The 918,822-nt window shown below is 43.9% G+C and overlaps 1 protein-coding gene, 2 long non-coding RNA genes and 4 pseudogenes across 4 annotated transcripts; 3 read left to right on the top strand and 4 right to left on the bottom strand.

Moving 5' to 3' along the window:
* Positions 1 to 39,589: 39,589 nt before the first annotated feature.
* LOC122200412 lies at positions 39,590 to 40,154 on the bottom strand (annotated as a pseudogene).
* Positions 40,155 to 60,291: 20,137 nt separating this feature from the next.
* On the bottom strand, positions 60,292 to 60,558 carry LOC122200406 (annotated as a pseudogene).
* Positions 60,559 to 109,070: 48,512 nt separating this feature from the next.
* Positions 109,071 to 622,280, top strand: SPOCK1 (SPARC (osteonectin), cwcv and kazal like domains proteoglycan 1). Of its 2 annotated transcripts, XM_042935806.1 has the most exons (12): positions 109,071 to 109,176; positions 109,828 to 110,013; positions 345,851 to 345,896; positions 419,256 to 419,291; positions 465,366 to 465,480; positions 490,566 to 490,692; positions 538,111 to 538,225; positions 606,272 to 606,388; positions 609,924 to 610,145; positions 615,673 to 615,735; positions 621,393 to 621,530; positions 621,998 to 622,280. In XM_042935806.1, the coding sequence occupies exons 1-12, from the start codon at positions 109,174 to 109,176 to the stop codon at positions 622,186 to 622,188; spliced, it is 1,359 nt and encodes a 452-aa protein (XP_042791740.1). In that variant the 5' UTR covers positions 109,071 to 109,173; the 3' UTR covers positions 622,189 to 622,280. The 2 variants fall into 2 exon arrangements, with proteins under 2 accessions (XP_042791740.1, XP_042791746.1); XM_042935812.1 differs by lacking the exon at positions 419,256 to 419,291 and having other exon boundaries at positions 109,072 to 109,176.
* Positions 380,471 to 390,532, bottom strand: LOC122218033. The gene is made up of 3 exons (XR_006201807.1): positions 390,444 to 390,532; positions 386,491 to 387,152; positions 380,471 to 383,414 (listed from the first exon to the last, which is right to left on the bottom strand). It is a non-coding gene; the product is annotated as an uncharacterized LOC122218033 (long non-coding RNA).
* On the top strand, positions 455,906 to 457,333 carry LOC122224770 (annotated as a pseudogene).
* LOC122218008 lies at positions 511,753 to 513,113 on the top strand (annotated as a pseudogene).
* LOC122218035 lies at positions 607,471 to 789,811 on the bottom strand. The gene is made up of 5 exons (XR_006201808.1): positions 789,687 to 789,811; positions 781,700 to 781,748; positions 773,380 to 773,450; positions 608,536 to 608,799; positions 607,471 to 607,816 (listed from the first exon to the last, which is right to left on the bottom strand). It is a non-coding gene; the product is annotated as an uncharacterized LOC122218035 (long non-coding RNA).
* Positions 789,812 to 918,822: the final 129,011 nt, after the last annotated feature.

The raw sequence follows: 918,822 nt of genomic DNA, 5'->3' as shown, positions 1-918,822 counted from the left end.
GGTTCACCTTCTGAAGGAGGCCCCTATGCAAACCAGCGCAGAAGGGGCTTGGTCTACCTGCAGCTCCTTGGCTGCTTTCTATTTGGCACAACTGTGTTTAAGTCCCTTTTGTTTCCTCCCTCCTCCCTCCCCCTGCGTGGGGTTGAGGGCATGTGTCCCCAGTTTACTTCTGGCTCTAGGAGTACATAATCTTCCTGGCTTTGATCCCACTGACTCCACAGAATGTGGGATTTAGTAGCACATGTGTAACTGTTTATGTTCCTAAGGAATTTCAAGGAATTTTTGATTCTCAAAAAAGCCCAGTGAGGTGGCCAAGGCAGGCACTGTTTTTTGTACAGTAGGTTTCTACCTATTGTATACAATGGGCCCTTTCTCAGTGCAATGGCTGGTGCATGTGTAACATGCAGAGTGGGTAATTTATTAATGGTAGTGATTATTCCTCTTAACATTCCCATTCTACAGACAGAGAAAGAGGCTAGAAAGAGATTCAGATTCCCAGAATCAGAGCTTGGACTCTATCACTTAAGATTGTGTTTTGCTCCACACGACACCAGTGGCTTAACCAAAGGGTGGCTTATTTTGCTCACATAACCCTGAGTCCAGAGGTAAGCGATCCAGGGCTGGCACAGCAGTTCCATGATTCTGTCGGGATCCTAGGTCTTTCTGTCTTTTTGCTCTTCCACCCTTAACATGTTGCAAGATGGATGCTCCACAGGTATTACCACTTCTGCAAAAAGGCTTGAGAAGAAAAAGAAGAAGGCAAAAGGGGTGGTGCCTGTCACAGGAAAGAAAGAGCTTTCCAGAAATCCCTAGTAGAGTACCACTTAGATTCCTTTCAGTGCCCTCAGCTGCAAGGGAGTCAGAGGAGGTGAATGCTTTTAACTGGGCACATTGCTGTTCCAAAAAACTCGAGAGTTGCACCTGGGAGAAAGAAGGGGAGCAGGGATATTGGGTAGGCAATGAGCAGTGTTGGCTACAAAGCTCTTATTAGCTTTCTGTTTCAAATGCCATGTGGTTCCCTCTCCTCCAGTCCCTCTCCTCCAGCGTGTCCATCCTCTTGCTTCTGCCCTTGAAATTACCTTAGCTGAGCACTAACCATATGCAAGGCTCCTTATCATCGAGGGCTGATGGTGCTCCCTGTGCACTTGGCACTGCTGAGGGGATAGGGAGTGGGCACCCTGGGACAGGACCGGGCAGGGAAGGCTCCTTCTGGAGCCTCACTCTGCTGTCTTCTTTGCAATATTGGCATTAGGGGTGGCAATATCTCCTATGGGATGAATGAGAAATCCTAAGCAATGCGAGACCTTTGGGAGCCTGTCACTGAGGCTTTAGAGACAGCTCATTTATCAGCTGTGGAAGTTTTCCTGAAGCGCTGATTGAGGAGGCCTGTCAGCTGCAAGATCTATAACCTTGATCTCAAGAGTGACCCATGTATGCAGCACCATAAATCTTTCTGAGCCACCAACTGGAAGGCAGAGGCAGGTGAGATTCAACGTTGGTCTCTTAGAGGTAATTTTCCCAACTCACTTGTCCTCCTGTCCTCCAGGATGTCCTCACATTTGATGGTGGCCCACTGGGTGGTGTTCAGAGCTGTGCTGAGCTGCAGGAGGTCATGAAAATGTTGTGCACAGTCGGGCTGCCAAACAGCTGTCCTAGGTCTGTTCTTGCTGGGTGTGGCTTCCACCCAAGCTCTGGCTGCAGAGCAGTAGGAGGAAATATCTGAGCTGCAGAGGCCTCCACCTTCTCTGTACCTGGTGAAGAGGTTATGTGGCAGCGTGGAGAGGGTGGAGGGAGAACCCGGAGACCGGGTCTCAAAGTGTCATTTGACAACACAGCGTGATGGTTAAGAGCTTTGAATCTGAGTTAGCGTACATTTAACCCCCTACCCACCCATTCCCAGGTCCTCTTCCAGACCCTCTGAGGACAGACAGGTCAACATAGGCATCATACTCCAGGTATGAGGGAGCCCACACTCTCGGGGAGCTAACAGCCCCCTCAAGTGCCTTCCTCTGGATCTGAACCTCGCTTCTACCTTTAAGCAGCAGTCTGGATCTGAGGTGAGGGGATTGAAGGGAGAAAGTTTGGGACCATAGAGGGCATCCAAATGTATTTTTCTGCCCCAGATCCATCATTTTAATGTAACCTGACTTCCTATTTGAATGATTAAGAAAGTGTCTGTCTTGGCACCTGCGGTTTCTGCACAGCCCTGATAAGGAAGCCCATGAAATCATCTTCAGGCTCCCAGAGGAGATTTTATGTATGTCCCAGAAAAGGTGGTTTGATTTCTAGCAGCTTCTAGCAGGAACTTTCTGCCTGAATCTGGGAGGCTGCTAGGTACCAGGATCCTGTGAAGGCAGGAAGGCTGACCCCAGGTGGACTCAGGAAGGCCCAAGTGGACACAGGTGGGATGAGTAACAGAGCTGGTCATGCTGACTGCATGACCCAGAGGTGCCCTCTCACTGGGCTCTTGTGTACCCCTTCCTGAGTCAGTCTCTAGTTAGTCACTGCCTTCCCTGGCTGCTTCTGTACTTTGTGTGTATTCAATATATATTAACTCGTTCAATACATATTTATCCAGCTCTCCCTGGAGGTCAGGCTCTGAGCCAGCTCCATAAGTGTGGTGCAAATGAGAGGGTCCCTATCCTGGTAAGGTTCCTATAGAGTTATGCAGCCAAAGTAATAAAGAGGGAATCACAGTACATTATGGTAAGCATAAGAGTAAGTAAAGGGGCCTGTGAACACGTACAGAAGGGTCAGGAAACGTGTCCCAGTGGAAGTGGTGGTAAGCTAAGACCTTACTTTGGATGGATGATGGGTGTTGGCCTGGAAAACGGATAGGTGGAGGCACTGGGGAGAGACAAAGAAGGAATATAACAAGTGCAGAGTCCCAGAAGCTAGAGAAGTGGCCTTGTTGAGAAAGCACAAGTACCTCAGTGTGGCTGGATCATAGAGTGTAAGAGGAAAGTACAAAGAGGTTCTGGGGAGTGGGGCAGGAGCCTTGTCACAAAAGGACTTGAAACCTTGGTGAGTGCCGCTAGCAGTAACACCTGTGAGGGGGTGAGGGCAGCAGGATGAAGCAGGGGGAAGAAGTTAAACCACAATGCAGTTGCAACCGAGGCCTCACCCAGTCCCCTGGGAGCTCTGGAGCTAGGATGGCCTTTCATTGCTGTCCTGAGTTCACACAAGGGGGATGAACTTTTATATCTCTGCAAAAATCAGTCACTGACCAAAAAAGAGATAAATTGGACTTCATCACAATTAAAAACCTCTGCACTTCAAATGATACTATGAAGAAAGTAAAAAGACAATCCACAGATGAAAGAGAATATTTGCAAATCATATCTGGTAAGATTCTAGTATCCAGAATATATAAAGAATTCTTACAACTCAACAATAAGAAGATAACCCAGTTAAAAAATGGGCCAAGGATTTGAATAGTTCTCCCAAAAGATTTACAAATGGCCAGTAAGCACATGAGAAGATGTTCAACATCATTAGCCATCAGGGAAAAGTAAATCAAAACCACAATGAGATACCATTTCATGTTCACTAGGATGGACGCAATCAAAAAGACAATAACAAGTATTATTCAAGAAGTGGAGAAATTGGAACTCTCATACCTTGCTGTGGGGAATGGAAAATGGTGCAGCCTCTTTGGGAAACAGTCTGGCAGTTTCTCAAGAAGTTAAACACAGGTTTAGCATATGACCTAGGTAACTCCCCTTCTTGACACGTATCCAAGAGAAGTGAAAACACATATCCACACAAAAGCCTGTACATGAACATTCATAGTAACACTATTCTTAAGAGCCAAAAAGTAGAAACTCGTCATCAGCTGATGAATGAAATAAAAAGGAGTGAATTACTGATGTATGTTTCAACATGGATAAACCTTGAAGACATTATGCTAAGTGAAAGAAGCCAGAGACAGAAGGCTACCTATTGTATGGTTCCATTTATATGAAATATGCAGAATAGGCAGGTTTGTAGAGACAGAACACTGGTTAGCGGTTGCAAAGGCCTGAGGGGAGGGAGAAAAGAGAGTGACTAGCACAGGGTATCTGAGGTATTTGGGGGGGGGGTGATGAGATATTCTGATATTAGATAGTGACTGTGGTTTTATAATTTTGTGACTATACTAAGTTCCACTGAATTGCACTTTAAAAGGATGAGTTTTTAGGGTATGTGAGTTATAACTCTATAAAAAAGGTCATTTTATATGCATACCCCCCAACTCCCACACATCATATAACCTTGAGTGACACAGCTCCCTTAGGCAGAGAGCACTGTCCATGGCAGGGCTCAGCTGTGAGCCATTAGCAGACCACACTCTAAGGGTCTGGGGAATGAGTGCCTCCTGGGGGATCTGAGTTACATACCACAGCATCCCCTGCGGAAAGCTTCCAGGGTGGAAGTGGCGCTGCTAGAGTTTTCCTTTAAATTTTTTTTAATGTTTATTTATTTTTGAGAGAGACAGAGACAGAATGCGAGTGGGTTGGGGCAGAGAGAGAGGGAGACACAAAATCTGAAGCAGGCTCCAGGCTCCGAGCTGTCAGCACAGAGCCTGACGCAGGGCTCCAACTCACAAGCTGCGAGATCATGACCCGAGCCGAAGTCGGAAGCTCAACTGACTGAGCCACCCAGGCGCCCCGCTAGAGTTTTCCTTTAGCATGTAACCTTCATGACAACTCTTAAAAGGTAGGCATTATCATCCCCTTTTGAGATGAATGGTCTGAAGGTCAGAGAGGTTAAGCGACTTGCACAGTCTCCATAGCTAGTGGAAATTTGAACAGGAGTGTGAACTCATGTCTACCCGGAGCTGAAAGTCAGCTTCTTCACTGTGATTCTGTGCTATTTTGTGCTCAGTCATTCATAGGTTTGTTGTCCCTGAAAAATTAATTGGTTTGAAATCAGGGACCATGTCTGAATGTATCCTCAGCACCCAGAACGGAACATAAAAAATATACTCAAAAATGTCTGCTGGGGAGAGGGGGGTCACCTGGGTGGCCGAATCGGTTAAGTGTCCGAACTTCAGCTCAGGTCATGATCTCATTGTTTGTGGGTTCGAGCCCAGCATCAGGCTCTGTGCTGACAGCTCAGAGCCTGGAGCCTGCTTCCAATTCCATGTCTTCCTCTCTCTCTGCCCCTCCCCTGCTCGCTCTCTGTCTCTGTCTTTGTCTCTCTCTCAAAAGTAAATAAACTTAAAAAATGTCTGCTAGGGGAGCCTGGGTGGCTCAGTTGGTTGAGCATCCAACTCTCGGTGTCATCTCAGGTCCTGATCTCACAGTTGGTAGGGTTGAGCCAGGTGACAGCATGGAGCCTCCTTGGGACTCTCTCTCTCACTGTCTCTGCCCCTCCCCTACTTGCACTCTTCCTCTCTCTGTCAAAATAAATAAATAAACTTAAAAAAAATCTTTAAAAAATGTCTGCTAAGCTGAAGTAAGAGTTCCTTTTTCTTTAAAAAACGTGGTTTTTTTTGACATTTATTTTTTGAGAGACACAGCATGAGCAGGAAGGAACTGAAAGAGAGGGAGACACAGAATCAGAAACAGGCTCCAGGCTCTGAGCTGTTAGCACAGAGCCTGATGTGGGGCTCGAGCCCACGAACCATGAGTTCATGACCTGAGCTGAAGTCGGATGCCTTAACCGACTGAGCCACCCAGGAGCCCCAAGGAGTTCCTTTTTCAACTACTAAAGAAACTTCACCACTGCTAATATTCAGCAAAGGCAGTTTTCTCTAAGTCACAGGAAAATATTAATGGGATGAGCAGAATTTCCTGATTTTTAATCCTTTTTGGGGAGAACTTTTGCTTTTACTCAGACAACTTGTTTGTACTAACACCTAGTATCAGAAAGCATCTTATTTATCAAAAAATTGGTAGACTTATTTTCATCAATATTTCAGTTTCCTGTCAGATGCTCTCACACATTCCCTTGAAGAGATGAGAGAGTTATGGATTTCAGTTAATTGAAGTCAGCATTGAGGGAGGTGCATTTGACTGCTATTTTCCCCTAGGCTTTTCCATGAAGCTTCTCCCCTGTGGCTGATGGAGAATCAGAGGCATTATCCTCAACATATATGCCACCTACTCCCCCTGGCTAGGCATGGAGTGGGGCGTCCATAGGTGCATCTGGGCTGTCTTTGGTAGGGTTTTCTTCCTACGGGGGAGATTGGGAGGAGAGGCATGGGTGGGGGTTGCTTAGCTGGGAGACAGTATCCGGAAAGGCAGTGGATCATTTTCCAGAACCTGGGAAGGACCACATATGTCACTGTGCTTACTTTAATATGAAGTTTCATCCTTGGAACTCAAAGATCATCTTGACTCTATTAAAGTGATAACACCCCTGTCTTTCCAAGTTGACGGCCTTAACAGTTGTTCCTATCTGCATGTGAATGCCTAAGCAATCTTGTAAGGGGAGGAAGCAAAGGGCACTGGGCACCTGAGTGGTGGCCAAGAGGGCTGGGAGCAAAAAACTGGGCCAGAATAGCATCCTGGTGAACAGCGAGGATCCAGGGACATGCTTTGTAGCCCTACTTCCTGACTCTATTGTTACACACTCTTTCCAGGTTGTTACCTCATCATGTTTTTTTACTTTTAATTTTTTTAATGTTTATTTATTCTTGGAAGAGAGAGAGAGATAGACAGAGCGTGAGTGGGGAAGGGGCAGAGAGAGAGACGGAGACACAGAATCTGAAGCAGGCTCCAGGCTCTGAGCTGTTGGCACAGAGCCTGATGCAAGTCTCAAACTCAGGAACAGCTAGATCATGACCTAGGCCAAAGTCAGATACTTAACCAACCGAGCCACCCAGGCGCCCCTGGTTTTTTTTTTTTTTTAATTTACTTTTTGATTAAAAATTTTTCAAAATTTTATAGTGTGGGGAAGGGCAGAGAGAGGGAAAGGAAGAATCCCAAGCAGGCTACACTGTCATCACAGAGCCTGATGTGGGGCTTGATCCCATGACCTGGGATCATGACCTAAGCCGAAATCAAGAGTCAGATGTTTAACTGACTGAGCCACCCAGACACCCCATTACATCTTTGAAATGGGGTAATAATAGTCCTCAATGCACAGGGTTGTTGGAGGGATCAAATGAGATAGTACCTATATGGCAGACATAAATGGAAATATAGTCACATGAACAGAGAAAATGCAGTCTCACTTTCTCTCATAGTGCTCTGAGTTTTCCTCATGAGATTTCCACTTGCTGGCTAAGGTGGAGGAAAAACACTTCCATTTTATTCTTATCTCATAAATTTAGTCTTATTAAAAAATGTAGGGGCGCCTGGGTGGCGCAGTCAGTTAAGCCTCCGACTTCAGCCAGGTCACGATCTCGCGGTCCGTGAGTTCGAGCCCCGCGTCAGGCTCTGGGCTGATGGCTCGGAGCCTGGAGCCTGTTTCCGATTCTGTGTCTCCCTCTCTCTCTGCCCCTCCCCCGTTCATGCTCTGTCTTTCTCTGTCCCAAAAATAAATAAAAAACGTTGAAAAAAAAAATTTAAAAAAAAAAATGTAAACAATCCCTCTAGGTAGTTATCAGCCTTTCACATTTATCTGGTTCCCTTTCCTCTTACCCCGGGTGGTGTCTGTGAACGGGAAGGGTTAGGTCCTCGTGCCAGAGGAAGAGAATCAGTTCTTGTCTAGTCAGGGTTCAGGTGCAGGAGAGGGACATACAGCAGGATATTTCACGGCTTGTGAAATTGTTGCGAGAGGTCAAGGAACAGACTCGAGACTACTACGGCTCTCTAAGCTGTGTTGCAGAGCTAGTCTGCCTGAGCAGTGAGGCAGTAAGCTGCACAATCAGAAACAGCCATCACAGCTCCCAGCCAGGTGCTTGCTGCCTTTGCCATGATCCACACCTAGAACATGGACGCCCTCCCTCTCTCCCCATGTCCTTAGAGCCTGGTCCCTGTTTTGTTTCAGTTCATCTTATTAGCAGAACCTAAATCACGTCCAAAAACCCTAGCTGCAAATCAGTCTGGGCAATGTAGTTTTTAGCTTCCCAGCCTGTGCTTTATATGAGGAGTTGGAATGTCTGTTGAGCTAATATTACCTGCTACATTCCTTCCATTTGGTCACTTAACATCCATACATGTCCTTTTCACCAAATGTCTAAACAACCTTGGCAACAAGTTGCTTCCTTTTTTTTTTTTTTTTTTTTTTTTTAAAGTAGGCTTCATGCCCAACATGGGGCTTGAACTCATGACCCTGAGATCAAGAGTCACATGCTGTACTGGAGCACATGGGTGGCTCAGTTGGTTAAGCCTCCAACTCTTGGTTTTGGCTTAGGTCATGATCTCACAGTTTGTGAGATCGAGCCCCACATCGGGCTGGGCTCAGACGGTGTGAAGCCTGCTTGGGATTCTTTCTCTCTCTCCCTCTCCGCCCTTGCCCCACTTGTGCACTCTCTCTCTCTCTCTCTCTCTCTCTCTCTCACAATAAATAAATAAATTTAAATGAATAAACTTAAAAACAAAAAGAGTAGCACGTTCTACTGACTGAGCCAGTGAACTGCCCCACAAGTTGCTCTTTTATAACCTAATGTAACTATCCTCTGCAAAAATTAAAATGTGCTTACCTTTTTTCCATAAAAGGGAAGACCCAAATTTCATCAGTCACTGATGACATTAATCCTCTTAGTTCAGTGACAATTCTGCCTTTATATCATATAACCTGAAGCTTAAATATATACTTAATAACCACAACATATATTAGAACCTATGAAAGTAGAGGAAAGAAGAGGATCACACACAGGAAAGGGACCTTTGTGCTTATGTGCATGTATAAGTATATATAGTGTGTATGTAACATGTGTGTATATATATATACATATATCAGTTTTTGTTGCATAACCAAGCACTTCAAACTTAATGGTTTAAAACAATCACCATTTATTATTTCTTACCATTCTGTGGATTGGCTAGAAAGTTCTGGCCTGATATGGTTTGGCTGATCTTTGTTGGGGTTACAGGTCAGCTAGTGGCTGGGTAATCTACAACAGCCTTGCTCAAATATCTGGTGGTTGGGAGGTTGTTGGAGGGGGCTCAGGTTTGTTCACTTGGTAGTCCCAGAATTTCAGGCAAGAGATCAAATCCCAAGGGACAAAACATCTCCGGTCTTTGTTTACGTCACATCTGTTGCTGACCCATTGGCCCAAACAAATCACACAGCCAACCCTGAATCAAGAGGAGGAGAAATAGACGCCACCTTTGGTTGGTTGGAGAAGAATCTATGGCCATTTTGCCATCTGTCACAATATATACGTACACCACGACAGACTATATGCAAGTCATAAAACAAGTCTCTGTAAACTGAAAAGGATTGAAATCACACAGAGCCCATTTTCTGGATACAACAGAATTAAGCTGGAAATCAGTAACACTTGATATTAGGGGGAAAAAATCCCAAAGATGTGGAAATTAAACCACAGTCTTTATCAGGTTTGGAGGAGGCTGACTGGAGTCTGTCTTTACTTTTCTTCATCCCTTTCTAGTCTTAATTTTTCCACAAGGATGGCAAAAATTAGGGAAATTTGTCAGCTAATGGTTGTTTATTCTCTTGTGCACAAACTTTTGCCACACTTGCTCATTTTTCCTCCAGATTTTCTAAGGATCGCTACTGTGGTCAAGCAACAATTTGTTAAAATGTATATTAGGATTCTCTGAGAAATAGAACCAAAAGGATATGTAAGATATATATATATATATACACATACATATAATTTCATAGGATTTGGCTCATGTGGTTATGGAGGCCAAATTGTCCCACAGTTTGCCATCTGCCAACTGGAGAACCAGGAAAACTGATAGTTTTCGGTTTTAGTCAGAAGGTGTGAGCACTGGGGGTCAATTGTGTAAGCCCGGATCTGAACCTGAAAATCTGAAAAACCAAGAGTGTCAAAGGCCAAGAACAGAAGATGGATGTCTCACTTTAAGCAAAGAGAGGGAATTCCCCCTTTTTGTCCTATTCAGGCCTCCCAAGAATTGGAGGGCACCTACTCACATCTGGTGAAGGTCATCTTTCCTCATTCCACCAATTCAAATGCTAGTGGCTTCCAGGGACACCCTCACAGACACAGCCAGAAATAATGTTTACCAGCTATCTGGGCATCCCTTAGCCCAGCCAAGTTGGAACATAAAATTAACCATCAGAGATGCCTCTCTCATCATGTCCCACTTGTCCAAGTTTGGTTCTTCCAGCCCTCCAAAATGGCACATTTTTGCCAATCACTAAACATCGGACCATTATTCTCCTGCCAGCAGTGCCTCTCCTTAGGCTATCCCTTCCTGCTTTAGCTACTGTTAACAGCATCTGGTCATTATTACTGGTCTTCCTGAGTAGCTGGTGAATTAGCATAGAATCTGTTGATATCAAAAAACATATCATGAGAGCCATAGGTACCCTATTCTAAGCCCAAGGCACGCATCACTGATCAGGTAGGACATTGTCTCACTGACCTCTGGAAGACAAGGCACAGGCCAGTCAACTGGAGTTGGCATCAGAGATGAATTGTCATCTCTGAGTTGTCATCTCAATTTTAAGTACTTGTCCTTGTGTTCCTTTGCCCACTGTAACCCTACTATATTGTTCTGATGTTCTGGGGATGGGCAAGTATGGGCAGAAAATCACATATCTTAGAAATATGCTATAATTGTCGAAAGTACAGGAAACCGGTCATACAAAAGTAGTGAATCAAGTCATGGCTTCCCCCTCACCCCCTGTAATGTAAAAATTGCAATGTTTTTTAAGTTTTAAAAAATGTTTAAATACCTTTAGCTGTGTTATGTGGAGAGACTTAATATCAAGCTGTTTGTGCTCTCCCCCAAGCATTTTTCTCTTTAAAAAGCTGTCTTCTGCCCTTATTTCCAGAGATCCTAGAAGCTTTTCTCTTTGTGTCTGAAGAGGGTCTACAGATTTTAAAAGTTAATGCTGTTCTATAACTTAAGAAAATACCTTATTTGCACACCAGAGGCCCCTCTTTGATTTAGAAATACAAATTGTGTACCAGCTCCTAGCTCTCAAATTTCTTCTGTGTGCCAGGCATTCCCCTGAATGATTTATCTACCTCAGCTTCCACATGCCTCACAACAGTCCTGGGAGCCTTGTATTAGCATCCCCTTTCTCCTGATGATGAAATGGCTCAGAGTTGTCAAGTGATTTGTCCAAAATTACACAACTGGAAAGTGGTGGAGTTAGAATTTGAATCCAGGTCTGTGTGGCATCAAAGCCTTAACTAATGCCCTTCCCAACCTCTTTCCTAGGGGTCATGGTGCTCTTGCTTTTGGGGGTCTTATGAAGCTTCTCTGCCTTTTTTTCTGCTTTTCCCCCACCTTCTTTAACTTGCACTAAGTCAAACACTTTTTTTAAATTTATTTTTATTTTGAGAGAGAGAGAGAGAAGAGTGGGGGGAGGGGCAGAGAGAGAGGGAGAGAGAGAACTCCAAGCAGGTTCCACACTGTCAGTGTGGAGCCTGAGATGGGGCTCAGACCCATGAACCATGAGAACATGACCTAAGCTAAAACCAAGAGTCAGATGCATACTGACTGAGCCACCCTGGTGCCCCAAGGGCTCAAACACTTTTCATTCCCTCTCTCCTCCTCCTCCTCCCCTCCCTCCCTCCTATTAGTCTGCAGAGACTTGGACATTCCTCAAATAGAAACCCCTTTCATCCTAGGGACCCAGCTTAAAATGCCAGAGTCCCAGGGCAGAGAAAAGGGCCTAAGACTTAACAAAGTGCTGGCATCAGGTCCTTTTGGGAGAGCAGGACTTGAGAGAGGTGGGGAGGAAACTCAGGAGGGGAGGGAAAGAATGGGAAAGTAAGAGATGGAGCATGCTTAATCAAGTTGCTCTTAACCTCACAGACCTCAGGCCTTAGACCTAGAGAGTTATCCATTGTGTATCCACTTCCCAAACCCTCTTGAGCACCCACTGTTGGCCAAGCTCTGTGCTGGACTTTGTGCATCCTCAGATAGCTAAGCCCCACCCCTGGGAAGTCAGAGTGGGGAAAAGGAAGGAAGCCTGCTGCTGATGGAGAGGTGCATTTGGGGTAGGAAGGGCAGAGGGGGGCACGGGAGGAAAGAACCTCCCTTTGGCACTGGATACTTTGGGCACTGGTTGTAGTAGATTTTCAGACCACGCTCTGCATTTTTTCTTTCTGCCCCCTGGCTAGTTGGAAGACCGAGAAGCCTTTTGAAGCCCAGACAATTATTAAACATCATGAAGTAAGTGCTTTCTTGGAGCCCCTCACTGTCCAGTAAGCAGCTGCTCTATCACAAACCTCATTGTGCAGGCCAGGCAGTCTCTTGGTGTCTTCAGGTTTAGGGTCCACACTGAACAACCTCATTTGTTTTCTCTGCATGTAGTGTCTAAATATTTTACCTGAGAGGCTGCTCCTTGGATGTCAACCTGTGCACTTCATTTCCAACTGCTTTGGTGCCCCTTCTCAGTGCTTCCAAAATGACTAATGTGTGTCCTTGTGTTTTAAGTCAGACTGTCGCAAACATACCCCTAAATATAAGGGGAAATACCTCCCGTCTTCTTGGTGTGCTGTGCTACAATAGACACTTAATTTTCTTTATGCAGATGCTTAAAGACAGTTTCTTTCATACTAGCCTTTGGAAGGGCTTTGCACATGGTTTGCTCGAATCCCTGGTCTGACAGAGCTTGACTGTAGAAGCACCCAGTGGGCTGCCTCTCCCCCTCCTGTGCAAGCCCCATCTCTTGCCTTTATTTGCAATCATACGTAGATTTGCCTTTGGGCCTACTCCCTGTTTAGACCCCAAACAAAATGGGAAAGCTTCAGCCTACCAAACTGGACCGAACCAGAGAGACAAAAGCAGTGGCTGCCATTCTTCTGACTCTGGTTGTTCTGATTTCCTTGATGCCTGGCCTATCTTGCTTTGACCTCCTTGGTATTAGCCATGTTCTGTCTGTTCTCCTGTTGTCTGCTCAATCGCTTGGTACTTAATATTAGACCTGGTTTCTGTTATCCCTTGGAGAAAACGAATGGCCTGACCAGGCAGTTTGGACATCTGCATTCCCTCAGTCTCTGCCTCTGATATGAGCCCTGTGCTGACAGTTCCAGCCCTGGTTTTTGCAGAAGCGCTGTCTTGAAATGGCAGGAGAGAGGCAGAGTGCTCCCAAGGTTTCAGCATAATTTGGTTTTATTACAAGGGTTTTCATTTTGATGACAACATTATTCTTTTCCTGGAAGAAATTATCTTCAAATTATTTAATCTTACTCTTCTATCTTTGGGGATACTTTGGGGTATATTGCTGCAGTCTTACAGATTGCTAGAAAATAGTGGGCCTCTTATTTGAATCATTTTCACAGACCCACATTTGGAAAGGGAGAACGGATCTTGTTATCACAGAGACATTTGGTCCCTGAAATAATCCTAAAATATCTGTGCTTTCTGGGGTAGAAGCACTCAGATTCTTTCATCACTCCAGAGGAAAATATTATCAGCCTAGAAAGAGCTGAAAAGTTCCTGTCAAGGAAGGTTCTGAAGGACAAAGACTCAAGGATCTTTCTTGGGGTAGCATGTTTTCCTGTGAATTGCAGATCCTGGGCAGAATATTCGTTTCAATTAAAAAGATTTCTTTGGCCTGGAATATAGTAAGCATTAAAAAGATAGTAGGTTTTTATTTTATTTTATTTTTTTAAATTTTTTTTTCAACGTTTTTTATTTATTTTTGGGACAGAGAGAGACAGAGCATGAACAGGGGAGGGGCAGAGAGAGAGGGAGACACAGAATCGGAAACAGGCTCCAGGCTCCGAGCCATCAGCCCAGAGCCTGACGCGGGGCTCGAACTCACGGACCGCGAGATCGTGACCTGGCTGAAGTCGGACGCTTAACCGACTGCGCCACCCAGGCGCCCCAGTAGGTTTTTAAAAAAAATTTTTTTTAATGTTTACTTTTGAGAGAGAGAGAGAGCGTGCGAGAGAGAACCAGAGAGGGAGGGGCAGAGAGAGAGAAGGAGACAGGAGACACAGAATCCAAAGCAGGCTCCAGGCTCTGAGCTGTCGGCCCAGAGCCTGACGTGGGGCTCAAATTCGTGAGCTGTGGGATCATCACCTGAGCCGAAGTCAGACATGCAACTGACTGAGCCACCCAGGCACCCCCCAAATAGTAGTTTTTGATAGTAATAAAGCAGCTGAATAAGCAGGCTCAGTGAAGCCTGGGGGTACGGGGGGATCCTGGAGCTGGGAGCAAGAGAAGTCTCTTGAGGGGTGAGTGGCATGACTCAGCCTGGCCTCACCAGCACAGGTGGCACCGTGGTCCCCAGATCCCGGCCCAGAAGCAGCCCTGAAGGAAAGTACAAGGTGAATGCTTCATGCATCTGCAACTAAGGCTGCCTGAGTCTCATTGGCTTCTCTGGCCAGTGTCAGGAGCCAAACACACCCAGATCGCTGTGGCCTCCAAGAGGACAGCACTTGTTGGGATATCGTGCCTGTGGGTTGGGGGAGTATGAAGTGACCTGAGGAAAGAGCTGGGACAGCTGCTGGGGATTAAACAGGGGAATCCTAGGAAAGTTGACTAAGGCATCACAAAGAGACGAAGTGACAGGGGCACAAGTGTAGGTGGCCACTCCCGCTACAGGTCCTGGAAGTGCCTCTCAAATGCCTGGGTCCGGATCACCTTCTCCAGCCCCGCCTGTCTACCTGGTTGTGTGGTCTCTCCTCCCAGCAGACTTTGCTCTCCACCTTCCTCTCTCTAGCAGGTTGATTACTACCTCTTTTGTGTCCCCAAGGGAACTTGGCAGACGCTCCAGGCCCCCTTCCCTGGAATTGCAATCTTCTGTTTATGTTGGCATGTTCATCTCTGAGGGCAGAGCCTAACACAGTTTCTGGCCTGGAATATGGTCTCATTAAATGAATGGTAAAATACTTATTGGCATGCTTTAGACAGGAAGGCACAAAGGGAGGGTGTAAAATAATGGAGCAGGCACTGGATCAGGGTTCACTTCTTCCTAGAGCCGTCCTCACTGGCTGTGTAGCCTTGGCTGAGTCACTTTGCCCCCTCTGAGTCTCTGTTTCCACATCAGTTGCACAGGAAGGGTGATTTCAAAGGTGTCTGGTGAGGCTCCATTGAGTTCATGATTGTGAGAGCTGGTGCTTAACCCAGTTTTCCTACATGTGGATGTAGGCACACCCACATCCAGGAAGTCTCAGCAGGGCTCACATGGTCAATGTCATTCTTGCAGGATGGATGGACCCTTTTCCAGGGTGGAAGGTGTGGTGACAGCCAACACAGTCTGTCATGGGCTACCTTAACCTGCGCTGTCTTAACCTTAATTACCTTAACCAGCTGGTTCTTGCAGCAACCCTGTGCACTGAGTGTTATTACTGTCCTTCCCGTTTTGTAGATGCGGGAAATTCTGGTTAGAAAGTAAAGTGATTTTGTCAAGGTTCCCAAGGTTGGAATCCCAGTGGTCTGACTCCAGGGATTTGCTTTTTTTTTTAATGTTTATTTTTGAGAGAGAGAGAGGCAGAGACAAAAGGAGACGGAATCCCAAGCAGGCTTCAGGCCCTGAGCTGTCAGCACAGAGCCCAATGTGCAGAACCCACAAACTGCAAAACCCTGACCTGAGCTGAAGTTGGACTCTTAACCGACTGAGCCACCCAGGTGGCTTTGCTCTGGGTCCTTGCTCTTAACCACCATGCTCACCTGCTTCTGTGTGCCTTAGAGGAACCCGCAAGAGGTGGGACAATGTCAGCTTAGACCTGGCAGGGGGATAATGCTGTCAGCCCTGGAGACAGTCAGGAGGTCAGGAAGAGGTGACTTGGGGTTCCAGGCCATCCCTTTCTGAGAGCTGTGCTCCAATGACATACTTCCCAGCTCCTGGGCCTTTGACTTTTTAGCTCTGAGCCATTTCTCCTTATTTCAGTCTGGTAGGGACCTAGGGGCTCGCTGGCAAGTGAGGGCAGAATAATAACTGTTCTTCTCCTTCTCATTGCAGAACAGGACGCTGCCAGCCCTTCCCCCACTCCCTTGGCCACAGCTGACTTAGGCAAAATACTCTGAGGAATGGCCAAAGGGGCCCAGGGGGAGGTTTAGCAAAATGGTTAAGGGTGGCTCAGATGTCAGGTCTGGGGTTTGAGTCCTAGTTAAGTTGCTTACAACTTGTTTCACCCCTCTGAGTCTCCAATTCATCGTAAGTATAAATGGGATGACTCTAGTTACCTGAATTATTGGTCTGGCTCCCAGTAGATGCTCCATAAATTGTAGCTTTTATCATCATTACTAGGGTTATGATGGAACCAACAGTCTTGGGGCAGGTGCAGGGCTGCCTTGAGGCATCCCCTTGAGGGATCAGGGGGCTGCTCTGTGAAATGTTGGTGCAGGTGAGCTTGTGGAGGGCTCAGGGCTGCCATGAGGGGCTCGGCCAGGCGTGGTGCCTCCTTGGGTGGAGTCCTCACCCCCTTTCCCGTTTTCTGGATTCAGCCATTTGATTAGAACAAATGTGTCTATTGAAACTCTCTAGAAAAGTTGGTTTGCAGTGAGATAAAGGATGCCATTTAAAAATGATGGTATATATTTCTGTTGGTATTGGGCTTTGTCTTCAATTAGAAAGAATTTATTTAGAGTTTGAGCTGGGTTTGAATTGTTTCCCTTGTTTCTCCCTTTTGTGGAGCATTGTGGCCACAGACTTCCCCTCTGCAAAAAGGGAAGTTTACTTCTCCTCTGTCTTCTTCTCAGGGGTGCCACCTCTTCCCCTGCCCCAGGGAGCACCTGTTGGGGACTGCCACATACTTTCACTGGGGAGGGGTCCCACATGAGGGAGAAAGCTGAGGAAGCAAGTACCCAGAGCTGCCCTTGGCTTTCTCCAAATGGGGAGACAGGTGCTTAGGAAGGCTGAGACCTCAGGTGAGACCTCAGGTAACCCCATTTCTGGTACTCATCCTAGTACCCATCACTTCTGGAGCTGCTGCAAAGTCTGAGTGGAAGGTATTAATTGAGTGCCAGCTCTTCCCAGTCTTGTTTATAATGCCCCCCATCCTAATCCCTGCCACAAATGTCCCCTGACTCAATGCACATCTTGCCATCTCAATCTGTTACCCTCCCGGGGCCACTCTTTGTGCTTGTCTGGATGAAAGGATTCGCCTCGTAACTAATCTCTCTGCTTCCAGGTTCCCTAAGCCACCACCCATTCTCTGCGCAACAACCAGTGTGGTCATTCCAAAAACAGCACACTGTTCTTGTCTCTTTCCAGTTTGGTGACTTCCCATGGTGCTTGCAACATAATGAAACACCCTAAGCACAGCCCTTGAGCACTCCAGGCCCATCTATTCGTACTCACATCATAATCTTCCACCCCAGCCTTCCTTTGGCACCCAAACCGCAGGACTTTACATATGCTGTTCCCTCACTATTTAATGCTTTTCCCACTGCCACCCTCCTTTGCCTTGATGAACTCCTATTCATCTTTCATGCTTCTGCTTCAATGTCTTTGCTTAGGCCTGCCATGATCTCATCAAACTAAATCAAATTACCCCAATAAGTACTCTCATAATTCACTTTTCTTTGTCACATCCACCACAGTGGTTAACGCCATATCATTCGAAGTTGCTTTATCCAGGTCTCTCCCCTGTAGTCTTTGTAAGGATGGAGACTGGTGCATAGTATATTTGCTACGTGAATAAATGGAAGTTTCTACTTTGTCTCTATGTTGGGTTTACTGCATCCCCTTCCCCATCAAGACCTGGAGATGATTCCACTTTATTTTTTGAAACTTGTGAATTTTGACTGTGCAATGAATCAACCCTCAGGAAGAAGAAGCTCACATAAGTGTAAACACAAAGTACCACCCACCCCACATCCCTATTCACTTCTAGTTTTTGGTGAGGGCCGTGGCTCGTTTCCCCAGAGTTGTATGCAAGGCGTCCCTGCTGTTTTGAGAACTGCTTTTTTTATAGCATGTTTGTAGGCATGTGTGAGTTTCCTCCCAGAGCTCAGGCACTCTTCCCTTGAAGGGCTCCCTGTCCTTTTACCATATGGACATGCTTGCTTTTTGACACGCACTTGGCGAACACCAGGCATGGTGCCAGACCCTGGGGGAGGCTGCTAAGAGTCCAAGCTGCCAGGTCAGAAGACCTACGTTTGACTCCTGAGGCCCTTCCCTTTCTAGTGGTGTGACTATAGGCCATTTATTTAACCTCTCATCCTCAGTTTCCTTACCTGCAAAACAGGGGTAACATCAGTGTCCACAGCACAGAATTATGGGAAGGACTAAATATTGCATGCTGTGGAAAGAACTTGGAGCCCTGCTTGGCACTTGGTAAGGGTGCACAGATGGCAGCAGCTGCTGCTATTATTAATATCAGGGAAGGGAAATCAACCTTGGTTGAGTCAGACACTTCCATAACTCCCCTCCCCAGTGTGGCTTGGTCTCTGGTCTATGGGTTCCTGCTCTAAGGAATGCAGGTCCAAGGCAGGTGGGTTCTGGGGAGGTACACAGAAGGCTGGTGGCTCTCTTGGGCTTTCAGGAAGTTTATTCTGGTTTTGTGTACAGGGTCCTCCCACTCAGCATATGGGGCTGCCTGGCCATAGGCTGTATTTCCCTGGGAATCCTCAGGCTTGTGCATCTGGGCTATGCTCTGAGAACCATAGGGATCTTTTACCTGGAGAGGGACAAAAGAAAATTCCACTGGGTTTCTTGCTTCTCAGAAAACAGCTGTTCCTCTTTGGCCTGGGACGGTTTCAGAGAGTGGGGGCCGGCCTTTGCACACCAGGGAGAGAGCTGATGAGTATGGAAAACAAGACCCCAGCATTCCCTTCCGTTGCATGGTGGAGCAGCTCCTTTGCTTTTCTTAGAATCACAGATTCTTAGATATGGAAGAGACCTTAGAGATCATCAAGTCCAATCCTACAATGTCATAGATGAGGAAACTGAAGCCCCAGCAAGTCATTTTACTTTTCTGTGATGCAGTGTCCTCATCTGTGAAATGAAGACAGTAACATATCCTTTGCAGAGCTAGTGTGAGGCTATGGTGAATGTAGCTGGCCCAGCAGAGTGGTTGGCTTGCAATAGGTGCTCAGCAAATTTAAATTCCCTCCTGTGTGCATGCTACTCCCTTGTTCTCCTAGTTTGCTTTTACTGAATTGAGGTGATAGGGGATTTTTTGGGAGTATTTTGAATTGTGTTGGTGTGAGTGTGTGTGTGTGTGTGTGTGTGTGTGTGTGTGTGTGACTAGGAGCATTATACTGAAACCACTAGAACCTGAATTTGAATCCTTGCCTGATTACTACTGGAGAAAAAACCTCCATAACTCAAATTTGGGCAAGTCACAGAACTTGGGAACTCAGGCTCCTCATCTATAATGTGGGAATGTCTGCCTGCTGACCTCACAGCGCTGGTACGAAGCTTGAGTAGAATCATGCATAATAAAGAGCTTCAAAATGCACAAAATGCCCAGCAAGTGGAAAACACCATCCTTCCCTCTTATCTGTGTCGTCGATTTTTCTGCTAGAGGAATGAGCAATGAGTGGAAATATGAATTGGAATTTGATCTTTTCCTTTGAGTGAGTCTTAAGAGTGTGCAAAGGCCATGAGCTGGCCTAATTGATTTTTGCCTGCAGGTTTTCTCCCCCTTTCCCTCTCCTCTCCCCTGATTTGTGTGAAAGCTGGGGCTCCTTTCCTATATTTTAATTCTGGTAATGATCAGTATAACCAAGAGTGAGCAGCTTCTGAATTGGCTAGAAATAATTCTAGTCTTATCAGGCAAGAATGTTACAATCTGATCCTGATTCATAACAGCCAAGGGTTGAATTCCATTAAAGAAGAGACAAGTCTCTGGTTTATTTGCAGGAAAAAGGGGCAATTTAATCTGATGCATGTGATGAAGTTCTTTCTGAAAACAGTAATGCTAATTGCATCTTTCTCATGTACAGTTAATCACATCTTTTAATATTTTCTAACAGCTTTCATTCTTTTATCTGCCAGGCATCCTTAGTAAATTCATCTCTTCTTTCTTATTAACATGTTCATTAATCCTCAAACATTTATTGTGCTTCATTAAACAGGTTAGAGGATTAACAAAAATTTGGATTTGGAGCAATTAAAGACATAGGCAGGTCAGAATCTGAAATCTAGAATTTCAGTCTGTTGATGGCTTCATTGACCAGACTGGATTTTGTGGATAAGGAAGCTGAAAGTGAAGGACAACCTGTGTTGCATTTTCTTCCTGGGTGTTGAGGATCTTAGTTCAGCCTGTGAGGCATTATGGGTGTGTGAGGTGCATTTCTTGCTGGTTCAAAACATGTTTGTCTTAAGAGGCATGATCCTAAGAGTAATCATCTCAGGGTTCATAACACATTAGGGTTTACAGTTGAAAAGCAAAATTTTTTTTCTTTTTGAGGTTACAATATATATTTAATTTATCTTCTTCCATATTTTCTTTTTATGGCAAATATACATTTTTAAATTTACATCCAAGTTAGTTAGCATATAGTGGAACAATGATTTCAGGAGTAGATTCCTTAATGCCCCTTATGCATTTAGCCCATCTCCCGTCCCACCATCCCTCCTGTAACCCTCTGTTCTCCATCTGTAAGATTCTCTTATGTTTTGTCCCCCTCTCTGTTTTTATATTATTCTTGCTTCCCTTCCCTTGTGTTCATCTGTTCTGTGTCTTAAAGTCCTCACATGAGTGAAGCCATATGATAGTTGTCTTTCTCTGACTGACCAATTTCGCTTAGAACAATAACCTCCAGTTCCATCCATGTAGGTGCAAATGGCAAGATTTCATTCTTTTTGATTACCGAGTAATACTCCATCGTATAGATATGCCACATCTTCTTTATCCATTCATCCATCAGTGGACATTTGGGCTCTTTCCATCCTTTGGCTATTGTTGATAGTGCTGATATAAACATGGGGGCGCATGTGTCCCTTTGAAAAAGCACACCTGTATCCCTTGGATAAATACCTAGTAGTACAATTGCTGGGTCACAGGGTAGTTCCATTTTTAATTTTTTGAGGAACCTCCATACTGTTTTTCAGAGTGGCAGCACCAGCTTGCATTGCCACCAACAATGCAAAAGAGATCCTCTTTGTCCGCATCCTCGCCAACATCTGTTGTTGCCGGAGTTGCTAATGTTAGCCACTCTGACAGGTGTGAGGTGGCATCTCAGTGTGGTTTTGATTTGTATTTCCCTGATGATGAGTGATGTTGAGCATTTTTTCATGTGTCAGTTGGCCATCTGGATGTCTTCCTTGGAGAAGTGTCTATTCATGTCTTTTGCCCATTTTTTCACTGGATTATTTGTATTTGGGGTGTTGAGTTTGAGAAGTTCTTTATAGATTTTGGATACTAACCCTTTATCTGATATGTCATTTGCAAATATCTTCCCCCATTCTGTCGGTTGCCTTTTAGTTTTGCTGATTGTTTCCTTCACTGTGCAGAAGCTTTTTATTTTGATGAGGTCCCAGTAGTTCATTTTTGCTTTTGTTTCCCTTGCCTCCAGAGACATGTTGAGTAAGAAGTTGTTGCAGCCAAGATCGAAGAGGTTTTTGCCTGATTTCTCCTTTTCTCCTCAAGGATTTTGATGGCTTCCTGTCTTATATTTAGGTCTTTCATCCATTTTGAGTTTATTTTTGTGTGTGGTGTAAGAAAGTGGTTCAGGTTCATTCTTCTGCATGTCCTGTCCAGTTTTCCCAGCACCACTTGCTGAAGAACTATCTTTATTTCATTGGATATTCTTTCCTGCTTTGTCAAAGATGAGTTGGCCATACATTTGTGGGTCCATTTCTGGGTTCTCTATTCTGTTCCATTGACCTGAGTGTCTGTCTTGATGGTGACAGCTTTGTAATACATCATGAAGTCTGGGATTATGATGCCTCCTGCTTTGGTTTTCTTTTTAAAGATTTCTTTGGCTATTTGGGGTCTTTTCCAGTTCCATACAAATTTTAGGATTGTTTGTTCTAGTTCTGTGAAGAAGCTGGGCTGGTGTTATTTTGATAGGGATTGCATTGAATATGTAGATTGTTTTGGGTAGCATTGGCATTTTAACAATATTTGTTCTTCCTATCCAGGATCATGGAATATTTTTCCATTTCTTTGTGTCTTCTTCAATTTCTTCCATAGGCTTTCTATAGTTTTCAGTGTATAGATTTTCCACCTCTTTGGTTAGATTTATTCCTAGGTATTTTATGGTTTTTGGTGCATTTGTAAATGGGATCGATTCCTTGATTGCTCTTTCTGTTGCTTCATTGTTGGTGTATAGGAATGCAAATTCTGTGCATTGATTTTATATCTTGTGACTTTGCTGAATTCATGGATCAGTTACAATAGTTTTTTTGGTGGAATCTTTTGGGTTTTCCATATAGAATATCATGTCATCTTTGAAGAGTGAAATTTTGACCTCCTCCTGGATGATTTGGATGCCTTTTATTTCTTTGTGTTGTCTGATTGCTGAGTCCAAGACTTCCAATACTATATTGAATAATGGTGGCAACAGTGGACATTCCTGTCTTGTTCCTGACTTTAGGGGGAAAGCTCTCAGTTTTTCCCCATTGACGACGATATTAGTGTTGGGTCTTTCATATTATGGCTTTTATGATCTTGAGGTATGGTCCTTCTATACCTACTTCTTTGAGGGTTTTTATCAAGAAAGTGTGCTGTATTTTGTCAAATGCTTTCTCTGCATCTATTGAGAGGATCATGTAGTTCTTGTCCTTTCTTTTATTGATGTGATGCATCACATTGATTGTTTTGTGGATATTGAACTATCCCTGCACCCCAGGTATAAATCCCACTTGGTCATGGTGAATAATTTTTTAAAAGTATTGTTGGATCCAGTTGGCTAATATCTTGTTGAGGATTTTTGCATCCACGTTCATCAGGGAAATTGGTGTATCATTCTCCTTTTTAGTGGGTACTTTGGTTTTAGAATCAAGGTAATTCTGGCTTCATAGAAAGAGTTTGGAAGTTTTCCTTCCATTTCTATTTTTTAGAACAGCTTCATGAAAATAGGTGTTAACTTTTCCTTAAATATTGGTAGATTTCCCCCTGGAAACCCATCTGTCCCTGGACTCTTGTTTTTTGGGAGATTTTTGATTATTAATTCCATTTCTTTACTGGTTATGGGTCTGTTCAAATTTTCTATTTCTTCTTGTGTCAGTTTTGGTAGTGTATGTGTTTCTAGTAATTTGTATGTTTCTTTAAGATTGCCCATTTTATTGGCTCATAATATTCTCTTATTATTATTTTTATTTCTGTTTTGCTGGTTGTGATCTCTCTTCTTTCATTCTTGATTTTATTTCGGTCCTTTCCTTTTTCTTTTTGATCAAACTGGATAGTGGTTTATCAATTTTGTTAATTCTTTCAAAGAATCAGCTTCTGGTTTCATTGATCTGTTGTGGTTTTTTTGGTTTGGATAGCATTGATTTCTGCTCTAATCTTTATTATTTCCTGTCTTCTTCTGGTTTGGGGATTTATTTGCTGTTCTTTTTCCAGCTCTTTAAGGTGTAAGGTTAGGTTATGTGTCTGAGACCTTTCTTGCTTCTTTAGGAAGGCCTGGATTGCTATACACTTTTCTCTTACGACCACCTTTGCTGTGTCCCAGAGGTTTTGGGCTGTAGTATTATCATTTTCATTGGCTTCTATGTACGTTCTAATTTCCTCTTTTACTTCTTGGTTAGCCCATTCATTCTTTAGTAGGATGTCCTTTAGTCTCCAAGTCCTTTTTACGTTTACAAATTTTTTCTCATGGTTGATTTTGAGTTTCATAGTGTTGTGGTCTGAAAATATGCATAGTATGATCTTGATTTTTTGTACTTGTTGAGGGCTTGTGTGTGTCCCAGTATGTGGTCCACTCTGGAGAACGTTCCATGTGCACTGGAGAAGAATGTATATTCTGCTGTTTTAGGATGAAATGTTCTGAATGTATCTGTTAAGTCCATCTGGTCCAGTGTGTCATTCAAAGCCATTTTTTTCTTGTTGATTTTCTGTTTAGATTATCTGTCTCTTGCTGTAAGTGGGGTGTTGAAGTCCCCTACTATTATGGTATTATTATCAATGAGTTTCTGTATGCTTGTGATTAATTGATTTATATATTTGGGTGCTTTCATGATGGGGCATAAATGCTTACAGTTGTTAGATCTTGGTGGACAGACCCTTAATTATGATATAATGCCTTTCTTCATCTCTTGTTACAGTCCTTATTTTAAAATCAGATTGCTGATATAAGTGTGGCCACTCCAGCTTTCTTTTGGCAACCATTAGCATGACAGATGGTTCTCCATCCCCTTACTTTCAATCTGAAGGTGTCTTTAGGTCTAAAATGGGTCTCTCGAAAACAGCATATAGATGGGTCTTGCTTTCTTATCCACTCTTTGTCTTTTGATTTGAGCGTTTACTCCACTGACATTTAGAGTGAGTACTGAAAGATACGAATTTATTGCCATTGTGTTGCCTGCAGAGTTTCTGGTGGTCTCCGGTCCCTTCTAGTGTTTGTTGCTTTTGGTCTTTTTTGTTTAGCTTTGTCTTTTATCCTCTCAGAGAGTCCCCCTTAGAATTTCTTTCAGGGCTGGTTTAGTGGTCACAGACTCCTTTAGTTTTTGTTTGTCTGGGAAACTCTTTATTGCTCCTTTTATTTTGAATGACAGCTTTGCTGGATAAAGAATTCTTGGCTGCATATCTTTCCAATTCAGCACATTGAATATATCCTGCCACTCCTTTCTGGCCTGCCAAGTTTCTGTGGATAGGTCTGCTCAAAACCTGATCTGTCTTCCCTTGTAGGTTAAGGACTTTTCTCCCTTTCTGCTTTCATGATTCTATCCTTGCCTGAGTGTTTTGTGAATTTGACTATGATATGACTTGCTGATGGTTGGTTTTTGTTGAATCTACTGGGAATCCTCTGTGCTTCCTGGATTTTGATGTCTGTGTCTTCCCCCAGGTTAGGAAAGTTTTCTGCTATGATTTGCTCACATAACGCTTCTACCCCTTTTTCTCTCTCTTCATCTTCTGAGACCCCTATGATTCTGATGTTCCTTTTTAATGAGTCACTAATTTCTCTAATTCTTAAATTGTGCTCTTTTGCTTCAGTCTCCCTCTTTCTTTTTGCTTCATTATTCTCCCTAGTTTGTCCTCTATATCTCTGATTCACTGCTCTGCCTTATCCATCCTTGCCACCGTGGCATCCGCTTGAGATTGCAGCTCAGTTATAGCATTTTTTATTTCATTCTAATCAGCTTTTACTTCTTTTATCTCTGCAGAAAGGGATTCTAATCTGTTTTCAACTCCAGCTAATATTGTTATTATCCTGATTCTAAATTCTTGTTCAGACATCTTGCTTGTATCTGTGTTGGTTAAGTCTCTGGCTGTCATTTCTTCCTGCTCTTTCTTTTGGGGCGAATTCCTTTATTTCATCATTTTGAAGGAAGAAAAAGAATTAATGAGGTAAAAAAATTAAAATTAAAAAGTTAAAACAACACACACACACACAAATCAAATAAATAATGCTATATTCTAGGTGTGTTTTGGTCTGAGTGTTGAAAGGGCTTGATAGATTAAAATAAAATGAGGAAAAAGAAAAAAAGGAAAACGTTTGAAAATTTAAAAAAAAATGAATACAATGAAATAGAATAAAATGAAATGACAGAAGTAAAATAGAATTTGAAAAATTTTTAAAAAGGAAGAAATACAGTAGAAAAAAATTAAAGAAAAATATTTTCAGTAAAAATTGAAAATAAAATAATTTTTTTCTCTCTGTATTCATGAAAAAGAAAAGAAATAAAAAAGAAAAAAAAGAAAATTTAATAGATGGACCAGTGAACAGTCTGAAATACGATTGAAATTACATTGTTTTCCCCTAGAAGTCAACTACAGACTTATTGTCTGTAAACTAAACAGGCAGAAAGACTTGTGGTCTTCCTGAAGAGTGAAGTTGGCCCAGTTGGGCAGAGCTTAGTGTAACAGCTCCATTCTCCACTAGATGGTGCTGCTCAGCTTATTGGGGTAGATTCTTGTGGCACTTGTAGGTGTATGTGTGCATGCGCAGGAGGGGTGAAAATGGCATCACCCAACTGCCCAGTATTTGCTATCGGAACACTGTTCTCCCCGATCAGCAATCATGCACCTGTCCTTTGTCTCTGGCTTCTGTCCACTCCCCTCTTCTACACTGTCCATGACCAAGCCCCAGGCGGCACCTCCCTCCTGAGTTATCTCAGATGTGGCTGTTTTTCCCGTCCCCTTACTTCTGAGGGACTGCAGCTTTGACCTGATCTTCCCCTCTGTGGGAGGGTCTCACTGAGCAATGGCCAGGTGCTGGCTGCACCCAGGAACATTTGTGGGACCGTGCTGCTGCTGATGCCCAGAGATTGCGGCCGGGTGCCAGCCCACCCCAGAAAAAGTTCACATGATCCTGTAGCAGCAGTGTTTCAGGGATTATGGAAAATCACAACACACATCTGGCACCAGGCTTCACTCTTAATGACCTCGTTCCAGCACCAGTGAATGTGGTTGTTCTCCAGGGTCCTGGGTTCTCTGGGGTTGTTCTCTGGGACCTTTACCTGTTGGGGGGGCACAAAGCCTCTACCAAATGTCCTCCCAGCAGGGGAACTACCTCCCCCCATGTGGTCCCAGCACCCCCGGACTTCACTCTTCTCCTGGGGATTCACCCTTCTCACCAGAGCACTGCTAGATATCAAGCTGCAGAGTTTCAGACTATGCGCTCCCCCTGTTTACAGAGTCTTAATGGAATTTAAACCCCCTCCTTTCTCCTTTCTCCCTTTCTATTTCAGTCCTTGTGGCTGTTTCCACTTTTTCACTTTCTCTCCAGCTGCTTTTTGGGGGGGGGGTGCTTTTCCCATACTCTCCCCCATCTCCGTTCTCTCTCCACAAGCAAAACAGCTCCCTGCCCTCTGTGGCTTTTCTCTCCCCCATTTCACCTCTCTGCACCACATACCTGCTGAGTTCTATGGTTCAGGTTGTGTAGATTGCTGTGTTAATCCTCAATCAGTTTCCTAGGTGTGCAGGATGGTTTAGTGTTGATCTGGCTGTATTTCAGGGATACGAGACACAAAAAAACTTCCATTCTGTTTCACCACCTTGGCTCCTCTCTCCAAAAAGCAAATATTTTAAAATATTATTCTTTTGTCAAGTCTTTTTGGGGCTCTAATACTTAGTTTCTTCATGTTTAAGATGGAAATGTTAATAACACTAGTAATAATAATGAGAGTTGTCATTTATTGAATGCTCACTATGAGCCAGACATTATGCTAGGCACTTCTTAGAATTATCTCACTCAATCGTCATGAACCCAAAGAGAAGGGTTCTAATTAGGTCCCCTTTCAACAGATAAGAAAATGAGAGCACAGAGAAGGTAGTTAACTTACTTATGGACACATAAATAGTAAGTGGTTAAGCCAGAGTGACCATAGTGTAATGGAATAGGCACTGGATGTGAATCACAGCCTTGGATTCCAGCCTTGATTATCTCACTAATTCTGTGACCTTGGAAGTCACCTAACCTCTCTGGATTTCAGGGTTTTATTGTTGTCTGCTTGTAAATGAGAACGATGGAAAACATGGACTTTATTTAAGTCCTTTCTATCTCTGACATTCTGGAATACTGAGAAATTATATTGAGAATAAAAAGGCCAACAGAGTGCACTGAATAGAATTATCTCCCATGTGGAACACTCCAGCTGGCCTTGATTTCTAGCTGTGACCCCTCTGTGCTGATGCCCATGATTACTCCGCAGAGAAGTCCTTACCAGCCTCTGAGCAGTTCTCAGCCATCTCACACTCCAGGCCCCTTGAACATTGCCCTCAATTCTGCAGTTTCTCCTCATGTGCCCTGAAGCCCAGACGACATGTAAACACCCAGACCAAGAACAATAATTCTGCTTCTTGGTATTGAGGAGTGTATCAATTTTCTGTAATTCCTTGTAGCAGAATGAGCATACATTATAGAGTTCAAGTGGTTTGAAAATAAGCTATGAAGAATTGCTGTCTGCTGAAAGAACTGGCAATTTGTCAACTTTCAGTGGCTGAGCAGCTGAGTGTACTCAATGTGGTGTGTACTGTCAGTGCTGGCCTGAGAGAGGTATGGGCAAAGGAGGAGGGAGATGGTGGAAGGGAATGCCCCTCAAATTCTCAGGGAGAAAAATAATTTAGCTGTTGGAGATACGATAGGATTTGCACAAGAACTTGAAAGAAGCTATGTAAATTATAGCACATGGGTCTCAGTTTACATCAAGATATATAAAATAAAAACAAAGAAAAACCATGCAAATTTGGCATGACATAAGTCAATCATACTATCTCTACTACCTGCTATTCTCATCCACCCCCAATAACTTATTTACTTGTGTCAACACTAGCAAATGTTGGCATCACCTGGTACCCTTGAAACATTTCCTACTTTCCCTCAGTAATTTTGTAATTCACATTTCAATTATGGTTGGTCATGGCTTCTTGGTAACTACAATTGTTTGAAAGATAGAATAACAATCTTCTTCTTTCCTTGGCTAATTAATCTTTCAGAGGTGTCTGCTTTTACAATGGTCTTATTCCCCCTCTCTATTTCTGTCCTGCCCTTTTCCCCTCCTTCCCTTCTCTCACATCACTGCCTTTCCCTATATGTTTGTTTTTTATTTATTTTTATTTTAAAGAGAGATAAAGAGATAGAGAGATAGAGATAGAGTTGGGGGGAGAGAGAGAGAGAGAGAGAGAGAGCGAATGAGCTGAGGAGAGGGGCAGAAGGAGACAGAGAGAGCATCTTAAGCAGGCTCCATGCTCAGTTCAGAAGCCTGACATGGGACTCAATCTCATGACCTTGGGATCATTACCTGTGCTGAAATCAAGAGTCAGACACTCAACCAACTGTAACATCCAAGCACCCCTTCCTATATTTTAAAAGAATTCTTGAAAGAGGTTCATTGATCACCACTCTCCCAGGTTGGGAAAAACTTTTATCTTAGCAAGCAAGATCAGAACCACGGACAGCGTCACCAACTTGTGCATGACTCTCCAAATTCATTCTTTTCCTTCCTTCCTTCCTTCCTTTCCTTCCTTCCTTCTTTCTTTCTTTCTTTCTTTCTTTCTTTCTTTCTTTCTTTCTTTCTTAGTTCTAGTTAATTAACATATAGTGCAATATTGGTTTCATGAGTAGAATTCGGTGATTCATCACTTACATACAACACCCAGTGCTCATCATAGCATGTGCCCTCCTTAATACCTATCACCTATCTAGCCCTTCCCCTACACACTTCCTTCCATTAACTTTCAGTTTATTCTCTATTATTGAGTCTTTTATTGTTTGTTTCCCTTTCTCTTTTACCCCCCGCCCTTCTCATATGTTTATCTGTTTTCTTTCTTAAATTCCACATGTGAGTGAAATAATAGGGTATTTACCTTTCTCTGATTCAGTTATTTCATTTAGCATAATATATTCTAGCTCCATACATGTCATTGCAAATGGCAAGATTCATTCCTTTTGGTGGCTGAGTAATATTCAGTTGTTTAAATATATACCACATCTTCTTTATCCATTCATCAATCTATGGACATTTGGGCTCTTTCCATAATTTGGGTACTGTTGATAATGCTGTTATAAACATCAGCGTGCCTGTACCCCTTTGAGTCTGTATTTTTGTATCCTTTGGATAAATATCTGGTAGTGCAATTGGTGGATCATAGGATAGTTCTATTTTTAACGTTTTGAGGAATCCCCATACTGTTCTCCAGAGTGGCTGCACCTGTTTGCATTCCCACCAACAGTGCAAGAGGGTTCCCCTTTCTCCGCATCCTCATCAACACCTTTTGTTTCTTGTTTTGTTAATTTTAGCCATTCTGATAAGGCAGTATCTCTTCATTGTTTTTATTTGAATTTACCTGATGTTGAGCATCTTTTCTGTCATAAACTCTAAGTCTAAAGTTCTCTTTTGGCCAGCAAAAGAGTGGATGCAGGATTAAAACAAGAGATGGATAATGTTCTGGAAAAAGACAAGTGCCCTGAATAAGGGTCCTTTCCCCGTATTTATTCAGATCAGAAGGCTTGCAAATGTGATGGGTGTGTACAAAGAGACAAACTAGGTACATTAACTTGTGGATGTGAGAGGGAAAGGAGATTTTGAAGATACACAGTGTTTGGGGTTTGGGTCAATATAAAATAAAATCCAGGTGCTGGGCAGATGGGTAGATGGTTGTTAACAGCAGACAGGAGGCACCGTGCCTGTTTATCTTTGCCAGCCTAGGGTATGAGACAGATAGGGGGAATAACCGCAGGATTAATAAACCACCTTTTCTTTTGTTAACCATCTCCACTCTGGGCTACTTGCCTGTAGCGCAGTGGTCCAAAGTCCAATTCACCAATTTACCTAACCTGGCCCTATTCTCCTATGAAAGGAGCTTTCTGCTATAGTACTAAATTTGGGGTGCTTTTACCCTGAATATCTAATCTTATTATTTCTATGTATTGGACACCTTTGCGCCATTTTTATTTCAGGCCTTTGCCTTTCTCTATATATTTTTGGGGGCTCAGCACCCCTCCCTATTTTGGGGTGCCTTTGCACCTCCCTATTCCTGGCACCTTTGTGCCTCCCTATTCTCAGAGTGTCTTTGCACCCCCCTATTTTTGGAGTGCCAATCTGGTTTACCCAAACTCAGGTGTGAGCATTTTATTGACTTTGTATTTCTTTGTGCCTTGTAAACCCATTGGTGTAAGCCTGGGGGATTCCTAAGCTTGTCCCCCACTCTTTCCATGTGTCTTTCCATGTCTCTGGATGTCTTTGGAAAAGTTTCAATTCATGTCTTCTGCCCATTTCTTAACAGGGTTGTTTGTTTTTTGGGTGTTGAGTTTGATATGTTCTTTATAGATTTTGATACTAACCCTTTATCAGAATGCCATTTGCAAATATATTCTCCCATTCCATTGAATGCCTTTTAGTTTTATTGATTTTTCCCTTTGCTGTGCAGGAGTTTTTATCTAGATGAAGTCCAAATAGTTCCTTTTTGCTTTTGTTTCCCTTGCCTCTGGCAACATGTTTAGTAAGAAGTTGCTCTGGCTGATGTCAAAGAGGTTGCTGCCTGTGTTCTTCTCTAGGATTTTATTGTTTCTTGTCTCACATTTAGGTCTTTCATCATTTTGAATTTATTCTTGTGTATGGTATAAGACAGTGGTCTGGGTTCATTCTTCGGCATATTGCTGTCCAGTGTTCCCAAAACCATTTGTTAAAGAGACTATCTTTTTTCCATTGGAATTCTTTTCTGCTTTGTTGAAGATTAGTTGGCCATCTAGTTGTGGGTCTATTTCTGGGTTTTCTATTCTGTTCCATTGATCTATGTGTCTATTTTTGTGTCAGGACCATACTGTCTTATTGACTATAGTTTTATAATATAGCTTGAGGGGCGCCTGGGTGGCTCAGTCGGTTGAGTGCCGACTTCGGCTCAGGTCACGATCTCGCGGTCCGTGAGTTCGAGCCCCGCATCGGGCCCCTGTGCTGACAGCTCAGAGCCCAGAGCCTGTTTCAGATTCTGTGTCTCCCTCTCTCTGACCCTCCCCCATTCATGCTCTGTCTCCCTCTGTCTCAAAAATAAATAAACGTTAAAAAAAATTTTTTTATAATATAGCTTGAAATCTGGAACCGTGATGCTTCCAGTTTTGTTTCTATTTTTTAGGATGGCTTTGGCTACTTGGGGTCTTTTGTGGTTCCACACATTTTGAGAATTGTTTGTTCTAGCTTTGTGAAAAATGCTGTTGGCATTTTGATGGGGATTTCATTAACTGTGTAGATTGTTTTGGGTAGTATCAACATTTTAACAATGTTTGTTCTTCCAATCCATGAGCATTGAATGCTTTTTCTTTTCTTTGTGTTCTCTTGTGTTCTATAGTTTACAGAGTACAGATCTTTTACCTCTTTGGTTAGGTTTATTCCTAGGTATATATTTCTTTTTGATCTTATGGTAAAGGGGATCAATTCCTTGATATCTTTTTCTGCTGCTTTGTTATTGGTGTATAGAAATGCAATAGATTTCTGTACATTGATTTTATATCCTGAGACTTTGCTGAATTAATGTATTAGTTCTAGCAATTTTTTGGTGCAGTCTTTTGTGTTTTCTACATTGAGTATCATGTTGTCTGTAAATAGTGAAGGTTTGACTTCTTCCTTGCTGACCTGGATGTCTTTTATTTCTTTTTGTTGTCTAATTGCTGAGGCTAAGACTTCTAGTACTATGTTCAATAGTTATAGTGAGAGTGGACATCCTTGTCTTGTTTTTTAACATAGGGATTTTGGAGATGTGATTGTATTCAAGCTTTGTATAAACTCTGTGAGGTAAGTGGGCAGACATTCCTGTGGTACAGTTGAGGAAACTGAGTTATAAAGAGGCTCTGTGACATGTACAACTTTCATTTTCCCTAGTAGTAATAGGACCTTGATTCATATTCAGGTCTTGTGGTTCCAGAGCTAAAGCTCTTTTTCTATTACACAAAGTAATTACACCAGATATTTCCTAGTTTTCTCTCACCTTATTCTTTTATACTTTTTTTTTTAAACATTTATTTTATTTTTGAGAGACAGAGAGAGACAGAGCATGAGCAGGGGAGGGGCAGAGAGAGAGGGAGACACAGAATCTGAAGCAGGCTTCAGGCTCCGAGCTGTCAGCACAGAGCACGACGCAGGGCTCAAACTCCTGAATCATGAGATCATGACCTGAGATGAAGTCAGATGCTCAACCGACTGAGCCACCCCGGTGCCCCTCACCCTATTCTTTTAGATTTAAATTCTCTCAGCTTTTATTTATTTTACACAAATATAGATTGATAGTAATTTTTTTCAGTACATTTTACATATAATTCCTCCATCTTTAGACTTCCATTGTTACTATTGATAAGTCACCTGTGAATCTAATTCATTCCTCTGCCATTTTCCTCTGAGAGTCTTTACAGGTTTTTTTCCTCTTTGGTGTTCTGTGGTTTCACAGTACCACATATCAGGTAATTGTCCTTCTCCCTCCCTTCCTTCCTTCTATTTTCCTTCCTTCCTTCCTTCCTTCCTTCCTTCCTTCCTTCCTTTCTGTCTTTTTTTTCTGTCTTTCTTTCTGTCTTCTTTTTTCTTTTCACTTATCATTTTTGGGATTTGTTGGGCTTTTTGAATCTTTGGATTGGTATCTTTTATATTTTCTGAAAAATCCCCTCCAGATTTCCCCTCTGATCTATTTTCTCTTCTCTCCTACTTTTGGGCCTCTGATTAAACTTATTAGATTCTTTCATTCTATCCCCCTTACCTCTTTGTTTTTATAACTCCTTTATTGGAATATATTTCACATTCCATGCAACTTACCAATTTAAAGTATATAATTTGGTGGTTTCTTAATATATTCACAGATCTGTGAAACCATCATTAAACACATTTTAGAACTTTTAATCACCACAGAGAGAAAGTCCATACCCTTTAGCTGTTATCTCCCACTCCCCCATTACATTAGTTATGAACTGAATGTTTGTGTCTCCCCCAAATTCATATCTTGAAATCTAATCCTCCATGTGATGGTATTTGGAGGTGAGCCTTTGAGAGATAATTAGTTCATAGAGTGAAGCCATCATGAGTGGAGTGAGTACCATTATAACAAAAGCCAGAGAGCTAGCTTGGTCTTTTTCATTTATATGAAGATACAGGGAGAAGTTAGCAATGTACATCCTGGAAAAGGGCCCTCACCAGAACCTGGCAATACTGGCACCCCAATCTCAGACTTCCAGTCTCCAAAGCTGTGAGAAATATATTTCTGTTGTTTATAAGCCATCCAGTATATGGTACTTTGTTATGGTAGCCTTAACTGATTAAGATACCACCCAACCCAAACAACCCTTAATCTAGTTTGTCTATATACATATTTACCTTTTCTGACCTTTTATATAAATAAGATAATATGATATGTGATATTTTGTGAGAGGTTTTTTTCACTTAGCCTACTGTCTTCAATATTCATCCATATTGTAACATGTATCCATACCTCATTCTTTTTTTATGGCTGAATAATATTCCATTGTATAGATTTACAGCATTTTGTTTATATATTCATCAATTGATGGACACATGAGTTTCTGCCTTTTGGATACTATGAATAATATTGCTAAACACATTCATATACAAGGTTTTGGGTAGACATGTATTTTCATTTCTCTTGGGTATATACCTAGGAGTGCAATTGCTGGGTCAAATGTTAAATCTATGTATAAGGTTTTGAGAAACCTCTAGACTATTTCCCAAAGTGGTTGTGGCATTATATATAATCCACCAACAGTGTATGAGAGTTCTAATTTCTTCACATCTTTACCAATACTTCTTATTATCTGACTTTTTGATTATAGCCATTCTACTGGATGTAAAGTAGTTACAATTTGCATTTCCCTGATACTAATGATGTTGAGCATCTCTTTAATGTGCTTACTGACAATTTGTATATCTTTCTTGGTCTATTCAGATTTTTGGGCCATTTTAAAATTGGGTTTTCTGTGTTTTTATTATTGAGTGTAAATGTTTTTATATGTTTTAGATACAAGTCCTAATCAGGTACGGTTTGCAGATATTTTCTACCATTCTGTGGACTGTCTTTCACTTTCTGGATAGCGTCCTTTGAGACAAAATAATTTCTAAATTTAAGGAAATGAAATTTATCTATTTTATCTTTTTTTGCTTGTGCTTTTTGTGTCTTAGCTTGTGCTAAGAATCCATTGCTAAATCCAAGGTCATGAAGATTTATTCCTATATTTTTATCTAAGTGTTTTATAATCTTTGTTCTTACATTTAGGTCTTTGCTCCATTTTGTGTTCCTTTTTGTATATGATCTGAGATGAGTCCAACTCCATTATTTTACATTGGCTATCCAGTTGTCCCACCAGCATTTGTTGATAAAATATTTTTTCCCATTAATAATCTTAGATCCTTGTTAAAAATAAATTGACCATAAATATATGAAGTTACCTTTGGACTCTCAGTTCTAATCCATAATCTACATGTCTATCTTTATGTCAGTGCTACAAGGGCTTGATTACTATAGCTTTTTAGTAAGTTTTGTTAAACTTATTCCTAAGTATTGTACTTTTTTCGATGTTGCTGTAAATGGAATTGTGTTCTTAATTTCATTTTTGGATGCTTATTGCTAGTGTATAAAAATACAATTGATTTTTTTGTATATTGATCTTGTATTCTGCAATCTTGCTGAACTTATTTATTAATTCTAGTACTTTTTTAGTGGATTCCTTAGGATTTCCTGTATACAAGATTATGTCATCTGTGAATAGAGATAGTTTTACGTCTTCCTTTCCAATTTAGATGTGTTTTATTTATTTCACTTTCTTTCTTAATTGCCATTGCTAGAACATCTGGTACAATGTTCGATAAAAGTGGTAGAGTGGACATCCTTCTGTTTTTTCTGATCTTAGGGGAAAGTATCTAGTTTTTGTACCATTTAGCATGATGTTAAAGTGGGTTTTTTGTAAATGCCCTTTATTGTGTTGAAGAAATTTTCTTCTATTCCTAGTCTGTTGAGGTTTTTATCATAAAGCAGTGTTAGATTTTATGAAATGCTTTTTCTGCATCTAGTGAGGTAATTACATTAATTGATTTTAAGATATGAAATATCTTCTTTGTCTCTTTTCCATATTTTCCACCTTATTATGGCCCTTATACTTTATTACAGTCTGTGTCTCCCCACTAGAATAGGAGTCTGATGAAAGTTGAGACTGCATCATATAACATATTCTTGACTTTATGAGGGAGATCTTTGTGGATCCTGAAATATGTGAATCCCTTCCCTTCAAAATGCCACTGAAACAAAAGGAGAGGAAAAACTAAGGTGAATTGAGGTGTATATTCCGGATACTCACTGGGGCTTGGAAAGTGTCTTTTTCTTACATACCAGTCTTGAAGCAAATAATTCAATTTTTAGCCTCAGAAAAACAACAAACCGGGGCGCCTGGGTGGCTTGGTCGGTTAAGCATCTGACTTCGGCTCAGGTCATGATCTCACGGTCCGTGAGCTCGAGCCCCACGTAGGGCTCTGTGCTGACAGCTCGGAGCCTGGAGCCTGTTTCAGATTCTGTGTCTCCCTCTCTCTCTGCCCCTCCCCTGTTCATGCTCTGTCTCTCTTTGTCTCAAAAATAAATAAACGTTAAAAAAAAAACAAAAACAACAAACCATGGGCTTTCAGGATCACTCTTGAATAAAATAACCATCCAGTGCTCTATCCCCTAGGGCCATAGACCAGTGGTGTTCATCCCTATAGTACTGGCACGTAGTAGGAAGCAAAAAAAAAAATGTTTGTTTATTTTATTATGACTCTGTACCCTGTACTAGATGTTAGATTAGGTGCTGAGGTTATAGGAGTACATGAAATATGGATCTTACCTCAAGGAATTCAGAGTCAGTAGAGGTAGAAAGATTATTAAAATACAGGGTAAAAGTGCTTTGGTGCTGTAAGCACAAGGGAGCGGAGAGGTCCCTTGTAGCAAGTGAGGTCTGAGTCTTCTCACCACTTCTATTGCCATCTCCTAGTCCATGTTACCATTAACTCTCTCCTAGAATAACGTAGGAGTCTCTTCTAACTAACTGACTTCTCTGTTTTCACCTTGCTACACATGCAGTCCATTCTTATTAGAGCATCCAGAGAGATCCTTTAAAAGTTTAAGTGTACTTATGTCTCTGTTCTATTCAGAGACCACACTGACTGCTAGTCTTTCCAGAGTTAAATCCCAAGTTTCTTCCATGGTACATAAGTTCCCACCTTATCTGGCCCTCTACCATCTCTCTCATCTCTTTTCCTCCTTTCACTCTTGATAACACCACTGTACAAGCTCTAGTCTCCCTGAAGGTCTTTCAACACATCAAACTCATGCTGCACCAACCTGGGGTCTTTGCATTTGTGGCTTCCTCTTCCTGGAGTTCTCTTCCCAGGTATATCTTTCCCACACTTTTTTCAGGCTTCTGCTCAAAGCCATTGGTAGCAAGTATTTCTCTGACTACTCTACATAAACTGGGAGACTACATTTCCTCCATTCCCTCTCCACTCGAGCCTGCTTTGTTTTTCTCTCTACCACTCATTCATTTATCTGTTTATTGTCTGTCTTCCCCAACTAGAATGTAACTTCCACCAAGTCAGATATTTTTGCCCATTTTGTTCATTGTTGTTATCTCCATTGCCTGGCATGCTTCCTGGAATACAATACAGCATTAAATAATTGCTGACTCAATTAATGAAAGATGAATAGGAGTGACTTAGAAGAAATAATGATCTGGGATATGAGGTAGATAGGGGGTTTATTGAATTGAATGATTTAATTTCCTCATGTGTGAGGTTTTGGTTTTGGACTGTGTGGTTGCTCATATCCATTTTTGTTCAATCATCTCTGAAATAGCATAACAAAATGGAAGTGTTGAAGCCCAAAGTGGACCACTGTTCTGTGTGAATGACACTGACAGCTTTTAGCCATCTGAGGGTGAAGGGATGCCTGACGGGTGGTGGCACCAAAGCACATTGCCAGGCAGTGAATATGGTTCCTGAAACCACAGCTGAATCATGGTTGCTACCCAGACACCTGGTTCTCACATCCTAAGAACAGCTCCTACACCAAATCTCAAAGCTCAAAGTTAATAAGAGGCATCCCCAGCATAATGTATTATTAATGACTGTTGTTTATTAAGTGCTTCCCTTGTGCCATGCTTAGTGCTGGCAACTTTATGATGTTCTCTCTTATAACCCTCAGAAGTAAGTACTGTTGTCATCTCCATTTTATATATAAGAAACCAGGTGCTCAAAAAATTTCATAACTTGCCTAGGGCCATGTGGCTGTTAGGTGACTGAGCCAGTAAATTTTAATTTCAGTCTGCTGGAGTCTAAAACCCGTGTTCTTGGCCACATTGTATTTCCCCCAGATCAGCCACCTGCAACAAATATTTTACCTCGTAGGGCAAGAACACATCTCTCCAGTTTCTCTACTTTTCTGCCTTTGGAAATGAGGTTTGGGATGTTCCAGAAGCAGGTGTGAGTTTACCCACAGCTCTGACAGGGCTGTGCAGGTCCGGACACAGCTCTAATTGTATCAGTTGTGATTTAACATACAATATTATCATAACTCAGGGAAGTTATTAGCAGTGCAAAGGATAGAAAAGATTAAGAAGATTGCTTCTAAGAATAAATACATTCTTGCCTAGGAAATGTATTTTCTGTAATAATTTTGGGGCTCCAATTTCCATGCACTTTATTGAAAGGAACCTGCTACATATTGTAGAGAGAGTTTGGATTAGCTCAAGTTCCCTTGGGAAAGGAACAGGGAGGTGTGTACTGAAATGTTATGGTGAGTTTCCTGTAATTCTCTTATACAGAACTAGGGGGCTAGACAGAGGGTTTGAACTTCAAAAAAAGAAAAGTAGGCTGTAGGTGGTTGTAGGTTTTTCAGAGGGTTTGTGGTTCAGATAGTAATTCCTTTTGGGGGCTGATGTTTCTTCTTATGGGCAGTTTGGGTGGGTGCTCAGACCACAGAGACTGTGCTTGGGATTACGAAACAAGGTATTTTCAGAAGAAGCCCTAGTACAGCACCTGGATTAAATCATGGGGAATGTTGTGACATCCCCAGGTTATGTCAAGGGACAGTGTTGTGACACCTCTAGATGATGTCATGGTTGGTGCTGTGAGACCCCTAGATGTGCAGTGCACTGTGAACATTATGGAAAGTTGTGGCAACTGAAGTTAGAGAAATCATTTATGGGGGACTTAGCATTTTAGACTTGGTGTAGATCCCTCTATGTGTGTCATCCCATGGTAACATCTGCCTCATGCAGTGGTCCTCAGGGTCTTGGCTGAGGCTGGAGGGGACTCTGAGCATATTAGGAAAGCTATGACATTGTCTAGCCTTCTAGGAGTTGCCTATAAGCCTCTTTAATGCAAGGAAGATGGTCAGAATTGTCATGAGGCAAAAATGAGCTTATGTAGTCTTATTAAGTCAAATGTCAACAAGTTTAGTAAAGTGGGGGTTTGTGAAGAGAGGCATGATCTTTTGGTCTCTGTTCAGATTCTCTTCTTTCTTGTGCTGGATCTATGCTCTACTGGTCATGCATGTTCCAAGGTGAGTCTGGCCAGCTCATTAACTTTATTGGGTAACATGATGCAGGATATGCGTGTGTGTGCACATGCATTTAGAAAGCACTAGGTGGGAATCAAGGCTCTTGAAATTCTCTGAGGCTGCCCTACTGCCTCTACATGGCATAGGTACCCCACAAAAAGGAGAACTCTGTCTTAATTGTGAGCTATTCACCTTAACAACTTCCTGTCACATTTCATACCCCAGACGTTGCTCTCCACTCTCCAGGTCCATCCCTACCTTTTTTTGTAACTTGGACTTGAGTTTGGTTCCTCTAGTCAATGTCTTAATTGAGTTCTCCGTATGAATGAGTTTCCTTAGTTCATTGGAATTTGTTAGCTCCTTTTTAAAAGGCTGTTCATTTGCTTGAATTTTATTTATTTTTATTTTTAATTCCCCATCCCCAAATCAATACACAGCTTTTATTACATCTTTAAAATAGCACAGATAACTCTGAAAAGTTGCCTAGCATCTTGCTTTTTCTGAAACTGGGCAACTTAGATCTTATTCATCAGCCTGCTGAAGTGTTCTTCTTTCAGAAACTTACATACCATCCAAAATTTTTCTGATATCCTTGTTTTTAACCATTATGGCTTGCTAAGTCAAAGCAGCTAAGTTTGATACAAGTTCACTGTCATTTTATTCAAGAACTAACTCATCTTTCTGGTCTTGAGATACCGAACACGCAATGCCTGGCCTCATATGAACCCTGAGGATGTATTTTTCACTCAAGAAATTTCAGATTTCATCAAGAGAACATTCTCCTGAATAATGACATTGCTGGGGAAGTGAGCATACACAGACCTCATCTTCTACAGGAAGTCCTTGTAATGCCCTTGATCCTGTGTTGTACATGACTACAGAGAGTGAGAACAATAGCCAGTTCCTTTCTGTTTCCTCACTGTTTGTCCACTTAATGCCTTTTCTTTTTCTTTTCAAGGAGGCTGAGTTTTACTTTGACATGACTGAAGGTTCCTCTGGGGCCCTTCACAATTACAGTTTGTCCCTTCAGAGTGATGTTGACATGTTCTGGAATGTTGACATTTTGATTGCTGAGAATGGCCTTCATTCTTGCAGTAGATGCAGCAAAGAGTATTTTTAAAGTTTTCATTGAACTATAATTGACATAATATTAAATTAGTTTTAGGTGTACAACACAGTGATTCAACAATTACACATTCTGCAAAATGCTTGCCATGGTAAGTGTATTACAGTATTATTGACTATATGACTATATTCCCTGTGCTGCACTTTTTTTGAAGAAAGATGATATGACATACCATTAATACTGCATAGTGACGGCTTAATGCTCATGGTGTGTTCTAACAGGGGTTTTATGGAGACAATGTCTCACTCCATGCAATAACTCTACAGGTGGCTGCTGTAGTCACTCAGCCGGCCAGTGGTCCAGGTCCATGTCTGAACACGGACAGAAAGAACTGGCTGGAGGAGCCTTGGGAACAAGAGGGAAGAAAGAGGGATGTGGGAAGGAGTAAAACTCCATTCTATGGGACATCTGTGAGATCACTGGAGAGAATACTATTGTGTAGGAGACGTTGGACTCTGTGTATGTATCACAGGTTAATTAGGAGAACAGATTAATCTGATTTGGTATCAAAATAGCTGTGGGAAAAACAACCTTAATAGCAGGTTGCAGATGAAAGAAAATGAAATGGCAAAGAAATGAGGAGCATTTAAAAGAAGACAATCACCGGGGTGCCTGGGTGGCGCAGTCGGTTAAGCGTCCGACTTCAGCTCAGGTCACGATCTCGCAGTCTGTGAGTTCGAGCCCCACGTCGGGCTCTGGGCTGATGGCTCAGAGCCTGGAGCCTGCTTCCCATTCTGTGTCTCCCTCTCTCTCTGCCCCTCCCCCGTTCATGCTCTGTCTCTCTCTGTCTCAAAAATAAATAAACGTTAAAAAAAAATAAAAAAAAAGAAGACAATCAGGCTGGAAGGAATGGAGAGAGGAGGCTAGAACAGAGCATTTAAAAACTAAAGAGGTTGGCATGGGATAGTATATGCAATTCTGATGAGCAGGAGGGGAAGAGAGTCTAGTCTCACATTTCCTCAACCTCAGTGTCTGCCATGTTCAAGTCTCCAGACTTGCTAGGAGACAGGAAAAGGGGGTTGGTAAGCAACTTTCTTGGGGGAGTCAAGTGGCCAGGCTGTGCTCTTTCTCTGCTCAGTCTCAGCTCTGCTATTACCTGTGGTTCTGCCCTCTTCTCATTCCTTGCAGTGAGATACCTGTTCCTTCCATTACTCTCAGGAATTTCATCACCACCCCTTAATGGTTGGGTTTCTCCACCCAAGTCTCTAGCACGCATGCATCTCCTGCATTCTCTAGATGCTCCCTGTCCCTCCTGCACAATCTCAACTGACACATCTGAGTAGACTCTCTCTTCTCCCCATGCTTCCCTGACATGCTTCTCTTTCAATCTTCTCCATCCACCCAATCACCTGAGATAGAAAAGTGAGACTCTTTTTTATTCTTTCTCCAGTGAGTCATTGCCTTCTGTTGACTCTACTTTCTATATATATCTCAGATCAACTTGGTATTTATCTTCACTTTCCTGCCACTGTCTTGGTTGCCACTTACCTGTACAACTTCAGTACCCCAATGGTTATTCTGTTACATTCTCTCTATCTACCAATCTATTGCCCACACCGCAGCCTGAGTGCTCCTTTCAGAGCAAACCTAATAATGTTACTCTCCTTCCTAAAAACTCTCAGTGCTCTTTTGTTGTTCCGGGTATCTACTATTGCATAGAAACGGCACTCCAAAACTTAATGACTTAAAACAACAACGATTTTATTATATCTTATAAATTGTCAGTCAAGAATTCAGGCGGGACTCAGCTGAGGGATTGATTCTTCTATTCCACAGGGCATCATCAAATGTCAGTTAGTGGTATTCAGCTGGTAGTGTGTTGGTCTAAAGTCCAAGATGGCTTTACTCACATATAAGTCACTTTGGTTGGAAGGGCCAGAAGGCTTCACTTAGCTGGGGCTATCAGGTGGAGCACCTATATGTAGCCCTTCCATTACAGTGGTCTTAGGATAACTGATGTTCTTATATGGTGGCTTAAGGCTCCAAGGGTGAGAGTTCCAGTGAACAAGGTAGAAGCTGCATATTATTTCATGGCTTAGCCTTAGCCTCAGAAATCATATGGCATCATTTTCATGGTACTATATTGGCAGTTTCAAGCCTGCCAACTTTCAAGGATAGAGGACGAAGACACTACTTTTTAATGGGAGGAGTACAGCATGTCTTCAGAGGACATCTTCTGTAGCATGGCATATATGACCCTTCATGGGCTTGAAACTGATGGCCTCCTCTCTGTGCATCATTTCCTAACTCACAGCATTTTATGCTCCAAGTCTCTAGCCATCCTTAGCAACTTATAACTCTTTGAGTAGTCTGGGCTTTCTCGCATTGTTAGATTCTTCCCTGTTTAGAATGGCCTTCTTACACCTTCCACATCTGACAAACTGTTATTTACCTCCAAGTGTTACGTGCTGTTTCCTGCAGGAGGCCTTCTGTGAACCTGTTAGTCTAGGTTAGGTGACCCTCCACGTGGCCAAATAATACTCATCACACAGTACTGTAACTGGTTGTTTAACAGCCTATATCTCTCACTAAACTGAGTCATTAGAGCTCAAGACTATGTCCTGTTCATCTTTTTATCTTCAGGATCTAAGGACAAAAGTCCTATGACATATTAATTGCTCAACAAATGTTTATTGAATCCATTACTCTCTTCGGGCCTCAGTTTCCCCATTTGTAAATTGGGACAATTGATTAACATCAGGGATCGCAAATAGGTTTATCCAATGTGCTGTTGTCTCACTCACTTGCTTCCTTAGCATAGAGATGAAAAGGATTCTGAAGCTACAACTGGGATCACTAGGAAAGATGGCAATCCATTAGTGATGTCTGCAATGGGCACAGTATAGGAAAGTGGCAGCTTGAATGCACTGCCTTTGACATACCTAGATTAGATCACCTCCAGGGCTTCTCCAACTTTAAAGGACTATCCACAGTGCTGTGTATGTCTTATTTAATTAGAATCCCAGAATGTAAGAGCTACAAGTTTCCTATGGGATCACTCAGTCAAATATTCTCATTGCATAGATGAGAAAACCAAGTCTCAGAGGAAAAGTTCTTCGCTTGAAGTCAGAACCTGAGTCTAGGGTCAGATCTAATATAATGAATTAATTTGCACTCATGTAATAATGCAGGAATAGAATGCAGTATATAAGATAGTAGATGCTAACTTCAAATCAGTGTTAATTTCCTCCCTTGTCTTCTCTGACATTTCAAGCAACACGGCAATAGAACAACCTGAGTTTGAATCCTGGCCATACTTACTCACTGTGTGTCTTTGAGGAAATTACTTGACTTTTCTGAACTTCAGGTTCCCCTTCTGTCATGTGGTTAACAGTAATATCTATCAAATAAATCAAATAATACAGAGAGAACACTTTTCAGTTGTTTCTAGAACATAGTGAGGACTCAAATATTAACTGCTAATTGTAGTAGTATTAGTATTATGACCACCTCTACTATCGTCACAAAGCTTTTACCTGGCTCACTCCTTGGAGCTAGCACAGAGACCCGGGTCATGTGGAGTGCAAGATACGGGGTGCAGGTTATCTGAATTCTCAGGGGTGACTTGCGACTTTGTAAGAAAAAATTTGAAGAGTCCCATTTTTCCCAAACCAGAAGGCTTTGAAAGTGAACTCAGTGACAAATTGCGGCTTGTACCAGAGAAATATCTCTAGACCGCTATTGGAGCAGCGACATTTTCAATCAGGATTTCTGTAAGAGAGAAAAGGAAAGCTCATCTAACAGGCCAGATGCTTTATCAGATCTAAACAGTTTTGTCTTTTGGGGAAGAAATGCGAAAAGTCAATAGCAAGACTTCAGACTATGTATCTCTACCTGTATATAATTTTTTTAACCTATTAAGACCAGAGTCATCTGGGGTTTGGGAGTTTTTCCCTAAAGAGTGAATAGTAATGAATTAAGGTAAGCTGATTATGAAATGTAAGAATAAATAATTTGGGGCAAAATCAATAGAAGGTGATTATTGCAGAGGCCAGCACTATGGTGAGGACTCAGGGAGTGGCAGGATGGTTAGGTGTTGATCTGATTTCTGGAGGACTAATGCATGAAGATCTCCAGGCAACAATGACAAATGTTCTTCTAATCATCTCCATATTAAATTTATTATCAAGGAGAGAGGCATTTCTCTCTCTTCAATTTGATAGGAATGTGATTAACATAGATATGAAAAAAGTTAAAGGAAACAGAATTTGATTTGAACTTCAGAGTCTCTTTCAGAGTGAAAATTAAGATGTATTTGTAAGGTTTCCATCGGTAAGTTTCGAGGGACTCTAAATTGTGATTGAACCCATTCCATCTTGTATTTTTCCTCCCTCCCCTTCCCCTTTTCCTGGGGGCCTAAGTCTGCTGAGAAGGGAGCAAAAGGAGGAAAGAGATAAACCAGCAGAGTCCAAGGGGACAGGGAGGAAGACTGTTTTGCCAATATTGCAGTGTTAAGGATTTCAGGCCCACGTTGATACAAAATGAACCCCTTGGTTGGCAGTGAAACTTTTATCAGCATGAGAGTGGGACTCTTTGAATTTGAGACAAGAGAATTGGACACAATCGGGGAAGAGGATCTCTAGAAAAATTACAAAGCTGGTGGTCAGCAGTTGGCTTTAACGCTGATGTGTAAAAGGTCACAATTCTGCTGGCAGTCATCCAGGTGGGGGACAACTCTGAATCTTCTACTTCCTTCAGGCCCATTCCTTCACCTTCTAACTAAAACGTTTAAGATTCAAAGACTAAGAGGGGCGCCTGTGTGGCTCAATCAGTTGAGAGAGATCTCGCTCTCCCTTTCTCTCCTCTCTCTCTCCCTCTGGCTGTCAGAGCCAAAGCACAGCCTGATTAGGATCCTCTGTCCACCCCCCCCCCATCTCTGCACCTCTCTTGCTCCCATTCTCTCTCTCTCTATCTCTTAAAAATAAATAAGACAAACAAACAAAAAGATGCAAATACTGAGAACTTGGAAAGCCCTCTATGGGCCTCTGCACCTGGAACTATTTTTTCTTTCCTAAGATTGTTACCTTGAATTTAATAGTTTTGTGGAATAGTGAAGACAAAAAGGGGGAGAAAAATTGGGGACTCCTCTGGCATTGAGAGTGAAGGCACCTATAGTTTTCTGTCTTACATCTTGAAAACAGGCTGTGCTTTGTAGCTCTCACCCCAGTGTTTTAGATTTATTTTTTTTTATATCAGAGATGCTTTCTTTGAGTATGCTTACAAATGTATCTCCTTCTTTAGGGAAGGGCCTTCTTTGAACATGCTCTACCTTTAGTAAGCAATGTAATAAACAGATCCTCAGTTTATCCAGAAACATTAGAAAACAGTGTAATTAAAGGGATATGTTTAATTGGGAAATTGACCCAAAGCCCAATTTAGCATCATCATCTAGACCCACAGGGCCAGGCTACCAACAGTGGCAGTCTGGCCGCTTCAGGATTTGGGGACTGAGCTTGCTTGATTAAGATGTTTCCCAGGAAATGGAATTAAGCCTAATGATTTCCTATGGAAGGGACTGCTAATTGGGGAGGCAATGCTGCTTAATTGGGACACCTGCAGGTAATTAAAGGCTCCTTCCCAGTGGCCTTCTCTGTAGTTGTGACTCTGGGAAGTTAAGGCAATGTGGAGAATACAGGTGTTCTCAGTCCTGTGCTGTGTCTTTCCCTTGACCCTCTGTCCAAGGTCACACAACTAGGTCACTTTTCTACTCCTTGGCAAATAGTGCTTCAAGTAAGGTCTTCCAGGGACCTCAGGAGCTTGGGCAAGTTTTGGTATCTGGAGCTAAACTGCTGCCAGGGAATTTCCTGAGCTCCTTGGAAATGGGAGAAGGCTCTGAGGTAACAAACACAGTAGTGCCCAGAGGATTCTCAGACCCCAGAGACCTCTGTATCATGTAACTCTGGTTGAATGGGACTTAAGGTTGAAGATGTCAGCTTTTCCATGTGATCAGGGTGCCCTGGTAGAAAATATTCTGGATTGGGAGTTGGGTAAATTGATGTCTACTTACTAGCCTACTGCCAACTGGTATTGTGACTCTTACTTCTTTAGATCTCAGTTTGCTCAACTGTAAACTGGGAATGACTCTACTTAATTCTGGACAAAGTAAAGATCCTTTCATTCTACATGTTGGGGAGGAAACTGGAGAAGGATGAAAGGATGAAATTTTAATCTATGTTCCAAGGAACTCATTCTAGTGGAATGGAACAAAACTTGTCATTTGGTGTTACAGGTCCTACTGGACAACGGAAGAGGGCATCAGTTATCAGAGAAGATCAGAGAAGTCTTCAGAAGGAGGTAACATTTAAGTGAGCATTTTGAGAGAAGTTTTATGAATGGATAAGGCAGAGGAAGAAAGCATTCCAGGCAGGGAGAACAGCACATGCAAAAGCACAGGTGTGCAAACCTTGTGGCACATCCTGGGAGTGTCGCTGGTTGTGTATTTCTGTTGAGTGGGAAGGATGCATGTTGTTGGGGAAGAGAAGAGTGGGATGGGACGGGATGGGGGAAGTGAGACAGTGGAAGTCATGGAAGATGGATCATGAAAGGCCATGCACATTATTTTAGGGAGCATGTTTGGACTTCCTTCCTTCCTTCCTTCCTTCCTTCCTTCCTTCCTTCCAAGTTTATTTATTTTGAGAGAGGAGAGAGAGAGAGAGAGAGAGAGAGAGAGAGAGAACACAAGCAGGAGAGGGCAGAGAGAAGGAGAGAGAGAATCCCAAGCAGGCTCCATGCTGTCCGCACAGAGCCTGATGTAGGGCTTGTGACCTGAGCTGAAATCAAGAGTCAGATGCTTAACCGACTGAGCCACCCAGGCGCCCCAGACTTTCTTTAATAGGCAGTGGCTGGTCGTTGAAGAGTATTCATTGTGGGAGAGACTGACACACAATTGAATTCAAGAAAAGCCACTTTAATGGAAGTGTAGTCTCAATATGAGAGCTGGATAGGAGGGGCAGGGCTTGAGGCAGGAATTGCTACAATAGTCCAGAAGAGAGGTGGCCAGTCGCTACAACCAGGCGAAGGCAGAGGGAAGTGAGAAAATGGAACAATTTGAGTTTGTATTATGGACTGCTTTGTTTGCTGGTGTTTACATTTTAAAATAATTTTTTAATGTTTATTCATTTTTGAGAGACACAGAGAGACAGAGTGTGAGTCGGAGAGGGGCAGAGAGAGGGAGATACAGAATTCGAAGCAGGTTCCAGGCTCTGAGCTGTTAGCACAGAGCCTGACGCAGGGCTCGAACCCACAAACTGTGAGATCATGACCTGAGCTAAAGTCAGATGCTAAACCGACTGAACCATCCAGGCTCCCATTGGTGTTTAAATTTTTAAGCTTCTGTTAGCTCTGGAATCACAAGCCTCTTGTAGCATTTGCTTCCCTTTCAGCCAAAGGCCCCTTGTTCATACTTCTTTACCTGCTCTAACCCCTTGCTGTGCATAGAGAGGCTCCTCAGAACCAACTTTTCACAGGAAACTTTGGCAAGGCTTGGGACACCCCATCCAATGTACTCAGATGAGGGGAGTATGATAGGGCAAGAAATGGGGCCTCTGGCTTCCCCAAGAGGCTTAGGAAAGAGAACTTGGACAATACACAGGAAGTCAGCTCAGCACTTGAGTTGCAGTGAGTTTGGAAAAAAACACACCTGACAGAAAGGCAGTTGAGATGGGGGAGCACAAAGGTGAGTCAGAACTGGTAGTAACTGCAGTGTTCACTCTGACTGTCATCCCACGTTCTCTCATTTCATACCTGGCAGTTTGGGTAATGGGCATTCATGCCTCAATGGATAAGGTAGGGACCCATTTCCAATTTTTCTGCAAGACTCTTCCCTTGGGTTGGGTCACCTTAAAGGCTCAGTACAGGCTGTTGGTATCATTGCAGACTCTTGAGATCAAAGCTATTACTGTCTCTGCCTCGTCAAAAAGCATCTTTAGTGTTAAAGTTTTTTTGAAGTGTTCAGCTATGATTCTCTGAAAAGTGCTTCTGTGAATAGTCTGTGCAGAGTTTGAGTTAATGGGGATGAGGTAAGCTAGATGGGGGATTTTCTTGCTTTTCTGTCTGAAAAAGCAGAGCAATCCATCCCTCCTTCTCTTCACTCTTACAGCCCTGACTCCTGGATCACCTAGCAGGGAATCCCTTCGAAGTAGATCAAAATACTTGCATGTCCATGAGGAAACTATTGAATGGCACATTTTCACAATTATTCCAATGTGAAGTTCACTTCCTTTCAAATCATTTTTGTCTTTCTGAAGTCCTAAGTCCATTAGAACAGGAGACTGCCAGGGCCTTTTCCTGTTTGGGGAAGCATAGGTTGACCTGCCTTTTTTTTCCAGCCTCTGAGGGCAGGAGCCTATGTTTTATCCTTTGGCCTCCATGTCCCCAGGGAGACTGAAGCACCTAGCAGCTCTTTAGGACAAGCTTTACCATTGACCATGTGAGACTGATCTCACTTGTGTTGTGGGAGAGTTAGTCTTATGACCATGGTGTATCCTTGCTGGATGCATGAATAAAATTATTTTATTCTAGGGAAGTGTTTCCCCAAAGCAAGAAGTAGGGACTGTGCTGTAAATTTTATGCCCATTTTCCTCAAGCCATAGAAAGAGGCAACCTGCATTAGTAAGTAACTTTCCACTCTGCATAAGATGAAATCAAGCCACCTTCCTGTGGCCCACCTGGTCTGACATATCCAGCCTCTGTGGACTGTGGCCTCATCTTATTCTGCTGTCCTCTTTGGTGCTTTGGTGGCTCTCTGTCAGCTGTACTAGTCACTTGACTGCTTGTCCCACCCCAGAGACCCAGCACAGACTGTTCCTCTGATTGGGTTGCTCTTTTCCCCCATGTCCCACTAATTCCCACCCATCCTTCATTTAGCCCTAGGGAGGCCTTGTCTGACCTCTAATCTAAATTAGGTTCCCTTTCTCCACTTTGTCATCTGCTTCACTCTCTCGTTTCACAGCCCTTATTACTACAATTTTTTGGCCATGCCTACATGTGAGATCCCTGGCTTCATCTGTTTCTCTGTCAAGGTCCTAAACTCCTGAAGGCAGGCACCTTATCTGTTTTTTACTTCACTAAATTCTAGTGCCCATATTTAGTGCTTCACTAAATTCTATGTGCCCTGGCACAGAGTAGGTGCTTGACAAAGATCTTTTGAGGAAATGGATGACTGATGTTGCCTTTTAGTCCAGTGTGGCAATCCAGGTGGGCAGAGCTGGGAAGCATTAGCCACAGTGCAGACAGTCTAACTATGATGGTCACAATACTTCTAGAACTTTCCTGCATCTACTCTTTAGGGGCCATTTGAGTGGGGCAAAGAGGTTCATGCCAGGGCTTTGATCCTTCTGACTCAGTAGTAGTTCTGATTTTGCTTTTCCCATCCTCTTTGGGTCCTGAAAATGCCCTTGGTATGTTCTTTTGTTCCTGCAGGATCAGGTGGTCAGATGGGCTGGGAGCCAGGGTGGGGAGGGAGGAGGGTAGAAATTGTTTGGTCAGAATGGAGGCCTGCAGAGAAGTTTTCTTAGCAGGACATCTATTGATGAAATACCTAGAGCTAGTTGTGAGAGGTTATTAATCTCAATTAAACCTGATTAGGAGATGATTGGATTTGGGCTGAGACTGTCCAAGTCAAACTGGTCCACTTGATAGTCTGCTCAGTGGCAGGCTTGTATAATACCAGCTGGCATCCACATGAGGACAGAAGGAGAGCCTCTGGCATCTCTGGGAAGGAGGATCCAGGTACCATGAATATAGAGATCCTCATTCCCAGGGGGGTTTGCAGATTGTAGGAGCTTCACTGCTGCTGGCTTCTTGGGAAGATATGACATTCACTATGGGGAGATTATTAATTGTCACAATTATGGGATTATTACCGTGAAAAAGCCACTTTTATCATCTTCCTCATGAGGATGTATTGGGAAAGAACTTGGTAATTGGTGTTGAGCCAGGGGAGCAAGCTGACACCAGTAGCTCCCTGGCTCCTGCTGAGGAGGCAGGTGGATTCTGGAACAGACAGAAGTATTGGCCCGACCTGAGGGGCTGTTCAGAGCTCCCACTGTTGAAAATTACAGCTCATACCATTGTTATCATAGGGAGCAATGAATGGGGTCGTTACGATGTAGCACAGATAGGATGGGCCAACCATGAATCTATTAGTGCAAACTGGGACTAAGAACCTGCAGATGGGGATCCATTATCTACTGAATGGTAGAAAAATGGTAACTATCAAACCTCTGCTTTTGTACATAATATATGCTTTAAGGTATGGGTGAAAAAAATCATATAGGTAAAAGGTGAACAATAAACTTATGTGTTATAAAGGTGTCCCTGCTTAGAGCACTGAAAACATAACAAAATCTTTAAAAACTCTTACCACCTAAACATAATCTTAAATAATATGGTAATGTTTCATGGGTGTTATTTTTAAAAATAAAATTTATTTTTATCAAAGTAATATATGCTCAGTCCTTACAAAGCTTATAATAAAAAGTAGCAGTCAATTGTCCCCCTCCCCCATCCCTTTTCCTTTCTGTCCCCCAGAGTTAACTACATTTAACACCCTTAAAATTTCCTTGGAAATTTATCTCCATATTTATAAATAATATGCTAATATTGCCTTTTCTTGATTTACCCATTTTGGACATTATTAAATTCTTATTAGAGCGTGAGTAGGTTTAGAATGCTTACATACATACGTCCTCCCACCCACTCTCCATTCCCTATCTCATTGTCAATTCCCCATTCTTCCAGTGTAATTACATAATATAATTAGTACATTAGTTTAATTATAAGTCTATGGCTACATAATTATTATCATTATGTAAATGTAGTTCATTGATAAGCCAGGTATAGCATTACGGTTGTTTTCTTTCTTTGGGAATCTCTATTTTATTTTTCTTAGAGTTAATGCCTTTTTCCCCTTATTTTTTCCTTGTGGAGTATTATTTTCATTTTCTTTTTTCAGAACTTCTTTTTTTAATGTTTATTGATTTATTTTGAGAGGTAAAGAGAGAGTGGAGGGGGAAGAGCACGGTGGGATGCAGAAAGAGAGGGAAAGAGAATCCTAAGCAGGCTCTGGGCTGGCAGCACAGAGCCCAATGTGGGTCTTGCTCTCATGAACCATGAGATCATGACCTGAGCTGAAATCAAGACATGAATTCAGCAACGTCGCAGGATACAAAAATAATGTACAGAAATCAATTGCATCTTTATACACTAATAATGAAGCAACAGGAAGACAAATAAAGAAACTGATCCCATTCACAACTGCACCAAGAATGATAAAATATCTAGGAATAAACTTAACCAAAGATGTAAAAGATCTTTGTGCTGAAAGCTATAGAAAACTTATGAAGGAAATTGAAGAAGATACAAATAAATGGGAAAACATTCTGTGCTCATGAACTGGAAGAATAAGTATTGTTAAAATGTCAATACTACCCAAAGCAATCTACACTTTCAATGCAATCCCAATCAAAATTGCACTAGCATTCTTCTCAAAGCTAGAACAAGCAATCCTAAAATTTGTATGGAACCACAAAAGACCCCTAATAGTCAAAGTAATATTGAAGAAGAAAACCAAAGCGGGAGGCATCACAATTCCAGACTTTAGCCTCTACTACAAAGCTGTCATCATCAAGACAGCATGGTATTGGCACAAAAACAGACACATAGACCAATGTAATAAAATAGAGACTCCAAAACTGGACCCACAAACGTATGGCCAACTAATCTTTGACAAAGCAGGAAAGAATATCCAATGGAAAAAAGACAGTCTCTTTAACACATGGTGCTGGGAAAACTGGACAGCAACATGCAGAGGAATGAAACTTGACCCCTTTCTTACACCATTCACAAAAATAAACTCAAAATGGATGAAGGACTTGAATGTGAGACAGGAAACCATCAAAACCCTAGAGGAGAAAGCAGGAAAAAACCTCTCTGACCTCAGCCGCAGCAATTTCTTACTTGACACATCCCCAAAGGCGAGGGAATTAAAAGCAAAAATGAACTACTGGGACCTTATGAAGATAAAAAGCTTCTGCACTGCAAAGGAAACTATCAACAAAACTAAAAGGCAACCGATGGAATGGGAAAAGATATTTGCAAATGACATATCAGACAAAGGGCTAGTATCCAAAATCTATAAAGAACTCACCAAACTCCACACTGAAAAACAAATTATCAAGAGAAGAAATGGGTAGAAGACATGAATAGACACTTTTCTAAAGAAGACATCCAGGTGGCCAACAGGGACATGAAAAGTTGCTCAATGTCACTCCTTATCAGGGAACTACAAATCAAAACCACCCTGAGATACCACTTCATGCTGGTCAGAGTGGCTAAAATGAAAAATCAGGAGACTACAGATGCTGGAGAGGATGTGGAGAAATGGAACCCTCTTGCACTATTGGTGGGAATGCAAAATGGTGCAGTTGCTCTGGAAAACATTGTGAAGGTTGCTCAAAAATTAAAAATAGATCTATCCTATGAACTAGCAATAGCACTGCTAGGAATTTACCCAAGAGATACAGGAGTGTTGATGCATAGGGACACTTGTACCCCAATGTTTATAGCAGCACTTTCTTTTTTTTTTTTTTTAATTTTTTTTTATAACGTTTATTTATTTTTGAGACAGAGAGAGACAGAGCACGAATGGGGGAAGGGCAGAGAGAGAGGGAGACACAGAATCGGAAGCAGGCTCCAGGCTCTGAGCCATCACCCCAGAGCCCGACGCGGGGCTCGAACCCACGGACCGCGAGATCGTGACCTGAGCCGAAGTCGGACGCTCAACCGACTGAGCCACCCAGGCACCCCTAGCAGCAATTTCAACAATAGCCAAATTATGGAAAGAGCCTAAATGTCCATCAAATGACGAATGGATAAAGAGGATGTGGTATATATATATACAATGCAATACTACTTGGCAATGACAAAAAATGAAGTCTGGCCATTTGTAGCAACATGGATGGAACTGGAGAGTATTATGCTAAGTGAAACAAGTCAGGCAGAGAAAGACAGATACCATATGTTTTCACTCATATGTGGATCCTGAGAAACTTAACAGAAGACCAGGAGGGAGGGGAAGGGGGAAAAAATGTACAGAGAGGGAAGGAGGCAAACCATAAGAGACTCTTAAATACTAAGAACAAACTGAGGGGTGATGGGGGGTGGGTAAGAGGGGAAAGTGGGTGATGGGTATTGAGGAGGGCACTTGTGGGGATGAGCACTGGGTGTTGTATGGAAAACAATTTGACAATAAATTATATATATATATATATATATATATATATATATAAAGAGTTGGATGTTCAATGGACTGAGCCACCCAGATGCCCCCAAAGTTTTCTTTTTTACATAACCTTAATTTCTTTTTCATTAGCAGTCTTCACAGTTCTATAAAAATTTCTTTCTAAATACACACATAACTATTTCATCAATTCTGTGTTGTTTTCCTCCTAGCTTTCCTCCTAGCTCCTTCCTCTAAGCTTCTATTTTTCTTCTGATTTAGACTGATTGTTCTCTAGACCTGTGGTACAACATTACCAAGGAATACTACAGGTTTTCTGCTTCAGATTCCCTGCTTAAGTTTTGAGTTCAAGTCTGAAAATGAATCTGATTATTCTCATATGGATGATATTTTCACTGCTTATAAAATCTCAGGTTAAAAACTCACTTGAAACCATTACTCCATTATCTTCTGCATCCCATATTCAATGTATTGTTTCCTTGGTCTCTGTTTTTAGGAAAGAAGAAACTAGGTGAAAACTCAAATTTTGGGTAAACTCTTTGCCTTTCACATCTTCCATTGTTTTTTAAATTTGGGTTATCTTATTTGGAGGGCTTTGCTACTATTTTATTTTTATTTATTTTAATTTAATATTTTAAACAAATATTTATTTTTTCATACACATTTCTTTTTTTCCTTTTTGTTGAATTTAAATTTTAGTTAGTTAACATACAGTGCAATATTGGTTTCAAGAGTATAACTCAGTAATTCATCACTTACATACAACACCCAGTGCTCATCACAAGTGCCCTTTTTAGTACCCATCACCCATCATGAGCTATCTTACTTTTTTTTTAATGTTTATTTATTTATTTTGAGACTGAGAGAGAGCAAGTTGGGGAGGGGCAGAGAGAGGGGGAGAGAATCCCAATCAGATTCCACACTGTCATCTTAGAGCCTGAGGTAGGGCTCTATTTCATGGACTGTAAGATTATGACCTGAGTTGAAATCAAGAGTCACATGTTAACTGACTGAGCAACCCAGGAACCCCTTGACGTATCTTATTTTTAACTGTAAAGTTCTTTCTTGAACTGAGTTACCTTAAAAAAGATAGACTTCTATTTTTTTTCTTAGATGCAGTACCTTTTTATTAAAAATTTGACATTAATTTCTCTTTATTAGCTCAGCTTTCCTGGTTCTTTCCTTTTTCTGCTTGTTTTATTTTGTCTTCATATCAGGAATTCCTAAGATGTTAAATGATCCTTGGTTGACTATTAATATTTAACAGTAGGATTCTAAAAAGCTGTTTAGCATGTGTATGTGTGAGTGTGATTGCTCAAATAGCACATATCACTGTATTCTGTAGTGATACCAGGCAAATGTAAGTATCTGGCCAACTTTTCTCTGTATAGGAATTCTCTAGTGTCCAGCCTGGGAGGAGAGTGCCTTGTTTACAGCTTTCTGGGAATGGGGTGGAGGAATGGGGACTGTAGCCTTTAAGTTAACCCACCTTTATCTCTAACATGTGTGATGTTCCTGAGTCTAGAGCCTATCTATATTAACTTCTCCAGAAAATAAACCTTTGATTTCCTTGGGGATAGGGTAGGTGGAGTTTGTCAACTGGATCTTTGGGGTTGTTCAGGGGATCTTGGAGCACAGTACTTTTGTATTCTGACTTTCAATAAGACCTCATGTTTTCAGCTTTGTGCCTTCATGCTCTCCTCTTTCTGCTTTTTGTGGTATTTAGAACCTTGAGTGCTGAAGCCTTTCTGGGATTCTGTGTTGGGATGAAAGAGAAAGGGAGTAGTTTATGTATCATAGATATCTCCATTTTGTGGGCACATTGGTGGTAGCTTTATGACCCTGTTGAGCAAGTTTCCCAATCTCCATTTTATATCTTCCCAAAATTTGTGGAAAATTTTCATTTCATTGATTATTCCTTTGTTATACTTCTATCCTTTGGAAATTTATATTTTAAAAAGAACACAATTGGAGCACCTGGGTGGCTCAGTCAGTTAAGTGTCCAACTCTTGATTTCAGCTCAGGTCATAATCTCACAATTTGTGAGATCAAGCCCTACGCTGGGCTCCGCACTGACAGTGCAGTGGGATTCCCTCTCTCTCTCTCTCTCTCTCTCTCTCTTCACCTCCCCTGCTTGTGTGCTCTCTCTCTTGAAATAAATAAAAAGAAATAAAACACTATTATTTTAGTGGGTTTTGAAAGGGAGAAAACAAATGTAAATGTTTGTGGTCATTCGATCACACTTAAATGAAAGTCTTATATGTTTGTGTTTTTCTTATTTTTCAAAATTAAACACATAGTTGTTGGCTTATATCCAGTGTGTACTGTTGGGTATAAAAAAGTACTGCTTTTGGCTCACTAATAATTCTCATCGTTTTCTAAATTATGTAAAATGTATTTGGATTTTTTTCTCTAGCAATAGGCTTTTCGTTTCCCCCCTATGATCTAATATTCAAGTATTTGTGAAAATAAGGACCCATATACAAATGTAGGAAAGTCTACAAAACACAACTGTTGTTTGGGGACCAAGGCCATCCAGTAATAGCTTGAAGTGTTTGTCCATCAGTTAGAACAGCCAAATTGGGAGTACAAGAACAGTTTAGGAGTGACAATGTATAAGGTACAAAAGTCACAGACATGGACCTTGAGGACTGTTGACAGATTCAAGGGTTCAGAAATGAGGTTGACATTGTGTTTCTTTCTCACCACCTGCCTTCACTTCCAGTGTGTCTGTGTGATTCCATCAACCCCATTAGCTGAAACTTTTCATCCTTCAGTACCCAGCCTGGATAGTTCCCATACTGTGAGACCTTCATTCTCCATCCCTGGCAGGGCTCATTGCTCCTTAAATACTTTGCCCTTGCTTTCTTTTTCAAACCTTCTTTTGGTGGTTTCCAAATACTCTTCTGTGAACTGGTGCTAAGTTGTGAAAAAATTTAACTAGTCTAGAAAAATTGGAAAAGTAAAGAAATTAACTGTGTGTGTGTCTGTGTTGTGAGTATACGCATGGTGTGAAGTTCCAACTCTTTTTTCTTGGTATAGAATATACTTTATTCTTATTAAATACCAGTGAAATGTTTTTTCTTTTACGAAATGATTATGACATTAGATGGTGGTCAAACAAATTTTACTTGGCAAAAAAAAAAAAAAAAATTGGAAATACCAGAGGCTGTTATGATACACAGGAGCAGTTGTCCCAATAAGCCATCAATGGACTTAGCTATATCCTCTCTGCTTAGCTATTGCCTTTCTTAGAGCACATGATTCTGCCGTGGTGAGTTTCTATTCCTGGACTGCTTGTGTAGGATCCTTAGAAAACAGTATATCCAGGGGTGCCTGGGTGGCTCGGTTGGTTAAGCGTCCGACTTCGGCTTAGGTCATGATCTTGCAGTCTGTGAGTTCGAGCCCGCGTCGGGCTCTGTGCTGACAGCTCAGAGCCTGGAGCCTGTTTCAGATTCTGTGTCTCCCTCTCTCTCTGACTCTCCCCCTGTTCATTCTCTGTTTCCCTCTGTCTCAAAAATAAATAAAAGTTAAAAAAAATTAAAAAAAAAAGAAAACAGCATATCCCTGGTAATTAATGAATGAACTGGTCACATTCCATGGCCACTGGGTCAAGGGCTTGCTTTAAGGGGACGGATATTCCTAGTCTGGGTCTCAGGTCTTCATATTAATGCCATTGTTGCATGTTCTGTGCTAAGTCACTTCCCTGCCCTCTGACCCCACCTGAAGCTTTCATAGAGCAGCAAGGTCAAAGCTTGGCAGTATCACAGGAATAAAATTCTTCCAGCACTTAATAGCTCCTCCTTCCTCCTCAGTTTAGCACCCATCCTCTCCTTGCCTCTTCCACTGAGTTCCTTAAGGGGTCCTATTTGATTCATCACCACACCCTTGCGCTCTTCTGGTAACTAGTCCAGTGCCTGGAACATAGTAGGCACTCAGTGTTTTGTAGAAATAATTGTAAATAATCATGCCTAAAAATTTCATAATGATTATACCTTTCACGTGCCTCCATGCTTTTGCCACGTACTAAAAACAAACAAATGAACATTAGGTATCTTGGAAATCATAAATCTTAAGGAAATCATGGATAGGCTTATGAATTTGTGATTCTCTTAAAATTGTATGCAAAATCTTGTGTATGTTCTGTGTATGTGTATTTTTCTGGGGAAGAGTGTTCAATGCTATGTCTTCCAAAGTTTAAGAACCACAAAGAAGAGGAGTCTTGGAGCTACGCACAAATGCATCTGAATGTAAATTCTAAGATGGCAAATGCTGTATCAGTGCAATTATTATGCTCTATAGGAGTTTCTACGTTGGAATTTCCATCCTTTGGGCCTGACCACACTTTTGGTGCCATCTTTTCTGGGAAACTCCATAGGTTTTGGGTTTTTCAACCCCCAATAGCTTTAGGTCTATACTTACTGGAAACCAACCCTGGAATCTTTGATTCAGGATCACTGAGCTTGGTACATGAATCTGAAGCTCCAGGTGACTTGAAGAGATTTCTAGGTTAATAGCTAACTGGATTGGATAGAGCATTTTGTTTCACAAACATGATCATAATTTGTTCTTATTTACTTTTAAATTATAAATGATTATTCAGTAGTTTTTTCCCCTCCTTTTTAAACAGGCTCTTGAAAACATTGCTTTAATGAAAAATAAAACTTAAAAGCAGCTGTGGTGTTGGTATGTAATGATTGAAATATAATTAAGAGTTGTAATTATTCTCAATTAGTCATTTGGAATGTCAAAGTAAGGACCCCAATCAACTCAACCCAGGCAAGGGAGCATCAGGCCTGAGATAGAGACAGGGTGCAAGGTAGGGAGGATTTGACTTGGGGACCCTTGAGCACTCGATTGAAGAGGTTTGGTCATGGGATGGGCATCTAGGGATTGATTCCTTATGTGTGAAAAGTCCCAACCTTCCCTGAGTTTGGGAGTAAAGAAAGCTCTGCTCAGGGGAACGTATTTCTCAACAATGTTTCCCTGAAGATTTCTAAAGTTTATCTACTCTAAAGCAGACCGACATCCTGGAAAAACGTCCTCCTTTTATGAAAATGTATATCATTTGAGGGGAAAGGACCAGTATTCCTTTCCCCTATATCCCATCAAAACCCCATTACCTGGTGTCATTTCTAGGCTGACAGCCCTCCTCACTGCCATAATTTTGTGCTGCCTTTCCTGTACCCAGAAACCTTGTCTGTCCCCACCTTTTTTCACAGTTAATATTACCAGACTTCCATAACCCCATGGTCCTGCCATTCGTTCGTAAATGAACCTGAGCTGTGATTGGTTGCCATGGTTTTAACATGGAGGGAATTGAGTAATGTCTGGAACATTTGGCTTTTTGGGCTGGTCCTCCTGGTCATATTATTCCCTCCTGAGTCCTCTTCCTGTATTTGGGTGATACTGATGCCTGGGTGAGGGTGGGAATAGGAGGCATATCTGAGAAATGGCATGCCTAACAGACCTGTTAGTTGGGGATGCAGACACATGTGGCAGAACCATGGTGATATGTGGCTGGAAAGGCCCCTTCCTACTGCCTCATAGCAGTGGACTCTGACATTTGAGTTTTATCTACCACTGTGGGCTAGTATGGGCTCTCTGGAGGATTCTGAGTGAAAAGACTTGGCCAGAGTTGGGCTTTGGTCAGACATCCTATTTGTGGGGGCAGATAGGTGAGGGGAATCTGGAAACAGAAAGATGTGTGGAGATCGCTGCTATGGTCCACAGGAAAGAGGCAATGAATGGCAGGAAGCTTGCCGTGGGCTGATGAAGGTGGGGTCATGGGGTGGAGTCTGGGGAGTGGCAACACAGGAGACTGGGTGCCCAGCATGATGGTTTGAGGGAGTCAGGAGGAAGGGACTGGTCAAAGCTGTTGAGGTTGGGAAATCTTGAACTTAGATAATTAGAAGCATTAAGCACGGGGTGGTAAGGCTGGTGGTGAGAGAAGGGAAAGAAAGAGTTTGGAATGAGTCATATTATTTGAGAGAACATCCCTTTGGAAGTGTCCAGATGACATGAGGAATATGGGATCGGAGTTGGAACACCCTTAGTAAGAGAGCAGAGTGGAAATATGAGAGACTGGGGACCAAGTCTATTGCAGGGATGCTGTGTGAACCCAGGGCCAGAAAAGAGCCAGGAGCAAAACAGTCCTGCTATGATACCTAATGGCTTTCTGTAGATCTTCATTCATCCTTTTTTTTTTTTTTTTTTTTCAGAGAGAGAGAGAGAGAGAGAGAGAGAGAAAGCATGAGAACATGCGAGCAGGGGAGGGGCAGAAGGAGAGAGAATCTTAAGCAGCCCAGCGTGGAGTCTGATGCAGGGCTGGATCCCATGGCCCTGGGATCATGACCTGAGCCAAAATCAGGAGTAGGATACTTAACCAACTGAGCCACCCAGGCACCCCTAGATCTTCATCCTTAAGGACTGGCAACACCTGTGAGTTGTGTCTCTTGCCTATTCAGCTATGACAGGAAGTTCCTGTACTGGTTAGGAGGCTCTGCCTCTGGAACTGGGCAGATCTGAGTTCTAATCCCACCTCTTCCACTTGTAGCTGTAAAATGGGACAATAATGCCTTCCTTGCAGATTCATACAGCAAATACTTACTTCTGTGTGCTAAGCACTGTGGGTAGGGTTCCACATGACTAATTAAATCAGAATCTAGGGGGACTGGTGTGAAAGGGTGTCCAGGTATTTGTGTGTGTGTGTGTGCGTGTGTGTGTGTGTGTGTGTATTTTTTTAACCAGTCATCTTTTATTGGATGGTAATTCTGAATCAGGATATGAAAGGATTCAAGGGTGCCAGGCAAAGCTCACGGTCAGGAATGCTGAATGTGCCTCCACACTGGGCCCTCTTCAGTGGTGCTTGCATAGCTGCTCATGTATGAGTTCTCTGTAACAACAGCAGTAGTCGAAAAGCATATATGCTGCCAGCACCATAGAAATCCCAGCGACTCCTCCTTTCTTCACATAGACACACTTGTTGTAATACTGGTAGTAACCTCTTTGAAATGTTCCAGGAATGCCTTTAGGGGTGAAATCCTGTATCATTATCCAGCTTGACAGCTATCCTAGCCTCACATCCATGAGCTTCTCCTCCTTCACTGGTATGGACGACGCCATCTTGGAGTCTGTATATTTTTAAGGCACGCTGTGTGATTCTAATCTGCAGCCAAGGTTGAAAACAACTGAATTCGCAGAAGAAGGGTTGACTAGGGAAGAGAAAGGAAATCTCGCCAGAAATGCATGTAAGAAATCTCAGAGGGACAGGAGCGGAAGGCAATTTGGACAGACTGCAGAAATCGTTTTAGTATATTGTACAAACTGTAGTTCATGATTTGCTGGTGGGTCATGAAACCAATTTACTGTGTCATGACCGGCTTTAAAAACAAATAGAATAAGATGGGATTGAAAACATCAGAGCTCATAGTATATCCTAAGGATCATGGTTTCTTGGAACTTGTGTTTCAGAAACCTGTGTGGGTGTGTAAGCTGGGTCTCCTGCAAAGCATATTTCCCGTTATGAGCACGGTGACAGGTTTCTGGGAAACACTGGTCCAGCTGGATGGAGGGAGGCTGGGGGGGGGGACTGTGAAATGTACTTTAACTTTGTCTCTAGGGTAGTGGGGGGCCTTGGAAGGATTTTCAGGAGGGAGTGCATTTGAGTGAGCCCTCACTTGCCTCATGGGCGGTGTGCTGTAGGAGCCAAGGTTGCCCCTGCAGTGGTGGTCCTTGGAACAGTCAGTCAGCTGCCTGGGGGAGTAGAGGGGCTGAGAGATGTAAGGAGGACACCAGGCCACACTGCTGAACTTTGACTTCTCACCTCACCTTTTCTACTTTTTCCTTCTGGGGCAGGTCCCTGGGTCTTTGGTCAAGGTGTACACTGTCCCCTCAGACCCTGTCAGAAGGGCCTGATTCAGGACCTTTGTAGCATTTTCCTCTCATGTCTCCATCTGGAGAGCTCAGAATGGCTTCAATAATTCAAGCAGGGAGAGAGAAGCCTCGAAATCTTCTGTAAACCGTGGCACTGTTTGGGTTTCTGGCTCCTCTACACGTAAAAATATCAGGATAGATGTAACAGATGCTTTGAGAGCAAATTTCCTTTGAGCTGGTATCAAACATAAATGTTGGGCCCGAAGGGGATATTCAGAAAATTGTGGTTTGGAAAACTCCATTTTATCTCAGTGAAGGTTGGGCACTCTGTGAGCTTCCTCTTAGGGCCAGAGTTTACTGGTTCTTAGTGGTGCTAGGGGCTCAGGTTAGGGGTGGGAGCAGCCAGAGAGACTTCCTCCCATATGTCCCTCCAGGGCTAGGGCATGGTGGGATGGGAGAGAGAGGAGTGGCATCCGCTCCCACGTGCACATGTGGATAGTGAGTGGCAGCACAGGGAGCCCCTCCTACCCAGCCCCCCCCCCCCTTGTACTTCAGCCACATGGGCCTCCCCTCTTCACTTGGCCACACTCACTCCTGCCTTAGGCCTCTTGTATCCCCTCTTCCCATGCTGGGAACACTCCCCCTCATGTCTCCACAGATGTCTCTGCTCAAATGTCACCCTTTCTGCAGGCGACCATCTAGATAATTTTTCTTCCAACACTTTTTCATTCTCTCCTCTTGCTTTCCTTCTCTTTAGTATCAATCCCTACCTGAAATGATTCATGGGTCAGTTTTTGGTAGTCTTCTCCCCCAGCTCAAGGGCAAGCTCCTCGAAGGTGGGTCCCATGTCTGTCCATGTCTTCCTAGTTCCCTGCTATATCTTTTGTGCCAGACCATTTGCAGGGCATGTGGAACATGGGAGCTGGTGGTGAGTACTTCTTTAGTGAATGAATGGTAGACATGGGCCTCACGGATGGATAGACTTATTCATCCTTCATTCAACCATGTTCCAGGCTTGTTTCTTGCTGGTGAAGGGGGTTTGCGAAACTTGGTTAATGGCCTTTTGTAGGGGACAGCCACCTACAAGGTGACACAGCATGGTTTTTGCACCCCACTGTCTTCCCCTGAGGCTAGACCTCTGTTCAGAAGATGCCCTCTTCCTCGGGGGCTTCTAGATGGCCTTTAGTAGTTTGTCCTTGGGGACTGACAACAAGGATCCATGTATCTACTGAGACCACTAGGGAAATCATTATTAGCATTGTGCCATTAGCAAACCTATTCTACTAGTCCCAGATCTGGGACACACTCACATCCCCTTCTCTGCTCCTGGGGCCTTTTGCCACCTCCTCCCACCTGTTCGCATTCCCTCCCTCCTCTGTACCTAGGCTGATAACACTTTCTTTTTTCCTGTGTCATTCTTTGAGCTCCATTTGAGTCCAATGAAAATTTCTCCCCACAAACTCAGATGTGTAACATGTATCATTTTCTGTAAATTGGAGCCTCCATCCTGCCAGGCTGGTAGGAACTGTGTCTCAGTCATTTCTGGGTACTGCCTCTCCTCCAGGGAGTGTGGGCGTGCCAGGCAGGACTCAGGCAGAACCAATGGTTTGGAATCACCAGGGCCATTGGGCCGTCCCCACAGTCCCATGGGTCCCCAGGTTCATGTTCCTGATGTTTATTTGCTATGCTTAGAGCCCGAGTCTTGTGTCCAGAATGCCTACTGCTGTTCTTGCAAAGTACCTACTTCATGTGTACTTGCAAAGAAAAATAGGAGGGGCACCTGGGTGGCTCATTCTGTTAAGTGTCCAACTTTGGCTCAGGTCATGATCTCACAATTCTCAAGTTCGAGCCCTGCATCAGGCTTTCTGTGTCAGCACAGAGCCCACTTTGGAACCTCTGTTCCCCCTCTCTCTCTGCCTCTCACCTGCTCACACATTGTCTTTCTCAAAAGTAAATAAATATTAAAAAAAAAAACACCCTGTTCCTCCCTGAGGGACCAGTTTGTTTAGCTTCCAGTCATAAGGGTCCACATGTAAAAAGGATAAGTAAGCAGATTAAGTGTTAAATTGACCAAGGACTCCAGCCATTCGGAGGAAAGAGCAGGAGGCTTGGAGAGGTGGTGGAGGGCTCCCTGGAGGGGACAATATGCACCTGCCCCTGGAAGTTGGGCTGATTTGAGAGTTTGCTTTGGGGAGAAATTTATCCCCATATCAGTCCAATGCCCAGCTGGCCAACTCCACAGCCCATATAAAGTGAATTTGCTGGAAGAAAGAGCCATAGCGAACTCTTGAACTCTGAAGGACTTGAAAAAGTACGTTCTTGCTGTATCGGTGTGTCCCTGCTGCTGCCAGTCAGGCCTGACAAAGTTCAGTTTGGGATGCGGCAGCCCCTGGATGGAATTGCCTCTTCATACAACAGTGTGTGGCTTTGAAATGTTATATAACAAGTTCACCTGACACAGGCCTGAGCAGCTTCTCAGCTGTCGCCCCCAGCTCTGCTCCCACTGCAAAGGGGCCACATTAGAATCCAACCCCAGAGCAAACGAATCTGGAGTCCATTGAGATGGCAGGTGGTTTTTATAGCTTTCACTGCGTTTTGAGTGGTGCACAGAACTGACAAAATGCCTCTCAAGGCAACAGCTTCACTGGACACAGTGTTTTTGAAAGGGATTCAATTCCATTTAAATTATGGCATTTTTCAGTATTTTGCACATTCTGTACCCCGTCTTCCTTTTTATTTTCTATAGCCAAAGCGCAAATGTGAATTAAAATTGCCTGGGAAAATCCAGGCATAAATATTAAAACATTTGGCTGCTGGTTAAAGGGAATTTATGTCTGCATTTTCTCTTTGTTGCAGAAACTTGTTTTTATTTTTGGTGGAAGTTGTTATTCCAGACGTTAGAAGATGTGTTTCTTGGTGCTTTCCCCCTCTTCCTTTAGCAACCCCTGTGTCCATCCACTTGCACCTACCCTCCTGTCTGGTGGTTTGGAAACAAGACCATCATCAACAAATCAGGCGGGGGTCAAACCCCAGTGTCCACAGGGCCCAGCAGGTAAATCAGTGAGTGATGTAGACAGGAGGCAGGCAGTGAACCAGAGGGTATGGGTCCATTTGGAAAGACAGAGAGCACTCTGCCAGCTCCTGGTTGCCACAGAAATGCAGACCCAAGGTGTGGCTGTGTCTCCAGCATTTTCAAGAGAAGCTGGAATCCAGATTATAAGGGGAAATTTCTTGACTTTTAAATGTCGATGGCTGAAAAACAACCCAACCATGTGGATTGAATAAAATCCATAAGCCAGATTGAACCTGTAGGCTACCAGCATAGAGCGTCTGTTAAAGATTGTCAGGTTCTCCTGGCCCAGGAGTAAGTGGGCTTACCTCCCTGTGTAAGGGAGTTCTCTTGGGCCTTTAGCTGTCTCTTCCAGCAATAGTTTTACCTTCAAAGAGGGACCTGATCCAGAAGAGGGAAAAGCCTTGGCTGGAGAGGCACAGGACCCGTACTTTTGTTCATACCCTGTAGCTTCTGGGGCCTGGTGACCTTGAGAATCTATGGGTTTCAGTGCCTCTATTCTTTGAAATAAGGAAAATTGTTTCAGGATTACCCACTCAGTTTCTTGTGAGACAAAAAGGATAACATCAGTAACTATGATTTGGGGAGAGTAAATCCTAAGTGCTGTTCTTATTTTGTGTGGCCAGCACCTGGTGTGAAGAAATCATGAACTTGAAAAGGATGTTATGCTCCATGCCTGCCCAGGTACCAGCCTGGTTCTTCCTTCTCAAGGGCAGTGAGCCTTGGGGCTTTCTGTGCACATCTACCAGCATGATTTCCCAAACCTGTCACAGCATAGGCCACAGAGGAAGGGGAGGAACAAGGTAGGCAGGAAGCAGAGTCTGGGTACAGCAGACCCCTTCACACTCCACTGTGCTGTTATGGCTCAGAGCAGCTTTGAAAAATTGGGGGTCCCCTTGTTTGTTTAAATAAACAATAAACAAATAAATCATAAAATAAATAATAAACAAAGAAATATTATCCAGATAGTGTTTCCCAAACTGGAGTTCCAAGGCACACCCCTCTGCCTAGGATGTTGAGAGGAATGAGAAAGGATCCCATACTCAGGCAAACTAGGAAACATTGGAGTAAAGTCAGATGAGTTTCTTTCCAGCAGGACTCCACAGAGTTTTAGAGGTTGAGAGTGTCCAGTGTTTCTCAAACCTTTGTTTATTGAGTACATGTTTACATTTCCTTAAGACACAATTTTACTCTACCTGAGTTTCCTACATGCCGCCTGAGTGCTAGGCACAGGGGACAGAACGGTGAACAAAAGCAGACCTGGCCTTGTGATGCTGAGAGTCTTGTTGGGGACAGTGGCATGAATCAAGTAAGAACACACCCAGTGTAAAATTGTAATGGGAGAAAGAATGCACAGGAGAGAAGTGTGATGCCATTGGGGGATTTGCTCCTTTCTCTGGCGATCCGGAGGGCGAGAGGAAGGGTTGAGGGAGCTGGGAGGGATAGAGAGGCATTTATCAGCTGGAGAGGCATTAACCAGGGCCATGGGTGCTTCCTAGAAGTGGACAGAAACCAGTGTGGTGAGACATCCGGGGGGTGAAGACTCATGGGGGTCCGATGGTGGTGATGGGAGGCATGAAAGCCTCCTTCAGCCATGGCTTGGCCCCTGCCTGACATGACTTGGAGCCTATCCACACAAGGCAAGCTCCCCCTCTCCTGCCAGGGTTGCAGGAAGCCTGCACGGGCTGAGCTCATGGAATAATGAACAAATGCTAGCTGCCTGGTGCAGTACTTAATTTCTTGCTGCTGTGTCTGGTCTTTGTCCTGGGACTGTGGTCAGCTTTCCACGTAGACAGATTACATCCTTGGGAAGGATGTTGCTACCTGCTGGGACCGCCAGCGGGTGGCTCAGTTCCCAGTAAGGTTCTCTTTGCTCCCGTTTGCTCTGAAATCAAGAATTTGTTGGTTGTGCCTCCCTGGTGGCTAATACTCTCTTGAATTTCATGTTACTTGGAGTGCACACCCAGCCAGCACAGCATCATTGCCTACCACATGTTCACAATTCACTCAGTAAATATTTCTTGAATGTTATGCTGGACACGAAGCGGGAGGGGTGGACAAGGTAGTGGAGACCCCCTGCTCTCATCCAGCTGTCCTTCAGGTGGGGCGGTGGGAGGCTGAACAATACTGGCAAGCCTGGTAGGTGTAGGAAGCACCTGACCTCAATCAGAGAGCTTCATAGAGGGCTCCTGGCAGAAATGCAGTCTGAGGTGTGGTCTTGAGTGAGACAGAGAGAATGCATGGGCAGAGGGAGGCCAGGTACAGAAGAAGAGGGGGGAGAATATGGCTCAGTCATGTGGCTGCAGCACGGGGGCAGGGCTGGCAAGGCCACTTTGTAAGATTTCCTCTTTCCCTTGATCCCCTGGAGAAGCTTCCCGGAGTCTGTGGGAGAGTCCTGAGCGGCCTTGGTCACAGTCAGCCAGTGCCAATTGTATTTTTTCTCTGGAGCACTCCAGACCCCAGGCACAATAAACCAAGCCTTGTGTGTCTCAGCTACTGCCTGTACGAGTGGGTGGCCACACGCATGATGTCGAAGTTGCAGGAAGTAATCGCTGCCAACTCTTGGAGTACCCTTCCCTCCAAGAAGCCTCTGCCTGGATGCCCTGAGCCGATGAAATGATAGAACTGCCACTACCAGAGACAGCTTTTTTCATTTAATGAGAGGGATGGGGGTAGTGGGAATACATCGGCTGCAGTGACCTTTTACAGTAGGAAGAGATATGCCAGAATGGAAACAATTATCTCAAGTGCCCGCGGGCACCAGCTTCCTGTTGATAACATGTGGTGCTAATTACCTTGAAGAATTCAGGACAGATGTTGGTGCCTGGAATTAATTGGCCAGCAAAGGGGCTGAGCCTGGCTTAGGACCAGGAACCAAGGTGGGCGGCTCCACCTTCTTACTTCCTGCTGGCAGGTGTGGTTCCTCTCTTCCTCCAGGCGCTATGCTTTTACCGCCCTCTCTTAACCTTTTCAAGGGAACCCAAAGTGTGATTGGCTGACCAGTCACCCCTCTGTGTGTATAGCCTTCTAGAGCTGCAGGGGAGGAATAGGATGCCAGTTAATCAAAACACTTTGTGTGGAAAAGGTCAGCATGGTGGGGCTCCCACTATATATCTTCCCAGAATGGGAGGTATTAACATTCTGCCTCTGCTCTCCTTTCAGTACTGCCCAACCTGAACCATGTGGTCAGGAAATCACATCAGTGCTATGGATCCCAGATGGCCATGCTTTTATTTAAAAAGACTAATGGAGCCAAGTCCGATCACAGTTTTCCTTCTTCCCATTGGACCCATTATTTGGAAGGTGGGCAATGACCTGGGGCATGTGCAGTGCTTTCCCTGCTGTGAGCACCGTCTCTGTGCTCTACGCTTTTGTCTTTTACGGCAACTCATTACAAGTGTAAATATTTATGACAGTATTAATTAACCTTCACCTGGGGCCACCATGTGCCAGGCCCTGGGCCAAGCATTCCACATGCATCATTTCGTTTAATCCTCTAACAGTCTAATGAGGACTCTTATGCCCCTTTCGCAGAAAGGGAAGCTGATGTCCAGAAAGGTCAACCAACATAGCCAGGCCACCCAGCTAGCCTATGAGTCTCCAGGACTTGAACTCAGGGAGTGTAACTCCAGCGATACCTTTGTTTCAGTCCCCCTTTCCACTGGAACCTGAGTTCCGCAAGAATGGAGACAGTACCTGTCTTGTTTGCCTGCACTCATTAGTTGCTCATGGAAGCTAAGCACTCTGGAGGACACTCAGTAAGTGTTTATTAAGTGAATAAATGAGCTTAACCCCCAAGCATTGCTTGGAAGTGAGAACAGGAAAGGTGGGTTTGAGGCAGAGGGTCAGGGCTGAATGCATTTACTGTGTGTTTTGTAGACATAGTCTGGAGGGCTGGAGTGTAGGAGGGTTTACCACTCCAGGAAGGTGAAATGAAAGCTGCTTCCTTTACTCAAGGGAAGCTCACTTTTGCAGAATGGAGAAATTGTTGCTATTAAAGGTAGCAAATGGTATGGGTCATTTGGTTTTGTTTCTTAGCTTCCAACATCTTCCAGCTTTAAAAACTCTAGTCCATAATAGGTAGCTAACTGAAGTAGAAGAAACCTCTAGACAGTGCCAGTTCACCTTTCTGGAATCCTTAGAGAATCTTGCACTCCCTGTGAGTGAGGTGTGTGCACATGTGTGTGTGTCTGTCGGTGCATGGGAGTACCTTCATTACTGAACTTAGCATGTTGAATTTTCTGCAGGAAGTGCCTCTCATTTTCACCAAACAAAGCTGTTTCCTTTTGAAAAAATTAAATTGTACAAACAAAACAGACAAGCCTGAAGGCTAAAGTAAAATCACTTGAAAATGTATCACCCAGAGCTAACTGGTAGATAATTTGGTGAATATCCTTTCAACATTTGTGTGTATGTAAAATATAATTTTACAGAGAGTAAGATACCATAAATACTACTTTGCAATCTGCTCTTTTCCCTCCATTTACTCTACTGTGCAGATCTTTCCCTGTCAGTGAATATGGTGCTACATTATTCTTTTTAATGGCTATATAGCACTCTATTGTATGGCTGTTTCATGATTAATTTAACCTGTCCCTTATGATGTGCATTTATCCACATTCACATGGCACTGTAATTATCCGTTTAATCATCTGTCTCTCCCTGTAGGCTGTGAAAGCACTGAAAGTGGGGATATTTCCGAATCCACAGGCATCCAATAGGTGTCCAATACATTTTGGATGGATGGATGAGTGAGGGAGGAGAGAAAGAGGTTGTGTTTTGTCATTGCTGTGGCTTGTTTCTGGCTCAACCCATGTTCTGAATGACAGCCTATTAACCTAGGGCTGGTGAGGGCATTTTAGTGATTATAGAGCTCGACGTTGACTGTTCTTTTGGTGTCATGACTTTAAATCCTGGTGCTGCAAGGAAGTATTTCTGACACCAATCAGATTAAATTCTGCTCTTTTTGAAGGAAAGTCCTTGGTTTCTTAACCCTGTGGGTTACTTTTCATGCAGTTACAGCCTCTTTTCTGCTCTTCTCTTCCAAGGCCACATTGGCTGCCCAGGGGAGACATCTCTTACGCATTTAGGGAAACAGCAATTGGCTTTTCGAGGGGAGTTGGGGGGCAGTGTCAGGCATGATGGTTCTCCCCCACCCCTCTTACCTTTCCTTATATTTATGAGCTGGATGCCTTACCCCGTGCCAGGGGGATAAAATGTGCTGAAAAATAAGGATGAAAAAAAAAAGAACAACCTTCAAGGCCATTAACTAAAAAAAAAAGTTAAAATTCTAGATGCCTGCTTCTAGGGAGAGTGAAAGATGTTGTTAAGATGGGGGTTTTAACCTGGGGAGCACTAATAGGAGACATAAGGGTTGCTTTGCTGTGTCTGCTAATCCTTTGAAATAGTATGCAGGACTTTGCATTGTGCGTGTGTGGGTGTGTGTGTGTATGTATATGTGTGTATATATATGTGTATATATATGTATATATATCTGTGTGTATATATGTATATATATGTGTGTATATATGTGTATATATGTAACCATATATACACACACACATATGTATACATATGTATATATACACACACATGTATATGTATATGTATACACACACACACACATATATATTATATGTATGCATATATCATATTCACCAAAAATATTCATCATCAAAAATATTATAATTTTTAAGCATGTGTATTTTTCTGGGCAACGGATTCATGCTCTTGTCAGATTCTCACAGGGTTTTGAGACATCTAATTAGAAGAAAAGTAATTTAAGTACGTAAACCTCATATTCCTTATCTGTAAAATGGAACAATAACTCCTGCCTCAGAGTTGTGTAAAGATTGGTAAAAACAAGGTATTTAAAGTACCTGGCTCAGGTGTAGAGTAAATGGCCACTATTATATTGATGCTCCCAGGATAATAGAGTGTGACCTTTCTCTGATCATGGGTGATTGTCCATCCCAGCATTGCTGTGTGCATATGGAATGGGCTGTGACCAGAGGTGTGCTTTAGTGGACTTGCTCTTAGGAAGAGGTGGTCCTGTGAACTGGAGAGAGGGGGAGGAGGGCTCAAAGACCTGTTAGGGGCTGTCTCATTATCTGGGTTGAGGTAGGCAGTGCTGGGACTAGAAGAAGATAGAAGCAAGCAGGAAAGACTCATTAGGGCTTAGTGACTGGAACTGGAGTTGAGAGACAGAAATCAGGAGGACCCTGAGGGTCTGGCTGTCTCTGATGAGAATGAAAATTTTGCTAACAAACCCAGAAAAGTGTGATGGTGGGGAGGAAGTCAGGTTTGCAGGAAGGGTCAGTTTACCCACATTAGTTCTGAGGAGAGATGAACCATATGAGTGGAAATAAAACAGCAGGAAATACAGGTCCTAGAAGTATAATCACTTTGGACACTCTTAGCTGTTTATTTGCATGAATTGCATTTATGGGGCTTTTGGGATTATGGCTGAAAGAGAAGAGCTGACTTCTGGTGGACAGAGTTCCTGGAGCAGTGTGAGAAGCAGAAGAGAAGGTGGTGGAGAGGATGCTCTAATGTCTGATCCCAGCCTAGTCCCTATATTTGTTGGTGACATTAGGGATGGAAGCTGAAGATGCTGTTTTCACAAAGGACCCCATGGACCATGGCAGTACTGGATGATGCCCTGGTGTCCACGTGACAGAGTGCTGTAGGGTCAGTGAGAGGATATTCTCCATGTGGGTATGGAAGGTGGTGGCTCTGTGACCACTGGGGCCATCAAGAAAGAGCACTTTGGGCACTGATGTTGGCATGGATCCATGTGTTTGTAATGGATGCTGTCAGAAGCAATAGGAGTGAAGCTTTCTTGTTGCACCATGAGGGCAGGACATTGATAAGGCAGAGGAGGGATGTGGCGGGTTCTGCACATTGGCCACAGTTGACAGATGGGCCTATGAACCAGGAAGGGACACTCTCAGGGACTCTCAGGGACTGTTAGGGGATAGAGTTTCATCTAGTCTGCCTCTGAACCCCTCTAGTATATTTTTCTGTTCAGTTAGTTATTGTATTCTTCTGTGACTTCTGTTTGGTACTTAAAAAAATTTTTTTTAATGTTTGTTTATTTTTGAGAGAGAATGAACGAGAGAGAGCCTGTGAGCAGGGGAGGGGCAGAGAGAGAGAGAGAGAGAGAGGGAGACATAGAATCCAAAGCAGGCTCCAGGCTCTGAGCTGTCTGCAGAAAGCCTGATGCAGGGCTCGAATCCATGAACTCCGAGATCGTGACCCAAGCCAAAGTCAAACGCTTAACTGACTGAGTCACCCAGGCACCCCTCTCTTTGGTCTTTTTAATATTTTCTATCTCTTCGTTGAATTTCTCATTGTGTTCATCCATTCTTCTCCTGCGGTAGGTGAGCATCTTTATGAGTCTTACTTTGAACTCTATATCAGATAAATTACTTACCTCCACTTCATTCAGGTTTATTTCTGGAGTTTTATCTTGTTCTTTCATCTGGATCATATTCCTCTGTTCCCTCATCTTGCTTTTGTCTCTCTTTCATTTGGCAATAGGACAATCTCTTTCATTTGACAAAGAGTGGCCTCGTATAGGCAATGAAATTTATCTTCCCATCTTGCCCTAGTTCTTGCTGGTCTCCTGGAACTTGGTGATTATCTAAGCAACTTGAAGTATTCCTCATAGGTCCCCGTTGCTGTTAGTGGTGTACCAAGCCCTGTCTCTTCCAAAGGGAAGGATCTCACTCAGCACCTGATTTCAGGCTGATTTGAAGCCAGACCCTCAGGCAACAGCTTTTAAAGTATGTAAATTTAAATAGTCTTGTGGGACCACAGTTACAACTCCTGCTGGCTTCTCTACCAGGTGATTTGGAGGTGTCTTCTTGGTGAAAGTTGCAAAATTGGAGCTCCAGACAAGTGTATAAACTCCCTCTGGGAGGTCTGGTGAGCCACAGTGAGGCCAAGGCAGAGCGCAAAGCTGGCACTGTCCTGCCCTCCCTTCCCTTGAGCCCTCACATAGCCTCTGGATGTGTGGCAAATCTGAAGACTGCCCCTCAGCCTGAAGCTCCAGGACAAGTAAGTAGGCCTTTTCCACAGGAAGACTAGCAGAGTGTTTCAGTCAGCCATCTGTGCTGTGTCCTGGGGATGGTAGCCTTCCAAGAACTGTCTCTCGGGTTGTTTCAGTCCCATGAGGCCCAGCAACACAGGCCCCCTGGCCACAGAGCCAGGCACTGAATCCCTCTGTGGACTGTGTATGCCCTCTGGTTTTAGCAGGGTCGTGTCGGAGCCTGGGGTTGGGGTGGGCCTGCTGGCTGCTCAGTGGAGCCACAGGAGCACATGTGTGTAGGGCAAGCCTGCCTTTTTCGGGGGGACTATGGAAGAGCATGGGGAGGGGCAAGCCTGCTAGCACTAAGGGAGTGCAAAAATGGCGCCCAACAGTGCCTCCTTCCACAGAGAAAGTCCTACCAGACCCCTGCATCTCTGACACATGCTTGAAGATTTGCAAATAAATAATCTTTTGCATGTGGTGTAACTGTTGCTTTTGTGCAGGGTCCTGGGATGAGTAAGTCTGTATATGCCCTTTAGGAGTGGTCTTTCATGGGGCACCAGGGTGGCTCAGTCAGTTATGCGTCCGACTTTGGCTCAGGTCTCGACCTCATGGTTTGTTGGTTCGAGCCCCATGTCGGGCTCTGAGCTGTCAGCACAGAGCCTGCTTTGGATTCTGAGTCTCCTCTCTCTGCCTCTCCCCCGCGCACACTGTGTGTGTGTCTCAAAAAAATGAACAAACATTAAAAAAAAAAAAGTGGTCTTTCAGGGGTGCATGGATGGTTCAGTTGGTTAAGTGACTGGCTCTTGATTTCATCTCAGGTCATGATCTTGTGGTGAGTTCCAGTCCTGCATTTGGCTCTGTGCTGACAGTGTGGAGTCTGCTTGGGACTCTTTGCCTCTCTGCCCCTCTCACCTCAAATAAGTAAAAACTTTAAAAAAAGAGTGGACTTTCAGTTCTACAGAATCTTTTGGGTCTGCTGGCTTAGGTCCTGTTGGTTTCCAGAGCCAGATGTTTTGAGGACTCATTGTTTAAGTCCCACGGGCTGGGGTGCTTGATGTGGGGTATGACCCCCTCGCTCCTCAAGGAGAAAACCCATGTTTGTGTGCTACCTCCTAATTATGGGTTGCCTCTCCGGGGCTGGGGTTTTTGGCAAGACCACATCTCTGCCTCTCTACCCATCCTGATGGGGCTCTTTCATCCTTTGTTGCTGTGAAGCTCTTTAGCTAGTTTTCAGGTCTTTTTCAGAAGGAATTATTCCATATGTAGCTACTGATTTGGCATGTCTGTGGGAGGAGGTGAGTTCAGGATCTTCCTACACTGCTCTTTAATTTTTATAGGACATTTTGAACAGCTCTGTAATTTTTATAGGACATTTTGACACACAGGATGTTTTAAAAGTTCTACTGTGAAATCAATTGGAGGTTTCCTTTATGTTTTCCCACCTTCCCAACTTGCAACTTTTAATTCCAAAATAAATGGTAATCAAGCTTCTTCTTTCCTTTTTTAATGCTTATTTATTTATTCTGAGAGAGAAACAGAGAGCCTGAGCGGAAAAGGGACAGAGACACACACACACAGAATCTGAAGCAGGCTCCAGGCTCTGAGCTGTCAGCACAGAGCCCGACACGGGGCTCAAACCCACAAACCATGAGATCATGACCTGAACCAAAGTCAGACGTCTAATCAACGGAGCCACTCAGGTGCCCCTTAATCAAGCTTCTTAAGATTTCTTATTAAACAAGAGTCGATGAGCCTGTAGGGTGGGTTTGTGAGATTTTTCTACACAGCAGTGTGTGTGACTTTGGTGACAACTGTTCCAGCCCTTTGAGATCATTGCTTTCCATGCTTATTGTGTGAAGAATTGTCTTTAAGCTAAGAATCACTGTGGACCTCCTTGTGATAGTGATTACATTTTTCAGGTCTGTTGATGGAGAACATATAATGACCAAAAACTACAAATTCAGTTCCTTTTGAATATGAATTGCATTGTATTAATTGCCATAGCACTTGCATGCATTAGAGAAACAGCACGCCTACGTGTGAAGCATGTATTCTGTCTACAAAGCTGGGTGTGTGTGTGGCTGCACGAATCCCTGTAATAATTTCAAGGTCTTCCAGATTTGGGAATCCCCAGTAGGACCCACATCTCAGTACGTCTTTTGCCTGTGTTGAAGCCTGCCCCTCCCTGGTTAGCTGGGAATTGTGAGGACATGGGCTTGGGGCTTCTGGGAAGCCTGAATTTGGGATAAGTGGAAATATTATTAGGGTTTTAAAATATTTTGTCTTCAATTCACCTTTCTTGATTTTGAAGGAATATCTCATTCAAGTGGGAGTGGGTGAAAAAGACATTAATGGTCTTCTCTCAGCCATTCTCTTTTCACATGGAAGTGTCTTTGCCCAGAAGAATCAGCACATGGCTTTTCCCCTCTCTCTGTCATTTTCTTTCCGGGAACTCAGAGTGTGCCTGCTTAAATGAGATAACGTATGTGAAGCACCCACCACAGGGCTTGGCCTCCAGTTCTTGTGCATTGAATCTTTGTTCTTCTCCTCTTCCTCTGATAGCGGGTTCCAAGCTCACTTGCAAATGTAGCATTGATCCCACAGCAAATATGTTTTGGCTTAGTGATGAGTCCGCTCAAAAGAAGGGAGAGAATTATTTAAATTATTGAAACACCTTAATCCATAAGCTCACATGAATATTGTTTTGAGCTAATAGTTTTATGCTCTTTGGCTTCTGTATTCCATCTTATTGGTGGTTAATGTCTCTTGCTGTCACATACTTGAAAAAATTCAGGCTTTTGAAATTTTCTTTTGTGTTAAACTTGCAATGGAGTATTGGATTCCTTGGTTCATTTTTAAAAAAGCCTTTTATCAAAATGTTAAGCTTGGTTAATTTGCATAAAATATTTCCTCCGCAATTTACTCTCTATTACTTTTGAAACGCAAATTGCCTCTGCTGCAGTGTGGGGCCGTTGTAATGGCACCGAGCTATCAGGGCTTTCCATTCCAGGGATGAACAAGTCTCAGGTTTGAAGCTCAAGGAAATAAATTGGAATCTTGCCTCCTCTCACTCCCTTGGGTGATCTGAGCTCATCCGAAGAAGAAAAGGAAGCAAAGGGAGCAGGGGTTGTGAAGACAGGGTTCAAAGGCCTGGGTTAGGAATGTACAGGTGTGGGTTGGAAGCTGGCATGTAGCTGTGTGCTCACGTGTGCTCAGGCAGTGGAGGAGGGAAGAAGAAAAGCCTTGGGGCATCTCCAGAAAGTGGCTCAGGGGAAGCAGATCTAATGGGCATACACAGCCAGGTTCTTCTGCCTAAGACACAGTTCCCATCCTATCATTTCCCCACCGCTGCCAGCCAGCATTTACTGCCTTCCCACCAGCCCAGAATCAATTTGACATTCAAATAGGAAGCTGGTGGACATCAATACTGAAGGAAATAAACAAACTTCAGTGCACCAAGCAGGCTTTTGGGAAACCAGAGGCCAAGAGACTTTCCTGCCAACAGGGGCCATGATGGTTATGTGTTGACCCAGAGTCACCCGATTACAGCCCAGATGTTGACATCTCCCATGCCTGGCAGTAGAGTGGAGCCTTTTTGCCCTTAGTAACAACCTCCCTTTAAGGTAAAGCTGCTCAGCCTTCACAAATTGCAGGTGGGCGGGCCAGGCTGATAGGAGGCAGCTGCTGGCTCCTCACACTCCCTTTTCTTAGAAAGAGGAAGACTCACAGAAAAGAGGGAGGGCTTCCTTGTTGGGGAGGGGTCTTCCCTTTGCACATGAGATGCTCCTTCCATGACTCAACCTAGTCTTTTCTCTGAAAGCTCAGAAGGAGCTAATGTTAGTAGGAGCAAATGAATGTATTTGCAAATGAAAGGTGGGATTCGTGTGCAAGGAGATGGGGTTATATTTAGAGCCATGTAATTAAAGATCCATTTATGTCTGAGCATCCTTAAACAGACAAATATAAAACTCATGAATACCAAATTCTATTTGGGTAACTGGCTGGAAGCACACACACTCATGCAACTGAGCCCTGCCTCTGTCTGTTCAAGTAGAAGAGAAAGCCACTGCTGTCTCAACTTGGGCCACAACTTAGGGCTACAATAAAAAAAACACAAAAAACTGTATTTTTATCTCTTTCTATGTTCTCTGATTTAGAAAGTCTCTAGATGAAACTGTACATGATGCTAGATTGGTACTGACAAGAGAGAGACCAAACTTTCTTCTGAATTGTTTTCCTTTGGGACCTAAGCAGATGTGCTGTTTGAAACTTAAAGAAAGGTCAACGATTTGTATTTGTGATGTAATAAAAAATATATTTGTGGGGTGCCTGGGTGGCTCAGTTGGTTAAGTATCTGACTTTGGCTCAGGTCATGATCTCGCAGTTCGTGAGCTCCAGCCCCATGTCAGGCTCTGTGCTGATGGCTCAGAGCCTGGAGTCTGCTTCTGATTCTGTGTCTCTCCTTCTCTCTTTGCCCCTCCCCTACTCACATTCTGTCTCTCTCTCTCTCAAAAATGAATAAACATTAAAAAAAAATAAAAAATATATATTTGATCTTTGTCCCTGGTTCTGACACAGAGCTCTGAAAACCTTTAGAATTTCCTGAGTGACAGAATTGTCTTTTGTTACCCATAATGAGTTCCTTTCAACCACATGTGTGTTTGTGCTAGTGAGGTGACTACTGGGACCCTAGAAACTTCAGGGTGAAGGCTGGTAGCCAAGGGAACCAACCATGTGGTTAGAAGGTTGGAACTTTGAGCCCACGCCCTGACCCTTGGGTAAAGAAGAGGGACTGGAGGTTCAGTTTAATCACTAATGGCCAATGGTTTAATCAATCTTGCCTACTTAATGAAACCTCCATAAAAACTCCTGAACAACAGGGTTCAGAGAGCTTCTGGGTTGGTGGCTGCATCTGGGTGCTGGGAGGGTGGTACACCCAGAAAAGGCATGGAAGCTCTGTGTTCTTCCCTCCATACCTTGCCTTATGCATCGCTTCCATGTGGCTGTTACTGAGTTGTATCCTTCATAATACACTGGTAATAATGAGTATAGAGCTTTTCTGAGTTCTGTGAGTTATTCCAGTGAATTTTTGAACCTGAGGAGAGGGTTGTGGGAACCACCAGTTTATAGCTGGTTGGTTGGAAGTATGGATGGTCTGGCGCTTGTGACTGGTATCTGAAGTGAGGGAAGTGTTGTAGGACTGAGCCCTTTAATTTGTAGGATCTGATGCTAACTCAAGGTAGTGAGTGTCAGAATTGAATTGAATTATACGACATCCAGCTGGTGTCTTGAAAGCTGGAGAACTGGTTGGTATGAGAAAAACCCTCCACCAATTTGGTGTCAGAAGTACAGTGAGTAAAAACATCCCAGCACTTATTGAAAAACAATTTGTTTTTCGCTTAAAAATACTTCAAAAAGAAGAAAAAACCCCATCAAATTCCCAATCAAAAGCTCCACTAGCTTAGAAATACGAAAAAGTTTCCATTTTCAATGACTTAGTGGTAGTGAGAGAAAAGCTACCAATAGCTGACTTTCTCCATCCAATATCACATCAGAGATAATCATGTGAAATTATTGCAGTCATATTATTTCCCACAAAAGTGGGCACAGCACATCTTTGGATTTCAAATGTGCTGGAGTTGAACTGCTGTGTTCTTTGCTATAGAATACAGGAGAGGCCCCTCTCCCCCTTCTCACTCCCTTCTCTGAATGTTGGTAACATGGGACATATTGAACACAATTCTCTCCTATCCTGTTTGGTGTTCATACCCCCTGTGATGTGGCATCTGAAGCAAAGAGAAAGCATTTGGGGAATCATGATTATGGCTGTCATTCTGAACCACAGAGGGGGACTGCACAGGAGAGTAGACATGCTAGGTTGCTTGGGGACAACTGGCCAAGTCATCCTAGAGATTTATTCTCAAGGACTTAGATGAAGATAGAGAGGGTTTGCTTATCAGCGAGTAGATGACAGAGATGGGAAGAATGACCAACATGTTGAGTGACAGATTTAGAAATCAGAAAGATCTTGACTGGATGGAGCCAAGCCTGAAATCTAATGAGGAAAAAGGTAAGGGAGTAAAGGTAAGGCCTAAAATACCAAGGGCACAGACACAGCAGGGGAAGGAAGGCCTTGGTCCATGTGGGTATATAACCTGGGGTTTTGCCCATCATGAATGCATTCTGCATCAACAGTGGGATGTGGGATGCAGGGAAGCAAGTGATCTTTGGCAGTGTTCTTAGTGGCGTGATGACTGCAGTGAGGGAGCTGACAGGCTTTCTCTCTTGCAGGCTGGTCTCCCTGGGGCATCCTACTCAGGTCAGGACCCCCACTGACAACTTCACAGACAGACTGATGGAGGCTGTGAGAGGAGGGCTCCAACAGAGGAACTGGAGGTCATACCAATGAGAAGGGAAGAAATCAGACTTTTTTGATCTATTTCCTGGGTCAGGGTTATTGCATTTAACTGAAAGAATTTGTGGACCTGACCTGTGAAAGAGACACTTGGCTTGTTCTGGGAGGTCTAATGCAGGGGTTGGCAAACTGAAGTCTGCTGCTTGCTTTTGTAAATAAAATTTTATTGGAAACAGCCATATCGACTCCTATATATATTGTCTATGGCTCCTTTTGTGCTCTAATGGCAGGGTTAAATCATTCCCAAAGAGACTCTGTGGCCCACAAAGCCTCTTTACTATCTGGTCCTTTCAAAAACAAAAGTATGCTGACCTCTCTATGGGAATAGTTTGGAGGTTTTGATGGTGGACATTTTGAGAAGGCCTATTTTCACACAATGAAAGGAAGAAAACTCAAATTTAAGGTATTAATTGAAGGTAAGAATTGAGTTACCTTCTTAGTGGGATTGATTTAGAGGTGATTAAGCATTAGTGGGTGTTTGGACTTAAGTGGCTCTTGACCTCTTTCCAGTTTTGGAAGTGTCTGATTTACTGCCTTGTGACATTACTTAAATTACTTCTGGGTTTATTTTATGACATATTTCAAATATGTCTCACCTCCACCCTTCCCTACACCACTCACTTTCCTTGTGCATAGGACCCACATCTCACGTTTCTCTCTAGCTCCTGTTATGGCTAAGTTAGATCTGCCCTACACTCTTGCCAAGTATATTTATAATGGAAGGTTCCAAAAGGCTTTCTCTTTGGAGAGTTTCACCTACAAGGATGTCCAAAGGCAAGCATTTCAAGGGCAGTATTATAACAAAAATCTAGGGATGTAGTGTGGATTAGAAATAGTAAAGGTCTTGGAGCCAATGTTGGAGAGATTTTGGCTTTATTTGGAGAGACACGGGAAGCCATTGCAGGAACTTCCCTCTTGAACAAAGGAGTGTCTGGAACTGTTTTGATTTAAAAGGATCCTCTGGACATCAGTTGAGACTGGACTATAGAGGTATGAATTAGTTTGCTGTGGCTGCCCCAGCATATTGCCACACATTGGGTGCCTTAAAACAAGAATGCATTTGTTCACAGTTCTGGAGGTTGGAAGTCTGAAATCAAGGTGTTTGAGTGGTTGCATTTCCTCCTGGATTCCAGGAGAGTATCTGCTTTTGCCTCTTCCAGTTCCTGGTGGCTCCTGGCATTCTTTGGCTTGTGGCTGCATTATCTCCAAACTCTGTCTTCACGTGGCCTTCTCTCTCCCTCAGATCTCCCTCTGCCCTACTTTTATACGGACACCTACCATTGGGTTGAGGATCTACCTAGATAAATCCACGATGACCTCATCTGGAGATCCTTAACTCATTTACATCTGCAAAGATACCTTTTCTGTGTAAGGTCACATTCACAGGTTCTGGGGATTAGGACATACCTTTTGTCCGACCCACTGCAGGGGGCAAAGGCAGAAGCAGGGAGACTGGTGAGAGGCTAGTGTAGCCATCCCTGCAGGAGACACTAATGGTTTGGGCCAGAGTGGTATCAGGAGACACGGTGAAAAAAGCCAGAAAGATACATGACAGATGGGAAGTCGTTGTGGGACAAAGAGCAGTCAGGTTTTTCAAATTCTCAAATGTCAAAGAATGGAATCCCTTTCCCAGGGCTGGGAAAGGCTGGTGGTAGAACAGGTGCTTTTGTTTTTGTTTTGTTTTTCATCCATTAGCTCTTTTAATTTGGGGAGGGGGGCGGGTGGAGGGGCATATCTAGAGGTGAGTTTTTGACATTTAAGTTTGAAGTGTGTTGGACATTCACGCGGAGTTATTAAGCACTTGTAAATATTAAGCATTTACAAGTCTGGAACTGAGGGGGAGACATCCAGACTGGGGATATGAATTTAGGAATTGTCAGTGTATGGATGGTATCTAAAACCATGAGATGAAGTTTCTTAACTGTAAGGAATAAGGATCCAACTATGTGGAAAATTGCGTGGAATCAAATTTGTCAGTGGAGGCTGATTTTATATAGTCCATGGGATGAGACACTTCAGTCCCATTACCCTGGACCAGCAGCATTGGCTGCTGGGGGCTTGTTAGGACTGCAGCCTCTCAGAGGCTCCCCGGGGGCTCAGTAGGTTAAGCGTGACTCTTGATTTCAGCTCAGGTTATGATCTTAAGGTGGTGAGATCCAGATTCTCTCTCCCTCTCCCTCACCCTGAGCATGCTGAATCAGAATCTGCATCTTAAAAGATTCCAGGCTATTTGAATGCATGCAAAGTTTGAGGAGCACTGTCTCATCAGTGTAATAAATGACCTCACTTGAGGTGTTTCTGGCATGGGCTTAATTTAGATTTTCTGGAAACGCTCATTAGCATACCTATTGGAGTGAGACAAAAAATCAGGAAGTGTTCTAAAGCAAGGGGCCAACCTTTTGTTCTTGGGACTTTCAAGCACTTTTATTGTTACATTTTGAATGAATCCCAGCCCCTCCCTATCACAGCCCAGCAAGTTGCATCAGCTTCAGAGGAAAGCAGGTGTGTGGGGGACGGGCCTGGCAGGTGAGAAGCATCCTGCTTGTTCACCTACCTCCTTAGTACCTGTCTGTTCCTAGCAAGGATTCTTTGGGCTGGTGTCTCCCTTCTCCACATCCCCATACAACAATGACCACTTCTCAGCCCTTAAAGATCTGGGGGTCCCTCAGGTGAGCGGAGTAATTTTCTTTCTTTCTTTATTAAAAAATATTTTTGATGTTTTATTTTTTAAAATGTTTATTTTTGAGAGAGAGACAGAGTGTGAGCGGGGGAGGGGCAGAGAGAGACGGAGACACAGAATCTGAAGCAGGCTCCAGGCTCTGAGCTGTCAGCAAAGAGCCCGAAGACGTGGAGCTTGAACTCATAGACTGTAAGATCATGAGATTATGACCCCAGCCAAAGTCGGACGCTTAACCGACTCATCCACCCAGGCGTCCCACTGATGTTTTATTTATTTTTGAGAGAGAGAGAGAGAGAGAATATGAGTGGGGAAGGGGCAGACAGAGGGAGACACAGAATCTGGAGTAGGCTCCAGGCTCTGAGCTGTTGGCACAGCGCCTGGTGCCGGGGCTCGAACTCGTGAACCACGATATCATGACCTGGGCCAAAGGTGGACGCTCAGACGATGGAGCCACCCAGGTGCCCCAGAAGTAATTTTCTTAACAGATAAAATGTGATTTCTCTAAAACTCTTAAAACATATATTTTAGAAAGCAAATTTACCTACTCCCCCCTTTCCCCGCCTCCAAAGGTTAGTGAGGTGTATGCCAGAATAATTTGTAATCCTTGTGTGTGTAGGTGAATGGACTTATTTCAAATGCTCTCTTCTGTGAGGCTGGCTCACAGCCTGAGGACAGAGGCACTGAAATAATTCATTTTTACCCATGATTTAAGCAATCCACTTTCAAATATTTGATTTATGGGGATTTTTAAAATAGGTATGTCTTGCTTTATGTAGTAGATTCATTTCAGAAGACTTCTCCTTGACTATAACTTGTAGAAATCAAGCCGTATTTCCCCCATTAACTTCTGTGATCATTTCAGAGACACTTTGCCCTCCTTGCTGGGTAAGACTCCAGCAGAACTCTTCCTACCATGAGAGTAGGGTGACCAGCTGTCCTTATTTGCCCATGACTGAGGGATTTCTCAAGATGAGGGCCCTTTTTTAAAAAAAATAGATTTTACTTTTTTAGAGCAGTTTTAATTTCACAGACAGCATAATTGAGCAGAAAGTACAGGGTGTTCCAAAAGACTTCCTGCTCCCACACATCCACAGCCTCCCCAACTATTAACATCCCTCCCGAGAGGGGTGCATTCATTACAGTTGATGAGAACCTACATTGACAAATCATTATCCAGCAAAGATGGTAGTTTATATTAGGGCTCCCTCTTGGTGTATACAACACAATACAATTCTATGGGTTTTGACAAGTATATAATGACACGTATCCAAAATGATAGGATCACACAGAATAGCTTTTGTGCCCTAAGAAAGTCCTCTGTGCTCCATCTAGTCATCCCTCCTTACCTCCAACCCTGGCAACACTGATATTTTTACTGTCTCCACAGTTTTGCCTGTTTTCCAGAATGTCTTATAGTTGGAATCACACACTATGTAGACTTTTCAAATTGGCTTCTATCACTTAGTAATATGCAGTCAAGTTTCTTCCATGTCTTTTCATGGCTTGATAGCTCAGTTCTTTTTAGTGCTGAATGCTATTCTGTGTTCTGATGTACTGTGGTTTATTTTTCCACTCACCTACTGAGGGACATCTTGGTTGCTTCAACGTTTTGGCAATTATGAATAAAGCTGCCAGCAACGTCCCTGTGCAGGCTTTATGTGGACACAGTTTTCAGCTTATCTGAGTATATCCCTAAGAGTGCAATTGCTGGATTGTAGGCTAAGAGTATCTTTGGTTTGGTTAGAAACTGCCATCCTGTCTTCCTAAATGACTGTACCATTTTTCATTCTCACCAGCGATGAATGAGGGTTCCTGTTACTCCACATCGTCGCCAGCATTTGATGTTGTCAGTGTCCCAGATTTTGGACATTCTAACAGGTGTGTAGTGGTATTTCATTGCATGAATTTACAATTCCCTAATGATATATGATGGAGAGCATCTTTTCATATATTTAATTGTATCCATATATCTACTTTGGTGAGATGTCTATTTAGGTCTTTTACCCGAATTTTTAAAATGGGGTGTTTGTTCTCTTATCGTTGAGTTTTGGGAACTCTTTTTAATATTTTGGATGACAGTCCTTTATCAGATGTATCTTGTGCAAGTATTTTCTATTTTCCATTGATGTATAAGGTGATTATTGATACAGTTGGATTAATACCTACCATATTTGTTACTGTTTTCTATTTTTTGCTTTTGTTCTTTATTCCTATTTTTGCCTACCACTCTTTTTTTTCGCCTTTTGTGGTTTTAATTGAGAATTATTTTATTTTATTAAAATTTTTTTTAATGTTTATTTATTTTTGAGAGAGAGAGAGAGACCAAATATGAGCAGGGGGCAGGGGTGCAGAGGGAGAGGGAGTGACAGAATCAAAAGCAAGCTCCAGGCTTCGAGCTTTCAGCACAGAGACTGATGCGGGGCTTGAACCCACGAGCTGTGAGATCATGACCTGAGCCGAAGTCACACGCTTAACTGACTGAGCCACCCAGGCGCCCCTTAATTGAGAATTTTATATGATTCTGTTTTCTTTCCTTTTTTAGCCTATCAATTATACTTTTCTTTTTTCCTGATTTTAGTGGTTATCCTAGAGTTTGTAATATACATGTACAACTGATCTGAGTCCATTTTATAATAATACTAGTACTTTATAGTCACAATTATTTGTATATCCTTTGCACCTCTTGTATCATTGCTGTCATGCATTTCACTTATATATAAAGTTATAATCATTGAATATAGTGTTGCTATTATTATTTTGAACAAATAGTTATCTGTTAGAAAAATAAAGAATAAGAAAAAAAGGAGGCTTGGCTGGCTCAGTCAGTAGAGCATATGGCTCTTGATGTTGGGGTTGTAAGTTTGGGCCCCACGGTGGGTGTAGAGATTACTTAAAAATATCATCTTAAAAAAAAAGAATAAGAAAAATAAAAGTTTTTCATTTTACTTTCACATATTCTCTAAGTCTCTTCCTTTAAGTAGATCTGAGTTTCTGGCCTATATCATTTAACTTCTTTCTGAAGGGCTTCTTTTAACATTTTTTTGCAAGGAAGGTCTATTGATGGTAAATTCTCTCAGTTTTGGTTTGTCTGTCTTTATTTTTCCTTTACTTTTGAAGGACACTTTTGTAGGAGATAGAAGTCTAGGGGTTTTTTCCCCCTCTCTCTCAGTACTGACCCATTTTCTTCTTGTTTAAATTTCTTCTGAGGAAAAGTCAGATTTAATTCTTACCTTTGTTCCTCTACAGGTAAGGTGTTTTATTTCCTCTGGCTTCTTTCAAGAATTTTTCTTTACCTTTGATATTGTTCAGTTTGAATATGGCATGCCTAGGTGTAGTGTGTTTTTTGGCATTTATCATGCTTGGTGGTCTCTGAGTTTCCTGGATTTGTGGTTTGGTGTCTGACATTGATTTGAGGCAAATTCTCAGTCATTATTGCTTTATATACTGCATCTGTTCTGTTTTCTCTTTTCCTTTTGGTAATCCCCATTGCATGTATGTTATACTTTCTGTGGTTGCCCTACAGTTCTTGGATATTCTGTTCCATTTTTTTTCTCAGTCTTTTTTTGTCTTTGCTTTTTTAGTTTTGGAAGTTTCCATTGACATATCCCCAAGCCCAGAGATCCTTTCCTTAGCCATATCCAGTCTAGTAACAAGTCCTTAAAAGGGATTCTTTATTTCTGTTACAGTGTTTTTTGATCTCTAGCATTTCGTTTTGATTCTTTCTTAGAATTTCCATTTCTCTGCTTACATTACCCATCTGTTCTTGCATGTCTTTTTCCCATTAGAGCCTTTAGCGTATAATCATAGTTTTAAAAAATTCCTGATATGATAATTCCAACATTCCTGCCTGTCTGACTCTGGTTCTCATACCTGCTCAGTGTCTTCAAACTGTGTTTTCTGCATTTTAGAATGCCTTATAATTTTTTTTCCTGACAGCTGGACATGATGTACGGGGTGAAAGGAACTGTTATAAATACTTGATTAGTGTTTTAGTGGTACGGTGTAGGGGGAGTCCTGTAGTCATCTATGTAGGTTGCAATCTTTTAGGAAGCCTGTATCCCTGGACTGTGAACTTTACAGTGTTTCTTAGAATGTCCCACCCTTTCTGTGGGACAGACTGACTAAAGGCGACTGAGTTACAGATTTCTCTTCCTTCGTGTGCAAGTCTGGAGTGGGCTGTTATTTTCCTCCCCCAGTCCAGTTGGGTTCTGATAAAACCCCAATAGTTTAGACGAGTAAACTACTTTCTCTTGTTGGCAGGCCTTGCTGAAAAGAACAGAATGCTCTGGTGTAGTTAAACAATTTTTTTCTTACTCTCTTGCTAGAAGCATGGGGGGATTTTTCTCCCAAATTCACTGTGAGAACTTGGTAGGGCACACACACACATAAGTGTGTAAAGGCCTCCTATGACTGGGGCCCCCTGGAGTCTTTAATTGTCAGATCTGTCCGAGGTGAACCTTCAGTAATGCATTGTATATGGTTGAGGGTTTTCTCACCCCGCACTGGTTCCTGTAGAGCTCTCTGCTTGTAGACTTCTACTTCAGTAAGCTGTGATTTTCTCTATCTGCCTGGCGATGTCTCTCTCCAATTTTGGGGACAGTGGTTTGCTCTGTGGCTTCACTGCTCTGATGGATCTAAGATGAGTTGGTGATTTTTCAGTTTGTTCAGTTTTTTACTTACTCTTTGGACAGAGCAACCACTTCCAATTCCTTGCAGGCCAGATTAGCAGGTGCAAGTCACGTGAGGGCCTTATAATATCAAAATGAGTATGGTTCTGGGAAAATCCAGATGGTTCGTCAGCCTACTTGGGTTAAAGTTCTGGGGTCTTGTCTTGGCTATGGTGAATCCCCTTGAGTACGGCATTTAGTGTTTTGGAGCCTGTTTCCCTTTGTGTGGAATGGGAGAGGGTTCACTGTGGGCTTCCTTCCAGTTACTTTTCCACGTCACATGATCTGATATTCTTTACGCTGGGCAAAAAGGCAAAGCGTTTCTGAACTTAAACTAATGGAGTTTCCTTGCTGGGAGATGAAACCAAAATTCTCCTGTTAACCAACTTTTTTTTTTTTTTTTTTTTTTTTTTTGACTCATACTAATCTTGGCTTGGAAGACACAGTGACACTTCAGTTTCAGAGAAAGGGCTCCCTGCTGCTTTCACCCATTATGATGTTTGTCACACAGCAGGGACTTTTCTCCCTTTGACAGCATCTATTTGAAAACAGAACCACTCTTGTTATGGATGGACTTAGGATCTCCTCTCGCTTTTGGTTGAATTTGCCTGAAAGAGTGGAGAGTAGAGAAGTAGGAGTAAGGTAGACACAAGGTGTGAAGGCCTGGCCACACCTTTCTTTTCTTTTCTTTTCTTTTCTTTTCTTTTCTTTTCTTTTCTTTCCCTTTCCTTATTTTCTTTCTTCCTTTCTTTCTTTTTCTTTCTTTCTTTCTTTCTTTCTTTCTTTCTCTTTCTCTTTCTCTCTCTGTTTCTTTCTTTTTTTAATAAATGTTTATTCATTTTTGAGAGAGAGAGAGAGAGTGGGGGATGGGCAGAGAGAGGAGGAGAGAGAGAGAGAATCCCAAGCAGCCTCCACACTGTGCGCAGTGAGCCCAATGCAGGGCTCAAACTCATGAACTGTGAAATCGTGACCTGAGCTGAAGTTGGATGCTTAACCAACTGAGCCACCCAGGCACTCCCTAGGACACCATTCTGATAGGGTAGCCTCTGATTTATTTCTTTCTAAACGCTTTCAGTCCCTGCTTCTCCAGTTATTCCATGGTCCTTGATTTGCCCAGCAACATAATGAGAAACATTAAGCATATCATCATCTTCCAAAGTCCTCAGCAGAGAAATAGCTCAGACAGTTTTTATGAAATTGTAATGTGCCCACTTGAACACAAACCCTAATTTCCTGAAGTCTAGCTCTAGTTTGAAGAATTGCCTGATTTATTTTAAAATTGAATTTTGCTGTCAGAGAAGCTGCCAATACTTACTGCCAGCGTTGTTATTTTTCTTTACATATTTTAGTCTTAGCTCTTGAGTATAAAAAGCTCTCTCCCTCCTTCCCTTCCAAGAGTTGAGTTTCAACTGCGTGACCAGATTGTACAATTTTGCATGGGTTTAAGGCTTCACGGGGAAGTGGAGGGTGCTGCTAACTCATTGTTTCTTCTTGCAAATGACAGATTTTCTGGTGGCAAATGGACATAGAGGTTAAACAATTCTAAAAAGTAGAAGAAACCTTAAGAGGTCTCTTGCTCCAGCTTTCTGTCCATTAGCAGGACTGCATTCAAGCTATTCTGATGGGGGGGGGGTGTCACCATGTCCTTTGGGAATCATTTCATTGTCAAGAGGGTCTTGTAGAAGGTCTTTAATTTCAAGCCAATTCAGTCAACAGCCATAGAGGACAACATTTATATAACAGGTATAGTTTCAGGTACTTAACGTACAGCGGTGAGCAGGGCAGGTGAACAAATAAGAACATCAGGGATGTGTACCATTAAGAAAATGAAACAGGAATATGTGTGGAGTTGCCTAGGGGCTGATACAACTTGAAGAGAATGGACAAGGAAGGTTAGGTAAGTAGTGATAATTTAAGATGAGATCTTGATGATGATCTGTCCTGTAGACAACTGGGAACCAGCAAAGGTTTCTCATTTGGGCGACCACAATACAGTGTAATCAGCAATCCTTTAACATACCTAGATAAATGTACATGTCTTATTTTCTTTAAAAAAACTTTGTGAAGTAACTGTCATTCCCATTTTACACATAAGAACACTGAGATTCTGAAGCCCTCAGTGTCCTTGTGCCTCAGGAGACCTCTAGTCTCTTACTCATTTTAATTCCAAACATTGAGATTCCCTTTCCTTTGCTCATGGTCATACAGATAGTTAAAGGGACTGGATTTTTCCTACCTGTTGGCTGTTTGACCTTGGGTTGGTCATCTTTGGGACCAGTTTCCCATCTGTAGATGGATGAGATGCCCTCAAGAGACCTCACAGACTTCAGATATTTTGAGTTTTAAATTTGTCTTTATGTGCCCCTTTTAGGCCCACCCGAACCAGGATGTCTAAACGGGGCCCTCTGGCTTACTTTATGAATTGTCTTCTTCAGTTGGGTGATGATAAAACGGGACACCGTTTTTTCTCCTATAAGCATGAAGGGAGAACTGCAGAATGTTCTAAGGTCCTTGCTGAAGTCCTGCTATCCTGATTTGGAGTGTTTGTCCTTTTTGGAGGCCATGTATTCCATCTGGTCCTTGTAACAAATGGGTACCCACACATTTATGTCTCCCCTCACTGCCATCCTCAGTGTAGTGAGTTTAATGCTAACCTATTAGGCTGTTTATTAGAGGGGATGAGTAAAAAATTCTTTGTTCATTTCTCAAAAAGTAGGTCAAACATAAAAAAATCTGCTATCGTGTATTTAATCTTCAGATATTAACTCCCATCTATTTTGCAACCTCCCCTGGGGAGTTTGTAAGGAGAAGGGATGTTTTATAGCTTGCAATGTGTATTTGATGATCTCTGCTCCATTAAATTGGAACAGAATCCATCATTTGTTCTTCTAATAGATGCTTGAATAACACACCATATATTAGCCCTCTGTTACAGTTTCTCTTTGAGATGCCTAAATAGTCCAGGCTTCTAAGCTCTGTTTTAGCCTCTCCCCATTTAAATACGCTGAAGATTTCTGGGACTGTTTACAATAAGTATGAGAAGACTCCCCCCCTCTGCCACAGAACAATGACTCTGCCTCAGGAGACTCATAACTTCTCTGGTCCTTTCTTTGTGTGTGTGTGTGTGTGTGTGTGTGTGTGTGTGTGTGTGTCGGGGGGTTGTTTGGTGGTGACTTAAAAATGTTTTCTGTTGTGATAAAATGCATGTAACATAATATTTAGCACATAACCATTTTTAAGTGTATAGTTTATTGGTATTAACCACATTCCTATTGTTGTGCAATAACCATTACCATCCATCTCCAGAATTTTTTTCATCTTGTGGAACTGAAACTCTATACTCATTATATAGGAACTCCCCATTCCCCTTCCCTCCAGCCCCTGACAACCATAATTCTACTTTCTGTCTCCACTGTAATCAAACCAAATGGGAGTTTGCTCACCTGATGTGCAGCAAGCCAACAAAAAATGATACCGAACTTTCACAGTGAAGAAAGATGGGTGGTTTATTGGTGTGGTGCCACGGAGAACAAAGAGCTAGTGCTCAAAAGTCCCTAACTCCCAGGTGGCTTACAGATGAAGGTTTTTAGGGCAAAACTTGAGGCAGATGAGAAGGTGTACACCATGGATTAGAGGCCCATGAGGTCATGTTAGCAGATGTTACTTGATAACTTTTGGTGCTTCTTTGTCTGGTCCCTGGAGGTCTGTTCTATCTCAAAATACTTTGGATCCAAAAAATACCTTTATTCTTGATGTTAGAGATTTAATTAGGTATATCTGCTGATGTACCTGTCCTACAAATAGTTGAATGATAAGCATTCATATCCATTGAGCCTTGCCCTATGTGTTCTTGGCCAGTCTGGTTGAGCCTTGGGGTGACCTGTAGTGTTCATTCTTCTGTCGAAACTTAGAAGGTTGATGCCAGCTTCACTATAGTTTTGACTGTTCTAGGTACCTCATATAAGTGGAATCATACAGTATTTGTCTTTTAATGACTGACTCATTTCACTTTACATAGTGTCCCCAAGTTTCATCCACGCTGTAGCATATACCAGAATTTTCTTCCTTTTTAAGATGAATAATATTCCACTGTATGTATATACACCATTTTGTTTATCCATCCGTCAGTGGACACTTGAGTTGTTTCTACCTTTTGATTCTTGTGAATAATGTCACTATGAATGTGGGTGTACAAGTATCTGTTCGAGTCTCTGCTTTCAATTTTTTATGTATCCAGAAATGGATTTGCTAGGTCATATCATAATTGTATTTTTAATTTTGGGGAGATCTGCCATACTGTTTTCCATAATGTCTGTACCATTTTACTGAATTTATATACAATTATTTTTATCATTTCAATTTTGGTGACATGTAATTCATTATTATTCAAGCATTTTATAGAAAAATTTCCTTTACCCTAAAATATTCTTTGTAACTTCCCTTTTTATCCTTGTCAGAGCTTCCTTTGGTGTCATCCCTGACTTCTCTTTTGTTTCCATATCCAACGTCCAAACCATGAAGAAATGGCATCAAGCGTGTCTTCAAAATATATCCAGAATCCTAATCTACTTCTTACTGATTGTACTCACCTACCTTGCCAGTCTGTTCTCCCCACAGCAGCCAGATCAGTCCTTCTAAAACTAATCAGATCATGTCACTCCTCACTTGAAACCCTTCCAAAGTTTTTCCCATTTCATAAAATCCAAATGCCTTGCAATGGCCTGCAAAGTCCTGAGGATCCTACCTGTCATTCTGAACTCACCTCCTCTCTCTCCCCTACCTCCTCCTGTAGTCACACTGGCATTCCTGCTGTTCTTTGAACACACAGGTGCATCCTTCCTCAGTGCCTTAGCATTAAATCTGTCTTTTCCTTGGAGCAACCCTGCTTCTACCCCCTCCTTGACATCAGCTGTGTGGCTTATTCCACCTTTTCTTACTCTGCCCACATGTCACCTTCTCAAAAAGGACTTACTGGGCAACCCTATTTAAACATTTAAACCAGCACCTTCCCATTCTCTCCCTTTTCTTTTACTTTGCTATGTTTTCTTCATAGTCTTTATTTCCACTGTCAAACTTGTCTGTCTTCTACTTCTGCCAGAACGTAAGCTTCATGGGAAATACAAACTTATTTGTTTTTTTTAATTCTGAATCGCAGAACCCTATAAAGGGCATGGCATACTAGGCATTCCTATACAGTTGTTCTTTTTTTTTTTTATTTTTTTTTTAACGTTTATTTATTTTTGAGACAGAGAGAGACAGAGCATGAACAGGGGAGGGGCAGAGAGAGAGGGAGATACAGAATCTGAAACAGGCTCCAGACTCTGGGCTGTCAGCACAGAGCTCAACGCGGGGCTCGAACTCACGGACCGTGAGATCATGACCTGAGCTGAAGTTGGACGCTTAACCCATCAAGCCACCCAGGCGCCCCTACAGTTGTTCTTAAATGCATGTTTGTATCTGCATTTTCACATAGTAGTGATAAACACTTGAAAGATAAGGCTCTGAGGTCAAATTTCCCTATTTCTAAAATGGGTTCTATTTTAATTACTTTGAGTGTTTTACTTAACATCAGTCTGATTTTCCTCCTCTGAAAAATGGGTATGAATAATAATACCTACTATATAGAATTATAGTTGAGAATTCAGTGGGATAATTTGTGTAATGTGGTATTCACATAGTAAATGATCAAACAAGGTTATTTTGTTGTAGCTATTATTATTCTTTTGGTTTCTGCTGCCCCCCCCCCACACATTTTTTTTTTTTTTGCTTGATCTTTTTTTCATGTACAAAATAGTGAGTGTCATTCTTTAGGGCTACACAGTCTCTCTCCTATGGTCTGTGGCACTCAGCTCGGCCATTCCTCATGTGGATGGTTCTGGAATTTTTCCCTTCATTATAAATAGTGTTATGATGAGCCTCCTTTACATATATTGGAAATGTATACTTTTTATTTATCGTTACTGCCTGGGATATAGTCTTTTATTTGGATTGCTGGTTGGAAGGTGTGGAGATGATTGTCCAGTCCTTCCCACATTGCACACAGGCCACTCCCAGCCCATCTCCAGTGATACTACCTCAACACAGGTGTTTCTGCTTGTGGCTCTTCTGGGTAAGCTGGAAGGTGATAAAGGACAAGAGTTCCTGTGGAGGAATGTGACACAGAGGAAAGGGGAGGGGCTTTTTGGCTAGCCAGATCTGGGCTAGAATAATGGTGCTGACATTCCTAGCTGCGGGATCTCAGTCAAGTAGTCTGACCTCTTTGTTTCCTTATTTCACAAAGCATTGCTGTGAAATAAAATGACCTACCTCAAAGCATTGCTGTGGGGACTGGAGATGCAGATAGAAGCATGTCTAGTACTGGCACATAGTAGGTACACAGAAAATGTTTGCTGTCATTAATTGCTATTACTCCTTGTTTGCAGGCAGATGGTCTCTGGCCTGTGGGAGGTTGGCCAATGGAGGAAGTTAGGTAAAATGTTAAGGCTGTATAATAACACTGTAGCTTGATCTGATAAAACACTATGGCAGAGAAAGTCCCTTTCTCTTTTAGGATAACCTTTCCTTACATGGCCTAAGAGCTGGAGCCTGGGCCTTTAGGTGCCTTTCCCAAGATTGCTGAGCTGGTTGGTGGCTGGCATGAAAATACAGGTCATGGCTATCTGGCTGCCTCTCCTGTTAGAATAAACCTCCAAGTTTAACCCCAGAATGACCATGCAAGTCTTTCCTGCTTTTCCCAGCCTCCCCACTCCTCTTTCCATTTATTTTAGAGCTTAGAGAAAATTCAAAGTCTCCGGTATAAAGGTTTCACACATGTGACACGTGGGGAAGGGCCAGATGGGACACGTGATGGCTCTGGGAATAGATGACATTTGTACATGTTGTTGAGGTGTGAGGTGAGAGGGATGGCTAGGAAAGAGAGAGGGTAATTAGAAGAATTATAAAGACAGGATTGTTTATAATGGTATAGCAGTGGGTGAATTTAAGATAGATCTGGGTGCTGAGATTTCAAATGTGTGTGTGTTTTTTCTTTCGCCTGGAAATCTATTTAAAATGTTTATTACATTAGTAACTATTAGAAACCCAACTAAAGTGGCTTTAGGAAAAAAGGAAGGAAGGAATTAAAGAAGGAAGGAAGGAAGGAAGAGAAACAAACAGGAAGGAAAGAAGAAAGAAAGGAAAGGAAGAAAGAAAAGAGAAAAAAGAGAAAGAAGGAAGGAAAGAAAGGAAGAAGGAAAGAAAAGAAGGAAGGAAGGAAGAAGAGAAAGGGAAGGAAGGAAGGAAAGGAAGAGAAAGAAAGCAAGAAAGAAGGAAAGAAAGAGAGAAAGAACGAAGGTGTTGACAAATATACCTGGTTGCTCAGTCTCTCTTAGCTCTGTTCTTACCCCTGTTGGCCTTGTTCAGCATTTCTTCCAAGATAACAGGAAGATGGGTACCCCTGACTCTGGGTTTACCTCCTATCATCTTTAATGTCATCTATGAAAAGATGAGCCCTTCTGTTTCTCAATAGTTACAACAAAAGCCCTAGAATGGAGCCTCATTGGCCAGGCTGGGGTCATTTGCCCTTCCAGAACCTTCTTGAAGTGTGGCCAGGGGAATTATATGCTGTTTGGGCAGGCTGGGGTCATGTGGCCATCTCAGGAGCTAGGCTGTGGCACCTGCTGTTCTGAATCATGTGGGCTGAGAGAAGGGAAGAGGTGGTTTCTCAAGGAAAATGAAGGCGTATTTATAGAAGAAAGAGAAAAGAATCCTGGGCAGGCAAAAGCCACAGGCTTCTGCTCCATTTATTATATGCTGCTGTTTACTCACTTGAACATTTCTTCTGTACAAATGAAAGGGTAACCCATGAATGGCTTGTGTCAGGTGAAACACCCAACCTTCATATGAATATAATTATAATGTATCACCTTTTATAGTTTTCCTACAGCCTTTGTGAACACCACAAATAGTGGAATTGTACATGACTATTGAATTTGAGTTCAATAAAGGATTTGTACCACCTGAATTACACCTCTACACACAAGATAGGATACATTAACTTAATTACTGTGGGACTCAATAACATAGGCCATTGCCCTGGGAATTTATCTTGTGTTGTACTCAGAGAGAGGAACTGGGCATCATTTCTAAAGGCAGTCAATTTCCAATTATCCATGTTAATGGAAGAACACAGCATGTGGAAACTCTAAATACTGTTTCTGTTAGGTTTAAGGAGGGGACATGATTTTTTATTTTTCCACCTGAGTTGCTTATTTTGCTTAGACTTAGGTAACATAGAAGAGTTTGCATTATCTGGGTCTATACTTCCTTTCCCCCTGCCTTGATTTATACAATGTGAAGTGCACTTTATTTTTTGGATGTTTATTTTTTAACTTTTCATTTTGAACTCATTTTAGGCTTGTAGGATAGTTGCAAAAATAGTACAGAGAGCTTTCTTTATATCTGTTACTTAGCTTACCTTAATGATGACATCATTAAGGAACATAGTAGAAAACCAGGAAACTAACACTGGCACAATACAATGAATCAACTATACACTTTATCTAAATTTCATCAGTATTCCCCCATTGTCCCTTTTCCACTCCAGAATCCCACATTTGGTTGTAATTTATCTTTAGTTTTGCATAATTTTGAACAGTTCTTCAGTTTTTCTTATTTTTCATCATCTTGGACTTCTGAAGAATACTTATCAATTATTTTGTAGCATATCCTTCAGTCTTATGTTTGGAATGAGATTAAGCTTTTTTTTTGGCAAGAACGCCAAAAGAATGAGTTATGCCCTTATTTTGCATCATATCAAGAGGTCATGATGTTAATAGATTGTCTCAGCACTGGTGATGTTGACTTCCATCACTTGGTTAAAGTGGTTTCTGCTGCAGTTCTCCCTTATAAAGTTGGTATCTTCCTTTTGTAATAAATATCTTGAGGGAGGTAGTTGGAGACTAATCATGTCCTGTTTGTCTTCAAATTTCCACCTACTAATTTTACCACCCATCAGTAGACCTTGTCTATAACAATGATTACTGTGGTGTTTGACTAATAGTGATTTTCTACTTGCTCTTTCATTCTACACTTATTAATTGGAATTCAACTATAAGGAAGAAATGCCCATTCTCACTATTTATTTATTTATCCACCCACTCATTAATTAATTAATTAATTAATTAATTCTATCAGTATAGACTCATGGACATCTAGGTTATTTTATGGTTTAAATCCAATACAGTAATTATTTATTTTGTTTCCAAAAATTTTCCAGCTTTGGCCATGAGGACCTCCTTCAGGTTTGATTCTGTTCTTTTGACAAGGCCACATCTTTGTGAGCACTTTCTTACTTTCTGGCAGTACAAAATGTGCCAAGCTTATCTTCTATTTCCCTGCTCTAGCCCAGCAATCATCCACTTCTCAAGGAGCCCTGGTTTATTTTATTAGAAAATAGTATTTCGAAACCAAGACCTGGGCACTAGGTATGCTCACTGCTACTTGGTTATTTTAGAATCTCTCAGAAGCTAGGGCTAGGAAACATGGGTACAAGTACTAATGCATGCATGTGCATACATCTATATTTCTTGCACACAGGTTGATGAATTGAGTGACCTTGCAGCAGAAATGAAGACTATGTATAGTTTCACCAACATGGCTTCCCTTTCCCTAAGAGAAATTTACCTACTAGTAAATCAACTCAGTCACTGCTGAATGTTGACCTACTAGAAACAGAAACCATTGCTGAACCTTTGTATTTCAGATCTCTTCCAACTTGGAATGGGAAACATTTTATTCTGACCAGGACTGACAGATACTCTGGGTTCGGATTTGCCTTTCCAGCATGCTCTGTCTCAGCCAGCACCACTGGCAGATGCAAGGATCAAATTAGTGTTTGATGTACTGACATGGGATACCACATAACATTGCCTTGGACCAGGGAACTATTTTATAGCAAAGGAGGTCTGGCAGTGAGCACATAACCATGGGATCCACTGACCCTTTTGTATACTGCACCATCCTGAAGCTGCTGGTCTGGTTAAGGATTGGAACAACCTCTTAAAGATATAGCTGAAGTATTAATTTTAAAATGCCATTTAAAAAATTTATTTATTAAAAAATTTTTTTTTATTTGAGAGAGAGAGAGCAAGTGAGAGGAGGGGAGGGGCAGAGAGAGAGAGAGACAGAATCTGAAGCAGGCTCCAGGCTCCGAGCTGTCAGCACAGAGCCCCAGAGCCTGACATGGGGCTCGAATTCACAAGCAGTGAGATCATGACCTGAGCCAAAGTCAGTCACCCAACCAACTTGAGTCACCCAGGCGCCCTAAACCAAATGCCATTCTATAGTGCTATGTCCCCAGAAGACAGGATACGTTGGTGAGACTCAAGGATGGTAAGAAAGAGCATCGATGCTCATCATCATTTTCATGACCCATCTGGAGTCTTTGCACACTTCCTGTTTGCAGCTAGAGATCCTATATCCTAGATGGGAGTTGCTTCCACTAGGGTACACAGGAGGTGTTCCACTAAACCTAAACTATGGCTGCTGCCTTGTCACTTTGGACTTCCCATTTGACAACAGAAGACCAAGCACAAAATGGAATAATTGACCCTCACCGTCATGAGAAGGTAGGACTTTGGTATGTGTTGGTGGTAAGAGAAATATACTGAGTTGATTCCCTGAGATCCCTTGGCACTTCCATGACTACTTATAGCTATAAATGGGCAAGGATAGCAGTTACAGTCTGTTAAAGGCATGGTGATCTGGGGCTCAGATTCTTCATGGATAAGGGTCTGGGTTGCCCCGCCAGGCAAGTTACCCAGGCTAGCAGATGGACTAGCCAAGGTGAGGGGAAGGGCAAGCATCAGTTATAACTTCAAGACCAAGTACAGCATCAACTAAGTTACCCACCTCTTGTGTGATTTCTCAGGAAGTATAACCTATCAGAATCCTGGAGAAGTTGTGGGTGGATGGGGTGACTTTAACATGAGGAGCAAGTGGATGTCAGTGGTGCTTCTTCTTAGGAGACTTACCCTTGGCAGAGATTGTATACCCTCATAACTCACACTTCTGGTAGGCAGCAGTCAATGCCACAGGGAAATGAAAGACCAGTCTCTCATGGGGAACCAACCTGGGGGTATTACTCTGTCCCAGAGCTCTCCATGGGTCCAGGCTGAAGCTATTCTCCAGTGGGGACCACAGTCGTGCTTGGCTTTCTTTGCCTGCACGCTCCTATTCTGTTACTCTTCTCCCTACAGCACTCTATCAATAAATCACTTTCTCAGGAATCCTTGCCTCAGGCTCTGCTTCTGTGGAACTAACCTCAGATAATACTGATTGATTATTTTTATTCAATTAATGCCGTATGTTCCCAGCTGTGAGATATTCCCAAATAACATAACTTAGTGGCCACATAATATTCTTCTATATAAATGTAGTTTATTTAACTAGTTCCCCGTTTCTAGAAATTTAGATTGTTTCTACATTTTCACTATTATAAGTAATTCCACAAACATCGTTGTTGACAAATATTTGCATACATTCTTTTTTTTTATTAAAGATTTTATTTTTAAGTAATCTCTACACCCAGTGTGAGGCTCGAACTCACAACTCTAAGATCAAGAGTCACATGCTCCACCAACAGAGCCAGCCGGGTGCCCCTCTTTGTACATATTCTTAATTATCTGAATAGGTTAAATTCTTATGGGTGGAACTGTGAAGTCAAAGGTTACAAACATTTTGTGGCTTTTAATATAAATATGAACTTGGCCTCCAGGAGCATTGTGCTACTTTATGAGCCCACAGAGAGAATAGGAAGGAGACTTTTCCCCATATCTGCCAAATAGAGAAAAATGAATAAAACAGTCTTTGCAAATTTGATAGGTGATGTATTATTTTGATGTGCTTTATTTTGGTTATTAGGCAGTCGATTCATATATAATTTGGCCATTTGTATGTCTTTGAATTGCCTGTTCAAAGCCTTTGCCAATTTCTCATTGATTTCTTCTTTCCTTTACTGATGTGTTTGAATTCTCTTTGTAATGGATTCAAAGTATATGGAAACTTTAATTGTTAGTATCAAGGGTACCTCATGCTTCCTCTGAGTCCAATGCTGGGGTAGAGGTGCTATAGTCCTCCTCCCTCATTTTAGGAGAGGAGAGAGTCCTAGGAACAGCTAGGATCCCTATGGATAAAGAGGAGTGGGGAGTAAGGTTCTCCTTCTTCTTATGAATACTCATTTAAAATTAATTGAGCATATATGGTTCAAATGATATGTGCATATGCTATCTTCCTAAAATCCTGATAGTCATGTCCTATCATTGCCTACATACTACAAATAAAGAAATGGAAGCATATAGAGAATAAAAAACTTGTGGAAATCACAGAGGCATTAAATGACAGAGCTGAGATCCAAACCCAGGTCTCTCTAACTCTAGGGTATGTGATCCTAATATAGGATATACTGTTTATGTTACACTTCCACACTGAGATATCTTTGGAAGAAGGAAAAGAACATTGCCCACAGTTCTGCCTTAACATAGCCACTGCTAGTTTACTTTTTTTTCCCCCTTCCTTCCTGCTGAAATCCTTCTGGCCATCCATTTCTACAATTTGATTTTTTTTTTTTTACCCTATATTTTTCCATATTCTTTCATGGGTTTTATGGCCATCATTTTAATGACCTGCATAATATGCCTTTGTTGGTTACATGCTAACTTTGTAAATTTGGTGTTCTCCCACCAAAGATCTTAGGACAGCTTCTGGGGACCCCTGCTGTTTCCCCCCTACAGTTCTCCTTGGCTTGATAACTCCCTGTTTACTTCATGCCTTCAGTGAAATGATACAAATTTAAGTTGCAAATTACCTGAGGATGTCTTTCAAAGTTGTAGGCATCTGCAAATTATATGTGAATATGTGTGTAGCCAGGCAAATTCTTCCCAACATTTTAACTTTAGAAAAATCTAGTGGAGAGAAGTGTGTAAGTGATTTAAAATCTCTACTTGGGGTCTGTGTTCCTCATTCTATAAAGGGGTGAACTCACCTGCTCGTCTAAGCCTCATATGTGAGACTTTAATAAGAAATCACACGGTAAGTTGTAAAGCATCTTATAGGAACAGCAGTGACACTGCCATATCATATTTATAGTGTTTCCCATGTGTAGACACTAGGCAAGTTTTACATCCCTCTTAATCCTCCTCACAGCCCTATAAAGAAGGCACACCATTATTTTCTTCATTTTACAGGCAAACAAATGGGTCCAGAGGGATTAATCAACTAGTCTGAGAGTCCACAGTTAGAAGGAGGCTGAGCTGGTGTTTGAACCAAGGTTTGCCAGAGCCTCAGGGCTCTGTGTGGTTAGCACAGTGATGGAGGTTTTTGTCTTCTCACTGATCCATTAATGCCTTCTGGAACTGTGTTGCCTTGAGGTGATGCTTTCCTAGCATTGTCTATTCCCGGGGGCTTATGCTGGTTCAGTTTAGTGTGTAGGACTTTGCCGATCCTTCTGTATTCCATTTGGGGAATTTGTGTAGGAAATATTTATAGGAAGTTTGGTTTTAGTTCAAGCTAGTTGCTCAATGGTCTTAGAAATCCTTTCAAGCTAGTTCAGGCTCCTCTGGGGGCTCAGGAGACGAGTCTGGTTTTTTTACTGTGTTTCTAAGGCCCACTTGGCTCTGTGTGACTTCTCCAGCTTCAGATTTGCTGTCTCATCTCCATGTTGGCTTGAAAGCTTCTTGGAGAGCTTCCTCCATGAGGAACTCCATTTTTTTTTAAACTTTTTTTTACATTTATTTATTTTTGATAGAGAGAGACAGACCACAAGTGGGGGAGGGGCAGAGAGAGAGGGAGACACAGAATCTAAAGCAGGCTCCAGGCTCCGAGCTGTCAGCACAGAGCCGGGCGCGGGGCTCAAACCCACAAACCGCGAAATCATGACCTGAGCTGAAGTCAGGCACTTAACCGGCTGAGCCACCCAGGTGCCTGAGGAACTCCATTTTTGTGCTCAGTCTCTAGATCCTTGCTGAGTTGGGGCCTCTTTCAGCAGTGTGGCTTGCTGGAGGTACAGCCAAGCTCTCTTTTGACATGGCACACCCTGACCTCCATCTCCCTAAGCTGTGAACTTGCATGATCCCCAAACTAAAACAATTCTAATGGCAGAATTCTGGTGATGACCCAGAGAGGGAAGGAGGCTCTTGCCAGCCTATTGTGAATCTTTTGTCTGTGTGTAGAGGCCGATGCCAACACAGGGGTGCTTTTCTTGTCTTTAAATGAACACAAAGTTAATGAGACAAAAAGGAGCTTAGATGGCTTTTCTGGGAGGGGAAAAGAAAATTGTCTTCAAGACTCTAAAGGCTTGCTGTTTGGTTGACAGAGATGAGGTAGCTCCATATTTCCCATCTCAGAGCATAGTGTATGGGCAATGGAGTGAGGTGCTATGCCTCACAGTGTAGAAATGGATTTAGAAGCCACAAAGCCTGGAGTCAGATCCCTTATAATCCTGAGCAAGTCATTTAACCTCTCCAAACCTTGGTGTCCTTGAACCATGAAGTGGGAGGACTGTGGTATTCAGTTTATAGTGTTGAGTGAGGAACTTTTGACAAACAAGCACTTAGATAACATTTATTATGTGTAAGACACTGTGCTAAGTACATTACCAATAGAAACTTGTTTAATCCTCTTGATAACCCCATGAAGTAGGCACTACACTGTCTTTATGAATTTTTTTTAAATTTAACTTTATTTTTTATTTTTTAAAATTTACATCCAAATTAGTTAGTATATAGTGAAGCAATGATTTCAGGAGTAGATTCCTTAATGCCCCTTACCCATTTAGCCCATCCCCCCTCCTACAACCCCTGCAGCAACCCTCAGTTTGTTCTCCATATTTATGAGTCTCTTTTGTTTTGTCCCCCTCCCTGTTTTTATATTATTTTTGTTTCCCTTCCCTTATGTTCATCTGTTTTGTCTCTTAAAGTCCTCATATGAGTGAAGTCATATGATTTTTGTCTTTCTCTGACTAATTTCACTTAGCATAATACCCTCCAGTTCCATCTATGTAGCTGCAAATGGCAAGATTTCATTCTTTTTGATTGCTGAGTAATACTCCATTGTATATATATACCACATCTTCTTTATCCATTCATCCGTTGATGGACATTTGGGCTCTTTCCATACTTGGGCTATTGCTGATAGTGCTGCTATAAACATGGGGGTGCATGTGCCCCTTCGAAACAGCACACCTGTATCCCTTGGATAAATGCCTAGTAGTGCAATTGCTGGGTCACAGGGTAGTTCTATTTTTAGTTTTTTTGAGGAAACTCCATACTGTTTTCCAGAGTGGCTGCACCAGTTTGCATTCCCACCAACAATGCAAAAGAGATCCTCTTTCTCCGTATCCTCACCAACATCTGTTGTTGCCTGAGTTGTTAATGTTAGCCATTCTGACAGGTGTAAGGTCGTATCTCATTGTGGTTTTGATTTGTATTTCCCTGATGATGAGTGATGTTGAGCATTTATTCATGCGTCGGTTGGCCATCTGGATGTCTTCTTTGGAGAAGTGTCTATTCATATCTTTTGCCCATTTCTTCACTGGATTATTTGTTTTTTGGGTGTTGAGTTTGAGAAGTTCTTTATAGATTTTGGATACTAACCCTTTATCTGAAATGTCATTTGCAAATTTCTTCTCCCATTCTGCCGGTTGCCTTTTAGTTTTGGTGATTGTTTCCTTCACTGTGCAGAAGCTTTTTATTTTGATGAGGTCCCAGTAGTTCATTTTTGCTTTTGTTTCCCTTGCCTCCGGAGACGTGTTGAGTAAGCAATTGCTGCGGGCAAGATCAAAGAGGTTTTTGCCTGCTTTCTCCTTGAGGATTCTGATGGCTTCCTGTCTTACATTGAGGTCTTTCATCCACTTTGAGTTTATTTTTGTGCATGATGTAAGAAAGTGGTCCAGGTTCATTCTTCTGCATGTCACTGTCCGGTTTTCCCAGCACCACTTGCTGAAGAGACTGTCTTTATTCCATTGGCTATTCTTTCCTGCTTTGTCAAAGATTAGTTGCCCATACGTTTGTGGGTCCATTTCTGGGTTCTCCATTCTATTCCATTGATCTGAGTGTCTGTTCTTGTGCCATACACTGTCTTATGAATTTAAGATGCATGCTTTTTTAACTTCTCTGAAATGGGTTGCATCTGACAGCTGACAGTGTCTCACAAACTCCAGGGACTGTGTTAGCTACTGAAGAATTGGGAGAATGTTCCAGGCAGAAGGATGTCAGAGATTTTTGGAGACCTGCATGAACATGGAGGAATCAAACAGAGATGAATTCTTTCCAGCTGGGCCAAGCAAGCTTCCCTCCAGTGCTGCAAACCAGGACAGAGGTCTTTCCTATTAGAATAAGCTCCATGAAGATAGGGGCTGTTTTTGTCCCATTCACCTGTAGTGTCCCTGGCATCATCTAGTGTGGCATAATGATTGGTGGATGTTGAAATGAAGATTCAGAGGTTGCCCTCCCATCCCCAGTGACTTTCCACAGATACATCAGTCCCTGGAAGTCTCTCTCCCACAGTCCTTGGGCACCTTGTTAGATTTTTTTTCCCCACAGGACCAAGGAGGTGGGTCAAGACAGCACATCACTTTGTTTGACCAGGTGTCCTGTAAGCAGCCATCACTATTTGACATAGAGAGGGCCTTAGTGTTCCTGGATGAGGACCAAACATGTGGTCCCTAGCACCCAAATACTATTTTACACTCTAAGCTGACGAGGTTACGTCCTCAGCATGGCTCCCGACTCATGTTCAATCCTTTGGTCCTGTGTTCAAGGAGTCAGAGTTATCAGTGTGTTTTGAAGCACAGTCACAATCTTAAATAATTGGAATGATTTCCCATTTTAATATCTTGATGACTAGATACATTTCACGGGAATAGGTGCTAAACTTCATGAGAACAACCGATATTGTGTATAAATGAATCAGGAACAGTCCATTTACATCAAAAGATGACTTTTTACCAGTGTGAGCTTTAGTGTGGGAGGTGAGGGAAACACAGAGGGCAGGGAGGAAGATGGCAGCCGTGGGGTTGAGTGCTGTGGTGGGTTGTGGGGGACCTTTGACATCAGATAGTACCTGGTTCAGATCCTGGCTCTACCATTTACTCACTGAGGATCCTGGATGAGTGGTAACATGACCCTGGGACTCATTGTCTCCATATGTGCAATGGGGCTTATCTTGGTGCCTATTTCTTAGGGGGTTGTTGTGAACATTATATTATATGCATATGCATTATATGCATTATATGCATATCAGCAAATGTTCCTAGTATTGTCACTCTCCTGGTTTTCTTCTCTGTGGTCAGGACTTTGGCCTCCTCTGCTTTGTCCTTGGGTAGCTGCTTGGCTACTAAGCTTTCCTGATGGTTGTTTTCATTTATTTCTGAGGTATTCATTTGCTTAAAATTGATTTCTCCCAAGCTGGATTGCCCATACCCCATGGCTCTGCATGACAGGGGGTGGTGGGGAGAAAGCAAGAAGGTATGTGTATGCGGTGGAAATGGCCATGGGGGTTGCAGAGAGATGGAGTGAGCCTGGCTCTGCTGAATACATATAATCAATAAGTGAAATCGACATCTTCGTAAAAGTTACAGGTCCTGCTGGGTGAGCTCTTTTCAGTGGTGCCAAGAATGCACCTATTTCATTTTTCCTCTTCTTGGGGCCGGGATAGATTCACCTTCAAACCACCTGAACAGCCTGGGAATAGAGTGGTCATCTCATCCCTCATTGTTCCCACCTTCCATCCATGGACTGTTTTAGGGTTAAGGTATTGACAAAAACCTGGGAGCTACTTTGCTTTTGAGAAGGGAAGGAAATAAATACATTGAGTCACAAGCATTCACTCATTCACTCAGTATTTATTGTGTACCTACTAGGTACCAGATGCTTGTTTTTAAAGTTTATTTAGAGGAGGTGGGGAGGGAAAGAGAATCCCAAGTAGTTTCCACATTGTCAGTGCAGAGCCTGATGCAGGGCTTGAACTCACGAACCCGTGAGATCATTACCTGAGCCAAAATCAAGAGTTGGAGGCTGACTGAGCCACCCAGGTGCCACCAGATGCTTTTTTAAGCACTGTGGGTTTAAAAGCAAATGAGACAGGCATGCCCAGACCCCTGTGCTTTGAATGTCTGGTGGGAGATTGACATTGTACAGCTATGATGGGTGCAGGGAGGATGCTGGGGTCAGGAGAGCCTTTTCTGAGGACTTGGCATGAAGCTGCAGTCTGAATGGTGAGCAGGGGCTGGCCAGGAGAAGGGCAGGGAGGGAGGAGAGCATCTAGGCTGTAGGGAGCCCTCTCCAGATTAGCCCTGAAGTGGGGGGGGGGGGCAGGAGATAGGTGATCAGAGGGGGAGGAGGAGAGGGTTGTGTAGGACTGAAGGGCTGGCAGAATCCAAGCTCAGCTGGGTGGATAGGGAGTCATGGTTGGGTGCCTGATTGTCATCCTGGGAGCACGGATAGGTAAGGAGAGAGAAGAGGTCATGTTTGTACAGATACAGGATGACTTTGGTGCCTGTATGGAGAGTGAATCACACATCTCTAGTAGAGAGAAAGAGACCCTTGGAAGGGGCTCCATACAGTTTGGATGCAGGGTGGGTGGGGACTGGACTCTAGAGGTGTAGTAGTGGGTACAGTGGGTCTAACTGGAAATTCTGCAGAGGTAGACTTGATGGGTTGGTATATCACTGAAAGTGGGGGCTGTGGAGGAGGTTGGAATGAGACTGGCATTTGGGGTGGTGGTGGTTTTCCTGAGGTGGGGACATGGGCTGGGAGCAGGTTTAGTTAGGAGACATGGCTCAGGCATTCAGTTTTGGACACATGGAGTTCAAAGTGACAGTGAAACGGCCAAATGGGGATGCCATATAGGAGGTAGGTAGGAGTCTGCAGCTAAAAATAAATCTGGGTTGATGACAGGGTGAGTATGGCAGGCACCTCTTTCATCCCATGGAGCCCAATGGGTGGTTCTTATCATAGCCAGCATAGCCTCACGGAGTGGGGGCTACACTTTGAACTTCCTACTACCAGATGCACCTTCCTCTCTTTCTGCGACCTTCAGCAATTCATCTAGCCTTTCTCTGCTCCCCTATCCTCAGCATAAAATGGTGATAGTTATGTCTGCTTCAGACTACCCAGTAGCATGTGTCTGAGGATTCATTAAACTGAAAATAAAACATGTGGGGCACTTTGGAAATAAGAACTATGTTAAAACAAGGAGTTATTATAGTTGTGCGCAAGCCAATGAAAAGCAGAAATACAGCCCCAAGGCCCAGTATTGATTTTGGTCCCGGGTACTTCCCGTAGCCGAATAAATCTGACATTTCTGCCCTCAAGTGCTGGCTGCACTGGTGGCAGGCCTCCAGCTTCCAGCCTCCTTGCCCCTGTTCCAAGGTTAGGTCCTTTCTCGGCTCAGGCCAGATTCAGCACCCCCACACCTGCCCATGGTGCTCTGGCTGCCCTTCCCACCCCGGTGGGTGGTTACAGGGAAGGTTCCAGTTGTGAAGTTGGAGACTGGCCAAGAGCAGATGCCCTCCGATTAAACTGGGGACAGGCCCTGCTGGAAAAGCAGAGCTTGGATCTGCAGAACAAGGGATTTAAGGGCTACCAAAGGAAACATCTCTAGACAGAGTTTTCAAACTTAGAAATGCATTAAGGGTTTTGGAATTTGCTTCATGCATTCATTCATTCATTCATTCAGTCACTGGATAAATATTTAGGGAGTGCCCATTGAGTGTCAGGCTCTGAGATAAGCCTGGGGATACAGGAGTAAAAGGACGCTACGCATGTCCTTCTGGAATTAATATTTGGACTGGGAAAGAGAGAGACAAAGGAACTACATACTCTTTCGGGACAACCAGGTACAAGGATAGAGAGCAGTGATGTGGCTGGGCTGGGAAGGCCCTGTTTTAGAGGGGGTGACACGGAGCTGAGATCTGACAGCTAAGAAAGAGCTGACCTGAGACATGTGGGAAGCGTGCATTCCAAGTGAAGGACCTGGCCAGTGCCAAGTACCTGAGGTGAGAACATGCTTGGCACGTGTGCAAAACCATGACAACAAGTGTGGCTAGAATCCAGGGAATGAGAGGGAGGAAGAGGGGGCCAGATGGTACAGGGTTTTATCAGTCATGGGAAGGAGTTTGGGTTTTTGTTTTAGTGTCATGGTGAGCCATTGAACGGTTCTTTTCAAGGGAGTGATTTCTGTTTGAAAGTGATTATCCTGAATGGATAATGGATTGGAGGGGAAAGGAAAGAATCAAGGCAACCACCCAAGAAGCCACTGCTGCCTTCCAGGTGAGAAGTAGTGGCTGTGTGGACCCATGGTGCCAGTGGAGGTGGATTGGGCAGGGTGCCGGGCAGTGGAAGTGGTAAGGTTGCTGATAGACAGGAGGTGAGGGGCGAAGGGAACGGAGGGACTGAAGATGCCTCCTATGTTTCTGACCCTGGCAGCCATGTGCACAGGGATACATTTATTGTGGTAGGGATCAGTCAGAGCACGGGTTCACAGAGGGAAATCTAGACTCCTGTTTTGACCTGGAAAAGTCTGTCATACCGATGGGGCATGTGGAGGAGATGTCAAGTAGGGCGTTGGACGTACAGCTGGAAGTCATCAGACACTTCTGGGCTAGAAATGCAAATGCAGAGTATCAGCACAGGACTGGATAGGAACACCCCGGGAAAGGATCTAGACAGAGCAGAGGGCCCAGGACTGAGCCCTGAAAATGACTGGTGGGAATGACCGGTGGGGAGCAGGAAAGTCAGCAGGCATGGTGCCACGAAAGCCTAAAGGAACCTCTCAGAGGCCAAGAACAGTAGGACTGAGGTCTCCCACTCATTTTGACGACTTGGAGGAGGTTGCTGATGGTGACAAGTCACTTCAGTTAGTCAGTGAGGATGAAAAGCACATAGAGTGGGTGGAAGAAAGAACTAGAGCTGAGGAGGCAGAAATGACATTTGGGGACAACTCTTTGGAGAAGTTTTGCTGTCAAATTGGGCAGAGAAATGGGGAAGTGGCTGCTTGGTTGGGTTTGTATGAAAGTAAGAAATGGTCTCTCCATCATTTGTAAACCTCTCTCCCACTCTGATACACCCAGGACATGATCCTGAAACACCGGAAGTATTTCCATGATAAAATCAACTGTGGATGACACACAGTCCCCAATATATAGCTGTGACTCCACTCCTTTCTCTCCCTTTCAAGAATGCTTCTAGGAATGTAAATCAGCCAGAATAATGTTGGGATAAGCATCTGCTACTTTTTAGGAACAATCATAATCCAACTTCTACACATCAAACTACACAAGTAAATTATCTGCGGTGACCGCATCACAGCGGTTGAGAAATGTTGGCTGAGTGTGGTTCCAGTCCCTGGCTGGATGCCATTCATTCATTCATTCATTCATTCATCAAATGTTTTCTGAGCTCTCACTATGTGTCAGGAGCGTGGCTCTAGACAGTGGGAGCAGAGATGAACAAGCCAAACATGGCCTCCGTCCTCACATAGCTGCCTCGCTTGGAATAAGGGATTCCAAGTGCAGTAAGTTTAAGCTGGAGTTGTGTTCTCAAGGAGAGCCTCTCTAGGGTCTTGGCCTGGTCCACAGGCTTAGCAAGAGTTACTCTGAAGAGGTCAGGATGTATAAGCTGCAGGGGTGAATTAATAAGGCCCAAGTTGGGGGTGGGTGTGGACAATGGCCCAGGCAGAAATGAGCACCCAGTGCTGGAATCCTATCCCCACTGAGGTCTGTACCAAGACCAACTTGTCCAAGAACTCAGGGGAGGAGGAAGGTATGGCACCAGAGGCGGCCAGATCAGTGGTCAGGGGACAGATGTGCAGAGTCAGGAGGCTTCACCCATTGTTTGGTTTTCATCAGGAGAGCGCCATGAAGGGTTTTAAGTGTGTGTGTTGAAGGAAGAGGGGTGAGTGTATCAGACTTGTTTTCAAAGAGCACTCACGTGTCTGGGGAGTGGGGTGTGGTTGTACAAGAGAAAGGCAGCAGGTGAGTGTCACCTGTATGCAGACAGAGGACTGCATTACTAACTTTCCAGCCCTTTTTGACCAGACGCCGCTGAGGATTTGGAAACGAGATTGGGGGGCTGGGGGCAGGTTAAGGCCGGCCTTACCGGTCTGTATCCTGTTCCTGAAGTCTGGTTTAGTTTTCCTCCTCTCCTTCCTCCCCTGGGGGAAAACCCAACAGGCTGGTGCGGGGGCCAGCTCTCAAGCAATGGGAACAGAAGCAGACCTGGGCTTCGGCTGCAGAACACCAAAGGATATGCTTAGGTCTAATGTGGGGATCCAGGGATGTAGAAATTTTAGAAATGGAGGCAGACGGACTGTTTTAAGGGCTTAACAGCAGTGGGCATGGTATGGGGCATGGGCGTGCAGAGACACCGGTGGGCACAGGACCAGGAACGAGAACGGGCAGTGCCGAAATTCACTCACCTCCCAGAGGCCCTCTCAAGGAACGCTGATTCAGCAAGTCTGGAGCACCGGCCAGGAATCCGCATTTTTAAGAAGCCCTTTCCTCCCCAGACCAAGGTGATTCTGACCTAGGTGGCCCGGCGACCCTCCTTTTGAGAATGCCTCTACGTTGCTTTCTTGGCCATGTGTCCTCAGTGCCCTCAGTAGCTTTCACCAGCTTGAGCCTGAAAGCTTATTTCGGCCCCGCGTTGAGCGGTGGATAAGCACTTCCCCGGCTGGCTGCCTGGCCAGGGGCGGCGGGGCTAGCGGGCGGGCGGCACGGCAGCGCGCGGCCGCCAGGGGTCGCCAGAGGCCTCGGCTCGAGCGCTCGGGCTCCTCCGCCCGTGGTCGCCGCGCCCGAGCGAGCTAGAGAGCGAGCGGAGCCAGAGCGCTGCGGGCTCACAAAGCGGCCGGACGCGCGGCGGCGGGTGGCAGGAGCGTAGGAGAGCGAGCCGGCGGATCAGCCTCCTCCGCGACCGCGCCACACGAGCTCCAGCAACTCGGACGCGGGGACCCGGGCCGGCCCCCATGGTACGTGCCCCGCGGAACCTCGCGCCCCAACTTGGCGTAGTTGGGACCTCCCTGCGACCACCGGGAGGCTGGCAGGGGCAGGGCCTGGGGGTATCTCCGCGGGACCTTCTTGCCGAGGCTACAGGGCGGACGAGGGATTACCGCCCCCCCCCCCCCCCCCCCCCCAGCTGCGGGTACCTCCTCCCTCCACCCCGTGCCCCGTTTGGCCAGAGCCTGGGCTGCTGCTCGGATCCCTGTTCTCCCCCCTCCCTACCCCGGAGCTCTGGGCACCGTCGGTGGGAGTGCGGCTTGCCGATCCAGGAATCCGCGTTTTTGGGGAGGGGTGCTGAAGAAGCCGATTCGAGAGTAGCGGTCCGTGGGGCACCCGGAGAATAGGCGACAGATATCCTCTGTAGTTTGGTAGCAGCCCCTAATTTGTGACGCAGCCTCTTGATTTGTAACTAAGCCCCCCCATTCGTGAAAGGGCTCCCCGGCTCTCTCGATTCGCGACAGACGCCCCAGGTGTGCGAGGGATGACCCTTTTTCCGCCGTGAGATTCCCCAGTCCCTACAGCCAGGGCGGGTCGCCGAGGCGCCGAGACCTCGGTGCACCGCGAGGGGCTCGCCTGGCCCTGCCCTCCGGCTCACGCCCCTGCGTGCCCCCTGCCCGCAGATGCCGGCGATCGCGGTGCTGGCGGCGGCGGCCGCGGCGTGGTGCTTCCTCCAGGTCGAGAGCCGGCACCTGGACGCGCTCGCCGGAGGCGCGGGCCCCAACAACGGCAATTTCCTAGACAATGACCAGTGGCTGAGCACCGTCTCCCAGTACGACCGGGACAAGTACTGGAACCGCTTTCGAGACGTGAGTACCGCTGCTGGCAGGCCCTGCGGGGTTGAGGAGCCTCTGTGAGAGGGGGGGCTCTGAGGCGGGGAGGGGAGGGGATGGGCGCAGACCTCTCACCGCAGCTTGTTGGCGGGGGGGTTCCCAGGCTGCATCTTGCCAGAGAAGAACTTTAAAGAGAACTTCGAAGGCGTGATGCTGTTTGCCTGTTACCTGTGGTCCAGGTGTGTGTAATCGTAGGACCGGGGGAGATAACTCAGTACGCATGGTAAGAACAGCAAGCAGCTTGGAGAGAGGCTCCCTAAGGTCCTCAATTCCCCTAACGTGGATGGTTGACTTTGCCGAGCCCCCTAGAGAACCTTCCTGGGGCAGCAGGGATTTGGACCATCTCTGGGCTGTGCCAGAAGAATCCCTGGTGCAAATGTTAGGTTTAGGGGTGAGCCCAGCTGATTTGTTCCAGGAGGATTGGAGGGTCGTGGCAACGGGCCTGAGAAAATGTGGATGGTGGTGCTGTGGAGGAGGTGTGGTGGTTTTGACCCTTGGAGTCTTTAGGGAAAGGGAGCAGGCCACTGATGGAGCTGGTCTTCTGCCCTGAAGATGAGCTTGGGTGGCAGAGGATTGCTCCTGTGGGGGGAGCCCTGGCAGGGGAGAAAGTTCCTCCTGGGCACCCACAGGCACATCTGCTGCCTGTTTCTTCCCCAAGGCTGGCTGTGGCTCCCCAGTTATGTCCCGGAGGATGCAGGACAAGAGGCACCTGGCACAGTCTTTCCAGCAGATGGCAACCCCCGGGTGCTGTGGGAGCTGCTTGCAGACAGCTCTTTCAAAGGCTGTCCCAGATGGTTGGGGCCATAGGCTTGCAGGGCACTGAGGAAGAACTTTTATGATCCTTGACATTAGCAATTCCTGCCCGTGAGAGAGAGGGACCCGCATTTCCGAGTCTCTGTTCTTACAGGGTTCTTTCAGGCGGGAGATGTTTGGGAGTCACCATCCTTCACTGGATTTATCTTAGCCCCTGTCCTGGTCTTCCCAAACCCTCGCGGGGGGGAAAGCACGAGGAAATCCAGAGAATCCAGATAATTTCTTATACTTTCTAAAGAGCGCCTCTCCAGGCCCCGTTCCTGAGGAGCAGGCCTGCCCATAGCCTTGAGTGAGGGCTTACCCCTCCTCTCCCTCTTCGTCTTCCTCCTCTCTTTAGTTGGCTGTGGGCTGCTTTTCTTTGAAAGGTGCTTTCAAACACTTTCAGTGAACTTGGAGTTATTTTGAGCTTACTTAGGCAGCGGACTTCCTCTTTGCTTCTCCCAACCCTGAGATCCCTGGCACACCTCCCCGTGTCCCTGACCTGCTCTGTTAACCATCTTGCGTCCCCTTTCTGCTCAGCTCGGAGGAATCCTGCAGTGACTTTCTTTGCCTGAGGCTGAAAAGGATGCCAGAGTGCCCAAAGGGTGCCCCCAAAGAAGCATTCATTCATGGACTCAATAGGGTAGACATACTTTTGCTTTGTAAAATTTATTTTATCATTACATTTTGGGTAGAGTTGAGGGACAAGGCAGATGCTTCACCCTCCACGGCATGGAAGAATTGGGCCAGGTGCAGGGAAGGGACACCTTGCAGGTGCCTTGTTTTCCCTGGCTGCTCGGTCAAATTGAAAGCAGCTGTGCTCATTGGCCATTGGGGTGTGGAAAGGTTTACTGTGCTTTTGTGTCTGCTCAAGGTTTTCTAGTCTCATTGTATCATAAGCATGACATGATTCTTATCTCCCATCAAGCTTTAAATTTATAAAAGTTGAGCATTTCTTCATTTCTCATCTTTCTTGCAAATGGTGACATTTTTTATCCTTGGGTCAGTGTTGTCCCAAACCTGGGTGATCATGAAGCTTGCCTGGGATGTTTGTTAAATTACAACATGCAGATGCCTCTTCTGGAGAGTGTGATTCCATGCTTCCAGGATGACTGCTGGGAAACTATATTTTAAACATTCTAGGTAATTCTTAAGATGTTTAGGAGATACTATAGAGTGTGCCTTAAATAACGTAAAAATGTCCACAGTTTAATAAAAAGAGAGACGCTTTTGTGTTCAAATGCCATGCTTTTTTGTTTCTGGAGAATTTTAGGTGTTAATATTTTTACCAGAATATATTCTTTTAAAATGATATTTTAATCCAGTATACCATTAAAAACATCTAAAAATGTTTAAAAAAACACCTCCAAACTGGTGTTATTATCAACCTTTTTATGTGCTTCATGGTGCGGGTGGAGGGGGGCGGTGTCTGATGATACCAGTCAGGTGTGGTTCAGATATAATTTAATGCTATTAACCTCTTCAAAGTTGTGAAACTCAAACCAGCTACTCTTTTACTCCAAATCCAAGTATCTCCATTCGGTCATTTGCTTGGAGTAACTACAAAGCCTGTGTCCCCTGGGACCAGGGACTAAAAGGCTGCTTGCTTTAAAAACCAGATGTTCTGTGGACAAAGCCCCAGGGAACTGGGCACTTGCTCAGCCAGCCTGATTGTTTTTACAGAGCTACGTCTTGCTTAAGACTGACAAAGCTTAGCTTCTCTGCTAGTGTTTTTGTTGTTGGTTGAAGCCACTGATAACTTTGAGAGACTGTGTCCTGAGATTACTGTTACGATGCTTGTCAATTTTTGAAAGTCACTGTGAAAGAAAATATCTTGCCTTTTCCTGGACTTATAACCTTTTTGCACTTTGGGGAGAGAGATTTAGAAGTGATTTTTGAACTTGTGAAACTGAAAACTAAGGGCTCCTTTCAGAGTTGATGATACCCATTGGTTGGTGTTCTTGGGCTAACTTTGAAATGGAAATGATGGCAGGCTGTGTGCTCCATGCTCCCTAGCCTATTGAGTGTGCTGTGACATTGCCAGTGATTGCTTGATAGCCACTACTTATCACTTGGAAGTCGTCCTATTGTTCTAGGTACACACATAATAACTGTATCCTTCTTTACAGAAATACATCTTTCACAACTGCTCCATGGCTTGTCTCCTGGAGTGATGGATTCAGGAGAAATAGGACACTGTTTAGATGTTAGGAGATGTTTGTTCCTAAATGTATTGATGGTCTGTTAGTTTGATTATCGTTATTTTTTAAAGATCAGCAGTTGGGATGTTTTGGTCCAATGGAACTCAGACTTTTGCATAAATACAGTATTAAGAAGGAGAAGAAGGGGCTCCTGGGTGGCTCAGTCTGTTAAGCGTCTGACTTCGGCTCAGGTCATGATCTCATAGTCTGTGAGTTCGAGCCCCGTGTCAGGCTCTGGGCTGATAGCTCAGAGCCTGGAGCCTGCTTCGGATTCTGTGTCTCCCTCTCACTCTGACCCTCTCCTATTCATGCTCTGTCTCTCTCTATCTCAAAAATAAATAAACGTTTAAAAAAAAAAAAAAAGAAGGAGAAGATGAAGAAGGTAGATGTTTGTGTCTAGTTGTATGATAATTTCCAGCTTCCTATTGTCATGCATTTAACTTCTCTGTGGTTTGAGCCTGAGGGGTCAAGATGTTAGAATCATTCCCTGGATTAAAAAAAAAATTATTTTAGAGATAGAGTGTGTGTGAGTGGAGGAGAGGGGTGGAGGGAGAGGGAGAGAGAGAGAGGGAGAATATCCCAAGTAGGCTCCATGCTCATTGTAGAGCTGGATGCAGGGCTCAGTCCCGCGACCCTGGGATCATGACGTGAGCCGAAATCAAGAGTTGGATGCTCAACCGACTGAGTCACCCAAGCACCTCTCTGGATTTTTCCTCATTGTGATTTGGCTTTCCATAGTCATTCCTGCAAGGAAATTTTCCTCTTGTCATTCTTACATTCATTTGCACATTCATTCCAACCCATATTTAACTGTCTAGTGTGTGCGAGGCAGTGGGCTGTAAGGGTGAACATGATAAATAAGGTGGTTTCTTCTCTCAGTAACCTCTTGTTCACTGGAGGAAAACCTTTACCTTATGCTTTCATGCATTTCTCTCTTTTTAAGTTTTTTCTTATAAAGGTAATATGTTCTGGTTGTAATTAAAAAATTAAAACATTGCAGAAATAGGTGATACCTAACACTAACCAAGCATTTAGTGTGCCAGACATTGTTTAGGGTACTTTACATGTATTTTCTCATTTAATATTCATAAAAATTCTAGAAGTACTGTTCTTATCGACCATTCACTAAAAGATTAAGGCTCTTGTCCCAAGTTACAGAGCTAGGCTGTAGAGGAGCCTGGCCTGGACCCAGGTAGTCTGATTCCAGTTTCTTACTGTGCATGCAGTCAATTCAGACTGGAATGGACTTAGGGTGTGAGCCTCCATTGATAGGACATGGTAAGTCTTTCCAATTTTATGTCTGAGGACAGTCAGTGAAGAACCTTAGTTTGACACAAAGAAGAGTGGAAGCCAGGTAGATACAACTTATTGTAGGGGTTACATTAGGGCTTATCTTCTGCTAATAACGAGCTTCTTATTTGATTAAAATAATATTGTTGCTTACACCAAACATGACATTTTCTTTCTTTTGCATACATGAAACTAGACTTGACATTTAACTCCAGGATAATTACCTTGGGCAGGCCTGAAGAATCAGAAATGTTGCCTTGGCTGGCATTTATCTTATTCCGAAGTGACCTGAGTTTGTAATTCTAATGAGACCACAAGGACCGGCCTGAATTCTTTTTCCTTTGGTGCACACTCTATGGGATTTGATGGTCTCCGTAGCAGAACTGGGGTGCCAGTGAGCATCTGATCTGCTCATTTGATTTTAACATCTCATCTGTAAGGAGTCTCAAGGGCAAACGGGGCTTATTGATAGAATAGTGGCTGGCTCAGTCAGTGGAGTTGGTGAGAAGAGAGGTGGTGTGGCTTAGTGGATCAGTCATTAATCTGTCACCACAGAAACTTGGCTTGTAATAGAGAGTAGCAGAAAATCATTTTGATTAAACAGGTTCAAGGAGACTTAAATGAGTTTGTGATCCTCTCTTTAATGAACCCACTATCTTAAATCCCCTGTACTAAATGACCACTGATAGAAATAATTATTTCACAGGAATCATGGTAAAGTGATGGTTTGGAAGTCCGTAAGCCTGAGACCATTCCTGTGTTTTCTCTCCTTATCTTCAGTTTGTCCTTGCCAGAGAAAACCTAGTTCTTGCCTGGCAAGGATAGTGGAGCTTCTTCACCCAGTTGACCTTCCTAGGTTGACTTCCCCTGCCTCTCCTAGTCCTTTCCCAGTCCTGCCCTGCAGGACTGCAGCTGAACTGGATTGCCGAGAGGTTAAGTCCTCTCCAAATGCTGATGAGATTATTTTCAAAAGCAAGAAGTGGTCCCAAATGGATCTACAGGCCTTTATTACTCCCCTAGAGGAGTAGGACCTAATCATTAGGTCAACTATTTTACCTTGCTTGGAGAGACAAAGTAATGTTAGCAATTATATATTTTTGTAATAAATCATGTGTTATTTCCTTAATGTGTTTCAGACCAAACACATCTCAGTATCTAAATTTGAACACTTTCAAGGTGACTCATTTTACTTTTCTTTTGGTGAGGTGACTATAAATGTTCCTTAGGAAATTCCTCAGACCCAAGTTCAGAGTTGATCTCATCTCCCCAGATGAGATAACTACATATAAAATATATTTTCTGTTAAGAGATTAAATAATTTGCCCAAGGTTACAAGTATTTTCTCACCATATTTCATTTAATAGAAGGTGCCGTCACTTTTAAGATGTAGCATTTATGTGTACTTCTAAGAAGACAGTGCCCAGAATGAAGAATTCGGTAGACCCTTGGATAAAGCTAAGAGCCCAGAGGTCTACCTGCTCAGTGTAAAAGGTAAATGAGAAATGAACCCACCATGCAGAAAAAGGACCATAGCAAGGTGATTTGCAGGTTTTCCCTTGGAACTGGTGGATGGAGGGGAAAAAAAAAAATATGCCTCTGGCAATTCACAGTCTGACTCTTGTAGAGTTTCTTGTCTGAATTCATTCAACCACATGGCCTCTCCAAATCTTCGTTAATTAAATCTAAGGTGGTCAAATTGTCCTTTCTGAATCCCTGACTGCATTTGTTAAGTGGGGATAATAACACTCTTACTGGTGAGGACTCTAGATTTTAAGTGACTGAAATCTAGTTGAAGCTGGCTTAATTGGAAAGGAAAACTTACTTACCTATGTAACTGAAGAGTCTACTGATAAACATGGCTTTAGATAAGGTTGAATCCAGAGACTCAGGTTATATCATAGGACTTGGATGTGTGTGTCAATCAGTTTTCTCTCCCCTCACCCCGTAGTCTTTGGGCTTTCTTTTCCCTATTTTGGTTTTTTTCTCAGGCTAATGAATTCCATAATTAGTGGTGGTGGCTCATAGCAACTACAAATTTATATCATCGGACGGTTTTTATGTCTGAGCAAAATTCCCAGAATCAAGACTCATCAGATTCACCTATTGTATATACTTATCCCCCATCAGTCACTCTGGACAATTGGGGAGAATGTGCTGATTGTCTGGGACTGGGACTTGGGGATAAAGTGATGGTGAGGGCTCTACTGAATCACATAGTGACAGGGAGGGTTGAGAGGTAGCTCCTTAAGGGGAAGTGGATGTCCACTATGTTGACCAGCCTTCCAGGGTTGGCGTGAAGAGTTTAACTGGCTAATGCATGTGAAGCGCTTAGCACAGTGTCTGGTGTCATCATAAATGCTGAGCAGATGGAGGCTATTATTTTTATTAATATTAACAACTCCTACAGCACTTTATTATTCCTCAATTTATAGTTTGATTTGTTTATATTTTAGCTGTTTAAATCGTCGGATGCTTCCTGAAGAAAGAGCCTGAGTCTTATTATGCGTGGCACAGAATAGGTAGTGAGTAAGCATTGTGTTGACTTGAATTTTCCTAAGCATGACTCCTGATACATCCCTGGGGAAAGAAAGCCTATAAGAGAATTATAGACGTGTGCTTTTATAGTTTTTGATAGGCAGAAATTATATATCAGGCACAGATTGAAAAGTAGTGTTTTGAGGGACCTAATCTCTATCTCTAAGCTGGGACCTTACAACTTTATAAACCCTTTCAGGAGGCACTGTGGTATAGAGCTTGGTGTCCCTGGACCTTTGCTTTTAAGCTCCTCACAGAAGATTGCTCAGTGAGTGTTGGAATGAATTTGAGTAAATGAATGCATGAATGAATGAATGAGTGAATTATCCTGGACCAGGACTCTCCACACTTGCAGGATGGGGACAAGTAGTTCTTTGCAGAAGGGCCCAGCAGAAGGCTGGGCCCAGTAGGTCAGCTAGCTTTGGACACGTGTCTCTCTTTCTTTTAGTAACTGATAGTGGTTGTGGATACCAACAGGTGGGGGTGCTGTTGAGAATCCTGGGGAACCTCACAGGGAGACCGAACCCCCACACAGTCTGGGCACAGTTTCTGAATCTGTGAAAAGCTCTTTGAGCCTGAGTCCTGTCATGGTGAAGAGCCCACTTTTGACCTGAGCTCACCTTGCAGTCTTGCCAAGTATAAGCTTGGGTCTTTGGCCAGAGCTGCCCTTTCCTTATCTATACAAGTAGAGCAATCATAGCTTCTTGGTGCCGCTTGGGGGAGGATAAGTAAGATCATGATGCAAAGTAGGTGCTCGTGCTCTTTGAGTGGCTGGTATACCTGCTCTTCTGATTTGCTTTCCGAAGGTCACTTCTCTTGTGCCCTGTGAGTGTGAGTGAATTGTTGGCACATGGCTTCAGATGTTGTTTTCTGTCTCATGTCTTAGGGAAATGTTGGGGCCATTTCTTCTATTATCCTTGACCTTATCTACCTTCCTTGCCCCTTGGGATGGCTGTGTGAGGTTCCGTGTGGTTCTCTGTTAATTTCCTTCCAGTTGCAGCTCCTGGCACAGAACACCTTCCCATTATGTTTCACATCATCACCAGACTTCCTGAAGCTGGCAGCTCCTCCTGATGTATCTGAGAGGGGCTTTGTGCCCAGCTGTGCCTGAAATCCTAGTTCTGTGAAGGGCTCCCCAGGGAGCTCTGTTCTGCTGGCTAAGCTCTAATTGGTATCCCTTTTAACGGTAAACTCTGATCCAGTTGCCTGTAGCCCATCTCAAAAGGTATAAACCATCTTGTGCTCCAGAGTGATCCAGGCTGGCTTGGGGGAAGATGGAGTTCCGCATTACTGTCCTTGAGGAAATTCCTGCAGGGTCTAGCAAATGCTTCTGTTTGGTGTTCAGGAGTCCCCAAGCTCCTGGTTTGGCTTTAGAACCAAGAGGAAAGTACTCATAGGGTTGGCCAGGCCTTTGTTACTTCACTCCTCCAGTGTAGCTCTTCAGTTCTAGATCATGACAGGCTCTCAGAGGACCTGTAATTCACTAAAGGCAAAGCAGGTTGGCTCTGGTTGAGGGAAACCCAAACAATAAAAAATAGCCAATGCAGAGCATGGTGTACCCTCCTGCAGACATGGTTTGTACCCTCCTGGGATTTACCATCTAGTGTGGCAAACAGGTAAATCATCACAAAATCACCATTCGGGTACAGTAGCCAAAAGTGCTATCAGGTAGAGAGGTACAGATGCCTTGAGACTGTGTAAAGGGGAGGGGGGGAGCTAATCAACTCTTTTGGTCAGGGAATGCATCCCTGAGAAAGCCATTGGAGCTGCTAGGTGGCGGATGACAGGAGTGAGCCAGGTGAGGAGAAGAGGTGGTTGTATTCGGGGTATCCTGTGGCGAGAGCAAGTCCAAAGATCCCGAAGTGGGAAGACACTGATGTGTTTCCATTAGACACGTTTGCCCTGGGATTCTGTTAAGCAGCAAGCTCTCCCCTAGTTGATTTAAAAATCGCACTTTGCACGTTTTCAGTTTAACACATATTTTGGGGGCAGGGGAATGAGTCAAGTGACAAGTGTGGTGTGCAGATGGGCCAGGTCCTTGGAAGGATGGCCTGTTTGTTTGTCCCCCCTCTCTGTTGGCTTTGATAGCCATCTCTGCTGTGTCAGATCCCTCACTTTGCCTCCCCCTTTGCAGAAAGTACCTCTTTCTCTTTTAGTGTCTGTGGCCATGTGCTTCTCCTTCCCTTGGTGGTCCAGTGTTCTGGGCTGTGGCACTCTAGTAACTGCTGCTGCTCTTTAGAAATAAAGGCACCCTGGAATTTCTGGATGGGGTGATGATTTGTGAAGTATTTATTTCAACAACGAGACTGGTTTATATGGGCTGGTCCTTGTTCCTCTCCCCATTCCCTTCCCATGTTACCATTGCTGAGAACAAAGTGGGTGCCAGGCTTGGAGGCCAAGGATGAAAACCAAGATTTCCACCCTCAAGGGTCACAGTTTAGGGGAGAGACGGACACGCATGTGCTTCTTTTAGCCCCATGTCAGAGTGCTGAGTGGTGTGGGGCATTTCATAGCCCCTGCTTCTGGGTCCTCCCAGGTCTATGACAGACATGACAATAAAGGTTTCTTTCTAGGGAGGTAAAAATGAATTACTGGAGATTCTTCTGGAAGGATAATATTAAAGTCCACATCCACTTGATTGGGCTGCTCTTCTTAGGGTCCTATACAAATACGTCCCTCAAGAGACTCTCTCTCTTGATCTTTTAAATTTTTTTTTTTTTTAATTTGGCGTACTGGGAAAGGGAGGAAGGAAGGACGTCTTAGACGACTGTTTGTAATAATTTGCGAACTCTTCCTGTGTGATCTGCGACACGTCACACTACAGAGGGCACTGTCAACATTCCCCAGCATAATTATGTGGTGGGTGAACAGGCATTTATGCAAAGTCCGTTGATGCCTGTGATTGGAGCAGGGAAGCAGAACTTCCTGCGGGCATTCCAGGCAGTCTTTGTGCAGATAAAACATAGAGAAAACAACTATCCAGAGACTATAAGCCTCCCCTTTTCTGTTTTAGCTCTCTCCTTTCTCTGCCACCATTCATTTAAATTCAAATCAGTTTATATATAGTGTAGTATTGATTTCAGGAGTAGGGCCCCGTAGAATCCATACAACACCTAGTGCTCATCCCAACAAGTTCCCTCCTTAATGCCTATTGGCCATTTAGCCACCCCACCCCTCCCCATGACCCAACACCCCTCCAGCAACCCTCAGTTTGTTCTCTGTATTTAAGAGTCTCTTATGGTTTGCCTCCGTCTCTGTTTTTATCTTATTTTTCCTTCCCTTCACCCATGTTCATCTGTTGTTTCTTAAATCCCACATATGAGTGAAATCATATGAGATTTGTCTTTCTCTGCCTGACTTACTTTGCTTAGCATAATACCCTCTAGTTCCAACCATGTAGTTGCAAATTCTGTCCCACCCTTTAGATGGAATTGCTGTAACTCTGCTTTAAAAAAGGCCAGGCCAAGTTGTAGGTGACTAGGCATGGCCAAGGCAAAAGGGGGAAATGCCTTTCAGACACCCATCTTCATAATCTTGAAACATCGCCACTGGTCTTGTTTAAAATGTAGATTTCAGCCTCCCCAGTCCAGAGCATAGTCTTCAGTAGGTCAAAGGTGACACCTAGGAAGCTGCATTTTACATAGGCAGAGCAGATAATTGTGATGCAGGTAATTTTCAGGCTGTATTTCTAGAAAAAATCCTGGAGAGTTATTATGTATCCTAAATACCCAACACCAAGAGATCCAATGAATAATAAAATTTTAGACAAAATGAGCATTTTGTCCAATAGTAAATGACTGTGAGTGCCATATTTTCCCCGTAGGCCAACAGGGCTACTGTTGATTCCAGTAGAAAGAAGGGTTTTGCTTTTCGTTGTGTATATCTCCATAGATCTCAGTGGCAGTCATTGTTATGAGGTGCTCTGGGAGTGGGATAACAATGGACTTGATTGGCTTCTAGGGACACGTGTACATGTGAGCATGGTGAAATTGACCTGGGGCCTTCTAACATGATAAAGTCCTAGGGATCCTCTCAGTAAATCTTAATATCTCTAAAGGAGCCTGAACCCAGCCAGTGCTGGGCTAACTTTGTATCTTCTCTAGCAGAATTGATAGGTTTTGTGCACACTGAAGGAAACTGACTCTGACATTGACTTTAGTGTACAGAGAAATGAGTGTTGAAGCTTAAGTGGCGCTAAGAGTATGTAATAAGGAATGGTGGATATTACACAGAATATCTGCTTTCACAGAGGTGTGATTTTGCGCATGGGGTTGCAGATACTGGTTGGTGGAAGCACAGAGAAGGTCTGAGGGATGTGGGTCGGACAGTGATACTCCTTGCAGCTCTCTTTTTGGTGTATTAATTTTTTTGATGATTTGGACAGATAATTTTGGAAAGATCAGAGGACTCCAAAAGCAAAGACTCATTAAAGGTGAGAACATTTTTGAGGATCATCAGGACATGGTAGCACTCCTTGTTCTAAAGCCATTGCACTGCCCACTGAACAACCTCTCAAACTTTGCTTTACCCTGTGTTACTGAATTTCTTCTAATTAATGTACCTAAAACTGATGAATGGATAAATAAGATGTTGTTTGTATATACAGTGGAATACTACTTGGCAATGAGAAAGAATGAAATCTGGCCATTTGCAGTAACGTGGATGGAACTGGAGGGTATTATGCTAAGTGAAATAAGACAGAGAGAGACAGATAAATGTTTTCACTCATATGTGGATCTTGAGAAACTTAACAGAAGACCATCGGGGAGGGGAAGGGGAAACAAAGTTACAGAGAGGGAAGGAGGCAAACCATAAGAGACTCTTAAATACTGAGAACAAACTGAGGGTTGATGGGGGGTGAGTAGAGGGGAAAGTGGGTGATGGACATGGAGGAGGGCACTTGTTGAGATGAGCCCTGGGTGTTGTATGGAAGCCAATTTGAAAATAAATTTTATATTTAAAAAAACTCATTGCCAAGAAGGAGAAAATTGTTAATGGATGATAAATGAATAGATATATGTGGCTACTTGGGGTCTTTCCATAGCCCCAATGTTAAGGGACCGTTGGGTAGTTTCCATGTCTTTTTATGCTCATTGGATATGATGATTCTTTTGTGACATTGGTGGGTTTGGTTGGCTGGTTGGTGTCCAGAACTTTAATTAGGCTAAGGTGTCATTTCCTGTCTCAATCAGCTACTTTTGCTTTGAGTCTGGATCTGGTCTACAACCTTTGACCAGCTGACTTGAATAAGACCTATGCCATTTTCAATGAATGAGAGAATAAAAATGTTATACCTGGTAAAGACAAATTGTGTGATTTTTCTTTACGTGACAGAATTGATGGTATAAAATTTTTTCTTACCTCAGAAAGACCTTTACATATGTTTTTAAAAATGCTTTGTTTCTCTCCATGGTCATCCTGGACCTAGATCCTTGCCTTTCTAGTAACCAGATCCTGGTACACAGATTCAGTAGTTGTGTTTGGTCACGTATTCATATATTCCTACCGGAGATACTTACTGGCCAGGGTGTTACGTACTTGACACTGTGCTGGCTATTTAGGATGTAGCAGGGAGTGAAAAAAAGCTGATTCCTGTCCTCTGGAATCTGCAGGTTCCTTGTCTGAGATAAAGTGAAGACGAAGGGGTGCTTGTCATCTGGGGACCTATTGGGGGTTGTTGTGCAAAGGAAAAGGCCTGGCCTACAAAGGAACCAGAGCAGTCCTGGCAAGCTGGACATCCGGAGGCATCGTTACCTGAGCCATGTGTCTCTGTGGAAAAGTAGCATAAGCCTTCATCTGTGAATCTGTCTAGAGGTCAGGCCATGTCAGCCTATCTGACTGACACACATGGGTTGCCTCTGCTGTTTTGCCTAAGTTGAGGAACCCAGGCAGTGCCAGCAGAAGGGTGCTAGTTGGTACAGTTGAGGTGGAGCATTTAGATGAGACAGGACTTGATGTGTATGAATGCTGAAGTGTGGTGTTTCGCCTTGTCTGTCCTGTAGGTAAAGGTCTGGCTTGGTAGGGAGTATGTTTCATTGGAGTATAACATACTTCCAGCAAAAGTGCCAATCGTGCGTGTACTACTGCTTGGTGTACTTTCATAAAGTGAACACACTTACACAACCATCAACCAGGTCAACAGACAGAACATTATTAGCATCTGAGCAGTCTGTTTTGTGTCCCTTGCTGTCATGGCCTGTCCCTGTCTAGCTGAGAACACTCCTGACTTGTAACTCTATAGACTAGTTCTGTCTGTTTTTATACTTTTATAACGGAGTTCTATTTTTTTTGCCTGTCTGCTTTTGCCCAACATCACATTTGTGATACACCGTGTGTCATTCTGCTTTGTTATTCTCATCGCTGTGTGAATATTCCATAATTTATATGTTTTATTGTTTTTTAAGTATTTAATTCCAGTAGAGTTAACATACGGTGTTATATTAGTTTCAGGTGTACAGTATTTAGCACTTCTGTACCTTTTACTCAGTGCTTATAAAGATGTGTGTGCTCTCCGTCCACTTAACCTGCTTCACCTCCCCCCCCCCCCCCCCCCCCGCCCCCGCCCCACCATCTGCCCTCTGGTAACCATCACTTTGTTCTCCGTAGTTAAAAGTCTGTTTTTCGGTTTGTCATTGTTTTCTTTCTTTGTTTTGTTTCTTAAATTCCACATATGAATGAAATCATATTGTGTTTGTCTTTCTCTGACTTACATCACTCAGAATTATAACCAATAGATTCATCCTTGTTGCAACTGGCAAAATGCCTTTCTGTTTTATGGCTAAGTGTTAATTCATTCCACATCTTCTTTATTCCTTCATCTGCCAGCAGACACTTGGATGGCTTGATAATTTGGCTATTGTCAATGCTGCAATAAACACAGGGGTGCCTCTATCTTTTCAAATTAGTGTTTTTGATTTCTTGGGGTAAGAACTCAGTAGAATTGCTAGATCATATGGAAATTGGATTTTGAAATTTTTGAGGAACCTCACTACTGTCTTCCACAGTGGCTGCACCAGTTTGCACTCCCACTAACTGTGCATGAGGGAGGGTTCCTTTTTCTCCACATCCTCACCAACACTTGGTGTTTCTGATTTTTGCCATTCTGGCAAATGTGAGGCGGTAACTCATCATGGTTTTGATTTGCATTTCCCTGATGGTGAGTGATGTTGAGCATTTTTTCATGTGTCCTGTTAACCATCTGTATATCTTTTTTAGAGAGATGTCTGTTTATGTCTTCTTCCCATTTTTAAAAATTGGATTATTTGTGTTTATGTTGAGTTGTACAAATTGTTTACATATTTTGGATACTAACCATTTATACGATATGTCATTTGTAAATATCTTCTCCATTAAGTAGGTTGCCTGTTTTGTTGTTTCCTTTGCTGTGCAGAAGCCTTTTATTTTGGTGTAGTCCCAATAGTTTATTTTTGCTTTTATTTCCCTTGCCTCAGGAAACATATCTAGAAATGTTATTATAGCCATTGTCAGAGAAATTACTGCCTGTATTTTTTTGCAGAATTTTTATGGTTTCAGGTCTCACATTTAGGTACTTAATCCACTTTGAGTTTATTTTGTGTATGGTGTAAGAAAGTGGTTTAGTTTCATTTTTTTGTGTTTAGTTGTCCAGTTTTCCAACACCATTTGTTGAAGAGACTGTCTTTTCCCCCATTGCATATTCTTGCCTCCTTTGTCAAAGATTAATTGGCCATATAATCATGGGCTCATTTCTGGGCTATCTGTTCTGTTCTATGGACCTATGTGTCTATTTTTGTGCCAGTACCATACTGTTTTGATTACTGTAGCTTTGTAGTATATCTTAAAGTCTGGGATTATAATACTTCTAGCTTCTTATTTTTTCATATTGCTTTGGTTATTTGGGGTATTTTGTGGTTCCATACAGATTTTAGGATTGTTTGTTCTAGTTCTTTGAAAAATGTTGTCATTTTGATAGAGGTTGCATTAAATACGTAGTTTGCTTTGGTAGTATAGACTTTTTAACAGTACTTTTTCTCCCAAACCATGAGCACGCTATATCTTTCCATTTGTTGATTTCATCTTCATTTTCTTTCATCAGCATTTTAAAGTTTTCAGAGTACAGATCTTTCACCTCCGTGGTTAAGTTTATTCTTAGGTATTTCATTATTTGTGGTACAATTGTAGATGGTATTGTTTTGTTAATTTCTTCTACTCTTTCATTATAATTGTATATAATGCAGTAAATTTCTGTATATTGATTTTGTATCCTCTGACTTTACTGAATTCATTTATCAATTCTAGTAGTGTTTTGGTGAAGTCTTTAGGATTTTCTGTATATAGTATCCTGTCCTCTGTAAATTGTGAAAGTTTTAGTTCTTTCTTACCAATTTTGATGTGTTTTATTTATTTTTCTTATCTGACAGTTGTGGCTATGACTTCCGGTACTATGTTGAATAAAAGTGGTGAGAATGGACTTCCTTGTCTTGTTCCTGACCTTAGGGGAAAGGCCATCAGTTTTTCATCATTGAGTATGATGGTGATTGTGGGTTTTTCATAGATGGCCTTTATTATCTTGAGTTAGGTTTCTTCTAAATGTTTACTACTTTGTTGAGGGTTTTTATCATGAGTGGGTGTCGTACTTTGTCAAATGCTTTTTCTGCATCTGTTGAAATGATTGTATGGTTTTTATCCTTTTTCTTTTTCATGTGATGTATCATGTTGATTAATTTACAAGTATTGAACCATTCTTGCCCCCAGGAATAAATCGTACTCAATCATGGTGCATGATTTATTAAAATGTATTGTTGAATTAAGTTTGCTGTTATTTTTTTGAGGATTTCTGTATCTATATTCATCAGGGATATTGGTCTATAGTTCTCTTCTTTTGTAGTTTTCTCTACCTGGTTTTGGTATCAGGGAATGCTGGCCATATAGAATGAAATTGGAAGCTTTCTCTCCTCTTCAGGTTTTCTTGGAATAGTTTGAGAAGAATGGGTATTAATTTTACTTTAAATGTTTGGTAGAATTAACCTGTAAAGCAATGTGGTTCTGGACTTTTGGGAGTTTTTTGATTAATGATTTAATTTTATTGTTGGTAATTGGTCTGTTGAAATTTTCTATTTCTTTCTCCTTCACTTTTGGGATGTTTTATGTTTCTGGGGATTCATCCATTTCTTCTAGGTTGCCCAATTTGTTGCCATATAATTTTTCATAATCTCTTATAATCCTTATTTCTGTTGTGTCAGTTGTTATTTCACTTTAATTTTTCACTTTGAGTCTTCAGGTTTTTTTTTTTTTTTTCTTAATATAACTAAGGCTTATCAATTTTGTTGATCTTTTTTTTAAGGACTAGCTCCTGGTTTCATTGATATGTTGTTTTTTTTGTTTCTATTTTATTTCTGCTCTCATTTTCACTACTTCCTTCCTTGTACTGTTTTGGGGTTTGTTCTTCTTTTTCTACCTCCTTTAGGTGTAAGGTTGGGTTGTTTATTTGAGCTTTTTCTTCTTGAGATAGGCCTGTATTGCTATAAACATCCCTCTTACAACAGCTTTTGTTGCATCTCAAAGATTTTTGGATCACTCTGTTGTCATTTTCATTGGTCTCCATGTATTTTTTATTTCCTCTTTGATTTCTTGGTTGACTCCTTCATTGTTTAATAGTATGTTATTTAACTTCCATGCATTTGTGCTCATTCCTGATTTTTTCTTGTGTTTGATTTGTAATTTCATAGCATTGCGGTCAGAGAGATACCTGATATGACTTAAGGCTTTTAGAATTTGTTGAGAGTCGTTTTGTGGCCTAATATGTGATCTGTTCTTGAGAATGTTCCATGTGCCCTTGAAAAAAATACGTACTCTGCTGTTTTAGGATGAAATGTTCTGAATAATATGTTAGATCCATCTGGTCCAGTATGTCATTGAAAGCCACTGTTTGCGTATTTATTTCCTGTTTGGATGATCTATCCATTGATGTAAGTGGGGGTGTTGAAGTCTGCTGTTATTGTATTACTATTGATTACTTCCTTTATGCTTGTTACTAGTTTCTTTATGTATTTAGTGCTTCCATTTTGGGTGCATAAATATTTACAATTGTTAGATCTTGTTGGATTGTTTCCTTTATGATTATATAGTGTGGTTCTTTGTCTCTTGTTACAGTCTTTGTTTTAAAGTTTTTTTCTTTTCTTCCCCCCCCCCCCCCCCCCCAATATCAGTAGTGCTACCCTGGCTTTCTTTTCACTTCCCTTCACCTTCAATCTGTATTTGTCTTTAGGTCTGAAATAAGTCTCTTGTAGGCATCATATGGATGGGTCTTGGTTTTTGTATCCGTTCCATCACCCCGTGTCTTTAGTCCTTTAATATTCAGAGTAATAATTGATACGTATGTACTTACTTTTGGTTTATGGGTGTTTTTGTAGTTCTTCTCTGTTCCTTTCTTCTCTCAGGTTTGTTGGCATTCTTTAGTGATATCCTTGGATTCTTTTCCCTTTTTAATTTTTTAATTTTTTTAATGTTTATTTATTTTGGGGGGTGGAAGGGCAGATAGATGGAGAGAGAGCATCCCAGGCAGGCTCCATGCTGTCAGTGCAGAGCTTGACATGGACCTCGATCTCAAACTGTGAAATCATGACCTGAGCTGAAATCAAGACTCAGATGCTCAACCAACTGAGTCACCCAGGTGCTCTCCTTTCTCTCTTTTCTAAAAATTTTAATTTCAATATAGTTAATATACACTGTTAAATTATTTTCAGGTGTACAATATAGTGATTCATTAATTCTGTATATTATTCTGTGCTCATCAGGATACGTGTACTCTATTTTTTTTTTTTAATTTTTTTTTAACGTTTTTTATTTATTTTTGAGACAGAGAGACAGAGCATGAACGGGGGAGGGGCAGAGAGAGAGGGAGACACAGAAAGGGAAGCAGGCTCCAGGCTCTGAGCCATCAGCCCAGAGCCCGACGCGGGGCTCGAACTCACGGACTGCGAGATCGTGACCTGAGCTGAAGTCGGACGCTTAACCGACTGAGCCACCCAGGCGCCCTGATACGTGTACTCTTAATCCCCTTCACCTATTACACCCATTCCCCCACCCACCTCTTCTCTGGTAACCATCAGTACTCTAAAAGACTCTAAAAGGTCTGTTTTGGTTTATCCCCCCCCCCCCCCCCCCCCCCCCCCGCTTTGTTCCTTCATCTTAATTTTTTTGCATATCTATTAATGGTTTTTGGTTTGTGGTTACCATTAAATTTGTATATAACATCTTATGGCCTGGCAATCTGTATTGTTGATAGTCACTTAAGTTTAAACCTGTTCCTTACTCCTCTCTCCCACCTACATTTTAGATATATGGTGTCATACTTTATATCCTTTTATTTTGTGAATCCCTTGGTTGATTTTTATAGATATGCTTATTTTCACTGCTTTTGTACTTTCTACTTTTCTTAGTCCTACTATGGTCTTTCTTTTCCACTCACAGAATCCTCTTTAATATTTCTTGTAGGGCTTGTTTAGTGGTCATGAATTCCTTTAACTTTTGATTGTCTGAAAAGCTCTTTATCTCTCCTTCTATTCTGAATGATGGCCTTGCTGGATAGACTATTTTTTTCCTGCAGGGTTTTTTTCTTTCATTACTTTGAATATATCTTGCCACTCCCTTCTGGTATGCAAAGATTTTGCTGAAAAGTCAGCTCATAGCCTTATAGAGTTTCCTTTGTATTAAGTTGTTTTCTTTTTTCTTGCTGCTTATAAAATTCTCTCCTTATCACTGCTTTTTGCTGTTTTAATTACTGTGTGTCTTGGTGTGATTTTGTTGGGGACTCTCTCTGTACCTCCTGGATCTGGGTTTCTGTTTCTTTCCCTAGATTTAGGAAGTTTTCAGCTTATTGTTTCTTTAGATAAATAATCTGCCTCCTTTTGTCTCTTTTCTCCTGGGTTCCCTGTAATTCAAATGTTATTACAGTTGATGGTATTGCTCAGTTCACTAAATCTCTTTTCATTTATTATTATTATTTTTCTCTCTCCCAAAGACTACATTACATTACTTTACGTTACTGCTCCAGGTCTCTTCTGCTTCATGTAGTCTACTGTTTATTCCATCTAGTATATTTTAATTTCATTAATTGAGTTCTTTATCTGATTAGTTCTTTTTATGTTTCCTTTCTCTTTGTTAAGGGTCTCATTGAGGTCTTCCACCCTTTTCTCAAGTCCAATGAATATCTTTATGACCACTACACTAAATTCCCTACTAGACATATTATTTACATTTGCTTTGTTTAGGTCTCTTGCTGTGATTTTGTCCTGTTCTTTCATTTGGGACCTATTCCTTTGTCTCCTCATTTTGTCTAACTCTCTGTTTTTATGTGTTAGGAAAGTCAGCTATGTTTCCTGCTCTTGAAAGTAATGGCCTTATGAAGAAGAGATCCTGTAGTGTCCTATAGTGTAGTGTCCCCTGTTTACCAGAACTTGTTACTTGAGGAGTGTCTCCTGTGTGTGTTGCATATACCCTACTGTTGTAGCTGAGTTTCATTGGCTTTCATTCATATTCCATGGCTCTCTTTGCCCGTTATGGGCAGGATTTGGTTCCTGTGTTGTTAGTGGGCCAGTCTGGGGCCACCTTGGGTTTGAGTTGAGTCAGACCAGGTTTTTGCCAGAGATGTGGTAGCACCAAACTGTAGTGCCCTGAGAAACTTCTGTTGGTGGGTGGGGACCTGCATTCGGACTAGATGTCTGCTCCCAGTCCACTGTGGGCCACAGTTGGACTGATGTGTGTGGTTATCTTTGGATGGGCTCTGGCCATGGTCATATTGAAAGGGACAGGTCTTTAAGAGAATGTGGGGGTGGGGCACCCAGTGTTAGCAAAGTCTGCACAGGTCTGCTGTGGTAAGTGACCTGGAGCTGACGCCTGGCTGGAGGGGTCATGTACACAAAAGAATGCAGGAGCATGGTGTGCTGTAGCTATAAGATCTCTGCCTGTTGGTTGTGGGAGGGGGCCTGCAGTGGCAGGGGACAGAAGCAGGTGCATTGGAGGGGGCAGATATGCAGAAGCCAGTGGTGTGAGATGGAGAGTGTTGTCACCGTGCTGGTTCTTACAGATGTCTAGGCTGGGAGGTTTGGGGGAAGGAAGTGGCACATACTTCACAGTTAGTAAACAAATCTCCCTGCTGTATATAACCCAGGCATTTTTAAAAATGCTGCTTCTATGCCATATCTCTGTGGGGCTGTTTTTTGTGCTTTTTTGTGCTGTGTTTTTTGTCTCTCTCTCTCTCTCTTTTTTAAAGAAGGCTTCTTGCCCAACATGGGGCTTGACCTCCCAGCCCTGAGATTAAGGGTCCCATGCTCTACTGTCTAAGCCAGCGAGGCACCCCATTGTGCTAGCTCTTTAAGGGTGGGCACACAGTTTCTGATCATTCTCCCAGAGCATGCCCACAGATTTTTAAAGATCCATGTGTTAGGCACACATTACTGTAAGAGCCTGTGGAATTCAGCCCCTCTGGTTTTTAAAGCCAAACATTAGGGAGATTGCTTGTGCCTGGAGTGGCTGGGATGTTTGTTTCTTTCCCCTACATGCAGACAGTCCTGCATGTACATTTAGCTCCCAACTGTGTCTCTGCCCTTCCTCCCCTCTTCATTGTGGCCTCTTTAAATTTAGCTGTAGAGGGTTTGTTCTGCCAGTCTTCAGGTTGTTTTCTGAGTTATTTACACTGATATGGTTGTTATATGGGATGAGGTGAGCTTAGGATCCTCCTATTCCACCATCTTCCCTAGAAGTCTCTACCTGTTCTATTACTGAAGGACCTTTGGGTAGTTTTCAGGCTTTGGCTATTATATAATAGCACCTTCTTGGGAATGTCTTCTGGTGAATCTATGTATGCATTTTTTACAGGTACATACTGAAGCAGAGAATCGATTGGTTATAGCATAGGTGAACATTCAGCTTTCATAGATGCAGTTAAATAGTTTTCCCAAGTTGTTGTTCCAGTTACTGTCTCACTATGACAGCATTTGCCTTACTGACAGAGAAATTAAACAAGCAAGCAAACTCTACAGTCTAACTTGCACGTTCAATTCAACAAAATGTATTGAGCATCTATTACATATCGGGTACTTGTCTACCCTTATGGAATCTGTGTTCTAGGTGGGGAGAAAAATAATGGGGAGAATAAGACACAACAGTTGGTGGTAAGTGCTACAGGCAAAATAATAAGGTCACTTAATGGGGGAAAGGATAGTCTCCTCAATAAATGGTGATGGGAAAACTGGATATTCATATGAAAGAAAATGAAATTGGACTGATATCTTACACCACTCACAAAAATTAACTTGAAATGGATTAAAGGTTTATTTTTTTTAAACATTTTATTTTTAAGTAATTTATATATACCCAATGTGGGGCTTGAACTTAAAAGCCTGAGATCAAGAATTGTGTGCTCTACTGACTGACTGATCCAGCAAGGAGCCCCTAAAGATATAAATTTAAGACCTGAAACCATAAAACTCTAGAAGAAAACATAAGGAAAGAGCTCATTGACACCGGTCTTTGCAATGACTTTTTTTGTATGTAGACCAAAAGTACAAGCAATGGGAGCAAAAAATAAATGAGTAGGACTACATCACACTGTAAAAAGCCCCTGCACAGCTGAAGAAACAATCCACAAAATGAAAAGGCAGTCTACAAAGTGGAAGGAAATATTAGCAAGCCCTGTATCTGATAAGGGCTTATTATAGAATATGTAAAACACTCATACAGCTCAATAGCAAAAGACAAAATAATCTGATTTCAAAATGGGCAGAGGACCTGGACATTTTTCCAAAGAACATATACAAACGGACAACAGATACATGAAAAGATGCTCACCATCACTAATTATCAGAGAAATCCAAATCAAAACCTCAGAGATCACCTCATGACCGTTAGAGTGGCTACTGTAAAAAAGACAAGAGATAACAAGTGTTGGCAAGGGTATGGAGAAAAGGAAACTCTTGTACGCTATTTGTGGGAATGTAAATTGTTGCAGCCACTGCGGAAAACACTATGGAGGTTCCTCAAAAAATGGAAAACCCAACTACCACATGATCTACCATAGATCTAGAATCTACACTTCTGGGTGTATATCCTAAGGAAATTATCACTACCTTGAAGAGGTGTCTGCACTCCCGTGTTCATTGCAGTATTATTTGCAGTAACCAAGACATGGAAACAACCTAAATGTCCTTTGACAGATGAATGGACAAAGAAAAAAAAAGTACAATGGAATATTATTCAACCACAAAAAAGAAGGAGATCCTGCCATTTGCAATAGCATGGGTGGACCTTGAGGGCATTATACTAAATGAAATAAGTCAGAGAAAGACAAATACTGTATGATTTCACTTATATGTGGAATCTAAAGAAGTTAAATTTATAGAAACAGTATATTGGTATTTGCTAAGGCTTGGGAGGTGGAGTGGGAGGAAATGAGGAGATGTTGGTCAAAGGGTACAAACTTCAAGTTGTTTTAGTGATTGATTGATTGATTGTTAAATTTACATCCAAGTTAGCTAGCATAGGTGCAACAATAATTTCAGGAGTAGATTCCTTGATGTTCGTTACTCATTTAGCCCACCCCCCTCCCACCTCTCTTTGTTCTCTGTATTTAAGAGTCCCTTATGTTTTGCCCCCCTCCCTGTTTTTATATTATTTTTGCTTCCTTTCCCTTATTTTCGTCTGTTTTGTACCTTAAATTCCTCATATGAGTGAACTCATATATTTGTCTTTCTCTCACTGACCAATTTCACTTAGCACAATAACCTCCAGTTCCACCCATGTAGTTGCAAATGGCAAGATTTCATTCTTTTTGATTGCTGAGTAATACTCCATTTTATATATATACCACATCTTCTCTATCCATTCATCCATTGATTGACATTTGAGCCCTTTCTATACTTTGGCTATTGCCGATAGTGCTGCTGTAAACGTTGGGGTGCATGTGCCCCTTCGAAACAGCACACCTGTATCCCTTGGATAAATATCTAGTAGTGCAATTACTGGGTCGTAGGGTAGTTCTATTTTTAACTTTTTGAGGAATGTCTATACTGTTTTCCAGAGTGGCTGCACCAGTTTGCATTCCCACCAACAATGCAAAAGAGATCCTCTTTCTCTGCATCCTCGCCAACATCTTTTGTTGCCTGAGTTGTTAATGTTAGCCATTCTGACAGATGTGAGGTGGGATCTTATTGTAGTTTTGATTTGTATTTCCCTGATGATGAGTGATCTTGAGCATTTTTCATGTGTTGGTTGGCCATCTGGATGTCTTCTTTGGGGAAGTGTCTACTCGTGTCTTTTGACCATTTCTTCATTGGATTATTTGTTTTTTGGGTGTTGAGTTTGAGAAGTTCTTTATAGATTGTGATACTAACCCTTTATCTGATATGTTGTTTACAAATATCTTCTCTCAGTCTTTCAGTTGCCTTTTAGTTTTGCTGATTGTTTCCTTGGCTGTGCAGAAGCTTTTTATTTTGATGAGGTCCCAGTAGTTCATTTTTGCTTTTGTTTCCCTTGCCTCCGGAGACGTGTTGAGTAAGAAGTTGCTGTGGCCAAGGTCAAAAGGGTTGTTACCTGCTTTCTACTCTAGGATTTTGATGGCCTCTTGTCTTACGTTTAAGTCTTTGATCCATTTTGAGTTTATTTTTGTGTATGGTATAAGAAAGTGGTCCAGGTTCATTTTTCTGCATGTCGCTGTCCAGTTTTCCCAGCACCATTTGCTGAAGAGACTGCCTTTACTCCGTTGGATATTCTTTCCTGCTTTGTCAAAGATGAGTTGGCCATACGTTTGTGGGGTCCATTTCTGGGTTCTCCATTCTGTTCCATTGGTCTGAGTGTCTGTTTTTGTGCCAATACCATACTGTCTTGATGATTACAGCTTTGTGATACAGTTTGAAGTCTCAGATTGTGATGTCTCCAGCTTCGGTTTTCTTTTTCAAAATTGCTTTGGCTCTTCAGGGTCTTTTCCAGTTCCATACAAATTTTAGGATTATTTGTTATAGCTCTGTGAAGAATGCTGGTGTTATTTTGATAGGTATTGCATTGAATATGTAGATTGTTTTCAGTAGTATCAACATTTTAACAATGTTTGTTCTTCCACTCCAGGAGCCTTGTATATTTTTCCATTTTTTTGTGTGTCTTCTTCAATTTCTTCCATAAGCTTTCTATAGTTTTCAGTGTATAGATTTTCACCTCTTTGGATAGATTTATTCCTAGGTATTTTATGGTTTTTGGTGCAATTGTAAATGGGATCGATTCCTTGATTTCTCTTTGTGCTGCTTCATTATTTGTGTATAGGAATGCAACCGATTTCTGTGCGTTGATTTTATGTCTTGCAACTTTGCTGGATTCATGGATCAGTTCTAGCAGTTTTTTAGTGGAATCTTTTGGGTGTTCCATATAGAGTATCATGTCATCTGCGAAGAGTGAAAGTTTGACTTCTCCTGGCTGATTTGGATGCTTTTTATTCCTTTATGTTGTCTGATTGCTGAGACAAACTTCAAGTTATAAGGGAATCTGGTGATCTAATGAACAGCATGTTGACTATAGTTAACAATACTGTATTGTATACTCAAATGTTGCTGAGAAAGTAAATCTTAAATGTCATACATGTAACATTAACATGGTAATTATGTCAGATGAAGTATGTGTTAACCTTACCTTGGTAATCATTTTGCAGTATATGCATCTATTAAATTATCACGTCATGTACCTTAAACGTAGGCAGTGTTATATGTCAATAAATAAATCTCAAACTGTGAAAAAACCTGGGCTAAAGATGATATGGAGGGGATGTATTTATGTTCTAGATGTGGGTTTACTATTATTCTTTTGATACTAAATTGTTCTTTTCCCATTGTAAAGAAATAGATTATTTAAAAAGAGAATTGTAAAGGAGAATTTAGAAGATATAGAAAGAGAAATAAATAACTTCCCTCCCATATGCAGTTACGGTTAACATTTTTTTTTTGTGTGGAGGATCTGTTTGCTTTCAGAAGACTTTTTAATGCCAAAGTGTTTATTTTCATGGTTGATGTCATGCTGTTGATATGATTTGGTGTTCTCTCTCTGTGTTTTCATTTAATGACATAAACATATGTCATAAACATTTTATTATAGTATGATGCTATTCTTTGGAAATGATGTTTTAATGGTATGTATTAGTCCAGGGAATATGTAATACTACATTATAACAAACGAAAATATCTGACAATAGACAGTTGGTGGTTTCCATTTTTTCTAATTTTCTATAAATACATAATGAATACTTTGGGCATAGGAGTCTTTCTACAGTTAGAATTATTTCTTTATGATACATTCCCAGAAGTAGAAATATGCGGTACTGGCATGTGCATTTTAAAAGCCACTCATGGGTGTTGCTACCTTATGCTGGTTGTACCCCCAGAATTATAGAATGTATGTTTTATTGTACCCTTGCCAGCACTGGCTATTAGTGATTTTTTGGGTAAAGCACAAGAATGTGAAAGAAATATGGCATGCCAAGATAGGTGCAGTTAATGAATCAACACAGGTAAGATGATGCAAGCAAGAGTCCTGACTGGGAGGAATGTGTCTCTGAACCCTCTTGATTTTGTTCGGGAAACAGATGTGAGAGTCCAGCAACTCACCTGTAACTGGGGAGCAGAAGTGGTTGCTCTTCCTCACATTTGTACCTGCCCTTGTAAATGCTGTGTAGAGCCTGTTCTCTGAAGAGCCCTTCGAACTCATTGTGGAGATATTAATGAATCCTAGCCTCGTTCATAATTAGGAGCAGGAGCAGATGCTCCAAGCCAGATTTCGAGTCAAATAGCTGCTCACAGATCCCCTGCTACTGGTACAACGTATAGATGGTTTTATGCCCTTGCAGTGGAGGAGGGTGAGAGGAGATCATTAAAAACCAAGTCCATCCCCACCACAGCGGTGAAGTGGTTTCTCCTTTCGAATACAGACAAGGCCTGGGCCCACATCTCCGTCTTCATTTGTGTTCAAGACATCTGCCTGATTTTCATTACCCAATATTTCCTCCCACTGCTCTCACCGCAGGCCTGTCTGGTGCACTCAGCTCCAAGTAGGCAGGGAGAAGGGTTTCCCCTGCCTGCGGTCTCAGCATCATGAATAAGACAAAAACACTATAGTTCTCTGGATCTGTCAGCAGTTTGGGAGCTCTGTGCAGGCCTAGACAAGTGATTCCCAAGCAGGGAAGATTTTACCCCCAGGGAACATTTGGCAAGGTCTTGAGACTTTTCTGGTTGCCACAACCAGGGATTGTGGGGGGGAAATGATATTGGCGTCTCATGAGTAGTGGCCAGGGATGCTGCTAAACATCCTACCATGTATAGGACAGCCTCTCTCCCTCACAATGTCTGCAGTGCCAAGGTTGAGAAATGCTGGCCTTGAGGCATGGTTGCTTCTTGTTTATTTTTTTTCCCAGTTTTGTCAAGAAATAATTGACATACCATTTGTCACTGTATAAGTTTAAGACCCATAGCGTGATGGTTTGATTTATGTATCTTGTGAAACGATTACCATGGTAGGTTCACTTAATATCCATCTTTTCATATAGATAGAATGAAAGGAAAAAAAGAAAGGAAAAAAGGAAAAAAATTCTTGGGATAAGAGGTTTTAGGATTTATTCCCTTAACAACTTCCCTATATACCTGTGGCCCTGTTAACAACCCTAGTCACCATGCACTACATTATATCCTTAATACTTAGGTTATAGCTGGGAAGTTTGTACCTTTTGACCACCTTCCTCCAATACTGTCTCCCTGTCCCCACCAAACCACAAGTTTGATTTTTTTTTTTTTTCTGTTGGGTTGGTTTTGTTTGTGTTTTGTTTTAGATTGCAAAATAAGATCATACAGTATTTACCTTTTTCTTTTCAACTTATTTCACTTACTACAATGCCTTCAAAATCATCCAAGTTGTCTCAAGTGGTAGAATTTTTTTTTTTTTTATGGCTCAATAATACTACATTTTAGAGATATATAATACAACTTCTTTATCCATTCATCCATCACTGGACACTTGAGTTGTTTCCATGTCTTGGCTATTGTAAGTAATGCTGCCATGAACATGGGGGTACACATATCTTTTCAAGTTAGTGGTTTTGTGTCCTTTTTGTTCCCAGAAGTGGAATTGCTGGACCATATGGTTGGTTTTTTTTCTAATGTTTTTTAAATTTATTTTGCCAGAGAGAAAGAGTGTGTGTGAGCGGGGCATGGACAGAGGGAGTAGAGAGAGAGAATCCCTGATGCAGGGTTTGATCTTACAAACCATGAGATCATGACCTGAGCCTAAATCAGGAGTCAGACACTTAACCAACTGAGCTACCCAGGAACCCCTGGATCATAGTTCTATTTTTAACTTTTGAGGATTTATCGTAGTGTTTTCCCTAGTGGCTGTAGCAATTTACAATCCCATAAATAAATCAGAAATGTTCTCTTTTCCCTACATTCATGGCAGCATTTATCTCTTGTCTTTTTTATTGCTGTTCTAAAAGGCATGAGGTGGTAATCATTGTGGTTTTAGTTTGAATTTCCCTTATCACTAGTGATGTGGAGCATCTTTTCCATGTACCTGTTGGCCTTTCATATATCTTTTTTTGGGAGAGTTTTCTAGTTAAGTCCTTTGTCCATTTTTAAATCAGGTTGTTTTTATGCTATTGAATTGTTTCGGGTTCTTTATATGTTTTGGATATCAACCCATTATCAGGTTTGTAAGTATTTTCTTCCACATTTCATAGGTTGTCTTTTCTTTTTGTTGATGGTTTCTTTTACTGTCTAGAAGCTTTTTAGTGTGATGTAGTCCTACTTGTTTTTGATTTTCTTGCTTGTCCTTTAGGTGTCCTATCGAAAAAAGTCATTAGCAAGATTGATGTCAAGGAGCATTTTCTATATGTTTTCTTAAAGAAGTTTTATGGTTTCTGGTAGTACATTTAAGTCTTTAATCAACTTCAAGTTAATGTGTATGAGTGGTATAAGATGTAGGTCTAGTTTCATTCTTTTTCATGTGAATATCCAGTTTTCCCAGGTTGAAGAGACTATCTTTTATACAGTGAGCATTTTTGTCTCCCTTGTCAAATATTAGCTGACCATGTATGGTTGGGTTTATTTATGGGCTCTCAGTTGTGTTCCATTGTTCTGTTTGTCCATCTTTATGCCAATACTCTACTGTTTAATGCCTATGGCTTTATAGTGTACCTTGACATCAGTAAGTGTGATGCCTCCTGCTTTCTTCTTCTTTCTTAGGATTTCTTTGGCTATTCAGGGTCTTTTGTGGTTCTACATAAATTTTAGGAGTGTTTTTCCCACTTCTGTAAAAAATGCCTTAGAAATCTTGATAGGGATTACATTGAATATACAGATGGCTTTTGGTAATATTGACATTTTAACAATACCAATTGTTCCAATCTGTGAACACAGGATATTTTACCATTTAATTGTGTTTTCTTCTATTTCTTTTATCGATTTCTTAACAGTTTCCAGAAGAGAGATCTTACACCTACTTAGTTAAATTTGTTCCTAAGTATTTTATTGTTTTTGATGCTATTGTAAACGGGATTGATTTATAAATTTCTTTCCCAGAAAATTTGTTGTTAGTGTATAAAACTGGTACTTATTTTTGTATGTTAATTTTATTTTCTGCAACTATACTGAACTCATTGATTAGATTTAACAAGTTTTTTAGTTGAGTCTTTGGGATTTTGTATATATAAAATCATGTAATCTGCAAATTGAGACAATTTTACTTCATCCTTTATAATTGTGATACATTTTTTTTCTTGCCTGATTGCATTGGCTAGACTTCCAATACTACCAGAAGTGTCTTGTTCCTGATCTTAGAGGAAATGTTTTCTTTTTTTTTTTTTTTTTTTAATGTTTTTATTTATTTTTGCGACAGAGAGAGACAGCATGAGCAGGGGAGGGGCAGAGAGAGAGGGAGACACAGAATTGGAAGCAGGCTCCAGGCTCTGAGCTGTCAGCACAGAGCCCGATGCGGGGCTCGAACCCACAGACTGTGAGATCATGACCTGAGCCGAAGTTGGATGCCCAACAGACTGAGCCACCCAGGCGCCCCAGAGGAAATGTTTTCAACCACTCACCATAGAGTATTATGTTACCTGTGGGCTTGTGATATCTATCTATCTATCTATCTATCTATCTATCTATCTCTATCTATCTATCTATCTATCTATGTATCTATGTATCTATATCTATCTATCTATATTTATATAGATAGATATATATATCTCCTTTATTATGTTGAGATATGTTCCTTCTGTGCCATATTTAAGCTTTTTAAAATCATGAATGGATGTTGAATTTTTTAAATTGCTTTTTTCTTTGTCAGTTGAAATTATCATATGGTTCTTTTCTCTTATTCTATTAAGGTGATATGTCATATTGATTGATTTGTATATATTGAATCATTCTTGTGACCCAGGGATAAATCCCACTTGATCATGGTGGATGATCCTTTTGATGTGCTCAAAAGGATGTGCTGGTGAATTAGTTTGGCAGCATTTAGTTTGGCAGTATTTTACTGAGAACTTTTGCATCTATATTCATCTGAGATATTGGCCTGTAGTTTTGTTTTCTAGTACCATCCTTTTCTGGTTTTGGTGTTAGGATAATGTTGGCTTTGTAAAATGCATTTGGGTGTGTTTTCTCTTTTTCAATGTTTTGAAGAGTTTGAGAAGGATTGGCATTAATTCTATTTACATACTTAGTAAAATTCACTGTTGAAGCATTTGGTCTTGGGCTTTTCTTTGTTGAGAGATTTTGATTACTGATTCAATCTCCTTACTAGTAATTGGTCTATTAATGTTTTCTCTGTGTTCTTGATTCAGTCATAGTAAATTGTGTGTTTCTAAGAATTTTTCCATTTCTTCTAGTTTGTTGGCATATAGTTTTTCACAGCACCCTCTTACGGTCCTTTGAATTTCTGTGTTATCAGCTGCAATTTTTTTTTTCATTTATAATTTTGTTAATTTGGTTATTCTTGCTAAGGATTTGTCAATTTTGTTTATCTTTTCCACGAACCAGCTTTCCATTTCATTAATCTTCTCTGTTGATTTTCATTTCTCTTTTTTATTCATTTGTGCTCTAATTTTTATTATTTCCTCTCTACTGCTCATTTTGGGCTTAATTTCTTCTTTATCTACTATAGTATTGAGTTAGGTTTTATTTGTTGTCTTTTATCTTAATGTAGGCATGTTTGCTATGAACTTTCCTCTTAGAACTGTTTTTGCTGCATTGTGTAAGTTCTTGTATGTTGTGTTTACATATTTGGTTTTTTTTCAAAGTTTATTTCTGTTTGAATTTATTTTTTGAGCCATTGGTTTAGGAGAGTATTGTTTAATTTCCATGTGTTCATGAATTTTCACTTTCCTCTTGTTGACTTTTAGCTTCATGCCATTATGGTCAAAGAAGATACTTCATATGGTTTCAGTCTTCCTGAATTTGCTAAGACTTGTTTTGTGGCCTAACATATGGTCTATCATAGAAAATGTTCCATGGGCATTTGAGAAGAATGTGTATTCTGTTGTTGGATAAGATTTTTCTCTATATGTCTGTTAGGTCCATTTGGTGTATAGTGTTGTTCAAATCTGCTGTTTCCTTATTGATTTTCTGTCTAGATGGTCTATCCATTGTTCAGAGTAGGGTATTAAAATCCCCTACTATTACTGCCTTACTGTTTCTCATTTTAGCTCTGTTAGTTTTGGTTGATATATTTAGGTGCTCTGATGGGCATATAAATATTTAGAATTGTTATATCTCCCTGATATATTGGCTCCTTTGTCAAAAAATGACTTTATTTCTTTTTTCCATTTTTAGCATAAAATCTGTTTGTCTAATAAAAGTATAGCTACTGCTACTTCTTTTGGGTTATCATTTGCTTGAAATGTCTTTTTTCATACCCTCACTGTCAGTCTATTTGTATCTTTAAGGCGAAATTGAGTTTCTTGTCCGCAATGTATTGTTGGGTTTTGTTTTTGTTTTGCTTTGCTTTGAAATCCTTGCAGCCATTCTGTCTTTCAGTTGCAGAATTTTATCTGTTTACATTTAAAGTAGTTATTGATAGATAAAGAGTTACTACTGCCATTTTGTTACTTCTTTTCTGGTTGCTATGTACATCTATTTTTCTTTTGTACATCTATTTTTCTTTTGTTTCTTATCCTGCTATCTTGTGGTTTGATGTGTTTGCTATCATTATGCTTTGACTTCTTTTATTCTTTTGTGAATTTACTGCAAGATTTTCCTTTGTAGTTACCGAGAGGCTTGCCCTAAAATATCTTAAATGTATCACACCCTATTTTAAACTGATAAGAACTCACCTTTAATCAAATTTATAAACTTTACACTTTTATTTCTCTTCCATGTTACCTTTTAGGTTATTGTCATAATTCACATGTTTTTTATGTTGTATAACTAATAATAGATTATTCTACTTAGGGTTATTTTTGCTACTTAAAAAATTTTTTTAAACTAGAGTTGTAAGTGAAGTATGCACCAATATTACAAAACTACAAAATCTAAGACTATATATGTGCCATTATCAGTGAGGTTTATGGTACCTTTTTATGTTTTTATGTTGTATGTTAGTGTTCTTTGACTTCCACTCAAAGAACTCTTTATATATTTCATGTAAGGCAGGTCTAATGGTAATGAACTCCCTAAGCTTTTATTTGTTTGGGAGGTCTTTTCTCTCCTTCATTTCTGAAAGATATCTTCAATGGGTATGGAATTCTTGGTTTATAGTTATTTTTTTTCAATATTTTGAATATGTCTCTCCATTCTCTCTTGGTCTGAGAAGTTTCTGTTGAAAAATCCATTGATAGTCTTCGGGAGATTCCTTTTTATGTAACTTCTCTCTTTGCCTTGTCTTAAAATTCTTTGTTTTTAACGTTTGCCAATTTGATTATAATGTGCCTTAGTGTAGGCTTAATCAGATTGATTATATTTGGGATCCTTTAGGCCTCGTGGGTGTAGATGTCCATTTCTCTCTCCAGGTTTGGGAAGTTTTCAGCCTTTATTACTTTAAATATACTTTCTGTCCCTTGCTCTCTTACCTTTATAGAATTCCTATAATATGAATATGTTTCTTTTCATTATGTCCCATAATTCCTGTAGTCATTTTTCACTCTCTGTTATTCATTTTAAAATTTTGCTCCAGGGGTGCCTAGGTTTCTCAGTGAGTTGGACATCTGACTCTTAAGTTTGGGTCAGGTCTTGATCTCACGGTCATGAGTTAAGACCCTGAGTGGGACTCCATGCTGGGCGTGAAGCCTACTTAAAAAAAATTTTAAATTTTGCTCCTTTGATGGTTAATTTCTAATATTTCTATTTTCTGTGTCACTAATTCTCTATTCTGAATGTTCCAGTGTACATTTGAAACTCTGTTGAATTCTTCAGTTCAGTTATTTATTTTTCAGCTCTAGGATTTCTATTTGGTCTCTTTTGATGGTTGCCATTTCCTTGTTGAGATTCTCATTTTGTTCATGTCTTGTTTTCATAATTTTGTTTAGTTGTCTGTGTATGTTTTCATGTAGTTGCCTAAATTTCCTTAAGAAGATTAGTCTGAATTCTTTGTTAATAGATCTCTATTTTTTTAGGGTCATTTGTTAGAGCTTTATTAGTTTCCTTAGGCAGTATCCTATTTACCTGTTTTTTTGTGTGTGTGATTCTTGGTATCTGTGGATTTGAGTGAGTTCCTCTTCCAGATTTTATAGATAATATGGTAGTATTAGGTAGACTAGGTAATATGTCCAGTAGTGGATAGAGCCACAAATTTACTTCCTTTTCCTGGCAGGTCAGTAGGATGGGACCCAGAACCTGTATAGCTTCTTGTTTGGGGACCCATATCAGCCCAGAGTGTATGGCCATTAGTTTTGCTTTGTAGATAAGGAAAGCCACTGTCTGTGGTTTCTGTTCAAGTGCCACTGTATGTAGGGTTGTTAAATGGGCTACATAGCTTCCCATGTGCTCTGGTTAGGTTCTCTGGTGGGGCAGACTGAAGACTATATTCATTAGTGAGCAGGACTATGAATTAGATTCCCTGCCTGGGTCTATCAGGAGAGCTTCTCTAAAACTGGTAAAACTCTTTGTTGTCTTAACTCGAGCTGACCCACACTCCAAGTTCCATAGCTGAACCCGGCCACTGCCTTCCCCTTTCTAGGCTCAACCACTGCTCAACTTGCAGGGGTTGTAACCAGCCCTTATGGTCCCCTGTGACTAAAAGACAGTCTCCATAGTGGTTGGGTTATATATCAGCTTCTAGGTCTAGGAAGGGGGACAGGCCACTCCAGGCTGCCCTCAGTTTCTCAAATAGACCCTCTCATTGGGAGAGGCTGGGAACTACCCTCAGCCTTGGCTATGAAATTAATCCCACTATCTGTGAATAGTCCAGGAACGCTCTATGACTGGTACTGGCTTTGCTCGGGGATAATCAGCCTTCCTACCCACCTCTTGGCTCAAGTGCCGCTGGGTCACACAGCTTCCTGGAGTCATCTCCAATCCTTCTTGTCAGATGTAGGTAGAAGATGGTATCCACAATGTGTGGGGCTGTAACTCCACTCCTTTCTTGAGCGTGGGAAAACTGGATTCTAGGGCTGGCAAAATTCCTCATTTGAGTATCTGAATCATGTATATCTGTACCCCACCTTGTTCCCTGATCAAAGTGCACCCCCAGCTCAGTTCTACAGATGAGCAAACCTGCTGGTGGGTGTTACTACTTCGGTACTGCAGGAATGAACTTGATCTTCCAAGATCCATGTACTGGTTGTTGCAAGCCCCTCCCCACCTTGTCCATTATACTCAGATTGCCATTCACTGGGCCCTGCAGATTCCCCTTGCAATACATATGGTGTGACATCAGAACAGGGGCTCTCACAAAGTGACCCCCGTGCTACAAGTGGATCTTAGTGTCCCCTGTGAGTTCTCTTTTCCTATTGGAGGAACTGAAGGCTCAGAGAGGAGACCTCTTTGCTTGGTGGTACACTGGTCTGGGAGAGAGCAATGTGCTCAACTAATGTGTAGTCGCTTCTCTTACCCTTCTAATGCAGTCTTGGTCTTTGTGGTACAGGGATTGCTTTAGCTTCCTCCTCGTGCTCTAGGATTCTATCAGTGGTATCTTGTTTTTGAATAGTTGTTAGTTGTTTTTATAAGGGGGAGAAAAGTCAGGAAAGACTTGTTTTGCCATGTTGCTGATGTCACTCCCTGATTATTATTTTTTAATGCCAGGCATAGTGTAAGTGGATAAAGTTGAGCATGAGGGACATGTGATGAGCCATTCTTAATTATGAGCCATTCTTTACATTGTTCATTCAATAAATAAATGTATCAGGTACTGTCTTAGGCTCTTGGATACAGCCATAAACAAAATATACAAAAATCTGTGTGCTTGAAGAGTGTACATTATAAGGCATGAACTCCTCTTATCCAGATACTTGACTTTTCCAGAGCCAAGAGAAGGGAGGATCAGTCAAATAAATACATTATATTTTATATCCTTATGAAATCTGATGTATTATTGTAGCCAGTTGGGTATAATAAAGATCATATAATTTTTATTATTTATGCCAAGATAAACAGCCATGGGGAGTTTTTGTGTGAGACATGTATTTACCTGTGAGTCACAGTAAATTGGCTCTACTGTGAATCAGAAAGGCTGTTTGATTTTGTTTCCCTGAGGAGTGGGAACATTCAGCATAAAAATATTTCTGTTCCCAAAAAGAAGTGACAGTCTCCAGATGGATGGCCTGGTTATTCTCCCTTGGATCTTGCTTCACCACACATTGTGGGTAGTAGCCACTCTTTCCAACAAGATGATCTCTGTTCACAACTCACTTCTTTCTCATATGCCATATAACAAATTTTAATGACCTGCTCCTCTGATATCCATAGCAGTGACAGCCAGTACCACATGACTCTTTATCAGGTTTTGCATTACACGGGTTGTGTTCTTGTTTTGTCTGTTGGAGGCGCACCTGAATTGTGAACTCCTGCCTTCCAGGACTGTGGCTCATGGATTTTGGTCTCTCTGAGGCTGCCAGATGTGTAATACATACTTAAGGATATACTGGGAGCCTCTTCTCTCACCCTGTGTAATTGTAGCATTCTTCCTTGTGAAGGGAAAGGGGACACAGCCCACAAGAAAGTTGTTGAGCCAACTCAGCCTCCCAGTGGATCTCCTGTGAAGCCTTTACTTCTCATATGAGTAGTGTCCACACTGAGTTCATATGGTAGTAGAGATGGGGAGAGTAATGTATCTTGCCTATTTGGATATTTCCATAGCTTCTGTTCATGGATATGAAGACTTAGCTCAGGATTAAGGAGTATACAATGTGTCCTGTCCCATGGAAATGCCCTTGGGCATTTTTATTGTGTCCCTTTCCCCCAGTAGAGACCACCCTTCTTTTTTTCCTTTATTTTGCATCTGCCCTCAAACCCCACCAATTATTGTCCCTAAAGTCCAGCATGGGTTGCTATGTCTGCCCTGTTTGGTCTCATTCCTGGGAATGTTTGTGTGGGTAGGAGTGTGGTAGGGTCTGAAAGACCTTTTCCACTTGGAAGATCAACTTGCTGCCAACATGACTCCTGTGTGATGCTAAGTTAAGCTGCATGTTTCTCCTTTCTACCCTTGAGTTAATGTCACAAGGTCTGCTGAATTCTTGGGCATACTTTAAGGAGCAGGAGGGAAAGAGAAGAAAACTTCTATTGTCACACCTCTGCTACCCCTTCCACAACTCTGGAAGACCCCTTACTTTGTGGAGTTTATATAGACCTGTAGCCGACTTATTCACTCTGTTCCTAGTTGTGTAATGCGGGGGCATTCATACTTACCTTCTAGAGTGACTTTCAGGCACTTGTCTCTCACCTAAACAAGTGAGTATTTACCTGAGATGTTTTCATAGCATGTAAAACTGACCTGCCGAGTAGCTGAGATTCTATAGAGATAACAGATGTTGATACATAGGCAAGAAAGTTGTTAAACAGATAAGGGGAGCAGGTTAAGAATCACTTTTCTCCTGTTACTTTGGTCAAGTAACATTTTGAGTTTGAGAGAGACTAGACCATCTTAATTATTGAATACCTTTGTGCTAGGCATGGTGCCAGGCTCAGGAATGTGGAACTTCAAGTCTAAATCTTGGCCCTAAGGAGCTGGTGCTCTACTTGGATAAAGAGGTAAATAGGAATTTCTGTAGAAAAATCTGTCGCTCAAGTAAATCCCAGGGTCCCACACAGTCAAAGCTTTGTTTAAAGTTCCATTCACAGTTGCACAGTCCAGTCCAGCATCCAAAGTATTTGAAAAGGAATTCCAGTTTTTCCTTCCATATTTCAATACATTTTAAAGAAGACCCAATTCATAACCCACAACTACACTTCTCAAAATGTGTTCTCCTCTTCTTCATTATTTTGGTCCTTGTGTTACTCAGGAGTCTTTTATATGACAGCCCCATAAAACTCTTCTTGTCCTTCCTCTTCTCCCAGCAGTTAGTTTAAGGGTTTGACCTAATCTCTCCTGGGTAACCTCCCAACCCTGCCCCACCTTGTCCTCTGGCTTCTTAGGTGCTTGTCTATCCTGACATCTAGGCTGGAAAAAGACACAATTGTTCTTTAGAGGATAGGAGTTGGGTAAAATGCAGTGGGAAGTTGGAGAACCTTTACATGTTAACGAATAGTCTCACTGTCACACCTGTGGTCCACATTTTGGCTATTCGTTGTACACCCTTCTCATAGTAATAGTTGAATTCTAATCTATTCTCTAGGACACATTATTTTCAGATATCCTAATCTTCTCTCTCTCCCTGTAGGGCATACCCTCTTTGTGCAGAGAAAAACAACTTCATCTCTAAAAGAAGCAGGACACCCACATAATAGGATTAGTGTACTCTGGTTGGTAGGGCTGATTAGAACTGCTTGTCTTGGGGCAGTATTGATTGTCTTGTTAGAATTATTTCAGTAATTGTGTGTGTGTGTGTGTGTGTGTGTGCGCGCGCGCGCGCACGTGTGTTTTAAGGAGAGCAAATGTGAACAGCTGCAGTTTTCTGAGACCAGTCAAAAACACATGTCTTTGTTTATTAAACACGTATGGGCAACCAGTTTATTGAGGAATTTCAACTTGGAAAATAAACATGAGACAATTTTATTTATTTTTAATTCCTGCTTTCCCTTAACAACATCTTGGGGGAGATTCCATAGTTTTCCATCATTTTTGGCTTTAAAACTAAGTCCATTTGACCTTAAATCTTCCATACCAGATTTGGAGAATCTTTTCCTTTTCACCTGCATAATTTAGACTTCTGGCTTGAGGAGCCAGTATTGTGCTGAATGTATAATTTATGATTTATCCCTCTTCCTGCCAGGGTTCATGTCAAGGTGGGCTCTTTGGAGGGCCAGGTGGAGAACTGTCAGTACATAATTCACTGATGGGGTGGTTTGACTCCAGATTCACCTCTTCTTTTCCTCTCTCCTTTTTATCAGTCAGGTTGAGTTAGGTTATGCTGTGGTGACACATAACTCCAAAAATAATCCTTTTGTCTTAAAACAGTGAAGGCCTGTTTTTCCCTCATTCTACACATCTCTCATGGGTTGGTAGGGGCTCTGATCTGTGTTGTCCTCAAGGAAGCAGGCTGATGAAGACTCCATCTCCGTGCTTTCACAATCACTGTGCTGCAGAGCTTACATTAGCTACTGGACTGCATCTTCTTAGATGAGGCACTTTTTTTTTTTTTTTTTTTTTTTTTTTTTTTTTTTTTTGAGCAAGGAAATTACATGGTCAGAATCCACTTCCATGGGGCAGTTAAGGGTAATCCTACCATGTATACTTGGAAGGAGAAGTCATATATTTGGCTAATGGTATTAATGACATCCCAAGAACATGTTCTCATAGACATCTGTATCATAGCCTTAGCTGATAAGGTCCTCTTATTTTGTAGGTCGTCCCCATGGGGAGATACACACAACAAGGTGCTAGGGTTGCCTTCTGTGTTCTTTTGCTCTCTAAACTCTCATCTTTGTTCTCTACTAAATGGTGGGGATAGATGCTTACATACTGCTGCCCCTTCTCTAGGTTTGGCCAGCCCTCTTGAGTTTTCTTTTTTCTGTTCAGTTAGTCATAGGACAGACTAGCAAACCCACTGCCTGAGATTTTCAGTTGGGGAAACAAATATTCCCCTCTTGTAGGTACCACCCCCCCCCCCCCCCGGGTTTTAAGCTGTTTTCCTATCATATGGTCTAAAATTTGTATGGGTTTTAAGCTGTTTTCCTATCATATGGTCTAAAATTTGTACCTCAGAAGGGAAGTGTACCTTACTGGAGGAACCTGGTGAGTATTGCATTTTCCAGAAGGTTGATGACCACCTTCTTCCCACTCTGGTCATCTTCTCATATGTCCAAGGAGCAGGTGAGGGCCTGCATGAGGGTCAGTTGTGCCTACTTTATAAAGCCATTTCTAGGTGGGAGTTGTGTTTGAACATCTGGAAGCTTTTGCGCCCCCGCCCCCTCTTTTTTTCATAGAATATATAGGAATTTGATTCCAAAATGGGTCTTAGTCAAATTTGGTGGGGAGCAATGTAAGTCCCACTGAAACAACACGCTGTTTGTTTGATTTTTAAGAGAGTGTGAGCAGGGGAGAGGGGCAGAGGGGGAGAGAGAAGCTTTAGCAGACTCCATGCTCATTGCATAGCCCAACATAAGGCTTGGTCCCATGACCCTGGGATCATGGACTGAGCTGAAATGGAGAGTCAGATAGTCAGCTGACTGAGCTACCCTGGTGCCCCAACACACATTTGATATAAGGGGCTTAACCCTCTGCTTGGCAATATAGTAATTCATTGATAAATAGGAGGTTTAATAATCACTAATTTAAAAATCCTCTAGGCTTGCAACTTATGTTGGTTAACACTGGGACCTTTGCTGAATTCAGATGTCTTTATTGTTGTTCAAAGTAACTAGGGGCTTAGAGAGAGTTTAATTTCTTGAAAGAAGTATTTTGTTGGGTGATTTAATTTATGTTCCATTTAAGTGAAACCAGTGATTATTTCAAATCTGCATGTCCTTGATATATGTCAGACTTGGGTGTGATTTTTTTTTTTTTTTTTTTTTTATACAGTAACTTCTTCCCTTTTTGGGATACGGATGCCATTCATACCCTTTGAGACTTTGAGTATGGCCACACGAGGTTGGGTCTCAAGCCCTTGTGTTTTGTTTCTCTGATTTGTTGGTGGATGACTCTGGTCACTAATCTTTGCTCTAGCAGTAATAATACCTAGTATCTTTTGAGACTTAGTATGTGCGAGGTGCTGTTCTATGATAGCCTTGTCACCGTTTTGTTTTATCAGTCCTCCTTCTATGTATGTGCGTACCCACACATATATTAAAGCTGCTGTACCAAGCTCCCTGCACACAGCTTATTTCATCTTTATAGCTCTAATAGAGATCCCCGAGGAGCCTGGAGCTCAGTGTGGGTTAGAGACTTGCCAAGTAGAAGAGCTGAGGGAAAGAAGGGAAGCTTCAAATGTGGGTTCGACTCCAAATCTACATTCTTGAGCATGCTGTGCTGCTCTTAGAAATAAACCTCATTCTGTTTGCTGGCTTGGCAGCCAGCAAGTTGACAGAAACTGGGTTTTCAGCATTGTTACTTAAAGTCAGCATCCTTCTTTGCAGAGTCACAAGGCTATGCTGATAGGTGTGGGCTGTTTTTGTCAGCTTATTGGAGCAGTCCTTAGCTTCGGGTGCTGCCTGAGCTGATATGTGGAGCTTAGCCAAGGATGCCTTATTGAGATGAGGCTAGGTTTTTCAAAACCTCAAGTTTGGTCATTCCCAGTGGAGTTGGTGGGGAATCGTCGTTACGGTCCAGTGGATGTTGACCCACTCTTGTGTAGAGCTGGTCTTAGGGGTTGCTGGCAGGCTGACAGGTTTGCTTTGAAATCCTAGCTAGGGAGCTGGTTCCCCTCTCTTCCCCTGCAGGTTATACTGAGCAGCATTACAAGAGCTCCCCGAACTCTGAGTAGCCTGTGAGTCTTTTCCCAACCTTGAAGTTGGAGGGTAAGTTGTCTGGATTGTACCTCTCCAGAATCTGTTGGCACTGGGCTTTCTGCTCCTATTTACAAAAAATACATTGACTACTGAAAAATAGATATGGTTATAAAAGAAATAGCATTTTTTTGAGGATGTTAAGAAAAATAAACAGAACGAAGAAAAAATAAAGTGTATTTAATTTTATAGATAGCTTTGTTGGTTTATGTCTCTATATCTATGTGTATATAGTTTTAAATGAAATCATGTAATGCATGTGCCCTTTTCATTTTAAAATGCTGATAAACATCTTTCTCTCTCATGGTGTATACTTGGACCCTACCCTATATTCCTTTGGGTGGATATTCCATAATTTATTAAAATAAGTCTGTATTTGTTTATTTTTACATTTGGGCTGTTTTTCAGCTTTTCCCTAGTGTAACAATGTTGTGATGAACGTTTTTGGTGATTAAATATTTGTTTATCTTTACAATTATTTCCTTAGGATAAATTTTAGAAAAAGAATTGCTGAATTGCTAGGAAATAATATGCAAAATTTCATGTGTGTATATGTGTATATATATCATATGCACTTTGCTTTTAGCATTTAATAATATGTATTGGAAGGAGTCCATAGCATTTCATCAAGATCTTTCTTATTCTTTAATAAGGCTGCAGACTTTTTCCCATTGTGTGGATTTTACCCAGCCAACTTCCTGTGGATGGGCATTTAAATTGTCTGAACGTTTTTCTGGCAAATGCACAAGGCAAGTGAGTAAGTTTGTGTGTCTCTTGTTTCATGTTGGTGGAGTTACACCTTTGGGGCGCCTTCATAGAAGCGGGATTGCTGGGTCAGAGTCAAAGCATGTGTGGTAGTGTTGGATGTTTCTAAATCCCCCTCCCTGGGGCTGAAACATTCTGCACTCCAGCCAGTGACGTGTGACAGGTCTGGTTTCTCCACAGCCTTGCTGGCAGACTATGTGATGAAGCTTTTGAATTTTTGCAACTGTGATAGGTAAGCAGTGGCATTACATTGTGGTTTTAATTTGCATTTTTCTTACAGCAAGTGAAGTTGAGCATTTTTTTGTGTATTTTGTGTGTCTCTTTCTGTGGACTGTTTATGAATTTTGCCCGTTTTTCTATCTTGGGTCCTCATTATTTTTTAAGTTGCATAGTATTTCATAGTCTATATGAAATTCGTTTATTTACCTGGTTTCCTGTTGGTGGAAGTTGGCATTGTTTTTTATGTTTGCTGTTAAAGACAGTGCTGTAATGAATGATGTTATGGACACTTCATTTCACTCATGTGTAGCTCTGTCTTGTGTGTTCAATTCCAAAAGCAGATTTGCTTGGTCAAAGGGTGTGTGTGTTAGTAATGTGAATGGGTATTGCCAAGTTTCGTTCCCCTTCTAATGGGTTAACACCTACAGTTACCACCCGCACCAGCAATGTATGTGAGTACCTCTTTCCTCCCAGCTAGTGAGCAGACTGGGTTGTTGGCTTTCGGATTTTTGTCCTAATAGTGAAATACGAAATCTCAGTGAAGTGTTAATTTGCACTGAACATGTCTCGTATACTTGAGATGTTTGTATTTCTTTTTTGGCATTATGGTCTCCTACATTCTTTGGAGGTTTTGGCCCCCTTTTTTTCCTGGCAGATCTCCCTTCTTTCTGGACAGGTAGTGATGGAGTTGTTAAATGGGAGGATTGCATGACCGGGATACCACCACCTGTCTGACCAGGAATTCTGGCTCTGGGAAATTCCAGCCCCAGACTAAGCCATTCCCGAAGTGCCCCCATTCCTAAGGGCCACTTCAAACATGCACACGGTCTGCTGGCAGCACTTGAGCTCAGCCCCCTGATGGTATGTCCTCCCGTGAATTCATGGCACTGAGTCCTTGGCCAGCCGCTCTCCAGCTAAATTCCTTAGTGAAAAGAGAGCCTGACTCCCAAACTGCAGCTGGCATCTTGAGGGTTCTTTTCATCATGCTCTCTGTTCATCCCCATGAAGGGAGCTGCTTCCTCCCCCTCTCCTGCCCAATCTACCTGGTCTGTTAAACGGCTCTGCCCCATTATTTCTGTGCGCTCAGGGCTCTTGGACATATGATCACCTCTGTGCTGATTGCCAGGCTGCAGAATTTCCTGATTTCCTTGTTCCCAGTCTGTCCTTTGTCTGCTCAAAGGTGGAGAGAGTGCCCAGGACCCTCCCCTTCTGAGAAGGTGCTCCTTTCCTTAATGCTGCCGACTGTGCCTCTCTCCCTCCCCACATTTGCCCTGGGTTTGATCTACCTAATCTCTAGTTTTTCAGTGACTGAACAAAATAGGTGCTATGACCATCTGCTTTTTTATAGAAGAGGAAGCTGCCCAAGCCTTCACAGCTCTTAAGTGGTGAAGAAAGTACACATGTAATTTGACTCTGGGGAATATTCCAATTTGGTGGGGAAGACAGCAAAATCTCCAATTCTGATTATGCAGAAAATAACTGTAATTTCTTGAGCATATATTATGTGAATAGATTGGCATAGGATCACCCTGTGTGGCCCTGGGGACCTCAGCGTGGGCTAGAGATTTGGGCAGAGTTACCTATTGCACAAAGCAGAGTGTGGTGTTGGGGAGGTAGTGACTAGTACCAGAGGCTAGTGTTCACTGAGCATTTACTATTTGCCCAGTGTTGGACTAAGCCCTCTGTATGCTTATCTCCTATATTCTCACAGCCTTCTAGTGGAGAAGGAACTATTTCACTCCAGTTTAAATGTGTAAGGAGACTGAGGCTCAAAGTATTAACTGAGTTGCCCAAGGATAGATAGCTGATGACTGCAAAGCCATGATTCAGAGCTGGGTTGTCTGTCTCCAGAGCCTTAGGTTCGTAACTATCATGCAACACCACCTCCCGTGAGGCTGGGGAAATTGCACCAGGCCTCTTGGTAGCGTCCTCCAGGCAGATCCTCTCTTCAGGTATTGGAGAGAGGGAAGCCAGGATCTTTTGCTGTTCATGTTGGTGATTGATCAGACCAGTGGCTTTTATAAGATAGGTTTCCTTTCTGCCTCTGGTGAGCCTGTTAACCACGGCAGCCTCCAGATGCTGCGAACCACATGGCTCTTGGGAAGCAAGAGCTACTAGACTGGATTTGGGGATGGCTGATCCCCTGTCAGCACCTTGGGGGGGCACCATGCTCAACAGCTGCACTTGAGAAGCCTCTTCCACATGTGCCTCTGGCTTCCTCTGTCTCTGTTGCGTTTGGCCTTCTTACTGATAGCACTGTCACAGCAGGGGGACACCCTCACCTCCCACACTGTGCCCATGAATAAGACAAACAGCATAGCTCTTATCTCAAGACCATGTGGGGCTGGCTGACCAAGCTTGGCTGACCTTTTTTGATAACAATACCTTGCATTTTTCTCTAAGTTTTCCTTGGTCAATCACCAAACATTTGAAAGCCTATGTCCTTGGTGCCACAGGAAGATACGATATCTCTGCTCTTGTGGAATGCGTTGTTTTGTTGAAGATGTGCCCACAGATCGTTCCACAAAGAAATGGTTGAACAGGACAATAGTCGTAAAAGGAGCCATGGAAAGCATCAGGAGGCAGTGTCCAGGTCAGTGCAGGCCTCTTGTATTCTCAGTGGAACAGGAAAAGGCCAGTCTGGTCTGGAATCTTCTTCAAGGAAGTGGGACTTTGAAAATGGCTGGATAACTTGCAGTGGAGGAGACAGAGGGGTGGCATGCGCTAGGGCCTCACAGCTGGCCTCTGGGTTCCAGGTAGAGTGTCAAGGCGGTGCTGCTGTGAAAGCCCCCATGCTAAGACGATTCTGAGCCATTGAGAGCATTTACTGAAGGAGACAGGGAAGGAGAAAGTGTCTACCATAGTCTTTCCAAAGTACATGGCACAGAACCTTAATCATTGAGAAAAATGATTGCCTGGAGAAGTATATCATATCCTCCCTTTAGATGCTCACAGTACACATTAGTTTTTTAAGGCTCTGAGAAGTCCTATAGTAAAGAAGACTATTTCATTTTCAACCTCTTGTTTCCCAAACTTATTGACTGTAAGACCCTGTAACATTTTTCTTTGGGGGCATAATTCTTATTAATATATCCAGCAGAACCAGTGTTTTTTTTTTTAATCTTTAGAAATGCTAAAATCATATATTTCTGAAAGACTTTTTCCTTAAAAGCAGTTAGCTGTGAAGAGCTTTTGAGCTTAAAATTTTAGCCTCCAACTTTCCAAGGACTTAGTAACAAGGAGTCATTCTTGGCAGGTTCTGGAAAGCTCTAGTTAAAATGTTAAGTTCCTCGAGGGCAGTATTGGAGCCTTAACCTCCTCTGTGTCAACCCCATAGCTTGCTGAACGCTGACCATATAGTAGCTACTCAATAATTACTTGCTAATTACTTGATTGAAGATGTTTGCTGAATGCCAAAGAGTTAATTAGTTGAGGCTGGAATCAAGTACTTTCAACTTCCAGCCAGAGGCTTATTTTGCTAGCCAACAAACTACAATGCTGAGCCCTCCAGTCTCCTGCTGTTTCCTAAAGCTACCTCAAAGTTTATTAAACTCTTTGATTAAGTTGTTGTTGTTATTGTTGTTGTTGTTGTTGTTATTATTATTAGTTGTTGTTGTTGTTGGGTCCATCCTCTTGACTCCCTTTCTCCACATCATGGATGAAGCTGTGATGATGTGAGTGAGCAGACAACCAGATGGAGATTTTTTTATTCTGGTGGGCAGCCCTTCTACCTCCATTTTATCCCACTACACCTCATTGCTCCAGAAAAACATGCGATTTTGATCATCTCTGCTTTGTTCTGAGTGTGGGTTGTACTTTGGAAATTCCATCCTGGTGTTGAGTCTGCCAGGAGTGGGGCCGGAAGCATGCTGTTACCAGGGCTAGGTAACAGTTGTCACTCAATTTTTGAGCACAATAAACATGTGTCACCTACCCCCAAACCTTAATTACATTAGTACGTATGGATTGACTACCACAATGTACCTAGGGGTTTTCACAGCATCAATGGGAAAGATGGCCTCTTGTCGATAGGATTACAATGTAGGCTATTTATCATAAGTATCTCGGCCCAGGGTAACATGAATATAATGAAGATGTACTAATTTCTTTTCCTACAAATGTATTGGATTTCAGACCTATTGAAATGTGTCTTTTTGTGGCTGTTTGACACTTGAACTTGCAGCTTGCTAGTAAGCAAGAGAGGGCACTGAGCAGAATTCAAATGTCTTGGAGGAAAGTTCTTTATTTAAACCCCCACTGGGCTGCATCTGTTTCTGGGTCTGTTCTCCAACCTTGGGAATCAACAGGAAAGCATCTTCATTTTGAGTGTTTCACTCTACCTCTGCCATGGATCAGCATTTTTGTGTTCTCTTTAACTCCAGGAGTCATTTAGCAGTATTATTTATGGAAAAATTGATCGGATTTAATGAAATAGAATGAGAAGGAGTCTTCGTTGTTCTGAGTGCTTTTTGGTTAGCAATAATTCATCAGAATGAGATCTGATTTTGGTTAGGGGTATTGTGTCCTATTATGGAAACCTGTCTTCCTGGACAAATCATTAAAATAACCCGAAGCCCCCAAGACACTGCAGTTTTGCTGGTCTGGAAGATTTAGATCAACATAGGTTTTATTAACTCTTTGTGTGGCAGTTTGTAGATCTAACTGAAATCATGGAGGGCCAATATATCTGAATTGTCCATTGTGAATTTAATATAGTCAAGTACAGGGGCCAGTTAGAAACTTAACTGCTTAATGCTGCCTGGACACCATTCTGCCTCCACCCTACCATTTATTGAGTCCAACGTGTGCAGAATATGTCTGATCTCACAGCCTTCCTACAGTCTGTTCTTTTGTGTCTGGACCTGTCTTCTCTTGCCTGGCCCCTGGTTTTTGCCCTGTTAAGTCTTTCTCATCCTTTTTGTCTCAGTCTGGCTCTCTTCCTCAGGGAAGCCCTATGTGAATTCCGAGTGGATCACATTCTTTGTGCAATTTTGCACAATGTACTTCTTCCTCAAGGCACTCGTCATAACTTTAATTCAATCATAGTTTATTTCTTTAATGTCTGTTTCCCCTGCTAGATTATCAGCTTCATGAGAGCAAGGACATGTCTGTGTTCTTTAATATATTCTCAGGGCCTTTGTGCAGTGCTTGATACAGAGTAAATAAGTGTTAATGGAAAGAAGGAAAAAAAGAGTTGCAACCTCACTGTGAAGACTTTGGCTTTTCAGAATGTACTAGAGCCCTAACATGGTCTTCAATAATCCCCACCTCCTGGTACTCATGCTCTTTTGCGGGGTGGACCCGGAGACTCATTTCTGACAAATAAGGCTATGACAAAGGTATAGGATGCTACTTCTAAAATTAGGTTACAAAGAGAATGTGGTTTCTGCGTTGTGTGCCCTCTCTTGCTCTTTTGCCTGTTCTGAAGGAAGCCAGCTGCTATTCTGTAAGCTTCCTAGTGGGAGTCCCAGGCCATGTGGTAAGGGACTGAGGGAGGCTTCTCATCACCGGCCAGTGAGGAACTGAGGCCCTCAGTCCAATTGCCTGTGAGGTCCTGGATCCTGCCAACCACCGTGGGAGTGAACTTGGAAGGGGATCCTCCTTCACTTGAGCCTTCAGATGAGACCCTGGCCAATAACGTGACCACAGCCTATGAGAAACCATGAAGCAGAGGCACTCTAGATTACGCTTAGATTCCTCACTCACAGAAACTTGAGATAATACACGTTTGTTTGCTTCGTTTTTATTTTTTTTGTTTGTTTTTGTTTTTAAAGTAGGCTTCGTGCCCAACATGGAGCCCATTGCGGGGTTTGAACTTGTGACCCTGAGATCATGACAGGAGCTGAGATCAAGAATCAGATGCTTAACTGACTGAGCCATGTAGGCACCCTAATGCTTGTTTTTTTTAAGGCAATAAGTTTTGGGGTAATTTGTTATACAGTCATAGATAATTAATGCACAGATCTTTCTCTCTTTGTTTATTAGACAATATTAATGATAATGGGAACTTAATACATGCCAGGTCTTGTACTAAACACTTAATATGTACACTTTCATCTGCTCCTTGCATTAACTCTGTGATGTATGTTCTTTTATTATCCCCAATTTTCAGATAAGAAGGCTAAGGGAGGTTGAATAACTTACTGAAGGTCTTGGCAGAGCACAGGGACTGTGATCCTGGAGCCTGTGCTAGAGGTAGAATATAACGTGGAATGGCTTTGGGCTCCTTTGTCACCTAAAGGACAGGAATCCTGACAGTATGGGTTTCTAGGACTCAGTGCAGTGCCGTGTGAGACTGTTGAGTATAAGCATTTGGGCAGTGGCTCATCTTGGAGCCCGTCTCTTTAAGGAATTGGAATCAAGTCCCTTTAGGAGAGATCCAGCTGCCGCTTTATTTAGGCATGCCCTTTTAATGCCCTGTGAATTAGCATGCTTAGTGTGGAAGCCCACTCCACTTGTGTCCAAGAATAAAATCCAATCAGGAGCATAAAAGATGGTGGCTTTTGGAATAAAATGAACAGCATCTACTGTGATTACAGCTTGTTTTTTCACTTGTGCAAGATGAAATTAAATTGAGTAATTGTTTGCACATTTAACCACATGACTCTGTCTGTGGCAGATTGTGGCATTGTGAATATTTTAACCAGTGATAAAGTCTTTTAAACTTATGTTCCATTTTATTTATCTGTAGATCTAAAAATGCAACAGAACAGAATGCAGGGTGTCTAAGAGAAAAGGCTCTTGTTGTGTAAGATCACTCTGGATTTAGGTTATGAAGTTCCAAGGCCTTGTGTTGGGAACTAATTTTGTGTGCAGATTGATTCTAAGTCCTGGATTCTGGAGTTTATGTTTTTGCAGAGAAATTTGAAGACCAAGAGTCCGTTGCAGTCTGTTTTTTTTTTTTTTTTTTCTCCTTGGGTGGGTTTGTGTATCTCCTGCCTCAGAATTGATTTTTGCCAACTTCTTGAATACTTTGGAGTTGCGTCATTTTTTTTTTTTTTCTCCTCGGGTGGGTTTGTGTATCTCCTGCCTCAGAATTGATTTTTGCCAACTTCTTGAATACTTTGGAGTTGCGTCATATTTGCTAATTCAAACAGACTCACTTTGAGTGATGGACATATAACCAAGCATGTACAGACTGCAAATGAGTGTTGGGTATAAAACATATATTAGATGTGTTACTATTTGAAATGTTGCTTCAGATAAGACCTTATATTCTGGAAACATACCTCTGTGTCTTTTAGTGAAAACCTCTGACAATGCAGTAGAACTTTTCCAGATAAACACAAATCAAGTTTGTCTCTTTATGAAAAGATCATTTATAATTTGTCAAAAGTGTAAGCTTGTACATCGGTCTTCATGTTGTTATGAGAAGGAATTTGGATGGAACTTGCATTTTATATTCCAAGGCTCTGCTTTGCCCACAGTGCTCGGCTGTCATGATTTGAATCTGTTTTCGGCTGTCATGATTTTGGCAGCCATTTGACGTTGGGGTTGCTTTCTAGTCTCCCTGAGATCACAAGTGAATTAAATAAGCAGGTTTAATTGGGTTGTCTCTTCAACTCTCTAAGTGTGGAGAGTTACGTTTATTTATATTAGTAACTTATATTTTCTTCATGGAAGTAGTTTATGAATGTAATCAAAATTGATGGCCTGGGTGCTTTTTAGTTAAACCTTCCCATTCAGTCATGAATCCTGGATTTTGGTATTACCTGGTATCTTCCCTTTTTCCACTGACTTCCATAGTAGCACTATTCTATCATCGTTTTCTGACATGGTCTCCCTGCTATCTGTGGCTCTTTTTGTTTATGTCCTTGTCTTCCTCCCCACCTTTCACTGTTGGTGATGCCTTAGGGCTCTGTCCTCAGGCCTTTTGTCTCTTTGTTAATCTCTCCTGCATAATGTCATTCAGCAGGAAAGTCTTCATAACCACATATATCTCACACTCTGAATATGTATCTCCAGCTCAGATCGAAGATTCAAGACACTGATGATCCAGTTGCACAGTGACATTTCCACTTGGATCGTCTCTCTCTGATGCAGTTCAAACTCACTCTGTATAAACCAGAGTTCGTGTTCCTCCACTTCTTGTCATTGTGGGTGATATTGCCATTCATCCAATCACCCAGGTCTGTGGGCTGCTATTATCCTTGGATCTTCCCCACCCCATACCTAAGCCTGCCCATCTTACCTCCTATGCCTTCAAAGCATCTTTCCTTCCCTGGCTTCTTGTCAGTCTCCTACTTTAGCCCCCCCAACCCCACTCTCCAGTCTTTGAGCCACCTTCTATCTTGCTTCCAGCTCTGTATTTCTGAAACCTAAATCCGGTTTGGTCATGTCCCTCCTTAAAATGTTTCAGTGGCTCCTCATTGTCCTCACGATCAAGTCCAAATTCTTATGTAGGCCATGAGTCTTCTCTGCGATTTGGTTCTGCTCCTGCCTTTAACCTCATTCTTTGTCATTCTCTGAATTGTACCCCACATGAGGTAACTGGTAGTTTCCCAGACCTGATAGCTCATTTTTTGCCAGGGTGCTTTGAGCATATGGTCTTCATTTAACCTAGTGGTTTTCAGCTTTTTCCTTCCAGGGGACACTTGGCAATGTCTGAAGACATTTTTGGTTATCCCACCAGAAAGCAGTTGCTACTGGCATCTAGTGGGGAGAGGCCAGGGATGCTGATCAACTTCCTACAAAGCATAGGGTAGCCCCACAGTGAGGAATTATGTAGCCCCAAAGGTCAAGTAGGATGAGGTTGAGAAACAAGACTCAACCACTTGGCAAATTCTTTTTGTCCCAGGTCAAGCACAGTCAGTCTTTTAAGCCTTTGACTAGCTCTGTGACTTTTGGCAAGTGACATAACTTGTCTGTGTCTCAATTTCCTCCTCTGTAAAATGCAAGTTATAATAATTCTCCATCATGTAGATGTTGTGAGGATTAAATGAATGAAGAGTATGTTAAAACAGTGTGTGGGGCATAGTAATTGCTTAATAAATGTTACCTGCTGATATCATTATCATCATCATCATTATTATGTGATCTCTCTTTAAATTTTTTCTTTTTGACCTATTCAAGCAGAGTTGATCTCTCCTTCTTTATGTCACATGTAGACTGGTGAGCACCTTGAGGAAATGATCTGTGACTTGTTCATTGCTATGTCTCAGTGCCTGGCATAAATTAGACATGTGATGAATGTTTGCTGAATGAATGAATGATTTAATTTGCATATATTTTTATGTTATAAATTCACTGTTCTCGACTGATGCAAAAATCAACAAAATGTTAGCTCTATTAAGCAGGAGCTTCATAAATGTTAGCTATCACTGTTAATATATATAATTATTAATGTAATTTATAGTTATATAACATATAGTAACATTGCTGATCGCATTTTTAATTTTCAAGCCATTTTTACTTTGCAATGTTTGATGTTACCATTCCAATTATAAGTGAATTTTCCCCATGAGAGTCTTTGATCTCACATGGCAGATGTCCACAGGGTGCCTGAGAGCCCCTTTCCCCTGCTTTGATGGGAGTATTGGGTAAGGGGGTTGTTTGTTGCCTGGCTGAACTGTTGGGATGCTAGGCTCTAGAAAGCTTGAGTGGAGGTTCAGGGTTTGAGTAGAGTTTTACCACACTGTGGAGCTCATGACCTGGGAAATCTTCTAACTCGACCTTAGAGAGTCCTCTGGGTCTTCTGTTATAGGCAGAACTTCAGGCCGGGCACACATTTGCTGTCATGGTTCTCTACCTGGCACATCTTTTCTCAGCCTGGAAAATTCCTATTCATTCTTCATGGCTTGGTTCAGTGTCCAGTTACAGATTCAGCCAGTTCTTTGTGCATCTGCTATGTGTTAGGACCTATTGTAGACCCCGAGGAAGCAATAGTGAACAAAAGAGGCCAAGTTCTTGGCTACGTGCAGCTAGTATTCTGGTGAAGGAGTAGGCAGCAAGCAAGTGGACACATCAGAACATTTCAGAGAGTCATGACTGCTTTGAAGACAGGGTGATGTGATAGAGCGGTGGAGGGAAGTCTCATTAGCTGGTGATCAGGGAAGCCTTTTGGGGAAAGAACATGGAGCTAGCTAGCTATGGGGAGATGTAGGCATAGAACTTGTCAAGCCAAAGGATCGGCAAATGCAAAGGCCTTGACACTTCAATGAACTTGCTGTTCTTAGTGAAGTTTTCTCTATCTCTTTGGTGTTTTGGGTTTTGTATTTGGCTCTTAAGCTGCTTGGTTCATCTCGCTGAAATATTGTTAAGCACACTGCATTGTAAGTTAGATGTGGACATGTTGCTTTCCATCCCTCCTCCTTTGTGGACTCTTAAACTTTCAAGAATATTGTATCTGAAATGAGAGCAATTAGCAGCAACAGTTAACATGTATTAAGCACTTGCTTTTCAATTGTAGCCATTCTTCTAAGTGCTTTGCAGGTATTTTCTCATTTAATACAGTAGCTTTGTGAGGTCGGCACCACTACGATCCTCATTTTTCAGATGAGGAAACTCAGGCTCAGCCTAAGTAACTTGCCCTGGTATACAGCTAGGAAGCGGCTGAGCCGGGGTTCTGAGGCAGGCAGTCTGACCACAAATCTGCCCCTTGTCCCTCCAGCTTCCAGTGCTTGTGGCTCACAAGAATGGGTCTGACATGAGGAGGCCTTTGTCACCCAAGGGTGCGTGAGCTGTAGTCTTGTGTGCATCAAGCCACAGAGGCTCCAACAATCTCACTGGGTAGAGGAAGTAGGCTCTGACTGCTGCCAGAGGAACAGGAGGTCACAGTGGACATGGCTGCTGCCTTCTGGGCCTTTCTGCATCCTGGTTGTTTAGAAGAAATGAGCCATTGGAGGAATGAACCACTGGAGGAAGGTTTAAAACAACAAATTCCACCAATGAAAAATAAGAGAAACCAAAGTCTTCTGTGAGTGCTCAGGGCTAGCCTAGATATGAAGCTCCTGGTGCCCTAGCATAGGGGGCTGAGTGCAGGGCCCCATAGGACTTCCCACATCCCCTCGCCTCTGCTTTAAGGAAGAGCAGCCCCGGCGGGGGCTCATCACCTCAGCAGGCCAAGAGTGTTGCTTCTCATTCTCCCCCCATGTCTCTGAACCTCCATTTCATTTCTTCATCTGCAAAATGCTGATGATGCCAGCAATGGCCTCATGGGGAGTTTGAGAATCATGGGAGACCGTGGGATGTGAAAGTGCTTTGTGCGTGATCAAAAGCTATAGAAAACGGTAGTAGTTTTTATTATTAGATCACAGAGAGGTTTGCAGGAAGAGGTTTCTGAATTATTTGAGGGTTACATTTATTGTCTCTCTGCCTTGTTAGTCCCAGTAAGTGAGCCTTGGCTCCGTTTTGCTGTTTCCAGGTTAGGATGAAATTTTCTTAAAAGGCAGCTCTGCTTTTCCTAAAGCCTCATTAGAGCCCGGACTCCAGGCAGAACAAAGACGCGGGCACGAGAGCACGCCGTGACTTACATGACTTATAGCCTAGGCATCCCAGGATCTCCTACTTCAGTGGTGGGGAATGACTGACATCTTACCCCTCACTTGCCTGCCCTTAACTCCACAGTTAGGGAAGTTTTATTACCAACAAGGTGGTATTTCAAGGGACTGTCCCCTAGAAGCCACTTCATTAATGAAGGCATTTCTAGAAGTTTCTTTCCTCACTGACTGTGTATTTAGCAAGTTCCCTGCTGCTTTTCCCTGTTTGATGTGAACACATACAATGCCCAGCTGCTAACATTTTAGATGCAGATGGTTTAAAGGAAATGAGAAACTCTCTGGCTCTAGTCTCTTTAAGATCTATATTACAATCTAAAACAGGTTTCCTACTCAGGGAGGTGAAATTTCATGGATCCTCAAGGCATGGGTTGATGAATTATTTCACTTATGTGACAAATATTTGTTAACCACCACCATGTGCCAGGCACTTTTCAGACACTGGAGAGACACAAGTGAACAAGACTTGTTCACTTTAGACATTGCATTGTGATAGGGACAGACCACACACCAAACACTTAGGTAAGTTACAGTTTCTGATAGAGCTAAGTGCAAATAAGAAGATGGGGCAGTTGGGTCAGGTGGGGGAGTCAGTGAAATAGGTGAAGTAGACTGAGAGGTAAAACTGCTCCAGTTATAGGATAAATAAGTTACAGGGATGAGAAGTACAGCCTAGGGAATGTAATCAATAATATTGTAATAATGGTGCATGGGGACAGATGGTAACCGCACTTCCTGTGGCAAACCTTTCATAATGTATATTAATGGAAAATCATTATGTTGTGCACCTGAAAGGAATATAGCATTGTACGGCAACTGTACTTCCATAATGACAATTTAATTTTTTTTTTTTAACGTTTATTTATTTTTGAGACAGAGAGAGACATAGCATGAACGGGGGAGGGGCAGAGAGAGAGGGAGACACAGAATCGGAAGCAAGCTCCAGGCTCTGAGCCATCAGCCCAGAGCCCGACGCGGGGCTTGAACTCACGGACCGCGAGATCGTGACCTGAGCCGAAGTTGGACCCTCAACCGACTGAGCCACCCAGGCGCCCCATAATGACAATTTAAAAAAAGATGACATGAAGTGGTGATGTAGTAGATGTGCAGGTGAGGTGTACCTCTTCGGTGGGCACAAAACTTTGGTCCATAAGGCCTTCCTAAAAGGGATGAATGTGAGTGGAGGCAGCTGACTTAAGACCTGGGGGAAGGGCATGCTAGGTGGAGGGAACAGCAAGTGTGGAGCCCAGAGGTGAGAATGAATGTGGCACATTTGAGTGATGAAAAGAAATGTGCCTGGAGTATATCAAGTGTGCAGACGTGTGGTGAAATTGTCAGGCAGGGCTTTGAAGATCATGCAGGACCTCTTAGCCAGTATAAGGGATTGCATTTTATTAGAAATGCATGAATTTCTAATGATGAATTTTGCGTCAAGTTCAAGTAGAACAGGTAGAAACCCACAGGGTGAACTTGCCTAGAGAGTCTTTGTGGCCCTGTGTTACCTGCCTCTGTAGTGGACACAGTCGTCATTGTCCTTTCTGTGTGTACAGGATCTGCCTGGACCCTTAGTGGGCTGGCCGAATGGACAAGCTGACTTTGTCTTCTGTAGGGTTGGGGCACAGGAGCAGGGGCAGAGAGTAGCTGCTGAGCTCTATTTCTTGGCTCCTCTCTGTCCCCTAAGTACAGTAGACAGGTTGATTCTTGACTTGTCCTTGACCTGGAAGATTCTCTCTAGGGGTCTTGCATTGTATGGGCTCAGTCCCCTTCTGGGAACATGATTAATCAGACAGGGCAGGAGGTTCAGAAGAATCATAGTCCTTAACCTTCTCAGTCCTGCAAGTGCAGGAGCCAGGCATCCAGGGCTTCTGGAGCCTTCACCCATTTTCCAGTATAGGCTTCTCATACCCCAGACCATCTTGCAGGCTGCTCTGTATTTACCTTCTATATTGTCTTTAAGTGTACCTGCATTGGTGCTTTCAAAGACTGCCTGCTGTTGATGAATTAGAGCCAACTTCTTAGCCTGACTTTCAAGACCCTTTACAATTTAATCCTACTAACTGCCCCATCCTTCTCATCCTCCTACACAAATTCTCTCCTATACTGGGCTTGTTGACTTGCAGTCTCTACAAACTGCCTATACTTTCTGCCTCATGCTGGGGCGCCTGGGTGGCTCAGTCGGTTGAGCGGCCGACTTCGGCTCAGGTCATGATCTTGCGGTCCGTGAGTTCGAGCCCCGCGTCGGGCTCTGTGCTGACAGCTCAGAGCCTGGAGCCTGTTTCGGATTCTGTGTCTCCCTCTCTCTGACCCTCCCCTGTTCATGCTCTGTCTCTCCCTGTCTCAAAAATAAATAAAATGTTAAAACAACAACAAAAAAACTTACTTTCTGCCTCATGCATTCATGCTTGCCAAGCCCCCCTCCTAGCATACCTTTCCATTGTCCTAATACCCCAGGTGCACCTTGAACTTCAATTTCTAAACCTGCCCCTCCAGGAAGACTTTCTGGATTGCTTTAGTTCCCAAAAATATAGTGTATCCCTATGAATGGCACAAGTGCTTACAGTTTTCCCTTGTAATAACTCACCTTGTCGTTATTTTTCCTTTGTCTCCCCCAGTATACCGTCAGCTCCTGAAGGGAGCAGATGCCTTGTTGTTGATGTTGATAAAAACCTCAGAGGTGGTAAGAATCAATAAGCTGGAAACCGTACACATCTTCAGGTCAGGGTGGAATTATATTCCAGATGAACCAGTCCAGAAAAAGGATACAGCACCAGTTAAACTACTAGGCAGCCTTTGTCAGCTCTATAGATAGTTCCCCAAAGGAGTCACTTGCTGAAATGTCTCCTCAGAACTCCATCTGTTAGGAATGATGTTTTATTTTACCCTTGGCCTTGAATTGGCTTCTGTCCCTGTGTAGCATGCAAGGGTAACTTGCTCTTGGGACTACCTCTTCACCAGTGGGAACCACCACCCCTGCCCCCCGCCCCAAAGCTTTGGGGTTGGAGGTGCCCTGTTTTATCTGAGAAGGAAAGTCAGTTTTAGGGATTGTTGGGCTTGGTTGGGCAACAAGACAGTTGCTTCGGGCATTTATTTGAAAAATGTTTTTGTCTCAGACCTCAAGGAGTTTCCTTTGCCCTTGAATTCAGTAATGAGTCTTGTTTTAGTTCCTAGGAAACTGCATGACCTATACATCCACACCCACTCACTTTGAGTAAGAGGAGGGCCCTGCTTGTTCAACAGGCGGTCCCCAGCATGCTCGTTCAACACAGGGCTCTGAACCCGGGCTGCCTGCTCAGGGCTGCTCACCTACTCTTAATTGTGTATGCACCTTTACTGAGAAAACCATGAGGGGTACACACTCTTTCCACCTTGTGTGTTTTCTGTTTCCCTGTTGATAAACGGCATTTCAAATAAGCCTAGCCAAGTTGGTGGTCTACCCTTAGGGGCTCAGAAGATGGTAAAACCATCCAAATCAGCTTCCTCTCATATTCATTTTGGCACGTGTTCTTATAGTATGTGGGCTAATTGGTGTATTTTTGTTTGGTGGTCAAGTGCTTCCTTTGTATGTACAGATTACATACTTTTTCTCAAAGGGACAATATTATGAACTCGGGAAAGATAGATTTTTGGTAAAAGTGAAGAATCAAGAAAGGGAACTCTTACCTCAGGAGAAATTTAGATGAAAGAAAAAAATATTTGAAGAACAGAAACGCTTCCTAAATTTCATAGCACAAATTCTTACCATAAAAACTTGACTGAAGGCCAGACTCACTGACTGTTTCAAGAAGGGCTTATTTTGCAAAGTTAAGGCATCCACAGCTAAAAGATATTGCCCAGGCAATACTTAATGTTTTCTGTTCTCTAAAAAATGGTTTCTCTTATTACAAAGTAATATATATTTGTTGTAGGGAATTTAGGAAGTACAGGTTTCTAACCCCTCACCCCCACCCCCGCCCCCCACAGCTCTTCCAGGGTGATTAAGAGAACGTGATCTGGGAGCCATTTTTGGAAATGATGACCAAGGCTTGTGGCTTCTTCATGAATGTTTTGCTGGTCCAGTGCATATGTCTCAAACCTACAGTCAAGTGTGTCTTATTGAGGTCCTTCAGCAGGTGCAGGTCACCCAGGGCTGTTCCCTCTGATATGTACTGCTCTGACCTATCAGTGAGAGTTGAGCCCAGTCTAGAATGAGGAATCACTGCAGTGATGATGCTGAGTCCCCAAAGAAACCATCTCTCTTTAGAAGACACGTCAGCATTTCTCTAATTACCTGCCTATATTTCTTGGCATTGCATACACCACCACTGTTTTCTTTATTTTCAGTAACCACTGAACAGAAGTGAGTCATTTCTGTGGATTTTCTCATCTTGTGTCCTTTGGTTGTATTCCTCACATGCGGCTCTCCCTTGGTTTCGAACTGAAGGAGATTTATCTTGTTTGAGGAAGAAATTCCTCTCTTTGTTTCTCTGGGATAGTTTGAAAAGGCAACACATTTTTGTTGAAATAAAAGGGATGTGGTGATTCTGAGTGTGTGCTTTTAAATCTTTGCGTCTCCAGTGTCTTCCACACTAGCACAGAGTAGGTACTCACACTCAAAAGTTGGCTAATTAAATTGCTGAATTAAGTGCTCACACACCCTTGTTGGGGTTTCAGCCCTGCATAACTCCAGGGATACCTTTCATATGCCGTGTACTGCCTGTGTGACTGACTGCGGCAACTTTGTCAGAAGGAATAGTCATTCCAGGGTATGAGATTTGAGTAGCTTTTTGATTCTTGGTATGGTTTTAACAATCTCTGTGAGTGACATTGAGTTGGAATGCCAGGAACTGCTCATACGCTCCCAGTGTCCTGCACTGACATGACTCGTTTGTCTCCTTGAGCCTAGGAATGTTGTATTCTGCTCAAGCTCATTCTGCATGGATAGACTTTATCTAAATTCCAATCCATGCCAGCACTGTTTCCACTTCATATCATTCTGCTCTAACCCATTCATGTCTATTTTCTCTTTGATCTCCTTCTGAAAAATTCATGAGGACCTCTGCAGGTATCTGCTCATGTGTGGGTTTTTGCTCAGAATCAGCCATATGTGAAACTCCTCCTGGATAGTGAAGCCTCATCTTACCTAGTGATTTCCCCATCGATGAGTTGCTCTCAAATTTCAATTTCCTCTCTCCTGGATATCAAGCTAAACTGAGAAGCCCTAGACCATTAAGTGGGATGAGTACTGGAAGACACTGTGACTAAACTACTTGCAGACTTGTTTCATATTTATTGAATGGTTTCTTGAAACAAAGGTTAATATACCCACTAGCAGATGTGCAGTAGTTGGTAGTGTGTGTTAACAATGAATTTCTTCTGTAGCTGTCAGGCTCTATTATATTGAAACAACATATTTGGGAACATGATGATAGTCTCATAGATAAAATTTATACAAATTTCCCATTGAATTTAAGTGGCCAGTTATTGTTTGGGTCTACCATGGTATCCATTCCAGACTTCTGTTTTAGGCCCTAGAGATCATCATTTTACTGGTTATGGATTTTTTTGCCCCCATCATTGATTATTATCTCCTTGAGGACAAAAAGAGTCTATTTTGATACCATTGCCGGTAGTGATAATTATGCCACAACATTATTCTGTTCAATAAAATTTGTGATTGAATAAATTCATCAGAAGTCTTAAGCTGGTTAGAATTTGGGTGATTGGATATGAAGATACCATCAGAATCAGGGGTTACTGAGATTCTTGAGCATTTCATACAGCTGGAGAATCAGAGGGAAGGTTTAAGGGGCACACTGTATCTCAATTTACTAGAAGGAGAGAAGAAATCATTCTATTAGTAAATACTAAAAGTTGTACAAGCAGCTACATAAATTGTGATGCATGAATTACTGTGTTATGTTAGTTTTATAGTACTGTAAAATCATATTTTTCCCTCCTATCAAAAGAAGAGCTTTGAATGCTGGATTGGGCAGTCTTATCTGATGCCAGTCTTACCTCCTGATAAATGGTAAGAGTGTCTGAAGATTCAAAGAAGCAACTGAGTACCAGAGAGCAGTGATGATCAAAGACCATGCATAGCTACCAAGGTTTCCCAGGCCTAGCCTGTGGCCTGTCATGTGACTGCTATGGTGTATTAAATCGGACTGGGAAAATAAATTAGTACCAGAGTTCTTTTTTTTAATTTTTTTTAATGTTTTATTTATTTTTAAGACAGAGAGAGACAGAGCATGAGTGGGGATGTGACAGAGAGAGAGGGAGACACAGAATCTGAAGCAGGCTCCAGGCTTTGAGCTGTCAGCACAGAGCCCGATGCGGGGCTCGAACTCAGGAACTGTGAGATCATGACCTGGGTGAAGTCAGACGCTCAACCGACTGAGCCACCTGGGTGCCCCAGTACCTGAATTCTAAGCCATAAGGAGTTGGTGGCTGGCAGGAAGGAGAGAGCTCATGCTAAGTGCAGATCCTGAAATATCTCAGATTTTGGGTTTGCAGGCCCCAGAGACCAGGAGCAACCTATTGTGGACCACATCAGCACACACCCATGGAAAAGTGGTTTCTACCATTCAAGACATCTCAGGACTATGACTTTGGCCACTGTTTCTTTAGTATTATCCTTATTTAGGCTCCATAAAGCAGTTGTTCCTTCCATAAACCGTTAGGCCAGCGTGGCCCCGTCTCCTAGGAGACATGCTGGATATTCTGAGAGCAACTAGCTTGGTTTGATTCAGGCAGCCTGGTGTCTGTAGTGCTGCCCTGGAGACAAAACCATCTGTAAGGAAGGACCCTTCCTTCTTGGTAAGTTATGGGGGGACTCTGGACAAGTCCCTTCACCTCTTCTAGTATCATATGACTCTCATTTGGAGAAAGTAACTTCTTTATTGTCCTTAAAGTGATACCTGTCAGTAGACCCAGGTCTTTTCAGGAAAGTTGCTCTGGAATATGATAGTGAAGCAGTGCTATTATGATGAAAAATGAGTACATTCTCTTATGTAGGGTACAAAGTCTATTGTTAACACTTCAAAATTTGGCTTCGTTTCCTCTCAATTCCTAGCTGAATGAACTCATTATCCAAAGATTTGAGAATTGAACATGCATCTGAAGAAGCCCTTTAAGACAGTGTGTATCTGATTTGGTGCTTAATTTGGAAAAAAGAGTCCATTTACTCATATATTATTTTCTCTGGGTTAAAAAAGAGAAACAGATAGAGTTCTGCTTTATCTTTAAGTGTTCCAAATTATGTGTGACAGCTTTTCAAAAAGCTGGTATCTAAAGGCAAAAAATACATTCTTTACATATATATGATTTGACAGAATCCTTGGCCCAGGATTGAGAAGATCTGTCATTTATTGCTGTAATTCAGCATTTGTGATTAATTGTTCCAGAGCCTTCATTGTATTTTGCCAAAACAAAATTAAGGGAAAACAACATTCTCATCATGCAAATCACTTAACTTTCATGTTTATTAATGCTTCCATGAGGAATCAATATCCACTTTTCATTGAGAGTACTAATCACTGTGAACCCCTCTCAAACATTTCTGGGAGAAATCATTGTGACTTTTTTCTAGGGAACTCAGCTCATGACCCCAGAAAGCCATACCACTTTGTGCCCCTCCCCACATCAGCAGACTGCTGAGGTGCTGGTGTGGATTTATAGGGACTCTATTGGTCATGTAAAAGAGATTTTAGGGGCACCTGGGTAGCTCAGTCAGTTAGGCATCTGACTCTTGATTTCACTTCACACATTTCATGGGTTCAAGCCCCGCATTGGGCTCTGTGCTGACAGTGTGGAGTCTGCCTGGGATTCTCTCTGACCCTCTCTCTCTGCCCTTCCTCTGCTTGTGTGCCTATGCATTCTCTCTCTCTCTTTCAAAATAAGTAAACAAACATAAAAAAGGAAATTTTAAATGCTTCTTCATGTGATTGTTATTGAATCACATCTGAGCAACAGGTCAGTGATCCTCTAAATGTGTATTCCATTCTTTGGGGTATTTTGGAGGGCTTTTGTAGTTGACTCAGAGTCCACCCTGGTGGTGTCAGAGTTGGGATAGGAACAACTGCTCTCTTAGACTTTCTCTTCATTGCTAAGTTGTCATCAACACTCATTCAGGCCAAGGTTTTGCTTATCAGATAAGCCAGCCTGAAGTTGTGCAGACTGGATCATAGTAATAGAAACAAAATGATCCTACTTTTTTTCTGTCAAGACTTATCTTCCCTCTTCTCACCTGCTCTTTCCTTGAGTACAGTGGATGGACTGAGAGATTTTGTGTTTCTTACATTTTTTCCCTTGATCCCAGTTAATGTCTGTCTTCTCTTCTTGCCTATGACATCTTTGTGCACCAAGGATATCAATATTTGCCATGGGGGGGCGTGGTATATGTTTGTGTCAATCTGTACACAAACAGCTAAATTTAGTTTGAAAAAGTGAAACCCAGGGGGTCAGTGGATGCCACCACAGTCAAAATAGACTTCTAAGACTTTGATTTTTTTGTTGACATTCTGTTGCCTCCCTGCCTCTCACCCCATGTTGTCTCCCAACAAAACAAGGCAAAATAAAACACAATGACATCTTGATTTCCTCTCTACTCCCTAATTACATCATTGCTGTGATGTAGATGTCTTTGGTGCAGTAGCAACATTTCTCAGTAATGCTGCCCTGAACTGTCCACGGTGCTGATAAATCAGCTTACTATAAACTAATCTTGAGCAAGAACATGGCTTCACATGGAATGAAACCTTTTGCTCCTTGAATTTACAAGCTTTCGATTCCCATGGCTAGGTTTTGTCATACCGAAAGAAGTAGAGAATTGAAGACAGATATTTTACCGGTTTTAGCTTTCAGTACAATGATATTTTGGGCCCAAGTTCTCTTGGTCTTAGATATTGGGAGAGTTTTTTTATTTGTGGGCTGTTTTTGGTAGATACAGCTCTTGTTTTCATTTTTCCTTTCTTGTAGCTACCCCAGAGGATCACAGAGAGCACACAGGGAATTGACAATTATTTTTAATGAGAGGTGTATGTGAAGCGGCTTCTCATTCTGAATTCCCTGCACTGCTTTTTAGTGGAATCAGGGGGTTTGGGATGTGTTTGTGGAGCTGTTTGCATTGACAGCGAATTCCATAATCACTTTCTGGCAGGACCAAATGGGCTCTGGTTTTGAGTTTTATTTCAGAAGCATGCCTTATTTTGCTAAGCAAAACAACTATTTGTGAAATTTGAGGAAGGGAGAAGCCTTCTAATATTTGTCTTTGGTTTGTAAGAAGGTGAAGAACATAGTAATGTGGAAAGGGATTTTAAAAAGTCAAATAACCTTCATCTTCTCTCTTCCTAAAACTCAAACTCATGGGCTTGAAGGTGTCTTGGATTCATAGGCTACTAGTGCCCTAGAAGATTCTCAGGAAACAAGGGAAAGATTCTTTTCCATCCACATACCTGTAGTACTTTGACAGTAGCACCAGGGTCAAAAGTGGCGTACGTAATTGGGTATATACCTATCTCTATAATAATAAATGAATAATATATACATAATCATGTATATACAATTTATAGCTGGGACCTCATAAAGCTAATAGTGCTGTAGAAAAAACACACATAGGATAAATAACTGCCCACGTACTAAGGATGGCATGTAAGCAAAAGAGTGTGTGTGTCTGAAATGCTAGTCATAATCATACAAAAGCCACTGTCAGGAGTATGTCCAGGGAATTTGTTGTTGTTATTTTTCCATAATACATGAGTACTGAATGGGGCATGTTAGCCATGCACATTACAGTCTCAATTATTAGCATGTCTGCTGTATACATCCAAATGAAAAGGGAGGGAGTTATTCCAAAATTATTATGTTACAAACCTTGATTCAAATCCACTTTTACTGGTGACAGTACTCAATAGCCAACTCAAATGGGAGAAAGGACAACTACATCATTTGAGATTCGATGAGTCTCACCTTTTAAAATGAAAGCTTCATAATATCTTGGTAAAGCATTCTATTTTTATTTATTGTATGCAAGTTAGCCTTCAGAATTGATAGAAAAATATATTTCCTTGGCAAAAAGCTCTTCTAGTCACAATGCTATTGGTATAAAAACACACAGCACACGGTGCTAAGACATGCACTACAAATGTAGATCATTAGATCTTGGTTTGTTTTACAAAACAAATTTTTCAGGTTCTTACTGGTTAGTTGTATAAAATAGGCAATTATTATTGTTTTTGAAATTACCCTAATCTGTAGAAGGAGAAGACATGCATGCATCTCTACTGAGCTAAAACATTACAGGACTCACTGAAGGAAAGTAATATAAATGGATGAAGCAAAAAAGTGGATTCTGCTGGCACCATTTCATACAGACCAGAATTAATGTGCTACGATAGGATTAAGACTTCGATTGGAGGCATAAAATGTATGTGCAAGACCAAACACAGTCTGAATGGGCTAAATCCATTTTTTATTTCTACATAGATCAAGGGAAAGAGGTTTACCAAGATGATGCTTGTTAAATATTCAAATGAGAACCAGATTTCACTGGGTGTTGGAGGAAAAGCACATTAGCTGGATTAGTAAAGATTTTTCATATTACGCTGAAGTAGATTTTGAGAGTGTTTATGCTTAATGAAATTCCTCTGTGTTTATTGTCACTAAAAAAAGGAAGGAGAAAAGGTGACAGATGTCCTGCAAAATTGAATATGTTGTATAAAGTACCGTGATGGCATTGAGCTCATCCCTGCTAAGGCTGAAACATGAGCTTGGGGCAACACTGAAAATGCATATTGTGAGAAGTCACTTAAAGACAATTCTTGTCTGTGCTGGAGTGCTTGGGATAAGCAGAGATGGAATGGATCAGGCATGGATTCTGGCTGCCGGGAGCATGCAGTATAATAAGGATGGTAGTAAATCGGGAAGTGGGTGGTGTTGTGTTGTAGAATAAGGAACCAGGAGGGAAAGCAGACCTGGCCCCTGTCCTGTGGCTTTCCTAAAAGATTTAAAAGTTCTAGGAAGGGTGGGTCTGTTCCTAGCCTGGGCCAGGGTGGGGCTTATCAGCAGCTTCAGAGCAACAGAGATGGTGCCATGGAAGAGAGGGAGGAGATTTGAGGGGCTTTAAGCATAAGGATGCTAGGATTATCCTTGCCTTTGTGAGATTAATCTGGCCTGGGCAAGCAGGATAGATGACTGGTAGAAGGACCTGAAGGAGGTGAGACTAGTGTGGTCGTGTATTTATTAGGACAGGTTTGAGAGAGTGAGGTAGAGCAGCCATGGTGGGGATGGAGAGGGAGATAAATGCAAAAATCTAAATAGAATTGAAAGTGCCTGGTAGCTTTCAGTGTCAGGAGTTGGGGGGGTGGGGGAGGGCAGGTGGCTGGCTCATGACCAAGAGAGTCTCTGATTCCAAGCCCAGGTAATAGGGAAGATAGTGGGGCCATTATCAGGAACAGGTAGAGTTGGTTTGGGAGAACAGCTGAAAGTCATTGTGAAATATGGAGTTCAGGACTATGTATGTGATTTGTGGTACCCAGTGAAAAATTAAAATTGAAGGCCTGTTCAGAAATTATGAAGGATTTCAAGATGGCAACAGAGTATGGTGATTGTAAGCATGGGGCCCTTTATGAATGTGCTGGTCGCTAACCATGAAGTCAATCTTGATTGAATTGGAGGTGCTAAAGTGCACATGCCGCCCCCCACCCCCACTCTGGGTATCTGCCCCAGTGCCTGGGAAAGCTTGAGTAAAGGAACAGGGTGGGATTGCATGCAGTGGTGCAGCATGTTGTAGGGTCAGGATCAAGGCTGAGGGACAAGAACCACAGCAATCTCTGGGTGGAACTGAACCCCTTTTGTCCCCGTTGTTAGTGATAAGCTCATTCTCAAATGTGATTAATTCCTGAGAACAAATGAGGCGTCTGAGGTCCTTGGATATTTGCCTCAGTTGAAATTTGATGACTCCCTGGGCATTCCAGCCTTGGGAAGAAGATACTAACCTTTGGTTTATTTGAATGTCTACTATGCCTGTGTCAAACCTTCTTCTGGAGCATGTTCGTGAGTGCTACCTTAGAGTATCCTTTGATATGGGCATCATTGCCTCATTTTACAGGGAAGAAAATGGAGATGTAGAGAGGCAATCCTCTAAAACCTCACAGCCAGTGGTTGGCAGAGTCCATCTCTCCCTGTGGTGCTGTCCTTTTTTGTTGACTGTGGAAACACAGGCTACTCAAAATTTGTTTAAAAGCGGTAGAGGAACTCATGTGAAAATTATCTTAGGAGGGAACTGACTGGTTTTTGGATGTGGGGCCAGGAGGAGAGCCTGAGAACTTTCTGGGGTTGACCCAGGTGGTACCCAACTCTGACAGACAGGCACAAGGGGGCCTGCAGTCTGCTCCTGGAGGAGATGGGCTCTTTTTTTTTTTTTTTTTATCTGACTGGGCACAAGTTTTGGTCTCTTGGGTTGGTTGAGAAGGAATCATTTTCCATGGTGTGATTAGCCAGTGGAGTGGGGGGGGGGGGGGGGGGCAGCTGGTCATGCAGATGTCCTGGGGGCCAAAGCCAAGCTTCTCCTTCCTGGTTCCTTAGCTGTCCCAATGCCTTGGAGCAGGGCCTGAGGGAGGGAGATGACTGGGAGGTTGTGGAAGGGGAGTCAGCCCCTGGGTGGAAAGGGCTGTCTCCTCTCCCCTGGCACCCAGATGACAAGTCAGTGAAAATACAGTCTTAGGCTAGATTCCAGCTGCACATCAGACCTTCCCCTCCCAGGCCATGGCTTTTCTGAATAGGGGCTCTGCTTGATCTGAAGGAAGCACGTGAGGAGGGGCTGGGAAGTAGAGCAGCTGCCAAACGCAGGCTGTGTTTCTCCAAGGTGTCGGCTAAGCCTGTGAATGTCAGAACAACAGAGAACCTGGTTATTTTGGAATCTGAACTCCATCATTGAATTAATTTGAAATTAGAGGTTCAAATTGACTGATAGGAAAAATACGCCCTTAAGGATATTGCTGTTTAAAACCTGAACATTCAAGGAGCTCTTTGACAAATTTCAAAACAGTCTGATTTTTTTTTTTTCACTCACACATTAACTTAGCTGTATTCAAACTTCACTCAGTGGCTGTGCCTAGTAGAAAGAGGTTTTGGTGTCCTGGCTCCCCTGGCCCAGGCACAGAGTGCCTTAGCTGGCCTTGGTAGGTGTTTGGGATCTCAAGGTTAGCACTTCACAGTGCAATTCTTCTGTCCAATTGTTCTCACTCTGGGGTATCTGCCAAAACTTCTAGGTTTTTAATCAGATGATGTTAGCGAGAATGGGTTGGACACTGCCTGCTCTCAGAGTGACTACCTCTTTGTAGCACTAATGTGAGGTCAGGGTGGTTCCTCTTCAGGTACTCATAAACTGGTGCTTATTTTTTTTTAATACCAGTGCTTAAGGTCTATTTGATACTGGATATTAGAGACTCAATGTGAATAGTTGGGGGTGGGGGAGAAACCAGGCGTCAAGACGCTGGGCTTTTGAATATAGCCAGATTATATCATATACCTCGGAGTTACTAATGTTGCTGGCTGGCCTCACAGAGGTGTGTTAAGTTCATTTAGCAGCTTTCTTGGCGGCATAGATTGAATTCTTGTCATTTCTCATATGGGTACAGGCGATAGGCTAACAGTTGGCTGAATGGGTGGGGTAGGGCTGGTGTAGGGAGGCATTTCCCACCCCCTGGACCTTAGAGCCTTGGGTGAGGTAGTGGATAAGGAGAAGGTGGTATGTGTCATCTATGGGGAGGTTTCATTTTGTGACTCCATATGCTTGCCAAGCTTTGCTTCTATTATTTGTTTGTTTAATTTAACTTAATGTACTTATTTATTTTGAGAGAGAGAGAGAGAGAGCGAGAGAGCATGTGAGTAGGGGAAGGTCAGAGAGAGATGGAGAGAGAGAGAATCCCAAGCAGGCCCCTCATTGTCAGTGTGGAGCCCAACATGGGGCTAGAACCCATGACCTGCGAGATCATGACTGAGCTGAAATCAAGAGTCGGCTGCTTAATCAACTGAGCCACCCAGGCATCCCTGTATTACTTACATATATTAGTGGATGCAATGGATGTAATAAAACACCAATTTATTTTAAAACAACTCTGAATTATTAGTAGCTTTTTTGTCATTCTACTTATTTTTAGATTTTTGTTGTTGTTACTGTTCTTGCTTAAAGGAGTCTTCTTGTGCAAACACACCAGGTAGGGGACTCCTGGTTTAGGGAAAAGCTATTGCCCCTGCCACTAGCTCAGGGGATGCCTGCAGACAGCATGTCTCTGGTGGCACCATGACATCCCCTCAGTGGAGACAGTCTTCTCCTTACTGATGGTCTTTCTCCGCTGTTGCCCTTGTTTTCTCCACCGTAGGTGAGAAGGAGTGATAGTTTATATTAGGAAATAGTAAAACAAAAATTTTAAACTGACTTTTGGTTCAAAATAGTTTATGCGATTCTACTTAGAAGAATTATCCCCACACTTAAATACCCATGTTCATGGCATTATTATTCATAGTAACCAGGAGGTGGAAGTGACCCTGGTGTTTCTTATGTTCTTTTTTTTAATTATTATTTATTTATTTATTTATTTATTTATTTGTTTGTTTATTTATTTATTTATTTATTTATTTATTTATTTATTTATTTATTTTGAGAGAGACTGAGAATCCCAAACAGGCTCTGGCTGGCAGGATGGAGACCGACATGGGGCTTGATCACACAACCGTGAGATCATGACTTGAGCCAAAATCAAGAGTCAGATGCTCAGTTGACTGAGGCACTCAGGTGCCCCCACCCTCTTGTTTCTTGATAGATGAAGGAATTAAAAAATGTGGCATAAAATTATGTAAAGAGCCTAAATGTCCATCAACTGACGAATGGATAAAGATGTGGTTTGTGTATACAATGGAATACCACTTGGAAATGAGAAAGAATGAAATCTGGCCGTTTGCAGCAATGTGGATGGAACTGGAGGGTATTATGCTAAGTGAAATAAGTCAGGCAGAGAAAGACAGATACCATATGTTTTCACTCATATGTGGATCTTGAGAAACTTAACAGAAGACCATGGCAGAGGGGAAGGGGAAGAAAAAAAGTTACAGAGAGGGAGGGAGGCAAACCATAAGAGACCCTTGGATACTGAGAACAAACTTAGGGTTAATGGGGGGTGGGGGAGAGGGGAAAGTGGGTGATGAGCATTGAGGTGGGCACTTGTTGGGATGAGCCCTGAGTGTTATATGGAAACCAATTTGACAATAAATTATATTTAAAAAATGTGGCATATATATGCAGTGGAATATTACTCAGTCTTAAAAAGGAAGGAGATTATGACACCTGCTGTAACATGGACTGTGAGGACATTTTGCTAAGCAAAAAAAGCCTGTCACAAAAAACAAGTACTGTATGATCCTGCTTGTGTGAGGTGTGAAGAGGAGACAAATTCATAAAGGCAGGAAGTAGAATGGTGGTTGCCAGGAGTTGGGGGCAGGGGAAATGGGGACTAGTTTAATGGGTGTAAAGCTTCAGTTTTGCAATGAAAACGTTCTGGAGATTGTTGCACAAACATCATGAATAGACTTAATACTTCGGAAGTATACACTTAAAAATGGTTAAGATGGCAGATTGCATGTTATGTGTTTTTTATACCACAATTTTATTTATTTATTTATTTATTTATTTATTTATTTATTTTTCAATATATGAAGTTTATTGTCAAATTGGTTTCCATACAACGCCCAGTGCTCATCCCAAAAGGTGCCTTCCTCAATACCCATCACCTATACCACGATTTTAAAAAACATTATCATCTTTTCCAGTCTCTAAGCCATGTTGATTTGTATGTGTCTTTTATCTTTGCCCTGGTGTTGGCACATTCTCACGTTTTCTCTTATCTGTGCACCTCACATACCTTCCTACTGTGGGAATCACTCAGAATCCAGGTTAGACTTATTCTGGGATCGCCCACCGGTGGCATCCTACGGAGACCAAAGGGAACACTGCCTTCCCTTGTGGGTCCCTCCTGTGGTGGTTGCTACTCTTCATCACTGGGTATCATCTGTGATCTGTTTCTTCCTGGCCCAGCTGCCCTCTGGAGATCCAAACACTGTGCTGTTTTCAGCAGCTACATTGATGAGTCATATCATTGTTTTGGTTTAATTGCAGTCACTCTGTTAATAAATTTATACAAAGTAGAGCAGGAAGAAAGTCTTTGGGTACTTACATGTCCCCAACAGATAAAATGTGACCATTTTTTTTCCTGCATCATTTGAATTTTTTACTGCTAATAAATGCTTGGCACTGCCTTTTGGTGTGATATTTAAGTCCAAAGGGATATTGTGGAGCCTGCATATACATAATTTAATGTAGAACGTAGAATTTTAGTGCTGGCAGGGATCTCTGAGAGTTTTTATTTCAACTTTCTCATTTGATAGTGGAGGAATTTCGGGTCCTTATTAGGGAAGTGATAATGGTGGAGCCAGAACTAGGTCTAGGTCCCAGTTTGTATTGTCAGCCCCTTCTCTTCCTTGAGGCACCCTCTTGGCATTTAGAAAACTGTATTTAGGGCCAGGTATCTAAAAGCCATTCATTTCAGAGCATATTAGCTTGAAGTGATTGTGTGCTGCACCTGTCAGCGGTAAGAAGTGGTCATTACCATGTTTCAAGTCCTGTGTGGGTTGCCCTCCCTTTACCCAAGAGATGTACTGCTGATGCCATGTGTGAAAGTCAGCATTTGAACTTGATGCTTCCAAGGGGCTGGCTATTAGAGGATTGCTGCATTAAATCATCTTGAAAATGGAAAACTTACATAACATGAAGAAATTCACCCTTGAATTAACCTTTCTCAGGAAATAATGTTGGCATTCACCTTTGACTCCCTCTTAGCTTTACTTACTCCAACACAGATAATGTTCTTCAGAGACCTTGTGAGTTTCTTCCTATGAGGGGATAAGCTTCCCGAGACTCTGCTGCAGCCTCTAGCTCACACCCAGCATGTAGGAGGCACCCTTCACATCTGATTGTACTGAATTTAAGTAGACTGTTCACAGGGTTGAGGAGAAGGTCTGATCACAGATACAGCACAGCTGTATCATCATTTGAATTCACATTCCTTAAGTAATGTGAATAGTGTTTTGTAACTAGATAGGATTAATCCTGCAAGACTTCCTGGATGAGGTGAGATCTGGTCTCAGTTCTTTTTTGCTTGTTTGTTTAAGAGACCAAAAGAAGTGTATTTTATTTAAATAAACAGTAGATATATGTAAACATTATGAGAATAACTCAAGAAATAAACCACAAGTTGAGATGGGATTTGAAACAAGGGGTGGAGAGAGATTTCAGGAATTTTAGCATTTTTGTGTTCTGGATGGTAACAATTAACAAGGAGAACATCAACAAAGGCTATTATTTACTGAATGTTTATCTAATGTCAGACAACAGGTTGAGCACTTTCCTATATTATCTTTTTTAAAATTTTATTTTTAATTTTTTAAAGTTTGCATCCAAATTAGTTAGCATATAGTGCAACAATGGTTTCAGGAGTAGATTCCAGGAGTAGTGCCCCTTAACCATTTAGCCCATCCCCCCTCCTACAACCCCTCCAGTAACCCTCAGTTTGTTCTCTCCATATTTGAGTTTCTTCTGTTTTGTCCCCCTCCCTGTTTTTATATTATTTTTGTTTCCCTTCCCTTATGTTCATTTGTTTTGTCTCTTAAAGTCCTCATAGGAGTGAAGTCATATGATTTTTGTCTTTCTCTGACTAATTTCACTTAGCATTATACCCTCCAGTTCCATCCACATAGTTGCAAATGGCAAGATTTCACTCTTTTTGATTGCTGACTAATACTCCTTTGTATATATATGCCACATCTTCTTTATCCATTTATCCATCGATGGACATTTGGTCTCTTTCCATACTTTGGCTATTGCTGATAGTGCTGCTATAAACATGGGGGTGCATGTGTCCCTTCGAAACAGCACACCTGTGTCCCGTGGATAAATGCCTAGTAGTGCAATTGCTGGGTTGTAGGGTAGTTCTATTTTTAGTTTTTTGAGGAACCTCCATACTGTTTTCCAGAGTGGCTGCACCAGCTTGCATTCCCATGATCTCAGTTCTAGAAAATGGGCAGAAAATTGAAGAAGATGACTGTAGCAGAGGAAAAATAGCATACTTAGGGGGAAGGAAATACAGAAAGAGGAGGGAGAAGCAAACTGTCCCAGATGGAACAGGCAGTGGAGTTTCCTTTTGGAATGCTTATGGAGCTCACAGCTCTGTTATTTCCTCCTTGCTTCCCACCATTTATTGAAATGAGACCCTCAGTGGCTACTCTGTCTTGAAGCTTGCTACCTGGTATATGTAGTTGGTGGAGCCGGGGAGTGACCCAGCTGGGCCAATCAGAGTCACTCTCCTGGGATTTAGACTAGGAACTGGGAAAGGAATTGGCATTGCTGTGTCTGCGTCATGGTACTTGGACAGCTGGTATCTGCCTGGAGGTCAGAGAATGGGGAGGAAGATCATTAGCAGAGGGATAGAAGAGCCATGAGAATAAGTTGGGTGACCTTCCATTCCCTGGGAGCCAGCCTTGCCTGCACACCCCCTTCAGCATTCATGTGCTTGAATCTTATATTTTCCTTTTCCCCTTCACTTACCTCTGGGCTCCAGTGAGGCTGGCTCTGTTACTTGCAGCTAAAAAGGTGTTAAGGAATAGAGGGAGCCTCCAAGAGAACTAGAGTTCTAGTTTCATGTCAGAAGCTTGTTGGGGAGGTCTGGGTTTGATCTCCTTGGAAGCCAGGTTAGTGGCTTGGTCCTAGTATGCCTGGGTCAACTTGTCACCTCTGTTGTGACTCCGCACCCCCATCTGATCTGGACACAACCAAGGTAGAGGGTCACTGGTTGGATGCTTATGTGTGTATTGGGTGAATCAGCATTGTGTCTGCACAAGACACTGCTGTAATAGCTGGAGTCTGGCTGGAGCATGCAGATGGAACACCTGCATGTGATGAGGGCTCAGACAGAGATGTGTGGCAGGCACTGGAGGGGAGAAGAGGTGGGGAGGTCCTGGTGTGTTGGAGGGAGCAGGAAGCATATCACAGAGGAGATAACACAGGAGGGGCAGTGCAGGAACTTGGGTAGTGGACAGTCAGAACAGAGGTAACAGGGCATGTCACATGGGGGGGAGAATGACCTTTGGGAGGAGGTGGGGCCAGTCCATAAAGCCAGAGCAGTGATGTTTGAAAGAGAATGGGAGGCAAAGTTGTGATCACAGGCAGGAGCTAAGTCATGAAGAGCCTTACAAGCCTGGTCAACGGTGACTGTCCTTCTCAGTTTCCTGGGATGGTTCTAGTTTATGCCTGTTAACCTGGTACACTTCTGACAAGTGCTCCCCTTTCACCCTTACAAGTGTCCAGGTTTGATAATAAATGATATGTTCATCTTACTTGTAGGTGCAAGATTTTAAACATCAGAGTGACAGGGTGAGCTTTTAAGTTGGGTCAGTGATTCAGGAGGCGATGGAGAGGTTGGCGAGGCAGGATTAATGGTAGTGGCCTGCAGTGAACAGTGGTAATGGAGTTGGAGAAGGAAGCACAAATGGCAAAACAAGTTACAATGTACAGACCATGGCGTTGGGTGAACTTACAGCTGTCTGTCATGGGGACTCCTAAGGGTAACAGTACGAATAGGCTTAGTGAGGGGTTTTTAGACTTATGGTTTAGGAGCCATGGGGAAGCCAGAAAAGAAGTCACGTATAAAGTTGGAAATAATGGGCTGGGGTACAGAAGGGAAGATTAGGCTGCATACAGCCATTTGGGAGTCAGTAGGCTGTGGGTGACCATTGCAACCATCAACATGGATGTGACTGTCCAGGGAGAGAGAGTGTTGAAGAGGAAGTCAAAGACTATGCCTTGGGGCTGCCTGTGTTTAAGGGGAAGTCAAGAAAAACTGAGTCTGCAGTGTTCAGGAGGACCAGCAGGAAAGGTAAGAAGAAGTCTCAGGGCATGGCCAGAGGAGCGGGTGCTATTAATTGAAGGTTTAGTATGATTGCTGCACCATGCTGGAAACTTCGTGTATCTCACCCTTTAAACCTCTTGGCAGAATTGTTTTTTTTTTTTTTTTTTTTTTTTTTTTTTAAGCCGTTGTTATTTTTCACCCCACTGGCAGAAAAGAACTAGTGATTGCTGCTCAGGTGGTGGTTGTATCAGGGATGGGGCACCAGAGTCCAGATAATCCTCCTCCTTCAGGTGGCCTCAGCAAGTTGGGCAGATGTCGAGTGCAGGGAACTTGACCTTTGCAGGTGCACGTCTGAGGAGGGCCGCTGTCTCCTTCCTCTCCCAGCCCCATGAAGCAGGCCACATCAAGGAGACCTGGACAAGGAGGCTGTTTAAAATGGAACATGGAAAACAATGCCAGTGATTTAATTGCATTATGAATTGTGGCCAGAAAAGGAGCCTAGCAACAAACTCATTTTTGTTGGGCACAAGACACAGAGAACCTACTATAATTAGTTCTCGTTTTTTTTCTTTTTTCTTGCTGGCGAGTGCCTCTTTATTTTTTTCTTCCTTGAGGGCATATGATGGATCAGCTTTCACCTAAGGTCCTGGTGTTACAGTTGTCTCACAGCATCATGAAATGTTTGTGTAAGTCCTCAGTTTGCATGAGTGTGGGCACACGACTGTGTCTAACATTCAGGGAGCACCTGTTGCATGCAAAGTAATGTACTTGAGAGTTGGACATGTATTATCTTAATTACCTCTTGGCACAACCTTGTGAGTTAGGTATTATTACTCTCCTTATTTTTCTGGTGGAAAAGCTGTACTGACAGAATTTAATAGGTTGCCCAAGATCCCATGGCCAGTAAGTGGCAGACTGGGGATTTGAACCCTCCTCTCATGCTGACCTTCTCCAGTTACTCTCTACATCTTTTCCTATTTGTTGTGATCTGATATCACATCCAGTCACAGCCTCTGTAGCTTTAATCTGTTATTTTTGACCCTAAAGTGTGATCCTCCTTGAAGACCCCAAAGGGCTAGCAAGGCTGTTGAAGAAGACTTGAATGGCCCAGAGAGTTAACAGCAATTTGTGCAGAGGCCTTTCTGTGTGGCTGGAGTAGCTGAAGCTCCAGGAATAGTGGGTCATGTTCTGCAGGAACGTCATCCATAAGCAAGTGCTCCGACAGGGTTTTGTTTACTTCTTTAGAGGTGGAGCAAAGCTGTTTCTGAGACTCAGGAAATTGTAATGCCATTAAACACCCTGTGGCCTATAGGGGCAGCTCTGGGGGAGCCCTCATTCATTCAGGGAGCCTGCTTTCCGGCTCTGCTGGGAGCAGTGCACCTGCCTAGTTGTGAGTAGGGAACTGCTCATCCCCAGAGACCTGGAGAGAAAGTCCTACTAAAAGCCCACGGCTTAACACTTAGAAACATTTTCTTTGTTTGAGGCCTCTTGCTTATGGATTTTCTTTCGTCACCAGGGTGGTTCTGTGCTCTCTTGCTAATGAATTATCCAGGAGTCAATGACCTGTGCACAGTGGATCGGTATTGCCATTCATGCAGCATAAGACACAGCTGCCTACCCTGTGTGACCAGAACCCAAGGTCAGAGCCTCCGAGGTGATTACAAAGCTGTACCATTAGCCATTTTCCCATTTCCTTCCTGTATACGGGTAGTCCTGCAAATATGCATTTGCTCACCAGCCTGTGGTGAACAGTGGTTTAAGCCTGGCAGGCAGTTAAGACTCCTGATTGGATTTATCTTAGTAAGTAGCATGATTTGATAAAAGTTGGAATCACAGACTTTGGGGGGCTTAAAAGAACCTTGTTCCAATCCCTTTAACTAGCAACCGAGAACAAAAAGGCTGGGGAAATGAGGTAATTTCCTTGGCTATGTCTTGAAGAGACTGAATGCCAAGACAGCCCTCCTCCTTGTACCCCCAGTTTTGGGGGTTAGCCTTTCAAATATCTTGTTGGCAGATGGTTCTAAGGCCAGTCCTGTTGGCTGAGAAAATTGGAAAAGAAGATTATAAAGAGATTGGCGAAACCTTACCAGTCTTCCAGTGGGTGATAGGTGGGCTCCTTCTCCGACACTGATGTTGAACATTTGATTTGGTTTTGTCTCACTTTTTTCCAGAATCACAGGGATGGTTTTGATGAGTGCTCAACCACTTGCAGTCCAGTGCACGAAGATCAGTTGTCATGTTAGAAAACTCCCTTGCTCTTCAGGTTATTAAAGAACTATTAGTGCCCCCCGACAGGCATGTAATAAATGAAGCCTCCTGAGGCTTGAATAGCAGTAATCAGTGCCTCATTTGCACCCAAGGATTCGCTTGCTCGCTCAGCAGGATCTGGGTCAATAGACGTCATTTTCATAAGTCATTTATCTTTCTTTTTCCATATTAGACAGGCTTACTTTAGGGTTTTTTTTTTGGAATTTTCTTTTGGGGCAAGAGGATTTTGGGAAAAAATAAAACTGGCAGATTCTAAGAATAAAGCTGGAATCATATGTAGGTATAAAAAGTAAAATGTAACTTCCAGGGGACCTAGGTGGTACACCATTTCCATTGATACCAACACTTGACTGTGATTAGGTTTAGATTCAGAATTCAATTCCGAGTTCTGTAAGATGATTGCTTGTAAGGAAAAGTGCAGTTAGGCCTTCTGGATGGTACTCAGGGAGGTTGGAGCAGGCATTTAAGAAAGATTGTGAACAGCAAGTGGTAGAGGTTAACCTCTGACATAATCAGAAGTTTCCATGTTTGAGAGTCCCGATTACCTGACCATTCCTATTGATCTTGATTTTGCTTTTTGATGAATATTGTTCCAAAGCTAGGTGTACATATTCTGCCCTACAGTTACATTCTTGGACCACGTAAACACCCTCCCTCTTTTTGCGCAAACTGAATTGTGTCTCCCCGGAATGTATATGTTGAAGCCTCACCTCCCAGTAGGACTGTGTTTGGAGATAGGGCTTTTAGAAGGTAATGAAAGTTAGATGAGACCATAAGGGTGGGATACTAATTCAGTAGCATTGGTGGTCTTAGCATAAGAGGAAGGGAAATTTCTCTCTCTCTGTCATGTGAGTGCACAGCAAGAAGGCAGCCATCTGTAGCCAGGAAAAGGTCCCACCAAAACCTGCCATGCTGGCACTCTGAGCTCAGATTTCCAAGCCTGCAGAATTGTGGGAAAATAAATTTCCATTGCTTTAGCCATCCAGGATAGTGTGTGTGTGTGTGTGTGTGTGTGTGTGTGTGTGTGTGTGTGTGTGTGTATAAAATTTTAAAAAGTAATCTCTACCCATAATGTGGGGCTCAAACTCACAACCCTGAGATCAAGAGTCACATGCTCTACTGACTGAGCCAGCTTGGCACCTCTAGGCTATTGTACTTTGTATGGCAGCCCCAGTTGACTAATCCTTGGTCCCTTTCTCTTTCCTTCTTTCCTTCCTTCTTTCATCTTATTTCATGTCAGCAGCTTGAACTTAACGTGTATAAGTTTCATTTGTTTGTTTGTAAGTAAGTGGTTAGGCAGCCTTGGATGTGTTTGTCCTGAAAATATTGTTTGAGGGCATGGCTAGCTTTACCAGGTGGTTCACAAAAATCTCTGTACGCCATGATGTAGGTAAATCACATGCTATGAGGGCTCATATGGTAGTTAGGCACCATTAGAAAATGGATAATGCATTTACATGGCTCAAAAAGGTCTAAAGGAAGAGTTTTCTTTTCACCCCATCCCCCATCTGTCCATTTCCACTGTTGCCTTCCCAGGTAACCACTTCTGTTAGCTTGTTAGTTTGGGCATACCTCTGTGTATCCATCCTTCCAGAGTTGCTTAGTTGAAGAATGAAAAGCAAAAATTAATATATTTCTGTACCTCTCCCACTTAAAAAATAAGATAGGTTGTTATACTGTTCTGTCTGGCTTTTTTTTTTTTTTTTCACTTCACAATATAGCTTGGATTTCCATATCAACACATGGAGAATATTGTCCTTTTTGAAGGGTGCCTAGTATCCCATCTTAGGAATACACCACAATATAACCGTGTAGCAAACTCTCTTTACTTTTATTTCCTTCATAACTTATTAGTTTCTCTTATACTAATGATTGTACTGCCTTTTGTATTTGCTTGGTTTTATACATATTTGTCACTAATTTAACCTCTGAACCTTTGCAAGTTACAAATCTCTGAAGATACTCAGGTGCATCTGGATTTCTGTCGGTTCCATTTTCCTGAGCAGCTCTCTCCTGGAGCCCTTGGACCATTGCCACTCTCAACTGCTCTCCTTCTGGACTTGACCTCTGGCACCAGCACCTTGGGATTCATTTCACTTGTCTCCTGCTCTCGATTTCTTGGTTCCTGCATTACCTCTGTGCATGGTTTTCATTTACCTCTTCTTGTTGAAGAACATCTTCCAATTGTTGTTTGAGAAAGGGTGTGTCAGAGACAAATGTTTGAGATCTGAAATGACTACAAATGTACCCTCACCCTTGATTGGTAGCTTGGCTGGATTCATATTTCTAAGTTGGACGTAGTTTTCTTTCAGAATTTTGAGGCCAAGTGTCCACTGTCTTCTAGAGTCCACTGTTGTTCCTGCGAAGTTAAAGCCGTTCAGATTCCTGCTGTGTTCTGTGTTCCTTGTTTCCTTTTCCTTCTTTCTATATTTGTAGGACTTAGCTTACCACTAAGTATTCTAAAATTTCTTGCTGCTGTGCTTTAATTTGTGCTTATTTTATCTATTTTTTTTTCTGGATACTTGGAGAGCCCTTTGAATTTGGAAATTCATATCATTCTACTCTGGGATTAAAAAAAGGTTTTTTTTTTTTCTCTGAAATTGTTTTTGGTTGTTCCCATTTTCCCTTTATGCAAGTCTTAATATTCAGACGTAATTTCTAATTATGTCATCTTTTATCTTCTATTTTCTGTCTTTTTGCTCTACTTGCCAGGAGATTTTCCCAAGTTCATCTTGCAGCTATCTTTTGGGTTTTTCTTTTTGTGAATACTCACACACACACACACATAACCTCCCCCACCCCGCATAATCTTTTGTTGTACCATGCTATTTTTATTTCAGGGTTATAGTATTGTTTACTATCTTTGTGAGGATGTTAATGGTAATTATTTTTAAAGTGTTTTCCCCTCCCTTTAGAGACTTTTTTTCTTCCAAGTTCATCACTTTCTTTTACCTTCTGTTTTGGCCTTTGTCTCTAATATTCAAGGTTTTCCTCCACTGTTTAAATTTTTTTTTTTAACGTTTATTTATTTGTGAGACAGAGAGAGACAGAGCATGAACGGGGGAGGGGCAGAGAGAGAGGGAGACACAGAATCGGAAGCAGGCTCCAGGTTCCGAGCCATCAGCCCAGAGCCCGATGTGGGGCTCGAACTCACGGACCGCAAGATCGTGACCTGAGCCGAAGTCGGATGCTCAACCGACTGAGCCACCCAGGCGCCCCTCCTCCACTGTTTAATAACACTCAGTTGTTGGTTCATCTGTAAGAGGGACTGCAAAGCTCTTTGAAGGCTTTAGTGTGTATGTGTGGCTTGTTGATCCTGACTCTTTCTATAGGGTCATCTGGCTGGATGTTTGATTAAGAGTTAGTGTTGAGGGGCACCTGGATGGCTCAGTCAGGTAAGCAACTGACTCTTGGTTCCGGCTCAGGTAGTGATCTCAGGGTTTGTTGAATTCAGGCACACATCGGGCTCTGTGCTGACAGTGCAGAGCCTGCTTGGGATTCTGTCTCTCTCTTTCTGCCTCTCTCTGCCCCCTCCCACTCGTGCTCTCTCTCTCTCTCTCAAAATAAGTCAATAAACTTAAAAAAAAAAAAAAAAGAATTAGTGTTGATATCTTCAGATATCATGGGCGGCTCATGCTCTCCAGCGAAGACTCCTAGAATTCCTGCCTGGAAAGGGAAGATCAGGGTGCCAGTGCTTGTAGGTGCCAATGGGGATGAGAGGGCTGAAGGGGTGGTGGTAGGGTTTCAGCACCCTCCTTGGTTTGTTTACCTCCCTTATGTGAGGTACCCTAGCCTTTGACCTATGTCTGAAGTCCTTTAACGAAGAGACCCTCTCCTGTCCCCTCTCCTGTGAAGACATCTCCCGTGTTTTGCCATGGCAGAGATGGTGTGATACTGAGCTCTGCAGTGGCAAATGGCATCTGGGGGCCTGATTTCTTCTTGATCAGAATTTCAGTTAATCCTTCTTGCTTTAGCCCCCAATCCCATGTCTTTTGAGGAATCTAATTGCATGAATTTAAGTGTAATAATCCAAGGCATGTCTTGAAGTTGTCTACAGTTCTCCCCATCACTGCTGTAGGGCAGGCCATCATCGCCTCCTGCTGGGACCAGGGCAGAGGCTCCCAGCTGCTGGTCTCTGTCCTTCTTAATCTATTTCTCTCTTTACCTCTTCCTCTTCCTCTTCCTCTTCCCCTTCCCCTTGCAAAAGCTTATAATGTATTCAGCCTTAAAAATGAAGGAAATCCTGACACATGCTACAACATGGATAAACCTTGAGGATATTTTGCTAAGTGAAATAAGCCAGTCACAAAAATTCAAATACTATGTGATTCCACTTATATGAGGCATCTAGAGCAGTCAAATTCATAGAAACAAAAAGTAGAATGGTGGTTGCCTGGGGCTAAAAAGGGGAGAGGAATAGGGTGGTGTTGTTTAATGGGTACAGGGCTTCAGTTTTGCAAGACGGAAAGGTTCCAGAGATTGATTGCAGAGCAGTGTGAGTATACGTAACACTGTGAACTGCACACTTAAAGAGTCAAGATGATAAATTTTATGTTAAGTATATCTTACCAAAATTTTTAAAAAGCTTAAATTGACGATAGGGTTTCTATTTTGGGGGGGGATGATGGTTGCACACCCCTTGGTACTACAAACCATAGGATTGTACACATTAGTTTTTAAGTTTTATTTGTTTATTTATCTATTTATTTATTTTTAAAATTTTTCAATGTTTTATTTATTTTTGAGACAGAGAGAGACAGAGCATGAGCAGGGGAGGGGCGGAGAGAGAGGGAGACAGAGAATTCCAAGCAGGCTCCATACTGTCAGTGCAGAGCCTGATGTGGGGCTTGAACTCACGAACTGTGAGGTCATGACCTGAGCCAAAATCAAGAGTCAGGCACTTAACTGACTGAGTCATCCAGGTGCCCCTAGAATTATACACTTTAAATGGGTTAATTGCATGGCGTACGGATGGCATCTCAGTAAAGTTGTTGTCTCGTAGTGCAGCTTTTTATTATCCCTCAGGCTGACAACATCCTGACTCAGTTCCAAAGGCCACTGGCATTCTGTTCAAAACTGAAGTTCCCAAGAAAGACCTTGGCGTGGTTGTGCTCACCCCTGGAGATAGGGTACAAGATCGAGAGTTGTGGGAGAATGTACCATATGGGACACAATGCCAGAGGTGGTTGTGTCAATATTTTAAGGTGATTTATTTTTCTTCGAAAAGTCTAAAGTGGGCCTTGAGCTTGAGAGATCCATCATGAGTCTGCTCTGCGGTCTAACTAACCCAGGTCTTCTCTGGCACCAGGGCTCGTGAGCCCATTTGTTACCCACCCATTCATTCACTCATCCACTCATGTGTACATTCTTTTCACTTATTTCCTAAATGTTGAGCCTCTCCACCAGGCCCCAGAGAGAGAGCTTATCTTCCACATTGTGGTGTTGAAATTTGGGAATATCATTTCAGACTTGCCTTGCTTGGTGCAGTTCACTTAGGAGTCAAAATATATAAGACACACAGGAATAGCGGAACAAGAAATGCTGCAGAATCCATATGAAGAACATCACAAAAATTTATTGACTGACATAAAAGACGACTTGAATAAATGGAGGTGTGTGCTGCCAGTTTCTCTCAGTGTGATAAAGATGTCAGTTCTTTCCAAAATAATGTGTCATTTCACCCCGTTCCAGTCAGCGTCTCAGCTGGGGTTTTCTTTCTTCTTTTTTTGGAATGTGTCAAATTATTCTCAAATTCTTGAAGAATCAGCTGGCTGGAATTGCCATAAAATTTTGAAAATGATGTATAATCAGGGGAGATGTGCATTTCCAGATAAAAAATGTACCCAAACTATGCTAATTAAGACCATGGTTATTAGTGCAGGAACATACTGTTGAATGGAACAGCATAGTCTAGACATGGAGCCTAATATGAAAGAGGGTTTTAAATTAACCACTTGGAAACAATAGAATTACAGCCTTTCCTCACACAGTATACCAAAAACATATTTTAGTTCTATTAAAGGGTTAAATACCCTCATTATAAAAGCTAGGAAAAATTGTAGGTAACTCTGTTACTGGGGGAGCCAACAGAAATAAGATTTCAAAGGAGGAAAACGACTGTAAATAAAATCCACCCCTCTAGACATCAAAAGACTTGCACAAGAAAATAAAATGCTGATAAAATATCTTGGAAAAACAGGCAACAAAGGATTCTATTAGTATATAAATACACGGGAACAGTACTAAAGCTCTAGTATGAAAATCAATGAAGGATATAAGCAGGTAATTAACAGAAAAGGAAATACAAATTGCTACTAAACGTGAAAAGCTTGTCAACCTTTCCACCTTGCTCCCTTTGAAGCAATACCTTTTATATGATGGCCTACATGTGCTTATAAGAGAATCATGTTTTAGAAGACACTTGAAGACCCTAATGTTAATTGTAATGTTAATGGAAAATGGAACAAAATAGTGTATCAGAAATTGTAAAACAAAGGGAAACATGTGAAAGAAGCTGGCAGGGCCTGCACTGAAAATTGAATAATGCATTTGGGAAGAAAAAAATAGTTCGCAATTTGGGCTATTCAATTACTCAGTTGGTAGAAAGGTAGATTGGTAGAACTTTTACATAAAGCAATTTGGCTGCTCTTAGTAGGCACCTTAAGAAGTCAACGAACAGGGTCCCAGGAGTGAGTTTCTGAGAATCACTCCTAAGGAATTAGAGATGCAGATACAGGTTTACATAGGTGGATATGAGTCAGTTTATTGATAAAAGTTTAAAATGTGGGAAGAAGCTGTAAATCCAGAAGGAGGGGATTGTTTAAAGAAATCACATTAAATGTGCTTGATAGAAAGTTTAATGGTAAAATAAGATAGAATACTAAATAAATATAACGTGGTCTTGTTGTGGTAAAAAAAAAAAATAGGTATGCTTAGGGGTGCCTGGGTGGCTTCATCAGTTAAGCGTCCGATTTCGGCTCGGGTCATGATCTCATGGTTCGTGAGTTCGAGTCCCGCGTTGGGCTCTGTGCTGACAGCTCAGAGCCTGGAGCCTGCTTCGGATTCTGTGTCTCCTTCTCTCTCTGCTCCTCCCCTGCTCATGCTCTGTCTCTCTCTCCCTTCAAAATAAATAAAAGCAATTTTAAAAAATTAAAAAAAAATAGGTATGCTTACAAAATACTTTGGAAAGACAGAGAACGAAATGGATATATGTGGTTATAAATGGTTATATGTGGGATGGCTGGCAGTTTTAAATTTTTTTTTTTTTTTGATAACTCTGGGTGTTTTCTCTATTTTCTTCTTGGAGCATTTGTTAGTTTTTATAATCAGAATCTTATCTGTATGGAATACTTAGTATTGAAACAGGCAGTTCATTGATATTTCAGGAGTTACAGAACTTCTTGAAGTTGTTAATATTTGACTGTTAACATTCTTAAAAAATTGAGGAAGGAAATCTTTTTCTCAGCCACTTGAGGATCTGTGCCTATTTCCTTGAGACCTGGTAGAGTTTAGATATAAGACCTGAAAGGTGAGTAGTGAGGGAATTTCCATTTATCCTGGAGATCTATTGGAGATCATTGGAATGGGGGATGTGTTTTAGGAGTTGAAGTAAATTCTATTGTGAAGGACTGAAGATCAATATAGAAATGTCTCTTTTTTTTTCAAATGACAGTTGAGGGAGAAAGATAGATCATTACTCACTGCCTATTTGGAGGCTGTTCACGAACCGCTTTTAAAAACCAGTGCACGGTTCAGCAACTTTGCCATTTCTTCAGCTGGCCAGTTTCGGTGGATCTGTTTAATTAGATTTCAACACGGCATCTGTAGCCCCAGTAAATTCAAATAATTAAGCTTCATGATTTCTTGTGTGTTATAAATGTCACTAAAATTGCTGTTGCAGAACAGATCATTTCTTTGGTAATTGCAATTTCTGTCATGAATTGTTTCATCACTTATAACGATTAGAACTTTGAAATAATTTCTTAAAATTGGACTCAATTGAATAATTTTTTTTTTTGTCTTGGATCTCCTTGTCCATTTTTCTGCTTTTATTCCTCAATTATTTGGGCTAGTTTGCTTGACTTGAATACGGAGAAGGACATGGGCAGTTGCTCTCAAGAAGGCAGGTGCCCAGATTCGGGGTTGTTCTGGGAGGTAGGTGGGCCCGTGTTCCTTCAGGAAGGAAGGCCTATTCTGTCTGGTGGGCAGATCCCATCTGGGGGCATGTGTGATAAGGGATTTTTGGGGGGCTAGGACTGGCCCAGAGTGTTCATCAGTAACTGAAGTCCTTTTGTGTTGTTTTTGCTTTTTCTTGTCTTTGGAAGTAGTCCAGGTATTAGCGGTCCACAGGAGACGGTCTCAGCAGCTGAGGAGGACCTCAGTAAACCATTGCTAGTCATCTGGTAGATCTCTGCAGGTGCTCCTGGCCACTGAGTGAGGCATCAATTTTTGAGAACTCGGGGTGTGCTTAGAATAGTCCTAAATGCCGTGGATACAGACACGCATCTTTAGCTCCTGCCCTCCCCTGTGCAACAAAGGTACAACTTTCTTGCCTGGTGCTTGGGACTTTGTCTGGTTTTTGTCTTTCCCGTTTGTCCTAATGCCCAATTCCCTTCAGCCGGGTGGGATGGTCTGCCATCTTGGCTCGTGTTGCTGTTACTGCTAGCTGGAAGTGTCTTGAGAACCCCCCTTTTTTCTACAGTAAATGTGCTCATTCCTCAGCACCAGTGCCATCTTTCCTTTGAAGCATTTCTCAGATTCCCGAGCCATGAGCAGTGGCTCCGACCTCTGAAGATACATTTTTTTCCCATAACCCTTTGGGGCAGGTATACATTAGTAATGTGGGTCTTTGTGGAAATCTTTTTGCTTTCCTCAGGGCAGGAAACTGACTCCTGTTTGGTTTCCTATAGAGACAAGTGATTGTGCCTGTTAGCTCTGTGAATGGAGCATTTTGTAGATACGTTGGTCTGGGACAAATCTGCTTGGGCTTGACCCAACAATGGAGGTCAGCCTGACAAGCTATGTGTGGCTGTACAGTCTGACAAGCTATGAACTCATTCACAAGTTTTTCATTTCATTTAATCCCTAAAACTATTTTCAAAAGCCATTTATCTTTTTATTAACAATTATTTTTTAAAAATGGTGGTAAAATATAGGTAACCTAAAATGACCACTTTAACCATTTTTAAGTACGCAGTTCAGCAACGTTAACTGTACTCACACTAAGAGAAACCATCACCCCATCCATCTCCGGAGCTGTTTTCGTCTTGGGTGACGGAAGCACTGTTTCTCTCTCTCCCTGGCCCCTGACGGTTACCATTCTACTTTCTGTCTCCGTGAATTTGACGATGTAGCTCCCGTGGAAAGAATCACGTAGTATTTGTTCTTTTATGACCCGCTTATTGCTCTGAGTATAAGGTCTTCAGGTTTCATCCATGTTGGAGCCTTGTGAAATAATTTCCTTCCTTTTTAAAACTGAATACTATTCCACTTACATACATCACTGTTTATCCCGTTACCTGTTGATGGACACTGGGACTGCTTCCGCCTTGTGGCTCTTGTGAATAATGGCGCTCTCAGGATGGATGTGCAGACAGCTTTTCGAGTCGCTGCTTCCATTTCTTGTGGCTAGGTACCCAGAAGTGAGATTGCTGCATCATAAGGTAATTTTTTGAGGAGCCATCACCTTGTTTTCTATAGTGCTGCATGCATCCTCTTACATTCTCGCCAGCAGTTACAGTGTTGTTATCTCATTAAAAGATGGAAACAAGTAAACTGTCAGGGATTAAATAATTTGTATCTGGACTTGTGTCGCGAGTCAGTGACTGAACTGGCACGTGAGCCCAAGCGTGTCTAGTTCAAAAGCATGTGCTCAGTCATGCCCCGAACTATGGATTCCAGGACTGTGTGGCTGCAGGTAGCAGAAAGCCTCTCCCATAGTGGTTAAAACAACCAGGCCCTGGTTTTTCTTAGTGAACAAATGGTCTGAAGGGATACAGCTACTGTCATGGTCTTAGAGGCCCAACAGTGTCAACAAGAGTGACATTGGCTCTTTCCCTTCTGGCTTCCTCACTGCCTCCTGTCTGCAAGGTGGCTGCTGTGGCTCTGGACATTACATCTCTCTGATGTGAAGACAGAAGGAATAAGGGCCAAGGCAGCTGGAGCTGTCTTTTCTTAAAATCAGAGCAAAAGCGGTCCTAGAAGCCCTGGAGCAGATTCCTAGGGCTAGTGCATGGCCAGGACTAGGTTGTATGATGACCCCTCACTAAAAGGGAGGCTGGCAAGTGTCTTGGTGAGAAGCAGTAAGGGAAAAGGGGGTTTACAATGCTTTTGGGCAGCTGTTCACCGGTCTTGCACCCTGTACATTTTTAGTGAAATTCAGGATTTTTTCTCCCTACTTAGAATCTTAAAGCCAAAATGTAGGTAATTAAACTCCTCTGCCTAATTTTAACTGGAAACACATTTTGTTAAGTTCTTCTTGGACCAAGGAAGACATGTACAATGATAATAAAAATACCAGGAAAGATGCATAGGAGGTTTAAGTGAAATCACTTAGTATATTATAACGTGCTTTACAAGCGTAGTTCACTAGACTGTGAGCTTCCTGGAGCAGAGGTTGCGTTTCATCGTTGCTGAATCCCCAGGGCCTCACACAGGGCCTGAAACATGGGCGGAAAAAAAAAAAAGGTGATTACGGAATTGGACGAAACCTCATTGCAATATGCCAGTGGTGAAATGCTTCCAGGACACAGACTTGTGTGCGCAAGGCCGAGGCTGTTTGGACATAGATGGAGTATGAGCTAGGCTGATGATGGACTCTTTTGCCCACGTTAGAATAGAGCCTTTGGTATATTCAGTAATAATGCTATGAGGGCATTTAAATCAAAATTTAAATTCCTCATAACTGCTTGGCTGGCAGAAATCAGGTAGCCAGCAATGCTGTCTTTTGAAGATGGATCACCGGCCACCGGACAGGTGTGCCCGATGTTGAACACACGTCTGTGTGGTAAGATCCGTGTCATGTGTTTATCGTCTTCATCCAACACTGTTTGCTGCTGCGTGTGGGGAACAGTAACTGCTCATCAGGAAATACTTTCCTGCCTTCCTAGGGACACGACTATTCTGGCCTGATGGAGGCTGATGCATGGACATTAAACACACTTCGCCAGCTATCCGAGGAATAGCTTCCTCCCCAGAGAGATAGTGTGTGCTTGATCCTGTGCTGATGATAGCATACACATGGCCTTGTTTATTTCTACCACAACCTTGTCATCTTTAAGTGCCAGATCCAGGATTTGAACACAGATCTTTGGTCCCTCTAGTTTGGGTTTTACACTCTCCTTTGGGTTACAAGTGGATTGATCTCTTGGGGCTAGAGTGACTTCGATGTCAGTGTGGCCAGGGACTGAACTGTGGATTAAGAGTCCAAGGTTTACACGGTGGCTCTGACAAAGATGGTAAGACTTGGGGAAGGCCCCTTCCTGTATCCTGGCCTCAGTCTTTCCATCTTTTACATGGGAAGACTGAATTTATTGTGCCATATCAGACTTCCTGAGGGCCTGCTGTGTGCTGCTGCGGGTGTTGCAGGCACTGAGGTTATAGCACTGAACGAGTTGAGCCCCTTCCTGCCTTTCTGGAGCTTATGTTCCAGTGGAGGAGACAGGTATTAGACAATTAACCAAACAAGCTTTTAATTACAGTTGTGAAAGGAAAAAGTACAATATAATAAGATTGTATGTATTTCACATACCTATAGTTATTTATACTGACTTTATATAACCTAGTTATATTGTATTCAGAGCACAATGTAATGTCTGTTATATGTAATGAGGGAACTGATGGCATGTGGGGATAGGTGTGAGCTTGAAGGGCTTCACTGGCAAGCTGTGTCTTTAACAGAGATGAAGGATACATGGGAGCAAGGACAGGAAGGTGGACGTGGTCACAGGTGTACTCCCAGAGACTGAGCACTCCGAGAAAATTAGAATCCTGTGACATTTCAGGAACTGAAAGAAGGAGGCCAATCTGTAGGAACAGAGGGGGAGAAAAGCAAAAAGACCACTGGACAGGTAGGCAGGGACCCCAGAGAGCATTATGTGGTTGTGAACCCCATGGAGATTTGCGTTTCCCTTGAGAATGAAAGCAAACTTCTCAAGGTTTTGTTTTTATTTTATTTTTATTTATTTGTTTTTGTGACAGAGAAAGACTGTGAACAGGGGAGGGCCAGAGAGAGAGAGGGAGAGAGGGAGGGAGGGAGGGAGACCGAGAATCTGACGTGGGCTCCTCACTGTCATTGAAGAGCCACACTTGGGGTTCGAACTCGTGAACCGTGAGATCATGACCTGAGCCAAAATCAGACACTTAACCGATTGAGCCACCTAGGCGTCCCTCAAGATTTTAAATAGAGAGGGGCGTGATCACATCTAAGTGTTTAAAAGATCATTTAGTTGCCTTATGGAAAGTCGGTTGGAGGCAGCACGAATAGATGTGGTGCCTCCAGGATGGAAGGGTATTCCTTTAGTCCTTCTGACGGGGTTGCTATTGGCTTGGATTATGTGGCAGCCATGTAGAAAGAAGGACGGAAGCTGAAGGACTCGAGACAGATTCAGAAGGTAGAATCAGTAGGATTTGATATTTCAGCCCAAGGTGGGGGAACTGGGTAGAAAGGTATCAACAGCTCCCACAATTCAGATTGGTCATTAGTTGGGGATGGGCGGTGGTGGGGTGGGGATCAGTGAGGAGAGCCAGAAGGGGAATCAGAAGGCTGGTAGTAGGATACTGAGAGGATGACCTTACCTTACAGGGAGGGGCTGCTTCTCCTTTAAAGTACATTTGAGGGAGGACACAAACTCCCTTGCAGTGAGTGGACAGAGCCTACACATTTTTCAGGGAAAGATGCAGAATGAGGACGGATGATGCAACCAAAGTAAAGGGATCTTATATTCCATGCATCCCAACAAACCCTAACTAAGTGCAGGAGCAGTTGAGGCAGTTGTGTGGAAGGACAGTTTAGGGACTGGATCCCATGTGGCCATCTCTCCTGGTTGGCTGTGCCAGGCTCCTAACTCACTCCCTGCCTATACATTTTCCCCACATGACTATGCTCATGAAATGCAGATGTGATTGTGTCTTAGAATCCTCTTGGTTAACTCCTCTGAAGGTTCTTTGCCATTTAAAGCACGAGGCCTACCATCTCAGCTTCACTTCTGTCGCTGCCCTCTCCACTTTCTCTCCCATCTGGCCACCCTTTTATAAGCTGTGTCTTGCTAAGGTAATAAAGAGATCAGAATGTCTGGTTTTGGTCCCAGGGGACAGATTGTGGCAGGTCATGACTTGGCGTATCCATCCCCTGCACAGAAAGGGAAAACTCCTGGGCTCTACAGTTTGGACACAAGTAGGGGGAGGTTGCTTCTGGCACAGCAGTGATTTAGAACATGGAACCTAAACTTCGCCCAGGGTGATAGGACTTGCTGAGTAGCCCAAGTGTTGCCTTTTATGGTGGTTTAAGTTGTTTCTGTATTCTGAGGTGGTTGGAGGGTAGTAGTGAGACTACAGTTCAGAGACCCCTTGTTCTGGTGGTTATCTTAGTTCATAGGGAAGTCCATGACCAACAAACTCTGTCTCGATCTAGACCTTTGTGAGAAAACAAGGGAGACAAAGGAGAGCTTGGCCCTCACCTGTATCCTTGGCTTGTTCTTCACGTGGGCACTGCTTATTTGTTTCTTCTAGAGGAAACTAAAGAAGCAACCTGTTTTCATGGGGTCCTTGGCAAGACTTGTGAGCACAATCCACATTGCTTTGGGGCCTCAGCAGTCTTGTGTACTCCAGCAGTGAACACAATGTGGTAGCTGAGGTGATGGTGGCTGCTGTAAGAGTCAAATCCCCAAATCTCTGCTTCCCACAGTCCTTCAGGGACCCCGGCTATTAGAGAGTTTACTATTTTTAACATGTGTCCACTGGCAAATGGGGAAAGAGACAGCCTTGGGTGTGTAGAAGGCATACCTTCTTCTTTTACCTATTTGATCTGGAGAGGATGTACGTTATTTTTACTTCATTAGTTAGGATTAGTCTCGTGGTCCCACCTAGGTGCAAAGAGGGCTGGAGAATGAAGTCCATGTCTCGGAGCTGCTTAGCAACACTTTTTATCTTTGAGATGAATCTTTGATGGACCGCTAGCTCATTCTGTCACACACAACAATATTGTAGTATACTTGCTGCACTGGTGGCCTTAAGCCCTTGGATGGAGACTGTGCCCTTTGCAGAGGTATCAGCCCTCTGAAGGTGTTGCTAAGGTACATCACAGCTATCAGGGGGAGCCAAATAAGGGGAAGGATTATTTGTGAATGTAGGTATTTTACTGCCAGGAATTCCAAGAAATAACTGGATGAGGAATCTGGAAGCTAGAGATCTCACGTCATGTTGGGGTAGGCTCTGGAGAAAGACCCATTGATGAGATTGGAGGAAACTTAGGTTACATACAATAGGAATTTTCCAATGTTTTGTTAGGGGAGATTATCTAAATTCTTTTAGTAGAAATATCCTTGGAATGTAGGAGAATAACTCGTTGGGTTGTCATTGTTAGAAACATCCCTTGAGAACATGCCACTGTCTTGGCTGTCATTCTGTACTTGTAAGGCAAACTTCTGATTGGTGCTGGTCTCTTGGGAGCTTCCACTCAGCATGAAGGGCCCTCCTTGTGTGGATGATAGGTTCTTCTTGATCATAGATATTCTTGCTGTATATGAATATATAAGTGGACACTCCGAGTTATAAATTGGTCTTATGTTTGTTCAGAAAGATTGAGTTGGTTCTTAAGCTCATTTGTACTGCAGAACTGAAGACTAGAGCTTGCTTTGGGTCACTTTTTGAAGCTCAGCCGGAAAAAGCCCTTATTTCTTTTGCAGATGTCAGTTGATGCCCAGGGAATACACCATGTCTCTGTAAAAATTCCTGAAAGCCTGTGCATCCAGATTGAGTGTCTAGATTTCCCATTACCCCCTTCTGCATCTGACAGTGAATAGTCAGTAATCCATTACTGAATAGATTGCAGTTGATATGTAAAGTTTATGTTATGGTATATAGAGATTAAGGACAACAGTAAAACAACAACAATGATGATAGCCAGCTAACATTTATTGTGTACTTGATAAACTAGATATTGTCATCACTATTTTATGGATGCCAAAACTATGGCAGTTCTTCTGAAGTGGTATCATAGAGATGTGGCTAAGCTGGGGTTAAAGTGTGGCTGTTGGGTGTCACACCTGACTTCTGCAGAGCCACTGGTCTAGAATGAGTTGGTGGGGGTCTAGGAACATGCCAGGAGCTGGGGTTTTTTGATTCTCACCTGTTTAATGGTTTTGTTGCTATTCTGGTTTCTTTGGCAGGCTTTTTGTTATTGTTCTGGAATGTACCCTTAACAGTATAGAAAAGGGAATGTGAACCCTAAAGGAGTTTGAGAATTTTCGGAGTTTGATCTGAAGCAGCTATAGTGGGTAGGAAATGTCTTAGAAGTGTCTTTTTAAAATCTTAACCAGTCATATGAATATCTCTTTCTATTCCATAATATAGCCTGACTGTTTTTACCATAAAAAACATTTTACCCTTTCTAAATTGCCATGTAAAATTGATGCTCCGGAAAATACACACCATGTTACATGCTGTGGTTTGCTGTGCTCCCTACTAAAATATAGGACAGCAGTTCCCAGCGTGAGAAGCTTCAATACATGGTTTGGTAAACTAGAGTTATAGATGCATTATCAGCCTTCAGTATCTGGGGTGTGAACATGGATGTCTGGGCAAGCCTCAGTACCCTGCAGGCCTGTGTTGTATCATGATTCATCAACATTATGAGAATTGCTGTTTGCTTCCGAAAATGCAAACTATATTTCTGTTTTTGGAAGTGAATTTTGCAGCAGAATTCCAGGTCATTCTCTTTGGCAGAGCAGGTTAGAAAGGTTGTTTGCATGGTGATACAGAGGGGGAAGATAGACATGGGAGGTGAAAAATTTATGCAGTGGGATATATTTGTGTTCAGTATTTCTGCCATGTCTTCAGCAGCATAGTCTTTTGCCATACCAATGGCTTTATGGGACTCTGGAAAATAAACAACCAGGGCAGATCAATAAGTACAGTAGTAATAAATGTGTCTTCACTTGGTAAGGCCATCCATTGTGCTAAGCCCAATCTTAAGTGTTGGTTTAAAATATTAGCCTTGTGAAAGCATTCTAGAAATAGTCGATAGAAATAAGGAGCAACCAGCATCTTTATATATTTAAGTGTGATGTTTCATAGTTGTGAATGTAGATAGACCCTTTGGTAAACTTTTAGAATAGAAAGTCCATATTTATAACAGGGAAAACTGCCTTTTAAAAATCAATTTTATTGAGGAATAATTTGCATGCAATACACTTTGCCAATTTTACGTGTATAGTTTCACTTTTAACAACTTTGTAAATACCCCTACAATTAAGATTTATTTTTTTAAATTTTTTATTTTTTAAAATTTACCCAAATTAGCATATAGTGAAACAATGATTTCAGGAGTAGATTCCTTAATGCCCCTTACCCATTTAGCCCATCGCCCACTCCCACAACCCCTCCAGCAACCCTCAGTTTGTTCTCCATATGTATGAGTATCTTCTATTTTGTCCCCCTCCCTGTTTTTATATTATTTTTGTTTCCCTTCCCTTACGTTCATCTGTTTTGTCTCTTAAAGTCCTCATATGAGTGAAGTCTTATGATTTTTGTCTTTCTCTAATTTCACTTAGCACAGTACCCTCCAGTTCCATTCACGTAGTTGCAAATGGCAAGATTTCATTCTTTTTGATTGCCGAGTAATACTCCATTGTGTGTGTGTGTGTGTGTGTGTGTGTGTGTGTGTGTGTGTGTATACACACACACACCACATTTTCTTTATTCATCTGTCGATGGACATTTGGGCTCTTTCCATACTTTGGCTAGTGTTGATAGTGCTGCTATAAACATGGGGGTGCATGTGTCCCTTCGAAGCAGCACACCTGTATCCCTTGGATAAATGCCTAGTAGTGAAATTGCTGGGTTGTAGGGTAGTTCTATTTCTAGTTTTTTGAGGAACCTCCATACTGTTTTCCAGAGTGGCTGCCCCAGCTTGCATTGCCATCAACAATGCAAAAGAGATCCTCTTTCTCCACATCCTTGCCAACGTCTGTTGTTGCCTGAGTTGTTAGCCACTCTGACAGGTGTGAGGTGGTATCTCAGTGTGGTTTTGATTTGTATTTCCCTGATGATGAGTGATGTTGAGCATTTTTTCATGTGTCTGTTGGCCATGTGGATGTCTTCCTTGGAGAAGTGTCTATTCATATCTTCTGCCCATTTCTTCATTGGATTATTTGTTTTTTGGGTGTTGAGTTTGAGAAGTTCTTTATAGATTTTAGATACTAACCCTTTATCTGATATGTCATTTGCAAATATCTTCTCCCATTCTGTCGGTTGCCTTTTAGTTTTGCTGATTGTTTCCTTCACTGTGCAGAAGCTTTTTATTTTGATGAGGTCCCAGTAGTTCATTTTTGCTTTTGTTTCCCTTGCCTCCAGAGATGGGTTGAGTAAGAAGTTGCTGCAGCCAAGATCGAAGAGGTTTTTGCCTGATTTCTCCTTTTCTCCTCAAGGATTTTGATGGCTTCCTGTTTTACGTTGAGGTCTTTCATCCATTTTGAGTTTATTTTTGTGTATGGTGTAAGAAAGTGGTCCAGGTTCATTCTTCTGCCTGTTGCTGTCCAATTTTCCTAGCACCACTTGCTGAAGAGACTGTCTTTATTCCATTGGATCTTCTTTGCTGTTTTGTCAAAGATAAGTTGGCCATACGTTTATGGGTCCATTTCTGGGTTCTCCATTCTGTTCCATTGATCTGAGTGTCTGTTCTTGTGCCAGTACCATACTGTCTTGATCACAGCTTTGTAGTATAGCTTGAAGTCTGGGATTGTGATGCCTCCTGCTTTGGTTTTCTTTTTCAAGATTGCTTTGGCTATTCAGGGTCTTTTCTGGTTCCATGCAAATTTTAGGATTATTTGTTCTAGCTCTGTGAAGAATGCTGGTGTTACTTTGATAGGGATTACATTGAATATGTAGATTGTTTGGGTAGTATCGACATTTTAACAATACTTGTTCTTCCTATCAAGGAGCATGGAATCTTTTTCCATTTTTTTTTTTTTTTTGTGTCTTCTTCAATGTCTTTCATAAGCTTTCTATAGTTTTCAGTGTATAGATTTTTCACCTCTTTGGTTAGATTTATTCCTAGGTATTTTATAGTTTTTTGGGCAACTGTAAATGGGATCGATTCCTTGATTTCTCTTTATGTCGCTTCATTGTTGGTGTATAGGAATGCAACTGATTTCTGTGCGTTGATTTTATATCCTGCAACTTTGCTGAATTCATGAATCAGTTCTAGCAGTTTTTGGTGGGATCTTTTGGGTTTTCCATATAGAGTATCATGTCATCTGCAAAGAGTGAATGTTTGACCTCCTCCTGGTTGATTTGGATACCTTTTATTTCTTTGTGTTGTCTGATTGCAGAGGCTAAGACTTCCAATACTATGTTGAATAACAGTGGTGAGAGTGGACATCCCTGTCTTGTTCCTGACCTTAGGGGGAAAGCTGTCAGTTTTTTCCCATTGAGGATGATATTAGCATTGGGTCGTTCATATATGGCTTTTATGATCTCGAGGTATGATCCTTCTATCCCTACTTTCTTGAGGATTTTTATCAAAAAAGGATGCTGTATTTTGTCAGATGCTTTCTCTGCATCTATTGAGAGGATCATATGGTTCTTGTCCTTTCTTTTATTGATGTGATGAATCACGTTAATTGTTTTGCGGATATTGAGCCAGCCCTGCATCCCAGGTGTAGATCCCACTTGGCCGTGGTGAATAATTTTTTTAATGTATTGTTGGATATGGTTGGCTAATATCTTGTTGAGGATTTTTACATCCATGTTCATCAGGGAAATTGGTTTATAGTTCTCCTTTTTAGTGGGTCTCTGTCTGGTTTTGGAATCAAGGTAATGCTGGCTTCACAGAAAGAGTTTGTAAGTTTTCCTTCCATTTCTATTTTTTGGAACAGTTTCAAGAGAATAGGTGTTAACTCTTCCTTAAATGTTTGGTAGAATTCCCCTGGAAAGCCATCTGGCCCTGGACTCTTGTTTTTTGGCAGATTTTTTATTACTAACTCGATTTCCTTACTGGTTATGGGTCTGTTCAAATTTTCTATTTCTTCCTGTTTCAGTTTTGGTAGTGTATAGGTTTCTAGGAATTTGCCCTTTTCTTCCAGATTATCCATTTTATTGGCATATAATTGCTCATAATATTCTCTTATTATTGTTTTTATTTCTGTTGTGTTGGTTGTGGTCTCTCCTCTTTCATTCTTGATTTTATTTATTTGAGTCCTTTCCTTTTTCTTCTTGACCAAACTGGCTAGTGGCTTATCAATTTTGTTAATTCTTTCAAACAACCAGCTTCTGGTTTTATTGATCTGTTCTGTTTTTTTTTGGTTTCGATAGCATTAATTTCTGCTCTAATCTTTATTATTTCCTGTCTTCTGCTGTTTTTGGGTTTTATTTGCTATTCTTTTTCCAGTCCCTTAAGTTGTAAGGTTAGGTTGTGTATCTGATCTGAGATCTTTCTTCCTTCTTTAGGAAGGCCTGGATCGCTATATACTTTCCTCTTATGACCGCCTTTCCTGCGTCCCAGAGGTTTTGGTTGTGGTGTTATCATTTTCACTGACTTCCATATACTTTTACATTTCCTCTTTAACTGCTTGGGTAGCCCATTTGTTCTTTAGTAGGATGTTCTTCAGTCTCCAAATTTTTTCCAAATTTTTTCCAAATTTTTTCTTGTGGTTGATTTCAAGTTTTATAGCGTTGTGGTTTGAAAATATGCACGGTATGATCTCGATCTTTTTGTACTTACTTAGGGCTGATTTGTGTCCCAGTATATGGTCTATTCTGGAGAATGTTCCATGTGCACTGGAGAAGAATATATATTCTGCTGCTTTAGGATGCAATATTCTGAATATATCTGTTAAGTCCATGTGGTCCAGCATGTCATTCAAAGCCATTGTTTCCTTGTTGATTTTTTGATTAGATGATCTGTTGTTCATTGCTGTGAGTGGGGTGTTTCTTGGTCTATAGACCCCTTGATTATGATATAATGCCCTTCTGCATCCCTTGGTACAGTCTTTATTTTAAAGTCTAGATTGTCTGATATAAGTATGGCTACTCCGGCTCTCTTTTGTTGACCATTAGCATGATAGATGGTTCTCCATCCCCTTATTTTCAATCTGAAGGTGTCTTTAGGTCTAAAGTGGGTCTCTTGTAAACAGCATATAATGGATCTTGTTTTCTTATCCATTCTGTTACCCTATGTGGTTTGATTGGAGCATTGAATCCATTGACGTGTAGAGTGAGTACTGAAAGATATGAATTTATTGCCATTATGATGCTTGTAGAGTTGGAGTTTCTAGTGATGTTCTCTGGTCCTTTCTAATCTTTTGTTGCTTTTGGTGTTTATATATATATATGTATATGTATATATGTATATATACATATATATATATATATTTTTTTTTCCATCTTTTCTCCCCTCAGAAAGTCCCCCTTAAAATTTCTTGCAGGGCTGGTTTAGTGGTCACAACTCCTTTAATTTTGGTTTGTCTGGGAAACTTTTTATCTCTCCTTCTATTTTGAATGACAGCTTTGCTGGATAAAGAATTCTTGGCTGCATATTTTTCTGATTCAGCATAGTGAATATATCCTGCCACTCCCTTCTGGCCTGCCAAGTTTCTGTGGATAGGTCTGCTGCAAACCTGATCTGCCTTCTTTTGTATGTTAGGGACTTTTTTTCCCTTGCTGCTTTCATGATTCTTTCCTTGCCTGAGTATTTTGTGAATTTGACTATGATATGCCTTGTTGATGGTCGGGTTTTTTTTTAATCTAATGGGGGTCCTCTGTGCTTCCTGGATTTTGATGTCTGTGTCTTTTCCCCAGGTTAGGAAAGTTTTCTGCTATGATTTGCTCACATAATCCTTCTACCCCTATTTCTCTCTCTTCCTTTTCTGGGACCCCTATGATTCTGATGTTTTTCCTTTTTAATGAGTCATGGATTTCTCTAATTCTCAAATTGTGCTCTTTTGCCTTAATCTCCCTCTTTTTCTCTGCTTCGTTATTCTCTATAAGTTTGTTCTCTATATCGCTGATTCTCTGTTCTGTCTCGTCCATCCTTGCTGCCGCTGCATCCATCCGTGATTGCAGCTCAGTTATAGCATTTTTAATTTCATTCTGGCTATTTTTTACTTCTTTTATCTCTGCAGAAAGAGATTCTAATCTATTTTTGACTCCAGCTAGTATTCTTATTATCGTGATTCTAAATTCTGGTTCAGACATCTTGCTTGCATCTGTGTTGGTTAAATCCCTGGCTGTCGTTTCTTCGTGCTCTTTTTTATGGGGTGAATTCCTTCGTTTTGTCATTTTGAAGGGAGAAAAGGAATTAATGAGGTAGAAAAATTGAAATAAAAAAGTTAAAATTAAAAAATATTGAAATTAAAAATTGAACACACACACACACACACACACACACACAAATCGAATAGATGATGCTAGATCCTAGGTGTGTTTTGGTCTGGGTGTTGAAAGAGGTTTGACAGATTAGAGAAAAAGAAAGGGGGGGAAGGAAATCATTTGAAAATTTGAAAAAATGAATACACTGAAGTAGACTAAAATGAGATGATGGGGGTAAAATAGAATTTGAAAAAATATACACCAAAGTAAAGAATGTAGTACAAAAAATTAAAAATATTTTTAATAATTAAAAATAAATATGAATTTTTTCATTTTATGTAATTAAGAAAACAGGCAAGAAATGAAAAAGAAAAAAGATAAAGAAAAGAAAAAAATCATTTGAAATTTTAAAAAGTGAATACACTGTAGTAGACTAAAGTAACATGATGGAAGTAAAACAATTTGAGAAAACTTACGTAACAGCAAAAAATATGGTAGAAAAAATTAAATAAAAATATTTTAATAGAAATTGAAAATAAAAATGAAGTTTTTCTCTTTCTGCATTCAAGAAAAGGAAAAGAAATGAAAAAGAGGAAAAAAGAAAAAGAAAAAAGGAAATTGAGAATTTTAAAAGGTGAGTACACTGAAGTAGACTAAAATAAAATGATGGAAGTAAAGTAGAATTTGAAAAAATTTACACAAAAGTAAAAAGTATAGTAATAAAAGTTAAAGAAAGATATTTTTAATAAAAATGGAAAATAAAAATGAGTTTTTCCTCTTTCTGTATTCAAGAAAGAGAAAAGAATTGTAAAAGAGAAAAAGGAAAAAGAAAAAAAAACAAAAAAAATTTGAATAGATGAACCTAATAGATTGAAGTAGGACTGAAATTGCTTCATTTTTGCCTAGAAGTCAGTCTATGTAGCTCTTTATAGTCAATAAATTAAGCGGGTGGTGAGACTTGTGTTCTTGAAGAGCGAAGTTGGCCCAGTTGGGTGGGGCTCAGTGTAACAGCTCCGCTCTCCACTAGGTGGCGCTGCTAGCCTACTTGGGTGGATTGTTGCAGGGCGCATAGGTGCCTACGCGCTTGCGCGGGAGCAGTCAAAATGGCACCACCCAGCTACCCAGTCTGTTCTCCCGGATCAGCAGTTGCGCACCCGTCCTCTGTCTTCAGCTCTCGTCCACTCCCTGCTTCTCCACTCTCAGTGACCAGGCCCCAGGCAGCACCTCTCTCCCAAGCCTTGTCTCAGATGCGGCTGTTTTCCCCGGCCCCCTTCTTAAGAATGTCTGTGGCTTTGACCAGTTCCACCCCTCTGCAGGAGGGTCTCACTGAGCAATGGTCGAATGAGCAATGGCCGAATATCGGCTGCATCCAGGTACGCCCACTGGACCCCGCTGTTGCCGGTTCCCCAAGACTGTGGCCAGGTGCAAGCGCATCCCAGAAAATGTTTGCGAGACAGTGTAGCAGTAGCGTGTCAGGGATTATGGAAAATCACAACACACATCTGGCACCAGGCTTCACCCTTAATGACCTTCCCTAGCACCAGCGAACGTGACTGCCCTCTGGGGTCTGCTGGGACCAGGTGGCTTCACCAGTCTCCACCAAATGTCCCTCCAGCAGTGGAACCTCTTTTCCCCGTGTGGCCCGAGAACCTCCCGGACCCCACTCTGTTCCTGGGGATTCATCCTTCCCACCAGAGCACTGCCAGATAGCAAGCTGCGGAGTTGCAGCCTTTGCATTCCCCTTGTTTACAGTATTAATGGAATTTAAACTCTCTCCTTTCTCCTTTCTCCTTTTTTAGTTTAGTCTCTGTAGCTGTTTCCAATTTTCCACTTTCTCTCCAGCTGCTTTGGGGAGGGGTGATTTTCCCGTATTCTCCCCCCTCCCCAGTCTCTGTCCTCTCTTCCCCCACAAAAGTGGTTCCCTACCTTTTGGGGCTTCTTGCTCCCCAAGGTCAGCTCTCCATGCCGTGTACCTGCTGAATTCTGTGGTTCAGGTTGTGCAGATTGTTGTGTTAATCCCTATTTTTCTAGGTGTGTAGGATCAAGATTTATTTTTTTTTTTAAGTATGTTTGTTTATTTATTTAGATAGCAGGGGAGGGGCAGAGAGAGGGAGAGAGAGAATTCGAAGCAGGCTCCATACTGTCAGCATGGAGCCTGACGTGGGGCTCAAACTCCCAAATGGTTAAATCATGACCTGAGTCGAAGTCAACAGTTGGATGTTTAACTAAGCCACCTAGGTGCCCCACTAAAATTAAGATTTAAAACATTTCCATTACTATAAGTTTCCTCTGGAACCTTTGCAATCAATTCTCCAGCCCCAGGAGACCTGATATACTTTCTGTCACTGTACAGAAGTTTTACCATGTATACGAAATCATACAGTATGTAATGTTTTATGTCTAGCTTCTTAGTATCTTGTTTTTTAAGATTTGTTCATGCTATTGTGTATATCAGTAATTCATTATTTTTATTGCTGATTAGTATTCCATTGTGTGGATATAACATATTTTGTTCATCCATTCATCTGTTGATGGACATTTGGTTTGTTTCCAGCTTGGGACTTCCCATAAGCTTTTTGAAACAACTCATTAGGAAAATGAAAAAACAAGTCAGAGGCTGGGAGAATATGTATGTGTGTGTGTGTTTTGTGTGTGTATACGCACGTATATGTGTATGACAAAAGACTTGAATGTGGAATATGTAATGAAATATTACAACTTTATAATGAGAAGACAACCAAATTAGGAAATGGGCCAAAGATTGGAACAAAATTTCATAAAAGGAGAACTACAAATGGGCACTGAACACATGAAGAGATAAAAACTGTTAGTCATTATGGAAATGAATATGTACTGTTTCATTTCCAATACACTGGATAACACTGAAAAGACTGACAGTACCTGGTGTTGATGAAGGTGTGGAATATCTCACACTCTGATGGATTGCATTCAACGATGTGAAATGGTACAAAGACGTTGGAAAAAGGTTTGGCGGTTTCTCATTCATATTATTTTTGATAGCTTTCGGATTTTTTCAGTGAGTTATAGGTTGCTTTTTCCACTATATATTTTATTTCATTTCCCCCAGTGTTCTAGCTCTTTAGGGAGAATAAGAGATTTTCTGGAGTCCTGAGTTATGTTATCTTTGAATAGTGTTATATAAAGCTATTATTTTGCTCTCCTGCTAAGTTCAAGACAGTATGAAAGAAAGCAAGAGCTAAACTATACAGCCAAGAGTTAAAAGGTTAAAACACATTTTAAACAAGATAATTACTGTAAGGAAAGCAATTAATATATATAACTTTGTTGATTTTGATAGCCCATGCAGTTACCATTTCCAGAGTTCTTGGTATCTTTCTATAAGTCTCTATTTGCATTTGGGTAGTTTTCCTTCTGCCTAAGTATTGCCTTTAACATTTCTTGTACTTGAGCTCTGTTAGTGATGAATTCTTAACAGCTTTTGTCTGTCTGAAAATTCTTTATTTCAACTTTATTTTTGAAAGACATTTTTGCCAGGTATAGAATTCCATCTAGGTTGACAGTTTTTTTTTTTCTTTATGTACTTTAAAGATGTTGCTCATCTGTATTTTTGTTTGTGTTGTTTCCATGGTAAAATTTATTTTTTTTCTTTTTTTCTTGTTCTTCTCTATGTGACATCTTTTTTATCCATGGCTACTTTTAAGATTTTCTGTTTACCACCGGTTTGGTGCAGTTGATTATGATATGCCTTCAGTTTTCTTCCTGTTGCTTGGGCTTGCGGTTCATTCAAGTTCTAGGATCTATGGATTTATGGTTTTTATCTGCTTAGGTTTTTGAGAGTCAGCAAGATGACCTGAGATTTTATAGTATTTGGGAGTATGTGATTTGTCAGGGTTGCCAAGGTAACACTTAAGTGTGCTAGCTAATGAGTTTTTTATTCAGTTGAATTAACAGGAAAGTAAATGGATGTAGTTCAGCAAAAGTTTGGTCTTTTTTCCAGAAGCAAGGTGAGCTTACTACCAGACTCTGGGTTATGAAAATAAGGGCCTTTACTTTAATTTTGATTCATTTGTACAATTGGCCAGTTAGGGATTATCTAGTTGTGCCTTTCTGGCTCAGTGCTCATTGGGGTAGAGCTTCTGGGAAGTGTTGTCTGGAACAAGGAATTACCTCTTTACCCCATTATTGGATCTAGACAGTGTGCACTATTCTTTTCAATGGAGGGAGAAGGCAAGACCTAGCTGTCACCTTGATTGCAACTTAAGGGATCCTTTCTTCTAAATTTTGTGCATGTCATTACACCCTGGACTATGGAGTTCACAGTTTTTCCTTCTGCTAGTAGCCTTCAATAGCTACGTAAACACATGGGTTGGATTTTCCCTATTCTCTCACAAATCCTATTTTAAAAGCCAGCCCAGGGAGTTGCCAGTAGCCCTGATTCAATTCAGAAGTATTTGTGTGCTTGTAATACAAAGGAACTGCCTTTTATGATTGGAATTTCCAACACTGGGGACCTTCTCTATCTGTGTCACCTTCTTACTTAGTCCAGGAATTATTAATAAATCTCTATTTACATACTTATTCTGAAATACTTTTTTCTTTATCTACTGAAATTTAACCCCCCAAGTGCCTCAGATCCTCTAATTAGGACTTAAAATGTCATTCTGTATCTCCTCTTCCGGTTTATTTATAACTGTGCTAGCCCAAATCTGAATGCTTTTCTGGTCCTAATTGAATGTTCATTTGTGGATTCAGGCCAAATTCAGAATCAAGGAGGTCTTTGGTAGAACAGGCTTTGATCAGCAAAGCTATAGCACATGGGGGATAAGATGTGATATCCTCCAGTTAGTACAAGGGGGAGAAAGACTAGGATTATCTGTGACTCTTTTTAACAGCAGCATAGTGAACGTTTGAAGCTCTGGACCTTAGGGGGTTAAAATAGGAAGTCTTGGAAAATATTTTCTAACACCTCCAGGAACATAGAGTGCTTATTTCAGGAATTACTGAAAATGTAAATCTCTGTTGTTTTCTTTTCCCAGTGATGTAATTGATAGCTAGACACATGGTCACATCCCAATTTAATAAAATTCCTCCAGCAATAAATCATGACCAGAAGGGTAGTTTCGATGTTTTGCCACTAGCAAGAGAATGTCTTGCATTTAATATAGGGAAATGTAAACAGAGCAAGCAGTGCCGTTTCTTCAGGTTTTAAAATCATTAATAAAGATGTCTTTACTCTCGAAGGAAAGGGTGGTGAGCAGTCACATTTTTATTATTCTACTGAATAAGTGAATTTACCCAGCACATAAATTAGCAAATACATTTTCTCCCTGCAGCACATGTTGACATTTTCCTGCAGATGGCTCGGCAGAAGGGGAAACGAGAAAGGTGGTTAGTGACAAAGGACAGGCATGTTTGGTCACTGTCTTTCAACACCTAGGGACACTGGCCTGCTTGTCTCTCTGACCCAGCCAGTGGGCTTGCTGGGAGCAGGAGGGTCTGAGATTGCAGACACTGTTGGGAAGGATGGAATAGGATAGGAAAGCAGTCCAATCTGCATGACCTGTTAGAATGAATTTTTTTCCTCTTCTCTATTAAATTTGTTCAGACCATTATGAGTTGGAGAAAGGATTTTCTCTATTATCTTTCCATTTGGAATCATTTCTCAAAATTGGTGTATAGATGATGTTTTCTTAAACCATTAGTTGGAGATGGGCTATTTGACCTGCAGTGCTCTAATTTTGGTTTAAGGTAACTTAGAGGCAGGATTTAGGGAGAATGGGTGAGTGGAGCAGGGGTGATCTTTCAAAAAAAAAAAATACAAGTATTTCATTGATTAAATATAGCCTTTGTCATCCACACACTTACTGGACCCTGGTGATTGGCAAACTGGTTGTTGATGGGAATAAGTTGGAGGCTCAGTGTGAATTGTTTGGTATTTGAGGACTGTGAGGCTTAAAGGTTTATTCAGGTATTTGGGAATGAAGTCTGTCTGGAGGCAGATTTCCATGTAGGACTGTAAGATCTAGGTGTGGTACAGCTCTCTCCAAAGGTGGTAGTTTCAGAGAAGCCAGGAGACTATCTCAGGTTTTGGTGGGGGCAGGGGGGGCGCTGTGATTTGTGCTCCAGCAAGTTGGAGCTCATTCCAGGAGCTGGGGATGAGTAGGTATGGCAAAGAAGAACCTTCAGGAAGGCAGCCGGAGCTGCTAGGTAGTGTATATAAATCCCCTCCATCTATCCACTCAGCTATTAATTATCAACTTCTTAATATGTTCGGTATCAAAGTTGCTTTAGAAAAATGAGAAGTTAGTAAAATGCATTATGGTATACATGTGTTTGGGTTTTGCTTGTGATGTTTTTCACTTGTCACAAGCAAAAGAGAATTAGTGTTTAGATGTGCGTTTTGATTTTTTTTGACAGTTCATATTCAGAATAAAGTGGAATCTTGGGGAAAAACTCAGAATGCGCTAGGAATGCTTAAACTGGTCCCTGGGAATCAGTGTAGTCTATATTCAGCAGGATCGCCTGAGAAGAGCTTTGAGCCAGGGTCCTCAATTACAAAATAAGGTAGTAGTAGAGACCTGTCCATCCAAGGTGAGATGATGGCTGTAATTTGTTGGTACAGCACTTCCCAAAAGCGAGTATTTAAGATTTCATAAAAATAGAATCCCATGATCCACGTTGTATTCACTTCTTACCACTTACCACTAGATTTTGGGCAGCTCGTGTGTTAGAACATAAAGACTGAGACACATGATCAGAGTGCACTTGGAGTCTCTTCTCCAAATTTTCTGTTGAATGAAACTGAATTCCTTTGCCCAGGCCTCCCCTCACAGGACAGTGGAGGACATCCTGGCACATGTCAGTATATTTGCCACACTCTTTGGTAGGATGACATCTCCCATCTCCTGTATTTGAGAGCAGCACACACTCCCTGCATGGGGTCCCAGATGCTGGTGGACACTCCACTGGTATTACCAGGCTTCCTCTGAGGCTCTGCAGTTGGTCTGTGCTCCTTCTGTGCTCAGGAGCTCTCAGTAAGTCAGCAGGTTTCCTTCCATTTGGCCTGGAGATTCTCCTTTGCAGGCAGAGACCTAGGCTTCCCCGTGTTCCTCCTCAAGATGAGGCAGACAGCCTTGCAGTTGTTTGCTAATTCCTTGATGTCAAAAGTGGCAAATTTTGGTTTGGCAACCTCTCCCCACACATACCCATCTCCCACACATCACCTCTTCCAGGATTGTTGTCTGTAGGACTGGAAATCCAACTAATTTTTCACTCTGGCCCAACTTCTTCTCTGTCGCTGCTGGATGTTCAGTTTGGAGCAAGGCACGCAGCGGGCAGAAATTGGATGATAGCATCATCTCTGCACCATCCGGTTGTCAGTGAGGTCCTGAGGCATAGTGGGCCTTCTGGGTGCACACCTGTGCTCTGATGAATGCGCACTTGCATCTGAGCTGAGTGGGAAATGATCATCTGGTAAGAGAAGTAATTTATGAGGTCACTGTTGCATTGGGCTCACACCCTCCATCTTCATGGTCTGCAGTTATTTCCCTCAACCCTCTGTCGTTAGGGTGGATTGTTTATCTGGGGGGCCATCTGGAGTCCGAGGGCTCTGCATCACAGAGGCCTAAAGTGCCTCTTGTCCACTTTCCTCTTTACCCTTGGTGGCTGTGTCAGGCACACACACCTCTTCTTTACCATGGCGGTGAAGCCTGGAGAGAGTGGGGGAAACTCATATTCAACACTTTAAAAAAAAAAATCTAAATAGAATTTCTTTTGCAGGAGAGGATTAAAGCCATGGGATGGAGTGAGAGTTTGGTGTTCTGGGGGATTGTCACTATCTGTTTGGGGTGCCCTCATTTGTGTGACTCGAGCCACCATGCCTGTGTGCGACCCAGGGGCCCTGGTACCTGATCATCATGACCCACCCTTCAGGCCCTAGCTCAGAGGCGCCTGTGGGAAGTCTCAGCTAAATCCAGAACTGGATTAAACAGTTCTTCCAGCTGCTCACACACCACCTATTTTCATTGTTTTATTGGCGTGCGTCCCCTACTGGACTTGGAGGGCATGAAACATTGTCTTGTCCTTCACCAGATCCTCGGTAGAGCCCAGAACCACACCTGGTCCCTGGGAACATGCTGGGTAAAGATCTTCTTGCTGGATGGAACCCTTGCTGCCACTGGTACTGAGGAACATAGGAATTTGTGACGTGACACTGGGTTTTACCCAAAGCAGGATGCTAGAAAATGTCCTTTCCTAGGTAGGGTCTTCATACTTGGTGTGCTCGTCCGTGAAGCCTGCTGTTTTTCTCAAGGTAGTATTTCTGCCTTTCCAGCATGTACACCCCTTCTCGACATCTTCCATCATACAGCTCATTGCAGCCTCCCTCTCCATCCCAGCCTCTAAGGAGAGAAAGCCACTGTCCCGTGTGTGTGGGGTATCTGTGACCATGCCCTGGCTGGTGCCAGTTGGAGAGCTGAAGTGGCATGCTCCCTCCTAGCTGGAGCTCACCCCCGGCCTGTGAATGCCAGAGTCAGCACCCATTCTCCTTGCCTTCCCTTTGCGTTGTGCCCAGGCTGTGTGGGACTTGGTCTTTATTTAATACTTGTTGGCTCCATTAAAATGCAGTGATGTCTTCCTGGCCAGTTATCCAATGGGCATAAAACGGAACTTGTTGGGAATAATGAAACTAATAACAGATTTTGACAGCAGTGATCTGTGCAGCCACTGAGATGGTTATCAAAAAGCAGCTTTTCTTCTGCTTCCTGCGGCCAACCTGCTTGGAACATCTTACAAAGGCCCGGTTGTCACGATAAACCTCTCTGGCCATCAATTTTCAAAGTCTGGTTCTCCAGAACATCTTGATCAGTTCTTAAAATTAATTATTATCAGGAACAAGTGAAATGATACCTCGGGAAGATCTTTTCAAACACCAACGGGCGTTGTGGTGGAGTTGCCAGATAAGGGGAAATATATCAGCTAGAAGGTCTTGTAATAAACCACCTGAACACCTTGATTAAGTGTCAGTGAATGTGGAGTATCAGGAGCATGATAATAAGGGTATAAAGTGGGAAGACTTGAAAGGTAGTAAGGTCTTGGTTCAGTGATGGGAGGTGTTATGAAGCCGAGGGAAGAAATTAAGTTCTCAGGGCTGGGGAAGGCTGGTTGTGTGATGGCCTGAACAGGCTGCTCCTACAGTGATCCCCTGCTGGTCTGTCCACATCTGCTTTGCTTTAACATCCCTTCCTACACCCCCATGTGCTCAACCCTGGCCTGCAATGCAGGAGATGCCTGCTAAATGCTGAACTGAGCTAAACTGAATTTTCAGTGGGCTGCAAACTCTCAAAGGGCCGGACATGTAGCATTTAATAGATGTTGAAGGACTGAGTGATTGGGATATTTGCATTATATCCTTCCAACCTAACAGAGGAACATGCCAACCCAATGATTGCTAATCAACAGCTAGTCTTCTGTGAGTGTCTGCTGTATATCTCTTACCCATGTCATGTTTATTGCGTGCTAAGTGTATACATGCATTATCTCAGTCTTGCAAGAGTACTACTATTAGGCTATTTTAGAGAAAGGGAAGCAGAGGCTCATACATGTAGGACATGGCATATTTGAGATTTGACCTTGGCCATGCACTGAATCTAGGCCGGACTGCCTTTCCCAGCTGTCCGGTGGCCTGCAGCCCACAGAGGTTTGGGAGCCTCAGGCCGTTGTGCGGAGTGCAGCCTCCCTGTTCACCTGTGCACGGCTCATGCATTTAGGATTTCCCTGAACCTAAGGACTCTTTTCGGTCCTTCTCCTTCAGATTCCAAGGCACATGCCACTTCTGAAGGGCATAACAAACAGGGCTTAAACATACCCCTTTGGTGCATCAGCAGTATTGTCTCGTTCCAGCTTTGAATGTAGAAAGGGAAGATCCTCTTGGAGGATGGGAGAAGTGGGGAACCATGTCTGGCATTTCCCGCATGGAGTTGGGAGTGGGTTGTCATGACACTTTGAAGATTGTATGGTGGCCTGGGGTATCCTCAGACTTGGAAGCTCCCTCTCAGGAGCCCGGTGGACTGTGCTCACAGGTGTGTGTTTGGGGAAGGGGCTTGGGAAGAAGACGGGACTGACCTTCACACAACATAACTTGTGCATCAGACATGGTGCTGGAGCCTGTCTTCCCACCCACCTAGGAGGGAAGGGGGAGCTATCCTCCCATTTGACAGCTGAGGAAGCTGAGCCTCAGAGAGGCTAAGAATCATGGTCAAGGCTACATAGCTAATAAATGGTAGAGCTGGGATGTCCCCCAGTCTTGTTTCTTCCTGGAATACATGTTCTGTTCTTGACATATTGTTTCACTTTCCTGGGGAATCAGTCCTTGGGGGAGGCTTGTGTCCTTTATTCATAGCATAAAATTGGAGACTGTGTACTGCAAATAAGCTTAAAAGTCATGCAGTCTAAAAAACAAAGTAAGTGGGAGTCTACAGAGGATTAAGTGTCTTATTTACATGTTGGCTACATCTGGCAGCTGAAGATGTGTCTCTTTCTTCCCCGTACCTTTCTTCAAGGATGGATTGGAATCGAAGACAAGCTCTTTATTCCTGAGGAGGAGGGCAAGGATTGATGGGCTTCAAGGTCAGGAACCCTTAGGAGGTTTTGAATTCCAGAGGTGGAGCTTACAATGTGATAATGTCACAGCAAAGGAGTCTGGGTTTTCTTTTCTCTTTCATCTTTGACATTGGTGGGCTGAGGATCCTAGTGGAGCCATGTGAGAGCAAGACCACACAGCCACCCCTGAGTCTGGGTCTGTGTCTCTGATTGTCTCCTTCCCTCATCTCCAGTCTCTTCCATCTCGTTGGCGAGAGCATTCCATCATGGTGGACTTGGGGAGGCCTGGACACTCTGCCTTCTCTGCAGTGTATGCTGAGTTCTGGGGACACAGCAGTGAATATCAAAGACAGGCTTTTGTCCTCATGGGACTTAGGATCTAGGAGAGCAAATAGGCAATAAGCAAGAAAACAAATCATATGTTTTCAGATAATAGTAACTGCTAGGAAGGAAATAAATCAAGTGACAGCGAAATAACCTTTTGAGGAGAAGAAACAGCATTAGCAAAGTCTCCAAAGTGGCGAGAGCTTGGCCTGTGGGAGGGGTGTGGCAAGGAGAAGAGTGAGTGGGGGAGGGGTGGGGGGAAGGGACGAGCAGGTGCAGACCCTACAGAGCCTTGTGGCAGGCCTTAGCATGTCATTCTCTGCAGGGGGGAAACTGCTAATGAGCTTTAAGCCAGGGAGTGATGTGACTTGATATATGCTCCAAACATTCTTATATGCTTCGCTCCATTTTGTCCAGTGCTGATGGGTGTACAATGGACTGTTTTCTTAGCAGAAAGACTTGTGATGCAGTTTTATGTTGGGAGAATGAGGTTCTTTGTGTTAGCCTGGGTGATAGGAGTTCTCTGTGTGGTCTAGCCTGGGTCAGTGTTATTTTATATTGGGATTTGAACTCACAAAAGTAGTGCTCCATGCTTTTTTATCCTCTATTTTCCTCAAGGAGCTTTAGGAGGAGAGGAAGACGGGTCCAGGCAGGATTTAGGCACCCTTGGGTCACCATCTAAGGGGATCATTGAATACTTGGCTAACTTAATCACCACCCCCCCTTTCAGGTGCACTCAGCCAGTTAATGGCAGCAAGAACCCGGCATGGTGGGTCCTAGGTGGATGTGATTTTTATGATCACATCCTGCCCTTGGGTTCAAACTTCTCATTGCTGTCCTTTCCCGTCTGCTGTCTCTTCCCAAGTTTTACCCCAGTTGTGAACTGTAGCTTAAAGTATAGCGTAGGGCTGTCATCTTTACCTAGAGGGGAAAAAAAAGACCAATTCCTTTAAAATTGCCCATTCTCCTTGGATAGGAGTTGGTTTATGTTGACAGCTATGGGGTTGAAGTATAGATCTTATATCTGTTTTTTTCAGACCATGAAATTATGTCCGGTTTCAGTACATATTTCACTGATACAATTAAGCTGTTCATTCCCTCTGAGTTGGTTTCAGCCATATTCAGCAGCATCCCAGGATGCTTTTCATGTTTCACACTGTTGAAGGATGAGACCTCAGTTCAAGACCCAGCTCTGCTACTTACCAGCTCTTTGGCCTCTGGCAAATTACTTTTTTCTCTGAGCTTTGATGTTCTCAGTGAAAATTGATATAATGGCATAAGTGAATTGTACCTAACGTTCACACTTAGGCTTTTGAAGCAGTGACTTAAGTAACTCACTTAATCCTCGTAACAGCCCTTCTTGGCAACTACTATTTTATTTCCATTTTACAGATGCAAATATTGAGGTAAAGCTCAATCATTGGCTCATGGTCCCCTAGTTGGAAAATAGAACAACAGGGATAGAAAGCCAGAGTCTGTGCTCTGAGCACCTAACTGAAGCTACTCGTGGATCCTCCCTGAGAGACTTGATTGGCAAAATGCATGCATCGCCCTTATCACAGTGCCAGGCACGTAGCCCGTGCCCTTCCCATCTGTCTTCCTGTAATTCTGAAGAGTTGTCCTCTCAGAGGCCTTCTCAGTAGAAAGATAGAAGCTTTGAATCCAAATGGGCTTTCTGCTGATGGTGACAGTCCCTCGGCACCCAGTGCTCAAAATGGATTGCGTGCTGAGCGGGTAGGTGTCGGCCAGGCAGAGCTGAAGGAAAAGTGGTGTTCTGCCACGACCTCCCCCCAGTCACGTGGGCTGCCTTTAGGATTGCGGGCAGGCGTCCATTCCTGCCTGACCTTCCTGCTCTTGTTGGAGTCCTCGCTGTCTGACTCGCACCTCATGCTCAGAATTAATACCTTCCTCCAGATGTCTTTAGCACCCACGGGGTTTGGCACGGGCATGAAGTGCCAGGGGTTGACACTGCTTTTGTGTGTGACTGTCTAGTAAGAATCTGCCTTTGTGGATGCCTGGCTGTGGGTTTTGTCAGTGTCGAGTCTCCTCTGTGGGTGCTGGGCTCCTTGAGTTGGGAGAACATGCCCTCTCATTTTACCTCCCTGGAATGACGGACATCCTCTCAATGGGGCCAGGACAGGAGCCCGCAGAACAGCAGCTTGCCCGGGGTGCCCAATTGAGGATGATGGAGTCAGGTCATGGCTTGGCCACAAAGACTTCTGTTTTCTCTCTGCTCAGCTGGCTGTGCCAGATTGGGGAACAGAGTTTGGGGTGTGGCTATTGCGGGAAACCTGTGGGGTGGCTCTGCGTCCCCAGATGTGTGGTGAGGCTGCATGGGTGATCCACAACACAGCTGTGGGTTCCTTTTTTGGTTTTCTAGTCGTGAGTAAATACAGGCCCTATCAAATGAGGAATTGAAATGTATTTGTAACTGAGATAGGAATTAGCCAAATTTTCCCCTTCCTTTGCGCTCTGCAATCTGGGTCTTGGTAGCAGAATTGTTCATCTTGGTCCTTCTCGCTGGGTAGCTGGGGGGCTGTCTGGAGCCTCAGAGAAGCAGGAGCAGTGTTTGGCCCGGTGGGGCTCATGGTAGTCCCTTAGCTTCTTCATGGTGAGAGGGTGGCCCCGGGGCAGATGTCTGGTGCTCCCTGCATGTCTGTGGCTCTGAGAGGGGACCTTGGTTTTTGCCTGGAGGATGGGGTCCAGTCGTGGGGGGAAACAGCTGCCATTTTTGCCCTCTGCCTTTTGCCCTGCCCCTTCTTCCATGAAGCACGCTTCCAGCTTCTCTCCCCTTTCAGGCACTTCATAACTTGTGGTTCAGCTGATTTATGGGGCTAAGGTAAGCTCATTATGTGAGATGTCAGTAATTATATGAATTGATGAGGAGATTTCCCTGTTCCTTCCCTTGGATGCTTGCAAAATCATTTCAGGTGGATTTTGTGTTTTGACCTAAACAGTGATGAATTTAGACATTAGCTTCTCTCAGTTCAGGATAACTTCTGCATTCATTGCTTTGTAACAAGCTCATCCCAGGTGGGGTTTCTGATGAGGTTTTCCTGCACCGAGAGTGACAGAGGCCCCCTGCATCTTCGATGAGTGTGTGTTGTCTTTATTTTTCTAGTTATTAATTATTAAGAGCATTACCTGGAAGGACTTCAGCCTGCTGGCTCCTGTTGAAAATGCTTGCTGCATTCCCAGACGGATTCAGCGTGAGTGGTGGTATGTTCTTGAAGATTAAAAAAAACAAAGCATAAGCCCTTGGAAATAAACTTGGTGGATAGTCCTGTTGTAGTATAACTGCGCAGGTGCATTAGCAGTGACAAACCCAGGGGTTAAATCCAGCTTGCAGAGGTGTTTTGTTTGGCCTGGACAACATGTTAAAAAATATTTTTTTGAATTGGTTGCTAACATTAAAAAATTACAAGATGTTCCCTGAAACCCCATGTATTTGGATTTCCCATTTTTTGTGGAAAATTCTCAGGCATGGCCACGTGGCTCACCATCCTCTATGGAGATAGTTGGCTGGCACCGAGTAACGGCTGCCCCTCTCCACGGGGCACACGGGTGCTGTCTAATCTGCATCTGTGTGAACCTGGTCTACCTTGTTGATTTAATTGATCGGTTTGGCCCCATCTGGCGTTTGAGTATGTGGCTCCAGGAGCAGATGAGCAAGCATTAGTATGCTCAGTGATCGACTCCTTGCCTCTGTGGTCTCCATCCTGGCTGCAGTTCACATCTCTCTTCTGGTGAGTGCACACACCTTCTTCCTGGTCTGCCTGCCTCCACCTTTGCAACCTCCCTGCTCTGCAGTCAGTGCTCGGCAAGGAAGGGAGACTGGTCCTTGTGAAACACATCAGACCGTTACTCCTCTGTTCAAATCCTTGCTAAGGTTCTCAGTGTCTCTCAGAGGAAAACCTAATGCATGCTGTCCTATGGCTCCATCAAGATCTGGCTTCCTGCTGCCTCTCTGAGTTGGTCTCCTCCTGTCTCCCTTGCTCACTCTCTTCTAGCCGCACTGCCCTCCTTGCTGTTTTGTGAACATGACAGACCTCAGGGCCTTGGCACAGTGTCCCTGGATGCTCCTCTCCTAGGTAACTGTGCGGCTAATTCCCTCACTTCCTTTAGGTCTTGGGTTGAGTCCCACCTTATCATTGAGGCCCTCCCACATCATCTGATTTATTACCGCAACGTATTTCCACCCCTATTCCTGTTTTTTTTTATCCCCACCTACCTACCTCTACCTTTTCATTTTTTTGTGGTACTTAATCCCTTTTAACACATCAAATGCTTTCTGTATCACATGCATTGTTTGCCTCTTCTCTTTGCCTGAATGTGAATTTGACAATGACAAGGATCTTTTTTGCTCATCGTTCTATCCCTGGCATCTAGAACAATGCCTGGCACATCGTCAATATTAATAAATGTCTATTGTTGGACGTAGTTGAAATCATGGAGTGTTTTAAAAACTTCAAGGTGATTGAAGTTTAGAATGAGGGAAATGGGAGCTGTTGTTCTCATTGCACACCGCCCACCAGGTAAGCTCCCCAGAGGGACTGGCAGTGTGGACACCGTCCAGCCTGAGGCGTGAGGGCCAGAGTTCCAGAACTTTCCCTGGATCTTGTTCCCTGTGGGATCATATTGCTCCTTCATCTTCTCCTCTGTAACTGAGGATGAAGAGGGTGGCGTATTTTGCATCAAACAGAGCAAAGGGGAAGTGGAGAAGAAGGGAGAGCAGGGACAGTGTGCATTGCACATTTGGGAGAACTTCCTGGTGAACCTGTCGGTGCCTGTCACCTGCACTGTAAGATTCAGAATTGTTTCCAAAATCTGGATCACTGCTATTAAAAATACACCTTTTCTCATTTTCCGTGTTTCTGTTCGAAATCCCTTTCTGGGCTCAGACATTTTCCCCCTTCCCTTGCTGACATACAGCAGGATTTCACAGCGCTGCCTCACCCAGCCACAGCTTTGATGTTGTCGCTGGGGGGACAGGCCGAGATGTGACCCCTCGCCGCCCGGGCTGCTTTTGAGAGCCCCTGTGTTCGCTCTATGGTGTGTAAGGTAGTGTTTCACATTTTCATTTCCATTCCTACTCACTAATAGAAAATTAATTACAGTGAAATAGGAAATAATAGAGGCCAAACATCACCTTGGCCAAGTGGCTTAAAACACACCTCATCCCCACTCCAGATGGTTGTCAATAAAAAGTGACATTTAAAAACGCTGACTACATTCAAACCTGTGAAGTGCTTTCTCCCATAATTTAAATTCATTTTAGGGGAGATGTGCAAGTCTGTTTTGTTGTAATGTCTATAAGCATATTAATCTCACGAGGACTAGAATATCTGCAGTGGTTGTACGTTTCCCTAAAAGCTTTTTCAAGAGAAACCTAACAACTTCTACTGAAGAAATGAAAACCTGCTCGGACTCAGGAGATCTGAAATAAACGGGCCTGTTTTCTCCCAGACACCACAGCATTACACCTGCAACCTGTCTTCCCTGGCTTTTCGGTGCTGGCTTCCAGGTGCAATGCTCATGAGCAGGTGGGACTCCTCCCAGCTTCTCGGGAGGGACAGAGAAATGCTTGAAAGGTGCTATTTCAAGGGGCCCTCTTCCTCCTGGAGAAACCTGAGGCTTAAGTCTTGACATCTCAGATGGAATGCAAGCCTTTCTGGAATGAAAATCCCCTGAGCTTTCCTTTAAAAGAAAGAGGTGCTGGGGGTACCTGGGTGGCTCAGTCGGTTAAGCAGCTGACTTCAGCTCAGGGCATGAATTCGTGGTTTGTGAGATCAAGCCCCATGTCGGGCTCTGTGCTGACAGCTCAGAGCCTGGAGCCTGTTTCAGATTCTGTGTCTCCTTCTCTCCCTGCCCCTCCCCCACTCACGCTCTGTCTCTCTCTCTATCTCTCTGAAAAATAAACACCCACCCAAAAAATTTTTTTTAATTAAAAAAAAAAAAAAGAAGTGCTGGGATCCTGGGATTCATGGAGTGGCAGGGGCCGCTCTGTGCAGTGTGTGGGGAGAGGGGCATGTGCATTGTTTGCACCTAGACATACTGCTGCTCCGGCAGGCAGGCTTTTCTCAGAGCTGTGTGACCTTGGGCAAGTTACATACCCTCTGTAAGTCCTCATTTCCCAGCTTTCAGGTGAGAATGTGAGTAGTACCTGCTTCAGAGCATTATTGTGAGGACCAAATCAGATGATGAAGGTAAAGCCAGCACATGGCTAGCACTTAATAAACCTTCGCCTTTGTTAGTTATCATTTTGCCAAGTTTCTCCAACCCCCCCCGTATTCATCTGTTCCTTACACTTGTTGGAGCAAACATAAAGATATGAACCCCCTGAGCATGACCACTTTGTCTCCAGCTGTATTGATTCCATGAGTGGGACTTGGTACCCAAGTCCCCTAATGTTCTGGTACCCTCGAACCATCAGGGATTGCCCCTGGTTCCCAGGCCCTGGTTTATGTTGGGTTTGGTGCAAGGATGCCCTGCAGCCTCTGCTGGGAGGCAGGCCTTCTCTTTGCTCTGCCCCCATACGCGTCTGCTGACTTGGGCTCCAGCAAAGCAGGACGTTCAGGGGTAGGCTGGGAAGGGGTTTCCAATAGGTGCTCTTGCAGTAACTCTGTGAGTGGCCGTGGAAGGACCTCCTTCTGGGTAGCAGGAACCACCCCTGGTTTATATGGAGGCAGACTGACTTTCTTCTCTATGATCCACCCTTTTCTTTCCTCCTTGCCGGCCGTTCTTTGGACCACATGTGTTTGGGTATTTGCTCACAGAGCACCCATCTCCTTGGCTAGGAGCATTGTTGTCTTCTCAAAAGCCCTCTGAAGTTCTGAGGGCTGTGCTGAGGGCCTTGTAAGGAGCCCTTGGATGGCCACCGTGGTGGTTGCCCTGCCAGGTTCTCTGCATGACCCCAAAGACCGGTTTTGTTAAAGCTCTTCCTCTTGATCCCCCAAACAAGGAGTAATACATTTCATTTCCAAGGCCCCCTTTTCTAGGAAATGCAGATTTGCTCTTCTGGTTAGACGGTGTGGATGAAGACAGAGCAGTCGTCTCTTGGGCGCTGGTGGGGGTCAGGACTCTGCATAGCTTCCTTGCAGGACTCACTGGTCTCCTTGTCCATTTGTGAATCTTCCTGTCCCAAGCTGGCTTGAGCCTCTTCCCAGTAGAGGCTCCACTAGTAATGAGAGTCTCTCCTGGAGTCATTCACACTTGTTGCCGGGACCTGCAGGGTCTGTGTGGGCTGGTGGGGGTTACGGTAGGCTGGCTAGGTACGGCCCCTGGCTGTGGGGACAGGAAATAGGAATTGGCCTTTTTGGAGCTGCAGTTAGAGCACTGTTGCCTTCTGCCCTGTGGCCTGGTGATAATGCCACTGGCCAGAGGTTGCAGGGTCCTTGGCTGCAGCTTCGAGATGCACGGCTGCCCACAGCGGGGGCACGAGGACCACAGTCATCTTCAAGTCCATGAGTGGAAACCAGGCCTCCCTCTGCAGATGAGTCTACTGATTCAAGTGTAGTGGATGAGACTTGACTCAGGCCAGTTGTGAGAGACTGAAGAGTAATTATGTTATTTTCAGGGAATATTGACCTCAGAAATAGTCCAGAAAAGTGAAACTCTGCCAGAGTTAGCAAGCGTTGTGGTTTCTTTACTTTTCATGAACAAAAAATTTTGTTTTTCATCCCTACACGAACCTTTCCTCGTTGTTGGTGAGGATGCCGTGAAGATGGTCTGGCCTTCACATGAGACTCTGTTTGGCTGTGAGCTTCTCTGGTAGTGGACATCTGCAGGGAGTAAATATTTTTCAGTAATGGAGACAAAGTCATGGATTTTTTGTTTGTTTGTTTCTTTTACTAAAGAGGCATTATAACCTGGGAGTGAAGAACCTGAGCTCTGAATTCTCCCTGATAAAATTCAGTGAGCTCTTAATTGCAAAAACTTGCCCCACACATTGCCTAGCCGTCAATAAGTATTAGTTATCATGGTTACATGATACAGTCTTTCCTTGATGCCCCAAGTCACGGCATATTTGAAACATTTTCTGGCATTTTTGTCAGCACCTTATGTGGGCTGCGATGACTCTGAAAAATAGGACTTTGAGGAAAAATACAGAGCTTACTAAAATTTAAATGGTAAGTGCACAACTCTCAGGTGACATACATGTTCTTGCCTTCCATTGTGCATCCTTCAGGATCCTGTGAGTGGTACAATCACTCTTCCCCACCCGGGAGTGATGGCCCTTCCCCACCCAGTTCCTCTGGCCCTCTTCAGTTCTTCCAGCTGCCTGCAGTGTCAGATTGTTGGGAAGTCACATGGCTTGGTGCATGATAGACCTTACTGGCTAGGTTTCTCTGCCCTGTCTGTGGATTCCAGATTATGGCAGGTGGGTACACTTGGAATCCTTTCTGACCTCTTTCTGGCCCCTCGTTCATTTTCAGGAATAAACAGGTGCTCTAGTAGTAGGTTTTATCGATCACTTAACCGGGGAGAAGTTATGGAAATATTATCCATAAAATTGCGGTAAAACCCTGTTAATGTGCCAATTTCCCAAATTAGCAAATCAATTAGATTTGTTGAGTATTTGTTTAGCTGTGGTTTCCTGGTGACTCCTGCTTTATTTACTCTCATAATTTCTCCAAAGATTTGTTTCTGTTTTCCTGAGAGAAGAATGTGTTGTGCATATCCTATGCACAGAAACTGCTAGAACAGCTAGGGGCAGAGAGATAAATTAAGCAAATATTTCAGATTTGTTACTGTATTTTCATCAGCCGTATAAGTTAATGATCCAAGGCCAGATACATTGCCTAATGCCAGGCACAGCCATGCTAAATTCTACTTTTCCTGGGGGGGACTGGGGATAGATTACAGTTCAGGTTTCTCTGGCCTGGGTGCTAGGGTTATGGGGACCTGCCTCATGACGCTTTATCTTCAACTGAATACAGTCTCTGGGCACCAATTATTTCAAAGGCCCAGGTTATCGTCATCCTGCCACCTTGTTCCAACCCATCAGCTAACAAGGCTGCCTCCCTGAGGTATTCATGTACCTGGGGATCGCTGGCCTCATTGAAAGTCTTGTCCGCCTGCAGAAGAGCCCCATGTGTGGGTGATAGAGGCCGCTATCAATATAGTGTGAACTGGTGGAGGGGACTTGCTGGTGTCCTGCACGGGCTCCCTGGGCTACTGAAGACTGACCCTACCTTTGTCATTCCAGTAATTCATCTTCCTTCTTTTGGACTCAAATTGTCTTTTGTTTGGGAAATTCTCCTTAAAGATTCACTTGATTAATACCTATTGAACGTTCGCTGTGTGGTGGGTATAGTACTAGCCACAGTAGGTAGGAGGGTAGTTGCGTCCAGGAAGGCTTCCTGGTAGAGGTGATGTCTGAGGTGAGTCTCGAAGAATGTGAAAGAGATCCAAGTGAAATGATGCACACAGAGTAACTCAGTTTGGCCCTTCGTACCCTGAGTAGTAGGTATTAATGTCATTCCCCTTGGATGGAGGAGGAAGTGAATCTCAGAAAGGGTAAGTAATTTGCTCAAGGTCAAGAACTAGTATGCGAACTTAGGAAGTCTTTTTCCAAAGTCCACAAGCTCAGTCACTGCAACTCAGTGGTAGATAGGCAGGCAAAACCCACAGTTTGATCCATTGTTAACAAGGAGAAGAAGGAGGCATTTGTGATGATTGAGAGGACAATGAGTAAATCTAACCTCCCTCAGGGCTGGCTCTTTGAAGGGAGGGGAGCTGGGGGTGAAGAGAAAGAGAGGCTTCATCTCTTTCCTGAAGTAGTGTATGATCCAGTTAGAAAAGGCTGAGAAAGCTCTGGTTGATAGAAATAGTAACTATGGTTCCGTCTGCAGCCAGCTGTCGATCTCTAGGAGATGACATCAGGTTGTCACCACTGGCATCAACACACTCACCATGTGAGGGCACCATCCTCAAATATGGAGAAGGGATGGACATTGCTCTTCTCAACTCACGGAAGAGCTCTCAAGATGAGTGAGATGCCCCTGCAGTTCTAGAGGTCACGAGACTTCCATGGAGCTCCTTTCATCCCACTCCCTGAAGGAGTTCTTTGGGAAAGTTCTGGTTCTTGACCTGGCATCCTGGAAGGAGCATGGAGTAGGATTTTGAGTTTCTGGATTAAGAGTCTGAAGAAAACATCAGTTCTGATACGGCCTCTATTGTTCACTTACTGGGTGACCTTGGGTAATTTGTTTAACATCTGTAGGTCTGTCTTCTTCATCTGTCAAATGAAAGTAATACTTAGGGTAAGTAGATGTTGATGGTTGTGAAAGTATTTTGAAATTTCAAAGTATAAAAGTTTAATGTGCTTTGCAGAGTACATTCTTAATGTTATATTTTCTCATCCTGCTGGGTGGAAGGAAGCTAACTTACCACTAAGATGCCTTCTCTTGGGTGGAAGTGAATCTGCACAGCCACATTTTGAGGCCAGATGAGCCACTTCACATGCATGGGATTAATAAGTGTGTTATTATGGATGGCTACTTAACTTCTCTCAGTCTCTCCCTTGGCTATACAGTAAGGAGACTGGGCTCTGCCTTGCAGGATCATTATGAAAATGACATGAGCCACGAAAGGCTCTGGAAGCAGCATTGGTGCCTAGAGAACGTTTGCAACCCTTTCCCGTCCATCTCTTGACCCATCAGCCCCTCCCCCACGACAGCCTAGTTGTGCGCATGCTCATCGGTAGTGGTGGAAGTGGATCTCCAAACTTGTGTCAAATCCCACATCTCACAGACTCATGGGTACCACTATCCTGGTTTCGGCCACATTCCTGAACACCTGAATTGATTAAAAACTTTTTCCCCTTTTTTTTAAAGTTTTATTTTAGAGCTAGAGTATGGGAGAGGGCCCGAGGGAGAGGGAGAATCTCAGGTAGGCTCCGTGCTCAGCATGGAGATCCACGCGGGGCTCTATGCCATGACTCTGGAATCATGACCCCAGCCAAAATTAGGAGTCCCACTCTCAAAAGATTGAGTCACCCGGGCACTGCCCCCCGCCCCCACTGCCACACACACATTTTTTTCTTTAATTTCTCTTTCCCTCTAATTTCATCTTAGATAATAATAGATATGAAACTATAGGTTTAATACATATAACTTAAATGACTTAAATAAAACATTTTGTGTACTCCCCCAAATCCCCAGTGGGGTATGTACCACAGTTTGAGAAACACTGTTCTAATTGGATTTGTTTGAGATAATTTCATGCCTGCTGGAAGTGTTTTCTCTGTTCCTTCTCAAGAAATAGTGGAGGCATTTTGGAGGCTGGTTGTTGGAGGGAACATTTTTATATGAGGAAGTTTGAGAAATAGAACGGGCTGAATTGCAGGGAACATTTTTATCTGAGTGCCGTTTGAGGAATAGAGGAGGCTGAATTGAAGTCCAGTTTGGTATTTATTTGGCTCCTGAGGTTTGAAAGCTCCATCTCTGTCCAGATAGTGGAATCCAAAAGTTTCATCCAAGGCAGTCTTTGACAAAACCACAGAAACTGCGGAGGATTATGGACTGCGAAGAAACGTAATGTGTGTTGGAGAGATTTTCAGAGCTCTTCTGGGCTGTTGCTAGCATGAAATCACAGCCTTCATGTTGGTGTCGGGGGCCTAGATTCTTCTCGGTGCAAAAGGGAGTAGCCGTTGCTTGACGTTCTGACTCAGGCTTTACAGGGGCCAGTGCGCAAGCAAGCTACAATGGCACCCAGGCTAGTGGCTTGCTTTGGGTCGGCCTCCTTGGCTTACCTACTCACCTCTTAAGAGTGCAGCCCGGAGACCTTGCAGGGGTGAAGCTTGGGCCTCTCCCAGGCTGCATTGCAGGCATGTTATTTCTGCTCCATCAACCATCTCACCTTATCCCAGCCACGCAGTCACCTTTTTCCAACTGTGTGCAACCAGTGTGGCAGCTGCCTGCAATTTGGCTGTAGATGGGTGATTATCGGAGTTATTAAATGCTGTCAGTTGGGAAGGAGTCACCAGACATTGAGCGGGTGTTGGTGGGACACAGATGCGGAAGCCCAGCCAGAGTGTCCTCCTGTTGACCACTTGGCTCACTGACTGCGACTTGCTCATCCCAGACCAGTGAAAATGCGTCCTGTTTGTCATGACTATGCTTTCATTCCCTCGTGAAGAGAAATGTGGTTTTAATTCCAGAGATCAGATGGGATGACTTGTGTTCATCTGGCTGATAAATCATTTCAAAGAAAATTACTTTGGCATGCCTGACATTTGTACGGATTGCTTATGAATTAAAGAAATGAATCCCGGTCACGTCAGAAATATTTTACCATTACAAAAAATTGTGGTCTGCGGAAAACAAAATTCAATAAAGCTATAAAGCTGTCTGACCATCTCTCTGAGCTGCAGAAATGCAGCATTTTGGGACCTTGTCATTGATGTCAACCTGCCCCGTGGTGGACAGTCTTAAAAGGAAGAGAAGACTCAGGATGGAAATGAGGAGGTCTGGGCTCTGGCTCACGATTTGCCCACTGACCACTATTTGCGATGGGGCAAGAAGTCATATCATCTTGCTGGAGGACCTCAGCTTAGCTGGGTTATTGACTCCAATTGAATCTCTGTTAAAAGCTTTGCCCTCTCCCTGGAAACCATGGACACACCCAAAAAGTATTTTTCGCATAATGCCCCAAGTTGGTAGATCTCTTGAAGCTCATCCGTGAGCCTCAGTTTAAGTACTTCCATACTCAGTGGGTCCAGCTGTCTGTCCCTGCTCTAGAGACCATATTAAAGCTTACTCAACTTTTTAACAATCTTCTCTAGAGGAGGAGAAGACAAGGAAACCTGGCCTTGAGAGCTGAGCTTGTCATTTCCCATGGGCTCTGTCTTCTGGTTCGGTGGACATTTATTGAGCCCATTTTGAAAGGGAGGCAGTGGGCCAGGTGAGGGGTGCGAAGGTGAGTGAGACACATACATACTCAGTCTCTGAAAGACTGTTCATTCAGGCATGGGTGTTGTTGTTGGTGAAGGCTGGGAGGGGTACTGGCACCAGCACTGGAGGAAGAGTCAGGATTTGAGTCTGATTCTCACCTTGTGATGTGTTCTAAATCATCCTTTCATGATCTTGGACAGTCCACTGTGCCTTAGTTTCTTCCTCTCTACAATAAGGTTAAGGGCTCTAGGCTTTTTTTTTTTTTTTTTTTGAAACATAGTGACCTGCAACATTACATTAATTTTAGGTGGTTTGACATTTATTTGCACCATGAAATGGTCACCCTAATAAGTCTGATTACCATCTGTCTTCATACAAAGTTAGAATAAAATTTTCCTCTGGTTGGAAGCTTTTAAGATTTACCTTTTTTTAAAAATTTTTTTTTAAGTTCTATTTATTTTGAGAGAGAGAGAGAGAGAGCGAGTGAGCAGGGGAGGGGCAGAGAGAGATGCAGAGAGAGAATCTGAAGCAGGCACCACACTGTCAACACAGATCCTGGTGTGGGCCTTGAACTCATGAATCTTGAGATCACGACCTGAGCCAAAACCAAGAGTTGGACACTTAACAACTGCCCCACCCAGGCGCCTGTAGATTTCCTTTCTGAGCACCTTTCACATTTGCAATACAGTGTTACTGATGGGAGTCACCATGCTGTGTGTTACCTCCCTGTGACTGACTGACCCCTGGAGGTTTGTACCTCTCGATCCTAGGACTTTCTACCTCTCAGAAGTATCGTGAGGACTGGCTCTGCTCCTGTATTCATTTTTAAGAATTTAGCAATCTACTCGTGGAAACAAGATCTCTGCCAGTAAAAAAGCAAAAGTGTAAGAATGGTTAACAGCACACACTGACAGTGTAGAGAAGGAAGGTATGACTCAGGGTTCTGCGGACAGGGGAAGCCTGTGCCCTGAATCCTGGAGCCTTCACCTTGGAGGATTTAAGTCTTATTACTTTATTATATAAGTCATCATGCTAATTGTGGAAAAAATAGAAAATTCTATTTATAAAAAAAACAAAAACACCGAAAATACATACCGTTTATCATCTAAGCAGCTGGAGATAATTACTTTGGATCATTTGGTGTAAAACCTCTAGACCTTTGGATGCATGCACATCCACGGAAAACCACTCATTTATTCCTTTAACAGTATGTATTCAGTGTCTACAAATGTTCCTGGCTTTGATTTAGGCACGTAAGTCTGTAAAGGTAAACAAAGCAGATGCGGTTCCTTAAGGACATAATCCTTCAGGCTGGAAGAAGATGATACAGAATTGCAACTGTGTCTCTTTCTTTGAACATAAGCATGCAGGCATGCATGTATGCTCACTCACTCTTAGCTGGTACCATGCTCTCTGTTACTGGTTTGCTTTCGGTTATTTTCCCCCTTTAATATACTGTAAGCTTTTCTCCATGTTGGTTAACACATGCATCAGTTATCTATTCCCTGTCAGACAACCAGAGAGCTTCATTGGCATGCAACAGTAAGTATTCACGTTCGTGGCTGGTCTTGCTGGCATGTCTGTGGGTCTTCGGATGGCCAGCTGGTCTAGAATGGCCTCAGCTAGGACGAGTCAGTATGTATTGCATAATCCAAGTATGGGCTTAGAGGTAGAAGGAGGGGCTGGACGGAGACAACTGAATTCACCATTTTGACTTTCAGTATTTGAATTCTTTTTTAAAAATGTTTTGAATGTTTTTATTTATTTTTGAGACAGTATGAGCAGGGGAGGGGCAGAGAGAGAGGGAGATACAGAATCTAAAGCAGGCTCCAGGTTGAGGCTGTCAGCGCAGAGCTTGACATGGGGCTCGAACTCACAAGCCATGATATCATGGCCTGAGCTTAAGTGGGACACTTAACCGGCTGAGCCAACCAGGCACCCCTGAATTCTTTTTTTTTTATGCTTATTTTATTTTTGAGGGACAGAGAGAGAAGGAGACAGAGGATCCAAAGCAGGCTCCATGCTCACAGCAGAGAGCCCGATGTGGGGCTTAAACTCATGAACCAGGAGATCATGGCCTGGGTTGAAGTGTGATGTTTAACTGACTCAGCCACCCAGCTGCCCCTCATTAATTAAATTCTTAACGCGTGCCACCAGGTACTGTGCCAAACCCTTTGTGTTGTTATCTGTACTCCTTAAAACTTCCCTGTGAACCAGCTACTGAATATCAGTCCCCCTTTGCAGACAGGGAAATCAGGGTGCAATATCTAAGTATCTGGTGCACCCAAGGTCCCTGGCTACTTAGTGGCAGTACCGGGATGTGAATCTGTGCAGTCTGTCTCCAGAGGCTATACCTTCCGGTCTTACTTCCAGGTTTACTCCTAGTAGGAGAGGAGCCTGCCGACAGACATTTGATGAGACTTGCTAACAGTTAATGGAAGAAAAGAGGAAAAGACGTAGGTTTATGGAAATGAGCTTTCTAGCTGTGGGAGTGGTCCTGGACAAGCAGGAAGGCCAACTACAATTCGTTCTGTGCATTGAGGTTGGGGCTATAAAGTTGCTGACTTAATATAAAGTCAGGGGGCTTTATAAATTTGCTGTGGACAGCAAATGGAAGCAGTGGTTAAGGGTGAAACCTGTGGCATCTGCCCAAGGAAGGTAAAATAGGAAGAGCAGAGAGTGCTGGCAGTAGGGTTTTAGTGTTTTTCTTTCTTTTTTTTTTCTTTTTTTTTTTGTTTTTTTCTTTTTAGTACGGTTTTGAGGCTGGTTTTCATCTGGGAATTAGGAAGAGAACGGAAAGGAGAGCCAGCAAAGGAGTGAACTGAAAGGTGGGTGAATTGAGTTGTGGGTCTAGACTATAGGAGGGGAGTTTTACCGTGGAGGGATGGTCTGCAGTCAGGGGTGGGAAACGCCATCAGGAGGAGGAGAACAGAAGAGGTAAAGGGTTTGGCGTTGTGGAGGTCAGGGGCACTGCCGGGCAGAGTGGCTTGGGGGGAAGCTGTGGAGAAAGAAGGCAAGTCGCACTGCTGTCTGGACAGAGTGACTGAGAGTCAGCTTTTCAGCCTATGCTTAGGGCGCCTGGCAGCCAAGGCCAGGGCCACTGTGGGTGTGGGGACAAGGGCTATCTGAGCATGACAGGGTGCAGGGTCAAGAGGAGACAGTCGGCGATGACTGGGAATGCCTGAGAGAGGAGGGCTAATGACAGGAGCCCACACCAGGAGGGGCACACAAGGGGTGGGGATCAGGGACTGGCCCAGGAGGAGCAGTGCGGGAGGGATGGGTGGAGGCCATCTGAGAAGACAGTGAGTGTGTGTGAGGTTAGGTAGGGCTGAGAGGAAGGGTGAGCCCCACTCAGAGCCAGGGCGGCTTCATGATTGCTGTTATCTTGACTTGGCTTCAACCTTCTCACAGTTACCTACTTCCCACACAGCAGCCAGAGCATCTTTTGAATAGAAAACCATTGAGGTTCTTTCTTGCCCTCGGCATAAAGCGTGTTCTCCTTAAGGTGGCCTTCATGCTGGTTGTCCTTTGTGTTGTGGTTCCTGCCGGCTCTTCAGCCCCATCCAGCCCCATCCCCTGTACTTCCAGCCTGTCTGTTCCTTTTGCCTGGAGTGCTTGATGCCCTGCTCCCCCTGCTGTACCCATATCTGCTCCTTTCTAACTCCAGGCCTCGGTTCAGATGGTTGCCCTCTGACTTCTTCCTTGCGTCTGTTCTCTGTGCCTTGATGTCTGCTGAATCCCCAGCATCCAACACCATGGTTGGAGCGCAGTAGGGGCTCAGCACAACTTTCCTGAAGGAAATTGAGGTGGGCGGTGTTGACATGCAAGGAGTCCGTGCTGTTTCTGGGGGCCGAGAATATCTCTGCAGGTCGGGGTTTCCCTGGTGCTTCTAAGCCCCTTTGTCATGCTCACCACAACTCCTGTGTGTTTTTCAAGCCTGACCAACTGCTCTCTGCCCTACAGTCCTTTTTTCTTTTTAAAAATGGAAATAGAACAGGCAAAGCAGACCTCACAAGCACCTTTTCCTTTCAACAAATAGCTGGCTTTCCATTAAAATGGTAATTTCCTTTGTTTAAAAAAGGCAGATGTGGTCAAATTAAGCTAATCTAATTTGCAATTTTTCATTAAAAATATATATTGGTTAGGCTGGGAGGCTATTTGGGTCCCTGGGGTCATTGTGTTAGCAGTCACGGGAATAAATGTCCTTTATTTGCTTATAGATACATACAGCTTCCAGGCAAGCATCATTTCCTCACATTGACTTCTCTGTGACCTTGTTTCAGACCACAGGGGATTTCTGTCTGCCAAATTGTTTTGTATTTTGCCCTTTTTATTAAATAGAAAATCCCTAAGTACCCCCGGGTTGCCGAGTCCCTTGTAGAGAGGACAGGAGAAAGGCTCTCCTCTAAGTAATAGGGAACATGGGACAAAGACGTGGGGTTTTATACAAGAGCAAGGAAGAATGTAAAATCCTGCATGGAGTTGAGAGGATGTGGAGATGGGCCCTGACCTATGTGCCTGGCTTTGGGTGGGCAGGATCCCAGAGTGGAGGCAGACGAGGCAGTGGTCCCTTGACGTTCTCACATCCCAGAATTTGTTGGTATCATTGATAGCTTAGGATTTCCCCCATGAAACGCATCAGGCATGCCTGGAACCTGTGTGTCCCCATGTGAACCTTAAGGAGAGTTAGCACCATACAGCTAAGCTCTGTAGAACCTTGGATGATGTTGTCAACCAAGATGGTATAGTTTTTCTTCTCCCGCGTAGCCCTGAGGGACTTGTGTCCAATCCATTCTTCATCAGCGCTTTTGGTATCTAAGAGACCTGGATTCGAGCGTGAGCCTTGTTTCTTGCAGCTTTGTGGCTCCAGGTCTGAGAAGCGGGGATGCTGCTGTGTGGAGCTCCAGGCACACTTGGCATGGCGTTTGTCGTAAATGGTGCCTCTTAGCATCACCCCCGGCTCTGGGATTGCTCCAGTGTTGGACCCTGCCCGCGAAATCCACAAAGCCAGGGGTTCCTCCTGTTGGTGTCTCATCTCTGCAACAACACCTTGAACCCTGATGAAAGGTGGTTCATTTTCTGTGCCGTCAGAACTTAAAACGAGTCAGAACAGCGTTAGGACGTCAGGATGGAAACGTTTGGGGCCCACACAGGCAGGCAGTGCCTAACAAAGCAGAAGCTTTGTTACAAGCTTCTGAGGGGAAGACAGGACCCGGGAAAAGTGTTCTTGGCGCTCTAGAAAGCTCTTGGCCCTCCAAAGTGCCGGGTGACTGTAGAGCATGCAAGGAGTTGGAGGTGCTTCTGTACTATTTTGAGGGGGGCTGATATCCTTGGATTATCGTTTTTAAGCCTGTGATAAAACCCATCTCTCAGGAAGTGTGTGGCAATGTGCCTTATTTGTCTCTCTTACATCCTATCTTGATTGGTCTTTGGAACGAGCCTTAGGTATTTTGCTGTAGTTGGCCTATTTTCTTGCCTACCTAAATTATGCCAATTTGTGCAGAGGATGGTATGTGATGACAGGTGAATGGTCGGCGGCGAATTCTGTCTTCTGTAGCCCTTTTCTTGTCACTGTCACAGCTGTGAACATTGGCAAGTCCTCCAGATAGATTCTCTTTTCCTCTTAAATGTTTGTCTAAAATTAATTTTGACTGTTTTGAAGAGGTTGCTGAGCAGTTGGAGGGTTTTGCAGAGCGGAAAATGCAGCCTGGCAGAGGAGCCAAAAAGCTTCAGATTCGGTGTGGCATGTGAGTGCCCCCACCAGAGATGGAAACTGGGTCCACATCCTCGTAGAGAGCTGGAAGGGGTGCGTGGCTGTCACGCCACTGAGCAGACCTGGAGGGAAGCCCTTGAGGTGGGAGCCTTAAATGCCATGACACCGTGTGGCCTCCAAGGGCACAAGATGGTCTGAGTTATGATAGACCTTCAAAACCCTGGACATTTGGCTACCTGTCGGGTAAAATAGTAGTTTTTTAAGAATATAATTTGGTGACTGCCCTTGCTTTTGCTCCACGGTGTCTTGTGAATCCATCGACAACTCCCTCTGCATCCTGTACCCACAGAGATCACATCAGAGAACTCCATCAGAACCTGGCTCAGCTTCTAAAAGCGATGTCACTGTTTCGTGGGTTTCTCTGTATTCCATTGGTTTATGTGGTTTGCGGTCTTTTCAGTTAGCATGTAGCACCATACTTTGAACAAAGGGTGGAACTCTGATCCATTAGTTTTGGGCCCTGTGAGGGAATGGGTCTGCTTTCTTCCTCTTATATCCCTACTACCTAGCAGAAGCCTGGCACACAGTAGGAACTGAGTAAGTATTTGCCAAATGTGTTTATGAACTGACTCTTCCTAGTTGCTCACTGGACTTCGTATTATAAATATTTCCTCTGTGCCATAGGCAGAGAGTTTTATCTTAACTGTCCGTTTCTGCTTGATTTTAAGTGTAATTTTAATTGGTCCTGGGTGGACGAGGTAGGACATAGTTGAGCCTCAGGTGGGAACGAGAGAACTGGGTTCTGTTCTCAGCTTGTCCCTTCTTCTCTGTGGGAGTTTTGTCCGTCATCATGTGGATGCTGAGTTTTACTCACTTGTATATCCTCAGAAGCAGGGGTCACAAAGTATTGCCCAACACCTGTTTTTGTAAATCAAGTGGGGCTGGGTCACGGCCATGCCCACTTGTTTCCACGTTGTCCACGGCGGTGTTTGTGCCATAACACAGAGTCGACTAGTTGGGACAGGGTCTGTACAGCCCAGAAAGCCCAAGTTGTTTACTCTCTGGCCCTTTATAGAAAAAAGTTTGCTGACTCCTGCTCAGGAGCATCGAGCAGGTGCTTGGCACGTGGTAGATATCTGGCAGAGCATGTGTTCACTCAAGGCCTGAAAAATGGGTAAATGCAGTGGTTTGTCAGTCTGCAGGCAGGGTGTTCACTCCTGGGAGCTGTGGAGGAGATGAGGGTAAGGGCTCCGTCTCAGCAGTGAGGGCCAGAGATCTCCCAGGGGTGTCACGGCCTAGTGTGATCTGACTGTCCGTTTAGTTACCAGGTATTTATTGAACCACGCAGTTGTTGAGCATCAGTGAGGTGACGGCAGTTCCGGAGCACATACTACTCGCTGACCGCTCTGTGCTGTGTCTGTGTCGTCTGCGGTATTCACAGCTTGCCCGCACAGCTGTCACGTTCTTGCCCCTCACATGCTAGTGTGAGGCTCAGGCATTGCTTCACATGCCCATTGTCATATCGGTAGAAAGTGGCAGAGCCAAGTCCCAAGCACGGGTCTGTCTGATGTCAGAGCCCGTGGTCTTGCTGCTGAGATCGTCCCCATACACTCCGGGGGCACTTAGCAAGTGGATGTCAAGGAGCCTGGTCCCTGATCTTAAGGGGTTTGTAGTCTAGACGGGAAGTCTGAATTGTCTCAAACCCTTCTTGGAAAAAGGTTATCAGGAAGTCAGGAAGACTTCCTGGAGGAGATGAAGATGGCAACTCTCATAATAGTAACATGTCACGTTTGTTTCCCGTGTGACTGATAGCATTCAGAGCATGCTCCAAGCATTAATCTTTTAATCTGAAGAACCCTATGTGATGGGCACTGCAGGGTTGAATTGTATCTCCCCCAGAGATTGGCTTAAGTTCTACCCCGTGGTACCTGTGAAGGTGACTCTGGTTGGAAATGGGGTGTGGCTGCCTGCTGGTGCATAGTGGGGCAAGGGCAGTGCAGGCGTCCCGGCCGTGCTGGCTCCAAGTTTCACGTGTGGCTCTGACTCCACCAGTCATATCGAGTCATTTCCATCCCAGTCATTGTGCTGACCCAACTTCGGGATGCTCCCATCTGAGAAGAGCCCATGGCACTCTCCTCTTCAGTCATAGACTGTGTTCCCCAGTGGGCAGGGGAAGGAGTGAAGTCACCCTGACTAGCTTAGTCTGGGAAGCTGGCCTCTCCCACAGGCCAGGGGGGCGCTGGCCTGCATTCATCCTGGGGAGGCACTGCCAGTGCTCCCCCCAAATCTCCCTTTCCAGCCCCTTTTCTTGGGGGAAGGCAGGTAGTTAAAGATCAGCCAGCCAAGTAGCTGCTGGTATTGTCAGAAAAACTAAGTCATCAGATCAGTTGTAGAAACTGAAGTCTCATTGGCCCAGGGAGTCAGAGGAAGACAAACCAGTGGAGCCCATGATGTGCTGGGTAGTGTACTAAGACTTTTGTTACTGTTTTTGCTTGTTTTTATTTTGTTAAAAGTCACAGCAGCTCTTTGAGATGTTCATATATCCCCATTTTACAACTGGGACAAGAGGTTTGAGGTCTTAGGTGACTGAGCCAAAGACTCACAGAAAGCAGTCATGCTGGAATTTAAACCCAGGGTCTTTCTGACTCCAAGGTCTGCTCTTAACAGCTGCTTTCTGGAACAGGGGGTGCTGAGAGGGCAGTGCCAGGTGGGGCTGCCCAGTGGATGGTCTACGTGGATACTGTGGGAGAGGGATAGAAAAGCAAGGGACCCTTTTTACTTGTTTCACAGTTTGATTTAGTCTTGGTTCAGAAGCTAATCAAACTTCTGACCATCATGTCACATGCCTTCATTTTGTTGTTGTGATTTTTGTTCACACGCCTTCATTTTTTTTAATGTTTATTTATTTATTTTGAGAGAGAAATGGGGCATGCATGAGCAGAGGGAGGGGCAGAGAGAGAGAGAGAGAGAGAGAGAGAGAGGATCCCAGGTAGGCTCCAAGCTGTCAGCTCAGAACCTGATGCGGGGCTCAAACCCATGAACTATGAGATCATGACCTGAGCCAGAAACGAGAGTCAGACACTTAACTGACCGAGGCACCCAGGCACCCCCGGCCCCCAACATCTTCATTTTAAGGTGAGCGTGTATAGGCTACTTCCTGCCACTGGGCAATGCTACCCATTCTTTCCCAGCCGGGGTTCCTCTTCCTAAGCCACAGCGTCTTTAAGAAGTTCACGCTCACATAGTGGATACACATGGGCTGTTTCATTACCTGGTTAGGAAAGTGTACCCAGAGGCTGTTGTCATGACTTCACCAGTAAAGCAAACACATGAATGAATTTTCTGTTAGATCCAGTTTTTGCTTTGGGTGTTGTCTAACTTGCCCCATTACCTCCCCCATGTGCCCCCACCCCCAGGCCCTGTCGTCTCTGTTCCCACCTCTCTGACCTTAGCGAGTCCTTACAATGGAGGGTAGAGATACTGTAGCCTAGGTGGAGTGTGATTCACGCATGTGACATTTGCTCTACCAGGCTGTCGGTCTGGTGAGTTTATTTGGTGTGGGTCTTAGGGAGTTGTTATATGAATATCTTAGAGGAAGCAAAGGAGAATGATGAATGCTTGGGAAGCTCTTCCCTGACATTCTAATTCTTACTCACTAAGTGTTAAAGTGGCAATATTTAGTCTGATGACTCAGTCTGTGCAGGGGAATTGGTTTCAGTGCTGTCACCATTGGGGCTCATGAATTGAACTACCTCCAAGGTCTGAATTACCCAAGAGATGAGTTTATTTGGGCTCTGGAAAGGGAAGGCAGTCTTCAGCCCCACTCAGCTCACAACTTTTCTTTTCACGTCAAGTTCTGGCTGGTGACTTGTGTGATGGTACCACCAGACTTGTCTTGGCTTATCGAAAGAAAATTTCATATTCATATTCAAATCATATGCTGACTTAATATATGATGTATGTCTATTAAGCCAAAGAAATGAGTGAAAAGTTATCTTGTATGTTTTTTAAGTAGCACCGATACCCTCCTGTGGCGAGAGATGCCACTCAGAAGTGTTTGTAGCTTGCCTGGGAAGCAGAAAAAGTATTAAGAGACCTTGTCATTTGAACGGTGTCTTTTTGAGCATTAAACCTTCCTTTTTGTTATTTAAAGCCATTGGATGGCGCAGAAACACATTCGCTTATTACCCGGGAGTTTTTTCTCTTTGCAGTAAAGATAAATCTGTATATGTTTGATCTCTCTTGTGTTTGAAGGAAATTAAAATAAATTCATTATGATGAAACTCTTTTCAGATGGCTTGTCTGTCTTTGTTGTGATGGAAAGCCAGAATGAGTTTCCATTCTAGTGGTTTTCGGAACACGATCCTGACATCATCAGTCCCGGGAGGCGGGTGGTGCACTGTCGCTCCTTGCCCACCGCCATGTGTACATAGCACCCCAGCCTTGGAGGCCTGCCGTTGAGGTTAGGTGGCAATGGGAAAGTGTTCTGGTGCCTGTTAGGCTTTCTCTGGTTCCTGTGGGAAAGCAGGGTGCACCGCACATCCAGAAGGCGGGGGGTGGGGGGGGTGGGAGGGGGTGGGTGGGTATGGGACGAGGCCTAGGAAACAGTCCCAGTCATGACTGTGGAGAACTGGGAGGTGGCTCAGGATACAGCAGCCATCTCCTGGGTCTGAGTCTTTGGACACCTCAGTGTAACAGGTTGCCTTCCTGGCGCCATTCCACGCCTCTTCTGCTTCTCTCTTCCCAGCTGCTGACTTGCCTTGGGTCTCACAACCCAGCTCCCCAAGAGAGAACTGAGTTACTTAGATCACGGGGTGCCAGCTAGACTGTGGAGGACAGCGTTTGCCTTGGGCACTGAGCCCATATGGCCACTTTGCTCGAAAAGGGGGCCTTGGCACATAGCTTTTGGTAGCATCTTCATGTCGTCTCTGGTGGGAGCCTTATCTCCTCTCAGGTGGGAACTCTGACCTCGTTTGCATGAGGAGCCTTTGGGTTCCCTCATGGTTCCAGCTCAAAAACTAGCCATCCATGCCTGAGACAAATCGTTGCTGTTTAGGTTAACCTCTTTCTTGTTTTTTTTTTTTTTTTTTTTTTTTTTTAATGTTTATTTGTTTTTGAGAGAGGGAGAGGCAGAGAGAGAGGGAGACACAGAATCCGAAGCAGGCTGCAGGTTCTGAGCTGTCAGCACAGAGCCTGATGCGGGGCTTGAACTCACGAACCGTGAGGTCATGACCTGAGCTGAAGTCAGGTGCTTAGCCCACTGAGCTACTCTGGCGCCCCATTCACTTGTGGTTTCGTTGGTCAGCCTGCTTATCCTCGTCTGTGCCTGTCCCACCTGTATTCCCAAAGCCACATCTTTGTCACCTCTGCCATACTTATTCTCTCCCTTCTTCCTCCAGCCACCAAGCCTTAGGGAACCCAAGCGTGTGCCCTGACTGTCCCTCAGGTAGCAGTTCCCATGCAGAGCACAGCTGAGACGTGGGAGGGGAGGAGGTGATTGTGTTGCGTTTCTTCCAGTTCCATTTCCTGATCCTCATCTAGTCTTACCTGATTTCTTTCAGACCCGTCTGATTTCTCTTTAGGACAGGGACTTATTTTCAGGACTGGTTTGATTAATTTGTTGACTAGAATCTGTCCATTGTAGAAAACATCAAGGAGTTTCCTGTCCACACGCCGGAGAGAGTCCTGAATGCTGCTGCAGCTGGTGGCCACGCAGAAGCAAAACAAGTAGCCTCCTCTCATGATTTATCTGTCAGCTCATTTAATTGCTTGTGTCTTGCCTTGTGCCAAAAACTCAATTTATTATTCCATAAGTAATACATGTTCCTTGTAGAAAATTACAAAAAAAAAAAAAAAAAAAAGAGAGAAAGTAACAGGAACAAATTGTTCCTTGATACTTGGAGAGCAAGACATCACACATTACATTTTTTTCCCTGAAGTTAAATCAACTTGAGACACAACTTGCCGAGATAGACAAGGGGCCGGGTGTGGGGCATTCCTCAAGGTCCCTCCCCTTGGGAAAGACCTGGGAGCTCCAGGAGGCTCTGGGGGGCCTGGCACTGAATGATCCCCTCTGGTGTGGACCCGCATGGTTGGCCCCACACCGGCAGTCAAGTTTCCCGCTTGGAGGCCTCTGTGTGCTCATCCCTGCCCAGGCCAACACCCTGTGCGAGGCCGTTCCGGGTTCAGTGCTCGAAGCGCATACTTTGATCTCCCCTTGGAGATGGGCCAAGAGATAGAAAACACAGAAGTAATACTTACTCTTCTGTGGAGCAGGGACAGCCCAGATCTTGAGAACTGTAAGCTGACTTCATGTGTTAGAGAAGTCAGGCACCGGTCAGTGAGATGCTGTAGCAAATGAACAAAAAGGTAGCAATCAACTTCTGACTAATGTTCCATTTTGATGTACACATGCACAAAGAGAAGGTGCAAGTTGCTCCTGCTTCTGTTTGCCGTGCTTCAGGGCTGCTAACGTTTTGTTGTTGACCTTCTAGTCTTCCTTCTCTGCATGTATACATAGAGGTGCCCTAGAAAGGCCAGGGACGGTGATCTTATGTATGGCAGTGTTTAAAGAAGAAGCAATGGTGGGAAAGGAAAACAAGGGCATGGAAATTAAATGAATCTAGGAGTTACTTTTCCCAGAAGGCTTATTCACTTCCCTCCAGTGCCTGAAGCTGATTTCCTTGAATAGGAGTTAGGAAGGGAAACCTGTTGGTATGGTGGCTCTAATTTCCTTTTGAAAATCCCCCCCCCCCCCCCCCCCCCCACCGTCTACATCCCAGGGGAGTTCTGCTGGCCGAGGACTTGGTAATTGCTGAAGTGCATTTCAAATCTGAGTGTGATTGTGGTCAAACCCGGTGACCCTCATTGCAACCCTTTGCTTCTTGCATCAAAACCAAGACAGCAGCGAAGCCTGCACTCTGGGCCTGTGATTCTTGCCTGGCCAGCTTCGCTTTTAATAAGCAAGGGACTGCAGGAGGGAGAGGCAGCGGCTTCCAGAGGAGGTGGTGGCTCACAGAGCCTGTGCCGCCATCTTCCAGGGACTGGGGATACCTGGGCCCAGGTAGCCTTCTGAGGCTGTAACTGGGTGGGTCCCCGGCTTTTATTCTAAGCTCTGCTTGTTCCCAGACCAGGAAATAATTAGAGGCGAGTGTGCCTGGAGCGGTGTGCTGTGTGTGAATGCCTGGTGGCTGCTGGTTTCCTTTTGTTATGTGTGCCCATTTAACTTGGTGTGCTTGGATCCTGAGATGGCCCGGTAACAGCTTTATTGTATTGAGTGCTTTTGAGTTTCTTGTCGTGCCTTCTGAAAAGGCCTGATGCTCCTGGGCTCAGAGGAAAGGAATATTCCTCTAAGCTCCTTTGAAGTGGCCAGTGGTGGGGGCTTTGTTCTCTGCAGACATGTCTTCAGAGACTCAAAGTGTGGATCTCCCCAGCGGGCAGGGCTGGGGGGTAGCTGGAGGTCACATATAACCTGTGCAGATCTGGAGCAAGCCCCACTCCTCAGCTCACGAGTTTTGTTGTTGTGGCTGAATTTTTATTTGGGGTTTAAAAAAAGTCTTTATTTTAGTTTTTGTTTTATAAGATAGGTAATTGCCTTCTTTCTTAAAGGAGTCTGGGTTCATTTTTACCTAAAGTGAGGATCCTGGATTAAATATTTTATGGAGATATTTTTGAATTTTTATTTTATATTTTTATTGAGGTACAATATGGAAAAGCACACAGATCTTACAGGTACAGCTTGATAATGTTTATCTCTAAATATTCCTCTGTAATCTTGCCTAATTAAGATATAAGAACCTCTCTAGCACCCCCTGACCCTCCCTTAGTACCTTCCCAGCCACTGCTCCCTTAGCAAAGGTAACCATCTCTGTAACTTTTATCACCATTGTTTAGCTTTGCCCGTTTTTGAACTTGATATAAGATGAATTCAACCAGGGGCCCATGGGCGGCTCAGTTGGTTAAGTGGCCAGCTTGGACTCAGGTCATGATTTCATAGTTTGAGGGTTCGAGCCCCATGTCAGGCTCTGTGCTGACTGCTCAGAGCCTGGAGCCTGTTTCAGGTTCTGTGTCTCCCTCTCTCTCTGCCCCTCCCCAACTCACACTGTCTCTCTCTGTCTGTCTCTCTCAAAAGTAAATAAACATTAAAAAATTTTTTTAAACAAATTCATTCACTTTATATTTTTCTGTCTTCTTACCTCATGTTGTGAGATCACCATGTTGTATCTAGAAGCAGTTTTTCAATGCTCTTTTTTATATGAATATGTTACTATAATTTATCTGTTCCACTGTGGATGGATATTTGGGTCTGGCATTTTAATTTAATTTATGTATTTTTCTCATGTTTATTTATTTTTTAGACAGAGCACAAGCATGGGAGGAGCAGAGAGAGAGAGGGGGACAGAGGATCTGAAGCGGGCTCTGCACTGACAGCAGTGAGCCTGATGCAGGGCTCGAACTCATGAACTGCGAGAGCCAAAATCGTGTGCTCAACCGGCTGAGCCACACAGATGCCCTGGGTCCTGGCATTTTTAAAAGCTTGACATACAAGCCACCTTTGGATATGGGCCATCATTTATTCCATGATTTTTTTTTTTTAAAATGAGCAATGCCACTTTTTTTTTTTTTTTCCAAATGAAATGTTGTCTGGATTCTGTTCATAAGAAATAGATTGCATACGAACTGCTGCACCTTTGCTGGGGGCTGGTGGCTTTGAGCCCCTGGCCTTCTTGCCTTCCCTTGCCCCTGGGGTGGCCTTGGAGTGAGACACTTTACCTTACAGGTCTAGGACCTGGCGCTGGGTGTCTGCCTTTTTCCCCTTTGCCTGTGCATCTGTGGACAAATTCCTTAACCTCAGTTTCCTTCTTTACAAAATGGAGATTACAGAAAGGAGTGCTGACGTCCTAGGGTTATTGGCAACAGTAAGGGTGTGCAAGGCTGGTGCCACACATCAGCAGGGCTATCCAGCACATGCTTCCTAAGTGGTGTGGGGGGTGCTGGTGTGTGTCTGGGCGCTGTCATTCCCATGTCGCAGAGCTCTGGTACTGCCTGGGCACCGTAGCGAAACGGCGCATTCATGCCATGGTGGGATCGCAGCCCTCCCTGGCTCTCCAGCCCTGGGAACGTGTGATCAGCCACGGTGTGTTGGTCCACAGCTGCAGTGTCTCGGAGGCTCTTTTCCCTGCTGGTTTGTGAGCATTTTGGACATAGGCACGTCACTCCTCATTGAGCCTGGTAGAAGGCTGCCTCTCCCCTGGTTAGCAGAATTGTAGCCCCAAGAACCCCGTTGCCTAGACCCACCTTTTACTGTGCACCTGCACTTGGTAGGACTGTCAGGTTTGCTAAATGAAGACCGTGTGCGACTTCATCCTTGTGGCAGGGTGTCCTTGTGGCGCAGTTCCAGAAAGATGCTGGGATGGGAAGAATGGAGGGCCTTGCTGGCTTTTATCCTGCCTTGGCTTCCAGCCATATTGGACTTCTGGAACAAGGCCCAGCCCAGGTCCAGGTGCAGCTGGAAGGATTCGATATAACTATTATTACTATTCATAATAACAATAGCTAACATTTATTTAGTGCATACAATCTGTATTAGATGTGCTATGTAATTGAATTTTCCCATCAACCCAGTGAGGTAGGTACTGGTATTATATTTGTTTACACATGTTGATCTGCCCCCTGGGTACCTCCTCCTCCAGCTAGAATTAAGTTTGATGGGGGAGAGATTGGTTTTGTTTGTTTGTTTTCTTCTCTGTTACATCCCTAGAATAGAACAGGCTTAAGAAGTATTTGTTAAATGAATGAATGATTCTGTTACAGAAGAAAAAATTGAGGCTCAGAGTCATTAACTCAGCTACAGTCACGCTGCTGGTAAGAGGCAGAGTCAGGGGCACCTGGGTGGCTCAGTCGATTAAGCGTCCGACTGTGGCTCAGGTCGTGATCTTTTGGTCTAGGAGCTCGAGACCCGCGTCGGGCTCTGTGCTGACAGCTCAGAGCCTGGAGCCTGCTTCCAATTCTGTGTCTCCCCCTCTCTCTGCCCCTCTCCTGCTCATTCACGCTCTCCTTCTCTCTCCCTCTCTCTCTCTCTCAAAAAAAATAAAGTAAAACATTTAAAAAAAATTAAAAAACCAAAGAGGCAGAGTCGGGTTTGTTTGATGCTGAGTTCCTCCTGGTTACCATCCTCCTGTACAGGAGTTGGAGACCCTTCCCGAAAGGATAGAGGCTCCGGTTTGGGGTGGGATGGGATGGAGAGGTATTACCCGGGCTCAGTGTTTGTTTATACCCGTGCTGGTGAACCCAGCATGCTTCAGGAAGGACATGCCTAACCAGCCTCTCTGGTGACTCTCACTTGTGTGTGTGTCCAGGCCTGGGCTATCCCTGCATGGCCTAGCAGGGCCTCAGCCTTGGCCCTTCACCCTAGTGCTGTAGGCGTTGGGCATACATCTCCTTCTGGGACCTTTTGCAGGGATGCTGAAGGAGTGGGGGCACAGGAGATAAAACCCAAGCTTGTCTTATGGGGTCTGTCCTGTGCTTAGTTCAAAACAAAGCATATCCCACCTGTGGGTTTTCACCGCCTTTCTTTTGAAGATCTGGGTATTCCCAGCGGCCGTCTCTGGGCTGGAAACTCTGTTGATTGTGTCAGTCTCATGGAAGCCTTCCAAACCATCTTGGTTCTTGGATGCACTTTTAGTCACAGTACAATTGGCAGCAAGTAATTACCATTATGCCATTATACCACAAATGATAGCTGCAAAGAGCTTCTGTCCCAAATAATTTCCATGTCTTTGAGGCAGCAACTCGACTCTGAGGTAAGATGCAGGCCGGTAAGTGGCTGATCACCTGCAGGTCCCTTTGCTGGCCGCTTTGCCCTTCCCGGCTCTGTCTCCAGTTAAATACGCATTTTTTCCATTTCCTGTTTAACCACGGTACCTCCTCTGTTACTGTATTTTCTCTTGTTCTTAGCATTGTCATTTTCTGGTATTTTGGTTTGGAATCATTACCAAATTATAGCTAATCTCTGTATCACTCGCTCTCTCCTACCTTTCAGGGAATTCCTAACATAGGGTTGGACTTTTTTTTTTTTTTGACAGCTTTGAAACTCTCCTCTGATAACAGCTGGGTGCTATTTTTAAAAAAGTACTTGTTTCTTCTTCTTAACTCTCAGCCAGGGGTCATTTTTAGCAGGTTGCCGTGAGGGTGCCTTGTCAGGATCTTACCTTTAACTGCGCATTTGCAGATGTCTCTTGCATTTTCCCTCAGCTTGCAGGAAGGGATTTGCTTCTAGTTGTGCGCTTGAAGCCACTGGTTCTTGGGGCAAGTGGTGGGCTACAGAAGGTGAGGCCTAATGTATTCAGGAGATGAGAGGCAGGAGAGCATAATAGTTGAGAGCTTGGCTGTGGGCCAGCTACCACGTGGGACCCTGCCCAGGTGTCATCATGTCTTTTGCTCATTCTTCAGACCTTCGTGGTCCAGTATGGTGACCACCAGCCACGTGTGGCTCCTAAGCACTTGAAATAAGGCTAGTCTGAACTGAGATATGCTTAGAGTGTAAGATAGATACACATCAGATGTTAAAACCTTAATCGAGGGGAAAAAATAGATCATGAATATTTAAAAATATTGATGACAGGTAGATGTGATATTTTCGATACATTGGATTAAATAAAATATTAAAATGAATTTCACCTCTTTTTTACTTTTTCATGTATCTGCTGGAAAATGAAAGAGACATTCATGGCTCACATTTGGGTTTCCCGTGACGTTTCTCTGGGACAGCGCCGATCCAGACTGAGGATCGTAATAGTCATTTCTTCATGAGTTGTTGTGAGGCTGGGCAAGTAGATGGGGGTATTTAGTTTGGTGCTGGGCATGTGGTAAGCATTCACGGAACTGTAGGGACTGTCACCGTCATCAGCCTCTCCTCGTCGTGGATGGAAATCTAAGCTAAGGGGAGAGGATTTGGAGTTGGAGACCTCTGGGTTTGATAGAGTTCCAGGTAAACTCATCTCCTTCACCGTAAGCAGTTATGTATCAATTAGGGTTCTGCGGTGTTTCTGAGGGTCCCTCTCCTCTTGACTTCCCATTTGTGTTTCTGATGGAAGGTTGTTTGTACAAGTCGTGGTAAACCTCTTACCTAAAGGGATGACTGCTCACTGCAGCCCACTTTGCAGAATCCCCTGAGGCGCTCTCTTTTTTTTTTTTTTTAACCCAGCTACTTTGTTGTATTGAAGCGAAAAATCCATTTTTTAATGAAACCTTTTCTATAATAGCTAACCTCTGTGAAGTGCTTCCCATATGCCTAGCTCTGTGCTAAGCGCTTTTCATACTGTTGACCTCCCCACTTTGCAGTGAAGCCAGGATTTAGCATAAGAACAAACCCCAAGTTTCACAGCCCAGGAGAGAGCTGGGCCTTGAATCCAGGTCTGATTCTGGAGTTACGATGCTGTTTATTCTGCCTCATTAGCACTCAAAGCAAGTCTCTCCTGATCAGGAAACCCAGAGCGGCAGCAGATTGGGTATGGAGGGTGTCTGAGGAGTTGGAGAGGCTGTGTGTCTGAAGACACAGAAAGCCAGAAAATGGTTGAGAATCCTCTGGCCACAGCCGATTCTGGAGGGTGGCCAGCAACGCGCCGTGGCCAGGTAGTAGGATGAGCGGTGAGGGCCGTACAGCTCTGGTCCCTGGCTGTCCGTTTATCTCAGTGAAGAACATTTCACAGGGTTTTCCCGCAGACCTGAAATCCATTCACAGCAAGGTTTTCTTTGCCAAGGCCCTGGAGAGGTAGCAGAAAATGCTGTCCCAGACACTTGACAAATGCATTAACTTTGGCAGTGCAGCTTCAAGGAGGCATTTGATAGAATGTCTCCAAGGCCACAGCGTTTTTTTGGAGAAATTTCTCGACAGCTTAAAACTCTAATGACTGGGTGTGTCAGGAAAGGACCTTATCTTTTTCTTAGGCCTGATGTAAATTTGCTGGTGACTTTACCACGTTCGCTAAATGCCAGGAAAGATACATGTCACCGTGCTGGGTGTTTCTGTTGCCGCAGGACATTGAGAAGCACATTCTTTAATGAATGAGTGTCAGTGATTGGAGCAGCTGCCTTTCAGGGAAGCCATTCCTCTTGAATAAAAGATTTCTATTTAGTATCCTGATTATTTCCTCTTTGACCCCCTCTCAGTCAAAATATGCAAGGCTCATTCCTCACCTCTTGACATCCAATGCCTGTTAGAACCTTATTAGCATTTGTTCTCATTGATGTTCATTGCATTTCCATCCGGCAGGGACTTGATTAAGAGGTGGAAAATCACCGGACTTGGTCCACGTGTGAGTGTCAGCTTTGGCGTGATGACCAGCTCAGCATTTAATCACATCTCTTGTGTTTTCAGTTTCCTTTCATACCCCTGGAGGGAAAAAGTTCAATTCCAAGTCATGCTCTGGCTTGGCAGAAGGAGGTGGGGGCTGGAGGGCGGGGGGCAGAATCCGAAGTGCCTTGAAAGGCAGACTAGAGCCTGGATGACAGATTCTACCTGCCATTTGCACAAGGCGCCATCCCTGTGTCAGTTGCCGCAAGAACAAGCAAACGAGAGGCGACCCGCCGTCACAGGGCATTTGCATGAGCCAGGCTGTGTGCTAAGCAGGATACCCATTGGCTCTCAGTACCATTGGCTTCTCAGACCTTTGAGAAGTAATTAGGTTTAGATGAGGTCTTCGGGATGAGGCCCTCATGATGGGATTAGTGTCCTCTGAGAAGAAACTCCAGAGAGATTGCTGCCTCTCCCACTCTGTTGTGTGAAGACACTGTGAGAAGGTGGCCATCTACAAACTAGGAAGCAGGGCCTTCCCGGGAGAGTGAATCAGCCGGCACCTTATTCTTGGACTTCCAGCCTCTAGGACTGTGAGAAATCCATTCCTGTTGCTTAAGCCACACAGTCTGTGGTATCTTGTTGTGGCAGCCCAAGCTGACCAAGGCAGTGGTCCTCGTTCCGTGTTACTAGTTTAAGGAGCTTATCCCAGCTTCCTAGCCAGTCAGTGCCCACAGGGCAGTGTGGGGTAGGGGTCTGTGGCCTCATCTCCCTGGTTGCTCTCCATATCTGTAGGGATAGTGCCTATTGGGAGTGTTGTGTATTTGTTAATCTCCCTGGGAGGATCTCTTCCGGGCCTGTCACAGAGCCTGTGTAGAAGAGCCACGGAATGGATACCAGCATTGTGAATGAAGAAAGGGGAGCAATGAAAGTGGTCACAGTCTGGGAGGGGAACCACCTCAGGAAAGAGGTGGCCAGCTGGGGTGGGGGGTGGCATGCAAGTTCCTCACCTTCTCCCTTCACTCATGACTTGTGTCCTAGTCCCCACAAACAGGGGTTCCCAGAGAAGTCTCTGCTGCAGCTGGCCTCCCCAGAGACACTGTCCCATTTGGAGGGCACTGGCCTGGCCGTCTGGAACAGTCCCCAGGCGCTCGGCCAGCTTGTCAGCTTAGCTGACTGCACTGTCTGTCCACACCTCTGCTTTTACCTGCACACCGGGCTGGATGGAAAAGAAGGGGTTAACGCCTGCAAGTGCGAGTCCGTTGTACAGAGCAGCATCTAGGTCATTTCTCCAGCACAAAAGAAATGAAATACCGCTCGCCTGTCTGCCGATTGCTGCATAAACCCCGTTGCTCCGTGCAGAACACAAGGCAGGCACCAGGCCATTTTAATAAGATACAGCAAGATTAATAAGGGAGCAGACCACATGCTTCTCTGGAACACGCTGTCCTGTGTGCCATTGTTGGGGGGGGGGGGTTTGCCCATGGGGAGAAGCAGAAGCAGGGACGGAGGGTTTTGGGGGGGCAGAAAGATGGAGGCACCTAAGGCATCAGCCCCCAGTGAGGCCAGCCCAAGGAACTTCCTGGGAGGAAGGGTCTCATACGGCAGGGGTCCTAAACCCGGGTCCAGCCTGGGTTTATAGTGGTGTGAGGCCACCCCGGAGCTGTGTGGGGTGCTCTGGGCATCCACTTGCACACTGCTCCCTAGCCTGGCTGGCTTTGTTTGGGTTGCACAGGGCCTTTGCATATGTCGTTCTCCCCGTCTGCACCATGCTCTCTCATCTCTGCCCAGCTAGTGTCCACTCTTCCTTCTGGTCTCATTTCCTGGGGAAGCCTTCCCAGACCCCCAGGCTAGCTCACAGGTGCCACAGGGCCCCACGCTCCCCTCCTTTGTGGCACTCTCCACAGTTGTAACTTTAGCTTAAAGGGTAATGTAATCTCCCTCCCTCACCCCTGCTTTGGCCTGCCTGGTTTATTCTTCTGCATCACTAGGTAGTACTTGAAAGAAACTGAATGTGTCTGCTCGTGGATTAGGATGTTTGTGTTTGAAAGCAGTTGTCCCAGCCGTAGCTCCATAGCATCTTCTGGTTCAAACCCCATCATTAGCTGACCCCAATATTGTGACTATTAGGTACAGATGTTTGAGGGAGAATTTAGCCGGATTATTTCAAGCTACTGACTGTGTCTTCCTGGAAAAGGTATTCACTCCAGTTCAAGTAGTGTTTTGAGGAGAGGGTCATGAGGTCATGAAGCCACCTTTTTTTTTTTTTTTAATGTTTATTTATTTGGGAAAGAGCGTGAATGCACACCCGAGCGGGGGAGGGGCAGAGAGCGAGCGAGCGAGAGAATCCCATGCAGACTCCATGCTCAGCATGGAGCCTGCCACGGGGTGCAGACCCATGAACTGGGAGTTCATGACCTCAGCCGAAATCAAGAGTTGGATGCTCAACCTACTGAGCCACCCAGGCTCCCTGCATCTGCCGTAAAAGATAGGAATAAATAATCAAACAAAACAAATGAGAGCACTGGAAGTAAAGAATCACTGCCATTTGACTCGTTTGTTAGAGCGCTTTTTCTCGCTGTCTCTCTGTCATCTCTGGCTCAGCAGTGTTAGCAGTCTAAGGTCTGGTGTTTAAAACTTGCAACCACAGTCATTTGCTTATTCAGATCCTCATTTACTTGGTCTTTTTTTTTTTTTTTTTTTTTTTTTTAAAGTAGGTTTCATGCCCAGTTTGGGGCTTGAACTCATGACTCTGAGATTAAGAGTCACACGCAGTAGTGCCTGAGCCATCCAGGTGCCCCCTATTTGGTCCGATTTCTTGTTTTGCAGAGGCAGCTGGTCCGCATTTAGCTGGAGCATCTATCTCCCTTTTTTTCACCTTTTCTTAGATCTGTGCTCTTTCCCCTCTGGCTCTTCTGTGGACTTTAACCATGGAAGCTGTGATGGACTCCCCTGCTTCAGTTGCTTCTAATTTAATTCATGCTTAATCATTGATGTCTCTGCTTCACTCCACAACCTGCCCATTCAAAGAGCTGAAATGTTCTGACACTTAACAGAGGGTAAATGGCATTAACCCCTGCATGCTAAGGTGGGGCTGGAGGGGACTCTAGTCTTGACCTTCTAGGCCAGCTTGGTGCACATATTTAGGGTATGGGTGTTGGAATACAAAAGGTTCTGGTTCCCAGCTTGGCTCTGCCCCTTTTCGGTAGAGTGGCCACGGGCAAGTTTGTTAACATCTGTGTCTTTTTTCTTATCTGAAAAATGAAGATGATAGTGCTTATCTCACAGGATTGTCATGAGGATTAAAGATCTTAAATCTCTATAGCATTTAGCACAATACCTGGTCGTGAGTGTTCAGTAAATGGGAGCTATTTGTGGCATTATTATCTAGCTTATAGATTTTGATGAGACAGTTTCAAGTTTTCTATTTTGAAAACATAATTGTCCTGTTACCCATGTGACATCCTGTATTTGGGTAGGATTGAAAGAAAGATGCTGTCTTGTCCTTGGAGCTCTTGGAGAGTATTTTTAGAGATTTTTGTTTGCCTGCCTCCTGGACTTCTATGCAAAGAGCTCTCCTGGGGACCCGACCTTGTCTTTGCCTCCCATGGCATTAGTTGGCATTCTGTGCCACACTCAGAGCCTTTGCTCTTCCCTCTGGGGCATTTTATGAGGATTCCCTTTTTACAAGTGTTGCCAGAAGTTTTGGGACTGTACTTTTGTATGTCGTGTTTGTAAGTGGTAATACAGAATATTTAATAAGGTCAACCGTATTGCATGTTTGAAAACTGTATATGTTGAGTTAGGAAAACAGCTTTGATTGCATGAGTAATATTTAAAGTGCTTGCTAAAAATACAGTAACTTTTCTGTCATTAGTAGAGAACCTTCTGAGCTCTGGAGAGATTTTGAAAGCAAGATCCAGTGGCTCTTGCCCGTCTTGGTGAAAGTTTCCGTTCAACAGATGATTCATATTATGAGGGTAGAATGATTAACATGAATTATGGGAGAATTATTCTAGGACTTGAATGGCTGAGTTGTGAATGGATTAGGAGGCAGATTGCTCAGCACTTGGTGTTTTTAAAGGAAGATTTTAGCTTACTATGTGAGACACTCAAAAAGGTTTCCCCTAATATTCCTTTTTTTTATTAAAAAAAATTTTTTTTTAACATTTATTTATTTTTGAGACAGAGAGAGACAGAGCATGAACAGGGGAGGGGCAGAGAGAGAGGGAGACACAGAATCGGAAGCAGGCCCCAGGCTCTGAGCCATCAGCCCAGAGCCCGATGCGGGCTCGAACTCGCAGACGCGAGATCGAGATCGTGACCTGAGCTGAAGTCGGACGCTTAACCGACTGAGCCACCCAGCCGCCCCGCCCTAATATTCCTTTTTAAGGAGATGTCTCAGAGTCCCTTGAAGAGGGAAAAATTGCATTCAGGGGAGGGGGGTTACGCATTTCTGAATAGATTCTAGAATTCCTCCTACACTTGCTTCGGTAGGTAAGGTTTGAGGAGGTCAGAATGCCACCTTGAGGGGTGAGTCTTTGAACCCAGGCTTTATGCAGAGGGCTGGGAGGAAACCACAGTGACTTCTGGTTGGCCAGAGACTTCTGTGTTCCTGAAGGAAAAGGCTGAGGCTCTCCCAAACTTGCTTACCGGCCACAGCACTGCTCCCCGGAGAGTCTTAGCAGAGACCCCTGGGCTGAGAACCACAGCCAGAGGAGAGGGGCGACTGAGCGGCAGAGTGGCCTATAAGCCTGGATAAGTGTATTCATCCAAAGCATGACCTGAGGCCCTACTGTGTGCCGGGGCCACTGCTGAGTGCTGAGACATTAAGTGGATCCTCACCTGATTCCTGCCGTTGAGTAGCTCACATTCCGTAGGGGGGGCAGATGGTGGCATGACAGTGGTCATGCAGCAAGCTCAAACAGGCAGTTTGCCTGCCTTTAAGCCACCTCATCCCAACAGAACCTGTTGGAGGGGGAACTAGTATTAGTCTCATTTTACAGAGGTGGAGATGTAAGGCCACACAGACGGTGGGAAGCGATGGAGCCACGCTTTGAACCCAGCTCTGCATAACTCCCACTCCAAGCCTTGGCTGCCAAATCCTGCCTGATCCTATATGTATAAAAGTGATGGGCATAGTCCCAACGGTACAGGCCCCAGGCAGGGAGGGTCCATATTTTGCCCTTCTGATGCATCATCCCTGACCGAGAGGGTGAATTTGCCCCATTGTCTGTCGGTCACATATCGCCAGGGCTGTGAGACTTTTTTGTAAAAGCTCCTTATGTACTGGAGCCCTGTGCATATCTGCCCCTCACCCAGTGCTTTATAGAAAACAGTCCACTTTTCCCAGCTTTATGTGGATTCTTTCATCAGGTCGCTTGAGTAGCAGTGGCAGAAAAGCCAAAGTGGCAGCAGCATCTAGAAATGACATGGACAAGGTTCATTATGGAAATTGCAGGGTAGGGTTCTGCTATAACCTGAAAAGAGTAGTGGATGATTTGTAATCTTAGTTTTCCAGAACTTAGCATGGATGGTAAATTGTGTGCACATGCATGATTAGTGGCTTGTGGTAAACTCAAGGAAGTTGAGTTTGGGCTTCCTGAAATGTCTGGAGAATGTGTAGGGGTGAAGGTTTGTTCCTTTGTTAGCCCCGCCCTCCCTTCCTCCCTTCCTCCCTCCCTTCCTTCCTTCCTTCCTTCCTTCCTTCCTTCCTTCCTTCCTTCCTTCCTTCATCAGATACGGTGGAACATCTATGTGTCAAGCACTATGGGAAGTACTTGGGTTTAGTAGTGTAAAAGACACAGTTACTGTCTTTCCTGAAACCCACTCTCCTGGTTGGGAAAGAAGCCATAAACCAGGCTCTTCCACCTTACCACTGAATTGCACTTGCTACGAGGGAAAGATCCAGGGTCACCTTAAAGGAGACATTGATGAGGGTGGAGGGTTAAGCTAGGCTCTTGCTGAGGGTGGTGGCCAAGGGGAGCTTCCTGAGCAAATGACAACTGACCTGAGAGCCACAGGCTGAATAGGTGTTAGCCAGGTAAAGAGAAGGGGTGAGAACATTCCAGGGAAGGGGGAACAGCAGGTTCTTGGAACAGACAGGAGGCTACTGTGGCTGGTGTATAGTGGGCAACAGGGAAGTGGGGCACGCTGAGGTTGGTGAGGGGGGAAGGGACAAGGCAATGCTTTGGGCATTGGGTGAAGGTGAGGTGGAGGGTCATTGAACTCATATCTGTCCCTTGGACCTGGATTTGTCCCCTAACAGCTATGTGAGCTTGGACGGATGACACAACCTCTCTGATCTGTGGCTCCCTCTTTTTTTTTTTTTTTTTTTTAACATTTATCTGTTTTTGAGAGAGCACGAGCAGGAGAGGGGCAGAGAGAGAGGCAGACAGAATCCAAAGCCAGCTCCAGGCTCTGAGCTGTCCGCACAGAGCCAGACGTGGGGCTTGATGTCACCAACTCCAAGACCATGACGTGAGCCAAAGTTGGATGCTTAGCCGACTGAGCCATCCAGGTGTCCCTGTGGCTCCCTCTTTTAAATGTGAGTGAAAACATTCACCTCTCAGGATTGCCCTAAGCATAAAATGACATCATTTGCCTTTTTGGCCCTGTGGTCCCTGGGACACTGCAGGTGCAAAAAATATCACTATTCCTGCCCCCACCCCCTGGCCTCTAGCATTACAGCTGATGAAGGAGCCACAGGTGGGCAAATGGTGGTTCTGCCTCAGGGAAGACCTCTTGAAAATCTTCACGTTTAACCCTTATCCTTTTCCAATTAGGCAGCCCCCAGAAAGGCCTGCGGGTGGAGGGTGGGGGGCAGGTTGGCTCTCCTCTCCTGTTTACTGGAGGTTAATAAGGTCAGAGTTTATTCTGGGGTCAGAAGCAATGAACAGAAGCTGTGCCCTACCCTCTGTGTTCACGTTAACTGCCATTCACACGAGCCTGTGGCGGCAGGAAAGGGCCTCCGTGGCTCACAGGGAGGGTAGGTTTGTGCCTCTCTCTCTTGAAGAGAGCTATCCGTGTTTCCGGTGCTAGACTTCTTTATTTAAAGGGAAGTTGTTCACAAGATAAGTTTCCTGCTGACTTAAGTTTTTTTCCGAAAGTCTCCCTTTTAATTTTTCTTTCTGCCCTTGATTTTGTGTGCCTGGTACTGCGGATATGATGATGGACAAAATAGTTGCAGCCTCTGCCCCCCATCTTGTCTCCTAACAGCCCCAAGATGGAGGAGATTCCGAACTTAGGTTTACAGGGGACCAAGCCGAGGCTTAGGTCACACAGAGCGAGGATTGCCATCCAGGTCCATCTGGAGGGAAAGGTGATAGACTCTTACCCATGAAGCTGAACTATCACCCAGTACATCTGGCGGGGGTTCCTCAGGCTGTGTCTTGTCTGTCAGCTTCTACACTCACCCCTCAGAGACGTGTAAACCAGTAATTAAAAGCCCACGTTAGCTCACTTTCTAGCAGTGTCCTTGTGTAGAGGGTAAAACCCTTTTGTAGAGGAATTAGGTTAACTCGTATGTCTGTGCTGTGGATTGTAGTGTTTTTGACACCTCTTTAATTCTGCTGGGACGTACTTGTATTGAGGATGGGGTGTTGGGTGGCTACCTCTGGAGCAGATGCCCATCTTCACTTACAAACTTTGGAAGGCAGGACCTGCGTCTTATTCCTGGGTCCCCATGCTCAGCAGGATGCTGGCACAAGAGTGTTAAAGAGTGGGCTCTTTAGAGTCAGCTGGACATGGGGGTGAGTCAAATCATGCCACTTTTTGATAGCATAGCCTGGGCTAGTGACATAGTCTCTCTGAGCCTCAGTTTCCCCATCTGAGGGTTGTAGGAAGTAGAGATTTCACATTGCCTGTTTTATTATGTCAATTCTTGGCAACGTATAGTGCTCGGGTCAAATATGGTCTGCTGTTTCGTATGTAGAGTTTTATTTGAACACAGCAGTGTTTGTTTGTTTGTTTGTTTATTTATTTATTTATTTATTTATTTATTTATTTATTTATTGAGAGAAAGAGAGTGAGGTGGGGAGAGGGGCAGAGGGAGAGAGGGAATCTTAAGCAGGCTCTACACTCAGTGCCGGCTCTGATGCGGGGCTTGATCCCAAGACTCTGGGATTATGACCTGAGCCGAAATCAAGAGTCGGATGCTTGACAGACTGAGCCACCCAGGTGCCCCTAGAAGTATTTATTCTTGTGCGTTGTCTGTAGCTACTCTTGCATTGCAGCTGCTGAGTTGAGTATGGTGACCGAGACAATGTGGCCTGTACCCTTTACAGTTCAGTCTTGCCCAGCCCATGTCAGACCCTTAGCCATTGGTAGCTGCCATTGTTACACTTGGTGTCATTACCTATAGTGTGAGCCCTTCTCCTTCTTAAAGAAGTACCTGTAGAGCAGTGACCTTCTTCGGTACTTACAGCTTTGGTTGAAACTTGAGTTCCTTGATGAACATCTTTGGGATTCCCTTAGTTTTGCTCTTCACGGCTGTTAAGATTGGGTCATATTTTTTTCCTAGCCTTTTTCTCCTGGTCTGATGCTTCCTCAGAGTTTTTGGTCTGTCACTAAAGGGGACACTTCCTTGACCTGTACCTGTGTACAGCCCTTCTTTCTAGATGGTTGAGGTCAGAACAACACCGCATGGGAATGTCCACTGTGAAAGTATCTGAGCGAGAGTGGAGATTGCGTGTGAGGATCCTTTGTGCTCCTGGGAAACCTGGAGAGATGTGAGCTCCTAACCTCTGGGTACATGAATCTATCTGTCTTGACTTTGCCACCCTACGTCTCTGCCCTGCTTTTTTTTTTTTTTAATGTTTTATTTATTTTTGAGAGAGAGAAAGAGAGAGAGAGAGTGTGTGTGTGTGTGTGTGTGTGTGTGTGTGTGAGCAGGGAGGGGTAGAGAGAAGGGGACAGAGGATCTGAAACACGCCCTGTGCTGAAGAAGTAAGCCCATGTGGGGCTCAAACTCATAAACAGTGAGATGATGACCTGAGCCGAAGTAGGACGCTCAACCAACTGAGCCACCTGGGTGCCCCTCTGCTCTGCTTTTAGAGGAGAAAATCTCCTAAAACAGAGGTGCTTTTTTTAATTCTTAGTAATTTCCTTTTTAAAAACGTAATCTTGTTTTGGATCGTAAATGTAATACATGCAATTTATGGAAACATGGGGCATGAAAACTGCAACAATCAACCCTAATCGTACCACCCAGAGATAACCGTTATTAGCATTTTTAGCATATTTCCTTCCAGATTCCTAATCATGTGTAAATGTTTACATAATTGAAATCACATTGTTTATATAATTTTATTTCCTGCATTTTTACTTATTATGTCAGAACCGTTAAGTGCAGTGGTGAACGTTATTCAAAACCGTGATTTTCACGTCTGCACATATGCGTGCATCCACTCACCCATCCGTCCATGCATGCGTGCAGCTACCCACCTCACACGTATGTCCCTAGTGCCTCTTAGATCCCAAACCATGTGCTAGGGATGCTTAGATCCCAAACCATGTGCTAGGGTGCCAGGGATAAAGTGGTGAGCATAAATCGACCCTCCCCTGCCCTTTACAGGGATCGTGGTCTAACAGGAGAGAGAGAGAGATGAATCATTATGACATTGTCTTCCTTTGGACTGCAGCAACAAACTCCAGCAGACTGGGTGGTTTAAACAACAGATGTTTGTTTGTCACCGTTGTGGATGCTGGAAGTCTGAGATCAGGGTGCCAGCATGGTTGGATCCTGGTGAGGATTGTCTTCCTGGCCTACATATGGTTGCCTTTTCCCTGTGTCTTCACATGGTGGAGTGAAGGAGGTCTGATATTTCCTCCTCCTCCTCCTCCTCCTCCTCCTCCTCCTCCTCCTCCTCCTCTTCTTCTTTTTTTTTTCTTTTTCTTTTTAAAAAAAAATTTTTTTTTTAACGTTTTATTTATTTTTGAGACAGAGAGAGACAGAACATGAACGGGGGAGGGGCAGAGAGAGAGGGAGACACAGAATCGGAAGCAGGCTCCAGGCTCTGAGCCATCAGCCCAGAGCCTGACATGGGGCTCGAACTCACGGACCGCGAGATCGTGACCTGAGCCGAAGTCGGCCGCTTAACCGACTGAGCCACCCAGGCGCCCCTTCTTTTTTTTTCTAGAGGGAGAGCACATGAGCAGGGGAGAGGGGCAAAAGGAGAGAGAGACAGAGAGAGAATCTCAAACAGGCTCCACATTCAGCATGGAGCTAGACTCAGGGCTCACTCCCATAACCCTGGGATCATGACCTGAGCTGAGATCAAGTGTGTGACACTTAACCAACGAGCCACCCGGGCACCCCTCTTCCTCTTCTTAGCGCTTATCTCATCCTGGACCTTCCGCCCTCATGGCTGCATCTAAACCTGTTTACCTCCCAGAGGTACCATCTCCTAACACCATCACATTGAAGGGTAGGGCTTCCATGTACGAAGTTTGAGGGAACACACTGAATCCCTAACAAACATCATACGATAATGCTTTACTGTGGGGGGGGGAAGGGATAGGTAGGAACATATGAAGAAGGGTCCCATCCCTGAAATGGTGTGGAATGGCTTTCCTGAGGAACCTAATCCCCGTCTCTGTGGTCATCTTTTTGGAGAAGCTTGAGGAACCCCGACCTACAAGTTTCTCAAACCTGTAGGTGTGAACCTATGTAGACAGTCTTCCGACAAATGTGCACTTGGATGGGATGTAAGGAAAGGAAATTAGCAGTCACCATGTGTGGCGTAACTACAAATCTTGCTGTACGGTGTCACTGTCAAGACTCTTGCTAGCATGGGGCATTTTGGAATTAAAGGGAGGTCCTGCAGAGATGAAAGCTGTCGGACTCATTTGGAAATGTTGAACCTCTTCCTGAAATAGGCTGCAGTGTTCCACGTGGAATCCCTTCCCTGGACGTAAGGACACATCCTAGGATGGGTGGTGTTTGGAGATGCTCTTGCTTTTTGAAGGTTCAGCAGCACTGCTGGGAAGTCATGGCTCCACTCTGCTTGCTGGTGACTTTGAAAGATGATCAAGACCCAGGTGGGTCCAGGTGGCCCTTGGATCACTATCGGAAAGGCTGCCTGCCTTGTAAGAGGTCATGTGACGCATTGTCAGCAATGGCAGAACTCAGACCCAGGCCTGTTCCAGAGTTCTGAGCACACAAACGCCCACCTTCTTCTGCCTTTTGTCTCGCTTGTCGTGTGCCTGTGTTTGATTTTACATGTTTCCTGGAGGGTTGGTGGGAGAGGTGAGTGTTGTGACAAACTGATGGCAGTTGGAGTCTTGCACATTTATGTCTGGCAGCCGAGCTGAGCCCGAGACGGGGCGTGTGCAACAGGGGAAGGGTGACCCTGATTGCTGGTTTTCTGAAATCGTCTCTGAGTGATTCAAATGGAAGTGGCCCTCTTTGTTCCTTGGACGTTTAGGGACAGCCTTGTGAGTAGTTACTAGCTTGCATGTCCCCACGAGGGTCTCGCAGTTTGTTGCAGGGTGACTTTGTGGGTCACAGGCGCCTCCCAGTTGGGGGGCAGGGCAGCCACGTAGATGTGTGCGTGATGTCGGGAGAGCTTGGTGCTGCACTATGTCCATCATAGAGTAAAACAAATACAATTCAGGAACTGTATCTGTCTATGTATTTCTTTTTGGCTTTTTATCTCAGTTGGGCAAGCGTATAAAAATGCTGACTATATTTGCTCCTTAGTGTGGAATGCAGTGTTTTATTAAAAAAAAAAATGAGTTTCCATTAATGAAGACCTGTAGGAAGTAACAAAATTTGCATTTCCTCACCTTCATCTGTGCAAAGTAGGAGTTACCACTACCCTGTAGGGTTTGCTCTCACATTACGCTAGCGAGAACATGTCCTTGACCTATTGCCTGGTACACAGTAGGTACTCAATAAATGGCTATAATTTCTGTCGATGTAATAGCTAATTTTGATCCCAAATTCTGTATATTAACTCTGAATATAAGTTCAAAATTCTGTATGTTAACACTCTTAATTGGTTTCGTATGCTCTGGGTCACCTGTCATGGTCTTTAATCAGAGATGGAGGTATCTGTGAAGACGCACACCTGTATGTTATTCTCTGTCTGGGGGGCAGCTTTTGTCCTGATGATGAAATGTCAGAAAAGTATCTTACAATTCACTGAGAGTATTGTCCAAATGTAAATGTCCAGTTCGCCCCCTAGTTTGCTTTCTAAGGTACGGTAATATTACTGGAAAGTAACCCAGGGTTTTATTCTTAGAGGGTCCTATATCCCAGTTAGAGGGAGAATTTGTGTTTCCTAAGGATGGGACACTTAAAAGATCGCTTCTAATATAGGTCTTACACCACTGGCCCTTGAGTGGGCTTGCTTTATTTGGGCTTCTTTTGAGGCTAACTGGCTGTGATAGACAATTTTTAGCCTTCATCCCAGAAACGATGCTTTAAAGATGCTGCCTTCCGTTCTCCCATACTGTAGGCTTTGTGATGAGCTCATACTTCCAGTGCCATCTGAAAGTGCCTATTAAATTGGAGTTCAGGATATCTGGATTCTTGATTTGATCATGTAAGTCTTGAAATTTTGTCCAGGAGGCACAGAAAAACCCTTCACAGTTCTGAGCGTTTAATCTGTTTGAACACGGTCTCAGAAAGGGTTTAGCCAAAGAATAGCAAACCCTTATATACACGGTTTATTAAAAAACCAACAGAAAATTTCTCTTAAATACACAACCACCTGGAGCACTGAAGTTTTGGAGGAGACAACGGAAGACCTGCTGGACAGATTCCATTTCTTACCGCGGCTGGTAGAAAGTTAGGACTGCCTGGGGAGGTACTATTGGCAGTGAAGGCCATCTCTCCACCCACCCACCTACCTGTCTACCTCCCTGTGTATCTGTCTATCTACTTTGTTAGGTGAAAGTGAACAGTGCTAAATAAACGTGTTGTATAGATGAAGGGCAGAAGAGCGATGCCCTAGGTATACCCTGGGTCCCTTCTGTCACTTGTGCAGTGATGTTGGCTGTACTTGACCTGAACACATCTCCTCATCCCGGCACACCGGGTAGGCATGAAGGAACGTAAAGAGATACTTGCCTCGAGAGCATGACTAGTCTTCCTCAGTCATTGCCCTGTGATGTCTCTCATGGACACAAAGCCCCTTCGCCCTGTCCTCTCCCGCTGGACAGCTTCATTTCGTTACTTGTTGGTCTCTGACTTGTGCATAGAAAACCCGTGAGGATTTGCAGTGACTGGTCCAGTGTTCAGGAAGGAAATGGGGCTCCGGAGGCCTTAACGGAAGGCCAAGTTTCTCTTCCTTTTTTCCCCTCATTTGCATCTCAGGATGAGGTGAATCTGGCCATGATTTCTTGGTTCCCGGGAAGAACTGTGCAAACAGAATGGCACCTTGGCGTCCTCATGGTTTACTCTGCTGGAGGGTGACTTATTAACAGAGGATGAGGACAAGGGATGACAAGGGTTCTCAGTATTCTCTTACGAAAGAGTGAAAGAAATCCCATTTCCTTCCAACTTCACGAAGATTCTGGGAGAATCGTGAGTCATAGATGAGGCAGACTAGCCCGTAGCTAGCGCCCCCTTAGGGTTGCTCCTGCCCTTTCATGCATTTATGTATGCTAATCCATTTGCCATGCGCGTGCAGTTGTGTGACCGGAACCTTTGCATATGTGGGTCCCTCTTCTGAGAATGCAGCTTCTCCCCGTGTGCCTGGCAAATTCCTACTCTTCCCGCAAGACCCAGCTCAGGATATCTCTTTGTGCAACCTTCATTGGCTCTCTTCCTCCACAAGCAGAACCGATCACAGACACTTTTCCATCCCCACTGACCTTGAACACAGAGTCGTCACACACAATTCTCATCTCCTCACACTGTGCCTAGAACAAAGTGGGCATCAGGGCTAATTTGTTTTGTAGAGGTTTGTTTGCATGAGTACCTCCCCTGTGGTCTGTGAACGCCCTCATAGCAGAGAGTGTGTTCTCTTCATCTCTGTGTCCGCAGCAAATAGTGCAGTACCTCGATATAGCAATAGATGTTCGATTATGATGAATCGAAAGGATGGATTCAGCCCAGTGGCCTAAGAGAAAGATGTGTGTACTTGTCACATGTGAAACTCGATGAATAGGTTGCAGTATAAGCTCTTATTCCCTTTTTAGGGGGGGCACTCCCATCAGGAAGATTGAGCTGCAGGTGAACAAAAATCGGTTCTTTGTATCAATTTGAGAAGAGAGCACAGTGTTTGCTAATTACTAGGTCAGCAGTAGATGATGTTTGCCTTTGTGTTGTTGGGGGATAAAACGGACTCCTGTGATACATGTGCCCTGTAGCTGTGGTGAAAGTGCAGCATAGCGCAGGACCCTGGGGCGGGAGAGGGACTGGGCTGAGTGCCCCGCAACCCCCCCGTCCCTGCCCCCGGGCTGGAAACCACGCAGCTCAGCTCGCCAGCAGTTTTAGCAGGAGGGCAATGGAATCCATCTGCTCAGGTTCTTGGCAAATAAAACAGCAGCGACAACAACGAAGCCAGCGCTCCTTGCTTTCCGACATGATGCTGGGCAAATGCCCGCTTCTCTTTTAAATGTCCCCCCAAGTTCCCCAAACGTCCAGATGGCAATTTGTGGGTGAATAATTTATAACAAGGTATCTTATGCATTATGCAGTGCAGATTTAAATTATAAATTGACCTCGGCTGGCAGTTTACCTTAGTTAATAGGTGGACTGTGTGGTGGTAGATGTGAAAAGCTAAATTGGGGCTGAGTTAGTATTACTGAGATGGGAATGGAGTGGGTGGCCTCGTCCGTGTGCGCCGATGAGGTAGAGCAGGTGGGAGGAGGCCCCAGACCTTGGGGCGCTTTGACTTGGGTGAGCTGAGGCCACGCCAGCGCAGGCTCCCTAGACGTGGTCTCGGCAGTACGCAGCTTCCCTCCCACAGGGGAGGGGGGGACAGAGTCACAGTGGAAGAACTGTCCCTGGGCTTGCAGCTCTCCCAGGAGGAAAACACGCTGGCAGGATGCGTTCTAGGTGGACGAGGTCCCAGAGCCCGGCCTGTGGTCCTTTCGGCCTGTTGTGTTCCAGACCCTCCATGAGGGAGGTGTATGGAACCCCACCTGAGGGTGGGGTGTGACCTGAGCTGAGGGAAGGAGACGGGACATGGGGACAGGGGATGCCTCCAGAGAGGGAGTGTGGAGGGTGTTGGGGGCACAGTCCTAAGCACTAAAAGGTACCCTGAACAGACCAGATCTTTAAAGCAAACTGGAGGGTGAAAGAGGTGTGGTGGGAACACAGGCGATTCCAGCCCATCTCCCGGATGGTCACCACGGACGTTCCCTTTGTCCAGCCACACACCGAGCCCTTGTCCTGAACTGCTTTATTGACGTCCTGTGATGCCTTTTAGGATGACCCTGGACCGTTCTTGCATTTTACAGAGGTGGGGGTGAGGACGAGGGTGTAGAGAGTGAGTCGTTTACTCAAAGTGACGCAGTTAGTAAGTGGCAGAGCTGAGATTTGAAAGCGGATCATTTGGTATGCCTCGGTGGCTCAGTCACTTAGGAGACTGACTCTTGATTTTGGCTCAGGTTGTGAGCTTGCAGCTGTGGGATTGAGCCCCGCGTTGGGCTCTGTGCTGAGCACGGGGCCTGCTTGGGATTCTCTCTCCCTGCCCCTCCCCCCACTTGTGCTCTCTTTCTCTTGAAATAAATAAGCATTTAAAAAAAAAAAGAAAGAAAACAAACATCTTTCACTTAACAAAATATCCACTAAGGGCCTCCTAGGGGCCAAATCCTGTCCTGCATGCTGGGGTACAGTGGGGACCAGGCAGACAGGACTCTCTTCTCAGGAAGGATAACTTCTGGTGGTAGAGACACAAAATAGAGCTGTCAACAGACAAAGTACCTGATATCTGCAGTTGCTGCTGAGGCCTTTGCCCTAAATATTATGCTATATTGATTGATTAGACAGTATGTTCAGCAAGTACTGATTGAAAACCTGTAGTCTATAAAACTCTGCACCGTGAGAGGCATGCGCGGACGCCAGTAAGAGTTAGCCCTCCCTCCAGGGAGCTTAGAGTTGGGGGTCGGGGAGGGGAGCAGAGCACGGAGTTAGGTGGCACAAGCGAGGCCCACCTCCTGGTGGCCCTTGGGGAGCAGGGTGGGGAGCACTGGTTCGGGCAGGGCCTTGCACGGGCGGGAGTCCAGGCTGGGATTGTGGGTGCTTTGGGCCAGAGTGGAGGGTGTAGGGACAGAAGTGTAGGACCAGATAGGTAGAGGCCAGGACCCCGGGGGTCTATCATGACGAGTGGAGAGCCAGCCCCTGGATTTCCTGCAGCACCTCGGCCTCAGGGTGGGGACGCCCTGGGGAGAGGAAGACATGCTGGAGTCAGGGGATCCAATTTGAGAGGTCTTAGAGGTCCGAACTTGGACGAAGATGTGCGAAGGCAAAGAAGAGGGTTGATGCAGGAGCTTCTTGGAGGTGGCGTCCTTGAGGCTTTTTGAACAGCGCAGGTGATTTGGGGGATCCTCAGAACGGCCCCTAACGGCACCTTTAATGGGTGCTAAGTCAGGCTGGTGATAGGGGCAGGCAGGGAGGATGTGGTGTTCAGCCTTGCCACGTGGTTCTGGAGAGACCAGCAGGCATCTGTGGAGAGAGGCTGGGGCCTTACCACCTGGAGGAGGTGGGCCTACTGGGGACAGAGCTTTGGGACAGAGAGCTGAGGAGGGGACTCCTCTGCTGGTCTCTGCTGGGCTTGCTGTCTGGGAAGGAGTTTTAGGTCATGAACTTGTGCTTGCTGAGTGTGCTGTGTTCTGGGCACCTTTGATTTGTACATTTCTCCTGTCTCTATTGGTCGGGTCATAAAGTACTTCCCGGGAAGGACCTGGCAGTAGTTACAGAATTCTAATGGACTGAATAATTGGTGTTTGTTAAAGGGGCCGCCTTATCTGATCAGAGACATTTGTTTCTCATGTGTAAAGGGAACCCAACTGCTGAGGTGTTTCGTGGCAGATGTGAGGCCAGCGGAAGGCCTGGTGATCAGGTTGCCTTCTGGTTTACTAGGGAGAAGCCAGTGGGTTCAGTCCACATCCTGTGTCCCTTTTGGGAAAGCCGTTCTGTCTTTTTTTCTGTTTGTCCTCTGTCAGCCTTGTCTTCTCTGACTTGAGCAGAACTGCGGTGGTGCGTGATAAATCCAGAACTGCAGAGACGTTGGCTCTGAAATCAGCTAGAAAACGGCTTTGTAGGTTTTTCACAAATACAGAAAATAATCGTTGTGTGTGGATGTGAAGAAAGAGAATATGGAGACGCGTCACTGTAATGCCCACCCCCTCTAACCCACATGTGAAAAATCACCCACTCTCCTTTCCTCTTTGTTTTGAACTAGAGAAGTTGTTTCACTAGCCTTTTCAGGAACTGAGAAGTTGGTGTTGGCTGTAGCCTATCGGTGTGTCTTAGCCTGTGACTAGGCTGCTGTTTCTGGGGGATTTCTCTCTTGAATGTCTCCCCCATCCCATCCCTTCCTGCCCCTTGCTTCTTGCTGAGCTTTTGTGTGCAACGTACTGGTCCCTCTCCTAGCTCTGTGCACACAGAGTCTGGTCCTTCCGGGGGCTCTCCCTTAGTCGAAGCCACAGTCAGAGATGTAAAAAGATGTATTACAACTTGATGAAAAATTTAGAAAATTCTTTACATCTCGTGTGTCCAAGGCTGGAGCGTATGTTGTAGTCATAATACCGTAAGTACCTTGAGGTGAGAAACCACACCTCCATCTGTTTTTCTCCCCCATGATATTTGACTATATTAGAGGCTCATCAGATATTTAACGAGTGTCGCAGAGATCTCTTTTTAGATGGAGTTTAGTTCTGTGCCTTGCAGAAAAAAAATCTAGTCTATTAAAATATTTACTGGAATAATAATAGCAATAATAGTAGTTGGCCATTCAATGGGGGGGGGGTCTTCAGTGCATCAGCTCTTATTCCAGATATTTCTCCCACCTTTTCTCAAACCTTGTCAACAATGTGGCAAGCTGGGTTTTACTCAAGAGGAAGAGAGAAGGCGCAGAGAAGTCAGGAGACTTGCTTCAGGTCACACAGCCAATAAGTTCTTCTGATACTAGAGCCTCAGCCCATCATGTCTGTCTAAGTGGCCTTGCTGCAAATTGGTCTTCAGCTCTTCTCAGAGCCTCAAACAGGCTTCTTACTCAGGTTCTCAGCTGTGCCTTCAAAAGTAAGGCTGTTGAGAGGCTGAATTAGGTTTGATGTTTCTCCACGGCTGTTGCATAATTTTGGTTTAGGGGGTGCCCTACTTATATCAGGGTTGTGTGGCTCTTCTGATCCACATGATGAAATTATGTGTTCAAAGGTGCTCCTTTAATGGGTATGTGAAGGGGGCTGACGTTTGGTATGTTGGGGAGATGTCTTATTTCTGTAAGATCGTGGCAGTGTATGTGAACTTCCTGCTGTCCGATGTGGTCAGCACTTGAAACTGTCTCTCTGTTCACACCACAGCATGTCACGCCTTTTTGCAAGAGGGTGGTGGCAGTGAGGCAGAACTGGGGGGCGCAGAGGGCAAGGTGCAGAAGTTTCTTCGTCTCAAGGATGGAGGATGTGATAGTTCTCAAGCTGGATTCTGGCCCAGGTGGACAAGGGCATTGTGGTTTTAAGGAGGACCACTGGGATCAAACACAATAACACCGTGCCCATGACCATGAGAATATGTCCTGTAGAGGATGCTGTCCAGAAACCAGCCTGCTGGAGCAACCTCAGAGTGAGAAGGCTGCGTCGTGTTTGTGTTTGATCATTGAGGAGACTGAGAGGCTAAGAACCTTGCTTCTGCCCCTCTGCCCATGAGTGACAGTGTCAGTGATTGGACTTAGCTCTTTCTGTGTGGCCCGTCTGCTCTGCTGGGAGGTGGGAATCTATCCCAGATTTCCTCCCTTCCCTGGCCATCCTGTTATGTCCCAGCACCCATGCCTCCAGTACTCTCGTTTTCATCTGGATGCTTCTGACTCTTGGGTCATCTCAAGTGCTTTGGTCTTTGATGGATCAGGGTTGTGTTTCTACCTGTTTTCCTGGGACAGACGTAGCTACCTGCTGACCCTGCTGCTGAGTCCTGGGTGGAAATTTTGACCACCTGCACTTAACTGGATCCTGATGAAATTGTCCATTCTGACCTAGGATGAAATAAACTCTTCATATGGAAGTCCTGGAGAGTTGCATATTGGTAAAAGAAGTTCATGTCCCAGCTACGTGGCCTGACAACTGATCACACTTAATGCTTTTAGTGCAGGGGTACTCTCACATCCACTTGGATGCCAAGTTTTATATATTTTTATTCCTGATTGTTAAAAATATTTGACATTTAACACTGTAAAATAGGGTCAACTATATTTAAACATACAATATGCAACTGAGTTGTTTAACATTTTAAGCCAATATGTTTAAGTAACATGGATGCTATGAATAACCATTGTGCCTAAATGACTTAAATGTCTTACCTCCAGTGCCCTCAGTAGCATTTCTCTTTCTTGGTAAAACCTGTTTCGGTGCACCTGGATGGCTCAGTTGGTTGGGGGTCTGACTATTCACATCATGATCTCGTGGTTTGTGGGTTCGAGCCCCACATTGAACTCACTGCTGTCAGCACAGAGCCCGCTTCGGATCCTCTGTCCCTCTCTCCCAACGCACCCCTTTCAAAAATAAACATTAAAAAAAATCTGTTTCTTTTCCAGGAGTCTATACCATCCTCTTGTTAACTTGGCATTGCAGATTTTCTTTAAGGGTCTGTCTAGCTAGCTAGCTAGGTCTTAACCACTTTTAAAGCTTTTTCATTTTTGAATATGATCAGACTTAGTCTCTTTATGCCCGACCTATCCTTGACGTAAGATAATGCTGGTTTATAAAAATAGCTGCCAACATGCCTCTGGGGAGAGGGAAATGGATGTATATATTGCTTTTCATAACAAGCCTTGTAGAACTGATTAAGTCATTGCTACCGTATAATGGATGATTAGCACTTGCCAGACTCTGGGCTGAAGAGTTTTACTTGGATTATTTAGTTGAATTTTTTTGTTTTTCTTATTGTGGGAAGAATACTTTCTGTTCTACATTTGATGACATTTTTTCCTGCTTTTCATGCGAGACGTCCCACATTGTCATTCTTGCAGCCGAAGGTTGCTTCTGCTGAGACCGGAAGTATTAACAGCCTTGGACCAGAGAGAGCCTGCCCCTCCACTCTGCCCGACACCACATGCTGGAGAGGCCTGAGTGGACACCCTGTCTGACAGTTGCAGCTGAGTCCAGCCACCTTCCCCTCCCTGGCCCCCAGGCACCAGACACATGAAGGAAGCAGCATTGGGACCCCTGTAGACGATCCCTCCCCCGGATGAATATCACCAAGTCATTGTGGTTGATGCCACCTGGTGCAGAAACCTCACTTAGCCAAGCCCCGCCGATAATCCCAAGCCACAGAGCTGTGAGAAATGACAAATGGCAGGTGTTTTTAAGCTGCTAAGTTTTGGGTAGTTTGTTGTGGAGTGATAGATAACTGGGATCCCTTAATGGGAGCAGTGACCAGTCCCTTCTGACTCTTGGCCTAGGCTCAGCAATGTTGCCCTTTTGGGTCTTCTTTGGCCTCTGCGAGCCCCTCTTTGCTCATCTGTCTCTGCAGCACTGATGTTCTGAGGTTCTCTTCTTAGCACCCCTTCTCTACGAAGCACTAGGACTTCTCTCTGGGTGCTCTCATTCGTATCTGTGGCTTCCGCCATTTTCACCTAGGTCTTCACCTGTTCCCTTTTTAGCAGATAAATATGTTACAGACGTATAAACATGCGTCTCTCAACTCTGTGTCTGTTGTGCAAATTTGTCTGGCGATCTCAGAACCCACGCATGTGCAGCTAGTTCACCCTTAACATGGCGACGACTGGCCTTGACGTCTTCCCGTGCTTCGCTGTTAGAGGATGCGTCCTGTCTCTCACAAAAGATGTGTTGAATTCCTAGCCCCTCCTACTGAAGAATGGAACCTGATTTGCAAAGAGGGTCTTCCTAGAGGTAATCAAGGTAAAATGAGATCATTAGAGTGGGGCCCTAATCTGAGGTGACTGGTGTCCTTATGAAAGAGTAAATTTGGCCAGAGAAATAGACGTGCCCAGAGGAAACACTGTTTGAAGCCACACAGAGAGAACACCATGTGAAAATGAAGGTGGGGATTGGGGTGATTCTTCTCCAAGCCAAGGAATGCCAGAATTGCTGGCAAACCGCAGGAGGCTAGGAGAGAGGCCTGGAACACATTTTCCCTCGCAGTTCTGGTAAGGAACGAACACCGCCAGTCCTTCATCTTGGACTTGTAGTTCTGTAAGTGTGAGGCAGGACATTTCCATTGTTGCAGCTGCCCAGTCTGTGGTTGTGTGTTGCAGCATCCCTGGGACACACAAACATACTCTCCTACACCGTGCTCCCTACCAACTTGTTCCTCCTGCTAGAGTCTTGGTCTCCGTGAATGGCTCCCTCATCTCTCCACTTGCCCAAGCCAGAAACCTGAATTCTTGGCCCCCCCAGACTGGGCCGGTATGAAACCAGCCCTCAGTACTATCGACTACTTAAATAGATGCCCTCAAATATTGCAGGTCTTGTGGCGAGGATAGAGATTACCCCGAGGATGTGTAGAACTGGAATTAAAAAGAGCCACAAACCCTGAACATCTTTTATCTGTGTCCCATCCCTCTGTACTGCGGGTTTCCTGAGAGAAACTATTGATGTCTTCTTTCAGCCAAGGGGCAGGCCTGTATTGAGAGCCCCATGTATGTAAATAAGATCTCAGCAGCATGCCTTCCTTTCTGTTCTTCAGAGAAATATCGATTTTGACTTGGGAGAGTTACCTAAAAGTTCTCTTTTCACCGGTTTCTTCTTCATTGTGTACAATTCGAATCAGTGTGTCGAGTTACACAATGTGATCTTTGTAAGGAATCGTGCAAGTCGGACCCAGCTCTTTGGAAGGCTGAGGACGAGGAGGGCCGTTTTAGAGCTGTATTGATTTGTAGCTGGTGATTGAGGTTGTTGCAAATGCTTGCCTCCATTTTTGCCCGTTCTGTGTTATTGAAATCACTGGTCTGCAGAATGAAGAGTCAGACTTCCAAAGAGATGTTGTGCTCCTTTTCTCATGATGGTGATTTCAACAAGTCCCCTGCGTTCCATCCTTTCAGAGCATCCAGATTACCCTTGGCAACAGAGGACTGATATAATTGTTGCCGTTTCATTTTATATTGAAATGACTTCAACGCATTTCCTATACTTGGCCTATGCAAATTGTTTCTTTCTTTCTTTTTTTCCTCTTGGTAAAGAAATTATAGTTGTGTGTGGAAGCCCTAAGCAGGGCACAAAGACATCAAAGTCGGCCATAATCATAAAAAGCACATGCAAATCTTTCACATTAATAATTCACAGTTCAGCCCAGGCGCTATGGCCCCCTGTCTGAGATTGCAGCAGTAGCAATTTGTTTAGCTTTGGTAAAGGGCACAAAAATCACCCAAGTTCAGATGTTCTATTTTGGTCTTGCACTTGCTCTGTGGATTGAATTCAGGCAAATAGCCGGCTTTATAAGTGGATACTTACATATTCGTCAGGAAGGTCTCATCTGCAGGGGACAGTGTTAATTTTGTGGACCTTTTCAGTGTCCCTATCTCCTGAGGCCTCGATGAAAGTAGTACCTAACCCCAAATCCTTCCGTGTCTAACTTCATCTTCACTGCCCTCATTTATTCATCCCGTAGACATTTATCGAATGCCTACATGTGCTAGGTTTGTGCTTAGTGCTGGGGAAGCACGGCCCTGGCCCATCGTGACCCCATTGTGGTCCACAGCCCCGCAGACATGAGCATCAGTTGGGAGCTGGTTGGCAAGACAGCATCATAGGCCCCACTCCGCACTCACTGAGACAGTTTTAACACGATCACCAGGTGATGCCTCTTCCTGTGAAGAAATACTCGTGCGACTTGGTTATAATAGGGTGTGAAAATGCTCACCTGTAGATCACTCCGAGAGGACAGAGCAGGTCATGCCCGTGCTAGAATGGGAGGGGCTCAGGGGAAGGAAGAGGTGGTTTCAGCTGAAATCAGAAGGATAAAGAAGCACATTACAAAGCGGGCAGAGACGGCGAGGGGTGTGTGTGTGTCTGCTCTCTCAGGTCTCAGGTAACCGTGTGTGCCTATTAACACCTGAGGGAAGGGATTACAGCCCACCAGAAGAAGGATGGTCTTTATGGCTGGAGCTCAACAGGAGGTAGAGAGAAGATCAGTCATGAACTGAAGGAGGGCCCTAGAACCACCTCCCCCCCCCCCCCCCCGCAAGGACTTTGACCTTTCCCCAGAGAGTTGCAAGGAACCACTGAGGCATTTAAATAGGATTGGATTTAAAAACATGATGGATTGTAGCAAAATCACTTTCACTACAGCATGGGGGATGGATTGGTACAGGGCAGAGCTGAGCACTATCTAGGCAACAGCTGCTGTGCTTGGACTGAGTTAAGACAGTACAATGGGCCTGAGTAGATGTGTTTGAGACAGGTTGGGAGGCAGAACTGGAAGGACCTGAATGTGGGGAGGGCAGAGTCCAGGGAACAGCCAGGGGGAGGTCTGGGTACCTCTTCTGACTCTCACCTCCTGTAGACTGTCCGTCCCAGTAGGCACATGCTGCACGGGGTTGGGGCATTTCTCTTTTTCCCTCTTTCCCAGCTCATCGGCATTTTGACCACCAGGCCATGCTTTGCACAGTTTTGTTTTCAGTACAGTGCCCAGCACAGAGCCCGGCACTCAGTGCTCTCTGGAGACCTCTTGTTGAGTGGAGACCCAGTGTTTATGAGAACTTGGCCTTCTTCAGTCGCAGAAGGTGTTTCTCGGAAGAGAACTGGCTGCAAAAGCTGTGTTTCCCTGTTTATTTTTCTTTCGCATTAGCGAATGATAACTCCTGTCTGTATGGCACTTTACAGTGCGGGCGGCATGTTCATAATGTCTCATCTGCATTCCTCCCGACAGTCCTCCGTGCAGCATTAGAAAAGGTGGTGCGTTCACAGCTCAGTGTTAATCAAGGGCTGATTATCTCCGTCTTTCTCTCCTCCCTGCTCTGACTTTCTGCCTTTTGACTTGGGAGTTGAAGCTGGAAGCAGGTGGGGGTCAAACAATGCAGAGTAGAGTCAAATAAATTCTGTCCATTTGAATTAGCCATTCAGGAGGAGGACTGTGGAGGGAGAGGCTGAGCGAGGAGGGGTAAGGGTTTCTGCAGGCTCTGTGGCTCAGGCTGTCGGGTAACTGGATCCCAGGGCAGGAGGGGACTGCAGGGAAATGCAAGCTCCCAGCCTCCCTGGGCTTCTCGCTCTTTGGAGGGGTGGGGGTGGGGGGTTGTTTTGCTGTCCTCCTGAGAGAGGAAGCCAAAAAGAATTTGATGGAAGAAGGGAAATCCAGGCCTTATTAAAATTGCCCTTTGCCTGTCTGAATGAAGAAAGAGGCTTTGCATGGGACAGACTTGAGTTTGCATCCTGGCTCTGCCACTCTCTAGCCCCAGGGCCTTGGGCAGCTCCTTACCCCTCCAAGTCTATTTCTAAAAAAGTGATAAAATGGCAGGTTTGTGAGAACCAGATGAGGCAGAGATAAATGCTAACAAGCAAGATGCCCCGAGTGTCTGGTGAAGTGCTTGCAACAAATGCTGATACATTCCTATTTATCTAGGAACCCCCTCACCCTTGTTAGAGCTGATGCTTCCCTAAGACAAGGAATGGCATGATGTTCTAAGTTGTTTTCATATAGAGTGCAAGGGTTCTCAAGTTTTGAAAAAGTTTATTTATTTATTTTGAGAGAGAGCATGCATAAGTGGGTAGAGGGGCAGAGAGAGAGAGAGAGAGAGAGAGAGAGAGAGAGAGAGAGATGGAGGGAGAGGAGAGAATCCCAAGCAGGCCCTGTGCTCTGCGTGGAGCCTGGCACAAGGCTTGATCCAATGACGCAGTGAGATCACGCTCTGAAGTGATATCAAGAGTCCAGATGCTTAATGGACAGAGCCACCCAGGTGCCCCAAGGGTTCTCAACTTTAATGTGTGAAAGAATCATCCCGGACGTTGTTAAAATACACATTCCCATATCCAGCCCTCAGAGGAGCTGACTGATCTAGAATGGTGCCCATTTGGTTCTCATAGGGACCACGTTGTGGAAAAGTTTGGAATGGAACCGGAGCTGAAGAACTACCTAGCCTAGTGTTTGCTCAAGTAGATTCTCAGCTCTGCTTGAGACTTACTGCAAACGATTCTCCAGGGCGAGGGTCTGTGTTTCTACCAAACCCCAGGTGATTCTCTGGACAAAGCAAGTTTGGATAACTTTGGGCTCTGGGATCTAGGTAGTGTCCACCGCTGTGGGAAATTTAGTGCAAGAGGTTCAGGCAGCTGGGGATGTGCTTTAGGGGCAGACATGTACAACCCTTAAATGGGAAGAGCTCATCAGGGCAAGAGCTCTCTTCCCTGAAGTGCTGACATCTGGGACTGCGGGTGGGCACAGCCTGGCAAATAACAAACTCTAGAGACTAGCTCTGTGTCATTGTTGGTTCAGATGAGGCTCTGGGATTAGTTGCCTTTAGTCCTTACAGCTCTGAAGTCACTTGGTTCTAAAAGATTGAGTATAAGTTAAATTAGGCAGAGGTGAGTATTTGTTAGGGTGTCCCCAGTGTATGGTATTTACATTCCTTTAAAATGTTACACTATATTATGTGGATTTATTCAGTTTCTGTATTCAGTCCATACTGCTACTTAACCGTGGTTAGGTTTTTGTGGGCAAATGCAGCATATGCGGTCGCGCAGAGCTCTGCCTGAGAACTTCCTAGGAGGTGTTTGTTACCCAAGCTAACAGCAGTGCTACCCGGTGGCAGCTTCTGGAATTGCATGGCTGCGGTTTGCAGAAAATCTCAAAACCAGCTGGGTGGGCTAGAGGTCTTTGTGTGAAATACGTACAAACATACAACCATACATACGTACGTACATACGTAAAACAAACTCCCACTCCAGCTGAAACAGAGTCTCTGGGGATTGGGATACAGAAACTTGCATTTACAGTAAATCCTTCACGTAAACCTTATGCCCGCTGTCACTCGAAAATACTTGCTCTACATCAGGGTGTCTTAACCTTGGCGCCATAGAATTTTTGGACTGTGTGGGGAACATACTTTGTGTGGGGAGCTCTCCTGTGCAGAGTGGGGGGTTGAGCAGCATCTCTGGCCTCTACCCACCAAACGTCATCAGCACCTCCCCCTCCCATTTGTGACAGTGAGAATTGTCTCCAGATATTGCCAGTGTCCCCTGGTGGGCAAAATTGCTTCCACTTAAGCGCCACTGGTCTCAAGTGTGTCGTGAACGCCCAGCCCATTTCAGTGACAGCGTGTATCACAGGGTCACTAAAAGCTAAGACATGTCAACTGTCATTACAGGAGGTTACTAATGCACATGTGAAATGATTTCCGACTTGTAGTAGCATAAACATCTGGCCTTCTGACTTTTGTTTTGATTTTTAAATAGTCATGGAGGACTGTTGTGAGGGATGCATGGGCATTAATGACTCCCCACGCATGGGCTGGGGCATCTGATCACCCACACGGAGGCCACCCGTGTACCGTCCTCAGGTTCACGTGTCAGCTTCACGCGGCTGGTTCCTGGGAGCCTCGGAGGACGGAATGGGGAAATAATTCTTTGAAATAATTGTATTCTGTTATCTTGTCCAGTCATGTAATGGGGCTGTTTATTGTGTGAAATCTAATTCTGTATAGCAAACACATACTCTGTAGGCATCACCAAGAAGACGGGGTACGGGGAAGAAAATGCGTTGGGCGTCCATGTAGAGCAGTTCGGCTAAATGAATGTTGCTGAGTTTGTTCTGTGAGGTAGAGCTGAGGTAATCTCTGGTGTGCACCTGTGACCCCTAGAGGTAAACACTTGGACTTAACACCTCCAGGGAGAATGAGTTAACTGGGAGAGCACCTCACTCCTCTTGATGGCACCGGTAGCTAAGCCTTCTGGTCTTTTCATACTGGGACAGAGGGTCTCGTTAGCTGCCAGACACCAGGGAAACCTGTCACAGGATGAATGCTTGAGTGACGCAAAAGGCATTGACTTTACTGTTCTCTACAAATGGAAGGTTGGGGAGCTGCCTGGGTGGCTTGGTTGGTTAAGCGTCCGACTCTTGGTTTGGGCTCAGGTCATGATCTTGTGGTCATGGCATCCAGCCCCATGTCAGGCTTAGCCTGGAGCCTGCTTGGGATTCCCTTTCTCCCTCTCTCTCTCAGTTCCTCCCCTGCATGTGCACGCATGCACCCTCTCTCTCTCTCTTTCAAAATAAGTATAAACCTAAAAAGAAAAAACAAAAACAGAAGGTTGGGGTGGGATTGACCTTAAAGAGGGTCTGTGTGAGTCTTACTGTGTCACCCACCAGGGCTGAGAGCCTGGGGGGCCTCCCAGGTGTCTGTGATGGGTGGTTTGAGTAGATGCAGGTGAGTGCATTGGGGGCCCCAAAGTATTTCTGTAAGGCTCTACCCCCAGTCCTCTGAGGGACCCCACAGAAGCCCCTGCCCTTTGGACTTCATTTCTTCCACAGTGGAAAGGAAGTGCTGAGCTTGAACTTCTGTTGTGGGCCGGCCTGGATAAGAAGGTCCTCGGCAGTGGGTGGGCAGGAGGAGGAAATGCCGTGTAATTTCTGATCTCCTTCTGCTCGCTTTTCTCAACTCATCCTCTCCTCCTGAAGGTCTGTGGATACAGCCAGTCTCTGCATCAGCCTGAGCACTGAAGTTTGACCTGCATGACTGCCCTCCCACCCCTCCCCTTGGTGGCTGTGCTCTTACAGTAGCTTCCTCTGATCTTGTGGGGGTGGGGCAGCTTCATGATGGACTTGGACTTAACCAAAGACCTTTCTGTTCAGAGATACTTATCCACCACCTCTGAGATGCCTAAAAGTCTGTTTCCAGAGGTGCAGTTCTTTTGGTTTCATAATTGATCCGGCATCAGATCGGTCGTCCAGTGCTAGTCATTACATTTAGGTGTGAATTAATTTCATCTCATTTCTAGAGCTGAGATTTTGCTGGAAAAGGAGAATATAGATGTCGTGCTCCCAAGAGGACCAGGTAAGAACTAAGAGTGGAACACAAACCCAGGAGGAATGAAAAGAGCATATAACTTGGAGGCTAGAGCTGATAAAAGAAACTTCTACGGTCCGGTGTTGCCAAGGGGCGAGGTTTTCTGATGGCTTCCTCAGCCATAGGTCCTTGCCTGTGAATAGCCAAGCAGCTGTGATTCCATCCTGCTCTTTCTGGTCTGAAATTAGCAGGTTTCTTCATTGTGAATAATCTGCGAGGATTCGCATTTCTTTCCAGGTGCCTGCCATCTCTGTTCTGCCCTTTTGCCAGCCAGTCTTTGCTGAAATCCACTCTATCTGATCCTGATGGGGTGGGAAGGAGGTCATGAAAATCCCTCTTGAGATTACAATTATTGCAACCCTCAGTGGACACAATAGAGTTTGGCTGGGCCACTCAATGAATTTTTTACTTACACTTTTAATTTATTCATGGTGGTCAACTTTATAGGGCAAGTTGAAAGAAGTGCCCAAGACAGGAAAATTCTTAGTGACATAAGGAATACGATGGCTTTTGGATTCTCAATTTTATTTCCTTCTGTGGAAAGAACTTCTTGTTCTGAGAGAAACATAGGAGTAAATACAGGCATATCGGGGACATGGGATACCAGGTGGGGGGGGGGGGGATACAGTAATGCTGGATGTTCCTGCGATGCTAGAACTTTGTCGGCTATCATCCTCGATGGCCTTGTTTCTGCAGTGAGTGCTTTGAGTCAAACGCTGGTCCCTCAGACTCTTCTATGGAAAAAGAGTTGACCACATACATTTTTTACAAACTTGTGCTTACCTCTGAGGATGGGGGGAGCCCTGTGTGCCCATGCACTGCAGCCCTGGCTTCCCGGGGGTTGCCTCGCTAAGCACGTTTGCAAGATGAAGGATGGCAGAAAGCCTGTTTTAAAACTGGGCCTTCAGTTTTTAGAAACAGTCCTTCTCAACTAATTTGGCCACAAAAGCTTTTTGTTTTCTTCCCTAGACACCTTATTAGAAGGAACAAGTTTTTAGAATTGTTGCTCCGTGAAATGATTTTCTCCCAGGATTAGTGTTACCACATCATTGTGAAAATGAAGTGTTGGCAAACCTGTTTTGAGCCCCTGGCAGAGGATGCGGGGCCCCTGAGAAGCTGGCTCCACTCCCAGCGGGAGGGCCGGGCCTGGCAATTCACGGGCTGGGATCGGAGGGTCTGTCCCAGTGCTTGGCTGACAGGAGCTCGTGGCTCGATGGAAGCCTGTGGAACAGATGAATAAAAGAAGGCTTAGTTTAAAAATTTAATAGTCCCGTAAAGCTCTTGTGGTTTACAGAAATGTCCTCTGTGCTAGTAGATGTATCCTCAAAACCCAGAGAGTGCTACGTTTCATTTTTCTTTGTTTGTGATGACTTTTTCCCCAGCCTGAGATATGATGATCATATCCCTCAGGCCTAAGCCGTCTTCCTTGGCAGCCTCCTAATTTCCTTTGTATGGTGATACACCTGTTCGATCGCTGGGGCATCTTGACACTTATGAAGAGTAAAGGCTCCGGCAACTGGTTTGTTGATTCTGAGCAGACCTTAAAACACAGCTACATTTATAACATGGCTGCAAGGCACCCCACGCAAACACACACTTTAGGAGAAGATAGGCCTTGCTTCTTATCTCTCAGACCTTGCCTCCTGGAGCATAAAGTTTCTGCCAACTTGGTGCAGAACGTAACACTTGAAGTCGTCCCCCTAAAGGACACCGCAGCCTGCATGTCCCGGCAGGTGCCTGAGTAGAGACAGTTCAGGGGGCATCACAAGTACGGTCGTGCGCACTGACTGTCAGTCATGGGGCGCCAGAGGGCCAGCCTTGTGCATATGAAGAGGGGTGACCAGGGCAAAGGCTCTGTTGGCAGACCTGGACGCAAGCCCCAAATCCTGCAGTTATTAGCACTGGGACCTTAGGAAGTCGCTCAGCTGCTCTGGCCTCAGTCTTACACATTGAACTAAGTTAAGAGCTCCTACCCACCCAGCAAGTAAGTTCCTCATCCTTCCATCCTCACAACAAACCTTGTAAGAGCGTAGTATTATTAGCCTTAGTTTCCAGGTGCCACACCCAAGCTTCAGAGAGGTAGGAAATCGCAGAGTCAGGAATGCGGTGCTGGTCTGCCTCCAGAGTGTGGCACTAACCACTCTCCTGCATTGCCTCTTGGTAAGGACCCTTTTGGGGGTGGCTGTCGGCAGCAGCCAGGAGGGGTCATCAAGAGTTCAGGTAGCCGTCTTGTCCAAATTACGACCTATTGCAAATGTGTGGTGGAGGAGAGCATTATCATCCCAGTGTTCCCAAGTTCCTTTGTCTTGTAACAACCCAGGATCAGGATCTCCTTCAGTGAAGACAGCTGGAGATCCCGAGTCCCTTAACTGGCCACCTTCTCCTACCTGTGTTTTAACCCAGTGTTTTTTTTGTTTTGTTTTGTTTTGTTTCCTTTAAAGTAGTGGGTAGAGTTTACGAGGACCTCCCACACTGTGTGCTGCAGAGAATGTGATCCTTGTCAATGTCATAGTACCTCCCCCCTGGAAGAATGGGACACATAGGAGGTCAGAAGCTGTCTTGGGCAGGGGCAAGTGTCGCTTAGAGTGTCGCTTTTAGGTTAGGAGCACACATCCCAGGGCTTGTGGATTTGCCATTGGTCAGGTCTGGCTGCTGCTTTAGGGCATCTGTCCCATAGTCCAAAGTGAATCTGAGCTCACCAAGCATCATCTGGACAACCTCTGTTCACTCCCCACCATAACCAGCTCCAAACGCTCTTACTCAGTGTAGTGGTAAGGACTGTGCTAGTGTCATGAGGCATGGCTTTGATTTCAAATTGATTGAAGGAATAATAAAAAAAAAAAAGAACTTGAAGACTAAATCAAGAATTCAAGCGATAGTTCTGGCTTCAGATTTACCTTGATGTAGGCTCTTGTAGAGGTAATTGGGGCCTGGGTTCCTACTCTCCATCTTTGAGCCATGTTCTCCTCTGTGCACTGGGTCTGTTCTCAGGCAGGTGGTATCCTCCATGGCGGGGGTTGGGGGGGGGGTGGTAGTGGTGGGCACATCAGCTCTGGGCTTATAACCTCACACTTTTACATTTAGTAGAAAATGTCTTCCATCCATCCTGGCAAATACCTCATTGCGTATCATGGGCTCCAATTGCACGATTTTTCCATCCACAAACTGGTCACCATGGCCAGGAAAATGTAGTGCATTGATGGGCTTAGGTTTGGGTCACATGCTCCATCCTGGGGCAGGGTGGAGTCTCGCCCAAAGCTAAGAACTAAATGTGGAGAACTCCTTTCCCAAGGGAACCCATACACAGGGAGATGGATGCTGGTGGCCATGATGTAAACACTGTTGACTTCCTGTCCTGCCAGTTCTCTTTGAGCCCTCCAGTCACTGACTACGCTCTGGGATTATGTGTGCCGCTGGAGGAGGGGTTGTGTGCACTTCTGGTCATATTCCAGAAGTAGGTAGGTGTTTGTTGAGTTCTTACCATTTGGCAGGCACTGCTACACAGTTTGATATGTCTTCTTTGACTGAATCTTTGGAATTACAGTCTAAAAGAGTATTATTAGTCCTAGTTTACAGATGGAGAAATAGACTCTGGGAGATGAAATGCCTTGCAAAGTCACATAGTTGTTTTAGGTACTGGTGGGAAGGTTACATGAGAAATTACTTTGGTCTCTTGGCCACTCTTGCCGCTGAATCTTTTACTCTCTCCTGTAGGCATACTTATTTGAAAGATAATTGGGTATTTATCAATGTTTCTTGCTGGACACAAGAAGCAGAAGTGTCTTCATTCAGGAGGGCCAGAATTCAATGCACTTATCATCTGGATTCTGTGTGTGTGTGTGTGTGTGTGTGTGTGTGTGTGTGTGTGTGTATGAGCACCTAAGTACATTAGATACGTGTGGGTATCAGCATACTGAAGTAAGAATGAAGAGCCTTGAATCCTTGGTCTTTGTGTGAGCCGACAGTTGTTCTCTGCTTTTAGTTGGATGTTTGTTGAAGCTGCTGGATTATCTCTGCTTTTGTAACTTGAGCGATTAGGTGCTTGTGGTCAGAATGTCTGAGGAGGAGGAGGAAGAGGCTGGAGAGTCCAAGAACATAGGGTTAACACGTTTAGAATTTCCATGGTATCTGATGCAGAAAGGAGTGCTGCTATAAAATCTTAGGGGTAAATAGGAATACTTAGAAGGTAAAGTGACAAAGCAGATGAAGGGAGTGCACAGGGAATGTGGGTTGGTCCACAGCAGTGTTAGCTGTGGTGTGGGCTTGCCCGCAGACAGGACTACTCTCAGGATAGTTCTTAAGCTTGATACTCAAGGCTTTCTGTCTTACAGTTTTAACCTGTAGCTCTGCAAATGGCTTGGTGTTTCCACCCATGGGCCTTTTCCCTGCTCCCTGGACACACCTTGTACTTTCCTACTTCTACCTTGGTATATGGAAACTGTTAAACTTGTTTGTGCAATCGACTTGTGCAAAAAGCTGACGCTAAGAATGTAGGCATCTATTAGTTAATTCATTGGGTACTAACTGAGTCGCCACTAAGCTCCAGACACTGTTCTTTGTAGGTGTATGGAAAAAGCGATAGGCAAGGCAGACACTGTCGCTAGTCCCTGTCTTTGGGGGAGCTCTCACTCTGATCCCTTGAGTGACTCGATCCCTCGGGAGGCCCCACTGAGCTTCTAGCCTGGATACTTGCCATGGGAGCCCTTTCCTTAGGAACTTGGACTTGAATGTCTCTTGGCCTCTAGTTCTGGGAAGGTAAGCCTTGTATTCCTCTGGCTATCCATATGCTAATGTTCTGGGTGGAGAGCCCAGAGAAGTATTTTCTGTTGTCAGAGAAGCATATGTTTTGCAGCTTCTTTATTGAAGTCTCCTTTGGATGTGAGTCACAAAAACTCAGGCTTAGTTCAAGCCAAAAAGAAGGAATAATCAGGAGGTGCAAAGGGTGGTTTATGCACCTTGAGAGAAACCCTCACAGGGACTATTCACAACTAGGGATCCAGAAGGCCACTCTCAGTCTCTTACACCTGTGTTCTCTGTATTACCCTGCTCTCTCCTAACCTGCTTTAACTGCTTCACCTGCTTCACCAGGTGCATTGCTGGGAAATGGCGGCCCCAGAGTCCTGGAGAGCATAGGATTCCTATTTCCAAGGACCAGTGGAAAGCAATAGTCTTGCTACTTGTAGTTGTAATGTCAGGAAAGAAGATAGTTGGATCAGAGGTCTGCCCGTAGCCCCAGCAGCTGTGATCTGAGAAGGGATAGTGGGTTTCTGTATTGCAAACCAGACTGCAGGGCACATCCCCTGACAGGCAGAGGGGAAGTTCTTGGAAAAATGCTGGCAGACTGAGGATCCATCCCACCATCCAGATTTCCTACTAGGCCATGTCAAGGAAACATACTATTTGCCTCAGTTTAGGATGCTTCAAACCAGCAAATTGTAGGAATGGCCTCAGCTGACCTTGTCCTCAAGCTTACCACCTATGGTGAAGAAACTCCTGTGTTAGCATGGTACAAAGTATTTATTGTTTTAGAAACTTCTGTATCAGCAAAGTACCTCAATATCCAGTGTGTGATATTAATTCCGAAGGATAGGAAATCATTAGTTGGGGCCAGTAAATCCTCTGTTACAGTAAGGCTGTAATTATTCCAAGAAAATAAAGAACCCTTCTCATGAGGGAGAAAAGGCATTTGTACAAATAGGCTGTGTCCGGGGTTGGGGATGGGCACCTCAGGGCTTGTGCTTGTTAATGTCATTCCAGCTTCTCTCGTCCATGTTTAATTGAATTGAACACATTGAAATTTGTTCCAGTGTATTAACAGGGAGCCGGTGAATGCGTGTGCAATGTGTGACAATTAATGTTTGCTTTCCCTGTGCTCACCCCCTCCCGGGAACACCCACGGAGGACCCACTGAGGAGGGAGGTACTCATTTGAAAAGAGAAGCCTTAACTCTTTTAGGTCCTTGAATTTCCGCAACAGCCAGGGAATTAAGAATCTGCTCAATCTCTGTGGCCAGGAGCGGAATCTCCTGAAACACTCCTATGAACTCTTGCAGCCGCATACAATTACTTCATGGAGGGGTTACTGAATAGCAGTTGGTGTTTCTTAACCACCAAAGCAGTGCACCTTGAGGATCCAAATTCAGAACATCCAGAAAGTATGAAGAAACAGTATCTCCCATAATCTAATGATATAGAAAATAGTCACTGTAGACTGTGTGGTATGTTTACCTTATTATTCTCATGGTTGTGCGTGCCAGCAAGTATATTTAAATTAGGAGCCTCTGATTTCATATCTGGTACTCTCTGTCTTTTTTATTTTAACATGTTCTCATTCCATTAATTAGTGAATGTGCTTTTTAAGGTTTTACTGAGGTATAATTGAATATCATAACATTAGCCCATTAAAAACATTTTTTTTAATGTTCATTTTTTAATTTTGAGAGAGAGAGAGAGAGAGAGACAGAGCACGAGCAGTCGAAGGCCAGAGAGAGAAGGAGACACAGAATCTGAAGCAGGCTCCAGGCTCTGAGCTATCAGCACAGAGCCCGATGGCAGGGCTCAAACTCACGAACTAGGAGATCATGACTGAGCTGAAGTCGGCTGCTCAACAGACTGAGCCACCCAGGCGCCCCAACGTTAGCCCGTTTTAAGTGTGCAGTTCAGGAGGTTGTAGTAAAATTTTGGACTTGTGCATCCATCACCTCAGTCCAGTTTGAGGACGTCTCTGTCCTCCCTCATGGTCCCCAAGTCCCCTTTCACCCCTGGTCCCTCTGTCTCTGTAAATGTGCCTTTTGGAACATGGCACATAAATGGGATCCTACTGCGTGGCGTCTTTTGCATCAGACTTCTTTCCCCGAGCATCACGATGGGAGCTTCGCCCCTGAGGGAGCCCCCTCGGAAGTAGCAGTGAAGTTCCGGCCTCGTACGAGTTCTGGGGTTAAATGGGCTCTGTGGTCTGAGTATTGGAGACACCTCACTCTCCCGAGGAAGGCAGGACTGCCCTGGTATCTGTCTCCAGCCCTGGGTTGGATTCTTGCCTAAGTGCCGAGAGGGCAACGATTACAAATGTTAACGTGATTGTCAGGAGAAAATGAGGTTTTTGTGTCAGCATCCCGTTGACCTTGACAGGGGACCTCATCTTAGGGCCAGGGTTTTGCTTTATTCTGAACCAAGGACTGAGTTACTGCTATTGATTTTCACCATGAAGGTTATCTTTGAAACCAGGAGGGCCAGAAAAGCATTGTCTGCTCGGGAGAGAATGTGGGGCAACAGGACACGAAGCACAGGGACCTGGTTCCATGACAGAATTCTCCCATGAGCTGAGAATTTCAGCATTTTTGCTCTCTCTCTTTGTTCTCAGCTAACTGGAGAGACCTTCCTCAAACCATCTATTTTCTTATGGGGAGCCTAAAGTATGCCCCCCCCCAAATCTTTCTGGAATGTTTACAGCCTGTCTCCTCCTGGACAAGGAGAGAGGATCTAATTTCTTTTGGCTGGAGCCTCGTTTGTGCATTTCAAAGAGGGAAGCCTTTTAAAAGTCACTTATATTCTATTTACCCCAGCAGATAAGAAAGTTGTTTGGATGCTTCTATACCTTATAATTTTTGAGTCCAAATTGTGCATTGACATTGGTCTGAGACCAGTCTATCTCACAGAATCTGTGTACTCTTGTGAAGACTGAATTTTGCATAACTCAAAATGTGAGAGTCACATAGACATGGGGAGAGAGTGGGAGCAGGATGGCTCCCTTGGCAGAGACCCCTGAAGGGTGGGGTCTCCTGGGCTCTAACGGGACCTCTTTAAATCAGCCTCATCAGGAGAGAAACTACCCACTGCACGTTTAATAATGATGCTTTGGATGTGATGTTTATATATCTTCCCACTACTGGTTTCTTTCTTTGTTTCTTGAATCATAGAGGGCATTGAGATTCATCTCCCAACAAACAGACGCGACTTGTTTAGAAAATATCACACTTACATCTAGCATTCACTGAGATCTCTGTGTATTTATAGATGCAACATGCATGTGCCAGCTTTCCCCCAAAAAAGCAGGTTCTCGGCTTTGACCGGATTACAGTTACTATTTATTTGTTTCCAGGAACTTGGGCGGCTGGCGTACTGCACATCCCTGCCAATACTAGTGTTTGAGCACTTGAATTCTGAAGGATCTCTTACTCTCTTGGCCCGCAAGTGAGATTTTCTCACATGCGCCTCGAGATCCTGTGTGTTTCCTTTGTCGGCGTGTCCTCAGGCTTGGTCTTGCTGGGATGTCCAGAGCGGGTGCCTGTGAAGGAGGCGCCAGCATCTTCTCCTTGATGTCTGTGCTTGGTCTCACTGGTGGCCACCAGGAGAAAGGGGGTGGGAGGTGCTGGCCCAGTGTCTGGCTGGAGGCTTCTGTGGCTTCCCGAGTCTCCCTCTGTTCTCACTCGGCTGTCTTCATCCCTCCTGAGCTGTGTGTTGTGCTTTTTGGAATACTACATTTACCAGGTCACTCCTTTGCTTCCAAGTCCTATACCTACAGAATCTGGACCCAGCTCTAAAATCTGAGATTCAGAGCGTGCCACCGCCCCCCACCCCACCGCCCCCACCACTGTGCAGCCCTAACATACATTTCTGACTTTTTATTCCCTTTATTTTAAGGTCTCCCACATTACAGCCCTACAACCACAGTGGGGGTGTTGTCAGGCCCTTTTGCCTGGTGGGCTTACATTTCACTGGGTGATGGCCAGGGATGTGATGAAATGTACATTCCCCCAGAGCTTCCGTGAGTAGGTCGGGGTGAGGCCCAGAGATCTGCCCTTTGTGCCAGCATCTCAGGGCTCATCACTGATGCAGGTGGGGGAGGGGCCACCCCCGAGCTCCTCCTGCTGTTGGCATCTCTGAGTCTGTGCTCCTTTTACGGGCTGGCTTCCCTGGGGCACCTCGCTTGCTCTCCCGTCCTCATTCGCCCTTGTTTTGGTAGTGCCTGTTCTTTATGACACTGAGTTTGCACTTAGCACATTCTGCCTTGGACTGTGATTTAAACGTGTCACAGATGGATTTTCTCAGCAGCTCTATGTACCTATATAAGATCACCTTCTATTTGCATGGCAGTTGCTAGTTTGGAAACACTTTGGCACGTGTCACTTAGGTCCTCCAGAGCAGAGACCTTACTTTCTACACGGGTCTTGGTGCCACATCGCCCGCTTACCCGGCCAGCCTGCCAAGGGTGAGACAGCCCCATGATGCTATCTTCTGGAGACAGGCATCGCTGTTCTTGCAGACGGTCAGCGAGTCTTCATGACTGCTGGCTTTGTGCTGGGCGCTCTGTTGGGGGCAGGTGGTGGCTGAAGCAGAACCTTACCTGGGGAGATGAGCTGTGGACCAAGGGAGAAAAGTGTCTATTTTGGTTACCTGCCTGGAGGGACCAGACAGGCTGAAATAGTGAATACCCAGTGGGAAGGTCTGAGGAGGAAATGTGGAGGGCTGGGTCCAAAGGGCAGGGAGGGAGTGGAGAGGGTTGCAGACAGGGAAGAACAGGGCTGAGGAGGGAAGGACTGAGCACCTGGTGAGGCTGGAGGAGGGAGCCAGCAGGTGTGGACCTAGGCGAGGCCAGAGAGGGAGCATAGGCCCTGCTCAGGGGTTTACATAACCAGAAACTAGGGGGCTATTACCTTTAAGGCAGGAGAGGGATGCGATCTGAGTTATGTAAAACTTGAATACACAAAACACAGGTGCTGTGTTGGCAAAGGTGCTGAACTAGGGGAGGAGTATGAAGGGCCTTGAGGGTTTGGTGGCGGGTAGGAGTTTGTCTGACGAGGCTGTGGCTGAGGCAGGTGAGTTGGGGCCAGCGCATCTCTGTGGGGCTGCTTGTCAAGGCCTGGCTGAGATACTCTGTGCCCTGGGAATGAGCTAGAATGCTCTTGGCCACGCTTTTGCAGGTCCTTTGATGGCAGGGATGCAGAAGACCCCTTGGAAGGCAGATTGGTTGGATGATCGCTTCATTGACCTCGCACACTTGGTAGATGATGAGGCAGATTCTGGAGAGGGGAGGCAGCTGGCCGGGGCACCGCACCTGTAGTCCCACTGCTCACGCAGCCAGTCCATTGCGATAACAGCTGAGGAAGGAGCAGGCCTCTTTAGAACCCCTTGGGAATCCTAGTGGATGCTCAGGGAGACCCGAGCTTCCCCATCACACACGTTGGGAACTTGGATCCTGGTTCAACGACCATTTCCTGGTCATGTAACTTTGGGCCAGCCCTGTAATCTCTCTGGTTGCCACCTGTAACATCGTAGTGCTGATACCTACCTTGTGGAGATGTCAGGTGGATTAAGTGGTATAATGTGCATAGTGCTTATCCTGGTGCCCGAAGTAATAGGTGCTCAGGAAATGCACATGTCTGAGTAATGCCTGCACCTGACTCCCTTGGATGAAAGCTGTGATTGTCAGGGTGAATATTGGGCTGGGCAGGTCTCTGCAAAGATTAATTGAGCCCTTTCTTGACAAATGAAAGGGGTTTGGTGGGGTCCTTTGGTGGGCAGTGAGCTGTCCTAGGCCTCATCTCTGTGTCTCCATGGCCAGTGCCTCGCACCCAGTAATTCCTCTGCATGTATTTGTCAAAACGTTACATGGATGAATGTTTTTACTAACAACTACCCACAACAAGCTCCATAACCAAGTATGAGCCCTGCGTTTCCATGCATTTTTTTATTTCAGCTTCTAGCTTTCCATGTGAATTTTCACAGTGCGTCTGAGGGTAGATTTGGAGCCAGTTCATGTCTTGAGATCTGAGAGATATGTGGCTTTAAAATCAGTGCTGATGTATTTAAGGAACGAGTTCAACTGGCTTTCTCCTAATCTCACTACAGAGGCAGTGTCAGTTTGCGTTTTGGTTGAAGCTGGTGGAGTTCAGAGATGGGGGAGCGTTGTACAGCCCTCATCTTTAAAGTCACCCATCACTGGGAAATGCAGTTACAATTTCTGTCCCTACGGTGTCTGGGGATCCCTGAGTCAGCCAGCCGAAGGTACCGAGTAGAGACGGAAGGCAGGGAAGTGGCTGGAACATATATATTATGAATTGTGCCCATAGGTCATCTCTTAGCTCCCGCGCGCTTTGGGCAGCTCATCATGATGAAAGAGCTAATTTTCAGGAGCATCAGCCTGCAGGGAGGCTCAGCCGAGCAGAAGTGGGGTCCTGGCTCTACTTTCCATGCAGTGTATGAAAAAGGCTGGTCTGGCTCCAGCTCAGTGACAGATTAATCCCCACAGAGCCTAGTGTGATGGCCAGGGGACTGTGTTGTGTACCTACATGAGCTACAAAGATGGTTCTCATCTGAAGATGACTTGTCCTTACGCCATTTGTTCGGAGGCTTCCAGGCCCGGCTGTAGAATTGATAAGATTGGGAGACATGTGACTGATAGGCTGAGGGAGCCATGGAGACGGCTTCTCAAGCTTGTGCACAGGGACAATGTTTGTGCTCAGTGAGATGTGTTGTGTTAGAGGGGCCAACAAAGCAACGCTAAGGTGGAAAGGCACAGTTGGGGCCCAAGAGCACACCACGATCCCGTATGCTCCCCTCCTTTCCCCCTAGATCCCCTCCTTCAAATCACTGCCCACTTTTGTTTTCGGAGCCGCATTTCTTCAGGTCAGACATTTATCTAAGGTTTTGTTTTACAAACTGGGCTGATGGAAACTAAATGTCTACATAACCCATAAACAGGCTCCATTGTTAATAACTAAGGCTTTAGTTGGACTCCTGTGACACTTGGCATCTCCGTTAGTCAAGGTTCTCCAGAGAACCAGGACCAATAGGACGAAGATAAATGTACATAAAATAAGGCATTGGCTCATGCAAGTAGAGAGGCTCAGATGTCCCAGTATCTGTAGTTGGCAAGCTGGAGACCCTGGAGGGCTGATGGCCTAATTCCAGTCTCATTCTGAAGGAATGAGGTAAGCTCTGGTCCAAAATCCAGTAGGCTCCAGACCCAAGAAGAGCCGACTTTTTGGTTTACTGCAAAAGTGAGAGAAGACCATTGGCCCAGCCCAATTACTTCTGCAGAAGGAATTCCTTCTTATTTAGCCTTTTGTTCTATTCAGTCTTCAGTTGATTGGGTGGAGTCCACCTACATTGAGGGGGGATGCAATCTGCTTTACTCAGTCTGCCATTCAAATGTTTATCTCCTCTACAAACACCCCTACAGACACACCTGGGATAATGTTTGGCCCTGTGTCTGGTCACTTCATGGCTCAGTCCAGTTGACCCGTATGATTAACCATCACTGTATCCAGAAGCTGGTATGGCGGATGTCTGCCAATTTAGGGGCCATTTATGACTTTATATATCATTTCCAATTCCCAAAAGACTTAAAAGAATACGTGGTATGTGGAGGTGATATAGTTTGGAGGAAGTGATGCAAAAGGCCCCTGTTGGTATTGTAGCTTTGCCGCGTACGAATCGTGTGATCCTGGCAGGTCCCCTGGACTAAACTTTTCAATTTTCTCAGCTGGAAGGTGCAAATGATAGCACCTGCTCCTTAGTGTCGTTATGAGAAGTAAATAAAATAACACATGTAAGGTATTTAGCATAGCTCCTTGGACTGTGACATGCTGGCTTTTGTTATTCCGCAGTGAGGAGGAGGGTAACGACTATGTTCTTTTGTGACGTGAACATGGTGTGCCTGGTACAGAGTTGGATGCTTTCTCTGCAGATACTCCTTTGTGTCCTATCTGCCCTAGAAGTAGGCTCGGGTCTTAGTATTCAATCTGTTCTTTCCCGTGCAGGCCACATGGATTATGTTTTCTCTTCTGGAATTTCTTTTTTGTGATTTAAATGAGAGGAGCCTTATTTCTCTGGGGGAGGAGATAGATAGTTCATCCTTGGGATGGGCTTGGCCAATTGTCCCCTTTTCCCAGGCTCTCCTGATCCTGGTGTCCCTGTCACCAGAGTGCAGAGGAGGATGAGGGGTTTGGCAGCAAAGGCCCTGATGGTGACATGACCTAGGGATCGAGGTCCCTGGCCCAGGGTCTTCGGTGTATTTTGCCATCCAGCTGGGCCCCGTTTATAGATTATGTAAAATCACAAGGTTGTTTTTCAACTGGGCTTTTGGCACATACTCGTTGGTCAGTCCAATCATGTTTCACAGTTAGTTTCCCATTTACCAGCGAAGAGGAGCTCAGCTATCGGTTGGATGTCAGGTAGCCGAAAGGGCTGTGAGGAGCTCCTGTTGTTTACATTTTAAGTGGTATTACAGGTCGGCATGGACAATGGATGGTTGATTCCAAGGTCTTAAGAATCTGAGGGGTCCCTGCAAGAATGATACATTCGTGTTCTTTTTTTCTGGCCAAGACATTTTCCTTCTGTTTGTTCAGCTTGAGAATCTGGACTCAGAATTCCTGGAGTTATTAAGACGGCTCTAGAAAAAAGGCAGGAGGATATACATTCCCAGCAGCTCATGTTGGCAAATGCTAATGTGTGTGCGGCAGGACTTACCTGACAGGCTAGTCATTTGATTTACTGCAACACTGGGAACTATGTATTTTTACTAGTCCTTACCTTACAGTTGAGAAAGTTGACGCACAGACTAGTTATTTGCTTTGCACAAGGTTACACAGCTTATAGGTAGAATGAAGGCTTACATTTAAAGAATGGATGTGCCTTTTGGGATAAAAGACACCCAGGCACCATTTGGAGGGTTGTGGAAAGCTGCACACGTTCCTCTGTATTTTGTTCCTCTTTTCTGGGAGGTGGAGAACAAGTTTTTCAACCACTGGTGTTCTTATTTTCCTGCTGACAAATGGAAATCGCTGTGTTGGCTTTTGTCAGCGTCACAGGGGTATTTAAGCCTTCATTATGTTATAGTTAAGATTTATTTTCTGATTTATTCTTGTGGGTTGTTAATAAGGTTATGAAAAAAGATCTGTATTATTTTTATATGAAAAAATGAAAGGTTTTTAAATCTTTGAGTAATATGTTTTAGCTAATATCAGTTTGCATTATTGGGATACACCAAACAATAATAATTGCAGCTGACATTTAACTACACACTTACTGTGGGGCAGGCAGCATATTGGGTGATTAACTCATGGAATCTTTATTTTTAAAATTTATTTATTTTGAGAGGGAGAGAGAGAGAGAATGCTCATTGGAGAGAAGCAGAGAGAGAGAGAGGAGAGAGAGACTCCCACGCTGAAAGCACAGACCCAGATGTGGGGCTTGAACCATGAGATCATGACCTGAGCTGAAATCGAAAGTCACACACTTAACTGACTGAGCCACCCAGGTGCCCCAACTCATGGAAACTTTTCAAACCTCCCTGTGTGGTGAACATTTCTTTGGTTTCCATTTTACAATTGGAAAGTGCTGGAGCTGGGACAGGAAATCACTCTGACTCATGATTTTGTGCTTGTAACCAAACGTATCCATCTTTCCCCACAACGGAAAGCATTACTTTGGGCTTTTTGAAAAGTTCCATATAAGTCGATGATGAATGTAAATGATTATTTTTTAGATTTTAAGTGAAATGTATTTAGAGTGAGGGTCTTTTGGACAATATTTCATCCAAAATAATGAGGTTTAATGCAATGTGTATTACAATGCACCCCATTTGAGAACATCTGGAGAGAAAGTACTTGGTTGATTTTTTACAGTGGACATAAACACAATGGAATGATAGATGAGATGAATTTAGGTAATCTTCAGATTAAAATTCTGAACAGTCAAAGAGCATCTTTTGGGAAAAGTTGGATCTCCTGATAAGCCCCAAATTATATTCCCACCTTATTTAAGAATTTGTGTTGGCAGGTTTAACAAGATCTTGGCACATTCTAATTTGAGATTTATTACAAGATGTGTGCAAGTTTAATAGGGGCTTAATTATTCATATCCACATCTTCCTGACAGTAACTTACTTCAGCTGTAGATAAATTCCTGGCGCATTGGGAAATACTGGCTTCTACTGTTGAAAAAATACAGTGAAAGGAAAATTAAATGCATATGCAAGAAATTACCCAGAACAACCACCTTCACTGAAGCAGGAACCTGGAGCGAGTAGTTCTCCACGTTGCTTGAAGGGAACTGCAGAGAGAGAGAGCTCTACTGTGTCCCTGTACTGGGGGGAGGCAGCCCATTGCCATGGGAAGAGCCCAGGCTCTAGAGTGAGGCCCATTTGAGGTCAATTCCAGTTACAGCTTAAGGATTGAGTGCCCTTGGGCTGATTTCTTAAAGCCTCTAGACTGGAGCTTTTTGACCAACAGAAGAGGGTACTTAATGTGTCTCTCAGAAAGTTGATGCGAGGTGAATGGAAACATCTGTGAAGTAAAGAGCGTTGTGCATGGTATAGGAAGAGAGAGGTACAGAATGGATGCTGCCTTCTTCCATTTCCTCTACTCCCATCATCCATTTTTTTTTTTTTTGAGTCTATCCAAAACTCTTGGAGAAAATACAACGGTATTTATTTTTTATAGAAAGTAAAGTAACTATGTATAGATAAGATGCTGGTGAAAATGTAGGGCAGTAGGTATTCCCAGATGCTGCTGGTGAGGGTGAATTGATACAGATCCTTGAGAGTTGAATTTGTCGATATCTATCAAGATAAAAGACCTCTGGGCCTTTGCACGTCCCATTTCCTCTTTCTGGAATGCTTTACACATGCTAGTTTGCATGGCTGGTTCACTCTTCATTTCAGCCCTTGGCTCAGCTGTGACTTTCTCAGGTTGTACCAAACTATTCCATGTGAACTAACACCACTCTTCACTCTCTAGATTATTTACCCTGCTTTGTTTTTTTCCGTAGCCCTTAACCCTCTCTGACACTTACCTGTGTGTGAGTTTATGTCTGTCTCCCCAACGAATGTGAGTTCCAGGAAGGCAGGGTCTTTTTTCCATGCTGTATGACTAGTGCTGAGAGTAGCACTGTGTCTGGCAGAGTGGGTACTTAATAAGTGATTGTTGAATAATCTCATTACAAGTTACTGCCTTAAAGTTCTGTCTGGATAAACACTTCATAGTGTTGGGCTGTTAGCTCTCGGGGACCACATATGTGCTTTTAGTTTGAACCAAGCTATAGATAGTTTTAAAAAAAAAGTATGTGAGATCTGGCTCCCTTGATGACAAGAGTCTGGGCTCATTTGTCCTGCTCTCAAAGAACAAAGGGCATTGAAGTCAGTGGCCAGAAACTGAACGGTTTGTCTGTGACAGAAGGGTGAAATATCCCTGACTTGAGAAAGAGTGTCATTCAAGGTCAGGCTAGTGTCTTTTTATATATCACTGACCTATGTTGAGAGAGAATACCATAGACAACTGGTAGATACAGTTGACCGTTGAACAACCTGGGGGTTAGGGACATCAAACCCCCGTGGAGTCGAAAATCTGTGTATAATTTTGTCTCCCCCTCCCCACCCCCAAACTTAACTATTGATAACCTACAGTTGATGAGAAGTGTCACTGATACCATAAACAGTGGATTAACATATTTTGTATTTTTTATGTATTATATACTATCTTACAATAAAGTAAGCTGGAGAAAAGAAAAAGGAAAATTATAAGGGGCAGAAAATTTAGTGTACTGTATTTATAAAAAGTTCACATGTAAGTGGACCTCTGGAGTTCAGATTGGTGATGCTCAAGGGTCAACTGTAGTTTTTTTTTTTTAGCTAAAACATTGTATTTTCATAATCTTAAATTAAATCGTTAGCATTTTCATTTAAAACATTGCAATATTACTCATCAGGCTAAGGTGTCTTGACCACCTCTCACTCACTTGCCTCTATGTTCTCCCTCTCCCCCAAGAATGTCAATACTGTTAACACTTTGCCATGTGTATTTGAGACATACTTGGGAGCATTCCCACACCTGGATATCAAAGTCAAGGGCTGCAGGTGGGTGGAAGAGCATTCACCTTCCCTGATGAGCACTGACCTCTCAGATTGTTTTTGGCGTTGAGCCATCAAACTTCTTATATGGTTTGTGAGGGTGGTGCTTTGCTCTCTTTATCTTCAGAAGCTACATTTTGGGATGGGGGAAGACTGCTTTTTGAAATGGTTTTGCGTCCAGATTCTTCTGAAACTTCCAGCCTGGACAAAAATTTAGTTTTTGTTTTTTTATTGTGCTAACATATATAACATGAAATCTACTTTCTTAAATTTTTAAGTGTGTAATACGGTATTAACTATGTGCACATCGTTGTAATAGAAGATCTCTAAAGCTTTTTCACCTTGTTTGATGGACACTGTATATCTATTGAACTGCATCTCCCCATTTCCCACCCCTGCCCCCTGTCCCATCGCTTGGAGACCACCATTCTCCTTCATGCTTTTAAGATTTGACTTCTTTAATTTTTTTTAGATGTTTATCTATTTTTGAAAGAGAGAGAGAGAGAGAGAGAGCGAGAGCGAGAGAGAGAGCAAGGGAGCAGGGGAGAGGCAGAGAGGTAGACACAGAATCCGAAGCAAGCTCCAGGCTCTGAGCTGTCAGCACAGAGCCTGACGTGGGGCTTGAACTCGTGGACCATGAGATCATGATCTGAGCCAAAGTCGGATGCTTAACCGACTGAGCTACCCAGGTGCCCCAAGATTTGACTTCTTTAGATACCTTGTGTAAGTAGAATCATACAGGATTTGTCCTTCTGTGACTGACGTATTTTACTTACCATCATGTCCTTAAAGTTTATTCATGTTATGGCATATGACAGGATTTCCTTCCTTTTAAAGGCCGAATAATATAACATTGTGTACACCCCCCCCCCCAACCTCATCTTCTTCATCCTTAGATGGACACTTCCATTGTTATGCCTCTGGCTTACTGGGAATGATGCTGCAATAAACATGGAGATGCAAATGTGTCTTACTTGTGTCTTTAATTTCTCACAACAGTTTGTAGTTTTTAGTATAGAAGTCTTTAACCTTCTTAGTTTACTCCTAAATGTTTTATTCTTTTGCATGATATTGTGAACAGGATTGTTTTGTTTTTGTTGTGCTTTTTTTTTTTTTTTTTAGTGACATGCTTTGATTCCTTTCTAATTTTGTGTATCTTCTGTACGTATTTCTTTTGTGATTACCATGGGACTTACATATAACAGCTTCAGTCACATACAAACATTCTATTCTTTCACTTTTCCCTGTACACTTTGAGTTGCTTGCTACTGATACTACAAAATCTTTTTATATTGTGTGTCAATTTACTTATTTTTGTAGTTATTTTTATAATTTTGTTTTGTGACCCCTATACCACAATTCGAAATTACTTACACACTGCCATTACAATATTGTGGTTTTTTGGTATGTGTGCATTTTTTTTTTTTTTTTTTAGCCAGTGAACTTTGTTTTCGAATGCTTTCATGTTGCTGTCTAGCATCCTGTCATTTCAACTGGCAGTATTCCCTTTAGCCATTTCTTGTAAGGCAGGTCTAGTGGTTATAAACTCCTGTAGCTTTTGCTTGTTTGGGAAAGTCTTTATTTACCTTCATTTTTGAAGGACAGTTTTGCTGGATATAGTATTCTCGGTTGGTGTTTTTTTTTTTCTGTTGAGCATTTGAATACGTCATCCCACTGCTTTAAAAAAAAATTTTTTTTTAACGTTTTATTTATTTTTGAGACAGGGAGAGACAGAGCATGAACAGGGGAGAGTCAGAGAGAGAGAGAGAGACACAGAATCTGAAACAGGCTCCAGGCTCTGAGCTGTCAGCACAGAGCCCGACGCAGGGCTCAAACTCATGGACCGAGAGATCATGACCTGAGCTGAAGTCAGTAGCTTAACCGACTGAACCACCCAGGCACCCCCCACTGGTTTTTGGACTGCAAGGTTTATACTGGTAAATCATGCATAGTTTCCTGTGATTTCTCTTGTATATGATAAATTACCTTGCTCTTGCTGCTTTCAAAATTCTTTGTCTTACTCGTGTCAATGTGATTATAATGTGTCTTCATGTGTATTTTTTTTTTTTTCTTTTTGGATTCATCTTAGTTGGAATCTGTTTAGCTTCTTGAATCTGGATGTCTTTTTACTCTGCCAGATTTGGGGAGTTTTCACCTATTACTTTTTCTTCTTTTTTTTTTTTTTAATTTTTTTTTAACGTTTATTTCTTTTTGAGACAGAGAGAGACAGAGCATGAACGGGGGAGGAGCAGAGAGAGAGGGAGACACAGAATCGGAAGCAGGCTCCAGGCTCTGGGCCATCAGCCCAGAGCCCGACTCGGGGCTCGAACTCACGGACCATGAAATCGTGACCTGAGCTGAAGTCACACGCTTAACTGACTGAGCCACCCAGGCGCCCCTACCTATTACTTTTTCACAAAAGCTTTGTGCCCTTTTCTCTCTCTTCTTCTTCAAGGAATTTGATAGTGTGTATTTTGGGCTTATTAGTGGACTTCCATAAGTACTTTAAGCTTTCTGCACTCTGTCTTTTTTTTCTTGTTGCTCTTCTGACTGGATAATTTCAAGTGACTTGTCTTTGAGTTCTGTGATTCTTTCCTCTGTTTGATCAAGTCTGCCATTGAACCCTCCTACTGATAATTTCAATGCAGTTATTGGGTTCTTTAGCTCCAGAATTTGTTGGGATCTTCTTAAAATATTCCATCTCTTTGTTGATTTTTCTCATTTTGCTCATGTATCATTTTCCTCAGCTTGTTGGATATCTTCTTGATGGTTATATTGAATTCTTTGTCAGATAATTCATATGCCTCCCGTCTTTTGAGAGTTGGTTTCTGGAGATTTATTTTGTTACTTCAAATTTGTTTTGTAACTTCTGTGCACTTTCTACCTTTGTGTTCGGATCTACACATTTGAGAAAACAGCCGTTTCTCTCAGTGTTCACAGACTTGGATTAAACAAGGGAATACTTCACCAATCAGCCAGGCTAAGATTCTTTGAGCCTTTCAGACCTTTCTGGGGATGTGTAATCTTTTCACATGTATATGTAATTTCCCAGTTAGAGAGATTTGCCATTTTTTTTTCCAGGAGCTTATTATCTCTTAATCCTTCTGGTGTCTATGGTAGTCCACATTCTCTGGTGCAGCCACAAACCACTGAGCTGTCTTTTGTTCTCTGTGGCCTCTAGGTATCTACTCTATGCCAGTTCCATCCCTTCTCTGAGTTGTGCAAGACACAAGCCAGTCTGGCAGGCAGCCTTCTGAAAAGCTGGATTATTTGATGCATGTTTCACTATCCTCTTTCCTAATAAGGCAGAAGCCACAAGCTGGGCACTTTCTCCCAATTGCAGTGAGCTTTTTCAGCTTCCTTTTGCAGTGTTACAAATCTTTGGTGCTGCCACAAGCTGCCGAGCTCTGTGTTGTTCTCCTCAGCCCCCTGGGCATCCAAGGTCTACTGTTTCCTCATCAGTACTCTGAGTCTGATGAGATAGAAACCACTGCTTTGAGCAGCCCCATGAAAAGCCAGACTGTTGATGTATATTTCATTCTTTCCCTCCCAAGGTTGAAGCCACAAGTTAGTCCTTTGTTTCCTATTGTTAGCAGTGCCAGGTTGAGGGAGGGGCTGGCATGGTTGACATGAAATGAGTTCTGTTACCTGTTTCCATGCAGTTATTCTTGGACTTGACCTTTCCTGGAGTGCTGCAGGTTCTAAACTGATTTATGGAGTTCTTAGAAAGGATTTTTGAAGTGTAGATTGTTGTTGGTGTTTCTGTCGGGGAATGAAATCTGGGGATTCATGTTTTGCCATCTTGCTGACCTCACTTGAATACAAAGTATAATCGTGTCACTTTTCCTAAAATTGGAATCCAGTATTACGCTTGTGGTAACATGACTAGTTTGGTAATTGATACCTTTTAAGAAACCACTTTACAAGTATTAAGACTTTCTCTTCAAGGGATGTCAATCTTTACTTATAATGAGCAATAAACATATTAGGGAAAATGTGCTGGAAGAAAGAAAGGGGTAATGAATTGCTTTAAGTTAATAGGTGTTTCATCTACTGCTAGTCATAGAGTGTTGCTTGCAAATCAATTAAAGGCCAAAGGAAAGGTCAATCGTTGAACTCACTCTGGGTTTTTACTTACAGAGAGTTTTTTCCTCCAAATGCACTTTGCCTGGGAATCCATGAATCCTCAGTTCTCTGGGGGAGAGGCAGCTTAAAATTCAGCTGGGTAGTTTTAATGATGTCTCAAACAGGCTTCATAATCTTTATGATACATGGCCTTGGAGTTGGTGTGCACCCCTCCTCTTTTCTCTGAGGCAAAGATTGGACAAACTTGAACTGCTGAGGTGGAGAAAGTGACTTACTATGCCTTTCAGCTTAGAACAGCACTAGTTGGCCAATTTTAGGGGCTAAAATGTACACTGTATGCCCTGAGTAGAACAGTGCCCACAAAACCTCCTCTGTGACTGGGCAAGTCTATACATGAATGAAGTTTTATTTCCTTCAGAGAAGGAGATGGATCGGCCAACAAATCCACATTGTTGAGCCACTCTGCCCCCAGCAGTATGTCTTGAGGTTTGGAAAAATCTTCTCTCTACCAGGTGAAATGTCCCACGTGGGCCTCATCTGTGCTTTCCCGTGCCTGCTGTGGTTTTTAGAGCCCTAGCTTTCGCCCTCTGTACCTTACTTGTAACAGAGGAAAAATTCAACAGTAGGCTGTGCTGGTTTCATCTCTGAATTCTCTTTTTGTCAGATCCTCAATCTGTTCCTTTTCCCATGTAAGATCCACTTGGCTATCTCCACAGTTACCTGGTTCACCCCTGGCCTGAAGCCTCATTATAAAGAGAACCACCTTGAGCACTCTTACCTCTTTTCGAGTTACCAAAAGCGGTTCCCGGGAGAGGGCGCTGGGAAAACGAAGTCCCTCATGGTGAGCATGACACTGCCTGGAAATAGGAATGCTGCTTGACAGGCTGGACCATAGACCCGTACTTTTTTATTATTTAAAGACAACTTTTTCTTTCTTCTCAGGTAGTTGACAGCTAGCAATTTAAATGAGCTAGGTTTATGGATGGCTGCAGAAATTCTCCTCACTCAAACCCAGTATCTATCCATCAGGCATGATGCAGCACTTTACTGCAGAGGCACCGGGGGGACAGCTCATCAGAATCGCCCCAGTGGAATGTTATGATAGAAAAAGAGAGGAATAGATTACATATTTATGTGGTCTTTGAAAATGCAGTGGGACAGGGAAGATTGCTTGTACCATATGCAGTTACATTAAATGACTATTAACCTTCGCTGTTTGCGAATGTCTGGTGAATACGTTTGTGCCTCTGTGTGTTGTGTGGCTTGAAAAATTAATGAGACTTTTAAAATAATCAAATTAAAAGTATTTGTTACCCTAGGTTCTGGTGAGCCATCAAAACACAACTTGGTGTAACTCACAAAAATAAAGTGTCTTCCAAGATAAAGAAAAATATACATGGTGTGGGGAGAGGAAATTATAGCCATGTAAATCTCAGAAGCTAGTTTCATCTGATGGAGTGGAAAGAAAATGTGCCCGTTGTATCTTGGTTTCATTTGTAGATTATGGTTGGTGAATGACCTCCTTTGTCATATATGCATCACACTCTGGTGGGGGGAAGTGGTCTTTGTAGTAATGTGTATTTCTGTGGGTGTCAGACTTTTCTCCATCCTGTAGGCTTGTAGGCTTAGTGTGCTAGACCTGGTGAGAAACAGTACCTTCTGAGCTGAGTGTCTGCTTGCCGAAACAGGTTGTTTCGAAGGTGCTCTTTTGACAAAGACATTTGGACTCTCGGTAGATTCAACCACACTGTGAAACTTCTTATTTTCTTTAATATCCCCACCTGACTTTCATGAGACCACCTTCCATCCATTTTTGAAATTCATCCATTGCTGATAGGCTGGAGCCCACATTCTCCCCAGTATTGTGTACTACACCAAAGCAGCAGTAATGTGGGTAAGGAATCAATCTTTGGAGCCTCTGAAGGTCAGAGATGATGGGTTTTCTCTGCCCCCATTCCACGACCATGAGATGGGAGGGACCAGGAGGTAAGAGGCTCCAGCAATTTCACTGTAGGGACTAGGAACAAAGGCCCTTTCTGCTTTGCACTTTTAACAGTGTTTTTTAAAAACGTAAAGCCTTTTGTGTTTATGTAGCTGTAGTGGAGTCTGGGGAGGAAGAACAAGGGCTGTAGATTGGTGACCAGGAGCTCTGTGGGACATCACCGCTCTGCTCCACCAATAGAGATGCCCCTCTGACTCAGCCAGCCAGTACAATGAGCAAACAGTGGGTTGTACCCAGAGCCCTCTGGAAAAGGTGGGCCGTTTGTTCTTCCTGGACCAGGAACCATTCAACAGCCCTTACCAACTTGGAAAAAAGAGTCATCCTTAGATCAAAGTGTCACCCCTCTTAGATGACATGGCACTATGGGGGCTCTGGCTTTTCCGTAGATGTCTTCCAAAGGCAGGTAGATTTGTTCTCTAAGTGCACACAGCAGGCTCATGCTGAACACAGAAACCACATTACTCTAATTGTTAAATGAGTAAAATGACATGCTATTAGTTAGGCTAGTTGATCTGCGGAATTTGGGTTTTCTACCCTTTAAAACTCTGTCCTGGGCATGAATGAAACATTCAGAGGGCAGAGGAGCTACAGATGACATCTGCAGGGGAAAAAATCATAGTTGGAATAAGGATTTGGCGTGTGCGCTTCCGAATTCCAGGGATTTAAAAGCAGAGGCATCTGCTAAAGCGCCTGTGGCACTGCCAGGTCGTTAGTGAGGAACCGTGAGCCCTGAGCCTGTTTGTTGGCCTGTGAGCCAGCACAGCGGGGATTAGACCTGCAGGGGCATCCGGCCCTTAGTTCCCCAGGACTGAAGCTCTGCTCTGAATTTTGGGAATCATGATACCAAACACCAGGAAGGAGTTCTCACAGCAGAGCGGAAAGCAAGGACGATTCCACGTGCTCAGGAATGAAAACAAAAGTTGTTTCTTTTTTTTTTTTTTAACTTTTTTTTTTAATGTTTATTTATTTTTGACAGAGAGAGAGACAGAGCATGAGCAGGGGGGGGGCAGAGAGAGAGAGACACAGAATCGAAAGCAGGCTCCAGGCTCTGAGCTGCCAGCACAGAGCCCGATGCGGGGCTCAAACTCACAGACCGCGAGATCATGACCTGAGCCGAAGTCGGATGCTCAACCGACTGAGCCACCCAGGTGCCCCAAAAGTTGTTTCTTTTAAGCAGAAGACTATTGGCTCTAGCTAGCTGAGCCTCCAACAACTTGCCTCACCCCAAAATGCTGTCCTCTTTCCAGAAACCTTGACATCACCTGAGATTTTGCTAGAAACACTGACTCTTACTCTTCCCCGCAGCCCTACCGAATCAAGGTTGGCTTTTTGACCAGTTACCCCACGGACTGGGAGGCACCATAAAGTCTGGGGAGGCACTGGGGTACAGGTGAGCTGTCTGCATTCGTGCCCTGAATCTTTATGGGAACCTACCTTAGCTGCCCTGTTAGTGGTGGACACAGTGAGAGGAGACAGACCCTGTGACTGGCTTGAGGGATTTCTCTGTCTAGAAGGAAGGGCAGCACATAATCCTAGAATGACATAAACTGATCTCAGAGATGTGTTCTCGAGAGCCTCAAGCCATCATTGCAGCTAGAGGGTGCCTGTCATGCCCTGGTCGCAGGTGTCCTGGTGGTGAGGTCCCCTTTTCCTCCTAGGCCAAGCAGAAGAGATTCCAGGTAGGAATGCTCCGCCTGTCTCAGCTTCTGTTGTCTCATGTACGCAATGAGGGGCACAGAGCAGTGTCTACTTCGCAGGGCTAAAATGACTGACTCAGCACAAGTTTGCTGCACGTCTCTACCCCAAGCTCTACTTGTGTAGGGTTGAGGACCGATCACAGCTCATAGCCTTGTGGGGATGACAGATGTGATAAATGGAATTCAGCCCCATGGAATAAGAACTGGGGAGTGGCTCTGAAGATTAGTATCACATTCTGTCCAGGGTGCATCCAGGAAGGCTTCCCAGGGGAGAGAGATGGATTTGTAGTGGAGATGATGCAACTTTTCCTTGGCATGGTTCCGGCTCTAGCTGATGTGATTGTTTGCTCCTCTCAGAGCTGTCTGTGGGTTGTTGATAAACTCCTGGAGGGGACAGCAGGGGCCTGATGGGATTGGCAGGGGTAAGCACACAGGTGAAGGCTCTGATTTTAGAGATGCAACAGAATTTCTCAAGTAACTGGAATTGGTGCATAGCACAGATTTCCCACATATTCCTAAAGATGCCTCTTTTTGCCAGATACTGAGACCCGGCCAGTGCCTGTGGATACACAGACAGCTTGAAGTGCTGCTGCATTGCCAAAGCCAATGGAAGACATCACAGTGACTTGTGAACTTCATTTAATGGAGCACCTGTTTGGTGCTGAGCTCAGGAGGAGATGGGCTTAGGGGAGTGAAGAGGGGAAGACATGGCTCCTGCACTCTAAGAACATTAAATATGGCAGGATCCCATATGTCCTGTTAAGTAGAGTCAGGCTATAAATCAACAGCCAGAGATTCTAGCTGGGGAGAAGCACAGACATGTGACACATGTTAATACTAACTCCCTTTTAAGGAGAACAGGGTGCGTCCGGGGCTTTGCGCTGAGTGCTTTGTATGTGGCATTTCTAATTATTTTTTTAAAAATCCCCAAAGCATTTTTTTTTTATTATTATCTCTGTTGTACAGGCAAGGAAAGTGGGGCTGGAAAAGGTTGTGAGGAGCAGAGCTGAAATTCAGACATAGGTTTCTCACACGGCAAGTCCTGTCTTCTTTCTCCGGGCCCCCGTGTTAATTCTGAATCCAGCGCAGAGAAGCTGGTGCACTTACCTTCGTGCAAAGGTGGGGGTATTGGTGAGGCTGGCATTTGGAGTTCTTTGCACTAGAGCAGGGCAGTTGGGATTATACCAGTGTCCTATGAGGGAGTAGTGCTTACTTGCCCTTTTTTTGCCCATAAGCAGTAACAGGACTGAGTGCCTTGATAAGTGAATCCCACATCTCCCTGCGGGACGCGTCTGTCAGTTCTGCGGCTGCTGTCTTCCTCTGGATGCATTTGTGAGGGGGCTCCTCCTTCTCCCCCAGGGTGTGGCGTCCCTGAGTCCTGCAGTAAATGACTGGAAATAGCCGGGAAAACTGTTTCTTTTCCTTTCCTGCAGAGTCCCACCACCTGAGCAACTCTGGACAAAGGGCTAGGTGGGCTCCTGGCCAAGGAGTGGATTGTTGTGGACTTGAACAGTTTATTTGCAGAGGAGCAGTACTTGTGCAACATGGCAGTGTGTTCCGGAAGCTTAGGAGGATGGGTCAGGTTCATCTTGAGGGGGTAGAAGAGAAGCTGCAGCCTGTGATTCTCCTTCGGAGGTTGTTGGGCTCTGTTCCATTGGATGGGTGACCCACGTTCCCTGCCTGCTCTCTGGTTATTTCCGGAGTCCGCCACTTGGAGCTGGTGAGCCCCTCTCTGCGTTTCTGCTTCCGAAGAGACCATTGTAGCATCCTACAGTGGGCTAATTGAAGGAACCATTTAGCAGGGGCTGGTTTATGTGTTACCCTTTAATTATCCAAAATGCCTTGCACTTAATAAAACTCCCACATTCCCACTGAGCTCTTATGAGAGACTAACTGGGAATGTCTGGCCCTGTTGACAATGAATGGTGGGGACATGTTTAGGTCCGGGATAGTTAGGCCCCCACCCCTGTCACCTTGTGTAGTGGAACTACGTTCTCCTGCTGGGTCCAGCCTTGCCTTTAACTGGGATGCTGCCATGGGAGGAGAGTAACCCATGTCCTCTGGATTGGGCTTTAGATCTAGCTGACAGTGGAAAAGCACCCCGGACTCAGGTTCGCTGTTGTTTAGTGGCTCTGTCCTTCCAATCCACCCATACGTGGACATTTCTCTTCCAGGGGTATTTACTCTTTGAAGAAGGCCTCCCACTGTAGAGGTATCTTCCTTTGGTGGAATGTTTATCAGATGGGGATGCCGAAAGAAAGATGGGGGTAGGCTTTTGGAGCCAAGAAACCATTTCTTCTCAGATCATCAAGACTTCGAGCCCCACTGGGCTCCTTGGCTATTCCCTGTGGCATGTTCCCTGGCTGCCAGAAGCATGGGGGCGTGCTGCTTCTGAAAGAGCACAGAATCCAGAACCATCCTAGACTCCCAGCAGCCGTGGGCTCCTGCGTTGGCATTTGTGGGTATAGTCTATTTTATAACATAGTTTCTGAATTTGGATTAGCACAAAATTTTCCTCCTTCCTCACCGGCATGGTGATAGAGGGCCTTGAGCGTTGATGTCAGAGTCTTCTGGAGGGGGTCTAGCAGTTACCTGCTTTATTCTCAAGCCCTCCCGCAGGAGGGATTCATTGGCCAAAGAGTAACGCTCTCTTGTGAGCACTGCCGGGGTGAAATCAGGTGGATGCGTGATCCTCTGAGGTCATGAGTCTTGGCCAGAGCCTGGTCTCTGGGGTCTCCAGTGGACTCCACCTCCCGTCTTGTACAGGAGGCTGCCCTGAGCCAGGCACTGGGACCTCTTTAGGCATGGTGCTGCTTCTGGAGATTTAAGGGAGCGGAGTTTGAATATTGAGCCATATGGTAGGACTTTGCTAGGCATTTTTTGAAATGAGAAATGTCTAGGATCCCTTTGAAAAAGAAGTACCCTAAAGACCTGGCATATTAATGCCAGCTACATGCCAGGCAGTGAAACGGTCTCCACTGGTTCAAATACCTGAGTACCTGCTTTTTCTCGTTTGGGTATAGAAATGGAAGAGTAACTTCTGTCAGACAGTAACACCTAATTAATTCAGACGAGCTAAGTAAATTGGGGCACAGGCATACACTACAATACTGTGCAGCCACTAAAATGATGCTGTAGAATATTTAATGACATGGGGAAGAGTTCATGGTTTATTAAGTGTAAAAAGCAGGTTACAAAAGAGTGGGTACAGAATTATCCTATTTTCTTGTAATTTGAAAAAAGTAAAGAAAAAGACTGACAAGGCAGACATCGAAATGTCTCTTCCTGGAGGTTGGTTTGCAGAGGATTATTGTTTTTCTTCTTTTTATATATTTTGTTATTTTTAGTGTTCATGCGATGTCTCTCAAATAATGGGGAAAGGGCATTTAAAGTGTGTGTGTGTGTGTGTGTGTAGGTGTAGATAGGACTCAAGAAAAACAGGAAAGGAGTAGATGATTTGAACTTATTTAAATTATTTAAAATTTTTCAGGGTGCATGGGTGGCTCAGTTGGTTAAGTGTCCGACTACAACTCAGGTCATGATCTCACAGTCTGTGCGTTCGAGCCCTGCGTGGCGCTCTGTGAAGACAGCTCAGAGCCTGGAGCCTGCTTCAGATTCTGCGTCTCCCTCTCTCTTTGCCCCTCACCCGCTTACACTCTGTCTCTCTGTCTCTCTCAAAAATAATAAATATTAAATAATTTTAAATTATTTATAATTTTTAAAAATTATGTTTATTTTTGAGAGAGAAAGAGACTGAACATGAGCAGGGGACGGGCAGAGAGAGAGGGAGACACAGAATCCGAAGTAGGCTCCAGCCTCGGAGTTGTTAGCACAGAGCCCGAGGTGGGGCTCGAACCCACAGACAGCGAGATCATGACCTGAGCTGAAGCTGGATGCTTAACCGACTGAGCCACCCAGGTGCCCCTAAATTGTTTTTTTTTTTTAAGTTTATTTATTTAGTTTTGAGAAAGAGAGCACAAACACAGGCGGGGGAGGGGCGCACAGAGAGAGGGGGAGAAAGAAGCCCAAGCAGGCTCAGCACTGTCAGCAAGGAGCCGGATGCGGGGCTCCAGTTCATGAACTGTGAGATCATGATCTGAGTTGAAATCAAGAGTCAGACAATTAACTCACCGAGCCACCCAGGTGGCCCTGAACTTATTTAAAAGTATGTTGGACAAATTACTTGTGTTTACAGATGAAGAAATCAAGATGCTGCAGAGGAGGAATCACCTTTTCTGTTCTATCAGCTTATAATTATCAAAGGAGGATATCCTTTGTAAAGAATCTAAGGCATTAGTATTTTTTTTTTTTAACATTTATTTATTTTTGAGACAGAGAGAGACAGAGCATGAACGGGGGAGGGTCAGAGAGAGGGAGACACAGAATCTGAAACAGGCTCCGGGCTCCGAGCTATCAGCACAGAGCCCGACGGGGGGCTCGTACTCACGGACCGCGTGATCATCACCTGAGCCGAAGTCGGCCGCTCAACCGACTGAGCCACCCAGGTGCCCCAGGCATTAGTATTTTTAATACTCTGTGGGTGCTTTTCTTACACAGTTAGGATTGCTGTTGAGTGATGAAGATCTGTTGAAAAGTCCCATGCGTTTATGTTGGCAGGGGGCTCAGGAATCGACCTCGGTTTGGAATCACCCTTCTCCCCTCGTAGCTCCCCCAGCCCCCGAACAAAAAGAATGTAGGGCGGTGCTAGCCCATAGCAAGTGCTTAGAAAATTGTCATCTTCTTCTGCCATCTGCTTTACCTCTGCTTACGAGAAAACCAGGACGTTTTGAAGCTAATGGGAAAAAGAAGTGACTTTGAATTTGTCCCTCTTGGGTTAGTTATGTTTGTTAAACCAACACCAGAGGCTCTGTCTTGTGGCCTAAGAGATTAGTACCCACTTTGAGGCATGTGCTTTTCAAGATGAAAACGACAGAGATTTCTAGACCAGCCTGTAGGAGGTTTGCTCTTCCATAAGAGGAGGGTTCCCTGAGGCCTGTCCTCTTTTGAAGAGTGTCTGTGTTTGGTAACAGAGCAATCCTGTTCCCTTCTAATACACGCCAAATTGATTTTAAAGCTTGTGTCGTACCTGCATCTGGGGAGGCAGCCTTACCTCCTGTCCAGCCTCCCAGCCTCTCATTTCCTGGGTTACTTTTGCAGTATCTCATGGGCATAACTCAGTAGAAAACAGCCAGTAAATGTTTGCCGAAATTTTAATTCCTTAATAAACCCATTAAACTCTGGCTGCTCTGTTGTGATTAATGAGGGAGGCCCACGCTCTGTGGGAACTGTCCCTCTCAGGCACGGATTCCCACCGCTGTGGAGTGAAGCAGGGCAGGGCTGGGGGAAATGCTGATGAATTGTTGGATGACACAGCTATAGATTTTTTGGTGCGCATTCTCCTTTCGTCATTGAAGGCAAGCTCTGTGGAGGCCAGCTCATCAAATGCATGTTACGGTTTTGGTGATTAATGAGTCTGCTGTGTTGATCCACCCTATTTTCTTCAAAACAATTATTTCAACTCTAATCTCCCCTGGGGAATTGCTTCTTATGGCTAATAAATCAGTAGACAGTATAAAATTCTTAAGTGGCAATGACACTAAGTGTGGTCCACCTGGGTGCTCTGCTGGGCTGCTTCTAATTGGAGCCAGGCTTGCTTGCTTTTTTCACGAGCTGAGAAAAGGTGCGGTGGCATTCATTGAAGTGAGAGTGATGGAGGTGTATCCTTGTAGAGTCATCCATGGTGAGAGCTGGGTTAAGTGCTTTATATATATTTTCTCACTTAATCCTTAGAAAAATCCTTTTAAGGCAGGTGGTAGCATCCCCACTGAACAGAAATGGCTCAGAGAGGTTCACAACTTGCCCGAGGCACACAGCTAGTGAGGGTACACCTGATTTCAAAACACAGGACCCTGGCTCCACAGCCTATGCCGTTGCTAAGTTTTTGCACGTCTGGGGTTATTGTGCAAAGAGGCAGGCTTTTGTGGGTGAGTGTTGTCTGATGACTCAATTAGTGACATGGGGCATAGAAGGCGATCTTGAACAACAACTCTTCACAGAAGGCATTTGGTGTGCAAGCCCCTCCAGTGAAGGCTCGACCTGTGAGTCGTGGGGGAGGCGCCACAGTCTGAGACCCTCCTACTTAAATCTTTATCATCATCCTACGTTGATGAGTGTCTGCAGCCCTAACTCACAGCTCAGTGAAGAGAAGTAATCTGCCCGAGGACACACAGATTGTAAGTGGCAACACCAGGATTTGGACTCCTGTTTGAGCTTGTCATAAGCAAAAAAATGACAGTCAGCGGGAAGCACGGCACAGCACACCGAACCCATGGCAGAGAACGGTGTACTTAACAAATGCTTGGGTTATGCTGTCTCCTTGCGCTGAGAAGAAAAGGAGCTGTCACCTTGGGCAAAATGGCAGCCGGCTGAGAAGAGCAGGAAGACTTCTGGAGGAGGTGTTTGATTTGGTTCCCAGGAGGGAGCTGGGGGGATCGGGAAAAGCTGTGGGTGAGAACAGAGTTCTCAGGACCAGTCTGGAATGACCAGGAGGGCCCTGCAGGGGTGGGTGCTGGTGCTTCTTACCCAAGTAGGGACTCTGGAGTCTCTGCCATCCTTCTTTCTCCCCACCCACGCCACCTTCCTGTGAGTTCCCTCCTGCCCCTGCCTTCCTGCTGGGAGCAAAGTTGGAAGACCTTCTCAGGAGTCTCTGAGTTGTGCAGGGGAGACAGATGCCAAGCAAATACGTGATCCTTCATCTTCTTTGTGAAGACCGATCTCCTTAATTTTTCCTGTGTGTTTCCCCAAATGGAATTGGTAGTTTTAGTGTTCTGATGCAACAGTAATTCCTACTTATTATGAAAGAATCTTCCTTTTCAGAAGAGCACAAAGAATTAAAAAACATCCATAATCTTACCGCTTTGAGATAACCAAAGTCACAATTACATGTATATTTCTAGTGTTATTTATTTAAAGCACGTATGTGAACATATCTCTCATTGTCTGTCTTGTTCTGAGTATAATACTGTTGGATAGTGTCCTTGGTGTCTCAACAACCCCTGCCCTTACTCACCTTTATATGTGGGTACATTTAGATATGTATCATTGTCCCTAATAGCTGTTGAGTGCTCCATTGAATGGTGGTTTAAAAATTCTTTACATGGGGTATCAGTCAGGGTCCATCTAGGAAAACAGAAACCAATTTAAGTGTTTTCAGGGGAGAAAAGTGAATACAGAGAGTTGTTTGCACAGGAGGGGGAAGCGCAGAGACGAACAGGAGATTGTTTCACTCCTGAGCTGGTGGGGTACATCGGGGAAGGGGCGGTGCCAGAGGTCAGGAACCAGTGCCCTCTGGCAGCAGCCAAGCCCATGGCCAGGGCTGTGCTGCCCAGGAAGAGCAAGGAATTGTTCCGAGATCACCCAGGCAAGTGACAGGCTAGATGGCAATGGGGCACCTTCATCCCAAGTGGTTGTGTGTGTGTGTGTGTGTGTGTGTGTGTGTGTATGTGTGTGTGTTGGAGAAAACTTGGCAGAATTAAGCAAGTGCTATCTCTTAAGCACTGTTGTATACAAGGGCAGTTGGGAATACAAACAGCTAGAGGCCATTACCCCTACCTTGCAGTCAAATTCAGCTGTGGGGATAGTAAGAATGCTAACAGCTGCTGTTTGTTGAGCATTTAGTGGTCAGCACTTTATGTGGATTGCCGTTTAATCTTCGTGGCTCATAGAACCGCAGTCCATTTCTTCTTAACACTTGTCTCATTCTGTCATTATATAAATGCATAGTTCGTTTAGTGCAGGATGTGTTCCTGGAGATGAAGGTGCTCACTGAATCAGCACTCTGCAAGGTCGCGGTGCCTGCGCCCCTGCGGTGGTGGGTCTGGTCTTCAGACGCTGGAAGCTACCCTTCCGTGCAAACTTGCTGAGGTCATGTGGGGCTTTTATTTCATCTGTGCTTATTTTGCTCATTTCTGATAGGTGTGGCCCAGTCCGTCCAGGCTGCAGCAGTTTTTATGATTCCTCCTACGTCACCGAGGTGGTCATGAATCCCAAAGGGTCTGCTCGTCTTTGTTCTCTGTGTCCAGGAAGTTTGCATATATAAAACTCGGATTTTGTCTTCACATGCCAGGTTCTTCCTTCGCTACCCACATTTTGGCACCCGTTACGGCTGTTAACCACCTTGAGGAAACACTGTTGACCAAAACACAAACTCCTTGGTAGAAAAAGAGGCCCCAGAGTAAACACATGCTGCAGGGTTGAATCAACTTGAGATTGTGTGGAGACCCTTCGCTGGCTGGGAGGTTCAGCCGTGCAGGGCACTTGTGCTCCCTGGCTGGGAGCAGAAGTAGCTCCTGGAGAAAAATACACGTGTATTGACCCTGTACTGTTGTGGCTTATGTGAATGTCTGTTTTCGGTTGTTAGAAAAAGATTTCACAGACAGTGGTAAGGTGGATGGGCTCTCCCATCAGCAAACACTTGCTTCCCCTCCAGTCTTAATGCCTTGTGACTATAAGGACCGTGACCTTATGTCTGTTTTTCCTCATGAGTACGTGTCTGGTTCCCAGCATTGTACTTGGAAAAGCAATTCACTTGGGACTGAATGTCTAAACTGCCATTATAAACTCTCCCCATTTTACAGCCAAGAAAACTGAGGCTCAGAGAGTTAACCCCCAAGTGAGAGAGTTGGAGAATGATTGGGTCTGTCTTGACCTCTGAGTGGTCTTGGCTGAGCATACTGTATGTGTGCACGATATATTCCAAGGTGACTCAGGTTTCTGGAGAGTAAAAACTCAGAAATCTGTAGTAGCACAAGCGAGGGTGCATCCAGGTTTTGGGGGCCTGAAGATTGTGCAGTGTAGGGGCTCTTGTTATGAAAAAAATCATAAAATTACATATGCAAACTTAGGAGTAAAATTATTTGTGGTTTAGGCTGAGAAAATAAACCATCAAAAAGTTACAAATTTACTTTTTAAAAACATTTTTAATGTTTATTCATTTTTGAGAGAGAGAGAGAGAGAGAGCGTAAGTGGGGAGGGGCAGAGAGAGAGGGAGACACAGAATCCGAAGCAGGCTCCAGGCTCCGAGCAGACAGCATAGAGCCCGACGTGGGGCTGGAACTCACGAGCCATGAGATCATGACCTGAGCCGAAGTGGGATGCTTAACCGACTGAGCCACCCAGGTGCCCCCCAAAATTATAAATTTTCAAAAGCTGACACCTATTACAACCAGGCTTCAGTCTAGAAAATAACAGATTTAAATTGGAAATTAACTGCCTGACACACCTCTGTAATAAATTTTCCCTTGTATGTTTTTTGTTGCATGCTTTTTGGTTACCTCTTTATACGACATTAATTTTGTGATCTTTTCTACATAGCGATTAGAAAGATAAGTCAGTCTTTGCTTTAGCATGGGCTGATGAAATTTGCTTTTTATTTTTGAGGACTGGACGCACGGAGCACACCGCTTCTCACACAGATGTACTCGCTGTTTGTAATGTTGTATGCCTCGAGCGCATGGATTCCAATTAATTCTCTGTCATGTGACTCCCACCAAGAAATAAAAGAGGGAAGCTTGTGCATTTTTTAATTGTGTATGCTGCATCATCCAGTGTCCTTCTTTTGGGGGAGAACTTCTGTTTCAATCAGGCAAGAAAAAGCCGTGATTTACGTGTCTGCTCGCTGGAGGATGGTTCCACAACCGAGTGTCTGTCTCTGTGGGTTTCAGATATTGGTTCTTCTTGACTCAGGTACTTCTGGTGCTGGACACTGTAAAACCTGTTGCTCTCTTGGCTTCACTCCTGGCCCTGTTCCATGTTACCATGATACTGGGTGAATGGGAACATTCACAAAAGCCGTTGCCTATCACGGTAGTGGTAATTCTACCTGTACTTAGGAGTGCCCACAAACTTCTGAGTCCATCCCGCTGAATCCTGCCTCTATGTATCTCTGCCTGATTCCTCTTACCTGGCTTCCCCTGCTAGCTGGAATAAGGTAGAATGTGACGGAGGGGGATGTGGCATGGAAAGGGACAGGGGCCTTAACTAGGTGTGGTTAAAAGAGCTTGCTTTTGTACATTTTATGCAAACGCATATCCACGTGAAAAATGTTGACCAAGAAGAAAAAGAGGCTGTAGTGCACTCCAGAGTATTTATGTAGGGTCTTAGGTATTGCAGTCCAGGAGACACAGAGTCTATCAAAATCTTGAAACTGTGCTCCAAATTGCAAGCAGGGAGTGCAGACTTATAAAGGCAAAACGCCCAAGGGCACAGAACCTGCTTTGAAGGGATGCTTATTGGTGCCAAGGGAGTTAAACTGACTAATATACAATTGGCTGTTTAGCTGATAGACGTTAGGTTACCTTTCAGTCCAAAGTCCATGTGTTCCAGAAGGTGGTGGAGGTGCAGTGAGAAATTGCAGCCGAAAACAGTCAGAAGTCCACGGCTTTCACAATCGAAACAGGAGATGTGCATAGGCCTTGCCTGTTAAGCATCCTCCTCACCCTGTTTTGAATGACCTGTTAGCAAGGCTTACTTAATTTTGGGATCTTCTTTCGCAGCACACTGCTAGGCCTATCTCAAGGCAGTGGAAGGAGCATGAGTGAGGAAGGTCCCTGGGGCTCACCATCTTGGCATGCCTGCCTTAGAGCACCCTTGAGTACCATTGGTGATGGGGATGGCCATCCCAAAGCCTGTCCATGTTATTGATAACAGTCAACAGAGCTGCTGATTTATTGAGTACTTCCTGTGGCCACGTACTGTGCTAGGAGAGCCAGCCTGTATCCCAGTGAACCTTCCTGTTAGGTGTTGATTTATGGCCTTCAGATCCATATGTTGAAGTCTTAACCCTTGATATGTGTGAGTGTGACCTGATTCACAAATGGTGTTTTTGCACATGTAATCCAGCTCACACGGGGTCATTAGAGTGGACGTGTCCTTATAAGAAAAGAGACACAAAGACCCGGGCATGTTGGAGAGAATGCTGAGTGATGACCGAGGTAGAGAGGGAAGTGCTACCTACGGCAGTGAGCCAAAGAATGCATTTCTGGCAACTACCAGAAGAGGCAAAGAAGGATTCTCCTCTACAGGTGTCAGGGGGAGCATGGCCCTGTTGTCTCCATAGTTTTGGACATCTAGCCTCTCAATCTGTGAGACACCAAGTTTCCGGGTTCAGGTGGCTACCCGGTTTGAGATATTGTATGACTAACAGGAAACTAACATCCGTCCCCAGGAACCATATGAGGTTGATGATCCCCTGGCAGATGAGGAGCTGAGGCACAGAAAGGTTATGTCACTTGTTGAAGTCACACGGACAGCCGTGGCAGAGTCTGGCCCGCATCACCCCCTTCTTTGGGAGGAGGCTCTCCTGGTGGTGTTCGTGTAGTACATGAATCACTGGCCGGAGCAGCGTGTGGACTGGCTGCTCGGTGGACTGAGGCATCCTGCCCACTCACCCATCAGAACTGGAGCTGCTTCCATCTTCGGCCCTGCTGGTTCCTCACGGCACACATCTCACCACGGTGCTTTCTGGGGGATGCACATAATTTCCTGCCACTATAAAAATCCTATTCCTGCCTGTCCTCACATTCTACGGATCCAGTCCCCCAGCCCTGCACAACTAGGCTTATATCTCACCAGGCACGCTTAAGACTGCTAAACTTGGCCAAGCGTGTGTGTTCTCTTTGTGAGCCTCTGGAAGGCTGTGGAAGCTGCGGTGAGTGCTGGGAAGTCTGTGTCAGGGCTTCTGTACTGTTAACAAGGGTCTGTTGGCAAACGTGCCGTGTGCCAGGGCCGGGGGGACGTGCTGAGACAAACAGGACACTATTTCTTTCCTACCTTCAGTGTCGTGTGTGGATTCAAGCCTTTGTTGTCAAAACCTAGTTCCTCCTGGATAAAAATATTTCAGTAATTTTTTGTTATCACTAATGCTGTCTTTGTTGTTTTTAGTAGGTATAGGCTTTTTATTTTTATTTAAAAAAAGTTTTTTAATGTTTATTTTTGAAGAGAGGGAGAGAGAGAGAGGGCGAGAGAGAGCGAGAGCGACCCTGCACGTGGGAGGGGCAGAGAGAGAGGGAGCCACAGAACTGGAAGTGGGCTCCAGGCTTCTGGCTGTCAGCACAGAGCCTGATGTGGGGCTGGAACTCATGAGCTGTGAGATCATGACCTGAATTGGAGTCGGACACTCAACCGACTGAGCCACCCAGGCGCCCCAGTACGTATAGGCTTTTTAATGTTTTAACTTTTGTTCTTTGTTCTCCTTGTTTGAAATTCCTGTTTCCTGATACAGTAACAGACTTTTCATCTGCCTGTGTCTATTGGACCAGCCCTGTACCTGTGTGAGACTCTGAAAATAGAGTGGTGAAAGTGACCAGAATAATCCTAGCCTTAAAATTCCCTATTTTGGGACACCAGGATGGGGTGACAGGGTGGGACACAGGAGATGCACTATTGAGTTCCTGAACCCGGACTTAGGAACTTCTAATGGATGTGAGAGTCCCCAGACACATTGGAGGGTGTACCAAACCTCTGAAATTATTTGTAATGCATGCATGTGGTTATGTGCTTTTTCTCTTGGGGGAGAACACACAGTTTAACTAGACTTTCAGTGGGATCTACAGTGGCTTTAAAGGACCCTCAAGATTAACTCCTTTTGTAAAGCAAAGGGGTCTTCTGTGATATGTATACCCTCCCAGATATACCGGTTCAGAACTACTGAAATCAACCTTGATTTTTCTTCTCTGCCTTTATATTCTGATTCTAAAAAGTCCCATTTCCTTGAAGTAGGGCTAGCCTGAATTCCTGGTAGTCTGTTTATAGGTCCTGAAGTATTACTTGGTAGTAAGTTGAGGCCATTTATAAGATGCCTCTTTAAGGGCCCATCCAATTTCATAATGGTTGGAAGCACATTGTTTGAGAAATGCTATGACCCTCAGCATTATGGGCCACCGATTGTGCTCGTGGATGTCAGCACACTTAGCAGCCCTTCCTGTCTTCCCAGCATTTAAATTTTTTACCCGTGAGTCTGAAACTGTACTGTTTTGGGGAAACTTTGTCTAGACTGTCTCTGCTTATAGGAGGTTGTGTAAGGCACAGAATCATCTTGCCAACCTAAGTTCACTAAACTGTGTCATTCTTCTTCCTGGTCTGAGCAGTCCTTGCCCAAAATAAGAACAAACTCCACAATAATGATGAAAGGTTTAATGAATGTGTTGGCTGATAGAGTTCCTAATAGTCTCAAACAGAGTTCCTCCGCAAGAAAAAGGACATGAGGAGTTACTGCTTTAATATTTACTGTTGTTCCAGAATAGACCAGGGGGAACTGATGGTGGAAGTGGAAGGGACGTTCACACAGAGCTATTCCTGTTTCTGCATCAGTTCACCACTGTTGTTGGCAGAGAACATTACTATGTACGCTCCTCCAAATGGTGCCCCCTCCCCCATGGCTGCCCCAGGTATAGATAGTAGGAATTTCACAGAAGCTTCTTAATTGATTAGCTGCTTTGAGGGACACCCATCACTAATGGTTCATGGACAGCCATGAACAGGTTTAGAGAGCTGCTCTTTCATTAAGCATCTAAGGGCAGATCCTGAGAGCATGATTAGAGAGGAGCCATCCTTCTGTGTTGGAGATGGAGGTTAATTCCCCTGTGTAGGCTCTGGACATCCAAGATGGGGGTTCCAAGGCAAGTTAGAGAGTCCAGAGGTAGCATGGGTAAGAGAACAAGGGGTCAGTTAAGGGCCTGGGTGATTCTCAAGGGCAGGTCTCTTCCCTGTTTTGCTAAGGATGAGCATTTTCCTTTATCAAGACCTCATAGTCTTAGACTATTAAAAAGTCTCTTCTCTCTGAGGAGCAAACCTGTTGGCTTAGGTGTGTCAGAAGAACCTACAAGGAAGTTGATTTTTGAAAGAAGAGAATTGCACTTGATAAAATTTGTATTTATATGGCTTTTTACCTGAAGGTACTCTCCAGTTATTGGAGCTTGGGGTGGTTAGGAATCAAGCAAAAATCTCTACTAGTAGTAGGTTGGAAAGTTGGAGACCAGAACATCTGGAAAGTGAGGGAGGACTTTTAAGAAAGGAAGGAAACAGAATGGAGAGTATGAAGATCATTTGTTTTTAATTTTAGAAGGGGAGAGAACACGAGCTGGGGAAAGGGGCAGAGGGAGAGAGAGAGAATCTCAAGTAAGTTCCATGTTCAGCCTAGAGGCCGACACAGGGCTTGATCCCACAACTCTAAGATCATGATGTGAGCTGAAACAAGAGTCAGACGCTCAACCACCTGAGCCACCAAGGCACCCCTGAAGATGATTTTTAACTTTGTCCAAATCATTGCCTGACTCCTGAGCTCACTTGAAAGGGGGAGATTTGAAGGTTCCCAGCAAAAAGCAAGTGCTTAAGGGCTAAAGGAATTGAGAAGTTTTAGCTGCTACCCTTTTCAAGGGAAGCTGAATTTGGAGTCTCAGACTAGCCAAATTAACTGCCCACTAGAATATAAAAATATTTTTTAAAAAAATCAATTCAGGTAATCTATAATATATCCTATACAATACTAATACAATAAAAATTACTAGAAGAAATAGGAATGTAGAAGCTATGGTTAAGAGACAAAGTAGTTAAATAAGACTGACCCTGAGATGACTCAGATGTTGGAATTAGGACAGTTATTTTAAAGCAACTGTGTGTGTGTGTGTGTGTGTGTGTGTGTGTGTGTGTGTGTGTGTGTGTGTTTCAAAGACTTAAAGGACCAGGCAGTCTTAATGAATAAATAGATTGAAGAATCTAAGCAGAGAAATGCAAACTATTTTAAAAATGCAAATTCTAACATTGAAATGTGTCCAGAATGAAAAGTTCATTGAATTGGATTAACAGCAGATTGGAAATGGCAAAAGAAAGGGCCACTGAATCTAAAGTTATATCAAAAAAAAGTCATTCAATTTAAAAAAAAGGAAGAAAAAAACTGAGTGTCGAGAACCAGTGGGATAATATAAAGTGGTCTAATATATATGTAATTGGAATCTCAGAAGGAGAAAGGAAAGAGAGAATGGGGCATAAAAAATATTTGAAGAAATAATGGCCTAACATTTCCTTAAATTGGTGAAAATATCAACTTATGGATACAGCAAACTCAGCAAACCCAAAGCAGGATAAATACAAAGAATGCTGCCTTTAGGCACAATGCAGTCAAAGTATTAAAAACCGAAGAGAGTTCTTAAAAGCAGCCAGAGGAGGGGAAAAGAGACATTATATAAGGTGAGAATAACGATACTAAAAATGAAACTAAAAATCTGCAAACAATGGAGACCAGATGAAAATGGAACAGCATCTGAAATACTAAGAAACAAAACAAAATGAACCTTTAAAAACATCTGTCACCTCTTAAATCTGTATCCAGCAGAAGCATCCTGTGAAAGTAAGAGTGAAATACATATTTTCAGATGAGTAAAAGCAGAAAATAGTTATCAGTAGTAGTGCATCATAGGATATGCTAAACGAACTTCGTCAGCCTGAAGGCGGATGGCAACACAGATCTATAGGAATGAATGATATATTTTATAGGACAGTTTATATATAGTTTTTCTTCTCTTGATTTATTTAAAAGACATACAGTTCTTTATTTTTTTATTTAAAAAAATTTTTTTTAATGTTTATTTATTTTTGACAGAGAGAGAGAGGGGGACAGAACATGAGCAGGGAAGGGGCAGAGAGAGAGGGAGACACAGAATCTGAAGCAGGCTCCAGGCTCCGAGCTGTCAGCAGCACAGAGCCCGATGCGGGGCTTGAACTCACAGACCGCAAGATCATGACCTGAGCCGAAGTTGGACACTCAACCAACTGAGCCACCCAGGCACCCCAGACATACAGTTCTTTAAAAAAAAAAAGTAAATTACTGTATTTGGTTTATAATGTATGTAGATTATAGTATATATATGCAATGTACACTATATATATATATATATATATATATATATATATATATATACATACACATTCATAGATATGAAAATGGAAGGCACATAGGAACAGAATGGGGGAGGGGTAAATGGAATCATTTTATTTCCTACATTAAATGGTACAGTATGAACTAATCAGTCATAAATTAAGGATACATATTGTAACCACTATGCCAATAACTAAAAATGGCAAAGCAAAAGATACAGCCAGAATAGCCAAAAGAATTAAAATGGTACACTAAAAAATTCACTTAACTCCAAAGAAGGAAGGAAAAGCGAATGAGAGTATTAAAGAACAGGGAGAACAGGTTGAAAATAAAAGCATGGAGAAATGTGTACCCTGCAAGAAAATAAGCATAAGAAAATTGGAGTGGCAATATCAGACAAAGTAGTCCTCCAAAGAAGGAGTATTAATTGAGATAAGAGAAACATCTCATAATACTAAAAGGGTCACTTAGGAGATCTAACAGTCATGAATGTATATGTGCCTAACAGCATAGTTTCAACAGAGTTGAACAAAAACAGACAACTCAAGGGACAAATTCACAGATTCTTCATGGTATCGGGAAGTCTCAACACTGCTCCTTCAGTAATTGACAGAACAATCAAACAAAAAGTGAGAATATAGAAGATCTGAAAAGCATTGTTAGTCATCTTGGCCTGACTGTTCTTTATGGAACACTACACCCACAGAAGCATATGCTTATTTTTCAGGTGCACATGGAAGGTTTGCCAAGAAAGACCATCATGTATCATAAAATAAGACTTAAATTTCAAAGGACTGACATCTTAGTTTATTCTCGGATCACAGTGGGAATTGAATTAGTAATCAGTATCAACAAAATCCCAAGTAACTGTAAATTAAATTGTGCTGTGTCTGCAGTTCCCGCAGGAGCTCTGGGGAGGCCCCATTCTGATGTCCCAAGCAGACAGACACCCTACGCTCAGGGTGAGCTATGGTCAGGCCACCACAATGAGAAGAGAAGGCAGTGACCTTGATCAAGTCTCATTGTACACACGGCACTGTGTTAAAAGTTATCTTACGTATACCGAGTCCTGTAATTCTTAAACAGCTATCCCTGTTTGAGAGCTGACACTTAGTGACTTTCCCAAAGTTTCGTAGCTAGTACGTGGGAGATGTGAGGTTAGGGCCAGGTCTGTCTGGCTCCAGAGACCCTTCTGTGGACCACATTAAAGTATGGTCTCTTAATCATATAATGTATAGCTGTATTTCTTTTCTCGATGAGATTGTGGAACTATGGTCTTCTGCAATGAAAGTTTGTCTCTTTTCTACCCTTATAGTTTATAGCTGTACTTTTTCCAATTCATATACTTTTTCTATTTTTTATTAAAATTAAATATGCACAGACATCCTTCTTTTGTACCTCAGATGAAGGCACCTGCTCACCTTACTAGATAGAATCTCTGACACAGATTGCTATGTGTGTACATACATATGCATTATATGTGTGCATTATATGTACATATGCATGTATATAATGTATGTGTACCTACATATATGTCATACTGGTAATGTACAATTAAACAAATTCTATATATCTTCTTATATCTTCTTTTGCCTTTTCTTGAAGTTTAGCTAAAATTCTTTAAGCAAATGTATTACGATTCATTGGGGTTAGTTATTGCCGTTCACCCTTGTGCTGGACGGCTCAGGGGGCCTCATGTCAGGAAGCCTGCTGCGGAGGTCCATGCTTCAGTCTGCGTGCCACATCCCATCCTAGGTCCCCAGTCCCTGCTCTGTGAGCCTGTGTCAAGATTGTGCGTGGTGTTGAGAGCACCTTTTAACCTGTCTCTCTGGGATGATAAATTGTACCAATGGAGCATCTGGACTCCTCCACCAGCCCTTCCAGAGGGGAGCCCTAAACTGGGATTTATCTGTGTTTGTCACAGATGAGTGCTATTTACTTATGAGGCCTGCATTAGTTTCAGGCCAGTGGAAAAGCCTTTCCATCTACCAATTCACTGGGCAGCACTTGTCAAACAATAGTGTTCATAGGAACAGCCAGGAGCACAATTTCACAGCCTGGATGCTCCTTTAGTTCATACTCAGTCAGCCATGCCACGTTTTGTAGCTGCCCGTCACAACTTCTGTATTGTCTGGACACCCTTGCAGCTTGATTCATAACTTTCACAATTAGAGATTGTGTCCTTTAACTAAGCACAGGCTGTGAGTTTGAATTCCGGCTTCCCCTCTCCCTCTACCTATCTGACATGTGACATATAAGAAATCCTCTTGTCTCTCTGTGCTGCAGTTTTCTCAACTTCTTAACAGGAATAATAATAAAACCCACCTTACTGAGTTACTTGGAAGGTTCAGTAAGGGGGTATGTGAGAGACAGACCTTGGTGAAATGAACTGATTACCAGGTGCATTTATTGTTTTATATGTGACAGAAGTCTGCTGATAGTTGATTGGTATAAATCAGAACCCACATCCAACAATACTTTCCCCCCCCCCCCCCCAGTTAAGAAGCATTATCTAAGCATGCCTGGTCAGTGCGGTGGAGCCTACCTCCAGCTTCATGAAGCCAGCATTGTGAACAGGGTTTACAGTTGACCTTGTGGAGGGGAATGTATAGCTACTTCAGCACGTACTGGGACCTTTCATTTTTAGTCTCCTATCCAATGGTAAAATCGTCAGAAATGGAGTTACATTATTTAAATCAAAGAAGTCGAGTATGATTCATTGGCAGGCCCCTGTGGTTGAGTTCCTTGGATCTAGCAGGTTTGGTGACCCACAGACTTGACAATCTCTGTTTCAAGGGGACGTTAGCTCTATGCCATTGTTAGCAGAGCTCACAGTGGGAAGGGTGGAGAGTAGGTGCAGGTTTAAGACTTCATGGAGGTGGTGACTTTCTGGCCACCCAGTGATGACCAAGTAGGATGATGTGAAGGACATTCATTGATTTAATGACTGCAAGGGGCATTGATGTTACTGTAGACTGTTGGGGAAACCTAGAAAAGTACAAAGGACAAAAAATAACACCTCTCTTGGAACCATGCAGGTAAACTTTTATTGTCTATCTGTGTACTTATTCAGAGTACTTACTGAGTGCCTTTTCTGGACCAGGTGCTAGGGTATATCAGTGAACAAGACAATTCCTGTCCTCATGCAGCTTATGTCCCAATGGGAGTAGAGGAAGACAGACAATAAACAGGTGATAAACACTACAGAGAAGAATTCAGGGAGTCAGTACCAGGAGTAGTGGCTTTGGAGTCAGAAAGAGAACTTAAAAAAGTAGTGGCAGAAGAACTCACATATAAAGGACAGTTGAGCAGAGATCTCAAGAAAGACTATGTCACGTGAATATCTGAAGGAAGAGCCTTTCAGGGGGAGAAAACAGCTAGTGCAAAGGTCCTGAGGCAGGAGACTGCCTGCTGTGTTGCTGTCGCAGAAGGCCAGTGTGACTAGAGCAGAGCGAGCAGAAGGCAGAGGGGCAGATGGCAGGGGGTGGTGTGGGGCCAATGAGGGCCGAATCCTGCAGTTTGTGGTTGGCACCTGGGACCTTTTCCTTTCTCTGTGTTATACTGTATTTATAGAACCCTGCATAAGAATAGCAGTTGATATGTGGAAAACAATGAAAAATGTCAGGAGTTGAGGGTAAGGGAGGTGACAGTTCCATTACCTTCTCTTCGTGTTTTGAGTTGAGCCCCCATATATGGAGACGACATGTTTTCCATGTTTTAGTGGAAACGGTGTGGTATTGGGATCTTAGGATTTGTGTTCAAATCTTGACTCTGTCATGTCCAGTCCTGTAACATCGAGCACATGTTTAGCCTCTTTGAGCCTCAGTTTTCCTCATCTCTAAAACTTCCCTGATGGAGTTTTTGACGGTAGTAGGTACTCAGACCATGCCATTTTGTTAATGTATATAGATAAGGAAAAGAAATTGCTGATAATTGGTCAAAGGTGGAAACGAACATGGTCTAATCCAGTTAACTTCCATCTTTTCCTTAAATGCTGCTATGGGGTCTAGAGCTGCGTAGTTCAGTAAATAAGCCATAGATGCATGACCATTTAAATTAAATTGAAACGGACACAATTAAACGTTCGGTGTTTCGGTCATACTAGTTATATTTCAAGTGCTCATCAACCACATGTGGCTACTGTATTGGGCAGTGAGGACTCCCGAACCTTTCCGTCATCACCGAAAGTTCTATTGGACGTCACAACCCCAGAGCAAGTGGCAAACCCTTACTTCTCCTGAGCTATGGTCCATGTATGTGGCGAGTGGTCATACCTTTCTTTGTGGGGCATTTCATCACGCTGTTTCCAGACCTCCATGATCACGTTCACTTAGGGGAGCAGGCAGGGTAGGATTTCTAAGCCCCGTGGCAGATTCCCCGAATCAGAGTTTCTGAGAGCAAGAAAGAGGTCACTTCAGGATTTCCATGCAGGCTAAAGTTTGCGATTTGGGGCTCTAAAGGGCACTGTCAGAATTAATTAAGGCATGTTGTGCATCCTCAGATGCTCTGATGATGCGAGCTGCCGAATTGCAGAATATTGTTACTAATTGCATTTTGCTTTGGTGAGTCTGTTTGCTTCCTCCTGGTCCACTTGAGATTAGACTAATTTGTTGGGCTCTGTTAACTTCCCTGCAGATAGCATTTCATGTGCTCTCATAAAGGCTGCCTACATGTTATTTGTACTTTCAACATATTCCTGAAATAAATGGTGCTTGGTGTTGGTTTATTAGATTTATTTAAGAAAAATAAGCCCAATACCCAATGGCCTCTATTGTATACATTGAAAAAAACATTCCACAAACCAACCACAGAATTGAATGAAACAACTGTGGCCACAGTTTTCTTACAGGAACGTGCCAGATGGGCAGTGGCCACAGGGGATTACTAGACCAAGAAGATAAACAAGATTAAAATGGAATTATTTCTCATTCCAAATCAGGATTTTCCACTGTGTTTGCAGCACTGACTCTGGGGGAAATACAGTCTGCGAAAAGAGTTTACTGTCATGCCAGTTCTGTGTTTGTGCAGTGATAAATCAGTGGATTTATGGATTTAATTTCCTCTTATTCCCGACCCCCTTCCTATCTGAAGATACGAATTTAAAAGTTAAGGTGTGTATCTACAGGTAGTAAAATATCATTTTGTTCTTTCTCACTGGTTGACTCTTGTATGGAATTAAAATCGCAGGAAAATCTTGTTAAAGATGGGTCGATTCATTACCCCATAGAGATCCATTTGTGAGAGCCAAGCCTGGCTGTGTTCAGCTCTGCCATGGAAGTGCTTCCTTCTGACAGCTGTTTGCTCTGAAAGATGATAGGTGACTCAGCTGTTTGATCAGTTCTGCACCCTGGTACCTGCCCCAACATTTTGATTTGGCTTCCCCCCAGTCGTTCTGTTTTGTTTTGTTTTGTTTTCTCCCTACTATGCCAGTGAGTGGGGACGATGGAGTTTTCTCATGAATCTGTGTTACCTTCCTTTCCCCGAAGCTGATGATAGGTTTTGGGAGTTCAGCCCAACATAGTTCCCGTATGGAACCCTCCTTAGAGGCCTTTCAGACTGCTTGGATTCCCCTGTTCAATCTGCCATCACTTGTTTCAGAACATAGCCCTATATCCTACCTTATCCAGAGACTTGTGCTATGTTAGGACTCTCATGGTTGCAAGGCAATGAAACCCAATTCAGACTAGCTTAAATGCAAAGCCAGGTTATGTTCCATGTACTTAGAAAGTCCAGTGTTGGACTTCAGGCAGGGCTGCATCCAGGGCTTGCCCTCACTTTCTCTTTGTCTCCCCACTACATCTGCTTTGACACACTGGCTTTATCCTTAGACATGCTTTTTCCATGTGACTGAAAAGATACTCTGGAGAAGTTCCAAGCCAGTTCTTCCTAAAGGAGTCACTTAGAGCCCTCTCTCTCCAGCATCCATATGCAAGCTCAGAGAGGACTCTGACTCATCTGCAAGGTCATGTACCAATTCCTGGGTGAATCGCTATGGTATGGCCAGGAGGGTGAAATCCCCTCTCTCGCTCGCTCTCGTCCGTGTGACCGGTGGGATGGTGAGCCAGGCCTGAATCATAGGTAAAGCATTCTCTTATAAGAAGAGGGGGACCCTCTGGCACAGACAGAACAGATGTCTGCTCCACCACTCCAGATAGGACATCTCACTCCAGCTTTTGTTTGTGGAGGGATCCTTACATGCCAGTCCACCCCTGTTGCCGAGCAGGAGGGCTCCATTCTTACTGGTTGGATTGGGTGCTGGTCTGGTCCTATAAAGCAGTCTCACAGGTGTGAACTTCCCCTTGTAAACTCCACTTCAGTGATGGTGGCTTCCCTGGAGTTGCCATGGAAACACGGTGCTGCCAGGACCTATTCTGGCCTGTAGACTTTACTGACCTTTCAGGTTGTGGGACTTTGCGGTTCAGATCCTCCCCGTGCTCTTCACCAGCAGTGGGAAGTTAACGTTTTCCAAGCCTCACTTCCTACTTCTCTCAAATAGGGATGGCAAGAGTAGCTACAGTTCCTGATAGTGCTCTTCTGAAAATTAAATCAAATTTGGCCTAGAGTACCTAGCTCATTGCCTAGCACTTAGTAGGTGTTCTGTAAGCAATGGATTTTCTCCTCTTGGCCTGACTTTCCTCTCCCCATTGCTTCCGTGACTGCTTCTGCTGAGGTGAGTGGCTGGATTTATTGTTTGTTCTTAGATGGTCAGGTGGTTTCGGTGCTGGCATAGCACGTGCCTAAAGCATGTGAATTCCAGAGCAGTAGTCCCTGGACTGAATGAGTCCATGCTCTGTCCCTTGCTAATTGTGTGACCTTATGTCACACACTTAACTCCTCTGTGTTTATTTAAAAAGTAGGAATTTATGAGGATTACATGAATTAATCCATTTAAGTGTTTAAAACAATGCTGCCACTTAAGGAGCAGTTAATACATTGATGGTTATTTGTGCAGGTCCTGGGTTTCCCTTGTGGCTTTCTGGCTTCCTGACTTTTATGGTTGAGACTAAGACCCATTTCTCCGACTCTGGGGTGTGCCTGTCCAGCTGTCACAAAAACACTTTCTGCCATGTGGGTGTTTCTAGGAAATGCCTTTTTCTGGCTCAGAATATTTCTTTATTTCCAACTAAGCAGTGACCCTGCCTAGATCACATAGGTACAACAGAATAGATTGTTTCTTTGTTTCACTCACTCGTTACACTTTTTTAGTGGAGTCTAATACGCATGGCGTACCAAGTGCCAGATAGAATAGACTTACTACTAAGGGAGCAAACCTGTGCAACCTGCACCTAGGGCAAGAGACAGAATGTTCCTGGCACCCGTGAGTGTGACTTGTCCTCGCTAACTTACTCCCTCGCTTCTTCCCAGAGTTGCTGTTCCAACTTTGCATCAGAGCTTAGTCTTGCCATTTTTGAATTCGCTGTAAATGACATCATACAGTTTGTGCTCTTCTGTGCCAGTTTATGCACCTGGGGCCGTCCACATTGTAATGTGTAGCGACATTTGGTCTGTTGCCACTGCTGCCTACTGTTCACTTGTGCACACACAAACCACAGTTGATCCATTGGCTATTGGTAGATACTTGAGTTGTTTCACTGAGGGTTACTTTGAGTGTTGCTGCTGATGACCGTTCTTGTATAAGCCTTTTGCGTACGTGTGCCCATTTGTGTTGGGTATCTTCCCGGGGGGTGGAGTCTCTGGGGCACCTGTCAAGCCGTCTTCTGAAGTGGCTAACATCACATCAGTGCCTTGCCTTGTGCCCTGCGTGACAGTGCCAGCTGTCCTTCATCTTTTCTTATACTGTGTAAAGTCATAGTTTAAGGCTTAAGCCCTTCTGATAAATGTTGGCTTAGGGGTATCCTCTATTTAGAAGTGCCCTATTCGCATCTCCTGCCCATATTTTGAATGGGGTCATTTTTTCTATTACTGATTTGTATACAGTCTTTATATTCTGGATGCAAGTCATTTGTTTTTGTTTTTAGAATATTTTAATGTTTATTTATTTTTGAGAGATGGAGTTCGAGTGGGGGAGGGGCAGAGAGAGAGAGGGAGACACAGAATCCAAAGCAGTCTCCAGGCTCTGAGCTATCAGTACAGAGCCCATCGTGGGGCTCATACCTGCAAATCAGAAGATCATGACCTGAGCTGAAGTCAGACACCTAACCAACTGAGCCCCCCGGGCGCCCTAAGCCATTTGTTGGGTTTCAAACGATGCAAGTATCTTCTTTCACTCTGGCTTGTTTCTTTCACTCTTCGGATGTTTCTTGATGAGGAAGATATTTATGAGTTTTCTTCTTTGCATACTGTTTCCCTTACATAATTTAAAACCACATCTAGAAAAATGTGATTTCCCGCTCTTGTTGAGAACGGTGTACCTCTCTCTACAGCTTTGTCCTAGCTTCAGCCAGCACATCTCCAGCTGGGAGACTTGTGGTCTTTCCTCCACAAGAATTACTTTTTCTTTTTTTTCCTTCCCCCCCTTTTTTTTTTATTGCTTTTTCTTTATGATGAAACAGAACCACCTTTCCTCACCTTTGCCTCTGGCTTACATGTTAGGGAGGGTTTTTGCTTTCTTCTTTTTTAAGACTCTAAGTCACTGACTCTTTGCACCTGTTTTGAGACCTTGAAACCAGAGTATACTGTGTTTTAAAGAAAAGCAACAGGGCAATCAAGCATTCCCTTTAGGGTGTTTTAACCGCCTCAAATGGTAGTGATGGGAAGACTTTGAAAAGAAGAGGAAGCCAGAGTTAAAATGCACCTAAATGAGAATCACCCATTAAACAGTAATTCTACTTATAATGGCTACTGTTTATGAATATTCATGGACTACTATTCATTTGGACTCTGTAAAGTCTAAGGAGTTGGCCCCATTAATAACCTCAGTTTATAGATTGGAATAGTGAGAGGTTCAGTACCTTTCCAAAGTCACACAGGGAATACACGCTGGAGGCCAGATGCCTAGTGGCTCTGCTGGGCTCCAAAGCTCAGTTCTCTACCCTGCCACCCTGCCAATGAAGATGCATCCTTGCTCTTTGCAATTTGGATCAAGCCAACAAAACCACATTCCAGCCTCCTGCTATGAATAGTTCAGTCCTGATGTAAAATTTAGGTAAGCTTCTCCTTCCCCAGTTCTCCATCTCAGAAATAGATCTTTGAAGCTGATTGCCTCCTCAGTACCTTTGAAAGTTTTCCAATTTCTCCTCATTCTGGAAGTCATTGCATCTTGTTCCCTTCATGCACTCAGGAGGACCTTAAGGTTTTGGATAAAATGTGCTGGACTTCGATGCTTAGCAACAACCTGGTCTAGAATTGTGGAAGTAAAAAATCATTGTGAGTCCAGATTTCCCTTTTAAATGTAGTCTGGTGTCCAAGCTTAGCATCTAATGACTGCCTGGTCTCCAAAACCTCAGAGAGTCCAGAGATCAGAATCTCTGGCTGCTTCCAGATCTTCTCTTTCTATTCATTAGTTGAAGACTCTTAGTTTCCAGCCTACTGATTGAATCCTCACAACTATGCCTGTGGGAATTGGCCTGGTTAGGGAGGTAGGACCCTCCTATGGGAAGCCCTGAATAGGACTCAGGATACCGTGCTGAGCCTCTATGTTGAGGGTGGCTTGTTGGCAAGACTCGGAACAGAGTCGGGGTTGGGTGTATCCAAGGGTTTCCAAGTCTCTTAGATTCTTGGCTTATGGTTGGAGGGGAATCACAGCTGCCATTACCTGGCCTTTCAGAATGTCAGCACTGTGCCTTCAGTAGCACAATTTACTACAGATGATTTAGAAGCTACCTCTGTGTTGTAGAGTTGTGTGCATGGGAGGAGAAAATCATACAGCATCTGGGGGCTGGGCCCGGCTCCCCTTGCTGGGTGAGGCACCTTGAGTGCTCTGGTGACCATAACAGGCGGTGAGTTCACTCTCTGGGGCCTGCTGTAGCTCAGTGACTTGTTATTTGGGGGTGACTCTTAACTGCTTGCCTTCTCTCCTTAACTGGGGAGTCTTGTCCTCTTGGCTTCCACTTGACTATTGATTACCTCTCGCAAAGGGACTTCCCTTCACATTTAACTTGAAAATAGTATTTTCTCAATTTTATGGCTTCTGACTTTCACCCGCCCATTGCCTCTCTCCCCATGTAGGAGCTGCCTAAAGCATAAACAGCTGTTTTCTGGGTAATTTTCCACATTGCCTTTTGAACATTTAGCAGTAGTGGAGGGCTCTGGGAATGATTGCCCTCGCCTGAACCAGCCGTCCGTAGACACGACTACAATGGCAGCATGAAGATTGGCTGTTTAGGGAGTTCACAGCTTAGTAATTGCAGAGAGCAATTTACTTTCTCTCCTCACTAGTGCCTGTCTAGAGACAATTGCAGAAACTTTTAGGGGCATCTGAGAGGAATCTTGTCCTTGGAGCTGGAGATGAAAAAAGAGAAGGAAATGTAGTTTCTTTCCCTGGTTAGCTAATTTCCAACAATTTAACTAAATTTTCACCCACAGCGGTCTCAGGAAGACAATTATGAGTGTTTTTTTTTTTTTTTTTCTTTTTCCAGTTGGGTAGGTTGTGGGAGAAGTCTCATGGGTCCTTAAGGACTCTTTGCCAGTGCTGTCACTCCAGGGAAGTGTCACCAAATGCTCAAACAAGAGCAGGCCTCTGTGTCCCAGAACCTCAGCTAGAGACAAGTTTTGACCAAAAAGTCTGAGCCCAGGAGGTAGAGTACGTGGCTTAGTGCACATGGGTGGTCTCATGGCTGGGCCGCAGCTGTCTTTTGCCAGGGAAATCTGGACCGAAACTGTTGACATCATGATGGCTGTGTGAGGCCTTTGTAGGTTGCCCTAACGTGTGGGTGGGGGAGGGGTGATGGCCTTGGAGGCAGCAGCCAGGAGCACTGTGGCCAAGGAGTTCACCGGAGCATCTGATAAGTTGTTACAGTGAGTCTCCTCCATTTTGCCTCTGGATTACAGAGTCTGTTTTTGTTAAGGATGGAACTTCAGGATGGTAAGGAAACTCTCAAGCTGCTCCTCGCCTCCTGTAATAAGCCCTTAGATAATCATCACCAAGAGAGTCAATAAGTTTCTGTTGAACTGAATAAAATGTATGTACATCTTCCTTTAAAATACCTAGTTTTTAACCTTATCATCTTTTATGACAAGAGTATGTGTCTCGCCCACAAAGGGAGATGATATTTACTTTCTGGCCCTTTATAGAAAAGGTTTGCAGAGCCCTAGTTTGGAGGGGTGAGCCCCACCTGGCATAGGGTAGCCACTGTACCCGGTGTGTTTTCCTCTCTCCCATCGCTTGCCTGCCCGGTTCTTCGCTTCCTGAGCATTTGGTCCATCACCAAGATCTGCCACAGAGGCCAGAGCTGGCCTAAAAAAAATAAAGACCTGTTTAAAAACAGAAATCTAAGGGTGCCTGGGTGGCTCAGTCGGTTAAACTTCTGACTTCGGCTCAGGTCATGATCTCACGATTCTTGAGTTCGAGCCCTGCGTTGGGCTCTGTGCCGACAGTTCAGAGCCTGGAGCCTGCTTTGGGTTCTGTGTCTTGCTCTCTCTCTGCCCTTCCCCCACTTGCACTGTCTCTCTCTCTCTCTCTCAAAAACAAATAAACACTAAAAAAATTTTTTTAAATGGAAATCTGTACCACTTTTTGTTTTATGTATTTTTCCTGCCTTTAAATATAAAACACACTGAGGACCACATGTGCTTATGGTTACCACAGGTGTGAGTAGCTTTCAATACTTTCTAATAAATAATCATGTTTAAGCTGAGTATTAGTGGAACATGTTTCTGATAGTTTTTAAACTGGTAATTTATTTTCTTGGAGAAATAGAACCCAAAATGGCATGGTAATGAACTGCCGTTGTTGTTACGGGAGTTGTTCACATTGCAGTGAGGAAGATTTATGTTCCCAGGTACCTTTTAGTTGCAAAAGACTTAAGAATACTGTGGTCCTCTAAAGAGCAGAGAGACTGTGTTAATAAGCACAAAAGGTCTGGGCTGCTGTGCTTGAGTGCGTGGTCATAATTTATTAAGTATTTTCTCCGATTCTGTCATTCGGGCATCATTGTTGTGTGGCAGGCAAGGGCCAGCAGGAAGGCGAGCCATGACCCCTATCACATTTGCATCTAATTTTTACTAATGCAGACCCTGGGTTTGTGAAGCCATGTGTGCTCGCATAATGACTCCTTGGGAGCCACCCCTGGTCTGCTGGGCTTCAGGGTCAGGTCTGAGCTTATGCTGCAGCTGGGGGAAGAGGCACATTAGTCTGGAGTGATTGACGGATCAGCCTGCAAACCTGTGCACCTCACAAGGTGGTCTCGCTTCGAATGCGAACGAGCCCTTCCTGGAACCTGCTTGGATGCTGTGCCTCTTGTTGGCCAGGCTCCTGTTTCATCTTTGGAACCACAGCTTCGCCCAGCAGCCACGAAGGGGTCTGGTGCAGTAGCATAGCCTCTCCCTGCCACCCATCCAGGGTGTCTCTTGAGATTTCACTTCTTCTCCCCTCTCTTCCCATACTCTGCCTCCACCCAGATCTGAGCCCTAGAGGCTCAGCTTCCCTGGGCTTTATCAAGGGTGGGCCTTTGTCTTCAAAAGAGTGAAGTTGCTAGTTGCCAGAGAAAGTCATAATGTCTTCACATACCAGTTCTCATTCAACCCGTAGCTGTTTTGAGTCTCTGTTGGTTGCTCAGGTCTGAGCTGGGTCCAGCGGCGTCCACCCTCTGGGAGCTGATGGTCTAGGGCTTGGTGAGACACTCAGCCCTCTGGGGGGGGCGGGGCACTGGGTGATCGTGGCGCATGGAAAAGAGCCCAGGGCTCTGTGGTCGGGGAGAGCTGGATTTGAAACCCTGCTCTGCCGCTTCCTGCTGTGTGACCTCAAACAAGTTACATAACCTCTTTGAGCCTGAGCTGTGAAAGGTAACGGACATCTCCATCCTTGCAAAGTCATTGGGATCATTATGAGGAATAATCAGCGTTAAGTGTAGAGTGTGGTCCTCAGCTGCCAGTCGAAGTTCAGTAGATGTATGCTACTTCCCATACACAGGCTCGAACACAGTGGCCCGAACACAGGCTCGAGTTGCTGTTTTCTTGAATTCCCCTCCCTCCCTTAGAGGTGCAGGATGCCAGCACCTCCCTAGGTCCCGGGTTCTTGTGCTACCATCCATTGGGTCCATTTTGGATCTGGAGGAGAAAGTGTTCTCACATTGCCAGTGCTGCCTTTCCTGGTGTTTTCCCTTCAAGACTCTTTGCAGACTCTTTCATTCTCTTTCCCTCTGTTTACCTCTCCCTGCTTTCTTCATCCTCTTCTCCTTCTACACTTACTGGGACCAGGCTGACGGGTATGCCGTAAATTCAGGGGGCAGCCGGGACCCTCTCCCTAAATATTCCTTGCCTTTCTTTTGGCAGACGGCAGGATTTTGGCACCTCAGGCTTGGATCCTTTGTTGAATATGAATGGTCTGGGAGCTATCATAGTCCTCTTTACATGGCTCTGAAGGAAGGGTCCAGGAGCAAGTTTTGATGTGCGAGCAGAGGTGGGGAGTCCGTGAGGGCACAGAAGCCCTGCTGGGAGGTGGAGGCAGGAAGGGCAGAGCCTCTTAGGACAAGCCTTGCCTCAATCAAGTATACCCATGTTTAGGGAGCTCTTTCCCTGGGGAAAGGTGGCAGGTGCCTCGGTGAACTTAGATTTAATGTTGCCATTGGATTCTGAAGTAGCTTTTCTGGAGGTTCTCCATTTATCCGGAGCATAAATGGTCTAAGGACCTAGCATACTCCAATTAGTTCGTGACCGCTTTCAGGGCAGTTCTAGGCAAAGGGAGACCCCTGGGATTTCAGAGATCCTCCCTCCCCTCACGAAGGAGGTAGATTTAGTGCAGCACTCCTGGTTCCTTCTTTTGGTGCTTGGTTTGGTGCTCGACACTGCTAAGTCGAGAGTAGGCTATGTTTGGCATCCGAGGAGGCTCCATCCTCACCTGACGGGGCCAGGAGGATTACGCTAGAAATTTCCTCTGGCCCAAATTCTTTTAGGAGCCCCTGCGAACTGAGGAATGTACCTTTAATGGCTGACTTAGACCCTGGTAGCTCTCCCTCAAGCACACACATCTGTTTGCATTATCACCTTATTATGAAGGCATCGTCTCCTTCCTGCTCAGTCTGTTCCTACTGATAGCAAGGAGTGTGGGTCCCATCAGGAGCTCATGTAGACATTCCCAGCCAGGACGCCTGCAGGCGGTTGGATGGACTGCAGTGGCAGCCAACAGATAATGAGAAATCCATCACATGCACACGCTTGCTTGAAGCTCTGGATCACATGCATTAAGCTGTGAGTAATGTGATTACTTAAGTGCCATTTTATTTACACTTTCGCATAGAGCCATGGCTGCTGCTTTTCCAAAGCAGCCATCACCCAGATTTCATTGCTTCACAATCTCCTCAGAGTCAGGATGGCAGTATAACCAGTCTCTTGATCCAGAGTCCACCAGCAGTCTGTTTCGAAAACCCTATTTTCAGCTCAGAGCACAGGACGCGCAGAGGTCAATTAGAAAATGTAGTTACCATCTTCTGGCGCAAGCTACGTGCTGGGCGTTTTGCATGTATGTCTCAGATGACCCCTCCAGTCCACCCTGCGGAGTGGGCACTTTTGCCCTCATTTTACAGGTGAGGGGACTGCGGTTCGCAAAGGTTGAATCGCTGGCCCAGAATCACTTAGGCAGTGGCAGTGGGGACATCAAGAGAAGTTCCTGGTGAAGAAACTGCCATAGGCTTTTATGCTTTTGTGCGTTTCTGATGGGGAAGCAGAACCATTGAGTTCAGCTCCAAGCTGGGTTAAGAGCTGAATTTCATGAAAAGAGAGATGTGAGAAAGGAGCTCGGAGGCTTTGATGGGTAACACCAAAATAACCCGCGCGGTCTTGTTCCCAAATAATTCCAGCAGGCAGTGCTGACGAGGTGCCTCCAAGTCTAGCTGTGATTTGTGTGTCCTGCTGGTAAATCAGATGAGGTGTCTGAGCCTCGGAACCCTTAGTAAATCGAACCACAACTTGGCTTAGTTGTCAGAGCTGGAGCCGTCACCGAGCCTCATGGGTAAATGTGCGATTTCTGCTCTGAGTCCTGGGCCCTTGTCCTTCGTGTTTCTGCCAGGGGCTGTGCACTGTGAGTGAGCTGAGGGTCACCCCTTGTGAATCCTAGGTCTTTCATTCCTTACAGGGTAGCTGAAATGCCAGAACAAAGGAATAAATGAACGGCGACCCTATGTGCCAGCCCAGAAGCAGGCTACTGATAAGGCTTTGTGGTTCCATTCAGGATCCATTCTATCGGAATGGAATGTTCCTACTCATTGGCCTTGGTCATGGCCCAAGAAGCGTTTCACTGTTACTTCCTTTGTCTGGGACATGGGTACATTGCTCAGCCCAAGCTGTTGGTCTACATGGATCTTCTACTGCACGTTTTAGTGCTGTGTGAATTCGTGTCCAAATGATTTTACGTCTCTGTGCACTAGAGTTTCTCCGCCTGTAATGGTTGAGTGATGCTGTCCTCATTTTCCCTCTTCCATAGAGCTTTGAATGAATGAATGAGTAAACAGATCAGTGAGTAGACAACATACAAATACAAGAAGTAATTCATGTCATGTTGATTTTTTTAAGTTTATTTTATTTTGAGAGAGAGAGAGACAGAGACAGAGTGCAAGCAGGGGAAGGGCAGCGATAGAGGGAAAGAGAATCCCAAGCAGACCCTGCACTGTTAGCCCAGAGCCTGATGTGGGGCTCGAACTCCCAAAGTGTGAGATCATGACCTGAACTGAAATTAAGAGCCAGATCCTTAATGGACTGAGCCACCCAGGTACCCCCATGTCATGTTTTTTAAATTGATAACTAATAAAGTATAAGCAGCTTCATATTCCCCCAACCATTATAACCATCTTGATTTTCTTGTAGTCCTTTTCTATATATATATATATATATATATATATATATATATATATATATATATATAGAGAGAGAGAGAGAGAGAGAGAGAGAGAGAGAGAGAGAGAGAGAATGAGCGAGGGAAGGGCAGAGAGAGGGGGGGAGACAGAATCCCAAGCAGGTTCCGTGTTAGTAGCCCACAGCCCGACGAGGTGCTCGATCTCACTAACTGCAAGATTATAACTTGAGCTGAAATCAAGAGTCAGATTCTTAGTCGACTGAGCCACCCGGGCACCCCCCCCCCCCCCCGCACTTTTCTATATTTTTTTCTTTCCTTCTTCCTGTGGGTCATAGACACTACTTAAGGATGTTGAGATACCTAGAAAATGTGACCATGCAACTGACTGACTGAGAAGGGGATTTTAACCAACAGGACCCAACACCACTCCAGCATAGTAGCCACATAGTCCTGGTACATGTGTGTTGGTGCCATGGCTCCTGTTTTTCTTTCCCAGGCCTCTGAGGAGGTGGGCTCTGGGCCCCGAGATGGTGTGGTGATGGAGTGGATGAAGTACCTACCCTTGCTTGTTGGGCCCTTTGGACTGCTTCTTGATTTTCTGTATTCTTCCTGTCTTCTTACGTGATTTCTTCCGGAAGTCTCCCCCTCACACGAAAAGGTAGCTGAGCTAAAAAATTTGATCTTGGAGGTTTTTTGTTTGTTTTTTTTTTTGCTAGAGCTTCTGTGTCAGTACCTCTGAGCATCATGTGAAAAAAAAAATCCGACTGGACTCTTTCTTGAATGCTCAAAAGTTATTTCATAGGAAGAGGATTTTTAAAGATCTAGGACATAATTACTCTTTGTGTTCATATTAGGTCCTTCCATTTGAACCAAAAATAAAAAGCAAACCAAAGGCAGCTCACTGCTTTGCTGCATCTTGGATTCCTCTAGTACATTATAGTCTAGTAGAGTCTCAATAGTAGTCTTGCTACTCTGCGAAAATTGCTCCTACTCTATTTATATAGAGCTTTCAGGCACAGTTGATTGTTTGACATAATTAGAATCACTGAATTTTGGAACTGGAAGAGACTAGCATTATTATCAACGTTCCGTTATTTCCCCAAATAATACATGGAAAAAGAGCATAAAAATGAAGGTATTACGATGGTTTCTGCCAGCAAAGTGTTCCTCCACAAGAAATAAATGTCTGTTGAATGTGTGTTTTGTTACCATGTAAATGATGTCACTTGATAACTTTGCCTTGGAGGGCTCTGGTGTCCTTGGTTTCACTTGGACTGCCTCTAATTTGTCCCACACAGAGTAAGCCCAGCATGGTTCAGAAAATACCAGTTTGATGGAATCCACCTCTAAGGAAGCCCTCCAGTGGTTCCTCAATGCCTTAAAATCTGCATGTCTCCTCAGGCATCAAGGTCCTTGCATCTCTGCCCCAGTTTCTTTGGCAGCTTCACCTTTCCTCTGTCTCTGCGGGCACTCCAGACCCCAAATGAGCATGGCCAGATTGTAGGAATTTCCCTGCAGAGGAATGGGACAGCCATATGTTCATGGAGTAGACTTGCACATGGATCCCACAAAACAAGGGCTGGACCCCTGTTGGGGGACTCAATGCACATTGCTCTTAGTATGAGGACTGCTCTCCTGCAGTGTCTCTGGGCTTTCCATCTTGTCACCTGACATAGATACATCTTGTCTGGGACCAAGAGGTCCAGTGACCAGGTTCCCAAGCGTGGAGCCTGGCTGCAGTGCTTTCTGGTTCTCTAAGTCTCCTGAGTGTACCGAGCATCTTTTTTGGCATGCTGGGGTTGAGAGGCTCTGTCATATCCTTCACAGAATTGCATCAGCTCTTGCTGAGTGAGAGGAAAGGTAGCTTGTCTCCGTGACCATGTGTTGATTGGACCCAGCGGCTGTTGGGAGTGTGGGTCCTATGGGGGTCTTCGGTTTCAGAGGGTTGTTCTGGTGAGCCCCAGTTTTCGCAATGGCTGGAACCTTAGAGAGGGGGCACCCGCCCTTCTCCATGGAAGCCTTGTCGGTGACTGTAAGAGGTAAATTGTGGCTCAGGAGTGTGGATCCATTTTTCAGCAGGCTTGCCTGCCCTGATTACCTCGTACCATGGGGGATTGTAACTTCAGAAGTTGTAAATCTCAGATGAGTACCCTCAGATCCCAACACTGACACCACTGGCATGGACAAAAGACGTTGACCAGATCTGTTTCTGGGGCTCTCTTGCCAGGGAGTATCTGCTATGTAGTGGTCTGAGGGCCAGAGCCTCAGGATGCACAGGAGGGTGGGCAGGGTGGCTGCTAGGACACTTGGGGACACAGCGAAGGGAGTCTTCATTGCTACGCTTCCCAGATGTTCCCTTGAAGAGCCGAGGCTGAATGGCAGGACTGGGAGGAAGTGTAGCAGGCCTAACTGTGCAGCTAATGAAAATTTCATGCAAAGTCTGTAGCCGTGGTTTCCTAGAGAGATGGCTGGTGCCAAAGCCACCACCTCCTCCATGCTGTGCCTTGATGTTGCATTGGATACTTCACTTTGAACCGGGCTCCAGGGAGTGCTGGTGGCAGACAGGTGTGAGCACTCAGTCCAGAGCACACAAAGGCGGAGGGCTTCTGAGGCTGCTTTGTCAGGGCTCATGGCCATGGTTCTGAAACCCCGGCCAGCGTCTTGAGTAGGGGTGGATCAGGGAGTCAGGGTGTCCTCCCTCCTCTCTTGGATCCACGCGCATGACAGATGGACTTGCGATCCAATCTCACATAGACCTTGTAAAGCAGGTGTTTATTCCTGCCATTTCACAGATGGGAAACCTGAGGCTTCAGACACACACAGTTCATGGCAGCAGTAGAGAGGGCCTCTTGAAGGCCTCTGGTCTGTGTGTTCATCTCCCATCCCTTGGTTTCTCCTGCTGGCATCTTCCCAGGGTTGCCAGCCCCTCCCTAGGGTCTCCATCCCACACATACCTTGTGCTCTTCCCTTCATACGGTGGCACTGAGGTGGCGTCATCTGGTGGGTAGAGCATGATCTTTAGACTTGAGCAAAAGTGAGTTCACATTCTCCTCTGCCCCTTACTGGCTGCACGATCTTATGTAATAATTTCCTCACTCTGAGCTCCTATTTCCCCAGCTACCTCACAGGGGTCCTCATTCCCCCATGTTAGCGGGTTATTGTAAAGGTTAGGTGAAATAAAACATAGGGCTTATTAGCGCCGTGTCTGGCACCTTGTGCCCATTCACAAATAGTAACTGCCATTATTAGTGTATGATTAATAGTAATACTACTCTTTGATTTTTTTTTTTTTTTTTTTGGATTTGAACTTTTTGATGTGAACTTCAATTTGCTACAAGGCCTGACTTTGAACACAGCTGTGGTGAGCCAAGTCCTGAAGGCTGCTTGTTCCTTGCAGGTGACCCAGGCATGAATATATGTGGGGTGAGGGTGTGGGGCATAGCCCCACCTGCAGGTCTCTTGTACAGTTTGATCAACCCAAGATCCACCAGTGTCACCTCACTAGTCCCAGGTTCCCATTATTGCCTCCCCCACCCCCACCCCCCCTTGAAGTTATTGCCTGAACAGCAAAAGGAAGGAAGAGGAGTCTGACCTGAGACCTGGGTTCTCTCCTGGGCAGCCAGTGGACATGCGTACTGTATATGGAGCTGGGGACGGCTTGAGGGGTTAGCCTGGGATTGGAAGAGTCAACTCTGGAAAGCTCTGGATGTTGACAGAGTTAGGCCTTTGATGGGCTGCATCTGGTGTGCTACCTTTGTGGGCCAGACTACTCCTGAGTCATCCTTCATTTACTGTGATTGAGTTGATGTGTGGCTTCCTTTAGCCCCTGAGGGTTAAAGAATCCTCCGGGGAACTTAAAAAAAACCCCAAAACTGTCCCCCCTGTGGGGGCCACAGCCCAGACCAGTGAAGCGGCTGCTCCTGGCTGAGGCATCTGTGTTGGGAAAGCCCTCCAGTGAGTCCAGTGGTCAGCAAGGAGGATGACCACGTCTACTGTCCCCAGTCATGCCTCCCACGCAGGATGAGTGGGGCGGGAGAAGGGGCGAGGTGATAGTTAATAGCTGTACCTTATAGTCTAGAAGGTAGTGTCTGGCTGTTCATGGTTGGACAGCCTACGGATGTGGCAGGAGTGGCCTTCACAGAACTCTTCAACTTGGAATTTGTGCTACTTGGACAAAGGTAGGCCTCATGGTATTTTCTGTGTATAATTGGTATTTTCTCTGAGGTAAAGGCTCACATGCTGCAAGATGGCAAGGGCCTCATTTTGGTGTGCCAAACACTGTTTTTTCCATCCATACAGCGATGACATGGAAATGTCACCTGTCCAGAGCTTGCCCAGTTTCCTTATCAGGATATAGTTACTTACAATAGAAACTTTAATTGAGTTAAATGTAATATTTAATAGTGGTTCAAAACTCGATGCACAAACAGCTCTGTGGTGTATTACCTTTGGTTTTGTTTTTTTGTTTTTTTGTTTTTAAAGATGGGGTCGCTGAGTCTTAGAGAGTATAAGCCTGACCTTGAAACAGAGACATGCCTGGAACTCAAGTTTTCAAATTTCACTGATTTTTTATTTTTCTAAGCTCCTCTTCGTACGTGACACTAATAAAATTACATGTATCTAAAATACTTGATAATTATTGTTACCAGGTACAATTGGCCTCCCTTCACTTGGGCCTAATTGGTAAGATTCAGATGCACAAGAAGTCACATTACTGAAATTTTATACCTGTTAGAGTTAACTCTTGAATAACATGGGTTTGAACTGTGTGAGTCCACTTGTGCACGGATTTTTTTTTGTCCTATACAGTACAGTCCTATAAAAAGCCACCTTCAAGGTGGCTGCGGATAAGAGAAAGATAAGGGAAGTGTGACTCTTGGGAAACTGAGTGATTGTGCAGGGGCCACACAGCCAATGAGTGCCAGAGAAAGAATTTAAACCCATATCTGCATCAGAGCTGGTCTTGTTTTATCCTGTCTCCTCTGCCTTTGCCTCCATAGTTCTGGCTGTTTCTTTCCTGGGTATTCAGAAGGCAGCTCGTGGTTAGCACAAGTATTTTGATAATATTGTTAATAAAGTCGGGGATAGGGATGGCTTTGAGTCTGGGGGATGTCCTTTGGCTTGGTCGAATACACACATAACCTCATAGACCCATTCATATCGCAGAACGAAAACCACTGCAGACTTGGTTTTTCTCACTGAGAAATGAACAAGACAGTGGGTCACTTCCACAACCTCAGATTGGATGGACAGATGGGGAGACATAGAAAGTCCTGAGGAAGCTGGAACTCTTCTGTGGTGGCTGTCATCCTTTAATTGGCTAAAGGAGCCATGACAATCTTATATTACCTGTTTCTAAGACCTAAATTCATGTCTTCCTCAGGTTTTAGACCCCTTCAAGCTATTTTGGAGCTGTAAGGCAGGAGAATTTCTTTGCAGAAATGTAGAAGGTCTGTTACTTCTGGTCTCTGATGTCATCTCAGGATTTTTACCGAATTTCACCGTTTGGACCAGTGTCATAGGAAATTATTCACTTGAAATTCTCATAGATAGAAATCATGACTGAGTGTTGGGATTTAATCATGATTTTGCTGTTTTGTCTGCAATAACTACATGGATCACTAGAGCACACTCTGATTTTTCCCCACTTGTGTTATTCTACCCAGTAACCTAATGTTTTTCCCCATGAACTTAATGAACGACGGCACTTTTTCAAATGTATGATGGTTGGTGACTTAACAGAAAATATCTGCATATGATCTTTGTAATGTTATGATAATATGAAAATTTGATGCAATTATCGAAAATGTTTACATTCCTTCCTCTTGTTTGATTCTTTTATTTTTTTTTTCTCATTTATAATGCTTTCGTACTCAGGAAGTTGAGGTAGGTTTTTGACTTTTCAACTGTATGTAGACATAGCATCCAAATAGTTGCCAAATAAAATGTAAATTTCATTCTTAATCCTAAATCTCAGTGGTAAATATTTGTTTTAGTTCAGTGAACCAGCACCGCACACATTTATTTTTCATTGGTATATCCAGGGGATGCAATTTATCAAATGCATATAAACAGTCCATTTGCTGCTTTATCTTTCCTCATTAGTTATAGTACAAGTATGATTGTCAGTTATTATCTGTGTTTTACTGGTGTGTTATTTATTGAAAGAGCAGAGCAACTGACATTGTTATTTTCTAAATCATTTTGTCTAGGGCCTGCAGGACTTTATACCAAATGTCAAACCAATTTATCAAAGAATCGCTCTATTCAGGAAGAAAGTGATTTAGAGTGTCTGTATAAACATATACCCACCTGTATTTACACGCATCCCAGTAACAGTTATGGGACTTTCACAGGAACACAAAGATGTTAAGGCTGGAGCAGCTTCCTTCTATTTTACATGATTTAGGTAGGATTCATTGTGTGCTTTTGAGTGATGCCTTGGGGGAATATGCAGGTGAGTCTGATCTTCGTTCCCTGCCCCGAGGTAGGCTAGGCTCAGGTATGTGGCAGTGATACGTTCACATGGAAATGCATTCATGCACACAGCTCCCACTTGCTGGCATACACGGTTCTCATGAGTGGGGGTCTGTGGAGGGAAGCTCGGTGGGGCCTCAGGTCACTGAAACAAGCTGGGCCACTTAGCTGAGCCACTTCATTCAGAAGGATTCCTCCCTGGTGGGGCTGTTTGCCAGGAATGGGCGGGACAGGCCTGCTGGAGTTCTCTGTCGCTTGCCCAGAGAGAGAACTGGACAGAGATAAGGTGGCTGGTATGGGAAGCCAGCTCCTTTCCCAGTAAATAAATGGAATGTTTTGTACCGCCCAGTACATGGGGTAGTAGAAATTGCCATTGCGTGCCAGTTAAAATTGCGGTCAAATGTCTAGTTATACAGCTGAGGCACTATATGATGTCATCTGGGAATCTCACCTTTCCAGTGACTTCTGGTACGTTTTAGAGACATTCTTTCCACCTGCCGACCAGCCCTTCCCCCTAACGTTCCCAGTCAAGTGGTGTGAAAATTAACAGAACTAGGGTGCACTGAATCTTTGGGTGAGCGGTTTGCTTACAGTCCCTTAATCTCTTTGTCAAGCTTTTGGGTTCAGTAAATGGGGATCTACCCCATCCGGGATCCGCAAACCCCACTTTGGTCTGCCTGACCTTGCAGGGGAGTGCTTCTTCTCCCCTTTGCATTTACCCACCGCGGGTCCACAGATGACGCCACAGAGGCTATCTGCCCTCCCTTCACCTTCCTTCCTTCTGTTTGGATCCCTGTTGCTCACTCCTGGTTGAGACTGGGGAGGCTCCCATTTATTTGCAAGGCTGATGATTTGTATTATCTCAGGTAATCTTTAGATGAAACTGCAGAGTGCAAACAACTGGGCTAAAATATGTATGAGGGGGAAGTGATGTGTTCCACATGAGTTAAGTGTCTTGGATCTGTACTACCTGGAGCTGTAAGGTAGATAATAAATGACATCACCACGTTTGTAAGTGAAACTAAGGCAAGTTGGGTTTCATAAGTGGTTTCCATTTTGTCCTGCCACCTCATCTCTGCCTCAGAGTCTGGGTCGACATTGTGTGGAGCTGAAATGAGCACTCCTGGAAAGGGAAATCCTTGGGGAATATTTGAGCTAAATTGCACCCGCCATCTTGGGGCTCTGGGACAGTGAAAGAGAAATTCAGGTTCCCATTCAGAATGGGATGGAACCATAGCTTTTCCAATTTGTTACCATCATCCATGATGAACAGACTTGAATCACTCAAATTATAGCAGGAACATTTTTTGCATCATTTCGTGCTAGGGAGGCTTAACGATTTTGTGGGAAGATGAGTTACAGAGCAGAATAATTGTATAATAATTGTATAATAATATACAATATGTGTTGTATACGTATACACTTTAAATAGACTTCCTTTCCCGTGCATGTTTATCAAAACAGAGTATCTCTAAAGTAGTTGAAAACCCAGAGTTAAATTCCTTTGCACCAGCCCCTGAGTGCCAGTAATTTTACAGGATCCTTTTCTGTGTTAGGAGGATATTTACTGAGATAAATGGAGAAATGGGTGTCTTTGCCCCCTGCATTGATCAGCTGCAGAGGATTAAAATAAGTGGGACTGTAATCTTTGCCAGTCTTTGATTCTTTCTTTAACAAGAGCACCACTGCCTTCTTTCTCATCCTACACAGGTAATGATGTGTCCTTTCTTTTTATTTTTATTCATTAAAATTTTTTTAATGTTTATTCATTTTTTGGAGAGAGAGAGCATGCGAGAGAGCATGAATGGGTGAGGGGCAGAGAGAGAGAGGGAGACACAGAATCTGAAGCAGGCTCCAGCCTCTGTGCTGTCAGCATGGAGCCCAGCACAGAGCTTGAACTCACAGACCATGAGATCATGCCCTGAGCTGAAGTCAGACGCTTAACCTGACTGAGCCACCCAGGCGCCCCTCTTTTTTTTTTTTTTTTTAACTTTATTCATTTTGAGGGCGAGAGTGAGAGTGGGGGAGGGGCAGAGAGAGGGAGTGAGAAACCCAAGCAGGCTCAGCACTGTCAGTGCAGAGCCCGACGCGGGGCTCAAACTCAGAAACTGCGAGACCAGGAAGCCAGCTGAAATCAAGAGCCCGATGCATAACCTACTGAGCCACCCAGGTGCCCCATGATGTGTCACTTTGTTACTGTGATTGTTACGCTAACTTTTGATTCTGGCTTCCTGCAACTTTATCCTCCTGCCTTGAGATGTTTCATGATTTTGGATGAAAGTGTGAACGTGCTCAAGTTTGAGACTCTGTTTAAATTGATAGGTTCTTCTAGATGTTAACAGAACCTAAAACGTTGGGTAAGTTTCACTTAAGCAATGCTACAATAAAATGGAATCAGCCTTCCCTCATATGGTTAGAATTTAGAGGAAGCCTGTTCTCTGCCCTGTCTAGCAGGGGCCTGAATTTACGCTGTGTAGTAGAGCCCATAAAATATACACATGTGGTAACACTGCCGGCCTTCATTCCTTAGCCTGCATAATACACTAATAGGCGTTGCTGAATTTAGTAAGTGACTATATTTAGATATGCATCTTTCTATCTAGGTTTATGTTTTAAAAATTAACTGTTGCTGGGGTCCTTGCAAGTCATTTTGAAAAGCCTCCTCATTAGATGATAAAATGACCAGTTAAGAGGCCAACTCAGACATGCTCGCCTCTCCTGGCAAGTTTGATCTGACACATCCCGTGTGCCTTTCCCCCACAGTCTGAATTTGACCAGGTCACAACCTTCTTGGGCTGGAAGGAAGATGACAGGCAGGGGCTCTTAAAGTCCTGCCCTGGGCTGATATCTGGAAGGGACTCTGGGGTCCGTGCAGCGGGAACACTCTTTAATTCACTGCGGCATTGGGGTTTTGTGGGGACAGGCATGGTTCCCAGGGTGGGAATTGTAACTCTGAGAAAACTGGCAGAACTGCCCACGGCACCGGAAGTCATGGGTCTATTTTAGGACAGTGTAAAGAGGATATAGCTGTATTAATTTAGATAGAAAATAAAAGACAAGCTGGGGTGGTTTCTCTTCCCCACCCCCCGTCTCCAGTCTTGAGCCCGGGAGAAATGACCAGCCCTCGTGCTGATAGTGTTGGTTCAGTGCCACAGACAGTTGTCCTTCTGATAAGTGGGATTCAGGGATGAGCGCGTTCTCAGGAGGTGCAGCTCTAGAAGGGGCCGTCTTTTATCTGTGGCTTTTCCCACTTGAGTTTAGATGCTGCCTCACTGGAAATCCTCGCAGACGTGGGGCGGATTGATGGATACTGCCCCTGCCTGCTTGGACTTGCCTTGTGTGCGGGCCAGTAAGACCTGGCACATTCCGTGTGGCGGGGTGCTCTGTCCGCCCAGCATCTCATCCTCCACTTTGCTGCCTCCCTGCCCCACCCCGGTGCTCCCTGACCACCCCCCAGCTGGGCTCTTGGTTCTTCCCTGTTTGCCATGTGTTCATGACCTTGGCCTCTGATAGGGGTTTCTCTTAGCTCTAGCCAAACAGTTACACTCGTGGGTTTATCTGCTCCTGGCTCATTGGTTTTTGCCTAGGCAATCTACATTCCTAAAGCAGAGCAAAAGCAGTCAGGTGCAGGGAATCACTTTCCTTCCGTGCTTGGCCTTGCTGGGCCAGGGGCTCCCTGAAGGACTGCCTTTGCATAACGAGTGTTCACTCAAGGTGCACTTTCACATCTTGGCAGCAATTAGGCAGTATTTTTTACCTTTGCGATCAGTTGAAACTATTTGAATGCACATACCTGCTTTTATGACTGAAAGGCTTTGTATTTAAAATGGTGATTTTTTCCCCCCTGAGAAATATGTAAAAGTGGCCATTGTAGTTAACCTGGAAAAATGACAAGGTCCAGAAGCATGCTTCATTCACATGCCATCCCGGTTACAAAGGAGGTTGAAATCATTAGGGAATATTCAGCTCTTGAGACTTACTCATACCTTTTTTTGACATCAAAGGGAATGTGGCAAGTGAAATTAAAGTAAAGGAACTTGTCTTCGGCTTCAGTCCTTCCCTGTCGGACACACATCCTAAACTTCCAAGGACTTCCATGTCTTAGAACAGCATGTTCAAGTAGATCATATTGCATGAGGATAGGGATAGGAAGCTGGGCTCTATATGTGAAGAGGGCGCTGATGAACCACGGTTGGAAGGATGGATGTTATTTTTTTCTCCAGCAGTGAGGATAGGTTCTTCCGATTCATTCTTCTGTCCTCGTGACCAGCAGAATGTGTCGGTGACATGCTTGTGTATAGAGCTGAGAGCACATTGACGACCATCCAGCTAAGAAATCGGAGGCTAAGCCCCCCCACCCCCATCCATTCCTTAACTTGGATTCATTTAACCCGGGCTGCTGAGTTTCAAACCACATAGTTCAAAAGATTAGGATTGTATTTAAAATCATAGGTGGGGAGAGACATAGCAGAGGGCTTGTTTTAAGCTTTCTCATTGATATTTCATGGTGTGGCCCTTAGGGACTTCTTAACCACATGGGTGAGAAGGTCAGTCATGCCCTAACATTAAAGCCAGAGCAAAGTGGCCCAATTCCTTGGAGTTAAAAACAATTTAATGCTGAATCCCTAGCTTCCAGAGGAACCTGTTCATGTTTATTCATGTTCTGGAAAATGGAATCACTGCCCAAGAAGCAATATGTTGTGATTTTACTCTAAATCCAGTTTCCTAAAATCTATTTAAGGGCTTAGGTGAACTCAACAAGGATCTAATAAAGCCAGGTAATTGAACGACACAGAGGCTGATAAAATTCACAGGAGATCTTGTCGGAGACAAACTGCAGCCGGAGACAGTGTGGACAATAATTTAAACTAATTGTGCACTTTGATGTAAATTAGCTTCTCTGGAAGAGAAATTGAGGCCTCTTTGTAGGCAGCTCTCTATAACTCTGCAGCATGCACAGTACCTGCCAAAAACACAGACAGCAAATAATGTTGGGTAGATTAGGTCGAGGAGGAAATGACCTGAAAAGGTGTGCAAGCCCTAAAATGATGTGGGGGTGATAAACACGTGTGAAGCCTCTTCACCTTGCAAACTGGTTGCCGGGACAGAGTGGGTATGCTGGGGGACAGTGCAGGTGGGGGAGGGGAGGATAAAGAGAGCAGGCAGCAGTTAAGAAGGAGAGGTTCTCAAAAGGGGAGAAGAGGTTCATGTAACTATAAATAAGTGAGTGGCCTGGACCCCAGTGAATTTCCAAGGAACAAAGTGTCTCTTCTCAGCATAAATTGATATAAGCAGCATTGAGTGGATTGGCCAGTCTTTATTATTTTGCTGTCACACATCCAGAACAAATGGTACGAAGCTAAATGTATGCCTCTGGTTAATGCTCACATTTGAACGGTCCTCTGCTTTTAACTTTTGCCAGTGTTGGAAAACTGTAACTGCACTGCAAGTTATGTGTCTCTGCATGAAGGGAATGTTGACAGTTGAAATTATCAGCTGTTACAAACACAGAGGCCTAATCATAAGTGAGGGCAGCAGGGCATCACCTGCAGCATAATTGATAGCAAATCCACCTTGCTTTTGGAAGGTGTCTCCGTTTATCTGTCAAACCGAGAAGAGCAGCGTTGTTTCCATATGAGGCTGAAATGTTTCTTACTCTTCCCAGTGTTTAATGCATGTAGTTTGAAAGACAAGAATTTGAAAAGTAAATTGATATTTTTGATTTCACATAAATGTCTGTTTGGGGAACGATTTCTAAGCCATTCATGCTTTCCTTTGTGTTTCGGGAGATAGGGAGAAAGGCAGGTTTTTGTGTAGTTATGTGAGAAGTTTTCTGAAATCTGACCTTTGTTTTCTATTTTTTTTTTCCTTATATAGGATGATTATTTCAGAAACTGGAATCCCAACAAGCCTTTTGACCAAGGTAAAGGATGCAATGTTTCTTGTTGTATATTCCGTGGGAAATGTGGCCTCATTTTTCCTTCCTTGCGTGCTGAGCTAGTATTCATAAAAAGGCCAGTGAGCTGTCTTATTTTACTGACTTGGGAGCCTAAAATGACTATGGTGATGGAAGGTATTTTATCAGTTTGGTTATTTGTCTGAGATTGTCTAAGACAGATTGTTAAAAATGTATTGAATTGACAACTACAGTCATTGGATTTTTTTTTAACACAACAATAACAAAAGAGTAAAATGCTTATTATAATGACCTGGTGAGTTGTTGGGTTGAATCCAGTGATTTCATTCGTGGAAGAGACTGCCTGGAAATGCTGTGCAATTGACATGAGTCATGAACATTGAAACTTCCTTGGTAGAAACAGGTTAATCCCAGGAGGCTTTCAAGGGCACGGATAGTTCATTTGTTAAATCAGTTCATCGTGGTTTCTAAATGGAAGCTTCTTTCTGAGTCTGCTCAATGACCACTTGGGTGTAAGCATGGTCCTCAGAGAGCTCTTTCCACTGATAACCAGCAAGCATGAAGCCAGTCTCCTGATGGCCCTTGTAAATCATCACCACTGTCCTCCTCTGAGTTATTTAAGATACAGCGAGGACCTGCCCGTGAATCATGTCCCTGTTTCGACTGTCCCATGTGTGGCTGCTGTTGGCACAGACTCTGCTGATGAAAATGGTGCTAGGTTGTACCTGAAGTATGTATATGCAATTGATACTGAAACCTGGGGGGAAAAGTTTACCTACCACGTATCAAAGGTTCACACTTCTGACGATGAACTTCACTTCTGCGGCTTCAGTATTTGATGTGATCATGATGGCCAACCTGACAACAAGAAATCAAGCAAGGCTTTGACATGTAACATGGTAGAAGGTAACCCCTTCTACTCCCTCCTTTGTGACTTTAATGGGTTGCTCTCACCCTGGACCCTGTTTTTTTTTTATTTAAACAAAATTGGTATTAAAATTTCTACATATGCATTTCAGCTCATGCCTTCAAGTAGAACATTTTATTCATTCGTACATGCATTCATTCGTTTTCAAACATTGAACTTGCACTGTTTTCACGGGCACCAGCCAGGTTCTGGGAGAACAGAACAATCGTAGGGGTGCCTGGATGGCTCAGTCGATTAAGTGCCCAGCTCTTGATTTGAGCTCAGGTCATGATCTCGTGGTTAGCGAGATGGAACCTCACATGGGGCTCTGCATTGTCAGTGCTTGGGATTCTTTCTCTCCCTCTCTCTCTCTCTGCCCCTCCTCTTCTTATGGTCTCTCTCTCTCTCTCAAAATAAATAAACATAAAAAAAAGCTGTAGTGCCAGCCCTGGAGGAGCTCAGAGTAGAGCATGGGCAGAAGTCAGTCACCAGTTCCAGTGGGATGTGTTAAGGGCTGTAAAGCATGTATGTGCAGGGCCAGTGTTGAATCTGTAGGTGGGGAACTTACTGTGTTGCATGTGTCTTGGGAGCAGGTGCCAAGAAAGGCTTTCCTTTGAAGATCAGTCTGAGCTTATCCATATCTTAGCAGCCTCCAAGAGCCTTACTCCTTTGCAACTTTAGCAGTGACTGAGACATCACAATAAGCCACGTTAAAGCATGCAGAGGCATTTGTAATTTAGAAATTCTCCACTGGAAAGGGTCAGAATTTCTAAACATGTCTTTCAAAAGGATATACCTTCATTTCAGAAGAACCCTCAGAAACAGAGCCGCATGTTCTCTGTCTGTGTCTGACAAACGAGCCTTTCTACAAACATTCCTACCACGATTTTGCTGAGGGACGTATCTCAGCTGCCGGTGCCAGTGAACTAATTGTTTCCAGACCAGAACCAGAAATAGGTTCTTGTCCTGTAAGGATCAGACATTCTCTAAATAACTGCCAGATTTACTCTTCCCCAAGACTTGGAAACAAATACTAAAACTTCACCAGGAGAAGCCTTTTTCATTTTTACTAGTAGACATTGGGAAAGATAATACTTGGAAGGTGGGTATCATTTGCCACTTGGGGATATACCCGATAGTTTCCCTTGATTTGGGTGTTCACACAGAAACTTTGAGCATCAAAAAGAGCATGGTATTTAAATCTGCTTAACCAAAAAGCCTGAAGAGGGATTTTTCTCTCCTGGGAATGAAGGCAAGCGTATCGAGCAGATTCCCAGCCCTGCTCCCTCTTTTTCTAGTTCTGTAGGCATGAAAACTGGATCTGCTGAGACAAATCCTCCTCAGATAAAACCTGATGACTTTATGGGGTATAATTGAGGACCTCAGCCAAGAAGCCCCACTTTGTAGCTCAGGTGTTGCCGCTGTGGGCTATTTACATACCGAGCCGTGGGGAGAGCTGGCAGAACTGAGGCTAGCCTTCACCTCAAATACCAGCCCCAGCAGATGTCATCAGTTACATTGTGAGCTGCTCAATAAAAATGGGAGGTTACTATATCAGTGCTGACACCACTTGGTGAAATATAAATCCCAGGCACGGACGATGTAGAGCATTTCATCTTCCAGATAATAGGAGAATTGCCGAACTCTAGTGAAAAGTTGTCAGCTGAGGAGAGAAGTCCTTTCCCCTCCTAAGCTGAAAAGGAATCAGACATGGTTCATGTGGTTTTGGGGTTGGGGACAACTTGGAGTTTGTAGAAATGGAACTTGTTGGAAAACACGGCAGGGTTTCACATGACACCTCTGCCCTGGCATTGGGGTGGATAGGGCTTCCTGATGGAGGTGAGGACGAGGTGGGCTTCAAATGTAGGGGAAAAGAAGGGAAGGAGGGTGGGTCATGAGGGATTCCGGTGGAGGGTAGCCAGAAAGGGGGGTTTGAGGCAGGTTTTGAAGGACGCTTCATACCAATCTGTGAAGTTTGAACTTTGTTTTCTTGGCAGTCGGGAGCCATAGAAAGGTTTTGAGCAGTGGAGTGATGTGATGAGGGCAGTCCTGTGGAGGACTTTAGCTTGATGACTCAACAGCTGTGATTAGGGACACAAGGCATACCTGCTAAATGATGTCCCTCCTCCAGGACTCTTGGGTGACTCGTCCATTGCGCCTTTCATTGCCTGGGAGCTCTGGAATTTGGCCGTTGTCGTAGGCGGTCAGACTTGGCATCAACTCTGTAGCTTGATCTCTGAAAAGCCCACGTAGCTCTTGCTTCTCTTAGGTATTGGTGTGAATAGCTCAGACACTCACGGTATTCAGAAAGTGGTTACTTGGCTGTAATTATGTTCTCTGCCTCAGGATATTTACCGAACTTTGAACAAAAGGGCTTCATAGAGCAAGCCCTTCTCATGTAATCGACTCTAAGGCGGTTGGAAGAAAAGTGCCTCACTTGGCGGTCTCCTTCCATGAGGCTGAGAATGTCTTTAACTTGTTGTCTTAAAACGAATCATTAATGATTCTGTCAGTGGAGTATAATAGCCATCAACCTCAGGCTTTTCTAAGAAGCATTCTTGGTGAGATGTGGGTAAAGTATTAGGTCCTTTTTTTTTTTTTTCTTTTTTGGTATCATAATGATTTGATGCCACGTGTCCTCACAGAAGGGACAGACAGGAGTTCAGAACTGAAGGGACCAGGTGAGACAGTGCCTTTGTGAAGTTCCCAAAGCCAGACACCCTGCAGGGAGAGTTGAGCAGGCTGTCCAGGTGGAGAGGGCCAGTGGGCACATGCAGACGTTTCCTGTCTCAGATGAGCAGGGCGAGTGGAGGCCCTGGGGTGGATGTCTCCAGGAGGTCAGCTGAGGCTGTAGGTTGCTGGAGTGATTCTAGAGTTTTGGGCAGCCACTCTGCCCTCCCAAGCAGGTTCTGTAGCAGAGCCCGAAGCACAGACTTGATCTCCCCAATGGTGAGATCGTGACCTGAACCCACATCCAGAATCAGACACTTAACCGACTGAGCCACCCAGGTGCCCCCTCAATTTGCCTTTAACCACATGCTTTTATTTTCATTTTCTCACTCCACACCTATCTGTTGCCCAGAGAAAGTGCTGCATTCTGTGGGATACACTTTGGTAAATGAGGTGTGGGGACTTGAGGTTTGCAGTCAGATTCTCCAGGTTTGGAATTTGACTTTGCCAGTTCCTCACCGAGCAATTCTGGGCAAGGTACTTAACTTCTCTGCCTCTAAGCCTTCCAGTCTGGCATGGGCACCAGGGAAAGCATTGGCAGGATTAAATGAGTTAATATCTGGCATACAATAAGTGCTCAATCTGTGCTGCCTTAGCAAGTAATTGATCTTTTTCATTCCCTCTTCTTCCTATTTACCTGTCTCTCTGTGTTGCTTCCTTCCTTCTCCACTCAGGTTTTACTTCTTCCTTCCTTGTGTTCCCTTCTGGGGGCCTTCAGGGTTGGGAGGCTCTGAAGCTCACAGGTCTAAACTGGAGCCAGCCTGCTTTATACTAGGTGGGTGGGTCACTGCAGTCGTGCACCCCAGATCCTTGTTATTGGGGCCAAAAAGGTTCAGGCTCTTAATGTGTTCCTTCCTTCTTGACTCCCACCCATCCTTAAATGGTTATCAGATACTCCATGTTTATACCTGCTGTGTTGGATAACAGGGACCACAGTGAGAAAGGCGTCTCTGGGACACTCCCAGTTATCAGTCATAAGCCATCCACCTAAGGTCTTAAATAAGCAGAGAGAGTGTTTTAGTGCTGGGAAGTGGGGGCTGGGAGCAAAAGCAGGTGTCGGTGTGGGTGGTTTGGGTGAGGGGTGCTAGTCTGGGAAACTGGGAAATCCATAAGATGGCAAGTGTTAATGTAAGTGACCCAGGTCTATCACAATTAATTAATTTAAAGTTTCTTAATTTACTTTGAGAGAGAGTGTGAGTGGGTGAGGGGCAGAGAGAGAGAGAGAAAGAAAGAATCCCAAGCAGGCTCCACATGCCGTCAGCACAGAGCTTGAACCCACCAACCCTGAGATCATGACCTGAGCCCAAATCAAGAGTCAGACAGCTAACTGACTGAGCCCCCTAGGTGACTAGACACCATGTGGGTGACATTTTCTGCTATAACGTGGCCTCACCGGGTCTGGGCCTATGGTGTGTGGGTCAGGATCCCTGCACTGTAACCTTTGCTAATAACAGTCACGTTCAGTGTGATAATAAAGGTGCTGTCTCAAGGATTCTCTTTCGCCTTATAGTGAGATGGCTCAGGAAGGTTATCCAAAGGGCCTGGAGGAGAAAGAGAGAGATAATGAACCACAGTGCTGTTAAAAGAATAAAAGGTGTTGCTTTTATCGAATAGAGAGAGGATGAACAAGAAGCAAAGTGAATTCTAAAAAGTTGTTTCAAAGCTTCTTGACCGGTCTTTTTTGAAAAAGAAATTTGAAGCTTTAATCACAGTGTTTTTGCTGAATAAAGGGGTTTTTGTTGTTGTTGTTGTTGCACTGGGGGATTTGGAAAAGTAATTTATGTATATAAGCAATACCTTACTTTAGCATAGAATTCTGATTATTTGAAGAGGTCCTAAAGTGAGGGAGCATTCATTAATTTAGGTTCTTTCCTGTAGCCATGGCCCACACAGGACAGAACCCGCTGATTTATTTGGGTATGAAGTTCTCCTTGATGAGCCAAGCCTTTTTAGGACAAATGGCTGAAGGGAGATTTATCATGGAACTTTTTGAAACCAGCGAGTTCCTTTAATGTGGAATAAATGAATGTTTTAGATGGAGTGAATAGCTGTTGGTTTTAAAGATAATGTTTTTCTTCTGGAGTGAATACTAATCATTCTTCCCGAGCAGCCTGGCTGTGACTAAATCTCAAATGATGCTGGTGATCTTCAGAGCAGAATATGAACTTGTAGAAATTGAACTCCAGATAAAAATAAAGCTCACAAAGTCAGGGGCCCTTTTCACTCACGCTGTTCACTTGAATTGAAGAAAAGAAGAAAACTCTTGCCCTTTGACTTCCGATCTATTATACCAAGATCCCGACAAGCTCAAATTCCGACCAAAGCCTTGAACTGTTTTGAAGCAGAAATTCTAAAACTCAAAAGGAGCGCGTCCTTCCCATGTTCCAACTGTGTTTCTGCAAGCGGAACCCTGGGGATGATTGCAGCATCCACGTTTTGTCCAAGTTTTAAAGGGTGCTCCAGGGGAGGCAAAATTGCTTATTTATAGAATGGTTCTTCAGAAGGGGATTTTTTTTCCCCTCCAGATTAATCTGGAATTTTACATGCTAGGCTTAAAAAAATCTGAAGTCCCCACAGTGTTCCTCCTGTTGTAGAAGTTAACCTCACCCCAAAAAGACCTGCTGATTTGCATTCATATGTCCTTGAATGTTTCTCAGCTTTGAAGGATCTGTTCACCTTGTCTGATGGCTTGAGCTCTGCTGGTTTTCACAGGCAGCTGGCCTGGTCTGTGGGAAGCAGCTTAATAATTTTCCCCCGGTACCCTTGTGTCTGGTCTGCTTGTTACCTTTCCCTTTCCACATGATGTCACCATTCTGCTTTCCCCTGAGCGGCAGTTTCTCTTACCTCGCGTTAGCCCATTCCTCACCCCAGACCTTCCCGTTGGCCTCTGTCCTTTCGTTGTCTCTTCTTCTGCTGCTTGATTATGGCAATGAAATAGTGTTTTTGGGGGCGCCTGGGTGGCTCAGTCAATTAAGCATCCGACTTCGGCTCAGGTCATGATCTCACAGTTCATGAGTTTGAGCCCCGCATGGGGCTCTGTGCTGATAGCTCAGAGCCTGGAGCCTGCTTCAGATTCTGTGTCTCCTTCTCTCTCTGCCCCTCCCCCACTGGCGCTATGTCTCTGTCTCAAAAATAAATAAACATTAAAAAAAATGTAAAAAAACAAATAGTGTTTTTAAAATTTTTGAAGTATTGATTTTTAAATGTTCCAAGTCATTTCTTCCAGGGAAGCAACAGAAGACTATTAATCCACATTGGTGTGCCCCAGCTTTTGACTCAGCCAGTCTGCTTTGAAGTTACATCAAGTTATAAGTTAGAGCTTTCATCCCTGCCTACCTTTGCCCATTTGCTTCTTTTATTTATTTTTTTAAATTTTGTTTATTTATGTATTTTATAATATGCCCGTTTGCTTATTTTAAAGAAATAAAACATCAAGTATAAAAGTGAAATCCAATGAGGGCTCCTTCTTGGCCCCTTTTCCTAAAGTGCCACATCATTAATGTACTTTTCTGTTCATGCTCTTACACTTTTATGTCATATGGGCAGGTCTGCAAATAAGGTGTTACATTACATGTTGCACCGTAGAAACATTTCCTTCTCTAATCTGTGTATTTCATTGAAAATTGTTTCTGGAGGTTTTTGGTTTGATAGTTTTAGATCTAGTTAATGGCTTTATTATTTTGTCATATGCAATAATCTTTTTATCCATTCTTCCCCCCCCCCACCCCCGCCATTGGCAGACATTTATGTTGACTCTATTTTGCTGTTGGTGCTGCTTTTTCTTAGCATTTCTTTATTTTTTAAAATTTTAAAATTTTTATTGTATTTTTGTTTTTTTAATAATAGAATTTATTTTCAACTTGGCTTATCCAGTGCTCATTCCAACAAGTGCCCTCCTCAATGCCCATCACCCGTTTTCTGTACACACTGACTAATTCTTCCCTGAAGCCACTTGGCCTGTAGAGCATGGTAACCCAGGAAGGGGCTGAGGTGAGCCATGACTTTGCCACTTTTTAAATGTGTTAAATTCAGGCAAATCACGTGGCCTTTCCTGACGTCACTTGGCCTATTTCTGAAATAAAAAGGGGGTTCCTCTTTTGTACTGCTGGTGGGAATGCAAACTGGTGCAGCCACCTGGGAAAGTAGTATGGAGGTTCCTCAAGAAGTTAAAAAGAGAACTACTCCATGACCAAGCACTTGCACCACTAGATATTTACCTAAGGGATACGAAAATGCTGACTCGAAGGGGCCCATGCACCCCAGTGTTTATAGCAGCACTAGCCAAAGTATGGAAAGAGCCCAAATGTCCATCGATGGACGAATGGCTAAAGAAGATGTGGTATATCTATACAATGGAATACTACTCTGTGATCAAAAAGAACGAAATCTTGCCATTTGCAGCAATGTGGATGGAACTAGAGTGTATTACACTAAGCGAAATAAGTCAGTCAGATAAAGCCAAATATCATATGATTTTACTCCTATGTGGAATTTAAGAAACACAACAAATGAACATATGGGAAGGAAAGGAAAAATAAGATAAAAAAAAGAGAGGGAGGCAAACCTTAAGAGACTCTTAAATACAGAGAACAAACTGGGGGTTGCTAGAGGGGAGGTGGATGAGGGGATGGGCTAAATGGGTGATGGGTATTAAGGAGGGCACTTGTTGGGATGAGCTCTGGGTGCTATATGTAAGTGATGAATCACTGGGTTTTACTCATGAAACCAATATTACACTGTATGTTTACTAACTTGAATTTAAATAAATAAATTTGAAATAAAAAAACAAAAAGGAGGTTCCTGAGGTCCTTTGTATCCACGATAGTTAAGCTTTCATACTTTTAGGCAGCATAGCATCTGTATATGTTTTCTTCATAACGAAAGACAAAATGAAAAATTGGAAGCCTGATGCTGCTGTTTCAAAGGTTACAGTTTAACCAATGAGGTATGAATAAGCTTCAGTAAAACCAGTGGAATTAAATGGGCCTTTAAATCATCAGAGATGGGGGCGGAGGCTCAGAGTAAAAAGCAAAAAAGGCCAAAGTGGGAGGTATTTTGTTTTCTCAGAGAGTCTTATGGGTACTGCAGGGTGTGGAGGGAAGAGCAGAGTTTAAAGGGCTCAAGTTCAAGTCTTGGCTCTCCCATTAGCTTGCTGCATACATTGGAATAACTTATTTGGCCTTCATTTTCTCCTCTGTGAAGTGGGGCTAATGATGCCTGTGCCATGGGCATTAGTGGAGACCAAGTGGCATCATGTTGCAGAGGGCCAGGGGTTGGCAGACGGCACATGCTCACAAACCTCAGTGAGCCAGCTCAGTGCTGTCAGCTATGACTGTGTAGACCCCATTTCCTTATGGGGTGCCGATGGCTCTGTCCCTGTCATCTGCTGGCTTTGCTGGGAGCTCCCAGCACCCTATGCCTCTCAAACCAAGCTGCGCTGGGTTGTGTTCTCCCCTTTGGATGGAATGATAATCGTGAAGGGTAGGAAAATTCCCCTTGCAAAACTAGGGCTCTGAGGCCTTCTATTACTGTGTTTAACAAGTTTCTTCAGCATGGGCAAATCCATTTTAAAGACATATTTATTACCTTTCCTCAAACTCATAAAATGTAGTACTAGTTTTATAAAAACGAAAAAAACCCAAACAAACAAAACAATCCTTCCTGCTATTCCACCTGCTAGAGAAACAGCCCCTGAATTAATTATATTATGTTTGTTGAGTCCTAATGAAACAGCTTTGGTTTGGGGAAATTCTCAATAGGGAAAAACATGTCAGCTGAATTTTAAAATCAATCAATAATGCTGTTTAAAATTTCCTCATCTGAGACTGTCGAGTGGATTAGAGCATTTTCACAACTGGGAGGTGGCTGCTTGGCTCACCTGCGTCCCCACAGGCCCTATGCCTGAGACGGAGAGTTTTCTTTTGTTGAGGTTTGTAGTTGTATTAGGTAAAAGTTCATTGCTGGAGGCCTGTGTGATGTCCGTTCTGCCCTCATCGCCATGTAGGATGAGAGGCAATGTTGTGTGTGGCAAGGTCCTCGGTTCGCAGTCTCATTGATTGGGTTTGATTCCCACTTCTTGACTTTTGTAGATGTATGTGCTGAGGCAGGTGCTGAGCTGTTCTGAGCCTGTTTCCCCCTTATCTTTACCAATAGAAATTGACAGTTATCGCACCTCTGACCAGCGTGATGTCTGTCCAACCCCTGATGTAGTACCTGACCCAGTCTTAAGATAAGGAGCATGATAAAAGCAGTAACGCTTTGGTAAAAGATGCAGGACCAATGTTTCTTCTGGATTCTCAGAGGTGGAAGGGTCTTTGGGGGTTTTGATATGTTCGCTTACCTGATCCAGCATGTGGGCTCTAATTGTTCAGTGAACTGTTGAGTCAAGTGTGTAACTGATTACCTGGTAGGTGCCGAGTTGTTTCCACACAGTAACTATGAAGAGGAGCGTGATGGTGGCTTTGCTCAGGGCACTTAGAGACTGTGTAGTCAAGAGTGGGACATATGGGCAATAAAATACCCCAGGGGATGTGTTTGAGCTGCCCTGACAGAACCTTGCACCCTGGATGCTCAGTTGAGGAGCCAGTCAGTTCTTCCTCCGTGACGGTCAGGTAAAGGATCCCAGGAAGCAACCTCGGAGCCTCTCAAGGATGAGTAGATATCTGGAGATAAGCTGGGGGGAGGTGGCCAGCATCTGATGGGTAGAAATGTGTCCTGAGAACTGAGCATTCACTTGCTACAGAAGTAAAGTTTGATAGGATTGATTCTTCTAAAAACATTTATTAATAGAGATGAAGAAAATGTAAGCCATTACTTTATCAGGCTGTTTCTTTGTTTACCCATTTATCTCTGAAGATCGCTCTGGTGGGAACCTCAGAATCCCCCCAGAGCAGGGATCATGAACAGTGGGGTAACCTGTGTAGGGACAGGGAGAAGGTGGGCTTCGGGATGCGCCAGAGAGCGGCTGTGATGCTATGATAGCTGAGGGTGGTCATGAGGATCTGGGACCCATTGGTGACAGAACTTCTGATTTCTCCCATCCAAGTACTAACCAGGCCCGACCCTGCTTAGCTTCTGAGATCAGACGAGATCGGGCGCGTTCAGGGTGGTATGGCCGTAGACTGGAACTTCTGATTTCTCAAGGGGAGCAGGAGATGGAGAAGTTTCTACATGCGTATGAAATGAAGTTCTTTAGTGTTTGCAAATCATTATTAAAAACAAACAAACAAACAAACAAACAAACAGAAAAGCCTATGAGAACGTAGGTCTTTGGACTTCTTGTCTGTGGCTTCTCTCTGAGAGGGAAGCCGGCGGCCTCGTTGTCAGAACTTGTCAAACAGGCAAAACCTGTAGTGTGAATGCTCTGGAGGGTGATGAGTCCTTGGGGTCCCCCTGACCTGGAGGCAGTGCCTAGCAGAGCGGGAAGTCATCTGTGCCCAGGTTGCAGTTGGACAGTGTAAGGCCTGAAGCCACATGTAATGAGCAGGGGCACCCAACGCAGACCCGAGCCCCAGGCAGAGTGCTGGGTTATTACTGCGGTTTCTCTGTGGCCTCCCACACCACCTTCAGATACGTTGTTTTAATCTCGAGAAGAGGGAAACACACCCCTGCCCACACCCAAACACACTCACACTCACACAAAATTCACACCATGTAGGTGCCTCTGGGATTTAGAAACACAAACTACCTCCCGAGAGTCAGAGTGCAGCCCGTGTGAATCAGGATCGATTTCATTAGGCGCTGAATTTCCCTGCTCTGGGGAGGGTCCGGGTGGTGCCTCAGCCCCCAGCAGCCTGGCCCTGCGGAGCCGTGGGGGGGAGGGGAGGATGGGTGTCATTTTTAGCAGCTGGCCCTGTGCTGCTGCTGCTCTTTTTTGGCCAAAAAATACTGATAGAAGGAGATAGAGAAGGTGGACGATATCAGAGACACTCACTCTCAAGGGGAGAAGACCCCAGTAAGGTAAGGGATTGCCCTTCTGAGCCCATGAGAGCCAGCAGGATGTTCTAGCCCTGGTTTTGCCTGCGGTCATTGCCATCCAGGAGCCCTTGCAAAATTCTACTCTAGCCCCCTCTCTTCTTGCTAACTTGTTTTTTTAACTCATTTTTTAAAAAATGTTTACTTATTTTGAGAGAGAGGAGGAAAAGAAAAAAACATGAGTGGGGGAGAGGCAGTGACAGAGGGAGAGAGAGCGAAAATCCCAAGCAGGCTCCATGCTGTCAGCATAGAGCCCAATGTGGGGCGTGGACTCACAAACCACGAGATCATGAACTGAGCCGAAACCAAGAGTCAAGACACTCAACCGACTGAGCCACCCAGGAGCCCCTCTTCCTGCTAACTTTGAGTCAGAGAAATAAAGGCCCTTGTTTTCCTGCTATGTTGACTTCAGGTCCATGAATGCTCACTTACAAGAGTATACTTGAAATGTGACTCAGCTGTCCTCATATCTGTAACCAAATGCATGATAGCCTGACATTTTTTAAAAAATTATTTTCTCTGCCCATTCTCTAAATATAACCTTTAGGAATACATAAGTATCAGGTAAAAAAAAAAATGAGTAGATGGGCAATATTTGGATATAAGGAAAAGTATAAGCAAATAAAGCTTCAGCAAGGGCTCTATTCAAAACACATGCACAGTAAATTTCTGTGTACTTCTAGAGCTGGCCCTGGGGCTTCCTAACAACCAAAGGAAGGAAGGAAACACAACCGTGAGATGAAATAAGGCTGCTGTTCAGGAGAAATATAAGGTGTTCCTGGGACTGAGGCCAGAGTTGCCTTCCTCCACCTGAGGTCTCTAAAAGAGAGTTGTCAGGGTGGGCCATGCTCTTGACCGTGTCTGATAGTAAATACCTCAGTCACTTTTTACCACTTCTTCCTCCGCGGTCTCTCAGGGTACACGGATGGCTGACTGCCAAAGTGCAATTCTATAAGTTAATTCAATGATAAGCCAGAATAATACAGAGTACACAGTCTTCTTAAGGTCTGGCTTGATACACGGATAAAATTGACAACATCAGGAAGAATGGATGCCCTGTGTCTCCATCAGGGAATACTCTTGATTGTTTTGTTTCTGGTAAGTGATTAGCATTGGAACTGAGAGATCTGGGCTTTTCCTGGCAGGAACAAGAGGTTCATATGATCTCTGCTGCCAATTAGCAGAAGCAAATGAATCTCTTTTCATCAGCCAAGTGGCAGGTAGAGCCAGTGTCCTTGGTCAGAAATTCAGGATCCAGGCTGGAATTGTGATACCCGACTGTATAGTCACCTTCCTCCATGCCAAGATTGTGGGTCAGTGCAAAGCCCCAGGCAAATGGGTGATTACAAACATCAGCTCTTCTTCCTAGACCCCAACTGCTAGCCTAGAGGGTTACATCAGTATCACATGGGAGCTTCACATTGTAATTTGAGCTTCACATGGGTGGGACGCACTTCCCGTGCACACGTAAGGGTACATTTTCATCTCTGCTTCTCAGATATGTGCAGATGCTGAAAGGCTTAGTAAAATTCACAATTTATTTAAAGGTATTGCCAAATTCATATCAGGTTTTGTTAGGACATTCACAGCCATCAACAGAACTACGATCATGATGGCTACTTTTGGAGGGATGAAGGGGAGAGTGCGGTTCACAAATACAATTTGATCCCGAGTTGTCTTTTCCATTGGTTATTAGGCAGGAGGAGAAACTCCCAGTTTGTGATGACACAGTCATACTGTCAGCTTAGGGGTAGACACTCATAGCATGGCACAGGTGTCTTCATTCAGAAATGGTTTTGAGTGCTTTATGCATAGTTTTAAAAGTAGGGTGAGGTGATAAAGCACTCACAGATGTGGACAAGCCTCCATATAAGCCAGCATGGGGGTGGAATTTTGAACTCCATTGCATTTTATAATAGCTGTACTCAGATGTTGGTTGGGTTCTTGTACAGAGGAAGTTGAAGATTCCGTTTGTCACCAAAGGATAGTCCCAGAAAAAGTGAGTGGGAGTTGCAAGGTGATGGGTTTTGGCTCCTTCCAAGTATGGTCTTTTCATAGCTCAGGCTGTATGGGGCAGGGCCCCTGCCTTGAGGAATGAGTCACCACTGCTGGGATGTTCACACCTAAGACTGGGCAGGAATCAAACATTGGGGGACAGGGTACTTACCATTGACATTGCTTCTGACTTTGAGTGTATGTAGTTCTAAGATAAGGCAGGTCTGCTGAGAGGTGATCATTTATTTTATAATAGAAATTATTCCCCGTAGGATTTCCTCAAACTACTTGCCTAATTGGTGCATTGAGGTGGATTCAGTTTAACAGAGTCATGTCTGTGTACCTTTGCAAGAATACCTCATAAGCAAATGGGGTTGGTCGTGTACAACTGAAGCCCCGTTCTTTGCAAATACAAGGGACTTGAGTAAGAAAAATGGCAGGATTATTCTGTGTTCCTTGTAAAGGAAAGTGATATATCCAGTCAGTTTAGATCTTTACTTCCATCCTTTTGAAGCTAACCTGTTTCTCTGAATGGATTCTCTTGTCTTTGGCAACAATGGCAGGGGAATAAATGGCCTTGGTGCCATGTTTTATCTTGCCAGGGCAGCACATATAGGCATACATTTCCAAATGCAGTGACATTGCTCATTGCGAGACTCAGGCAGAGAGATTGCTGTCCTGCATGGAGAAAGAAATGTTTTTGCTCTACGTTCAGATGCTTGCGGGTAAGGGTAGTGAATGAAGGAACTGGGAAGCCATCGTCTTTACAGAGAAGCCTCCGAGGGCCTGGAGGAATAGATTAGGCTAGACTGTACCCTCAAGGAAAGCCTGGTCCCTTCATGTATCTTGTTGTCTGGCTTCGAATGCCACAGCCGACGGATCCCCTGCCATAGCCTCCAAAGGACATGCTTTTACAAATTCCTGTCATCTGACAGCTTGTGCTGTTGGAGAAATCTGAAGTGCATGCAAGATTAAATGTGGTTTTGTTAACATATCAAATAATGACTCCCTAGATGTTTAGAACATCGTACTATCTCAGACACTGAAAAAGAGATCCTGAAACTCTCAGACAAAGAGGGCTTATTCTGTATTTGGAGAGTATGTGCCTAGTGTTTACATCTGGTCAACACTGAGCTGGTCTGCCCTGGAAGAGAAAGAGGGGAGCTATTTCTGTCTCCAGGGCCATTTAGGTTGACCCCTCAGATCAAGGGGGCGGTGTTCTTAGTCAGAAATGATAATGCCAGCTGTTGGGTTGTCATGATGCTGGAGCTTTTCTGTAGCATATTCTCAGTGGCTGCTGTGTTCGTGACTCTGTTATTCACATTTTTCTTCTCGGTATGTTTACATTTTTCTTAGAACCATGGTTTCTGGTCTCTTTGATTCTTTCACTGCAAAATGGAAATTTGTCAGGGTGGTATAATTTTCAGATAGTATAGAAGGAGTTAGAATTGTAGTTGAGAATAAATTGTGGATATTTTGCTTCTTCGTTATGTGACTGTTTCATTAAGAATTTACTATAATACTGTAATAATTAGCAAATAGCTTGCATGGGGGCCTTCACACCTTCCCTTCTCTGTGCTTAGCCTATTCCTGCCCGCCCTTCACCTGGTATGTCCAGCTCTTTCTTGAGATTCCAGTTTACATGTTACTTCCTCAAGGACATCTTCTCTCATTGACCCTAGACTCACCTGGGACTCTCTTTCCTGCTAGCCTGTATTCTGCATCACCAGCCGGTTGGTATTTAATAATTTTCTGGAATTATTTACTGTTTGATTCTCTGGCTAGATGGTGATCTCCTTGGGGGCAGGCTTACGTGTGTCTTGTGTACTTCCATATCTCCGGGGTCTAGTACAGGACTGGACACAATGTAAATGCTGAGTTAGTAGTTGGGAAGAATAAAAATTACCATTTATTGAGTACCTACTGTATGCAAGTACTGTCTATTCCTCTTAGAAACAAGTGTGCACACGTACACATCATCTTGTTAACACTGGTACCTGTATAAAGAAAACATGGTTGCTCCCATTTTTAACTGGGGCGGGGCGGGGGGGGGGGTGGTGGTGGCTTGGTTCAAATCCTGAGCAGCTTTTAAACAGGTTTCGGAAATACATAGTCATCTGGGATAAGATCTGGAATAAAAAAGCAAAATAACATATCTGATAGGATTCCATTTATGTAAGACAAAGTGTTTTTATACGTCTGTATCTGATGGGTACTTGTATCTGACATGGGTGCATGTCAGATATCTGAACACCAAATTGTAACCTTTTATCTCTGAGGAATGGGTAGGGAGGAGGAAGAAGAGTTTTAGTTCTTTGTAATATTTTAAATACTTTAATTAAAAAAGATTTTTAATTTATTTTTTAATGTTTATTTTTGAGAGAGAGAGAAAGAGAGAGAGAGTGAGCTTGAGTTGGGGAGGGGGGGAGAGCGAGAGGGAGACACAGAATCTGATCCAGGCTCCAGGCTCTGAGCTGTCAGCACAGAGCCCGATGCAGGGCTCAAACTCAGGAGTTCATGACCTAATCCAAAGTTGGACGCTTAACCACCTGAGCCACCCAGGCACCCCTATTTACTTTCAGTTAAAGAACATACTGTGAATCTCTCTTTGTAAATAGAAACTATAAGGAAGCAAAGGGCTTGTCCAAGGTCACCAAGGTCACCTAGGTGGTGTGGTGGCTGAGTGGAGATTTGAACCGCAACCCATCTGGCTCTGGAGCGTGTGTTCTGTTCCTGACACCTTTTATGTGACTAGAGCGGTAGTTTCAACTGGGGACTTTTTGCCCGCCACGGAAAGCTACGTGCATGGGCACAGGCTGCCCCAGGGACAACTGACTGAGTTGTAAAACTGACCCAAGGTCTGTGAATAGACCATGCAAGAGACATGGGAAGATTGCTTCTGAGGAAGAGGGTCATCATTACAAGGGGCAGGTGACTGCAGCCTGTGGAGGACTGGAGTGTGGACACTTAGTCCTGAAAGTCATGGTACTCACATTTATAGTCAAAAGTAATAGTTAACCAACATGTGATAGGCTCAGCCTCTTTCACCTAATCTCTGACACCTTAGTTGAGCTAACACACACACACACACACACACACACACACACACACACACACACACACAATCAAACTGACATGCCACTGGTTATAAAAAAAAAAAAGAAAATTCTGACTTCAGTATTAAAATGTGAAAAGCAGTATTTAAAAAAGTACTGACCACCATCCACTCATTATTACATTCAGTCTTCACAGCTGTCCTGTGACATTGCGGCTGTTACTGGAGTTATTTTATAGGTAAAGAAACTGAGGCTCAGTTAAGTCCCTTATATCAGGCAGAGCACAGCAACCTTTTTGCATAAAGGGTCAGATAGTAAATACTCTAGGCTTTGGGCTCCATGTGATCTTTTTTTGCTGCAGCTCACTTTTGCCTGTTGCGTGTAAGCAGCCATAGATAATATGCAAATGAGCAGACATGACTGCGTTCCAATAAAACTTTATTTATGGACACTGACCATTGAATTTAATAAGAATTTCATGTCGTGAAACATTAATAATTGTACTTTTTCAACCATGTAAACATGGAAAAGTTATTCTTAAGCTTGTGGGCCACACAAAAACTGGTGGCAGGCTAGACTTGGCCCTGGGTTTGGCCCCTGGGCCTTATGTTTTGATTCCTGGCTTAAGGGTGTCCTAGAGTTCAAATCCAGAATCAAATCTAGTTCAAATGCAGGTTCCAATGTAGATGTGTTTCTACGACCAGGTTTTAATCTCCACTATCCTATGCTGTAGATAAGGAGAGGTAGCTGTCAACTTGTTTGTTCTCAGAAAACAACTTTTAAAAACCATACTAAAATTACTATTTGCCTTAATCATGAAGTTTGTCACATTTTTCAAGGAAGGTCTCATTTTCATTTCCTCTGAACTTGTTTCTTTGTAGCTCCATGTTAATTATAATTTGGGGAGGCATTTTGGCTTTTGAATGACAGCTTGAAAATGTAAGGTTTCTTTTTGAGTGAAGCAAACATGTTCATGGTATAAAAAATTTACTTCAAAAGTATATAAAAGCAAGTCGAGTTCTTTCACTCCCTTGTTCACTTTTATTACGTAATTGTTCTTCCCATAGGTAACCACCATGAGCCGTTTCCCGGGCATTTCTGGAAATTGAGTCTAGGACTCTGTGTGTGTGTGCACATTGTCTTTTATCTGCTTACCTCCTTTTTCTTTTCTTTTTTATAAAATTTTTTTTCTAGCGTTTATTTTTGAGAAAGAGAGAGAAAGAGAACATGAGTGGGGGAGGTGCAGAGAGAGAGGGAGACACAGAATCTGAAGCAGGATCCAGGCTCCGAGCTGTCAGCACAGAGTCTGATGCAGGCCTCAAACTTATGAACTGAGAGATCACGACCTGAACCAAAGTTGGGCACTTAATGGACTGAGCTGCCCAGGCGCCCCTTACCTTCTTTTTCCTGTAAACTCCTAGAGAGCTCTCCTTTATCATTTCATCCATCAGAACATTATTTTTAGAGGATGCATAGTATTCTGTGTATGTATTCCTAAAGTACTGCTATTTGTTTAACCATGTTCCCATTCTTGGATTTGAGTTTTTTCCATTTATTACCAAGTATGGCTCATTGATTATCGCTGTGAATAAATCTGTCATGCTTGCATAAATATTTCTGTAGAATAAGTTCCTGGAGGTGGCTCTTGCATTAAAGCAGATGTACTTTTTTGATGCCCTTCTGTTTTTCTTACATGAAATTTCAAACAGGTTACATGCCTGAGCCAAGCATATCCCCAAATTCTGGCATCGCTGGTGAGAAAATGGACTCCTATAACGTTTGCAGCTCCGTGATGTTTTTGTTTGGTGAGGAAATAGGTTGTGTTTCATCTTGAAGAGTTGGTAGAGGATGAGGTGTGAGCAATGACATTGAGCTTTTGGGCTGTGGATCTCAACACAATCTTTGACTTTTCCTTAAAGAACAGTCAACTTTTCTTAAGGAACATAAGAAATGTGCCCTGGGCCTGCCTGGCCAGGATTCTCTGAGGGAAAAGCTACAGTGGTGGCTAAAAACTATAGTTAATCTCTATGAAATTTTCTCATAGCCTCAGGAAAGAATGCTAGTAGCTTACAGGCATCATTTCACACCTAGTAATTTTGAGTACTGACTCTTTTCCAGGTTCTTTACTAAGCCCTTCCTATATGAATTATCCCCTTGAATGTGCACCATCACCTTGCAAGGTTGGAACTTTTCTCATTTCTCTGTTCCGATGATAAAACTGAGGCTCACAGAGGCCCAGAGTCACAGAGCAAGTAAGTGGTAGAGTGAGACTTCAAACCAAGCTTTGACTCTGAAATTCCCATTCTTGATCACCAAAGCATACTGTTTTCTTAAAACTGTCTTAAAATTAGCTGTCTTAAAATTTTGCAAGTGTCCTGTGTTTCCTGATAGAGATGGGTTAATCAGTAGCTGTCGGTGAGTCACAGAATGAGATGTTGCTTCTGCTTTCTGCTTCACAGATGATTATGGAGATAGGCTTTTCTTCTGGACTGTGAGTTCCAAGGACAGGATGGTATGTCACTTAGACCTGTGTCCCTAGCACACAAGGGGCTCAGCAAATGTTGGCTGATGTAATGAATAAATCAGACAAATGCAGGTAAAATATGTAGAATATGACTTGAGTTAGGACTTTGTTTTATGATTATTAGGGGTAAGTAGCAGGAAATACAGATGAAGTTTCCACAGGTTCTGAAGGGTGACAAGGGCTCAGAAAACGTCTATTTTCTTACCTAGAAATAAAACCCAAAGTACAAATTTTATTTTTAGTGTATTTAAACTTAGGTTTGCAGCTAACTCTTAGCCTCCAAAAAATGTGTAGGAAAACAGATAAGAGTTAATACAAGGCCTTTTATTCCAGGAAAGAAACAGCCTTTTTTTTTCTTCTTTTTTCTTTTGTTTTTGTTTTTTTTTTAAGTTCCTTGTGAACTTGCATGATGTTGAGGAGTTGTGTAGCTGGGGGTCCAGAAGAAATCAATCTATCAGGTTTTCTGCGCTCTGAATTGTTACTGAGAACTAAGCAGATGGTAGATTGCAAAGCACATATGGTTTTTGCATGAATTTTCCAACCATGGGATGACACGGGTCCTAGCCAGAGCAGAACCAAATTTCCACATGGCTGGTGGCGCCTGAACCCAGGGCAAGTCTGACCCAGAAGTGTGCCACTGGGTCACACAGGAACCGTGGGGCATCCAAGGGTCCCCAGTGTGAGAACTGAGCTGGTGACATGCCAGGTCTTGGGCCAGGCACCCACTCTCACATCTGGCTTCCCCTCAAAGTGCCCTGCCCTACCCTTTCCACTCTGCCACCTAGCCTCGTAGCAGTGCTTCGTTCTTAGCCTTGGCCGTGCTCAGCCACTGCCTGCTGTGGGCCCCCTTCCATCCATGGTTTCTTCTTTGACCTGATTCATGCTTCTTCATCCTTCAGACTGCCCTTCTGCATTACTCTGACTCAGAGTCTTTTTTTTTTTTTTCTTGTCATAGATTCCATACTTGAAGCCTATCTCAGGTCGTTAAAGCTCCTTAGAAGACATATTTTAACCAAGGCAGCTGTGAGAGAATTCATGCTTCAGAGAATTTGTGATTGGGCCATGAGACCCCACTCCCCTCAGGTGGTTTGTGTCTCCCCACGATTCTGATTCTGTAACCGTCTTGTGCCTACAGCCACAATTTGTTATCGTTCACTTTGGCCACTGCTTGATGCGTCTATTGCCCTCAATTTTGCTTTTAGTTTTAAGGAGCAGTATTGAATGTGTAATTAATTTCCTCCTCTGCTTATGTCCTTAACTATTGATTAGAACCAACAATTGGTACAATAATCATTTGGAGTATAATTGTTTCTTATAAATGTTACATGAGTCCTGGGAATGGCCTTGTAAAGCTCTAGAAAGTAATGGCAAGATATACTTATGTCCATGTGTTTTTTTTCATTTCTGAAACCAATTATTTTTCTAAAATTGCTTTTCAGATTGGCTATTAAGTAGAAAAGATCATTGATTTTTTTCATACTGGCATCAAGGAGAATCCTAATGAAACATGATGTGTTTACAATTAATTATGTTAGCTCTCACCTGGCTGCTTAATGCCCGTAGTGTTTCTTTTCGAGTTTGAGTGGGAAAGGTGGTCACGTTCATTAATGCTTCCTGAACTTTTGCAGGAGTGGGGGAGAAAGAGTGATTATCTTTTTCTTTAAATTCTTAAAGGATAATTTTGAATTACTCATTTGTGTCCATTTTTGGGAGCTGTTTTCTCTTATTAGATACAGATAAACTTTATCCTGGGTGCAGTTGTAAAATTAGTGTTTAAAAAATAATTTGTCAAATGCCTTTTTGGAAAAAATCTGACTTCTTTGCTCCTTTGGGGTTTGACTTGAGTTCCTATGCAGGAGGGCACCGGGCCAAGGTGACAGGTGCTGGCGTGGCAGAGCATCTGGTGAGGCCAGGCCTGCCCAGGTGCCAGAGGACTCATCCACCCTCATCAACGCAGGCCCAGTAGTCCTGATTGCTTTCTTCAGGTGTGCAAGCTCTCTGTCCAGACCAAACAAAACCCTGATGACCACCGTCATGTGGGATTCTGTCTTCTGGCAGGACGCGCCTCAATTGAGACCCAGGGACTTGACGTTTGTGCGATTTTTATTGTATTTTAATTAATTAATTCATTTTTGAGAAAGAGCAAGCAGGGGAGGGGCTGGGGGGGGGTGGGAACAGAGGATCCGAAGTGGGCTCTGTGCTGGCAGGCCGACAGCAGCGAGCCTAATGTGGGGCTCAAACTCACGAACCATGAGATCATGACCTGAGCTGAAGTTGGATGCTCTACCAACTGAGCCACCCAGGTGTCCCTGTGTTCTTGTGATTTTAGTTTATTTCTTAAATTTATTTTATTAAAATTTTTTTAAATGTTTATTTTTGAGAGAGACAGACAGACAGTGCACAAGCGGGGGAGGGGCAGGAAGGGTGGGGGGGGGGTCACAGAATCTGAAGTGGGCTCTGGGTTCTGAGATGTCAGCGCAGAGCTTGACACGGGGCTTGAACTCATGAACCATGAGAACGTGACCGTAGTTGAAGTCTGACCCTTAAGCGACTGAACCACCCAGGTGCCCCGAGTTCTTGTGACTTTAAACTTAAGACAGGCTGGCCCATTTTTTAGGTGTTAGAAATCAATTGTCCTTTGTTTTGTAAATTGCACAGTGGAAGCTACAGGTAGCAGTCACCTGATGGACGCATATTTGCTAACGCTGTCTCTCTGCATCCCAGGCGAAATCTGAATTTTGTGCCCATTGAGTTTTGGGCCCATTCATTTTTCTGTGAATCTCTGTGCCACCAGCAGTCTCTTTAAGTGCCTCACTTTGTGCTTTGGCGTACCTGTATCGAACGCTATATAGTCTCTTTATAGCCAACATGTTATTTTTATGTGTCTTACTTTATTACACATGAAATGAAACCATCTCTGACATTTTTTATACTCACTGAATTTTTATTAGAGTTCTATCTTTCATCAATAATAACATAAGCTGCAACACCCTTCTCTGGAATATTTACTGAAAAGGTTGCTGCCACTGTTTGGAAAGAGTGCTGTTCCCACCTTATTAGAAACGGTTTCATCCTCATTGCTTTTATCTCGGGAGATAATCCTTTAATCCTTGTTCCTTGCCTTGGATGCTGGCTCTCCTTGCCTGTGCTGTTAATGCAGGCCCACAGAGTGGTGCCTCAGGGGAGGCCTGCCCTCTAGCTGATCAGTTTCGAGTCATTACAGTCATTAGTTCTGGTGGCTGCAGTGATTAGGACCAGAGGTCTTATACCTGAGGCCAGCCCTGTTCATTCATAATAAGGGATTCAGCAGATACGGATGCAAGCAGAAAATTGAATCCGCAGCACCGTCACTCCATTAAGTTATGGCATTTACCTGCAGAATTCCTGTTGAGATGTAATCGTGGATTTGGTCAGAACCATTTCTTAGGCAGGTTCGTTTAGGGTCTTTGGTAACCCAGGGAGATGGAGGGTTTTCCAGTATCTCAGAGGCTTCAAGCCAGTTTGTTCTGGTCGGTCCCCACCTACGAATGCGGCAGTCTGTGTTTAGATACTAACCTTTTTTCTATTGATTTTTGTAAAATCACCTTCTTAATGATGTCTTTGGTACTAGAAAAATGAGGCCGAACACACAAGAAAATAGAGGCGCTAGTGATGAATTTAAAATGTATAACCCTAGCCTGCTTTCGACTTTTGGGTGGGTTTCACTATAACTTTGAGAGATTTAAAAGAGCTCCTGATGATGTGGTATTCACAGGCTTTCCCCAGATGCTGGCTGTTACGGAAAAAAGAAGTCCTCAGGCAAGGACCCTGGGGAGCTTGAGGGGCTCAGCTGGAAGTGGGGTGAGGCACCTCCCAGGGCATATCTGCAGAACAGTCACATTTCTTGTTATTTACTTTGTTTTTTCAATCTAGTTTTTAAGTGGGACGATACATTCAGAGGTTTTTCAGAAATGAAAATAACTAGCAAGGAATACAGTAAAAAGTCTCCATGTGCCCAATTTTCTTACCCAATAACCGCTGTTATTGGTCTCTTGTGTATCCTTCCGAAATGTTTTTAAGCATTTGTTACTTAGCGTGTGTATGTGTATTCTTTGTTTTCTTTTGTTAAAACATAACAGCCTATTATAGGCAATGTTCTGTACCCTGCTTTTTGCAGGTATCAGTATATCTTGGAGGTCTTCCCGTATCTATGTAGAGATCATTGTTCTCTCTTCTTCTTCTTCTAAAGCTGTGTGGTATTTCAGTGTACAAATAATTGATTCAATCCATTCCTGTTGATGGGCATTTGAGTTTTCCAGTATTTTGTACATGTATCATTTCACACATCATGTGCATGTTCTTCAGATAGTAACTTGCCAGAAGACGACTTAATGGATCAGAAGATCTATGCGTTTATAATTTGGATGACTGCGTCAGATTATGCCTTGCCCCTCCGTAGTGGTAAGTATTTGGGAACAACTTTGTCCAAACAGCCTTGCCAAAGATAGGTCTATTCCAGTCCTTTGCCCATTTTTTTTAGTTAAGTCCTATGTCTTGTACTTGTTAATTTCTAGAAGCTGTTTATATATGAGAGATATTAGCCCTTTGCCTGTAATTTGAAAGCAGATAAGACATTCCCAGAGGTGGCATTTAACTTTAGACTTTGTTTATGATATATTGCTAGGTTAAAGTTTGATTTTTATGTGTTTGTATTTCTTGGTGTTGGCTTTTGTGGCTTCTTTGATTAAAAAATCTGTCGAGTTTTAGGCATGACTCAAAAGGCCTTCTCTGCTTCCAGGTTAATAAATACTTTGTCCTATTTTTTTTTTTTCGCCCACCATGGTTTTACATACTGGGAATTTATTTTGGTGTGTATTTTAAGACAGAGAAGTGATCTCTTTTTTTTTTTTTTGAGATGCCATTCAGTTAAGTTTACATCACTAGGTGAATATATATTTTCCCTACACAGTAGAGATGCTCACTTTTACCGTGTACTGAGTTTGCTTTGATTTTTGGACTTTGTATTCTGATCCATTTGTCTGTGTTCATAGTCAAATCCAGTGCCCGTAACACATGATCTTAATTTTGTTTTGGTTTTTTTGTGTTTTTGTTACATGATGTTAATATTAAAGCTTTGTCACATGTTCACGTCTCTGACAGGACTGCTATTTTTCATTCCTTTTCTTAAAGTTGTTTTGGTCTTTTCTTCGTAGTCTTTTATCTTTTTCTAAATATGCTTAATTATCAACTTGTATAATTCCCAAACTAAAAATGATATTTCCATTAAGAGAGCATTGCATTTATAAACCACCTTAAGAAAAAGTAGACATCTTTGTGAATCTGTTTTCCTGTCTAGGAACATTGTATCTCTTTCTAATTGTGCAGGTCTTTTTTCATGTCTGTTAGAAGGGTTTTAAAGTTTTCTTCTTAAAGGTTTGCAAATGTATTAATTAGTTAATTCCTTGGTATTTTAATTATTGTGGTATTTTATTTTATTAAGGTATTTTATTTTTTAAAAACAATTTTTTAATGTTTATTTATTTTTGAGACAGAGACAGAGTATGAGGGGGGGAGGGGTGGAGAGAGAGGGAGACACAGAATCCGAAGGAGCCTCCAGGCTCTGAGCTGTCAGCACAGAGCCTGACGCGGGGCTCAAACTCACAGACCATGAGACCATGACCTGAGCTGAAGTCGGGCGCTTAACCGACTGAGCCACCCAGGTGCCCCATTATTAAGGTATTTTATATTATATATAATGTAATTTTTTAAGTATATCTCCTAACTGGTGGAGGTTTGCATATAAGGAACCTGTAAGTGTCTACATGTTAATTTTGTATCTTGCTAAACTTTCTGAGTTGTCTTTTGCTTGACAATGGCTTTCAGTTGATTGTTGTTTTGGCTTTCCTAGAATATGATCAACTTGTCTTTATTTTTATTAAGTTTATTTATTTAAGTAATCTCTACACTCAGCATGGGGCTCAAACTCATAACCCCAAGATCAAGAGTTGCGCACTCTTCTGACTGAGCCAGCCAGGTGCCCTGATCAACTTGTCTTTAAATAGTCCTACTTTTATGTGACCTCTTTCCAATTTGTATGTTTCTTTAGGGCTTCCCTGGCTCCCTCTCATAGGATGTAAAATAACCATGGTGATAGGGAACACGCTTCTTACTCCTGGTTCTTGTCGGCTTGAATTCTAGTGTTGTATCTTTAAGTATGATCCTAGCTTTGGGATTGAGATAAATACATTTTATCACGTCAAAGAAGTATACATTTATTTTTGTTTGAATGATTTTTGTTGTTGTTATTAAGAATGGTTGTTGAATTTTATCCAGTACTTTTCCACTGTCTAGGTGGTTACATGATTTTACTCTTGAGCTCTTTATTATGATAAACTAGTTTAAAGGATTTACTACTATTGAGCGGTCTGTGCATTACAAGTATAAATTCCACTTGGCCATGATGTAACATTCTTTTATTGTGCTGCTTGATTCTTTGTGCCACTGTTTGCATTATATTCATGAATGAAATTGGCCTTGAGTTTTCTTTTATGCATAATTGTTAGGAGTTTTTGCACTGACTTTATTTAAAAGACTGTATGTGAAGGAGGGTTTTTAAAATAATTTCATGTTGTGAACATGATTTTAGGAAACATGTCTAGTCTTAAAGGAACATTTAGTTTCAAGCACTGTTTAGGAGTGTGTCCATGTATGTGAATGAAAATTTAAACCGTTAAGATACCTGACGAATGGATAAAGTAGATGTGGTTTATGTATAGGATGGAATACTACTTGGCAATGAGAAAGTATGCAGTCTGGCCATTTGCAGCAACGTGGATGGAACTGGAGGGTATTATGCTAAGTGAAATAAGTCAGGCAGAGAAAGACAGATATCATATGTTTTCACTCTTGTGCGGATTTTGAGAAACTTAACAGAACACCATGGGGGAGGGGAAGGGGGAAAAGTTTACAGAGAGGGAGGGAGGCAAACCATAAGAGACTCTTAAGGATAGAAAACAAACTGAGGGTTGATGGGAGGGTGGGGAAGGGGGAAAGTGGGTGATGGGCATGGAGGAGGGCACTTGTTGGGATGAGCACTGGGTGTTGTATGGAAACCAATTTGACAATAAATTATATTTAAAAAAAAGATAAGGTCTGTCTCTTTGGGGAGGTAAAATTTGGAAAATAATTTATTAACATTTTATTAGTACTAATAAGAACTAACAAGAAAAATCACTATTAACTAGATTAAGTAGCTGGATATGTAAGTAGGTTGGATTTACATTTGTTCGTTCTTGTTGGTCCTTCATATGGCCCTGGGAGGAGTTGCTTTTAACTTAACAGAAGGGAAAACTGACTTGAAGAGGTGAACTTGACTTGCCCCAGATCACACAGCCAGTCAGGGATAGAACCACACTTTGAACCTGGATGTGCTTGACCCCGGTGTCCATAATCTCAACCACATGCTTGATTACTTTTTAAACAAATTTGAGTCGTTGCACGCAGTTAGAAGTTAAGGGAATGGTTTCCTTAAGCAGTCGCCTCTAGGTATGGTCCCCACACCAGCCACCTCTGCATCACCTTAGAACTTATTAGAATGCAGATTCTCAAGCCCCTGCCAGATCTCCTGAAGCAGAAACTCCAGGGATGAGGCCCAGCTCTGTTTTAATAAGGCCTGCAGGTGATGGTGACACACAGGGACTACAAGTGAGAAGCACTGCCTTGAGAACGACAGACTCTTCTCCCCTTCTGCAGGGTTTGTGTAGTGGCTATGCCAGCTCCATAGTCTACTTGTCACCTATGGATCCTGGGAAGTACTCTTTACTTTCTCCATTTGCTCTCCAGAAACAAGGGCAAATCATTTGTTTCCCACCTTCTGTCTTGTTCACAAAAGCGCATATTTGCTGAGCCTAGCTTTCTGTGAACCTGGGACGATTAAACACACTGGTGAAATGTCCCTCTCAGTCCAGGCAAGGGGTCTTAATCAAACTCACTAGACTTCATTTCTGAGTGTGAGCCGTTCACAGACGTGCGTGTTTTCTTCACATGCCCCCTGTGCATGATGTACCTTCCGGAGACTAACCAAAAGTGGATGCTGGGGGTGGGGGCAGGGACCCGGCGGCCTCAGGGCAGCCTCCCAGACAGGCACACAAAGCCTTCGTTACATTTCCTGGAATGAGAATGCCAGGAAGATGCTGAAAATCATGGTGGGCTGCCCACTTGACCTCATCTCCGCACAGGGCCACCAAACAGAGGAAATAATGATAATTCACTTAACCTAAAAGGCTCAAGCCAATTAATGATTTCCATGCAGTTGCCAGTCGCTTGCCCTTCCCTTCCGGGTGCAGAATTCATTTCCCTGGCATTGCTGATTTACAAAAGGCAGACTGCTTGCAAGCTAATTGGGTAAAGTCATTATCGAGGGCAGCGTGGCTGTGAGCTGGAGCAGCGCTAAAGTGGTTTTCGATAATGTGCCTCTTGTCCTTGCATTGGTTGTCACCCCCAGGGTAATTAGATCTGAGTGGCTTCAGTTTGGGGCTGCGAGGATGCTGTGGGTTTACCAGTGACCATGTGTTGTTTGCTCAAAGTAGCTCTTCATTATAGTCGGGTATCTTGCCCAGGTCTGGGGGTTTCCGGACTGACGTATTTCTGTGGTTAGTAGACACGTCTCTGGTCAGTGTGGGTGCGTGTGTGTTGGGTTAGGATGGATATGCTAAATGGATCACTTTCCGGGGAGTGCAAGATAGACCCCTCTGTGAGCTAAGTCTGAGGAAAGCATGCCTGCCCCCAGCCAGGTCAGAAATGGCCTTACCTCCAGTGCTGATCTCCACTGATGAGTGGCCCAGGGCCTGGAACCTGGGGTGGGCGGGGCTCCCGGATGCTCCAGCAGGCTGCACACACACACACACACGCACGCACACACACGTGTGTGCACAACTGGGGCCTGCGGCAAGAGTGTAAGGGGAGGCTCATATCCCCTAAATAATTAAGTTGTAAGAAAATCACATGAACATGCCATTAATAATAACATGTGTTTGATCCCCCTGCCTTGACACGTGAACTGTCGTCGTGACCTGGGATGTGGCTGCGTGGCAGGAGCATGCCTTGTCTCCCTGCTTCCCTTCATCTTGCTCCACAAGGGCCTTGCATGCCCACCTGCAGATGCCCACCTTTTTGTCTGAAGGCTGATCTTCAAACCCCCTCCTCACTGCCAACCACTGGCCTAGAGTCTCTCCTTGAGCAGAGGGGGTCCTCACTGGCAGCTCCGGCCACCTTGAAAGGACAGATCTGGAGGAAAGGCCTGGACGACAGGCCTGCAAGTTGGTTCAGGGCCATTTGAACAGGAAACTGGTTTTAGGGACCAAGCACATGGGGTAGAAAGGGGAAGCCTGAGCTCTGGATAGGCGTGTCTCCTAAGCCCCACCGAAGCTCCACCCCATCTAGGCCAGAACAAGGGCCCCCTCTTTGTGGGGCTGAGGCCGGTACTGACCTTGTGGAGTGTCATTAGAGCTTTATTTATCCATGGCCTCAAAGGAGAAACCTTAAACATAGGCTCATGTATTCAGGTATGTCGTCCACACAGACCTTTACAGTCCTGATGATCATACACAGAGCCACCTGTGGTTGCTTCCTGTGTTGCTTGCACGTCCCCCCTTGCACACTCACACACAGACACCTCTACACTTCGAGCAACACATCCACACTACTCTTAGGTAGAAGGACACAGAAATTTTCACCTGCCTGCCATTCTTTGACACCCGTACACCTGTCATAAATTTTTACACGCACCGGTATCTTCCCATAGACGTGTATCTAGCAGCCTTGCACACGCATGCACACCCACAAACATCCTGCGTGTACACATGCCTTCCAACCTAGGCATCTTTCTGCCCATATTCCTGCCACGTGTAGCCACACTTACTTTTTCTGGAATGTTCCTCGTAGCAGTTGCCATCACTGCTGTTATCAAGGCTCAGGTTGAAAGTCATGGCTTAAATAAGGCTTTCGGGTTTCAGGTGCAGTTACTTTATTGAAGGTCTGCCTGTGGTTCATTTGCAGATAATGACAACTGATCACATGACAGTTATGATGACGGTAATCTGGACACAAACACCCAGGTATCTGCTGTGATTTTGTGGGTGACACAGTCCCGCTGCAGGTTGATACGTGTCATCCAGCGGGGCACATTGCTTGGCCACGGCTCCCTTGTCTGGATGTTTCAGGATTCCTTATAGCGTTCCATAGCATATCTCCCTTGACACCGAGAAACTCATACAGGGAAGACTGAGTGACCCTGGATCTTTCCGTGGGCCTCAGCCCCCCTTTAGTCAGTGATTCAGCGCCATATATCTGATCTCCAGATCACTGCCTCCTTGAAGGCAGACGCAAATAGCTCACTCTTTTCTTCACTTCAGTAGCCATGCTGTCTCTGCGATGGGATGATAGGTGCTTAGTGGAACACTTCCAGGTCAGCAGTATTGGCCCTAAAGCCCTTTAATGTCATTGCCCTGTCTCCCCTAAAGTAAAAGATATCTTAACTGTGCGATCAGAGATTTGTGTTGGAAATATGTTTGGTATTTGGGAATAGGATTATTTTTCATTTAACTTTTTAAAAATGAACTTTTGCTTGGGAACACTTTTAGATTTATAGAAAAGTTGCCCAGATGCACCTAGAGAGGGTTCTCATGTATCTATCACTCAGTTTGACCCATTCATACCATCTCATGTTACTATATAGTATATTTGTCAAAACTAACACTGGTATTGGCAACGGACTGTTAGCAAAATTCCACACTTCTCATTGCTTGGTTTCTACCAATGGTTCTGTCCTCTGTAAAGCTACTACTTTTACCTTTTCCCTACTTTTTTTTTTGGAAGCAAGTCACTGCATCTAGCCCGCCTTCAAGAGGGAAAGCCAGGAATTGAGCTGTACCCCTCTCCCCCCTCCCCGGAGGAAGCAGGATCTACATAAATTACTTGGAATTCTGCTGAAGGAAAGATTTCATTCCCTCTCACTTTTAAACAGAAAGGTACTTGGTGCAACTTCTCACATGGACAAGATGGCCTAAAGTTGCTTTTCCCTGTATCTCATGGCAAAGTATGATAGTAAGCCCTGGAAATAGCACAAGAGGTAACCAAAGGATAACTCTGGAAGGTGGTAAGAGAAAGGTGATTGGATTTGGGGTGCCAGGACTGGAAGGATAGCACAGCAGCAGGGCATCTTCTCTGCCACCACCCCCTTCCCCCCCGCCACAGACCTAACAGAATGGTGTTTCCTGACTTAGAACTTAGCATCGGAAAGCAGCCCAGGCTCATCCCTGTCTTGATAAAATAGGAGTCCTGAAAATAACAGTAGTGAACCCAGCAACTTGGCTTCACTGAGAACGGTGGCCACGGCAAGTGTTTCTATTCCCTGTTGGTCTGAGATTACTGTTCCCCATGAGAGATACCAGGGTGTCTGGGGCAGGGAGACACCAGCAAAAGAGGCCCCCACACAGCAGGTGATCCAGTCTGGGAAGCTTCTTTGTCTCTGTGAGCCCGAGACTCCTCTTCCTTCCCCTCTCCTCCCCTGAGACACCTGGGCAGCTTGGGGAGGCCTGCCGAACCTTTGGGGACATCTCTTCATGGATCCAATTCTCCTCAGCCAACAGACACCAGTTGCCCTGGAATGGGAGTTGCGGGGGAATGCTTGTTTAGAGGAATGAGGCAAAGAAATCTGCTCACACCCCTCTTAGTCAACAAAGAACTGGAAGTTCTAGTTACTGCAATAAGATGAGAAAAAGAAATAAAGGCATTGGTAAGGAATGCCACACTTCACTTGTAGATGACGTGGTTGCCTATGTAGAAAACCCCTAGAACTTAACAAAAGAAAAATGCCTTCTGGGAAAAGTAAGGAAGCTCTGCAAGGTCAAAGTTATACAAGATGAATACAGAAACATCAAATCAATCATACTTCTGTATACTAGCAATGCATAAGTGAAAACTGAAATTAAAAACACCATTCATGATCACTCCAAAGAAAATGAAATACTTAGGTATAACTTAAATCATATATAGGATCTATATTTTAAATATTACAGAACTTTGATGAAAGAAATCAAATAAGACCTAAATTATTTTTTTTGTTTGGATTATCAAAATTTATTTTATTTTATTTTATTTTATTTTATTTTATTTTATTTTATTTTATTTTGTTTTATTTTAATTTCATTTATTTTTAAAATATAATTTATTGTCAAATTAGTTTCCATACAACACCCAGTGCTCATCCCAACAAGTGCCCTCCTCCATGCCCATCACCCACTTCCCCCCTCCCCCACCCCCCATCAACCCTCAGTTTTTTCTCCGTCCTTGAGAGTCTCTTATGGTTTGCCTCCCTCCCTCTCTGTAACTTTTTCCCCCTTCCCCTCTCTCATGGTCTTCTGTTAAGTTTCTCAAGATCCACATATGAGTAAAAACATGGATCTGTCTTCCTCTGCCTGACTTATTTCACTTAGCATAATACCCTCCAGTTCTATCCACATTGCTGCAAATGGCCAGATTGCATTCTTTCTCATTGCCTAAATGTCCATCAACTGATGAATGGATAAAGAAGATGTGGTTTATATATACGATGGAATACTACTTGGAAATAAGACTTAAATTAATAGAAAGATAGGTCTTGTTCATTCATTGGAAGACTTAACATATAGTAAAGATGTCCTCAATTGACACACAGTTTGAAAGAAATTCCTATCAAAGTTCCAGCAAGGTTTTTATAGGCACAAATAAGGTTATTCTGAAATTTATGTGGAAAGGCACAGGCCCTCAAATAGCTAAAATGATCTTGACAAAGATAAACTAGCAGGAGGAAGTCTACCTTATATTAAGGCTTACTATATAGCTATAGTAATCAAGACAGTGTGATATTGGCAGGGGAACAGACACATGGATCAATGGAACAGAATAGAGAGCCTGGAAACAGAACCAGGGAAGTAAGCGCAAGTGATTTTTGTCAAAGGTGCAAAAGCATCTCCAGGGAAGAAAACTGACCTTGGCTAAAAACGATGCAGAAGCAGTTGGACGTCCATAGGCAAACAAAGAGACCTCACCTGAAACCTTGTACCTTATATAAAAGCTCCCTTAAAAGGATCACAGACTTTAGTGTAAAACTGTAAAACTTTTAGGAAAAAAAAAAAAACCCAAATCTTCATGATCTAGGGTTAGACAAAGAATTCTGGGACTTGACAATAAATGTATGATCCCTAAAAGAGAAGTGGGTAAATTGGACTTCAAAATGTTAAAATCATGCGGTCTGTGAAGAACCCTGTTAAGAAGGTGCAAAAAGAAGTTCCAGACTGGAAATACTAACAAGTGACAGTTCCAACACAGGACTAGTATGTAGAATACCAAATTATCTCGCACAATTCAAGAGTAAGAAAAGAAACCAATCATAGAATGGACAAAAGCCATGGAGGGTTATTTCACCAAGGAAAAAGTCTGTGTATGATGGAAAATACCCCCATGAAATGAGTTCAGTGTCGTTACTCATCACGGAAGTGCAAATTAAAGTGGCGATGAGATATTACCACACAGCTGTAAGAGTGGCTGAAATGAAAAATAGCTGGTGAGGATGTGGGAAACCGAGTCGCTCATAGTAACTTGTGGAAATGTAAAATGCTAGAGTTGCTCTGGCCTGCAAGTGCCATGCAACCCAGCAAAGGCACTCTTGGGCATTTATCCCAGAAAAATGAAAACTTACCTTCATACCAAAGCCTGTACACAAATTTCTTTTAAACATAGGAGATTGTTTTATGTGAATGACTAACACTGAAATGCATAGGACATAATCAAAGTTAAATAAATTTTATAACCATTGACTTTTTGAACACAAAATATACCATACAGCTCACATACAGGAAAGAATACCAGTTTATTTAAAAAAATTTTTTTAATGTTTTTATTTATTTTAGAGAGAGAGTGCACACGTGCGTGAGTGGGGGGAGGGGCAGAGAGAGAGAGAAAGAGGGACAGAATCCGAAGCAGGCCCCAGGCTCTGAGCTGCTAGCATAGAGCATGACATGGGGCTCGAACTCATGAACTGCGAGATCATGACCTGAGCCGGAGTTGGACGCTTTACCAACTGAACCACCAGGCGCCCCGAACCATACCAGTTGCTAAATGGCCAGACGAGTGCTGCCAAACTTTTCTTGTATTCTTTTTTCTTTACTTTTCTCCCAGGCTTTTTTTTTTTAAATTATTTTTAATGTTTATTTTATTTTTGAGAGAGAGAGAGAGCAAGCATGGAGGGGAAGAGAGAGAGGGAGACAGAGAATCCCAAGCAGGCTCTGCACTGTCAGCACAGAGCCTGATACGGGGCTTGAACTCACAAACTGTGACATTTTGACCTGAGCTGAAATCAAGAGTCAGATGTTTGACTGAGCCACTTAAGTCCCTCCCTCCCGGGTTTATTGAGATATAATTGGTATCTAACATTGTGCAAGTTTAAGGTGTACAGACAAATGTTCATAGCACCTCTGTCTATAGTAGTTAAAAATTGGAATCAGGCCAGAATTCAGGGGGTGCATTTGGCTAAACTGTGGTACATGCGTATCATGGAATGAAATAGCCCTGCACTATTGATACATGAAGTGATGGAGATAAAATCTCCAGGGCTTTGCTGAGTGAAAAAGCCAGCACTAAGAGGTTACATGCTATATACAGTTCCAATTAGATAACATTTTAAATATGCCACAAATTTAGAAGTTGAGTGAAAGATTAGTTGTTGTCAGTGGTTAGTGATGTTAGGGGGCTAAGGATGGTTAGGAGGGAGGAGGGTGTGATTATAAATGGGAGATACCAGGGGTCCTTGTGGTAACGGAACTGTTTTGTATTTTGGCTTTGTATTTGGTAGAACATGAACTGACACGTGATGAAATCATACAGAACTAAACCCCTGTACACACGTGTTCACACATACAGTGCAAGTACAGTTGGTAAAAGCCAAATAAGATGAATGGATTGTGTCTATATGAAGATCCGGTTGTGATATTGTACTGTACTTTTGCATTGCAGTTAGCATAGATGATGTTACCATTTGGTGAGATTGGATAAAGGGATCTGTCTGGAATATTTCTTTCTACTGCGTGTGAATCTACAATGCTCTCAATAAAAATTTCAGTGTAAAAAGGTACATGATGTGGTAGAATCAGATTTAATATATTTTGATATTAAAAATGATTAAGCAGGCCCTACTATGAAATGTTCAGAAAAATACACAGAAAAGGATTGTGGGGTACACCAGCTAAAATTCCTGTCTCAAAGTTGATAGATTACTAGAAATTAATTCATTTATGAGCTTTGTTCTGATCTAATCAGGTAATGATACTACCAAAAATAATTTCACAAATGAAGCATCTTTTATTTTTTTCTTGCAAGAGTACTGAAGATTCACTGTAGTTGGAATTTCTCAATAAGCCCAAAGAATAGAATAAACATGACCCATATGTTTGCTTTTTAGTAGATGATGAAGACTGCAAAGGTTTGTTGTGTGTGTGTGTGTGTGTGTGTGTGTGTGTGTGTGTGTGTTTTAAACTCTTGGTGTTTTATCCTATGGTCCATTTTGCATTTTGTGGGGCAACCCTTTTCTTTCCAAGGAGAACCCCTTGAAGATCTTTCTCTGACTGGGCCTTTCTTCTGAGACACTGTTGGTTTGAGAAAAGGCTCTTGCACAGTATTTCAGAAGCTTGCTGCTCATGGGACGTCACCAAACTTGCTTCCTACGTGCCTTCAGCAGCTCTTAGCTGCTCTTAGACAGTAACTGGAAGGATGCCAATAGATAATTGCATATAAAGAAAGAAGGGGAGAGCTCAGGGTCCGGAGGATCTGGTCCTGTCTTTGATCAGTCCTGACCATTGCATGTGCTTCTGTCCTTTTGCAGGAGCAGAACACTGGGTAGTCACAGACTGCCTTTCCTTCAGGGTCCAGAGGCGGTCTTCATTGCCTGCCACCCTGTAGCAGTGACAAGGTTGCTCTCAGCCTGCGATGTCTTTATCTGAGCTCTCTGTGCTAGATCGCTTATTTTTTCTGCCCAAACAATAGCCACCTGCCTTTCTAGGAGATGTGCCTGTTTCCTCTAGTCACCTTGTGATTCAGATGAGAGTGTCATCTTCCCGTGCACTCTGTTCCTTCACTCTGGCAACATCGGGGGCCTGGGAGCTACCAGAGGTTGCGTTTTCATGACCTAGTGGTAGACCAGTCCCTGCTCCTGGTCATCCTCAAGACTGGGCACCCGTTGAGCTGTTTGCTGATATGAGCTAGTAAGATGCGTTCCTTCGCTTGGCTGGTTCATGGCGAGTTTCTTTCACAGGCATTTAGGTGTCCTGAATCATACTCTCCCAAAGATCGATATCTGTTCTTTTCTTTCTTTGTTCTTCCTGTAGCTTACTGCTCTTAACTTTAGGAGGAGAGGTCAAAATACATGCATTTTTCTTTTTTGTTCTTTCAGTTTCCTGCTATTTCCTAGACTAGGTCAGTCGAGGATTCCCTTTGTGTCTAGGGAGGATGAGGTGCGTCTCCAGGGGCAGCTCCAGCCTCATCAGGAGTCCCCCCAATCCGAATGAAGAAAGTCTGGTGTAGTGCTGCCTGGATGGCTCCCATTGCGTTTATTTGCAGTGTATGAGCCCGTCTTGTTGGAGAGATTGATGCCATCACCCAGGCTAAGTCTCAGTGAGTTGGTATATGGAGACCTATGAGTGATTGCAGACATGGCTCTGAGGTAAATCCATAACCCGGGCAAGAGCTGCTATGTAGTAATTAAACTGAAAATATAATATTTGTATAAACTTTCTGCCCCTCGGCACAACATATTTAAAATGTTCCTAGAGGTGATGTTTTTTAAAAATCTTTGCACTTTTGTACCACAGTTCGACTTAAATAGCATGCAAGTGCTATTCTCAAGATGACTAGTGTTTCTCTCACTTACTGGATGGGGTCTTGCCAAGAGGTGCCAAGAGGCATGTAAGGTCAGAGGTCTCAATGGAGGGCTTGGGAGCCATGTTTACAGAGAGTGTGCTGCTGCAGCCAACTGGGTCATGGATGTTGGCCAGAGCCTTCTTTGCACTTTGACCTGCCATGTACCATTTGTGAGGCCCTGTGCTTGTTTGAGTCATTCAGGGTTTCTCGGGTCAACTGGCAGCGGTCTGAAAGCAGGTCCCATTTCTCTCTGCTGAGAACCGAAGGGGGAAGAGTGAGAAAAGGGAACCAGACTGGCTTTGCTCATCATTGCCGTTCGGTTTCATCAGTTCTGTTCAGGGTGTGGGATTCGCACCAGTCCTGTGTCGGGGGGGGTGGGGAAATATCCAGATGGCGGAGTTTTGTGGTTTCTGTTCATAGGTGTATCCGCCTCCCAGCAGCCCCTGTTCCCCACGGAAGTCCTCAGGGAGGAGGACAGCAAAGACCTAGAGGATGGCAGGGTCTGAGACGCGTGCTCTGATGTCACAAATCTGCTCTCATGGTCTGTAACCTAGACACAATGGTAGTGTTGGCTGTTGCTTTGCTCATAGGAGCCCTGTGGTAACTTGCCCTCGGGTCTCTTGGCAAAATCCGAGGCTCTGTTCTGCAGACATGGGTCTTTTCTTCAAAGAGAGCCACTGGGTTCGGGTCATGGCCTATGTTCCCTGACTGTACAGACACTGGCCTACTGGTTGACTCGTTCCTTAAACCAAAATGGAAGGCCCTTGGGCTCCTCTGTGCATCTTAACAGCAGAAACCGAGTTGGGCCATAGAGGACTAATGTCCAAAGACTCTTATTTTATTCTGATCATACCAGAACCAGCGGGTCACTAGGATTTCAAGACCCTACGAAATGAGCTGGTGTAAATCATAATACAGCAAACAATTCAATTTGCTCTCCTTGGAAAGTTCTTCTGCAGAGACAAGGCCACTGGGACTGAGTGGGACTGAAGCTTTAGAAAATAACCATGAGTTTCAGACTGCATTTCATCTTTTTGGCAAGCAGTAAAATCTATTTTTCTGTCAAATGAAATTTCACCTGGAATCTAGTACATGTAACTGATTAGAGCAGAATTTCTAAGGTTAGCCTAGCCCTTGTTTCTACAAGGGTTTTTGAAACTCTTCCTTGGAAGCCCAGGTTGGCGGGGTCCCCGCTTTGAGGGCTCTGCTTTCAGAGTCCAGCACTGCCTTCAAAGCTGAGTAGCTCCCAGAGCCCAGAAGTGGCCTGGAGCAGGTTCTTCTGATTCCCCACACGCTCTGAGCTTCATGCTTTGCAGCTGTTCTGGAGTCCCTGCTGTGTCCCCGATTGCAAATTTTGTGAAAAGTCCTCCGTCAGAATGCCTCATTTTGCAGATGGATCAAGGGAGGACCTGAAAGAGGCAGGCAGTTGCTCACTATTCATTCACTTGCTTTTTGGTTCGTTCGTTCGTTCATTCATTCATTCATTCGTTCATTTATGCACTCATTTGTAAATGTTTGCTCAGCACTTAACTACACCTATTTCACAGCTTTACTATGTTCTCCAGATACTCTGGTCAGTGAATGTAATGTCTCTTGGCCTCACAGACCTTATGATCTGGATACATACTCTTCTCAAAACCATGAATGCTGTGAATGGGAGCTAGCGGAGCACTACATTAGTCAGCTCAGGCTGCTGTAACAAAATACCATAGACAACAGACACTTCGGTTTCACAGTTTTGGAGGCTGGATGTCTGAGACCAGGATGACTGCAGATTGGATTTCTGGTGAGAGGTCTCCTCCTGGCCTGCAGGTGGCCTCCTTCTTGCTGGCCTCACATGGCAGAGACTTGGCTCTTCCCCTTCTTATAAGGGCACTGATCCCACTAGGGGGCTCCACCCTCGTGGCCTCATCTAATAATCCTCATTACCTCCCAAGGCCCCACCTCCACATGCTCCCATATTGGCAGTTAGGGCTTCAACGTAGGAGGTGGTTTTTTTCTTTTTTCTTTTTTTTTTTTCAGGATGGGGACACAATTCAATCCATAGCAGATACTGTTTGGGCACACCGTGGTGATCTTTAACCTGATAGTAGAAAGATGGATGGGAGTTAAGCATATGGAGGAGGCAGGAGAAGACAGTGTTCCAGGCAGAGGGAACGGCTCGAGCAAAGGCCCAGAGATAAAGGAGTCCTGAGCCCTTGGGTGCAGGTGCCTGTGCTCAGGGAATGCAAGCCAAGGACCTGTGAAGCTATGGAAATAAGGAGTCATGCACCGTACTATCGGCTTTGAACAGACATAACCCTGAGGGAAATGGGGAGCCCTAGAAAGGGCGAGCATGCTGGAGTAGGTGACAACCCTTGGCGTGGCTTCCTCCCATAACATTAAAGGCCCCGCCTGTGTATATGGTGCTTCATGGTCTGACATCCCTTAGAATAAATGTGGATGCCTGGGCAGCATGACACTTCAGCCCTCAGGGCAAGAAGATCAAGCCACAGTTTGTTCGGTAAACAGATTCATTTGGTCAGTAGTTTAATTCTGCAGCAGCTGAATGACATTATAAAGAATGCGGTGGCATTTCTACCGGAAATGTCTGCCATCATTTTCTTCTTGACATGAGGAGAATAAAAGCTTCCCCACTCCAGAAGAATTAGCATGAAATATGCCCATCAGTCTCCCTGTGAGCAGGCTTTCGGCTGCAGCATTGCATTCACAGTGACTGAGCGGGATGGTGTACGTCCCACCAGTGGTCTCATTGTCAGATGCCCACCCCTCTGGATGGCCCTGTTGGGCTGTGGCCTTGGGTCAGTGCTGCATGGCTGCCTCCACAGTGGGAGGACCCCTGCCTGCAGTCATTCTTGCTACTCACTTGGGGGCTGGCCCCTGGTTCCATCAAGGGCTCTAGACTCCCTTTGGGTCTGAGCTTTTCACAGGTGGCTTTCGTTTTCATTTACCCCTATTTCCATTCTTGTCTCTTATTTCTCATTCCTTTGGCATGCTGTTCTCCAAATGTGGTCTTTGGATTGGTGCATCAGACATGCAAATTCTTGAGTCCCAACTCAGACGTACCAAGGCAGCATTGCTGAGGATGGGGCCCAGAAACCTGCATTTTCAGGAGCCTTCCAGGTGATGCCAGTGCACAGTCAAGCTGGGAACCCCTGCTTCAGCCCACACATATGCCGTGTGCTTGTATGCTCCATGCCTTCGAATGCAAGCGAGTGGACGATCAAGTTTGTGTTTGGGCCCGGGCGCACGTGTCTGAACCTTTCAGAGAAAGTTCTGTGCAGGGACGTAAGCATAGGGAGTCCCTGGATGGGGGCTGAGTAAGGCCTGGGAGTTCTTCAGTATCTCTTAGTACCTGTTTGTGATATGGATGCTGACAGCTAACGACTATTGAGCAGGTTCTGTGTGCCATCACGCTGCCCAGCCTTGTGCACATCTCATTCTCACCATCACCTCTGTCGGGTACTTTTCCTATCCCCATTTCATAGGGAGTCACAGTGAGGCTTATAGCAAGTAACTTGGTCAAGATGGAACCTGAGCACACGTCTTCACTGCGTCTGAATAAGCATGTGTCTGCACATCCTCCCGCTCTGTTTGCACACCAGCCCTTGGTGGTGCTGGTGAGAGGGGGAGGGGCACTTTCAGCAACACCTGTGTTTGCTGCTTCTAGCTCTTGGGCTGGCTTAGTTGAGACGTTGCGGCATAGAGCCCTGCAAAGGGTTTGAGCATGAAGAGCTTTCATGCTCTTGGTGGAGAATGGTCCTTAATCTCTCCAAGAATACTTTTAGAAGCACAAACAGGAACCAAGAAAATGAAGTGAACTGTTTTACACTTGAAATGCACCACGTGTGAGAAAGTGCCTGTTAAATCGGGCTGGGTCTGCTTTCCTGGTCTCCTATGATTGGGGCCATTAAAAACTGCAGGGGTGAGCTGGTTAATTGTCTTCCCAGGTTGTGGCGGCCCTGTGGGAGGGGACAGTGGTCTCGTGGGCTTCCTGTACGTTTCTCTGTGGACTTTCATCTCGTTATAAATAGGCAGCAGTAATGATTTTATGGTATTGAAGGGCGAGTGGGGGAGAAACCTGGGCTGAGATTTAGAAGACTCACATGAAGGCATATGTGTTAGATAACTCTTTTATCAGGCTTAGCAGAGATAATTTCTGAACCTCAGCTTGCTGCTTTTAGGGTGATCGGTGATGTCTTTTCAAGTTTCTTGCTGGCTCTCAAGTCTGTAGGTAGATGGGTGCCTTGGGACTCAGGTATGAACTGGCCTTTTGATTTTTACACCAGCTTCTTTTCCCAGCTAAAATTCTTTAAGGATTTCTATTTGGCTAGTTCCTCCTCATGGGCCACAATTTTGCATTCTGTGCTTTGAAAGCGTGTCACTTACTCTGAGGGAAAAATGTAGCTAAATACATAGTAAATCACATGTACTCTTATACCCTGCCTATATGTTAAGCCATCCTCTGTCCACTAAGTGTCTCACCATTTTCCAGATTTGTGTTGGAGACATCCAGCAGCTGGCTGCATTTCCCTATGATTTCTCTTCCCCAATTAGCTTGTAGCCAAGTTCCAATAATATATTAAGCCGAGAGCTTTTCTTGTTAATTTCCCCATAGAAAAGATGTGGCAAAGCTACTGGGAGGCTGAACTTAGCCTACAAACATTGCTGAGCTGTACTGTTCTTCCTTTCAAATCATCAGTTGCTCCCTTGGAGAATAACTTTGTTTAGCATCTGGAAAGATGTTGGAGTGTTATAGGAAGTTGGAAACTTTGTGGCATTATTAGTTAGTGGGGGAAATTCCTTCTGGAGTAAACTTCATGAAGTGACTCTGGAAGCTTTACTATCCAGTTGGGTGTATTACCCGAAGGTAGTTCAGACTTCTTGAGATTCAACTTTTGCATAAACAAAGTGATATAGTACATTATGAAATGATGTCCATGGATGTACTTATGTTGACTAGTCTTATATCACTCTTCAGATGTTCCCTGATAGACAGGCGTTCTGAGCTCTGGCGGGGAGGGGGCCTGCCATGAACTCTGAGAGTTCATGTTTTTGGATCATCACCTTTGCTGGTACAACTTGAATGTTAGAGCCGTTCTTTGAACTTGTAGTGCATTTTTTCTTGCTCATTATTTCATAAACACCTGTGATAAAATGAGAATAGTGGTGTTGAAGTTTAGGTGTCAGAAATGTGGAGATAACATCAGGAATCATTAAGCATGCCCTAAATGGCCAATCATTAGTCTCAAATGGATGGACATTGGAATTAAAACAGTCAACTGGGTGTTCAGTTGTGAGGAAAAAGAAAATTAAAGGACACGTGTGAATTGCTGGAAATATGTCATCAAAGGTGGTGTTTAAAAATGATGTCATTAAGAATTTCGTGCTGTTTTTCAATGTTTAGGAACAGCCCCTTCCTTCACCCGTACAATATAGAAATCTCTTGTTTGATCATCACACTTTTTACTTTTTTAATCTCTGTATTATAGCACATTATGTACTCTGTAATGGGCTACCCTTGGTTATGGGGGCTGCTTTTTTAATTTGCCATCAAAATTTCTTTTTTTTTCTCATATTGAAGTCACAAATCTTATTAGCAGCCATGATTGGGAGGAAAATTGAGAAATTAATTAATGGAAATGGTCATTTTCTCCGGTTTCTATCCTCTGTCCCTTCCTGGCTAGACTTGACTTCCTGTCCCTGCTTCATTTTTCTCCGTAACACTTACACTTAATAAAGCATATGTTATACGTATTATTTGTCATCTGTCTTCTACAAGTAGAATGTTAGCGCCATGAAGCTAAGAATTTTTGCCTGTTCCTTAGTCTATACCAGTGTTTCTCCATAGTTTTTCCATTTTCACTCTCCTGAGGAGACTTTCTAGACTCTTGTCTGCTAATTTCCTCCCTCCCTGGAATTTCAATACCACAAATATACCATGTATCTATGTCCTATGTGTATAGTTGAGATTTATACCTAACAAGAGTAAGACGTTTTTTATCCCTCAAAAATCATTTTACCCCTTGGAAGAGAAGTGTTGCCCCTTCTGAGAATGCACACTCTGGCCCTAAGCCAACAGGAGTCCTGGAGCAGAGCAGGTACTTAGTAACAGTTTCTGAGTATCCCCTTCTAAAATTCCACCCTTCTTTTCCCCGTTGCCAAAGGAATGTTTGGCTAAGCCAGCGAAAGGTGGGTGAAGGGAGTCCTTCCCTCAGTTGTATCAAGTCTTCATTCTTAAGAGTCTGTGATCACCCAGTGGAGGCACTGCTTTAATAGAGGGTCTTATTTAAACCTGTGGACTATTCTCCCTGCCGATCAGTGCATAAACAGAAAGCCAGTGCACATGCTAAGTGGTCTTACCAGCTCCTAGCAGTAGCTCTGTTCCCACTTAAGCTGTGGTACTGACACTGACCTGTTTGGTCACAGAGCCTCCTGGCAGTATTTTGTGCAGCTGTGGTGGTGGCCTTACCGGTCAGCGGTTTTCCACATACACCCTTGAAACAGGGGCAGGAACCAAACAGAGGCATTTCAACAAATCTTCTCAGAATGCCCGGATTTCCTTGCATGTTTTCAAATAACTCGATAGTCTGCAGCCTCTCCTCCCATCTTCCCAGTAGCCTGTACATATGGCAGGGTAAAAGGCCAGCAGTCCCTCTTGTGTTAAATAAAACAAGCAAACTTCAGGCTTCATGGTGTCCTGTGTGATTGGAATAGTAACAGAAGCAAGACAATTGTGTGGCCTTTCAGATGCCAGAGACCAGGAAGACCCTCTCAGCCTGCAGTCCAAGGCTCGCCCAGCAGACAGAGACAGACCCCATGCCTGAAGCCTTGGGCAGGGGTGAATGACACGTTCCTTGAGATGCCTCAGGAGGAATAATTGCCCGTTAGTTCCTGTATTCCCAGAAAGGAAAGCATTCATTCATCATTTTAGGTAGCTTTGTTCCTCCATAGAAATGTTTCAGATGCTAATTTCCTTGGGAGAGAAGACTGACATTCATGCTTACTTTTATACCAACAATTATGCAGGAGTATGAATATTCATGTCAATAAGATGAATTTAATTATAGTCTGAGAAAATATCATAATGAATGGTTCTGCTGGTCTGACCCTCGTGGCTATAATAATAAAGATAAGTTCCTAAAATGGGGATCTATTCTTATCTGAGCCATTGACTGAAAGTGGAAAGGCTTTGAATTTTTTTGTTTGCTCTGTTGAGGTAGATTCCCTGAAATGAGACCTAAGTGTGTCATGTGTAATGGTCCTCAGTTAGTGGGGTTACATCTTCTGGAATGTAGTCGCAGCCAGATGTACCTATAAATTTCACATATTGGCCTAGACGCTTATAACATGAAACCACGTATGCTTCTTAGTAACTGAAACCGACGGGTCATTTTTCCTCATGATGGATAGCAGTTAAAAAGATTTCTTTTTTGGAAAGTGTTGAAATTAGACATTTAAAACCGAAATTTCCAAGGCAACAGGCTATTTGCAGGGAATGTATGGTGAATCCTTTTTATAATTCGAGTGCCTTTCCCTGCATATATTTCTACATAGATGTATGGGGTTTCTATCCCGGTTTTTCTTAAAGTGAGGCATACCCATCCGGGCAGATGTGTTTTTGCCGGCCACGTTGCTATGGCTGTTGTTTTACTCTAGCCGGGTATTAATTGAAGTGAGTCATTTTAAAAGAGAACACTTGTGGGGTGCCTGGGTGGCTCAGTCAGTTAAGCATCCGACTCTTGATTTTGGCTCAAGACACGATCTCATGATTTGTGAGATCAAGCCTTGGGTCGGGATCTGCGCTGACAGCCCAGAGCCTGCTTGGGATTCTCTCTCCCTCCCCGCCCCCCCCCGCCCCCGCCACCACTCGCACACATGTGCCCTTGCACATGCATTCTTTCTCTCAAAAGAAACATCTTTTAAAAAGAGAACAGTTGCAAAAATGCTTTAAAAGCATGGATAATAAAGCAGACATCTTCATAATAAGCAAACTTGGGAGACTTTTTCGCTTGAATTTCATTTGGATGTTACTATTTTCTACTCTGTGACCCAGCTGAGGATTCAGCATGGAGTCGGGCAACATTCGCCTATTGGCTTGTTCTGTTACTTGCATCCTTATTATCCACTCCGTGACCATTCGCTAAGTGCCTTCTGTGTGGTGGTCCCTCTGCAAGGTGCCGGGGAAGTGGCGATGAACCTGACTCAGTCCTGACCTTCAGTGTCCTCACAGTTTAGAGTGGAGACTGTAACGTAAGGCCAGCGATTACAGCAGGAGGCAGTGGGGATCACCATGCGGAGGAGCCTGGATTTAGGTGTCGGCCCTCTGTGACCTTGGACACCAGTTTATCCTTTGTGGCTTAGTTTGCTCATCTGTGAAATAGGATTAAAAATCATACCCCTAAGTGGGATAGAGCATTTGACTGCAAAAATCGTACCAGCTTCATAGGGTTCCTTGAGGATTAAGGGATGCTCATCCATGCAGAGTGTAGTTCCTGGCACATGGTAATCCCCAGAAAATGATGATCCATTCAATAAATGTGCAGACATATGTCACAGAGAGTGACTTATGATGTATCCAGGGACACGCCCACCAGGCAGGGCAGCTCGAGTGCAAGAGTCACTTTTGTGCCCATAGACAAAAGATGGGCAAGGCATTTTCTTTTTCTGCAGAACGTAACATAATAGTGCTTTTGGAGAATGAGGAGCTGTTGGTGTGGGATATATAGGTCGTGGCTTTGAGGTCATCTGATCTTGTTCTTTACTGTTCTTTTTACCCCTCTTCCTTTTTCTCCCCAAAAGATACTAACATGTGAAGGTATCATCAGTAGACTGGGAGTTCATCCAGGGCTGGGACCTTGGCTTCCTTAACCCTTACCACAGGGCCCTCTGTTTGACAGACATTTGTTTAATGAATGAATGAATGAATGAATGAATGGAACAAACGAACTAATGTATGAAAGAGTGAATGGATAAATGATATTTGATCATGATCAGGGATAGAATGTTAAGTAAAGGCATGGTAGCAGTTATTGTTTTTTCACATCTGTGTGTGTTTCTGGTAATAAGATATATTTTTTCATGGAATTTGACCCAGGATTTTGTTTGGCAGTATTTTGAGCTTCTATTTATTTGGAGAAGAAAAGGCATGATTCTTAATTGGTGTAATTTTACCTTCATGAATTCAGAAATGCAATTTCTAGAATAATGAGTTCTCCTTTTAGAAAGGAACATATTTGCAGAAATGCCAATTCTTGGCTCATTAGGCCCGGCCTAGCTCTGGAGCTACATGACTCTCCCTGGGGCTGGCCCTGTCAAGTTTGGGGATCCTCTCACATTTTCCAGTCCCTGCTGCCCCCAATCAGCTCTACCTCTCACAAGTAAGAGTTAATATTTAATGAAAGGACCTTTGAGACTTCCATTGCCAGAACGCTGCTTGCTTACCACTCTGCAAATAATTTTGGATGACTGATTTTTATAATCTTAGCATCATTATTCCTGTTCACACAAAGAACACAGTGTATTTATGTAAACAGGCCACTGGACAAATTGATGGGGTGATGATAGCATTTCCTGGGTGCAAATTTGTTAGTAGTCATCTATTTGGAGAGACTCCAGGTGAGCTTGAGGGGAAGAGAGCTTTGTATCAACCAGGTTTTTTCTGATGTGCCTCCTTAAGGTACACCCCACCCACCCAGGGTTGCATAAAGAAGGTGCCCTGGAGACAACCCTGCATTTTATGACTGCCCCATTTCTGCCCCCGACCCCTCGAAGGAGGCCTGGTTGCTGCTTTCTCCCTTGTTGATCATCCTCTCTCCTCTCCCCATGCTTACCCCTGCCCAGGCACCTGACGGCTGGTGTCCCGTTCCTGACTTTTGGTGGTGCTATCTGGGCTCCCCCGTCCCTTCTTATGATGTGGTGTCAGATGAGGAGTACCTCCTGGGCAGGTCTGGGGCCATCTGTCCTGTGTGCATCAGGGGTCGGGAAAGAGTCTGGCTGGCCCCTCTAGGACTCCATCCTGAGAGCTTGCTTCTCCGGGACTGAGACGGGTGGCCCTTCTTTCTGATGTAGCTGAGTCACATAACTTGTTAGTTTTCCCTGCAAGTCTTGAAGAAATTTTGAGTCTCTCCAGAAGGAATTAAGTGAGTGGTGTTATTGTTCTTTTGTTTAATTCATGACTTTTCTGGGATTCACAGTTCAAATATTTGTTAGCTTGAAAAACACCACTAATTTCTCAGCTTTGCACATTACTCATTTCAATCACAACAAAGCAGAAATGCTGCTGTGTAGAGGGCCCTTGGGTGGAGGGCTTGTAGCACCCAAGAACCACAGGTGAGGGCTGGACATGGGACCTTCTCCTCCTGGAACTTGATGGTGTGGTCATTTTAGGTAAAACCGTTCTACTGTTGGTCTCTGGTCCATTAGAAAAGACCCTGTCCTTTGCGCAGGGAGATCTCACCATCAGCTTGCTCGACTAGGGGGTTGAGAGACCAAGATTTATGTTCCATTTCTCACTAACAAGCTGTGTTACCTCAAACAAATCACATGTCCCTGACAGGCTTCCATTTCACACGAAGCTGAAGATGAAGACAAGGGATCAGGTTTCATCTTGAACTCTGACTAGTTAGAAATGGATCTGCGATCACAAATCATTGGGGAAGGATTCTGTGATTGATTAGCCATGTCTGCTATAGGTAAGGAAAGGGCCAGTGGTGGCATCCCTCAGGAAGGTATTGTCAAAGCCCCTTTTGCTGATGTTCTCCCCGTGTCTAGGAACATGGAAGCCATAGGACAGGACATGTGCAATGGGGCAACATCGACAGTAGGAGTGGGGTTGGACCGTTCCGTCTGATTTCTGTTGCAGCCCCCCCACTGGTTAGCTCTGACACCTTAGACTAGCCAATTAAGGGAATGCTATAGTCCCTACTTCAGATGCATGTTATGAGGACTGAGTCACATGTCTTCACTACTTTGCGTAGTAGGCGATCAGTGAAACTGTGGTTGAGCTCTTCTTACTAATATAAGAATTATGGACAGTACTTTCTGCAGAAACAGGTGGTTTCTACCTGGTGGTCAGCCCTTGTTTCTGAACCACAGAGGATTTGCCCACATCACTGTTGTGAATGAGGACATCAGAACAGTCCAGAGGTTCATGATGGCCCAAATCTGGAAGGAAATCCCATTGTTACAGTCATGAAGTTGTGAGCTAGATGCCATGTTTTACAGGTGGGAGCATCTGTAAACCTTAGGCCTGGGTGGGAGAGGGTGTTGTCCAAGGTCACTGGGTGAGGTGAGGGCAAGCTAGGTTCTGTCCTGAAATTCTAACATGTCCTGGATCTCTGTGTCTGTCCCGTGTGCTTCTAGCTGCCCAGCTGAGGGGCTTCTACCACAAGAGGAGGTGCCACTCAGTGGGATGCACGCTCACTTGGGGCTCTTACAGAGACTGGCTCTGGGGAGTGATTTGAAAGGAAGCCAAGTGCTGCTTTGTAATCATTGGAAGCATATTTATTTATTCATTATGTTTGAGAAGAGCCTCTAGTACCGGAAAGAAATGCTTCAGTCAACTGAGTTTTATTTTCTTTGTCGGTTTATCTTGATTCCCTGTGGCTTCCCACAGGCTTCCTGTCACTTCTCCCTTCCCAGCCTTGTCTCTGCTCCATGTCTTATCCATGCAGAATGAGGCCTTCAAAATCTCACCTCCCTCTGTCCAGACTCCCTCTCCCTGCCCTCAAGCCTGCATATTCCTGCCTGATGCTTATTTTCTTTGTTCTTTTTTCTTTTGTTGTTGTTGTTGTTTCAAACTTTACCTTGAATCTCAATAGGATTTATTTATTTATTTGTTTGTTTGTTTTAAATATGAAATTTTTGTCAAATTGGTTTCCATACAACACCCAGTGCTCATCCCAACAGGTGCCCTCCTCAATGCCCATCACCCACTTTCCCCTCCCTCCCACCCCCATCAACCCTCAGTTCTCAGTTTTTGAGAGTCTCTTATGTTTTGGCTCCCTCCCTCTCTACCTCTTTTTTTTTCTTCCCCTCCCCCATGGTCTTCTGTTGGGCTTCTCAGGATCCACATAAGATGAAAACATAAGGTATCTGTCTTTCTGTATATGACTTATTTCACTTAGCATTACACTCTCCAATTCCATCCACGTTGCTGCAAAAGGCCCTATTTCATTCTTTCTCATTGCCATGTAGTACTCCATTGTGTATATAAAGCACAATTTCTTTATCCATTCATCAGTTGATGGACATTTAGGCTCTTTCCAGAATTTGGCTATTGTTGAAAGTCTGATGCTTATTTTCAAAACATGCCTTTGATTAAACCTTGGCCCCTATGGCCTCCTCACCCCCCTGCAACTGTCCTGCACTCCAGCACAGCCCTATTGAGCGCACTCCCCAGGCCATTGCCCGAGCCTCCTCTCCTCCTGGAGTGCCTGCCCACCTCCCCTTTCCTTATGGTTTCCTCTTTATTTGGAAAGACAATCCAAATGTCATCACTTTGAAGGCTTCCCCAGAGATGGCTTCAGAACCTCCCCATCCTTGACCCCTGACCCCTCCAGGCAGAAGTGGCCTGGGATATGGTCTTCTGTACTCCTTGCTCTTTTCTTTTACTAATGTATTGCACAGTCTTTAAAGGAAATAATGCTGTATTGTGCAATACTTTATTCCCCATCACTGGTGTTGTGCTGTCCTAGAGCAAGGTTTTAATCCATATTTGAGTGTCTGATTGAGTGAGCCCTAATGGCTCATGTTGGGCCATGTATACATATCTCATCTGATTATCTGGAGATCCTTGTGAAGTAGTGTCAGTTGGGGTCTGCTTTTGAGAGCTGAGAACCCTGAGGCCAGAGAGAATCAGTTGTGTGAAGGGCTGGCTAGTTAGTGATGGCGTCAGGATTTGCATGCGGGGTGGGAGATTTCAGATCCTCCCTGCCTTATGCTGTAGTGAATGAAAGTCACACCTGGTGACCAGACTTGGTCCGAGGTAGTCTTCACCTGCCAGATTCATTTCCCATTCTCCTCACCCATCTGAGTCCTTCCTCTTGTTTAGGGTCTACCACCTGGGTGCCCCATCTCTGCCATGCCTTGGATCATCATGCCATCACCGCTCACTCATTTACTGGAGAGCATTTTGCAATGAGCCATCTTCTCATTGTACACTTCAGTGTGCCCCCTGAATTGTGTGCTTCTGTAGGAGAGGGGTTGTATTTTGAATTTGAGCCTTGACTGGGCCCCTGCTCTGCCACTTTTTGACTTGGATAAGATGCTGAGCTCTTTAAATCTCAATTTCTTTATCTCTAGACTAGGTAGTTTTGTGTTTCCAAAACTTGTAACTCGCCTAGTGTCTGGAGATGATGCAATTACAAATGAACATTCAAGGGCCAGATCGGAAATGTGCAGTTGTCCCAGAGATTGTTTGCGGCTTCTGTATCTGCAATGTTTTACTAGCTGGAGCCTTAGAGAACTTTCTCCCATCAATGCCCCATGGTGGAGAAACATGAGCCATATTGCTGGGGTGTGGCCTGAAGCAGTCTTCCACAAATCTTAAATCTCTTTGAAGTCCCAGGTTTCATCTTTAAAAAATTCATACACATTTTGAAATCTTTTTCTTAATATATGTCAGTGTTTTTCTTGGTATGAAAATAATGTAAAATGACCACCCACTAAATCTACATTCCAGGGAGGAATGCTTCAGCATCCACTATACACAAGCTCTGGTAGTGCTTTGGCTTTTAATCGTGTCCCTGAGAGCTTGCTTGATGTGAGTCCTCTCCAGGTGAGTGGAGGAAGTTGGATCTCAGGGGCCTACAGAGCATGGTCCCTTGACTGGGCAGAAGACCAGACCTTGGTGAAGGGTGAGTTCACCCAGGGGATGAGGCTGCTTAGAGAAGACATTTTGCTTCTTTATCTAGGTGGAAAGCAGATTCTTGACATTAAGTTTGAAGAGATTTACTTGTTCTCTATAGAGGTAAAAACCGCTACCTCAAGGGTCCTAGATGGGTCCTATGAAAAGCTTGGTTCTTGACACTTAGTGAATGTTCAAAGATGTTTTCTCCCATTGAAATTGTAGACCTTGCACCTGTCCATCCCAGGCCATATTTATCCAGTATCTTTCATTTGCAAGGGTCATTGTTTGTTGATGCTTCCTTAGTACATGCTATTCCTTTGGTCCACACCTAATTAAGGAGCAAATATTATTTTTCCCTTGGAATGGAAACATTGAGTTTTTTTAATTGGGAGTGGAACTTGCTAATTAAAGTATATATTTGCCTAGCAATGGAATATTTCTACAACAAAATGATCATGATTTAATGTGCTGTAAATTCTGCTTCATATCATCTCTTAATCAGAAACTACCTTCCTTAAAAAATTCAGCTCGAGTTCAGTCTTCTGACCTCCTGAGGCCCCAGTAATCTCTCCTTCCATCCCCATTAGACCTCATCATTGGTATCCTGAATCTAGCACTTGGTGTGGAGGCATTGTTTTTGTTTACCATTTTATGCCTTTGTCTTATTATTTGTCCGAATTGGTGTGCCCTTGTAGACCACAGCTATCAGTAAACACTTATTCAGTCAGTCATTGAACTTTTTGTTGTTGTTGAGTGCAAGATGTGCCTAAAGTGTGCTAGACTCTGAGGAAATTAATTCATTCTGAATGAATCATGAACCCAGTGTCCCTGTGAGGGCATGTTCACTCTTCTAGAAGTGACCTAAGTTTCTGCAGACTGAGTGTTTCTGACCGTATTTGGATGGCAGTGTTGTGGAGGAGCCTTGGGTTACATTCGCACAGACTTGAGTTGGAATTCGGGCTCTACCAGTTACCAGCTCTGGGACCTTGGCCATCTTCTCCTCTCTGAGCTTCCATTTTCTCACTTGTAAAATAGGAGTAAAACTGATCTTTCTTTCATAGTTGTAAGAGGTGAGGATAACACAATGCCTGGTTCATAGCACTAAATGATAGTAATTTTTTAACTATTTACTCTCATTTAGAAATACTTGTGTTCCTATTATATACAGTTGACCCTGGGCTAGGTGATTTGCTAAGTACTGGGGAATATGTGCATATGGTGACAAAGGCCCTTGCTTTTACAAAAGAGCTTTGGTAGCAAACAGTCTTCCTGGTCTGAGTCTCCTAAGTGTTGGTATAAAATGAATGCTGCCATGAGTGAGTATATTAAACATGTGGCTTCCCCCTTACCCCCAATATCCTGTTGATACTGTTATTGCTTTGAGAATAGGGGAAGTTAAAACGATAGCACCAAAACAAGGTTTGATCTGACCCTGTTGCATCCAGAAACACCCCAGATGGAGAGAGAGGTCACCATCATTGCAGTAAACATCCCCCCCTTCAGATGTGTGTCGCACCCTTCTATTGGAGCCTTGCTGGAACTCCAGGAAGCAGGCACAGTTGCCCCATGTCACAGATGGGGAACCAGGGACCCCTCAGTGTTACTGACTTAGCTGAGAGCACGTTGTCCAAGACAGGTGAAGGTGGGACTTGAACCAAGTTTGCTCACTTCCTAATCTGGTCCTCTCTATTGCATGGTGCCTGGGAACTCAGAGTCAGACCCTAGCCTTGCCAGCCACTTGTATGACATGACTTGCACATTAGTTTCCTCTTAGGCAAAATTAGAAATAGCACCTACTTGATAGAGGTTTGGTGGAGATGAAATGAGAGAATGTAATTGCTTTATGCAGAGTGTAGCTCACAGTCTATGAATACAAACCCTTGGTATAGCCAATGTCACCGTAGTCGTGCGGAGAATCTCTGAGGCCGCCTATGTGTGAAGCCTGTGTCTGCAACTTGTTGTGTGTCCTCATGTTACCCATCCTGGCTAAGCCTCACCATCCTCTGAGTAAAATGAGGACAATCATAATTAACACATGTGGTCCAAATAGCAGGTGCTAAATGAACTATTGGGACCTCATCAAGATAAAAATCTGGGGCACCTGGGTGGCTCAGTTGGTTAAGTGTCCAACTTCAGATCAGGTCATGATCTCTAAGTCTGTGAGTTCGAGCCCCATGTCAGGCTCTGTGCTGACAGCTCGGAGTCTGGAGCCTGCTTGGGATCCTATGTCTCCCTCTCTCTCTGCCCCACCTCTGCTCATGCTCTGTTTCTCCTTGTCTTTCAAAATTGAATAAATGCTACAAAAATTTTTTAAAGAAGATAAAAATCTTCTGCACAGGGAAGGAAACGGTCAGCAAAACTGAAAGGCAGCTGACAGAATAGGAGAAGACATTTGCAAACGAGAAATCAGATAAAGGGTTAGTATACAAAATCTGTAAAGAAATGATCAAACTCAATACCCAAAAAAGAAATAATCTAGTGAAGAAATGGGCAAAAGACATGAATAGACACTTTTCCAAAGAAGACATCCGGATGGCAAACAGACACATGAAAACATGCTCAACATCACTCATCATTAGGGAAATACAAATCAAAACCACGATGAGTTCCTGCCCTCACACCTGTCACAATGGCTAAAAATTAACAACTCAGGAAATGAGAGATGTTGGCGAGGATGCAGAGAAAGAGGAACCCTTTCGCACTGCTGGTGGGAATGCAAACTGGTGCAGCCACTCTGGAGAACAATATGAAGTCTCCTTAAAATATTAAAGATAGAACGACCCTATGACCCAGCAATTACACTACTAGGTATTTATCCAAAGGATACAGGAGTGCTGATTTGAAGGGACACATGCACCCCAATGTTTATAGCATTGGTTATTGAAATCATTGACATATGATTTCACTCATATGTGGAATTTGAGATGAAATAAGGGAAGGGAAAGAAAAATAAGAAAAAAACAAAGAGGGAGGCAAACCATAAGAGACTTTTAAATACAGAGAACAGGGGCGCCTGGGTGGCTCAGTCGGTTGAGTGTCCGACTTCAGCTCAGGTCACAATCTCACAGTCCATGAGTTCGAGCCCCGCGTCGGGCTCTGGGCTGACGGCCCAGAGCCTGGAGCCTGCTTCTGATTCTGTGTCTCCCTCTCTCTGCTCCTCCCCCGTTCATGCTCTGTCTCTCTCTGTCTCAAAAATAAATAAACGTTAAAAAAAAATTAAAAAAAAAATACAGAGAACAGACTCAAGGTTGCTGGTGGGGTGTTGGGTGGGGAGATGGGCTAGAGGGGTGAGGGGCATTAAGGAGTATTTGTTGGGATGAGCACTGGGTGTTATATGGAAGTGATGAATCAACAAAAATTCTATCCCTGAAATCATTATTACATTATATGTTAAGTGACTTGGATTTAAATTAAAAAAAAATAATAATAATAAAACAAATAGACCCTAACAAGTTATCATTCTGACAACAATGCTTGTGATTTTGGACTTTGCGTCTCTTCCCTCATCAAGAATGAAACCCATGACTTTGTGACTCCGACTAGCACCTTTTATGCTGTCTAGCTGTTGCGTTAGCTGGCTCTTGCCTTCCTGAGAGGACCCCCGTGAGGGGCAGAGGCTGCTGCAGTGCACTGAAACCAGGGTTCATTGCCTGACCTCTCCTTGACCCATCTCAGCGCTCACCTCCCAGATGGCAGCATCTAGTGTCTGGAAGGCCAGAGGCAGAGCCCTGGGCTGTGGATACCTCCCTCCCCTCCCCTTTTCTTCCTTCAATAGACAGTGTAGAATCCTTGGTCCAACCACCACCTGGAACTGTTACCCGTGTGCAAGAGGCGAAGCCTCTGACTTTGTCCACTGCAAGGAATCTCGGATGCTGGGGAAGCAAATCTGGCAACACACAAGATAAGAGTTCAGGAAGTGCTGGAAATGCAGTCCAAAGGGCTAAGACTCCTCACTCCTGGCCCAGGGCTTTGTTGTCAGTCATAGATCAAACAGGTAACCGCATGGTGCCCTTATGTGACCAAGATGAGATTGTTAATGAGGCACCATGCAAGCCATTGAGTCCAAGGTTGATGACAGAGCCTGCTGCCTGCTCCTCATTGCTGAGTCCACGCAGTGCATGGCCCGGAGTATGTTCAGGATATAGTGGTTGCATTGAAGAAAATTAATCGTGAAAGGATTATTGTTCGAGAGGATAAAATTACATCATCATCATTATGTTTGCTACAGCATATTGCATACTTCCTCCATGCCAGGCAGCATGCCCTTCCTGTCAACAATCTCTGATTCTTAGCAACACCCCTAGTGAGGTGAGCACCGTTAGTCCCCACGCTCACATTTGTGGGACTCAATCTCAGGTGCTGAAAGACGTGATCAAGGTTACACAGCTAGGGGGTAGCTGAGGTGGACTTCAGAGACGGGTTTAACTTTGAAGACCTTGCTCTTAACTATTATGCTGAAATGTGACCCTGCATAATGGGAGGTCCAGTGTGGGGTGACAGTCCCTTACTTCTGTGGGCCTCACTTTCCTCATCTTTGAAGAAATAGTGCAGAGCTGGGTCTCAGGAGGTCTCTTCCAGAGTGGTCATGCTAGGTCTGCTTTCCCTGGGGGCATCCGGTGTGCACAGGACTAAGCCGAGCTCACGTCCCTGCAGCTGATGTTCTGGTGTGAGGAGAACTGCCCTTACACAGGGCTTTGGCTCACTGGTGAGAATCATAACCAACTGGCTTGTGGACAGAGTACTGGGGGAAGTAGAATGTAGAACTGAGCCCACGTTCCTGTCACACTATGCAGGCCGAACTCATTGGCAGTTCTGGATCTAGCTACCTCTCTCTCTTAACTGACCTAAAATGGTACTGGGCGAGTACAGATGAGGCGGTTAGGAGATATAAGCTATAACATGGAACCCTGAGCAAACCGTCCCTGCTCCTGCATGCCTTAGCTGGTGGTTGACTCCTCTAGGATAGGAAATCTCTGGGATGCTCAGTGATGACCTGCTGGCAAAAGGGCTTACTTTACCTCCCCTCATCCCACACTGGTGCCCAGCCTGTATTGCAGATGTGTCTCAGATTCCCAGTTCTCTCCTGTACCTCCCTCAGACCATCAGCAGGGCTGCTGGGATGCTCTCAAGAATAGAATGACATGACGCTTAAATAAAGCTGATTATTTGAGAGCATTTCAGAAATATGTGCAACAGGTTTATTCTTAACTTTCCAAAGACTAAGATGTGATAATGCTGCATGAGTCCTCTAGTTAGATAGTTGCCTCAGCTCTAGCCTTGGAAGTAACAGGAAGACTGGGGACGATTTCTTCAGATAGGCCATTGTCAGTGTTTCTTTGAGGTAAAACCATATAAAACTTGGCTCCTTTGCTTTTGCAGTGTGTGTGTGTGTGGTGTATGTGTGTGAAAGAAGAAGGGAATTGTATAGAACATGGAATAAATTTGAAAACCACTTAACAGATAACACACACCTGCCATCTCCCATCCCTTTGCTTGATTGTCCCACGTACAACAGGGTGGATGTGTCACCCTCAAATTCTATGGCATTGGAAATGCACGGAGCAAAACCGGCTACCCTGGATCGTAGATTTGGTTCCAAGCTCATTCACTTTCTGGCTTTGTGACAAAAAATCAATATCAAATCTAGTTGTGTTGGCAAATACACAGGTTTGAAAAGGCTACAGTGGAACATTGAAATCACTAAAAGTGCTTGAGTCTTAATGGCCAAGAACATAAAGTATGGATTTATTGCATTTAGTGTTTGGAAGACTTCATATTTCTCCGCATTTCTTGTGGTTTTGTATTTGTGTACAGAGTGTATCACATGCATCTTTTTAAACTCGATCCCAGTAATTGTATGCTCGTTGACTACATGAATCATTTTTTCACTTTCCTGGACATTGTCAAGCTGAAAGGCTGGGTTCTTGTTTTGTGTCTGATGACTGACACTGGGATTGAACTCTCGGGGGACCCATAATAAAATCAGAGTACAGTCCAAAAATATGTGGTTAGTCTGATTCAGTCAAGCCCGGTGCTTTCTCATCTGTCACACAAGCCAGTCTTGTGGTTCTGGGCTCAACAAATTATTATGAAAATGGTTTCACATTTGCTGCCGATGGTGATGTTGTCTGCTTCCAACTTTGGGAGGGATATTTATAGCGTTTCTATCAGTTTGAGTCATATCGGAGCAAAATCAAAGTACGTCCGTATCTCCTTACTTTTAGAAGCAATTCATTTGTAGTGTGTGGGTCATGCAGTGCAGGCTCTGATGTGGCCTGGTTATTTAGGGCTTTGGCAGCCTTAATAGCTTTGAATTACCTAATGGAAAATATATTTTGGAAATAGGAAATAGTAAACACCCTTTTCAAGTAATTCTTACCATGGTGTGGGATTTGACAGTGAACGGGAGAGAAAGTTGTTTCCCCGTTCGGGAGATCATTATGTATAGATACTTTTTTAAAGCTGGCTCCTCAGGTTGAAGGGAGGAAATATCCTTTATTGAGTGTGCTCTTTGGATTCTCACAACAACCCTTTGAGACCAGTATCACCACCCCAGGTTTGTGAAGGAGGGAACAGAGGGGAAAGGCATCAGGAAACTAGTGGACTGACCGTAACTCCCGTCAGGGAGGAGTGAGGCTGGGCCTCACACTCTGGAAGAGCGACCTCCGCATCCCTGTTCCTTCCCTAACTCCAGCGGCGGAATTCTGTGTGGTTCGATTTCACATACAGAAAAGGCCCTGTGGATGGCACCGTTCTGTTAGGGAGGCAGAATGGAGTCACTTCCACCTTTCAGTCTGTGGCATGCAGGTGGTCTACCTCCCTCGTAAACTTCATCCCTGCATCTAAAAATGGGGGCAGTATCCCCAAATGACACGGTTGTCTACATTCGTGATCCTAGGACAGGACAAAATCATTAATAGGGCCATGTCCACAGAGGTCCCTGCTCTCCCAGCTACTGAACGAAGAGAGACCTGTAACTGTTGACCCCATTTTCTCTCCCCTACCTTCTTTGTACATAGGGGGAATGTGTTTTTCTGGTTGGAAGAGAGGCTAAGCCTCTCAGGATAATTAGGGGCAAAGAAATAGAGACACTGAGATTGGAAGTGAAGGAGGGATTTGGGGGGCATGCACATAAATGAGGCCAGCCCTGCTTTGGAGAGAGGAATCACTGGGAGAGGATGGGGTTTTGATAAGAGGTGCAGAGATGGTATATTTAGATCCTTTCAGATGTCTTTCAGAGACATTTGAGGATGAGATTCCTTTTTTAAAAAATGTTTATTTATTTTGAGAGAGAGAGAGAGCAAGCAGGGAAGGGGCAGAGAGAGAGAGAGAGAGAGAGAGAGAGAGGGAGAGAGAGAATCCCAAGCAAGCTCTGTAACTGTCAGTGCAGAGCCCGGTGTGGGGCTCGCTCTCGTGAACCGTGAGATCCTGACCTGACCTGGAATCAAGAGTTGGATGGTTAACTGAGCAACCCAGGCGTCCTGAAATTATATTTTAAGGTTAAATGAATAAGCTGTGTGTGCTCTGATTTTAAACCATTGTAGGACTTCATATTTATCAAGTGTAATCAGAGCCCAAATTAATAATTACAGTAGTAAATCATAGCAACCACACACATCATTTATGAAGCATGTGCAGAGCAGGCCTGGGGCTGAGCCCTTCAGGTGTGTCATCTGATTTCGTCCCCAGACAGCCCCAGGAAGCATCTAGCACAGGGCCCAGTGCTGCTCTTATACTCAGTAAGTATTCACACCTGACCCCTTTCCTCTGCTCCGAGTTGCAACCAGGTTACCTGCCACCTCCCGTCCCCTGTTCCTGCTGCGTGTTGCCATCCTGCGCCCTGGTGATGCCTCCCCTGACAACCTAACACTGGGCCAGTAGGAACCCAGGTGACTGGCTGTGATCTGCAGGCAAAGCCCATGTAAACCCAGCTGAAGTCTGTCCCTCCTTCCTGACAGTTAAAGAAGTTTGGCTGAAAAAACCATGAAGGAAATACATGTGTGCCTGTAAATCACTTATTCACCATCCCTTATACTTCACAGTAAATCAAGAGGATGCTGGAGCCGGTGTTCATATTCCAGTTTAGAAAAGCCCCCACTGGAAAGGCTCTCTGCGAGGAAGCCTGTCCCAGGCCTGCAGAGACCATTCACAGGGAGTGTGGGATGCCATCAGCCAGGCGGAAGGACAGCAGTGCTGGCCTGTGACAGGCATGGAAGGGACCTGCCAACAGGCCACTCAGTGATGTCCAGCTGGATACCAGAGAACCCGGATGACAGCAGATGGAATCTGAGGAGATCTTGTCACTCAGGACAGAGGACGATGCTTGTGAAAATGTGTATGTTGAGGGGACAACGTGCCGTATTCTCATGTTCCTGATAGGCTGATACGGTTGTGGTTCAGCATATGGCCTCTGCAGTCTCCTCACCGGCTTCATATCTGGTCTCTGACACTTACGAGGCATTGTGTCCCTCGGCAGAGTTCTTAAATTTCTTGTTCTCAGTTTCCTCATGTGTGAAATGGGGCTAATTGTCCTATCTTTATGGGGCATTTGAGAATTAAATACAACAACCCAAAGGATATTGCGTACGATGTTGCTTGGCATGTAGTTAATCCTTGATAAATGTCAACTAGGATGATATTTATATGAAGTTTCTCCCGCTTATTTTAATTACACTGGTTGTAACATAGTACAAGCCATTTTAACTTGTAGGATTATATTAGCAATTCCTCAGTATATCTATTAACTTAGATATGCTAACAGCTTAAGAAGCAGTTGGGTAATACAGGTAAGGAAACAGACCCAGAAGGGCAAGTCACTTGCCTTATGTGCCCCAGCTGGTAAATAGTAGGGCTAAGAATTCAACTGAGCCCTCCCTGGGTTTAACCGACCCCTCCATGTGCCCTCCTAAATCATTTCCCCCTGTTTGGCATTTCTATGGAGTAGAGACTCACACAGGTCTCCTAGTCTGTCCGGCAGGCACATGCAGTTTGGAATCCCTTGTGGGGATGCACAGGTGAACTCCCTGTGGGCCCTCTGGGGGGCTGGTGCAGCCCTGGTGCCTGAAGCTTCCGGGGCTGGACCAGGTCTCTCAGGGCGTTCTGTGGCTTTGTGTTTGCATCCTCGGGAGCCCCTTCCCTGCACCTAACCTTCAACGTACTCTGACTTAGGGGTCTTATTCGCTTCTTGGAATCCTTCTCCATCTGGCGGCCTTAGCACGGATGTTGAGTGGGTTCTTGAATGCCACCAATGGTTCTTCTAGAGGAACCGAAAAGGATGGTACATGCTGCATTTTGTCTCTCCAGGTGGCATGCTGCAGGATAGTGGCCGGGTTAGGTGTCTGCCTACCTGGGTCCTCATCCCAGCTTTACTTGTAGCATATTTGACCTTGGACACTGTGTATTAACCTCTCTTGGCATCTTGGTGTTCTCTTCCATCCGTTGATGGTGCTGACGGTGTCCATCTCATGGGGCTCTGGGAAAGACTGGATGAGTGAGAATTGAGCATTCTGCAGAGATTATTCAGCTGTGATTTTTTTCCCTTTTCTTTCCGTGTGTCTCTTTCCATAGACAAGCGGGGCTGGCTGGGCACAGGGTGGTGCTCTGTGTCTGGCGAGCATGTAAGGAGTGTCGTTTGGCCTTCAGCAGTGGCTGTGACTTGATTGCGCATCTTCTCTAAAACCAGGGTCAGGAAACTATGTGCGTGTTCAGCCACCTCCTTTCCCACCCGCCCCTGCCCTGGATGGGTGGTTCATCACTGCCAAGGGCTGGACTCTTAAATTTCATGGAATCCTGGGGGCGAAAGCCCCCTGCCAGGTCATGCAGTCCAGTCAGCTGTTTCCTTGAGACTGTTGACTAGACCCTGCTTTTGAACACTCTCCAGGATGGGGACCTCACTCCTCTGCCCACAAGGCAGGTGGCTCTTCTGAGACAAGGGTGCCTTCCTTTCCCTGAGATGTGTCGGCTACCACACAGCTTCATCTCATGTGGGTTTTCTCTTCACCCTGCGGCCATGCAGAATAAAGCCCAAACCTCACTTTGCCCACGCCTAACCCTCGAGTAATTCCTGTTGGACCCAGTTACTGCTGTGTGCCCAGGTCTGTGCTAAGTGTAGATGTCCCCCGTGGTTCCTGGGAAGCCAGCAGCAGGGTGGAGAGACCCAGGGAAAAAAGTACAAGCGGCCTTAAAATGGAGAAAACTGTTGTCAAAAAAGAAATGGGGTACTGTGACAGGAATAAGTCATCTTCTTAGGAGTCGTGGGAGAGTCACTTCTTAGGAGGATATGTTTCAGCTGTGTCTTGTCAGCAAGGAGGGAGCCCGCCAAGCAGAGGGCAAAGGAGGCACCTGTCATGCAGAGGAAGCAACCTCTGCCTGAGCCCAGGGGTGGGAACAGGCTGAGCGTGTTTGAGGAATGGAGGCAGTGCTCTGAGAATGTGCTGAGTGAGGAGGGACATTGGTGGCAGATGAGCTTATGTGGGTTGGCAGAGGCCTGTTTGGGATTTGGGCTTTACTCCCAAGGTGGTAGGGAGCCATTAAAAGTTGTTAAGCAGAGTCTGGCTGCGGGATGGAGACTGGATTTGGGGGTGGGGGAACGGGGAGTGACAGAAGGTAAGAAGTGGGAGACTAGTTACAGGGTTCATTGCCTTCTCACAGGTGAGCAGACAGATGAGGGCCTAGGGCAGAGCACTGGGTGTGCAGGCGGAGGAGAGGGGAGAATTTGGAATAGGTTTTAAAAGTAGAATCTTTGGTACAGAATGATGGACTGCAAGATGAAAGAAAAGAGGTGAAAAATCACAGATGGCTCCTAGATTGCTGCCTTGACTATGACGTGTGGGGTGGCTGTTGTTGACTCTTAGAAACCAATCGATATATTTCCTTTTGTCAGTTTGCTGCCTTGCTTCTCTGAGAAGACATTCTGGCAGGCTAGGGCTTTCTCCCAGACATAGTGTGGGGATGCTTGAAGGTCTTTAGGTCTTGTTCCATCAGGTTTACAAACATCTCTGATGTTTTCAAAACCATCGTGCCACTGGTTGGATATCATATCACTGACATTACAGATAAAATTAACAGTATTAGCACCTGACATTTATCGAGCCAGTGCTGAAGGCTTTGTAGGCATATTAATTGGTGCGTTATCACAGGCCAACAGTGGAGGGTAATGATTTCCGTACTGCAAAGGAGCAAACCAAGGCTTGGGTTGGTTAATGGACCAGCCAAGGCCACCAAACATACGCATAGTACGGGATTAGAATGCAGATTTGTCAGCATCCAGAGCCTAAGCTCTTACCCAGTAGGCAGAGTTATTTCCCATGTTGCCAGAGGTCTGTATTTTGGAAGAATTCGACATCCTCCCTCCCGTGGGAAATGGCAGCACATCATTAATCCACATTACTTAAGAAGGATTTCCCGTTATGTCTCTCCAGTCAGCTTGATTAATTTTTGAAGGAGAGACAGTTAGGCAAGGATGACATCGCTCCTGATCTGAGTAGGTTCTTGTTTACACATGCAAGTTAGAAAGCACCCTGTAAATCAAAAAGTTGTGAGCCAGGTAGAGTGAATAATTTTTGTTGACGACTTGGTGAAATACTTTAAATTCACTTAAGCAGCATCGTATGCAAAATTCTTAAGGATCAGAGAAGAGAGAATGATTTTCTCATTTAGCTAAAGCATGCATTACCTTTCAGGTAAACATGGTAATGCCATCCTAAGGAAAAAAGGGTAAATAGCAGTAATGATAAGGAAATCATACGCTGAGCATCAGTAATTAGATGCGGCTCCCGGGGCTTCCCTAGGGACGACACGAGAAGATGCTCAGGCCTGCAATCTGTTCGTTGCCCTTTTTACCTCGGGACTAAGTCTCGTGCAGTCCGCCTCACCACCTCGATTTTGGGAAATGTCGTCGTCCCGGATGGGTGGTGATACTGAAGCGGTCATTTCTGGCCCCAGATTAGCCCTCGCTTGCCCTCCATCACGAGACTGAGCAGTGACGCGGGAGGTCACCAGATCCTTTTTGGACTTCACTGGTCAAGAACAGAAAAGTGCTCAAAGTTTATCAGCCCTGTCTACAGTGTCAGTTACAGGATTTGGGGAATAAAAAACCAGAAAGTCATCTGTTAGTTATTTGTTAAACCAAGGTAATCCATTATCCTGAATGAAGTTTCATTAAGAGTAATGTACTCATTAGGCATAAAATGGCTCAAAAAAGCTTAACTATCATCATTTCTTAGAATAACTCAAACCTTGGCTAAGATGGTTGACTTTCACCCTTGTGTAACAAGCAATCAGCATTTAATTAGCTGAGCACTTGGATTTGTTGATTAGGGTGCATTCAGGACGTGAATATGGATGACGTTCTTTAAGCAAGATCAGCCGTTGCTTTTCTGAAACCTCTTGTCCAGCGACTTTCAAAGGCTCACAATGAATATGGATGCTAGTGATTATTTATAGAATAACTCTTCTGTTCCCATCCTTAGCCTTTACAAAGTTATTTTTGAGTTTACTGTGACCTGATTTTTAATTCAAGGAAAAGAATGCTTTGTTGTTATTTTCCTTCACGGAGTCTGAGCTCCTCACATGAAGGAGACATCTCAGCCTGTGAGCATCTAACTTATTTACAATTGGAGGAATTTATTTTTGAACTCACATCAAGCCTCTCAGTGTTGTTCCACACAGTTTTTGCCCGTTGCTTCTCCTGGAGGCATTTGTAGATGCTGGAAACACCAGGAAACTGATATGTCATGTGCATTGGCTGTACACTCTTGTCTGCACCCCTTTCAGGATGCTTTAAATCAGGTCTCAAGTAGAGACAAATCCAAGCTTGTCCTGAGCTTGAGTCTGGCGTCTCTGGTTTGTCACATTGCATGACACTGTCTGGTTTTCCCTTTAATTCCCAGTACAAGAACAACATTAAAAGTTAAGTGTCTGTTTGCAGTGTGTTCACATGATAGGTACTTTGTGCAGGTGATGTACAAGTAGACAACTGTACCTTCCCTCCCTGCTGCTTTCTTCATGTCTCTTTGTCCTCTTCAGCATTCTGTGACTCGCTTTTCCTGTGTTGCGATGGGAAGTCATGCGGATTTGCCGCTGCTGCAAGTGTCTGGGCTGTCGTTAGAGGCTGAGTCATAAGAACGGGATCAGGGTTACTTGGAAATGCTTGCATCCGGTGACACACAGCCACATTCTGCTCACATGACTGGCAGCGTATTGTGTCCGGAAGCCTTGAGTGACCCTGGTCGATGGGTGTTCAGGCGGAGACGGTGAAGCCGCGGGCGGGGACCCCAGGGCCAGGGAGCCACATCCGGGCCTCAGTTGGGTTGAGGGGGGGCGTGGCCTCCTGTGATGTCGTTTCCACCCGGATGTGGGACACATGGGTTTTCTCTTTTTATTCCCCCCTGCGTGGAACGGACCCGGCTGTATTTACAACACAGGTCCTTGAGAGCTGAGGGAGAGCTGATGGTAGGAAAAATGATGAGGAAAAAAAAAAGAGGAACAGTGTGTCCCATTTTCTTGTATTCTTTGTCCAAATCCGGATTAAGCGGCCTTTCTCAAGGGGATACAGAGTTACCTTTTTTTTCCTTTCCATTTTTCTGGGGAAAAGCTTATATTGCCGTACTTGTTCAAATGAAGTGTGCACATGAGGTATTTTCAAATGTTAACATTGCAGTTGGCAGCGGGGCCTGGATTACATCCCAAATGTGGCATCTCTGGGACTTAGTTAATAAGGTTCTGTTTATATCAGCAGGGAGAATATTAAAATTCTCCCAAAACAGCTTGAAATGTTACAGTGGCTTTGTTTCTGAGGCGTAACAGAAATGAAGCACATTATTAATTTAGAAACAGCTAGGTGGAGCCGCCTCCCGCCCCCCTTAGAATTAAGTGATGAGAATGGGCATTTGTGAAATTGACTGAGTGATCTTTGGGGGATGCTTATTAAAATCCTAACATCGTTCCAGAGTTTTGTAGCAGATTCATTATCGGCTGTAATCTTATTAGGACTGTTTTGTTTTGTAATCACCATTTCATCCATGGGGCCCCTACATGTGTACCATGTTTCTCTGCTGGTCCATCCATTCTGGTCTCTTTTTTTCTGATGACTTAATACCTCTTCTGTCTGTCTGTCAGTCAGATCTGTCACTTGCTGTCTCAGTCGGGGTTGGGCACTGTGTTGCGGATGCCTTTTTCCCTTCCTGGGCCAACTCAGGAAGACGGTTGCCTTGAGATTTACTTTGTTCCCCTTTTAATATTTTCCCCAAACTATATCCTTTAATTTTTTTTAACGTTTATTTATTTTTGAGAGACAGAGAAAGACAGAGCTTGTTTGGGAGAGTAGCAGAGAGAGAGGGAGACAGAGAATCTGAAGCAGGCTCCTGGCTCCGGGCTGTCAGTACAGAGCCTGACAGAGGGCTGGAACCCACAATCCATAATATCATGACCTGAGCTGAAGTCAGACACTTAACTGACTGAGCCACTCAGGCGCCCCCCAAAAAACTGCATTCTAAAGATGTAGACAGTGGGCATCTGGCCTGCAGTGTAACACAGAGCACACTGTGTTAATAGATCGGGTCTCTGTCCTTAGCATCACCGTCTTAACCTCTTTCATCCTTTTCTCAGGGTTGTAGACAGAAACCCCCTTGTAGAGCCAGTATGGATTCAAATTCTGACCCAGGAGACTCTCTGACTACTCTGCCTCCTTGTTTGCAAAAAGAGGGATTTGTATAGCCATCCCATGCATGCATCCACTCATGCACTGGGTAGCTAAGATCCTACTATGTGCCAAACATTGTTCTGGTTCCATGGGTACTGCAGTAAACAGAGAACTGCCCGCCTTCATGGAGCTTAGGTTCTAGTGAGGGGGGTAATCAGAATTCAAGCTAAGTAATTAATATGTTGAGTCTGTTTAGTATGAGCGCTAAAGAGAAAGAATTAGGCAGGAAAAGGGGGTACAAAGTAGGGAGTTGCTGTTTTATTTTTATTTTGGAAGAGTTTTTGTTGAGGCCAGAGTAGGCCTCATGGAGAAGGTGGTGATTAAGAAGGACCCGACGGAGGTAGATTTGTGGGCAAGGACTGCTGGGGCGACGGGCAGTAGGCGTTGAGTGCCAGAGGACGGGGTGCGCCCAGCTTGTCTGAGGAATCACAGGGGAATCTGGAGAAATGTGAAGAGGGAGCAGAATATTAGGAAATAAGAAGAGAGAGATGATTTGGTAAGGACTTCGACTTTACGCTGAAGAGGGTCACAGGACAGAAGCAGGGAAATCATTTGGGAGACTTTTGGTGATGGCTCACTCCAGGGAAGTGGTAGTGTGGGCAGAAGGATGCACTTGAATTCGGGCTCTATTTTGGTGGATTTGCTGATGGACTCTGAGGGGGGAAGACTGCGGCAGAGGCTGGTTTGCTGGGGAAGGTTAGTTCACTTTGGGACGTGTTAGTAGTCCAGCTCTTGAGAGTTGGATACGTTGGTCTGAATATCCGGGGAAGGACCCACGTTGGAAATGTCATCAACCTGTACTTGGTGCTTACAGTCCTGAGATTGGATGAGATCATCATGGGAGTGAGTATAAGCAGAAGGGCAAAGAGGTCTGATGACTAGGACAAATGACTCATCTCCAACATGCAGAAGCTCGGAAGATGAGCAGGAGGTACTAAAAGGCTAAGAGGGAAAAAACTGGAAACAAGGAGGAGAACCAGGAGAGTGTGTTGTCCCAGGCCCAGGTGGAGGAAGTGTGGAAGGAAGATGGAGAGATCAGTGGGGTTAATGAGGCTGATGGAGCAACTAGAGACTGAAAACCCATGAGGTTTAGGTGGTAGCCCTAGGTAGGTGAGAACCATCCTTGACTCCTCAACATTTTGCTCATAAAATTAGCTGTGTGGTGACTCAGGCACCCCCGCAGGCTCTTTCCTGACCAATATGGACTTCAGAGAATATATACAGAGGAAAACATGAACTGTGTGGGTTGGAAGAGAATTCATGAGGTGAGGTTCTCAGCTGGAATGGTATTAATGATACTAAAGACATGTGACAGACTGATACCTTGTTCATCTCCACACTGAGGTCTTCGTGTTAATACCCAGGCTGGTTCTATGATAGGTGGTTGTGATCTGAAGGAAGGCAGCAATATGTTATGTCCTTATGTCCTTATGTTATGTCCATATTGGGTCACAGTATGGCAGGATCCACTGACTCAGGCTCTGAGGAACAGGAATTTTTTCCCTTAAGAGCTCAGGGTGAATGATATAAAATTCACTGGGCATAACAGTGGACTAGAATCCATAGTCAGAAATAAATCCCAGTAGTCACTGGTAGGTCTTTGACCTACCACAGATTTACTCTGCAGATGGTGCTGGGAAATTTGGCAGAGTACTTTAAGATAGGTAGTCATCTCATGCTAACCAGTAAAACACATTTATCTGGAAGAGTTATGCATAAAAAATAAGCACACACAAAAGTTAGCAGAGCACATGGTTGAGTTTTCATCTAACCCCAAGAATAGTAGATCTGGTAAATAAAATTAGAAGGTTTGACTACATTAAAATCAAGCTACAATTTGTGTCAAAAATAAAACACAAAGTAAATTAAGAAAAATACTGTCACAAGTAAGTCAAGGAGGTGATAGCTTTCATATATAAAAAGCATTTATAAATTAATAAAGATAAAGAAATTTTACCAAAGACAGGAGTACAAAATTTCATAAAAGATATATAGACAAATAATAAGGAAAAGTATTAAACTTCATTGGCATTCAAAGAAATGTAAAACAAAAGGTAAAGTCTTTCTTCTGTTAAGTAAGCCTATATTTTTTAAAAAGACAACGCTTACTTTGTTTTCTCCCTCTGACAGCTCTTTATCCAGCCCCTCAGTATGCTAACTAATGTGGCAGGCACCACATAAATTGTGGAAAGCACTTTGTCATAAATTAAGAATTTAAAAAAAAGAAAATCTATGTGCTGTATTAAACAATAATTCATCGTTTAGAAGTCTCTCCTAAAGAAATAAGTAGAAATGAGGACAAAGACATATGCAGAAATACATTTATTGCAGCATTATTTATAAGACCAACATCTGGCAAAAATTATTAGGGTGGGTTACGTTTAATGCTACCGTATGATGGAATATTACGGAACCTTTCACATCATGTTCTTAGCAATTATGACATAAAAATGAAAATAGCAGAATACAGCTAAGTTTATATTGTGTGACTTCAATTTTGTAAACATTACTGGGTGATTATTAAGGAAAAAAACCCACTCAGATGTTGTTTACGGATGGTGGCATTATAAATTACATTTCCTATTTTTTGTATGTTTCTGCCTTTCAAAGGTGTCAACAGTAGTGACGATTGGTGATGGCCACTGAAACAATGTTTACGGAGTCCTCACAAGGTGTCTCTTGCTGTATCAAGAATCTCCCATAAATTATCTCATTTAATTTCCACAGCTAGGCTATAAACTGGGAAATATTACCATCTTCATTTTATGGATGTGGAGATTGGACTCTGTGACCTTAAGTAGCTTTTGCCCCAGGCTAATCAGCTGTTAGGAAATGGTGCTGAATTTGAATCCTTTCGGTGGGTCCTTATCTCCTACTCCATATTGCCTCTCAGTGAAAATGTATTACTGTGATAGTCAGGAAAGAAGAACCTTAATTTTTTTTAAAGGAATACAATGTGTTCCCAAATTTGATTTTTAAGCTTATCTACTTTTGTAGAGAAGTAGAATCGGGATTTTTTTCTCTTGTAACGGAAACTGGAATTTGTGTACTCTGTGCCAGGCATGCTACACACATTATTTCATTTATCTTCACAACGGCCTCAGAAGGTAGATATTAGGATTCTTATCCTGACTTTTGACATGAGAAAACTGACCTGAAGTGGCACAGTGACTTCTGTTGGTGGTCACCCAGCTAGTGCATAGCAGAGCTAGGATTGGGAATGTCCCTGCTTCATTCTAATCAGGTCCTCTCATACCGCATTTCACGGAGTATCGTGATCTCTCTTTGAGCGTTTTCTGAGTGACCTCTCTTCTTCAGCAGAGCAACATCAAGCCGGCATCCGAGGCTTGCTCAGGACAGTCACTCATTTGGAGGCCCAGGGCTCCCAGAGCTCCTGCACTTGGAAGGTCCAGAGTCACTTGGGCTTGTACAGTGTGGAGAGATTCATGCTGGAGTGTGATCTGGAGGTTTTGCAGAATCAGTGAGTCTACAGTGGCCCATAGGGCCCAGGATCCCACCTGGGTTGTCAAGATGAAGGTGATGGTCTTCTAATAGGTGTCCTGCTCAGAACGTACTCTTGAAGTCACAGGGCAGGTAGAATCCTCAACACCCAAGTCTTCCTCCATCTACTCTGGGTGGCTCTTTTATTTTCATTTCTGAATGTCCTTTTTTTTTTTTTGAAATGAGGTGTGAATCATCATCATAACTAGACCAGCTATTGCAAACCGCTGGGGTCAAGATTCTTGGACTCAACAAATACACACTAAGCTCATAGCACCTGGTGCTGGACACCATGTTGAGTATTGACCACAGAATAACAACAGAAACAAGGTCATCTCTTGCTGTCCCTGAGCTTACAGTGTAGGGAGGAGACCTATTAACCAAGTGGTTACATAAGTAAATATGGCTCGTAGACAATGGTAAATGTCAAGTAGGCACACTGTGTTCCACATGGTTATAAGAGGACGGCTTGACATAGAGATGAATTGGGAAGGCTTCCTTGGGGAAGTTGCATTCCAGCTGAGACTGGAGGGAGATGAATTGGTCAAGCAGAGAAGGAAGAGAATTGCAGCCAGAGGGAACAGCATGCTGAAATGCCCTCTCATGGAAAGTAGTGTAGTCATTAAGAGGGTTTGAAGGAAGGCCAGAGTTCAGAGGGTCTGGCTGGAGCCAGAGCACCTTAGGGAATGTATCACTACCTTAGCAGCAGTGGGAGCCCACTGAAGGGCTCTCAGGTGGGTGTGGACACCCAAATGACAGATCTGTGTTTTGAAAAGCTTTCACTGGCTACCATGTGGAGGCTGGGCTGCGTAAGGAGGGCTGGGGCTGGGGTTGTACGGTTGAGAGATTGTTGCTGTGGATAAGTTTTGGTTTGGACTGAGAGGGAGTGGTACTGGAGATGCGAGGGGATAGATGGAGTCAGTATGGTGGAGGGAACAGGAGGGACCGAGGTGATAGTTGATGGAAATGCTAAGTATGAAAAGAGAGTTTCTAAGGCTCCTCTTTCTGAGAATCTTCCACAGCATGTAGCATTGCTCTGAGTACACAGTAAATGTTCATTTGATGGACTCAGGGACACTTGGGTGGCCTAGAAGAGTCACCCTCATCCCTCAGTAACTTTTCCCGCCTCCCCAGGGTGAAGCCTCCTAGTTACCTTAGCCCCCTCCCCAACCACTCCAGATGCCAATTGACTAACTGGCTCTAGATAGGGGTTCCAACAACCCCCACCCTTGGGTTTAATGAATTTGCTACAGTGGCTCACAGAACTCAGAGAAACATTGTGCTGATGAGATTACTGGTTTGTTATAAAACAGCAAAACTCAGGAACAGTCAGATCATGGCGAAGCTTCTACGTCCTCTCCCAGAGCACCGCCCTTCCCAAATCTTCATGTGTTCACTAACCCAGAAGCTCTCCAAACCCAGTCCTTTAGGATTTTTATGGAGGCTCCATTCCTTAGGCATGGTTGATTCAATCATGGGCCTTGGATGATTGAGATCATTCTTAAAAATTTTTTTTTTAACCTTTATTCTTTTTTGAGACAGAGACAGAGCATGAATGGGGGAAGGTCAGAGAGAGAGGGAGACACAGAATCTGAAACAGGCTCCAGGCTCTGAGCCATCAGCACAGAGCCCGACGCGGGGCTTGAACTCACTAACCGCGAGATCATGACCTGAGCCCAAGTTGGACGCTTAACCAACTGAGCCACCCAGGCGCCCCAGATTGAGATCATTCTTGAGTCACTCTCCCAGCTGGAGGCGTGGGGGCGGAACTGCAAATTCTAGCTGTCCAATCACATGGCTGGTTCTCAGGGTGACCAGCGCCATCATTAAGTGCTTTCCCAAAGGCCCCTCATTAATATAATGAGAGACGCCTTTATCACTCTCCTTACCTAGGAAATTTCAGGTATTTTAGGAGCTCTGTGTCAGGAAGTGGGTCAAAGACCATTATATTTCCTGCTCTATATCACTGTATCTCAGGGGTCCCCATGATTTTGTATATTTAAAAAATGTTTTTAATGTTTATTCATTTCTTTTTGAGAGAGAGAGTGCATGTGCAAGTGGGAAAGGGGCAGAGAGAGAGAGAGAGAGAGAGACAGAATCCAAAGCAGGCCCCAGGCTCTGAGCTGTCAGCCCAGAGCCTGATGCTCAGTTCGAACCCACAAACCATGAGATCATGGCCTGAGCTGAAGTCGGACACTTAACCAACTGAGCCACCCAGGTGCCCCTCATTATGCATAGTTACTGCCACCTGGAGTGCTAACATCTGCTTCCCTTTCCTAGAGGAGTCTATGCCAGCCATGCCTGGAGAGATGTAAACCCTGGTGCTTCCCATCAGCATGAAGTCACAACTGTCTTCTCATTTCCAACGATAGGGGTCAGTGAACTTGGCTGGGCTTGATCACCTCCCTTAGAGCCGACAGTCAGGATGATGACTGACATAAAGCTCATGTATCTGGAACTGTGGGTCACCCCCACATCATGCCACGCCCACTGGGAGCTGTCCAAGCTCAAGGCTGACCTGCTGTAGCCTGTGGCCAAACAGGGTAGCCATGATCCTTGGCCCCATCCTTCACCCACTGCCCCTGCTCCCACATCTTCTTCTGCCCCCTGCCTAGTGGGGTGATAGCGATGCATGTTAGGGCTGAATCTCAGTTAAGTTTATGGCCACGTGTTCGCTTTGTTAAGAGATCCTTAACAAAAAATCGGAGTTAGGCAAAACCAGAGCACTGGAATCCAGACGGCCTATGTGGGCAGAGAATCATTAAAGTTGGAAAGATAGCTAGTAAACCTTGAGGGAGGGGTATTGGAAACCATGCACATGTGGTGGGTATGCTCACAGTGAGGGGGAATTAAAGAGAGAGGCCGAATCACCTTATTTACTTGAGATTTTAAGAGGGTCATTTGACATTGTTTGGGTGAGAAGAAAAGAAACGCAGTGATGGATGAGCCCTTTGCTGCATGGTGGATTTAATCACGGACTGCTGCCAGGCCCTTCTGTCTTCCTAATTCACACGCTGACCGTGGAGGGAGACTGAATTGCATCAGGGAGAGAGTGGCTACTCTTAGCATTTTGTTTTCCCTGTGGTTAAGCTTGTCGACCCTGAGCGGACAGGACGGGGTCCCTTGTGCTGCCATATGCAGTGTCAGTATGCTTCATCAGAAGGCTGTGACCAGGAATGGGGAGTGATCTGTGGAGGGACAAGATGGGATTTTCCTACTGAGCCTTGGTTTTCCTACGGATGCGGGAGGATCGTAGTCAGCAGGAGCTCTTAGTGGAGGGGTGGGAGCTGCCCTCTGGAGGCAAATTCAGCAGACCCTGGTTCTGGGGAGTGGGGGTCTCAGGGGAGGGTGTGGAAATAAGACTTGGCTATGCTCTGTGAGCTCCTGGAGGGCAGGGCTGTCCACAACTCTCCATCTCCCAGGACAGAACCACACAGGACTGAGTCCTGAGAAAGAGAGACTGGTGCCCTTGCTCCCCCTTCCACTGTCATCTCTGCACACTCCACCTGCTTCCACAAAACTGAATGGCTGTGGTTCCACTGACAGGCCACGTGGTCTCTTACTCTCGCACCTTTGCCTATGTGCGAGAAACACTCTTCCACTCTCACCTGGCTAACGCTCTCTCGCGCCCTTCAGGTCTTAGCTTCTCCTAGGAAGAATTGCCAGCTGTGGAGTGGTCTCCCCTAGACATTACATGTCCCCCCTCTGTGCTGCAGAGCCTCTCATCCCGTTCTTACTGCCTTTCCACTGTCTGTCCTCTTCACCGCGAGCACTTGGAGAGCTGGGTACAGCGCCTGCCACAGTCCAAACTCAATACTTCATTGATGAACGGGAATGATGAAGGCCTCCGTTCGGCTTCTCTCCCCTTGATGATGAAAAGGGGGTTATTGATTCTAAAGCTTGAAGGAAAAGAACTTGTGTTGCACCCATCTCTTGTCCCGTCTGTTGGTGATGGCATGGCAGGCTCACACTCTGTCCCTGCCTTCTGGGAATATTCTGTCTGAAACGGGCACATTGGCATACCAGATGCCCTGAAAACCAAGACCCCAAGCAGCCTGGGGATTAGATGAGCACCTATATACTTGCCCATTCTGCCCAACAGAGGGAGAGGTGTGTATTTCTCAGCATGTCTGTGGGGGATAAGAAGCCTCAGAGCTGCCTCTGGGAGAAGAGAGCAGGTCCTGGGCTATGGTGGGGCTGGGGCAGCCTGACGGGTTGGTTACATGATAGCGCCATTCTGTCTCACCCATTCTCATTTCCACACTATTAAATCTGCCTTTCCTAACATATCCTTAAAGGGGAAATAAATTACCAGCACTCTGTACCTATAGCCTGCCATTATTACCACTAATGTAACTTCTCAGGGGCAGTCAGGCGCTGTTCATCTGTCATAGTCATTTGCACCCCCAAAGCTATATTGAGCTATCAAGTATTCATAGGCACCGTCTCGACCTCCCATTTTTCTCTGCTGGTTTTACCCAGCGGTTTGAGGGCAGAATTAAGTGCAGGCTATGTTACTACTTGGGGCTTCAGCTCTGTCCTTTCCATCCCTTTCTTAATTGGGTTATTTCATCAAAGGCAGGCACCAAGCATGATGTATAAAAGAATTCTCAGGATATTCTGTGGTGATGGCCCATTATTGGTCTGGGGAGATGTCTGTCTCTCACTTTGTTGGGTAGAATACGGTGTTGAGGATGGCTGGTTCTGGATATCCATGGTTTGGCCAGTTGGCTCTCCTCCGCTGCCTTCACCCAATGTCAGTGCTCCCACCACCCTGTTACTGTGACCAGGAATCAGGACATCAAAGTGCTTCCTTCCCATCTACCTGCTCCCACCTGCCCCCCACATCCCGTCAATACCTGAGGCCTGCTGGGTAATCTTCAAGACACATGAAGAATTATCTCCCCTTGCCACTCCTCTCTTCTCCATCTCTTGTCTAAACAATTGTAGTCACCTCCCAATTGGCCCACCTGCCTCCCCTCTCGCCCCCTCTCATGCTTGCCACACAGCTTCCCACAGTGATGCTTTCTTCTTCCTAAGTGGCACATTGGCAAGCACAACTCTGTCTGCCCACCAGTTTTAACACAGCTTATTGGCTACAGATCATTTACTTAAAGAAACAAGAGAACATAGATTTGTTAGTGAGGACCCCAGTGTTTGCTTCCTAGATCTCATTCTCTTCTTTCTTCTCTAAAGGTACTACAGCCCTGTGGTTTCCCTCTGTGTGTATCTGTAAGTAAACATGTGTGCTGTGTTTTACAAGTTCTAAACTTCATACCTTGATTGTTGATTTCACGAAGTTCCAGCTCATTCGCATTAGTTGCTGGTAGTCCTTTGGGGGCATGATTCATTTGTCCATCCTTGTGTTGATAGGTAGTGAGTCATCTTTTTCAAGTATAAATCAGATGGCGTTTCTCCCTTGCCTACAGTCCTACGGTGCCTGGAGAGGAGGCTGCCCCAGGCCATAGGGACTCATTTGGCTGTGCCCACGCTGGTGACTGTAAGCCTAACACAGGCAGGCATCAGGAAGGAAGGCAGTTTGGGAGTGGGAGAAATCCTTCTAACTTAGACTAACTGTGGGCTTCCTAGGCTTGTCTTTATTCTGACCGGAGTGGCTCCTCTTAGCGGGGGGTACTAACAGGTAACCTTGGGCTCTGTTGCTACGGGTTTCACATCTAGAGAGCTGGATTTGTGCACCATTGCCAGGCTATCATGTATGCTGGGCTCTGCTACAAGGGTCATTCCCCCTCTGTCCTTGGAAGGAGTCTCTTTGAGCTGGTTTTGCAGGTCACTCTCTTTTTGATCACCCCTTTCCTAGATCTCTCATGTAAGGGCACATGGTGAGTTTGTTGCAGTGTAGGTATTTGAACATTCTCGAGATAAGCACCTCAGCTTTAAGACCCATGGACTTTAGGGACTGCTTCACCCAAATTAACCCACTCCTCATTGTCTCCAGTGACCTTGTCTAAAGGCCACGAGACCCAGTCAGTGGAGTGGATGGCTCCTAGCAAACCCATTTTTCATAAGAAAGAAGCAGCTCAAAGCAATTCTACCTGAGAGGCCATTGATACTGCGTGGATACTAGAAGGATATGTGTGACATATTCATACTACAGGTCAGGTTCTGCAGTCTCCAGAAAGGAAAATTGTGTTTGATGCAAAGGTTCTGAACCACTAGGTGACACGTAGCTCACTTTAAACAAAGGTTTGTATGTCCAAAACCCAAGTACGTTGAACTTAACAGCTTAGCCCCCAAATACATGCTATGCCATGGAGTCGACTGTAGCAGGGATCCCACCATCGAGATGCCTCCTTTGGACACAGGCAGGCATGAGATGCTGTGGTTTGCTTAGCAAGGATTGCCAAAAGGGGGATGGAAGGATAGGAATGTACCATTAACTGAGGACTTATTATGTGCTTTGTAAATCACATGTTAGGTTATTTTTCATAAATCCCATGTATGGGATGTTTTGTGTTTCTCATTTAAGGAAGCAGAAACATTCAGGTTAAATAACCAGCTCAAGGTCACATAAGCAGGAAGAGTTGGAGTCTTTTTTCTCGGTTTGTTAGGTCCCCACCCTCTTTGGCCTCTGTGTGGGAAGAACCAAGAGAAGGAAAAAACCCAGCCGAGAACATTCTATCCTCAGATGAAAAGGGTAGGACATGGATAGGAAGCTCTTTCAAAGCTCCCTTCTCCTGTCCTGGAAATGCTTGTTTTTTTAAGGCTCTGAGTGGGTAGATCCAATACTACTTAATTTGCTCAGGAACTCTACATGGAGCTGTGTCCATTGCTGGGGCTGAAGTAAGCTCAAAGTAGACAGGGCAGGATCAGACAGCATCCCCACCTGGCCCTGTCCTGGATCTCTTTGGAGGAGTTGGGGAGCAAGACCACAGGCAAATGAGGACATGAGAATCCTGAGGAGGGAAGCAGTTGGTCAAGCTTTCCTGGGATGTAACATACGTCCTGAAGGATGGTAGACATTGTGGAAAAAACATTTCAGGCATGGGATAACAGCATGGGAAAGGTCTGAAAGTCTTATAGTCAGAAAATGGTGGTCATTTGTGACTGTAGCAAGTTGGAGACAGGTATGAGATTGGGGGGGTAGGCTGGGGCCATATTATAAGAGCCTTGGCCACCATAATGAGAATGTCTGAAAGGCATCCTCTGTTCTGTGGTGACACCCTGACTCAGAATGTCCTGTGGACTCGCCTAGACTGGGGCTTACTCAGCTTGTAAGATAGTAATTCCCACCCTTCAGTCTGCAAGTAAGTAAAAGGGATGTTATTATCACATGGCCTTGTATCTCACTGATGTATAAAAAGATAACGATCTTTAAAATTCATGTTCTTGGGCCATTATTACTTTCACTAATGTAGGCTCACTAATTACTTGGGATACCTTGTAATGGATCACACCCTCCTGTATATCATGATGCCACCACTGGTGGCTCTGTTGAGGGCATCCACTGGGGAGTCCCTGCGGATCTTGATAAGAAGTGACATGAATGACTTTGTCAGTCTCTTCCAGACTCCCACAGAACTCCATATAGACCCCTGTTTTTAAAATACTGAATTAATAGGTTGCTTATGTCTTGTCTAGAATGTAGAGTCATTGGGAACATGACCAGAGTGGAAGTACCTACTTGTCCTTAGTGCTCAGTGCACATACGGGTTCTAGGCAGATGATGATGGGTGGGTTGGAGGGTGGATGGCAGGGAGATCTCACTAAGGAGGCTGTTGCTGTAGATCACATGGAAAGCTACGATGGTGTGGTAGGGAGGGACTAGGGGAGTAACTGGAGGATGGAGTGAAGGGTGGGAGGCTGGCACAAGGAAAGGGTTACAGCTGACCATGTTTCTGGTCAGAATGCCTAGACAGGAGCCCAGAAGGAAGAGGTGGCTTGGGAAGAAAAAGGGTGAGACAAGTGGAGGGCCCCAGTTGCTGTCATACTGCTTGTGGATCGTCCTTGGAATGAGGAGTAACAGTCTTCTGGAAAGGTGGGCCTGGAGAAATGCCTGGGAGCCCTTGGAGTAAAGGACGGGATTTGAAGCCATACAGCGGGGTGGAGAGTGGCTGTACCCTTTCTGGGAGAGCAGATTGAGAGAGAATTAGCAGGAATCCCAAGAAACAGTGGCATGGAAGGGATAAAAAGTAGGAGGAGTGTTCAAGGTCAAAGAGGTGCCAGAGAGGCCAGAAGTAGACTGAGATGGGCAGAGACACGTGGGGTAGGAGGCAGGATCGGGGTGGGGGGCGGCGGGGGGCAAGCAGACAAGGGAGCTGAGAGCCAAGCTAGGTGAGGACTGGGATGTGGCCTTCAGGGTGGCCTGCAGGTCTCACCTCTTGGTGAGAACACTCCCTTTGCAGCGCAATGATAGAGAATGCAGCCCGAGTGGAGGCTGAAGCAGTGGAGATGGTAGGAACATGCTGAGTGCTGATGTGGGTTCTGGTTTACTGCCTTGTCCACCCAGCTGCCAACTCTCAGGACTGTAAGAGATTGAAAGTAGTGCACTGATGCTTGGATCATGACTAGGCATATTGTGGGCCCCACTTGTGTCAGACGTGCCCTTGTTTAAGCCTCACCTGTACGATGAGCCTCCACGAGGTTGCAGTAACTGGCCATCCTCCCAACTTCCACACTCTGCCATCCCCACTTGTGTGTCTGGAAAACTTTGTTTCTCATGACTTGTCAGGGTGGAGCACTGTTAGTGACGGCCTGTCTTGTAGCAATGCCATGTTCATTGTGTGTTTGATCAAGGGCTGGGCTTTGAAAGGCTTTAGCTGGCAGAGGGCCGGCTTGCATCTTCCCTGCCCGCGCTCTCAATCTCTCTCTCTCTCTCTCTCTCTCTCTCTCTCTCTCTCTCTCTCTCTGGTCCTGCAGGTACCTCCTGAGCTGTGGGCTAAGCTCACATCTGTTTGCTGTTCCCTTGGTGACAGGGCCTCCCCTTGAGCACCCTGGTGCCACAGTCTGTCACCTCATTACACACCAGCCCCCACTGCATTCACCACTTTCCTTTCAGAAAATTTCGGGCCTTTCTTTACTTTATTAAGGCTCAGGAGCCTTGGAAGGCCCTGGATCAGAAACGTGATTGCTACCAAACTGTCAGGAATGGAAGTCGTACAGGTGTAGGTAATTTGCTTCTATTTCCTGACTTAGAAAGAGAAAGTCAACAAATTAAAATAATTGCTGAGACTCTTCCAGTGCTGGAGCCGGCGCCATCTGCTTGAGCACTTCCAGGGCCCTGCCTCAGCTCAGGCCCCTCAGGGTTCTTCCTTCAGGGCAGTTGGGCACAGGGGCCAGCTGGTAGCTGATGTCTGGTGGGAGGGGCTTGGGAGAAGGTGACCGGAGCCCTGGAGCAAGTACATTTGAAATGGAAGCAGTGGAACCTGTGTAATGCCTTCCTGGCCTCCAACGCGCAGAGAACAAGAAATAAAAATATCCCTGTGGCCGCTCAGGACACAACAAAGTCTCTCTTGTGTTCTCTTCTGTTCCAGCCTCTCTCTTTCTTCTCTCTCTCTCTTCCAGCTGAACTTTTATGTTTCCTCCTCTTTGTGCCTTGATTTCACCCCTGCCCCTTCCCTTTGTTGGCTTTTTCAGCCCCCATCTCTGCTGTCTGCTCTGCCGGTGCTGGAGATACAGTGGTCAACAGGGCAGACAAAAGAACAGACAGAGTGATCACGGCATGGTTCAGTTCTGTGAAGGGAATGCACAGGTGACAATGACAGAAAATAGAAGGGAAGGATGGTCCGAGTGGCCTCTCTGAGCTGGAGATGTTTCAGAAGAGGCCAGGGGAGTGAGTCAGAGCCAGGCATGGGACATTCTCGAGGGACAAGGCTGGAAGAGGACACAGCAGGCCCCATGGCCTCTGAGCAGGACAAATTTGGGGATCCTGTCAGAACTCAGAGGCACTGAAGGTGAAGGTGAGGAGGGGGGTGAGGGGGCGGTGGAGGAGGCTGGAGGGAGAGACCACACCAACACAGGATTCTCAGGAGGGACTCCATTGTCTCAATGTTGTTTGCCCTCCATACACTCATCCCCTGGGCTGGGAACTGGGTTTTAATGTGGCTGTCCTTATACTCCCTGCACTGGGCTGTGGCCTCTTGTTGGATTTCTTCAGCTTGTTGAGTTTATTTGAAACCTTGTAGAGCTGCAGCCAGAAGCTTAGGGAGGGAGTTCCTTACCTTCTCCCAAACTGACAGGAGCCCGAGCCATGTTGGGTGGCAGGTGTCAGGAGATGATGGGGCATCCCGGAGCAGGGGAGGAGGCTGGGAGAGAAAATGGCTTTCTGTGGCCAGCTGCTTAGGTCATTCAGGGAGAGTGGCTCATCTGTTCCTGCACCAGGCTTGTGCCTGCTTCAGGGGCTTCCTTCGACTCTGGATATCTGGATTACGTTTACTCATGAGCTTATTTTGCTAGTCTCCTGTACATAGCTCTGTACCCTTGGGAGAAAGCAAAACTCCACGTGCTCACTGGAGAATATGTACTTTACATAGTAATTAAAGAAAGCACAGCTCTGTTATAAAAACTGGATAAAGTTCGTTCCTGGCCTGGAGAACCCTTCTGTTGGTGGTTGCTGGACTCATTCCTAGGGCCGCACTGCCTTCCCATCGCAATGATGTTGACTGTGATGGTAGATAAGCATCTAGTTCACAGAGAAGGCAGGTGTGACTTGCCCAGACTCATCCAGCTTAACAGTGGAGTCAGGACTTTTATCTGGATGGTCTGACCTTCACCCTTTGGGCCTCCTGGCCTGCTGGGGAGGACAGGGTGTGAGGAGCACAGTGACTTGCCCCTGTCTACACAGGCAGCAAGAGGTAGAGACCAGACTTCACTGAAAGTCTTTTGGCTTAATCTGGGCCTTTTCCAGCCTTCCCCGAGCTACCCTCACCCTCCTTGATGTTCTCCAGGTCCCCGAGGTCCTAGAGCAGTAGCTCCCAGATCCTGTCCCTAGACCAGTGCCAAACAGAATGCACAAGAGTCACCTGCAGAACTTAAAAGTGCAGCATCTTGGGCCCTGCCATCAGGATTCTGGTTTCAGGAAGTGAGACCTAAGAATCCGTATTTTGTTGTACAGTTGGGTTTGAGAACAGGGACCCAGATACTTATACTGGGAATGATGGTTTGCAGGCTAGGACGTCTTCCAGGGCCCTTTGGTCTTTGTAGAATCGGCTGTTCTTCTTTTTGTGACCCCATGCAGGTCGCTGTCTCATTTTGTATAGACTTCTACACCTGCTCTCCCCACTTTCCAGATGCTCACCCAGGGCAGATAGTGGTACTCATGTGTATCAACAGTCCCTGTCCCACAGTGAGTGCTCCGTACAGATTCGTGGGATTAAGGGATGGGTAAAAGGATGTATTTATACATAATTAAATGTCCTGTGTTTACAAAGAGCATTACCTATTCTTTCCAGATAGAGACTGGGGAAGCTCCCTGGGGTTCTCATGCCATTTATACCAAGAACACCAGTGCCGGTGCCTTGTACCTAACAAATACACTAGAAGTAGTTTCTCCACTCGTGGGAGTGCATCCCTACTAAAACGTTCATGTTTCTTGACCAAGTCTCCATGAACATAGAAGACATGGAAGGTGATTGGCTGGAGGAGTCCAGGGCATATGTCTCTAGAGAGGGGGACATCTGGAGTTTAGAGGCTCAGCCTGATGGCGCCATGACCAGCTGCACTGGCCTTCAGCTCGGGACCTTCATCTCTGGGGCTCCTGACAGTCCTTGCAGCAGGTCACTATCCCTGCACTGGCCCGAGTCATGGGTTGCTCCATCTCTGCCCTCGGGGACTTCACAGTTTGGTGGGAAAGACAGATCCAAAGAAATGTTGACGCAGAGGTTAAGTGTGAACGGGGAGGTCTTTCAGGCAAGGGCTCTGAAAAACAGACTGGAGTATGGGGTGAATCTGGGCTGTGTCTCTGTGACCTCTGGCACATTAACCTCTCTGGGGTCCCTCGTTGCATAGTGGGGATCATGATAGTACTGTCCTGGGCATACAGTAAACATGGACAAATATTTGTAGAAAAACCAAGAGCTGCAACACTCTTCAGGAAAAGCTTCCCATAGAAGGAGGCATCTGAGTTGTGTTTGGAAGAACAACTAAGATTTATCCAGGAGAAGAGGGGCCTTTGGGGTGGAGAAAACTGTAGAGCAAAGGTGTGGAGGTGTGTATGGTATAGGAAAGAAGGCGCAGGCAGGTCATTCATTGCAGAGACTGAAGTTTTAGGTGGTGGGGAGCCACAGATGATGAGGGCTGGGGAGGTGTGCCCTCCTGAGCATTTTAAGCTCCGTTTCAGAATTGATGGTATCTATCAGAAGATGTTAAGCAAACAAGTGGCACACTTGAGCCTATGCTTTACATATGGTCTTTATACAGAGAGAGGCTCTGAACTCTTCAGCTCTGTGGGTCTCTTCCCATGAACCCACTGTTGCAAAATTATTAGCAGACTGTTGTCCTTGTATCCCCTTTAGCCAACAATGGAAGTTTGGCAGATGCATGCCTTGGGGACTAGAACACTGGGGGCTTGTCACCTTCATGACCAGGTCTGGTCCACCATGTCCTGTGGTCTCCTGGAGGATGAAAAGTAATCATCAAGCAAACCTAATCAGATTTCCCAGGCAGACGTCTGCCCAGCCCGATTTAGATTATCATACTTTATCCTCAGCTCAGAGAATTGGTGATGGCGGCAAGATTAGCTCACACTTTGCATTTGCCCTGGGAGTTTGCACAGCAGCAAGCCTGTTTGTCGGTTAATGCTCCAAAGTTTCCAGCCTCCATGGGGACCACAGTTCCAGTTCTGTTTAATGTTGTGTTCAAATGCAGCAAAAGAGAGGCACAAAGCTGATGGCAAGCTGGAAGCTTCTCGGATTGGGAAGCCAGCACGAGGTTCCCTCCCAGTCTTGCCTTTTGACGTTATCTCTCCTTCTCTGAATCCAGCCTGGAATTTCATTTCTAAGGCTGGAGTTTCAGAGAGCCCCATTCTGTGAGCAGAACCATGGTCCCGGTTGACTGGTGCTTCCAGTCCACTCCAGTCCCCATGGCTGATGGAGTGTAGGATCATAAAGAAGATCCCTGTGTGTCACTGCCCTCCCAAGAAACTGATGGTGGTTCTCACTGACTATGGAATAAAGTCTAAAGCAGAACTTCTATTCTCACAGACTTCCAGACTAGAGCATTCTGTACCATGTCTTCAGTTTCTTCTCCTTCCCATGTTTGCTCTTGCGGCTCCTACCCAGAATACCTCATTTCCACCTGCTAGAAATTGTAAGTGGTCTTCTTTGCCCAACATAATACTGGTTGCCCCATGGAGCCTTTCCATTTCTGCTGAGTGCTGTCCGTGTTTCCCAGTCAGTGCTTTTGGACTTGGTTTGAGTCATTGGCACCTGAAGGCAGAAGACCCTTAAGCTTCAGATCTGGAGGTCACCTTTATTCCCCATCTCTCCCGCCAGTGCCCAGCCCAAGATCTCACATGTATATAGGATGTATTTTGTATTCTATTCCAAGTCATTTACTGGATCACATGGTATTTCAGGTTTTTGTTTTGAGGACCAGGATAATGAGTGGCTCGTTCATGGCCTTTTTGTGTTTTTCCATTCTCCCAGTGCCTGAACTCTGGGGGTTTCTGTTTTGAGTCCGCGCTCGTCAGCCTGTGGGAAAGAGGAAAGCTAGGGAGGAGAAAGGAGACCTCACAGCTCTGACCTGAATATTCTGGAACTTCTGGCTCTCCTGGTTTTCTTTCAGCCAAAGAGTAGCAGGGTGGGGAGTGTCTTGGCCATAGCTGGAGGCGTCCCTACAGTGGTCAAGAAATGGTGCCCGGGAAGGAGACCACCCCTCAGAGCAGTGACTAATCCCTGAGAGTCTTCCAGCAGGGTTTTTGGGAAATAAAACCCACTGGCTTCAGGCTTACAAAGCTAGAGGTTTCTTTGAGTTTGGTGTTCTCTCCTATAAAATGATGATAATGTCTAGCTCAGAGTCTTCGAGGAATAAGACGTGATAATTTAGCTAAGGCGCCTGGTGCTTCAGAGAGTCAGACCTCTCTTCTTCTCTCCCACCTCACCTCCTTATTTAAAACTGGCTCGGGGCAGGCTTACAAACATTACCATTACAAAAGGTAATATAAGTTACTAGTAGTAGCTTATAGTGGAGTGGTACTTGCTTGCTTTACAGAGTATGTTATGTTCTCGGTAAGTGCTCACATGTGCTGGGTGACCCATGTTCTGGGCTTGCTGTGGCCAAGGGTGGTGCAGGGTAAAGCTGGAGCTCTCCCCTCTGTGGGATCTGGTGGATCTCAGCTCAGCCCCTCGGTGGCCATGTGATCGTAGGCAAGTGATTTAACCTTTCTGATGCTTGTTTTCTTCACTTAAATCATGACACTGATGGTCACTTAGTAGCATTATTCTGAGGATGAATGAGATCAGCTCCTGTCAATTCTGGTGCCTGGCATTTAGTGAAGGCACAGTCCGTGTTGCTCAGGGGCCTTGTGGGAGGGAGGCAGGGCCTTAAGACTCAAGAAGTGCATGGCCTAAGGGGGCAGATGGCCTTGTCTATGTTGTATCCTCACAGAAGTCCACAGATGTCCTCTACATCCTTCCTCCTCGCTAAAGTCAGGAGCCTGCCCTACATCTCACAACTGGCAAGCGGCCCAGTTGAGGCTTGGAGCAGGTCTGTTACCTCGCACTGCTGCTCCCCAGCCTGGGGAGAGAACCTCGGTCTGTCTCTGCTGTGGAAAGAACAGAGCGGGGCAGGTCACCTGTTCCTGCTCTGCAGGGCTTAGCCTGCTGTAGAAGGACTTTTTGGCTGTGGAAGTGGTTGGAAAAATAGATGTCATTAGAAGGTATCCTTCCCCTAAAGACAAGAATGGTTCCCAGGCCTCCAGGGTACCCCAACAATGCACAGAGGGAACAGGATGACCCCTGTAGGTCTGCTATCCCTGGGAGTCTGTAATCTACCCCGTGGGACAACTTAAATGTGTAAGTTAACTAATTGGTGGCATTATGCCCTATTAAGGGGAGGCGAATGTCTGTGCCTTTTTTGAGACGAAATCAGATCTTAGATCAGATGCTCTCACAGGAACTCAGAGCCGGGCCTTTATTTTTAGATCAAAAGGGGAAAGGGGGACAGAGAGCTTGTTTTTTCACTGGGTATGGATAGAAAATGGGTCCCTGTAATTTTTTTTTCCCTTAACCCACAGATGGGATCTTAGCAGAGTAGGGATGGATTCTGCCTTTTCTGCACCGTCCTGTTTTTGTAATCAAAACCTCTTTACAATATTGGAGTAAAAATAATACCAGAGTTTAAGGAGCCTGAATAGCCTTAGAAATCCCTCATAGGACAGCTTGGTATATGGGCTGCCGAAGCGAGCACTTCATAGGCCAGCTTGGAATGGAATCACTGTTCACTGCCCACCACATCCGCATTTTTCAGTGCACTTGCTCATCTGGGCTCGCTAGCTGCTGTGCTAGTCCCTGGGGGTGCAGAGGGGTGGTTGGCTCTTTGTGAAGGTTATACTGAGCTCTTGCCTGTTCCAGGCACTTTCCTAGGCCCAGGGGACACAGTGGTTGACAACACCAGAAAAGATCACTGCTCTTGTGGGCATGTATTCTCCTGGGAGAGATAAGAAAGAAAACATCACATGGTGCTAAATGTTACAAAGAAAAGTCAGGATGACATTATCGAGTCAGCTTCTTGAGAAACTGTGGCCTAGGAGGTCCCTTTGGAGGCAGGCAGAATGTGAGTGACAAGAAGGCATGCGGAGCTCTGAGGAAGAGCATTCCACACATAATGAGCTTTCTTGGAAGGGTTGGAAGGGAGGCAGGCCGTGGTGGCTGGACCAGAGGGGTAAGGGAGCCAGAGATGAGTGGCAAGGGGAGGGCAGGGTCCCAATTGTACAGGATTTTGTAGGTCATGGGAGAGGTTTTCCAAGTCGCTGGAGAGATGTCAAGCAAGGCAGGGCTGAGGTAAGATTCCCATTTCTAGTCTATGACTCTCGCTGCCCACAGGGGGCAGATCGTAGGGCCCAGGAGGAGAAGAAGGAGTCCAGGTAGGAGGCTGCTGCCGGTGTCCAGGGAGGCAATGAGGATGGAGACAAGAGACCATATGGAGGATATATTTAAGGCCAGTGAGACTGATTGGTGGTAGGTGGTGAGGGAGAGAGAGGGATCCATGTGGCCTTGGCTTCAGGTCCAAGGGGCTAGTGTGTCGTTTACTGAGATGGAAAAGATGTGAGGAACAACAGGTTTTCTAGAATGAAAAGTGTTGCTTTTGAACATTAAGTGAGAGCTCCCTGCTGGACAAGTGATGTCAGATGAGCAGTCACACGGTGGGGGACTCAGGTGAAGGGAGGCCTGCAGGTGTGGAGATGGGGTGTTGCCTCCTCTCAAGGAGCCCAGGCTTCTCTCGGAAGCTCAGGGCACCTTCTTTCCCTTCTCTGACCAAGGTAGCGCTAAAATGCCACCCCTCCCACGAGCTTCTCCTGTGACATTTGCTGCCATTCCGCAGTTGATCCCTGCATCCCTTGGGATGGGAATCCAGGGTCAGAGATGTTGGTTAACCTTAGGCCAGCCCAGAAGTGGGTCACTGATGGTCTGGGTCTGAAAACATCACACTGCTTATTTCTGCTCTCTTGTCTCCCCGGGGGCAGAGGACTGTGAGAGGGTGGCTCCAGCTGTGGTCTCCCAGGGGAAGGGAGCTGGGCTGTTAATGACCAGGCTCTGTTATTCTCCACTCTCCCTAGAGAAAGGACCTTGGGCTTCTGAATTTGATGCCTGCTCTGCTCTTCTGTCTTGCAAAAAGTCCCATCCCTTGACCTCCCTGAGCCTCAGTGTCCTTAAACGTGAGCTATGTGCTCATGTGAGGTCTTCCTTGAGGGTGTTGCATAGAGAAGACTTGCAATCTTTGGCTTGTTCCACAAAGTGTGTTTACCAATGTGCTAAGCACAGAGGATTGAGACGTAAACACAAAAGTTCCTCTCCTATGGAACTCATCTTCTAGGAGGGGAGTCAGTGTTAAATAATCAAAGATGAGCTAATGTCCGGGCAGTTTTGTGCAAAGCAGCTGGATGTTCAGAGGCCCCTTGGGCAGTGAGGTGGGCTGTTTCGGGGCTGGGGATCAGGTGGCCTCAAAGATTCACCTCTCCCAAGCTGCTGCCTTCTCTCTCCTCACCTGCCGACACGTGGAGGTGATTTCCAGAGGGAGCTACTGAGCAGGTGCGTTGCTCTTTCCAACTGTGGTGTTTGAGGTCTTTCCAGTTCCCTGGCCTGGTGGCCACAAGTTCCTTTACTTCTGTTCCACCTTGGCTGGGAGATCAGGGAGCTCCCCGGGCTTTTCTTCTTTTAACCCCCATTTTGAAGGCTTTGGATGGACTCTGTTCCCCTGTTGCCTCGCTCACACACGAAGTCAGAGATCTCCATTCCCTCCCCCTCCTCATTTATTTCTCCTGGCTGACACCAAAGACATTTCTTAAAAAGACTCTTCAAAGTGAATGCTTGGGGCTCCCCTTCCTCTTATCTTTGAGTCCGACAGCATTTTTGTGGAAGATATTTTTTTGTGTGTGTTAATGTGAACAGGAGTTTTAAACTTTGTTATCTTACAGACTCTCCATTTGCCTTCCCCTCCTTCCCAAACCCCTACGTGTCTCCCCTCCCTGACCTCCTTAAGCCTCTTTTCCCAGAGTGCCTTTGTCTGCTTTTTCCTTATCTGTTTTTCTCCCCTCTTCTTTGTCACTCCCTCTGGACTCCTACCTCTTCCCCTTGTGCCTTCCTCCCTGGTTCTCTCTTAGCTTTATTTTCTCCCCACGCTGGGCGCCCTGAGCTCTTTAACCCAGCTGCTGCTAGGGGCTGTTTCCCAGTGAAGCGGCCTCTGGACTCCCTTCTGTGCATTATTTATCCCGCCCTGGGACTCCTTTGAAGATGCCTTTGATAATGTGGATGGCCCTTGGCACACCTGGGCCACAGGACACCTGCTCTGCCTACTGGCTGAAGCTGCCCTGATTTCAAAGAAAACAAATGTTGTCTTTAACTCCACATGGTGGGTTTTCTCTGGGAGGAATTTCTGCAGATACCAAGAAGAATGCGTACCCAACGTTCAATTATCAAGGGACAGACGCTGCTGTCCGAGGCCATTCGTTCATCTCCGTTCTCTGAGCACACTATATCCACCCTTATGTTAATGTTAATTAATTAATTCCTCTTGTCTCTGGGGTCTTACTCCTTTCTGTAAGGTCCATTTCCAGGCTTTGGGTGCTAATGAATAAGTTGTGGCAGAGAACATGATATGAACTTGCAGAGGAGTAAAGCGAAGGGAATTGTAGTTTTGCTGTTAGGTCGGCAGACCTGGTCACCGCGCCTCTGTCCACCCGTGCCCACCACCGGGAATGCCCGTTAGGAGATTCTCATACGACAGAGATGCGTGGTCCTTAGGATTTTGTTGGCAGTGCATCAACTGTCATTGCATTTGGCAAACCATACACTGTTAGTTCCACATGCAGGAACTGTCCATACCAGCTGTTAGCCTGTCCTGCTAACCTGTGGCTGATTTGTATTGGCGAGGACATCCTTTCGGGTTATTTCCTTTTTTGTTGGAGTAATGGTCTTTCTGAGGACTTAACAGGTGATGGGTTCTTATAGTCAAGTTTAATTAGGAAAGTATATGTGCATGTGCATATATGTGTATATGTATGTGCATGCACACACACACACACACACACACACACACAGAATGAAGGGAGATATTTTGTCATCTTATTGGGTAGCACCCAAAGCCGGGAAGTGCAACTTACAGAAAGGAGTAAAACCCCAGAGATGAGGAATTGGTTAATTAACATTATTAACATAAGCCTGGATATATAGTGCGCTCAGAGAATGGAGATGAATGAATGGCCTTGGAGAGCAAGCAGCAGGATTCTGAGCCTTTGAATGACAACATTTGAGGTTCATTCTACCAAAGTGTGAATGTCCGTGGTGACATGCAAGGATCTTCTCAGTGTCTAGGGCAGGTGCTAAGTCACATCACCACCCCCTTGTGGGTGTACCCCCTGCCAAGGATGGAACTTGTTCTTTCCTCTGGTAGTGTAGGGCCTCAGGCGAGCTCTCCCTCTGAGCCTGTTCGAGATGACCTTGATGGCAAATGCCGAAGAGAATTGAAGGCATGTTGGCCATTTACGTGATTAAGGGACAGGATCTTCCTCCCTAGAAGACAAGTAAAACATTGTTTTGGGATTTGCTGGGCAGTTCTCATTTTAGAAGCTTATAAAGCAAGATGGGCTGGTGATTTTAATGGTTGTTGCCTCGGATTAATTCAGTCATTAGGAAGATTGGGTAAAAATTTAGTGCTGTTGGCATTCTCCTGGGGTTGATAGCCTGGTCCAGAAGCCTCTTTCTGTAGCATTAAAGTTAGCATCAGTGGAGACAAAAAATAGGCCTGGGCAGTGCCAACATCCTGCCTTCACTTTTATTGTAGATGCATTTTTTAATTGTGAGCTTTGAACAAATCATGCATTTCCCCCAAAGGAGTCACTGCTTAGTATTTGTTACAAACAAGTGTGTGTGTACATACATGTGTGTTTTGAGGTATATCCACATATGCAGATCTAAATCATTCTCATCTCAGTGGATGGTCATGGGTGAGGGTACTGATAGGGCTGGAGGGGGCCCTCCATATAGGGATATCCTATATGCCAGGTACTCTGCAAAGTATTTCACATGGATTGCCTGCTTTCTCATTCAACAACTCTGTGACAAGGCTATAATTGTTTCTCCCTTTTCAAAAATAAAGAAATTGAGGGTGAAGAAAAGTTAAGTAACCCATCCAAGATCACACAGCTAGTAAATGGTAAGCCTGAGATTAGAAACCTGGAGCCTTAGCTTTTAACCACTGGAGAGGGAGGGAGAGCACATGCACACTGGAGGGGCAGAGAGAGAAGGAGAGGGAAAGAATCCCAAGCAGGCTCCACATTGTCCACGCAGAGCCCACTGCGGGGCTGGAACCCACGAACCACAAGATCATGACCTGAGCCGAAATCAAGAGTAGGAGGCTTAACCAACTGAGCCACCCATGTGCCCCCACCCCCACTGTGCTATATTGACTGACAGTAACTCTTGATGGAGCAATCCAGCAATTCCCAGGAGCGGATAGACCAAAATGTAACACTTTGCAATCTTCTACAATATTTTTCCTGGCACAACTGCACTTTGTCCCCGAGCGGCTTCCATGGGAATTAGAGAGGTTGAACATTTGCACTTGTAAAGATGTTATGTTCAATATTATTTGTAAATCATGTACAATTCCAGTTATATCACAGTTTTACTCAAAATTTTACTCAATTTTACCTGCCAAAAACACTGGGGCTTTTATTGTCACTGCTGGTCGCATGGCTTCCCTCCCCTCCAATTTCCATGTGTCTTGTACTAGCATGCACTGTTAAGCACCCACTGCCACTGTCCCCACGTTTGTTGCCCCCGTGTCTGTAAGCCCCCTTCATGCCTGGTACAGGTAGTGATTTCTCTCTCTTCATAACGTTCATTGCCATAGTAATGTCATTTTTCCCTTGTGACACTTGGTCCCTTTCTTTTTGTAATCTTGGAAGCTTTTTGAGGGCAGGGACTAAATGAGTCATAGACATCTGTGGAAGGAGTAGGAATTAGATCTGCATTATGTGTGTGTGTATGTGTGTGTATGTACACATACACATACAGTATGGTAAGACAGTGGTGGCCATCTTGTCTCGGGCAGTGCACCATCCCTTAGGTGATGCCTTCTCCACGGGGTGCATCATACCCCTTTTCCCTTCACTCCTCTTCATTGCTTCCTATGGACATGTGCTAGACCCCTCTTTTCTGGCTGTCTCTGTCATTTCTTAGAGAACATCAGGGGCTCATGAAGGGCCAGGACTTCCCTGGTGCCAAGTCAGAATGGTATTTCTTCCCTTTGTGCTACCAACTTCTGGGTGCTTGGACCTGCCAATGATCCAGCTTTGTAATGGAATTTGTGATCAAGTCATTGCTCCCTTTTGGGGTGGGGGCTGTCAGCCACCTTTTACGATGGTCCTTTTCACCTCTGCCCTGGTGATCCAGGCACCTGAGTCAGGCCTAAGAGGATGGACAAGACCAGGCACCGGGACATGATACCCATGTGTCAGGACCACTAACTGCAAAGGACAGCAAGGGCATGGTTCAAAGGAGAGCAACAGATTTGATTGTGGAGTTGGAAATTAGGGCATGTGTGAAAAATAATTAGGAATTGTAGCCTCAGGAAAAGAAGCCTGCAGGGAGACCTAGTAATTGTCTTGAAGCGTATGAAAGCCAATTATGCCACCGAGTTAGGTCAGCTTGTCCCTTTCCCGTGGAGAGGAGAGAAGTATGTTTAAACTCCAAGAGGAAGGGTTTCCACTCAGTGTGGGATTGTCACCTTCCAGCACAGGCTGCCACAGAGTGCCCACATCCAGGTTGGAGGAGATGGCCTCCTTTCCAGAGGGAAAGCTTAGGCAGAAACTGGAGGCTGGCTTAGGTACAGCTCAAGTTTCTTTTAGCTCCTAGGACTTGGGTTGTTGGATTTGACTATGACAGATGCCTGAGAGTTATAGTTAAGTGACATAATTTGCTGGCTAGGTTAGACCCAGAAGCTCTTGAATCCCTTAGAGTATGTTTGGACCTTTCACCAAGAAAAGTAAATTAGGACCAGGTCCTTACCTTCTCTGACCTCTGTGTCTTTTACTATAAAATGCTATTATTGTACACTTTGTGGTGCATTGTGGGAAGATTAAATGCTAACATGCATACATAGAATTTGGTAACTACCTAACACATAGATGGTGCTAGATAGGTGGTAGCTAGATACTTAGGACCAGAAATGCCCAGCCTTTCCCCATAGGAGTCAGTATCGTGATTAAGGAGAGGGGATAAATGCAGAGAGAACTATTCACTGAGCAGAGCCAGGCTAAAATTTTTCAGATTCCTAAGCTTTGACCTTCATAGGCACTTCAAAATAAAAACAGTGCTAAACGACAAAACGCATTCAAGAAAGAGCAATACAGTTCCGTTTCCTTTGATTCTAATCCACAGCTTGGTGGTGTTTATTGTTTGTGATATACCACAGTCTTACACATGTATGTGTCGGACCCTCAGCACAGGCTCAGTCTGCTGGTTGGTTAGTCTACCCCTGATGATGAGACTGACTAGCACTGACTAGCAATTGGGTCATAGCTCCTCCCTCCCTCTCCGTCTCCCCCTCCCTTTTCTCTCCTCCTCCCTCTCCCTCTCCCTTCCCCTCCCCACCCCCTCAACAAACAGTTCTTGAACAGGCAGCTTCTTGGTTGCAAAAAGCAGAAGCCAATTTTCTTGGCTTAAGAAAGCTGAAGAAACAGGTGTTTTATTAGAAGGATGGCAGGAGTTCAAAGAACTACTGGGAGCGGGGGCTTGGAGTGTGGGTAGAAGCTGAGGGTTCTGCTGAAGGCCAGACATTGGAAATGGTCAAGTCCAAGTGCTAGCACCTGGGCTGTGGTGAGCCGGATCTTTGGATTTTCTGAGTCACTCCTTAAAGACTCCAAAGGAGGTCTGGGGCTGGGCTCATATGACATGCATGGCTCACTGCTATGCCAGGACTGAAGAAAAAGAAGTATCTGGTCCCTTTCACCACAGGGTAACAGGCAAGAATGAGTGGAAACTGCATTCCCACCAGTACAACACACAGATGGGAGTCTGGTGCCAGAAGGAAGGGAGTTAAAGTTTGCATGGAAAGAAGGATACAGACATGGACCTTGCCTTTGACATGCTGGATCCTGCACATGACCAGTGTGATAGTCATGTGCTTAGCGGGTTTGCAGTCCCTACCATTTACCTGTGTGTTTTCATATTGTCTCTAAGGAAACCCTTAAGGTTCCATGAGGGCAGGGATCCCGGTTTGTAAGTGTCGTATCCCTCAACATGGCACTCACTAAATGTCTGGTGATCTGGTGATTGATTGCCTCACTGTTGATTGGATTGTGAAGTGAGTTCACCTCCATCAGCAGGAACAGACGGTGATTGGGTGTCCCTGGGGTAAAGAATGTGTATTAGACATTGGGAGTGTGTAGTTAAGACCAGAAACAGCCCTGTGGCCTCAAAAAATCTGCAAATACATCTCTCTGATTGCCAGCTGAGTTCCAGCCTTGAGTACTGGGGGCCTGGGTCTCTGGCGGAAAGGTTGAAAAATAAAATAAACTCATCCCTCAATTGCTTTATTAAATAATGCACAGATGACAGTGCGTGAAATATTGATGCACAGAGGCTCGTCCTCCTGCAGGGGAGAGGGGCCTCTGGATAATTGGTTTTTCTACATGGCAACCAGGATGGCTTGGCAGTCCTGTTACCGTTCCCCTCACTGTATCACGCCCTAGCTATTCATGGACTCTTGTTTTCCAAATCCTCATTATCCTGCCATCACGAGGCGTCACAATGAATGGAAGGGCACAGCCGAGTATCGGTGTTTTCACATAAATCAGCTTGCAGGATTGGGCACTTCCTACGGGTTACGTTAGAGGGCCAGCCTGACCATCTTTTTGGAAATCGGTGGAGCCAACTGTCTTGTGTTTTTCTTCTCCATCTGGAAAATTTTAGAAATATCATGGGCTGGAGTTGAAGGCCGGGGCTGCGTTCTGTGGTACTAAGGGTTTAAGTGCAATCACCATTGAGTTTCTTGTGAAACCTTCCCTTCCCTTCCCTTCCCTTCCCTTCCCTTCCCTTCCCTTCCCTTCCCTTCCCTTCCCTTCCCTTCCCTTCCCTTCCCTTCCCTTCCCTTCCCTTCCCTTCCCTTCCCTTCCCTTTCCTTTCCTTCTTTTTTTAAATAGAAGTATGAAAACCTGTGATTCAAAGGCCAGATGCTCAGGCCATTTGCCGGCCAGAGAGGCAGATTGTCCACGGTGATTTAATATGTGAGACATGCACGGGGCACCGGAGCGACTGCTCTGGTACTTGTAATGGAATTTTAAGTCGCAGTCACCTTTATAATTGGAGGCACACAGATAACATATGTTTACCAGAAAGGCATGACGGTTGTCGTGTCGCCCCCCCTCACATAGGAATGGCAGTTGAAACTCAAGCGTGAGTTTCTCTTTATAGGGATTGTTAGCCGATAAGTTCATGAGGTCAGGGAACGCTGTTGAATACCTACTGTGTGCCAGCATAGGATTTGCCTCTCTTGTCTTCAGTTCCTTCCTTTTGTCATTTGTAATTTTTTCTGATGGCTGCTTTGATTCGGGGCTAAGTTAAAGCTGTCTTAATGTTAACACAGATCTCTCTCGGTTGCTTAAAATGGAGGAGTAGAGTTTCCTTTATTCGGCACACGTTCACAGAGCACCTGTTACGAGCTAGATTCTGACCCTTCACGTCACATTGTGCTGTGGTGTGATGGTCGCACCATTTCATTTGGTGGTTGCAAGAACATTTCCTGCCAGTCCGGCAGTTTATGGAGCCCCTGCTCTGTAGCAGGTGCAGGGGAAGTCAGGGGGAGCACAGAGACAGGTAAGGTTCAGCAATGAAGAAATGACCACATGGCTTCCCAAGCTTGTGGGATTGAACGTGAGACGGAGAAGGCTGTCCAGAGACAGGAATGCATTCAGAGATGGGCCAGTCCAGGGAAAAAGCAGTGTTGCTCCTACCTGAGTTCCCTTGTGGGTTCTCCCTGCTCACCCCATAGGACACCTCATCCCTGGGTCCCTCGATCACAGGCATTTACATGCCTGCTATGCTGACAGTCTTGTGCCTGGTTCACTGTACATGTGGTGGGGGTAGGGCACGTGATGAATGGGAAGGGCTTTGTAGCCACTCACAGTAGAGTCTGAATCAAAGCTTATTACTCCGTGCACTGAGGAGACTTTCATAGTCTCTCTGAACCTCCATTTTCTTAGCTTCAAAATGATAATGGTAATAGTGCCGGTAGCAGTCAGCCTGAGCCCCCCTAATACACTGCCACTGCCTGAGGGGCTTGAACAACACGGTTCTGGAGGCTGGAAGTCAGAGACCAGGGTGGCAGCATGGTTGGTTATCTGCATGTTTCACAGATGCCACCTTCTCACCCTGTCCTCACATGGCCTCGCCTCCGTGCACATGGAGACCAAGGGGGTGAGCACCTTCCCTGGTTCTCTTCTTTTTATTTTTATTAAAATTTTTTTTAATGTTTATTTATTTTTGAGAGAGACACACACAGTGTGAGCAGGGGAGGGGCAGAGAGAGGGAGACACAGAATCCGAAGCAGGCTCCAGGCTCCGAGCGGTCAGCACAGAACCTGACACGAGGCTCAATCTCACATACTGTGCAATCATGACCTGAGCTGAAATCAAGAGTTAGATGCTTAACTGACTGAGCCACCCAGGCATCCCATCTGAGCCTCTCTTTTTTTGTGATTAGTGATGTGGGAGAGGTAACTCTTACTTTCCACATTTCTGGTTAGGTTTAAATAAGGCAACCCATATGAAAGCACCTGTATTTTCAGATATATAGCAGGTATTCTCTCAATGTTGGCTGAATGAGATTCTCATGCATTTATCCCTGAAGTGTTCATAGGCCCAGATGACTTGGTCAGCTTGTGGTCCCAAATCCCATGGTGCCTTGCCTCTGCCGCTCTGTATATGGGCCTTCCAGCCCCAGTCGTCATGCTCCTGGGCAGAGAGACGTTTGATGAGATTCTTGACAGGATTGAAAAAACACCAACCTTAATCTGGTGGAGAACTAATGACTTAGATCCAGTATTCACATAGAAAAGTGGGTTATTTTGGATGTTCTTAGTCCCATTAACAAAATTTAATCTAGTGCTGAAAATTTATGGGGCAGCAAGCAATCTGTTTTGCCTGATGGTGTTCAAAAGTGCAAATGCATACTTTATGTACCCTCCCTGCTTTTCAGTTTTTAACAGCGTACGAACATTTACATTTCAAACAAGGTGGTCCTCATGCTGGGTGACTTTTTATGGTCTGTGTGAAATACGTGAGTTTGAAATATATGGTCTGCTGACAGTTTAAATTTTCTGAGAAGCCACATTGAACAGAAAGAAATACAATATATATTAATGAAGATAGCTGTTTGTTCGCTGTAAGACCTTATGGATGAACTGCAGGCCCGCCATTTGGGTCATACATAACAGAGGAAGAAGAAGTTGAGAGTCACGTGTTGGCTATATTGACTGCTCTGCCTTAGCTCTGAAAGCTTAGGAAGTCTTGACACCCTCCAGCCTAGTCATTAAGAGCTTAGGTCTTGGTGGCAGACAGACCTTTGTGTGAGTTGCTCTAGCTATGTGACCTTGAACTAGTTGTTTTGCATCATTGAACCCAAGTTTCTGCGTCTGTAAATCCGGGTAATGATACCTCCATCCCGGGGCTGTTACGAGGATTTAATGAGATGGCGTATGTAAGTGCGTGGCACAGAATCCTGCACACATATCTGTATCCAGGAAATGTTGGCCATTATTATTATCATCACTACTACTATATTACCTAGGAATGCATTACTAGGTAATTGCTAGGTAATGTAATACCTAGTGACCTATGAAAGTTTTAGAGCCTGGAGGAAAATGTTGCATCATCCTTTTTAAAGGTACTTAGAGAGCTTGCCTTTTTCAAGCTCTTTGAGCCCTGGAGGGGATATTAGGGTACTCAGCGTTTGCTTGGGCTTAGCTTTGGCCTCAGCTTCTCTCCCTTTCCCTCGTGGCCATGCCTGACACCCTGGCCTGTATTGCCTGAGGTGAAGTCACATGGCACCAGGCATTTTGTATCTCTCATTCACTGTTGTATTTCCAGCACCTAAACCAGTGCCTGGCATACAGTAGATCCTAAATGCGTATCTGTTGACTTCTAGTCTCCAGAATGTGCCTATTGTTCCCTCTTGGGTCAGAAAGTTCTCTTCTTAGTTCCCATCTTATTTCCCATCCCAGGAATTTAAAGACCAGTGGTAGTTTTGGAACTGTGTCTCCTTTTCTCCTTTCCTGGGGATCAGTGTGATGGAGCAGAAGGAACTCTGGGCTGGAAGCACGAGATCAGGGATCTCTTTTCAGCTCTGCAGCTAGAGCCTGCCCAGAAGCCTTGGCAAAGTTGGTCTCCTCCCCTCTGGACTTCGTTTCTTCTATAGTATCATGAGGAAATTGGCTTACGTAATTTCTGGAGGACCTTCCAATGCTGACATGGGACAGGTTCTCTGGGGACAACCCCCATGTTCCTGCTCCCGCTTTCTTTTTTTTTTTTTAAGTTTATTTATTTTTGACAGAGACAGAGTGCAAGCATGAGCTGGGGAGGTGCAGAGAGAGAGAGGGAGACACAGAATCCGAAGCAGGCTTCAGGCTCCAGGCTGTCAGCACAGAGCCTGACGCGGGGCTCGAACTCATGAACTGTGAGATCATGACCCAGGCTGAAGTCGGACACTTAACTGATTGAGCCACCCAGGCACCCCCCTGCTCCGTCTTTCTTAGGCCTCTAGTTCCAGCTAGCCTCACTCCTCATCCCTCATATAGAAATGAACCCAGCCCCAAAGAATGTTTTAAACAGTAGTTCTTGCCACTACGCCTTGTGTATCTAAGCTAGGGTATCTCTACCTTGGAACTGTTGACATTTTGCACCAGATAGTTCTCGGTTATGAGGGATGGTCCTGTGGATTGTAAAATGTTTGGCACCATCTCTGACCTCTACCTACTAAATGCCAATAGTATTGTTGCCCCGCCCTCCCCCATCCCTGCTCACACCAGATGTACAAACAGATTTCCTCCAGACATTGCCACATGTGTCCTGAAGGGGGTATGTGTGTGTGTGTGTGTGCAAATAATCCCTGATCTAAACACAAATTGTTCCTTAGTGTTACTTCAGATGACATTGCAAGCAGACAGAAGGTTTTCTCAAGAGACTCAAGCAAATGGGAATAGTCTATTGATCAGCGACTTCATTTTCCCTAGGGCTGGGGAAAAGAAACAGAAAACAACTACCTTACCAGCTTGAAAGTGAAAATACAAAGCTAGCCGAAATATTGTGCTGGGGCCCTGGATTCACAATGAGTTAATTCCACATATAATACACCACCAAAGATGCAAATAGGGAACGGCACCTCTTAGATCTTACCCAGACTGTGACAGCTATTGGATCTTATTCTTACATCATGGAAATTGGGTAGTGGTGGCTCTGAATACTTGATGAAAAAAGATGGGTTTTAAAAATCTTCCACATTGCTCACATTTTAGATGTAGGCACATCCTAGAGAAGGTGGAATATGAAAGCAGTTTGGAGGAAAAAAAACATTTTCGGTGGTACCACGATATTATAAACAACGTGTTTATTATAAACTTGTTGATAACGTTTTATCAACAGAAGTATGATACTGAATGCCCTGAGAGAAGTAAAAAGATATTTTTAAGACACAGCTACCAGTTTGGTAAGTGACACAAAAAAATGGGTAGAAATGTAAATCATAACTAAATTTGTAGAGTGGTGATGCATTTACAGCATAAGCAGTAATTGCCATTGGAGCCCAAAGAAAGAGAAGTATGAGCTCGGGTGACAGGAATGGTGGTCAGCCTTACTTGGGGAGAGAGTTTGGGGGCTCCAGAAGAACATGGGATACCATGATGTACTCTGTCTAAAGCGTCTGGAGGTTGCTTATGATCCAAATTAGCTGCATTTGGAAATTGGTGAGACAACATGCACTTGACATCAAGAGTCAACTCTATGGTATTTGCCCTAGCGGCTCAGATTGTTCAAAACAGAGGCGATCTCATTTTCAAAGCTCTTCCTTACTTACTTACTTATGCACGAATGCATGCATGCATGCCTGCCTGCCTCATGTGATTCCTGAGGTTGATATCCTTGGAGGTATCTTCCCAACTTGAAACTACCCCTTCTCTAGGAATATTTATCTCTATCAAAAAAAAAAAAAAAAAAAAAAAAAAAAGAAGAAGAGGAAGAAAGTCCCATGGGTAAGCTCCTGGTGGCCATGCTTTTTTTCTGAGACCAGAACCCTTACTTCAGGCCCTAGATGATGGGGTCCAGGTGGACACCTGATTCCAGCTGGATCAGATTCTGGACTAAGAATTTGGTCTTAGGACTGAGAGGCATGCCAGTGTTTTCATGCACCTGTTAATCTGAGAGGTGGTGCCACCATCTTTCCCCCTGGGAAGCCTGGAGATGCCCCCAAAAGGTGGTGGTTTGCTCTCCTGAATGAGACCCTGGGTATACTGGTCACCGACACCCTGTGGACCAGGTTATCACATGGCCCCCTGTGAAGGATGAGGTTTGCTTAGGGGTCTTCTCATAGCCCAGCCTGTCCTCTCTCCATTGGCCCTCCTTTCTCCCAGCATCCTCAGGACTCCTGCCCTTTTATGGCACAGACAACATCCCCTGCCCGCTGACTTTCCCAGGGTGTTCTGTGTAAATCTCACTACCCACACTCCAGAGGTATGGGCAATATTGTTCATGACCCCAAGGGACAGCTTTCTCTGGGCTGCGATGTTGAGGAGGTTCTGTTGACCCCAGTCACTCTGAGTGGTGGCTCAGTGTATTAACTGGCTTAACTGATATGTGGCTGCATTTCAACCGACAGGGACCGTTCACTGCCTTTGAAGTGTGGTTTCCAACCTCAGACCCCTGTGACATTCTCTCGATGGCATGAATTTGCCTAAGAGTTCTCTGGCACTAGAGTCAGACCCACGCATCATGGGAAGGATATCTATGGCTTGCAGAGGCTTCGGGAGCTGGAGTGTAAACCCGGGTTGGAAGTGGGGCTAAGGGAGCACCAGGGAGCTAGGCAGCAGCAGACACAGTCTAGTAGTGACCCCCTGTTCTCTCTGCCCTGGGACCTCTCCTTCAGGATGCAGTTGCAGGAAGGGTGGTGGGATTGAATACACAAGGGCAGGAAGGGGAAGAGTCACCTGACGCCCATCACCCATGTCTTTTTAGTGGGAGTTGGGCAATCTGAACCACTGTCCCACCTAGCCTTTGCACAATGGGGAGACAGAATGAGTACAGGGAAATGGGGTGCTGCTACAAGGGGACTGAAGGATTCAAGGTGAACATCCACTCTGGGTCCTTCAGATCACAAAAAATGTGTGTAAGAATTTGGATGTAGGTTTTAGACCCTCTGAAGGTTGTTCACAGACTCCTGGTTAACATTCCTTTTCATTCAAAGGAATTTGTTCATTCACATCATTTCCAATGCTAGTGCCCAGGGAATGGGGTTTCTGTGGGATGGGATATGTCGAAAGGATGTTAGTTGCAGACCAAGTGATTAGCAGGAACCTGTACACATCGGGAAGGTATGTAGGAGGTGTCCTCCCCTGCCCTTGGGCATGACTCAGGAGGGTGAAAGCCTAGGCTGGTGAAAACATTAGTGGGGAGGAGGTCCCTTTGCTACTGTTCCACCTGCTCCTATCCCACAGTCACCTCTGTGGCTCTGGCCACAGTAAGATTGATGTTCAGCACAGTCAAGACTCTTAAGAAAAAAAAAGCAGAGTAAAGCCTGTTAAGAGGGGAAAATTCTCCAGGGCAGAGGATTGCTAAATTAATTATGCAGATGTGAAAATTCAAAGGAAGAATAATTAGACAGCCTGTTAAAGCTTAAAAAAAAAAAAAAAGTTGTTGGCCAAACACTGAAATACTGTGGACTGGTAACTGCTTTTAAACTCAAGTAAACGAACCCTTCTGGAACATTCTACCCCACTTGTTTGGGGAGTCTTGGCTAAGTGAATGAAGTATCGAATGTGAACGGTGTAGTTCTTTATTTTGTGAAGAAAAGATAAATTCTTATGAGCTGTGGGTGGAATGAACACCAGTGCCTTCAGGGTCAGGCAGGCCCTGAATGTAGGAGAGAAGGAAAAAGAGAAAGAGGAAAGCAAAATAGAGCGTAAAGGGGACACAGGCGATGCTGGGGTAAAGGAGGCAGCCATGCGGGAATGAAAGCCCAAGTGTGGCCACATCTTCCAATTAAAAATAATCCACAAATGTATACTGGATTTTTATATGATGTGCTCTCACTTGTTACTACTGCTAGTGCCTTACTCAAAACTGTAACAGCCCTGTGTGGGCTGGCAAAAGCACACTTGTGGGGTGTTCAGGTGATCTTGACGATAAAATAAGCGTGATGGAAACACCTTCCTCATGGGGTTGCTTATGGATTCCACAAGATCAGAGTGGCAGATACCTGATGGCTCTCACGAGCCTGTCACTGACACAAGCATGGGGACTGGCCTATCTTATTTAGCACCCGAAATGATGAGTGCTACAGAGTAGGACTCAGTGAGGGTCTTTGATCAATAAATAGGGGAATTACTGGATGTTCAAAGGAAGAGAGTTTAGTCTATGGTAGTTTAATTTCTTTTCTTTTTTTTTTAAGTAGGCTCCACACCCTCCGTGGAGCGCAAGTCAGGATTTGAACTCATGACCCTGAGATCCAGACCTGAGCTGACATCAGGAATTGGACAGTCAACTGGCTGAGCCACCCAGGAGCCCCTTCTACTGATTTCTGATTTCTTTTATTACTGTTATTACTGAAGTATAATTGGCATACAGTGTTATATTAGTTTTGGGGGCATAGTACAGTGATTTGACAATTCTATACATTACTCAATGCTCACCATGACAAGTGTAGTCACTATCTGTCACCATACACTGTCTTTGCAGTATTATTGACTGTATTCCCTATGCTGTACTTTCATCTCTGCGACTTATTTATTTTCATCTCCATGACCTATTGATTTCCATTTTGAAATCCAAAGGGGAGGAGGCTGGTTGCTAAGGAGATGTGTTCCCATAAGGAATTGTCCCCTAGGAGAGAACTCTGTCAGCTCTTGGTGAGGAAGGGATGGGCCAAGAGGTAGTTATGACCCTGGAAGCGTGCGGTAACAGGCGCCCTCTGAGCAAGGCAGACCATGGCCAGCTCGTCACTTCAGTTTTGCAGCAACACCTGCCGATAGTTGTGCTACAGCCCCTCCCCATGTCTCAGGATGCAGAGCACTTGTCCTGCCCTGTGAATATACCCCTCAGGTCCCCTTCTTTCTCCCTGTTTGGATTCCTACGGCACCTCTGAAGCTTTGTCATATTCTGTCTGTTCAGGCCATTGCCTGAAACAGGAGTGAACTTCGTCGGAAATGTTGTCAACTGGCAACTTAGAAATGGGTTAAAAATTGGCCGCTTCATCAGTCTTTGTTCACCATCCTGGGTCTGGTCATGGCTTCCAATGAGGCGGAGTTTTCTTGAGGGAGGGAGACGCCCCACGGGTCTGCCTTTGTGCCTGTGGCTTTGAATCGGCATCTAGGGCCACTTGCCCTTGTTGATTGGACAGGCCAACAAAGAGACCAGACAGGGTTTCTGTTGGTCAGAGAAAGGAACACATCAGGGAGATTTGTTGCCCGTTTAAAAAACGATTGGGCATGAAATGGATACTGTTTGGATTACACAGAAACAGCCCCTCATTAGCTGTTTCAGAATCACAAAAGGCTTGATGGCTGCTCTAATCCCAGCCAGTGGGGTGATGTGGGGTCAACAGTCTCTGTTACACATTTGCATAGGGATGGGGTATTGGCAAAAAAAGGAACCTACTGTATTCCATTTTTTTTTCTTCTCCTTGTACCCTGTTGTGTACATTTATAAGATACCAGGTATCAGGTTTCAGCTCAATCTCCCTCAGTGGGGTGGGGGTGGAGTGGAGCATACTGGGGGGCGGCCACAGAGGCTGCGTATAGCAGACTCCCTGGAGGGGCTACAGTGGAGGGCAGGGCCGACCTGGCAATAGATGTGGCTTCCTGGAGTCTCCTGGGAAATAGACATGGGAAGCAAGATGGTTTCCAGGCTGTATTTTGTATAAAGATGACCTGGGACAGAAATCTGGAGAAGAAAAAAAAGTTCAGTTTGGACTGGTGGATCTGAAAGGAATCTTTAAGGAAAATCATGGGGGAAAGAGTTGAAACTAACATTGATTGAGGACTTGCCAGTGTCAGTGTTCAGCATTTGACACATTGCCTCATTCACACTTGCCAACCATCGTGTAAGAGGGATGCCACTACTCTCCTTTATGGCTCAGAGAGGCTGCATAACTTGCCTGAGGTCACACAGCACCCAAGGAGCTAAGCTCCGATGAGCAACTGGAACTGGCTGTGGTGCAAAATTCATGTTCATTTAACCTTACCATATAACTCATATACGCATACTGGGGATTTGCCTATGTGAGCAAAAGGTGGTATCCAGTAAGTCTGAGATGTCGGTTCTCTCTGGCCTATTCATCTTTAGTTTTGGCAGCTGGAGCAATGACTTGTCAAGACCCCTGTGTTGAAGCAGAGTGCTGGGCCTGTTCTGGCAAGGCCGTGGTCACAAGGGTGAGTCCAGGTCCAGAGCGAGGCCAACAGGTGATTGCTGGTGCAACTCATTTAAACCTCAACCTGTCTCAGACATCTCTGTGCTCACTGCTCTGAGGATGCATGGCTGAGGCTTGGCTTTCTAAAGTTAAGTCCTGATTCTGTCCGACTGGTGTGTTCTTAGAAAAGTCATGTGATCTCTCGGGACCTGTGTCTTTATCTAACATTCCAGGATCTTCTCCTGCCTTGGAGCCTTTGCTGTCCCTTTTCTGCATTATTCCTCACCTGATCTTCTAAAGCCTGGCTCCTTCTTGTCAGACCATGGCTTAATGTCACCTCCTCTGAGAGGTCTTCTCTGACTACCTAATCCAATGTGGCCTTCAGGAGCTTGCTACTGCTCACTCTTTTAAAATATTTGCTTAGCTCTTATTACTACCTGTTGTTTGTTCCTCACATCCCTTCTTTCATTTCCTCTTGCCTTTCCTTCCCTTCATCTTCCCCTATCCATTGCCCTTGTCCTTCCCTTCCCTTCATCTTCCCCTATCCATTGCCCTTGTCCTTCCCTTCATCTTCCCTATCCATTGCCCTTGTCCTTCCCTTCCCTTCCCTTCCCTTCCCTTCCCTTCCCTTCCCTTCCCTTCCCTTCCCTTCCCTTCCCTTCCCGTCCCGTCCCGTCCCGTCCCGTCCCGTCCCGTCCCGTCCCATCCCATCCTTGTACTAGAATGTCAGTTCCTTAAGGGCAAGGACTTGGGTCTTACCCATCTCTGAATGCCCAGAGCTTATAATAGTACTTGGCATGTAAATGTAGTTTCATGAAAGTTTGCTGAACTGATGGGTTAAAGTCTTCCCTATGTTAAATATGAACATGTTGGTCTGAAGGCAGATGCTCCAGGGACTCTTTGAGCTATGAGTCTTTGTGACCTAGAAATTCCAGCTTACAAGATTCATCCAGATACTCTTTTCAAAGACGGTTTATTCAGCATTAACTAAGCATGTCCCTTATAGCAGACACATGCCAGAGAACTTGGGGTTCAGAAATGATGAGCCTAGGGTGGCTGGGTGACTCAAGTGTTGAAACGTCCAACTCTTGATTTCTGCTCAGGTCATGGTCTCACAGTTCAAAGGATCGAGCCCCGCATTGGGCTCTGTGTGCTTGGGATTCTCACTCTCTCTTTCCATCCTCCATTCTCTATCTCTCTCCCTCTTCCTCTTCCTCTCCCTCCCTCCCTCCCTCTCTCTCTCTCCCCCACCAAACAAATAAATAAACATAAAAAAAAAGAAATGGTGAGCTGGACTTTGTTCCTAGCCTCACAGAGCAAGATAGTTACTCTGTTACTGAGCCCTATGATATTCCAGATGCTGCTTAGGTGATGGGGCATGCAGTAGTGAGGATAGCCACTCTCTGTGGTCTCCTGAAACTTCTACTTGATTACAACATACTTAGAGTCATAACTCATGTTTGTCATGTACTAGTTGCATGATCTTTGGCTAGTTTAATTTTTCCCCTTTATTTGTCAAGTGGAGATAATATTGGTGTCATGAGACACCTCTAAGAATTGAATGGTTCTCTGTATTGGACACTGCAGTCTAGACTCTAGAGGCTTGAAAGCAAGCAAAGAGTTGGAAAATTTGTGAATTGTCCAGTGTAGCTGAAGGCATGGTAAACCTTGGAGGATAAGGAGAATACAGTCTGAGAATATGAGCCAAATTCTAGAAGGGAGGTTTGAGGCCATATTTCACCTATAAGTAAAATCATACAGTGTTTGTCATTCTCTGAATTATTTCACATAGTGTAATACTGCCTGGGTCTATCCATGTTGATGCAAATGGCAAGATTTAATTCCTTTTTATGACTGAGTAATATTCCACTGTGTGTGTGTGTGTGTGTGTGTGTGTGCGCGCGCGCGCGCACATGTGTGTGTACACACACTGTCTCTTCTTTATCCTTTAATCCATATGTCACTACTCAAGTTGTTTCCAAATTTTGGCTATTAGAAATACTGCAGTTAACATAGGGTTACATATATCTTTTAAAATTATTGTTTTTATTTTCTTTGGATAATTACCCAGAAGTAGAAATGCTGGATCGTGTAGTAATTCCATTTTGAATTTTTTGAGGAACCTCCATACTGTTTTTCATAGTGGCTGCACCAGTTTACATTCCCACTGACAGTACATGAGGGTTTCCTTTTCTCCACAGCCTTGCCAACACTTATTTTTCATTTGTTTTGATACTATCTATTATGACAGGTATAAGCTCATAACTCATTGTGGTTTTGATTTGCATTTCTCTGAGCCTCTTTTCATGTGCCTCTTGGCCATCTGTATGTCGTCTTCAGAAAAATGTCCATGCAGGTCCTCTGCCTATTTTTTAATTGAGTTGACTGAGAGCTAAAATCTTTTTTAGGGGCGCCTGGGTGGCTCAGTCAGCTAAGCATCTGACTCTTGATTTGAGCTCAGGTCATCATCTCATGGTTCATGAGATGGAGCTCCATGGCTTGGGATCCTCTCTGCCCCTCCCTCCTCAAAATAAGTAAACATTAAAATAAATAAATAAAATAAATACATAAAATTCTTTTTTAAAAAAATATAAAGTTTAGAATCCACAAATTTAACAAAAATGAGAACATCATTTTCACTTCTTAGTGAAAGAAGCATTGCAGCCATTACAGTATCCAAAGATGATTATCTCCCTGCTCTGTTTTACCTGCTGGGTACTCAGTATTTATTGCTAAAGAATGAAAACGAGAGATTTTACTCCTTGTGTTTATTCCATGTTTGTCTTAGCAAACCTCATGGGTCCTTTCTCATTATTTATTGTTGCATTTGTCTTCCATGTGCAGTTAAGACCTGATTTATATTTTACATTAGCACTACAGGCTTTATTTTAGAGTAATGGAAGGGAGGTGATCAGCCATTGAGGGGCACATTGGTGAAGAGACACGCAGGAAAGAGAGCCGTTGTGGGCAAGGTTGGGACTGTCAATTGATTACCTGATGGATGCACATGGAAAAGTATTTTAGCAATGATTGAATAAGGTGGGACCCCCCAAAAAAACAAAGCAACAAGAGTAAACAAGACTTAAATGATACAGATTTACTGAATCCTTCAGTGGGAGATGCAACTGCTCTTCTCTCAGTTTGAAGTGCTTTCTAATAGCTTAGATGGTGCCCAAAGAAATCCCTGATCCCATCAGCACTAACTTTGTCATGACTGCTTCAATGTTATCAGTTAAGGAATAGAATTTAATAGCCTTGGGAACCATCCCAAGGACTCAGAAATGAGTCTGCCCTAATTGCAGAAAGAAAGGACTTGGAAACACATAGTCTCCACTTACCCATTTATAAATCTGGAGCCAAGTGTTTCTAAAAAATTAACAGTGGGAGGAATGAAAGTAATAAAAGCTTTAATTTTGATAGTCATACCTAGGGAGCCACAAATACTTTGTAACTCATTTGTAAACCTCACCCACTGGTTAGCACATTAAAGGTCTCAAAAAAGCTTTGGATTATGCAGGGTCACTTCTCTGAAAAGCCCTGGGGCCTCTCACCAGTGGGACTGAGCTCCCTGGGAACAGATGGCATGGGAAGTCTGTTCCAGGGGGTGTGGGATGCAGTTTTGAATAACTAGCTTCAACGGGTCCTGCAAGAATGAGTGATTTGCTTATGCAAGTTCTTTATATGGACTTTTACTGCTATTGATTTTCCATCTTGGATATCAGTACCCTGGAGAGCTCTCCACTTCATTCTTAAGACCCTTTAAACTTGGTAAACACTTTCAACACTTCTGAAACTTTTCTATCAAAGAGCCTCTAAGGGCAAGCTACAACATACATCTTTCTTGAGGTTCAGGGGACAGAACCTACTGCCAGCACATACATCTTTGGAGTGTCTTTATACAAATGTATATGAATTTTGTATTCTGTTCTGTAGTAGACCAGTGATGGCCTTAATATTTTAGCAGTTTTAAATTACTTACCACCTCATAAAATAGGTGCCGCAGGGAGATTAACTGTAGATTTGCATTCTCCTTGGCCCATTATAGTCTGAGATGGAAAACCTAGGTTAGATTTGTAAAACAGGAAAAGAGATTTGGTAGATACATGTGGTGTGGGACTATTTTGCCTTCTTCCACTGATTTCTGGACTTGTCAAGGGAGGTGGCAGTGAATGAGCACCATGATACATCACCAGAGCTCTGGACTTAAGTTCTGCTTCTGAGGATGCCACATTACGGAAGTAACCACTTCATCTGAGGCTCGTAGAGGTCATTTGAACAAATTGTCTCCAATTTGGGGCAGGGTTTCCCTGCAGACTTTATTTTTCTGTTTTCAGTTAACATCTTTCCCTGCCAAGCTTTATAAGACAGGGTGGAAGCAGTCAAATGGACAGCCTCTGGCTAAGGATCAGAAGGCACTAACCTTGTACATGAAGCCTGCCTTGCTGAACCCTGCCTGCCCATTTATACCTAGCACACCTCATGTTGACAACCTCCCTGACACAAGCCATTGTCTGCTTGGATCAATAGTGTTTGTCACATACTCCTTAATCATTATTTTTCTCCCCTAGCATTTTATCAATGGTGCCTGAATGTAGGCCTTAGGATATTAAGACTCATAGTCTATGACTCTGTAATAGAGACTTTTCAAAGCCCATAGTACCTTCTCTCAAAACAAACAAAACAAAATAAAGACTATAACTATGACTGTGTAAGTTTGTTGACAAGGCTTTGTTGTTTGTTCTTAGTGCACATAATTTAGAGGGGAAAAAAAGGTTTTTATTCTTCATTCCCAGACTTTATAATCTCCAAGATGAGACAAGGCAGAACACAGCTCTACTAGAGATATGTGAACTCCTTAGTTGTCGTATGGTGGTTTCAGCAGTGGTGTAGATCTGGTTAATCAGTGAAAGCTTTCTGGATAAAGTAGACCCTGAGCTTTATGTTCAAAGAGAAATGTTAAAGTTGCTTCTTGTACAAATGAGTCTAACATTTGAAATGGAAAGGGATGAATAGCACTGTAGCTCCGAGATCTTTTTTTTAATTTGATTTGATTTGATTTACTTTGCATCATGGTAAGTATACTCTTTAATTCGCATCACTCATTTTACCTTGCCCTTTCCCCCTCCCTTCTGTTAACTATCAGTTTGTTCTCTAGAGCTAAGAGAATATTTCTTGGTTTATTTGGTTTTATTTCTTGGTTTATTATTATTATTCTCTCTTTTTTATTTTGCTCATTTATTTTGTTTCTTAAATTCCACATGTGAGTGAGATCATATGGTATTTGTCTTTCTTTGACTGACTTATTTCACTTAGCATTATACTCTCTAGCTTTATCCACATTGTTGCAAATGGCAAGATTTCATTCTTTTTTATGGATGAATAATATTCCTGTGTGTGTATATATACATCTTTATCCATTCACCTATAAAATTAATAGAATTTAATTTTAATAGAATTTTAATAGGATACTTGGGCTGCTTCCATAGTTTGGATTTCATAAGTAATGCTACTATAAACTAGGAAAGCAGGTATCCCTTTGAATTAGTGTTTTTGTATTTTGGGGGTAAATACCTAGTAGTATGTTCACTGGGTCATAGAGTAGTTCTATTTTTAATTTTTTAAGGAAACTTCATACTGTTTTCCACAATGACTGTACCAGTTTGCCTTCCCAGCAATAGTGCAAGAGGGTTCTTTTTTCTCACATCCTCACCAACACTTACTGTTTCTTGTGTTTTTGATTTTAGCCATTCTCATGGCTGTAAGATGATACCTCATTGTGGTTTTGATTTGCATTTGCCTGATGATGAGTTATTTTGAGTATCTTTTCATATGTCTGTTGGCCATTTGGATGTCTTTTTTGGAGAAATGTCTATTCATGTCTTCTGCCCATGTTTTAACTGTTCTGGTATCTTGAATCTCTAAAATGTCTAGGGTTCCTTGCCTTTTGCATATATCCACTTTCTGTATTTGAAGAGCAAGCTAAAAGAGTGGTGAAGATGATTACTGAACACACCCTATGTGCCAGGCTCTGTGCTGGGCAACTTTCATGCGTTGTGTCTTCAGTTACTCACAATATCCGAGTGAAGTAGATCTCTTTGTCTGCATTTGAATCCTGAAGAGTGAGTGACCCATCTGGACCACAAAGGCAGGAAGTGGCACAATTGTGCTTTTTGTACACCTTCACCTCTCTGATCCAAACCTGTGGGTTCTCTTCTTCTAGACACACTGGTTTAATTATTTACTGGAAATTCATGGAGTTTCTTTATTTCCCCATTTTTACATGGTCAACTACTAGGACTGCTGAATAGTGACAGAGTCGTGCTCATCAGCACAAAGGAGTTCATTCTTTATGAAAAGCTACATGTTTTACAGGAATTTTAATTGTATTAAAGTGAAGTACAGGTATAAAACATAGACTTGCTGAGCTATACCCCTCTTTTAACTCTGCCTTTTTCATGGAGGTGTTTGATTTTTATTGTGCTTTTTGTGTCCTCTTATTTTCCTAGGTTATAGAACTGGTCTTACGTATCTTCAGTAATTCTGTTGCCTTTGTTCATAAGTGTCTTAGGAATAATTCCTCCCAATTACCATGAAGTAGAACTCGAGTACCTTTACTGTTATAACACTTTAATGAATTCTGGCCATTTTGATGGATGGGAAGGTTAAGACTTCTCTTTGGATGGTCTCTTGTACCCCTATTGAGAACAAAGGCCATTGTCAGGTCCTACTGTTTGTGCTGCTCCATCTGATCCCATGTTGCCACCAGACCTCATGCACCTCCTGGTCAGTGATGTGGACCATAGATAGGCTTCACAGAATCCCTGAGAGAAGGAACCACAAGCCTCACTGGGTCCATGTTGTTTTTTAAGTCAGAGAGAAAGTTAAGTTGACTGGGCATGAGCATCACCTTGAAAAGAAACTTTGACCTTCATATTCATTATAAAAGTAATATACACTTACTCAAATGTCCAGCAATCTGGCTTTGACTTCTGAATAGTACAATATTTTCTTCACAGTATTAATTTCTTCTTGTGGATCCTTTGGGCGACATGATTCTTGGGGGCGGTGGACAGGGATGTTCAACATGCTGCTTCTTGGCACTGTATTTGTTACCTTTCTCCTCATCATAAGCTGCTCATGAGTGGCCTGGTGGCTCTGAGCATCAGATTTGGTGTGAGAGTACTCTAGATTGAAGTCCAGATTTACCAACTATGTGACCACAGACAAGTTAGTTACTTACCATCTCTGTGTCAGTTTCCTCATTGGTTAATTAGAATAGTAGTACATTATTCTATATATAGTTGGTAAGTGTCATTGTCGCCACTGTCAGCCCCTCAACTGGATGATGCATTATGTAATAAAATGCTCCCTCTTTCCTTTTCTTTCCACGTAGTTAATACTACCCCCCTCCCTTTTATCCTCCTGTCTCCCTATCCCACTTTTACAAGGAAATCAGTTTCTTGGCAGAAACGTGGAGTGAGGGTCCTTTGTTTACCATCCCAGAACAACTGGGAAACTGAGGCAGGTATGGGATGATAGCTTTGAGAAAGTGGGATTGCCTGGCCTGGTTAATATACTTTTGTGGCTTGTGATTTTATGGGGCATATTTCCACTGCTGCTGTAGACTTCCCTTAATACATTCTTTTTTAATGATCAGGACTTGTAAATTAGACAAGTAGGACTTAGCAGTTGTTGCTCATAATGTCTTGTTTTGCCCATGAGCTGAAAGGCAAAGCTCTTTCCAGTCACTGCCTGTGTAGTTCCAGCCAGGCCCAGGGTTTCTCTTATAACTCAGAAGCAAATTCCAAATTCTCTTAGGGCTGGACACTTGCTCTTGCTCTGGACAATAGTCATGACTTCATTGTTTCCCCCGCTGCAGGCAAGATTCTCTAAGAAGCAAGAGAAGGTTACTTTTTGCAGGTGAGGTTTCTAGACCAGTGTATACAGACATCAGGTGTGGTGTTGGCCTGACGGCATAGGGTGTCTGAATTCATTCACAGGTCTTTGCAGGGATAGTCCCAGGAGGGAGAGGATAGTAGAGAAATGGAAGGTTCTGGTGTGTAAGTGGGTGGAGGCTAGGACTTTGTGGGCAGAAGGACTTCTCAAGGTCAGCAGGATAGCAAAGGGAAAGGTCCTTCCTTGAGAAGCAGACCTAGTTTGAGTACTAGTTTTGCCGTTTATTAGTTGTCTGGTGTTTGGAAGTTACTTTGCCATTGCAAATATTTTAACTTGCTTCCTTACTTAATTTGTTATAAATATCTACCTGTGTTAGTACACACTGATCTACTTCCTCTTTTATAACAGCTGGACAAGATTTCATGAATGGATGTCTTGTAATTAAGGTAACAGTTTCCTTATAGATGGTGTTATGGACTGAATGTTTTATATGTTGAACTCTTAACTCTCAGTGTCCTGTATTGGAGATTGGGCATCTAAAGAGGTAACCAAGGTTAAATGAAGTCCTCAGGGTAGGGCCCTATTCCTGTAAGATAGTATATAAGAAGAGACATCTCATGGGGTGTGTGTGTGTGTGTGTGTGTGTGTGTGTGTGTGTATAAAAATATGTATATATGGTCTCCGGGTGACGATTCAGCCATGGGCATTAAAAGCTGTGACCCCAAAGGCCCACTTATGATGTACATTTCCAAGATGGTGCCAACCTCTGACAAAGGTTGGTTCTACGCCTTCGGCCGCGTATTCTCGGGGCTGGTGTCCACTGGTCTCAAGGTCAGGATCATGGGGCCCAACTACACACCTGGGAAGAAGGAGGACCTGTACCTGAAGCCCATCCAGAGAACAATCCTAAAGATGGGCCATTATGTGGAGCCCATTGAAGATGTGCTTTGTGGGAACACTGTGGGCCTGGTGGGCATGGACCAGTTCCTGGTGAAGAATGGCACGATCACCACCTTTGAGCATGCCCACAACATGCGGGTGATGAAGTTCAGTGTTAGCCCCGTTGTCCGGATTGCCGTGGAGGCCAAGAATCCAGCCTACCTTCTCAAGCTAGTGGAGGGCCTGAATGCCTGGCCAAGTTGGACCCCACAGTGCAGGGCATCATTGAGGAGTCAAGGGAGCACATCATCGCAGGGGCTGGCGACCTGTAACTGGAGATCTGTCTGAAGGACCTGGAGGAGGACCACGCGTGCATTCCCATCAAGAAATCCAACCCCGTGGTGTCTTACCGGAATACAGTCAGTGAGGAGTCGAGTGTGCTCTGCATGTCCAAGTCCCAAAATAGGCACAACCAACTGTGCATGAAGGTGTGGCCCTTCCCCGATGGCCTGGCCAAGGACATCGACAAGGGCGAAGTGTCCATCCGCCAAGAACTCAAGCAGCAGGTCCGCTATCTGGCCGAGAAGTATGAGTGGGATGTGGCAGAAGCCCACAAGATCTGATGCTTTGGGCCTGACGCCAGCCCCAGTGTCCTCACCGATATCACCAAGGATGTGCAGTGCCTCAACGAGATCAAGGACAGTATGGTAGCTGGCTTCCAGTGGGCCACCAAAGAGGAAGCCCTGTGCAAGGAAAACGTGGGGTGTGTGCTTCGATGTCCCTGATGTGACCTTGCATGCGGATGCCAGATCATCCCCACTGGCTGGCGCTGTCTCTGTGCCAGTGTGCTGACCGCCCAGTCCTGTCTCATGGAGCCTATCTACCTTGTGGATATTCAGTGTCCAGAACAAGTGGCTAGTGGCATCTATAGTGTCCTGAACAGGAAGCATGGTCACGTCTTTGAGGAGTCCCAGCCGGCCCCCCCCCATGTTTGTCGTGGAGGCCTACCTGCCTGTGAACGAGTCCTTCAGGTTCACTGCTGACCTGAGGTCCAACCCTGGTGGCCAGGCCTTCTCCCAGTGCGTCTTTGACCACTGGCAGACCCTGCCTGGGGATCTCTTCAACCACACCAGCCACCCCAGCCAGGTGATGGCCGAAACACGCAAGGGCCTGAAGGAAGGAATCCCAGCCCTGGACAACTTCCTGGACAAATAGTAGGCTGCCCTCCCTGCAGTCCACTGCCCTGGGTGGGACTCAGCACAGCCCTTGCACTCGGCTGACAATCGACCACAGCAAGCCCTCGCATTCTCCATGACACCTCGAGACTGTCCCCAGTGATGCTCCACCTGATGGGTTCTGGGGCCCACTCTGTGCCATCACTCAATGTGAACACTTGCTGCCATTTCTTTCGATATTTATTTCAAGATATCAGAGGCAACAGAAATGCCCTGGCAACAGGGACTTATTTAGCCGGTGGGGGTGGGGGAGGCAGGATGGGACACTCAACAGTTTTGTTTTTTTTTTTTTCCATTTCAGAAACTCAAATGTCAACAACAACAACAAAAAGGCATTAAGAGGTTTATTTGGGTAAATAGTCTGTGGTGGGTTTTCCCCCAGAAAGGGGGAAGGAACAAGCAGGTAGACCTTTCTCTTTGGGAAGAAGCTAAAAGGCAGGAAACTTTGTGCAGCATCACCGTGAACACCCCCAGCTGTATTAGTGCCATTGGAATAATAAGTGTGATATGGTGGTGAAAAAAAAAATCAGGGTGCTCCCCACCTGCAGGCAGGAGGCAACACCCTATCTGCTACCATCAGCCTCTTCCAGAGCCTAGTGCCCCGCCCTGCCCTGTCTAGCCCAGCCATACCCTGCTCTGCCCCATGTGGGGATGCTTTGCTCAGGGATGAGCCGGCAGGGCTGCCCCAGCCTCCCTGGTAAGCAGAGACTCTGGAAACATCTGGGGACCTGTTTTCTGGCTGTGTGATCCCAGGGGTGCCCATGGGCCTCTTGGGTGTCTGAGCAGAAGGGCATGGGAGGGAGGGCCACACCCCTGCAGTCCTGCTCTGCTGGTTTAGCAGGCAGCTGCCTACCCCACCCCACCCCGCACCGAGGGCTCCAGAGTCGGCAGATTAAGCATTTTATGAATTGTATTTTAAATACATGTTTTAGAGGTGCCTGGGTGGCTGAGTAGGTTGAGCGTCCGACTTCGGCTCAGGTCATGATCTTGCAGTCTGAGTTCCAGCCCTGAGTCAGTCTCTGTGCTGACAGCTCAGAGCCTGGAGCCTGCGGGAGATTCTGTGTCTCCCTCTCTCTCTGCCCCTCCCCGCACATGGTCTCTGTCTCTCTCTGTCAAAAATAAATGAACATTAAAAAAAATTTTAAATACATGTTTTAAACTTGAAAAAAAATCTTGCCATTTGCAACAACACGGATGGAACTAGAGTGTATTATGCTAAGTGAAATAAGTCAGTCAGAGAAAGACAAATATATGATTTTACTCATATTTGGAATTTAAGAAATAAAACAGATGAACATACGGGAAGGGAAGCAAAAATAAGATAAAAAACAGGAAGACAAACCATAAGAGACTCTTGAATACAGAGAACAAAAGTGAGGGCCCCTGGAGGGTTGTTGGGTGGATGGATGGACCAAATGGGTGATGGGCATTAAGGAAGGCACTTGAGATGAACACTGCTTGTTGTATGTAAGTGATGAATCACTAAATTCTTTTCCTGAAATCATTATTACACTATATGTTAACTAATGTGGATTTAAGTAAAAAAGTAAATAAAATCTTTTTTTAAAAAAGGTATGCAGAATAAAAAGAGACATCACAGAGCTTACTGGCTTGCTGTGTGTATACACTGAGAAAAAGCCTTCTCACATAGTGAGAAGGTGGCCATCTACAAGCCAGCAAGAGAGCTCTCAAAGAAATCGGCCATGGTGGCAACGTGATCTCAGATTTCCATCCTCCAAAACTGTGAGAAATAACAGTCTGTTGTCCAAGTCACCCAGTGTCTAGTATTTTGTTTCGGTAGCCCAAGCCGGGTAGAGTAGATGGACATTCAACTTGTTGATAATTTCCTCTTACTGTAGACTATCGAGATGTACATTTTTTGCCTTATATGTTAACTTGCTGGCTTGTAGGATGTTTCTTTTTTCTTTTCTTTCCTTTTAATATTAAAGTTTTCATATATACCCAAAAGTTGATGGAATGATGAAATAAACTCCTCTATACCCATCTACCTGTATTTAACAGTTGTTAGCATTTAGGGACATGGCTGAATAATTGCCCATTACCAGTTTATACAACTTAGCCTCCATCATACACACACACACACACACACACAGTGTAAGAGAGAGGATGCTTTTAGTTATAACACAGAAAGAAAAGAGTTCTTAGGTCCTCTGTTTGAAGGGAAAAGAAAATGTCTCTTCTCAGGAGGGGTTCCTTAGGTAAGATGCACCTTTTTATCATCTATTCCTCTATCCTTATCTGTCTGTGTCCCCATCCACTCCCGTTCCCTCCCCCCCCTTCCTAGGGCATACATGTTCAGCTGTCTGTGTCACTCAACTGCCTGTCTTATTCAGACACATGGCCATTGGGCCCCTTTGTTCAGCCTCCCATGAACACATCCAGTACCTCGATTGGAAAGCTGAAAATGGTGACAGAGCTTTTCCAAACTGTCATTCTTCTCTGTTTCCAGCAGAATTCTGTGGGCAGCATCTTCTGTTTTGTATTCTGTGCGGCTCTGTCGTCAGCTAGTAAACAAGCCCCTCCAGAGGTTGGGAGAGGGGGGAGCAAGATGCATGCCCAGGTTACCATGGGGACAGACAAGCTGTAATAAATGTTTGGGATCTTAGCTTGACGAGGTTTTAGCAGTTTGGAGTAATTTCTTTGTCATTCATCCATTAAGTCACTGCTAATGAATCACTGGGAGTGTCTGCTCTTCAGATGAACCTCAGTTGAGCATGATTCAGGCAGAGAGCAGTCTTCAAAACAACAAGAAGACAGAAAACATTCATTAATTTGTCAACTTTTTGTAGGTTGAGCGGCCTCTTGTCTCTGGACATTCCCTGGAGTCACCAGAGTGGACCACAAGTTCACATGACTGTTGTAGATGATGTCTTTGCTTGTCAGACTCACTGGGTAGGCTTCTTGCCTCCCAGAATCCTGCATGGCTCAGTGTCCCCAGAGGTTCTGCAAAGGGAGAAAGGGGAGCTCTAAGAGCCAACCACAGAGACCTCCACCCTGATATCCCTCTTCTTTGGAGGGTGAGAGTGTGCAGCTTGTCTGTTCTTATCAAAGTGCCACTTACCCTGAAAAAGGTATATAAAGGGTTCTCTCTCCCTATAGCTTCTCCACTAACTTCAGCATGGGAGGATGTGCCAAAGGTCACCAGGTTCTGCCATGTTTGCCAACACTGTAGGATTTGGAGACCATGATCCCTTAAAGGCCCTTCATGGTGCTGCTGCCACTCTGTCCACTTTTCCCACATACCACCCCTGCTCCAACCTGCAGTGGCCCCAACAAATGCTTTAGTTCCCCCAAACTTGCCTTGATTCCTCTGGGAAGGGAGCTGCTTCTGAGCTGGAATGTTTTCTTCACCCTATTACCTGCCTTAAACCCATTTTCCATAGATACCTGTCTGTCAAGGAGCTCTCCCTACCCCCTGAAAGGCTGGGCAAGGTACCCACATCTCCCCTAACACACTGAACTTGCCCTTCTGTTGTCTGTCATCCGTATTGAGCTGTGAGCCCCTGGAGGGTAGGAATGTCTTCACGTTCACTCTGGAGATGCCGGCCTCTAGCCTGCACAGAACAGAAGCTCTACAGGTGTTAAGGGAATAAACCCAAGTGTGTGTCAGTCCCCTAGGCGCCTCTCAGGGACTCTGGGGCCAACCCACAAAATGGAACATTCCCTCATCTCCGCATCTCTGAGGGGGTAGCCTGTTCTGCTCTCACAGGAATTACAACCCTTTGCCAGTGAGCTTATGGGATATGCCCACTGACAGCAAAAAGGCTTGATTCTGGATTTTAAAATCAATGTAGCTAATTAAAAAGTAACTCAAACCGGAAAACAAGTTTAGAAACAATTAAGATAATTAAAATATCACTACCTTAATTGAGACCAAGCAGTGAGCTTAAAAAATAAAATTAATGAAATAAAAATTACACGAAGCCTGTAATTAACTTGCTTTGGAAGTCAGTGTTTTTCAGCTTAACAAATCTCTCTTTAAATTAATTTGTCCCTGTTCTTTTTTTCTTTGAAAATGGTTTTTGTAAAAATTAGTCAACGAATTACTTGGACATGTGTCTTGTGCCACTGGACACTTGATTGGTCTTGGGAAATGGGCAGAGAGAGGGAATTAACCTCCCGTGGGCACCTGCTCTGTGCCAGGTATGCTGTCCCGGAGAAGTCCTGCGGGTGCCCTGAGAGAAGCAGTGGAGGGCACGCAGGGCTCTGCCATCCTGTGGGGATCGCTGCATCCTGTCACTCAGCCTGTGCATGGAGAGAGAGAGAGACTCAGGGCACAGGCTCCAGAAATCATTAGCCCTTGACAAGGAAGCTTCTGGGCCTGCTCCCAGTTATCACGAACACTCAGCTCTCTCCCTACCTCCTCACCTGCACTCTTTCTCTGCACCTTATTAAAGGGCCTCTCAAATGCTGCTTATTATTCTGATCTGTTATCGTTCCCTTTAGAAAGTGGAGCCACACAGCCCTGTCCAATGCGGGTGTCAGCTTCTTTCCAGAGTATTGCTGTGAGCCTTGGGGCTGCTTAGAAAAGCTCGCTTGGGAGACGGCGTTTAAAGGGAAATGACACACTCCTTGTACCATCCTCATCCCCTTTCCATCTCAGTGTGGCTGTTTTTCGGAAACAAAATGCCCCTTGGTGATTAAATGAATGCTGGCAGCTTGATTTATTACTGTTTTGTTGTGCTATGAAGTTCATTTACTCAAAATAATCTGCATCCCTGTCTGAAGTATTCAGACCCTGGTAATTAATTTTTAGTAGACTTGATTTCTGTATGCAAATTGTTAGGTATGTATATGGAGTTAAGTGACTCATTTTCGTTTATTAGTATTTTTTCGTTGGATTTCTTTGTAAAGAAATGCTGGCTTCAAGAATTGGAAGGGGGGCGGTCCGTAGTAGTTAGCCTAATGGTAGTGTCACACATGGAAAGGCTACAGAAAGAAAACTGACCAGGACACTGGTCTGTTGACTTAGCTGGAGGGTTGCCGCATTCAGAGGGAGAGCGCAGAGGGCACAGTTCCCCGGAGCTGGGCACCTCCCCTTCTCGGGAAGCCCTGGGGCTGTGTGAGGTCCATGGGGGCAGTCCTGCATGGCCTGACCTGGGAAGCACCAGATTCTCTCACTGCCCCCTTCCTTTTACCCCTTGGCTTTCTTTATGCCCCAGGAACTCCCAAGAACATGGTGCCTGTGGGCTCCATACTTGGTGTGAGGTGGACCCCGCAGTCAACCCTTCAGAGGAGATCCTAGGTGATTGTTTTGCTGCTGGCCTATGAATGTGAAGAGTTTGCATTCTGGAGTCGATGGGCCAAGTGTCAGATACCCTCCGCACCTCTCATCGGTGACTCCCCTTTAAGACCTTCATTTGTAAAACGGGTACATTAACAGCAGCCACCTCCTTGGGTGGTTTTGAGATTAAATATGATAATCCAGTTATAGGGCTTAGTTCATTGCATGTCTGAAACAGTGGGTGTTAGCTCTTCTTGTTTTTATGAAGACTTATGACTCATTCTGGGGACCAGATGCACAAAAAATTAGCAAACACCTATGAGGTACTTAACATACATTAAGTTGGCTTTAAGGACTTACAAATATTAGCTCCTTTAACCCTCAAGATAACCAAACCAAGAGCAGGTGGTATAACCCTCACCATATAGAGGAGGCAGCTGAGGTATGAGTAAGCCGTATTCACACTCGAAAACACCGGGTCTGGAGTCTGCTCTTGCAAACTATGCTCGGCTGACTTACTTCCTTCAAGATTGTACTGCCTGTCGACGGACATTGGTGTTTGTGCAGTTGGCTGCAAAAACAAAAAGAACCTCAAATTTGGCCACGAAGCTGGTCATGGAGTACTTCAGATTTGGATACCCACCCTCCTAGGGCAGCCTGTTAGTTTCCATCTCTGTGATACACTCCCATGAAAATCCCAAGGGCTCTGTAGCACTTAGCACCAATCAGGGAAGCACCTAGGCTGGCACCTTGGCTGGGGCTGCCTGTGGTCTGGTCCCCAAGTTCCTTGAGATCCCCGATGTCTCCCCTCATCCTGTGGTGGCTGGGCATGTGAGAAGGAGCAGTGGAGGATTGCCACGGTCCGTCATTAGCAGTCATCTGGTAATCGTTCTTCAGGTTGGCTGCATTTTGCATGAGCCTGGGAAGGCAAGTCACAGTTGGCTGGACAGCCACCCTGGGGTTGGGAGTGGGAGACACTGCACGAGGAAAGAGCCAGTGGTCTGAGGCCATCCCCAGGACTGGGAGCCTTCCACCTGGGACCAGAAACTCCCGTTGTGAGTTTCTGGAAGGCCTAGGCTTGAAGGACTCCGGAAGCGGACACAAGCCTTGCTGCCATTGCTTCCCAGATGCAGCCCTCAGCTGAAGAGTTCAAAGTGAATGCCCTGTCGCTGGGGCTCGAATCAGCTTCTTTTATTCTTCCTGCACCTCGTTTCCCTCTGCTAAGCTTCAGGCAGCCGGGCGATCCCTTGGGGCGTAGGCTCTGTCAGATGACTCCCCTGGGACCAGGACCTGGGTCTTGTTGCTGGCCTGACTGGCCTAAAAATGCACCCTGCCTTGTGTTTATAGCGGCTGGTGCTGCTGCAGCGGACGGAGCTGCCCTGAACTGTTCAAGCAGCAGAAACGCCTCCGGATGTTGTGTGTTCAGGTCCCTTGAGAAACTCCCAGCTGCTGTCTGAGGAAAATGGTGTGGAGGTTCTGGGCCTGGGCGGGCTGAGAGGAACCGCGACTTCTCTAAGTGCAGGGGTCTCGTGGTGGCCGGGGGACCCGGCAGCTGTGGGCACAATGGCGTTTCTCATGGCAGTTTTGCTGTCCCTGCTCAGGATGCCAGTTTGTTTAAGCAAATGTTTGCGTGGGGAGGACACGGGGAGGCCTCGCCTCCACGGGCTGAGGAGAAAGTTATGAAGGATTTACTGCCTAATAGGCCTAGGCCTGGAGCTGGGAGACAGCACAATTGCTTTTGCTTTGCGGAGAATTCCCTGCGGCCTCTTCGCTGCCGTAATGAGCGTGCGCACCTCGGTGTGTGGGGCGCTGATTAGCCCGGGGCCCGCCGCTCAGCCTGTTCTGGAAAACTGTGCAGTTTTGGAACCACTGTTTTGGGAGACCCTTTCTGGAGTGCCTTGGTCGACTCCACATCCCTTCTCCACACACCGCCCCCCACCCCTCGCCCCTCGCCCCTCGCCATCATTACCACCCACAAGCCACACTTACTGATTGGATCAAGTGCCCTGTGATGGTCCACCCATGGCAGTCTAGACTGCCTTTTGTAACTTCGCTTTCCCAAACTCTGCCCATCCTTCTGGATCCAGTTCACATATTAATGCTTCATTAATCCTTGCCCCAGAAATTGATCTCTGTTTTTCTCTGGAGCTCCGTTATCATTTTATATGCCCGTCATGGCCCTTATCTCATTCTGCCTCGCACAATAAATATTTATGTGTAAGCTTTTTCCCTTCCTTATTATGTTGGAACTTTGCATGGCGCAAAATGGTTTTGGGCCTCCTGAAGCTCTTTCCAAAATTTAACATGGGCTTATTGATGCACACAGTCCGTGTCGATTGAACTGGAGCCAAAAAAACTCTGTCCTCAAGGACTTTCTACGTGGTAGGAAATAAGTAAAGGTAGGCATGGATGAAGTCATAAAAAGCAATTGCAGACAGATAACCAAAGAGGGAAAAGGAGCTCTTGGTCCTTGGAGTATGTAAGATTCTAAAGGATTTTAAAAGTAATTCCTGCCCGACATGGAGATGCTGAAACTCCCCAAAGCACAAAGGAATCAGTATCCTGATGCTGAAGCAGAACATGTGCAGTAGACACAGAATTCCCCTCGGTTTGGGTATTCATTCCAATCTCCATCAGCCTAAGAAAACCGCCCAGAGTGCAAACACATGGTCTGTTTATTTCCCATTTGTTTATTTGAGTTGAAAGAGAAACTAAATTTCCTTAGAAGTCCTCACCCCCACCCCTCTTCTTGCTCTTTTTGCCTCAGCCCTGGACCCATCGAAAGACCCCTGCCTGAAGGTGAAGTGCAGCCCTCACAAAGTGTGTGTGACCCAGGACTACCAGACTGCCCTGTGTGTCAGCCGCAAACACCTTCTCCCCAGGTAAGGCCGGGGCCGGGAAGCGCGCTCCGACTGACAGATCTGGGGGTACCCAATCTCAGAGTGGGGGACAGTGGGGGGGGAAGGAAAGCAGGCGTTTCTATCGCCATTTTGTAGGGTATTTGGTGCCTCCAGTCATCCTGGGGTATGCATCTCAATTCTCCAACACAGATTTGCAAAAAATTTTAATACCTGCATTTATTTTAAATCAACTTTAACTCTGAGCCCTCATCTGAGCAGATGCACGGAAAATCCCTTCTTTGTCATTGTGGGGGCCATTCCTCATTCAGGAATGACCCCAGAGATCCCAGAAGCTTAGAGCTAAGAAAACAGGTTCTGAATCATTAGTCTCTTGCTTGTCACTGACATTGTCAGTGTTATAATCCTTTGAGGTTCCTCGGAGTCTGAGGGTTGTCTGCTTTCATGCCCAGATATATGGGCCGTGGGCATCTTCGCCAGTCGGGGCGCCCTGGTTTGGGGTTCTTCCTCCTCAGCACCACCACACCACCATTTCTACTGAGAACACGCCTTGCTGTTTTCTCAGGGTATAGTACTTGATCACCTTCTTGCCCAGCACGGAGGGAGGTCTCCTCACTCTTCTTTAAGATCTTTAAAGCTTTGCCTTTTTACCCTCAACCTCTCCCAGCTTTCTCCATCCAGTGGGAGAAAGCTTTTATAGAGGGCAGAAAGAGCCTTTGAATTCAGTCTCCTTGGTGGGCCTTCAGTCCTACAAAAATACTCGGAGCAAGAACCAGCATGTGCCCATGCATGAACGTATGTGCGTGTACACACACACACACACACACACACACACACACACACACACACACGGTGTTCTTTAACAGTGGGGTTGGGTTGGTGGTGATGGGAGAAAGGCATTTGCAGGGCCTGTTCTCCCTTCTTTCTGTACTGCTGTGCAATGGAGAGGTAGGTGTTCAGTCCATGGGCACTGGAGTCACCACACCTGTTTTGGACTTGGCAACGTGCTCTGCCATCCACCTGTGCTGGGCCATGACCTCAAGCAAAGGATGCAGCCTTTCTGGGACTCGATTCCCACTGAAGTGCATCTCCTGTGGCTTCTGCTCATTAGCTCCGTTTCGACCATGGGACCATGCCGGATGGGTCCTTTCCCTTCCTGCAGTTCTTGAAGTCTGAGCAATGCTGGTCCCATTGGCTGCTCCTTTTGCAAAGTGTTTTAATTTCCCTCCATTCCCTAAGTGGTTTCCTCCTAAACTGCCTGGGAAGCTCCATCATGGTCCAGCAGAGAAACTCCCTGGAGCAGAGCCCTCAACATCCCTGCCTCTGCAAACCTGGTCCCTACAGCTACAGATCCAGCCTGGTGGTCACCTAAAAACAGTAACCCTTTGTCTCCATAAGACTGAGATGCAAGATATAATGTGTTTTACTCTTTGCTCCAGACTGGAGTATTCTCCCTGGAAGTAAAGATAGATCTCACTCCCAAACCCTAGCACACACCATGCATGCATTGTGCTCAGCACCACATCCGTGAATTCTTCCTGCCCTTTTGTCAAGCTGGGATTTATTTTTGTCTCCACTCTAGAAATGAGGGGAGTGAGACAGAGCAGCATTAGTAATTGGCTTATACATCTAGGAAGTGGCAGCCATGTTTCAAACCCTGGACCGTCCGGCTCCAAAACTCCTGTTTTCTGTTACTACCGTGTGCCGGCCTCTCCCTTCATCCTGTCCTTGTCTCTCCATTCATTCACTGTCATTTAACAGAACGATACCGAGCACCTACAATGTGCCAGGCTTGTGTTACACACTGAAGCTACATACTTTCCTACCCTCAAGGAAAATTAAGTTCACTGTGGAGTGGGATGTAAAAAAAAAAAAAAAAATTGTTGTTGTCACTAGAAGTTTTCCAGGCAGACATATTCTGAGAAAACTATCCTAGAGTTTCCTGCTGCACATGATTTCTTCCTTCTCTGAAGGTTGTAAGAGGGGGGCCTCTTTTGCTGCAAATAGCTAAATACCCTTTTTGAGATAATGCTCTAGATTTTAAGCATCTGGTTGTATGTGTGTGTATATGGATGTGCAACATGGATAGACCATTGCCTGTTTCCTCCTGGAATAGAGCCCCTCTGAAAGTGCCGGACAGGATATGGTCAGCATTAAGCTCAAATCTGTGCAAGATGGAGGCTGCAACCATATTGGTATTCAGGCCTATCCAGGTGTAGGTTGTGTGTGTCTGGGTGTGCCTTGTTTCTTTGTTGGGAACACCACCACTTGTTTGCTTGTGTGGAAAGCATAATCCTCATCTCCCTCGTATTCTGGTGGCCACAGGATTACAATGACTAAGCGCATGGATTTGGGAATGAGACCAACCAGGGTTCCTTTCCCAGGCTGGCTACTACCTTGCTCTGTGACCTTGGCATGTACTTTACCTTTCAGAATTTGTGCTTCATCGTCTGTAAAATGGATTTAATGAAAATACTTACCCATTCCTCTTTCCTGTTTATTGGGGTGCATCCTCTCATGATTGTTTTTTTATTAATGTTCATTTATTTATTTTGTGAGATAGAGAGTGCACATGCATGCAGGAGGGGCAGAGAAGGGGAGAGAGAGAGAATACCAAGCAGGCCCTGCACTGTCAGTGCCCAAGAGCCCAATGCGGGGCTCAAACTCACGGACCAAACCTTGATATCATGACCTGAGCAGAAATCAGTACTCGGACTCTTAACCCTTTGACTGACTGAGCCACCCAGGCGCCGCCCACTAGTGATTCTTAAAGAGACCTTATGGGTAGCAATTGTTGCTAATCCTTGCAGGGGCTCTTTTGTGCGTGTCCTTGTGTGAGAGTTCAGTGACGCGCACTTGTCTAAGGCATATAGTCTAGTGTCACATAATGATGGCTGGTCTGCCACTTGCTAAAACAATTACGATGATGGTTATTATGTCATTCGTTTTGGAAGGTCAGCCAGGAAACCCCACAGTTGCATGTTTCTAAGAAGAAGGTAGCCCCCTCCAGATGCCTGGCTTCTTCCTCTGGTGACTCTGCCTGCTTGTCCTTCCTTCTCGGGGAAGCCGTGAGGTTTAGCATGAGGATTACAGTGTCATTTCTGCCGCCCTCTTTGTGATCCACAGCAGGTAAGGGCTAAGAAGATGGCTGCATTCCTGATGATAGGGACCTTTTGTTCACTGGAAAAACAGCCCAAAGAGGAGCCTGTGATTGAGGCAGCGCACCCACTCCCTTATCCGGATTTGGGAGGTGGTCTGAGCCAGGAAGGCTCTGCAGTGGTGTTCACTGCCGTTGTGGGTCCAACCTCCCCACCTCCCTCCCACAGAATGAATACCTCGGCCCGCCGTATCAGTCGAGCACATACCTCTTCTTGGGGTCTTGGACACCTTCCCAGATGAAACATCTGTCCTGCCACATTATACTTCAGGGGTCCCCTCTGACCAAGGAGACAGTGTTGATGACTCTATTTATTCATCAATCAGGGAAGTAATCTTTCTCTCTGAGAAACATCTGTAGACAATCCCATCAGCCAGTCTGGCCTCTGCAGCAGCTCAAGAGGCAAATCCCACCTGCCAGATCGTCAGCACTACACACACATGGAGAGGCGGCTGGGCCAGCCTCAGGCTGATTGCGAGGATGCACACTTAGGCTGTCTTGTCACATGGATTGAGACAGAGGACAGTGAGCGCATCAGTGAGAGAATTTCATTAGCTTTCCTTGCCCATTGAGATGGAGTGAGTGGAGAAGCTGTTTGACGTACGCACATTTGTGACCACTGAACATCTGGGCAGACGGGCGAGAATTCTGGTGGGGTGCCACGTGGGGTCTCCCTTTGCTGGAATTCTCCTTTATTAGGGTAGTATTTACATTTGGGTTTGCATCTGGTTTCATCTAGAGGCTTCAGGTAATCTCACATTCTCTTTGGAGAATTCTGCTTGGAAGTTCTTTGCTTCATCTTTTCTTGTGTCGAGCCACCGTGAGTGGGCTCGGGAGCGGGTGAATTCTCGGTAGTGTTGTTCACCTTTCAGGTTTTCTGAAGGGGCCATTTAAGTGCCACAGAGCACTGTGAAGCCTTCCTGGGATCGGGAAGCCATCTCTTAAATGATTTTTTTAAATATCTGCATTAATTTTTAATATGATGATATTTGATGCTTATTACAGGAGACACTAACAATACAGAAGAGTAAAAAGAAACAAGAAATAGGCAATGTTCACATCAGTTAAAAACAGTAATTAAACATCCCAGCACATTTCCATCCATTCTTTTTTCTAGTCCTAGGTTTTATCTGTTGGTTCATTTTTGTTAAAACTTGGTCATCACGTCATGCTTACCCTATATAGAAAAATTTGTATTAGGCTTTCTTCAGTTGATTTTTATAAGTGAGTATTTTATGATATGACAAATCTTTGTAGATACAATTTTTAAAAAACTTTGATGTTTGTTTTTGAGAGACAGAGACAGAGCATGAATGGGGGAGGGTCAGAGAGAGACGCACACACAGAATCTGAAGCAGGCTCCAGGCTCTGAGCCGTCCGAACAGAGCCTGATGCAGGGCTTGAACCCACGAACTGTGAGATCGTGATCTGAGCCGAAGTTGGATGCTCAACCAACTGAGCCACCCAGGTGCCCCTGTAGTTACAAATTTTAAAGATTGTATAACATAGTATATAAAATATGAACTTGGGAAGTGCCTTGGTGGCTCCATTGGTTGAGCGTCTGACTCTTGGTTTCATCTCGGATCGTGATCCTAGGGTTGTGGGATCGAGCACTACATCAGGGTCTGCACTGAGCATGGAGCCTGTTTGGGATTTTCTGTCTCAGTAAGAGCTAAGAATATCAAACTTTTAGAAGAAAACAGGAGTAGTAACCTTGGGTCTGACAAAGATTTCTTTGGACACGAAAAAGCATGAACTATAAAAGCAAGAAAATAATAGTAAAATCAGCCAATTGGATTTCATCAAAATTTAAAACTTGATCTTCAAAAGACACTGTTACAATAACAAAAGGAATAAAAGGACAAGCCACACCAAGAGAAAATATTTACAAAACACAGGTTTGACAAAAGGTTTGTATCTGGATTATGCACTGAAAGCATATGTCCGTTCTAAGACTCAACCATGAATATTCGTAGCACCTTTACTAGTAATAGCCAAGAGCTGGAAGCAACCCAAATGTCTATCAACAGGTGAATGGATAAACAAATTGTGGTACATCTATACAATGGATTACTACTAAGCAGTAAAAAGACGGGGGGCCTGGGTGGCTCAGTCAATTAAGCATCTGACCGGCTCAGGTCATGATCTTACAGTTCTTGAGTTCAAGCTCCCCATTGGGCTCTGTGCTGACGGCTCAGAGCGTGGAGCCTGCTGTGGATTCTGTGTCTCCCTCTCTCCCCCTCCCCCACTCGATATCTGTCTCTCAAAAATAAATAAACATGAAAAAAAGTTAAAGAAATAGGCTATTGATGCATCCATCAGTATGGATAAATTTCATCATAACTATGCTAAGTGGAAGAACACAGACCAAAAAAAGGAGTATATCCTGTATGATTTCTATTTACCTATACTTCTTGAGTATGCAAGCTAATCTTTGGTGACAGAAAGCAGATCATTGGTTGTCCGGGGGAGCAGGTCAGTGGGTGTCTGAGCCATCATTAAGACTAGATAATGCAGAATGGATCCTTAGGGAAATAGTCACACTCTGTTCTTCGATACCAAAGATCCTACCGGCAAAAGGACTCATTAGGGGAAAAAGAGTTTTTATGCAACAGTGTGTTATTCTTCCTGACTCAGGTTTTAGAAATACTGTCTTAGGCTTTCTTAAAGAAAACACCCTCGTGGGAAACGGGGGGGATGGACAGAAAGTCATACAAGCCACAGAGGGCTCTGCTCTCAGGGATTCACTGCCAGTCAAGATGGCTAGTTCTGATTTATTGCTCTGGGTGGGCGGGAGCTAGGGGTGGGATTCTCCCTACAGAGCGGTGAACATTGATTTTACCTCTCTGTTGCCATTGATTTTCATTTGGAGAATGGAAAATTGAAGCATTTGTTTTAAGCCTTGCAGACAAGCCACATTCTCAAATTCTGCAAGCGTATTGTGAACAGGAGGAAAGGGTGTCAGGATGGGGCTTAGCATATCTGAGCATACCCTTGGAAGCCTTCTGGGAGCAGTGGGAACTAATCTGTTTTTAAACAAGGAGCCGACGGCCAGTCTTCCCAGTGGGCTAGGCCTCTCTAACGTAATGGCCCTTTATCTCTGCTTCCTAATTATCTGGAATAACAACGAATTCTCGGCACCAGCGAAGAATTCTGATTGAGTCAAGACTCATGGTGCTGTAGACCAATCTGAGAGCTTTCTGTCTTTTATGTGAACTTGGAAAAAGAGAATCAAAGTGTTTGAGGTCAGAGAGAAGTACATGACAGAATGTGCCTCAAATACCAAACTCTCAGAGGACATTTGAAAGGATGATGGTTATTTCATCTCAGTTTTGTTTTACAACAAAGCACTGCCTCCTGCTACAGGGGCTTTGAGCGGGTTGATTATACATACGCATATCTCTCTCGGTTTGGAAGACACATGGCCATGTAGAAAGTGGGTGATTCCTAGGTGTCTGAGTGGCGTTCTGGTACTTTCACAACTCAAGGCATGGCCAGTTTCCAGAATGTGATCATGTTCATATTCCTTATTACGATTTTTATCTTTATATAGCTCACACTTTTTTCCTAGGAGGCCTTGTGTTCTCTTTTAACCTTGAGGGATCTTCATTTTCCCTGCTCTGGGCCTGAGTAAAGTCCTGATGAGGGATTGGTGCTGTTTCTAGGCAATTGGTGGAATTTACGCAACTGAGGTTTGGGTTTGGGCCCACTTCTGAATCAGCCACCTTTAATAAACAGGAACCATCACCGTGATCTCTTTACCCCTGGTCACTGAGGAAAACAAAGGGGGAGAGAGGTTGGTTCCAGAAATGCCACTTCTTTTTTTTTTTTTCCAATATATGAAATTTATTGTCAAATTGGTTTCCATACAACACCCAGTGCTCATCCCAAAAGGTGCCCTCCTCATTACCCATCACCCACCCTCCCCTCCCTCCCACCCCCCATCAACCCTCAGTTTGTTCTCAGTTTTTAACAGTCTCTTATTCTTTGGCTCTCTCCCACTCTTACCTCTTTTTTTTTTTCCTTCCCCTCCCCCACGAGTTTCTGTTAAGTTTCTCAGGATCCACATAAGAGTGAAACCATATGGTATCTGTCTTTCTCTGTATGGCTTATTTCACTTAGCATCACACTCTCCAGTTCCATCCACGTTGCTACAAAGGGCCATATTTCGTTCTTTCTCATTGCCACGTAGTACTCCATTGTGTATATAAACCACAATTTCTTTATCCATTCATCAGTTGATGGACATTTAGGCTCTTTCCATAATCTGGCTATTGTTGAGAGGGCTGCTGTAAACATTGGGGTACAAGTGCCCCTATGCATCAGTACTCCTGTATCCCTTGGGTAAATTCCTAGCAGTGCTATTGCTGGGTCATAGGGTAGGTCTATTTTTAATTTTCTGAGGAACCTCCACACTGCTTTCCAGAGCGGCTGCACCAATTTGCATTCCCACCAACAGTGCAAGAGGGTTCCCGTTTCTCCACATCCTCTCCAGCATCTATAGTCTCCTGATTTGTTCATTTTGGCCACTCTGACTGCAGAAATGCCACTTCTTAACCACCCACCATGTTAGACACACTTTGCAGAAGGAGTTTTGCTGACTTCTCACAGTTACCTTCTCTGTTCCTTTGTTTTCCTCTCTGAAATTGAGAGTATTGATTACACGAGCTTGACGACAAGAGCAGCAGAGAGTAAAAAGCAATTCATAATGGAGATGGGAGTAATTGTGTAGAATTTTTAGTCCTTGGAACAAAGGGGACTCAGCGAGAGGTAGATCTTACTTTGGGGGGGCAGATTCACTAGGCGAGTTTTATAAATACATTAAAATCGTGATTGTCAATAAAATTTACCAGACTCAAATTTTGCCCTGCCTTGTTCCCCACCCCACCCCTGCCTTTTTTTTTTTTTTTTTTTTAAACTCTGCTGCCAATGCCAACACAGGTTGTACCTAAAGATGGTGGGCGGGTAAGGGCAGTGACCGGGTGATCTCTCCCAGCGAGTCTGATGGCATCCTGGCTGGCTGGACACTTGTTTCTAGGTGTGACTCTTAAGGACCAGAGCCTCTGCCCTGCCAGGGCCCTCTCTGGCACCTGCCACCGGCTTGTCACCTTTCCCTCCCAGGTTGTGCTGCTTGAGAAGCCCCCTTTCCAGAGAGGGTAGTTCGTATTTCCAGGTATTTCCTGGAATACCCAATGTGCTGAATCATTGTCTTTTTTTTTTTTTTTTAAGCCATGTCTATCTGTGGGAGATTGGAAACGTTTTATGGTTAAATTCTTAAATTCCCAGAATGTGCATCACGTACAAAGTTGCTGGAAAGGTAGAAAGCCAAGAGTCTGTGGTGCTGGGAATGTCTGTTCACAGGGTCAGGGACTAATGATAAAACCTCCCTCTCCATTCCTCTCTCTTTCTCTTGTTAGAAAGCCTAAGTGCGTTACCCTGCTGTGTGGTTCTCCCTTGGATGATGGGCTCAGTTGCTCTGTTTATTGGTGTCTCCGTCTGTTAAGAAATGTACAGAGAGGCATATTTCATGCCTCAGATTTAAGTGGATTAGAAAGAGGAGATTGAGGTGGGTGTGCTGGTTTTGAAGAGGTAATCACTAGGTGTGATTTCCAACAGGGCTCAGGGCGTGCCAAGCAGGTGTGAAGCATTACATTAGCAGGTCCCTAAACACTAGGAAACAGACGAGCTCAAGCCCCCCCTGCAACTCGCTGAAGGTGTTACGTTACCCACACGTTCTGGGGGCCCTTTATAGTATCCAGAGAGAGGAGTATCCAGGTATCTGAGGCAGGGGAGCAAGGCCTATGTGACCTCTCACAAAACACATCATCTTTTATGAAAGGGGTCAGATTGAATTTCCCACTTACACACACTTCTGCTTTAATTTTCTGAAATATCTTTCCTTTGCCTTTGTTATTAAATCTGCTGTGGCCCTGCTTGCTGTTCTGCCTAAACTCATCAAGATCCCAATTCACAGGTTTTCCAGTTTAGACATTTTATATCAGATTAATTCAACCAATGAACCATGAAAGACATTCTTTATGGATATCAGGCACCACAGTAGGGCCCATCTGGGGCACTGACCATGCAGGTTCTGGAGCCAGAAAATGGACTCAGGATGATTTAGATGGGCATCCAAGGCTATCTTTAGAAGTACTTTTGTTTTAAATAGAATGTTCTCAGGCTAATGTCCTGTCTTTAATGTTCCTCATGGAGGGGGTGGGCAGAGGGCAGGGCCCTCCAAGCGCAGAGGGACAGGAGAGATGAAAGTTAATTAGTTTAGGGACCTTGGTACCTTTCCAAGGTACTCTCTTAAATGATGTTTTTAACGGGCACACACTGAAATGCATGCGGCTGTATTACTGAGTTGGGAAAGGGCCTTCTTCCAGCCAGCCTTGCTCATGATCTTGCCACAGCTGGAAGTGCTGGTGTATCCTGCTTTCCACTGAACCGCAAGTCCTGCTTTTCATTACCTGATGGGAGGGAGAAGGCCATGGCTCAGACCTTCCATGGCTATGAGTATCTCCCAAGTGGAAGGCAAGATGACAGGGCTCTGGTCCAGCCTGGAATTAAGAGTCTTCCTCTCGGCAGATGCCAGGGGAGGCCATCTGTGAGTATAGTGATGGTGATAAAGGGCTTTAGGACTTGTCATAATTTTGGCAGGATTAGCCCTCACAAGACAGCTCACATAAACCAGTCATGGTGGGCTAAAGGTCATTAACTCAGAATCCACTAAGTTGGTATCTGTGATAATTTCTGGATTCAACAAATATTTATGGTGCCTTCTGTATGCCAGATGCTGCTATGTGTTTGGAATAATGTGATGAATGGACATAATCTAGCCTTGTGGAGAGTAAAGTCTATAGGAAAAGGTAGCTAAAAAGAAATTAAGTATCTGATAAATTGTCCTAAGCACCAAGTGGGATAAGAGCAGAGTGTTATAACAGAATCCCTTTAGTTGGTTGTGCCATCTTGGGTGGGTGAAAGGTGATAGGTTCCAGGTGGTCACAGGGTAGGGAGAAGTGTCCTCAGAGGAGGGAACAGCCTTTGCAGAGACCCTGAATCAGGGAAGGGAATGGGACTTGGTATCCTAAAGAAAGGAAGAGGACAGAGGCCTGTGCTGTAGGTAGGCAGTGACCAAGGGGGGCATGGCTGCCTGAGACTAGAAGGGGTAGTGGGACCAGAGCCTGCAGAGCCTTGAAAGCCACGGGACAGATTTGGCTCTCAGACCATGTGACAAGGGACATCTTGTGTGGCTTTAAGTTGGAGAGTGACAGAATTGTGTGCCTTAGGATGGACTGAGTTTCCTTGAATTCTCATTTTTTAAAGCCACATTGTATACTCTGTGAAAAAAGCCGGGGGCCCTGCCTGTCTACGTGTGTTCACATGAAGACTCTGAAGATCTCATCGAAGCTTGTGGCCTATGAGAGGACATTAGCGGCAAAGATGTATATAATCTAAGCCAGAAAAGAAAAAATGCGACGGAGTAAAGTTGAAGCTCCAAGAAGGGGGCGACCGTTTCCAGCTGCATTGGGGCTGGACATGGGTGGGAGACGGAGAAGGGGCAGGATTCACTAGCAGAATTTACTAGTATTCCTAGTGGTTTAAGAGCCTGTGAGGTCACTGTGGCTCACGCACACTGTGAGTTTCTCAGTGTCGCACAGCCGTTATGTGGCAGAGGTGGGGGGCCAGGGCAAGGCTGCCCCGAAGCCCATCTTTCTGCCCTCTGCCCTCGAGACACTTGTCTGCACTAAATCTCCATTTCCATAGCAAATGCTGACTTTCAAACTAGCCCAGGGCACAGTGATAAGGAAAGTGGTAAGCATAGTGCTGGCTCATAGTCGGGGCTCAATAAAAGTCCATCTCCTTTCTGAGTCTCCACTTCCTCACTGAATCTAGATAGAGGATCAGTCCTCCAAGCCTCACAGAGTTGCTCAGGCCTACATGAGCTCACGCATGCAAAGGCCCTGCTATTTTTAGTGTTCTGGATGGAGTCAGTTGTCATGATTAGTAGGTTCCCTACTGGCGGGGTGCCTACTTGTTCCTTGTGATGCTCACCTCTGTTACTTGCACTGCCCACACTCCCTCTGGAGCATGAGCTCAGGTCTTGGCACATATTCATGACCTATTAAAGGGATAAATGCGTCAGTTAAGTTGAGAAGGAAGCTGGGGATGCAGGGCGAGGCTGGTGTCTTTAATGAGGAGCTCGGATCGGTCAGTGAGTCACAAAGCAATGCTCCAAGTCAGGCGAGGGTTGTCTATGTTGTACCACATTCTTGAACACCTGGGAAATGCTCAGAATGTCCCTGTGAACCCCCCCACAGGGAAACAGGAGGCAATGTGTCAGTCTGGTGTGAAAGTGGACCTGTTCTTGGGAAGGAACAATGTAGTCCAGACTCTGCACTCTGTCCTGACCTGGTGGCCTGCTCCTGTGGTGCCATGTCTCTTTGCCCGTCCTGTCTCTGTGCTAAGAGATTGGACACAGCTGAAGGTCAGCGGCTTGGCCTTGGAGGTATTAAGATGTCATGTGTCTCATTGAGCTCCTGAGTCTCTCAGAGCTGGAGGTTTGTTCTTGAGAGTGCTTCAGAACGGCCTTTGATTCTGCCTTAGGGAAGGAAGGAGCACATACTGGGCATCCACTCTGGCAGCTGTCGGGAACAAGCCCTGCCTAGATTGTCACTCTTCCCCTGCAGCTCCCCTGAGACTGGCTTAAATTCATCCTTCTGGTTCGTCCAGGAGGCTTGCAGGCTCCAGAATCTCTTCTCTATGAGGTCTGACCCCTCCACCCCTCGGGCCATGGGACTGGCCCTTCCGCCTTCAGAACAAGACTGAGCAGGGCTGTGTGTGGCCCATGTTGCTTGCTCAGCAAGAAGGAAGCCCGGGAAGGCAGCAGGCAGCCTTTTTTTGGGTCCTTCTCGGACCTGGGGAGAAGCCTGGTGCAGAGGGGCTGGGCAGTGAGCTACTCACCTGCTGGGAGGAGCTCCTGCTCTCCAGTGTGAGCCCACAGTGACCTGCCCACCGACAGGAACATATCAGGGTGATGTTTTATTTCCTCCTGATCTATCCATTCTTCAACTTTACCAGTTTCTCCTTGTGCCCCGTTTTCACCTGGTATTCTGGGGCAGCATTGGTTTCTTGCTCTTCATGACTCGGTCGATTACTTGTGCACCTTTGGTGGTGTGGCCGAACACTTGGCTTCAGAGCAGTACATGGTAGAAACCTGCAGGGTGGAAGGTTGGGGTAAGGGGATAATGGTCCCAGCAAGGTGCTGTCGATGGCAGTGTAAGTCGGTGCCACATTTCTGGTGGGCATTTTGGCCTCATTGACCCCATGATTCCATTTTGGAAAAATCTGTCTCATGAATATAAAGAGATGCACATTAAGATTTATATCCGAGAGTATTCAGTGCTCTCAATGACAATATTGCAGAAATGGAGCAACCTCCTCACTGTCCAGCCATAGAGGAGTGCTTACACAAATTATCATGTGCCTTCTGTAGAACCCCCTGCCTCTAGGTGACCTCTGACCATTAAGAGCCTCCTTCCTCAGCCTTCTCAGACAGATGATGTGTCTCTGTACTGCTCTCACTCACTGTATGAGGCATCTTGCTTACAGTGAGTTGAAAGTTTTTTTCTGTTGGTAACTTCTGCACGTTGGTCCAGGTTCTGCTGTGGAATAGCATTGGGACGTGCTGATTCACTCTTCCCCGTGCCAACCCATTCTGGAGCATCGTGTCTGTGCATGGAAACAGCTGGGAACCTGACTGAGGAGAGCTCAGTGACTGGTGATAAAAAGCTGCAGGACACATCCAAGGGATTTGGAAGAAGGGGTAGCATGTCTGAAATACCCTCAGAGGGAGGTGGTATTTGAGTGGGCGCTTGCAGAAGGGTGGGACTGTTGTGGCAGGGGAAGATCGACGTTAGAAAACACCCAAGCCTGTGGAGTTAGCCTTAGTTCCTGGCCACCTGTCCAGAACGTTCCCCTCCAGTGAAGGCCACAGAACCTTGTCAAGGCTCCAGCTTCTGTCCTGTGACACTGGGAAGAGAGCTTTTAGGTTGGGGGCTTGCCACGATGCTTGGTGTGGCTGTTTCTGCCTCCTGCAGCGCTTTTGGAGAACGGCCGCTCTTGATGGTGTGAGGGTGATGGTGTCCATCTCCTCGAACACCATGAGCCTGTCAGCTTCCTGTCTGTCTCTGGGCCTGTCTTGGAAAGAGCAGTGTCCCGGATGCAGTGCGGTCTACCCACACTGGCTTCACTTTGCTAGCTTGTTCTTCCTAAGGTGGATCCTACACAGCCATCCCAGAACAGGGTGCTTTGCTGCTGGTGATTCTAAAACAAATGTGGATATTCTCTCTCTCTCTCTTGCACATGCCCATAATAATTAATTGTCTCCCAGGAATGCAAGCACATGTTTTCACAGCTTATAGCCGCGGAGCCGATGGTGAAAGTGTACACGCTTCCCCTCACCCTTGTGTGCACACCTGAGCTCACACTTAGCTGGAAGCTGTGTTAGCACACCCTCAGTTGTTCCGGCCCCTCCTGCAAAGGCTCAGGATTATAAATGCTCAAGCAGGGAGGCCAAATGAAATTCTCAGCCTCGGTCTTGCTTGATTATCATTTGATTTTTTCCAATTAGCATGTCCATTGCTAAAGATTTCCACTAAGATCTCAGGGCTGGAAAGGGACCTCTCTTTATTGGGCCAGCAAACAAAGGAGAGCAGTAAAACAAGAAATCAAACAGGGCTGCCAAAGGTCACTGGGTAATAGTCACAGTTTCTTTTCTGCCCCCTTTTAGGAAGAAATAGATTTTTTTAAGTGAGTACACTGCTATCCATTATCCTACTGGAATAAAGAAAGCTCAAGCGTTCACTTACATTTCCCTAATAGCTTGCTATTACACTGCTGGCTTGGCATTTTCCTTCACAAAGCAGTCTTACTTGGGCCCTGTATGTGTCTCTGTGTGCGTGTGTGTGCTCACATACGCAGATTTTTGTTACTTGTAGGTCCCCATGGCCACATTCGTTTACCAGGCTGAACTCTGAATTAAACCCCCACTGTCTCTGCCTCCCAGAGCCCCTTGGGTCCGCTGGCCATGCTCTGTCACTCTCTTAATGGGAGATGACTCCAACCTGTTAGTGGAATTTACATAATCACATCAGCCTGCTAATCTTCCTCATCTGGTCAGGAAACACCCAGAACATAGTCTAGGCTAGAAGTAGGATCCCTGGACATAATATATATTTGGTTTCAAGTGTAAGGAAACCTTGATTTCAAGTAATGTCGAAAAAATGGGAGAAAGACGACATCTGTGTTTGTTGTCTTGCAAGTTCCTTTTCTTCGTGCCCTTTTGGCCACACACATGGCTCTGGCACTCGTAAAGGTAGGATGGCTTGTGGGGGGGGGGGTGGTGGTTCCTGAAATGGACAGCAGATTTCTTGCTGTGTGGAGATTTTCTTGGAGAAGTTAGCAGTCCGTGAGAATCTGTACTGTCTCATGTGAATAAGAATAAAAGAGTTAATTTAAGGAAACACCTACCTCAAATCAGTGCAGACATTCAGAGTAATTATGATCTTTACGCTTTAGTAATAATGGTTACATGTGATATGTGTTCATTAGAAGTCTATCAATTACAATGCTAGCATTATCTTTGAATTCTTTGTCCGATTTCTGGCACACAGTAGGTGATTAATAAGTGTTTGCTGAAAAAGTAAAGACTATGTCTATAATCCTAGCTGCGTTTAGAATGTTTATACTTAATTTTTTGATAGCTTTCCTTGAACAAACCATCAAAATAATTTGGAAATTTAGTTCAGTTACAGTGATCTGACCCCTGAGTCTTCAATGAAACCTTTGAGGCCCGGTCACCTTTATCCAGGTGAACTAACTCCCTTTCTTTCAGCCTTCCTTCCACGCCTAGCAGATCTTTCTTCCATTCCAACCACCTGGAAACTAGAAACTGCTAGTTTCTTTAAACAAAACTGGAGATATGGGGAACTGGCAGTCAGGTGTGGGTTTGGCAACATGCATTTCTTTAAAAATTCTGAAAATACGTTTCTTTAAAAAAAATTTTTTTTAAGTTTATTTTGAGAGAGAGAGAGAGAGAGAGAGAGAGAGAAGCAGAGAGATAGGAAGAGAGAGGACCTCAAGCAGGCTCTGTGGTGTCAGCACAGAGCCCAATGCGGGGTTCAAACCCACGAACTGAGATCATACCCTGAGCCGAAATCAAGTGTCAGATGCTTAACCAACTGAACCACCCATGACCCCCTGAAAATGCATTTCTTTTTTAGATTTGGAACAAATTAGACCAACAGCACATGGTTGTGAGAGAGTCAAATAATAGACATGGAGAGTAAAAAAGCGGAAGTTCCCTTTCTCATACCCTCTGGCCTCCCCTGCTGACAGTTTGTTCCCTTTGGTGTGTATCTTATTCATCACTTTGAGTTCAGTTACACCTGCATGCACAGTGTTGTTGGAAACTCTCATCTGGCTGTTGAATCTTCTCATCTCCGAAGAGTAGATTCATCCCCAGCTGCCTCGACCTTTACACAGCTCAGGTGATGGGCAGGTCATAGAGACTCAAATGACATTCACATACACCTGGAAAGATGTTCCTGCTTTTGGAATTCCTTGCATTCCAGGCCCATGATTTTTTGGTGGCTGTGATTCTGCTCTAAGACTTTAAAAATACGTAGTTTTCCTCTGGGTTTGAAGGTACTTTGGAAACCTTTTTTTTTTTTTTTAATTTTTTTTTTTTTTAATTTTTTTTAACGTTTATTTATTTTTGAGACAGAGAGAGACAGAGCATGAACGGGGGAGGGTCACAGAGAGAGGGAGACACAGAATCTGAAACAGGCTCCAGGCTCTGAGCTGTCAGCACAGAGCCCGACGCGGGGCTCGAACCCACGGACCGTGAGATCATGACCTGAGCCGAAGTCGGACGCTTAACCGACCGAGCCACCCAGGCGCCCCTGGAAACCTTTTTGATGAGGGGTTGCAAGCATGCCTGTGAACTGGATCAAGTCAGGTGGGGAAAAGGCACACAGAGGTGCTGGCTTTCTGGTGGTTGATGTGTCAGTTTGAATCAGTGGATCAGTGGGATGTCCACCCATGATGACTGGGACCCACCATGAGCGGTCCTTCCCATCCCCTCAGGTCTGCTTTGCTCCCACAGTCTACCTGACTCATCCCCTGCCCCAACACAGCTCCCCAGTGTTTCATGACATCTTTTCTCCCTCTTGGTGATGTTGGCATATTGTGTGGAGGGCTTAAAACAGTACCTGGAACATTGCGAGAGCTCAAAACATGTTAGCTGTTATTGGTGGTAGTGACAGCATCAGCAGAAGAGTAGGTCCTCATAAATGCATAGCTGCTCTTATTATGTATTTGCCCTTTGAAGTCTCAAGTATCTGTAAACACATCTTTATACCATGCGGGTGCCCAGTAGCACTTAGGACACTCAGAGGCACACCATAGTTACTCCATGCATACTGAGAGCTTTTCCTATTGTTCTCTAATGGGCATCTGTTTATTCGGAAAATTTGCCTCTCTTTGAACAGGATCTTGCATCTGTAATCTTCTCCCTTTGGAAGACGATGGGGATTCAGGAGCCCATAGGTACCAGGATAGAGAGTGTCTCACATGAGAGCCTGTCTCTGTCATCAAAGCAGCTTTTGTAAATGACACAGGCCATTATGCTCTTCCTGTGTAATTTTATGACTTTGTATAATGACTCAAATAACCCTAACAACGGAGGAATTATAGCATCATTTTACATGACAGATTATTTCAGTGGTTAACATGTTTTTCATTTCAATTAACATTCATTATTTTGTCTCTGGTTCAAAATAGCCACCACGTCGGCTGAGTGTCCTCCATCCTTGTTTTGGAAGCAATTAGTTCTGATTTTGCAAACAAATTCAATCTTGTTTTTGAATGGGCAGTTTGATATTAACAAGAGAATAAAATGCACGTGATGCTGGCTGCCAGCAAACAAACATGGGGCTTCCTGGGACGGGACCCTGCCTGGGCGGGTTCTCAGGCCTCTGAGCTGACAGGTCTGCCTTAGAGCTGATGAGAGAGCACAGACAGGACAGAGGCAAAGGTCGTGGGACTGGGATTGGCTACGTGAGCCTCAGCTTCTCCCTTCTGTAAAATGGGGTCATACAGCATCTACTGTCAGAGGGTTATGGTGTGTGAGGAGTCAGGGGGGGTGTGTTCAAGGTGCTCAGCCTGGCAGGTCGTAGTCACATAAAACTCCTGGAGTCCTGCTCCTGTTCATTACTATCAGGCAGTGCTTTACTCTTTGACTAGCTGTTCATATAGAGTGAAATAATTGTATCTAAAGTTAGGCAAACCCGTTGGAAATCCAAGGTATTAGATACAATGAAGGGTCTTTCTTCTATAACCAAAAGAAGAAAGTCAGCAGTGCTACATATACTCTTGGAAGCCCCCACCCCCAATGTATCAGTAAAATTTTTTGACACAGATTGTTGAATTTCATCATGTGGGATCGATGTCAGGAAATAGATACCTGTACATCTACTTATTGCTGAAAAGATTATTCCGGAAGAGTCTTTCCAGCCACTGTTTTGCTGTAGGCACTGGCTGTGGCTCCACTCTGGCCATAGCCAAGTGAAATTGGACCACAACGGATGTCATCACTGCCCTCTTTGGCGTCAACCGAAGTGGGGAAGTGGCAGGAGGTGGGACTTATCTTGATTGCTGAGGGTAGGGATATCTGCACAAGGAGTGGCAGGGTCCAGTGGGAAGCAAGAGCAGGAAATCCTTGGTGTGTGGACTTGAAGGTTAAGGTTGACATTTCTAAGAACTAGGACAGGGACACGTTGGCAAGAGCAGTGACAGTCTGGTCAGTCTTGCTGGTAGCTGCTGCCCTCTTGAAAGGGTGTGAGTTGCTCTTGTAAATAATAGGAATACTAATAAATGTATTTGCATACTATACTTGAGAGAAGTCCTCTGAGTGGTGTTCAAAAAAATAGTTTTGGAGCAAAGTAAGTCTTGAAATTGAGACTATCAACATGAGCTTTGCCATCATTTGAGTACTGCCCGATAATGTTTGCTGATGATTTCCACTGTTTGAATTTTCACTTCAGGCTACATTGCTTGATAAACAGTACTAAACTTAACATTTCCTATTTGTTTAAAAAACATGTGAATAAAAGATTGTGAAGAATGTAGAAAAACTTATGCTTCCAGGAATAGTTGAGGATTCCTGAGAATTCATATTTCTCATTCACTCCTAAGTCCTAAAAATTAATATCTCTTGGGAATTTGGAAGCGCTACATAAGGATCCTTACCCAGCCTGAGAAGTGGTCTGATCTCTGGAATACAGAAGGTCTTTCAGCCCTGAGATGCATAGGAGGGTTGTGGTTTATATACACATCCTCTTCGTGTGGGTGTTAACCCGTGGTTATAACCACCCACTTCGTAGTTGTCTTTAGAAATTTTTGCTTTTCAAGTTGGACTTAGGGTTTCTTTTTTTTTAATATGAAATTTATTGTCAAATTGGTTTCCATACAACACCCAGTGCTCATCCCAAAAGGTGCCCTCCTCACTACCCATCACCCACCCTCCCCTCCCTCCCACCCCCCATCAACCCTCAGTTTGTTCTCAGGTTTTAAGACTCTCTCATGGTTTGGCTCCCTCCCTCTCTAACCATTTTTTTTCCTTCCCCTCCCCCACGGTCTTCTGTTAAGTTTCTCAGGATCCACATATGAATGGAAACATATGGTATCTGTCGTTGTTTGCCTGACTTATTTCACTTAGTATAACACTCTCCAGTCCCATCCACGTTGCTACAAAAGGCCATATTTCATTCTTTCTCATTGCCACGTAGTATTCCATTGTGTATATAAACCACAGTTTCTTTTTTTTTATTAAAAAAAAAAATTTTTTAATGTTTATTTATTTGAGAGACACAGAGTGTGAGCGGGGAAGGGACAGAGAGAGAGAGAAAGGCACAGAATCTGAAGAGGCTCCAGGCTCTGGGCTGTCAGCACAGAGCCCGACGCGGGGCTCAAACTCACAAGCTGTGAGATCATGACCTGAGCTGAAGTCGGACGCTTAACCAACTGAGCCACCCAGGCGCCCCCACAATTTCTTTATCCATTCATCAGTTGACAGACTTTTAGGCTCTTTCCATAATTTGGCTATTGTTGAAAGTGCTGCCAACAACATTGGGGTACAAGTGCCCCTGTGCATCAGCACTCCTGTATCCCTTGGGTAAATTCCTAGCAGTGCTATTGCTGGGTCATAGGGTAGATCTATTTTTAATTTTTCGAGGAACCTCCACACTGTTTTCCAGAGCAACTGCACCAGTTTGCATTCCCACCAACAGTGCAAGAGAGTTCCCGTTTCTCCACATCCTTGCCAGCATCTATAGTCTCGTGATTTGTTCATTTTAGCCATTCTGACCAGCGTGAGGTGATATCTCAGTGTGGTTTTGATTTGTATTTCCCTGGTGAGGAGTGACGTTGAGCATCGTTTTCATGTGCCTGTTGGCCATCTGGATGTCTTCTTTAGAGAAGTGTCTATTCATGTCTTCTGCCCATTTCTTCACTGGACTATTTGTTTTTCAGGTGTGGAGTTTGGTGAGCTCTTTATAGATTTTGGATACTAGCCCTTTGTCTGATATGTCATTTGCAAATAATTTTTCCCATTCCGTCAGTTGCCTTTTAGTTTTGTTGATTGTTTCCTTTGCAATGCAGAAGACTTTTATCTTCATGAGGCCCCAATAGTTCATTTTTGCTTTTAATTCCCTTCCCTTTGGAGATGATGTGTCAAGTAGAAATTGCTGCAGCTAAGGTCAGAGAGGTTTTTTCCTGCTTTCTCCTCTAGGGTTTTGATGGTTTCCTGTCTCACATTCAGGTCCGTTATCCATTTTGAGTTTATTTTTGTGAATGGTGTAAGAAAGTGGTCTAGTTTCTTTTTTAAAAAGTTTATTTATTTTTCAACAGAGAGAGAGAGAGAGAGAGAGAGAGAGAGAGCACATGCAGGTGGGAGACAGAGAGAGAAAGGGAGACAGAGAGTCCCAAGCAGGCTCTGCACTGATAGCACAGAGCCCATCATGGGGTTTGAACTAAAGAACTGTGAAATCATGACCTGAGCTGAAATCAAGAATTGGATGCTTAGCCATCTGGGCCACCCAGGCACCCCTGACTTAGGAAGACTAAGTCTGTTGAATTCTTGTTGTTTAAAACCACATCATATGTTTGTGTTCTCATTAGTGATAATGTCCAGATATTAAAGGAGAAAGTTCTAAAGGTCCAGATTAATAAATTCACTTACTTCACTGAAAAAAGTCATGTGTTGGGGGTTGCCCATGTTTCCAACCCAGGAGCATAAAAATGATGAGACTCAGTCACTACCCTTGAGGAGTGCATAGTATATTGAGGAAGAGAGACTTAAAAAGAGAGACTTATGCTATAGTGAATGTCACAGTTGCATCTGAACAAGGTGTAATGTTGGAACAGATGATGTCATGGTCGATTCTGCTTGAGGTAGAACTCACAGGATCAGGAGATACTTCATGAAAGGTAGTTGATTTGAACCTTGAACGAGGGGCAGACATGTGCCATGCAGGCAAAAAGCATTTGCCCAGGCATATAGACTTGAATTTGCATGGCACATGAAAGAAACCTGTAAGAGGCTCATATGGCTGGCTGCTGTTGGATCAGTAGGACTGAATGATGGGGGAAAGTGGTGAGGGCAGAAAAGGGAGATGTCCAGGATGGGCTCCAAGGCTTTTAGCCTGAGCATACCCCATATTCTGTCAGAATAACTATAATAATTTGGTTAAGTTGAAGCAATGTTCTCCCTTAGATACTAGTCAGGAGCCTGAGCAGACATGTTCACAGGACCATGGTGTCATGGGCGTGCAGCCCTACAAGACTTCCTGGGGGAGAGGAGTATTGGGTGGGGCCTTGAAGAAAGCCTTATGGAGGCAGAGAGGATGGAGGGGAGAAGTGTGGGTTTGTAAAGAAGACGTGTCAGACTGAGAAAAAGCCCACATGCTGGTCCAGGGACACGAAGATCCTTGGTGGGCTCTGGGAAACAGTAGAGGGGGGTTGGAACAAAAATACTTGGTGGTAGTGGTCCATGTGTACCTGTGTGTGTAGGGGGGTGTGTATGTATTGGAGAGGGGAGAAAAGCAGATATTGACCCTGTAAAGGTAGGCTCAGTCAGTTTAATACCAAAAACTAGGAAATCAGACTGTGCTCTAGGAGGTGAGGCAAAGATAGAGGTTCTAAGTATAGGGGTCACATCATCAGATTTGTACTTAAGAATCACTGCTTCAGAAACATAAATGCTGGGAATTTTGGTAATCTTAAAAAAAAGACTAATAATAAATAGTTAAGCACAAGAAAATAAGAAATGCCTGTGACCTTCCAGTTGTCTGTCTTCTCTCCTTCATAGGGTGCTTGTAGGTTGGGATTTTCTTTGTGGTGCTGTCAGTAGGGTAGGAAGTGTGGCTGTCCCTAGCACCAGCTAGGCCAGGATGGAATTAGGGCTTCGTGGCCACTTGAAAGGCTGGTAGGACCTGCTTTCCAGATTAAATTGCTTGTGTCACCCCAGGTAATAAATGTCTATGACAGTGGGTATAGCAATGCCTTCAAGACACTTCGTAGGATTTCATTCTTTGACTCAAAAAGTAAAATATGTTAAAGTCAGAAGAGTTGGTCCCCTGCATCGGCTGGGATGGTTAATTTTTAGAGTCTTTACTGAATTGTGGGGGTTGAAATATACACAACAGCCAGGGAAGTTATGCCTCCATGGGTTCACATATACTTGCCTATAACTTCATATAATATGGTCTCTGGATGCAGACCAGAGGTTTGGGTGCCATTTCCACTGGAGTCCCAGGGAGGTAAAGAACATCCGAGTTTGCTCTGATATAACAGGTATTCTTGTTTCATTGGAACTGTGAAAATTTAGGTCGGGTTGGGCTCTAGTCCCTGAGGCATCCTCGGAGAGGTCAAACATGGTACCTCGATGACCGCCAGACGTTGGGTGTGTTCAGCTTGCTCCTTTGCAGGTGTAGAGCCAGGGACAATGTTTCAGAGAAGCTTTATTTATAAAACTGAGCCTAATGATGAAACAAAAGATGCCAAAATAAGAATTTAAATGGTTCCAGAGCAGTATTTAGTCATTTCCAGGATAGCCTTGTTCCAACAAGTGTATGTGAGGTAGCTTTGCTGTATTTCTGTGTCATACTGGCCAAGTCATTGCCCGTCTGTGTCTAATTCCTCATTTATAAATTAGAGTTCTTAGACTAGATTAGTTTTAAGGTGTTTTGTGGTTCTGACAGTCTGCTATTTTGTGATTAACTTCTAAGAAACCATGGCATTGGTCGGCACATAGAGACCCACCCCGTCACCCCACAGGCATATATGGAGCACTCATGCTGCACCAGGCCTGCTGGTAAGCACAAGCCAGCCCTATCTCTTTGTGTCCCCACAGTGAGCTTGGTTTAATGGTGAAGTTCAGGTCCACCAGGCATGATCTGTCATTAACTGATAGTACATGATTCCATCTTTTTCTCAAAGCCATTGGCTCAGCTCCGCATTTACTTCTCCCTCCTCTCCCTTTGGATCAGCTCCTTTCCTCTGTGGCATCATCGCACGTGGTGATGTCTGCTCCAGCAAAGCTGCCTGCTCTTTGGATTTTATAGCCCCTTTCTGGGAACTCATCACAAGAATTGTTTCAGCAGTGGGCATGCACACTGGGGACCAGCCCAGGAGAGGGCCTGCCAGATGCCAGAACTGCTGCGTATATTTGTTGATTCTTCATCAGTGTCAGACAGTCTGCTGTGTGAATGATGATAAATGTGTGGTGTTCTGCTGAAGGACTCATGGGCTCTCACGTTAACCCCGTGCTGACAGCCTGCTTGTCCGCTACGTGGAGTCCCATCAGCCATCATCCCTTTCTCTCAAGTCCAGAACAAACCTTGAATGAGTAAAGTATGTTTGGCAAAGGGTAATAGGTAATCATGTCCATGTGAATTAGAAATGCAATTTTTTTTTTCCAGACAGAGAGGCAAGGACAAGGTAGGTGCCTGCTACAGAAGCAGGGAGGCATTGGAGAGAGGACCACAAGTGACAAACACATAGGTGCCCCCAAAGAAATTTCAAGTTCGTGATCTACATGGCTGGCCTGGGCTGAAGAAGAGATTCATCCTTGGCCACTGTGCAGCTGTACGAACGTCATCATAGGCCTGGCCACCAGTTATCTTCCCGACTTTGGGCAAGGCTCTTACCCAACTTGGGCTTCACTTCCCATCATTAGTAACATGAGTAAACTGGACTAGGTGATCTTATAGCATCCCTATAGGACCTCCTTCTTCAGTTTATTGGTCAGACAGGACCAGCCTTGTGGCCCATCCAGCCTGGGATCCCTGATGGCCTCAAGGGTTTGGCTGCAGGTACCTGGTCAACCTCAAAGGTAATTTCTCAAACAGACCTTCCTCCTTTTACAGTCTCCCCCAAATTGCTAGGGAAGGTCTGTGATTGAATAAGAACCAAGTTGGTGGGTGCTTTTCCTAGGTCACTTTCCTTCATTCGAAAGAGTGTGGATTACCTCACACCCCAAACCCAAATTCGTAATGAGCTGGAGATTTATTCCATGCCTGATTGAAAGGATTTTCTTCCGTGGCCACATGAGTTCTCCCAGGGGATTAACCCTAGGGCCTTAGAATGAAGTCACATTTCTAAGGCATTGGTAATTTCATCCTCTACACACCCATTTGTTATTGGGGCAAATAAGAATTATAGTGATAGCTGCCTTTTTTCTTGCTTTGTGTTTTTTTAGGCGTTATACTGAGTATGTACATCACCTCATTTAATCTTCATAGCACCGGCTTGAAGTAGATTCTATTTTCCTCCATTGTATAGATGAGGAAACTGAGACAGACTTACAGTTCCAGGGTTAAATGTCCTGCCAAGATCACACAGTGAGCTAGTGGCAGAGCTGAGATTTGCACTTATGTTTTCTGACTCCAGGGCCCAAATGTTAGCCTCCAGGCAAGACTTCCAAAGGCAAAGCACTTGAAGGACACCATAATCACCTGATGGATGGTCCATCCACAGTCACTTATCCTCCCCCTAGAACTCGCCATGTAGGCATGAGAGTTACTCCCAGCAGTTTGCTAGGACAGTAGAGACCATGGGGGGAAAGGAGTTAATCACTGCAGGCCTTTCTTTCAGTGGTTTATGATTCAGGGATGGGGTTCCTTCCGTGGACATAAGCCATCCTAATAGCACCATTTATCATTATGACACAGGTTAGGATGGAGGAAACCAGAGCCAGAATGGAAGAGTAGAATTCTGATTATTTTAGCAGTTGAAAGTGACATCACATCAGAGCCTCTATAGAATGGCAAATTGGAAGCTGGACCAAAATTGCTTCAAAATGTATCCAGAGATCGTTTTCCACTGCTGCGATAAAGTCATTTGCTTGCGTTTGGAGATGTGTTTCTATCTAAACTGCTCTCTGACTTGTCTGTGTGTTACCCAGCTGGGAAGGCTCTCCATCAGCCCCGGAGGACTGTGAAGCTCTGGGGTGCTGTTTCTGGGTCATCCATGATGTGCCACACGCTGTACTGGGGTCTCAGTGAGCTAATGGGGCCACTCCCTCTTTGTTTCTTTCAATGTGTTGTGAATGTCTTTTCATGTAACCAAGTCATGTTTTCCATTATTTTTAATGGCCACATTGTTGTCCTTGGTATGTCTGGTGGGTTGAACCTGGGCTTTTGGAACAGAATCTCTTGCCCTTGTCAGCACGTTGGTTCAAACGGGAACACCAGCAAAGGCCTCCAGGTTGTGCCGGACTGTTTGACCACCGCTTTCGTTTATTCGGTTGGCCTTTGTCCGGGTACCTTGCAAGTGAGACCCATGGGAACCGGATCTTCAGTGAATTTATCCCCTCTTTTTCCATCCTTAGGCAAAAGAAGGGAAACGTGGCCCACAAACACTGGGTTGGACCTTCGAATTTGGTGAAGTGCAAGCCCTGCCCCGCCGCACAGTCAGCCATGGTCTGCGGCTCTGATGGCCACACCTACACTTCCAAGGTCAGTCATCTCTGTTGTCTTTTCTGTCATCCAGAATATCCCACGCCTGCCTGTTCTGACAAGTCTGTGTGCCAAAAGTAAGGCCTGTGAATCCCTAGTTTTATTGGGCTTTGGGCCTTGCCCTCAAGAAGCTGCCATGTGAATAAACTCTCGAGCCAAAGAGACCAGATAAAAATGTTACCTACCTCCCATGTAACTGGAGTGATCAAGAACTATGGGAAAAGGATCATTGTGAGAATGGCCTGTGATCCTGAAGTCAGTCTAGGCAGGCTTCCTGGAGAAGGTGAGGTAGCAAGCTGTTCCAAAGATGTGAGTCATAGAGCTCAGCTGATGGGTGTCTCTGGAGTTTGCTGTAGCTCCTGTCTGCCCATCTCCTGCAGCTGGAGCTCCAGCCCTTTTCTCTCTCCTCCTGTTGTCTGTATGAGGCTCACTTGGGGATGGATTCTGGGTCTAAAGAGAGTGACTGTCACCCACACCTTGGGCACTTGTGGCCACACCGCCTACAACTCTTGAGCTTGGGCCTTTCTGCTAGATCCCTCTCGGTCCCTCGCCCTCTGCACACACAGCTGACAGCTTCTGTTCCTGTGATCCCCTCACCATCTACCCTTGTGGAGATCCCCCCAGGCCTGTGAGGGCCCTCATTGCCTACTGTCCCCAGAAGCTGATTTGGGTTATTGCGAGGCAATGCCGTGCGTTCCTGCGGATTCTCTTTGCACAGACCATATATTTTTCGTTCGCTGAAAGCAGAGTTTTATTCTTTTAGATTCTCACATTTTTCTAACTAAAGGGAATATGCATAGCTAAACAGGAAGCCAGAAGGTAGGTCTTGCTTATATGCAGGTCCATGTAATCTGCTTTAGGACCTCGATATCATCCTTACTATTTGACGGCTTGTTTGTTCTTTCAACAAGTATCATTTGGGCCCTTTTTATGTGCCACACTCTGTGCCAGATGCTCGGGAAACTTACTGTGGGAATACAAAAAGTTCACCCATCTTCACAGCCAGAGTCAAGAATCCTTACATCCTCAACCTCAGACTTGCCCTGGGAATTAGAGCTTTTCTGCCCAGGGTCACAGTCAGTACATCCTGGTTAAAGAGCCCACTTGGCTCAGCATACCTACCCTTGCCCCTTCCCCTACTGTCCCTGACCTCTGATGGAATCAGTTTGAGATAGTTTGTAGTCACAGGGCTTGCTTCTGGCACCCTGCACATGTCTACAGTTGTGGATTTTGGTGGGGTGTTGGTGGGGGGGCACTGATGAATCAGTCCTATCTCCCACTCCCCAAAGGCAGATCAGGCCAGGACTGTCTTCCACCCAAAGCCCAGATTCTCAGTATGTGAAGGGTTGTCTGGAGCTGGTTGTGATATAGGAAGTCTTGTGCGGGGCCTGAGATCTGCATTTCTAACAACTTCCCAAGAGATGTCCATGCTGGTGGTCAGTGGACCACACTAGGTAGTGAAGACTTCAGTTTTTATAGACATCTCCTAATACATCTTTTTACCTCCAGTCTGCTTTTGCCTTGCCTCCAAAGTCCATTTCTGCATGACAGAGAGGTGGGGATGATTCTGTAATAAAGGCCTGTTTGTGCGTCTCGCCCTCTTAAAACGATTGGGCAGCTTTCCTCTTGCCACTAAAACTAAACCCAGACCCACTCTAGTTACTAGCAAAGCCTTCCAGAGTCAGCTGCCTTCCTACTCCCATAGTCATTTCTTAAAGAAAAGCTCACTCGTGCACTTGTTCACCACCTACGTTTTGAACACTGCTAGTTGTTCTAGGCCCTGCGCAGGACGTGGCGGTGGGCAACGGGACAGACACCATTCCAGCTCACTTGGAGGTTACAGTCTGGTAGGGGAGACAGAAATAAATAACCAAACAAATACATATGTCATTTCACAGAGGGGGAGGGGGAGCGAGAGGGAGAGGGAGAGAGAGAGAGAGGGAGGCTTGATTTGTAAGGGATGGTAAGGGAAGGCCTTTCTGAGGAGGTGTCCTTTAAATGGAGAGTGGAGGGTAGAATGTATGTTCTAAATGGAGAAAATCGCATAGACCAAGGCTCCAAGGCAGGCTGGTGTGTTTAAAGAAGAAAAAGATGCCTGTGTGACTGTCACAGTGAGGGGAGAGGGGGGCGGGAGGGTGAGAGAGCAGTCCAAGAGGAGACCTGTAGCCAAAGCTGGAAGGTGAGCCGATGGTCCAGCAAGGCCGGGCTTGGGGGACGCTGGTTACTATAACCGCCTTCTTCTCTGTGTCTGCCTTAAGAATGTCAGGCTCTAGACTCAGAAGCGGTGCCTGTCACCACCTTCACCAAGGACAGAACGCAGTGCATACCGGGTGCTCATTGAGTGTCATGGGCAGGAGGGGAGCCTCCAAGGACTCTGGCTAAGAAGGAATAGCAAGAGGCTGGTGTTTGTAACCCATCTGGGATTTGAGGGGTTGGATTTCAGAGAGCTTAGTGATTAAGAAAAATAAGCTGTCCCCACCCTGGGCCAAATTGCTTAGCTAAACACCCAGCCCGGGGCTCTGGCAGAGAGTCAGAGGCTCCTGAAAATGATTCTGTCTTTGTGAAGATCTAGTTTGTGTGGTTCAAATGATTCCCTCCAGCTCTGGAATAAACTGTCTGATCCTCAAGCCTGAGATTGGAGATGGGCCACGAAATGTCAGTGGAGGATCGGGGCTGTTGGGGCAAGTGGCATATTGCACATCAAACTCCAGCAAAAACCTGCCATCTCACCTCTGCCTCTCATTTGCAAAAGGAGCTTCAAATGCCAGCTCCCCATGACCCCCGAGCTACAAGGAGCAGTAGTAACCTGTCAGCCGTGGCTTGAAGTGCTGTCAGTTGCCCCGGGAATGTCTCTGGAAATGCTTGCTGGTTTTGGCCCCCCTGCAGTCCGGGCAGGAAAGTTGCCTTTTGTTGTAGAAGGCTGCCTAGCCACCGATACTGATAAATCGCTTGTCTAAGAGGCAGGACGGGATTTGGAAGAGTCCTTTGCAATGACTCCTGATTCTTCAAAAAAAGAGTGCCTTCCGGATACTGCTGGGCCCTCAAAGCTTTCACTGGCCTCAGCCTGCTCTTGGTCCAGTGTCCTGGAATTGCAGCCCCAGCTTAAACACAGCCCTCAGTTTCCCAGACCTGCTCAGCTATCTATTCCTAAAGCAAACAAAGAGACCTAAAGCATTCTTATTAGAAACTGTAGTATCCTTTTCCCCATTCTCCATATGCGGTATACTGAGGCCCACAGAGCCAAGGACAGTGGCAGAGTTTGACACCCAAGGTTTCCTGCCTTGATATCTATAATCACCCACTTCTTTTTATAAATTTAAGTTTATTTATTTATTTTGAGAGCGAGAGAGAGGATGAGCAGGAGAGGGGCAGAGAGAGAGGAAGAGAGACAATCCCAAGCAGGCTCCACACTGTTAGTGTAGAGCCTGATGTGGGGTTCGAACCCACAAACCGTGAGATCATGACCTGAGCCACAACCAAGAATCAGGTGCTTAACCAACCGAGCCTCCCAGTTGCCCCCTACAATCACCCACTTCTATTTGAAGTTAAAAAAAGGAAGGGAGTCAGGGAGGGGTAACATTGGTATGGAAAATGGTGTAGGTATTAGTCTTTGACATTAGTCTCCTACTTTTCTACCTTATATGAACTTCTAGAGAGGTGACATCTTTTCCCTAAAGAAACAGATCACATGGTAGTCAGTCAGTAACTGTGTGTTGACTGTTCTAGATCTCTGAGCCCACGGATACTTTTAAAACCCATTCAGTGAGGCATCCTTCCAAGGGGATATTTCAGTCGGGTGGTTTACTACTAGAAGTGTTTTAATAATTGCCCCCAAATACATGACCACCTTTTCATGGAGGTTTAAGAGGACATTTTAGTCCTATAGACAAAGCTGTTGGGGGACCACAAGTAGATGGTCAGTTAATAAGAGTGAATGAGTTAACTATTCATGAACTCCATCCCTCAGAGTTGCCACCTTTTGCGGGGGGGGGGGGGGTGGGTAGTCATTGGGTTCAGAAAACAAGAACTGATGAGACCCTGAAGCATGATTAATAGGAAGGATTTGATATCGTAAGTCAAATTCACAAAAATAAGTGTTGGCAAACATCTTGCAGCCCTTGTCCCCATCATCATCAGGGAAACCCCCACCCCATAAGAAATGATGACAGTCCTCCAGGGGGAGGCGTTTGCTCTCTTTGGGATGGATCTGAAGGCTGTGGGGCACACTGTCAGGAGCAGGAGGAAGAAGGAGCCTGTATATCAGCTCTGTTCTGGATGCTGGGTAGTTGTCTTCAGGTGATATCACATAAACTCTCCTGCTTCTATACCCAGAACAGTGTGAGGATCCTAGAACTTGAGGGAAGTGCTTAGAAGCTCCTGTCTTGGCAGAGCTCCTAGTGACCTGGCATCAGCAACCAACTCAGAGTTTTGTGACCAAAGGTAAAGTGGACAAAAACGCACCAAGTCTTGAGCTGAAAGGATATAAGGTGTAGCATGGCAATAAATGTTTATTCATACTCTGTATCCATAAAAGAGAAGGAATAAAAAACCACCGGTGGGGATAGATCAATTGAAGGCCAACCCTGCAGCTGCTTTGAAAGTATGATGTAGACCCTGCCCCTTGACTTGGGTTTGAGGCAGTGAGGATCGCCCTAGTCATCTTACTACTCTTGATGTCCTGTTATCCTGGCCAGAAAAACTGAACCAGTCCAGAAACTCCGTAAATTTTTATTTTCTTCCTTACCGTGTATCGTGCGTTGTCCTACTTGCTGTGGCTATGACAAAAGGCAAAGCAGACAAAGCCTCACTTTTCATGGGACTTAAAGGTAGGCAAATTGAAAAGCAATCTCCCTTTATCAGAACAGATATTCAGATGAAGGGCATTGAGTGCTGCAGGACACAAAGCAGGGCTACCACCATCAGTTGGGAGGTGTGAATGGTTTTGGTAGAGGAAGTGATGATTCCGTGGAGATCTTAAGGCTGGAAGGAATCAACCAGAGCCAAAGTGGCATGGAGCACAGCACATCCATCTGAGGAGAGAGTGGGTTGAAGAGTAAGATGAAGGACAGCATGTCCCCTTGAAGGAGCTTGTGACCATTGGTATGGCTGGTCACATGTGATCTGGGGACAGGGAGTTAACTAGCTGCAGAAATGAGGCTGGAAAAGTAATAAGGGGCCATTTCTGTAGGGACTTTGAAGGCCATGGGAGGGGGCTGGACTTTGCCCTAACAGCACTAGGGATCCTATTAAGGGTTTCTGGTTTTGAATTCACTTGCACTGGCTACTAAGTAGACATGGTTGGGGGCAGGACTGGAGGCAGGGTAGCCACGAGGAGACTGCTGGTATGAGTGAGGCCCGGAAGTGTATAATGGTTGCAGAGATGGGCAGAAAACAGTCGACAGAGGCGTTCAGGGAGTCAGAATTTGTCTCAGTGACCATGTGAATTTCAGACACAAGGGAGTCATTTCAGCTCTGAGCTCGGCCAAAGGCCTTCTTCACCATCCTAGTCCTGATGAGACTTGGAAATCCTCCTGCCAACAGCTTCGTGGAGTCAGCCTGGGCCAGCTGGGAACCCGTCATCTGTGAACCCCTTTGCTTCTTCTCCTGGCATCCATGTGGAAAGATGAGAGCTTATTGGGGTCCTGCCTGCCAACTTTTAATTTTGCCTGTGTGCAGAGGGGCACAGCCACTGCTGACCACAGTCCGGCAGCCTGGGCTTCAAGTGGGCAAGCTCAGCTTTCCTCCCTCTGGAGGGGAGAGCTGTTTGGGAAAATGTAGTGGCTCTGAGGTTCCTGGCAGCTCAGAAGGGAGGAGGGCCCCATTGCTGCACGTCCTGTTTCTGGTAGGCAGGCCTCTTTTAATAGGACTTCGTGGAGTCCCCTCAGTCTGGACCCATCTGACCAAAGCTCAGATGTCAGTGCTAGGACTGCTCATGTCCCCACCAGAAGCCACTGGTCCTTGGCCTGACCTTGAGGAGAAGGCTCCCCGAATGAAACTGGGTGGCCCTGAGAGCCAACTCTGTTCTCCCCCATGAACCTGACTGTTGGTAATTGGAAAACAAGCAGTCAGACACCCTTCTGCTCCCACCCCCCTCTCCAGAACGTTTACTTCCTTAATCACTGTTAAACAATTAGCAAATGGCTCATTTATGTCTAGACACAGAAGAGAGATGCAGAGTCAAGAGCTGCTGTGGAGGAAAACGTTTCTCTTCTGTTCTGAATGTGCGCTCGCAAGGGACGGCGAGAGAGAGCTTGCTTTACAGGGTTGGCATTTCTTTCAACATATTGTCGCTGCGGATTATATTATTTTCAGAGTCATCTTAATAGTTTCCAACAATTGCTACCAAGTAAAGGTCACGTTTGAAGTTTTTGGCAAATAGAGTCTCGGTTGGCCGGCATTTCCTATGCACAGACTGTTCTGAAGGGTGAGAGCAATCCAGGGTGGAGGTTGTAAGACTTTGCAAGATAGCATTAAACTTAGTGTCTCTTCCCAGTCTCCCCCAGGCTTTTGTGGCCCTGTGACTGTGACCGGCATGGGACATTTTTATGTATAGCTCCTCTTCTTTGCTTTTCAACAGAATGGAGGGTGTCCATATTTTGGGGGATATTTTTGGATAACCCTGCTGCCATAGAACCCGCTGGGTGGGAGTTGTCTTCACTTGCAAGTGTCTCCTTGGTGAGGGCATTGCTTCTGGCTAACCAGAACATCACGTGATGGGAAGCAAAAGGTGGAGGGCTTGCGTTTCTATGTTTTGTGCATCAGGGGATTGGAACACGGTGGCAGTGGTAATGGCCCAAGGATGAGAGGACTAACGGCAATTAGGGAAGCCATTGGATGTGCCCATCTGGCAGCCCTGTGGAGGGTCAAGAAATAGGAACAATCCCGACGCCATCCCCTTGTGCTCTAGGTAGCAGGGGGAGAAAGCAGCAGTGCACCCGTGGACCACGTGGACACCAGTGATCTGGGGAGGGAGGCATGTGGTAGGTTTTGTTATTTTGATTTTCTGTTGCTTAGGAAAAGCCAGCAAAACAGGGTTTATGACTTTGCAGGTATACTCCGTGGATCTAACCAACTTTAAGCAGTTTTATATGTTAAACCTTCTGAGATTTGGGGACTCACATCCCATCACAGGTGGCCCAACTTTGCTTTTCCACTCAGGTCTTGTTCATTTTCAACCTCCTTTCCTCCATCAGGAGTAGCCAAATATCATTTAGACTGAGAGCTGGAATTCAGGGTGCAAAAACCCTCGACTCTTGGGTTAAATAGAAGTCTTGCCCTAGGCTTGTTATTCTTCCCTTTTCTCCTTCATGGGGTTTTGGAAGGAGCAAGTACAAATAATATGTAAAATACTGATTGGGTGTTAGTTAGGATGTACGTTCTGGCTGCTCCAACAAAAATCCAAATGAAACAGAGGCTTAAACAGAGGTAGTTCTATTTCTCTCTCATGCAAACATCCCAAAGGCAAGCAGCCCAGGCAGGGTCACTGACCAGCGTCCTTTCAGCTCATCGTCCTGTCTTTCTCAGCCAATGTAGTTGTTGAGCTTCCGCGCCTGGGTCCAAGGTGGCTGCTGTGCCCAGCCAGAAGGAAGGAGAAAAGGAAGGAGGCACAATCCAGAAGTCACCAGTGTCACTTCTGCTCACATCGTCTTGGACACAGCTTAATCACAAGGCTCCATGACGCTGCGAAGGAGTCTGTGAAATGTAGTTTTTATTGCGGACGGCTATATGCCTAGCTAAAATTTGAGATTCACATAATTAGAGGAATAGCGTGGATATTGGGGTTACCTGTCAGTCTCTGTTGTAGTAATATTTTAAATCACAGTAATGACAAGAACAACATCGAAACAATAGCACTTAATTACTAATTTAGTAATTAATACATAGCAATAGGTACTCTGACCTTGTGCTGAGTGCCATCGTATTGTATTTCCTCTAGCTTTCCATCTAATTCCTACAACAGACCTATGAGGTAATACTTTTATTAGTCCCAAATTAATGACGAGTACATCGAAGCCCTGCAACGTTTCCAAGGGCAACATAGCTCGTAAGCAGGAGGGCAGATACTAGAACACGGGTCCACCTCTCACATCAGTCTTTACTTTCCTAAGTGCAGAGCCATCTGAAAAGTAATGTAAAATACCAGCTGTGTCATCAGGATGCTTTTGATTTCGTGTGACAGAAACATAACTCAAACTTAGCTTACTCTCAAAATGAAGATTTATTGCCATATAAGGCTAGAAAGTATACTGGGGTAGGCAGAGCTCAGAGAAAGAAGAGGAAATGCTGTGCTGTCGACATTGCATTTCCTTCTGTCTCTCTTTGTCTCTCTCTGCTTGGCTTCATTCTGCAAAGAGGCTTTCTCCCCTTGGCAGAAAGTAGGGATTTTGACAGCCCCAGATTCATTTCCTCCCAGCCTAGAAGCTCAAGAGAAATTTACCAGTGTCTATGCTTCAACCCCAGGGAAGGATCCCACCTGGCTCTTTCTGAAGAATCCTGTGTCTGTCCCTTAATCAAATACCATGCCACATGACCCTCTTCCTCCCTACAATTCACTATAATCAAGGGTAGTATTTTTTACTGGAGGAGAGGGAGGGCAAGATTATTTACTGGACTGACAAGATTATTTACTAGTACACTGGGAGGGCAGTGTGCTACATAATCACCTCTTAAAATGTCAGATATAGTAATCTCATTAAAGGCTTCAGCTAAATGACACTAGCTTGAGCCTGTAAGGATATATTAAAGCATTCTGTGTTTCTATGAATGACAGGCATAGACGGGCACAGAAGCCAAGTCTATACCAGAATGTTAGTTATCTGGTTAAAGAGAGAGTTCATCGAAAATAGAGTAGATCCAGCATTATTTTAATTCAGAATTCTTTTCAAACATTTGGCCTAATGTTTTGATACTTCCTTCTGATCATGTGGCACATCTGTCCTCAGTTATATGAAGCATTTATTTCTTCTTAGAACATGCCAAGATAACACTGGCTTTTTGGCTCCTGAGGATAAACTTTCAGGCAAAATGGTTATTGTGACATTTTCGGGAAGCGCAGATGTTCAAACACCGTCCGTGGTGAAAATGCATCCACTGAATTTACACAGACTACTTCAACATGCAGATTAGTTATGAAGTTACAGCAGAAGGAAGCAATTCAGCTAATTATTTCACTACTTATTTCTATGTTCTATATGCAAACATGCATTTAACCAAGATTGGAAGAATAGGTATTCATTTCTTCTTCTCAAATGCCCTGAATAGGATGCCATGTAATTAGTTAGTGCTTTTGTTAAAAACACATTAGGAAGAATAACCTTCTTGTTGTCAGTTCTGTTGAATGCACAATTAAACCGTTTGATAAAGCAATTACCTGAACACAATTATGTTCATCCTCACCCCATCAGGAGATGAAATTAAGGATTAGGTAAAATTGCAAAGCACATGAGATCTCTGCCAACCCTTCTTTAGAAGACAGAAAGGTCCCTGGCCAGGATGAATTTGCACAGTTCTATAAATCTAATTAAATCATTGCACAACAACTTTAATTAAGTTCATGATCATATTGCTTTTCTTTTTCTTTAAGAAAAAAAAAGCAAACAAAATATTCTTTGTTGGCATGCTGCTCTAGTGAGTACAGTCAGACTTCTTCACAACCTTTTCCAAGAGAACATTTGAGCCCCAGATTTGGGAAGTGCTCGTAGAGTCTTGTTATCTAAGCCTTGGACTAGGACCTTTATGTCATGAGGGAATGAGGTGGGTTAGGGTTGACCATGAATTGATGCCATAACTGCCTGTCAAGAGGAATGGCTTTAATGATGCCCTCACTTTTACCAAAGCAAGTTGTTGGGACTTTCCCCTTTCTGAAACCAATGGAACAGTTTTGCATGTTTACATATGATTGCATGGGACCGAAATGCCTCATCCTGTCATCAAGGGTGGTTTTCCTGAGATGCTGGGTTCCATCCGGGAACATGCTCAGAACAGCAGACCTCAGCGTCAGGGAAGACCTTGTGTCTAAGAGAGCACCTTTCCAAAGTTCTCATCTAAAGATACTGAGGACCGCTTTGAAATCTGCACCTCCTTGAAGGCTGCCTGTCCAGTGGTGTCCAGATGAGAGGGACCAGGTGCTATGGGAACATGGGGACGCTGACCAGAGTGATCAGGTGGAGTACATTATAAGGTTTTCTTTGCTTTCTTCTCTCCTCGGAGGGAGGTCAAAAGATGTTATCCTGTATCAGCATGGTTGGGATGCTCATAAGATGGTTCATCTCTCATGTTAGCTTCATATTTCCTCCTGGAAGATCTCTAGACCCTCTGGCCCCTCTTGAGAGCACATCCACATAGAATACAATTTCCTGCTATCAAACAAAGCAAGACAGAGGTGGCGTAGAGAGGATGCATCCCCTTTTTTGTTTGTTACTTTCGGTCTTTTAATGTACATGACAGGGTAGAATGGCTTGACTCTCTCTTATCCACATCCACCTCCACCAAAAAAGGAATAACTATATTCCTGACATTTCACCTGTGAGGCTTAGACTAAGCATCTCAGTGAAGTGTCTGTGAGCCCTTCCTGCTAAGCGAGGTCATTTCTTTCCTCTGAGCTCCAACAGCACAAGGTAGTATACTTGTGCTGGCACATTTATTGCACCCCCTTGGAACTGTTCACAGTTGAGTGTGTGTCTCGCCACATGATGAGCTAGAGAGTCTGAGAACTGTAATACAGAGCCCCTCAGTAGAATACCCTTTTAAATAGCTGAGTTTGCAAGATGTAAGGGAAATCCCTGGTTGGGAGGTGGGGAGAAGGAAAACCAGAGGGGATACCAACCACTGCCTTGGGTGCCCTGGGGCAGGGGCGGTGGAAGGTAGCCCATCTGACCAAGAGGTTTTAGGGGTAACAGCTAACTTGCAGACTAGAGACAATGCTTTATGTCTTTACAAGTTGGGAAATTCGAGGTGACACCCCACGCGTAAGTCCAAAACCTTCAGTGAGTTCACCCTGAATTAAAAGGTGGGCTTTATTGAAAAAAAAAAATTCTGCCTGTTGGTCAGATATTTCTTCTAAGATAACACTTGTCAACTTCAGCCTGATTCTGGTTTGCAAAAGAAAAGATCACCGGTAAAACTTCTTAAGGAAGAACCCGCATTCATTCCTACAGAGCACAGGTGGTACACCAAACATATAATGACTAACATAAGACACAGGCACAAATCAGTTAGATCTGAGAGCAGCTGTTAAGCTGTCCTGTGGCGTATTGTGTGAATGGCGACCTGAGTATGTGGTTCCAACTGATACTCCTGGCATGGTATGGAAATTTTCAAGCTGATTAATTGACTTCAAGTAGTCCTGTTTGGGAATGCACTGACATTCCTGTAGACGTAAATCCTCTCTGGAGGGCTGAGCCATCAGCTCAAGCTTCACAGCATTCCCTCAAAACCCCGTCACACATGACTCATAGTTCTTAAAAACATAGAATGAAGTAAGCCACCATGAGCAAGAGGGAGCACAGACCACAAACAGTAGAATTCGACCCCCAAGAACTTGAAAGTTGGATTTTCATGTAAAATCAGTACAGATGTTCAAAATGTTTAAATTTTTAAAAATGACAATGTAAAACTTAAGCAATGAGTTACATGTAATCAAAAAACACTGGCTCTGAAAGGGAGAAATATAATCATTAAAAGTACATTTTTATGACGAGAACACATGAAAACCATGAGAAAGAAACCACGGCTCCAGCTCCTTATTCTAAATTTCGTAATTAAAAACACCTAGCTAAACACGTATTATTTCTGTACAAATCATATTTCAGGATAACTCTAAATCTCTATTCAATAGAGGAAAATTCTTTGCAGAAGAAGTATAGCTAATAAATGCACAAGCAATAACAGAACAAGGAAATCACCATTTTTCAGCCCCTAATGATACAGCTGATATGGGCAGTGATCAAGCATGGATGAAACCATTAGTCAAAAGGCTGATAATGAACTTTAGGGTATTTTTAAATAAAATGTTTATTTACTTATTGAGAGAGGGGTGGGAAGGGAGAGGGAGAGGCAGAGAGAGGAGAGAGAGAGAGAGAGAGAGAGAGAGAGAGAGAGAATCCCAAGCAGGCTTTGCGCTGTCACTTAACTCTGAGACCATGACGAGCTGAAATCAAGAATCGGATGCTTACCCGACGGAGTCATCCAGGCACCCTTGAACCTCAGGCTATTAACTCCTGAGCCATCAGATGAATCAGAGAGTCACTGAAATGGGCAACTGGCATTGTTTGTCTTCTGGTGTCCTGTGGTGCCTCACGGGTATGTGAAGTATTTTTATTGAACTTAATTCTAGTCAAGCCTATGATGCCATGTTCCACTTACAGAATGTACAGGAGGGAAAGGAGGCCCCACAGATGCAAACAGACAAATTTGGAGTGTGAGGTTTTCGGGGACCCACTTTCCCCATGGAAAAAGGCAGAGTGGGACACATAACTGCCAAATGTTTTGTGAATACTCGTTGCACCCAAAGGGAAACAAGCCAGGAGAAATGTAAAAGAGAAAGATGCTTTGGGGACTCTCAGGAAAATTGATAAGGAAGTGGGAATTAGGGTAGTAGCATTGCAGTTGAGTAAGGAAAACCCACATTTTTAAAGAGGTATCCTGTGAAGAGCATAGAGGGCTTGCTTTATGATAATTTGCCAAAAAAAAGAAAAGTATGTTCTTTGAGGGAATAAAATATCTCCTGCTAACCTTATCATCAGTGTTGAACACATAAAGTGAATGAGTATCAGTAAAAGGAAGGAAGTTATGTTTGCAGGACAAGTTTAGGGATAGCCAAGGATATAAATCTGTAAAACTTTAAAAATATATATGTCATAGACTTAAATACAAAATTTAAAACTATAAAACTTCTAGGAAAAAGTTAGAAGAATCTTTGTGCCTTGGATTAGGCAAATATTTCTTAGATACAGCACCAGAAGCATGTGGCCATAAAACATAAAATGGATAGTTTTCACTTCTGCCTTCAGAAGACACTGTTAAGAGAATGAAAAATGCAGCCACAGCCTAGTATAAAACATTTGAAAATCATGTAACTCATATAGGACTTGCATCCAGCATATATAAAGAGTTCTCTAAAAAAAAAAAAAAAAATGTAGACAACCTAATAAAAATGGGCAAAAGATGTGAGCAGGCATTTCATCAAAGAAGATATGTGGATGGTAAATAAGCAAATAAAAGATGCTCCATATTATTGTCCTTGAGGAAATGCAAATTACAACCACAGTGAGATACCAGAACACCAGAATGTCTCATATTAAAAAGACTGATCAGGTATGTCTGGGTTGCTCAGTCGGTTAAGTGTCCGACTCTTGGTTTTGGCTCAGGTCATGATCTCATGGTTCTTGAGATGGAGCCCTGAATCAGGCTCTGAGCTGGCAGCATGGAATCTGCTGGGGAGTCTCTCTCTCCCTCTCTCTCTGGCCCTCCCCGCCTCAAAATAAATATATAAGCTTTTTTTTTTTTTTTTTTTTTTTTTTAACAAAGACCGATCGGTGCAAGTGCTGGCAAAGGTATGTAGGAACCAGTACTCTTCTGTGTTGCTGGTGGGAATGTAAAATGGTGTAGCCATTCTGGAAAACAGTTTGGAAGTTTCTTAAAGTACTATATGATCTAGCTGTTCTGATTATAGGTCTCCACCCTAGAAAATGGAAGCACATGTGCGTGGAAATAGCTGTTCACACGTGCTCATGGCAGCTTTATTTCTAACAGCCAGAAATCACAAATAACCCAAATATCCATCAAGCAAATAGATGAACAAATGGGATACATCTCTACAATGCAATGCCATCCAGAAGTAAAAAGGAATATGCTGCTGGCCCATGTAACAACAAGAATGAATATTACAATAATTAGGCTGCATGACAGCCAGACAAAAAAAAAGGATGTACTATTTGATGACATTAATATAAAACTTCAGAAAACACAGCTCATCTCTAGTGACAGAGAGCAGATCCATGGTTTCATGTGGTGGGGGAGGGGGGAGGAATAGGAGGGCAGGGTTCCACGGGGGCAGGAAGAACCTTTTAGGGATGATGGATGTGTTAATTATCCTGATTACAGTGATGGTTTCGTGAGTGTGTATGTATGTGTATTTATCACAGCTCATCAAATTTGGACACCTTAAATATATATAGTGTATTGTATGCCAACTGTACCTGCAATGCAGCTGTTTAGAAAGTTTTAGAAAAAGGTGATCAGAGCTGTAGAGTATGTCTTGAACTTAACACGTTCTTCTACTTCTGCACCGTGAATTTCCACGTTCCTCTTTTTTGGTGCTGCTATCCTCCACCACTTTGTAGCCTCATCAAGGCTGAGTAATGTCCAAAAATAGAGTTGACACTTCTCAAAGGTGGTGCCAGTAAAACATTGAAAGAAAAAGATGCGAGTTACTGTGAACACTCAGTCACTCTGGATTCTTCTTTCCTGGAGAATTCTCTGTAGTTGACGTGTGTCCGAGATTGTAACATCCCTTTGGGTTCAGAGCCCAGTTGTCATTTGTTGGCATTGTCCTTCTGCCCTTCTTGGAGAAGCACAGGTCTTGGGAGATTGAGCAGTAGCCAGAAGGGCAACTGTGGGGGTGGCTGAGATGGCAGAGGGCAGGTCTCCTAGGGTGGTCTGCGGGGCCTGCCGCCCTGGTGGCCTTTCAGGGAAAGTCTGCTTGGGCCAGAGGGATGGTTAAGGTTCGCCACATGGCAAGAAGAAACTATGCAAAGTATATAAATGCCTAAGTGACAAGAACCAGTGGTGAGTGCAGGTGAGGGGAACAACTGACATGTTTGACATGGTCGCTGTGACTGATATGACAAAGCCGTTAGTCGGGTAGGTGACAGGGGAACAAGGAAGATGGTGCCTCTGAGGGCCGCATGCTTAGGAGGGGCTACCGTATGTTCTAACTCTGCAAACGTTGAGCTCCACTCACTGATGCCTGTCTCAGACCTCCAAGTGCGCAGAGTTGGAGAGGCCACGCAGTTTGCTGGGGCCTGCTTGGCGCCTTCTTCCAGGCAGGGTAGGTAGCTTTTCTAGTCATCACACACACCAATGTGTACCAGACCAGGCCAGACACTACTCCTGCTCCCAGGTTGTTTCTTGGTCCCGGGGAAGACAGACATGGAGACAGAGGGTTTCACAGGTCAGCAAGCTGAGAGGTGTAGAGGCATGGGCAGGGCGAGGCCCTGCATGGGAGGATGGAGGAAGTGTTGACACATCCATATCTTGGTTGAGAGCTTGTTCAGTGGAACGGGATGGTATAGGCTCACATCCTGGTTTAGCCTGTTAGCCGTGTGACCTTGAACAAGCTCTGAAGCCTCTTGGTGCCCCAGTTTCCCCGCCCCTGCCAACGCTCATGTATTTCTGAGACAGGGTCCTATTGGAGGACTGAGTGATAGCAGCTTTGGCCATGGCCTGACCGTTCCTGGGCTGGAGGGAATGGACAGATATAGGACCCTAGCTAAGTCTGCCAGATACGCAGGGGAGCAGTTAACTGGGCCTAGGTCTGCTCCTTCCTGGAAAGCCCTCCCCCCACTGTAAGGAATTAAGCAAAAGCAGCCCCTCTAATCACACAGCCAGAGACAAGAGCCTACTCTAGAACCCCTCTCCAAGGGCCATCTTTGTGTTCCCTGACCTGGGCTTGTAGTCCAGGCCCGCCATTTGCACTCCCAGTCCACACCAGAACCAGTGCCCATACCACATCGTGTGTCATCCCTGTGCCACTCGCCATGCTCCGCACATGACATGACAAGATCATGCTTAATTCTCTCACCGATCTTCTCAGGTGGGAACTAGTATTAAACCCCTTCTTGAAATAATGAAGACACAGAGCCTCAGCTGTTAACATTGCTGTGGTCTCTCAGCTCCTAAGAGGAGAAGCCAGCCTTTACCATAATGTCACCCTGATGAGTGGCAAAGTCCAGACAGTCCTAATCCAACACCACTAAAGTCAATCAGGTAGAGGGGTGGAATGCACTTAGAGATGGCAAGGAAATTGGATCTTAATTATAAATATTTTTAAAGAAGTTTCTTTTTCTTGACTTTGAAGAAATACTATGGTTGTAGTCTAAGGATCTATTAATCTTGAATTGGCAAATAAAAGCATAAATAATGGCCTGGGCCAGTTCATGGATTTCTTAAACAGAACTGTGCTGCATTGATGATTTGTTTTCAAGTGTCACCAGCAGCCTCTTTTCCTGAGTAGTTGAAATGTTCCCTTACAGGGTCATCTGCATTACTTCCTCCCCTTCAGAAAACCCTCTCTTTCCTAAACTGTGATTGGATGGCCTAGGCTCAGCTCAGAGCCCTGATCCGGGTATCTCGGTGTTGGTGGCTTGGTGCTGGTGGCTTGTAGTGGAGAGCGTGGTCTCCCTAGATGACAGCTGACCCCGTTGGCCCTGCCCCTGTGTGGTGCTGTCTCCCAAGTAATTGCCCCCTAGTGCCCCCAGCTCAGAAGTGGTCGTCATGGAAACATATTTTTGTTTTGTCTTGGTTAGTGGCTACTATTTGATTACAGACAAGTGGAAAGAGTGGAGTGCCTCCCCTCAGAAGCATAGCTTGTGACTGAGCAAGTTCAAGGGCAAGTTCAAGTTCAAGGGCTGCTACAGACATTGGGAGGCTGAGGACGGGGCGGGTTGCGGGGCCCCCTTGGGGCAGCCCTGTCCACACCACCCCATTATTGAATCACATAAACAAAGTGCTTTTGTCACAGGCTCTTGGTGCTGACAGCTTCCCCAACTGGTCTCCTGGGTGACCCCGCCTTCCCAGTGAGGGTGCTCCCCTCGCTCCTGCCCACCCCTCACCCTCCCGTGTTCTTCGGTACCGCCTGGAGCTGGGGCTGTGCGGAGAGAGGAAGGGTTCCCGAGGTTACTTGGTTTTCACAGCTCACAGGTTTTCTTGATTGCATGTTTTGTAGATCCACATTTTTATCCCTGTAGCTGTCATTTTTCTTGACCTGCTATTTCAGTCACTCAAAACAGTATTACTATATCGCGTTGGAATTTCTCAGGCTTTTTTCCCTTCATGAAGTTTTCATCAACCTAGGGAGAATAATAGCTAATGATGAGAATGGAGAGCCGCAGCCGACTTGACCTGGCTTCCCACTGGTGGGCAGGCCCGGCTGCCAGGAGCAGGGCCGAGCAGCCGGGGTGTGCCGCTGGCCCCACTCCCGCTGTGCCCCGGGTGTTGGCCACTCCGCATCCAGTCCGGTCCTCACGACCCTGGGGTAAATCGGTTTTGCTCTCATTTTCGCAGAGGAAGAGCAGACCATCCCCAAAAGGTGGTTCCTTGCCTGAGATCCTACAGTTATAAGTGACAGAGGTGGATCTGAACCTAGATGTAGCAGAACCCAAACAGTGTCGGTCTTTCTCGATATTCGAAGCACGTGAACTGTTCACCTTGGCTGGTTTCATGGCAGCATGGCGCATTGACAGAATGGCGTTTGGATGGCCTGCAAGATCTGCTCACTCAGATGCGTGATTGGCATCTCCCATTCGCTGTGGCCCAAACAGATGATTCTCCTCATCGCCCACGATCTCTCTCGTGGCTCCTATGACTCTGCTCTCAACCTGGTGACTCAGGCCCCAACCCTAACAGTCCTCTTGGTCTCCCCATTTGCTCTCATCCTCTTCAGCTGATCCGTTAGCCGGCCTTGTTCTCTGTTACCTCCATACGGTAGCATGATTTCACTCTGGGTCATCACTGCTATCCCGTGACACTGGTGCTACCGTCTTTTTGCACATGGGCCCCCACTTGGCCTCCTCACTGGCCTCTCTGTTTCCATCAGTGTTCTCTGAGGTTGGTTCCTCACAGAGCAGCTGAGCAAGCGATCCAAACACCTGTGCACTTCACGTCACCTGTACAACGACGTCACAAATCCTTATTGTGCTCCCCAGGCCCGCCATGACCTGGCCTCATTCTAACCATATCTTACCGTGCCTCTCTGTCCGTTGCTCTGTCTGATCACCTTGGTGTGCATTTCTCCTTGTAGCGTGCTGAACTGGTCCTGCATCAGGGATTTTGTGCATGCCATTCCCTCTGCCTGAATGCCTTTCCACCAAAACTTCACATGACTTCCTCCTTCTCATCATTCAGGTCTTAGCTGAAAGGTCCCCTCTTCTGGGAACCCCTCCTTGACCACCCACCACACAACAGAGCCAGCTTTCCCCTCAGTTACTTTCTAATCTGTTTCTCTGCTTTCTTCATACTGATTACCTGTGTCTGCAGTGATCTCATTTCACTTGTTCCTCCAGACTGTATAGCAGACTGCTCAGTTTCTAGAGTAGTGTCTACACAAAGGAAGTGCTCAGTCAATATTTGTGAACGAAAGATTTGATGATTGAGTGATGTATAGAGTTCTCAAAATGTGCCAGAATAGCTTTGGAGTGTAGCTCTGGTCTTCTTCCAGTCCAGAATCTCTTGGGGCTGGGGGATGATTCTGCCCTTCTGCCCACTGATGAGGATGACAGTTTGTTCACATTGCCTTCTGGGAACCCCGGGGAGATAGGGAAGTACAGGATCTTGATGCCAAGTACAAAGATGCCACTGACTGCCCAGACACTGATGTGTGCCGATACGCAGGTTTGAAAGAAACAGGAAAGCTGGGTGAAAGTGACAAACAGTGTGTCCATCTGTCTGTATGTTCATCTGTCTCTCCTTCCATTCACCAGGGATGAACTGGGTGCTTGTTCCTCTCTGGGCATTGCAGATGTAAAAATGTATTAGGTGAAGTTCCTGGCCTCCTAGATTTTCCATTTCAGAAGGGGAAATGGAAAGTCTTGTGTTGGTAAGTGGCTTCCTAATAAAGGTGGGCATGTGCAGAGCACCCACATGGGCACACAGGAGGGCCTCCTACCTCTCCTGGCAAGTTACGGAGAGCCTCCTGAGGAGTTGATGGCTGAGCTGTATACGAGAAGTGTGAAGGATGCTGGCAGAGGTGGGAGTGAGCCCTGATGCTCCCCCTCCCTTCACACAAGCCTAGGAACTCCTGCTTATCCTCCAGATCATAAGCGCCTTCCCTCATGCCCTCGGGCTGGTCATGCCCCTTGTCGCATATCTCACCCGTGCTGCATACCTTTTATTCTTGGCATTTACCATAGTTAAAGTCTAATTTTCTATTTGTAGGGTTACTAAATTAGTATCTCTTTCCTCCAGTAAACTATGAGTAACTTAGAATAGGAACCACATTTATCTCTGGCTCACTGCTTCATCCCCAGCAGCTTACCCAATGCCTAGCACAGAGAAGTGACTCAGTCAGTAGACACTCGCGTATCGAACATCGGTGGATGGGGAAGGGAGAGAGATGAGGCCAAAGAGGTGAGCAGGGGTGCACCATGGAGGTCTCTATGTGGCCTCCTGATGGACTTGACAGGAAAATAATGGAAATGAGAGTTTATTGTGTCCTTAAGGACTGACATGATGGAGTAGTTTGGGGAACTCTTTTTTGTCTTACTGGAAGGAGTAGCTTGGTGAGCAACTGTAATCTAATGTAAAAATCTCTACAGACAAATGAACTCCTATTTCTGGAACTCTCAGTCCTGGAGAAAAGACCTCAATTCACCATTTACTGTATGTGTACCTTCACACCAGCTTTGTGTCCAGCCCCGGGAATGACAGAGATGAACCATTCAAAGCCCTTGCCTCGGGGTACTCTGCGTTTGGAGGCAGGGGCTGATCTGTGATCCTCCAACAGTGAGCACACTTGGACCGCTGATAAGGAGGAAGGCTTAGCGAGCCTGGGAGCCAGAGGGACCCAGAAATTCATGTAAATGTGGCTGTCCAAGAAACTGTTATTTTTATTTGCCCTTGATTGTAAACCAACACTTAAATGTAGAGGCTGCCGATGGGCACATCTCCACTGAGAGATGTGCCCAGGCTCTTTCCAAGTACGGCCCAGGGCATTTAGCTGCCTTGTATTCATGCTTTTCAAGACGGAATTGTGTCTCACCTTCATCTACAGTGAGGGTTTTATTATTTCAGTTTAGCATAACCCTTGGGAGTGTCGTCTTGTGCTGGTTTTGTGCTCTTCTGCTAGTCCCCGTTACTTTCTATCCCTGGCTACAGTGCCTGCAGCTTGTAGGCACTCAATAAATGTTGGTGAAAGGAAGGGTTGGAGTAGAGAAGAGACGGTCCCTGGAAAGATAAAGGAAGTGACTTTCAGACTACCACGTTTGAAGGCAGAGCCCTCAAACTCATAAAGTGTCAGGTTTGTTAGATACACCTTTGCACCCATCTGGCCCACTTCACCATGCCTGTCTTTGTGTCTCTGCTAGTCTTCGCCTCTTGCCCATTGAACACAGAGAGGTGGGAAGGAAAACTGTGCCCCAAGTTTCCTTATTCTTGTGTTGCTTTTTCTTTGCGGCTTGGCTCAGTTCCATGGCTGTATAAGCATGTAAGGAGATGAGGGAGGAGGTAGCCTGGAATCTGAAACTGAGCCAGAGAATACTGTGAGAAAGAGAAAGTGCTTCATGATGACAGGTGCCTGAGAGTCTCAGGAGAATCAAGTTGCTTCTTGTCAAAGCCCCTTGCTTGAAAGCCCAGGGGAACAAAGGGATTTTCCTTTTACAAAATCTGCCTATTCTATTTGTGCCATGACCCCTTTTCTCTTCCAACTTGGGGACTCTGGAGCTTTTGAGAGGTGTTTCATGCTTTCAAGATGAAACTCTGCATAGCGTCTGAACTTGACTGAGTCTGCTCTTTCATTGACTTTAGGCAGCAAAAATGCTTGCTGTGTTGTGGTCCCCCTACTTGGCTGTGCCTTGGGGAGTGTGGAGGCAGGATTGGGCATGGTGCCTGCCCTCTAGGAGTCGGCACTTTTAGCCGCCACTGCAGTGGAAGTTCAGATGTCCCCCAGCAGTCTGTATCTGCCTGCCAGATGCCTGCCATGCACACAGGGAGGAAGGCCTGGATATGACCAGAGACAGAGACTAGGGGTTCAGGTTCCCTCCTGCAGACCAGGACAACAGAGGTGCTCCAGGGTGGAGAACAGAGCTGGGATTCTTCTCCTCCTCCCAGGGTGTTATGATTCACGGATGTGTTTGTTGGCTAATTGCTTCTCTGTGAGAAGTTTGGAAATTACACAGCAATTTTGTTGACAAAAGGATGAACTTCAAATTGCTGTTTCACAAAAAATCGTTTTGTTCTTGAGGCAAGCTCAACCCTTGTTCATTGAAATAGAATCTTAAAACTAGCATCTTGTCTCACGTGGGATTTGCACATTTTGTTAGAGAAAATATTGCTTCCATTTCTGTTGTTCTAAATGATGGACCGTTTCCAAGTTGGTTCCATTTCTCCATGGACTCCCAACCAAGTAAATGAGCAAAAAATACCTAGCACCAAGTGTTAGATCCAGTGCTTATATTCCAGCCGATTATTTGGGGAGTAGAATGTCCAGCCTGCTGGTGGCCTCGGTCACATTGCTAGGTACTTCAGAAGATGCCCTTCTTTTCCTTGTGAAAGCTCAAACCATAGAGCTATCTTTTATGATTACAAGCTCTCGAGTGAGGACTTCCAAAGTATCTTCAAAAATGAGTTTTTAAAAGCTTACTCTCTAGCTGCCATCTTGCGTCCCCACGTGTATGCGCCTAATCTCAGCTGGTCCACCCGAGACCCCCTGAGCGCCAACCCTAGCCCCCCGCGTGGTCCCATTTCCGCTCCAACAAGATGAAGGAAACTATCACGAACTGGGAGAAACTCGCCAAAACTACAAGCACAAGTGCACATTGGTGGGAAAGGAACTGCTCGCCGAAAGAAGAAGGTGGTTCATAGAACAGCTACGGCAGATGATAAAAAACTTCAGTTGTCCTTAAAGAAGTTAGGGGTAAACAGTATCTCTGGTATTGAAGAAGTGAATATGTTCACAAACCAAGGAACAGTGATCCACTTTAACAACCCTAAAGTTCAGGCATCCCTGGCAGCGAACCCCTTCACCATTACAGGCCATGCTGAGACACAGCAGCTGACAGAAATGCTCCCCGGTATCTTAAACCACCTTGGTGCTGACTAGGTTAAGAAGGCTGGCTGAAGCTCTGCCTAAAAAATCTGTAGACGGAAAGGCACCACTTGCTACCAGAGAGGATGATGATGATAAAGTTCCAGATCTTGTGGAGGATTTTGATGAAGCTTCCAAGAATGAAGCCAACTGAATTGAGTCAACTTGTGAAGAAGATAAAGCTTGAAGAAGTGACTGGGAGCTGCTACTCTATATTATGACTGCTTTCTAAAAATTTTGTTCATGGATCTGATGAAATCTAGATCTCTAATATTTTTAAGCCCAAGCCCCTTGGACACTGCAGCTCTTTTCACTTTTTGCTTATACACAATTCATTCTTTGCAGCTAATTAAGCTGAAGAAGCCTGGGAATAAAGTTTGAAACAAGATTAGTAAAGTTCTTTGCCTAGTAAAAAAAAACAAAAAAGCTTACTCTCAGTTTTTATACTTCTTTTTTCCCTAAAAAAATAGTGTAGATTTGGATGTTTCTGTCTCAGTATGAGATGATGCATCTGAGGGGACTTCGGAGTTGAGTGGGCATCCAGGTTCAGTGGAGAATATCTCTTTATGAAAGCCTCATCTGCTTTGCATGGCTTCCAGAAGTCAGTCCCTCGGTTTCCTATTGAATGAGATCATAAGCAGGAGACACTGAGAGACAGTAGCATAGCTCTCCAGGTCCTGGGTATGAAGGAGACCTTGATAGTATCCCACTGCCCTCAGGTCACTGGCACCAAGGCCCTCACATTGTAGAAGGTGTGGGAGAAGGAGGAGGGTGGCCACATCCTGGGAATTAGCATGTTGGCCACTAGGGTTGGTGCGTTCAATATGAGATATGGGCTGTTGCTACAGTTTGACTTTGGGAGCCTGAAGGCATTTCTGCTTGCCTTCCCCAGCAGGGCTAATGGAAAATTAGAAGCTATCAAGGGAGAGTGGCTGTAAAGATTTTTGGTTTTGTGTTCTTCCATTTTGGTTCAGAGGAGGTGTCAAAGACTTGGATGCTCACGAGCAGGGACCAGGAGGGAGATGGGAAGCCTACAAGGGTGGCGATATGCAGGCTCTGTCAGGAGCAGACCCTCTCATCCTCTCTCTGTTCCTGCATTTCTGTAGCTCCTCATCTAGGTCTCACGTGGCTCTCCAATGCCTCCTACTGGCTAGGGTCGCGTTGTTCTTCCTGGCCTCCTCTCCGGGCACTCAGACTGTGTTCTCCTCTGCTTGAGTAAATGCAGTAGCTTCTTCTTGCTCCTCACGACAAAAATAGGCTCTAGTTAGAATTTGAAGCCTCTTTCCTAATCTCTACCCTTGCTCCTGGTCTCCCCCATGCCTTGTTCTTTTCTTGTCTTCAGAACCTTGCACCAAGTTGTAAGGCCACTGAGAAGACTTCTCCACCCTTGGGTTTGCTGTCTTTCAGTTCCCACAGCACTGAGGGTCACTTGCCCTGGTCCACCATGTCACTGTGGCCAATCTGGTAGAATATGCTAGCTGATCCATTTGTTAATCTACTTGAAAACTCTTTGAAATTGAGAACCATGACCTTGCTACTACTTTGTGAATCTCTCAACATACAGTTTCCACCAGAACAAAGGTGATTGGCATGAAAAGCTAAGGACATCGGAGGGGGCGGGGGTGATGGTAGGTAAGATGAGTGGCAGCAGGATTAGCTCTATAAGGTTGATAGATTTGACATCCTGATATCATCACTCTTTTTACCTTTCTTTATAAATGCCTTGGAGCAAGCGTCAGGTGATTTGTATCCCCAAGTAGAAACACGCCCATTTGGGAGACAGAGACTGCTCACCTTTCAAATCTGTGAGAGATTGCTGAGCCCACGAGAAACGGACAGCCATCTCACATGGATTAAAACCAGTGGTGGTAGGAAGTTAAATTTGCCTCGTGAGTTTGTAGGAGGTGAGCATGTGACTTCACTTCCATGATGTTGCTCCGAGACTACAGTCACATCTGTGGACAGCTTTGTGGGATGTAGGCCCTTCCCTGGGGAGGAGACCACATCCATTTTGAGGTAGAATATTCTTTTGGCTAATGCAGGCACAGTGTATTTGAGTTGGGGGGGAGGCCTAGAACCTAACTAGTCCAGCCTCTCCTGGTCCCCACTCCTTGACCCCCCAGCAGTGTTTACAGACATGAAGACTGAGACCGGAGGAGTCAGGTTATTGTCTCAGCAGAGACTAGACCCTGAGTTTCCTGACTTCCACTCAAGAGCTTTTTATGGGAGGGTAACAGATGCTTATAGGCACCAGAAAGCTGAGAGAAAACATAGTGTCAGCAGTCCCATGTGTAGAAATCCTGGGTGAATGGTTCCGGTTAAATAGAGCTACCCCTGTGTTTTCCCTGGCTCACATGCTTATTTTGGTTCTTCTTTCCCTCTTTTTTTTCTGCCTGCTTCCTGACTTCCTTTCTGACGTCCCCATTGCCCTCCCTCCCATGAGACTTAGGAAGCCATCTCTCGGCCCCTGAAACATCAGCTGGTGCTGTGCTTCTGGCTCTAACCTTGCCTGTGTGCCATGTCACAGTGCTCCCTGGGTCCCCAGCCCTGGAAGCCATGCCGTGCCATTCACTGGGGGAGATGCTGCCGGCTGTTGCTTCCCAGAGAAGCAAAATCTCAAGCCCTCCCGGCTGAGCAGACACCAAAGGCTGTGGGAGTTTTGAGGGTGGGAGATCTTGAGGAGATAGCTCTTTTAGATGAACTTGATGACATGAACAACAGTGTTGATCATGATAATAGTCACATAACAATAAAGATAAAATAGCTACTGTTTACTGATGCTGCACCATGCCAAAAGCTTTATTTACCTCTCTTCTCTCACTTAGTACCTAGCCCCAAAATGCCAGTGGTGCTATCCCTGTCTTCCAGAGGAAGACACGGAAGTTGGGAAAGGTGAGGTGGCTTGTCTCCGTTCACCCCTCTCAGGACCCAGACTGAATCAGGGCCTCTTGGGAAGAGCAGAGGTCGGAGGGGTGGAGACCTCCAGCCAGCAGCTCATTCACCTGCAGCCTACGAGTGTGGCTGTTGCCTCTAGGGAAGAAGGGAGGTCACTCAGTGACTCTTTCATCCTCTGGCCCTGCTGCGCTTACTCAGGTGGGAGGAAAAGAAAACCAGGTTGTGCACTATCCCCATCATCTGTCTGTTCAGGAGGCTCGGCCTCATGTATTCTTATTTATTGATTTCATTCATTTCCACAAATACCTACAAGGACTTCTCCAGCCGCTGGGGAAATGACGGCTTGTTACATAACAAGAGCATTTGATCAGGACTCAGAAGACATTAGTCACCTTTCAGCTTTCCTGTGTGTTATCCCGGTAACCTTGGACAAATCGTGTGATTTCTCAGAGACTTCGCTTCTTCATCCATCAGACGAAGCCAATGATGACAGAGGCAGCATGGCTGTCCTTGCCCAGTTTCTGCACCGAGGTGGCAGCTGGTTGGGGGATGATGAGCCCTTGACATATTGTAACCTTTGGGGTGGCTTATGTTGTCCCTGACCAAGAAAGCACGTGGTTGGGCAGAACGTGTCATGGAGAGAGATTATGGGAGAGGAGCAGAGGGAAGGAGCCAGAGTTCTGGAAACAGTTCTTTGCATATTTCGAGGAGCTCAGGTGTCCTCAGCTGGGAGGCACCAGGTTAACCTAGGGAATGGGATGGGAAGATTCAGGGCCCTTCTTAGGAAAAGGAAGGAGGACCAGATGGGGAGTCCCGGTGCTAAACACTCCCAGAGCATTTTTCATTTCATTTGCCTTAAATAAAACAGCGCTTGAAGTAAGTGTTGTTGTTATTTTCAGTCTACAGATGGGCAAACCAGACTCAATTAGCATGTGGCAACCCTGGGATCAAGCGGAAGTCCTTCAGACTGCAAAGCCCATGGCCCCAGCCCAGAATGGCGCTGCCTTGTGGGAGCAGGAAACGGGGAGGGGTTTTGTGCAGGTGAAACTATAGTCTGATGCCATTTCCCACACATCTGATTAGCAAATACCTGAAGAACCTCGCAGGCTTTCCAAGTAAGGATCAAAACTAATGAGTGCAAAACTTAAGTAGGTATAGGCCTCATCATTTCTGTCATTGTCATCCACTTGAGTAATGGTGGAACAGGAATGGACTTGGCCATTTTCTTTCACAAGGGCGTGTACCTGACCTTCCTGGTCATCATTCCCCTAGGAAGGGTAAGGTTCTTCTTCCCCAGTGCATAGAGTGGATGTGTTCTTAGTGGTGGCTAGGACACAAGTCTCTTTCCCTGAAGCATCTCCTTCCAGCCATCCCTGTCAGTAGCCTGCCTGCTCCCTCCTTCTGGTGTCACAAAGCCGGTGGGGAGGGCGGCCATTTTCTTTACACCCGGTACAGATGGTGAGTGGGATCATTGCACTGGAGCTGAGCTTCTGTTTGGGGAAATGTCACTTTCCTGCTCTTGCCTCTCAAATGCCTCAGAGCTATGGTTTGTCATGGCCCTAAATTTAAATCTTGGTTTTTCCTTTCTAGTAACTTACGGATCCTTTCTGACAGCTCCCGTTAGGTCCGGGTCACACGTTGCTATCCTTGGTCACCTGCCCTGTGCATGTGTGCGCCTGTGTGTCGTGGCATGAGGTGGGGGCAGTTCTGGATGATCTCAGTGGGGCTACTTAGGGAACCCTCAGACTTGTGACTTCCTTTTGTGGTTTGTTTCTCTGGCTGCTGAGAGTCCCTTCTGTTAGAATTGCTTATTTGGTTGTGTTCTGGAACCATGGAAACTTTATAATTTTGTTCTGATTATAACTGCAATAAATACAGTGTATTTGTCTGTGGCAAATTATGTGCTCTGTATAAATCCCCTGCCTTCGAAACACGGTGGATCCCTCCAAGGGCCCATTATTTCCCTGGAAGGCTGAGCTTGTGGATAGCCGGGGAAGTACCCGGAACCAGTGAAATGGTGGCTGTTCCTGAAGGAGGGAATGGGTCACTAAACAGCTGAAGAGAGATTCTGGAGATTGAAAAAACTAACTGACATTTTCTTTCTGATATAACCGCTTCTGTGGTCCTGTAATGTCTTTAGCAGGACATTTATTTTTTACTAATACGTCTCACAGGGAGTTTTTTGAGGGGGCAGGGGGATCAAAGTGACGAGTTCCTCTCAAATAGTGGCTTCTCGGTGGCCCCCTGGACTGATTCTGCTTCAGCTCATTTTCATCCCTCAAGTGTTTTCTGGGTCCCAGTGACAGCCCAAGCCCTGAGAGGAATGCTCAGGAAGGTGAGCCTTTGCCCACCAGGACTGTATGGTCTGCAAGGAAGAAGAGAGTCATCAATCACCCCACCGTGGCTCCAGCTTCTGGGGCACGTCCTGCTGCTGCACAGCGATGCCGTTATCAAGCAGAAGGGGCAAACCCACCTTGTGGGGCTGGCATTTATGGCATCTTTATGGGTGACAAGTGAAGTGACTCAGGCACCCTGGGCACGGTCCCCGAAGCAGCTGCGGCTGCCTGAGTCTGCGTGGGGATGAGGGTGGGTCTGGCAGGGGGGAATGAGCACTGTACTGTGCCAGGCACCCAGCTGAGTCCTAACCATAATCCTAATTAATCCTCACAGATCAGGGAGGCAGGTTCCATTAGCATCCCCATTTTATGTATGTGGAAACTGGGCATCACCACCTGAAGTGACTTGGGGCACCTGGGTGGCTCAGTCGGTTAAGCATCTGACTCTTGATTTCATCTCAGGTCACGATCTCATGGTTCATGGGTTCGAGACCCACATCAGGCACTGCACTGATGGTGCGGAGCCTGCTTGGAATTTTCTCTCTGTCTCTCTCTGCCTCTCCTCCGCTCGATTATGCATGCTCTCTCTCAAAGTAAACAAACGAACAAACAAACTTAAAACAAATTAAATAAAAAGAAAGTTAAGTGACTTGCTCTAGGACAATGAGTGAGCAAGCGAGAGTTGATAGTTGAGTCTGGGTTTGTCTGTCTCCAAATTCCTGACTCCTGTAGGACTCTTATTAGATCCTTATTTATTTCTGTCACACTGGAGGGACAGAAGCTTGGCCAGGCTCCCCAGGAAGAAGGCTGAAAAATCGTCCATTCCTTCCATAGACAGGTGTGGCAGGGCCGACAGGTATCCTAAACATATCGTGTGACTTTCATCTCTCCCTGAGCACATGCTCTGTGTCTGGCCTTGTGCTAAGCACTTGATACACATCATTTCATTTTTTGTTGATTTTTTTCTAGCATCTGGCTTCCTTTTCTAGAATGTAAGCCCCTAAAGGACAACACAGTATCCTCTTTTGTTCCCTGCTATATCACTATCAACTAGAATATTGCCTGGCACATAGTAGGTGCTCCACAAAAATACTAGTTGCATAAATGGATTATATCATCCCATTGAGTCAGGTATTATTATATCCTCCATTTTATAAATTAGGAAAGTCGGGAACAGGAGGCTTAACTCAGTTTCCCATAGCTAGGAAGTCTAGAGCCAGGGAGGATTTGAACTCACTCTGGCTCGTTCTCATGCCTCTGCTCCAACCCTTCTCTGATCCTGGGAGGTCAGCAGTGTAGTTGCCGAGGGTTTAGGTGGCTGATATACTGGCTTCCCTCTGAACTTCACACGTGGCTTCCTCCCAAGGCAGCAAAGGGAAGGCGTTAATTGATGAGCTTAATTACCTGTGGCAGGGACACGATGGAGGTGCCACAATGTGAGTGCTCGTTATTACTTTGTTGTGCAGGATTCCCCCAAACGGGAGGGAGCCCGCACGTTGCAACAGGCTCTGTGAGACAGTATCTGTTCCACTTCTTTTATGGGGGTTCCCTCCCACCCTCATCCAGAGCTTGGTGTTAGACTGTTTGAAAAATCACTCAGCTGTATGAAACAAAAATTATGTTACATGCGGAGCTGCTAGCTTCCTGGAGATCACAGTTGGCCTTCCTTAATGAATTTTGGCCTGATTAACACAGGTTCTGGATTGATATCAAAATACACAAGGAGAAACTTGGTAGGAGTGGGAGGAGACTAGTTTGAACTTTCTAACTTTGAAATCACAGGAAGCAAAGGCTTGTGTGAAGCTTGGAGCCAAGGACAAGATGTGTAACGAGCTCCTGGATCTTTGAAGTGGTGTTGCCTTGCTCAGACTTCTGTAGACTGAGGCGCTGTCCAGACTCTACCGCCTTCCTGGTCCCATTCCATGCCCAAGGGCATGAGGCTGGGGTGCACATCTAAGGCTGATTGACCCTCAGAAGCTGCACCACCTTCTCCTGTGTCTTGTTTCCTTGGTACCTGGATGACTGTCCTGCATCTTCATTTAAACTCACCCTTGGGGGATCACCTGGGCAGCTCAGTCAGTGAGTATCCGACTCCTGGTTTTGGCTCAGGTCGTGATCTTATTGTTGGTGGGTTCAAGTCCTGCATCAGGCTCTGTGCTGTCAGTGCATAGCCTGCTTGGGATTCTTTCTCTCTTTCTCTATCTCTGCCCCTCCCCTGCTTGTTTGTTCATTCTCTCTCTCTCTCTCTCTCTCTCTCTCAAAAAAAATAAATATTAAAAAGATTAAAAAATAATATACTCACGCTTACAATCCCCACAGGGACTTCCAGTGGTGTCTTGTCCCCAATGCCTACCTCTTCATAGCCGGGTCTCTATTCTTGCCCCTCCTTTTTGGATTCTTGAAAATTCATTTATATAACTATCCCCACTCCCCCTGGTTGGAGTCCTGGCACCTCATCACAAGACTCCACTTTTTGCAAGTGTCGGGCATGTCTCATGCCCCCTTTGTCCTCAGGGCTGACCTCCTGGATTGAGATCTGGATCTTTTTGTACATCCCCAGAAGTTAGTCAGGTACCTGCATTCCCGCCTCAGATGCCTGTATGTCATCCAGTCTTGTGATCTCCGTATCAAGCCGTTGGCAATCTCAGAGTCACCGGATCTGTAGTTTGGGCTTCAGTGGAAAGAAAGTACGAAAGGAGAGGGGTTCCCCATGAATGACAGGACCTAGACATTTCTGGACATGGAATAAGCACTAGGAACCATCAGCTCACGCTTCGCTCATGGGGCAGAGTGGCCACAAGAGTCAACCTCATGGGACAGCTCATCAGATTCCAGGAGAAAGGAGATGAGATCTGTGTGGGGGTGGAAACTCTATCATCAAAAGAGGAAAAAAGACAGACTGTGCAGTCCGCACCATGTCCACAACTCAGCTCCATCATCAGACAATGAACTCTTGCCAAGGGCATTTTATTGCTTAAATGTATTTTTCACATAGGTGATGCCAAGCAAAGAAAATCCTGTTTGAGTGATATGACTTTTTCATTCAGCACTGTAGGCTCTCTCATCTCTAAGCAGTAAAATCAGGCAGTAATGCAAAGTTTAAGTTACTGTTTTATTGAAAAAAAATATCACCTTCATCTTGTTGCATTTGGTCAAAAGTCTGATTTGGCATTTTTGGTCACCTTTACCTACAGCTTCATTTTCGTTGGCTCTTTTAAGCATATGCAGCCTTTATTCATAAAGGCATTTGGGGTTTATTTTTCTAGAGTGAGTAAAGGTGGAGAGAGGAAGGAATTGTCTAGAGCAGACAGAAAGTGAGGCTGCCTGGCTGGTGATGTTTATCTCCTGTCGGGCCATGGTGAGATGTTAATGGCTTTTTTTTGACCTTGGGGAGTGGTAGCTTTGGAAAGAATTGGTGGATAGCTTAGCTAGTATCTGTTTTCTCATTCCGCAGAATGTCAGGGGCTACTGGGGGTGCACGATGGACTCCTTATCACCCTAGAAATCTGCTGCCCTTTCGCTGTCTGCATTTCTTCTCCCTTATGGGTGAGGAGAGAGGGTTTTTATGCAGAGGGGTCATCACTTGAGAATCCAAGAATCCCGAGTCCCTGCCTCTCCTCTGTGGTAAAGATGACAGAGACAGCAGACAGCATGAGGAAGGTGGCCCAGAACTGCCCCTCAGAAGATGGATCCACAGGGGTGCTTTGGGATGGTCTCCAAAGGAGAATCAGAGTAGAGAGATGCGTCGGCGTTGTCGAAACTCCGAAGATTAAGTACTTATGAGCCTGCATTCTTAAGAGTTTGGAACCAGGAGAAAATGAGTGTGAATCCACAGAAGAAGCCTTGGTTGGCTGCTTTGGAGAGGTTATGACTCTGATACAGAGTTCTGTTCCCTCTGAGCTTCCTTTTCATTAGTGACGTTTTTGGCCTGGTAGGGCTTTGGGGGCTTATTGCCTACCTCATTCGTGTTTTTATTTCACTGAATAAATAGGAGCATCTCCTCTGTTCTGGGCCCTCCTTTAGGTACCTGAGAAGCCGCAGTAAAACACCACGATCCCTGCTCTCGTTGAGCCCACATACCAGTGGGACCACAACAAGAGCCCTGTCGGGACACTTGGGAAAGACACCACCCGTGTGCCTTTCTACGTGCAGAATGATGTAACTACGTGCACGCCTTCTCAGCACAGTCTGCAGAGAATTCCCTACAGCTTGGCTCTCTTTGTAAGAGAGTCATTGCTGCAAGCGCCCTGGGCTGACCAAGAGGACCACTGTCCCATGAGCCTGCTAAACACATGACATGGGACCATATAAACCCTTAAGAACGCAAGCCTTAGTGTCAGATGGCCTGGGTTTGAATCCAGACTCTGCAGCTCAGAGTTGGGTTTCCCTGGGCAAACAGCATTTCTGAGCCGGAGTTTCTTCATATGTAAGTCGGCTGTCAGCAGAGTTCTTGTGGTGAAACTGAGGGTGAAATTTAACGGGGAGAGTGTAGGAAAAGCTTGTAGCACAGCCCCTGTTTCCATGACTGATTGTGGATATGATGTGTATCATGAAGACTTTGAAGCCATTTCTACCAGCACCGTGGGGGATATGGATATACTTCGTGTTCGTAGCTCGTCTCTGAGTGGTGCGCAGGTATATTACACAGAGGCTCTGAAGTCTAGCGGTTCAGTCGTAACTGTGAAGGAAATACTAGAGGTCAAGAGGAGCAGGCGTGGGCCTGTGGAAGGGCAGTGGCATGGGTTGGAAATGTGCCTGGGCCAGGGGTGTCCTGGGGGAACATTGCCCAAGCGGAGAGGCTTAGGGTAGGGGGAGAGTGAGCCTGCCGTGTGAGGGGGGCACCAGAGTGGAGCAAGGCCTGGGCAGGGCAGCTGGGACCAGCCGTGGAGGGACTGGAGCAGTGTTGATGGAGAAGTAAGATCACACCCAGAGGGGATGGGCCTCAGAAACAAGGACTTGAACTCAGTCTGGGCATGTGAGGAAAACATCAGCACTGGGCCATCTTTGGCCTGATTCCCGGTAGGCAGGGAGGATCAGACTGGGTAGGAGGCACCGTGCAGGTGTTGCATCTGATGGACTGGGAGAACCTGGGTGTCATCCACAGGGCCGAGAAACGTCAAAGCCTTGAGATCTTGGTGACAGACGACTGTCTTCCTTTGGCCAACTTGACGGCAGCTCCTGGACCCCGAGCCGTGTGGGATTGCTTGGCAGGCAGCAGGATGTCCTTTTATCTGCCCGAATATCTGTTGGTCTGTCAGCGTTTATTTGCTACCTGTTCTTTTGCAGGTCTTTTTCTGGGCACTTGGGCCACACAAGTGAATTACGACATCTTATTTGTGGAACTCATAAGGGAGACAGGCAAGAAAGCAGTCATCACGGTGCAGGGCAGCGTGCAGTGGAGGTGGGCACAGCTGGTCGGTGCCCTCGTGGAAACCTGCCTCGGGATCCCTGGGGGCTGCAGACAAAGCAAGGCGTGGAGGTGGAGCGTGTCACAGGAGAGTGTGAAGGGTCCACTTCGGGGGCCGTGTGCCAGAACAGAGCAGGCATGGGTTGGGAAAAGAAGCAAAGGGACCAAGCTAGAGGGGTTTGTGGGCTGTAGATCACGAGGGCCCTCTTCTGGGGTCACGTCTTCATGCTTCCCTGAGGACGCCAGGGGACAAGGAACGGGCATGAACTGGGACAGAGAATCACACAAATTTGCATTTTGCAGAGATCCTTCAAGTGTGGGACAACTTTCAGGGGAAGGGAGGGATGAGGGCAGGATTAGCAGGAGTGGAGGCACAGACTCAGATCTGTTTTCCGCTGTGTGCCAGGGCAGGGCTTGCTGCCAGGCCCTAGGGACCCCCCACTTATCCATTCCTTCCCATACAGTTGCAGGAGGCTTTATCTAGTGACAAGGAAAAGGAGGCCTGGGTGGGTGATGCGAATCACTTAGACTCTTTCCTCTAGAAGGCAGTGGAGGGAGTCCCGTGTCAGATTCCCATTCAGGCTGACAGAGACAGGCAGAACCTGGGCAAAAGGCCTCTCCCCTTCCATCAGCACAGCTGGAGAGGTGAGAGTCCTGATGGAAATTAGGTGCCGCCTTCACTTGCATGCCACCTCCTGTGAATCCTGTCTGCGAGGCAGTCTGCCTCAGTGGTGTGTGGTGGGAGGACACGTGGCCCAGGGAGGTGGCTTAGCGTGGGCAGGGGACCACCAAGGAGGCCGGGACAGCCGGAGAGACAGGCATCCCAAGGGCATTTATAGCAGCAGAGATGTTTTTATTTTAGGCAGGAGCCAGCCAGGAACATTCTCTTCCTTTCTCCTAGAGCTGCCTGAGCCCACACAGCCAGGCTGGGCGAGAGACTGTGAACAAGCCCCTGCCTCCACCCCGCCTCTCGCACCGCCTGGAGTCTCTCCTGGAGGCTTGCTGCTTTTTCCTACGCTTGCAGGGTCCCCTCCCTTGTCTCCTTCTGCCGTGCTTCCTCCACTGCCTTCCTCTCTTCCTCTCTCCTACTTTCATTCTTTGTGTTCCTTCCTTCCTTACCTTTTCTCTCCTCATCTGTAAAACGGGGTGATGCTCCCTAACTCCCTCCCCTTGCTGGCAAGGTGACTGATTAATTTCAGCAAGCCTGCTCCATCCACTTTGAGGTGTGGGGCTCAGGTCTGGCCCTAGGGCGTGTGAACGTGAACAGCATCCAGTTGTCCAGTTCTTGCCCTTGAGAATGCCCTCAAGCAGCTTACCCCTTGGTGGGTGTCAGGTTCAGAGGTCTGATCTTGGAGGCCTCCCTGGCCGGGCCACCCTGGACTGCCAGCTCCTGAATACACATTGCCCAGGAGAGCTCCGGTATGATATTCGACAGTTACAGGGTTAGCCTGAAGAGCCTCAGGCCCTTCTGCCTCCAGGACAGGTGATCTTCCCAAGACACAAAGGGAAGGTGCCCACATCATCTTGTTTCATTCTGTTGGCTTATCTGCATGAGTTCTGTTAAGCTACCTTAGCTAATGTGACAGTGACTTCGAATAACATCACTAACACCACTGCAGTTGCCGAGCAAGGGCTTCATTTGGTGTAAGTTAGGGGGAGCGGCCGGCTGCCTTCGTTCCCTTACTATAGCTCAGCATCAAGGCAGCTTCTGGCAGGGGACCCCTTCCTTTCCTTTCTCTGCTTCCCCAGCCCTAGGGTCATTCCGTCCCCGCAGTGTCTTCTGCCTCTTCATTCAGCTGTCCTAGGATGCCCGGAAAGGCTTTGCCAGTCCCCTCAGTATTGAGAAGTGTGTGAGTCACCCCCACCACACCAGTGGACTAGGGAAAACTTGAAGGGTCTAGATTAAAAAGGAAGTCTGCCATTTACTGGCCTTGTGACCTTGAGGCAGCTGTTTTGTTTTCTCAAGGTTTCACTTTGTTCATCTGCAGAACGAACCCACCAACATCTGCTCTCGCATATAGTGTTATATAAAGTATATCCCATGGGGGCGCCTGGATGGCTCAGTCAGTTCAGCGTCCGGCTTTGGCTTAGGTCATGATCTCATGGTTTGTGAGTTCAAGCCCCGCATCGGGTTGTCTGCTCTAGGCACAGAGCCAGCTTGGGATCCTCTGTACCCTCTTCCCCCGTCTCTCTCTGCCCCTCCCCCACTTGTGTTTTTTCCGTGTGTGTGTCTCTCTCTCTCTCTCAAAAATAAATAAAACATTAACAAATAAACTGTATCCCATGAATAAGCAAATACATAGGAAGTTTTTGCCTTATGCTAGCATCTAGACAGAGATGCATATCTTCTCCCCAGGCAGTTTCGTAGACAGAGAAATGCGTGCAGTGTGGTGAGCGCGGTGAGGGAGAATGGCCCCGGGTCCCAGAGGCGCCCCTTGAGGCCTGTCTGGAGGGAAACAGGAGCCAGGAAGGGAAGAGGAGAAGGTCTGAATCTCCACTCTCACACTCAGGTGTCTGTGTGCCTCTTGAGTGTTAAGGAAATCAGTTTCAGTTCTACTTGGAGCCCCTTTCCCATAGGGCTGGAAGGAAGCTTGCCCTCCGTCACTTTGTGAGTTTTGCCTCCTTCCTGGGGCCCTGTCCCTCATTTCAACTCTTATTCATACTCAGACACCGGGGGTGGGTTGGAGGCACTGTCTGCCGGTCACACAGACCGTTGTTTTCACTCAGTCATTCCTTCACCCCATGCAGTTTCATTGAGTACCTACCGCCCAGCACCTGCCAGGTACTGTGCTTGGCACTTCCAATATAGCAGTGAACAGAACACAGCAGACCCCTGTCCTCATGGAACTTAAATTCTAGCAAGGAAGAGAGAGACGAAGCAGCAGATAGAACAAGCAAGAAATCCATACAGTGTGTTAGAAAATGACATGTTTTTATATATATATATATATATATATATATATATATATATATATATATATATGAAATATATAATGGAAATATATATATAACATATATATATTATATATGTATTATATGTTATATTATATATATAATATTATATAATATATATATAATAATATGGAAAAAGAAAACAGCGTGAGAAGGTCAGGCATGCTGGGTATGATTGTTCAAGAGTGCTAAGAGAAGGAAGCCTTCCATGAGAAGGTGCACCTAAGCAAAGGCCTGAAGATGAGGGGACACCAGGAGGGACCCTTAACTGCCCCTGTGTCCAGGGCTTCTTTGAATGGCTCTCCGCTGCTTCCAGGCCATGCTTGGCCAGGCTGCACCTGGACCCCCCTCTTCTGGGGTATGCCTGGCAGTGGTTTCTCTGTGGGGTCTGTGGTCTCCCCAGAAGGCTGATAGGAAGCAGGACCTGGGAACTTCAAGTCCCTCCACATCTGTGCTGTCTCCCCCAGATCCTAGATAGTGGGGGAAATCCCACACAAATGTGAAGTTTGCCAACATTAGCTGGCGCTCACAGGATTTCAGGCAGAGCGGACAGCAGGGCAGAGTCCCAGAAGTGAAAAGCAGCAGAGGTGAGGCAGGGAAGCCCCCGGTGTGTGTGATGTTGGGATGCATAAAGCATGGACATGGGACAGCAGCCGGCCCCAGCAATGAGCCTGGTGAATGTGCAGGGCAGGATAGGTAGCCTGTGGGGTGGCTCTCCTCCCTTGCACCCCTGCCCCGGGGGCCTGGCATCTTTTCCTTGGGCTCCGTCACGTGGAGCCTTGCCCTTTCCTCTGGCATTTCACATGTGCAGGACATTCCGCTGGTCCCGTTACACAAATGAGAGGAAGTGTACCCAGCTCTGCCTCTTAACACAAACCTGGGACAGTTTGTACTCGGACTAGACTGAAATCTGCCTCCTCCTCTGCTGAAAAAGGGTTTGCTAAATTGGTGACAAGACAAAGAAGAGCCAGAGCAAGTAAGGAGGTTACTCAAGAGAATGGCCACAAGACAAGATGCGTCTTCCCCCAGCCTCCACCTCCCCTGTGCGCATGAAAGAGGGTCTTTGCCGGATCTGAAATGCTGCCTTGCGGTGCACCTGTGTGTAGCCTTCATGTTCCAGTGTTGCTGGCTTGCGTCGCTGAAGAGAATTGGTGCTCCAGAAATACCTTCATCATTGGTGAAGGCCTGCTCTTTCCAATTCCAGGCCAGGTCCTACAGACAGTGGTAGTAGACAGGATCCTCACGGCCCTCAAAGAGCTTGCCCCCTGGTGGGGAAGCGCAGGAGGACAAGTCGTTGCAATAGACACTGCCTGCCCGCCGTATGGGCAACAGTTCAGGGCAGCAAATAGGACTGGTTTCCGCAAGAATTTTCCTAGCACCGCCGGGCAAAGCAAGTTGCTTTTTTTTTTTTTTTAATTTATTTTTATTTACTTTCCTCCTGCTGTTGGTTTAATATTTTTTTTTGTTTTTTTTAATTGAAGTAGAATTAGCATACAGTGTTATATTAGTTTCAGGTGCACAATATGGTTCAGTAACTCTGTGTATTACTCAGTGCTCATCATGACAAGTGTACTCTTCTTTTTTCATGTATTTATTTATTTTAAGAGAAAGAGAGCACGACCAGGGGAGGGGAAGAGAGAGGGAGAGAGAATCCCAAGCAGGCTTTGCTCTGTCAGCACAGAGCCCAACACAGGGCTTGATCTCATGAATGGTGAGATCATGATCTGAGCCGAAATCAAGAGTCCGATGTTTAACAGGCCGAGCCACCCAGGCGCCCCACAACACGTGTACTCTTAATCCCCTTCACCTACTTTACCCATCCCCCCACGACTTTCCCCTGGTAACCATCAGTTTGTTCTCTGTATTTAAGAATATCTTTTTCTCCTCTTTTTTTTTCATTGTTGTTCATTTTGTTTCTTAAATTCCACATATGAGTGAAATTACATGGTATTTGTCTTTCTCTGCCTGACTTATTTCATTTAGTATTAGACCCTCTAGGTCCATCTACGTTGCTGCAAATGGTGAGATCGCATTCTTTTTATGGCTGAGTACTATTCCATTGTGTTTGTGTGCATGTGTGTGTGTAAGTATTCATATATTTACACATATATAATATCTTCTTTATCCATCTGTTGATGGACACTTGGATTGCTTCCATATCCTGGCTATTATACATAAACATAGGAATGCATGTATCTTTTCAAATTAGTGTTTTCTCTTGGGTAAATACCCAGAGGTGGATTTACTGCATCCCATGGTAACTCTATAATTTTTCAAGGAAACTCCACACTGTTTTCCTCAGTGGCTGTACCAATTTTGCATCCCCACCAACATCTAGATATGTCTCCTTAGGCAAGGAAAGTGAAAGAAAAATGAAACTATTTGGACTTCACTAAAATACAAAGCTTTTGCACAGCAAGGGAAAGCATTAGGGAAACAACATGGCAATCCGCTGTTGGGAGAAGATATTTGCAAATGATATATCCAGTTAGGGGTGAGTATCCAAAATATATAAAGAACTTGTACAAATCAACACCAGAAAACAATCCAATTACAAAATGGGCAGAAGACCTGAATAGACATTTGTTCAAAGAAGATGTCCATATGGCTAACAGACACACGAAAAGGTGCTCCACATCACTCATAATCAAGGAAATACAAATCAAAACCATAACGAGCTATCACCTCACACTGGTCAGAATGGCTAGAGTCAACAAGACAAGAAATAACAAGTGTTGGTGAGGATGTGCAGATACTGGTTTAGTGATTATTAAATGTATGGAAGAATTAAAAAAAAAAAAAACCAATGCAATGAACACCTGTATACCTGTCACCGAGACTGGGCAGTTGCTAACATTTTACAAAATTTGTGCTCTCTCTGTAACATACACGCGTTTCCCCCGAACCATTTAAAAACAAATTACAGATGCTAAGAAACCTCACCTCTAAGGAGACAGGCATTCTCCTATATGACCACTTTAGTAGGTATTACTACACCTACGAGAACAATAATCCAGTAATGTCACGTAATATGCAATCCTTGTTAAAACCACAGAAGTTTTCCCCAGAATGTCTTTTTAAAAATTTTTTTTTAAATGTTTGTTTATTTTTGAGAAAGAGAGACAGAACATGAGTGTGGGAGGGGCAGAGAGAGGGACACACACACAGAATTCGAAGCAGGTTCCAGGATCTGAGCTGTCAGCACAGAGCCCGATGCAGGGCTCGAACTCAAACCGTGAGATCATGACCTGAGCTGAAGTTGGGTGCTTAACTGACTGTGCTACCCAAGTGCCCCCCCACCCCCCCGCAGAATGTCTTTTATAGCTTTGCATAATTGTGATTTTTTCAAGATCCATTCAAGCCTCACCCATTGCATTTGTTCCATCCATTTAATTTCCTCTAATCTGGAAGAGTGACCCACTTGCCTCAGGGTTTTTTGTTGTTGTTTATGGCTTTTTAAAAAATTTTTAACGTTTATTTATTTTTGAGAGACAGAAGGAGGCAGCGCATGAGCGGGAGAGGGGCAGAGAGAGAGGGAGACCCAGAATCCAAAGCAGGCTGCAGGCTCTGAGCTGTCAGCACAGAGCCTGACGTGGGGCTCGAACTCACGGACCGCGAGATCATGACCTGAGCCAAAATCAGATGCTTAACCAACTGAGCCACCCACCTGCCCCTAAAACATCTTCAATTTTGGACTTGTTTTCTAACAAATAGATTGAGGTTAAATGTGTTTGGCACCAATCCCTCATAGGCACAATTATGTAGTCGTTCCTTTCGCAGAAGGTGCATAAGTAGCTGATGCCAGCCGGTCTCTCTGCTGCTGAATTGTCCCCTCGGTCCCTGCATTAAGGGGTGCCTGCCATGTCCTTTTATCGAAAATGTACATTTTCCTTGGTTAATAACGAGGTGTTTGTTCTGTGGTGGGCACTTTGAGACTATGTGACTGTCCTGTTCCCTAGTTACTTTTACCCACCATTTGTAATAAACATCGAATGATCCTTTCCTGACTCAGTTATTACACAGGGAGTTGCCAAATGATTTTCTAATTCTAGCATTCCTTCTCAATTTATTTAGCTGGCATTCCTCCGTAAAGATGAGCTTTTCCTTTTTCACATTTTTAGCAAACTTGCTTTTGAGGTGTAGGGTTCTGCCTTCTTTGGAACTCTTACCTCAGAGAAATGTGTGTGTCTTTGGGGGTGGGCTGGGGAGGGAGAGAGCCCAAGACTGAGCCCTGAGTCACACACAGGCCTCCATCCATCCATCCATCCATCCATCCATCCATCCATCCATCTTCTTCCTCCTTGCACGTTCCTCTTCAGCCACACTGGCTTCCCTGATGACTCTCATGCGCACTCAGCATCTTCCACTTCAGGGCCTTTGCCTGGAGTCCCCCTCCCTTCCCCTGGAGGGCTGCATGGGTCACTTTATTCTTTGCTCTGCCCGGATATCATCTTGCCAGTTTCCTCATCACCCCATATAATGTACTATTCCCTCCCCATTATTCACTGTCTCTTACTCCCCTTTGTTTCTTTGCTGTCCTTATCAGCACCTGCCATGCTGATGGGACCAGCTTTTTTGTCTTGTTAGTATAGGGCCTGGGCCATAGTAGGTGCTCAATAAATATTTGTTGGATGCAAGAAGAAACATGTACATGAATGTATGTTTGGCAAATCTCTGAATGAGACCAAAGACCCTTCTTTTGTTTCTCGTCACCACTCCTTCCAGATGACCACAGGGACATCTGGAAGCCCTGGACAGAGACGGACAGCTGTTCTTCCGTCTGCCAAGGGACAATGTGTAGTCAGCAGCCACTCACTTCCTGCCCAGTTATCAAAGCCAACAGAGCCATAAGATTATCTCCCTCCTCCTCCTTTGACATGATTTTTGGGGAATAAAAACAAATCAGAATTCATCAACTGTGAACAAAATTGTCAACTGTGAACTGTCAACAGTCTGGTTTAAAAATAGATGATTGGTTGATGAAATAGACTGGAGAAAGCAATTTAAATAAAATGTTAAAAATAATACCCAAAACATGCAAGGCAAAGCAAAGAGTGTGGTGCGGTGGAGAAATGTACCCAGTGGAGACCTGTGCGAGCAGTGAACCAGAGAGAGGTTATTAGTTTTGCTTTACAAATCCTAGCAGAGAAAGATTTACTGGCCATTTGCAGTAACGTTCACTCATTCCGACGTGTTGGTGCGTTAGACAAAACGGAAGGAAAGATTGGTTGGGAAATCTGCTAGCACGTTTATTTTTAAGTAGGTCAACATTTTGAATATTTCTGCCCATTTGTGAAGTCTTGGGCTCCCTCCATCTTCTCTGTTTCTGTGATGACTGGGGAAGGCATTTTTCTCCCAGCAGGTCAAGGGGTATAGAAGCTTCCGGAAGTTATAATTGTATTTGTGTTTGTATGAATGTGGGTTCCCGTACAATGTTTAAAAGTTGTTAATTTCCCATTTTCTAGGCTCCTCCTCCTTTTAAAGAGTTAGAGCTAATTATTTATTTAACTACATTATCATAAAATCAATATAAAGTCTTGAATTTTTCATACTTGCTCTTTTTTGCACATGAGTCACAGGTGATATAATTTGGCCAAGTTCTGTACGTCCACTTGCCCAACATCCTGAGGCTGCTGTTCTGTGTTTTTTCTTTTCTTTTCTTTTCTTTTTTCTCTTCTTTCCTTTCCTTTCCTTTTCCTTCCTTCCTTCCTTCCTTCCTTCCTTTCTTTCTTTCTTTTTCTTTCTTTCTCTCTCTGTTTCTTTCTTTCTCTTCTTTCTTTCTTTCTTTCTTTCTTTCTTTCTTTCTTTCTTTCTTTCTTTCTTTCTTTCTTTCTTTTTCTTTCTTTCCAGGAGAACTGAGTCATCTTGGCACAAAAGCATTCCCATTCCTTAGAGGCTATCTCTTTTTAAACATTGCTAGGGCTGCTCTAGGAGTATCCCAAACTGGGTGTCTCAAACAATAGAAATTTACTATCTCACAGCCCTGGAGGTAGGAATTGGAAGCCAAAGTGTGGACAAGTTTCCTTCCTTCTGAGGCTGTGTGCCGCAGTCCATCTCCTGCCATTCCTTAGCTTCTAGTAGCCTCCGGCTCTCCTTGTAGATGGCTCTCTTAGCACACCTCCACCTGCCCTCTGTTTGTGTGTGCCCCTGTGTCCAAATTTCCGCTTCTTAAAAGCATGCCAATCGTATTGGATTAGGACCCACACTATGAGCTCGTTGTAAGTTGATTATCTCCATAAAGACCCTGTAGAATACTGAGGGTTAAGACTCCCAGATAGATACCTTTTATGAGGGATATAAGGCATAACACAAGGTGCAAACTTTTCTAGAGGGCAAGCGGGGGGCAAGGGCATTGGTGATTCCTCTCCGCTTAGACCCACTTAGCATATGGGCCAGGGCTGGAAGGGCTCTCCCTCACAGGCAGCGGTGCCCATCTGAGGAGTCTTTACATTTATTCACTGTGTCTTTCCTCTGCTCTGGTCGAGGAGTTCCAGGGCATGCCATCACCCTTGGCTCTTTGGGAGCCTTGAGTAACTGACGGGCTCTCCCCTCTAAATCCAAAATATTCATGGATACTTCTTTCCTCCTCTTTTCTCCCCATGGTATTTTCTTAAAAAATATTTTTTTTACGGCTGCCCCTTGATCAGTTCCCAAGAACGTCAACTTGTAGTTTTTATTGTTGTTTTATTGTGTTTGTTGTTGTTGTTATTATTATTATTTTGCTTATCCAACTCCAAGCCACAAATTCTAAGAAGTAGGCTCCCAGTCTACCCTCTTTAACTTGGCGCTCTGCAGACACTGTTCTGACACGGTAGCAAAGCCCGGCTGACTGCCTGTAGCCCCAGCACTTGCAGGGCAGACGTGGCGGGAGGGGATAAATGCGTACTGCAAAGTCTTTACTGCAAAGAAATCACCATGTATCATTTTGTCAGTTTGTAACTCCAGCTTTGAACACTCCGTAAGACAGAGAGGGTGTGGCGATCCTGAAAGCTTGTCATTTGGGAAGGGAGTCACTGATGTCTCTGTGGTATTAGGAGACACTTCCTTCTCCCTCCTCATGTCTCTCTGGGAGATTTTCACTCTCATGCTGTGACCATTGCTTCCTCTTGCCCAAGAAAGGCTGCTTATGTCCCGATGGGAGGGAGCCTAGTGTCTCTTGGGTCAAGAGCATATTCACAGGATCACTGCATTGGCAAAGTAACATGCGCTGGCTTTTTCTCTTGGCCATGTTCTCTTGGCAGCCCTGTCCTCAAGGGCTAGCACACCTGCCTTGTGTTTCCAGGATCTGTGTGTGCACAGCCCAGGGCACCCGTGTGCAAAGCCCAGCCAGGTCTGTGCATTCTCTCCGCTTGTGTATCCAGGTGAATGGCTAGGGCTTTGCTGGGCGTGTGTTTCCTGCAGATTGGGAGAAGGAGTTGGAGGCCTCTGCTTGGCGTGAAGGTCTCAGTCAGGTTGTGCAGCCCCGTCTAGCAGGAAGCTCTATACTTGGGGAGATTTCTGGCCCCTGTGAGTAAAGCCGGTGCAGTGACTACCTTTTGGTATCTGTGACTCTTCTTCCCCAGCAGGAACCTGGGGGAGACAGAGGGTGGGCGAGAGACTGGGCAGGTCACCTCCTGGGTTCACTTTCATGAAGCGCTCTGAGAAGGAAACGTATGTGAGGTGCCTTGAGCATGTTCTGCCCAGCGACAGTCCAGGACTCTGGTTCAGAGCTGGGTACCCTGTCCCCTCACTGGCAGGTACTCAGGTATACTCTCACTTAATCCACTTAGCAACTTTCCCTGGGAGGTGGGAGGCATGGGTAGAGCTTGGTTGTCACTCTGATAGAAGCATGGAAACTTTGTTTCATATTTTACCGTGAGATATTTGATACACATGAATGTACGTGTCTTATTTATCTCAGTTGCCAAGCCCAGAAACAAAAGAAAAGCCTCAGAATCTACCACTAAGCTTGTGAAATAAACCATTCTCCGTTTTCACAGCATTTCTGTGGGTTCCCGTCTGATGCCATTCTCCTGCCCCTGCTCCAGAGGTAACCCCTATCTTGGCATTCGCCACCCTACCCCCCATATGTAGTTACGCATTTATAGGTATCTCTAAATAGCGTGTTTTGATCTTAATAAAAAATGGAATTCTAGTCCTTTGAGCTTCATTTAAATGCCGCATACTGTCCTGGGAGATAAAAAAAGCAGATCTGTGCCCTTGAAACATGGATTTTTCACTGGTGCAGATAAATCTTGTTTTCTCTGGTGGCACCTCCCTGGGGTCAGGGATGAGGCCAGGCTGCCTCCACAGATTGTGACAGCGGCTGTACACGAGAGGGGGTCCTGTGGCCAGCCAAGGAAGCTGAGTTACTAGAATTACAGTCCACAGGGGCTCTCAGGCGAGACCAGGCCACCCAGGGAAACGAGTGTTCGGGGCAGCTGGGAAGCAGATGGACAAGCTTCCGACTCCAGCAATAGATGGGGGTGAGTGGGGAGGCGGCAAGGCGGGGGGCTGGATGTGGAACTCACAGAGAGGACTCAGGTGACAGGTGCGGGTCAAGGATGCTTCACCGTGGAGATCCTGAATACGGAGCTGCAGCACCCGCGTTCCTTGTGCAAGCAGATTGGTCATTCCTGGTGGCCTCACAACAGGTTTAGAGCAGCACAGTGGGCAACACCACCTTCTGTCTTTGCCATTTAGCAGCTATTTACTGAACACCTACTACGTGCCAGGGCTAACACAGTGACTTAGACCTTTTCCAGCTGATAAGTACCTCATGGCCTAGTAGGAAGTCAACGCTGTTACCTTTTAGTAAATTATGCTGTAGTAACAAAGGATCTCTAAACATCAGTGGCTTACGAGAGCAAACATTAATTCCTGGCTCATGTTGCATGTTAGCCGTGGGTTAGCTGCAGCTCTGGTCCCATGCCCTCTGTGCCTCAGGCCAGAGGAGCAGCCCTTATCTGTCCCATGTCCTTTTCATGGTAGAGGGAAGAGTAACAGGGGTGATAAAACCAAGAAGTGGTCCTTGAAACCTCTGCTCAAACCTGGCCTGTCACGCCTACTCACGGTTCACTGGCAGAACAAGTTACGCGGCCAGGACTGATGTCACCAGGGAGGGGAAGCCCATTTTCCCACAGGGCGATGAGCGAAGCACAGATTCCTCTTTCAGGGTGACCGGAGAATGTTTGGGAAGAGTATGACACCTGTCACAGATACAAACAGGTGACCATAGTAACAGGGGGATAAGGCTTTATAGTAAATGTATTAAGTTTTGCCTTTATAAAATGCATTTTCACGTACAAATGTATCATTTCCCCTAAATGAGGTTTAGGAGTTCTGTTGAGAAAATAGTTGGAGAACTGCTCGTCTTAAACAAGATTGTTCCAGAGCACTGGGGCAGTGGAAGGAGGCCGGACTGGCCACAGTAGTCTTCTCTCTAGCCCTGGGCACGTGTTCACAGGCTGCACTATTTGAGAAGAGCTTTCTGACACAGGTGACCCACCTGCCCCCTTCCTGCCTTCCTCTTGGCTTATCTTCTGTCCATCAGGCGGTCAGCAGGCACATCCCACTCCTGTGGGTCTTTTTCTTGTGCTGTATCTCTACATACACATGACTCCTGCCTCCCTTCACAATCCTGGCCACACGGCTTTATTTTATTTTATTTTATTTTAATATAATTTATTGTCAAATTGGTTTCCATACAACACCCAGTGCTCATCCCAACAAGTGCCCTCCTCCATGCCCATCACCCACTTCCCCCTCCCTCCCACCCCCCATCAACCCTCAGTTTGTTCTCAGTTTTTAAGAGTCTCTTATGGTTTGCCTCCCTCACTCTCCGTTTGTAACTTTTTCCCCCTTCCTCTCCCCCATGGTCTTCTGTTAAGTTTCTCAAGGTCCACATATGAGTGAAAACATATATATCTGGCCACATGGCTTTAGAAGGACGTGCTCTTTTTTGCCTTCTCGTTAAGTCTGTTGAAGTTGGAGGTCTGGGCCATGGCCCCCTTTCATACAGTCCCCACCCCTGCTGCTACCACACTGGGCACGTCCTGGACGCCTAACAAATCTGTACAAAAGGCAGTTGCATCGAGTGGAAGTCATCTCCCTGTCGGCTTGTCTGTTTCTCTCTCTCCACACGGGTAGCCGCTGTGTGGGTGACAGTTGGAGTTACACTGAGTGACTCCACTGCAATCAGGGCCAGGTTGGAAGCACTCTGGCCCTAAGTCTGTAATCCATATGGCGACCGAGTAGCTCTGCCCTCACCACGAGCCAGTGTTCATCTGAACTCATCGTGTGCTGCTTTGCAAAAGCCAGTGGCCTGGTCACAAGTATGCATTTTTGTTTCCCTCTTTTCATTCTTGTAAAAGCTTCCCCGTGGCCCCTGGTAAGAACTGTACACACAGTTGGGTGCTCAGTCAACTTGGCCAGTCTCCTCTTCCTTTGAGCCTCCCCTGGATGGAAACACGGTTCTAGGCCCATAGGCCTTTGCACAAGGCTGATTACACACAGGTCTTGATCCTGAGAATTTTACGGGTGGAAAAGGAATGATGGTCAGACAACTGACACCATGGCCGGTAGTGACACGGAGTAACAGTACAGCATGTCTGCTCTCAGAAGCCCATTCCTATGGCAGAAACACTGCTGTGGGGCCAGCAAATATCTAGCCCTGTAGTCAGACACAGCTTTGAATCCTCCCTTTATGGCTATCGTGAACCTTTACGTGATATTTAACCTCTCTGAGTCGGTTGCTTATTCCTTAATGCCAGGTTGCTAAAAATGCTATTAAATTGTTGTGCTCTCTTGCACCTGCAAATGTCCTTTCTCGCTTGTGCTCTGAATCAGTTGAGACTTGAGAATAAGAGTGGCAGAAAGAGCGAAACTGGCCGAAAGTGGCCAAAATACTGCCACTGTTGGTGACCAAGGGTTGACAAGAGGAGATTTGGCCTTTGGGCTTCAACACTGAACCTGAGAATTAAGTGGGTGCCTCCACCCAGTCCCAGGCTAGAGGCAACCACAGGCATCCTCTGGGGGAAAGAGTGTGTGAAACTCAGGTTTGGGATGGTTGAAGTAAAAGCATTCACTCCTCGCTTGCTCCAGACTGAAAGAGGCTGGGCCTCACGTACACCATGCCTATGTGCTCACTAGATGGTTACTCTGCCTTCCTACCCAGGAAGAGCATGTGAGCAGCTGAGAGGGCCTAGGAGTGCTGCACTGGGGCAGAGGCACCCTAGGTAGGAGTCAGAAAGCCTGGGGAGGTGGCGTTCTGCTGAGGGGGCGAGTCTTTGTGGACCCTTGGGACTCCAAGATGTCATTTCAGATGAATACTTTTATTATGTTAGCAGTTAGATTTGCATTTACCATGAGTAAAGTAAGCCCTCCAGTGTTCTGCAGTGGTTTTGGATATTACCCTACGCATTTGGAAAGACATAAAAGGCCATTTCTTATTTAGCATTGTACGCTGTGAACCTTTACCTGAGATGGACTCCTTCGTTCTCTTTGTTGCCTGTGAGCCTAGCCGGTTGGAGAGGTACTGGCTGTTTCCTAGGAAAGCCAAGTAGTGGTCTGCGTTCTTTTTTTTTTTTTTTTTTAATGTTTATTTATTTTGAGAGGGAGAGTGGGGGAGGGGCAGAGTGAGACTGGGATTGGGAGAGAAAGAACCCTAAGCAGACTCTGTGCTGTCAATGCAGAGCCCGACTTGCGGCGCAATCCCACGAACCGTGAGATCGTGACCTGCGCCGAGATCAAGAGTCAGGAGCTTTAACCGACTGAGCCACTCAGGCGCCCCTGGCTGCATTCTTAAAGCCTGTTCTGTCTCTCTTTTGCAGTGCAAGTTGGAGTTCCATGCTTGTTCCACTGGCAAGAGCCTCACCATCCTCTGTGATGGGCCCTGTCCGTGTCTCCCGGAGCCTGAGCCACCTAGACACAAGACAGAAAAGAACGGTGAGTGGGAATTGGAGGAGCTTCCATGGAAGGAAGTCGACGTGGCCCAGCTGTGCCCTCATGCCAGCAACCTGGCATTTAACACAGCCGTTCGAGCCCATGCGGGGCGCGGCGGGCAGACTTGGCAAGTACTACAGCTTGTGCAGGGACTTGGAGCTGAACTGCCTTCAGCTACCGTTAAAAAGAACACGAAGAGCTTGAGAGTCTTTGAAAATAATTCTCTTAGACCAGGGTATGCACTAGGCTCTTTGAGAGATCAAGTTGGCTCTGGCGTGGGAAGAGCAGGTTTTTTGGCCTCTTGGAACAGGGTCTGCCCTGGGGTGCATCTTGGTCTTCCTTGAACTTTAATCTCTAAGTCCTTTGAACTTCTCAGGGCCAAGTTTCATACCAGAAACCGTAGAGACATCACAACCGTGAAGAGTCTTTTCCCCCCAAAAGGCATTTCTTTATTAATATGATCTGCTGGGAATGCAGCACAGAGCCAGGGGCACATGAAAGGAGAATACCTCTCCAGGGGCAGCTGATTCTCTTCCATGGCCAAGAGGGGAAGGAAAGGTTGGGCTTATTTGGGTGTTTCGGTGATGGAGAAAGTCAGGCCACCCCAATGGTCGTGGCCCGTTTTTGAGCCTTCCTTGATGAGGCCCGAGATGGAGGTTTGCGTTTGCCTTCTGTGGAACTGGGCTTTCTCCATCGTACCTCTTGTTGCATGGAAAATGTTGCACGTTTCTGTATGTGAGTGAGTGAGTGAGTGAGTGAGTGAGTGAGTGAGTACGCATGCACAGATGCCCCTTCTAAACCATCTTCTGTTGGTAATGGGAGAGGACGATGAGGGTGTGTGTGTGTGTTTATTTGTTCCCCTCTTTGTGGGTCATATTGCCTTTTCCAGGGCACATAGGTGAAGATGTTGGAATGTGCGTTTGTTCATGGTGGCAACCACAGGAATATTGTGTTAAGATACTCTTTGGTGGGAGCAAGGGGTGCCTGGTTAAGCCTCCAACTCTTGATTTTAGCTCGGGTTATGATCTCATGGTTTTTGAGTTCAAGCCCCACATCGGGCTCTGCACTCACAGTGCAAAGCCTGGTTGGGATTTTCTCTCTCTCTCTCTCTCTCTCCCTCCCTCCCTCCCTCCCTCCCTCCCTCCCTCCCCTTCTCTCCCCCTCTCTCTCCCCCTTTCCCTCTCCCCCTCTCTCCCCCCCTTTCCCTCTCCCCCTCACTCTCTCTCTCTCTCCTCTCTCTCTCCTCTCTCTCTTCTCTCTGTCTTCTCTCTCTCTCTCTCTCTCCCTACCCCTCCCCTGAACTTGCGCGCTCTCTCTCTCTCTCTCTCAAATAAATAAACTTTAAAAAAAAAAAAAAAAAGAGGCTCTTTGGAAGGTTTGGCTTGGAATGTGGAGGGAGTTTGTAAACCAGCGCTGTGGTCACCAATAACGTCTGTAAATTCCTCTTGATTACCAAAAGCTGATTGTACTGTGTTTGGGCCTGACTCATTCTTATAACTGCAATAAGAAATGCTCATTCATATGCATACACCCCCTTGGAATGTGGCCAGAGAACCTAAAACCCTGTGGTATAAAGCAGCTGCAAAATCCAGAAAATTCACTTCTGTCTAGGGATTTCTTAATAATCTTAAAAAGTTATAATAGTCTCTGTTATTCCAGTTAAGTTGTTTACTGCTTATATTTACACTTCTCTTCTGAAGGGAGGAAACCAACCCGAGAAAGTCACCTCCACCATTTTGCCTGTGGTATCTGTACAAGGGGGTGAATTCATCTCTCCTCAGGGTCTCCCAAATCCGCACAGGCTTCCTGATTTGCCATGATGAGGTAACAGACTGGTTTTCTGGGAGGCTTTGTGGTTCTCCAAATGAAGTACAACACCTCTTTGTTTTCTTTCCTATTTTTTTTTTTTTTTTGAGTGAGCTCTATGCCCAGCATGGGGCTCGAACTCCCTGTTTCTGAGATCAGAGTTGTATGCTCCACTTGACTGAGCCAGCCAGGCACCCCAGTGCATATTTCTTAATGATGGGCTTGTCACACCTGATTAATTGAGATTCATTCTCAAGTATGACACTCGAGGTCCAGCCTTGCGTGTACCGTGCATTTGTTTGATTATGTAGTGGTAAAAATGAGAACAAATTCTTACCGCACCTTTGCAAGTAACTGCACTGCCATTAATAGTAAAGAGACTCTGAAAAGAGTATTGTTCACGAATCCTGAAAGGTCAGTGAGAATAAGAAAGCCATTTAAAAATGTTTCAAGTGAAAATGTTGGAAAAAGCTTAAACTACTAGGTTAATAATAAAAGATAAATCAGGAAGAAGGAGAAGGGGCTTCAGATGCCTATCAGAAATGACGACAATAAAAAGTAATACCAACACTATCCCCAAACAAATAATCCAAATTATATTTCCTTCATCAGTTCTTTTAGTCCTGTATAATTATTTTTTGTTCCGCTGGCTTTTGGGTCAGGAGTTTGCTTTTATGAAGTCATCTGCCTCTGCCCTGGAAAGAGCCCTGGAACTCAATACTGGCTCTCCTCTCACCTGGCAATTGTCTAAGAAATATCACCTTGGAAGCTGGCAGTGATGAGTCTGTTACTTGAAGTATCGATCAAACTTGGTCCAGTTCTTTCTGTGAGGCTTTGAGACTATCCTCCTTGGTTTAAGACCCATTTTCTAGACTGTGACTTAGTGTGGAGTTTTTATATAAGCCTGAGGGGTAAGCAGAAACTACCTGCTGATAAGACTGAAAGGCTGTAGTTAACTTATTCCATATCCAACAACATCCTCATGGAGGAGAATATAATCCCCTATCAGGGTATAGTGCTTAATTAATACAGATTTGATCGGTGTTCACCTGGAGGATAAGGACATGCTATGGGCAGGGAAGGCATTGATAAGCCCCCAGGGTCATTTTGTGTAATGAGACATTTAAATTGATAACATTTTACCTGGACAAAGGCAAGGGAAGACCGACTCTTCCTTTGATTTGACATTTCTTTGCATGAGGCTCTCAGAAGCTGAGGTTGTAGCAGGTGGGGTGAAGGGGACAGAGAGGGCGGAAAGGGGAGATCAGAGGTAAAATGAAGGACACTGACCCCACAGAAGCTGCAGGCAGTGAGAGTGGCAGCCTCTGGCTTCCTGAGACGCACTTGGGCTCTGCACTGTGTCAGGAGCAATCTTGTTTCTGGACCTGTTGCCAAAATAACATTTCGTACGCTCACAAATGGCGGCGTGTCATAAGTGTGGCGATTAGGGCTGTTGTTGATAACATTTTATGTTTGATGTCATCTCCCTTTTGAACCTTGTTTCTCTGTGGTAACAAAAACAGTAATGTAGTCACTTGTAGATAAATTCTGTTAATTCCCAGTTGTATCTCAATTGCAGGAAGTAGGGGATGGGTGAGGGCCTAAGCACTGCTACGTTGCTGGGAAGTGGCTCCTGGTGTTGTCTTTCTCTGGCATCCACCTGCATGGAGTTGTTAACATCTCCAGTTAGTTGGCCAGCCAACTAACTGAAGTGCATGCTCCTTGCATCCAAAGAAAGACATTTGCGATCCCAGTATGACCTGTGCTGACCGTGACCATTAGGTCATACGGAGTGCTCTTTCTTCTATGTCCTGCTCTTCTGGATTTACTAGTCTTCACACAGCCCCCTCTCTGGCCCCCTTCAGGGCCCCAGAACACTTGAGGATGTACTTCCATAACCTTTTAGTGTCAAGAGAGATTGATGAGGTTGCTGTCTCAAGCCCTCTGTCCTTGGATCTGCTTGGCAGCCATTTGTATTTTATGCAGAGGATCTTTTCACCAGGCTTGCCCCAAATTGGATTTCCAGTTGGTAGGAGAGCCCAGATCCTCTTTGTTGCCGGGAGCTGGTTACCTGCCTGTGGTTTTATAAGTGCCTCTTCCCTGCCTGGGACCCAGAGTTGGGTTGGAGACGGGGAGACCACTGGGGAGTAGAACCTTTCCTCGGTGCTCACCTGCCTCCACCACTTCTTCTCCTTCCCAAAATGTTGCTTCTTGTAGCCCCAGCTTGGATCAACACTGGATGTGAGTGTTGAAGGTGTGTGAGGGTGGAATCTGACGCCTTTTCTGGCAAATCTTACAGCACATCTCACAGCACTCTGCTTCTCCCAGCCTTTTGTCTTTTGCATTGCAACATACCCCCTTCTTGCAAATCAGAACTGTATTGTCTCAGCTTTAAATTTTAAGAGCATTTCTAGGAAGGCAAAGCCAAGTGGTTATTTGTTCTCTTGATTTTTTTCTGGCATCTCTCCTTGATGTGGTCCCTAAAGACATTGTAGAGGGTGGAGTCATCCTTGAATATCTCTGAATATTTCCTCTCACACCTCTCAGTGGCCTTGTGACCTTGGACAAGTTACTTAATAAATAGCTTTTTAAAGTCTGTCCTCTCTGTTATGCCAGTCCAGCCTATAGATTATAGAGAAATGATTGTCAAGGAGCAGGAGGAGGAGGAGGAAGAAGAGGAAGAAAGAAAGCAAGAAAGCAAGAAAGCAAGAAAGCAAGAAAGCAAGAAAGAAAGAAAGAAAGAAAGAAAGAAAGAAATTACAGAGAAGAAGATGAAACTGAAATACTGTGTTAGGTGTGGATTTCTGTGCTTTTTCTAGGAGTCTTCCAGGAAAGATATGAATTTCTCTTGGTATTTTCTAGTACACAGCACCCAACCCAGTTAGGAAGTCAGTTCTTATATCTGACGTTAACTCTAGTTCTGGGGTTATTTCTGCTGCTTTTTCTTCAACCCTCAGTGAAGGGTGTAAGGAATGTGAGGTACTTGTTTCTTGATTTCTTTACAGTGGTTGAAAATCTAAGGGGATGGTAGAGGTCTCTTACCATTAAGTCTTAGAGATATATTTAGAAGCCAACTTTTCTCCTGTTCCCAGCCTGAGCCTGTGCCCACCCTGCCTCTGCTCCCTTTTCTCACAGAAACAAAACACATGGCCCTGACCTAGGCTTGTCAGCTTTGCTGCATCTGAAGGAGGGATTTGAGGCTCTGTCCTTGGTGAGGTGAAAATTTTGCAGTTGTAGGGTATAACATCAGGAAAAGATCACACTTATCTTCTTCCATACTCCGTTGAGGGAACCCTTGAGTTCTTGATGATGCCTTGGGTTTCCCATGAGGACCCGGGGAAGGCCTAAGGGATGGGGCCTCAGATCTCTCCCAGAGTCACTCCGTTTTTACGCTTTAACAAATTGCTTTGCCTCTGTAGGGAAAGACTTTGACCACCAGTGAGTGATCCTTGGGTCCCATTTACCAGAGAGGAGCCTGGAGGCCTAATGCAAGATAGAAAGTTGCCTGAGGTCAGACATTGGGTAGGGACAGGGCTGTCTCAGGGCCTGAGCCTCTTGATTCCCAGGCTAGTACCTTTGTGTCCCGCCACATGTACACCCTTAGGGACTCTGCACTCAGAAGAGGGTGGAGGCTCTGTAGCTGAGTTTGGTGGGAATTCGATTCAATGTCGCCAGGGTCTCACCTCACTTGCCCACATCTCGAAGTGTCAGCCATCAAGCAGAGAATGTCACTGTGTTTCCCACAACCAGCAATGTTTTGAAGGCGCTTTACAGAATCTCTCCCACTTCTCTCCTCCTCTTTCCCTGGAGGAGGAGGTAGAGAGAACATCCCTGTCTCTCAGCACAGCTCCTTCTTTGCTTCTGTTGGCACACGTTAGCTTTCAGAGAAGGGATATATGGGTCAGCAGGCAACCGGACATTTTGCAGAAGACTGGGACCCTCATCCCTTCCTGGCCTGACAGGTGCTGGGAGGTAGGGGCGAGGCGGGGCAGGGGGCAGGGGCATGATTCGTTCAGGCCGGGAAGGAAAGGGTGCTACAGGTCTTTCCAGCAGGGTGTGTGTGCTAAAGAGGAAATAACAACTTCCCTGCAGCTGAGCTATTTGAAACCGTAGAAAAATAGTCCACAGTGATTTTCTTTTCTCAAATGGTGATTTCAACCTGAGGGCTAGATTCTCGGGGAAAAAAGTCCTGGGTTGACAGACGGTTGTCTAATTCCATTACTTATCACAAGTAGAGTCGGGGAAAAGTATTAAAACGCAAACAGGAGGTGGTGCCACAGAGACGGGATAAAGAGTTCTTCCTGGCTGTAATGTCTCAATGGAAAAATCCTAAAAGAATCCTGCTGCTGCAGAGGCTCCCAGCAAAATGGAGGTTTATCTTTGGATCCAGGAAAGAACATTTTTCTTTAATGCCTATTGTGTAACAGGGTGAAGGCCCAGGGCTTGCAAACTTGCAATTTAAAAGCAGTTTGTATTAACCTCTCCATCCCCATTCAGCTTCATTCACTTCTTAGTGCTACACTGTAGCCAGAAATTAAACATGTAAAGCAACATTTAATTTTTAGGGCCTTGTTATTCTAAATGCCGTGACCTTAAAAGAAAAAAAAGAAAAACCTCAGAATTGAATTGGCAACTGCAAAGAAGAAAAACTTTCTAGTCGGGGCTCTTGGAGTATTGAGTAACTGCTGACTTTGGCTCCAAACTCAGGTTCTTCTCTGCGAATTCCGCTCTGCAAAAACAGAGATTCTCCTGTCATTTGCAAGCCTACTAGGCAGCAACTGATTGGAGAGAGATCGAGCCAAAGATAGGAAGAGAGAGAAGGGTAAACCGAGGCAGAGGGTGGCCACTGTCGTAACTGGAATCCGGAGAAGGTCTGTGCTACAAATTAATGGCTTTGAAAATTCACGCAAGCAGTACTCTTCTCTTGCCATTACTTGTTTAGTTTATAAATTAATGCATATTCTTCTTTAAAATCTAAATGATACGGCAAAAGTGTCTCAGATTTCCCTTCCATTAGCTTTCTGTTGCCTGCGCTTCTAATTATTTTCAGTACACATATACTAACATACTTTATAAACTTTACTCATCCCAAATCAGGATTATGTTCTGTGTAATATTTTGTACCCTGCCCCTTTTTTTGTATCATAGATATGTCTTCATCTAAGTACACACGGATGTGTGTGTGAGGGCATCTGTCTGTCCCCCTTCATCCTTCCTTCTAGCCACCCTGCCTGCCCCGCTGCCTGGTACTCCAGATTTAAATATATCATGACTGCTCAGCGTTTCCATTTGATGCCCGCGGGCATATCAAGCTTAACGTCCATAATCAAACCCTGATCTTTGCCCCACGTCTGCTCCTTCCTCCTTCAGTGTTTATCATCTGAATAAATGGTGCCTCTGTATTTTGATTTGCTGAAAAAGAAGATCTTCTTTGTCTCCCATGCTATCATCCTGTTGATTCTGCGTTCTAAGCCTTCTGAACATAGCTGCCGCTTTTTTCCTCCACTGCCACTACCCCAGTGGTCTGCGACATTCTCGTGTTTTAGTTTGATTGCTCTCTAATTGATCTCCGGGCCCCTGCCCTCTCTTTCGAATGTAGGAGTGAAACCAGTTCTGTACAATATAAGTCAAATTGTGTAATCCCCTGTTCAAGACCCTCCAGTGACTTCCCATCTTTGTTCAGAGGTAGAGCTAGCATCCTTTCAGTGACTTGCAAGGCCCAATATGATTACATCCCCTCCTGTGTCTCTGTACCCGTCTTCTGCCGCTGCACCCTCTGCCTGCTGGGCTCTAGGCACGCAGGCCTCCGTGGGGGCCCTCAGGTGACTCCCTGGTGCCCCTGTACTTCGCACTGCCTGGCCCGTCTTCCCAGACACCTGCACAGCTCGCTCCGTCCATCGCCTCTACACAGATGTCACCTTCTCAGGAACCCCCTGGAAGTTCTTACCCCCTTTCGTCCTTTGTTTCTCTCTGTGCCATTTATCACCTTCTACCATGTTAGATTGACCTCCTTCGTGTATTGTCGTGCGTTGCCCAGCTAGAATGGAAGTTCCACGAGGGCGTTTTGTCTGGATTCTCCATAGTCATTTGTCCACTGTTGAATGTCTCTACCTCATTCTTTTTAGGAGTTGCCCTTTGTATAGATGTACCATAGCTCACAGTGTTTAAAAGAGCAACAACATGATTTATGAGGACAAGAGATAATCTGTATAAGGTGCTGACTGTGTGTACTGGACTAAGCACGTGGTGTGTGAACGTTTCATTCTTCCCGCCAACTAATGTCATCTCTGTTGCTGGTGAGAACGTTTGAGATCTGGGGCATTCAGTACCTTGCCCAAGGCCACATGGCTAATAAATGACAGAGCAGGGATTTGAAGGCTTTTTTAGAACTTGTTCTCTTACGCTCCCATCAGACTGTGTTCTTAACCTAAACCGAACATGCACTGAAAGGGCAGAGTCTTCCTTTGGAAAAAGAAAAATAAACACACACACGTACAGCCGCACCTTTAAAACTACCCCTCGCCTTGCTTTCTGCGCTTAGAGCGTGCACTCCTTCCCGGAGAGCCCAGCACTCTCTGACGGGCCTTTTCCAAGGTGAGAGAATTAACGTCCTTGCTCGTTTTCTCCTCTTCCTTTCTGCGAGCACACTTAGCTCTCTGAAGTTTATCAAAACGCTGGCACGTGCTCATCGCTCACCACCGTATTATGCTTTTCTGATAGCTGCGAGTTTCCGACCCAGCTCCTTAAAGATAAAAATTCATTTGCAGTCTGTCCCGATGTCGACTGTTTTCCCATCGCCCTGCTATCTATCGAAAAGAAAAGATGGCATTACAATAAAAAAAAATTGAAATTATAATCGGAAGAAAGCAAGTGGCTGCAATCCCACAAGGCCAGCTTCTTAGGAAAATGTGGGTGGGCCCTTTCCTTCTTAGATCCGAGAGATGTGGTGGGAACCTTGGCCACGTGGGGAGCATGGGAAGGTGTGCCAGCACCCTGACAGGTGTGGGGAGATTGGAGTGAACTCAATTTTAACTATAGAGGTGGAGTTCAAAACCTACAGCTGTTTTGTCCTCCTCCTCATTATTATCTTAATGGTGATGATGGCGATTCTGTGTTGCAAAAGTAAACGTGGCAGTTAGACACAGCGGAAGCAGAAATGTCCCTTTGATGATTTAACCTGCATAATGTTGAACGATGCCGGATACAGCGCAGAATAAGCAGTGGGTTGCGTACGTGGTTCCAGATATTCACATTGGTTGGGAGTGCAGGAAAATAAACGAAACAACTGCCCAGATCTCTTCAGTCTGAGGAGACAGGGAGAGGTGAGAGAGAGAAATCCTGGTGACGTCACGAGGGTCAAAGGGTGTGCTCCTCTCCTAACCCCACAGCAGTAGCCCCGAGGGGCCCTCCTGCTGGAAAAGAAGGAGCTTTGCGGCAAGAGCAGAGCAGCCTGCTTACACCGCCGGGGCAAGTCTCATGATTTCAAGGCCTCCACTGTGCTCCAGGGAGAGAGAACTTCAGAGCCATTTAGGTGAACTTCTGGGAGGTGCAGGACTGGAGTGGATCGGAGGTGATGAGAAGGACCGGCGGGTCCTTGGATGTGAGAATTCTTGCTTTCCGATGTCCCAGTGATGCAGTGGCAGGTTGTGTTGGGGGCTGGTCCCTCATACTGACTAACTTTTGTTGTGTGGAAGGATCAGTGCGAGGAACCAGTGTAGCGCTCCTGTTACTTATGTGTCTGGGCATCCCACAAAGGCAGTTCCAAGGGTCTCTTTCCTCCCATGCCAGCCTCGAGACTGTTGTGGCCTCTTGGCCTGGCTATGTGTCGTCTGTGCTCGAGTGGCTTCAAAGGCTCTTTGCAGCAGGTAGAGCGAGGCCAACAAGTGGGGTGGGTCCCACCCCAGCAAGGGATGGGTGTCTCCCCACCTTCTCAAATCACTGGGCAGGGGATACCGATGCTGTGAAACTAGATTTAGAAGTTCGACCAGAGAATTAGTGCAGACAGGAGATTTGATTGGAATGCTGATCATGTACCAATGCACAGGGATAAGAAATACTCCAAAAAATGCCTTACAAGAAATTACTTGAAGCCACATTAAAAAAAAAAAAAAAGCCTGTCATTTTACGAGGCTATTAATTCTATGGAACTATTCCCCTGAGAGGCATTACTGAAGCTGAAGAGGTCTGGATCCCTGTCCATACATCTCTCCAGATTTTAGGATTTAGGAGACTCGATCTTAAACCGGGCTAATCCACAGGGATTGTTCAGAGCTCCAGGACTGTAGTTTTGGGAGGACAATATCGGGTCCCCCTACTCCATTGGCCTGATCCCAGTCTGTGGCCAAGTTCCTTCACAGTGGGGGTACTGCTGGCTGTTCCAAAGCACCAAGAGCTGGCATCTGCCCTTCCATTGAGCCTCCCTCCCCTTCCCAGCCTCCCCAGGTATTAAAGGCTGGCTGCTGTGGGGTGCCTCACCTGGCAGGCTCCCGTCTGTGATTTGCACCTGTCGGTCTGTCCTCTCCCCTGGGGACGTAGGCCCCAGCCTTCCCTACAGACTGCTCAGTGGGCTGGGCACAGTGCATAGGCCACTGCAAGGCATAGGTTGGGCCACACCTTCCATCATTGTGGAAGGAATTAATTGACGGCATGTGTAGACTGTTAGAGTCTTTAAAGCACTTTCAGGTGGCTGAAAAAATTGGGTATCGTAAGTGAATTATGTCCACAAGCCAAAGAGGCAGGCTCAGTGATTCCAAGCTGCCAGTCTGTGGCCTTCCTTGAGTCAGTCATTCTGGGGCTTGGCCTCGGGCTGGAACTTAACTTGTGTGTGTTGCTGGCCCCTCTGGACTGGGAACAGAAGGCAATTTCCAACCCAGCCTCAGGCAAGTCTCCTCTCTCCCTGTGTCCTGCCTCCCTGGCTTAGGAAAAGGGCTCAAGGTGTCTCTGGAAGCAAATATTTTTGCCTGGATGACAGAAGTGTAGTATCTTTTGGAATAGAACATTCCGTTCCTACTTTGCTCAGGCTCTCGTGAGAACACAGAGAACATTTCTGGGCAGAGGGGGGAGTATCTGGAGCTAGCAAAAGCTCTTGTTTGGATCGAGAGCTTCCGGTACAAGAATCCTACATATTTCTATGTTGTGAAGTAGCTGGGGTAAATACTGATTACCTCTGTGTCTAGTAGGAAGCTCCATTTCAGGAAAACGTAGTGAACGAAAATAACACCAATCAGTGACTTCACGTACCTTGCTTCCACAGTCCTCTAAGCCCTATTTAAAATCAAAATTTAAAGCTTAAGGCGCTGTTCTGACAGCTAATCTGTTTTGTTTCGTTTTCTAAAATTGAGGGCAGTGATTGAGTTTGGAGGTAGTGATAATGTGTCTTCATCCATCCATCTGGTCATCTGTCTTTGTGTCCATCTGTCTATCCCTTCATCTGTCCATCCATCCATCCATCATTCACCCATCCACCATTTATTAAATGGCTACTCTGTGCCCAGGTCCTGTGCTGTCTCTCCCCTAAGTAGGATAACAACTCTTAATATCAATAATCACGTCATTCGTGTGTCTTCATGTGGAACTCACTTATGTCCCAAGGTGACAGTTGTCTAGAGCTGGGATGTTTCCTATCTTTTTATGGATTTGGGTTTATAAGTCCACTACTCCAAAGGCTTTTTATTGCTTTCTGAGTACTTTGTCATACTTTTGACCCACTGCTATTATAGTCTCAGTGGTCAGAAGGGCTAGACTTCATCTCACGTAGTTGAGACAAGGAAACTAACTTAAAAATATTGAACTGTTACATTTGTAACCATTGATACACTGGCATTGTCTAAGCACTAGATTATGACCTTGAAAGCGGGGACTTTGTCTCACTTATTTGTCATTATATTCCTAGCCTAGGGTCTGTTGAATGAATGAACACAACTAAGTATAAATATAAGTTTGTAAGAGATGTGTTACACATTTCATTGGAGCAGTATTTAAATAAGCAAATATCCAGGTTAAATTGGGTGCCTTTCTACCTGGTGTATGTTATGAGTTACTGATTATCCTACCTAAGGTAGACACAGACCTACTTCTGGGTTTACTCTGAGACTTCTGATTCAAGTTGGCATCTAAAGTCTCTGGGTCATTTTCCCCAGTCCCTTTTTGTGATAACCACAGCTGAATACTTTGCCCTCAGGAGTCCTGCTGTGTTGTCTCTTTGCCCATGAGCAGTAGTTAGGGGAGAGGTCACAGTCATGATCACTAACATACCTACTGCCTTCCCTTTCTTATAGATGGTTGCTTTCCATCAGACCTCCCATGAGTCCTAAACTATGTATCTAAAAGTTTGGGTGCCAAGTCGTTCATACTTACTCTGCCCCATTATTTGCCTATCAGGTACAAATGATAGAACTCGCGAGTTGTATACTTGTCGTGTGCTAGAGAAAGCATGGGTTCTGGACGCAGGCAGTCATGAGATTGAAGTCCAGCCCTAGGACTTACTAGCTGTGGCTTTGGGTGGGCTGCTTAGTTTCTCTGAGTCCCCCTTTCCTCATCTGCAAAAGCAAAGTAAATAAGGGCTATTTGCAGAAGTCATTATGAGAGCAAAGTCCATTCGAGGAGATAAGTATGAAAGCAGCTGGTTCTCATAGGTGCTCAAGGAATATCAATTTTCACTCTTTCATTAGGTTAATTCACGCACACACACATACCACCCTGTGCGTGGGAATAACTTGATCTCCTCTTTGTGCAGTTTGGTAACCCACTGCCTTTCCCAAAGACTTTGGGGTTCTAGAACGTCTTGCCAACATGTAGCAGGCACTGTTAGCTGTCTTTCCCATTCTCAGCTCTGGTTTTCTTTATTTTTTTTTTTTTAATGTTTTTTAATTTATTTTTGAGACAGAGAGAGACAAAGCATGAATGGGGGAGGGTCAGAGAGAGGGAGACACAGAATCTGAAACAGGCTCCAGGCTCTGAGCTGTCAGCACAGAGCCCGACGCGGGGCTTGAACTCACGGACCACAAGATCATGACCTGAGCCGAAGTCGGCCGCTTAACCGACTGAGCCACCCAGGCGCCCCAGTTCTGGTTTTCTTTGAGGGCGAGTGTGTCCAGCATTGTTCCCAATGTCCCAGTCTCTCCTCAGCTGAGGACCCTTTGAGTCAGTCCTACCAAATTAGACCCCAGTGAAGCCTTCTGGAGGTCACTGAGAAAGTTTTCGCTTTCATGCACAGCTGTCCCTTTTTCCTGGAGAGGTTTGTGTGATGCTTCAGAACCATTTTGTGACCACAAGGTGAAAAGCCTGCGGATAAAGTCTACCCGCTGAAAATGAGCAGAAACACAGAAAGAATGTGGGTCCAGGCTGAACTGACATCCTTGCTGCCTATCTCTTAACTTCTTATGTCACAGAGTAAAGTTCCATGAACATATGCCACTGTTAATCAAGTTTTCTGTTACTTGCAGCTAAACACATTTTCTTTTCTTTTCTTTTCTTTTCTTTATGTTTATTTTTGAGAGAGAGAGAGTGCAAGCGAGAGCAAGCCCAAAAACAGAGGAGGGGCAGAGAGAGAGGGAGACACAGAATCTGAAGCACGCTCCAGGCTCCGAGCTGTCAGCACAGAGCCTGACATGGGGCTCGAACCCATGAACTGAGAAATCAGGACCTGAGCCAAAGTCAGACCCTTAACCAACTGAGCCACCAAGGCGCCCCTAAACACATTTTCTAATCAACATAGAACACGTTCCTTTTAAAGACCATTTGCTTCAAGACAGGCAATATTGGCCTGAGGCCAGGAGCTCCCAGGGAGTCAAGGACAATGACATCTTGGTATCTGGGGAAGGGGAGACCTGAGATGGCATCAGGAGCATCACTCACAGTGCAATGAGATACTCTAAGTGTCTCAGAAGCATTGTAGGCTCCAGCACTAGACGCAGGGGCTTAGGTTGGTTTGTAGTGGGAACATCTGACCTTAAGTGAAATATGGTCCTGTGTCAGCCGTTCCTCATCCCTTGCAAGGACTACTCGTAGGAAAGCGGAAAGCATATTCCAAGGTGCAAACTAGCCAGGCGTGTTGAACTGGAACACACTGTCCATGAAGGTGAGCAGAAGGAACCACCCAGCTGGAGCAGGCAGCTCTGTGGCCAAAGGGAGTAGACACCTATAGATTTTTTAGTAACCTTAAAAAAAACCCAAAACTGCTGGGTTATACATTTTTCTTAGCATTTGGGAAATTCTGAAAAACACAAAGAATAAAGGCTGAAAATTGCCTATGCTCTCCTGAACTCAGTATAATTGTGTACTACTTTAAAATATTTATTATTAGCTTAATACTTAATAATATTTCCATGTCATCAATTATTCTTTTAAAACTTGATTTTTAATGGCTGTGTGGTGTCTGATTCTATAAATGTACTGTAATTTTTATAACTGGTCCTCTATTATTAAGCATTTAGCTTCTCTCTAATTTTTCATTATTACAAACACGGCTTTTGTGAACATCATTGTGTATTAATTTTGCACATATCTTAATTATTTTCGTAAGCTACGTTCCGAGCAGTAGAATTGCTGGGTACAAGGATATGCAGCTTAAAACTCTTTTGTTGTTACAGACTAGCAAAAATTTCTCACGGAAAAAAGTATACCATAAGCAGTGTCTAAGAATGCCAGTTCAAAAGACACTTACTATAATTTGTTTTAAGTTTATTTCTTTATTTTGAGAGAGACAGAGCATGAGCGAGGGAGGGGCAGAGAGAGAGGGAGAATCCCAAGCAGGCTCTGTGCTGACAGCACAGACGAAGGGCTCCAACTTGTGAAACTGTGAGATCACAGTTTCTGAGCAGAAATCAAGAGTCGGACGCTTAACCAACTGAGCCATCCAGGCGCCCTGAGACTATAATTTTTAAAATAATTTTTGTACTTTCTTTAGTTAAGATTTGAATGTGCTGTACATAACCCACACTCCAGTGCTCAAATAGCAGTGGTTTAAGCACAAGAGGGTTTTCTTCATTTTCCTACAAAACAAGTCAAGTAGTAGGATAATCAGGGCTGGTATGGGAGCATCTGAATCATCAAGGACGCTTTTATCTTGTTACTCTGGCAACCTTAGGGTGCATCCTCTTGGGCCAGCGTGCCTGCTAGAGCTCCAGCCATTATATCTGTAATCCATTCAACAGGGAAAAGGGAAGAGCAAATACGGGCACACTACTTTTCTTCTAGCAGACCTCTGTGAATCTGGATGTAATCCTCCTTCCATCTCACTGGCCAACTCAGTCTGCATTTTTTCTGAGTCTCATTGCACGACCCTACCTGGATGGTGAGGGGAATATAGACTTTTAAACTAGAAAGCAACAAGCTCTCTAAAAAGCAAAGTTCTTGTTATTAAAGAAAAGCAGAAGAATGGATCTTGGGAGACAATTACCTGACTCTGTCAGAGGTTTATTTATTTATTTATTTATTTTTACTACTTTGACTATGGTGCAGATTTAACTTTATGTTTTCATCGACGTGAAAAAAAAATACGGGCTATTTATAATTCTTCTGTATGAATTCTCTCATATACCCCCTGCTTTCCCTTTTAGGGTCTGAGTGTTTTTCTCAGTAATTTATAAGGGGATTGTTTTACATATTAAGGATATGAATCCATCGTATATATTTCACATTTTTTCCCCCGATTTGTCATTCGCCTTTAATGGTGTTTTCGAATAGACTCAGGTTTTGATGTTCTCAAACATCAGCCAGGTCTATCATTCTTTTCTTTTGGAGTTTCTGGCTTTGATGTATGTTTAGAAATCTCTCCCCAACTCTGAGGCCAGATAAAAAGTTCAGCTATGTTTTCATTTTGTTCTTTTCATGGTTTGAATTTTTCATGTTTGCTGCATTAGGCCAGTGGCATTTGAACAGGAAGAAATAGTTGATACTGTGAGCCAGTGTGGTTAAAGCTTCCTCCAAGCAGTACTCATTGTTACTCTACATAATGCATGCTATTTCCTACTCTCTGTCATTATCCTTCATATTTTAGAAAGCTGTGTTTATAACCCACTCATGGATTGTGACCACGAGTTGAAAAAATACTGTTTTAATCAATCTACAGCTGATTCTGGGGTGCACTATGAGAGAGAGAGTGACGTGTTCTTTTTTTTTTTTTTTTTCTCTTCTAAATAGCTAGTTTTCGTAATGGTTTTTACTCTGTAATTCATCTTTCCGTGTAACAAGTTACTCTCTTTTCCACAATTTTTATGGCTCTTCTCGCCTGTTCTCCCAGATAATATTAGAAATCATTTTGAAAACTTTCAGAAGATGAGATTTAGATTGAATTTCAAAGTAATTTGAGGCAAGCTGATAACTTTACAGTTAAGTTGTTCCATCTGGAAACACGACTCGTCTCTCTATCCAAATTTCCTCCGGAAATGTCTGCAGTTTCCTTTCATAGAGGCTCCTGTATTTCTCATTACATCTATAGCTGGAGAGTGGATGTTTGGGACTGCTTTTTGTGAATGAAATCTGTTTTCTATTTTTGTTAAAATTATTATTTCTTTCAAATAGGAAGTCTCGACTCTGATGGTTTTTTATTTTATCGTTTTGGATCTTCTATCGCAGGCAGTCTCCTCCAGAGATAATGGCCATTTTATCTTCTTTGCCATGTGGGTTTTAAGATAGAGCTGCCATTTATTGATTACTCACTAGAGCTAGACATTGTGTATTGTATGTATGTTTCCTTTAACTATTCTGAAGCCCAGTGATAGGTGGTACTCTTCTCTGCACTTTAAAGGTGAGAGAATGGACTTTGGCTCATTGAAATGGCTCAGGTCACATATCTAGCAAATAAATAGCAGATCCAGGATCAATCCAACTGAACCCAGATCAATCCAACTCCAGAGCCTGGGCTTTAATAAAGCTCTTCATTCCATTAATCACGTGTACGCTAAACCTCTTTTTTTGTGTCTTATTGCTTTGGCTGAAACTTCCAGAATGGAGTAAATTATACTGCTTTACCAAGAAACCCATAGGATAGTGACTTTACGTTTTCCTGGGGCACAAATTTGAATGAGGGCTTGTGAAGGCCTTTGCACGGTTTGTTTCTCTGTGATTGGGTTGGGGAATGCCTCATCTGTCACTAGCACAGAGGCCTCTCACTTCCTTGGATTCATTAATTTTTGTCATTCTTCGTCTTCAGATCATTATGGACCTTTTTAAAAAAATACTTGGGGGGCGCCTGGGTGGCTCGGTCGGTTAAGCCGCCGACTTCGGCTCAGGTCATGATCTCGCGGTCTGTGAGTTCGAGCCCCGCGTCGGGCTCTGTGCTGACCGCTCAGAGCCTGGAACCTGTTTCAGATTCTGTGTCTCCCTCTCTCTGGCCCTCCCCCGTTCATGCTCTGTCTCTCCCTGTCTCAAAAATAAATAAAACGTTAAAAAAATTAAAAAAATAATACTTGGGGTGCCTGGGTAGCTCAATTGGTTAAGCGTCCGACTCTTGATTTCAGCTCAGGTCATAATCTCATGGTTGATGGAACCGAGCCCTGCATCTGGCTCTGCACGGACAGTACAGAGCCTGCTTCGGATTCTCTGTCTCCCCCTCTCTCTGTCTCTTCCCTGTTCTCTTTCTCAGAATAAATAAACATTGAAACAAGTAATAGATCAAATACTTTATTTGAGTAAATCGACACGCAATGTTGCATTAGTTTCAGGTATATAACAGAGTGATTCCACAAGTTTATATGTTCTGCTCTGGTCACCAACGGCATAGCTACCCATCTGTCTCCATACGACACCGTTACAATATCACCGCCTGTATTCCTTACATTGTGCCTTTTACTCACATGACTTACTCATCCCGTAACTGGTAGCCTATGTCTCCCTCTCCCCTTTATCCGTTTTGCCCATCTGCACACCTTCCCCACCCTCTCCCATCTACCTCCCTATCTCTGGCAACCATCAGTTCTCTTTATTTATAGGACTCGTTCTGCTTTTTGTTTATGTATTCATTTGATTTTTTTAGATTCCACATATGAGTGCAATCATATTACCATATAGTATTTGTCTTTCTCTGTCTCATTTATTTTGCTTAGGATAATAGGCTCTAAGTCCATCCATGCTGTTGTAAATGGCAAGATTTGACTCTTTATGGTTGCATAATATTCCAGTGTGTGTGTGTGTGTGTGTGAGAGAGAGAGAGAGAGAGAGAGAGAGAGAGATTTTGTGTGTGTGTGTTCATGCTTGTGTATGTATATATATATATACCACATTTTCCTTATTCGTTCATTTATCACTGGATACTTAGGGTGAAGAACCCTTGGATATGTTGGTGGGAATGTAATTTGGTGCAGCAGCTATGGACAGCGACATGGAGGTTCCTCAGAAAATTAAAAGGAGAAATACCCTATGATGCAATAATTCCACTACGGGGTATTCGGCCAAAGAAATTAAGACACAATTCAAAAAGATGTGCATCCCTTTGTTTATTGCAGCATTATTTACAGTAGCCAAGATAGGGAAGATCACTATGACCCTTTGATTTCCAGAAATTGGTATCCAATAAAATTCTATTTCCTGGACTCATTACTATAATGTTCTTTTTTTTTTTTTTTAACGTAAGCTTTTTATTTTAGAAAAGTTTTAGATTTACAGAAATACTACAGAGATAGTAGAGTTCCCATAAACATTGCTGCTCCTACTTTCTCCTTACCATCATCTTACATTGGTGTGGTACATTTGTCACATTTAATGAACCAATATGGATATATTAAATCAGTTAAAGTCCATATTCAGATTACCTTAGTTTTTACCTCATTTCCTTTTTCTGTTCCAGAATCTCACCCATGATACTACGGTATATTTAGTCATTATGTCTCCTGAGGCTTCTGGTTATAACATGTTCTCAGATTTTCCTTGTTTTTGATGACCTTGACAATTGTGAGGTGTACTAGTCAGTTTTTTTTTTTCCCAGAACGTCCATGAGTTGGGGTTTGTTTGATGTTTTTCTCATGATTAGACAGGAGTTACGGGTTTGGGGGAGGAAGACCACTGAGGTACAGTGACATCGTTGTATCACATCAAGGGTGCCTATTATCAGTATGACTTAACACTGTCAATGTGAACCTTGATCACCTGGCTGAGGTGGTATTTTTCAGGTTTCTCTACTGTAATGCTACTCTTTTCCTTCCTTTTCATACTGTCCACTCTGGTGGAAGTCACTGTGCACAGTGAGTGGGGAGTTAATCTTCCATCCCCTTGAGGATGAAGTGTCTCCATAAATTATTTGAAATTCTTCTGCACCAGAGATTTGTTTCTTTGTTCATTCATTCAATCATTTATTTATGGATTCATAAGCATTTATTTTGTACCTGAGGTTACAATCCAATACTAACTATTAAATCAGTCCAATCCTAAGATTTTGTTGTGCAAATTATTGCAGCTTTGGACTTGGGAGCTCCTTCTCTTGGGTCCTTTGTCCCTTTGATATACTCTCATTTTGTTTATTTTATTTACTTATTTTTGGACACTTGTTTACTTTCTGGTGCTACAAGTTGCCTCAGGCTCATCTTGTCTATTCCTTATCCCAGCCATTTTGCCAGGTAGCCCTGGTTCCTTTAATTGGAGAATTGTATTAGAAACCAAGATTTGGGCAACTTGGCACTAGGTGTGCTCATTACTACTAGAATGTTGTTTCTCTGCCTTCTCAGCCGACAGGGCAAGGAAATATATGTGTGTGTACTGATAAACATGTGCGTAGACCTGTAAATTCTATAGGAATCCATCCTTATCTATATTAAGCTAAACACGAATTCATACTGATGTCCTCAACTTGGATCCATGAGCACATGGATCATTCTAGCCCCCTCCCTTGTTTGTCTTTAATTTCCTTCTCCATCGGTGAGAAACTGGGCTCCCAGCATCTGCAGTCCGTTTACTTAATTCTTCAGTTCCAATATGCTTGTAGAGTGGTCTCAGGATTGTTAACCCCTACCTCTATGGGAAATGACTTTATCAGTCAGAGCACAGTGCTTATGTCATTTTGCCTTTAGTCTTACAGTCTCCACTTATTTCCAAACTGCTCAGGTCCGCACGTTTTGTAATCCAAGTAGATTGAGTTTTCACATTTTGCATTTCATCCTAGGGTCTCCCGACTTTGTAAATGATTTTCGAACACTGGCATACATTAAGGTTCCCTTTCTGCTACAGTGTTCTGTGGGTCATGACACATTTATATTGTCATATATCCCCCCTTACAGTATCATGAATAATAGGTTCACCACTCTGAGAAAATTCCTTGTGCTTCACTTTTTAACCACTCCCACTTCCCCACCTCAAATCCCTGAGAACCAATGTACTATCTCTATGGTTTTGTGTCATAAAAATGGAACCATTCATTATGTAACCTTTTTTTTAAGACCAGTTTTCACTTAGCAATATTCATATAACATTCAAACATATTTTTGTAGCTTGATATTTGTTCCTTTTTATCAATGCATCGTACCCCGTTGTATAGGTGTTTTCATAATTTATCCATTCACCTACTGAAGGACGTCTTGGTTGTTTCCAGTTTGTGCAATTACGAATAAAGGTGATACATTTTAATGTAGCTTTTCTGACTGCTGGTATAATATTACAAATTAATTGGGCAGATACCTAGGAGTGCTATTGCTGGATCACATGGTAAGATACTTAGATTTAAAAGACTTTGCCAAACTGTTTTCCTAAGTCACAATACCATTTTGTATTCACACTACCAGTAATGAGAGTGTCTGTTGCTTTGCATCCTTGCCAGCAATTGGTATTGTCAGATCGTTTTGTTTTGTTTTGTTTTAATTTTAGACATCCTAATAGGTATGTGGTGCTGTGCCATTGTTTCCATTTGCATTTCGCTAGTGACAGCTGATGTTGAGAATCTCTTCATATGGTTATTTTACCTCTTATTAAATGAGGTATCTGGTCAGATCTTTTGTATGTTTTTTAATTGGGCTTTTGGTCTTCCTGTTGTTGAGTTTTAAGGGTATTTCATTTTGGATACACATTCTTTGTCAGATATGTGTTTGCAAATATTTTCTCCCAGGCGGTAGCTTATGTTTTGGTTCCCATAACTGTCATTCACACAGCCGGAGGTTTTAATTTTAATAAAGTCCCACTCATTTTTGTTTTCATGGATTGTGCTTTTGGCATTATTTCAAAAAGTTTATTGCCAAACCCAAGGTCACATAGATTTTCTCCTCTCTTCTAGAAGTTTTGTAGTTTTGCAATTTACCTATTGGCTTATCACCCATTTTAATTATGTGTTAAAGTATAAGGTCCCCGAGTAGATTCATTCTTTTTGCATTTTGGCATCTGATAGTTTCAGCACCATTTACTGGAAAGACTATCCTTTCTCCCTTGAACTGAATCCGCTACCTTTGCTCCTTTTGCAAATTCACCTGACTACAGTCGTGTGGGTCTACATCTCAGTCCCCTGTTCCGTTCTATGAGTCGTTTACTTTCTCACCACTACCACACTGTCTTAATGATTGCTGCCTTAGAGTAAATCTTGAGATGTGCTTTGAGCACTCCTACTTTGTGTTTCTTCTTCAGTACTCTAATACTCTCTAAAATTTTTGTCATGTAAAATATTTTTTAAAAAGGGAATATGTTTGGTCCCCAGCCTTTTTGCTTGGAAATGTGCTTCGTCTGGGTCATCCAGTCCTGGCCAAGCACATGGTGGGCCTTCATTTGTCACTTGCTGATTTCCCAGAAGGCCAGTGCAGGGGAAATTCCCTCCGCCAGAGATTGAGGCCACCAGATGGTCAGGCGTGTTCACCTCAGAGGGCTCTTGTCTCTCAGCATTTCTTACTTGCAGTTCCCAGGAGAAAACTCACTCTTAGCAAAGATCATGAATGTCAAGAGATGGGAAGTTGTTTGCAAAACTGATGGTTCTTAACCAATTTCACTTACTGCTTCTCCTTGGTATCATTCCACCCTGCACGCTGCCTTTGCAGAAGACTCGAGTTGGAGGATGCAAATTCAGATTACAAACCCTCATCCGCCATCCTTCTGGCTCCCTTACAAAAACCAGAGCATCCTTGCACCAGGTGCCCTCAGCCCCCTGAACAGGGCCCACACCATCAGCAGATAGGGCTTTGTTAGCCATGGCCCAGAAGGAGGCACAGTCCTGGCATCGGGGAGCTGGGGATGATTTAGGATGTATACCCTCAGCTGCTGGTAAAAAAGTCGAGATTGGAGGTAAACTGGATCTCAGAAACGAGTGAGAATGAGAGCCCTGGCACACCACAGGGAAACAAGAAAAGCGGGTCATGAATTAGTTTTCGCTAAGGCTCCAGCCAGGGTGAACACTTTGATGGGTTGCTTTCATGCTCTGGGATTGTTCGGTAATTCAGGAGTTGGTTGCTGTCTTGGCCAAGAAGTATCCATCCCTCAGGCATTTTGTGGGTCCACATTTGCAGCATGATCTTTCCCACCTGCCTTCCTTTGGTCCCAGATATGCTTGTAGGTTGGTTCCAGTATTTGTCTCCTTTCTGCAAGGCGTATACATGCTTAGCGATGAATTTTCTAGCCCAAATGCAGAGCTGGGGCGAGGGGACATATGCCCAGTGTGGATTGGCAGCAGACGGAGCTCATCAGGATACATTAGAACAGTTGTCCAAGCCCTCATGAAGTGCCAGCCTGCTGTTCACACGGTCCTTCCCGCCTCTTTGGATGGCTGGGCGGGCCCACTTCAGCTGGAAGCCAGTCAGTACTGACGGCCCTTTTGCTCCAGGCTCAGAGCCCAGTCTCTGCTGGCACCACTGCCCGGCAGGCCCTGGGCCGCTGCCTGACAGAGACTGAGCAGGGAGACAAATGCAGGAGGAGCAACAGAAACTCAGGTAAAAATCTGGCTGTGCATGACAGCTCCAGATGAACTGTCAGGGAAGCTCCGGAAAAGCCAGCCCTGGCAGACCCAAGCTAGCAGCAGGGTCTGTTACTTTTCAAGGCATGTAAGCATTGTGTGAGTTATGTGTGGGGACATTTGGTCTTACCCTAACCCGAGGAAGGCCGGCATGGGAGGGAAGCTGTTGCTTAGGTGATGAACCTACCACCTGTACCCTTATGAATGTGCAGCGTTGTCCTGGGTGCATGGGAGGCAGGAGCCCGTATTCCCTTTGAGTGGGTTGCTCTTTTCTTCTTGTGCAGGGCCTTCCCAGTGGGGTGGCTCAGCAGGAGCTACCCGCAGCCGAGGGTATACATCCTAAATCATCCCCAGCTCCCCGATGCCAGGACTGTGCCTCCTTCTGGGCCATGGCTAACAAAGCCCTATCTGCTGATGGTGTGGGCCCTGTTCAGGGGGCTGAGGGCACCTGGTGCAAGGATGCTCTGGTTTTTGTAAGGGAGCCAGAAGGATGGCGGATGAGGGTTTGTAATCTGAATTTGCATCCTCCAACTCGAGTCTTCTGCAAAGGCAGCGTGCAGGGTGGAATGATACCAAGGAGAAGCAGTGACTGATGTTCAAGCACCGCACTGGTCATCAGCACGGACAGGCACTGAGGTCCTGAAGGATCCAGATGCATAATTTATGTGCACATGCCTCAGGCTTACCCTTGTCCTCCCAGGACTCCCGGTGTGAGCATAGTGTCCCTGTTGCAGAAACCATGGAATGGCAGTGAGACAAGCAGAATGGTGGACTGTTCCGGTTCTCCATTCAGACAGACCTGTGTGCAGCTCATAAATCTGCTCATTGGTTGTTGGCTTGTAACAAATGCTCGAACTGCTTTGAATTCATATCTTTATTGGAGAATGGGACACCAATAATGACACCTCCTTCTGGAATTGTTTTGAGGCTTAAGTGTAATCATCAATCACTGTAAAGCACTTGGAATGGGGCCTGGTGTATAACCATAACCTCATAAAAAATGGAAATAAATTCTACCCCCATCGTAGGACTCGAACTCATGACCCCCAAGATCAAGAGTCACATGCTTCACTGAGTGAGCTGCCCAGGTGCCCCACAATAGCCTCATAACAAATGCCGTTGTTACCACCACTGTCATCGCTGCCTTTGTCGTCATCATCATCTTCAGGATTATCGGCAGTAGGAAAGTGTATTGAACAACATCCTTCCCATTCTCTATCATAAGAGCTTTGCATTAAATCAAAGTCATAAAACCCTCCTCGATTCCTCCTGTCTGCAGGAATATAGACTTGGACACGTACAGTTTCTGCTCTCATAAAACTCATACCTTCTAGGGGTGAAAATTCATACATTTATGAAACCTCAACAATAATTATAAAAGTAAGCAATGCCGTATGTGGCTATTGATTGCTGGGAAAACCAAAATGTGATTGTAGTTATCTGTGTACAAACAGTCCTGACCCACAAGGTCTTTTCTTGGTTCATACCACTGTCTATCTGTGTCACAAAGATACGATTTCCATGAAAAGTGGGGCGAGCCCGAGAGGAGGGAGAAGCACAGGAGAGCCTCAGCAAAGCTCCTCGCCATTTTTTGGTTTGGGCATGAAGTAGATACTCCTTGCCCCTCTCCTGCCATCTTCCTTTTCTACCTCTTGAATCTCCCCTTTTCCATCCCTCCCTCCTTCACTCTCACACCACCCAGTCAGTTGAAACCCTGACACTCAGCAGATTTCTCAGGGGGAAAAGGAAAGGGGTGGATTATGTCCATTTTGATCTTCCTCTTCCCCGTCCTGCTTCTGCAAGTCCTGTACCTGATTCTTCTCTGCTGGAGTCCCGCATTCTGTATCTAGCGACTTTCCATAGGACCTCAGAGGTGCGGATTTCCCCTGACATGGAGTAGTTGGACATCCAGTGTGGTCCTCCCTGAGTCCTGGAGTTTGTTGATCAGAATTGCGGATTTAGAGTAGCTGCCTGCCTCGTCTCACCTTCTTATTCAGAAAGGGACAGAGAAAGAGCATGAATTCAGTGGCTTTTCGTTCTTCAACCCAGACCTCAGGGCTCCTGCTCAGTGTTTGCTGTAAAAAAAATACCCACAGGAGAGATGGCTCCGCCCCCAGGCAAGAGCACACTTTTCAACCCAACTTGCGGGCAGGCAGAGATGTCTGCTGGTTCCTAACGGCTGGTTTCCCGAAAGGCATTTTTCTGTTCGGTGACAAACCTGAGTTGGTCTCTGCCACAAACCCCATTCATGTGATCATTAAAATATGTAAATGGAGCCACTGGCAGCACCCCCACCCCCTCTTGCGACGGAGGCTAGCACCTCTGGGTGACCTCTGCCTGATTGACTGTATCTTGTCCCTCAAATATCAGATATAGGGGACTAGAGTTTCTGAAACTTCATTTGTATGTTTATGTTTTCCAGTGCATATTTATGCATCAGGAGACTTTTTTATTTTGGGGGGTTTGGAACTCTGAGTTTAAGGAGCAAACCACACCTCAAAGAAATCTGTAAATGAGGCTGAGATACATGCATGATGATCTTGCAACCCCTTTGTCTTAGTGGGAGAGGACAGTGAAAGGTTATATACTTTTTTAGATGCTAGGGATTATTTGTTACGGTAGACATCATTTCTCTGACAAGTACGGAAATTAATTCAGAGAATGTTGGTTGAGCACCTGTTATGAGACAGGCCTTGTGCTAAGTGCCAGGACCTTGTCTTAGCTCAGGCGACTGTAACAACATACCACAGACCGGGGTGCTTGAGCAACAGACATTTACTTCTCACTGTTCTGGAGCCTGGGAAGTCCAAGATCCAGGTGCCAGCAGGCTCTGTTCTTGGCCAGGGCCTTCTTGCTGGCCTGCAGACCATGCCGTCTTACTGTATCCTCATGTCATGGTGCAGAAAGATTGGGGTCTGGTCTCTTCCTCTTCTTAGGAGGGCACTAAGCCCATTATGGAAGCTCCACCTTCAGGACCTCCTCTCAACCTACTGACATTCCAGAAGCCCCTTTTCTTTATACCATCACACTGGGGGGTTAGGACTTCAGCATATGAATGGGGGTGGGGTGGGCACACACATTCGGTCCACAACAGACGCCAACAACAAAGAATAATTGGAGGGCTTTACTCCCCTGGAGCTGATGTTCCACGGCAGCACTTACCCAGCCCGTGTCCAGTACACGGGGGCTCTGCCCATCACAGGTTGACTACAAGAGGACAAGAGCTATGTTTTTCTGCATCTTTATGTCCCTGCTACCTATCTGCACGTAGTCCCACGTCCGGCATCCAGCAACTGTGTGAAAATGTTGTCTGGGATGGCGTGACATTGACCAGAGGCTCCTGGCTCTTGCAGAGGTGTGGTCTCGTGTCTTTCTTCTGAAACAGGAGGGAAAGATGCCTTGCAAGCAAGTGCACTGTCTGAAAGCAGCTTTATTTCTCATTGTCTCATAGACAAAAGGAGCTTAAGCCTCTAATTGCTGTTCTTGGAGCCAGAGCACCTGCTGGTTCTGCCTCCATTAGCGTGTTGCCTCTCTCCCAGGACTGCCGGGCTGGTAATCTGAAAGGGAAATGACTTCTGGTTGCGGGTGGAGGGAGCTCATTGTTGCTAACTGCTCACAGTGTCTATCACTGTCTCACCTCTACTTTGGAGGAGAGAAATCAATAGTATTTTAAACGTCTTGCTAAGTAGGTGTTTATGAAGCAGATTCCCCAGGGCTTAGCCCGGGGCAGCACTCAGGGCAGGCGAACCGCCTGGAGTGGGAAAAGCCTGGCTGAGACCAAAGGGCCTTGCTCCCACCCCATGCTTGCCCGTCCTCGGTGTGGGGGGCAGGGGGTGGGGGGGCTGGCGTCTTTGAGCCAGTGACATGAATTGGCATGCTTGGAGGGCAATAAGGAAGGGCACTGTCATTCCAGAATAGTTTCCTGGGTACTGTGCTGGGGGCTGGACACCAGCCCTGTCCCCAGAGAAACCCTGTTGGGCAGGAGATGGACAAATAGGACATGACAGCGCGTGGCAGGCCACATGATGGTGGGCGACAGACGGTGCTGCGGGAACACACAGAAGGAGCCTGTGGGCAGGGGAAGCGAGGAGAGGAAGGAGTGAGAGAGGGCTTCCTGGATGGGAGGGAAGAGTGTCTTCGAATTTCTTGCCCTTGACCCCTCCTTATTCTGTTTTTCTAGACCTCTGCTTGTGGCAAAACCCCTCAGTCAGGGCACGGCAGGGAAGAAAAGCCTGGAACTATCTGATCAGCCCCGACTCAGGGTTACTTAGTAAATAAGAGTTGCTGCAAAATGAAAGGTGATGTAGGCCATTGCTAGTGTCCAGGGGATATTAGGTCCCTTCCCTTCTGGAAATCAGGTCTGCAACTCCTCACCATTGCTCAGCCCCTTCCTCCTGCCAGGGACACATGATTTCTTATATTAGCTCAGCTCTCTCTCCCCACCACCCCCCCCCCCCACTTACCCCCATGCATCCTCACAGTAGCCCCCTCTTTGCCCTGCTCCACACTCTTCTTCCTTACCGGGAACTTCATGGACGAAGCCACATCCCTGGTCAAACTCAGCTAGGAGCACTACTGTGACACACAGAGCATCCAAATAGAGAGAAAACGCGCCCCTGCTCCTGTGCTGGTGATCTGTCTTCCCGCCCCCAGTGTTCCTGACCTCCCCTGTGTGGCTTAGCCAGGAGAGAAGGCAAGCTGGGTCATCACCTGGGCGCCGTGGCCGAAAAGTTGCCAGAACACTCATGCCCCCCGGCCTTAAGCCCCAGCTTGGGCTACTCACGGTCCCCACAAGGCCTGATTAAGATTCATTCATCAGACAAGGGAGGGCTTGGGCAATGGCGACCTCAGGCTTTCCTGCCATCCAGTGACAGGTGCCAGATGCCCCCGCCCCCCACTGAATGCATGGTCTATAAGCCAGGCCAGCCGTGCAGGGCGGCAGCAGGGGGCTCACAGGAGCAGAGGCCCAGGTGAACATTCTCCCTGGTCGGGGTGCACCACCCACTTACATTCACCCTATTCCAGGCTTGCCGTCTTACTCCCCATCTGCCCATTCCTTCTGGAGAATGGAGGTGGCTGCACCAGTGCCCTGTAAACGAGAGTCTGCTTGGAGGCACTTTCCTGTGTGGTGAGAATGATCTGAGTCTTCCCCACGGCCTCTCTGATTAAGACTGACCACACTGGCAGGCGGGCGGGTGGGCCGGCAGGTGGCCGATCCTGGTCCTGATGCAGCCAATGCTGTGGGGATGCTCCCTTCCTCCCTCTTCAGCTCAGGGCGGTGGGGGGAGAGGAAAAAGAAGTCACAGCACAGACACCTGCAGAAGTGGTGCTAATTTGGCCTGATTTAAATTTAGGCAGTAACTTGTGCACTCCTCTGCGTGCCAGACCCAGGGTCCGGGAGCTGTTTGTGGTCTTACTCGTAGGGAAAGAAGACTGTCTAGGGAAGGACTTGGACAGTGGCAAGTCCCCAGCAGCTGAATCTGCCCTTTCCCACCCCTGCCGAGCCTGTGCCGGCCTGCACCTGGACCCTCTCGACCACCTGTGCATACCCTTCTGTGCTGTCTGGTTTTCCTCAAGCCTTGTCAGCTGGAGAAGACAGCTGCCCACCATGCATGCCCATTGTCCATGCCAGGCCTGCCCTGGATGCCAGGTCTGTGGGGCCCTTTCTCAACCATTGATCTGTCATCACCATGTGTTCCTCTAGAGACTGCATGTTGGCTACAGCCTGAGTCAGCTCTGGAGCCCTTCCAACCTGGGTTCTCCTTCTTCGTTCTGCTACATCCAAGCTTTGTGCCTGGGCAAAGCCTTTTCACCTCCCTGAGCCAACCTCAGCTCTCTCAGCTGGAATATGATAATACATAGTCCATGGGAATATGACAGAACCACCACGAGATGATGTCTGTAAAATAGCTCCTGTAGGGCCTGGAACCTAACAAATGCGCATAGCATGCCGTCTGCCATTGCCATTGTTAACAGCTGCCTGTAGGGATTTACAACCCCCCCCCCCCCCTCCCCGGGAGAATTCAACCTCTTGGCTCATTTAGGGGTATTGCAAGGAATAATGTGAGGCCATCCTGGTGAAGTGCTGACATTGAGTTTGGCACCTGTAAGTACTCCATAAGTGGGGGAGGTCCCCCTCGGTGCTGGACAGACTCTCACCATATTGTTCACGCTGTACTGAAAGCCTTGTTTCTTTCTGTCTTCCTTGCAAGGCTGGGAGCCCCTTGAGGCAGGAGCTGTCTCATCCTCCACTGTCTCCCTGTCCCCACGATGGGGCCTGGCACTTAGGAATGGGCATTGAGCCTGCAAAGAACTCTATTCTCACAGGTCCTTCTAGCCACGAGAGTCTCAGAGCTCAAGGTCTCTACCTATTCTGTTAGTACACTGGAGATTGAGGTCCTAGAGAGGGCTAACTGCCATGTCCAGCCAGACAGGCAGCCCATCAGCAAGCAGGCACTCAGGCAGGACCTACTGGGTGCTATAGGACCTGAGAGACCACAGATGCCTGAGAAGAGAGTCTTGTCCAACAGAGACTGCCATGTTGCCATGGGCGGCCGGGCCCTGTACTGGGAGCCAGGGCATAACAGTAAAAAAGAACAGGGCTCTGTCCTCCTGGAGCTTACAGTCCAGTGTGAGAGAGGACAGTCATGACACAACTTTGAAGCACATCACATGGCTAGGAGTGAGGTGAGCACAGAGGAGAAGCAGTGAGGAGTAAGAGCTAGGTGCCATGACCGAGAAAGGTGGTAGCATCTGACCTTGTTGGGTGTGGCCAGGGAAGGAGGACTTGGATTAGGAAGTGACCCCTGATCTGATGTTGGAAGGATTAGTAGGTGTTAATGAGGCCAGTGGGAAAGTGTCCCCTGGGGAGCCACCTTAATGCATTTGGGGGGTCTAAGCTTGCAAGGCGAGTCCCCCAGAGAGAAGGGAGAATGGATTCAGCCTGTAGGATAGAAAGAGCAGTGAGGGAAGGGCACCACCCTGTCCCCCTGCCTGCCCCCCTCCCATGGCAGCTGCCCTTCCTCTTGCTGTGACCGCACTGAGGTCATAGGGCTGAGCTCTGTGACTCGCTGCCTTTGGGTGCCCATCCATCCCTCCTCAGGAACAAGGAGAAGAATTCCTTCTTCCTGCTGACCCTCCCTCTTCCTCTTTCCTGTTGCCCCTCCCTCTCTGCTTCTTCCTCTATCCTTTGTACCCAGGAGGGTCACCCTGTCTTGGTGCCTTGTAACCTTGAAGCTTCTTGGTTCCTTGTGTGGACTACGCTAACTGCATCCCTTTCTTTCGCCTCACCCTATGAACCTTCACCTTTGGTCTTCAGACTCACTGCAGCAATGCTGAGCCCCAAATCTTGGGCTACTTCTGAATATTCTTCCTTCCTGACTTCTCTGTGAAATTTGGGGGTGTTGACCAGCTACTTCCTTTCTTTTGAAAACGCTTCTTGCTTTCCCTCGGGGCGATGCTGGGCTTTGCCACCTAACTGTGCTGACTTCCCCTTCTTTGGTTTTCTCACCCAGACCATCACTTTCCCTATGGGACCAGTCCACTGCTTATTCATTTATGACCTCTCTTCCCCCTTCTTCCACTGACATCACCCTGGTCCTTGTCACCTCCACCTCCTGCACCGTAGCACCTACTCATAGGGTCTCCTGCTGCTTCTTTTCTCTTTTCCACCCCCTGAACTCCACTTCCAGATTAATCTTTTAAAACTACTATCTGGGGAACAGCAGTGTGTCTCTTTTGGTACACTCAGCCTCATAAACTCACTTTCCCCTCAATTCATTCTGATGTGGTTTGACTCTGGCTTATGTTGGTCCCAAGCCTGGAATACTCTCTTCCCTGTGTCAACACACAATGCCTCCTCATCTCCAGGGATTTTTCCTCTAGGATAAAACTCCCCTCTCATTGGTGTTCACAGCTACCCAACAAACATTTATCAAGCTCTTACCGCACATCAGGCCCTCCAGAAGTTTGTAGTGTGTTTGAGGAGACAGATGGTCATAGAGAAAGCTAGAGAAATGATTTTGTCCCTGCCATGTTTGTCCCTGCCATCATTGCAATGCTGATACATATCGATACATCCTGAGCTCCTCTTTGACAGTTCCCCACACAAGCTATACCCGTACTTGGTATAGTTGTTCATCATTCTTACCATTGTCATTTTCACAGCCCCATTAATTCCTGATCTTATGATGGTGATAAGGAGTTGTTCTGGAATGAGGCGAGGCCTTGAGAACTTGATATTAATCCCCCAGATAGTACCTACCCTTTAAAACTAGAATCTACTAGGGGTGCCTGGGTGGCTCAGTCAGTTGAGCGTCCGACTTCAGCTCAGGTCATGATCTCACGCTCCGTGAGTTCGAGCCCTGCGTCGGGCTCTGTGCTGACAGCTCAGAGCCTGGATCCCGCTTCAGATTCTGTGTCTCCCTCTTTCTCTCTGCCCATCCCCTACACATGCTCTGTCTCTCTCTGTCTCAAAAATAAATAAAAACATTTAAAAATTAAAAAAAAAAACCTAGAATCCACTAATGTAGACGTGGATTTTGCTAACAAAACTTCCTCTTAGCTCCACAGTGGAGGCTGTTTTTTGAGTTTATTAAAGAGAATGCTTTAAAACGGAATCACCATGAAATGAGACCCAAAGCACAGCCCATCTTCTTATAATTATGCCATGTATAATTTACCAGGAAGAAAGTGCTTTTATGATTCTGGGGGAAAATGCTTACAGAACAAAACTCTTCATTACTACACATACTATAATTTTTTCAAAAATTCTTGGGGAAGAATTAGAATTGAAAATGTGGTAGCTGCTAGGTTCTCCCCCTAGAGAATATTTACATCGACACAAATGGCGTAATTGTATTTGCCACTTTCCAAGGCAGTTGGGCTGTATGAACTCCGACAAGTTCACCATGAGATCTGACTCGTTTCGGAAACTGGCCCTGGTTAATCCAATCGGCAGATCCAGCCTCAGTGTAGTGGAAAGAATTCTCATGACGTGAGGGAGGTGAGCCTGAGGCCTGACTCTGGTGTTGAGCAAGGAGGAGGCTGCACACTCTTTAGTTCACCTCTTCCCCAGTCAGGGCTGCTGTGAAGAATAAAAAGAGAGCTAAAAAGAGAGCAAGGCTATGGCAGGAGATCCCACGTGGGTGTCAGAGGTTATGGTCGGTTATGTTTGTGAGATTTACACTGTTTCACAACAGGATGATAGAATAATGCGTGTTGATTATTGAACACAGAGAAAAGAAAATGTACATAAAAATGTAGAGTATGTGAACTCAGGTGAACAAGTTTGATTTTCTGGGTAGTGCTTTGAAACTTTCTTTTTTCTGTTTTGTTTTTGCTTTTGCTTTTGTTTTACTTTGTAATATATTACAGACTTTCCCCCAAATAATTTTTTTTGACAAATTTATTTTTGACAGACACATAGTATTGGGTTATAGAATATATTTAACCAGTTCCTTGGTTTAAGTTGTTACTTTGGTTTTGGTTTTGTGTTTTGGCTATTGTAAATACTTCCTTCAAGGACAACTTATATTTAAGTTTTTAAACACACCTTTGGTAGGATAAATGGTTAGAATGAAATTAATCAGTCAAACTATAGATAATTTTAGGTCTTTAATCCATACCACCAACTTCCCTGCCAAAATATGCTGTCCCAACTTCTCTTCTGTCATATCAGCCATTTATACCAACAGCCTTTCCAATACAGGGTATTGTTTTAAAAGGCCAAGACATTTTATTTTAATGTTGCCTGTTTGCTAGATTTCCCTCACCACCCCCCCCACCAGTTTTCATTTTTGTTTGTATTATTTTGATTACTAGGGAGGCACAAAACCTTTTTTTATTTGACCATTTACAGTTCTTCTTTTGCGAATTGTAGTTTGTGTCCTTTGTTTTTCACGGCCGCGTTTACCATCTTCCCTCATGGGTTGAATTGCTGAGGCATAGTCGTTAATTTTGCATTAAAGCTGCATTGAGTGGATCAGGACTTTATTTTTTTATTTTTTTTTATTTTTTAGTACTTATTGATTTTATTTTTTTTTTTCAATATATGAAATTTATTGTCAAATTGGTTTCCATACAACACCCAGTGCTCATCCCAAAAGGTGCCCTCTTCAGTACCCATCACCTACCCTCCCCCTCCCTCCCACCCCCCTTCAACCCTCAGTTTGTTCTCAGTTTTTAAGAGTCTCTTATGCTTTGGCTCTCTCCCACTCTCACCTCTTTTTTTTTTTCCTTCCCCTCCCCCATGGGTTTCTGTTAAGTTTCTCAGGATCCACATAAGAGTGAAAACATATGGTATCTGTCTTTCTCTGTATGAGTTATTTCACTTAGCATCACACTCTCCAGTTCCATGAGTGGATCAGGACTTTAAACTGGTCACTTGTCCAGCAATAAATGTTTGCTGAATAAACGCTAAATGAATCATGATGTGGTAGTTGGATGGCTGTGGGTCAAGAGGTAATGGTCATTGTCCCCAAGAGTGGCAGGATATTACTTCCTCCATTCATTCATTCATTCATTCATTCATCCATCACTCTGCCCAATATAGTTTTTAAGTGTGCCGTGCTGTGTATTAGGCTTTTGTTCCTGTTCTCAAGAACTTACGTCTAAAGGAGAATTTCCAATACAGTGTGGTTTATTCACTGTGAATGAATTCAGTAATTCCTTAGAGGAACACAAGTCCATTTTTAAGAGGATGGATTTTGACTCCTAGAAAGTACACATGATTTCATGAACTAGCAGAAGCATCTTAGCTCACATTATTTAGGTGGACGTGTGCACCTTTTTTTTTTTTTTTTTTTTAACGTACTTCCTCTATGAGGCTAATTTCAACACCAAACAGGTAAAATTCAGCTGGTAGAAAACTAGACAAAACCTCTTCAAGTACTTTCTTTACGGAAGCTAACAAATTTGGTTTTTTCTTGGCCTCCAGCTTGCCCCTTAGCGTGATCTCTGAGCTCCCTGCCAAACAAAGTTTGAAAATTATTGCTGGGGTCAGATGTGCAAGGATTTTGGAGCAGGTAGACCTGGGGCCTAATCCCAGCTCTTGGACCCATTACTCGTCTTCTCTGGTCTCAGTTCCCTGGTATTGAAAATTGGGAGATAAACCTTATGTCACCAGCATTGTTTTAAAAAATTTTTTTTAACGTTTATTTATTTTTGAGACAGAGAGAGACAGAGCATGAACAGGGGAGGGTCAGAGAGAGGGAGACACAGAATCTGAAACAGGCTCCAGGCTCTGAGCTGTCAGCACAGAGCCCAACGCAGGGCTCGAATTCACAGACCGTGAGATCATGACCTGAGCCGAAGTCGGCCGCTTAACCGACTGAGCCACCCAGGCGCCCCCAGCATTGTTTTAAAGATCAGTCAATATGACAACTTAAAGTATCTGGTGCAGAGTAGACTAATATTATACTACTAAAAATAGTAGACTAATAATAGCTGTTATCCTGATTCATAGTGAAGTCACATAGTTTTACCATTAGGGAATGGTTGGTTATGACAAATATCATGGAAAGCAACTTTTAATTCAACGTATTTACCACAATTTGGATCTGTTTCAATCTCAGCTTTACAGATCTGAACCCTTGATTTTATTTTCCCATTGAGAGTGGCTCAGTCCCTCAGTTATAAGGTCACCTTAAACAATTTCTCAAGAGACCACTCTATAAACCAAAATCAAGATAGTTTATTTATCAACTCTGGATGGTTGTGAAACATGGGGACTGGAATACTCACATCATAGGGCAGTTCTTCCCTCACCCTGAGAGAGCTTTGGGAGAGCCACATAAGAATCGGTGCTTGTTAGGTGAGCAGGGAATTGGAACAAGGGCACTTAATTGATGGTTAGAAATGAGCTGTCCTTCCCACACCCTAGCTAAGATAGCTAGGTGACCTGTTCTTCCTAGTCTTACATGACCTTCCATGGGCTGTGGAACCATATCCCTCACAGAGAGTTTCAGTGGACAGACACTGTCCATACTTGCCTCTGAAACTCTCATTTTTTCTTGGTTCTACACTAACCACTTCCTTTTCTGAATGGTGCATTGTGTGTCTGGCTGTGTCATTGTCTTTAAACCAGTTGTTAATTACCACTAAGTCTTTTATTCTAGAGGTGGGTCTCTGTAGGAGACTTTCCATATGTTCACCTGTGGATTAATTCTGTCATTCACCTCTCTGAGGTCATTTTATTTCCAGAGAGCCCTTGAGTGGGTGGGTAGGTGAGAGGTAAATACCTCCCTGCTCTCTGTACCCCATGAACATCTGCAAGCTTCCTACTATAAGCAGTGGTGTGGGATATGAAACATGCCCCCAGGAATGACATCTCCACCATCACATACATTATCTCTTGGTGTCCCCATGGAGCAGGAGGAAACCTCCAGGGCCTTCTGCTGCTCAAAGGTGCCCGTGGACATGATTATGAACATATTAAAAGCCACCAGAACCATACTGCCATGCTGGATTTATGAACATTCTCTGCTAGCTCCTGTATTCTGTCATGTAGAGTCAGCAAGTGATGGTGGCATGAATTACATTTCCTCAGGGACCTAGCATTTTTCCCAGTGAGAGTCCGGCTAATTATTTACTAGTCTGTTTCACATGGCTGGAGAGCATTCATTTTCTGCTGTAACGGTCATTTGTACGGCCCCTCACCTCTCTTCCTGGGAATATAACTTGCCTCCCATAGAGGAGATTCATAAATCTAACATGGGGACAAGTCTCTTGTGATGACTGGACCTTCTAATGTGTCAAATGCACTCTGACTTAAAGAGCAGAGCAAAAGAGGTGTGGGTACCCCAGGGAAAAAAATCCCTACCCCCTCTGTCCTAGCATTTTGTGGGGAAATGGGAAATTGGCTTCCTATAATCTGAAGAAGACAGGACTTGGAGGGTAATAAATTTCTTCCAACCATAGTACTTCATAGATACCTCCTTTCTTTGTCATCCACCCCATGGTCCATCCCATCATCCTCATCCATTCCTTGGCCAGTGGGCTTTTCAGGGTGGTCGAATGTCTCCTTGATGTTGAGTTCCCTGCCTGCTTGTGTGCAAAAGAGAGTGAGGGACACATAGGGGCAGTAGGTACTAAGCCAGGAGGGAAGACCACAGCCAGCCAGACTGCTAATGGGGTAATCTGGCAGTAATAGGGTTGATAGAAGAAGTGTCGCCATGCCTGGGCACACCTGGTCTGTTAAAACACCCTTTTACCACACCTTTCAGTTAGTCTGGAGCTGGGGTCTCCAATACGATAGCTACTAGCCACATCTGGTTATTAAAATGAATTAAAATTAAATAAAACTGAAAACTCAATTCCTTGATCACACTAGCCACGTTTCAAGTGACTAATAGCCACACTTGGCTAGTGCCTACCATCTTGGGTCTATGACACAGGACATTTCTATTGCTACAAAAAGTTCTGTTAGTACTTTTCTAGGGGGGTTTCATTGGCTCTACAAAAGAATTCACCTTAGGGTTCCTTTAACACTATAACATTTTTATAAGCATTGATTTTATATGCAAGTGGCCTTAGAGCTTTTGATGACTATATTATTTGGGTAAGTTGGGGTCTATGTGTCTCTGAAGGCTCTATCTCTGTGGCACACATGCATTCCCACTAATAAAAGAATCAAGTTCAAAAGATAGAGCTTAAGGAGAAAATCTCCAGCTTGCAAGTCAGGGTCCCAGAACCCTACATCTCTCATTAGGAATTCTTGCCGCTGGTACCCTAGCCTGCACGTGATCCTTGCCCTCCAGGTAATCTGAGTTCCAGATTTAGTCACTTGAGTTGGAATTCTTTAGAACATGTAATGCTCAAAAAAAAAAAATAAGTGAGTTTAATTTTTTTAGGTGGAAGATTTTATTCATTCACTAGATACTAGGCAGAGCTCAGCCAGATTCTCTAGCACCTAACCCAAGGCATGGCACATAGTAGGCATTCAATAAATACCTATCAAATGATTGAATAAATTACTCATTCTAAAAAAAGTTGACTAAGCCATTCAGTCTGTTTGTCTTTGTTCCCTGTCTGAATCTTGACTCAGACGACCACCTGGGAGCCAGGATTCATCCCATTATAGGTATAGTAGGATCCTCAGGGCGATGGAAGCTGGTTTCCTAGTTCCATGTTTTAATGTTTAATTGTATTAGTTAAGTCTCCAGATAAACAGAACCAACAGGGTAAATGTGTGTAATATGTATGCATATGTGTATATGCACACGTATATATTGTATAGAGAAAGTGATTGATTTTAAAGAATCGGCTCATGCAATTTTGGAAGCTGACAAGTTCAAAATGTGCAGGGCAGGCCAGCAGGCTGAAGTGAAAGGAAGATTGATACTGCATTTTGAATCCAACAACAGCTTACAGGCAGACTTCCTTTTATTTTTGGGGGGAGGTCAGTCTTGTCTTTTTTTCAGGTCTTCAACTAGTAGAATGAGGCTCATTCGCACTATGGAGCATAATCTGCTTTACTAAGAATCTACTGATTTAAATGTTAATTTATCTTAAAAAAAAAAAAAAAAAAAAAAAAAAACCTTCACAGAAATGTCTAGAATAATGTTTGACCAAACATCTAGGTGCCATGGCCGAGTCTCGTTGATGCATAAAATTAACCATTACAATAGTCTTGTCTTACCTCCGTGTGGTGGAACTGGGATGCTATTTCTGTTCGGGTCCCCACCACCCTGAGCATGGATGTTCTCAACGACGTGGGTCTTTCCCCAGTCAGTCCCGCTCCCTCTTGTGTGCCGTAAGGAGCCCGCACAACTCAGGCATATAGAAGCGTACCTCCTGCAGATGAGTTTGTCTCCATTTCTGCCTTCTGCTTAGCGGTAAACATTCATAGAACCACCATCCTCATCTATTTTTTATAGGTTACGCCTATAAGTTTATAGGTGGCCTTTTCCTTGGCCACCGCATCCTGAGCAGGGGGGTCATCTCCCCATCTGTCTTCAGTAGTGTGTTCCTCCTGCAGAGAGAAGGAAATGCAGAGTGGAAACATTACAGGTTTGAAGTCAAACAGATTTGGATTACAGCCTTTGTTCCTCCACTAGTCAGCTCTAACCTCTGAACCTGAATTTCATCATCTGTAAAATGGGTTAATAGTTTGTTCGTGGTAACCTCTGCATCACTTTTTATCAGTTTTGTATTTCCTCTTGATCTGTTTGTCTTTGCTGCCTTTGAGGACAGTCACTGTATTTTATTTACCATCCTGTAGGTAGAACAAAGTCCTTAGCATGTAATGTATGCTCATGAAATATCTGTGGAGTAAATGTTGAATGAATGAATCAAAAGAGGGTGATAGAGGCAGGAGCACTGGTATGTAGCAAATACTCTTAAGTCTAGATTTCTTTCCCACTACTGTCCATCTTGCTAGTAAGGTCTTCTTTCCAGGCCTTATCTCACCTGTGCTGCCTCCAGTCTTACTACACCTGCATAGTAGAGGTGATTAATACATCATGGCATTAGGGGTGCCTGGGTGGCTCAGTCGGTTAAGCGTCCAACTTCTGCTCAGGTCATGATTTCACGGTTTGTGGGTTCGAGCCCCGCGTCGGGCTCTGTGCTGACAGCTCAGAGCCTGGAGCCTGCTTCCGATTCCGTGTCTCCCTCTCTGTCCCTCCCCCACTCATGGTCTATCTCTCAAAAATGAATACACTTAAAAAAAAAATCGTGGCATCAGGGGCTATTCAATCTTTTTCTCATTGCTGCCTCGCTTTCTGGTTCTCCTTCTTTTCTTACATGCCAGGTGGCTTCCTGAGCGTTGCTCAGTGTTCTCTCAGGACATGAGTGTGCATGACAGTGTCCAAACTGTAGAGCACCGGTGGGGTAGACAGCAGTAAGCAAGACATTTTCTTTCATGATCTGCGTTAATACCTTAAACATTTCTATGGGTCAAAGATTGATGCACCTTTTATTCCAAAGACCTGGTGAGATTTCATTAATCGCAGGGAAGTTCCAGGGTCCCAGCTTTAAATCAGCGTTGTATTGAATAAGAAATGAGCAGTCAATTGGACCTTTTTTTTTTTTTTCTCAGTAAACCGATGCAGTTTAGTGCTTATGGAATTTATCTGTCTGGCAGATCAGCAGCTGAACATAATTTTAATTACACCTGTCACCCTCGGCTGCACTTCCTCATTCAGTGCCAACCTTATTAGGATAGTGGTACCTATGCTCCTGGATTCTGTTGCTCAAAAGCCAAATTTTGCTTTCTATGTGACACTTGAATTTCAGAGAGAAGCTACCTTATTAATATGAAGCGACTTAACAGGAAGTACAAGCAGTTAGGTTGCGTGTCTAACGAAGTCTTCTGCAGACTCCTTGAAATAGCAAAGGATGCAAGTGTTAAAGTTAGCAAGGAATACTATATTGACACTCGCTAATTAGATCCAATTTCACCATGTAGCCTGCTATGGTTATGTGAGTTTTACTACCTTTATTTGCATTGTGCTACAGAAGCATTTCCTGCTAACGATACTCAATACTCAGTGTCTTTGGTGGGGGAGCAGTCCTTTAGAGGAAGCCAAACCAGCCCTGCTCTCCTTCATTTCCTTGAGAGCAGAAAGAGGGAAGGCGCAGGGTGTGAACATCACTTAGGATGAAAAGGATCGGCATTTTTCCTTGTGCCCTATAATTAGGGTATTGAGCACTGCCTTGCAGATGAAGGAGCCCTTCCTCACTGTGCCTTCCCATTGTCGGTAGAACAGTTTGATTCTTATTTTCTAAACTGTTCTTCTAGACACTGTCGGGTACGTGAGTCACACTTTTCATGTCAATTATTTCAGGGCACGAGTTTTTCTGTTGCAGACTTTGAAGGTATAGCCGACTTTGTGAATCACATGTTGCCCTCAGCTTTGTCCCCAGTGGCTGTCGAGCCCTGGCTACTCGGGCTTCTCTTCGAGATGACACAGCAGAGCATGCAGTCCCCTGGCCAGAGCCCCGCTCCTGCTCTCTCGTAGCGGCCAGTTGGGAGGGAAGCCAGCCCTTCCATTTTTACTGAGTTCTACTCTTTGCATTACCAAAGTAAATTACTTCCCTCCAAGTTAATGACCAAGTGCTGTCATTGCTTATGAAGATCTTGCTAGGTGCCAGTCAAGGTTCTAAGCATGATATTTGTTTACTGAGTTAATTTAATCCTCGTAGTTCCCCAACACACGTGTTCATATTATCAGTTCCATTCTTCAGATGAAGAAAATGAGGCACAGAGAATATACAGGATCACAAATCTAGTAAGAGGCAGCGCTAGGATGTGAACTCAGGCAGCCAGGCTCCTGAGTCTGTGCCCTCAGCACCAGACTATGCTGCCTCTCCTACTTGCTAGGCTTAGCTGTTCAGGAAGCTTGACCCCTTTTAAGGAGTGGGAGAAAAGAGAGAACTCTGAGATGAAATTTGGACCAAATGGTCCCTCCTATGAGAGTTGCAGACAAAGTTGATGTGTTCCCAGCCAGTCAGCAGTGGAGAATTCTCTCCATGGCTCATAAGGATGGAGGAGGTCTGGGAGAGAATGAAAGCCAGCTAAATGCCAGCCCCAACCACAGTAAAATCATTAGCTGGCCGTTATTGCTTCCTGTGCACAATGTACAGTATGGGGATATCAGATTCCTTGTTTGAAAAACTTTGAAAGGTATAAGTTGATAGGAGTCCCTAGTTTTTCACCTAGGAAACTTGAGGCTCCCAGAAGTTAATCAGGTACACAGCTAGTTAGTGGCAAAGCTACATTTTATACTCCGGGTGTCTGGCATCCATTTAAAATTCTAGATCATCTTTCCTTCACTTTAGGGGAGCTTAACATCATAGTTTGTTCCAATTGCCTATGGCTCAGTGACAAACCACTCCAGTTTTGGTGACATAAAATAACAACCATCACTTACTGTTATTACCTGTCATGGTTCCTGGGGTTGATGGGGCTCAGCTGGCTAAGTTTGCACTTGGAGTCTCTCCTGTGGTTGTAGTCAGATGGTGACTGGGGGTGGAGTCAAGTTGAACACGTTCTTATGTGTTGGCATTTGATGCTGGATATTAGCTAGTGCCTCAGCCGGGGCTGCTGGCTTGTAGCACCCATAGGGGCCCTCTTGGGCATCCTCAGAGCTTAGCAGCTGGATTTCAAGAGTCCAGCAAGAGAGAAGCTCTCAATCACATTTCAGGAGCTACACTGAGAAGTCACACAGCATCTCTCCTTCCATACTCTATTGGTTGAGAAGCTCTAAGTTCAAGAAGAGGGAAGAGAGACTCCACCTCCCTCTATGAGTCGTGTCCAGGTTTCATTATGAGGAAGACCGTGTTGCAGCCACGTTTGGAAAAGATGGTCTGCCGCATAGCTTTTTCTCACATTTTTTTTTCTTATTCTAAAGCTAAAACTTTCTCATCAGGCAAAGATTTCTAGCAGCATAGATACATCTCTTTAAACTCGTCACTGGTATCAGCTCCTGACTCAGTGAAACATTTTGGGTATCCAAGAAAATCAGTATACATCTCACACAGTGTGAATCAACTCAGAATATTTTCTTCTTCAGCCCACACAAGGCATAAATAACTTAGACTAATTTCAGGGATGGTAAATACAACCAGAATAATTCGTGGCATCACCACATTCCGTTTTGGTATTTTGTAGTTCATGGAGGGATGTTTCCTCATGATTAACCATATTGTTGTGAGTAGGGTTAGGACCAGACCTACACTAATGAATAAATGTTTTTAACTAGCACACTTCTTGTTTTTAATTTTTAGAATTATTTTTACTGAATACAAAATAGATAGTCACCTTGAAAGGGATCAACAATACAAATATAGTAGCAAGTATTGTAACAGTACGAAGACCACTAGGTTATCTATCAGCAACAGTAGGAAATAGATCATTGCCTTAAATTTGAAGCCCCCCTTGTGTCTTCCCCTTTCCTCCTCACTTTGAGGTAACCATTATCCCGACTTCTGTGTTTACTGCTACATTAATTTTCTTTATAGCTTGGCGTAAATTTGCATCCCTTGATGATATTTTGTGTAGTTTTGCTTGCTTTGGAATGTCTTTGTCACTGGCCTCATACTACATTTGCTCACTCAATGCTATATTCTTGAGATTTATCTATGCTGCTGCATGTAGCTGGATTTCAATCACATTCTCTATTAGATTGTATTCAGCATTGTAAACAGTAACATATTCTACTGTTTGCCCATTTATTTTTTCAATTTGTTCCATCATAAACAATGCCGATATTAACATCCTTCTGTATGTCTCCATGAGTACATGTGCAAACGTTTTCCCAGGGCATAGACCCAGGAATGAAATTGCTGACATATAACAAATGCTTGCTTTCAACTTTATTAGAAATGCCCCGTCGTGTTTCACAGTGATTGTTCTATTCCTCTTTGTATCATCACTATACAGACGTTCTGGTTGTTTCACATCCCTGCCTGTACTTCTTTTCTGTGCTTAAAGCGAAACAAACAAACAAACAAAAAAACAAAACACTTCTGCGCCTAACAAAAACCAAAAAAAAAAAACTTATGCCAACACAGTGCCTATGAAATGGTGTCTTATTGTGGTTTCTTTGGCATTTATGAACATCTTTTCTTATATTTGTTGGCCATTGTGACTTTCTGATTTGTTAAGTTCCTGTTCAAATCTTTTGTCAGTTTTTGTATTTGAGGTGTCTTTTTCTTATTTATAGGAGTATTATTCTTCTGTTCTGGATACTCACTTTTTTTTTCAGTTAGGTGCTCCAAATATTCTTTCCAGTTTGGGGTCTCATGTTTCTTGCTCTGTTTGTGGTATCTTTTGATACATAGAAATTGTTCACTCAATGCTCTCCAGTTTCTCAAGCTTTTTGTATCACCTCCACTTTCAGGTAGGTGAAAGAATCCTTCCCTACCTTGAGGTCATGAATATCTTCTGTTATAGTTGCTTCTGAATACTTTCTGCTGTCCTCTTTGATATTTAAGTGTCCATTATACCTGGGTTGACTTTTGTCTTATTAAGTGCATACGTGTTTAGGAAGATTGCTCTCCTAGTGATGTGAACCTCTTGTCATTGTGTTTGATTCTTTGTTTTTAGTAGTCCTTATGGTTTAAATCATGATAACTGAGAATCCTGATGTTAAAATTGCCATATTTTGGGTAATACAGCCACCTCTGCTCTGTTAGTTGGTATGAGCCTGGTATACCTCTTTTTATCCTTTTGCTTTCAACCTGTTTGGTTCATTTGTCTGTTAACAGCAAATAGCATGGTTTTGTTTTTCATTCTGTGTTTTAATCTTGAACTGAAGCATTCAGCCTACATATGTGTGGTAATTTCATCCTCTTACTAGTAGTTTCTACTTTTTATTTTTTCTTGGCTTTCCATGTTTCTTCTCTCCCTTTTTTTTCCCCCTTTGGATTATTTTTCCTAATTTTTTTTTTTTTGGTCCATCAGTTTTGAAACTAGTTAACTCTATTTGTATTTTATGAGCACTGAATCCAGAAATTTTGACATACACCCTTTGCTTATGAGCGTGTAAACTTGCCCAGTACCTATATCTCCATCCCAAACAATACAGGGACAAAGCTCAGAACGCTTTTGCTCTAACTCACCTGCTCTTGTTGGTATGTGTTTGGGTTCCACATTCTTGTAACTTCCAAGCTGTTACCCTCGTTTTATACCATTAATGTTTACTTTTACCCACATGCTTGCCTTCATCTCTCTCCACCATCCCTTCTTAAGAACTTCTTAAGTTCTGTCTGGGGCCACTTTGTCTGAAGTATATCCTTGGGAAATAGCTGTAATGAGAGTATGTGGGTGGCAAAGCTTCTCAGGTTTTGTCTCTTTCACAATAGATGTGTTTTCCTGTTATTCGAAGAATAACCTCGGCAAATAGCAATTATTAAAGGTACAGAAAATACTGAGTCACAACGATCTTTTCACAGCCTTGTTGATGACACACAGAAACAAAAGAGTAAAAAAACTACATGTCCCATAGAAGGCGAGTGGCTTATTATATAGATGTATCCATGTGACTTATTATATAATCATGAATTACATTTTTATTTAAAAAAATTTTTTAGCGTTTATTTTTGAGAGAGACAGAGCATGAGTGGGGGAGGCGCAGAGAGAGAGAGAGGGAGACACAGGATCAGAAGCAGGCCCCAGGCTCTGAGCTGTCAGCACAGAGCCTGATGCGGGGCTCAAGCTCATGAACTGGGAAATCATGACCTGAGCTGAAGTCAGACGCTTAACTGACTGAGCCACCCAGGTGCCCCTATACAATCATAAGTTACATTTTTAAAGATGATGCAATGGCACAGGATCATGCTCACACACGGTATTAAATGAAAAAAGAACCGTAGCAAACTGAACATACAACACAGTACACACACAAAGATACCCTTAAAAAGACTGAGAAAAATATAGAAGAAAGTTAAAATTATTTGTTTCTCAGTCGCTGAAGTGCTAGCCTATTCTGATTCTCATTTTTATGCTTTTCAGTATTTTATAAACTTTCTGCAAAAGCAAGTGTAGCATTTATAATTAGAAGCCAGTTATTTCTTTTTAAAATTACTCATAATCAAAATGATTTTCAAGAAGATTGGATAATTTGCATTCACTTGCCACCCCAGCATATATGAACAGCAATTATATTTGTAATGTTTGCCAATTTTATAAGTATACCCTAGTATTTGTTACTTCCATTTCCATTTTTTTATTAGTATTGAAGTCAAATGTTTTTTTCAGAAGTGTTTATTGGCCATTTGTATTTCTTCTTTCACCAAAGCATTTGTTCATACCCTTTGTCAATTTTTCAGTTACATTCCTAATGGTTTCCCTATTGATTTGAAAGAACTCTTTATATATTAAGAATATTGAGCTTGCCTTCTTCAAAGTGTTTTCCAACTTGTGTTTTAAATTATCATTTATAGTAGCTTAGGCTGTTTTTAATATTTCTTTTTGAAAGTAATTCAGGGACACATTTTGGAAAAAAAGAGGAATAAAGGCAAATGAAGGTAAAACATACATTCAAAAAGTATTACAATAAACGTTGGGATAGTAAGGCGAGATAAAACAAATAAAATATACCTCGTAATGAAGTTGCAGGAAAACAAAAGAGGAGATCGAGTATTCCTATAGAGTTTTTAACTGGTGGGCCTGTTGGGGTGATTTGTCTCCTCTGTCACCCTTCTCCAGGTGTACAGATCCATACAATCTGTCTGTATATTTAAAAACAAATTTTTTAGTGTTATTTATTTTTTGAGAGGCGGGGAGGGGCAGTGAGAGGGGGAGACACAGAATCCGAAGCAGGCTCCAGGCTCTGAGCTGTCAGCACAGAGCCCGACGTGGGGCTCGAACTCAGGAGCTGCGAGATCATGACCTGAGCCAAAGTCAGACGCTTAACCGACTGAGCCACCCAGGTGCTCTCTATCTGCATATTTAATAGGCTGTCGTCACACCTTTCCAAGAATGTGGTTACTCGTGAGCACTGTAAGGTGTGCTGGAGGTCATGGACAAAACGAAGGCCGCAGCAAGCTACAACTGTATTCAAGATGAAGCTTTATGCAGCTTATGGCAGGGATTAACCTGCTGGTTTTTCCACCTTCCACTGGTAGTCTCAAGGTTTGGACCTGTGTCCCTTTCTTCCCCTCTTCACCTGGGCAGTCATCACTGTCAGGCATGAGTCACCACAGGGTAACTGCCTTTTCTCTTCCAGGGCACGGCTCTTCGCCTTGGCTCTACTAACGTTTTGGGTCAGGTCATTCTTCGCTCCAGAGTCTGTCTTGTTTGCTGTAGGATGTTTGCAGCATTGCTGCTGGGAGTACCATTGCGGTTGTGACAGCCTCCATATCTCCAGACTGTACCACATGTCGCCTGCGGGGTGCAACATTGGCGATCCCCTGTTCCAGGTGAAAGCTGATGCTGGGCAGGGAAAGCTGGGGATTCCCTTCTGGGCTTTGGGGGCCTTGCAGTTGACTTGCAATTTGCAGAGCTCCCAGGCTTCACCTGTTTGCATGGCAATTGGATGGGATTGTGGCTGGTTGTCCACGGTGCTCTCTTCCACCGTGTAGGGCTGTGGCAAGTCTTTTAATGAACACACACCTTTAATTTTTGTTCTGTTTCATTAATACTTTCTTTCGTTACTTTGATATGTACAGACTCCTCCTTTATTCATCTTCTAATAGTTGGTACTGTTAGTAGTTTTTACCTTAAGACTTTAATCCGTGTGAGACTTCCTTTGATGTGTGTTGTCAGGTGAGGTTTAAACTCTTTGCTCTCTTTTCTTTGAAAATAACAAATGCAATGATGCCATTGGTTGAATACTTGCGCTGTAATGTTCCTTAAGACATTCATTAGGTTATTTTACAAGGTTTTATATCGTTTGTTGTTTCTATGTAAATATTCTTTCAATGTTATCATGTATTTTAAAACATTATTAGAGTGAAGAAGCTCTTCATATGTTATTTGTTTATACACACCCACATAGCTTGGTTTGGGGAATAGTAGAATCTTGACCCTAGTCGTCTTTTGTGACTTTTCGGTTATTCAAACGTTTCCCTTGGAATCTGCCTCAGAAAAGTAGCAAGGATGTAGCAACTTCCTTGTAGCAAAGTAGCAAAGACTCAGTCCCTCTTCACTGGTCACCAGTAGCAACTGTATACTAAGCTCCTACCATTTTAAAGTACCACCATCAGAGAGACAGAAATATAATGGTACGTACAGGTCTTATAGTCTGGTAGCGAGATGGACTGAAAACCGAAAATCACATGTGCTACTCCCTGTGGTCCATGGTGACTCTGTTTCACTCCCCATTCTGGGGAAGCTGAGCGCCCTACCTTCATTCACCTAAGTCCCTGGAAGCTCTGAGAGTGCCTGTCACAGGCCAACTCCCATAAAGCACTGGGGTGAGGGGCTCCTCCTGTCCTCAGCTCTCTTTTCTTCTATTCACTGATGCTAAGCACAAGAGTGAGAGAGGAAAACTGTGTCACATGACCTGGGGCCTGTGGACCTGCTGGAGATGGCAGGAAAAGCTCTCCAGAATCCCAGATGTGCTTGAGTTCACGGGACTGGTTCAACACCTGTACCCCACACTAAGCCCTCATCATTCCCAGTTCCCTTCTTGGGCCTCCCTTGGGACACTGTCACGTTGCTGTCTCTATGGGTCCATATTGGGCTGGTAGTTCTGATTCTTTGGTTCTCTTCTGACTTGAGTCCTGGACAGCCTCATTTGGTGCCTGAACAGTCTTTTCTCCATCGAACTTTTAACCTGAAGATTCATTAGTTGGCTTTCATCCAGAAGTGTAGAAAAAGCATACCAGACCACTGTGGTCAAAACCATGGGAGAACTAGGAAATTGCTTTAAGAAACCGCATCCTGTTACACCGCCAGATGCTGGTTGGTGGCAAGCTGAACTGTCGGATATCTCCACGTGCTTACAATCCAGGTTCTGCTTTCTGGTGTGAATCTATTTTCCACAGATTTTTAAAGTCTGCTTATTTTGGAAATAGCATTTGAGTTTGAACATACACGTGCATTGATGATTCAACTCCTCCCTTGTGAAGCGTCCTAAGCAAGCAAGCCAGAGAGTGAGTGTTCTAGAAGAACCCTACCTGTTCAACACCCACCAGGAACCATGCTCATGCTCGAGGCATTGCATGACCATCATTTAATCTTCATGGCGGAGTGTGAGGTGGGAATACCATTGTGCCAGTCTCTACATGAGGACCCTCTTAGAGCTCACAAGGAGACCCCAACAGATTGTCAGTGATACTCCTGTCTCTAAAGGTCCCAAGGTGAACCCACAAGCGTTGGTCAGTGGTCTGGTTTTGCAGCACAGAGTGGCCTTCTTCCATAGAGGCATCGCTGTCATGATTCCATAACCCCATCCGCCTTAGGTTTTCTCCCTTATACAACAGCAACATTGGCCTGCCTGACTTGGGCCATTTCAGTAAGAATGTCCTTCAGATTCCAAGTCTTGGGTCCAGGACGTGGATGCTTTGTCTTCTCTTTCCCTCCATACCCCTCAGATCTGACCGGATTTCTTTCAAAGCCATGTGTCGTCAAGTTCAGCATCATGTCCTGCAGGGTCAGGGCTGTTGGAAATGGTGTCCGGACCTGGTGATAGAAAAAATAAACAAACAAAAAAACAGAAAAACCCAGTGCTGTTAGGGGCCTCCCCTTTCCCTCATGCCCCCAGGGGTGCAGACCACAGACACCGCCCAGAACACATCTGTCCCATGTGACATGGGAGTGAGGAGGGCAGCAGGAGACCCTGGCCCTCTACATGTGTGCACACAGCCAGGCAGGCCTATTGGCCTTCCCTGTGGAGACCCAACAAGGGGGCCACAGTGTCGGAAGCAGGACCTCTTAGAGCCCTGGCTGTGCCTCCCAGCAGGGCTTCTGGCTCCTTCAGCCTTCTGTTTAGGAGAAGAACCTCTAGAGGTGAATGAACCCTGGATAAGAATGTGAGCGTCGTTGATGTTAGCAGTGTTTGGATCCTTGCTCTGCTCTTGAAAAGGCGGGCCGATTTCTCTTTCCCAAGATAACCAGGCTACAAACTCTTCTCCACAACTACTTAAGCCCCCTCTTGGTAAAATTGGAAAAATGAGTCTTTTAGAATTCACTGTTGCCCACAACAGTGGGCCCACAGAGACTGTTGGAATCAATCCCAGCCTACTTTCATAGGATCAGAACCGTGCATCCTGGAGAAGTCACCTCCACATGAATTTGGCCTTTGTCCATTCACCCTGACAGGCTTTCCTGGCCAGACTGTCAACTACATACAAAAAAATTAATGCCCGTCAAAGAAATGGGTGGTTTCTCTTGCAGTCAGTGGGGGTTTTCACGTTGTGATACAAGACTTAAAAAGAAAATACAAGAGGATGTATTGTGACCCTCTTGGGAGTTTGTTCCTGTCAGGATTTTTATATCCCTTGATGTAGAACATTGGATTAATGAGTTTTAGCTGTGTACACATTCCATTCTGGGTGATAATCTCAGATATATTGACACAGAAAGTCCCTTTTCCAAACAGAGCTCAGGGAACTAAGAGGGTCTCTCTCCTCACCTTCTGTCTTGAACATTTGTAATCTGGACACAGCAGGCTTGACTGTTGAAATGGTGGATTCTGTCTGAGGCCACATTTCCAAAAACACCCCAAATCTTGATGCCCTGAGGTCACCACCCTTGGACTAGCAGGGACATATGTGTAAACCTGAGTGTCTTTAGGCCACAGTGCCACTAGGGACCACATGGCCAAGTAAAAGCGGGTTCAACAAGGAACCCACATAGTCAGAGGCCTCAGTACTGCCCCACTGCGTGCTGTTCCAGCGTATCAGCCGCCACTGCCTCAGCCACCTGCTGACCTCCTCTGAGAAGTATCCAGGCTGGCCAGTAGGGCGCCAAACAAGTTCTTGTATAAAGTATACCACTCAGCGTAATGCTTTTGGGACCGCAGCATCACTGAGGAAGCTTGGTGTTTCGTGCATCACCAGAGATTCTGACTTGAGATGACAGCCACAGATCCCGGTGTCCCCTGCCTAAAAGGAGGAAGAATATTTATTCCGCTTTTCCTTCAGTTCTGGAAATATTTATAGGAGGTGCTGAGAGAAAAACTTTGTTAGTGTCATAGGTGTTAGAGAAGGGAATTCCTGGGAGGGAGAGGTTGGCATTTTGACTATGCACAGATTGTAGAGATGAATAAATAATGAGCTGTAAGCAAACACTGCCCAAGGTGGGCCCCTTGGAGCTGTAAGATATCATGTCCTACGCACACACACAAGTGTTCTGTGGTCCTATAAATTCAGCATCCTCCCGCTTAAGTCCGTGTGAAGGAGCTCTCGTTAACATGAGACTCTACAGTTCAAGTCACTAAAGAGAGAGAGAGTATTTGCCAAATGGATTTCATTTGCCAAATGTAACTCTTTTCTGGAAATACCCATGCGCTCTAAAGTCTGGGAAATGCTGGTCTGGTCTCCCGCAATCTTTTCTGAGCCTCGTTGGACTCTCTTTTTGTCAGACACTCACCTACATACACATTCTTAGGCTTAAAAAACAACTTGGTAAAAATCATAAAATAACGCATGTTTACTTACTGTAGACCATTAGAAAACAGCCACAAGTAAAAGGAAAGCAGCAACAAAGATCACCCCAGATGTACTAGACCCACTGTTTACTTTTCATTGTATATAGCTTCACCTCTCTGCTTTGTCTCAGACTCGGTTTCTCTCTCCACATGTCCTCACTCCCCATGTCATGTTACCAAAGTAACATGAGATCAAACCGTAGATGCTTTTGTATTCTGCTCTTGCCATCTAATAAGTTGCAAGGAGTTTATATGTCCTATCCTTCTTTGTCTTTCTTTGTAATGGCCTCTCAGCTTTCTAACCTATTTGTGACCCATAATCTAATCCCTATGATTGGACGTTGGCCTCCAGGTTTGTTTTTTGTTTGTTTTGTTTTGGTGCTGTCTTTTTTGAGTGTTAGAAGTCTTGTGTTGTTCATAATGGTACAACTAAATCTTGAAGCCGTCTGTAGTCACTTGACTTACGTCTTATATAAAATCGACTAAAGGGCCATAATTTTCAGTGTGTGTTTCTCATCATGAGACAGCATCTTAATTAGAAACAGCTCCCGGACCATCAATACTCTGTCTCTCATTATTAGATGAACTACCGTAGGGCCTCCTGGCTAAGAGTATGGGGCCCGGAGTCAGACATCCTTGGTGCATACCTCGAGCCTCCTACTTTATATTTTGCTGAATTTGATTAGTTGGAGTAACATCTCCAAGCTCAGTCTCCATAGCTGTAAAACGGGAATAATAATAGTGCCTGCCTCAAAGAGTTGTTAGGCTTTACGAGTCTATCACCTGAAACCCTGTGTGTCTGTTCGTGCGTGCATGCATGTCTGTCCGGGAGGAAGTTAGGGAGAGAAAGGAGAGAAGCATTGGGTCCCAGAAAACAGGATGGCTTCTACATGCCCAAGCAGCTGCTTCTCTAGCTCTTCCTCATTTTCTGGCAATGGGAACCTCTTTTCACATGGTGAGAACACAGGACACAGCAGGACAGACATGGCTGTGGCTGTGACCCAAATGTGACTCCCAGCTCTACCATTTATAAGCTTGACCTTGGACGTGTGATACAACTTTTTCCAGTTCACAGCGGATATTGATGAAAAGTCTCTACTCTCTACCTCGTAGGTGTGATGATACGGTGAGATCTTCCTTCTATGCGTAGCACCTGTCGTGTAATAAGCACCCAGTGGCAGCTAGAAAAAAGCCACTGAACCTCTTTATGCTTCAGTTTCCATATCAGTAAGAGAAATAATAATGACTCTGACAAGTGATCACCCGAATTAAATGGAAACCATGAAGGCAAAGTACTTGTTAGCAATAGTAGGTATTTAATATATGGCAGCTCTTGAGACAAATTATTATTCCTGCCGTTATTGTGGATAAGTGGGACACAAGCCAAGCTGCATGGGTGCCACCTTCCCTCGTAGGCAACAGCTGGCCATTGGAGCTCCTCAGGTTAGCCGTGCGTGGACGGGGTGCCTACAGACAGAAGAACCACTTTTCTTTCTGGTCTGCAGATTGGAAACCCCCAAGCTCAATACCCTTCCCCATCCAGTTTTGGTTTTGGTTTTGGTTTTGGTTTTGGTTTTGGTTTTGGTTTTGGTTTGTTTGTTTGTTTCTTTGTTTGGGTTTGTCCTAAAGTCCACTCACTATGCTGGCCTATAAGTTTACCCTTAGTAGAGGGAGACTTGTAATCACATCTGCAGGCAATGTCTTGCTGGTGTCCTATTGGCAGAGACTGAAGCAGCAGCCCCAGCAGAGAACAGGGAAGGTGTGCGACAGACAGCAGCGGTGTTTCAATTGTGGCGGTGCTTTTGAGCTCAAGGTCGACCTAGAATTTTCTCTCTAGGCCCAAGAAGAAAAACATATGCTGGGAAATTGTGCGAAGCATAAGAGTCACGGTGGAATTGGGTTTGAAATGTTCAGCCTCGTCACACCATGAGCTCAATCTCCAGGCACATTGTGGCCTAGAATTCTCTGAAGTCCTTAGAGACGCCTTAACACCACTTAAAATTAGATGTGTTCACATTGGGCTTGTGGCCACCCCATGCTGTACACTGTAAACCATTATTTTCTGTTCTTAGCTGAGTTCAACTGCTCTTACAGACCAATAGCTCTATATTCTTTTCAGAATGACTCTATTGCGCTTCTGTTTCTTTGGAAGGGACTTTTGTTTTCTTCAATGCTGTGAAGTGTGAAGTCTACATAATTTGCTAAATGCATCATGTTTACATATGCATAAGCCAGTTACCTCCAAATCACCATCTCCTGCCTGCACTAGTGGCTGGGTGCTTAAAGAAAATGAAGCTTAATTTTCTGTAAGCAGCATTCCATGGTTTCCAAATAAGCTCATGGAGACACAGATAAATGAAATTACTTAGTGGTAACTATCCAGACAAGAGTGAGAAGCCAGTGGTGAAACCAGCCAGGTGCCTGTGATCCTTCTAGCATCCCTCTATCACAATATACAAAATAACATGAAAATGAGATGCCAGGGATGCCCTGCTGCTGTAGGCTGAGGTGTTAGCAGGCTGGCTGCGGGCTGAGGTGTTAGCAGTTGGGTTAGTGCCTATATGTAAGCCCATGGGCCCCATTTCAGCCTGTGGACCCTTGAACTCCTAGCTTCCGGGCTTCCTCATAATTCCTTTGTTTGGGCAAAGGATTCCCCATGGTATCTGTGGTGGAAGAATCAGGCCATCCTTCCCATAAGCATTCGGTCCTGGGTTGAAATGCCAGCCTTGGCCTTTATGTGTATGTTGGGGGGTGTGGAGATAAGAATGGGCAGCCTCTAACCTGTGTAGGCCATGGTGTTCTCAAATGTGAAGTGGAGAGTAGGATCGCCTTCCCAGGCATCCTGGGGCTACAGTGAAACAGTGTGTGTTTCTGGGTACAGTCGCCTTAATTAAGTCAGGCACATATGTGTTTCTCTCTCCCTCTTGCCCCCAATGAAACATGATCTTCTGTTGGCTGGAAGTTATTTGTCTCTGTGATAGTTATGACTCACCCCTGCATCCATCCTCAGTGGCACACTTTTTTATTTGACCTGTTCACCATGTTTATTCTTGGTATTTTTAGGTGGGTGATGGGGGCAGTGTTTTCACTTAGCTCCAAGGATTCGCATTATCTTCTCTGTGCCTTCTCCAAACATGTATCATTGTCTGCTTATAACCAGACACTCTGCCAGGATAGTTACATGTGGGACTGTGGCAGAATCCTTGCCACATTGGCTCTCAGAGTCCAGAAGGGATGACAGGTTGTGGCATAGCACAGAAAAGCGGAACTGGAAGTTTGAGGCCTTAGGGACACCCCAGGAGGGGGCAGTCGAATCCTCCTGGAAGGTGGAGAGAAGACTCGACAGACGAACAAATACTTGAACTGAACCTTGGTTCTCCAGGAAGGAGCATTTTGAGAGAGAAAGTGGCTCAAGTCTTCATCGTTAAAATTCTACCAACTCAGTACAGGGAAAACGTTCTCCTTTTACAAACAAGGAGAGGGGACACTGAGCACCGGGCAAGGGCTGTGTTAATCGTCTCTGCATCCCCCAGAGTGTCTGACTCAGGGAGTGCTGGAATTGAATTTCGGCCTATCCAAGGTCACAGGGCAGGATGGAGAACAGCGCACAGATTGTATTGATTAAAAAAAAAAAAGTATTGGGGATTATTTTTCCCCCTTGGGATTAAAAAGAAAAATGTTATTAGCATGTGGAATTAGAACTGATGAATCAGTGCAAACTGTCCCGAGTTACACAGTTCAAGGGTCTATGGTGCTCATTCCACTGGAGCTTTTTGCCACCTCAGAGCCTCTCCCGCCCCCCCCCCCCCCCCCCCACTGCATTTGTTCATTCATTTGTTCTTCCAGTCAACAAACCTCAATTGGACACTTGCGTGATTTTGGCCTTGAGCTCAGTGCCAAGGAGGTGCAGGGTCCCTGCATTCAGGGAGCATACAGCTTAGTGGGGGAGACACACAAGGAAATAGACTTAAATTTTTCAAGGAGGTGTATATTCACATCACAACCAAAGAGTATTACAAGGAGCGCAGGAATTCTCCCTCCTGTTCCTGGCTGCTGTCTGTCCAGCTCCTACTCCCCATAAAGCAGAGGCCATTCTTATTTAGTTTATTGTACATCCTTAAAGAGTTCCTTGCATCTCAAAGTAAACACTGGTTCAGATTCTTAGGGTCCCTTTTTAACACAGATAGTGGAGTTTTGATACACTTTGCTTTTTTAACTTAATGTATCTTGGAGATCCTTGCATATTATACAGATAGCTGTTTAGAGTTTTCCATCGGGTAGATGTACTATCATTGATATAAGCATGGACATCTCAATTACTTCTAGCCTTTTGCCATTGGAAATAATGCTGTAATGGATAGCTGTATACATGTTACTTCAAACACGCATATGTGCATACTTGTAGATTATAGTCTCAAAGTGGAATTTTGGGGTCAAAACGTAGGTAGCAATCTTTCTGAATCACTTTGTCATTGCTACAGGCCTCCTGTAATCTGTATGGAGTTGGGTTTTTCTCTGTGACTCTGTAAAAAATAAAATCTTATTCTCTGAAGAGCTGAATTTAAGCCATTTAGATTTATTGATATAAAAAAATTATGTTTGGTTCTACCACCTCTGTTATTTCTGATTCTGTTTTCCTTTATTTTTTTTTCCTCACTGTGTGTACTATTTTCTGTGTGTGGACGGAGGGCATGTGTATAATTCTTCTGATACTCAGGGATGTTACCACTTTAAATGGCAGTAAAATTAATAGGATTCTTCCTCTTTCTTTCCCATTTTCACTTCACCTCCCTTTCTTCTATCACTTGATAATAGTTAATATAATTTTCCTCTAAAAGTTTCCCTTTGTTCTATAAAATATAGTCACTCTTTTGTTACTTAATTTGTCATTTTTTGATGTTTAAAAAAAATTTTAATGTTTATTTTTGAGAGAGAAAGAGAGAGAGTGCAAGCAGGGGAGGGGCAGAGACAGAGAGAGAACAGAATCTGAAGCAGGCTCCAGGCTCTGAGCTGTCAGCACAGAGCCCGACGCGGGGCTCGAACCCACGGACCGTGAGATCATGACCTAAGCCGAAGTCAGACGCTTAACCAACTGAGCCACGCAGGCGCCCCCGTTTTTTGATGCTTTTATCTGATCCCCGAACTACTGTATATGAGGCAATCAGCACAGTAGCCATACAGTGTATCTTTTTCCCTTCCTCTTTTTTTTTTCTTTTTTGCACTCTCATCTCTCACCCTAATCTCCTCCACCTTTGTTCATTCATAAATAATTGCATTTCCCAAGTCCTCTCCATAGTTGACCACAGTGAGTCCTCCAGTAGCTCCTATGGACGACTCATGGAAACCATTCTCCCCAAGTCACTGTATGCTCAAAACCAGTCTTCTGTAGCATTTATTCTTAGCTCATGGGGATACAAAAGTTTTGGTTCAACTTTTTCCTGACTTTCTTCTAGATGTTGCTCCACTAGATTCTGACTTGGAATATTGCTATTTGAGATCTGAGGGCAGATTTATTTTTTTTTTTTTCTCTCTCATGTGTTCCATGGATATCTTCTCTGCTATTGGATCAATATTTATTTTTAAAATCCAGTAACTTCATTAGAAAAAATCCTAGTACTGGCCATTCCAGGTTTTGTTTTTTTTTTTTCCTGGCTAATGCTGTGCCTTTTCAATATGTAGGTTCATCTCTTGTTTTATTTCAGAAATGGTTTAACAAATTCTATTTTAAATATATGCCCTGTTGCATTGTTTTCTCCTGTTTCTTCAAAGGCTTCCATCATGCACATGTAGGCATTCCTTTGCCTCTTCTCTGTAACTGTCATTTGCTCTCTAATCCTCTGTGGATTTTTGTTTTTGTTTTTTATATGTAAGTTTGTTTATTTATTTTGACAGAGAAAGAGAGAGGGAGGGAGAGGGAGGGGCAGAGAGAGTGAGGGAGAGACAGGATCCCAAGAAGACCCTATGCCATCAGCACAGAGCTGGATGCGAGGCTGGATCCCACGAACCATGAGATCATGACCTGAGCTAAAAATCAAGAGTCAGATGCTCAACTGATTGAGCCACCCAGGTGTCCTTACTCTCTAATGCTTTATAATTCCTTCTTTCTTTCCTTTTCATGTTGTTCTCTCCTGTCATTTCTGACATCCTTCTCTCTCACTGAGTTTTCCAGTTTCTGCATTCCTTTGTGCATTTTTCAGTGTGCCTTCATTTTTATGATTTTCTTTTTCTTTTTTCTTTTTGCTGGGGATCTAAATGCTCACATGCCATTTCCTCCAGGGTCTCTTCATCTCTTCTCTGATTTCTTGTATACTGTTTTATTTTCTTTCTTCACAAAGGTGATTGTTTCACTCTAATTCATGGTGTTATACTTGTTCCACATTTTCACCTTTTCCATTTTTTTTTTCTGCTGAGTGTTCTGTGCCAAGTTTTACTGCTCTTTTCTACAGCGTATGGGTGTTTGTACGGGTATGTATAAACTTGTCAGCATCTTTAAAAAAAAAGTTATTAAAAAAATTGTTATAAGTTAGACTTGACTGGCCTGCCTATTTCACATAGAGTCCAGTAGATGGAAGGAGAGGAATCCTTCAGTCTTTGTAGACTCACAATCCAAATTTGCTTCCTAAGTCACCCATGAAAGAGGGTTTCCTGCTAAAATGGCTGCTCTGTGTATTCTGTCCTGTTTCTATGGAACAGCTCTGTTTCAGTTCTCCAGTTCTCTTGTTATAACTGAAGCTGCACTTTGGAATGAGCCTCTTGCCTACAGGAAGAACAATTTTGCCGGCATTTTCTGAGACCTGCTGCCCTTGGCCATTTTCCTCTTTTTCTGCTTTCTTGTTGTTTTTTCTTCCTGTGCAACTTCTGCTTGATCTGTGCCCTGTCCTTTCCTTTCAGTCCCTTAGTCCTTGCTTGACAAGAAATACTGGTCTCTGACTTCAGGAGGAGCCCTTTGCCTATCATAAACACGTTTTTGATTTTTTTAATTGGCTTTGGACATTTTACTTCCCTGCAGGTGGCTTCTGCTATATGGTTCAAAGCTAGGGATTATGTATCTGTTTTGCAGTTTAACTAAAAATGGACTTTACGATTTTATTCTGCTTATATTATTGATTATATGATATTTAGGAGGGGAAGAGGGAAATTTCCAGCTATGTCACACTGCCTTGGTAGATACTAGGTTTCTAAACAGACAGTTTGGACCAAAGATAGTAGTGTTTCTAGCAGTAAAATAGTAGCTACCATTTCATCTTTATGCCAGGCACAAGGTCCTCTCTGAGCCCACGGTGTTCCCATGAGGCTTGGATACCATTTTCTTTTCTTGCTGGGTCACTATACCCATTCATGCCCCCAGGCTTCCAGAGTGGAAATAAACTTAGAGTTAGTTATACGAGCGAAAGGGTGAAAAGAATAGTGAGTGAAACACTGCACCTGGCAGGGTTTGGAATTGCTGAAGATACCCTTTATGGTTTCAGCAGGCCCTTCTTCGTCAGACCCTGCCTCACTATCCCAATCTTCTGTCAGTTTGTCCACTAGAAGCATGGAAGTGAAGATGCCAGGCCATGCATGCTCCAGGCATACTCAGGACCATCCCATTCTGGCCTCAGTCCCAGTTGGGAGTTTTTGATCCCAGCTCCAAAGTCTACCCTCTTACTCAAGATGACAGTAGCCCCGGAGGCACTGTTGCACCTTTGTCACAAGAAGGGTGTGGCGCTTCCTTCCATCCCATTAGTCCATATACCCATGTCACCATCCACTCTGGTCCAGGAGAGGCAGCAGTGTTGAGAGGAAAGGAACTAATTGGATATCGCGTTTCTCTGCCTTTGGCTCATATCTACTCCTGGTCCCCTACCTAGTCATGAATAAAAGTGTGCCCATGACCTCCTGTCACCCCCAAGCTAAAAAGGCAATCTCAGGTTCTGTACACATCCTAGACCATCAGGATCAGATAGATCTCTGGTCCCAAGCTTGGCATTCATGGTCCTGCACCCATCTTTTGTGGCTTCCTGACCCATTAAATAACAATATAAGTTGATCTCACCTTTAAGGGTAAAAACATACATGTACGTATTGGTGCTTTAAGTGTTGAAAAACACAGAAACTTAAATTCTATTTAATACTGCCCAGATTTGGATGTTGAAATTGAGTGGGTTGAACTGGATACAAATTACCAACTATGAATGGCAATTCATATTTTTTTTAATGTTTATTTCTCAGAGAGAGAGAGAGAGAGAGAGAAAGAGTGTGAGTGGGGAAGGGGCAGAGAGAGAGGGAGACACAGAACCTGAAGTAGGCTCCAGGCTCCAAGCTGTCAGCACACACCCCGATGTGGGGCTCGAACTCATGGACCGTGAGATCATGACCTGAGCCTAAGTCAGACGCTTAACCAAGTGAGCCATCCAGGAGCCCCAAAATGGAGATTCATCTGATTTGTACTCAAAAGATAAGTCTTCTGTCACTAAAACCTCCTGCAGATATAGGCTTACGTATCACTCCTGGCATTGTCAGTGCTACCTGGTCAGAAGACGGTCCTTGAAAGGTATATAAGCATTTATATAATCTCTAATATATTGGAATATCGTTAGACAGATACATGGAGCATTTTACATATATATGCATTTATGTAAGCGTTTATACATGTTTGATTTTTTATATGTTTATGAATGAGAATTAGATCTAATCATGCTAAAGTTGGTGTGTTTAATCCAAGCAGCGTTAATCTTAAATTAGTTTAAGAAAAAGTCGCATCATTCATATTGGCTTCCTCATTATTTCGAAGACCTGCCTGGACTGTCTTCCCCTTATCTAAGTGCTCCCTGCACGTCATCTCAGCTAGAGCCCTGCCTCCTTTTGGAAGCCTTCCCAGACTGTCATCGGCCGCCTGAGCTTAGAGATTAAGAAAATGCAGAGTAACTGTCTGTCTGCCTCTTGGCAGTGGGACGGCCCACACAGGGACTTCACCCAGCCCCTTTCCCAGGGCTCTGTCCACCCCGGCTCCTCCCAGGAGTTGGGGTTGAGCCTGTATCCCACACCTTGTCCTGAAGCATCTGCCATTGCTGATTTTAGGTGAGAAGGGCAGTTGTCGTTTCTGGCATTTAGTCTTTATTAGTCGAGGACCATGAAGCCCTTCAGTCAAATTGCCGGTTATGATGCTGTTTTTTCTACAGCACCACTAATCTTTTTGAGATTTGTAGGGAAATACCTACCCAGTGTCTGGGAAACACAATTGAAGCCATGGTTGGCATTTCCAACCAAGATTTTGTACATCCACTTTTTTTTTTTTTTTTTTTTTTTTTACTGCGGAGTGGTGGAAAAGGCTGTGGATTTTATCGGAAGCTTTAAAAGCTTATTTCATCTAGCTAACCTCCCTGCTCTAGATTATTCAGCGGGAAAAAGTAAGTGTTACTCTGCTAATGCACATTTACAAATGTTGTGTAAATTCTAAATGTATTTCTTTTTCCACATGAAGGATTATCATTCGAATCAAAGGGAACATTAAAGTCTCCTCAAATCAGGTTACTAAGAATAGTCATAATGGGGTTAATAGGGATATTTATCCATCTATGCTTGTAGGCTCTACCATTAATTAGTTTAACTCATTTTCCTTCAAGTTTAATGTCAGTATTTTAAGCTCTTTCAAAGATTGCTTTTTAAGGACTTTATTAGCGAGCTCCTGAATAATGGGGCCCTAATTCCTTTGCTCAGGCCTGTTGTTTACAGAAAATGGTGCATTCTCCCAGCATAAGAGAACACGCATCTGTACTGATGTTTTAGGCCCTGAAGAGTAAAACCTGGATTTACATATAACAACACAATTTAATCTGAGCACGCTCAAATCTCTCTGCGATGATCTCCAGTGAGAAATGGAGATTCACCTTGTATAAGCTTGGAAAATTCCCCTCAGGAAACTTCAGTCGTGTTTCCAGTCACGAAAGCCGCTTACGGCTGGGAGCTTATTCTCTGTTACCTCCCAGTGGTGAACACTACCAGCTCCAGAAGTTTCTCAGAGGGCAAGATGGTGGTGACTGCCTCTTGGGTTTGGAAAACTTCACTTCACAGCAAATCCTTACCACAACCCGGTGAGGCTGATACTCTCAGTATCCCTGTTTTATGTATGGAAGAAAAAAAGTTTCAAGAAGAGCATGGACTTAGGTGGAGAACAGCAGCTCACACACTCGAAGCTGGCATTCAGACCCAAGGCTGTCAGGCCCACAAGCCTGGGCTCTCAGCCACAGCACCAGCCGTCTGTTCCCTGTTCATGTGCCTGGGAGGGAGTGTGGTCCTGCCATGCACTCAGCTGCTTGATCCTAATCTTGTGGAAGGGGCCCTGTGCCTGCGGGGAGGACTGGGTGGAAGGACAGGTGCACGCACCTGGGGCTATGGTATGAGAGCAGATCAAGTGAACTTCCAGAGGCTCTGAGCTGACAGCACAGGGTCAGACGTAGGGCTCAAACTCACGAACTGCGAGATCATGACCTGAGCCGAAGTCAGACACTCAACCGACTGAGCCACCCAGATGCCCCAAGAGATGTGGATTTGAATCTCTCTTTAGCCATTTAACTGGCTAGCTTCACTTGGTCATTTCAGGTGCAAATACGGCATGTGTGATCTTGATTTCCCTACCTTCCCTCTGGTGGATCACTGTGTCAAGCCGTGTCCACAAACACAAACGGTATCCGAGCCACCCGCTGCCGAGATGCTGGGCACTTGAGTGCATTCCCATGCAGTCCTCCCATAATCCTATGAGCTCCTTCTCCATATGCACATGAGGAAGCTGAAGAGTGGGAAAGTCACCTGTCCAGCCTCAGCCAGGATGGCAGTGCAGGCCTCCGAGCTCAGCTCCATCTTTCTGCGGAGCCTAGTTATGCCCTCTTGCTGCCCCAGGATCCCCTTAACCAGGATGTGGTTACTGCTTCTGAAACCCTGCTAAGCAGAATCAACCCTCACCTCTTTGAGTTCCAGTTTAGTAGGGTCCATGGTCACAGGGGACTGTAGCCTTGCTCGGTCTCACACTCTCTCAAGCTCCTGTGAAGTATAGCCCCCGTCCGCTCCATTCCCACACACTTGCCCTGTTGGAAAAGTGAATAAAGTACTGCTCCAAAGATGGCCCACGGGACTAAAACACGCTCTGGTCTCTAACTTGGAGACCCTTCCTCCGGGTGCTTCTTCCTTCGTTTGCTGCGTGCGCGAAAACCCCCACAGATACGGAGGCTGACAACTGTAAGTTACCCTCCCCACTTGCATTTGGCGCTCAGATCTTTGTAGAAACGGTCTCCTCTGAGCCCGCCGGTGGTAAATAAATCTCTGATCCACCAAGATCTCCGAGTGCCGCTTGGTTTTTCCGCCAGCATTCCAGCCTGGTTCCATAACAGCCCTACTCTGGGGCACTTGCCGTGCGCTGTGTGCGCCAACAGCACGGGGGCCCAGGTCCCTACCGGGAAAAGGAGCCTGCGTGTACTTGAGGGTGGCATCGAGCCTACGTGTTCCTGAGCGGCTTGGGAAGGCATCCTGGTGTTTGTTCCAGCCTGGACTCTGCTCATCCCCTCATCTCTGCCCTAAAAACGGCTCAGCTGGACTTTTTGCAGGAGATGCTAATTGCACGCACTCTGAGTGCATTGATCCAGTGTTGCTCTGATTAAGTAATTAAGCACAACAGCACCTAGGAGGGCTGAAGAAGATTGCTTTCACAAGTCTCGGTTTCTGAGAGGCCTCCCGGCCTGCTCCAGAGAGAGCTCCGGTCTGGCCCAACTCTTTAATTACCTTCAGAGGCACTAAAGTTTAAATTAAATTCTAACTGTTTTCATATTAACTTCTTCCGGAACCCTGAGCTAAGCACTGGTAAGGCTAGAGGGGCAGAACGCAGTGGCTTCGTGTGACAGGTGGGGTGTTTTCTTCCTCGGCTCTTTAGCTGAAGGATTTCATGAGTTACACGAGTTTACCAGTAATTGGTGCCCTAGCAGAGGTTTACAGATCGCCTACAATGCTTGTGTGTCAGCTTTGCCATTTTCAAATATCCACAACTGAGTGTTCAAATGTGGCTTCAGTTAGGATTTTAACATCCAAACATACACACACACACACACACACACACACACACACACACACACTCCTGCTCACTCTATTAGATATTAACACTACAGCTCTGAATGCAGAATTTGCCCCCACCTCCACTTTTTATATCACTCCAAATATTTTTTTTTTATCCCTCTGATTATTTCCTTGCCTTCTGGTTTTCTGTGTAATTCTCTGAGAGGCCTTTCTAGAGTGTCCTTCAGCCACCAAAGTCATCAGTAAGCTGAGACCAGCTCGGAACACCAGTTACCACCTTGGGGAACCCTTTCCTAAGAAGCTTGGATTGCCTGGCTTCTGTCTCCCCACTTCCAAAACCAGCACCTGTTTGAAACTTCCCCACCCCTCCTTTCTAGGCCTTGGCTTTATCTGAAGGAGACAAGGACTGTGGTGTGATGGTGGCCTGGGGGCAGGCAGGACCCATTGACTGATACTCAAGAAGCGCCCCTTTCTCTCCTTCAGTAGCTGTTTCCCAGGCTCACTGCCCCACGAGCAAATACTAATAAATGAAAGCACCCCTCCCTTCCTCCCTCAAAACGTCACTAGCGCTGCAGTAATCCTGTTAACACCATCTCTGCCCTATAGTATTTAGGTACTGGTACCTCCTTCCCGCCCCTGTCAGCCGGGTCACTCATGATGTACTACTGCTTTACGTGCACACTGTTGCAGTCAAATCCAGTCTAGCTCGAGGCCCCTTAAAGCTCCAGGCCTTGGGTGGAGAGAGGAGAGGGCGCCCAGGAGGGAAAAGTGATCACATTTTCTTCCCTGGGCTATATACCTTCCATGGCGGCTGCATGTGCCTTATTTACACTTGCTTATTGCATTTTGTTCATATTTTCCAAGGAGACAGGACAAGTCCACTGGGAGACCACCAAATTACCTGGGCCCTTCTCTGCCTGAGCGCTGGGCTTTCCTGGGGGACAAAGCTGTCTTTTTGTACACACTGGAGTAATGTGCAATGGCACTCTACTTTTCTCTAATGAAGCCCCAGCGGCCGCACATGTGATCCCCGCTCCTGGGAGCCTAACAGGAAGGCAGCAGGCTGTGTGTTCCTTCCGTAGGACCGCTGTTCTCACGCCAGAGCTAATGAAAGCAGAGCCTGATTTCATCCCTCTAATACTCAGCCAGCTGCTTCACCTGCATCATTGGCAGAACTTCCTGTACCTGTGAAGGCCTGATGTTTGGATTTTTTTTCCAACTCAGAAAATGGACCAAGTCTATTAATTGCCCCAGTTACTGCTGGCTCCCCTCAAGCCCAGTTAATGCAAGAAGCCAGTCCAGCACCCAGGGCAGCCCAGGAAGAAAACAGCCTGGATCTAAATCCTGTCTCTGTCACTTGATAGCTGTGAGACTTAAGGAGCTTGTAACCAGTGTATTCATGTTTTCCTGTTTTGTTTTGTTTTTTAATACATATATTTTGAAAAACTATGTATCCATCCTTGGTAAGGGCTGAGAATACAGACACAGAGAAGTCAAACCAAACCCTCGGTTATGGAGCTTTTCTATGCGGGAGAAGGCAGATATATATTGCACGTCGAACCTTCTTAATTTGTACCAAGCCACCTACAAAATAAGTGAAGGAGAGGTATTATTTTTTATATCACAAGCATCTCCTCAGGCTTCAACAAAAACATAAGGATAAAATTATAACACATTATGCAGCCATTTGGGATACGGGAAGAGGAATCTACATTTGTTAAGTCCCTGCTCTACTCCAGTAGCTGTGAGCTATGTTTTACTGATACTCTCTCATTCCCTGCAGTAATGCTATGAGCTGAGCTTTATTATGCCATTTTGCAGATGGATAAATGGAAGTTTGCAAAAGGCAACAAGAGGGGTTATTACGCTTGGTTGGTTAGTATGTTATCAACAGCATTCTTTATGCCAGGAACGGGCTGCCTAAGATGCTGGCCCCCCTGAGGTGAGCCACGCCCCGGGCGCTGCTCCCACCTAGAGGGGAAGGTGGACAGTGAACGAGAGGTAATGGTGCTGGAAGCACACAGAAGGGAAACCCCCCTCTTGTGAGGCTTAGGGAAGTCCTCGAAGAGGAAACACATTAAAAGCAGAGATCCTGGAAATTTGCATATTAGCAAGACACCGAGGAGGGGTGCCCCAGGTGGAGCTGCTTCTGCAAAGGACAGGGCAGAGCAGGGAGTCCCGAGGAGAAGAGGGAGACCAGAGGCAGGGCAGGGCACTGCGATCGAAGCACAGGTCACATTATGGATTTGGACTTGCCTGCAGAGTGATTAAGAGGCTCTGAAGGAGCTAACTAAGCAGGAAAGTGACGTCACTTTAGAAAGAGAGTGCTTTGACTGCTGGATGGAGAAGGGAGAGTGGGGGGAAAGACAGGAAACCAATTAGGATCCTGATCCAGCCTCCTTGGTGCGCGTAGCGGTGGTGATAAGGACTGGAATGAAGGCAGTGGAGCCAGCAAGAAGCAAGAAACTTTTTTTTTAGGGATCCCAGGATAATTCCCAGGTGTGTGCCCTGAGGATGCGAGTGCCTGGTGGTGCCATTCTCTGACCACAGGAGGAGGCGAGGATGCTGCCTGTTCCCCAGCCATGCTGGAGCAGATTGAGGGCCTGTCAAAAACATGGGGAGTGGGGCACCTGGGTGGCTCAGTCGGTTAAGCGTCCGACTTCGGCTCAGGTCATGATCTCGTGGTCTGTGAGTTCGAGCCCCGCGTCGGGCTCTGGGCTGATGGCTCAGAGCCTGGAGCCTGCTTCCGATTCTGTGTCTCCCTCTCTCTCTGCCCCTCCCCCGTTCATGCTCTGTCTCTGTCTCAAAAATAAATAAACGTTAAAAAAATTAAAAAAAAAAAAAACATGGGGAGTAACCTGTGGAAACAAGAAGAGACACTTGGGAGAATGAGGGTAGTTCAAAGTGAGCTGAAGCCCCAGTGCAGGGCAGGAGGGAAGCGAAGGGAAGGGAGGGGACGTGAAGAGGAGTGGCTGGCCTCACTCACTCAGGAAGGTAACCCAGGGACAAGGGGGATCAGGTCTTAGCCTGCATGAGTGAACCGAGTCCTCTGGGGATTCTAATGCTCCTGGCCTGGGTATCAGGCTTCTCTGACCAGGAGGAGAGGAGAGCTCAGACCCCCTCTTGAGAAAGCACAAGGAGTGGTCCACCTCAGGGCACCATGTGAGAATGGCAGGTGGACGTGGTTTTATCAAGGTTTTCTCTCCCCCAAAACTAATTTTCCCCAGAAAGGAATGGAGCGTGTGGGAGGTGCCCTTTAAGCCTCCACTTCTGAAAGCATCAATCCTCAGTTCATACCTTTATCAGGGGCTACAACAGGCCCCTTAAAAGGTGAGCATTCCCTACCCCCCATTGCTGGCATGTCTTTTTTGGCTAGAATACCCAATTTGAACAAACAGCTCTCTGCAGGCTGTCATCTTTATTTTTTTCTTTGGGATGTATCTAGCTCCAGGCCAACAGTGCCTGACTTTTTCCCCATTCGGACCATTCAGTGGAAGACACAGCGAGTGAACAGGGCCCAGTAATTGAGTGCCTCCTGTCTCCATTCTGGCTTTCTGATCTCTCTGTACCCAAGCCAGTGGCATCTTGCTTGTGCACTTCCCCGAGTGACAGATTCTCTCTTTTAAGATTCCAGCGCCTGATTCCATCCGCCATCCAGAGCCTGTGTACTTTGGAAAGCCTGTGGGAAATTCAACAGCCTTCTAAAGATATAGATTACCTGCACATCTGTCAGGGTTTAGTTAAACATGACTGACTAATTTATCCTGCAGTGTGAGATGGGGATTCATTTCCTTTGCAAGTTGACTTGGCAATTTTCTCTGCTTGGAGAACGTTTAGAATAGATGGTGTGCATGGCAATTGAGAAGAAATAGATGCTATTAATTTTCCATTTTCAAATGTGAGATTGACTCTAGAGCCCACATCTCACTCCTATCAGGAAAACAGACCACATCCTCTCCCTTATGAGCTGCTTGGCATCTGAGAAGTCAGAAAGGTGAGCACCCTATCCCAACGTTCCAAGTTGGGACCCATCCACGTGTCGGTGTGAACCTGCCCTCTCCTTGCTGTGTGTGTGACTTAGTGTGAGATGCAGGCTCCTGGCTTGAGCAGGCATGGGATCTTCTTCCTCAGCCCATCTTTAAAGACCAAAGGGAAGGAGTAGAGGTAGAACATATCATGATGAACCTCCAAAAAGTTGGAAATCCCAAAGGGATAGCCAACTTCATCCATTTTATCTGGCACAGAATTGTGCTATGATGGAAACACTCTGTGTATGATCGCGTACGGCGTCCCCAGCCATGTGAGCACTTGGAATGGAGTGAGTGCAACCGAAGAACTGTCTTTTATTTATTTAAAAAATGTTTTAATGTTTATTTTTGAGAGAGAGACAGAGCATGAGTGGGGGGGTGGGGGCAGAGAGAGAGGGAGACACAGAATCCGAAGCAGGTTCCAGGCTCTGAGCTGTCAGCACAGAGCCCAGCGTGGGGCTCAAACCCACGAATCCAAGATCATGACCTGAGCTGAAGTCAGATACTTAACTGACTGAGCCACCCTGGGCATCTTTTATTTATATAAATTAGTGTTAATATAAATAGCCACATCTGACTAATGACAACTGTATCCATTGCAAGTATCCATGTCTCCCAATTCTTATGTGGCCAAAGCCAGTTTTGTTGAGGCACAGTTGTCGTGCTGGTTTTCTGCATGCTGCGATGTTTGCTTTAAGCTTACCTATAAACCTTCAATTTAAAAATAATAGTAGTGGTCATTAAAATCATAGCACATGCTGAACAATTGTTATGTACCATGTACTTTGCTAAGCACTTTACATACTTGGTCTAATTTATACTGACTTCATGATATCCTGGGTTTACAGGTCGGGGAGGCCTTTCCCACCTGGGGTCTGAGAAGTTTGGCTCTATTCCCCACCAAGCCCCAAATCCCAGGCTAAGGAAAAATGGGCTTTCCCGAGAGCAGACATGGATTCGAAAAATGAGGAGAGGGTCTGAATGATATTCTTCTCTTCTTTTGGAGGCAGGTGGAGGCTCTCTTTAGTGAGAGCTTGCACTGACTGAAGGCAGGACTGGAGTTATGGCGAGACAGTCTACTCATTCATCACTGCCCCATTGCCTTCTGGGGGTGAGCCTAGGGTATTTTCTGGGGTCTCTCTTCACTGGTAGAGTCCAGCTTTAACCTGCATCCTGTCAGCTCCACAAGATACTCAGAACTTGGCTTTGCCCTGTAATGGTGTTTAGCTTAGCTTCTGCACTGTCTGCCCCTGTAGCTTTAGAATCTGAGAAAAGTGACAGTTGTGGGGTTCGTGTCTTTGTCCCTTCTTACTGAGGGTTTGGCCCCTCAGGTCTTGAATTTCTGGTGCTCCAGATGTGAATGGCTGGTTTTTCTGCCTCTTGGAAGTGTGCCATTGCCTGGACCCTTTGTAGGGAGTCTCTATACCCAGAATTAGGGTAAAACCTGGGAGGTAGGGGAAATCAGCTCCCTTTCCCACACCATTGTTCCTCCTTCATCGATTTCTTCCCTCAAGCCTTACTTCAGCACTCTATCAGACCTTCACAGAACCTGTACCCCACCGTCTGTCCATCCGTCCATCCATCCATCCATCCAGGTTTTCTTCTTGTTCTCAGAAGGAGTATTCCTTGGCCCCAGTTCGTATGCTGCACCCTAAAAGATGAGCCTGATAGTTAGAGATGGGCTGCAAGAGAAAGGACACTTGCATGGAGAAGGCATCCATCTCTCTTTAGGGGAAAGTTGGCTCAGTCTGCCAAAAGGCCAGCAAAATAGGCCACATGCACCAATCCCAACCTTGGGCTAAAACAACATTGATAGTCTGCCATTACTGGGATATTTTAGTGTTCCAGGCAGCCTCTCACTAAGGACATTGGCTATTCCCGAGTTTTAATCTCTCTTGGCATGAATTTAGTGGAAAATGTGGTCTCTGGCAAATTGCAATAGCAAGTTTTATTGGGTTAGCAAGAAGGATCTTTTGGGGTCTTTGGAGACTGGTGAACAACTGTGAGACCATTAGCATTTGCTTTAATATCTCTGAGGCAGTCCAGATTCAGTTCTGAACAATGCTGCTTACCCGGGGAGTCTAGGCTCTCTGGCACATTCCTTACCTGTCATTGCTGTATCTTTGGCCTGTTTTCCAAGTGGGGGTAAGGAGTTGTGTTGTGGTTGGAGAGGGAGGTTTGTTTTGAGCGTGGCTTCATGGATGGCATTGCATGTTGAGGGCAGAGAGCTAACTAGAGGAGAAAGTCCATGGATTCACTGTTTGTTCCATTTGCTTTTCTGCAGCCTGCACAGACAAGGAGTTGAGGAACCTTGCTTCCCGGCTGAAAGACTGGTTCGGAGCCCTTCATGAGGACGCCAACCGGGTCATCAAGCCCACCAGCTCTGACGCAGCCCAAGGCAGTAAGGCCAACTTTGCTCTCACTAATTTATTTCATTTTAAATATCACATTCCCTTAGTTACTAGATAGTATTGATCTAACAGTTTTTTAGAGTAATCACCGAAACATTACGTAAAATGTACAAAGCAACTTCAGGTATTTACTTTATTCCAAAGCATTTCCCCCTCCTCTCTATAACATCTTATATGTTTTAAAGTCTGGCCACAAAATTATAATACTTTAAGTATAGAGATTTTGGAAAATATATTAAGTGTGTATAAAAATACAAAAATCCACCATTTTAACAACTGTTAGCATGTTGTGGCATAGACTTCTAATTATTTTCCTTGCCATAGAGAAGAAAATCTAGGTGTCTGTATATGTATATACACACACACTTCACAGGTTGTTTTATGAGCTTTTATCACTTAGCAGCATACTATGACCTCCTATGTTGTTGAGTACTATTACACTTTCTAATAGCTACATAGATTCCCAAGTTATAGATACAATTTATGTAATTATACCTCTGTTTTGGAGTGTTAAAGTTGCTCCTAATGTTCAGCTATTATAAGCAACACATATGTATCACACATCTTTGATAACTTATCTTTGTGAACGTTAGACTGCATTTTGTTTTCCATAGAAACTCCCAGGCAAGGGTTCCCCCTCCCCACCAGTGAATTTGCAGAGCCAGTATTCAGAGCGTCATCATAAGCTACAGAGAAAACTCAGAATGGGTCCGCATCTTTGTACCTTGATGGACTCTCTTGCTGCCTTGAACTCAAAGGGCATTAGGGGTAGGCTTCTTCACACTGTGGCCAGTTGGCTCAGAATGTCTTCCTCAATAACACACATGTTCCCATATGTGGAGTTTTGCAACTGTTGGGATCCAAAGCTTAATCAGAATCTGGTCTTTGGCCAAAATCAGAACGATCACCTTCATTTTTGGTTATTCTTTGCCGTTCATAGCTGTAGATACTGGTAGAGAATACTGACATAGAGGACACTTGTTTAACTAGTTTGGATCTTTTATTTTAAGGGAATGATCATTTCTGAGAAGTAAACACTGAAGTGTCCAAAGAGTGATTTCAGGTGGCTGAGTCTGTGGGAAAGAGGAAGGAAGAGTGTTTTTTTCCATTCCTGCCGGAGGCTTCCTTGAGAGTTAGTGGACAATTAATGCACAGATGGTCTAAAAGAACCTTTCCCTGGGATCCACGAGGAGCAGCTGGGCCCTTGGGCTTTCTGAATAACCTTTCAATGAAGAGCAGATTGATGTGAGGAGAACTGTTCCTTGCAGCCTCCAGTCCCAGGAGACTCCTTCTATAGACAGCTAGGGAGCTGGCAAAAGACCTGCCCTTGGCCAGAAGCAAATTGAGTCCCCGAAGAGGCTCTTAGGCTTGATGTCCTGAAGCAGTGGCAGTGAAGCGAGTCTTAAGGAACCACAAGGCTGCAAGAGGGAGAGATGTTTTTATCAGTTCAGGACTCCTGAAGAGGAAACCATGGAACCTTATAAGTCCCATATGCTTGGGGTGAACTAGAAGGGCTGCTGTCTTTCCCTCTTCATTCCTCAGTACCAGGTGTGGGTATCTTTTCTCTAGTATCTTCCCAATGGGTATGGAGTGGGCTTGACCCACTGTCCAACCGGTTTGGCACTTCTCTTTGGTGGTCATTCAGCAGTGAGCCCCTCTTTCCCATGTATTAAAATACTAATATCCTATAATGTTGATGCATATTACATACAATATTCTATATATAACTGTGGAGCCATTTAGTGTCAGAGTTAATGATCTTGCTTTACTCAGTAGCCCTAAGGACATCCTCATCATAGAGACTGTTCAATCATGACCTTCAAAGAAGAGGCCACATTATGTCCCCTAATGTCTCTTAAAAAGGGGGATGTTTTCTAAGACACGTTCTAAGATATCAATAGGACTAAATTTAAAAATTGACTTTTATGTCTAAAGGAGTAAACTCTGCAGTAGCTAAAGAACTTCTCTCAATAAATACTTTTAGTGAGAACTTACTATGTGCCTGCACTGGTGGAGGCTACTGAAGGGAACAAAGCAGTCTTTGCCCTCAAGGAGCTTAGCATCTAATGGATATTCACTGACAGTAAGGGGAAGCAGAGTGTTCGTGAGAGCTCAGAGGTAGGGGTGCTGTACTTACTTTACTGTTTCCTAGACAGGGAAGACCTCTTTGTAAAAAATAAGGCTTTCAAAAAGGTGGGTGCATTTTGCTACGTTTCATATTCTGCAGGCAGGGGTTGGTAATGCACATAGAAACCTGATGCGCAGGGAATGGGTGGCCAACGCCATCAGGATCTCAGTTGTAGTCACCGTATCACTCCCTTGCCCTGCCCGTCCTCAAGCATGGCACCCAAGCCAACGAGAGGTCCTCAGGGTAGGAGCATCACATGAAGTAGAGGCAGCCCTGGGAGAAGAGGGACAGAGAATGTAGACTCAGGGCTGGGCCACCTGTGTTTGAAGCCCAGCTCCACAATTATATGACCTTGAGCAAGTAGCTTAAGCCTTGAGCTTTTTTTCTTCCATCTGTAAAGTAGAGAGGATATACCATTTTATAGGCCTATTAGAAGGGTTGAATGAGATGCTTAAGAATAAGGTGCTTAGAGGAATACCTTAAATAACACAAAAATGAACTTTTTTCATAATTTTTCCTGGGAATGTAAAACCACTTCTAGAAATCCAGCTTATGGAATGACTTGAAATTGCATAGTGCTTTTGATTCTGACAGAAAGACCAATTTTAGATTTGGGGCATGCCTTCTCTGGGGGTTGTCTACAGTAGATTCAATATCCTGAGTGTTAAGCAAAGTGTTATTATTCTAGGGCGTACAGTTTCCATTGTGGAAACAAGTAATTCTTTAAGAAAACTACCCCCCCTCCCCCAGGGAAATAAGAAAGAAATTATTGTCTGACTCAATTTGGATTCCATATCATGTATCTCTTGAGGGGACTGCAGAAAAGAAGAATAGGGAACAGAAGCAGGTACCTGGCTTGTTTTCCCATTAATGTTCAAACGGCTTGGATTTAACAGTCCTTTGGGACATAATCAGTGCTTCTGGATTGTGCTATATAGTTTCATTTCACTGCCATCATCTTTTTTTTTTTTTTTTTGCAATAGTTTCTTTTGTTTTGGTTCTTCACATATTTTCCCCCTAAATATAAAAGTATACTTTGCAGAATTATAAGTTTTTTCTTTTCTGCACCATGTTTGTACTCTTCCTTTTGGGCATACCCTGTTTTAAGCAAGTCTAGTAAATGTAAATTCTTATTTACATCACACATAAATTAGTACAGGGGACTTGTTCCCTTTGAAACATATTTTCCTCAGATGCTGACTTCTGTTTAAGAGCATTTTTAACTATCTTATTTAAAACCCCCAAACAACAGTATCTTCTAGTAGTGTGCCCCTGAGACCCACCCATGGAGGGAAATAGTCTCAGGGGAGGTTGTAGGTGGGGTGGGCCCTGGGCCTCTTCTTGGGATGGGAAGATCTAGGCTGGGTGGCCACTGAGATGTGCCCTTCTCTCTGCAGGATTTGACACCAGTATCCTGCCCATCTGCAAGGACTCTCTAGGCTGGATGTTTAACAAGTTAGATATGAACTATGACCTCCTTCTTGACCACTCAGAGATCAATGCCATCTACCTGGATAAGTATGAGCCCTGTATCAAACCTCTCTTCAACTCCTGTGACTCATTCAAGGATGGCAAGCTCTCCAACAATGAGTGGTGCTACTGTTTCCAGAAGCCTGGAGGTAAGGCGGGAGAGAGGCGGGGTCCCAAGTTCAGGGCAGCCACACTGGGCAAGGAAGGCCCACATATCACATACTGGGGAGAGCCCTGGGTGGAGATCAGCAGGCAGAAGAACACAAGTAGAGAGTAGAGCATTCATCTGATAAGGGCAGACCCAAAGGCTCTTTTCTTCTATTTTATTTCCACTCTTCTCATGGTATATCAGAAAATTCAAGAGCATAATGGTAGAGTCCATTACTTCAGTCACTCTCTGGGATGATCTCCTGACCATATTGTGCCTCGATTTTTTCATCTGTCAAATGGGTGTCGAAACCTTTGCTATATAATTCCCAAGGTCACTGTGAGAACCTTATTGTGAGAAATACTGTACAAATGTGAGAGAATCATAATTCCCATTGTCACATGAGTTCTCCATGTTCCCCTTAGAGAAAGCCCCTTGTCCTTTTCTCTGGGGTAAATACAGATTTATACTGAATCTTGTAGACAAGGAGATTTCGGTTATAAACTCCCACTAACTCCAGAAAGACGCACTATTTGAGGAATATGTGGAAAGAATACAGGAGTATCTCTAATTTGTTGGAAAGTCAGACAAGAGAGTCCCCCTACAGACTCTCAGGAATCTAGGGGCAGGAGCCCTGAGTCTGCTGGAGAAGCCACATAGTCTAGCTTTACTTCTTCTGCCTTAGCTTCCTGGGGTTGTGCCCAAGTGTGGCCAACGGCAGCTCGCAGACACTGGCTTGTATTTGAATTCCATTCCCAAGTCCCAGGAAAATATGCCTCCGCATGAATCAGGTATCATGGGTACTCTGCAAGCATGGCTGTCAGAACCTCTGCCCAGGAAAGGGAGATGGTCATGAGTATTATAGTATTTAAATTATACATGTGTGTATGCCTGCGTGTATTCAGAATCGATGCACCCCCAGAGCAGAAAATGTGGGCGTTAAAAAAGGGCAGGTGGTGTTACGTTCATGTACATGTTTACAGAATTACAAGAATTACTGGTCACAGGGCATGTGCATTTTTAAATTTAAGCCGTATTTCCAATTTGCCTTCCAAAAACGTTGTACCCATGTTTACGCTCTCCAAGAATACCTAGTTCCCCATGGTGGAGCCAAACCTTGTGGTCACTGCCAAGTTAGGGGACAAGCTGTTACATTTCCTCATGGGTCTCATTTCATTTCTCTTATTATAACTTAGATTGAACACCTTCGTGTTTGAGAAATTCCTATTTTTTGTACATTTTTGGTATGTTTCTAGGAATTTTTTTTCTCAATGAAGGACATTAGCACTGTTGAAGTCACATATATTGCAAATATATTTTTCCCCAAATTTGACTTGGTCCATTTTTTTAGGAAGAAATTTTTCAATTTAAGAGTGTAAAATTTCTCCATCTTTTATGGTTTTTTAGCAACCATAAGGCTTACATTAAGTCTAGAAAGGTAACGTGTACCTTTGGGTACCTTAGGTAAAGGTACCAAATACCTTCAGTATTTGAAGGTGCATGATTCTCTTGTGTTTGTGTTTTCTTCAGCACATTTTGGTTGGTTGGTTGTTTATTGAAATCTTGTATCACTTTTGTTTTTTTTGGTGTATGGTCAGAGAGGGTCCCAGCCCCTCTCCCCACTCCTGGAAATGGTTGTTCAGTTACCTTTTTGTCACGTATTGACTAACCTATCCTCCTCCTCTCATCTGAATGCTTCCTCTATTGTATATAATACTTCTTTATATGTCTCTTCTTCCATCTAGAATCCTTTTATTGTAGAACAGCATCTATCAACCAATGGAGTTATATTTTTTTAATGGTTTTTATTTATAGAGAGCGCGTGCACACACACATGTGGGGGAGGGGCAGAGAGAATTCCAAGAGGGCTCTGCAATGTCAGCACAGAACCCATCGCAGGGCTCGAACCCAAAAACTGTGAGATCATGACCTGAGCCAAAATCAAGAGCTGGACACCTAACTGAGCCAACCAGGTGCCCCTGGAGTTACATTTTTAAGTTTTGTTCTCATAGATACTGTACTTCCCGTCTATTTATTGCCCTTGTAAAGGAAATTGATTTTTTTTTCCCATTATAGTTCCTCACTGCTGGTGGTTTCAGTATTAATCTTGTTCGCACCCACCTTACTAAATTCTCATTTTGTTTATAATAATTATTCTGGTTGGTTTCCTTTGATTTTTGAGGTGTGCAATCATAACCTCTGCAAATAGTGATAATTTTTTTCTTTTTTCTTTTTATACCTCCCCTCTCTTTTCTAATCACATCAGCTAATACTTCAAATTTGTGTTAAATAATAGCCATGTTCTTACTTTAATAGAAATACTTGGAGTGATCGAGTTCTAAGTTTAATGATAGCTTTGGGCTTGAGTCCATATAAAATCATGTAACCTTCAGCCAGGGTTCAGGCTTAGCCTAAGTAAGCAAAGCCTCCGTGTTAGTGCTTCTTGGAGGTGTAATGCCAGGACCCTGAGAGTGAGGTTACTGCCTTTATCAAGGGACAAAGCTGGTCACCACGCTGTGTGGATGTCCCTGGATTTGCTGCCCTTTCAGCAACTGCTGAAGGAGGCCAGAACCCCATTACGTGGCACATTATGGTATCCAGGAGAAGTTGATCAAACTACAACAGAAGTCATTTTGTTGTACATTTTTTTTTTGTTTTGTTTGTTAGTCATTTTGTGTATTTCTCTCATTATTTCTTTATTTTTTGTGGGAGAGAGAGAATTCCAGGCAGGTTCCACACCCAGCACAGAGCCCTATATGGGGCTTGGTCTCACAACACTGAGATCATGACCTGAGCCAAAATCAAGAGTCAGATGCTTAACTGATCCACCCAGGTGCGCCTCTCTCCTTTTATTAAGTTAGGTTATTTTTGTTGGGTTTCTACCACCTTCCTCCTTGACCCAGAACCAGCCCTGGGAGTTCTGTTTGACCCCCACATTTCCTCATTATTTCCTGTTGATCAATGCGTGTACTCAAGGCTAAAATTTCCTCCAAAGCACCCTTTTAGCTATAGACCATAGGTATTACGTATGTGAAGATTTTTTTTTTTTTTACTATGATTAATGTGTAGATGTCCTACAATAAAGGCTCTAAATGCCTCTTTGGTCCAAGAAAATTTTGAGAGAGCACTTTAAAATTTTCCATGTGGTAGGATTATTTATTGACTGGTTTCGATATTTTTCTTTAGTATTATGTTTGAGTTTTTGAAGTTTCTTCAAAAATTCTCACTGGAATTGTATTCCTTGATCAAAAATTCTCACTGGAATTGTATTCCTTGAGTTAGCACTTGAATATCTGTAAATATTGGTATTTTCTTTATACAGAAACAAAGATGCCAAGATTAAACTTACTCTCCTAGTACTGGGTTTAGCTATAGAATAATATGAACCCATACTAATTTTTGTTCCCCTTTAAGGACATGAATTTCGTAGGACATGTCTCAGTTTTTGCTCAGTCCGTAACACTTTCCTGAGATATGGCATGCATTTTTAAAGATTTTTTAAAATATTTTATTTATTTTTTTAAGACAGAGAGAGACAGAGCATGAATGGGGATGGGGCAGAGAGAGAGGGAGACACAGAATTCGAAGCAGGCTCCAGGCTCTGAGCTGTCAGCACGGAGCCTGATGCGGGGCTTGAACTCACGAACCGTGAGATCATGACCTGAGCTGAAGTCGGATGCTTACTGACTGAGCCACCCAGGCACCCCTATGTCATGCATTTTTGAGCTCTGGAATTAAACATTTGGTTCCATTTGATTAGTCTCTGCTCAGGAGCATCAGTTATATACATGTTGCACATCAGTTTTGTTGCTTCAGATATAGCCTTCATTTATTTCAGTGTTTAATTTTCTTCTGTGTCGCTTATGTCTTTGAGCCTTTGTATCTGCATTGAACTGGAGTGTCCTGTCTGTGTGGTGCTTTTTTTTTCAAGTGGACTCTACACCCAGCATGGAGCCCAGTGAGGGGCCGCAACAGACATGAGCTGAGATCGAGAGTCAGACCCTTAACCGACTGAGGCGCCCCAAGTGTCTTTTGCATTAGAACCCTTGACTACTTAAGTCTTGGGTAACTATTTTCATTTGCTCAGAAGCCAGCGTTTTCTGTTAGAATTCTTCATGTGGAGTTTGGTTTTCTTGCAGTACTTTTTAGTAGGTCTCAGCCTGATTCATGTTTCCTTGCTGGAAGAGAAGTAAAATTTTTACAATTACCATCGGACCATTTGAGGAACTCCCTGACACAGTGTTTCTATGAATGTGGGCGACTTTTGCATTCTTCAGGAACAGTCTTCTAAATGCCTACGGTTTTTGCACAAAGATGAGCTTTCCGGTGGTAAAATAGGAAGAATATTGGTCCCTACTTTATGGGATTGTTGTAAAGATGAAGACAAAATTCTAGAACATTGTCTGGTACATTCTAAGAATTCATTAAGTGCCCCTTATTTGTCATAGTAAATGCTTTACTTCATCAAACATGGAATCTGTTTCCCTTTTTCTTTGTTGTTTTCAGTTGGTATCTTTCTCCTGCACTCTGAAAGCACCTTAAACCCAGGGGTAAATAAAGCGTATTAGTTTTTCTTAGGGAACCAGCAACGAGACCGGGTGGCATCGTGCACTCCACAGGGTAAAAGATGTTAAGAAGGTGGTCAGGTACTTACGCTACTTCTGTCCAAGCAAGTTTGGGGCCTGTTAGTAAATGTTCTGAGACTCAGAATACTTCTGCCCTTGGCTCGAGGCCCATGAGCACGTATCACAGTCTTCCAGAGCCACGCGGTCTGCCAAGGCAAGTCACGGTGACTCAAGAACTGGTGAAGCCATCTTTCTTTAGGCTTGGAATGGAATAAGTTCTTCTCTTGGGAGACAGAACTGCACACTGTTTGGCCATGCAGCTCCCACTCTATCAGTCCTTCCCTTGAGAACTGAGTTTTGTGCTCGCTCATGGCAACAGGTGTCTTATAATTGAGGACTTCGAGGCTGAGAGTGAGTTAACGTTTCACTTTTCTATTCTCACTGCTACTCTCTATCTCTTACATAGCTTCAAAGTTTGTATAATTTTACAGTTGTTCCTTGAGGCCTATGTAAGTCTGAAGTAGCTATTCTCATCCTCTTTCTCTCCTGTAGCAAGACCTGGGTTAGATTAAGTATTGGTGAGTTGCTTCCGTCTGTGGATTCGCAACACTTAACCACGAGGATGCTGTGATCCTCGTTCTCAGCTGATTAAAATGTCTATTACCAGATCACCTAGAAGCACGTGGCATTTGCCTGAGTTGGTGGCAGGAAGAAAAATTACTATACAATGCAAGTAGCCCCCAAATACTATTTAAGTACCTCATGATGTAAGGGTTTTTTTTGTGTTTTTTTTTGATTAGTAACACTAATGGCCTGAATTTGTTGTGCTGTTTAATAACAGCATATGGAGTCATTCCAGTCCCAGGTGTGTCATTGTGTACATTTCACTTCATGAGTGAAGCCAATCATTAGAGATTATGTCCTGCACCATCTGGAAACTGACTTTCATAAATTATTTTTCAGGTCTCCCTTGCCAGAATGAAATGAACAGGATTCAGAAGCTGAGCAAGGGGAAGAGCCTGTTGGGTAAGTACAATTTCTTGTCACTCGTTTGAACAACTAATTAAACCAACCATGTCTCGTGTAATGTTGAGCCACAGCAATGGTTATTCCATTAGGTAACAGTGTTTCCTGAAAGAAATGCCTCGCTTCATCCCCAGACAGCTGGCTGGACGTAGTCTGAGGATAGGCGAGCTGTTTGAGAAATGCTGCCTAGTCCATTAGCCCAGGACTAGTGGGCAGGGCTGCAAGGGTGGGAATCCAACACCGTCTCTACTGCCCACTCCTCCCTTACTTGGGGCTCCAGTAAACCTCGGCTTTCTCCTCTCCCAAGAATCTCTCCTGAATGGAGCATGAAAGTGTTCCTTCCTAGTTCAAGCAGTAATGTCTATGAATTATTCCCCAGACCAAATTGTCCATTCAGGGAAGAAGATGAGCTGTAGCCTCTTCTATATTTATCAGATCGGGTTCAAAGGCTTGGGTGTGCTTAAATGTGTTTTTTGGATTCATGTGCATAATAATCCCTGGAGGAAAGCATAAATCTGTTTAAATAGTGCACATTTCTCCTCTCTGTCTGAATGTTAACTGTGCTTTTCCCTGACATGCCCGTCTGTGGCTGGAGGTAAAGGTAACAAATGCTGGCTTGTTGAAGTGTTCCCTTTCAGCTGCATATCCTCTTTCTCCAGCACTAAGGGGTCGTCATGGCATTCAGACCAGGCCATTTCAGAGACTGGTAAACCTCATATATTTGTCAAAAAAGGAGTCTGGGTTGGTTTACTTGCTTTTTAAAAAGAGAGCTGACAGCGGCAATATAATACACAATAATTCACAATTTTTCTTGTTAAGCATTAAGAAGCAGGTGCATCCCTTAAGCATCTTGCCATTTCAAACATGCACCTGTGTACTTGAAGAAATGGGCAAGTTTTGTTTTGTTTTGATTTTACAGATTGTTTAAGTAGTCCGTGAACTCAGGTAGTTTCTCCTCTACTGATTTTTGGGTTGCCTCAGATCTCCCACTTCTGATAATGCCCCGTTCGACTCAGGAAGAACCCCAAAGTTGTGACTTTGACCTATGTGGACCTGAGTTCTAAAAAAGACAAAGGTATCATTCTGATCTGAAGGCAACTTCAATAGGTCTGTCCAGTGCAAGGGCTTGTGCTCACTAATCTGATTTCTCCATGTAGGAGGTTATTCAGGTGTTTGAGTGATATGCCTAAGGTCCACAGGTAGTTAAAGAATTAGTATAAATCTAGTTTTTAAATTTTGTTTTCATTGGCTATGGATATCTTCTTACCGCTTCATTAATAATGAATGAGACATTTATAAGGCATGTAGTCTGAGATAAAACGTCTCATCTTCCATTTTCCCTAGCTCACACCAATGAAACGCCTACCTTTGTCCTACCTTGAATCTCACCTAGTTTTCAAGCTTGCTTTATCACATCTCCCCACATAGAGAGATTACTCTGGCTGACTCATAAAAATACCATTGACCTTCTTACACATCATTTCCTGCATGGGGATATCTCCTAATGTGTTTTCACGGGCATTCAAATTAAAAACAAAATAGACCATACATCGTGGAGTATAAATAATCAAAAGTGAAATTAAAACTACTTTTAGGATTGAATGACAATGAGGTTTGTGAGTCAAAATCAGAGGGAAGCAACTAAAAACAGAGGAATATTCATAGCTTCAAATGGATTTATGAAAAAACAAACACTAACCTTTCAAGTCAAAAAAATGACCAAGACTAAAGTAGAAAACAATGAAATAGACAAATCTTTGGCAATATGAAAGCCATTCAACTACTGTTATGAACTTGTAAGTGGGAATGTAACTTCACATACAGGACAGTACTGTAAATTTGTTGTTTTAAAACTTCAGCATGTATTGGAATCACTTGGAGGGTTTACTAAAACACAGTTTCTGATTCAGTAGATCTGGGTGGGATAGGGCCCAAGTACATGCTTTTCTTTTTTTTTTTTTTTTTTTTTTTTTAATTTTTTTTTTAACGTTTATTTATTTTTGAGACAGAGAGAGACAGAGCATGAACAGGGGAGGGTCAGAGAGAGGGAGACACAGAATCTGAAACAGGCTCCAGGCTCTGAGCTGTCAGCACAGAGCCCGACGCGGGGCTCGAACCCACGGACCGTGAGATCATGACCTGAGCTGAAGTCGGACGCTTAACCGACCAAGCCACCCAGGCGCCCCACATGCTTTTCTAAGATGTTTCCAGGTAATGATGCAGGTGCTGGTCCTGGGACCACACTTTGACAACCACTGCTATAAGCCAACTTACAGAATCTTGAAAACCTTGTTGAAACAAGTACTGTGAGTTACCACACTTGTACAAGGAAGAGAAACAGAAGACCCACCTGTATGAAAAACCATGAAATTCCTGAAAATCAAAATCAAAATGCTAACCTCACTGCCCCCCAAAACAGGCCCAAAGTATTTTTATGAGTACGTCTTTCACAGAAGAAAATGTATTCAAAATGTCTAGAGGAGGCAAGAAAAACACCTGAATCATTTCATGAATTGGGTGCCATGATAAAAAAATTAGAAATAGAGGCATACAGTTTTATCACTTAGTGAATCGCCTAGTAACACAGATGCAAAAGGATCAGTAAATTCAGTCAGTAGTATTCCAATAACAATGTATCATGGCCAAGTAGTATTTACTCCAGGAAAACAATATCCCAATTACTAGTAAGGAGATTGAATTACTAATCAAAAATGTCCCCAAAAAGAAAAGCCCAGGACCAAATGGCTTCACTGATGAATTTTAGTGAACATTTAAAGAATTAACACCACCACACCTTCTTCAACTCTTCCAAAAAAGATCAAAGAAGAGGAAACACTCCCAAGCTCATTTTTGAGGCCAGCATTATCCCAATGGCAAAATCAGAAAGGACCCTACAAGAAAAAAACAGGCCAGTATCTTAAATACACATACAAAAGTTCCCAATAAAATACTAGTAAACGAAATCCAACAGTGCATTAAAAGGATCAAATGGGATTTAATGCTGCGATGCAAGGATGGTTCAAAATACACAAATCAACCAATATGATATATTAATACAAGGTGATATCTGAATAGATGCAGAAAATTCACTTGACAAAATCCAGCATCCATTCATGGTTTTTAAAAACTCTCCACAAATTAGGTATAAAAGGAACAAACCTCAACACAATAAATGCCACATAAGACAACCAACATCATATTCAACAGTGAAAGGTTGAAATCTTTTCCTCTAATATCAGAAACGAGACAAAGTGGCACTCTTACCACTCCTATTCAACATACTACTGGAAGTCCTATGCAGCACAGTCAGTCAAGACAAAGAAACAAAAGGCATCCAAGTTGGAAAAAAGTACAATTTTCCTTATTTGCAGATATGTTTCAGCCAAGGAGGTGAAAGATGTATATACTAAAAACTATATGACGCTGATGAAAGAAATCAAAGACAACACAAATAAATGGAAAGGAATCCCATGTTCATGGAGTGGAAGAATATTTAATTTAACATTGTTAAAATTTGTTTAATATTGTTAAAATGTCCATATCACCCCAAACCATCTACAATTTAATTGCTATCCCTATCAAAAGTCCACTGGTATGTTCTGCAGAAATAGAAATAACAATCCTAAAGTTCATATGGAATCACAAAAGACCCCAGATAGCCAAAGCAATCCTAAGAACAAAGTAGGAGACATTACACTTGCTGATTCCAAGCTACGTTATGAAGCTGTAATCATCAAAGCAGCATGATGGCATAATAACAGACACAAAGATCAAGGGAACCAAAAATAAACACAAGTATATAGGTCTACTATTAGTCTCTTTAATAAACGGTGCTTGGAAGATTGAATATTCACATGTAAAAGACTGAAACTAGATCTCTATCTTATACCCCTCACAAAAATTAACTCAAAATGGATTAAAGACTTAAATGCAAGACTGGAAACCATAAAACTCCTAGAAGAAAACATAGGGGAAAAAGATTCTTGACATGAGCCTCAGCAATGATATTTTTTATAGGACACCTGAAGCACGAGCCACTAAATTAAAAAAAAAAAAGTGGGACTGCGTCAAACTTAAAAGCTTCTGCACAGCGAAATTATCAGAAAACCTACAGAATGAAGAATAACATTTGCAAACCATATATCTGATAAGGGATTAATACCCAAAATGTATAAAGAACTCAACTCAGTAGCAAAACAAACCAAAACCAAAAACCTGATTTAAAGATGGGTAGAAGATCTAAATAGACATCATCCTAAAGAAAACATACAGATGGCCAACAGGTACGTGAAAAGATGCTCAACGTTATTAATCATCAGGGAAATGCTTATCGAAACCACAGTGAGATATCACCTCACACCTGTTAGAATGGCTGTCATCAAAATGACCAGACACAACAAGTGCTAGTAAGGACATGGAGAAAGGGAAGCATTGTGCGCTGATGGTGGGAATGTAAATTGGTCCAGCCGCTATGGAAAGCAGTATGGAGGTTCATGAAAAATTTTAAAATACTACTGCCATACAATCCAGCAATTCAACTTCTCAGAATATATCCCAAGGAAATAACATTCTGTCGAAGAGATATATGTACCCTTATGTTCACTTCAGCATTATTTATAGTAGCCAAGATACAGAAACAACAGAGGTGTCCATCAACGGATTACTGAATAAAGACATTGGTGCGTGTGTATACACAATATTGTATACCATAAGAGAAGGAAGTCTTGCCCATTGTGACAACAAAGATGGACCCTGAAGAAATAATGCTAAGTGAAGTAAGTCAGACAAATACTGTATGATCTCACCTATATGTGGAATCTAAAAATCTCAGGGGAACTGGGGTGGCTCAGTCGGTTAAGCGTCTTTGGCTCAGGTCATGATCTTGTGATTCCGTGAGTTCCAGCCCCACACTGGGTTCTCTGCTGTCAGAGGCTCCACACTGTCTCCCTGTCTCTGCCCTTCCCCTGTTCACGTGTACATACGCACTCTCTCTCTCTCTAAAAATAAACCAAAAAAGTTTACAACAAAAACTCATAGAAAAAGACATCAGGCTGGTAGTCCCCAGCGGTAGGGAGTAGAGAGGGGGGGAACTGGAGAAAGGTGATCAAAAGGTACAAACTTCCAGTTGAAAGGCGTATAAGTACTAGGAATTTAATGTACAGCATGAGGACTCTAGTCAACTTTGCTGTGTGGTACATAGGAAAGTTGTTAATAGTAAATCCTAAGAGTTCTCATCACAAGGGAAAAACATCTTTTTTTTTAAATCATTGAGATGATGGATGTTAATTAAACTTACAGTGGTAATCATGTCCCAGTATATGTGAGTCAAATTTGGCCCTACAGTTGACATTCCACAAGGCTGCCCATCAATTCTATCTCAGTAAAACTCAAAAAATATTAACCAGTCCTAAGAGTGGGACCCATTCGCCATTTAGAGGGGAAAAATAAGAACCCATCAAAGAAGGGATCCTGTCTAACCTTGAGCAAACCCAGGGACTTGTCATCTTGAGTAAGTCATAACCAACGGCCCCATTCTCCCCTGCTAGCTCTGCAAGAAGTACCCGGTCTGATAGGTTAGCCCTCTTCTCCGTCTTGGAGGGCATTAACCCCGAGTATCAGGGCACCTCTGATTCAAATTGGACCTTTTATTCCCTCAGGAGCATTCATACCTCGGTGTAATGAGGAGGGATATTACAAAGCCACGCAGTGCCACGGGAGCACAGGGCAGTGCTGGTGTGTGGATAAATACGGAAACGAGCTGGCTGGCTCCAGGAAACAGGGCACCGTGAGCTGTGGTGAGTAAGGTCTTCTGCATCAGCCCCACAATGACGACTTGCACGTCCTGACTGGATAAAGACCTGGGCAGGGAAATTTCAAGACCTATCCGTGGTCTACAGCGAACAAGTTTACAATGGTGACGTGAATAAAGCACACGTGATTATGCGTAGCTAGCTTCCAGAGTGGCAGGGACTCACCATGAGCAGGAGATTGGGTAACATTTTGTCACAGTCAGGAACTGTCGCAGGCAGAGAGGGACTTCGATAAACCTCCCACAGTTCTACCCCAGAAGGTAGAAGCATCTCAAGAATTCTGGGGGCCCCCAAAGCTTGTGGTCCCTCCAGGCTGAGAGGCCCCAGTATTCAGAGAGTGAATTGCATGGTTTTTCCCTACAGTTGAGTCACATGCGAAGGAACCATTCTTATGGTCATAAGGTATAAAGAGAAACTAATCCTCCATCTTGTCTTCCTTCTTAATATTTCAGAAGAGGAGCAAGAAACTTCAGGGGATTTTGGCAGTGGTGGCTCTGTGGTCCTCCTAGATGACCTGGAGGATGAACGGGAGCTGGGACCAAAGGACAGATTGGGCAAACTGAGGGTGCACACCCGGGCAGTGACAGAGGATGATGAGGACGAGGATGACGACAAAGAGGACGAGGTCGGGTACATATGGTAGTCCCCACCGGGAAGAGGACACGAGGTGCACACAGAATTGCAAGTCACTTCCTACTCCTGCGTTTGTATCTAATAAGACTCCACAGCACCAAGGCCTCTTCTCCATTGTTGCTCTCTGTACCCGACCCGAGGTTTGGGAGACCACTTCTTGTCCCCAGAGCATTCTGGTTTTGCATACGCTTGTGTGGGAAGAAGGGTGTTGTGTTTTGTTTTTTAGACAGGGGAATGGCTGGCTGAATTCGAGCCCCCTTCTCTCCCGTGAGATTTTTGCACCAAGCATGTGATTTATGTGGGATTCTGACAGTGCAGGGAGCCCCCACCTTGTAAACGTCAAAGATGCTTTTTGATTACCCACACCAGTGGTTATTCCAGCATGGTTCCCGGCCTTACGGTGTCTAAGTGCTTTTCTTGTGTCCTGTAGATGTCGTGGAAAACACCACACTGTACTTTTTCCCCCCCTAGCCCCACCACCCCGGGTGTTAATAACTAAAAATTAGTTTTCATATCACTCTATCTGGCTTCCTACAAACAAGAGCCTTAATTCAGTCAAGAGTTCCTCTGGGGAATTGATTTCCTTAATAAAAAATGGTGTCTGGACGCTTTTCTCTGTACATGCTTGAATATGTACAGAACAGACTGTACGTGTACAAGGTGTGTGCACACACCTGTCAGAAAAAAGTGTTTCAAGATCCTCTAAAAAACTCATCTGAAAAACAATTCTAGATTTGTCAGCTTGTCCAGACCTGGATCACAATTTCTGGAATAAGAAATTTGTATCAAAGTCCTTTTTTTGCACTAACAGCACTTGCAGCCTGCAGGCTGAGGATGCTCCTTCCCCTATGCATTAGCAGAGTTCCTGGAAGCCCTTTGATTTGGATAAGCCTCTGTCCGCCTAAATCGCTTTTCTTGCAGAAGCCATGAGACTCCCACATGGGCAACTTCACAAGCCATCTCTTTCATTTCAGCTCCAAGCCCACCCCGGGCTGCAACAATCCTGTCTGCCACAGGTTCTCACCCTCCCTACTACCTACGCAAGGGCTTTTTTCCAAGGCATGTCTCCATATCCCCTGCTCTCCGAGAAGACAATACCACAGTGTTCCTTAGCAGAAGAAAATTCCGGATTCTTAATCTAAGGTTTTGCTTTTGCCCCATTTCTATCCACAGATCATAATGAGGGTCCACGAACTGTACAGATTTTATACCACCACTCATCCTTTGTAAAAAATCCCAGACAGAGGCCAAAAAGAACTTCATCGTAGCACAGAGAAGCTAGGGTTGGATTTTTACCGGCTAGTCCTGTCCCCATCACCTCACCTGCACCAATGTCAAGAAACCAGTGAAGAAAGCCCTTCATCAGTGTTTCTTTTCCCGAAGTAAGTTCACGATTAGAGTCTGTCTCCAAATTTGGTAGGGTCATTTTCTCTACCGTTTTTAGAATTTCTGACCCTATCAAAGCTGACTCGGATACAAAGTACCAAAGAATAGTCCTCAAGTGGTCCCATTTAGTTCAGTACCAGCCCTTAAGCTCCTGCTCCACCTGGTTTCCAGCTTCCTGGATACCCTCCTCAGCCACCCAGCAAGGCTTTCTGGCCCACATTTTTTTTGTTGTTTGTTTTTGTTCATCATGAATTCCAGCCCATCCACAAGACAACCACATAAAACTCAGGCAAAAAAAACCACTTTGTACTCTGTCAACCCACCTCAAACCAGCATTTTCCAATCCTAGCATTGGCCAAAGTGGCATCATCTCCAGAGTTAGTCTCAGATGGGAAATGAACATACTTGATACAATAAACTTCTGTGGCCTAATATACACGGGTACAACCAGGACTGTGGGTATAGAGAGGCCAGAGGCAAGCTCTGTATTGGGATTTCAACTGCATCATCCCTGTTTCAATTTTTTTTCTCACTTGAACAAAACACCAAGATCATAATTTAGAAAACAGGTGTTTAATTGCAGCTAAATTGTAATAGAGTATATAAAAGAATCAAGACATTAAAAAAAAATCTCAGTTTACACCATCAGAGAAAACCATTGTTACTGTCTCTCTGAGCTTGGAAAAATGCACAAGAGAACAAATTAAAATCGACTAACTGATTTCACTTAGAGAAACTTCTAGGAACAGAGAACCACTGATTTTAATTTGCCTAATTATCTTATGACAAGTTTCAAAATAAGATGACACTTAAAGATTCTTAGCATTAACTTAATGATGGAGAAGAGTGTGCTCTGTAGTCAGTTCCCAGTAAGCTAACGAGATGCTCATTTTCAAAGATATTCCAAGAAGATATTTTGACTCATTAAGATATTAAATAAAAAGCCCTCCTAAGACCGGAAACCCAAAATCAATGGACCAACCAACATTAACACCACTTTTCATGCCTCAACTTTGGCATGACAGCATTGGATTTTTAAAGGGCTTTAGTACAATTTTTAGAAACTTTATCCTTAGAAGTGAAATTTTTGATTTCTTCCTTTTGGGCAGGAGCATTTTTGCTAGCAACTAAGAATACATAAGAATTTTGATTAAAAAAATAATACCATGATAATTAATTACCTTTTTTTTGAGACAGTTAATGAACTGAATCCTCACCAACTCATTTTTGGAAACTCTAGTAGTTTTATTCTTATTCCATAAATGGTTCTCTTATTTAATCCTGTTTCCTCGGCATCCAACTTAAACCCCAGAATTTTCTTCCACCATAGTTAGCTGTCTGCCATATTAATGTCTTTTTGTTTCTGCGGATATTCTAGGCATGGGAATACCTTGATGTTCAATCTGAGGTTTTGTTATTAGTTTCCCCTTCTTTATGCCCATTTCCCCACGCCCAGCAGTGAATGACTACGTGTCTGTCCAGGTCTGCCCCTCTACTTTTCCCAGAATGCAATTCACATTTGTTTTGTTTTCATTTTTTACCTTGACCACATTGTACAGTAACATCTAAGAGCCCTTTCTACAGTGGGTGGTTTTGGTCTTTTTATACCTTTTTCTCAAAGTCACTGATGTTTGTCCCTGTTCAATGTGTAGCATTGTAATGAGAGCCCACCAAATCCTGAGTGTCATTTTGTTGTCCCTATTGTAGATGAAATAGTGATGTAGAAAAATCTAGTAAATTCTGAATGCTTTTCCACGTAGACTTATCTGGAATGTGAACACGACTCTTTGGTTAATAGTAAATGCTTTAACTGTAGTCCTAAGTAGGTGCATTTCTGTCTGTCTCAATAAATTTTAATTTGTCTGCAACATCTGAATGTATTTGTATTTTCTTATCTTGCATGTGAACTCACCTGGCTATGTCCACACCCGCTCTCTGGAGAACACACAGTAGGGGCAAAGGGGACTGCCAATGCAGACCTCTCCTGTGCTTCTGTACATGGCAGGGAAGAATACCTGCTGTGGTCGAGCCTGTCCTGGCCCCTCTCAGCACAATCTGTGCCCACTCAGTCTAGAACACCTAACCCTTATTTTTGCTGCTTCCACCTTTTCTACGCTTGACCTTTGTTACATAGTTTTGACCTATTGGATTTCAGTGTTGTCTTCCTGTTTACAACCTTAAGCTTTTCCAGTTCTGCCTATTCCTTCCCTCCCCTGTCAGTTCTTCTCCAATTCTCCTGAAACTAAAACACAAAAAACAACAACAACAAAAAAAACCCAGTCTCCTTTACAGGGAATTCTGAGTTCTCCACAGTTCATGGATTAACCCACCAGAGGCTCGTCAAACATCAGAAAGCACCCAAATTGGAACAGGAATTATCTCCTTTCCACCTTTATCCACATTCAGGCCAGTGTGTGTATGACTTAATTATACCCTGAGTGAGTAATTTCACCCTGAGCTGAGGTAGAAACTATCTTATGAATAATTCCATTCCTTTACCCCACGGAGTAGATTTTACAGACAATTTGTAGATTGACAGTTCAGGGAAAGGTGCTTCATAAATCCACAAAATAACTAATGTCAGGAGAACAATGACCAATATGAATACTCTAGGGGTGTTACAGGATACAGCAAAGAGATGTTGGCATTCATGGACACACTCCAAATTCATCTCAAATCAGCACAGTTGTGCAGGTCAAATATCACCTTGCTCCTCCAGCTGTGACTTCCCAGATGCCACCTTGGTTCATTTAAAGGGCAGGACCAAAGGAATGAGAACTAGAAGCCAGTGTCCAGCTTTGGTGATACAGGTAAGCCAAAAGGTCACAGCACCTTCTCGCAATGCTTACCCACTTGTAAGATTTGCTTTGACAAATTGATTCAAGGAAAGAGGAAGATTTTAAGATGTACTCACTCAACGGGCCTTTACAGATTTATTTATAGATTTTTAGATGAATGTTGTATTGACGAATGCCACTGGAGGCTGGCACCACATTCAGTTCTAGGAATACAAGTGTGAATAAAACCTGGTTGCTCTGTGAACTTAACTTGACGTGCTTTCTCTGGACACTATTTTGTTTGCCGTTGGTTTCAACCGCCTCCTCTACTCTGAGGAACCCCCAATCTGTATCTTGAGTGTGTGTTTTGACTGCCACTCCATTCTTAGACATCACTTTCCATTTACATAATTCTAGAATTTCCCACTGATAACTTAAAAAATGAAAAAGGTGAGATGAAACAGAGCGGTTATGCCCATGACAGCAAGAGTCAGCAAGGCTGTTCTAACAAACCTGAGCCATAAAGGACGTGATTGATACATTTTTTCCATCCAAATTAACAACATCATAAACAAACTGGCAAGATAAACAAGAGACTAAGGAAGATACTGGTGACGTAAAACAGATGAAGGATTAGGATATAAATATTTTTTGACTCCTAAATCCCTAAGCCAAAGGTCCAACAGACTAATGGAGAAACGATGAAACAAGCAATTCACAGAAGGCAGACAAATGGCAAGGGAACCATGCCTAACCTCACGGATGATCAGAGAAACAAAGCCATGATCTATCATTTTTCACTTTAAAAAGCCATGTTACATGTTGATGAGAATGTGGTATAAACACCTTGCACACTGTACAGTCACAGCACCCACAGGGAGGGCAGTTTGGCAACAACTATCAAAATAAGAACATACCCCGTAGGACCCAGCAATTCTACTTCTGGGTAACTAGTAGAGGGCAAAAAATCAAATAATTTGCAAAAAAAACCCCATAGAAATGTATATCCACTGCAACATCACTGTTAGAACAGGAAAACTGGGACAAAGCTAAACATCCATCAATGGGCCCGATGGGTGACTCGTCTGGAATACGACACAACAGTCAAAAGAATGACTTAACTTCATATGCACTGAGAAAAATTTCTACATTATCAGTTGTGTGAAGAAAAAAATTGGGGTGTATAAAATATAGAATATATTAGGTATCTAAAAGGAATTATGGGGAGTGTGGAAATACACAGTGCAAGGCCTGAAAGAATACACACTAAGCTGGTGGTAGTGTTATTGTGACAGAGACACATAGCATGAATGGGGGAGGGGGAGAGAGAGAGGGAGAGAGAGAATCCCAAGCAGGCTTTGCACTGTCAGCACAGAGCCCTCCATGGTCTCCATCTCACCAACTGTAAGGTCATGACCTGAGCTGAAATCCAGAGCTGGATGCTCACCTGACTGAGCCACCGAGGGACCACAGCAGTGGTGACTTCTCTAAGAGGAGGACTGGGATTGTGTCTGATAGCTAACAGGGGTGTCAGCCTCATCCCCATGTTTCACTTTCTTCTAACAACAAAAGCAATTTACCACAATGTCTGACATGATTTAAAATTAATCCATCAGCTTTCTCTTCGCGATTTCTCTCCCTACATTCCTTGACTTCAGGAATGGCACCAACATCTCTGGTTTTCTTTCCCAACCTCGAATAACTCACTAGCCTCTGTTTGTTCATCTTTCTAGATAACTTTTCCTCGCTTTCTTACCACCACTGTCATGATTCTGACCACCATCATCTTTCTCAATGTTCGTAGGAATATTTTCACTAGTGACCGTGCTGTATCCTTATCCAGCTCCGATCCATCCAGCATGCTGCTGCTGCCAGAGTAATTTACTCTAAAGGAAAATTTGATCATGTCACTACCCTAATTTTCAAGGTTTCTCTTCACTTTCAAGACCATATATAAACTACGTGGCTTGGCAAACAAGCTCCTTTGTAATCGATTTCTCTGTATTTCTTTGTCCACTTGCACTCCTCACTTCTCAAATTCTCACTTCTTTCTCAGCACTCCACCCTTCTCAAGCTTCTGCCTGTGTTCTTGATAGTGTCTTTACCTGGAACTCCCAGGAGCCTCAGCTCGATTATTACTTCCCTGGGAACCTTTCTCAATCTCTCTTCTCCTCTAGCACCCTGTGTGTATTTCCAACACGATGTTTTGTGTCATGTCTGATTCCCTCATCAAGTATGAAAGCCTCAAAAGCAACAGATGAAGCAAAATGACATAATAAGAAGCTCCAAAGGCTTCATTCACCCAGTGTTTAAAAACACTGAAAACTAAGATAAATAAATCTCTGTAAAAAAAGTAAAAGCCTGTAGGATCCAACTTAATATCCAATCAACAAAAAGCCACATTCAAAATGGCAGGACATTTCATGATGTCTTGACTTGCCCTAGACCACTCTCTTCCCAGTGCAGCCTGGCCTTTTATCTAGAGCGGGTGGCAGCCCAATTCCCAATTCCATAAACCACAAGAGAACATTTTTTTTTTTTGCAATATTATAACCTGTCTGGAGGCTGCTTAAAGGATTGGTCTCTGGGTTACCTAACTCAAATTTCAGAAAGGGTAGCAGGATTCTCACACAGGCGGGACACCAAAGCTCTTCTTTCCAGAAAACAGTGGTATTCATGCCAGCGGGGGCTCAACGGGCCAAAACCCCAAAAGTCAGAGGTCCAAGTGCAGTGGAGTGTAGCATTGGATGCAATTTCTACCTCTTGGCTCCCATATATGGTGACACATAGAGTCTGACTGGACACAGTCCCAAGTCACAGAGTCGGGTCAGAGTTCTACATACATGTATGGGAATTGGTTGGGCCATGTTGCCTTCCTTAGGGAGGGGCTCTACCACCTTCCCCCCTTTGATGCTCAGACCCCCTAATTTGGGTCAAAGACCATCCTCTTCGTTTAGAGGTTTAAATTTCCGTAACATCATCACAGGCACGGCCGTTTTCCTTTCAACCATTGGCTCAATGAGGCTGGAGACGAACCATATAACCAGGGGAGACTGGCGAGGTAGGATTAAGCAAGCTCTCAAAATCAAGAGAATAATACTTAGGAGGGTTTTGAAACCCCCGAGAGTTGGGAACCATCCTCCAAATAACTCGCTGGGGTTCCAACCATCCCAGGTCTGGACTGAGACAAGAACAACCTTTCTTATTTGACCTGTGACCTCTTCTATGACCTTTTCTTCCTCATCTATCTGTAGGCAGCAGTTTCTCAGGTTAAACTTTCCACGAACTCTTCTCTCAGAAGCAAGCAAGTAATCTAAGGCCAAGCGATTTTGATAGATGGCATTGCACATTGTGGTTTGCTGCCTGGCTAGTAAGTTAAGAGCTCTGGAGGTCTCATTGGTTATCATTTGAGTCTGATTATGCAGTTTAGCATATAAATGGGAGTGCGGTAGCCCCAGGACCCATCCTCTGCCCAGGTGACAGGGCCATCTTATTGGATTATATGTTCAGGAGGCTATTCATCATCCTTCCAATTGCCAGTCTGTAGGACACATCATTTCCTTTGAGTCTCCCTGCCTCCAAATACTTGGACTCCTAAATGTTAATCTCTGGCAAGTGATAGCAGGAAGAACGATGAACAAATAGTTCCCAGCACACATGACCCGGACCACCCTGAGGGAAGTACTGTATAGGCTGTCCTTCCAAATATCCACTATAGTCCACCTGGGGCCCACTGTCCAATGGCTGCATCAGCATTGTCCTAGGCCTCACAGAGATGAGAGAAGTTAGACAAGGGGTGGGGATCTGGCTGAAGGTGCTCTGGGGACCCCCACCATTGGGTTTCTCAGGTGGTTGAGTTATAAAATCTTTGGGCTAGGCATTTTAAGCTTCTAACAGAGATGGTAAGATTCCTTCCCCACAGGGTAAGGTGGTTTTTTTCCCCAATAATTGAGGTTTTGAGAGCGAAACCCCAGTAGTATGACTGGCACATTCTGTTCCACTATAAGGTTCATGGGGATCTAATCAGGTAGCCTCCCGTGGCCATTGATCCCCCATGTCGGTTCCCACATACATAACGAGAAGAGAACTTTAGAGTCTGAACTATAGTCTCTCCTATGACTAGAAACAGATGTTTCGTCATGACAGAGACAGGAAGAGGGAGGATTTCCATTTCTTCATAAAAGGAGTGAAAGACTTGGTGGGTTATGGCCTTATGTGTGACTGTAACTCTCTTTAAAGTATAACAAGGTTCCTGGGTCTGTGCCCCACCCATAGATAAGTGTACTAATCTGACGGTTCATTTAACATTTGGAAACTCCTGGGTCAAGGATGGCAAAATTTACAGGGTTACAGGTTCCCTATTGGCAATTTGACACAGCCATGCCCTTTCGGAGGAGTGCTGCTTTGTCTTTAGTCTGCCAGGTGGCCCACGTGACACGGCTCCAATAAGGAAGAAGAATTCGGTGCCTAGGGCCAGGAAGCACACATACCAGACCCCTCACACATGTATTCAGCATAGAGTTGGTACCCTCCTTCCCATGCCAGACCTCCACATGGCAAACCATATGGCAATGTGTCGCCTGTGGCTGTACATACATCAAAGAATATAGACCACGGCTGGCTTGGACTGGTAGTTTGAATTTTGTTCATTCGTCAGCCCACACCGGTGGTGCCTGACTTGGGGTGACTCCAGACCTCTAGCCATTCTTCTGTTGGGAAGTAGTGCGGGTCAAAACAAGTCTGTTGACTCTCCCATTGGCAGATAGAACAGGTGGTCTTCTAGTGTACTGAGGTCTGCAGGACCTTTCCCTGGCATGAGAAGTGGGTATGGTATAGTAAGGACCAAGCGACTCCCTGGCCTGACCTGGTTATGCGAATACATGGGTCACATGATGAGGAACCTAGGTCTACAGAAGGGGTCCGGATTAGAAGCAACCAATACCAATGAAGCATCCTATCCACCAAAGGAAGGCGAGTGTAACAGAAGCCTCTTGCCACACTCCCAGCCAGCCGGGGCGGCCTCTGCCAATCCCGTGGCAAAAAGTAGAACAAGAATCACAACAACAGTGAGAAACAAGGGGTGACAGTGCATCCCAGTAAGGAAATGGGTATAAAAAATAAGGACAGTCTATTTGATCCATCAGACCATCGATTCGTCAAGCTTCTGCCGTGTGTATTAGTCGGCTTCCAGAGTGACTAAAGCTGGGCTGCAGTCTCCCAGAGCCTCTAAAGTTGTAGACTGCTTCTTCCCTAATGGTCACCTTGCACAGCATTGATGGATCAGGAATGCACTCCCAGTTTTGAGATGCTGACTTCACTTGGTTGTGGTGATTCTAGGGACCCACTTTGGCTACCTTTACTGCACTAGGGGTGGACAAAGTAACAGAGGATGGGCCCCTCCAGAGGAGTTTTAGGGGTTGGACATTCCATTCCTTTACCCATACAGCATCTCCTGGTTTAAAGGGGTGAGCGTCTGTGGTCAGAATCACAGATAAATGCTCCCTAACCCAGTGGTGTAAAGTGGTTAGGGTAGAGCCAAGGGTCTGCATCTGTTACCTTAGGGTGAGATTGCCTATCTCATTTAGATCCCTCCTACGCCCTTGATAATGGGGGGAAGGTGCCCATAAAGGATTTCATAAGGGGAGAACCTTATTTTTTTACGGTAAGGCTTCTATCCAATTAGTAAAAGTATCAACCCATACCAATAGATGTTGGAATTCCTTTGACCTTGGCATACGAGTGAAACCTAACCGTCAGTCTTCCCTGGATAGCCTTCAGTTCCTTGATTGCCTGGGAGAGCAAGTTTGTGGTGGAGAGGATTGTTTCTAAGGACATACTTCACAGGCTGATACTACTTGCTGAACTGTCCATGACAAATTTTTCCCAGTAAACAGCCTTCGGGCCATTTGGTAAGTTTTATCCCTCCCTAAATGAAAGGCCTGACACAGTGCTTTAATGATCTTTTAGCTCTATGAGCTAGGTAATAGTAATTGCCCCTGCTCTGTTTGTAACCATCTGGAGGGCTGGAGACAGTGTCCATGAGTCAGACCCCAGTTTATTTCCTTGGGAGAGAAAGTGGGATTGAGTCTCCTTTAATAAGGGTTAATTCACCAAAACATCCAACAAGTACAGACCTATATTTGCCAAAAATCATAGCACCAAAATAAATGAAAAACACTGGCACCCCTGAAAGTTGAAATACACAGCTCTATAATAACTAGAGACTTCAGGAGCTCACTTCCTATAATGGATAAAAACAGACAGCGTATCAGTAGGAGAGGACTTGTACAACACTTTAAGTTAACTGGACCTAACAGACAAATACACATTTTCCTTAAGTGCACATAAACATGGTCCAGGACAGACCATATATGAGGCTGTAAAACTAGGTTTACTGTTTTAAGACTTCAAATTGTATATATTTTAAAAGAATGAAATCATACTAAGTATCTTTCCTGATCACACAGAATGAAAATAGCAATCAGTAGCAAAAAGAAAACCAGAAAATTAAAAAAAAAAATGTGGAACTCAAACACCACACTCCTAAACAACCAATGAGTCCAATAAAAAATTGCAAAGGAAAGGCAAATGAAAATGAAAATATACCAAAATGTACAGTGTGCAATGAGAGCCATGCTAGGAGTGCAAATTTATAGCTCCAAATGCTGATTATTTTTTTTAAAAAAGATCTCAAATAGACAACCTAACTTTACAAGTTAAGAAACTATAAAAAGAACAACAAAGAAGCCTAAAGGTAGCAAATGGAAGGAAATAAAAGATTAGAAAAGATATAAAGAATACGAAATACAAAATATCAACAAAAACAAAAGCATTTCAAAAAGATTAATAAAAGTGACTAACAAAATCTAGTTAATTTGACTAAGAAAAAAAGAGAGAAGACTCAAATTACTAAAATTACAAATAAAAGTGAGGGACATTACTACTGATTTCATAAAAATAAGAAATACTATGAGAGAGTGTCATGAACAATTGTATGCCTACAATTGAAAAACTTAGATGAAATGGACAAATACCTAGAAACACACAACCTCCCGAGACCGAATCATGAATAAACAGAAAATCTGAATGAACCTATAAGAAGTAAAGGCATCAAAAATCTCCCAACAAATAAAATCTCTGGACCAGACTGGTGCACTGGTAAATTCTAACAAATATTTAAGGAAAAATTAACACGTGTCCTTTTCAAATTCTTCCCAAAAAAGTGAAGAGGAGGGAATACTTCCTAACTCGTCTATGAGGTTAGCATTATCCTGATACCAAAACCAGAAAAAGACACTACAAGAAAGCTACAGACCAATATTCCTTACAGTCTCTCAGGCAAAAATCCTCAAAAGAATATTAGAAAACCAAATTCAGGAATATATTAAAGATTTATAAGTCATGATCAAACCATTTATCCCTTAAATCCAAGATGTTTCACCACATAAAATCAATCAACATAATGTACCACATCAACAGAATGAAAGAAAAAAATCACACAATCATCTCAACTCATGCAGATAAAATATTTGATGAAATTTAACTTTTTAAAATAAACACAGTCTATAAACTAAGAACAGAAGGAAACTACCTCAATGTAATAAAGTCCACGTATGAAAATCCCATAGCTAACATCAAACTCAATGATGAATGAAAAAGCTTGTCCCCTATGGTCGTAAACAAAACAAGGATGTCAACTTTCACCAGTCCTAGTCAACATACTATTGGAAGTACTAGCCAGAACAATTAGGCAAGAAAAAAAATTAAGACAATTAAACTGGAAAGAAAGAAGTAAAATTCTGTTTGCAGATAACATGATCTTAAGTGCAGAAAACTCTAGAGTTTCCACAGGAAAAGTTTAGAATAAAATAATTCAACAAAAGTGTAGAATACAAAATCAACTCACAGGGGTGCCTGGGCGGCTCAGTCTCAGGTCGTGGTCTCACGGTTCTGAGTTCAAGCCCGACATCAGGCTCTGCGCTAACAGTGTGGTACTTGCTTGGGATTCTCTCTCTCTCCTTCTGTCTCTGTCCCTCCCCCATTCATGCTCACTCACTGTCTCTAAATAAATAAATAAAGTTAAGAAAAAACACAACAAAAATCAACCCACAAAACTCAGCTGTGTTTCTATACACAGTGAACAATTTGGAAAGGAAATTAAGACACCAATTTCACCTATAATAGCATCAAAAAGAATAAAATACGTAGGACTGAACTTATCCAAAGAGGAAATACATGCACACCAAAAGTGCAAAACACTCCTAAATTAAAGAAGACATAAATAAATGGATAAACATCCAGGGTTCATGGATTAGAGGACTTAATACAGTTAAGATGTCACTGTTACCCAAAGTGACCTAGAGATTCAAAACAATCCATACCAAGCTCCCAAAGATGGTAAGTTTTTTTTTTTCCCAGAAACAGATACATCTATCCCAAAATTTATATGCAACCTCAAGAGACTCTGATTAGCCACAACAATCTTGAAAAAGAAACAAGCGGGACTTACACTTTCTGATATAAAAATGTAGCAAAAAGCCATGGTAATCAAAATAATGTGATACTATTATAAAGACAGATATAGAGAAAAATGGAATAGAATACAAAGCCCGGAAATAAACCCTTGCATACATGATTAAATGATTTTCAGGGAGGATGCCAATATTATTCAATGGGGAAAAAAACAGTCTTTTCAACAAAATGGTGCGGGGAAAAGTGGACATCTAGTTATGAAAGAATAAAGTTGGGTTCTTTATCTGAGACATCAAGTCTTGTCTCAAAATAGATCAAATACCTAAATTTAAGAGCAAGAACCATGTAATTCTTGACAGAAAACAGAAGAGGTAAGCTTCGTGACAATGGATTTGGCAATGACTTTTTGAATATGACACCAAAAGGCAGGAACCATTTGTGTTACTGAGTGACACTACACTCAGTGTAAACAACAAAGTGAAAAGGCAACCCATGCAATGGGAAAAATATTTGCCATCATATCTAAGGGATTAACGTCCAAAATATATGAAGAGCACCTACATTTCAACAACAATAAAAAAGGACCCAATTATACAATGGGCAAAACAAATAGCCATATTCCCAAAGAACATGTGCAGTATTCATTTCCAAAGAATACATCCTAATGACCCATATACACATAAAAAGCTGCTCAACATCTCTAATCATTAGGGAAATCCAAGTCAAAACCACAGTGACACATACCATTTCATACCATTAAGGAGAGCCATAATAAAAACAGTAATACATGTTTTGGCCAAAAGGTAAAGAAAGTGGAAGGCGGGAATATAATATGTGGCAGCCACTGCGGAAGACAGTATAGTGGTTCCTCAAAAAATTCAACACAGCATTACCATATGATCCAGAAATTTCACTCCTAGGTATATGCCCCCAAAATTACAATAAGAGATTTGAACAGCTGATTGGATTGTACAGCAATATTCATAACAGCATTCTTCACAATAGGCAAAAGATGATTATAATCCAAATATCCATCAGTAGATGAGTGGATTAAGAACATGTGGAAATTCTGATATATGCTACAACTTAGACGGATCTTGAAAACGTTACGCTACACGAAATAAGCCAAACATGAAAATATAAATATTATATGAGTCCACTTATAGGAGGTACCTAGAATAGTCAAATTCGTAGAGAAAGTAGACTACAGGTTACCAGGGACTAGGGGCAGGGGAAATAGGAATTGAGGGCTTAATGGAAAAAAAGTTTCAGAATGGGATGATGAAAAAGTTCTAGAGATGAAAAGTGGTGGTGATGGTTGCAAAACAGTGTGAATATACTTAGTTCCACTAAATAGTACTCTTAAAAATGGTTAAAACGCTAAATTTTATGTTTAAATTTTATATGTAAAATTATGTCTAAATGTTATATATTTGACATCAAAAAAAGCAAGAGGGGTGCCTGGGTGGCTCAGTCGGTTGAGTGGCCAACTTGGGCTCAGCTCATCTCCTGAGTTTGTGAGTTCAAGCCCCACATCGGGCTCACTGCCATCAGTGCACAGCTGGCTTTGCTTAGGATCCTCTGTCCCCTTCTCTCTGCCCCTCCCCAGCTTGTGGTCGGTCTCCCCCTCTCTCTCTCTCTAAAATAAATAAACATTAAAAAAAAACTAAGAGATGTCTTATCTTTCTCTTATTCCCATGGTAATGGGAACAAAAACATACTGATGAGTTAATTCTGCCTGGAAAGATTTAAAAAAAAAACAAAAAAACAAAAAACAAAACAGAAGAGACCTCACAGAAAGGATGACATTTGATCAATACCTTCACAAAGGTTGACTTTTTCCATCCATTCATACAGGCTGATTTTTTTTTTTTTAGCAGCTTCATTGAGGTAGAATTTACTTAGCATAAAATTTATCCGTTTTAAGTGTGACTTTCATTAAATTTATCGAGTTGTCAACTGTATCGTGTCTAATTTCAGGACACTGACATGAAACCTCATGCCCAGCTATCGTTCCTTCTTCTCTCCCTCCCTGAGCCCGGGGAAATCACCAAAGTATTTTCTGTGTCTAGAAATTTATTTGCCGTTTCTGAATATTTCATATAAATGGAATCCTGTAACATGTGGGCTTGTGTAGGACTACTGATCACAAATCCATCATGTCAGTGAGTTCCACTGCTCACAGGTTTGAGGATTACAAATTCGGATGGGAAATCGGATACCAAATAATGATTTGCATATCTTATCAACCACAGGTCTTGAGACTCTAAACAGCTGTTAAGGCATGTTCTCGCAAACCAGAAGACTATCCTCTTTTCCTGATATTCCTGTTTTTACTATTCCATTCACCATTTTCCTTTCTCTTTTAAAAAAAAAAAAAAGCCTTAGGGATCATTTGATTATATAAAAGAGTGTTTTCTTCCTGCTTATTTTTCACTATTCATGTGAACCTATTCATGAACTCCATTCATGTAAACCTAAGCTTAATTTCTAAAACCTGTAGTACTAATCACATTCTGGCAAAAGAAACAATGAACCTAATTAAAATCTGAGACAGAGCTTATGGAAATTTTGGTTGGTTCTTAAAATAGAGACCTGAGCAATACTGTTGCTGTGGCTTTTGAATCCAGGACTCTCAGCAGTTTTTCCTCAGCTTTTAGTCATCTGTGCTCATTTTCAAAACTCAATGAGGATAGCAACTGAAGTCTCCTCACCAGCTCACATTCTTCTCCCACTAGAAGAAAGCTGCCTGGAACCATCTTCACAAACTAAGAAGAGCAGTAACGTCCAAACACAGAGCTGTGCGTCTCAAACACAGGTAGTTCAACCTCTGCACGTTACAGCTTATCATGAGGTGACTGGTACGAGCCGCTAACCTATATCCCTTTTTATCTCAGACAAGCCTTACAACAGTTCTGCAGGTCGATATAATGACTCTTTCTACTTTACAGAGAGGTCAAGCAGCTTCCCTAAAGTCACACAGCCAGCAGATGGCAGAGTGAGGATTTGCACTCACGATGGGCTCTCTCGGAAGCCCAAGTCTGCAACAGTTACGATGTTGGACGGCGTACTCTCAGTTTAAAAACGAAATACGGATAGTTAAGTAAAATAAAAGGAAAAACCACACACCCACACACAAAATAGACACCCTGGACCTCAGAAGAAGGTCTGGCAATACGTCAGTTTGCAACAATGAACAACGACCAGGTACGAAATGCTGTCTGATGATGTGATCAGTCCTTGGCCTCAAATTCATGATTTGTATGCTAGAGCAGAGGACAGACAGAGGGCTATGCAGCCTGGGCTCAGTGTGGCGGGAACAGGCTAGTCCCAGTGCAGGCTATTGTGAATGAAGAATTTCACTGGCTCACGGTGATTGCTTAGGTAGGCCTCTTTCTTTCTGGGCCTCAGCTTTCGCACCTGCACAACAAATGGGCTGGGCAGGCTGGTCTCTGAGGCCTCAGGACTCTGTACTCACTGGCACCATCATGTGTCTTACCATTCCTGCATATCCGGCCCTCACCCCGGTCTTTCTGATTCCTGTGGCTTCAAGGACAACAAAGCCTCACCTATTTCTTACACATATTTCTGTACTGTGTGGCAGAGCATTCTCTTTTAAATGGAATGGATTAAGATGAATTTTGCTTGGGATTGCTTCACACTTGAATCACACGCTGCCTTCCCCTCTCCCACTTGATCTGAGCTCCCTGTGGTTTCTTCGAGTCCAGATCTCAACTTTACAGCACGCGGTGCCTCGTTCACCACAAACTGCCATATTTCACTTGTGGCTGAGTGGAGAATTCATTTCATTTCACTGTTCAGTCTCAATAGCGCAAATATATATTCAGGGCTGACATATTTTCATTATGGAAAAGCCAAGCTCTCAAACAGACGCTGCCCATAGGGATTAATGAGGGGAATGGTTATTTATTCTGCCACTTGACATTTTGTGCAGAATAATTCCTGAGTCGTTTTATACTTTAACAAATAGTTCCCCAACAAAGGATCTTAGCACTTTGGATGAGCACCAAGCCAGGATTTAGGATCTGACTAATGTTAACCAACAGCAATGAAGCTACTCTCCAGAATCACATTTCATGTAATAACAGTACATAATGTCACAGCCAGCTGGCCAAGGGGGACAGCCATCCACTCCTGACACAAGACAGTCCCTCCTCATCTGAAACCAACTGTACCAATCGACTCCCAGGAGAATTCTAGGGTTGACCTGAAACCCTCCTACCCCAACATAAAATATCTGGACTGTCTATGGATTCAACATGAAAATATTCTGCATCATTTTTGGTCAAAAGTCTGTGGTTCCCATTTGCTAAATACATAATACTTAAACTGCACAACTTCCCTTCAATGTACCAGCACTGTGAGCCCTGACCCCCTTTTCCATATTGATCCTTTCTCCCTCAACCTGCTGTACTTGTAGCCTAGAGTAGTTTTCTCTGTTTCTGGAATACTTACACCTCTTCCCATCTCTATACTTGTCTACTCCTGACATCTTTCAGGTGATATACTACCCATCTCGTATGGTTCCTTTAAACCATCAGAAGGGGTCATTTCTCCATCAACCCCCAAAACACAGCCCTAGGCCTTTTGGCTGATGCATACTTGGGGAATGAACCAAATACACCATATAAGCTCCTAACAGCAAGTACCAAGTCTATCTTTCTGCAATTTGCAAAACCCATCTTGAAATAACTATGAAAAAGAATAAAAAGTGGGGGCCAATCCTGGGCTGGAACCTCCAGTTAAGGTCCCAAAGCTCTAGGATATCATTGTCAACTCATGCATTTGAAAAAATATTTTCTGTGCCCCTATTTTGCACTGTATTAGTTGTGTTCTTTTTTTTTCCACTCTAGAGTCTGTGACATACAGAGCAGACATAATTTCTAAACCGTGGGGCCACATCTGTGGGTACTATAATTACTAGATTTAGACCCAATGTGTTGCTGCCCCAATCCACCATTACTGACCTATAGCCTGTACTGTTTGTGGTTCAGTGACACATTTGGGCTTGCACCTTCTGAGCTGAGATAGAAGGGAGAATGAGGGGGGCCTGGCCCCCAAAAGGCCATCTCCTACAAGTTGGTTGCCAGTTTATCTCTGGCCAGGACACTCTGGGGAAGCCAGGCTTTGGATCTTTTGGACAAAACTCCTACAGGCCACGTAAGGCATTTGAACACGATTACCATCTGAGTTCCCAAGCCTATGAGCAAATGAATTCTCCAAATTATCCGCTGAGTGCCCAGACCCACAGGGCCAGTAGGTCCAGGATACTCAATGAAGAATATGGATACTGAGAAGAGGAGTTAGAATAAGCAACTGAAGTGATCTCAATGCGTGGTAAGAAGGCTGAGAAGACACCCAGAGAAAACACTCTTAGTATATACAGTATTTCACAAAATACTGAATAAAATTAATTTACTCTCCCGACAGTTGAGCTATCAAGGCATCATTGATCATAAATTGATCAATACATTAATTCCTTAATTGGCAGAAAAGGGAAAAAAAAAGCCAAAATCCACAGGTTAAACTCATACCAGAAGCTAGCTTTTGCTCATCTTTTGATGGTCTCTGGCAGTGTTTTTACCATCTATGGGTACAGGAGATAAAAGAGAAAGACTAGGCCTCATCAAGATGAGTTAAGCTCAGAATCTCCACGAAAGCCAAGACCCTCAAAAGGCAATGACCTCAGTGGATGGGTTTGTTAAAAAAACCAATGCAAGAAATTTGGGGTGTAGGATACGAATACAAGTGTTGACCCTGGCTCACTATGAAGCAGAATGAGGAGGAAGAGGTGATGGAGGAAAAAAAAAAAAAACTCCCATGAGAATTTCTAACACAATCTGAATTCATATGGGTTTGAGGGCACAATTCATGTTACCTATGTCGCTCAAAAACCCAAGATGTAAATCACACTTAAAGTGCCTCTATCAGAAACAAATACAAATCTTTGGTGCATACCTCAAGAAATTACCCCAAATACAGTAAAGGTAACAAAGATACCTAAGATAGGGGAAATGACTTAAAAACATATAGTGGAAGGTGGAAGGTCCAAAAGAAGTCTAATTGAAGTTCCAGACGAACATAGTAGAGAAAAACGGGTATAAGGAATATTTAAAGAGATAACAGGTTATAATTTTCCAAGACCAATGGAACCATGAATCCCTCAATTCAGGAAGCCCAGGAAATCTTAATCAAAATAAGTAAATTCCTAGACTCATCATAATCTAGAGAACACCAAAGACAAAGAAATAAACCTTAAAAATGATGACAAATAAATGATGAATTCACTTTCCCCTTCAAAAGAGTAACAATTATATCAGTGGGTCTCAAAATTTACTATGCATCAGAATCACATGTAGGACTTTTTAAAACACGTATTCCTGAGATTCAGCTGCAGAGTGTAGATTCAGTAGGTCTGGAATAAAGCTGAAGAAATATATTTCTAATAATCTCCAAAGCATTATAAATGCTGTTGGTCTAGAGGCAACCCTTTGAAAACCACTAAATTCAATTGACAGTTGTATTATAAAGAGCGACAGTTTAAGACAAAAGAATATTGAATGATATCTATAAAGCACCCAGAGAAAAATAATAGTCAACCTGGAATTGAAACCCAGGAAAACTATCTTTCAAGAACAAGTGCAAAATACAGATATTGTTGGACAAACAAAAATGGAGAGTCTGCAGACTTCCACTGAAATAACTTCTAAAATATGTGCTTCAGCAAGAAAGAAAATTATCCTATAAGGAAGGTCTGAGATAGAAAAGGGAATGCGCAAGCACAGAAAATGGTCAACATGGGCTAATTTAAACTAACATTAATTGTGCAAAACAAAAGCTTTACTCTCTTATCTGTAGGTCTATTAAAGCCAATTGAGAATTAATATTCTTGAATGCAAAAGCATATAGGTCAAGATTGGAACGATCAGATTTAAAACATTCTAAGCCCCTTGTTTCATGTGAGGTGAAGAATACATATTTATTAAATTTAGACATAAAATTTTAAAATTTCCTGCACATTCACTATAAGAACTGTACCAGAATATATAACAGCCAAATTAGTTGAAGGCAAAGTATGGAAGGAGATTTAAAGGAAAAAATGTGTAATACTAAGAAATTTATAAAAAGAAAAAAAATAAGGTAGCAAGAAAATAATCCAAATATATCAGTAGTCATAGTCAGTATACATGGGCTACACTCTCTATTTAAAATAGAGACTATTAGATACTAAAAATTAAGATTGAGGCACCTGATATATAGAAGATATATCTAAAACAGAAGAGTTTAGAAATGAAAGGAAAAATGACAGAAAAACTTGTATCAAATAAATGCAAATCAAGGTTTTGCTATAGCTATGTTAGTCTCAGACCAAATACACTTTACACAAAAGAAATCACTGGGATTCATAGAATCACCATATGTATTGATCAAAAGTTCTATTTATTCATACAAACATTTTTTTATAGTCTACTATGTGCTAACCACTGTTTTAGACACTATGGATACAAGAGTGAACAAAATACAAAAAAATTACAAGAAGTGAATTTAAAAATTTAAGTTTGGGGCACCTGGGAGGCTCAGTCGGTTAAGTGTCTGACTCTTAGTTTTGGCTCAGGCCATGATCTCATGGTTTGTGGGTTCCAGCCCCATGTCAATCTCCATGCTGGGATTCTCTCTCTCTCCCTCTCCCTCCCTCTCTCATTCTCCCTCTCCTTCTCCCCCTGGCCTGCTTGTGTGCTCTTTCGCTCAAAATAAATAAACTTTTAAATAAATATATAAAATGTTAAGTTTATTTATATCTAATCACATACTCCAAACCCTAAAGAGCAAAAAATTGAATTGAACTACAGGATAAAATTGATAAATCCACCATAATAATAGGAGATGTTTAAAAGCAGACCTCTCTGATAAATCAAACAGGGGGATAAAATGAAGAGCAAGGCTAGGATCCAAGATGGCAGGGTAGGAAGACCCTAAACTCATTTCCTCCCATGGACACAATGACTCTCTACCTACATATACAGCAATTCCTCCTGAAGAAAAATGGGGCTAATTGAACAGCTTCTGCCCAACAATAAATGGACCACACCTCCTAATACAGCAACCTGCACTTAAGGAGGGATCTTAATGAGGGACCTGCAGGCAGATTCACCTGTCCCAGGGCACAGAGAAAAAACAGCAGCTTAAAAGGCAACTAGACTTGAAGTGAAAGAAATCCATTTAGTAACTCTAGAGTGTCCACCAAATGGGCGAGGGACTGCTAGAATGCTCTCCAAAGTCAAAGATGTCTGAGAGCATCATTTCTTAGTTCTCCATACATCTTAATAATGCAGGAAGGAACAATGACCAGGGACTCTAGCCAGCCTGCTAGGTCCATCCCTGGGCCCCAGGCCCCTGGTCTATAGCAGCTCTAGCTGTCCCACCAAGAAAGCCTAGGTGTAGTGTGTTCCAGGAACTTACACACCCACTCACCTGCCTGTACCCAACGTAGCCATCTCACCTAGGAGCCCCTGGCATACCATGATCTGTGAACCTTCTGGCCTGCACCCAACCCAACAGTCTTGCCAATGCAGATCCGGCATATCACACCAAGAATCCCTGTGGTCCATGCCTACTCCAGCCCCAGCCATCTTGGTCAGACAGTCCCAGTGTAGCATATCACAGAGACCTAACCCCCAACCTATGTCCAGTGAAGCTTCAGCTACTCCACAGATGAGGCCCTGGCTCATCATGCCCCCGGACGCCTGTGTCCTGCACCCATTCCATCTCCAGCCACTCTGGAAGGGCGGCACCAGGGTGGCCCTTGCACCACACGGCACAGCACACCCAGGCCTCCAACCCCAGCTGTCCCACCACAGCAGCCCTGGTACAGCACCCTCAGGAGCTCCCAGCCCACACCTGCTCCAGCTCCAGCCAACCTGCAAAAGCCACCAAGCACATTCAGTCTATGTATATGAGGCTACTCAAGACCAGGAGAAAGAGCTGTTCTGTGTAATTCACAGAAAACAAAAACAAAAACAAAAAAACAGAAAATCAAAATGAAGAGACAGATAAACATGTTCCAAACAAAAGAACAAAATAAAACCCCAGTGCGGGGGGGAGTGGGGGGGGGACTCTAATGAAATGGAGATAAGTGATTTATCTCATAAAGACCTCAAAGAAATGGTCACAAAGATGCTCAACAAACTCAACAGAAAAAGGGAACTTCAACAAAGAGAGAATATTAGACACTACTGATGAGAACTGACAAATACAAGAATTGAAATGAAAAACACTAGAGGGAATCAACAGCAGACTCGATGATACAGAAGAATGGGTCTAATCTTAATAGCAAAAACAAAATGCAACTTAAAAAATGAGAAGAGTTTAAGGGACCTTTGGAACAACCACAAGTGTAATAATATTCACATTAGAGGGGTTGCAGGACAAAAAAGAGACAGAAAGCGTGTTTGAAATAATTATGGCTGAAAACTTCCCTAACCTGGGAAAGGAAACACACATCCAAGCCCAGGAGTCATAGAGAGCCCCAAACAAAATAACCCCAAAGAGATTCACACCAATACATATTATAATAAAAATGGCAAAATTAAAGACAAAGAATCTTAAAGGCAGCAAGAGAAAAACAATAGTCACATAGAAGAAAAACCACTTTAGACTGTCAGATGATTTTTAGGCACAAACTTTTCAGGCTAGAGGAGAGTGGCAGGATGTATTTTAAGTGCTGAAAGGGATAAACTTATAAGCAAGAATACTCTACCCAACAAAATTATCATTCAGAATTGAAAGAGAGGTAAATAGCTTCCCAGACAAGTGAAAACCAAAGCAATTCATCATTACCACACCAGCCCAACAAGAAATGTTAAAGGGTATTCTTTAAATAGAAAACCCCATACATAGAAATAAGAAAACATATGAAAGAACAAAAATCTCACCAGTAAAGGCAACTATATGATGAAGGCAGTGAATCAGCTACTTAAAAAGTTAGTAGGAAGGTTAGAGATTAAAACAGTAAGAGTAACTCTAAGTACAATAAGTAGTTAAGGGATACACAAAATTAAAAAAGTGTAAAATATGCCAAAAACGTAACATAAAAAATAAAGACCAAGGAACCCAAACCAAACACTAAAGAAAACCATCACACCACAAGACACTCAGAGAAGAAACAGAAAGCCTCAAAAACAACCAGAAAACAAATAACAAAAATATAAGCACAAACTTATCAATAATTACTTTAAATATAAATGCACTGAATTCTCCAAACAAAAGATATAAAGTGGCTGAATGAATTAAAGAAAAAACCCTAAGTAGCCTGTAAGTAGCCTATAAGAGACTCATTTTAAATGTAAAGACACACACAGGTTGAAAGTAAAGTGATGAAAAATGCTATTTCATGCAAACGCAAACAAAAAGAAAGCTGTGGTAGCAATACTTATATCAGAAAAAAAAAAAAACTACTTTAAAACAAAGACTGTGGGATGCCTGGGTGGCTCAGTAGGTTAAGCATCCGACTTTGGCTCAGGTCATGATCTCGCAGTTCGTGGATTTGAGCCCCACTTCAGGTTCTGTGTGGACAGTTCAGAGCCTGAAGCCTGCTTTGGATTCTGGGTCTCCCTCACTCTCTGTCCCTCCCCAACTCACACTCTCTCTCTCCCCCTCTCTCAAAAATAAATAAACATTAAAAAAAATTACAACAAAGATTGTACCAAGAGACAAGGAAGGGCATAACAATAAAAGAGTCAAACTAAGAAGAGGATATACCTTTCATGAATATTTATGCATCTAACATAGAAACACTTAAATAAAGGAAATAACAACAGACATAAAGGGAAAAAATGACAGTAACACAATAATAGTGGGGACTTTAATAGTCCACTTACATCAATGGGTAGATCATGCAGATAGAAATCAGTAAGGAAACACTTGTCTTAAATGACTCATTAGACCAGATGAACTTAATAGACAGATATAGTCCATTTTATCCAAAGCTGCAGAATATACTTCTTTTCAAGTGCACATAGAACATTCTCCAAAATAGATCATGTTAGGCCTTAAAACAAGCCTCAATAAATTCAAGAAGAGTAAAATCACATCAAGCATCTCTTCTGACCACAATGTATGAAATTATAAATTTTAAGAAAAAAACTGAAAAAAAAACCCACACATGTCAAAAGCAAATATGCTACTAAACAACCAATGGAAATAAAAAAATACCTTGAAACAAAAGAAAATGGAAAAACAACTTTCCAAAATCTATGAGACGCAACAAAAGCAGTTCTAAGAGGGAGCTTCATAGTGATACAGGCTTACCTCAAGAAACAAACAAAAATACCAAATAAATAATCTAACTTTATCTCTACAAGAACTAGAAAAATAAAAACAAAGCCAAAAGTTTGAAGAAGGAAGGAAATAACAGAGATCAGAGCAGAAAGGAAAGAACTAGAGACAAAAAAAAACCAAAAAAACAAAAAAAAAAAAACAAAAACACAATGAAACTAAAAGTTGATTCTTTGAAAACATCAACAAAACTGATGAACTTCTATCCAGCCTCATCAAAAAAAGGGAGAGAACTTTAAATAACAAAAACAGAAGAAGAAAATTTATAAGTGACATCAGAGAAATACAAAACATCAAAAGAGACTACTACAAACAATTATACACCAAAAAACTGGAAAACTGAGAAGAAATGGATAAATTCCTATAAAGACAACATTTCACTGAATCCTAAGGAAATGAAACATCTGAATAAAGGGACTGCAAGTAATGAAATTACTTTATGGGGCCAGCATTAGCCTGACACTAAAAGCAGGCAAGACCACCACCACCAAAAAAAAAAAAAAAAAAAGGAATATTACAAGGTATCCCTTATCAACATAGATGTGAAAATTATCAACAAACTATTAGCAAACTAAGACTTGTTCCATGAATGCAAGAATGATTCAACACCTGCAGATTGAACAACACGATATACCACATTACCCACCCCCCCCCAAAAAAAATCATATGATCATCATCTCAATAGATGCAGAAAATGCATTCAACAAAATTCAACACCCATTTATGATTAAAAAAAAAAACTCTCAACAAAGTGGGTATAAAAAATGTACCCCAACATTATACAGGCCATATATGAAAAATCCACAGCTAACATCATGGTGAAAAGCTGTTAAGTTTTTTCTCAAAGACAAGGAATAAGACAAACATGCCCACTCTCACCACTTCAATATAGTATTGGAAATCCTGGACATGTCAATTAGGCAAGAAAAAGGAATAAAAGGCATCCAAATTGGAAAGGAAGAAGCTAAATTGTCACTATTTGCAGAGGACATATTATAGAGAGAGAACCCTAAAAACTCCACCAGAAACTATTAGAATCAAAAAATAAGTTAAAAACATATAAAAATCAATTGCATTTCTTACACAAAAGGGAGATATCAGAAAGAGAAATTAAGGAGTCACATTTACAATTGCATTAAGAGAATAAAATATGTATGAATAAATTGAACCAAGAGGTAAAAGACCAATACTCTGAAAACTCTAAGACACCAATGAAGAAAATTAAAGTTGACACAAATAAATGCAAACATATACCATGCTCATGGATTGAAGAATATGGCAAAAATGTCTACATTACACAAAGCTATCAAAAGATTAAGTGTAATCTCTATCAAAATACCAATGGAATTTTTCACAGAACTTGAACAAAGAATCCTAAAATTTGTATGAGACCACAAAAGACCCCAAAGAGCCAATGAAATCTTGAGAAAAAAGAACAAAGTTGGAAGTACCACTGTCCCCGATTTCGAACATATGCACTCTCATGTTCACTATAGCATCATATACATAGCCAAAATGTGGATGCAACCTCAGTTTCCATCATAGATAAATGGACAAAGATGTTATATATATATATACAAGGGAATACTACTCAGCCATAAAAAGGAATGAAATCTTACCATTTGGTACATCATGGATGGCCCTAGAGGATATTATGCTAAGTGAAATAAATCAAAAAGAGAAAGATACATAGCGTATGATTTCATTTATATGTGAAATCTGAAAAACAAAATAGAAAAAGACTCAGATACAGGAGACAAACTGGTGGTTACTAGAGTGAGGAGGGCTTGGGGAGTAAGGGAAATAGGAAAAAGGGATCTTGGTACAAACTTCCAGTTATAAAATAAAGTAGTACAACATAGGGAATATAGTCAATAATACTGTCATAGCTTTGTATGGTGACAGATGGTAACTATACTTAACATGGGGAACATTTCATAACATATAAAAGTATCAAAACACTATGATGTACACCTGAAAGTAATAGGATATTGTATGTCAATTATACTTCAGTGAAAAGACTAAGGCTATAAAAGAACTGAATGCCATAATTAACAGCTGATTTAATAGACAGGTATAGAACTAAATGCTACATCAGAAAACAAATGAGTATCAGGCCGTATAAAAGAGAGCTTAATAAACTTCAAGCAATAAATATCAGAGTCCCCATTCTCTGAGCTCAACATTAGAAATCAATAACTAAAAAGGTAATTAGAAAAAATCCATACAAAAAGATACAGTAAAAAGGGGGAAACTGAATAAAGGTCAATTAATATTGATTCATTTAAAAGATATAAAATTCACAGATTATCCAGCAAGAACAAAGGAAGAAGAAAATAAATATACAATATTAGGAATGAAAATGGGATATAACCACTGATGGACCAGGGATGTAAAAGCAATAAAAATAATTTTGAGCTATATACCAATGAATTTCAGAACCTAAATTAAATGGAAGACTTCTTGCAAAAAAATATGAACTGTGACAGTTGGCGCAAGAAAAAATTTAAAACTGTTAAAAATTAAATAATTAGTTAAAAAAATAAACAACTTTCATTCAAGCATTCCTGGGCTCAGATGATTTCACTGAAGCATTCTACAAAACAGTGATCAAATTGATTATAAGATTACACAAACTTTTTTAAGAATAGGAAAGAAGGAATCCTTCCCAAATCCTTGTATGAAGTTAGCATAATCCTCACACCAGAACCAGAGAAGCATATTACAGGAAATAAAAAAATTACAGACCACTCTAACTCATGATCAAAGATATGAAAATCCTTTTTTAAAATCTGCGAGCAAACCAAATAATCCAACATAAAAAAAAACAGGTAATGCCAAATATTAAAGGTCACATTTACCCCAAGTAAACCAAGGCAGGACCAAGTCAGGTTTACACCAGAAATGGAAGGTTAATTTAATATTAAAAACCATTAATCCATTTCACCATAATTAATTGGACATGGAAAAACCCATAGAACTTATCAATATATACAGATAAAATATACCAAGTAATTTAATATCCCGTTACTTTTCTATTTTTTTTTAATTAGCAAAGAAGTAAAAAGAAACTTTCTTAAAATGATAATGAAAATGTCCCCTTAGAAAAAAACACATATACATGTGCCACACACACAAAAGAGTAACATTAGAAGTTTTACTTTTAAAGTCTGTAGCAAGAGGGGCACCTGGGTGGCTCAGTCAGTTAAGCGTCTGACTTCAGCTCAGATCACGATCTCATCATTAGTGCGTTTGAGCACCATCTCGGGCTCTGTGTGGACAGCTCAGAGCCTGCAGCCTGCTTTGGATTCTGTGTCTCGTTTCTCTCTCTCTTTGCCCCTTCCCCGCTTGTGCTGGTTTGTTCATTCATTTTCTCTGTCTCTCTGTCTCTCTCATAAACAAACAAACAAACATTAAAAAAATTTAAAATCTGTAGCAAGAATACCATTATCACTGATGCCACTAAGTCTATCCAATGTTACATAAAGGTAAGTAACCTGAACAATAGGACACCAAACAAGACATGGACTGAAAAGAAATTAAACTGTCTTTATTTACATATGATATGATTGAACTGCATAGAATGTCTCTAAAAAATATCTACAACAATTATTAGAATAAGAATTCATCCATTCATGAAGGATAGAGAAAATGTGATACACACACACACACACACACACACACACACACACAAATGGAGTATTACTCAGCAATGAAAAAGAATGAAATCTTGCCATTTGCAACTATGTGGATGGAACGAGAGGGTAATATGTTAAGTGAAATTAGTCAGTCAGAGACACACAAACATCATATGACTTCACTCAAATGAGGACTTTAAGTTACAAAACAGATGAACATAAGGGAAGCAAAAATCATATAAAAACAGGGAGGGGGACAAAACATAAGAGACTCTTAAATATGGAGAACAAACTGAGGGTCACTGGAGGGGTTGTGGGAGGGGTGATGGGCTAAATGGGTAAGGGGCACTAAGGAATCTACTCCTGAAATCATTGTTGCACTATATGCTAACTCGGACGTAAATAAAAAAAAAAATAAATTAAATATCAAAAATAGTAATAATAAACATAAAAAAAGAATTAATCCATTCATTCAACTAATATTTACTGAACACTTAATATAAGCACAACACTATTCTCAATGCTAAAAAGATACAATAAGAAAGAGACAAATCTCTACCCTAATCTGACATTCTGATCACAGAAAACATACAAAAAAAACAAAATAAGAAAGTTATATAGTCTATTAGAAAGTGATATGTACAGAGAAAGGTAAATTCAGAAAAGTGATAAGTACTGGGAGCAATGTAAAAGACAGTTTAGGGCACCTGGGTGGCTCAGTCGGTTAAGTGTTCAACTTTGGTTCAGGTCATGATCTCGCGGTTTGTGGGTTCAAGCCCCACGACGGGCTCTGTGCTGACAGCTCAGAACCTAGAGCCTGCTTCTGATTCTGTGTCTCCCTCTCTCTCTGTCCCTCCCCCACTCATGCTCTGTCTCTCCCTCTTAACAATAAACATAAAAAATGTTTTTTAAAAAAGGCAGTTCAGCAACCTAATTGGATTTCTATATACTAGCAAAGTCTTAGGAAATATAATAAAGACATCATTTCCAATAGTGTGCAAATATATGTTACCTATACAAAAGCAACTTAAAGATAAGAAAAACTTTTTTAGAGTAGTATGCTAGTCAACTCTACTTAACGACATTCATAGAATCTAATAAAGGCAATGATACCATATTCATGGGTTGGAAGACTACAAAGATGTGTTTTCCTTCACATCATTTCAATCCAATTCTAATCATTTGAAACTTTTATGAAATTTGATAAGCCGTTTCAAAATTTTTGCAGATAAGGGCCAAGAATAGACAAACGCTCCTGGGAAAGAAAAGCCAGGCTGGGGTTAGAGTTAGCCTTATTTATTCAGACATCAAGAGTGATGATACAGCTAGAATAATGGAGGCACTGTATAATTAGTATGTTGACTGATAACAGAACAAAGAGCCCTGAAACAGAGCCACACTTAAATGGACACATGACATGACAAAACAGACACTGCAAATCACCGAGAGCAGAATAGGGTGTGCAATATAGCATGCCAGAGAATTTGGGTATCATTGGTAGTGAATATGTAGTCCCCCATCACACCATGCCTTAAAATAAATTCCAGGCAGATTAGATAGAGAAGGTAAGTCTAAGGAACTTCTAAATTGTAGGCTTATAGACTTGAGAACATTAAACATAAAAGAAAGCAATGATGTATTTGACTATATTAAGAATTTTTATTCCTGAAAACATTTCACAGAGGCCACAAAACAACAAACTACAAATATGAGATGTTTGAAATGTTTCTGACAAAATTTTAATAATCCGGCTGTAGAATCACAAGTCAGCAGACGAGCAACCCAAGAGAAACATGGACAAGAAAGTTGGACAAAACACCACCAAAAAAGAAAATTAAATGGCAATTAATATATGAAAATTGTTTAGGGAGGTGTGAATTAATCTCATAAGATAGCATTCTATATTTCCCCCAGATGGAGAAAATGAAAATGTCCAACACTATCAAGTGTCATTGAGGACAAGGAGTAAACAGAGCCCATATGTATGAAAAATACGTTGTTGTAGGCACTTTGGGAAACAGTTTGGCATTTTGTGGTAAGGTAAAGGTGAAAATGTGTAGACTATACAGCACAGCAAATCGACTCCTGGGTGTATACATGGGAGGTATACACCCAAAGGTCATATACAAATTTTCAGAGATGTGAATGGAAAATGGAAAAATTTTGGCAGTTTCCTACAAAAATAAATTTGTGCTTGTCATACAATCCAGCCATTGCACGCTTGGCCATTTATCCTAGAGAAATAAAACTGCATTCATACAAAAACCTGTACACAAATGTTTACAGCAGCTCCATGAACTGTGGCCAAATTGGAAATGACCCAATGTCCTTCAGAGGGGAATAAACTGTGGCACATGTATTCCATGGAATACTATTCAGTAAAAAAGGAACAAACTATTAGCGCATGGAATAACTGTGGTTGATCTCAAGGGAATTATGGTGCATGGGGGGAAAAAAAGCAATCCCAAGAGGCTATATACTGAGTGTTTCCATTTATAGAGCAGGTTTGAAATGATAAAATTATAGCGATGAAGAAAAGAGTACAAGGGGTTAGGGAAGGAGAAAGGGAGGGAGGTGGCTGTGACTATAAAAGAATAGCATAAGAGATTACTGTGATGGAAATTTTCTGTATCTTGACTGTGTGATGACATTTGATAGAACTAAACACACGCGCACACACACAAGTGCATGAACACTGGTAAAATCTGAATAAGGTAAATGGGTTATATCAAGTCAGTTTCCTGGCTGTTATATAAGATGTCACCAATGAGAGAAACTGGGAGAAGAGCAGAGAGATCTCCTTGTATTATTTCTTACAACTGTATGTGCACATACAATCACCTCAAAATAAAAAGTTTAACCGAAAAAATCTGTTTTTAATAGTAAAAAAATCCTATATAAAAAATCTAGATTCTTTTGGTAGGAGACTGGATTAGTAGATCATGATATATTTATGTCTTCGAAGACTATACAGCAGGAAAATGAAAAATGTATACTTCACGTATCAATAAAAATAAATCTCCAGGAGCAGGAGAAAAAGGAAGAGAAGGAGGAGATAACTATAGTTGGAAAAAGAAATTGGTGCAAGTCATATAATTACATGTGCGGTCATATACAGGTAACACTTAAGGAAATATTTTGGTTAAGGATGCCTACATATGTGGTAAGATTATGAACAGAAGCCACAAAATGGTAAATACTGTATTCAGGAAAGTTGTTGCCTCAGGATGATAGAAGTGGGACAGGGGATCAGAGCATAGACTTAGGGCAGTGATACTCTCTGGTGTTTGTGTGTCTAGCATCCAGTTTGCTTTTCTTTGTATTTTAGACCTCTGTTATAATCTTTTGTATGTATTCAATCTTTAAGTTAAAAAAATGTAAAACAGCCTACTGGGATAGAAAGGTGCTTGGGAAAAACAGAGGGCAGGTGAAAGACTATGGAATCTATGAACTTACGATGTTTGGGTTTGCACTAAGTAACTGACTGGAATAGTAAGCTCCAAGTCCCAAGTCTCATATAGGAATGGCATTAAGAACAGAATAAACATAACAGTCAATATATAAATTTTATTATTTACAAAGGGAATGGAGAAATGTGTGCATGCATGCACGTGTGTGCACAGACACACACACACCCTGTATACACATGCCCTATTCCAGTATGATAACACTTTGAATTTCTCCATAATACAATCAGTAATATAAAAAATACACTTGCAGATAATAAGAAGATGGCTGTCATACAGAAAAACAATACGCACGGTGGTTCTGAATACAGGCTCTGCAATCAAACAACATAGGGGTGACTCTTGGTGCCACCATCCCCCAACTGAGACCCTTGGGCAAAGAGTCCTACAAGTAAAATGGCACCAATACTGCAGTTCTCAAACATTCTGGTTTCAAGGTCCCTTTAAACTCTTAAAAAATTATTAAGGACCTCAAGGATCTATTGTTTATCTGGCTCATTATATCTGTCTGTATTAAATGTTTACAAATTCAAATAATGATAACTAGCCTATTGCATGTTAATATCAATAACATATTTTATGAAAAATATATATTCCCAAACAAAAACAAATTAATGAGAAGAGTAGCACTGTTCAATATTTCTCTAAAACTCTTTAATGTCTGATTTAATAGAAGACAGCTGAGTTCTCACATCTGCTTCAGCATTCAATCTATCCGCAATATGTTGTTTTGGTTGAAGTATATCAAGAGAATCTACTCTCACACACATACAAATTTGAAAAAGGAAAGATTCTGTGGATCCCTGAAAAGGTCTCAGGGACCCCCCAGGGATTCTTGGACCACACTTTAAAAACAACTAGACTAAAAAGTTTCCAAGATTTCCAACCAAACACATGTAGCAATCCTCTGTTTTCTATAACTGTTTAAATCAATTACAGAAAATACATTAATATAAAAATGTATGTCTATGCTTAAAAAACTATAAGTGTGGGCATGGCAGGATGGGGGACTCTGTGAAAGAAGATTATAGCATAAAAAAATTGGAAATGGCATTACAAATGACATTGAGATGATGTAACCCAGAAATAATGAAATGGGTGCTAAGTTGAGGCATTCCAGGCAGATAAAACCTTGTGCACCATTCCTGCTCTTCTCAGGGACCAGGCAGCAACAATGAGGGACATCTGTTTGCAGGTGGAAGCTGGGATCAAAGAGGCTAGACAGTATTTCCAATGCCAGGACAAATGGGTGCTCAAGCACAGATTGCCAGCTACTCACCCAACCATTCAGCCACTCTTGCCAATTCCCACCATACAGAGTTCATTCAAAACAGTAACACCTGCTAGCATCCCAAAGTGTAGAGATGGTGGATAATTTAACAGGAAAGTTCAATCACTGAGATAACCACACAATCAAAAATCACCTAATACTGGAGGAAATTCAGGAAAATCATCCAATATTCAAAGAGTCAACAAACTTATTAACCAATGGCAACATTTGTACAGGAGGACAAAGTAATTCTTTGTATTTATACGTCACTGGGAAGAAGCCTTTTTAAAAAAGATAGCACACTCAAGAGAGAACCTTTTAAACAAAACACATTGTTTATTAACTTCCTAAAGTGAAAAAAATAATTAATAGGGGTAAAATTTCCAAGAGATGGACTAAAAAGCCAATTAAATACATAAAGAGAAATAGTGAGTGAGCTGGAAGATTAAGGAATTTTTTCAGTTTCAGCCAAAAGAATAATAAGATGAAAAGGAAGAAAGTTAGAAAATATAAAAGATCCAGAAACCAACAAGCTTCTAATGGAAGTTCTGGAGAAGATCGAGACTGATAATGGAGAGATAGCAATAAGCCACGAAATAATAGCCAAGAACTGAAGATCGACACTGATGAGTCCTCAGTTTGAAAGCGATCACTGAGTGTCTGGTAAGATAGTATTAAGCATACATGTAAAACTCTAAAATCTGATAGCAAACTCAGAATACATACACAAGAATAAACATCAGAGTAACATGAAAAACTGAACATACAGACAACCAGACTATATATAAAAATAGAGAACTTTTACCCACAGTCTGCAACAAGCAGACTAGTTGGTTACAACCTACATTATTATCTACACTACTGTCTACATTAACCATCCTAGGAAGCCGAGTGGAAAAGAGCACTGAGAAGATATGACTTCCAGCTGACCTGTGATCTGGACCCATGTGACTTCAGATTCCTCGTCTCCTTCCCTGTCCTTGGAATGAGGGTTCTGTTTGCCCTTCCATGCCCAGATACTGCTCCAAAGACAGAGCCTTGAGATAGGGATGTAAAGCTGAGAACATGTGCACAGTATATATGCCCAAACCCAGTAAGGCCTCTGTACAAACTTTAAAGATTTGGTGGGCATGTGCAAGGGTCCATTTGTCTTGATGCCACCCAAGACAAACCTTGTATATAAGTTCCCTTTGTTTACTAAAAGTATCACCCACCAACCAGGAGCAAGGTGCGTCTTTCTTCAGTCTCTTCCTGTACTCTACATACAGGGGTCAGTTTCAAATTATACCTAGGAAGCTTTTGAGGAGGTAATTAACCAAAAGAAGCCTGCTTTCTACAAGTTAGACTTAGGAAGCCAAACATCAACTTCAGTACAATCATCCCCCAAAGGCCAGGACTTTATTAATAACTAACAACTTCCTGAATGTTGTCCCTGCTTCCAACTTAACACCAAGCAGAGAAAGCAAAATATGTACTCCCAACCAATCATACACGATGCCCTACAGCTTCCTTCCAGAAGTTTTCCCATTTTCCTCCCTCCTCTGTCTGCCTCTGAGTCTCTGCCAAAGGCAAGTGATGGTGGCTGATTCCTTTGCTACAGAGAACTATGAATAAGTAACCTTTGCTTGCTCTAATTCGCTTGGTCCTTGTGTATTTCCATAGTTATTGCGGAGGCTTCCCTGAGCCTTGCCTGCACTGTGCACTACATGGGCCCAACCTTCAACCAGCTGTGGAGCCCATAAGGCCAGACGCAAGCAATGGGTCTGAATTCTCCTTTCTTTGTGTTGAGTTTCTTGGCTATTTATCCTCAGCTTGGTACATGGGTTTTGTTATTGGTTTATACTGGCATCCTTAGTCCAACCAGATCATTCCTTTTCATCTCTGTTTTGCTGTCTCTTGTGTTACCGTTTTCTGTTGTGGTGTCCAAAAGTGCGATAAGAAGGAGACTAAGAGGGCAGGATGCAGGGAAATGCTGTATAAGCCTGTTGTTCAAACTGGCCTCATAGAACATTGGGTTTTCAGTTCTCACCAGATCAGCATACACTGAACCAACTGCTATAGGTCACTAATCAAAGTAAAAAAGGTTTTCCTTCTGTGTATTTTGCATCCTGAGTGCTTGGTTTTGACCAGAGAGAATGTTCTCTCTGGTTTTCCAACTGCTGGGGGCAGAGAATGTCAGGCTTTCATTAGGCAGTGACCAGCAGTCAGGTCAAGGGCTCGAGACACAAGGTGCATAAGCATTACATTCCTGCCAAGCTTTCATGGGGTCATCTAAATCTAAATCCTGTCCTCCACCTGGAAAACCCCTGTTTCTTGTATGTGCTATGATTAAAATCCTATTTCTTGTGTCTATCTTTCTAAATGGCAAAGCCTCACCACAGATAATTTGGGCCTTCAGGAGCCAATCTTGAGAACACTTGATTTGAATAAATTATTCATATGAGAGGTACCTTAGAAAAGGAAGGGAATAAGATTTCATAAACCCATTGAGCAGAACTTTTTTTCTGGCTATGCAGAGGCCTTTAAATGAAATTCTGAATGAGCACTTGCTTCACTAAAAGATTCTTTGGCCAAAACTAAAGAGCTATGTGACAACTTAAGAAAAAAAATGTAGACTCACTTCCCTAGTAAATCCTCCCCTCCTTGTCCCCTGGTTGTTTCTCTATATCCAGCTCTCTACCTCCCCCACCTTGTCCTTCTGATCCCTCTCCTCGTACACTTCTTCCCCACCACTCCCCTTGTCCAGAAGCCCTATCTTCTCCTACTGAGTTCCCTGAAACTGCAAAATGCCTGTGAGGATCCATCCCTCCCATGAGCCAGGTGTACAGGCAACTGAGAAACTTAAGACTTAGACATGAGGTGAATTAACAGCAGGGATTAAAGATTTCCCTAAATCCAAACAAGATAAGCAAATATTCATAGGAGAATTTACAGTTCTTTGGGTACTTATGACCTAGGATTACCGGACATCTATCAACTAGTATACATGTTGGTCAGACCATCAGATGCTAAATGCTGGATGGCACAATCTCATTGGAATGATCTGGAATGGGACCTTTTTTCCACAATAAATCTGAGAGAGAGAGAGAGAGAGAGAGAGAGAGAGAAGAAAGAAAGAAAGAAAGAAAGAAAGAAAGAAAGAAAAAAGAAAAAGAATCAGAAAAGCCATCTCCTAAGAGGTATACCTGAAACATTCCCCTAATATTGATGGGGCATAATTCAATCATGCAAATAAACAAAATGAAATATAGGATATTCTCAGGATGGTTTAAAAAATAACTTTTGACAATAGTCAAGAGTTAAAGGTATTGATGGAGCAGGGGCCCTTTCATCTCATTTTGTCAACTTGAAATTGAAGACCTAATCTAAAAAGAGAAATGAGAACAGGAAAAAGCCCGGTGAGCTCAACTACAACACGCAGAAGAACATTTTGAAAGGAAACCTTGCCATTTGCAACAACAAGTGGATGAAACTAGAGAGTATTAGGTTAAGTGAAATAAGTCAGAGAAAGATAAATATCATGATTTCACTCATATGTGGAATTTGAGAAACACAACAGATGAACATAGGGGAAAGGAAGGAAAGATAAGATAAAAACAGAGAAGGAGGCAAACCATAAGAGACTCTTAAATACAGAGAACAAACTGAGAGTTGCTGGAGGGGTGTTGAGTGGAGGGCATTGAGGAGGACACTGGTTGGAATGAGCATTGGATGCTGTATGCAAGTAATGAATCGCTAAATTCTACTCGTGAAACTATTACTACACTCTATGTTAACTAATTTGGATTTAAATAAAAACTTTTTAAAAATGCTTAAAAAAGAGAACATTGTGATAGGGCTTTAGAACAAAAATGAGACAAGACAGAGTAAACCAACCATAAAGACCAAAGACCTAGGTGGCCCCTACCACAACGAACCACCTACTGACAAGGACACTAGTGGATATTGTTAACAGAAGAACACTTGGAGAATAGATTGTCCCATCTTTTAAGAGAAAAACCAGTACAAAGAAAAACGCCTTCATTAGGTGCTCCAAGGAAGGAAAACGTGCCCAGCGTCCCGCCATACTGCTGCGAGTTTGTTATATTCACACTCGTGAAGTGGAGCCTTGGCAGGTCAGTGTGCCTCAGTTCAACAGAAGATTGCAACGGAATTCAAAAAGAGATGTTTATTCCTCATGAGTCCTGGAGAAGTACAAGGCACACCTCCTGGGGCCATGCAGGGCAAGCAGGGTTGGGGGGCAGCACCTGGGGCATGTGCCTGTATTAGGGTGCACAGTGGATGGCTTTGGTGCTCCTAGGCTCAGGTCAGAATGGTCAATATGAATCAAAAAGAGGGAGGTTTTGTCAAGCTTCTTAGGGAGCTAATCTAAGGGGACCGCAAGGGGAAGGTCCTGAGAGGCAGAGGAGACCTTGATCACAAGGACCATTGGGGGAGTCACACGAGAACTTACCTTTATTTGTGACTCTCTGGGCTGCTCTCTGGGGTATCCACTTGAGGGAGGGTGTCACTTTGAAGCCTCTTCAGGCCAACAGACGACACAAAATGGATGCCAGGGCAGCAGCGCTAGGGAGTAGTTTAGCTAAACTCACAACACATGCCCTTAAGCAAAGAGAACTATAAACAGATACTCATCCTCATCAATTCCAGGCGCTACTTGGAATTAAAAACACATGGTGCTACTCTTCCTGCATTAAACCCTGCCACCTTTGCGCAACCTCTTCCTCCAAGTAAACATGCAGCACAGGTACTACGTATTCCAAATCGTTATCAAATAAGAGATTTTCCGTATCTCTAAGTCCTTAAACTAATGCTTGGGTCCTTGACTGAAAAACATTTCTTCCTGCTCTGAGATACTACCTGTAAAAATGTAACAGAAGACATACTTAGCAAATTGAATTGTGAAATCAAATACATACCAGAGGGACTATTTCTTCAGGTTCTAGGGAAGTCTTCTGTTCCTAAGTTGTGTCTGTTCTGGATAACCTTTGCTTCCTCCACTATGTTTAATGCAAATCCCAGATAGGGATCTTGATACTGTATCTGACACTCTATAGGCTAAAAATTTCACATATAATAGGCAAAATAATTGGAACAGAACATATAAAAGTTCAGATAGATCCTACCACACCACCATTACCTAAACTTCTGCAGTATTCTTTGAAAACAGAGGCAAAAAAGAAGGATCAAATTTATTTGGAAGCCTTATGTCCAAAGGCAGTCTTCCCATATCCTATCCTAGTAACATTTCTATCCTGCCAGGAAAGAAACCAAGTGGATGGAGATACCCACTTGTTCAACACCTCGGGACCATCAACAAATTATTATTTCTTACTTCTGAGAAGTACATAAATAGCATGCTGTCATCAATTCATCCTGAAGCCTCTTGCTTCACTATAGCGGATCTTAGCTCTGCCTTTTTTCAGGGTGCCTCTAAACCAGGATGGTCAGGGTTTCTGGACAGTCATGGGCTAGGCGTTCAGTGATGTCCCCTCCTACATTTCCCAAGTCCTCAACTGAGACTTTAAAAGACCCAAATTCCCCCTGTGATTCAGTTCTGATGAAACATGTAGATGATCTGCTACTTTGTTCAGAGAACAAGGAAACCTGTGGAAGAGAATGACATTCACTTGTCCTCAGTCTTAGGAGAAAATGGAGTTAAGTTTCAAAGACACATTTAAATTTTGTCAAATAACTTATTATTTAGGGTATGACCTATTTAAAGAGGGAAAAGTACTTTCTCCTGATACACTGAAGGCTACTGAAACAGATCTCAGACTCCTCGCAATGGAGATGACTTTGAGTTTAAATGGATAGTGCAGACAATGGATGTCAAATTTTTCTGAGATGGCAACACCTCTTTACGAATTGGTGAAATCCTCAGCGAGAGCCTCGCTGCTTGGAGGGCCCAAACATGAACCCACCAACCCACCGTCTGTCATCTGGAGGAGCTCTTTAGCAGTCTTCTTCCCCAGGCACTCCTAACTACAAGAAGCTGTTTCATCTAGAGAGATGACTATTACCAAGGTTGTTCCCATGTAAAGAGATAATCTAAGAGCTAAAGAAAATGCTCTAACAGAGGATTATGCCAAAACAAGCGGCTTTAACCAATGTTACGATCCTATCTCAACCCTCAAAGTATCCATCTCTGGAGGGATGCAAAGAGGCCATGTATAAAGTATCACCATAACAAATACCAACAACAATGCACTCATGAGCTTTTACACGCAGCAGATCTAAAACAAACTGATGTAGGAAGGTTGAAAAGGAAGGGATAAAAATACGTGGCAAGTAGTAACAAGAAAGTTAATTATTCGTAGATGATGTAGAAAAAAAGGCAAAAAGACAAAATAGAAATATCTTATACCGATTAGAAAAGTACCAGCTATGAACCTATTGAACCTGTTGCCATCGTGAGTAGGCCCACCGTGCTCTGAAGTGTTCTTCTCCATGTCTGCTCCCTGCCGGGCACTGGGTCTCCCTCTGCCCTTCTTCTCAGAGAAAATCTCTCTCGTGCTTCTACGCCTGCCCTTTTCCCTGCACTTCCCCCTTACTCAGGTGCAATGGATTGCCTCCAGCCCAGTAAGGCCACAATATTTTTGTTTTGTTTTGCTCTTCCTCAGAAAGATGAAGGCTTTTGTTTCACAGGGGAGATAGATCTCAGTGGGGTTTCAACAGGGTCTGCTATTCACCTCCGCAGCAAGCACTGAGCTGAACACCTGGTGGGATTCCTCAGGAAACACACCTACGAGTTTGCAAACCTCCTATGTCTGGGATTCACACTCTCAATATAGCCCACACCCAGCCTTTGGGAATTCCTTAGAAGTTTCCACCTGAATCTGTGGACATCGATGGCATCTGTTAGTCTGTTCCAGGTAAGCAGCTGCAGATTGGGAGACACTTACAGACACCTGTCTCTCCAATGACAATGTTGAACTTCACCTGAGTCCTGTGCTCCTTTCACACAGCAGCACTTAGGAAACCCAACCAACCATTCTGTGTCTCAGGAAGTGACTTACCACCAAGAACCACTCCCCCTATGACTCAGATAAACATTTCTGTTTACTCTTTGTCATGACTTGTGTAAGACGCAGGATGACCCCTGGGTTTCCCTGTAAGGTGTCAAACACAGACCTTCCCCCTTTCCCCTGAACCCGTGGACAAAGCCAGATAAAGATCCTCCAACTTCCACCCTCAGCCCAACTGCCTGATTTTGTGTGTGTGTGTGTGTGTGTCATGAGTGAAGAGCTCAAGTTAGATTGCTTATCCCCCACCACCACACAAATGGACACACAAATGGCTATTTTTAGTAGAGGTGCCCGAGACTTCCCATTACAAAAGAATCCCAACTGTAAATCCCCCGCTTGTAAACTGTCTCCACTCCCTATAAAGTCTAAGGCAAAGCCATCCCACTGAGACAGATGCCCGCATCTCAGAATCTGGGGTGATGTCCCTATTGCAGTCATCTGAATACAATCATCTCCTTAATTATCTGCTGCGTTTTGTCTTTGACACCAGATTTCAGGTTAGCGATTTGCCCTGTGACTTCATTCTGAAAATTCAAGAAAATGCATTTATTTGTAGTTTCTCTACCTTTTTTTGCCTGCTGTGTGGGAACAATGCTTGTCTTCTTCCAGCTGTCTGTCTCTGAGCTGAACAGGAAGTCTTGATTCTTTTCTCTTATTTACCACTTTAAAGCGACCAATCTGATTTTTTTAAACTACCATTATGAACAAATGGATGTTAAGACTTCAAGGTTTTCAACCAATTGTAGTTATTCTTTTCACACTTAAATGTCCCATCTTTGGCCAGTGGGAGTCCTTTCAAGTTGGCCTCTTAAATCTTTTGATACAACTCAAGTAGTCTCTGATTGCTTCCTTGCTTTCTGTATAACAAGATGCTCCAGTCTTATTCTGTGCACCTCCCACCCCAGATCTGGAATCAGCCATTTCTTTAGGAAGCCTTTGTTTTAATGGCAAATGGTATTTTAAAACCATGATCTAAGCTGTATTGGTATTTACTCTTTATATGAAAAATAGATTGGGGCGTCTGGGTGGCTCAGTCGGTTGAGCATCCGACTTCAGCTCAGGTCATGATCTCGCGGTTCGTGAGTTTGAGCCCCACGTCAGGCTCTGTGCTGACAGCTCGGAGCCTGGAGCCTGTTTCGGATTCTGTGTCTCCCTCTCTTTCTGTCCCTCCCCTGCTCATGCTGTCTCAAAAATAAGTAAAACATTAAAAAATTAAAAAAAAAAAAGAAAAGAAAAAGATTCATTTATTATTTTAAAATAATATGGGAATAATACATTGTATTACTCATGCTATTGTAGTAATCAAATGAGACAAAAGATATAATCAATACTTACTAAAGGTTACCTTTTTCATGTGTTCAAAAAATATTTAATGATCACATGCATTTTGCCAGCCTTGTTCCAGGTACTGAGGACAGACTTAGTGGAGGCAAAAAAAAGGGAGGGGGGGAAGAGAAAAACCTTTGCCAGTATAGGGCTTACAGTCTAGTGGAAGAAGATAAGCAGTAAACAAAATAGTCAATTCAATGGTTAAGTGCTACGGACAAAACGAAAGCAAAGAAGGTGGCTTAATGGAGTGCTACTGTTATCTTTAGTAATACTATTATTAGTACATTTATGTGAAGCATCCCAAGCAATACCATTGGGCAGGCCAATCTAATTTATGGATGCCAAAGTCCGCTTTCAAAGCCCTTTCAGGCCTCCTTATTTAAATAGATTACGGATGAATCACTATGTAAAATCTACACATCATCCTCTTCCTTCGCCCGCTGGGGCAAAAGAAGTTTACTTAAAGAAAGGGACACCTGCGTACTGTTGGTGTCTGGAAAGTAGAGACATGTGTTCCCTGCAGGTACGCCCTCTCCTGAGAGGCCGAGACAGGAGACATAGGGATATGATGATTCTCTTTTGAACAGGTAAGGGTACATCTTACTAAAATTCTATTATGCTCCCACCTTCTCAGTAAAGGCGAAGCGGCCAATAGACAGAGCCATCCTTTTAAAAGGTAATAACCAACCCCTACTCCACCTCCTCATCCCCATTGATGGCTCTTCAGAGACCCTCCAGCTTCCCATGAAAATATTCTGAAGGGTGCTATAGCCCCTCAGTACAAGGAAGTTTTTATTTTAATGTCTATTGACATATCATCAAAGAACCAAATAAAAACATTTTATTTGGTGATGCTTTCTTAAGGCAGCAACTATTTGTGAAAAACATTTAAGTGCCAGTGGTGAATGACAGCTCCAACCACATTTCCAACATATCCGCATAAGAAATAGGAACATTGCTGCCTGAATGCTATAAAGTATTTTTATGGAGCTCTAAATTCTGTTGGTGTAGAGTAAACCGGGCACTAGAGACAAATTTCTGAGATTGTATATATATCAATATAATAGACGGTTCAATCTATTTCTAGGGTAATCGTTGTGTATATCTTAAAGATACATTTTTATTAAAAATGAGATTTATTCTATATGAACAGCATTGCAAAGTTGTTGCCCAATGGTTTGGCAGCAACTTTTTTGGGTATTATGCATGGTTGGTATTAGAGAGTAGTGTCTTCAGCAGGCTGTTGTTTTGGGTACTGGATAACCCTAACATCCCCCAAAGTCTTGGCTATTAGATTACTGACCGTCTTTTTCAAATCTCTCTAGGTGTCCTTTAAAATGATGGAGCCACATTGAGACCTGCAGTCATGATGTTCTGGGTTGAATCCTCGGCCTTCCCTATTTGCCACGGCAAAACACGGCTCAGCGACAGAGAAACCAGGATCCGTAGGTGATGTTTCAATCTCTGATATGTGTGAAGCATACGCCTTTGTTTCCATCACTGGTTCCTCTGTCCACTAGACTGTGGTCTCCTCTCAGTCTGAGCTACATCCCATTCGTCTCTTTATCCCCAATGCTGAGTTGCAAAGCCTGGCACACCATCACAGGGATCAAGATATAAACAGAATAAAAGATGGTGATGATTTTACTAGTTTGTTCTCTTATTAAACTTCTTTCCTACAAATTCTGCTGTTTCCAAAGCATTTTCTGCCTCATTTCCACCAGTCACTTGAATGTCCCATGGTCTTTCCCACAGCGAGGTCTTTGTTCACACCATTAGCGCCCCTAGAATGCCCTTTCCCTCTATCCTCCAGGGAGTTTTCTTACATAGCATTTATACATGAGGAGCTGGAATCAGACAGAACATGTGAACACATCTAGCAGATGCCTGCCACAGTCAACTTCAGTTTCCTTCTCACTGCCACAGACCCTAGTCACCCTCCGAACTTCTGAAGACTGCATGTGGGCCACATAACTTAGGTATTGAGTAAATACTATTTTATACTGCTCAGAAACTGTCTGTTCTGTCTGGTCTCTCCAGCTAGTCCCTTAGAGGATCACAATTTATTCCCTCACATTCATTAGAGCATCTGGAACACAGTAAGGTACCTGGTAGGAGCTCAACAGATGCCAGCCAGTTGGACTTCTCCTCAGTCTTTCTTCTTCTCCCGTTTCTGTGGTATGTACTTTAGAGGGGGAGATCTTTTTCTTTCCAGTCCATTCTTTGCTTACTCTGGTCTGCCTCTCTGGGTCACAGTAGCCTAGACCAAGAGTGGCTCACCCAAGTTCGGCCAATTGGGTCTTATATCTTAGGGATGTATAAATGGAACTAAAAGATAGTCCAGAAGTCTCTGGACAGTTAAGACAAGAACAAGTAACTGTAAGTGTATGGGGCCCCATATCCCATCCTGTAGACTGGACAGGTAAAGCAACTGATATATGCAAAAAGAGGAGAATGAACCCATTGAGGCATTAAGAGAGTGTTCACTTCAGAACAAGAGAATGGAAGGCATCCTGTCTAGTTTCTAGTTCCCACTTCTACTATTTCTCTTCCCAAAGCTCACCACTTTCCTGCTCTTGGGTTCTTTGAAATTCCCATCTTTATTCATTAAATCCCTCCCCACCCCTATCCAAGCTACCTTGCAACTCAAAGGTTCTTATCTGGTATCTCTTTCTTTTGCTCTCCATCCCCCAACCCCAGTACCTCAAAGTACAACCTTTGGGAGCTCTGAGGGCTCAGAGCACCTGGGATTTCTCTATCTCCTTTGTCTAATGGATCCAGGTCTGGGTCAAGGGAGAGTGGGAGGTGTGGGAAAATAATATCTGATAGTAGCCTGGCTACTGGAAAATCCACTTGGTGTCTGCATTTTACCTGTTCTTGGCTAGCAGCATCTCCTGTGATAATCGGCTCTTGAGAGCATCATGATGTGGACATAGAACTGTGCCAAGAGCACTAGCTTCAAAGCCAGATACACCTAAATTCTATTACTTAAGGGAGGTATGGCATGAGGCTCCTTTGTTGTGCTTCTCCTAATGCAAAAGATATGGGGATTGAAGGGACAGATGGCAGGTTGTGAGGTCTGGCCCAGTACCTAGCACAGAGAAGTACTCACTTCTCCTTCTGTGCATCTTCACATGATGAGAGTGAAGGAGAGGAAGAGGGATGCAGAAAAGAGACGTTGATTCTCTGACAACACTGATGTCCCTATGCAAGGATACACTCATCCCTGAGTACAGCATGTGCTGAAAACTGGAAAGTTTAGACAGAAGGGAAACAAAGCTGGATTTCTTTCTCATACCCCCAGCTACCCCTTTCTCTCCTCACTAAGTGTCTCTATTTGGGCTGCCATATCAAAATACCAGAGCCTCGGTGGCTTAAACAACAGAAATGTATTTTCTCACAATTCTGGAGGCTGGAATTCATAAGTCAGGGTTCTAGCATGGTCAGGGTCTAGTGACAGCTCTCTTCCTGGCTTATAGTTGACCATCTTCTTGCTATGACCTCACAGGACCTTCCCCTGGTGTGTGTGCAAGGAGAGATCAAGAGAGAGATAGGGATCTCTTCCTTTTCTTATAAATTCACCAATGCTATTGGATTAGAACCCCATGCCTATCATCTCAGTGAATCTTAATGACCTCCTAAATGCCTCATCTCCAAATACAGTGACACTGGGGGCTGGGCTTGAACACATGAATTTTGAGGAGACAATTCAAACCATAGCCCTGGGGGTTGGGAGACTGCCCAGGAGGTGGTGGGGAAAGAAGAAAGTGAATGCATCTCTCCTCTACGCCCATCATAAATAAACATTAGAAAGGAGATACATTCAAATACAGGAAAGAGCAAGATATTATCACTATCCCAGGAGGGAAGAGACTGTTACATTTCAAATTATTAAAGATTCAACCACATGCATGGAATAAATGTATCTCATTTAGGTCTGGAAGTTTTCTGCCTTTATTCTTATTTAATTAGAGTATTTGCTATGTAAAGACCTCATATTTTTGTGAGAAGCATCATCAGCAACTGTAACTCCAGAAGAAAAGTAATTAATTTCAGAAATGGAGGTTGTCAGTTATATGCTGGCATAAACCATGTCACCAGTGAGCAGTCACAGCCTTTGGGGGTTTATTTCTGTTATTTTTGTGAAAGCTACTGGGCTAAACAGACTGTAGGGATTGGGCAGAAATTGTGCTTCTATTGGTTTCAAGTCTCATGGACACTGTAAGCTAAAACTAATCTGTAGAGATGGCCAATTTATACCTCCCTACACACACACACACACACACACACACACACACACACACACACAGAGTCATCATCTTCTTCTTCTTTTCTTTTTTTTGGCTAAATTTGAAGCTTTACTTATTTTAATCTTCATACTTGGTTGCCAGAAGCTTTATAACTTCAGGCAAACTAACCACCACAGTGAATAATAAAGAAAAGCCTTATTGTGAATGTTGAATACAAAGGAAGGATTTTTCTACTTATAGATGATGCAGATATATTCTCCTTTGACCAGCTGATCGAATAAATTATTTTAGTAGATTAATTTATGCCAATCCACCTTTGGCGTCTGGGAATAAACCCATTTGGCTGTCGTGGATTGTCTTATTCAAATGCTGCTGGATTTAATTTGCTAACATTTTATCTAAGATTTTTAAAAAATCTACCGACCTGTAGGTTACAGGCGCATTTCACATTCACCACTCTTGATCAGATTAGAGCATCAGAGTTCAGCTAGTTTTGTAAAATGTATCAGGAAATTTGATAAGTACCGAATGGATAAACGATGGACTTAGTGAATTAGCTGGGGTTTTTCATTTGCCATTTCTCTGACTACTCCATCTATGGAGATCCTCTCCATCATTTCCTCCCAGAACATACTGCTCATATCCCTTTGACGCTTATTCCACTTTATAGCTATATATTAAATGGTTTTCTTACTCGTTTTTCTGCATTCCACTGAACTTTAAGCTCTGTGTGGACAAAACCATACCTGTTTTACTCACCAAAAGGTTATCTGGTACCTTGCACACTGCCTGAAGCAATAGTAGGGTAGGGGCTCTAGAAATATTTATTGAATGAATGAAAGACATTAGGCAAGTTTCAATTTAACCCCAATTAAGCTTTATTGCTGAGCTAGAAGATAAGGAATTTATATACTAATAATTATTAATTACCATTCATTGAGTATTGGCTATATACTCTATATGCAATATACCATAAACAAAAGCACAATGTGCTCAACAGTTGATACATGTTCTCTCATGTGATCTTTTCAAAAACCCTATAAAGTAGACTCCGTAACAGTAAATAATTTTCTTAAAGTCACCCAGTTAGTAAAGCTAGGATTTGAACCCAGGTTTTTCAGACTTCAAAGGCTGTCTTCTTTACAACTATAAGAAATTGCTTTCTCTCTAAAACAACCTAAAGCAAAGAGAGAACTGAGCTCGGTAAGTTTTCACTATTGTGAGGCCATATCTTGGTTTGTTTATTCCAAATGTAAGGTTCTTGGACCAATGTTACATTAACATTTAGAAGAATTCTCACTACATATAATGAAACTATTGTTGCGTGTAGAATAAAATGATTGTTTAAATGCCTAAGGAGCTTTGTTTAAAGTGCAGCATCCATCAGGAGAAAATATTCCTTCTTCTCCCTCCTTTGTTTACAATGTGCACAGAGAGGGAAAGAGGAAGGGGTTGAGTCTTCCTCCCTTCCATCCTCAAACCCTAGGAGGGGAGTCTGGCAGGTAGGGGAACAGAGGCTGCAAAACTGTGTTCCCAGACAGGAGGGGAACACAGGAGATGGGACGGAGGACTTGAAACTTCAGCATGATGGTGGTGAGGGGCAATCCTACATTTTCCCCCCTCCTCAGCCAGCCCTCTTCACTTTGTGTATCAATGATTACCTTGGGCCAGATCAACAACAGAGGAGAAATTCTGTGGCTAATATAATGATGATTTTTTCTACTTTGGGGCTGGAAAGGAGTAGGGCCCAGAGAATGAGGATGGTTGGTACAGGCAGCTGGGTTGTATGGAGATGATTCATGCAATAAATATTTACTGAGCAATTATAGATACTTGAATCCAGGGATACAATCAGAGCAGAAACCTAATGGAGTGGGAATATACAATAATTTTTTATAAGCACACTTGTGCTTATATTCTATGATGGAAAAATCAAGGGAGCTCTGGGAAGGAAAGCTAGGGACCTACTGTACTTGAGCTGATGATAGGTCTCCCTGAGGCAATGATATGTAAAGTGGAAAAGAAGAGTAGCAGGTGGTCAATATTACTATCAATTACAGAAATAGCATTCTGGGCAGAAAGAGTATTGCAAGCCAATATTCTGAGGAAGGAAAAACATTGGTCAAAGTACAGAAAGCAGACATGGGGCTGGTGTTGCCACAACGTGGATTAAAAACATGGCGACTGGCAGAAGGCACAGGCAGAACCTTCTAGATCCTGTTAAAAACTGTGACCATCAGGAGAAATGAAGAGCCAGTGAAAAGGTTTGAGCAGTGGAGTGATATATCCAGACACACTATACCCTTCAGTGTGATTGCAGGGACAAAACCCCAGTGGAAGGGGCAAGGGGGGTGTCTGAGACCAGTTGGCACTTTGCTGTTGAGAGAGAACTGGTGGTGCCTGCCTGATGGTGACAGGAGGCACGAAGAAAAAAGGGAAGGTCTGAGATGCATCCTACAAATGGAATTGTCAGGTCCTCATGTCTGACGGGATATAGGAACTGAGGAATGCGGAGGCATACAAGTTGATGTTCAGCGTTCTGAACTGAGCAATCAAGTGAGTGGACAGAGACGCCACTGCTGAGAAAGAAGGAGAAGGGGAAATCTGCAGGATTAAACCAAGACCTTGTTTTGACACATCATGCGTCTGAAGATGCTGAATATATTTATCTGGAGCTTAGAAGTAGGTTTGGGGCTAGAAAGTTAAATTCAATTCAATATCATAAATACTAAAGACATTTTGAGCCAAGCATTAAGCTAGAACCTTGTATTCCAGGGAGAATCAGTCTTGAACATGAGACCATATTCTGAAAATGCCAACAGGGAGAGATACATGCTCACAATGGAAAGGGCCCTAAACCATGAAACTGATTGTATCCTGTGATCAGAGACAGGGGAGAAAAGGAATGAGGATAAGAAAGGAATCCATGAAAGATCTGTGGAAGAGGTAAAAGTCACTCCAATTTTTTTAAGACTGTAAAAAAAATTTTTTTTTTTAATTTTTGAGAGAGAGAGAGACAAGCATGAGTCAGGGGAGGGCAGAAAGAGAGGGAGACACAGAATTTGAAGCAGACTCCAGCCTTTGAGCTGTCAGCACAGAGCACAAACCCTAAGATCATGACCTGTGTGGAAGTTGGATGCTCAATCAACCAACTGAGCCACCCAGGTGCCCCTTCGTGGAGTTTTAAAACAACTCAGTGCCCAGGTCATACCCAGACTATCCAAATCCAAATCTCTGGGAATGGAACCCAGCTATCAGTATTTTTAAAAACCCTCCAGGTAATTCCTTTGTGCGGCCAGGGACAGAAACACCATTTCAAGTAAAAGTGGTTGTTCGCAGTGGAAGCAGAGGGAAGAAATATAGAAACATGTGCATTTTGGTTCCGCTTCACTGGCTTCCTGCCAAGCCCTTCTTCCTGACAACTGGGGACAGAAAACAATAGCCTTGAGGCAAGCCCTAGGATGAGGTAAATACCTACATCCCATACATGGGATGGCAGTTCTCTGAGTTCCTTCGACCCTCGACTGAACTACATGTCAGACATCAGAAAAGTGTAAGTTTGTGGCAATTTATAAATGATTTGATTTGCCTGGGTGACTTGGATTCGAAACAGCCTTAACCTCTACTACTTGGCAATGAGAAAGAATGAAATCTGGCCATTTGCAGCAACATGGATGGAATTGGAGGGTATTATGCTAAGTGAAATAAGTCAGTCAGAGAAAGACAGATACCATATGTTTTCACTCCTATGTGGATCTTGAGAAACTTAACAGAAGACCACAGGGGAGGGGAAAGGGAAAACAAAATTACAGAGAGGGAGGGAGGCAAACCATAAGAGATTCTTGGATACTGAGAACAAACTGAGGTTGATGGGGGTTGGGGGAGAGGGGAAAGTGGGTGATGGGCATGGAGGGGGGCACCTGTTGGGATGAGCACTGGGTGTTGTATGGAAACCAATCTGACGATAAATTATATTAAAAACAAACAAAAACAAAAATGAATAAACATTAAAAAAAAAGAAAGAAAGAAACAGCCTTAACCTGGTCTTTGGTTTCTAAGATATATAGACCCCAAGATTGACACTTGGTGGTGGTAAGGCGGGTTTCATGGGGATGGTGCCTGGCTTTCACAAGCTTGCCTTCCTTCAGCGGGCATGCTGAGGCTTCAGGATTGGAAGAAGAACTGAGATGGCCAGACTGGGAAGGCAGAAGCCGTTTCTAGAAGCGCTGTCCTGGGTTACCCCCAGAGGGTTCTGAGTGTGGCTACCAGGCCAGGCGACAGATGCCCAGAGGCAAGAATGGAATCAAAGGACCAGGAAGGGTTTGTAAACAGACCTGGCGAGGAGAGAGGCAAGCACACCTTAGTTACTTGCTAGCACGGGGAAGCCTTGCTAGATAGCGGCAGCCGCTAGGGCTCCAGTCCAGTTCGAAGGGGTGAGTACCACATTAGTAGAAGGCTAGTAATTCACTCTGACTTTAAATTGTCCATCCCGTTCAAAGAAATAGTTCTACTTGGGGAGAACTAGCCCTTCCCAGGTGATTTGGGAGAAGTCCAGTTGTGGTAAGTTTAGAAGTCAACTAGTCTTACATTATTTTGCTCTCCCATGATTATGTTGAGCTAGTCCCTCATACGGAATTAATAATAAATTTTCCCCATTTGCTCCATTTATTATCGTTACACAGCCCAGTGCCCCAACTCCCATATTCACATAAAAGTGAGAGAGAAAACGGATCAATATTTATAATTTGCTACCAACACAGTGGCTTTTTTCAAGACACGAACAGAAAAGGGAACAGTGCAGAGAAAGAGACCGCCTGAGAGTAAACTTGCATCTCAGAATCCTACAGGGAAAAGTGATGAACCACAGCTACATTCAAGAGAAAACGTGTCTTTCCAAACCATGCAGTTGGGGGATGGCGAGGCCAAGGGAGAAGGGCAAGAATCCAATGGGGGAAGAAAAGCGTACAAGACCTAATACAAATTCTGCATAAAGGCAGCATCCTCAACCGGGCGTGGTGGTGGTTGGATCAGGGTGCCGGGGTCCTCCAAACCTGCGTCCAAGGTTACCACTGCCACTTACCACCTCTTGGGGAGGTTACCTCCTCTGAACCTCAGTTTCCTCGTCTGTACAATGGAGATCCTAGTGCCTGCCATTCGAGGGCTTGTGAATTTGAACGAGGTCCTCCATACACAGTGCTGGCACTGAGGGATGTTCTGCTCCGAATTCTTCTCTGGGGCCCGCTGTGGGCTGGTTACTGATCTTGGTAAGAGGAGGAAATCCTGTTGTCCTTTTTCTCTATACTTCCATTTTCTTACATTTTAAATATGCTCAGCCTCACTCCTCAGAAAAATGCAAATCAAACCACCCTGAAATAGCATGTTTCACCCATAGATTGGCTAACATCCGGAAGTTTGATAACACACGCTGATGTATAAGCTGTGAAGAGCCATGTACTCTCAGGCTGCTGACTCGCATGTAAATTGGCACAACCACTAGGAATGTAATTGGCGATATGTCAAAATTACAAATACACAAACCCTTTGTGTGTATGTAAAATGTGAGCCATTAAAGGTTTTTTTTTTTCGCCTAACATCAAAAGATTGAAACAGCCCAAATGTCCATCAATAAGGGACCATTTAATTACATTGTGTTGCATCCATCTGATAGAATAGCTAAGTAAAACTGGTTCTTTTTGTACTGATACGAGAGGTCTCCAAGATACATTTTACGTGGAAAAAAAAAAACACATAGATCAGCCATCTGTAATATGCTCCATTTTGTGTAGTAAAAAGGAGGTAAACAAGAATGTTTATTCACATTTGGCTTGTATAACCACAAACTCCAGAAGATGCAGAAGAAACTAAAATGTACGTACCTATACGGTGGTTAGGGACTGGTCTGTAGGGGCACGGGGCAGGACAGACATTTCTCACTACCTACTTATTTATATCTCTTTATTCTTTTAAGGTTTCAAATCAAAAACATAGTCAGGTAATAATTTTTGAAATCCAATTTTCCATCACCTAGCTGGGTGTTCTGTGATCAGTCTTACCGGCTTGAACCTAGCCCTGTTAGAATCATCATGGCCCAATCTCTGTTTATTAAAAGACATATTTCATGTAGTTGCTTCTTTGGGTCTCAAACCTTGTCCACTGAGAGAACTTAAACAGGCACTGTGTTGTCTGGAGGAGGCAGGGGAATTCACCAGCTGGGCATACATCACAAACCTAGTTTCTGACTCCACCTCTGCCTCCATAGGTGATTGACCTTAGGTGGACAAGTCACTGCCTTTGCTTGCGCCTCAGTTTACCATTCTGCAATTTAAGGATGTTGCTCTAGGATTTGCTCCTTTTGTTTTTGAAATTTTAAGACTCGTATCAAATGACAAATGCCCTTTTCCACTTAATCTCTCACTTCCTTCTATTTCCTCGCCACATCCTTCCTTTTTCAGACATTTAATAAGTCTTGCCAATTATGTGCCTCATACAGTTCTAGGGGCTTTGGGAATATAAAGATGAAGGACTAAAACCCTGCCATCAAAAAGCTCATGGGTTATAGGGCACCTGGGTGGCTCAGTTAGTCAGCTAAGCATCCGACCCCTGATTTTGGCTCAGGTCATGATCCCAGGGATCTAGCCCCACACCGGGCTCCACACTGAGCATGAGGCCTGCTTGAGACTATCTCTCTGCCTCTGCTCCTCCCCCACTCACGCACATTCTCTGTCTCAAAAAAAATTGTTGGGGAAAGGCAAAAGCAGAAGGCAGTTATAATACAAGGGGAAAGTTCCATGATCAACTAAATCCTACCAGCAAAGCTCTCAGAGATGTAGAATAACAGTATGACCTTGAGGACCACGGAATCCCCTAGATGACTACAGTCTCTGTAAGTAATAAAGCAATGCCTATTATCCCCTAAACCCATATATTACTGCTGCCTTAACACTTGAACACCTTTGACTCCCTTCCTCTACTCCCTGGCTCCTTTCTTGGCCAATTGTTTTCCTTTTCTTTTCAGCTCTACTGTCCTCATCCTCATCAAGACCCTCTTCACTTCTTGCCTGCATTCACCCTGGAACCTCACTACTACTCAGATTTCTTCTTAATCCTGTCTCTAAGATGTATACTTGCTAGGCAAATATTCCTGCATTTCATTCCATTTAGACTTATGAACAATTAATCTCTGAATATGAAAATAGGAAATGAGCAAAATGCATGGTAAGCTATGCCATTCAACATGTGGAATCGGAGCTGTCTAATGGGTTTTATTTCCACAGGTCTTCTATAGAGTAAGAAATGATGAATGGTGATCCCTCAAGGCATCTGAAGATTCTGAGGTGCCTCCTTAACATCAAAGAAAAATATCTATGTGATCTTAATTTGGTAATATACACTTTATTGTATTCTGGGTCTATGTGTGATGATTCTTTACTAATGAGTGTATTTGATGAACCAGGAAACCTAGTTCCTTGACTTTGCAAGCAGGGTTTACACTAACTACCTAATATTTTTGTCCCACTAACAATTTTCCAAATTGTGGATTTGTGTATTTTGTTAATGGAAAAGCCAAATTGATTCTGATTTAAAAAATCAGAAGAGTCTTATTATAATACCTTATATATAATTTCTATTAAGTCATTACCACCCCCTCAAAAAGGAAAAAAAAAAACCAACACCAGATAAATAAGAACTAAAAATAACCACCAATAACAAATCTACACAGACTAGGATAAATATTATAATCACCTGTTCAGGAAAGAATGCAAAGCAGTTAGGCAAATTGCTTAGCAGATTACACAATGGGTGTTTGGGAATTTCAAATGTGTCTCAATGGAAGCGTAAATATTTATCTGTTCTATTTCTCAGTGTAATATACAGTCAATAAACATTTCCCTGTGATATGCAAGCTACCTGTAGAATCAGTCACTGGGACTTAACTCATTTGCAAATCCTTTCCTACTGCCTTGGAATGATGCGCTTCCAACCTGACTCCTGGGGTCCAAATGTGATCAAAGATATCTTTTCCTGTGATATTTGGACAGTGTCTGACTTACCTCACTGTCCTGGTAGGCACTCAACTTTTTTTCAACATAGAGAAAAATTAGATATTTTAACCAGAAAGCTCAGGGAATCACAGAATTTAGAAAGCAAGGAGGACCATGGCTCTGCTTCCCTTGGTGGGGGTATAAAAATGCCCATTTAAAGCCACACTTGAGGAATTAGGCTTTTATTTATTGCTTAAAAAGTTTTATTCATTTAAGTAATCTGTGCACCCAGTGTGGGGCTCAAACTCACAACCCTGAGATCAAGAGTCACATGTTCTTCCGACTGAACCATCTAGGCGCCCCTATGCTACTTTTATATGCCCAAATTATAAATTATTTGTTAGTTCCAGACTCCCCATGTTAGTCCCTTTATCCCCATCTTTGAGGTCAGAGTCTTGTAAATTGTCCCTTGGTCTTTCAAAGCTCGCAATTCTGACATTGATGCACGTTCAGTAGGCTCCTAGCTCCCCCGTGGGTTCATTCTCACCCCATGGGGACCTAGGCTGATGGCAGCCCATTGGTACAAACACTGGGAGTCCAGGGAAAGTCCCTTGTCTGCGGCTCCTTATCCTTTCCCTGCTGAAGGTGAGTTGGGAGGCAAGGAGCCTTGTGCTCTGGAAGGGAAAGTACCCTCGATTCCTCCTTACACCTTCTCTTTCTAGCCAAATACCAGAGCCACAAAGAAATGCCAGGGTGGATGCCACCACCACTGCCAGCCAGCCCTACAGATCATTGAACTGAGGCAGGCAGTATCAACAGCCCATTTTAAAGAGGAAGAAACATCCCAAGGGTATTTGCCCAAGGACATACCATAGGCAAGGGACCCGGCCAAGGTTAGAACCCTGGCGTGTCTCCTGTAGAACCAGTGCTTTTAGACTCTCAACTGCAGCTCGAGGACTCACAGGTATGCACTTAACCAGCAGACCTCTAATAGCCCTATAGTTAGACCCATGCAGACAGGCTCGAACCCAAGGCCCATTTCCAGGCCCTTTCTGCCTCCTGAGGATGCACCCATCTCCTCAGCCCGTTTCCTGGGCTTGGCCTTCTTTCTGGGGGCTTCCTGGGGTGACGGGCTCCACAGCTGTGTGTGCTTTTGCCTTCTCTATTCTCAAGGGAGGCTCTTCTCTTCTTCATGCTGGCTCGTATGCCCCAGGTCTTCCACGTTGACCACTCACCTGACTCACTCCATTCCAGACCTGCACACCATCCTGATGTAAAAGGGATCTGCATCGGCGTTACAACTGACCTGCTGGTCTGGCCCTGCTCTAGCCAGCATGGCCTGGCTGCTCTCCTTATTTGCCTCATTGCACCCCTGCATGCTGACAATCTGGCAAGTGTTTCTGTAATATGCAATATGAATACTTGAATGTTCTTCACAGGGTTTATTTTACTTCCAACCCAACCCCTCGTAAACTCAGGGGCATCTGGACGATGGACCCCTAGGCATTCAGGCAATTATTCCCGTACGCACTCAGTTTTTTCTATGGTCCCACTCAACAGTCCCCTGCATCAGAAAAAGAACCAAATCCGTGTCCTCTCACTCCTTTTGAGAGCTATTTTGGATATCACTTGTCGTATGTACAACTAGGCACAAGTCTATCGAAAAAGATAGAACTGACTTGCTGCTCCAACTTATTTGAGTCATGCCCAGGTCTGAGCTTAACCAGGTGATTTACAGATGTAATACGTTCATGTGGGGAAAAATAAGTGCTGATTCAGTTTAGAGGACCACTGAGCACAGCTAATGTGACTGCCCAAATGTTGCTGCATCATCTATTTCCTTATCCCCCAAATACGTGTTCCAGCTAGATGGAATATATTCGGTCCACGGAATGGCCAGGATCTGTCTCATTTCCACATCTTTGCAAATGCTGTCCCCTCCCCATCCTGTTCAACCCCTCACTGCCAACTCCCACCCTGCCACCCACACCTCCTAAACCAGGTCCCCTATGATGTATCACAGGTTGTCACCACTTACTTGTTTTCCCTAGTAGTCCTAAATTCCTAAGGGCCTCATACTGTGCCTATCTTGCTTCCCATTGTGTTCCCAGGGCTTAGCATGATACCTGGCATGGACAGGTTGCAAATGAAGATTCTGGAGATGAGGGAATGAATGAATGAATGAATGATCAAAGTGACTGATCACAATTTACTCACTATTAGGGAAAGGTCACACCTATTAGCATTGTGAAAGAAAGGTATAACACGTGTGGTCAAGCGAAAAAAATAGTCAGCTGTAAAAATGCATGACTGCCAGAATCCCACTGGCAGAAAATTCTTTTTCTCAGGGACAGAGAGAGAAGGGGCAATGTCCAGAAGATCTTTACCAAAATGTTAATTTGGGGGTAGAGAAACCAGGGGAGATTTTGTTCTTTACTTCCATTAAACATCTTCCATCGTGCTTGAATATGAGTCAGGTTTACAATAAAACCTGCTAAACAACAGCACGAATGTGACGAGCCAAACAAACGCGGACGTTTTTGTTCTTCAGCAGCATAGAAGTGTAGCTACTTGTGGCCCGCGTGCCTGTGGTGTGCAGGAGACAGCCTTGACCTGGACGTCTGCAGAGAAAGGGGTCTCGGCAAACTTAGCACACTCATCTCAAGTAAGGCTTTGTTCTCATCTCCACGGGAGATTTCCGCTGTTTTCTCATTAAAAACACACAAAAACCAAAATGAAAACAACAATTATGTGTTTCCTATGGTCTGGCTGTCCTTATTTGTCTGACAAATTTGTAATTGATCCCAGAGGTGATACCCCAATAGCTCTCCTCTGTGTTTTCAGCTTTCTTCTCTCCCTTCCTCCCTCTCCCTACCCAGCTTGGCATACAATGCAGATCATTCTGTCTGTAAGTTAGTACTAGAACTGAGCTTTTGAAATGTGTCTGTGTACCCTATGTACCAGGCTTGGCTGACTACTGGCTTCCTCTTGTTCGTAATAAAGAAGCTAAAAAAATGCTAAATACCTGAAGAATATAGAAATTCCCCCTCTGTGTAATAGCAAGAAGAAAAAGGGGGAATCAAACAACCTAATTCTGCTTTACTAGGGAAGAGCTAAATCAAGTTCGGTGCTATCATGTTTGGACAATGAAACAGGAGCTTAAAAAGAAAGGAGCCAGAACTCTTATCAACATGGGGCAATATCCAGGATGCAGCGTTGAATGCAAAAAGCAAATCGCAGCATGAAAAATAGCAATGATTCTATTTATACAACAAACTCGGTCCTATATCACTTCTACAGGAACATGTATATGCAAATAGGTAGAAAATTCCGGAAGGACACAAAAAGCTGAAAGAGCTGCTCCACTCTGGTAGGACAGCAGAATCTTGGGTGAGGACAAGGATGGAGATCAAATTTGACTTCAGAAATATTTAAATTATTTGGGTTTTTTATAAGGGGAAGGTGTTCATATATGCTTTTTGTATCCAAAATTAATTTAAAAACTAGATAGTACCTGTTAAGTACCTAAGTACTGCGAGGCACAAAGTACACTCCCAGCAATTAGTAGCTGCATTTATCATTATAAAAAATAAACAAGCATTACCGCTTTAATTATCTTAAGGGTGCAAAATATATTGCCAAAATTTTAGTTTATGTGTGTCAAAGACGTGTGTTGGCAGAGAAATATCATGTGCCCATTTGTGTACTTTTTAATCCTTGTAGAAAAGTAGAAAGACAAACAGATAAAAGACTAGGCAGGGATGCTGTCAGTGACGCCGACTGCCTCAGAGCTTCTCAGAGAACACCCGTTGTTATTCCAGCCTTAGCAAAGTCACATTTCACCTTTGCATCCCTCTTAACAGGCCATGGAGACTGGAAGAGTATTTTAAATATTCCATTCACTCCCCAGAGGAGCGAATCTGACATTTCCACAGAAAAGGAACTTACACCATATTACCTCTTAGAAGTATATAAGCTCACGACTGTACAATTTGATAATTGAGAAATCCAATCGGCTCTCTGTGAGGCGGGGAAAATGGATTTTAGAGGAGATGGAATCCAGGCAATGACTTTCAGGCAGACCGGTCAATAGCTCTAAGAGGCCAGATTGATTGCAGGCAGGAGTGAGACCAGGGGGTGGAGAGGGGCTCGGAGCAGCTGGGAGAAACCAGGCTTCCGGTTGGCTGCCTCTCTCTGCGTCTGATTCAGTTTCTTTCCTGCTGATTCCCTGCATCCAAATATGGACCATTTCCCTTTCCTCAGGTTAACATTCCTTGAGTACTTTCACCTTGAAGTGTGGGGCTAAGTTAGGCAGTGGCCCAAGTAATTTGTTATGAATAATGATCAAGATACTACCATGGGCAAATGACTTTTTCCATCTTTTCTTAAGTAAATTGAGATGCATGGTTAATTTTTAACAATGGCAGTCTTGCTCATTTGCCTTTCAATTTGCTTTCTAAGATCCACTGTCTGTCTTATTTACACTAGAGTGAAGACTGAAAACCTCTCTGAGCCAGAGAATGGCTCCAAGCTCTCTCTCCTGGCCTGATTCCTACCTGTTCTCCGTCCCAGCAGATCAGGACTCATACCAGGACTCTGCCACTCCCTGGCTGTGAACTATTGGGCAGGTGATAATAACAGTCTGAGACTCAATTTCTTCTCTGTCCAACAGGGGCCATGAGGGGGCCATGGCAGCTATAGAGCCTGGTGGGCACTCGATATCTAGTTATCCTCTCCCTGTGGAGTGCACGCCCCAGATAGACCGGCTGAGTAGCCCTTTGCCTGCCCATAATTCGCTCCCAACTTTACTTCCCAGATGGCTCAGTACATCAATACTTAATAAACCCTAGTGCCTTTTATATTTCTACTTCCCAATGTGAATTTCATGGTAAGCCCTTCCTGTCTTCTTCTACTTCCAGCCTCTCCTGATTAAGTCTTCCATCTGAGACTTCCACAAGACCATGTGTTCCTTACTGGGGAACACTGGTGACAACGGTCAGGGACGGGTCCTCTTCACAGAACGTAGGTTCTAATTTGTGGACTTAATTCAGGTCCTACTGAATATGCCTGAAACCCAAGAACTATCCAGATACGCTAGTGTGGATGAATGCCTTGGGGCCACTTTGAGAAAGCCTGCGCAGAGGCCCATGTATCTGAGTATTTTGGATAGGAGGAGAAGCAGTCTGATTCGGCTGCCCATATTCTGAGGTCAGAAGCAAGGACATTTACTGCTGAAATATTTATATCGAGTGGATCAACAGGCCAGGTTGGAGGCTGACTCACTGCCATTGGATTTCTCCTCTCCTCAGTAACTTAATGGAATTCTGAGAGAGGATTTCCACTTTGGGGTATGAGAGACTAAGACAGCTCCCTTCCCTTGCAGAAAACAAACACTAATCCTTGACATAGTAGGAAACCCAACTGCCTGATCGTGCAAAAATGGGTAGAAACAGAGAGACAGCTGGGGATGCATGCTCGCATGGAGGAGGAAGCCAGAGAGCGATACCAATAAACTTTGACTTCCAAGGCTTTTTGCGTGGGGCTAAGCTGCACGCACAGAGGCAGGCAAGGCTGCCTTAAAAACACCTTGTGCTCTTTCTGGCCTGGGGAACCAGAAAAGTAAAGCTGAGCAATCATGGGTCCTGAAGAGAGTGAAGGAATCACAAAAGGGAAAGAGTCAGACGGAGCATCCCCAAACTCTGCTTAGCCATATGTCTCTAAAACCTCTGAATGACTCAGGCGTGTGCCAGATTGAGAGAAACTAAGCTAAAGACAAAAGATCCATATTAAGACCAGATCTTGAGGCTGCTCCTCAAGAAATAACATTCACAACTTGAGCCCAGCCGAGGAAATTACCTGTGAAAACAAACCAAGCAATAAAAATTGGGTAAAAATAACAAATTCCAAAATTCTCCGAACTTAACATGCATAACATTCAGGATATAATCTGAAATTACCTGACTTTCAGAGAACCAAGAAAATGGAGCATATTCTCAAGAGAAAACAGCCAACTGAGTCCAAGCCTGCGATGAACTAAATGTTGAAACCAGCATAAAAGGATTTGAAAGCACTGTCTTTACTATTCTTGAAATGAAGTGAAACAAAACATGTTTCCAGAAAAGAACAGCTCAGCTGAAAAACAGAAATAATAAAAAATAAAGAAGTGGAAAATCTGGAACGAAGATATGTAATTTCTAAAACTAAACCAAAAAGTCATGGGATAGACTTAATAGACAAATGGGCATGCAGAGGAAAGAATGGGTTAATAGAAGCTGTACAAGATGAAGAGGAAAGGGAATGAAGACTGAAATGGAATTGATCAGAGCCTTATGGATGTGTTAGATGATATCTAATAGTAAACATACAGGTATTTGAAATGACATAGGAGAAAGGAGAATCAAGTTGCAGAAAATTTTTTTAAGTAACCAGTAACGGGGCGCCTGGATGCCGCAATCGGTTAAGCATCCGACTCTTGATCTCAGCTCAGATTATGATCTCACAGTTTGTAGGTTCAAGCCTTGCATCAGGCTGCGCGCTGATGGCTTAGAGCTTGCTTGGGATTCTGTCTCTCCTTCTCTTCGCCCCTGTCCCATTTATGCACACACACTCTCTCAAAATAAGCAAATAAACAAAAATAAATAAAGTAACCAGTGATGATAAAATAACCAAGAAAATCTCTAGTATTTAGGAATTAAATAACACAATTATGATAAATAATCCTTGGTTCAGAAAAGAAATGACATGAGAGATCAAAATATCTTTAAACTGAATAATAAAAATACAAATGTATCAAAAATCTGAGGACACAGTAAAGCAATGCTTATAGGGATGTTTTTAAGTTTAAAAGGCTTTATTAGTAAATAAAGGCTCAAACTGATGATCTAAACTTAGAGCTTAAGAAATTAGAAAAAGAAGAACAAATTAAACACAAAGCAAGCAGAATGAGATAAAGAGCTTAATAAAACAGACTCAAGAAGAAATAAAAAATTTGAACAGACCCATATTATCTAAGGAAATTTATAGATAATAATTATATATGTAAAAGAGCCAAAATAATCCACAGAGAAATGAAAATTAGAATAGAGTTTAGAAAGATTATTGGTTTCGAGATCAGAATATAAACATTAATTACATTTCTATATACCGGGTGGAAAGTGGAATTTTAAAAGACACAGTTACAGTCATGTTAAAATTATCAAATATCTACAACTAACTGAGGTGTAAGAACTTCACAATACAATAAATTATAAAACATTAAGAAGAGAAATTAAAGAAGACCTAAGTAAAAGGAGGAATGTGCCATGTTCGTGGATGAGAAAACTGGTATTATACAGATGTGATCTATGAATTTAATAGAATTCTCGTTTGTGTAACTTAACGAACTCATTCTGAAATTTATATAGAAATACAAGGGGTCTGGGGCGCCTGGGTGGCTCAGTCGGTTGGGTGGCCGACTTCAGCTCAGGTCATGATCTCGCGGTCTGTGAGTTCGAGCCCCGCATCGGGCTCTGTGCTGACAGCTCAGAGCCTGGAGCCTGTTTCAGATTCTGTGTCTCCCTCTCTCTCTGCCCCTCCCCTGTTCATGCTCTGTCTCTCTCTGTCTCAAAAATAAATAAACGTTAAAATTAAAAAAAAAAAGAAATACAAGGGGTCAAGAAAAGCCAAGATGCTCTTGAAGAACAAAAGTCAAAGGACAGGTTCTGCTTGATATCAAAATGGACTGTAAAGCTGCAGTTTTTTTTAATGTGATACTGAATTAAGGAGATGCAAATTAGCGGAACAGAATGGAGAGCTCAGAAACAAACCAGACGTATATGGACCCTTGACTGATGTAAAAGCGAGCACAGCAGAGCACTGGGGAAATGATGGGCGTGTTGGCAACAGGTACTACAACTACTGGATATCCAATGAGGGGAACACTTGGGCTTATATTAAGCATACATAAAAATCAATCCCAGGAAGATTGTAGGTCTAAATAAGAAAGGCAACATAATAAAGTTTCCAGAAAACAACATCGGAGAATTTCTTGATAACCTCAAGGTCCAGAAAGATCTCTTAACCAGACACCAAAAGCACTAACCATAATGAAAAGATTCATAATTGTGACTAAATTAAAAGTAAGAACTTTCACCGTCAGAAGATGGGAATGAAATGGCAAGCCATGGACTACTAGAAGGTATTTGTAATACAGGAAGTGAGGAACTCTGCCCAGAATACACAAAGAGTTCTTGCAAATAAATAAAACAGACAATGCAATTTAAAAATGAAAGATTTGGGCAGGTAATTCGCAAAAGAAGTTATTCAAGTGGCTAAAATCCATATGAAAAGGTGTTTAACTACATTAGTAATCAGGAAAATGGTAATTAGTAGCACAATGTGATACCACTGTTTACTCACCAAAATGCCATTCAACAATGAAAAGAACCTCTTCACATGACAGTATGGGGTAATCTCAAAAACATGACACTGAGAAATGAAATCAGATGTACAATGATACACAGTGTACAAATCCACTAATCAAAAACTTTAGAACAGACAGTACTGAAATGTAGTGTATCAGAATAAACTTAATTCATAAAACTATAAGGAAAGTAATGTCAGAATGGTAATTTTTAGGGGGTAAGGGATGGTAGTGAAACTAGGCAGGAACTTGAAGGAGAACTCTTGAGGTGCTGATAATATTCTATTTCTTGATCTGGATATTGGTTGTATGTTTGTTTGTTTCATAATGACGTGTTGAAGTCTGTGTGTGTGTGTGTGTGTGTGTGTGTGTGTATGGATGTGTGAATGTGTGTTGCTGCAAGAGGAGGGCTACCCAGTACAGAGGGCAGAGAGAAAATGGGGCTCCTGATCATCATGGAGAGATGTGAGGTCAGCCCTGGATCGTCCACCTGTGAATTTCTTGTACAGTACAGAGAAACCAACCTCAATCTTGTTAAGTCACCATTTAAGGAATTTCTGTTCCTTGCAGCCAAATGTAAGCCTAACTTCTACAAGATAAGACTGGGATTCAAGTCAACTCACACACAGCAAACACCTATTATCTATTAGGCCCAGTGCTTAGTTATGGGAACAGCACAAGGAATAATGAACGTCAGGACTGCGCGGGATCAAGAAAAGGTGAGACACACACAAAGAGATCAGAGAGAAGCATTTAGCCCATTATGATCTGGACTGGGCCACAGTCAATCCTTTATTTCTTGGAAGAACGTAGATCATTTGCTGATTTTCTCAGGTAGCTTGTACCCAGGAAGCTTGTCTTGTGCTATGGAAGGCTGGTCTTATGGTCATTGTAGAAAAGTAAACACATTTTTGTTAAAACCATATGTAGGACAACTCTTTGCTGAAAATGGGATTCTTGGGCCTTTTCAACTCAGCTTGGGTCTCAAGCACCATCAGACAAGGACCCTGAAACATTTATTTTTCAGAACTGAGCTTCATTTAGCATCATGTGTGAAGGTGCAGTGCAGTCTTGAAGTGAGCACTGAGCAGGAAGTGGGGATAGGTCGGTCACTCTCCTTGCCAGAATCAGATTGAGCCCAGGTTATTTTAAAGTGAGCTATGAAGCAAATCAGAGTTGTTTTTAAATACATAAATCCAATAAGCCAGTTGAACCTGGGACTAAACCTGTATCTTTTCTAGAATTATTCAGCCAGAAAATCAAAATATTCCCTAAACTGAATCTGAATTGAATTGTACCGTTATTTCATTTGGTTCAAATCCCTGGATTGTGGAAGGAGGGGAGGGCCGCGTTTGTGCAGGAGGGGCTGAAGAGTGGGAGCCTACGTGGGTGGCAGAAGGTTCCATGAGCCTGTTGTGTTCAGAATGTAAAACAAAACCCTGTTAGGGATCTGACATGTAAGAGTTCTGGCTGCATGATAGCAATTCAGCCATGAAAGGGGAAGATGACCTATATTTGCCTGTATAGATGGTGCATTCGTCGTTTAATCGGTGCTTGAGAAATCAGCCTCGGTCCAGGCAAGATAGCAGAGTTTGGCCTCCTGCTTAATGCTCCCAGAGATGGGCAGCCTACCTGACAGGTATGATTTATTACGCAGAGAACGCAATGTTTTCTTCTTGAAATACACTCCTCAGGCAGAGCACAAAGTGTTGTGCTGTTCCAAAAGCTGGCTCGACAGTAGCTGCGGTGTTTGATCAAGGGAAGGTTTCACTGCGCAGACACCTTGGCTGGGAACACAATGTATTGTAATGCAAATAGCTTCAGTCCTTCTCCGGGAAATCAGGAGCTTTTCAAAGAGGTACAAGAGGAGGGAACAAATGGATGCTAAAAGCAAAATATAGAAATAAAACTAAGCCGTGTCATAGCATTCTGTCTCTGTGAACCTCACAGTCGCCTGACATCAGAAATAACTTTGACTCATGCTGTGCCAGGGCTTTGGGGAAGGAGCCCAAGGGGCAGGTGCTCTGCCCGGGCCATAAAAACCAGTGAAAAGCCGGCTGGCTGCCGTGTGATGAGCTCCTGGTGATGTCAGCATAGTGACAGGTTTGAATGCCCACCATTTATAGGTTGGTCGATTCATATCACATCTTACACTGTGTTAGGCACTGGGGATGTAACCAGAGGAGAAAAAGTATGCCATCATTTTATTCCAGAAGAGTGTCCTCCTCTGGAGAATCCCAGACAGGAATGGTTGAGGAATTTGAGCCCCTAAGAGTTTTCCCACATTTGTTCCTAGCTCTGCAACACCTGAGATTGATGAGCTAATTAATAGACTTGAGCTGAAGGAGAGTATTAAGAGGACTCAGTGGCCAGGGGGCCCTGGCCTAATCACACCTGTGGCTCCACAGACAGAACATGGCAGAGAGAGAGTTGTCATATCACACCCCACTTAAAACCCCTTGGGTTCTGATGCTCTTTGGATCAAGCCTACAGTCCTGAACCTTGTCTCCAAAGGCCGCACACGCCTCCAGCCTGGTCACCCTCTGTCTCCTCGTCACAATGCCAGCATCCTCTGCTTTTCTTTTCTTTTCTTAATGTTTATTTTATTTACTTTGAGAGAGAGAGAGGGAGAGAGAGAGAGGGAGAGAGAGAGAGGGAGAGAGAGAGAGAATGAGTGGGGGAGGGATAGAGAGAGAGGGAGAGAGAATCCCAGGCAAGCTCAGCACTTGTCAGTTGAGCAGGGCTCGAGCCTAGGAACTGTGAGATCATGACCTGAGCTGAAATCAAGTCACTTGCTTAACAGACTGAGCCACCCAGATGGCCCCATCTTCTGCTTTTCTAACGTGCCCTGCTCCTGTCTATGCCAGGGCCTCAGAACGTGCTCTTCTCGCTACCTGGAATTCTGACTTGCCTGGCCAAACCTCCCCAGTCCTCAGGCCTCAGCCTGTTAACTTCACTGGGAGGTTTTCCAAAGGCCCTTTCTCCACCCATTCCAGATCAAGTCTCTGCCACATCAGCGCACTAACCTTTTTATGCTGCCTTCTTAGGGCTTACTTACCATTATAAGAATATTTGTATAATCTTTTGCAAACCCTCTTTCCTGCTGGATTGCGATCTTTGTTAGCTGAGAGGCTGCATCCATTTTTACTTACCACCATATCCTACCCTTGAGCACAGGGTCTGGCTCAAAACTATAACAGCAGTTCACATCGGATACACCGGGCTCACATTTACTGGGTAGTTTCTACTTTCTTAATGTACTAATTTAATGAATGCTCACAATAACCCATGAAATAAATGCTACTGATACGCTCACTTTGCAAATGGGAGTTGGGGAAATAGAGTGGTTGAGCAACTTGCCCAAGGCGACCTAGGCAATCAATAAATATCTGAGCAAGAATTTAAACCCAAACAGTGGAACTCCAAAGTCCATGGTCTTAGCAACTATGGCAGTGGCTCAAGAAAGATTTGTCAAGGGGCGCCTGGGTGGCGCAGTCGGTTAAGCGTCCGACTTCAGCCAGGTCACGATCTCGCGGTCTGTGAGTTCGAGCCCCGCGTCAGGCTCTGGGCTGATGGCTCGGAGCCTGGAGCCTGCTTCCGATTCTGTGTCTCCCTCTCTCTCTGCCCCTCCCCCGTTCATGCTCTGTCTCTCTCTGTCCCAAAAATAAATAAAAAACGTTGAAAAAAAAAATTAAAAAAAAAAAAAAAGAAAGATTTGTCAAATGAATGAGTTTATAAACAAATAAATGAAATTGGGTTGGGATAATGTTTATGAAACTAACTGACCAAAGGAGGTAATTGTGTGAGGGGTATTTTCTCTGCCTATTGTATCATATATGCTAACATTTATATGCTTATAATGCTTATTATAGACACATCCTTTATTTTGCCGATAAGGAAACTGTCACTTAGACAGTTTAGTAACAGGTCATACAGCTAACACATAGCAGAATTTGGATTCCAAACTCTTTTTTTTTTTTTTTTAACGTTTATTTGTTTTTGAGAGAGGGAGAAACAGACAGCAAGCAGGGGAGGGGCAGAGAGAGGGAGGCACAGAATCTGAAGCAGACTCCGGGCTCCGAGCTGTCAGCACAGAGCCTGATGCGGGGCTTAAACTCAAGAGCGGTGAGATCATGACCTGAGCTGAAGTCCAACGCTTAACCAAGTCACCCAGGTGCCCCATGGATTCCAAACTCTTTTAAACACTATATTATGCCCCCTCCTGCATGAAATCGAGAATGACACATGCTTCTGTAAGAAGGAAGAGGAAGCCTAACACTTGAGGATTTCAGTTCCCTGCACCCAGGCATACAGACCAAACCCTCCCAAGTGAAAGACGGAGGTGGGTGGGGCTGATTCCCTTCTCCCCTTCCTTTTCAAATTCACCCCAAGTCAAGGCATAGAATCTTGTCCTCAATACTCAGACAGAAGCAGTTGGCATCTCAGACCAGGAGACCCCTAGTTAGGAGCCTCTTTGCGAGGTCATACCTCCTTCCCCAAATCCATTCCTTTCCCCCAATTGCTCATCTTGGCGGCTGTAGCCCATGACAAAAACATGAAGGTGTACCAGTGAGCCCTCCTACGGTTGTCAGAACTTACCTTTGTGGACAGGCAGGTTCTGACTTTGGGCAATGGGCTGATTTCTCATTCAGCAAATACTGCCTGAGTGCCTGTGACATGGCAGGTCTGGGGCAGATTGTCGAGGATACAACCATGAACAGCGTGGTCTCTGCCACCACTAACACACCACCTCCCCGCAGATAGCAAACTGAAAATAAAGTGGCTGGTCACACAGTTAATTATAGGATTCTGGGACAAGGCGATGTGAACTGTCACCAAAAGATGCCTTCCTTGCTCTGTCTGTTTATCCACTAGTCCGTTCCTCCCTCCGGTGCCCAGTTATGGAAAAGCTCACAGCTGATAACCAGAGATTAAATACTTCATCTTCTAAATGCAAAGAGATACACCTTCTGGGAACAGACTCTCACTCTGCACCAAGCAGAAAATGAAGCACAACTACGTTAGTGGTTTTCGCCACCAAGAGAGATGATAAAAAAGGACTGGGAAAGAGAGAAGAGGAGCTTTGAGGAAAGTCCAGAAGGTGGGAGAACTACATCTGCAGAATGTTTTTTTCCCTCTCTGGGTGATCTTCCCAGAATGTTCTTAATGACTCTAGGGGTGACTGTGAACATAGGGTCTCGTACCTGCTTCTCAACTGGTATTTCCTACCAGTTGAGAATCACCTGCATCACCTGCAACAGAGATGGCAGGCGGCACGATGAGAAAGAAGCATGGCAGGGCTTGGTCCCCAACCTCCTGCAAGCTGGAGCTGGCACTGTAGACTCGTGTGGGCCTTCGAGTGGGTGTGCCAGCATGCCAGGACGTGGGCCAGTGTGCCACCGGGCACCAAGGATGCACAGCAGGGCAAAGGCCAAGATGGCATAACGAAGGCTCTTGGAAACTTCCATGTCTCCAGTTCTGAAAGAGTAGGGCAAGGAGTCCCCATAACTAGACTCTTCCCTCTTCCACCTTTCTACTCTATTTGGTGTGAGACCTCAAGAAACTTGGAATCAATAAGCGTGTGTGTGTGTGTGTGTGTGTGTGTGTGTGTGTGTGTGTGTAACACCTGGAGGGACCGCTCTGACTTGAGAAGAGTACCTAAATAATGGCACAATGTAAATCTGACTCAATACCTGGGCAATGTTTTTTTTTTACAAGTGACCACGATGCTACAGGTTGGATACAGTGCATTATGCAAGTTTAATTTTCTCCTTGCCAAGCAGAAGCATGAGGGCTTGCCTGAGCCAGCCCTTTCCTGCCCTAGAAGCTGGGATTTGCCCCCCCTCCAGGGACCAGCCCCTCCCTCTCTGCCAGCTTTGGTCTGCTGTCATTATGTGTCCAGTGTTGGTCACCTGTGGGCACCCCCATTACAGCAGGATGGGCTAAGACTTTGGGTCTCTGGCTTTAAAATCAGCTCAGTGTCTGTATGTGCCAGAGGCAGAGGGTATGGGAAGAAGGAAGGAGCTAAACTCTTAGAAGAAGTTGATGCACCTAAGCCTGCAGATCCCAAAATGCCACTGGTAATGGAATTTGTTGAAAATTTCCACCATGGATACACCAGAATGCAATAAGAGCTTTCCTCTGCTTAAGGGAATCTCATGTTTCTGATTTTCCTGATGACACTAAGGGAACAAAATGACCCTATTAGGGTGCCCACCAAGCAGGGAGAACACAGCCTGTTAATTAACTGACCTAAGACCTTTGCTTAGGGATTTCCTTAGGGACTGCAAAGTCGCTTCACGAAATGACGACAGGCTCCCTCAAGGCCAGATCCAATAAAATGCAGGATTGGAAACAAACCTTCCCTGTCCCCTTGTTTCCAGGTTTATCAGGACTGAGAGGCCCAGCTGTGGTTTGTGAGGGCAAGAAGAGGTGGCGGGGGGGGGGGGGGGGGGGGGGGGGGAGAAAGAAGAGAGGAGAAGTGAGGGCAGAAGAAAAAAATAATGCAGAATGAGACTTATGGAGTCTGGTTTTCCCATCCAAACCGTGGTCCAGTTTTATGCCTATTACAGAACCATAGTGATAATGACAATATTTATGCTGGAGAAACAAAACTATAAATAGACTGACTCTCCATCAGTGGGAAGCTGGTTGAGACAATTACAGTGGCGTTATATTATGAGCTGATTATATTATTAACAGGCTGTTTAGGATAACATGGCTCTTCAAAAGAATAAGTTGATTTGTAATATTGACCTAGAGAGACATCTGTGAAAGCAGTAAGAGTACACTTGATCCTATTTTTTGTAAAACAACACCAAGAACAATACGCATATGTACTTAGAGGGGAATAAAGTCCCTGACATTTATGCATGTGTCAGTGCGAGCAGGGAGAAACATGGGAGATTACCCACAAAACTTAGCGATGGATACTTGTGGAAGGGTGGATGAGGTGCTGGAAGCGGGGGAGGGAAAGAATTACAGTTTTCTTTGCACAATTCTGTATTGTTTGACTTGTCACAATGAACACACTTTGCCAGAATCTGAGATGGAAACAACGATCAAAAGGGTTGGAAACAGAAAATTGCTTGGCATCTAAGATGCATACGTGAGAGCAGTAAGCCCTGACTGCTGCTGCCCATTAGGCATCTTACCCTCTGCATCTTGTCTGCATCTCCAAGGAGCCTGTGCTCCCATTTTCCAGGCTCAGAGATGCTCAGGAAGTTGCGCTAGTCTGAGTGTAAGGCCAAGAGCTGATTTTTGCATCTAGGTCTATCCTACTGCAGAAGCCCTGGAGAAAGGCTGAGCTTGAGGGCAGAGGCCAGGCAGCAGGCTCCCGAACAGTGGTGTCAAGGGAGGTGAGCAATTTCTTTCTGTGCCCCGGGGCAGGGCAGGGACGGTGACAGCTCTGAGCCAGACCCAGGGTTAGAACTGCTTCCCCAGCATATCAGCATCTCCAACTTTAATATCTCAATTCTCTTGGCTGGGCTTGACTGAGCAAGCTACCCATCAGCTTCCACACAGCATTTCCCAGGGAATAGGCTGTTTGGAACATTCTATGTCTGGAAGCATTTTATCACTGAGAGGCCATAACCAAGAGCAGTGAAACTGCCTACCCCACTTTCCCGTTCCCGTGGGCAGGGCAATTAAGGGCACTCAGGTCCAGCCGGAAAATGGCGTTGGGTAGTCAGATCTTATTAATCTGGGGGTATTGCGACAACGTAACACAAGCCTGACTGAAGTTTGCCTCTGCAATATTGGTAGTTAAAAAGGTTTGCCAGGTTTCTTGATGAATAAGGAAAACAGACGAGAGAGAAGGGGAAACGTTTAACCTACGTGAGGGGTTTAAGTGAGTCTTTGTTTTACTTGCAAAGAACTTAAACAAGGTGTCTGCCTAAAAATGCCAGCACCTAAATAGTTGTTATTAATGGCAAAAGTGGATTCAGCAAGATTTCTAGGTCATAACTTTTTAGAAGTAGCCAAGTGACTACATCTGCTTCAGAGCACGGTCTATTTCCGCAGCAACGAGATTCCCCGAAATGACTAAAGTCTCCAGTTAGAATTGATGGGGTCTCAGTGTAACATCTCCAAGACTGAAAACCCCACCAGAGCAGGTGTCCCAGCTGTGTTGCAGTTTATTCTTGCAGCCTAGATCTCAGCCTAAAAACTTGCAATTTCTGTCTCCACGGGCCTCAGCACATGCAAGCTGCATGCAGCCTCAGAAAGAGGAAGTGTCTCCCTTTCTTTGCAAAGGACACACCTGCTTCTTCTTCCCCTCCTATTCCCTTCCGTTTTCAAAATGACACTTCCCCTTGCCTTTCCATTTTCCCTGGACTCCACTTCCTTGTCTCCAAGGTGGTTCCCGTCTCCGCTCAAAAAAGTTCTCCCTCCATCTCCTCCTCTGGACATTTGCACCCGGGAGAGAGTGGTCCTGCTCAGCGGCCTCTGTTGCCTCAGACCTACTCACTACTTCCCTATCTTCTGTCCCCACCGTCAACTGCTCTCCCAAAGGTCACTAGTGACATTCCATCAGCAAATGCAGTGACCTTTTCTCAGCCTTCATCCCACCTGACCTTTCTGACTGTCTCACACCACGGGCCATCTCCTGTTTGCCTTTTTGGAAAATCCATTTTTGCTTCCTACTCTCCTAGTCTGTCCCTCCTTTTTTTTCTCTTTTTTGTTCTCTTAGTTTCTTTGCTCCCCCTTCTTCCTTGAAATAGAAAGTTTTTCAAATTCTGTCTCTTCTAGGGGTTGGGGTTGTGTCTCACTCTCTCCCGTGACTATAAATGCATCTTCGTGAGTGATTTCCAAATCTACACCCCAAATCAAGTCCTGCTTTTCCACCCAAAATCTTAGCCTGTAGTTTTCTCTAGCAGCACCACCAGCTTCCTGGTCTGTGGGGCTCTCCCGGCTTCCTTGCCCACCCATCCCAATAGTAAGTAAAACTCTTTTGCTGGTTCTGACTCTGAAATGTCTACGGCAAAGTAGCATTTGTCATTTCTTCATTTAGGGAGCTTGGATCAACTCAATTCTGAGTCTGTATCCTAATCCCTGCCGTGTAGACCATGGCAAACACACTGCAGGGGGGATGAGGATTATGGCCCTTACACCAAAGCACAGAGTTTCTGACACCTGGGAGATACGACCTGATGTTGCCCCAGTAATTATACCTGATTCTTGTTATTCCTGTTAGCTATATTCCATGAAGTCATGAAGTACAGTAAATTAGTAGACTCTGAACCATGGCTCCTAGGGAAACACAGGATTAGGTTCCTATGAGTCCTCAATCACAGTTTCATCAGCTGATCGATACAGAACCCTGTGTTTGGTTCCATCTTAAAACACCTTATTTAACATACTTTGGTGGTTCATTACCATAGAACTCACAGCCAACAGCACTATGACTCATGCCTGAATGAAGCTTATTCGAACACTCGTATTTTCTCCATGAGGCACATCACAGCCCTCTTGCACTTAGGAAAACTTGGCAGCCATTTTCAACAGCGAAATCACTAAGAAAGGACACAAAAACAAAAACAAAACCAAAACACCCCAGAGCACTATTGTTCATGGCTCTGTGCACATCTATGAATATCAGCAAATGCACCTTAAGTATTGATTTGGGGATTACAAAGTACATTTGAGCAAGCAGGTGAATTTGCAAACATGGAACCTGCCAACGATGGGAATGAATTACTTTCCCCTTCTCGTACCCAATGCCCTCCCCCTTGCAGAGGCCCTGGCTGCCTCTTGCCGCGATTAGCTACTGAAGTGCGAACTCTCCTGAAGGGACGTTTCTGTCCCAAGCTCAGTCTTCCCATGCCCACACTGTACTTTCCATCCTGTGCCTCAAGCTTCTGGCTGACAGCAATTCTCTTGTGCACCTCCTTGCTGCCCGCTCCGCCTCTCTGGACCACACCCTAACCAGCTGCCACAATACCAATGCATCATCTGAAACAAAACCACTCAACTTCTTCGACGTTCACTGCCCTAATTTCTGAAATGCGCTGATGCCGTTTGGCCCACTACTTTATAGGAGTTTTGTGACGATCATGTACGGTGGCAGTTCTACATTTCCACGTGAAGAATCACTGGAGAAGTGGACCAAAAAAGGCAAGAGACACTATTTGTTTATAATTCAGGTGTCTGGGGTCCAGTCTCACATTTTCCAACTCAGCAGTTTGGGGCCAGCCCCAAGGATTTACTCTTTAGCAATCTCTGTTTCTTGGATCACACTTCGAGAAACGCTGGCAGAAGTCAATGGATGTGAAGGCACGTTGCAAATTAGAAGGTAGGCTACCTCCATCTATCAGCAATCGGCAGTTTGCAGGCCTGCTCTGTGTTGCTCTGTGGCCACTGTGGGAACATAACAGGGTGAGGACGAGGAAAAACAAACTCCAATAGGAGGTGAGAGAGAGTGGTTACCACGTTTTTGTTAATGTTGTGTTTTCACAAGACCACGACAAAAATAAGCCAAACTTGTGCAAAGAAAAAAGTAGGCCAGCAAGCACAGAGATGAAAACAACAGAAAATGGTGGGCACGCACCTCCTCTCTCCCGTCAGGCAGTGCTCCCCTTGACAACAGGAGCCAGCAGTTTGTGTCTCCAACGCCCACGCTGTGGGTTCATACTGGTGCGTGCTTAGCGGGTTTTGAGTGGCTAATCTGTTTATACATATGTCAATTGAACGAAAGCCTCATTAAATACAGTTAAACAGATGGCCATTAAAAAAATAGTCAATTACTGGGGCGCCTGGGTGGCGCAGTCGGTTAAGCGTCCGACTTCAGCCAGGTCACGATCTCGCGGTCCGTGAGTTCGAGAGTTCGAGCCCCGCGTCAGGCTCTGGGCTGATGGCTCGGAGCCTGGAGCCTGTTTCCGATTCTGTGTCTCCCTCTCTCTCTGCCCCTCCCCCGTTCATGCTCTGTCTCTCTCTGTCCCAAAAATAAATAAAAAACGTTGAAAAAAAAATTAAAAAAAAAATAGTCAATTACTACTTATTTTTTGACTGACTTGTAGGCAGGCATGGCCACTGACTTCTCAAAGAGGAGGATAAGGAAAGGAAATCGAGAAGAGACCTGTAGTAAAGTCCCTACTGCGCGCCACCGCTGTGCTTGCACCTTGAAATCTGAAGCTCTCCAACCATCTTTTAGCCCCAAGGCAAGAGGCGTCATGGAGCATGTGAGAGGACCACATGTGTCTTCTGCCTGACTGTACCTGTCTGATCCACACATTGTGCGTCAGGGGTGCGGGCTCTTAGCATCCTATCCAGTGCCACGGGCTCTTAGCATTCCGATGAAGTCTATTGATCCCTTCCCAGATTCAATGTGTTTGAATTTTTTTTGTTTATGTATTTATTGTTTTGAGAGAGACAGAGACAGCTTGAGCAGGGAAGGGACAGACAGAGAGAGAGAGACAGAGAGGGAAAGAGAGAGAGAATCCGAAGCAGACTTCATGCTGCCAGCTACAGAGTCCGATGTGGGTCTTGAACCCACAAACTGTGAGATCACGACCTGAGCCGAAACCAAGAGTCAGATGCTCTACCGACTGACCACCCAGGCGCCCCTCAGAATCATGTGTTTTTTTTTTGTTTTGTTTTGTTTTTTTTTTCAGAATCATGTTTTTAAACACATAAGATTAAGACATAGGACTCCCAAGGAAACCATGATGTTGAAATCTGGTTAACATTTTTAAAAAACAACATGTGATATGACAATATGTATGCTTCTTCATTATTGCATTTATTAATAAGACTCAGGAGCAAATCAACTGTCACAACTTCAATGTAATAACAAATGTAAATAATAACATAAATGCCTATAATATGACATGAAAATATATGGGCTTTCTATTGGGGACAAAGTCATAGTTGCTGCTAGAGTCATAGGTGATTTGTTGCCTACATTTACAATTGAAGAAATTCAAATTTGTAGCTAGACATTAATGAAAATTAAGATGCAGTTTCCTTCTGCTCAAGTTCATGGACTCCCTTAATTGCATTCAGGAACCCGCTGTGCCCTAAGTTTAGAATCTTTGTTCTAGATGGAGGCACTTGAGTAAATGAGCAATTCAGTTTCAGAGAGTCTCCTTTTGCTCTTTATGAAGCCACGTAACTCTACAATCTACCTCTGCTGTGTAATTCAATTTTTACTCACTGCTAGTCAAGAAAATCTTTAGAAAGTCAAAGTGAAACCTAGTTCTCCTGAGCCTACTTTGTTTTATTGTCCACTGAGAGCACTACCCTCATGTCTTCAATTTTCCACTTGAGATAAAAATTAGCAACTAATGGGGCGCCTGGGTGGCTCAGTCGGTTAAGCCGCCGACTTCAGCTCAGGTCATGATCTCGCGGTCCGTGAGTTCGAGCCCCGCGTCGGGCTCTGTGCTGACCGCTCAGAGCCTGGAGCCTGTTTCGGATTCTGTGTCTCCCTCTCTCTGACCCTCCCCCGTTCATGCTCTGTCTCTCTCTGTGTCAAAAATAAATAAACGTTAAAAAAAAAAAATTAAAAAAAATTAGCAACTATTAACTACTTAGTGTTTTTTTTTTTAAGATTTCAGGGTGAGGCACAACCTTATATATGAATCAAGTGAAAATGTGTTCAATGTAGAAAAAATAAGAAGCAAACAACAAAAAGAAGAAAATATATGCTATACACAATTTCACCCTTCAGACATAAATTCTATTACTATTTTGATTTAACCTTTAAGACTTTTAAAAATGTATTTGTATATACAGGAAAATATTCAGATACCTATTTTTTAAACAATAATGAGATCATTATATACTCTCGTGTAATCTATTTCTCATACTTTATACATAAGAGTCATCTCTGAATGTCAAAAATAACCTAAACCGTTCTTTCCAATGTCAAGGTGGCTGAATTCATTATATAATTGTTACATAATTTAACAAATCCCTCTCTTAGAATTTTAAGCTGTTTCAACTTTTTTTACATACTTAAAATAATACTTAATCGGAAGCAAGTGTTTCATTTGCTAATTACTAGCTGGATGATTCTTTCTTCCCTCAAATGATAAACAGGACATACTCCTGGTCTCATGGGACTGTTGGGAAAATTAAATGGGACATACCAGGTAACTTGCTTGGAACGGGGTCACCAACGCAGTAAATATGCGGTAGGCATTAGCTATAATCTATTTTTTAAAATTATTCCATATGTAAATTCCTAAGTGTGCAATTGCTAGGTCAAAGATACATCCAAATTTGAAAAGTGCTTCTAAATCATGATCCAGAAAGGTTGTTTCCCACCACCGGTGACTAAAAGAATCTATTTCTCTTAGCATTTTTACTTTTTAAATCTTTTCTGTTATGCTATATCTTTGGCATTACTACTAGTGGAGTTGAACACTTTGTGTACAATTGTTGGCTGTGTGAATTTCTTTTTAAAACTCTTTTCCCCCAATCTGCCTTTTGTCATATGTTGCAACTGTTTTTTTTCCAGCTTTTATAATTTTCCTTTTAGTTTTATTTACTGTATCTTTTGTGTGGAGAAGGCTTAGTAATAATTTATTGTAAGCAGTCCTATCTCCTCCTTCCCCATTTCTTTGGTGGGTTCTTTCTTTGGAATCACAACTGGAAAGACCAACTCTGTCCTCTGTTTATAATACATTAACTATGTTTTCTTTAAGTACTTTTAGCTCTTTAAGTACTTTTAGATTGTTTTAATAAGATAATGTAAGGTAGAGAATTAACTTAGAAAAATTTAATAGTTATTCCGTTGTATCAAAGCAATTACTGAATATGTGGATCCTTCTCAACAAAGTGATGGTTCAAGAATTTGTGCTAATTGTGTATAAAGTACATTTCAAAGAAACATATTTGATTATGTTTCATTCACTTACATTTTATTTGATTTCCGAGTTCATAGTGGTATGGAGGAGTAATTACATTAAACAGAATAACAGTAATTAATCTTTCCTCCAAATCTAGTTGATAGTTTCCACTGAATCCCTAAATGTGTTTCATCATTTTCCTTCTCTTCTCTCCTAATCACCATTGTATCTCTCGCTCTGTCCTAAGCCTCCATTGACTTGATCAAAAAGACTAAAGAAGAATAACATAAGGGCTAAAAAGCAAAGGTCACTAGGCCACTCTAATACTGTTGATTTTTTTAATATATCAAAATATAGCCATATGTGAACTTTTGGAGAGATGATTAGCTCCTCAAGAACAGAACTTAACAGAAGACCATGGGGGAGGGGAAGAGGGGGGAAAAAAGCTACAGAGAGGGAGGGAGGCAAACCATAAGACTCTTGGATACTGAAAATAAACTGAAGATTGATGGGGGATGTTGGAGACGAGAAAGTGGGTGATGGGCACCAAGGAAGGCACTTGTTGGGATGAGCACTGGGTGTTGTATTGTTGGAGAAATGAATAAAGTAATGCGCCAAAGATGGCCGACGGGCCTAAAACAAGCTCTGGTCTCTGGGTTAGAAACCCCTCTTCCAGGTTCAAGTTCTTGCCCTGTTGGCCTGGCGCACGAAACCCTCCCCCCTCCCCCCACAGATATGGAGGCTGACAACTATAAATTACCCTTCCCACTTGCATTCGGGGCTCAGATCTTTGGAGAAACGGTCTCCTCTGAGCCCGCTGGTGTTTAATAAATCTCCAATCCACCAAGATGTCCAAGTGCTGCATGGTTTTTCCGCCAGTGTTCTGGCCTGGTTCCATAACAGTATGGAAACCAATTTGACAATAAATTACATTAAAAAAAAAAAAAAAAGGAACAGAACTGTGCCACTGACTTATTTTGCATGACGCATATATCTTATAACTTGAGGATAAGGAAAACATGATCCTCACCCTCCTGCCAAGTGTTTGCCATTGAGAGATTTTATTTTTACTTTCTGTCCCTTCTCCATGGGGCAATATTCTATTAGTTCAACCAGAATTATTTCACACTTACTCTGTATTATGTACCAGCTCAATTGAGATCATTCTTGAAGATTTACCCAGGCAGTAATTCCTATTGTCCCGAATGGAGTCACACTGCTCTTGGGTGGGAGTGTGGCGGACTGAATGACAGCAAGGCTTGAACAAAGCTGTCAAAGAGACCACGGGTATCTCAAAAAGAAACTTCATTGACCAAGAAGACATATAAGATGTCAAAAGATCGTAGTGGGACAAAGCATAGATTCCTACCTTCCCAACAAAAATCCACTATCCTCACCGCCCCAGAATTGAAGTGAAGGACTAAAGAAATTTTCTGCTGCCCCAAGGCACATTGGGGGCTGTCAGCTTCCATTGTACGTATTTCCTTTCTCTACATTTTATGTGTCATTGGTCTTTGATCTCAATAGTTCACTCCACCTATAAACAATAGGGACATTTCAACTGAGTTACCACCATTACAGACATAGTTGAGCTCTTTGGAATTCTATCCAGTTATCAGTCATCTGCTTATGAGGTCTGAGCCACGCATCATCCAGTCAAACTTCCAGTGAGGAAGTGAAGGGCTACTGACAGAACCCAAACTGTTCCCTCCTGTCTCTGTCGACACATCACTGATTTGTGTAGGACATCCCTCATACTCCTGCCTCCAGCTGGCTTTCCTGTAAATAAGATGAGGAACTAGAATAATTTCTCGCCCCTCTCCCATTCTCATAAAAATAAATTTGTTCCTATTTCTCAGCTATGACTGAACTCAATGTCCAGAACGTATCCAAAGTCTCCAAATCCTATGTTCTAGCTCCAACAATTGATCATTTCTCCAATGGCTCCAACCCTCACTGGAGATCACCATGTTTAGATAGAAAGGAACTCTCCATAGCTGAAAGTGTTCATTAGTATGTTCAACCAGGGACAGAAGAAAACCTACAAACCAATAGATAAATCTAAAACGTAGGAGGAAACAACAACAGTCAGAAAATCAGTGATATACTCTAATAACCGCAATAATCTTGCTTCTAACTTACCCTTCTCTGAAGTGTTGGCTCTAAGCAGGGTTCAGGAATGCATTCTGATTGGAAGTCAGGTGGAGCTAGAGAAAAGTTTAAAATTGCATTTGTCAAAACTAAGAAAATTTCCACTGTGCATATCCTTAACCGGTAAGGGGCAACTGGGGACTAAGGGAGAAGCTCAGCCTTTCCTTGTCTACCACTGACTGCTTCTCTAAAATATGTCTCTTCCAACCCCCACATCCCAGATTGTCTCTGCTGTGCAGTCTTCGTGGGGTTACTTCATGGTCTCCTCCCTTCAACTCAGACATTGGTACAGAGAGGTCTCTGCTGAGTTATCTGAACTGGAATCAACGTCACCCTACTGGAAAATGTAGAAATGGTTTAATTTTCTCAGTTTTCTTCCCTTCTGAGGATTCCCTTTATCTCCCTTTTGCCCAGGTCCCACTTTCAAGGTCCAGCTCTGCCCCCATCTCTTCCAGGAAGCCTTCTCTGGCATCTGGAAATCCTGAAATCCCAGAGCCCCATTATCTGGACTGATTATCCTGGTACCACACCAAAGGAGATGCCCAGGACTCTTCAGCTCCATGTTTCTTGCCCTCTGTCTTACTATTTGAAGAGTATATACATGGTTCCTTTACCGAGCGAAGTTTGCAAAATCATGAAACCAAACTTATAATTCAGAATAGACTAGAAATAAAATGATGTGCTATGAAGTCCAACAGGTGCCAACAGTAACCAATATCCCAGGACCAGTGAACTATTAAATTTTTCTAAGTCTTATTTCCCTCATGTTAAAAGATGAGTAATTACAGTCCCTGCCACATGAGACCTATTACCTATTTTTAAGATAACACCTATATACACGAAATACAGTGCCTAGTCTATTGTTTTTCTCCTTCTGGTCACTACTCCCCTTCTGATCCTCACCCACTTTTACTGAAAGCAGTGTCTATCAACAGTACTTTCCACTTTGTTTGGCCATTTAAGGCCATGACTTAACACTTCCCCTGGAGCCAAACAAGCCTACAATGGACATGACCCACACCCAGTTCCCCTGGCACTTCTCCCATGCCCCCTGCCTTATGAAAGTGTGGACTGGCATGAGTGAGTGAATAACAACCAATCAATGAACGACTTTTTAAAACTGGTACTTGCTTTAATAAATGTTTGGCTCAAGATTGGCCCTTGTTTCATCTCCCACATCTGTGGTCTCTGTGTCCTGAGGACAGGGACTGTCACAGTAATTGGTTTTGCACCACAGAGCATGCAAAAAAAAAAAAAAAAGGCCTAATTGATGATGACATTTCAGTAGCCAACAACTCTTGAAGACAGGAAGGATTTTATTTTTAGCATCATCTTTATGTTTAATGAAACATTCAATCCTCCTCCTTCAGAGTTTTATTTTCTAATTTCCCCAAACTGCATTTTTAGTTTCTACATGTTGCTTGTCTCATGGTGACAGTTTCAGGCATTTTCCCAAATGCTAATGATACAAAGGATGAATGATAACATGGGTAAATTGCTGTGGAGCCATGCTTTTGAAAAGATAAAAAGAACAAGAAATGGGACTTCTCTAGCTTCTGTTCAATTTCAATGACACATTTCTTATTAGCTGCTTTTGTTTTTACTCTGTGGGTATTTAAATTTTAGCAAACTGAATAGTTTCTCCCAGAGAACTACCAATTGAGCGTTTTTCAGTGATGGCAAATAGCATTTTTCTCTTATGAAGGAGATTACAGTATTGCTCCAGAATAACTGAAAACACCCTTAAATTGTTGATGCGGTTCCCGAAGGGGCTTTTACTTGCAGGGGACATGGAAAAAAGCAAGTGTTTGGGGCGGCCTCCATTCTTAGTCCTAGATTGTATGCCCAGCATCTTTATGGCCCTCCTGTCCTCCTTCGATCATAGCCCTATTGCTCTCAGAGTAGGTTTTCTAAGATGCCTACCTGATCACGCCTCTCCCCTCCCAACATGCTGTAATGGTTCTCCCTCACCTGCAGGTTGGAAGCCGAACCTCTATCTCTATGGGCTCAGCTGGGATGTGTACTTTATATTCCAGCCATACTACACTGATTTCCATTATTGTTTTTAAGGTATTCTATGCTCTTCCTCGCCTGCAGAGTTTATATATGTGCTTCCACTTCCTAGAACCTACAACAGGCTGTTCAAAAGACAACCACAGACCCCAGATGGTGTCACGTAGGCCAAGTCCACAAACCAAGACTTAAAATCCAAGGTAACTGCAGTTTTACCCTCCCAGGAATGGAACGAACCGGTCAACACAGAATTTCCTGGTCAGTACTAGGAAATGTACTGATAGACTGCTTCCGTTCCCATGAGGAGGGCCACCTTGCCCAAATGATGCACTCCTTGCTAACAGATCCCTTTCTTCTTCTTTTTTTTAATGACCCCCCCCCCCAGTCTTTAACAACCTTTCTTTTGTTTAGCTCAGCAAAGTCCTGCTACTTGCTAGATGGGGTGCTCCCTGATTTATGCATTGTTTAATAAAGCCAATTAGATCTTAAGCTGAGTTTAAAACTGCATTTGTCAAAACTAATTTACTCAGCTGAATTTTGTGTTTTTAACAAGACTCTGTTCGCGCCTTCCCAGCCCTCACCCAGCTCACCCCAAAGTCTGTTAATGGCTGTTCACTGTTCAAAACTTGACTTTGATGTCACTTCAACCACTCTTCTCTCACCCTCTGCTACACTAGGGGCACCTCTCTGTGATCCTCAAGTTCCATGTACCTCCCACACCTGTATTGTTATTACCTTTTTTTTGGGGGGGGGGTCATTTTCTATTTGATATCCCTCAGAAGACTGCTCAGGGGAAATGGGGAAATGGAAGCCTTATTCAGAGCTATGTTCTGCAGGGTTTAGCATAACTCATGGCTCATATATTTGTTGAATGATGCTATGGTGGTGGTTCTTTAGGGACAAAAAGTAAGATCTGAGAAATATAAGGATTCTAGGCTCGATGTGCTTAAAGTTAGACATTTAGCAGATACCCCATTTGTACTTGATGACTTCAGGAGGTGATTCCTCAGCAAGAACAAAAGAAGCCACCTGCAGGGCCTGCATGTGGTAGGTCATCCATATACACCGTCAGCCATGTGAATCTTCTCTATAAATTGTCCATCAACGATTAATGGTCCATCAGCAATTAATACAGCATGAGCACCCAGTTCCTACTTATTTTTGCAGCTAAAGATAAATATGATGAAAAATAAATTTAAATTATAAAGGAAAATCGTCTTGACCATGAAGACTATGAACATTAGGAGAATTTGTATAGAGAGATGATCAGACACTGGCTTAGGCTACCACAGTTTTTGTCATGGGTCTTATAGGCAGTGGAAGCATCAATCTGTCCTTGGCTCCCATGATAAGTCATTACTTTGGATCAAGTAAAGGCCATCACCATGGTCACAAGTAGTCACTTAAGTTAAAGTTGTAATCATGTGCAGGACAATATTCCATATAACCTTAAGGATTTACCCAGTGGATTCCAATGTAGTCTTAATACTTCTGGGTTCAGCTTTGGTGCTCAAGATTTTCTAAGCAGCAGCTGGACCAGAAGGAGTTATTAAGGGTGAGGATCAGATCACAGCAATTATCCACTTAATGTGGCATTTATATGAAACACTAACTCTGTGCAAGGTCATTTAGACTAACCACCATTTATTTCTTGAACATTTTCCTGAATCTGGCAATAATCATAAAGATAATAATTTATTGCAAACATAATCAATTCAAGAAAGATAATTAGCATGAACAATTATTATAGGGAAATACTAGCTGTCCATAAAACATATGCCTAAATCTGTTTCTTGCTCCCTTTGGAAGAGATTAGTTACATATGGTTTATATGGTATGCCTGTTGCAGATGTTGATACTTAAAAAAATATGAACTAGCATTATTACTCTTTTTGGGAAGAACAAAAGAATTAATTGAAAGCTTCATTATCATAGATGATTGAGGTTTTAGATGATAATGGCATTTTATTTCAAAAGTTCATCAAACTGAGGATTTTAATTGTGAGGCTTGACTAATCATGACCACTTTGACTCTGGTTAATTATGTATCAAGATGGAAGTTTTTAATGAGTCTTCTTGAAATTAAGGGTGCATTCTGCCATTGTGCATTTGATACAGAAAAAAAGGCTCCAAATTTCAATAATTGAAAATGTCAAAACCTACTTCTAAGCATACTTGTTCTAAAAATACATTCTAAGAATTTAGATTAAAAGTAGATGAGCTAAGAAACAGGATTGTTAGAGTGGTTTTCAGCCCTTGAGAGCCAACGGTCATGGGGCCAACTTAAATAGTTAGCTAACAAAAGAAATCAGCAAATGCTTTGTACAAGGAATGACTTTCGAACTGAAAGCAGAGAGGTTAAGGTGCATGCCAGAGGATTCCAAAAGCCATCTACTAGTTAAAACCATTAGGAAAACATTCTACAGCAAGTTTTTCTACTCCTCCAGCTCTCCATGACAGAGGACTTGGATGAGAAAGTTCATTCTCATTTAGAAACATTAAACAGGTGGCATTCGTGGCTCCATGACTGATATCTGACATCTGTGATAAGAGCACACAGATATTCCTGAATGGAATCTTCTGTGGGGTTTGTGTAACCTTCCTAAGCAGAAGCTAGTGAGGAAGACACTGATTTTTCCCTCAAATTAATGATCTCTCTTTCGACACTGATCTTCACTTTGATTCATAGGTAAACATGATTAGTTGGAAAAGTGATCAGCTTTCTTTTATAGGTTGCATTTCTAAAATGGGACGCAAGAAGGGAAGCCATCTCTCCTTCACATCAAGAATGACAAGCTCAGGGGTGCACAGGTGGTTCATTTGGTGAAGCGTCTGACTCTTGATTTCTGCTTAGATCATGATCTCACAGCCGTGGGATTGAGCCCCATGTCAGGCTCTGTACTGACAGCTTGGAGCCTACTTGGAATTCTCTTTCCCCTTCTCCCTCTGCTCCTCCCCACTTGTTCGCATGACAAGCTCAAAAAGAGGACAGAGGTAGAGAGCCCTCAGCCAGCTAAACCTACTCTAGGGTTCCACCAGCTCCCCAAGTACAGTCAACATTTTAATGGTGGGATATCATCCCTGATTGACTACATTCAAAACCAACTATTACCAACAAAAGCATCCCAAGAAATGTAGGGTAACCTTAGGAGCCAACTAGAATCAGGGACATGATGCTGGGAAATACTTCTATTTTCCTGTGAAACTCTTATTGGAACTTCTCTAAACAGACAGCTTTTCTGGAATCTTGGTTTCCAGAACTGTAGACAGACAGCCATCTGGTGTCACATGAGAGACTACTTCCTTAAAACAGCAGAGACCCCTCAGAGGCCAAAGAACCCAAGATATGAAGTTCCCAAGTTGGTGAAAGAGCCTCTGTGAGCTGATACTTCAAGCAAATACACCCGAGGACTGAAGCAGGAGAACACCAAACGATTACACAAGAGAGAAGAAAACATGTGGAGATTCGAACACGCCTTGCCTAAGCTATGTCTACATGGGAGTGGAGACGGGGTGATCGAGGATCTGTTTCAAACCATCTGAGGAACGTGCAGAGCCTCTTACTCTATTCTGTTATTAGCCAGAGCTACCGGCGGAGACAGAAGTAACTAGGATTGGGTTGAAGACTGATCAATATTTTTATTAGGAAGAGGTGATAAGCCTGATTTGAATTGGACTAATGAAGTGAACACTGAGTCAAGACTTCCACCGGCCTCTCCAGTGGTTTTGTGCAAAGGCACACAACCAGCACGAGTGAGCGGACTTTGGCAAACTGAGCAAACGTGTTATGTCACTGCCCAGAAAATAGGCTGTGCAATACATTTAGAAGACAGGCGCTCAGTGCTGAGATCACAATTAAGATCAAAGGAAATATGGGGCACCTGAATGTCTCAGTCAGTTAAGCGTCCGACTTCGGCTCAGGTCACGACCTCATAGTCCGAGAGTTCAAGCCCTGCGTGGGGCTCTGTGCTGACAGCTCGGAGCTCGGAGCCTGCTTCAGAGTCTGTGTCTCCCTCTCTCTGCCCCTCCCCCACTCATGCTCTGTCTCTCTCAAAAATAAATAAACATTAAAAACATTTTTTAAATCAAAGAAAATAGAGGCATACTTGTTTTTCTGTGCAGTTACCTACTCTCTCTCAGTGGGAGGGACAAATAGGCTTATAGCTCTAAAGTTCATATTTGACTCAAGAATGTCATAGTTTATATTGATTCTGCACTCAGGTTGGTCCCTATAAATCACATTACTCACCTACGCATACCCAAATACACCTTTCCCCAGCCAGGCTATAGAAGAAGTCCGTGTGCTCTCTCTTCCACTTTTCCATTCCAGCCCTCACCTACCCACCACATGCACAGAGGTCAGTCTTGGCAGGGTCACTCTTGGATCTCTGTTTGTCCCATTTCTGTTCCCCACCTCTGGTAGATGATTACCACCTCTGGACTTTTGGATTGACTCCCTGTGGCTTCTTGGTCTTGTCTTCTGGTTGCTTTCTTACCTTGTCTCCATCTTCCGACTTGCCTTGAAATTTATGCTCTAGCTCTGACCCCACAGTGCTCATCTCTCCTAATTGTATTCTGCTCAGACTGATCATGGCCGAGTTGACATTTCTTTAATATTCAACTTTGACAAAGAACATAGTCCTAACCCTGGCATGCATACATTAGATACACAATAAGTATTTGCTGAAATATTGCTAAATGAATTGGGTAACTGAATATTGCCAATGGTCCCTTCTGGACTGCTGGTTGATCTTATAGGCTTCTGAATTTATCTCATTTATTGAGCCTCAATTAGGGCTTGTTAATCAATCTATCTTAAAAACATATTAGCTGCATGGTTAAGCCTCTGATGAGGACAATTTATCCACTGGTGAATGAGATATGATTGAATTAGCTAAAGATGGCTGGACTAAATTAACTGAAAAAGAGAGAGAGAGAGAGAGAGAAAGACAGAGAGAGAGAGAAAGAGAAAGAGAGAGAGAGAGAGAGAGAGAGGAGAGCCTTAATCACTTGGGATTCGTTTGTCATCCCCTGAACAATTCACTGAATCTTCCAGACCACGGCCTTATTAGAGCCACCAATGTGACTGAATACCAAAAAGCTATACTGTTCATTTAAAAAGGCAATCTGTTCCATGTGCCTTAACAGAGAAACCTCATAGCTGAAAGGTAAGCCTTATTTCGTCCACTTTACAGATGAGAAACTGAAGCAAAGATGTGAAGTGACTTGTCCAAAACACCGAGGTGGGTAGATGTTGGAGTCTGAATTCAAACTCAGGTCCAGATAATTCCAAAGACCATATTCTCTCCCTATTTCCAATGGGTTTCCCTATTGTGGTCAGGCACAGGTCAAGAACTCAGGTTTCATAATCTACAAGTTCAGAGTATCTAGGTCTGTAGAAATCACAGCCACATTGGAAACAGACACACACATGGGCACAAAGAGGCAGATAGATAGTCATGAGGTATGGGGGGGTACACCCTGGGGAAGAAACCCAAAGATGGTCACTGCACACCCTCGGGCCCCACTCAGTTTCCCTCTACCAATTCTGCCAGCCGAAGCCCTGGGGGCCCTCAGGACAGCTGCCTGAATCCACACCATTCTGTGCTGGCTGATGTCCAGGTACCTATGCCTTTGCTTGGCTCTCTGCACCCTGCGGCCGAGACATAGGTGTGCCTGAGATCCACTTGACCCCTCCGAATCTCTCCACTTCAACAAGCTTCTCCAAGCCTCAAACAACAGCTGAGAACTGCACCAATCAGCCCTCACACCTGGACTTGCCGCACCGCCAGAGTCAGCGTGGTTCCTAAAGTTCGAGATCTCAAACTTGGGTATTTTTCTTTCTGCTCAAGTGCTACACCTTTGGAGCCATTTGATATTCCTCCATCGTTAGCCTGGGCAACCTGCAGGGACTCTAATTCCACCGGTGACAAGGGTACCCCTGTGCTGTGGGTCTTCCAGTCAACATGAAAATCGGATTATCACGGAGGGAACCAGGTAAGGGAGGAAGCAGTTAAGACGAAGTTCAAAGGAGCCAGCTGGGTTCTTGCCCTCAGGGGTTGAAGAGAATAAAGCAGTTTGAGAAGGACACAGGCAGAACAAAACTAAATGTTAGAATGGTTGGAAGTGACTGGAAAGATGGTCATAATAATTGCTTCTTGGATGTACTATGTGCCAAGAGGATTAACTCCAGTTCTCACAGTAACCCTATTTGGCATTTTATCCCCATTTTACAGACAGGAAAACTGAGTCTGAGCGCTAAATAAGCCTCGGGAATGTAGCTTATACGCAGCAAAGCCATTTTTCAAACCTGGGCCCACTAGGACCATGTTCATGTTGCTCCCGCTTCGCCATGCTACAAAAGAGAAGTGTGCACAAAGCTGGGCCTGCACATCTAGGTGGGGTTCTATGAGGGATGCGAAGGGACGGCATGAAGCTGGAATGTGAAGCCTGACCCAGGAGAAGAGAGGCACGGGCTGCAGCGCGGGACCGGACCAACCTTGCATGGCCCTGCGAGCCTTCTCCTTTTCCACAGAACACACGGGGACACGCAAGCCTGACTCCCCTGTCGCGCACGATGCCTGGCTACCCAGAGCTCAAGCTCAAACACAGAAAAGATGAACAGCCTTGGACCCAAAGGCAGAGCAATGAGTAAACTCCAGCTCTAATTTCCAACCCCTGGAACCCAGACCTCATCAAACGCTGACAACAGTTTTAAGGAGAATGTTAGTTACAATCCAGAGCTAATTAAAACTTTCCATAAAATGACTCTTTAAAATTTAAGTGGCCTTGAATGCTAACAGCCCAGGCTTGTCTCTAACTGCAGAATTATTATTAACGCATTAGCACAGCAATGCCAGCCATTGAATTTGCTTGGCAATTTGGAAATAATGATGTTTTGAGTGTTTCCAGCTGAAACGATGTGTCCTTTTCAATTGGGACCCAGCATGTTATCAGCTGCTTCTCCCCACCGCATTCCCAGTGTTGGCCGCCTCCTTCCTCTGAGGCTCACAAAGGGTTTCTTAGTGTCTTGTGGCCGCATCTCTTTATAGCTCCTACATTTATCTCCGTCATGATGCCCGTCTCTTTGTGTGGGTGTTTTATGTTTATCTTCTCTTGAAAACAGAGACTGTGTTCATGCGGGATACCGGGTAATGTATAGTGAGAGTACGGACGTTAGAAACGAATAGGGCTCACTCCAGTTCTAGCGATGTCTCTTACAGGCTTCGAAGTTTGGAACAAGTTATGAGGACACTGTGATAACAATTGTTACCACTACTAATAATTGTTAACATTTGTTGAGCACTTACTAATCTGCCAAGGACAATTTATACACATTATCTAAATCTCCCCCCCCCCCCCCCCCCCCCCGCCCGCCAGCAGCCCTTATTTTTATCTGTTCTGTTTAAAAAATAGCTATAAAATACTCATTGTTGTATTTGATGTACATTACGTCCTCATGACAATCTCAAGGAGGTGAGCACTCTTCATGACAATCTCAAGGAGGTGAGCACTCTTTTTATCCCCATTCTACAACTGAGTGAACTCAGATTAAGTAGAAACTATGTAACCAAGATCATACAGATAAAATGCAGAGTCTTCCTGGGATTCTAATGCACTGAGTCAGGCTCAGAATCCATGCACTTAACCTCTACACTACTGATTCTCCAAATTCCAGAATGCTTCAAAATCACCTAGAGGGCTCATGAAACACAAATTGCTAAACCCACTCTCTGACATCCTGGTTCTGAGGTGGAGCCAGAGAATGGGTTTCTAAAAGATCGCAGGTGACACACATGTTAGATTATGTTGTCAATTTTCCTATTATCCTCCCATTTTTACAGAGGGGAAGACCAAGCCTCAGAGTCTCAAGCTACTTGAACTACTCAAGATCACTACAGTAACGTGCTGAGCGAGCCATCTGGTCGATCGAAATACACAAAACACCCTGAATTTCAGCTTCCCCATGAATATAATGGAGATATTAATATTACCTAGCTACACGGTTGTTAACACTAACGGAAACAATGAGCATTACAGTCTATGGTAGAGAGTGGCTACTCAGTGTTTGCTTTTCCTGTATCACGTAGAACCTTGTACGCACGGTGTGCCCAATGAACGTGAATTGAACGGAGCTGCACTCATGCAATCGCTCCCAAACGGGCTTTTGTTGATGATACTGCCTGGAATACTCCTTACTTCTCCAAACCGTAGTGACAAGCCTTCCCTTTCATGCCCAAATGCCAATCATCTGAACAGCTTTCTCCCTCTCTGGAGTCCAAGTTCCCAGGGCTGCCATATGCCTTAACTTCTGGGGGGACACTATTTAAATTCTACTCCATCTGAATAGCTCCCTTGGAGTTGGCAGTATGGCAACCCAACTGGTCGGTCCCCAGCTCTCTGAGGCCTATGGTGAGAATAAAGCTGCTTTCCTCATTACTCCCAGTTTTAGGCCATCTCCTTATGTAGATACACACAGAGAAGTTAAACTTAATACATTATTTCATTTAAGAGTTTAACTCCTGGGATGCCTGGGTGGCTCAGTCAGTTGAACATCCAACTTCAGCTCAGCTTATGATTCACAGTTCGTGAGTTCAAGCCCCGCATCGGACACAGAGCCTCAGCACGGAGCCCACTTTGGATCTTGTCTCCCCTTCTCTCTCTTCCCCTCTCCAACGCGCACATGCATGCACACATGCTCTCACTCTAAATAAATAAATAAATAAATAAATAAATAAATAAATAAATAAATAGAGTTTAACTCCTCATTGCCTCAGTTTTGACAATTTCACATAACCACCCTCTACAAAAAAAATCTGTTTTTTTCATGTCAAGTAAAAAAAAAAAACAACATAAAACACAAAAGACACAATAAAACCTGGAAAGCCTTTGGACTCAGCAGTCTCACTTCTAGGAATTTACCATGAAGATTTATCCCCAACAGAATCAGAAACAAACACCTCAAGATTATTCACTGAGGCGTTATTTATTACAACAAAATACTTGAAAATAAACTAAATGCCTGTCTTAAGAATTCTGAATATGCATTATGTATGCATTCATAGGGTGAAATAGTAGGCATCTGTGAAAATAGACGAAGACAATACCTAGACTTGATGTGGGGTGATCATCAGGGTATCATTAAGTGAAAAGAAGCAAAGTGCAAAAGATTATATATAGTATTTTACCTTTTACATAAAAAGCAGAGAATAAGAACATGAGTGCATATATTATTTTTGCAAAAAGAAACACTAGAAGGAAAAAAATAAACCAGAAGCTAGTGAAACTAGTTACCTAATTAATAACCCAGAGGTGATAGGCAGGAATAGGGTGCAAGATCTAGGGCAGGAGTTGGGAGATCTCTGAATATGTATTTCTATATAGTTTTGGCTTCGATTCTATGTTAATGTTTTACATGTTCAAATAACCAAAATAAATTGGAAAAGATGGGGGAAATATTAAATATGAATACATATAACTGATCTTAATATCAAATATTGATCAACATCACACAAAAGAAAAACGGAATTTGTTCAAGAAACTTTTAAATACATTATCCTAGATACCCTCACTGAGATTTATTCTAAAGGCAAAAATAACAGCAAAGAAATCTTAAACTTTGTTTAGGAGATTTGTTGTTGGTACTGCATTGGTGTGGCAACTCTGAAACTCCTAAGTGTATTATAGATTTGGGCAATGAGTAATTGTATTGATGTTGGGAACCAGAGTTATCACTGTGCTTATTCATAGTTTTGGTCTTCAGTGTGGGAGAAGATAAATACAGATGTGGGATGCAGGAAGACGAGGAAGAATTCTGTGGTGTTGGATTAGTAGGGATATTAGTATGAACTCTTAATGTACAAATATGGTTTAGCTTTGTCCACAGAAAGGAGCTAGGAGCAATGGTATTCCAGTAGCAATGAGCACACGGAGCACCCAGATCTTGGTTTTTCTAAATGCCATTTCCCACTAAATAAACCTGGGCTCTTTGAGAAGTGGTTGACTCTAGGTCTTTTGCATATAAAGGTCAAAGCAAGTGCAGAACATCTTGTTGTGATGGAAAATAAGAATCTGTTCAATGACTAAAAGGAACATGTCAAAAGGATTCCACAGCCAGATTTCAGGGCTACTCACCGGCCAAACTAGAGTATATTTGAGTATAAAAATGAAAAATCCCAAGAATGGATTATAACACATTTAATAAAAAGAGGCTCATGAGTCCATGCTGATAATGTCGGCAGCTACAGGTGCCAGGGCCTCAAAATTCTCTAATGTAAAGCATGTATACATACACACACATATACATATGTACGTATATACATGTATATTTACGTGTGTGTATATATATATATATATATATATATATATATATATATATATACACATATATGTGTGTGTGTGTGTGTGTGTGTGTGTGTGTGTATAGGAGGGTAGGCTGGGAAGATGGCAGAATAAGAGGACCTTGAGCTCACCTTGATCCATGGAGACAACCAGATAACACTTACATTAGCATAAATAACCCAGAAATGACCGAAAGACTGGCAGAAAAACTACATCTAAAGGCAGAGAGGAGGCCACATCGAAGAAGGTAGGAATGGTGGAAACGTGGTTTGGAAGTGAAACAGACTGGATCCTGGCTGTGTATAGTCAGGAGGGAGCTGGTGGCATGGAAGAAGGCAAGAAACAGACTATCACGGGGTGCCTGGGTGGCTCAGTCGGTTAAGTGTCCGACTTCGGCTCAGGTCATGATCTCACAGCTCCTGAGTTCGAGCCCCGTATCAGACTCTGTGCTGACAGTTCAGAGCCTGGAGCCCGCTTCAGATTCTGTCTCTCTCTCTGCCCCTCCCCCACTCATGCTCTATCTCTCTCTCTGTCTCTTGTTCAAAAACAAATAATCATTGAGAAAGAAAGAAAGAAAGAAAGAAAGAAAGAAAGAAAGAAAGAAAGAAAGAAACAGGCTATCACACTAGGAAGTCTGCATAGGGAAAAGAGATCTCCATAACATTTGTCTTTGAAAGCAAGAGGGACTGAATTTTTTGAGTCCTTATAACCAGTCAGACTTAAAGCCTGGAATTTTAAAAATCAGAGGGCTTGGGAAAGTCTGGAGGGCATTAGGAAGCTGAGTCCCTGCCCTTAAAGAGACAGCACAACAAACAGCCCCTGGAGATAGAACATAGACGTAGCAGTTTGAAAAACATCTGGGGCACATGGAAGGAGCGTTATTTACTCACTCAGAGCATGTTCCAGGGAGGACATGTGTTCCAGAATCACAGGGAGAACGCTCCAGGAACAAAGGAGTTGGCAGGCACCATTTCACTGTCCCACCCCCTAGCATATACTCACGGCCACTTGCAGGAACCAGTACAGTGCCAACACTCACTACCTACTGACTTTAACCAAGGCCTGCTTCAGAGGCTCTGCCCTCCAGCCACATTTGCCTCAGTCCCTGTGCTGCAGGCCCCCTCCCCCAGAAGACATGAGCAAACCCTGTTGATACCACATTTCTGATCTACATGTTTTGCAGGGCCTCAGTTCCTGCGGCCCTACCAGCAGGTCTCATTTTGCAAGCAGCCCAGCACACACCTTGTTAAAACATGCCCCACCCATCTGGGGCTCGAACACTGCCCACAGCAGGCAAAGACAGCCTCTGCAGATAACTGGACTGAAATAAAAAGCAGCTAAGACTCAACAGCAGGGCACATGCAATACATATAAGAGATAATCCCTCAAGTGCCAGGTTCTGGGGAACAGGGAACACTGCACTTCAGGGCATTACAGTCCTCTTCTTCATAAGTCCATTACCTTCAAGAGCAGGAGAAATGGCTGTCTATTCTAACACAGAGAAACAGATGCAGAGAGGTAGGCAAAATGAGGAGACAGAGGAATATGTCTCAAATGAAAGAGCAGGACAAAACCACAGCAAGAGACCTAAGTGAGATGGAGAAGGAAATATGCCAGATAGAGAATTGAAAGTAATGATCATAAAGATACTCACTAGACTTGAGAAAAGAGTAGAGGAAGTTACTGAGACTTATCAAAGAGATAAAAAAGAACCACTCACAGAAGAACATAATAAATGAAATTAAAAATATGCTTGATGGAATAAATAGCAGCCTAGAGGGAGCAGAGAAACTGATTAATGACCTGGAAGAGAGAATGGAAAGCAATGAAGCCAAGCAAGTGAGAGGGAAAAAAATGCAAATTAGAATAGTCTTAGGGGACTCAGTGACTCCATCAAGTGTAATAACATTCACATTCTAGGGATCCCAGAAAAAGAAACAAGAAAAAAGGGGGCTGATAATTTATTTGAAAAAATAATAGCTGAAAACTTTCCTAACCTGGGAAAGAAAACAGAGATGCAAATCCAGGAGGCACAGAGATCCCCAAAAAATTAGTCCAAGGAGGTCCAGACCAAGACATATAGTGATTAAAATGTCAAAAAGTAGTGATAAAGAAAAAAATTTTAAAGCAGCCAGAGAAAACAGTTAAATACAAGGGAAACTACTTGGCTATCAGTGGAGTTTTTAGCAGAAACTTTGCAGGCAAGAAGGGAGTGGCATGGTATATTCAAAGAACTGGAAGGGAAAAATGTGCAACCAAGAGTACTATATCCAGCAAGGCTATCACTTAGAATACAAGGAAAGATACAGAGTTTCTCAGACAAACAAAACCTAAAGGAATTAATGGCCACTAAAGCAGTCTTACAAGAAATATTAAAGGGGGTATTCTTTGAGTGAAAGGGATAGACCATAAGTGAGAATATGAAAATAGGAATTATAAAAGCAATAAAAGTTAAGTATATCTCTAAAAATCAGTTAAGGGATTAACAAAATAAAAGCATGTAAAATATGACACTATAAACCTAAAACATGGAGGGGGGAGGAATAAAGAATGGGTTGGAATTTAAGCAACCATCAACTTAATATAGAACACTATATGCGGAAGATGTTTCGTACAAACCTAATGGTAATCACATATGAAAACCCAGTAATAGATATGCAAAGAATAAAAAAAGGAATCCAAATATATCACTAAAGAAAGCCAGCAAACCACAAAAAACAGCAAAGGAAGAAAGGATCAGAGAAAAACTACAAAACCAACCACAAAACAGGCAATAGAGAAAATAAATACATATCTATCAATAATTACTTTGAATGTAAATGGACTAAACACTCCAATCAAAAGACAGAGGGTAACAGGGGATAAAAAAACAACACCCATTTATTTATATGTGGTCTAAAAGAGACTGGAGACCTAAAGACACCTGCAAATTGAAAGTGAGGGGATGCATGTCAAAACAAAGCTGGATTAGCATCACTTATATGGGACAAAATAGACTTTAAAAAAGACTGTAGCAAGAGACAAAGAAGGACACTATATAATCAGAAAGGGAACAATCCAACAGGACGATATAACAATTTTCAATATTTATGCACCTAACAGGAATACATACCCAAATACATAAAAGAGTTAATAACAAACATAAAGAAATTAACTGATAGTAATACAGTAATAGCAGAGAACTTTAACACTCTACCTAAAGACACCTGCAGATTGAAAGTGAGGGGATGCATGTCAAAACAAAGCTGGAGTAGCATCACTTATAAGGGACAAAATAGACTTTAAAAAAGATTGTAGCAAGAGACAAAAAAGACACCATACAATCAGAAAGGGGACAATCCAACAGGAAGATATAACAATTTTCTATATTTATGCACCTAACAGGAATACATACCCAAATACATAAAAGAGTTAATAACAAAGATAAAGAAATTAACTGATAGTAATACAATAATAGCAGAGAACTTTAACACTCCACTTACATTAATGCACAGATCACCCAAAGAGAAAATCAACAAGGAAACTGTGGTTTTGAATGACACACTGGATCAGATGGATTTACCAGATATATTCAGAATATTTCATCCTAAAACAGCAGAATATACATTCTTCTCAAGTGCATATGGAAGATTCTCCAGAATATATCACATATTAGGACACACAAAAAATTCAAGACAATCAATATTATACCATACATCTTTTCTAATTATAATGACAATGCTATGAAACTAGAAATCAACTACGAGAAAAATCTGGAAAAAGCACAAATACATGGAGGCTAAATAACATGCTACTAAGCAATGAGTAGATCAACCAAGAAATCAAAGAAGGATTGAAAAACTACATGGAAACTAACAAAAATCAAAATACAACAGTCCAAATTCGGTGGGATGCAGCGAAAGTGGTTGTAAGAGGGAAGTATAGAGCAATACTTATTTCAAGAAGCAAGAAAAATCTCAAAACAACAAGCTAACCTGAACGTTTAAAGGAGCTAGAAAAAGAAGAGTAACAAAACTCAGAGCACAAAAAATGAAATAATAAAGATTACAACAGATATGAATGATATAGAAACAAAATAACAATAGAACACATCAATAAAACCAGTAGCTTTTTCTATGAAAAGAGCAACAAAATTGAAGACTACTACTAGCCAGACTCATCAGAAGTAGAGAGAGAGAGACAAAGAGAGAGAGAGAGAGAGAGAGAGAATTCAAATAAACAAAGTCACTAATAAAAGAGTAGAAATAACAACCAATACCACAGAAATACAAATAATTGTAAGACAATACTATAAAAACTTATATGCCAACAAATTTGACAACCTAGAAGAAATGGATAAATTCCTAGAAACATGTAACTGACCAAAAGTAAAGCAAGAAGAAATAGAAAATTTGAACAGAACAATTACCACCAATGAAATTGAATTATTAAAAAAACTCCCAACAAACAAAAGCCCAGAACCAGACGGTTTCCCAATTTCTACCAAACATGTGAAGAAGAGTTAATACCTATTCTTCTCAAACTTTTCCAGAAAAAAGAAGAGGAAGGAAAACTTTCTTTTTTTTTTTTTCAATATATGAAGTTTATTGTCAAATTGGTTTCCATACAGCATCCAGTGCTCATCCCAAAAGGTGCCCTCCTCAATACCCATCACCCACCCTCTCCTCCCTCCCTCCCCCCATCAACCCTCAGTTTGTTCTCAGTCTTTAAGAGTCTCTTATGCTTTGGCTCTCTTCCACTCTAACCTCTTTTTTTTTTCCTTCTCCTCCCCCATGGGTTTCTGTTAAGTTTCTCAGGATCCACATAAGAGTGAAACCATATGGTATCTGTCTTTCTCAGTATGGCTTATTTCACTTAGCATAACACTCTCCAGTTCCATCCATGTTGCTACAAAGGGCCATATTTCATTCTTTCTCATTGCCACGTAGTACTCCAGTGTGTATATAAACCACAATTTTTTTATCCATTCATCAGTTGATGGACACTTAGCTCTTTCCAGAATTTGGCTATTGTTGAGAGTGCTGCTATAAACATTGGGGTACAAGTGCCCCTATGCATCAGTACTCCTGTAACCCTTGGGTAAATTCCTAGCAGTGCTAAGGAAAACTTTCAAATTCATTCTGTGAGGTCAGGATTACCCTGATACCAAAACCAGACAAAGACACTACAATAAAAGAGAAAGAGAGAAAGAGAGAGAGAGAGAGAGAGAGAACTATACGCCAATATCTCTGATGAACATAGATGCAAAAATCCTCAACAATACTAGCAAACCAAATCCAACGATACATTAAAAAAAACATTCACCACAATAAAGTGAAATTTATTCCTGGAATGCAAGAATTGTTCAATATTTGCAAATCAATCATTGCAATACATCACATCAATAAGGGTAAGGATAACAACCAGAGGATCACTTTAAGAGATGCAGAAAAAGTATTTGACAAAGCATAACATCTATTCATGATAAAAACCTTCAACAAAGTAGGATTAGAGGAATATACCTCAACATGGTAAAGGCCATATATGAAAAACCCACAGTACATCACACTCAATGGGGTAACCTAAGAGCTTTTCCGCTAAGGTCAAGAACAAGGCAAGGATTTTCATTCTCACCACTTTCATTCAACAGAGTACTGGATGTCCTAGCCACAGCAATCAGATAACAAAAAGAAATAAAAGGCACCCAAATTGGTAAGGAAGAAGTAAAAATTTCATTATGTGCAGATGACATGACACTATATACAGAAAACCCTAAAGACTTTACCAAAAATCTACTAGAACTAATAAAATGAATTTAATAAAGTCAAAGGATACAAAGTCAATGTCCAGAAATCAGTTGCATTTCTATGCACTAAAAATGAAGCAGCAGAAAAAGAAAATGAGAAAACAATCCCATTTATAACTGCACCAAAAATAAAAGCATGCCTATGTTTAAACTTAACCAAAGAGGTGAAAGACCTATACTCTGAAAACTATACAACACAGATGACACAAAGAAATAGACAGATATTCCATGCTCATGGACTGGAAGAACAAATATTGTTAAAACACCTATACTACCCAAAGCCACTTACAGATTTAACGCAATCTCTATCAAAATAGCAATAGCATTTTTTAACAGACCTAAAACAAATAACTCTAAAATTTGTATGGAACCGTAGAAGACCCCATATAGCCAAAACGATCTTGAAAAAGAAAAACAAAACTGGAGAAATTACAATTCCAGACATCAAGTTAAATTTTAAAGCTGTAGTAATTAAAATACTATGGTATTGGTATAAAAATAGACGTATAGATCAATAGAACAGAATAGAAAAACCCAGAAATAAACCCACAATTATATGACCAATTGATCTTTGACAAAAGAGGAAAGAATATGCAATGGGAAAAAGTCTCTTGCACAAAAGGTAGTGGGAAAACTGGACAAATACATGCAAATGAATGAAACTGGTCCACTTTCTCATACCATACACAAAAGTAAGCCCAAATGGATTAAAGACCTAAACGTGAGACTTGAAACCATAAAAAGTCTAGAAAAGAGCACAGACAGTAATTTCTCTGACATCAGCTATAACAACATTATTCTCGTATGTATCCTGAGGCAAGGGAAGCAAAAGCAAAAATAATCTATTTGGACTACATCAAAACAAAAAACTTCTGCACAGTGAAAGAAACAATCACAAAACCGAGACAGCAACCTTTGGAATGGGAGAAGATATTTGCAAATGACATATTCAATAAAGGATTAGTATCCAAAACATATAAAGAACTGATATAACTCAATACCCCCAAAATAAGTAACCCAATTAAAAAATAGGCATAAGAAATGAACAGATATTTCTCTAAGAAACATACCGGATGATCAAGAGACACATGAAAAGATGCTCAGTATCATTATCATCCGGGAAATGCAAATCAAAACGACAATGACATATCATCTCACACCTGTCAGAACAGCTAAAATCAACAACACAAGAAACAATAAGCGTTGGCAAGGATACTTACACTCTTGGTGAGAATGCAAACTGGTACAGCCACTGTGGAAGACAGTATGGAGGTTCCTCAAAACATTAAAAACAAAACTACCCCTATGATCTAGTAATCACACTACTGGATATTCACCCCTAAAACACAAAAACACTAATTCAAAGGGATACTTGCACCCCTATGTTTAGTGCAGCATTATTTACAATAGCCAAATTATGGAAGCACCCCAAGTGTCCACTGAGAGACAAATGGACAAAGAAGATGTGAGTATACAATGGAACGTTATTCAGCCATGAAAAGAATGAAATCTTGTCATTTGCAACAACATGGATGGAACTAGAGAGTATGATGGTCAACAAAACAAGTCAGAGAAAGATCAATACCATATGATATCACTCATACATGGAATTTAAGAAACAAAACCAATCAGCAGTAAAGAGAGAGAGAGAGAGAGAGAGAGAGAGAGAGAGAGAGAGAGAGAGAGACAAACTGAGAAACAGACTTAACTATAGAGAACTGACTAGTGGTTACCAGAGAAGTGGGAAGGGGGATGGGTGAAATAGGTGAAGGGGATTAAGAGTACACTTATAATGATGAGCACTGAGCAATGTATAGAACTGTTGAATCACTCTATTGTGCATCTAAAACTAATATAATACTATATGTTAACTGCACTGGAATTAAAATTTAAAAATTAATAAAAATATATAGGGCGGATATAATCTCTACTTTAGAGAAGAATGTCAAGTAATAAACATAGAAGAAATGATGGAAAAATCCCTGCCATTCTTTAGCCCAAGAGTAAAAATTAATTTAGGCAGGAAACATCAAAGGTGCTTATACTATTGAGGGAAAAAATGTTAGGAACTGAATATGCACAACATCTCAAAATGCCTCACCACAGATTATTAATTACAATTTGAAAAGATTTCTTTAGCATGGAAAACACTGGAAGATACCACCTGAAAGAAGGTGATCAAATGTAATGTCACCAATGGAGGGAAAAACTGACATACTGTATCCCCTGAAATAATTCCTTAAAGGAATACAACATAACCAGTTCAGTATTCCCACCTGAGATGCTTAACCTTAAGTGAATAATCAGAAAACAGTCAGGCAAATCCAAACTCAGGGACACTTTGAAAAGAAAAACATTGTGGATTCTTTAAAAATGTTAATACCATTAAAAAAAAAAAACTCACAAAGAGTTTGGACAATTATTCCAGATTGAAGAAAACTAAAGATATATACCAACTAAATGAAGGTCATTGTCTGTGATGGAATAACGGATCAAAACATTACAATGAATGCCCTTTGGGGGGAAACTGGGAAAATTTGAAATGAGTTGAATATTAATCATATTAAATCTAAATTAAATTTTCTGAGTGCAGTTATTGTCTTGTAATTATTCAGGAGAATTCTTATTTCCAGAAGGTATATACAGAAGTATTAAGATGTCTGCAACTAACTCTCAAATGATTCAGAAAAAAAGTACCTGTCTATATATAAAGATAAAGCAAATGATACAAACATTAACAATTAGTAAATAAAATTCTCTTGGCTCATTAAGAGAAAAAAATGCCAGCAAATGACAACATTCTGTTTTCCAGCTCTGTGCCATCTGCTAGAGCACATAATAGGACACAGATATCAGGAGCAGTTCACTCTGCCTCTGTGCCCATCTGAGGAAAGTCTACAAAAGCTGCCTTCTCCAACGTTTAGTTGCCTCCAACTGGGTAAAGAGAAGTCTAAATACTATCTCTATGGTTGAACATCAACAGCTTATATGTTCATAGCTTCCTTCATTCAATGAAGGAAATCTGCATCCCTCTGCGACTCACTTCCTCGTCTCATTATCCCAAGGTCTTCCAGTTTCAGAGCCAACATGTAAATACCTTGGAAGTCTTCACTTCCATCCGTACAACAGCAACAAAAGCTGAACAAACTGAGTATCAATGACTTTTGTTGGACTCATCAGAGAATTAAGGTTGCAACGCAAATCACCTCCCTCAAATTCAGGGAATCACAGCCAGGATGCTGCAGGAGTTCAGGGGATTCTACTTCCCTAGCATTGAAGCCTCTGGATCCATAGACTGGTAGGAATATTTGAATGATAATTTTGATCATGAGGCTGAATGTGGGCTAATTTCAGAGGGAGAAGACCCTGGGGGCTGCATTCTTGGGTAGGCTATACTTTTGTGGGTTTTAACTTCAGGTAACTACCAAGTTCTCACGATGAAGAGCCTAATAATAATAATAATAATAATAATAATAATAATAACAACAATAAATAATAAAAACAAAAACAAAACAAAAAAATACCTCCTTGTTCTTTTAGGTACTTTTAGGAGGGAAAAGTAAACACTTTGAAATGCACTTGGGGCGGGGCGCCTGGGTGGCTCAGTTGGTTGAGCATCCGACTTCGGCTCAGGTCATGATCTCACGGTCTATGAGCTCGAACCCTGCGTGGGGCTCTGTGCTGACAGCTCAGAGCCTGGAGCCTGCTTTGGATTCTGTGTCTCCCTCTCTCTCTGACTCTCCCCCATTCATGCTCTGTCTCTCTCTGTCTCAAAAATAAATAAACATTAAAAAAAAAATGAAATGCACTTGGGGGTCCCTCTATAACAATGCCTACTCGTAACCAGTAAAAAAGACTATATTGGTGACTTATCTCACTGAGGCAGAAGGTAGAAGGGCAGGTACTCCACTTCAGCCCTGTTTTGCCTTTCTGACTCACCTGAAGATGTGGCAGGTGAAGCTAAGAAACACCTGTGAGGGTCACAGCCCAGGGACACAGACACACTAAAGACTGAGAGCTGACTGTATGATTATAGAACATCTTCCCTCTCCTACTCCTTACCATCACATCAACAGTGCTCTAGTATATTAAAAGTAGGATGCAACTCAAACAATTATAAGGTGTAACTCTTTTTAAGGAATTGTTAGAAAAAGTCAAAGACAATAGGGGTAGGATGGGCAGGAAGCAAAGATAATAGAGTAATTTGAAGCCCCTGGCACCCACAGCTATACTGTATACTAAATATGTCCAACTCTAGCCAGATTGATATAAAGCCTCATACCAAAGGCCTATTTACCTCAGCTTTTATTGCCCGATATATCAATATTCAGCTTTCAATGAAAATTACAAGTCAATGTTGGGATGAGCACTGGGTGTTGTATCTAAGTGATGAATCATGGGAATCTACTCCCGAAACCAAGAGCATGCTGTATACACTGTATGTTAGCTAACTTGACAATAATTTATATTTTTTAAAAAAAGTAACAAAAAAATAAAAATAGCCAAAAAGTTTCAACAAAAAAAGAAGGAAAAAGAAAGAAAATTACAAGTCATGCTAAGAGGCAAGAAAAAACAATGTGAAGAGAATCAGATTCAACATGACACAGATTTTGTCAGACTATAAATTTTATCAGACTAGATGTTATCAGACGAGAAATCCAAAATAACTATGATTAATCTGTTAAATCCTCTAATGATAAAGGTAGACAACATGCAAGAATAGATGGTAATGGAGGTGGAAAGGTGGAAACTTTAAGAAAGAATCAAAAAGAAACGCTAGAAATGAAAACATGGCAACAGAAGAAAAAATGCCCTTCACTAATGCTTTTGTGTCTGATAGATTAGACACAGCAGAGGAAAATATCAGTGAGTCTAAAGGTACGTCAATAGTAAATTCCTACACTGAAATACAAAAAAAAAAGAGAAAGGAATAAAAATAAAAAAATAATATCCAATAACTGTGGGATAATTTTTAAAGGTTTAACATGTACTTAATTGGAATACCAAAAGGAACAGAAGGAATACAAAGCAGAGTAAGTACAGAAGTAATAAGGCTGAGAACTTTCTACAATTAATGACAGACACAAAACCATAGATCCAGAAAGCTGAGAGAACACCAAACAAAATAAATATAAAAATTCTACACCAAGGCATATCACACTCAAATTTCAGGAAATCAAACACAAAGAGAAAAATGTTGAAATAAGCCAGAGCTAAAAGCACCGTATCTTTAGAGGGAAAAGGAAAAAAAAAAAATGTAGCAGATTTCTCATAAGTAACCATATAAGGAAGACAGTGGAGTAAAATATTTTAAGTGCTGAAAGAAAAAAAAATTACTGCCCTAGAATTCTATACTCAGTAAAATCAGCCTTCAAAAGTGAGAAAAATCACTCTCAAACAAACAATAACTGTGGGAATTCATCACCAGCAAACCAGCCTTAAAAGAAATGTTAAAAGAAGTTCTTCAGGGATGAGGAAAATGATACAGCTCAGACGTAAGGACCTACATAAGGAAAGCAAAGCATCAGAGAATGAATAAATGAAAACAAATCTTATTTATTCTAAATTAATCTTACAGATAACTGCTCATGATGAGAATAACCGTGTATACATGATTATATCATGTAGATAAGTAAAAGGAATGACAGCACTTTTCTAAGGGATGAGAAGGAAGAACGGGGAGTGCTATGTTATCAGGTACCATCTGAGAAGCAGTACAATTTTATTTGGAAGTGGCCTTAGGTTAGTTGTAAAAATAGATTTACATCTTTAGGGAAACCACTAAGTTTTCTGGGAAGAGAAATAGATTTAATATGACAAGAGAGCAAAGGATATAGAAGCATATAAGGTGCTCATTTAAAAACAGAAAAGGCAAGGAAAAAGGAAGATAAGACAAGAAACAGAACAGTGCAATGAAAAGTTTGCAATCCTAGTAAAAATCATGCAACTAGATCAATAGTTACCTTTAAGGTGAATAGTCTAAATACATCAATTAAAAGGCAAAAATTGTCAGAGCAGATTAAAAATCAACACCCAATTGTATGTTGTCTACAAGAAACCCACTTAAAACATAAAGGTACAGATACATTAAAAGTAAGGGAGTGGAGAAAGATATGCCATACTAAGACTATGTTTAAAAAGAATGTGAATTAGCTATATTAATTTCAGACAAAGCATACTTCACGGTAAGAAAATTATCAGGGATAAATAATTATCAGGGATAAAGATAATAATAAAGGCTCAATTCTCTAAAAAGTCATAACCTCTAACGTATATGCATCCGAGAACAGAGAATCAAAATACGTAATGCAAAAAATAATAGAATTATTTTACATAATTATTACATAAGGCAGAAAATAATAGCATTATAAGGAGAAATAAATAAATCTATTATGGGGGCGCCTGGGTGGCTCAGTCGGTTAAACATCTGACTTCAGCTCAGGTCATGATCTCCTGGTCCCAGAGTTCGAGCCCCACGTCGGGCTCTGTGCTGTCAGCTCAAAGCCTGGAGCCTGCTTCGGATTCTGTGTCTCTCTGCCTCTGTCCTCAAGAATAAATAAACATTAAAGAAATAAATCTATTATGATAATCATAAATTCAATAAGCCTGTATCAGTAAACTACTAATCTACGAAGCAAAAATCAGCAGGAATATAGCTGAAATAAACAGCACCATCAATCAACTGGATCGGATTGACATTTATAGAATACTTCATCCAACATGAGCAGAATATATATTCTTATCAAGGTCACTTGGAACATTCACCAAGACAGACCACATTCTGGGCCATAAAACCTACCAAATTTAAAAGAATTGAAATTATACAAACGCTATTTTCAGAACACAATGAAATTAAACTAGAAATCAATAATAAAATGATAGCTGGATAATCATCAATTATTTGGCGATTAAACAACGTTTCTAAATAATAAGTGGATCAACGAAGTCTCAAGAGAAGTTTAAAAATATTTTAAACTAAATGAAAATTGATATTTAACAGCGAAATTTGTGAGACACAGCAAAAGCAGTGTTTAGAGGAAAATTTATAGCATCAAAATGTATATATTAGAAAAGAATAAAGATCTAAAATCAATAATCTATCTGAAGTTCCACTTTAAAAAAAGAGAGAGAAAACATAAATCAAGAAGCAAGAAGAAGAAATAATAAAAATTAGAGCAGAAGTCAATGAAATTGTGCAGAGGGAAAAAAATGGATTTGACTAACCAAGAAAAAAGAGAAACATAAATTACTAATGTCAGACATGACAGAGAGATCATCACTATAGATCTCAAGGACATAAATAAGAATAAGAGTCCTATGAACAACTGTATGCCTACAAATATGAGAACTTAGGTGAAATGGATCGATTCTTTGACAGACACAAACTATTAAAACTCACTCATGGAGAAGCTGACAATCTAAAAAGGCCTATATCTACTAATAAAATAAAATCAGTACCCAATAATGTTACTAAAATAAAAGCATCAGGCCCATATGGTTTCATTGGTGAATTCTATCAAGCATTTAAGAATGAGATTATATCAATTCTCTACAATCTCTTCCAGAAAACAGAATCAAAGGGCACACTAATATGATGGTTAATGTTATATGTCACCTTAGCTAGGCTTAAGTGCCCAGGTGTTTGATCAAACACTAGTCTAGATGCTGCTATGAAAGTATTTTTTTTTAGATATGATTAATATTTACATCACTAGTAGACTCTGAATAAAGCAGATTACTCTCCATAATGTGAGTGGACTTCATGCAATCAGGTGAAGGTCTAAAGAGCACACACTGAGATTTCCTAAAGAAAAAGGAATTTAGTCTCAAGACTGCAACACAGAAACTCTGCCTGAGTTTCCAGCTTGCCTGCTTTGCCCTGAAAATGTTGGACTCAGATTGCAACATTAACTCTTACCTGAATTTCTAGCCTACCAGCTTGCCCTACAGGTTTTGGATTTGCCAGCCCCACAGTTTTGTGAGCCAATTCCTTAAAATCTCATGGCTCTGTCTCTGTCTCTCTCTCTCACACACACCAATGTAATCTCTCAATTTCTATGAAGAATAGGAATTTTAAAATTTAAAAGCACTATACCATTTATAATAGTACAAAAAATGAACTATCTAGTTATAAATGTAACAAAATATGTACAAGGTCTATATGCTTCAGAAAACTATAAAACTCTGGAAAGAGAAATAAAATAAACTCAAAATAAATGGAGACATTCTGTACTCATGGATAGAAAGACTCAGTATTTTAAAATGTCAATTCTTCCCAAGATTTCTTCTGAAGATTCAATGCGATATCAATAAGAATCTGGGCAAAGTGTTTGATAGATATTGACGAACTTATTCTAAAGTTTATGTGGAAAGGCAAAAGGCCTAAGACACCCAATAAGATACTGAGGAATATACTTGGAGAACTGGCACTCCAGAACTTACAAAAGTACTTCAAGCTATGTATATTTAATGCTACCATAGTCAAGACGGTATGGCATTGGTGAAATAAAAGCCACATATGCCAACAAACAGAATAGAGCACAGAAATCGACCCACACAAATGTAGTCAACTGATCTATGGATCAAAGGCAATTCAGTGGAGAAAAGATGGTCTTTCCAATACATGGTTCTGGAAAAACTGGATATCCAAATGAAGAAAAAGAAAAGGCTTTCAGGAACACCCTTGTACCATTCACAAAAATTAACATGGGTTGTAGATCTAAATATAAAATGCAAACCTATAAAACTTCTAGAAGAATATACAGTAGAAAATCTAGGTGACATTGGATTTGATGGTGAGGTTTATTTTTTTTAAGGTTTATTTATTTATTTATTTATTTTTTTTTTTTTGAGAGAGAGAGAGAGCAGGGGGAGTGGCAGAGAGAGAGAGCATCCCAAACAGTATTTGCACTGTCAGCACAGAGCTGGATGTGGGGCTCAAACTCACGAACCGTGAGATCATGATCTGAGCCAAAATCAGGAATCAGACATATCACTGACTGAGCCATCCAGGTGCCCTGATGATGAGTTTTTAGATGCAATACAAAAAAAGCATGATTCATGGGGACTCCTGGGTGGTTCAGTCAGTTAAGCATCTGATTCTTGATGGATTCTTGCTGGTGGAAATGAAAAACAGTACTGTCCCTTTGGAAAACAGCTTGGCAGGTTTTTTTTTTTTTTTTTTTTTTTTTTTAAAAACTAGACAGACTCTTATTATACAATCCAGGAATCATGCTTCTAAGTTTTACCTAATGTACTTAAAAGTCCAGTCTACAGAAGAACCTGCAAGTCTATGTTTACAGTGCCTTTACTCATAATCAATGTAAGTTGGAAGCCACCTAGATGTCATTCAATAGGTCAATGCATAAACAAACTGTTTTGTTCATAATGGAATACTGTTCACCGAGAAAAAGAGATGAACTATGAAGCCATGAAGAGATATGGACGAACCTTAAATGGATATTGCTAAGCAAGAGAAGCCCGCCTGAAAAAGCTACAACTGTATGATTCCAACTATGACATTCTGCAAAAGACAAACAATAAATATGGTTTTCTGAGTTCTGGTGGGAGGGATAGAGGGTTAAATAGGTGAAACACAGCAGACCCTTAGGGCAGTGTGAATATTCTCGAAGATACTGTATTAGTGGAGGGGTACCTGTGCCACATTGGGCTCTGCCCTGGCAGTGCAGAGCCTGCTTGGGATTCATTCTCTCTCTCTCTCTCTCCCTCTCTCTCTCTCTCTCTCTCTCTCTCTTTCTCTCTCTCCCTCTGCTTCTCTCTTTCTCCCTCTCCCCAACTCACGCTGTCTCTGTATCTCTCAAAATAAATAAATAACCTTGCCAAAAAAAAAAAAAAAAAGATACTATAATAGTGGACACATGACATTATGTTCAAAGACCACAGAATTTTATAGTGTAAAGGGTCAATATTCATGTAGGCATTTTTTTAAATTAAGAAGTCAGGGAATGCCAGGGAAAAATTCAAGACTGTGACAAGAGAATCTAACTGTATCAAAAACATCTCAAACTACTTTACTGAAGGGGAAGAGAGGGAAAGGTGTGTAACTTTGGAGACTGTAACTGGAGTCTGTAAGTCTAAAGGCAAATGGAATGTACATAAGCTCTGTAGTCTAGCAGACAAAATTGGTTCTTCTGGGTCCATATGAATAATTCAGATACTAGAATTGAAAACTTAAATAAATGGGCAGTGGACAGTGGCAGCCAGTTTTCTCACTGTTTTACTGGGGATTACAGATAAGCAAGGGGCAGGGAGGCTGGACTGATTCTTGTGGGAAGACATCAGCACGAATGAGTAGTGATACACATTCAGAAGGCTACATATAGAAATATTTACAGATAAATGTATACACATGGTTTAGTACACAAGCATATGTTTCTTTGCTCTGTTGGCTGAGATGGCCGGGAAGTAACAACCCCCAGATCTGGGTCTGCAATACCATTCTCCATGAAAAGATACCAGGACTCCTGGGAGAAATGGCCGATTCTACTATTTGGTCAATAATTATACAAGGTGAGCCTGTAGCACCTTGATGTGACAAAAAGTAAGAAAGTGCCCAAATAATAAAAAAAAAAAAAAAAAAAAACCTAAAATGATGGGGGCATTGTCAGAAGGACACAAGAGCCAACTCAAAGAGCTACCAGTGGTCAAAGACAGAACAAACTGAACAACAAAAATAAATTAAGTACTACAGGATTATAACCCAAAGTAGAAAATAAATATCCACAAATCCCGGCCAACACAAATAAATGACTGAATAAACAAAGAGTTGATGGAAAAGAGCAAATTTCCCCTGCAGAACACTTCCAAATGAATTATGCAGACACTCTCAAGAGGGGAGTACATAAATCCCCATTCCTGAAATGAGGGCTTTGCATAGTGACTTTCCCCCAAAGAGTATGGCAAGAGTTTTCCCTTCACAGAGGAAAACCTGATGAACAGTATCCCAATCAAGAGATGAAGGTAGATAAACATCAACAGTTGCTAAGCTATGTTGATTATATATACCCTTGATAGGATCTGTTGAAAGTGGGACTTTGTCTCTCTCAAACCCATAAGCCTAGTCTAATTATAAGAAAAACATCAGATAAATCCTCTTTGAGGGGCATCCTACAAAATACTTGACCAGTAATCCTCAAACTGTCAAGGTCATCGAGACAAGGAAAACATAAGAAACTTCCACAGTCAAGAGGACCCTAAGGAGAGAGGACACATAAATGTAATGTGGTATCCTGAAAGGGATCCTGGAAAGGCCTCAGGCAAAATTAAAGAAATCTGAATTGAGTACGGCCTTTTAGTTAGTTAACAGTATTGTATCAATATTAGTTCATTAATTGCAACAAATGTACCATGTAAGCTATAATAATATATAATACATTATATATAATTTTATGTATTATATTATATATAATTAATAATATATAATTATAACATATATTATATAAAATATTATAGAGCATAATAGGGGAAACTGGGTACGGAGTATATAGGAACCCTGTACTATCTTTACAATTCTTTGGTACATCTAAACCTGTTCTTAAAAATAAAGTCTATTATTATTATTACCAAGTTCCCTTTTTCTTTTTTTTTTTTTTGTTCCAGATGGTTCTTGCTACTGCCACTCTTGATTCAAACACTGGGCAGTTCTAATAATAGGAAAACTCTGCCATTGTGCTTACTTTTTTGTGGCTTCTGCCCTCTTAGAAAAACACAGAATGAATTTGCTTCCACGAAGTAATTTTCCAACCGTTCAAAGACACTCCCCTGAAGTCTTCCTCCCAGGGTTAAACTCAGGCTAATTACCCTGTTATTCCTCCCATCATGCAGTTTCTAAATATTTTGCCACCCCGGCCACTTTCCCGTGAATATTTATGTTTGTCAAGGAGAGGAGCCCAGACCTAAATGCATTTTTCCTATTCCATTCTGATCAGAATTGAACAGCATATTATTTCTTGGCTTACATTTACTTTTATCTACTACTTAAAATATACATCATGTCACTGCAGTTTTAGATCTCCATTTCAAGAAAGTGAACTAAATAGCATAAAGCCTTCTTTATACATCCTCCCCCTCATTAAAACCATTGCACTGATGAATTTCAAACAATTCATTTAGATTCCATACCTCATCCGGATGTTCTCACGGTTTGAAATTTACAACTGCTTTGACCAACTTTGAAAATGAATTGACAGGTTATGTCTATATGATTGAATAAGACATCCCTCCCCATGCACCCCACTCAGCAACAATTTGGCATCGATCTGCAGACAAAAGCGTCATTGTGAGGGGTGTGGCATCAACCATATGCCAAGTGCCCCAGAAGGAATACCCCCTACCCATGGATTGGGTAATACACACAAAGACCTTGGTCTAAGGAACGAACCCCAAAGTGTCTCATGAACTAGCTCCAGCCTCAGTCACGTACAGTCCAGGAACCCCGGGAAAACACTGTCTTAGGCAATCATCCACTGACAAGAAAGCCTCAATAGAAGTCCAGGTTTCCAGTCGAGAAGTTCAGCACTCCACTGGAGAAAAAAACAATCAACAAAAAACCATACGGGTTTGGACACATGAGAGATTTTTCCCACATCACCTCTCCGCTAGGGCGGCACAGCTCAGGACAAGAGAGATTTTTCTCAGACTATGATTTCCATTATGGGAGAAAAAAACATCACGTGAGGGAGCACCCTGCTTCCCTAGCTGTGCAAGACACTGCCAGAGAGGCCCCTTCTCTCTTGCCCCATCCAAAAACCCAGGGGGAATTACATGAGTTGATGGAAGGCGTTAACTAACGTTACTGTGGTCATCATTTCCCGATATATGGGTGTATCAAAACAACACACTGTACACCTTAAAGTCACACAATGTTCTATGTCAAGTACATCCCAAGAGAGCTAGAGAAAACTAAACTGAATGTTACTATGTTTCATGAAATTGTTTTTTTGGTCGAGTATAATTGGCAACGTTACATCATTTACATCATTTTCAGACGCGCAACATAGTGATTCAACTTCTCTGTACATTACACTATGCTCACTACCAGCGTATCAACTTCTCTGTACATTACACTATGCTCACTACGAGGGTAGCTATCCCCTAACTCCCCGCAATGCTATCACGGTATCAGTGACTATATTCCCGATGCTGTGCTTTTTATTCCCGTGACCTAATCATCCCATAACTAGAAGCCTGTACTCCCCACTCCCCTTCGCCCATTTTACCCATACTTCTTTGCTCTGGCAAACATGAGTCTGTTCTCTGTACTTATAGGTCTGATTCTGCTCTTTGTCTATTCCTTTGTTTTGTTCTTTAGATTCCACATATGAACGAAGTCATGTGGTAGGTGTCTTTCTCAGTCTGACTTGTATCACTTAGCACAGTACCCCCGAGGCTCCTCCGGGTTGTTGCAAATGGCAAGATCTCATCATTTTTCTGCCTACATAACCTTCCACTGTGTACATACGTGTATGTGGGTGCACGTGCGGATGCACGCATGTATGTGTATCGTACATCTTGCTTACCAATTCCATCTATCGAGACACTTAGGTTGCTTCCATATCTTGTCTATTGTAACTAATGCCACAATAAACATAGGAGTGCGTATAGCTTTGTGAATTCGAGTTTTCATTTTTGTGGGTAAGTAACTGGTAGGGGAATTACTGCATCATACGGAAAAAAAGACAGTGTCTTCAGCAAGTGGTGCGGGGAAAATGGACAGCTCTGTGCAAAAGAATAAAGCTGGACCACGTTCTCACCCCATACACAAAAATAAATTCAAAATGTATTAAGGACCTAAGCGTGAGACTTGAAACCATAAAAATCCTAGAAGAGAGCACAGGTGGCAATTTCTCTGATATTGGCCATAGCAACATTTTTCTAGATATGTCTCCTCTGGCAAGCAAAAATAAATGACTGGGACTACATCAAAATGAAAAGCTTTTTCACAGCCAAGGAGACCATCAACAAAATGAAAAGGCAACCTACGGAATGGGAGAAGATGTGTGCAGATGATATATCTGATAAGGAATTAATACCCAAACTATATAACTTACACAACTGCAAAACAACCAACAATCGAACTTAAAAAAGGGCAGAGGACCTGAATAGACATGTCTACAAAGAAGACATACTCATGGCCAAGGGACATATGAAAAGATGCTCAATGTCACTGATTATCAGGGAAATGTAAATCAAAACCACGTGATCCCAGCTCACACCTGTCAGAATGGCGAGAAGCAAAAGGATAAGAAATAACAAGTGTTGGCAAAGATGCAGAGAAAAAGGAAAACTTGTGCCCTGCTGGTGGGAATGTAAATTGGCACAGCCACTGTGGAAAATGGTATGAAGTTTCCTCAAAAAATTAAGAGAGAGGGGCACCTGGGTGGCTCACTTGGTTAAGCGTCTGAATCTTGATTTCAGCTCAGGTCATGATCTCACCTTTCATGGGTTCCAGCCCCTCATCTGATTCTGCACTGACAGCATGTGGAGTCTCATTGGGATTCTCTCTCTCCTCTCTCTGTCTGCCCCTCCCCCCGCTTGCGCATGCTCTCTCTCTCTCTCTCTCTCTCAAAATAAATAAACTTAAAAAAATATTTTAAACAATTAAAAATGGAAACACCATATGAAGTTACTATTTCAATAAACAAAGAAACAAAGCAAATAAATAAATTGACACGTTCCTTATTGTACAAAGAGACTTACACTCAAGCCAAAGATGCATAATAAACACATTCAGACACGTGAATTTTGTTCAGCAATGGGCTTTGTATATATTAACAAAATCATAGCTCTGTCACACAGAAATATATCTCAATAGTACTTTTCCCAGAGGAGTTAACTGATGTATAAAATACATTGAATCAACACCATGGAATTTGGTGGCTCAAAGTTAGGTTTTCACGCCATGCATAAAACTGAACATAGTCATAAAATAACGCTACAGTAGAATAATTCCCAGGGGAATATAGAAGTTATCGGGCTCAGATATGAAACCTGGAATTAGTTCCTACCTTTTTTGTGATCCAGAGTAAACCTTTCTGAACACGGCAGAGAAAGCAGTTACTTGGGAATTCTGGTGTTTGGAAAGAAGCCTTTACCTGTTTGGATGATCCTTCTTTCAAGAGATGCTGACCTGACCCCTCTTCGAGTGTCTCCCTGAAAAGACTGATCAGGATGCCAGGTGCACAGTGTCAACTAAGATTTTCTGAACATGTTCAAAGAGGCTAGCTACCCAGATACCTAATGGATGACTAGCTCAACAGTTCAACTTTTTTTTTCATTTGTAAACATTCATCTCAAGTCTCCCCTCCTCCGAGCCTGCAGGTTTTGTTAGCAATACTGTACTTCCCAGTAAACTATGCTGTGTTCTGTATTGTTATGTACTCTATTGCTGTTTCTTGTTGGTTCTTCCTCACATTCCAAACCTTTCTGTTCAGTTGTTTGATGTTATTCATTATTGCTATTTATTAGAGTGTGCCACATATTTGTCCATGCTGATGTCACGCGGATCAATGTCAGTTAATTACGTAGCAATGATATTTAGGACTCGAGCTGTGTCCTGAGCCTCTTGCTTGCCCCCTCACTGAAAGGAAACTCGAACAGAGGAGGGCCCAGTGATCTTTTTGAATCTACCAAATGGATACACCTAATGCTGACCTAGGACAAGTCTATATAACTCTGAAATAATGCACTTGATTCATTCGGACACATAATCAACCTCATTTTATTATAGTCATGTATCTGAGAGTCCAGAAAAATGCTTGCTCTTGAAAGGACTAAGTATTGGATTTGGCACAGATGGTGGCAAATACAGTTTTCTCATTCACCTCTACACACGCACTGGAGGAGAGAAAGATCCATCTATTCTTTTATAAACAATTGAGGGAAAAACGAAGCCGGCTACTCAAGAGGCTGGGAATCTTGCTTGGTTCAAAGAGTCAGGATTCATTCTGTGGTGTCTGACAGGTTTTCCATCTCAGTCTAAGCTTGTGGTAGCTGAACTTGTCCAGCTGCTAAATTGTCTTTCTAACCAGCTTCCAGCCATCCTTTCTTGCAGACCCAGAGGCAGCTCTGATGACTCAAAAGAACAAATAGTTTCTTGGAGGAGTCTCCACTCTTCCTTCCTGAGTGAGCCACTGGCGCCTCTGTGAGAAGCAAGCTCTCAGAGCTGGTATCTATTCTCCCTCATTTGGTTGGAGATCCTGTTGTGTGACCACCACTGCCTCTTGTGGCCAAGCAATGAGGCTTGCAAGCCAGAAGGATCCTGGGCAACTACATCTGAATCTTCAGAAATATCGATTGTTACTGAAATTCGTTTTCATGCCTTGCTCAGAGAAATGAGGGGCGGCAGGATGATTTAATGTTGTGTGTCTAATCAGATCAATTGGTATACACTCAAGAACTGTGTGGGGAGTCTCAGGCCATGTCTAAACTCAGAGTGGGAAGGAGCCTGGCTGATTAAAGATGTCTTTCAGAGGTGGGAACTGGGCCCACCCAGGCACTGTGTCTGAGTGCCTCAGATGTGCCACCACAGAGAGAGACGTCCTCAGGTCTCGCGCTGATTATGGAGCATATTGAACATACTGAGAACTGTCCCAAGTGCACAGAGCAGCCCTGACGCAGTGGAAAAAAACAGTTACTGTTCTCAAGGAAAGTGTATGTAGAACAACAACATAATGATATGTGCTGCCATTAACCAGGTTTCTTTGACGGGATTTATTATCATCTCTCCCTGATACACGCATACATACACATATACTTAATAACACAAGTGTTTTGAGTCGATTTCCACACTTGGCAATTCCTACACTACCTGAAAATGTTCTACACCAGTGCTTCTCAAACTTTAATATGCACACCAGGGAAACACCTGGGAAACAGATTCCATTTCAGTGGACGTGGGGTGGACCGGAGATTCTGCCTTTCTAGCATCTTCCCTGGTGATGCTCATGCTGCTGATCCATAGACCACACTGCATAGCAAACTTCTGAACTCACAAATGGCTTCTGTTGGGATAAAAGCAAACCTCGGGGCACCTGCGTGGCCTAGTCAGTTAAGCGTCCAACTCTTGATCTCAGCTCGGGTCATGATGTCATGGTTGAGCCCTGTGTCATGCTCTGCACTAAGTGCACAGAGCCTGCTTGGGATTCTTTCTCTCCCTCTCTCTCTGCCACTCCCCTGCTCATGCTCACTCTGTCTCTCTCAAAATGAATAAATACACATTAAAAAAAGAAAATTATTGAAAAAAAAACTTTCACATGACTGACAAGGTCCTGCAGGGTCTTGTTGGCTTCTAACTCAACAGCTTCATATTCCCTCCAAGACTTGACTTGCTCTTTCCAAAGCAATGACATTGGGTTCTATTCAGTCCTCTCTCCTAGTGAAGCTCTGTCCATCTCAGAGCCTTTGTACATGCTGTATATTCTATCTGGGATGTCCTTTTCTCCCCTACCCACCTAGATAAATTTTATTCACCCTTGGGATCTCAACTCAAACATCATTTCTTCATGACAACCTCCCCGGACTTCCCCAACTAAAAAACCTCTTTATTATTTGCTTTTATAGTATAGAACATTTTTTACCCTTTGATTTGGTGATAAACAACTTATGTCTGTCTCTCCTGCTAGAGTATAATCTTCATCAGAGCAAGGATCTTATCTGTTTTTATCCACCAGTATATATTCCCACCACTTAGCACAGTGTTTCTTGCTTCAATTCCTAGACTTTGACCGTCTTAGAAGTGGAAATCCTCACAGTAGATTTTTCAAGACAATGAAGCCCCTTATCCTTTGAACTCCCCTAGTTGGGCATTACATTGGGGCAGGAGGTGAGAGGCTTGGAGCAGCCACTGCTTGGTGAGAAATGCTTCCCCTGGCTGCAAGTTAAGACAATGGGTTTGTTTTGTTTCAGAATGCTATTGATTTATCTATCATCCTTTCAACCTTCAAAGGACAGAGGACACAATACCTATTCTGCCTTAGGTCAGTTTCTTGTAGGCTTGTATGAATGACCTCCATTCAGTACCCTACCATTGGACTGGAAGCTCTTTCTGGACAGAAATTGGGTCTTTCCTTATTTCTGCTACCGTGAGCCTCGTACACCATACAAGACATTTAATAACCAACAAGGCTAAATCAAATCTGGGAACGTGTAAAAGAAAACTCTGGGCCCGGGGGAGTGTACAATCTGGCCCACTAATATCTTCCCAAAGATTGCCAGGATAAAGCTGTGATCATTTGCCCCATGGTTCTGTCAGTTACACAAAATGTCATGTTTCTTTTTGGATGTTGGGAACCTTAGCATCAAGTTCTGTGCAAGTGTGTCAAGCTTTAGGGCAAGGATCTGTTTAACTCATCTCAATTTCTTTTCAGATCAAGTCAGGATACAAAAATAGATAACAAATATTTAGTGAGATGCCTGTAAGTGCTTATGACGTACTAAATGTTCCACACAGGTAAAGACGAATTCTCGTTATTCAAAAAAATAAGTTATATTACTCTCATTTTAAAATGAGGAAATAGAGTGATTACATGACTTAGCATACACAGAGGCCTAAATTCTGGCCTAGAGAAAGAAACTGAAGACTAGAGAGGATAAAAAATGAGTTCAAGCTTCCTCAGCTGATGAGGGACTGTATCACTGTCTCAGGACTGCCATAACAAATTACTACAAACTCAGTGGCTTACACCAACAGAAATGTACTCTCACAGTTCTTAATACTAGATTTAAAAAAGTATTGAAAGGACCATGCTCACTCTGAAGGTTTTAAGGAAGAATCCTTTCTTGTCTCCTCTTATCTTCTGGTGGCTCCCGGAAACCCTTGGCATTCCTTGGGTTGGAGTGCATCATGTCAACCTCTGCCTCTGTCTTCACATGGCCCTTCCCCCTTCTATATGTCTCTGTGGGCTTCTCCTCTTCTTATAAGGACACCAGTCAGCACTATAGCCCATCCTAATCCAGTAAGACCTCATCTTGACTAATTACGTCTGCAAAGACGCTATCCTCAAATAAAGTCCCAATTTGAGGTTCTGTACATACATAAAGTTTGGGGGTGCACTGTTTAACCCAGTATAGTGACTGAGCTAGTACCAAAAGTTAGCTCTAACTTGAGGCAAGGTTGTTTATACTACACCCAACTAGCTGCCTCTGGAATTCCTTTGCCTTGGTGATTATTTCCCATACTGCATCACAACTGACTGGTCATCTCTACAGGAAAGAGGACTCTGCCAGACTCTAAACCTAACTCGGCAGCTTCTCTTCAAAGTGGTTGGTTGATTTGTAAGGAAGAATTGCTGACAAGTCAACTTAAAGAAGACGTAATTAGTAGATTCAGGTTTAAAAAAGAATTACATTTTGAGAAGCCAAATATTGGTAGAATAGGGCTGACTAGATACAGCTGGGTTTAGTCAACATGGAGTTTCAATCCTCAGAGCAACAGCCTCTTCTTCCATCATCATTTTCTCTCCACCCGGCATCCAAACCCCATTGGTAAGAAGAGTGCTTACCTTGCAAAATACCTCCTCACTTGCAATACCAGAGCCATGCTGCTTCCCAATTGCTTGTTTGATGTTAACATTATTCTGAGAATTACATCTCATCCAACATGATATTTTAATGAGCCTTTGTCTGTTCTAGTTAAGTCATTTGGAGCTGAGCTAATGAAACAGGAATGGGGAGAGATGGTTTTCAGTGGCATTGGCTGTTTCTGTAATTCCATGGATTGGAATGGAATTTCCCTGAGCCCCTCTCTCTTCACCCCAAGAATGAGAAACCACAAATTCTGAGACTACTTCTGGGAATGTCCACTTCTAGGTCTGATTCCCCCATACACTTTCTTGTGGTGAGGAAGGAGGTGGAGAGCAGGTGTCCACAGAACTCCTTGCCCAGGGTCTGGATAAGTCAATCAAGGCAGGCTGGGCAAGACGTACATCAGCAATCCAGATCAGCTAAACAAAGATGGTGAGTGGGGTGTGGAAAGAAGACCACATGGTCATTTATTGGGCTGGGCTGCAAGGGGCAGCCTTGGGAGAAGAAAGAACATTGCTAGCTGGTGGGTTAAAAGTCAGCTGAAGAGGTTCGTGTGCTCAGTCTACCAGTATCTCTTCTTCCCACAGCCCCTTCTTGACTATAATGACACCCTCAGTTCTTCCTGGTGACTGACTCCTTTCTTCGGTGTCTTAATCTCCACTTTGATCTGATTTCTTCTGTGGTCTTGGCCTCTGGGTGATATTTCTTTATGGACAATTCTTGGCACTTCCTTTATGAGACTTGGCAACCATTTATGCTTTAATATTGGATCCTTCAAGAAAGTGCCGATAAGCAAAGAGTGTGAAATGGCAAAAAGAGACAGTGTGACCTTTGTCCCCAAATAGGAAGCGTCTTGACACAGGGAATCAAATACTGGTCTCAACAGTATTGCTTGGGGTCATGGGGAGTGTCCAATAAGTGTTGAGGCAAAGAAAGAAGGAATGGAAAGAATAAAGTGAAGAAGAAAAAGGGAAGGAGGATGGGAGAGTGGAGGGAGGGAAGAAATGTACTCCAGAGCATCATAAATACCCTTCAAGTTGGCCACAAAGCCTGGGCCCTCTGAATTACTCTGGAAACACCCAAGCATGACTGCCAAGAGGGTCTGCAAATTCTTGTAGAGCAAAATACCACGAGAGAGCATTAGCCTAATGATTTAGACTACGGGTTCTAGGGCCAGAGACCACGGTTTGAATGTAGGCTTTTCTCCTTTACACACATGTAAACTGGGAAAGATTTCTAACTTTGCACAGCTCTGATTCTTCATTTGGAAGACAGGGACACTAAGTTTCCTCAAATGGGCTATTGGGGAAGAATAAATGAACGCATAATGCATGGAAAGAGCACCCAGTACAATAGTAGGCGAGGCACCAAGTCCACAGTATCTTCCCTACTTGTACAAAGCACTGCGCAGCAGAGCTGGGAGGGCTTAGGATGACTTCCCACCACCACCACCGCAGGTAGTACCTGCTTCTTCAGAAGGACCCAGTACAGGCTCAAAGCACAAGGGTAAAGGCTGGTCCTGCGTTTCTCAAATGGCTGATTAGCCTCTGATTCTGAAGCCTTGCTTTCTTCATCCCAAGGATTTACAAGCTGAGTTCGGTGCCTTCAGTTCCTTGTGGCCCTTGCAACCTACATACTCTTAGTAGCCCACACCTATGCCATGCGGAGGAACATGGCAGGGAGATGAGACTTTGTGACACCCTTGAACTTCTTGCCTGTAACTCCGGTGCTCCTCGCCATTACAGAGCATCTCTGCCTTGCTGGCTTCTCCTCAGCTTGTTATTCTTATTCTTTTGTCCTGCCTTCTGCCTCCAAATGGCGTTGCTCGTCAGATGTGACACGTTGCTGGTTGGGGATTTGAGATGGCAAGCCTGGTGAAGCTGAGCGGATCAGGTTTGCTCGAGTTAATATTGTGCTTGTGGGTCAGAGACTCGGGGGGTGGACAAAGTATTGGTTTAAAAAGTGGCAGCTTTTCTCTTTTCCTAAAGCGACTTGCATTTCTTAAGCCAGGCCTCTGAGGTCCTGGAAACATCCTTCTCTACAGACCCCATCAGTGATTCATGAGAGCGTTTGTCCTAGATTTACTTGGCTCTGCAGCTGAAAAACGCAGTGGGCAGAAAGCTAACTTTGGAACAGGCAGAGGGTTTACCCCCTGACACCAGCATACATTTTTTTCTTCTAGCCGTGGACCAATTATATAAAGGACCACATGGAAAAACTTCATCGGAAACGAAATAAAGTATGTCTAAGTTTAGATTCAGCCAGGCGAGAGGGGCCTGAGGCAGCCAGGGGATGAACTGAACACTGGCAACATACGGAGACCGCCAGAGCAAAGTGGAGTGTCACGGGACTTCATGCTTCGGGACACCAGAGGTCCAGTCTACCTTTGTCCTAGATCACTTTGTGACCCCGGGTAAATAAGTCACTTGGCCTTCTCTGGCCTCAGTTTCTTCACGTGTAAAGAGAGGACCGGACCTAACAGGCTAAGTCCCTCGTAGTACAAATACGCTACCAGGTCAAGGCTAAATGCAGCTGGCCAGAGAAAGACAGATGAAAATAGAATTTGTATTCAAAGTGGACCTTGTTTTAGACAGAACATTCCTCAAGTTTCGTGTATTAGCAAGCCCTACTTAACATACGCCGGGGGAGCTTCATTTGTAAAAAACATCTCTTCGGTGAAAAATTGTTACCATCTGGTAATGAGCATGTGTCTTTTGTGGTGGCAAATACACAGCAGCCTGAAAAGACTAGCAGCTAAACTCTTAGGGGCATAAGATGGGTACACACACACACTCACACACCCCAAAACATGGACTGCATTCATCAAACAAAAATGTCTTGGTCAGAGATGACTGAGAGCAAGGAACAGATGTCCACGGAAATGAGGACCCCTTCAAGGGCGTTCACCACAGGGAGTCTCGTAGTTGCCCGTTTGGCAAATCACTGCATATGGTTGTGGAGACTGTGGTGGAACTTCTGGATATTTTTTCTCCTTGTTCTTCACCCCCAGCTCCTCTCCCAGGAGCTGGCTGCCCACTGCTCACTGGCCAGGCCTGCCCTTCTAAGAGGCCCTGCACGGATGAAGGGAATTCCCAGAGACCACGACTGAGGGCAGAACCACAAAACTGAAGACAGCTTATTGAGAAAAACACAGTATGCATGACAGAAGGTTATGGAATCACTTTTTTGCTTCCCTGCCTTCTGGTCTACTCATTCCCTTCTAATGGGAAACCAGTGATACACAATACTCCCCTACGAGTAGAGCAATAATGAGCCTAAGACTCACTTTCTATTCAGTCCCTAGGTCTCCAGTCTTATTTATCAAGCAGGGCAAATATCATACTCCAAATCCCAAAGAGCAATTCAGACATAAAGAGATATACACACTTACTGTCTTTCTCCCCATCTTCCGAAGCCATTTACCATTTTCAAATAAAGGACCATCTCCTTATTTCCACGTGGGAAAAAAAAAACGCATCTAATCTTATCAATTCAATACACTTTCTCTGATTGCCTACTACACTGTGGCATTGCCTGGCAATGGAGAATGAAGCAACTCGCAGATTTCCAGGGATCGATGAGACAGGGCGTTCCAGCTCATGCGGTGACCACACTGTCGCGCATGTGCATGGTGGTCCTGCCTCACTCCTGTCAGAGGGGTCTCCCAGGGCCTGCTGGTGTACTGCCCATTTTGGAAAGACACGAAAACATGACCACAGGCAGGCAAGACAAGGGGGCTCATTTTACCTCATTTTCCCCACAAATCCCACCTGTCCTTCCTCCCTCCCAGGACCCAAGTACAGTTTTATCCCTCTCTGAAAACTCACCCACGGCGATATGTGATCTACTGCAGACTTCTATGTTATAGCAAATGTAATTTCACTGAAATGGATAACCTCTCAGATTCATTCCACCCCTGAGATACTGGGCTTCTCTGGTCATAACACATTATCTGTGTTTACAGCAGAACCACATTACTCCCACTGTTTATCTGTGTTTTGGAACCCAAACTCCACATTATCTTTGCTTGCATTTTCTTCTTGTTTTTTTTAATAAAAATTGAGGTGCCAGTATTCGCCTTGATAAACTGTAAAGGAAAACTTCGCCAGCCTCCTGCCTCGTCTTTTCTCCTCTGTGATTTCACATACCAGAGGCATGGACAGACCACCGGGTGAAGCTTGCAGGGACGTCCGTGTGAAGTAAGGACAAGCAGCTGCCCTTTTCCCGTCGCACACTGAAGACAACACAATGTTGCACACGGTTTCTTGGAGGAGGGGTGCTCATGAAGCAGCCCAACACGTGGTCACATGTGAATTTCTTATTCTCCTCCACGTAGACATTTCATACATGGGCTGTTAATAGATTTGTTTATGTATTAATTAGCAATGTATGACTGTATTTCAAATGTTGCCTTTTACAAAGGAGTTGTCATTCAGTGAACATTTACTGAGTGCCTGCTGTGTGCTAAGCACAGCGCTAGGCCTTGGAGCAAGTGTATAACTAGGCCCATATATATAACACAGCATGTAACACACTGTCCCTGTCTGGAGGCCAGTGTAGAAAAAGAGAGTTTGAATGTACAATTATGACAGAGATGAGGGTAGTGGATATACAAGGTGCTGTGAGAATGCAGAGTAGGGAAAGAAGCTTAGAATTGAACTAGGATGTAATTCTGCAAGTGGTGTGCGTGTGTGTGTGTGTGTGTGTGTGTGTGTGTGTGTGTGTGAGAAGGGGTTAGGTAGGGAGAGATGGCTGAACTACTAGCTTTAAGAGAAGAGAGGGGAAGAGGAGAGGGGGAGAAAGGGACAGGGAGAGAGAGAAATGAGACATTCTGAGGCCATCCTCCCAGTCATGTTTTTATGCAAAACAAGTATTTTTGTTTTCCCTTCATAAAATGGGAATTGTGTTCCATGAATTGTTATCTGTCTGGCTTTTCTCACAAACAAATAAAAATGGCTTCTAAACATTTTTGCTCAATTCATATATATATATATATATATATATATATATATATATATATACACATACACATATATGTATGTATATATACACATATATATGTGTATGTATATATATCCATACATATATATGTATGTGTATATATGTATATATACACATATATATGTGTATGTATATATATCCACATATATATGTATGTGTATATATATACACATACATATATATATGTATGCATATATATGTATTCACATTCTTTGTAATGACCATGGTTTGTGTGCATCAACAGTTTATTTATTCCTCTAAAGATGGTCATCTTTCCTAATGTCTTCACAAGAATCTTGAAGAAAATGTTTGGAATACATCTGAGATAACAGAATTTCTGGATTAATGAGCATGTACATGTAAATTGTTGATAATGCTGCTTAAATTGCTCTCCCAAAGGCTTTGCAATGAATACTCCAAACAAGAGTGGGTGAGAGTGTCTGTTTCCTTAACAAAAGAATATGATCAATACATTTAATTATTTTCAGTCTAATGGATATGAAATGTTAGCTAATTGTTGATTTAATTTTCATTTCCCTGATTGCTAGTCAAGTGGAATGACTTTTCATATGTTTATAGTCTGTTGACATTCATTCTTAACTGCCTATCTTTATTCTTTGTCAATTTTTCAATGTTTGGCATGTAGAAGTACTTTTTATATGGTCTGAATATTAATCCTGCCTCTAAGTTGTGTCATGTCCTCCTGATCTGTTGCATTTTCCCCCAAATTTTACTAGGAAAATGTATGACATTCAGCAAGTTGAAACCATATTGCTTATCTTTCAAACATCCCTATGATGCCTTTGACATAGAGTTCAAATATATTTCACACATTGGTTAGTGAGTTGTTGTTGTTGTTTTTTTTTTAACTTCTGGTCTTTGTTTCCTGCCTAGAAGACCTAACTCACTCTAAGGTTTAGCAAAATATTTCTAATCATTTTCATCTAACATCATCATTATCTTACATAAAGAGTTCTCTAGCACCTCTCAGTGATATTTGGATATTGGCAGTGGGGAGCTGGGGTATGTTTAGCTTTATTAGGTCAATGCTGTTGGGACAAATAGCTCTCCACATGAGGGGAAAATAGCTCACTCTTTGACTAACCAAGTCAAATTCCATCTTTCCCATAAGCTGAATTCTTATTTCCCATAAGCTAACATTTGTTTCCTCTGTTTTATTCCAACAACCTATTCATGCATTTCTTCTGTTTTAATTTCTTTACTTTTGTTGTATGTTTTGACATATGTTAGGTCAAGTACATTTCTTAATGTTCTTTCAATCATTCTTTCTTTTTTTCAACAGTATCTCCTCCATATAAAGTCAGTATGATAGTTTCTATAAAATATCCTGCTGGAGTTTTGATTTGGAATTCACTGAACTTTTAGAGGAATCATGGAGTGGTGACATCTTCACAACACTGAGCCTTTCCAGCCAGGGACACTGTGTATCTTAGTCTTGGCTCTTAATACCTGAGAAAGACACAGTGCTGGTTCTCTAAGGAGAATATATTGTGTCTGCACCTCAGGTGATTGCCTTGTCCCTGAGTGCTCAGCATCCTTCTGCTGTCTGGAGTAGAGGAAGAGAAACTTCTCCTGGTCTTATAGAGGTCATCCCCCCTTCCCATCCCCTGGAAAGAGACAGAAAAGAGCTACTCCACTAGCCTGAAGTCGAGGTGCCATGAGACTCTGCGCAGATGCTTAGACCTCACCCAAGGCAACAGGGGCTACTAAGGACATGGTACTTAAATCTCTCCCTACCCAATAACTTGTGAGGGTGACCACTGCTTCATGGGTCACCAAGGAGAACATTACCTTGTTGATTCTTACCTTAAATGCACTCCCTTCCCCATTTGCTAACCCACTCTTGTTCTAGTTTGTCTGTCTTTCTTTCTTTCTTTTCTTTTCTTTCTTTCTATCCATCCATCCATCCATCCATCCATCCAGTCTGTCCATCCATCCATTCATCTATCCTTCCATCTGTCTGTCTGTCTATCTACCTATCTATCTTGAAGGGATACAGAGAATTCGTGAGAACTTGCCCTTTTCCCATAATCTGTTCTCTGGCTCCTTCAGAGGTGTTCATATCATTTCTTTCATCATCCTACTATCTTCTCAGATCATCAACTTTGATATATATGTAACACCCTACCTCTGTCCATATCAACCTAATGCTCTAATAGAACTTGTGTGTATGTTACATACATATCAATTTCATGTGTCTAAATTTCAGAAGAATATGGAGAACAATGTAACTAAGAAATGGAGCTTTATACTTTTTCTATAACAAGGCAGCGCTGCCTAGTTGAACACTTTAACAGTACTAGCCATCACTAAGCACCCACGGGTAAAATAAAGAAGACAAAATCACCATAGCCAGAGGGAAAGGAATTATGGTCTCTTGGGCAACATTCCCTTCCAGATTCTTCAGGTGGTTGGACTGACCCCTGCAAGAGTCTATGCAATGACTCCGAGTCTATGTCACCCCCAGGTATGCTCGTGCTGAGTATGAATGATCTCCAGACCATCCTAATTGTATTTTAAGAAGTGGGTAACAGGGGCACCTGCGTGGCTCAGTCGGTTAGCATCCAACTTTTGCTCAGGTCGTGATCTCAAAGTTCATGGGTTCAAGCCCCATGTTGGGCTCTGTGCTGACAGCTCAGAGCCTGGAGCCTGCTTCAGATTCTGTGTCTCCCTCTCTCTCTGCCCCCTCCGCCACTCACACTCTATCTGTCTCTCAGAAATGAACATTAAACAATTAAAAAAAAAAAAGAAGAGGGTAATAAAATCACATAAGCCAGGGTAAGGAATCAGACATCACAGATAAAGACATGGCTTTAGATTGACACCTCCTAAAACTGAGTGGGAGTCAGATTCGGCACAGACTTTAGACTAAGGCAACCTGCAGACCCAGAGAGCCACCTGTCACTCCCACCCTGAAGAGAAACTAGATGAAGCACAATGTAGTGGTGAGGAAACAAGGACCCTGGCTCTACCCTTTGCCAGCTAAGTGACTTTGGGCAAGTTACTTAAATTCCCAGTGTCTCAGTTTCCTCATCTGCAAAATGGAATTAATATCTGTACTTACGTTATCAAAGTTTTGTGAACGTTGAGTAACATAAAAACATGCAGAATGCTTAGAATCATAGCAAGAACTCAGGTTAGCAGTAACCACTCCATAATTAATGTTAGTTATTCTTTTTCCATAACTATCACCTCTAGATGGATCCTAAGACTTTAGGTGGGCTCCAGGGATGTAACGGGTGCCAACGTGGATGTCCCATGACTGGCTTTTCTGTCAGGGGGTGTACTAGGATCCAGGGAGGTGTGAGGAGCCCATTCAGAGCAAATGAGGCACTCACAGAAAGACCACAGCTGCTGACTGGTTAAGGGCACATAGAGAACTGAAGAAGTCAGAAACAAATAGAGAGTCTTGGCAGATAGGCCCTGCAAACATCACATCCACAGTGGCTGGCTCCGGATGGCAGGGGCCCCGAGATGACAGGGAAAGAGCTCTGAACAATTTCCTAAGGCGGCAGGAGCCTTTGGTTCAGTTGAATTAGGAAATGGCTTATTACAGCGTTGCCAGAACCTTCCACAGGCTGGCTGCCTCTGCCAGGCTACCGCCGCTCTCAAAATCCCCTTGTCACGGTTTCCATACCAATAATGAATTGCTAATTTCTGTGCTCTCTCAGACTGCAGTCCTGCATAATTTTCTCATTCTCTAATTGCTCTTCCCATTCGAACCTGTAGAATAATAGGATGGCTGCCACTGTGCTACCGGAATTGAAAAGTAAGGCAAGACTCCTCCATTGTAGAATTCACTCCAGTTTGGCCAGATGGTTGGAGGGGGCTGTCTGAAAGTACACTCGGGTAAGTAATAGCCTTCCTTGGGCTCCAGCGGTGGGACGTCTGAGCGACAAAGCTGACAGATGCTCTCCAGCTCAGGGAAACTTGGCTGGTCACAAGGGAAGCATGGAGAGACCATCTGTAGCCATTCAAATCCCAATCTGTGTGTCCCTATGTCACCCCCAGGTATGCTCGTGCTGAGGGTCCCACAGTAAATTGGAAATATATGAAGCAAATCAAGGAGAACATTTTAATCCCTGTTCAAATAGTATTAACCAATCCATAAGTCAAATACAGAGCAAGACAATGAGGCAGCTCTGGCATGAATTACTCAAGATAAATATCTTCGAGAAAAACAAAACAAAATCCAAAGTCTATTATCAGGTAACAATTCACTGCTTTGAATTGGAAATGCCTTAGTTTACTGTTTAAAAGCACAAATAATCAAGAATTTAATGTGTAAAGTATCATTATAATCATTTGTTCATCATCCCATACTCACATATTTACTGAAAAGAATGTGTGTATTTTTTCAATGTATTTCTGATACTGTTTGACAACATGCATTTGTAAGGGACAAATACACAAACAGATGGAAGGGAGTTTGCTCAGGCATAAAATATATGAATAAGTGAAACCTTCAAGGGATACCCAATCTTTATTTAAACTAAGAGATTTTCTTAATCCCCAACTATATATGCCTAAAATTCGGGTTAGCATTTTATCCAAAATCGACCAATTTCATTTCCAAAGCCATTTGTCGCTCCTTTTGCTAACAAAGGTAAAAGAAAAAGACAAATACTGAGGAAAGGACATGAAAAAAGATGAATTGGACAATCAGCCTCTGAAATTGACATCTCTAGGGTGTAGTGTTGGTTCACAGCTGGAACAGACCATCCAAACACCTTGAAATATCCCCATCTTTTCACCTTGGTACAGGTTCAAGACTATAGGGAAAGAGCATTTATCCATTTGGTATTTTAATCACAAGTGATAGCTTCAGATTGCTGAATAATTGAATAGATCCTCCATAACCATCAAAAAATTGGAATTTTTGGAAGGAGGGGCCAACGTGGTGGAGAAATCCCTATGTCCTGAGTCTCTCAAAGAAGTGCAGAAGCCAAAGGACTTTGAACACCAGAGCCTGGGAGGAAAAGAGACTGAATCTACTAGGAAGAAAATGGGAAAACTGGAAAAAAGATAGGTGGGTAACTGTGAACTGGGGTTGATAAAAAAGGCCGCGTGGGCACGGAGGGGAGGGACCCCTTTCTGCAGAGAGACAAAGGGAAGAGAAAGAGTGGCTAGGGAAGTGCAGGACTGTATCTGGACGGAGAGAGACCTCGGACTGAGACTGAGAGGGATCCAACCTCTAACTGCGGGGCTTTCTTTGGACTGGAGCCGGCTCCCTGTTCATGCACCTGGGGAGGAGGGGAGCCAGCCCTGGGTGCGGTAGGTCGGAGGTTCACTCCCCAGCTGGAGAAAGTGGTTCCCTCCCTTGAGGGCTGCACAATAGTACAGAACCTGCCTGCGTCGGCCACCTCCGGGCCCAGTAGCTGGGCCAAGGGCACAGTCTGCAGGAGGAAAAGGCCGCCATCTCCCTGGAGTGCAGTGGGAAAAGACAAAGGCTGCCTGTGTCCGCCACCCCGGGGGCTGGCGGCGCGGGCAGCGGCTCAGTCTGCAGAAGGTGGTCCTCCCTGAAGTGCTGGGGCACAGACACAGCCAGCCGAGACCACATATTGCCGCACAGAGAGGCACTTCCCCTGGGCCAGAGCGCACAAAGTGGGACTTTGAATCCTAGCCAAGCGCAGGGTCAGGGGAGTGGGGGAGAGAGAAGGACCATCCCGTCTGCGCCCGCAGCACAGTGAGGACGACTCAAATGGAGTCCACCGGTCCGGCTCCGTGGAGGAGACTGGGGGAACACCATTCCCCCCGACCACCACCACCAAGGCAGGGCCTCAGGGATCACTCCCGCGGCCCATAGTGGAGATGGGTCCAGATAATACCAAACCACGCCCCTTTGCACTGGGTAACTGCGTATCTACCGGAGCACAGACCCTGTGGACAGCTCCTCCCGACAAGCAATGCAGCATTACCTGGATTAACTCTAGGTCAGTTCTGGAAATATATTCTCCCCCCAACCCCCATTTCTCCTCCTTATCTCTTCCCTCCCCTAGGCTGGTTACTCTGGTTATTGGTCTGTCTAAACAGACATATTTAATCCATTGTCTTGATACATGTTCTACACCTCCTTTATTATTTTTTTTTAAATTTTTTTTTCAACGTTTTTTATTTATTTTTGGGACAGAGAGAGACAGAGCATGAATGGGGGAGGGGCAGAGAGAGAGGGAGACACACAGAATTGGAAACAGGCTCCAGGCTCCGAGCCATCAGCCCAGAGCCTGACGCGGGGCTCGAACTCACAGACCGCGGGATCGTGACCTGGCTGAAGTCGGAGGCTTAACCGACTGTGCCACCAGGCGCCCCTACACCTCCTTCTTTAAACTCCTTCCTCTCTCTCTGGAATAATCAAGCCATATAGTTTCTCTGTCTGGGTAACTTGATCTTCGTTCCGTTTTCCCCACCTCCTTCTTTATTTTCCTTTCTCTCTCACGGGATTAAGCCTTTTAGCCTCTCTGCATAATCAATGTTTATTTTTTCTTTCTTTGTATGTGCTATTCCATCAGCACCACCTCCACCCTCTTCTTTACTTGTCGTCAGGGTTTTTGGGTTTTGTTTGTTTGTTTGTTTTTTAGTTTTTAGTTTTTTGTTTTTGTTTATCTGTTTGTGGTATTTGTGTGTTTGTGTGTTTTTGTCTCCTGTTTGTCTGTTTTCTTTTACAGGGCTACTCCAAGGAACAAATCAAACCATACCAGGTGGAGGGTCCAAAATATCACTACGAGTAGGGTAATAAATTAACAAAAGTCCCAACAACAGAGACCAAGTAACAATCCCCAAAAAACACCTCCTGAAGGGCCAGGCCCTGGACAGTGTATGACCCTCCTTTAATACAGCAGTGCTCACAGGTGCAGAGCACACAACAAGCTTTTAAAACACATAAGGGACAGAAAACTAACCAAAATGACGAAACAGAAGAATTCTGCTCAAAAGAAATTCCAGGAAGCAGCGACAGCTAACAGATTCATCAAAACCGATTTAAGCAATATAACGGAACAAGAATTTAGAATAATAGTCATAAAGTTAATTTCTGGGCTTGAAAAAAGCATAGAGGACAGCAGAGAATCTATTGCTACAGAGATCAAGGGACTAAAAAATAGTCATGATGAATTAAAAAATGCTATAAATGAGATGCAAAATAAAATGGAGACAGCCACAGCACAGATTTGAAGAGGCAGAGGGGAGAATAGGTGAATTAGAAGATAAAATTATGGAAAACTAGGAAGCTGAGAAAAAGAGAGATAAAAAAATCCAGGAGTATAAGGGGAGAATTAGAGAACTAAGTGATGCAATCAAACGCAACAATATCCATATAATAGGAATTCCAGAAGAGGAAGAGAGAGAGAAAGGGGCTGAAGGTATACTTGAACAAATCATGGCTGAGAACTTCCCCTATCTGGGGAAGGAAACAGGCATTGAAATCCAAGAGGCACAGAGAACTCCCTTCAGATGTAACTTGAATCGATCTTCTGCATGACATATCATAGTGAAACTGGCAAAATACAAGGATAAAGAGAAAATTCTGAAAGCAGCTAGGGATAAATGGCCCTTAAAATACAAAGGTAGACACAGAAGGGTAGTAGCAGACCTATCTACTGAAACTTGGCAGGCCAGAAAGGAATGGCAGGAAATCTTCACTGTGATGAACAGAAAAAATATCCAGTCGAGAATCCTTTATCCAGCAAGGCTGTCATTCAGAATAGAAGGAGAGATAAAGGTCTTCCCAAACAAACAAAAACTGAGGGAATTCATCACCACTAAACCAGCCCTACAAGAAATCCTTAGGGGGATTCTTTGAGTGAAATGTTCCAAGGACCACAAAGTACCAGAGACATCACTACAAGCATGAAACCTACAGATATCACCATGACTCTAAACCCATAACTTTCAATAATAACACTGAATGTAAATGGACTCAATGCTCTAACCAAAAGACATAGGGTATCAGAATGGATAAAAAAACAAGACCCATCTATTTGCTGTCTACAAGAGACTCATTTTAGACCTGAAGACACCTTCAGACTGAAAGTGAGGGGATGGAGAACTAAATATCATGCTACTGGAAGTCAAAAGAAAAGCTGGAGTAACCATACTTATATCAGACAAACCAGACTTTAAATTAAAGGCTGTAGCAAGAGATGAAGAAGGGCATTATATAATAATTACAGGGTCTATCCATCAGGAAGAGCTAACAATTATAAACGTCTATGCACCGAATTTGGAGGCCCCAAATATTTAAAACAATTAATCACAAACACAAGCAACCTTATTGATAAGAATGTAGTAATTGCAGGGGATTTTAATACTCCACTTACAACAATAGACAGATCATCTAGACAGAGAATCAATCAAGAAACAAGGGAACTGAATGATACAGTGGATCAGATGGACTTGACAGATATATTTAGAATTCTGCATCCCAGAGCAATGGAATATACTTTCTTCTTGAGTGCACATGGAACATTCTCCAAGATAGATCACATACTGGGTCACAAAACATCCCTTAATAATTATAAAAGAATGAGATCATACCATTCACACTTACAGATCACAATGCTATGAAACTTTAAATCAACCACAGGAAAAAGTCTGGAAAACCTCCAAAAGCATGGAGGTTAAAGAACACCCTACTAAAGAATGAATGGGTCACCCAGGCAATTAGAGAAGAAATTTAAAAAATATATGGAAACAAATGAAAATGAAAATACAACAATCCAAATGCTTTGGGAAGCAGCTAAGGCAGTCCTGAGAGGAAAATACACTGCAATCCAGGCCCATCTCAAGAAACAAGAAAAATCCCAAATACAAAATCTAACAGCACACCTAAAGGAACTAGAAGCAGAACAGTAAAGGCACCCCAAACCCAGCAGAAAAAGAGAAATAATAAAGATCAGAGCAGAAATAAACAATATAGAATCTAAAAAAACAGTAGAGAAGATGAATGAAACCATGAGTTGGTTTTTTCGAAAAACAAACAAAATTGATAAACCTCTAGCCAGGCCTCTCAAAAAGAAAAGGGAGATGACCCAAATAGATAAAATCATGAATGAAAATGGAATTATTACAACCAATCCCTCAGAAATACAAGCAATTATCAGGGAATACTACGAAAAATTATATGCCAACAAACTGGACAACCTGGAAGAAATGGACAAATTCCTAAGCACCCACACACTTCCAAAACTCAAACAGGAAGAAATAGAAAATTTGGACAGACCCATAACTAGTGAAGAAATTGAATCAGTTATTGAAAATCTCCCAACAAATAAGAGTCCAGGACCAGATGGCTTCCCAGGGGAATTCTACCAGACATTTAAAGCAGAGATAATACCCATCCTTCTCAAGCTGTTCCAAAAAATAGAAAGGGAAGGAAAACTTCCAGACTCATTCTATGAAGCCAGCATTACTCTGATTCCCAAAACAGACAGAGACCCAGCAAAAAAAATAACTAAGCCAATATCCCTGATGAATATGGATGCAAAAATTCTCAACAAGATACTAGCAAATCGAATTCAACAGCATATAAAAAGAATTATTCACCATGATCAAGTGGGATTCATTCCTGGGCTGCAGGGCTGGTTCAACATTCGCAAATCAATCAATGTGATACATCACATTAACAAAAGAAAAGATAAGAACCATATGATCCTGTCAATCGATGCAGAAAAAGCATTTGACAAAATTCAGCATCCTTTCTTAATAAAAAGCCTCGAGAAAATAAGAAGGAACATAAACATCATAAAAGCCATTTATGAAAAGCCCACAGTTAATTATTATCCTCAATGGGGAAAACTGAGAGCTTTCCCCTTGAGATCAGGAACACAACAGGGATGTCTACTCTCACCGCTGTTGTTTAACAGTGTTGGAAGTTCTAGCCTCAGCAGTCAGACAACAAAAGGAAATCAAAGGCATCAAAATTGGCAAAGATGAAGTCAAGCTTTCACTTTTTGCAGATGACATGATACTTTACATGGAAAACCCGAAAGACTCCACCAAAAGTCTGCTAGAACTGATACATGAATTCAGCAAAGTCGTGGGATACAAAATTCATGTACAGAAATCAGTTGCATTTTTATACACCAATAATGAAGCAACAGAAAGACAAATAAAGAAACTGATCCCATTCACAATTGCACCAAGAATCATAAAATACCTAGGAATAAACCTAACCAAAGATGTAAAAGATTTGTATGCTGAAATCTATAGAAAGCTTATGAAGGAAATTGAAAAAGATACAAAGAAATGGAAAAACATTCCATGCTCATGGATTGGAATAATAAAATTGTTAAAATGTCACTACTACCCAAAGCTATCTACACATTTAATGCAATCCCAATCAAAATTGCACAAGCATTTTTCTCGAAGCTAGAACAAGCAATCCTAAAATTTGTATGGAACCACAAAAGACCCCAAACAGCCAAAGTAATATTGAAGAAGAAGACCAAAGTGGGAGGCATCACAATCCCAGACTTTAGCCTCTACTACAAAGCTGTAAGCATCAAGACAGCATGGTATTGGCACAAAAACAGACACGTACACCAATGGAATAGAATAGAGACTCCAGAACTGGGCCCACAAACGTATGGCCAACTAATCTTTGACAAAGCAGGAAAGAATATCCAATGGAAAAAAAAAGACGGTCTCTTTAACAAATGGTGCTGGGAGAACTGGACAGCAACATGCAGAAGAACGAAACTAGACCACTTTCTTACACAATTCACAAAAATAAACTCAAAATGGATAAAGCACCTGAATGTGAGACAGGAAACGATCAAAACCCTAGAGGAAAAAGCAGGAAAAAACCTCTCTGACCTCAGCCACAGCAATTTCTGGCTCCACACATCTCCAAAGGCAAGGGAATTAAAAGCAAAAATGAACTACTGGGACCTCATGAAGATAAAAGGCTTCTACACTGCAAAGGAAACAATCAACAAAACTAAAAAGCAACCTACAGAATGGGAAGAGATACTTGCAAATGACATATCAGACAAAGAGCTAGTACCCAAAATCTATAAAGAGCTCACCAAACTCCACACCTGAAAAACAAATAACCCAGTGAAGAAATGGGCAGAAAACATGAATAGACACTTCTCTAAAGAAGACATCCAGATGGCCAACAGGGACATGAAAAGATGCTCAGCGTCTCTCCTCATCAGGGATATACAAATCAAAACCACACTGAGATATCACCTCACGCCAGTCAGAGTGGCTAAAATGAACAAATCAGGAGACTATAGATGCTGGGGAGGATGTGGAGAAACAGGAACCCTCTTGCACTGTTGGTGGGAATGCAAACTGGTGCAGCCACTCTGGAAAACAGTGTGGAGGTTCCTCAAAAAATTAAAAATACATGTACCCTATGACCCAGCAAAAGCATGGCTAAGAATTTACCCAAGGAATACAGGAGTGCTGATGCATAGGGGCAATTGTACCCCAATGTTTACAGCAGCACTTTCAACAATAGCCAAATTATGGAAAGAGCCTAAATGTCCATCCACTGACAAATGGATAAAGAAGATGTGGTTCATATATACAATGGAATACTACGTGGCAATGAGAAAGAATGAAATCTGGCCATTTATAGCAACATGGATGGAACTGGAGAGTGTTATGCTAAGTGAAATAAGTCAGGCAGAGAAAGACATATACCATATGTTTTCACTCATATGTGGATCCTGAGAAACTTAACAGAAGACCATGGTGGGAGGGAAAGGGGGGAAAAAGTTACAGAGAGGGAAGGAGGCAAACCATAAGAGACTCTTAAATACTGAGAACAAACTGAGGGTTGATGGGTGGTGGGGAAGAGGAAAGTAGGTGATGGGCATTAAGGAGGGCACCTGTTGTGATGATCACTGGGTTTTGTATGGAAACCAATTTGACAATAAAGTGTATTTAAAAAATTGGGATTTTTGATCTTATTTTCCCAACATGTAAAATTTCCTTCTCATTACGTTTTTATTCATAATCACTTAGCTTCTCTGATAACAGATTTCTGGTTTGGTTTTGTTTTTCATAGAAATGCCCATTTTCTTCCTACAATTCGTACCACAGCCATTTTACTTTCTCTCTCTATGCCTGGTGATAAATTAACCAATAATATTTAAACTGTTATCAATGCCTCCCCCCGATCTCCTTTCTAATTTCCCCATGTATCTTTACCTTAGATTTTTCTATTGTTTTCTGACAACAAAGAATTCTTTTCAAAATTACTGGATACTAAACTGAATTTTTTTAATACTACAACATAGTAATATTTCAATGTATCACTCATTAACCCAAGGTAGAAAGACATCTATTAAGACACTATGTCTTTTTTATCCTATGAAAGTGTGCGTGGTAAGTAAGAAGGTATTTTATTTAGCACCTTATTGACTCGGTTTACTCTTGTGTATTTATTTTTATTCTATTTACTTGAACTAAAAAAAACAAAAAACAAAAACAAGAAAAATAACCACACAGTTTACCCATGTCTGTCACCTTTTAACTCCTGCTTCTGGCAACCAGCAGTGGGTCCATGCCTGTGAGATTGTGTATGGATGGATGGATTTTAACATTCCATGTAGAAGAGAGATCACAGTGTTATCTTATTTGAGGGCTTACTCTAAATAGCACATGGCTATAAACTCAGTGATGGTGGGGAAGAGAGCATGAGATTTCTCTGCTTTTATTCACTGATGTATCCTGGCACATGGCAAGTGATCGATACCCATTTTTGAGCTATGAATACATAAATGAATGAATGAAGGGGTGCTAAGTACTTCACATGGATTATCTACATCCCTGAATCTTATAAGAATCCTACACGGCACTATGATCATCCTCATTTTACATGAGGAAACCGAGGCTCAGCAAAATTAACTTACCCACAGTATTGCAGCCAGCAAATGGTGCCGGGGGCCCTCAAACCAAGTTGTCTGATATCAAAACCAAAGCTCTGAGCCACTCTTTGCAGTCAAACCCCTATGCTCTGAACCACTGTCCACACTGAATCTATCTTTTCCTCACACCTGTGCTGACCTGTTGCATAGGATGTCTCAGACTAAACAAGGGACTGCTTATGTGTAAAACTGGAACCACAGTGACCCGTGTTCTACCAGCTCTTCTGTCAGCAGATGGCCCCTTCCACCTGTCCCTGGGCTGATGCCTCGGGGGCCCCCTCACAGGGGCTGGTATCTGAGCTCATAGAGCCTTCCATGCCTCTTACCACGGCTTCCACCGTGGCTTCAGAGGACTCTGTGCCCTCACCAGTTGACTTCTCCATGGCTGGGGACCTGCCCTTCCTCTTACTACCTGCAGTGCTACGTGAGCCAGGCTATAACTTTGAAATTTTGCCAAAGTTTCAAGAATGATGAGAGAGGAATAGCATCCAATCACTGAACAGGCAAGCCCCATCTTTGGGTCTCTCATCCTGCTGCCTCTTTTACTCCTAACTGAGCAGCTTCCTTTTGGCTGGGTGAGCTCCCCTCCCCTTCCCCCACCCCTAAATCAGGACCCCTCCATGGCTCAGAGTCAGGGTCAGATAGACGCCGCAAGGAGGGAATGATTTGCCTTCCCTGTCTACAGCCTGCTTTCCAAGTCATGTCTTGCCCTAGATGATGAGCAGTGCATGTTTTCAATCCTTTCAGGAGGAACTTCATCACCAGTCTGACCCTAAGGGCCTAAGCTGGAAGCCCTACAAGAGACCAGCATCAACACATTCTAGAGTTTGGGTTATTTAGTCTCAAGAACAATCTGTGAGATCCATCTCTCAGGTGAGACACAAATGGTCTAATCCAGGCAGGGCCACAGACACATGTCAATGCCTTTTCTAGTCCCCTCAGCTCGAATCTCCTCATGGTCTACAAACGTCTCTCAGAGCTGCTATAAGTTCCTTGAGGGCAGAGTGCTCCTGTCTCCCCTGCACCTGGCTGTGCTTCTAGCACATAGTTCTCTGCAGATGGTGGTCGTGGGAGCCGAATGCCAATCCTCTCCCTCCTTCCTCTGACGCACTCTCACCTCTGAGCCCTGGACAAATAATAGCTTTCCGCCATAGAACATCTGTGGATTCAGCAGTCTGGAGCTAGAAAATCAACCTGAACATTTTAAGTGTTGGAAAGAAAAAGTCTTTTCTTCATGTTGCCCTGGGGTAGGTACCAGGCATACCCTGGGGTTCTGGACACGAGGGACAGGACAAGATGTGGAAAAGACAGGGTTGAGAGAGCTCAGTTGTAATGTTCTTTACCTAGTCTGTGTTGACAAGACAAATAAAGGCTCTCAGACAGTATTACCCAAAGATGTGACAGAAGCATATTCAGAAGCAGACAGGTCCGGGCTGAAACTCTTGAGTTTTCTGCCAGTTAGTTCATTTGAGGATGCCCAGGGACCTACTCTCACTGTGCAAAGGGAAGAGAACAGTGTGGTCAACATCCCTGCACTGCATGTAAATTCCTTAATCCATGTGGCATCTGTAGACACCAGGCAAAAAGTAAATCACAAGGGAGGACGGTCAAGGAGTTTGCCCTTGGCAAGAAAATGGTTGTTTAGAATATTAACTATGGAGTACAAGTGCCCCTATGCATCAGCACTCCTGTATCCCTTGGGTAAGTTCCTAGCAGTGCTATTGCTGGGTCTAGGGTAGATCTATTTTTATTTTTTGGGGGGAGGAAGTTATGGAGAGGGAGGGAGGCAAACCCTAAGAGACTCTTAAACACTGAGAACAAACTGAGGGTTGATGGGGGTGAGGGAGAGGGCAAAGTGGGTGATGGCATTGAGGGGGGCACCTGTTGGGATGAGCACTGGGTGTTGCATGGAAACCAATTTGACAATAAGTTATATTTAATATAAAAAAAGAATATTAACTATGGAGATGTAGCAAACTTGAGAATCTTCTAGATATATTTAGTTTTATGAGCCTCCACTGACTCAAGAATCTTAAGAGGGTATTATGGGTTAAACTGCATCCCTCTCCCACAGATTTGTATGTTGAAGACCTACTCTTAGTACTTGAGCCTGTGACCTTATCTAGAGATATGGTCTTGACTGAGGTAGATGAGGTCATTAGGGTAAGCTCTAGTCCAATATGACTGATGTCCTCCGAAAAAGACACACATACAGAGAAGACAATGTGAAGAGATATATAGGGAGGCAATGGCCATCTACAGGCCAAAGCGAGAGGCCTGGGATAGATCCTTCCCTTACAGGCCTCAGAAAAGAACCGACCCTGCAGACACAATGATTTGGAACCCCTGGCTCCAGATCTGTAAGACCATACATTTGTGTTGTTTGAGCCAGCCGGTCTGTAACACCTTGTTATGGCAGTCCTAGCAATCTAACACAAAGGGCACCAGGGCATGGACGGTCTGTATCATTACCTGCTGTTAACAATGCTGGTGCTTAGATGTTCACTTTAAGGGCTGTGACTTTCTTTTTTATTTTTAATTTATTGTTTTAAGTGTGTATTTATTTTCGAGAGACAGAGAACGCAAGCAGGGGAGGGGTAGAGGGAGGGGGGTACAGAGGATCTGAAGCAGACTCCGTGCTGACAGCAGCGAGCCCGATGCGGGGCTCACAATCACGACCTGTGAGATCATGACCTGAGCCGAAGTCCGACGCTCAAGTGACTGAGCCACCCAGGTGCCCCAAGGGCTGTGACTTTTCTTATCACACCACCAGTTAGGGACGTCTCCTGGATTGTTTACATCTAGGACACAACTGGAAAAGGCCAATAAACCATACACATGCACAGTTCATAACTAATCACACCAGAGACAGTCTTTTCCAGATCTTTCACCCCATCTCTAACGAAAACTCAACACTAACATAACTGTTTGGATTGGCCACTCAGTTTGGGTGCTGCCTTTGCCAGTAAATGTCGTCCTTCATGAGGCTCCTGCAGTCCGAGCCAACCAGACAGTTGAGACAACGTGCTGGCTGAGAGTATGGTTGCAGTCACCTGGGTTGAGTATGGGTGAAGGGCATGTTGCTGGTCCAAGGCTATGGTCCACGCTGGCCTCTGACCCTCCCGGAATGTCAGCTCTAGGAGAATGCCCACCACGGCACTTATTTTTGTGAATAGCATGAAAGTAGAAATAGGAAAAGGGGTGACCAGACGTGTTTGCTGACACAGGGAAGGATGCCTTGGACAGAATGAAGCTGCAAAAGCAAGAGACAGTACTGATAGGATTAAGGGTACGCAAGGAAAGATTGGCCTTTTAAGGATATTCGCCATTTATTGAGGCTTCCAATGTGACAGACCTCATCCTATGGGCTTTATACCCACCACAACCGCCTCATAAAAGCCCCGTAAAATATCTATTATTTTGCAGATGTGAAAACTGGAATACACATGGATTAAATGGTTTGCCTAAGAACATAGAGCAGGTAAGTGACATTAACCCATAAATGTCTGTTCATTATACTATACTACTTCCCTTGGAATGAAAAACACTCTGTTCCTTTTTCCGGAGATTATAAGAAAGAAAGTAGGACAAGATGGGGAGTGTCTTGAACAATGTTATCTTTGCTCCTCCAGACCTATCCCCATCTCCCTTCATCACCCCTGCCCTGTGGCCAGGAGTGTGGCCTCTGTGTATTGTTTCCATGGGCATCTTTGCCTGGTGGCTTCCGGCTGAGGTAAGCCAGTGGAAGTCAACCGCAGGAGGTCAGAAGACAGGAGAAGAGTGACAGTGGGGGTGTACTTCCTTGCCATTTCTCACTACTGGGGGGCCCCCAGGTTGGCTTTGTCCTAGACCATAGGCCAGAGTTCCCATCAGGTGGCCTCCTTCCTAGAGTCCCCACTCTGGGCTCCAGTTAACATTCCCTTCTGTGCCCAGTCCTGGAGGACTGCACCACCCATTGATTTTTCTTTAAACCCTGACCATCCCTCTATCAAATAAAAATCCCTTTATCAAATTTTCCTTACAATATCCAGCCTATGTATGTATGTGTGCCATTTTCCCCTGCTGGGACCCTGATTGGTACAGCAACACAGCAAGCTTTAGACACAAAAGAGGAAATGTTGTTAGTGAAGTGGGCATCCCTGAGAGAGGAGGCTGAAGGGGCAGCAGGATCCCTGGCAAGGAGAGAACATGGGGACAGGTCCTGTGGGAAGAGGGTCAGTTACACCAGAATGGGGGTCATGCTGAATGGTGTTACGGACCCTCTCCAGGCAACGTGGCAAGGATTTGAAGCAGAACTAATCTTTCCGACATCTGGGCACGGAAAGTCTGAGAAAAGAAATAGAATACCATGTACCAAGAGTCTGGCATGAGTAAGAGGAAAAAGATGAGGTCCTGGAAGCCGAGCCCCCCCCCCCCCAGTCTAGCAGAGGAGACAGGTGTGAGAGGAAACACCAGCAGCCCAGCAAGTCAAGCTTTTCTAACAGAGCTCTGCCCACAACCCAGCAGATGCCTGAAAGGCATGCAGCCTGGTGGGTCCTCTAGTCTTGGGTGCCTTCTCTCCTGCTTGTGGGTCTCTCATAACCACGTCTGCACAGATGGCCTGGGAAGAGACTCTGGACCCTGTGCCTCAGTTACTCAGACCCTGAGGTTCTGAATTGTGGTGTGAGGAGAGGCACATGTGTGCCAAGTTTTAGTGGAGTCTCCACTGGGCATTGGTGGTGACTTTGGGGTACTGTTAGATACTGTTTTTGCTAAGCACTTGGGATCTCATTAATCCTGCCCTGACAATCAACATTTATCTCTCTGAGATCCCAGAGGGATAGATAAATATGGGGAAATGCCTGGCAAGAATAAAATGCAGCAAATATAACAAAACAATGTATTATTAGCTGTGGTTTTGCCTCCAACTCCAAAATAGAGAACTCTAGCAAGCTGGTAACCTTTTTCCTCAGCTAGTTAGGCCTAAAGAACGGTAGGCCAAAAGTTGATCCAATACAAACCCATCACCAAGAGGAATGTAATTAGAGAGAAGTTATAAGAGAAGAAAGGGTTCTGGGTCCCAGTACTTAGTGCTGAGTTATCCTGGATCTCAGCTGAGGGAGATGTCCCAGGCCAGCTGCTAACAAGAAAAACAGGAGCAACCGGAAAGAAACAGATACTGTCTGATCAGCTGGAGGAAGGGGACCCGTGTCTGCTTGCCCCACCCCACCCCTGCCACAGGAAGGGAAGCAGCCAAAAAGAGAATGGCACCTGTGTACCAACCATTTAATTCACAGAATCTACAATAGAATCTACATTAGTATTCTTCCTCCTTGGTAGGACCCAAGAGGAGGCTGAGGAAGAGGGGAGAAGGGGGTTGGAGAGGTTCCCCTCACAAAGGCTCATGCCCTTCCTCTGCCCTGTGACCACCCGACCCTCCTGCAGATAGCAACTAGACTGAACAAAATACCAAGACACCATAGTCCACAGGCATCTGAGACTAGAGAGTATACAAAAGTCAGGCAGCTTCTGGAGGGGACGTGATGCTCAGAACAAAGCGATGAGACTGTGTGAGGGTAAGATTTTTATGGGGTTTTGGGCCCAAGGGCAGGCTGAAATCTGCAGTCTGAGGAGTGGCCCAAACTCCAGGAGAGACCCAATAACCTTCCTGGTGTGAAAAACAAGAGGACTGAGTCTGGGGCAACCACAGCTGCTGGAAAGTGGGGGAACCCATGAAGGAGAGAGCCGGGGTGGGGGGGAGAACCCCAAATTCAGCGTGTAAACTCTGCCAGAGTGTCTGGCCGAGCCCTGAACGCTGCACACACACACACACACACACACACACACACACACACACGACAGACTCCAGAAATGCCGTAAGCTGCCCAAGAGACAGGGCTTGCCGTGTGAGCCCAACCAGGTGCGCTGTCTGCTGGGAAAACAAAAACAACAAACCTCTCCTTAGGACATAACATAATCCTGAGTCTCCTAAACGTGACATTCGCAAGGCCCAAGACGCAGTTCAAACTACTCCTTATGTGAACAGCTTGAGGCCCACACCTCCTTCTCCAGGTCAGATGGTGAGGAGCAGTTCTCCAAGTGAAGGTCCTTGGAACCCTGTCAGGGTCCATGAGGCCAGAACTATTTTTATAATGATGTTATTTATCTTCTTATTTCTCAGTGTCTTAGACATGTACGAAGGAGTTTTTCAGAAGCTATATGACGTGATGTCAAGACCTACTGAATGTAAAAGTAGATATGAGAATCCAGCTTTTATTAAAGCCAAACGTTGAAGAGGTTTGCAAAATATGTGAGACAGTATCACATTTTTTACTAACTTCTTTCTAATTTTGAAAATTCAGATATTTTTTTGTTACAACTACGGGATTTTGTTAACTTTTTATGGTTCACTTATTTTTGTGAGAGTTAAGAGTGTATGAGCAGGGGAGGGGCAGAGAGAGAGGGAGACACAGAATCCGAAGCAGGCTCCAGGCTCTGAGCTGTCAGCACAGAGCCAGACGTGGGGATCGAACTCAAGAACAGCGACATCAAGACTTGAGCTGAAGTTGGAGGCTTAACAATGGAGCCACCCAGGCATTCTAGGCTTTTGTTATTTTAAACAAACTGATAAATGAAAATCTAAATCTCTTAGTTCTGAACCAAGGCATTGATAACCCATCCCTGCCACCACCAGCACTGCCTGCTCGAGGGCTCACAGCTGAACCCCTCCTGAGGGACTCCCCTGGGCAGAGGAAGCTGACTGTCCAACGTCATACCTTCTGTCCAAGGGTAGCCCGTATCTGACAACGGGGCGGTCTGACATACAGAGGCCGGAAGCGCCCTCCAACTGCGGGAGCTCCTCGTGGGGTCAGCTGGGGCCCACACTGCATCTACATCCAAGCTCACCTTTGCCCTCTGCCCAATCCTCTTGGCCTTCCAGCTCCCAGGAAGCCTCCCTAAAAAACACAGATCTCCATTTCAGAGTCCCCCTGACATGCCGGGGCCAACTGAACCTACCACTAATGGGAAAAGGACTAACCTGGTCTGGAGCCTCCATGGGCTCTGTCTCTGATGGCAGAGTGGCAGTTCTTCTGACGGCCAGACCTCCTTTCCTTTAGGGCACGCCTGAACAAGCCTGAGGCTCCAGCCTCTAGTCCTGGGCATGCGGATGGTCCGTGGTGTGCCGAGTCCTACAGGGAGGGTCTGGGGCAATGATCGGAGTGAATCATCCTAACTGCAGTACTGGATCTGGCCCACGCTGGCTTATAAGCGCTGCTTGTTACAGTTTTACGACTTTTCCAAGCTGGTTGTTAAACAGAGCCATGTTAAAATTAAATCGTGTATGTTTACGATTAGATAAATTACATTAAAAGCAAAGGTAATATGTATTCAAAACTTTGATTACTTTGCTACATTTTATTATCTAGGCTCTTAAGGTTTTTACGTCTGTTGTATCTGTATGGTTTACCATTATATAGTATTTTCACCTACAGACACAGTAGATGTAAATAACCTTAAGACTTTAGAAAGTAGTAAAATTTAGCAGAATAATCAGGAAAAAAGCAAGGCCAGATGGCCAGGAGACCAAAGGGTTGTAAAGCTCTGAGAGCAAACAGCCAAGAAGGGGTTGGATTGGTATCTTCCATTTTAGATCAGAAGTTATCCACGGTACTTCCTCTCACCCAGGAGACCACCAGAAGTTTCTTCATCCCTCCTAGCTATGCCTTCCCCATTAGTGTGCTTGAAATTATGATCTCTTCTTTAACCACTTGGTCCTGTCTATTCATATCTTGTAACTCCGACTCTGTGCTGGGCATTGGAATAGGGAAACAGACATGTCCTTGCCTTTGGGAAGTTCAAGTCTAATCGAGACATGTACACAAATCATAAAATGTAGTGACATACGCACATATAAGTAACAAGAGAGTCTCAGAAACGTTTATTGAACGAACTAGAAGCATAGAATGACTGATGGTGTATTCAGGAAAACTTCATAAGACAGGACATATGAGCGATGTTTCTCCAGAATAGCAGATCCTCCAGGTGGGCAAAGGTGCCAGTTGGAAAGAACATTAATGTGAAAAGGCACAGAGGTAATTTAGGATGTAGCTTTTTATTGCTGGTCATGGGGACTGTGCAGAGCTGTGCATACTCTCCACTGGACCGGACCCTAAAGACCACATGTCGTCCCATCAGCTTTAGGTCTGCAGGCACCAGAGACCAGATGGTTTATATAACAACCACAGCCCTAAGGCCAAGCTCACAGGCTATTGTAATCTCCCAAGCTAATTGGATACTATTCCTATATTCATATGCTCCCACAGCTTTGTATGATGATTCAGAGGTTTTATGATTAATGTCATATTAGAAGCACCCCCCCTGCCACTGGGGAACTGACTCCGCTGAAAATCTTCCAAAGACAGGACTTATTTTGTTCCTTGCCTGGGATGGTTAAGACAGAGTTGTTGGATGGAAAGGGTCGAGGGGTCATTAGGTGACCCGTATCCTTTGCTGTCTGGCTCTAGAATCAAGTCCAGGATTGGTCCACTGACCCTCAGTTTGGAATAAATGGTTTGGATGGATTGGAATCCTGGCGAAGTTCCTAGATGCTCAAGCAGTCTGCATTACAAGCTGTTCAATTGCCCATGTGGCAAAAGAGGTTATTGTAGCATTGAAATCAGAATACAGCACAGGTCCCTCCAGATCTGTGTAGCCACAGCTTCCAACTTTCTCTCCTGTACCAAGAGGCTTCAATGAGCAGCCAGGAGCCATGAAGGGACAGCACACTGCAGCCAAATGAGGATGTGCTGTCTTAACTGTCATATCGACAGGGAAGACTGACAGGTTCCAAGCTGGCAAGCCATAAGCCTTTCAGATATATCACATCATAATGAACTTGTTTGCATTCTGCTTCCCTGGTAAGACTGCCAGCTCCCTGAGGGCACAGATTGGGTCTGGTTCATCTCTGAGTCCCAAGAGTTTGTTAGGTGGATGGAAGGATGGATGGATAGATCTTCAATCTTGTCCAACAGGAATTTACACTGAAAAATGTTAAGTAATTTAGAAAATGTTTATTAAACACTTAACTACATTCAAGGTAGTTTTCTTCGTTCTTTATGGATTATCTTATTTAATCTTCATAGCACTCTTATGAGATATGTGTTATTGGTATCCCTTTTACAAAGGAGGAAACTCCTCCTTAGAAAAGAGGAGCCATTTCCTAAAGATCACATAGCTAATCAGAGGAAGAGCCAAGGCTCAGATCTATTCTGTCTGATTTCAGAGCCTCACTTCTCGAACACAACTAAGTCATGGCAGTAACCTAGGGCCATATGTGATGAAGGGAGGCAGGGAATGAAACAGGTTGGGGTAGTGACACATGCTTCCAGGGGAGGTGGGATGGCAAGTGAAGTCTACAGGATGGTTACGATCTCGAGAACTACAGAGGGGATTTAAGAATGTTCTAGATGGGAAAACAGGGTAAGCAGAAGGTTGTTGAGACCGTGACAGTCTGTGTCTGTCAGTGAGAAGGTGGCTATGGCCCCAATTCAACCTTCCTCCTTTGCCTTTGCTCCAGGGCTTGTCCACTGAGCTGAACAAAGATGCCAGTCTTGGGCCTTGCACTACTTAACCTAAGGGAGTAAACCAGGAATGACCACATGGATGCTAGGCAATATGGGACTTATTTCCACATAGGTAGCTGCCTGCTGCCCCTTCCCTGTGGTTCAGCCAACATTGCTTGAGGCTGCCATGGGGGCTACCACTGGCTCTGCGAGAGGCAAAAACATTAGGGTGGATCAAAGGTATATTTGCAATTATGCAGGAAGCCAAGGGGAACTGCAGCGTTCAAAGTTCCGTTAGCAAGAGGACAAGGGGGTACTTAGAGCATGTTACAGCACAAAACAAAGTCTTTCTGTTATGTTTGACAATGGAGCACAGAGTGTTCCCCGTTTCGGATCATGAGGTCAGGATGTCAAACGGATCATCAGTGTGAATGTTGAAGACTCTGAAGGAGCAAAGAGAATCAATAGATAAAATCGGGATCCACATGCCAGACAATGTGTCAGGCGCTCCCTATGTGTCACCTAATTAAATTCTTAGAACTCTTGTATTAGGATATGGATTCAGAAAGGTTATATGACTTACGGAAAATTATCTAGCTTTTAAGTCGTTGTATCATTTTTGAAAGGCAATTCTGTCAGGCTCCAAATGCTTTGCCTGACAAGTCCCCTTCTACAAAAATATCCCACCGATTCTCTTCCTGGGGATAGAGCATGATCACACAGGACTCATAGTTGGGACACCTGGTTTCTACTGGAGTACATCATACTCTTCACTTCTTTCCTTTGAAACACCAAGTTCTCAAATATCCCTCTAACTGGGATGAATTCTATGCAACAATGACAAGATCGTCCCGCAGCAATGAGTTGCGAGAATGATCATTTTCTCCTACGTGTCTCTAATTTACAAAACATAGATACCATCAATTTCTAATGCAGTGAATAGTTACGCTTAATTATTTTTAACATCATTTCCTACTAATGTGTTTAGGGGAAGTGATTATTGGAGTTGTGATTGAAGCACAAGAAATGCTATTTGGGAGACAGATGGCCCCTGTCGACCCAGGAGGTCCATCCATCAATAGGAAAGTGAAGCCTTCACCCAGGTGGGACAGCCGGTGTGTGAAGCCCCACGTTAGTGTGTGTGCATGTGTATGTGCATGCACATGCGCATGCACACATGTGGTTGTAGAGGCTGCTGGCTATGACTCTCCGTGTGGATACAGGACTCCTACAAAGAGTTTCAAGATTCATTAAAATAGTGTGCAGTGTAAAGTAAGAAGCTCCATAGATCTCTGGGTGAAGAAGTTTCCCTTTAGTGACTTTCCACATCCCAAGATCATTCAGAACTCCTCTGGAAGAATACGGGGAGTTGGTAGAAACCTGGCAATTAACCTTTTACCAATTACCAATGTTAATTCCTGTTACTGGGAGCAGAAATGGAAGTTGGAGGAGGACGAGTAAATGGCCAAACTCATGCCTCTCTCTCCTCCCTCATTCACTGCTGTCCTCTCCCACCTCCCTACCTACAGTGTGGTGGCCCTGCGCGCAAGGATCCTTGCTTCCATCTCCACTTGGTCTTGCTGCCTTCCTCTGCCAAATCCTCAGAGCCTCTTTTCCCTCTTACCCATTAGAAAATCTCTCCTTTCATTGAAATTCCATTGCTTTTAAGAAACCTATGCTGGCCTTGACCCAAATTCTAGCATCTGGTACCCTCTTTCCAAACAAAATCATCCGGAAGAAGAAATAAATGAAAGTAAGCATAAACAAGCATCGTCTTCAGCGTGAATTGTAAAATTATAAATCACAACCACTCGGAACGTCAAACATTTTTAGAACAGTAGACACGGCATGTTGCCAGATGACTGAAGTTCATGCAATGCCTCTCTATCCAAATACAAATGTAATTAGTGATAATAATGGCTTATTGAGAATCTATTACATACCAGGCATAAGCTTGGATTTGGAAATAAAATGAAGAATGAGATATGGTCTCTTTCCTGTAGAAGCTCTCTGTACAGAGGAACTGATGGACAAACAAAATGAGAAACGACAAGAAGACAGGGACCTACAGTCACCCGTGGCAGAACCAACAGAGGAGGGACTATCTGAATATTGAGAAAAGAGGGCAGGAAGAGGTGACTCGTTGTCTACATTTGCAAGAAGGAGCAGAAATGTGGAGGGTGGGTTGAACACAATGGGGAAGAACTTGCCAGGCAGAGGGAGGAGCAGAAACACAGCTGTGGAAATGTTAAGGAGCTAAAGCATGCTTGGAGGACACAAGTTCAGCGTGAGCAGAGCACGGTAGGGGGAGAAGGCACAGGAAGAGCGGCATAAAACGAGGTGGGGAAAGCAGGGGGAGGCCTGGGTTTGAAGGTCCCATATGACATGGGAAGGCTTTTATCTTACACCTAGTGGGAAACTGCTAGGGGTTTTCAGGAGGCGAGTGGTGAGACCAAATCCTTTTATGGAAAGTTCATTCAGGCTGAGGAGTAGGGGCGAGGAAGTCAGGGTGGGCACAGGGGCCTGGAGATGTGGCAGCGGGGGAAGAAAAACCAATCAGGATACTATGGTCAAGGTCCAGGCAAGAAAGGAACTCAGACCCCAGCAGGGAAGGGATGTCTGTGCCTCCTCGGAGGGCACAAAGCAACCTTTCAGCTAACACTTAGAGCACTTCAACAGTGTCCAAGGAACAACACGTGAAAATGTCAAGAGACAGTGTCTGATCTTTTCTGACACACTGAACCCCGTGAAACACTAAGAGCAAATTTTTCGTTTGGCCTTATTTCCCCGTTTGCAGATCACTGTTGTCTGCAATTGTAAGAAGTACACTAAGAAATCCACGCCATGGTTTCCACTTGCAACAGTTCAACATTTTATGATGGATCCACTTTCATTTTGAAACAAGGTGATTCGTTTGTGTGCATAAATCACCTGAATAGAGAGCCCCAGCGAGTCTCATTGGAAAACAGCTCTGTACGCCCAACAGCAGCTTAATATTCCTTCAGTAAAAGGTCTCTCACTCTCCTAGGGAAACCATTTCAAAAACTGTCAGCCTCCTCCTCGAGAGCTTTCTCTTGGTTTCTGAAGCAGACTGTGGGCCAGCAGTGCCCTCTCCTGGCACCTTGGAGGTACAGCTTGGCACTCCCTTTTTTTGGCACTGAGGAGGTCTTCGTATAGAAAGAAGCCATTGTTGAGATTAATTCTCTCTACTCAGAGACCTAAATTAATAAGTTATTTAGGGCCAAGAGTTGTGGCTGAAGTAGGGATCAAAGAGAAGGCTGTTTTTCCATGGGCAGTGTGAAACAGACAGAAGACATATCAAACAAATCAAAAAAAACCAAAAAGCCTACATTTGTGGTCCAAAGCTGAGTTCAGGTGCCTGCATTGTTTCCTATCTGCCATGTGACTCTGGACAGGTCATTTTCTTTTTGTTAATCTCACAAGACCCTTATGAGCATTAGATGCAAGAATGGATCTAAAAGCCTCTGCACATGGGAACTGTGTCAGTGATATGTCATATACAAATTTGAAACTTCCCTAAAGGAGTGTAATTGATATAAATGGGGGGGGGGGGGTGAAACTGCTTGCAAATATCAAGGACCTTAACCAAAATTGACTAATCCTTTGACCCAACAATTACACTTTTAGAATTTATCCGAAAGACAAATAAGTGAAGTGTGGAAAAGTTCAATGTACAAAGATGTTCACTATGGTGTTAAGTATAATTCAGGTGAGAAATCCAAATGTCCAGAAAACTAAGGAAATGGTTTGATAAACTCAGTATATCCATACCATGTGTTTACACTTACCACTGAAAATCAAGGTTTATAAAAAGTTTTCATTAGATTAAGGTATTTATGACGTTAAAAAGAACAGGCTATGTATCGTGTTAAATATAATATCAGCGGTGTAAATACAAAAAATAAAAAACTTTGAAATGAAAAAATGATGACATCAAGTGTCAGTAAGGAGGTAAAAGGGTACTTTCATACACTGCAGATACAAGTGAAAATTTGTAAAGTCAACCCGGACAGCCTTTTAGATAGATTTGTTAAACAAAAAGTGTACATATGATTTCATTCTTGAGTGATTACCCCAGGGGAAAAAAAAACTTGCATGTGAACACAACAAATGCACATAAGGATATTTATCAACACATTTTTTATAAGAGTGAAAAACTGGAAAAACTTGGATGTCCACCCACAGGGAAATGATCAAATGAGTTACAACAGGTGTGTCTGGATAGACCAGGCGGGGGCAAACAACAGTGCAATCTTGATGCCTTAAGGAAATAGAAACGGCTTCTCTCTCACTGACACTGTATGCCTGACACACTTTTGCTGCGGATTTAGCTCTGTGGCACCCTGACATCCAGGTAGAGCCATGTGGTAGCTGCTAGCCACATGTGGCCACTAAGCACTGGGGACGTGGCTGGTTGGAACAGATATACACTGTAAGTGTAAATTACACACTGTATTTCAAAGGCTGAGGATTAAAAATGTCAAATATCTCAATTAATTTCAATCTTGATTGCATGTTGAAATGAGAACGTTTACATATACTGGGTAAAAAAAATTTATTATCAAGTTAATTTTACTTGATTTTTAAATTTAAAAAAAATGTGGCTTCTAGAACATTTAAAATTATAGACCAGCTTTTACTACATTTTTATTGGACAGAGCTGGTCTAAAACATCCCTAGTTCCCAAGGCAAAGGAAGAGAGGTGGTGAGGCTCTCCTTGGCTCTTAAAAAGCTTTTGCATGGAAGTGACACGTGGGAATTTGGTTTAAATGCCCTTGCTCAAAGGAAATGCTGGCACACCTGAGTTGAATCAAGCGGGGAACTACAATGCTGTCAGGTCCCCAGAAAAGAGAGACAACTAAGATATTGGGAAACGGCCCTCCACGGACCATGCTGCGAAACGCCTTGCAGGGGTTAAAATACTAGGGTACGTGAGCTGACATACAGAGTCCAAGAAATATTGCTGAGTACAAAGCAGGTTGTTTAACCATGCACACGATATCATACCATTTATAAAACACACAGACCCACATGGGCAGAACAAAACTGTATACTTTATGAGGGCATATATCATTCAGGTAACTACGCATAGAAAAACGTCTGGAAGGATCCATACCAAACTTAAACCAACGGTCACCTCTTCAGGGGGAAGGGTAGCATTACCTGTAATGTTTGAATATTTAGACCTCAGGAATGTGCTCCTCTGGGGTTGGAGGTCTTCTGTTTGCCCCTCCAGATTGTCCCTCTACCCTTGTCCACCTGTCCGTCCTGTGCTCGGGGAGGCTGACCGCCCTGAGGGGTAACCACTCTCCCTGGTTTCCAGGGGCCTCCAGCAGGGAGAGTGAAGATCAAGGACAAGTATATACACCCATCCCATGCTGTCCCATCACACACTCTTCCTGACCAGGGGCCCTCCCCATGCAGCTCGCTAGCTGGCTGTCTTGGGTCTGAGCATTGTTTCTCCCTCGCCCCACCCTTAGGCTGTGAATGGCAGTGGCAATGGCAGCCCAGGTTACCGGACCCCTGGGGTCCCCGGCACCCTCACATCCTGCCCATGCCCTCACCAACAGTAACTTTGCTAAGTTCTCTTCAGCTGACACAATTTAAATGTGTCCTCTGCTTTTGTCCTTCTTTTGTCTTTTTGCTGGGTTTGGAATACAATGTGTTACTTAAAAAATCAGAAATAAATACAAATCACAGAAGAAAACAGAACCTGGACGGAATTATGACAACAATGTTGCATTTGTTTTGGCGATAGGATTGTTCACGAGCTACTTTCTGTGCTGCTGCACTTCCCTGTAGTTACTTTCTCTATAACAAACGTTGCCTTTGTAATTCACTTTCTAATTAAAAGTACAAAATGGACAACACCAGTAAACAAAAAAAAAAAGGTTACTCTAAAACTCAATTTATTCAGAACTTGCTGACCTTTGTTTATGGAACTGGGGCTAACAGGGAGTAGGTCCTTTCTTATCTGGCAGAGAACACCCTGCCTCCTTGATAATATCCAGGAGAAAAATCACGACTAGCATTTACTGAATGCTCATGACAGGCTAAGCACGGTCTTGTTCCCTGCTGCGGGTGACCTTCCTGTGACCCACGGCTAACAGCGCCACTGTTTTCTCTCGCGCGGAGGCAGGACCGGTTTCCGGCTCCCGAGCTGACTCCCATTACATGCCGCCCCACAAAGGCAGACTGGAGCATCACCGTGTGGGAGTTCTGAGTCCATTCCCATGGCCAAGGCATTCTGAGTGTGGCACACTGCTCTGAGACACGCCTGCCAAGTCCCGCACTGAGACATTCCTTGGGACACCACGGGGAGATCTTCCAAGGGCCACCATCCTAAGAATCCCCTCCCCCCGCCTCTTTGGGGCCAGGGCACTCACCGCCCACTGGTAACACTTCATTTTTTTTTTCATTCATTCAAATGTCTCCTGGGGCCCCGCACCCTTCCATGTGCAGTAAGACAGAGAAATGAGGCAGGTCTTGGATAGGAATCGCTCCCCTCTTTAATCCAGTGTGGGTCATTCTTGAATCACAATATCAGCAGTATAGCAGGGTAGCAGAGGAGGAGAAAGATGAACAACCAAGGGGAGCTAAGTACTTGACTTAACTGACCTCTCCCCAGGAAGGTCTTCCCTGGGCCAGGGGCAATGTGAGCATTTGTGTGCCCCCTCAAGGAGCAAATGATAATGTCTGGAGAAGCCCTGTGTTAGGACAAAGGACAGACATTACTGTTTAGTCTCCTTGGAGCAGTAGGGGGCCTTACAAGGAATGTCAGCTGCCTAAGACACACAGCCTGGCCTCATGCACATGCTTGCTCCTCTGGGAAGGGGACAGGGACTGCTTCAGGTGAGATCATTTGATAAAAAGTAGGCTTCCCCTTCCACCTAAGGAAGCCCATTTCAGGTGCACCATTATTTATGGAGAGTTCTGGTTAGTGGAAGATCCGATTGGCCCCCAAAGCATATGGATTTGATTAGAACTTTCCTGTTACCTTAATTGCGCAAATCTCAACTAAGCAATTCAGGATCTGCTTGGATTGAGGGCACTTTCCCAAGGAGGAGCCTCAGGAAGCATTGCCTGCTTGGACAGTTACATCTGGGACCTGAGCTCAAATCCAGACCCTCCCGCCCACTGGCTGTGGAGCCATAGGAAAGCAGTGAAGCTGTCTTTTGTGTCCAACGGACATAACAGCCTCCCTCCTGGTGGTAGCCGAGTACACAAAGCAGAGCCTCAATATACACGAGAAGATGTCATTATTGGTGGTGAGAGGGGTATCAATAATTAATCAGCCACAGCATGTCTCGTGAAATGATTTCCTCATTTGTATCTTGCAGTTCTGCCCCCTCAGACTATTTTCTAAGCTTCTGCCACAGAGCGTGGCTTCCGAGGATGTTTATTTTTTTAATTAAAAAAGTTATTTATATTTTATGGTAAATACACTGAACATAAAATTTACCACTTTAGGCCATTTTTAAAGGGAAGGACTCAGTGGCAGAAGCCCATTCACAGTACCAGGCAACCATTGCCACAGTCGACTTCCAGAATGTGTTCATCATCCTAGACAGAAACTCTGTACCCGTGAAAGATTAGGTCCTCCTTTTCCCCTCCCCCCAGTCCCCAGTAATCTCTATTCTACTTCCTTTCTCTTTGACTATTCTAGGTACCTCATATGAGTGGTATCATATAATACTTGTCCTGTTGTGTCTGGCTTATTTCACTGAGCACTGGGTTTTCAAGGTTCACGATCTATGTTGGAGCGTTCCAGGATGTTATAAGTCAGGTCAGCGTAAGTGGATTCTACTGCGTTTTTTGTGCCAGAAGCTAAAGATAAAGCAGTGAAGCTGCCTGACTTGACCCTGTCCCCGCCTCACACCCCACCAGAGCTTAATGTGGCCTCACCCCTATGGTCCATCATCATAGAGGGGGCAGAGGCAGGACACAAGCCCTATTCTGATTACAATCTAGATTCACCACACTCAGCCATGCTGCCTACTAAGTGCCAGACCTTGGTGGTATTTTCTATCTATTCCTCATTCATCGCTTTGGGCTTTAGAGTCAGACAGATGTGAATATGGTTTGAATCTCTAGCTCTGCCACCTGCTGGCCCATCTTCAAATAAACACACGAAAAATATTTGGCACAGTGTCTAGAATATGGTAAGCACTCATCAATATTAGCTGTGCTTTTATTCATTCATCCAATGCCCATTTTCCAGATGTAACTTCGCAGGCTCCATAAGGACAGCAACCAGGCTTGTCTTATTGTCATGACACCTGCACGCCCAAACACGGCATGGCACCTGGCAGTCAGTGTTTACTGAAGGAGAGAGAACAGCCGAGGCCCCAGAGCTGGGCTGTGACTTTGGAGTCTGAACTCGCTCCATGACTGCTCACTGTTTCTCCAGGAAGCTCCAGCCACCCCATGGCAGGGATGGGATGGGGAGGGGGGAAATCAACAGGTCAACAAACAACGGCCGTGGAATGTGATGCTAGTCACTTCTTTTGACACGGGCAATAAAGATGCTGCCTCAGAACTTAGATGAGAAAGAATTCATGGCACTTGACTTTGGTCCCTGCTTTGATATTGATGAACGAATCAATTGATGAGGCTTTCACCTCAGCGCTGCACGTAACGCAAGCTCTGCCTTAAGAGAGGAGTAACTTCTACCAGAAGAAGGAGAAGTGTGAACCAACCCAGGAGGTCCAGGAAGGGGTCAAGGTAGGGAGGCGCAGAGAGAAGGTATCTGATCATCACTCACCAGCTCTGCCTCAGCTGTGGTTCTGCTGAGTAGCTCTTGGATCCCACATTTCAGTGTCTCAGTTTCCTCACCTGTAAGAAGGGACATAACATTTCTCTTTCTTTTTTTTTTTAATTTTTTTTTAACGTTTATTTATTTTTGAGACAGAGAGAGACAGAGCATGAATGGGGGAGAGTCAGAGAGAGAGAGGGAGACACAGAATCTGAAACAGGCTCTGGGCTCTGAGCTGTCAGCACAGAGCCCGATGTGGGGCTCGAACTCATGGACCGCGAGATCATGACCTGAGCCGAAGTCGGCCGCTTAAACCAACTGAGCCACGCAGGCGCCCCATAACATTTCTCTTTCTGCCATTCTACATATGTTTTACTCCAATTCTATCAAGCCTGAGGGCTACCTCCTAGATTTGAAGGCAGAAGATTCAAAAGTGGTTGACAAATGGAATGGTGAAGACACACGAATTTTATCTGAGAAGTATTCAACGATTGCCTGGAGTGTATCCGGCACTGTGCCAGCCCCACGCAGGCTAATAAGTTATCGCCCCTGCCCTTAAGGATACACTGCTCAGCAGTTTTCATTTTATTGTATTTAATATTTATTTATTTTTGAGAGAGAGAGAGAGAGAGAGAGAGAGAGAGAGAGAGAGAGAGAGAGATTGAGAGAAACAGAATCCAAAGCAAGCTCCAGGCTCCAAGCTGTCAGCACAGAACCCGACACGGGGATCAAACCCATGAACCATGAGTTCACGGCCTGAGCTGAAGTCGGACGCTTAACTGACCGAGCCACCCAGACGCCCCATTCAGGAGTTTTCATTTTCAAATGAAAAAAATACAGTAACAAAATAAATAAAATTTTAAAAATGAAATGAAAACACTAACAGCAGAGGTGACTGTGTGACTCCCACATCCTCCCCACAAACTGCCTCCGGGAAAGATAATGAATGTCATTCTGGAGTCACAGCTGCAAATTTTAAAGAACCAACTAACCCAGTAAAGAAGTTTGGGATATGCTGTCAAGCAGCTGAACTTTCTTTGCCCTTTCACGAAAAGGATTTTAATTCCACAAAAAAAGTCATGATGATATAATGGATGGCAATTAGGAGCATTAAGATCTGCCACTTAGAGAGCGATAGTGCCCTGAGAGCATCAGATGTGCACTTTGCAGAGAGAGCTTTGAGACAAGAGCAGGGGACTCAGGCCGGACAGGGCGGCCCGCTGCAGGACGCAGGTGCCCTCCCACTTGACTCCACGGGAGTGTCACAGGACGCTCAGACCAGGCACATCAGGTCCAGCCTTTCCACCTACAAAACCCCCCTTTACTGACATGGAGTAGGCAGTAAGACCACTGAAAGATGAGCCAATGGAAAGAGAAAACGAGTTTGGTGTCAGAAAACATGCACATTCTGATGCGACCCTGATCATTAGATGTGTGCCTTTGAGCAAGTCAGGTAACCATCTGTAGTGTTTCTGTAGACTGTGCAGCTTATCAACGGCAGAATTTTAGTGCTCACAGTGCTGGAGGCCGAAAGTCTGAGATCAGAGCTCCTGAGGGCTTGAGTGAGGGCCCTCCTCCAGGTGACAGACATCTTGCTATGTCCTTATGTGGTGGGAGTTCTCTGGAGCCTTATTTAGAAGGGCACTAATCTCATTCATGAGGGCTCCACCCTTCCACCTATCACCTCCCAGAGGCCCCACCTCCTGACACCATGATCCTTGGGTGTTACGGTTTCAACACATCAATTTCAGCAGGACACAAATATTCAGACCATAGCAAAAATGTTTACGTGGCCTGTCTGTTTTCATCATCTTACTTTAATCTTTCTTTATCCTTGAATATTATAGTGTGTCTTTTGTGAGCAGCAAACAGCTTTTGAAAAATTTCTCCCCTGTCTGACAATCTTCGTCATTTAATTGGGATGTTGAGTTTACACATCATGTCATTGCTGACACATTTGGGCTTAAATCTACTATCTTTCTATGAGTTTGTATTTATCCCATCTATTCTATACTCTTGTTTTCTAATCCTCATTTCTTTTGGAGATACCTATTTTTTATCTTATTTTTTCTCCTGTATTTGCTTGTTAGTTACATATGCTTTTGCTATCCTTCTACTTATCGTCCTAAATATTAAAATATAGCATAATATTTACTTATAAAGTGGTATTTTTTTAATGTTTATTTATTTGAGAGAGAAAGAGAGCATGAGCAGGGGAGGGGCAGAAAGAGAGAGGGAGAGAGAGACTCCCAAGCAGACCCCACACTGCCAGCACAGAGCCCAACATGATCTCTATTCCACGAACTGCAAGATCATAACCTGAGCCTAAATTAAGGGTCAGACGCTCAACTGAGTGAGCCACCCAGGTGCCCCTAAAGTGGTATTTTTTATACTTCCTGGATAATGCAAAGTAATTAGAGAATTTTAACTCCATTTTAACTGTCCTGCCTATTGGATATTGTTGTTATTTTAATATATAGTTTTAGAATATTTTTCTATAATACATATAAAAATAAAATACTGTATCTTAACACATATATGTGGATATGTGTGTGTGTGCATACTCAAACATATTTAAATCTCATAAAACCATATTATTATTGATTAATGCAACCATTTTTAGATTTAACCACATTTTACTTCTCATCTTCCAGTCACTATTATCTCTCCTACAGTTAACCATTGCTGATTTCATTCACTGTAAATCCATGCTGATTTTCTTTTTTTTAACTTCATGATTTTTATGGACTTAATACATATGCTTTTTTATGCCTGGCTTATTTTACTCAATATTATTCATAGAGATTTTTTTAATGTTCTTGCAACTAATTTTAAACTGCTTATCCCTATGCTGTATAACATTCCATAGTGTGAATATATCACAATTCATTTGTCCTTCCTTTTTTTTTCTGGACACTTGTCCAGACCCTTTTCCTTTGATTTTTAAAATGAGTTTTATTATGATGTACTTAGGTAGTGATTTTCTTTGTATTTACCTTACTTTGTGTGTGGAGAGCTTCTGGGTGGGATATGTGGTTTGGTTTCTTCCATCAGTTTTGGAAAATTCTCAGTGACTTTCAAATACTGCCTCTGATCCATTCTTTCCCATCTCAGTTTCTGGGACTCAAATGATATGTTTCCTGTGCTCTTTCCTCTGTCTAGCATTATTATTGTCTTTCTCTGCTTCAGTCTTGGTATCTTCTTCTGATCTTTATTCTGCTTTATTAACTCTCTGTTTAACTTTATCAAATCCTTATTTCAGTTATTTTAAGTTCTAGAATTTCTATTATATTCTTTTTATGTTTTATAGTTATTTACTCTAAATCTCCATTTGTTTTTTATCTCTGAATCATGGCCCTGCTAAAATCCCCATCTGATAACTCCCCTATCTGGATCTCCCATCGGTCTGTTTCTATTGTCTGGTTGACTTTTTTCTTTTTTGGTCCTATTTTATATTCTTTTATGTCTGATTAATTTTGACCATGAGGCTTGTATTTAGACAGCGTAGATATCATTTGAGGCTCTGGAGGATGTATGCTCCTCCAGAGAGGATTCCTTATTATTTCTGGCAGGCAGTGAGCTGGGGCAGTTCACTTTAATGCAGTTATGGATTGAACTTCATCCTTTGTGAAGGGAGGCCTAATCCAGTATGAAATCTTTGGGGGAGGGGGTCAAAATGGAAACTCTGGGATATTTACCAGCCAGCCCCCCACCCCTCAGCAAGCTCTGAAATCCAATTTTCCCTCAATTGCAGGAGACTGATAAAATCCCTGCTCAGGCTCTTACCCTCTCTTCTGCTGCTATCTGCTCATCTTTCAGTCTTTGTCACAAATTTCCAATCTCCAAATTTTTTGGTGGGGGGAGGGCAGTGAGCTTTGCAAATTCTGGGCACCCCTCTCTGGCTTCCTATGTCTCAGAAACCTTGAATCTGCTAGTTTTAATGGTTTCTCTAACTCTCTAACAGTTTCAGACACATTATTCTTCCAGTATTTTTTTTTCAGCCTTTCTAAGTGTGGGAAAAGGATCAATCTGAAATAACCTACTTTGATATTTCCAGAGGCAGAAATTCACTACTATATGCTTTTATCTTTGCCAAATTGACAGATTAATTGGTACCTCATTATTATCCTATCCCCATATCTAAGATTAGCACCGCAACAGTGGAGGAATCCACCTTCAAGTGATTGGAAAATTAAATCACTGTGTTTAAAAGTGACCAGAGGTCGTTTTTATATCTGAAAGTAGCGCAACAGTGATGAGACCTACCCTTGATTTAACCAATGTGTAGGGGGGAAAACGACTACCCACTAAGCAGGTTTGAAAAGGCAGTAGCTGGGAAAGAGTTGTTTCATGATCATACCCTGCTAAATTATGCTCATTCAATAAAATGCTTACAATGAGTACAACAATGAGAATCACAAAAACACCACAATTAATATTTTGACAAAATATTCTGCCACTTATTCATTTATTAATTCAACAAATAATGATTGGACACCTAACACATGCCAAACTCTGCAAAGTACTCAGAATGGAGTTGTATATGATGAGGAGCTGGTAGTCTTTCCTACACAGTTTGAATTAAGAACTATGGCTCTGGAGGGGCGCCTGGGTTGGTCAGTCAGTTGAGTGTCTGACTCTTGATTTTGGCTCAGAACATCATCTCATGGTCATGGGATTGAGCCCCGCATCCGGCTCCACACTGAATGCGGAGTCTGCTTAAGATGGTCCCTCTCCCTCTCCCTCCTTTCCCTGCTTGCGCACACTCTAATTAAAAAAATAAATAAGCAAACAAAAAAATAACAAATTCTGGTTCTGTAGTCAAAAAAGATGTAATTTTATGTTCTCAGGGACAAGAGAGAAATTAATGTAATTTAAGTAACAAAGAATATAATTAATGTTATACAATACTATAGTATTACTATACAAGAAGATGAACTTATGCTATCACTGACTGAATGAATGATTCATCCTCCCTGTGCTAGATTATCTCTAATGTTTTTTTCATTGAGTTCTCATAGTTTGTGTTCTATGACCCTATAAAATCTATGGATGGTGGTGAGTGAGAACGCATTTTTAGGTTCAACAAGTTCTTAACACCCTGAGACACTAGAGGGCAGGAAAACCACACCAAGAAAACAAAACAAAAAAAAAAAACAACAAAAAAAACCACACATCCCCTTGTTGGATGATAGCATGGTGAGAAAAGGCTCTTGCTAGCCTGCATACTTTCTTCCTGCCTAGGAGGATCCTGCCCTGACCAGCCGGCATGGATCTTCCTCAGCACTTATATCTCTGACATAGGTCAATTGCATCACCGTTTTCCGGCTCTCAATCCTCTCTGCAAAGACTATCTTCAGGATGGAAATTCACAACTCTTGACTAGAAATAAGATGTAATATTTGAAATTGGGACTATCCTGGGAAATTTCCGACGCGAGGATGTTACAGCCAAAGCCTCTCGAGTCTCTAAGATTAGCACTACAACAGCAGAAGAGTCCACCTTCACTATGAACCTTCTGGTTCATAGAAGTTCACTCGTTTATTGAGTCAGAGCGGAGAAAAGCAAACTTGCATATTGTGTACCTAATACTTGTTTGTGTGAAAGCGATGGAGACGGGGCACAGGATAAAAGCATTTGGGGGATGACCTCACATCTGCTGTGCTGGCAGCAGGCACCCCGGTGATCACAGAGCCGAGGCTGGAAACTTGCGTGTGAGTGTGCAGAAAGAAATCAGAAAACAGAGGCAGGATGGTTCTGTAAAGTGGTAACAGTGAAAAACCGTTCCTTGTCAATTCAAAGAACAGGAAGTACAGGGACAGACTTCAAAGAAAGCAGGAAGGATTTTTATTTAAAACCAAGGGAAGTATTCTCTGATTCTGAGGTATAAGTTACCATGGGCAGAGCCTTACGCTATCGATCAACAGGACACAAGACTAGGGAGGGCCCTGTGACTGCGCACGCCCCAACTGTTCAGTGTATAGGTAAGTAGACTGGGACCCAGTGAGAGGTGGTCTTACACAAACTCTCACAGTGAGCCTCCGACAAGGTCACTCCTATTGCAAGTCTTGGTCCAAGATGTTGATTCCTTAGACTGAAGGTCCAGGCTTAGGGAATAGGTGATTTGGGGTTGACCAACTGGTATCCAATTATTGTTGGCATGGTTCCCAGAATGTGTTGAAGTGGTCCACTCAAAGCTAGGATTAGCCAGTTCTAGCTGGCCATGATTGTGAGACTTGGAAAACCATCATGTTCCCAGAAAATACTTTTAGACAAGAGTCTCTGCTCAGTTGGTCAGTTCCTTTTCTTGGGTATTCCAATCCTTCCATTGCCCAAAAGGTTCAGTGGTCATTGGGAGAGGCTGATGGGCTTATGTGACCACATATCTAACTCTCTGCTTTATTAAAGGACTAATAACTATTTTATCCAACCTGATGTTCCTACCTTTCATCTAACCCAAGAGAATCTGATTTTTGCCCTCTTTTATTAGTGAAGATGAGCTTGTCAATTAGTTGAGATCACTCAGAGGGAAATGGAACGGAACTCATATATACCTTATACTCATTATGAACCAGATAGTCAGAATGCTACTTTGAGCATAGGGCTATATTCAATTCTCAAAACAACCTTGTTAGGAAGAGATTTTCATTCCCATTTTACAGACGCAGAAACCGAGGTTCAGAAATGTTAAGAAATTGGTCAAGGGTCAAGGAAATTCTAAGCTGCAAAGTCAAAATTTACAACATGGTGGGTCTCATTCTAAAATACATTTTCCCTCCGATATAAAGAGAACCTTGATTAAGTAACCTAGGTACCAGAATATAGGGTGCCCAAACCATGGCAGAGAGAACCAGGAACGAAGGGGTTCCCAGATAGAAAGAGGATCTCTTCAAGTTGGCTGAAGGCTGAGCCCAGGGCCTATGACACAAAGTTAGGAGGACAGGGATGTGCTTTTAAAGTAGAGGCGGCCAATTTAATAATGTCAGATGTTAATGTTGCATGACGCTTTGTGCTTTATGAAGCACTTTTGTGTGCATTATCTCACTTGTGTCCCACTGCAATTCTGCAAAACAGGAGGAAATGATACTGCTACTGTTAGGTGATGTTTGAATAGATTGTTATGTAATTTGACATAGTTGAATAATTTTTCAGAAGGAAGGAAGGAAGAAGCGCCAGGTCTGTTGTACAGTCTCTCCATGTTCCACAAGGGAAAATTTGGCCTCACGAGGGTCAATTTCACTGCTATAACAGGAGCCAAGGCATTGGTGAAAAAGAGAGGGATCTTGACTGTCCGCCTTGCAGAAGAAACACCACTTTGGACAACGCCCACAGGACCGTCTCTTTTGCCAAGGTGTGTGGGCCCTGGGTGTAGTACAGACATGAAGCCTCCTGCATGTGTCATTCTCATTCATTTATTCATTCAGTTACCCATCTGCAAATGGGCATGGAGCACCTACTAATTGTCTGGCATTATGTTAAGCTTATAAAGAAAATGGCGGGTCAAAACCAGATGTTGTCCCTGCCTCACTGACCTGGGACTTTACCCTTCCTGCCTATCTGTTAAGTGTGTACTGAACTCTAACTGGGGTTTTAATTTTGATTCCCCCAATTACTAATCAAGTACCTTTTCATGTGGGCATCCACTAAAATGCCTTGTGTGAAGGGATGAAATGAACAGGTCTGTATTACTGTTTAAGGTCTCTCTGGCTCCAGTATAGAGAATGGACTTAAGGGAATCTGCCAGAACGCTGGTCCAGCAGCCCAACCCTAACAGGAAGGCAGCTCGGGTCAGGGGCAGAGATAAGGCACCAGACTCTACAAGGAATTTAGGAGATAAAATTGAGAGCAGGGTCTTCAAATTCCTGAACATCTGCAGGACTTGAAAAGAAGAAATTAGAATTTCTGGAATTGGAAATTGGAAATCTTGGAATGTCTGAAATCACAGGTTTTTCTTAAAATACTTCCAACATTCTTTATACTCCTTAATCACTCTTATGGTTATCTGAAAAAATCTGTTGGGTACTTAAGAATAAGTAAGAAGAATAGGAAATTTTAAATTTCATGTCTTTACAAAGAACGGTAGCTTGTAGCAATATTCCAACACTGGAAAAATGCCAGCAAATGTTATAAGATAGTATTCCAATAATGTAGCATTCAGATCTCCTACCCAGATTAATGATGCTACACAGAATCACATGTCAAAATTGCCAATTTAAGAACTTAATTTGTTTGTAAAACTCATTATTTCTTGGAACATCATCGGATTTGTATAAAGCATACTATGTGCATAAGCATATTAATGCTCATTTCATTTGTAGGGATGACTCACCATTAGCAGCAGACAGAGCCAGGGACACCACTTATAAACACGGCAACAGCTACAAGAGAAACAGATTAGATGGTGATCATCTGGGTTCCCAGAAATGTCCTCCTTAACCTTTGTCCTTGTCAGCTTCTGCTCTTGCTTGAAGCTTGAAGTCACTGGCTTCTTTCAACCATCACCATCTCTGTTACTTGATAAGCTTTACATCTCAAAGGAGATTTGTAATACTTATTTCCTATTTTCCTGACTTCTTGATCAATTTTTCTCAGAATTGGGGATTCAGAAGACTGCAAATTCCCTGAGAAATGCTGTTACAAAATTCTAGAATGCAAGCATGGGGCTTGAGGTAGACTGACATGTTCAACACTCTGGCTGAGAGATGGCTGATAAATCTCAAGCCTGTTTATATCTGTGTTCTCTCCATCCTTCAGACTGCTTAGTCATCATGTAGACAGTGAGGTAAATAAATAACCCTACCCTATTATACACAATCAGAACAAAATTTCCCAACAATGAACTCTTAATCCTCTTTGAAAAAGTAATACACCTTTAGAAAGAGCATGGAACAAACCAAAATACAAATATTCCCCCAAATCTAGGGCTTTTCCCATGGGACCACTGAACCCTGGACTTGGGAAGGAGAGAAGATGGGTCAGATAGAGATACGAACATGATTCCTGTAGGATAATTTTCTCTTAGACATATTACCAGATTATTCATGGATTTCAACCCCAAAACAAAATATTTTGCTCAGTCAATATCTACTCCTAAAGATCAGGTGGTTATCAAGGATGTCTAGAAAGGGGAATCCTTTTGCATAGTTGGTGGGAATGCTAACTGGTGCAGCCACTGTGGAAAATCGTATGGAGTTCCTCAAAAAATTAAAAATAGAACTACCCTAGGACCCAGCAACTGCACTACTAGGATTTATTCAAAGGATACAAAAATGCTGACTTGAAGGGGCACATGCACCCCCATGTTTATAGCAGCACTATCAACAACAGCCAAAGTATGGAAAGAGCCCAAATGTCCATCAACTGATGAATGGATAAAGAAGATGTGGGATATACGTGTATACAACGGAATACCACTCGGCAATCAAAAAGAATGAAATCTTGTCATTTGCCAACAACATCGGTGGAACTAGAGGGTATTATGCTAAGTGAAAGAAGTCAGTCAGAGAAAGGTACATGTAATATGATTTCACTCCTATGTGGAGTTTGAGAACTCCAGATGAACATAGGGGAAGGGAAGGAAAAATGAGATAAAAACAGAGAGGGAGGCAAACAATAAGAGATTCTTAAATACAGAGAACAAACGGGGCTGTGGGGGGAGGGGGCTGCATTAAATGGGTGATGGGCATTGATGAGGGCACTTGTTGGGATGAGCACTGGGTGTCACATGTACGAGATGAATCACTGGGTTCTACTCCTGAAGCCAAGACTACACAGTATATTAACTAACTTGAATTCAAACCAAAACAATAAATAAAAACTAACACTAAAAATATAATAAAACCATCTTAAGTTTTGAAAAGATTAGGTGGTTGAAAGTTTGAAAGCATGGCTAAGGGTGTCATAGTGAAGTATGCATGTTTTTTTAAAAATGTATTTTTATTTATTTATGTATGTATGTATGTATGTATGTATGTATGTATGTATGTAAGTAAGTGAGCAGCCGAGGGGGAGAGAGAGACAGAGACTCTTAGGCAGGCTCCACGCCCAGCCCAGAGCCTGACTCCGGGCTCGATCGCAAGAGCCTGAGATCATGACCTGAGCCGAAACCAAGGGTCAGACGCTTCACCTACTGAGCCACCCAGGCACCCTGAAGTATATACATAGTTTACAAGATCAAGATAAAAAGTATTAATACAGAAATAAGATAAATCCATTGAGATTTTTTTTTAAAAACCTAATTTGATTCTCTCCACTAGCAATAAACAAGATGTGTTAGATCTTAGATCCCTAAGATGCATTAGAAATTCAGGGCAGAGATGAAAGCAGAGATAGAATAGTCTGTCTACTGGCTTATGGCCGTGGCCACTGGCAACATTTCTAACAGCAGTGTTTTCTCCAGAACTGTGACATGTATACTTACCTAGGAACGTATAGCAACTTACAGTGCTGAAATCTACACCTGGGCCGGGAAGACACTTGGCTGTTTGCCACTAAGTAATCAAGACCCCTCTGGGCATTTGGCATGGTCCCTTTTGTTCTGGTGCATTTGTCATAGCTTTCCCCACAGGGAATTATTTCTCAGGGTGTGTAGGAACGGGAAAACTGGGAAGAAAATGAAGATTGCAGAGAGAAGAATACAATGTGCTAGAAGAATCTTAAAGACCCAGAGCTATTTATAGATCTTGAAATAAATGGCCTTCCTTTGATTGGAATAGGCACTTCTAAAAGAACTTTAAAAAAAAAAAAAATAGGACAAGAGATTGGTGGTAAAGGGGGAAAAATTATCTAAGACCTGTCTGTCTGGTATAATTTTTTCTTAGGAAAAAAAAAAAATCAGAATTGCCACATTATCACATGTACCCAAAGGGAGAAAAAGAAGTTATTTGAAGAGGTGGCAGGTCTTCCAAAAAGGTTTCTTTTTCTTTCTTTTTGGAGGCTACAGATAAAAATCAAGAAACTGACTGAAAATTGGAGAAGAAACGTTTGGCTTGCTGGTGTATTTTAGGGTCAAAGTTTATTTTGCAAAGGCATGTGTGGTTAAAAAAGTCAGATACGAGGTCAGCGTATTCTTAGAAGACATTACATGCCAGGAGAACTGGAAAATACTTGCACAATTGTATTCACTCATTTTTTAAGTATAAATTACTTACTTGACTCCAGTTCAAGCTCATTGTGAGAAATCAGTTCAATTAAACAAAAATACAGAATAACAGAAACAGGCAATGAGGAGGACTTGGAGCCAGATCTTAATCGACTTCACGGCTAGTGGGCATAAAACAGGTTATCAAAATCTGCCAATCACCCAGGAAATTTAAAGTCATCAAGAGTATTTTAGAGCAGGGATTATCAGCCATGGTTGCCCACTAAAAAGCTTGAAGAACTCATAAAACTGTTTGATGCCTGGTTTGCAGCAACTTTAATTTGATTGGTCTGGGGTCAAGACTTTTAAATGATCCCCAGATAATTCTGATAGTCAGCCAAGACCAAAAGCCACTGACTAAGAAGCTAATTAGGGCATCAGACTCCTAGTACCTTTGTGTCTGTTCATTATCTCCTGGGAATCTGAAATCTGGGCTCTTCCCCTGGGCCCAAGTAGGGCCAGACAGGGAAGACTTGCTGTGAATGGGGATGTCTCTTCTCCCTGCTGGGCCCTGACCGCTCTTTCCCTTTCTGTCAGTTTAAAACTGTGACTCTGTTGCTCCTTGTTCACCAGTGTTTCCCCTTCATCTGGGAGATCAAATGTTTTGCTCGATCCGAGCAGTTGGTGGTGCAAACTCTGTAATTATACGTGTAGTTCTTCCTCTTTTCTTCTGCTTTTCCTTCTTCTTCGTTTCGTTTTGCTTTTGTCTAGACCTTGATTTAAAAATTTTGTGAGGGGCGCCTTGGTGGCTCTATCAGTTAAGCGTCTGCCTCACGATTTCCGCTCAGGTCATGATCTCACGGTTCCTGAGAACAAGCCCCGTGCCAGGCTCTGCACTGAGAACACGGAGCCTGCTCGGGATTCTCTCTCTCCCCCTCTTTCTCTCTGCCCCTCCCCTGCTCACTCTGAAATAAATAAACAAACAAAATTTTGTGACTCTCAGATGGGCATAAAACAAATGGAACTGTGGCTTTTGCTTCCCAGTCTACAGAGCTGGCTCCATCCAAGGGCATGTTTCTTATACTAAAACCTCTTTTTGAAAACCATTTATGTCTTCTGGCTGGACGTTGCCCTGCGACCCAACGTGGCTCCGGCTGCCAGGCTTCCACCTGAGCTTTAGGCAACCCCAGAACTGTTAACACGTGGCTGTCACACAGCAATTACTCTTCGACACAGGCGTTTAGCCGGAGCTCCTACAACGGCCCTGCTCCGGGATTTCACACTGCTCCATTAATGAAGATGCGGAGTGTGGCATCCTTAGAAGACACGTTCGCCAGCTGGACAACCCAGGCAGATACAGTGTATCTGCTTTCGGGCTCTCTGTTCACATTAAGAGCCCAGGGTCAGCTTGACCGGAAGCAGAACACAGGCAATCGGCCCCACAGGAAAGAATGGTTACTGTTCCTTTCCTGTGAATTTCAATCTCTTGCCACCACCTGCAACTCAACCTCGGCCAGGCCTCCACACACAGCGGGAGGGCCGAGGACAAGGGGTGGGGTCTTCTGAGCTCCCACATTCACCACCCCGGGCTGCTGCTTCTTTCTCCTTCCTTTTCTCCCTCCTGCCAAGTGTCACCCTCTCCTGCCAGGCTGTGTGTGGGGCAGGGGTGGGGAGAAGGCCGCATGCCCTACGAGCACCAGGCAGGGCAAGTGTGTTTGCTTCTTGATCCTAAGACAAGGAAACCAAATCTCCAGGGCTGCACAATTGAGATTTTTGTGGATTGGACAAAATGAGGAGTAGCATTTGGCTACCGCTGGTCCAGGGCACGGCTGGCTGCGTCTGCCTTGGTTTGGCCTCCAGCCCTCACCTGCCATTAGGCAGAACCCCTGAAGCCCGTCACTCTGGTGGATCAGCCCACTGGAGTCCCGTTTGGGCCCTTTTAAGGCTCAACAGTGTAGAGCCCACCTCCCTGCCTTCTCCACAGGAGCCAGCCATGAGGGAAACGATCAAGGTCAGCATCAGCTGCTGCTACCACCAGCCCAGGGCACCCCAAACGCAAGACGATACACGTTAAAGCAAACAAATCCCCTTTGCCACGCCCTTGGGTTGGTTTTGAGCTGACTACTCATTAGCCATCTAGCCTCTGGAGCAGTGGTTGTCCAAGTTCCCAACTCACTTGGGGAACTTGTTATAAATGCAAATCCTCAGGTCTCACCTAGACCTATTAAATCAGCAAACTCTGGTGGGCGCCTGGGTGGCTCAGTCGGTTGAGCATCCGACTTTGACTCAGGTCATGATCTCACGGCTTGTGGGTTCGAGCCCCACATCAGGCTCTGTGCTGACAGCTCGGAGCCTGGAGCCTGCTTCTGATTCTGTGTCTCCCTGTCTCTGCCCCTAACCCACTTGCATTCTGTCTCTCTCACAAATAAATAAACATTAAAAAAAAATTAAATCAGCAAACTCTGGATGGGTGATTCTGAGAGCCCCTGTTTAGGGGTACTGTGTCAATGTGGTTGGGAACTGACGGGCTTACGAACTCTTGAGCAAATGACCCAAGCTTACCAAGCTTCTGTTTTCTCATCTACACAACGGGAGTATGAAAATTCTGCCCCCACTGGGTTGTTTTGATGTTTACATGGAGTGAAGCATGTCCAGGGCTTAGCAGGTAAAATCCCAATTAACACGAACCCTGGCTTTGATCCTGTGTCACCTTGAATGCCAGCTTTGTTGTTGCCTCTTGTGTTTCTGTCATGGAGTTGCCCTGAAAGCCACATTCAGGGAATGGACCTCACTGCCACCCTGCCGCTGGATGTGTGTCCTACCCTTCTGTACTGTTCCTGTTGCTGTTAGGTGTTTCTCTCTCCTGGGCAAGGCCTCTAATGGACAGAAGAATGCCCCAGGGTTTTCCTTTTCCAGAGAAAGGCTCGCAGGGGAAATGGCAGGGTGGATTTTCAACAAGACAAGCCTAGGGGCTCTGGCTAAAATCACAGGGACATTGGTTCCTTACAGTGCCCCTGACAGAACCCGGTAAAGGAGGTGAGATGCTCAAGGGCAGCATAATAAAACCAGTAACAGTACCTACGGACCTACGGGTGAGGACTGCCTATGACAGGACAGATGCTTAGAGATGGGGACAGGGCTTAGGTGACACCCAGCTTGGGGTGGGAAGAAGGCAGAAGAGCTTTTCCAGGGAAACTCTCAGTCCTCAGAGCTCGATGGCTGGTGGGGACACCAAACAGAAACTTGTGGTGTCATAGAGGCTCCCAGGTTTCCAGGATCAAGTGTGTTTGAATTGTGAATCTTAGCTCAGCCACCCACTAGACAAGGTCTGAGTCATGGGGCATGTCATTTCTCTGAGATTTTATTTTCTTCTTCACCAAACAGACAGAATGAGGATTCCATTAAATAAATCATTGGGGCGCCTGGGTGGCTTGATCGGTTAAGCTCTGACTTCGGCTCAGGTCATGATCTCACAGTTTGTGGATTCGAGCCCTGTGCGGGAGCCTGGAACCTGCTTCGGATTCTGTGTCTCCCTCTCACTCTGCCCCCACCATGCACTGTGTCTCTCATCCAAGAATCAACATAAAAAAAAATTTTTTTTTAATCATGTGAGAGCACTGTGAAGATTAAGAGCACACGCGCAGGGTCAGGCGTGGGTGTTATCAGGGGCAGCCGGTTGTGGAATCTCAGAGGGGCCTGAAGTTTGGCTTGGCCACATAGCAACTGTGTGACCTCAAATGGGACCTCTTCCAGCCTCAGTTTTCCCACGTGTGAAGCGCGGACAATTTTACACGCCTCCCACACAAAGTCACCGCGGGACTTACAGCCAGGGGGCCCGAAGACCCCAGGGCAGATGAGACACACGCGTGTCGTTGCCTCCCTTTCTCCACAGATGAGCTATTGTAAGGGACCGGAAAGGCTGCATCTCTGAGGGCTCTCTTCATGCTTATCACTCCTGAGCCTGTGGAGTCAACTCTACCCAATGCTCAGCTGTCGGGCTCATCTCGCATCTGTTTTGAGATTCCTGGGGTTGAAAGGACAAAGACTCCTTTCCTCTGCCTGGCCTTCCCTCCACTGGCAGTCAGTTTTTGTGAATAGTCCCTAGGCTTGCCAACAAAAGGCTATATGGGGGTTCCCCGGCGAAAGGGGCCCCCTTAGCCACAGCATGTCCCATGAGCTGAGTCACGGGCATATTTAGCAGGTGACCATCATAGTATTCTTAAAGCCTCTCCCCCCTGGCTCACATGTGAAGTCTGTATCAGCTGCCACACCTGGGGCGTTCACAGGAGAAGACGGACAGTCCCCCTTCACAGAGTAAACAGACCCCACGCTGTCCCCTAGAGAACAGCCTCCTGTATGTCTGGATCACACGTAGCCATCTATGATTGTTTCCTTGTGAGCTGGGGTTCCTCTATCGGCCGCGACATGCTCCCGCACAAAGCAGCCATCAAAACCTCTCACACAGCTCTTCCGCTCACAACCCATTTTACCAGATGTTCCTCAGGAAGCTAATGCCCCCGACCCACAAGATGACACAGTTCCTTCACACTGTAGCCCTGGTTTCGTTAGTTTCTGGGTTTTGCCCTCCTCCTACAGTGACTGCTTTCTTTTCTTTCCAAACTCACCCAGGCCCCCATCTGGGCTTGGTTTCGGCCTCAAGGCCCAACTCAGCACTTCTGTTTGCTTTTGTTTTAGCTACTGTAACAGCAAGCAAAGTATCGTTATGTTTAGCTTCTTGTTGTCTGGCATTTCCTTCCGTTTCCAGTGGCTCACCTCCCCTGGAGCAGGTTCCCTCTCTCAATTCCACTGGTAACATTTACTTTTAGTAACTGAGTCCAGGAGTTCATGCTCCAGACTGTAGGTGATCCCACGACCATCCAGGAATCCAATGTTCTTCATCCCCCAGCCTGTCATCCTGTCTCTTCCCAAACCACGTTTCTGTGACCCAGGGCTTTTCTAGCAAATTGCACTTGTGACAGTGACTAAAAGGATTTCTAATTCCAACATGTGGTCTGGGGGGGGGGGGGGGGCGGGGAGGGGGGAGGGCGGGGAGTGGGGAGCAGGGTTCCTCCATAACATCAAGCAATTCTCAGACACCAGCTGGGTAGTTTACAATTCAACAAAATTATGACACTATCCACCCTGAGAGAGCATGAGATCCCACAGGAGAAAAGCCCAGTCCTATCAGACCACCGCTCTCCCACCTCAGATGCCAGGCTCAGGCCCGGGTCCTTACCTGTGGCTCAGAATGCCTGGCTACAAATAACACGTTCCAATGACGTCCTCCTTGAGTTGAATTAATTTGCTAGATCCCTGGTTTATGTTAAAAGGGTGTAACTCAGGAACAGTCAGGTAGAGGACAAGCACAGGGCAAGGTGTGTGGGTGGGGGGGGCGGGGTGGGGAAGGGTGGAGCTTCCACGCTCTCTGGGAGCGCGCCACCCTTCCAGAATCTCCACCCGTTCCCCACCCTGAAGCTCTCCAAACCCTGTCTTTTCCCCACCACCTACCTCCCAGTTTTTATGGCGGTTTCATTCTATAGGCCCGATTGATTACATCAATGACCAATGGAGATGGCTTCCACCTGGTTGCCAGGAGAAGCAACCTGTGATTGGAGGTTTGGAACTCTCAGTCCCACCCACAGACTTCTGGGGAAAGGGCAAGGCTGGAGATCCTTAATCTCAGGTGCAGGCCAAAAGTCACCTCATTAACCTAAGGAAAGACACCATCATCACTCTCATTACTTAGCAATGCCAAGGTTTTTAGGAGCTCTGTGGCAGGAACAGTGGACAAGGACCTAATATATATTTCTTATTATAAATCACAATATCACTTTCACTGAAAGCGAATGCTACTCTATTTGGTTTCACTGTTCCCTTGTGGGTATGCCTTCACCTCTTGGGGGAGATTATACTCTTTTTAGGGCAGGTGCTACGTCCTTTACAGCCCCAGGGAGAGGGTTAGGAATATGGTAGGAATGCAATTTCTACCATGTTTGAGGGAATTAAGGGAAATAAAGAGCTTGCTCCGCAGTCAGGGTGCAGTGAACTAATACAAGCACTGGGGGGCAGTGGAGGACCGAGCTGTGAGCTTGGTCCGGCCTCTGGGAGGTAACCCAGGGGTTGGGGGAGTGGGAGGGAGTACAGGTAGCAGTGGGCCCCTGACAGCACAGCCAGGGAGGATGGCCCCGGAGGAGGCTCTCCCACGAGATTTGGAGGAGGGGTAAACAGGAGGAGAGGAAATGACCCACAGCCAAGCCTTCCAATTTTCCCACCATCATCACCCCTGAAGTCCTGGGACTGACTGGGGAGCCCACAAGTCAGGGGAGGGGGGCGGACATTTCTTCCAAATGAGCATGCCCTCTTGGTTCCAGACACAGTGCTGATACAGTGGGGTCCTGTCCTTCAGGGCAGCCGGCCTAACCCTGGCCCACAGCCCAGCCAGAGTCATTGAGCGGAGAGACCACACTGTCTAAGGCTTCAGGAAGCCAAGAAAAATACCCCAAAGCAGAGGGATCCATGGGCTCAACCAAGCCAACACCACCAAAGTGCCAGTATTTCCCGGGAAATATGCCAAAATGCCTTTATCCCTGATGGCGTTGCCAGCCAGTAGAGCCGGCCTGTCCTACCACAGGCGCCTGCGCCCTGCTCTGAGCTCACACAATCAGAGTACTTCCACTGGTGATGGGAACCCACTTCAGAGAAACCTTTCACCGCGGTGGTGGTGGGGGGGGGGTGGGCAACCGGGATACAGAGGGCAGGTGGGGGTTGAAGCACAGCGAGGGTTTCGGTACTCTCCAGTAGCTGCGTGTACTGTAGGCCTTGACCTTGGCTGGAGCGCTAAGTTCCGACTGTGTTTAAGGCAAGGATTTTCAAGGTCAGAACTTTTCAGCAGAGAAGCTTCGATGACGGTTGCAGCCGTCAGGCAGGCGTTGGGGTTAGAACACACAGTGGACTGGCTTGGCCCTGGTGGCTCAGCCCAGCGGGGTTTCTTGCCTGCAGTGTCTGAAAGGATGTGCTGGGGAACTACCCTCTGCGTGACAGCTGCAGTGAATTCTGATTTATGGCTGCTGTGCCTCCCTCTGCCACCTGGGGCTAGGAGCTTTTGGAAAGGCTTTCTGGCAGCCAGTGCAGGTCGTTCCATTCCTGGTGCTCCCTGGCCCGCTGGGGCACTGTGCACCCTCCCTCTGCTGGCCGCGTGGAGGGGAGAAGGCGATCCACCTGCCTGGCCTGCCTCCCGGGAGCCTGGTGGAGCTGCCCCCCACCTGGCGGTTCCCAACCCCCCTCTGCCTGCAGCAAGGCCGGGGCTCACTGCGTGTCTGCTCCAGCTCCTGCGCTCTGGGGAGCCGGCCTTGTAAGGCCTCCCCTGCTACACCCTGTCCCTGCCCCCTTGCCAGGCAGTGTTCCTTTGGCCCTGTCTGCACTCGCTCTTTCTCACACGTGACCAATATTTCGTGCCATCTCCTCTCCCAGGCTGTAAAGCCCCTGCACTATAGGGCGATTGTTCCTTCTCCTTATTAAATTAACAAATGTTTATTGACTAACCACCATGGGCCAGGCACTGAGCTAAGTGCTAAGGAGCAGGAGAGCCATGGTCTTGACCCTTGTGGGGCTAATAGCCGAGCAAATAAGCAAGTACACAGCAAACAAACAAATAGGTTACAGAGAGTGTAACACGGTCCCCGAAGAAAGCAGAGCTTATGTGACTGGAAGGGGATGGAAGCTTCTTTCAGCACATGGACAGGAAGTGACAGTCCTGTTGAGGCCTTGAAGGAAGAAACTGCCTGAGGCTCAGAGTCCTGTGTGTCTGTCAGCTGGCTGCTGTCCCCTTCTAGGCACACCCCGGGAGAAGCTGGCCCAGGGGCTCCGCAAGTGCAAGGCCCTCTGGTAAAGTAGGCTTGATTTTCTAGAAACTGATGGACACCTGGTGTGAGAGCACAGTGATTCGGGGGTAGCGGTAAGATATGCAACAGTGAACCTGACATGTCTTAGAGGAGTTCCTAATTTCCTACCAAACTGCCCGTGGCATGGTCTTCCCCTTTGGTAAGGAAGAAACCCACTCTTACGTAGCCCAGGTCCCAAACCTTGGGGTGATCCCTAACCCTCTCTCAAATGCTAGAGCCAGCTACCAAGCAGCTCCAAGGTTCTAGACGCTGGCCACCTCTGCCGACCTCCACCACAGCCATCCTATTCCAGCCCTGTAGGACGATGCCTACCGGGTCTCCAGCTTCCCCTCCCACCCCTCACCCCCGGAAATCAAGTCAGCGTTGGCATTGTTCTGCACAAACCCTCTCAGAGCTGCCAGCTCTGGGAGATTCAGACTGTAGTGTAATGTGGTTAACACTTATGCACTACACAGTGCTGTAATTACCCATGAGAACCGTCATGCTCCTGAACTCTTACCTCCATTCCTTACCATCCACTCTGCTCCTGCGGCCACCCTGCTTTCCTGAAACAGGCTGAGCACACTCCCACCTCAGGGCCTTTGCACTTGCTCCTTTCTCTGCTGGAGCACTTCCTGCCCCCGCTCCCCACACCAGATACTGACACGGCTCCCTCTCTTAAAGCTCTCTAATGCCTCTGCTGAAACATCAATTTATTATGGACACTCCGTCTCCTCCTTTTCCCAGCTGCCCCCAACATCCACCCCAGGAGCTTGTTTTTGTTCCCTCCATGACATTTTTGGTCTAATACATTTGTTATTTATTTTCTTGCTTGTTGTCTATGTCTCCCCACTTGTTGGAAAAAAGAGCTTTGTCTTGTTCACTGTTGTATCTCCAGCACAGAACACATTGCTTGGCCTGTGGCAGACATTCAAAAAATATTTGCTGAAAAAATATATGCAAAATATAGATAGCTCCAGACCATGGAGAACATCCTAGACCGTGTTAGATGATGTGGATTTTCTTCTAAAAGCAGTAAGAAGCCATTGGAAAGGTTTAAGCAGTGGAAGAAGTGATCTGCTTTCTATTTTGAGTTTACTGTGAATGTGGTATGGAGAATGACCAGAAGCAGGGGGCCAGAGAAAGAGGTGGTGGAAAAGCCCAGTAAAGAGGCCAGTGGCTTGGACCAGGATGGTGTCAGTGGATATGAAGCGAAGGCTGTAAGCAAAGTAACTGGCAGATCAGCTGGGAAAAAGCCAGTGTCCAGGTCCAGAAGGTCTCCTCATATGGTCCTGGTCCTACGTGATTCGCCATCAGCAGCCTGAATGCCAAGGACAGCCCCACTGCGTGGGCTCTTGGGCAGAAGGAGGAGGACTAGACTCTGAGCTCATCTTCTGCAGATGGGAGTTTGAGCTGAGCCACCCACACTTCTCCCCTTATGCCCAACAATGAGCATCTTCACAGCAAGGGCTATGCTGTTCCTCTGTATCTCTCTCCCCCAGCCCAATGCTCACACATGCATATGCCTGAAGGGATTCAGTACTGTTGCAGGTTGGTGTCTCTGAGAGCAGATGCCAAAACAGACTGGAGGACAAGAGGTTTATTGGGGTCAACACCTGTGCAAGGAAAGGAAGGAAGCAGCAGTGAACAGCAAGAGAAGTCCATTATGATGTAAGCCCCATCAAGCCTGGCCAACCTGGTGGGGAGTTGGGGAGCAATTATCACCCACTCTAAATTGGGCCCAAATGGCCAGGCCTTGCGCCACTGAATATAGGCTGTTTAGGAAGGGCAATACCCCCGGGTGAGACAGCACTCTGCAGTTGAGGCAGATTCTGAAGGAGCTGATAATAGGAGGCATTTGCTGCCAGAATTTCAGCTGGATCCCTTCCTTTAAGGGATCTCTGTATCTGCCATGGAGAGGATCTAACTGGGGGCTGTTAGGCCGAGACCCAGGGCCCCTCCCTCTGCAGTGAGAACTGGCTCTCAGGAAGAGTTTCTGCAACAGCTTGGCTCTTTCTAGGCCTCTCGGCTGACTGACCCGACTGACCTCATGAATAAGCCACTGGCCATGTATCAGAGCATCTCTTCAGACTCCAGGGAGTGCTTCTAGACCAGGGTGGATATTTTGAAATTAATTTAGTGGACCATTTTAGAGTTATTTCAGCATCTGTGGTATCGTGGAAAGATCCAGGCTCCGTGGTCAGGTACTCCAGCATTCTAATACTGCATCTACTACACGCCGACCCCGTGACCCCAAGCAAGTTAAGAAGCCTTCTGGGAGTATTTTCCTTCTTCTGTAAAACGTGTGGAATGATGCTCAAAAGCCAGGTACTTGAGATTAAGGGCTGTGTCTTACTAGCCTTGTCTTCTCATTGACCTGTAGGTGTCCCCTGCATGAAGGTCACTCACTGTGGTATGCGTGCCCTGTCTTATGCAGTGGTAAGTGCTGGGGGTGAGGGGCTGCTGTTCACACCGACAGAGGTCTGACCACTTCTCCTGCTGCCAGAGGCTCCTCCATCTGACTGCCACTTCACCCCACCATGCAGGGTTCATGGCTGGAAACTTAGCCCCAGCCCAGAGACTTGCCCAGAGCTGGTGCCTGCCACCCATTGGCTGCCATGACGGAAATCTGCGATAACTCAACGGGGCCTCGATGGCACCCCAACAGTTCGTGACATTCTCTGGGAATGAGTCCCAATTTTACCCCGACCTCAGCCCATCTTTCAGGAATCTCATTGGTACAGCACGCAGCATGCTGGCCCCAGCTGGACTCTAAAGTTGTTCATGAGTAAAGCATCTGCCATAGTTTGCTGGCTTACTGGGATTTCATGTCACCCTGGTAAAGCTCTCCCGAGCTCCTTCCTGTCAGCTCTCTTCCACCGACAGATATTTGTGTTTTCTTTAGGTTGTGCGAGGAAAAGACTGCCATCCCACAGGGCAAGTGCCACAGCTATCGGTAAGACGCAAAGAATCTAGGTTTATCCACCTCACCAAATTGCCCCCTGGTTTTTCAGAGCAGAGCCCTTAATTTTACTCCATAGAGTGTGGTGTAGTGGGATAAGCACCTGCTATGGATCTAGCAAGACCTGAGTTTAACTCCCGTATGGTCGTGAGCAAGTCAGCTCGACTTCAGAGGGTTTCCATTCCTTTATCAGTAACACTTCCCTTGCAGGTGGGTTGAGGGCTTAGAAAAGTAATTGCCTAAGAGATAGCAGCTGCTCAACAGCATGCACTTGTCATTTCCTTCTGCCAAGAGGAAGGAACAACCCGTGAGCAGTGCTGGTGTCTGTCTTACATAATGCCATGTGATTTGTACTCGATGTGAAGTGATGCATCTGGCATCTGGTGCACTAGATCATGACCAAGCAGGTCAACAGGACAGCAGGTGCCTGGAAGGGTGAAGGGCTGTGGTGTGGCCCTGAGAGGGACTGTCCTACACAATAGAGCCTCTGAATAGTGAAGCAAAAGACAGAGGGTTGTGCTGTTCTCCCACAACTGCCATCCACGTTTACGGTATCCTCTATACAGGTCAGACCAGGAATATGGCTCAGACCCTGCTCTGCCCGCTATGTGCAGGAGAGGCTGGCATGCACTACAAACACTGAAACAGGGAGATATCTCCAGGCAGGAAGAAGGAAAAGATTCAGAGCTCATAAACTTACATATCCAAATGGAAGACTTTAAAGGCAGGAGCCATTACTGTCTGGTGGCTGTTGAGTACCTAACACATAAGAGGTATTCAATATGCACCACATTAGCAAAATGAAGCATAAAAATCATGCGATCATCTCAATAGATGTGCAAAAAGCATTTGACAAAATTCAGCATCCATTTGTGATAAAAGCTCTCAATAAAGAGGTATGGAAGAAACACAATTCAACACAATAAAAGCCATATATGACAAACCCATGGCTAACATCATACTGAATACTGACAAACTAAAAGTTTTTCCTCTAAGATCAGGAACAAGACAAAGCTGCCAACTCTCACCACTTTTATTCAATATAGTATCAGAAATACTAGCCACAGCATTAGCAAAAAAAAAAAAAAAATCAAAAGACATTAAAAATGGAAAGAAGTAAAACAGTCATTCAAGGTGACATGACACCATATACAGAAAACCCTAAACACACTAACAAAAAGCTTTACGACTAATAAATGAATTCAGTAAAGTTGCAGCATCAAAAATCAATGTACAGAAATCTGTTGTGTTTCTATATATGAATAATGACCTATCAGAAAGAGGAATCAAGAAAACAATCCCATTTAAAATCGCATCAAAAAGAATAAAATATATAGGAATACATTTAACCATGTAGATGAAAGAGCTATACACTGAAAACTGTAAGACACAGATGGAAGAAATTGAAGAAGACCCAAATAAGGGGAAAGATAAAATGTAAAGATAAAATTAATGTTCATGGATTGGATGGAAGAAAGTTGCCAAAATGTCCATACTACCCAAAGCAATTCACAGATTCAGGGCCATTTCTATCAAATTTCCAATGGCATTTTTTAATAAAAAGAGAAAATGAGAATCATAAAATTTGTATGGAACCACAAAAGACTCTGAATTGCCAAAACAATACTGAGAAAGAGGAACAAAGCTGGAGGTACTATTCTCCCTGATTTCAAACTCTATTACAAAGCGGTAGTCATGAAGACAGTATGGTACTAACAAAAATACACAGACACATAGATCAATGTAATAGAATAGAAAGCCAAGAAATAGGCCCACACATGTATGGTCAATTAATTTATGGCAAAGGAACCAAAAATATCCAATGGGAAAAAGTCTCTTCAACAAATGGTGTTGGGAAAACTAGACAGCTACATGCACAAAAATAAAACGGAACCACTTTCTTAACACCACATGCAAGAATTAACTCAAAATGAATTAAAGGCTTGAACGGAACACCTAAAACCATAAGACTCCTAGAAGAAAACATAGGTGCTAAGCTCCTTGACAGCAGTCTTAGTGATATATATATTTTGGAATTTGCACCCAAAGCAAAGGCAACAAATGAAAACTAAAAAAAGAAAACAAACAAACAAAAACTACATCAAACGAAAATCTTCTGCACAGCAAAGAGAACCATCAACAAAATGAAATGAAAGGGCAACCTACGAAATGGGTGAAAATATCTGCAAATCATATATTTCATAAGGGGTTGATTCCCAAAATAAATAAATAAATCCATACAACTCAAAAGCAAAACAACACTCCAATGAAACAATGGGCAGAAGCTCTGAATAGACGTTTTTCCAAAGAAGACATCCAGACGGCTGACACACACATGAAAAGATGCTCAACATCACAAGCCATCAGGGAAATGCAAGTCAAAACCACAATGAAATATCACCTCACACCTACCAGATTGGCTACTGTCAAAAAGGTAAGAAATAGCAAGTGTTGGTGAGAATGTGGAGAAATGGAATTTCTCCTCGTACACTGCAGGTGGGAATGTAAATTAGTGTAGCCAGTATGGAAATCAGTATAGACATTTCTCATTAAAAACGGAACTACCATATGATCCAACAATGCCACCTCTGGGCAATTATCTGAAGAAAACAAAAATGGTAGTTTGAAAAGATATACGTGACCCTGTGTTCATTGTGGCATTATTTACAATAGCCAAATTATGGAAACAACTTGGGTGTTCACCAGTTGATAAAGAAGATGTGGTGTGCACACGCACAGATACGCACACACAGAGGAATGTCACTCAACCATAAAAAAGAATGAAATCTTACCATTTTCAGCAACATGGATGGACCTAGAGTATATTACGCTAAGTGAAATAAGTCAGAGACAGTCAACTGTCATATGATTTCATGTCTACATAGAATTTAAATAACAAAACACCAAAAAACAAGGTCATATGTACAGAGAACAGATGGGTGGTTGCCAGAGGTGAACGGTGGAGGTGGGCCTAAGTGAAGGTGGTCAAAAGTTACGAACTTCCAGTTATAAATAAATATGTCATGGGGATATGATGTACAGCATGATTACCATAGTTAAAAATAATGTACTGCACATTAGCAAGTTGCTAAAAGAGTACATCTTACAAGTTCTCATCACACACACAAATTTGGTAATCATGTATAGTGACGGATATTAACAAGACTCACTACTTACTAGACAGATGTTAACTAGACTTACTCCTTTCACAATACACACAAATATTGAATCATTATGTTGTACACCTGAAACTAATGTAATTTGCATGTCAATGATACCTTAATTAAAAATAAGTAAATAAAAAATATGGATTTCATGACCCCCAAAATAATAATGATAAACAAATTAGACATTAGTGGTAAATATCAAGAAAGAGGTTTCAAAAAAGAGAGATTTTTAAAATTGGGAAAATGGAAGCATGTATCAGATTATATATATTTTACGGTCTTGTTGGAAAGCATTTTAGTTAGATTGAGACTTTCTTGGGGAGTACCCAGGGGGGACTCAATCACATCAAGGAATAAAAATTGGGAAATGACTGTTTCAGAAGGAATGGTTTTAAAAATGCAATCATTTGATCTACAGAGGGGAAAACTAACATGTAATGTCAAAAAAAGCCCCAATAATTTTCTTGTGTTATATAATTTCTCTCTTAACCAATTAAAGTAATAACTGTACTTAGTTTCAAAGGACAATTTAAAAAAAAAACTGTCTCAAGAAGCCCGTTAAAGGAGGAATATATTACCTGGCAGGTAGAACACATTAGCCAGCCCCAGGTACTGACAGTTACCCACGAAGTCACTCACACACACACCAGGAAGCCACCTCAAGGCTCTGTGGATTCAGAAGCCAGGCTGAGTGTTTCCAGGGACTAAAGGTTGGCTGGGAGGGAGCAAAGATGGCAGAGGCCTAGCACACGGGGCTCACCTGGCAAGGTTTTCCTGGCGCAGAGAGGAAACATAAACTTTAGGCTAGAGCCTGGGAAAAGAGGCCTCTGGCAAATGACAGCTGACCCTTGAACAAGGTGGGAGGTTAGGTGCGCTGACCCCCATGCAGTCAAAAGTCTCCGTGTAACTTCTGACTCTCCCCTCAGACTAACTACTGATAACCTACTGTTGACCTGAAGCCTTACAGATAACGTCAGCAATCAGTCAACACATATTTCCTATGTTATATGTATTATAGACTATATTCTTGCAATAAAGTCAGCTAGAGAAAAGAAAATGCTAGTAAGAAAATCATAAAACACACCTAAGATCCTGCCTATAAAAAATCTGCAGACAAACGGACCTGCACAGTTCAACCCCGTGTTGTTCGAGGGTAAACTGTATATGCTTCTTGTTTATCAAGGCAGGGCCTTGACCCATTTGCGACCCACCTGCCCACCTCCCTGGGAGAGCTGCAGAGGGTGGAGGCAGTAGGAGGAGAAGAGGTTTGACAAAATGCTACTTTCTATTCTTTCTTTCCTAAGATGGACTCAAGGTGATATTCTCAAAGGGATGATGCCAGTTTATCCTTTGAAATTGCAGGGTCCTATTGCTAAAATGCTATCTTTTATTCAAGCCAGAGATGCCTGGGGCCACAGGAAATGTCTCTGTGTATTTTCAGCGTGGTCTTGTGATTTCTGGCAGTGTCATGGGTCCGGGCAAGCCGCCTTTTGGGACAATGACCCTTCAAATGTCAACAAGCCACTCTCCTTGGAGAGATTAGAGAGGAAGACGGTCAGTCCGGGCATGGCATTTGAAACACCCTTTGCCAATACTGCTAAGCTTTTTGAATGCTCTTATTAAACTATTAAAATTTGCTTAGTCACCCAGGTGTGCACAATTCACCTGTACTTTTTCGTCAAATATCTGCTCTCTTAGGTAAATTGTATTCAGTCTCATCCACTTCAGGAGAGTGCTTCCTTAGCCATCTAATGGTGGAATAACAGCACCCAACTCACAGAATGAGGACTGGGTGAGGCAGTGTTTCTAGAAATCCGGAATCCAGGGGTCTAAGTCTCTGTAGCCATAATGCTACATGACCTTTGACATTTTGTGTAACTTTCCTGGCTCATTTTTCTCAAAGGCAAAATTGCAATGATAATTCAAAGGGGTGCCATTTAATTTTATTTCATTTTTTAAAGCTTGTGTTTATGTTGTGTTTTCAAGCTCCCTCATGTTATGGGAAATAAAACATTAAAATGAAAATCACAGGGTATCTGGGTGGCTCAGTCGGTTGGGCATCCGACTTCAGCTGGGGTCATGATCTCACAGTTCGTGGGTTTGAGCCCCACGTCGGGCTCTGTGCTGGCAGCTCAGAGCCCGGAGCCTGCTTCGGATTCTGGGTCTCTCTCTCTCTCTCTCTGCCCCTCCCCTGCTCACGCTCTGTCTCCCTCAAAAATAAATATTTAAAAAATTTTAAAAATAAAATAAAATAAGATAAATGAGAATCACAAAGGTAATAGTTCTAAAACCTAACTAAATAGGAAATGGCAACTAGGAGGGTATAGGACCGTCCTTGGTGATGCTTCCTCATTGCTCATTTGGATTCGGCCCACACCAGTTCAGCATGTAATAAGATGAGGCCCTTAAAAATTCATACTGAATCTCATCATTTCTGTCCATGTACAAATTCCATGCTGGCTTGGGGTAATTTCTGCGGGGTAATTTCTGTGAAGTGACTGTGCCTTTCTCATAATTTATGTTCTCTTTTCACTCTGTGGGGGCTGGACACAGATGCCTGCAGGAGTGTGAGTTTGATTAAGCCGTTGTGGGTTCTACCTGTGTGAGTGGCTCTGCGCCATTCCTGGCTGGTCTGGTGCTTCCAAACCCCACTGGGCAGAAGGGCTGAAGGTGGATAGTTCTCAGTCTGTGCACCAAAAAGGGTGTGATGGCTGAGCTAGCAACCCCAGGAACCAAACAAAGGAAAGTGTGGCACTACATTCCCTTAGCCAGAGCAAACACTTCTATATTGCTCCAAGGGACACCCTGGACCTAAGCAAACTTGGGAAATTCAAAGGCTGATCCCTAGGGTCAGTGTAATGGGTCTCAAGGCTGCTGGAGAATTTCCTGATCTAGGAAGCTTGAGGGTGAGATGGAAGGAGGTGTGTGTGTGTGTGTGTGTGTGTGTGTGCATGCTGGCGAGGCAGAAATAGAAAGGTCTGCCATTGCTAAGAATCCATACTCCTTTTGGAATAGGTTGCCTGTGCCTGTGATGTAATGAGGCATATGTCCCAGAAGACTTAAGTCAGCAACCTCTTCCGGGGAGCACCAGGACTGGTTAGTTGTTTGACTTCCAGACATTTTGCGGGGGGGGGGGGGGTGGGGCAGGCCTCTTCTGGCTTTGGAGTTAAGCCTCTCTGGGTAGCTTACCTCACTACCAAGACATTACTCTCTGATCTCCAATTCTGGGCCCGGGAAAGGATGGTCGTCAATGGCTCACAATTCTATTCAAGTCACTAGAGGATTCTGAGCACTTAGCTCCACGTCAGGCATCCTGCGTCAGAAATGGAGGACAGTGGTGAACAAGATGGTGGTTCCAATTTCAAGGAAGTTACAAAACAATAATAGCTTCCCATGTGCTAGCCATATCCCAAGCTCTGTCCTAAGCCCTTGATACTTAATCTTTACCACACCTGTATGTAGTGGAGGTACTCATTTTATCCCTGTTTTACAGATGAGAACACTGAGTCACAGAAGATCAGTTAACTTACCTAAAATAACACAGCTAGTCCGTTGCAGAGCCAGGGTTTGAACCCCGGCAGTCTGACTCTAGAGTTGATGCTTCAACTATGACCGTTTGCTACGTTAGACCATCGAGGGGAGGTCTGCAGAAGGCGCATGTAAAGTGCTGTGGCATTGAGCACAGACGTGGTGAGAGCAGAGGAAATCATCGTGGGCAGATGAGGCAACCAGACATTACTTCCCAGAGGAGGTGAGGTCTAAGCCGAGATCGAAGGTGGGGCTCCTTGCTAGGCAAGGTGGATGGGCACAGGGGCTCGGGGCCAGAGAAAAGGAAATGCAAAAGTCTCATGGTGAGAGAGAGCATGGCTTGTTTAAAGAATAGAAGGAATTCAGGCTGGTAGAATCACAGATTGCATGGCAGGAAACATTCAGAATGAGGTAGGAGAGCCTTATTCACTCACTCAGCAAACATTCATTGAGCACCTGCTGCGTGTCAGGCATTGAGGCAAGACAACACGGATTGATACAAATAAGGTGATGCCCTCCCGGAGCTGATCGTCTAAAACCTGACATGACGCCTCCTCATCTCACCAACGAAAAAACTTAATTAAACTTGGAAAGAAGGCAAAAGGTGAGTAGCATGTTCTCTCAATATCGACCGCTGCACGGTGTAACAGACTCACACCAAGATTGTTGCAGTGTCTAGAGCAACGTGCCTGTGTTTGACATTGCTATTTACCGGTAGTTACGAAATCACTGTTGGTGAAGTTAAATGCCCCATGTAGGTATCTATCAGGTAGAAAAGATAACCTCAAAGGTGACAGTTTTACTGACCTATAGCATGTTAACAAATTTTATCTGTCTCAGTGCGTTGCTTTTCTATCGTTGCCATAGCAAATAACTACTGACTCAGTGGCTTAAGAGGACACCAGTGTATCATTTTACAGCTTGAAAGGTCAAAAGTTCAAAGCAGGTGCCACCACACTGAAACCAATTTGTATGTAGACTGCATTGCCTTCTGGAGGCTCAAGGGCAGAATCCTTTTCCTGCTCATTCCAGTTGGGGGAAGAATACGCCTTTTCAGGTGTAGAACAGAGGCCCTTGTGTTCTTGCCAACTGTAAAGCGAGGGCCATTTGTAGCTGACGGAGGCCTCTGTTTCTTAGCCTGTGGCCCTCTTCCTCAGTCTCAATGAGAAAGAATGAACTATGGCCCTTTGTAGCAACGTGGATGGAACTGGAGAGTGTGATGCTAAGTGAAATAAGCCATACAGAGAAAGACAGATACCATATGTTTTCACTCTTATGAGGATCCTGAGACACTTAACAGAAACCCATGGGGGAGGGGAAGGAAAAAAAAAAAGAGGTTAGAGTGGGAGAGAGCCAAAGCATAAGAGACTCTTAAAAACTGAGAACAAACTGAGGGTTGATTGGGGGTGGGAGGCAGGGGAGGGTGGGTGATGGGTATTGAAGAGGGCATTTTTTGGGATGAGCACTGGATGTTGTATGGAAACCAATTTGACAATAAATTTCATATATTGAAAAAAATAAAAAAGAAAAAAAGAAAAAAAAAAGAAAAGAAAAAAAAAGTGAGCAACAGGGGTTCCTTCTCACATCACATCATCCCCCGCCTACATTTCTATCACCCTCTTCCCCTTTTAAAGACCTGTAATTAAACTGCGCCTCCCCAGATAATCCAGGACTATCTCCCATCTCAAGATCCTTAACCTAAATCACAGCTTCAAAATGTCTTTTGTCAGGTAAAAATCACATGAATATGCGTTCTGAGGATCTGAGTGTTGACATCTTTGGGGAACCCTGTTTCAGCCTACCACATTATAATGACTACCATTATTTAAGAATGCCCCCTTTTTTGTAAACTATGTAACCCCGTTCCTCAAAATGCCATTTTAACTATCTTTACCAATCTTACTAGTTCCCTTATGGATGAGTCAGTAAATCTTTAACACGTTTATTCTACATTTGTACATTTTTAACTTTTTGAAAACTGTAGTAATTAAACCCATCAGTTCTGGAGGCTTCGATAAGATTGCCAAGTGGTCTAACCTGCCAGGGCCTATTTAACTATGATGCACGGGGAGCAGACCTCATGGGCTGTCCAGCCTAGCATGCTATTTTGGCTCCTGGGATGGAGTGCAAATGATAAACATGGTAATAAACGTTATCTTCCCTAACTCTCTGTCTCTGAAATCGAATTCTAAGTTGTTCTTTTTAATTTCTGCTCCTTGACCAACTTTAGTCCTGGTTCTGATTAGTGCATGGCTGGGACGTTATCGGCCATTGTTGACTACAGTGACCAGGGCCCCAGCTTTCTGGGCTGATCATTTGGTGATTTCTCCTGAAATGGTGGCATCTATTCTCTGTTGGGTAAGAAACGGGTTTGTTAGTCTTTTCTGTTTGTCCGTTTGGCAACTTGTGACCTCAAATCAATTAGGAAAATATTTTATTCTTCCTGGAATGAAGAACAGCCCTTTGAGATCTGGAACGGTGAATTTTTCTATTTCTCTCTGTTCATGGCCGGTAACTATGTAAAGCTACAAGGTCTCTGAAGGGTTGTGCGTAATTAAGAAAAGCTTTACTTTTCATTGCGATATATTTCCCTTTTCCTGAAGTATTAATTAATTAGATTACAATGTCTCACAAATGAAAGTAATTAATTGCTGTATAGAGATTTTAAGCACTTAAATAAATTACGTATATTCCCAGAATTACCCTCCAAATAAACTAAGCTTCTGATATTTTAAATGGATTGGCTTACCAAAATCCTTTCTTATAGAAAATACTAGCTAAGAAGCATTTTTATAAGAATCAAAATTCAAGTAATCAAGATGAATCCTTAAGCAAATCATGCTGATTGAATCTTTTGGCTTAACAATAGTTATACATATATTCTCTGGTTTTATCAGTATGAGGTATAATATAACAATTATTAAAAGCAAGGTTTGGTATATTTTTCATGAATAAGCTAGTTAATCTGAACTTCCTAAAGTTTTTGTTTGTTTGTTTGTTTGTTTTTGAGAGAGAGAGAAAGAGTAGGGGAGAGGAACAGAGAGAGGGAGAGAGAGAGAGAGAGAATCTTAAGCCGCCTCCATGCCCAGCTCAGAGCCCAACGAAAGTGGGCTGGATGCCATGACCATGCGATAATGACTGTGAGATCATGACCTGAGTCGAAATCAAGAGTTGGAAGCTTAAATGACTGAGCCACCCAGTTAACCATGAGCTTCCTAAACCTTTTATGTTAATTTACTGGTTAGATAAGCTAATATTATACCTACATAATGTTGAGGATTGTGAAATATGTAAAAATTTTAAGTACATTGAACAGTAATTCTAAAAAACCTTTATAAAAAAACTTTTTTAATGTTTTTTTTTTAATTTTTTTTTAACGTTTTTTATTTATTTTTGAGACAGAGAGAGACAGAGCATGAACGGGGGAGGGCCAGAGAGAGAGGGAGACACAGAATCTGAAACAGGCTCCAGGCTCTGAGCACAGAGCCCGAAGTGAGGCTCAAACTCACATACCGCGAGATGGTGACCTGAGCCGAAGTCGGACGCTTAACCGACTGAACCACCCAGGCGCCCCCATTTAATGTTTATTTTTAATGCGGGGGGAGGGTGGGGTGGGCAGAGCACAAGCAGGGAAGGGGCAGAGAGAGAGGGAGACACAGAATCCGAAGCAGGCTCCAGGCTCTGAGCCGTAAGCACAGAGCCTGACACAGTGCTTGAACTCACAAATCGTGAGATCATGACTTGAGCTGAAGTTAGATGCTCAACCAACTGAACCACCCAGGCGCCCCTAAAAAACCTTTTATATCAACAGCAACTGTGATTGTAGTGTGTCCATTTGAACATAATTTCCGACATCCTTAGTTAACCTTAAAATCATAGACTAATGTTAAATTGAGTAAATTAATGAATAATTTTTGGATACCCAGGTAATTTCTAAACAAAATAAAATACAGAAATCTTGGTTATTTAGTAAAGTCTTAATATATAAAAATATATACTTTTGCCTCCTATTTTCATGGTATGGAGTAGCTATATCTTTGGGTGCTGTTAATGGACACGTTCCTTTTGCCACTTTGAGAACACGTAAGAGGCATGTGAGTAACCAAGGGGGTCGCATTACATGTTCTTGTGAGATTTCTGGGCTGTGTTGATAGGTGGTTCTCAATTCCCTACCTAGCTTTCATTTCTCTGAGATAAAATTGAGTTGCTTTGGTTAAAAGTTTTAATCAATACGAATGATTAACACTATATACCGGGAGTAATGACAAAGTAATGAGTACTTAAAGCTAACAGGATGTATCTCTTAAGGCAAAGAGGGATAGGTTTGGCTTAAAGCATCCGGGCGTTCCCGAATGTGGAAAAGACAAAACTTGGATACGGAAAGTTGTAGAAGGTTCATATAAATTAGACGTTATTCACCTTGGCTTAGAATATCTGCAAATAATGAGTCTGGTGTAATCAAAGGGGTGTGCTAAAATTTTGGAAAAGTGTGCACATGGCTGATGGGCTTATTCCTAAGGTGAGTTTAACAAAAGAGGTAGGGGAGCTGCGGAATCCTTACTGCCAAAGCTGATATTAATTTCAAACTAGAATTTGATTTCTCTCTGTTAAAATGATAAATTGATCTTAGAACACATAGCCTGCTTTTACAAGGGAGAGAACAAGGTTATTCACTATCTTCTGTGTTATCTGTCTGGATAGCAAGGCTCCTAAGTCTTACCAGAATAATTTTCTGTGCTTTGCACTTACTTCATCATCATCACCTTGATTTTCAAGGAGCCAAGGTTTCACAAAACCGTGTCACCTTCTTCCAGAATTTACTTAAAATATTCTATTGCCACTTTGATTAATAGGTAACCAAGCTACTGTTTCTATCTTAATCAAGCTTCCAGATTTCCTCTCCTAACTCTTGATTTTGCCATCAGAGAACCAGACCATCATTTAGGGAAAAGATTGATTATTTCTTTTACACCCAAATATCTTTGCAATGTCCCAAAGTTCCCATGGGAACTCACAAAGATTTCTTCTTTAATATTACATATAAAAAATTGCTAAAAATAATTAGGATTGTTTCTGCACATTTCTTAATTAGTTCCACACTGTTGTACAAGCTAAATGACAACAAATGATGTGTCAAAGCACAGAAGAGTTTTGTACAGGTAAAACGTTATTGATATTAATGTGGCATAAGTTACCCGTATTATAGAAGGGAAAGCGAAGTCCCAAAGATTTGCCAATGCTCTCACTGTCTACAATATGTTCTTGCCTGAGAGGGAACATTAATTTTCAAGGAAACAGTTATGTATTATATCCCAACAGAGAATTTAACTCTCCTCTTTTTTGATATTATTATCTGCTGCACAAAATGAACCACAGGTACATAGTCTCGTCTACCTCTGGTTTTCACTCTCCTCTGACATGTTCCTGAAGGCCTGCAGGCTAGAATCTGTAACTTTGATAAAGAAAAACTCACAGTCTTGAGGAAAGGACTGTATTGGATACCAATAACTATTGATGAGTCAAGACTAGGCTTACGGGTAAAAGCTCCAACGTGTAAAGCTGACATTATCTAGACAACTGTCAGACTGTATTAGGGGACTGGTCAGAACTTCTAACATTCTGTTTAGTTCACAAGTAGACAATTTTACACAAGGAGCTGCTGACCCAAGATCCAGTGGAATAAATTTAATGACATAGGACTGAATTCACTGATGAGGGAAAACCAGACTGAAATTTAAATGGTAGTTATTTACTTTGGCATACGTTAATTTTTTAATGTTCTATTTATCATAATGTATGAGAGGAGATTTTTACTCTTCCTTTTTAATCTCTCTCAGTGTAGTAGACGATGCTTTAGGAAACTGAAAAGAGGACACTTTTTTAATGTTTATTTGTTTTGAAAGAGAGACAGAGATAGCAAGAGCAAGCATGAGCCAGGGAGGGGCAGAGAGAGAGGGGGAGAAAGAGTCCCAAGTAGGCTCTGAACTGTCAGTGCAGAGCCCAATGCGGGGCTCAATCCCACAAACTGTGAGATCATGACCTGAGCTAAAAACAAGAGTAGGACGCTTAACCGATTGAGCCACCCAGGCGCCCCTGAAAGAGGGCACTTGTAATGATATCTGCTTGTTACTGTCACCTCTGAATTCAGAGACGAGGATGTTTATTGAGATGCTTTACTTTGCACAGCAATATAGTTATTTGCGTAGGTTCAGTGAGGATTTGGCCTCCTTTTTACCAAGATATAATTTGACAAATTAGCTGTGCAACTAAGGCCAGATCTGGAGTGTCATGTTGAAAATGAACCTCACTTAATCAAGTGTGACAAGCTCACCTTTACAAAGGTATATTTAACATGTGGCGTCAATGTTTACAAAGCTCTCCCAGGAAACCTGGCCTGAGACATGTTCTATGCCATACAGGCTCCCAGCCTCCCAGAGGTAAGGAAAGTCACTTCCTGGAGTACCAGTGATCATAATAAAACATGGGCAATCTTGAAGAATTCACCAAAATTTACTAGCACTTCATGTGAGATCTGTCTGGTGGAGTTTCTTGGACCTTGGTTTCTTGCGTCAGAATAGAAGTCCAAATCATTAAGACTTTTAAACAGCCCAACCTGAGATTCTTTAATAAAATTTCCAGACAGAAGTTAATTCTCTGGCTTTAGTGAGGCCTCAGTACCTCTGGCTCAAGGAAGATTATATGGTTAAGCAACACTGCTTACTTCGCCTTTGTAAACAATCAAGCTAAAACATGAGACCAGCCTTTGGGGTGGTCAAGAATGATCTCTGGATATTAATTATAATAAAAAATGGGGGGACAATTAGAAAAGATCTTTTAAAATTTGGAAAAATAGGCAAAGAGAGGGCAGCATGTCTATTTATGGTTATAAAGGAAAATTGTTTCATAGGCTTATTTGAGAATTTAACTAAATTTCCAGGGAAATATACCTGTATTCGGCTGTGCCATTAAGGGATGAGACCCAGTGAAGTTACATGTACCATGCAGATTTCTCTAAGGTGACAAAGATTACCCTACATGTTAGGCTTCACTGCTCTACAGAATATTCCAGTTTTATGTTTGACTCAGAAAATTTATTTCAGAATGCCTTTATCCAGTAGATGAGATCACCCTGTTCTTCAAAACGCTCTTTTTTTTGAGAGAGAGAGAGAGAGAGCTGGAGAGGGACAGAAGGAGAGGAAGAGGAAGAGAGAGAATCCCAAGCAAGCTCCACACCCAGTGCAAAGCCTGATGTGGGGCTTGATCTCATGACCTCAAGACTAAGAGATCATGACTTGAGCTGAAATCAAGAACCAGATGCTCAAGGCACCCCTCAAAATGCTCTTTGAACTACCTTTATCATATTACTGGTTTCCTCATTATTTAGTTGGTAACTTTTGACACATATACATTCTATATCATTAAAGAGTCATGCTTTTCATTGTGTGAAAATTATGATTGTACATACATTACCTCACAAGATGGAGAATGGGGTGGAAACAGCCTCTCTTTCCTTCCCAGTTCCAGAAGGTGCCATCGCCTTGGCTTCTGACTGAACGACTCTTCCCCCTCTCGCTCTGTTCCCCTCCTCACTCGCCAGGAGCTGTGCAGTGGCTGTGGTCAACCTTTTTCTGAGCCTCTTGTTAACTGCCTCAGAGTCTTAGGCCTGCATTACAATTCTTGTCTCACTTCTCTGGGAGTAAATCAGTGCTTGCTCTAAGCTGTTCCAGACACAGCTAGAAAGGCATGAGGAAGGAGACGTTTTTGCCATATTACCCACTCCTGACAGGGCTGTTTATTTATTTATCTATCCAATGATTTATTTATTTATCCAGGGTTGATTTATTATTTATTATTCAGTATCCATTCATCAAGTCCTCAGAAACTAGCATCAGAACCACAGTTGGGGGGGGGGGGGCGGGGAGGGGCGCCTGGGTGGCTCAGTCGGTTGGGCATCCGACTTCGGCTCAGGTCATGATCTCACAGTCCATGAGTTCAAGCCCCATGTCCGGTTCTGTGCTGACAGCTCAGAGCCTGGAGCCTGCTTCGGATTCTGTGTCTCGCTCTCTCTCTGCCCCTCCCCTGCTCATGCTCTGTCTCTCTCTGTCTCAAAAATAAATAAACACATTAAAAAAATTTTTTTTAAAAAAAGAACCACAGTGGGTGGTTTATTGATATAATTAGGTGAACCCTTAAAAGCTGACATTTAAGTGACTGTATATCATGGAATAATTGATAATGCAAATACCTTTTGTGTGTGTGTGTGTGTGTGTGTGTGTACAATATGCAGCTACTTGTGTAGCAAACTCCAAATTTTCTGCAGTTGAGTGCATAAATTTATTATCCTTGCAGAATCCAGTCTGTGATGGAGGCATCATTCAGGAACCCAGGCTACAGATTGTCTGCCATCTTCAATGTGTGACTACTTCCAAAGTTGCCCTGGGTATTGGTATTCAGCTGGTGGCTGCTGGAGAGAGATTTGAGGATTGGGTGAGAGGTTTTCAGGGGTCAGGCTCAAAAAGGTATCTTCCACCACATCCCCTAGGACAGAACTCAGTGACAGAGTCACAGTGACCCGCAAGGCAGGCGGGGTTGCAGGCCAGCTGTGTTCCTAGACAGAGAGAGAAATGGTCTTGGTAATAGCTACCAAGTCCTTACCACAGCTTCTGGAAGTCAGAATCCTGGAGTCCCTTCAGCCCTCGCTGATGCTGACTTTGGAGGTCCCTAGAAGGGGGGTGTGAGGTCGTGTCTATTGAAAACCTCATTTCACTCACTTGAGCTACTGGCTCAGGAACAAGTGTTATGTTAGAAAGTACAATCGTGAAAGTGACTATTTCTTGTCCACAGATCCCGGGGGCAGACAGAGTCCTTTTCCTTCTTCTCCTTTATCCTCACAGATAGGAAGCTTTCAGTGTTATTCCCAGAATTTCATTCAGTAGGGAGTGGGAAACAGTTGTCAGCCCCGGTGTGGGGATTGAGAGGATCCAGGTAAGCTTCTGGAAGGTGACTGGAGGCCGCCATCATTGGCTTCACCTGCAGGACCCGGTAGGTGATTCAGCACGTGAAAAACACCTGGAACTACAGGGTTTCAGAGTCTCTAGCTTACCCCTTCAGCATTCTTTTGTTGTTGTTGTTTATTATTTTTGAGAGAGACAGAGCTTGAGCAGGGGAGGGGCAGAGAGAGAGGGAGACACAGAATCCGAAGCAGGCTCCAGGCTCTGAACTGACAGCACAGAGCCCAATGCGAGGCTCAAACCGATGAACCGTGAGGTCATGACCTGAGCCAAAGTGGGACGCTTAACCAACTGAGCCACCCAGGCGTACCCATCCCTGTTCCGCATTTTTAGCTTCAGAGAGGTTAAGCCATTTTCCCTAAACACCGGACTAATTCACGGTAGAACGTAAACAAAGCCAAGTTCTGCCAGGCAGCACTCCATCAAGCAGTGAATGATTCCCCTTTCACTTTAATGCAAAAGACAACAAAAGTGATGAGTCAGAAGTCTGTGTAGATCTAGTTTTTCCTGAATTGAATTTTCTGGTTAACTCTATTTTAGTCAGATAGCCTTTCTACTTCAACCTGTGCGGCTGAATAGTCTCCTAACGCATACCGGCTGGCTTGCCGGCCTTCCTAAGCAGTGTTTCAAAACAGGCCCACAACGTTGCCTTAATGTTGTCTCGTAGGGCCAATTACTATTCACAAGTAGGGAAGGGGATGACAATTTTCAGTCACCCACAGCTCAATCATGGTGACCTGAATAAACTGTGAGAACCTGTTTTCAGTTATTTTGTCCCTTTAACCACCTCTCAATTTCAGACTTCAGGTCACGGGACAGAGTGCTTCCTCGCCGTTCTAGACCAAGTGTTCTTGCTGCTAGCTGAGGGCACCGTGGATGTGAGCCCACCTTCATCTCCGCCATTTCACCACCCTCACTTAGGGAGGAGGCCTAGATAGGTCTGTAAGAACATCTCAAAAATAACAGAGTTCACTTTGTGCGTTGTTTTTGAAGAGTAGCTATCAAACAAGAACCATGCTAATTTTGGGTCCCACACTCGCATTGCATGATGACCATGTAAGGAAGCTTTACGTCATAAATCCACTCAAGGACTGTATATACTAAATAAGGATTAAAGCTTTTTCTTTTGGTTATCGCTTCTCGCTATTTTATCTCTCTCTTTTTTTTAACATTCATTTATTTTTGAAACAGAGAGTACAAGTGGGGGAAGGGCAGAGAGAGAGGGAGACAGAATCCAAAACAGGCTCCAGGCTCTGAGCTGTCAGCACAGAGCCTGATGCAGGGCTCAAACCCACGAGCCGTGAGATCGTGACCGGAGCCGAAGTCAGATGCTTAACTGACTGAGCCACCCAAGATCCCCTACATTCCTCTCTTCTTAAAATTACATTATCTTATCATTTAAAGAGCCTGCAGGCATGCTTCCTTCTAGCCATGGAGACACTGAGCCCTGGAAATTTGAGGCCATGTTCACAAGGTAACAGACAGCATCTGTGGCAGCCCGGTTCTCCTGACTCAAGTTCTGTCTCCGCATTTGGAATTAAAGTTTGCACAAAGTTGTCCATTTTCAACTGAAACCTTAGAATGTGTCCTCCCTCTTTCCCTGGCACTGCAACAATAATCATCGGTCAAGCAAAAATCCCACGGCCATATAATTGACGACTGGGATACTCTGATGGAATTTCCCCTTCAGACGTGGGGAGGGTGCCAGAAAAGAGACCTGGTGCCTTATTTGGGCCAGGCAGCCCTACTGGGCCATATTACTTTGTTTTCACAACATTGTAAGAGAAGTCATCGTCCCCACCATACAGATGAGGAAATGGCAGCTGTGAATTACAGCCTTTCCCCAGATCATGAAATTGGCATATGGAGAAACCAAACTAGAACCTGGCCTATCTGGCCACATCCTGAAGGATGACTCCTCCTGCCCTTTCAAGACAACAGAAGATCCTATTTATACCCCGGTTCCCATTAGTCCTGGAGTCCAGGTTCCTCACAGAGAGCATCTCCTAATAGTGACTCTCTCCCACCCTGACCATGAGGCTCCCTCAGATAGAATGCTCCCTGAGGTGCCCCAAATCCTTTTGCTACCTAAAGAAAGATATGGGCAGTTTTTCAGGTGCCCAAGAAGGCAGAGGATATTCACCCAAACCTGACATCAGTGTGCGTACTCTCGTAAGAAATTGCTTTGCAGAGACCAGCTAGTAACCTGGGGATGTGTGGGAGTCTTGGAATTCATACAGACCACTGCTTCTATCCGTTATCTTTCAAAAAACATCTTATGAAAATATTTTGCATGCACGGAAATAACTCACCATCCAGTTTTTAACATTCAAGTTAGCCTTTTGTCATGTTTCTTTCTGAGTATGCTTTTTAACAATTGTTTTAACTTTCTTAAATTATTTTGAGAAAGAGAGAGAGCATGCACACAAGAGGGAGAGGGGCAGAGAGAGAGAGAGAGAGACAGAATCCCAAGCAGCCTCCACATCATAAGAGCACAGGGGCTGAAACTCATGAACACGCAATTACATGACCTGAGCTGAGTTCAAGAGTCAGGTGCTTAACTGACTGTGCCACCCAGGTGCCCCCTGATTTTTCTTTTTTAAAGGAAGATCTGAAATTGAGGTTTATTCTGTTATCCATGTTTCTATATTATTACTACATAGATAAATATCCACACGTGGCCTTGTTTTGTCTTTTAAAAATTCACACAGTTTTATCTTTTGCAACTTTCCTTTTGCAGTGGACATTCGTTCCTCGATACTCTCATGTTGATATATTTGTCTGGAGTTCATGCGAGTCCACTGTAGGACAGCAACTCAATGTATGAGTATACCGCAATTTATCGATCCATCCCTCTTCTGAAAGATATTAAAGTTATTTTGAATTATATTTGCAATTATAAATGGTAATGGTTAATTTTATACATCAGGCTGACTGGGCCATGGGGTACCCAGACATTGGCTCAAACATCATTCTGAGTATTTCTGTGGGTGTTTGAGGATGAAATTAACATTTAAATCAGTAGAATGAAGGCAGACGGCCTCCCTAATTCGGGTGGGCCTCACCCAATCAGTTGAAGGCCTGGAGAGAACGACACGACAGACCTACTCACCCCGAAATAAAAGAGGATTCCTCCTGCCTGGCTGCCTTTGACCTGGGACAGCCCCCTTTTCCCGTCTTCAGACTCAAACTGAAGTATCACCTCTCCCTCGGTCACGAACCTGTTAATCTTTGAACTGACACTACACCACTGGGTCTCCTGGGTCTCCTGCTTTTTAAAAATTGTTTTAAGTTTTTTAAATTATTTTGAGAAAGAGAGAGAGCATGCACACAAGTCACACTGCCAAGTCTCGGTGGCCTCCACAGTCACGGGAGCCAATTCCTTCTGATAAATGTCTTTCCATATATACACACTTCCTACTGGTTCCATTTCTCTACAGAACCCTGACTAATACACAAAGCTGGGCCTTTTATGCAGGGCTTCTGTGCATGCATAGAGTGTAGACCTAAGAAAGGGCCTCCGAAACCATCTACCTCTATGATCTCAGGATTCCCTCCTTCATTCAAGCCACCATCCCTGCAAACAAGGCGGAATCTCCATTTCCTTTGTGATGCTTCACAACTTACTCTACTTACGTGTCCGTCCTAGTCTTTCTGTAACAGTGGGGGCATCTTACACGGCACAGGCGGCCTCCTTCCTTCTCCAGCCCAAGTCTTCTCAGGTGACTGTTTCATTCTATCCAGGCGCTCCTTCCATTCCTCCAACCCTCTCTTCCCCTTCCTTCCTCCCACCCTCAGCTGCTGACTTAGAGCAGGGCAGGCACTTTCTAGGTGGGGGAGACTCAAATAAGCATTAACATAGCTCCCCCACCCCCGCCCCCGCCCCCACCCCCACCCCCTTGAGCAGCTCTGAGCTCAGGAGTCCATGCAAAAGGTAAACCAACTACTGTCAAACCCTCAAACTAAGGCCTTGCCTGCAAAAAGAGCGCCATGCCAGGTGCAGAGGGAGGCCCTGGGGAGGGTATCCGGCCAGGCAGGCTGCCAGGAAGGGGAGGGCCCACAGGCAGGAGTCCTGAGGGAGGAGTCCTGCAGCTAGGTCTGAGTGAAGTGTGCGGATTTCTCAGTTGCACCAAGGAGGAGAAGAAACAAAGACGTTCTAGTAGAGAGAAGAGCTGCAACAAAGCATGCGGCTGGCAAAAGGCTGAGCAGGATCAAGTCAAAATGAGCTGAATGAGGCTGGAGACGCATCCCGGCTTCTACTGTCGATGATGCCCGTCGTAGGAGGAAGGATGGGGGAAGAAGTCAGAAGCTGGTATTATTTATTCGAGGGAAAGCTATATCTCCAATGCTATATGCTCCAATTATTAATGGCACCAGTCAGTTTCCAAAGCCTCTGATCATGATAGGTATTACCATAAAGAAAATTACTACGAATGCATGAGCAGTGACAATTACATTATAGATTTGGTCGTCTCCTAGTAGGGTGCCCGGTTGGCCAAGTTCGGCTCGAATTAGAAGGCTAAGGGCAGTTCCTGCTATGCCCGCTCAGGCACGGAATAGGAGGTAGAGAGTGCCAGTGTGTCTGTGGTTAGTAGAAAATAATCAGCGGTTTATGAACATAGGTAAAATGGCAGAGTAAAAGTTAGACTGTAAATCTATGAACAGAGGTTCAAGCCCTCTTTTCACCAAGCTCGTGGTGAAATATCACATCGAATTGCAAATGCAAAGCTGCTGCCAGGACTTCTCCCACCTTTTTTCCCCAGCCTGTTGGAGAAGTCGATGAAAGTGAGTTGATTAGGGTATTTAGCTGTTAACAGCCCTCTGAGGGCTTCGAGCGGGGCCATCTGGGCTTCTCCCCCAGCCCTGGGCCACTCGGACACACAGGCCACCTGGTTGGTCTAGCTTGTGTTCACACAGCTGTTGTCTACCATGTATGACAAAACTGAAATAAGTTGTGTGATGTACATGTCCACATGGGTGAGATTCATAAACAAGAGAAACAAATTTAAGCCAGAAACCCTCTGAGGTTTTCCCTATTTGGGCTTCCAGGCTTTCCTTAAGATCACCTTTCTTTTTATTTTTTTTTATAATTAAAAAAAATGTTTCTTTAATGTTTATTTTTGAGAGAGAGAGAGAGAGAGAGAGAGACAGTGTGAGCGGGGGAGGGTCAGAGAGAGAGAGGGAGACACAGAGTCCGAAGCAGGCTCCAGGCTCCGAGCTGTCAGCACAGAGACCGACATGGGGCCCGAACCCACAAACTGTGAGATCATGACCTGAGCCAAAGTCGGGCGCTTAACCGACTGAGCCACCCAGGCACTCCTATAATTTTTTTCTGATGTTTGTTCATTTTTGAGAAAGAGAGAGTGAGCGGGGGAGGGGCAGAGACAGAGGAAGACACAGAACCTGAAGCAGGCTCCAGGCTGTGAGCTGTCAGCACAGAGCCCAACTTGGGACTCAAACTCACTATCCGTGAGATCATGACCTGAGCCAAAGTTGGATGCTTAACTGACTGAGTCGCCCAGACACCCCAAGATCACATTTCTGATGGTCAGAACACAGCAGTGAATCTGGCATGGGTTTGCTGCATCTGTGAGCAAATAGATGAGGAGGGGCTTGGCTGGGGTTGTGTGACCTCAGAGCTAGAAAAGCTTCCTTTGAACAGGAAGGGCCTGGGGTCTCACTCACCTCATTGTCAGAGATACCAGCTTTCTTATTTTAGAAACACAGTTAGTTGATCCTACTCATTTAATAAGCTTTGTCCTGAACCAGAAAGGGAAAGAAAATCCATTTTGAGAATTTGCAATTTTATTTGGTTTTGCTGGCTCATTCTCCCAGGAAGGAGATTCCCCTATTTTAATCCCATCAAGCTGGGATTCAGCACAGCTTCCAAGGAACCGAGAGTTTCCCAGGGCAGCCTGTCTCACTGCACAATACTTGGTTACTACAGTGGAATTAATTTTTTTTTAATTTTTTTTTTCAACGTTTTTTTATTTATTTTTGGGACAGAGAGAGACATAGCATGAACAGGGGAGGGGCAGAGAGAGAGGGAGACACAGAATCGGAAACAGGCTCCAGGCTCCGAGCCATCAGCCCAGAGCCTGACGCGGGGCTCGAACTCACGGACCGCGAGATCGTGACCTGGCTGAAGTCGGACGCTTAACCGACTGCGCCACCCAGGCGCCCCGACAGTGGAATTAATTTACTACAAGAGCTTATTTCTACCTGCTGTTAAAATCACCTCCATCCTGCCACGCCAAGTAACCAATACATTTTGTGGGCTCATTTGCTTTTTTTCCCCTGCGTACCTTCATCTGGTTGTTTCTCGTAGTAGAAAAATGGAGGAAGGTAAACATAAGATGTTAGTGAGAGCTGGCAGAACTACATTTCTCTCTGCATCTGTGTTCCCTTTGCCACTGGTGGTGGCCTGTTTATGTGAGTTTGCCTGGATCACCCCACTGGATTCCCTCCTGGCTCAGAGCCAGCCGGCTATAGAAGGGCAAGGACCTTTTTTCTTTTTCTCTTGTCTCTCTGTACCCAGAGCTTCAAGTGTAAGAGGTGCTTTTCTTCTCTCTTTTTTTAAATGTTTATTTCTTTTTGAGACCCAGAGAGAGAATGAGCAAGGGAGGAACAAAGAGAGAGGGAGACACAGAATCTGAAGCAGGTTCCAGGTTCTGAGCTGTCAGCACACAGCCTGACGCAGGGCTCGAGCTCACAAACCGAACCATGAGATCATGGCCTGAGCCAAAGCCAGAGGCTTAACTGACTGAGCCACCCAGGAACTACACAAGAGGTGATTCTACTCTTGCCTCTGGAGGCTGGTCTGAGAACTCCCACCTGGAAGCTGAGTTTCGCTCCCAGTAGTTAGTTAAATAATGAACATTTTGTTGAACTTACTGGAAACATTGTAATAATTATAGAGGAAAGCACACTGGTTCTTGCTCTCTCCTTGCCTGCAGAGAAACAAATGAGAGTAAGTGAAATGTATGGAAAAGAATCTCCCACTCTCCAAAGACCAGCAGGGCTGGCGGACTCTTTTTTACTCGTTTTGAAGTTAAGAAAAAAAAAAAAAAAGCATAAAATGGGATTTTCAAGAGTCCGAACAGCCAGCAGAAAGGCAAGATACCATCTTTATGACAAAGGAATGCCTGATAAGAACAGTGTTTATGATTTTTCTCTCGCCAGGATGTCTCTTTGCTCCTAGAGAACTTTCATGCAATTCTCCCAGTTTAAATGATATGTAATTCATTACACAAAGCTAAAAGAGTACAATATGTCTTTAGGGCACTGAATAGTTAAATGGACAATAACTGCCATTCTTGAGGGCCTACCATGTGTCAGGGTGCAGTATACTCTGAAGGGCATGGTCCAAGTCTAAGCTCTTCAGGGGAAAGGGCATGTTTTTCTCGTTGACTGCTACACTTAGAGCATTTAGCTCTGCTTCTGGCCCAGAGAGGTGCTCAGGAAGCTTGTGGAGAGCAGGAGGAAGAAAAGAGGCTGCCCGTGACCTTGTCTGGTTGCTTCGTTTTCTCCTCAAGCCTACCTTTGCTCATATTCATGGTCTCCAAATTTATAGGGGCGTTCTCTTTTTGCACCCCATCTCATCTTTCCAATAAAACAATGCGTTAAGTGATAAGGGTCTTGTGTCTAAAGCCGCACACGTCAGTGGTAGGATTTGCTTCTGAGTGATTCTGTTGCCAAAAACCTGTGTGTTCTTCCCAGTGTCACAGCTGCCTCCCAGCAAAGGATGGCTGCCGTGTGGTTGCAGGAGGCATCCCTGGACAGAGGAGGGCCCCAAAAGCAGACTGTGGAGGGAAGCAGGGCTGGGTGGCATCTGGGGCTCACCCTCACGGCAGTCCTTGCAGCTGACGAGGGCACAGGGCTAGGAACTGATATTTCAGGGAGAGGAAATGCTTGTGCAAAACGAAGAGTGACTTATTCCTTAACAAATACCCATGTCAGTTCCAGCATCACAGATGGGGGATTTCCTATACGTCTGATGCTTCCCAGGTTAGGCTGCAAGCACCAGCTGATAAGAGAATCCCTTCTATGATGTTCAAGGTCAAGTCCAGGCATTGTAAACTGAGGCATCACGATGAAGAGGATGAGGCAGATCACTCAGTAGGAAGCTATACTGCCCACCTCTCTTTCCTGGTGCATCACATATCATGTAAAATGGGAGAATTGTATGAAATTTCTCTAGGAGCAAAGAGACATCATGGAGAGAGCGGAAAATCATAACACAAACACTATTATTATCTGGCATTCCTTGTCCTGAAGATGGTATCCTGCCTTTCTGCTGGCTGTTTGGACCCTTGAAAATCCCGTTTTATGGCTTTTTTTTCCTTAACATCAAAATGAGCAAAAAAAAAAAAAAAAAAAAAGTCAGCCAGCCCTACAGGTATTTGGACAGAGGGAGACTGGCAGGAGAAGGCTAGAATGTTTGGGAAGCCTGTCTCAGAGTGTATGCTGTGTGGGGGAAGGTGGTGCTGGCAGAGAGGAACTCAGTAAATTCCTGTAGAAGGGGCTGGACATGGCCCCTTCTTTTCACCTACAAAGCTACCTGGATATTGGTCATGTTTGCGGTTTTCTTTTTTTTTTTTTTTAATTTTTTTTAATGTTTATTTGTTTCTGAGACAGAGAGAGACAGAGCATGAGCACGGGAGGGGCAGAGAGAGAGGGAGACACAGAATCCGAAGCAGGCTCCAGGCTCCGAGCTGTCAGCACAGAGCCCCACGCGGGGCTCAAACTCACAGACCTCGAGATCATGACCTGAGCCGAAGTCGGACGCTCAACCAGCTGAGCCACCCAGGTGCCCCTCTGTGGTTTTCAAATTTAGCTTCAAAATTCATGACAGAAAACTTAAAATGTTTGTGAAATAAAAGGTCCTTGCTAATGCAGGTACCTTGGACCTAAAGAAGGGCTGTGGTGCTCAGTTTACCCCTGCACAACCAGGTAATGAATGCATTTCCCCCGCGGACAGGTAGACCCCTCCCAGGGTCTTCACACAATGGTGATGTTCTTGATTGTGTTATGGCCAGCATCTCCACCTGCAGCAGACACTGGCTTTCAATGTCTGTGGCTTTAAGCCCAGAGGAGGGAGAAATTCTCAGAAGAAGGGACAGAGACTGAAGATGGCTTTGGCCTCTGGCCTCTTATCCCCTAGAAGTGATTTTTCTCCTAGCTGGCCAAGGATCTGTCCTGAAAGCTGGCCCTGACTGCCCAACGAGCTCTGTGTGCCCTTGAATCTGACCCCAAATTCCAATTTTCTCACGCCGCTCAGATTAGTTGTCTCTTGTGGAGCTGACCTAGCCTCGGACTCCAGACCCCTCCCTCCTCCGTGCCCCGGCTTGGCCTCATTTCATACTCCTGAGCCTGACATTCAGTCCCACCCTGCTCCCCCACACCTGCCCTCTATTCCTGGTACGGGGCTTTTCTGCCTCAGTGCTGACGGTGGCTGTGACTGCCTCTAACTGGACTGCTAAAGAGTGGAAGCTTCTTCCCACCTGGGGTTCCGAGTTGCTTCCTCATCATGCCCAGAGTCCTGGAAGGGGACGTGGGGCAGCCTGTACCCTCCAGGTCGTGCTTTTGGCCTCACCCAGAGCTGAGAACAAACCAGTCTTCCCTACTGGTGCACAGAGTGGCGTGATCCTGTCCAAAAGTGGACCTGGAATTCTCTGCTTAGGAGGAAACCACATACGCACTTACTAAATGATTCAGAATGTGGCGTCTTAACAGCATTGATCTATTGTGCCAAAACCTTCAATCTTTACTTTAAAAAACTGTTCACTAGTTCCTTTTATTTTTCTTCTCACCATCGTAGCCTCCCTTCCCCACCACCTCCCTACTGGGGATGTTGAAGTACATGTGGCTTTAACAAAAAAATTTTAAAATGTTTCATTATTGAGAGACAGAACATGAGCACGGGAGGAACAGAGAGAGGGAGACACAGAATCTAAAGCAGGCTCCAGGCTCTGAGCTGTCAGCATAGAGCCTGACGCAGGGCTTGAACTCATAAACCATGAGACCATGAGCTGAGCTGAAGTCGGACACTCAATCGACTGAGCCCCCCAGGTGCCCCCATGTGGCTCTTTATCAGAACGTGAGTTCTCCAATAAGTCATGGTTTGTGGGTACCTAGGTTTTTCTTCCCAAAGCAAGATCACTTCTCTGGGCCCTCTCTCCCAGAGCTCTGGATGTGTTTCCCTTTCCAAGAGCAGAAATACGAGCAGATGTACATTTCTTAAAATCACTATGGTTTCAGCATACAGCATGGATCAGAAGAAGGCCAGGCTGGAGGATTAGAGACTTGTGAAGAGTTAATTTAAGAGTCCTGATAAGGGATATTCAGGATATCTATTGTCCCAGAACATTTGCAATGACTTAGTTGAGCCTAAATAGTTTTAGACGAAAGATGACACAGAGCAGTCTGACTATCCCCCACTGTCTACTCCCCTAGCACCCAAGTCTTGAATCTTATTATTATTGTATAATAAAGACATCCACCAACTACACGGTGGAGGGAATCAAAGAGAGAATCTGCCTGTCCACTAGGGCTTGTATATGCCCTTGAGGCTTGTCACCTGCTGGAAAATGGGTCCCTGAAATCTGACCAGATTAATACCCCCTCAGAGGGCAATCAACGGAGTTTGAGAGAAACATTGATTGAATTCCATCCTCTAAAGGAAGCAGAAATTATTAGTCGATTTCTGAGAGCCCATTCACTGGTATCCTCCCTTGACTTCCTTCAAGGGCGATTAATAGAGATTCAAGACCCAACCTGGGAATCCAAGGGGAGATACAGTCAAGCAGGAAAGGGAAATTTTCTGAAGGGGGAAAGGAGGTTTGAGGCTTCACTGAGAGGAATGTTATTTAATAAGAGCCTCAGAGACATCATGAGATATTGGGACATAACATATCCCTGCAACAGTGGGTGATAGCATTTTCAGTTATCAATTAAGAGACACCAGTGTCAGAGATCCAGTAGTACATCTGGGTTATTAACAACAGGAGGGAAGGTTTAAATTACTCTCTGTTTAACCTTTCCAAGACTTGATTTTTATGAAAACCATTAGCAAATATGAGCTGGTCAGGGAGAGGATAAACAAAAGATAACCCAAGCAGAAAGGCAGAATTCAAATCAGAGTGAGGAAAAATGCAAATGGAAGACCAAGAGAATGCAATGCTCTCTCATCGCTTGGTTGGTGGGAGTTAAGGACAGAGGAAGGAAGGAGAGGAGATACATGGCAGAGCTTCAGTGATCCAAATCCAAGTATATGATATCTTTGCTCATAGTGTGAAATCTATGGGGACACAGTCCAGCTGAGAGCAGCAAGACAAGGACAGTACAAAGCGAGGGTCACCCATTCTCTGGGCCAAAAATGGCAAACAGGCTTAATCTCTGTATTAATTTTATCAATTAGGAGTTGCTTCTCTAAACTTTATCCTCAAAGTCAGAGGCTAGATCTGAGATCAACAGTAGAGTACTGTGATTGAGTAGTGACATCCGCCCTGGCCCAGGGTTGGCATGGGCTCAAGCAGTGTGGGAGAAAAGAGTGCTAACCGTGGCCCAGTCTGGTTTACTGGCATTCTCTGTACTGGAGTTTAGAGTCAAAGGCCAAGCTACACTACGGTAAGTCTTTTGTCTTTGTCCTGTACATGATTTCTCAAGGGGATTTATATGGAGAGTGATGTATTAGGAGTATGTAGCGTTCCTGGATCCCCTGGCACTGAAAAAATCTAATAGAACCTACTCTTGAGTCCCTAAATTTTATATGCAGGTATTTTTGGAATTGGGGACATAAAATTTTCCCTCATAGGTCCAGGTAAAGTTTCCAGAGGTCTTGTTGGTTACCTGGGGGAGTGGGCTGGGAATGGGATCTCTGGGTGGACATCAGTGAGCAAAATTTGTTCCCGGGCTCCTGTCCTCTCTCCCATCCAAGGGAAGAGATGCTCAAGTTCTTGGTCCTATGGTCCAGGACACCACCAATCCCGGATACCACTGGCCCAGCCCAGGAGGGCCTAGGGAAATGTAAGGACTTGAGATTCCGCTTTGCTTAACACATGGGTGTCAGGTGGGGGATGGTGACATTATCTACCTGGATCTAATGATTGCTTTTTCCTTCAATAGCCAGAGATAGATGTTCAGGAATCCATGTGAAAAGCTTCCTGGCATAAAAGTAGATTGAGTATTGATTCTCATTTATGGTTTCAGGGGTCCCCCTTCAGGAAACAGGACAACAGAATCTACATGGCAGACCCAATAGCTTAACTGCAAAGACTGACCTTTCTCAGAATGACAACTCATGTAATATGGCCTAAGTCTGAGTACAAATAGAACAACCCCCAAATGCCTTCAGGTCAGAGCTCATTTTATGTTGTTCACAAGAACCTATAAATCAAAATTTTGGTCAAGTGCTAAGTCAGCAAGACTGGTTTTGTTATAATGCTTGCACTTTGTCATCAGGAAGACAAAACAAATAAAAGAGTAATGATCTCTTTCTTTTTCCAGCCAGCATTACAAAATTGAAAGGCTGACATAACGATTTGTGTCTATATACAGCCTCCTTTCCTATATAACAAATACATTTTGAGGGCATTATATAACTCCGTTCTTTTCCCCTACATAGTAGGAATGCTTGATAGAGTTGTTAATTTGAAAAGAACAGTTGCAGTGTTCAGTAGTGGAGAGACCCCTGCACTTACACATTTCCTGCTGTATTCCCAGCTTCTAGAATAACCTCATAAAAGCTCTTACCAGCAATATGAGCAGTATGGTCATGGGCAAGCTTTAACTCTAAGACTGAGCTTCCTTGTAAGTAGAATGGGGCGAGCATGTCTACACTGCTTCATGTCTTTGCGCAAGGTTGCTTCTTCTCCTGGAAATGTCTTGACTCTCTCATTTCAAAACCTTGCTCAGGGTCCCTTTCCTTGACATCCTCTCCTTTCCCAGGAAAAAGTGACATCTCCTTCCTTTGGGATTCTGCCAAATCCCATAATCACTATCATCAAAACACTTAGAGCCCTTTGTGACATTTATCTACCTGAAATTCTACCTGCTTCTGCCAAACAGTGGTTTTCTAGAGGGTAGGAACTATGTCTCATTCATTCCTGTATGCCCAATGCCCAAAACAGTAGAAATTTGGTGTATAATTTCTGAATGAATAAGGGTATGGGTAACAGAGGACTAGAATCAACCAAGTGATGTGACCCATTCTGGGTTTTAGGAAAATTCCCCTGGCATGGTAAGGCACACAGCCTAGAGTTCAGAGGGGGTTATATAAAAAGCATCAAGGGGCGCCTGGGTGCCTCAGTCTGTTAAGCGTCCGACTTCAGCTCAGGTCATGATCTCACAGCTCGTGAGTTCGAGCCCCACGTCGGGCTCTGGGCTGACAGCTCAGAGCCTGGAGCCTGCTTCACATTCTGTGTCTCCCTCTCTCTCTGCCCCTTCCCTGCTCATGCTGTGTCTCTCTCTGTCTCAAAAATAAATAAACATTAAAAAAAAAAGCATCAAGACTCCTTGGGACTCAGACACTGTCTCTAGAATGCTTGTGTTAATATCAGAAGCAACCCTAGGTCATGCAAGCCATTACTGTCTACCAGTACATTATTAACACTGAGTCTGCTGAGCCTAAAACAGAGAGCCCATGTCATGATGGGGTCCAGAATGGCATAGGAAATGCTGAACCATGAAGCCCCTTGGGAAGGGATCAGCCTTGGTGGGCATGCTGGGGTAATGGGAGGCAGACTGTTGACTAAGTGGGCACCTGAGACCCTTCATTCCCTGTACAGCTCTCCCAAGGTCCTTTGGAAATAGCTTATGCTCAAGGGGATGTAGTATCATGGACTTATTTCTCAAAAGCAGGGGCGGGTCAGTCTTTTGTTTGGGTTGTGAGAGCCCTTACAACCAAAGAGTACAGGTGGTTACTGTTGTCCAAAGCAGACTGGGGAAGAAGAGCAACCAGCTTGGGCTCAGCAGGCATAGAGGTGGCATTCAGTCCTATTCTCTGGGCCACGTCACAGACACAGGGGTAAGCTCAAGGGAGTGCTGGATTTGTGGAAGGGTGGAGGTTCCTGCTCCCACTGCTAACCTGAACAACAAGTGACTTCATTATTCAACGCTACGGTAAGGACTAACCTCTTTTCTTTCCTTTCCTTCTTCCTCTTTCTTTCTTTCTTTCTTTCTTTCTTTCTTTCTTTTCTTCCTTCCTTCCTTCCTTCCTTCCCTCCTCCCCTTCCCCTTCCTTCCTTCCTTCCTTCCTTCTTCCCTTCCTTTTTGTAAAGTCTGTATTAAATCTACAGGGTCAACCTCTGGTTGTCTCTCATCTATTCTATTTTTTTAAAAACAACTTCATGGAAGTATAGTTTATGTACAGAAATTGCATTCACTGAAAGTACACAAAATGCTGAGTTCTGACAGATCTATATACACCCGTTGCTATGGACTGAATGGTGTCCATCAAAATTCTTATGTTGAAGCCCTGACCACTACTGTGACCGTATTTGGAGACAGAGCCTACAAGGACATAATTAGGGTTAAATAAGGTCACAGGGTGGGGCCCCAATAGGATAGGATTAGTGTCCTTGTAAGAGAGTAAGAGACACCAGAACTCACTTGCTCCCTTGCAGTGTGCCCGCTGATCCTCTCCTGCTTCTCTCTCTTGCTTTCTCTCTCTGTCCTTCCTCTCTCCCCCTGCCTTGTGAGCACATAGTGAGAAGGCGGCTGTCTATAAGCCAAGAGAGGGCTCTCATCAGAACTTGGCCTTCCAGCCTCCAGAACTGGGAGACATAAATTCCTGCTGTTTAAGCTTCCCCGACTATGGCATTTTGTTACGGGGGCCTGAGCAGACTGATATACTCATGAAAGCAGTCATTGTACAGAACGATTCCACCACTCCTACTCCTTTTCACAATAGACTGAAAACCTCTAACCTTGAAACTAGGAGAGAGATGTCTGCTGTAGGAAAATACACAACCTTTCCAAAATGCCTCTTGACATGTTTTGTTGCCCATGATGTCATTATGCCAAATTTTAATGAAGAAAAGAGGCCATTATGCAATTAAGGCAAAGAATTCATGGTAATTCAGCCCAGAGTATCCAATTAAGCTTGGCACAGTCACCAGCTCTCAAAAGCTTCTGGTCACCTGCATAAATTTTCTAGTTGAAGCCTGACAGTTATTCACCAGAAGCAACAGGTTCTCTGAGCATAGGGGATTCCAGAAAGTTTTGGAAAAGGGAAGTCTTCGATGTTCTATGGCATCTTCCTCATTTCCCAGGAGCCAAACTCCCTTTTCCTCCCTCTGGAGATGGTTTTTCAATCCTTGTCACTTCTCCCCCATCCCCCCCACCCCAGGAAGGGTCAATACAGCCTCCAAACCCAGTCAACTACCTGAGGGAACTGGTCTCTTGTGGTTCCTGGCTGTGCTCCTGGGTCTAACACACCGCCCAGAAAGAGCTGCTGCCCAGGAGATGTCTATGGAATGAATCCTTGATTAAACGAAGTGAAAAGAATTGACCAAAGGCATGGCAGCCATTTGAGGTCACAATGCATATTAAGGCAGCCTGGAATGCTGTCTAGTGAAGCAGCCTTTGGTTCTTCTGAGATCTCTGGGCTGGCAGGGCCAGTAGATCAGAGAAATTATTCTTATCGGCACCAAGAGAAATGGTCTGACTGTTGCGTCACAGCACGAAAGGCCCCTCTGCCTGGTCTAATCCACATTTGCACCCCACCTCCCACCTACGCTCTTTGTAACTGAGAGTCCACATCGCCCCCCAGTATGCTTATTAGAACTTGAATATACTGTGTGTTCTGTCTCTACTTTTGTCCACGTTGTTGCCCTTTGTAGGACCAAACTAAAATGGGTCATGCATGTCAGGGACAAATCAGACTCGGCCAATGCCGATGCATTAAAAAAGATGAAAACAACCTTACCCAAGTTGCAGAATTTTACAAGTCTCCGTAGAGGTCAGCAGAAGATGCGGGCCAGTCCCCAAACATCAAGCCTGCTCACGCCGTCCCTGGACTTCCTCATCCTCCTGACTCAGCTGCCCTGACCCAAACAAGGGAGAAGACAACTAGGTAACCAATCAGCTGAAAGAGCCACACACTTCCACACTCACCCCGTGAAATCCCTCAGTCTGTAAGCAACAAGGAACTCCTGGTTCCCGTAGCCTCGAGTTTCCTGGTTTGCAGGTCGAAACCCTTGCAGTAAACCGTTCTTTCTGCTTTGTCTTACTCGGTGTGCAGTTGGATTTTGACACCTCTCATCTATGCGCTTCCCACTTTGTCTGCTGTGGCCTCCTACTCAGTCTTCACGTCCAAGCTCAGTCTCCTTCCCTTTGGAGGCTTCTCTACCGTAGCAGCATACCGACCGCATCTCTGCCATAGGCTCTCGCATGGTTTCCACCTGCCTCTTGATGGTCTTTCCCACCAGACACTGAGTCCCCACGGGATGCTGTTGGGTCTGAATCATCTTGTAAACCCACTGCTTAGTACATAAAGACTCTCTAATACTCGTAGAATGTAGTTGTCCGGTAAGCCCTCCTCACTTTCTCTTCCCCAGCACAGGCAGCTCCTGCAGTGGGGGAAGCATGGCCCTAAGTCCAGGCAGCCTCCAGTTTAAATTCTGGTTCTTCATCTTCTGTATTTGTTATCTATCACCGTGTAGCCAGTTAACATAAAGGAAGCAGTTTAAAACAGCACCTGCTTGTCAGTTTCTGGAAACTCCGGCACATGTGAGCTGGGTTCTATGCTCAGAGTTTCACAGGACTGCCTTGAAGGTGTCAGCTGGGTTGAGTTCCTTTCTGGGGCTCAGGGCTTTCAAACACCTGTGACTGTTGGCAGACTTCGGTTCCCTGAGGTTGTAGAATGGTGGTCCCATTCTGTTGCTGACTGCCTGCCGGCTGGGAATGCTACCCGATAGCCTTCTCCACCTTGAAAACCAGCAAGGGAGGGTCTCCCTCACGTCCATTTGGCCTTGTTCATCAAATCCCTTATGTCCTTTGTCCCTGATCTCTCCGTGCAGCTTTAAAGGGTCACGTGATTAGTCGGGTCCACCTGGATAGTTTCCCTTTTGATTAGTTGAAAGTCAGAGGATTATCACCTTAATGCCACGTGGACAATTCTCTCGCCATGTTACATACCCTAATTACTCATTACCTTCATTGGTTGTACCCACACTCAAAGGGAAGGACTTACACAAGAACAAGGGTCACTGGGAGTCACCTTAGAATTCTGCTCACCCACCTCCTCAGGATACATGACCCCCTTTACAAGGTCACTTTCCTCAGATGGAAAACAGGGAAAAATAAACCTGCCTCCCAGACTTGGGGGTGAAGATTAAAGAACAAATGTGAAAGAGCCATTCAGGAGACACAGGTCTCTTTTCCTCCTGCTATCTCTAGGATGCTACTTTATCACTGTTCCCGGTGAGACCAGCTGGACTGGATACCTACCAAATGACTCAACGACATCCTCAGTAATTAAGACAGATTTAAAAAAAAAAGACTGATAATGTCTAGTGGTGTGATTTTTGGAAGGTGGTAATAGCTGAGATCACCCAGGATCAGCCCGTGACCCAAGCTGTGATAATTTCATAAAGACTGAAATCCAAGCTCTTCAATTAGATTACTTTTATAGAAAGGCTTAAACCATTATTTATCTTGATAAAACAAAAACACTTGTCCATGGTGCTTGAGTTTTAATAAATTAGATGCTCTGACAAAGAAAGCCCATGGCACTGGGTTTTAATATACTAGAATCTCTAAGTCTGGAGACAAGGATGCTGTTGGCTCTCAGGATACAGCTGACACACGATGAGGCCAAGTTTGTCCTCTTTGGCTGTCCTTCTCAGATAGTCCTTGCTGCTGGTGTCTTATGCCTGTGCTGATTCCCAGCCCTGCTGCCTGGGGACCTTCAAAGTGGTGTCCCACCTGGGCAAGTTCTCCTCCAGACATTATCTGATTCTTCCTCACAAAACTTAACAGTCCTGTGGTTTATCCCTTCGATGCCCACCTGGGTGCCTGCCTAATTAGGTACAAGAAGGACAGAGACATCTGCCAATGAGAACGGCTAAATATGATAGGCTTCTCCTGGTTACGTCCACACTGTATGGGGCCTTCAGGATTACTCAACCAGAGTAGACTTCCTTCCCTTTCAGTGTTCAGCTTCTCCAAACACAGTGAGCCAGTGCTGTCTCTGCTAGAGCAGATGCTACTGCTGACAGAGGTCCATCAGTGGTCTGGGGAGCACCACCCCCACCCCAGGACAGGTTCCATGGCTCCAGTCCTCACCTGAGATGTCAACTGACCGTGCGCATTTTCCAAAGAGTCCCTGTTCTTCACTCATACCTATGGGGCAAGAAGGCGCCTCTGGGTCAGAGGAATGCAAATAACTAACAGTAAAAGACAATGTTCAAGTCTGACTTGGTACTGAAACCATTCTGCACCAGTGGATTCTTAGGTGAAAGAAAAATTGGGCACATCCTCTAAAAAGTGCATTTTACCAACTTCTGTTTTATTTAGATAACAAGGAAGAATAAAACACCAGTGCTCTCCCCCTCCCCTTTTTTGTCTTTAATAATGAATTTAGAGATAAAAAAATTCAATTAACCCTCATCAAAGGTGTGCATGTTTCATCCAGGCTGTAGTCTTCGACCAGCACCTCGGAGGCCGAGCTGACTGGCGGCAGATTCTGCCCAGCTGGGAGCCCTAAGGCATCTGTAATGAAGAGGTCAGCTTGTTTTTCCTGGGAATCAGAGGCTCTGGTGGCGTGGCTACAAAGGGCTAAGGCTTAGCAACTTGAGCTGTGAGGCTCCACTGTCTGCTCTGGGGACTCTGGGCGCCATCTGGACGCAGTGAGTGGCACCCGCTTGGAACCCTGCAGCCCCGTGGCAGGAAGTGCACCACCAGAGATCTTTCGTGACGTCTTGCCTTCCCCACAGCCCAGCCGTGGCTCGGGCCACTGTTTCTCACTTTTTTTCTGTCTGCCATCCCACGCTCTTCTATGTGGCCACAAACACATCCAGGGTGCGCCCCAACGGTGGGCCTCTCCACCCCTCTCAGGATAAAGTTAATTGCTAGGTTTGGTTAAGGCCATTTAGAACCTGTAGCCTTTCCATTTTGGCTACTTCTCGTCTTGCTGTGACCCTCACTCCCACACCCACACACACCCTCAGTGTACTCTTTGGGCCCTAAATGCAGAGGGGCTTACAGTCCCTTGGGCATGCCATGCGCTTTGTCACCTGCGGCCCTTTGCACAAGCTGTTCCTTCCGCCAAGAGGGAAGGCTCTCCTTCTCCTCCTCATGCTTCACCTGGCTCAATCCTACTTGGTCCTCAGGACTTGATTTACAGGCCACCTATTCTAGGAAGCCCCCCCTCCTCTGCACATCTGCAACTGGTATTCACCCCTGCGTTCCCTCAGCCATCACATATCGACCACATTGGTGGTGAAACAGCTTGTGGGCTGGCCGGTCACTGCAACCAGTAGGTGAACGCTGTGAATCTCTAGCAGTGTACGTGACATTTGCTTAACATTCAGAAAACTTTGTGGGGGGCAGGGAGGGAGGGAGGGAAGGGGAGGGAGGAAGGAAGGAGAAAGGGAAGGAAGGAAGGAGGAAGGGAAGGAAGGAAGGAAGAAAGGAAGGAAGGAAGGAGGGGAGAAGGGAAGGATGGGAAGAGGGAAGAGAGGGAGGGAGGGAGGAAACAGAAGGGAAATGACATTTGGAATGCTGTGGCCTTGGAGCAAAGCCACTGGCTGGGGAATAGGAGTGACAGGCCACCCTGAGTCCCTAGAACATCCTGAAGAAGGGCACTCACAGACACCCTGTATCAGCATTTCAGTCTAAAACCGGGCAGGCAGCCAGTCCTAGCCAACAGGCTCTGCCACAGTCACTGCAAGATGCTGGACGAGTCCTCTGCTCTGAGGCAAGTCTCAGATTCCTCCCTGAAAAAAGTGTGGTTTCGCCAGAGTCTCTGGCTTGTGCCATGTATGGCAAGAATCAGCAGTAATGCCCTGACCCACCAGACCCTAAGTATCCTCTCTGCCCAAAGCCTAGTCCTGAGCTTTCTGCCTGTTACTTACTCCGAGGAAGCTTCCCAGACCTGAGATTTCACCAATTAATATCAACTCTCGCTGCAGCCCTTAAAATGGCCAAACAAGCCACAGCAAATGAAAACTGACTGGGAAAGATCAGATGTTGGCTGGGTCAGAGCCGTCAATTTCGCCATTAATCTGCTCCATCAGTAGCAATGATTCACCTTTCTCAGGAGAGGAGCCAGAGGGCAACAGAGGGGAGGCAATCCTTCCACCCACCAGCGTCTGCCTCAGTGAGCCGGTCCTCAACGGGCACAAACGCCGAAGTAGGGCAGCTCGTGGGCAGCACGTGAGTTGTCGAGGTTCCGCGCAGGCCAGGGAAGGGGAGGGCCGACAGCACACCCTTTGTTCTCACCTCCCCCTGCAACAAAGCGGGTGGTTCATTTCACGTAGCTAAGAGTTGTGCCGGATGAAAGTGGGTGGCACGTAAACTAGGAACCATGCCCTCACGCTGTGTCATTTACTTGTGAAAATGTCACATAGAACACGGGAAAGTGGTTAGAAGATACTGTTAGGTGAAGGAGCGAGATACACACGCGTATGTATGGTGTGATCATCGTCGTGCAAACAGAAGCAAAAATCCTAGAAATCTATGTGTGACGACAAATGACAGCATAGAGATCTCTGTGGCTGGTCGAGTCATTATCTCTGAAAATGTCTCTTCTCTCTACTTTTCTGATTTTTCTAAAAAATGTCTGTATTTTGTTAGAATACAATTAAGTAACTTTTTAATTTTTTAAATGTTTATTATTTTTGAGAGAGACAGAGAGAGAGAGAGAGAGAGCATGAGGAAGAGAGGGGCAGAGAGGGAGGGAGACACAGAATCCGAAGCAGGCTCCAGGCTCTGAGCTGTCAGCACAGAGTCCGAAGCAGGGCTTGAACTCAGGAGCTGTCAGATCATGACCCGAGCTGAAGTCGGATGCTTAACCGAAGGAGCCACGCAGGCTCCCCTACAATTAAGTATTTCAAAAATAATTCTATGAGAAAGGGCCCTTTATAAAGGTCATTTAGTTCAGTGGCTCCCAAAGGGGGTTTTGATGAGTACCCAGCATCTCTAGGGAAGTTCACTAAATATAGGCAAGGACCCAGGTCACAGCCCTAGAGACCCTGACTTAGCAAGCCTGGCACCGGGCCTGGAAATCTGCATTCACTGAGTTAAAAATAAAAAGCTTGCCAGGGAATACCAAAATGAAGCCAGGGCTGGAGGTGTTTATTCTCATGCAGTCCAGCCTCTCCCTCTGCAGAATGAAGAAACTGAGGCCCCTGAGAGGGGAGTCACTTGTCAGGTATGTGACAGAAGCAAGACTACAGCTCAGGACCCACTCTGGCAGAGCACAGTGGACTCTGGGTAACTAGACAAAGCATTTCGAGCCGTGCAAACTCTTTGCCCCTCCTGCGTTTCTGGTCATTGTGCGGTGTGGCTTTGCAAAGGCCGGCCCTTCTGGAATGGCCTGACCCACGAGACTGCTTAAGAATGCTTATTGGAGTCAATGTGCTCTTCTTGTGACCTTTTATGAACAAAAGCATCCAGCTCTCTGTATCTGAAATGCTAATATGGAGGAACTGGATAAAAGGGCTCTGATTCTGCACCACCTCCCCCCTTTTCCTAAGGGCTGGCCTTATGATGTATGTTTATGTTGGCCTTCACGGCAGAAAGTGAAGCTGCTCATCCCCCTTTGACGTGCAAGGTTGGTGTGTCTAAATGGGACGCTGGAAGGGCAGGCTGGCCTCAGTCTCCTGGCCAGTCCTCCCCTGAGTCAGAAGGGCTAACCTTCAGCCTCGGAAAGGAGCAGAAAGGCAGGAGCAGGAGGAGGTGGCCTTAGAGATGCAGCGGCAGTCAGAGCTGCTGAGTCAGTTCCGTAGATGTTCCTAGTAACTTCACCGGAGGCCATTCAGCCAGGCTCTTCCCAGCGGAGACCCATCAGGGCCGCCTTCCTCCCCACCCATTTGTCATCAAAATAGAAGTCATCGGAGACGATGGGTGTCAAACTCCGAATTTCTCTGCCTCCTGTAAAAACAGCTATGCCTGGCTGGTGCTTCCTTCTCCTCCTGCAGCATAAGCTGTCCCTGCCCCACTGAGTGAAGGAGATGCGGTGTGTGTGTGTGTGTGTGCGTGCGTGTGGTAGAGATCAGCTGGTGTCCTGGCTAGAGGCTCGTCTAGTTACTTCCTAGGAGAAATGTGTTCATTGTTGTGATACCCAGTGCCTGGAGAAGCAACGGAAAAGCAGTCAAGAAGCAGGCCGTTCTAGATGCCAGCAATAACAATGACAATAACAATAACAGTAAGAATAGCTCTAGGGTGGCAAGACAGGGCTTCGTTTCATCATCATGTCTCCTCCCCTGCCCCCTCCCTGGGGAAGAAGGTGTCTGTGCTAAGACAATGTAAAGAGACAGAGGCTCTGCTGAAAGCATCGCCGGGCTGAAAGGCCCCCGCTCTGCAGTGTCCAGACGCACAGTGGGCAGCCGGGAGGAGGTGCACCTGCAGTGGCAGACCTCTGCATGGGGAGTCAGAGGAGAAGACCGGCAGCGGCAGCAGGCTGGCAGGATAAAAAGAAAAGACTCAAGCTCACAGTGAGTGGGAACAGGAGGAGGAAAAGCCTCCCAGGCAGCCCTCCAAGGCAGATTTTATTTATATTGTAACTGACTCAGGAGAAAAGTTAAGAAATATTCTGCACCACGACCTGAATTTGGTGGGTTTAATCTACTTCTCTTTTGAGGGAGGGTGGATCACATAGACAGAACTGAGGGGGTCACACGCCATTTGAGTCGCTTACTCCCTCACATGGTTCGATTTCCAAATCCAAAGTGTACAATGAAACTCACAGCTCCCAGCACCACCGATTCTGGAAATTCCCAGAAAGCACTGCTCCGTGCCTGGCCACCTCTACTTAACTTTCTCTGAATTAACTGCCAATTAGCTTCTGGCATCTCAGACCAGCAACCATCAACACACTGCATGTTAGCCTTATTTCTCTCAAATACCATCTACACACCTGGATCTGTATGCTTTACAGTTTTTTAATGTTTATTTAAATTTGAGAGAGGGAGAGGGAGAGAGAAAGATGGCGAGCACGAGGGGAGCAGGGGCAGAGAGAGAGGGAGGCAGAGGGTCAGAGGCATGCTCTGCTGACAGCAAAGAATGTGGGACTCGAGCTCACAACTCTGAGATCATGACCTGAGCTGAAGTCAGATGCTTTAACCGACTGAGCCACCCAGGCATCCCTATGCTCTACTTTTTTTTTTTTAAGTTAACAGACTTTACTTTTTACAACAGTTTTATGAGTTCTTTTTTTTTTTTTTTAATTTTTTAATGTTTATTTTTGAGAGTGAGAGAGACAGAGCACGAGCAGGCAAGAGACAGAGAAAGGATACACAGAAACCAAAGCAGGTTCCAGGCTCTGAGCTGTCAGCACAGAGCCCGACGCGGGGCTTGAACTCACGAACCATGAGATCATGACCTGAGCCGAAGTCAGAAGCTTAACCGACTGAGCCACCCAGGCACCCCTTTAGAAGAGTTTTACATATAGTATAGGGAGTATAGTATAGGGAGTTTCCATATCCCCCTTCCTCCCACGAAGACTTTCCCCTTTTAATACCTTGCATTTGTGTGCTAGGTTCTTAGTACACCTTCGTGTGCTTTCTCTTCCACGTATTCGAAAAGTTAGAGGGAGGGCCTCGTTGCCTTCCTGAGGTGTTGTCTAGACCTCATCTGCTTCTTGTTCTAGATGTTCTCTTTCCAACTGCAGCAGAAAGGTGGGGTGGCCAAAGTCTGACTTGAAAGATACTATTAAGACCTACTACTCAATTCAGCTCAGCTCACCCAACACTTGCCCACACCTCCTCCATTGCCAAAACCAGTCTCAGAGTATCTACCTACTGGCCAGAGTCATGCTTTGGATTTTAAGGACCCCAGAAGTGGGCTACAATAAAGTGAACGAAAGGCGCCATTGAATTAAAGTCTGTTATTAGGCAGAAGCAAGAGATCAGTACCCGCTGACAAGAACCAGGAGAATCAAGGTTTAGGGAAGATGCAGTGGAGGTGTTAAGATTTGGTGGAAGAAAGGTCTAGAGTTCCTAAGGGGGATGCACAAAGCTGAGGCTGGGGGTGGGGGTGGGGGGTTGGATCTAGAAGCCACATGTGGGCTTCATAGAAAGAGTGTGGAGTTGTAAAGACAAACTTGACTGGATCTCCATTTGCTGATGTGTTATTTGAGCACTGGGGACTCTGAAAGAATATTTATCTTGATAATTTTAAGGGAAAAGCAACAGGATGTGGTCACAGTTGCCAAAGGAATTCACCGTAGGCCTAGGTCAAGGACCCTTGTGTCTGTTCTTCCTTGGGGAGTGACATTTCATCACTTCATCTACACTGCGTGACTGTTAACCTCACTTCTTGGAATGTGGGTAATCTCTCAAATGGTCCTTTCAGGATGTGATGGAAACATGGGTGGAGGAAGTGAAGCTGTCTTGGGGAGAGGAGAGGAAAGAGCAAGAGAACTGTGTGATCAGAACTTGATTATAAGAAAAGAAAACTTGCTTGAGTCTGAGAAACAAAAGACCAGAAGCCTGGGGGAAGACGCAGGGTTCGGGGGATGGTGTGAGAGCAGTGCCTCAGCCAGGCCTCAGGGAGTCCCTCAGGGAACTGAGGGGAGGACCAGCTCTCAAGGCCCAGGGGAGCCACAGGCTGACGCCAGGGTGTGACAGTCCAGTCCCGTCCTCACTTGCTCGTTTCTACTGACAGAGGACCTGAGGCTTCAGTGAGGCATTTGTTACCCATCAGGTCAGGTGTTTTTCAGTCCATTCTGGCCCAAATGAATTTTATGTTTTTCTGATATAAATTAGGTTGGAGTACTCTGAGAAGCAAGCTCTGTCTTCCAGCTTCCGTTTTCAACACTCCTAATATATGAGTTCCTGTAACTGACAGATCTAACGTGACTGGCTGAGCATGAATCACCACCAACTTGATAACACAGATGATTTTCCTTGAAAGAGGAAAGGAGGGCAAGGATTCAAATTAGAATTCACTCTGTTTATGGAGCCATAGCTACCAGGGATATCTATACTTAGATGCATTCTAGAAGAAACGTGGAATGTAGATCTTTACAGAAAAACCTCATGTGTCAATCATGACAGCTCAAGATAGCTTCTTTAAATCTTTCTAACTCACTGAGAATATCTCTGAGTGACTCTTGCATCCCAAGAAAAAGAGGAGACTCCCAGAAGTGGGGTTGGTGGGTCCCACAGTGCAGATCAAGTTCCACTGGATGGAGAGTGGAGGCTTGACTCCTTGACCCAGACCGACAACAAATTTCTTTTGTAAATCTGAGCATATGCCCTCCTCTCTCTATACCACACTCCTCTCCTCTCAGGCCAGGTGATGGAGCAGGGGCAGGGAGAAAAACAGGTTTTGGCTCTTGTCCCACATGCCCAAGGAAGAAACACAGTTTAGGCCGAAGTGGCAGCAAAGGTCAACGGTTTGGCATCTTGCCTTGGTCGCAGAGGGGCACTTGGGTCGGGAAGCTAGTGGCAGGACTGGGCCATGAAATGAACATGAAGAAGAGGAAATTATTTGTTAATGATCCTCATCATCCCATCTGTACCCTCTGCTCGCTCCAGACAAAGGTAGTTTTACCTGAAGCAAAGGAGGCTTACGATTTAGGTCCTGATTCGGGTCTTAAGGATCTAGCAATGTCTTCGCATTGGCAGGTGCTTTTGCGAAATTAGAAAAAAAAAATCAGGTACGGGAATTACCATCGGCCGTGACTGTGCTCTCTTCTCAAGGCAACTTCCCTTAGGTCACTTATCCTCCTGTTTTGAGCAGTGTCGGAGAAGGTAGGAGAACTTTTTTGGATCTGGCTAAGGAGAAGCTGACTTCTGAACGCATTTAGTTTGGGCCTAGTGGGCTACGTTTTTGGACTGGGCCACCCTCTCTGTGCCTCGTCATCCCCTGCCATCTGCTGTGAGAATGGCATCCAGGCACCTGCTGTGCCCTGCCGACTCACCTGGCCTCACTGCATGGCAGAGGTGCAGACCACGGGCACAGACGCAGGCCGCGGGGGCCTGGAACGGCATGTGCAGCAAGAGCGGAGGGGAAGCGGGGTGGAAAATCCAGAGCCAGAAGCCGGTCCCGGGAAAATGCCTTTGTCAGATGCGTAAAACCCTAAGCGGAGGACTTCACTCTCAGGGACACCTTGTCAAAACGGAAGTTCTTTCCTGTCAGGAGTATAGCCCAAATGGAATGATAACTAGGCAGTGCAATGTTTTTCCCTTTTCTGAATGGAACTGCGTGGAGGCGAGTTTAACGGGAGGCCCACGTTTGTGGGACACAGGCCTGAAAGCGGTGCGCCCAGCCGTGAGGACATGTGAGGGTGAGGTCACACGCCTCATGCATCCCAACCAGAATGAAGAATACTCTTTGTTCACCGGCTGTGCTCCTCTGTGACTGAATTATCCTTCTGTGCTCGTTATAAAAAACAGTGCCACGTCGTCCTTAATATGAAGGGGTATTGAGTGTATGGGTAAAACTTGCAGGAAAGATGATTAAAGGGGCGTGTCAGCCAGCTAATAAAAACAATGTCGTTTTTCTGAATTTCTGTCATAGTCTTAAAGTTTGTAACTTTAAGTTACAAACTTTAGTTGTAAGTTACAAACTTAAGTTACAACTTTAAGTTGGGTTTCTTTCTACACTCTAAATGAAGGTTCGCTTTGAAACCTAATTTTATGCATTTTGTACTTTTTGTTTTTTACGTTTTCTTAAAGAAGTCCCTTCCAACTGTACAAGGTTCAGATCTCGCCCCCCTCCCCAAGCCTGGCCTGAACCCCGCCCACAGGCTTTCTGCCTTTGGGTTTCCTCAGCCCCGACATCCCTCTTCTTCCCCAGAAGAAATTGCTAAGACTCTTCATAATCCTTCCCCTATGAAAGCAACAGTCACAAAAAGTCTCACTCCGGCCTCCCTGTGTGCTCCGATTTCCCATTTCCCTTTCCATCTTTATTCCCTAATGTCCCACCCCTTTGCTCTGCCCTTTCCCTTTCTTGCAGAGTTGTTTTTCTCTTCTGCTGTCTTCACCTCACGCTAAGGCCTCTCAAGCAGTGGATCAGAAATTTGACGCAGGTCATAAATCCTTACTCAGTGTGCCTCCAGAAGGCTTCCACAGACAGCTGACATTTGCTCCTCCACACCTCAGGGACTTCCCCTCTAGAGCTCTGTGGCAGACGCCCTTCCCTCAGCCACCTCTCCATCTTCCTTGCAAACAGAGCTGTATTTTGTTGGTAGCAGGTGGGCAGCAGAAGACTTGGAGAAGAGTGACATTTTCACATCCTGGGGGGCGTGGTTTAAGCTGGCCAGGTAATCCCAGTCGTCTCCACCGGTGATTGTGCTGGACAAGGGTATGTGTCCCAGTCTGGCCAGTGAGACTGAGGGGACATCTGCTGAGGGACCTTCTCTTTCATAATAAAAGAAAGAGTATTGCAGGAGGAATAGCCCCCTTGCCACCCTTGCCCTTATTGCCTGCCTGGGATGCCATCACCTCAGAACGTGTTGCTTAACATTTCAGTGATCATCTTGTCACTCTTAGTGAAAGGCCAAGAGCATCTCAGGGTGTAGACACAGCCCTTCCTGTCACTGCCAGTCCTCTCAGTCAACCCTGGGATCACTTGTCCCCAGACTTGTCATTTGCTGTACATAATAAATATCCTTACAGATGTAAGCCACCTTTGCTCTGTTTTATTGTTACTTGCAGCCCAAGGTAATCGTAATAGAAACAGCCAGCACAGATTTGCATAGCAGACCAAAGTCACTCCCAGCATGGCCCAGTCCTCTATGTCTATCAGTTAGGAGGGTCTGTTACCCCCATTTAGCAAATAACTTACTCTAGTGATACAGCTGGGGAACACTGTACTGAAATGCAGCTGATTATACTTTAGGGCAGAGACGATGTGCCAGAGGGGGCTGATTCATTAGGAGAAGTGGTAGAAAAATGCAGGCTGTTGGTATGCTTTTAACCACTTCTTTTAGCCATCAGCAAGGTCTTATAAGAGGTAAGTTTAGGCTTAACTGAACTCCAAAAGCAGAGAGAGAAAACCACACAGGTTTATTAAAAGGAGGCCTTTTGTGCTCTTGCCCTAAAATCCAAGTTGAATGCAGGGCCAAGAATCTGGAGATGTTCAAGGTCAGAAAGGCTGTGTTGTCCACCCAAGCTACAGTTAGACATGGAAGATGCAGAAGACTGAGAAACAGACAACACTGAGGGGAAAGATGAGCCTGTTGTCACAGGCCTCTTTCTGCCACCTTCTTGTAAGTACTCCCTGTTCCCTGGGAAGCTGTATCTAGAATGAAGTATGGGGTCAAGGAGAGGATTATTGTTGCTGCTTTTGCAAATGATCCAATGCTTGAAATAACCCAAGGTGAGGAAGTTAAACTTTATGCCAGGGGAGTGAACATGGCACAGAGGCAGAGAAGACACCTAACTCTGGGTACCTGAGTGCCCAATGAAATTCCTAGAAGCAAAGAGATGAAACTCCTAAGTTTTTAAGGGACCTCTATTGCCAAAGAAAGCCCCGGGTTGTCTGACAATAGCCTACATGCCTAACCCCTAAGCCTTGACCTTGGTATTTGTTACATCAGGAAGTGGATCACAAAAGCTGTGCTTCCCAAAAGGATCACATTTCATCTCCCAGTAAACATGTCAGGGGTGACTATGGAGGAAATTGAACAGGAACATCGTCCCGATAGGAGAATCAATGAATGTCAAGTTGGCTGGCCAAAGAGTCATTCCACTGCCTGGGCAGAAGGTTCTTACCACTTCTGTCCAGCAGCAGGATATACTACAGCAGTTCATCTCAAAGCAGAAAGATCTACCTGAATAAGAAAAAGTGAAGGGTGTTACAGTTGTGATATTACAAATAAGAGAAAAAGTTCCAAAGGTGAAAGAAGTTTTCTAAACTTTCAAATGAAAAAATAAAGGGGCATTATCCTTCTATTATCTCTATAATCATTGAATCATGAAATCATTGTCATATGACTAGATGATTAAAGAAAGAGACAAAATGTAGTAAAACAATTGAGTTAGGCGCTTAATAAACATATTCATTATACAATAGTATATTATTTTTATTTTTGCTCTATTTTTTGATACTTGGGGTATATGGCAACCTTTTACATTTCATGATTTCTTACGTTTTTTTTCTCATTCTGGGTAAATAGTGCATTTGTATGCCTAAATCTGTATTTATAATTTAGTATTTTTCTTAAATAAGGACTCCCAAATTGTGTAAGCTCAACCCACAAAGCCCTCCCCGAATCTCTCCCTGATTCTCTCTCACCAGATCATTCAGATCTGAGGGGAAATGCTGTCCATCATCCGGAGATCTTGGAGCTGGGGCTGGACATCCAGCTCAGCTGGATGAGACTGAGCATGTGAGTGAGTTTTTCATGTATGTGTCTAGCTTGCCGAAGTGTATGTGTGAGAAGACAGGTGGGTACATACAATGGGAACCACAAGATTATTGTGGTGAACACCACTGTTTTCTCACTAAGCAGCCATTTCCCCTTCTTTCCTTCCCAACACAATCACAATTTTATTTGGTTATCCACCCTTCTCCTCATAACACACAGTAAACTAACTGGCTCCATCCTATAAGCCTGGGGGTAGATTATGATTAGTTAACAAAGAAGTACGTGGCATGTCCTGTGCAGGTGTTATGGCTCAGGAAATTCAGGAGGGGGTACATGTGTGGACTTTGTCCGTCCAAGTGAAGGAAAGGACTAGCATTCCACAATTCAATGGAGATTACCTGGGAAGCTCGCTTCTCCAGCTGTAGCTGACAGCCAACACAGAACCATGAGACAGACAAGCCTTAGAAAGAATCTGATGTTGCGAATGGCAGTCCAGATGAATGGAAAAAAACACAACCCCACCATGATATGGTTGACCTTCAACTCCACCAACCCTGAATCCTGCCTTACCGCTTGATCTGTTATGCAAGATCAGTACGTTCCTTTTTTTTTAAAGCCAGTTGGCATTAATATTTGTTGCACTTAAAATCATCTTAATTAATACAGTGTGTGGCTTCGATTCAATATATCAAGGTTCTTGTCAGTTTGTTTTCTTCAAACCATATCATTCAGGAATTTCACAATTTCGACACAGCACATTTAGCTAAATTATACTTTTAAAAAATTATACTCTATATTTCACTGCTATACCATTTGTGCTGATAAGATTGCTTTTATAACTCATAGCATTGAAAGCACATGCATTTCCCTCCATCTTGATAATACTTGGTGTAGTGTTCGTAGTTAACTTCCCACATCTTTTTCATCTCTGAAGTAGCACACTGATTGTTAATCTTTAATAGTTTTTAGTAGCTAATTAAACTGCTACACACTTTCAGTCTTGCTTGAATGAAAACTACTTATTTCCTTTCTGAAAAAAAAAAAAAAAAAAAAAAAGGACCAGAAACTCTATTTTTAACTGTTTTTTTAAAAAATCTAGAGAACGAAAGTAAGCTTCATCAATGTTTCTGTAAATAGCCTAAAGGTAAGATGGCATGTTATGAGAGATCTAAGCAATTCACCAGGAATCGAAGGATCAATTTCCCTTAAATTGTTTCTGTACAATGCAAGCAGCCAAATTCTGCACGGTTACTGTGCTCCCAAATAATCTGGGACAGATAGAGGGTGCTGAAGACTAGACTGGCCACGGAGGTGATGTGAAGGAGGCATGAAAGCAAATCGCTTTCCCAGTAATCACGCTTGAGCCTTTAAGACTTGGATCAGATTCCTCAGGGATTGTGAAATCTAGGCCTCTGACTTGCTAAGCTCACCAAGAAAGATAGTGTGTTAGTTTCCTCTTTGAAACTGCCAGGGTCCGAAATCCCTTTTCTCAACAGCATCCAATTTGAGGGTTATACCTCCTGTCAGCCAAGAGGCTCTACCTTACGCCTCCTTGAAGTTTCTTCTTGCAATGACATCAATTCTTGTCTCTTTTTGTTCTACCCGACCCCCACCTCAGTAATGGACCAGAAATGATTCCAAAATTCTATGTAAAGCAGTAGGTAAGTAACACTTCTCTTTATACAAGGCAAAGCTGGAAACCTTACTAGGCTGTTTTCTTTCCTTTTTTTAATTTTTAAGTTTATTTATTTATTTTGAGAGAGAAAAAGACAGAGAGAGAGAGGGCATGCACACAAGCAGGGGAAGGGAAGGGGCAGGGGGACAGAATCCCAAGTAGGCTCCACACTCCATGTTGAGGCCAATGCAGGTCTCCATCTCATAACCATGAGCTCATGGCCTGACTCAAAATCAAGAGTCAGACGCTTAACCAACTGAGCTACCCAGGTGCCCCTCTATGTGCACGCTTATACTCTGCTTTCTTATGATTAACATCTTGGTAAATATTTGTCCTGCATGATAGTAAATATTCTTAATCTGAAAACACTTTCAGAGCTGCACAGGGGGTCTGTCATGAGCATGTATTTATTTAACCCCCTCCCCAAACTTCAGCTATTATAAAGAAATATTGCAATGCATATATATGGGCACAAATCTTTTCCTGGCTTTCTGTTTTCCCAACAAAGACTCCAGAAAGAGCAATTGCCATTTCACAAGTCCTGGAAGCTCTATAGCATATTGGTTATGGTTGTAGGTTCTGGAGTCACAGATAGAGACTTGAATCTCAGCTTAGCCATTCTTTAATGAAAGACTGTGGGCAAGTACATAAATCCTCCAAGCCTCAGTTTCTTTATCTGCAAATAGATGAAAGCAGTCTGTACCTGACAGGAGTGTTATTAGAATTAAATGAAATGATGCATGTACAAGTAGAGTCTTTGACACATACACAGCACTCAATAAATGATGTAAGAATTGCTATAGCAGAATAGGAAAAGAGTAACAGAACATCTATCTCTAGAATTTGAAAAATCCAGAGGCGTAGAAAGAAGAAAATGTCCATCGCCTATATTATATTAACTTTTCGCATGTTGACATGTACTTCAAGTGTTTGTTTTTTAAATTACTCAAATATGATATGACTACACTCTTCCTTGTGAAAAGGACAGTGCAGATAAGTGGAAAGACGAGGTATAACCTTCCCAATCTTAACAGAGCCCCAAACTCAGTTGTATTCGTTTTCCTAAAATCACCTTTGTTCCAAAAGGTTGACTACCTTAGGACCATCATGTCACTTCTACTGTCACCTATACCCTAAGTCACTTACCCGGGCCTCAGTGATATCAAAATGGACGTCAAGCCCACTGCTCCCCTTCACTTTTGCTCTTACTTCTGTTTTGCTCTCTTGGACCATTTCTTCCCATTCTGGCGTGGAAGCGCATCATTGTCTCGGGTCTTCTCAAAAAGGGACCTCCGTTCTCTGTTGCTGTTGGAACGAAGTGGGAGCAGTCGGTCAGGGTCTTACAGAGGATCCTCAGCTGCATCGCTGTCAACAGGCCTCCTCCCGGGGAACACTCACTTAGCTCAGGTGAACCCAATAGTCCATGTCTGGCCTTCATTCAGACTTACAGGTTCAGGGACCTGATTTTAAGCAGGAGAACTGCCTCTCAGGGACAAATTCCTACCATTCCAGCTTTTGTACCCTGAAGTATACTCAGGGCTAATTGTTGAATTTCCACTGAAAAATATCACTCTCTTGGTGTGCCTGGGTGGCTCAGTGGGTTGAGTGTCCGACTTGGGCTTGGGTCATGAACTCATGGAGCGTGGGTTTGAGCCCCGCGTCCGGCTCAGTGCTGACAGCTCGGATCCTGGAGCCTGCTTCGGATCTTGTGTCTCCTCTCTCTATTGCTCCCCTGCTTCCACTCTGTTTCTCTCCCTCCCTCCCTCCCTCCCTCTCTCTCTTCTCTCTCTCTCTCTCAAAAATAAAGATTAAAAATTTTTTTTTAAATTATCACTCTCCTTGTGACAGCGGAGTGCTGTCTCTCCAACAGAGAGAGACACACAAGAATCCAAATTTAAGTTAGAAGCTGTTTGCACATATAAAATCAACATTAAATGCTCTTGGAACATACTGCCCAGTATGGTACCAACTTAAAATTTCACCAGTTGTCTATCAGTACCTGTGTTAATACATTCTTGTCAACATTGGTCATCAGTGAAATATTTTCAGTTAATTTGTAGGCAAGCACCCATTCTCATTGTTTCCACTGGCATCAAATGACATTGTGAATTTTCTTTCCATTTTCTGGGGGTATTAACAGTATTATGTCAATCAATGTCACATACAGTTCTAATGGGGGGACGTTAGTCTTCGTGAGGCTCCACAGTAAGACAGCTGGACAGAACTGAACTTTACAGCTTTATGTGAGGGAGAGCTCACTGGACATCCCTAAAGTAGGGAAACTTTTTACCAGGGAAAAATATGAAAACACTCAGACTCCGAATCTGACTTTAAAGCACCAGGTTATGACCCTTTCTAAACCACATGCATATCCTATGCTTGAAATACTAAAGCACAGAGCTTTGTTTGGGCCAACTTTGATCCATCCATAAGCACTTTGGTCGGAGCAGATGAGTCACTCCTATTAGCTGTTATCATGGAAAAGAGAGATTAGGGTTTGGGAACAGAAAAGAGAGAAGTGGAATGGAGGTTTTTGGTAAAGACTTGGGAGGACAGAAAAAAACTGAAGGAAGCCAACCGAAGCTCAGACCTTTGTCCTGATGTCTCCTGGGAAGAGAGATGAGTACAAATCTCTAAGAGCATACTGATGGGTATGCTGTGCATCCAGCTCACTCCCTGACACTGCAACAAGACCAGGAAGATGGGAGTCAAGAAGTCTGAGTCATCTCATCAAAAAGGAATCAGACATTTGGGTTAATAATCAAATAGAAAAAAATGATATGGTGTCTGTGAGGAAGCATAATGAATTCCCAGACACTCTTCTGAAGCTTTAAGGAAGGGTCATATTAAAATTTTTCCATGCCACATAAATTAATTGCATAGTAGTGATTACTGTTAATTTAAAATGTATTAGATGAAGTTGATATTCTTTTTATTGGGTTGGGTTAGATTTGTTTCACATTGATGAATGTGGAAGTTTTATAAGGGTGTTTGCAGAGTTTTCTGTGACATTGGTCCTCTTAACTCTTTTTCCTATGGTCTTAAGATCCTCAACCATGCATTTTTTTTTTTTTACCATGAAAGTTTTTAGACAAGGGTCTCTATAGTGTGAGTGAGGCTGGATTTTCATGGTTTTCTTCTTCCTGGTGTGATTTCATTCCCGCAAGTACCAGAGTGTTAGAATCTAGTCATCACAACACAAGCTTGCGTTTCCATTTTTCTCTTAGGAGACTTTGGAGACCATGGGTCCACAGTTGCTTGCAGAAGAGACCTCTTGGGTAGATGGGTGGGGAATTTCTCTTGCCTTCTCATCATCTGACTTGCTCAGTTTCCTCGGTCCATTACTCTCATTTGCCTTCACATTGATTTTCTAGCATCCCTTCCTGCCTCCTCAACACACAGCCCCCCACCTTGTCCATAGTCATTCCACTTCTCAGAGCGCTCCAGCACTATTAACTTCTGTCTTACCCATCCCTGCCCTCAGTTAGCCTTCCTGTCTGAATTCTAGCTAGTCCCAAGCCACTGAGCATACCTGGAGAAAGTCCCAAAACAAAGGGACGAGTCAACATGGCAGACTGGTTAACTCATGTGCTTAAGCATCAAACTGATTATGGCTTCAATGAAAAAATGAGTGTTTTTAGTTATGTGACCTTAGGCGAGTCACTCAGCCTGCCAGAATTCCAGCTCCTCATCAGATATAATAAAACAGATATAATAAAAGCACCTACTTAGAATATTAAGCCAGGTGTCGGGCATACAGTTGGCATTCAATCAACACCAACTGTTGTTACAGCTACATGATGATGGTAATGAACCAGATATTCTGCTAGGCACTGCACTATGTCACTTAACCTTCGCGGCAACTCTTTGAAGGTGGTGGTGCCTCCATTTTACAGATGAGGCAGATGAGGCTCCCAGGGTAATTGAAGAATAACTATTAAGCAGTGCTGCTGGTTCACAACTGTGGGCTCCAAAGCCTTTTTTCTTTCTCCCAAAGCACACTGTGCTCTCAGTGTCCATTGTAAAAGGAAATAGAAAGGTTTTTCTTAAGCCACCGTTTTCTGAGTTAAAAACCAGGGACTGTGCTGCCTGCTTTCCTTGCAGCATCTCATTTCAATCCTCACTACACCTCTCTAACTAACGATGTAGCTATTAATTACATATATAACTTTAGAAAACCTATTCACAAGTTCAACGAGAGCTTTCCGCACAAAGAAAAATCACTTTTCCTGTCCAACACAGGCAAAGTTCTAGTAGCTGTTGGTGCCACTCGACCCTTCTACATGCCTAACAGGTGCTGGCCGCCACATGCTGCAATTCCTACTTCCTTCTCCCCTCCCCCCCCCCCCCCCCCCCGGCTCTACTACTGGCTTATTTTGTGCTGTTTTCCCTTCCCCCTTACGTTGGGGCACTTTGAATAACTGCCACACAGATGCCAATGTTTCAGTGGTAAGACTGCAATTAGAGGGAAATTAACAAGTATGTCAATAGTGATGCATAATGGAAGGATTACTGATGTTTTCCAGTTAGATATTGTATTTTGTTTCATTGTGGGATTCAAATTAACTCATCAATATTGGATGGCATATGATAAATAGCTCTTCTAAATAAAGAATAGAGATTCTTCCTAAGCGCCAAAGAGATGAAATTTATGTACCTGCTTGGGAACACCTGCCCTGAGGCTTTGTGCAGGGCTGCGCCTGACTCAGGGCAAATCATCAGCACGGCAGTGAGGCTGCTCTCCTGAGTTCACAACTGCTCTAATATAATTCAGGTGGGGTCCTCGTGGAACAGTTAGCTGGGGTACTGACAGGGGGACAAAAGTCCATTTGCACGAGGAACTGAAGGTCCTTCTGCAAAAACCCTCATCCAGAGGGAAAGTGGAGCCAGGCTCCACGAGCTTCGCCCAGTGATCAAGCTCTGTCACTGGAGTGGGGCGCTGCACTGCCACTTAATGTCCTGAGTCTGGCCTCACCCTCACACATTCACGTCTGGGTTTTAAAGAGAGAGGACACTGTCAGCAAATAGTGAAAGCACTATATTGCTAAAATAAAACAAAAACAAAACCCAAAGTGGGTAGCTTTTTTAAGACAAGTTACCACCCTAGGACAGTGCAGAGATGCTCCCCCCGTCAACCCAGACTACCACATCTCTGGCACCTCAAGAGTTCATGGTGCTGATGGTCCCATGCGAGTTGGTGAAAGTGGCAGCAGTGGATGATGGAAAATGACTGTGTTTAATGGAAAAGTAGAGGCAAACCCGGCAGGAGATGGCAGAGAGGTCTGGACGAGGCAGTAGCATTCAGTGGGCTGGTGGTACCCAGTCAAAAGGGACAATGGTTTGTGTCAGTTACCTACAGTGGCTGACTGAACTTGCCAGAGTACACATGTGAGGCCCCCCATGGTACTCCCAGGAATATTGCAGGGACTTTACAGGAAGTTGCAGCAAAGGAAGAAAGAGCCTGGGCAAGTTAGCTTATTGTTGTAACCATGGCGATCAAGTGAGGTCTGGCTCTCAGGTTGCAGGGAACTACAGCACAGAATAGTACTAATTATAGGGGCACTTGGGTGGCTCAGTTGGTTAGGCGTCCGACTTCAGCTCAGGGCATGATCTCACAGTCTGTGAGTTCAAGCCCCGTGTCAGGTTCTGTGCTGACAGCTCAGAGCCTGGAGCCTGCTTCACATTCTGTGTCTCCCTCTCTCTCTGCCTCTCCTCTGCTTTCACTCTTCCCCCCTCTCTCTCTCTCAAAAATAAAGTTTAAAAAAATTTAAAAATTTTAAAAAGAGAATAGTATTAAGTATAAAAGTGTGTACCACAAAATGTATCAAAGGCCTAAATATAAGACCTGAAACTAAAGTTCTTAGGAGAAACCGCAGGAGAAAAATTCACAGTACCAGATTTGGCAAAGATTTCTTGGCTATGACACCAAGAACATAGGCAATAAGAATAAAAATAAACTGGACTAGATCAAAATTAAAAACTTACTGTGCATCAAAAAACACAATTACCAGAGTAAAAAGGCAACCTATTAAATGAGAAAAAAATATTTGCAAATCATGTAGCTAATAAGGGGGTTAGTATCTAGAATATATAAAGAACCCCTACAACTCTGCAACAACAACAACAACGAAATAACCAATTTTTTTTAAATGGGCAAAGGATTCGAATAGACATTTCTCCAAAGATATTTAGGCCAACCAGCATGTGCAAAGATGCTCAACATTACTAATCATCAGGGAAACATAAATTGAAATCAAATGAGATATCACTTCACATCCATTAGGATGGATATTGCAAAAAAAAAGAAAAGAAAAGAAAAGAAAAGAAAAGAAAAGAAAAGAAAAGAAAAGAAACAGATAATAGCAAGTGTTGGCTAGGAAGTGAAGAAATTGGACCCTTGGGCACTGTTGTGGTGAATGTAAATTGGTACAGCAGCCACTATGAAAAGCAGTATGGCAGCTCCTCAGAAAATTAAAAATAGAATTACCATATGAGATGCGCCTGGGTGGCTCAGCTGGTTGAGTGTCTGACTTCCGCTCAGGTCACAATCTCACAGATCGTGGGTTTGAGGTCTGTCAGTGCAGAGCCTGCTTCAGATTCTGTCTCCTTCTCTCTCTGCCCCTCCTCCCAGGTCTCTCAAAGATAAGTAAATAAAATTTAAAGAAAAAAAAAAAAAAAGACTTACCATATGACCCAGCAATTCCACCTCTGGGTATATGCCACAAAGAATTGAAAGGAGGGCGTTGAAGACATATCTGCTCAGCCATGTTCACAGCAGCACTATTTACAATTGCCAAAAGATGGAAGTAACCCAGGTGTCCATCAGCGAATGAATATACAAACAAAACGCGATGATCTCACCTTTGTGAGCTTGGGCCTCACATCAGCCTCCGTGCCGACAGTGCAGAGCCTGCTTAGATTCTCTCTCTCTCTCTCTCTCCCTCTCTCTGCCCCTCCTCCACTTTCTCTCTCTCTCTCTCAAAATAAAAAAATACATAAACAAAATGTGATACATATACACAGTTGAATATTCAGCCTTAGGAAGAAAGAAAATTCTGGCACAGACTACAATATGGATAAACCTTGAGGGAATTACGTGAAGTGAAATAAATCACAAAAAGACAAATACTGTATGATTCCAATTATGGGAGGTATCTAGAGTAGTCAAATTCACAAGGACAGACAGTAGAATGATGATTGCCAGGGGCTGGGGGGAGGGGGAAATGGGGGGGGTTGTATAGTTTCAGTTTGGGAAGATGGAAAAGTTTTGGGGATTGGTTGTACAACAGTGTGAATAGATCCACAAAACTGAAGTGTAAACTTAGGGAGATGGTAAATGACGCAGCATGTATTTTAGCACAATGTTTAAAAACATTTATTTCGGGGAGAGAGAAAGTGCACATGGACATATGTGAGCGAATGAGGGGCAGAGAAAGAGAGGGAGAGAGAGATTCCCAAGCAGGCTCTACGCTGTCAGCACAGAGCCCGATGTGGGACGGACTTGAACCCACAAACCGTGAGATCATGACCTGAGCTGAAATCAAGAGTTGGATGCTTAACCGACTGGGCCACCGAGGTGCCCCACATTTAAGCACAATTTAAAACAAAATGTGTGCCAACCTGAGGGCAGTATTTGGAAACTAAGCTTTTCTCAATGTCATCTGAGGTCAGGCTGGTGGAACATCGGTTCCTTCCCTCACCCTACCCAAACTGTTCACGAATGCCTAGCTTTAGACCAGCGCTTCTCAACGGGGAGAGACTGACCATGTTTGGAGACGTTTTTGATTCATGGCTAGGGTGACACTGCTGGCATCTATGGGCAAGAGACCAGGGATGCTTCTAGACACCCTACAGTGCTCAGGACAGTCTCCCAGAATGAAGAATCAGACAGATTTTCATGTACCCCCAGAAAGATGTCTCCAAAGCGTCATCGATCTCGTTTTGTCCTCAGCGAAGATGCTCCAGATCAGCCATCATCTTTCACTCATCTTCTGAGAGCTGAAGCCTGCGAAGAATAAAAGGAGAGAGCTGTTATCGCTGCAGGCATGCGGCGATTCAGTCCTGGCTCTGGGTGACAATTTTGTCCACACGTTCCAGGTTGCTTAGTCACACACTCAGCTACATTGCACGGATGTGGCCTGTCCCTGTATGAAATCCTCTCACTAACCTCGCTGCGAGCTAGAGAGGCTTCAGTGGCTCGCCTCTGAACGACTGCCCAGAAGGAAGCTGGGTTGAAGTATCTGACTGTGTGATTCACAATGGGAACTATTAGTGTAACAACGACAAATGCCGCTGACCCGAATGTGCAAATTCTCAAAACCAGACGATTCAAACAGGCAACCAGTTAAATTCCTGCTCTTTGGTGGCTCCTGTTTAGGTGGACACGAGGGGCCGTGTCGGCATGAGAATAAACTGTTTCTCAAATGCGGCAGAACGCAAAGATAGGATGCCTCTTTCCTTTTTCCCGTCATAAGGTAATTATAAGTGCAGTAGTTTATGCTAATTCTAAAATTACTTATCTCTAAACTGGTAGGGCTGGAAAGGTGAATTGTGGCAACCCCTAATTGTTACAGACAAAGCACAGAGGCCCAGAGAGGGGAAATGATTTGCCTAAAGGTAAGTGAGCTTGTAAGTCAGGGAGGGCTTTCTACCCTGAAGGGTGGCGAGCCACGGCATCTGATGCCGGGATTCTCATGCTGTTTCACTCACCATGAGAGCCTGAGCAAGTCAGGATTAAATGACAGAGAACAGATACAGTGTGTGTCACATTTAAGTGGCCAGTGTGTGATTTAATACTATTTGAACTCCCCAAAGTCAACTATAAGCCCTAATAAAGTTAGAGGCAGTGCTTTCTCCTTTGTGACATCATTCACTGCTGTGCACGTAAGTTGTTTCCAACATTTTATGCCAACTGCAAACATCCAACATGTTTTAATTGCCTCCTATTCATTCCATCGGTGAGGGAGGGATTCCTGCCTTGGGGTTACAGGGATGGCCTACCACAGAACATCTGACACTGGACAGATCAAGATCTACTACTCATGCATACAGCCTGGGGAAGGAGGCCACAACATGACATACAGGGCCACAGGGGGGCTGCGTTCAGGAAAAGAGTGAACAGGCAGGCCTGTGGGAGCAGGCTTTGTAGCATCGAGAAGAAGGGGTGCCCCTTGGCCTCAAGGGAGGATGTGACTGACTTGGTTGAATGATTCTGCGGACTGGCAAGGAACTGAAACCCTCTACTCAGGGATATAAGCAAGGACTGCGTCTGGTGCCCTGGATAAGGAGGGTTATTAGGCCAGGGAACCTTATCCACAGGAGCAGGGTGGGGAGGGAAGCGTGTGGGAAGGCCATCGGAGGCCCTCTTGATTTAACCAGATGTCAAGGCAGCACATAACACTGAGCCTTACTCGAGCCTCATACCTGAAGCCTGAAAGAATTTTATAGTGAAAAACTACACAACCACCACCTAAATTCTAGCAGTGACACTCTACTTGTTGTATTACACATTCACCCATCTCTCCATCCCTCTTTCCATCAATTTATCTTATGTTTTATGTTTCAAACTGCAAACAAAAGCATACTTCCTTCTAGATATTCCAGCATGAAAACCACTAAGTTGAATATCTGCACAGTTGTTTCTTTTGATGAGCATCTTGCAAACAATGAAATGCACAAGTTTTAAGTGCCCACTGTGAGTTTTGACAAGTGCATACACCTGAGTAACCAAAATCCCTATCGAGATATAGAATATTATTACCATCATCCCAGAAAGTTCTGTCATGGCCCCTCCCAGTCGATGCCTGCCTTCAGCTCCCTCAGAGGAAACCACTTTTCTGATCTTAGTTTTGTCTGTTCTCGAATTTCATATGAATTGCACACAACCTAACAATGTGTCCTCTTTATGGGAGTCTCCTTTCCCTCAACATACGGTTTCTGGGTTCATCCCTGGTGTGTTCCTTTTTATTGCTAGGTGGTAGTATTTCATTGCAGGAATACACTGTGAATATGTACTTTTTCATACATTCTTCTACTGAAGGACACTTAGGCTGCTACGTACGTTTAAATAGAAGTCTTTCTATGGACATGTTTTCATTCCTCTTGGATAAGGCTTAAGATCACAGGGTAGAGGATATGAAACAGAAGGCCGTTTTCAAAGTGGTGGTTGTACAATGTATGTCTCCACCAACAATGTATGAAAATTCCTATTGTCCCAAATCTTCATTAATGTTTGGTGTTGTCTGTCTTTTTGTAACTCATTCTTGAGTTGAGTTTGGAAATTGAGAAGGTGTGTGTGCAAGAAGGCAGGACTCCGGGGACCATACAGAATTTTTGTAGAGCGTGGCCCCAAGCCTGTCGATTGTCATCAGACATTTTCCTGGCTGAGTCCAGGGCAGCATCCATCCCCTGTTCTTTGACATTTAAGAGCTGTGATGTCCCTGAAACCTGGCAAAGGTACTTGCGATATGACCCGAAGCTGCAGTGTTGGAGGCCACAACTATGCTGTTTGACACTTCGTGAAGGGTACTTTCTGCATGAGTTAACGACGTGCTGAGGCCTCGGGCCATGTCCACTGGAGAGCCTGCGAACCTTCAGGGTTCACACACACACAACCTCTTGGCTCCCTTCAGTGGGACTGAGTCAACAAAAAGCTGGCTCGCACTACCAACCTGTGGCCATTAGCAAGGCAGGTGAAAATGGATCTGGCCCTCCTCTACCTTCCCATCCCTGAGGAACCGAGCAGCTGAGAGTGCGGAGGGGACACTGTAGATGCATCGGCAGAAGAAAAAGTGCCCGGAGCTCTACATTCTGTTAAAAGAAAACATTGGCGCTGAAAGAAACAAAGCAGGAAGAAAAAGAAGACAAGCACGTAGAGGTAAGGAATGGCGGTGTCTCTCAGCTCTGATCCGCTGCTAAGCTGACAATGCTCCCTGAGGAAGGGGCAAGGAAGGGAGAAAAGTGCAGCCACAGGTCCTCCCCCAAGTGACCCCAGGACTAAGATGGGCAGCAGTGAGGAATAAGCTGTGGTACATGCGATCACGGAACAAGCGGGATAGGGCACATGGCAAAGATAAACATTGAGGCCGGAAGTAACTGGCAGGAGGAATTTGCCCTTGTCCTTCACGGAGGGGAAACATCACGTGGTTTTGACAGGCAGGGCCGATTCCAAAGGCAGGAGACAGGAGAGCAAAAGCTGTGGTCAGAGAGTGGTCCTGTGTGGTCAGTCATCCAGGGGGTGGGAGCAGAGGCACTCTGGGAACTTGAAGGCCAAGGTTAAGACCTTCAGTTTAATTCATTCTGCAATGAGAAGCCGTGAAAAATCAGGGAAGTGGTGTCCTGAAGGCTATGGCTTGGAAAGATGAGTCAGATTTCAAGGTAGGGCCTGATTAGCAGGAGATAGCTGAGGTCATCACACCAGTGGGGAGGCAGTTAGAGAAGTCTACTGCAGAGAACCAGGTCAAAGGAGGTCAGGGCCCGAGCTGAGATGTCAGCAGAGGCTGGAAAAAAGGAGATGGATGGGAGAGATGCAGAGGGTAAATACACTCCTGTGTTTGTTCACCACCAAAGAGCACAAGCAGGCGGCACGTCCCCAAGGACGAGAATGCTGCAAGTCAGTGTGGAAACCAAGGACCTGCCACCCTGCTGTGTCCCAGAGGCCGGCCTGGAAGAGTGGGCAACACGATAACTCGGCCAACCTCCACCCTGGCCGCCTCATTCCTCCAGACGCAGAAAACACAAGTGCTAACGTGCAGTGGACGCACCTGCTGTTCCCTCACCCCCAGGGTCCAAGCAAGAGGAGGGTAAGGTCGATCGGAGGGGTGAGGGCACTGTGTGCCATCCCCTCTCACGTTCTCTCTGGTGACTTCACTTCCACTGGCGCTTCTCCAATGTGTCCTCCTCCTAAAGACCCACAATGGTCGTGTAACCCCCCCTTGTGCCCCCCGCCACCAGGCCCTCACTCAAACTGCCCTAAGGCTTCCCGTGGGTCTCAGGATAAAATTCCAAATCCCCCTCACCCTTCCACTTCTCCTAGTATCCTTCCTGTCCCTGCCCACTGCCTCCAGTCATGCTAATTCCCTTGAGCAAAGTGCTAAGCATTCCCCTATAATGCCTCCTACCTGGAAATACCCTTCACCCCCTCCCCCAGCCACATCCCACTCACCTCTTGGGCCCAGGGTGGCTGCCCTGCCCCTCACTCACCATCCAGTGTCAACAAGATTCCCTCTATTAATTTCTCTCATAGCACCATTTCCCCCCCTTTCCCGGCACTTATCGCAACTTGTAGTTATATAATTATTTGATTTTAAACATTAAACGTCCATCCTCATTAGCTGGTGAACTCCATAAGGCAGAGGCCATGCCTGCCTTGCTCACTGCTGGCCCCAGGCCTTGTAGAGGCCAGGGCAGGTGCTCAGGGGCATGAACACGTTAGTAGAATGGATGTGTGAGTGAATCCTGAGCTCTGGCGTTCCATGGCCATCTCTCCAAGTATAGCAGCCCGGGAAACACTGCTCACTGGAACCCGACTGCATGTCAGGCTCTTTTCTGGAAAGGAGGTTAGCCCTCCTGGAGGGTACAGATGGTCACTTTCCTGGGAGTGGCTGAGTCTTCTCACAAGCCCTCGTGCATGCTTACTCCACTGCGATTTTATCTGTGAATGTGAAAACTATGAGCGCTAAACATCTCCCTGGCCCTGCTAGGGAGGGGAATGGCTTCCCAGAAGCACCAGCAGGTGTAAAACAGAGATAAGTAAGTGGGTTTTTATCTTTACTGGCGTTGCATAGGAGCTGTGTGTATCCTACAATTCTAGTTAGCACGGACTTCGGAAGAGAAAAGCACTATTTTAAGGAGAGCCCTTCATATTACAATGGCATTTACACAGTGACAGCTTCAACAGCTGTAGGAGTAGTATAAATAGTCTAAGACACAGCACTGCGCTATGACACCCCAACACATGCCCTTCAAGGGCCCAGTGGAGAAGGACATGCCAAAAATAGGGATCTGGCAGCTACTGGCACGTGTGTGATGCTGTGTTATGGAACTGTGACATACCTCAGCTTCCCCTTGAGGAGTGGGTCCAAGCTGGTACATATTTCGCATGTTTGCTTGCGTCATCAACACCTGGAAATAAAATCAGGTTAGACGGAGTGAAATCGTCCTTGCCAGTTGAATCAGCTGATGCTCAGGTTTATCAGAGCAGGCGTTCTCGGTGATGCTGCACATTAGAATAACCTGCGGAGTTTTCATAAACCCTGGTGCCCACAACACAGCCCGTAACGACACCCTCAGAATCTCCGGGATGAGGCTCGGGTATGACTGTGTTTTAAACCTCCCCAGGTGATTGCAATGGGAAGCCAAGTTCCAGAAGCCCAGCGTAAGCGTTTTTGAGATTTGGAGAAATGGCCCGAACTAGTCAGGTATTTCATGACTCCAAACATAAATCAAGGCCGCATTGCCAGTACTGAGTTGATTATATAAAAGAAGAAAAAGGGAAACTGATGCTGGCTGAACGCTTGAGAGGCAGAGACAGGGTAGGAGTTAAGAGCACTTACTCTAACTTCTTAACATCAACTCCTGGTTTTATTACTTCCCAGCTGTGTGACCTTTGGCAACTTGCTTAAAACCTCTGTGCTCTATTTTTCTCTTTTTTCAAAGCATAAGTGCAGCCCACAAATATTTCTATATTTACCTGCCTTGTGGACAACGGAAGGTCAGGAGCTGGGAAGAAGCCTTCCCAGGAAGGCAAAGAGCCCTCATGGGCCCAAGTGCATGAGGAGAAAGATCAGGCCACACGGACGAGGAGTACAAGTACTTTCATGGGAACTACATGAGAAATCAGAGACATGGAGTCTTGTGCCTGAATTAAGTTTCTGACAGGACTAGAATTATTGCCTGCACTGAATGCCTTACATGCATGGGGGCCGAGACAAAACAAAGCAGGCAGAGCTATAAAATAGGATTTCAGGGGCGCCTGGGTGGCTCAATTGGTTAAGTGTCCGACTTCAGCTCAGGTCATGATCTCATGGTTCGTGGGTTCAAGCCCCACATCAGGCTCTGTGCTGACAGCTCGGAGCCTGGAGCCTGTTTCGGATTCTGTGTCTCCCTCTCTCTCTGCCCCCCCCCCCCCCCGCTCACGCTCTGTCTCCCTCTGTCTCAAAAATAAATAAACATTAATTTAAAAAAAAAATAGGGTTTCATTCTGAAATGCATCCAATTTATAAATGCTATATATACACATAAGCTTGGCACATACAAGGTTCTCTCCCTTTCCTCCCTGTCTCTCTGAATTGTTCTTTTTATGACAAATAAGCTGAGTCTACATTCTAGAGTCTGAGTTATTTGAACCAAGAACATCCTTACCTTCTCATCACCCAGCTCAGCAAGGCAGAGACTCTACTTCTACTTCTGACTGCCACCCCAAGAACACAGGGCTCCCTCCCCACCCAGCTCCTAGTCAGGGGGTACGGCAAGGCTTCAGCTACCTTGCTTAAGCTAAGTCCCAGTTGAATGAGGTCGACAGGTGGGGGCTCCCTTCTTCCACCCAGTCCCTATGTGTGGAAAGGAGGTTCTCCTCCCCTGAGCATAGAGAATACTGATCTCATCACTGTTGACTGGCTCATGAGGTGGTGCCTCCATGGCAGGAGAGGCAGGCTGAGGGGACCCCAGGCTGCTAACAGCAACACACACACACACACACACACACACACACACAGTGAATACTCAACTCCTAGGGTAAGAGTGTCACTTAGAGTGCAGCCTGTCATCGTCTCCACCTCCAGCTCTAGAGCTCCAGCTGAGACAGTTTTGCCTGAGGTGGGAAGTAGACCATCAAACAGGGAGCTCATAAGCTCTTTGCAAAGGAACTGACTTCATTTGCAACAGAGAGCCGAGAAGTTCAAAGGGGTCCTCAAGACAGAGGAGGTTGTGATGGAAATCGGCTGGGGGGAGATTGGTGGATTTAGTGAAGATACAGCCCAGGCTTTAGGTTGGCTGGTTTGTAGTAGACACTCAGGGAATAAAAGAGCTGGGAGGAGCACCCCTGGGGTCAGAAGAAATATTAAATATTTCAGTTACCTGCGGTCAACGATAGTCAGGGAGCAGAGGTCCTCCTTCTGAGGCATCCGTGGAAGAGCAATACTAGCCTAATGCTTTGTCACAATGTCTGTGTCATTCCCCTCATTTATCTCACCACAAAGGCATTTTTCATGTCATGTCACCAACACAAGAAGGGTGAATACAGTACGAGGAGTTATTCTGAGAGAGGTTGAGAGAGAGAAACCACATTCCCATAATATATTACAGTATATTGTTAATTGTTCTATTTTATTATTATTGTTGCTAATCCTAACTGTGCCCGATTCATAAGCTAAACTTTATCATAGGTATGTATATAGGAAAAAACGTAGTATATATGGGCTTGCATACTGGCCATTTTCATGTGTCTATTGGGGGCCTTGGAATGTATCCCTTGTGGATAAGGTGGAGGGGGGGTACTGTCCCAACCTCAGAAACCACTCCACAATTTGAAAGGATTAAATACAAGCAATTTATGCACAGGGCATTGTTTCAAGTAATAAAGCATTCAATGGAATATACACCTGCATGTGATCAGGCAAGGAGAGAAAGGGAGGCCTACGGATACCACTGTCACCCCCAGGTGACCACGGGCATACCCAAAGCTGTGCCTTCCTGTGGAGTAACATCAGAGGCTTCATTAACACTGTATTGTGTGTGTTGGGAGGGGATAAATGTAACTACAATAATCCAGACAGTCACTACAATATCAACAAGCCAATAACAACAACAAGCTGCAGAGGAGGGAGACTAGCTTCCAGAGTTGCTACACTGAAAAACAAGGCAGCACAAACTGCCTGTGCAAGATGAGATGTCAGACTTAGCAGGAAAAGACTTCAGAATAGCCCTTCTAAATATGTTCATGGAACGGAAAGCATAATTAAAGAAGTAAAGCAAGATGTGATAACAATGCCCTATCAAATAGAGAATGTCGATAAAGAGACATAAATTACAAAAAAAAAAAAAAAAAAGAGAGAACCAAGTGGAAATTCTGGAGTTGAAAAGCACACTAACAGAAATTAAAAAAAAAAAAAAATCATTCGAGGTTGCAATAGTAAACTTTACCTGGCAGAGGAAAGAGTTAGTGAACTTGAAGATACATCAATAGAGATTATGCAAGCCAAAGAACCAAGTGAAAAAAGTAGGGAAAAGTAGACACAGCCTCAGAGAAACATGAGGGATACCATCAAATGCATCAACTGAGTATAAACAGAGTATCGGAGAAAAGGAGAGAAAGGAGTAGAGGGAATATTCCAAAAATTAATGGCAGAAAAGTTCCCAAACGTATTGAAAAACAACCTGCACATCCAAGAAGCTCAATCAACTCCAGGTATAATAAAAACAGAGATCCACAAACAGACATATCATAGTAAAATTTCTGAAAATCAGAGACAAGGAGAAAGTCCCAAAAACAGCCAAGAGAAAAATGACGCCAGTTACAAGGGGATCCCAATAAGACATACAGTTGACTTACCACTCCAGTAGAAACAATGGAGGCCAGAAGACAGCAGGATAGTATTCAAAATTCTCAATTAAAAAATCATCAGCCAAGAACGCTATATCCAGCCAAGTTATCTTTCAAAAATGGAGGGGACAAGCACTGAGTAATGTATAGAATTGTTGAATCATTATATATAACACTGAAACTACTATAACACTGTACATTAATTATACTTGAATTAAAAAATGGTATTTGGGGCGCCTGGGTGGCTCAGTCGGTTTAAGCGGCCGACTTCGGCTCAGGTCATGATCTCGCGGTCCGTGAGTTCCAGCCCTGCGTCGGGCTCTGTGCTGACAGCTCAGAGCCTGGAGCCTGTTTCAGATTCTGTGTCTCCCTCTCTCTCTGATCCTCCCCCGTTCATGCTCTGTCTCTCTCTGTCTCAAAAATAAATAAACATTAAAAAAAATTTTTTAAATGGTATTTTTGCATATATTGGATTCAATGTTTTTTATATATGCCTATTAAGTCAAACTTGCTTTAAAAAATGGAGGTGAAATAAAGACTTTCCAAAATCATAAAAGCTGAGAGTAATTATTGCTAACAGGACTGCTTTAGAAGAAATACTGAGGAATTAACCTCAAACAGTAATTCGAATCCAAATGATAACAAGGCACTGATAAAGGTAACAGTATATATGCATATTTTTCTCTTTCTGATAACTGATTTAAAAAGCAACTATATAAAATAACATGTAGGGGCACCTGGGTGGCTCAGTCAGTTGAGCTCTGACTTCGGCTCAGATTCTGATCTCACGGTTCATGGGTTCGAGCCCCGCGTCAGGCTCTGTGCTGACAGCTCAGAGCCTAGAGCCTGCTTCAGATTCTGTGTCTCCCTCTCTCTGTGCTCCTCCCCTGCTTTCTGTCTCTCTGTCTCTCTCAAAAATAAATAAACATTAAAAAACTAAAAAATAAGAAAAAAACCATGTATATAATGTAATGTTGGGTTTATAACATACCACAATGTAATGTGTGTGTACTATTCTTGCCAGTAATAGCACAAAGGAGGTAGGTGGGAGCAAAATTGTATTGGGATAAGGAAACCACTACAGATGGCAAAGCAACGACTATAACAAAGTATTTTTGTGTTTGTAACATTAGTAGATATACTATGTGTAACGCTATACCACAAAAAGGAGGAAAAGGGAATAGAGCTTTATAGGAATGACATTTCATTATAACACTGTAATTATGCTAGTACACATTTGAAGCAGGCTCTCCTAGGTTGATGTAGATAATAAACCCCAGAGCAACCACAGAAAACATAACTGAAAGATGACAGGTGAAAAAACATTAAAGAAATAAAAATGACATTTTTTTTTTTTTTTTTTAAATTTTTTTTTTCAACGTTTTTTATTTATTTTTGGGACAGAGAGAGACAGAGCATGAACGGGGGAGGGTCAGAGAGAGAGGGAGACACAGAATCGGAAACAGGCTCCAGGCTCCGAGCCATCAGCCCAGAGCCCGACGCGGGGCTCGAACTCACGGACCGTGAGATCATGACCTGGCTGAAGTCGGACGCCTAACCGACTGCGCCACCCAGGCGCCCCTAAAAATGACATTTTTAATTTACAAGGTGGGAGTGCAAAGACCTTAAAAGTTGGAAAAAGGTAGGGAATAACTTTAGGTTTTAGGGAGTTTGTTTAGACAGAAGGAAGGTGCTGGGTCTCCTCTGAACATGGCTGAGTTTCTTGGCAAGAAAGCAGGATTCTGAGGACCAAGGTATTTTCAAACTTCCTCTGAACACTACTCTTTTTTTTTTAATTTTTTTTAAATGTTTATTCATTTTTGAGAGAGAGAGAGAGAGAGAGAGCGAGCGCACAAGCAGGGGAAGGGCATAGAGACAGGGAGACACAGAATCTGAAGCAGGCTCCAGGCTGTGAGCTGTTGGCCCATGGCCAGATGCGGGGCTCGAACCCATGAACCTCAAGATCATGACCTGAGCGGAAGTCCGACACTTAACCAACTGAGCCACTCAGGCGCTCTTTTATCTTGCGCAATGAAACAGTCTTATTTTTATGTAAATAATCCCAAGTGGGAGACTGACTTACAAATATTTTTAAGCAATTTAGTAAAAATAGTAGTATTCACACTGTACTGATTTGAGGTTGAGTATATAAAAGGAAGAGGCTGTAGAAATCTGGTAATTGGTATGATCAACGTAACCTGTCCAACCTCTGAGAGAGTTTAGGTTTATTAGATGATAGTATCTTTCTTTCCCTCTAAAATGAGATTGTTTACCGCCCTGGCATTAGCAGAAAGTCCCTAACACTGAGGACACCAACGCAAGCTAAGTGTCTACTTTGATACTGCTCCTGTCTAAATGCATTAATATTTTCTGAAAGATGGAGAACTGCATAATTAACTGACTATATTTAGTGCTGAAGAGTTGCTATTGACATCTGTAGCATACAACTCTTAAAAAAACAATGATTGTTTCTCTGATAACCACAGAGGCAATTCTATCATTTTTGTAAACATCTAATCATGTAAGGAAAAAAATGAAAAGTAATATGCAGAAGCTACAAGCAGAATATGAAAACAAAATACTGGGAAAAAAATCAAATAAGACTGAAAAGGTTTGGCAAGTGAAATGTGGTCCTGAAGAAGTCACTATGTTACAAAATGTTACTTCTCTTTACATTATCATTTTAGTATAATTGCCCCCCAACAAAGCCTAATAGAATTTTAAGGGATATTTAAAGATGATTTATATATATGGGAAATCAGTGAGAGTGACTAAAAGGAGTTTACAAAATAACAGTGAAGGGGGGCTTCTATTATCAGAAAATCAATGACATTAAAGAGTTACAGTTACTAAAGCAACATGACACTTGCAGAAGAGAATGGATAGATATCCATGAATAAGAACAGAAAACTCCAAGAGAGACCCAAGGTCAGCACTGGTATAGATAAAGACACTACAGATCAACAGAGGAAGTTTTGTACTTTCCAGTAAATAGTGTTCAAATTTGCCTACATTTTTAGAAAAAAATTGGGTCTTTATTTCCTATTATTCACCCCAATGCATATTAAACAATTAATGTAAGACCATGAGAGTAAGTAATGTAAGACCATGCAAAATACAGATGAATATCTGTTCACTTTGTGACAAAATACTTACTAAGCATAAAAGCAAATGGAATCAGAAAAAAATTCGTCTGTTAGAGAAAAATTTCAAGCTTCAACATGTTGAGAAGTTTGGAAGTAGGAAAAATGTCCGTAGCATTTACAACGGACGGTTAATATTTTAAATATAAAAATATTTTTGTAAATCACTATGAAGGCAATACTCCTACAGTAAAATGAAAACAGATATAAGAGGCAATTCGGAAAAGAAGAAACACAAGTGGCCAAGTTAAAAACAAAACAAAAAAAAGCTCAGGGGCGCTTGGCTGGCTCAGTTGGTTAAGTGTCCCACTCTTGATTTTGGCTCGAGTCATGATGCCAGGGTCGTGAGACGGAGTCCGGAGTTGGGCTCCGTGCTGGGTGTGGAGATTCTGGCTTGGGATTCTCTCTCTCCCTCTTCCTCTGCACCTCACGTGCTCTCTCTCTCTCTGCGTCTCTCACTCTCTCTCTCAAAAAAAAAAAAAAAAGCTCAAATTCACTGTAATCAAGAAAACGAAAACTGCAACCATGATATAGCAGTGTCACTTATTATCCAGGTAGGATGTTTTTCATTCCAATTACAGAAAACCTGACTAAATGTAGCTCAGAAAATCGTAATGTTTATTATCTCACACAGAAGAGTCTGGTCTGGAGTTGGTCACCTGCTAGTTAATTTAGTGGCTCGCCATGCTGTCTAGGACCCACTTTTTCTATCTCTGCCCTCCTCTGCACGCTGCCTCTTGCTCTCCATGCGTGTCCCCTCAGGGTCACCTGAGGGGTGCAGTACCTCTAGTTTCTAGATGTCCCCTTCCACTATGATGAAAAAATGGACCGTTTTTCCCTCTGTGTCTCTTTTAATCAAAGAGTGACCCACTTCCTAGGGGCCCTCAAGGAGTCCCTTCAGGCTCAGCTGGCTAGAATTGGGTCATGTGCCTGTGATCAACCTTGTTACTGGAAAGGGATATGGAGTTATACCTGTGGGTTTCGATTAGTTAAGATTTACACCCTGAGTCCGAATTAAATCTTGTATAGTTGCTAGCGGAGTATCAGTGGATGCAAACTTCCTCGGTCAAGCTTTTCAGAAGCTGTTGGACTACATATACCCACTAACCCACAATTCTAGTTGGATGGCTCATAAAAGGCTTCTCACTAAATTATTTTTAAAAATAAGAAATAAGCCACATGCACAAAAATAAGTAGTTGGTTAAAGAACTCAGGCTATCATTACAAGGTAGAATAATATGGAGCCATCAACATTATTTTATATACAACTTATTTATGTGGACATCTATTCATGTTCTATCAAGTGGGTAGGAACAATGCTTAAAATATTATCCTATCCTTTAAAAATATAAGTAAAAGTCTGGGAAGATATATACCAATATCTTTTTAAATGTTTATTTATTTATTCAGAGAGAGAGAGAGGAGAGGAGGGGCAGAGAGAGAGAGAGAGAGAAAGAGAGAGAGAGAATCTCAAGCAGGTTCCACACTGTCAGTGCAGAGCTCCATGCAAGACTCAAACCCAGAAGCTGTGAGATCATGACCTGAGCTAAAATCAAGAGTCAATGGTTAACCAACTGAGCCACCCAGGCGCCTCTATACCAATATCTTAATACTGATATACTGGTGTGATGGCTGCAAATTATTAATTTTCCCCTCGGTTTGGGGGGTATTTTGCAACATTTTTAATATTAAAGTTATTTTGTAATTAAAATGGAGGAAACATTAAAAAGGAATAATATTCAATCTTGTTTTATATTTTTTCTTCCCTTTCACAGCCAAGATGAAGGCTCTGACAAGTATGACACGTGCGTTAGTCTGGGATGTTTGCATCAAGAAAGAAGAGACTGGCTCAGCTGTGCACCGGGTTCCTGGCACCAGGAGCCTGCGGAGGGACAGAAGTTCAAGCAGAGCGCGTCGTGTGCAAGACCCAGAAGACCTGGGCTCCTCTGAGCCTGGGGGCACCATCGTTACCTCTGCGAATGTCCAACCCTCATTCAGCTCTTAAAATGCAAGAGGAAAGTGGCTTTGCATTATTTTTAAGTCAAGATTTAAATAGGTGCTTATGTTTGCCCAGAGAAGCAGCGGGTAGCAACAGAAAGCACTGCAGGAAAGAAACTATATAGATGTGTAGCTTCATCGTTAGGTAGTACAAATCCCCACCCTTCTTTCACCCTCCTTTCCAGTGAGTTCGGGGACCAGTATTCCTCTTAACTGCGGAAGCTATTTGGAAGGGCTCCATAACAACCAGAATAATGAGAGCTTAAATTACAGCATACTTACTCTGGGCTGCCTTGCTAAATTCCTTGCACATTTTATCACATTTAATCCACATGACTACCTTGGGAAGTTGATGCTATTTTTAATGCTCTTTTCACTGAAAAAGAAACTGGTAACTTTTTTTAAACGTTTTTTAAGGTTACTTTTAAAGGTCACGGGGCTAGGGAGCCGCAGAAGCCAGCGTGTATCCTTGTCTGTTAGGCTCTGAAGTACAAGCTGCCCTCTTCCCTACTGTGTTGCTCCTTAAATTTGGGGGAAAGGGGTGTAAGCATCACTAGGCGTGGCTGAAGGGCAGAGCCAGAGAAGGCACAATATCAGAGTCCTCTATGTCTCCCAGCAAAGTGCGCGGGGGAGTTGGCAGTAGAAGAGCTTTAGGGAGGGTGTGGGGGTGCGTGTTTGGGTAAGAGCACTGGACCTGCTTTGTTGGGGGAAGCACACCAGTGTCTCACTGGTCATTGGCTCTTAGAGAAGCAAATTAGATTGCAGCTGCATCTGTCACATTCTATGGGACAGTCTTCTCCTTTTAAGCATCCAGGTTTGCAACCCTTGACCCTTGATTCCTAAAGTTATGGGACTATTGTCCTCTAATCATGGATTTTCCCATGTGCTTCTGTAAACACAAAAACACATTCACACAGACACACACCAGGATTTCTCACTTTAAATTGCTTGGGTCCAGGAGGAGTGAATGCATAAGCCTAATGAGGTCTGTACATGGGTGAGCGCCATCTGCTCTCCTGGGTAGCAGGATGAACTGCTGAGCCTGATGGCAGAGGTTTCCTTCTGAGGTTTCCCTTTGGAATGTTAAGTCTATGGTCAACTTAGGCATGGAAGTCACCATGGCCACCATTCATGCAAAGGATTTTGTTAAATACCTACTATAAGACAGAAACAGAAATGATGTAAGACTGACCTTCATATATATATATATATATACATATATATATGTATATATATATATATGATATATATGATGTCTTTATATCAATATATAATATTGATATCCTCTCATATATTATGTATATTATATATATATATATATATATATATATATATATATATGACATTTTTATATACCCCTCAACTTCCAAGTTGCTTTATGTGACTATTAAGGCTGTATAATTATGACTTATATAAATGCTTTTCCAGATTCCAAGAAAAATTCAAGGGGTACCTGGGTGGCTCAGTTGGTTAAGCATCTGACTTCGGCTCAGGTCATGAAATCAAAGTTTGTGACTTCAGTCGCTGCATTGGGCCCTCTGCTGTCAGCTCAGAGCCCGCTTCGCATCCTCTGTCCCCAGTCTCTCTGCCCCTCCCCAGCTGGTGCTCTCTCTCATTCTCTCTCTCTCTCTCTCTCTCATAGATAAACATTTAAAAAAAAAATTCTGTTCAGTGGTACAGGTAATATTCATTGGTGGGCAATAATAAACCTTTGTATTTTAGGATGGAAGGGTTTTCATGCATTGTCTCACGACGGCTATTTAGGGTCTAAATCCTTAATTATCACCACTAGTTACTGCCGGCAGGCCCCCTTGTCTCCATGATCAGATCTCCACAGCACACGTGGCCTCTCCAGGGCCCAATGTGTTCTCTTAGGGGCATAACTTCTGCTGCGAAGAAGCAGTTGTCTACCACTGCTGTCACATTTCGTTTACTTTCACTCCTCAAAAGCCAACGCAATATTTTAAGAGGAATAGTGTTCCTATCTTCATTCCACAACCCATTGATTTTTTAATAAAGGAAAGGTTTAGAAAAGGCAGTTCACTAAAGAGGAAAAGCCAATAAATGTGTGAAAATGTTCAAAGGCGCATAAATCAAAATAGGATTGAGGCACCAATTTCATCTTTCGAATTGGCAAGCATTTTTAAATGACTGCACCTCAGTTGCCAATGGTGAGGGGAAACTGGAATTCACCTGGCAGGATATAAATTGGTCTAGAATTTCTGATGGAAAATTTGGCCAGATGCAACAAAAGCCCTTAAAAACGTGCATATTCTATGGTCTCAAATTTCTGCATCTACAAGTTTTTGTCAGAACATAATAGCGATCACGCGCACATATAAATGTTTCAAGATCTTTATCAAAGTGTCGTTCAGGTTATTTAAAAAGTGGAAGTAAATTTCAAACAATTGATGAAGTCGATTTTGACACCAAATAGTTTTAATAAGGTAGAATAATCTTTACTGATATGGAAAATATTCACAATATTCCATTCAGTGAAAAAAAGGCTATAAAATATTATGCATTTTATTATCCCATTTGATTTTATGTAATACAGTGTGTGTGTGTGTGTGTGTGTGTGTGTGTGTGTGTGTAAACAGAGGATGGGTGTGGGGGAAAAAAAGGCTATAAAATATTATGCATTTTATTATCCCATTTGATTTTATGTAATACAGTGTGTGTGTGTGTGTGTGTGTGTGTGTGTGTGTGTGTGTGTGTAAACAGAGGATGGGTGTGGGGGAAACAGACTGGAAGAACAGATATCAGAATATCACCTATGGTATTCTCTATCTGGTGGTATTAAAAGCGATTTAAGAATTGGCTAAGGAAAGAAGGCCAAAAATATTATTTTTGTGGACACAGTTTTCTGTGTTAAAAAAACCAATTGTGCTGTGATTTCAGTGAACCAGTCAATGCCATGTGAAAAGCTGATATTTAATTTCCTGCATTTGTAAATCCAAATACGGGTTCACACAAGTCGATGTCAGTCACTCTCAATAATAGTCTACGAGACTGGCCAACCCCCTCACTAAAGTCCTTTGTATTAATAAAAGCTACCTTGTAATGAATGCTTAATATACCCTGAGCTCAGGGCTAAGTACCTTTTGGTATAAATTCATAAAATCCTTTCACGAACCCTTTGACCTAGGTAAAATCAATCCCCTTATTGTTGAAAACCCCAAGCTTGACAGAGATCAGGAGGCCTGACCAGGTCACAAAGCCAGTCAATACCAGACAAAGAATGGAAACCCAGCTCTGTGCAGCTCTACACCTTTAGACATCACCTCTCTGGAACACAGCCTCCCACCCACACGTCTGCTGGCACTGCACCAGGAACCTTCAGGGCAATGACCTCATAAGCCCTTCAACTCCATTAAGGTCCCAAAGCACACCGGCTTCCTCTGTTTCTTCTGTCTGACTGAAAGTCAACTGAATATTATAGATAATCTGAGAGATATCTAATCTAGTGAGCTGAGAAAAAAAGGAGTATGTTTGCTCAAAATTCTTTAGGTATGTTTCTAAGAACATACATCTTGGAAATAAGAAAACAGCTCGATGAAGCTCATGTGTTTTGCATAAATATCATTATTCTTGTACCCTGCAGCAAAGCAAATATTGGTTTATACACTGCCTAAAGAGCCTTAGGGGAGAAATTAGCATGAAAACCATTTGCTTCCTAAATACAAAGCTTAACTCACAAAATCCAGTTGAAATAAAGACAGCACCGTGAAATAAATCTGATAAAGAGGGCACAATGAAACATCTCTGTGACGACTTAGGAGAAAAAGAAGAAACCGAGAAGAGTCACTCAAATTGTCCAGGACTCTGGTGGGTGGAACCCTGAGACCCGAGGAGGCTTTGCTTACAGCAGGGTGGTGTCATTAAAACAGGCAGGGGGCAAACAGGGATCCGGGTGGGCAGCCTATAAAGCCAATGCATGTCCCCAGGAGGGAGAAGGGAAGCACAGCCTACCTAGAAATAGCTTGGGAAGGCTAAAAGGGAAGACCAGAATGCTGATCATTCCTAGGGCTGGACCCTTTGGCATTCACAAAACTCAGTCCTGCCCCAGGACCTGCTCAGAAACAATACAAGAAGGAGCCTTCCCAGTGGCCAGCATATGCCCGTAGAATTGTTCTCTTTCCTAAGGTTCAGTTGTGTTGTGCTTGTACCAGAACAGCCAGTCGAGAGCCAAGAAGGCCCTGCATCCTACTACTTCTCTGAATAACCCACAAGTCTGGGTGGGGTGAGGGAGTGGAGGTGGGGGTTGGACTGGGGATCAAACTGCTGGCCAAATTCTGGGGGGACCCCCAGTCTCGAAAAACCCCTTTGGATCTGCATTGCCACAAGCTATGCACTCCTTTTCTTTGCCTTGTCTTTTTACACTACTACCTCAGGCCTCTAAAGTCTGGCATTTTTGTCCCCATCCCACGATCAGCCAAAGATGAAAGGCATGTAAGGATGGCATAACAGAACTTTCCAGCTCCTGCTGGAATCCATTTTCTACTGGGAGCAGCAAATGGAGCCAGCTGATCAGAGGGCTGGCAAAGAGATGCAGGCTGAGAACTGATGCTCTTTATCCATCTCTAACAACCCTGGGAAGAATTCCCAAACAGCACCATTTATAAAAGAACCAGAAATGACCCTGTCCTGACATAGCCCACAGCTTGTCACAAAATCCTTATGTGTCATTCCAAAGATCGCTTTAATTTTATACACTTTGTTTTCTTCTTAATGAAGCTTTTCAGATAATTTACTTCTTAGAAACATGAAGAGTACTTTAAACACTCTAAGGTATGTATGTTTCTGTGGCTAGTGTTATAAATACTGCCGTGTTAATCTTTGTGTCTTTAAAAACATCTTTGCTCCACTATGCTGCTGATCAACATGGCCCAGGGAAGCCATCTGAATCATACTGAGAAAAACTGGAAAGGAATTTAATAAACTTCGATTCATTTCTCTTACGGATTTTGAAGGAGATAACAACAACAAAAAAAGGTATTTTGCAAGACTTCGGTAGAAAGAATTGATTTTCAATTAGTCAGAATAGAAGGAAATAAACGTGCGTTGCTCAGAATGCAAAGGATCAAACAAGTAGGCAAATTAAGCTCTAATGAACCTGAACAAGACGTTGAATCTGAGTCCCAGTTTTTGAAATCTATAAAACGAAAATGACAACTGTTACTGCACGAAGATTACGTTTCGAAAGGGGGGCCTTGGCACATATGAGCACTTTGTCAGCGCTCACCATCATCACGGTTGCCATTGCCATTTGTTACTGCCACCATATGTGCTTGCGGGCTAGGCTGAACGAAGGAAGATGGAACCGGTGTGCCATGGGAACTTACTTGGTTACAAGGTTGGGACAGTGAGGCCAGATCCTGGTTCTTCAGCTGACCTAGTGGATCTGACGACTACATATTGCACATCTAGTCTCAGGGAGGTGTTCTATAAACATGCACCTCCGGTCACATGGAGGTCTGGGTAAAGTCATGATGCGCTTGTCACGCTGACCCCTGTACCTGAAAACATGTCTATCTTGCAAGTACTATGTTGACTGTATGAGAAAGTCAGACAAGTGACTGAGTTGGGGACTCTAGCCACCCATCTGTCTATCTCTCTAGATGAAGAAAGTCTTGAATGCTGTATTTTCACTAGGTAGAAGTGGGTAAAAGAGCTTACCCTGAAGACACAATTAATAAATAGACATTCCTTGAAACTCTACCTATTTCTATGTTGTGATCTAAATTATTATTTCCCTTTTTCTTAAAGGGAAACAATATCCTCTTACATATGGATTCTCATCAACTTTTTTCATCTGCCATTCATTCATCTACCATTTATTGTGTTTTTTCTTTGTGTGAGGTAGAGTGCTAGTCGTTGGACCTATTGGCTTATAGTGATCAAGGAATAGTGTCGAGGATTCATGTGGCAAAACAGGAGAGACTTCATTATGCTATTGCCTCCGGAGAGGTTATGGGGTGCCCACGTTCAGTCATGGGTCCCTCTTATGCCCATAACCACATGCACTTCTTTCTAAATATCCTGGGCCTGGGTCTCACATTCCTCCAGTCTACGAGGCAATGAACACTAGGTGTTCTAATTTCTCAAAAAGAAGGCATAGGGAGGTACGGCATCCAATTACTGGGAATTGACAGTTTTGTGCAGACAAGGCTTTGAAGGCCTGTGGGTTCACACAATGGGACTAATTAAGAGTGATCAAATAAAAACGAGTTGCATATAGCTTCCTGCCTCTGGATGTGTGGTGATGTACAGCCCCTAACATACACAGAGACTTCTTGAGAGAGATGGGAGCAGGCTGTGAGGAGTAGGTATGAGAAGGACACGGCCTGGCATGGCCACGAATTCAGTCACAACTAATTGATGATGGTGGCACCAACAGCTTCATTATCCTTGAATGAAACATTTGTGGACATCTTCAGGAAAAAAGGACAATGCTTATCCTTTGCAAAGCTAACTCTTTGCATAAAAATACACAGTTTGTGGAACTGGAGCTAGAAAGTCATTATTGAAGGTAAGAGAGATTTATTAAGATGGAAAGTGAAATTTGAAGTTTCACCCATTTTGACACAGGGGCTACATGAAGCACCAGATCCTTCTTTGGCAAGAACACCCCTGGTGAGTCATCTCACAAGGGTTCTGATTAGTGCCTTTCAGTTCCAGCAAATGAGGGGTACGCATCACCATGCGTGTTAAGTCACTAAGGACTTAGGAAAATAATCCTTCAGAAGGACTAAAGTTCCAGGGAGGTCAATTACACAGGGCACAGCACCAAAGTTCTATGTGTTTGGTAAAGTCACCTTGCTGGTGTTTTTAGTCATAAATTACTTTTTGCAAAACCAGCCCTCCTCTTGGCTAAAAGGATGGCCACGGTAACTCCAAAATGGCGTCACGTACGAGCGAATCTGCATAATCACCAGGTAGTGCATACAGAGCCCTCAGCATGAGGCTGGGACATAATAAGAAGGGACCCATGGTCTTATTATCATTTACTGTTTTATCATTTCCATTTCATGTGTGTGCAAGTTAATGCCAACAGCGCTTCTAAGAGTATTATGAGAATATTTAATAGAAGAATTGTTTATAAGAATGGGGAATGGAAAAGTGAAAATCTTACAGTGGGCTCTACAGAATCAGAGGAGTCACTAGCAACATCCATCCGATGTACTGGTGAGGGGAGGATAAGTCAGAGCTCACGGGGAAACAGGAGAGGCTGTGTGTACCTGGCTGTTAACATGGGACCACAAAGGTGGAGTTCTTGGAGAGGCTGGGAAACTGTGGCCTCTGTGGAATCAGTCACCCCTTGGAAATCCACCACCTGTGGGCAAGTGCTGGGTGGTGGGTAGACATGAGCAACAGCAGGAGCCCAGGGGCTGAGGGGCACCACACACGCAGCACCGTTTGTGATCGTCCCTGCTCCACCAGTGCGAGGTGGGCCTCAGCATCACTTCTGCCTCCCAAATCTCACACAAGGTCCTCTTCTGACTCTAACTGGGAACCGTACTGGGAAGAAAGTCCTGGGAAATGTTCTCTCCCTTGGACAGGAGAAGCAACGCCAAATGAATAGAACAATGCCTTAGAGTCATAACGTCATATGTGAGCTCTGGAATGTACCCCTTGCCAGCTCTGGAACCTTGACAAGTTTCTTCACTTCCTGAGGCCTCAGCTCTCCGTATGGAAAATGAAGGTAATAATAGAATCGACCTCAGAAAGCTGATGGGAGGATTAAATGAGGTAATACCTATCGAGGGCTTTGTTCAGGCACAAAATGACAACAACAATAACAATAATAATAGGATTATACAATTGACGTTAATGGTGAGGGTATGAAATCCAACATGGCCTTCTCTACTCAGTACCCCAGAAACTGACCAGGACTATACTGATGAATAGCCAGAGAAGTCCAGCCTGCTCCAAATTCAGTCTTTGACAAGATGTCATGGTCTGCAGGAGAATACAGTTTATCCTACTTCTCTAAGCATGAGCCCTAGCCAGTCAATTACAAGAGTAAATGTGCTTGCATGCTATGAAAATCCTTTGGGTTAGCTGTGTGTTCAGAGTGGCATGAAACAAGTAGAGATGGCTCTCAATAGGCTGTCTGACTCGAGAGACACCACAAAGAAACTGACTCACTGTCAAGCTAGACAGGCACTGAAACCAGCTTTAACACTGTGAATTACCTCTGATGATGTCTAGTCAACACAACTGTCTTCAATCCAACAGTCATGTTTGAATATACTTACTGTGTGTGTGGCTGTGTGTGTGTGTGTGTGTGTGTTCACTAAGCTGAGAGTTTCCATTTATTGAGCAACTACTAAGTGTCATTTACCATGTTAGTCATTAACTATTTAATTAAAGTAAAGGTAAAATTTAAAGTCATTTCCATATAAGGGACAAATAAAACATAATTCTTGCACCCCCAAAGCTCACGGTCTCACAGAATAGAAGAGGAGGTGGAGGCAAAATATTCTTCTCATGAAGATCGTGAGAACTATTTTATAAGTAATAGAAACACATTGCCGTGGGACCCCAGAAGAAGGAAAGACCACACGTTCAAGTTTTCAAGTGTCGGCCCACACATTACTTTCTTTAAAAAGTCATGCCCAAATGAAAGCAGTCCACCTCCTTTTCTTACAATACCCTGATTTATTTTCCTCAGAGCTGTTAGCACAATTGGCAATTAAAAACCTTTTTTCTTTGTTATCATATCCTTCAAATGGAAGATAAACTTCACAAGATAAGAAAATTTATTTATTTTGTTTGATGCTAATTCTTCAGGGACTAAGACATTGCTTATCGCTTAAGATGCTCAATAAAAACCTGTTAAAATAATGAATACGTAGCTGATAGACTCCACGAAGGCTTCATAAAGGAAGAGAAGCTGTGTGCCTTTACATGCACATTCATTCAAGATGTGTCTTAAGAAACGAATGTCAAGGAGGGTTTGCAGTTAGAAGAGTTCAGTTATTATGGGAGAAAGGAACAGGTGACTAGAAGTCCAGAAACAGATGTCTCAATTCTCAAGCAAACAGCAGCCACCAGGATACATGCCTGTCTTGGAATAATGTATGAATGCATGTGTCATTAGTTCAAAGAAAATGTGACCAAAGAGGGCTGCGGTTGAAAGGACAGCAGAGTTTCTGACGTGAACAAACTTTGTAAGAGGACGTTTTTGACAAGTGATAATTTGTGGTTGGCTTAATGACAAACATTCAAAATACTAAGCAAATAAAAGGAAAAAAAATAACAATCAAAGAAAAGAAAGGTTAGTTAAGTTTGACGTCAGGAACTCACTGGCTGTAGACATATTCTTTCTCCTTGGGGCACTCACACAGGTGACAAGGCACCAAGGTGCCGCATCAGGTACCTGAGATCTCTCATGGGAATAAACTCTTCAAGTAGGATGCAACAATTCACTTACTGCTTGTGGCACAGGTTGGTAATCCTCTTCAAATATCTGGTTACTAAGCATCTTTTTTGTGGGGGGAGGGGTTTCATGTGAGTATTTCTTGTATTTAAGGGATCTGTCCCTTCTAGCCCTAGGTCATTAAGAATGGGGGCACTGTCTTCTTGCTCCCTCTCTCTGTTATCTATCCAAAGAGTCAGAAACAAAAGATTCTAAGAGAGTAGAACAGAAGAAGCCTGGACCCCTGAGTCACTGCTTGGAGGAACATCCCTGATGTACATCAGACTGATGTAAGTGAGGGACAAAATTTTGTTGTTGTAAGCCTAAAACTTGGGGTATCTATTTTACTGCAACATAGATGAGACTAGTCATCCTAATATACTCAAAAAAATTACTTTATCCTTTCTTTTTTTCTTTTTTTTTTTTGTGGGGGAGGGAAGCAGTGGGGTTTAGTTCTGTTTAAATCTTCATAGGTACTCTCATCATAAAGGGCCACCACTTAAACAATTCAGCCAATTAGACTAATGACCTTGCTTTAAACCCCTGTTCCCATTCAGACCTGGCACATCACAATACAGCTTCAGTAATATACAGTATTGATTTGATCACTGTTCTCCATAATCGTAGAGTCAGTAGACTCCCATTCAGGAAGTGAGATTGAAAACACTTCTTATCATTGAGGAGGGCACTTGTTGGGATGAGCACTGGGTGTTGTATGGAAGCCAATTTGACAATAAATTATATTTAAACATTTTTAAAAAATAAATAAAACACTTCTAATTTTGAGGATCAGAGAATCTGATTTGGATAAGCTCTCTGCAATTTCCCTACATTCTTGGCCACCTTTTCTTCCTCCTATATTTCAATTGACCCTTATTTCATTCTTATATTCTGGCTAGGATAAACAACTCAACCCAACTGAATAATGAAGCGTGATAGGAGGAGAGAAGTGAGGAGTCAAGCACAGCAGGAATGTGTGTAAAATTGGGGCCCCTGCTACTCCAGGGGGGTGCTGCCCACCAGAATGCTATGTAAGAAATGTCCTCTGCAGAATCATTCCCTGAGACACCTCGCACTGAGTGCTCCGGGGTGTGGTGTATGTACAGAACCTGCCTCTCATCGTTATACAGTTTAGTGGCAATGTGAGAAATGTAACAGCAATCCAGAACCCAGAGTGAATTACACATGTCAACACCCTCAAAGAGAAATTGATCCAATTAGGTCACGGTCTCGGAGTAGAATAAGCAATGCTTTAGAAAAAGACAAAGGCTGATTAGTGCACACCCTTGGAATATCTTGCGAAAATACAGTAACATCTAACCTCAGACCCTCTTGCCCATTTTAGTTGTGTGCCTTTGTATTCCCACTTGACATGATTTCCAAATAATTGGTGAAATTATTACAGATTTGGGTTCAATAATTGCATAAGCATTCAAGCATGAATTTGGAGAGAAAATTAAATTAATATAAAAACTTATATTCACTGAAGCCTCAATTATTCTCCTTAGAGTTTAAGTAATAAGCAAAGCTTTAACTCTAAGGGTCTAAAGTACCTTCTGATATGAATTTATCAGTGAATGTATGTGTGTGTGTGTGTGTGTGTGTGTGTGATCATGCTCACTAATGGAAACTCCGAGAAAATAGAAAAGAAAACATAGGGGAAAGCAGACTCACTTGGGAGTCTGCCATCCAAAACCGCCTATGGATAGTGTATTGTATATTTAACAGAATTAAAGTTATATTTCAAGGTATTATAATGTGAATAAAACGTATAAGTTGTGTTTTTATTTTCACAATGTATACTGTGCTTTCCCCCAAATCATCAAAAATCAGCTTTTCAACAATTTTTTAATGTTTATTTTTGAGAGAGAGAGAGAGGGAGAGAGAAAGAAAGAGGGAGGGAGAGGCAGAGATAGAGGGAGACACAGAATCTGAAGCAGGCTCCAGGCTCTGAGCTGTCAGCACAGAGCCTGATGCAGGGTTTGGACTCATGAACTGTGAGATCATGACCCGAGCTGAAGTCAGACACTTAATTGACTGAGCCACCTAGACACTCCTGTAGAGTGGACATTCAATAAATGTTGGATTTTTTTTAAGTTTATTTTTGAGAGAGAGAGAGAGAGAGAGAGAGAGTGTGTGTGTGCGCGCGCGCGCGCACACGCGCACGCATGAGTAGGGGAGGGGCAGAAAGAGAGGGAGACACAGAATCCGATGCAGGCTCCAGGCTCTGAGCTGTCAGCACAGAGTCCAACGCGGGGCTCCAACTCACAAACTGTGTGTGAGATCATGACTTGAGCCAAAGTCGGATGCTTAACCAATCGAGCCACCTGGGCACCCCCAAAATCAATTTTTAATATACAATGGAATATGACTCAGCCATAAAAAAAGAATGAGGTCTTGCCATTCTTCTCATCATGGATGGACCTAGAGTGTATTAAGCTACATGAAATAAGTCACAGAAAGACAAACACCATATGATTTCACTTATTCATAGAATGTAAAAAACAAAAGAAAAAAAAACAGAATCTCAAATACTGAAACAAACTGGTGGTTGCCAGAGAGAAGGTGGATGGGAGGACAGGTGAGATAGAGGAAGAAGATTAAGAGGTACAAGCTTCCACTTATAAAATAAATAAGTCATGGAGATGAAAAGTACAACATAGGGGATACAGTCAATAACACCGTATGGGGTCCCTGGGAGGCTCAGTCGGTTAAACGTCTGACTCTTGATTTCAGTTCAAGTCATGATCTCAGGGGTCATGGGATTGAGCCCTGCATTGGGCTCCTGCGCTGAGCACTGAGACTTCTTGGGATTCTCTCTCTCTCTCTCTCTCTCTCTCTCTCACTGTCTCTCTCTCTGCCCCTCCCCCGCTTGCATGCACTGACTCGCACTCTCTTTCAAAAAAAAAAAATAGCGTAATAATATTGTATGGTGACAAACAGTGACTGTATTTATCATGGTGAGAATGAGTAATGTACAAAATTATTGAATCGATATGTTGCATACATGAAACTAATATAACATTGTACGTTAATTATACTTCAACGTAATAAAAAAAATAGAACTTTTTAAAAAATGTTCTTAAAAGTTACATTATATTGCATACAAGTGTATCAACATTTAATCCTACATATCCTTATTCCTGCATATTTATATTATTTTTAAAAGCATAGCTCGTTTACAAATAATTAGTTATATATTGTCATGTTTATACATAGGCATATTTTCCATGTTTTAAGTTATTAACCTAGGATATCTTCCTGGAAGTGCAACACTAGGTCAGAGGATATAGTCCTTTCTTGAAATGAATTTTGGGCCATAAAAATACATTTCTGAATACAAAAGTAATTGTGAAAAATTATAATGATCCATGCTATTGCTACCAGAAAATAATCACCACTAGTTGTGTTAGCCTTTTTTTTTTTAATGTTTATGTATTTTTGAGAGACAAAGAGAGACAGCATGAGCGGGAGAGGGCAGAGAGAGAGAGAGAGGGAGACCCAGAATCTGAAGCAGGCTCCAGGTTCTGAGCTGTCAGCACAGAGCCCGATGTGGGGCTTGAACCCACAAACTGTGAGATCCTGACCCGAGCCGAGGTCAGAGTCTCAACTGACTGAGCCACCCAGGCGTCCCTGTGTTTGCCTTTTTTATTGATACACATATTTCTTTTCACATGCAAAAATAAATCCAAATGTAAATGGTACTATGACCAAGCGATCACCTTTTATATTAAAATGTTCTGATGCCTCTAGAATCCCCAGGGTTGGGGCGGGTGGGGGGAAACTGCATGTTTCCAAGGATAATACTGGATTTGCACATGAAGGAGAGAGGAGAGTGGAAGTGGAAAGTGTTGGCTGTGTTTAAAGCAATCTGCTTGCTCCTCCATATTCAATTCTCCTCTCAGAACCTCATTAGAAAGAGTCTGTCACTTCACTTCCAAATGCATTCTGCCCAGCAGGATTGGCTCCTCTCCAGATACCATCAACTTCACAGAAATCAATGTGGCAGTGGTTGCCCATTCCAAGAATAATCACTTTAAAGACTCCTTGAATATAAAAAATCAATAACAGAGCAAGTCACTGCAATCCGTATAATTAAATCACTCCCAAGCACCCTCATTTTTTCTCCAAACAATTGTGGTAAGAGTCTGAGCTGATGGAATCTCCTTAGGGTGCCTCATCTGAGCTCCAGGAGGGTCAGGGCTGGATTCAGACTCATCTTGCTCCTGTGGTAGTCAGTGCTTCTGATCTCAGACAACAAAGCCAGAGCACCAGATAGGCAAGGAGAGAGGTCAGGTGGAAAAACAAACGTCCCTATTCTTGTGAGAGCCAGCGACTGTGCGTTTGGTGGGGTAACGAGCCACTGAAGTCAGCTCCTGTCCATCATCTGTACCAGCAGAGAGGGGTCGGTGCTCACTAAGGGGTATGACCGGTGGCAGGCTAACCTGCCTATTGGAGAACATTCCTGGCATTTCCTTCTCTATGTGAGGCGCTGAGGTGAGGCACAGACAAATTATAATACAATGTCCTTGATGAAGGAGAGATGAGAGGGAGCAAGCAGGAAAGAAGCAGTCAGAAACACAGGAGCCAACTGAGAAGTACAGCAACAGATTGGATTGGATACATTGAGGGATGAGAATGGTAGGGGATAATTAACGGAAAGCTTCATGGAGAAGTAAGACTTTGTTGAGGGTCCAAAAATAAAGACGAAGAGGTCTGCTGCTGCTGATGGGAGATTAAATATTTCAGACCAACATCACCACTGAGAACAACCAGAATATGTGGTGTGTGTGTGTGTGTGTGTGTGTGTGTGTGTGTACATGCGTGCACACCTGCTCTTCTAGTGTCCTAGAAGATCATCTTACATTTCAAAATTAAGAGACATGGTTCTATACAAACCATGGGTCAATAAGGAAATTACAAGAGAAATTGGAAAATATTTGAAACAAATGATAAAAAAAGATAAACATTGTAACTGTAATATGAAGCTAAAGATGTTCTCAGACAGACATTTATAGCCTGAAATACAATGTTTTTTTAAAAAGTTACAAAATCAGTGATTTAGACATTAACAAAAGGCATTCTCAAAAAAACTAGAGAAAGAAAAGTAAATTGAATCCAAAATAAAAGGAAACAAACAATAAATAGATGATCAGAAATCAATGAAAGAGAGAGAAAAAGACTAATAAATTAGATACACCAGGACAAGATACATCAGGTTAAAAAAATAGGACAGCAGACACAAATAACAAACATCAGGAATGAAAAAAAGGAACACCACAAGATAAGGATATCATAAACAAATGTATGTAAATACATTTGAAAGTTTAGATGAAATAGTCAAATTCCTATAAAACAATTTCAAAATAGACAGAAGTAGAAATACAAATGACTCTCTAACTATTAACAAAATGTAATTCATGATTAAAAACTTGCCTGCACCCCACCACCAAAATGTAGACTCAGGTGGTTCCTCAGGTAAATTTTACTAAACATTTAAGGAGGAAGAATACAGTTTTTAGAACAATTCCTGGTGATAAAAAAAAAAAATGAAGAAAGCACTTCCCACCTCACTTAATGAGGCTATGATTCATTAACACAGCTACAAAAGTTCTAATCAAAACATTGACCATTCTAATACAGTAATACACAAAAAAGGATAATATACCCTGATCACCCACTTACTCTAGGAAGGCAAGATTAATTTAACACTGTAATTGATCAGTATATTTTGCCACCTTCACAAAATAAAATAAAAACCATATGATCATTTTTCAGGGATGTAGTAAGTGATTTACTAAAATCCAACATCCATTCATAATAAAAACTCTTAGAAATAGAAGGGGGCTTTCTAAATATCGCACGGGGTATTTATATACTTAGTGGTAAAATGCTGAAGACTTGCCCTCTAAGACTGAGAATGAGAAAATGACTGCTATAGCAACATCTACTTTACATTATACTGAAAGCCTGTGTAATAAGGCATGAAAACATAAATGCGTAAGGACTAGACAGGAAGAAGCAAAATTGTCACATTTCTACAATGGATGTGATTTTGTGCATGGCAATTTCGGAATAACCCATAAAAAATTTACTAGGATTAATAAATGAAACAATAAGGTCACTAGGCACGGTCACTTGGCAAAAATCAATACCAGCAAAAATAGCTCAAACAGACAATTTCAAAAGATACCATTTACAAAACTTAGTTCTTAATTTCTGCCCCATCCCTCCCTGAGGGCGGGCTAACTTAGTGACTCATATCTAAAGAATACAGGAAATGGGGAAACCAGTCACAGGACAGTGGAGAGCCCTGGAAAATACCACCTCAACCAAGTGATGAAGGTTAATGTCACACCAGTGTTGTCATGTGGATGTCACATGTCTCCTGATAGGACGTGACTTCACTTCTGTGCATTCTTTCAAAACCCCCAAAACGCGTGTCTAATAGTGCAAAAAACATGAGGAAAACCTCAGACTGGGGGACTTCTACAGAGTACCTGGCTAATAATCCTCTATCAAAGTCATGAAAAAGGAAAGACTAAGAAACTGCTACTGACTCCGGGAGACTAAGGAGGTGTAATAACTAATTGAGACGTGGTTCATTGGACTTGATCCTATAACAGAAAGAGAGTATTAATGGAAAAACTAAGGAAATCCAAATAAAGTCTGAGGTTTAGTTAATAGTAATAGTAATGCAAGTGTGTGAGCTTGAAATTATCAGAGGAGCGACTGAAGAAGTCCCTAGAGAAAACCCAATTTACCCATCTCCTTGTATAGATAGACGTGAGACCCAGGATCCGGAAAATGGAAGGGCTTTGTAGTAATAGTTAACAGTTAATAGTAATGCAAATAGTAACACAAAGCCTGCACTCCTAATCAAGAGTCTTGTAGAAGGGAGGATGACATTCATCAAGGGCAACCTTCCACCTTGTTTGATCCTTTCGACATCATGACCAAAGTGACCCGACCTCAACTTACCTTCTTAGAATGATGAGAAGGTCATTGCCTGTAAATGGCTGGTCATTAAGAAGTTCTTCCCTAAATTTCCCTGACCAAGGGTTCTTATTCTCTCCTCTGGGTGCAGATGGGCATACGGGGTTGGGTGCCAAGAAGATAAAAGCAAGCCCTTACAATCTCCTGGATAGGTGTCTTCCCACAGGCTGTCTCTGAATCTCTATTATTTCCATTGCTGAACAGCTTATAAGCCTTGGGATCTCACAATGTAAAATGGGCCAGAGCAAGTGTAGAATGCTGCCTTTAACAGCATTGCTGCCAGGGTCACTTAAGGGATTCATGGCCTAAGAATGCATATGTAATTTGGGCTGCTCTCTCTTTATCCTGAAATCTTGTAAGCACCTTTTGTTACTGTCAGACAGGAAATACAGACTCATTTTCAATAGCAACCTGAACGGCACATAATTTGGAAAGAAAGTCAGATTTGAGGATTATTGGCACTTTGATTTTATCTCTTAAGTTTTCCTTACTTCTAATGTCTTACAAGGAATTTTTAGAAGTAATGGTAGCATATGTCTTACACGAAAGTGCTTTGGTGATACGATGCTAAAATTAACATGTCATGAGTAACAGTCTTGAAATTAACATATGTCTAAAGTATGAATACATAGTGTCTACAAATGACTGCATGAAGACTTGATTGAAATAAGTATTCTACTGAGATTGGGTGGGGGGAGTGTGTGGTCTGACTATTCTGTGTGAGCTTCAAATTATCAGAAGAGCAACTGAAAAAGTCCCTAGAGATAACCCAATTCACCCATCTCCTTACATAGATAGAGGTGAGACCCAGGATCCAGAAAATGGAAGGGATTTGCCTAGCGTCACACTGAGTTACGAATACATATGGCCCAGAACGCATTTCCTGCTATTCAAAGTCCAGCCATTCTGAATGGCCTCCAGATCCAGTAGAAAGTACTAGTTTCCAATTATCTATAAAGAATTGGTCACTGACAGGAAGAAAAAAGTTCCCTTCCATCCTAATGCTTTTCCTTTACCTCTTGGGATTGTTCCCTTTCTGTCCACAGACTTTTTTTCTAAGTCTTATAAATCAAGCAAACAAAACCAAAAAATAAAGTGAAAACTAAAAAAGACAACTTTGTCTAGGCAATAATATATGAGCTACTATTTAATAAGTGTCCCCCATGTGCCATGGCACCCAGTTTTACATAATCCTAACAAATCAATGAGATACATATGATTTTATCCATCTTGAATGGATACCCATGTTTTAAGAGCACAGGTGTCCAAAGTCAGACAACCCTAGGTCTGAATTCCTGCTGGTGCAAATTGCTTGTTAATTTCAGCCTGCTTTCTCATCTGGACAATGTTGGGAACATCTGTTCTATGATACATATAAAGTATGCAGCACCACTCCTGGAACAGAGTATCTAATTAGTGGCAGTTATTATTTATGGGACTATAAAGAAATGTAAATTCAAAAGAAAAATTAATTAGGTTGTTTCAACTCATGTAGAGCTGGAATTTGAAGCCAAGCTTGTCTGATGCGCACATACAAACACATGAGGACACCCCCACACATTGTAAAATGGAGAGTTTTTCTTGGTTCAGAGAAGCCCAGAGTGGATAGTCTAGACAGCTATGATGGCTCTATGATGCCTTTGATGACCCAGCATCCTTCTACTTTTCTTTCCTGTGTCCTTGCTGCTTGGACCCATCCTCAGGGTATCCTCATGGTCACAAAATGGTTGCTATTCCATCACCATGTTAACAAAAGACAAAAAAAAAAAAAAAAAAAAAAAGGAAGGAGCAAAAGGGAAGAATAATAGATGTCTCTTAGATGGCTTCTTAATATTTGGGTTCAACTATACCACCTATCACCGTGCATTATGCCAGGTGTGAGACACTAGTCGTCTTTATCCAGGCTATTTGTCCTGGCATGTAGTGTTAAGTCTTATGGAGAATAGAAACAGCAATTAAGAACTCAGTTTCTTAGATTCTACCAACCCACTGAATGGGCCAATCTTTCTCCCATATCTCAGTTTCCCTACTGGGGAAATGAGGACATACAATCGGAAAATAGCATGAGGTGGTCTTTCTAAGCCCTGTCCTGTACATTCCTCTGTGCCAATATTCCTGGCATCTTCAGGAGGAAAAAGATGGAGCATTCCCGTCAACCAGATAGCCCCCAGGGTCACAGAACAGATCATCATAGCCAGTCACATGACTGGTCGCTGGCACTTACTGTGCACTTCAGAGCCATGTCTTGCTCTGAGCAACGGGCATCAGGAAACCAAAGTGTTCCCTGGAGCCCTTCCACACTGGCTGAGGGGCAGAGAGAGAGGGAGACAGATGATCTGAAGAAGGCTCTGTGCTCTCAGTGCAGAGCCCCATGTGGGGCTCAAACTCACAAACTGTGAGACCATGACCTGAGCCAGAGTCAAATTAAGTGACTGAGTCACCCAGGCACCCCTACATTTTATTTTTTTTTTAATTTTTTTTCAACGTTTTTTATTTATTTTTGGGACAGAGAGAGACAGAGCATGAACGGGGGAGGGGCAGAGAGAGAGAGGGAGACACAGAATCGGAAACAGGCTCCAGGCTCCGAGCCATCAGCCCAGAGCCTGACGCGGGGCTCGAACTCACGGACTCGCGAGATCGTGACCTGGCTGAAGTCGGACGCTTAACCGACTGCACCACCCAGGCGCCCCGGCACCCCTACATTTTAAAATACCCTACTAACTGGGGCGCCTGGGTGGCTCAGTCAGTTAGGCATCCGACTTCGGCTCAGGTCATGATCTCATGGCTCGTGGGTTCGAGCCCCGCATCGAGCTCTGTGCTGACAGCTCAGAGCCTGGAGCCTGCTTCGGATTCTGTGTCTCCCTCTCTCTCTGCCCCTAACCCACTTGCATTCTGTCTCTGTCTCTCTCAAAAATAAATAAACATTAAAAAAATTTTTTTTTTAAATACCCTACTAACAGCCTGCTACTGCACTATTACCACCTTCCCACATAATCCTCGTAGGAGGTTTGTGGCAATATCTCTATGGATGAAGAAACTGAAGCTTGAAAAGAGTAAATAAGGTCATAGAGCTAGTGTGGTGCCAGAGTCAGTCTACAAATGCAAGTCCATTTGATTCCCATGTTCATGAAAGATTGGCAATTTAATTTCAGGAAATATTTGCCATTTATTAAGTGCTTCCAATGGTAGACCCAAACAGGTAGAATTTCTGCCATTCTCTTAAGCTTGAAGTGTGAAACATTTTGTGTGCAAGATCATTTTCTTGTGCCCTAAGGTCATCCTTTGCCTGCTCCATGATCTACTCTGGCATGTAGTGGCAATGAATTAGCCCCATTTATTTTGAAGAGTGACACCACAGTGTGCAGCTCTGTGCTCTTTTTCTCGTTCTTCTTACCTGTCGGTGCCGATCAGGGAATGCCCAGTACTCTTTGCCAGCTGGCATGGCAACCTCACTGTCACTTGTGAATTCTAAACAGGACATCTGCTCTCACCACACAGGTACGGGTGCCTCGAGCTGGCTCCAGGAAAATGCTGTCAGGGCTCCATGCTGTGATGCCTGCTACATAACTCACCCGAGTTCACGCCCCTTGAAGAGCAACTTTTTCACCCCTCTGCAAAAAGACCGAGTGAAGACTAGTTTGCTAACAAAGAGACATGAACAAATATCCCAAGAAAGAAATCCAAAGAGAGAGAAGAAATCAATAGCACTGAAGAAAAACAGGATGAATGTGACACCTGGTAAGACATTTTTCACTAACAGTGTTGTCATTATAGTCTGAAGAATAACCACGTGGAAGATTCCTGCCTCGGGCTGTCAAAAAGAGCTAATTACACAGAAGTATTAGCTTAGTTCAGGTCTCTGAAATGTGTTCAGCAGAACACTAATTTTAAAGGATGATTAAAAGGTCTTCTACAGGGAAAAAGAGTGTGCAGTCAAAACAATCTGGAAAAACCTAGGATAAACAAACTTAAATGGACTTCTTTCCTCTGTTACTCAAGATTTCTCACTCTTTAATATGTTAGTGAGTGTGATAAATTTCCAAGAGGGGAACTATGGAATTTTCTAGACTTCACAACTTTCCTTGACCTTCACAAAGTAGGTTTCACCTGTTACTCCCTATCACTAAACCATGTTCATTTCTTTCCCAGACTGTATTACAATTTGGAATGTTAGATGTATTTCTTAGTTTATCAGCTTGTGGGTCTCTCTCACTGGACCCTGTGACCTCCATGGGGGCTGGGACCAGATCAGTTTCACTAACAACCGTACCCCAGCAGCTAGTATTAGCTTGACACATAGAAGATGCTGCATAAATGTGAGTTTACACCTTTTTTTTTCATGTTTAACATTAAGGGCTTTCTACATGCTTTTAATCGATTATCTCATTTAGCTTCCATAGGAACCCTAGAGCATAAGTACCATTACTATCTTCTTTGAACAGAGAAGGATGTCAAGGCTCAGAGAATTCAAGTGACTTGCTCAAGATCACGGTGGCAGTAAGTGACGGAGACAAGATTTGAACTCGGGCATTCTGGTACCAGAGTCAGCATTATCGTATTAAATGAATGTATTAGGTTTCTCTCCAATCCCAGGAGAGAGGCAAAAGTGAATGATTACTGTAAGTCTTGGCTCAGAGGCCAGCCAGAGCCCTTTGAATTGAGAAGATATGGTCTGGTAGGTTCTCACTGAGTCCTTACTATGTGGCGGACCCAGTTTCACACTGTGAAACTCATTTTACCCTCTATGATGCACTTCAAGGATCAGATAGTTTCATCCCCTTCCACAGATAACCAAACCAAAGCTCAGAGAAATTAAGGGACCTGTCCAAGGTCACTGGGCCAGGAAGCAGCAGAATAAAGGTTTGCCTGATTCCCAAACTCCTGGTCTGGGTAGAGCCATGCTGGGGAGGTGGCTCAGCTAGGGCTTGAAGGAGATTGGAGGCCTGAAGGAACATTTCAGAACAAAAGCTGTCACTCCCAGATTCCCTGTCTTCTGTTGCCTATCATGACCCCATTCCACAAAGCCATGTGGTATGGATACTTTAGCCCTGGCGTTGCCCAGGTTTTGACCAAGGGACACATAACACCCATGTTGTTACCTGGCTTATCTAGCCTTTCTGATCTGGTGAATCATGTGGACTCCAGAGTCCGAATTCACACCCGGTTCTACTGCCTTCTAACTCTATGGCCTTTAAGCACTTGACGCCTTTGAGCCTCACCCACAGTAATAAGCCCTACTTCACCGGACTGCTGGGACGATTAATTGAAAGAACACTTTTAAGTTAAGTATTTTAGCTCATTGCCTGGGACATTTTAGATATTTTTTAAGTAGTTTGTTATTAATAAAATAGTTAACAATCCTTCATGATCCAGGCTGGTGATCCTGAGGAGGCTATGACACCTCAATATCTCATGTCCTCGGCTGGGGAGAAAAGGATATTTGGGTAGGTGCAGTATCTAGAACGCGCTCAACAAATGTTGAGGGGGCGCCTGGGTGGCTCAGTCGGTTAAGCGTCCGACTTTGGCTCAGGTCACAACCTTGCGGTTCACGAGTTTGAGCCCCGTGGTGGGCTCTGTGCTGACAGCTCAGAGCCTGGAGCCTGCTTGGGATTCTGTGTCTCGTCTCTCTCTGCCCCTCCCTCTCTCTCTTTCTCTCTCTCAAAAAAAAAAAAAACATTAAAAAAATTAAAATAAATAAATAAATAACATAAATGTTGTTGAGCTGACTTGGCTTCTTCCCCAGGATCACAAAAATGAAAAGGTCGGAGGGAATGGATATCATCGCAGATGCCCAGAGCAGTATGGAGCAGCTGCATACTGGGACAGGGACTTCCCGCTTTGCTGTGCGAACCCCGAGGGTTCTGGTGGACAGGCAGCCTCTGGTGGGTGTGAGGGGCAGCTTTCGGAGTCCTTCAGGAAAGCTCTGCTGTCTCAAGCAACAGGTGTTTGCGTGGTGGCACTTCTAAGGGGGATACTCAAGGCTGAAGGCTTCTCAGGCAGGGAATCAGCTCACTGAGTTTTGCCACCTTTGTGGCCTCTGTCCCCAATTAGGCTATGAAGCAACCTTCTATCAACTGGTAAGTTTAAGACCCATTTTTCACACAGATGCCACACCCGGGGCTGCAGAGGTTCTGCGCTCTCGTCCAAGTTGGGCTAATACGTGGTCCACGTGGCCAGCACCTACCTTGTGCCTGGCTGCCCGCTGAGCCCGCCCACGTGTTACCTCACTGAATCCTAATGGTATTCCATGAGGCAGGTGACAGAGTCTCCACTTGACAGTAAGGAAATGAAGCCCAGAGAGTTTCGAGAAATTACCTGGTCACGGCCTTCCTGAGGGGGGGAGCCAAAGCTCAACTCCTAGACGTTATGCAACTCCTTTTCCTTACCCCAAATTCCATTTCTCCCCGTAGGCGAAGCATCTGGCTGGCTCTCGGGACTTGTGGGTTCTAGTCTAACACAGCCTCTAGTTTGTGTAACTCTGCACAACTGTTTAACTTCTTTAAGCATCCGTTGCCCTATCAGCCAATTAAGAGCGATGGTTACAATAATAATTTATGAAGTCGTTATCAGGCACAGCACGGAATACTTCACAACGTGTTGCCTCCCTTAATCCTCACAGTTGTGCCTTGAGGCTGAGTCAGGAATTGTCCTCATTTTACAGAAAGGAAAGGAGGCTGGTGGAGAGCAAGCGAATACTTGGTTCCACAGCCTGTAGGTGGCTGGGCCGGGAGCCAACGTGGAGACGGGGGATCTCGAGTACTCTGCACTCAGCCTCTGTCCCCGGTGCCGGAGGGGTGGCACTGCAATCTGCCTCCATCCAGATCAATCTCTGGGATTACGAAGAAGGTATCAAGGCAGTGACCAGGGGGCCAAGACTGAGGCCCACTGCACAGGCCCATCGCTGCAAAGCCCACCCCTTGCCTCAGCCTCCCAGCCCCGGTGCTTTTGCTCACACTCTTCCCCTGCCAGCCTCACCCTGTGCTTCTTTACATCATCTGAGCTTCCATTCTTCAAGCCGCGAATCCGGCCTCACTTCCCACACAAGAGATTCGTGGCGGTGGCTCCGCTCTTTCCGCTTATTTGGCAAACACTTAGGTGACTGTGAATAGCTACTTAACCCTAAGCTCCGGGGCTTGGACCTAGCAGGTGCACAGCGAGTCAGAGGATGACGACTTCACACGCACATTGCGCACCCGTGCCCATGGCGCGCGTGGACCTACGCAGCCTAAGCATGTAAACGGTAGGCTAGTAAACAGCTTAGCACTAGGTTTTCCAACAAATCCCAGTTCATGATCTCCAAACTCAGTTTCATTTTGTACCTTGTCATCTCCGCCCCTCTTCTGGTGCCTTTGAGCTAAGTGAGGTCTCAAGGTCGCACAAAACCAGAGTGGTAAGTGGTCCCGGCTAAAGCTGAATAAGGAAGCAAGGCAAACTGGGCTTCTCTACTCTAGGTTCTCAAACTCAGTGCAAGGGTAATCAGAAAAGCTTCTGTGTGGCACAGCTAATAAGGATCCCCTCTCGTTCCCTTTTTCCCAGAGCCCTTTTGGCCTCTTTCAAAGAAGCCACACACAGGTGGACACGTGGAGACGATGGTCAGTGACTGAATGGAAGGGTCTAGGGTCTGCTGTCATGTCAGCACCTCTAGTCTCCAGGGACACGTGCTCATCTGAATAACTGTTGTTGAGAAATATCTTGTAGCTCCAGCAATTCACTGAGGCCACTGAGAAACATGTCCCGTGGCTAGGGTAGAACCTCATAGGTTTGCTTAATGTTAACCAGAAATTCCCCCTCCTCCTTCAGCCAGACTTGCTCTATGATGGGACATCAGCAGAGCATCACAGATACCTAACAGATGGTGGACTCCAAGTGCAGAGGGACCTTGTTCAAGGGAACTTCAGAACAGGCATCACGTCCTGGGTAGGGACTGGTCAGGAGCCTTTGCCACCCACTGGAGCTCAAGGCTGTATGGCCAGGGTGCAGGGTGCAGACTCCCTCCCACAATATAAACCTGGGAAATCAATAATGGACACACCAAGGGGACTGAGGAGGACTTCTTGGTGTTCATGATTTATTAGGTCTGGAAAACTGAGCTAGTCCCATAACCAGAAAGGGATTAATGGGCTTGATCAGTTCAAGTCAGTTCAACAACCTACATGCAGTGAGCCCCTGTGCTAGGCAGTGGGGATGCCGAGCTCCAAGAAAGTGCTGTCATACTGAGGGTCTCCTAATCTACCTATGGAGCATGGAAGGTATGGGGGAGTGTAGATTTTACAAAAGAGATAGGGAACTCAAGCCTGTTCTCCCTGCACCACCACACTGGGTGGGGATTCCTTTGGAGGTATGACTGGATCTCATAATCACCCGTGGAGGCTCTTTGAACAATGTAAAATAGTTCTCAAACATCAGAGAAAAACATTCGTTTTAGCTTTTCATTGAACATTAAGGGATATCTGCTAAGTGCCCCTCCTGGTCCACGCTCCCTGCTGTCCGAGACGGCCCTTGCCAGATGTGTAATTTTGGGGGACCCAACCAACCTGCTCAACAGATGCCAATGGCCTCTTGAGCAGTCTCGAGCCTCTCATGAGGGTGGCGGCAAAATCTTTTCCACTTGTCACTTTGCCTGTCTCCACAGTACCTGTTCTTGGAGGTGTCGCCCTTTCTCTGATTGAGCTTTCATTTCTGTTTCATGGACACCAAATTTCATGTCAAGGTGTTCCACAATGACCACACATGAGAGAGATTTCCTCAAAAGTAACGCCTCACTGGTGGAGGCCCCTCTTCACTTTGGATCTGCTTTTGTTCCCTCTCTTACAGGGAAAAAGCCCCACCACTCTGTTTTCACCTTCATCCAAACGTTCGACCTTTGAGGTACAACGGGCTTGCACACATCAGTGTTTCTCTTTCTCACAACAAGATCAAAGCTTCTGTGTGCACCCCATACAGCACCTGTGTGAGAGCTTCTGTCATGTTTCACGTAGGTCTATACCACACACATTATACTCAGGAATGGGAGTGACACAGCACCATTTTACCTGCTGTTCAAGGGGCCAAACCCAGTAGCCTGTATAAAGACTCTTCTCTGAAATATCAAACCAGGAAGACTTTATGGAGAGACCATGAGCCCGTGCACGGAGGACTACTAAGTATCCACATCTCTGCTTCCCCCTTTAGGACCTCGAAAACAAGAAAGCAAGCACAGGCCTGGGAGTCAACCCAGGCTGCACCACCGATTACTAACCGAACGTCCCTAGAAAAGCAACCTAACCTCAGCCTCTGTTTATTCATCTGCAGGACGGACATGATAATAATGGCTATCTTGTAGGGTCACTATCAAGGTCCAATCTGATCATGTATAAAAAGTTCTGGGAGTCCCATCTGCTGATGCCCAATAGGTGGTAGCTGTTATATGGGAAGGTACAAAGATTAGTGACTCACAGAGAGGGCTATTCATTTTGGTCACTTCTTCCTACCTCTCCAAAGAGAACTGTATTACTGCAAGCTCAAATTCTCCTTTTGGCCTCCTACTAAAAAATGAGGAGGGGGGGACTGGGACCCCTGAGCGGGGCAACAGCTCCATGGAGGACAGTGATGTGTCACTGGGTAATGGTGAAAAGACCACTGGAGGGGCCCTGAACACAGCTCAGGTCTTTCAACATGTGCGGCTGAGTCTTGAAGCTGCTCCAAAGGGCAGCTGAGCTGCTCTGTGTTTGCGTGATCTGGCAGGTACTCGTGGGCAGTGGAGCCAAGGGGCTGCCAGAGCTTCCCCATGCAGGAAAACCATCCTGCCTGGCTCACTGGTCCTTGCCACTCCTTCAGTTATCTTCGAGATGCCCTTGGGGCAGACACGGCCCTGCACCTGGCTGAGAGGCTGAGAGAGACACTGGAGGCTCTCCTGCATTCTTAATGAGGCAGGTGTTTTGTTTTGTTTTTTCTTTTCTGAAAGACTCTTCAAAGAGATTTTAGGGGCTCTCAGATGGGCAAGATTCCTTCTTTCTATTTTCGACTGATGTGCACCACTTTCCCCAGTGTTTTTGTTCTATTGTATTATTATAATTTTTTTCCTGTGGTTTGCTTTGTCTATTTGTCTTGCTGGCTGAAAGAACAGAAAAGAAAACCTTTGGAGAGAGATTCTCTGCTCACAGAAAGAAATAGCAGAAAGGATTTAGATAACAGTATTTTTTTTTTTTTTTACTATGCCACAAATCTAAGGAAAATGTATAGTGGGACAGTGTGTCAACTTTCTCTATAAACAAAATGCATTTGCCTGCCATGTTTATTAAACAGGAGCAAAGAAATAGTGGCAAACAAGATCCGAAGGACAGTAGAAAGGGAAAATAAAATTTGCTAAACGCCTGTCATGTGCCAGAAATAGGCCGATGGGTTTTCTATGTTATTATCCTTCCAACAACCCCATAAAACAGACACCATTACTATTCCCACTTCACAAATGGGGAGATTGAGACCATCTCCAAATTATGTAGCTTGCAAGTGGCTGAGTCTGGATTTGTCTCATCCTGAGAGTCTGTGGTCTTGACCACTATTCAGTCTCTAGACTCCAAGACAACTGAGTAGAAGAAATTCTGCATTTCCCCAGTAAAAAAAATAAAATAACAATAAATACAGGCACTTGAGTACACATAGTCTTACTGTCGATTTTGTTGACTTTCACTGTATGCAAATTTAACATTTTAGGAGTTGTTTACAATGATGATACTCTGTTGAGTTACAAAGAAAATTAACTGGGACAAATACAACATGCATTTAAGAATTATTACTTTTATTATTTATTTTTAGTAACAGCTACTCAGAAGTTATCTGCCCAGATGTACATAAACTAAGTTCAAATCTCTCCTACTTTACTGATCAGCTATGTGACCTTAAGGCAAATCACCTATTTTTCTACTCTTAAATTTGTTTTTCTGTTAACTGAAGAAAATCGTATCTCCCTCAAAGGGTTTTTGTGAGGAAATGGGTTATTTAAAGTACATAAAGTAGGGGCACCTGGGTGGCTCAGTCGGTTAGGCGGCCGACTTCGGCTCAGGTCACGATCTCGCGGTCCGTGAGTTCGAGCCCCGCGTCGGGCTCTGTGCTGACAGCTCAGAGCCTGGAGCCTGTTTCAGATTCTGTCTCTCCCTCTTTCTCTGCCCCTCCCCTGTTCATGCTCTGTCTCTCTCTGTCTCAAAAATAAATAAACGTTAAAAAAAAAATTAAAGTACATAAAGTACTTAGAACCAAGTATATATGACCTATGGTAGACTCTAAGAAAGAAGATGGTGTCAACATTTTGATTATTTATTCACTAATATTTATTACAACCTATGTAATAAATATTGTATTTATTTAAAATATTTTTAAATATTTTAAATATTTAATATTTATCTGACTTTGCCAGATGCCAGGTTTATTCTTAAGAAGATCTGCCATTCATAGACAGCTGCATTAAACCTGGCCAATCAACTGGCAAATATTAAAGAGCGGGAGTATTTCCACTATAGGAAAGATGTCTCAGAAATATCCCACTGGAGAGATTCACAAATACTACCTTCATTGCACAAGTGAGCACCTTTTCTCCATGGATGGCTAAATTTAGTTCTCTCTCTCTCTGTCTCATATATGTATATTTAGATAACAGCATTTATCTCTCTCCATATATATATAGATAGATAGATATAGATATAGATATATAAATATAGATATGTATCTGTATCTGCATGCATATATATGTACAAATACATCTTTCAAACATCTCATCCTTCATACTCACTGAGTCTTCAAAGAAAAATAATCCTTATGAGATGTTTCAAAAAGGACAATTGGACAAGAGATTTGCAGCTGTTCGGAAGAGTTCTGCATCCCTCCTCTCTTTTTGATCTCAAAGTCATGAAGCACTTTATGACTCTTTTTTAAAAATGTTTGTTTATTTATTTTGAGAAAGAGAGAGGGTGCATTGGGGAAGAGGAGGGGCAGAGAGAGGGAGAGAGAATCCCAAGCAGGCTCCACACTGTCAGCACAGAGCTCTACGTGGGACTTAATCTCATGAACCATGAGATCATGACCTGAACCAAGATCGAGAGTCAGGTGCTTAACCAACTGAGCCACCCAGGTATCACTGAGTCACTTTGTGACTTTTGATAAGATATTGCCAAACTGGTTTCCATTCTCTTGGCCTTATTCTTCCCAGCCTAAGAGCTCCTGTTCAGAGCTACTTAATTAACCAGGACCTGAATGACTGTTTTTTAAATTGCCTGTTTAAATGTATGGAGTGTTCAAAGTAAAATTTAAGAAGCAGACAAATGAAGCTGCTCTATTCCCCAGAGCCGATGAGTTTTCTTTTCTTTTTTCTTCTTTTGCTGCAGACCCAAGAACTTCTTCCCAAAATGCCGATTAGCCCTCCCCTACTATAAGAGGACTTTTCATGTTGCCGAATAATTAATAATACTCTTTCTGAGGTAGAGAAAGACCAAAAGCCTTTGCTCAAAGCATTTTGATCACTTGTTCTTAGGGAAATAAAACAAGTCAATAACTGTAAGTCAGAGATAGCAGCCTCTAAGACATTAATTGGGGCTGTTGCGTGAGAGAAGAGGCATTAAATGAATTTTTTTCCATGTTTTCCTTTCCTATACATATAACACTTTGACATATTTGTCATTTCCCAGGGTGTGGTTTGCCAGGTATTCTGGAGGTTAGGGAGGGGGAATTAGCCAAAAGGAAACATGACTGGCTGATTTAATTATTTCTCTTTGGGTTGAATGATATCCTAGGTAGTAAAGACACATAATTTAGTAGCCTGTATAAATTATGTTAGTTTTCCTACCCAGTGGGAAAGGAGGAGGAGTGAGCATTAGTCTAACCAACTCTGTCTATGTGGACGGCGTCATGGGAACGCAGTTAATGGGATTTATTTAAATGCGTTTTTTTTTTTTTTAAGGTTTATTTATTTTTGAGACAGAGAGAGACAGAGCATGAATGGGGGAGGGGCAGAGAGAGAGGGAGACACAGAATCGGAAGCAGGCTCCAGGCTCTGAGCCGTCAGCCCAGAGCCTGACGCGGGGCTCGAACCCACGGACCGCGAGATGGTGACCTGAGCCGAAGTCGGACGCTCAACTGACTGAGCCACCCAGGCGCCCCTTAAATGCATTTTTAGTTTCTGGGCAAAGAAAAAGGATCTTTGAATCAAGGACATTATTGTTTTTATCCTCCTAATCTGAACCTGCTTCCACCCTTATGCATGTATTTATTATGAGGTAACTCAGGATGTGAAAGATCTATTAATTTGGGGAGATTAGAGCTGCTTACATTCATTCTTTGAAATCTTACAACATGAGCAGGCACTGAATCTAACATCCAGTGATCAGTCATTATAAATGTTCTAAACCCTTAAAACCTTCTAAAACATACACATTCAGCTCTCCCGTGCTCACTGTCAACTTCCACACTGAATTTCTGATCAGAGGGTCTGCTGGGCTCCGTGTCTGTATTTGAGCCAGTGCCCAGGTGATACTGCTGTCCATCCATGCTTGGGAACTAGAATCTTGAACAGTGGCTTTTTTTTTTTAACATTTATTTATTTATTTTGTGTGTGTGTTGGGGTGGGGGAAGTGAACACATGTGTGGGGGAGAGGCAGAGAAAGAGAGGGAAAGAGAATCCCAAGCAGGCTCTACACTGTCAGTGTGGAGCCCGATGCGGAACTCGATCCCAGGAACCATGATCCTAGAATCATGACCTGAGCCAAAATCAAGAGTTGGACAGCTAACTGACTGAGCCATCCAGGCACCCCAGAGCAGTGGTTCTTTAACTATAGTGTCCATCAGAATTCCCTGGTGCTGAAATGGCTGAGCGTCATTCCTAGAGCTTCTGGTTCAATAGTTCTGGGGTAGAGCCTGAGAATTTGCTTTTCTACTGACCTCCCAGGTGGTACTCACACTGCTGATCCTGGAATCACACTTTGGGAATCAGTGATCTAAGACAGAAGTCAGCCACTGTATGATCTGTGGGCCATCTCCAGCTTGCCTCCTGGTTTTTTTGTTTTTGTTTTTGTTTTTTTTTTGTAAATAACATTTTATTAGAACACAGCCATGCTTATTCATTTACATATTCTCTATAGCTATCATCACAATATAATGGCACAGTTGAATAAATTACAACTATATTATTCATAAAGCCTAGAAAAACTACTCTGTGGGCCTTTGCAGAAAAAGTGTGTCAACCCTGAATCTAGAAGAGAATAGTCTGATCTTGGGCCTCTTTCCGGGGATAAAGTTATCAGAGAAAACACAGGGCACCCAGTTAAATTCAAACTTCAGATAAATAAAAGATTTTTGTTTTTTTTACTGTAAGAATATGTCTCCAATTTTGCACACATAAAACCATTTTGCAAAACAGTCTGCCAGTTTCTTACAAAGCTTAATATAGATATAGTGTATGATGTACTCCTTGATCCTTTGTATTTACCAAGATAAGTGAAAGATCCGTGCATACAAAGACAAGCATATGAATGTTTATAACGGCTTTGTCTTTACTTGCCAAAACCACAAAACAATTCAAATGTCCATCCACAGGTGAATAACCAAACCAACTGTGGTACATGATGGAATACGACTCATCCATAAAAGGGAATAAGCTGCTGATTCATGCAACATGAAGGAATCTCAAAATAATTACACTGAATGAAAAGAGTCTGACAAGATTATATACTGTTTAATTCCATTTATGTAAAATTCTAGGAAACACAAACTGTTTTATAGCAACAGAAAGTTGACCAGTGGTTGCCTGGGGATTGGTGTAGCCAGGAGGGGTGGAAGGGAGAAGTTACAGAGGGCACAAGGAAACTTCTGGGGGGATGGATGTGTTCATTATCTTGTTTGTGGTGTTGATTTCACAGGGATACACAGATGATAAGACATTTCAGTGGTACATTTTAGGTATGTGCAATTTATCGCATGTCAATTACCTATCTGTTACGCTGTGGAAAAAGCGAGTTCAGCACTTCACCTTCTGATTCCATCAGTCTCTACTGCCTCTACATTCTGATCAGAGACTTCAGGCTGGAGCAGTTGCTGACTCACTGACTCACTCTGGCAACAGCCCCATTTATCTGAACTCTTTGTAGCTGGGAGTCTAATATCTACTATTAGATTATTAGGTCCTGAAAGGCAAATCCTCATAGTTGGATGCCCCTGGGCCTGAACCCTGGCTTCCTGCTCTCTGGTCTGCCACCTTACTGGCAACTTCAACCTGTATTAAGTGTTTCCTAAGTCTATGATGTCGTAATCAGAAACCAGGTTGGCCCCACCTTGGCAACTGGTTCCTAGCCCTACCAAAAAAAAAGTCTCTGGTTGCCCAGAGTCCTAAATCCTCAATCCTGGCCAGAGCCAACCTCAGGCCATGTCCCTGGAGGACACACATGCCCCTTGCCAGGATGTATCTGCATCTCTCTAGGTGCTTCTGTTAGCTTTCTGTGTAAGGATTTTCCACCACGTCCCAGAGAACAGGTTGAGAGTAACCTTGATCTAATCTGTCTGGGAGCGAGGTCTAAAGGTTAAAAATTGAAGCTGGTGTCACTGAATCAATCATTCCCCTTTGTTATCTACCTGATGGGCTGGCAGGGTCTGATGAGAGCAGAGTACAGATAAGCAGAGAGATGTCTCATTCCTGGCCTTGTCCCAGAAAAAGGCTGCCTGTGGGCCAGGCAGATACGGGGGCTCTCTCTCCAGGAGCAACTGAGTAAGGGAATTCCAAGAGGAGACTACACCACATGGGAAAGCATTTCCCCAGATATCTTTCTGAAACATGAGTAATTTCCCCCCAAATTGATCTCTGTATGGGTCTCATCATGATTCTCAATATTAAATAAATCAATATGAAGTGGAATGTAGATGCAAAAGAACTTCTCATAAATGTGGAATGTAGTACATTCCTTGTGTTGGATGGAATTATTAATGAGCACTAATGACTAATTAATTTTAAAAAATGTCCGATCCAAACAACCGTACTTTCCCGTTCCACAGCCTGCTCATGTCTGAGTTGCTGGCGGCTCTCTGAGATCCTAGAGAAGATTTCACCCCCTTTGGATAATGGACTTGACAAAGTGAGAGAGATCTGGGTGGGTTTCCCTGGGGGCTGGCTCGGAATAGCTGAGCACTACAGGTCAGCACACACTTGCTCTTTGTGGGGATCAAGGCCCCTTAAGGAGCAGAGGAGAGACCACAAACCTAGCCCACGCTGACACTCTGTCTCCCCTGTTTTCCTTCTCCCCACTGGAGAGCTGCTAAGTCTGCTTGGCCTCCCTGCCCAGGGCTCCCTAGGGTAGAGCCCAGAGCCCTTAATGTGGACCAGTGCAGATGGCTGTCCTCTCCCAGAGCAGAAGCAGTAACAGTGTCTTAATACGCTCCATCCTGCAGGAGATGCTGTATGTCTCCTTACTCAAGCCTCCCAACAACCCTGTGAATCAGCAGTTCCTATTCCCATTTCACAGCTGAGGAAGTTGAGGACTAAAGGAGATGACCAATGCTTCTCACACTTCAATGTACGTTGGAATCACCTGAAGAATCTTGCTACATGCAGATTCTGGTCTGGGCTGGGACCTAGGATTCTGCATTTCTAACCTGTATAGGTGAGTAGCCAAAGGCTGTGTGAGCTCTGTCCAACTTCAAGGCCTAGGCCCTTCTATTTGACAGTCAGTTGTGTGAGGCACAGAGTGGGCAGGGAGGGGGGCGATACAGTGATGAATGAGCAAAACTCTGCCCTTGAGGGCTCCCCACTTGGTCAGGGAGGCAGACACCTCCCAAGACAACACAAGGTATGAAGTGCTATCTTAATCCTGGGAACAAATTCCTACAGGTGGGAGCCATAGATAAAAGGGGGAGAACAGAAAGTGGTCCTGGGAGCAGAGGGTCAGGGGGGAACTCCCAAAGCTTAGCCTTCAAGGAAAGGCAGAACACAGCGCCCGGGGGTTGAGGGGGGGGAGAGAGTTGACATCAAGGGACGTTTCAGTGTGAGAGGACAGCACAGGCCTAAGGCCCGGAGCTGTGGCAGGGAGTGTGGCGTTCCGGAACGGTGAGAATTCTAGTGTGACTGGAGTGTGTCCTCTGCTCCCCATCTGCACAGTGTTTGGCTTTGGTCAGTAATTTCTGCTGTCCTCCAGTCCTGAGTCCCTCACACAGTGGCGGGCCCTGAGTAAGTAGGTCAGGAGGGAGCTGTGAGGGCTGCAGCCAGGGGCTGGAGGACGCAGGACTGGTCCCGCTTCTGCCTAGTTCTGGCCACCTGCTCTGCTGGTTGTACCTCCTCCTCCTCCTCCTCCTCCTCCTCCTCCTCCTCCTCCTCCTCCTCCTTCTCCCCCCTTCCTCTTCCTCCTCCTCCACCATCCTAGAGCTAATGAGACAGAGAGGAAGGAGAGGGCTGAGGATGTGCTACCCTGGCTGCTCCCCAGGAAATGAATTTGAGAGGCAGAGGGGGCCCACTGTCCAAAGACTCCGGACCCTGGTTGCACACTAGAGTTACCCAGGGAACTTCAAAATGGAGGGAGGCCCAGACCCCACCCCAGAGCTTCTCCCTTAGCAGGGCCTGCGGGCTGAGGCCCTGGCATCAGATTTGAAACACTCCCAACAGATTCAAATGTGGAGCCAAGGTGGAGGAACCCTGATAGGCACACACTCAGAAAAGCCTGGGGCAGAGGGAGCCGGTACGATTCCTGGGGGAGCAATAAATGTTTCAGACACGGACCCGGATGAAAAAAACGCCAAACTATGCTCCTTTTCTAATATAATATAAAGAACCGAGACGAAAGAGGCAGGAGGCCGGAGCCTAAACCATATGCTGTTTGTCAGGATTTTTTAAGATTAAATTCTGTTTTTAATAATATTTATGGGTTTCATCTGATTATATCAGAAATATTCGGCCGCTGCAGAATATTTGAACAATTTCAAAAAAAAAAAAAGTGTAAAGAAGAAAATAAAAATCTGACAACCGAAGATAATGACCCTTATGGGTATAGGTCTTTCTAGTCTTTTTCTTAGGCACGTTGGTCATAAACATATATCCACATGTAGCTATCGATACAGACCTCATGGCCCACACAACTCTTACCCCCTGATACTACACTTGATGCTTATTTGTTAATTCCTCCCCCAGCACCCCCAGAGCAGTCTCTACAGGCGGGAAGTCTGTTTTCCTCTCCTCCAGATCCCCAATGTCTAGAGGATCTGGTGCACAGCAGGCACTCCGTAAGTACTGCTTGAACGGGAGTATAATGGTTAAGGTCACGGCTGATGAAATCAGACCTGCGTCTGACCTCAGCTCTGCCGCTTACTTCAACAAACTACCTCTCTTTGCTAACCCTCAGTTTCCCTCATCTGTACAATGGGCATAGAAAGAAAACTGGTCTGACACAGCTTCTATAAAACTGCTCAGCACGGGGTGTGGTACACAGCAAATCCTCAGTAACTGTTATGTTGACTCTTAGGTCACATATTAGGCAAATCCTTTAGGACATTTGAAAAGAAGGCATGGGCCACAAAGCCTACTGGTGTGGATGGAGGATTTCTGTACCTTAAAGACACTCAGACCTGAGAGAAAGAAGCACTGACCTTCAAGGGACCTGACCTATCAAGTTCTGTTTTAGAAGACCCCACCCCCCGAAAATGCGTATTCAGAGTATCCTCTTTCCTTAGATCCTAGGCGCTTTCTTCAAGATGCAGGAAAGGACAAAAAGTACCTTGGGATAAAGCTCAGCAAAAGAGCTGAGTGCTATTCAACAACATTGTTTTTCCTTTTCTCCAATCCTTATTCAGCGGGCAGATTCATGTCCTGGCAACAATTCGGCGATGCTCCCTCATCCCACGTGGAGGGGCTCCTCCACCGGTCCACAGGCCTAAAGATGAGCACTGCTGGTTCACAGCATCGGTCCCCCTACAGGACCCCCTGCTTTGAAGAAGAAGGTGTGTACCTGGCTCTGGGGAAAGTGGATTAAATCCCGTGTCACCTTTTGGTCATCACTAGATGTCTTTAATTACATTACTATCTGAGAACCATAACAGAAGCTTAAATAGAGGGGGAAAATCTCCAGAATCTGGCACAGGGCCTTCCACAGAGTAAACTAAACACTCAATAAGCATTTCTTGAATAAAGACCAAAATCACACATACTGATTTTATGTGATCGAGTTTCTTTTAAGTAAATGCTACCTGTTTACATCTACACGGAACACAAACAAATGGTCTTATCTGAGTGTTAATGGTTCTTTCTATTTCACCCTGAACGTGAGATGCTTCCTCACGTGTATCTCTTTCTACCTTTAAAATGCTCAAACCCCTTAACCCAGAAAGTAGAAGACGACTCTGCATCTTTCCCCTGGTTCATTCAGACTGGTTCTTTTCTCTACTGTACCTGGCAAGCATTATTGATATATAATTCTTACATCTGGCCAGTGCTGCCCTAGAGTAGTGTCCACTGTGATGGACTATCTCTGGCAAGTTTGCGGGTTGTGGCCAAGAGAAAGCACAACAGACTACAGTCTGGGACAGGTTGGTGGCGGTGGCTGCCTGAGTCAGAACTCCTGAAGCTTCTGAAGTGATGTTTAACCATTTTTGTGAAAGCCATCACAGTGGTAAAAAAGGCAATCTTGTGAATCAGACAGAAATGGGTATAAGTCTGTGGTGCCTGGGTGGCTCAGTCCGTTAAGCATCTGACTTCAGCTCAGGTCATGATCTCACAGTTTGTGGGTTCGGGCCCCGCATCAGGCTCTGTGCTGATGGATCAGAGCCTGGAGACTGCTTCAGATTCTGTCTCCCTCTCTCTCTGCCCCTCCCCTGCTCACTCTCAGTCTCTTTCTCTCTCTTTCAAAAATAAATAAACAATAAAAAAAGAAAAAGAAATGCTTATAAGTCTTAGCACTGCCAATCCTTTTTCTGTGACTGTAAACAAGTCATTTCACTTCTCCAAGTCTTAGGAAGTGATGGCATAAGCATAGAACTTACAGGGTCACTGGAAGGATTAAGTGGGATAAATGCATAGCAAGGATTTAGCAAAGGGTCTGGGATACTGAAAGCAATAATGGTAATAACCAAGTCATAATTACAAATGAAAGTAACTATATGGTTAAGGTTCGTCTTGAAATAGAAACAGTATGAGGTGTTACAAACGGCCTCCAAAGACCCAGCACTTTTTTATTCCTTCCTTTTTGTCCACTGATCATTACGGAAGCTAAGCTCAGCACAGAATAACACAGAGATAAGCTTGGCCTGGAGGGGAAAACACTGCCCCACCCCTCACTGGGCCATGGCCTGCCTGGACAGCAGCGAGAGCCCCTCTACACTTCCCCACTTCTGCTTCAAGTTTCATTTTCACTAAATCCCAAGGCTTTGGGAAAAAGAGGAAAATAAAGACTCGTATAATATTTCATCTAAGGGGAAAATAGGTTCCTGGGATGAAACCATTAAGACAAGCTATTTTTTTCATTATAGGCTAAATTCTTGGCAGATTCAATGTAGAATAAATTTAGATCATAACATTCAATAGCTAAATAGCTATAGAGCTAACTAAATTGAATAAGAATCTAACATCAGGGCACCTTCAATGAATGCAGTCTTTGTGCAGGATGCTTTTTATCATTTGCCGCTCATTTCTTTCAGTGAAGAACTCTGCCGTCAGGTTGTCTTGAATCACTTTTCCTCCCAGGTATGAATGTTTCTAAAGCAAAGATTGGGGTCAGAACAAGATGCAGATGGAGAAGGTGTTTGCAGGGGGAAGGGCTGTTGATGAAACTGGGTAGGGCCCGGCCAAACATGACTTCTGTCTCAGGGATGGAGTTACATTTACTCAGTGCCCAGAGACTGATGTCATACAATATCAACTTACCATTTTCCAGTAAAAGTTAGAAATTCTAAGGGGATCACACATGTTCCTCTTTGGACCCACGTCCTTCTCCTTGTGCACCCTCTCTTTACATGAAGGCCAGTGATAATCAGAAAGTGGCCACCTAAACAAGGGATCCCAACGAATTATTCATTCAACCGCCCTTTACTGAACAGCTGCCTCTGTGTGAGGTACTATGAATGATGAATAGATCGTACCTCATTCTTGCCATCATGTAATCCACAATCTATTAAAGGATATAAACAGGTACCTGAGCAACTCTGAAATGATGTGGAACTTGTAGAATGTGGTGTGGCAGGTGTACAATGCTATGGGGGCCCAGGGCAGAGGCACCCTTTCCAGAATGAGGGGCTGGACTGGAGAACATTTGGGAAAAGCTTGGCGGCAGTGATCCTGGAGCTAATGTCTAAAGAAAGGCTGCAAGGTAGCAGATCAGGAGAAGGCTGGTAAGGGGTGGGAGGGAGAGAAAGCAGGGAAGAGAGTCCTAGGAATATTAGTTCTTGTGGCTCATAAGCCACATGTCTCTTTCTCTGCAGGGATGTTCTAAGCTGAATATTATATCCATCACAGATATAGAGTTTCCCCAGAGTCCACACCACTTGTCCTTGGGCACCTTTCTCTGGACATTGCTAGGAAGGCTAATGTCAGTGTCTCCCCTCATGAGTGTCACGCTGAGCAGCAGCATCTCATTGAAAAATCAAACCAATCTTGCTGGCCCGGAGCATATTCTATCTTTGACTTTGTACGTATCTACTTTGATCTGTTATGTTTTGGTGCTTTCCTCATTTCTCAGAGAGCAATTAAGCATTCAGCAGGACCAAGCTTTTTTCCCAGGAAAAACACCCCTTGATGAAATACCTATGTATTACCTATATGATAATTTTTGAAAATGGTAAGGAGGACTCCCCTAGATTTGAGGACCAGTGAAATGTAGTATACTTCTCTGGATAATTACTTGTTCTTTCTTCCCTTGCTTGGTAAATTTATTATATGGATGTGTTGTCCCACAGAGCAGAGATAAGGTGTTGAGCAAAAATAAGACAGAGTTGGGGTGCCTGGGTGGCTCAGTCACTTAAGTGTCCAACACCTGACTTCAGCTCAGGTCATGATCTCATGGTTTGTGAGTTTGAGCCCCACATGGGGCTCTGTCTGCACTGACAGTGCAGAGCCTGCTTGGAATTCTCTATCCCCCCCCCTCTCTCTCTGCCCCTCCTCTGCCCATGGTGTCTCTATCTCTCTCAAAATAAATAAATAAAACTTAAAAAAAATAGACAGGGTTGTGACCCTAATGAAGTTCACAGTCTTGGGAGAGAGAGAGAGAACGATCAAGTGGTCAAGGACCTAAATGTGAAATTACAACTGTGCTAATGTCATATATAAATGAGACTGTATAATAATGGTGACAAGAAAGAGAGAGGCAAACCCGAAGTACAAGGATTGTAGAAAGTTGCCACGTAATGGAAAGGAGTTAGTTTCGGTCTAAGCAGGGCAAGTAAAACCACCTCGAGTCAGGCAGCACGACTATGAAAGAGGTTACAGTTTTCTAAGAACTAGGAAAAGAAGCAGAGCCTGACTATAAAATAGGGCTCAGCTTTTAAATCTGAGGCTCAAGTAGAATTATTCTGCACATGCAGCCAAATCCATCAGTATCCCATGTCGTGGGCCGGTGACCTCAGCCGGCCAGAGATGTCACATCTGCTCTCCCTATTTGGGAAAATGTCTTTCCACCCCGGGAAGTCTGGAAATAAGCCTAGAGTTGGTTAAATAGGAAAAACACACCCAGAGAACGAACACTTCTGTGTCGGGCTTTGAAAGGTTTTGGAATCGTAATGACTTGTATGTGTTTATTTGTTATTTATGGCAGTGCTTCCCAACATTTATCAAGTCATGAGACAAATAATATATCAAAGGAATACTGGGGTTGCTAACTGAAGGAATTTGGAACCCCATATGAAGGCTACTCTTAGTAGGATGCAATCACACCATGGACTCTGGCTGCCTCAGGGCTCACCCGCCTGCCCCATGGATTGAGGGCATCGAATCTGAGACACGCTGGGAAGACTGGTGGATCAATGCTGATTTCAGGTGTATGAAATTGGTAAAATGAGTAACCCACCAGACTTGCTATTTCGATTTTAGGTAGTTAATGAGTAATACACTTGTGATTTTAATTTGAAAGGCTTCCAATAATTTGGCTGATTACATTTGTGGACCCTGTTTATTTGATAATCTGATCCATTAAGTCCAAAAGTTGAGATTTATTCGTTTTGAAAGTAATGTTTAAGTGCCTAAGAAAACTGTGTTTAACTTGTAGGTCTTCAGGCAGCTGTGCCCTGGGAGAATCACATCTATTGTATTTGTAATTGCAACCTAAAACATTTGGGGAGGTATGATTAAGTAAGACCATTAAGGTTAAATTGTATAGAACACTTAATCTGTTAAATGTATAATTAACATTACTATTAATAAAATTACATTAATCAAATAATAAAGTATACATTTCTTATTTTTATACTGAAATAAACTAGATTGATAAATTAAAAAACATGGTTCATCATTGATATTAAAGCTTAAGAGAGGCTAGTTTTCAAAATTTTTCAATCGTAGTAATTCTAGTATTAAAATGTAAGAAAATAGTAAATATTTCATTGAATGTGCAAAGTTCACCCACACACAACACAAAACTAAATTGACAAGATGAAGACAAGAACATGGTCAATAAGAATACGTAATAACAGAGTTTGATTTGGTCTAGAAGTCCAGAAAGTTTTTCCATAAGGAAGAAGGTTCAGCCAGGAGTCAAAGATTAAGAAACAAGTAGGTCCAGTGAGGTGAGGGGCATACTGAGAAGAGCATACTGAGTACTGAAGAAGGAGGCGAAGGAAAAAGAGAAGAAGCAGAAGAATGAAAAGAAGGAAGGGACAAGGAAGAACTGGAGGCAAGTGTAAGGGCTCTGGGGTAGCCTTAGCAATTAGGGAATAAAAAACTAATTGGCCAGTCTGGAGTATGGAGGAACAAGGGAGAGCAGACAGCAAGGTCCCCAAGTGTGGTCTCACCTCCTTTCATGTTCTGCATGGAGTCCTTTCTTTAGAGAGGTTTCTTCCACCTCGTTTCTAAAATTACTATTAGTTGGTTACTTCCTAGCTCCTTTTACTAAATGTTTCTTCATAGCACTTATCATCCCCTGAAAATGAATCTCTATTTTTTACACTTTTTAAATTGTTGATTTCCCCCACTAGAATATATCTTCCATGGCTCAATGAAGCCAAGAATTGTTTGTTTTACCTCTATTTCCATGGTGCTCTGAATGGTGTGTGCATTCAAAATACGCAAGCATACCTTATTTTATTGCACTTTGTTTTACTGAGCTTCACAGATCTGAATTTTTACAAAATGAAGACTTGGGACAACCCCGCACTGAGCAAATCTATGGGTGCGATTTTTCTAACAGCATTTTCTCACTTTGTGTCTCTGTGTCAAATTTCGGTAAATCTTGAAATATTTCAAACTTTTTAATTATTATGTTTCTTACGATGATCTGTGATCAATGATCTTTGATGTTACTACTATAACTGTTGGGGCACCAAGAACCCTGCCCGTATGAGATGGCAAACTAAAGTGATAAGGGTTATGTGTGTTCTGACTGCTCTCCTGACCAGCCGTTCTCCCATCTCTCTACCTCTCCTCCTGCTTCACTATTTCCTAAGACACAGAAGTACTGAAATTAGGCAAATTAAAAACCCACAATAGTTTCAAAGTATTCAAGTGAAGGGAAGAGTCACATCTTTCACTTTAATTCAAAAGCGATAAATGATTAAGCTTAGGAAGGCAAGTTGAAAGCTAAGATAGGCTGAAAGCTAGGCTTTTATGCCAGTTAGCCAAGTTGTAAAAACAAAGAATTCCTGAAGAAAATTAAAAGCGATACTTCAGCAAACACAGAAATCATAAGAAAGGGAAACAGCCTTATTGCTGATATGGAGAAAGTCTGAGTGGTCTAGATGGAAGAGTAAACCAAGCACAACAATTCCTCAGCCAAAGCCTAACCCAGGGCAAGGCCTTAATTCTCTTCAGTTCTGTGAGTGCTGTGAGAGGAGAAGAAGGTACAGAAGAAAAGTCTGAAGCTAGCAGGCGTTTGTTCATGTGGTGTAAGGAAGGAAACCATCTCCAAAACATTAAAGTGCAAATGAGGCAGTGAGGGCTATCCACGGGATAGCTAAGGAAGTTATCCAGGGATCTAGCTAAGATAATTTGTGAAGGTGGCCTTAGCAAAAAATAGCTTTTCAAAGTAGCCAAAATGGCCTTCTGTTGGAAAAAGATGCCATCTAGGACTTTCATAGCTAGAGAGGAGAAGTCAATGTCTTGCTTCAAAGCCTCAAAAGACAAGCTGAATCTCTGATTAGGGGCTAATGCAGCTGGTGATTTTAAATTGAAGTCAATGCTTATTTACCATTCAGAAAATCCTAGGACCCTTAAGAATGATGCTAAATCTACCCTGCCTGTACTCTAGAAATGGAGCAACAAAGCCTGGATGACAGCACATCTGTTTAAAATATAGTTTACTGAATATTTTAGACTGCCTGTTGAGAACTACTGTTCAGAAGAAATGATTTCTGGGGCACCTAGGTGGCTCAGTTGGTTAAGGGTCCAACTTCGCCCCAGGTCATGATCTCACAGGTTCATGGGTTAGGGCTTGCGTCGGGCTCTGTGCTGACAGCTTGGAGCCTAGAGCCTGCTTTGGATAACTCTCTCAAATAAATAAACATTTAAAAATTTTTCTAAAAAAAAGAAAAAAAAAGATTCCTTTCAAAGTATCACCATCATTGACAATGCACCTGGGCACTCAAGAGCTCTGATGGAGATGTACGATGATATTACTGTCATTCTCTTGCCTACTAACACAGCAACCATTTTACAGCCTGTGGATTTAGGAGTCATTTTGACTTTCGAGTCTTATTCTTTAAGAAATATATTTCATAAGGCTATAGCTGCCATTGAGAGTGATTCCTCTTATGGGTCTGGGCAAAGTAAGTTGAAAATTTCTGGAAAAGATGCATGATTCTACATGTCATTAAGAACATTAGGGATTCACAGGAAGAAGTCAAGCTGTCCACATGCACAGGAGTTTGGGAGAAGTTGACTTCAACCCTCATGGATGACTTTGAGAGGTTCAAAACTTCACTGGAGGAAGTCACTGAAGAGTGGTAGAAATAGCAAGAGAAGAGAACTAGAAGTAGAAATGGAGCCTGATAATGTGACTTAATGGCTGCAATCTCATGATAAAACTTTAATAGGTAAGGAGTTGCTTCTTATAGATGAATAGTTTCTTTCTTTCTTTCTTTCTTTCTTTCTTTCTTTCTTTCTTTCTTTCTTTCTTTCTTAAATATGAAATTTATTGTCAAATTGGTTTCCATACAACACCAGTGCTCATCCCAACAGGTGCCCTCAATACCGATCACCCACCATCCCCTCCCTCCCACCCCCATCAACCCTCAGTTTGTTCTCAGTTTTAAAGAGTCTCTTATGTTTTGGCTCCCTCCCTCTCTAACCTTTTTTTTTATTCCTTCCCCTCCCCCATGGTCTTCTGTTAAGTTTCTCAGGATCCACATATGAATGAAAACATATGGTATATGTCTTTCTCTGCCTGACTTATTCCACTTAGCATAATACACTCCAGTTCCATCCATGTTGCTATAAATGGCCAGATTTCATTCTTTCTCATTTCCACCTAGCATTCCATTGTATATATGAACCACATCTTCTTTATCCATTTGTCAGTGAATGGACATTTAGGCTCTTTCCATAATTTGGCTATTGTTGAAAGTGCTGCTATCAACGTTGGGATACAAGTGCCCCTATGCATCAGCACTCCTGTATCCTTTGGGTAAATTCCTAGCAGTGCTATTGCTGGGTCATAGGGGAGATCTATTTTTAATTTTTTGAGGAACCTCCACACTATTTTCCAGAGCAGCTGCACCAATTTGCATTTCCACCAACAGTGCAAGAGGGTTCCCGTTTCTCCACAGCCTCGCGAGCATCTATAGTCTCCTGATTTATTCATGTTAGCTACTCTGACTGGCATGAGGTGGTATATGAGTGTGGTTTTGATTTGTATTTCCCTGATGAGGAGTGACACTGAGCATCTTTTCATGTGCCTGTTGGCCATCTGGATGTCTTCTTTAGAGAAGTGTCTATTCATGTTCTCTGCCCATTTCTTTGATGGGTTATTTGTTTTTCAGGTGTGGAGTTGGGTGAGCTCTTTATAGATTTTGGATACTAGCCCTTTGTCTGTTATGTCATTGGCAAATATCTTTTCCCATTCCGTTGGTTGCCTTTTAGTGTTGATTGTTTCCTTTGCAGTGCAGAAGCTTTTTATCTTCATGGGGTCCCAATAGTTCATTTTTGCTTTTAATTCCCTTGCCTTTGGGGTGTGTCAAGTAAGAAATTGCTGCAGCTGAGGTCAGAGAGGTTTTTTTCCTGCTTTCTCCTCTAGGGTTTTGATGGCTTCCTGTCTCACATTCAGGTCCTTTATCCATTTTGAGTTTATTTTTCTGAATTGTGTAAGAAAGTGGTCTAGTTTCAACCTTCTGCATGTTGCTGTCCAGTTCTCCCAGCACCATTTGTTAAAGAGACTGTCTTTTTTCCATTGGATGTTCTTTCCTGCTTTGTCAAAGACTAGTTGGCCATACGTTTGTGGGTCTAGTTCTGGGGTTTCTATTCTATTCCATTGGTCTGTGTGTCTGTTTTTGTGCCAATACCATGCTGTCTTGATGATTACAGCTTTGTAGTAGAGGCTGAAGTCTGGGATTGTGATGCCTCCTGCTTTGGTCTTCTTCTTCAAAATTACTTTGGCTATTCGGGGCCTTTTGTGGTTCCATATGAATTTTAGGATTGCTTGTTCTAGCTTCGAGAAGAATGCTGGTGCAATTTTGATTGGGATTGCATTGAATGTGTAGATAGCGTTGGGTAGTATTGACATTTTAACAATATTTATTTTTCCAATCCATGAGCATGGAATGTTTTTCCATTTCTTTATATCTTCTTCAATTTCCTTCATAAGCTTTCTATAGTTTTCAGCATACAGTTCCTTTGCATCTTTGGTCAGGTTTATTCCTAGGTATTTTATGCTTCTTGGTGCAATTGTGAATGGGGTCAGTTTCTTTATTTGTCTTTCTGTTGCTTCATTATTAGTGTATAAGAATGCAATTGATTTCTGTACATTGATTTTATATCCTGCGACTTTGTTGAATTCATGTATCAGTTCTAGCAGACTTTTGGTGGAGTCTATCGGGTTTTCCATGTATAATACCATGTCATCTGCAAAAAGTGAAAGCTTGACTTCATCTTTGCCAATTTTGATGCCTTTGATTTCCTTTTGTCTGATTGCTGATGCTAGCACTTCCAACACTATGTTAAACAACAGCGGTGAGAGTGGACATCCCTGTCGTGTTCCTGATCTCGGGGGAAAGCTCTGTTTTTCCCCATTGAGGATATTAGCTGTGGGCTTTTTCGAGGGTTTTTATTAAGAAAGAATGCTGAATTTTGTCAAATGCTTTTTCTGCATCGATTGACAGGATCATATGGTTCTTCTCTTTTTTTTTGTTAATGTGGTGTATCACATTGATTGATTTGTGAATGTTGAACCAGCCCTGCAGCCCAGGAATGAATCCCACTTGATCATGGTGAATAATTCTTCTTATATGCTATTGAATTCGATTTGCTACTATCTTATTGAGAATTTTTGCATCCCTATTCATCAAGGATATTGGCCTGTAGTTCTCTTTTTTTGCTGGGTCTCTGTCTGGTTTAGGAATCAAAGTAATGCTGGCTTCAAAGAATGAGTCTGGAAGTTTTCCTTCCCTTTCTATTTTTTGGAACAGCTTGAGAAGGATAGGTATTATCTCTGCTTTAAATGTCTGGTAGAATTCCCCTGGGAAGTCATCTGGTGCTGGACTCCTTTTTGTTGGGAGATTTTCAATAACTGATTCAATTTTTTCACTGGTTATGGGTCTGTTCAAGCTTTCTATTTCTTCCTGTTTGAGTTTTGGAAGTGTGTGGGTGCTTAGGAATTTGTTCATTTCTTCCAGGTTTTCCAGTTTGTTGGCATATAATTTTTCGTAGTATTCCCTGATAATTGCTTGTATTTCTGAGGGATTGGTTGTAATCATTCCATTTTCATTCATGATTTTATCTATTTGGGTCATCTCCCTTTTCTTTTTGAGAAGCCTGGCTAGAGGTTTGTCAATTTTGTTTATTTTTTCAAAAAACCAACTCTTGGTTTCATTGATCTGCTCTACCGTTTTTTTAGATTCTATATTGTTTATTTCTGCTCTGACCTTTATTATTTCTCTTCTTCTGCTGGGTTTAGGCTGCCTTTGCTGTTCTGCTTCTATTTCCTTTAGGTGTGCTGTTAGATTTTGTATTTGGGATTTTTCTTGTTTCTTGAGATAGGCCTGGATTGCAATGTATTTTCCTCTCAGGACTGCCTTCGCTGCATCCCAAAGCGTTTGGATTGTTGTATTTTCATTTTCATTTGTTTCCATATATTTTTTAATTTCTTCTCTAATTGCCTGCTTGACCCACTCATTCTTTAGTAGGGTGTTCTTTAACCTCCACGCTTTTGGAGGTTTTCCAGACTTTTTCCTGTGGTTGATTTCAAGCTTCATAGCATTGTGGTCTGAAAGTATGCATGGTATAATTTCAATTCTTGTAAACTTATGAAGGGCTGTTTTGTGACTCAGTATGTGATCTATCTTGGAGAATGTTCCATGTGCACTCGAGAAGAAAGTATATTCTGTTGCTTTGGGATGCAGAGTTCTAAATATATCTGTCAAGTCCATCTGATCCAATGTATCATTCAGGGCCCTTGTTTCTTTATTGACCGTGTGTCTAGATGATCTATCCATTTCTGTAAGTGGAGTGTTAAAGTCCACTGCAATGACCACATTCTTATCATAAGGTTGCTTATGTTTGTGAGCAATTGTTTTATATATTTGGGGGCTCCGGTATTTGGCGCATAGACATTTATAATTGTTAGCTCTTCCTGATGGATAGACCCTGTAATTATTATATAATGCCCTTCTTCATCTCTTGTTACAGCCTTTAATTTAAAGTCTAGTTTGTCTGATATAAGTATGGCTACTCCAGCTTTCTTTTGACTTCCAGTAGCATGATAAATAGTTCTCCATCCCCTCACTTTCAATCTGAAGTTGTCCTCAGGTCTAAAATGAGTCTCTTGTAGACAGCAAATAGATGGGTCTTGTTTTTTTTATCCATTCTGATACCCTATGTCTTTTGGTTGCAGCATTGAGTCCATTTACATTCAGTGTTATTATAGAAAGATATGGGTTTAGAGTCATTGTGATGTCTGTAGGTTTCGTGCTTGTAGTGATGTCTCTGGTACTTTGTCTCACAGGATCACCCTTAGGATCTCTTGTAGGGATGGTTTAGTGGTGATGAATTCCTTCAGTTTTTGTTTGTTTGGGAAGACCTTTATCTCTCCTTCTATTCTAAATGACAGACTTGCTGGATAAAGGATTCTCGGTTGCATATTTTTCCTGTTCATCACATTGAAGATTTCCTGCCATTCCTTTCTGGTCTGCCAAGTTTCAGTAGGTAGGTCTGTCACTAGTCTTATCGGTCTCCCTTTATAAATTAGAGCGTGTTTATCCCTAGCTGCTTTCAGAATTTTCTCTCTATCCTTGTATTTTGCCAGTTTCACTATGATAGTTTGTGCAGAAGATAGATTCAAGTTACGTCTGAAGGGAGTTTTCTGTGCCTCTTGGATTTCAATGCCTTTTTCCTTCCGCAGATCAAGGAAGTTCTCAGCGATGATTTCTTCAAGTACACCTTCAGCCCCTTTCTCTCTCTCTTCCTCTTCTGGAATCCTATTATACAGATATTGCGTTTGATTGCATCACTTAATTCTCTAATTCTCCCCTCATACTCCTGGATTTTTTAAATCTTTTTCTCAGCTTCCTCTTTTTCCATAATTTTATCTTCTAATTCACCTATTCTCTCCTCTGCCTCTTTAATCCGAGCTGTGGTCACCTCCATTTTATTTTGCATCTCTTTTATAGCATTTTTAGCTCCTCATGACTCTTTCTTAGTCCCTTGATCTCTGTTAATAGATTCTCTGATGTCCCCTATACTTTTTTCAAGCCCAGTGATTAATTTTATGCCTATTATTCTAAATTCTCGTTCCATTATATTGCTTAAATTGTTTTTGATCAATTCGTTAGCTGTTGCTACTTCCTGGAGTTTCTTTTGAGGAGAATTCTTCCATTTTGTAATTTTGGATAGTCCCTGGGTAGCTCAGAACTGCAGGGCACTTCCCCTGTGCTGTCTGGAGTAACTTGTGTTGATGGGCGGGGCCACAGTCAGACCTGATGTGTGTCCCCAGCCCACCGCTGGGGCCAGTAAGACTGGTGTGTACCTTATCTTCCACTCTCCCAGTGGCAGGACTCACTGTGGAGTGGTGTGGCCCCTGTCTGGGCTACTTGCACATTGCCAGGCTTGTGGTGCTGCTTTGATGGGATGTGGTGTATTAGCTGTGGTGGTTCCGCAAGGTGCACATGGGCAGGAGGGGCAGGCTCAGTTCACTTTACAGTCAGTGGTCTCCTGCAGGAGGGGCCCTGCAGTGATTGGGAGGGAGGCCTACCCGTCAGAGGGCTGGATCCACAGAAGTGTAGATTTGGGTGTTTGCGCAGTGCAAGCAAGTTCAGTGAACAGGTTCCCTTTGGGGTTTCGGCTGGGGGATGGGAGAAGGAGATGACACTGGCCAGTGCCTTTGTTCCCTGTCGAGCTGACCTCTGTCTTCCAGGGCCAACACCTCTCCCTCCCAGTGTCCTCTCACCCTCCCGCTCCGAACAGAGCTGTTGACTTATAACATTCCAGATGTTAAGTCCCACTGGCTGTCAGGACTCACGCAGTCTGGCCCCTCCACTTTTGCAAGCCTGACTTGAGGATTCCACCTTGCCAGGCAGGTTGCCCCTCCCAGAAAGTAGTGTCTTGAGACTGAATCTACTCCTGGTGATGACTGCTGAAATTATAACAAAGGATGTAGAACATCACATAAACTTAGTCGATGATGCAGCAGCAAGGTTTGGGAGGACTGACTCCAATGTTAAAAGAAGGTCTCCTATGCAATCAAACAAACATTACATGCTACTGAGAAATGGTTTGTGAAAGGAAGAGTCTATCGATGCAGCAAACTTCACTGTTGTCCTACTTTCAGAAAGTGCCACAGTTGCCCCAACCTTCAGCAGCCACCACCCTGCTCAGTCAGGAGCCATCAACTTTGAGCAAGAGTCTCCACCACCAAAACGATCATGACTTGCTGAAAGCTCAGATGGCGGCTAACATTTTTTAGCAATAAAACTTCCTTTAATTAAAATGTATACATTGGGTTTTTTTTAGACATAATGCTATGGCACACTCAACAGACCACACTAAAGTATAAACAGAACTATATGCACCGGGCAAACAAAAAATTCATTTAACTTGCTTTTTTTACAATGCTTGCTTTGCTTTCTTACAGCAGTTTGGAACAGAACCTACAGTATCTTCAAGGTATGCCTGTATTCTCTTAAAAGAATGAATCAAGCAATGCATGAGTAAACAGAAGAAGGGCCTTGAAGACCATGTTAAATACAATGGACTCCAAGCTAAGAGCAGGCATGAGGCCTGATCAGTGTGCATTTTGAAAATATTTGGCTAACTGCATAGTGAAGATGGATGAAAAATTATGGCCACTTTGACTAAGACTCTGGCAGTGGCACAAGACATGCACAGATTTAGAAGTTGAGCATGCTTGTTGATAGATTAAACGTGCAGAGGTAAGGGAGAAGTCAAGTTTGGATCCTAGGGTTTTGGCTTATGGGACTGGATGGATGAGGATCTGTTCACCGAAACAGAGGACATTAGAAAGGGACTAAACTGTTATTGTTATTTTGGATACGTTGAGATCAAGGTACTTAGAAGCATCCAACTATAGATGTCATGTAGGCAGTCAAATATATGTGTTGGAAACTAGGCTGAAGATTTCAATTAATGGGTCCTTGTGCACAAGCAATAATTGAATCCATGGCTATCAATGAGACAACCTAGGCAGAAAGTATGGAGTCAAAAGTACAGAATGAAATAGCCTCTATGATGAAGACTTGACAATGGCCTAAAGAGACATTGAACAGAGATGTTAGGGATACATCAAGTAGATGCCATGTCACAGAAGCCAAAGAGAGATTGTAGTTGGAGAGGAAAGAAAGTAATCAGTTAACATCAAGAAATGCTACAGAGAGGTTGAAAGATGGCCATGGGATTTAGAGATTTGGTTACTGGTTATCTTAGCAATCAGTATGTTGCTGACTTGATGTGATGAGAAGTCATTTGGAAGTGGATTGAGAGGTAAGAAGTGCTAAATGAAATAAATGAGGCAGAGAAAGACAAATATATGATTTCACTCATATGTGGAATTTAAAAAAAAATAACAGATGAAGATAGGGAAAGGGAAGGAAAAATAAAATGAAAACAGGGAAGCAAATCATTAGTGACTCTTAAATACAGAGAACAAACTGGGGGATTCTGGGAGGGTGTTGGGGGTAGGAACGGGCTAAATGTGTAATGGACATTAAGGAGGGCACTTGTTGGGATGAGCACTGGGTGTTATATGTAAGTGATTAATCACTAGGTTTTACTCCTAAAACCAATACTACACTGTATGTTAACTTTAATATAAATAAATAAATTGAGGGAAAAAAAGAGTTGAGGAACTGGAGATAGGAGTAAAGGCAATTCTTACAGGATGATAGAGCATAAAGAGAAGGGAAGCAGGGGGTGTGGTATGGTATCAGGAGGATATTCTTAGGGAGAGTTGGTTTTGCTTATTTGTTTTTAATACCGAGGGACCTGAGCATGTTTAAAAGAACATGGTTTCAGGAAGAAGATTAAAGTGAGAAAGACAAAGACAATCTATTGTCCATGAAGGTCCTGAGAAGAGCAGAGCAGATACAAGAAGAGAGAGCAAAACCAGCTGGAGACAGGTCTAGATTTCTCGCTGGGAAGCTGAGAGCATTTCCCATACAATGGCTTCAGTTTTCCTTATGAAGTAAGAGTTGGGGTTGGGGCATGTGGGTGGCTCAGTCACTTAAGTTCTGGACTCTTGATCTTGACTCAGGTCATGATCTCATGGTTCATGGGATTAAGTCCTGCACTGGGCTCTGCACTGACTACCCAGAGCCTGCTTGGGATTCTCTCTATCCCTCTTACTCCACCCCTCCATCACTCATGCTCCCTCTCTCTCTCAAAATAAATAAATAAAACGTGTTTAAAAAGAGTTGGGACCAACTACTGAGACTGCAAGGGAAAGATTAGATGGCTGAGGTCCAAGGATATAGGAGGGTGGAGGAGGTTTGAAATACTAGTGTTATGATTAGTCAGCATCTATGCACGGCAGCACTATGAGAATGTAGAAGGTCTACTTCATTTTATGATGCCTCGTTTTTAGCGGAACATTCTGTCCTACTGTGTGATTTTTGCCAAGCCCGACACAATTGTTTAGTGCGAGCATGGAGAAAAGACATAATGTGGTTGCTTCCAAATTGCGGTTCTGCTAGATGGCTCTTTTGAGAAGACAGAGGTGCAGATGTGTTGAGGATAGCATGAACAGGTGAACAGAGTTGTTGGAATGTAAGCTGGGCAGAGAGAAATGTAAAGGAAGGAAGGGATGTTTCAGTATGGTTGAAGAAGAGAGGAGGTGACAGCGGAGGAACAGGGAAGACCCTGGTGCCAGAGATGGGGAAGGCTTGAATCTGTGACTCTTGCAAGATGGCTGTTTTAGATGATGATGAGGATCAGACTGGAAAACTGGGGTAGAATGGCCACAACGTGAAAGATGAGGAGGACAGGGGGAGGGGTTGTCCATGTAGCCATGAAGTCACCCAGGACAATAGCTAGGCTGGGGGTTGAGAGAAAGATGGTAAGAGAGGGACCACCTGTCTGATACACAGGAGAGTGTGAGAGTGGCAGGAAGGCATTTGAAAGGCGAGACATGGGGAGTCTGGATGTCACAGGGCCAAGAGGAAAAGATGGTCTTTGTTTGATGTTCATTTACCAGTTGGATGGGAAGAAATGGTTTGGAAGTAACAGTTGGAAGCAAGAAGGGTCACATACTCCACTTTGGAGTCATGGTAGAGAAAGAGAACTGATAACCTCTTGACAGGCTGCAAGAAAACCAGGTCCTGAGGAAGCGGAGCTAAAGAAGGGGAAGAGGTTGTGTTTATTCATTTATATTTTCTCTCCTTATTTACCCACTGTTAGAGATGAGAAAATTGAGGCTCTGGGGACAAGGGTTAAAACCCACCTCTCCAGGATTTATTTTTATTTTTATTAAAAAAAATTTTTTTTTGTAACGTTTATTTATTTTTGAGACAGAGAGAGACAGAGCATGAACAGGGGAGGGGCAGGGAGAGAGGGAGACACAGAATCTGAAACAGACTCCAGGCTCTGAGCTGTCAACACAGAGCCCAACGCGGGGCTCAAACTCATGGACCGTGAGATCATGACCTGAGCCGAAGTTGGACGCTTAACCGACCAAGCCACCCAGGCAACCCTCCAGGATTTATTTTTAAATACTGTTTGTTCATCTACTATCTCTATATGCAGCATGAGAAGGCAAATCACATGCCACGTTGCCGGTATGTGTATAGAAAATGTTAACCATGCATGTCACATATCCCCTACTCAAAAAACAAATCATCATTAAGCCCATCCAGTATCAAATGTAATAAATAATCTCTTAAGAAATTTAGGTTTTTTTGACATATATTTGACATTATTGAATCTCTGTGACAAATATAACCTTTCTTTTAAAAAAATATTTTTGGAGTAACCATGAAAGGTAGAACTTATAAATATGATTTTTAGCAACATGAAAACAAAATAGATCCCCAATCAGGTTTTTCTTTCAAATAGAAATGCAAGATGAGGCAGACCTCTTCTTTACCAAACAGACATGGTGATGTAAGGAGAAAATTCCCAAAGACCAAGACGCCGAGATTCCACCTTTAAGTTCTGTTTCTCCAAGAGCAGGGAGACTCACAAATATTTGTAATACCAATGTTACAACAACATTGATTCTAACTAAACAATGTCTTTTAAAGCAGAGACCTCTCCTTTCCTATTGTTCTCATACGTCCTCTTCTTTGAGGAGACAAAATTCTGAGCTCTATATTTAATGTTCATGTTCCATAAACATAGCAGCACTGAGAAGGGAAACTTTTACAAGTGTGATATCAACTTCAAACATAAAATAAAATTTCTTTGGTACCATTATTTCACACAGACCTAAACAGAGTTTATAATTCATATATAGGTAGTGAATATTTTGTAAAAGTTTATCATCAAGCCCTGGTATATCAGGAATCCAAAGGGAACTTAATCTAGCAAATGTGTTACATCAAAAGCTGTCTTGTGTGGACACGGTATTTCTTAACCTGTTTTTCTTATAACTCAAAATACGCTCTTAAACATCAGCTGCCTTGTCACTATATGTTGGGTTCAGATAATGTAGTCAGCATCATGGTGAAAATTACAGATGTCAGCAGCAGGGGTGAGGGGATTCTTAACTCTTGCCCTGACCTTTAGGTAACCTTCAACAAGTCCTCTGAATTCTGAAAGCTCCTTTCCTCATCTTTGGAAGAATACAACAGTGACACCCACCTTGGGGGCCTACGGAGTGGGGGGGTAGTGAAGAAGGTGCTGTGGGAAGTCTTTGGCAAAGTATACAATGCAATACAGAGAAGGTCCCTAGAATCAATTAGTAGTAACTAATAACATTATTAATTATAGATAATTATAAATAATTATTGGCCCCACTTCTCTCAAGATCCCACTCATGTTCCACTATTTTAATGAACACCCATATCCTACCAAGTGTCCATGACCTTTCTTCCAGTTCCCGAATTCATATAGGATACACCATGTGAACTACATGATTTGGTTCTTGATCATGTACTGTCATGAATCATTCTCCAGGTGACGTTATAAATGTAATTCCTGTACTGTCATGGGTTGGTCCCCTGTAATGTTTCATGTATAATTCCTATCACCTCCTTTAAGAAATCCTCCACTATAGCCCTTACATCTCTTTCAGCTTACCTAGGTGAGCTCTGTGCTTCCCTGGGATTCTGTGCCTTTATTTTTACTGTATCAAGTAATACTAAATTAAAATTTTTAGTTTACATGTAAATACTTTCCCTATTATATCGCATCTTCCTGTGCCTTACCCATCTCTCTAGGGTTGGGTAACCCTACAACTGAACTGACCCATACTTGTATTATAAATTTCAAGAGTGTGGATGCTGCTTTTTTACTGTCTTTTTTGGCTACTCTCTAGTAAGGCTGAGTGTCTAGTTGATGAGGCATTATGTTTAATGATGCCTCTCCCACTAGGCATCCTACCCATGTGATAACCACTGGAACACAAGTAAGGTGGGAGGGTTAATAAGTAGGACAGGAAATAAAAATTCTGTATCAAAAAAGTTTGGGGAACTGTTAATCAAGTAGGTATTGCAAGACTTTTCAGAATCTTTCCTATGATAATATCATTTATGACTCTTACAAAGGGGAGAATAATTGAAACTCAGTGCTCTTTCTATTGTGGGAGTGGGGAGTACGGAGTTATTGTAGGGAGTTACAGTCTTTTAGGAGCACTGCAGAAACCAACATGGCCATGATCCATCCATGAGATAACCCAGATGTGCCTGGTTATCAAAGGCCTCTGAACTTTATTTTTTTTAACAAGAAAAAACATTTTATTAACAGAGAAAACCATAGTTACAAAGGCCTCTGAACTTTAAAATCACATAGCTCTCAACTAAAGTTGTGAGATATATAAACACCACAATTTACATACATATATTCTAACCCCAGTTTCCTTCAGAGTTCTTACTGCCCCTTCCTTCCTTTCTTCCTTCCTTCTTTTCTTCCCTCCTTCCTTCCCTTCTTCTCTTTTCTCCTTCCTTCCTCTCTTTCATTGTTGCCTTTGCTCCCCAACCCTCTCCCTCCTTCTCACTTTTTTTTGCAAATTCGCTTATTGTGGTTCTTCTCCAACATACTCATACATGTCACGAGAGAAGGAAATTTACCTGTCTTTTTTACCGCCAAAATTCCAGGGCCCAGAACATCACCTAGTGTAAACTAAGCCCTCAATAAATATTTAGAAATGAAAGAAGTGTCCCTCTTTGATTGTACAAAATTTAAATAAGTGTTGACCAGACACCAGTCCCAAATGCTCTGTTCACTAAACTGACCTGGTATATGACTTTTTAAAGAAAATCACTTAGTTGTTTAGCACACAGCATACCAAGAGAATAAATCTATTGAAACATCAAGTCAGTTCCTAGACAGAATTATATTTGGCAAGAAAGGGAAATCCCTGAGGCCATGCCTGGGGGTGAAGCACAAACTCCATGAAGGCAGGACCTTGGTAGATGAGCCAGCTGCTGGTCTTGTAATAGAGACAGAGGTACCTTTTAATGGAGACAGAAAGCTCTGATTGGTGGAGTATCATGGGAAATTTATATTTTTCTTACATTTTTTTTCAGTTTCAAATGGCATTTTGGGCTTTTTATAAGATGACTGACTGTAAATCCCTATTTCTCTTGTTAGTGAGTCATCGATTATTTGTATAGTCCT

This window comes from Panthera leo, chromosome A1 (genome assembly GCF_018350215.1).
Source record: "Panthera leo isolate Ple1 chromosome A1, P.leo_Ple1_pat1.1, whole genome shotgun sequence".
Taxonomy (NCBI): domain Eukaryota; kingdom Metazoa; phylum Chordata; class Mammalia; order Carnivora; family Felidae; genus Panthera; species Panthera leo.
Note: the sequence above shows the minus strand (reverse complement) of the source record. Positions and strands in the feature narration are given on the sequence as shown.

Excerpts from the sequence above, each read along its gene's own strand:
- SPOCK1 (XM_042935806.1), top strand. Across the intron at positions 465,481-490,565 it reads CGCAAACACCTTCTCCCCAG|GCAAAAGAAGGGAAACGTGG; the intron begins GTAAGGCCGGGG and ends TTCCATCCTTAG. Across the intron at positions 538,226-606,271 it reads ACACAAGACAGAAAAGAACG|CCTGCACAGACAAGGAGTTG; the intron begins GTGAGTGGGAAT and ends GCTTTTCTGCAG.